The sequence below is a fragment of the Aspergillus tubingensis genome (genome assembly GCF_013340325.1).
Source record: "Aspergillus tubingensis WU-2223L DNA, scaffold_2, whole genome shotgun sequence".
NCBI lineage: Eukaryota > Fungi > Ascomycota > Eurotiomycetes > Eurotiales > Aspergillaceae > Aspergillus > Aspergillus tubingensis.
Window position 1 is genome coordinate 1 of NW_023336276.1, and position 942,552 is coordinate 942,552.

Sequence of the window (942,552 nt, forward strand, 5' to 3'; positions counted from 1 at the left end):
TTTTATATACAATATCTAACCAGAGATTAATAAAAAATCAAATAATATAATTTAATATTATTAATAAATTATCTCCAGATATACTTTTTATATTTACAAATATAATTAAAAATATAATATTTATACTATAAATAATATAATATATATAACTCTTATTAATACTAATCTTATAAAAATATATATATAATATACAGGCCGCGTACTTACAGCAATATTAATATATATATTTATAAACTTAATATTTAAAATATTATAAAATATACTAATCTTAGTTATAGATTATAATATTATAATTATTAATTTATTATAGTTAGCCGGTCCACTTCTCTGCCTGAATAGCTTGATATCTTTAAAATAAAGCCTTTAATTTGATATAAATATTTATAAAATATTATATAATTAAAGACTAGGTGGTTTTAAACACTGTATATATTAATAATTAATAATAAAATAATTATTATAGTATAAAAATATACACAAAAGAATCTCTGTAAATAAAAATTAACATTTAATCTTATAACTTTATTATTTTATATTTTTTATTCTTGCTGGATTGCATCTTGAGTCTTTTTAATAATAATATTTTTATATAAATTATTTTCTTGATTACTGTCTCTTTTATAACTGCTTTATATAATTAGTATATAAATTTTCTTTTAAAATAATATAATTAAGTTTATTATTATTAAGTTATACCCTTTGAGGAGTTAACATAATATAAAATAAATAAATAAAATTAGATTTACTTACTATTCTTAAAATAACTGTTTTATTATATTCTAATATTTAAAAAAATTTATATTAAATAATATTTAAAGTACTAAGCCACTTGACTGACTATCTAAAATAAATAATATTTTAAAATAAATATTAGACTAGAAAAATACTTGCTCAGAATCTAAAAAAAATAAGATTAATTATTTTGAATCTATTAATAATATTTAACTTTATTAGAGATTATTAATATATTCTAAAAAAAAAGGTTAAGTTTATTAATATAATTACAGCTATATTACATTTTTATTAAACTTTTATATATGTATTTAAGCATTCTAAAGTAACTAAAATAACTAAAATAAATAAAATAAATAAAATAAAAAAATAAATAAAATAAATAAAATAAATAAAATAAATAAAATAAATAAATAAATAAAATAAATAAAATAAATAAAATAAATAAAATAAATAAAATAAATAAAATAAAAAAAAAATAAAATAAATAAAATAAATAAAAAAATAAAATAAATAAAATAAATAAAATAAATAAAAAAATAAAATAAATAAAATAAATAAAATAAATAAAATAAATAAAATAAATAAAATAAATAAAATAAATAAAAAAAATAAAATAAATAAAATAAATAAAATAAATAGAATAAATAAAATAAATGAAATAAATAATATAAATATATAAATAGAATTAATATTGTTTTTAATAAAGATTTATTCAAATTTGAAAATTAAAAAACTGCCATGGCTGTTAAGTATTAGAAAATTATATCTATTTGTTAATTTATCTCTAATCCACGGTATAAAGTATACTTAAAATTATTAAAAATTAATTATATTAATAATCTAATTATTATTAATTTAATTTTTTCAGATAGAAAGAACAAATCAATCTTTATATTAGATTTTAAAATATATTTTATTTTTAAAGATTAGGGTTAAAGATAGAACTATTTTATTAAATTAAATATATCTAATTAAAGTAATCTATTTCTAGTTTTTTAATTAAATTAAAAATAGCTAGTTAATTCTCTAAGAACTAGTTATTATTTTAATTATAATAATAATTTCTATAATAAATTCTGTTTTAATTGAAAATATATATATTATTTAATAAAATTTTATATTTTTATATAATCTCCTGTAACTTATTAATCTAGTCTTTTATTATTCTAGAATTCTTTATTTTATTTCTTTTAAAATTATGTCATCTGATGTAACAGATATAAAAAATCTTATAATATTTAATAAAATTATAAATCCAGTCAATATCTATTTTCTTAAAAGTTATATAATCTTATTAAGTAAAATTATATTAATTATATTTTTAATATTAAGCAGCTGGGGACTTGCATCATACTTATTTAAACATAATATTCATTTAATAAATAAATTCTTCCTATTTCTTAATAATATTTAATATTTATAAGTTATATCTTAAGTGAAGTCATATCTAGATAGTTAAATATAAAAAATAATTTAAGAAATAATATAAATATATATTATTATATAAATACTAGTAATTTAGTTTTTCTAAATAATTTTAATAATAAAAAAGATTTTATCTTCCTGTTCCACCTGCACTTTTAATAAGATAAATATTTTAGTAGTATCTATAGTAATTAAATAGCTTCAAGTAGAAATTCAAGATAGTGTTTTTAATGAAATAGACTATTTAATTATACTAGACTGTCTAACTATGGATTACATTAATATTAAAAAATTATTATTAAATAAGATTTCTATACAGATAGCCTAACTAGTAGTATAATTATTAAATTTTATTATTGATATAAAAACATAGTTTTTCTAGATAATTCTTTTCTAGAGTCTTATTTAACTTATTTATATAATATTTATTAATATGTTAATCTAATAATAAATATTAATAATAAATAATTACTTAGCTAGCTTATATTAATATTTTAAAAAAAATTTCTTTCTAATTATATTAATATCTATATTAATAAAAATATAATTTATTTATAATACTTAAATATCATATTTAAATTTGAAATTTTAATTTAGAAAATATATATATATATAAGATATCCTATATTCTTTATATTATATACAATAAGAAGTATATTCTTACTTAAAAAATTTATAAAATTATAATCTTTATATTAAGGTAACTAAATTATTATATTAAAAATTAATTATATCTAAAATTCTAGATTCTCTGTCAGGGATTCTAGCTTAACTAAAATTATTATTATTATTTTTATTATATATTTTATTAAGCCAGTTAGATATGTATAACCTGAAAATTAATATAAATTCTTATTTGGTTAATTTTAAATATAAATATAATATTAAAGCAGGTGCAGAGCCTCTGTTTTCTAATATTATTAATTTTAATTTAATTAATTTATTATGAGTATATAATATTTTCAATCTCTATAAGATTCTTTATAATTATATTTAAAAAGAGAACTCCTGTTATTCTTTTATAAGTATAATTATAATATCCTATATTAGATTATATTAGAATAATAATATTAGTTTTCAATATATAATTTATTATTATAATTTTTTATTTATATTTAAAATATTTTGTTCAGATCTATATAATAATATAAAGATAAACTGAAAAATGGATTAATCAATTAATTTATATAATATTAATTATTTTATTTAGCTTTGATATTTATACATGGTTAGATAATAGTTAGATATATTTCAATATCTTTATTATTATTCTTTTATAAATAATTAATTATTAAATTATAGTTACTTATGTACAAATATATATAATATTCTTTATAAAATATAATTATCAATAAGAAAGTATGTAGTAAAAGATTATTTATACTATCTTTACCAGTAATTAAATATTATTTTGTATATTAATCAAAGTAGCTAGTTATAGTAGATCTATATATTTTTAATATTTATGAAAAACTTTTAAATATTCTTTTAGAGATGTAATTTTATCATTTCATTATATTAAAAGTTCTTTTTAAAACCTTATATATAAAAATCTTTTTCACTAGTTATTTCTAATATTTATTAATTGATATTAGAAATAATCAATAAAATTTATTTATATAAAAATTATAGAACTCTAAAAGCCACATAAAAAACTCAAATATAGATTTTTATATTTCAATAATAATTATAACGTATATAACTATAATTCTTAGATATTAATTATTTAAGAAATTAAATTTATTAGTATTATAGCTTTGTATTTAAATAAATAATTATAATATTATTAACTTATATTATGATCTCCTATTCTATTTAAAGAATCTTATTTTATATTTATAATCATATCATTTTATTATTATTTCTTTTGTTTTGTCTAATAGAAGTTTAAAATTTTTTTTTAATTTTAATACAAATATTTATTTATTTCTTTATAGTAGATACTTTATTAGAAAAAACTCTAAATTTACATTAATTTATGATTAATATATAAAGTCTACAAGTATTCTATAAATTATAATATTATAAATTATTTATATTATCAGAAACCATCACACCCAATTATTTAAAAAATATTTAAGTAAATTTATAAAAATTCAATTTTAATACTCTATCTGTCTATCTATCTAGAAATAATATATTATTAATATTTTTTTTATAAATATGTATAATAATACAGAATTATCTAATATTTATCTATAAGGATAATTGTTTATTAATTACTAATTTCTTTATATTTCTGAGAATAAATATAATATATTTATATATTGATTTTATAAGTTATAGAGCTATAATATCTTCTATTATAATAAATAAAATATAAATTTAATATACAAATTTATTATTATTAAAACTATATTATAGGTTTTTTCTTATTATTTATCCCGGAATAAATCTATAATAAAATTTATAAAAATCATTTCATTAAATTTATTAAACTATAATAGCAGCTCTAGCTTATTGTAAAATATATAATAATAAATTGTAATTCTTTTAATAAAGATTATATATTTTTATATTTTTATTTATCTGTGATAGGATCTACTTGTCAGGGTAGAAAACCTGTCGACTAGGTAAGGAATCAGTCACGGAACACCATATATTCGTCTGATGGTGACAAAGTAGCCTATATCCACAAGATAGACTGATCCTTGGGAGATCAGTAACTCATTACAAAGGAATTGACACCTTATAGATATCAGGGAGGTGTAGAACCTCCATCAATGATCTTACGACTCTCATGACCACTTTAGTACGTCATCCTGATGACTTTTACCCCAATAGCTCGATTATTCTATCACATTATCTCAGTATATATATTATATTATTAATATTTATATTAAATATTTTTTAACATATACTGTCCTTAGTAATATTTATTTTTTAAATATATAATAATTTATTTATAAGATTCTATATTTTATTATTAAGCTAGCTGGGATTACTATATACTTATCTTTTAAAATAAATTTATTTTATTTATTTTCTAGGTCAGATTACTCAGCTTTTTATTTATAAAATTTAATTTTTTATCTTTATTTTTATAGACTTTGGTTCTGTATTTTAGAAAGTAGATTTATTATAAAATCTTTTGGATTAAAATATACTGTCTCAGATCTAATTTAGCTATATATATATAAGTTTATAATATTAGAAGATCTAGAATTCCTATATTATTACTAATATTCTCTATATCTATAAATGTATTTTAATACCTGGAGGTATTCCTTTTAATTAATATATATTGTAGTAATTATTTAAATTTCTATACAGTTATTTAAGCTATTTTTTATTAATACTTTTCTAGAAAATCTATTAATTTTTCTAGACTTATTAAATTTTTTCATAATTATATTTATAATATAGATATTTTATTTATACTGTTTTAACATTTAATCCTTAATAATTTATAAATAAGTCATGAAAATATTTTTTATACATTTAATTGTCTGAAATATTTTAAAATCCTTCTATAAAACTTTTCTATTACTTACATATATAAATAAAAAATAATATTTCTTATTTTTAAACTATTTTAAATGTAAAGTAATATATATTTTCTTATAAAATAATTCTTTATATAAATTACATAAATACAGTATTTAATTATTTTTTATTATTTTATATTTTTATTATTTTATCTAGATTTATAAAGTATTTTTATAATTCTATAATTATAATTTTTTAACTTAATTTTTTATATAATTATTATTTTAATATAATAATACCGTTATCCCTAGAGAATCTGTTTTAATTCAAAATTTTTATTAATTTTAATACTAGTTAAATATTCATTACTTTTAATCTTGATTATTAGAAGAAATTATATAATAAAAGTATTAAAAAATTCTTGCAAGCCTTTTTCTAGTATAATATTTTAAATATTATCCAGTTTAATCTATCAAAAGAGTAATTAAAACTGTTAAAATCAATATAAAAGATATAATAAATTTATTTATATATGAAAATATTAATTATTATTTTATTTAAAACTGATTACTAGTCTTTTATGATATTAGAAAGATTAGTAAGATATAATATCAAAATAAATTATATAATTTTATTTAGTTTATGTATTCTATGATCCTGTATTACTTGCATGACCTGCTGGATTATAGTAAGCCAGCTGACCTGCTTTAAAAGATAGTCAGAAATAACGTTTCAGGATTATTTAATTTAATTAGTTTATTAAATAAACTTAATATTATTTTATAGTTAAGCAGTATTCCTAGTACTATTCTTGATAAAATAATCAGTACATTTATTACTAGGAATTCTTTTATAACTAGAAAATTACTATAGAGACATTAACTAGCTGAACTATTAAGATTAATAAAATCTTATTATAATATTCTATAAGATATATTAATTTAATCAATATTAATTACAGAGATTAGTACAGGCCTGGATTATAATATAATTTCTAATAGAAATAATTATATTATATCTTTATAAATACAGAGCTCAGTAAATAAAAGAATTAAAACTAGAACGAACAATATTTTATAATATGATATATAATTATTTACCAAAACCCAGGACTATATTAATTCTAATAAGTTTTTTAATATATATTATATAATATATTCTAAAATTCATAGGATAGATAATATTATAAAATTCTATAACTATTGTCATATTAATATTGCTTATATAGATACTGCTATTAATATAAATATAGAATAAATTAATAATATTAAATTATTAGTATTATTGTAATTCTTTTTAAAAATTTATAATTTCTATATTCAGCAGGCTTAATTAGAAAGGAGACTTATTCAAATAATAATTTAAAAATTAATACATTTATTAAATCTTTATTTAAAGACTAGATAAGACTTATTCCAAATTTTCATAAGAAAATAAGTCTTACCCAGTATTTATTTTTATAATTAATCATGATATATATATATATATATATAAATACACAATAAGATAATAATACCAGGGTCAACAGATAATTATCATCAGTAATTAATATAGAAATAGGATAAAGAAATATACTATAAGAATTAGAATAGTAAAGTTGTTTTTATAATTTCAATGTTAATATTTGATAACTAGAATAGTTAATCAAGCTCTGTAATATATGTTATTTATTTATTTAGTTATTTTATTTCTTATTCTGTTTCAGCGCCTTGTAGGCCATGCTGGAGGTTCTAGCTAAATTATATAATTTTATCTAATTTCTCTAATTATAGTAGTAGCTATCCTGATCTCTTTTTTTAGATAAACTATATAAATAGTAATAGTATATAACTGCCTTAGTATCTCTGATATATTTGGTATATATATTTGTAAAGGTTTCAGATATTTATCTAATCTTATTATTCTTGTTATATATTTTTTATAATCATTTATTTAATATTCTATCTAGAATTATCTTATTAATTTAGTATTTTGTTACTGATTAATCAATACTAATTATTATTTTATATTAATTCCGTGTGATCTTATGTTTAAACTTTATATTAAATTTTTTTATTAAGTTTCTTTATTAAGTTTCTTCTTTATTTATTTATTTACTAGTTTTTACTGTCTGCCATGCTGTTCCTGTAATATTTATTATAATTAATATTTAAATATATATATATATATATTTAAATATTCTTTTAAATAATTTTTTGCTGCCTCGCCTGCTGTTTTATTTATTATTTTACTCTATTTTGTAGTTATTATATCTATTATTATCTATATAGCTTAATCATTTTTATATCTGATTCTCTAAAAACTTTTATAAGAGTAGTAGGAGCCTTTACTGCGTAAATATAAAAAACAAACTTTAAAAAATAAGTTTTAATGCTTTGATTAAATACTTAAATTTACATAAATAAACATAAAATAAAGATATCTATATTTAGTAGAATTATTGAGAATTAAATGTTATTAGAAGCCTGACCCAGAAGTAGTTATTTTATTTATAAATTTTAATTTAAAAGTAAATATCTTTATAAAGAAGAAAATTAATAAAATATTTACTATCTCTAATAGTCTTTTTCAAAATAATTTCTGGAGATATCTATAAATTTATAAAGATTTTAATAAGTTAGACAGTATAGTGAGTAGTTTAAGTAATAATAATATATTAAAATTAAATACTTATTTTATAGACTACTTTCCTGATTTAAAAAAGACTTGATTTATAATAAACTAGAATATAAATAATATAATTTCGGAGACTATATTAAATGAAAATCTAAAAATTTTATAATATAATATTTAATCTTTATTTAATGAAGTCACGAACCTACTGCTATAAGATAAATATACATAAAAATATATAATAATTATAATCTAAGAATTTCAGTTTGATACTTATAATAAAAATTTAAAAAAATATATTATCTAATAAAAATTAAAGATTATTTTATATAAATATAATTTAATGAAAAGATATTTTATATTTATATATATTATTATTATTAGAATTCGAATGGCTTCGGGAAAAATCTCCAAGTAAATATTATAATTACTGATTTATATATATAATATATATAATTTCCTGTAAATTGAGGTAAATAAAAAAGTCTGTATTTTACTTAAAATCTTAATATATATAACCAGTACTAATAAATTACTAATAAGCTTATTAAATATATTATAATTAAGAATTTTAATATATATAATTTCTTTTAAACAGGACTAAAATATCTCTTTATAATTAAGAATATTATTTAATATATTTAAAAACTAAAATAACTTATAAAATACTATTTACTTATCTATATAATCTCTATCAATATAATTATATCATTAATTCTTATTATAAATTCTAATAATCAGAATAATTCGGAAAGCAGTATAAAAAATAATGTAAAATTACCAGAAACTCAACTTAGCTTTATTATCAATTTGTATATAATATTATAGAATTTAATTAAATTTAATATATATATATAATAAATATATACAGGAATTTAGATTATTTATTGATAAAAATTAAATCCATACTCTTTTTTCTATTTTACCACAGAATCTTACTATAATTAAAAAATTCTAGATTTTACTATATTAAATAAAATATTTCATAAATATTCATTAATCTATTATAGCAGCTAGTTCTAATATTAATTTAAATACTAGAAATATTATACAGCTTTCATAATATATTATAAATATTACAAAAGTCATTATCCTGACTATTACTTAAATAATTTCTTAGATTTACTTAAGCTAATAGATAAAATCTAGTTTTAATAAGATATATCAGGAACAGTTTACTACAGCTAAGTATTTTAAATAAAATATATTATTATATATATTTTAGCCGTGAAGCCTTGAAGTAAAATTATATATTTTAAAATATTCCGGGCAAATAAAGCTGTATATAAAAATTATAAGATAATTCATTAATAATAAATCATAGATATTAATAATATAGTTTTTATATAAAAAGCTGTAAAGGAAATCAAGACATAAGAAATTTATTAAATATATATATTTTTGTTAAAGATATGAAACAGTGTATATTATCTCTTAAAAAATATAAGTTTTGATATTTATTTTCTTTTTATTTTTTCTATTAATTAAATTTAATAATATCATGACTTCTATTATTTTAAATTACTTAAAAAAATTTATTTAATCAATATAAGATCAGCTAAATTATTAAGATACCTATATTAAATAAATATTCTAATTAAATATTACAAGCTGCCTCAGAGATTCTAAGTTTTATATCAATTAATTTTTTTCATTCTTCTATTAAGATGATTACTACTTTACCCACTTTTATAAAATTAAAATAATAATCTTTTATAGATGCAGTAAATCTGATTACTTTGTACTAAAAGTCTGTAAATTAATTATATTTTTATTTACTTCTAGTAAGATTATAGAGGCCTTACTAGTAAACTAACTAAATATTTAACTGAAATCTATAAACTATTTTTATTTAACTTTTTTAGAAGTTATAAGTGCCAAGACATGGAGATCATTTTTTATGTTATATTAAATATTATGTATATCAAATAAAAAATAGAAAATATAATCTTTATTCTATTTCTAGATATCTCTGAAATCTTTATTAATATATTTTATAAAAATTATTATTATTTCTAATTTTATAAATTTTTTATAGTATAGATATTATAATACAAGGAAACTCTTTAAATAATATAAATAATATCAGATACATTAATAATATAAATATTATTATAAGAAGCTCTACAATAAAGTAAAATTTCAAGATTTTCATATAAAGATTTAATAATAATATAATATAGTAAATATATATATCAGTATTTAAATTATTAAAATTTAAATTAATTTATTTTTGTTCTCTGTGGAATAAGCAGACAGAAAAACTTATTATTTAAGAAGAAAATGATAAAAAAATGATAAATATTTAATTCTGATAGATCAGGTGGTCTCTATATAAAAAGGCGATCGTTACACCAGCCAGGCTTTCTCTATACTGGCCTTCGCTCATGCTATATACTCTCTACCTACCTTGAGAGAAAAGGTCTCTTCTATTTAAAATATAGTCTTTTTTATATTTTTTACCATCTTTCTAATCAAGTTATCTATTTAAGGTACTGAAATCATGTCTCAGGAATAAACTTTCTAAAGAAGTAGACAGTATGTTTCTGCCTGTAATAGAAATCAAGTCTTATCTTTAATAGATAGAATCTTATTTTAAATAGAATAGACCTTTTCTTTTTAAATAGGTAGAGAGTGCGGCATGAGCAGACTAGTATAAAGAAAGCCTGGCTGGTGTAATAGTAGTGGCTCTCTATAGAAGTTATTTAAATCATTTAAAATTTATTCAAATTAGTACCTGATTTTTATAGATATTGTATTAATATCAATATAGCTACTATAAAATATCTATAAATTATTATTATATTTAAAGAATCTAAATATAGTCTCTGTTTGTAAGACTTATAATATATATATATATATTTATATTATCTTAAGTATACAGTATACAGTTTCCATTTAATATATATCTTTATTTTAAGATTTTAAATAAGATTTATAATAAATAGATATAGATTTTAATTATTATATGAAAATATATAAGTAAATTAATATCTAGAAACTTTTATATAGTTAATAGGAATAGATATCATAATTTTATTAACTATAAATTTAGAAAATTTATATATTTGGTTGAATTATAAATAGAACTGTGTATACAGGTATTTTTAATTATTCTTATTTTTATTTTGATCTTCTATTTTACAGTTTATTTAAGCTGGTAGAAAAAATTTTTCTTTTTATAAATATTAATATTCAAGATTTTAAAATATATATCCTATAGCCAGTTTCTTTATAATAATAATTATTATAGATTTTTATCACTGGAAAGAAAAATAAATTAATTTGTTTTTATGTGATATAGACGCTGATTACCTCAGGGATTATTTAAATCTATATAAATAATTCTAGTATTAATAGCTGTGTAAGTATAGCTATAATATATCTAGATTTTATATAAAATTTAATAAGTCTATTTTAATATATAAAGAAAGTAAAATATATTAAACTTAAAGATAACTAACTTACTACTAGCTCTCTGCTTAATTAATTAAGATTTTGCTTTTTAAAAGAAATTCTGGTATATTCCTCTGCTCACTAGTTCTGGAATAGGATTTATTCTAATTAATAAAAAATATTAAAAATATTTTAAAAATCTGTTCAACAATCCAGTTAATATGTACTATAAAAAATACTTAAACTACAATAAATTAATATAAATCTTTAATATCTATTATCTTTGAATTACTACTTATCTGGAGATCATAGAAAATAAACCTATTAATATCAAGATTAAAGAGATTATTAACTAGCAAGAGACTAGACTAAAAACGATTTTAATTGATTTTCTAATAAATTTCTCAGCATATCTCCTGGCTGATTTTATTTATTTAAGAAAGTTTTTTATTTTTATTTATTTACTACTGGATACATAGATCAACAAAATTCTAAAAATAGATTTAAAAAAATAAAAATATCCTTATATAAATAATATCTATAAAAATTACTGCTAAAATATATCTTTCATAATATAATTTTATATAATAACTTTTTAATTAAATAAAAAATCATTACACAACTCCACATAGAAAATATTAGATTTAATATATATTTATATAATATTAAAAAAATTTCATTATATATTTATATAAAAAAGTTGTAGAAATAGTGCACAGTGCCCTATATACTAATTATCAATAAAAATCATAACTTGTTTTAAAAAGAAGATTTAAAAATATAATATAAATATTAAAATTATTATATGAGATCTAGCTACACCTCTTAGTCATATAGATATTTTATTATCAGGATATATATAATAAATAACCTACTTTGTACTCTGTATAAAGAAATTAATAGACCATACTTATTATATTTAAAATAATTCTCTAGTAAAATAGTAATACCGGGTAGTAAAAGTATAGATAAAAAAATTAAGTTCTGAAGAATAATCTAGAATAAGAAATATTTAAAGATTTTGATAACAGAAAATATATAAGCCAGCTAGATAAGAAGATTATTAGATTACTAAATATAGTACTGAATAAGATAACAGATAAGATCTAGATACTATATTAAAAACCTTACAATATCCTAGAAGAAGTACTGATTAATATATTGATTAAAATATCAAAAGTATTAGCAAAGCTTAACAGCATATGTAAGAAAATATTAGATTAAATAATTTTATACTAAAAGATAAAATATAACATTAGATCTATAAGCTCTTAAAGATATATTTTAATATTTAATTTCACTGATTTTATTGATATTCTTAGTTTTATTAATTTAGTTATCTCTGTCTCTGCTTCTATTAGCTTAAATACTTTTATAGAAAATAATACTTGCAGCTTTATCTTTACAGTAGCTTTAGTTACTAGTAAGATACGGTTTTTTTTATTATATACTTAAATAGAGACCTTACAGCAGCAGCTGCTATTTTTATTCAAGAAATCCAGTAAATCTTTAGAATCATTTTCGAGATATAAATAGATATAAATAAAGTAGAATTAACATGCTTGGAATAATAGTAATAGCTATAATAAAATTTCATAATATAAGTTATATAATTTCATTCTTAAAGGCTCTTTAAAGATATTTAATTTTTTAGAATGTTATTCATGTCCTGAAAATCCTGGTAGATAATAATTAAAAAACAAACTTATATTAAAATAATCTTGAGCTTCCGCAAGCCTATTTTACTTAAAATCTAGTCTTTAATAATTAAATTATTTTATAATAAATTCGTCTTGATCTATGCCACTGTCTTAAAAAATAAAAATAAGATATAAATATTATAAACTAAAATTATATACTAATAATTAATAATATAAGCAAGCTTATTAAGAGATAAAAAAGAAAGTTAAATTATATTATTATATATGAATCTTTCCTGTTCCGCGGCTGTGCTAACAAAAAGATTAGTATTTTTATTTCAAAGTATTTTAATAGTAATAATCTTCGCTAAGATAACTTCTAGAAAATATTAATTAAAAAGATTTTATATTTCTTAATTATAAAATCAGCAATAGTTTTATAAAAAGATTTTAGTATATATTATGGAATATATTTAATTTTTATCTTAGATAAATAATATAGATAGAGAGGATACAGGAATTAAAATAAAGATTTATATATAAAAATTAAAAAGTAGATAAATAAAATAATATTATTAATTATTGTTTATATTTATTAAAAGACCAGGCAGGTCTTTGGAGTTATGAAAAATAAGATTTCTAAGATATTTTCCACGTATAGTAAATATTCTATTATAAAGTAGTCTATAAACAGGATTATTAGTTATAAAATATATTTAGTAAATAACTTAATCTAGAAGATCTTTAGCTTAAATATTAAATTGATTTTTATATATTATATAACCTGGTTATAATAGATTATATATTCATAAACTTAAATAATAATAAAGTTGAAATCATTAATCTCTAGAACAAGCTATTATATTATTAAAGTAATAATATCTAATAATTATAATAATATATAAAAATAAATATAAAATATATGTCAAAGGATATGTGCTTATCTAAAAAAATATATAAAATATCTAATTTAGCATACAACAGTAGATTTGAAAATAAATCTTTCATTAAGTATTTTTTTTAAAAAAAATCATTTTTGATAAATTACTTTATAGTGGTATTAGCAATACTAGTAATGTTAAAAATTATAGTATTATTAATATAAGCAAGTTGTGTATATATATAGAAGAAATTATAAAATAATTCTATTTTATTTAACTTTTTAAGATTAAACAGAATCTTTATTTAAAGTTTTATAATTATTTATATATATTGGAATAGTCACCTAGCAGAGATGTTTTCTAGTATAAATATTATTTATTAAATTTTTTTGTTATCTTATTACTGCCTTTGCAGGCATTCTTTATATTAATTATATTATTTATTATCAAATTAATCTTCTGATTTAATATATTTTTTTGAGTGAAGATAGAAAGTATTTAAAAATATTTAAAATAAAGATTTAGAAAGAAGCAGATATAAAAATAAGAAGTATTTAAAAAAATATCTGAAATAAAGATTCAAAAAGAAGTGAATATAAAGATAAGAATTATTCAAAAGATACTTAAAAATAAAGATTCAGGAAGGAGCGGATGCCCTCCATAATATAGGAATTATAAATAATAAATATAAAGATATATTTCTTAATTAAACAGACGCAAATATACTTAATAAATAAAAATTTAATTATATATATATTGATTTTTATTATCTAGTATATTTATACATACATCAGAACTGAAAATAATTATCTCAAATAATAAACTTCTAGATAAAGATATAAATATTATGTATATATTTGGTTAAAAGAAACATCCACTGTTATCATTACTAAGTAGATTTGTATTATAAAATAAATAAAATATGAAAAAAAGTATAAAATCCAGCAGAATTCTGGTTTTATTCTAAGAATACTTCATAAGAGTAATTTTTAATATAATATAATTCTATATTAATTATTTAAAACCTTTGAATCTAATTAATAGGTACTAAGGATACCTGCTGTTTTTGAAAATTATATAATAAATATAAATATCATAAATCATAAAATTATGAAATATTTATTTTACCAGGCAGTAAAAGTTTGCTTAAAAAGAAATATATAATATATATTTATAAAAACATTTCTACTGTTCTTTTATATCTTTTTATAATAAGAACTATAATCTTTAATTGAATAATTAAAATTCATAATAACAATAAATTTAATAGCCCTACTATCTATACTTAATAATATTATGGAATAATAATCCTTCAAATTCATATAATTATTTTTGTCTGCCTTATATAATATAATTATAATAAATATATAAAAATTAAGAAAATGATATCTATAATCCAAATAAATGTTAAATATTTCTGATAGTATCTGCTTATTTTAGAATTATAATTACTATAACATAATACTTAAATCATTATCCAGAGTAGGCATTGTATAAAATATAATATAATATATAACTTATCAGAGTTTTTATAAAATAATCTATATTTTTTCTTAAATTATTTGTAAAAGTACTGTTTATATTACTGGAGTCATATAAAATAAATTTAGAGCTAATTTTAAGATTCTTCTCAGCTTATATTTATTAAATTTATAATCAAAATCCTGTACAGACTTGTCTCTCTTTTCAATTTATCTATAATATATAGCTTTTGATATTCTTATAATTATTTTATTTATAATTAATTACGCAGAATCTATTCTTATTTCAAAAATATATATATCTATATCATCTCTGTACCTGCTTCATTTTTCTATCAATATACTCTGAATTGAATTATTATATAATTTATTTAAAGTTGATTTTCTGCCTATATCTTATAAATACTAATATAACATAAAATATAATAATGTTAATTAATTTAATAATATAAGATCCATACCCAGGCAGGACATGTATATAATTAAATTTCTTTATAATAGTTTTTAATTAATAATTCTTTAATTTTATTATTTTAATGTAAACATTTTAATAGACTAAAGTTAAACTAGATTGATAATAATTTATAATTAATATTTTTTATTAATTCTTACAGAGCTAGTAGCTGATTAATTTAATTATATAATAGTTAATATAATATTTAAAGAACAGCAGCTCTTAAATAATTATTATTAATCAATAATTAAATTAATTAAGATCTCTGTCTTACAATTCTAACCATTATATTTAAATATAATTAAAATTATAAAAAAAATAAATATTAATTATTCAACAATTTATATTATAATTTTATAAATTAATCAATATGAAGATACCTTTGCGCAGCTCAAAATTATATATATTATGGACATAAATAGTTCTATTTTAAATAAAGCATCAAAGGATCAGGTTACTAAAATATCAATTAAAATTAGATAAATTAGATTTTAATATTTCTGAATATATGCTTTTATGAATAAAAATATAAATCCAGAACAAGTTCCTAAATATATTTCTCCAAATAAATTATATAGCCATGTAAAAGCAGCCCTATAAACTCAATATATATAATTATACATAACATATAATAATTTGAATATAACTCTAAAACAGCTATTATACTAAGATCCTATTTTCTTATTAAAAAAGTATATTATAACTAGGAGGACTCTCTATAAGGGTGAATATAATAAGATAGTGTGAAGAGTATATCTTATTCGCGAATATAAAATGTAGGGTAGATCTTCTTACACTATTGTTGCTAACTATCCTATCTCTATCCGTGAATAGTGAGATATTTGCGGGTAGCCTGTGGGTTATGTGACAAGCACTAACCAAGTATAAGGATTTGAGTCCTTACACTCTCCCAGTAATCAACTTATAATATATTAATTATAATACATTTATTTATAAATATTATTATTAGAATCTATATATCTATTTCTCTAGTAATATTTTATTTAATTAGTTTTATTAATCTAGACAACCAGGGACCCTGTATTATAAAACTTTCTATTTTTTCTACTTATTGTCAAAATATTATTAATTTTATTACAAAAAACAGATATCTTTTGTAAGATTACATGTAGAAATATATTAATATCCTAGAATTAATCTTATTTAATATTACTTGATGTAATATAAAATTACCTTTAAAAGATTTTATAGTTCTTAAATATCATAATTCTTATTCTAAATCATTGTGATCTTTTATAAAGCAGGTATAATTTTATTCAATATAATATATTAAATTCTTAATTATATAATATGAAAATAATATTTTACATATTAATCATAACAGGGTCAGAGATCTTACTAGAAAAAACTTTTTATATATAATATCGAATTAGAGAATTAATAAAAAGTCTAGGAATATAATTTAATTTTTTTAATCAATGATTTTTCAATTTATCTTTTTATATTTACAAATATAGTTAAAGACATAATATTCCTTATCATAAATCTTAAAATAATACAACTTTTATCAGTATTATTTTTACTAAAAAATAAGTATTTATATAATTTTTTCTATAGCATATACAGACTTAGTACTTATAATAAAATTTTAATATATATATATATTTAAATTTAATATTCATAATACTAAAAGATGGACTGATCCTGGTTCTAAATTATAATATTAAAATTATTATTATTAAATAAGATTTCTGTATAGTTAGCCTTGCTAGTAGTATAATTATTATTAAGCTTTATTATTTTTAGGTAAATAATAATATCAAGACAGATATAGATATAAATAAAAATATTATTAATGTACTTTCTAGTACTGTAATAAATATGATCAGATTAATTTCAATAAATTTATCATAAATATATAATCTTCTTAACCTCTGTAAGATTCTTAAAAGATACCTATTATTTTCTTAGTATATATAATTAAATTATTTAAAAAATTTAAAGAAATATTTATTAGTAATTTATATTTATCATTATTCTTCTAGAAGTATTAAGAGTTATTGATATTTTTAATAGAATATTTACTTCTATATATGAATTCTTGCATATAATCAGTTTAGTAAGCTTTTATGATATTATAGTTATATAATATTTAAATTCTAAAAAAGTAGTAAACATAGTATTAAAGATTATTTAAATAACTTTTTAAGTAATTTTAGTCTCTAAAAAAGCCTTAGTAGATATACTTTTATAAGATATATAAAAAATTGCTCTTAATTCGTCCTAATATATATTAATATCTTGACTACAGAATCTTTCTGTAATTATAAAAATATATATATTAAAACAACTACAAGCACCTAATCTATATATATTATATAGAAGATTATGAAAGTACTAATTATTTTTATAAGAATAGTATTAATAAGAATTATATATATTATATTTTTATAATAAAAAGTATTATATCTTTGACTGTACCTGTGAATATAAAAATATATTTAAAAATAATTTATTAAAAATATTAAATTATATTATTAGATTTTCTATTAATCTTCTGATCAGATATTATGTATAAAAATTTTCTAATAAATTATTTAATATTATTATTTCATAAGACTGAGAACTCAGCTATTATATTATATTAAATAAAATTATATTTATTTACAAATTAAGAAAAAGATTATAGTAGCTTAAAATAAAAATTATTGTAATATAAATTATAAAAGCTCCCAGATTTAGCTAGCTGAATTTTAAAATACTAAACAAAATTAATATTAAAATATTAAAAAAATTTATAAATATTTCTATAAAAAGATACCTGTCTCTATTATTAAAATTAATAATAATATAATAATAAATATAAATAATAATAAGTTCTTTTCTATACAAGATCCCTGGCTGTTTAGATTAATAAAATTAAATTAATAAATTATGATTAAAGTAGTAAGTATATAAATTTTAATAATAATAAAAATAAGAATTCTCTAAATCTTAAATTTAATAATAATAATATTAATAACAATAATAATTATAAATAATTATATTATAATTTAATATATTATAAATTAATTACTAGAAAATCTTCCAGTTATAATATATTTTTTTAATAAAAAATAAGATCTCAGTATAATAATTATTTAAAAATTATATTTTAATTACTATATATTATAGTAATTATATATACAGATCTTATAAAACTGTTTTTATATAATTATATAATTTATTTAAAAAATATATTTAAAAAAAAATTATCTTAGGTATATTCTTTATTAATAAAAAATAAATTTAAATATATAATTTATTTAATATTACTTTTAATATTTTAATATTCTGATTTTTCGGGGCCTTGTCAAGAATAAAATTATTTATATATATAATATTTATAATTCTAAGCTATAAAAGATATTTTAATATCAAAAATACTTTATAAGATTATAAATATCTATAATAAATATCTAATTATTAACAATTTTAATCTATATTATTTAATATAAATTATATTGAAATATAATTATTAGGCTCTAATTAAATTAATTTTTAATTAAAATACTAATTTAAAATTATTGCTTCCTGAAGAGATAATTATAAATAGCAAAATAATTATAGAATTATTATTAATCTTACCTGGATTATTTTATAATTTATAAACTAGCTAATCAATTACTAGTTCTATAAAAATTAATAATAAAATATTAATTATAAATTTATATTAAATTAATTTAATTTTTAATTCACCAAGGCGCCTGTGCTGGAATAGTGGAATTAAATAATTATTAATTAAATATTATCTTAAAAAATTTTAACCGTGTACATGCCCCATTTAAAAATAAATATTATATTATTCCATAATATTAATATTATTATATTTTATTTTATATTAATACTCACAGAGACAGCCAGTAAGATAATTTTTCAAAAATAAATTATATAATAATTCTATTCAGAATATATTAATAAAATTATATAAACAAAAGAGAAGATGAAGCAGATAGAAAAATAATATAAATATATATATTTAAAAAATAAGAAACGATTTTATTTAATAACTATTTAATAAATAAAATAAATACTAAAAAGTATTAAGATTTATATATTATAAATAAATTCAGAAAGAAAGTAAATCTGGATAAACATTTTGATAATTAATAAAATAAACTGATATTAGAAAATCTTTAAAGTTTATATTTATATCTGCTTTATGAAATTCCAGTAATATATTAAATAATACTTTAATTAATAATTTAGAAGAGAAAGTCAGGCTGTTTTAAATTTTTCTTTTTTGAAAATAAATATTACTAATCCGAGTAATATTCTAAAGTATTATTATTTATTATTATTTTATATACCATGGATTACTTGATAAAGATTTATAAAATTATATATTACATTATATCTTACAAAATACTTAGTCTAGATAATATTTTAAATATTATTCTATAATAAGTACTATTTTAAATTAAATAAAGATTATTAAAAATATTTAATATACATCTAGATTATAGATATTATCTTATATATTTTTAAATTTTAATTATATTTATTTTTTGAAAGTTAGGTAACAATAATTATATAAATTTAAAAGATTATTATTCTATAATCTTATGAAATATAATTAATAAGATTCTTGAATTTATTATTACTATATATTTTAGTTATTTAATTAAATATTATAAGTTTCTTTCATAAAGATATATAAGAAAAAAGTAAGAATATTTCTTTAAATATATATAATATTTTTTTAAAAACTCTTTACTGCTTGGCAGGGCAGGTATTTTATTATAATTATTTTAATTTTTAATATATTTAAAATTTATAATTAATATCCTGCAGGGTTTATTATTATTCTTCATATTTTATTCATTATATAATATTAACCTACTTAATAGTAATAACAAAAATCTTTTTATAATTAAATATATAAATAATATTTATATTTTTATTTAGAATTTTAATATCTAAGATAATTATTCTTAATTTTAACATGTATATAAATATGCTGAGTAGTAAAAATTAATATATATATTTAAATTTTTATTAATCAAATGTAGCCTGATTTATCTGGTTAAATAGTATATTTTTATATTATTTTTTTATAATTTCTGTATTATAGAACTTAATTAATTATTTTATTTCTAAAATAATAAATCAAGTTTATAAAGAAATTTTATTATTTTAATATTTATTTTAATTCAGATCTCCCAGGGAGGACTTATTTATAATAATTATAAATTAAAATAATTCGATTTTTATTTTATTTTCAATTACCAGCTTGATATAGGGAGTGTTTATTTTAAATTTTATATATATATATATATATATTATAATATTAATTTCTTAATTTCCATAACTATTCTACATAATTTATATAAAATATAAAGAATTATTAAAAACAGTATTTGAAATTATTAAAATTATAAAAATATCCAGTACTATATTTACTACTGGATTATTAGATTTTTTATATCATATTTTATACAGTTTTCAAGATTTATCTTTATATTATACTTTTTATTTCATTTTTAAATAAGTTATTGAAAATAATTAATCATAAATTTTAGTATTATTATTTTACCAGGTATTCTATAATATATATAATTAATAGTTAATCATAAGAAAAAATTTTCCATAAGATTTAATACTTTTTTGATAAAGATTCAAAATAAATTTTATTTAGTTTTTAAACAGGAATCTAGTAAATCTATTTAATTTTAGAATTATTAACTTTATAACAATTCCTTTTAATAGACTTTATTATAAAGAAAAATTATAAATTTAAAAAAAATACTCAAGCAGTACTAGCAGTTTAATATAAATAATTTATTTTATATTCATATTAATTACAATAGTTATAAAAACAGTATTATGGGAATAATAATTCTAGAATTTTATATTATTCACTACTTTGTAGACTTTGATATAATATATGTAATATATATTAAAAAATTTTATTAATATTAATATAGTCCTAGTTTTTATCAAATAATTATATATTATAAATTATATTATTAATACTTATAATATTTTAATCTTACTGATTCTAGTATTTTGTTAGGCGCGATGTAGGAGATGTGATAAGTTTGATTATATGCACGAATACTAGCTACTATTCTGCTTAGAACTGATTGCTGGCCTCCTGCAGTTATGAAAAGGACTGATAAAATATAATATAAAAGTAAATTATATAATTTTATCTAATCTATATAATTTATAACTGTGTATTATTTAGATAATCTACTAGATTATAATAAACTATTAAATCTATTTTAATATTATTCTTTTAAAAGCTGTGTCCCTGCAGTTATAAAAAAATTTATATAAATTTATATATTTCTCAATTAAAAAATCAGAAATTTGTAGAAGTCCGACTAATCAGAATATTTTAATTATATTCTTTTATTATTAATATATGATACACTTCTTTACTCTGGGATTTTATATATAGAAGTAATATTATATACACATCTGTAGTAGGCTGGTATAAAATAGTAAATATAATCTTATAATTCTATACTCTAATAAATAAAAACTTATTTATAAATAATTTTATTATTTATTATATCTAATTTATAATAAAAAAATATATAAAGTCAGGAATTTCTTTTTATTTTTTAAAATCTCCTCTCTTTCTTTTCTGTAGTATATTGCTATACTGGTTTACTTATTTAATAATAATAATTTTTAAAATTTTTCTATATTACTTATATTTTCTTATATAAAGATAATTTATTTACATTTTTCTTATTATTTTATAAAAGTAGTTATTTAATATGTTTTTCTTACTATTCTGCGTGGGTAGAAATTTATATGATAATTTATATAATAAAAGTATATATATAATAAATTATATAACAATTTATATACAGCTGAGTTTTATATTATATATATCTTTATATTAGACTGCTAATTTTTCTCTTTTTTAAAAATATATAACTAGAAGTGTGACTGTTTACTAAGAAATTAATTAAAACATAAAGAAAAATAAACTTATTTTTTTATATTTTATATACTGTTTATATCTGTATTATTATTTATATTATTATATTTATTTTATCTACTACACCTGCTTCTACTATTTTTATTACTATAATTATTATTATTTTTTTTCTGCGCGCTGTGGCCGTTCTATATACTTTTAATATTATTAATATTTTATTTTTATAAAATCCTATTTTAACAATAATCTTTATTATATGAATTCTACTAGTTATATTAGATATAATTAATATGCAGCTAGCTATTCCTTCTGTATATTAATAAGTAATTTCTTTATAACAAATATATTAGATATAAATTCTAGTTAACTTATATAATAAGTCCCCGGTAAATATTATTATTTTTAAAGATCTATTACTACTACTAGATATAATATAATAATATCTTATATTAAATTATATTCAAGACAGTAGTATCAATTTTTCAGTATATAATTTACTAATTCTAGGAATCTAGCTATGAAAATAATAAGAATATATAGTTTATTATTATTGTTTTTTTATTTATATTTAGAATACTTCATTCAGGTATATATAATAATATAAAAATAATATAAAAATATAGATTAGCTAATCCGTATAATATTTATTATTTTATTTAATTTAATATATATATATATAATTAGATAAATAATTAATTATATTTTAATAATTTTTTTATTTTTTATAATTAATTGATAATTTAATAATAATTTAACTGTATATATAATATAATATATTCTCTGTAATATGTGATTACTAGTAGAAAATATATAATAAAAGATTATTTATATTATTTCTATCAGTAATTAGATACTGCTTTCTATATTAATTAAGATAATTAATTTTAATAGACTTATATATCTTTAATATTTATAAGAAATTTCTAAGTATTATTCTCAGAGCTATAATTTTATTATTTAATTAAAATCTTTTCTAAGCTCTCTTAGCTCTGTATATAATAATTTTTATTTACTAGTTATTTCTAGTATTTATTAATTAATATTAAAGATAGATAATAAAATTTATTTAAAAATAATAGTATTCTAGAAATAATATATAAAAGACTAGATATAAATCTTTTAATTTTTAGTAAAAACTATGATTTATATAATTATAATTTTCAGATATTAACTATTAAAAAAGATTTAATTTACTAATAATCAAGTTTTGTATTTAAACAAATAATTAAAATATTTTTAATTTATATTACAAGCTTCTGTTCTATTTAAAAAGTCTTTTTTTATATTCATAATTATATTATATTATTTTTACTTATTTCATTTTATTTAGTAAGATTTTAAATATCTTTCTAATTTTAATAAAAGTATCTATTTATTTCTTTACTACAGGTATTTTATTAAAAGAGGATTTTTAATTTATATTAATTTCTAATTAAAGTATAAAGTCTAATAATCTTTTATAAAATATAATTTTTATAGTACTGTGGATCATATCATTATAACTTATTTGAATTATTAAAAATTATTAAATTCAGTTATTTTAGAAAATATTTAAATAGATTTATGAATAACATCTAAAGATCTAATTTTAGTACTCTGTTTATTTATTTAAAAATAATATATCATTATTAATTTTCTATAAGTATTTATATAATAATATAAAACTATTTAATATTTATTTGTAAAAATAATTCTTTTATTAGTTATTAGCTTTTTTATATTTCTATAAATTATAAAGGTATAATATTTTTTCAGTATTATAAATAGAATATAAATTTAATATATATATTTATTAGTACTAGAATTATATTATAAATTTTTTCTTATTATTTATTTAAGCATAAATTTATAATAAAAATAATAATTAATTTTTTTAAATTTATTGTCACGGCAGCAGCTCCAATTTATTATATAATATATAATAATAAACTTAGACTTTTAATAAAAACTATGTATTTTTATATATCTCCTTATTTTAGTATATATATTATGTTACTGATATTCATACTAAATATTTTTTAAAATATATTATTCTCAGTAATAATTATCTTCTGGTATATTATAGTTTATTTATAATATTTCTTATCTTATTATTCTAGCCGGGACTACTATATATTTATAGATTCTTTTCTTATATTTTATAAGATAAATTTATTACAAAATCTTCTAGATTGAATATACTGTCTCAGATCTAATTATTATACATATAGAAATCTATAATACCGGGAAATCTAGAATTTCTATATTATTATTAATATTTTCTTATTTATGAATATATTTTAATACCTGCAGGTATCTTTTTCTATAAATATATATTTTAATATTTATTTAATTCTCTGTACAGTTACTCAAGCTATTTTATATTAATATCTTTTTAGAAAATTTATTTATTTTTCTAGATTTATCAAGTTCTATAATAATTTTATTAATAATAAAGACTTTTTAATTTATTTTTTATAAAAGGGCAAGATCTGGATATTAATTAAATATATTTATAAAATTTTTCTTTCTGGACTGGTACTTGATTATAAAATTAAATATTATAAATAATTTTTTTTCAATTTATTTAAAGCTTAGCTTTTTTAATATAAGATTTAAAAAGATTCTAAGATTAATATAGCTAGATTTTATTATAATCAGAAATTTGCTCTGTTTTAAATAATAATATTATTATTTAAATTTATAATAATAAGTAATTTTTATTAGTTTATAAAATATTTATATTTCATAGCTGTTATCTTTCTTAAGAAAAATATAATAAAATATCAGATTTCTTTCATTTATAAGTATAATATAATTATATTAATTATAAAATTTAATAAATTTATTTTAAGCTTGATTCACAGTTCTGAATTAAAATATTATAGAAATAATATATTCTAAAAGATTTTCTTAATTTTTAAATACTTTCTTTATATTAACTAGTAAATTTAAGAGTTAGTCCAGAAATATATATTACTAATAGTTTAATTCTATTATTATAAAAAGTCTTAATTTTTTTTTCTTTGGCACGTGAGTTCTGTGAAAAAAAGAATAATATAAAAATAATTTTCAATAAATTATTTATAAAAATTTATAAATTCTATATAAACCAGGGTTTTATATATAGTTTTAGATTCTAGCTATAATCAATTTATATTAATTTATTTTTTATTAAAATTTTTAAATTTAATTTAAAATTCTAAGTAGCATACTTATTATATATATAAAATTTATATTTTGAATCTTTATTAGTAGCTAGTATTTTCTTATGTAATTTAACACTATTTATCTATATTTAATATATTCTTTATAATTTTATAAATATATAAAAATATTATTAAGATATATAATACAGCAGATATTAAATAAATTATTAAATATATAATTTATATAACTTTGGAATATAGCAGGTATGTTAATTAGATTAAATAATATAATACTATATTTATAATAATTATTATAAATATAAAAGATATATTTTTATTACTTTTTTGCATTTAAAATATAATAGTCGATATTATATAAATTAAATTCTATAAAAATCTTTACTCTGCTGAGATAATTTACTATTTTATTTATTAATAATGAAAACTAATAATTTTTGATAATACTTTTATTTAGTCCCTGATAATCTATACAGAGATATAATATATTATTTTTTTAAGATAAATAGAATAAATATACCTGCTGAATCTCAGAAGAAATATATTTATTTTTATTATAATATTATTATAATATATTTATATAAAATTTAGAGTTCAGTCTTTCATAAATTATAAATTAATTATTATAAGAATTACTTTCCTACTTTTAATTTAATTATATAATTATGGCTAGAATATCATCCTAGGATATTTATTTATTTTTTAGAAGATTTATTTATAAAGTTATTTATATTTATTTAGAAGCTCTGATATAGCATTTTTTATAAAATTTATTTTATTATTATATTTTATTATATTTATAGAAATAATACCTGAATCTATATAGATTTATATTATATAAATATAACTTTTTTTCTTGATAGCAGTACTGATATTTTACTATTAATTATTTTAAAATATATTTGCTTTATATAATAGTATTAGTTTTTTTTAAATTAATATTAAAATTTTAGTTTTAGAGCGAGGGCATGCCTAGTATTATATTAAAGTCTCATATATTTATAATGTTAAATTATTATTAAGTAGTTTTTTTTACTCTTACAGGCTGCAGTATTAATTATTATTTATATATTAATAACGTTAAATCTTTTTTCTTATTAAAGTTCCAATATTATTATTAATAAAATTAAAATGTTTAATTTTTTCTTTATATTATATTCTCTAGACAGTAAGCTGTTATATATTCTAGTCTTTAATATTAATTTCCTTAATATTATTAATACTTGATTTTAAATATAGAATAAATTATTTAACGCTTTTTTTTTTAAAATTTATTTTTGATTTTTATTTATATTTTCAAGATTTTATATTATCTAGATTATTATAACTCTGTCGAGATAATATCTTGATATTCTTTTATTTAGCTATAAATATTTTATTTAATCTAATATATAATTTTTTAATAATTTATAAATATACTATAAAGAGGTTATATATATCTGGTTTTTTAAAATATTTTAAAATTTTTTTTATAAATTTTCTCTAATACTCAGGTATATAGATAATCTTTTTATTAATTTTTTATATATAATTTTAAAAACTAGATATACTATTAATAAATATATAATATATATTTATATTTAAATTAATAAATTTTTTTATTTTATATTTTAATAATATTAGTTCATGTCTTTTTACAGATTTATAAAATTATTAAACAAAATTTTATAATGTTTAAATTAGATTAGAACAGATTAACTACTAGTAAATATTTTATTATTATATTATTTTTATTGAAAAAATAACAGGGAGTAAAAATAAAAAATAATATTTATTATTTTTAAATTATCTTAGATAAAGTTTAATATATATTTTATATAAAATAATTCTTTATATAAAATATATAAATACAGTATTTAATTTTTTTAAATAGTTTTTATTTATTACAGGCCTGGCTGGCATGGCAGTCTTATTATATTCTTTCAAGATTTTATCTACTGTAAGAGACTTGTAGAAGAGTCTTATAGGTTAAAATATTATTATTTCATATTTTTATTATCTTATCTAGATCTACAAGTTATTTTTCTAAATATAATTTTCTGATTGGATTTCTTTTCTTATATAATTGTTATATTAATATAATAATATTCTTATTTTTTAAAGAATTTATATAACCCAGAGATCTTACTAATTGTAGTATTAATTAAATATTTATTACTCATAATTTTAGTTATTGGAAGAGAATTTATAATAAGATTATTATAAAATTCCTGCAAGTCTTTTCCTAGTGTGGTGCTTTAAATATGAAATACTATTTTTTTATTAAATCTTTTATGATGAAAGAGTAATCAGAACTGTTAAAAGTAATATGAAAAATATAATAAATTTAATTATATATATAAATATTAATTATTATTTTATTTAAAACTGATTACTAGCCTTCCGCAGTATTAAAGAAGCTAGTAAAATATAATATAAAAATAAATTACATAATCTCATATAATCTATGTAATCTGTAATTATAATTACTTATATAACCTGCCGGGTCACAGCAAGCCGGCGGACCTGCTCTAACATATTTTTAAAAATATATAAATTAATTATTTTTATTAATAACCAGGCTGTTATCCAGGCCTGTACTAATCTTTTTAATTATTTTCATCAAATTAACATATTCTATAAAATATTATTATATATATTAATTAATTTTGTTATTTTAGATAATTTTTTTACAATAATTTTCTAGCTACAAGAAAGTTCCTGGTAATAAATATATTACTTATTTTATTAAAATTAATATTCAAAATACTATTTGGGAAAGAATTATGAATATTAAATATATTAATAAATTAATTTTATTTTTAGCATGCTATATATATTTCAAGATCTTAATTAATAAGATATAAAAAGTCTAATAAATAATTAATATATATAATATATATATATAATATATTTTTCCAGAGTTTATTTTCAAAATATTTATTTTATATATACGTTTATACCTGGCATGGAGCTCTGTTTTAATATAGAAATAAAACAAAAAATTACTTTTATGAATTATTTTAATAATTAAAATTATAAAATTAACGAAATATTCATACAGAATAAAAGAATAGTCACTATATTATATCTTATTTTTATACATAGAATATCTAGATATATATATATATATATTTTTCAAAAATATTCTATAGGTGATTACAGGCAAGTATTAAAAATTAAGTTTATTAATTTAATCTATAAAACAGTGCAGTTTATCATTATAATATAAATTTTAAATTAATTCAAAATTCTATTAAACAAGATACTGGAGGGTAAAGATATTTTTTTATATAAAAGATTATTATTTTATAAAATAGTAATAATCTTAGTTTTTTATAGATTTATTTTAATAATAATATCTCTTCTGCTAGTTATGCGGAGGAGAATACTATAATAAAAATATTTATTAGAAATAATTAATATAACTGAATAGGTCTTATATCTTTCTAGTAATAAATATATTTAATAAATAAAATCTCAGATAGAAGTAAGACTTTTATATAGATTAAAAAGGGCTATGATTTATGTAGATAAATATAAAAAGATTCAGAGAATTATAAGTATTTAATATATATATAAATAATATATAGTTCTAGGCATGAATAATTCTTCCAGCTATTCTAGTAGCTATCTGACTGCTAGGTTAATACTATCTGCCACTCAGCTGTAGGGCTGACATAAGCATATTTAAATAAATAAATAAATAAATAAATCAATATAAAGAATATAAAATATTATATATATATATATATATAATTAATCCTCTAGATTAGACTTTGATTCGAGATATAAATATAATAATAAAGTATTAAGAATATATGATATTTTTCATCAATATAAATATTAACATAATTAGAAAATATAATTACCTAAGATATTGTTATAAACTAATTAAATATCTATTTATTGATTTTTTTTAGTATCTACTACCAGATTATTATACTGATAAATATTATATCTTTAAATGAAATAAGATTCTAAAAAAGAATTATTCAAAAGAATTATTTCTTTATATAAATAGAATTTAATAATAATTATATTATTAAATAGATTATCTGTACAGGGATCCTATTCGGTATTTAAAATTTTATGATATTATAATCTATAACTAGAATTAATATATTCTATAATATTATAAATATTAGGATTATAAGTATATAAATTAATACTAATGTAGATATCTAGTCTGTATATATTATATAAAAATAAAAAATAAAAAATAATAAACATTATATACTATATTCTTTGTGACAAATAATATTATATTATTAATTATATTTATATATATTAGAAGACTTACTTGGAAATAATTTATTTAAAATATAAATTTTATATTATCAAATCTTCTATTAATTTTCTAGTTAAAATATTAAATATAGAAAAATGTCTTTCAATATGTAATCTAGTATTGTTATAATTAATATATAGAATATTAAATTATAAATAATCTTACCAGCAGATATTAAATCTGCTTATAATAATAATAATAATAATAATAATAATAATAATAATAATAATAATAATAATAATAATAATAATCAGTTAGCCCAGCTAGCAGAAATATTCTTTAAATGAAATATATGAATAATATTTATATTCCTATCTCGAGTTGTATTATTTAAAATAATAATTCCTTAATCTAGTATAATATATATATATATATATATATTTTCAAATAATTAAAAGAAATTCCATATATTCTAATATTTAGTTAATAGAATATTTATTAAAATATTAAGAATTATGTATTATAGACAGATTAAAAAAACAAGTTTATGTAAGATTTCTAGCAGCTAATATAATAAATATAAATTATAATTATTCTTAAATCTAATTGCTATATTCATTTTACATGACCCTAGTAATGCAAATCACATTTAAATAAATAATTTTAAAAATACTAGATTATTTTGTAAGATATTATTTTTAAAATTAATACTACTGACCTGAGTAATATTACAGAATATGTTTATTTATTATTATTATATATATTATGAATTATTTTGTAAGAAATCTATAGAATTATAAATTATATTATATTTTATATAATACCTGGTCTACACAATATCTTAAACATTTTTAAATATATATAATATATAATTAGATTGTAGATATTATTTTATCAAAACCAGATAAGAATATATTAATCTATAAAATTATCATTTTATAACCTCATTAATTATAATTGGCAAGATAAATAAATTTATTATTATTATATATTTTAATTATCTAATTAAATGTTATAAACTCTTATTATAGAGATATATAGAAAAATAATAAGAATATATATATGTATTATATTCTTTTAAAAAAGATTTATACTATTTAATAAAGTGAATATTTTATTATATTTTTTAAATTGTTAATATATCCAAAGTTCATAATAATTTTTTATATATATTTATTATACAACTTTTAGAAGTAGCAGGTACCTCTGGTACTTATTAACTAAATTTAATTTTTTTTAAAAAATTGATATATAACTATTACTATACTAAAATATTTCTAAGAACTATAGGTTGTAATTAATATTTTACAAAACTTTTTATTATTTTTTATATTTTATTGATTCTACAATACTATTCTACTTAGTAATAATAAAAATAATAAAGATTGGCTTAGCCTGGGTAGTAAAACTATTTTTAAAATATAATATATAAATAATATTTATATTTTTATGTAAAGTCTTACTGTCCAGAATAATTACTTTTAATTTAATATATATATAAGTCTACTGAGCAGTAAAAGCAGATATACAGTTGAACTTTATAATTCAACTTATTTGGTTAGATAAAATATTAAAATTAAACTTATAAAGAAAAGCTATTATTTTAATACTTATCCTAATTTTAATATCTTAGAAAAAAGCCTATTTAAAATAATTATAGATTAAAGAAATTAGTCAAATGTTCATTCTATTTTTAATTACTGGTTTAATATAAAAGATACTTATCATAAATATTTAATATATAAATATATATATATATATTAGAAAGAAAAATAAAATCTTGTATTTTATTATTTCCAGAATAAGTACTATTCGTAAAATAATAATGATATTAATTTTATTAATTATAATAATTACTAGGAATTAGAGATTCTAGTAAGATTAATTTAATAATAATAATTAATAAGATTAATAAATCAATAGGAATCAACAGAGAAATTAAAAAATATATAAAATTAATAAAATAATACATTATCTTAAGATTGTAATAATTATAATTATTAAAATTATAATATTTTAGATTATTTTTATCTTCAAGGGAACAACCGCGGTAATGATAATTATAATTATTTTTATAATTAATGATATTGAAGGATTTCTTATAATACTGATACAGATAGCTATAAGAAATATAGTTATAATAAAATTGAAAAAATGAATATAAAATAATAATATTATAAGAATAATAGCTGCTAGCTAGATAAATATAATAATAATTAATAAAATAATAATAAACTAATATAAAAATCTAAATTAATTCATAATAAAGATAATTAATATAATATTTGTAAAACTATTATTTAAAAAGTGTCCTAGTATATAATACTATATATATTTATTTAAAAATATTCAAAAAATATAAATATATTATACTAATTTTTATATATATATTTTCAAATGTAATATTAATTATCTATGAAATCTTACTTACCAGCAGCTGCTTTTTTCAAGATTAATATTATATTTTTATAAGAATATTTTTATTCCTATATCAAATAATATTTAATTATTACTTAGATACTGGTTTGTACAATAAATATTTTAAATTATTAATTTATAAAAAATAAGTTCTAAATCTAAATATTCTTAAACATATATGTTAATACTAATTTAAAATATTATAAATAGCTTTATAAATATTAAATATATTTTATTTTTATTTAATAATAAAGATACTCCAAGACTTGGTAGTCTGTAAGAATATTAAATTTTTTAATTATTATTATTATTATTATTTTTTTAATCTTATACACTACTTTATTAAAGCTTATATAATTACTAATATTTTTTATGATAAATATTATAATTATCTTAAATAAAAATATAATTTTAAAGTAATAAACTACGGGGTGTTAGGTTTTATTAGTTTATTAAAAAGAATTTTTTATTATTATTTTATTAATTTTTATATATCTTTTATTGAAAACTAAACTTAAAATTCTATAAGAATATATCAAGAAGAACCTGAAATTAGGCTGCATCTGATTTTTGAGTAAGAGACTTAATAAGATTTCTCTAAAGAATTACTATTCTTTATTTTTTACTTTAGAACTTTTTAATTAGATTTCAGATAGTAAATATTTTTTTTAAAATTCAATATTGATAAATATAGTATCAGATTTATATCATTAAAAATAATAAGTAGAGGATAATCATTTATATTTAATATAAATATTTTATATATATAATCAATTAATTTTAATTAATAAATACTCTAGTTATAAATTTAATCTTCTATAATTTTTTAATCTTCTATAATATTATTATTAAATATAGTATAAAAATTTAATTTAATAAATAAATTTTCCAGGATACCTGCCAGACTTTAAATAACATTTATTTTTTAAAAAATATCAATCCTGATTTAAAAGTATTTTATAAATATATTATTTTTAATGCTAAAAAATTCAATTAAAAGGAAAATCTAGTTTAGTTAAATTATAGTATTTAATATCTTTCTATAACTCAAGAGAATTATAATTTGGATGAGATATTATTAGAGAATTAGTAAGATATTATTTTATCTTTTTTAAAATATACAGGATGACTCTGGATTTAATATTTACATTATATAAAATTTAAAAGATTCTAATAATTAAACTAGTATAAAATCAGCTAACTAAACTATTTAAAAAATTTATTTTATAATTTATAGTGTTACAGATACATACTATATAATTTTATATTTAAATATATATAATTCTGAATTTTAAAAGATAATCTTATATTTATAAAATAAAGATTTCAAGATATAATAATAAAAATTACTAATTTAATAAATATAATTAAACCAGAAGTACTATATTATTAAAATTATTAATTATATTTATTTTGAAAATTAATATTATATTATATTTTCTAAAATATTATATTAAATATTTATTACATCATATTATAATGTAGTTAAATATATTTAAATTTATTTATTATATTAGAAAACTACTACTCTGAAATATTAATTATATAATAATTCTAAATTATTATTTATTTTTATTTTTATTAAATCAATAATCTGCAGACTTTATTACAGGATTATCTTTTATTATTTAATATAATAAAATTATTAATACTATTCTAATTATTATTAATTAATTCTAAAATCTTATTTTTTTAATTATGTTATAAATAAATTGATTTAAATTTTAAATCTTGAAATAAAATTATATCTAATTAAGAATTAATTTTATAAGTAGATTTTTTTTAAATTGATAAATAAACACAATAAATAAATTAAATTCTTAAATATTATCTCTGATATTATTCTAGTTAATTTAATATTAACTAGCTATCAATACTATTAATTTTATAATAATATAAATAATATAATTATAGATTTATTATCTTATAATATTTTATATAATTACTTACTAGACTTTTATATTAGAATTAAGAATAATTCTTAACAGTAAGAAATTCTAATTATATAAAATAGGATTAAGAGATTTATTAAAATAAAGAACAGTTATAAAAATATAATAAAGAATTATAGAAAAATTAAGAAAAATATTATAATAAGTACAGAAAACTATTATATTAAAAAAAATTCAGTTAAACTATTAATGCAGAACTTATAAGTTAAAGAATTAAAAAAATTGATTCTAAAATTTATAAAAAACTTTTAAATTTTTATATATATCAGATCCCAGGTGTATTATTTATATTTACTTAGAAAACATAAATAATCTATAATATATATTAATAAAAATCATAAAGGACCACTCCTAATGCTAAAAGTAAATAATTAAAATAAATAAAAAATTAAGAAAACTAAGAATTATCAATATTATAATAACTAAGACTATTATCTAATTAAATGAAAAGAATAACTGAGTAAATATGATCAATAAATCTTTATTTAAAACATAATAAATATTTAATAAATTATAAAAAAATTACTGGAAGAAATAGAAGAAATATATCATATAAATTTATAAATTATTATTATTATTATTTAATTAAATATATTAAAAAATATAATATTATTTTACTATACCACAGTATGCAGTATATAAACATATCTAATTATTTTTATTTTTAATTTATTAATCTATTAATCAAATAATACTAAAATCTAAGATTCTTTTATAGGATGGGAATAAAAACAGAAAATATATTAATAACTTTAGTAATTTTGAAAATTATAATATATTTTTTCAAATAAGTATTATACTTAATATAATTTTATTTATAATATCTGTAAGGATCTAAATTCTTATAACCCTTGCAATAATAAGTATTGCAAGGAATATCCATACTGATAATAGTCCTGTTATAAGACTTGGTTAGTACTTGTTATATGATTTACAGATTATTTATAAATATTTTACTATTCGCGGGTAGAGAGAAAATAATTAATAATAATATTTTATAAAAATTAATCTTATATTTTATATTCACGAATAAAATATATTTTTATATTATTTTATTATACTTATTCTTAAAACCGTGTTATTTAAATCCTATAAGATAATTTATTTAATTATATTTATATAAAATATTAGAAATTATGTTTATAGAAAATCTTTTAAATTCTTCAATTTCTTAATCTGTGAGATTACTATAAAAATAATTATAAAAAATTTTTAAAAAAAATATAGATTTTTTTAAATAAGCTCTGCAAATAATTTAATTTATTTAAATAAATTATAAATCTAGAATTAAGACTGGGGATAACCATAAAACTAGTAAGAATTTATTAAAATTTAAATAATTTTAATAACTCTATTATAAATCATAAATATTTAAAAATTTATATTCAATTTCTGCAGGACAGCAAACACTATAATACTTATAATTATATTATTTATTAATTATTTATTATTCAATAGAAACCAACCGTGGAGGTAAATAATTAAAATAAAAGATAAAAATATATATTATAATAATTTATCTAGATTATATTTTTAATAATTTTTAGAAAGAGGAAACTGTGACTACTTATTATAATTATATATAAAAAATATCTGTAAATTTCTAGAAATCTAATTAAAAATTTAAATAATAAAAAATAAAAGATTTAATTATAAATTCTTAAAATTATTTTTTATAAATGAAAAGAGAACTTTATATATTTTTAATAATAAAAATATAAAAATAGAACTCAGCCGTGAAATCTAGAAATTAAATATAATATAATTATATTTATTTTTCGATTTTTTATAATAATTAAATATAAGATAAGATCTATAAGTAACCAGAATTTTCTAAAAATAAATAAGATTTAATAATATCTTCTATAAATATACAGCTAAATTTATTCTAGTAGAATAAAAGATTTAATCATTTATAAAAATATATTATTAATTTAAAAATTATTATAGACTTACTAGCTGATATTTATAAAATTATAAAATATTATAGAAAGCAGGGCTACTTTACAGACTATTATATTAAAAAAAACTAATTATAAAAAATAATTAATTACTTATATAAAACAGAAAATATTAGAAAAGATATTATTTATAATATATTCTAGTTTATAGATATACAAAAATTATTTAAAAAATAGCTCTGATATATTTTATAAAATAAAAATACTAATAAATATAGAAATAGAAGTAAATTTAAGTTTTATAATATTTACAAGAATAACAGGATAGGAACCAGTTTTTATAAAAATATTTATAAAAATTTTAAATAAAAACAATATTTATTTAGAAAAGACAGTCACCTTTATAATAAATTTTTAAAAACATAAAAAATAATTAAAAGAATTATTAAAATATTATAATTATAATACTAGATATAGAGAAGATTATATTAAAAATATTTTAAATTTATATTATAAGATTTATTATAAAGTTTAATTATTATTATCTAAAATTATGTGAAATCTAAATAGTTTAAATATATTATATATATATAGAAAAATTTCTTGTGGAAAAAAATATAAAATAAATATATATTATAATAATTTAGAAAGTTGATAAAGACTAAAAAACTATCTAATTAATTATAAAAATTTAGTAAAATATTTATAAAAAAGAAGTTATATTATATTTATTTTTATAATCAGAAATTAATCTGGAGATCAAACTTATACGAAAATATAAATCCAAAATATTTTTAATTTCTAAAATATTCCCCATGGAGTAAAAGACTTTGTGAAAATATTTATAAAATTATTTTATAGAAAATTAAATTAGAAACTTAAGATTTTTATAGATATCTAGTCTACTTAACCTTACTAAGAAATCCTATAAAAAAACTAGATTCAGATTTTTAATATTAAAAATTTATAAAAGCTTTTATAAATTAAAAATATATTTATAAATAATATTATATCATAATTTATTTTTAAGAAAAAAAGTAAATATATAATAAAATTAATATATTAATATTTATAATTAATAAAATATTATTTTAAAAAAATAAGAACAGCCAGTAGATAAAAAATAATTATAATAAAATAGAATTACAAAATTCTAGACTAGAAATTACTTATAATAATCAAGTTCTTTAAAAAAATAATACTGGTTAGAAGAAATAAATTTAATAAAAAGAATTATAATAAATTATAACGTCTTGAAATACTTCATAATAAATATAAAACTATTATAAAAATAAATATAATAAATATAATATTTTATAATATTCAGATTTTATATCACGCACTGTCTAGAAATCTAAAATCTTATAAACATTTCATTATAATATTTAAATTATAAAAGAAAAATATTCACGGAAGATTACAAGAAATTAAAAAAATAATATCATAATACTTTTTTGACTTAATAATAAAATATTACAGAAGAAAACTTATAATAATTAAATAAATCTTAATAAGCCAAGGACAGCTCGCGGAGAAAAAAATAATAAAAAAATTATTTTTATAAAAATATTATATTATAAAAGCCCATCTGTAGAATTACTTAAAAAGATATTATATATATTAATCTAAAATAAATAAGTTTAAAAAATTTATAAACAATTAAAAAATCCCGCGAGTTTGAAACTCAGGAGAAATAAAAGAATAAATAAATTTATTAAATAAAAAATCATGATAGCCTTCTCTAGAGATCTAAAATAATATATATTTTTAATAAATAAAAATAAAAATTTTAAATATTTATAGAATAATATAATAATTCTATTATAAAATATTTTATAAATAAAAAATAATAATTTTAGTTTTATAAAGATTCTGGTACATAAAAATTAAAATTTTATAGAAAAATATTATAAAATCTACAGAGTCTGCCAGAAAAAGAATAATTTATTAAAAATAATAAAATTAATTAAAATTATTTCTAGTACCTGCAAAGCCATGGAAAAGAACTATAATAAAATTTATTATTTTTTATCTAGGAATATTAATATTATAAAGAACTTATAAAATTTTTTAATAATATTATAATAATAATAAATAAATATAATAAAATAACCCACTTTATTCTCTCACAAAAAATCTTATAGAAAAAAATCTTGTAAAAATCTTTATAAAAATTATTATAAATTAAAATAGTATATTTATAAAGAAGTTCTAATTAAATTTTATATATATTTTTATAATATGATAAAAATTAAATACAACTTATTACCTGCAAATAAAGAATTAAATAAAATATTTAAATAATATTTCTAAACAGTACTTATAAACTTATATAAATTTTAAATAAAATAAATAAATAAATCTCTTATTACTTCCAGAATTTATATATAATAATCCTTTATAAATCTTAATTAAAAAATATTTTTATATCATATCCGCGGAATACCTGCGAATGATTAAATTAGATTTTTATAAAAAGATTTTAAAAAATTAAATATTATTATAAAAATAAAAAAATCTAAGATATTTATAAAAAGTTAAGAAGAACCTGTTAATTACTTATAAAAAAATAAAATTTTCTTATAATTATATAAAATATTTTAAAAGCTTTACAGTGAGCTAAATAATTTAATTATTTATAGAATATTTTATATAAAAATAAATTAACAAAAAATTGAATCTGTAGAACAAAGAACTATATTATATATTAGAAAAATAAATATATAAATTTATAAATTAAAATTATTTATAAATATTTAAATTCATAATATATTTTATATTTTTTTACTCCGCGAATATCATGAAATAGATAAAATAAATTTATAGAAATATCTTTATTTATAAAAAAATGCTGTAAGATTTATTTAAAGATATTATTTATAATTATATAAGAACTTTATAGCCGGGGGCAGTTTTTATTATTAAAAAGAAAAAAATTTAAAAATTATATTGTAAAAACTAGAAAACTATTTAATTTTTTATAAATTTAATATTATATATAAATAAAATATTAGCCGTGAGACTAGAAACAGGCTATATTAATTTTATAAAATATATATTCTAACTGGTAGAACTAATATTTTTATAATTAATATAAAAATAGTTATTATACTTCTAGTTATAATTATTATTAATATATACTATAAAAATCAGAATATTATATTCTTAATTAAATAAAGATTATATTTTAATTTTAATTATAAATATAGCTTTATAAAATTAAGTATACTTTTCCAGCTATTCTTATAAAATATATTTAATAAAGAATATAAAATAAAAAATAGATATTATTATTTAATAATATTTATAATTAAAAAAAGATTCTTATTCTCTCTAGAAGAAGAGACTAGATAAAATAATTAAATATATTATAAATATTCTAGTAAACCAGGATACTGTAGATAATTTTATAAATTAATATAAAAATTAATCTGTAAGTCTTATCTTCTGTAAGATTAATTAATTTTAAATTAATTTAAAAATATTTACTGGAGACAGGAGTAATCTATAAATATAAAGATTTCTTATAATTAAGACTACTAATATATTAATTAAAATAACCAGCTTATTATAAATTTTTTTTAATAATAATTACTGGTAATAAATACTACAGGAGACTAAGTAGTATTAAATATATTTATAAAAAATATAAATTATTATAAATTAATATTTATATATGCACGTGGATACTTATGAGAATAAAATAATTTATTATAATAAAAAATACAGAAACTATAGATAGAGCTATAAAAAATACAGAAACTACAGATAGAGCTATAAAAAATATAAAAAAAATTATATTAATAATAATATCAGCAGTAAATAATTATTATAATTAATTATAAATTTAATTATATTCATATAAAGGCTAACTTACTGCAGAAGAAAAATTAGAGAAAAAGACTGTAAATAATAAAAATAAATTAATAAAAAAAAAGTAATAGTAATAATTATAAAATAAATTTATTTAATAATAAAAATAATAATATGCTGGTATATAATGGCAGAAAAATATATTTTAAATAAAAAATATTATATTATATAAAATATAATAATTATTTATAGAAGAATTACTTACTAGTTTTTCACGGGAGAAAAAAAATAGAAAATAATTATATATAATAATAGCAGCAGGTACTTTTATTTTGATTATATAGAAAATTATATTAGAGTAATATTATGAGAATAAAAAAATATATTATAGAAAATAAGTAATTACTCAATTATTATAAATATAAAAAAAGTAGATTATATATAAACATTTCTTACGGGGGAGGAAGAGAGCCAGAAAAAAAATTATAAAAAAAAATTTATATAGAAATTTACTAGAAATCCTGAGCTCTGAATCCTAATTGATATCTTAAAATAATTTTATTATTAATAAAATATATTATTTAATTTTAAAATAAACCCTACAAGAATTCTAAGATTCTGTAGTAAATTCTAGGATTTTATATATAATGAAATAATATTTTATATATTTTATAAAAAATTTTATAAATAAAAATTTATAAAAGAATACTCGTGAAGAAACAGCTTATAAAAATTATAAAAATAAATAATATATATAAAATATAATAATATATTATAAAAATTAATTCAAAAGGCCTTATAAAAGTTTTATAAAAAATATCTTTCTTTTATATAATTTCTTCTATAAAGATTTATATACAGGAGTTTTAATAGTATTGAATTTATTATAAATAATATTAGATATTATTAGCTACCGTGAAACAAGTTTATATTAGAATAATTATTATAATTATTATTAATACTTGCAGCCTTGGGGATTAGGACCTTATGAAAAATAATTATAAAAATCTAAATTCTTATAATCATTATAATACTTATTATTATAAGAAATATCTATATTAATAGTAATTCTATTATAAAACTTAATTAATACTTGTTATATAATCCACAGGCTATTTATAAATACCTCACTATTTGCGGGCAGAGAGAGGATAGTTAATAATAATATCTTAAGAAAATTTATCTTATATTTTATACTCATGAATAAGATATACTCTTCACACTATCTTATTATATTCATCCTTATAATATCAGAATATTAGATACAAATTATATTAATAATAATATTTAAATAAATTTCAAGATTATAATCTAGATTATATAGCTTTTATTTTTAAATAATGAATATAATAATAATATACAGTTATATGTATAATACCGCTTGGAGGTAATACTAATAAAAGAATCAATAAATCAATAAATCAATAAATTAATAATAAATAATAAGAAATAAATTATATAATACTATATTTTTTATTGAAATACTATTTAATAATTATTTATTTTAATAATTTATAAAATATTTATTTTTAAATATCCTTACAAGTCTTCTTTAATTAAATTTATAAATATAGATGATTTTAATATGATTAAATATTTTTATTTTTATTTTAAAACTTATAATAGCTATTTACCACTTAAGAATTTCAGTAAGATTATAGATATTATTAAATATATTTATAAAAGTCTAATTAATTTTAATATCATATCCAGTATAATAAAAGAAACTAAGTAATATATATTATAAAATATATTTTTTCATTATTAGAATAGAGATAATATAGTACAGAAATATAAATATTTACATAATAATTAATATTATAAAAATTTTTTTCTAAAATATTAAATTTACTGTTTATAGTATATATACAATGTATATAAAAAATAATATTTTTTAGTAAATTATTCTTATAATATATAAATCTTCTTTTTTAAAAGATATATTAAGCGATCTAATATAAAGTATATAATATTATAATAAATAAAATATAAAAAATATTTAAGAATATTTAATTACTAAATAATTAATATATAATAAAGGAAATGAAGAAAACCATATAAAATTATTAAAAAATAAAATAATTATAAAAAAAATAATAACCATGGAGTAAAAGAAGAAAAAAATAATATAAAAATTTTCTATTTATGTTTTCTTATAGTAGATCTATCTATGTAAATATAATTGATTATAAATGAAATTATATATTATTTTTATATAGTTTTATTAATATTATACATCTTATAAATTTTTATTTTTTATTATCAGATCTTCATTACTTTAAATATAAAAATATATGAGATTATTTTTAATATTTAAGCTAGGTGGCTTGTCCTAGTAAAAAAAGAGTATTTATAATGAAATGATTTAATTATTAGAGATAAGACTATTAAGATAATATATTATAATAATTTTAAGAATTATAAGATTATTAATAATGGTTCTATAACTTTCTGATCTTTATAAAATATTAATCTTTTTATAAAAAATTATTAATCTCTCAAGAATCATTTTATCTTATAAATATAGATTATTTTTATCATTACCAGATGGATTTATAGTATTTAATAGCTAATTTCTTATCTAGTTAGCAGGCTTTCTATCCTGACAAGTAGATCCTATCACAATAGAGTATATTACTAATCTTAATAATAAATAATAAATATATACTAAAGAGCCTGCTGATAATATCTTATCTTTTAATAATATAATTATTTATATTCAATATTATTTATAATAAATTATATTATATTATATAGATACCACTACTGGAGCAGAAATAATAATTAATAATAATATTATTATTATTAATCTAGAACTACTTACTACTACTGATAATATTACTATTATTAATCTATAACTATTTAATAATAAATAATTCTTTGAAAATATGAATAATACAGTCATCCAACTTCTAAATTTAATTAAGATTATAAATATATGCTTTACTGTATTTAATAAGTAATTAAATTATATTAAATAATATAATTAACTATTATAAGACATCCTGCTCTATAATAAATAGCTTTTTATTTAAAAACTATTTCAATTATAATAATAAATCTTTGTTTCTTCGTCTTTATCTGTTAAGAAGAAAGTTATTAATACTAGTACTAATATAACTATTTAAATAAATCTTGATTAGTTAGCAGCCGCTTACAGTAAAATAACTGACTAAGGAAAGCTAATCTCTTAGCCGTCCTAGATAGTTTCAGTAACCAAGAATATTAAGAAATTATTAAGATTTGTTTATCATTCCACACTGGTAGCACCAGCCTTATTGGATCAATTTCTTAAATATATTAGGTAAGAAAATTTTAATTTGAATTAAGATTTATCATATCCGAATTATTACTATCCCAGTAGATTATACATGGAAATATCTGATAAAAATGAACATCTATTATTTGATAAAGAGAGTAGGCCCCTATAGCTTTCTAAATAAAGTATAAAGCGGTACCAGTAGGCATAATAGGATGTGGAATCTGACCATAGGGTTAGAGTGACAACAGTGTTGGTGCCGGCACCAACAAGCTATCTGCTGGTGCTTGCTGAATGTTCCACTTATAACATCACTCCTTAAGGCGCACTAAGAATTAATTCGGACATTAGTCTTAGGTTCGCACAGGCCGGGGTCTCAACACTAGGTGTTTCCGGGGATAAGCAATCAGTCTAGGGTAACTAGATATTAGTTGCTACTATGATGTAAGCCCAACATTAACACATCTCCAACAACGCTCCCTAACAGCCTTGCTCCTGTTTCCTATCATAAGGATCAAAACTAGAATTTAAAGAACATATATGACAAGGAGATAAAAACTATTTTCAATAAACTAAATTACATAAGTCTGCTCAAGGCAAGGGATATAGTCCAATCCTAGCCATGACACCCCTCAGCTAGTCAATCGACCCAAAAGAATAAAACTTGAATTAAAATCCATATCTCTATATTAGCAAGTGTAAGTCATAAAATGATGTATCACGTCGTCGATAACCATGGTCAAGTCCCGCCGAATGGCCGTGTCGCCAGAGCGCCCATATGGCCCCGAGACATGGCCCATACAGGTCACCTTTAAATCAGGCATTGCAAAGACTGGAATATCACTGAGCCTTCTTGGTATCCTTCACAGACTTGTTTTCCCTTCTCCTCTTGATAGCCTCCGGGGAGTATTCGGTGTCCAGAAGATAATCCCACCACCTGAAGCTGCTGGAATAATTTCCTACAAACTTCTCGTGATGGAGATCATGGTGGTCTGCGCCAGCCCAGAAAGGGAGGAAGTGATGAAGACTCCATGGAAACTCATAGCCACTGTGCGCATCAATGGCCTGGAAAAGCCGCAAGACGATCCAGATGTACATCGTAAAAATATGCAGATCGCCGGTTACTGCACACCATAGAATTGGGCAACCAACAGTACCAAATCCAAGAATCATGACTTCAATTGGAGAAGCATATTCAGCTGCCATACCGAAAGGTGCGGAATATTGATGATGAATCTTGTGGATGGCTTTATACAGTGGACCCCAATGGAGAGCACGGTGGGAAAAGTAATGCCACGTGTCTTCCAGAACAAAGAATATCGCTATTTGATAAGCCATGGTCCACAAAGAGGGAAAAGGTACAGAGGTGGACAGGCCAAAAAACTGGGCCATCGGGTGGAAAAGCCTAGAGCTGTTAGTAACGCCATCACAAATGGCCCATAGAAAGATCAAGTATTTCTCACCATATTTGTGGCAGCTCTACGGTAAAATGGCTGAGTAGCACAAATCTAGCACAATCCCATTGCTCTCGTAAGGATGGTATCTTGCTCTGTAACCCAGTTAGAACAATGGCAAGTAAGCTTCGGTGATCCTGAGACTCACGCTTTGAATCTTGTAGTTCTTGAACAAACCGAGAGTGTCTATAAAGATCCAAGGGAGGGAACGCCCGAAATATACAATTTCGTGCATTACAAAAGACATGATTCCAGTTGCAAGAACGTCATTTTGCATCCAGGCATACCATGCTGTCCATAGTCTTTCGACCACGTTCAGATGAGTATTGTATTTGGAGATTTCTTCAAACTGGCCCCAGTATGATTCTGGCGTAGACAGCAAGGTGGAATTCCTATGTCCTGTAAGAACTCATATATAAATCGGGTAGTACATCAAAAGCTGCTCACATTGTACAGGGACGCAGGCCGGCTTTTGCCCTTGGCACTTTTCTTCTCAACTCTCCTTCAATAAACCCTCGCTATCAGAGCGAGAATACGTAGACGACAGAGGTATATGAGGTTTAGAGAGTCGTGTTTATGCGATTGGCATATGGCCAATTTTATAAACGAGGATAAAAGTGTTGCAGCGACAAATAAGTAGTTGTTAATGAATTGTTGCCTGTGAGAGGTTGGCTGGTATTTCAGGAACACTTGTGGAAGAAGCGCGCGACCAGGACAGCCGCTCCCGAGGTGGCGAGACCTTTTCCCCCTGGCCTTGGACCTATCTGGCACCACTGGCTAGCCGACTGGGACCGATATTAGTTAGCTCCACTTGCTTGGAAACTAGTCTGTATTCCTTGGTAGATACGTTAGTATGTTCACTACTTATTATTATCTAATTAAATTATTATTCCTACCCCTAGCAGCTAATCAAAGCGACCTCCTCACTGCACTGTATAGAGCATTTGCTTTGTAGATATTGGTGGACTGGATTAGATCTAGGCAGCACCCGGGTAGGTTAATGAGACATACTCTCCGTGCACTATATTAACATGTACATACACCTGCCCTTCTGAATGGAGGCAACATGGTTCGGGAGATTTCAGACAGGGGGCCAGGGGCCAGATTACTAAGCCATAACCAGTGGCCCGAGGACTACAAAGCGAAGGGCGTGCTGAGCACAACTTTCATATCACACAAATATTACTTGTATTATAGTCACTGCCGTGTCCGGTGTTCATTGTACTTTTGTATAGATTTCCCAATATATTCAGCCCTCCGCAGACGGATGTTTTTTTTCTTGATTGGCCTTATTTATCTCCTACCTCAAGCTTGACTCGCTGTGAGTTCAATCGCCTTACGATAGATGTAGTAGCAATTCAGGTAATGCTCAGAACACCGTGTTACCCTGCCATAATCCACCAACTGATACATTTGATTATATCATCTGGTCTGAAGAGAGAAGAGAGTACATGATGCAAAGGGTGAAAGTGGGCTTGGTGTTTGCATGATTTGCTTGGTGCGCATGACGCCATTATTCTTAAACCCGAACTTCTTGAGTAGTATTCCTTCTGGTTATTCCACTTATTTTTCATTGTTCGCCCTACCCTGCCGTTTGCTTCACCATTCGCAATGTATGCGATAAATAAGTAAGTTACTCAGTCGTATTGTCAGCATGAGGGGAGTATTGACACTGTCACCGTAGGGCATACGGTCTGGATGCACATTTTGATAAACTGTGGCGGCAAATAAGCGATAATGCCTATCCGAAATCGCTAGACGTCTACAAACACGCAAGCCAAGCAAAATACCCCATTGAGAATGTCGCGAAACTGGAGAAGCTCATGGACTCACTTTCCGTGACATCCAAGTCTCAACCGTTACTGCAGACGGAAAGGCTTTTGAAAATAATTGCTGAATACCCCGATGATGTGCTCAATGCTGATCCCACGCTGCCAGACGTGAATGTTTTCATGGCACACGTCGTAGACACTTCTTGGCTCGTAGCTGCTAAGGCTGCAGTCCAGACTCTCGGAGTTATACTGAATACGCTATCAGATGATGTACTCTCCCTCAATGACGAGATGCTCTATTGGGATAGTGTTTTGGAGTCCCCCTGGTCACTTGGGCTCTATATGCTCCAAACCTCGCCAGTGGTGCTTTGGAACAGATCCCGAAAAGTCTGGCACCATGCTAACTCCATGAACAATTCCCGGACGTCCGGTCAACCCAGCTGGATGCAGTTTTACGAATCTGTTCGTCAGTGTGTCCTTCCCCAAAGTTTGCATCTTTGGCGGGGAAGGATGTTATCACCACTCTCAACAGCGAAGTCAGATGTACGGCAGAAGCGGAAGATATTGAGTTCATTGAAAGATATGAATGCTTGTAGCATAGGGATCCTCATAAGAAACAGTTTCTCATGCGCAGTTGGCGACAATTTTACAGGCGACAATTCTACAGGTGACAATAGCCATGGTATGTTCACTGAGAGCTTGCAGATCAACGTCCTTGAGAGTGTGGCCTTGATGAAATTGCTTCTCGAAGATGCTGAAAAGGGAAGTGTCCCGTGGAATCATGAAGAGCACATAAACATGGCGATCAATCAAGAAGTCACGTCGATGCGCATGCATTACTGCAGTGATCTATCATCTGAGGGTCCGAGATTTGTCATGAACCAATTGGGCTATATACTTGAACAGCTTCTACCGGCCTATGCCAAAGCTTCAGCGACAACAATCAACAACTCTGGACGCCCCCATTACCTAGTACGTTTTTGGTTACCTTTGACCCTTGCACTATTATCAACAAGTACATCACTGGAGCTGTTACGGAATAGGCGCCATGAGCTCTTGGAATGGATTGCCAATTTCGGTTCAACCACTATCGAGTTTTGGAACAACTGGGTTGTAGACCCACTTCGCAGGCTTGTCGGCACTATAAGACATGATGAAAAAAGTGAAATTGCATTGATGAGTAGAAACAGCTTGGAAGCCGATCGAGCGAGTTTGGAAAGAATGGTTGTGGACTTCGTTCTTGATCGTTGTGAACCGAACAAGAATGACTATGATGCTTTTGATACCCATGTCATTGCTGCTAAAGTCCGGGAAGGTGACTTGACACCAGTGCTGAAAGCATATGAAAATGACCTACGTAGTCCTTTTGTCGGGACCATCAAGGGTGATTTGGTGCGAGCACTTCTGATACAGATACAGAAAACAAAAGTAGATGTTGAAATCGCGATAGGGGGAATTGACGCTCTGTTGAAAAGCCAAGAGCTGGTTTTTGGGTACGACTCCCGGCCAAGAATACCAGAGTAGCCGTTGACTTTCTATAGGTTTATTGGACTAACCCCAGGCTTAATGGTGTCATTTGCGACTCTTCGTTGGCTTTACGGCTTGCTGGGCAGTCGAAGGGGCTTCCGAATGGGTAAGCAGCAGGACGAACTGAGGCATGCTTTGCGGTAAGTACTAGCCTAGTCCCAAAGAACAATTTGATTCAGGCCTAATATATCGCTGTAGGATTGTACATCGGACTTTAACATCGTCTGCCTCCACTCCTGGCAATGCGCTGGCATTTAGAGACTATGGTCTCCTCATATGCAACGCCGAAGTCCTACTTTCAAAGGCGCGGATCATACTGAAAGGCGCAGATCTCCGTTCATTCCAGGAAGACATCAATGAATTAGTCGAGCAAGATACGATTGACCGGCAACTCAAGGTTGTTGAACGAATGGGCTGGGTCTACTCAAAATGGATTTGATGCAGTCCGTTATGCTCACTCTTTTGGTGGAAAATATGATTCATGCCTTTTGACTTTGGCGGCTGACAATATTCTCGACAAGTATTACTGTATTATCTCTTACGTTCTGTCGTAGACGTATTGTCGAATAATGATAGAATATTGTGGTGGTCCAATCTACACCAAGCTTATGTACAAGGGAGCTCATTTCTACACCTTGGTATATCTCGGACAATCCTAGTGTAAACCGGGTGAAATGACGTGTTCGATGTTAGTGACCATTTCAATACCCAAGGATATGATCAAGGCTACCGGGTATTGATGCTATATCATCAAGTAATACTCTTGATTTTATTATTGTTTTTGTCTATCGTGTTTGGAACATCTGACTGGAGCCACAAATGAACAGTAGCTGTCTTAAAGTGGTTATAAAAGCTGATAGTTAAATACTCTCATCTGTGGGGTGCGCTTGGGTAGACCGGACGATACTAGGCGATTACACAAGTGCCCGGGATACTACTCCGAACATGTACTCACTGTACGTGCATATACTGCTGCCAGCTTCCTAATAAACCTTGGAAGGAAATCAGTTCCCAAAGATAAGTCGTGCTACTGTTGTCTATCGAATGAAATTATTTACCCGGCAACTTTCCGAAATTCAACGTGTCCAACGTCGCCGATTCTTACTTCAACAAAAGGTCTCCGATACAACACCTGTCTTGTCCCGTCCCGTCCCCTGACCCCATTCTCCGGACCGGCTCCTGGTTCCGTGGAAGATCCTGAATCCAGCACCTGCCACTATTCGAAGACTTGAGTCCTCTTACAGTCGGTATTATTGACGGAGACAAGCAGACAAATTAAGTGAAGTGAAATCTTGATTCCAGCCAAACACAAACTTGTCGAGAAACCATAAGCGGAATCGGAAGGGATAGGAGAAAAGAGAGGGGGCACGCAAGACCAACAGAGGAGAGGGGAGAATAACGTCAAACCCAACTAAGACGAATATCGAGTAGGGATTAGCACAACGCAGAACATAAACTCACTATCACGGCTTTTATCCCTCGCTCTCTGTATACCTCGAGTCTGCAACAACAAGATGGCTGGTACAAGGAACTACGACTTCCTGGTGAGTATTGATTAATGCCCCAAGAAATCAATAAGCTAAATATCGGTCTCTGTAGATCAAGTTACTGCTGATTGGTGACTCTGGGGTCGGAAAGTCATGCTGTCTATTGCGATTCAGTGAAGACTCGTTCACTCCGTCGTTCATTACTACGATCGGAATCGACTTCAAGATACGTACCATCGAGTTGGACGGTAAACGCGTAAAGCTCCAGATATGGGACACAGCTGGGCAAGAGCGATTTAGAACTATCACTACCGCATACTACAGAGGAGCTATGGGCATACTTCTTGTATACGATGTTACCGACGAAAGATCATTTCAAAGTGAGAAACGCTTTCCTTAAACCCGAGGTGGATCATGAGATAATTTGATGCTAATGCCCAATCGCCTTACTTAGACATTCGCACTTGGTTCTCAAATGTTGAGCAACATGCGAGCGAAGGCGTTCACAAGATCCTTATTGGCAACAAATGTGATTGGGAAGAGAAGAGAGCTGTGTCAACTGAGCAAGGGCAGCAATTGGCCAATGAGCTGGGAATACCATTCCTTGAAGTATCAGCTAAGAACAACATCAACATCGAGAAAGCGTTTTATGATCTCGCATCCGATATCAAGAAAGGAATGGATACGTCGAAGTCCGAACAGGTCGGCTCCCAGGGCGTGAGCATAGACCAGCAAGGTTCTGGGTTGAACGGCAACGCGGGTGGGAAATGCTGTTGATTTGTTAGTACACTCTCGTTTGGTCTTCGGGTTATCTTTTTCCATTATGACTCTATGTCTTTGCGTGTTACAGGTTTGTGTGCCATGGCTTCAATACATCATTATGTTCACGGTTCGAATAGATGCTGGGAAGCTAATTGGCTGATTCTGCTCCTAACCCATGTATGTTGATAATGAAGGCAGGGGCTTATGGTTTTCGTGAATGCCTTCATTCTTCTCTCTGGTCTGTCTTGGGTCGTCATCCATTTACTGCGATCGAATTTTCCCAGGTGGCGTTTCTCTGTTGTATTCATTACTGTGCAAGTGAAATTAGGTATAGCATAAACAGTCTTTTGCAAGTGCGGTATACATCACCCGCCAGCATCTCCTAATATACATGAGGAAACTTGGGGCATGTCCGTATCTGAATGGTCTTGGCAAAAGTTGACTGCAGCCGGAGACAATCATGATGGTGGTCGTACTATAAATTGAAGATCGTCGATTAGGGATAGCACCGAGGTATTGAGCATCACCACACTAGGAGCGTTGATAAGAAACGCGGGCCAGAAAAAAGATGTTCCTGGAGGATCATGGTCTAATCTAACCGAAGATGATGATGTATAAGCTACTTGGATAGGTAGAAGGAAGAATGCATGAAGTTCGTTGGTAATGTGCACTTCTGTGAGAGTTAGTCTTCTCTGTACGGTTTGAACACTTCTCATTCAGTAACTTAATATAGCACTGACACTAGCACTGGCATTGCCATTCTCTCATTGTGCCGGAAAGAAGTTACTATCGAGTACTCAGAAACATTTGCGGCCGGTATAGTAGACCATGATGTTAATATTGTATCTTCTGCTCCTCTCAAAGTGGGGCTGTGTGGATATCCATTTGAGATGGCCCATTATTTGTGAACGAACACTTTACGGAGTACAGATTTTGTTCGGAACCCTGTTTTCTCCGTCCTTTGTCTTTCTACATCGTATGAATCGGTCAAGGATAGCAGCAATAGAAAAGAGGGAAATTTTCTGAAAGAGCCTTCCAAATCCTTGTGTTGGTTTTCCCTTTATCGGACTTTTAATCCTTCTTTTCGATCCCGCTTTTCTCAATTCAGTATACGCGCTCAGCAGCCAGTTTACTTACGCCTTTCTCGGATCACCTATCTGTAAGTCAAGGCAGTCACAATGTTCCAACAAGTCAAATTTATCGTTTCCGATGTTTAAGATTTGCTTACAAAAAAAAAACATTATGCAGGTCATGATACTGTAGAGAGCAGGTGTACTCAGCTGCAGTAGTGGGAACGCGGGACACTAGTCGTTACTTTGGAGGGGCCTTCAGCTACCGCTAAAAAAATGTCCGAGACTCGAGCCTTCACAGTTCGACCGCTGTCAAAACAAACAAGAACTGATCATAGAGATGCCTTTCGCGTTTATCTCTCCTCGTCGTCCCTGGCTTTTCTGAAGCTCAGAGCTGGAGATGTGTGCAACATTAGTCTCGCCGACGGTCCATCGAGAACGGCAATAGCTTGGAACGCGACCGAGAACATTCAGAATACGGTTGTACAGACCTCAAGAACTCTTCAGGAATGTTATGGATTCAAAATTGGGGAGAAGATTACAATATGCAAGGTCGATGGCCCCTTGAATAAGATCGACAAAGTCTCCATTATAGAGTGTTCAGATAGTGATAGGATTGCAAGATACGGCACGATTCCACCCTCTGACATAATCCACTGGTCATGGTCCCTGGAGTTTCCTCTTCTGAAATGCGATGGCATTACTGTTGGCCTAGTATTTGAGGTAGAGCTTAGGGGCCAACGCCGGAGCTTCAGAGTGGCAGATATCTCAGGTGAAGATGGAAGTACTACCTGTACTCTCTTCAGGTTCGCCGAAACCAGCGAGATCATAATGGGCGAAGATCTTAAGAAACCTCTAGAGCGCGGAACTTCTACTATCCAAGTGCGGCCGACTGGGCTGGGAGGAATGGACCGGCAAATCGAGAGTATCAATGAAAGTCTTGCTGACTTTAACCCTGGTCTAGTCAATCTAGTAATGCCTTCATTCTATGAACACAGTCGAGGCATTCTTCTTTATGGTCCGAAGGGAACAGGTAAGACGGCGCTTCTGGAACAGATTAAAGCAGCAGGGTGGAGGCAAACATTCCATATTGGGTCCTCAGCCTTTGGCCGCAATATCGGGGATGCCGAATCCAAGATGCGCAATATATTCCAAGAAGCAATGCGTTCTCAACCCAGTGCAATCCTGATTGACCAGGTGGAGTTCATTGCGCCTAGACGGACATCGCTCGATAGCCAGTCGTTGGCATCGGTTCTATGCGAATGCATTGACGCTACAAAGAATGCATTCGTTTTGATTGTGGCTGCAACCCGTCATCCAAATGATGTCGATGATGCCCTGAGGACACCGCATCGACTAGCAACTGAGATTGAACTGCATATTCCGACAGCACAGGATCGAGCCAAAATATTGCGTGCTATATGTGGATCCCCATCCCCGGCATTGAGCGACACCCTCATAGACTTGATAGCGGAGAAAACCCATGGTTACGTGGGTGCCGATCTCTTCGCTTTGCTTCAGTTGATTAGTCGCAAGGCACGGCAAAGACAGATGTTGGAACCTGAGTTTAGTTTTGGTGACAAACGCATACCTGCCGATAATGCTGTTGAAGGTCCAACCACTCCTGAACCAGGAACAGCTATACATATAAAGGACGTTGATGTCCTATCAGCCCTGCAGGAAACTCGACCTACTGCTATGCGGGAAGTGTTCTTGGAGACGCCCAAGGTCAGGTGGTCGGACATTGGTGGGCAGCACGAAATTAAGAGACGTTTGCAGAAAGCAGTGGAGCGTCCATTGAAGGTAAGCGCGCACCTTTAGATTGTGTTGTTGCAGTTCTGACAAGGCCAAGCATCCCGAGCGAATGAGGAGGCTTAATTTGACCAGCAAGAAAGGTGTACTTCTTTACGGGCCACCTGGATGCTCTAAGACGTTGACGGTGAAAGCATTGGCCACGGAAGCAGGGCTGAACTTCCTGGCAGTCAAGGGAGCCGAGATCCTAAGCATGTACGTCGGAGAATCTGAACGAGCATTAAGAGAAATTTTTCGAAAAGCTCGTTCTGCAAGGCCCAGCATCATATTCTTTGATGAGATAGACGCTATCGCCTCGAAACGTGGCACTTCATCACAAGGCGGGGTTAATGTTCTTACAACTCTTCTCAATGAAATGGATGGCATCGAGGAGCTTAAAAGTGTCCTAGTCATCGCCGCCACAAACAAACCTGAAGTGATAGACCCGGCGTTGATGCGCCCCGGTCGATTGGACAATATACTTTACATAGGACCTCCCGACTACGAGGCGCGGAAGGAGATTTTGGACATATGGTTCCGCAAATCCGTCATTAACCCGGAAGTTGAGGTGGATGTGTTGGCCATGAAAACTGACGGGTATTCAGGGGCTGAGATCGTGAGCATATGTGAGACAGCCGGTGATGCTGCGTTGGATGCAGAAGAGGAGACCGGCGAAGCGCAAGATATCCGATGGGAGCATTTCGAGTATGCGCTTAAGCAGGTGAAGAGACAAATAACGGCTGATGTTGTTGAAGCGTACGAACAGTGGGGTGACTCTGTTGACATATGAGCACAATTGTCTCTATATAGAAACTATATAACGATGCGATCATTCCGACTTGGAAGTAATAAACCAATCTTCAAGCATGGAGCTGCTGTTAATTGACTGGGTACCTTGTTCAACATGTGGGTTCTCTTTTTTATTCTTAGACGAAGAGGAAAGAAACCAAGACCGAGAAAGTAGAAGAAAGAGAAAGAGAAAGAGAAAGAGAAAGAGAAGAAGGAAAACAGGAAAGAAAGAAAATGAATGATATTTTAGCATTGGTTCTTGATGTGCAGGGGATTAGGATAACAAACATGGGACCCGCCTATCGTGCGGATAGCAAACCTACCTGGCTCTGACCTTCATACATGACACAACAAGGTGCCAATTACTCTGCAACTTTTGATCCGTCTTGGGTAACCCCACTCCATACCAACCAGACCTTCGATGCGTCTCGCTCCCTTGATATCTCGCTTACCCAGACTTATTTCTTGCTACAATCTGTTCAGCTTGCCCTTGGTGGTTTCCTAGAAAGCTCCCTCCACCAAGTGGATCCTGTAGGATGCCAGAAGAATACACTCGGGGCCGCTCTCGTGGCCGTTTGCCATCCTCGGAATTTGATCGGGCCCCATCCTTGCAGCGTTCTTTGTCCCCTCGCTCAGAATCGAGATTCAACACCACACCCCGGAGGCGTTCTGTGGAGCGTGGTGCTGTTCGCCGCAATGGTCACCGTTCCAGAAGCTGGTCGCGGTCACCGTCGCACAACAGAGCGCTATCCCGTAGTCGAAGCCGAAGCCGAAGCTCAGCGCCCAGACGTTACAGAAAGAAAGACTTCAGCCGGACCCCGAGTCCCTCTGCCGATGCTTCAAGAAGCTCAAAGGTCGGTTGCGCTTGCATCATCCCAGTCTGTAGGTTTTATGCTGGAACTAACGGAAATCAAAGATAGTTATTGAAAAGTTGACCAAAAATGTTACCGAATCACATCTTCGGGAGATATTTGGTGGTTTTGGTGACATACAAAGTCTTGATCTTCCCATGAATAAAGCTTGTAAGTCCTATAGACTCATGCTTTCCTACATGCCCAGGCTGACGCTCTACTAGTCATGACAAACAGGGGCACTGCATACATACTCTACCACGATCCTGCGGATGCAGAGGCAGCCATCGCGCATATGCATGAAGCTCAGCTAGATGGTGCCACGTTGAATGTGTCGATTGTCCTTCCTAGGAGAGCTTTTTCTCGCTCACCACCACCAGTTCAACATAGCAGAGCAAGCTTTGGCCGCCCAGGACATGGCCGCGGACCCCCGTCGGATAGTCGCGCTCCAAGGTCACCGCCACCGGCTAGGAAATATCGCCGTTCTCGGCATATGGAAAGACATGACATCTATAGGCCTCGCTCTCTGTCGCGCTCCAGGTCGCCACGCCGCTCTCGATCCCTTTCTTCAAAATCCCGTTCAACTTCACCACCGCCAAGGCGGACACACTCGCGTATGGACAGCTCCCAACGTCGCCGTCGCCGTAGCCCGAGCTACAGCAGCTATGGCTATAGCAGTCGCAGCGATAGGGAACGGAGCGCGAGCCTAAGAAGAGACCATCATTAACCCAGGATTGTTTTACGATATGGTCTTGGTGTCATTTGATAGTCTTTATAGGATGTCACAATGAAGCTACCGTTCTTGGCGTCGTTCAACTACATGGGACTGGCAGAGTGATGATGGGGTGCAGGCCGGTGGACTTCTACACTCGAATCAATTTGAAGCCTTGTCCTATAATTAATAATGTAAAGTTATCTTGTGCACGGGAGAAATTTAGGAAACCCAAGTCATCCGCAATCTAGCTCCAGCAATCACAAATCACCCAGGACCAGGGCCAGTGTCGAGAAGCACCTCTAGAAAAAGGCGCACCAGCCAATATACATAGCAGCTAGATTCTTTACATCCGTTGCTTGTACAATTAGTTCGTCTACGTGACCGTCTACCGAAAGGGGGACTGATTCCCCAGGTAGAAGGCCACGAAGTTTGTTGCGAACATTCTCTAGAACACCGGCAGGTGTCTCTGGGGCATTGGCATGTGTACGACGCTTCTGTTTATCAGCAACGTGAGCGTGTACATCTTGGGTGGTGCTTACCTTCTTCCCGATGAAGTCCGTGGTAGGGTCATGCAAGAACGTCTCCAGAACGGTCATGAGTGCGTCTTCGTTGTGGCGAAGTAGACCAAGACTAATTTCACATGTCTTGCGGAACGGACCTATCAATGATATTAGTACATGGACGTTTCAGAGGTCGATTAGAACGAACCATTGTATCCATAGGCACCGAACGCATCAACCATGTTTTGGGTCAAACGAAACGGAACCAATTCAGGTATATCGAATGTCAATCCCTATCCATGTCAGCCAAAAAGATGCAAGGCAGGTTTGTCTTGGGTCTCGGGCGCCTAACCTTGTCGAAAAGGCAATTGAAGTCGACATGTAAAACACCTCCCGTGCCTTCCTCGAACAGTATATTTTCACCATGTCGATCACCTAACCTGCAGAGAAATAAGCTGAAAAGGACATATATCAGCAGACTGTGGATTGACGAACCCTAGGACATGCCCAACCATGGACATAACAGCACAGGAACGAGTATAGCGAATTCTGGCAGCAAACCATGATCCTGCTTCGGGAAACATTTCAATGAACCATTCATACAGAACTGGAGGAAACCTGCATCGAGATTAGTCTTGGAACGGAGCGAATCAAGAGGAAGTGCAATCGGAAAACTTACTTTGACAAAACTTTTGTTGTGAAAAGATGGAGTTTTGAGTTGTCGGAGCATGCTTCGTTCAGGTCGTGTCTGATCTCATTATACTATAGTAGAACCACTTCAATAGCTGTATGGCTATCATCATGAAGCTGAAAAACTTACGTTTGGCGCGATGCCTCTCTCTCTCAAGAGCTTGATAACAATGTCCCTCAAAGTACGAAGGTTATCGACCCATTCGATTAGCCCGCATTCTTCGTTCAGCGGTGTCACAGCGTACGTTTTGATATCTGCCACAGCGATTACTCGGTCAGAGGATAATGGAACACAGAGGATATGACAGACGTTTGAGTACTTACACATCCGTCGTTTACTCGATTCCACATCCTTTTTGAAGAGCCGATTGATCATGTTGTTGAATTCCATGAGCCGTTGATCTTTGCGCAGGTCATCCTTGGGTTTGCACAGAATGTTGTATACTTTTCCGTCTGAGCCCCGGATCCCTATCCTTCGTGGTTTCTGGAGAGAATTCAAGACCTGCACATCGTCCAGTATGGCTATCAACAGTCAGTGAGGTTTTTGCAGAAGTCAAATTAAGAAGCGTTACCTTCAATAGTCGTAGGATCCCTAGGGAAGGCCCTGAAACCTTTCAGGTATTCAGGTTTATGGCTGGCTGGTAGCGTCGGCGTTAACATTGCTTGGAACGGCACCACAAGCCTACAAGGCGCCACCTTATGACTGAACTTCAGATCACGCAGACTGACTCTCAGGACTTTGTCTTCGATGCGAGCTATACACAACCTTAGCATTTCCTCTGAGAACTTCTGTCCTTGATTTATCATGCCACGCATATCTGACGATGGCTGATTTTTCAGTTTCTTGTTGACTTCCTGCTTAAGATTAGCTCGAACTGATTTGATGCAGACTTCTCTTTCTTGACCTACCGTAATCTTCTGCAGGCAGTTTATTCCTCTGGATGCCCGGTCCTTGGAAGAGGACTTAACCACTGCGAGGACAGTCCATAGCCCTTGTTGGGGAAATGAGTTAACTGCCCTGGCTACGATCTTGGTCAATAAGTCGTATACCGTCGTATTTGGGTGACATATCCTAGCAACAACTTGAGGGAGAATGGTGAAGAGCTGTTTCTAGTTAGCAATCTTTCATATGGTACTCGACTTTGTTACCAACCAGCGCAGCCGGGATCCTGTTCACATATTTCTTGAGTTGTGTATGCATATCATCGAGGCTCTTTTTTCGCTGACTCAGAGTGTGCTTTTGGAAATCTCTTTAAGTCGTCCCGATTATTCCAGTCAGCATGCGAATCGAGGTGAAGGTAACGGGTGTTGAAATGTTTAGATCCCGAAGAAAATATTCACTACTTACTCGTTGTCGCCTCTCTTTGGATCAAACGGCTGGTCGACGGTAGAAGCGTGTTCTAGCCAGAGTGTCAAGATTTTGGGCAAGGACTGGAATACGTATTTGTTGCCATGGGCCAATGACCGGAGGTAATTGTCAACAACTAGTTTTGAGGCCTCGCCACTCAAGCTGGGAAAAAAAATGAGCTATTGATCATTTTGCAGGTCAGGGATAGGAATGCTGACTAGATCTGTGCTTCCTTTCCCAGAGGTTTTGCTTTTTCCAAATCCAGGATTTTGTTGTAGTGCTTGCCTAGGTAGTAATGAGCCTTCTCCCACCTAAGAACCAGTTAGCTTCCACTTCAAAACACCTGCCGTACCTTTCTGGGACATAGAGTTTACCTAGGGTGAAGCTTTATAGCTTCCCTGTATCTCTGGACGATAGCATCTGATTGTGTTTGCCCTGCCCTGTCTGTCCACTTGGCCAGGAGCAGATGTGCCTATATAATTGTTACAGTCAGATCGTGTCGGTAGCCTGTGGACGGTGACATACTCGAGCCAAGAGCATATTTTGATGTTCACCATTATTTGCAATTAGCGATGAGGTACGCTCTTGAGATGTGGCTGTTTCTGACGAGAACTCATTAGCAGTAATTGCGCCTTCCAGTGTTTGTATTGCTTTTCGATGATGACCGTCTTTCCAGAGGAGCCGTGCGTGCTCAATAGTGGCAGATCGATCGTTAAGACGAGCCGCATGTAGCATCGACTGGTAGGCTTGATTGGTGAAGTTGCCTTTGCGCGACAGACGTGCACTAGTTAGCCAAGCAGCGGCTATGTCGGAATCGGTAAATTCGTTCCTTAAGGCTCTATCAGCATTCGACTAGAGAAGTTCATAAAGAGGGCAAAAGCGACATACGTTAGCTCCATCGTAGCCCTTCTGAGGCCTAAGAGATATTGCTTATCAGAGATGTAGCCCCCAAGGATATCCAAACGTCGATCCAGTATATCAGGTAGCTTTGTGCGCGAGTCATTGCTCTCACTATCCTCAAATTTAGCGCGAGCTATAGACTCTACCTCGTGTAGAGTATGTAGCTTGAGAATGCTATCATGGCATGACTGCAACGAAACCACGGAGTTGGCTGTTAGGGACTTGGCCACACTGAGTCGTAAGGCCTCTATGTGTTCCCAAAATTCCGTATACTTGCCTTGCCGGAAAGCATTGAGGGCCAATCCAATCTCAATATTGAATTCCCCCCTACCCAACCGCGAGAGCTGCTGAAGATACTCATTTAGCTTTCCCCAATTACTTGTGATCCAGGTCGCTTCTACTGCAAAAGGTAGAAACTTTCTAGATGAATTATTTGCTTTCAAGATCTCGAACCGCGTGAGAATGGCATCTAAGAATGTGTCAGTAGACCGGCTGGACGGGGATTGATTAGGGGAATACCTTGTTGTCCAGATTCCTTGAGACATGCGAGTAGACCCCACTGTGCTTCGCTATTATTTGGTTCTTTCTCAAGTTGCAATTCATACCAGCTTTGTGCGGTAGCCCACCTTCCTGCCTTTCGATGCTCAAGTACCTGCTGATCGATGTTTAACACGTGCAGATGGCTTGAAACTCCTTCGATACCGTCTGGTTCGTCGATCCGGCTATAGATATCTTGTAATCGCTGGTAGAGAGGTTCGACGGCGGCGCCTCCTTGCTTAGAATGCTGGTTTTTCCACTGTCGGATGTATTGCTCCCAATGGAACAGAGCCCGTGAGAATGATTTGCACTCAACAGCCCTCTTGGAGATGACCTCTGGAGGTATCGAACTCAGAAGTATCTCTACAGCTTTGGCTTGCGAATGGTAGGTGTCTAACAAAGCATCGCGAGATGTTCCCTTGTGGTTACGATTTGAAGGATGGCTGGGGTTCCTGAGACTATTTATCTGTTTCTTTTTGCCCTGTAGCCACCTTGAAAGGTAGTCGAGGACCTCGAAAATGCTCTGTTTCGAATAGTGTGAGACAGCAATCAAATAAATCTGTACAAATAAATGGAAATACGCTACTCACCTGACTGCACAATATGATGTTCTCATACACATAGTCGTGTGTGTCTGGTAATGGGTGTGACAGGACATTCACTAGCTCACAGCGTAGATCTTCTTTCTCTTGTGGGCTCCCAGAAACCGTACGGTTAAGGACCGCGAATGGCAGCAAAAAAGATGCTATTGAGATGTCTTGGCCTTTCACAATGCGGCTGCAAACACTGAATACTAATTTCGCATTGTCACCGTTCCCGGCTTGCAATAGATCTTGCACAAAGGTCCGTAGCCAGTTGCCATGTGTCAATCCAGCTGTGAACAAGGGATAGCTGCAGTTAGTGTTTAGGGTCCCAATGGTAACTGTATACTTTGAGGTAAGGAAAGGAGCTAGAATGTTGCGAACAGTTTCAGGTAGCTCTAGCCAGCGTTGATATTTCTCATCGGCTCGGAAGTCACGCGATCGATTGGCCACGGCTGAATCAAGACCGCAGAACCTGAGTAGGTTCTGCATCGCATATGCAAGAAACCCTTGAGCTCTAGTATTTGAAGCTGATAGGAACGTCTCGACTAACACGTTCTGGAGGAAGAAAAGTATGAAGTCAAAGGTCTCTTCCATGCTGTCGAAGTTAGACAAAACCAGAATCCCTTTCTTTTCTTTCACCGTGTCCACTCGGTTAGGGTCAAGACAGCCGATCAAGCCTAGACATTCAGCCGATAACTTGGTTATAACATCCGAGCTAGTGTTAAATTTCACACAACAATCGAGCAATGACCGTGTTAGCTGTGCAACAACTGGATCTGGAATCTCACTGAGAACAGATCTATGAATGAACTCTTCATTCTGGGAGAGATAAGGAACTAGCTCATGCAAGGATTGCTCAACAACCGTTGCAGTATCACTTTGACAACGACGAATGAATGCAAGGAAATGGCTTCGTACATCCATCTTCTCTTTCATGCTATTAAGCGTGGCTTCATGCTTGTCGAGTATTGGAATTGAAGCTAGCGAGGGCATGGTATTGAAGATATCGCGTACCAACTCATGGTGAGACTGCATGATGTATTCAACGAGTTCGTACGCTTGCTTCCTTGTATCCTCAGTGAACATGTCCCAGTATCTGATCACAATTGATAGTGTCTGATCGATAAGGGGCTCAACTTCCTCTTCTTGCAGGGAAATGATCAGGACTCTCCAGACGATGAATGCATTATTACACAGCTCTTGAATTTCAAGAGCAGCTCGTAAACATGCGCATATCTATGTCACTTTAGCTTACTACTGAAATCACATGATATGAGCTGATTTTTGTACGAACCTGAGGTAAGGCGCTACTGATATGGCCACGAGCAACCTTTATCATCTCTCCAATCGCTGCAATGTTCCTTTTTTTCTCAATCAGAGGTTGTCTGATTTGGAAGTCATTTACAGCATGAGCGAACTGTGTAATGATTCCAAGGACATGCTCCTCAATGAAATATCCTATAAGGTTCGCTCGTCTTGGTGTGTGACCTGACTTTCGTGGAACAAGGACGGCTAAAAGATGAAGTGCGCGGAGAAACTACAATTCCTTCATGTCAACGTCTATCGCGCTGTGGAATCGGCAATGACTTACCCTCTTGCCTTTGTCCTCCCCCAAGTCGCCAAGGCCTTTGAGTAGGTCACAGGCAATCAGTATCGGCTCAATCCTCAAAAGCTCAGCCAGAGTACGGCCCCTAAAGGCAGCATCAACTTCCGACAAAGCGGACATGACGGATTCCTCTGGATTCGGCGATGGTTGGCTCAGCAAAAAAGCGAGTATCGATGCAAGATTGTTCTTCTCTGAGCAAATATCGAATGGTGTCTTCGCGTCCTTGTACGTTGCCCCAACTCTGATGATCACATCGCGCTTCCGGGTAAGTACCAGATATGGAAGGACATAGGTCTCTGTCAATCTGAGGAAGTCATCCACTTTCATACCCAGGAGGTCGCAGAGCTGTTCTGCCATGTAGGGGCGAGACTGAAAATTTCTCACAACGGTCACTGACAAGGTCCTCCAAAAAGGCCTGAACAAGGCGGCCGGAGTGACAGAAAGATGTTGTGCGAGCCCTGAGAGCTAAGTTCTATTAGATGTTGGCCTAATGTAGTCACATGGGGAAGGCAGTATATGATCACAATATCAGGGTCCATACGTACTTCGGTATAAGCCACCGCCCCTATAAACGGGTTCGGATGTCCAAGGTACTCTACCAGACGAAGAAGTATGATATTCATCTCTTCGTCGTTAGAAAACCTGTAGATATACGATATGTTAGCGAATGCTCACAACCACTTGGCAGGATCAAACTCACTGCGCCAGATGACATAGAGTAAGAATACATGTCTCATGTAATGGCATCTCCTGTTTCTCAGAGAGGCTCTGCAACCAGTCCAGAATGACAATGAAATTACCTCGTCGGGTTTCGTGGTCGAGATCTCTACGAACGAACGAGGTTATCGAATGTCTGAAGAGTGGTCAGCACTTCCCAGTTTTCGCAAGATCTTTCAATAGAAGATACCCTGTAGTAAGACGTAGCTCTCTGACAGAGCTCCTGAGAGAATTGAGGCAAAATTCGCCGAAAGCAGAAGATGCAAGCTGCATATGAGCTGGGTCGGAAGTATGCATCAACGTCCTTCTTAACGCAACTGTCGCAGCTATTCTCAGGTTTGCAGTCCGTGAAAGGTTCGAAATGATGTGATTCAAGATCTGACATAGTTCATCGCTCTTGAGAATGCTGGAATTGCTTTCTGGTTCGATATCACGACATTTGGAGTCACAGATTCTACAGTTGAAACTGTCCTTTGAATCGACATTCAACATATCTACCAGGTTTCCAGACAATGCACAGGGGATATTGCACAGAACACATAAGAATCTTAGTTTGTCCGGCTCCGATAGTCCAATGTATGATGTACTTTCCGTTGTCAGTCAACAATTGTATTCATGGGGACAATACATGTCGACTTACAGAACCGCACAGCTCAGATCCCCCAGGGTGCCACTCCGATCACAGCCGAGTAGTTCAATTGACTTGGCTATAAGCCTCTGTGCCCCATTTTGGCCTTCTCTGTAGGCATCCAATCGCGGGAGACAGCGACGTTTGGCCATCCGGACAGCCCCAACACCACTAATGGAAGAGTGGTCAGAACCCGGGAATTCGTGAATAGCTACCAATTCCGTTGAATGCCCCCCGCAGAAAGCTGCCTCTGCACCTTTCGCGTTGGAATTGTAAGTCATAGGACAATGTAAGAGGGAGCATTCGATCGCAGCCTAGCTTTGAGTTAACCAGCCGGTAGCTATGGTGAGGGCCATATGGGATGATATACCTGAAGACAAGTATCGAATGAACTGAACAATGCGAGGTTACTCTTAATAGGTAGCACAGTAGCCCCCATTGATTGCATTATATTTTTTTCGGATGTGAAAGCCTTAGTGAAGCTGTCAATGGCATGGCTTAGGCTTAATTGGAGAACAGAAGCCTGATTTAGCATTTCTAGAGCAAAGGTTTCTGCGAATGTCTGGAGGAAAATGTATGCTAGCCTCTGTTTCGCTGATGTATGTGGAACATGGTCACAAAATCTTTTTATGAACCTCAGGAACTGTGAAAAGGTCGGCACTTGGTTTGTGACGTCCTCAGTATCTGATTTGGAGTGCCAAAGCACAGCGAGCTTCCACAAGCGCCGATAACTATTAGAGAGCCATGCCAAATCCTGTCGTTTAGAGGGGATATTATAAGAAACGTGAGCATTGATTGTAGATGTGAGCATATCAAGGCATAGACGGACTGTTTGAGCGCAGCTCTCAAGTCTGATCAATTTCTTCAGAGATCCACAGCGCAGGCCAAGTCTGTCAAGATCCAAAGTACAGGGCTGCTTCGGGTATACTACAGGGGAGCCGGCCACATGGGTAAGCCGAGCTCGAGACTGATAGGCGTCAAGAGCATCAAGGAGTTCTGGAGGGATCAGTATAGGACTCTCTGATCTACCCGAGGAATCTCACAAACCAGTAGTGCAGGCCCGAACAAAGGCAGTAATACCAACAAACGTAGACCATAGCTTCGTATGATTGTGTGAAGCGTTGAACATACTTGCGAGGATGCCACCGATTCTATCTTCGACAGGCTCACTGTCCCAGGTAGAGAATAGATGGACTAGCCAGACGACTAGACACGAGTACAAGGGACTTGCTGCATCCTTTCCCAGAACTTCTGGCTCTGGCATCTCCAAAAGCGCTAATGGGGCTTTGTCAACAGCATTTTGGACGATGTCCAAGCAGTCCAGGAGTTGACCTTGCAATTCCGACCTATCATCTCTGATACAGGGCTCTAGACCTGCTTTCAGCACGATGCAAATCAGTTTCTTAACATCAGTGATACTATCATTAAGCTGAAGATGACTATATTTCCCCTCAAGCAACTCATGCCGGAGCTGCGAAAATGCCTCTTTAGTTAGACCAAGCGTCCCATCACCCTGTGATGAAAGGTGTGGTGCAAGGTTGGCTGCGAGCGTAGAGGAAACTGGCTCTGCAGGATTCCAATCTGCAACCCCAGGAATAGGTAAACGAGACTCCTTGCGCTTATTAGTTGCCATTGGCGATGCCTTTATACATGGTCCTGATTTCTCCCAGGCCTCGTTGAGCGCGAAGAGTGGTAATCAGACCGGCTTAAGATCTACGGATAGTAATACTCATGTATGTTTCAGTGACGCGGTAGTACGGTGTAAGTAACATGTATGGTTTCCCCACAGTCCATCCATCCAGTGAGGTGTTGAGATTCTTTAATGCACGAGTTAATGTGGGTATAAAGCATGAAACCCGCTTATCAATTGCTATCAAAGTGAATACCATCAAATATCGACTTGTTATGTGCACGGTTGCAGAATAGTAATCGTATGCGGAGTACTTGGAAGCGGTGGTATCATTACTACTACTATAAGCGGACTTCCGGGCGGTGGGTAATCAAATGGGTTTTCAAGGCAAAATCCTGGTATCTACGGGCTCACAGAGCTCTACAAGGAAAGTTTCTCTTCCGCTTCCTGTGTAGAAACAGGTGGGGTACAAAAGGAAAGATAAGGTCTAGAAACTTAGTAAAACTTGTGCTCAAATTCAGTGACTTTGTACATGCAGAGTGACCCCCTCGGGTGGCTCTTATACTTGTTATCCAGCCTATTCCTGGTGTCATCAGTGCCGACTACTACCACTCAGCTAACCCACCTCCCAGCAACAATTTCACAAAGCCCTCCTCAGTCTAGCGGATGAAATATGGAGATGTCTGGTGACATGCCGCCTGAGTTGCTGGAGAACAACGCCGAACATGCTTATTTCATGAAGCAGGCGTTAATGATGGTAATTGTATCTTGCCCTAGTGACACTGGAGATTGGTATTCTTATACTCGTTCTAGGGAGAAAAAGCACTTGCAACCGGTGAAACCCCGGTTGGCTGTGTTCTGGTGTATGACAACAAGATTGTTGGTTCTGGAATGAATGATACAAACAAATCTATGAATGTAGGTGAGCCAGCTGCCTGAACCATCAATCCCAATGGAGAACTCGGAAGTTTCAATGAATCTTCCAATTTCCCTTGTCCCTTGGGAGAGTCCCCCTCAAAGCAAAATTAGAAAGCGTTTGTGAAATCTAAAACCATAGCCGGTCTTATCAGGGTACAAGACATGCCGAGTTCATTGCCATTGGAGAAATGCTCCAAACTTATCCTAGGTCAGCACTGCGTTCAACAGACCTCTATGTAACTGTTGAACCGTGTGTCATGTGTGCATCTGCTTTGAGACAATATCAGATACGAAAAGTATACTTCGGCTGTGGAAATGACAGGTTCGGGGGAACCGGTAGCATTCTATCACTACATGCCGAGTCCGTTCTTGCCTTCCCGCGGACCTACACACCTAGAACCTAGAACTAATTCATGCTAGTCGCTCGATAGATCCACCATACCCGGTGCAAGGCGGGTTGTTCCATAAGGAAGCTATCATGCTGCTTCGGCGCTTCTACATACAAGAAAATGAGAAGGGTAGGTGGCTAGCTTCTGACAAACTGTGACAAGGAAGCCTTCTAACAGACTCTTTCGAGCAGCGCCCAAGCCCCGCCCTAAAAAGCACCGTGAATTGAAAACGGATTTTGACCAGGAAGTCCTCATCGCCTCCCCTACACCCTGAGCGGGAACGGGTTGTACTTAGTCGAACGGCCGCACAATGAAGGAAGCTGAGGGCTAAGCATCTTCGATGTCGTGTAGAAGCGATCAAGGTGAAGTGAGGAAAAGGTTCCATTTAGGTTTTGCGTTGTTTCAGGAACTAAATATACAATATCGCGCAAGAGCCAATGAAACGTTAACGAGCCGATCCTTATACCGTCTTTCATGTCACAAGTTTAGGAGCTAGCTTGCTTCAACCGCTCGGCTTCCAGCTCCCGCTCGGCCTGCTGATAGTACTTGGCCGTGTCGACGCCATGCTTGTATTGCAGTTAGTAACATGATATATACCCGACGCTGATGGTTGTGTATGAAAGGTGATGGCTCTTCCATTGTACTTACCTGGTCATGGTTGACAAGGTTGAACCATGGAAGAACATGGATGAATAGCTCAGAGTATCTAGAGTTTCGAGCAGCAACGCCTTGCAGGTATGAAGAGACTTTAGATGTGCCATATAGGGATTCCCCTTTCTTGACTTTGTCCACCATCTCCTTCATATCCATATCAGCTTCCCTCGAATTCTCCGTGAAGCCATAGAAGCGGTCTGCACAAGAACGTTAGTACTACAAGGGCGTAGATCAAAACAACTGCTCCATGGTTGCACTGACTGCAGGATCTCTGATAGACCACGTGGAGACCTCCAATAAGGCCAATGGCTGTTGCTAGGCGCATCACAGGAGCGAACCCTCCCCTGCCGACGTGAGAAGGGCTCACTCTTTCCATAACCCAGAACGCAAGAGGAGACGCAGCGGCCATTCCGCCGCCCACTGCGTAGTCAGAGGGTCTTGCATATCCGAAAACTCGTCTCAAGTGCCTGGTTTAAAAAGTGAGTCAATTGCAATATGGCAACGTCAAGCTGGTCCATACGGGTCGGAGTCAATTAGCTACAAAAGCCAAAGTTAGCCGCAAGATCCGTAACTCCATTTCAGATAGAGAATAATCAACCCTACCGGGTAGTCTGTATTGGCCCGCTTTGGGGGAACAAGAATTGATTTGTGATCAGTCGCCATTGTGACCGGGCTGGGACAGTGGAGGATGAATTATAATGGACGTTTCTGGATTGGCTTCCGCTTCAATGGAGATGGAAGTCGGACGTGAGTTATGCCAAGCCCAAAGCCATACCGATTGAAGACTAGCAGCTATTCATAATTACAAAGCCTAAGTAATGCATAGTTGCAGTTATGCTGAAAAGGTTTTGTAACCCGTTGTCACGCTAACCCGACCGCCTACCCTACTTTGGTGATATGATACTAGTAGTACTGATCTTACCTTTCCTGGCAAATTGGCTGAGAACCTGGCACGCGTCTTGAGCGACGCGTAACGCTATCCGTTTACAGCTGTTCGAGATGGTCATTTGCGGACTTTCATCGAAGTATGCGTACTACTTGTTCAGTCAACAATAACCAGATTTTATGAGAAAATTGTCACTTTCACTATTTTACAAGTCATCAGGAGGTTCGTTGGATGATGGAGAAAGATGTGGGCTACTCAAACCCATCAATGGGCCATGATGATGCATTGTTCGATTATGATGCCGGCTTAGAGAGCACATTGCAAGATATAGCTGTGGATTCAAACAGAGGTGGACCCATTGCTGCACCTGTATTAGGCTTGGATGAAAAGGTCACAATCACTAAGCAGCGACGATCTACTGTCAAGCTGGATGAGGGCCGGTGAGACTGACAACAGGGGGAGCGCTCTGAATACAATGCTTATTGCTCATTAGATTACTGTCACAAGCCGGCATACCAAAACTGCGTTCTACGGCGAAGTCTAAACTGAAATTCAAAGGGAAAGGGCATGAGGTCTGCTGAAACCGATTCGTACTGTCGCTGAGGGACGACTGCGTAGCTAACTGTCTCTCAAAGTTTTCGGACGCCGCTCGACTATTAAATTTCTACCAACTATGGCTCGATGATTTGTTCCCTCGCGCGAAGTTCGCCGATGGATTGGCTATTATAGAAAAACTGGGTCATTCGAAACGATTACAGACGATGCGACGAGAATGGATAGACGAGGAAAAGCCGAGACTCCCCGCAACCGACTCTGAAGATGCGCAACAAACGGGGTCCCCGGGTCCATATGTCCATGACAATAGTATGTCTATCGGGCATCTAAATGAAGCCGACGCGATTGTGGGCCAAGGAGATAGCGTGGCACAGGGGCTTCCAGCACATGGCATTGGAGAGCCATCCTCACTTACGCTGGGAGACGTTCCTCAGCAGGGAGATTTGTTTGTGTCGGATGATGAGAGCGTCCCAAGGGAGATCATAGAAGGTACTCATGATAACGATGATGATGATGATGATGATGAGCTGGAAGCACTTCTACGAGAGCACGAGGATGGTATTATTGATAATAATAATCTGGCAGGACCAGATGCATGGGCTTGAGGCAATAAGCCTATGGGTAACCTGGGTTCCATAGACAACATTGATGTTTCGAGCAATACTACCACTTAGGGCACCAAGACATGTTTCGTACAGTGAACTAATTAATTCTATTTCAACATGGCGCAGACACGGTCTAGCCGGCCCCTTTTTTTCCTTTTTCGAAAAAAAAAACCCTTGCTCTTTCCCTCTACCTTGAGAGTCACCGTAAAATATAAGGTATAAACATTATCGAAAGTGCTGTGCTTCAGCAGATACCACCATAATGTGCTTTCTTCTGATTCTCTTCTCCTTTCCTTCCCCTTTCGTGTCTGCAATGGTTTATCAACTGGTCTAAGCATAATCTACAAGATTGGTAAGGCTCATGAAACATGCCATTGCGCGGGACTCATTGATGAAGTGCCAGTGTATCTCCAATTTTTCCCTGGCACTAGCTTTTCGTTCATGCTAATGCTGCCGGCTCAGTGAACACGGAGAATTGTCCACCACCGCCGGCCCAGTTTAACTTTTTCCCACGAACGGCAGTATTCTCGATGACAGTCGCTATTTCAATGTCATCCGGTGTACCCTGACCTGTTTGATAGGTGGCAGAGAATCCCCACGACCAAGGACGACCATCAACATCAATGACGAGTGAATGGTCTGAACCGGCTGCAACAGTATTTGCCTTGACTCCAGGAACAGCTTTAGGCTCTATCAAGATACGAGGCCGTCCCCGCTCGTCCTTAATGACCGCATCCTCAGGTAGACTGTCGATTTTCAGACCTGTTTGGTAGCCATCCAATCGTCCCCATACAAGGCATTCTCCATTATCAGCGATGGCAAGCGAGTGATGGGCGCCGCCGCAGATCTGTGTAACTGCTTTCCCAGATAGCGACTCTACTGCGGTGGGATGCACAATTGCAGCTTCATCGTCACCGGCACCAGCCCTGATACCCGTTTCGCCGAAACTGTTCAAACCCCATGCGTAGACCTCTCCGGACTGATGAACAGCGAAGGAGTGAAAAGCCCCACAGCCGATATGCACAATATTCTTCGGCAGGCCAAACTCGCGCGGCTGCAGGCCGTTCAATCTGTTTCGCTCAATGATACGACGGCCTAGTTGGTTTTGCTGGCCCGAACCCCATGAAAATACAGCACCTTTTTCGTTCAGTGCCAGGACATGATTATCGCCACAAGCCAGGTGTTTGATTTTCTTTAAAGACGGTATCAGACTAGGCGTAAGCTGGACTTTATTGGTGGCATCAAAACCTAAGATACCATCATTGCTCTAATTCGCCTCTTAGCCTAAGCAGTTCTTTATACGAGGGTATGCAAAGCTTGACTTACTCTGAATGTTCCCCAACCATAGACTTGACCATCATCCGTAAGGGCAAAACTTGAGCTGTCGCCAGCAGCAACTTCAACGAAGACGGTGTCTTTTGGGAAAACCTCTGACGGAATAGCAGTGGGAGTTGATTCGTGGGGATTTAAAGCAATGTCATCATCGGAGTCCGAGTCTGACTCATTGTCGGCTTTGTCGATATCTTTGTACCCACCGTCCCAAGTAGTATCTCTGCCAAGTGCTCCTTGGTCGTTGACGCCCCATGTAAGGATCTTGTTGTCATACGTAAGTGCAACGCAATGCATCCCACCAACAGCGACCTGCACGACACCGACACGGTCCGCTGGCAAGTTGGCATTCAACCGAGGCCGCTTCACGTCAACTGCATTCTTAGCAGATCCCAGGCCCAACTCGCCAGAGCTGCCTTCGCCGCACACATAGACATTTAGTCGAGTGGTTGGCGCATGGTTGATGATCACCTTCGGCTTCGGTTTAGTAACCCGGGGTTTAGCAACGCGGGCCTTTTTCACATCGCGAGCTGGAGCTTCATCGACAACTTCCGCCTTCCGCTTCGCACGTTTCGCAGGCTCAACTTCACGCTTCTTGCTTGCAAGGTTGTCATCCGTTCCACCACCCTTCTTGGGAGCCGTGGCAGATTTCGCGGTTTGTCTTTTGGTGGTCTTCTTGGGCTTCGCAGGGGCCTCTCGCTTGTCAGTTGGAGCTTTGCGAGCAGTACTGGTCGTGGCGGCTGTCTTCTTCGCTTTCGTCGTTGTTTTGGTGGATGCCTTCGTAGCTGCCTTCGTCGTAGTAGTTGTGGTTGCTGTGGTCTGTTTAACCTTTGCCGCCGCAGCTGATGCCGCAGCCGGCTTGGGTGCGCTTTTCTTGGGCGGCATAGTCGCTGTCAGATTAACAACTATGTCTTGGCTGATTGGCCGTTGCAGTGATACACCGGAAGCGTATCAGGGGCTTAGGGAGTTGGAAAAAGTAAAAGGCTCACCAGTGACCCAGGTAATGAGCTGTTGAAAACGAAAGAAGATGGAGGGAGGTGGGGAAGAGAAAAGCCACCGAAGAGGCGCTGGACGATTTGAAAAGAAAAAGGTACAAGAAAGGGTGGGGAATGCGCCCACGCGATAAGAGCTCTGGTGTTATTGTTGTTATTGTTGTTGTGTTTTAGCGATCTGATTTCAGAGCAACACTAAAGAACAATGGCACCCGACAAACAAAGAACACCGTTCTTTGAACACACACTCAGAAAAAAGATGCCTAGCAGTATTTATATATTTGGCTAGAAGAGTTTTCTTGGTCATTCACATCCCAGGGACGGTTCTTTGTTTTTCTTTCTTTGTTCTCCCCCCTTCTCCCCTAACCTTTATTGAATATACTAGCTTATCAAAATAAGCTATAGTACCGGCCTGGAAACTATGCCTGCATGAAGTTGGTTAATTCCGAGGACTCAACTTCCTCCATTGCTCAGGCATTCTTGACTACTAGTAGTAGGGACTGCTATCTCTTGCCAAGCTGCCATATGTAGCAGTAGACGGTCCTCCCAACTGTTCCTGTAAAACATCCATCGTGACTTCGCTGACAGCCACCTTTGGTTTTGGGGGATACATTTTTTGTTCTCAGCAACAATGGTGTGTTTTACGACTCGGCATTTGTAGTAGTAGTAGGGGACTCAGTAGGGGGCGCAACCCGAATTCTTCCACACATAATAACATTCTGACCCAAGGGCATCCATTTCACGTCCCTAGGATTCAGAGCAGCGTTTGGCTTGCCTTCTTGATCCCGCTTGGAATCTGGGCTCACACTTACTCCACCGGAGCCAAGATAGGTTGGAGCGACAGTAACAATGATAGTATCAATAAATTCGGTGTATTCGGGGTTCAAAAGCTCACTCAAAACGGTCCCGCCGCCTTCGATCATGACGCTTTTGATCCCCTCAGATGCCAACGCACGTAGTATGGCTTCCCAGCGCAGCCGCCAGTTCTGATTGTACTCCATGATACGGAGATAATCGCCCCCGTAGCCCTTCAGCATCATCAACTTTTGTGGGTCAATCCTGGCTCCTGGGGATACCACTACCCACGGCGCCTTGCCTTTCCCTTCTACTGCAGTCCTCAGCATTCGGCAGTCTGGATGTACAGGCCATCGTCCGGTGGGATCGACTATCACTGGCCGCGGTTGCCACATCCTTCCAAGGCCACCGAACCCACCTGCGCCTTCCAGCCTACAGTTGAGCCCGGGGTTGTCTGCAAGCACTGTTCCAACTCCGATGAGGATTGCGTCATGACGTGACCTGAGATAGTGGGTCATCAACTTAGCCTCTGGCCCGGACAGCACAGTTTGCATGCCTGGCAGGAGTGATATCTTAGAGTCCATCGACGATGCATAGGACAGGGTGACATGAGGGAACTGGCGGCGATCATTGTGCTTTGGGAGATAAGGCTCAAGAAAATCTAGAGGGAACCGAGGGAAGGAGAGCGTATCCGGGGGCAAAGATGCGTGTATGGCTGTATTCGAGAGTAACTTGTCGCCCGGAGTATTGCTGATACCATCAGCCGCTCGCATCCTTACAATGCCGTGACCCTTATGATATTCATAGCCTTCATGCGCCACAAGTTTAACGTCGGGGTTCTGTATCCTCCACTTCGCCGAGACATTGCGCACGTCCGTCACTGTACAGAATTTGCCCCCAGCTTCAACAAGCTTTTCAGGTTCTTCTTGGAACTTCGTGAAAATTGAGGAAGGTAGATACCCCTTGATTGCTTCCCTCCGCGCAAATTCCATTAATCCAGAATTTCGCTTCACTCGGTCAATATAATCAAGGTCATGTGAATGTACCCGACTGCTCCCTGGAGTTCTCGCTATTGTCACCGTCGAATATGCTCCTTCGAACTTGACAACTTTGATCTGGAAGTTGCAGATACCACCCTCCCGCACTCTCTTCTTACGGGGGCGTTTGCCCTCAGGAAGAGGACGAGTTTCTGACGTACGATGAGTGGGGCGTCGCAAACGACACATATAATAGTCCGTGGTGCAATGCCCTTCTTTGCTGGAATTAGATCTCTGTTTGACCCATACATTGTCGATAAACGGCCAATAAGTCTCAAATTCCTCCAAGCTAATCTCTATGGGATCCTTGCACTCGAACATCACTTGGCGTATCCTTGCAAGATTGGGGGGATTATTGATGAGATTGTGGTTTGTGGCCGAGCTTGAGTCCCTTGACCGGGACTCACAGCTGGGATCGTCGACATCTGCTTCTCTAGGGATATCGTCGCTCGCGGAGTTGTGGTCGCTTCCTATCTGCACGGGTCCTTGTATATCCAATCCCTCTGGTCTTGCAGACTCCGTCGCATTCCCAGAGATGTGGTCGGTTTCGAGAACCGCATCGTGGGGTATGAGGTCGGCGGGCGTTGTATTATTATCGTGGTTGCGGTTGTTCTCATTCTCGTAGAAAGCCACCATGCGTCCGTTCAATGGAGCTTCTTCCAGTCCATATTTTGCACGGTTCGGAGCATCATCGCACGATGAGCCCGACCCAGAGTCGGGCGATAATGATTTTGCACTCGTATCAGACGCGTCTGAGCGGTCATGTTCCATGTCGAACATCGGAGTTTTCTGGGGCTAGACCAAGGGCAGCTTGAGAGACACGTACGGTGTGGTCCAATATCGGGTCGAAAAGGCCCCGCAGCTAGCCTGCTCATATCATGGCTCAGAAACGATGCACTTGTCGGGCTGCTATGTGGAAATACGTGACGTCTGTTGTCTATTAGTGCGAGCCACTCACTTCTAGGCGCTCTTCCTTGACTAAAAGTGTTCAGGGTCAGATTAGGCCTTGTGCTGTCAATTCCCTCCGTCATCCAGCCGACGTTCTTGGCACCCTCTCTTGCGGAAAGCGCCCGCGTTTGCCGGAAACCAAGCGCCATTTATATAGTTATTCATTGGTACGCGTCGTAAATGTGCAGCTCTACAAACTATAGTTTAGGTATCGAATGAATGCTACAGAGTAACGATTACTTTGTGTTGTTATAGCATCTACCTCAGTCGCCGACAAATAATTGCATGTGGAATCTAACTCGAGTACAAGCCAATACTGAAGTCAAGAACGCGCTAAAGCCCAATGCAACCTCCTATTGGGCTGGCTTCTCAATAAGCGCCGATCTCTGCTCCAGCTCGCGCCAGCGTCTCATATACTTTCGGCGGCAGCTTGTATTTGACCATCCCCGAGAAAATCATTAAATCCTTGGCCATGACGAGCAACTCATCCGCCAGTCCCTGCCTAATCTCGTTCTCATATGTACCAGAGTTCAGCCGTTCCCTTTCGTGACCAATACATGTGATACACCACATGATCACATGGCCGACATTATGGGAAATTATTGGGGGGAAGGACGAGAAGGCTTGGGCAGCGCTCCTAATGTAGGGAACGGAGCCTCGGGCCCGCAATGGAAGAATGCTCAGATCATTAATAGCCTAGACGGAAACCGTTAGTTTGGTCGCTGCCTGTCAACCCGAGTAGAAAGATCAACTTACATCCAAAGCCGGCGTCCATTTTGCTGCCTCAACCTCCACCTTAGCTTCCATCATCCTAAGCAACAATCCACATGCATCGCGATTGACTTGCCGGATTCGTTGGTAATACATCGCATTTGCGTTATACAACCCAATCATATTCCTTGCCAGAATAACCGGATTATCCACGGTTGTTAAGCTGAGACTGCCGCCGGCCTCCAGTTCATGTTCATCGGTCCGAGGCCTCAAAGGCTGCAATTTCAGGGCGGGGCCACCCAATTCTACAGCAACGGCGTCAGATAGCGCTCGATTGATGATATCAATGACGCGGTCGTAGTCCTCGGCAAGATGATACAACAGGACCGCGTCCGTTATAAGGCCCTTGTCATCGGCGATAGCTGCTGCTTGCAGAGTGATCGTCTTGAGGAACTCATCTTGATCGACCAGTTTGATCAAGCTAATACGTTGTTCAATCAGTCCCTTGATTCTGCTTCCATCTGACCTGATGTCGCCCAGCAATTTAGCAAAGTCCCTGGTCTCGAGGATAAATTCCCGTAATGCTTCGTGGCATACAGAAGCTTGGGATTTACCCAGAGCTCCGGGCAGGTCGGCGTTAAGGCATAACAGCGTAAAGTAATCAATGGCCGCTTCCACATATCCGGTCCGGAATTCTCTCGTGTATTGCGTGATTAGGTAGCCGAAGTTAATCTGTGGGTATTGCTTCACAGTAAAGGACACTGTGGCTGTTAGTCTTGCCTATAGCATTCATCACGGCATATCGGGTTTCCACTCACATATCTCTTCACCTGACGTGTAAAAGTCTGAGACGCGCAACACACCATAATATGCCAAGGCAATGGCAAAGTGCACAGCTGTGATTGGAGCATAAGAACCAAGGTATGAAACAGCTTGCTCAAACATTCCTCCCAAGATTTGCAGGAAGAAAAAGGTTCCATAGCCTCCGGGCCCCTCTTGGCCTTTTCCAAATACTCGCTGACCAATCTCCGTGATATCAGTTTGAATGTCTTCGAGTCCAAAGACGTCGCCGGCAATCTCCTCCGCTCTATCATCTTCCCTAGCCATACTGAACTGTAACCACATCCAGTCTTCAACACTTTGATTTATACCGTCTAAGCGCCTGCGGCCAAGTTCACAGCGTCCGATGATTTTGTAGCAAGCCATACGGTAAGGATCAACTGTGTTATCAGGCGCATTGCGAGATCGTTGTTGATATTCGCCGTTGATCTTTTGTTGCAGATCTCTAGGCAGCCGTCGATTCTGCGCATATGTAGTCATATATGTCACAAATTTGTGATCTAGAGACCTAAAACCGGGATCCTGGCTCACGTATTCTGCAGCTTCGGTAACGAAACCACAGCGAAGGAGGTAGAAAATGAGAATCCAGCAATAATCCTGGCCAACCATCTGCAACTCCGTACCATCAGGAGCAAGGTCTTTCCGTGCCGCTCTGAGCCGAATATAGGCACGAATCTTATTGGTCACAGTTGGTATGCCACCGAGTTGGGCCTCCCGAGGGTTTTTGGTAATCACACTTTCAACCTCGTCGTAAAAGAGCTTTTCCAGGAAAGACCTAGAGCCCTCAACAATCCGTTTTCTCAGACTTACTGCTCTGCGCGAATTTGGGCTCTCATCCAAGTAATCTTGGGCAAACTGACGTTCCACGAGAGCCGAGGGATCATTCATGGTGGTAGCATCTGGAGACTCCCCAACAATGCTTATCAAAGCTCTATAAGCATCGTACAATTGTCGAGGTACCTGGTAGAGTCAGTCAACCGCGTACGGGGCTTTGTTTGAGAAACTTACATCGCCGCCAGCATGCCCTTCAACATCGGAGAACTCATGAAGGATCGGAAATGCTCTAGTATGTAGCCTAGCAGAATTAAGTTGCCGAACCTTGTCTGCATAGTAGCCCATTTTCTCTCGTAAGAAGCGAAGATCAGAGTGACCCCCCGCACCCTCATTGCGCTCCGTAGAATCTTCGAAGAGTCGGAGGCTTGCCGTCCCTGTTCCTGGGGTCCCGATGACGGACTTTTCTAAAGCGGAGCGTCCGAATACACTTCGCCGACCTGAAGGCGTAGGGCCGTTTGTGGATGCAGGGCCGAACTGTTTAGGTCGCCGCATCGTGCGTCCAAAGCTACCTCTTATATCGCCAGCGCCATCGTCTTTTTGCGCTAGCCCGAAGTGCTGGAATATCTTCCGGCGCTGTTCCTCCCAGTCCATGTCAACCTTCTCTTCCAAGAATGAGTCAAAATCTTTCTGGGTCCGAGCAAGACTCTCATTGATCATCACTTGACGACCACGCTGTTGTATGTTTTTTAAGAATTTTTGGTTGTCTGGGTCAAAAGTGTCTTGTTCTCTCAGTGGTGTCGACACCGATGCCTGAGGGTCCAAAGCCTTCAGGTCCCGCAAGGCGTGGCCAGGAGATACACCTGAAGCCGCGAGCAGATAATGGCTGGTTTAATAGAATATCAGGCGACAAGATCTGAAGCAGAAGGAGGTTAACTTACGCTTTGCTGTGTGGTACTTGAGGTTGAAATTCCTTTGAGCCAACAGCACCAAGTTCCCGAGCTTTTCTGCGAATGTCGTCAAGACCCAATTGAAGACTTGGCAGCTCCTCGAAATTGCCGTTTTGAGCAATTGCAGAGATTGGTCTCTTTTTTCCGCGTTCTAGTAAACTGTTGAAAAAAGCCGGCTGGGTCGTCTGGCTGGACGATGGCGCTGCATTGGCTCGTGCCTGATCTTGTGCAAAGACCGAGCTCGAAGTAGGCTGCTGTTGCACTTGCGACGGCTTTGCGAAACTTGTTCCACCTGTAAGGCCCGGCGTTCCAGATTGATTCCCAAAGAGACTCGATGATTGCGTAGCAGCTCCTAGGCCACCCCCTCCAAAGAGGGAGCCGGTGTTCGTCGAGGCCATTAGAGGATATGGGGGCTAATGCTGTCTGTGTTTATCCAGCAGTCACGGAACGTCCACTGTAATTGCTATCCAAATAGACATTGTAAGCATGATTTTGTTTAAAGCAAGTTTGGGAAATTGCAGCTCACTGTCAATAAAGTAAGAAGAGATGAATATGACAGCTTTTTTGAGATCGACCCTGATACTGTCTTCGCTCGGTTTGCGATTCGACAAGTCGGTTGATAAACTGTTTTGGCGTGCAGTCCCAGATTCCGTAGGTATGTCGGACTTACTTTTTTGCCGAGCTTTGTCGGGCTTACCGGAGATCAGTGATTGACCGCTTTCCCTCACTTCAATTCGCTATTCACTTTCCAACTCTGGGTAGTCGCTATCAAGTATTGGCGCGTGTTTGGCCCAGCACATTAATTAGCATAACCAATTCCATCCCAGGGGAAGGCTTGACGTGCCGCTACACAATGCCGGTATTTCAGGCCAAGACGTTTCGACGCGCAACAACAGCATCGTCTACTCTCGGAGAACGAATCGGCGCGGCCTACCGGGCTCATCTAACTAAACGCCCATTCCTACTCTTCGGCCTTCCTTTCATTATGATAATAGTTTCCGGGTCTTTTGCTTTAACACCCGCTGCCGCTCTGAGGTACGAGCGGTACGATCGCAAAGTTAAACAATTGAGTCAAGAGGAAGCGATCAATCTAGGCCTCAAAGGGCCTGATGGCGATGAGGGCATCAAGCGAAATCCACGGCGACGAGTTATTGGTGACGAAAGAGAGGAATACTATGTCAGTATACCCGCCTATCGGTCAAGCAAGATCTGCGTAATCTAGTTGGGATGTGGGATAGCAGCTAACCTGGTACCATTGCTACAGCGGCTTATGGCCAAAGATCTTGATGATTGGGAGCAAAAAAGAGTACAACGCTTCAAAGGCGAGCCTGATGGAAAACTCTGAGATGCGCCACGTTTGCTTCCAAATTGACCTTGAGCCGATGTGAATCACTCTTTGGCGATAGCCACATAAATGCGACCTCCTTTTCCCTTTAAACCCCCTTAAAAAGCCCGATGTAGCTCAGTCTTACCTATGGTCGCACATTGGTATGTAATGATTATGATTGGCGCGCGTTTGCAATGTGAAGTTGTTGAACGTCACTGATATTGAACCCTTTTTATAGAGTCGACAAGTACCTTCCAAGGGCCAGACTATGGAGGTTCTATATCATGCTGCCTTCTTGGTGCTATCTGCAGTTTCGCCTCGTCGCAGCAGACGCTGATACGACTTCATGTATGTTAGTAAGTATGTTAGTCTTAGTGGTACACCACAAGCACCTACTTGTTTTCTACTAATGCCTCACTTGTCCCGTACCAAACGAAGCATGTCCAGCCAGCAACTATTCATAATTGACAAGAAGCGATTCCTTAAATTCCATACCTCCCAGGATGTATGTGCGAGAAAGACCCGAGCTGAACCGCTGGCTTATCCTCCTAAATGTTGGGTCAAAATCGTGCACAGCACCAAGGTCACCATAGTCGCGCATGAACTACACCCTACTCTTTCTAATGATACGCAAGCCCACCTACAAAGTCATGCGTCTCCCAGCTTAGGCAGCCTTAGGCAGCTAGTAGTAACCTTGGGTACATGGCCCCAGCTATGTACTATGTATTTCGTCCATTCTGCGACGGAGAGTAGCAGCTAGAGCCAAGTCAGCTGGCTGCTTTATCAAGGCTTTGTTGCCACCTGTTAGTGTGTAGTCGCGCTATGCCTACGAATTTGACACGACTTATGTCGTGGGCGTTTACGCGGATTTGGGGGAGGAAACTAGATCCCTTCCATCATCAAAGAAATGTGTAGAGTAAGGGGGGGGGGGAGATTGAATTAAACAAGAAGGGAGGCACTTTAGCAGATTAAAGCATCTGTTTGTCACCAATATGGGTGCTCTTCCACATCTCTACACATTTATTCTTGTGTGCTTCATTTCTGAATTAAATCGTTGTAGTAGTACTACTCATGATGAAGTCTCGCCTTCCTGTTGCGCCCTTCGGATGGCTTTAGGGAGGGGGAATGAGTGCTGGGGTTATGATGGACTCGCCACACCCTTCCCGGTTCCTGGTGGCTCTGAGCGATCCAGACCGGCCGCTGCTGCGTGGGTAACGAGTGGCTCTGCACACTTTGCCGCTTCCCGAGCCTCTGCCACCAACCCATAACGTCATATCCAGAGAACGACTTCGTTCCCTCCGGTTTTCTCACCAGCCCATTCGCTCTTCCACGCAGCCTTCTCGGTTGTTGGCCCCCGACTCCCCTACGTGCTTGAAATGATGGCTGTGGATCAGTGATATCAGTCATATCCCTGTGTCCCCCACTTTCCTCCCCTCAAGTCCTCCATTGGTTTAGAATTCTGCTCTGCTGGAAGTACGAGTTTTGGGCCCCTTCAGTGAGACGTGGGATCCTGCAACTGCGGCTTTGGTCAGGAGAGCACGACCTCCTCATGCCTTTCATCGGTCACTTAGGTTTCTCATCACTGAGTGCTTTTACCCGCGAATCCATTACATTCCTTCAGTAGGACACCACTATATTCCATCTGAACCTTCTGAGATTTTGCATTTCACCAGGCCGATTACGCAGTGTGGCCACCATCGCCTCCAGCTATCTGTGTATTTGCCCCTCCGCATTTACCCGTTCAGTCCCTCTTCTCAGCCCGACCCCTCGAAGACAGGTTGAAGACGGGTTCATTCAGAAGCCTACGTTCTCATTCAGGCTTAGTATCTACGCCTTCGATGAGTAGCCACTGGATTTCTGTTGACATACTGAGACAGACCAGTGTGTATACTTTATGGAAAAGCAGTGTTTTCTCCCCGCCAGTTGTCGGAGAAATTAAACTCGCTCACGGTTTCTGAGATTGTTCTTCACATTCGGAGATTATATCCATCGCGCTATGGCAATGACTGTTTGAATGTTGACGTGTCATTTAACAAGCCGGCAAGCAGAAGGAAGGCACTGATATTTCCTTGAGAGTTTGAAAGTCATGTCGGCCATGACAGGTACAAGATCACCTACGTCCCCTTGGCCCCCGGAGTGTCAAAACCTGCAGCTCGAGGGTTCCTCTACTCCATCGGCCCTTTTTACATTGCGTGAATCTCAAATGTCCCCGCTAGGACATGGTATCAACCCTCACAACTCGGTATCAGAACGCTCGGGTCCCAATTACTTCTCTATTAGCGTGGAAAGCCCTGGTAATCCAAGGAGAAGCCGGGATGCGATATCATACACTCAGCCCCCGGTTTCTAGTCCCAAAGCACAGCTCTTATCCAAAAACAAAGCTTTTGAGGATTATGTGGGCCTGCCGAAGACCGGGGTAGTGGCCGATGACGAACACAGAGAATCACCGGTATTTCGGCTTTCCTGGAATCCTAGCCTACAGAGACGGAGTCCGATACCTTCCCGACAGGATGCATCTCCTTTGAGGCAGACGTCTACTCACGGGCATGGCGTTTCGGTTGAGCGCTGCGCAGAGCTTCTCGGGTCCTCTCATAGGGACATCATGCTGCTGGATGTAAGGCCTTACGCGCATTTCGCGAAGGGGTCTATTAGAGGATCATTGAACCTTTGCATTCCGACAACCCTTCTCAAGCGACCATCCTTCGACACGCAAAAATTAACAAATACGTTCACGAATGAAGCTGACAAAGAGAGCTTTGCTGGGTGGAGGAGATGTCGTTACATAATAGTCTATGATGCTGCCACATCTGACATGAAAGACGCCAGTTCGCTGATGAATGTTCTTAAAAAGTTTACTGCAGAAGGGTGGAGCGGTGAGGGATTAATACTTCTTGGGGGCTTCAAAGCTTTTTCATCTCGCTTTCCCAGTCTCATTCAAGGACAGCAAGTTCCAGTATCCGACTCACCCGCGGGAAGACCATCTCGAATGCATATTGATCTTCCAAGTGTCGCCCCTGTTGCAGGCGGCTGTGCTCTCCCCGAGTCCTCCCATGCCGCGATCCCTTTCTTCGGGAACATACGACAACACATGGATCTCATCGGCGGTGTCGGTCAGATCCCACTTCAAGTACCTCACAGTTTTTCAGAGTCCAAGAAACGCTTACTCCCTCCTTGGCTGCGCGAAGTGTCAGAGTCCTCAGATAAAGGCCGCAAAGTTTCAGAAAAATTTCTGGGTCTGGAGAAAAAGGAGCTGGAACGTATGAAGAAGGCATTGTCTTACGAGAAGTCTACCGATGCCGCTACAATGAATGACTCTTCGGAAAACTTTCGCGTGGCGGGAATTGAAAAAGGCACAAAGAATAGATACAACGACATTTACCCATTCGATCATTCCAGGGTGAGGTTGCAAAATGTGTCACCCGGAGGCTGCGACTATGTGAACGCAAATCACATGAAGGCAGCTTATAGTGGTAAACATTACATAGCTACCCAAGCACCCGTACCTGATACGTTCAATGTAAGTATATGCCTTTCGTGGAATAACGCACATATTTACGTGTCGAATGCTCATTCGTCTCACAGGACTTTTGGCGCGTTGTTTGGGAACAGGATGTCCGCCTGGTGGTTTCTTTGACTGCCGAAGTTGAACGGGGACATGTCAAATGCCACCCTTACTGGGAATCTGGCAATTATGGGCCTTGTCAGGTTAACAACTTTTCTCAGAAATTCATCTATTTGGATGCGCAAGATCCGCAGCCAACTGATATGGAGCTTGACAAGCCGGAAGATTCTGGCAGTCCCTATATCATTGTCAGGCATTTCGGCTTGTCGCACTCATCATTTCCATTCCAACCCTTGCGCGAAGTAACGCAGCTACAATATCCCCATTGGCCTGATTTTGGGACCACATCTCAACCAGCACACCTTCTTAAACTTATCGAGCAGTGTGATAAAGTAACAGCAGCAACAACTGGATCACATCCTGGTTCTTGCGATGGACGCGCAAACTCAAGGCCGGTATTGGTGCATTGCAGCGCAGGATGTGGCCGTACTGGGACATTCTGCACAGTGGATAGCGTGCTGGACATGTTGAAGCGACAACGCAGTGCAGCGCATGCCTCGGGTGGAAATATGAACCAATGGTCCCATACCGACAATGTGGATCTCATCGAAAGAACGGTAGACGACTTTCGAACGCAGAGGCCAAGCATGGTGCAAAATTTGAGCCAGTTTGTTCTGTGTTATGAGAGCGTCTTGGAATGGACACTTGCGCAGATGGGGAAAGAGCAAGATATAGGAGGTTGCTGAGGGGTCTTTCATTACGGTTAGACGTTTAGACACTGGGGATGGTCGTGATAGTAGACGGCTTGGATATATTTCTCGTTATGTCATATGCGTACAGGGTTTAGCAATGAAGTTTTGGCCCTCTGTACATCCCTCATTTCCCCGTCTTCTTCGAATGATCAGGCACATATCAGCATAGCGAAGACACTGAATATTTCCTATCACCGGTTACAATCTTCCAACTTTCCTGCTTTTAAATAAGCCCTGTAGATCACTTTGCCCGAGAGACTGTGTATAATATATCGGTCGGTCAAAGCGGGTGGATCCGGACAACATAGCGGGTGTGCTCTTCACTAGTACATTAAGTGTCTAGAATACTTCCTTACATTTAGCAAATACTATCCTGCCATTTCAGAGCCGCATCATATTCAAGGTCTCTAGTTAAACCGCAGCAAGGTAATTGATTGTAGAAGCCAGAAGGTTGAATGCAAAGTTATGAGAGTCTCGACAGGCAGGCAACAACAGGTAACGACGGCAGCGGCGGCGGCTGCCTGAGATTCTGCTCATATAAGGAAAGCGAGCAACCCCCAAAGCAAATACTAAGCAAAGCTCGTCCCTGACTATCCACAATACTTTCCGGTTCTATTTTGGAGCTAGAACGTAAGACATTACTACGCACCAGGTTGTACAATCTCATTTCAACCCTCTTGAGTGAAGTACTTGGGCGACCTTTCCGAATCCTCATTTGACATTCAGCCTCAAAGAATTAGTCTGAATCTAGTGTCATGATCCTAAACCTCCCACCTGAAATTATTCAACTGGTTCTTCAGAACTGCAACACACCTGCTTTCTTAGAGGCAGCTTTCTCCTGTCGCATTATTCATGAGATCGCTTCCACTTGCCGAGAGGTTCTTCTGCATCACCTACGGCGAACACCGGGCATTGTCAATCGAGACCTACGCTCCCTCAGCTCAAAACAACTCTTTCGCTTGTTGACAAAGAATGCCTTCCAGCAATTATATGGTGCGCAATATCATGCAGATCGTGTAATTTATGACTTTGGGAACGATGTTCTCGATGTCAAAGCATCCACCTTTTCAAGTTTCGATCACCAAACCCTTGCTCTTGTCGCGCGCGGCCGGGAGAAGGTCTATCTTTCTCGCATTGAACATGGCCAGCTCCGACCCCTCAGAGAGATCAATCTCCCTTGTGACCGCCCTGGGATATGCGAAGTCCTCCAGACGGCGTTTGATGGAGATGGCGGGCTCTACGTCCTTCAGCGGTTCGTGCCTGCCATGGACGTGACTGATACAAACGCAAATCACCCATTTATCAAGCAAGCAATGCAGTCTAACATTAACGGAATGAACTACCTCTCATGTCACTCCCTTGACTCGCCTGGCGAGCCCGTTCGAGTGTGTGCTTTCCCAGATCATGCAAATTACAAGCCTCTGGCACTTGCAGCTATGCCAGGCGGCAGCTTTGCTATTTCGTGGCAGCACAATTACGATTGTAGCGAGAATGAAGTCGTGTTATACACGGCTTCAACTAATCCGCATAGCAGTGCAAAGTCGGGTGTCATCGGTTCGTTTTTCTCTTTCTCAATTAACATGAAACTTTCGCCAGACCTGCCTGATTATGCTGACGCAACCTCAGATATTAGTTACGATTCTTGCGTCCTTCTGGAAAGGACGAGAGAGCAGAATGAAGGAGATAGGTTCGCCCAATCTAGAAACACTCGGAACTGTCTTGTCGGAAAAGGGCCCGTGGTGGGACTTGCGTTCAATGACAGATCTAGTCAATTGCTATATCGGTACCGTGCACAAGCCTTGTACGGTTCATTCCAGAAGATCGATCTCTTGCCTTTTCCAACTCAGTCTGTACTGTATGAAAACTCATGCCCCGTGCAATTTTCAGATTATTTGACGCTGTTGTTCGGCATTGGAATACCATTTTTTGGTACACATGAAACCCGGGTGCAGAATGGTCTCTCAAGATGCCACTGGAAATACCTTTCTTTTGGAATAGCCACACATCGTGAAGAGGACTGGACTGTCGCGTGCCTCCTGACCTCTGAGGCTGTTTGTCGAGCCAGTAACTGCGAGCATGAATTACATCTTGAGCGCGGACGGCGGTTACCGGACTGGACGATCGTGGCTCGTCTTCGTGGCTTTGAGAACTCGAATACCTCACTTGGTTGCATAGTTGCAGCTTCCAGGTTGGGAACTCGCATAGCTGTTGCGAACTGGAAAACAATTTATATCTGGGCGCTGGAGCCAGGCGCGTTGATTGAACATAATGCAACCGGATTTTACCCGGTCTCATCTTGGCCACCAGGCTCTGAGGCGATTGATTTGCAGCCTATAGCCCTCTCACTTGATGCTGTATGCTTTCAGCTACGCTTTGGTTTAGGTGAAAATGACCTGGTAGCCATTACAGACAGAGGTCTGGTATACTGTGATCTCGACCCGTCCGGGGGTAGTCACAGAACAATCTATCAATTGGGCATGGAAAGTGCACCGGGTTCTTAAGAGCTTCTGGGCAAAGTTTATATTCAAGTGATCAGAAGTTGCAGAATTTTTTTTGCTAACACTCCTTCTAAATCATCGGTCACTGATTGCATATTTGATCGTGACAATTAGAGATTGGGATTAACAGTAAGCAGTACATCAACTGCGAAGTACAAAGATGGGACGATAATTTGAGTAAACATGTTCCATCCCCTAGTCTGAACTAATTAATTATAACACGGATCCATTGCACTTTATCATAATATAGACATGAAGCTCCGATTCCGGTGAGAGTGGGCGCATGCTACAAGTTACCATGTCAAGACATCATCTGGCCTACCTCTTCTGATCCTCCATTCTGGGAGGCGAATAATACCAGTGCTAATTCCCGTTTTCAAAGGGAGATGTATGGTAACACCACATCATCTATTTGCGCATAGCTGATGCCGGACACGCTCGCACGTTTCAGCATGGTTATTTTTTCCCTTTCATGCCAGAGCCCACCGAGCATCTGGCGAAACTGGAATATGAATGTGGCATATGAGCTGAACTGAAGACGTTCTAGAGGGGACGCATAACCGGCTGGGACGACCACATTGATTTTGCTCATAATTAAAATAAGTCTTGGGGGGTTTTGCACCCAGCAACAAACCTAGCCAAGTAACACTAGTATACCATGTCTAAGGGAGAACAGTTGATCTACGAAATGATTATGTCAAGAATCTACTGGCTTTCCCCACCGCCAGACATAGCCAAGAAGGTGACAATGAGGAAAACCCACCAGTATCTAGATACATGTTAGACCATTCAGCCTGGACGACTCAAGAGGTGGTGGGGGCGGAAAGCGATAGTCAGTGGGATGACCTACTTTTGGAAGATGGTTTTCTCGACGACTTCCTCCGCATTCTTGCCATCCGGACCAAGCACAATAGGCTGATTGAGATGTGGGCGTGGACCCGCTTGACTAGACAACAGCTCCAGCTTTGGGCTTACTGGCGTAGAAGGAGAAGAAGTTGATGAGGTGGACGGCAGCAAGTCAACGTAGTAGATATTGTTGGATGGGCCGACGTGAAGCCGAATTGTTGGCCTGTCGTTCTCACTCCCTATAAGGGAGGACCGTGAGGCGAGGGTCCCTACCCATTGTTTGGTGTTGGTAGACGTAGAGGTGTACAAGCCCAGGCGGATCATGTCATTGGATACATCCTGCGGTTCGTTGTCACCGCACGCTGCGGCGATATTCGTTGATGAAAAGGTGAACTCCGGTTGCAAGGTGGTCGAATCGTAGGAGACGTGAGCCAGGACGGACGGTTCGGGAGAAGCTACAGGCCAGCATAGGATCTCGGCTGACTGTGGTTGAGAGGATGAGGAGATGGCCGCGGAGAGGGAAAATAGGGAGAGCGCAGGCAGGAAATTGAAGTAGGATGACCGCATAGTGTCTGAGCTGCAGATAAACAGTTGCTTGATTGAGGCGAGGCTTTAAGTTTGGAGGGGAGGACGTTGTATGAGACAAGAAGAAGAAAACCGAAAGTCGAATGGCGGGAAGGTTTGGAACCAGCTTAGCTTTACTGCATCTAGATTATCCAAGCTCCGGAGGGCAGCGAGCGGTGGAATGTTTGACTAGCGCGGAGAGTTACCCGCTAAATTACTACTACGTACTGATTTGATTTGAGTTCCCCGCATACTCTCCATCATAAACAAAATAATATTTATATATAAGTACAAATCGAGCGTCCTATTGTTTAATATTTCTTTTCACTTTGAATACTGTAGGTATATCCACTGGCAGCTATTCACAAATGGTTTTTTTACCTCCCATCCCCGCAGGAAAATAGTAAACTGGAAGAGGAGGAAAGTGGGTCGGTCATAAGTACATAGTTCAATCATACTCCTCAGGTACTTTTATGAAGGTGGGGGGAGCTCCCAGAATAATCTCTACCGGATGATAAGTAAATTCATGGAGTTCGAACCAGTGCACCCAATCGACTATTCTTTCCTCTTCTGATTGCTGCTTGTCCCCTTCTGTTCTCATAATCTTCCAATTAACCCATTTCCTTCATCCCGAAGGTGCCTAACAAAGTCAATCAGGTGTAAGTGTCTAAGTCTGTGTCACCCCAAGCAATCAATTGGCTGCAGTATTTACCCATCAATCGCACAGAATCCTCCCCCCCTCACCCCCTCCCTTCCAGTTATTTTCTATTGCCTGTCTCTCCACAGCTGCCGTGCTCATTTTCATGCTCCATTATCGTTCAGATATAGACCTTTCCCGCTCGATCTCAGTGTCTCTCGCCGTTTCCATCCCAGCTCCATGGCCTCTATACCCCAAATGCCTTATCGACGACCCTCTCGGCAGGGTTCTAGGCAGGCGTCGATAGATACGCGGGATGAGATACAGGTCCGCGTAGACCACTATATTGGAATTGATGTCGGGACTGGCAGTGCCCGCGCTTGTATAATCGATAGCAAAGGCGATATTGTCGGCCTAGCCTCCGAGAACATCGGTCTTTGGCAACCTCAACAAGGATATTATGTACGTATTGGTGCCCAAACTTTCTCTTGCCTGGTCACTATCGTAAGGGTATGTGTGGCCTCCGATTGACCCTCCTGTCATCCAGGAACAATCTACGAACGATATCTGGCGATGCATCTGTGTAGCTGTTCAGCGCGCAATCAGCCAGCACAACATTGACCCAGAGACCGTGAGGGGCATTGGGTTCGATGCGACATGCTCGTTGTCGGTTTTTTCTAATGTGACGAACGAACCGATATCCGTGACGGGTCCCAACTTCAACTCGGACCGCAATGTGATCCTCTGGCTCGACCATCGCCCAGTGGAGGAAACCGAAAGAATCAATGCCACGAACCACAATCTGCTCCGCTATGTGGGCGGAAAGATGTCCATCGAGATGGAGATCCCCAAAGTTCTGTGGCTGAAAAACCATATGCCAAAAGAGCTCTTTGACCAGTGCAAATTCTTTGACCTGGCTGATGCCCTGACTTACATTGCCACCGGCGCCGAGCAGAGAAGCTTCTGTAGTGTAGTCTGCAAGCAGGGATATGTTCCCGTCGGGGTGGACGGGAGCGTAAAAGGTTGGCAGGAAGACTTTTTGGAGGAGATTGGTCTGAAGGACCTGTCAGAGGACGACTTTAAGCGAATGGGCGGTGTCGACGGGGTGGTGAGCCTTTTTCTTTGATGATCCTATCAACCACACGTCTTACCCTTCATCCACATCCTACCTGCCAATGAGTTTGACGGCTAACTGATGCTTCAGAATGGCAACTATCTTAGCGCTGGTGAATTGGTTGGCACATTGTGTGACAGAGCTGCCTCAGAGCTGGGTCTGCCCCCGGGGATTGCAATCGGCAGCGGCGTCATCGATGCCTATGCAGGTTGGATTGGCACCGTCGGCGCTAAGGTTGATCTCGAGTCGGAACAGCTGAGCTCTGACGTCGCCAAGAACGATAAAGCGCAGGCATTCTCTCGATTGGCCGCCGTCGCTGGAACATCGACCTGCCATCTTGCGATGTCCCCTGATCCAGTCTTTGTTCCTGGTGTCTGGGGGCCTTACCGCGATACTATTCAACCTGGATATTGGATGGCTGAGGGTGGCCAGTCCGCAACCGGGGAGCTGCTCAAGCATGTTATCGAGACCCACCCCGCGTTCAATCAGGCACTCTCGATCGCCGAGTCGTACAACGCCAATATCTATGAGTATCTGAACGAGCATCTTAGAGAAATGGTTCATGACCAGAAGGCTCCTAGTATCTCTTATCTAGGCCGACACGTTTTCTTCTATGGCGATCTTTGGGGCAACCGTTCCCCCATTGCAGACTCTGCAATGACAGGTTCTCTGATTGGGATGACGAGTGACAAGTCTGTGGATGGCCTCGCCATTCATTACTATGCCACGCTCGAATTTATCGCGCTACAAACCAGGCAAATTGTGGAGACAATGAACAAAGCAGGTCATAGCCTCGCCTCCATTTTCATGTCGGGCTCTCAGTGCCAAAATGACATCTTGGTAAAACTGATAGCATCTGCCTGTGACATGCCTGTGCTTATACCTCGCTATATTCATGCTGCTGTTTGCCATGGTGCAGCCATGCTGGGTGCCAAAGCCGCTAGTGCTGACGCAGAAGGCAAGACAGAAGATCTGTGGTCTATCATGGACCGCATGAGCAAACCGGGAAAGAAAGTCGTCCCAACTACGGATAAGACGGAGAAGGCCTTGCTTGACGCCAAATACAAGGTCTTCCTGGAGCAATGTTACAAGCAGCAGGAGTACCGAGCTCTCGTAGACCAAGCCGTCGCCTCCTGGAAGTCCTAACCTACTTTATCCACTCACCATTTTTCTTTCGCGTTGCGGAAAATTACAGTCCCTCTTCTTTTACTGAAGGATGCAGAGAGATCATGACAAAACTTGCGGGCAATGTTATTAGCTAGCGTGCAAAGATAGCCGTACTTGTTACACGCATCTACCATAGAATATTACGCAAGACATGCAAGCAGACCATGAGTAACCGATTATGAAAGTCTAATTATACAACTTCAATAATGTGGCAGATATACATGTTCGAAAAGCCCCAACCAACACGCAAATGTTAAACAATTTCGGGCAATCTTGTCAGACTCTAAAACACGGGAGGCAATGCACGCATAATCTGCAGCGAAAGTGTCTGCCTCAACCCTCGGGCGGACGGGCTTCCAGCCCTCACCAAGGATTTGACAGGCAGACACACAAATTAATCTACACTCAAAAAGCCCTTCCACTCCTGGACCTACCGATCGTGTAATACTTCTCGACTGGACTCGAACCAAGGGCCAGCGTATCGAAACGATCGACACCCATGGTCTCCAAGTTGCTGTAGCCAGAGAGATAGAATCCAATCACAACCACGAGGTACGTAAGAACGAGGATAGAGCCCTTAAAATAGTTGCTCTTTCCTTCGCCGTGCACGTAGGAGAGCAAAAAGACACAAAGGATTACGGACACCATGTCCCACTGCGGGAAGATAAGGCTGTAAAGGAAAGGTTGTTAGCAAGGTTTCTTGCTTCACACATTGCCTCTAAGGGACAAAAAGTACGGCAAGATCAAACATACTTGAAGGTGTGGCTTAGTAGCTCAGAAGGATCGATGACGCGGGCGTAGAGAGCACTGAACAGAACTAAAGCAGGAATCTGCAGAAGGCAGACCTGGAGAGCGTAGGCTGAACCAATCTCCATGGACAGCGCGATATTGCCGTTCATAGCAAACGAAATAGCGTTCTGTAGGCCAGATGAATAAGTCAACCTGATCTTGCTGGCGGCGGTTATTGAGGATTACATACCAGAAACTCTGTTGTGTTGGGGACCAAGGCAAAGAGCGTGATTCCAAGGAACTTTTCATCGATGTCGACACTTTCCAAGACCACGTCCACCGTGTTCACGAGGATTTCTGCGATGACAGCATAAAGAATAGTAGCACCCAGAAGTATTATAGAACTTCTCGTTTTACTCCAGTTGGGTGCATCATGACCGCCGCTAGTATGGCCAGGCTCCAACCCGATATCCTCGCTTTCCTCAAGCAAGGTCTTCACTTGATCAGCGGGACTTTTAGCCGCTTGACGCGTGCTTGCTTGCTGGGCCAGGGGCTTCCTTGTTCGGGCTGCATCGCGAGCGGCAACAGCAGCAGCCGTTGCGGCAACCTCTGTCACCTGGCGCACAAGATCCTCATTGTCTTCATTGGACAGACCAGTGAAATTTCTCAGCCTGGGGTTGCTATCGTCGCCCTCCGTCCGAGGGGGCACAAGGTATGGTGTTGTGCTCTTTCCTTGCAAAGAGGAGGTAGAGTCGGATTGGGCGTTATGATCATTGGGGTTTTCAGATAGTCCGACCTGCTTTAAAGACTGCCCCAGTATGCGCTTGTACAGTTGAGAATCCCGAACCGAGCCCTTGGTGATGGAACCACCAGTGCTCCCAGCCTGAATGTGAGGGAAATCGCCGTGTCTAGCTTCGTAGGCGGCTTGTTCGTTTGCGAGAGCTACAGCCTTCTTCTCCTCTACTTCTGTCGCCCAGATGAGAGCAGCATGGGTCCTCAGCGTGAACCATAACCCGATGACATAGGATAGGAACAAGAATATAGCAGCAAACCACGAATATGGCTGGACGGCCTTCCGGAAAAAGCTGTCATTCACGGCCGGCGTCTGCGAAAAGTAACAGCGACGACAATCGCTGTCCTCTGTTCCTACAGTGGTAACGCATAAGCGGCAGTTGAGCTCATGCTAAAAACAGGTTGTCAGCGAAATTGCTAGATGGACAATCACACAGCAGGCAGTGACACTTACGCTGCCATATATCTGGTAAAAGAGCGTGGGTCCGAATGCAGCAATAACCGCAAACATCAGCATTGTCGACGTGACGCCCGCAGACTTCACATTGAACCGCTGGGTCTTGCGCTTGATAGCGCCAAAGCACATGGAAAGTCCTGGAAGAAATAGGATACCTGCAAAGATGCTACCGATAATGCTGCCCTCAACAAGTTGCCCTTTGCCTTCGGTTAAAGCAACACAGTAAAGATAGACTTCAACTACGGTCGAGAAGAAGGCATTCACAGCTGCACCCATGCCCATGGAGGATTGAGCGGAAATCGATGCAACGGCCTGTCCAATAAAATAGGCCAAGGGAATGATGGAGACAAGCGCAAGGGTGAATATAAGACCTGGGTGCGTGATGGCAGATTGGAGGCCCAGTGTCTCGCTGAGAAGAAAGTAGTCAAAAATGACAAATAATACGACACCAAGAAGGTTGATCAGAAAAATGTTGGTCCCGCCGACAGTATACTTCCAATATCTCAATCCTGCTGCACGATAGGTGCATAACAGGACGGATGAGGAGGACCCGGGACTGAGTCTGGTGTAGGTGGTGTCGGAATGGTACGACAGAGCCAAGGGGTGACGACGAAGGTGATCAAAAAGGATAATGGTCACACGTCCCATGGGAATCCAGAAGACCAATAACCAGCATAGTAGCGAGACTAGAAGCATTAGAGGCCCTACGAGGAAGTAGAAAAAGACGAAGAATACGACGCGGCCAAGCGTCCACTCGCCACGACCGAATAGGCGCCGCTTAGGATGGCTAAGGGGACTCTCTCGAGGGCTGCCCCTTTGCGTTCGCCCTAGAAGACTATCTTGTTCGCTGGCCGAGTCGACACTGTTTCTTCTTCTCCCGACCAGTGACCGATCGCGTCGAGGTCCGAAGAACAGCCGGCCATGCTCTAAGTCGCCATTCTGCCATTGTTCGTACTCACTAATGCTGCGGCCTTCACCCTCGTCTTCTTCTGCGTAATTTTCGTCCGTGTCCAGACGGACGAAGGAGCCAAATGGATATATCAAGTACCACGAAAGTCCCGAGAAGACCCTCCCATATTCTAGTGCGCTGGGTGAATATGCGAAGACGAAACAAGCGACAGCACCTGTAAGCGCAGCCAGGGCTAACCACCAACCAAAAAATACTGTCCACAGAAGGTTAGTCAAGAACAACAAGTTGCCCACGCGACCGCCAGGCGACGAATGGATATCGCCTTCGGCGGTCTTTTCTACCGAACGGCTCTTTTTGTACAAGGCAGGTTTCCAGAGCCTTATCCCAAAAGGGTGAGTCTCGTTGATGGCCTGCTGGCGATCCTTCAGCGTGAAGCTTTCGGCATCACTAGTCTCTGCTTCATCTTCATCATTGTTATCGTTACTATCAGGGCTCCCACTCTCCGACTGTTCAGCCGAAGGCTCTAATTCCGTACCCGGATCGGGCAGGCCAATCACTTCTTCGCTCTCGTTTTCGGTTTCCGGTTGAATCAATGGGCTGTTCATGCGGGCATTGAGTCGTCGTCGCAGAGTCGAGCTCTGTTTTCTCAAGGGACGTATCCTAGGCGATGACTGGGGATTGGACGCGTGTTGCAGAGCTATATCCTCCTCTACTTCTTGTACATCATCCTCCGTAGAAAATTCCTGCCCCTTGTGAGGTACCTGTCGCTTAGAAGACATACGGCGGGTTACAGATGGTTTTCTCGGTCTGTCGGGCTGCAGCGGTGGGGTGGAAGTCGACTGAGAGGTAGGCATGCGACTCGAGCTTTCTGGCTGGTTCTCTTCCAGACGGGGATCAAGGTCCATCCTTGCGGGGGAATCCAAGGTCCCTACAGGAGAAATTAGTCTTTTGGATCAAAACGGGGCAAAGAAGCGAGAGAGCGCACCATAATTCCGCCTGGAAGGTGTCGCATTCCTCTGCTGACGGTAAGCTCCAGATGACATATCCTCGTTATCGACGTTTGACGATGAGTCGGCGGGATCGATGGGATGAGAAGGACCCTGACCCTCCCTTTCGTCGTTGTTTGACATGGTTGGTCAGTTTGTTTCGAGACTCGATTTTCTTAGCAACTTTTTTTTTTTTTTTACCAGCCCCCTTTGACCGTCTTTGTGATGATCTTGGAAAAACAGGGAGGCTGGGGGATGCCAGGAAAAGGATAGTTCGAGAAACACTAGTAAAAGAGAGTGGCCTGCACTTGAAACAGAAACGGAGATATCTTTCTTTTAACATGAACCAAAAAGCAACTAAGTTACATGTTGGAGTAAGCCCAAGGAAAAAAAAACAATCCGGGACGGACAGAAAGCGAGAGGGTAGAGAAGCAGGCGCGAAATGAGAAAAGCAGCTAGCTAGTTAGTGAGATCATGAGATAAGGTCTCACTCGCATCCCCGCAGTCAGCTGAGACCGTAGATATGCAGGTCACAGACGCGACCAAGAAGGATTGCACAATTTCAAAGACGAGTCCAGCAATAGTATTCGAGTTGGATGCCGAGAGATTGACCTGGGTAGGCTGTGGGTTGAAGCTGATCAACATTTGACTGGAGAACATGTGGATGTGTATCTACTGCGTACCACAGCGCTGACCAGCTACGTAATGCGTGTACCCCCCTCGTTACGTACAGTACATACATTCACCATACGAAACATGGGATCCCATCATATCTGCCTGAAAGACCCCATTCTATTGCTTTGCTTTCACGCTGTTGTGCCGCTATTCTTGACTGTATGATGGGCCTAACTCCAGCGTGACTGTTGTTAACATGTGTGTTTGGAATGGTGTCATATTATTCTAACAGTCCTGGTTGGGTGGCTTACCCACTCTTAGTACTAAGTAGGTAACCATAGAGTATTACATCACATGACCTGTTGCACTAGCCTCAGCCCTTGTGGCTGGTGTCTGTCCGAAGCGCTCTGCTGATATCAGCTAGTAGCCTACTTCGGGTTACCTCACCTAAACTAACAGCTAACTGCGGTACCTATCCCGCAAGAGCTCTCTCGACCCAGCTACCATAACCACGCCTTTCATCACCTTCACTGTGTCTCACAGTTCGACTGTTTTCTTCCGATTTCTCTGATCCGATTCAAAAAGGACTCTTTTGGTTCCTAAGATTGCCCCCAAGTCAAATAGATCGCCGACGTCCAGTTCTTTGTGATTCACGCCTCGCTGTGGCCGTATCTAGGAGCGTCATACCTGGCTGTCCATCATGGCGCTCGACAACTATTATCGCAACAAGATTGAGAGCATGAAGCTCGAAATCATTCAGGGTCAGGCTGTCTTACGGAGACTGGAAGCACAGCGCAATGACTATAATTCGAGGGTGCGGTTACTTCGGGAAGAGCTCGGCCTGCTTCAACAGCCTGGATCCTATGTCGGGGAGGTAGTCAAAGTGATGAGCACCAAGAAAGTCCTCGTCAAAGTGCATCCCGAGGGCAAATATGGTAAACACCCTCTGCAAACTTGCTCAGCTCGAGTCTTTGCTCGCTCAACTCCGTGCGTCTCTTACTAACCTCTCTTGGCGACGCTATAGTGGTGGACATTGCGGATGGCGTTGATATCAGCAAGCTCACTGTAGGAAAGAGGGTCGCTTTACTCTCGGATTCCTACAAGTTGGAGAAGATGCTACCCTCGTCGGTTGACCCGCTGGTGTCGCTAATGATGGTCGAGAAGGTGCCTGACAGCACGTATGACATGATTGGTGGACTCGACCAGCAGATCAAGGAAATCAAGGAAGTCATCGAGCTTGGCTTAAAACATCCGGAGTTGTTCGAGTCGCTTGGTATCGCACAGCCAAAGGGAGTACTTCTCTACGGACCTCCAGGAACCGGCAAAACCCTGCTTGCCCGAGCGGTAGCCCATCACACCGATTGTCGGTTTATCAGAGTGAGCGGATCGGAATTGGTGCAAAAATACATCGGTGAAGGTAGCCGCATGGTTCGCGAGCTATTCGTAATGGCTCGAGAGCATGCTCCCAGTATCATATTCATGGATGAGATCGACAGCATTGGATCCAGCCGCATAGACTCGGCGGGTTCGGGTGATTCAGAGGTACAGCGGACGATGCTTGAGCTTCTCAATCAATTGGACGGATTTGAGCCTACCAAGAACATCAAGATCATCATGGCCACCAACCGGCTTGACATCCTGGACCCGGCCTTGTTACGTCCTGGCCGGATTGACCGGAAGATTGAGTTCCCCCCGCCGTCGTGAGTATTCCTTGTGACTTGGCTCTTGTCAGGTGAAGATTATGTTACGTTTTGCTAATCGATTTCCGTCTTACAGGGTGGAAGCACGTGCCGATATTTTGCGAATCCACTCGCGGTCGATGAACTTGACGCGAGGCATCAACCTAACGAAGATTGCGGAGAAGATGAACGGATGTTCTGGAGCTGAACTGAAGGGTGTGTGCACGGAAGCAGGCATGTACGCTCTGCGAGAGCGGCGAGTACATGTTACTCAGGAGGATTTCGACCTAGCCACCGCCAAGATCCTCAACAAGCACGACGACAAAGAAGTCGCAGTCTCCAAGCTTTTCAAGTAAAGAAGGGTTGGCGTGTGAATAGTACCAGATTACTACAGCAAGAACTATTGGCATTTATTTTCGATGTTCTCTGATGGCCGCCTCGGCAACATCGCCACATATGTATTCCAATCATAACACCCACACATAATTCTTCCCACTGTCCCTGTTGAAGAACGGGTATGTTTGTGTGTGACGTTGAGGTCTAAGATGGGCCTCCCTGTGCGCATACAGTATCGTAGTCGGGGGTTTGTTAGCGGTCGGGTGCACGCGAAGAATAAGTCTCGGATCTGGCTGTACTGCTAGGCATAAGTACACCCTTGTGACTGAATAATTGGTTGACATACGGCCCATCATTAAGAGTCCGGAAGGGTAAGGCGTAGCAAATCAATGAAGTGCGTCTTTCATTGGTCGCTCAGCAGATGATCATCTCGTCATCTACTTCAAATAGTCAGGCATGGCCTACTTTGCAGTAAGTCTTGGGCAATACTTACTGCGTGATTACCATATCTGTTTGGTCTTAAGTCTGGCATTGTCTACTGGCGGATGAAGGGATGAACTACATGATGCTTCGATGATCGTGTCATAAATCTTATTCATGCCCAATATCTTGCCTAACCCGGGGAGATGTGCCACAATCGCCTCCCCTTCCCCCGGATGCTTGTATGACGTATGCTGTATGGAAAGGAAGCTTTTATTGGGGAGACTGCAGCGCCATGTTTCTTCAAGACCGATCTGGGGAGGGTGAGGTCTTAGTGAAATGTTATCAAGGTCAAGGCACATGCACGGTGGCTGCTTACCTGCCTCTTTACGTGATTGCAAGAGTTTCTTTTTGGGCTTATAAGGGAAGTACAGATCAGCTAGTGAGTGAGTACTAGTACTGTGTGCTGCAGTGATCGACAAGATGGTAGCAAGTGAGCTCAACTGACCGCCAAGAGTCCACTACTGACTGTATAGTACAATTATGTACTAGATTGATATGTACTATGCCGAAGTCTACCTACTCTCTGTCTGTCCATCGCCAGGAATCTTGTGCAACACCAGGCTTGGCAGAGGGATGGGCAACATGGATTCGGCGAGAGCCAAGCCGCCAAGATGGACCTGGAATAAGTAGGGTTTGCAGGGGAGGAAGTTTGACTGCGAGGTGATAGGCAGATATAGTAAAATTCTTGTGAGACACGTATATCTGAATTAGCCTGTACAATGGAATAGGCCCCCATAAACATACTTCGGCATGTACGGTGTGCAGCTGCAAGGCTAGGAAGGTTTCGCCAATTTTACCACATCTTACTTTCAAGCTCCGCGTGATCAATTAGTATGAAAGTATGAAAGGTAAAAATCTTAAGGTGACTCTGGGGGTTTATAGGATGACGTCTGGGGTAGCTTGGGTCAGGCCATAGTACTGCAAAGGAGGGGATGGCATGACATGTATTTTGTTGCTTGTGTTGGCAGTGGATCGCCAGCATCTATGCGGAGAAAGCATGAGCAGGTCACCGCCTACTATACATCTAGATAATACTTACTACTGGTTACTTGAAAAGATACTTTCAAGGAACTTCGCCATCCATCTATTGTGAAGTTGGGACTGTGGATAATGTAAATAGATATGTTCCATGTAACGGACTGCTGTAGAGACTCGCTCGGCGTTAAAGCAGGGCCCATAACGCCTAAATGTATTCTCATCCCTAGCATCGTCTGGATGTCCGGAGCACAAAGTCCGAAACTCAGGTACGGAGTAATGATAGGCTTCATAGCGGCTTTCCAGAATCCCGACTGGCCGGTTGATCTCCGGTTGACGCGTCGAGAGGAAGAACTTTGACGTGCGCGTGACCAGCGGGTCCTTGTCTTAATAATCAACTTTTGTGCTGCAGTCTCTTGGGATGGGGATGAAGTATTACTACTCCATACAGTAAAATAACTACGGTCAGTAAGTACTCCGCGGATTACTGAGTACTAGTATTGTTTTGTTGAATGGATAATGCTCAGGGTCTCGGCTCAAGTGGGGCAGTCCAGATCTGATGACCTTCCCAGAAGGTGGATCACTTTTCCTTTTACCCTCCCCCCTTTCTTTCTGAATGGTTATGGACTAACAGTTAGGTCTCCATTTTTCCACTCCATAATAGACAGTCTCGTACGAGAAACCGGGAGATGCAATGGGGTGGAATTAATGGAACTACTGGGGGAAGCGGGGAGGATTTCTACTATTGGATGATTAGGAAGGCACAGGTCGCTGTACTTTCCCAAATTTATCTACACAGTACTACTTTATCTTTGGTATTTTCATTATACTCTTTCTTCCTCCAATTTTCTTTCCACTATAGTAGTGCTTCTACCTAGTAGTAGAGTACTAGTCATTCCATGGTATTCTAGATAAGATGAAGACTCTAGGAGAAATTATTTCCATCTGCCCTAAATTTCTCCCTCGTCTCCCCACGGAATTCAACCCAACTGGGACAAGGCAGCTCAAATAGGTAATCTGCCAGGACGCCGGCCTCGGCAGCCCATGCATTGGTCACCGTCCATCCTTTTTATTCTTTGCCAGATCATCATCATCCAGCCTAAACTTTAGAGCCCTGTCTTAGCTACTCTATTTCTGATTCAATATTATTATTCACTATCTTACTTAATTTCTCTGTTATCTCTTCCAATAAGAGAGAGTTGTCCGTTTTTATGTCATTACCTTGTTATCCGACTTATGTTGGGGTATGCTTATCGGCTTTCATTTTCCGTCACCATTTCTGGTTTACTATGTAGTCTATCTAGTACTACCTTATCCGACTTGAACTTTCTCACCCCCTGTCCTCTTTTTTCCTTTTTTACTTAACTGATAATCGGAGGAAAAGAGGGCTTGGCTGGACAGGAGGCAAGATGCATTCTCCATCCGGATAAGATGGTCCGTCCTTTAAAACCCCCAATCACACCGATGCTACCGCCCCCCTTCTTAGATAGCAGATAGTAGTAGGTAGTACTAGTAGTTCTACAGCGTGGTACAGTAGTAAGTTGATGACTGGCTAATGGCTAATGCATAATCTACTAAGTACGTAGTATGTAGTTAGCTGTTCTCATTCTTTCCCAATTACCCAACTCTTAGTACCCCCTTCCCCCCGGGGGGAAGAAAAAAGGTGTGGGCCTATCCTTTCGGTCCGTCTGGAGTCATGCATGGTCTGGCTAGTTAGGTGATCTCTGACTGCTTCTTCTGCTCTTTCTTCCTCTTCTTTGCCTTTGCCTTCCTTCCCCCCTCTCACCCCAACCTGCGACCCACCCTGGCGGATTGGATGAATGCTTGGCCCGTCTGATGATCTGTCCGGAGTACCGAGTACAACCTGCAGCTCCCATCTATCTATTCATTCTCTCAGGCCCATCCGAAGTAGATCACTGGCTCGGCTCGCATGGTAAACCTCCCCCCATGTAGGTCGCTGCTGAGGTGAGGATCTTGCCATCCTCTCGCCTTCTTGCCCGTTGTCCGTTTCAAGTGGTTGCATGAATTTAGTCTGGTCTATCCTCTTAGGTTCCCACACCGGCTTCCTTCTTTTGGCTCTCTCTTCATTGCCGTCTGTGTTGTTCCTTTAATTTTCTTTTACCTTTTCTTTTCTTTTCTTTTTCTTTTTTTTTTTTTTTTTTCTTTTTTCACTATATAAGACTAAGTATTTAACTGCCTCCTCCCCGGCTACTGTTGTCAACGAGGTTTCCTTTTATTCCCAAACCTTCTTGCCTACAGGCTCGTATGCACCCATATCTACGGCTCTTTATCTTCCCTCCCTTCCCCGTATTTGAAAATAAGCTCTAGAGGCACCCACCCTCCAATTCCACCGGCATTCTAGAAGCCATCTTTTCTCCCCTTGAAGCCTTCCTCCTGCCTACTGGTCCTTTCACCCGATAGGGTCCCACGGACACGCTTGTTCAGTCACTTCCATTGTCTACTGGGTAGGTAACATTTCGTTGTTCGTGCTTGTTTCAATATCCGCGAACTAGTAACAGAGAACACTCATACTTCATCCTATCGTGATGCAGCATACAAATTGACTGTCCTGCGCAAATCGGCCCGACCAGCCCGTCAGAGGAGAAAGAAGTACTATATACATCCAAGCATTATATAGCATTTCTAGATCCTATTATTAGCCACCCTGCCCAACTACCCAACCAGCTGGCCTGAGTGGTGCAGATTGCGCACGAACAACTCCCTGATCGTCGTCCACTAGTCCGGTGATCTCATTCTTGTCGCATTGCCACTCTTCCTTCGCTGCCCCCCGTGACACTTCTTCTTTTGGCGCCCAGAGCCTCTGTATAACTCCCTAGTATGTCCAGCGGTGAGCTATGGTCCACTTTAGTCACCGCAATCGATCCCGGTAGTACCAAAGCCATGCCCATCATCCTTCAATCGACCATCGATCTTCTGGAGACAGAACTAGCCAAGGCTAGAGCGGCGCTCCATGAGATCCAACCTACGGCATCCTCTTTATTTACGAAGCGAGATGAGCTCGCTTTGGGTGCCGTGGCAGCATATCGTCAAAATCTCATCGACCGTGCGCCGGACTTTTTCTACGGCGCGAGTCGGTTGACCCCCAAGGAGCTGGGACTTGTCCCGGCTGTCCGCGAAGTACAGGCGGACGATGATGAAGATGATCATGTAAAGACCGCGTCCAAGCAACACCTTCGGCCTGTCCAGCCGATTGCACCCAAGCGCGCTTCTTTGGCCGATGTCTTATCCAACAGTCTAATCCTCGATCATATGGCCCCATATCTGTCAACCTCCTCATTGTTGGCTCTAGCATCTACTTCCCGCCAGGTTCGGTCATCGATAGTGGACACTCCCTACATTTTCCGCCACCTTGATCTGACCCAATGCCGTGGTGCGAAACCAGCCAGCACATCTACGACAGACTCGGCGGAGCAAGTATGGAGTGGTGAGCAAGGGGAAGACTCCGCAGTCGAGGACGAATTTTATTCTGCGCCTCTGAGGGGCATCTTTGCTAGTCTCCAAAGGCAGTCGATCCTGCAGGACGTGCGCACATTGGTTCTGGATGGACTGTCCGTTCCAGCGGATTTGCTTGCGGAAATTATCCTCACAGATCGCTTCAACGTCAACATTCTATCTATAAGGGAGTGCCGCCATCTCAATGAGCGGAAACTGATGCAGGTGCTGACCCATGCGGTACGGCCTTCCCGCCCTAAGGGCACACCCCGCGTTAAAGGAATCTATCACTTTACTCCCCTCCAACAGTCTCGTGCGGTGATTCGCAGCAGATACCGCGACTGGTGGAGCTCGAGATGTGGCAACCAATCGTCCATTACCCCGAGTCCGGAAAACGGGTCTGCAACTGGTGAAGTTGCTGAAAGTGCCACACAGCAACAGGATGCATGGTATCGCTCGTCCGGGCAGCTCTTCAAGCGGAGCATTGAGGATGGCTGGGCAGAGACAATCAAGCAGTGCGAAGGTATCATTGCATTTGACGCTGTTTTGTGCCGTGGTCCTCGTCACGACGTGGATCTTTCCACTCCCATGCCGGAAGGCCAGAGTGCATCTCAGCCAGAGGGCCGGCCGCCGCTTGCGCCAAAACTGGCAACTGTTGCACTAGGGCCCCGAGGATGCGATGGCTGCCACACCTCACCCGAAGGCCCGACCTTCTGGGGTCAGTCCCCGGATGAAGACCTTCCCCTGCTGACGCCGCCACCGCTCCACTCTTCCTCTGTAGTCAAGGCAAAAAGGCCGGTGTTGATTCCGGACGAGCAGCCAAGTCTAATCGCTCGCTGCACAGATTGCTTGACAGATCGGTGGTGCCATCGTTGCAATAAATGGTTCTGTGAGGATTGCCTGCCTCATCCAGAGCGTGTACGGAACAATCTTTCGCCGCACCAGACAGCGTTCAGAAACCCGCAGAGCAATCTGGGTAGTACTGAACAGTCCGAAGATCATAGTGTTCGTATCTGAAAGGCGCCGTATGATGTAGAAAAATTGGCTGACTAAATTGAACAGCACTTCAGCCGCGGTGTAAGCAAAGATTGCTGGGAATGCGGTCCAACGGTAAGTCAATGAGACTACGGTTATGTTTGCCGCTGTTCTAACAGCTTGTGCAGTGTGTCCAGTGCAAGACGGAATGCCAGCGAACTTGCCAAAGCTGCCGTGGTGAATATTGTGTTGAGCACAATGAGGGATGTTCGTCGACGATGGTATGCTCCTTAAGTCACCCAAACCCCTTTTGCGACTCACATTGACCTTGTTGGCATTCTCACAGTGCGATTGGTGCAATGCCAGTACCCGGCATCGGGTGAGAGAACTGTACTGACATCCTGTGCGAGTCGAGGCTCCCATGAGCTAGTTTGGTGCAGACACGCAATTCTAAGATCCTTCAAACATTTAAGTATTCTCAACCTCTCTCAGCCTGATCTCATCTTGCTATATTGAGGCTTTTTTTTTCGTTAGGATTCACGATCTCGTCTCTTTCATTTTTTCTTCATATATATTTTTTTCTTTTGGTAGTACTATATTAGCCGGCGTGCTTTTCTCGCCACTCAGAATACCACTGCAGCGCGTATGATTTAGCCATAATTTGAGTGTATCTAGCTTGAAAGGGTTGTAGGCCCTAGGAAGCAAGAGGAGGTTAAACAATGATCGTTAGTTGTCAAAAAGTAGTAGTAAGATGGAGTAGTAGTAGGGAAAGTGGACAGTAAACAGACTGAAGTTAGATGACAAATCGGCGCTTGGAGTTCCAGAAGGCACGCGGTGTTTCGCAACCTGAGATGAGCCGCAATGGCTGATGTATGCATGCATTCTTTTCATCATTCATCGCCTCCCCCCGGCCCACCATCATTCTTAATCTCTGATTCTTGACCCATGATGATCTCCGCTACTGCCCTCGTCTCCACTCTCCCCTCCACACTCTCCTTCCCTTTGCTTCCTCACATACCTCTTTACCTCCCGCTTCGGATATCATGACGGGGAACCAAGGTTCCTTGCGCTGGTCGTCGCAATTGACCGTTGCTCCAGCCCAGCAAATTCCCAAGCTTTCCGGCGATAAGATCATACTGCCGCCATCCGCGCTCGAGCAGCTTCTCGCGGCTGCCCCGCTTCAAGAGGTAACTTCGTCAGGTCCAGCACGCCCATACCACAGCACTTTCGATCCTTTTAATCCGCACACCTTCGCCGCCGAGTCCCAGGCACGCGAACGGGCGGTGGATCGCCAGCAGCAATTGCCCCATCCGCTTACGTTCCGCATCGTGAACCCTCAGAACGAGCGGGTGGTATATGCTGGCGTTCGTGAGTTCTCTGCGCCAGAGAACGAGATTGGTCTCAGTACCTTTTTGCGCGGGGCACTTGGCATTGATGCCACTGGACGACCGTCACCACACGATGATGATGGTACTGATGGTGAAGTGACAGACGATGCGCCAGCCGCCCCGACCACGGTCACGGTCCATGCGCAGCAGTTACCAAAAGGTACTTATGTCCGTCTGCGCCCTCTAGAAGCTGGATACGACCCGGGGAATTGGAAGGCTTTGCTTGAACAACAGCTGCGGGACAATTACACCACATTAACCTCTGGAGAGGTCCTTACTGTTGCAGGGGGGCGCGATCAGTCATTCCAGTTTTTGGTTGACAAAGTTGAGCCTCATGGCAATGGCATCTGCGTTGTGGATACGGACTTGGAAGTGGATATTGTCGCCTTGACGGAGGATCAAGCCAGAGAAACGTTGGAGAAACGATTGGAGAAATCTGCTCGTGTCTCTGGGAATAGGGCAGGCACATCTGTTGGGGGCGAGTTGCGACTTGGTCAAGTAGTAACTGGCCAAGTTGCGCTTGGGGACTATGTCGACTACGAGGTCCACAAATGGGATCCTACGAATGCACTGGAAGTATCTGTCGAGGGTGCCGATGAGGCAGATCTCTGCCTCTTTGCCAGTCCCCTTTCTGCTCACCAGAGGAACCGACCGCGGGAAGATGAGCATGTTTTCAGTGACCTATCTAATCGGCCGACTAAACGGATTAGGATCCAACCTACGAATGTGGATATGGAAGGCGCTGAGATGCTGTACATATCGGTACATGCACCCACTTCCACCGCCAGTTCAGAAACTGGAGTTTCGGCGCTGCCGTACAGCCTACAGGTTCATGTGGGCTCGTCACCCGCACAAGCTGAGAATGCTGCAGGCATCGAGCCAAAAAGCCATGAACCGGGTGATGTCCAGTGTAAGAACTGTCGTCAATGGGTACCTGAACGGACATTGATGCTACATGAGAACTTTTGCCTTCGAAACAACATCCTCTGCCCCCAGTGCCAGAACGTGTTCCAGAAGCGGTCTTCGGAATGGCAAAACCATTGGCATTGTCCTCATGACTCGGCTTATGGCACCGGCGACGCAGAAAAGAATCGACACAATCTCTTTTTTCACAGCAAGCGCTCCTGTAGTAGCTGTGGATTTGAGGCGGAGGACCTCCCACGTCTCGCTCAACACCGCACAACTGTCTGTCCGGCCAAGCCCATTTTGTGCCAATTTTGTCATCTTGTGGTCCCTCAAAAGAGTGAATCAGACCCTGAGATGGATGATCCGGACGTTTTAGTCTCCGGTCTCACACCACATGAATTGGTGGACGGTGGCCGGACAACCGAATGCCACCTTTGTGACAAAATCATCCGTCTTCGCGACATGAAGATGCACCTTCGCCATCATGATCTAGAACGCCTGTCTCGACCCACTCCTCGCATATGCTTAAATAAAAATTGCGGACGGACGCTTGACGGACGCGGTACGCAGACTGCAGTCAAGCTCGGTCTATGCAGCATCTGCTTTGGACCACTGTACGTAGACACCTACGATCCCGAAGGCAAAGCGCTCCGGCGGCGCATCGAGCGCCGCTACCTCTCTCAGATGATGAGCGGCTGCGGCAAATCATGGTGTCAAAACGAATACTGCAAGACGGGCAAGCAAGCTAGACCGTCTTCCACATCTGGTGTGTCTGCTCCGATGGGCGCGGCTGCTATTCTAGCCGCAGTGCGGCCTTTGCTTGACGCCGTCAATCTTCAAGGAGATGCGCCGAACACCGCTCCTTTCTACTTTTGCACGGATCAGGCAGGCCAGCAACGTCGCATTGCTGCAGAAATGCTCTCAGCTGAGGGCGCAGTAGCTGACGGCAAGACCTATGCATTGCCGTGGTGCGTTTCCGCCGTTGAAACCACGGCGGGGAATCTAGATAAGGCGCGAGAGTGGTTAGAAAATTGGGCGCCTGCGCAGGGGGAAGGCACGTATTCGCTTCAACGGTAAATAGAAATTTGTTAATATTGTCAAATACCATGCAGAATATTATCAGCCACTTAAGCAACGATACTATTCAAGCATTGTGTATTCTCTCACGTGTTGAATGCGGATCACTATCAATGTTAGAATACTATATCTAATGAGGCCTGCTACGCACTTGTGGCTGGAAGATATCCCTCAGACTTGATATTATATTTGAACTCTTTTCGTGGACATCTAAATTCGGCATTTATAAATCTACGCAGTTCAAGGAACAATCCATGTCTCCTTAAATAGTATGTATAGAAGAAAGGGAGAGCTTAATGATTCGTTGTCATGATTTCAATCAGATATCGTCTGTGCATGCTTGCATGTATAATGTGTATCACGCCGCGCCCGTCTTAGCAGCCAGAGTCCCACTTCCCCGAGACGAAAAGATACCCATGATCCCAAAGACCACATAAAACAATGCCAGTGGGTACGCGACTAGGCCCCTCATTCCACGCATGCGCGCCACAGCACAGAACATTCCCGAGGAGCTGTACGTGCACCACCCCACGGCGGCGGTAGTCAACAAGTATCCGAACAGAGTGTCCATAGGGATCAGGATCCCCACTAAGCTGGTCAGCACTAGCGGGAGGAAACAGTATCCCAGCACGCTAGCGGATCGAGGGAAGGTCAAAGTAGCGGAGAAGTGGCCGGCAGCGGAGGAGTCCGACATCGTGGGTTTGTGATGGGGAGAGTAATTGGCGGGATCTGCGGCGTTGGGGACGGGGGCCGTATCCAGGGCGGGAGACATCAGACTGAGAATGAGATGTAAAGCTACGGTCCCGAAGACTGCGACGCCGTAAATGTAGCCGTAGAAGACCTTGCCGGAGAGGAGCAGGAATGTTCCATATAGAACGATGTAGAGAAGGGCTCCGTAGAGGTCGCTGTCATCCATGAGGTGTTGGTCGATACGCGCAAAAGGGTTGAGCACAGTTAGGGTCTATAAGGTAGGAGCAATGGTAAGCTTGGGTTTCACTAGAGCTCCTGCTGTATATAGCTGGTTGATCAGACCGGGGGGGTGGGGGGCTTGCAATATGTACACACCTTCGTGCGGATATGCTCGAAATTGACTCCCAACTCTTCTAGAAGTGGCGGCTCCCCATCGTAGCCCTCCGTGCCAAATGCAGCGAGCCATCCGGTCCTCAGTCCTCCTTGCTCACCCATCCTTCCACTGACTCCTGCAGAAGGGGACCCGAAGCCGCCATATCCGCCACCAACCCCTCCGACGGGGTATGCCTGAGATGCTGGGTTAGGCGCACCACCGAAACCGCCGTAGGATGCCTGTGACGGGGTCGTATGGCCCGAGACGGAGGTATAGGATGAAGGGTAGAATTGGAGGTTTTGCGCCGATGATTGTACGCCGTAAGGCTGCTGCTGGGGGTAATACTGGGCCATTGCGGCCAGGCTTTGGGGTCGATGTCGGATTGAAGAGATGAGTAGAAACTGTAGGACCTAGTGTACGTGTCGGAATGTCGCGCTATCGATTAGAAGAGTAAGCAGAGGGGGAGACTGATTTGGGAAGTTGAGGATGGAGATGGAGACGAGGAGTTGCAAGTAGAGAGAGAACAGCTGGCGGGCGGTGAGATGAGTTGCCTGAGTCCTCAAGGCCACCAGCCACATCGCTTCCTCCATATCGCTACAGATATAGTTATTAGTTGTATACTTAACGAGCTAATAATCGTGGAACATCAACGCTTAATTGATTCATGCTTCTAACAGGAACGGGAACTCCCTTACTAAAGAAATAAAAATATGAGCAACTCTCCCCAGTCTCCCTTCCCCCTCCTCTATCTAGTTTGTTACAGTGTCAAATATTTTCTACAGGAAATTAATGCCGATTCCAAACTGCAGCCCCTTCCGGCCTTCCTCACCCTTGCGAAGTACCAGGGGTAGGGAGAAATTGAGCTCAAACCTGGCCACTGGATGGGCGTAGACAAGTCCGACACCCGCCGCAATGCTAGGCAGACCATTGGTCAGCTCGGAAACCGTGGAAGCCATGGCATTTTGGACCTCCGCTCCCGAAGTAGGTGCGTTCTTGTCAGCCGTGCGGAGGGACAACAACCGTCCGCCGTTGACAAAAGCTTGCAGGCGGAGAGGCTTCTCCGCGCCTACCCTGGGGAGCGGGAACAGAAGATTGGCGCTTCCTGCAGCATAGACATCACCACCGACAGCATCTGCTCCATCATGGGGACCAAGACCGCAGAGACGGAATCCACGGACATCCGTAGGGCCTCCAAGTAGGAACCGGTCGTTCGTGCGAGAGAGCTGGGGTTTGGAGTCACTGTCGAGGCCAAGAGGGTAAAGAAGGCCGGCGCGGAAGCCAGTAGTCAAGCTGATACCGCTGTCCCCTTTGATGCCAGGAATCGGAATGGGAATTGCAGCTTGCGTTTCAATCTCTGACTTCCAAAAGGAGACATCGCCCTTAAGGGGGCCCCAGCCAGCCACTTCGTTGAACAACTTCGCGTAGTAACCACGAGAGGGAAGAAGCGGGCTATCTCTTCGGTCCTTGGTCCAGCTGTGGAACACGCTGCTCTTGACACTGTCGCCTGCATCAGCTCGAACAGTAGGGGATGCGTTCTCGGCAAGTCCAGTCATCTGTCTCCAGAAACCGTTGTAGCCGAATTCATGTTGTTGACCGGAAGGACTTGCCCAGCGGAATTTGGACCATCCTCCTCGAAGCACCTCCTCGTGGCTCGCCCAGGACTTCTGCGTGGCACTGGCAATACCACCAAGCTCCAGACGGAGATCCGGGTTACTCAGGACTGGAGTGTCAAAAGTGGCTTGATAGGCAGACCTTGTTCGGGTGCCCAGAGACGCATTTAGGTTCAGGTTCTCTGCACCTCCGAACACATTACGCCACAGGAGGTTGCCATAAGCCGAACCTTCGGCATTTCCAAGATCAGTACCTGTCTTCAACAGCACCCGGGACCTTTCTTTGCCGGAGAGATGAACTTTAATGCTCGGGATACCCGACCCGTCTACTTCGGACTGGTCCAAGTATACCGAAACGGGCTGTTGGAAGATGTCTAAACATGAAATTAGAGTCGAGCCTTAAGCTAGCTATCTTCAGGAAAGGGACGAACCGAATCTGTTGAGCTTGTCCGCACGTGCCGAAACTTCCCGCAAGGCCTCGGAGAGCGTATAGGGTCTGTCTTGATTACTGCTTAGAAGGGGATCGAAGATCCGCTCCAGGAAGCCTCGGCGGGTGTTGCGAGCTCCGTGAACCTCTACCGAAGAAATAGTGCATGGCAACGTGGAATTTTGGTCGAGCTGATGTTATACAAGCTCATAGGTCAGCTATCATGACGCACGATGTATAGTAGTAGTAATGATCATATCCATGGCCCACAGCCAACCATGAGGGAACAGTAGCTTACCAATTCACCAAGGCGAGTCTGCGCCTTTTGATAAATGGCACGAACGCGCTCATCAACTGCCTGCTGCTGCTCGTTCAGCACTTTCGGATCGGCACGCTGTTGCAGGCGCGCGAAGATCTAGAAGAGAGAGAACGCCGTTTGTGGTCAGTGCATAGTGCCCGGGGGAATTCCTCAGGGTGAAGCTAATGGGGACTCATCACGAACATCTTCGTCATCAGCAGAAAGTGGAGAGGACATTGCTGCGGCGGCAATGGCCAGATGAGACCTGCTTTTCCTTTCCTGCTTTCCCTTCCGAAGCGGCGAAGATGAAGCCATCCGCCCTCGCACGTGACCGTTCCCCGAGGTGCCTCCGGGGGGTTCCTTACAAGCCAGGCCGCAACGCAACTAAAACCAACTATAGACCCAGATCTTCCCTCTCTCCCCTCTCTCCCCCATTCCGCCATCGCCTTGGTGTCAGATAGCGTTTGCCTTGCGATCTGCTCCTGTCCGCCCCTTTTGACTTTGGGCCAGTTCCCAACAGCTCAGTCTCTGTTATTAATTCTACCCTTGTCGCCCCTGACCTTCGCTACTTTCGTTCTTTTGTCCTCCCGCACTTCGCCCCCGTCTCCGATCTTATTGCAAACAGACCCAGAACGAACTATAAAAAGGATGGCGACAAAAGCGGCTTTCAAGCGCGTACGTTGCGCCCTATCAAAAAGGAACCATTCCATTGCATTGTATAACTAACAGATGAACAGCTTACTCGCGAATACCAGAACATTCAAAAGAATCCCCCGCCTTACATTGTGGCACATCCGTCAGAGTCCAATATACTTGAGTACGTCATTTGTAGCAGACTATCACTACCTGCGTCGCCTGTTTGCGACTAAAGTTGACCTTTCATCTAGATGGCACTACATTCTCACGGGACCCCCGGGCACACCGTATGAAAATGGCCAGTATTGGGGTACCCTAATGTTCCCTCCCGAGTACCCATTCGCTCCTCCGGCTATTCGTATGCACACTCCTAGCGGTCGCTTTCAACCATCAACTCGGCTATGCCTCAGCATCAGTGACTTTCATCCAAAGTCATTTAATCCCGCTTGGGAGGTTTCAACCATTCTCATTGGCTTGCTCTCCTTTATGACGAGCGAAGAGATGACCACCGGAAGCGTGAGCGCATCGGAGGCAGAGCGACGAGTGCTGGCGGCGCGTTCTAGGTGGTGGAATTCTACTGGTGGCGGTTCCCATGTCAGCGCGACCCCGGGCGTGACCCCTACTGCCAAGGGTATCAACAATGTGAAAGCTGGAGACGGCGGTCTAAAGTTTCGCTCGGAGTGGCCAGAGCTTGACCAAGAAAATTGGAGGTGGATGAAGGATAGTCGCATCGACACCAACACTGGCCAGCTCATGCCTGATCCTAGTGCGACTAGATGCTCTCCAGAGACAAGTGCGCTTCGCCGACGACCGAATGGTAGCGCTCCGGGACTCGGTGCGGTGATGGAAGGTGGCCATGTCGCCCGAGAAGCAGGCCAAAGCTGGGTCCGCCGCAACAAGATCTGGCTTGGGTTTGCAATTCTATTCGGATATGCACTTCTGACCAGGCTGGTGAAGGATGTCCAAGGCTAATGGCCGACAATGTCGAGCTGGCTCGGCTTTCCGCTCCCTTTGTATATTTCAGATTGCCCAATTAAGCGTTTGATCAGACATGCAGACACCCCCGAACGATTTCCCTTTCTTATTCTGTCTTTTTTTTTTCTTTTTTTTTGTCTTTCCCAGCCAGTGCTGTTTCTGATCGACTTATTTTTTTCAAGGACCCCGCTTTCAGTTCTCTTGTTTCAGTACAGTGGTCCGGGAGAGTTTGTGCAGATATTTATGGGCTTATCTGATTTCTCAGTTACTGGAGGGCGCCGGGGGATTTCATTTGGCGTTCCAGACATTCATCAGATTATTTATCACTTCTCCTCAACCATTTGTCGTTGGGTCTGCTCTATCCCAGCCCTTTTGCGTCTTGGAACATGCGATTGTTGTTATCTAAGAGGTCGCCCAACCAGGATGGTAAGGATGGTTTGGATCCGGATGGAGCGAATACTTGTACATAAGTAAGTCTGCTTAATATTAGAAAGAACCACTCTTGCAGGCGTGGTGGCCTCCACAGTATCAAGTACTTGTTTCTGCTCTGACCGCAGCAGTGCCTCAGGCCTGCAGAGGGATGTCAATCAGCTCACGCCTGATTGGCTGCGGACAATGGCGGAGATAACCGGAATCACGTGGGCGGCGGGCGGGAATTTTCCGGCTTGCAAATAAAATCATTTCGTATCGCCGAAATTACTGTCGATACCGTCGCTATACATCATCGCTTTTGTCCTCGCCCTTTGCTGGAGATATCTTCTGACGGCCCCCCACTCCCTCCCTAGCATATTGCGTCCGGCAGTCTGTCGTCAACTTCCTCGTCCTCTCGTCTAAACTTTTTTTGTGTTCCATCGCGCATCAATAATGGGTTGGTTCTGGGCAGACTCTCAAACAAAGCCCGCGCCCGCGGCTCCGCACCCTGTGCCATCTTCAGATGCCTCTCCTCCCGTACGTAAAAACGCTACTTATGCGCAGATGCGAGAAATCTGACGGATTCTTATAGCCAGGATGTCCTATGCACGCATCTAACACCACACCGGCAATGCCAGCCCCGTCACCCGCCTCCGAACCTCCCAGTGCCTGTCCAGTCCGGTCTACAGATTCCCCTTTCTATGTGCCTCCGAAGTCCAAGTCCCCGGAGTCGCAGCCTCCCTCGAACCCAGCTCCCAGCTCTGACTCGCGATCTACGCTCTCAAAGCTGAACCCTCTCAACTACATGTTCGCCTCGATCTCCCAGGAAAGGGCGCCCAACCAGACTGTAGATCTCCCGGTGGAGCGAGAAGTTTCGTCCATCCCCAGATCCGATATGAACGAGAACTGGGAATATCCTTCCCCCCAGCAGATGTACAACGCCATGCTGCGCAAAGGTTACACCGATACCCCGCAGGATGCCGTGGAGGCCATGGTTGCTGTTCACAACTTCTTGAATGAGGGCGCTTGGGATGAGATTGTTCGGTGGGAGCGTATATTCTCCAAGGGTTTGGCAGATGGCTGGGAGAAATGCCGTCGCGGAGAGGAGAACATCGTGATGGACGAGCTTAAGGAGCAGATGTCTAGGGCTCCCAAGCAGGATGTTCCTCCGCCGCGACTCATCCGATTCCAGGGTCGTCCGCAAGACCTAACGCCCAAGGCACGGATCCTTCAGGCTTTGGGCTGGGTGTATCCTGCCAAATTCGAGTCAGTACTCCCATTAGCGCCTGTTTCTTCTATTCCGTTTGAGGATTCTCAACTAACATTTGCCTGTTACTGTAGGTCAAACCCACCTTTCGATCGCCACGATTGGTTTGTAATGCGGCAGACGCCATCCGGTCCTAAGGAAGTCCGTTATGTTATTGACTACTACTCCGGTCCTCCCGAACCCACCGGAGAGCCTGTTTTCTACTTGGATATCCGACCGGCCCTGGACACCCCAACTGCCGCTGTTGAGCGACTAATGAGATGGGGAGGAGATGTCTGGTGGCGTGCCAGTGGCGCCTCCGTTCGGGAAAATTAAACCGACTGGTTGGTCGATTCATCAATCGGTTGATCATCGTTAGCATCGCATGGCCGCAACTTTCGTCGACACCGTTCAGCAGGATACTCTTTAAACACTCTGGGAAGGCGCAGGCGTCTGGTCTCGGTTCTTCGTTCATTCTGTGGAACTGCCCTGCTATAGTATTCATGTTCTTGTTCGATCGGATCACTTGGTTTGCGTGCCCCTCTATTTATTTCGGCTATGTCTTTATTATAACGTCATGTGGATGCTGGAGTATCAGGAAAGTTCGTCGTCAAATCGGACGACCGGGGTTATTTCTCTCTATTGGTTGCATGCTTTTTCTGGGCTTTTAGTGCCACCCTCTCAGCTCCACTCTCTTCCCTTCATGTGGAATTTGTCTTGATATTAATTATCTTGATTTGTAATATATATGAATTCATGCTGCCATCAAATCGTGGGCGGTGATATGAAAGGTACAATTCGTGTTTGTAATCTATCGTAATGCTGTGCATAAGTGACTGGCTACTATATATTAATATACTGTACAGGATGGCTTTGCCTCGGCAGTCATTTCAGCTCAATCCGTCATTTGCTTGACGTATCCCGGCAATACATCACTTGAAGCACGACTGACAAGATCGGTGCTGACTGTGCCAACTGTGGAGAGTAGTGGAGAGTAGTGGAAAGCTCGACCACAGGCGCTATTAAGGGTATCTGTCACTCAGTGCCTGTGACGGCGAGATGGGTATCAAGGCGGACCTCTGTGCGTATAGAACCAAGAGTATACATCGCGCCTCGATTTCCTGTTACGTCTCTCAACCATCATTGGCTGAATATGTGTGTTTTGTCCCTGGACCGCTTGGAGAAGTAAGCGGATGCTGGCTGTGTTGTTCGATCCTTGCCCTTGCATCTGCAATCATATGTTAGGCGATAAGAGATCGTATTTGACACACTGCTCGACGGTTTCGAAACTGCTTTGGAGCAATCCGCGTGCCTCCAGCCCTACCCATACGCGAAGCATGGACATGTCGCCGGACCGGACGGATTTGAAAGCGGTAGTGTTAGATCCCAATTTCCGTAGAATGGGAAGGGAGCTAAATAACAAAACGAGTCAGTCAATGGGCCATTCGAGGTAACAAAGCCAGAATGTCTACCTACCTCTTGAAAAGGTCAAGGTTGGGATCCAAATTACGTCCAATGCCCTCAAGGAGAAGACATGAGATAACGACATTAACAAAATCCCCCTCGAGTCGAACGTGATGTTTACGGACCATGGATAGGACATCACTCAGTACATCTCCAATCTTGACGCTACCGAGGGCAAACGTGCGTGACTTGATGTTTAGCACCAGGTGTTCCATGCCCAAAGCGAAGTAATATGGGTCAATCACTGCATCCGGTTGACGACATCGTTCGACCATGAGTTCACCTGCTCGATACCCATCGAACTCGGCAATGGCGCGAAACAGGTCAATGAAATTGCGCCGGTTAAGTTCATTAAGTTGAGTCACCAGTCCAGTGTCGATGAATATGAGCTGGGGTCGATAGCCTTCAATATTTAGATCATCAAGCGCTTTCACCCAGTCGCGCCGATTATTGATATGTGGGCGCAACCGTGCGAGCACAGATTCTGTAACATCAACCTCTTCCGCAGATGGTGCCTCCGATGCGCGAGACTTATTTCCCAGTGACAGGTCCAATTCACTCGGCCGGTAGAATCGAACCATGATGTTCCCGGGGTGTAGATCCGCATGGACGAAGTTGTCGATCAACAGCATATGGAGGAAGGCATCTAAGCCTTCGTTCGCGATCTCTTCTTGATAGACGCCTCCACCTACCTCGAGGAAGGTCGATAAGGGAATACCTTGTGCAAACTCCTCCACGAGCACCTCGCGGGTAGAATAGTCCAGATACGGGTATGGGAACCAGGCTGTGGTGCGTGACCTGAACTTCTCACGGAACATGACAAGGTTTGTGGCTTCAATCCGTAGGTCCAACTGTAATTTCATCATTTCACCAAACTGATGAACTTCATCCGGTAAAGACAGCCAATTCATGGTAGGTATGGCGTTGACTAAGGATGCGAAGAACGACATGATTTTCAGATCTCTGTGAATCACGCGTTCTACCCTCGGATGAAGCACCTTGACGGCTACATAGGACGATGGTACCCTTTGAGGAGAGCTCTTGACTAACGCCCCAACGTTCTTTCGTACCTTGTCTCGTAGACCATGTGGATGAAGGTCGATGTCGTCATCGGTCCCAGCAAGATTGGGCTTGAGCTTCGCCTTGTATACCTGCGCGATAGCGCCCACGCCCAATGGTTCTTCTTGGAATTCCTCGAATATGTCTTCGAATGGCAGCCAATTGAACGCCTTCCTTATTGTTCGCTTCGTTTGATGCAATGAGTGTGCAGGTGCATTGGAATGCAGTGATGACATGATGTCGCAGAGTTCCGGTGGGAAGATATCGGTACGTGAGGCCGCCCATTGTCCAAGCTAGATGAAGACCGCGAATGAGTAAAGCACGGAGTGAAAGAGCTCGACGACTAATTAATTACCTTGATGAACGCTGGGCCTGCGCGTTCCATAGATCGGACCAGAAACCTATACCACCAGAGAGTCCCTGTGCGTATGCCCTCGCGATCCTTCAACTGCTTTCCAAAGCATATCGTCGGAGCCGTAAGGATGACAGGTAGGAAGATTATGACGAGATGGACAAACCGGAAGCCCGTCGCAATCGGATCATATATGTAACAGTATGTAAAGACGTAGAGTGTTTGCCAGATTCGCTTCAAGCCTCGCGCATTGTCGTCGACGGTCTTTCGTACCTCCTGGCGCGAGACTTCCAGCATCTGCATCTCGCCGGTCTTCCCGTTGTCGTCATCTCCATCCTCGGCCAGTTGTAGGAATGCTCCTGGCGTCATAGCAGCAATGAGAACAGTTCTGATCGAGGGACCTCCCCTCGGGGGTCTTCGCAAAGGCTGCTGCGTCCATAATGGCCTGCGCGCGAAACGCAATCGAGGCTGCGGAAGAAGGCGGGACAGTAGCAGTGGATTTCTACCACGGCTTAAACAGAAACGGCTCGCGAGGACGGCCGTCCTCATGTTCTCGTAAAGACACCGGCTCGAGAGCAGGTGAATCAGTCATCGAAAGCACAATAGCTGGCCTGGGCGGTCATAATAAAGGCGAGGGAGAGAGCGAAGAGGAGATGCGCTTGCTTTGCTTTGCTTCTGGTTGTTTGTTGGAGTTTCGGGATGGACAGGAAGCCCAGCCGGCGGGCCAAGCACGTGGGGCGACGTCATCGAGTAGTACTTGTTCTCTCCTACTTACTGCTACTACGTAGTTGTGGTTTAGTAGTTTATACGATTCCTACGCATTCTACGCATTCATGCAGGCGCCCGCTTCACGATCATCTTTCATTCTATGGAGTCTTCTAATTACCCGGTTTTATCCATTTGACTAGGAAAGCTCATCCAGAGCTTACAAAATCTTTGCAGCCAATACCGGCCGGCAAGCCACTGTCTAAAAATAATTTGTATCAGACCAGAGGTGACATAAGAAGGTATAAGATGCTTGTGAGGATGGATAGGCATGATGCTCTCTTAGCCATTTACTGTTGGCTTGGAGTCTTGAAGATGCCTGGACACATGGCTGTGCATTAACTGCTGCATGGTAGATTTATCGGTTTCGGCAAGCGTGTCGGGCTGGTAAGGGGGCGTCAATACCAATCATGGCTAAAATCTTGGTTCTGAGAATAGACTTACATCGCTCTTCAGCAACTCCTGCACCAGGACAGAAATGTTGTCACGATCTTTCTTCGTCTGCAATTGTTCGGTCTCCTCCGCGCTTTCAGAGGCTTCTGCACTCAACGTCTTCTCAAGCAGTGGAAGAATTTCCATCCTTTGTAGGGAGCTTGAAACTGCCATGGCGCCCCCTTTATTGGACGCCATAAGGGCCATTGCGAACCAGCCTTCACTCCGGACGACAGGCCACTGTGATTGGGCGATCATAGCACCAACCGGCAGCGCGATATCCTCATGTAAGTCGAAGAACCTGTCCAGCAGGGCAACGGCAGTAGGATCCCCTTCCCGAGACTTTGGCACCAAAGTACGGCATATGGAGGCTACAGTGCGTCCAATCTCTGTTTTGATGGGAGTAGAGTCTGTCTTCTGGAAGAGAGCAAGTAGCAAAGACAAATACGTCCGTTCGTCGTTAGAATCAGTGCCGTCCCTGGGGAGTCCCTCTAGGAGACGAGAAATATTATCAACCGCTGCCACTATCACCTGCCGTGCGATGCTTGTGGCGGCAAATTGAACCTGGGGGACGGACTCGTATTGCCATAGACGTGAAACCGCTGGGAGTATGCCAGCCTCTCCAAGTACCAGCCTGTTATTACCAGCGATCGCAAGGTTCTTCAAGAATCCAAGCGCAGAGTGTAAGACCGCGCCTCTAACATCACTCTTAAGGATAGTTATTAGTTCTTCATGTATGTTCAGATCTTGAACCATCCTTTCGCAGGTCGCGTCTGAGCGAGCCAAGTTGCCCAGGATAACACAGGAGCATATCTGCAGCTGATCATCTGTCGACTTTAGCCACGTCTTGAGAGACTGGGCCAGAGGGGAATCCAGCGGATAGTACTGCGCGAATGAGGTGGATCCAGAGATCTCCGCGAGGATTTGGTTGATCTTCAACCGTGACTGTGCTAGTGCCTGGGTATCCTCAGCAGATGACTCAGTCTTAAAGGTCAGTGACCGGCTGAGCACCCCCAGAATGTCAGGCACTATGTAACTGGATATGCAGATTTCTTGAAAGCGCGTATTGTTTAGATATGTCGCCAGGCCACTGACAAGACCGGAGAAACGGGCTGGGGTGGAAGCGACATCTTCGTCAAGAGCAAGTTCTACAAGAAGTGAGATAGTCCCATCGGGAGACGAGGCGATTCCTTGCTCTGAACATTCCCACAGTTAGAATAGAAATGCAAAAGGGGGGGAGCGAAGTCATGCCTTGTTCTCCAACCAATTCGATAAGCTCAAAGACGTAGTCAAGCAGGGCATCCTTGTCCTTGAAGGCGCCATCTTTCACTAGTTTCAAGAGGATATAGACTATCTTATCGGCAGCTAACTGTGTCTGAGCAGGCCCTATGAACCGTCAGCATCGTAACTAGCTTTGAAATCCGAGCAGGGGTTCCAATTACCGAAGTCGATGCAAATGTTATAAAGGACAGGGATGACCACTTGAATCAATTCTGGATTGCTTGAGTGCTGTACAATAGCAGCCGTGTAATTGTGCTCCACTACAGTCTCTCTATTCTCATCTGGGAACAATCAGAATTGAGCTTTCTTCAAGTTTCCCTTGGGGCCAGGGAACTCACTAGTGTCAGCACAGGAATTGCCGACGAGCCGTAACGCATGGAGGATGACTCTGTTATCAATGGTCTCCTTCGACGCTATAAGCTGAAGGAAGAAGTCGAAAACCCCAGTCTTGCCATAGGATATCCGCCATAAGGCTATCAAACATATTAGCTAGGTGACAAGACAAAAAGTGCTTGGTTGATGGTGATGATGATACCACCGAAGTGGTTGATGACTTACGGGCTCTGCTGCCATTCGCCATAGCCTCTGCAGCTGGTACTAGGTAAGGTGATCTGCACTTCCACAGCTTCTGAAGGATATCTGGAGTCTCTTTCAGAGCGTCCGAAATGTCTGCATTCTCTGCAGCTTTGAGGCATTTTTGCAGGGACTCGAACAATTTCTTCTGTTCTTCAGATGGCAACGGCTCAGTTGCCGCAAGTGTGGAGGCCGGTGGCAGTGAAGCCAATTCGGAGAGAACTTGACTGAGAGGGGGACATTGTACTCTATGAGCACTCCCAACTGTCCCTGGGTTCAAATCAGATCGATGGTCGTTGCTCTGCATGCTCCCTGGGACGTCAGTCCTGCCACTAGGGGGTTCCATTTCTTGAAGCCCGCTTTTTGGTCGGTATGGCAAGCCCAAGCTAGGTGGTTATTGTAAGACAATAAAAAGGCGCTGTCCTCTAAAATTTGATGCTATGTCAGAGTTATGAACTGCTCGATCATGAGGTTGTAAATGATTGCTAGGATGAATTCTATAGAGTATTGAGCGACAATGGTGTTCTTCACCTGATCGGAGTTAGCGCGAGAAACTATTGCACCCGAGGAATCCAAGGTGCAGGTAGAGCAAATAAAATGCAGGTGGTGTATTCTCAAAAGTAGTAAGTAGGTACTAGTACTGACTCTCTGCTACCCCCGAGGCTCTACTTGCGAGGAGAGATGAAATGACCAGATTAAGCAATTTCTGGATCCTTTAAGTTGTTTCTTTATTCAACATGCCAAATCTAACATTGCAGAAATAATCCATACTTTTACATTCTATACCTCACAGCACACAGCACTCACAACATACCAACTAACCACGGGACAGACGCAGGTCTCTAGTTTCCAGAGACTTGACCCCCAACGTCATGAGAGGGGGAAGTAAATCTACCCCTCCTTGACCCTTACTTACCTTGTCAGGTACCCTGCAGTCTAGTTAGTTAATAATAATTGATTAATCAATTTTGTGTCCATAACTAAGGAGTAACAAACTAAACCCGGATTGGGATGGCGTACGGCGACCCAACTAGTCCCGAGCCGCAAGTCCAGACCCGCCCCGATATGGCAACTTGGCCAGGCGCTCCGTACAGACAGACAGACAGACAGACAGACACCAGCTTAACTCTCCCGCAGTCTCTCATTCTAAACCCGGGCAACATTGTAACATCACTTCTACCCTCTTTTACTTCAGTTCATCTTAACCAAGCCTTTTCCTCTCGACTTTACACAACCATCACCATGACGCGTGCTCAGCAGACTCTCTCCGTTCTCCTACTTGTCTCCTCGGTATGCTACTAGCTCCGTCTAACAAACACGCTGTACAATTGTCGCAAACCACGTCACTAACCAGCATAATTTCCACCATGTCCAGCTCTACCTAGTCCTCTACCTTGGCCTTGTTCCTCTCAACGAGACCGTCCAGACTGAAGTCATCCCTGTTGTACGTTTCCCCATCGCCCACCTCTGCGACCAACAACCCATACCACCCCCTCCTTCATCTACAATATCTCCGATCCGCAATTCCACACTCCCAACTTGCTAACCATCACACTTTATCTTCTACAGCTCCCATTCTACGCCTTAATATGTTTTGGCTGTTATCTTCTCGGCCGACTGGGTCTGGCCATCCTCACATTCAATGACGTGCCCGAGGCGCATGAAGAGCTACAAAAGGAGATCGAACAGGCCAAGGCCGAATTGCGCAGAGCGAATGTCGATGTCGATTAAAAACAGCGAATCCCTCACTTCCCCAATACCATATCAGTTTCTTTTCCTGTTGATTCGGCTGGTTTGTGCAATATGGTGGTCTGGTTTACTTGGATGGGGGCGGTTTATTACTACTAGCTTCTTTCAATGTTAGGTTTTCCTGGGGCAAAAGGGGCCCTTGGAGCATTGTTCCCTTGATGTCCTGTATGTGGAGGTGTGTTTCATGCCATTACACTGAAGTAACCTCTTCTTAGTCTGAGTAATTGGGTTTCAGCGGTCCAATTCGATTTTGTGTGTTTCTATGTCTATGCATGGCATGTTTACTACTATGGGACCACTTTTGTTTTGTGGTGTCACCTCCCTATTCGGGGATTCTTGTATGATGACACATTGCCATCTACATTCCTTATTGAACGCCATGGAGAAAACGAATAGTTTCGCATTCTGCGTGAGCGAACCTGAATCGCAACTGTTGTTAAGAGGTAATACCAGTCTATGTGATGTGAAAGATATGCAGTCGCTACTCAAGAGCAAAATATAAGCTAAGATCTTCATCATTCATGGTACCAAAATTGCTTTTGTTCTATCAAATAAACCCATCAAAACACCTTTCCGTAGCAAACCTGAAACATGCAAAACTCTTCTTCCAATATCTAACGAGAAACGCAGCATATATGCAACCAACAAGAGCCGGTATCTATGCGTGGATGGCTTAACCAGGGTTTCTAGGCATGGAAAGACGAGGTAAAAAGAGTGGCTAAGCGAGAGCAATATCGCGCTGACTAGAAGAAGCTCAGACGAGAGGGTTCTCCTGAGCAAGTCTGTCGTGCTCGTCGATGTCCCTGTAAAATGTATATGTTAGTTTATATATTCATAGTCCGGCGCTTTGTCCAATGACGTACTTAGCTTCCCAAGGATAGCAGATCCAAACATCAGCGGTGGTGACGGATGCGTGGTAACGGCCAGAAGTCATCATATCCTCGGGCAAGACACCCTTCTTCGGCTTGTCCTTGTTCTGAAGAGATTGTTAGTCGTATGAAGGATATAAATTCGGCGAAAGTAACGAAATCGTGATGATGAACGTACGTGAACAACGTAGACGAAAAAGTTGGTCTTCTCGCCTTCACGGCCGAGCTGCTTCTGCGCAATCTCAACGTCCTTCTGGAGCTCGCTGACGGCATATTCGAGGGTGGTACGGGTATCGTCAACTTCGTCAACAATGAGGATGTTCTTGCCAATGAGGTTGGCCATTTCCAAGGAGCTCAGGTCCAGCCATTGTGTACGGGTGACCTTGGTTCCGGGAACTTCCTCGGCGTCACCACGACCCAGGTCCTCGTAGAGCGACAGACCGATGGCCTGGATGGGAATATTAGGTTCGCCAGTGCGCTTCAAGAAAGAACTGTGTGAAATATAAGTGTCAGAATAGGGTTGCTAAATAGGGTCGTGTTTTATTCCGACGAACCGGAGAATGCGGGCAGGGATGTAGCCACCACCGCCGATAGCAATCATAAGATTGGGCTGGAAGGTGTCCAGGATCTTGTCAGCGGAGGCCTGGCATAGTTTGTGAACCTGCCAAGGACATTCGGATGTTAGCGGATTGTTGCAAACTGAACGGACAAATGTGTGACGGCCAAGCTAGGCTGCGACGTAGGCATGTGGCCAAATGACCGAGAAGTATGAGCATGCAAGACCGGCAATGGCAGATACGCCTCACACAAGCCCGAAAACCAAGACCATCTACATGTGGCTGAAGGGCTCGGAAATTGTAGAGATTTCGAAAGCAACCTGCATACCTGGTTGTACGTGACATAAACCTTCTGAGGCATTTTGACGGCGGGTGCGAGGGGTTCGCAGGAATTGACCGATTGAGGAGATATGATAAGTAGAGTTGGAGATGATCAAACGGCTTGACCGGAGGTCAGGAGCGTGTACAAGTGAGATGGATAGGTGAGGATACTAATGAGTACGGAGATGGCAAGATCACATATGAGGGGTAAATTGGAACCCAGAAATTTTTTTTTTCCTTTTCGTTTTTTTACCCCTCGTTTTTTTTACTCAAATTTTTAAATTAGGATTAAAGGAACACCTGCGTCACAAGCTGGATAACTGGATAAGGTTCTCTGCCGAGTACTTTTGCCCGCCGGCGCTGCCACACGACAGAGACAGATCAAATCATGGGCCCATGGGGGACTTTACCATATTCGGGATGCGGGGACTGTATTGTGGCCTATCAGGGTGTATCTTTATGCGCTAGTATGGTTTCTGAATCCCGTTTGGGTATGGTCTGTTCCTGCCATCAGTAATGGAAATCAGTTGGAGAGGCGGAGGACGGAGGTCTCCGTCGCTAGGCGGTTTCCAAAACAGGATGTTCCTGATATGCGTACTCTTGCGTTCTTCTGTACAAAGCTTCTTTACTAGTTACGTAGATCCTATGCTTATTACAGGAAACTCATACTGCAATTTCAAAATATACACCTAACTTAGGTTAGTTCATAACCTTAGGAGTAGTGTAATTCCCTATCTAGTTCTGTGGCGGGGTATTCGGACCCCTCCACTAAGTAGGAGTCTCCCCCCTCACTTACTACACATGGTAATTTTTTGCACCAAGAGAACTTTTATCGTCATTCGGTACCCGATTATATGCATCTTATGGGTATATATGCTGCGCTAAAATGACCCAAGCAAGAAAACCTTCGAAGATTTCATCCCATCTCAATAACAACTTCTATTTGCCTGCAAGAGCGAGACGTTGGCACCCCTCTACACAGGTGTATTCTCACCTGGCGACTCAGGCTTTATTCGGTTGACCTCAAAGCCTCCTTCATCTTTATCTTCTCCTTTCTGCGGCCAAAGTATCTGGTGATGCACGATGGCACGCACCATCATATAACAGACGAAGATATACATCAAGATTAGCGGAAACACCATAGCGCAGCCGATGATAGATATTGCCTTGCAAGAAAAGGCCTTTCCAATTGCAAAGGTTGCCGTTATCAGTGCCGTGTTCGGGAATACGAATGAGAACCATGCCATCGAAAAGACCATCCGGCCCGGTCCAATGGCAGACCAATGTGCGAAGCTGGCAATGAAGAAGAAGAATATTGCTAACCTGAATCGCGTATCAGTACAAGTTTCTTACAATCATCAATGTAAATGGGGCCAGTCATTCTTACCCCCATAGCCATAAACAGGAAAAGTTGGCAACAACTTTCACAATGTCTGCAGCTAATGCACCATTGCCCATGAAATCCTCCGGGAAGCTTCTTTTGGCATGGGCTGCCATATTGACAATCCCAGACACAGTAAACGCACTAGGACCAACCGACACGAACATACCTGGTCGGACATTTTCTCGGGGGAGCTTTTGCGACATCAGCCGGTAGATAAAAGCCGAGTATACCATCAGGGATACTAAGAAGCCAACGCCCTGGATAGTGGTACCACCAATTATGATTCGCAAGGAGCGAGCAGGCTCAAGTTTGGAGCTCAGGATCCCAGCATGAGGGCCTATTATAAGCATTGGGTACGCAGGGAAGATCCAAATAGGTGTCATTTGTGCAATTGTAAATGTCTGGGTCGACCACCTACAGCTCATTAGTTGTCCTGCTTGGTTTCTAGGCTCACAAATTTGATGTTAGGGCTCTTTGTACTCACAGAATAAGGTAAATAGCGGCAGAAGAGATGACTGCCAGGGCTGCATCAATCCAGAACAAAATTCCGACCGCATATGTGAGCCAGGGCCCTGTGTGATCGGGTCCATATTGTGATATATTGATCAAAATCGTCCCGAAAGAGACCAGCGAAGCTGGAACGAACAATGATTCTGTCGGATGCAGAAAGGATGCTTTAAAAGTGTAAGGGTATAGATAGAAACGTGTTATCAAAAGACACCAAATTAAGATGTAGAGGAACAAGTTGGCTAGGAAGAAGATGATTCCAATGGTTTCCAAGCCGCGAAATCTATAGGGTACTATTTCATACTGGCGATCAGTACAATTACCCCATACCTACCTAAGACAAGGACACACTCACCAAAGTACAGAACATTTGCGATTCCCCCAGTCGCCATAGTTAGGGTGAAAAATGCCCAAGTAATGTGACGAATACGCTTCTTCCATCCAAGACCAGTTGGTCTGGTTTCAGCTTCACTCTGGGGGTAAGCCATTCCATCCACACCCTCGTCTCCATCTCCTTCAGACTTGCGATATGAAGAGCTGTGAATGGCGTCTAATGCCGAGGTGTGGGCCTGGCTTATTATAGATCCTCTGGGGTGAAAGTAAGAATCGCCGCCAGTATTTCCTGCAAGGTCATTTTGGGTATCTTCAATGGTTGGGGTTCGGTAGCCATCATCCCCTGGGCTTCTCAGGTGTCTGGGAAACAAGCGATCCGGAGTCATTGCGGTTTCTCTGTGGGTAACGACGCAGTCATGCTTGTAATTTCTTGGACAAAGTCTCAGATCAGATCCCCTGCTGATCTCTTCTGGAACAGGTTCCTCGAAATGCAACTTCCCTTGCTGGGCAAGGTTTTCTCAAGTCGGGAATATCGGTCTCCAACTATATACCTCACAGCTTGGTCTGAAACACATACACAAGGAGTCAGCCTGCTAGGGGGGGAAGGGTGATGACGACCACACAGATTTGCTTTTCGTCTTAAAGAGAAGTAAATCGCTTGAAATCAGGGATACAAAGCTGAAAGGGAAAGGAGATACAAAATGACGTAGAGGAAAGATCGGCCCCAGATCGACAAAGCCAGGAAAACCCACGCGTAAGACTGGTTTCACACACAGTTGGAACTGAAACGCATAGGGCTGGAGGACGTATATAGTAAGTAGTATTAAGTACAGCAAGGGAAACTAGCCACCACAGTGAGAGTTAATAAAGCGAAGAAAATAAAAATAAAAATAAAAGTCAAAAACAAGCGACTCCAGTGCGGCAGCGATCAAGATTCGACGGGGCAACTAGTTAGTAGTTATAGCTCCTCGCATGTCATCATCGCGGCACTGCTTTTCTTCTGCTAACTTGCTAACAGGAGGCCGCCGTCCACTTCGCCGGGTGTTGGCACCAATCACACAAATGGGATCTTCCCGGTGGACTTTGTATGAGGAGGGTGGTTCGGGGCCAAGCGGGTGAGCGAAAAGGGCCGTCAATAGTCAAGACGCTTCGACACAGCTGATTCTGGGCAGATGCGTGCAGATAATTGTCTAGAGCAGCCTTCTGGTTCTTGGTCTTCAAACTGTGGAGGACAGCATCACTGCCGTAAGTCCGAGGACGACACATTGGGCAGGCAATAATGAATCAATCTGTTGCCTCTCGGATATCGGCACGCCTCCATTTTCGTAGCGGGGAAGCGGGAAGCGGGAAGCATACGTCGCCTATCTATATACTGTTAGTAGCCCGAAAGCTTGGTACCAACTATGTACCACTAGATCAGAACATCTAGTCTTTGTCACCCAATTATTGCCTGCATGGTACTGACAAATACTTACTAGTACTCTCGTATTCTTCAATCCTGCGGCAATAAAAAAGTATTGTGATTCGTTGCGTTGCGTTGCAAGAGTACTACAGACTCCTCAAGACCTCTCCAATGAAGTCTATGATCCATTTAGTGACTGCGCAGTAGCTAGCTCACAATTTTCTCAATCGATTATTATTGCCATCATACTATTGAGTTATTTCCCCGTTAGCCAACCCTGAACAAATTGGCGAAAGCACAGCTAGATAATTCTTACCCTTTCCGTCGATACTGCCCAAGGGATGCACATCCTACCTTATGATCAGCATAATAGCTAAGCTGAGAGCATTCGAGACACATGAAGTAAAGACGACCGACCCATTTATGACCCATCTTTAGATGGATGTCAGAGGGCTAGCTATCTGTATCCCTAGCATGGGATAGGATGGATAGTTATTATAAACTCAAGCCTGCAGGTACACCTCATCTTGCATATGCCACTTACTACGTGGTTATCCCTGCGCGAGGCTGGCTTTCAGATCCAGATCTAGTCTTGTCGTATTATTCTAGGATATCATAAATCCTCTTCTAAGTATAGTGCCCAGTACATCTTCGCGAGTACATTATTTCCCTACTCAGAAGCCTGCCGGAACATTTTATTTCCGGATCAACATCTACAACAGCAACGCTTCTGGGATACAATCATTATAGAATACACATGACCATAATGATACCCCTGTGCTGTTAAGAATTCCATAAGAGTTATGAGAAACTCTGACTATCTAGGTAGTATACAGTAAGTGTCGTGTCAAGTTCGGGTAATCAGTTTGAAATCTACGTTCATGCATAAACGGAAAGCTGCAGCATCTTCTCTGTAGGTTTTCAATAATAAAGTGACGGCTAAATATACAGGATGCTAATCAGAATAAAATGCCGCCGGGAGGTTGAGCAGCTGGCAGCATGTGTCGGGAGTAAGGTATATATTCCTTTTTACATGTGGTAATCTTACCGAGGTTCTGCATCTGAACTAGTGTGATCGGCAGGGTAGGTACATAGATAGCAGGAAGCCTCGGAGAAGGACTTTCCAACTTTAGCCTGAATTTTGTGACAGATCATTAAGATACATCAGATCCCGCACCTTCGACAGTCATTCTCCATCGGCCCCGCTTTAAAGCACAATGAGAGGAACCGAAGACGGACGGAAGTCTGTGCTGATTACAGGGTAGGTGTTGCACATGATCGTCATTCCGTTGACATGTTACTTATGCCGCCTAATCACGTAGATGCTCTCCTGGCGGTATTGGGAACTCTATGGCCCGTGAGTTTCATCGGAATGGTCTGCGTGTGTTCGCTACTGCCCGTGATGCAAAGACAATCGAAGATCTATCGTCTATTGGGGTCGAGACCTTGAGTCTTACCGTGGACGATGAGGAAAGCGTCCGACGATGCTTTGAAGAAGTGAAAGAAAAGCTTGGGGAGAAAGGACTGGATTATCTTGTCAATAACGCGTAAGTTGTCACCTTTCATCCGGTGACACTTGATGAGCTGATATAGTCGCCAGTGGCCGGAGTACGTCTGATTATTCTTATGGCTTCATGGAAACCCTTTCTTATGCATGATAGATTATACTGTGCCAGCTATGGAGGCAGAGCTCTCCGAAATCCGTGACACGTTCGAAACGAACTTTGTCGCGGTTGTACACATTTGCCAGACCTTCCTACCGCTACTTATGAAGGCTAAGGGAACTATTGTACAGATTGGTTCTGTTGCTGGGGTGGGTGTGCTCGGAGATAAGCTTTGGGAAGCTACTTGTGCTGATACTGGTCCAGGTTGTTCCCTACGTTTTCGGGTCCGTATACAACGCCTCAAAGGCTGCCGTGCACTCGTTTAGCGATGCCTTGCGCGTGGAACTAGCTCCGTTCGGGTATGTTACTTCAATACCCCCCTCCGTCCTGCAACACATTTATTGATACGGAAATATCAAGTGTGCACGTCACCACCGTCGTTACCGGGGGTGTGCAATCTCGCATCGCCCGTGTCAAGCGTACTCTGGTTCCCGGTTCAATCTATGCACCAATCGAGGACGAATATAACCGACGGGTGGTACATAGCCAGGCTGGGGCCATGCCAAACGAAGCATACGCTCGCAGCGTGGTCACACAGGTCCTGTATGGGTCTGCACCGTGGCGCTGGATTTGGCCCTGGGCGCAAGGTCGGAAGAACTGGATCTGGGAAGGTAACAAAAGCTGGTTGATCTGGCTGCTTATGGGAGGATGGGCCTGGAACGGCCTGTCTGGGAAGATTGTGACGAAGATGTTCAAACTCAACAGACTTAGAAGAGCTGCTGGGAAATGAAGGAAGAGGGGACGGTGTAAGGACGGATGTATCTGTTCTGCTGGATGGGGTTCTCGTCGATCCTTCGGGTCATTCGGTCCAAGTGTAGTATTAGCATTTCAAAACACGGCGTTTTCTGGTTGGGATGTCATCTTCTCTGCTTGAACCGTTTGCTTGACATCAGTAAGACTGGTCTTTCGACATTGCAGGGAAATAGAAGGTGCATGCCGACGCCGTAAGACCGTTTAAACCATTTGCCGTATGCCCCCGGGCTAGGAGGACAAGCCGGCGGATTCAGGGTTCGGGTTCGGGGCGAGGTGCCAGTAGAAGAACTAAGCTGCCCGGGAGGCATAGTAACTTCACAAACGAAGCCGAGATATCATGCTTTCCTCTGCACAAGACATTTCTCACTGATGTTGCCTAACGGGTTCGGATCCATGCTGACCGTCCCAAACAGGCCATCGACGAGCTTCAGATTCGATAGAGACCAGGCGAGAGGATGGCTCCGTTCCGTGATATTCGCGTCGGAAACTGTGCTGCTTAATCATCCCGAGGCGCACGCTGGTTGGCCCGTCAGGTGACTGCCGATGGCTACTCCCAAGGCAATTATCATCCCGAGAAGCGCAGCCGCGAAAAAGAAAGCTGTTCTCCCATCAACACCCCAAATACTTCCCCCATCTTCTCCCGCATAACCTCACGTCGGAGGATACTCTTGTTCTTGTCACCCTTCTCTCCCCGACAAGACTTTTTTGATCCCTCTCCTCTCCTTTCTTCTAAATACCTCAGTCACCATGTTCAAGCTTGCCCGCAGCAAACCGGTTACGACAGCTTTGAGGGCTGCGACGGTAAGCATCCCTGGGCCCTTTTGCCCTTACCTTCTACCAAATCTTCTAAAGGCAGATCGGCGTGCTAACATCTCCGTTGTTGGCAGGAATCTTCCGTCCAGTCCCGTGTTGCTCAGCAAAAGAGAAACCTGTCGATCCACGAATACCTGTCTGCGAACCTGCTCAAGTCGGTGCGTCGGGCACCCAAAATTCTGCTGTAAAATTTCGCCTTGCAATTATCACTAATACGATACTACAGTATGGCGTCGGCATGCCCAAGGGTGAAGTCGCCCGCTCCGCGGAGGAGGCTGAGGCCGTTGCCAAGTCCCTCGGTACGTTTTTGTGATCCGCCATGCTCCAACCCAACAGTCGCGACGGCTACTAAGACGGGGACGTTATAGGTAATGACGACATGGTCATCAAGGCCCAGGTCCTTGCTGGTGGTCGTGGTAAGGGTACTTTCGACAATGGCCTTAAGGGTGGTGTGCGCGTGATCTACTCGTGAGTGTGACCCGCGTTATTCCGAGTCTTCCCTTGCGCTGATATTCATAAAATTTTAGGCCTACCGAGGCCAAGATGTTCGCTAGCCAGATGATCGGACAGAAGCTCATCACGAAGCAGACTGGCGCTGCTGGTCGTCTTTGCAACTCTGTCTACATCTGTGAGCGCAAGTTCGCTCGCCGCGAGTTCTACCTTGCTGTCCTCATGGACCGCGCCTCTCAGAGCCCCGTCATTGTCGCCTCGTCGCAGGGTGGTATGGACATTGAGGCCGTCGCCAAGGAGAACCCCGAGGCCATCATCACCACTCCTATTGACATCAAGGTCGGTGTGACCGATGCCATTGCTCACAAGATCGCCACCGAGCTCGGCTTCTCCGAGCAGTGCGTCGAGGAGGCCAAGGACACCATCCAGAAGCTCTACAAGGTCTTCATCGAGAAGGATGCTACCCAGATCGAGATCAACCCTCTGTCTGAGACCTCCGACCACAAGGTCATGGCCATGGATGCCAAGCTTGGCTTCGATGAAAACGCCGAATTCCGCCAGAAGGAGGTCTTCTCCTGGAGAGACACCACCCAGGAAGACGCCGATGAGGTCAAGGCTGCCGAGTAAGATCTTCCTGGCTCTTACGATCACAACGTTCGAAAGCATTCTAATCTACGGCATAGGCACGGTCTGAACTTCATCAAGCTTGACGGTGACATTGGATGCCTGGGTATGGGTCCCTCAAAATCGACTGATAAGAATTATGCTAATGGTCCGCCATAGTTAACGGTGCTGGTCTTGCCATGGCCACCATGGATATCATCAAGCTCAACGGCGGTGCCCCCGCCAACTTCCTCGATGTCGGTGGTGGTGCCACTCCCGCCGCCATCAAGTCCGCTTTCGAGCTCATCACCAGCGACCCCAAGGTGACTGCCATCTTCGTCAACATCTTCGGTGGTATCGTCCGCTGCGACGCTATTGCCCAGGGTTTGATCAACGTCGTGCAGGAGATGGGTCTGCGCACCCCCATCGTTGCCCGTCTTCAGGGTACCAACATGGAGCAGGCTCACAAGCTGGTATGTTCTTACCATCAATCGGGGGATCAGCGTAACGAAAACACAAGCTAACTGACGTGATTTGCAGATCAACGAGTCTGGTCTCAAGATCTTCTCCATTGAGGATCTCCAGAGCGCTGCTGAGAAGTCTGTCCAGTTCTCCAAGGTCGTCAAGATGGCCCGCGAGATCGACGTTGGCGTTGAGTTCACCCTTGGTATCTAATCTCCGAGTCGGGTTTGGATTTATAGATGTGTCACCTTGTCTACTGCTCCACTGTCTCTTGTACTCTTTTTATTTTTCCTTTTATTTTCCTTACTTCCCTCTTGGTTTCCCCCACTCCGATGGCCGGGGATTCAGAAGGTTCATGCGTGTTCGATGGTGCAGCGAGATGCGGAGCAATAGGCCGACGGTTGGTGACCATGGGCTTCGTCGACGATGCTAACGCACTCCTGCTGCCTAGAATAAGATCGGTCATAGGGGTTGTCACAAACGAGTTGCTATAATGGTGAAATGAGACGGATTCAGGCAGAGAGAGAGCACGAGGGGTATCTTTATAGAGAGCATTTGATGGTCCTGTATATCGTCCATTTCTAGGTTCATTTCTTATGTCAAATGTATTTTCCCTTTTTCTGTGCCCCCTTTGGTGTCGTTGGGTGATGATACCCCTCACGCTGCTAGAAGCGCCAGATCGGTAGACTCTGGAGGATGTACGTCCTTGAACCGCCACACTTTCACATCAATCTCGTGGAGCAGGAGAATGAATTCCCTATCGCCGCGGAGAGTGAAGAGGTTCGAGTAAATGCCGTCCGAGGCTTCTCGGGGCAGCCCGAGACTCATAGATTTGGCCGGGCGATGAGGGATTCGGGACGCTGGGTTGAAGATCCAGATAGCCGGTTTCCCCCTATCGCTCTTCACATAGTAGAGAAGATCGCCGTCCAGCACGGTCATGCAAAAGGGGAAGTAAGGTGTGCATTCTTCCTGGAGCAATGTGTGCATGTGGATTTTGTCCCGCTGCGGGTCGTATGAAACTACGAGGACATGGTGCAGGTTGGACGCTGTCGTTGTCGACGACGGCGTACTGAGTTGAGACGGCGGTTTGCAGATAAAGACAGCTAAGTTGCTAGCAGAACTGTTTGATACATCGGCAATGCTCCAGTCAGGTTGAATAGGGGACGGTAAGTGTAGTGTATAGGGGGGAAGTGGACTGGTGATGCGTCCGTGGTCATCAAAGGTGTGTTTTACGACACGTAGTCTGTCCCAAGGCGAATGGCGAGCGTTCATGGGATCATCTCCTTTTTCGAGGACGAGAGTAGTCACGCTGTTGGTGCTGGGCTGCAGGCCTATCAATGCCAGGTGGGAAGTTACATCGATGGTACGAGCGGCTCGCGAGCCCATGTCCCAGTAATAGATCTTGCTCTCCTCGTCACCAGCTGGAGAACAATAATTGATACTCAGAGCAACCTTGAGACCACTAACAATGAAGATCCGAAAGCTGAAAGCGGGGATGCGGAACGAGGCGTGTTCTTCCGTCTCGAGGTTCCAGGCGTGGCAGTATCTAGACTCGGGATGAGCTGGGTGTCTAAAGTGTTCCTTTCTCGGCGAAACCACCACAAGATATGGTGTATCTTATGTGTACTTACGCACGCGCGCTGACTGCGACCACCATGGAATCGGAGAGACGCAAATCCCAGAAAGAATCTCGATTCTCCGTGCAGAAACGCTGGGTGGAGCGCTTGCAGAGACCGTGCACGACGACATGGGTGCCGTTGTCTAGCCAAGCACACCTTCCATTGGCGTAATCCAGGCATTCAAGCTTTGAGCCATCTGTCGGAAAGAGGTTGGAGGCCTGAAGATTGCAGATGGGTAGACCACGCTCCAGCCGGATTCTATACTTGGCATATTGGGTGAAGTGGTCAGCTGGGACATGTTCTGCTGCGAGCACATGCCCTGTGTATTGCTGGTATACAGCACCCTGGATCAATTCTGACGAGAGTAGCTGGTGCCACTTTCTAGAGACCTGGTGGAATGTGGCTTGAACTCAGTCTCGGGGGTCATAGGGGTGGCTGGTCACCTTTCCAAGGCCACGGGGGGGATGGCAACATACTCTATGAAGGATATGGAGGTCAGAAAGGTCGAGATACTGAGCGATTTGAACTGCGATTTCTGGGGGGGAATCCGCTAGAAGATCCATTTGAAAGGAGCGCTGATTGGTACGCTTTTGTACATCGCGCCATTCATGGGGGTTCAATAGGTCTAGAATGCGATGATACCTGTCGGGAAGGGCTGCATGAGCTTAAGCTAAGATGGAGGTTTTTGAAGGGGGAAAGAGGGGAAAGGAAGATCATCGATGACGGATGGATGGACAGTCATACGCATCCTGTCGAGCTGAGCTCGTATTCAGATGAGTGAAGAGGGTGATGATTTGCTGTATAGAAGCGGCATCGGCGGCCATGGCTGACGGCCAGTCGACGCTATTCTAAGACGAGGTCTCAGAGTCTCAACTACGGAGAGGTTGATAGATGGTTGATAGATGGATAGTAGTTTGGATGGTTTAGACAGTCTGGGTCTGGTGGGTGGATGGTACTAGTAGAGGAAAGGGAAGTCCGATAGTTAACTAGTTAGTAGGGAGTAGAGTAAGTAGTTAAGGCGAGCCGTCCTGCAGGGTCTAGAGCTGCTCAGACAAGGCAGGCACGCAGGCAGGCACTCTTCTCATCTTTTATCACTACTACTTTTTATTTTTTTACTACAGTACACATTGTGAAGAAGGAAGAGTTTCTGTTTGGTCATTTTTTGGATCTCTTCGGTTTCTCGCATTATTTATTATTTCGAGAATTTGGCCAAGTGCCTATCTAGGAGCACCGACAACTTTTTTACTGAGTACTAAAGTACTCCGTAGCACTGACTTGCATTCTTGATCCATCCACCAATAAATACTATGCAAAGCACGACCTTATTTTTTTTAGTTTCGTTCCCTCTCCCTCTTCTTCCCCTCCTCCTTCTTTCTACTTCCTCTCCCAGACTTTGGGAAGGGCTTACGTCGATCGGAAAGTGACGAGGGGAAAAACAGGAAACGCTGGGTCATCGATCTACGGCGCAGCCCCAGCAGGCGATCGGAAGGCGAAAAAGCCAAAAGCAACAGGAAGGATGGAAGGAAGGGAACAAGTTAGTTTTTTGGGAATGGATGGACCAATGAAGAGCACGGCGATGCTTCGGGAAGCGGAGACACTTTTTTTTTGACTGGCGATGATCCTCAACTTCCAGTCTGGCCCAGACTCTTCTTGGTTCATCATCTGTACTAGAACAACCATTCCATCTCCATCCTGCAATTTTACTACTACCACTACCACTACCAGTACTAAGTACTAAGTACTAAGTTGACTGAACTAGAACTGGACCCAAACTGTTCATTTAATTCTTCATTCTTTTCTTCTTGTTTTCCTTCCAAGCTTCTCTCCACCAATTCTTCTTCATCTTCTTCTCCCAATCCATTCCCCATTCTTATCTTCCAACCCATCCACAACTTAAGTACTACCAAGTACTCCTAAACCTACTACTGACTACTTACTCTTTGGGGATTGCTGCTGGTTACTCTTCTTGCGGGAAAGAGAAAAGAACCTGGCAGGCTTTCCCCCCCCCAAATCAATCAATCTATCTATCTATCTATTCTTATACCTATTATCATTCAATCGATTTTCTTCCCCTCTACTTCCTATTATTCAACAAATTTCCCCATCTTTAATATAATTATTTTCTTCGATTGTTATTTTTAGTTGATTGCATTATTCCCCTTCATTAATTTACTTAATTCCTGAAGAAACTCTGTCTTGGCCTACTTCTTTTCTAAGGCTCAAAAAAGTAAAGGGCAGAAAAGGAATTAAGTACTTTTTCACTTTACGCGAATCCCGTCGTCTACTCTCTTCTCTCTGCCTCGCTCTCTTTTCTCTCTCTTCTCTCTTTCTCTCCGTCTGCTGCGGCTCCCTCCTCGGCCGCCCCGTTCTCATTCCTTTTCTTTTCCCTCCTCTTCTCTTCCTCTCTTTCCCCCCCCTCCCTCCCTCCCTCCTCTTCCTGCTTCTCCTCCTCCCTCCCCCCTCCCCCCTGTTCCGCCGCGCGAGATGAGCGGTCTCGCCGATCCCCCGTCCAGAAGTCCGCTTATCCTCACTGCTATCGATGCGCCCGGCAAAACCCGCAAGATTCCTGTCCTTGCCTCCTCCGTTCCTCCCTCCAGCCAGTCCACCGGTGACCCCATGGAGGTTACTCCTCCTGCCTCGGGCGCTGCGCCCCCCATCCATAGCAGTCCCGATAGCGACCGGGCGGGCGCAAGCAACACCACCGCCACCAATGGTTCTACTGAACCTTCCAATGTGAACCACCATGCCGCTCCCACTCAAGCCATCGGTGCGGCTGCTGCTGCTCAGCAGCCAAAGGTCGTTCAGACGGCCTTTATTCACAAGCTCTACAAGTACGTCGGAGGCCATTTTTGTCGTTCATTCTTCCGTTTTGTTGCTTCCTTTCGAATACCTCCCCCGTTCCCCTTACCCTTCACGGTTACGGGCTCGAGCTAACAACACTGTATAGTATGCTAGAGGATCCCAGTATTCAGCACCTCATCTCGTGGTCGAGTACGAATGACAGCTTCGTCATGTCCCCGACTTCCGAATTCTCCAAAGTCCTGGCGTTAGTCTTCCCCTATCGTAGCCTATCGCGCTCTGTGGGAACTAGCTGCTAACGAACAGCTCAGACAATACTTCAAGCACACCAACATTTCGTCCTTCGTCAGGCAGCTGAATATGTACGGATTTCATAAAGGTATGCGGGCTGAGACAGCAAATAGCATTGCCCCGACCGTTATTGATACACATGGATCCCAGTGAGCGATGTATTCCACACCGGTTCGCCAGACTCCGCTCTGTGGGAGTTTAAACATGGGAATGGCAACTTTAAGCGCGGAGATCTTGTGGGTTTGCGAGAGATCAAGCGGCGCGCATCCCGTCATGCATTGATCCATCGCGACTCATTTCCTGGTCACAAGGCCGCCGCCTCCCAGCCCGGCACCCCCGCTGAGCCAGTTCCCGATGTCACCGAGTCCCGTTTGATGAACCTGGAACACTCCATGTATGACTTGCATGCTCGTCTAAGGAACGCCGAAGAAGGAAATGCGACCCTTAATGCAAGATGTCAATCCATGGCCGAGAGCTTAACTAGGTGTTATCACGTAAGTTGACGGGCCTCCAAAGCGATCGCAACATCTAGTGGTTCTGGTTTGCTGATTCTTCTCGTCGTCCAGTGGACTCACTCAATTTCACGTTTCCTCCAAGGCATGATCCCCGATCGCGAGAGCCTTCTGTATCGAGACGGTAGGCCCATCCACCATTGATAGCCCCAACTGCAGGATTGACTAACGAGTCTGGTGTAGTGGCCTCCATGCAGGCGGAATTGGAGAAGCACCTTGAGGCTGTGCGGGCCCTGGAGCATCCTCCGGACCCATATTTGGCTGTCCGACAACCCTACGTCACCGGCATTTCTGGCGATGCAGGTCCGCCGCTGTCGCCGCGCCAAATGCCCCCGGAAGAGAGTCGCCGCCCATCGATGCTGGACCCCTCGAGGGCCGGTATGATTCGGCCCCCAGTCCCCCCTCATCTGGCCGTCTCTCCGCGGCGGTACGGGTCAATTGGCGCTGGAAATTCTTCCCCCAGCTACAACCGTCCGCAAGTGCCAGCGGTCGTCACTCCGCAGCAACCCATGCCTCATCCTCTTTCGTCCGTATCCTCTCCGCCTGGGCCTAATCTTGCGCGCCGACACACTTCGGCGGACATCAGACAGCATGGTTGGCCGCCACCGGGAGTGTCTCCATTCCCTTCCGCACACCCCCCGCAGCCAACGAACCCCTGGTCTCCCTCTCGACACCGGACTCCGACGTCAAGTGAGCAATCGGTCCGAGATGTGTTAGCCCAGTATGAAATGGGTGCACCGCGGCGTCTGCAGGAACATCGACACCCAACTCCCCCTTTGCACCCCGATCAGAATCCCCCAACCGATAACGGCTGGTCTTTAGGACCTAGATTCCCTCGACACGAATCGTCCTTGCCAGCAACTCGACGTTCCAGCATGGCCAGCAATGTTCATTCGCTTCTGAACCCGGCTGATACCGCTGAACGGCCGGACGAAGACCAGCATGCTATGGCCGACGATCGGAAACGGAAGCGATTGGAATAAACTCAACTTCATCATTATTACTTGCTTCATTCATATCCTTGATCCGGGGATTCTCGCAGGAGCATTGCTTGGCGCTGATATTCGGGACCCTACCGGAATCGGAGCTATAGACTTCTTGTTCTTCGGGGCGCACGTTTTTTTATATTTGGAAAGGGGTAAAGGAAAAGCATATCACCAGGAGAAACTCACTCTCAGCCTTCATTTCTGGACTGGTACTGCATCTTGTGGAGTATTGCCCATCTGTACTTTCTGTGTTTATCTTCTTTCTGGGTGGGAACATCTACTGTACAATTGACACAACATACATGGATTCCAGCATGTGGAACCCGTGCTTACCGGGCATGGTTTGGACGGCACTAATCTGTTTTCTTCTTTTATATTTCTTGGACAGCATTGCTTTCTGATGGTGGAAAGCCCTTGCACAGAGAACCGTTCTCGGGCTGCTCCGCCTTCCTGTTGTTATATTATATACCCTGGGTTTGGGGTGGTGGTGCACGATATTGTGTGGGTATAGTAATCTAGATTTGCAGAGGACATAGTGATATCCGGCTGCAGGCGCACAATCAATGAGTCTTTTTTTTTTGGATCTGATGAACAATTCTTGACGTATTCACAAATAACTGTACACAGTGAACTAAATGGGTATATTCATTTCCTTGAGGTTATACATCTGATTATATCGTAGACTGGGCTCCGTTAAGGTGAGGTGAGAGGGTGTCACAAATATCCTTGTTTACCTCTTCTTTCTCTTCTTCGACCGCTCAGCCAAGATCTCATCCAAGAAGCTCGTTCCCTTCTTTCTCCCCCTAGCGGGCCGTGATGAAGCTCCCGGTTGCTTGTCCAACTGATCGGCTTTGCCTTCAGTGCCATCACCGACATCACTCGTCTGCTTTAATTCTCCAGATTCACCTCCAACCGTCTCGGATTCCGTCTGAGCTTGTGGTTCAGACGCCTTGCGCTTTTTCGCTGACATAGCTTTCTTCTTCCCTATCGCCGCCGTCCGTCCCTCTTCCTCGTCATCATCATCCTCTTCTTCCGTTTTCGCCACCCCATTCTTAGTGGGATTTGTTGACGCAGCAGCAGCATCGTTACTGCCTCCCTTCGCAGTCGAAGCCTTCTTCGCAGCCATAACCTTCTGGTAATTCCTTCCTAAGAGCTGTTTCCGTAATTTGTCATTCGAATCCAATTCGGTCCGATTCCAACTTCCATCCACGGCTTTAGTAGGGAGTGGTGCACCGACTCCTAATCTATACATTGGGTCCATTGTTAGTTATGATATTTCTATTAATTGTTGCAATTTCTCTTCGAAACCCTCCTCTACCCCCGGAAGATACTCCAGAGAAAATGAAGAAAGCATAGATAGATAGAAAGAAAACGAAAGAGTAACATACGTCTCCGGAACCGCCGTGAAAATCTCATCCTCTTCTCGCTGTAATTCCTCTTCGGTTTTCTTGCTGTTCGCTTGATCGTCTGTCGTCGGTGCAGGTAGCCATGAGGCAACGAGACGCTGGCTTCGAGCTAGCGCTACGTTGGCCTTATTGAGTATTATGTCTGTTTCTGATTTTGATGTCGACATTGTGTCTGCTTTTGTATATTTTTGTTATTGGGGTTTTCGGTGGTTTGATTGCTCGATATGGATGGAACTTTTTGCGATAGCAGGGCGGGATTTGGTGGCAGAATTTCTGGGCGGTGGAGTGCGGGATTGCTTTTTTGGGAGGGGATAGGTATTAGAGGTAGTATATGGGTTGTGATCTTGGTCATATCGAGAGAATAATTCTATCTGGTAGGTAAGTAGTATATGATGGTTAGATTTCGTCAATTGGACGACTACAGTTCCATGTGAATGTCTACTCGCTTTAGGATCATTATGCTTCCTTGTCACCTGCATATATAATCTAAGCACCACCATGGCGGAGCAATATATACATTCTCTACATCTAAACAGCAGGAGTATAGTCTATGTACAAATCTAGTCCAAACACCAAGCTAATCCACATCAATCGTCACACAAGGGTATTCGTAGTAGAGAAGAGAAAAATGCCACTAAGCAGAAAGAAATGGACCGGGCATCATTTCACGCCGATTCCTGCTGATGCCGTTGCTTCAGTTTCTTCTCCGTCTTCATGAACTCTCGAATCCCCACAGGGATACTCGCGAACAAGTCATCGTCCGAAGTAGGCGCCGACCAATTGGTCTCACTGCCACCACCATCGTCATCCATGCTCATGCTAGCTGAGCGGACTTCCGCTCGTGGGGTATGCCGCATATCCGAGGCATCACTTTTGGTCGCACCCTTCGCCTTGGCTTGTTCAAGCCTGAAGGCCCAGTCCTCCAGCTCGTCTCGGAAATCGTCCCATACGCAGTGGACACAGCCACTCATGCAGCAATTGTCGGGCTCCTCCGGTCGAGGAGGGATGGCCACCCCGTTTATGGTTTTCCAGGTCTTGTCCGGTGCGGAGCCCGGATCGTAGCGTGAGGACCGGCCGGGACCAGCTAACCGAGTGCCGAAGACAATGGCCATCTTTTCCTGTGGTGTTTGCGCCTCTGGCTTGGGCTCTTCAGTCTTGGTATCGGTTGTCGCGTGCTGTCGGTAGGGTGAGCGAGTGGACAAAATATCGTAGTAATAGCCCGATAGCGGATGCGCTTGACGGGATTTGGAGTCATTCAAACTGCCCGCCTGTGTGTCTTGGACGGTGGCATATCTGCGGGTGCTGGAGCGCCGAATGAATGGGGTGACGGCACGTGGTCGGGTCAAGCGAGATGCATCGGGTATGCGCGAACCGGAAAGATAGACATGACAACGTCTGAGGAGGGGCGAACGAAACGCCAGACAAGGAGCGTCCATGGTGAAGTTGGAGTTGCGACAAGAAGAAGAGGAAGATCGGAAAGAGATGGCAGAAGATGAGAAAGCGGCGGTTATGTCATAATCCCGAGGCTGCAAACAGTGCAAACCGGCAAAGCAGTGATGTTGTTGATGTTTGGAGATAGCGCTTCCCACAGACGCTGCTCTATCCCCTCTGCGGAGGTTGTCTTTTATTGAATTCGCATGGACGGCTGATTAGGTGTTTTGTCTTCATCTCTTCACGAGCCGCTACACAAGCGACCCCGACCGCGTTCCCCGTCAGCGCGTCGCAAATGAACGACCCCGCGCCTTCTTAGGATGACCCCCAGCAGCGCACCAGTCAACGAATGTCCTACCAAGCTCCCACTAGAGCGAGCTTAGCCAGATCGCATCCCACCCTTCTCGAGACTGAGAATAATAAGTCCCCGGCGAAAACCATGCAGAAACCGAATCAAGCCCGAACGAGAGCGCTCGGTCTACGAGACCGCAAGGCCCTGAGACCGTCCTTGACCTCGACTGCCAGCCCTCTGGGCTCCCTCAAGGGTAGCAAACAGTCGCCTGCGTCATCCCTTTCTGGCCGTCGCTCTAGCGGTCTGGCTGCCTTTGCGGCGCCTCCAAGGCGAGTCTCAACAAGAATTACTGCCTCCGATCTCGTGTTCCGGTCTCCATCTGCATCCCAACAGAGTACAGAAAAATTACCACCACCTACCGATACCCCGGAAAACCAATTGGCGTCGGAACTGGACAGCGCGACCGGTGATATAGATGCGAATGAGGCCTTACCACAACCGTCATTCCAGGACATCCTAGACGAGCCAGACCTGCCACCGACGCCGACCCAGTTGGGCCTGGAACGGCCTCCAGGGCGGCCAAAAGGACTTCTAAGCAGTAGCCCGAGCTCGCAACAGGGAAAGTGGGGAAAAAGAAGGAATACAGATGGTCGAGAACAAAGCCCGTCAAAGCTGAGGAAAGTCGACTATGGCGAGGCAGGAGAATCCGCGGATTCAGGCCTCTTGTTGGATCGGACTTATCTACCGGAGGAGATTTTGACGAAGCGCAAATTGAAGAACAAACTCGCTTCTGAACTACAGCAATTGAGGAACGAAATCTCGGAATTGGAGACGTGGTCGAAAGACCTGGCGCAAGATGAAGCCGGTGATGAGCGAGATTTGACCGGGTTAATGTAAGTTGCACACGCTTGTCGCGCCGTCAATGACTTGCCACTGACTGGCCAACAGTACTTTGTTAGCAGCAACGAATCCTCCTCAATCGACCCCAACGGCCTCAGGCGAATCCTCCATATCGTCTCTCATATCTTCGTTGCTCCCTTTTGCCACCAAGGGACCCCCGAAACCCCCACCCGAGGCCCCTCCAGTGAACCCATTTGCGCTTGGAGAGCAGGCGCAAACAAAAGCATATCTAACAGCCCTTGCGCCGTTACAGCTTACGGCCTACTCTGAAACCATACCTAATTCCACCCCTGATCTTGTCTTAGAGAGACATACTCTCCAGTTTTCCGCCCCGCCTCCCTTCCCTTCCAACCGTTACAAAGTATCTGTAACCTGCGACGTCAACCCAGAAACACAAAGCTTGGTCTCCATATCATTTGCTTCACAGGCGAATGGAGAAGATACAAGGACCCCAGAGGATCTACGGCGTTGGATCGACACCAGGCTTGCCAATCCCTTGCTTAAACTAGATGTTACAGGTCTGTGCTGGGGCATTAACCGATACTGGGAGGCCATGGTATCGCGTGCTGAGTTATGGTTACACATGGAGGAGCAACATGCAGAATTAATCAGTGGACATGCGAAACGGGACCATGTGACTAAATCGAAGAGCGCAAGCTCGCAACCCCTTGGCATGTCAGAACTGCGTCAAATTCTCCCGCACCTCGAGCGCACGTCTATGCTCTTCGAATCCAAGAGCGGCTCACTGAAAGTTCTTGTGTCATGCCAATTAACACTGGACGAGTGGACAAGTGAGCCACAACTAGCACCGGGACTTAGCGTTTCTCTATTATCCGAGTCCGACAGCGGCTCCAGGCGCAAGGTGGATCAGGAATCCAAACGCCTGTTCCAATCCATCTTGAATCCGAACGAGAACAACCAAGCTGGAAGCAGCGGCAGCGGAGTCTCTGCTAGCACAATTCTAAGAGCTACAGACTGCGTCTTGCGCGCTTTGCTCAGTACTAACTCTAAGAAATGAATACCCGGATCATTTATGATATAATCAAGTGCTAGATTAATTGGAATAGACGGATGTCAACGGCGTTTTCCTCATTTTGGATGGGATGGGAAGCGATAGGGGGTTGTCGACGTCGGCGTCGGCGGCGAATTTGCTCGGCGGTCTTTGTCAATTTATCGAATCCTTCGGGTTTACCTTCTTTTCATGTAATTTATACGCTCCTGACCTGGCATCTCATGCCCGGTGAATTCATTGGATATGGATCTTGTATTGGATGGCACTAATTTTGTATCTACCTGGGTGGCTTGCAGAGGAAGTGTGTGAGATCTAGGTTGTGGCAGCTGGCTGATAGTATAAAACACGATAGTAAGTCCATTAAAAATGTATGACCATAAGATTATATGCAAGGATCTTATCAGACAAGCTAGGCTGCATGACAGTTATCCACATACAGTTAAAATTCATGCCGAAACTACGAACTAACATCTACTAGATACCGAGGTGGTCACATAGAATATACTCCGTATATCATCGCATTTGTACACTAGCTTGCTCCGTGCCTCAGCGTGCTTCAAGTCTACCGTTTCCAAGTGGGTATTTTTGAGGTGAACCCGAAGCCTGAGGCTCGGTTCCCGCGTCCTTCGGTAGATAGATCGAATGGGCAAAATCGTCCGGAAGGAACATAAAGATAAAGACGACAAATAGAAAGGAGGTTGGGGTCTTCACTTCATTCGCGTTAGGGTGGGAGCTAGTAGCTTTTCTGGGAGACATGAAAATTTGGGACATTTGCATTTCGAGGGGGTTTCGGAGCTTTTTATGTTAAGGACAAAGGTGAAAACGGAAAATAGAGGAGCGACGCCATGCCACACAAGGTACTAATCCCCGACTTGAAAATTGACCCGATCATCATTAGCTGTGATTCAAGATATCTATTTCTTGGCGGCAGACTCCTCATCAGCCTTGGCCTTAGCACGCTTCTCCCGGATACCCTTGTAGCGAGCCTCGCTGCGGGCCTCACGCAGCCGGCGGTAAGCAGCCTCCTCACCCTTGGGGAGGTCGTCACGCTTGACCTCGGTGACGGCCTCAGCGAGAGTGGCGTTCTTGATGGGGAGGGCACCACCGACACGGGTGGCGAAGCCCTCGGTCTTGCCCTCGGCGAAAGCAGCCTTGGCAGCGTTGACCTCCTCAGCGGAAGAGTCAAGCTTCTTGAACTGACCGCTCTTGCGGGGGAAGAGGATCAGGCGAGCCTTGTAGTCCTGGAGGCGAGCAACATTGGCGACGAGCGACTCCTTGGAGTAGTTGACACGGCGGTGGTCAACGGCGATACCGACGGTGCGAGCGAGCTTCTTGGGGATACCAGCTTCCTATAGTGCGAGAAAAAATAATCGTGTAAGCCTCCGTCCAAATATTCGTCCTGCCCAGTCGCCAGGGCTGATTTCCAAGCGCCATCACCAGAATCTTCTTTCTGATGACATTGTCTTGCACACAAGGGACGAATTTACCTTCAGCTCAGCGAGGGTGAAACCACGGCCAGCACGGACACGGCGGTTGTACTTGACGGTAGGGCAGCGCACAACGGGGCGCAGCTGGTCAACCGGACGAGGAGCAACAGCGGCGGCCTTAGCGAGACGGGCCTCACGACGGCGGTGCTTGCGGCCAGGCTATTGAAGCAAAAAATACATGTCAGTCCACCACGCATATAGGAAAAAATTTTCCCATCCCGTATTCTTTTCCAAATAGGCGAGTCGCTCGTTGTAGATAGGAATCGGTTGGGTAAAAGGATTTTATTTTCGAGAGCGTACCTGGTCGAAGTGCACGCGGACACGACGCTGCCAGTCCTTGTGGAAGTCTGAAATCGAAACCCATCAGTCCATATTATTCCAGCCGGCCAGTTGAAACCCGATATATTGAACAATATCCACCATCGTATCCTTCCTCGAGCAGGTTCACTCACGCTGGTTGAGAATCTGGTTGTTGTGCTTGATCGCCTATATCCACCAAGAGGTCCCAGGTCAGCACATGAAGTCCTTTGCGAAAAAATAGCGTCCGATCATCAATTTGACAATCTAGCGACGCTATTTGAGCAATATTGGATAGAATAACGCACCATTGTGACGGATGGGGATCAAGGCCGGGAGATTGTCGTCGTCGTCGTGGGTGGTTGCTGGTCGTATCTCAAAACTCCTCGTCTCACTATTAGGTGGAACTTTTTTTGGTGTGGCCAACCGCGCAGAGCCGCATCGCCTCGCTTAGCGAGCCCTACCCTGCTTACCCGTTTCGGAAGGTCACCCCCAGACTTTCTCCGTGGCAGAACGGTTCTTGGGATCTGGGACTGCCATCCAGACTCGACTAGAATGATTGGAGTCTTATGTTACATGTGTATCTACGTCAACTTTTATTCTCATTGCCTGGTGGTAGGCTCACTGGCTGCTGGAGTGTTGCGACTCAGGCTGTGCTTCTACTCTTTGCGACCGACCGCCCGTACTGTATTGTTCTTCCCTGGTACTAGTTACTTCCAGGTAAGTTCGTTGCCGTACACGCTTGTTACATCGTTACACGCTGAGTAAGACCCATGTGACTTGGCGGTTCGACGAACTTGGAAGTTAACGGGAGGTCCCTCTGCGAGCCATCTACCAAAGCAGTATATGGAATTATTCGCTCGACCGATTGCAGATAATACATCAGTTAACAATATCTTATTCATGATGACATTATGTCCAAATCTGCCCAACTATTCGTATTGAAGCCATCAACATACTGAGAAACCATAGAGATACTCCTGTGTGATAAATCCCAGAACCAGTTGCCAATAAGTCGTAGTACCCTTAGAAAAAAACACCCGGTGCCCCATCGGATTTTACAGTTCATCATTCGTCACAGACCCCCAGGAAGGGAAGAAAAGTACATAAGAAACAAAGTCAAGATCCAAGCAGCACCCGCTTTGAATAGCAAGCATATCCAGCCATAACCAGCTTTGACCCGCAAAAGTGATATGCGACTAGAAGTCGTGGCGGTGAGGAAGTAGATAGTAGATAGACAGCTAGAAGCCCGGTATACGTGATACACACGCTCCATGGTTGTGCACGGGTCATGCTTATTTATTCCAGGTGTCAATGCCGAGACCCACCCTCTCCTCCGCTTTCATTTTCTTCGAAGACGCACCATCAAAACTCGCCTTGCGTTTAAAACCAGTCGATGGACGCTCAACACCTGATTTCCTCACTTGGCCAAACAATTTGGTCTGCAACAGTGTGCTGGACTTGGGTGCATTCGCGATGCCTCGGCTCTCACGACGGTTGCTGAAAGCGTGGGGACGAAGCATGCTGCTAGCAAGAGCTCCAGCCTCTGATGCTGGAACGTCTTCCTCCGTTTCAGCCTCCTCGATGTCGGACGCCGATATAGTGCTGTCTCGATCACGGTGGCTATCATGAGACTCCCTGCCCGGTGTGTTATATTGGTTCCCTCCAGAGGCCATCCGAGCACGAGACGGTGTTACGGGAACGGAGGCGAGTGTGTGGTTTCCACGCATCTGGCCATCATTATGCTGCTTATAAGTACGGTTCCGGTGTGGTGTGGATGTGACACTCGGTGATCCTCGATTGAGGACACGGTCGGCAGCAAGGAGTTGCGCAAACGGGTCATGGCTATCGCTACCGTTCATCTGATGGCCATCGTGCTCCACATAGTGAGGTACAGGCCTCCTCTGAGAAGCTTGCATTTCTCTCTGGGGGCTGGGTGACATTGGACCATGTTCAATCATCTGAGAGAAATGCTTCCGGTTGTCTCTGATACGCTCTTTCAGCAACTTGTTTTCTTCCTCAAGAAGGTCTGACCTCTCCTTCTCTTGCTCAATTAGCTTCTTAGCCCGACGCAACCGCCGATCAAGTGTGGCATTTACTCTTCCAAGCTCTTGATTGCGCTTAAGTGCAAGCTCTAGCTCCACATTAGAAATCTGCTGCACTGCTTTGATTTCAGGTTGGCAATGACGGCTGCGATACTCAGAGCTCTGAATGATCTCGACCTCTCTTCTAGCGAGCTGATGCTCTACCTCGGCACGCTTGATAGCTTCGTTACTAGTAAACGATAGCAGACTATTTTGTAGCTTGAAGTGCAGAGCTGACATGCGAGCCTCTTGGGCAACACTCAACAGGTCTTTAGCCATTGCTCGGAGCTTCGATTCATCAGCGGTATCGAGATCATCGGCAGTGGGAAGGTTTTCTGAGGCGCCATAGGCAACACAGAGGGTCTTTTGCATATCGGGAGGAGAAGCTAGCAAGGAGCTCGAAGTAGATCTTGACCGTTGGCGCGGGGCTCCGGGAATTTGCGATGATGGTGGCGGCGTCATATCAGATGAAGGTAACGAGGGTGATAAAGATTTACTCTGGTCGGAATGTGATACTGGCAGTCCAGCGCCTACACTCAGGTCTGGGGATGCAGACAGACTTGCACGTTGCATGGGCGTTGCGGGGCCGGTGATCTCTGCAGGAGGGGCAAGGGAGCCTTGCGAGAGCTGAGAATCAGGATCTTGCGACATGACAGATATCAATATGTAGAAACAGGTAAGTGATACCCGTCGACAGGAATGTTTGACTATAAGTAGGTCAGCATTGGCTGCATCAATGCGTTGTATTGAACAGTTGTCGTGGGGCGGTCAGACGCATACCAGATCCGAAACACGATCGATCAAAACTACGGCTAGTTTGATGAGCTCGCTAGGTAAAAGTTGATTGTTTAAGCTCGGTTGCTGTGTAGAGCCCCTAAGGGCAGGAGCGGAAAGAAGAAGAGAGATATCCTAGAAGGAGCAAGACCACGATGCAATTGAGGATTGACTGCCACAAATCGAATGTCCTCGAGTCGCTCTATGATGGATAGCTGGGTCGGTGCGCTTATCACTGATAGGGCCGTTGAAGCACGTTGGTTGGACCGAAGCAAGGCACTTAATAGGCGATAAGGAGGCGGTAGCAGAGAGTCCCGAGCGGAAGACCTAAGATAGGGGAGTGATAGAAGACGGATGGAAGACGTTTCCAGAGAGCAAGGGGAATCGGAGAGGGGTATTGCAGATGATAGAGATAGGTGAACAAGATGAAGGAAGTAAGGAGCGCGCCGGCGGAGGGACGGTTTGATGCCTTAAGGATGTTTGTTGCGGGCGATGCGCATTTCGGGGAGGCTGGGAAGTCGCTTGCGATGCTCAGCCTCGACCAACCACGACCAACCACCCGCTCCCACGTGAGCCCAACCGCGCGCTAATCCTTCACTTTGCCTGATCCAGCTAGCGTCCAGATCCGCGACGCTCAGAAAAAGGTAAACACAAGCCGAACCCCATGGGCCACAGCTATCGTCACTCGGGCAACCGATGGCACTGGATTCATATTGATCCTGATTCAGTATTTAGATCTTCTTTGATAGGTTCAATGGCTTAGGTTCTATTAAACACGGCCCAACATGCTTAGTTTGCCAAGTGATTAGCAACATTCCTCTCATCTCAAATCTACTGTATGACTACTCAGTAGAGAACATTATGGGGCTGTGGAATGTACGCTACGTATTCATTTTTCCGATTTCCTAGCTCTTCTCCTTTGATGGGAGATATGTATGATTTCAAAAATGGTGATCTTATATACTACAGTAGACGATCTCGACATAGAGGAATTACTCAACGCCCGGGGATTTGCATGGGAATGGTTGGGAGAAGATAGGGTCATCTGTTATGTGAATGCCTAACAGATCGGGAGTCGACGCCAGAATATGTGGATTTCAGGCTTAGTAAATCAGGCCTGGGAATTGGTTCATCCCATAAAACTAATGCGAAGCTATTGGGACAGTAGGGTCTAGACTTGCAGACACCAGGCATTCCACGTGAGTTACTTTGATGAAGTATGCTTCTGAAAAGTGCGAGTTTGGGCTTAAATGCCAACGCTATCACAAGGAAACTTATTATGTTATGTAAATATCACTAGTTACATGATTTTAGCACTTGTAGATCCAGACTTTGGTAGTAGATAAGGCCTAAGCAAAGGTTTATTCGTAACCATGGCATATGGGACGCGGAGCCACTAGTAGTTCCGTGTACTAGATAGAGTAAGGCTCCATATTTGACCATGACATACAGCTGGCTTCTTGCTAGTGACAGGTTCGTTTAGCGACAGGCTGAAGAAGCAGTGTCCACTATCTATTTATGGAGACTGGTCCTCATGGATGATAATGTCAGCGACTTGTCATATCTGTAACCATCTTGCCTGCCTGTAGCCCACACCAGTTGCAGTATAGAGCTGCTATTGCTAGATATTATATATGCACGCTTTTCTTCAAGCTGAAGGAGCAAAGCACATTCCAAACCCGTCCTGGGTCTCCTCCAGTTCCATCGGGACGATCACGCCGATGTGGGGAGCGGATCAGGGATCTTGCAGCCTCAGGCAGCAGCACATGCGGCGATTCCCCCTCGTGGGAAGTTGTAAACAATAATCTATTCCGGCCTCAAGTCCCTGAGGACAGCACTCCAGCAAGAATCATTGCTATTGCGCTCGCGTAGCGCACCATCCCGGTCCTGTTACTCAAGCGTCCCACTGCCATATTAAATCGTCATGTCTCTCTACCTGTGAGCGAATTACACTAACTATAACTCTCACAATCCGCATCACCATACCTGGCACTTTCGTCCACAAGTGCTTAATCTCCATTCACAACCCACGGAAAGATGGATAACCCACAGAAGACCCCCAGCCGACCGAGTGGCATACCTCGCTTGGCCTCCAGATTACCTCTACCGACGTCTGCCGCCAATAAATCCCTGCGTCCCTCCCCCTCACGCGAGAAGCTACAAACCGACCCAGGTCTCCATGCCAGTCGTTTGAGCAGACCTTCTCAGGAGCCCGTCTTCAAAAAGCCCCTACCGAAATATACGGTGCCAAAGAAGCCCTTAGGTACTCAGCGACAAGAAAGAGATATCTCTCAGACAAGGACAAGCGATGCGGGGGGAACAGAACCCGAAGGGGCACCAAACAACAAATCCCTTTATCTGGAGGCCGACTATGCACCGGCTCATGATGCAGAGCCTCGGGGTCGCACACGACCATCACTGTCCGAACGAACAATCGAGACTCTTTCCCAAATCCCTCCTTCGCCTAGACCGCAGAGCAGACAATCCAGTAGTTTCTTCGGCGCAACTAGTCCCATGCGCTCGCCGTCTCGTCCGCCGTCTGCAATGACAAGCTATTCAAGGTCGCCGTCAAGGTCATCTTCTCGCCAACCAAGTGGAAGCGACTACCTTTCCCGTCCATCCTCGTCCATGCGTCTTCCGTCGAGGAGTGGTCCATCGTTTTCTGCGAACAGTGCAGCATCCGATCAAAGCTCCATTCCAAACACAGATAGTCCATCGAAACTGAAACCGCCTTCTACTAGGATAACACCCTACGGCCGGAAAAGTGACGTGACATCCGCTTCCAACCCTCGTCAAGCACCTACCCGGGTGTCTACGAGGCCCGCCGAACCTACTGTAGATGCTCCGCAGGAACGCCTCGAAGTGAAGAAAACCCGGAAGGTCCAGCAGAGTCTCTCGGCCCAGAGGCCATCCTTGATGGGTACACGGTCGCCATCGGCAAAATCCACTTCATCAGATCTTACTCCGGAACAGCAGACTGAGATGGAAACAAGAAAGGTCTCGAAATCATCTAGCGCTCTGAGGGAAAGTATCGCAAAGGCGAAAGCCGCGCGCAAGGCCGAGGCTCAGAAAGCCACGAAGCCGACAACTGCAGCCGATGGGTTCAATTTTGATACGGAAGATCCGTTCAACCAAGGTCCTAAGGATCCAAACCATGGACTTCTGCGAAAGCGCATTGATGCAGGTCGAACTTCCGGTCACTTGAATATCGCGGCTATGTCTCTTAAAGAATTGCCAAAAGAAGTCATGACAATGTACGACTTCGATACCAATTCCACCTCCGATTGGTATGAAAGTGTGGACCTTGTTAAGTTTATCGCTGCGGATAACGAATTCACGGAGCTCCCCGATGATGCATTTCCCGATATCGATGCACACGAGCTAGACCCAGAAGTTGACGAAAAGGGAAATCAATTTGGCGGGTTGGAACTTTTAGACCTTCATGGCAATATTCTGCAATCGCTACCAATAGGCCTCAGAAGGCTGGAGCGGCTGCACACCCTGAACCTATCAAACAACAATCTCAGTATGGACGACATAAAGGTTGTTATGGACCTATCAACTCTCAGGGATCTGAGACTTGCCAGGAACAAGCTTCAAGGAGGTCTCACTCCGGATATCGGACGCCTTTGCAACCTGGAAGTACTGGAATTGCACGAGAACTCATTAACAGAGCTTCCTGGAGAGCTAGCAAAACTGGCTTCCCTCCGAGTCTTAAACGTGGGAAATAACCAGTTAAGCACTCTACCATTCGAAGAATTGCACATGCTCCCGCTCAAGGAGCTCCACGCCCCGAAAAACAAATTGAAGGGGACTCTCTTGCCAGCTTCTGTGCCAAAATTCGAGACACTACAAATCTTGGACGTAGCCAGCAACGCATTGGTGAGCCTCTCGGAGAACAATGGCCTCGAACTTCCCAATTTGCAGACTCTAGCAATCAACACGAACCGCATTCAATCTCTACCCGATGTTTCATCGTGGCAAGCTCTCCTGACCTTGTTAGCGGAAGATAACAGTTTATCAGAACTTCCTCACGGGTTCACTGACCTGAAAAATATCAGGAATGTGGACTTCACTGGTAACGATATTTCAAGACTGGACGAGAAGATCGGCTTGATGGAGAGTCTCGTCACCTTCCGCATAGCCAATAATCCCCTGCGGGAGCGCAAGTTTCTGAGCATGAACACGGAGGATCTGAAGCGCGATTTGCGTAACCGATGCGAACCGGAACCGCAAGATACAGACGACGAAGGTTCTGTTGCGACTCAGTTTACGTTGGCGCCAGAAACACCGGTCCAGACGGCCTCCTGGCAAATCAAGTCTGGTGGTGTCGTCGACAGGTCCTACACCGATCTGCGGGATGTAGAAGTACAGGAGTTGGAACGCATCGATTTCCCCGAAGTCCGATGCCTCCAATTACAACACAACGAGTTACAGTGCTTCCCTGTTCCAGCGCTTAGCATGCTCGCATCTAACCTAGCCGACCTGGATCTTTCGAATAACCCGCTCAATACTGCATCTCTCTTCTCAGGGCCCCTTTCCCTTCCCTCTCTTCAGAATCTCACCATAACCGCCGCCGGCTTGACTACACTTGAGCCGCTACTAAATAGCCTTACTGCTCCAGGTCTCACCTACCTAGATGTCTCATCCAACCGCCTCTCCGGACCGCTTCCTGCCATGCGCCGGAGCTACCCGAACCTGACAACATTACTGGCTTCTGATAACCGAATCAGCAGTCTCGACTTTGAAGCTGTGCAGGGTCTGCAGGTTCTAGACGTAGGAAACAACGATATTGGCGTCCTGCCGCCGAAGCTCGGCCTGTTGAGGGCCGAAGGGTCTAGCAAGAACTGGGGCAACGGCTCGCCCTTGCGACGCTTCGAAGTGGCAGGAAACAGTTTTCGGGTTCCGCGTTGGCAGGTGGTAGCCAAGGGGACCGATGCGGTTCTCGAATGGCTCAAAGATCGTATCTCTGAAGATGAACTACGCGAGTGGGAATCGGGCGATGAATCGAACGAAGAGTAAATCTGCAGCATAATGTGTGAATAGGTACAACTAAGATCGAGGAGATCTGCTTGGGAGGACACTTGATTTCGGCTTCTTGACTCATGTATATTATACCATCTAAAGCGCACATACATACAAAGCATTGGTATCTAATATCTCGCAACCTGATCGTGACTATGTACTCTCCCGGAAGACCTCACTGCTGCTACATGAACATATAACTCAAGAACCTATACTGGGGTTCAATTATGAAAGATGTTGCGCATGCCTATTCACTGCGTCGCATCGATAACAGACTTGCTAACTTGGTCCATGACCTTCAGCCAAGTCCTGGCCCAAGTGGTGAACTTGTCCTCTTTCTCTTGCGGCGCATCGGCAGAATCAGTCACATCCAAGGGAAGACTAGCTAGGTTGACAGCCTTGACGGCGCAATCCTTTGTCTTGCGCATGTATTCGAGAGATTTCTCTATGTTCGCCTCGTACAACGCGCCGGCTACCTCGTCAATATGGCCAGGAATCTGCTGCAGATACTTCATCAGGTTTTCCAACTGGCCGACGAGTGATGGCGAATCGGAAGTTTTCTTTAGTCGATTGGCCGTGATGGTGGGGTATATCTGGGAGACCGGTTTCAGGATCCGGAGAGCCGACTTCTTCTGCTCGTGAAGAGCTGCCGTATCCTCATCATCATCGTCATCATCCTCCTCATCGTCATCCTCATCGGCCTTGCCCTTCCCGTCATCGCTCAAAAGGTCATCGAAGAAATCATCGCCCTCCTCATCGGGATCCCACTCCTCAATCTCCTGGACCGCATCCCGTACAAGATCTCTCCATTCCTCCACACGTCGAACCACAAACCCGACCACACCCTTCGCTGCGATATCGATCAGGACATCGCAGGAGTCCCACAAGCGCCCGGCCGCCACCGTGACCGCATCCTTCTCTGACTGCGACAAGCCAGCTTCCTTCTTCTGGGCATCATCCGCCTTGTTCGCAACCGTCTGTACCTCCTGAAGTAGTACTGTCGTTTCTTTCAGTGCCGTTTGGGTCAAAGCATGCACTTCGGATTGGAACGCCTTGGTGTGATGGGCCGGGGTGACGAGGAGTGCTGCGGCGACCAGGGAGGGCAGCACAGACTCATTCAAGGCATTGATAACACTCGTAACAGCGGAAGGGGTAAAGGGAGAAGTAATCGTGAGGAGCGAGAGCTTGGTGGCTTGCGATTTCAGGGTTGCCGACGCGGCGGAGAGGAGGGGTAAGGCATCTTTTGCGGAGAGGTCGGTGGAAGAGGAAATATCGCTGGAAGGGGAGGCAAGGGCACCCTGGAATTGTTCCAGGAGCGTCAAGCTCGTCGTCAAGGTGGATTGGAGTTTCTGCGACATTTTCATGCGGTTGCGCTGTTCGGATCGAGCCGGTTTGTTGACTGGCTTATTGGAAGGAAAGCGATGCGGACGGACTGGACGGGCGGAGAAATTTGTTGTTGCTGCGGGGCGCCTTCAACTTTCCTTCTGATTAGGGTTCTGCGGGGTCACCTGCGACTGGTTGGCTTGTCCGCGGATGTACCTGATACTATATAGATTGATGTTGATGTCGGAAATGCTTTTCGTTGATTTGAGATATGATTTTAGATATGCTTGCTTGCAGGTTACTTTTGAATTCTACATTGATTATACTACTACTAGTCATAGTAAAATTAGTGTGGGCGACTTTTTACTTCATTCAACTGTAGCGCATAACCCGCTGAAATATATAGCTAGTATAAAACCTGCAATTTCTACCAACTGATGTTTTGAAATGTACTACTACACTACTAACTGACCAACCAGTGATACAAAGTCGAATAAGTTCATACAGAGGGGCTACAATCTTTGCTCATTTCATTATTCTCTTGCCCCTAGCCTTTATTGACTGAAGGCGTGTCCGTACTAACCATGGAGGAATATCCAACTCACACCAACCACGACGATGATGAAAGCAACACGTTTGTCAGACATGGCAGGCACAATAGTAGACCTCACCAATGCAATACCAAGGCATTCCATGTGAACGTAGATATAAATATTGTACTCCATGAGCGACCAAAATCCATGCCCTAAGCCTGTGCCCTCATTTACCGATTTGGGAGCTCGACAGCTTGGCATCTCCGATCGCCGACCGAAAGCTCCGTCGCGGCCATCTTGGTTTTAGTCTTGTCTGCACTTCTCCATCTCCAGCCAACCCCTTCACCAGTAATTTCCCGCGCATTTCACCTCTCTAAATAAAAACGCCCATGCCCTCTGCATCAACTCTAATGACCTAAACCCCTTTGCCAAAAATGGGCACCACCAAACCTCGCCCTTCCGGCCGGGCTTCCGTCGCCAAGGTCCAGTCTCTCCCCGACAAGACATTCGTCATCGATAATGGCGCATACACCCTGAAAGCCGGCTATGCGCCGGACTCTGCACCTCCAGAGGACCAATCGAAAGCGCTTGCAGCTTGCACCGAAATTCCAAATGCGATCGTCAAGACCCGTGGCAACAAGATCTACGTCGGCTCTCAGCTGAACACACATGTGACGGACTGGAACGAGTTGATGTTTCGTCGTCCCGTTGAGAAGGGCTACATTGTGAACTGGGAGGCTCAGAAGGAGATTTGGGAGCACTCGTTTTTCGATGAGAAGACCGTGCGCAGTAAGGATTTGCGGATTACGGATCCCGAGGACACGACGTTGTTGTTGACGGAGGCGCCGAATGCATTGCCGGCGCTGCAGAAGAATGCAGATGAGATTGTTATGGAGGAGTGGGGGTTTGGAGGGTACCTCAGATGCGTTGGTAAGGATGCTAGGTGGTCGTACGTTGATTGCTTGGAGAAGGTGATTGCTAACAGAGACGCGTATTGCATTTAGGACCATCGATGAACGCTTGGAATGATGTCCAGTCGCTGTTCGGGGATCCTATTGTGCAGGAGGCAAACACAACGGTGTCTCCAAAGGAATGCTTATTGGTGGTCGATTCGGGTTACTCTCACACCACCGTGACACCGATTTACAAAGGACAGCCGCTTCAACGTGCCATTCGCAGACTCGACCTTGGTGGCAAGCATCTTACGAACTACCTGAAGGAAATGGTTTCAGTACGGCAGTACAACATGGTGGACGAGACTTATATCATGAATGAGGTCAAGGAAGCTGTCTGCTTCGTTAGCAACAACTTCGTCGGCGACATGGAACAGACGTGGAAAGGCAACCGGAAACGCGGCCTGCCAGACCCCAGCGAGGGGGTGATGGTGGACTATGTCCTTCCTGATCCCAATGCAGGCAAGAAGGGCTTCATGCGACCGCATGATGCTCTCTTGAACGCCAAGAAAAGGAAAGGAGGTTTGTCGGGGGCCAGCGCGGAAGCACTATCGGAAGACGCTCTGGTCTTGGGCAACGAGCGCTTCGCTGTTCCGGAGATCTTGTTCACTCCCAGCGACATTGGCATGAAGCAGGCTGGCATTCCGGATATTATCATGCAAAGTCTTTCTGTCTTGCCTACCGGACTGCATCCCGCGTTTCTGGCCAACGTTTTGGTCGTCGGTGGCAATGCGCTACTCCCAGGATTTGTGGACAGACTGTAAGTGTGGCCTTCATATGTTTGGCGGACTGGTATCTTGTTGCTAACTGGGTGGCAGGGAGTCGGAATTGCGCCAACTGGCTTCCGCGGAATGCGCTGTCCGGGTGAAATGCCCGCAAGAGTAAGAGCTGCTGCCCTACTTCCTGACTACTGTCTCTTTGAACTACGAGCTGATGATCGTAATCTTTCTATTCACAGCCCGATTCGCTCCGCCTGGTTGGGGGCGTCCCGATTTGCTACTAATAAAGACGAACTCCGGAAAGTCGCCATCACCCGGCAAGAGTACCAAGAGCACGGTTCTTCTTGGGCAAGTCGAAAGTTTACTGGTGCTATATAAAGTTCAGCGGGCAATGGCTGTCTTGGTGGAGTTCAGGATTTTGCATTGATTGGAGTGTTACGGGGTTTGATGAGGGATGCTTGCTTTCCCTGCTTGCTTGCCTGGGTGCTGTTCGGTGTTTGTCTTCATACTTTTTAGCGATTCTCTGTGATACCCTCGAAGATGTTGGCCCATCCCAAGCCAGTGGAATTCATAGAACAATGTCATTATGTCATTTCCCATCGGGATGGGCGATGATGGTTTATCATTGCTCAGGGAAGTGGTGAGAGGTAGAGGCAGCGCTAGTAGGTCTTCATGCACTGCTCGACCACGCCAGAGACCAATACGTGAACCGACGACCAGTCTTCGGACTGCTGTTGGGCAGTGGCTAGTTTAGTTTGGTGACGATCGGAAGGAAGGAAGGTGAGCGAGCGAGCGAGTGATTGTGAGTCATGGAGGGGATTGGGGGAAAGAGTAGTAGTTTGTTGCGGTGAGGCTGGGATGGGCTTTGCTTCCATTGCTACCTGATCTTCTTTTCCTGCTCGCCCCGCAGTCGAACACGTCGACACCCTCAACCGACGGTCAACCGCATGGTCGCGCTCCATGCGCCAGCTTACTTTCTTTTCTTCGTCTATCCCGAATTCCGGTCACCAATAGTCCTCATCTATCTCTTCCGTATTCTCGCGGTTGGTCGAGGAGACTAGCATGGACCAGGTGGTGCCCCGCCGCTCAAGGTCACCCTACAGCTGCACACGGACGAATGATGTCAAACTCTCTAGCGGGAAGCGTTGTCTGAGAGGTATCTCTAGCAAATAATGGGCGGTGGACATGTGGCATTCGACTGCCTTACCCATGGCATGGGTCGCTTAGTTGTCGCGCGATATACCCACCCTCCTCTAGTCTGGCTCTCTGGTCATCCCGGATGATATGCCGAGCAGTCCAACAAACAACCCGAATGATGTCTATAAAGACCCTGGCAGCTCTCGCGCCGGCTGCCGGCGATTTTATGCTAGTTATTATCTCCTACCAAACTCAATTTACACCATACATACATAACTTTCAGAACTACAACTCCATTCCAAGACCCTTGCCATCGATCTAAGTATTATGTTACTACTGTCCATTGCTCGTTGCTCGTGCCCTACTCTCTAAAGTCGAAACCAGCGATTATGGATTCCAGCGTCCCGGAATTGCACCCAGCAATCATTCAGTCCGATCTGCTCCTCCCCATCACCGACCCCGTCCCCAAGTGTACGACCCTCAATCGCTCTATTTCGTAGGTCAGCCAGAAGGAATTACAGCCACTGAAAGAGAATCCTTGCCGGAAGTCAAGATGACTGCGTTTAACGTCAAAGACCTGGCTGCGCGTGCTGCCCAGCGCCTCGCGGAACACCGCCAAAAGAGCGAGGCCCGTGGCAGCACTTTCAGAACGGAGCCACTGCCAATGGACCGTGTCTCGAGTCTGGACACCAATTCAATGAGAACCATGTCACATAGCGAAGACGAACACCGCCACAAGTCGAAGATGAGTCGGCTTGTGCAGAAGGTTCGAGGGCGGTTCTCGAAGCGTCTTGCGAAGAGGGAGGTAATCGACGAGTAAGTATCCCATCGAGATATTCCATCCAAGCCTTTGCTTTTGATGATAGCGCTAACTTACTCTATAGACCCTGCGCATGCTGTTTGGATATTATGCCCGCGGAATGCCTGATCAGCATGCCGTGTCAGCACAAGTACTGCAGCAGATGCTTGAAGAAGTTGGTGTTCACAGTTATGCCGGAGGAAGGACTGTTCCCACCCAGATGCTGCAAGCAGAAGATCCCAACGGAGGTCATCCTCCCCGTGCTGACACCGAAGGAGAGGACGGTCTATTTCGCCAAGGTGCAGGAGTATGCGACCCCAGCCAGAGAACGCTGGTACTGTCCTGCGCCGACGTGCGGCCGGTTCATCCCACCGAAGCATCTGAACAGCAAGCTCTCGTCCCAAAGCTGCCCATACTGCAGCACGACGTTCTGCTCTGGCTGCAGATGCCCGGAGTACAATAATAGTACTTCGACTGGGAAGAAAGATCCGGGCTTTATGGCCGTCTTCGAAGATCCGCGACTCGGCAAAGCGCAGAGGGGTCTCAAATGTGGCTCTTTGGTGGACCTCTTGTTCAATTGTGATCACGTTACGTGTCGGTGCAAGGCACAAGTTTGGTAAGTTCCCCCTTCACCCTGCCCAGCACAAGCTGCATCTAGATATCCTAACCGAGACACAGTAACCTCTGTCGCAATCCATGGCTATCGTGCACTTGCGCCAAACCAGGTCAACGGCCCATCGACTTCCTCACCTTTATCATCGGCCACAGCGGCGTGAACAAAGACCAGGAGGCCGAACTCGCCGCAGTGGTGGCTGCCATCCTATGCAACGAAAGGTTGCGGGATGAAGAATTGGCAAAGACCCAAAGCGGCATGAAGGAAAAGGCGGGAAGCGCTAACAGAAGTCGGGCAAGTCTGCTGATACCGCAGCAGGCGACTCGGGCTAGGAGGGTTTCCTAGGCTCTGAGTATTGGGTGGATAGGAACCAGATTGATTATTTTATCTCCAACTTGAAGGGAGGCATTCTGTTTTTCGAAAATGTATCCTGGCGGCACACTCCTTAACTTTTCCTTTGTCTAGTCGTGTTCAATTAGCGTGTTATGATTATGAGAATGAATTATTGACTCTATATGATGTTGTTGTCCGATTTGTAAGCGTATGAGGGATAGTTAGTACTATATGGGTCGTGACTTGTACCTGGTACAAGTGTTGCTGAGACACCTTAGTGGTAATGTATGTCTGGGTGTACAACGTTAATGCTGTGTGCTGTCTTTGCTGCATGCAGTGTGACTACTTCTCGGTCACCAGTATTTAGATGTACATGCAATTCCGAATCAGTCATTAGCAAGACACCCCAAACCGGGGTACATAGTATTCTAAGACATCACAGCATATAAGGGAGGGATATCGCAACGTTCGCTTGGATAGATACAGAGTTGATTGGATCAATCAATCAATTAATAGTCGTAGAAGCCCTTTCCAGTCTTCTTGCCCAGCCACCCAGCATCAACCATACGCTTCAACAGCCCGGATGGCCGGTACTTACTATCACCAGTCTCCTGATGCAAGACATTCATGATAGCGAGACAAGTATCCAGACCGATGAAGTCCGCCAACACCAACGGACCCATAGGCACATTTGTGCCCGTCTTCATGATGTTATCAATATCCTCACGACCACCGACGCCGGTCTCTAAACAGATGATCGCCTCATTGATATACGGCATGAGGATCCGGTTCGCCAGGAAACCAGGCGAGTCCGCAGAAACAGAAGCGACCTTGCCCATACGCTGGACAAAAGCGATAGCGGTATCCTTTGTTTCCTGGGAGGTTTGCAAGCCAGCAATAATTTCTACGCCCTTTTGCACGGGCACGGGGTTCATGAAGTGCGTGGAGATGACGCGCGAGGGGGCCTGCAGGTCCCTGGGGTCTGTAGTGGTGGCGGCTGCGATCTTGGTGATGGAGATAGAGGAGGTGTTGGTAGCGAGAATGGCATGCTTAGGGGCGATTTGGGCGAGTTTTGAGAAGATAGAAGTCTTAAGGTCAGGGATCTCGGGGACGGCTTCGATGACGAAGTCGACGGTGGAGAGGTCGTCCATTTTGAGGCTCGTGGTGATGCGCGCCCGGGCAGCGTCGGCGGCGTCCCGGGTGAGACGTTCTTTGGATACATCTTTGTCGAGGAGTTTGTCTGGAGGAGTGAAGTGGTTTAGTTTGATGGTGCTGGGATGGTGGTGAGGGGTGCTATGTACCGGCAAACTTGAGTCCCTTGTCAATGGAAGCTTGGGAGTTGTCGATAAGGGTCACTGGGACTTGGGCTTTCTGGGCAGCTACTAGAGCAATTCCTAATCCCTATAGGATATTAGTTGCGTTAGGCTTTCATATACTCGAGCCAACACCGTATTGTCAGGGTCACTAACCATCTGCCCAGCTCCTATCACACCCAGCGACTTAACCTCGGCAGCATGGACGGCGGACGAGGTGCTGAAGGCCCGCGAGGCCATTGAGGGGCCCCGGTGGCAGAGAGAGCGCAATGATGAAGACAGCATATTGTCAACTTGGGTACGAAGACTCTTGATACAGGATACGGAGCAGATCTAGCAAAGAGGGGAAGTAGTAACCCGATAGTAAATAGAGGGCCGCACGGAGATGCATCGGGCCTCGGCCAATCTCATGTGATCCGACGTCATCGGCTACCCGCGGCTTTCTCGGCTGATTCGTTTATCCGGGATTTCCAAAGGCGGTGACACGTCGACGCGTGAGATACGCGCCATTATTGGTTGATGGCCAATTTAGGGGTGCGCGCGCAGGATCACCAAGCAGAGCATGATAGAGAGAAGGAGGAATGATACAAGGTGTGCAAGCCCAGCATGGAGAACGAAGAACCAGTGCTGTCTGCACCGGACGTGCAGGTAGTGGACCCCGATGTCCGCGCCCATGTCTATAGTCTCGTCACTGCCGTGAGTAAACCCCCTTCAAGGACTGAACAATAGGATAGGAACACAGCTGATTGTTCGCTCATAGTTGGGTGGTTTCAATGGCGAAGATGCAGACAAGTATGTGCTGGGAGATGACGCTCTGGCTTGTCTCCGGGATATTAAACGCTGGCTGAAGCTATACGATGAGAAACACAACCGGATGGATGTGGCACGGTGCTTGGGAGAAGCCAATCTTGTCAACGGAGATTTGCTACCCATCCTGGCAGTCTGGGCGAGCAGCAAGAAACAAACCAAATACATGTCTAGGATCGCATTGGCATGCTGTAAGTGATGCTATGTGCTACAGTTCTTTGCGACGATATCTAACAGACAGCAGTAGAGCTGCTGGTCCCTTTGACATGGCCGGTAGAACTACACGGGGAATTGACAATCAACCATCATCGGCATATACCATACATACAACATGTCCACGTTTCATATAAGCGAGGCCTATTAAGTCATGCTAGCACCAGCTACCTTCGGACTATTATCCGCGTCGGCATTCCGAGCATGGCCATCCCACGATCCGAGCGAACGACCCGCGACGAAGGTATCCTCAAATTACTACTCTATCTCCTCCGGAACATCGCTTTGATAACCCCAAATACTCGTCTCGCGGCGGAAGGCGACGAAGAGGAAACCTCGAGATCTGCAACAATCAACGCCTTCCAAGATCAGGATGTCTTCGCTCTGCTTCTGACTATGTGCTCCAACGTTGGCGACGACTTCACTATGCAGGATGTTGCTCTTCTGGAGATATTATTTCATCTGATAAGGGGTATAAATGTGGAGAAGCTATTCATGGATGATGAGCAACGAACAGCGAAACGGACGGACGAGCTAGACGACTTATTGCGCCAGGAGTCGTCTTTGCGGAGAGAATACGCGAAGAACGCACCAACTCGACATGGACGCTTTGGGACCATGATCTGGGTCAAGCGTGATGACGCCAAGTATTCGACCGTCTCAGGGCAGAACGTGCTCAAAGACAGCCAGGCGACCCTTCAAAAGATGGACGAGACCAAGAAGTGGAACAAGCCACTGATTCGGCGAAAGCCACAAGATTTGACTGTGCACAATGACTTCAGCACTCCGGTCCACCTAAACTCGACTGCCTCCAACAATCTGCGGATGTTCGTGGAAGAGTTTCTGGACTCGGGCTTCAACCCCCTTCTCACTCATGTACGAAAGGCAATCGAACGTGAAGCAGACCGTGTCATGGACATCAACACGCGCCAGTTTCTCTACACTACTGCCTGGTTTCTCGAAGCGGAGCGCGCACGTCGGGCACGCCAACGCAAGAAGCATGCAGAGAGCGACAAGCCGGCTAAGGAGCTGGAACCCGATAGCTTTGGTCTAGTTGCGGGCGTCCTGAATCAAGAAACGTTCGTCTTCTTGAATCGCGCTATGCAGTATGCGCTGGATAATAAAGACTGGGAAGATCTCAACGCTGGAATGCGCTGCTTCACCCAGATCTTGTTGACCGTGCAGGACATGGCCCAGTCTCCGCTCGAAGAAGACCAAGAGATCGCTGAAAACATCCAAAATCGTATCTTTTACGAAGAGACAACCCATGACCGCGTCCTCGCTGTTATTCGTGGGTACAAGGATCAACCGTTTGGGTATCTGGATGCCTGCACTGAACTCACTCACGTCTTCTTGCGAATGTTGGAGCGTTATTCGAAGGAGAACCTCAATATGCAAGTACGATCTCGGCGACGTGCCAGACGCAAAGCCAAGGATGTAGAAGGTGCTGGTAATGACGAGAATGATGAAGAGAATGGCTCCGAAGATGAAGATCGCATGGAAGCAGAACGAGTGTCCAAGGAGCGCAAGTTCGATTTCAGACGGTTTGCCGCCAAGTTCTGCAATCAGAAATGCGTTGACACCTTTGTTGCTTTCACCAAGCACTACAAGGAGTTGAACACTGAGCAGCTAAAACGTGCCCACCGTTATTTTTACAGGATTGCTTTCAAGCAAGAACTCAGTGTTCTGCTATTCCGACTCGATATCATCAACCTCTTCTACCGGATGATTAAAGGCCCAGGCGCCTTGGATTCGAGTAAACCGATATTCAAAGAATGGGAAGAATTCGTGCGCCAGATTATCCGGCGATTGACAAAGAGGCTCGATCAACGGCCTGCTCTGTTCGTGGAGCTGCTGTTCAGTAAGATCAACGCGACTACATTCTACCTCGAATATGGTCACGAGCGGCAGACAGTCACCCGTGCCAGGAAGGCTCCAGCAGAACTAGAGATCGACCCTCGACAGGCTCATACAATTGAAGAGAAAATCAGCATCATGGTGCCTGCATTGGTCTTGGATGGGGAGGAAGGTCTGGTCAGTTGGGTCAGCGATGTGTTGGGGTCGGCAGTGGAAGAGAGAGAGGCTTGGGAAGCCCAGGAGAAGGCCCTGCGCGAGGCGGGTGCGGAGAGTTCCAGAATGCCCAATCCTATGATTTGTATGTTTTTATTTGCTCATATATGAACTGGAAACTAACATTTCTGCAGCTGTGAAAGCGCGCGACGATGCATGCCAGCAGGCCATGTTTTCCAACGCGAAGCTCCGTCTTTTAATGACGTTGGTCAAGTTTGAACGACTTGGTGCAGAGGACGTGCCTGGAGCAGCCTGGGTCATTCCTTCTGCTCCAAAGGCCCAGGATCTCAGAGAGATGAAGTCATTCATCGACAAATACTTCGAGAAAGCTAAGCGAGGGACACTTGGACGAGACCCCCGTGAGCTGATCCGACGGAAATACGGTGGTGGAAAGAAGTCATCAGACAACCAATACAACCCCGATATTCAATTTGGGGACGATTCCGAGGGCGAGGACGAGGTACCAGACGGGCCCTTGTTCCCGCCGAACCCTCGGGCAGCGCCAAACCCAGCCAAGAAACCAACGAAGAAGAAAAAGCGCAAAGAACGTGACCCGGATGATGAGGATGAGGACGACTCCGTGGATGAGGAGACATTGGAGGAGCGTCGCCGGGCGCGCTTGGAAAATAGTCGAGCTCGTCTTGCCAAGATCAAGAGTGATCTGTATGTGCACGCGAGTGACGAAGACACCGACGAAGAAGGAGACAAGGAGTTCTTCCTCCTGGAGGAGCAGAGACGTAAAGAACAAGCCCAGCGTATCAAGCATGCACTACTTACCGGCATGACCGAGGACGGAGACGGTTCAACCAATAAGAAAGGTCAACGCAAGCGCCAAACCAATCGCACCCGGACAGGTGAAGCCAAGAGCAAGCGGCAACGACGCGGGAAGCAGACTGACGAAGTGGACGAAGATGATGATGTCGTGATGGGGAACATGGATGCCCCATCGCCTATGTCGGAAAAAGAGGGCACGCCATCTGAGGAGGCGGACGATGGCTTCAATTTCGATGACGATTTGGTATTCAGTCGGGATCGAGAGAAGCTGTTGGGTTCTGCTGGGAACGCAGACCAGGACTCGAACAAGCCTGATGAAGCAATGGCGCAGGATGAAGACGACGATGACGCACCGGTTGTAGCAGCAAATCGCAGACGCATGCGCGCGGGCTTCGTGGTGGATAGTGACTCGGAGTAGAACAGGTGTCTGCTCTATTTACTTTCATGGCATGATGACTTGATGCGGTGTTTGGTGTCGAGCATGAATATAGGCATTGTTTGAATTGGCATCTGTATGTATATGGATTAGCATGCATGGATAGACAATGCATACCCTTGGTTTACTGGGCAATAATGGAAAGTTCCTGTCCTCTGGTTTCGGAGATGGTGAAGCTGAGGGTCCTTCCAGTCCCCGGCTTTATCCATTCTCCTGAACTGTTCAAAAAGCATTATCGATGTGAAATTTATAGTGAGAAAAAAGGCTGCAGCGAAGTTGCATGAATGCATGTCCTCAACGCTATTGCGCCCTAACTGTTCCATACATTTAGGAGTCAAGCTGTATTTGCTTACCAGTGAGCTAAGCATCACACCTAAATGCGTCTTGGATGCTGATGAGGATATTGCCTCCGTGATCACGGGATCGATACGTGAATTCGAAGACAATATATCCCGTGTCTAAGTGAATACAGTGGCGACGCGCGTTCCTATTTCTACTTCACGCTACTTGTTATAGTTCGCTTGAAACTCATAACACAGTAAGCCATTTTCTATGCTTTGCAGTGCAGATGATGCTGGTCTCCAGCACTCTTGAATCACACTTCTCACCTTCCCAAGATCCAGTGCCGTACTAAATCCATGATGCCTGATCGGGTAACTCGCAGATCCCTTCTTGCCAGTTCTCTTCAAGTTCTCAAATGTGCATTCAAAAGTCGACGTAGCCGCTCAGGCAACACGAACACTGAAGCCAGCCACAGCAACCGCACCCAGGACACAATCAACGATTTGACCTGTCCTCCTCCAAATACCCCCCAATCACCGATGTCTGCCACAGGAACCAGCTCATCAGCATCTACACCAACCAAGAAGCTCCGTTCCGTACGTGGAGAACGAATCAGGCGAGCAGTGATGCTATCTTCAGACACAACAGACGCTGGAAAGCCTTCCACTCAAGCCGAGGAGGAAGTACAAGGACATTTTGGAGACTGCAATGAAGAATTGATCTCCGTATCCCAGAAGGAGGAGGAGAGGCAACCTCTGATCCTGCATGAGACCTCGTTCCCTGTCTCTCATCAGGCTACGGGTGAAAAGGCTCGCTATGCCAATTATTCAAGACTTCCCACTCCTGTCAAGCCACCAACGTCGAATCTGTATTCGCATGAGATGTACCAGCATGAAGGAAGACGGAGTGTGCTTTCCTCTTTGGGGGCACCTCATACTGCTGGAAAGCGGTATGGAGGGGGCAATCTGAAGTCTGGTTCATCAGTGGATAGTCCTGGAGTATGCAGCCGAAGCAACGGCATGCATGATGGCAGTACCGGAGCATCGGAGCAGAAACCATCAGGCTTACCACTCCCACAGCGAGGCCACAGCAGTGAGCGAGTTCAGCTGAGAAGAACAAACGTGCTTCCGGCTTCAACGCGCGACCATGGCAGCAGCAAGCCAGACAATGCCCGCAAGTCGCTTCCAGTGATGGTTACCGGTCGACCGTCAAAGCGGGTATTGAGCCGGAAGGAGTTGTTTCATAGTCGAGCCGAGATGGAGGCAGATCCAAACTCAAGCTCAAGCTCAGATCCTATGAGAACCCATGCAGCAGATGCGCCCCGGTCATGCTCAGGAGAGCACCACACAGACAGCCAGCAGTTCTTGCGATTGATACCGATTGAGGACAATGTCGGTCCTGGCTTGCAACTTCAGGCACGCGATCATCATTCAGATGTAACGTCCACATCTGAAGCAGAGTTGACGGGATCGAGTCTGAGGGCACTGCCGAGGCGGGTTCGGTTAACGAATAAATTCGAGAACCTGCGGGCACAGAATGAAAAAAAGGAGAAGAAGGAGGAGAAGCATTCTGGAGCAGCAGCAGCGCAGTCTTTCCTGAAATTGAATTGACCGAGCAACTCCATCGACTGGCCCGCTTCTCTCTCTTTGTGAGGTGCTGTAAGGTCTGTCCGGCTTGCACAATGAAGCCTCCAAGCATGCATTAAGCGGAGGTGCAAATGAGATAAGTTTAAAATTAATGGATTACAATGTAAACCGAATATTCAGCTTTCCCTACCATTCAATACAGACTAGATAATTCCATTCATGGGGACGAAGTAGGGATTGCAATAGATGGCCTGCCTTAGGCATGAATCGAGTGAATCCGGGAAGATTGCCGAGTGGATCTCTTCCAAGTACGCAGTGGAGTCCATCCACTCCATCAATCTATCTAGTGAGCAGCTAGGGTTCCAGACATGGAGCTATTATTCAGGGTTTCACCTCAATAGAGCATCAGGTTTCTCGTGTTTGATTTCTCTACTCATCTTCTACTTTCTCCTACAACAGTCGCAGGGAGTCTCTGAAATTCGTGAATCTTGTCCCAATGTCGTCCGAACATGAGGCGGCATCGAGGATCCTGAGCTTCCCAGTCGAAGTGTTACATTTGGTCTTCGAGCTACTTTCGCTGACTGAACTGCGTGCGCTTAGCCTTGTCAATAAAGAGCTGCGCACCCAAGTCGAGCCATTCCTCTACGCCAACATCCAATGGCTTTGGCAGGAAGCTCCTTCGCCTCCCCCGATCACACAACTCTTACGCACAATTTCATGCAGGCCACATTTGGCTGCATACATCACAAATGTTTACTTAGACGGCATGCGTATCAGAGGTCGGAATATTGCAGGCTCTCTTTACACTATTCCCATTTCCAACTCCGAGTTGACCGAATACACTGCATTCGTCCAGGGAACTGGAGTACCCTACAGCGACCGCTGGATACGCGAATTACATCAGGGCACTATTGATGCTCTTCTTGCCCTTCTGGTAGCACAACTTTCGAATCTCAGGAGCTTGTATCTTGGTCCGATTTTCACTAGAGAAAGTCGCTTTGTCGGGATGGTTCTCAACTCAGCCCTATGCAGACCTAAGATGTACAGGCTACCTACCTTTCAACATCTCCGGGATGTGTCTTTCCACCGCGTCGTGGGAGACGACGGCACAAAGCCCAATTTGACCCCCCGAGATAGAAGCAAGAACACCGCCAATGTCTTACCATTGTTTTATCTTCCGAACGTCCAAAGCATGTCCGTCACTGTCGAAAACCCGGATGAATTCACCTGGCCTGCAGCGCACTTACCTGACCCTTCCAAACTTACCTCTCTTGATTTGACCGCTGTACGGGAAGCCTATCTCGGTAACTTGCTGTTAGTCACGCCAAATCTCAAAACCCTTCGCTGGGCCTGGTATTACGACTATGGCGTCGAGGATGACTTTGTTTCGCCTATCGTTGATCTTGATGGGGTCGCGGCCGCGTTATCTCATGTTCGAAGTACTCTAACGGATTTGACAATCACAGCTGATGCCCCGATTGGAGGCAATGAGCAGTTTTATCCCGCTGTCAAGATGGAGGGCTCACTGCATGCGCTAGTGGATTTCGACGAGCTCAAGAGACTTCAGATTCCCCTGGCATTCCTCGTGGGGTTTGTCGAAGACACAACAAAGAGATTGCAGGATGTGGTCCCAAGGAATATTGAATTCCTAACCATTACGGACGAGTTGGGGCTACAGAATGACGGTGGAGAATATAATACTGAATGGCCGATCTATGAATGGACGGATTCTGCCGTTCTGACCTTGCTTCGGACATGGCTGAGGGATTGGAGATCCTGTACGCCTCATCTTCGTGGAATATCTATCTTGTTTGACTATATAGAGACAAACAGTGGGGAATGGCCCCCAGAATTGAGGCACCAAGTCATGGAGCTTGGTGCTCAAGCTGGAGTCTCCCTCGACTTAGTCGAATGGAAACGCGAGTGGTAAACTTTATCATACATCCAGAGCCACTAGGTCATATGGCTCAAAGCCACCCAAAATTATGACCATTAATCCTTATTTCTTGCTGTTGCTGCTCGTATCAGGAGAGTAGCATAACTGGATCTGGCTCCTCTTCTCTATGCCACCCGCAATCTCACTCAGACTGAACTCTTTAAACTCTTTGTTGGCATCTACGACTTCAATGCCGTACTCCTGAACAAATGTGCTGCATCCGAATTTCTCCTATGAACAGATCGATTAGCACCCAGCCAACAGAATCCTAGGAAGGAGTCGAAGGGTAATAATGCATCCACTCACTCCTTTATTATCCGTACAAGGATCAGTCCTTTTACCTCCCACAATAGTAGCAACCCTTGGCTTTTGGGAACTTAAAGACTTGCCCGGATGCACCAAGTAGTACAAATGAGCCGCCATTTCCTCACCACACTTGCCCTCATTTTTATGGATTGACTCTTTCCCAAAATCCCTCCGCCGAGTAACCTGACACCGCTCCAGAGCCTTAGCAACAGGAGTATCCGTATAATAATACGAGAACGACTCGCCTTTCTGCGACGACGCGAGTATGAGTTCGTGATCGAATGCAAGGACCGTCATAGCTTTGCTTCTCTGCCTCTTAGGAATCCCGTAGGCTTCCTGATTTGCTTGCATCTCATTGTATCCCGTGAGTGCAATTTGCCAAAGCTGCTCATCCTCAATACCGTTCGTTTCATCGTTGACCAGTCCCTTGAACTTGAGATGGCTGCTGAAGACCCAGTTTCGGATGACCGTTGAGTCCTTTGGATCCACGTTTGGCCAGGTCCTTGCGAAGTTGAGGTCAAGCTTGATGCCTAGGGCCGTGTCACCTTCTTTTGCGTAGTCTTTTTCGCCGTCGTTGATGTCGTAGGCTGTGTTAACTAGGGAATTGAATGCGAAGAGGAAGAGTAGGAGGAAATGGGAGAGGCGGGGGATTGATATCCCTCTTTTAATTTCCTGTTTGGAGGCATCTTGGTCAACGAGGAAATCTGATCGTGAGAGAGGTGTTTTCCTACTTGAAATTTCATAATGATCGGATTTTGAATCAGAACCTTTGAATCTACAAATGCATTTAATCATGGAATTCTAGCAATCCGTGTAGTTTTAAACCACCTACAGTGTTTTCGCTACACCTGCCTGTTCTCATGGTAGAAGACTCATCTCTACGTTACAAAAGGCTAACTTCTACTGCAGTAGTATAGGCCCCATAGCCATCAAATCTTGCAGAAATTTCTTCACACTAGCAATGTACGATAGCTTGCTTGCTGGGGCTATACAGGGCGGAGTTACTCGGAAGCGTTGTACTTTGGCGCATATCGTAGTAATTGATCATTTCCCGTTGAAACTAGCGCAGGGTCGACCCAGACAGTGGAATATCTAGGGATGAGCCTCAAATGAGGAAGGTTAGGGCTTACTGAATAAGCCATATAATGTAACCAACTAACCACGCAGAGTAGAAGCACTCGAGGCATACGGTAGTAGCTTTTGTCCCAAAGCTTCAGCATCTGAGGCTCAATTGGCATCGGAAACCCTGAAGAGTTACCTAATTTGAGTCACTACTTTGATCTCCAATCTCAAGGGTCCCAATCATCTTGAGATAATTGACTGTGCTAACCCAGTAATGGTTAATGGACACCTCCAGACACGGCCTCTGAGAGGACAAACGGAGAGACAAATTACTATATCGCAGGGATATTCGATCCACTTTCAAGATTCCCCTACGCTACTAAGTATTTTCTGTAGACGGTGGATCATCAAGAACTGTCTGATAGGGGTTACTTGAACACTATGCGCTAAGGCAGTTCGCGATAGTAGTGCTGGAATTACAGTCCTTGGCATCCGATGAGATTAGCTGGATGGATATGGAGTTTAGGGCAGCGCTAGTTCAGGAACTGGACTGTCAATAAGAACTAGATTAAACTATCGATTCTATGTTTTACCTTGTCCGTGGACCCTGAATTGCTATCAAGTGGGACTGCACGAGCTTCGGCCCTGTCAGAGTCGCGGAAATTTTCACCACATGTGGGTTCTAATCTCGGGTCCTTTTCGGGAATACCTCTCCCATGATTTAACCAGTCTAATGTCTACATTGTGCAGAATCGTGCCCTGGACCCTCCGGAAGAAGTTTCCCATTATCTAATCTACCTACAGATTGCTTCAGCGGGTCTCGGGGGGTCTTTTGATATCTAGTGGGCCCATGGCATAGCAGACGATTTTTTTTTGGCATTCTGTCACTAAATTCGTTGACCTATCTACAGCGTCTATACATTAGACAATCGTTGATGCTTTCTCCCATGGCCATTAGATGATGCTATATAGAACCTGGTAAGAAAGAGGAAGGACATGTCTGACAAGATTGGCAAGTTGGAAATCTCCGAAAGTCTGTGGACAGAACTAATGAACTTTACAAGCACCGCAAGAGTACCTGATACTATGTCTTTCCATTGGTAATCTCATATATAGCTGTGTCTCAGTTGAGCAGCTAGCACCAACCCAGCTTGATAGCTTCGAGATCAGTGAACTGAAACAATGACAATGTCTATTGTCCACCAAGCACCCCATTGAACTATTACACTACTCTATACGGCCGGTGGACCTTTGGCTCCTCAGTATATCTCACTAGATCTTCTAAGATGTGAGGACAGCACTGTAGAAGAGTGGTCTTCCTCTCGTAGTAGAAGATGGGATATAAAAGTTCACCAGCGTACTATACAACTTGACTAGGTCATGGCCAATATATTGAGTTATTAGAAGTTCCTTTATGCTATTTGTAAGATTTAAATAGTGTGAATATTTGTGAAGTCTCTCTTTTTCTTCTTTTCTTTTTTTTTTTTTTTTCACCCCCTACCCTGCCTAGCTTTTTTATCTGTAATGTACACGCAACCATGGCATGGCCTAGCGGCCATTGCTACTATCGGCAGTTGCGTTATTGCAAGTCCTCTTGTACCCTGGGAACTGCGTGGAAATGCAAGCATGTAATCTGTATACTTGATGGGCATAAGAGATACAGATGAATTTAATCCGGCTGAACTTTTTTACATAATAAAGCTGGCTGCTATCGGCGACTCTTATTCGGCCGGAATAGGTGCTGGAAGTCGACTTGAAAATATTGGCGAAGTACTTAACTCGAAGAGTAGTAAGTTAGTTTCTCGATTTCAAAGCTGTTTTTGAACCGTGAACTGATGGGTCTGTCAAAAATACACAGATTAGGCTTGCAGTCGCTATGATCAGGCGTATTCTGTTCTTATTAATAATGATGAATGTCTGGGAGATCCGACAACAAGAACCTTCCAATTGGAATCTTGCTTTGGTGCAGTTATCTCTGATGTCATTAATGATCAGATCCCTAATCTCAATGGGGACCAGTAAGTTATCTTGCTATCAGCTGGTATAGCCAGATATTGTCTATCTATCTCTCTTTTCTTTCTGCATATCTAACTAACATCTATATTACCCTAGGCGGTAATGATGCTGAACTTTCTAATATCCTGAATCAGTGTATTTATCAATGGGCCGTATTGAATCCTATCCAGGTCTTAGTAGCCAAGGCCGCTGCTCTTGCCAACTTGGAATATGGTTAGATGGCGGATATCGATTGGGATACATTGGCCCGTGGCTGCGATGGGCAGTTGGAACATACAAATCATCTTATTAATGGAGATGCGTTCAGCAAGAGCTTGGACAACGTCATTGCTGCGGCAAAGAAAAAGCTAGGATCAAAGTGAGTACCAGCAATACCCTAATTCAGAAGCTTGATTCTAACTGTAAAGCAGTGGTATGATCTACTACACGGGGTAAGATGCCATGTTGTTTCATCGTCCCCAGCAGTCGCTAAGAAGCGTGATGCAGTTATGCCAAATTCTGGGCCGAATATCTATCACCTGCGTGCGATAAGGTTAGCTGGTCAACCTGGATTCATGTGAGTGAAACCCAATATCTTCTCCAGTAATAGCCAGAGAGATTCTGATTGCCCATGACAGAATCTGTACAACCTATTTCAGGATACAGAGACACTGACAAGTGCTCATCGCAAAACAATGAATGACCTTGTGGACTCCGTCAATGAGAAGATTGTTTGTTCTTCCACCCACCCCTTGTCGGGTAAAGCTGATGCTAACTTTCTATTTCTACAGTCGTCTGCAGTAGAAAGAGCTGGCGCGCAGGTCAAATTTGTCGATTATGACTCTTATGTTGGCTATTTCAATGGCCGATTTTGTGAAGCTGGTGTCGATGAATCGACGTCAGATAGCAACACAAGGTGGGTGCTCAAACTCCACCATGAATGGAAAATAACCTAGCCATCGGGTAGACTGACATGACATACAGAGAGGGTCTAATGTTCTACGAGCTAAACACGTGGGATCCCCTCGGCTCTAATCCTCACAAACGAAGCCAAGACCGTCCCCTAGAGGGAACGTTTGAGGGGTCTGTGAATGAATATGCGGAGATTACCAAACTCCTCGATCCGGACGCTCAGTTTTCCAAACAGACCTCGGTGTCCGACGATACTACTGATATGACTCTTGTGGAGTCGAAACTATCTCTCAGTACTGTGTCCGAATCTTCTGATATCGAAGTTCCGAATGTGCTGCCAGACGGGTAAGAAGCTCTTCGCCTTGTTCGTGGAACGTGTTGTTGATGGAATACTGACAACCGAATCAACTTCTCATTCAGATATGGACGTGTTTTCCACCCCCAAATTCAGCTTCATGAGCTTATTGCCAATTTAGTCATCTATGAGATGACCAACAAGAATGAGTTGGACAATGGGTATCCAGAAATTCCAGAGAAATTCACTTTCGACTCATGCCCTTGGACACCTGCAGACGTCGACGATGACGAATCGATGGATGCAGGAGGCCAACAGATTGCTTTGGCATCGTACATCAATCCATTATCTGATCCCACTGCATGGACTCGGATGATCGACTACCCATCCGGCATGGTGACCGTTCTGGTTGCAAACGTCCTCAACGGACCGGATACGACTGTGGATGAGGATTGGGAGAAGGTCATCTCCCGGGCCAATACAGCGGGTAAACGAGTTCTCGGCTATGTGCGCACAGGATATCTTGGCCTGAGCCAAGATCAATTCCAGACTCGACTGGGTTCGAGCGGTCTGGCCGACTGGGTCTCACAGATCCAGACCGATGTCGACCTGTGGTACACGTTATACCCTGGCATGATTGGCGGTATATTCTTTGACGAAGGGTGGAACCAATGCGGCGACGACAATGTATATTCAGATCTGTATCGCTTTATTACTGACTATACGAAGCGCATGCACCCGGGCGCCTTTACCGTCCTCAATCCCGGGGCTACAATGCCACAGTGCTTCGAGCATAGGTATGTAGTATATACCCTTGCTGGAGATTTAGGGTGTTTTCGCTAACACTGGTCAACAGTGCCGACACACTCATGACTTTCGAGAACAGCTACGATACATACATGAACAACTACTCACCTAACCCTGACTGGACACCTAGCGATCCGCGGAAGCTCTGGCATATTATCTACAATGCCCCCTCAGACAGTGTGGGCAAGGTTGCTGAGCTGGCCCTGGAGCGCGGAGCTGGCCTGATCCATATCACCAACGACAACCTCCCCAATCCGTACGATACCCTCCCTGATGATGACTACATGCAGGTCATCATGAGCGCCCTTGAAGGTGGCAAACCGGCCAATTCCAGTCCCACCGCATATGAAAAGAACGGCCAGTCTGCATCTGCTCCCGGTTCATTAGCAGTGACCGCCTCAGATTACTCCTCCGTGAGTCTGAGCTGGGGAGCTAGCTCCCCTGCTCCCTATGCATACTCAATCTATCAGAATGGGAAAGAAGTGGCCCGTCTACCAGGCAGCATAACCAAGGTTACCATCGGCAACATCGATCACGGTACCTCCATTACCTTCACCGTGAAGGCTATCGGGTCTGGGGGGAGCGCGTCGGGTAATTCAAACTCGGTCGAGGCAACGACGCTTGAGTTGCCGGACAACCAGCCCGTCACCAACGTGAAGAGCAGCTCGACCGCCACAAAAAAAACGGTCCAGGCCGATATCCTAATCCCCTTTGCTTTCCAACGCGTCTTCTTGACCGACCCGGACACGGCCTGCGAGATGCCGGCGTGGCCCATCAACTACAATCTCGGCAATTACATTTGCACACACTACATGGTTGAGAGCGGAACTCTGTTCAAATACAGTGGTGCCGAATTGCCGGCCGGACAGACCAATTATCCCTGGGCGTGGACCTCGATGGGCACTGTCCCCGTCTCTCGGAGTGGCTACACCTGGACGTGGGAGCTTCCCATCGGCTCTGATACTGTCAACACGAACTACTTTGTCGTTGAGGCACAGGGATATGGGCCCCTGACCAATGTCTTCCATCCATGCCCCAGTACCTGGGACGATGCTACCCTCAGCAGCGGAGCCTACTGCACGGGCAACTCACCGTACGATTGTAAAGGCGCGACGCTATGCAGTACTTTGAATGTCAAGTGGTGCGACAAGGCTGTCAACCAGATGAATCGTGGCTCGACACTCTATACTGCCAATGCAGAGGCTCTCGCGCTGTCTGGTAATTGCTGGGCCAATTGGGAGCAATTTGGCTGCTCGGTGAAGATCCGCGGTAAGGACGAGAACGGCAAGGACTGCACAATTACTGGTGATGAGATGTGGGAGGCCTATCAAGATATCCGCAAAATTGGCGGATGCAAAAAATGTGGCAGCAAACACTTTGGGAATGGCTGTCTGGTCAGCGTAGATTACTACTACGGATGTGATAATCGGGATTCTGGAGTGAACGCGATTGACGTCTGAAAAGCCGGAGTTAGTATAATAAGATTTGCTTGAATATACTACAGTATGCAGCATATAGAATCTAGATGCAATTGACTTCTAAGGTTCTACCTTGTACTGTGGATATATGAGAGTTGAATACCGTGAAGCAGTACCATACCAGGTAGGCATGTATCCATTGCGGCAACAGCCAACTTGGGTGAATAACTGTTTTCTAATACTTAGGAAAGTGTCTAACCAATGACCCGCATTCAGGTCATAAGAGTGGAAGTATCACCTGGAGTTTTGCTAGATTTAATCACCTCTATTCAAACTCCTATTGTCGATTGTCCTTGAAATAGTGATTGACAATGAACACAAGTACTTGAGACAATCGGAATAGACAAACAGTTTGCTCCAATCTCACCCATTTGATCCTACTTACATTTATTTGTGCCATGCTCCTGTGATATACCCACACTACCTACTCGCTTCATTTTTGAGCTCTCATACTACTCTTTGATATCCAGAAGTTCCGAACAGACAAACCTCGAAACTATTAATTCTTTCCATAACCAGCAAGACCACCAACAATGTGATAGAGAAACAAACAAACGAGCAAACATGATCTCTGCGCCGACACTGAATCGGCAGGTGAGAGTGACTGTAATCCTTCTTCACTTCGGGTGATAAATGTTTACTGATCGATCCGTGGTTCGTTCACAGGGCGAGATAGCCCAGACACAACACGTTCCTTGACCAGGGTGTACGGCATCAAATAACAATTCATCAACCAGAAAAATGAACCTTCCTCAATCAACAGTATCAATATGACCCAGATAATCACAAGAGCCATCAAAAACCACATCCAATTAAGCTATTCCTATCTCCATACCTCCAAAAGCTATACCACCGCCGCAAACCGAACATACACAACTATAAGTTCTATACTATCGAACATGCAACCTCGAGCCGAAAGCGAAGACCAACACGAAAGAGAAAGAGAAAGAGAAGCCCCAAGCACAAGCACAGGCACAAGCACCACCCCCCGACCTCAAGCTCATCCCAACCCAGACACCACTCCCACCTCCACTACCAGGCGCCGTCCGACGCCGTTTCCTTCACACCTCCCAAGACCTGTCGTCCCTCATCCAGCGTCCAGCAGAGGAAGCAGAAGAAGAACCCTACCACCACCACGGCCCGAACAACTGGCACGACCACTCCCACGTCACCGTCTCGACTCCCCCATCCCATCACGACTTCCCCAGAGAACCTCAACATCCACCACCATAGAACAGCCCACACCGCCACGTACACGCCTCGAACCAATATACGGAGCCCAATCATACGCATACTGGCTCGGACGACTCGTGACTGTTCTCAACGCCATACTTTACGCAGACTTATTCAATGCACCGGATCCCGTGACGGGAATTCGCCCACCAAGTGTGTTCTCGCTGGCCGTGTCAAGGCATGGGTATTCTCAGCGGGCAGCGGCTCTTGCTGGGTTGGATAGGGGTGTTACAGGGAGATTTAGGAGGGCGTTCATGATGCTGGAGGATGCGTGTCGTTCGGAAGACGCGACGCGGAGTTATAGGGCGTTTGGGTTGGCGTTTGAAAAGGCTCATGGACCTTGTGGTCAGCGTTTTAGGGACTAATGACCTAGTTGTAGTTGGGTTGTTTAGTCCATTGTTGGTGGAGAGGCCGTGAGGTTGAGAGTTGTGTATTAGTATATATGATGCGAGGTGGACTTGCTGCATTTGTGCTAGGGACGGACAGATAGTTACCATCATATCACTATTAATGATCCTTGTCTATTTCATTTAAAAATCACAATTCCTTTTCTTCTATTTTGATTTTCCCAGCTATTATACAGTTTGTAAGACCCCACCTCACAATCGTATTTCTCCGAATTGGGTGGGTTATATATCATCAGTTTCATAAAAATGTCCCGAGAAGCCAGAACGCCGAGCTGCCGTACCTCTATGCAACGCAAGAAGCCATAAGTTTGCTATAATAATATATTCCTTTTTCAGCCCCATGAAACCATTTCAGCCAACACTTTTTTGGTGGGGGGAGTTGATGAACCCTCTTCTTTATTTGCGGCTCCTTAGGAACGCAGCCACTTGTTCATGCCTCGTCACAAAAAACATGCGCTTGCGATCCGACTTCCATGCCAGAACACCAATTTCCTCTGCATACCGGCATGGGGCCTCGTATTCTGCCAGACTGACAAAGTCCTTGAACAGGAATCCGGACGTAGCCTTGACACGGTCCCGCTCCAGCTGCCAGAGACGAATCTGGTCCACTACGGTGGGCGGGAGGACTGACGGGGGTATCCCGGCTTGATTCGACGTCGAGCGAGAGACATTGTGCTTGCGCATTTGCGGGTGGGCGTGAGTAGAGAGATAGGAGATGATTTGGTCAGCGGTGATGCCCATCTCGACGGCCCGGCGGACGGACTGGCGGGTGATTTTGCCGGTGATGAGGTTGGGGAAGCGGTATTTCAGGGTAGTGAACAGAGCAATGAGGGAGATCTGTAGGGGGGATGAGGTGTATGCGTATACACGGTAGTTGGTTTCGATGATAATGAAGCCCGTGCCCGCTTTGCTGGAGGCTTCGCCGGCAGGACCGGAGAGGGAGCCCAAGAGCGGGTTGCTCAGGGCGCTGGAGTCGGATGTGAGCGTCGTTGCAAGACGGGTGGGGTAGAAACGCGGTGCATCGGGTGATTCTTGATAGACGATACCGAAGTCGGCAAGGTCGGTGAGCATGCGCAGTTGTTTCGAACTGAGGTGGTTCTTTTCGTATGATTTTCCGAGTTCGAGACTGCTGAGGAGGAACACAAATGAGAGGACCTCGACACTGTCCATCTTGATGGCGCTGGCGCTCTCGACGTAGAGAATCAATATGTGCCACACCTGCGTGCTGACATCCTGTAGGACAAAGGCGAACCCATCCTGGGTGATTTCGACACGACGATCTCGGATCTCAACCAGATGACCCGCCTGCAGGAGCTCCTTCACGCCTTTGCTGAGGGTCACTTGGGGAGCTCCCATGCCTCCGGTACCGACCATGTATCCCAGCACTCCTTCCCACTGTCGTCGCGCATATTCATCGAGATCGGATATTGAGACTTCTGAGCCCGCAGGCACGTGTGAAAGGACGCCAAAGGATTGTGTCTGGTCGGCGCCGGTGAGGGCATGTCGCAATGAGGTGGCGAACGGGTCGGTGACTTTGTAGGCGCGGACGTTATCCGCTGTGACAGTGTTGGATAGGATATGCAGTCTCCCTAGGATGGAGAGCGCATTGTCGCGTTCTCTGTGTGAGGCTCGTGTTAATCACAATCACCGCGGAGACCATCCAGGGTGCCTGCCCAGCACTTACTTCAAGCTTTCTGATTTAACCCAAGCCTCCAGATCCGCCGCGGGGAGCGGATCCTTCAGGTAGAGAAGTGCCATGACAAAGCATTTTGCTAGTCATGCAGTCAGTTGATGAAGCACTGGGATGGTGAATGCACATGCGACACATACCTAGATCAGGCAGCATGCGCCTGAAAATGGCGAGAGCCGTCGATGGCTGCTGGTAAAGTTTGTAAAAGACGGTGCCAGCAAGGCTTTCGAGGTATTCAAAGGGACGAGAAGATGGTGCGGCAGCCATCTTGTCTGCAGGAGTCACCGCTGCAGCATGATGCGGCGGGAAAGAAATGGGGCGTTGGAGCTTGAAGCCAAAGAAAGAAGAAACCAACCAACGCCTGGGATTTGAAAGTTGGAGACGATCGGCCCCAAAGCGGAGCTGCTCCGGCGCGCCAAACAGGCCCCAAGCGCAATGAAGCGGCCGCGGCCGATGATCTCACTTTAAACAATCATCTATCTATCTATCTACTTCGTAAGAAGCTTCACTCTCACCTCTACCCCAATTCCGTTTCAGCGAAAAATGACTGCCTTGCGTTTTGTCCGCTCTGTGAGTTACTTACCTACCTGCTAGTGTTGCACTACACTGAGAAATGATGCCTGTACTAACAATATATATTTGCAGGTTTGGGAGTCCTTTCGGGCTAATTCGGGGCTAGAGCCTCGGTAAGTCATAGAGGCAGACTGCTTTATTCATGCCTGTTTCGGGTTCAGCTTACTGACTGGACCTCAATGGAATTGGTGATCTAGTCTGCTAGACAATGTAAGTTTTTTATGCCGGGATGGCACAACCAGCGTCATCCAGAATTATCCTCAATGGATTCACGTTCAGCTGAGGCTTCACTCCAAATCGGTCCCGGGGACACCCGTTGATACCGGCTAAATGCTTCGGAACTCTATACTAACAATGATTCCTATCGCGCCCAGCTTCGTGTGACTGCTGCCAAACCTGGGTTGGTCAACTTTGAGCTCGATATTAAGAAGGAGCACACGGTAAGCCAGAATCCTGACACTGTTTGCTTGGTGACTGACAATAACCAGAACCGCCTGAACATCCTCCATGGCGGCACCATTGCGAGCATGGGTAGGCCACATGCAAACACCGTCTCTCACTGAAAACGCCTCTGCTAACACCCAATGACACAAAGTGGACCTTGGCGGCTCCCTAGCTGTCGCTTCCCGTGGTCTGTTCGCGACCGGTGTCTCGACCGACCTGAATGGTGAGCAGACAGCAACTTCTACTTTACCCGAAGACCTCTAACAAATTATACAGTGACGTACCTCAGCTCTGGTGGCAAAGTAGGAGACAAGATCCTAGCGGTATGTTTATATGCCCTCTCTATTAGTAGTCAGGACAAAAGGGGGAAAAGGCATGTCCAGGCTAACCCACTGCATGTGTAACAGGAGGTCAGCTGTGACAAATGTAAGTTCCCTGAACCCACTTGAAAGGCTGCATATACTTACAGTCATCCGCAGTTGGCAAGACCCTTGCATACACATCGATTAAGTTCGCCAACACTAAGGGTGAAGTTTTCGCCAGAGGAAGCCACACCAAGTCAGTATTCGCATACAAACATATGTCTTTTCACTCACAGAAGGCATCGATGTACTAATATCCTATCAGGTTTGTCGCTCTTGCATGGAAAGACCCCCAAAATATTGTTGAGGAGATCAAGAGGCTTGAGTCCGAGTCCTCATCATCTTAGGTAGTTATTACACATGTCTGGTGCGTTTGCTTAGGCGAGCTTATTGTTTGCTACTATAGTAACCACTGGCCTCTTCTTCGGCCGGGCACGATAGAGCACATGGATTAGAATGGGGTATAGAGATATTTTATGTATATAAAGCGGAACTACATAGCCAATTCTACAGGCTCTTCTTCTATAGTAATACTAATCCTGCTACCAGGCAAATATACCGACGCACACGAAGTAGCAGAGAAATAGAAAGAAGCCTCATCACAACCATTCAGTCATTCAAATAAAAGCCCAGCCATCCAAGTCCATTCATGTATGGCTTTTCCTCAAGAATAGATCAAAATCGGGGTTCTCAGTAGTTAAAAAGAAGAGCATGTAGCATGCATACACACGTACAAAATGACCGGGCCAGGAAAGAAACAACAAGAACAAGAAGAAACAGATCATGCTTCAGTGAAAGTATGTTCGTGCAAAGGATCATCATCGCCTTCCTCCCCAGCCCCTAGCATGACTTCATCCTCATCCATCACGACCTCCTCGTCGCCTCCCACGTCCATCTCATTGTTAACAGCGGTTTCTCCACCCATGGCCTTGAGCTTTGCCTGGGTCATTTCGAAAACATACTGGCCGAGATGTTCGACGCTTTCCATCGGAGTGCCTTGGACTTCGTCGTCCAGGGAGCGCGCAGACGGGAACATCTCGCCAGGGGCAAGCATGAGCTTGTCTGGGCGCTGGAAGAGTAAGTCGAATGCGGGCTTGAGCTCGTAGCATGACTCGAAGACCTCGCGACGACCGAGGATGTACAGACCAAGACGTGCACGGGAGAGTGCAACGGTCAGACGACGGACGTCACGGAGGTAGCCGACGGTGCGGGTTCGGGTGAGGGAAAGAATAACGTCTGGGTTGAGGTACAAATCAGTACAAAGTCCTCTTCTACGGAGCGGGGTGTCTCTCTGGAAAAACTTACAGTCGTTTTGTTCACCTTGATACTTGTCCACCGTCGTGACGATCTTGGGCATGCCAAATAGTCCGTTCTTGGCACAGCGGTGATTCAAGACATCCTTGATCAATGCCGTTTGGCCTGCATACGTGGCAAGGATGGATATCTTGGAGGCTGGGTATCCAAGGAGGCGCATGTATTGGTAGATGGCAACGGCATACTCGGCCTCTCCCAGATTCTGGATGAAGTGGGGAGTGGGTTCACGTTCACCGGTGCCCTGGTAGTCAGGCACGTTGATAAACTGATATTCGTACTGGAAACCGGAGTTGGCTTGCTTGAACGCTGGCGCCGTCTCAACGGCAGGCAGGTTTCCAAGTTGCTGATAACGCCACCGGAAGAGTTCCGCAATGCTGGGTCTCGCGCGGCCCTGCTGGTCCAGTGTGATAACAGGAACGCCCAGCCTCACCAACCGGAGGAACAGACTTTGCTCAAAATGGGCGTATTGCCGGAAAGCCATGTTCTGAATGATGGGAGAATTCTGGAGGTGGTCACCGCAAAGGACTACTCGCTTCAGAGGAAGTTCGCCATTCTTCATGTTTTGCAGAGCAGCGGGGATGAAGCTCTCGATCTCCGTGATCTGAGCCGCCTCTTCCATGATCACATTGTCATAGTGGAAGCCGAGATCGGCGATTTCCTGGCGACGCATGGCAGCATGCGTTGATGTCATCGCGATAATTCTTGCCTCCTTCACAAGTAGATAGTTGGCCTTATCCTTGGGCTGACGCAGGATTTCGAATGGACGGATGTCTTCCAGCTCGGAGAAGATTTTGTCAATGTGCCGCTGGCATCCCTCAGCCACGTCAAGGAGTGTCTCCTTTGTCGCTGTCGCATCAAAGACAGGTTGAGGCGCATTGGCAAAGTATGTATGGAACGGGAAGGCCGAGATGATCTCTTCGGTCGAAGCGCTTTCACTGCGAGCCTGATCCCAGAACTTGGCCCACGCAGGTTGGATGTAGACTGTGTTGAAATAACCGGCAGTTTCGCACGAATTGCCATGGGCACCTTGTGCTCCAATGGATGCTGCTAGCCGAATGACCTCGCCGAGGAAGTGATTGCGATTCTCAAGGAAAGATTCCACGCGTCCGTACTTGCTGTAGCTGGTTTCGGTCTCCAGCTCCTCTTCACCATGACCGAGACGGAGAAGATGACGTTCGTCAATGTCCAACGCGACAATCTTCTGGAAAAGCTGGTTCAGTGCTTGATTGCTGTGCGCGATAAGTAGCGTGCGTTCATTGGGGAAATCATGATAGATGTTATTGATGATCTGCGTCGCAACATCCGTTTTCCCTGTTCCAGGAGGCCCGACGATAACGGTCAGCCCTGGTTGAGTGCCAGAAGCAATGGCCTCCACCTGCGCTGGAGTGAATCGAACGGTATTAAGTTTGGGCGCGTCAATTGGATACGGGCCTGGGTTCGGTGGCTTGTATGTCGAGACGCGAAGAGATTTGGGTCCTGCTTCTCTCTCGGCCTGTTCCCTCCGTCGCTTCTTCGACGTTTCCGCCGAAGGTGTCTTAGAAGGTTCTTCAACGTACTCAACTACGTACGGGGGACCAAAACTTGATGCTTCCTCCTTGGATGGTTCTATGGTTGAACCGGGCAAGCTCTCAACGAGATGCTGCCAATCCAAGAATGTGTCCCGGAAATCAACTGACCTCAATCGGTTGGGCAGTTGTGTGTATTGAGCACCAGCCGGATCTCCGTAACCCAAGAAGATATCCTGAATCCAGGAGGGAAGGGTGATGTCCGAGACAATGAGTTTCTGCATCGTCTCAAGTATGGACTTGAAGTTATTCTCTCGCCCCTTCCGTCTGGCTACCACGTTGATCAACGGGTATACATCCGGCTTTCCTCGCGTAAGGCCGTCTTTGTCTGCTTTGAAGGCAGCAGAGTCCAGGTTGACCAGTAACTTCCGCACACGCGGCCTATATCTGTGCCCGTTCGCTTGGCCTGACACAGGCTCGCGCAATGGGCGACCGTTCTCATCAAGTACTTGCACAACCTCTGCTGTTCTAAGATACTTCAGGCCGGGGGTCTCAGGCTCTCGGAAGCCGGGCTTTCCTGCATCATCTGACTGCACAGCCAATAAGAAGACCACGTCATCTGGGCGAAGTGATTCCCACTCCATTCGGATGTGGTCGGCCAGTCTACCCACTTCGATAGCTATTTCGGCCCTGACGAACGCAGGTTTTGCCGAACCGACCTTGGGAGGTGCCACTTCGATGATGGCAGGCTTTGTAATGGGGATGGCCATCCTTGAAAAACCGTCGAAGTTCAATGTCTTGCCGTCCCGGCTTGCACGAGGTTGCATGCGTTTGACGATCGACTCCATATCCTTGCGGATTTGGAAGAATGCCTCTGACCGATAGAGCAAGAAGGAACGCCACAAAAAGTCACCGGTGCTAAGATACTGAAGGTTTAGCTTGGGAATCGCAAGTGGCCTGGATCCATCGTATGTCTCGTTGCGGAGCAAAGTAGGGTCGTAGAGATTTTCCTCGGTAGGAACAATGCTGAGCTGGGAGGCAGCTTCCTGGAATGTCGTCTTCTTTTCATAAAAAGACAAGAGAACCTCCATGTACAGATGACGATCCGGCGTTATTTGAGACTGTTTCGGATAGTCTGTACGGAAACCAAGATGCGAGCACAAATTTCGAAGCTCAGATTCCTCCAAGGTAGCTAGTTGACCTTCTAGTTCAGAGCGTTGTTCAATCGATCCGTAATTGGAAAGAGCCAAAATCATTAACTTGTCCTTGAAATACTTCATAGAGGTTCTTTGCAGACGTGCTAACTCTTGGCAGTGGGCATCGTAGATAGCCTGGGGTGACAGAGCCTCCCCGGTGAAGTCATCAATTGCAAATGCGCTGAAATGTTCCAGAAGACCACATAGATCACGGAACAGCGCGCTGTCTGCAGAGCGGTATAGTTGCGACAGACGGATGACGGACAGGAAGTTGAGGTCTTTCAAGAGCGTGTTCACATAGCGCCTGGTAGGAGGCTGGCTTTCTAGATCCACAAGGAATTCAAGTAGTCGTTCGCAGTACCGCAGATTATCCGCCTGCTCTCTTTCGGGTCCATTCAATCTCCGGAAAAAATCCAAAAGCATGGTGTATAGCCACGATCGCTCAAAGCGCATCTTGGCCTTGCCTGCGTCATCTCCTGCATCGTACCGTTTCCCTGCGGCTCTCCATGCTTTCTTTAGTCCTGAACTCCTCGCCAATAGGCGATCTCTTGCCTCCTCGCTCGATAGGTTGTGCCAGATGGATATCGAGACCAGTGGTGCACATTCTTTGCGTATCAACGGATTCTCGACGGACTGGAAGGCGCTAATAATGAAAGAAACTATCGACAATCGGGAAGAAGTTCCGAGTGATGGATCGACGCTCATTGAAAGGATACGGTGGAAAAGGTTGGAGAAATCCGCCGGTCGGTCGGAGAAGATATCTGATCCTTCATCAGCAATTCAAATCGCCCCTGCAGTGCAAACCATTCACATACCCCATATCGGTAAATGTTCCCGCTGCTTGACGCTCACAATCAAGGCAAGCAGGAGCACATGGTAGTTCGAGGCATCTTCCGTGTAGGTCGGCCAAAGAAATCTATTCGCGAGTTAGGCATTGTCGAAGAGGGGAAGTCCGAAGAAGCATTGCGGGAGATGCGCACTTTTCCAGGATATTGAGATTCTCTAGCGTCAGAAGCGACCGGAAGCTGAAATTCTCAGCCTCGAGGGGATCCCAGAGATCCTTTTTAAGAACATCCTGCTTGACTTTGCGGGCCTTGGAACCGTCCAGCCAGTGGGATTTGGCTAACCGCACCCATGCGCTGTCTTCGCGGAAGTCCTCCACAGTCGGTCTGGAGTCAAGGCCCTGCGCCATTGCCTGACGAGTTTGTAGGCCCATTCCGAGACGTTGGGGAGGATTGCTTGAAGGGACTCCGGGGGCGCGGATCCGATTTATCTGCGCAAGTGGTCCGTGGCGGGCGGCGGGATTGGGAAAGCTTCTGGCGCGCGCGTGTCTGTCGATACTGTTAGTCGTTTCCTTAGTTAAACCTCCGGCGGCTAGAACCCGCAGAGCCGCAGCTGCTTGCCTGCTTGCTTGCTTTCTTCCCTTTCCCTCTTTAACACTCGATCCTCCTTTTACCTCTCTACGCTCGCAACGACTTATCATCCAGTCCTCTAGCTTTCAGCATGGCGGACGTTGATGTCGGCGCGATCCACGCCTACAGGAGGCTGATTGACGATCTCCTAAATCGCGCAGAACGTGCCAAACCGGACAATCACATCGAACCCCCTCTGACGGAATCGCAGCTGGGCGATTCAATCTGGCTCATCCATGGAGACGACGAACAGTTGGCAGAAGGTCTCAGCCAGCAGACTCAGTTTGCTGCTGTAGAAATCGCATTCCGGGAGAAGTTCTACAGTCTTCTTGTATGATATCCCCTCCCAACACTCAAACCCCGGTTCCTACAATAACGTCGCGGAAGCAAGAGCATGGCTAATCAGGAATTGACCCGCAGGCTTCTACCTCGATCGAAGACCCTTCGTTTATCCGCATATGGAACCTACTCGATATAATATCAATATTCTCGGATAATGGTTAGTTCCTGGTGGAATTGTGGTTAGAATGTTGCCCTGACATCTTCGCAGAGCAGTGTGAGCCTGGCCTCATCTTCTGGCTGATCGAGGAGTTACTTGACAGCCAAACCATTGACGGCTGTCGGAAGGTGTTTGATTATCTAGAATCACGAAGAGAGCGGAATACTAAGGTAGGTTCGCTGGGTGAGCCATTGTCTTTTGCGTCGCATCTGTTAACATCGCCGCAGAAACACTTTAAGCAAAAGAGTTTAATCATCCTACGCTCCTGCAACGAGCTACTACGCAGGCTTTCACGGGCTGAAGATACAGTCTTCTGCGGGCGCGTCTTCATCTTCCTCTTCCAAAGCTTCCCCCTCGGTGATAAGAGTGCTGTCAACCTTCGGGGTGAATACCATACGGATAATGTTACTACTTATGATGAACTTACCAAGGCCACCGCAAAGGATGTCGCCGATCCGGATGTGGAGATGACAGATGAACCAGAGGCGCCAACAACGACCGAAGGCCTGAAGGAGGACAGTGAGGCTCAAACAACATCTGCGAGCGAATCCCATACACCCGCGCAAGAACCTCCTAAAACCCCACGGGTGGTCGTTTCTAGCAGTAAAGATGAATCTCAGGATAAAGGCGTGGATCTCGATGATCTGTATCCCATTTTCTGGGGCTTGCAGGCCTACTTCTCTGCCCCGACCAAGACGTTTGATCCTCAACATTTTGCAAAATTCAAGACCGGGCTGGAAGCGACCCTCTCTGCTTTTAGGAATGTGGACACAGACCTCGAGAACTCGAGCAACAGCAAGATGTCGGAGGAGATTCGAAAGTCCACCAAGCGAAAGCGGACTACCGATGGACAGGAAATTGCGAGCAGCTTCAATCCTAAGTACCTGACAAGCAGAGACTTGTTCGACCTCGAGGTACGCGATGTTAGTTCAAGTCTTTCGAACCGTCCACTAATACATTATCGCAGGTCAATGACACGGCATTCAGGAGACATGTTCTTGTCCAGGCTCTCATCCTTCTTGATTTCATGCTTTCTCTTACGCCAAAGGCAAAAGCCAAGCTAGCTGATTTGACTAACAAGTCTGTCCTTTACGGCTTTGTGTTGAATGACGATGATGTGAGGCTCTGTTGTGTGATGTTCCGTTGTTTAGGATGCTTGCTAACGATATCAGGCCAAATGGGCTGTCAAGATGAGGAAGGCGATCGAGGAATATCTTCAGGAAGGTATCGGCGGTAAATTCTACTATCGTATGGTGGATACCGTTCTTTCAAGGGACAAGAACTGGGTGCGCTGGAAAGCAGAAGGTTGTCCGTTGATCGAGAGGCCGCCCGTTTCTGTAACAGAATACCTAGGCGCTCGTGAGCATGCCACAAAGGTCTATACAAACAAGCGCCTCCGTACCTCTCCTATGGGGTCACTTGATCTGAAGTTTCTCTCCGAGGGTGAATCGCTGGCAGGGCTGGAAAGACTCAAGGATCCGGAAAGGTAGGTGTCCCCGAACCGTAGAATTATCCGCTAGCTATGGGCTGACGCAGCGTAAGATTCTCCGTTCCTGCTGCTGATTCCTTGATGATGGGAATCATGGACGACGAGTTAGATATCGACACCGCACAGACGAAGGAGGATAGAGAATATGCCATGCGGTCAAAATCGAGCAAAACCTGGCGCATACTACGGCTGTCCGCGAAAAGCAAACTTGCTGAGTTTGAGAAAATTGAGGACGGCAAAAACCTGAAGATTCTGTTCGAAACGCCCCAGCAGTCAGACGGTACACCGCAGGCTCTAGAAGGTACACCTCAAGCCTCAGAGAAGCCACCAGCGGGAAGCGAGTCCACTGGGCATGGGCAAGAGCCTGGAGCTTCCAGCACCGAAAACGAAAACTCCGCTATTGCCACCGAACAGACTCCAGCTAATTCGGTGGAAGCAGCTGCCCCAGAACAACCAAACGATGTGAACAACGCCACTTAGCGCTCTATGAATGGAGGTGACCGGGGCAATGAACATAATTATGATTGGCTTTGAGCTGACGCTTTCTGACGATCGGTCACACACGGTCCTGCGTTGGATCCAATGCAGTTAGTGATCCATGGTAGTCCTGGGTATATGCAACCGAATCACAAAACTAAAGAGATGCCTTGCAGGCACCTTGGCTGCCTGAGCCACTGCAGGTTTAGCCAGTGCGTTTGCATTGCTTTGGCCTAGTGCCAGTCTGAGAGAAGTATGAGGCCATGAACGGCGCGATCAGGTGGATGGAAGGAAGGCGGTGGTAGTCACGAGGGAGTTAACTGGGAGATTACGGCGGGGATGATGGTCGGATTGATTGGCCTCCTGCGGCGCCTGGTCCTGAGGCTGGCATGCAACCGTCTTGACTTCGTCATTCTACTAGGGGACACCAAGGGCCTACTTGGTCGCGACCATCAGCAGCCACTCATAGGCAGCGGTCCCAACTCTCACCCTATCCTTTTTCGAGATATTCCTCCTAGTCTGTGGCGACAACGAGGATAGCATCCGTCTATGGTTGGCCTTCGCGCATACTTTTCCTTTCTTGTCTCTGCTGTCTTTTCCTGCCCCTCCTTTCTGTGTCTGCATGCGGGGCCACAGCATAGCCCCCTTCACCCCCCTCTTTGCTGTTTGCATTCTTCCAGAGTTCAGGGGTGTTCTAGATACGTTGATGGGTGGAAGTGTTGCACAGAACCGACCAGGATATTAAGGGGAGGGGGTAAAGAAGAGGTGGGAAGCTGTGGACTGCATGATAGCGTCGTCCACCGGAAATTGAAGGTCACCGGGCATCCACCGCAGGCGCGACTGGGGGATCCCTCTGACGTTCTGGAGTAAGAGCGTGTGCAAAATTGTGTGCACGACTGCAAGTGGCCACATCGGGTGGTCTTCGGGTGATCAGGATAGTCAGCGTACTGAATAATGAAAGAACCCCTTTAGTCGATTGTGACCCAAAGCTTTAAGCTATGAGGGGACAAAACCCTCCTTGATCAGCAACTTTAATTGCACTGGGGAGTTCCTGCATAATCTCATCAAGCTCGGTCCTGTTGTTCGAGACAGGAGGAGGGCACTCGCACGACGGCTTGACAGCGCTGTGGGTTCGCGGATTGAGTTGGGCTTTTCCCCGAGAAAAACCTGTCATGCGAGATTGCAGTGCCATGGCTGGGGCCAGTGCGCGCATATTGAATATTGCCTTAAGTTTCAAAGAGCAATAATGCAATCAAGTGTCAAGGCGACCTATCCATTTGGCTCCAGTTAGTTAAATTAGAGGAGGCCCAGTCGGGGGGAAAGGGCCAAATGTATGACTTGTCGTCAGGGTCCTTCTGGACGGATCGCGAGGCCGATCATTTTTTCAGTCAGACCCCCGGGGACATCCACAGGCCAGGCGAAGTATGTTTATTGCCTAGTGTAGTATAGACTAGTAGAGAAGTGGTCGTGATCGATGTGCAACTACTGGGTAAATAGCGTACTGGTGGCCGGTGCAATACCGTAGTAAACCAGCAGCTCCGACACAGTAGATAGTTACCGAGTAGTGACTAGTAGATGACCCCGACTGATGATGATCGGATAAAGCAAAATAACCGCTGCTTGGCTTGCCGGGATCAAGGATCTGGTTCTACCGAGTGAGAGCTGCCAGATCGATGATGGCTAAAGCATAGACGTCAATTGACGATACTGACCGGATCACGGCCCTGAGAGTCATGATTTCATATTCATGACATCGTTACCGATCGTACGTAGTGTTCATTCAGTGTCTTTCGGTTTCACTGCCATTTTCCTATGCTTCCCCTTTTCAGCCCCCTTTTCTGACCTTGTGTGGATGAAGTCTTCATTAATATGAGGACCATCTATCTCCGTACTAGATTGCAAGTCCAATACGTGAATGGCTCAGGGGTGGAAGGGAGCTTGAGAGGAATTGGGCACATGGAATCATCGAAGACAGTGAGATGTCCAAGGAAGGCACTTGAACGGACCCATGGAATCCCGTTGTAAACGATGTTTCATGTTAAAGCCGATGATGACCCGCACGGACCAGACGCGCTGGAGCCATGGAAAAAGTATGGATGGCTTCCGGAACCTGGCTCGATTAGACTAGGATATGGATCCCGGTAGCGACCCGAGTCATGCAATTGTCCTTGAGAATTGTTTGTTTATTATTGTAATTGTTAGTTGTGTCTCCTGCTCGCTCTTGAACTGCTGCTATCATAATCATTGTGGTTTAGTGAATGCCATTGTTTGCACTTTGGGACCTCAGAAAATGACTGACTACCATGAGAAGATTGAGCATGGTGAACCAGCCAACCCAGCCAGCCGTTCCTATCCACACCAGCCGATACAATGTCTTAAGTTAATTTAATTTGTGCGTGGTATTCGAAACTTGTTGACGGCCGCCCCCGCGGAGCTTGCGTAATGGAAGGCATTGGCGCTTATCCACCGCCGTTCCTAGAAAGGTCATTAGCCCCAAGCCAGAAGAGGAGACTAGTCTAGTTATCTGCATTCTGCTCATCCTCTCCTTCCGTTCCATCTGGCGCCCATCCTTAACGATCGATGGCAATAATAATATGATCGTTTATTAAACTCCCGTGATTTCGGGAAAAGCCTTGTCGGTGCTCCAGGTAAAATTGAAGGGGCCCGCGATGGCGTTTCTTATGACTTGAAAAGCCTTAAGAGAGAAATTAAAGTTGGTCCTCCCCAATCTCTTCGCATCCACTCGGGTTCGCTCGATCGGCCGCGATTTGCTTTGGGATCTTCTTTCCCCGCACCGTTGCCAACTTGCTACACGTCGAAAAAAGGGCGAAAAGGCTCATGGCTCAGAGACGGGCTCAGCTGGATCCTCTTCTGGAGCTTCGATCCACTGCCCACGATGGCCCTCTTCTTCCCTCCTCCAGTCTCAACCTTTCGCTACCGCAGTGGGTGGCGGCTCCCGTGCTGAGCTGAAGGATCATGCCATGGATTATCCACACCAGGTCTTTCCCGAGATGCTCGTTCGAATGTCTACTGTGAATAATAGGACCCCGAGATCGCAGACGCGCGAGGGATCCACTATCCAGCCAGCAGGAGCTGAGGGTCCAGCAGATCGGTCCTTTGCAGTTAAGCCAGTAAGAAAAAAAGGGCCACGGTTGACTGAGAATTTAGAGATGAAAAGCGAATTTTCGGAGAGAGAGCAATGCATGATGCAGACCCAGCCGACCGAATCATCGTCATGAACAAGCCAGATTTGATGATGCTTTGGCTTGCGGCCGAACTCTCAAGCGAGCTCCGAGAGAAAGAAGAAATTACACTCTGGATCCCTAAACCTCGGTCTTTCCTATCTAAGGTTGGGGTTGAAACACGACGACGCACTCTTTCCACACAGCCTGCTTTTTAGTCGATGCCTACGAAAGCAGGAGTAAACGCTGCCTTCCAGGCGTAAAAACTTATCCATCGGGCAATCGTCGCACGGGATCTTATTCATTTGTCTGGGTCTTTCAGTTTCACTTGCGTCAGTTCATAGTCCGTCGTTCTGTATTCCCAGAGTCAGGGGAGGAGGCATCGCATTATGCCGTGTTCCCCGTTTGAACCGAAGCAGGACCTGATACACTTGCTGCCAGATGTCTACGTAGTACTGCGTAGTGCGTAGGTAGTATGTACTTACTCATGACAGGCACACTAATATTTTGGTTTTCTGGTTTCAATACAGCCCTATTATTGTTCCCTAGCTCGCTTCTGCTCATTTCCCTTTCGCCCCCGCTTCGTTGGGTCCCAAAAGATTGGATTTCTTGGACATTGATTAATGTTAAGAAGAATAGCTCTTTCGAATTTGTTTTTTTCAACATCCCAAGCATCTAATTGGCTACCACACCAAATGTTATCCTCTCAGCTTTGACCTATCATTGCGACCAGGTCAGCACTGGTTCTGATTCATGAATGCATCATGCACGCCTTGCAGATGTCGATGTATCAAATACTCCGGCGTACTCCGTACTCCCAGATAGGAACCTGTCTGCTCAGGACTGTAGATAAAATCCCCTCCACCGAGTCAACACATATAAAATGTGCGTCATTGATCGGCATAAACCAGGATAACCTAACAATTATGTCGCACTGAAGTCTGCCGAGACAACGAATACTCCTACTACTCTGCCGCGTGGTAGTAAATTCTAGATCACTGGAAATTTTGATGCTCATTCGGCAGCTAGCCATTCAATCCACTGAAGTTGGTATATTCAAGAGCGCACTTTGAAGTGTAGCACTACGAAATGTTCGCCAAGCTGTGCTTGTCCTGATAGTAGTAGTACTCAGTATCTGGTGAACACTTATCTACTAGAGGCAGGTGGCACTGCAGGGCTCCGATAGTAGGGCGCTTGCAGAAGGGAAATGGAAATGAAATGACATGAAGCAAGTCAGTACAACTCCAGTTGGAATTCCACCAGTCACCCTTCATCTGGATAATAACGATCCATTGTTGATTGTCTGATTATCGGTGAAATTACCTTGGGCCAATGAAGGCGGCAGACAGCCTGCTGAATGTCTCCATCCTGACTCTTTAGTAAGTACTTTGTAGGAAGTGGTTTAGTTAGTTAAGGCTAGTAAGACGGACTTGGTTGCGCACCCCGTCGACCCACCCCAGTGGGGATTTCCACCTGTCGGAATCGTTCAATGGCCGTCTTGTCCCTGTCCCTGCGGTTGTGCCTTTTTGTCTTTTCTTTCCTTCTTTCTTTTTTCCCCTCATTCGCTTTCGTCAAATCTTTTGATCCCCTTCCGATCGGGCGTCCTATTGGCTAGATGGATTGTATTTGTTTTTCTTTTTGGGTAATTCCTTGTAGTTGATCGGAAGAGAGTATCCTCCGTACCTGCGGCAGACATCATCATGATAAGGATCACTGCTGAAATTTTACCGGAATTGATCAGGATATTACTACGTAGTTAGTATCCAGTGCAATATGTTCCCGTCTTCCTGTCGTCCTCCATCTAATTAACTATCCCGATTAATTTGTTGTCTTTTGCAATTTCTTCAAATTTCCCCTTTCCCCACAGAATCAAACAGAAACATAGTCATAGCTCTCTAACCCATTTTAGGCAAAAATTACGAATACTTGAATCCCCTATTATCCTTCCATACAAGGTTCACTATGCTGCGTAGGTGGCAGATCGTAGGTTCCTTGGGAACGAGGCCAATTTAGTAAGTAAGTACGTAGTAGCAGTAGTAAATGGTATGGTACCTTGTGGTACTGAACACCTATCAGTAACCCTAGTGTTTTCTGGTAGTAAATAGTACTGGGAGAGCAGGTACCTCCAGTACAGCCAGTACTAAGTATCTATACCAATCTACTTTCAGTTAGAACAAAGGTACCCGGGTCACATTATTCTGCCGTCTCATTCGCTCGTGACCCCACCCATCGCTCCTTCTCCTTCCACTTCCCTGCAGCCCAGCCAGCCTGTGAAAGTTCACCACTTGCTTTTTCCACCCAAAAAACTGACCTGACTTCCTCTTCCTCCTTCTCCTCCCATCTACCTTTGGTCTTCCATCGCCCACCCCCCGCTCGGATCATCTGTATAGATGCTACTCTGTGCCCCCCCCGCGTCACTCACTACGTTCTGTTCCTAAAAGTAAGTCACAGTTGGGTAAGTACCTTCTATACGTTCCTCTCTCCAACTTTTCTCTTTATTTTCCTTGCCGAATATCACCCGAGTTGTTTCATACAAGCGTCTGAAGTGGAGCAGGAGGGCTTTCCACTTCCAATCCGTCCGTTTCTTTCCCATAATTTCCACCCCTCTTTTCTTCTGTCCGGTGGAGAGGGCACATGAAATCCGCCACGGTCGACAACCGTTGACTGCAAGGCTTTTAGCGTCACGCTCGGTTCAAAGTCCGTTCAGCTCGCCTGGTGCAAGGTCCGCCTGGTGGCCCTGACTGGCGTTCCGGTGCATTCCAGCCTCGTTCCTCAGGATCCTAACAGACACGCTAGTCTCTAGCCAGTCCACTGGCGCTAACCACCACGGCGCGACTGCAATTCGCCGTACCGCTTCTGCTTCGGCCGCGAGAGGTTCGAATTCTCGGAGACAACATTCATCGGTTTCTCCGCAAACCCTGCCTATCCTTTTCACCCATCCATTCCACCCACCCAACAACATCTCTCTCCCCTACCCCCCCTCCCCCCTCTCTTCCCTGTCTAAGCTTCCTTGGGTTCAAAAGGTTGTCGAACCAGGTCAGCCCCATTTGCCAGTCCTTGGACTGCCAACCCAAGATAGTCATTCTTTCGACAACTCCACGTACCATATACACGATCTTTGTACTTCGTTGGTACTCCGTCCTGCCCGTCCGTTTGGCGCAGTGGGACCGACGGAAATGCACTTCCTGACCTCAGTAGCAACTCCTCCGTACAGGCATGCCACTATTACTACTACTATAACCATCATCCGTCCGATCCATGTCGGCACCTAAGATGGGTGACAGCTACGCTATCCAGGATGGTGCAAATCGGTCCCAAGAAGTGAGCTGCTATCATTCCATGGCTGCCGGCCTCCACCATAGCCACTTCGCGCCAGTCCTACGTCCTTTGCCCCTGTTGAAGGGGGGTCGTTCCTGGACTTTATTACCTTTAATTGTGTTGTTCAAATCCATCACCCCTTTCAATTTAAATCCCTGACCCCTGTTTATCTTTCTTGGCTCCTCAAAGGCTCATCCGTCAGCTCGGACTCCCATGCATCTCCAACAAATCACCTGAACGTCTTCCCTGGCTGGTGGCGGATAGTTCGCTAAGTGGCTCCGAACCTAATCCGTCTGCCTCGATCCATGACCGGTGTCCGGCGGATTATGGAGCCAACGCCCGACTAGTGCTGTCGGTAGACTAAGTCTCCCACATGGTGTGCCTACTGCCGCCGCTTCTGTAGCAGGGACGGTTGTCTCGGATGACTCAGGACAGGCTCCAGGCCGGCGACCAGGGTCTAGTATTCTGTAATATGCAGTATTGCCCCTTGAGAGGCCGCGGTTGGCTGACAAGCACACGCTGGTTTGCGGGTTTCGAGCTAGGGAAATCTCAGCGTCCCAGACTTCCACTGACCCGCACGGTGGGATGCAATGGACCGCGGACGGGGTTGCCGGTTCCACGTCGGAAAATTTACGAGCAATAGAGTATGCCGGATGGAGATTACTGGAAACGGTCGATGGTTGTTTCGTCCACTCCATGCATGAGAGATTTACCCGTTACCTGGACTGAAGAAGCACCTCGCTCATGAACGATCACGAGCTGGCGGCCCTCTTGTCTAGTCACTGAATTACCGGGTACAGGGCTGTTATTCAGGTTTGCCCGAGTCGGTTTGGCTTCTTGTGGATTATCAGTTCGCCACTTTTACTTTAATGATGTACCGTGATGTTGCTGTCTTTCCATCCATGATACCCACTGCACATGCCATCCTCGATCTCTTCCCGTCTTCCACCTTAATTTTATTTATTTTATTTTGTTTTGGATTTTGAATTTTATTTTTTAATTCTCCCATTTTGTCTCATTTTTTCTTCCTTCTCTTCCCGTCTGTCCCCCATATCAGATCGAACGCGGCTGCGCAACCGTGGTTCAAACCCCTATCGAATAGTAAGGCACAACTCATAGTCTTCTCACCCCCTCTGTGACGTTCAAGCTGCGGACTACCTGCTGCTCTCAAAAAAGCGTGGTGATCATAAGCACCTTCGTTGGCCAGTACGTCCGATGACAACATCCGGGCCTACTACTGCTGGTTCTGCTGTCTAGCCCAGAGGGGTACACTACTAGTCGTCCTGCGATCTACTAGGGCATTGAACTGGGAGCTGGTCCAACCTGGAAACATCTCCGATCCCCGTTCCCTTCTTTTCCATCATTCCCATCGCTTCTCTTTCTCTCTCACTCTCACTCTCTCTTTTGGCTCTGAGCCTGATGTACACCTACCTACCTCTGGGGAATTAAGTTGGGTTGACACTTGTAGTATGGTGCCAGATCTTCGTGTACCGAACATCTAAGCTGTGGCCCGTTCAATCCAATTTCCTGTTTTCTGACGCTCGTTCCTTTATCTTATTTCTCTCCATTCGTTTTGTTTTATTTTTTATTTTATTTTTCATTTCCCCAATTTTCCCACACACTCTTTTTTTTGAGTTTGGTCCTCCGCGTTAGCATCAAGCATCTGCCTATCGTTGGCCAATACTCCCTGTATCCAGGACTGAAGGCCATTCGTTCCTTCAGAGGTCCGACACTCGTCCACCGACGAACCCTTCCGTCGTGTGCCCTTGGTGTTGCATCTTTAGCCCGAAGACGACGACGACGGTGGTTGTGGTGCTGTTTACTTTTGGTGGCCAACTTGAAAGTGGATCTCTGGTTGGCCGTGACCAAGGCCTTTCGTTTGTCTAACGCCCTGCGTTATTTCCACTACCGTGATCGTGCTTTTGTTTCCGGCTTGGGCTAAGCACGGGTTAATCTGCTCTATAACCTTCTACCCACCGTCCGGTAGTGTTTCCCACCCCCCGCCCCGGCCGTATCCTAGGACCCAGCAAAGGGATCGACCTTCATTTCTTGCCGTTCGCCGTTGGTCCCAGCGGTGGCCGAGATTCTCCTTTATCGTTTCGGGGGCAAGTCAAGGGGAACAGTCTAAAGTAGGAGAGCAGCGTGGTTCATCTGTTGCGGCTTGTCCACAAATCTCACTACTATCAGCACAGCCAACCCTGCCTTGTGTCCATCTGTTCACTGTCTCCTTACTCCGTACTCCCTAAGTTTCTGCAGAGGACCGGCCAACAGGTTCTTATTCTCTGCCTCCCTCCGTCTTTCATCTCGCGGTCCACGGCTCGGAGATCCTGCGCTTCTTCAGCAAGCGCCCCGACTGCTCGTGCAGACCCACCCTACTCTCCCTTGGCTGCGATCCTGGTCGCAGCTTCCATCCATAGTCAGATTTATACAGCAGTGCACCGGATCTTTCTGTCCTTTTGGACCTACCTGCACTAAATTTGCCCCGTTGTGACACTCTTGGGGACAGCAAACTCTACTTCTATCATGTCAATCAGCGGACCGTGTGTCTGGTTGTCCTCGTTGTCGCCACCTTCGACTTCCCATTTGCCCGCCATAACGAATCATTGGTCGACAGCTTCCTGGAACAGTGAGCAGGCATCGTCAAGACCGAGGGCCCTGCCGTCCAGGCTGCCCGGGTCGTGGGAAAAGGAGGGCGAGCCAACAAAGCCGTCTACCACCGGTATGCAACCACTTGTGCTCAAGGCTGAGAATGCCTTCACAGCTGCGGCTCCGTCGAATGTATCGAGCCCGGTACAGCAGCGTTCTACAGGGCCCGCTTCCGTCGACAATCGTGAGAATCGGCACACAGAGACAGAGGGCGATGCTTCACGTGTGAAGGTGGAGAAGCACGGTCACGACGAACTTCAGCTCCCAAGGCCCCAAAAGACAGCCAGTCCTCAGGTTACAACCCAGACGACGCCGGAGCAGAAGGACAGGGAAGCTGCAGCACAGCATGAAAAGGAGAAGGATGATGGTGACGCCGACATGCTCTCCTCCGATGATGGGGCAGGATCGTCAGTAGGCGGTGACAAGAAACAGTCATCAGATTCGAAAAGTGAAAAGAAAAAGATGAAGCGCTTTCGGTAAGCAAATGGTTGATCTCATCAGAGGCTATGTACTGAACTGACAATTCTTTGTAGACTCACTCACAACCAAACTCGATTTCTGATGAGTGAATTCACACGTCAGGCTCATCCCGATGCCGCCCATCGAGAGCGACTGTCGAAAGAGATCCCTGGTTTGACTCCACGGCAAGTCCAGGTTTGGTTCCAGAATAGGTATTACCCACAAATCATAGTTACAGAAGCCACTCGTACATGGTCACTAACGCATATGTGGCAGACGAGCCAAACTCAAGCGGCTTACAAGCAACGACCGAGAGCGTATCCTGAAATCTCGAGCGTTGCCCGACGATTTCGATACCACTCAAGTGCTACGCACTCCGTTCGATCATAAAACACCAGCAGAGGCACCAGTTGCGTCTCCCCGAACCCTTCTGGCACGTAATCCTGCTTCTAACTCCTTCAAGATGTTACTCACAGATGGCCTGCCCCGACTAAATGATGATGACTATGTTATATCCCCTCTGAGCTCGGCTTCAACAACAAATGGTTTCTCGGCGGCTGCAGACAGGCATTTCGAAAGTTATGCTCAACCTGGAGTCATGCCCGGGAGAGGAGGCCCTGCACTGTCAGACCTCCACAGACATAATCGCAGTGCTTTTCCATTTCCCAGATCGAGCAGTTTTTCTGAGTCCTCCTTCAATAGCGGGCTCAATTTCCCTGGGCGCTTTTCGAGGCCTGGAGTGGAGCCATTGAGCCATCCCAGCATGGCTTATGGTCGCCGTCCGGTAGACTACGCATTGGGCCGGCCAGCTAACGGCATGGTCGTTGGATACGATCACCAGCGGGCGTTAGAGGGCTCCGTATCACCCACGGGTCCACCCGATCAGTCAATCCACTACAATGTGGACAGTCACAGTATGTTTTTCCCTCTAGAGCCATGATGAGCAGTGAACTGACATATCCCGGCATTAGACCAGCAAATACCTAACTATCATTCTTCATTGGCCATGCCAGCTCCCAAGGGGTATGGTGGCATGGAAATAAACTCTCATTTACAGCAACATGGACGGCAGATGCCTGCCCTACAATCCGTGCCAGTCTCAGACGCGCCTGACTACCGGTCCTATTCATACGACCACCATCCATACGGCATCAGCCACGCGATGCCATACTCGCAAGCCAATGCTTTCAGCATGAGTCTTCCCGCCTCATTTCCTTCCGATACCGCTCAGGGGGCCGTTACGACCTCCGCCGAAGACCGAATGAACCATCCTCCACAGCTAATCGACCCAGCCAGGGCCAAGTTTGGCGGCCAAACCTTCGAATACGCAAACTACCTATAATGCAGGGGTTCTGTGGAAATGGAAGCCCCATATTATTCTTCAAGAACCGCAGTGCATCCCATAATTCTTACGGAACTCTAACCTCATTTAATCGGCTGCGGTTACATACATTCCTTTTGGCTCCTGGCTTTGCACCCATTACAGGAGCCTGACTATCATCTCCTAATCTCTTTTCTCCTTCCTATTCTTCCGACTTTTCTTTCTCGGCCGCTTCCTCTGCACTTGCATTCCATATTATCTCGAAGGCGGAAAAATGCATGTATCTTTCAAAATCAGCTAGCTTTTCTTGGGCGGGTCATTAGTGGCGTCTGATTTCAGCCTGTTTTCTCTCCAATCTTCTCTTGTTTCTGAATTCTTCTAGGCGGGCTGCGTGCATTCCTTTGCTGGTTCTGTTTCTCTGGTCTTGCTGCCCACCTAGCTTGTGTTTATTTTTTTGGGGGGGCCAAGGAGGCTGCCGTCGGTTTACACCTGTACATGGACATTATATTCTAGTTGATAATTATTAAAGGTTATACAAGCTACTGGCAACGACCGGCAAATGGTGCAATCTCCAAGACTGTCTTCCCTGCTAATGCTTTTCGACCTTTTCCTACATTGAGGTCTTAGTAAGCGCCGCATAGAGTCTACGGCATTTTGATTGCTCGGGAGATATACTGTAGCTCCCGCGCCGATCCAACAGTCGGTGCTTGTTCCCGGATCGACCCTCGAAGGGAGTTTGGAACATCCACCGGCTAGGTGATTTATTGCCTACTAGGGCGGAGGGTACCTGAACAAATGATTCAGAACAAAGTGAGTATCCTGTGCCAATGGGGTGATATCATTCTGTACCATACTAAAGTACTAATACTAAAGTAGTTGTGCGGCGACCAATGGCAACGCTCAAGATTGAAGAAGGACCGGACAGTAAGCAAACATGCCACCACCAGTCCACGCTCGTGGATTACAAACGCAAGCGATCTGTCTTGCCTGAGCATTGATCCATGTGGGAGGCATTGTCGAATCAGAAGAGGGCGAAAGGCAATGTCTGATGCTTTGAGATGGTCAGCAGTCCGCGATCGCCCCCGTCCGGGCCAATGAGAGCGCGGACATTGCTAATCGCGCCCGATCCGCCGCTCAGCAGAACTCGAATGCGGCAAGTATAAATCCCTGTTACAACCCCATCGTCTTTGCTTCTTCAGAATACATCATTCGAATATCTTTCTCTGCCTTGGAAATCTACTTTGAATCGCTTCTTTATATTACACACTCTTCGTTCTCTTTGATCACAAAACGTTCTTGGTGAATTCTTAGAAAGATCGATACTTTGAAGACTACTACTCAACTAGTCTCCGCTCCGTCCTTGATTACGTCATACATAGTCCTTGCTCCCTCGGTCTACCGATCAAGAACTACTATATTACAACAAGCGGTCTTCCGTCTCTTTACTTTTCTCCAGTCAAATCACTATCCAGTCAAAATGGTCCACCCTTCCTCCACCTGCTGCAAGACCTCTGGTGATGGCAGCTGTGTTTGCGCTGCCCAGGCCAAGTGCTCCTGCGGCAAGCAGAACGCCCTCCACTGCACCTGCAACAAGGCTTCCACCGAGAACACCGTGAGCGGCGCCCGATGCTCCTGCAGTAAGTCATTTCCTCCCTGTCTACCCAGACTTGAGACACATGCTTCTGCGAACCAATCGCTAACATCATCTCCAGGAGCTCGTCCTGCCGGAGAATGTACCTGTGAACGTTCGGCAACTGAGAACCACCCGGTGACGGGAGCCGCCTGCCCATGCGGCAAGAGGTCTTCCAGTAAGTTTTGAAGTGTCTGGCTTCGAGAGGATTCCGAGCTAACAAAAACCTTAGCTTCTTGCACCTGTGAGAAGGCCAGCGCCATTGACGCTGCTGTTGGTCTCGAGACTGACTTCACCACTCGGGCTTAAAGTCCACTCCTACACCTTTGTGTGGAAGTTCATGATCAAACTCATCTTGAGTGTTACTAAATTGCATGTTCTTTGGGGTAAACGGTGTTCATTACGGAGTTTTCGGGTGGTTGAGATTGACCGAATTCATGGTTGCGTGGGTGTTTGACTCTGGGTTATTTTGCATTGCCATAGGCTATTCTCATGGGGAAGCGGGAGGTTACGCAGGATCAGTGACGAAGAGTCCAATTATGTCTTAGAATTATACCTAATGCGATGACTGTCTGAAAACCTGAATTTAGTGGGGAGATGAGTGTAGGACTTGTTTCTCGAAGATATCCTGGTTTCTTCGTCACCAGTAGCAGGGCGATTACTCTCACCGACATGCAAAAGGACATTTCAATCTGAGCCAAGAACGGAAATGAAAAGTACTAGCAGGGGAGATTCATCAATCTGCGGAGTGATGTCTCTGCTGCAGTATCCCCACCCGATTGCAGTGCCCTGAAATCCGATAAGGTTCCTATAGATGTAGAACCATTCCTCTGAGCACAAATACAACTTGTGGATGGTAGGTGTTGGAAGTTTAATGCCATATATAATTGATAAAGCTTAGCAAGCGATAATCCAACATAGAAACCCCAAATAAACAATTAATTGTCTTCACTTTTCCTACAGGATGATAAACTGCAGCTCCGATTCCTTAAATGGGGTTGACAGGCGCACCGCCACAGCGCAACAACATTTATCCCGATCTCCGCCGGATCGCCCGCGGAAGTGGCTGAGGCAGCTTCCCTCCTGGGCCAAAAGGGTCTCGTTCTCCCTCCTTTCCGCTGCCGGACTGCCTGCACGTCTATCTGCTCGTCCCTGTCCCAGAGAGCTCGAACTTCTGATCGGAGCCATCTACCGGGCTTTTCACCATCTTTTTGCTCTTTCAACTCTCTGGACAGTCCCCCCTACCCCTCGATTTGCGATTCGACTGTCCGTCCCACCCTCCCCCCTGTCGCGCCTTCTCCGAAAGGCCACCCCCCCCCCTCCTCCAGATCTCGGCTCCTCCACTTGGCTCACCATTGCCCTTGCGCCATGCTCCATGCACCATAGCCACTAAAGCGGAATTGACAACGAACAACCCCGAAAGGAGGGACTGGACATGATTGTATGACATACACTCATTTGGAGGAATCTCACTAGCGTGGTGTTTGCGCTTACATGACTCCGTGAAGTTCAGGAACGACGAATCCGACAGCTCTCGATTTGATTTTCCGCTCTAATAATTGATCCCAAATTGTTCTCACGTCATATGCTATATTGTTCAACATGTCGTCTATGCGAGGTTTGGTTCAGTTCATCGCCGACTTGCGAAATGCAAGAGCGCGCGAACTCGAAGAGAAGCGGGTGAATAAGGAATTGGCCAACATTCGGCAGAAGTTCAAGGGTGGCAGTTTAAATGGTTATCAGAAGAAGAAATACGTTTGCAAGTTGCTCTACGTCTATATCCAAGGATACGATGTCGACTTCGGTCACCTCGAGGCCGTGAACCTGATCTCCTCCAACAAATACTCCGAGAAGCAGATCGGTTACCTGGCGGTCACTCTCTTTTTACACGAGCAGCATGAACTGCTCCACCTGGTTGTCAACAGTATACGGAAGGATCTATTAGATCACAATGAGTTGAATAACTGTCTAGCCTTGCACGCGGTTGCGAACGTCGGCGGAAGAGAAATGGGCGAGGCGCTTTCGACAGATGTCCATCGGCTCCTGATTAGCCCGTGAGTGCCTCTACGGTCCTTCTGTCGTCGGCCTTTTGCATGTCTGACTGACTGGGATCTAGTACCTCCAAGGCCTTTGTCAAGAAGAAGGCTGCGCTGACCCTCCTTCGACTGTATCGCAAGTTCCCCGACATTGTACAGAACGCTTGGGCGGAACGGATAATCTCCTTGATGGATGACCCCGATATGGGTGTCACGCTTTCGGTCACCTCGCTTGTAATGGCATTGGCCCAGGATAAACCCGATGAGTACAAAGGTTGCTACGTCAAGGCCGCACATCGCCTGAAAAGGATAGTGGTGGATAACGACATTGCCTCCGACTACCTTTACTACCGCGTGCCATGTCCTTGGATTCAGGTCAAGCTGTTGCGGTTGCTGCAGTACTATCCTCCAGCAGGTATGTCTTTCATGTATCATTATCGGCTGTATGTGCACCACTAAACAACTGAACAGAGGATAGCCATGTTCGCGAGATTATCCGTGAGTCTCTACAGCAAATAATGAACTTGGCCATGGATGCACCGAAGAATGTCCAGCAGAACAATGCCCAGAATGCCGTTCTTTTCGAGGCGATCAATCTCCTCATCCATCTCGATACCGAGCACAGCCTTATGATGCAAATATCTACACGTCTTGGAAAGTACATCCAGTCGCGAGAAACAAATGTTCGGTACTTGGGGTTGGAAGCCATGACGCATTTTGCGGCTCGGGCCGAGACTCTAGATCCTATCAAGAAGCACCAGAATATCATTCTCGGATCGCTCCGGGACCGCGATATCAGTGTTCGGCGCAAAGGTCTGGATTTGGTTTACAGTATGTGCGACACCACAAACGCCGGTCCGATTGTGAACGAGCTACTGCGTTACCTTCAGACGGCCGACTACGCCATCCGCGAGGAGATGGTGCTGAAGGTTGCTATTCTCACCGAGAAATATGCCACCGACGCGCAGTGGTACATTGACATGACCCTTAAGCTCTTGTCGCTGGCTGGAGATCACGTCAACGAGGAAGTGTGGCAACGAGTAATCCAGATCGTGACCAACAACGAAGAGCTGCAGGCTTATGCAGCGCACAACTTGCTTGGATACCTGAAGACCGATTGTCACGAGAGCTTGGTGAAGATTGGATGCTATGTTCTGGGTGAATTTGGCCATCTGATCGCTGACAACCAAGGCTCAAGTCCTATTGAGCAGTTCTTGGCACTGCAAGCAAAGATGATCACCAGCACCGACACGACACGAGCGATGATTCTGTCCTCCTTTGTCAAATTCGTCAACCTCTTCCCCGAGATCAAACCACAACTTCTGCACATATTCCGTTTGTATAGCCACTCCCCCGATTCTGAATTGCAGCAGCGTGCTTTTGAATATTTGTCGCTGGCGACGCTTCCCACCGATGACCTTCTGCGGACGGTGTGCGACGAGATGCCACCCTTCTCAGAGCGCGCCTCGATTCTGCTCTCTCGGCTGCACCAGAAGACAGCCGGCACGACAGAGAAGAAGACGTGGGTGGTGGGCGGCAAGGATGCCAACGCCGACAAACAAGAGGTGCTCATGGCGCAGAACACGGGACTGAAGCGCAGCTTCACCACAATCGTCAATGGCCACAAGACCGGGGCCAATGGCACGACAGCCACGTCGGGGGCATCGGGCGACCTAGCAGGACTGGATCTCAGCGCCCCATCAGGCCCGCCGCCGAACATGGCCAGTGCGGCTCATCTCACGCCGGACTGGGATATCGGGTACAACCGACTCTACTTTGGCGATGAAGGTGTGCTGTTCGAGGATGCGCAAATTCAAGTTGGCCTGCGTTCCGAGTACCGGGGCCATATGGGTGTGGTGAAGATCTACATCTCTAATAAATCGTCCTACTCTATCGGGTCCCTCACGACGACGGTGGATAACCCGGCCGCACCAAACCTAAAGATTGACACGAAGAGTCTTCCCGATCCATCGGTGCCTGCCGTGGGTCAGACGCAGCAGACGTTCTTGGTCGAGGGGCGCGGGCCGTTCACGGAAGCGCCGACAATCCGCATTTCATATCTTGCGGGAGCGCTCCAGGCATACACGTTACAGCTGCCCATTCTCATGCACCGATACATGGAGCCATCGGCGTTGTCGGCAGAAGATTTCTTCAAGCGCTGGCGGCAGATTGGTGGGGGCCCGCTGGAGGCACAGAAAACATTTGGCGTTACGGCGCGACACAAAGAAATTGGCGAGTCGTTCACACGACGGGTGGTGGAAGGCTTTGGGTGGAAGATCCTGGACAACGTGGATCCGAATCCGAAGAACATCGTGGGCTGCGCAGTGTATCAGTTCGCTGAGGGCAAGACGGGCTGTCTCCTGCGACTGGAGCCCAACTATGAGAGATCGGTAAGTTTGCTCCCTTCACTATGTTAACCCCGTAGAGGACTGCAACGAGTGAGCTGACTATATGACTTAGATGTACCGAATCACTATCCGCGCGACACAGGAATCGGTGCCGCAGGCATTGGCCAAGCAGATGGAGCAGAAGCTGTCACAGGGAGAGCGAGGAGACAGTGGGCGATGATGCTTGGGGTGTGTCATGCTGCATGTTTGATTCTTCGTACTCCGCCAGGTGGCAGATGGCGGGGGGTGTATTTATTATTGATATCGCACATATATACCTGGGACATGCGGGACGCTTGTTCTTTTCTTTCATCTTAATGTACAGGCAGCAGTCGAAGTTACTGTCTTGGTTTCCCTTCCTCTCCCATCTCTTTTCATCCCTTAAGAATGCATGATGCTTATAGAACACGTCGTGAATCGTAACACCTTTTAATGGACTCAAACCACCCTGGCCTGATCCTTGGGCGGCCTGTCCCCAAAGATAGTCGTCCCAACGCGAACCTCATCACTACCCAGAGCAATAGCGCCCTCGAAATCCTCACTCATACCCATACTCAACTCCAACTTGGCCTCCTCCCCCAGCAAGCCCAACTCCTTGACCACACGATCCCTGGTCTCCCTCAAACACACAAAATCCTCATTCTCATTCTCCGGCGTGGTGGCCTTGGACCTAGCGATAGCCCCAATGGTCATAACCCCCTGCAACCGCAACCGGGGACACTTATCCCTAATAAAGCGACACAATTCCAGCGCGCCATCGCCCGGCTCAACCCCACTCTTATTCTCCTCCCCGGAGGTATTCACCTGCACAAACACCCTCAACTTCTCCTCATGATTCGTCGCCTTCACCTCAGCACTCCTCTCTCCCCATCCTTTATCCAACAACGACGCCTTCTTGGTACTATCTACGCTCTCGACGGCCCAGAGCGCGGGGGTATCCCGCGCCAGAGTCACGCATTTATTGCTCTGCAAGCCGCCGATGAAGTGCCATTTTATGGTGGTGGGGAGGAGACGGGCTTTCTCTTGGAGTTCTTGGAGGTAGTTTTCGCCAAAGTGGGTTTGATGTGTGGGTGGGTTGGTGGTGGTGTGGAGGGTGAGGATGTCACTGGCGGGTTTGAGTTTGGAGACGGCGACCAGACGGGGTGGGGTGGTTTTTGGAGATGAGGTGGTTGCGGTGTTGATGCGGGCTGTTACAGTTGCGAGGTTGGTGAGGAGGGTGGTGGTGCGGGTGGGGGTGGAGGGGCGGATTGAGGTGGTCATTTTTGTAGTAGTTATTTTTTTCCTCCCCCGTTGGGTTGTGTTATATGGGAACTCTGGTTCGTGAGGTTGGATGAGGAGATAGTAGAACAGTAGTCCCAAGTTACAGAGTAACAAGTGATGATAAGATTGACTGCTCGGGCCGATGCAGAGCTACAACGCTAGGCTGGTTTGGGTGTTAGTGTTACACGTGATGGAGTGAGGTTCAACTCGGATTCGGCTTTATTGTTCCGAAGAGCACGTGGCTGACTAAGAGGGGGGACAGTTCGTGCTAACTAAGCTTAGCTAGTTGGTTGGTTCTAGATTAACTAATCAGGAATCAGTAATCAATCAGTCGTGTCGTCATTCTGCAGATTCGAAGAAGTCGACAGTCCATGGGTTTGGGGTTAGAGTTCGAGGTTACGTGTGTGTGTGGTGTTGTTCTAGATGATCTACTATTATGCCACTCTTTGATGTCATTATTCCCTCTCTCTTTCCCCTCCAGATCCCAGCATGCAACGACAAAGCCACACGTTGCTCCTTACCCCCTCCATCCCCTTTCACCCCTCTCTCTCTTTCTATTTTTCCACTTTCTGCCGGTAGATCACACTAGGAGCCCGTTTTGGTTTCCCAAAACCGCCGCCCGGAGAAGGGGGGCTGTCAAGTCAGACCTTCGTCTTACTCCCGAACCCACTGCCAATTTCCATCGACTCCATCCGGCTCCATTTCGTCAAGGGACTATTTGTCTTCCGAGACCATTAGTGTTGACTATCTCGGCTGAAGGAGGAGCTCGTGGGTAACAAACAATAGTCGCAGTCCCTCTCTTTCTCTTCGGAGCGGTCTAGCAACCAACTTAACCAACACGGGGCTTTTATGTCCGACATTATCTCCTTAAACATAGTAAGTACTAAAGAAATACAGATGCCTAGACCTCGACTCGCCGGATGTTCGACTGCTATTCCTATCCGGTCCGTTTTATTCCTTTCATAATGGTGTTCCTTTTCCTTTATTTTATTTTTTTTACCCCCTGATGCACGCACACACAAACACATAACTATACTCCCCCTGATTTATTATTATTAATACAATTTTTTTTTCCCCTTCCTTCTCTTTTCTTTCCATGGTTGAAGCAGATTCTGCTTCGCTTTTGTGCCTTAATTTTTTTTGTTTGATGTTTCCTTTTATAAATTGACGTACCACTGACCACAACTCTGAAGTGACATTCAAAACCCGGATGGACCGGGGAACCATCACGGAACTGAACCAAACAATTTCGAGAAAAATAACAAAAAAAGCGACTTATAAGAAGAAAATCCAAATGAAAAGGGTAACACTAAGTAAGAAAAGGACTCAGGAGCCAACCGAATTAGGCAATGCAGTTAGTAGACTAGGTCCCAGTTGGCTTGGGCTTCGATCGATACGACAGTCCGATCATCCCTCATTCTCCGTGGTAGCCGGGCCAGTGAGCATTTGTAAAAGTAGTCGTCGATTCCTCTTCGTCATGATGAACCAGGGTTGCTGCATCTCTCACCGTTTCCCTTCCCTCCCTTCCTGCATGAAGCCATCATTCCATCCTTCCATTTGGTACACTCTTTAACGCCCTACTCCACCACAGCGCTTGCAGCTGACGTCAAACACTCGCTCTGCACCAACTGTCTGGACGGCTCTTTGCTGCTGCATTGTCATTCATTGCCCTTTCTCTCATGCTGGCTCTTTTTAAAGAAACACTCTGCCGTCATTTGCCTTCATTGATCATCCCAGTCGGCTTGAATGGAGTGGTGGTAGAATTCCGCTGACTGACCGACTGACTGATTGACTGACTGGCTCTCTTGCCCTCATTCATTAACGCTCTGCTCCCCTTCGCCTTTTCTCTTCCTCCCCACCACCTCCTCTTCCTCACAACTCTTCCCCTCTTCTTGCTCAACACGCATTGATGAACCTGGAAATTTACCTCCCATACTCGATTTTGATACAACAGTCCCGGAGACTGTCATCCCTCCAGCCTGGTTGTGCTGGAAGTGCGTCATATCAGCTCTTCCAACAAACCGCTTGACCCTTAAACCGAACCGCCCAGTCCAGACCCGCGGAACGCCGAGTGATCTCCATCCCTCCATCGTCATCTAGTGTATATCATAACTATAAACCGCCCTCTCGTCCACCAGCTTCTACGCAGAATAGATTTTCAACTTACGAGACACGGCCAGCAAGAATCCACCTGCTTTGAAAGCAGTGTTACTACCCGCATTTTCACCACAAAAAAGGAGTACGACCGAGTACATTCTTGCACCTCTCTATTCCACCCCCTCTCCGGAAGACCGCGGAGTCAGAAGAATCCCGCACCCAAATCCACACCGACTCAAACCCTCTTCAGCGCGGCCGGTCTTTGGGCACGAATTGCTTCTTGGTGGATCTAGATTCGACCGTTTAAACTTCCGGCACATTTGATCTCTCGCTTTCTTTTCTTATTTTGTGAAATTTACTTTTTCTGCACTGCCTCCCATCACCAACTCATCAATCACACTACCCGCTTCTCTGCCCTCTGCCCCCCCTCATTTCCAAGATGTGCCGCCAGTACTTTATGGTCTATGAATGGTGCCGGTGTGAAGAAGATGCCGGCCAACAGCTCTGTTCCTCGCGCAACAATGAGAACAATTACTGTCCCGAAACGTCCATCCAGTTGGTCCACATGCACTGTTTCTGCTACGGACATGCAACCCACGGCTTTAAGTCGGAGCGCAAGTTGCGCAAGCAGGAGCGCAAACAGGATCGCAAACGCTTCTCAATGCTGAGCTTTACAGACAAGAGTGACAGGAGCGACAGGAGCGAGCCCAGCGCCTCCAGCGAGACCAGCGAGCAAAGCTTGCCGACTCCACGGAAGAAGCGATGGTCCTTGTTCGCTAGCTTACGGTCGCGGACCTTTTAAGCTGCCTTGGATGTGGCCGAGTGTGTTTTTGCAATCGTTTTATTTTCCTTTGTGAATTGGGGTATTCTGTGAATCATCAGCACCGGTGTTTGGATGCATGGATCATCTTTCTCCTTTGGGTGGGTTCGGTTCGGGCGTTTCTCGGGGTTTATTGTGTTTTTGCTTTTCACAGGGTCGGGCGGGACTTTGCACAATCCCGATGAGAAAAAAGAGACTTCTTCATACCCTCTCTTTGGTGTTTTTTATTTTAGGAGGGTTTTATACATTGGGGTGACAATGTATGTTATCTGGATGGATATAGATAGATTGACTGCTCCGATCGGATCGGGAACGATCTGATTGTGATGCGCGAACCCCGGATGATGCATGGATTATTTGGGGGCAGCAATAAGACGATCGATTATTGTCTGACCAGTGATTATTGGAAACCACATTAGCCCCGGTCAGGGATGATGGGTCACATTCTCGACAAGTTCCTGCAAGACACCCTTGGAAGGAATACTTTAGATGCAGCAGTAGTGAGTTGAGTAGTATCTAGTAAGTATCTCCAGTACGTAGAAGTAGAGATTAAGTAGAGAGGCCAAGTGGAGCGCAATCCCGGATGGATCGCCGGCCCCTGAACCTGGAAAGTTGGAAGCTTGATTGTTGAAGCTTGAAGAATGAGGGGAAACCCTGCATTGCATTGATTGATTTGATGGAATGCAAATTGATTGATTGACTTATGGATGGAGGGAACCGGGTTTGAGTTCCCGTGCTTGTTGTTATCTTGTCTGCCTCCCTTTCCTCCTCTCTGTTTCTCTGTCTCTCTTCCTCTCCTCTCTCCCTCCTTCCCCCCTCCTCCTCCCTATCTATCCCTGAGTATTCTACTCCCTCCCCATCTACCAACTCTTGTCGCATTATATTTCTCTTTTATTTCTATCTAGATTCTATAATTCTATAATTCTACCACTCCAGTTTACCTCTCTACTCCACCTACAGAACCTCCACTGAACAACCCCCCGATGGGCCCAATATGGACCCCTCCAAGCGCCATGAGCCCACATTCACTGCGGCTTCATCCCCCCCAGCAACCGAGTCCCCGCTGTCTACAGATGATGCGGCTGCCTCGACTCAGAGATTAAGCTATCCCTCTCTACACGCGATGTCCCTGCCTCCCTCATCTCCTGGACTCTCATCAGCCGCCCTGTTATCGCCCTCCGATCCCCCCGCGCGTGCTGTCGCGACCCAGGCGCATCCCACCCCACGTCGCATTCCCAGCTCCAGCTCCCTGGCTGATGAGCGTCGCAAGTCCTCGCCCAGCCTGAAGAAACGTTCATCCACCGCGTCGCTACGTTCTAACCGTGGAGCGTCCACTTCACCCCGACCCAGCTTATCGCGACACTCCTCATCCTCGTTCGGCACCTCCCCGACGAGCGCGTCCGCCACCCACCCAAACATGGCCAAGAAGGGTCATCGGACAGCGTCGGCGGAGCATTCTGTCGCTGCAGCTGCAGCGGCATCTATCGCAGCAGAGTCCTTTCGCAAAGAAGTGGCGTGGCATCAGTCCACAAAGCCACAGTCGCAGACACTCGTGCTCGTCCATGATGCGTGTTATGGCCATCGCTTCTCGCGCCCGCGAACCTCCCGCGCGGCGCTTAACTCTATCGTCGAGCGTCCCGAGCGTATCCAGGCCAGCGTGCTGGGCATTTCGGCCGCATATGTTCGACTAGCCCGGCGGCATACAGGAGGCACGTTCGCTCCTCATCCCGATCTCAATCCGCAGCAGCTGCCGGTCCCGCCATTCCATATTCGCAAGACGGCACGGAAACTGTCGCTCAGCTCGCCTGCTGTCACGCACGTGCATGGGTCCAAGTGGATGGAGGACCTAAAGACCATGTGCGATGCAGCCGAATCCCGGCTTGCGTTGAACGGCAAGGAGTTGGTCCGCCCTCGCAGCGCCGGCAAGGACAGCGCCGCCACGAATGCCCCTGCTTTTCACGAAGGAGACCTCTATTTGTGCTCGGAATCCTTGAGCGCGTTCGAAGGCGCCCTGGGAGGTGTCAGTGACGGCGTGGACGCGGTCATGGGTCCGGGCCCAACCAAGCGAGCGTTTGTCTGCATCCGCCCGCCCGGTCATCATTGTTCTGCGGGTCATCCGTCAGGGTTCTGTTGGATTAACAACGTCCATGTGGGCATTTCGTATGCGGCCATGACCCATGGCTTGACCCATGCCGCCATCCTCGACTTTGATCTGCATCATGGAGACGGATCACAAGATATCGCCTGGCAGCAGAATCACAAAGCGGTAACCGCGCCACGGAATGCGGCCGCCCATCGAAAGACCATGGTGGGATATTTTAGTCTGCATGACATCAATTCCTATCCGTGTGAAATGGGGGAGCCGGAAAAGGTGCGCAACGCGAGCGTGTGTATTGATAAGGCCCATGGCCAGTCCATCTGGAACGTGCATCTGGAGCCGTGGAAGTCGGACAAAGAATTCTGGGACCTGTATGCTGCCAAGTACACTGTGCTGATCGACAAGGCGCGGGCGTTCCTGCGCATGCATACCGAGCGGCTGGCCAACACGCCCAATGGACCTCCGCCGAAGGCAGCCATCTTTATTTCAGCCGGGTTTGACGCGAGCGAGTGGGAGGGCGCCGGCATGCAGCGCCACCAGGTAAACGTGCCCACCGAGTTTTATGCCAGGTTCACGGCCGACGTGGTGCGGATGGCGAACGAGGAGGGCCTGGGGACGGATGGACGAATCATCAGTGTCCTCGAGGGCGGATACAGCAATCGCGCATTGACCAGCGGTGTGCTCAGTCATTTGTCTGCGCTGGGAGATGCAAAGGGCAGCACCCATGTTGTGGATGACCGGCAGATTGATAGTCTCGCGTCAGAAATGACAGATCGTCTGGGCCTGTCTGATTCGGCAGAGGGGCGGTCGGTCACTGAACCGATGTACAACAGTGAGTGGTGGTCACCAGGCGTGCTGGAGGAACTGGAGGCGCTGGTTTATTCGCCAGCTGCACCTGTCAAGCCCCGGGAGAAGGCTGTACCGACCTATTTAACCACAACGCAGTCATTTTCTGCCAAAGTGGTCAATCCCCCGCGAGACCGCAGGTCGACCGGTTCGCACTCGAGCCCAGAGCCGGAAGCACCGTCTCCACCCCCGCCAGTCGGCTGGGCGACTGCCACGCATGAGCTATGCAAGGTCCTGGTGCCGACCGGTCGGCAGACGACAAGCTGTCGGCCAGAAGAACTCAATGCCGAGGCATCGCGCCTGCGACGGGAGCGTCAGACAGCCGCAGATGCAGCCTCCACAAGCGCGACCACGGCGGCGGTGGCAGCTGCAGCTGCAGCTGCGGCTACAGCTACAACTACAGCATCGACCGCAGAAGACAGCCGGATGAAGCTCCGCGTGCGAAAGCCCAAGCCCTCGCTGCCTGCCTCGCCTCCGGCCGAGACAGTCAAGCGCCCTGCAGCTCGTGGCAGTCGGAGAACCACCATCGACACAGCGCCAGACACAGCTTCTGCAGTACAGACACCCGGTCGCGTGACCCGCAGGAAGAGTGCAGGAGCTGGGTCAGCAGTATCGACGCCAGAGCCGACCGGGCCCAGACCCGCGTCGAGTGCCGCGGTGCGCAAGACCAGTACTTCACTATCCAGCACACCTCGACAAACCTCGAGTCCGAATACGCCTCCTGTGCCGCGAGTGCCGCCGGCTTTTCTTTCTGCAGAAAGCGAAGGGTCACCGAATCCTGATGGGCCCCAGGATGATCTGGACAGTCTGACAGCCGGGGTACGCAAGCTGCATATTAAGTTGAAGGTCCCATCGCCAGAAGAGAATGCAGCCAGGGAGAGAGAAAGAGAGAGACGAGCAGCGGAAGAGCGGAAGCACGCGGCCTCCAAGGCCAGTTCAAAGACGCAGACGCAGACGCAGACCCCCAAGTCGCCTCGCAAGCCCGCTGGTCGGGCACTGAGCTCGGCTTCAAAGGTGGCTCGGTCTGCGGCGAAGCCCGCACCGGTGGCAGTTCAACCAGAGACAGAAGTCAAGGACGAACTATCGATCGTCACGCCTGTGACCTCGTCACCGCCGTCCGTGAGCAAAGTTGAAAGCAGTACCACCAATGGCTGGGACAGAAGTGAACCCGAGGCTGCAGCTAGCATGGTCATGTCGCCGCCATTGACACCAGGACGTCCGCCATCGGCATTATATTCTCCTCCCGGAATGACACTGGCGCGGGATGGATTGCCGGTGATGATGTCGAGCGGGGTGATACCATTTGCTGAGGCCGTACGGAGGGATGAGCAGGGGGAGGAGAGGAAGGGAGGTAATACTTAATTATCATTGTGATTCACTCATTGATTTTCCTTGTGTTGGACTTGATACTTTTGATACTTGTTTGATATACCCCTCGTGTTGGAGTTTTCCATGTCATTCCTTCTTTACTCTATGTCAGAAAGAATTAAAATTAGCAGAATAATTAATCGATTGAATGTAGCACACATATCTCCGAGCAATCTCCGATCCGATCAGATAAAATTGTGCACCGCCACGCTGAGTCATTTGCCTCTCTCTGTCTCTCCGCATGACTCCCGCCGCCAGGCGCTTCCAGCATCTGCCAGAAAGAACATTATTAAACATTTACTTAGTCTATTCAATCTACGGAGTATTCTTCCTCCTCCACATATCTTTATCCTCACTTTTCCCCTCCCTACCTCCCACTCTCAAACAACCGATACTCAGTAAACCCACCAAAAATGTCCCCAATACCCACAACAGCAACAGCAACAGCAACAGCAACAGCAACAGCAACAGACGCCGACCTCGACGCCATCGGCTCCCACTGCTCCCTCCCAACCTGCAACCAACTCGACTTCCTCCCATTCCGCTGTCCCTCCTGCAAGGGAACATATTGTCTGGAACACAGGACCGAAACAGCGCATAAATGCCCGAATGCCCGAATTTCACCCTCACCGTCCACAACAACCTCCACATCCACATCCACAACTCAGCAACAACAACAAAAACCCAATATATACACCGCAGATCAATGCGCGCATATCTCGTGCAAAACACTCATTAATACTCTCACTGACCCTGGTGTGCGGTGCGATCAGTGTCGGAAGGAGTATTGTCTTAGACATCGGTTGAGGGAGGGGCATGATTGTCGGCCTGTGGGGAATAACAATGGTAGGAATGGTGCTAAAGGAGGGAATGCGGGGGGAGTAGGGGGCACGGATACGTTGAAGTCGATGTTTGGGAAGTTGCGCGCTTGGGGGAATAAACCCTCTTCTTCCTCCTCTTCTACCAGTGGTAGTGGTGGTAGTGGTAGTGGGAGGAAACCACCCAGCCGGGCAGTGCAACTAAATACCATGAAACGCACCGCCAAGGGGGAGAACAACATCCCCAGCGACAAACGGATCTATTTACATGTTGTGGGGACGAGTGAGACGACGAATAAGCCGGCGACGGATCCGCCCAGGGGAGACTTTTTCTTCGATGAGAGGTGGAAGGTGGGGAGGGTGTTGGATGATGCGGCGAGACGGTTGCAGGTGGAGAATGTGAATAATCGCGGGGGAGGGGAGGAGGAGAAGTTGAGGGTGTTTCATGTTGAGGGGGGAGTGTTTTTGGAGTTTGGGGAGAGTGTGGGTGCCAAGGTGAAGTCGGGGGATACGGTTGTGTTGTTGAGGGGGGCGGGGGTTATTCTATAGGAATTTTCCCGGAGGGAGGTGGTGGTGTAGAGGGGGGATGTAGAGTATATACCCTTGCTTACTTGTTTGCTGCTATCTAATCATATTCATCTATCACTGTCTTAACTCTATATACGCTGTAGTATAGTACCAGCTAAACGCTCATCTTCATCTTAATCGCCTTATGCGGCTTATACCCAACGACCTCAAACTCCTCCTCCTTCCACCCATCCACAACCCCACTACCCCTATCGTCCCTCTTAATCCTCACCTCCGGAAACGCCACCGGCTCACGTTCAATCTGCTCCTTCAACGCATCCACATGATCCAAATAAACATGAGCATCACCCAACGTATGCACCAAGGTGCCAGGAACCATATCAACCGCATGGGCCAACAAATGCGTCAACAACGCATAAGAAGCAATATTAAACGGCACACCCAGCCCCATATCCGCACTTCTCTGATACAACAAACAATCCAAATGGCCCTTCCCCCACTCCCCATCCCTCACCACCCCGGTTTCATCCCTCTTCGCATCCGGAAACCTAACATAAAACTGCGCAAACATATGACAAGGCGGCAGAGCCATAATCCTCATATCCTTCGGATTCCACGCCGACATAATAATCCTCCGATCGAACGGATTCTCCTTCAACTTCTTGACCACCTCCGCTAACTGATCCACACCTTGCCCGGTGTAATCTGTCTTAGCGTCGACGTATTCCGCCCCGAAATGTCTCCATTGGAAGCCGTACACGGGGCCCAGGTCGCCGACTTCCCGGTGCGAGAGACCGACTTTGTCGAGGTATTCGCGCGAGCCGTTGCCGTCCCAGATTTTGATCCCCGCTTCGCTGAGGGGTACAGAGGAGGTCGTGCCGGAGATGAACCAGAGGAGTTCGGCGAGGACGGCGCGCAGGAAGACCCGTTTGGTGGTTAGGAGGGGGAGGATCGGGGTGTATGGTTCTTCGGAGGTGGTGGAGGGTTTGGAGAGAGAGAAGCGCATTTGCGGAGGGGCGAAGATTGAGCGTGTGCCTGTGCCGGTGCGGTCCGGGCGGTGCTCGCCTTCTGCGAGGATGCGGCGGATTAGGTTCAGGTATTGGTGTTCTTCGTGGGTTGGGTCGTGGGGAATGGGCTGGGGAGTGGTGGTGGTGGTGGGTTGGGGAGTTGACTCCTGGGTGGGGAGGGTTTCGGCTGAGGGGGCCATTTTGTATAGTTCTCTATGATGACTTCTTCTTGATGTTTTGTGTTTTGTGTGTTGTGGTATTTTGATATGGGGTATAAGTGATGTGTAGAATGTGTCTGGGGTGAAGTGGGATGGAGGAGTAAATGCTGGGATTGACGCGCCCGCGACGCGCCACGTAGTCATGTGACCGTGTCGTCGGATGTAATATCCGATCTCGGAGGTACGATGTATAGATCTCATAGATGGAACAGTAGCATACGACTCTATTCAACTGGTATCTGGTATCTTACTCCATCAAATCTACTCCCACTCCCCGCAGTGCAGTCACTACCCACTCCGGGTAATTCGTCTTCTCTCCATACAACTTCCCAAAGAAGTCGCGCAAAAACGCCGGGAACCGGTCCTCTATGATGGCCTGTCGCGCCGATCCCATCAACGACAGCAGATAGTGCACGTTGTGCATCGTAAGCCTATTCATTAGTACACATCATACCATACACACTCTGGACTGGCACTTACAGATGCGCTCCCACGGTTTCCTTTGCCGCCAAATGGTGCAGGTATGCCCGCGTAATGCCCAGTCCACCCTTCTCCTTCGGGAGACAGATGCTGCAGGTGCAGCCCTCCTGCACCGGCCGGAAGTCTTCTGCAAAAGACCGGTGTCGCAGGTTCAATGTCCCTGTCGGGACCACGGCGTTGCCGAAGCGCTAAAGAAATCAGTCAAGGTACATCAGCCAAGAAAATAAAACGTACAGCCGTCCGTGTCGGCCAGACACAATCAAACATGTCTGCGCCGAGCGCAACTCCCATGATCAGATCCTCCGGATAGCCCTAACCAGGTCAGCCTGCACATACACCCTCTGAAATGAACAACCTACCACTCCCATCACATATCGCGGCTTCTTCTCCGGGAGCAGTCCCGTACAAGTATTCACCCTAACCTATTAGCCCAAACCCACATAGACGAAAAAGTGTACAACATACACCCTGCAAAAGTCCTCCTTCGCCTCACCACCAGAAAGACCACCAATGGCAATTCCCGGTGTATCTCGCGCCACCATCTCCTCGCAGCATTGTTTCCGCATCTCCAAATCCAGTCCACCCTGGATAATGCAAAACAGATTCTGCCTCTCCGGGTACTTGTGTGCATCAATACAACGATCCAACCAGCGAACAGACCGCTCCATGGCTTCGTAGATTCTCGCCTGGTCCGGCGAAGTGGTTGCGATCACGTCGTCCAATTGCATAATAATATCGGATCCGATCGAATTCTGTAACGAGATGGAATGTTCGGGGGTGAGCAGCCTTCAACAAGAAAAACTACCATTAGCTTTTCGCCAACCACAAACACAGCCTACCCCGAGAGGAAAGGGGATAACGAACATCGGTGTGCCATCATGAGGACTCAAAAACCGTACACCCTCCTCCGTAACAGTCGCAAGTTTAAGCAGGGACACCATTTGGAATCTGCGCTCCGTCAGTCAATTACAACCCCACGAAGGTATAGTTTCCACAGAGTGAAATCAAGCGCACCCTCCACTATCCGTAAGAATATTCCGATCCCATCCCTGCAACTTATGCGCCCCGCCTACGGCATCCAGCACCGCCTGTCCGGGTTTCAAACCAAGGTGGTAGGTATTATTCAGACAGAGCTGACAGCCCGTCTGGCGGAGCTGGTCGTACGTCAAGCCCTTCAGGGAGGCTTGGGTCGCGACGGGCATAAAGATAGGGAGGGGGACATCGCCATGGGGGAGGCGGAGGGTACTGGCGCGTGCTTTGGTTGTCTAGGTATAGATAGTAGTCAGCATACGATGATTTTTTCAACAGTGTTGAAGTAGCGAGCATACTGAACACTTGGCATGTAAGTCAAAGGTCAATGCCGAGGGCATGGGTTTGCGCGTGGGCGTGGTGGTCGTGGCAGTCGACATGGTTGCGATAGTAGGAGCCCCGCTCGGAGCTGGAGCTGGAGCTGGAGCTGAAGAGGGGATGATGCGGGCAAGGGTTGATGTTGTTGCCGATTTATATAAGGTTGTAGGGGTGGTGGATAGTATGGTGCCTGAGCGGCAGCTTCTTATCCAATTCTGTGCGGTGACTCGGGCATACATTCATGAACTACCCAGAAGCATGGGCATTGTCTGTCTGTCAGCGACTCTTTTTGTCTTTCTTGTCTTGGATCAATATCAGTGGTGTTTGTCTTGTTTGTATGTTTTGCATCAATTTGTATTATACCAGGAATGCTGTCACGGCCATACAGAATTACAATACGGGCATCTTCCCCGCATTTACTCCGTCTCCCCCATTTCATAGTATTGCCGGTCCCTGCGGAGGTCCTTCGATGTGGAGGATGCCCTGGAGAAGACTATCTATCCTCATCATTTTGAATTTCCTCCTCACATCTGTCTACTACGAGCGCATTCTCACCTGCTCAAGAGAATGAAAGATTACAAGCCCAATTCTTTCCTTCCAATCAATCAATGGCAAACAAACCTTGCATACCCAACTGACGCGCCCGCAGCAAAAGGAACTTCCGCTCAACTGAGCCAATTTTGCCGATCAGCCACTAGCAAGCAGCCATGCAGCTTAAGTAGCCTTTGGGGATGGCGGTCTGCCTCCGGTTCGGGGCTAGCTAAGCTGGACTGAGTTGGAGTCAGCCGGTCTGTCGGTCTTCTCGCGTGGAGTTTTCTGCACTCTCTTTTCCTGTCTGTCTCCCTCTGACGCACGGTCGAGTCACGGAGATTTACGTGGTGATCTATTGCGACAAGGGGTGCTGCTACTGATTCACCATTATTGAGCTTCACGACAGACCTGTCTCGCTCAAGACATCACAATGAGTGGGGAAAAGAATTTGGACCACGCTGAGAGCGTGCAGGATGTTGAAGTTGCTCCGCAGGTGCGCTTTCTAGCTCTCCTCCTACTCACATCACAGTCTTCTAATGGCAATTCAGGTAACGCAAGAGAGCTATACTGGAATAGATCTCAGCACTCGCGAGAAAGCCCTGGTCTGGAAGCAAGACCTGCGAATTGTGCCACTCTGCGCGGGCATCTATCTTCTCTGCTATCTGGATCGTTCCAACATAGGTAATTGACATCCTAGGGCATGCAGTATAGTATACTGACAGACTAGGAAATGCCAAAATCCTCAACCAAGACACCGGCAACGACCTCCTCTCGGAGACGCACATGACTTCATACCAGTACACGTAGGTACCTCTGCTGTCAAGTTGACTGTGCAACTGCTAATCATACAGTGTCGCACTCATGGTGTTCTTAATCGCGTATGCGCTGTTCGAAGTGCCCTCCAATTATCTGCTCAAGAAGTTGAAGCCCAGCGTAAGTCATCCCCAGCCCAGTCAGAGCAAGGCTAACGAGAACAGAGATGGATCGGATTCCTCATGCTGTCCTGGGGAGCTACCACAATGGGCTTGGGCGGCTCGCACAACTTCGCCCAAGTGACTGGTATCCGGTTCCTGCTTGGAGGTAATAGATTTAACATCGACTTCTGCGGAATCTGCTGACCCTGACATGACAGCCACGGAGGCCGGCCTTTTCCCCGGACTCGTCTACTACCTGACATTCTGGTATCGCAATTCAGAGCGGTCCATGCGCGTCGCTCTCATCCTAGCATCTGCCACCCTCGCGGGTGCATTCGGCGGTGCCATTGCCTATGGCGTAGGACATATGAACGAGGTTCGCGGGTTGTCAGCATGGCGATGGCTGTTCATCATCGAAGGCGCTCCGTCGTGCGCCTCGGCATTCCTCGTTTGGTTCTTCCTCCCTGACTATCCCGAGTCGGCGTCGTGGCTCAGCCCGGAAGAGAAGGAACTTGCTATCCACCGATTGAAAGAGGAAGGCTCTCATGGAACAGCGAAAGCTATGAGCTGGGAAGAGGCAAAGGAGATCCTGACGGAATGGAGGCTATACGCGCACTATATAGTTAGTCCCCCCAGTGCATATCAGCGACAGACCCTAACAATGATGGTATAGGTATATTTCGGCATCTCGACCCCCTTCTCCAGTCTTTCCCTCTTCACCCCTGCCATTGTCAGTGGCCTTGGATATGCGGATTTGCGGGCCCAGCTCATGACAGTACCGCCATGGGCTGCTGCCTATGTGGTGACTACTGTCGTTGCATGGTCCGCCGACCACTTCAACAGGTATGTAGTCACTGCTTCAAACCAGAGCAATACTGATAAATGAACCGAAACACAGCCGTGGTCTGCATTCCGCCCTCTTTGCCTTTATCGGAGCCATGGGTTTCCTCGCATCTGCCGTTCTTCCCGCAGACGCATACTTGGTACGCGCAAGCATTTAACCCAATCCAGCCATTATCCAGACCATCCACTAATTCGTGTCACAGCACCGATACGGATGTCTCGTAGTCGCAGCCAGTGGCTCATTCGCCTGCATCCCGCCCTTACTCGGCTGGCTATCTGCCAATATCCGCTCGACAGCAGGGACCGGCCTAGCTATTGCATTGAACGTGTCATTCGGGGCGCCGGGACAAATCGTAGGGGTGTGGATATACAAGTCCGACGAGGAGAAGAAGGGTTATCCCACGGGACATTGGACGAATGCGGCGCTGCTGCTGATGGTCACGGCGGGGTGTATTCTGCTGCGACTCTATTATGGATGGAGGAACAGGGGCACCAAGGGTGGTGAAAGGTTCGCTTATTGATTGATTGACTGCATGCTAGTTATCAGGTTAGTATATCATGAATAGTATACAATTGAAGTTAGGGGGGTTCTGTCAGACTGGCGAGTCTTCCTGTATTGGAGACACATACTCACCAGCAACAATTCTTCATATCCACCATATTATTTCCCAGGTTCTTCTCAGATGGATTCAGCACCACTCGGCCGCCAATTGTGCAATTAGAGTAATTCGTGCCCAAGTCTCGAGAGGTAGGACGGTGAACGAGTCATGCTAGTGCGAAAAGGAAAAAAGCAAAATGGACTAGAAAGAAAAAGGCAGTTAGTTCTCGCCAACTCAAAACAAGGAATCCGGTGGATGCCAATTGGAGCAACTGTGCCCCATATTGCAGAGAAGACTGTTTCCAAAAGTAAATAGCAGACGCCATGGCATACCTAATTGCCATCTACCGTTTGGTGTGAAGGGTGCGCGGGTCCCACGGAGAATAATAAATGAATGATTGGCATGCGAACCATGGAACCGGAGAGACTGGCGGGCGGGCGGGCACAACACGTGAAGGAAATAAGGTTAAGCTCAGGGCCATGACGGGTTGCTAAACCAGAGGTCTGGTTTGCCAATATTCAGTAGGTAAGAATAAATAAAGTAAGGTTTCCCTTCTCCTGGAGGGTTATACGGGTCAGCAACCACTATTGAACACCACCCGCTAAGCACTATCCAGACCTGGCATCCCAGGGGTTTGGGTGCTGTGGATATTTCCGCGTCTGACAAAACTCCCGAACTGGCGGTGGGACCTGAGGGTCTTCCACTTTTCTTTTCTTCACTTAGCGCTGACGGACTGATTGACTGGGCTGGTCTTGAGGAACTGCTCGGTTCCCAAATAGAAAGATAACCAAAAAAAATATTTAAATTGAAGCATGACTTCATTCAAAAATAGATGGGATAAATATGAAAAAATAAAAAGTAAAAAAATTTGAACCCCGGCAGACATTAGTCTCTACACCAATCCATGGAGGGGCTATTCCCAACCAGGCACTGTCGCCAAAAATAAGAAAGACACAACGGTCTGGAATAGATGAAAAGAAAACAATTCCCGAGATGTTCCCTCAACTCCGCCCATAAACGCTGTGAGAACTGATTTGGAAAAGAAGAGAAAGATTTTTTTTTTCCTTTTCTTTTTTGTTGACTTGTCAAATTCCCTCCCTCACCTGCCAGCATTCAGTTGGCGCACAGCAAGTCGCTTCTGCTCCGCACTGACGATCGCTTGTCCAGTATGCATGGGCGATGGGCGCCTCTCTGCTTCATGGCCAAGCGGGCATAGGAGGGAAAGTAAACAATAAGAAAAAAAAGACCGGCAGTATGAATCGCTACCATGATGAAGGAGGAAAGAGAATAAAGGCCTCAAAACTAACTTGGTCAAACTGTCAAAAAGCTCGCACATCGCACGAATCTGTTCTGTCGTCCTAAAGCATTCGTTCGGGGCCCGACTGTCGGTTTTTAGAGAACTGGCGCAGATGACAACAGGACTGTCAAATGCGCTCGCCGCCTGCGGATTGAATCAAACCAATATGACCGGACCATCCGAGCCGACTCCGGCAAGGGCACACTGCAGAACAGACAGGGGCCAAGGTTCATCCGCTCAACGGTAACCTTCTTCCCGCAGGAAGTGAGCCTCAGCCATGTCCACAATCCACCCCATACCGTTGTCGTGCCATTCTGCGTTGGGGAATAATCAAGGGAATCGAGCGGGGAAAGAGCAAACAAGTCTCGAGAACGAAGAGGGAAAGGTCAATTGTCGACATCCGAAGTGTTGTACATGTCTGCGAGACCCGAGGAGTAGGCATCAATCCGGATGGCGTCGTACATAACAAGCAAACTGAGCGTAATAAATAAAAAAATCATAGAAGAACCGGAATAGACGAGGGCGAGGGAGAGGAGAGAGACATGAGTCATTCTCCCAGTGAACATCCAGACAAGATCTAGAAATACAGCCTCTCGACGAACATCAAGGGGTGTTGGTCAACTTCCTCCAAGCGACCTCAGCAGCATCTTCTCGGGCATTGTTATCACCGTCGAAGAAGTATCGTCCCGGAATTATCCACGGGACTCCCGGGACACGGTGCTGAACGGTGACCTTGGAGGTCCAAGCTGTGCGACCTCCTGAACAGCGACACACCCGTCAGTATAACCAGACCTTTTGCTTGAAATGAGGAGGCTCAAAAGTCGGTGAAGCAGAGCTTAGCTTCGCTATCACAAGCACACTGTGGGCAACAGCAAGCAGTGAGGGGCAATGAAAGGACAAGGAACTCCCAACAACGAGGGGTAATCAGGAGAGTGGACGGCTGGGGGGGGGGGGGGGATAGGAAGAAAAAGCTTCTCACCTCGACGATCAGATTCAAAATTGTAAATCGGCTCCTCCAATTTGTTCTCTAGGCAGTATACTTTGTGAGGGAATCAGGGTTAGTTGACTTGGACGAAGAAGGGGGCCGCCGTAACGGCTAAGTCGAAAGTGCAGAGAGGAAGATTATTGCAGCGGAGTGGGGCATACTTCTAAGTCTGTCCTGCCATATCCTGCTTTCCTTTGCGGCCTGCGAAGTCTTGGTGGCCATGATGAAGGATGTGTGTGTGTATTTTTCGTAGCAGAGAAAAACAATTGGTAAGAATGACTGGCTTTGGGTTTTCACCAAAGAGAAATCAAAGCGCAGATCTGAATTGGGTTCGATATCCCACAACGGTTGGAGAACAAAACTCTCTCACACGGCAGACAATACTTTACACCCTGAGTAATTGAAAATAATGGGAAGGGGGGTTTTCGACCACACAACACCAATGGATGGTCAGATCGGTCAAAGTAGAAAATGAATAGGACTAATGAGGGTTCAAGATGAAAAGATAGAAAATTTTTGCCCGGCTATGTTGCTTCGTCTTGACTTTGCTTGGGGAAGTTTGCGAACTGGTCTGCCCTTTCAATCGAACAGCGTCGATAGACCTGGGAAGCGGGGAGTCATATAAACTGTGGGCCATCCCTCCCAAACCCCAAAATGTCACTGTGCAAGCAGGACCAGTTTGGCGTGACAAACACGGAACCTAATCATCAAACCTAACGGACGGGCTTATGCATGCCGATGTGGACATGGCACAGTGTCAGCAATTTCTCCCCCTCCTTATCCTCCTCCACTCAGGGAACGCCAGTTGCATGGAGTACATGCGGATCATTTTGAGGCTGCAAGCTGGAACGGGCCGGCGCACGCCGATTGAATGTGTGCCCTTGAAGAAACGCCAGGAGACAGGGAATAGGACCGCTAGTCTCCACCTAGGCCAGATCTACTGACAGACAGGGGGTTGTGATGGGGGGATAATCCAAGACAAAGAAATGAAGCTGTGATACAGGGGGTAAAACCGAAAATCTGCCAGTTCGCAGCCAGTGTTGTTTGACAACTCAGAAAGGACGCCTGGACTCCCGGTCATCGTGGCTCGAGTTCTGTATCTCCTGTGCCGCAAACGATGTATACATCGGGTAGGAACAAGCCACTCGCCTCATAGACGCTCTTCAGGAAGGAGGACCGTCTCTTTCTGGAAGGCATGGGACGGTTGACGGGGAACCTGAGAAGGCCTAGTAGTTGCCCAAAAGCGGAGGAAGGGGACCCATAGACCGAATAGTGACGAATCGAAGCCAGAGTATAATTTTATGTTGACCAGTTGGGCCACTCAGAATATTGGAAGCGGGCCCAAAGACCAGCGTGCCAGCTCATCAAAAAGACTCGAATCAGAAAAATTCGAGCCATTGTCAATTTTTAGACCCATCAAATGGTTACCCTCAGCCCTAGAACGAAACGGTCATTGACCGGGCCGCTCTGCATGGGTACTTGTTATCGGGAAGGGGGCTGCAGATTCCAGGGTGGCCAGAGCTTGCTTGATGGCATCACTATAACCCGGAAGGGGGAAAAAGCGAAACCTTCAGCAGGGGTCTGGAAACAGAAAATAATGTTGGAAGGCCAGCTTGTGCATCAGAATCACTCTGAGGGAGACACAAATTGCCAGCGAAGAGCGAGCTGGGTATGCTTGACCCAGACCATTTCCGGCAGCTGAGATGCCATGATTCGTTGCTTTCTTCTGGCATTGTGTTGGGCATTCATACGTGCATCATTTCAGTTCAATCTCTCTTCGCTTGCAATATGCGACTACTTGCGAACCACCTTAATGGGGAAAGGGAAGGGGGAGGGGGGGGAGAAGAGAGACCGGGGGGGGTGTTGTGTTAATTATTTTTTTTCTCTGTTAGTTTATTGGAAGCAGCAAGGAAATCGTGGAAAGTGATGAAGAACCTGCATAAGCAAGCAAGATTGATAACCAGCGCGCCAAACAACGGGGAAGGCTGGAACGTTTCCACGAACCGCTTTTCGAGGCGGCGACCAGCCCGTTGATTCGACGCGCCGTTGCGTTTCTTTTTTGGCGACGAGCCTCGATCTGCCCCGCATCATCGTAGTTTGGGGCGGAGTTTCATCTGGAGATGGAGTTGAGTAGAGTATTAGAACGATTGCTGGGCAGTGGTAGAGGAGATGGTATCGAAGGATAGAAGAAGTTATCCAGTTTCCAGTACTCATGTCACTGTCCCGTAACATATTGGAATAGTAGTAGTAGTAAGTAGTACCTCTACCCGGGGGGGAATGTGTACCTGGCTGCCACTCAACTCCGTCACTTCCCTTTCTGGTGTACATTCATCAGCACAGCAGCACTATCTTCTTGGATAATTTTTTAAATTGTTTTCCCCTTTCAAGCCTAGCCAGATCATGCATGTTGTCCTCTTCGCTTGCCATCTGATCTGGTCCAGACCAGGGGTTGAACAAGTCAGGCAGACAAGGAACGAACTATAATCGCGGGTCCTGTTCCCCGGCCGGGACAGCAAGAGTCGACAGCTAGCTAGCTGGCGGGAATAATTAAAATAAAAAGTCCAAGGTGGCTGGCTGGCTAGGCATTAAGTTCATGAGATATGCAGCATTATAAATTGACATGCGTAAGCGTCATCCCCAAGATCAATGCTGATCATAATTCAAAATAGTACCAGGAAGATGCCAGCAGAGGGAAAAGGTGAGGCTGAAACAGGCAGCCAACTCAGGTTCACACCACCACCACCACCCACTTGCCTAGTACTACTAGTAGTAAGTACTGCTAGGTAGTAAGTAACTACTAAACTACATCCAGCAAGCACCACTGCCACCACCACTACTACCATCACCAACACCACCGTCAACCACACACCCCCCCCTCATCCGAACCTGCACGACCCTCCGGTTCCTGTAACACATCATCGCCAATCATGCCGGTCTGTCCTTCCGGCAACCGCCCAAATGTACCACCCCCTCTTCCCCTCAGCTGCGCAAATACCAAGAAGTAAACAAGAAAAATTTAGAGCACATGAGCCAACCAAAATTCAATGCGAACCACCCCCCTGCCAATTCCCAATGAGAAAAAGAAAAAAAAAAAAAAAGAAAAAGGAAAAAGGAAATCCCATCATCATTTGCGGTCGTTATCGTCGTTAGAGCCAAGTGGTCGGCTAGGGACCCCTGTCAATGAAAAACTGCGCCGGTTGCAAACCGGTCTTTCCCCTCACAACACGATGGCATGACGTGTTGCCGCCGTGTCGCCCTTGACCATCCGTTTTTCCTCCATCGATAGCCTATCATTCTTTATGCGGACCCTCGTCGGTGGAACACCTCATCGAGAAATCGCCGGGGACCCATGAGCTCAATACTCTTCGAAAGGGTTGATCGCATCGGCTGGATGAATTGGGACGGTCTCTTCGTGTGCCATCGGCGGCGAATGCAATCGTCAACAAAAGATATTAGGCCTGTGGCAACAAACACACTGTACACTAGTCAGCCCCAAACTCTAAAAAGGAAGACCTTCGACCCGACACTAAGTAGAGGGAAATTGAATTACTTACTCGGCGACGTCGGGCATCTTCTCATACACTGACGGGTCACTGATCCACATGGATGATGGTGGAACCCATCCTCCCTTTTTCTCCTCCTCAGCTGCCTCCATCGGGGTCAGGATCTCTGGGACGATATGAGCGACGGTCTTGGACGTGCGCGTGTTAACCAGGTGATAGGAGACTTCGCGCAAGTCTCCATCTTTCCGACACTCGCGTCTCCATTGGTACCGGGTCGACCAGTACTCAAATTCATATCGCTTGGAGAGACCTGCACCTCGGCGCCTCAGCTCTACGTGAGCATAATTTGAAAATTCGAGTAACGTGCTATCGGTTAGCACAAAATGGCGATCCCCGCCACCTCGGTGTTCTGAATGCTTGTCCTCGAAATATTCTTCATCATCTTCCGCCGACCTATAGCCCGAGTCCTGGCGCTTATGCTCGTGGCTAGGCAGTGATCCGTGGCCACTTGAACCCGGCCGCAAGCTAGCCAGCACACTACCCCACGACCGTCGAAACACCGGATGCCTGTCCGAACTCGATGCGACAGGCCGTCGTTCTGAGTGGCACACTTCCCGCCCAGAGTCTCGACAGTAGCGTCGGAAGGAGCACTTTCGCGTAAACAGGTCATACATGCGAAGATGGAACAAAGTTACATCTTGCTGATATCCACCTCTTTGCGGCACCATCGTGTCGACGCGGAGGTTCATGTTTCCATCGAGTGTCGCATCGTCGTGTCGAATCAGGAGTCGTCGAGAGGAAGGGAATAGCTGCCCAAAAGTCGACGGGTCGGAAGGGACAACATCTGTTGAGAACACGTCCAGCTGACGGTCGATTACTTCGTAGCGCGGGGTCTCTGGAGGATCATCTTCCGACGGGATCGTAGAGGCGTAGGTCGACACCGAGGCTTTAGGATCTTCTTCTTCATCGTAAATGTCCATGTCTATACCTCCTCTGTGAAGGGGAGTGGGTCGATCGCTGTAGATCGTAGGGGCCGTGCTTTTCGAGCGTTCCGAGACATCACTGTTAGTGGAACTGGAACTGCCACCGGTCCTCGAACCATTCCGGTAAGACGATGCACCATGGGATCCCATGACGGCGCTAATGTGATAGGGAGCCGTCGGATAGGTTGTGAAGCGATAATAACCAAGCAGGCGTGCAAGGATGGTGGCGTATAGTTTGGGTATCCTTCTGGCCGGTCGTAGAGTGACAAGAGACTGTTTCGATACCCGAGCCGATCCGACAGTAACACTTTAATCCTAATCCAGGCAAGCTTAAGGGATAAGTTGCATATAGGGGGTGGGAAAGGAGAATATCAAAGAGTGTGGTAGCGAGTTAAGCACACAGGATGAGGTAGGGATAAATATGTTGTATTTCAATCATAGCCTGATCTCGTGGTCCAAGCAATGTTTTCCCGTACAAGAAGCAGTCCCAGCCGTCTCAGACACCGTACGTGAGGAGATTTTCGGGAAAAGCAGTGCACAATGAGGCAAAATTCATCCAAAAGCAGGATAATTTTGAGTCAGATGAAGAGGAGGGGGATGTTTCGGCGGCAGGGACAGGCGAGATTGAACGGATAGATAGAGGGTGAGAGAGGGATTGGAGGGGAGGGAATTGGCGTAAGAATAAACACGGGTGTAGAATAATAATAGGAACAGTAATCGTGAATCGGGACAAAGAGCGGGCAGGAATCCGAGGTCAAGATCAGGCTGTGAACTGAACTGAACTCAGCCCTGGAACAATCCGAGAGGGGTGAGAAAGCGAATGAATGGAGGGAATGTGGAAGGGGGCCGTGGATCATAGCAGATGACGCCAGGCTTTGCAGCACAAGGGAGGGTTTCAGGGTATGAAGCGACCGAGATGACACACGGCATCCTCACCACCTACATACAAGTGAGTGGGAGGGAAAGGGAAATGCGCGTGGCGCAGAAAGTCCGTCGCAACGGAAGAGAGAAGAGAGCCAAAGGGCAAAAAGCACGGAATGGAGGATGGGAAATGAACGCCTGGCGAGGGCAGCCACGTCGGCCAGCGGAGAACCAACCAGCCAACTGATGGATTGACTGACTTGGCCATCTCTCACTGCTCTCTCTCCCTCTCACATTCCTGTTGGTTGACCCAGTTGCTTCCTTTTTTTAAACCTTTTTTGGTCATCGGAATTTGTTCCTTTTAGCAGAAAAGGAAAGAAATAGAGAGAAAAAAAAAATAAAAGAAAAAGGACGAAGCATTAAACTTTATCTACAGCACAAAGTTTCAGATTGTGCTTTACTCTTCCTTACCCACACTAATAGTGCGGGTGATGCTGTACTGGTGATGCTGGCAATATTCTCGTTGTTCTCGGAATCAGCAGATCCAGCCGGTACACAATTCTTCTAAAGGCAAGACTGACTGACTGACTGACTGACTGATCAGCAAGGATTCTGCCTACAGCCTTGACTCAACTGCCCTTGAGACCTTGGCTGACGGTAGTAGCTACTACTACTACTACCAAGTGACCTCAACTGCAAAGACAGTCCATGCGCATCTACAGAGCCCCAAGCATCATTGTTATGTCTCAGACTATGGCTGCTACATCATCAGCCTAATTGGGATGACTCGTGCCTTATTCCGACCGCTACGACCACGAGGTTCTAGAATCGCCCAGACAAGGTTTATACTGCTTATCTTGAGTTACCTTTCCCTTGCAAAGGCATTTCTCGGCAGGTCTTTTCCTTTTTCTCCTGTGCGTCCAGGATATTCTCCGAGACTCCCAAATGCGGACATTTCCTGACTGGTGCCGTAGCCCAAGACAGTCAAAGCCTGTTTATATGGGAATTCTACCGTATAGCTAAGGTCGCAGCAAGAAGGTCGACGGAAGACACGATCCGGCGCAGACTGGGCGTTGTCCCTGCAGGGAATCGGCGACTTACTTGGTGCTTCGCCCGCGGTGTCGAGTGGGAAATGTTCATTGCTGACCGAACGCTGGATGGGAGAATTGCCGACAACCTATCAACAAACAATTCGTCTGCTTAGCTTTTCTTTTTCTTGCAGTGTGAAAATAGTACTTTGTCACCGGAGACAAGGAGGTAAAAAAATAAACGCAAAACCAGGGAAATACCAATGGTGGTCAAGTCAAGTCCACAACATCTATCAGATCGATGCCTGACTATACAGTACTTAGTGACCCAACGGTGGGAAACGGTACCATGGAACCGACTGGGGTCGCCTCTTCGGATCGGACCGAATGAATAATCGCCCATGCTCACTCTCTGTCTTCCCCTTCAGGCATTTCGATCAATCTCGCCACATAACCAGCGAAGTTGAGGGTAAAGGTGGTGCGACACCTCAGATATACAGATCACCGGGGAATTACATGTGAGAAGAGGCGACTTTTGGAGGCGAAGACGTGGGGAGATGGATTCCGGGCTTGGGGGGCTTCTGTGTTGTCTTTTTCCCACCCAAAAACTCAAACACGAACCCTATTCCGGTTTCTCTCCTTGACGACCCCCACAACGATGGGGCTTCCCAAGTGGGGCGCGGTCAGTGCCCTTGCCTCGCTTGTCTATGGATGCCTCTATTTCCTCTCTTCTCGCTCTCCCTTCTCCATAGGAAAAATCGGAGATGGTTTGACATTCCACAGTCGCTTAAATGGACACCTGAAATTATGATCATCTTTCTCCCGTTTCTCGCCAATCAATTCACTGTGCGCACGGGAGATAGCGACACCAAGGCATCAGTGCAGTCAGTCAGTCTACTACTAAATTAAGCATCCATCGGATACTTCCTAATCAGGTAAGTGAACAGCAATTCACATTACTACTACTCCGTAGTACTAGATAGCAGATAGATGATACCCAGTCCCTTGCACCATACATGCACCCGAGGTCTGAAGTGATCTGCTGTTGCAGAACCAACACAAGAAGTACTAGTAGAATACTGTGTTTGCATAATACGTCACCCTGATTGTTGTGTTCAATCACTCCCGTATCCTCTCTCCCTACGCAATATCCACGCTGTCAACAGCAACCATGCCATACCCTTCTTCTCTTAGTGACAGCCCGCTGCATAGCAGCATCATTTAGACCATCTAGAACCGGAACTATCGGACCGACCTAAAACCGGTATCGTAGATCAACATGTAAGCTGACGGCTGACGGTGGTACAAGATTCCAACAATGCCACTGGCACTGACACTGACAATTGCAATTCGCTTTCTGCCTTGGCCAATCCATCAATCCATGAATCAGCGCTGGTATGTCAAAGGCGGGAAAGATGGAGAAGGAGGAGGGGCTATCTACTAAGTATTGACTTGGCTGGTACATACCAATACGTCACAGTCACACCCGGAGACATCATCAACATAACATGTCTGCCTGATGAGAATCTACCGAATGCATTTTATTCCAGCAATTGTACTAACGATTGACATCATATCAATAGCATTGAAATTCCATTTCTTCCATGCCCTTTTTGAATAAATCAACCTGCATCATGAAACAGATAAGATTTGTAAACACGTATACTATCAAATTTCAGAAAGTTTAGTATCTATATATCACTATGCACTATGCATACCACATAATAGGAGCTTGAAAAGGGGGATTAAAGACTCCATCAATGCCCTAGGCTACTAACTAGTGTCTTCATAAATCCCATCGAAGCTGGAATTGAGTCTTCTCAGCCTACTACCACATATCGACATACAATTAGTAAATATACTCCCAGAATCCAGTCTCGGTAGGATATATACGTCCGTTCAATTGACAGTACGCTTGTATTCTCCTTGGCAGCTAGCGACTAGTCGTAGTAGTTCTAGTAAGTATATATATATATATATCAATTGCTCACTGCCCTCTTCATAAAACTGAAACATACCAAATTGCCATACGTAGTACTGATATCGTACGGCCAGTGAGTTGAAAGTTGAAACAAGAAACAAAATGGAACTCTTTACTTCACCTTTGCAACTTCGGTTTCTTCGTACTTCGCTCTTTCAAGATCACAGAGGGTTCATCATCCAGCTCGATGATACGTAGTATAAGTGAACTATGCATCAAACATGTTCTGGTAGGTGGGAATCTCACCCTTCTATATCTAATAATTTTGGGAATTTTTGATATAGAGATCCAGCTGCTTTATGGTTTACAAATGTAGACAGCATTGGAGAATTTGGGTTGGGGGGAGGGGCTATGATTCTGTAGCTGGGTGCGGGCATAGGAGAGATTGATTATAGATAAGAGATCTACAGTGGATAGAATAATGTGTGAAGATGATCGCGTCATGAAGATACTTACTCTACAAATCCATGCGGGTCGCCACCTTCCCTATGTGCCCAAATCAATTGTAGGTCTTGGTCTATCCTACCTTATATACAGGATCTATATCCCCGCAGGCAGTAAGTAGACATCCCACCGACGCCAATATTACAAGAGATAAATATTCAAATCAGTCCCGAAACATACACCGTGAATCAAACGCATCGAAGCTCTGTAGAACTGCAAAGTTGTGAAAGTTGACCTGCATTTGTCAGAAGTTCGAGGTCATTTCGACCAACGACTCACACCTGCAACCACAGCGGTTGAGGCAGTTCGTCTCCGGGCTGAATCATCGCTTCCTGACGGCAAGCCTTTGACCCAGCCGGTGAGGATACGGGTCCTGCTCGACTGCCTGGGGCTGGCGGGTAGAAGCCAACGTAAGCCTCGCGGCGGGCAGGTTCCCCGACGGTGACAGACCAAGTGTGCAAGCCGTAATATGACGCGATGGAATGGACGAGCCAGCGACTGAAGGTGAGAACATACGGTAAGTATGGATCGACGCTCTGGATAGATGATTCTACACTTACCCGAATCCAGCTGCCCGGTCGTCGACCAGGCTCTCAAACACCATCTTCTGTCCATCATGCTCATGATGAGCACTCATTGCCTCACGCATCTTTTGCAGTCGTGCTCTTCTCTGAGGCGAGTCATGCATCAGGCCGTTTCGACCCACAAACACGATCTCGTCTTCGGATTCACTGTCGGATGACTGTGGGGCATCTGCCAGACCCTCCTGCTTCAGTAAACCTTGCTTCTCGTTCCATCGTTGGATGAATTGTCTGATGTCTTCTTCAATATCCTGAAGTATACCACGTGCCGCACGTGCATGCTTTAGTCTCTGTCGCAACTCCTTAGGAACACGATGCTTCTCGGTCCGGGCCTCCATCTGCTGGGATGACCTATGGTCCAAACGCGCATAGTGGTTGTCCCAGAGAGGTGCAAGGTAGTAAGGCATAGGGTCGTGACGAGTGTGGGTGGCTTGGATATCCCAATCCTTGGAAGAAGGTGGCTCAGCCCACGGATTGTTCAGAAGACGATCTTTGCAAGAAGCACATCCTGTCAGCATCTATCGAGTGCAAAGACCAAGGCATGCCCGGCCTAGGAGAAGCGCGGAAGCCCAGCCAGTGGCGTGATTCCGATATGTCAAGACATACCATTCTCCCAACGCTGTCTGCGACGACTACCATCCTTTCCCTTCAACAAGGCTTCGCGCCTCTTGAGGCTATCACGGCGAAGCGGCTCGCGGCGCCGGAAGTTCACCGACGCCACCTGGGTCTCCTTGGTTGACTGGCCTAGGACCTTGACCTTAGGCGCGGAAGGGCTTCCCACTGTCGGTACTGGGTCGTCTAAGGGGATTGATAACGAGACTGTGGTGCCGCGCACGCCTGCGCGCGTAGGAGTGGACTGGGAAAAGACCACATTCGAATCGGCGATCGGTACTGACTCCGAGAGAGTCAGACTCTCCAAGGATGCAGCTGCCTGTTCAGTCCAAGCGGAGATGGCGCGAGCCTGCTGCGGCGAGAGAGATCCTCTCGGATTCGTTTCAGATGGGAAATTCGGATGAATGGCCATGGTGAGAGCGCAACGCGGTTCGGACGGGTGTCGATAACGGATAGGCCTATGGGACAGGAGAACCGGGATGACGGGGGCGGTTAAGCACAGAAAGGGTGTCGCAGCCTGAGGCGATGGTATCAAGTAGTACTCCAGGGAGGGACCACTAAGGCAGTGACTGACTTCTGGAGAAGAGCGACAAGAATCGGGGGAGGAGGGGGGTTGGACGAAGGGAAGCCCTGCTCTCAGATAAGAGGAGATAACCGCCGCCTGCAGTCCGGTCGCGTTCGGCGGTCGAGCCCAGTCGGTACAATACGGTAAGCGCTGAGAATTCCGGCCTCGGATCCACCAGTTGACTCCCACTGGGGCACGAGAATCTCGAATGGCTGGTCATTGGATGCCCTTGACGCTTACCCTAGCCCTACCTGCCTGAATGGGATCTGAGACAGGAACCTTCTGTGAGTCATCGTGACTGCTAGTGGCGCCCTGATTCGCGAGCCGTGTGCTTCACGCGACAGGCGACTATCCGCATCACCCGTGGCGGTGATGTAACAACCCTTGAACCTTGGAAATGGGACCCTCGGATTGTCATCCTTATCATTCACATACTATCCCTCACCCAGGCCTGTGTATGTGCTTTATGACAAGGCGATGTGGAACACCTCAGTAAATCGCTCTCCAAAGCAGCAACGTGCGAAAGACCCTAATAATACACCCGTATAATGGCTCTCGGACACACGCCCCTCATTAGACTCAAAGCCCTTTCGGTGAACGATATGTCTGCTCGTTTGGCGACCTTGTTTACTTTCGATCAGATCGAATATTGAGCAGGAACTACTAGTAGCCTCAGATAACTGGGAACCTACCAACGGTAGTTGTAAATTCCTAAGACATTAAAGTCACCAGTGGTGGTTATCAATGCTTGTAAGATAGAGAGCCTCTCATCAGAAGGAGCTTGGTGCCTCAGGTATCAACCCCACGATTCGCGGCAGCCAGCAATGATCCGGGCTCAGGCACACAGACTCGTGACGGTCGCACAACGGGACCCTACATTAGCATGGCATGCTACAAGGGTCGGCTTATGGGACAAAAGCAGTGTCTGCCTTGATATTGTCTCAGTGGACATGCTAAGCCCCTTTTCACCATATTGTGTATAAGTTAGTGCAATAGAGTATAGTACAGGTGCTTCCAGGTTGGATGGTAAACGGACCCGCTGCCAGGGGCGGCTAGTTTGCCTTGATATTGGTCCAGGAACCATTTAAGAGTCAACGGCTACAAGTCAAGTCAGACCATCTATCAATAGTGCGGGATAGCAGAGAGTCGGATCGGAGTCTCACAGGCATCCTTGGCGGTCGAGGAGTGATGAGTTGTGCGACCAGCGCGTGTTCCTTATTTAAGCCGCGCGCGCACCTCTGACGCAACGGTCTCAAAGGGGGGTTCTCAGCTCTTAGGTTGCATGTTCGGCTGCATCCAATTCGACCTCTCCGTGTCTGTCTAGCATCATCCCGAATCTTATCGGAGCAGTCCTCCGGTTAAGTTAATATTGCAAAGCAGTCCTCCTCTTCTGCCCAGCTCAGTCCTCGGCCTTCTGTGACCCTTGGAGCCTTATCAATTGCCGACAGGTATTCGGGCGGGTCAGCCTTGGACAACTCATTAACTTGACAGTGCAGAGGTTCATCAGCAGCAACTGTACTATTTGATTTCCTATCATCATTATTGATCATCATCTTATATCCTTATCTTCTCTCTCCATCAATCTATTGAGCTGGTAGCTTATCGTAGACAACATGAAGCTCTCAATAGCTCTCGCACTCGGTGCAACGGCTTCGACGGGGTTGGCTGCCGTGGTACCGCAGCAAGAACCGCTGATAACCCCTCAAGATCCCCCAACCCATCACCATCAGGAGAAGTTCTTGATCGAGCTGGCTCCCTATCAGACGAGATGGGTGACTGAGGAAGAGAAGTGGGACCTGAAACTGGTATAGCAACATTTCTCGTTTCGTTATTGTCACGATAGCACATCTTACTAATATCTCGTTGGATGCTCCATAGGATGGCGTGAACTTCATCGATATTACTGAAGAGCGAAACACCGGGTTCTACCCGACATTGCATGCCGGTAGCTATGTTCACTATCCGTCCACGATGAAGCATGCAGAGAAGGTGGTCCCCCTTCTGCGGGGTCTCTCGAAGGATAACATGGAGCAAAATCTCAACAAGTTCACCTCCTTTCACACTCGCTACTATAGGTCGTCCACTGGTATTGAGTCTGCAAAGTGGCTATATAGTAGAGTTTCCGATGTCATTGAGCAGTCAGGTGCAGCAAAGTACGGCGCGACTGTGGAGCAGTTTGCTCACTCATGGGGCCAATTCAGTATCATTGCTCGCATCCCAGGCCAGACCAACAAAACTGTCGTCCTGGGTGCCCATCAGGACAGCATCAATCTGTTCCTTCCCTCTATCCTAGCGGCACCTGGTGCTGATGATGACGGAAGTGGAACCGTGACTATTCTCGAAGCTTTGCGTGGTCTGCTGCAGTCAGACGCCATTGTTCGGGGCAACGCTTCCAACACAATCGAATTCCACTGGTACTCGGCAGAGGAAGGTGGGATGCTTGGTTCGCAGGCCATCTTCTCTCAATACAAGAGGGATAAGCGAGACATCAAGGCGATGCTTCAACAGGATATGACTGGCTATACTCAGGGAGCTCTGGACGCCGGTCGTCAAGAAGCCATCGGGATTATGGTCGACTACGTTGATGAGGGACTGACACAATTCCTCAAAGATGTCACAACTGAGGTAAGTTCTCTCCCGCTTCTCTTCTGTTGAAACATGTGACTAACGATTTCTGTCAAAGTATTGTGGTATCGGCTACATCGAAACTAGATGTGGCTACGCCTGCTCGGACCACACATCCGCAAGCAAATATGGCTATCCCGCAGCTATGGCGACGGAGTCCGAGATGGAGAACAGTAACAAGAGGATCCACACGACTGATGACAGCATCCGGTATCTAAGCTTCGATCATATGCTGGAGCATGCGAGGTTGACCCTTGGCTTCGCTTACGAGCTGGCTTTTGCTCCATTCTAATGTCCTTCATGAGTTTACATTGTTACTGGACCGAGCAGATAATTCTGGCTAAGCAGTGAGACTTATCCATGTCCAGGTTTCTTATGTCGGATCTGATTATGGCATTGAATGAGGTTACAGAGCAAACCAATACTCCATCTTGTACTGGAATAGATGCATGAGGCCAAGTGTCTGCAAGGAACGTTGCCTATATATTACAGATTAATAAGATTGGTTTTGATGCTCCAAACATGGGCCTACGACTGGACTTTCTATCATTAAAACCCTACTTTGTACCGGCAAGAAACTCATACATTAGCTCCGAACAAACAAAATACCGGTGACTCTTATGGGTGGCGTGATGATAGTCTGCAGAATGGCCCGATAAGATAAACGAAGGAGATCCGACTATACTCGATTAAGTCACACTAGCCTGAAACAGAAAGACGGTCACTCCGCCGGGGCGATCACTTCCACTGGCTTCATGTTCGAGTCATTCCTGCTTTTGTTTCCTCCTTGTTACCACTACTTTTGCCCCTTCAGAACAGATCCTGACACGAGAAATTTCGCTCTTTAGACTATCTAATTTTTACATATCTTTGCTTTGACTGAATTGGCAAAACTTCACCGGTCGCTCCTATCTATCGCCTACGTCACCAGCGGTGCCCCTCCAAGGAAGACCCCACCATCAGACCTTGGATCCGATATTAGTCGGTGTGTGATCTCGGAAGACGTTGCAACATCTTCTCCGAATCCCCAAGTATCGTTGATTTTGAGACGACTGAAAGAACGCTTAATTGAGGCGAACTGCATCCCAGAGATCTCAGCGTAAAGGATCCTGGCTAGATACCCATCTGAAAACTCAAATTCTTATCGAGTGGTACGGTACATACGGCTACCATGGGATCCACCAACCCCTACGCAAAGGAACTTCAGATCGCCTGTCTCACAGTCCAGAGAGCCACGCTCCTGACGAAAAAGCTATTGGAAGCTGTGGACAAGGGGTCTTTCGACAAGAATGACGCCACCCCAGTGACAATTGCTGATTTTGCTGCACAGGCATTGATCATCGCTGCCATTCACCGTGCGTTCCCCGATGATGAGTTTGTCGGCGAAGAGAGCTCAGATGCGCTTCGATCCGATCCTGCTCTCCTTGACAGGACTTGGGAGCTGGTCTCCTCTACCCGCCTGTCGGACGAGGAAAGCGATGCGCTGCTCTACGCCCCGAGCAGCAAGGAGGAAATGCTTGATTTGATTGACCTTGGTGCTCAAGGCAACTGTAGCAAGCAGAGCCGTGCCTGGGTTCTGGATCCCGTCGACGGCACAGCAACCTTTATTCAGGGTCAGCAGTACGCTGTTTGTCTGTCACTGGTGGAAAACGGCTACCAGAAGGTTGGCGTTTTGGGCTGTCCGAATATGAACCTAGAGACGGGTCGCCTACATGAAAACATCGTTGACCGAGATGGCTACGGGCATCAGGTATTCGCTGTCGCCGGACAAGGCGCATTTATTCGGCAAATGGGAACGGGCTCTCTCCTCCCCTCACGCAAGATCGAGCCAAAGACGCAGATAACGGATCCTAAAGATCTCGATTTTGTGGATTGCGTGTCAGCAACATCATCCGACAGGAACATGCATGCCCGCCTTGCATCACATTTGGGTGCACCTTGGCCGGCCTCGACAGATCTCTGGGCCGCGCAGCTGCGATACATCGCCATCGCAGTTGGGGGCTGTAATGTTATGATAAAAATTCCGCGTAACCCTTCTTATCGGTCGAAGATTTGGGATCATTCAGGCGGCATGTTGATTGCCGAAGAACTCGGTTGTACAGTTAGCGATCTGGCGGGTAATCCAGTCGACTGCAGCTTGGGCAGAACCCTGTCTGGTTGTTACGGGATGATCGTTGCACCTTCGTCCATCCACAGCCGGCTCGTGGAGGCAGTGAAACAGATCATGTAAGACAAACGGTTAATCCGGGGTCTGGGTTGGCGGACGAGCTGTCTCAACAGTCCTCGCTTACGGTTTTTGCTTTTCCTTCGGAGCCACTAGTTTATTGCATCACCTAGTGTTTGATGAAAGAGAAAGGCTACAGACTAGTATGCCCTCGCTCTGCAGCTCCCAAGTGTATTGACAGGACGGTTCGTGCATGAGGGCCAGGATTACTGGTTATGCTGCCACAAGACAATCTACACACCCAGCCGTATTTGCGCGGACATGCATTTGAAAAGGGTACTCTTGCTGCACTTTGTCTGATCACTGGCGGAAGAGACCCTCGGCTGCAGGCGCCAACAGGACCGTGCACTGATCGACAACGTGGGGACGGCGATCAATGACATGAGAGGACCATTAATGACGAGATGGCGATGACGGAAGGAGGGCAGGAGCATGCAGTGTCTCTATAATGCGTTTTGTTTGCATGTGTACCACTGTTAGCGTTTTATCACGTCTTTGGATGTTGGATAGAGATCGATACCTTCTAGGATGATGTCATAGATACTAGTCGTCACCTCATTGTGCTGAACCAGGGAAGAGGCCCCCACATACCGTAGTTAGACCAGCTTCAAGCAATGAGCTAAGCAAAGAAGAACATCTGAGAGACGAGTAATACTACCCAACACGACATCCGGAAGCACGGCAGTCCCGTGATGGCTGGGAGACTGGCCAGTGAGAGACGCGAAAGGCTGTCAGGAGATCAGGCAATGCGGGGGAGCTGCCGTCTTCCTTCCAATGACATGCTCCAGTCTCCTTCAACTAAAGTACTTCTCCTACTTCTGCTTCGTCGCTGCAAGTCCTTCACCTTTGCTGCGCTACGCAATATAACCGGATGTCCATCCCCTCTCCCCCGGTCGGGATCAGAGTTCGCTCTTCTTGATTCTAGGTCTCCTTCGCCCATTACCCTAACCATCTCTACCTCTTAATCCATAGCAGTCGCTATGTCAACCTGTGAGTTCCTCCCCCTTGATTCATAAGACACTCTCGCCTGCAATACACCGTTGTGACTGACCGTGAACTGTTCTAGATAATCCATTCGCTAGGCGAGAGTCTCACGACCGGTTCTCACTTGGAACCTATCGCGTCCTCGTTCCCTTGTCGTGGCTGCTCGTCGTGGTCGTCGGCATCTACTACTCCTCCCATGCCCCCGATGTCAAGCACGGCCATACCATCTGGAAGCAAGCCAACAAGCACATTACTCCGTTTAGCTTGAGCACGGTTATTTCTGGTGTTTACTGGTAACTATATCCGTCATTTTTCATACGGCTGCTTCAATAATAGAGCTACCTACAATGCTCTATGTTTACCAACCTATTCTTACGACCTGCTATTTAGGATCATAACGCTCCTGTCTCAAATCGGCTTTGTCTACCATCTTTTCTCCAATGACGCGGTGACGGCCACCGCCGCCGCCAATGTAGGGTCACACTTCATCCTGAACAATCTGTTCATCTTTGCCTGGATTCTTCTGTGGACTCGCAGCCATTTCTGGGGATCAGAGATTATCCTGATCGCGCACTTCCTGAACCAAAAGACGACCTACTGGCGGCATCGTACACTGCCACCTCTTGCGCATTTTGCCGCCGTCGCAGCGCCTTATGCCTGGACTCTGATCACGCTCTTCTGGAACGGAGCCGTTGCCGTGAACAGCAACAGCCTGCCAGCGAGGATCGTTGCTAATGTGTTCATCTGGGTGCTATTCGCATTGGGTTCCACACACATCCTGTCTACCCAGGATGACATTCTGGGTTACAGTCTGAGTCTCTTGACGCTGGGTATGTATCAGCACAAGGTTTTCTGAGAGAAGTGCCGTCGCAGCGCTAACACAACTCTGCAGCATTGGCCGTCAAGCAGTTCGGCGTCAAGATCATCTCCCTGCAGTGGATCTTTGCCATTGTTATCTTTGCCGTCTTCTTCGCCGAGTCTCTCTATATCTCCTTGACGAAGTACTCTGGGCGCAACATCTTCTTCCGTAGGGCTGGACAGCCGGCGCCGGTGACCGATCGCGAGAGGGAGCCGTTGCTCAACGATTCGACCCAGCCAGCACAAACTGCCTAAGTGTGAAGTGATCAAACGCCATCTTACGCGCTTGTCAGAAAGTAGGTGACTTTGAGAACACAAGATTTCACTGAATAGTGAGTCAGTTGATCTGTATTCAAAGTCTCTTTTCGGGTCTTAGTGGGGGGTTGTCCATCAATAATTTGTTGTGCTCGGATAGTGCTGCAACTAATTTACTGCTGTAAGACTGGAGGATTTATGTTTGTTTTATTTAATTACAGAAAGTGGACGATGGACTATAAAATTGTGATGTATTATGGCGACGATGATCTTGTGAATTCGATGGACACATTATTAGTGTGGTTGGGAAAATGATTTGTCTCTACTCTGATCATCAGCATTCTATATTTATCATCATGATCAAGCTACAAGTGAGCCACAGCTAATGATAAATACATCATATCCGGGTACGCGAAAGTTGGGATGGGCTGGACTGTTGTTTACAACAGGGTTCTCCACAGCAGATGGGGTTATATATCGCTGCTAATTGTAAATCTGCACTAAACATGGACTGTGATCAAAGAATTATATTGCGTCCCAAGACCGTGCAGCGCTCCTTGAACCCGCACGGACCGCAAATCAAAGCCAAGCTCCACGGTTCGATAGTAGAAAATGCAGTTGGCGAGGGGGTGATGGTGGTGGTGCCTGAGGAAGCGGGCGGGATCTCAGCCGTGGAAACCACACGAGGAAATGGCCAGAAAGTGGAAGTAAGGACCAGAACTGAATATCCGGAACATCGCCAGGAACCAGACACCCACCATGACAAACAGAGCCAATGATCATTCAGAATGGGAGTCCTCATCTCTCCTAGCACGATCACTCGATCCATGCGATGTCTCTCAGCTGCAAGGATGGTCGCCCCGCTCGCTCCTCCAAGCTTCCGTTGCCCTGGTGATATCCACGCTCTCCAGGCGCTGCTGTTCGTCAGCGCAGTCTGATTACGACGGCAGTTTAGGCGCCCGTATCCAAGGTGATTTTCTTAAGAAGTGCCTGGGGCGGAACTGATCGGATCTGTTTGACTCTATCAACCTGCCATCCTTCAGTATTTGACGCTCTGTGTGTGCGTTTGTGGTGTGGATTGGATCACAACCTTTGTTTATAAGGAAGCTCGACTTTCGCATCCGAGGTTCTACTCGACTTCTTCAAACCATTATCCAATCGCTTGGTTGCCCCGATACATTCCTCTAGATCTCTGACATACTTTGGTTTGTTTACTGGTACTACCAGACAACCAACTGCCCCCTGTGGATAGTAAGTGGCATTCCCCATCACCCCGGATCTGGAATTGTCTGGGCAATGCAGATGTGCTAACCGTGGAACCCATTACCTTTAGGAATCCATAGACCACTACTATCTACGTCCCTTGAGTTGAGGTCATCGTAACCGCTGGGGCCGTAACCACACAGATACCTGAGAAATCGTTTTGTGCCACCACTACGTTTGATCATCGGATACTATGCGCGATTGAGTTAAGAGCAGATAAACATGAACAACTCATCACGGATGTATGTGCCGGCCCATAACCAGGAAGAGGAGCCGCCGGCATATGATACGTACGGAGACCCATACTACACCGAACATGATTCTCCTCCGGCAGCATCCCGTGCGCATGGAGCTACTATGCGATTGCTGCCCACCAGCACAATTGTAGAAAGTGATTTGAGTGCCGACACGGGAGTTAGCTCAGAGTACCACTATGGGGATCCTTTTGTCGATGACGGAGAGTAAGTAGTAGCCTTTCTTTTTTCCATTCCCCTAAATCACACTAAGCTATGGCTTCTGGCATTCCGATGACCTTGTTTGGTATCTGCCCTCCGGCGTGGAGCTCCATACCATCTCTCCCCTTGTTGACATGGTCAATGCTGTTAAAACCGCTGTCTGGGGAAAGCTCAAGTCTGGTGACTGAGAAATACTCAGTCAGTTTGCATGCCGTGATTTTCCTGGCCAACACTGTCTCCGCTTTTTTGCGTATATCTGGGATGTCTATGGACATCCGGCACAACTACTTTCAATATGATATACGAAATGATGGTTATGAAGCGGTCTGCTAACTCGCGTGCTCAAAACAACCGCAGAAGTGAACGCCAGCGATACTATCCCTATGAGCCAACCGAGTCTCCTTCCCGGCCTGTATCGAGTCTGGGAAATGTACCAACCATCCCCCCGCCAGCAGCATCAACGGTAGATGTCCCACACTATACCTCTCGTCCGGGCTCTCCCACACGGCCTTGGTCGCCTAACCGTGTCGGGAACTGGGCTAGACCTCCAGCTCCCCCCTCGGTCGCAAGCTCGCAATATGAACGTGCAGATCTCAATGGTAGTCCACGACCAGGCACCCCCAGTTCAAGATATGGGGGAAGCCCTCGCCGTCCGTTGCCTCCAGCACCACTTTTCTCCGCCCCTGGTGGACACGATGCGAACATCCCGATCAATGACGCGGGCGACGATGATGTGTTCGGTGGTGGTGGGCGGACGATTGACCCTAGAGCCGACAACAGAGCCAGCATGCAATCTTTTATGAGCGAGTCTACGATTATTACAGATGAGAAGGATGCCATGTCGAAAGTTGACTTGGACGAAGAAATGGAAGAAACAGATGAGATGGTTGACCCGAACATACATTATGGTCCGGCCCCCGAAAAGCAGAGCCGCCGAGGTGTTCGCGAGGCCCAGATGTCCACGAAGGAAGTCCAATTGATCAACGGTGAACTGATCTTGGAGTGCAAGATCCCAACTATCTTGCACTCTTTCTTGCCTCGTCGGGATGACCGAGAATTCACCCATATGCGGTACACTGCGGTTACCTGTGACCCCGATGACTTCACGCAGCGAGGCTACAAGTTGCGACAACAGATTGGCAGCACTATGCGTGAAACTGAGTTGTTGATTTGTATCACGATGTATAACGAGGATGAGATTGGCTTCACTCGGACTATGCATGGTGTGATGCAGAATATTACCCATCTCTGCTCGCGATCCAAGTCCCGTACTTGGGGTAAGGATGGTTGGAAGAAGATTGTGGTTTGCATCATTGCCGACGGTCGTAAGAAGGTGCATCCACGGACCCTCAATGCTTTGGCGGCTTTGGGTGTCTACCAGGAAGGTATCGCCAAGAACGTCGTCAACCAGAAGCAGGTCAACGCACACGTCTACGAATACACGACGCAAGTGTCGCTCGATCCCGATTTGAAGTTTAAGGGTGCTGAGAAGGGCATTATGCCGTGCCAGGTGCTCTTCTGTTTGAAGGAGCACAACAAGAAGAAGTTGAACTCACACCGTTGGTTCTTCAATGCTTTTGGCCGAGCACTACAGCCGAACATTTGCATCCTGCTGGATGTGGGTACCAAGCCTGCGCCTACCGCACTCTACCACCTCTGGAAAGCGTTCGACCAGAACTCAAACGTCGCTGGAGCGGCTGGTGAAATTAAGGCTGGTAAAGGCAAGGGTATGCTGGGTCTTCTGAACCCACTGGTTGCCAGTCAGAACTTCGAATATAAGATGTCCAACATTTTGGACAAGCCGCTGGAATCTGTCTTCGGATACATTACTGTGCTTCCCGGAGCGCTCAGTGCGTATCGGTTCTTCGCACTGCAAAACGACGCGGAGGGTAACGGCCCTCTGAACCAGTACTTTAAGGGAGAAACACTACACGGACAAGATGCAGATGTGTTCACTGCCAACATGTACCTGGCAGAAGATCGTATTCTCTGCTGGGAGTTGGTAGCCAAGAGGGAAGAGCGCTGGGTCTTGAAGTTCGTGAAGAGTGCTGTTGGTGAAACCGACGTGCCAGGTAAGACTTGAAGACGAGCGATCGATGTAATCCCGCTAACAACCTTGCTAGACTCTATTCCCGAGTTCATCTCACAGAGAAGACGTTGGCTGAACGGTGCATTCTTCGCGGCCGTGTACTCTATCGTCAATGGCAAGCAACTTTGGAAAACGGACCACTCGCTACCTCGGAAGATTCTCCTCCAGATCGAGGGTGCCTATCAATTCATGCAGTTGATCTTCACGTACTTTGGCTTGGTATGTCTTATGATACCCAGCTATCCGAGAAAACCTCGCTAACATTCAACCCACCTCTAGGCAAACTTCTACCTGGTATTCTACTTCATCGCTGGCTCACTTACCGACGACAAAATCGATCCGTTTGGTCACCATATCGGCAAATACATATTCGTGATTTTGAGATACGCCTGTATTCTGGTCATGTGTCTGCAGTTCATCATTTCTATGGGTAATCGACCGCAAGGGTGAGTAATCCATACCAGGACAGTTCATGAATAGCTAGCTAACCTCAACCCTTGCAGTGCCAAAAAGCTATACTTGTCCGGCATCATCGTCTACTCAATCATCATGTTCTACACGATCTTCTGCACCATGTACCTAGTGGTGATCGAAATTCTAGCACGAACGGGCGTTGATACCGATCTCGAAGTGAGCGATGGCCTCTTTGTCAACATCGTCATGTCCCTCTTGTCAACAGTGGGCTTATACTTCTACGCCTCCTTTCTCTACCTCGACCCCTGGCACATGTTCACCTCCTCAGCAGCCTACTTCATCATGTTACCCAGCTACATCTGCACCCTCCAAGTCTACGCCTTCTGCAACACGCACGATGTCTCCTGGGGAACAAAAGGTGACAACGTCCTGAACATGGATCTGGGAGCGGCGCGCGTCATCAACGGTACCACAGTCCAAATCGAAATGCCCTCCGAACAACTCGACATTGACAGCGGCTACGACGCCGCGCTCCGCAACCTCCGCGACCGCGTCGAAGTCCCCGAGACCCCCGTCACCGAGAGCCAAATGCAAGAAGACTACTACCGCGCCGTCCGCACATACATGGTCTCCATCTGGATGGTAGCCAACGTCGTCCTGGCCATGGCCATCTCCGAAGTCTACGGTCCCGACGCAGGCGGTACGAACGTCTACCTCGCCATCATCCTGTGGTCCGTGGTAGTGTTGGCCCTTATTCGTGTCATTGGATCTACTACGTATGCGATCTTGCTTGTCGTGCAGAAGATAGTAGAAGGGAAGACCAAGTTCGATGCGGGTAATCTGGCGAATATGAGCCATGTTTCGGGCTCGAGCGGTGGGAGGAGTAGTACTGCGCTGAAGTATGGTGGCGGAGTCAGTTTCAAGGACAAATTCGCTGAGGCAAAGTGGTCTGCGAAGAGAGTGGCGGGTAAGGCTATGTTTTGGAGGAAGTGATGATCTATTTTATCTCTCGGTATACCCCTCTATATTCTATCTCATGGATTCCAGCTCTGGCTTCCTTGCTGGTGGTGAGATAGAATTGTTTGGTTTTCTTTCTTTCTTTTTTTTTTTTTTTTTCTCATTTCCTTACGACCTTATTGATGATGGATGATTGGGATTTTCATGTATGTATTTATGTTTCGTTATGATTGATGGATATAATGGATTGTAAATGATCGGTCAATTTATGAATGATATCAGATTTCACTTCAACTTATATGTATGTGTCTCTCACTCAGCGTAGCTTAACTCAGAGCATTGATCTAGTAGTAGTACTCTGCTCTGCTCCTCCTTTCAAGATCCCATCGACCAACGCACCAGCAGCCAGAGTCTCCTCATCCTTGAAATGCTTTCCAACCAACTGCAACGCAATAGGCGCACCTTCGTACCGTTCCGGACCGGTATACTTACTCCATTCGCGCTGATCAACCTCATCTCGGGGTTTATATGTCTTGTGCTCGGCGGTCAATTGATCCAGCTGCGCGTCCACGCTCAACCCAGATGGGAATACCACGGCCGGCTGGTCGAGAATGTTCCACACCGCGGTGTAGTTCCAGTAGTGGGATTCACCGAGAACAGAAGCGACGCCCGCGTATACGGGACAGAGGATGAAGTCCACGCCTCGGGATTTCATCAGCGCGTGGTATTCGTCTCTGTATACGTCGCGCTGGACATTGAGGGTCCAGGATTCGGCCATAGTTAGGGGGGTGGGACTGCTGTAGTCGAAGGCCCAGGCTGTTAAGGGGAGGATTGGTTCGCCTGTTTGGGCGATGAGTTTGCGCTGGCTGAGGGCGCCGTCGGGGAAGTACATTGCCGACTGGGGGTGGGGGGTTGTGGTTAGTTTGGAGGAGGTATGTTAGATGGGGTTGGGGTGTGACGTACGATGATGTCCCAGCCGTGCTTGTGCTTGTATGGTTCCCAGTCGATGACTTTGATGCCGGCGGCTTGGAGCTTGGATTTGGCGTGCTTGAGGGCCCGGGTTATTGGGGGGTGAGGGCGGACGACGCTGGTGTTTGTTAGGGTACTGTATGCGTTGGTGTGGCTGTTGGCTGGCTTACCCATCGTCCCACATGATGGCTACGGTCATTGTTTTGGTGGGTTTGGCTCTTTTCCATGGGACGGGGACTAAGGACGTCTCGATATCCCATGGCTCTTGGTCGAGGATGGCCTGCTGGAAGATGTCCATGTCTTCCACGCTCTGGCTGGCGAGAGGTCCGATTACGCCGCGGATGGATTCGTGGCCTTCCTTGGGTGCCTTTGCACCTGATAATGGGTTGCGAAGGGCTGTTGGACGGAATCCATAGGAGCCACAGAATGCAGCGGGGCATCGGATTGAGCCTCCAATGTCTGTGCCGATACCTAGGGGAGCGCATTTGAAGCCGGTCGAAGCGCCTTCACCACCTGAGGAACCACCGGCACTGAGCGTGCGGTTGTAAGGGTTTAGCGTCGTTCCGGTGAGGTTATTGCTGCAGCAGAGGTGCTTTATGTGTTGATTAGCTAGGCAAAGTCCTTGTCTGCAAGGTAGGAATGTAGCTGTACCATGAGAGATTGTGGCTGGTTGGTTCGTACGTGGAAGACGGCGCCTGCCTTTTCGAGACATTGTAGTATGAGGGCGTCTTCTGTTGCAATGTCGTCCACCCTAGTGATATTAGTTTCTGGGCTTGATAGTGTATCTGAAGAAGAGAAAAGTCATACCAGGCTACATAGCCGGCATTACACGTACGGCCCTTGACTCCAACATGCTCTTTGACGCTTATCGGGACACCGTGCTGCGAGTTATCAGTTTCTGGATTGTACGGTACCGCTGATAAGGATGTCCCACCAAAGGCCCAACTAGCTTTCCGGTTCGCCTGTAATACTCATCTAGTTCCTTGGCTCGCCCTATTGCTCGGTCGGTTAGGAACTCTGTAGCAAAGTTGAGCTGACAAGAAGTATTAGTTACACAGAAACCTGGACAAGATATAGTTAAGCATTACCAGCTGATGGCCCAATACGGCTCGCTTGAGGAAAGCCACGACCACCTCCTCTGCCGTGAGCTTTCCTGCCCCCATGTTCTGCACGAGGGTAGCGGCAGACATGTCGGTTATACCAAGCTCTCTCGCCGAGAGAAGGCCGCTTTTGCGGGGAAAGTCCTCCACATTTTTCAGGTCGGCCGAGGGTAGCTTATGTGCGGGGATGAGCCATTGTTTGGGGATTGACTGTTGGAGAATGTCCTTGGCCTTTTGTGCCTGGAGCTCCCATGAGAGTGACATAGTGTAAGATGCTTGCGGGCACTAGGTTCAGAATTGGGTGACAGAGGAGATGTGACCAGCATGGGAAAGGTGGGGAGTGTGCACAGTTTAATACCGGCAGACAAAAGCACTAATGGTTTCCATGACAAGGCAAATGAGGAGTTGGAACAGGTCTACATCTCGGAATCGGAATGCAGTCCAATCACGATCAATAGGCTGTATGCACCCAGCTGCGCTGCAGCTCCTAGCTCCAGGGAGGAGATATGCCTCGGGTGGAGATCCTCTTATCTATCTGGTCGCGAGCACTTGCCTATCAAGGGCCATGGCGTCTATCGGCAATTAGCAAATGAACGCTGAATGGAGTTCTTGTGCCGACCTTGCCTATCTGGAGTTATTACACTATTAATCATTGGTAGTCAGTACCGGGGAAGATCTGCTAGGATCACAGGTGGGCACAGAGAAGCACAGCCGAAGGTTTAAACGACCAGGCGGAATATGTTCCGCATACTAGTTGGGGGCGAGAGATGGACTTCACATCTCATCAATGGGGCTCGGATCAACCACGAAGAATATCAACAATCATTCGAGGGGATATGGTTGAAGCGGAGAAAGGAAGAGAAGCATTCAGCGATGGGATATTAACAAATTAACTAGTAACAGCCAGGTCAGATGACCCGGCCTCCCCGTGACATTCGCCATCTTCATCTTTATTTTCATCTTTCCCTTCTCCTCTGCTCGATTATACCTGTACTTTCTTATCATCCCTTTATCCAAATTCCATATGTCTTCTACCCACAGCACGTCAATTCTTCACATAATGTTCCACATATCACCTGACACTTCTCCGACATTTCAATCTGTGAAACCCGTTCTGTTTCCACTGTCGGCTGTCCTACTGCGATCGTCTCCGGATGGGCCATCTCTGGCTGAATCGTGGTAGAATGGATCCCGTATGCGTGGAAACATTCGTTGATGGTCTTACTCAATTTTAGGAAACTCGGCACTGAGCAATCGGATACCATCACATGAACCGATGCGAGCGCCTTGTGCTGGTTTAGGCGCCAGATGTGTAGCTCGTGGACCGATAGGACACCAGGAATCTGCCAAACCCCCAACTGTGAGAATTTACTCGATGAGTGTAGCCTCGTTGTGGCCTACCTTCTCTATATCATGCTTCACATCCTCAAGGTCGACTCCATTAGGTGCACTTTCTAGCAGAATGATTCCACATCGCCGCACTGTTATTGGGTTCAGCATCCATGGATCAAACAATATGAAAGGACATACCTAGTGGAATTGAAGACAGCATGATCATTATGGCTATTCCCATACTTGTGCCCGGATCCGCATAGAATCGCCCTCCATAGTGAGTGAACCATATGACCAAGGCCGCTGCCATCACCCCAAGGTTGTTGGCCGCATCGCCTATAACATGGGTCAAGACCCCCAGCATTCCTAGGTCATGTCCGTGAGAGGCTGTCCGAGGCCCATGCGAAAGATGTTTATGGTTATCGTGCTACAGAGTAGAAGTCAACCAGCTGAATGCTCTTATTCCTGCTCAAGTACTAACGTTCGGACTTCCTGGTCGTTCCAGTTCTGTAATGTCATCTGTTGTCGACACCGGAAGCTCTTCCAAAGCCACTGAACTAGGTTCATGTCCATGATCATGATGGTGATGCTCTGTAAAACAGTTACCGAGGCCGCCTCATTAGCTGTTGAAGCCGGAATTACCATGGAGAAACGTGGCGCTGATAAGATTCAGGGTCAGTCCGATGGCTCCCATGATGAACATGAGCTTAGGATTCTCAACACCTGTTGCACATTAACCGGATGAATTTGATAGGAGGACGGAGCACCAACGCTGGAGCGTGATGAATCGCTCAATGGACTGTAGGAAAATGCTAATCCCAAGCGCGAAGAGTAGGACGCCATTGAAGAAGGCGCCCAGCAACTGGGCTCGTTGCCAGCCAAAAGATAGGGCTTTCGGCGATTCATCTGCTTCTGATACCTGGAGTGAACTCAGTACCTGCTGCACCTTTCTTGACCGTGCCGTGGACTACCTTGAGAGCAACGAGCGCGACAACAAACCCGACCAGGTCGTTCAACTAGATTCATAAGTGACCGCTTTGCAACAATGAGCCACACATACATAATGAAAAGCATCGGCCACCAAAGCAAGGGAATGTGTGTAAAAACCAACTACCGTACGGTCGCATCAGCCAGGCTTGCAATGGAGCAATCTGCAGTGGGATAGAGGGGAGCCAACCTGAGATCTCAGCCACAAAGAATGCCGAGGAGATGACAACTACCACCGTCAATCGCGTGGCGCGTGATATTTTGAGCACCATGATACCGAAATCCCCTAGATGAGAATGAGACAAAGCTCAGACGACCTTTTGCTGTAGAAGTACTCACGGCCAGGTGTGAGGCTACCGGCTTATTACCCCTTACATTATAATCGGGCCGGGCTGGAATGCGATGAACTTTACAAATCAGGCTGGCCGAACATGTTGTGAGGGACCCTTTCTAGGGTGTCTATACCTAGGCAAACATGTTACTCTCAAGTCTCTATGCTGAGGGTGAAGGTCTAGACTGTTGTGCCATCCAGCTCCGACATGCTCACACCATTACCCATGTCACACATCATATGCAGCTGACGTAGCAATCTCGGCATTTTATTCCAATTGTAACTGCTGCTAGAGTTGATTCTCTCAGCTTCTCACTTACTGAGAGTTTACTACAAACCATGTTGTGACAAACATCAGGGACCGCTATTCATTATCTCATAAATACTTGTTGACCGACATTCTACTATGCAGCGATCTCATCCACCAAGCCATCTAACTCTCTCTGCCAGTTCCTGTGCCTCGAGATTTGCCAGATAAACTGGTCGATGAATCCCTTGCTCTCGCTACCAATATTGGACGATACTTGCAATAGCTGTGCAGGTGCGCCATGGGCAGTCACCACTCCATAGCTCTCCTTAACCTGACCATCTGAGGCATATTTGACCGCATCTAGGTTGATTTGCTTCCGGATGAAGTCCACCGCTTCGTTAATGCCAGCAATAGGCTTCAAGTGTGCAAAAGACTCAGCAATCCAGTGCTTAGCGATGCCGTTCTTCGCCAGCACATCAACGTGCTTTCCACCAGGTACGAAAGTCGCGTCAAAGAGTGTGGAACGCATTCCTGGGAAGTGGTGGTCGGGAATCACCTTCTCCCCTGATTCGGAGGTGACACCCTGGCGCTGGGATCCAATGGTGAATACAAATGCATTTTGCTTCTGCAAAGCGCTCTTCATGTCCCCATATGAGTTGAGGTCGAAGCCATCTGCGATCAGGATGGCAACTCGGCGAGTAGCAATATGTGCGCTGTCAGGAAGGTAGTCGAATTGGCTCAAGCCCTTTGATGTTTTTCCATCGTTCTCCTTTGGTGCCTTGGTCGGCGTGTTGCCTCCGACATTCTTCGCAACAGTCTTAGCCAGCTGGAGGTCAACGACAGCCAGTCGTTCTGAAAGACGCTTATACACGATCTCCTCGTCACAATGGTCTAACTCGAAGGAGAATGCTTTGGAGACATGAAGCTTTTCTATGGGGCTGAGGGAGTTGTAGAACAGTTGGGCCTGGTTGAAATGCTCGCTGAATTTTTCTGACAGTGCACGTGCTTTCACGCCACGCTGCTTCTCAGGGTAGGTCGCAAATCCCCCATGAGCTGGAGAGGATGGGGGATTCGCATCGAACCTGTTAGGCCAATAGTTCACCTTGCCCTTTGTGATGCGGTGTCTCATCTGACCATCCCGGTTGACCAGGCTCATGTACGGACATACGGGACGATTAATTGGCAATTCTTGCCAGTTAGGTCCCAGACGAGAGATCTGCGTATCGAAGTAGGAGAAGTTGCGGCCCACAAGAAGGGGATCGTCCGAGAAGTCAATACCGGGTACAATGTGACTTGTGCAGAAAGCCACTTGCTCGGTTTGGGGGAAATACTCGTCAACATTGCGATTCAGTTCCAGTTGTCCAATGTAATGAATTGGTACAAGTTCCTCCGGCCAGATCTTGGTTGCATCCTGGATATCGAACTCAAAGTCATCCTTCTTCTCTTCTGGAATCACCTGGATGCCGAACTTCCACCTGGGGTACTGGCCTGCCTCAATGGCGTCCATCAGATCCTTCCGATGGAAGTCCGGATCCTGACCTGCAATTTTCAGCGCTTCGTCCCAGACGAGAGAATGAACACCGAGCTCCGGGGTGAAATGGAACTTGACAAAGTGCCTCTGCCCCTTGTCATTAACCAGACAGTAGGTATTGACACCGAAGCCTTGCATCATACGGTAAGAACGAGGGATAGCACGATCCGACATGACCTAGCAAACCAATCAGCCAGCTGTCCATTCAACAAACAAACCAGAAAAGACTCACCCACTGCTGCATATGCGTCGTCTCTGAATGCATATACTGAAAATCCCAAAAGTTGTTATGAGCACTCTGTCCCTGAGGAATCTCATTATGCGGCTCCGGCTTAACCGAATGAATAACATCAGGAAACTTGATAGCATCCTGAATAAAAAAGACCGGGATATTATTCCCCACAATATCCCAATTCCCTTCAGCAGTATACATCTTCACGGCGAAGCCCCGAACATCCCGAACAGTATCCGCACTCCCCCGACTGCCCTGGACGGTGGAAAACCGCACAAAGACGGGCGTTTCGCGCTCCGTGTCATTCAAGACCCCGGCTGAGGAGAGATCAGGAATGGCTTTATGGAGCTTGAAGGTTCCGAAGGCTCCAGCACCGCGGGCATGCACGACTCGTTCGGGGATCCGTTCGTGGTCGAAGCGCATGATCTGCACTGGTCAGTCGATACTCTAGCAGAGGACTGTCACTATTTAATAAGGCACTATACCTTCTCCCTCGCAATCGGATCCTCCAATAACGAAGGACCATTATGCTGCGCATCAACGACGCGAAGCCAATGATCAGGATCCGAGATCTTGATCCCGTAATCGGTGGTCATGGGCTGAACTCCGGATAGTTGGATTGTGTCCCGAGCGAGGTCATCCTGTTTGGTGGTCATGTTGAAGCGTTCGCTGGCCATGGTCAAGTATTGTCGCTCACACTGGTAGTAAGTATACAGTGATGAGAAATCTATTTCTCAGAAGATAGTAGCCTGGGATACTATATACCTATATACCCATCCGCCCCAACCCGACCAATCTATTTCTAAGCACTTGTAATCAATACCCCCAGTCGATCAGGGACTGCGTAGTCTGGACCGGAACCATGATGCAACGCTGTCTGTCAATGGTCCACAGTTATGGTTGTGAAGAGAGAAGAACTCATGATGTCAGTGATGAGCACTAGAGTCCACTCAGTCACTCCCTGCATTGACAGTCTCCATCGAAGAGGAGCCATCGCCTATGCTCTTGGCCAATGGCAATGAATTCAATTATAATATGACAAGAGCACTCAGCTGAGAGTGGAGAAAACTTAGATTGTCCCTGATAGATAGACAGACTTGTTTGTTTGAAGTTCCTGGTTGATCGTTGGGTGGGTTAATGACGTCATGTTCTACCTAGCTTTATCAGAGTATGTAAAGTCAACAACATTATTCAATCTGTGTTAATGAATATTGAATGCAAAAATCGTAGTTCCATCACCATAATATTCAACTAAGCTCTCTATGATCTGTAAATGCAACTGTAAATGTATACACGTATGTATAGAAGTATATAGTATATGCAACGAAGAAACCAGCAACCATCTAATCTAGATAGTAGAAACAACAACATCTCCCCCCTCTAAAATTCAGGTAAAAGATGAGTAAGAAAAGGATGATGGTGGTGGGAAAATCACATATTATCCTCCGACCAGCGACTCCTCGCCTTCAAATACGCATCATGTTCACTCTTCCCATGATCCGCATCCATTCCCACTCCCAACCCGCGCTCCACCCACATCTTACTTCCCATTTCGGACAGACGGGACAGTGCTCTCGCGAACGCGAACCGTTCCTCATCACCGCTGAAGATCGAGGTCGTTTTGAGCGCTTGCATCGACAAGCCTAGATCGTCCATCATCATGCGCATCGCGTCGGAGAGGTCCGCGCCGTCGTCATTGCTGCCGTCCGTGAGGGTGGATTTGACGTCGTCGGCTGAGAGGAAGAGGTTGGTGAGGGGGACTTCGGTGGTGAGGACTAATTTTGCCTGTTTATTCATTTCGTTAGTTTTACTGGTATTGGGCGGTTGTTTAGGGGGAAGGAAAGGTTTGGGGGCTAACGCACCCTACTCTCATAGACGGCATCGATGAAAGTAATGAACCGTCTAGCCAGATCTCTCTGGGTGAGGTTCATGCCCGGCACATCAGTGATGATGAAGGCTTCGTAGTTCCGGACGAGTTCTAGGTAATCTGCTGCGCCGGTAGCGCTGCCGATGAGCTGCTGGAAACTGAATTTGGCGGCTTTGCCGCTGGCCAGGGGTACATGGATCTTGCGACCCCAGACTTCTTGGGTGGCGGGGTGTGGGGGGTCGTTGATGGGGTCGCCGAGGAAATCGAACCATTTCTGGGCGTGGTGGTCGGCGTCTGGGCCGAGCGGGTGGTGGTAGACGGCTGCTGGGGGACGGGGGATCTTGCGATAGTCGGTGGGGGAGTTGAGGTTGATGACGTCGAGGGCGGTCTTGAGGAGGTTGATGCAGGGGATGAAGGATTCGCGTTGGATGCCGTTCTTGTAGAGGTCGTCGGGGTGACGGTTGGAGGTGGTGACGAGGAGAACGCCGTGGGACATGAGGGATTCGAGGAGTCTGTGGGTTTTGTCTGTGAGTAATGGTTGTGGTTTGGGTGAGGCTAGTCGGTGTACTACCTTCGGAGAATCATCGCATCTGCGACATCTGTGCACTGGAACTCGTCGAAACACAGCACGCTCGAGCCCTCTGCGATGGAAGCTGCCACGAGAGGCAGCGCATCAAAGTCGTTGCCGTACTTCATCTTGACGACGTGCATGCGCTTGTGCACATCCTGCATGAAGTTGTGGAAGTGGATGCGGGTCTTGGTCTTGATGTTGGGTGGGAGGGTCTCGTAGAACAGGTCCATGAGCATGGTCTTGCCGCATCCTACGTCGCCGTACATGTACAGTCCCTTGGGGAGGGATTCGGGGATTGTAAGTTCCTGCTTTGCGTTGCGATTGAACAGCGAGCCGAAGAACGACTTGGGCTTGGGGTCGAGGGATTCGATGCTTGGCTGGACGACCGGCGGGGGGTTGTAGGATCGCAGTCGTTCATACAGGTCCTGCAGTTGCTCGATGATCTCTGTTCATTGTAATTCAAGCATGTTAGCGTGTGTAATCAAGATAAGGCCATTAATTCAGACTCTCCCCCCTACGGGAGTGACCTCCGACAACCAATTCACATGGGAATCCAACATACGTCTTTGATACGGATCATCTCGCAAGCGACCCTGCTGTACACGAGCATCATACTCCACCAGCGGACCACCCTGCATCCCAGCTGCAGCGTCGCCCTCCACAGCCTTCCCCTCGGCGGCTGTCGCAAAGCGGCGCGCATACTGGCCCTGCGACAACCTCACATCGACCGTATCACGGACCGGTACTCGGTGAGCCGTCACCGAGGGACGATAGCGAGAGTTGTTCGCGCCATGAGCACCCCGTCTATACTCCCTGGCGCCAGGCCGGCGAGTGCCCCGAGGAACGGCACGCAAAAGAGGGCCCCGAGCCCTCAGTGCGCCGGGCAGGTAGTCCGCGCACAGTTTCGCCGAGGATCCGCTCATGGACGTTGCGTATAACGAAAACTGTATGGGAAAATGGGGTGTGTCTGATCAAATGTGCGTTGCGACAAAGTCGTGGAGACTTAAACCCGAGGTTGTTCGGTCGGCAATTACTCGGCGAATGAGACGGTCAAGTGCGGCGCCCACGCGGCGAAGAAGCGGGGACAGACAAGTGGACACTGAAGAGGGCAACAGGAATGCACGCGCTGACAAGTATGTACAGGTCGACTCGCCTCAACGGGTCGAATGCAAGTATGCAAGTGAGAAAGAAAGTCCTCTGAAGAGCCCCGATATTGACCGGAAGAGCAGAACTCCGCGGCGAAAAGGAACCGAAGCAACAAGAAAAGGCATTCCGATGGTCTGTCATGTGACTCGGAGAGCGGCAACTGATCGGCCCCCAGATTTAGAGCCGACAAAGCCTTATTTGGCCGAGTGGATCATTCGTTTATTGTGAACGCCGGAACGGTAATTGGTTCCCTACCATGTGTTCTACTTGGCACAAAAAGCAGATGGTAAACAGTAGGTGTCGTAGCCTACGGCTAGAATATATATGCAAGAGAAGACTTATGTACAAAAGACAATAGCACATCACAGTAACAGGGTATGGAGGGTAAACAATCAGCCATGGCCCACACAACAGAAAAGTGCAGCTTCAAAAAAACAAACAAAGAGTACATGATGGCGTAAACGTTTCAGACATGTCATTCTTGTCAAAGCATCAACCTCGTGATTCAATAACAACCGCTCAGAGGCTGATGACCAGAGACAACAGGAAAAATAACCATAACACCGGGACACCCGATGCACCGCCACAAACGGGTGCAATATTCGGACAACAAAAGAAACTGATAAAAATGACAGACAGATCTATCGGGATATAGACGGAGGGTGATAAAATAACGCTTCTATGCAAGTCCAACATATAGTGTGAGCTTGGAGTTCCGCTGGATCGCTGTGTCCAGGTCACTGTCCGTGGCCAAGTCGACGTACGTCCCGGACGGTTCGTCCTTGTACTGGACCATAATTTCATCTTGGATCTTTAGACGATCAGTGAGCTTCTCCTTGAGCTGCTGAAGGCTGATGTCGTTCGGGACCCGGATCGCAATGAGGTCGTCCTGGAAGAAAACCTTGACTTTCATCGCACCGCCGCTCGACGTCGACACCTGCGTTAACGAGCTAGGTTGGCGGTTCATCGGGGGTGGCGCGCCATTTGAAAGTGAGAGGGAGGGTTGACCGCGCTGGTGCGAGTTGCGCTCGGTGTGAACGGCAATCGGTGCCTGCGACGACTGGCGCGACACGCTCCGGGACGGCTCATTCGCCGAGGAATGATGCGAGCCACCGGAGAACCGGGTCTCTTCGCCAAATGCGTTGGGATCGATTTCAAAGTCGCCGGGGCGGGGAGCGAAGAGCTGACGGACCAATTGGCAGCGAGAGATATGGGGCGGCATAGCCAAGAGCTTCTTGATATATTCATCCAAATTCTGTCGGCGGCCGTTGGAGATGGCGTCCGTGACATGGGTGACTGGTCCGGGCATATACGGCAGCGTGCGCGGCTTGCCACGGTTACCGGCTTCCTCCTCAAATTGAGTCAACAGTGCGATCTGGAAATCGTAAAAGTCGTGGTAGTAGCGGGCCAACTCCCAGCAGCGACCGTCCTCCATTTTGGCCTCGATGATGTACCAGTATTTGTCGTTGTCAAAGCAGTACCGGGGAATAGATGCCGCGATTGGCGCCATCAATGACTGGTGATAACTCTGCTGCGACTGGTGCGAAACTTGTTGCACAAGCGACCCTTTACTGGCATTGCGAGTGTGGTAGCCCTATCGCACGAAAGGTTAGGGCGACAGTCCTCACGAGTCGCGGATGCGACAAAAGGAGGAAACATTGGAGACTTACCTGGGACTGGCCATTTTGACTCATTTGACTCTGACGTCCGATGGACATCTTGTCCATGCTCGACGTGACAGACTGCATCGACGAGCCACCAGCGGAGTCGATCTTGCCCAGCGTGATGCTGCTGTTCTTGTATTCGGCCGTCATCTTCTTCCATTCCTCCACCTTCGGCACGCCGGCACGCCTCACAGCTTCAAGCGGATCGGTGACCGCTTGACCTGTCTGCATATCGCGAAGTTCGAGGAAGGAAACGGGGATGAGACCCGGGCCACCCAGGCGACCGATAGGTTTGGCGACAAACCATTCCTGGTTCGACTGGGCGATAACAATAATGGCCTCGCCAGCTTTGGCGTCTAGTTCGTCCGGTCGCTCGGCCTGGAAGTCGTACTGAACGATGCCATAGACCATGGCACTCGAGCCCTTCCCCAACTGCGACATCCTGGGTTGAAAGCTATTGCGGGAGGAATTGCTGATGAAGTCTGTACCTGGGAAGGCAGCTCGATCGGAGAAGCCTGAGTCGTGCGGCTCTTTCTTCTTATGATGGTCCACCGATCCGGCGCTGTGTCTCTCGTTTTTGCCAATCACTTCAAAGAAGGACACGGGAACCAACCCCCTCGCACTAGGGATGAGCGGATTGCACGCTTCGTACCAGTCCAAGTCGTCCTCCCTGCTGATAACGTGAAAGAAGTCTCCCTTGCTGAAGGCGAGTTCCTGCGAGTTCCCGGGTTCCGGTTGGTAATCGTAGAGCGCTTTGATAACCTACGCGCAGCACAGGGATGTGGTCAACAACGGGTCGCCAAGGATAGGCTGCTCGACTAATGTCGGCGAACGAAAGCGAATAACATGCAGAGAAATCAATTACAATCGACAAACAACCCCAAAATGAATTTTTGAAGGATGCGACTATAGAAGAAAAGGAGGGGTAAAGGCAGGGGGGGGAAGGAGGGGAGGGTGGGATCAACCAGGGATCCGAAAGGCAAAGAAATGGAAAGAGTGGAAATAGAAATTGAGAATCGGAGAGGGATGGAAAAAATAAAAATGGAAAGAAAATTAAATAAGGCGAAAAAGTGAAGGGGAAAATTAAAGAAAGGAAAGGGTGTAACACACCTTCTTTGGCGGAAGGATGGCGATGGCGGACTTTGGAGTAATAGAAAGGTGGTGGTGACTATGGTGACTGAGATGGTGGTGGTGGTGGGGTTTGGGATCTTTCTCCCCTTTGAGAGAGCGTCGAATGGCCTAATTAATTGGCGGTGTTGGAGATTAGTCCAGAGCCGATAGATTGCGCGCGGCAATAATGATCGTTCCCAGTCAGAAAGAAGAAAGGGAAGGGCCACAGTCATCAAATCAAGGTGCTAATTTTTCGGGGAGGAGGGCGCTCGGAACAAGCGACAATCGAGATAAACGAGGGGCGGGAAAACGAGGGGTTTGCTTGCAGGCGGGTTTGCCAGCTTGGAACAGATAGATGTACGTACCTTCATTATTTAGTTTGCTAAATTCTCCTTCCGGGCGAAACTAAATAAATGAACGTCGGAATGAATCAATGAATAATACTCCCTAGGCAGGTCAACCTAGCCAGGCCGTGCCCACAGGTGGTCGGGAACGCCAGATCAGCCGCCGAGGCAAGGCAAGACGTAAGTACGGGGACGAGTAGGGTTTGGTAGTTTGAGCGAGGCCTGCAGCAGACAAGATCTGATCATCCACTTTATGCCCGTTGTCAGCCACCCCGGTCCAGGCGTATCACTGTAAACTCGAAGGTCTTGTCGGCGATGGGATGTGTTGGAATACAAAGAAACCAAAAGAACAAGAGAATGGGCGGCAATCCCGGGTAGCAGCTGAGAGAGACGAATGAGGCAAAAGAGACAGGGTAGATGAGTAAAAGAAAAGGAAAAAAATATAGTAAGACGAAAACTTTAAATCTGAACAATGAAGGAGCGTTTTAAAGTGATACAGTAAAAAAGATAGTAACAGACAAAATAGCCTGGGGTTTGATAGGGAAATAGAGAGAGAGACAGAGAGAGGGACAAGAGGGAGTGTCAATGGATGAAATAGAGCGGACGGTTGTCAGCGGCGATATGTTGTTATAGTAAGAAAAATTAGAGTAACTCCCTAGACGCTGGTCTGCAAGTAACCCAGACAAGTGTGACAGTGCAGTGGCCTCCTAATTTCTGCTGGTCTTTCTTTGCCTATTTTTCGCCCTCAAACGAGCAGGACTACCACGGACGAGCCGGTATGGGGAGTTCTGGATTGCGACGACTGGGACAGAAAAAAAGCGGCCCGCTTTCCTTTGGTGTTCCCCCCGCCCCTGAGGATGGATGGATGGATGGATGGGTGGATGGGAATAGAATGGGTGCGCTGGAGTGGTTCAGTGGGTGGACAATGACGAGGATCCACGCGTGACAGCTCGGCGGAAGGTTCCCAGGGTTGCAGTGTTCTGGAAAGGTCCTCCCCCCAGCAGAATGGTTTAATATTTTTTCCCTTTTCTTTGAGTTACCAGATAGTTCGCCTGCTCCTTGCGACACAACCGGTTATGGAAGTCGGAAGATAATAAAGTTGGCGGCGATGATGACGATGATGATGGTGGGTGGGAGAGGCAAGAAGTAAGTAGTAGTAAGCGGTCGAGTCAAAGGCACGGCGATAGGAGAATAATGGGCCGTCCTGACTCCTACCACCACTTTGCGGGAGCACTTGGTGGCTGTGACCCAGACGAAGGAGAGGCAAATAAGTGGATTGAGTGGATTAGTGGCCGGATGGCATGGACCGTCGTGGGGTGTGAAGGATGGAAGCCGTCGAGAAATCGAACTGCTGGTTCAACTGTGGCGGGTACTCCAGCACCCTCGTCCCGGTTGGTTGGTTCCCCGACCTGCGAATTGGAGATGAGGGAGGTTAGTATGGCGTTGGTTTTGTCCTCGTGGCAGTAAACCGAACTCGAGGAAGGATCCAAAGAAGGGTTACAAGCGGGTATAAAACCAGATGAACTGGGATTAAAGGAGGTGGTGGTGAAAAAGTGAAAAAGGCAGAGCGCGATACTTCATCCGCCGGTTGAAGGCACATACACTTACCAACAAAGGAAGGCAATGTCCGGTTTGTAGCAGATCGTGATAGACGTTGGACTGGCTGGCTGGACTAGTTTTCTGCTCGGATCGCCTGGTCCTTGAAGCTAGTGCGTCTATTTCTTCACTTTCTTTTTTTAAACCTAGACTAACAGAGGAAATGACGACAAACTCAAACTGCTTGGTGAAAAGTGATTGTGATTGTGATTGTGATGGGGGCAAATCATCCATGAGGAAAATCCATAAGATTGCGAGACAAGACAAGACAAAAGAGCGGTTCAGAAGGAGACAATATAATGATATTATAACCTACCCAACGCTGCCTGCCTCAATACATACCATACATCAATCAAATCCCAACAATCAAGACCCAAAATCTACAAAGCACACCATACAGATTCAGTCAGTCACTCACTCACTCACCTACAAAATCCAATAAATTCTCTCACCCACCAATGTCAATTCCTTCAGCTTCGACGCCAAAGCAGATGGTTGTGTGCCTAAAAATCCTTTATTTAGTCGATTCACCAGTCAACCAGCAGACCGGGAGCTGCTCCCCGGCCGTCTGCATGGATGCACCGCGTAAGGTATGACGGCCGATGTCCACCCTGGTTGGTCGCTAAGGGACTAGGAAGTAAATACTTAGTTAGCTGAGACTCCTTAGTTTGTTTCTGCTTCCAGCCCTGTTGGTAGTGTCATCCCTGACTCTATTACCTCTTTCTTGTTAGTGATTTTATTCCTTGATTATGATTTTCCCCTTTCCCTTTAGTCAGTTAGTTCAAGGTGGGTTCATTATTCACTTCCCTTATTTTACTTTTCATATCTCCTCCCCCTGGGCGCAGTTGGGCAGCAGTGAACCACCGCCCCTCCCAAATTCCCTTTTCCCCCCGTCGCATTAAACCGGGAGTGGTATAGAAGGCCGGCACCGTCCAGCTGGAAACCCGCCCGATCGATAGGCGATAAGAATCAGCCGAACAGACTAGAAATAAAATCAACCATGGCTCGCAGCCCCTGTGTGTGGTCACTGTGGTGTGTGTGTGTCCCAGATTCTGCAGGAGACAAACCAAAAGCCCAGCGCGTACGTACTGTGTATGGGCCACAAGTGGCCCCGGTCCAGCGTACCTGAGTTGCGCCGGGCAGGGCAGGAATGGTCATTGGGCTGCTCGGGTGGGCAAGGAAGAAGGTGTGTGTGGGTTCAACACACACACACACCGAGTTTGCCCATCCACACCACACACCACACACATTCCTGTGGTCTGTGTGCCCTTCCTTTTTAATTAACGGAGGGCTGCCAACTGCCGGCTGATTCAGGTGTCAACTAGTTAGTAACCAGTTCTACAGAGTATCTAGACTTGTTCGATTAATTGTAGCTGAGTTTAATTACCCCCGACGACTTCATAATCTTATTTTTTTTAATAAGCGGAGAAGACAAAATGGGAAAGGGACGAACTGCTCCCAATTTTCTATCTTTTTTTAATTTACCCATCTCCTGGACTATCATTTCCCCTGTACCGCTGTACCTCCGAGCCTGAAACTCTGCAAAAGGAGCTCGGACGGGGAAAAAGGTACTTAGGCTGGAAACGCATCCATGGTTTGTATGCCTGGATTTTACCCAATCCAGTCAACCCAACCCAGCTTTACATTTCCTACACTAATTCCAATCAGTTTGGATCGGCACAGGGTCTCTTCTCCATCTAGTATAGATGGAGGATGATCAGGTCTGAAGGAAATCCCCCGGAGTTCCGTCTCAAGATGGATTAGTTTGGATCCCAACAATGCTGTAACCCAAATGCTAGTTGGCAAGGCAAAGAGAGAAAGAGAGGTATATCCGCACTTTTTCCAATATGACCGAGGCTGTAAGGGACGACTGAGCTCTTTCGAGCAAGATTTTAAAAGGTCTAGTACTTTGCATCCAGCCTCAAAAATTCACTTCCGTATCTACAAAAGTAGACATATTATGCACGCGATCTCCGTCTCCTCCAGTACCTACAGTAGTAGCATATCCCAGCTGCAGATTATGACATGGATTCTCCAAGCAAGATATCACTCTACTACACAAATCATCTAGATCCATTCCATTCCCCCCAAGCCAGTTCTCAAAAACCTTGTACACCCTGCACCTCATCCACATTCACAGACACACCACCCTTGCAGGTAGTAGACAGCCCAGTCACTGCACCCAGTCAAATCCCTAACCGGGCTTATTCCAGACGCCGTCCGCATAAGGTTATTGCTCGTATATGCGAGTATAAGAAATAAGAAAAAAACAAGATGATACGCGGAACAAGCGAAAGCTGAAGTCAACGCCACACCACAAAATAGAATTTCAGTCTATCCATCTGCCGTTAGTAGCCGATAGAAGATAAAGGTAGCTAACTAACTAGATACAGTAGTCGAGGCACACTGCAGCAGCTTAGCTACCTACAAAAGTATCTAGTAGGTACTTAGATAGCTGGACCGAATAAGCGCACAGCTGATCAGATCATACTTAGTATTATTCGCCACTCTGGATGTATGTGGGTAAAATCGATCCATCCATCCATCGAGCCCACCAGCCAGCTGAGTTAAGTACTTTGTAGCTGAGCTAAAAAGCACACAGCCGATTGTAGTACTTTGTGCCAGTACCACAGGATATTGCGTAATTTCAGCCCATTAATGTGAAGCACGATCCATAGATCAAGTCCTGCTGTTACTTTGTGTTCGTAGCGAATCATGTCTTTAACCATTCATTACTACTATACTATGGTAAACCCCGCACTACCACCACGTGAAAAGCACCAACTACCATATTGTTTCAGCCCTCAATACTATAGCCATGAAACAAGCACTGAAACAACCCACATCTGACGAATCCAAACAGCATCTATACCATATACCATCTTCAGCCTCGTGCAGATGCTCCCCATATCATATCATCCTGCAAATCTGATATATCATTCTCCAGATGTCATATGCACTCTTCCATCCCCTCTCCTTCCTTTCCCCTCCGATTGTAGTAAGATAACTAATGTATGGAGTACATAGTAACTTATCCCCAGGAGTTATCTACCTCGCGATGATCGAAATCGATCTACAGCTGATCATCGGGTTTGATTTCCGTCTCGTCTCGTCTTTTCAGGTTTTTGCCACCATCGGATACTAACGGTTTTATCTACTTACCTACTTGATTCGGAAAGTATATGCATGGTCACTCACTCATTCACTTACCACAGTAAGTACTGAGTACTTTATGAAACGGCCCAAAAGTACGGGTCTAGACCGGTGGGGGGAGGGAGGACTATCTACTACCAATCTACTTAGGAGTGGGAGAGATCGACTCGTCAGATTTAGTGGATTAACTACTAACTAGCTGGGTATAGTATAGTGTCATGTATCATGTACGAGGATAGATAGATACATACATACATAGATCATTGTTGACTTATCACTGTAGATCTTCCTCTAACGGTCGACTTACTTCCTCCTTCATGTAACTTTGATCTCATCTCGCTTGCGTTGATGAGGTGCGGGGTATCTATGTAACTGCTTATTGACTGTTTTTGACGTACCCCTCATTTGTGGGTCGATTGTGGTGGTGAGTACTTTGTATGTCCTGTTGGATACATAATGTTGGGGTGAATGGATGTGTCTGATGTTTAAGGGGGGGGGGAATTTTGTTGGTTTGAGGGTGGGTGGTAAGGTTCAAGAGGGGGTTGAAATTGGCGCAGTGGGCAGGATGATGATGACCGTTTTAATATACTACAAAGTAGGCAGATTGTATCAGTTGACGCCGTGGTGGGTACAATGGGGCTGCTGCCCATACTTTTCGTGTTTTAGAATTGACAATGATCATTGTATTGACAGCTGCGCTACCGAAATGTTATCAAACAAACGTCAGACGCCTTCCCTTATACCCACTTCTGCCTTCCATCCATCGACTTTTTTTTCTCTGTGCACTACCAATCCTCCTCAAGTCAAAATGGGTATATGTACTCAGATCGTAAGCGGTTAATGCAGGACGCCTCTAATGCCGGAAGCAAGGAAATAAAACGAACAGAACTCCAAGCGCCCTGAAGAAACGAACAGAATAGGGGAAAGCTGGGGTGTGCTAGAAGTATCCAGAATGGTGAAAGGGGTGTCGGAAGGTGAAAGTGAAACCGCAGGTTGCAAGGAGGAAAAGAAAAAATAAGTAAAATCGAGAGATACGGAACTTAGATCTGTCCCTTGATATCGACAATTCGGTGGGCCTCGGCCTTGGCTCCTTCGAACAGTTGGCCGGCCCTGCCACCCGTAAGCAGTCTCACCACGCCATCTTTCTCTTGGAGGAGGTCCTCCGAAGTATGGTCCAAAATGAAGCGGGCGCTCTGCTCGTCGGACTCGAAACCAAGTTCTTCAGTAATGAAACGGATGTTTACATCAGGTTTGTACCTGTATTATCAAGGTCAGTGGCCGTCACACGTAGAATCAGAACAGAAACTTACGCTTTACAAATTGCTGCAAGTGCAGAAAGTCGCTCACGATCCACGAACATATCCATTAGATAAGCCCCCATATTCGGGGTGTCGAGATAAAGCTGGAAGAAACGGTGATAGTTCCCAAGAGCAAGAGCGGAACGGACATCCAACGCATGTTTCACAGCAAGATCCCGTTTGTCTGCTGCAGTTAGATCGGCCAAGGCATCGTTCATGGCCGTCCAGTTGCGGGTATGGATGAAATAGAGGATACGATAGGCCTTGAACTCCGTAGGATGACCGCCAAGTTGCTGTGCATACAACGCTCGTAGTTGAGTCTGGCACTGATTATACTCACCAAGGTCACCTTTCTCTAGGGCAATTCGGGCATGGATTTCATAGACGCTGACAGTGAATTCGTTCCTGATATGCTGTACAGTCAAATCTTGACGGAGGGATTTGAACTGATCACAGATATAGCCATAGTTGTTGTCCTTTTTCCATTTCTTCTTCAGTAGGTCTAATGTTTTCATCAAGACCGGCAAGGGACGAACGGTATCCGGATTCGGTGCAGAAGTCAGGCGGAAGTAATTCTTCTCGAGCTCCTGGCACCTTCCGACAACAGGGCCTTGGTTTGCATTGGGGGTGGGTGATGCACCGCGGGAAGAGGGTGAAGATCCATGTCGTCCTTGTGCGTCCTCGAAACGTTTCCTCCGCATCTCCAGATTAGCTTTTGACTTACTTGGGTTCTTACTGTCCATCTTCTGCCGCTTGTCTGTGGAAGGATAAGTGACTCGGTCTTCAAAGGCATTCTGGTTGTTAGTTTGTCTCCATGGTGGACAGCTGCTCGCGTCTCCGTGGTACTCCACCGATTTCCTCTTCTTCGATAGGTCAACCAATGGAGTGCTGGACTTCTTCGGCGAATGTGTCCCAAATGTGGCCCAAGTCGAGACACCTGGGCTGGCGAGCACCATGTTGCGGTCGTTTTGAACCATGACCTGCGGCAGAGGCAGGGTTTCCCAGTCGATCTTATCGAGCATATTACCCTCTGCTGCCTCCGTGATGACCGACTTGAGTTTCGCCTCCATCTCACTCCGGTCGACCGTGGGAAGGCGGTTTTCGGGCGCAAAGCTGCGTTGCACATATTTGCGGACGGCTTCTGGAAATTCTACTTTTTTGCGGGTGGCGGCATCGGCAGACGTCGTCGGGGGTGTAGAAGAAGGAACAGGGTTGGTGGCTTTTGTGGGCGCGATACTACGGCGTGCTTGCACTGGGATATAAGCTGGGGCCACTGCTGCCACGTTAGTCAAGTCTGAACAAATATCACGGGCGGGAAGAGAAGCATACCATGACCAGAGTGAATTGAGGTGGTAGCGGTGGCTGAAGCCGCAACACGCCATGGTGGGATGCCGGAGCTCATGATGAATGAAGAAAAGAGGATCTATTTTAGGGGCCAGTGCAAAAAGGGACAATAAAGAAATGCGAAGAGTGATGATAATCAGAAAAGAGAGGTATTAACTACGGATGATTTGATTCGAGCCAGTCAGAACATATTCCTACACCAACAGAGCCGAGTAGGTATCACTGAATGTAAGAGAAGATAAAGGTCGGCCGGTCTGTTTCTAACGAGACAAGGGGCAAGATGATATGTAAGTTATCCACAGGGGTATGTTCTCCAGGCTTCGGGGTGAGTGAATAAGGATGATGAGCGGAGAGAGAGAGGGAGACTCGCTTAGTGACGCTGGATCCCACTTGACTTGTCTCGGTGGCGGAGATTTCGTCTTGGCACGGAGACAAGATACCGCCTACCCAATATAGACAAATTACATCAGCACGCCGATCTGACTGATAACGAGCAATACAACCAGCGCCAAGGCATCTCGCTTTCGTATACTCTGCCCCTCTTCACCCTTTCAATCGTGAAGAGATGCTGCTTGATCTTACTAGATGTTCTTCAAGCCTTTGGATCTGACAACTGCGCTTCGCCCCTCGCTGTTGCCCGACGAGACCTTACTCTTTGTCCAGGATGCGGTGGGGTTGTACGAAGGGTGAGTAGCCGGTTGTTACTTCACCTGCTGCATCGGCGGTCTCCATGCTTGGGTCTATTTCACTTCTTCTGGAACCGAGCCTTAGTGACACAGTATATATCTTCTCAATTGCTGACTGTTAATGTCTCTTCCATGATCAGAAAATATAAAATCCCCAATTATCAGAATGGCCATGCCTATTTGACCTCGCATCGTGTCTGTTATGTAGCAGTTGATGAGCCGCGGAAATACTCAGTTGGCATTGACCTCAAGGATATTGATAGAACAGAGTACCAAGTACGTGCTGGTTCAATCATGCAAACTGGCCTGAAATCTAATGTATCATAGGCAAGCTTCTGGAAGTCCTCTCCAAAGATTACGCTATACCCTAAACCGCTGAAGAACATTGACCGGTCGAAAAGCGCTGGCGCAAGTCCCTCTCGATCGCAGTCGCCCCTGACCCCAAAGTCCGTGTCTCATCCTAGTGCGGGGCTTCCTCCACCCGTGAATGCGACATGGGTATGCCCTATATGCACCTTTTCCAATCCCGTGCCCTCCAATTTCGACCCGTCCACCGCTACCGCGTCCACGCCGATACCTCCTTGCCTGGCATGTGGTATCAAACCCCCTTTTGCGACTATCCTTAAGGCTGCAATCACTGCTGCAACAAGTCGCGAGAGTACTGTTGCGACGCCACCCATCTCTCAACCTGGGCAAGAGTCCTCACTTGGGAATAATGGCCCCAAGAACCTAACGATTCCACAAAATGGTGCCCAAGTGTCATGTCCTCGCTGCACATTCGTCAACCATCCGTCTCTCATTGAATGTGAAATGTGTGGAGCTTCCTTGGTCTCTGCAAATATCCTCAAGGTCACCAATGGCGATCACTACCGTGCGGAATCCCCGGCCCCTGTTTTTGATCAGGGCAGTATAAAGAGCAAGCAAATCAAAGATTGCATGAAATTATCATTCCGTGGAGGTGGCGAAAAGATATTTCTTGAAAGGTTGAAGGGCGCCTTGATCCAGCGGAAATGGCTTCTTTACAATGCTCCGCCTGTGCCACAACAACCATCGCAGTCAAGCCTCGAAGCTCAAGGTTTAGCCGTGCCTGCATTAGCGAACGGCCCTGGAGCATCACAGCCTCGCTCACCGGGAGTTGGCATTGCGGGGCTTGAGCGACGAGGGCTTGAGGCTCGTAAGAACAATGAGCTCGTCATTGGCAATGCTTTCGAGGATCTCGAAGCGCTTATGGCATCGGCGAAACATATTGTTGCGCTTGCTGAGACGCTAGCCCGCGAGTCTGGGATGGCTAGTGACGAGAGCTCTGCTGAAACTAGCGCCGTCCTTTCGGAATCAGCGGCGGCGTTGGGTATGGTGACAACGAAAGATATGCTCGGGTCCGGGGCAGAGAGCCTATATCTGTCGGAACTGTCACGAAATCTAGCAGAGTATCTAACCGACGATCGTAAGGGCATCTTACAGAAAGAAGGCGGGATTATCAGTCTTATCGACTTGTGGGCAATCTTCAACCGGTCCCGAAACGGGGTCGAGCTCGTCAGTCCTTCGGACTTTCAGAAGGCTGCGGAGCTATGGGAGAAACTGAAGTTGCCAGTCCGTCTGCGTCGATTCAGGAGTGGACTGCTTGTTGTGCAACGATACGACTGGACTGATGAGAAGACCCTTCGGCAGCTGCTAGACTGGATGGCAGAGCTCCGTCAAGTGCCACCCACGGAGCCGGTAGCCTGGGACTGGCGTCTGTTTGGACGTGCCGTGACCGCACAGGAGGCGGCACAGCGATTCAAATGGAGTGTGGGCGTTGCAGCGGAGGAGTTGGAAATGGCAGAGGACAAGGGAGTCCTTTGCAGAGAACAGGGAATTGAGGGGCTCCGGTTCTGGTTCAATTATATTGCGTCTGACCCAGACCTGCAGGAATTGGATGATCTAGGACTTGCAAAAGTTAGCATAGACAACCATGACATATAGAGATGACGGGAATTTTGATTAAGAATCCCACATATGATGATTCTGAGCGAGCAACTTCTACTTTGAGTTTCTGCCTGAGGCATAGTTCTAGACCGACAACCCCGCGTTTGCCCCGTGATTGGCTTATCGGAGCTCTCTCCGCCTTATCAGCTGCCAACTCTCTCCCTCCCTTGCACTTCCAAGTCACTCTCATCCTTCGTTCATCAGTATTCTAGCTCTCTTTCCAATAAACTGATTAGCTATCTCTCAGATAAAAGTTTCTACTTTGTGGTTACTGTCCTTGTAGCGGCCCTCCTGACCCCTAATCGTCCCCTGTGATGTAACCGAAGACAGCTCAGTGGCCGTCCGAATCCGGTCTGACGTCGTGGTCGAAGAGCTTCATCACTCCTTGCTTAGCGTCCTTCTATTCTAGCTTATATACTTCAAACACAGAGTCCTTGCGAGCCTCAACTATGATATATACAACCGCAGTTGCAAATATCAGGGCCGTCAGACGTTCCACGGCCCTGGCCAGAGCTTATCCCCAAGCCATACTCTTCGCGCCATCTCAACATCTGAAGTCCTCCTGCCAGCGCCGTCACATATGGCGCGGTCCGGGCGAGAGGATAAACTACGAGTATTTGGAGAAGCAGATAGATAAGCACAGACGATACTGTCTTTCGAAGCTTCGTGAGAAGCCCGCACGTCCGCGGAAAGCGAACGTGTACGAAAGTCAGAATCCATGGGGGTTCCGAGGTTACGGACCGGGCTATGATCGAGAAAAGTCTTTTCAATTTTACAAGCGAAATGGTATCAAGGGTGACTTTTGGGAGGCCGAAAGGTCCCGCATCAAGGAGAGAATGAACCAGATCAAGAGGGAGATTGATAAGGATCCCTACGCAGCATTATTTGGAAGAAGGTTGCAGCCATTTAGCTCCTTCGAGAAGCTTGATAATGCCTTTACCTCCATTTGTCGTTCTTTCCTAGGTCTTGACAAGTCGGAAAGCACCATGGATACAACAGCACGCCCAAAGGCCACTACTGCAGTCTCGAAGGACTCTTCGGAATCGCCCAAGAAGCCACAATCAGACGTGAGTGGTAGGGTCCCATCTTCAGACGAGACTGTATCAGAGACGGGTCGACCAGACTATGAATTCGACCCTGTTAGTGGCCGCATGATACCCAAGGATACTGAGCAGCCGGTGGCCACAGCAAAGAATTCTCGCGGGAACGACATTGATACATCGGCCGGGGCCCAGAAGCCTCATTCTGGGCCTACCGGCTATCTATCCCCATTTGAACGAACAATTTCAGAGCCTAGGCCGGCAACAGAATCAGGAAACGATAGGGCAGAAGGAACATCGCAACAACGTGTTGAGGTGGCGCCAGTCGCGGATGAGCCCTTCCAACCTCCTGAGGTGCAGAAACCGGAGTTACCAACAGAAGCTCGCTACAAAGCTTTGGAGCCATCAAATGATACTATGAAAGACCAGAGAGATGTGTCTGAGAAACTTAGCAGTCTCTCAGAAGCGATCATGGCCGATCAACCTAAGCTTCAGGATCTCACAATGAGCGGTGGACGCGTCACCTATGATCACCTAGAAGCGCCAGTCAACAGTCGTTCGTTTGGAGATCAACCAAGCAATGAGGCTTCGATGAGACCTCTAGAGGCGCCTGAAAGTCCTCTAAGTACAGCACACGAACAAGACAGGGTGCAAGCAGAGAGGGAGGAGGATTTAGACATCCTGAATGCCAGTGATATTCGTTCACAATACTTGGCTAAGCCTAGTATTGACCCTGAGATTGAGAAGCAGATCCGTCAATCTCTCGACGATAGGTTCGATTCATTTGTCGATCCCGCTGGTGACATTGACGCCCAGAGCGTTCGAAGCAAGTTTCAAAAGCATGAGACTTTCGGCGCATCTGACGAGGCCATCATGCCAGAGAAATCAGACGTTGGTGTACAGCCCAATCAACGAACTGCAGAAAGTCGGGAAGCTTCACAGGTACTCCAGTCTGGAAAGCAGGAAGCTACCAAGGACTTCGATCGAACTACTACCATTGAGCAGCCGCTCGCTGGCAGCCCGTCAAGTGAAACCTATAGAGTCCTTGCATATGATCCCTCGACCCTTCAAGTAAACGAGGCGGAGACGAGCTCGTCTTTCCAGGCTTCAGACGAGACAACCCACCCGGCAGAAATTCTAGGTCGCCTGAATGCCCCTGCCAAGTTCCTACCCCATTTTGCAAGAATGCGTACCGATGGTTACGAAATTGTTTCCGGTGGTGGGGATATCCTTGTTTTCAAAAAGTCCAGCAGTTCCGTGCACGACAGTGCCGCTCTCCATTCCAAAGCAGCCGGCAAAATTGAAGCTAGGTCCGACGGTCAAAACGACGAACCTTTGAAACAATCTACATCACCTACTCAGCTACCGCAGGAGCATTTCTCCAGCCAAGCTCCTGATCATCAGACCAAATTTCCAGACGAGACTTCACAGGCTAAAGGCTCTTCTTCGAAACGACAGTCAAGAGCTGGCCAGGCTCTACGCAGGATGCTGTTCAGTGGCGTAGCTACCGCAGGAACATGCTACGCCATAGGTGTTGTTGTCGAATACTTCCGCACGGGAGGACAGGATGGACGGGGTATTGATGCTTTCACGGCTTTTGAGTCTGAGCGGCGTCATGGAGACTAAATTTGGATGTCTTCGCACAATTCTGTATAACTATTCGAGCTGATTTTTGCCATGACCATAACGAGTATGTAATATGTAGTGCGTCTCCTCTCTGTAACTAGAGTCACATTTTCCATTGATAATTAGGCTACGCTATCTGCTCCATTAACGCCATCTTCCCGCTATGCTATGAGTACATCAATTTGGTATGAGCAAAAGACGAGAAAGCAAAACGAAGACAAAGAGCTAGCAAAGACAAAGTGAAAACAAAGCAAAGGCTAGGCAACGTGCGAGCAAAGGCTAAGCAAATGCAAAGGTGAATGCAAAGCAAGGTGCAAGCAAGGGCAAAGCAAAGTCAAATCTAAGCAAAGCCAAGGTGCAAGCCAAGTGCAAGCAAAGGCCCAACGAAGAGCAAAGCAAAAGCCAAGCAAAGTGCAAGCCATGAAGAAAGAGAGTACCGAAAAGAAAAGTTAAGACGAGAGATTGAACACGTCCCGTCCCCAACGCCTATCGCACTGGCAGCGCAAAACCACCACCACCACCCATCAGCCCTCACCCCCTCAGCGCCTAGCCGCAGATGACGACTCCGCAGGCTGCGACTCCTCCTCCAGCGGAAACTTCTCAAACATATTCTGCATGACACCACACTTAGCGCGGCCGCCCATCAAATAACGATTGAGGCCAGCCAACAACTTCAACGCAGCATGCCAGTCACTCTTTTTCCAGAGGTCATATTCCTTGCTAGCGAGCACGCGGAACACGGGGGCGTCATCTTCGTCCGGAGCTTCATTTCTCTCCTCTTTGAGAGTGTGTAGCCAATCGAGTTGATCGATATCGTGCTCGAGATCTTGCTCGGTGTAGCGACGAGTGGCGTCTCCGGCGCTGAAAGTGTGCAGTTCGGTGTTGGAAGTATCGACGGGCTTGTACTTTTTGCAGTAGATGCGTGAGATCTTGGAACTGGGGAAGATGGCGCGTTGAACGTGGAGTCTGCTGCCGTGGAGGTTGATTAGGAAGACTTCTTGGTCGGGGAGGTGGTGGCGATGGATGTGCATGTGGTGCAGGTTGGTGAGGAGTTGGCCGAGGTGGAGTTGGAAGTTTTGGGAGAGGGTTTTGTGGAGTGGTTGGTTGTCGGTGAGGGTCTGTGGTAGGGGTGTTAGTGGGTTGGATTTGTCTTTTGGGGAGGTGGCGTAGGAGGGTTAAGGGAGAGACCATACAGTTGTCATTGGCAGGACAGTGCGTGCGTACATAGCATCGGGGTAATAATCAACGACGACGCGGCCGGAGGTACAGGGTCCGTCTTGACGTTTCTCTTTGTAGCCGGTCCAATATTCGAGATATTCTCCCATGACTTTGGGGCTGGTTGGATGGGAGATGATGAGGTTAGTGTATTGTTGCTGTGCAGGGTCTGTTAGGGCTGATGTTGTTACGTACTAAAGGTGGAACCAGAGCATGGCCTTTGAAGTCGGGTGCATGACATCCACGTTAAAGAACAACTCGGATATGAGAGCATGAAGTACGTTGTCTTGGTTGTAACGTGCTTGTCTGAAGTCAAGGTTGGTTGGACAGGTAGCGGCACTGCCTGCCTCGTCCTCGAAGAGACCTTTATCCCACTGAGGAGAATTCTTGAGGTTACGGAAGACGTCGAAGAAAATGGTCTCGAGGGTAGGCCATTTATTCTGATTGACTCGACGTCCATTTCTGGCGTTGCGGAAGATCCAGACAGCGCGGTGGACGATCTCTAGTATTGAGTTAGCTTTGCTCCTTCTGAGTTCGTTTACCTATGTGCCATGATATGGATAGTGTTATATGCGCTTGGATGGGTATATAGACTCACTATCTTTGTCTGCTCTCTTGAGGTATCGCAGAGGCACGATATCTTCGTCAGGACGGCTTAGATAAACCCTGGCTTTCATGCCGTGGACTTGGATATCAACGGACTTTGTCTCAGAGATCTCGGGGATCGTTTCCATAACTCTGAAGGCTGGCCATCTGATGTATTCAGTATTGTCAAGTTCCGCGGCAGCTCTTTCTTCTGCAGCTGCTTCTGCTCGTTCCTCTTCAATCATCTTTTTCGCAGCTTTCAGCTTCGCGAGGTCCCTCCTGGCTTTGGAGAGCCTGAGACGCGCCGTTGCTTCGGCCACCTTCTTCCGCATCCCCCGGGGATCCATGATTGCGGTGGTTCACGAATGCATAGAAGGAAAATGAGGATGGGAAGAAGGATAGGGACGTGTCTGCATCCTGTAGCACAGAGTGCATTCAAAAGATGAGTTGTGGACGTGTTCAGTCGTCGTGGCAAAGGCCATCTTGTGTTGGGAGAGTGAATCTGCGTGCACTGCGTGCACCGTTTGTGATATCTGCTAATGCGGAGACATCTGGCGGAGACTGATCCGTTTAAGATGTTTGAAGATGAGGAAGTTCGTGGTTGCGTTGCCTGAAAGCTGTGAATGTGATGTTGAAATGCAGCTGGAGGAGATGGTGTGAGTGTCATTGTGTTAGATTTACAGAAGTGAAATATATTGGTGAGGTTCTGTCGAGCTAAATGGTTCTTGTGTGATGTGCTTTGGAGCACAAAATATAGGGTTGTGGTGTTGTTCCCAGAGAGCAACATTGGCGGTCGTGAGGAACATATATAGTTGTGCCACGGTTATCAGTTGGTCTAACCAGTTGGTACTAGCTGCCAGATCCACCAACAACTCTAAAGTGACTTAATACGTATCAATGTTGTAGTATCACAAACTTGAAGAGTCTACACCTAAACCTTCTGCAGTTGTTCTAGGGTATCACCTCTGTGGTGTGCATGATCTCCTCATTATCGCCAGCATTCTTAGTCACATCTCGGTGGGTCACAACTCATGATAAGCGCGACTCCTCCAACTTCCCCGCTTATCATCAACCTTCGCCCTTCCCCAGGTATATATTCCGAAGCGCTACTGCCTTTCGAGGAAACAATATAGGTTATATCAACTGCAACAAAGAGGAAACTATAGCATCTAAAATATTCACGATGTCCAAAGCAACCAGAATCCCCATCCGCACCCAAAAGGCCCCTCTCCCACCGCCATTCCTCTCCCAGGGCATCGTCGTTGGCGACATGGTCTACTGCTCTGGGCAGGTGGGCGTGAACCCTGCTACAGGCAAGATGGTTGAGGGATCAATCCAAGAAAGAACGGTACATTATTCATTCCTACATAACCCAAATAAATATCCCTGACCAAGGGTGGGCCTAAAGCTACTCAGCTAACGAGGTCCAGAAACAAATCCTCAACAACCTGAGTGCCGTCCTTGAAGCAGGCGGCTCTAGTCTCCAGGATGCCGTGAAAGTCAACATATTCCTGGCTGATATGAATGACTTTGCCGCTGTCAATGAAGTCTATAGTTCCTTTTTCGCGGATCCGAAGCCGGTGCGTTCCGCCTGATTGCCCCTAGGCAGAGTCACATACTTACTGACGAACCTAGGCTCGTACATGCGTTGCGGTCAAGACATTGCCAATGGGGACTGATGTGGAGATTGAGTGTGCTGGGGTGGTGAGCAGTGTGCCAAGTCGAGGGTCTCGTCTGTGAGCAGCAAGCAATGATGCAGATTTCTGGATATGAATGTGATGCTATGCGAGTACATAACTGGACAAATGCAGACAAACATTGCTTATGTGCATATACTCTGCATCTTGGCTGAAGACAACGGATAGACCGGCGAGCCTGGTATGAATAGCCTATGCGTCGACAAGCCCGATTTCTAATGTTAGGAATCGGAATGCCAACGGTAACTTTATGCATGGATTCGAGCGGCAGCTGGACTTAGTTGTGTCTAATGCGACACCGGCTGTCGGATGCAGCTCAGATGGCTGATGCGAGAAGATCATTCGTGCTATTTACTCCGTCCTCCGTGCTCTATGCTGGATCCTCTATCGTAGCTAAGCGAACCATTGTGTCTCAGATCGGCTGGGTCGGTAAAAGCACAGATTCAGCTCCAACGGGTCACGGGTCAAATAAGAAGAACTGATCCGCTATTATTAGCATAGTTCTCCATCTCAGAGTGGCCTTTCGTATAAGCTGGTAGGAAGCTGAATTATCAGGATTTGCAGTTGGAACAGTTCAGGGATAGTCCACTGCAACTACTGAACTGATCGACCTTTTTTCAGGCTCTGATCCGAACATCGTGACTGTCTCCAGAATTGGATCTGCTGGAGATGGAGGGAATCGCTGGCCTCAAAATGGGCGAGGCTAGTCCGCATGGGGGCAATGCACGCGCCAAGAACCGACCACCAACCAATGGAACCAAGGGCCACGGTGGGGCAGCAGTCAGGAACAGGCTTAGTGCCTGTTTGAAGTAATTTCCCAGTCCTTGGATCGTTGGCAACTTTTGTCCATGGTTCATTAGATTCAGGGTCTTATCCCCCGTCCCAGGAACTGGTCGCATTTAGCATATGATATAATGGTATCAGGATAGAGATATGTGTGATGGGCCTTGCGGTAAAGGTCCTCAAGATACAATGGCCTAGTGAAAATGGTCAGTGTGTGGTCTTACGTCCGTCCAAGGCTTAGACTCGAAGACGCTCTTTGAATGGACTCAGCCTACAAGATTAAAATAGCAACGCGAACAATGGTGCCACTGCTGGACGGAGTTCCGTGGGTGCTACGACTCATCTAGCTTTCTTAGTAGTATCACCAAATGTCCACTGTCTCTACTCAACTCAGGCGAACGACGATCCAACTCCTAAGTATTACAGAGGAACCCATCTGGATTTGGGTCTTATCGAAGCTTTGACTTTCCCGATCTGCATATGCTGCTGAAGCAGTTCTGACCGTCAACCTTCTAGATTCGCACATCACCCTAGGCCATGCTCTTCGTGAGATCCAACACTCGAAGAAGCAATGACCATGGGGCGCTCCTGCAAATCCTTTCTGACTGTGCTGGCCTTGGGTACCAAGAGTCTCAGCCAATACGCGATCTGTGGAATTTTGTACGACTCTGTTCGTGGCAATTCTGAGACCGAAGGGATGGAAAGAGCCATTGTTTCAGCCCTGACGGCGGCCCCCCAGCAGGGGCTGTGAGCGACTCTCCTGCATTTCTGACATTCCAATCATGTCAGGGAGAAAAAGATCGATGATTGCCGCGCTGTCAAAAAGCACCAGCACCGACTGGCGGGTTAGAAGAAGAAGATAGTACGTACAACTCTTATTTTCCCTGCTTGTGACGGTTGGCGCCGCTGGGCATGCACGTGGTGTAAGACATGAACATGCCTTCCATCGTCTTCCTCGCCCAGCGTTAACCGGGGCTGGGTCTTGCTGGAGTCTGAGTGTCGAGCAGGCCCCCCTCCCATCCTTCGTGAGTAGGCTAAGAAATTAGCCCAGGACTAACGGAATGGAGCACGTTCTCGAAAGGACCTGAGGTCAATAGTGTCCGCCACTAGCTTCTGAATGGAAGAGAATTGTCTTGAAGGCAGCAACTAGATAGAATTTTGGAAGATGCAGTGCTACCAGCATATTAGCACACCACATACCCATGTCATGGAGCTTGACAGGTATCTCATCTTGAATAGTAAGGCCTGTTGCATACCGGTAGAATGGATGGGACGGGTGCGCATACGTAGTGGCTCCGTACGAGGCACGGATGGTATTGGATGCTTTGGGGTTAAGAAGGGATGGTGAGACAGCCGGGGGTGGATGGCCATCATTGTGACTGACTCAACCCGGCGGGCGGGAGGGGAAGGGGCATCAATAATCTAACTTTTTTATTTTATTTTCTTGGATTTTATTTTCTTTGCTGGTGGTTGTAATGTTAGGCAGAGAGGAAAGAAACACGGCTTTCCTTCTCAAGGAGGAGGAGGAAATGCACCCGACCGCATTATCTTGGCTGGCAGGTGCATAACCCCATGCTTATCACATTCCTCCGATCCAAGTTACGAAAAAAAAAATCCCTTTTGCTCGCCTTTTCGAACCGAACCAAGCCATGCGATTTTCTCTCTCTTTCTCTATTGATGATCCTTGCCTGGAGTTGTTTTTGCTCAGTTGCCAGCCTGTCGAGCAGGCTGCAGCACATGTGTTGCTCGTATCACCACGCACCGGGGCTATCCCCACATCCATCCAGGAACCACCCACACTAAAACGACGCCGTCAGTCTAGGCCTTGTGGTGGTCCGAACCTTGACGGAATTATGCCCTTTGCAGAAGAGGCTGGCGTGCGAGGCGGGAATTACGATGCGCGCCGTACCACTGCTGATCGGCAATTGTCCCTGGCCACTCTCACCGGCCACTTTACGCTGTGTTACCTGTCCAGTGTGTGAGTAAAGTAAAGTAAAGTATGTATCCGTGAATCCTCCGTGACATGCCTGAATTTTGAGGATCCCACTTCAAGTTTAAGCATCAATCTTCCCCATTCCTTAGACCGCGATCATTATCTCCCCATACGAGCCGACTTTGATGGGTTAATTTCCTTACCATTCCCCTGCGACATCCCGGAATGATTGGACACTTTGTCAACATCGCCACCAATCGTTCTCTGGCTCCGTGAGGTAGTGCAACTGCCGGGCTGTGTCGTCTTTTTGATTCTATGCACCGTCTGCATGCTGCGGCATCCACCCAGCCTCGAGCAAACTGCCAGGGCATATGACAGCCCGCAGCCTACAGTATACCCTGCCATGTTCTGCTTTACACTGCACACAAAGTGCGCGGAGGAGTTCCCGATCTGTGAAGAGGAGATACCTGATTGACACCTTGTGCTCCATATCTGTTCGGTTGACGAGACCCTAGTATGTCGATCGAAATACACCATGCTACCCCTCTTTCAACGTCTAGACTCCCCAAAGAAGAGTTCTGTCCACTGCATATCATGCGATCTATGGCCTGAACCACTCGGGGTGAGGGTGTTCTCAATAGTTCCAGCGGTAGCGAGCTCGGAGTTGGTCTTGATGTGCGCCGTTGTAGATAGATACTGCACTATAGACGGAGCGCGGCCATGGTCAGTACCCAAATAAGCTCTCTTCTCCGTATACTATTGATCGTTTGGCATCTAGTGTACCTTTTGATGGGGGGTTCGACCAGGACGGCATGCGTACATGCCTTCTCCATTGGGACGTTCCTCCGGCTAGACACGCACATACTGTCCGTTCACACTATCCATTCATTCATTCGGCCATTAGTAAATACACTCATACATATTAGCCGGGATGTAATGACTTGTAGTGCATGAGGTGTAGGCAGAGAGTCCAGAACCGGTGACACGCAACGACAGCAACGAAAGCAACTCCAGTATCAAATAGCAAAGACCTAGAACATGCTCAACCCCAGGTTGTTGCGGGCATTTGTCGTCAGTGAGTGAGCAAATGTGCAATTGGGCTAATGAGGATGCGAGGTGAAGATACGGCAACCAAGGTACAATACCGTACGGCAAGAGGTGGGACAAAGTGGAAGGGGGCCCACCTCTACCCGGTGCGTGTAGTTTATGGCCTTGTCATGGGGTGGTTGGCATTGTAGCCACGGCCTTTTCCTTTGCTTTTCCCGCGTGCTTCCTGCCTTTTCCCCCCTCTGCTTTGGTGTGCCTCGTTTTTCCCCTGCCGTGCCTTTTTCCCTTCCTTCCCTCCTCCCCCCCCTTTTTTCCAGTGGTACCAAACCACAACTCCCACAGCCCAACCCGGAAATCCAAGTGGTGGTGGTAAGAGCTAAGTAAAGTAAAGTAAAGTCAAAAAGTAAAAGCCGGGCCCCAAAATAATCAAATCTACCAAAAAAAGGCGATGACACGGACCGGCAAACCAACTAAGCCAAACTAATCCAAACCGCCAGCCAGAAGTAATCTCCCCTTCCCTCTCACTCTCCTTTCATTCATTTTAGTGCTGTTGTTATTATTACTGTTCCTAATTACTACCACCATTTTTTTGATTTTGATTTTTCCCGTCCTTCCTTTGGTATTATTATTATTATTCTTCTGCTTCTTCACTTTGCATCGCCTATCTTTCTTTTCATTCTTTACTATCATCCTTTCCCTCTTCCTCCTCTCTCTTCCTCTCTCTTTCCCCCCCTCTTCGCCCCGTTTTTGCTTCGCCAGCGCCGGTGCTTCGTTGACGTAGCCCACCTGCGAACACCTTTTCTACGTCAACGAGCCGTTGGGACTTGCCAATTCATCCTCAGCCTTTCTCTCCTTGCATCCCATCCCCCTCCCACGGTCGCGCGCCCTCTTCAGGTACTACCACCACCTCCAACCGCCGTTCACCATAACAACCCACCCCCCTCCTCCACTACCATTACCACCTCCACCTCCTCCCTCCCTCTCCACGGCCGTTTTTCTCACTTAACATCCCTTTCTTAGATCTTGTCGCTCGCTCCTTACCGCCTCTACATTCGTTATTGTTTTGTTTGCTGGTAGTTTTTCGTGAGGGGTTACTGTTGGTTTCTCGTCGACCACACCCCCTGCCGCTCTTTGAACCCGCTTTGTTTATACCGAACTCCCGCCGTTGGTGCGCGCACATCCATCCGTCAGCTGTCAGTGCACTATTAGAGCTTGTCGCTTTCGATACTTTTGATTCGGAGATTTTTTTGGTGATATAGTTTTGTGATATCTGCAAACTTTCTGGTTGTTTGTTCGACTCAATATACCAGGAAGCTTACCGACCGTTGTCATCGCATCCCCAGCCGTCGACCGATTCGGGATATCGCCATCGCTCGCGCCATCCTTCGATTGAGATAGGTTCGCTTCAAGTGGTTCAAATCGTGGAGAGGTGGATATACGAAAACGCCGGGAATAGGACATCTATATAGCCCGGGGGTTAGACTATTCGAATTTCCAACCACCGACCCCATGCATCAGCAATCTTAACGACTGGCTTTGATCCTTGACGTTTGAATACTCCGTGCCTAGGGATATTTGGTTTTGGAGGTTCCCATCTGAGCCTTCGCTCTGTCCATTCATTTCAGCATTGTTACGGTCTTTTCGACCACCTGACCACTCTTTATCGCCTGCTATTGTTACCCAACCATTCGAATCAATATGATCGCGCCCACGACTTCATTGTTGGCCGCGTTCCTGTCCTTGGGCGGCCTCGAGCTCGTCGCTGCCCGGGAGGCAGGACAGATCCGGGACTTGGGAGCGCGTGAGGTTAGCTCCGCCGTTCCTGGTTCCTCCCAGCCCGTTACGCCTGTCGAGTTGACAACCAGGTCCGAAACGAGTACGCATGATTCAGCGCCGACTTCGGACAATGAACAAACAAGCCCGATCGTTGACCCTTCACCTGCTGTTATCGTTGTTCCTGTAACCATTTCCGTGGACGCCAATGGTGTTACGCATACCATTGTGGGCACGGCACCCAACGTTCCCGGTGCTTCAACGACAACTAGCTCCACCCTTGAGCGTGCAGAGAGTACCCCGGCGGCAGCTGCTGCTACTTCGACGGCGAGCGCGACTACATCGGACAAGGATTCAACTACCAGTGACTCGGAAAAGCAGAAATCTACATCCGAATCCGAGAAACACACTTCCGCGTCTGAATCGTCAGCGAAACCAGAGGCAGCTTCTTCGTCAGCAGCAGCAACGACGGCAGAGACAGCTTCTTCGTCGGCCGCAGCGGCAGCAGCAGCAGCTACTACATCTAGCCAGAGTTCGTTGGCTGACTCCTGGGAGAGCTTCATTTCAAGTATCTTGGGGTCCTCTACCAGCACCAGCGCAACCTCCACGGCCAGCCCTACCGCATCGCCAGCCGAGTCCAGCTCTGCAACCCCCGCTCCCGCTTCAAGCTCTGCTGGCGTCATTGTAGATGTCACCTCGAGCAAGAGTTCTACAAGCGATAGCTCGACGACTTCGGAGAGCTCTACGGCTAAGGATTCCACCACTCAGAGCTCTTCCAGCCCAGCATCCTCGACCCCTGCTTCCACTACGGAGTCTTCGGCCGAGGCTTCGCAATCGGAATCTGCCACTTCTAGCTCGAAGGCAGAGACTTCGAGTCAACTTATCACTAGCCAGAGCGCATCTGCCCAGAGTTCTTCCGCTCAGGTCCCTCTGGCTGAGTCTACTTCGAAGTCCGAGTCTTCAACCCAGAGCTCCTCGAGTCAGGTTACATCTGTTCAGGCCACCTCATCAGGCGCAGCCTCTCAGACTACTGGGTCAGCATCCTCGAGCCTCATCCCGTCTGCATCTGAAGATGTGACCTCTTCTTCTTCCACCCCCTCATCATCAGGAGGTGTCCTCGGCTTCCTCTCGGACCTCTTCCCTACTACCACCACTTCCAGCGGATCTGCCTCTGCTACTAGCAAGAGTGCAAGCGAGTCTGCCGACTCCAGTGCTTTCCCTCTGAGCCTCCCTACCATCTCCGTTAGTGTTCCTGTGGTTACGCCTGCCTCATCTTCTGGATCGGTCAATATTGTTTCTGCCCTACTTGGCACATCCTCAGGCGCTTCCTTGGAACCTTCGGCCATTAGTCTGGGTATCTCGGCCACTTCCACGGCTCTTATCCCCGGAGCTTCCAGCGGAACCCAGAGCTCCTCAGCGGGAGCCTCGACTCCGATCATCAGCGGTGGCATTGTCATCATGCCCACTTCGACTGAATCTGCTTCTGCTTCCGTCTCAGGATCTGCCTCGACGGGTCTTTTTGGAACCACTTCAGAATCAGCATCTTCATTGGCTTCGGGATCCGCCTCTGGATCTGCGGGCGTTATTCCTACATCGGTGTCTGGGTCTGTATCTGGATCTGCAGGACTGTTCCCTACGTCGGCGTCTGGATCCGTTTCGGGATCTGCAGGTGTTATTCCTACATCGGCTCCTGGCTCTGCATCTGGATCTGTGTCGGGATCTGCTTCTGGATCCGTTTCAGGCTCTGCCATTGGCACCAGCTCTGCATCCAAGTTTACCTCCATTTCTGGCCCTGCCTCTTCGATTCCTTTGATCACTTCCACCAAGGAGTCCTCGGGTCTGGTATCTGCGACGCCTTCCTATGCCCCGTCCACTACCAGCAAGGAAACGCCCACGCCTATCGCACAACCCACCACGACGACCACCTCGGCCGCTGAGACGACTGTCGCCCCCAAACCGACCACGACCACCTCCGATTCTGACAACTACCTGCCGTCAAGCATTCTCGTGGTTGAGCCCACAACTACTACGTCACTGAGCACGGGCACAGCTACCCATTCGAGTACCAGCACTGCTGCTGCTCAGCTTCCTGGATCGATCTCTCCTTCTGGTGGTCTTCCCGAGCAGCCGGCCAACGATACCTTGGTCCAAATCGGATTCAATGGCAAACTGCGCTGGAGCTTTGTGGCCACAACGCCCTTGTCTTCCTCCCAGATCTTCATGTATGTTCCCGAGGGTATGGGCTACGCGTTGCAGCTCAATGACTCTGACGTGGTCATGTACGACCTCCAACCCTACGACAACTCGGCAAGCACTGGCTACATTGCTACTGTTGCGCTGATGTACATCCCTTCGGATGACGTTGACACCCTGAGAAAGATGCTCCACAACCCTATTTCGAGGCTCTACGAGCAGCCCAACGAGACGGTCAAGACATTGATGGCCATGATCGACCCTTCCATCCCTCTTCTGGTGGGCGACTCGGGTTCTTCCAGTGGCAGCTCGTCCAACAGCGGTGGATCGGGTAGCAGCAGCAGCAACGGCGATGGCAGTGACGGTGGCTACGACCAAAGCGATGCTGGTACCAGCTCATCTGGAACCACCAAGGCTAGTGCCGTTGGTATAGGATGTGGTGCTGTGGCCGGTGCTGCAGCATATGGTGCTGGTATGTTCTGGGTTGCGCGTCGGTACCGGAAGAAGCGCCAGTTGCACCAGCGCTCCCCCTCGAGCGTCGACCAGATGAGCGAAGGCCGCGGCGCTGGGTCCGTCTTCGGCGCAGGTGGCCGTCTCTCCCGCAACAGCCAGAACAGCCGGGGCACTGGCCGCACCCAGATGATCAGCGCGCCGGTGATGGCCGAGAACTCGCTCGGCTGGAACTAAGCCCATCAGTATTTCTCCTATAAACCATGGATCGTGTACTTTGTTCAATACTAGACAGGGCCAAAATATAAGCCGAAGCCATGACGCAACGCTCTAGAGAGGTTGTTGGGGGCGTTGGGCCCCTAATCTGTGTGGAATACATACCAAGCGTTGTTGATGTTGCCATTTGTTCCCAACTGTATTCACATTTTATCTTGATATGCCATCGCGTCCTCATTTCCCTGGCATTTGTTTGATTATATCCTTTTTCTTTTTCTTTTCTACTCTTCTTATTCCCCACACGTTTTGTGCCATTTTCCACTACCTTTTCATCCATTCCATTCTTACTCTCCTTATGGTGACACAGAAAAAGACCTGCCACCGCAATCACTTTTTTACTCTTCTTCTATCCCATTTTCTATATCTTCTTTCCATCCTCTCCATATGACCTATCCCATCTTCCCTCAGCCATGGATCTACCTATCCCTCCTGACTGAACTCACCCCATCCCCTACGCTTTCTTAATGATTGGGTGGTAGGTATCTGCTGTGACGAGTGAACGCCGTGCTATACTCTCCTACCCCGCGTTTTGTTTTCTACCTCTTTGTCCGTCCTTTTTTATCTCGCTATGTGTACAGATGTATATTTCTCTTTTCTTATTTTTCAAGTAGATCGAAATGCAAGCATGCAAAGCTAGCTATTTAGCTTAGCCCAGCTAGTTGGATTAAATCTGACTCGGTTGGGTTGGGCTGAATGAAAATGTTCAAATGTGGTTGATTCTTTTGTAGAGATGTAGGAGTAGTTCTCTGATTGTTTTGATGTGTGAAGGTATTTTTGAACCGGGACCTAGGTAGGGATTGTTTCTGTTGATAGGCAAATGCGGAGGACCGATGAGTAGCAGGTAATGTGTTTGATCTGGTCCTTGAATGATGTGGTTCGTGGTAATGATGATGACTGATGATGTTTGGCTGAAAGGAGAGCAGAAAAACGCTAAGAGACAATTATTATGTACAGTACAAGAATGCAGCGGAGAGAGAGGCGAATGATAAGAAAGTCAGAAGAACCATTTCGTCCTTCCATCCGTCCATCCCTCCATCGCCAATGACATAAGAAAACCCCGGGCAAGAGAAAAAGAAGAGTTAAAATGAAGAGATACTGGAACGAAAGTGTAGGAAGGGATCAATCAATCACTCAATCACTCATTCTTCTCTTTCGAATTCGACCCGAAACCCAACAACGCCAACGGACCCCTCTCGCCGCGCTGCTCACGCTCCTGCATGCGCTGCTCCTTCGCTCGACGACGTTCCTCCTTATACTTCTCCCAGGAGACGTTCGCATCGTAGCCCATGACCTCGCCATTATTCTTCTCAGCCTGGAATTTAAGGAAGTGGCTTAGAGAGGTCTCCTCGTCATGAGGCGTCCTCACGGCCTGAGGTAACGGACGGACGGCATCTTCACCGGCATACGCACGGAGTCCGGTATGGAAGGCCCATTCGACGGCCTCTTCGACGGGCTTGTCGAATAGGTAGGGGAGGAAAGGCACGACGGAGAGACCGAGCTAGCAAGTAGTAATTTGCATGTGTTAGCGGAATAATTCTATACCGCAAGCGGAGAAACAGAACTCACCCCGATAGGCGCCCAAGTACGGAAAAAGACACTCCGGGAATTCTTCAACATGCGCCCAGAGTACTTGACCACCGAGTGGATGGTAAAGGCCGGAAGACCCATACTGGCGATACCCTGGAACACGGCGCGCTGGGCCATGACGGTGCGGTAGTCTTCAGCTAGGGGGACGTGAGTCGTGGGCCATGGCATCAGCGTATCGCTGCTGCTACTGCCTGTTAACGAGCCGGCGATGTTGCCGGTTACCATGCCCTTGGCGACTTGCTCGTGGGTAAGGTCGCTGGCATCTTTGTAGGCCTCGCAGGGAGGCGCTAGGACGCGGCGATTGCGGAGGTAGGCTTTGTAGCCTTCGTGGGCGACATCGCCGATTAGATAGGTCCAGGAAATGCCGTAGGCGGATCGCACTAGCCAGGGGTGGGCGACGGGGCGAAAGGATTCGCCTATGTCGGAGGTGTAGGCGACGTAGCGGTGGGCGGAGAGTAAGACGGTGCGGAGTCGGTTGGCGTATCCGGCGTAGCGGTAGGGGGTTTCGGTGGAGTCTACGGAGCTGTAGTAGAGGTTTCTTGGTTAATGATGATTAAGTTGTGGATGGTTGGTGTGGGTGTGAGAAAGTTGCTTTTTTGGTGGTTTTCTTGCGGGGATCGGAAAATGCGGGGAGACACAACGCGGAGATGGAAAGAGTGCCTTTCTTTCCTCCCGACACATCGCCACTAAAGTTGGGAAAGGGATGGTGTCACACTTACTATGAGGAATAAATGTCATCATAAAAACTGTCGTCGTTGTCGGCTAGTCTTTGCAAATGTGAAGGGAGCTTTTTGCGAGGAATGGGCGGTTGTTGGGCCGCTTCGGGCGTGTCGTCGTGATGCTTTCCCCAGAACATGATGAGGATGATGGGATAAAATGCGATGGGTTGGATTAATGAGCAACGCTTGGATGAGAGGTGAGAAAAAAAAGAAGAGGGGGAGGAATGAATTTCTAGGAGACTGGAAAAAATGTGGAAGGGAGTTTGAAGCGAGGAATGGAGATTAGTAGTAAGTAGTAGATCAAGGGGGAAGAAGAAGAAGAAGCAAGAGATGGTGACTTCAAATCCAGACAGCTAGAAAGTCAACAGGAGCTCCAGCAAATCCAGGGCCGAAAGAAACCATGGACTGGCAGCATCTTATAGCATCGGCGATTCGCTGCAAGAATAACCGCCAGCAGTAACCGACCAGCAGGAGCTCTCAGCTCATAGCCGGGGGATTTCTCCACGTCTCGTCCAGGGATGATTTCACTTCCCCCGAGGTTCGGATGGGGGGAGCTTTGCTATAACTAAGTTTGGTGGAGAGAGCTGTGTGATGACACCGCCACATACTATGATGATTTGCTAGATTGGTGGGTAAATTAGCCTCTACGGTGTACAGAGTACTCGGTGGTCAGACGTTGGCTGTAGCTTTTGTATTTTGCATCTGCAGGTGTTGTGATACCGCAACTCTTCGTTTCTTTTCAGGGCATCTCTAATCATGCCATCATATCCCGTGATGTCTTCCCGGGACCCTCACGTGTCGGGCACTTCCGGGACATCACGTGAGATGAAAGCTAGCTCGCGTGACACATCACTAGGCTGACTCATTACTGACTCAGCAAGTCACTTTGAATGTGCCTGACTCATCTCTGACTCAGCATCTACGCCAGTCCCAAACAGGCAAGGACCATAGCCGCAACTTCCATCGCTGCCGTCCAACGACTGATTCCCGCTGGACCTCGCATTGCACCGCTACATCCGCCGCTCTGACCTGACCGTTCTCCATTGAACTCTCTCCTCCAATCCGTCATCATGGTCGTCTACTACCAGATCGCCGGCAAGCAGGTCGGCTCCCACGTTGTACGTCTCCGTTGCCGCCCCGTTGCAACCCTCCCCTGTCCCGGGACCAATCTCTGCCGAGGTCATAACATCGGCCGATGGCACACCCTGCCAGCTGCCTGGGAACTTGTACACTGACTAGTTAACTCTGTATAGCTCGCCATGAGCGTTCTCGGTGCTCTCTTCGGCGGTGTTGGTCTCGCTACCCGTGGTGGTGGCCAGCCCAAGCCTGCCACCCCTCCCATCCAGGCTTCCTCCAAGGATGAGGAGACCTTCATCCAGTACGTTTCGCCTCTGTGACAGATGGACATATCTGCAATCAAGACTAAATGATCTGGTCGGGGTGCTGGAACACAAGCTAATAAATTTCACAGGGACTTTTTGAAACAAGTGAACGGAGACGAGAAGAAGAAAGACCATTAGAATACCGCGTTAATTCGGGAATCGGTCGAGGACAACGCCTAATTGAAGATGCTCGATGCATGATATCCATGACCGAATGGGTCGTTGGTCAGGGTGGTCTGGATTCTACCCTGCCGGGCTCGGGCAGTGTGTGTCCTTGAAGTCTTGCCTGCTGGGACGGTTTGGCGGTTCCACGGGAGGTGTGAATCTGTACATATAGAGTATACACCGTGAACGTTTGTTCTCCAACTTTGCCGTGTCTGGAACTGGTAAAATCTTTACAACGAGGTGCATATCGGTGTAGAAGTAAGCAGCATGCGTGTAACAGCCAGCAGATCACAACAACCAAGAGTATCCAGTACTTGCTGGGAATAAACACGACTGGCCACTACAATGACTACCTGGTTTATAGATTCTTACAATATGTGCCTGTAGAACCACACCCACCAATCACTCAATACCTACCAGTCACACAGCCAAACAGTCACCTGACCATATCCAACCTTTCACAATAACATCCCAACAACCAACCAACCCACAACTTGACCACTCCCACCAACCTACCCAGCGAACACAACCACCATGAAACCAATCCCCTTCCCCTTCGCCCTAAATATCGGCACCGACATCGTCCATCTCCCGCGAATAACCCGCCTCCTCGCCCGCCCCAACTACCTCACCCGCTTCACGCACCGCATTCTCCACGCCCGCGAACAACAAGACTTTCGCACCCGCTTCTCCCTCCCTCCAATACCCTCCCAATTGCCAACTACCCCTAGCATAAGTATATCCCCCGACATGACGCGGTGGCTCGCCGGCCGGTTCGCGGCCAAAGAGGCCGCGCGGAAAGCGGCGCCCCGTGGCGCGGCGCATATTAGCTGGAAGGATGTGGTGGTTACGGTGGGGGAGGAGGGAGGGAGGCCGGAGGTGGTGTATTTAGATGGGGATGGGGATGAGGCTGGGAGGGTAGGGAAGTTGTCCATTTCGCATGATGGGGAGTATGTCGTTGCTATGGTGGTGGCGGCGGGGTGAGATTTATCCTTCTAGGAGTATATGGGTTTTCATCAGGGTTTACATGCGGAGGATATAGGGAAGATACTAGACGGGGACTGGATTCGGACAGTTCACTGTGATGCTGAGACGGTTGAATCGTGGCTATAGCTGTGATGGGGTAATAGTTGGATGGAAGTGTGAAAATTGGCCTGCTTGGTAGGAGGGGGCATGTGGTAGAGCTAGCTGGCTAGCTTTGTATACATACTGGGGTGTACCAATAGATGTATACTAGAGAACAAATAGTAATGGATACATAATAAATGGCATAAATATTGCAATATAGTCTGTAGACAGCGTGATCGTCATCTCGTATCTGGAGTCGGAGATGCTGGCGGAGCTGCCGGTCGAGCAGAACATCCGTCCAGATTGACTCGCCGCAACAACTCCTGCTTCTTCACACGGTCCTCTTCACCACCTCCTAGTCCAGGATCACGTTTTAGTGAGATTATCAGTGGCTGACCAGTTATAATCAGCCTGGCCTTCACGAGCTCCGGCTTGCTTCCCCTTATATACCAGCAACAACAACAGCAACCCCTCCATCGCGGGGTAACCGGCCGCGGTAAGTGATACTCATCGCATCATATCACGACTTCAATCAAAACATCTACACTCTAAGTCTACTTCACCTGCTAATACATCTCTCCAGATGCCCTTCACTCATCATAGCCACTCCGGGCAATTCTGCCCTGGTCACGCCAAAGACAACCTGGAAGCAATCATCCAGCTGGCCATCTCCAAGAAATTCCACACCTTCTGCCTGACTGAACACATGCCCCGCCATGAAGAAGATTTCTACCCAGAAGAGGTACTCTCTATCCCAGAAACACCGGCTTATCGTACCCTATAGCCATTTAATTAACTAACCAACCCAGATCGAAGCCGGCGACACCGAATCCAGCCACGTAGCCAACGAAGCAGCCTACTTCGCCGAAGCCACGCGCCTCCGATCCAAATACGCCGATCAAATCAACATCCTCATCGGGTTCGAGATCGACTGGATCCGGCCGGGCTCGCGACAGCTAATCGAGGAGTCTCTATCGCGGCACCCCTTCGAGTTCTTCATGGGTTCCGTGCACCATACGCTGACCGTGCCTATTGACTATGACCGACCACTGTACGAGAAAGCGCGTACGCTAGCCGGCGGGACAGACGAGTTACTCTTCGAGGCATACTTTGACGAGCAGTTGGATATGCTGAAGCAAGTGAAGCCGGTAGTAGTGGGGCATTTCGATCTGATCCGGTTGAAGAGCGATGATCCCGATCGGAGCTTTCAGCAGTATCCTCGGGTCTGGGAGAAGATTCTACGGAATTTGGACTACGTGGCGGGATACGGGGGATTGTTGGAGGTGAATTCGGCAGCGTTGAGGAAGGGCATGAAGGAGCCGTATCCGAATGGGGAGATTTGTCAGGAATTTCTGGCTCGCGGGGGCAGGTTTTGTCTGTCGGATGATAGTCATGGATTGGAGCAGGTTGGGCTGAATTTCCATCGCGTGGTGCCGTTCTTGGAGCAGGTGGGTGTGTCAAAGCTGCATTATCTGGGATTGGGGGAGGGTGGTGGTGATGATGCGCCCGTTGATGCACGGTTTCCGAGGACGCAGATCAAGGAGGTGTCGTTGGAGGAGGTGAAGAAGATGTCGTTTTGGGGGTAAGGATGGAGCAGAGCCACGAAGTCAGGAATGATTTGAGGGGAGGGGAGTTGACAGGATGCATCACATGCATGGGGATTGGGGTTGCATGCATTGACAGTTGGTGAGATTTAGTTTTTTGCTTTTCCCCATCTGAGTTATCACACGGGAAGAAATAAACGTGGAATGATTGATGATGATGTTGTGGATTATTTACTGTTAAGAGGGTGGTCGATGAGCGGCCAGCCAGCCAGCAGCTAAGTACAGTACTGAAGTAGACCATAGTAGATAAAATAATAAATAATACAGGCGGCACAGGCGGCAGCCAGTACTATCTAAGTAGCACTTCCATTTGGGACAGCACTTTTTAGCTGCAGACCTGCAGACGGGCAGGGCAATGAGGCCACAGCGAGAAGGCAATTAATAAGTAGTGAAGTAGTAACGTAACTTAACTGGACTTTTCCGCGCCAAGCGAACCCACACAGGCGGCGCGAATCTTCCATCATCATCAGTCAATCATCATCGCATGCCCTTTCGTTTCCCCCAATATATCAAACCTTATCCTTTTTGCCCCCCTCCTCCCCTCTTCTTGTAAAGTAGTAATAATAATATGAGCAGTAGCAGTAAATGATACACCGCCAACCCAAAGTAATCAATTTAGTTAGCAAATTGGTCTCGCCCTGAAATAATTAAATCCAAAGTATAAATCAACCAACTGACCCCCCGCCCCCACTTGGCCCGATTCTTCTTCGTTTTCCATCATTTCTGCTTCACCTTTTCTTCTTCTCTATTTTCCCCTCTTCTCTCCATCAAATTTCATATTCTGAAAATACACAATTATCACAATGGGTGTCACCAAGACTATCATCTCCCCTGGCAACGGCCAGCAGTTCCCCAAGCCCGGTGATCAGATCTCCATGCACTACACTGGTTGCCTGTATGATGAGTCCAAGCCTAACAACATGGGCAAGCAGTATGTTCGCCCCTTCCTGCCTTCTTTCTCCCTCTTTCTCTCTCTCTCCATAGCCTTTAAAGTAGATGTCCATGACAGTGGCTGTACTGCGCTATATGGATATTCTAAATGGACGAAGAAATGAAAGAGAATCTGACATCATCATACTAATTTAATGAATCAACAGGTTCGACAGCTCCCGTGGTCGCGGTGCTTTCAAGACTGCCATCGGTGTTGGTGGTCTCATTAAGGGTACGTATATTCCCTATATTTATATATTACTTATATATATTGATTTGAATGAAATGGACCGATTTACTAATTAATTAATATCCAGGCTGGGATGAGGCCGTCCCCCAGATGAGCGTTGGCGAGAAGGCCATCCTGACTATTTCTCCGTGAGTTATCTCCCTCCCTCTCATTCACCCATTAAAAAAAAGAATGCTATAGTTGGTATGAAATTCGTATTCTAATATACTCTGTACAGTGACTACGGCTACGGCCCCCGTGGTTTCCCTGGCTTGATCCCCCCTAACTCGACTCTCGTTTTGTAAGTTACCTTTTACCCTGTCAATGAAGAAGGGAATACTGATGATTATTAGCGAGGTTGAGCTGCTCGGCATCAACTAAACCAACCAGCTATACTCATTTATATAGTATAGCAGGGTTGCAATCAATCAAATAAATGGTTAAAAACGGCGGCTTTTTGTCGATTTTACATTACTACTTGACTTACTTACTAGATCAATATAATCGATCAGTCGAGGAATGGATTCTTTATCAATGTAGTTCTAATCCCTGATATAGTAGTATCTACCCTATATACATACTGATAATACTCTGCTCACCGAACAATCGTATTAATATAATCAATCCCCTCCGTCCGGAACGTATCCTTCTCCACGTAACTCTCATTCCTTGGTACCCGGAACACAAAGTCCTGAGGATCAGAGAGGTTGTATTTCGGCCAGGTGGGGATACCGGATACTGTCACCACTATCAGTATCAACTCTACTACCCTAAAGGGCGTATATGAAGGAGAGGGAAGCATACCACCATGTCCATTCGGATCCAAATCCGACACAAAAGCCGTCCACATCCTCGCAGCCAAATTACCCAATTCTAGTCTCGCTGGATCACTTCCCAACGGAGTGATGTTCTGTACGGGGTTGGCGAAAACGAAGGGGATCTATACACACACATATATCATCAGTCACCAAATCGCATAAAAGTCAAGGAAAGAAAGGAATAGAATGGATTACCTCCGCAAAATGCGCCACCCCAATCGTACTCGAATCATTCAACGCGGCCACATCCCACCGATACGCAAACACCTGTTCCTCATACTCCTTCATCTTCTGGGAAAGCAATCTCCTCGGAGCAACCATGCATAGATCGCCCGCCATCGACTCGTAACGCTTATACTCATATCCCAGTTTCGGCCACGTCGTGTTGCCCCATCCGTAGGGACAGCCGAGGGCGGAGATGTTGGGGTAGTGGGAGAGGAGGGTTGTGGCTTGGGTTTCGTTTAGGACCCAGCGTTTGGATGCTTTCCCATCATTCTACATTAGTATAATACTACTAGGTATATCTTGGGGATTTGGGGGGTGGGGGGGGGGGCAACTCACCTGTCAACTGCTGAATAGCTTCAGCATCAGTGTTCACGCCTGATGTACCGAAACTCACGCCCTCATCGGTGTTTGTCCCATGGAGGATGGGAACCTTGGCGAAGCGGCCCTCTGTGTAGCTGATTTGAGGGTATTCTTTGATAAAGGTGCCGTCGATGGTGGCGAACCATTCCAGGCCGAGGTTGGCGGCCGTGTAGATGGTGGAGAAGGGGACTTCGCGGAGGCATTGGAGGGTGTCGGATGAGGTGGTGCAGCTGGATTTAGTTAGTATATATAGTACTTATAGTGGGTGTTTGGGTGTTGTCTCAGGGGATGGGGGCATACTTGGTCGCGTTCACGATCTGGTCGTACATCGGCTGGTACCAGTCTGTACCGTTGTACGGGGGTCCCACGGCGTTGCCGGATTCCATGATAGCTAGTAGCATGCTGATGGTTATTTTGTGGACTGGATTGGAGGATGGGTGAGGTGCATACCGGCTCGGAATAGACCCTCGTTGTCACCGTCGTTGGTGACGAGGTGGGCTCCGACGCTGTAGGCGCCACTATTTATGGATGTCAGATGCGCTGTCTATATGGAACATGAGTATACTCACGCTGATTCTCCCCAGATGGTAATCTTGTCCGGGTCACCACCGAACGCCTTGATATTCTGCTTAACCCAATGCATGGCGATGCGCTGGTCACGCAGTCCTAGGTTCGTGTTGCCGGATTCCTGTAGATGTCGTGTCAGCTGGACTCATATACTTGAGGGTTATGGTAGTAGCGCACCATGACCTCAACAGAGTCAAGGAATCCGAACGCAGCCACACGATAGTTGATCGAGACACCCAAGACGGGCTTATCGTTCAATGCGCCCTGGCGGACGATGTAACTCATATTGTATCTTGCACATTATCAGCATCAACCAGCTCAACACAGTACAGAAGCATAGATCATACCTCGGATCAGCAGTCGCACCCTGCACCCAACCACCACCAAAAATCCAAATCATAACCGGCAACAACTCATCCTCATTGTCCCTCTTGGGCCGAATGACATTCAGATTCATACAGTTCTCATCGAACCGCGCATATCCCTCCTCCGCCAGCTCTGTCTCGTCGGATCCATACCCGGGACAATCATATCCATACTCGGTGGCGTTGTACAGCACAGTCCCTGAGGAAGTCTGCAGCCCTGATGCTGAGGAGGCATGGTATACCCCGTTGTCGCTGTCGTTGGCGCGATAGGCCGTTTTCAACGTCGAGGGGGTGAATCGCACGGGCTCGTCTGCGAACTTGATACCTAGGAACAACTCCTGCTCGAACTCGGGCAGGGAACGGCCGACGAAGACGGTGTTGTTGAGGGTGGCGGTTGGGATTGAGGAGGTGTTGTTGCTGCCTGTGTCTGCTCTCTTGATGGTAGGGGTATTACTGGTATCTAGAGCGGAAGATAGGGCGCTGCTCCCTAGCAGGGAGAGCCAGAGGAGTGTGCTCGCCATGGCTGCTACTTTGCTGTCCTGTCAATTGACTCAGTCACTGGAGGAGGAAGCCAGCTAGCTAGCTACGAGACGAGTAATGCTGACCTTTATTAGAGACCTAGGGGTGGCAATGAGCAGCTGAATTAATTCTCCGAGAGATGAAAGATAATAATACATGACTAAGGCAGTGAAACTCGCAATCATAATTGATTAACGCCGAGCAAAGCTAGTCTGTTTCTTACATGGACGTGGGGCGTCCCATTGTATAGAGCAGGATGGGATAGACTATCAGTGGGATTGATGTCATCTGGGACGATAATCTGACTGCTCATGGCTAGTATCTCCGAAGGAGTAACAGACAATCAAGCTTGATTGACTCAGGGATGGATGTATCTTGCGGGGTTAATGTTGGGGTGCATGCAGCTGCCAGCAGCAGTCGTGGCTTTGCAGCATGTCGATGCAGATTATAGGTGGAAAGTTGGCGATGAGGAGCCAAGACGCGATGGGATGACCTAGTGAGGAGCTAAGTGCTAGTTTCTCCGGCGGGAAAAAGACCCTGGTTTGTACCCTGCCTGTGGGGATTTTGTGGACGATTATGGACTCGGGCTGAAATTGAGATGGGTGTAGTTTGTCTCGAATAAAGATCAAAAGTGGAGGATTGAGTGGGGATGATCATAATGACGCTGATCGGCTGACTTTGCAGTGCACAAGGAGGATAGACTATACACAGAATATTATTCTCGCTATCACCACATCTCACCCGTCAGCACCATCAGGGTATAAGGGATGGCCGATGAGGATGCGAATGGAGACACGCATTGCTCTAGTTATATCAATCACAATGCCACCGGCACTCTCTTCTAAATACAGAAAACCAAGACTAGCACAAGATCCCTAACACCAAACAGTCAGTCGGCCACATCAATTATAGTCATAAGACGACGCATCCCCGTCGCGCCGTGCTATGCTTCAAGTGCACGTGTAGTTGGTATCGCCCAAGTTAAATACCTGCCCGACATGCAGCCACCACTGCACTCGGGCGAAAGAGCAAAAATAAGTATTATGAAACAACAAATCAAGGAGCAAGCTTCCGAGCCACGGAGATGGCGCGCTCGGAGCGTATTTGCCCATCAATCATCTTTCGCCCTGTCCCCTCCAGAACGAGTCCGGCTCGTCCCAGGTGAAGGGCTGAGGAAACGTCCCCGCAACGCTGTTCCTTCGTGAAGGCTTGATCCCGACCGTAGCAAATCGGGTCTCCACCGAGGCTCGGAGATCGCATTCGACGAGCTGCGAGACTCCATCCCGTCGTTCAACTCGATGAGATCGCCGTTGCCGCGTCGTCCAACGGCCTGTGCGGGGTCATGGGTTACCGGGCCAGGCGTCTGCTGCAGTTCATTCAAGCTGGCCTTGGCTCGAGTCGTCATTTTCCTGACCCACGACTCGACTGCTCCGCCAAGGTTGTCCAGGCTGGTTGGTGTGTTCGCGGCCGCCGTCGACACACTTTCCGACGAGCTTTCGAAATTCGGTGGGCGAGCCACGGGCGCAAGATTCGGCATATGCTGTGCAAAGAATTTGCTAAGTCCGTCCATGGCGGGGCCCGGTGCATTCGAATCATGGTCGAGAGTGCCGACGCCAGGTCCCGACAATTGGATGTTGCTGCGCTGGCGTTGATGGCGAATGCCGGGCTTGCCTTTGGAAGAGGTACGTGACGCAGACGAATCGGCGTGCGGGCGACTCCATTTGGGAATGACTGGCTGAGCAAATCCCGATTCGATTGGCGAAGGCGATGAGGGAGCGGTTGTGCCTCGTCCAGATAATGGAGACGACACCGAGTCCGAATACGAAACCGATTTCCGCCGCGTTCGTGGGAAGAACCCCAATGCTCTGCGGGGGACGCGGCCAATTTCAACCGGCGCAGGAAAGCCCTCGATATGTACCCACGACTCGTGCCTCCATATTCGGTCACCTTCAATCTCTGCCGCAGGAGACGCAGATGTTCCCCCCTCGGCAGACGTAGACGATGGAGTTGGTGCTATTGAGCTGCCGTTCATATCCTCCAAAGATTCGCCTTCCTGGCGACCATCTCCTAGAAGGTCCTCTCCCATTCTAGGCCGGATGGGCCGTCCTTTGACCGAGCACGAATCAACCGGCAGAAGGACCGTTTTTCGGCCTTGAATGCTATCGCTAGGCCAGAAGCCGTTGGCCTTTCGGAATACCGCGGGCTGGCATCCATATCGTATCGTAACACCGGTAATGGTATCTGTGGACTGTACATGATGTATATAAGCTAAGGCATCCTCATCGAGGTCAGGATCAATATTCGAATGACCCGTCCGATCGCTGGAATCCCGCCGTTTGTGTCGCGGGGTCGTACTCCAAGCCGGGCCCGTGTCTGCTAATAATAGGGCTTCCCTTTTCTTTGCCTGCACTAGTGCCTGTCTCTCTTCCTGGGTTCCGCTTCCAATTTCCGGCGTAGACGGGGCAGAGGGACCCCAGGTTGCTGGTGTCGACGTCCGTGCAGGGGGCCTCATATAAGGATCTGGACGGGAGGGTTTCCTCACATGCGTCCTAGTACTTCCGTTGGTGGTGGCCGGTCGTGCAATATCGCTCCCTAGTACCGACGAGGCTAAACTTTGAAGCGATGTCCATGATGCATCAAAGAAGTCTACAGCGGCTCGCGACGACTCAGCAAACATCATTCCACTTTCCTCCTCACGGCAGAACCCACCTAAGGAGCTATTTCCCTTGCTACGATTGGCAGCTTCGGTTGCTCGAGAGGGATGTCTCATGGGTATGGGGGACACTCCGCGGGACGGGTTAGGCGATGGTGTAGCACCGCGGGAGCGAACAGCGGAGTTATCGGGGGATAGCATCGACGACAACCCGGAGGACTGCATTTGTTTGCCATTCTCGTCGACATCATCCTCTGTGAACGAGATCAGACGGCGGTTGCGCGATCGAATGGTCGAGGTGGATCTTCGGCCGGTATTTGTCGTGCTCGCGGTCCCAAGGCTGAAGAGGTCGGCAAAGCCGCCGTTGGAACTCATCCCTGGCGACTAGGGGGGGCGATAAGATAGATTTAAGGAGGGGCGGGAGTCGTCAGGTCACCGGCAGAAGCTCAGTGTTGTGTGTGAGATCGCCCAGGCACAATTTGCCATCGGAGGTCTCTACGACAGACCATTCGTCATCCGGGCGCTGTAGTTATCGCATCCGTGTCCTGAAGCTCGGAGCTAGCACGGGGATCTAGGGAGCGGCGAGATCACCAGTGTTTCGAGTAGATGAACCGGGGAAGTATTCCAGCCGCAGGATTGCCCAACTCTGAACCCAGGGGATGGATGACCACGAACTGAGGCGGGTTTGAGGGGGGGAGGTTGGGGTGGGTGAGGAGGATGTGTGGGAGGAAGCGCGGGATAAGGAAGAGGAAGAAGTATGGAGTTTAGCCTCCTGTGATGACGACTCAAGTCGGCAGATCAGACGTCGGCAGGGCGGGGTGGCTGTCTCATGCTCTGGTCGGAACAAGATGAAAGAAAGCAACCGGGGATTTTTCGGTGCTTGCGGATAATTCAGCGGGCAACTGCAGCGATTGAAAAGAAGAAGAAGAAATTGGTGGGCAATGGATTTTGATCGGCAAGATGCCTTCCAGCTGAAGCGGTGCCCTGAAGTCCATCGCTGAGGGCCGTAATTTGTTTCTCTTGACGTCGGCCGGTGGCGTCCCGATACGCCCAGAGTACACAGTATGTACAGTACCGTATGGCATTACCACCTCCACGGATCGGCAGCGTTGCCTTGAAACTTGGCTTATTTAACTGGCCACGTAGACCCGGTTCATGATCTTGCTGATTGGTGATAATATTGGAATCTATCTACTTTATACAGTACAGGCTGGATGGTGAAATTCATATTCCTGATCTCGTCAGCGGGTATATCGACTCTCTACACCCCCAATGGAGGACGTAAGCCACATACAAACCACAGCCATTAAATCCCGATAGTATATCCACAATGAAAAAGAAAGCAAACAAGAATCCCAACGCCTTGCCCTTTACGCAGTACTGAGTCAAAAGGGACGCGTGATAATCTGCAAAGTCATACAATACTTATTCAAGAAAGAAAGCTGATAGCAACTACTCGGGAGGTTCCGCCATCTCCGCGGGTGTTCGTGCTTCAGCTTCGGACGCTGCCTCCGACTCAGTACTCCACTCCTTCTCCGAGTTGGCTTTGTTCGCCAGCTGGGCAGCTGGGGGAATGACCCGGACACCTCCGGCGCGCGAGAAGAAGTCTTCTGTACGCAGACCCCGGACCTCTTTAGGATCAACGGCCGTCATTTGTTGTCCAGCCGCCTTTTTCTGGCGGATGAGTTCGCGCACTGGCACCATGGCTGCATCCCGGCAAGCCTCCTTGATATCACTACCTGACATACCCGCCATGCCCTTGACCAGATAATCGAGGTCAAAGTTATCACGATCAACCTTGGTATCTTTCAGAACCAGGCTGAGGATTCGAAGCCGCTGTGCTGCAGGGGGTAGAGCGACAGGAAACTTCTTAGGCATCCGCCGAAGGATGGCCTCGTCAATATCGCCTATGCGATTAGTGGCACCGAGGACAACCACTCGCTGCGGCTCGCCCATCGAGTTCGCCGAAGTAAGACCGTCCCAGTGAGTCATGAACTCGGCCTTGACCATACCGCTGGCCTCGTGCTCCCCGCTCCGTCGAGTGCCCAGCACGGCATCAATCTCATCAATGAAAACGATCGAGGGCTGCAACTTCCTGGCAAGCGAGAACACGGCGTTGACCAGCTTATTGGAATCGCCGTACCACTTCTCAGTCAGAGTAGAGATGTGTAGGTTAATGAAACATGCCCCACTCTCATGAGCGAGCGCCTTTGCAAGCATGGTCTTTCCGCATCCAGGCGGCCCATAGAGAAGGACACCAGACGGGGCAGTAAGAAGCGATGACGTCGAAGCGTAGAGATGGGGCATTGTGAGAGGATAAATGACGGACTCCTTCAGCTCCTCGATGATATCGTCCAAACCTCCTATGTCTTCGAATGATACAGGGATGTCATCTGGAGCGACTACGTCCATAGCAATAGCCTGTTCATATTGGTTGAGAACAAGATCCCCTCTCTTTGGCCGGCGTCCGCCTTTTCCTCCGCGACGCGGTGAGTCCTCATCTGACTCGTCTCCTCCATCAAGCTTCCGTAGGATGGCGGCCGACTTGCGTTTTTGTTCTTCTTTCTTCTGAGACTCCGGGTCGAAGTCAAGGCGGGATAGGAGATATCGGATGAGGAAGTATGCAGATGCCGACTGATAGCGATGACGAGTTAGTCGTAAAACGAATCTGCCAGAGCATTTGGACTCACGGTGCCCGCAACCATCACCAATTCCTGCAAGAACTGCTGCCATCGGGGACCGCGCGCTGAAGCCATGACGACAGGATAGCGGAGCAAATGTCCGATCACTAAGATGCTCCAAGATCTAATATATAAATCCGCAACGCTATCGTCTGTTAGTGAATGCCCCGAGTCCAGCAGCGGCAGAATATCGATTAAAGCTGTAACGATGCATGCGATGGGGGTCGGACGGCCGTCGGCGACAGCGAGCGCAGGTGTGGCGCCGAGCGGTCGGAGACGTGGCTTTGCCGACGGCGTCACATGCTTCACTGCCACAGTGTTGTTGTTTGCGGTCGGGCGGCGGAGGAGCTCGCGCGCACGCGGAGCTCAGTGTGACCCTCGTCGCGTCCATTCACCCCACAATTCACGATACGCCGTCTTTATATATTCAATTTATCTTGTCACTTAATATAGCCCATATATACTGTTCTCACAATGCCCAAAAGAAAGGCCGCTGCTGCGCTATCCAGTTCAGCCGGCGATGAGGATCCCATCCAAGCTAATGACTCCGGAAGGGAACGCCCTACTAAGAAGCAGAGAGGAAGACCTCGATCGAAATCTGCAGAGATGAAGCCCCTTACGCAAGCCGGGCGCGATTCTAGTACGGCACCTCCGCAAGCCTCAGAGGCACCTACGAGAAAGAGCGGCCGCAGGGGCAGACCCAAGGGCAGCAGAAACTCGGTGCAAGCAACGCAAGACATATCGGAAGAGCAGGCGGAGGTCAGAGAGTCAGAACACGAAGCAGGCGATCAGGAGGCGGAAGGCACTGCTGCCTCGAATGATGAAGCAGACGATGCACAGGAAGTTGCAAAGCCAGCAAGGACCACCAAGTCTACGAGGGCTGCCCCGCGTAGCCGGAAAAATGCCGCCACAAGAAACTCAGTTCAGACAGATGGTGGATTTGAATACACTCCATCAACTGACCGACAACGCAAATCGCTGGACAAACCTGAAGACAGACCAGAACCACCGAAGAGACAAAAACGGAAACCCGAAGTGGAGGAGAACAACGACGCACAAGACAATGAAAGCACTGCTCCGGATGTCGTGGACGAGACTCTGCTTCAAGATGCGCCGATAGAAGCCCGATCCGTGTCACGTTCTCCCACAAAACGACAATCCCAGAGAGGCATATACAGCTCTCCTTCAAAGTCAAGGCTAGGAGGAACGGCAGAGGCCAATGTGGAGCCCGAGTTGCGTCGTCGAATTGGTGAATTGACGAAGAAATGCGATACTCTTGAGAATCGCTATCGGAATCTTAAAGAGATTGGCATTGTTGAAGCGAACTCGAACATGGAAAAACTACGAAAACAGTGCGAGTCGATGACCAACGGTGAGTGTTACGAACATTCCTTCGTGGCATCGTATATGCTGATAGCTGCTAGCTTCGAACAACCTGATCGCATCATTGAAGGCAGAATTAGAGGCCCAGAAGGCACTTGGTCAGCAAAGTCGGTCGCTCCAACGACAGCTGAAGGAACGGGATGCTGAAGTAGCTCGGCTGAAGTCGCAAGCTGAGGATGCGACGAGTCAGCTCTCCTCTGCACAGACTGAGGTTAAGGCTTTGCAAACGAAGCTTGCCGCGGCTCGTAACACGGCTGCGAGCCTTGAGAATGCGGCCATCAAGATGCCTGGGAGTGCAATCAAGAGCGGTGCCAATCGTGCGAATGCTGCTGCGGTCACTGCGGAAGCCGCGCAGGCAGCTCAATTTGCGCAGCTCAAGGAAGATTTGTACACTGATCTCACAGGCCTAATAATCCGTGATGTTAAGAAGCGACCGTCTGACAATTTGTATGATTGTATTCAGACTGGTAGCAATGGAAGTAAGTTGACCATGCCCCGTGATGGCCTGATACAGGTGTCTAACAGAGTACAGCCCTTCATTTCAAGCTGGTTGTGCCCCACGTATCGTCGGCCAACTTTGAATCTGCTGAGTTTCAATATATCCCACTGTTGGATGAGAACAGAGACCGTGAACTGGTTGATGTTCTTCCCGAGTACTTGACTGTCGACATTACCTTTGTTCGCCAACAAGCATCGAAGTTCTATACCAGAGTGATCGATGCGCTGACCAAGCGGCGGAGTACTGCTGCCATCTGATCGCTTGGCGGGTCATTTGTGTGCAAACCCATTGATTTATATATACTGTCATTGTGATTGGGCTTTCTTTGTTGAGAATTTTGATTACCTGGGTTGAGTCTTTTGGAGATATCCCTTATCGCATAGCAGACGCCGGGACACTGCGTTAGGGCGCTTCTGGAGCGATTCCATGCTTTTTCTTATGTTATACTTTTTTCAATTATATCCGACTTGGCGGGAATATGATGGTATCTGTCCGGCTATAAGATCAGAAGATGATGGTTCTCAGTGGCAGAAGACATTGAGTCAACTCGCGCACAATAACTACATAAGTAAATCCATCTCCTTATGATCTTGTATACCACCAAATAAAGTAAGGGACTGCACCCGAGGACCCTGTGGCCCGCCGTAAAGCTGTCCGTGTCCAATTGGAGGACCCCGATTGGTTGCGGGTCCCTTCCCCAAGTTCCCCAATTCAGGCACGCGGAAAAGTGCTGAGCTGCCATCATCCCATTTGTTCTTTTGCACTTTATTTGCTCGTTCTCTTTTGAGCTCGATGCGAGGAAGCAATTGCATCGGCCTCATTCGCCGTTCTTAAATTCCTTTTGCTTCATTCTTCTTCTTTGTATCTATTCCTCTTTCTAATGGTTTGCATTCGTTTTGCGGTCTCCATTTCCCTCCCTTAATTTGTCTTGTCCCTGCCCGGGTCTCCTATATCGGAAATCATGGCGCGACTTGGCCGCGTAGGGTTCCTCACCCTCGCGGTGGTATTCCACTTAATTTACGCCTATTCCATCTTCGACATCTATTTCGTCAGTCCGATCGTTAGTGGCATGAGCTCGTTCCGCGTGGAACGAGAGCCCGATGCTGCTGCCCCCGCAAAACGTCTCGTTCTATTTGTCGCCGATGGCCTGCGCGCTGATAAGGCCTTCCAAGCATTGCCCGATCCCGATGATACCACCGGAGAAGATGCGGATCCTGTTTACTTGGCCCCCTTTATTCGGTCGCGTGTGCTTTCCCATGGCACTTTCGGAATCTCCCATACTCGAGTTCCTACGGAGTCGCGACCCGGCCACGTTGCGCTTATCGCGGGGTTATATGAGGATGTGTCGGCGGTTACCACGGGATGGAAGCTGAACCCGGTGAACTTCGACAGTGTCTTCAATCGCAGTCGGCATACATGGAGCTGGGGTAGTCCGGATATTCTTCTGATGTTCCAGGAAGGCGCGGTTCCCGGAAGGGTTGATGCGGATACATACGGCGAAGAGGAGGAGGACTTCTCGTCTGACGCTACACGGCTTGACACCTGGGTGTTTGAGAAAGTGAAAGATCTGTTCGCTTCCGCCAAAACTGATCCTGAGCTGGATGCGAAACTGCGCGAGGACAAGGTGGTCTTCTTTCTCCATCTTCTTGGGCTTGATACTACCGGTCATTTCAGTCGCCCATACTCGAAGGAATATCTTCGTAATATCAAGTTGGTGGACAGAGGTGTGCAGGAAATAACCAAATTGGTGGAGGAATTCTACGGGGATGATGAAACCGCCTTCGTTTTCACAGCTGACCATGGAATGAGCGACTGGGGCAGTCATGGAGACGGTCATCCGGACAATACTAGGACGCCACTTGTTGTATGGGGTTCTGGTGTAGCCGGACCTCGATACACTCAGGAAGGGACACTTACTGGGCACGAGGATGGCGTGTCGTCCGATTGGGGCTTTGACGGCATTCAGCGAAACGATGTCGCACAGGCTGATGTGGCGGCCCTTATGGCTTACCTGACTGGGCTCGACTTTCCTACTAATTCTGTTGGTCAGCTACCGCTGCAATATCTGGACGCTAGTCCGAAGGACAAGGCACTGGCCGCGTTGGCCAACACTCAGGAGGTCTTGGAGATGTACCGTGTGAAGGAGGAACAGAAAAAGGCAGCCCTGCTTCGGTACAGGCCCTTTGAGCCACTAGCTGACCACGGCCGAACCTCTGTCGATGAACACCTCGAGGAAATAAAGTCCAAGATAACAAGCGGCTCCTATGACGAGTCCATTGCAATGTCGTCCGCTTTACTGGCAAATGCCTTGGAGGGATTGCGCTACTTACAGACATACGACTGGCTATTCCTCAGAACCATCGTCACGCTGGGATACCTGGGCTGGATAGCCTATGCTCTGACTACGGTTATCGACTTGCATGTCCTTCATGGGACCTCAGACTCTGACCGAACGGCGTTCAGCACTTCGTTCTTCTCGTCAATTCTTGTTGCGCTCTTCTCTGTCTTTTTTGTTCAGCACTCTTCTTGGAGGTATTATCTCTACGGTTTCTTCCCGGTGTTCTTCTGGGAAGAGGTATTCGCCCGACGAAAGGCTCTCCTTGCTGGCCGCGACATCCTTATGGGTCATATTCACTCCGCAAGTGGCTATGTCGCGTTTGTATTCCAGTTGTTGGCTTTCGTGGGTGTATTGGAGGCTTTGGTAAGTCGCCTTACCCATGGAGCTTGGAGTGTCAGCTAATAGGTGTCTACAGGTGCAATCCTACTTCCACCGCGAAATCTTTACTGTGTGCTTTGTCCTGGGCGCTTTTTGGCCCCTTTGCTACGGAGCAGGATTCGTGAAGAAGCATGCACTGCTGTCCTTTTCATGGTTTGTGGGTTGTCTTCTAATGAGCACTTTCACTTTGCTACCGGCAAACAAGGTCGAAGAGATAGGCACTATGTATGTATATCCTGACCGTTTTGCCAACTTGTTGACCTTGGCTGATTACATTTGCAGAACCTGGGGTGGCCTGTTGATGTTCTTCACTGGCCTGTTATACCTACTTTTTGAGAACCGCATCTTGGGGAAAAAAGGACACCCAACGCAGTCATCCATTACTCTTCCCAGCTGTGGTTCGCGCACAATCATGGGCATGCAGGTGTGCACAGCTCCCTTTGCTACTCCACGGTTACTGTTGGCTAATTTTGAATAGCTGGGCATGGTCATGCTTGCATTGATAGTTACTAGATCAAGTGCAATGTCTCTTCAAGCTAAAGAAGGTCTTCCATTTGGCAATCAAGTCGTCGGTTGGTTCGTTCTGGGTGAGTTGTGGATATCAAGGGAGACGGCATAGCAGCACGGCTACTTCCTAGTCTCCAGTTCGTTTCGCAGGCTAACATGCTGAATTAGTTACCTCACTTCTACTTCCATTCCTCTACCGCCTGTATCCCAATAGGCACTACCTGCACCGCTTGATGGTCCTTTTCCTCACCTTCTCTCCGTCGTTCATCATCCTTACCATTTCGTACGAGGGGCTCTTTTACTTCGTCTTTTGCCTGACTCTGGCAACCTGGGTACGGTTGGAACACGCTATTCATGTCTATACTGCGAAGACAAGGAACGGCGCTGCAGATGCAAAGAAGCCAGGCACCGACGCAACGGCAGTTGTTGAAGGCCATACGTACCGCTACAGAACCCTCAGCGTCTCAGATGCACGGGTAGCGCTCTTTTTCTTCTTCTTGCTTCAATCAGCCTTCTTCAGCACGGGCAATATCGCCTCAATCTCCTCATTCTCCTTGGAGAGCGTTGTCCGGCTCATTCCGGTCTTTAGCCCCTTCAGTCAGGGGGCCCTGCTGATTCTGAAGATTCTCATCCCCTTCGCCATCATCAGTGCCAACCTGGGCATTCTGAACCGCCGGCTGGAGGTTGCACCCAGCGCCCTGTTCATGGTGGTGATGTCGATCTCGGATATCATGACGCTGAACTTCTTCTACATGGTGCGCGACGAGGGTTCCTGGTTGGACATTGGCACGACCATCAGCCACTTCTGCATTGCCAGCTTTCTGTGCACGTTTGTAGCCGTGCTGGAGTTTCTCAGCGAGGTGATGATCAGTGGAGTGGACATTGGTCCCCGAAACACCGCCATTGACGCAGTCAACGGATCCACGGAGACGAATGGCACTGCGATAGCCGACAAGAAAAAGCATCGCAAGACCCAATAGAAGTGAGGACGCAGCGCAAAGCTCCACCTCGGAGTTGTAATGATTTTGTACATGTGTGATAGTATAGTCAGATACGTGCATTTGGATTTAATATACACACTACAGCCGATGAGGCGAACGCGCCCGATAGCGCGAACCTTATCATAATCGTTGGATACCAGCTTCGTGCGACGTTCCTGCAACGTCCTCCAAATAAAATCCGCTCCGGCCGAAATATCCCTCTCCGCATTAATGTCTAGCTGAATAATTGCTTCTTCCTGCGCTAACTATAAGCGTATTCCCCATTGCGGCGAATACGCGCCGGGGATATCCCGATTCGGACATAAACAGATCGATCGATAGATGGATAGATAGGATAAGGCATCAGCCGAGGTTTCACAAGCTAGACTAACTACCACTAAGTCACTAACAGATGACGCCACTAAGCTTTTTCTCTCCGTCTCTCTCCCCGAGTCGCCCAGGCTTACTGTCCAGATCCGCTCTGGGGAGGGGGCCAAAGCTAAGATCGCTCCGTGGACATCCACACACACACACCGCCGAGTTATCCATTCGCCCCCCCTGCATGCTGATGGCTGGGTTGCGGGGAAAGCCCGCGCCATTCCCGCAAGGCAGACGAGGAAGAAAAAGATGAGAAGTCAGGCACACGCAGGATCGGGTGTAAGTAGTACTACTAGGTACTAGTGTAGTAGCCTCCGGTGACGTCGGGATATGCGAGCGGGGAGGTTAACTAAACTTACCTTTTGACACATATTGATTAGACCCCGAGATTTCTTTTCTTGTTGTTACTTTGTGCCCAAAAGGGTATAGATTGCGAAGGATGGGGTGTTGGGGTTCCCATTGGTTTGATCTGGGGTTTTGCTCCTGCATTAAGCTGAAGATATACACGCAATCTACTGACTTGTTCCTGTGCTGTGTGTGTTTCTTGAAGCCAAGGAATTGGATCTGTTGGGTTAGTGGTGAGGGTGGTTCCGATGGAATTGATTAATCCCTCATTGTGATTGTTAGAGCTCGTCGCTTAGCGAGCAAGGCTCGTTTCGTTTGGGATTTGACAGGGTTGTTGTTGGTGGTGGTGTGTGAATCTGGTGATAAGTAGTACTAGTAATTGTCTAATCATCGTGGATGGGGGGATCGGTCGCCATATTTAGCACGACGGGGATTAAACCAAGATTTGCGGCCAGATTGAGAGTCGGACCCAAAAACTGGTAGGTAAATGATTTCAGGGGAAGAAGATACTAGTCATTGATGTACAGGTGGGCTAGAATCATCAGACATATTGGTTCTTTTTACATCTTTTGCTAGTTACTCGATGGCTGTTTCTGGCACTCGACTAATGATTCTATTCATGAATTTATTATGACTGTTCTTGTTGCTCTTTGTTTTCCGGACCTGCTGCATAAGCGGGCATAAGCGACATTGTACTGAAGAAGCAGAAAGAAAACGGCCCAGACTCCACTCCACATAAGTGGAGTTGGAAAAAGAAACGTAAGAAAAGAAGCTTAAAATCCACGGGCAAATGCAGGAGTGGGAAGTTGTGCCGACATATCCATCCCATTCCTTCCCAACTTGTGTGTTGTTGTTGTTCTACTTTACAGTGGTCTCGTGCGAAGTTAACTAACTTAAGAAATCAATGGGGAAATATATGTATCAATATGCATGTGCTGCAGAAGGGGGTCTGTCATAGCTCGCAGCTACTACTAGTAGCTCATCGCAGAGCCTGATATTTTCCATCTCGAAGAGCCTACTAGTAATTTGAGTTTTGCGTACTTAGTAGTACTAGTAGTAGTATCATGATGCACTGGGGGATCCCCATCCAGTCGTAAGTACTTAGCCCTTCCGGGTTTAAATCGCCAGATCATGGTGGCAGGATTTCCCCTGTAAAAGTATCGAGTAGTAGTATCATCTGTCATGGTCTCATGATAGTGTCGGAGTTAAGCTACTACCTAGATTTCGTTCAACTTCATATATCCACACCTCATTCTAGCGAGTTACCATCTATCTACCCATCAGGGGGGGAACATATGTCCCCTCCCCAAGGTAGATACTTGGGGTTGTACCTGAACCGGGTCTAACAAGACTGAAAATAGCAGCTAGACTGACTAAAAATCGACTGACCATCCGGATGGACCCTGGCTGGATTCCCCCCTAAGAGCCTTAGCCCGACCGTAATTTCTGGTCCGGCGACAGGGAACGAAGCAATACTAAGCAGCTTTCTCCACAGTCCGACTAACTCGTTCATTATTCACTATTCTTTTCCCCCCTCCTCCTCCCCTTTACTTAGTTAGGTCGGTCGAGGTACGTCCCAAACAACTGAACTCTTGACCAACACCGTGACTGGTTGTGCGTGGGCCCCAGCAAAACCATACTTTCAGGTCTAAGACTTTCTGACGCCACCCTGCAGGGCCAGTAGGAAAAGACGCTTGAACCGTTGCTTGCTGCTTGCTGCTTGCTGCTACTGCTTGCTACTGCTGCTACTTGCTTTCTGGGGAGGTGGGATACTCCCGCCCGTTGCCATTGAGTTAGTTTCAGTTCGTTTACTAGTCTACTAGTGACTACTACTACTTTTTTTGTCGCAACACAACTTAGTGATTTAGTATCTCTCTCCATCAGGCACTGTTTCCTGGAGTCATCCATCACCTTCTCTTTTGAGCCCAGTATTTCCCGGGAATTTTTCTCCCCTCTGCCCCTCCACATTGCCTCTCTCTCTCTCTGTCACTGTCTTTCTCCCCTGTGACCTCAGCCTTTCCACTAGGCTCCATCGATCGCATCCATCGGTCGGGTGGCGCCAAATCCTCCCTCCCCTCCTCCTGCTCCCCGTCTTTCTAAGCTTGGTGCTTTACCTGTTCCGTTCCGTTCCTTCAAGTTCATTTGCCTGGCCAGTAAGCGGTTCATCAGAGAATCCCCAAACACCCAGCAAAAAAGCAAAATATCGGTCACCTCACGGCCTACTTCTCCATATTATCCATACTTGAACCTTGGTCCTCCTTCGATTCTCTTTTCCCCTTTCTCGTTTTTCCCTTTCTTTTCCTTTTGACGTATTGTTCCCTTTTTTTCTTCATTCTTTCACTTTGCTCTTTTTCGAGTCTCGACCACAAAAACTTAATTCCCAAAACCTCGAGTCGTTCCCCCCTTTGACCCTCGTCGCTCCAGACCATTTCTTTGTCGCATAGCCTCTGGATGGATACCTGGTGGCCATGAGCACGACCGAAAACCACACAGATCCATCAGCTTCCAAAACCAGCCCAGCCCCAAGTACAGCGGGCTCAACGGGCACTTCAGGTATTACTGTGCGCACGGGAGCAAACGGACATATGAGTTTCAGAAGGTGAGTGTTGACCGTTGTGGTGATTGCTTTTTTGCCCGTTTGCGCTCGCGGGGCTGTGAGTGATGAAGCCAGACTGCCTGGCGCAGAACTCCCAGAACCCGAGCGGGGGGACTACAGGACGTGAAATATAGATTCAAATTTGGTCGAGATCTTATAGAAGCTAATCTCTTTTATCTAATCGCTTTTCTCCCAATAGACAACGTGCGTCGCGTGCTTGTGAGGTACGTCTTGCTTCCTGCGAGGTCGCGTTTGTGCTGTTGAGCCTCGGCACCTCGGCTCAAATCCCAGCTTGCTTTTGCTCCTTACTCGCCGGTCGCAGATAATGCGCCGCGCGCAAGGACAAAGACAATGCAACCACATCTCGATCTATAGGACTTTTGTTTGGCTAACATGTTTTTCTCTTGCGCTTATGAAGACATGCCATGCTCGAAAAGTGAGTCTATACCCCTTTTCCTCCGTGTAACCACCTGTCCCCACTCGGATGGATGGCCCCAGTCCTGCCCGTGCCTGGCCTGCGCCTTGTGATCGTGGACGGCTGAACAAGCTCGCTAATCACGCCACTCCATGGGTAGGTTCGCTGCGATGCTGCCAGTCTAGGGGTGCCATGCACCAACTGCGTGGCCTTTTCGATCGAGTGCAAGATCCCTACACCGAAACGCAAGAAGAACCAAACCAAGTCAAAGGAAACAAGCGGGTATGTCTCGGTCTTCCGTTCCATCGTCGGTGTCGAACTATATTGACCATGATGCTTCGTTTCTTGTTTACTAGAGGTGAGGAAGCCGAACCGAAATCGCCGCCGAGCAAACCCGAGCCACTACCAGTCGAAAGCGGGAAGGATGCCTTTGGCTATCAGAGGAATCGGATGGCTGTCGACGGTATGCCGGTCACTAGCCTCACCGAATCGCAGGCCGCTCAACAGGCTTCCCACAATTCGATGTATGCTCAATTTATGAAGCCTAAGTTTGCGCGCGCCCCGATAAAGGAAGCGGGGAGGGTGGCATATCTTGGAGAGTCGTCGAACCTGTCGCTCCTCGTCCAGGACCGCCATGGGACCACCGATGTCGTACACTACCCTCTACCCCCGAACATGGGCGGCACGCCTGCTCGGTTGACAGATCTGGATAGCTTGGAATTGGATATACTGCACCAACGTGGCGCCTTCTTGCTGCCTCCAAAGCCACTGTGTGATGAGCTGGTTGAGGCCTACTTTAAATGGGTGGCCCCCGTTGTGCCCATCGTCAACCGCAGCCGCTTCATGCGACAGTATCGTGATCCAAAGAACCCACCGTCTTTACTTCTTCTCCAAGCCATACTCCTGGCAGGTTCAAGGGTCTGCACCAATCCGCAATTGATGGACGCCAACGGCTCTACTACGCCAGCTGCCATGACATTCTATAAGAGGGCAAAGGCACTATACGATGCTAATTACGAGGACGACCGAGTCACTATTGTCCAAGCCCTGGTTCTTCTAGGCTGGTACTGGGAGGGACCTGAAGGTATGGATAGTGGCTTATGCTAATCGTATCTTTGAACTCCATGTGTATATGTGCTAACCCGCTCTAGATGTTACGAAGAATGTCTTCTACTGGACCAGGGTGGCCATGGTCGTGGCTCAGGGTTCGGGTATGCATCGAAGGTATGCACAAGGCTGACTTGTCCTTTAATGCACATTCATTAATGGTACAACAGTGTGGAATCGTCTCAACTTACCAAGCCGGATAAGAGGCTGTGGAAACGGATCTGGTGGACCCTGTTCACAAGGGACCGATCAGTGGCTGTCGCGCTCGGCCGGCCTATCGGTATCAATACTGACGATTCGGATGTCGGGATGTTGACGGAAGACGACTTCATTGAAGATGAGATCGACATCGCGGCGGAGTATCCGCCAGACCCGGTACACGTACAATTCTTCCTTCAATATGTTAAGCTCTGCGAAATCATGGGGTTGGTCCTCTCCCAGCAGTATTCCGTGGCCTCGAAATCAAGACGGATGAACGCTATGGATCTCACCCACTCCGACATGGCATTGGCAGATTGGCTCCAAAACTGCCCGAAGGAGGTGTGCTGGCAACGTCAACGGCATCACTTCTGGGCTGCTCTTCTCCATGCCAACTACTAGTGAGTCATGCAATAAGGGAATTTGTTCGGTCTCGAAACTAACCATGTTAAGCACAACACTTTGTCTCCTGCATCGAGCCCATATGCCGCCTGCATCTTCCGTCTCAAGCAATTACCGCGTAGAAGAGATGGCCTACCCTTCGCGAACCATTGCGTTCCAGGCTGCTGGAATGATCACTTCAATTGTTGAGAACCTCCAGAATCACAGCGAGATCCGATATGCGCCTGCCTTTATGTAAGTTCTTGCACCTACCATATGGTGACGTCTACTAACTCCTGCAAAGTGTCTACAGCTTGTTCTCGGCCTTGATTATGCATGTTTATCAAATGCGATCTTCCGTTCCCTCAATTGTGGCCACCTGCCAGGAACGGATTAACATCTGCATGCAAGCCCTCAAGGATGTGTCGAAGGTCTGGCTCGTAGCCAAGATGGTGCACACGCTATTTGAATCCATTCTCGGAAATAAGGTCCTAGAAGAACGCCTCCAGAAAGCCGCAGGCAAGAGACATCAGCGGGTACGGCCTGAGGCAGCCCAGCAGCCGCCTGCGAAGAAACCCGAACCCCCCAAGCGCAAGTTCGACGAGATGGAATTTGGTCTACCGAATGGGGGAGGCCCCACGCCACCGGTATCTTACGAGCGATCTCGTCCCCAAACGCCTGCAGTCACGCCCTCGAGAGAGATGCAGCCTCCGGGTCTGAACCTGCCACAAGGCTCCCCTCCAGCTCCCGGGCAGCCGGGTACCTCGCGCGGCAATACGCGCCCGACGACTCCTTTCAATCAATACTCCTTGCCTGCCACGCCTCCGGATCTATTCCTTGTTACGCGTACATCACCCAACCTTTCCCCATCACTGTGGGAGAACTTTCAACCGGATCAGTTGTTCCCTGACGGCACGACGTTCTTCCCAGAGTTGACGTCGCCCCAACCGAACACAGTCGACCCGCAACTGCAGATGCAGTCTCAGCTACAAGCTCAAAGCATGGACCAACGGACGATGATGCCGCAGCAAATACCAGGACGTGGTAGTATATCCGCCGCTCAGGGTAGTCCGGAAGTCATGTCGACTCTAAACCCTGGAATGGGCCTGCCAGGCCAGCATTCACAGCAGGTGTTTGGGATAGAAAGCCAGCAGGCTTGGCCAATGCAGAATATGGACGCGACGCTGGGCGGAGCGCCTATGGACGCCGCGAGTCAGGATGACAATTGGAGCAGTAGCTCAAGGAGCGGCCCGACAGCTCCCACCACACTCAATGTGGAGGACTGGTAAGTTGGTCATGGCGGCTCAGAGCAGGGCCTCAACAAAGATGTGACTGTGCTAGTATACTGACTCGTGGTTCTCGCAGGTTCCAATTCTTCGGCATTAACGGTAGTTTCGGCGATCTGGCGACCTAAGCGGCGTTGTGTCTATAGCGCTTTCTATATTTGATATGGCATGGGTGGTTGTTTGATGGATATATACGGTCATAGTGGTCTAATCGTCAATATGCTGTCCAGCTAATCCTTCGGAATTCCGAAGGGTATATTTTGTTTTGTATTTCAGTACAGCGAGCCTTATGTCCAGATCTCCCCGGTTGTTGGAGATGTGGATGAGTGTCATTCTTGACGGTGGGCGGTGGGATCAGGCGCAACTGGAGGATGTGCCTTACATTCATGTGTATAATGACTTTTAGTGGTAGAGCCGAAATGATGCAATGAAAATTGCAAGTAAACTTTTCATGGAATAATTCAGTTGGAATGTAAAACTACTCTATACGTAACTAACAGGTGAGTACCAGTGTTGGCTCGATGTCTGCCTCAGGCTGTATATGAGTCAGCAATGAGACTGTTCCCACTTGGGCCTAGCGGATGACGACATCGCAGGGCGGGCGGTTCAGCCAATGACAAGACGCGGGATCTGGGGCCAGCTTTACCGACTCGGGCAACCGTCGATGCTGACTACTCCTGGGGGATGACTCTTCTGGGGAAGATAATAATTTCGCCTTTTCCATACCAGAATCTCCTGTTATCCCATCAATCTTTGGCAATTTCATTCTGCTTTTTGCCATTGTCATCTCTCTTTTGTCCAATCCCACCTGTTGTCATATCCGGTGGTGACTCTCCCTTCTTTCCGACCCCTTTCTCACACCCTTGACCATCTCCCCGCTGTTCCGTCCCCGCAGCGATGTCGGCCGCAGGATCAAGTAGTGATGCCGCGGTGAAGAAGGCTTTCCCTCGGGTTGACCTCGAGGGTCACGACCTTCCTCCCTCCCCCGCCCCTTCGAGCCCCCATGGTGGCCGTCGCTATAACATTGCTACGGAGCTGGTATATACGGAGGGAAATGACCAGTACAATGCTAGCAGCGTTCCCATCTACCAGGTACCGATTAATTCCCCGTGATGTCTCATCGGCCGGATGTCAACCATGCAAAGACATGACTTGAACGGGAAGACAGGGCTAATTGATGCTTTTGTAGAGCGCTACATTCAAACAGACCTCCGGTGGTGGAGGCGGCGAATATGATTACACTCGCTCCGGAAACCCGACCCGGACACATTTGGAGCGTCACCTCGCCAAGATCATGTCCGCCCAGCGGGCTCTCGTCGTGTCCTCTGGTATGGCTGCATTGGATGTGATTACCCGTCTGCTTCGTCCTGGCGACGAAGTTGTGACCGGTGATGACCTCTACGGTGGCACCAACCGTCTTCTGAAGTACCTGTCCACGAACGGTGGCATCATCGTCCACCATGTTGATACTACAGTGCCGGAGAAAGTGCGCGAGGTTCTGACTTCGAAGACGGCGATGGTTCTGCTGGAGACGCCGACCAACCCGCTCATCAAGATCGTGGATATTCCTCAGATTGCTGCCGCCGCCCACGAAGCGAACCCTAACTGCGTCGTTTCGGTCGACAACACCATGATGTCGCCTCTCCTGCTGAACCCTCTCGAACTCGGTGCCGATATCGTGTATGAGAGTGGTACCAAGTATCTTTCCGGTCACCACGACCTTATGGCGGGTGTGCTCGCCGTCAACGACCTGTCTCTCGGCGAACGCCTTTACTTCACAATCAACGCGTCCGGCTGCGGTCTGTCGCCTTTCGACTCGTGGCTGCTGCTGCGTGGAGTGAAGACACTCAAGGTTCGGATGGATCAGCAGCAGAGCAACGCCCAGCGCATTGCCGATTTCCTGGAAACCCATGGCTTCAAGGTGCGGTACCCTGGTCTGCGGTCGCACCCGCAGTATGAGCTGCACCACTCGATGGCTCGGGGATCGGGAGCCGTGCTCTCGTTCGAGACCGGTGACGTGGGTGTCAGTGAGCGTATTGTCGAGAGTGCCAAGCTGTGGGCCATCAGTGTCAGCTTTGGCTGTGTCAACAGTTTGATCAGTATGCCATGCCGCATGAGCCACGCCAGTATCGATGAGAAGACGAGACGGGAGCGCGCCATGCCCGAGGATCTGATCCGGCTGTGCGTGGGTATTGAAGATGCGGATGATCTTATTGATGACTTGCGACGGGCGGTAAGTTTGCCATTTTCTCTCAAATGGGGTGATTGATCACTTTGAGCTAATATTGGATGCAGCTGGTGCAAGCTGGTGCTGTCAATGTCACGCTGGACGACTTCCAGGCGAACTCGTCCAACTAAGCTACGTATGCATAACACGCGCGCGACTGATGGATTGTGCAAGTTCTTCCTGTAATTGAGGCATTGATTGAGTGCTACGGTCACGATTTTAAGAGACGATCATTTGGGCGTTCAGGAGCATTAAATAATGAGTGTAGTAAAAACTTTTTGGAATGAAACAACTATATTATCTGCAACATCTACATTGTAATATTGTCATGTCGGTGGATCGTTTATCCCGGGAATGGCAGGGAACCGTTTATCCGGGAATGGCGATGGCCTCAAAAACCAGGGATCCGTCGGCAATTTGGCGGAAAGATCGGCCGGCATCGGAGGCAATCCCGAGGGCGTTGCAAAAGCTGGACCAATCATTGGCCGGACACTTCTCGTCCGCCTGCAATCCGATTAAATAATGAGTCGCTGTCGCGATGGATCTGATCTCTCGCTCACTCGCTCTTACTTATGTATGTCGGGCGCGAGACTAACAAACTCCGAGCTCTTTTTTTCTTTTGCAATGGACCTGTAATCCCGTCGGGCTCCCGTGCCTTAATCCCTCGTTTTGGACTGCGAAACTGTTCGCCATCCCCAAACCCCCGACAATCTCACCCATCCGCCCTCCCCGGCAATTGTCTTCTCCTGCGCTGGTCTGGATGACGTTAATCGAGCTGTCGTTGTAACCTCCTTCTCTTCACCCCGGGCGATCCTTATCTCGGCCCTAGACTTGCTCGTTCTTTCTGTCTTTTCATCCTTTTGCTTGTCTCTTTCACTTCTCCTCTGATCGCATCCCCGACCGGTGAAACATACCATGCCTCGGAACGCGCTCTCCTCCGAAGCGCCTCTCCCCATGTCCGCCATCACGGAGCAGTCCATCTCGTCGGATTGGAATACCAACCGTTTAGGTGCGCGACTGGGAGTCGATGTCGCCAGTGCGGCGACTGCAGGTGCCTTGACATGTCCTGTCATCACCGTCATTGATCGGTATGCTAGCTACAAACTACCCTTGATGCATCCTCATGCCTCGAAAAGAGAGACCGAGATAAGGAAAGAAAAGCTAACGGGATCAATTCTTTGAACCAGCGCGATCATCGAAAAAGCAGCCAAGGGCGTCCCCATCCGCCAGACCATCACATCCTGCTTCCGATCCATGTTCACACAACCGGGGAGCTTCTTCCTCAGCACCCCATTCCTCCTTATCTACACCCTCTACACATCCACCTACCTCACCGCGAACACCATTGACACCTTCACCTCCACCGTGCGCGATAAGCCCTTCTCGACCGTCTTCCCCGGCACCGCCAAATTCCTCACCACCACCGCCGTGAACATGGGGATTTGCGTATACAAGGACGCCAGGTTCGCGCGCATCTTCGGTGCAAAACCCTCTCCTCCTGCAGCGACATCTGGAGCGCCACAACCCGCTTCCAGATCTACATCCACGTCTACCCCAGCCTCCTGCCACCCCTCCGGCGCCGCCAAAGTCCCCAATATCTCCTACGGTCTTTTCTGTCTCCGCGACAGCATCACCATCTTCGCCTCCTTCAACATCCCCGCCCTCGTCGCTCCCTCCATCCCAGACTCCATCGCCTCCACACCCGGAATGAAATCCGCTCTCGCGCAATTCTCCTGTCCGGCTCTGATGCAGTTCGCGAGCACGCCTATGCACCTGCTCGGATTGGATCTATATAACCGGCAACCGCCGGGCGGGTTGGGATGGCGTGAGCGCGCCTCGCGCATCAGACGCGACTATATCCCCAGTTGCTTTGCGCGCATGGGCAAGATCGTTCCGGCGTATGGTGTGGGTGGTGTGGTAAACGTGCGGATGAGAGCTTCATTGATGGAGTATTTGGAGGGCAAGAATTAAACCGCTTACTTTTTCTTATTTGTTTGCGACGACGTTGATGATGATATCCCCTCCCTTTACAAGATCCAGTTTATGATCCTTGGATTCTTTCATGAGGGGAGTGGGCTACTTACAGTGCATATATGCAACACGTGACATATACTTATAGACTGAAGCAGAGAGGCATATGCTCTGCTCTGCTCTGCTCTGCTCTGTTCTGTTTTGTTCTGCTTGACTGTTATATCTGTCTGCTTTCCTAAACTACACTACACTCTACTCTCCACTCATAGAGTCAGTCACGGGTCCGGCGCCTATTCGTTGATACCTATGTTTTTCTTTACTTTCGAATCATCGGTGTTCCATGTGTGTGTTTGTGTGTGTGTTCTGTTCGGGTTATAGATTTAGAGAATCTGACTTACTAGCTAATGTCTGGTTTTGGATGATTGATTATGAGATGAGATGAGATGTACTTGAATTTGTCTGTGTTATATGATTGATAGCCTGGCTATCTAGATCTTCTATCACTTGGTATTATATCGATCGATCAGGTCGGAATATGGGCAATATGGAACTTAGTGGTTTAGATAGATGGATCGAATTGGATTGGATTGAAGCCCAGAACAAATGAGATATGTACTAGTATATAATTCATCTGATTCGAATAGTGATCATCATTTTAGTACGACTAGGTAAATACGTACTAGGGTATGTACGGTGCTTTATGATAGAGATATTATTAGGTACTAGTAGGTAGTATCCCTTCTGCTATTAATATATCAGTTTGGAGCCAAGTCTGGAGTGGAAGTTGTAAGCGTAAGTAAAGTAAGTGGTGAGAGGTTCCATATGGGATAAGTACTATCTTTTTAGTGAGTAATTGAGGGTATTAAGGTACAATATGTAAGTATATGCTCGAATAACTAACAAAAAAGAAAGGGGGAATTAATGAACTGCACAAAGAATGTTATCCGGATTTAGTGAGTGCTTTTGTTGCACATGTCCTCAAAAAAGCCAAAGAAGGAGGGGGAAGAGAGTATCACACATGAAGCAAAAGATGGTAAGTCAGTGATGGAAAGATCAAACCTAGGTACAAGCAAAAATATAAGGAAACTATCAAAGTATTCGAGGTCGAAGTTGTATGTAAGCGAAATACTTATTTTACCAGCTAATGAATATTTGCGTTAGTTTAGATCTTCAATCGCTGCAGCAGAGTGAAGGACTCACGAGAATGATTCCGTATGCAGATAGACTTCCTCCACGGTGCTACCCTTCTTCAGAACTTGACCTTGCGCTTCTGCAGCTGCGTTTCTCACGTCGCGGATCATGGACCCCGGGCCACAGGTAAAGATGGCGATGCGTCTCGACGTGTTGGATGTAGTGCGGGCTGCGATAATCCCTGGTATGTCTGGTCGGTTCCCCATTTGGACAACCGTATCTGCAATGTCCACCTGCGATGAGACTGAGTCGACGGAATCCCCAGGTCGTCTCTTTTCCACTGAGTCTGGGATCAGGGGCGATCCCGAAGCTGGGGTGGACAAGAGTGTGTCCTTCGTGGTGACGTGAATGGAGAGGGAGATCTTGTCGCTTGAGACGTTGTAGGCTGCAAGCTTCGCTTTGATTTGCTCCCGGTACCAGTCTGCGAGAGCCGCGGTGCGGGTTGCAAAATGTACTTGGATTGTTGCGGTGGGCTGTTGCTGCTGATGAGTCCGCAGTGCTTCCTCGAGAATGGCCAGGGAGAAGCCACCGCCAGTTCCTCCAGTAATTAGGACATAAGTGTCAAACCGGGCGAAATCGACGGATTCGGAAATCCCGCCATATGGGCCTTCGAGGAGCACTGTCTCAGATGAGTTCGGCTTTTCGAGAGCCGTGTTGCCCAGACTGGCCGTTAGTCCGCGGCGCGGCTTGACGTAGAAGATGATTTCAGGGGCTTTGCCGGTTGTCTCGAAGTCCTGGTAGAGGGAGCAGATGGTGAAGGGGTGGGCGCTGAGACAGTGGATGCCTTGCTGGAGGCTGAGGAATCGGACGAAAACGTGTTGGCCTGGGCGCCAGGCCATGATTGTCGGAATGCGGATCCGGACGAGGCCGCAGGGGAGGTGTTCGATTGTGGCTGTGTGGCGGCCATGCATGAAGTAGGTACGAATGTTGGATATCCATAAGCTGAGGATGTAAATAGCTCCTGCAGAGATGAAGTAGTCCCTGATATGGTGAGCGGGATCCATGGTGTGGTAGTCTAGGGGAGCCTACCATGAAGACAAGCGGAAGTCACAGTGCAAGAAGAAAAATACGATGAATACCAGAGCGGCAAGAAAATGAGTGGCTTTGAAGAACTCGTAGAATCGGTTCCTGTAAGGGTCAGTTTGAGTTGATAGTTTAGTATTAAGGAGGCTGACCTGATGGCTGGCAATGACATGAAAGTTAGATATGCCTGCGGGATTATAGCAGCAACCCCAGTCCAGTATGTAACCTCCGTCTTCCACTGGTCGACCATATCGCCTTGATCAATGTGGTAAATAATGAAAGGAAAGGTGTGGACGAGCGCCAGGACAAACATAGCATAACTCGTCCAGTGATGAAACACCTGGGCATGGTTAGCGTTTACCTTGCCACATTAATGATACACATACTTGAAGCTTTTCGTGGGGCACGCCGGTCAAGGTTGAGATAAAGTTAGCTTTTGCGCTCAATGCTCTGCTTGGGTCAGTCATCAGTCATGTTGTTGTCGATTGGAGTGGCCTACAAGACAAATGGTAGCAGAGCCAGGGCCATCCATCCACTTCTCGTCGCAATTGGTGGGCTACCTCCATAGGAGACCGTTTCTGTATTGGGCCAGTAGTAAGGCTGCGGTCCCAGTGTCATGGCTTGATATAGTCAGTCAAGGGCTCTAATGCTCGAGAATCGAAAAACCAACCCAAGAAGAATACTACTCCAGTCGACACCAGGAGGATGACCCCTAGCGACGAGGTGCTGGAGCGCAACACGGGTAGTTGGAAGCATCGGTAGGCAAGATATCTTCCCACTGTTGTTGATCGTCGCCATATTGTAGTCCTCTTGAAGGACTGCGGACCATACTTGGAAATCAGATGCAGGATGGAGAAAACACCAACAGTCGCACATAGAAAGTATATAGTATTCAAAGCATAGACGTGGTCGGATTGATACCTGTTAATGAAGACACGATTAACATAGAGTCAATTATATGGGAGCATTGAGGCGTACCAGTATCTCCAATGTGCGTCACGATAGGCACACTGCTCTGGGGTCAAGGTGCAGTGATCAGCCCGGGAAGAATGTAGCATAACCGGCTGGTCCAGCCATGGCAGCCCCATGTTGAGGGAAGGTTAGTGAGCAGAGACACCAGTCTGCAGAACTGGATATGATGACGCTTTCTGTATGCACTTCGTACATCCACAACGTGGTTCAGGAACAAGGTCAACAGAATGATCCATGTAAGGGCCATGTGTCTCAAGTGTTGAGTTTTGTAGGATCGAGCAGGGGGCCCTAGATACAGGGCGATGCAACAGCATGATTCAGCTGCTTCGCGTGCCTTGACAACCATCATCCACGGTACGGAACACCAGACCCTTTCCCCAGTGTCGTAGCAGCAGCTTCACCTGGCAACATGATGCTGCCCTGTAACAGCGGGTTGCTCATTGGCTGAGGATTGCTCACAATTGAGCACATTTCTCCGGTTAGCGTGGAATGCATACGCATGCGGGCCGTGTTTGGGGTCAATCTGCTCGGTGTGCTTAGCATGCATGACCTTTCAATCTGACTAACGGAATGAATGGGAAATTACGATGTACTTTCTTGCTGACTCCATCATCTCATAGCTCATCTATGTATAGGCTGGCTGGTGAGCAAGTTTGCGCAGGATATGGAGCAGTCTGCAAGTAAATGGATACTTGACGCATCTAGATAGTTTCTAACCCTATGCGGAAGGGAGAGGGCATAACGGTGGAGAAGCAGAATTAGTAATAATGAACTAACTTTGGAATAACCATAGATTGAGGAGCTGAGATATCATCATCGAGTAGGTACATTAAGAAGAAGAGAATAAATCGATTGAAACGATGAGATGCAACCTTATCGTTTGCATCCTCATTCGGTCTAGCGTGGGTCCGTGACCACCACTGCGGTTTCTACTGCAGCAACAACTGCGTCTTCTGCTGCTGCATCCACGGCCTCTACTGTTGCGGTGGCTGCTTTGCCCATCTTGTTCGACTCCACCCCATTGCTGCTTCCCCACAGCAAATGATCTTTCAGCGCTTGATATCCTCCGCGGAGACTGTCCGCTGCTATCCCCTTGGCCCGCAATACACTACTGGCTACCCGCGCGGTATCCCCATGGTAGCAGAGCATTAGCACCTGTTGGCCACTCAACTTGCCAAGCACATCTGCATTGCTGAATAACGCTTCCAACTCCAGCCACTGTGCCTCCAGTACGTCTGCGTCGCTGAATGGCTTGGCTGTATGAGAGTCGAGACTGTGCAGGGGAATGTTTACCGATCCCGGGAGATGCCAAGTGCCAAAGTCTCCCGCGGTCCTCAAATCCAACACACAGCGCAGAGGCCGGAGCACCATGGCGCTCAAGGGGTGGGTTGAGAAGCATTGGGGTATTTCGTAATAGTCGGTGAACAGAACCACAGGACTTCTTTCCCAGCTCTCATCATACCGGTAGAGATCGACGCCAACGAGGTTCTACAAGAACAACAGTCAGCATACCCGAGCTCCTCAATTCAATATATGTAGCTCGCCGACCCACCTGGTTACGAATTGGAGGAAACCTCTCGGGCCCTAGCTTGTCAAAATAGTCGCCAACGTATTGATATGGCAGATCAAAGCATAAGAAGACACAATGGATCGAACCATCTGGTCCCGCTAGTTGTCGCAAGGTTCCAGCCCTCTTGCGTTTCTCCAGCATCTGATAAAGTCCCTTCAAACTCAAACCGGATGACGGCCCACAGACGACCCCTTCGCGACACAAGTCCAAGGATAATGAGAACGCGTCATATGAACTGACTTCTTCGTGCACGTCCAGCGCTTCCCTCCAGGGAAATTCCTGTACCTGCATCAGGGCAAATGTCCGTGGTCCTGGGACCCGGTCCCCGGGTGCAGTGCACACTCCAAGCCGTAGCACAGATGGCTTGACTTCTTTGAAGTAGGTCCCTAGTCCTGTCATCGTCCCCGAGGTCCCCATCCCGGCACAGAGCACGTTGATCTCTGGTAATTGCTTGAATATCTGGGGGCCGGTCCAGCGGATGTGCGCATGCCAGTTATCGTCATTGTCATACTGGTTGGGGTTAATAATCTCCTCAGACCCCATGGCCATCGCCCGAGCAGTCTGGATGCCCCCGCGTTCATCTAACGGGTCAGGTTGAGATGGGCCACCGAACAGGGTGACATCCAGCCCGAAGAACTGCATCATCCGTAACTTGGTCTCGGTGGATTTGTTGCTCAGGAAAGCCCTGGTGTCGCTAATACCATGCATCAATCGAGCGAGCATAGACATCGAGATGACTGTGGAACCTGAGCTGAATTCCACGATTGTCTTGGTCTTGCCAGGCACCACGGTTTTCTCGAGCAGGTTCATCGCTTGTTCCGTCAGTGCCAGGGCCAGGCACAAGGGAACTCTTGAGGGCCAACATACCTGGTATGGCTTTCACGTTGTTTGCCGGGTGCATTGTCATCATTTTGGCATAGATTCGTACCCCATCTTGGTGGAACGGGTTCAATCGATCGGGCAGCTCCACCAGAGGTAACGGAGGCTGGCAATCCGGATCAAAGTACTTCTTGAGCGCATCCGGTCCAAAGTACACATTGTGCTCGTTAATGTTGGCCATTATGTCAGATTATCAGTATTGACGGGAGTATTGACCGCAATATTGAGCCAACAATCACCCAGGGACGGGAGCATCAAATTATACGGCCCTGCTACAGAAACATGCAGCCACCCTCCCACGCGCGAGATGCGCTCTTTCCGGCGTGATCTTCGCATTCGGCGCATCGCTAGCGTCCCACTGAGCTTGGTTTGATGCACATCTCAGGGCCGCTTCAGGAAGGTCCGTGTCTCACGTTGAGCACTTGGTCAAGGGAGTGGATTGGATTGGACTCCTATTCGTCGGAGACTGGCGCAAATGTGCTCAGATTGACGTTCTACGTATGCCTCTTGTTCAAGTAATCGAAGTTACTCTGAAAACAGCTCCGGACTCAAGGTCGTTGGACTCAACTTCGCTATACTGGGTTCTTACGCTCCGCGGCCTATCCTCTGATGACGGAACCCAACATTCCAAGGTTGTCATATGTAATAGCACCATGTCTAGGAAGAGGGGTACCTCAAAAGATCCACAAGTCACAACGGCATAGTAGCTGCAACCTTATACGAAAGCACGAGGGCATTTGTGTTGATTTAGACGATCCTTTCCCTTTTAGCCCTAACCGGCGAGGAGGTGGCCCTGACACGCAAGGAGCCATCCACTGCATGTACCTCTTTGCACCGTAATATTGTCGCTGCCGAGTTAGCCCTCCTCCTTGAGTCAATTTTACTTCACCTTCTTAGTTATTTTATTACAAATCCTCGCTTGGAAGCCTATAGCGCCTTACAGCGATAACTAGGCTCAGTCTTGTCAACTGGCCCTTTCGTTACTCCTGGATAGGCTCGCGCCCTCGTCTCAGGACATTGACCTCACCGAGAGATAAAATGCCTGCGACTTCAATTGAGGATGAAGTCAAGCATGATAATCCATCGGCTGTCTCTCGAGATGTTGCCACCGAGTCTAGCGGAGACGAGAGCAGACCAGCGGCATCACCGCCCTTCTTTAACGAGCAGACGAACTATGTGCCATTGAGCACTATCATCACGGTATCTTCCATCACATGGACGCGCGACTATCAACGATCTATCTAACTTGCCGCAGATATTCCTAGCATGCTCGACAGTTGACCTAGTAGCGGTCATGGACCAGACCACTCTAGCCGGGAGTTTATCCATAATCGGCGACACATTGGACGCCAGCAATAAAACCTCGTGGATATCAGGAGGATATTTCCTGTACGTCCAGCCCAGACGCCAGACATGACTCTAGTTCACTAACTCAATGAAGAACATCAACCTGCTTCCAACTTCTATACGGGCGACTCTCTGACATCTGGTCCCGAAAATACGTCCTATACGTAGGCCTCGCCATCATGTTCTTCGGTTCTCTAGCATCATCTTTGGCACAGACCGCCACACAACTTATCATCTTCCGCGCCTTCACCGGCATGGGCGGCGGCGGAATCACGTCCATCGCACAGATGATAGTCAGTGATGTGGTACCACTCCGCGAGCGAGGTAAATATCAAGGCATCCTCGGCGCCGTAATAGCCATCGCCAACGGCATCGGCCCTGTGATTGGGGGTGCTCTATCCCCGATCTCCCACAACTCGTGGAGATGGATCTTCCGGCTTATGCTGCCGCTCACGGCTATTTCAATCCTGGCAGTGATGTTCTTCATGCCTTTGCGGAAAGTCACCGGTGACTGGAAAGCGAAGCTCAAAGCCGTCGATTTCTTCGGCGTGTTTCTAGCACTCGGAGGCACCGCGGTACTTATGCTCGGATTGACCTGGGGCGGTGGCGAGTATGTCTGGAAATCGGCACACGTTCTAGCGACACTCATCGTGGGGTTTGCTGTCTGTGTGGCGTTTGTCCTATGGGAATGGAAGGGGCATCCGTATCCGCTGATACCCATGCATATATTCAAATCGCGCATCGTGAATGGAGCATGTCTGACTATGTTCATCAACGGGTGGAACATCATAGTCATGCTGTACTACATCCCGACATTCTATCAGCTAGTGTTCAATTACTCGACTACCAAGGCTGGTGCAATGGTTTTGCCCATCACATTATTGCAAAGTACGTTGTTCCGCCCTACCATCATTATCCTGTTACTCTATCCCATGCTTAGTATGACCACGTTAGCCCTAAGCAGCACCCTCTCCGGCCTAGTCGTCCACTGGGTGGGCCGATATCGCGAATCCATCCTCATCGGCTGGATGATCTGGGCCATCGGACTAGGCCTGATGTCGACGCTAAACGAGACATCCAATCTAGGGAAACAGATAGGCTACGGCCTATTGACAGGTATAGGTTCAGGAAATACATTACAGCCGTGAGCCCCTCCACCCATCATACATACCCCAGAACAACTCACGATACCAACCTGACCCACTGCAGTGCCCTAATCGCCGTCCAAGCCGGCGTCGCCAGACGAGACATGGCCATCGTCACCTCATTCCGAAAGTAACATCCATCTAAACCCCCTCTATAACCCCACCACTAACACCTCCACCTCCCAAAAACAGCTTCATCCGCAACCTAGGCGGCACCCTCGGCCTCGCTGTATCCGGCACAATCATGTACGTATATACCCCCCTACCCACCAATCCACCTACCTACCTACCTCCTATTTGATCAAACTAACCGAAAGAAACGTTAGAAACAACCTCCTCTCCACCACCATCAACACCCTCCACCTAACCACATCCCAGAAACAATCCTTCCTCGCTAGCCCATCCAACTACCTGTCGAAACTCCCTGAAGACGAAGCAGCAACAGTTCGTGCACTGCTTATCCCCGCGTACAAACGGGGCTTCAGGATCGTGTTCACGATGAATGCGGCGCTCGCGGCATTGGCGTTTCTCTTGGCGGTTGGGTTGATGCCGCAGGTGGGGTTGGAGAGGGCGGATGATGAGAGGTTGAAGGAGGAGGGGAGGGGGAGGAGAGGTGAGCAGAGAGATGGGGAGGATTAGTAGTATTCTTACGCTGGGTAAGATGGAGGGTATAAATGTAATTGGTGACGGGGGTGCGTGGTACTGACTTTATTTCTCATGCTGGTGGGTTTAGTAGAGAAGTACCAAATCAAATAGACAAAAATGAAGTGAAAAGTCATTCTTGAGAAGCCATTCATTTAGAAAAGTAGTACTAGTGTAACACCCGGAAAAGTTGAAAGCAGGTCGTTGATCATGTCATCATCATCAAGCCAGTCCAATCCAATCAATCTAGCAAGCTATGCTGCAGCAACATCAATTTAACCAATCAATCAATCGTTCAATCGTTCAATCTGCTGTATGATTCTTTTAGACCAGCTGAATCAACAATGCCCGAAACACCCGGAGACGCCTAACACAGGAAGAAAAAAAAAAAGGGAAGAGGGGATTAAAATTCATCAATCACTAGGACTCGTTCCACAACCCAGTCTACCAACGTCTGTCCCTCTATTCGCCATCGTCCATCCCGCCAGACTTCATCCAGCCAGTAACTCATGCCCTTGCCGTGATGATGAAGGATCAACCCACTATTGCCGCGACGTTTACCCTCCGCTTTTGAGAAATCGTTGTTCACGCGGAGAGTCCCGATGCCCACACCGGTCGTGCCTTGACGAGCGTGCCATTCGCGTTCGGCTTTCTCGCCGGCACGACGCGCTACGGCTTCTTCGTCTTCGTCTTGGTAGAGCTCGCATTTGTTGCATTCTGTGCAGCGTGAGCCGGGATCAATGCGGAAGTGCTCGCAGAAGTGCTTGTAGCCTTCCATTTCTTCGAATTCGTCGTCGTTGCCGGCTTCTTGTTCGTCGTTGATGGCGTCTAGTCCGGCTGCAGGATCGACATTCTCAACGAGGTTGGCACGACGGCGTGGTCGAAGTCGTCCTAGTCGGTTTGCGGACTTGATCGGAGAACCAAGAGCCTTGCGGCAGAGGTAGCACATGGAATAGCCGCAGACGCAGGTCAGTTTGTTGCAGCCGGAGGACTTGACGAATGAGAGGCCGCAGCGCGGACAGGTGCGCTTGACAGCTGCAGTGCGAGCGGCCTCGACGGTGGCCCGGAGGTCGAGGAGAAGTGGTTCATGGCACACGTGAGGGTCACGCCATGGCTTCTGGCAGGTGATGCAGCTGACGCGTCTGCATGCGGGGTGCGCGCAGGTGAATTTCTTGGGTCTGGTTTTGAGACAGAGGTTGAGAAGAGCGTTCTGGAAGATGATGAATACAGCAGAAGAGTTGACAAAATAAAGAATCGCTAGAGGAATGATAAGTAAGGGTATCAAGTCGAGTAAGAAGATGGTAATCAGAAGCGTAGAGAGGAACCCGTCGCGACGAAAGCGCCAAACAAGGCCTTGAGCAGACGGGTGGTAAACCGGATCAACTTCAGCGTACGAGCAAAACGGACACCGAATGAGCTTCAGCTGGGACTTGAGCAGAACCTCGGAGGACAGGCGCGTCTCGAATTTCGTAAACGTCTCAGGTCCGGCCTTGTCAAGCAGGATAGCCTGTTTGACGATCGCTGGGTCCAAGGTCCCGGGACAGCTGTCGTGATCGAACGGCGCCAAACATTTCAACGTTGACTTTTCCACATCGACCGATTTACCCCAGCCTTGACCGAACAGAGCCTCATGGATGGTTCGCCGGATGCAGCCATAGCAAATAATGTGCGTGTTGTCCGAGCATGTTGAGATTTGCTCAAAGGTCACATCGTCCAAACAGCACTCGCACTCAAAAACAGCATCAGCCTCCTTGGCTTCTGTCTCGTTCAGCTCCTCCGCCAACTTCTGGTCTCTATCTAGTCTCTCCTCCCGTCTGGTTCGAAGCAGGGGTGCCAGCAAGGCCCGATACAGCTCCCGGTCCAACTCCGGACACTCCGTCTTTTTCAGCCGCGGGATCATGTCACCATCCGGCTGACGCTGCCACACGATGAGTGGATGCTCGTTCTTATCTTTACCGCGCTTGAATGAAGGAAGGATGCTGTTGAAGGTCGCACGCCAGGTTCTCCGGGAAAGATCTTGCAGAGTCGGACGGGCTCGCAGATAAGAGAAATTCACTTCTGCCAGCACTGCCTCCACCGTACTCTTGCTCAGACCATTAAACTCCTTCGTGAGAGCGGCCTTCACGGCAGCTTTATATTCGTTTGTCCGGAATAGCTCATCAGGCGGGACTGCATGCTCATGTCCGGTATGTTGATGTTGTTGTAGATCATCTTTGCCATCTTCTTCCGTTCCCCCAGTCCCAGCTGGCACGTTCCATCGCCCGGCTACCCACGCCTCTTTGTGACGTAGCAACTGCTCGACGCAGACATGGAGACGGCTCTGCCCATCGAACCGGACCAGGAGCTCTCGGAAGACTTCGATACGAATATCGGGAAAGATTCGAGCTAGGGTCTGCAGAGCCTGGTTTAGCTCCTCTTGTTCTCGTTTCTGTTCCTCGGAGGGGGTATTCGAGGCGGCGAGGGAGCGAGATCGGGAGGTGATGCCGAAAGGATTATTGCGGAGAGCCTCGCTGATGGTTGTAGAGTTGCTGCTGTCGCTGACACGAAGCGCGGAGGAGGTGGTGGATCTAGAAAAGCTAGGGACAGATAGGGAGAGCACCATCGTTGCACTGACGGAGGGACGCAAGACCGAGCTTGCTACATGATCGTCGGAGGGTAGACGGGAAGGCGTCTGGCCAGAAGGAAGGGTATCTGGCGGGCGAAGTTAATTCCAGCTTAGTGTCGGGAAGCCAGAGAGATGGAAGAAGACGGCGTGGGATGGGGCGTGGGGGGAAGGGAAAGATGATGGGGTGATCTGATGGATGGGAAATGGGAAGATGATGGGAAGCGGAATGATGGAATGAATCAATCGGGAGGAGTTGACTTCCGTGACTTTACTCCAAATGATCCAATCACGGGACTGGTTCAATGCTCCACCCAACACTTCTCCGAATATACTTCAACTAATAATGTACAACTATGTATTGATAGCACAATGATGAGGCTATGCTGCATCCTAATTACCCGCTCCTGATCTGACAGCTTGAGGCTGATTTCTGTTTGGTAAGATAATTGTTGGCCCAATAAATGCATACTATCAGTCTCTACAAGATACTTTAATGGCGTGTAATATTTGGATGGCATATTCCTCGAATAACTCATGTTCGAAAGGGAATGAAATCACCCTTATCATTCGAAATATGCACACATTTCCTTTATCCAAATTTATCGTTCTTTCAAATGGATGCCTGGCATAAGCACCTACTGGTGCCTGATCCAGCCTACCATCCCGTAGTCCATAGAATCAGTAATACAACCCACCACAACAGCTTCCAACCACCCCATCATTCACAATGGAGAGCGTGCGACTTACACCATCAATGATCCCCGACCTTCCCAACTATGATGTTAAGGAATCATCTTTCTTTACTAAATGGGAACAATTACCTTCCCCGAAAGAAGTGCAGGTACAAGCCAAAGCCCAGCATCTGGCTGGAATAAATCCAGATCGAAGGAGAGACTATTCCACCGACACATTTCATACTAGACCACCGCCCGTCCTATTTGAAGAAATGAATATGTTCATTAAGTGGGGAACGTCTCTCAAAATATCCGAAGCTTAGTACTGTCTATATGCTATCCGCCGACTTCTCAAGGACGATGGCCCCGTCCCCGAGGTATATGGATGGCGCACTGAAGGGGAGGTGATATACATCTACATGGAGTATATAAAGGGAAAGACTTAAGAGCAAGCATGGGATGTCATGGCAGAGGAAGATAAAACAAGCATCTGTCATGAGCTGAGAATAATCTGCGATCGATTTCGTCAGCTCGAACAGGACCCGGAGGATACATCAGTCGGTACATATATTCCTTATATCCTGCGAAATAAATCACTGTCATCTGATCAGTACCCGCATAGGCAACATCGCGCAAAAGCCTATCTACGATAGAACCTTCAGCATCAACCACCTGCACGAAGCAGGCCCCATTCCCTACCGTCCGCCAATTCCACGACTGGTTCACATTTTTTCCCCGACGACGGATGTCGGATCCATACTCTGTGCCCATAGAACCATATCGCTATGGTCTTCCAGACCACTGTGCCATCAAATTCACCCATGGCGATCTCCATCGCAGTAATATCATCGTCACATCCTCTCCTCCGTACCGTGTAATGGCAATCATCGACTGGGAGCAATCCGGCTGGCTGCCTGCATACTGGGAAGTGCGCAAAGCGCAGATGTCAGCTTTGAGTGGTGAGGAATGGGCATCTGTCTATCTTCCCATGGTTCTGGATGGATTTGAGAATACTGTGGATTCATGGTGGTGGTATGTAGCCGCTTTGGGACCTTGACTATTTTATTTCACTTGTTGCATATATATCAGTAACCCTAGCTGAGTTAATAGCAATGAATGGACAGATTACTTATTTGTATCTATCACCAACAAGCTAAGTACTGACTAGATTAAGATGCCCTTACCCCGAGGCTGCCTGAGGCTCATTTAGGGTTACTGGGGCTATAGAACATGTGGAAAGACATATCAAGGACTTGGATTCGATGATGCTTACAACTGGGCAATGGGATGAGACTCTTAACTTAGGTGAGGATATGTTTACATGGCGTGTTCTTGACATCCATCTACTACGCTGTCTACATGTACCATACGGGCTACTCAATGTATAATAGATGGTTTCAAACAGAAAATGAATTCATGACATTATGTACATACAATCTGATAAATAACACCACTCCCCTGTTTTACAACTTGGCCTTGGCACCCTCCAACAGCTCGGCTCCAGCCCCCGTGATGGCAGGCTTGCCGGTGTCTACCACCGTGGTCTGGAAGATGACCACATTGCCCTCCTTCCACATCTCCGTGCGGAGGGTCTGACCGGGCAGCACCACACCAGAGAAGCGGACCTTAAGGTTCTTGAAGGCACCGTATGTGCTGAACACATGCTTGCCAGAGACACCCAGCGAGCAGAGACCGTGCAGGATAGGGGTCTTGAAGCCACCGACCTTGCTGAACTCGGGGTCGATGTGCAGAGGGTTGCGGTCACCGTTGAGGCGGTAGAGAGCGGCCTGGTCTTCCGAGGTCTTCTCCTCGACAACCGCATCGGGCTTGCGCTGAGGAGCCTTGTAGGACGCCACGGCGGCCTTGGGGCGGGGGGCAGTGGGCTTGGGCGATCCGCCGAAGCCGCCACTGCCACGGATGAAGACGGTCGACTCGTTGTAGAAGAGATCCTCGCCGGTCTTCGCGTCCTTGGTGGTGTAACCGGAGACGACGAGGGCGGCGTTGCCCTTGTCCACGACATCGATGAGCTTGGGGTAGGTCAAGGTCTTGGCGGCGGTGGGAATGGGGAACTTGCGGACCTCCATGTACTGCTCGCCATGCAGCAACATCATGGGGGAGAAGTTGGCGACAATATCATCCATGTTCCAGGGGTTGGCGGTGTTGAACCAAGGGATCACACCGTATGTGGGCAGAGCCTGGAAGTGCTCGTTGTTCTCGTACACCAGGGGAAGATCGGTGCGCTTAGCGCCGACACTGAGGTTGTAGAGGATGACATCCCGGTCCTCGTAGTCGAAGGAGGTTCCGTCAGTGGTGGCCTGCTTGGCCTTCTCGATGGCCTGGAGGATGTTGTTGCCACCCTCCGAGTCGCCGCCGCTGCGGTTGCTCATGTTGGCCATGATCTTCTCCGAACCGGCCTGGCCATCCTCAGGGTGGTCCGCACGGCCATCGTCGAAGTTGGTGATCTTCTGCCAGTGCTTGAGCACTTCCTCAGGGGTAAGCTTAACGTCGACGGGGAATCCGTGACCGCCGGTACGCTGCCAGCGAGTGCGGCCGAACCAGCCGCTGCCACACTCGTACAGACCCTTGGTGCTGGGCTCAGGCACAATGTCCGAGCACAGAAGAGCCACCAGGGGAGCAACGTAGTCAGGCTTGAACGCCTGAACCATCTCCTCGGGCATGATGGTACGGGTCATGTTGGTACCAGCATTGGGGGCAATGGTGTTGACCTTGATGTTGTATTTAGCACCCTCAAGAGCAAGAGTGCGGGAGAAACCAAGGATTCCGAGTTTCTAAAGACAATTAGTGAAAGGCGTTAAGAAAATCAGCATTGGCAGTAACATACCGCGGCGGCATAGTTGGCCTGTCCAAAGTTTCCGTAGATACCGCTGGTGCTGGCCGTGTTGACAATGCGACCATACTTCTGCTTGAGCATGTAGGGCCAGGCAGCCTTGGTCACCTTGTAGGTGCCGCGCAGGTGGACATTGAGGACAGGGTTCCACAGGTCGTCGTTCATGTTGGTGAAAGCCTTGTCACGCAAGATACCAGCGTTGTTGATCAGGATATCAATACGACCAAAGGTATCGATGGCGGTCTTCACGACATTCTCGCCATCCTCGCAAGATGCCTTGTTTCCAACAGCCTGGCCGCCCATCTTCTTGATCTCCTGGACAACGGGCTCGGGGTCGACGAGATCGTTCACAACGACGGCAGCGCCATATTTGGCAAAGAGCAGACAGTAGGCACGGCCAAGACTATGAGCACGTTAGAACCGATAGATAGCTATCATTTATCTGCGGTATTACATACCCGTTGCCACCACCAGTGACCAGAGCAACCTTGCCCTTGAAGTTGGGCTCCTCACCCGCTTGGGCGCTGGGCAACTTCAAGCCATCCTCCAAGAGACCCATGAAGTCAGCAGGTCCGGTGGGGTAGTCCGGCTTGGAGAAGTCGTTGACATCGTTCCACTTCCGAGCAATAGCACCGGGCGTCAAAGAAGCATCGGTCTTCAGAAGAGCACCCTTAGCACGCTCCCAGCGCAGCTTGGCGACGTGTCCACCACCGACTTCGTAGATTCCACCAGTCTCAGTAGTGTTGGATGAGTGGACCAAAGCAGCCACCAACGGCACAACCCAGTCGGGCTTGAGGTTCTCCAGGACCTCGGGGGGCATGACGGTGGCCGTCATACGGCTAGCAGCTGTTTTAGATTAGCCACTGCATTCCCAGAGAAGCCGGATCAACGTACCAATTGGCGCGATGACGTTCGCAATGATGTTGTACTTGGCACCTTCCTTCGCCAGCGTCTCGGTGAAGCCGACCTGTCCGAGTTTGGCAGCTTATATAGTCAGCTAAACAGCTTCTAACCTCCGAACATACCCAAGCTTACCAGAGTAGTTTGCCTGGCCGAAGCTACCGAACAGACCAGCTGAAGAAGCAGTGTTGATGATGCGGCCATACTTTTGTTTCCGGAAGTGAGGCCATGCGGCTCTTGCGCACTGTAGACAAAGCCTCGCGTCAGCAACCACTTGAAGGCAGAGGCGAACGCATCCTGCCTACCTTGTATGCGCCATATGTGTGCACTCTGTAGATAAGATCCCAGTCCTGGTCTTTCATGTTCTTGAAACTGATATCCCGGAGGATACCGGCGTTGTTGAGGAGGACATCGATGCGGCCAAAGTTCTTGATGGCGGTTTCAATGATGGCTTCGCCGTTCTCGACACTGTCGTAGTTTGCTACTGCCTTGCCGCCAGCAGCTCTGATTTCATCGACAACCACATCGGCAGCCTAGGAGAGACACACGAAGTCAGCGGGATTCAACCAAGGGCGTTGGGGACGAGTCTGTGTAACCAAAGACACAACCTACCTTGGCCGACTTGCCCTCACCAGAATGAGAGCCACCCAGGTCGTTGACAACGACGTTTGCACCTCTTGAAGCAAAGAAGAGGGCATATGCCTTACCCAGGCCACCACCAGCACCGGTGACAACCACGGTTTGGTTGTCGAAGCGCAGCTCAGACATGTTGAATAATCAATGTGAGGAGGAGAGGAGGGGAGGTGGAGAGATGGGGAGATTAAAGGGAAAGGACAGAAATGCGAAATGAGGAGAAGAGACGGGGTATTATATGAAAGTTAGTTGAAGAGAGAGGAGAAGCTTAAGGGGACTTGGTCTGGGGGAGGGAAGAGATGAAGAATCCGGGGGAAGAGGACGGTCGCAATGCTCGGCAAGCTGGACCAAGGAACCTCGGCATCTTTTGCAGGTGAAGCTCGGAGGTTTGATCGTTTGGCGCTAAACCGATCGGGGGGTGGCAGATGATGCTGCCTTCACATGCCGATGTCCACTTCCACGATAATCATTCTACAGCATGATTAGTATACACACTAACTACGAATAATTGAAGCAAGGTATTTCTCCCATGGTTATTCATTCTACAAAATTGGTGTCTTCTTCCTCTCAATTCTCCTCAACTTCCACCCGGTTGCCAAGATACTCCGAAACTATTATCCCGGTTATGTGACCGACACCTACCTTTCTTTGTCTACCCATATGTGACTATCCTACAGACTATCACCATGATGTTCTTCATACAATCCAACCAGACTCGCTCAGTCTAAAAAGGAACTAATTATAAAAGAATGACCAAGATCGACAGCTCTGATCATGTCTGCCACCATCAACATCATCAACTTCCTGCTGACTCAGACATGTGATTCTCAGCCAACGTCATGCCACGTGCTGCTACTCCCTTTATCCTTTTCACATTAATCTCAAAGTTCAATAACATTCATACCTGCCCGATACTATTCATGAAATATACAGCAACTTCCTATGGACCCCAAGTGGTGCAGTATGCCCACAGAGATGATGCCGGCCAATCCTTCAGGCAATACATTTGTCCTCCGCAGAATCACCCGCTCGGATCACCTCCGAAGCTTAGTCTACCTTAGCAGTATATATCACTGTAGCCACCAGAGTATACTACCTACACATAAAACAAATCTATTACTACTATCTCATTCTCCCATAAAAGCACCAAATAAGATACTACAATCCCCCACAATGCCCGAAATAATCGACGACAAATCCCAACACTGCATCCCCTTCCTTCTGGAACGACTCCAGGCCCACCAAGCCCGCCATCCCACCAACACCCCGCCTTTCTTCCTCGGTCTAAATGGCGTGCAAGGGGCCGGTAAAACAGTCTTGGTATGACCCTTTCCTCCCGATGACAATTACGCTCAATTACCCTTCAAGGGAGTAAGGAAAACAAATCAGTTCACTAACAATCAAATCAAATGGGGGCAAAAAGGTCTCAACCCTCCAATCCACCCTCCGCTCCCCGCCCTACTCCCTCAACGTGGTAACCCTCTCCCTCGACGACCTATACCTCACACACTCGCAACAAGAACACCTCGCCGCCTCGCACCCCTCGAATCCGCTCCTCCAGCATCGCGGACAACCTGGCACGCATGACCTGACGCTAGCGAAGGAAGTGTTCTCGGCGTTACGGGCGGGCCAGCGCACCGCGGTCCCGGCGTACGATAAGTCGGCATTTTCGGGACAGGGCGATCGCGTGCCTCCGTCGCAGTGGGAGGTGGTGAATAAAGACGGTGAGGAGAAGGTGAAGGTGGTGATTTTTGAGGGGTGGTGTGTTGGGTTTCGCGCGTGGGATGAGGAGGTGCTGAAGAGGAAGTGGGAGGATGCGGTTAGGTTGAAGGAAGCTGCTGCGGCTGGTCAGGGTGAGTATAAGGGGAGATTGGGGCATGTGGAGTTTGAGGATGTCAAGACGGTTAATGAGGCGTTGAGGGGGTATGATGTGATTACTGAGTAAGTTTTGTCTGTCTCTGTTGGGAGGGATGGCGGCTAATGATGGTGGTGATTGCAGTCAGTTGGATGCGCTGATTCATATGTGAGTGATCATATCAGCTTCATACTATCTTATTTCAGAAGGCTAATTGATTATGCAGCGATGCACAAGACCTTCACTTCGTCTATGACTGGCGACAGGAGCAAGAGAGAACCCTTCGCGCTGCTAAGGGGACTGGTATGACGGAGGAACAGGTTACTAAGTTTGTTGATGGCTGTGAGTACTACTTATGAGCTAAACGCTATTGTCCAGATGGAGAATCTCTGACTGAAGGTACAGACTATCCCTCCTATGAACTCTTCACTGAAACTCTCCGGGCGGGTACATTCAAGCCTGTCCCTCATGCTACTACGGCATCTGCTCCACCAACGGGCTGGGAGGGGAGACAGCTTCGATTGGTTGTGGATAAGAATAGAAGAGTGCAGGAGGTTATCAACATCTAATTGCTGGATGTTTATTTCTGCGTTCTTGAAGTCCGAATGGCAGAGGTTTAGATGTATATATATTGACACAGATAAATCATCTACTACTATCCATACTACTGAGCGTTACCTCTTCACCAAATTAGAAAAAGACTTGAACCAAGCCAATACTTACATAGTGTGTAAGAAAAGAAAGGATACTATGCTAATTGTATACATTATACTAGAACGCCATGTTACTGTTCTCCGTAGTACGAGTACCATCAATGGAAGCAATATATACCACCACAATGCTCCCTCATACTATAGATCCACAACTCAAACCCACCTCCAACTACCAAAAAAACCACGAGAGACGACATGAACCCAAGATAACAAGTAATCCAATCGAATATCCAACTCCAACCCGACAACATCCTACAATATTATCCCTCACTGACTGGCAACCATTTTCTGCCACCCTACTCAAAGGCGGTAAAGATTTATACAGAATCCCGGCTCACTTTTTCGGGGCTGTACAAAGGATATTTCCGCTGATAGCCGCCTATATCCGCATTTTTGCCTGCGAGGTCGAAAGGATTCTGCCGATTTTGGCGGTCAATGAGGCGGTCGGGGGTGGCAGGTGTTTGCTTTCCAGCTCCCACAAAGGCAGCAGTGGTTGCTTATGTGCTGTGTACAACGTCTTCCAAGTCTTTTACAGTGAACTACATCTCAATTACAAAGAAATCAAGTCAGGTTGTACGAAGCTTTTGAATTTTTATAACCCAGATTTTAGACCAGTACCCGCTAACTAGGAAATTTCGGAGCTCATAACAACCCGGTACGGACAAGCCCATCACCGATGATGATGAATCTAGTTCATCTGGCGGATGAGGCCGTTGATGTTCTCCTCACGGTTACCGTAGTCACCACCCTCGATGAAGTGCTTGAACTTGCGGGTGTGGAAACCACCAGTGGGGTTGGAGAGCTTGAAGGGCCACAGGAAGTTGTTGGCCTGCTTGAAGTTGGGGCCAACGGTGTAGATCTCGTGGATCAGATCCTCCATGCAGACAATGCCGTACTTGCCGAGGTTCTCCTCAATGATCTGGTTGTCAGTGAGGGGAACACGCTGCTTGTCGACCTTTCCGTAACCGCGCTTGTAGACGAGCTCACGGACGGACTTGAGGTTGGGGTAACCGTAGGCAATGTAGGGGTTGATGATGGTCAACATCTCCTGGGTAGCCTTGGTAAGACGGACGAAGGTACCGTTGTTGATCTGGAGCAGACGGAGCAGCTGGAGGATCTTGCGGGGCTGGGGAGGGATCTTGTTGATACTATAGAGCTATTAATATCATATACTATTGACATAGCATGTTGGAATTGCCTTACCCCTTGATACGGATAACGAAGACAAGCTTGGGCTCGTCAGCAACGTAGAAGTTACCCTCCTTGCGAGCAACGCGGGCAAGGCGGATCTTCTCGCGCTCAGCATCGCGGTACTCCTTGACGTAGGACTCGGCACGCTTGAAGATGACGGCGCGCTTCTCCTTGTTGGCCTGGATTCATCTGTTAGCAGATGGTCTTGACAAATGACTTGTGGATTAAGAATCATTTGAAGCTTCTTTTTTCAGCCCCGAAAGATGGTTAACGAAGCGACAGCATCGACCGTAGTCTAGTCGCGTAGTGGTTGTTGTCATCACTATAGAAGAGGGAAAGGGAATAGAGAAAAAATGGTATAAACTTACGGCCTTCTTCTTCTCGGCCTCCTCACGGGCGACAGCGCGAGCCTGCTCCTGGCTCTTGCGCTTCTTCAGGAGGGTCTCGGGGACGAGAACCTGCTCCTTGGTGGGGACAGTGCTGTTAAGGTCAGTACAGTCTGTCCGCAGTGATTACACAGACTTTCGCCGAGTGTAAGAATTGCAGCTATAGTGCCACATTCTCATACTGAAGGCATAGGATAAAAAAAGCACTCGACGACATCCATTTGATCGGTGAGGTAGGAAAAATATTTTTCCTTCACTTGTCGAGCCCGCGCGGTCCAGCTCACTACTAGTCACGCATTTTCAGCAGCAACTTTCGCAAGCCGGCGGCGACTTCAACCAAGTATGATAATCCTCATCCGACAAAACCCCAAGCATAACGCTCGGGAAGTGGTGTTGACGCTTTTCGCCCATACCATGCCCTATCACGGCGCAATGGTACAAGACGATAGCTCACAACAATTGTTTTCAAGGAGAAGGTTCACAGTGCCTTCAACCTCAATACCCCAGACCGTGCCGACACCCAATCCTCATATTCCTAACGAAGTCTTAGGCGATTCAGGGGCGAGGCTCGGTCGCGGGAAAAATCGAGCTGGTGCTCAGCAACCGTTTTCAGGTCGCAGCATCTCCAGCGAGAAAGGACGACTATATCTGTAACCCTCACAAGCACCTCGAGCGATCAGCCGCAGGGGAATCTCAAAGGGAGTCTCACGTAGCAGTGGAGGCCATTGTGACGGTCCGTAGAGTTCGCGAGTTGGGCGATTGGCGAAGGCTGTCGTACTGGAAGAAGATCAAAAGGAAGAAAAAAGCCGCTGCGAATCGAGAAAAATGGGTTGTGTGGGTGGATACCCCGCTAAGCCGCATACGGCTAGCCACCCTGGCCCGCCCATTTGTTCCTTTTGGGATTCTTCAAGCCCTTATCGATATCAGGGTATCCGCTGGTCAGGTGACAATTACTGATAAGAGCCAGTGGCAGTATGACCGCATCTATCTAGCGCTCTCGTGGTTACCCCACGCGCTCCGATAATTGAACCCTCCTCAAGAGCGGACACCTGATCGCTATGGCTACTCGTCGAGGAGTTGGACTCGGCGCCTTCGCCAATCGCACTCAAGCCAGCCAGTCATTTGCGAATCATGGCGCCAATCTACGCTCCTCGCATCTCTCCTCTTTACAGACGCAACTGTCTGTATTCCAATCATTACTCCACACCTTCGCGCTGGAACACAGCTCCACGATCAAATCAAACCCGACGTTTCGAGCGGAGTTTGCCCGCATGTGCAATGCTATAGGAGTCGATCCCCTCGCAGCCAGCAATGTCAAAGGAAAGAATGCGCGCAAAGGGCTAGGGGAGATTGGCAGCTTCTGGACGCAGATCATGGGTGGGGACATGAACGACTTCTACTTTGAGGTCGCTGTCAGAGTGGTGGAACTTTGCCGCGCTACGCGAAGCGAGAACGGCGGGTTAATCGGTGTTGAGGAGTGTCGGAAACGAGTAGGCAAGGGGAAAGCTATTGGTAGTGGACTGGAGGTTACAGAGTACGTACTCACTCACCCTTTGCTCTACCCACAACGAGTGACGCAGTAACTGACATGCGACATGCAGTGACGATGTTCTCCGAGCTGTCAAGAGTCTGGAGCCCCTAGGCTCTGGATTCTCGATTGTACATGTCGGCAGCAAGCAATATATTCGATCGATTCCCAAGGAGCTAAACACTGATCAGGCTACAGTCCTCGAGGCTATTCAGGTTCTTGGCTACGTGAGCATCTCTATGCTCCAGGCGAATCTGAATTGGGAGAAGGCTCGGGCACAGACCGTCATTGATGATCTACTGGCGGATGGCCTTGTCTGGCTGGATGCTCAAGCGGAGGAAAATGAGTATTGGTCACCTCAAAACCTGCTAGATGACAGTGGGTGAGCATGCTTTGCCGAAGGCTACTGCTGTTTGTTATCATGATATATTCAGGGTCAATCTTGGGCGTTGGGGCTGGCGCAAGTGTCCAGCGGGTACTGGATGCAAGGAGATATATACTAATCGTTGCTCTTGTCTGGGGACATCCTAAGAATGGAAGGGGCATGCAGAGTTCCAAGATGAAGTGGCTTTATTCCGAGACTGCTATGGATTCCTCCCCGTCATGTCAAATATATCATACCCAAGTCTGTTGAGGATCCTGACTGGTGGACTATTGATAGGGTGCTAAAGCGACCACCCTAGCTTATCTTTGATCTACCGAGGAATGCTTGATTTCAGAGCATCTACGACCTGTACATGTGATTAAAGCGTTAGCGTGCATTGATTTTCAACCTTTGATACACAATCTAGACTTTTCAGGCTCTGTATGTCCATCGTTCATTCCAAACGTGATATTCATCTGCGGAGAGTAAAAATACGGTATGCATGACAGTAGGAGAACTCTAAGTGAAAAAAGGGCTAGAGTGGCCCAACGGGGAAAAAAGTTGAAGAAAAAAAGGAACCATGATGGGTAAGAGCACACATGGAATCATACGCAGTTTAAATTCCAAGAAAAAGGAGCATTAGAACCATGAAAAAAGAAATCAATGCCATTAGAAATCATTTTTATGCCTTGATCGCTCCGCCCAATGCACCACCGCCAAACTGCTGTCCTCCGGGCCGACGACCTTGTTGGCCACCAGGGAATCTGGGACCACCACGGGCTTGGCCACCACCTCGAGGACCACGGCCACCACGGGCGCCGGCGCCCTGATCGCGCTGGAAGGCGTTGGCCATACCTTGCGTACGCTGCTCGAGAGTCTTCTCGTTGGACTCCAGAAGGTTCATCGACTTGTCGGCGAGGGTAACGATCTGGGACTGGAGACGGGACAGCTCAACACCCTTGCGGAAGACAATGGCGTCGTTGACCTGGTCGAGAGCAGCGGCCAGTTCCTCGTGAGAGATCATACGGCTGATGATAGCGGCGATCTTCTTCTCGGGGAGCTCGAACATGGTAGACAGGGTGGAGATGGAGAGGCTGTCGTAGAAGGGGGCGTAGGTAAAGAGGTAGGTGCGGAGACCCTCCTCCTGGATCTGCTGGGACAGCATCTCCTTGACCTTGTCGGGCTGGGGCATCAGATCCCAGATCTTGATCGAGTTGAGCATCTCAGCGGCCTTCTTCCAGTCACCGGCGGCGAGGAACTTGGCACTCATGATGACACCGTCACGGGTGTTCTCAGCGGGACCAGTGAAGACCTGGCGCTCGTTGTAGTCCAGCATACGACGGAAGGTCTTGGAGATGACACGACGCTTCATCTCGGGGGAGGAAGAAGTCTGAGCCATCAGAGGAACCTCCAGGAACATGCTCGACGTGAGGTAGATGCACTCGAGGAGCTCCAGGTTGATGTGCATATGGAAGGGCAGCTGACGCTGACGCTCCAGACGCTCCTGTTCAGGCGAGACGGTGGAGTAGCGCTGGAGGATGATACCCTGAGCCAACAGCTCTTTCTGACGTCCACTGCCGCAGACCTCGGAGAGGGTGTTCTGGGCCTCGTAGATCAGGCCAGCACGGAAGGCACACAGACCGATCTGAACAAGGGTGCGGTTGAAGAGGATTTGGGTGGAAACGTCGAAGTTGGCAATGTTCTCGGTAAGGTGGGACATGAGCATCAGGTCACGAGAGCGGTAGTACTGGTCGTGCAGAGCAAGGAAGTAGATCTGGCACAGCATGGCACGAGCACGGATGATACCGTCGCTGTGCTTGAACAGGTAGCTGCAAAGGGTCTGCACAAGGTTGGTCACATCGCCGGTGTTGCCACGAGGAGTGATGTTGGTGTCCAGCTCGGAGGGAAGGACCTTCCAGGTACCCTCCTCCAGGATCGTGACGACCTGGGAAGGCTTGAAGTAGATGTGCTCCAATCTCCTCATGACCACGCGGTTGAGGCTGTCCTGGCGGGGGTCGCTCTTCTCGGACTGAGTAAGACCCTCGACGTAGGCCTGGGTGCGGACGAGGTTGGCGTACAGCTGCTTCTCGTCACCCAGACGGTCGATGTACTCGGCAGTGTGGGGGTCGATGTGCTGCAGGGAACGGGTGAGCTCATCATCCAGTCTCTCGACATACGAGACGATGCTGCCGGGGATGTGAAGGACCTCGCCGGGGGCGGGGGTGGGCTGCTTCTCATCATCCTCCCACTCCTCAGCACCCTCGGTCACGACATAGGTGCGGTTGTTCTCGAGAACGGACAGAAGGGTAGCGAACTCCTGCTCGGCGAACTTCCACTGATCGACGGCCATGTAGTTGCTGGTGGAGGAAGAGGTGAGATCGAAGCGGGTGGAGATCATGGTCAAGTAGATGCGGATACGCTGGTAAGGGGTCTGGGCAACCTCCAACAGCTTCTCCATCGTGCGGATCTGCTCCAGACGGTCGGTGTTCTTCTTTCCGCGGGATTCGACGATAACACGGAGGTGCTTCAGGATGCTCTCGGGGGTGTACTGGAGGGTCTTGCCGCCACGGCCGACGGTTGCGAAACCATCGTCATCACCGGCGGTGGAAAGAACAGGGGCTTCGATACGCTCGATCTTGGTCAGGCGAGGGGCGGCGGCGACGGGGCGGGCCACTTCCTCCTTGGCTTCCATGAAGCCATCCTTGTTCTGCCTGTATTTGTCGATCTGAACGGCGTAGTCCTTGTTGTTCTTCTTGATACGCTGCTTAACGGCGTTGAATCCCTTGGCGTTGCTGGCATTCATCTTCTTGTTGCTCGACTTCTGCTTCGAGATGGTCTCGTTGACGAAATCCTCCAGGTCCGCAACAGTCTTGACGTAGATCTTGGGGGTGGGGCCAGACTGGGCAATCTTGACGATTTGACGGTTCAGCTTGTCGAACTCTAGAAAACGGATGTTAGTATCAAAAACCCATCCTTCCCTCCGCTGCCGATCCCGTAATTCCATCCTCTGATATCAGGGCCAAACGCACCTGTCGAGATGACCGCCCAATCGCTGATCTTCTCGGCATTTTCGATCAACTTGACGGTGTTTTCGAGTTCCTCCAACCGCTTGTCCTTGGCACTCTTGACGATAGTTACTCGTTCCTCATCTTCGCTCTCTTCGCTTTCGGAGACATTCTTCATGAAACGGTTCGCACCGGTCTTGCCGGCATCCTCGTCATCGGACGAGGACTCCTCCTCCTCAGACTCTTCCTCGCTGGACTCCTCCTCGGACTGCTCCTCCTCCTCGCGATCACTGTAGAGCTCCTCCTCGTCAGAGGAGCTGGACTCGCTGTCGCTACCGCCACCGTAGAAGAAACGCGACATGTTTGCGGATATTATTCAAACGCTGGAGATCGGGAAAGTCGCGGAAATCGAGGAACGGCGGTCTCAGTCGTCGCCGGGGGGATAACACGCAGGTTGGTAAGGCGGATCGGGCTGGTTCTTTTGCCTGGCAGGAAAATCCGTTGTGAGGGTTCCGAGCCGCAGAGGTTGGGCGGCGCGAGTCACACACGAAATTTAAGCGAGGCGGCGCCTAACCACAACAGGCAGGCGGCCAGTCTCCGGGACGCGGATGCCTTTGTTCTTTTTCCCCTCTCAACTCCAGATCTCAATGGATTTAGTTTTATTTACTTTCACTAATGGGACCCTGTCAGATCAAGATCCACGGCCTACATACATTGCGGAGATTCGGGCGCAGAGACCAGACGAAACTATAGCGTTCTCCCGGCTTATTGGAGTTCCACCACGCTTCCCGTGTTCGATTTGTCGCATTCAATCTACTACTACCACACCACACCCACAGCCCCCCCCGTGGGGAAGAGAAAAAGAGCAAGCAGCCTAGCTTTTCCAGCCCATCTAAACTCGGGCCTCATATCTCATATTTTACTATCCAAGTTACAGTCATGTTGCTCTTTGAATCGTGCAAAAGGGACGGAACTAACAAAAAGGACATGTCTTGCATAGCACATAACAGGTGGGATCTCCGTGCGAATATTTGGGTAGAAGAGAATGGAAATTCAAGAATCAACATAAATCACCTCTTTCCGAGTACTCCTGGCTATGCCGAAAACAGCCACATACAGGAACCTAGGAGAATTGACAGGGGAAAAGGAATAAATGAGGATGAGCATCGGGAAGCACTGCAGCGCTCAACTATAGGGAAAGGAGCACCTGTCCACCGTAGCGTGCTGCTGTAGCTTGACGAGCAGGCCATCCGTATTCGCCGCCACGGCGGAGGTCTGAAGTTAAAAATATCCCTTGGGAACTTATGCTGCCTGCCACGTAGGGGACTTTTATCTGTCCCATGCCTAACAACAAGGCAAACCGGCTGTCACAGGACTTTCATGGAGACAGAACTCACACGTACCAAGGACCTATTCAGGTCTCGAGGAAAGCTGATGGTAATGAGCTTAAAACCAAGCAGGCTCTCAAATACCAGGAAGGAGGCCATTTGAATGTAGCCCTGCGTCTAGCTTCTGGCGATGGACGCTTAAAGGAGCACACACTTGCCTATACAGAAGAGAAAATGGCTTGTCCGTCAGGCCGATGAACATCCATGTGCCATCGGCCTGTTCCTGGGTATGCATGGTCTCAATGCCACTGGTTTTGGCCCATGAAGCCTTCACCTCCCAACACCCCATCCTCAAGGGTTCGAATGAAGTCGCGGTTTCTTGTACCGCCTGTACGGCTTCCTCGTCGCCTCTGACCAGCGGAATTGGGATCGACATACCCATCTGGAGGCGGTGGGTAATATGCTGGACTTGGCTGTAACCGAATAGGTGCATTGGGGTCGAGGTGGCTGGCCACGCGCTGGATTGTTGGCGGGATGCCTCCTCCCTGAGGATCCATGGTAGATGCCCGTTGCCGCCCAGCCCTTGTCGTTGCTTGCGCGTAGAGGCTCTGGGATGGCGCGTACTGTGCTTGGGGCACTTGGCCGGGTATGAGATTCATCTGATGACCGTAGGCCGGGGGCTGAGTAGGGTACGGCGGAGGGGCACCTTGCTGATGACCAGTGAACATTCCATTGTACATTGGCGGCGGCTGGGCATGCGTGGGTGTGTGGAACTGATTCAACTGCATAGCGTAGGCATTCTGTGCGGCTGACTGGGCATGGGCTGCTTGTGCGGCCCTCTGCTTGCTGGCAGCTTCTGCCTGCTGCTGCTGTTGAATTCCGGGAGCAACAGTCTTGTTCAGCGATGAGTACTTCAGGTTCATCGGGGGCATGAAAGGCCCTGTGAACTTCTGTTGCGTGATGAAAGGATGCAGTTTGGCCTGTTGGGGCGACCAACGTTCAAGGGGATTGATGGCCAATAAGCCACGAACGAAGTCAATGAAAGCTACCCGGTTGTTCAATTCTAACGATAATAGTTAGCAGATATCTGTATGGGGGATCGAATATAATCTACCTCGTTCAATCTCTGCTTGTTTCATATTCTTTCTCGGCATCGGGTAGCTGCGGATGATTTCTTCCAGGGTGGACGCTTGGAAGTACTTCTTGCTCGGCTGCTCTTTCGTGTTATGCTCTCGAGAATATTGCTCTAGGCTCTTAAGGCGATATGTCTTGCGACCGAACTCGTCCTGAGTCTTCTCGAAGAATTCCCCTGACTGCTTGCCCATCTCCAGCATCCATGTTGGCGGCAGGCCGAGCATTTCCACAATGCGGCAGACTTGGTTGTATTCCGAAGAACCAGGGAAGAGCGGCAACCCTAGGAATAACTCGACGACGATGCAACCGAGAGACCACATGTCTATCGCGGATGAGTAGCTAAAGATGTGTTAGTTTCATAGAGGAAGCAATGACATGTCGAGGCCGGGCCTCAGGGATGCGCGTACGGTAAGCCAAGAAGGACCTCTGGTGAGCGGTAAAACCTAGACTGGATATAGGTATAGACTGTCTGTCGCTCGTCACAAGCTGAACCAAAGTCGATGACTTTGATGATGGGGCTCTCGAGACTGCAATGGAGCAAAGTTAGCATAGCAAACTCGAAGGTGTTTGGAGGGGTTGCTGACTTCTTCAGTAGAATATTTTCCGGCTTCAGATCGCAGTGAATTAAGTGTGCCTTATTCAGAAGACTCAATGCATTCAAAAGTTGCTGAGCAAATACGCGTACTAACGTCGTGCTTAAGCCCCGGAACTGGTTCTGCTTGATCAGTTCGTAAAGATTGACGCTCAACAGTTCGAACACCAAGCACAGGTGCTGTCGGTGGATGAAAGTATCCTTCAAGCGGAGCAAGTGGTGGTCGTCATTTTTGTCGTATCTGCTGTTAAGCTGCGACAGTTGTGAGAAAAGGTGCGATAAATTCGAGCCGCGGAGGTAGGGACGCTTACCAAGTCCAAGACCGACACCTCCATCATACTTTGGTTGAAATACGCAGTCTTGTTCTTGATGACCTTGACAGCTACAACCTCCCCGGTTTTTAGATTTTGGCACTTGACGACTTGACCGAAGGTTCCTTGGCCCAGCACATCAAGGATAAGGTAACGGTTCCTAAACGCGATTAGCTTAAATCCCAGAGGAACTTCGTGGAGCACGCTTTAGGGCTAGACGTACTTGTGGCCGGCTTCCTCACTGCCCAATATGTCGTTAACATAGAGAATATAGTCACTATCCTCATTATCGTAACCATCGTTTTTCACGCCTTTACTGGGCTTGGTAAGGACACGCCTCGGGTTCCGGGACGATTCATAGTTGAAGCCCGGGTTGCATATTCGATAAGTGGCGGGGAGATGTGTTGTTAACGCTTGCAGAGGCTGTACACATGTTAGCAGATGCCTATCCCACAGCCTTTAATGTCCGTGTGCTTACGCTGATGAAACCACCATCAGGATTGGCGCGTCTGTAAGGTGGCTGCGCATTCGTGCGTGGTTGAAGTTCCTGGATTGACTTGATCTTCTGGAACTTCGGAACAGGGCCTCGGCCTGGCTGCTGGCTTCCACCGGATATAGACGCAGAGCGCGGCGACCTTCCATCTTGTGCAAATGCGGCGTTGAGCTGCGAGCCTGCCGAGGGCGGATAGTACTGATCAGGGCTCATGTCCGTAGGCTGAAGCGGGGGGAGTCTAGGGGGACGTGACGCAGCTGTTGGGAGAGGTGTTAGCGGCTATACTTTCAAAATCTGAATACCTCGCAAGCGTTGATACTCACAGGGTGGTGATTGGAACGCCTGAGGTGGTGAGGCGTAGGTTGAACCTCTTGTCGGCGACCGCCGTGGTTGATTCGGCCCGGGCGGGAAAGCATACGAGTTATGCGATTTCCCAGGACTCGCATTGAACGACATGGAAGGAGACAAGACATTCATAGGAGAGTACCTGCGAGCAGCTGATGACTCTTCGCTTGGGAAATATTGTGATGACGGTCGGCTATGATGGGTCGGTCTTGTCGAGTACTTGGCCCGGTTGTACGGATCCGCATCCTCCATCGTGGTGTCCGCATCGGTGACATAATCCCGACTACGTGGCGTCGCAGCGGGAGACGAAGCCATCGAGACAGTTCTGGAATTCGCACCGATCGAAGATGGTTTGGCGGTGGTGCCAGGAGACTGGAAGGGTTCGTAGGTGTAGCCCACCGGCGGCTGCGAGTGCTGTGGCTGGGCGCCGTATTTTGAGGCTAGCTGTTGTGGATTAGACGTCAACCCGTTGTTGAACTGCGCGGGATGCCCCATTAAGGGATCCTGGTATGCCTGCCACTGGGAATCCATGGCTTCCTCCTCCCGTATAGCGGGCGTCTCGTGAAGGTCAAGTGGGAGATCAGATCAGATCGGACATATGATGATCATTTATCAGTGTCGACAGCGCACATGCACCACGATCGGGGGTTAGATAGTAGCAGCGGGGACGGCAGACGCACGTAGCGCAATCAGGCGGAGACGACGCGGGACACCGGGCAGTGGTGGTGCAAATCGAAAATTGAAGGGGAGACGACACGGAGGAATTGAAGCTAGATTCGAATTGCGTCGAACCTCATTATTCGAACAGCAGGCTGTTCTGATGATGAGGGCTCAGAAGGGGCGAGAGGGGAGGCGGCCAGTAGACGGACGGAGTGGGCGGTCGCAATCCACAATGACGGGTGCGACGCAGCAGCCAATATCGATGCGGCAGCTGACACGCGAAGGGGGTTTGGTCGGTTAGGTTTGGGGGGAAGGGAAGGACGGCGACTGAACCAACTAACTGTTGGAACCCCCAAGAGAAGGATGGGAATCCAGACAGCAAGTTATACAGCCGAGGTGTAGATATGGGTAAAGGGGGGTAATCTGGAAGCAAGTCCAGACGATGGGCACTGAGTGAAACTAGTGCGGAGGGGGAAGGGAAAGAAGAGAGGGAAGAGAGGGTAAGTTGATTTCAGTTCGTGGAGGTGGAGATACCCTCTGACTCTGACTGACTGTGAGTGAGCACTGAGCAACAGCGAGATCCGACGGCGGGCCTCAGGCTGCCGTTGGGTTGGGGGCGTTTGTTTTGCAAATGGAATGGTGCCGGGAAAGAGCCACCCACGGACCAACCCTGATACTACTCTCTTTTTTCTCTTCGCTAGATACTGACTGTTGTTCTAATGGCTGATCTCACGACTTTGGGGGAGGACCCCTCTTTCATCTCCACAACTCCCCTCTCTGCAAGACAAGTGTGAGTGTGGGTGAGAGAGAGAGTGTGTGTGTGTGAGTGAGGGTGTGAGTGTACGTGCGTGCAGGCAGATTGGTAGGGATCTTGTCGATAGATGATGAATCGACTGCCAGCAAATCGAGGCCACCCCGGTTTCCAAAAGGCAAATGAAAGGGAGGAACACAGACAAGACACACAACAAGCCAGAGAATGGAAAGACCAATGCAGTTAAATACTAGCTAGCATTCCCATCTAGCCACCGTCCAGGGTTAAAACCAACATTAATTTTGGCCTACATCAAGGTGTAACTAGGCAATTAAATAATCATGGCGACTAGACTATTTGATGTCTGTCTGAGTCTTTTTGCCTGCCTCGCGACCAACCTCTTGGACGACGATCTGCCTTCATTCGGAAGCATCCGCTGCCCCCTTGGGCATTCAAGTCCAACGGCACTGTTTTGGTATAGCTCGCTATACGAGCAGACCTAATACAACAATGCCTTTTCCTGCTGTTGATTTGGGGGAAAGGATGACCTGGACCAGAGACGGTTGCTAATGCCATCCATGACTGGTGATTGTAATTGTCTCGAGTTCTGTACTACGGTTCCCTCTGCGTCATGGCCGTTTGCAGAAAGCGGTTGCCAACCCTCATAACATTTGATTTGCACTTGTTCCAGGCCCAACCACATACGGAACCAAGACCAGGCGGTAAATTCCACTCCTCCTCATAATGAAAGATTGGCACCGGAGGGCATACCCGAAGCTCAAGGGATTTCAGTAGGGTGATGACACTATCTATCATCTGAGTGAGGTGTGTGAGGTGGACTGAGGCAACACACGGGCCCTAACCAGTCCCGGTGACGTGGGAGGCTACGTGGTGGATGACTAACCGCCCATGGGCTAGGCACCAGGGCGGTGAGTCCCAGGCTGCCGTCGGTGAAATCTTTCTGCCGGCTCTATGGTTATCGTCGCGGTTCTTGTAGACATGGTCCGGCGCGGACCATCGCCAGTCCCATCCAGCCTTCGGAGATTCAATCTCTTTACTCTTACTTTCTCGCAGTCGGGCTGGCACCTCCAGAGCCTGTGCGTATTAAATAGCTTTTTGCGCTATAGACTGACTCTCAAGAATTGGTATTGGTTAAATCAAAACCTGCCAGGCTTACTTCTAGCTACACATCGGTGACGCCACTTGCTGCAATGACCCTGGTATCATCTTTTTCATGACCACTAAATATCACACATAACTCTTACTTCTCCTTTAAGAACGACTATAAACTACGGCCACACAATAAATTAGTGGAAAATAAAGAGACAATCGTGAAATTTATCAGACTTGATAATCGCGCTGTTCATCTAGAAATATCCACAGGATCATGGATGACGCAAATGTGAACGATGTGGATGTCGCTGCGTCCAAAAATGGCTCGGATGAAGAAATTAAAAAGGAAGAACAGCCGGAACAACAAGCAACATCAGCATCGGATCCACCTGAATCTGAAGCAGCTTTAAACCAAGGGCATTCGGCAATCGCCGATGAAGCAAGTCGATTACGTGAATTGCAGGCCGATGTTCGTGATCAGGATGATCTCGAAAGGGACATTTCTCGTCAGGTACATTTTACTGGTCAATTCTCAAATGAGCTGAGAATGCTGACGACTATGTTAGGCCGACAAATTGCTCATGGAGCAGGCTGATGAACGGGATAGCAAGAGATTAGAGAAAACCACACTAGAAAAACAGTATGGTTATGATAATGCTGAGATGTATGCGTGAAGCTTACACTATATGATTCCAGGAAGCTCGAGAGCCAAATCTTGAAATTGCATCAACGTTTGTCGCAGCCAGTTGGCACATCTGCGAGAGTCCGTATCAGAAATGAGATTGAGAAGCTGGAAAGCCGCAATGCGGCACTGGCAACTGACCTTACCGAAATCCAGCAAAGAATGGACGAAAGGCATCAAGGACAAGAAGCTGGTTCTCAGACCGCCGGGACTGGCCGCATGCCTAATGAGTCGCGCCGGGACTATCTCATTCGAACGGGAAAGATTACGCCATTTTCCAACATGAGCTCGGGGCCAAATCATGGTCCTCTTGCCAGTCTTCAGGATGCCTTGATTGATGCAGAGGACGAACGCGATGAACGGGAAGCATTGGAGCAGGTGAAAAACCGGTCAGCTGTTTCACATCGTAATCTCGTACGACCTGGGTTCGGGTTCGACGAGACTCCCGAATCCAGCATAGCGGATGAAGCGCCTACCTCTCGAGCAAGTAAGCGCCGAAAGATAGACCGCGAGTCTCATGATGACGAACAAGAAGCTATTGAACAAGACACCAAGGTATCCTTCGAAGATAATTTTGAGGATCAGGATGAATCTGCTAGCTATGTTGAATCTGAAAGGCAGTCGTCTGTATCGGAAGATGAAGAAGAATTCCTACCTGAAGAGAGGCCAAAACGTACGGCAAAGCCGGTAAAGGCTCCAAAGACTTCAGGTGATGTTGAAGATTTCAGCGGGATGGATGATGGAAATGAACAGCTCTATCAAGCTAGGCTTCAATATTGGGTCAGTCGAAGAGCTGCTGCTAGGAAAAGAGCGCTTGAAGCTCGTGCTGCAAGCCATAGACCCGAAGAAGTTGCTGCTGGAGACACTGTGGATTTGGTGGATCAAGATGAACAGGAAGAATGGTTCATGCCTCATCCCACAGTTGCCGATATGCCTTATGACAACGGGTATCGAATACCCGGTGATATACATCCCCTTTTGTTTGATTATCAGAAGACCGGAGTACAGTGGTTATGGGAGTTACAACAACAGCAAGTAGGTGGCATCATCGGCGATGAGATGGGTCTTGGCAAGACTATCCAAGTCATATCTTTCCTTGCTGGTCTCCATTACAGCAAAAAGTTGACGAAGCCGGTCATTGTCGTATGTCCCGCCACGGTCATGAAGCAGTGGGTGAATGAGTTCCACCGTTGGTGGCCTCCTTTTCGTGTATCCATCCTGCACACGTCCGGTAGTGGAATGGTCAACATCCGGAATGAGAGCAGTAGAGAAGATGCTCTTCTGTCTCAGTCGTGGAACGCTTCGAGTTCCCGTGGCATGCCCAGTGGCTCGAAGGCAGCGAGGAAGGTCGTCAAGCGTGTAGTGGAAGAAGGGCATGTACTGGTCACTACTTACTCGGGCCTACAGACCTATGCGTCTCTCGTGATCCCGATTGAATGGGGCTGCGCTGTTCTGGATGAAGGGCACAAGATTCGGAATCCGAACACTTCCATTACTATTCACTGCAAGGAACTTCGAACACCCCATCGCATTATCCTATCAGGTACCCCGATGCAGAACAATCTCACAGAGCTCTGGTCTTTGTTCGATTTTGTCTTTCCAATGCGTCTGGGGACTCTGGTGAACTTCCGGAATCAATTCGAGTTCCCCATCCGTCAGGGTGGGTACGCGAATGCCTCCAATCTGCAAGTCCAGACGGCTGCCAAATGTGCCGAGACCCTCAAGGATGCCATTAGTCCATACCTTTTGCAGCGGTTCAAGATTGATGTTGCGGCGGATCTGCCCAAGAAGAGTGAGCAAGTGCTGTTCTGCAAGTTGACAAAGCCTCAGCGACAAGCATATGAGGCGTTCCTGGGTTCCGAGGAGATGAAATCCATCCTCAACGGGCGTCGGCAAGTTTTATTCGGTGTCGATATATTACGAAAGATCTGCAACCATCCCGATCTACAAAACCACAAGCTGATGTCTTCAACGGCAGGCTATGGTGGTGGATCAAAGTCCGGCAAAATGCAGGTCGTCAAGTCGCTGCTGGAGCTATGGAAGGATACTGGGCATAAGACTTTGCTGTTCACACAGCATCGAATCATGCTCGATATCTTGGAGAAGTTTGTGAACTCACTGTCCGGATTTAACTACCGTCGAATGGATGGCACTACACCCATCCAGCACCGGCAAGCTATGGTGGACGAGTTCAACAATGACCCAAGCCTACATGTTTTTCTACTTACCACTAAGGTTGGTGGGCTGGGTGTGAATTTAACGGGTGCTGATCGGGTTATTATATACGACCCCGATTGGAACCCCTCGACCGATGTGCAGGCGCGGGAGCGGGCCTGGAGACTAGGACAAAAGCGCGACGTCACCGTCTACCGACTTATGACAGCGGGCACTATAGAAGAGAAGATCTATCATCGCCAGATTTTCAAGCAATTTCTTACGAATAAAATTCTCCGAGATCCCAAGCAACGCCAGACCTTCCAGCTGAGCGATCTCCATGATCTCTTCTCCCTGGGAGAAGAAGGGCAAGGTCCCACCGAAACCAGTAAGATCTTCAAAGATGCGGACGTCACATATGAAGACAGTGATGGCGCCTCGCGCAGGTCCAACGCAGCAACCAAATCATCTACTGCCTCACATAGCGCGCAGGAAGAAAAGAAAGACATCAGCAAAGTTGTTGGCGTAGCTGCAGTCGAACAATTCCAGGGAGAACCAGAGCAACAGAGCGAGCAGGAGAAGGGCGCACCCGGGGCCAACTCCGAGTCCCGCATCATGGAGGGCATCTTTGCCCGATCCGGGGTCCATTCAGCGCTGGAGCACGACCAAATCGTGAACGGCAAGCGCGTGGTACGAGCCGACCCCAAGATAATCGAGGCCGAAGCGAAGCGCGTGGCAGCAGAAGCAGCAGAGGAGCTGCGGCGAGCGGGCGAGGCAGCGCGGTCTGTCCCCATTGGCACTCCAACCTGGACGGGCCAATTCGGCCTGGCTGGCAAACCCGAAGAACAGCTCCCCAGCCGGCCTGCATTTGGAGGAAGCAGTAGCGCCGCCAGACGCGCAGTAGCCGGACCATCCTCAGCCAGCATCCTGGCAAATCTCTCTGCGCGCACACCGTCCCCGCGCAGCAGCAGCAACAGTCCCGCGCCATCACGCACCCCCAGCGGGGTCGATTTCATTACGATGATTCGAGACTTCATCACAGCCCAGGGCGGGTCGGTATATACCCAAATGTTGATCGATCATTTCAACCGCTACTGCACCACGCCGCAGCGGTCGGCCGAGTTCAAGGAGATGCTGAAGACAATAGCGGTGCTGGACAAGGGGGGACGAAACGGACGCGGGAAATGGGCCCTGAAACCGGAATATGCCAAGCGACGATAATTGCCACATAATAGCATATTGTATACTAGATATGAGATCATATTAGGCGTTGGGCAACCATGGATGGATAGATTAAATGCGTTTTGGAAGGGTCGATACCTATATACTATGCTACTATACAATTATGTATCAGGGATTACCCATGTAGTATGTCCCGAAGGGCTGAAAGTTGAAACACTGTAACTCGGGATGTGGGATGATGATGTCGATCCAATGCCCCTTGGTGTAATTCTACTATCTATAGTAATTATCATTGTTGTACAGCAAAATGCACTGATCATCACAAAACCCCCAAGCAGACGACGTAACCATAATCTCTATGACGTACAACCATTGTAGACAGACTGATTATTGAGTTCTTTTTCAGCTACAGTAAGTAGTAGTCTAAACGACGTTTCCTACACGACCAAAGAAGGAACTTATGCGGATACTATTACCCCGCGGGAAGAGAACGTGATAAACGAACTGGTTCCATGGATAGGGATCGTTCTTTTCTTTCAAGCCCCAGTGTTTAAGTTGCTTGTGGGTTGGGTGTGGGTGTGGGTTTTGTGTCATGAAAGACAATAGTGTGAACCAGAGAAGGGGAGGGAATGGAACGGGGGAGAAATCATGATGTCAGTGTAGTTGCAGAGTCGGCGGGAAATGTATGTGATGGATATGACTTGTCTGGATATGAGGATAGCATAGCCACGGTGTAGTACGGAGTAGGGTTGGTAAGGGTGCAGGAACGAAAGTCAAGACAGTTACTAGTTACTTCTTACTAGGACGCTGTAAGTAAGAATGTCTGAGTTGTTTCAAGACCAATCGGAGTGGTGGTGTGATCGGGAAGTCAAAGTCCACTTTTTTCTGCAGGTTAAAATTTATTCAAGTGAAGTTACGTGATGGTCGTGATCGACTTCAGGGGAAGTGATTCATTCCCTAATTGATACTTCATATACGATGTACTACTGGACATGATTCTTATTGTATGATGTCAACAATTTCATTGTCTACTTATTGTGGAAAGAAAAGACGATCCAATCCGCGAGGCATATGACGACAGAATAGATGGATGAATGGATAACGGTAGAAATCCGAGCCGAGGGAGGAGAAAATCTGAGACAAAAAGTCAATCATCTGACTGGGCAGGGATCGGTCGGGCATCGGGCATGGAGGAGAAAGGTCAGTGAAAATCCGATCAGCCGATAGATTAAGATCGACTGCTTACAAGTTTTGAGTAGGATTGGATTAGTAGTTAGTCTTGTTGGTGGGTAAAATAAAAATAGAAAGATAATTAGTTAGTTGGTCTGTCTCATGTCAGATCAGCACTGTTGGGATTTTTGCTGTTAACTTGACTTGGTATGGGGGTAAAGGGAATAATAGTACTACTCCCATCTATCCCTACTGTAGGTTATTGAACATACTGACTGTATGAAGTGTATGTATGCGGGGATAACTCCAGTCTCCTCCCGCCATCCTCGTTCATTCCATGCCTGTCCAATCAAGCCGTTCTGTAGAATTCGCCGCCCAGCTGTGATTGGCCCGGCTCAAGACCCTCCACCAGCACAGCCAAGAACGGGATCAGCCAATCGGACTGTGACGACCAAGGCGGCCAGTCCGAAAGTGCAGTGGAGCAGAGGATTTGCCTCCAGTTGTTCCTGCCTCTTTGCCTGCCTCTCATTCTGCCAACTCAAAAGTATTCCTCAGCTTGAGGGAAAATCAAGCTCCAACCACCAACCACCAACCGCCCCCTCCACCTGTCGGCATTCGCCCAAGTTTCTATTCTCAGATTCGCGCAAACTTTTCCCTAGTCTAGTTGGTAGTCTGTCCTGCCCCTGCACTATCCTTGGATCCTCATCCACTCGTTCCAACTTTCCCGTAAACTGTAGGCATTTCGGCGCCGGTGCACCCGTGTTCCCCCCCAACTGCGGCTGTGGGGAAGAATCGTGGTGGCTGTCCGATATAAAGACGCTGGCCATCCCCCTCCATTTCAGCCTTCATCTATCACGCACCATCCTCCTCCCTTTCTCCCACATCCACTGTTCTATTTCAGGATCTATCCACGAGCCATATTCTTTCTATTTTAATTTACCAACTTCCTCATCCACCTCTCTCCCACACCATCCACAATGAAGTTCCTTGCCTCTCTTGCCCTGTTGGCGTCTACTGTGGCTGCTGGCCCGGTGCTGTACCCCCGCCAGTCCAGCAACTCCACCCAATCCTTCTACCTCAAGACCTCGGGCGCTACCAATGACGACCACAACAACCTCTATGTCTATGCCTACCACACCGGTGCGGGATTTAACGATGCCGTGCTCACTTCGGACGTCGGAACGGCTAGCCCGGCCTTCCTGAACGGCACCCACACCCAGTTCGACCTGGGCACTTCTTTCCCCTGGGGATTCAAGATGGGCGTCCAGAACAACTATGCAGGTTAGACTTCCTGTTCCTTCCCCTGATCCATATTTGTTTTCTCTTGCCACATGGACGTTTTGGAAAATTAACTTTTTTTTGCAGCATGGGAGTCCGTTCAGATCAATGTTGGATACGGCGATGATGACTTCTCCATTGGTTCTACCGGTCTGGAGTGGTCGGCACAGGATGGCTTTGGAGGCTGGCTAGGTGAGTGACTTTGAACTTATAACCATACAACCGTCAGGACGTGCCACTAACTAGACTATGCAGTGTGCGACTGGTACCACAACGCACCCCAGCTCTTCTACATCTACCGCTATGAGGAGCCCACTATTCCGTCCTCCTGCAGCACTGTCGACCTGACGCCCGAATACACTTCCTAAAGACACGATGTCTAGACCTCGCCACAGCGCCTTAACAGGGGCTCTATGACGAGTGTGGCGTGACTGATGAATCATGAGACCGAAGGATCTGGGAGGATATGCGCCTCTCCCAGCCTGAAAGAGAATGCACACTGTAACAATACGTCTGTTAAACGATCGACCCTTACTAATGTTAATATACTTAATGATGAGTGGGAATGAGTTTTGATGATTGGGGAGGAAGGTGATCTATCTATACGCGAAGCGTGGCATGTTGCATAGTCAGGATTATCTGGTTTAGATATAATCTCACGTAAATATATGCATTTATACTATCTGTTATCTCTAATCTCCATGATTGACAGGAGTGATAGCTGCAAACCCACAGTTAAAAGTAAACTAGATTGATGTGCTTCTCATCCGCTCTTCGCTTATCGTAGTGGCCAATAATTGGCAATAGTGGCTGCCGGGATCCGGTTAGTGTCGCAGCTTTGCGGGGACACCAAAGACTGATTTCTACAACAAACCATGATTATGACTGACTGTATGGGGAACGAACTTGCACCTAGAAAATGAGGCGAGATGGATAGCCGATATAGTCATTGAAGGGCAGACACGGGATGATTCTTTCGCCAGAACTTTATACCTGCGACGAGGGAGGCAAAGGGAACATTCTAGGTGAAACAAAGTTGCTGGTCAGGGCATAAATCATGATCCCCGACCGGGTCAGATGCAGTGGATGCCTCAGGCGGGCCGCCAAAAATAGCCGGGTGTCTCACTCCCTGGCCCAATCGGGCAAGGCGCGTCTTCAATGGCTGCTCGTCTGGTCTTTTAGTCTCTCGCCCTCGTCTTTCTTTCTTCCCCCCTCGGGTCGGACAATGCTTCGCTCGTCTGTCGTTTGTCTCTTCTGACCTTCGCTATCGCTTGATCGGTCGTATCTTTCTATCTATCTGCCACCCCAGGTTCGCTGGAATCAGATCGGTCTCTGTCGCTCGCTTTGTTTACATCTCTCTTCCCCCCCCGACCCTCGTTGGACCCTGCCGAGAATCTATCGGACGATCTGCATGTTTCAGTCCCGCTGGCCTGAAAAAACACCTCTTCTGCAGCCCGTATCGCTTCATCTCTGGATTTGATCATCGCTTATCGTGCTCGACGGTTCATCTTCGCCATCCCGGTATAGCTTCGTCTGTTGCTCGTCAGTTCATCGCAGTTACAAATACCCCTGTCGCTTCTGCCGCCGTATACGGGAAAGGGTCCACGTCGATCGGACCCTGAATTTTGCCAAGGGAGTCAACGGACCCCTCTGCCTTTCAGTCAACACAACTGCACAACACTACAATCGGACTTTTCAAGATGCGTTCCATGTCTCGTCTGTTTGTTCTGTGCCTCCTCTTGGTGCTGGGGACGGTAACTTCCGCCTGGCCATGGCCGCCGCATGGCGAATTGTTGCGACGAGCTGGTTAGTTCCATCGTTGACATTCACATTCTTCTGCCTTTATCCTATTGTTATCGTGGTTCGTGTATGGTGTGATGCTGACCCGCGAAGATACTACCGCAGCTGAGAGCGCAACCACTGGAGCCGCCGCTACCACCGAGAGTGCATCGAAGACCGAAGCAGCGACCAAAACCGCCGCCGCAACAGGAAGCGACACCACGGCCACGGCCACCGGCACCAATACCAAGTCAGCTACCGGAACAGGCACTGCCAGCGGCAAGTCCTCTGGCTCTTCTTCAAACAGCACAACGAGTGTTTCTATCAACCCCGCTGCCGGTGCCGGTGGTATCTCCATGCTTATTCCCACCCTGGGTGCCACAACCTACTATAAGATCGGCGATTATGTGACATTGAAATGGAACTACACCTCTTTGACCATCAGCCCAACAGCTGTCAATGTTGTCGCTTCGTGCAGTTTGAACAGCGCCACCTACACCATCTCGTCCAACATGACCATGTCGCCCACCGGAGAGGTGGTCTGGGACACCAAGAAGTACCAGGCCAACGCGACTGTCCCGCTGTTGACGGCGTCGTACACGTTGATTGTGTGGGATGCCAGCAAGGCCATCACTGAGACGGCCAGTGCCGGCTATCTCAGCGCTGCTAGCAGCTACATCTTCGGAATGTACAGCTCCCAGCCGTACACTCCGCTCAATGGTATGTTATCCCCTTCATATATTGTAATCAGTCTGCTAACTTCAACAGGATTTGTCTGCGCTACCTGCAGCGGCGCTTTCTCCGAACTCGAACGCTTAGGGATGAAATTCACCTTTGGCATGTTCGCCATCACCGTTCTGTCCTTCACCTGGTTCGCCGGTGGCTTCGGTCTCTTCTCCACGTGAGTGTAATCTCCGGATGACGACGACAAAAAGAAACATTTTTATGCATTAGAATGTTGCATTGAGCCAAGCGAATTTCGTTTCAAGTTATGATGATAGCAATCTATCAGCTGGGTTGGATTGGCGTTTGCGAGTTTCCATTTCTGATTTGACTAATGGCTGGGAAGTTCCTCTATATTATTGACCTTTGTTCACTCCTTTGAAGCGCAGCAATAGCGGGATATCAGTGTAATAGTGTGTGCATGCGGTGATTATGACATGTTGATTGTATCTCCACTTGGCTTGTCTATATTTAATGTTCTCTGCAATTATGGCATGGATGTATGTATACATACTTATCTGGACTGTATCGGATAGTTCCTCAGATTAATATATACCTACTACAGCATTAGAACAGAACTAGCATATCCATACTGCAACCCTACCGAAAGATAATTTGGTACTAAACTTTCTCTATGCACTTCCCATCATGGCACCGAGTATCCATACTATTATTGAAATAGTGGAACAATCCACACTCACCATAACCAACATGACACCCAACTTTGATGCCTCAGCACGAAGAAGAGAATAACCCGAAAAGGATACTTACTACAACAAATAGTACTAAAAAAGGAATACCCCGTAACCATTCCCACATAACCGGAGTATCTCATCAATACCCCTAATGAAGATAATATATATCCGTCCTCTGTACTACACAACGAAGTACTAATTCCCCTAGAACAGTAAGGATGATATTTGAACATCATTTCTTTAGATTCCAACAAATGACTAGTAGGGCAGTTAATGATGTCGAATAGGAGGACTCTGTGAGGTATATATATATATATATATATAGTAGATGGAATATCCCGATATCCGAGACTAATTCTATCATGTACATTATATACTACTACTTAGTGATATCCTATATACGCATGTATCCTCTGGTACTAGTAACTGCGTACAGTTCTGTACGTAATGCCCCAAGTGAAAGATTCGAAAGATTGATTGATCGAGTCAATGGGTAGTGAGATAAGATATGAGACGGATCTCCCCGTTTGTTCATCGTCATCTGCTAATTAGGTGCGTCAGCGACGGTAACACCAACAGTAACTAGTATGTACTACCCTACTACTATTCTTGATTTTGGTACACAGTTACACCCATCAATTGAACTCAGTTGATGTCTCACAAACAAGGTTTCACAAGGTACAGGGATACGAGATGCATGCAGGGACAATTATTAAGGAATATAGGAGATAGCCTCATTAATACATGAATAAAATTCAAGCACTCAGATGGATCTGCATGGACTGCTGAGCATAAATAGGATCTGCTTTTCTCGTTTTTGATGTCAATTTTCGCGTCATTGATAAGTACGTCTGATTCTCTATTCTGAGTCTCAAGTTGTTGTGATCCTTAACTTGACTCAATCCTCTCTCTTGCTAGTCACTCAAGTGACACCGATTCCTCATCGACTATTTCAGAGGACCAAGACCAGATCAGTCATAAAGCAAACAAAATGTCAAGTTTCTGGAACCCCAAATACAACGCTACCAGCAGTCACAGGAAGAGAAGGCCGAGAAACAAAGGCAAACAGCGAGAGGAGAACACAGCAATACCATTCTTTGGCTCCTCGACATCAGCATCACGACGGCAGCGACCGTCATCATCGTCATCATCGTCATCCTCTAGGTATGAGGAAGAAGACCTAGTCCTGGTCAGACGCAAGGATAGTCCACCGTGGTGGTGGCTGTTGTTAGTGGAAGGGACCTCGGGGGTTACGGTCATGAAAGCTGCCAAGGACGAGCACGGCTCTCGTCGTCGTCCCGGCCACAGGGTTCTCGAGCCACTTGTTGAGGGGAAAGTGGCCAGTTTTTTCCCGGCACGGTTGGATGTGGAGGAGTAGATGTGATGCCAATGCACCTTTGTTTTTCTGTCTTGAATGTTCCGAAGAACATGCACTGGTGACACCCGCGATATGCCACCGATGCGGGTGACGAGTCTCGGATCGACTGATATATATTTGAGATGCTGAGGCGTTTTGCAATTGTCGGAATGGAACATTCCATCGATAATTATATTTCCTGTGATGTTTCCTTTGTTACCCTTTCACTCGGCACATCCTTGATGATAGGCTTCCCAGTTTTGATTTCCCTGTTCTTGGGGAGTAGAAGATGGCTTCCGAATGGTGGGAAGGGTTGCAGTGCTGTCGGTCATCTTGGCGCATTTTGCGCAGGGTGTCTGTTTGATAGTCGAGTAGGACGATATCATGTCCTAACATGAAAAGTCAGTTTTTTGTCCACATAAACCATATCGAGTAACGTAGAAAGTAGAGCCAGTCTTACAAGCAAATAAAGCAAATCCCACTGTCGCGGCCTCGCATTCAAGCACTGCGCCACAGCGGTCTCGACCTTCGAAGGCGTCTGACCCCCCGGCGTCCTAGTAAAGACCCGCCAATCAGGAACCCCATTCCCATCCTGACCAGCAATAGCCTCGACCCTGAACACTATCCCAGCCTTGACAAGCACAACAGTAACAGCCGCTTCACTCTGACTAGCCAAGACCCGCACACCAGGCACATTCTTCTGAGCAAAGCCGTCAACAATCGCTCTCCACCCACCCTCAGTAGCCTGGATCTTGGATCGCTCCATCTCCTCATTAGCTTTCTGCTGCTGCTCATTCTGCGTCTGCTCCTCCTCACGGAGATCCGCGAGAATGGTATCGTAATCTCGTTCCCACTTCCCCGTGGGCTGCAGCATCACGCCGTCGTTTTCTTTGATTTGCGCGTCGACGCGATCCCAGACTGCTTTCATCTCGGGACTTCTCCACATCGACTGAAACTCCTGCAGCTCGGAGACACCCGCGCGCGCAGCTTGAGCGAGCTGCTCGTACAGCATCTGCGGGGACTTGGGAACGGATCTTCCCGCAGCGGCCTTGGGGTTGACAATGGGTGCCAGGGGCTCCAGAAGGCGCTCGGGAAGTAGAGTCCGTAGTTGATGGATCTGTCAGAAATGTTAATTGCTGTCGAGCTTGACTGGAAGGAGTAATACTCACCATTGCTTCCATCTTCTGAAGCTTCGCGAGCGAGGAAACGAGTTGCGTTTCAGAGTCCCAGGCATCAGGACTGGGGTCAGTGTTACTAGCCGCCCCTGTAGAGGCTTCAGCGCCATTCGAGGGAGGGACCATTGCAGGCACGACCACTGGCATTCTAGGGAGTGTTTGACCGGGGTTGGGAGCAGCCGCCATTGTCACTGTCAGTGAGGATAGGATGGCTATAGTAAATTATAGTAAAGCCAGATGCGAAAATCCAGCGCAATTTATGAAGTGAAGGGAAGTTCCAGCAATCGTCAGCTGATAGGCGAGCACGTGTATTCAGTCCAGGTTAGGTAATTGACAAGCTGAAATATGAATGCACGTATGAGGTACGCCTCTTTATGAGTCGTGTATTTGGTCAAATTCTAGGGATCTCAAAATTCAAGACTCCACTTGTCGCTGTAGGTATGGACCTGGAGACAACGTCAACAATGGCGATAGGTTGAATCTCGGTGGAGGGAATCGCGCCGCCGAAATTGGCTGACTCAGCACGCATACGGATCCAGCCACATACTGCATAGCCACAGAAACCTGTGGCTGGAATTAACATGCGTGTACGCCGTTAGGAAAAAGCAAGAATATTATGCATAACTACAACTCAGCTTTCACCGAACTAGCCCGGCTAGCTCAATCGGTAGAGCGTGAGACTCTTAATCTCAAGGCTGCGGGTTCGAGCCCCGCGTTGGGCTTTCATTTTTGCTTTTTTTTTTACATTGTTAGTTGTGGTGGTGAAATGGTAAGATAGATGGGTGGATCTGTGGGGGAGGATTCTATTCGGTAGTCACGGTTTCAAATCCCGCTACCATCACAATCTTATCCATTACAAGAAGTCGTCGTTCCTTTCTGACTACTGTGTAGTACTGCTTTCCAATGTGAATACTAGCCATTGGATTGACTCTTGAGTTGTCGCCATGCATTTCAATTTATAAGAACAAGATTACTACGAGTTGATCACTGGTCTATGATCAAAGCATATGAATATAACTGCTATATTCTGACGAGCTAGGACCCCGAAATATATGAAAAATATATTTCTTGTGTATCGACGTTGCTTTCTTGTCTCCGGCACAGTATTACCGAGCTACTAGGAATAGCACTTGAGGATGTCATCAAGAGTCAAAGTACGTAATGTAAAATCTCATCATATTAAAATTCCAGGCTAGTATAAGTAGTCATTTCTGGGATTGTCCCCGGGGCATGAAAAGTGTAGCTCGTCAAAATGCAAAGAAGTCGTAGCCATCCGGCGGCTTGAACAATTGATGATGTGGCTAAAATCCCAGCAGTGCTGGCAAATCACGAAGAAAACAACCGAATATGGACACCACGGTCATGCGACAGCGTGAGACTGGAATTGATGATCGGCTCCACCATATCAGGATCGGCATTCTCAATTCTGTTGTACCGCTGTAGTAGTTTGACCATGGTGTAGCTGGCTTCAGTGAGTGCGTATTGCTCTGGAAGAGACTGTTAGTAATGTGACTGTGGCATATATGTAGGGCAACTTACGTCCAAGACAAATCCGGGGCCCGCCGTTGAATGGAAGGTATTCCCAACCCCGCTTGCTGTTCTCTTCCCATCGCTCGGGTCGGAATGCATGGGCATCCGGGCCGTATAAGTCGGTGCGACGGTGCATTGCATATACGCTGTACGACACAAGCTCTCCCTTGCGCACGTAGACGGGGGACTTCCCGTCGGGCCCACCACCCAATGGCAAGGAAGTATCTTTGGCGGCGACACGGAAGTTTAGAGGCACAGGGGGGAGGAGACGGAGGACTGGTCTTGTTAGGAGATATTATAGGGTGCGGCGGGGGAGGAGGGTATTGCTCACCTTCGTTCAAGAAATAGCGCAGGTATGGAGTATCCTTCAGTCTAGCATGCGTGATCTTTCCGTTGGGGTGTTTAGCGTCTCCAAACTCGTCGACGATGGTCTGGCGAAGTCTGGTCCAGACATTAGGATGACGTGCTAGGTAGAAGAAAGCCGAGCTCAGCAGACTGGCAGTGGTGTCGCGGCCAGCCAGGAGGATGTTGAGCATGTTGTCACGGATCACTCTCGGGTCATCGGTATCCTCCGCTAAGGCTTCTGCGAAGATGTACCTGCCCGACTCTTTCTTTTCGGGGTGACGCTTTGCCTCGAGAGCCAGGCGTACGTAGTGGTCAACCACCTCGTGCACAAGCTGGTTCGCTTCACGGAACTCCTTGGGGTTAACGAGCCAATAGAATGCCATAGCTCTGGATCTCGATACCAGGTATTCTTGGGCCCGGTTGAATGCCTCAGCGAACCCTTGGGCGTTTCCAACAGTGGACTTCTCTAGCAGACTCGACTCAGTGGATGTGCGCATTGATCCGACGGATTCGCCAAACAAGAAATGTGTAGCCGAGTCCATGGTCAAGAGGAAGAAGAGGCGCTGGATGTCGAAAGTCGACCCATCCTTGGGAATCAAGTCCATCATCTTGGTGATGTGGCCATCCATAAGGTCGAGATCAGCAACCTAGTCGCCCTCATCCGTCAGTAGGTTCTCATTGATGGTATTATTAGGATATTCAGACCTGATCGCGAGTGAACTGCGGCCTCAGCATGCCACGCGCATGAGACCAGCCCGGCCCATCCAAGGTGAAGATACCATTTCCAAGCAACGGGTAGAACTCGCGATGGCGGGTCCCGAGGCCGAAATCTTGAAACTGGGTAGCCAACAGTGCCTTGATGTTCTCTGGCTCAACGGTGTTGGTGACCATGAGTCCTCCCAAGGCCTGCTGACGGAAGGTCGGTCCACTCGTCTGGTAGTGATCGGCAATGAATTCAACCCATCGTTTCTCCCTGGCCGCCTTTGCAATGCGATAGAAGCCAGTGATACCGAGAATACCGGTATCGACGGATTTAGGGGGCTGGCAGCCGAGAGCTTTGGACTTCTTGCGATGGTGGTAAGCCTGGTGGAGGGAGCCCAGGATGCGAAAGGTTAAGTAGATGGCACCCAGAAAGACAACCGCAGGAGCCAACATGACGCAACTGCGGGTAGTCTAGTAATGCGGGGAGGAAACCTAGATAGTAGATGGAGAAGTGGAAAGGAGAGATTTGAGGAATGTGAGATGAGAGATAAATAACTTAAGAGTGAATGTTATGTACAAAGAGGTATGATAATCGACAGGGGCAGTCTGGTTCCGACCACAGACCTTATATACTTTGCCCTAGTTCACCCCGCAAGGAGAGATCCAGACTTGGATTCACTTGGCCAAGAAGGGTTGGTTCCAAACTCCTCGGTCGTGAGGCCCCATGTGAAATGAAGGAATGGGGAACCCCCGCCTCCATAGCCACACAGTCAGTAAGTAAACGAAGACAGGGAGACGGGAAGGGATGGATGGTTCCAGCGATGCAACAAACTCAGAAGCGGCAATGGGCTGGAGATGATTGGAAAAGCCAACCTTGCGAGGGGGTCATTTCCCGATTCCAGATGCTTTCGGCACTCGGAAACATCGCAAGCATCTCCCAAAAGGGAAAAGCGGCTGTTGCGTCGCAGGATTTTGGACATGACGCTAAATCCAACCGCTGATCTAAAACCTCCGAGGCTTCTCTTGCATCTACTTACGTTGCCCGCGTGTACTTCTCTAAAGTACTATGTAGCATCTCAAGATCCACTCCACTGTCAACCCTCGTCATCTTTTCTTTATCCAGGCTTCAGGCTCCAGGCGCCAGCAAAACCCAAACACCTTCCCCCCCTAGCCACCAATCACCTGGTTTGACTGGAATTCTGTCCAAAACAATCGAGCCATTGCAACAAGGCGGACGTGAAGATGCCGCGTGACAATTTACCCACGGTCGGCGTGGCCTGAAAGTCAAAGCAATGTTCCGAGTCCTTCATGACGTATCCAAACACCGTGTCTTCGTCTGTCTGCACCCCGCATGCTGGGATCGCGCTCGTAAACTCCACCCCCTGCGGTGCGATATCGTCCGTAGACAGAATAGACAGTGACCGCCACGGATCGAATTCTCCTCCGCTGAAGTAAACATTGGACGGGCGGATCGTCCATCCTCCGAACTCTTGGTTGACCTCATCCGCCCGCGGCGATGGAGGCAACAGTCCTTTCTCCACCGCATCGGGGAACTGTCGGTTACATACTTCTTGCTGGTATTCCACCGACTGATATCGCGAGGCTAACGAGTGTGGCCCTTCGTTGTTCGCTTGGAAGAACCCCCATTCGCTGCAGTATTGCCAAGTCCAGGTGATGGTCGCGGGATCGCCGTATGGCTTGGAGAAATCACAGTCAATTGGCTGAGAAGCGTTCTGAGGTCCGCAGTTGGTCCCCATATTCAGATTGACCAGCTCGAGGAAGGTGGGCCATGCTGCCCATCGTTCAGCGACATACTGGCCGCCATACGTAGGGGCAAGACCATCCGGCCCGGTAGTCCCGTTCGTCTTGGGGTCAACTTCAAGATACTCGCAGAATGCGCCTAGACCTCCAATCCCTCCTGCCATACCATAGCTTTGGAAGTAGCTGTAGATGGCGGTTAGCGCTCCAGTGAAATCACCGTTGGAGTTGGCTTCGGCGCCAGGTCCGAAGAAGAGTTGTTTGATTGAGGTAGCTGTATCGTCGTCCGATAGTTGATCGTCGATATATTCCAGAGCAGCGTGAATATCTGCCGAGCAGTTGGTCCATCCATCGGCCACCATGCCGCGGTAGACCTGGTCGTAATACACGCTCATATTGACCCGTGCTTCCACCGGAGCCGACGAGGAATAGGCTGCGAAGATGGTCTCTGGGTACTCGTTGCGAGTTAATGCAGCACGGACCCCAGCGTACGAGCCGCCCACCATGATCCACGGTGTGCCCTGCGGCGTCAGGTCCACGTCCGGATACTTCTCGCGGGTGAAGTTTCTAGCAAAGTACGGGAGATCCGCGAGCGCCTGCTTGGTGGTGAGGTATTGATAGGTCTCTGGTGGAGCCTCATAGGATATGGGAGCCGGAGTCGAGTTTCCATAGTATCTGTGCTCCCAAGCGATTCCCATGGCGTTGAACTCGATTAGAAATTCTCTGAAGAAGGAAAGTGTGGAAGTGAGGTAGGCCGAGGCTATCGATGCGCCATCCGCCTCCCCTGTATCATATACAAATATCGGACTGCCTGGCTCATAGAATTCATCGCTAACCCAGAATCGATTTTGATAAGTGCCAGCCGATGCATTGTCATGGTCAAGAGGAATCTGAGTATCGTGATCAGTGATAGGAACAAAGAACCAGGCTGGTGTTTTTCATACGGTGACATATTCAGTCTCCAACGCAATGGCCATCGCAGAATGTGAAACGAGAGTATTGAGGTTCTGCTCATTGTGCCTCCCCAGGTCTGGGTCAATACCAAAGTGAGCAAGCGACTGAGTACCCCATCCAAAGGGGGTCTTTTTCTGCCCCGAGCCCATAACGGGCTGCGAGAGCAGGAAAGCCCCGATGGCTGCTATTGTGGTGGCGTATGAAGGCATAGCGGCCTTTAAGGGACAGTGTATACAAGGGGAGAAGTTTTAGAGCAAAGGAAGAGGGCAGTAACACACAAATTCCTAAATTCCCTTCTTGCCATGATAGAAGGCATTCCTTTTGTGTCTTATGTATAAAACATAACTACAATGGTAGACAGTGAATGAGACGGTTTCGGTCACGAATGTCTGTCATACAGTAAATTCACTTCTAATAGACGTCTGCCTACGGAAACCGATTTCAACACATGTCAACATGCCCAGCCGAGATATGGTGGGCTGCTGGGCATCGTGTGCGGCCAGAAATCCCTGTTTTGTTGGACAAGACCATAACAATCAACAGACGCATCAGGGTTGATGCCTCCGTCGGCCTGTGGCTTCGGGGCGCACGGGCAGCAAAAGCCACATGTCTGTGTCTTAATTAGTGGGTTCCTGAGCAATGGCAATACGTAGCTTTTGCGGGGTTCCTTCCGCTTGCCGAAGATGCCCTGTCGATCATTTGTGTAGCGCAGGATGGTTGGGAATGCGTCTGCAGGGTCCGGACCCAGCCTCCACTCGGAATTGATGCGTGCACCATGTTTATCGCCACCTTTCACCTTTGTCTCCGCGGTCCTAGGCTGTGCTTCGTTTTATTAAAGGAAGTTGATTGACTCTGCAGTAGTTCAATATGTAGGGTTACTGCTCCCAGTTTTTGTCTCGCCGTCGCCACGAGGATTGGGCTGCATACTGAAGCAAGGGGCTGTGAAACCAAGAGGAGTTGCCGAAATGAAGCGTAATAGTTGACTGAGACAAATACAGGGGCATGAGTCTGCAATTGAACGTAACTGAATCAATCTGTGTGCAAGGCATTCTCAGTCTCGTCAGTTTCGCTATTCCGGGCAGCATTCGAGTAGCGTCGAAGGGAATAATAGAAGAATATTTAAGATTTAGTCAGGGCCCAGAAACTGGTGGGCTATGAGCAGAAGATTTAGCCGTAAAGATATTCCTGGACACTGCAACTGAAAGTTTAGCTTGTATGAGCCACCAGCATGCCTACACCCTCGAACTCGTAGCTATAATCTGTCTTGCAAGGACTCTCATCATGAGTATAGACACAACCGAATGCGATCAATCGTGCTGCAGCTTTGCATCAGCAACTGGGGGTCAGAAATATACACCTATGCAGCAGTTCTGCCGAGATCTAGGGGAAATGTGAAGAAGAATGCCGAGAGTGGACGGAATGATGGACTAGTTTCGGGCGGCGAGTCTGGCTCGGTTCGGTGTTTGTTTTGCAATCCCTTGCATTCCTCCTTTCTTGCGTTCGGAAATCCTCATGCCGTCGGCATTTCCCGACCCATGTTCTTGTATCTATATTGACAGGTGGGCCGATCGTCTCTAACGAGGAGGATCTCTGAGGATCTACTGAAAACTGCAGCTTCAGAAACCATAGAGTCTCTTGTAAGACCTTTGCTACGATGAGGCTGTGACTAAATGTCATTCAATCCTATCACAGTATCTTCATAGACTGACTAATTGGGTTCCTAGGTCCTCACAGCATTAGCAAAAGCATCATAAGCCCTTGCGTCAGTTCCATCCTTGCAGCTATAAGCCGGTGCAGCCTAAGTTAAGGTTATATTATCAAGGTGTTATGCATCTCACCAGAGTTGTTCAAACGCAGACTGTATTTCATCGTTGGCAAGTCTATGTGACGATGCTCTGGTCTACAACAGCTCGAGAAATTTAGCTATAGCATCGTCTTAGAATAACTTCTGTTCTATCAGAAAGGACCGAGCTACTTGCCAGCTTTTTTGAACACCATGGCTTGACATCTATAAATATTCGAAAAAGACACAACCCACGACCGGATGGAATTCTACACAAAACAGTCGTTGTTGGATAAGGATGTTGAGAACACGATAGCATAAACACTACTAGACATCCTGCAAATGTCGCTTAAAAAGATCGGCGTTGCTCGAGACGAGGTACGGTCCACCGGTGCTGTCTCGGACATCATATGGTGCGTTTCAGCATCAGCTTGAGCTCTTGGCATTTAGCGGAGCGAGTACACATCCAAAGGGCATAAAGACCTTTTCCACGTGCGGATGTTTTCCATTTTGCCGTCGTCTTAGATTTGGCGAGGAATAGATTAAATTGAGGAGAGAGCTCATAGTACGCGAGACCTAACATGAAAAACGGCACTTCTGACTCGTGGATTGGCGCTTATGCTAAATAGTCACACCAGGTGATATCGCGCGGAGCTCCCTCCGTCCGCCAGCCAAGAAACGAGTCCGTCCACCACTGAAGAGTCTGGCCAAGACATAGATGGGGTCCGACGCCGTCCAAAGTGATTAATTGGGTAAATGATCGACAACATCATGAGCACTCAGTGTGCCTTCAAAGTCAATTGGAGTCTTGACATGAAGCTTCTCTCTTTGCGTAGTATGCCGAAAAATGCTAAGATCATAAGGAAGGATGATATATTGGTCACCCGGAATATGCATGGCATTCAAATTCGAAATTTTATCATAAAATTCTGATATGTTGTCAGCTGCAGAAAGAGCCAAGTCAGCCATTGGTGGAAGCTATTCGTTGTCCAAGACTTTAGACCAGGGGTTGTGCATGAGGAGTCGCTAGCTTGACGGCTCTGGCTCCATCGGTACTCAGGGCTCGGCAGTGCTCCTGCTGGAATCATTTATTTAAGGTGTCAGCTCGCAAATAACAAGAAATGTACCTTGGTCTGACACTGTCAAACGCCAAGATGTTGTCCAGAACGTCGTTGCTGTCGCTTCTCTCGCTTGCAGTTGGAGTCGTCAATGCAGACTTTGGCATAACGACGAACGATGATTCCTATGTCATAAACGCCAATTCCCCCAACTCGCTGGTGTTTACTGTGGACCGCGGAAGTTGCGATATTACTTCCATCGTGCATTATGGCACAGAGCTGCAGTACTCCGGCAAGGGTAGCCATATCGGCTCCGGTCTCGGAACTGCGACTGTTTCTGCTACCAAGAGTGGTAAGTTGGATCTATCTTGGACAGCAAGAACGACAAGCTGATTCCGGCAGGCGACTACATCAAGGTGACCTGTGAAACGGACACACTGACCCAATTTATGGTTGTCCATGATGGTGATCCTATTATTCATATGGCCACCTACATTACGGAGGGTGAGTTTGTCGTCAAATAATCGAAATAATTTCTAACAACCACCAGAGCCATCTATCGGCGAATTGCGATTCATTGCTCGACTCAACCCGGACGAACTCCCCAATGAGGAGCCGTTCGGCGATGTGTCCAACACTGCCGGTGGGGAGGCCATTGAAGGATCTGACGTGGTATGTCTATTGAATAGTTTCGTAGACGTTGCTAATTTCACGGCAGTTCCTCGTCGATGGGGAAACTCGTAGCAAGTTCTATTCCAGCCAGCGCTTCATTGACGATCAAAGACACTGTAAGAGATGTTGAACTATCTACACGGTCCCTGCTGACTGAGTCAAGGCATTGCGGGTGATGAGCACCGCGTCTGTATGATCCTCAACCAATACGAAACCTCTTCCGGTGGCCCATTCCACAGGTAGGTACAAAGCATTTATCGCAAGAACAATACTCACAGCTTCAGGGACATCAACTCCAACAACGGCGGCGACTACAACTCCCTCTACTGGTACATGGTACGTATCCTATTCTAAACCCACATCCATGGCTACTGACAAAACAGAACTCGGGCCACGTCCAAACCGAGTCCTACCGCATGGGTCTCCACGGACCGTACTCGATGTACTTCAGCCGCAGCGGCACCCCCAGCACCGACATCGACACGTCCTTCTTCGCAGACCTCGACATCGAAGGCTACGTCGCCGAAGCAGACAGAGGAACCGTAACGGGAACCGCGTCAGGTGCTGACTCCAGCTTCGACTGGGTCGTTCACTGGTACGCCCCCTCACCCAACCTATCAACCCACCCCAGCTAACCGGTCAGGTACAACGACGACGCCCAATACTGGACATACACATCCTCCTCCGGCAGCTTCACTTCCCCAGCCATGAAACCAGGAACATACACCATGGTCTACTACCAAGGCGAGTACGTCGTCGCCACCAGCGAAGTGACGGTCAGCGCCGGCTCGAGCACAACCAAGAACATTTCCGGCTCCGTCAAAACAGGAACGACTATCTTCAAGATTGGCGACTGGGACGGACAGTAAGTCACCTGCATCTACCACATACATCACATACACATCTGATATACTAATTAATGAAACAGACCAACCGGCTTCCGCAACGCAGAAAACCAACTCCGCATGCACCCCTCAGACTCCAGAATGTCCGACTGGGGTCCCCTAACCTACACCGTCGGCAGCTCCTCGCTAACTGACTTCCCCATGGCCGTCTTCAAGGCCGTCAACAACCCAGTAACTATCAAATTCACCGCGGCATCCGACCAAACCGGTGCAGCGACGCTGCGTATCGGAACTACGTTGTCGTTCGCGGGTGGACGTCCTCAAGCGACGGTAATTATCTACCTACCTCATTCCCCCTTTCTCCGCACCCAGTATGACTAACTAAATCAAATAGATAAACGACTACGAAGGCTCCGCGCCATCCGCACCTACGAACCTGAACTCCCGTGGCGTGACTCGTGGCGCGTATAGAGGCTACGGCGAGGTGTATGATGTTTCGGTTCCGGAGGGGACGATTGTTGAAGGGGAGAATACGGTATGCTTGCTACCTTACCTTACCTTACCATACTACTTAGATATATGTTGTGAGTGAAGTTGTGGGAGTGATGTGTGCTGATGAGTGTAGATCACGATTAGTGTTATCTCGGGTAGTTCGGGGGATGAGTTTTTGAGCCCGAATTTTGTAAGTTTTTCCCTTTGATGTAAGATGAGATGAGATGGTGAGTTTGGCTGATGAGTGTTTTACTAGATCTTTGATTGTGTGGAGCTGTTTCAGTGAGGATGGTATTTACTACTAGTAGAAGAGGATATGGGTCCTGGTATAGGTTGATGCATGTTGATAGTAGTCCTATATCGGGGTATCATTATAACCTCTAGTCTAGTAACCGACAAATGATACACCCACTCTTTCATCTATAATATAGTCATCTATAGACGCCAATCCAAAATCCATTACACCGATCATCTACCACCCCCCAACCTCCTAACAACCGCCCACCCAACAACACCAACACCAACCGCTCCTATCACCCACCTCATCCATCCCCCACCCTCCCTTCTATCCTCTCCCTCCTCCCAAACCCGATGCACCAGTTTCCCTCCAACCCACACCATCCTCACATTCCGACTATCCCCATTCCATACCCACTTATGCACCTTCTCCTTCCACTCCTGGCCCTCATCAAACACATCGACCGCAGTCTCCACCCCACCTGTCTTCCCCCACCTCCCCGCAGGATTAAACTTCCCCAGCTTCACCAGCTGCGCATCCCACACCATCCCCTGATCAAACCCTCCGATTTGCTCCGCCATGTCGACTACCGCTGCTCCGCCGCGTGTGGCGAGGTAGAGTGCTTCTTCAATGGAGAGGACCTCTCTCGGTACTCCGTCATTGTCCTTATTTTGTCCTTCAGAAGTCCCCGACATATGAGGAAGTAACCTTGATACTAGGCACGCCTGGCGAACCGTTTCTAGTATGCTGGGACTGTATCCACCGCTTACGTCGGTTCCCAGTCCCACCGTAATGCCGGAGTCGATGGCCTTCCGGACTTCGCAGATCCCGGAGCCGAGGGCCGAGTTGGACGCGGGGCAGTGGGAGAGCTTCGCCTCATTATCGGCGATCATGGCACGCTCGTCGTCAGAGAGATGCACGCAGTGCGCGAGGATGGTCCGCGGGGTGAGCAATTTGAAGTAGTTATACACGGAGGTGTAATCCCTTGCTTCTGGATAGAGGTCCTGCACGAGTTTCAGCTCATCCAGGTTCTCAGCCAGATGCGTCTGGATATGTAGTGGGGGCGAGTAGCTCGCCGCGAGCTTGGATAACTTCCCCAGCGAGCGCGGGGTACATGATGGAGCGAACCGCGGGGTCACGATGGGTTTGATGAGGGCGCCCTCAGGGTCGATGGTGTGGATGTGGTCGATACTGGCTTGGGTCTTGTCGATGGCGATGTCGGGGGACTCGTCGCGAAGGTACTCGGGGCATTGCTCGGGACGGTCCATGCAGACACGGCCGATGAGGGCGCGTTGGCCGCGGGCGAGGCAGAGGGAAGCGAGGAGGTTGGTGGCGGGGACGTGGATGGTAGCGAAGTAGGAGGCGCAGGTGGTGCCGTTTGCGAGGGTGCGGGCGATGACTTGGTTGTAGACGCGGTAGGCGTTGGGGGGAGGGATGGAGGGGAATTTGGTGCTGCCAAAGGAGGATTCGATGGGGAAGGTGTAGTTTAGGAGCCAGTGGAGAAGGCCGGCGTCGCCGAAGAGGCCGGCGTTGGGGTATTGGGGGGCGTGGATGTGTGTGTCTATTCAACGTTCCTCTGTATTAGTGGTGTATGCTGATGAGTTGGGATGTGTAGGGTAGGGGGACTTGCCGATGAACCCAGGGAAGAAGAACTCATTCTCCTCCTCGCGCGCAACGACTAATGTCACTTTCACTCCGTGCTTGCCCTTATGGCTACTCTTGTCATCCACGACAGTCCACCCCTTGTGACGGAGGAATCTCTTCAAGTCCCTGTCATTGGCAATGGACCAGTCGAATCCCTCGATTGTGCCGTCAGCAGTGGACACCCAGAGCGCGCCGCGGGTGATGGCGAGCTTGTGGCCCTCGTCAGACTTGAAGCGGGGCAGCTGGATGAAGGTTCCCACGAAAAGGGTGTATTTGGGGGACATGTTGCTGTGCGAATGCAGTGGATGCAGGAAAGAGTGTTGTATATAGGTAGGTTCGTTGCTGACAGCTGCTAGCTAGGAGCTCGTGTGGGGAATGTGCCAATCTGCGTCGCGGGTAGTGGAAAGCTGACGCGGGGCGATGCAGGTGCTGCACGCACTTCGGCTCAATTAAGAGTGCTGGATTGAGATCAATCCGCTATGCGACGGTGATTTAGAACTGCAGCCGTCCAAAACTCCGGAAGAGAAAATCGACAAAGTGCAATAGCCCAGCAGATGGCTGTCTTATAGTGAGGCCCGTCGCGTCCGGTTCCGGGGCTGCTCGGCCGGCTCCGATCCTGAAAGCGGCTAGTGTGACGATAAGATACGGATTGCCTATCTGGGGTGGATGTCGAGTGTTTGGCTTGTTTGCAACTGGAATAAATGAATGATTAATTGATGGAACATTCATAATTTTATTACTATTTCTAAAAACGCCATCCTTGTCTATCATGACAATGTTGAATCGCTGGTCATGCAAGTCGTATCAATATGCAATGCCCAATCCAGAATGTTGAAAATATGGTATCAAACGCAATCGTACACATGGGTATCATAGACTATCTACTCGCTATCCTCCACCGGTCCGCAGGTACAGAAGAGGTTCTGGTCACCGTATGCTGCAAATTATTAGCACAAGTCTTCATGAAAACAGTGGGATAGGGACTTACCATCATCTACACGCGTCACCGAAGGCCAGAACTTCTTCTCCACCAGGTACGGCAACGGGTACGCCGCCGTCTCGCGGGTGTATGGCCGGTTCCACTCGCTGGACAACAGGTCACGCTGGGTGTGGGGTGCCATCTTCAGCACATTGCCCTCCTGGGGCTGGGCGCCGCTCTCGACGGCGGCGATCTCCTCTCGGATGGAGATAAGGGCATCGCAGAACCGGTCAAGCTCCGCCTTGTTCTCCGACTCGGTGGGCTCGATCATCAGCGTGTTGGCCACGGGCCACGACATGGTCGGGGCGTGGAAGCCGTAGTCCTGCAGACGCTTGGCGATATCGATAGCCTCGACACCACAGGTGTCCTTGAACTTGCGCACATCGAGGATGAACTCGTGGGCACAGCGGCCGTTCTCGTTGGTGTATAGGATAGGGTAGTGGTCCTTGAGACGGGCCAGGATGTAGTTGGCGTTCAGTAGCGTGATCTTTGTTGCGTGTGTAAGACCCTTGGATCCCATCATGTTGATGTAGTTGAAGGTGATGGGCAGGATGCTAGCGCTACCCCAGGGAGCAGCGCTGATCGGGGGCGAGGACGACTCGGACCGCTTGGACTGAAGGTATTCGCTGCCCGGGTGAGAGGGGAGGTAGGGCCGCAGGTGCTCGGCGACACCAATGGGACCGACACCAGGACCACCACCACCGTGGGGGATACAGAAGGTCTTGTGCAGGTTCAAGTGGCACACATCGGCACCAATCTCGCCAGGAGAGCACAGACCGATCTGGGCGTTCATGTTGGCACCGTCCATGTAGACCTGGCCGCCATACTGGTGGACAATCTCACAGGCCTGCTTGATGCCGGGCTCATACACACCAAAGGTGCTGGGGTAGGTGATCATCACGGCCGCCAGCTCATCCTTGTGCTTCTCACACTTGGCCTTCAAGTCTTCCAGGTCCAGGTTGCCGGTCTTGGTGTCGCACTTGATAGTCACCACGCGCATACCAGCCATGGCAGCACTGGCAGGGTTGGTACCGTGAGCCGAGACGGGGATCAGGCAGATGTTGCGCTTGTCGCCTTCGTGGGCCTCCTGGTACTTCTTGATAACACGCAGACCAGCGAATTCACCCTGCGCACCAGAGTTGGGCTGCACGGTGACTTCGGCCATGCCAGTGATGTCAGCGAGCTGCTGCTCGAGGTCATCGATCATCTGGGTGTATCCCTTGGCTACATCAGCCGGCAGGAACGGGTGCATCTGAGAGAACTCAGGCCACGAGACCGGAATCATCTCCGTGGTTGCGTTGAGCTTCATGGTACAGGATCCAAGAGGGATCATGGAGTGGGCCAGGGACAGATCCTTGGACTCGAGGTGACGGATATAACGCAGCATTTCCGTTTCGGAGTGGTGGGTGTTGAACACGGGGTGGGTCAGGTACGCAGAGGTACGCTCCAGGCTGGCGGGAACAGGAGCAACAGCCAGATCCTCTTCCAAGCCAACCTCGGCCTTAGAGGCGTGGGCGGCAAACACCTTGAGGATAGACTTCACCTCCTCGCGGCCGACAGTCTCGTCCAGAGAGATTCCGACCTTGGTGTCGCTCAGCCGGCGGAGGAACATGGACTGCTCCCGAGCAGCCGCAATGATGGTATCGGTTTCTTGGGCACCGGACAGCTCGACAACAACCGTGTCGAAGAGAGCGCCACCATCAGCGCTGTTCGACTTGATCGGGACGTTGTAACCCAAGCCGGCGAGCTTCGCCTGCAGAGTAGTGGTCATCGACATGATGCGCTGGGCGATAGCCTTCAAGCCAGCAGGTCCGTGGTAGACAGCATACATGGCGGTCATGTTGGCAAGGAGGGCTTGAGCTGTGCAAATGTTGCTAGTGGCCTTCTCACGGCGGATGTGCTGTTCACGGGTCTGCAGGGCCAATCTCAGGGCACGGTTGCCCAGACGGTCCTTAGAGACACCCACCACACGACCGGGGACCTTACGCTTGTACTTGTCCGCGCAGGCAAAGAAGGCGGCGTGGGGACCACCGTATCCCATGGGGACACCGAGTCTCTGGGCGCTTCCAAACGCAATGTCGGCACCGAACTCGCCAGGTGCCTTGAGCAGAGTCAAAGCCAGAAGGTCGGTAGCAACACTGAAGGTACCACCGTTGCCGTGGATCGTGTCACTCAGAGACTGGAAGTCGTAAATACCACCCTCGGTGTCGGGGTACTGAGCCAAAACACCAATCAGCTTGTCACCCTGCTCCTTGACCAGCTTAAAGTCATCCGCCAGAATATCGCCAACCACCAGATTGATGCCGAAGCCCTCTGCCCGGGAGCGCATCACCGCAATGGTCTGAGGGTGGCAGAGGTGAGACACCACGTAAGCCTTGCCGGCCTTCTTCTGCTTTGACATGGGCAGGGTGGCCAAGGACATGGTCATGGCCTCAGCGGCCGCAGTACCTTCATCCAAAACCGAGGCATTGGCGAAGGGCAGACCAGTGAGATCGGCAGTCAGCGTCTGGAAGTTCAGAAGGGACTCGAGACGACCCTGACTGATCTCCGGCTGGTAGGGAGTGTAGCTGGTGTACCATGCCGGATTCTCCAGGACGTTACGGAGGACGACCGGGGGCACAATGGTCGGGTAGTAGCCCGTTCCGAGGTATGTCTTGCCCGAAACATCGATTTGCTTGCGGTAGGTATCCAAGAGCTTCAGCATATCCGTCTCTCCCAGACCACCGTGCACGCTGCTGTGGGGAAGATTGGCGGTGGAGTGCGGAGCAGACACCTTTAGGTCCTTCTTGGACAGGATGTCCGCCGGCAGCACTTGCTTGACGAACTCATCCAGCGACGCCACCGGAGGATCCAGGGTGGCAAGCATCTCCTTGGCGGCATCGGGATTGGGGCCAATATGACGTCTGGGGAAAGTATCGAGGGGTTGGAAAAGATCCGGGGGATGAGGCACGCCATGATCCGCGACGGAGCTGGTGTAGACGGGCCGTCGTGCAGAGGGCGACTGCTGTGTGGTGGTGTGAAGGGAACGAATCAAGGGAGAAGCTCTCCGCACCGCAATTGGTGAGGGAGCAGCGCGCAAACGAGAGCGCAGCGCCAGCTGGCGAGTGCCGCGCAGAGCGCACAAAGATGCAGCCATACCTACAATTGAGCTGGTCCAACGATTTCAGGAATGGCGGACGGTAGGTAGGTGAGTGGGGAGGAGGGGAGTCTAGGGAAGGGGAGGTATAGACCCGGTTGCGCGAGACTTCAGCACATGAGATTGCGCAACACAGTTGAGTAGAAGGAGGTAAGGGAGATGAGGAGGAGAGAGGAGAGAGGAGAGAAGATGAATTAATTGCGACGATGAGTGATAAAAAGAAAAGAATAGACTGGAGGGGAGCAGATAGCAAGAATAATTAATCCTCCTCGACCGCGGGCGCCACGGATACTCGTGTCGGGAAACTGTCTGTCCGGCCGATAACGCTGGTCCCGGGCCAATCACAAGACGAAATACAGCTCCGGTCCCTCGCGATGGAGCCCCGCCATTTGCGATAAGCCCGCGATAAGATTCACTTTCCCGCGGGAAATGCTTGCCTGCATTTATCTGTTTGATCAGTTCTTGCACAGTTTCTTTCGTTATACCCAGTTCTTAAAGATAATCTATGGCGGACTAAATATATCTCACTGAGCAGATGCCCCACTGCTAATTTTCTCACCAATTGACCTATACAAAATGTTGAATGGAGGAAAAGAACAGCCTCCCTCCGCAATGGAAGCTCCTCCGATAGCGTTCCCCGGTGATGCAATCATGACTTTCCCCGTGGAGCTGGGCCCGTCGGTAAGAGTCCCCCTTGCGAGCTGTGCGCTGCTGCAACTTGAACTTTTTATCTCTCAGACTTTGACTTACATTGCTGTGTGCCACTAGCCTCAGCACTTTACTGGTACTCTGCAGTCTTACTCATCTGATAATAATGGGCATTACACATCCTTGCTTACACAATGCAGTAGTTATGCAAGAATATAGATCGTAGCGGGCACCTCCCGATCTAGAACACGAACACCCCGGCTGCTTTCCCGACGGGCAATTCCATTACGCTCCACATCATTGGCTATCTCCAGCATTTGACGGCACAAACATTAACGGAATACTAGGTAGTAATTTCATATCCCATCCGACAGAGATACCAGCCCAAATCCACACAATACAAAATCAAATATAAAAACCCTACTTTCCCGTCCTAGATAGTATACCGGAAATCGGCGGACCCCTCGATAACACGCTCTCCCCGATCGGCTTGCTTATTCGCATATCGGAACCACACACTCAGAGCAGCCACTGTGATCATCGTAACAAGGTTGCACCTGTATCACACTTAGCTTAGTGCAACCAACACACAGTAAAAATCAAGAATACTCACGCAATAGTTGTCCATATCCCCGGTCTATATTCGGGCGCATCTTTCGACTGAAACACCAGACTACTGAGGATGCCACCAATGGCTCCAACACCAATCAGCGTCGCGCTGCAGAACGCGCGCGTCCACTGGCCCCGGATATTGTTGGCTTGATAGGCCATGACAGCGGGAATATTGGAATTTGCCCCCGCGACTACCAGGAACACTCCCACGTATCGCGCTGCATTGCCTTTGGCAAATCCCATCAACGGAAGGCCGATGATGCCGACTACGGCGTTAAACGCCACAATTGGTCCCCGTATACGATACCGATCGCTTGCCCAGGCTGTTGTATACATCACGATGCCCGCGAAGCCGTAGGGAGGTGCAACTAGACACTGTGCGGCGCCGGTGCTGAAGCCCATTCCGTCTTGGAGGATGATGGGGAGAAAGTACGCGATGGCGTATGCCCCCGTTGTGCTGCATCTGCTTGTTGTCAGATCTTAATATGAATAATGGCGTGAAGAGAACTGACAGGCAAATCAATGCGAAACCCCATATCTTCAGGTCAAGCGCAGGGCTGAAGAATCGCTTGAACGTAAAAGGCTCTCCATTTCCATCGGCACGGTCTCGGTTGATGCGTCGGACGATGAATGCACTCTCCCTCTCATTCAGGAATTTCCAGGACTTGTGTGCCTTTTCGGGAAAGTCAACCATGAAGACAAAGGTCAACAGTCCGATAACGCCCGTAATCTAGGAAAATTAACACAATGTCTCCTCATTAGGATCAAAAACATACCACGCCCTCCATTATAAATATCCATCTCCACCCTGAGATGCCCTGAATGCCTCCCATCTGCATCAGGCCAAAGGCAAGTACACCGGCTAGTGCTGATGCCACACAACCGATAAGGTAAAAGACCGAGTATCGCTTTTGGATGTCATCTGTGTTGTCAGCCAAATTACATGAATGTTGGTCTGCGTAACTTACATCGGACGTACCAACTTGAAAGAAGGTACACACAGCCCGGGAAGTAACCTGCAAGAAGATATTTGAGCCAATTATACAAGGCAAAGAATTGTAACACCAAGTCACACTCACCTGCTTCCAACGCACCAAGGAGCACACGGATTGCGACCATTTGCTTCCAATTCTTCACGAATCCCATCCCCTAGAGCAGCAACTGTCAGGCTTCTAGTTTCGCAAGGGTTTAGAGAACAGAGTCAACGTACAACAAGTATTGCTCCCCACGATATGACCAGCGTTCCCAGAAACAAAGTCGGGCCTACTTTCCGGATGATGACCGTCATCGGAGGTTGAAAGACCACATAGGGTATGAAGAAAACGAGAATCACGACAGACTAGACCTCATCAGAATATGCATCCTCAAATGACAGAGTAGAACTCACATAGCGAGTCCCAACTCCAAGCTGCAAGTCCTTCGTCATACTGGCCTCGTGTCAACGACCGATCCAACACAACATAATCTACTCATCAACCAAATTCAAGAAACTTACCCAGCAACCGCCGCCATACTAAGATTCGTCCTATCCATAAGCGAAATGCAATACGCCAACCCAGCCATAGTCACCAGCCGACGATCAACCCGATGAATGATCTTGCGCTGCTCTGCAGGCGTAAATTCCTCATCGTAGTCCACATCATCAACCCCAGACTTATCGATATCCTCGATCCGCTCGACACTGGGAGGTTTCTCAATATCAGTAGATGGCATGATGGCTCACAATAGCTATAGTAAATCGATTCCGAGATAAATCAGATAGATTGAACCAAAAGAAAACCAAAGCAGGCTGCAACCATATATCAATGAAAACCCTCCTAACAACGCAACACAAAGCGCCGCGCTTGCCCCCGCGATGCGTGGCAAGCCACATTTCTCACACACCAGCTCAGCTGATAGCATGCGGCATTTGCTCAGTTGTTACCGGAAATCAGGAATACGAGTCCAGATTGGACCAACGTCGACGCAATGATGTATAGCACCGCGCGTTCTCCACATTTTCCCCAGGTTTACGGATTGTAAGGCCGATGCGGGGAGGAGCTATGATCGAATGCGGGGGAGTTAATTATCAGCCACTAGTTAAGGCTGCGAGTCAATTGGAGGGACCGTCGCTAGGTATATTTCTGGTGGACCTATCGAGAAGGTCGATCGGGTTGTTGTTCTGGTCGGGCCGATATAGGGCCGCTTGTAGCTTTTAGGGGTTACCATCTGGAATCGCTAATGTCTACATAAGGAGGAGGCAAGCCTTCAAAGGATTTATCGAAAAGAATGGATGGGCGATTGAGTCATCTACCGGTATACAGAGAGCATATTGTGTGCTAGTTCCAATCTCGCTTATCTTCTCAATTTGAAACAGAAATAGTACGACCCTCGCGACAAATTGTCTGCCCCGGTTGGCTAAAATATATCGTATGCGCAAGATCCGAGATAGAGTTCGAGAAAAGCCATCTAACAACGATACGAGCTAGGCGCCCTTTCTTTTCCATTTTAAACGACCAGCCCTACAGTCTATTCCCTCCATTCCTGGCATATGTCTCAGGCCTGCTCGGGACGTCTCCAGATGCATAAGCGCAAACCTAAATATCCCCGCCACCAGGCTGAGTTTCTTTGTTCTCTGTTTCCTAGCACTTCCGAACTTTGCCATATTTGCGTACGGGCTTCCACCTCGCGATGCCATTCGATGATATGCTCGGCCCGGTTGTTGCGTAACCGGGCCGAGCTTAAGTTTGACCTAGTACCTGATTCCCAGCGGCCCGAATATAGAAATGCTAGTACTCCGTGTACTTCTGGCATCTACATCCTACTCGATTTGACCGGCGCATACTGCGGAAAACAGTTGGATACAACTCGGCGCAGAATGACGTGCAGCCATCTAAAGACCGGAGCGTGATTGGCTGGTAAATATACGGCTTCTCGGACTATGCGTCTAATGCAGCTAGTCACATAGCTTTCAGTTACCAGTCAAAAATAAATCGTGCATATGCATGATGTATATTCGCCACATTACCGATTCAGCAGCAAACGCCGGGATAAAAACCATCTGATTGAAGCAGATCGATCACCTAGATTGTTGGGCCTTGTGGTTGACCTTCCTATACTACTAGTGCTATTGTAGGATTGACTTTGGTGGAGCAGCAGCATCGTCAGAGGAGTAGATGGCAACTAATACAGTATTTATCATTAGCACATGCCACTCCAGCATAACACTTCTAGGCTTCAAGTTGGATTCTATATAGGTATTCATATCGCTCGTGCTTGTCCTTTTGTCGACCACATGGATGGAAGACTCGTGGACTTAACCCGAATGAATACTAGGGCACCGTTTGTGCTAGAAGGATCATTTGGAGTTGGAGAACGATGTCTATATTACCTGTTTAAGAGATAGTACTAACACAAATGCAACCCTAAGTGGGGAGAACTGGGGTGTCTGTTCCGCCAGATTTATGGACGTATGAAGTACCGATATTTCTAGGAAAGAGGAAGCGGGAGTGCTCCAGCCATGCGAAACTGCTATGTAATAACTATGTGTCTGAATTCATCGGCTGGTTTCTAGAGGAGAGGACGATTTCTTCGTGGAACAAGATCTTGCTATATTTTCCATCCCTTGTCCCTAAAGATAGCATGTAGCTCCGAAACTCAATTAAGTAATGTTGACAGTAGTACAATGGCATCATCACGATGCGACATCAGTCCCGTTCAAGCCCCTTTCCAGTTCGAGCAAGCCATGTGTGCAGTTCATTCAACCCCAAGATTAGCCATGCTATTAAAGCCGCCAAAAGCTGCGAGGCATGTCGCACCACGGAGAGTGCCACAATGGATGCATGTTTATGGATCGTAGTGGCCTTGATGGTCTGTTTGGTAGAATTGACGATTAATAGATCATCAGCCTCACAGTCGGCAGGTCTTATTCCTGCCTGGTCATCAGGCTGGCTCATCGTCTCATATCCGACAAGAGTAGTTTTACTAGAGCTGTTTACGGACTTTGTGGATGCGGACGAGCTTCTCCTTCGTAACGCCGATATGCCTGATGGTTTATTTCCACACAGTCTTTGCGCGACTCCAAGCAAGGGTCCACTTGGACCATCATTGATGCTATAGTTCTCGTCAGGATGATTGATTTCTGAGTCATCAGACGTGGCAGCAGGCTTCGGGTCTGATACTTCTGTAGTTATCTTAGTGAATGATTTCAGTGAGTTGCCGGTCTCTAGAGGGACTTACCTGCCACTGGATGTAGATTCTTTCTCACCATCGCTTGGTCTATATTCCTAACTAACCTGGCAAATTTTGGATCGTCTGTTTTGGAGCCGACGGGCTCAATCGTAGTTCGGAAAGGCGCATTTCTGCCCCGCGGCGGACAAACAAGGTGTTGTAAGGCTCGGTGATGCCGTCGCTGCATCTTGACCTCGATCTGCAGGACGATATAGAATGGAAAGGTATCGTGGTGAAAGGCAAGCGCGGTGTGCACGATTGAGTGGTGGACAGCCTGACGGTCCAAATCGTTCTCTTCCAGGTGCCAGATGAGCTGTCGATATCGACTACTTGCAACATATGAGTCGTCTAAAGAGTTATCGGTAAATCGCGACCCTGTGAATTTCCACCGTGATGCGTAAGTGACCTGGGACTTTCGTGAGACACCAATGCCTTCAACATTTACATTGGCGGCCCCCACTCTGGGGATGGCTTCGAGGGTCTCAGACACTTGGCGCTCTCGTTTCTCTCCAGTGAGGATTTGTGGCCCAAAGAATTCAGTGATTTCGAGATCTGATTTGGGATTCCTACCGGAAAAGTACTCTACCTCATGGAAGTTGATGGTAATGGTGGCTTGTGAGAGCTTACAATCGGCGGGTTGATGGAATGTGAGATTCAAATATATCAGCCCTGTATCCTGCCCACGGAGCTTACCCCACTGTGTCTTGGATTTCAGCCAGCAACAATCAACACGAAGTTTGCCAAATTTGAGGCTCCCAAGGCTTGCACTTGACTGTTTTCGACACACATCGACATGTCTGAATGGCTCGGGTTGAGTGGTGGATCGCCTGGCATGCATTGCATCTGATGGTTCATCCCAATGTTGAGTCGAAGGCGATGTGGACACTACTTGGCGGGAAGGACGGAGCGCCCGACCTGGGTTTAAATCTCTGTTCCCTTATTCCTGTTCTCCGTTATTTCTTTTTCTTTGACTGTGGCTGTGATGTAGGGCTCGAACTGAGCTCTCACATTTGTGATATATCTCAATTCAGTGGTCTTGGCAAAGCCGCCCCATAAGAACTTCAGCTGAAGCAGAGATGAATCACACACTCTATGCTCCCACATAATCAGAAATCATAACCCCCGATACTGCCATGGGATCAAGACCTTATGCTTCAGGCCAAGAAGAATTGCCCGAGGAATTAGCTGGCGTACAAGACTTGCCGTCGCCTGATCCCAGCAACCATGAATATCCGGACGCGTATGAATATTCGCCGAAACTTGCACGGTCTAGTGGTGTGTCTAACTCTCCCAACGAGGAGGACTGGCTGAATTGGCCCGACAATAATGCCACAGACATTACCGCACACCTAGATCTGGACATTGCTTTAGATCTAGAGCATGAGCTCGGAATCCTAGCGCGACTAAATCGATTGGGGCATTTTACGAAAGGTATCCGTCTCTTCGAAGAACGCCTAGCCCCCCATGTTGATTTCTTCCCCGTGGCGGCCGAATACGCGGACCTTCTGTTGGAGCAAGGGAGCTTCGGTCAGCTGCGTCAATTTATCGCAAGTCGCCTGACAGACACTCTTGCTAAATACACAGAAGAGGAAGTTATCCTGTTGAAGGCTATCAGAGCTCTTGCAGAAATGCATACTAGAGGAGCATTAATACCGGCGTTGAACATGGCAAGAGCAGCGCTGGGCTATTACTTGATTGAGGATCGTGATTTAACAGACACTAGGCCTTCTATAGGGATCGGGATCAAGGTAGGTTTCCTTGTCCCTCCCACTCCTTTCTTTTCCAGAGACTTGTTGTTGGGGTTTGCTGACTGTTCCCCGTTATGTAGATTCAAATGATAGAGATCTGCTTGCGCATCATTGCATACGTAGCTGCACATTCGAACTTTCTTGAAACAAGAGCCTTCCAGGACCTCTTGAACTGGTCTATTACGGATAATGGAACAATACTGATGAGATATGGGGACGATGGACTTGGGACTTATATTCTACAGGCCTGCCACAAAGCAATTGCCCCTACGTGGGTGCCTGGTATCGCCTTTTGCTCCAAAAAGGCTTCTTCTGGGATGCACATCGTATCTTACGATCTATATTGCCCATGCTTGGCGACCAGGGAGGGCATTACGTCTTCAACGGATATTTTGAAGAATTTGCCCAACTGGAAGACATCTCTCAAGCTGGCGACTCCTTCTTTCAGCTGGACGAAGATCAACTGGATGATGAGCAGTTTCTGTTGACGGAATTTGCGAATGCATACATGCTTGCCAACTTTTTCAACACGGAATGCTCTGTTGAGGCTGTCCAGATAGCCTACAAACAATTCTCGAGGAGATCTAGTTTTCTCGCATCGACAATATCCTCAGAATATCCGCACTTGATTAAGACTCGGCCATATCTGAATTGGATGCTTCTAGAGAGCGTTCAGGTTTTACCAGCATCCTGTCAACTCCAAATGCCGGTTCAAGAGCCAAGGGATGTGCCCGAGATGCGGACCTGGAATAACATCGACAGGTTACAGTTCCTTCAGCAGAGTAAACCGTTTATCACAAGAAGGATGGAGATGTCAAGGCATATTCGCAACCCTTCTTTGCTTGATGATCTTGGTATACTTTTTGAAAGCATCAAAGGTCTAGAAGATTATCAATTGGAGAGGTCCGTACTCGAGCAAATTTTCCGACATTCGCTGGATTGGGACAAGTGCCTTCAAACCGTACGAAGACTATCCAGTCTGAATTCCGAAACGATGAACGACGCTTGCGGGTATCTCCAGTGCCTGTTAGACGAGTTTTTCTTCCTGGAAAATAATAATGCTCCTGACTGTGAGCACCTGCGCAAAGACCTTCATAGTCGCTTGACTGAATTCGGCAGCTCGTTTCCCTTTCTATTTGATCATGATTCAGCCGTACGCCGGAAATCGGATATTGTCTTCTTCGACAACCCCCTATTGAAATATATGGAAAGAACAGCACTGTGCCTTCTTTCAATCGGCATAGGACGAGGTATTGAGGCTCAATTGCTGAATATACAAATGTCGCACATAGACCACCATCTACCAAGTCATGTTCAGTCCACCCTGAGCCCTGTCGGCCTAGGTGCCCGTCGTGCAGATGATCAAGATGAAATGCGAAAGCATGCCTCAAGAGACGCGGAGTATCCAGATATTAGTCCGCCTCCGATACCAATAAGCCGCCCAGCCCTTGATCTGGCTCCAAGAATGTCGGATGTGAGACGAAATCGCCCCAGTCTGATACGCCGAGAAACCTCACAATACACCTATAGTAGCGAGGCTGACATTCATGATATTATATTGTCAATTGAAAGGTCGCTTCAAGAACTTCGGTTTAGGGGGTGAACCCAGAAAAGCTGGAGAATACATACATAGAGAGAAGAGCAAGAACGACTGAGATCAAAGGGAAAGATAGCTAGATCCCGGGAAGACCTCGGAAACATAGGAAGTAATATATTGTATGGAACGAAATAGAAAATGCTAGCAATTCTCAAGGATCTAGTGGGCAGACATTTCTTGTTGCCAAATCAGTGTCGTCATTTAGCGGTGACTTGGTCAACTATACAGAAAGGATCCTGACTGACGTTTTGCACACAGGCCATGAAGAGGTACATGCGGCAACTGTTCTGGACTGATGCTATTCTCGCACCTCAAATTGCCCAGGGGAACTTTACGTTCACCAGCCTCGACGGCAATTAAATTACCTGCGACCGCTGGGATCGGAAGTCCAACCTGGTGGAATGATCATAATCTATATCATGTCTTACTTTGAGCAAACTTAATACTCGAAACGCCTGACATCAAGGGCAAAACTTGACTAGCCATTGGGGGATGAACTGCCAACTGCCTATGTGGAGGCGATTGGCGTCGTAAATCTTGAAGACAAAGATGGTCAGGGTCCTAGAATCGAAGATGTATCAGATGGCTAGAGTTGAAGGATTCTAGGTGGAAGGTAACTGAGTATTATTCCGTGCTATCTAGGGGCTAGTCTGTAGTGGCAGTAGTATTTTAAGCACAAAGAACCTAGCGAATTTTGCATTATTTGGCGTGGATCTAGGGGCATGATTGTCATGATTATGCTACAGCCTATTACAGCGATGGGTATACTGATCGGATTAATACTACTAGTGATGGTATTCAATGACAAGAATACTGAATGTTACATGATACATAAGAAATAGCACGAGCAGAGTAATAAATTAGTGCATATGTCCGCAAGATAGGATGTCTATCTTCCTTCTCACTATATAATTAGGCGTGGAGCGTTCACTGGGACAACTTTAACTATTTTGGGGTCCCTTATTTTCAGTACATAGAGTTTCACCAATGGTATTCTAATCAGATGATCCAATATTGTTCGCATACCAGCCGTGAAGATTGTTTCTGGAGTTGTTAGTGAAGGACGACTTTGATGCATCTCGCCTGGATAATGCCTTTCCGTGTGGGTCAACATCCTGAAATCATGCTTTACATGAAATATACAGTTTTACAAGAGTAGGTGTACAGGAAAGACAAGGACACTATACAATCCCCAAAACATCAGAACCGTTCAAATGACTCTTTGATTTATTAAATTTCATTAAGTGCTCCAGTCTTGCACTATCATGGATTAGGGAAACCTCTTCTTTTATCTTGATAGTTTTTTTATTGATAGTGTAAAAGTAGACTGGATTACTGGTAATTTGTGTGTATCAAATTTACAGCTAAACATCCCCATTCAAAGTTACAGTCCCGATACAAAGTCCTTCCCCCACATGCATCCAGCACCCATCACTATATAGGGCTTCAGCTCTTCAATTAATATTTCAAAACTCAAAACTACTTCTCCCACACACTTCTTGTCCTCGATAAACAACAATATAATTGAAGCATCACCATAATGCCCGCCAACGCAATCACCATCATCTTCTCACCCTACCACGTCGGCATCCGCGACCATCGAGTCGGCAACGGACCCCACCGCATCCGCCAACACGGCATCATCCAAGCCCTCGAAGGCCTAGGTGTTGAAGTCAATTTGATCGAACTCGATCCAGTCGACAAATTCGAAGGCGAAATCGGCCGTAGCTTCGAGCTCCTCCGACGCACGTCTACGGCCGTCACTCATGCCGTTGAAAACAACACCTTCCCCATTATCCTATCAGGCAACTGCATGGCAAGCGCAGCGGTAGCCTGCGGATTGAACACCAACAATCTAAAATTCATCTACTTCGATGCTCACGACGATCTCGATTCACCTGATGTCAACGAGAACGGCTATCTCGACGCGATGGGGCTTTCCATGCTCCGTGGCGAGAGCTGGAAGGCTCTTATGAGGACGGTTCCTGGATTTAAACCTTTCACGTATGATGGCAACTTCCTGTACTGTGGGCTACGGGATCAGAGTGATGTTCAACGCCAGCGGGTGATTGATGCAGGGATGAGTGCTTTATGGGGCGATAGCGAGCGTAAGGTCGACTTTGTGGGTGAGTTGCGCAGGGAGTTGGAGTTCAAGTCGTATGATCCGGCTTTGGTGCATTTAGATTTGGATGTGTTGGATGAGACTTATGGGCAGGTTAATGATTACCCTTCCCCGGGGGGGTTGTTTGAGTGGGACTTGTTGGGTTGTATGGATTTGGTGCCTACGAGGAGCACACCTAGGTCTCTTACTGTCTGTTCTTTTGATCCTGACGTGGGAGATGGCGATAGAATTGCAAAGATTGCTGTTCGCGCGGTGACTGCGTTCGTTCGGTCTTTGTTGGATACAGGGGTGATAGTGAGACAGGATTTATAAGGGTATGGGTAGAGTTATGATTTGGAGGGAAGGAAGATTATAACAAATAGGGATTACTTTAATTAGGGTGGAGCTGCGAGACCGATGAAGGGATTCCAGGAAGAAATTGAAATATAAAGGCAATCAAGATTATTTTGAAGCTTCCGCTGGGGTGGCAAACCTGAACCAATCAAAGTCTGCCTCCTTTCATCCAGTTATGAGCACAGAAATACGGTTTGCGCAGACGGCATTATATATCAGAAAGACAATCACATGTACAATACACGCAGCAAGAATACTGTGGATAAAGTAATGTTATCTTCAAAGCAACACATCATTTTCAAACAAGTTTCGAGACGCATGCCACCCAATGCTCTCTTCTCTTGATTCATAGTTTCCAAAAATAAACCCTAGAGACCTCCTTGCAATGTCATAGATCGAATTCATGCTCCCAGTTGGTATCGGGAAAAGGACCCGACAAGAATGCATCATCACCTGCGGATAGAAGATCGTGGGTATTGAACAACTCCTGATCCAGCTGCAAGCTCCCCCCAAGTAAAGAGCTATTGTCTTCTGCAGCCTGAAATGTTAAGGGTAAGTCTAGTGGGTCCTGCAGCCATGCATCAAAGCCACCTGCAATCTCCGAATCATGATTTTGGCGTTCGTCTTGATACACAAGAGAGGATTCAACAGGCGACTGGTCCCTGTTCTTCAGAATATCATGGACCCTCCATCTCCGTGAAACCAGGCCAAGTGCCCGTACTGAACGCTTTGCCCATCCCCAGGCGATGCTCATTTGCTCCAAGTAATGAAGCGTCTCCAGGAAAAGCTGTCTAGATTTATCCCTAATTTGACGGTCTTTGGAGGTCATGTTGAAAAGATGGATGAATGCAGCGGTACGGGCAGGATCAACTACGGATATCGATACTTTTCTCTTTTAGGTTAGTCAAGAGAATTAGTACAAGATACGGTAAGTGAGTATAAGCGATGAGTGGTGTGGTCTTCACCAAGGTAAAGAACTTAGCGTAAGCCCTAAACAGAACTGTTACTTTTTCTGCGGCTTTTATGCATGTTTCCAAGCTTGTAGAGACGGATTCATTAATGGAGCGAAGGGAAGGGCCGTTATCGCTGGGTATAACGATGAATGGTCGATGGAGAAGAATAACCAATGTGTAAAAGTGCATGCTGAAAGAGAGTCAACAGGTTTTGACAGATTCTAGCATAGGTCATGGCACGTACTGGAAACAATACATATGCGGCGGCAAGGGTCTTGAAGAAGTTGGTGGCAGGCGAAGAACACTTGGCAAGTTGTTATAGAAAGCAGTTAATGCTATATCAGTCTTCGTCATTATGCTTTTCTTTTCGGTCAAGGAAACGAAATATTCAGGGGTATATCTATAGGCGAACATAAGCAGCTTGAAAGAAATAACCAAAAGATGGCCATAACTTACATGTCATCTAGTGGACGAGCTGCTAATCGCAAAAGTTGACATGTATTGATGAAAGTAGTGATAGAGTACGATAGATATGGATGGCTAACTGAGGGTGTCGAGTGTCCATTCCATTGGCCATATTCAACAACAGCCAAATTGGATGGAAAATCGACCTGTATATCGCGCTCAATAATGATACTTGGTCGACCAATGCCGACAGTAAACAATCTTGTCGGTTAGTATGTAGCGAAAAGGTTTTTAATTACATATAAGTGAACTGCACGCTTACTTTTCAATCATGTAACAACCCCACCATGCGATTGACCGCAGCTCAACTTCGTCAGGAGTCATGGATCCCGACAAAACCCACAAATGTGGGTTGATATGTAGCCCTAGGTTATATGCCATTCGAATGGCAATCCCTGTGCGGGTAGTGAGCTATCACCTGAAGGGGCTATCAAGGTTTTATTGGAAAGGTACACATACCGAGGTAAATCCAACCAGATGGTTCATTGTCCTTGGCCATTTCAAACAGAGATAGATGTGCGGCGGCCACTACTGTTGAAACTCGTGGGGCCTTAATTTCTTCGAACAGGAGAGCCTGGGCCTTTTTGGAGAAATCGTCACCTGCAGTACTCGAATCATTAGGGACAGTGCGGACTTTAGGATTATCAGAGTATCTCGCTGCCAAGGCCAGCATGGAGTAAAGAAGCAACGGGGTACAGTATCCATCATCCAATCGAGCTTCCAGACTCCTGAGAAACACTTTTTGATAAACCAGATACTGCCAAGGATTCTGCCAATTCCAGTAAATATCAAGGAGTTCTTCTCGGATTTCGGGATCTACATCAATTGGCTGTAATGGCTGGTTTGGGTTTTCGCGAAAGGTAAAGGGCTTTGCTCCCTGTCGTTCCATAAAGCTGAGATTGCTGCGCGAGCCAAAGTACCGCAGCTGGTCGCCTTCTCCGATGCTTAGCCCCCCAAGGACATCGGTGATATCATCAATAGGGTCTAGGGATTGAGACTGAGCCCCAGAAATATCTTTATTTCCCCCTTTGCCATCCTGACTCTGCAACTGGTGAGTTGTTTTGCTAATTATATCTCTTTCTTGGGGCTGATATTTTGCTAATTGCGACTCCAAAAATTCTATACGAGCATTCAGAGCTTGTATGTGCTGCTTGGTTGGTGGCCTTGTTCTTGTCAACGACCGACTAACAAGCAATGTGACCGATACGCTTACTTGCGTTTCTCCTTATCATATTTATACTCGCAGTTTTCCGCGTAGCTCAAGCATCCAGCACAAGATGGTTTGGCACCATCACACTATCTCGATATCGGAACGTTAAAGCTCATAAATTTGGTACCATTCGACGGTAATGAATTGCCAACGAGTCCGCTTACCTTGATTCGTTTCCTTCGGCAAACTTCACAAGCGACAGAAACCCTTCTACGGTATGTTTGTGGTTGGGGCATGATGATGATCTTCTAAAAGATGTATGTAACGAAAGGTGATGGTTAGTAATGTGCTAGCCAGTATCGGTAGCAAGCGGGCGCGACGGAATCTCTTTTTTCCTGACCAACGCGGTGCTCATCTTTATCTGGCTGTGGGATACCCGCTTTCCATCAGCAACCGTGGGTTTTCCTATTACCATGCAGAGTATGATATCCTACATAAAACTGAATATCTTTATAGTTTGCAAACTGAGCATAGAGCATTGAACAAGATACCGCAATATTTTCTCCGTCAGCCCACAATAACTAAATCGGGGTTAGTAGTATCATGTCAGATTGATTGTAGTGGTCAGAGCGTTGAAATAAGATATTCATTTTCAATGAGTAGACACACACTATCTCCAATTCCTACCCAATTTGAGCCCCCAACTTATTGATTTCTTTTACCATGATCGGCTGCATTAGAAAATCATCATACGCAAGCTCTTCTGCTGTCGGACGTTCTTCCGGAAGCCATCGAAATATCCTGCGCAAGAAGTTTAGAAAAAGAACCTTGTCCTCCCCAGAAAAATGCAGCTCTCTGAGCCCAAAAGTCTGCTCTGGTATACATATAGAGCCTTTCCAATTACCTAAGTCTACTGTTAGCAAGCACATCGATAGTAGTTAATCAATGCTAAGCGGCATACCTTCCGCATCCCAGAATCTTTCGCATCGCTTACTCCTCATTAAGAATTCTGGGGGTGGAGGGCCCATTAGAGATACCATCTCAGCCAGATGCTGCTCATCGCTGAGAGTCCCGTTTTCTTTGGCAAAGAAAAGATGATGGTCCTCTGCAAGATCCCAAACCTTTCCTATACATTAGCTAGGGCTGCTTACTCCGATTGTCTTAAAGTCATATATAGCACATACCATGTTGCCAATTGACCAAATATCAACCTTGTAATCCCATTCCATACCTAGAATGACTTCTGGTGCGCGATAAATTCCCGGCATGATGTCACCATAGTACTTTTCTTTTCCAAATCTAGCTTCACCTAGATCGGAGACCACAGGAAGACCTGAACATAAAGGCATGGGGCGGGAGTAGTAAATACTCCGGTCGCTCAGAATCTTCCTAGCAATTGGGCGTTTGATTTCATCTTCCTCAATCTTGGATAATATAGAGCTATCTTTCACTCCTTGAAGTATATTGTTCGGCGAGATATCTGCATTCATCAGCCCACGTTATCTACAGTTATCTTCCTGCCGCTTGTTGTTGTATCCTTACCGGTATGGACAACACCGCTTTCATGCATAGAAGATAATGCTATTAGTATAAGCTGGGTACTTCTTTGGATGAGGTCCTTCGAGAACCTTTGATCGGGAAGCAATTCTTGAAACTCAGTGAAACTCATTCCAAGAGGCTGGTATACCAGGCAGACAAATGATCTCCCTTCTGGTCCAACAACATCAAAGGAGTCAAGGACCATGCGGAGCATCCTTTTCCTACCTTCAATAACGGATTGCTTCAAATGTTTCGAGATAGCGATTTCTCGATCAGAGCTTTCACCCTTTGCACACATTTTGAGGGTATAGTGATTCCCCTCCCTATGACCAATTAAAAACATGATTATGCACTCATTTCAGGAATACGTTACCGAAGATCCCGGCAAAGCCAAACAGTAGAGGAAGTGCCATATCCTAGCTTTGAAACCACTTGGTATCTGGAACCGAAAACTTCGCCAATGAAAACGGGATAGTAATTCTCCGGTTTATATAATGGTAAGGCCTCTTCCTCAATCTTATCTAGGGGATCTAAGGCTACATAGCCCGAAGTAGGGAACTGTCTTGGAGGAAGCCCTTGTGAAGTCACTGTTCTCATGAGAGAAAAAGGGAAACGAGACATACAAGCTTGTGACGCATAACTCAAGCATGGCAATGAATTCCTGAGATTACAACGCAATTTCAACCTAATTGAGGAGTTGAGGTTCATGATTGCAGAAAGAGATGGGTTGTCTCTCTCTTGACTTCGAAGACAGGGGGCGGCGACTGCTGCAACATTCCGTCTTTGTTTGCCCCCGACCCAGCATCAGCTGCAGCAGGGCGGTAAGCATGTTTACTTATGCAAGGCATCCGGACAAGCTACTATCGATAGTCATTCTGTTTCTATAGTGATTGCTGCTCTCGGGGCATCCTTAATCTTCCCAAGTCTCTATAAGCTTAGATTTCCCTTAGTATCTGAAGTGCAACACGAATAATGAAGATTTCTTGTACACATTATGATACGATGGTTGATGTTCTGTATGCCAAATCAATCTCAGCACAAGTAGTCAGCCTAGGCACGAAGCATATTTATGTTTCAGCCCCCTTGAGTTATAGCTTTGATGAACTGTTAAACTTCAACTTTCTTTCTACTAGCATTGGACAGCCCCGCAATGTTGACCTCTTTCGATATGTTACCACTAACACAACTAGAGTGAGCCAATCCAGGAGATTCGTGACCACATTCAGCACCAAAGCCGAGGCATCCTTTCCGAGGCTCCTCGACAGGTGGGTTCAGAATCGTCTTCATGAATATCATGCGCATAATCATATGTTGGGACACATGTCTCTCCGTGGCGTGGCTGACTAGACGCGATATACCGTTCGATCTAGGGGTAAGCGCTTCGTCACGTTACTAGGTGGTTTTGTTGCAGTCAATATACACAGGAAAATATTTTTATCTATAGTCGACTCCAATAGCACAGACCACAACCATCAGACTACTCAGATGGCGAGGCATTTATCCTTCTCTATGTTCTTCACCTATGGGAAGGAAACCAAGATTTTCAGAATGTAATAACTGGATGCACCAGCTACGGAGACTCTCCGGATGATGCAAAGTGGCCATAATCAAGACTCTCTACGTTTGTTTGATGACTACTACGACGAAAATGGCCAATAAAGCAATCTAAGTAGCCTTCAACATTGTAAATCAGGTATTCAGTTCTGCTACTTGATCATGACGATGCAGCAAAATTAGACAGAAAAGAGCAGAACATATGTGAATTAATTAAGCCCTTATCTACATAGCCGGACGAGTCCTGTTCGCCAAACGCGGGAAGAGTTTCCAGGCATTCTTGAAATTGATCATGTCCCGCAACTCCTGATCCATCTCATAGTTTTCCAGCTCCCCCAAAAACGCTGGGTATGCCGTGATTGGCGCATAAGGGAAATCGCTTCCATACAAGATGTGGTCATGTGGAACCATCCTCAACAGCATATCCAGAACCTGCGGCGACGAACTCAACGCCAGATCAAAGTAGAAGCTGCGGAATGCTTCCATCGCCTTGTCGTGGGTTGTTCCTATGCGGTATGAGACTGCAACGTCTGGTGCCCTCTTCATGGGTGTCGTGACCCGGGAGATGAGATACGGCAAGGCCCCGCCTGCGTGGGACAGGATGACTTTACAGTTCGGATACTTCTGTCTGGTTCCGCTGGTGATCATGTCCATTGCTGTGCGAGTCGTCTCGTGAGGATAGTCGATAGCCGGCTGGGGTAGCTTCGGGTTGACGGGGTGAATATCGACAGGGTGGGTGGGATGGACGAAGACGACACAGCCTCGTCTGTTGAGTTCCGCCCAGATGGGTTCAACGTCCTTGTGGCCGAGATAGGTGTTGGAATGACCATAGCGTGTGAACAGAGTGACACCGTCAGCATGCAGGGTGTCTAGTCCATAAGCAATTTCTGCGAGCGCGTCCTCGGTATCAAGTATATCGGGCAGAGATACGAAAAAAGCGAAGTGGTCGGGGTCTTTATCCCGCAGGTCTGCCGCATATTCATTCATTCTTCGGGCCAGTTGAGCGCGTGATTGACGCACTGGGGCAATGCATGCACCTGGAGCTGTCACCGAAAGCACCGCAGTCTTCACACCAATTCGCTTCATCAGCAGTTTAGATGCTATAGCGTTCCAGCTGGGAGTAGGCCAGCCACTGGGGTCGCCCCCTTGTTCTTCCACGGCTGTGGTCGGGTTAGCCGAGAGGGCTTATGGAATCCAAACGACGGAACATTACCCTGTGCATAGAAAGGTGGAACGAAATGATGGTGAGTATCAATCTTGTTCACTGGCGGCGTATGGCTCCATCCAACGGCTTTTTCCCGGAGCCAATCGAGAACGTGCTCACCCATGATGCCACAAAGGCTAGGCTGGAACAAAAATATGGTCAGAGTGAGTATGACAAGAGTCAAAGTAGAAGACATCGGGGGTAATCGTTCCACGAAACAGTTTATGCTCCCGCTACTTTAATAAAGGACCCATGTGGGAACCGGGACGGACCCGGAGGCGCGTCGCCACATCGGGTTCTTTCCGAATTGCAACATCACAGTGCCGGATCTTCGTAGTAGAAGCCGGATTGTCGACAGGATAAAGATGGACGGAGCAGCAAACTTGGTGCATGAAATTTGGAGTAGATGAGTCTTTCATAAATCCAGGAATCTGATATCCCTACGCTCGGTTGACCCACCTACGCACGGCACCATGAGCAATTCAATCCATGCCCAGATCTCCGGGCTTGCCAAAGAAAATCCACTCTCGGCAACTCTCGTGACTATAGCAGCTTTTCTAGCAACAATATTCCTCGTCATTCGAGAGATTTTTACTCCGGTTGGGAAACGCAGACCTCCCCATGGAAAGAGATGGAAGCTCCCTCCTGGCCCTAAAGGAATACCGATATTCGGAAGCCTGTTAGACGTTCGCAAGATTCGTGATGACCAAGATCACATAATAGTGTGTGGGATTCCCGATGATTATTATTTATGGAGAACTGATTGAACATAGAACAATGAACTTGCGAAATATGGCGAGATGACTACTCTGCACCTCGGATCAAAAACGTGGATTTTGCTCAATAGCAAGCGCGTGGTCTTGGAAATCATCGCAAAACGCGGTACGCTCACAAACGGCCGAAGCCCTATGCCCGTCGCCAGTGGTATTGTTAGCCGCAACGGGCGCTCTCTTCTGCTTCCTCCCTCAGGATGGACCGAGAAGCGACGAGTAATGCACTCGCTGCTCAGTGGCACCGCGTTAAAGCAGTATGCATCATGGCAGGAACTGGAAAGTACCCAACTGCTTGCTGAATATCTGTTCCAACCGGAGAGATGGTACCGTCATCACTATCGGTATGCAAACTCTGTGGTCCACCGCATTGCGCTCGGGGAGCGGCTGGTAAAATCAGGTAAAGAGCTTGAGGACCTGCAAAACGTTGTTACCTATTTCGTGGGCAGCATCGGATCCAGCCTGATTGACTGGTTTCCCGAACTTGATCGTCTCCCTCGCGTTTTGCAGCCATGGAGGAAGCACTGGGAGAAGCTCGGTGATTGGAACGAGGAGGTCTACAAATCATGGTGGATTCCAGTTAGAGAGCAGGTAGAGCAAGGGACAGCGCCCCCATCATGGGTTCGCGACGTTCTTTTGCACCCGGACACCAAGTTTACTGGGGACGACCAGGAGGCCATGTATGTTGCTCTGCAGCTTCTGGAGGCTGGATCCGACACGACCCGAGAAGTATTGAACATTTTCGCTATGGCAGCTCTTTGCTATCCGAAGACTTTCCAAAAGGCCAGGGAAGAGGTCGACCGATTGTGTTGCACTGATGGGAGTCTCCGTCTGCCAGGGATCGACGACCTTGAGCAAATGCCCTACATCTGCGCTATGATCAAGGAACTCCTGCGGTGGAGACCCATTTTCATTCTGACACCTGATCACGTGCTTACCTCTGACATGGAGTTTGAGGGCTATCACTTTCCGGCAGGCGTTGGCTTCGTTATCAACGAGGTTCCAGTATGCAACGAATGCGAGGATCCAGAGGAGTTCAAGCCTGAGCGGTGGCTCGATGGACATGAAACTGACGCTGCACACGGCCTGTGGCAGTTTGGCGGAGGCCGCCGGATCTGCGTTGGTTACAGGCTTGCTTTCAGAGGACTGTTCATCAATGTGGCACGCCTAGTATTCTGTTACGATTATGCAGCAGTAAGTTATCTACAAGGTCTTGACGAGGAAGCAATAATAATTCTGACATTTGGCAGGCGGGACCATATAACCCAAAACGACTTAATCACCACAAAACCGATGAACCGTTTCCGGTAAAGGTAACCCCAAGAAGCGAGGACCATGTTAATTTGATCTTGCGCGAAGGAGAATCACTGCAGGTTTTGGAGGACGCCAAACGACGAGTGTAGATACCCGTAGCTAGCAAAAAGAAATGGAAATACATGACATACATGATATCTTGATTTAGTCCTTTAAACAAGCTATAACAAAGTCTCTGATAGCCTTTGTAGTTGCACTGGGCGGCCTTCTAGCCGCAAAGTCCATAAACGGTCCGTCGTGGGTTTCATTACTCATGTGCAAGGACACGTTCCCCTTGCAATTTGTTTTGAAGACCTTGCCCAACAGTTGAATATGATCACTGAAAACCTCCTCGTAGCCGCCGGTCACGAGAATATGATCTACAGCCGTGAAACTGTCCCACCAGCTATCTGGAACATCTAGGGCCATTCCCCAGCCATATCCAGCAGATATCTCTTCGTGCCATGGAGAATCATCGACAAGATAACGTCCCCACTCGTCTACATTTTTGCGAGTAAGAACATCGGCACTGAACCACCTTTGGTAGGACGGTGTACTGAACTCGAACGATGCTAGTGGTGACACGAGGAAACATCCTTTCACAGGGCTCTGTAGGTGAACGACATTCTTTGCTTCCTCATCGGCTTGATAGTGATAGTGGAGATGCGACATGAGGGAAAGCGACAGGTGGCCTCCAGCAGAGTCTCCTCCGAAGACGATCTAAGCGAACTCAGATTAGCTCTTTGGTCCAAGAAGACCGACCTGCAAGCCAACCTACATCAGAAGGTCTATACCCGGAAATCAGTAGACGCTGTAATGCAGAAATTGCCTGTTTCATCTGTCTGGGATATTTGCTGGTTGGTATCAGGTCTAGATTGTCAGCACGTCCGTAACATCATTTTTGTTATTCAAGACAAACCATATTCCAGAATACACACACTCATATCTACACCAGCGTTGACTGCTTCGGTTCGTAGATATGACATCCAGTCCAAGTGCGCTTCAGAAAGTGGCATCACATATCCGCCACCTAGTCAACACTCAGTAATCCTGTGTAGAGAGGGCGGCGTTGGGGATAGAATAGCATACCGTGGAAGAAAAGAAGTACCTTCTTTGATACACTTGGCCCTATCCAAAGCAGACGAGTGCCATTGTCCGCTGCTAAGACATCCACCGCACGGCTAACCCCATGAGACAGCACCCATGCTTCATATGTCTCTAGTGTAGATGGTAGAACTGCCTGCAACTGATCTGGGGGTGTGTTGGTCATGAGGGCGCCAGCAAACCCGTTCCATATGGACGATCCTAATGGCAATCTTTTCAAGCACGCACGAATAACAGCCGCCGGAATTTTTATAGCGGCCCGTGGCAGGACACAGAGCACGAAGGTAAAAAAGAAGCGTACTTTTGCGAGATTGCGTTTCATTTTTACTTAGATTTTTTGTCTACCACTGTAAATTTTTGAGTTCGAACATGTGCAAGAGTAGAAGAGAAGAGGCATTTTTTACGCTTTCGGGGGTTTCATTTAACCCCATCATAGCCCACCCAACTCTGCTAGAACACACGAGTCTCAGAAGCCTATCCATTTTAGGAAGCGCATGTCTGGAACGGACCCGAAAAACCCGCGGAATGCTGCCGTGCCTAGGAAGTGACGATCTTAGCTACTGTATTTGCTATTGGCCTCTGAAAAGCCCCCACCCATAAATGGTACCGGAACACTCCCGGCTGGATGAACAAGTCACTACTCTTCACATCCCCAAGTTGGAATTTGCAACTCAGTGATTGTGGTCTTCCTAAGGACCTGGACCGCCGGATTGTGATTTTGTTGATAAGGCCTTCCCAGGACCTGCTCCACAGCAAACCGGGTGTCCCCCGTCTTCACAAAATGCCCCCGAAAGCATCGGGTGACCCAAAGCGACGGAGTGGTGCACGCCGCAAGGTTGCCCTGGCCTGCGACTCGTGTAGAGAAAAGAAGGTACGCTGCGACGGGAACAAGCCCATCTGTGGGCCATGCAAGAGGCGATGTTATCGGATAGACCAGTGTCTCTACAACCCGGATAATGCCCGGACGGCCAGCCGAGACGAGTAAGTTTGATGAGGAGTTCATCCAACAGCCGGGAACATGAGCATAGTGCATGAAGGGACTAATGCAACGCAGATACTTCCAGACCCTTCATCTCCGAATTAGAGAACTCGAAAATGCCTGTTTGACGGCCGGGGTATCCATCGACAGTTCACTGGGCCTTCGGGCCCAGCAGGAACCTCATAGCGAGCTCAACAGAGGTGACGAAATACCAGTGGAGACGAGCAGCATTCCCATAGCTGTCCCCACCTCATTTGGGGAACCCGATGAGCGGGTCCCTACCTCTACAGGTTTCGGGGTTGGCATACCTCCGGAGCAACCGGTGCTAGCTGCACGCAGTGAAAGCGAAAACAGCCGGTCCAGACTGGTAGTAGAACAGACTATAGAGTGCTCACCAAATATAGGATCCTATGAGTCGCCATTGTTCGACGACGGGGAAGCCCACGTCACGGGCATGGGGCAGATCACAGCCCCGGATGCTGAAAGCAGGAGGCAGTCCTCCCGATTCCAATTTTATGGTAGTTCATCCACTGCTTCCCTCATGAGGTTTGCCTGGCAGTCAATGCCTTCGCGGCCAGCGAATGCTTCTAGTGCCGAACTTGCATCTAGCACATTGCAGGATACTTTCACCGAGTATCGGTTCGACGATTTTGCCCTCCCACCGCGCACGCTGGCAGACCACCTCGTCCGATGCTTTTTCGATCATGTATATACCCTATATCCGTTCTTTCACCGCCCCGCGTTTGAAGCAGCCTATCGAAATCTCTGGCGTGCTGAAGATGAGGCTAAGGTACCTCTCACAGACTTGAGAATTGGACTGGGTTCCGGCGCGGAGTCCGGCCCTAGATCAATAGTCTTTCATGCTGCCTTGAATTCTATTTTTGCTCTAGGCTGTCAATTTGCAGACATTGAAGATGTCGAGTCCGTTGCGAATTGCTTTTTTCTCAGGTCCAAACGTTTCATTGGACTTGACTTTCTTGATATTAATACCCTTGGGGTAGTTCAGACTCTATTGATAACAGCGTTATTTTTGCAGAGCTCTCCTTATCCCAGCCGATGTTGGCATTCCGTTGGTGTTGCTTGCAGGGTTGCTCTTGGTTTGGGACTCCACGAGTCGGATATTCTCGCTAGCCTGTCACCCTTAGAATCCGATATTCGACGCAGAACATGGCACGGCTGTGTGATGATGGATGTGTAAGTCCGGCCACTATGAGAGGTTATATACTATATCGTGCTCATCCATGCTACAGCACTCTTAGCATGACGCATGGCCGACCTACCATGACCACCCATCTTACTCCTCTCCCCCTACCAGAAGATTCGGAGATGTCTCGACAAGATCCGCCGGGAGAGCCGTCACTGCTGTCATATTATATTGAGGCTATCAAGCTCTACAACATCCTAGACAGAATCCTATCCGATGTATATTACGCTTGGTGCGGTCAGACACGCCAGGATAGATCACAGGCGTCGACGAAGAGCCTGGGGGGCTTGGACACAATCCTTGAAATCGAGAAAGAATTGACTTTGTTCGAGGCTAATTTACCTTCCTGCCTTAAGTGGGACCCGGACACGCCGGAGTTCAATTCAGATGGAAGACTGAATCAGCCAATTTCCCACCAAAAAAACGTTCTCCATGCGAGGTGCGCTTCTCGTAAGTCCTATCACTATATATGTAGCTATTACTCACCTACATGTATAGATACTTGCATCTTCACCTGCTCCTCCACCGCCCGATGTTTACTCAGCTCTACTCGGAAAGAGTACGCAAGCGCGATTCTGTAGGTGGAAATGGCGTTAGAGAAGAATGGACAGCCCACAGTTCCACAACCCGGAGCGCTCTGTACTTGTATACTGCTAATAAATCCGCCACTGCTTGCGTAATGGCAGCCATTGACCTGACGCACCTAGTTCATGAGACATACCACACAAACGCTACCGATGCATGGTGGTACAACGGGTTCTGTATGCCGCCCTCTCTTTCCAATTACCATCTACGTTCTCATCTGTACTGACATCCCGAGTTTAGATGTGTCAACAGCCGCCATAGTTCTCCTCATGTCCTTCTCCTCCCCGTCAATGCTAGACCTGTCTACTATGGATAAAGCCAGGGCTGCATGGAGAGAAGCTACGGGTGTTCTGGAGTCGATGGCCACAGTTAAACGTTCAGCGAACAACACGCTTCAGTTCCTCAAAGCTTTGTATCGGCAAGCGGTACCCGCAGATGTGCAACAAACAGGCAGTCTGACTGCTGGTACTGCTTTGCTACATTCAGATGACATGGCTCAACCCCACACCCCGTTTGATCACCCAGATCACGACTTGACGCAAGCTCCATTCTTCAATTGGGAAGAATATGCCGGAAGTATGGGGCAAAGCCTGGAGGATTTGGGGTTCTTGACGAGGCTTGACTTTCCCGATACTTTACCTTGACACTTAAAGGACTTGTATTAGTTTCTGTTAAGTGATTATGTAGACATTTGAATCGATTTATCCCTGGATATGGCTGGAAAAATGTATTCCGCAGAAGGCAAGGTGCGCTTGCGGGTCATTTGCCTTTGGGTACTTTGAATTCTGTTGTGCCGGGGTGGACTTCCTGAATAGTATGGAGCAGAACATCAGTAGTCCTCGAGTAATGAATCCTTAAGATGAGTAGTTGCCGGACCCATCTGTTGCAGCACCATGACTCTTCAATCAACACAAGCGGAGCATCTCCGGAATGCACTTACATCACTGGCTACTACTGGAAATGATCATCTACCCCAAACCCCCATGATCCGGGTCTGACCCGAACCATGAATAGACTGGTGGAGGCCTCTGACACACGACTAATTGGATTACTAGCAAATCCCACACGCCGCACTCCTCAATTCTTTCCCATTTCCAAGGATGTCTCCGCATTCTATATTGCACATGTCATATTCTACCTCGGATCATTCTATACCTGCGGGCCAGTTCCGGGTAAAACTGGACCCCATCTAGCGCGCTTGTTCTCAAAGGATTCATACTTAAATCTACGCATTATTAAGACGAGAACAACCGAGAAATACATGCATAGACTAAACCATACACCTTTCTCAACATGACAGCGAAGACCCCCGATATTCCGTCCTATAGCCAGATAGCCTGTGTTGGTGCCGGCCTGTCGGCTGTGGCTCTGGGAGCAACGCTGAAGCGATGGTACAACCTTGAAGACATCCATTTCTTCGAACGACATCCTACGAGCGGTGGAACGTGGTACATCAACACATATCCAGGTTCTTTCACCCATTATTGCCGTTTTTTTTTCATTATTTTAACTGCCCGAATGCAGGATGCAGCTGCGATGTCCCTAGCGCATTGTACAGCTTTTCCTTTGCTCTGAACCCAAACTGGACTAGGCTTATGCCTTCGAACACGGAGATCAAAGAGTATGTTGACAACGTGGTTGACACATACAATCTTCGTCGAGCGATGACCTTTGGCACGGAAGTAGTCCGTAGTGTGTGGCGGGAAGACGTGAATCGCTGGACTCTATACCTACGTGAACTGGAAACGGGACTCGAATATACGCACGAGTGCCAGATCCTCTTTGCAGCAACTGGACAGCTTGTCGAGCCGCGACCATGTGATATCCCCGGTGCTGCAGACTTCGGCGGGAGTATATTCCATTCGGCGCGATGGGATCATAGCGTGGATCTCGAAGGGAAGAATGTCGTTGTTATTGGCAATGGCTGTATGCAATTTCTGTTCATTTCTCATCGCCACCGAAGAGGCAGACTGATCGTCCTTTAGGCACTGCTGCCCAGATTGTCCCAGCTTTGGTCAACGAGGGAAAGATCAAATCCCTCACACAGATCGTTCGAACGAAGCACTGGATCTTTCCGGCTCCAAACTTCTCCTATCCTCGGATTCTGCAATGGATCTTCCGCTACGTTCCTTTGGCCATGAAGCTGCACCGATTTCACATCTTCTTGCTCGCTGAAAATGACTTTCGCTTGTTTCCGATGACGAACGGAGCAGCCAGACTTCGAGAGAAACGGCGAATCAAAGTAGAGAAATACATGCGAGAGGCAGGTCCAAAGAAATACCACGATCTCCTGATTCCGGACTTTGATGTAGGATGCAAAGTACAGCCTCCCTTGTTTGATATTCCTTCTATACTTGGGTTCCCGAAGCATCGAAAAATTATGCTAACTTCATGAACTGGAAAGAGACGAATCTTCGACCCTGGCTACCTCGAAAGCCTACATAGTGACAAAGTCCTACTAACCGACGCGAAGATTGATAGAATCACCGCAGAAGGCCTCGAGACTGACAAAGGCTTCATTCAGGCGAACGTGATTGTTCTCGCGACAGGCTTCAGGACTAACAAATTCATTCCATACATGGATGTGGTCGGGCGAAACGGCGAGAGTGTGTCACAGCACTGGACGAAGTACGACGGCCCAGCTGCCTACAACTGCTCGGTTCTTAGTGGCTTTCCCAACTTTTTCATGCTCCTCGGACCTAATGCTGCAACCGGACACACATCAGCTATGATGGCCGCTGAGAAGTAGGTTCAACATCTCAACCCCCACCTCTTCCTGTCCCCTTTGCTTCGCATCTAATCATAAATACTAGCTCGATTAACTACGCTCTTCGCGTTCTAAAGCCCGTTCTGGACGGTGATGCCTCATCAGTAGAGCTAAAGCCCAAGGCCGAGCACGACTACGTCTACTGGGTGCAAGACGCATTGAATAAACGCGTTTGGAACGCGGGTTGCGTATCAGTAAGTGGGATATGCATTGCAGTTAACCTCATAACCATCTAATTGAATTTGCAGTGGTACCTCAATGACAAGAGATGGAACTCCATGTCTTATCCGTGGACCCAAGGTCACTACTGGTGGAGGAGTCTGTTTCCCACATGGTCCGATTGGCATATTAAGGTAGGTTGGGTCGTTGTTTTCTTTCATTCCACTCTTATTCGATTTAATCGGATTAAACAAACACATGTCATATCATTAACTGTCAGCAGAAGACTATAAAGCCATCGGGACGTAAATTCTACAAGGCTTTATTCCTTGCTCTTTGTATTGGGTTCTTAGGGGTCGCTCAGCTTGGTTACATTGGAAACCTGTCTCCCGAATTTGTCAAAACCTACTTGGCCAGTGCACAATCCAGTATATTGGCCAAGTAACCTCACAGGAATAATTTGAGAAGAATGGGGCAGTGATTGGTTTAACATATTTGTTGATGCAGTTTGCCTGGTTTTGGTGTCCACTGAGCTGTTCATTGTATTGTGTCTGTCCACGGCAACAATTTTTGTTTCCCGAATATATCAGCGTAATATCAAAGAATGTTTTTTATGAGTTCATCAACTTGATAGATCATCTATACTTTGTTGTTATAGTCTTTGGCGCCTCGAAGTTTCTACAGAGTGGGAATTCAGTACCCAGAAGACTGCCAGCGTTCTACCACAAAGAGGAAAATTAGACGAGGTACCGTATGGAAGGTCCTCCTTGCTCTCATCGACACTGATAATGTGGAATTCTAACAGAGGGTTCCGCGTCAACCGTGAGGATTTCCCTGATTCACTTGTTTGTGACTAGGAGAGTTTTCGGAAAACCTGCGCAGCATCCTCGTACCGTGAGAGCGCATATTATGAAGTTTATACATTTTACATATGCAGTTTACCATCGGCTGAGGAAATGTAATAACCGTTCCGTCTCATTGAGCAGATGGGGAGGCGGCTATGATATATACTGTCGAGATGCCCCAGGCTTCGTAGAGATAGATCTCCGGCACCGTTCCGAAGCTTCATATGACATAGGGTCGCAACGATGACATATGTCTGTACGCGTCCGCATCACACCTATCGCTCTGTCTCTTAGTTTAATCATTTCATTCGGAAGGCCTCGGTTCATTGTGGGGTACGGGCAATCGCCAGGAAGATGGATCCCATTCGGGTCCATCCCGGAACAGTCATGAACCTGGAGGCTTCCCGGACACGCGGGGTAAGATAGACAGTCTACCTAATTAGTATTTCCGCAACCCCATGCCTAATAAGACTGTATAGGTCTACATGTGAATTATAAGATTGAGCCGTTAGTGTTACTTCTGTTTCTCTTTCAACCTCGAAGAAGCGTATGACAATGGCTAAAACCGGCTTCCTTCCCCGCGAAGGTCTCTACATCGATCCGATAATAGTAGGGTTACGGATAACGATCTTTCATCCATTTACCACATTGCTGTTGCAATTCCTGGCGCCAAAACTCGCTTTCCTTGTCCCATACCAGCAACTGATCCATATTACCGCAACCACCAGTGTCCTCATGTGGTTCAACGATTGGTTAACTTCCAAGAGCTTGAACAATTGGGTTACGGATCATACTTGGGACTGGAACAAGGAGCTGGTTGTGGTTACGGGGGGAAGCGGTGGTATTGGAGCGGGGGTCGCTCAGCGTCTGGCTGCATTGGGCGCACGCGTTGTTGTGTTGGACATCATCCCATTGACCTACAATCCTGGTTTGTACTCTGAATAACATTTCGTTTTCAGCCCTTATTCGCACAAGCACTCTTTCTAATAAAGTCCCAACGCAGAGAACAAACAAATTCTGTATCAGAAATGCGACCTGAGTGATGAGAAAGAGATCGCAAGTGTTTGCGAAAAGATCAGAACGGAAATTGGTGATCCATCTGTGCTAGGTAAGTCAAGTTAAGCAGCGACCCCCTTCAGCAATTGTCTACTTGACTGATAAGTAAATATGGTAACAGTGAACAATGCTGGTCTATCACGCGGGCGTACAGTAGTCGAGGGTACCTACAGCGACAACAGCATAACCCTAAAAACAAATTTACTGGCACCATTTTTCCTGACGAAGGAGTTCCTACCGGCTATGATCCGACGAAACCATGGACATATTTTCAATGTGGCCTCGATGAGCGCTTATATCCCGCCTCCGGGGCTAGCTGATTACGCAGCATCGAAAGCTGGGTTGATTGCATTTCATGAGGTAGATATATTAGGCCACTGTTCTCTGCTTGTTTCTTGGGTCTACAACATGCTTATTTGAGTTAGTGTCTTGCCCAAGAGCTTCGAGTCCAGAATGCACCGAAGGTCCGCACCTCGGTTGCCGTGCTGAGCTTCACAAAAACACCGCTTTTTAAAGGCGAGACGAACCAGTCCAAATTTCTGATGCCGCTTCTTCATGTCGACACGGTTGTGGATGCCATTGTGGATATACTCGACAGTGGATTGAGCCAGACAGTCTACCTCCCAGGAATCTTTCGTTATTTTGCTGGCTTGGTGAGTTAAATCGACATCTGTCACTTACTATGGGATAATGACTGAAGTTATGTAGCGAGGAGCTCCGGATTGGGTTCAGCAGCTGGTTCGAAGCGGTACCAAGTCCTTGAGAGTGGACTTCAAAGGGCGACAGGAGATTGATCCGCGGACTGGAAGGCTTGTGCAGTGATCCAATCCCCAACTGATTATTTCTCCCTTCAGTCAGTAGGAGTCCTGCGATAATAGAATTTTAGTTAGAGGTCGACTACTAAACGCCGCAATAGGGGCGCCTCAAATGGCGATCCCATGTTTGTGTGAATGCCAACAACGGAAGTCGATATATAATCAACTTATGTCTCCCACGTTCAATGTTAGCTCCAAGGGCCACTGGCACACCACCTTCAGACTCAGGGTTTGTGCTTAACAACAACAGGACTAGAAAAGTAGTGTAAAAAATACAACAGAAGGTGTATGTCAGTGGTCACTAAACGTCCTAAATTAATTACCATTATTTTTTTTAGTCTAACCAGTCATTTTCTAAATAAATTAATAATGCTGTCAGCGTCTTAAGTAGATCTCTTTGAAATATATAATATTACTAGAATATACTAACCAGAGTAGCCAGTCTGATTATATATAAAAATTATTCTCATTTTTTAGCTGTCGGAATCTATATTATATATCTATTCTATGTGGCTTGAATATGGCTGAGCAGACAGAACGCCCTATTTTCCATACTATGTTGTGGTCATACGTATCAGTTAGGATTTAGAACCGGGACATCTACGATGAAGGGTGGGTCCTTCTAGGTTTCAGGGCTTTTAGATAGGTAGCTCTCGGCAATGCTACTATGGAAGAAGCAGGGACCGTGATCGGCGGGCTGTGTCCAACTATCAACGGGTAACGCAGACCCTTAATGTTTGACGGGCGGGTCGAACCGATGTGTTCCCGGCCACAGGGTAGGTCTTCCGCGATGCTTGTCTAATGAACACTTCAGCCTAATCGTGACCAGGTTGAAACATTCCCAATGCGCATCTCACTGGCCTTCCGCTCTGATCAGGGTCAGCCTCTCCAAGCTCTTAAGTTCCGCGTGTCCGACGGTCGCCTTTTGACATCTCCAGGACCTCAGCTCATCACATTATTTTCTCTGTTAGCCTGGACCCCACTACTATGCGATCTATGCTTGTGGTCCTAGTTCCATGTTTCATCATTTCAGTTCTTTACTTGGCCGGCACGCGCCTCCGGCCCAACGTGAAGTAAGCGAGATGCGTCGTGCGCCGGCAACAGCACCAGCGCCATCATTCGACATGCCGAGTAACTGGATTGATTGTGTACACACTGAGCCGGAGCCGCGCTTCTGGGCTGAATATGGATCGGGTCCAGGGGTTGCAGTTTACGGTTTCCCCTCAAAGGGGGGCTTCTATGTTCTTCGCGAGTGCGTTGGGGTAGAACTGGATTTCCTCGGGATCGACCGATTCGGGAACACCGAACGACCATCCAAGTCAGACCCTGATTGGCAGGCCAAAGAGGAGGCACATTGTGATCGTAGTTCGTTTCCCCTTCAACGTATTAGTCGAGGTGTCACGCTTACACATTTCATTTTTCCCTAGTGCGTCGCTTAGGCGCGAGATGGTTCGAGACGAATCGGGATGAGTTGAAATTCATGTTCTTTCGCACACGCGAGGATACGGATCCGTATGTTTCCTTCGGCTGGCCAGACGGTGGTGGTGTTTGTGTATTGAATACCACATACGGCCGCGCTAGTGAACTGGGCACAGCTATAATCTTTAATGCGAAGGACATGGAGGAACGCTGTGAATTGATCAAGAGATTAGGCGGCATCTTCTACGCGGATCCGAGCGACTGCCCATATCTTAATCTTGATTAAACACGATGCCAGAAGATATAAGAATTAAATAGCAAAATCAATTGGGGCATCATAGCAATTCCGAGTGTTCATGACTACTGATGGTCTAATTCAGGACGTCGACTAAGAAATTTGATGTTATTTTACACATACAAAACAGATGGCGACCATAATATCTTCTCCAAAAGAGGCAAGGGCCTAGTGCTAAATTCTTTGAACTAAATGTACCTAACCATGACCCGGAACTCCTAGGGGGGGGGGGGGGATAACTGCAATTGAAAAAGGGTATCTTTGCATGTCTGTAGGAGACATCAATATATCTAGATTTATTATGATGTGTGCATACCCGGGGAATTTGAGCTATGGGTAGTTAGAAGGGGGAGATGATGATGGGAAATAAGAATTTGTTTGGACTGTTCTGTCTTTAATTCCAGAGTCTAGATCCTGTTTTGGGTGAAAATGGTGGTATTTATAGATACAGGGATAGTGATGCTATGCTATTTGAGACTATATAGCTAGTGTAATGGGATATACTATTTTGAAGATAAGAATAATATACCCGTCTCTGGCAAATCATCTATCCATGGTAAAGGTAAGGTAAAGCTATTAAGGTCCAGAGAGTTCGCTAACTCTATCAATTGATCTGGGCTCAGCTAGATAGGCTCCAGCCGCAGCAGTTGGGACAGAGTCTACTGACTTGGTACTATCAGGTTCTGCTTCAGGTGCAGGGAGAATTCCTGTGGGCACTGCTATTTGTATATTATTTTTTACTAAGAGTTGGGAAAGCTCGTCATCTAACTGACTCAATCCCTGCTGAATTAGCTTGGCAGAATGGCTTCCACGGGAGGATATGTTGTCTAGAATTGTATAGGTATGCTGTGACCAGGGTGAATGATTGATGAGTAGAGTGATCAGGCCCGCCTCTGACGAAGCCATAATGCTCCTCTCCACTGATTCCAGTCCATGCCGCTAGGCCAAACATGTTAAATGCATGTATGCTCGCAATATAAATCATGCGCGGGAAATTTGTTTTACCAGGGCCCTGCGTCGTCCTGATCAGAAATAGAGTAGACACGAAGCTTGCGGACGAATTTCGATAATCTTTCCGTACTCCGAGAGTTCTGGACACTCCACAAAGCTTGGGCTAGAACATTGGCACCTGCCCAGAGAAGGACCCAAAAACAGCCATCAGCCGGAGTCTCGTCGGCTTCCTGAATGAGGAGACGAGCTCCCTCACTTAATGTCCTCGTATGCCAGCCATCCCGTATGATGCAATTCCGGAGCAAACCACCTCGCGGAGATAAGAGGGGGATGGAAACTGCCGGGAGAGAGGTACATACACATTGAGATTGTCCCATACGGCGTCGTAAGCATCGATGATTCGATATATTATTTCCTTGTGAATAGAATTTCGTTGCCAAGTCGAAGTTGTCGAGACGAGGGCACGAATAGATAGTTCGTTGGCGTATAGTAGGAACCGGGTCAATGCCTGTGCGTCATCCGGCTCATTGCATATATCCGTGAGGACTGCGATCCGAGGCTTAGATTCAAATGCTGGGAGATGAAGATGTGCCTCAGTATCCAATTTCAGGTGGAATTGGCTCGACGAGATCACAAGTACGAAGCAAATCAACAGATATGCGTTCTCCTGCGATAATCAGTGTATACGCCGGTATCTTGTATTTTCTACAAGATGACCTCAATCATTCCATAGTGGTACATGTGCCTAAACAAGAATAATCATCCGGCGAGATCCATATCTGGCAGTTCTAACCGCTGGTAGTGCCATGTTGGAACAGCCGGACCTCCGAACCACCGGAAAACTGTTGGCTTCTACGGTCGGCTACCGAGCCGTCTAGGCATACGGCGATATCGCCATGATATCATGACACCTGCCGCCTTGGCCTTTTAATCAGAGCACGCCCCATCCATTTGTAGTGGGCGTGATGATACCTAATCCATCCTTCAGCCAAAGTTTGAAGAAGAGGCAATATGATGCTCACAGAGATTGAAGAACTCGAGATCCATGTCATCGTCAACGATGAACTTGATCCAATCTCTCCAAGCCCCAATCCTGCCGTAAAGGCAGCGAGTCGGTTTATGGGAATTCCACTGACGCCGTTGAAGTCGGGCACCCAACGAGGTGGAGCGACTATGGAAATGCGCATGGATAACATTTGTTGCGCGGCTCACGGTATCTCGTTACTTCTCGTAGGTTTACACCGCTTTAATAAGGGTTAATAGCTCATACTTCACAGGTTGCCACGAAAGGCTCCCAGAAGCACTACCTTCTTTTCGACGCTGGACCCGAAGGTGAGGTGTGGGAAAGAAATTCTCGCCGACTTAGGACCGAAGTTGGCAAGATCGAGCACATTACTCTCTCTCACTATCACCGAGACCACTCCGGTATGGAAGCAGGGATAGGCTTGAAACTTTACATGAAAGTGGAGCTGAACCAATACGATAGGTGGCCTGACTACGGCAATCGAGCTGATAAAGCTCAACGACCCTGGCTCAAAACGTGTAGTGGTGGACGTGCACCCAGATCGGCCTGCATTCCGAGGGGTACAGGCAGACCAACCGATCTCTCTCGAAGCTGATCCTTCTTTCGAAGAGCTAGAGACAGCCGGAGCTACTTTACTGAAGAGTGACAAACCCCACACTGTGCTGGATGACTTTTTCCTTGTCTCGGGTGAGATACCTCGCAAAACTAGTTACGAGGATGGCATCCACGGAGGATTGCGCTTCAATGACTCAACTGCCCAATGGGAAGAAGACACCTTGATTATGGAAGAACGATATGTGATGTGTAATCTCAAAGGTATGATCCCACATTCCGAGCAACTTGGTGTTCGCAAGGCCAGGTCTAACGTTTATCTTGTCGCATTTCAGATAAAGGTCTTGTTGTTTTCACCGGTTGCGGTCACGCAGGCATCGTGAACACCTGTCGCGACGCAGCCAGGCTGGGAAACGGCAGCCCCCTCTACTGCGTCGTGGGTGGGTATCATCTAGCGGACGCGGACGATGCTAAACTCGACGCGACGATGGATGATTTAAAGAAATTGGACCCCAAGGTGCTCCTAGCCGGACATTGTACGGGCTGGAGATTCAAGTGTCACATTGCCAAAGACATGCCCAACTGCCTCGTGCCATGTTTCTCGGGTAGCAGGTACACTCTCTGAATTAGTTTGTTGAAAGTGAATTTGAATGCAAGGATGCCTGATATCTGCTTACATTACTACAACGCTTCGGTGCCTTCGGTAGTGTGTACGGCTCAATTGCAAGCACCTGAGTCCCTCTTGGGGTGGTTTATCCTCCGAAACAAGGGTACCCACATCAACCGATATTTTGGAGGGTGTAGAAGTACTAGCTCCATTACGCTATCCTGAAATACTCGGATTTCCGAAGGATCGGACAGTGGAGTAATTCCCCGGTGAGCCCACAATAGGAACACGGGATCCAAGCTAGTGAAACCTTATAATTTCAGAGTTCCGGAAGCATTCGAACATGCTGAGAACGATCCAGTTATTATTACAACGAAGCACGAGTCCCAACTTTTTTATGGTTACGTTCACGCCCGCTTTCCTTTTGCTTCGTTTCCTACTTCATGATGGTCAAGATTCAATCGCGTCGCATTGTGCTCGTTGGGGCGACAGGCGCTTTAGGATCCCACATACTTAATGCTCTTCTTGATACTGGGGTCCACCATATCTCCGTCATAACCAGACCGGAGAATGGCAAGATCTTCGACAACAGAGTCTCCGTGAATAGGGTCGATCTGGATGATGAGGCATCGCTTGTTCGCTGTCTTATCGGTCAGGATGCTCTCATCATAGCTCTGAGCCCAGAGAGCTACGCAAAGCAGATCTCACTGATCCGGGCGGCGGCGGGTGCCCGAGTGCCGTACATCGTTCCAACTGAGTTTGGGTCGGATCCGACACACGAGAGATTAAACCGGGAGATAGGTTTGGCAGAGATGCAGAAGCCTTTCCGTGCTTTGATTGAGGAGCTCGGAGTTAGTTCATGGATTGGCGTTGTGAATGGGATCTTCTTCGATTTCAATGTGCGCAACGGTTTCTGGGGTCTTGACATCCGGAACCGCAAAGTTACATTCTACGATGATGGCCAGGTCAAGATCAATACATCAACTCTTTCCTGGATAGCCATCAGCCTTGCACGCTTCTTCAGTATGCCGGACGAGTTCATCCAACAACATCGGAATACCTGGATCTATTTCAGTTCCTTCTTAGTCAGCCAGCGCGACGTTTTTGAGAGTGCTATACGGATGACAAGGACAGTACAAGCAGATTGGGAAGTAGTGAGGGTGAATTCCAAGGTGGCAGCTCAGGAGGCTAAGAAGGGCATGGAAGATGGTGATCATATGGCCGTGTTCAGCCTTCTCTTCGCGTTAACTTTCCAAGAAGGGTTTGGATCGAACTTTTCTGACCGGTTGATAAACTACTCGGCGATGGGACTGAGTCCGCCAACTTTGGATAGCGTTGTTGAGGGGCTAGTGGAGGACTGTACCTAGAATACGATACCAAGAGTTTATGTGCAATTGGCACACGGGTGATGTTCAGATCGCATCAAGACTTTCCTCGAATTTCGTGCTGAGTACTACCATGGACGTAATTCGGCAACGAGCAAAAGGACGTAGCTGGCCTTCGTTTCTCTCCGATAAAGCGTGGGATGCCGGATATAACTCCCCCACATCGACAATGAAGGCCTAGCCGCCAGAACAAGAAGAGGGGGAGCGGAGTTCCCACCAGAGGCGGGAAAAGACGGGTCATCAGCTCTTATTATAGATGTACTTAAGGGCCACAGAGGACCGTTATTTTTAAGACACATTGTGTATCCTTTGTGGACGAGTCGTTATTCTTTCTCATTATACGAACCAAGCATGACCCAAATGGGCACTGATCTTCTCACCTCATCCGGTGACCGCACCCTGGACACCGAGTCGGCATGTTTCCTTCTTCCGCCCCTTACTCGCAGGGGCATTGGCCCCGGCATGGTCATTGTACTTCCTGATGACCATTCAATCCAACCAACTCAAGGCAAAGATGTCCCTGCACCCGCGTTCAGGTGGGCTGAGGAGGGCTACACCGTTATTGAAATACTGGAGTCTGGACTTAAGCGGGAAAACGTGCTGCGTCTAGCCATTAAGGCTTTGGCCCGTCATGATAAATGCGCTCCGAATGACATGATCAGCATTGTAGGTGAAGGTCCAGCCTTCCTCCATTTAGGATAGCGGCTGATGCAGATCGCAGCATATGGCTCCGAACTATGGGAAAAGCTATACCGTCTTCCTGGCTAGCTTGTTTAGCGAGGAGAAATAACGTTTCCCATACAGATCCGTTTTGCCCATATATTTTCGCGTGCAATCATGATAATACTCCTTCAGTGGCCTACTGTGTAGTACAGGGTCAGCAAACTGTTCCCCTACTCTTGAGGTATTGCCAGTTTCAGTGGATTGGAGGCTGTGAATACAACTACAGAGGCCGAACCGCTTGGACGGGGGATAATAATCCTTACTATCATTGAACAAGGACCCTTGGCTGCCTGTGTCGGAACAACACTTCACAGCAATTGGATTACATGCACTACTTCAAGACATATTGCACGCCCGAGGCCAAAAGGGCCTTGGCATACTGCTCATGCATCCACACCAGCGGCTTGGGCATGGGAAATTTTCTCGTGGCCCCGGAACCTTGGAAGAAAAGTGACTTGAACCCAAATTCTGCCACATTTCTTTCTTGATCTATGCAAGCTGTGAGCTCGATGAGGCCGTCTAGAGAACGTAAGCCTCGAGAGGACGTTTTGTCTCCGCCACGGATGAGAATAGATCCGTCTGACCTGTCGAGCACTTCAAAGTTGCCAGCGATATCAGTGCCTACCCTGTAATCGGACTGTAGGAGCTCAGCAGAGAACCAGATCTGGTCCTCACTCGCGCTAGTCCGATCAAACAACGTGTGGAGGGTCCTCTGGAGGGCAAAACCTGACATGGTGAGTATTAGGTGTAAGTTTACATGGGCGATATAATAACGGGCAGCGGCCTCTTACCATTTCCCGCCCATACTCCGCCACAGAACCTTTCAAGAAGCTTTTGGCGATCGTCGAGAAGTTCGGGGTTTATTTGATCCAGCGGAACTCTTTTGACGTGCCAGTCATGGATTGCGGGGTTGCCATTGGGGTTGAATTCTGCGTAGTATTTGGAATGGAATATTCGGTCTGCAGGGGCTAACGGGACGAGTTGAATGTCACGCGTCATGTAAAGGAACGAAATTCCAGCCCCGACTCCACAGGCCGCAACCGTGTTCTGCAGGGTTTTCCATCGGATAGGCATTTTCGCATTCCCCGCGCAGAGTTATCGGTAAAAGGGGCAGCGTGTCTTTAAACATATGGTCTGGTTAGACGCAAGACAGGAATCTCCGGACAGCTGGACAAAAAACATGCGTAGATGCTGTCAAGGCCTTTGCCGAAGGTTAGTGACCGATGGGTGGGGCTGGTCTCCGTTCATCGAACTGTCGGAACCAAGTCTTCTCTGTTCGGAAAGCCGAAAGAAAGCAGAAGCCCAGGATCGTCACAGGCCCCACATGCACAGATCCACCCACCACGAAGCTCGATCCTACCGGGTATGTCATGGAGTATGTTTCACCATACGAATTGCTAACAGTGTAGGTTCGGTTTGTGTTCTAGAAATGAGTGGTTTTTCTCCCTGTGCATGGCCTGATGGTCTAATCAAACTTTAGAAACGCCGGATACAAACCAACCGTCACAACAGAGTAATGCAAAGAATAAACACTTCAAGCAAAGTAATAATATGACTAACCGTATACCGTGAAATTGTAATTAGACGGCGCATATCAGCCATCAAGTCTTCTTAAACGGGTTTGCAAGTCTAAATAAGGACCTGGACTTCCGATTCAACGCAGATCTAAACTCCCTGTGCCATTCTATAAGCAATTCAGCCTGCTTGCAATCACTAAGATAACGATGCCATCGGTAACCAAATATCAGTCAAAACACAAATAGATGTTTCTCTCAAATCCTTTCTCCGGACATAAAGAACACAAGTGGAAGTGGAAGCATGGCGATGGCTATAAAGGCTAAGACCGAGTTACCCCATCCTAAGCCAAGGGCGCTGTACATGGAGGGCCCAGCGAGGGGTAGCACCGCTCCCAGCAGTTGTCGAAGGACCGTCGAAGCAGCCGCTGCGGATGCTGCATGTGTGGTAAAAGCGTCCACCAGATGGCTCTGAATAGCAACCTATTCCGTTGACCCTCGTTAGCCCATCCAGACAGTAGTGTTTATGAAGCAAATCTTACAAACGAAGCCACGACCCCAAACTCAATCCATCCATTTCCAATAATAGGCAAAATCTAATGTGCCTTCTTTTCTGCTGTCCAGCCATACCACAACAACCCGATAGGCAGAGCAAGACTGAGAGGAATCATTAGAGCCAGTCGAAATTCTGGCTTCCAAGGACCTTTCGTTCCACCAGCCAAGTGCTTGGATACGACGTCTGAGAAGCGACCCATTGCAAGAAGACCAATGGTGGAGCCAGCACCTAATTTAATGTAAGTGAGCCTAACAACATGGGCAGTAAAGTTGTACTGATTCCCGTACACTTGCGAGATTGTCGTGAACAGTAGAAAGAGGAAGCCATAAACCACAGCGACATACAAGGACAACGCTGATATTATGGGAGAAAATACCAGCATTTTAAGAGGGCGGGTGATAGATATTGTAAAGGGAGTAAAAGGGGTTAAGTCACTATGAAGGGCTGGACGTTTGTTGGAGTGTCAAGTCTCACGAATCAGGCGCTTTGTCTTGCGCGATAAGAGGATCGGGGCGTAGGTTTCACGGAGGAATAGAACTGAGAATCCGGTGCAGATACCGCTCTGGAATGTAGTCTGTTAAGCCGTTTCCATTTCATCGGGATAGGATGGATGGTACCAGAATCGCAATCACCCAAAACACCCACCGCTATGACGCATTTTCTGTCAGGAACCCGCCACAAACACTGGTACATAATGAACATGTCAGCTACCGCGTCCCAACATACGGAGACTGGCGCAGGATATAAGGCTGGTGCAACGTACGGGCCAACCACGGGGCCAACAACGGGACCGGTAGCCCACACAGATATCGCCAGTCCACGACGCTGGGGTTCCATGACATCTGCTATAGTTCCAGCTCCGAGTGCTAAGGGCGCACTACCAGCTGACCCAGCCAAAAATGGGAAACTTATCAAAGATGACATGCTGGGAGCAAGAGCGTAAGCTATGTTAGATAAGGTGAAAAGTATATTGCATCCATGGTAGAGCGGCAGTCGACCATAGAGCTCAGAAAGAGGCGCCACGATCAGGGGTCCGAAAGCAAACCCTAGAAGATACACAGAAACCACGAAGGATGAGAGAGGTTTGCTCGTCGAATGGAACTGCTCCATCACTTGTGTGACGCCAGGCGCAAACATGGCCGAGCCCAATGGACTAAAGCCTCCTGTCAGTTTTGTATACCAGACGACCATCAATTGATTGTTCCAAGATGTGCGTCAGAAAGTTGAAAATCGACACGAATGCAACGTTCAGAACATTTTTTGGCGAACCCCAGTATAACGGATTTGCATCGTCCTCAGGGCCATCCCAGTCCACAACGTCGTACGGCTCAGACAAACCGCTCATCATGAGACGCTCGTCGGAGTTCGTGCGCAGAAGCCATGATGGGAGAGGCGAATGGGCCCTGGTTTGCCTGAGCTAACGTCAAGGGCGGAGTTTTGACTGCGATTGTGATAGATATAAGTCCCTTGGTCACTTTGTAGGAAGGGAAACTGAAATTATATGAATCTTTAGGAATTGCCTATGGCAGCGGAAAACATGGACATGCAGCCGGCGCAGCTGAACGTTTAAAATTATACGCAGAGCATCTGTTCCCTGGTATTTCCCTGCCCCTGCCCCTTGCGCCGGCCGCGGGCGGTCTTCCAGAGCGGCCGTGCCTCAAACAAGCATCATTGCTTCATCATCTCAAAGAGATGTGGGGAGTGGAGAAACAGACCGGATCATTTCCGGCCGGATGTATACCTAATGCGGTCCATCGGGCCTGCTAAAATCCCTGAGCATTTCGAAGGTTAAGCAATGTCCGATACTCTCGGCTTTCCGAAGCATTCGATCCAGCTTCGGACGCCCAAGAATTCCCTCAATCCCTCTATTTTCACCGGCGATTGGCTAGCGTAATCTACTTTGATTTCAAACCTAATGATTTATCTGTAAAACTTTGTGCTGCTTGGGTTTGAATTACCCTGGGAACCAAGATGGCCTCGAACGGGCGTTGCCTGAGTCTCTTTTCATAAATGTTGTCTCGTTCCCAAGCTTACCCGGCCGGAACCCTCACACAGAGATTTCATATTGTATAAACCCGCAGTCCACAACACCAACCATGAGGGAGCTGCTTAGAGACACGGCGTTTGGGAAGATCGTTCGACTCTTGAGTGGTCGCCGGCTACTGCTCTACACTGAGGAACGGGATCGATCTTTCATCCAGGAGATGGTTGCTACCGCCGCAGAAGTAGGGGTGGCACTTCCTGAACTGATTCCCAATGAAAGCATCGTTGAGCCAAATGGATTAGAGACTATCATGTCTCAAGCGTCCTACCGGTCACGCCAAGAGTCCTGGCCCATTCCTGCCCCTCGGGACGAGAAGGCTATTATTGTAGGCTGGAGATCAGGTGATAGTGAGGTATGTAACTTGCAGCGGATTGTATACTCTTTGCAGACAAGCTGACCACTGATAGAATCCACAGAACTGGAGCTTCGCCAAAAAGCTTCTCGTTAGTTCCCTGGTATGGGTATTGACCTTTGCAATCTACATTGGCTCAGCCATCTACTCCCCAGGTATTCCGGGGGCAGCGAAGCAATTTGGAGTAAGCAATGTTGCTGCAACTTTGGGTCTCACATTGTTCGTCCTAGGTTATGGAGTCGGTTAGTTTGGCTATTCCGCTTACTGGTTGCACCATAACTGATATTTGGCGAACTGTCAGGTCCAATGATTTGGTCCCCTCTTTCTGAACTTCCCATGGTCGGAAGGAGTCCAATTTATGTGCTTACGCTCTTTGTTTTCGTGGGCTTGAATTTCGCTGTCGTATACTCGAAAAGCTTTGCGATGTTCCTAACCTTTCGATTTCTAACTGGGTTCATCGGCTCGCCAGCCCTCGCGACGGGGGGTGCATCAATGGCTGACATCTGGAGCCCCAGGGCACGCGATTATATGATTGTCATATGGGGAACATTCGCTATCGCTGCACCTGTTCTTGGGCCGATGGTGGGTGGGTTTGCATCATCCGCGCAAGACTGGACGTGGACTATCTGGCAGCTTATCTGGGTGTCTGGCTTCGCTGCTGTCTTGTTATTCTTTCTGCTGCCGGAGACATATGGTCCAAACATTCTCTACCGACGAGCACGACGGATACGCCACATGATTGGAAACTCGAACTTTTGCTCTGAGGCGGAGCTCGAGCTACGCCAAATTCCACCCACGGTATGCCATTGCGCGCGACTCCCTTTCCTTGATCAGACCTCACAAATTCTCAGGATATTCTGTTTGAAGCACTGGTTCGTCCTCTCCAACTGTGTTTCCTGGAGCCGATCGTCCTCGTCATGAATGTATATATTTCGCTCGTCTATGGCATACTCTACATATGGTTCGAGGCCTTCCCAATTGTCTTTGAAGAGATACATGGGTTCAACCCAGGACAAAGCGGGATGTCATTTTTAGGAATCATCACCGGTACAATCCTTTTTGCCATTCCAGGATACTTCACATGGAAGTATTACTGTCAGTCGAAAAGGATCGGGGACGATGGGTCCATCGCGCCAGAATACGAGCTCCCTCCAGCATGCGTGGGGAGTATTTGCTTGCCAATCTCCCTCTTTTGGTTCGGGTGGACTGGGAACTTTGGGTCAGTTCACTGGATAGCCCCAATTGCTGCGGCGGGCCTGTTCTCGGTCGGTGGATGTCTAATCTTCAATCCGATATTCTGCTACCTGGCGCATGCATATCCAAGGTATGCCGCGTCGGTGCTCGCCGGGAATGATTTCATGCGTTCATCATTCGGGGCCGGATTTCCATTATTCGCGGCTGCGATGTTCCACAACTTGGGCGTAGGTTGGGCCTGTACATTGCTAGGTTGTTTGACCTGCCTTTTTGTACCTTTTCCTTTTGTCCTATATTGGCGCGGAAGACAGCTTCGGTTTAGTAGCAAGTTTGCGCGGCACGACATTTAAACAATTCTCTTGTTTACAGATCCGTGCAACTACCGATCGCTTGGCTTGCGTGTATATAGGAAATCCACCTACCGGTTATGAGACGCGGTAGGGCAAACAGAATAGATAATCACGTTCCACAGACATCATAAGTCCTCATATGCTTTAAAGATATTAGAAGGATGTTGATATCTGTCTGCCCACCAGGCACACATATGTATTTCTTGAATCAAAGATAGCGCCCAATTTTCGGTCCCCCCTCCTGTGACTCCAAAATACCACTAAATGATCCTCTTATTAGAAGGTAACGTCTCCAAGACGTATACAGCTAGCGTGGTTGAGGAAAGGAGTATGTTCTTCTTTCATATCTATTAGTTCTAGATAAGCAGCTCAGTTCTGCCACATCTTGAATCGGTTTACACATGCAACGCTTCCTCCCTGTCATGCTTTGATTGCTCCTTTAAGCCTGTTGTGTAGGTCATAGCGCCTCTTTAAAATCGGATGGCAATGTCAATTGGGGTGTTTCTCATCATAGCAATTCCAAGTGTACATGACTACTGGTGGTCTATTTCAGGACGTCAACTAAGGAAATTGATGTTATTTTACACATACAAAACAGAAGGAGACCGTATTATCTTCCCCAAAAGAGGCAAGGGCCTAGTGTAGCCCTATGCGCAGTGGGTTGTAAAGGACGCGACGGACAGGTGGCCGCAACCTTTGGGTTTAGCTAAGGGATACTTGAGTTTCTACATGACGGTATGATGCTATCGAGCCCCGGCGTAAACATAAATAGCCGAATTCTCCTAAGCACGCTCATCTTGGCGTCGCAGCAAACTGTTCCGGGAACAGGTTTGGCCATACTTACCGCCCCGGATGCTTTAGTAAGGTCTTTTACGACTCTGTTTTTGCGAAAGCAGGAGGAAGCCAAGTACTGGCGTTCGGCTTTCTGGCAAGCCGTCAATGCGAGCCATTTTTTTCATTATTGCAAGGTGTTCTCTGGGCGGTAGATCTCTAGCCAAATGACCCCCACCCCCAGCCTTGCTGAAAAAGTGTAGAAGGCTCAAGCCCAGCAAACTGCTCAAGTCCGGCCTCCGCGAAAGACAAGCTATACCAGTCATAGTCGCGTGATAGACTGACCTGATCGATGGGTGAGCCACTTCGTCCTAATACATCTGGCGCCCCTAACCCATTCCCGTTCAAGGGAGCTGTAGACGAGCAGAGTTGGGCTTCAAGTTCTCCTGTACGTATCTCGGCTTCAGAGGGTTGCAGCTGCTTGCTTGAGATATCCTCGCTTTGATTATATCCGCTAGGCATTTCGAGACGTTCACAGTCACTGGATGATGCCACACGACGATCTAGATTCGTATTAGTCTAGCCGAATGAAACGTTCTGGATTGCACGAGCATTCTCATCAACATACCACCTCGTACAATCATTGGTGTGGCGTGTCTTTTATACTTGAAAGAGTCTGTCGACAATGCGGAATTCAAGGTTTCCCACTGGTTATCGTTTAAGTCAAAGTACGACATCAAATGTGGCAATCAGAACGAGGTACAACTTACCGGACGTTCCAACGCTCTCCAATAGACTCGCAGATGATCTAATAAATGCACAATCGCTCTCACTGCGGGTATTCTGGGACCGTTTCGACATTCTTTTGTGAATGATCCATTCACTCCACAGTCCTGGCGGGAAATTTCGGTTGCCAGAAGCACAATACCTGCGACAAAAGCACCAAAGCCAACAAGGGGAGGCAGACGTGAAATATCACTTCGACCATAGAGATAAGGCGCCAGTAGCCGTTCAAGCAGCTCTGCATGTTTTAGAACAGTATCTGCACTTTCTCTTTGCTTATCAGATCTAATTGTTGGGTCAGTAGGGATACCCGAAAGAAGGGGGACAATCATCCAATGGGCGGCGATTTGACATTGGTGGTAGAGCGCATCGTGGACGAGTAATAGGCTCTCGCCTTCGGTTTTTGGATCATTCTGATGACCGGAATTTCTCAGGGTGGTTGACTCATCAAATAGCGATGTTGCCAAGTGAGATAATTTTTCGAGTTGGCCAAAATTTTGAGCATTTGGAGCAGAGGTGTGCTCTTTGCACAATTGTTGAATTTTCGCCCTAAAAAGAACATCATTTCAGTTAAACCTATACAAGGCTAGAAGATTTGCAGGTCAACATGTGTACTGACCACACACCAACCATTTTCATTAAGATGGCTGCACTCCCAGGGTAGCTGTCACTGCTTATCCGACGATCCAAGGATCTAGAAATCCAATTCTCATCCATTGTCTGATTTAGAGTTATCGTATAGCCGGACGACGTATTGGAGATCAGTCCCGGAAGCGGCACCAAGCCCACTTCCTGCCAGGCCAATTTGATATATGGTTCTGGTTCCATAACGATGCATGTAGATGTCCAGCAAGCCCAGAAGCATCGACGGGAAAGTTCAGATTCGAGCGACTCGTCATAATAGTCGTTGTTGTCCGTAGACTTCCTGCTATATCCAAGCAGATGACATGAACGATAGGCGAGGGCTGTGAACTTGTCAACACAAGTTCCTCAGGCATCCATAGGCATGCTTTTGACCAATGGTAGACACAAGAGCTTACCAAGACATAAACTGCCAGAATGAAAGTCACCAATGCCAAACCAATACAGCTGCAGACACTCCAACGCTTGGACAATCATCAGAGATGGACACTCTAAGGCTGAGATCAGAAGTTCTCTTAAAGCAGCTTTCGCCCATGGGCGACCGCAAGAATGATATGAGCTCAAAATTTTTAATTCTTCTGCTTGCCCTTCTATTGCAGGTAAAATGTCATTTGAATGATTCCTCGGCTGAAGAAATCTTGGGCATCGTTTTAGCTGAGTTGAACGTGGAGAAGCATTGGAGTCTTAAAGTGACATACAGAGTTGCTAGCGCGAGTAAAGCTTTAAGAAGAGAGCAATGGAGTCTCCGTTCCAGATAATTCTGAAAAAGAGTGGGTTTATGAAATAAAAGAGGTGCGTTATATACGCGCGTAAAGTATACCTCCAGCAGAGAAAGACACAGGGCGGGTGGTGGTAATTGTGTCTGTTCTGAGGAACGTCCTGGCTCAAATGCGACAGGCGTCATCGTACGTAGCTGACTTGGGTATGTCTACGGACCAATTAGCTATTGGATAGCAGCCCTGGTGCAGCTATGATCAGCACGTACATTAGACGGAGTACGTGTTCCTATACCTAGAGCCGCCGATGTGTCATCCAATCCAGCGGAACTAGGAAGAAGTGGATCGTCTTCACGACGAGCATTAGGACCAACGGAATTCGAAGCATCATATCCAGGGATCGGACTGCTTTTCTGGGTCTCAGCGGCAGAAGTTTGTTGCGAAACTGCTTCGTTGCGCCGGCGTTGAGTCCCTAGGCGCCGGCCCCGTGGACCCCGGCGATTTGGAGGCCGCGGATAGTTACATCTTGCACTGAGTCGCTCGCATCGAGTGCACGTGGGACGTTCGCGACCACACTTTAGCTGGGAGTCATTCAACGTTAAGCGAAGTGGTTCTGGCATCGGAGGGACATGTAGTCACCTTCTGTTCCCGGCACCGCAAACATGCAGTGATAGACGAGTGCGACAAGATTCTGGTATTTTCATTATTTTCATCTCCCCTCCCTAGAACTTGGGTACTGTCCATGGTCTCCAAGCTTCGCAAAAGAATGTAGGTTGCATATATGTACGTACGTTCCCACGGGTTATGTCTCATTTGCTCGGCGGAAATTCCCAGGTTCCTCTCACCGCCTGCTGTTTTCTCTGCACCTACCTTGTGCTTCAACATCACGTTGTTTTTCGCGGTGCGATCGAAACAACAACTTACAGAATTGAATCGCGCGGATCTTGCATGCCGTTGTATCTCTCGCTATGAATTGAGTCTCTGGGAATGTCTTCATTGCTACCTCTAGAGGGCGGGGTAGTCAATTTGAGCGCCATCTGGTGTGTCTCATGGCGAATTGGCCAAATTCAATTCGGGCCGAATCCCATGTACAGTGGGTATTTGGAGCACCTTCGGAGGGGAGCGTCCGCACTTTGAACCGTCCACCTTATTTAGTATAATGCCTTTATATGCGCTAAAGATGTAGGGACTTTGGAATAGCAGTGCGGTGCTGAGAGTTCGCTGAGCCTACTTGCCTATGACCGTTACCAAATAGCTGATGTGCCAATATATGAAGCGGTAGAGGGCAAAGCCGAGATTCGGGGTTAGTTTCGCTTTTTGCGGGTGATGCACCTGAGGAAGTTCCATGCTGTGCCAGCGAGGCGATGAGGTTATAGCTCAGTATGGGAGTCATTCTCCATTTTTCTTCAAATCATCGAAGAAAGGAAGGAGTACCTAAGAAGGGTATAAGATCCAAAGTTGGTCCGAATCGGTCCGAATAGGTATCTGTCAGCAAAAGTTAATTCAATAGTTCACGTACTCCGGCAGGGCGAAGAACTAGAACCAGCCCGCGGATGGCGTGACAGCAAGGAATGTCCTCGGTCTGCAATCACGTGGTAGCGACCGACAATAATATTAAAGGCCTTTCCTGTATATCCTGGCTGGGGATTACTCCTTCCACACTTCTATCCCTGGAAGGCTCCAAACATGCCACCTATGCTTATCAATCATTTCTTCAAGTCCAACGAGTCCTTCAGCTATGAAGCGCTTCGAGCTGCCGGCTATAGCAACTATGGTGGGGCAGACCTCGGCGAAGTGATAGCTCTCTGTTCCAAAATCAGGCCCGGGAACGAAGATGACTGGCTTCGCGAATGGCAAGGCGCTGCAGAACGGGCAGTGTCTAATGCAGAGTTCTCGAAGTCCGTGCAGAACAAAGAGAGTGCCTACCATGGATACCTCCGTGCATCGAATTATTTCCGCACCGCCGAGTTCTTCCGTCGAGAAAATGTGGACGAAGACAAAATCTCCCAGTCATTGTACGAAAGATCAGAGACTGCTTTCGTCGAGGCGATGGGGCTGTCTACGTTTTCCTACGAGTCGATCAGCATCCCCTACGAAGGCACATCATTACCAGGGTATTTTGTTAGTCCTGACAGCTCCAAGAAACCACGACGGACAATCATCTTCAACGGCGGTTTTGACTCGACCATGAGTGAAGGGTGGTTTGCGATTGGAGCGGCGGCTATAGCAAGAGGCTATAACTTCCTTGCCTTCGACGGGCCTGGGCAGGGTGCAGCTATCCGGCGACAGCACCTACATTTTCGGCCCGACTGGGAGAACGTACTGACCCCTGTTGTCGACTATGCTGTGAGTCGCATGGACATTGATGCAGATGCAATAGTCATCTTTGGCTGGAGCATGGGTGGGTTCCTAGTGGCGCGAGGAGCTACGCAGGAGCATCGGGCCCGAGCCATCATCCTGGATGATGGCGTGTACGATTTTGGTTCTGCATTTCGGGCCCAACAGCCGTCCGTTATTCAAAAGCTTGTTGAACTCAGATACGATTCGATTGTCAACCCAATATTCCACTGTGTTCAGTCCCTCTCGACAGGGATCCGGTGGGCTCTGCGCAACGGGAAGTGGACTTTTGGCGTGGCATCCCCGGCAGAGCTGAGTCGTGCAGTCAACAAATACACTCTGGAGGGGATCAGTCAACTTATTGCCACACCGTGTCTGATACTCGACGCAGAAAATGATCATTTCCTGAGAGGCCAGCCAGAGGAGCTTCGGAGAAATCTGAACTGTGAGCACAAATTTGTCAGTCTACGAACAGACGAAGGGGGAGACGCACACTGTCACCAAGGATCCTTCTTTCGATTGCATCAAGTTGTTTTCGATTTCCTAGAATCGCAGCTTAGTTCAGCTAAAGGGCTGTGATTGTTTGTGAAGATATGGTGTTTTAGTTTCGCTACTTTTCTATATTATACTCAAATGTACCTTACTCTTGACCTGCCCTTATCAATCGCTCTAGCAAGACCTTATGCGTCTGTAATCACGGAACCCAATGATTGAATTAGCGAACGGTCACGGCCTATTGGCTTCTAACACCCTTTCCGCATTGGTGGAATTAACTGGAGTTTGTTCTTCTGACGTTGAATTAATTATTTCCTAGTCAGCAGGAGGCATTCGGACCATTCGGGCCATTCGGTGTTGGTTGAACCCCAGCATAGGCCGGTTAGCCGAGGTTGCACCTATCTCCAACCACAGCTAATAGATGGTTCAATTATTTATCCATTGTTCCAAATACCCCTTCGATTCATAACCTGAATACTAATGTGGGCTTTTTCTAATAAAGACAAGAATTATATATTGTTGAAGACACGTCTTTCATTCAAGCCATCCACATCTATTCCTGGGAAACAGACGAAGCAACTCAAGATGCCCAACCAATACCGCAACATCTACGGCAGTTTGCACTTCCGTGTAAGCGCGTTTTGCGTGAACTAAGGGTATATCAGCAGAGGATGTTATTAATAATAGGGCTATTAAATGTTGTTCACATCTGTTTTTACTTTAAGCGGTAGTCCTCTGGTCGTCTTTCGTTCCTAGCAAGATATGAGACTAGTAACCTGATAGCAGACAGTCTTCTTAGCAGGGAGTCTCTTGCTCCGTGTTATAATGTAGTTTTCAGCAAAAAGTCTCAAAATTTGAGGCGGTGGATCTGGCTCTTCTTTAAAAGATTTCTTAACGGTTCGTCACGGGTGAGCCTCCAACTATTGGTCGATAAGGTTAGAAGCAGTTCACTGTATAAAAGGTAAATTGAGGTTTGACTTACACTTTCCATTCTTTAGTTGCCTGATTATGTTTGTTGTATATCACAGAAACTAATTCCTTAGAATATATAGTATTCTCTTAACACTCCTGCTCCTTCTGATAATTCATAGTAAATCCACAGGAGGTAGCGAGGCGACGCTGTTCCTCTGTCAGTTCCTAGAGATCTTGGTTAATCATGATTATGTGATGTCACATGTTCTGGATACGAAATAGATCCTGATCCTCAAAGTCTTGCAAAAGAAAAGGATATAGTAAAATCGGCCTGGAGCTCTGATTCTACTTATTATCACTCCAAATTATTTTGCTTCGCCTGCCTGGTCAACCTTAAGCACCGCTAGTGTGATATAGTACTTGAAAAGGGAAGGCTATCACACCAGTGATGTTAATATCGCACCCCTGGTGTGAGCAGGTATAAATATCATATCTTTATTACCTGTATCTAGTGTATGTCTTGGTTTCAGAGAAAGATTAGAGCCTAGGGCTTTTAAGAATTGACCGTGCGGTTCCAATGTGGCTAAAGTACGGCTGAGCGGACGGGAAGCCCTGTTTTCCACACCCTGTGGTCGTATGTACTAGTTTTATCATAGATTTAAGTAATATGCTAAATACTAGCTACTAAAATGGAAGAGAACGTACAAGAACTAACAGGCAGATGATGGTTACTTCTTCCCCACAATAACAGTGCACCAAGTAATTTCCCCAGCATTCTTACTTTACTGAAATTTTCTATTATCATATACTATTAATACTTAGCTTTCAGAGGGCTCTACTCAAGGCGCTGATAACGCTTCCGAATCTAACTGAAGATGACTACATGAAGCAGCGACTGGCCATCTGCGGCGTTCGTGGCGAATGACATACATTTGCCCTTGCAGTGGGTGAAGTGGATCGGTACACTTTGTTGTCACCCATGTTTACACTCTGCTCTAGCTTTCCAGCAAGTACATTGGGAATGGAATGAAGGAATCAATAATAGAATTCCAAAAGATTGAGCAATTATAAAGAAGTAAGAACCGTTTTCTATCTTTTTTTCTGAGATCTACTAGACAAGGTCAGTTCTGTTCCTTGAGATTCTGTTGTAAGGGCTGCTAGGCGGGTAGTAGAGTTCATCGCGGAGTATAGATGCAGGATTTTATTGCCTTAGTTTCTTGCTGCTAACTTTTTTTGATCTAATCCCTTCTAAGTAGGTACAGCCGATAGTAGCCTGCGGGCTATGACATTCTCTCTGACAAGTACTGCGGAAAGTCGGATTTCCCGAGGAAGTCTAGTTTTCGGGGCTCACTAGGCATTTTACGTAGATACACAGTCCAAGTCTGTTGGCGTAGGTCTTTAGAGCGTCATTGTGGAGGCGTGCTACTATCTAAAATGCTACCAGAAACACGAAGAAGAATGATGTGGATAGCACTGCAACCAGGCGATGCGGAGGGGAAGAAGGGCAATCGGCGCAAACATCCACTCGGGAAGCAATCCGAGCCGCATTCTCGGCCCGAGAAATGCGGGAATTGCATGGAACGATATGACCACTCATTCCATAGATAAACATGGCGCTAAGGATAGGATTATTTTGTTAGGGCATTTGGTATTATAAATCACAGGATAACTTTAACTCCCTTTCTCGGATTCTTGTCCGACTGGTGTGACAAACGTTGCCCTAGGCCCATGATGTAGAGATTCTAGTTGACAGTACCCGCTGTGTGTGATGAATACAATTGTAAATATGACCCGAGTGGTGTGATTGGTGACTCGCGTGTCCAAGAAAAAGCCTATGCCCTAGTAGCTTCATTTCTACACTCTACTCACGCTCCAAACAAAAATGAAGACGTATGCCGAGCAAGATTATAAATCAAAGAGAGTAATATCAATCCATAACCATGAGTCCTTCGGCAGGGCACTTTGAAATTCAGTATGCCCGGGCCGGCTTTTGGCTGGTATGTCCGGCACATCCACCAATGATCAGCATCGTCGGCTGTGGCAGGCCGTCTCGCATTGTTGTACAGAAGGGTCTTGCATGGCCAAGATCTATAGCACTGAATTGCGTGATAGGTGTTATTTATCATGAATAACATGGCTCGAGTAGCTTATAATCTGGCACCTCCAGCACCGTGAACCGGAAAATCATCTTAGCAACCCCAAAGGAAATATACTCACATATTCCTCACCATGTCTACTCCTACTTTCAAGCAATTTTATCTTCCCGAGAAGAAAGGTTTCGACAGCTTGGTGCTCCGTGAAGTCTCAAAGCCGTCTCCGAAGCAAGGCCAAATCCTCGTGCGCATCAAAGCCGTGTCACTGAACTGGAGAGATGGCATCATTGCCCTTGGAACCTATCCGTTTCCTGGTCCAGATGCTCTTGTACCTGGAAGTGATGGAGCAGGTATACTATGTTTCTCCTCTTTCATTACAGTATGCTTAGGGTATGCAAATAGGCATTGTTGAAGAAGTCGGGGAAGGTGTGACCGAATGGAAAGTTGGCGATAGAGTGCTTGCCAACTTCACGCAAGATCACATTGCAGGAAAGCTGAACAAGCAAACTCTCCTCTCACAACTGGGTGGCGAGATTCAGGGCCTTCTAGGTGAATACTTCATCTTCCCTAAGCTAGGAGTGGTCAAGATTCCCGATTACTTGAATTTCGAGGAGGCATCTTGCCTTCCCTGCGCTGCCCTCACGGCGTGGAACGCACTCTATGGATTAGTTCCCATTCGCCCTGGACAGACTGTCCTGTTGCAGGGAACTGGAGGCGTGTCCACGTTCGGACTACAGATTGCCCATGCCGCAGGCGCAACCACAATCGTGACCTCGTCCTCAGATGAAAAGTTAGCCAAGGCCAAGGAGCTCGGTGCCACCCACCTTATTAATTATCGGAAGAATCCAGACTGGGCAGGGGAGGCCAAGCGGCTCACCATGGGTAACGGCGTTGACCACATCATCGAGGTTGGTGGTACTCTAACCTTGCAGCAATCCTTTGACTCGATCGCATTGCATGGCCTTATCCACTGCATTGGCCACATCACGAACCCTGATCCACTTGGTGCGGGCAAGGAGCTACGCGGTCCTGATGCTGCTTTCCTAGCGTTGGATCGAGTCTGTATCGTCCGGGGAGTGGTGGTAGGTTCGCGCGAGCAGTTACAGGATATGCTGGAGTGCTTCGAGGCGCACTCTATCCGGCCAGTGATTGATCGGGTATTCGACTTCGGTGAGACCAGGCAGGCGTATGACTACCTCTGGAGTTCTAGTCACACCGGGAAGGTGGTTATTCGGGTCTCGTGATTATTACTTTAACCCTACTGCACCTGCTGTACTGTGATTGTCCATGCGATACAGGGATGTTTTCAGTGTGTTCCGTCAGCTCCATATAGTTTGCCTGACACAGAATGCGCATTGATCAAATTAACCCTTTTCTCTATTTTCGGTTTCGCTTCATGTTCCTCGTCGTCCTCTGTTCCAGTATTAATAAGAATGCGAATTCTCTATCCCTTTCCATCACGGCCCATACATACTGACATAGAAAAGTCCGCAATGAAATCCCTCCGAATAAATGAATTCACGCACCAGTGCCACGCAAGGGCGTCAAGTAGGTTAGCTAGTATTCGTAAGATAAGCATTCTATAATGGCAGTTGTATATAATCTCAAGAATAACTTGAACCCAGCGTTTTCATCGTCATATCCTGTTCTTATATCCAATCTCATGGTTCTAGGTTCACAAGGGGTTGAGATACAATCTCAAGCCAATCCAGTTGTCCGCTCCTCTCTGCATACTTTGCAGCTTCCGCCATGGTCTGATTTAGGAGCACTGACCTTAGTGAAATATCACCAATAGGTGGCACCGTCCCCTTATTGCTACCTGGCAAGAATGGTAATAGATCATCCTTCCTTGAGTCACTTTGAATTGTACAGTCACTTTGACCGCATCTCGTACCGGCCTCGGTATATGCGTGGGCCATCACGTCCGCCAACCATTCAGGCACACAATGGCATTGACAAAGGATTCTGGCTTGAAGTGCTGGAAACAGTCGAAGGCCAAAGGTGTCTATAAGATGGATAAAATGTGGCCTACAATCTTTGGGCAACGTTACGGCCAAGCGTGCCGCTCCAACAGATATCATGAAGAGCTGAGACCGAGAATTTTCGAAGTCACATTTGGAACAAATGCGATGATGACATGCCCAATTCTTGTCACCGAGATCTCCGATATCATCCACTATCATCATGCCGCATATACCAAGCAACTTTGTGACAATGGTGCTCACGTTGTCCCCAGACACTATGGGCGAGTAAACTGGTGCGATTTGCTGGAATAGACGCCGGTGTGATGATGATAGGCTAGTACTGGTCTCGAGCAGATTGTCTACTCGCCGCTCGAAGCCGTGATGTCTCAGACCAAAGTAGAAATATGATTGCAGAGGCCATGCCAAGCGGAGAATGTGTTTCTTTCTTATAGCCTTGGCATTGGCAGGAGAGAAGCATTCGCGTGCTGTGGCCATTGCACAGGATCTGCATAGCCAGTTCATAGCATTATGCTCTCCAATCGATGCTTCCACATCATGATCAACGCTCCAGCCCCGCCACATTGCACCGATGTACGCACAAACAACTTCGGCATAGTCCTCCAAAGCCAGGTCAAGGGGCGCAGGCCACATGCCGTAGGACCCGTATGAAATAGATGCCACCATTAATTTGCGGACCCAAACATGGCTCGTACAGAGTATGCCGGTATGTGTCAGATATGCATTGCTGGCATCCTTTGTGGTGTGGTCGAGCTTCGCCAGCCAACGCGTAAGTTCCGTCCCTATCTTATTCCGCGCTCGCCAAGGACAGTTATAGATCGGATGCTTTGCAAAAACAGTCTCGAAGCTTCTGTTAAGTGTAATTACAGAACTCAAAAGTGCAGGTGCATCCCCGTCTTCGCGATTCGCTGTCGCCCAGTCCTCGAACCAACAGAAATTGTCTCTGTAAGACGTGAATGCCAGCTTTGGCTTCATATCTGCGTGGGTGCACGTCGGAAAGTTGAGGGTCATTATTTGATGATTACCAAGAATGGGTCCACTAGCTGATAGAGCAACATCGTTCTTGACATCATCCTTCCCGTAGCGTGCAGCACACGGTGCAAGGTGATATTCCTCAGCAACAAGCCTACTTTGACTTTCCATTGCGTACACTTCGGACAACGCATGACAAGCCATGAGGCAGCGGTGGATGAGTAGATCATCATTTTCAGCACCAAAGGCGGAGGCTGACATCAGCTTGCTGACAATCAGTGTTGCATAATCAGCAAATAAACCCAACCGCAGCAAATACTCTGTCGATACATGAATTATTGATGTCAAATCAGATAACACGGACTGACTTTGGATCTGGAAACCTGATCCAGTACAGCGGAGGCAAGGCCTATAGGCTCTAGTGTCATGGAAAGCCCCAGTCGCTTGATCCGTTATCAGATCATCAATCGAGTCACAAATCAGCACAACAACTCGCAGTGCCACTGTCAGTGCCTGGTGAACACCACTGATCGTTGCTGGAAATGCTGCAACATGGTGGTCGTTTAGCACAGCACGAATTGATGCAATGTCCGCTGAAGATTCTAACTGTTCTATCCAAACGGGGTTGTAACTGTCTCTGGGATCAAGCAAGGAGGTTGCTGTCACTCCTTCTTTGCCGCCGATTGCCATAGTCGACTGAATTTGCGGGTATGAGAAACGTGTTTCTGATTGCGACAGGTGTTAGCATGTGGATTGCTTTTTGGGCATTTGTCTTGGTCTTGCACAAGGATTTGAAAAGCCACCACCGATCATAACTCGTAGCTGAAAAGGTTGGAAACAGATGAATGATCACGCATGTGGGATTGTACAGCATTTAAGTCCTAGTCAGATCTCCCATGTGACTGTGACTCTCCACTTGTGACAGAAGTAAGGTAAGGATGAAGTCATAGACAGGCAAATTGTTCCTCCTCGAACGAGAAAGATCCCCAGATGTGATAGGCCAAGCTAGCTAAGACAACAAACACTGATACTTTTCTATTATCTATTGCCTCTTGGAACTCTGAGACATACTCCGACGTGTTGCCAATTTAGTTGAGGAACACAGTTTTAGGGGGGGTTCAAGTAACGAAAGGGATGCCAAATGTGCTGTTTACCAAGTATAACGTTAATAAAAAGCAGTGTGATGTAATTTGAGTGTTTCCGTGTGTGAAGCCTCAAACTTCATAACAAGGAACGCTCGCAGCTTTGGATGTAGTACCATCACTGATCATTGGCTGGGCTTATGGGTCACTCCTGTTTCCAGTATATAAACCGATCATCTACATTATTGCCACATGCCATAGGGCTTTCATGCAACAATTTAGTCACGTACAGGGAAGCCAGTAAGGAGAAACTGATTAACATCCAATGCGACTTGTATCACGGCAGGGAGTTTAGCCCACTCATGAAACCTATCCTTTACATCTCTGTCCTGTCTGGTCTATAGGTTAGTGTAGAGGAATGCAGTTGTTGGCTATATTTCTGGATCATTTTGAAATCGTTCATGCCTCATCTACTTAGGAAGATACTGGACGAAATCGCCAGTGTGGGGTGTCATGTCAACGACTGCATGATTGTACGTCATTGGACAGTTCTTTGCCCGACCTATTTTTGAAACTAGTTGTGGTACCATATCTAAAAGAAAACCACGAAGATAAGTCGAGATATCAGGCAGCGGCGATAGGTGTTGCAAGTATTCTCATAGTAAGGACAAGCGATGATGGTACTAGTTGTGTAACCAGTAGCAATTCTAATCCTACGCGAGAGCAATAGGTGGGTGGGGCTATCTGGTCAGATGGATATCATTATCTCATAGGCGAGCAATCCTGGCCGCTGTTCTGTAATCTCGCTGAATCGATTGTCATCGCACGAAAGTTAAATTTAACCCAACCTAGCCTCTATCATGATTAATTTACATTCATACTAATGACTTCACATCACTTTAATGTTGGATCCAATATCCTATGATTGGACGTGTGTGGATGGATGCAAGCTCTACTATTCAACTTGATTGCGTGGCTCTCTGATCTGATATCATATACCTTCCAGTTCTGCGCTTTCAGGACTCTTCTATACTCTCCCTAATTTCGAGATTGATTTGCGCCCGTCTTCTCTTGCGTACTGCCTTGATAGCGTCCCCTTCCGACGTGGCCCGTGTCAACTGGTTTTCCTTCGCGCGTGTCTGCACTACACACTACTGCTATCATTCTGCACATCAGTGTTGATAAGCTTACTTTGCAGTGTAGGGCAAGTATTACATGTACCTACCCATAGTAATTCCGTAGAGCAAAAAGGGCCATAAGTTCCCCAGCCGTTCACATAATGATAGAATGCTAAATATGCTGTGGATCCTGTTCGATAGGAAGCTCTATTGGCAAAATGTGGAATACCGTCCCCCATCAATTCAAGGATGTAGGCAGCACGTATCTTTTGGACCCACCGAATCGGCCAGTATTCCAGATACACTGTGCATGCTGGTTCGCTAGTTCATACTGTTAGGCATAGATCGTGATAAACTAGATCCGGTGCTGAGTAGCCTGGTCAGGTTCTGCTCGGAGCTGGGAGACATAGAACATGAGATCAGTCACTAGAGACACAAGGGTATTGGTGGCTATGACGCCGTCTCTCGAAACTCTAAACTCATTGCCCTGACTAGGAGGTCTAAGTAGTCTGATGGGGCGAGGGTAGCAACAATAGATTATAAATTGAAGAACGGAATAGATGTGTTCAAGTTCGAGAAATCAAAGCCATATGATAGATTTTGGGCCCTATGTGGCCTTCCTTTTATCTAAGAACTTGTTGGAAGCGTAACATGCATTCTGGTATACCGAGTTCGTCCGTTTATAGTTGTGCTTCATCGACCTTTGTGAATCCTGTACTTCGCGCGCATCCCTTTACTAGTCAGCTTGGAGAGGGCGATGGTGTGTGTGGGCTTCATGTTGTACCTACCTCCTTGCTTCGTTTATCCTTTCCCACGCCCTTCGCCTATCCGCCATTGCTTACTATGGAGGGTCCACTCCCATAAGTTGAAGAGAGTATCCCTGCCCTTTGTGTCATCCACACCGCTTCTGGGGGTACTAATCCAGCATTCAGCGACACGCTTCCCACACTTCATGTGATGCACAAAGGGTGGCAACTCATCGGAAGTGCTGTGGCCTCGAAAGATACACAGCAAAGCAAGTTCATGACTGTGCAACTAACGAAACTTGTTTTCTTTTCTCAAGAATTCTCTTCCTTGCCAGTATATTCTCGAGCCAAAAGCTCTCGTTGATATAATCTCGTCTTACCCTTTGACTATCACTCTTAGAACCCTTTATGTTCCTGTCTTGAAAGGTTTATTCATACACATTAGCCCATAGACGTCAGCCGCCTTTGGCCGCCTGGCCCCAGCAGGCTTCAATTATCGGCAACCAACCTACACCATTTGGATGTTAGTTGACCATGCGAAAGAATCCACGCATAGCTTCAGCGATATGACCCTCTATTTGGGTGTCAATTAAGTCGTTATAAACCAACCATTGATCATTACAGTAGTCTTACCAGTTGGATTTGTTTAGACTCTTGAGTCTGCTCACAAGGTGCTCAAGATTTCTTTATGAAATCTTGTTATTAAGCTAGAGACATTGGGTGGGACTATTATACAAAGGATGAACTAGAATCTGATTACACTTCATATGAGATGACTAGATCATCTCCCCTTGCCTTTCCTTTTCCCCTCGGCAGTGCAAGTGTTCTCAATATGAGAAAGAACCCGTTAACTAGCCAGCTTCCTTGCACGTTTTTTGTATCGATTGCAGGAAAGTTCAACTTTCAGATCCGTATGTGGAACGTTCCTCAGCCGCTACCAACAACAGCCTTCTCTCCGCCTCCTCACCTTCACTTCTCCCCTCGGCTGCTATCGCCTTCCGTAGACCCAAGCACCCCAACAAACCCTGTCCGACCGCAAAAATGGCCTCATCGACGGTCATATACCCCATGAATATCCACCATTGAAAGCAGACCAACAGCCAGGGCGGGGGCGGAAGAGGATCATCGGTCGGCGGTGGCGGTTCGTACGCTCGCTCCTGCTTCCCTGGAGGCAAGCGGAAAATCCAGAGGATGGCCGAGAGCGCGAAGATAGCAGCCTGAAAAAGGCGGGAGCGGGCAAGTAGGCGGTTAAGATCTGTGGGGGTGGTCGGTGATGGGGGATGAGACGGAGGTATCATTATGGCCTGTTCGCGGGGCTCCTGATGATGCTGCCTCCTTGATTGTTCTTGATGTCGCTGTCGCCTCTGGCGCTGTGCTTGCTTATAGAAACCCAGAACAGGGAGAATCAGCGTCGTGATGGGCAAGAGAAAGTAGCAGTGGATGCCGCGAAGGAAAGGGACCACGTCCCGCTCAGGCAGCGGGCAATCGTGCGGATTGTTCGGCCGGCAGAAGACGTCGGTGGTGAGGTCTAATATGAGCGGGACCAGAGTGAAAAGTAGGAAGAAGGAATAGAGAGCGAGAGTAAGGAGGATTCGCAGAAGATGACGATGGGGTCCGGTCGGAGGGGAGTAGAAGAGACACAGCAAGAAGCTGGGGTTGTTGCATTTATAGATAGACAGTTAGCCGGGTGATAGGCATCCCAGCGAGATGTGGTGGTGGCGCTGGTGGTTTGGACTTACAAGACGTTGGACAATACCCACACCCCTAATACTTGAGCGAGATTGACCCAGTCCAAAGGGGAGACAGAGACCGGCGCTGAGGGCAATTTGGAGATATCCCAAAGATAGGCGGTGTCAAGGGATTGAAAAAAGACATATTCTGTGATGCAGAGGACGTTAAAAAGCAGGTAGGCAGTGGAGATCCCCCGGCTGTGTTTCGTCTTCCACACATGCTTGATCTGGGGGATGAAGGAGGCCCAGGTTAGGGCAAGGATGATCCTGATGTCATGCTCTGTCAGCACCAGAATACATACCACAACAACGGAAAGGCATTTTGGCTAAGAATAGTCATACAAACTGAAAGGGAAAGCGAGAGTCAGCCCCATTGGATTGAAATATTTGGGGAGTGGGATCCTCAAAACGTATGGAATGCTGTGGGATGTTGTGGGCTGCAGGAGATGAGAGAAAAGGTTAGAAAGACGGACTCCCCATCCCATAGTTATATAAACAGCGCAAGACACATGCCACTATTTTAGCGGCCCCTTAGCGTCTTGGAATCGAAAATGAGGAGAGAAAAATGTCTTAGGGGTAGGGCACCTGCATGTTACAAACAAGTTACAAAGACACAGAGCACGTGATTATCACAGAGTAACCGGTTGATAAGAAATGAGCTTCAACCCCTGGAAGAAATAAAGTTTTATTTTTCTAGCTACCGTAAGAGCTATTATTGGGCTCTTTTTACCATCTCGAACACCCATCTTTAAAACAAAGTCAATCATGGTAAATGGCCATGATGCTTACCGCCTGGGCATGGAATGTAATGTATTGTATATTACAGTATCACACGGCACAAAACAATGCCAGTCTATATCCACAATATAATACATAGGGTTCGGTCATGGCTGCATGCCAGATGAATCCAGCCCTCAATCTTCTTGTGTCAAGTGCAAAATGGCATCGCGATACGGCGCCACACCCGCGCTTCGGGGATGGAATGTCTTGATTCATCGGGTCGGCTTCAATCATCCAATATCCTGAGCCGTGTAATTCCCTGCAGGCTGCTGATGTAGTCGCTTTCGTCGTCCGAGGAGGCCTGCTTGATGGCGACTTCTGTGTAATTGGATGCATTGCTTAAAATTCAGATGACCCACAAGTTGCCTGAGACATATCGCAAGTAGCGTGTTTAGAATCCGTCTCCTCCCATCGGCTCGTTCTATATAATTTCCAAATCCACTGGTGCCGCCGCAGGAATAAGAACGTCAGGCTGTTCGCCCGGCTCCCGTACCTTCCAGCTTCCCGTGGCTAGAATTGTGACTGTCGTCTCCAAATGGTCTTCCCTACTTCTCCAAACCCACCACTCGAGCCGGAGGCCCTTAAAGAGACACCGGATCCCCTCCCCAACCCGGGCTTCCCCGCCATCATTGCTCTCCATGTCCGTGAGCAAGTGAAGCCGCAAGACCTCGGACCACGTTCCGCAAACTGGCAAAGCCATTATCACGGCCTGGCGAGACTTGCATATCTGGGTCATCGACAAATGCCCATCCTCCGCCGCAGACGAACCCTTCCAGGTTGACCCACCGATCCCGCCAAACCCAGAGCTCGACGGTCAATCCTGCCGTGTTGAAAGTAAACGGCCTACCACCGCTACCACTTGTTGGCACGTATGTCACATGAAGGGTCGCAAGCACGAGGTCATCCTGTAAAGCCACCTGGCCTTGAGGGCAACATTCGACTTTTGCAATCAGAGTAGGACAGCATTCTTTCGCTCTAAACATATGGGTGCATAGGGAGCTTAGCATGTGTTCTGGGGTAGTACAAGCAGAAGAGAAGAAAGGAAGGTTCCCACCCGCAGATCAACGTCGGCATAATCGGCATGGTCTCATTGTCCTCGACTATGAAGGATAAAAAGGGCCCGCCTGGCAAGACGAGTTTAGAATTTTCTGCTTTATCGGTCCAATTCCATGAGTCATATTGTTGACCTGGGCAGAGGAGTACATATCGCTCGCCTGTCTGTAGGTATGGGATAAGACGGTCGGGGATAGCATCGTAAAATTGCTTGACATTACCGGGCTTATGAATATTGTAAGGGGAGAAGTGCCCATGTTCTAGTTGAGGGAGTATAGTATACTCGGGGAGATTGACTTGGTGCAGCCCGCCCTGTGCGGTACGTTGAAGGAGAATAAACCCGTCTGAGGTAGCAAAGCCATGGGTCTGCGGGTACCATGCAAAGACACAGTAATCGCTAACTTCATCCACCCGCTGTAGGGTCACATGAAACAGGTATGGGGATGTGCGTGACAGTCTTTCTGGACCGTGAAGAGCGAGCGAAAAAGCAGGCGCGTCAGACCTATTGCAAGTGACCACTAGGTTCAGTTGCTTGATCAGAACTTCGTTAAGTAGCGGGACCAGCTCACCGACGGTCCTTTTCTGTATATTGTAGAAAGGGAGTCAGCAGTTCCTCCATTTTAGGAGGGAGGAGGTGATGGGCATTCTGCTGTCGATTTGTTGAAGTCGAAATGAGGAGCTGAAGTGGGTTCAGATACCGTCAGCCTAGAAAGATTTTGACAAAAAGCCACATCATTCGTGTGCAGAGGCGGGAATGGAAAGCAGCATTTATATCAATATCTGTATTGAAGAAAGAGTGGGGGTGAGGCTAATCTCACTTGGGGCCAGTTCCGGTGTCCTGAAGCGGGAAGTTCCGCTCTCGCATTGCTCCTTATGATGTGGCTAATCTACTCGAACCTGGAGCCTGTGCATCGAATATCACCGCCCGGATAAAGCACTACTCAGTATACCTCCGCTGTACATGTATTGATGTGAATGGTATGATACAGTATAGCCGATACCATGCAATTTAGAACTTTACAGCTAATGAAGTATTTGTGGCAACCTAATAAAACATACCGAGGTTCTTATATGACCTGATTTGACGTGATAGATGATAATTACCCGGAATGGATAATGAGTATATCTTCTGACAGATGATCCTTCCATATAGAATTTATGTAACTGCTCATGATTTTGATCGTCGGGTTTATTGTCCACTGGAAGTCCAAAAGTTGGTGACATCTGATGATTCAATCTCCTTGGCCTGAATGCTTGCCTGCTTCAAGAAACAGCCGATACATGGTGTACCATCATACGCATCCTAAAATATATACCATCCAATATCGAGTATATTTTCACTCTCGAAGCTCCAGCAACTCATCACTTTTGAACAAGTATTGCTTCACCTGCACCCACTAGGACCTTGCCATCAGTCACTGTATCATATGTCTTTGGTCCAACAATCCGGGCATTCTCATCAACATATTGGCCAGCAAATGTAATATTATCAGCGATATCCACACCAGGACTTGTCAGCCTAGAAACCTTTGCATCTTCCCACTCATCTGTAAGGGCTAGCTCTGTGTAAGGCCTAGCGACAGGATCAGATGTTGAGTTCCAGATGTTGAGATTGACCGCCACAATAGCATCAAGACTTCCCGCTTTGTAGACCGCATATGCACCGAAGTTCGTTTCGTTGACAAGAACTTCCGTCTGCTTGTTCCCGCCTGCAAACACAGCAGCGTTGAAAAGATTCCCATAGTACATTGGGTTGACGTGAGGAGCACTGTCGTTGTAGAGGATAGGCTGCCAGGGTGAGTAGCGATAGCGTGTTCCCATGTGAAAATGAACACGGGATACCTTGAGTGAAGAAAGATACATGACATAGTCGATGGCCCAAACAGCAGATGCCATAACATCTGAGATATTGAACGCGCCCTGGCAAGAAATAGAGTTGGTCTCACCGATAACATATTTGATACCTGAACTCGCTGTCGCATTGCCCAGATAGTCATGGTACCAAACACGAGAGAGCATGTTGGTGCGATCGAAAAGGGTGTCTTCGATTGTTGGCCCAGCACCCGTATAGTGGCAGTTAGCACCCATATACTGAGGATACCCCGTTAGCAGATAGTCCACAGATGCATTTACTGATTTGATGCTCATTCACCTCGTGGTCAGAAACCGTCTTTGTCTTGTCTGGGCCCATACCATCTAGCTCCGCATTTTCAACATTCCAGTCCGTCCTTTCGTCGAGATGGCGAGGTGCCTCAAATGCACATCCTTGGAACAATCTCGTTGCGTCCTTACCAGTCAAGTTCCGACTGATAGCCGACGCAAATTCGTTCCATTGGTTCACGTAGCGTTGGACCGTCCAATTCCCGTCTCTATGCTTACCATTTCCCCAGCCTGGTTTATACTGTTAAACGCAGGGTAGACAATCACAATTTGATATCGAGCCAACTTACTATCTACCTCATTTCCAATCTCGAACGCATATAATGAGTTGCCCATGGTCTCGTAGGCAGCGTTTGCCTCGAGTACACATTGATCAAGGCCATTCCCAATATTGTAATATGTCTCGTTTACCGTATTGAAGAAATTGAGGCCTTGCACAAAATTGTTAGCATTTTGTTCTCTATGGTGTCGTGAAAACTATACCATATATGTATTGGGTGCCACTGGGAAATTGTCTGAAAGATTGAAACCAAGAAGGGCCAACGAGCGTATGCGATGGCTGGTCAGAAGCGACAGAGCTAAATGGGTCGATTATAGCTTCGGTTTGATTCGGATAATATATGGCAGAGCTTTGGGTGCTGCCGCCCACACGGAAGATCGGATATGCGCCCGATATGTCGTACAAGTTTTGAATCACTTGCCTTGAAAAAAGGTTTGGGTGTCTTGAAAAAGTTAAAGTACGTCACCAATGGTATCTAGGGTTGACCATACGTATCATTTCCGGCATAATCTGCCATGAACGAAAACTCGATGGAAAATGATTGATATGCTGCATCCACAATCTGCTTCCCAGGCCTAGGGCTAGCCGGCGGAGAAAGCTTTATTTCGCGGGTAACATTAAGCTTAACGGATAGATCAGATACTGCAAATGGAATAAAAATTACAAAAGTGATGATGCTTGCAAGAGAAGGCATTATGGACACTTTGCTTGGGGCCACCTTTGCAGTGAACAAGTCCGTTCAAAGCGTTCTTCGTTATGCTCTTATAGTAAAGAAACAGGCAAAACTCCCAGAAAGCCAATTTAGCCGACCAAATATGTAGTCTGAAACGGCTGATGCTCTTTGTTCTTATTTGAGGAGAAATTCTTCCTTGTCCTTGATCTACAGCTTTCAACCAACGACCCCGCAGCTATCAGACGTTTTGCCGCGGAAAACAGTACGGGCTGATTGAGAGCTTTGGCTGTCTTACATATATGCCTCTCCTTGTTATTTTTCCCTTCTTGAGACAGAGAAACTCATTTGTGGGGTGATATTTACACTTGGGAGAGAGCGATATTTCTATACAATGCCTACATCTTGCCCCTACACCAGGACTAACAGATTAACTACTCAAGCATCATAAATATTATTAGTAGGCTAGTGACCTACGTGTAATTATATATATAGTAGACCTTATACACCTGCAGCATGTGTTTCATTGCAATATTGTAGGCGTACATGAACCGGGCACCTTTAACCCGAGATTATATTAATTGATGCGTAAATCCCTGCAGATGAATGTCACCGTCCTCGCCAAGTCGGCAGCAAATTTTTCGCGACCAGCGAAAACCTGTTCAGAAAGTCATCCAACCTGTTTGGCAGCAACTCTAGAGGTAATGAAAAAGATGAAAGGTTTATGGTTTGAGGTAAAAAATGTTTCCTTGTACTTTCAATACACACTCTGACTTGCGTTATTGTGATTCCCTAGAGGCACATACCCCAGCCATGGCAATGGGCAGGAAAGTAGGATGATAACGTAAACCACCTGCAGGTTATCCAATAGATTCCGATCCAGTGTGAAGAGCAAATAAATTCCCACGTATTATAATTCATATCTTTCTCTTGTTAATCACTGACGGAAAATTCTATTCATCACGAATGACATTCTCAATCATCTGTCGGCAGCACCCAAGATACTGACATGGATCACAAAGGGACCTTAGCCTCTCCACTCCGACTTCAGCTACCAGACTGTTATCCTGTTGAAGAACATCGATTAAGGGGAGATTTCCCTCAATTGCCTTTGTACAGGCCTCATAAACCACATCATGTGCCCTCTGGCGACCAAGTTTCGGCGCAGTTCCCATCATCACTGCCTCCGCAACAATCAGGCCCTTGGTCATGTTGAGATTGTCTGACATGGCTTCAGTGTTGACGAGAAGACCCTTCATAATGAAGTTCGCTTGGTGTAGCGCGCCACAGCATAGGACAAATGAATCTGGAACGCAGCTCCACTCCAGGTGCCAGGGGCCAGAGGCTCGTTCGAAATCGGACACCATAGCATCCAGAGCTAATGATGCGTTCGACCGAAGCAACTTCGAAGAGGCAAGTATAGCTTCGCTTGATATAGGGTTTCGCTTCTGAGGCATAGTTGATGACGCTCCCCGAAACGGTACGAAGGGCTCAGCCACCTCGGCAACCTCGTTAGACGACATGATGATGATATCTAGAGCGATTTTCCCTAGAGATCCCCCGATGAGTGCTAGAAAGTTGATGATTTCTGCAATGTGATCCCGTGCCACATGCCATGTAATTGATGGATCATGTAACCCGAGCTCCGTGGCAAGTTGTTTTCGCACCTTTAGACCGGTATCATCCGAGCCGAGTGATGCCAATGTTCCTGCTGCGCCGCCGAACTGGACCAGCAAACATCGACGTTCTATTTCTGTCAATCGTTGGATATGCCGTTGGATACCAGAGAGATATACGGCGCATTTATAGCCAAATGTGATTGGAAGAGCATGTTGGAGATGGGTCCTGCCTGCCATGGGTCTTGGAAGTGTCAGCACCTCTTTAACAGTGTTGCATTTGTAAGACGTACGTGTCGGCATATTTCTCCGAAAGAGACTTTAGAGTTGCGTCCAACTCATGAAGGTTCCGACGGACGATAGCAAGTCCTCTACGCATTTGCACCATGGAAGCGCAGTCCATGATATCTTGTGTTGTGGCACCCCAATGGATGTACTTGGCATGTTCCTCGGGCACCATCTCGGCCAATTGCCACACCAGCGGCAAGACAGGATACCCAACATTTTCGGTGTCTGCGGCCATGCGGTCGAGGCTATTTTCATAGATGTTATTAGTCCATAATTGTAGGGTTCGGAAAGGGGGATACATACTCTAGGTTTTCGTACTTGGCGTTCTCTGCAATAACATTGGCCGATTCGTGTGGGATAACATTCACCTTTGCTTCAGCCCGCGCAAGAGCAATTTCAACTTCAACCAAGCACTTGATGTAAGCTTCATCTGCGAATATGTCGCGGATTTCTTCCGTTCCAAAAAGATTGCGGAAAATGCGGGAATCGACCGCACTGTTCAACATTGTTTGGGATTTGTATAGGTGATGCTGCTATGAAAAGAATTGAAGGTATGCGCAGTCGATGATTGTGGCTGGTGAATTTCCCTTTAAATGAGAGCGATCGGAACAGTCACTGGTATTCCGAAGACTACGCTGGTATAATGCCGGAGCTTGGTACTATTCCGACGGGATAGGCCTTATCCCGAAATTAGTCTCCCGAGCCAGCCCTATTCCATCCCCGCAATTTCGGGCTAACCACGCGTCACTCTTCTTGGCTAACATGGGGTACCTACATACCCCCAGGCTCTTCTACACAATCATCCGGGGAAGAGTGTCTGGTTGTGGGGTAGCCTGTCAACTATAAATGCATTCAAATGGACTGCATATTATTTTTGACAAGGATCCTGTGAACAACAGTGGTCATCAAGCATGGCACTCCATGGTCACGCACTGTCGCTTGCCCAGTTGATTCTGGTAGTATGCCCTGCCTTTTTCCTCTTTGGCTACAATCAAGCCGGCGTCGGCGGTCTCGTATCTGTGGAAGACTGGACCACAACCTTCCCCGAAATCGATACTATCCACACATCAGGCGCATTGAAAAGCCACAATTTAACAGTCCAAGGTGTTGTTATCTCGACATTTACCCTTGGTGCATTGGTTGGGTCTCTTTCATGCTCATTGATCGGTGACATCTTGGGAAGAAGAAAGGTCATATTTGCAGGCTCACTTGCAACGTTGATTGGGGAAGCCCTGTGTTGTTCCTCTTTTGGGCTCGCTCAGTTGATTCTGGGAAGGCTTATAATTGGAATCGGCATTGGAATGCTTAGTGGAACAGTACCTGTCTGGCAGTCCGAATGTTCATCGGCACATAATAGGGGCAAACACGTTGTTCTGGATGGTCTTTTCATCAGCGCTGGGTACGCAATCACGTCGTGGGTTAATCTGGGACTCTATCAGGTCAAAACCGGCTCGGTTGCCTGGAGAGTGCCATTGGCAATTCCGGGACTGGTTTCGCTTATCCCCATGTTTTCAATTTTCTTTCTCCCAGAATCTCCTCGATGGCTTGTTCAAAAGGGCCGCCTTGAGCAGGCTCGTGCAACACTAGTCAGTCTGAACAATACATCAGCCCAGTCGGAAGACGTGAACGGCGATATTGCGGCAATCCAGTCAACACTAGAGAATCACTCTCGTGGTGTCTCAATAATGGATATTTGGCGCCCAAACGATGAAAGGTTATTCTACCGCTTCGCTCTGTGCATCATGCTCCAATTCTACCAGCAAATGTCGGGAGGTAAGTGCCCATAGAGGACATGCCCTACATGTATGCATACCATAGCTGACGCAACTACTTTTAGGAAACCTTATCTCAGTCTACGCTCCGGTTATCTTCGAAGATAACCTCCAAATGACCAGCATGATGTCTCGAATACTAGCTGCCGCGACGCTTTCGTGGAAGTTCCTCTCGTGTTTCGTGGCTTTTTACTGCATTGATCGGTTCGGTCGCCGCGTGGTGTTTATTGTGAGCGGGTCGGGAATGTCGCTTTGTATGCTGGCCTTAGCAATCACCACGAGCTTTCCACATACAAACAAGCCCGCTTCCATTATTTCGGCGCTTTTTATTTTCTTGTTTAACTTTTTCATCCCCATCGGATTTCTGGGTGCAAACTTTCTATACTGTACCGAGGTGGCGCCGCTCCGTCTGAGAGTTGCCATGGCTTCGATCTCAACCGCAAATCATTGGCTTTGGTAAGCTTCCATTCTTGCTGCAGACATTTTCTTGGAAAGTGCCAGTGCTGATTTGTTAGGAATTTTGTTGTCACGATGATAACTCCTGTCGCAATCAACAATATTGGCTATCAGTATTATATAGTATATGCCGTGATTGGTGCATGTATCCCTATCTCGGTGTACTTCCTATATCCGGAAACTATGGGGTGGAAGCTGGAAGACTTGGATATACTGTTCAAACAAGGGCTGAGCATTCGAGGGATTGTTAGGTCGTCTTATCTGCCTCCAAACTGTGATGCAGAAGGCCGGGTTTCATTTGAAAAAAGTGAGGTTGAAGAAGTTGAGCATAGGGACCTTTAGGTATGTGTCATCGGATACAAGTAGGATTCGGAGTCAATTTAGTATAGCAATACGCTGTTCCAGAACGTACATGCCTCACAATACTCAGTAAGCACGAGCATTGTATTTCAGCTTGTAAAAGAATAGACAAAAGTAGTATCATGTCTACTAATGTCAGTGTCAGATGCCGATGCCTTAGGTGTGAAACACCATAGAGCTGTCCAAGTTTTAATATATATTTTGCACTGCTGTCAGTATACTACTAAGTCGGGATAGTAGCTGAAAGTTGACTGGCCTGTTGGTAAAGTTGGACATTTGTAGCCTTAATCCCAGCTCCGTTTCTGGTTGTTCTACAATATTGGAGCATCGTTCTGCGAATTGTTGTGGCTGAATCACACAGTCGATCTATTCTATTGTGGCAGGTGGAGCGAGGACAGTTCCGACTGCCATTCTGTCTCGGTTCCAGCCGGGATCACGTGACTAGGTGCTTGCTATGGCTCAGGTGACCCACTTGGGACTTTCCCCGCGCCTCTACATTCCTGGGCTTCAATCTTATTGGGATAGCCCTGTACTTCTGGGATACCAGGTATAATGGAAGCCATTGGACAAGGGGGTGCTATACCCAGGCTGCAACTCTCGTCTCAAGTGTGGTGTGTTTCCGTCTCCCGAATTTTACTGGATATGTTATTGACAAACAAATTTTCAGCGATCGTTGCCGCATGTATGTAGATTCTCTGAAACTTACGGATCGTTGGTCGGAAAGAAGCTGATTCGGTATCTTCAGAAAGAAGATCCGTTGTGACGGATTACTCCCATCGGTATTGCTCCCCCAACCACTCTATAGATGAATGGATTGGACTGATACGGTGGGACCCGTATAGTGTAGCAACTGTAGAACCGCTGGAGCTTCCTGTGTCACATCTAAGCAACTCAAAAGACGAACGCGGCCCAGAAGGTTAGTGCTGTATCTCGTCACATTATTTAGTTTTCCAGGGATGATGTTAATGAATTTGTTAGGCACCTTGAGCAACAAGAAAGGTTGCTCGATGAGCTCAGGATCCAAAATCAGAATCTGCAGCGCGAAATTCGGCAACTACGTGCTAGCCATTCCACAACTGTTGACAAATCAGTATGGAACGACACTGCACCTGGATTCCAAGCCCACGGTTATACAGAACTGCAAGTTGCAGGTTCGTCTGATGCGGCAACTACTCCAAATCAACAAAGTCATCCTATCATAAAGCATCTAGGACGCTTAGTGCCCTTAACACCGAGTGTCAATCGATTCGCAGGATCAACAACAGGAATTTATTTCATACGCTGTGCCGAATCAGTATATAAATCTCTTTTCGACCAAGAAGAAGGTTTTCCAGATGTCGTTAATCGGCTCCATTTACTCGGGGCTTGCCCAGAATATTCCCAACATCTGCATTTTTTAAACTCAATGGATCTTTCTCGACCACCACATTTCATGCTCGATAAGCCACGAGCATTCTACCTGGGTGCTATAACAGAGTTTTTCCAATCTTGGTCGTCTATCTGGCCAGTACTCATGAAGAAGCAGTTTCTTTCCGCCTTCCACCGGATCTTCGATCGTGTTGAGGCCCACGACCCTAATCTCTCACCGTCTGACTATATTATTCTGAGGCAAATATTTCTTGTCCTCTCAATTACCGCATGGAAAAGTCGATCGCCCACAGAGTGCAACACTTACTACCTTAATACCCTGGAATGTGCTCGGTTAACGACTGCACCTGAAAACGAGGACCTTCCAGGGCTGCAGTCCCATCTTTTAACTTGTCTATATCTTCAACTTACCCGGAAGCACGATGAGTGGACACAAACATGCGGACAGGTTGTTCGACTTGCGCAATCTCTAGGACTCCATCGACATTCCCGACGCTTCCAATTTTGTTCTGGGGAGATGGAGTTAAGAAAACGCATATGGTGGTGCGTTTACGCTGTAGACGTGTAAGGCTCCCAACAACAAAGACTGCCTGTAAGTCACTAATCTTCATAAACAGTGCCTGCAGCATAGTACACGGTCTGCCGAAAATGATCCAAGACGATGATGTGGATACCGACCTACCTGTTGACACGGATCTGGACGATGTGGCTGCGACTGACATACCGCTCCCCCTTCCGGGAGAGACAACAAGCATGGCTACATTCATCCTCTACGTGAAATTGCTCAGAATATTCTCCAGCTGCCTCAAGTCGCTATATACTACTACCAAACGACGAAACGGTGTCGCCAAAATCACAGCACTGGATCACGAGCTATCAGTGTGGCGCCACAGCGTAGTCCAGTTCCAAGGCAATGAGATGAAAGACCATGACGATGGTCTACCGGACACTCTTCATATGAACTCAGCAGATCAGTCGTTCGAGACACTGTTTCTACACTTCTTAGGAAACGTGGCTGTTGTCTTGATTCACCAGCCAGCATTGACATTCGACCCGAAGCACCCTCAATTCACGAAGAGCCTGTCGAGGTGCGTTCGTGCAGCACTCAATATACTCAGTATGTTGGGAAGCAGTCATGATAACCAAAGACTTCACTGTCTGTTCCCGAACAAGTCATCCATAGTCTTCCAGTCGGCGCTGCTGTGCTTCTATCATCAATGGATGTGCATGGCGTCTTCATTAACGCCAAGCCACAATCTTGATCCCTTGATGGGCAAAATAGTAGATACTGCCCTCAAGCTTCTCGATATGCACAAGACGGAACTAGTTACTCCGAATACCGGTTCAAACACGACTATTGACGTTCAGACGGTCTCAGCTGCTCAAGACCTTGTTCGGTTGTTTTCGAGTCGCATAGAGCATGCAGGAGATGCGCCCGTGTCGGCTGTACCGGCTTCTTCGATGGCTCAAACCTCTCCCTCATCATTCATCTTCACACCTCCAGCTGGCCTGGGTAGTCATGAACCACTGAACTTTGAACGAGAGTCACAAATGGCAACAATTCCTCTTGACTTTGGAATACTGGAAGACGGCATTCTCGACAACGAATGGCTTTAAGTGATAAGGATACTCTAGTGGATGCAAACAAAGTAATGTAATCAATTCAGATATATAGATAAAGAAAATGTCCCCTGTTTTTCTAATGCTTCGAATACTAATCCCGCGACTACAAATTATGAGCATGAGGATACCATAGATAAACTCAGTACTAACAATCGCTGTGACCATTCATGTATCCAGGCTGATTTGAATGGCATGATCTAACAAGCTTAGGCTTCATGGAAACATCTTTGGAAATAAATTGGAACAGATTAGGAACATCTGGGTCTCTAGTTGGCAGGGCTATGAGAAACCAGACAGCTCAATGAGATTAGCAGTGCTCGTAGCTATCTATATCCACCAGAGGGCACCACAGACATTTCCGGTTTTCTGTGGGGTTGTGTGAGAATGCGAAATCATTTCTATCTGTACTAGCGATGGTTTATATTGGAAGATAGGCCCTCACACAACGATAATCGGGTCATGACGCACTCAGTCGCCATAGCCCTTTGTCACTCGCGTCCTTCCCCCACCACTTGTAGGCGCTCTTTCTGTCCCTATATTGCACTCAATTGCACTTATAAAACGAAGCGGAACATGGGATGCTCATCACCCTTCTCCGCAATATCAGGAGGGGTGTAATTAGGGTCACAAGAACCGTGCTGGCGGTCCCGGCGGGTGTTCTCGCGAGAAAGCAGCAGGCGCAGGATGAGAGCGAGTGTACAGGCGCCGAAGAGCACGCCGGCGCAGATCCACATGCCTTTGGAGAACATAGGCGAGTCCTGCGAGGGAAATAGACGAGCGCCCAGCAGGGGACCGCACTGGCCGATCATGCCAAAGATGGCCAGGCCGACGCCGCGCTTGGAGGAAGAGCCCTGGTTGTCGGTTACCCAAGTGAAGGTGAGCGAGACGGCGGGAAAGACGCCCGCGCAGATCAGGAAGGTGGCAAAGAAGCGCACCGCGTTTGTCGCGACCAGTGCCAGTATGATGTAGCCGGCACCGCCTAGGGCAGCGAAAAAGGAGATAAAGATGGCGCGTTGGCGGACATGGTCGGAGAGAAAACTGGCGCCGATGCAGCAGACTAGGGATGCGAAGTAAGGGATGGCGGAGAATCCCTCGGCTTGCGTCTTGGTGTATCCCATGTGGGATAGAATTGTGGGGAGGTAGGCTGGGAGAGAGCCAAATGCGGTGTTGAGGCAGAAGATAATCCCCGCCTGGAAGTAGTTCTTGTAGTCCTTGAAAGCCGCGAAGGCTTGCTTGAAGTTGACTTTCTTCTCTTGGTCTCGACCCCGGCCGAGGATTGCCCGCTGGCCAATAATTAGGTTTTGTTGCTCGGTGAGGAACGGACTCTCGAAAGGTCCGTTTGGAAGGTAGAAGTAGGCGACAACGGCAAGGATCAAGGTAGGTATTCCCTCTGCGAAAGGTAATTGTCAGAACCTTTACTGTCACGGGAAATGAAGAAAGAGAGAGATAGAAAGCCAACTTACCGATGATGAAAAGCAACTGCCAGTGTTCTATATCTTCGTGGCTGGTAACCACCCCGTAAGCGATGGCCGACGCTAGGGCATTGGCCAGAGGCGAGCAAGCCATGAACAAACCGTATCGCAACCCCATCTCGTGCCGATGGTAAAAAAAGCTCATATATAGAGCGATAGCGGGAACAAACCCGGCCTCGAAAATACCCACCAGAATGCGGCACACGAGCAGGCCGGCATAGCTAGTGGTGGCAGCTTGAATCATGTCCAGAGTACCCCAGCCAAACGCCATGCAAGCTGCCCATAACTGTGCTTGGAGTTAGCGGTATTGTTCGTGTCTGTTCTAAGGATTGATTGAATTCAAGGAAGGCATACCGGCAGTGGAACTACCTTCCAGGCCAGAATTAGCTGTTATAGGATACCATGATATTAGCCAATATCTCGGTTTTTTCCACACCACCGCTCCTGGAAAGGAAGGATTGCCCTACCCAATGAAAGCAAATATAAGCGATATAGTAAACAGTTACCACCATCGAGTACTGAGAGGAGGTGATCCCCCAGGCTTTACCCATACCAGCTGTGTACGCATTGCCAATATTGCCTCTGTCCATATAGGAGCAGAGATATAAGGATCCAAGTCTGTTTTAGTCAGTAAATGCTTCTTCATGTCATTGAATCATTGATCATGAAAGAAGGATATGGACTAACAGAGGAATGAGCACCCAGTCCAGTTTCCTTAGGGCTTGCCGCTCTTCTTCCTTGGTCCAAGCCTGCTCTGGAAGCAGATTTGGGTCACCAGTTTTGTCGACGTCGACGTTCTCCACGCAGTCCACCAGCCCATCTTGCTGAATGTTCTTGTCCATAACGAGAAACGGTGAATTACTGATGAATTTGAACATATACGGTTGTAAGAACCTTTTTGAGAAGATCTGTGGGAGGTTTTTGATGGCATTTGGAATCTAGGGATGTAGGGACTGCCTTGTGGTCTGATCGGTCTGATCGGTGTCGGCATCTTACCGAGCAAGGGCAAGCTGGCCGCCATCTTTCCCCGCGAATGATTTCCCTTTCCTCCGCATTCCCTCGGCTTGTGTGGGGAAGGTCCACCCACAGTATACGAAGAGTGCCGGTCAATTGACCGTTTTCCCGTACCGTTTAGGAGTCGAACCACATTTCCATCGGTGGATAGAGTCTTCGAAATGTAAGTAACCTATTTGCATGAGACTTGGTTCTACGGTGCGTAGTTCTTTACATCTTTGTCACACTATACTGAATCTCTACAGGCATAGAGAAGCAACAGCAGAAACGATGAAACTTCTGGGGGAACAAAAATTACTAGATAACTTCGCTGATACGTTGCCTACTGTTCGTGTGGGCTGAATATTGAATGTTCATATATTCCTATACGCTCCTAGAGCGTCATGAGAATGGCTGGCTGAATGGGGTATCATACGCCAGTTCAGGCACAAACCCACCACCAGCATCATCCATTTGCCAATCAACCCACAAAGATTCCAGGTCCAAATCAGGATCGAGAATGGGCCCCTGCTGCTGCTGTACATAGGAGATGTTGAGAGAGGATAATGACTCGGGTACCATTCTGTCGGCAGCTGAGCCATGCAGGCTGGTCCCCGACGAAACAAACGACGACCCGGGGGAAAATGCGTGATCATGAGTAGATTTATCGAACTGGGACTTCGAAAAAGGCTGGCCTCTCCCTCCGCCTTCTCCTCCCTCCCCTACTCCTACGGGTCCTCCCTTCTCCAGCAAACCGATGGGTAGCTGCTCCTGTCCGTTGGTGGAGGGAGAGGCCTGAGGCTGCTGCATTTGTCCCTTCAACGACCAGCGCTGCCCAATATGCGAATGAATAATCTCGATGCTGCGCCGCATGCCCGGTGTTTGCTTGACTTCCGTCTCCAACATGTGCAATGTAACCGCCAGGCGATCTATCGCCATGTTTGCCAGACCTTTGTTGTTGTGTTGCGCTAGTCGCACATCGATTGTAGCCGCCGTGTACACGCAATAGGAAATTAAATAGCTTTGGAATTCGAAGTTGAATAGTCGGCCATACGCGCGGAAGAGCTCGTTTACGCACATGGCTTGCTCGGTGCACACCACTTGCGCTCGTAGTGCCAGGGAATTGTTCTGCAAATTCGGGTGCCACAACCAGACGAAAAACGGTCGGTAAAGCAAGATTAGTACGGTGTGGCATAATATACTAGCAAGCAATCAGCACATTCAATATTAACGGGTAGTGCAGAGGGGATATCAGAGGCTGTACGTACTTGAGACAGAGAATGTGAGGAGGAACGCAGGACTGTAAGCTTGCCGGGTCTTCAATCTGAAGGGCAGCTGGGAGTTCCTGCCTAAATGCCATCAATTTGTTTTCCAAATCCGATATGACGTTCATTTCGACGTTCCCAACCGGCCCGTTGTAGATAACATTGTAGGTCTCATTGATGATCTGGGAAACAAAAGGTGAGGCGATGATATGTCAATAGGGCTGCGCACGAGAAAAGGAGAGGATATCCCGTGTAATGTCTCTAACCTTAGCTAGTTTGCAGAAATTTATAAAGGTCAATGTACTATGACATTTCGTTGCAGGGTAGATTTTACCAGTCCCCAATAGGTGCGGAGGCTGCCAAAGGTCATCATCGTCGGACAAGTCAACTGGAATATGAGATTGTTGTTAACATGTGAACTGCTGTCCTGGGATCATAACACCTACAAAGCGTGGAAGGGGAAAAGAGCATGTCAGGCAAAGACGGTGATCGTCCTAGGCAAAGACTGATTGATCTGCTGCCGGTCAACAAGCGTCCGCAGTCTTTTTCTTTACTCTTCATCTTTAGCGAGGAATTTCACTCACTTGTCCCACGCATAACAAGATAAAAACAATCGCTTCCGTACTTCCAAATCATCTGGCTCCATTATTTTCGTGAGTTCCGCATCGCTACGCTTTATGTGTAGGCCGAGGTCTGTGAGCATTCGTATTGCCTGGAGACCACGAGTCAACAAAGACTCGAGACAAAAACGGCTGCGGGTTGACATAGGTCCTTACCATGCCCGTATATAGCCATCCTTCGCTACTATTCCCAACTGCGCACTGCCGGCCACCTAAGATCAAGAGTCCTTGAATGGTTGGAATCCGAGGTTTGCTCTGTCTCATCTCTCGAACCAAGAGGTGCAGCGCCTCCCGTAGAAAGAGCTCTCCTCGCTCAAAGGACGCAAACCGTAGATCATCCTCCGGCAGGTGTCGACAGGCATGCGCGAGGATTACATTCAAGAGAAAGGTGGAAAAGTATGGCCCCCCAAGAGCCATGTCGCGGAAGAAACCTTGCAAGAGAGAGGCACGGAACATGTCAGAAGTTTCGTCAGACCAAGCAGAGAGAGGCAGTTGAGTTTGTTCTTCGGAGACCTACAGCGTCGATAGACACAGTTATGCAAAGGAGCTTGCCATGCCCAATACACTTCCAGGAGATTAATACAGATGGTGGGATCCACGTCTGTATAGCGAGGGATATTCTCGTACGCTGTACGCTCCCAAGAGGGCTGAAATCGGGCATTGGAAGACAGCCATCTCTGGTGGTACAGCTCTGTCGCTCGAACCTCCGTCTCCTTTTTCTCCGTCTGTCCATCGAGCACCTCCTTATGCTCCGAGAGACCACGAAACCGCGAGGTGGCGCCAAAATATTGCTGCTCGCATAACCACTTAGCACAAACATGGTCTCTTCGGGAGCAGTGGTGATGGAAATATCTGGAGCTTACTTTTCCATCTGTATTAGTGATGATAACATTATCACCCTCGTAGCGCTCCTGATCCGCCGGTTCAGTATGCGCCTCTGGAGGAACTGGCATCGACAATGCCGACAATGCTACCGGGCCCGTCGTTGTTGCCTGTGTTGGGGTGTTGAGTGATGGCATGTCCGGTTGCGGCTGCGGCTGTGAGGATGAACTGGCAGGGCGACTATCGTGGGCGCCGGTCTCCATGGCAGTGAGCTCCCGGACTCGATCTTCTAGCTCGCGTATTCGGGCCTCTTTGGTGTGCAGCTCCCCGGCCATGTGTAAGGCGGCTGTCGAGTCATTCTTGTAATAACAGCTCGAGTTCGACCGCGCACAGTTTTTGCAGGTTGGCTTGCGGCCATCACATTTCACTTTACGCTGGCGGCAGGCAAGACATGCAAAATTATACTTTCTTCCGGACAGACGGCCACGTGAGTCCATTGTCAAAAAGGGCGTTAGCAGGAAACCATTTGTGACAGACGATACTATGTTTGATGGACAGAATTTGCGGGGAATTTTATGGTATTCTGATTGACTACGAAGTGGTGAGTCCGAATGACTCGGATGACTAATCTCTATGTGGGTAGTTCAATTTTCTCACCCAAGCACATCGATTGTCTTTAACAAGTTCTTTTTCCCTCTCTTTTCTTTTCTGTTTTTATGGTCAGAACTTACTTCTCATGACTAGCTGTTTGAATGCGAGTCTCTCCATGTCAAAGGATTTTCCTATATCCTCCCAGCGATCACAATAAGAGCTACAACTGCAATTGTACCATGTCAAAGGTTCCAGTAATTACCTCCCTTTCCCAGATACAGAGTCTTGTATTGTGGCTTGTGGCATGGGGATAACATCCTCCACAATAACCGGTTGGTAGATACTATGTGTGGGGAAGGGTTAGTCTGGGGCAGACTTGGATCAGGGATTTGGGGTTAGCGCACGGAATCATGCCGAAGGTCTCCATTTATCTAGTAGCCGGAGGAAATGGGGAGTCTCGTAAGCCATCGTGAAGACAAACTTTAACATTAGAAGTACCGTAGTATACGTTCGGCTTCTGAGCAAATGTTCTATTATCGCAGTAACATTCCTCTTGTTCTTTTATCAAATTCAAGAGGTGAAGAGGGAAAGAAAAATGCTCAGAAGATTGCACAGGCATTGGGGGGACTAGCCACTCCGCCAGGCAGATTCAGAGGTTGACTAGTCAGAAGAAAAGTCCAGCGACCCAGCTCCCTGCATGTTTGGCTCAACTCTTCGAGATCCCAACATTCCCCAATTGGCATTCCCCACCCGCTTAGGAAGACCTAAAGTACAGAGAGAGAGAAGTATAAGTCATCGAAATAGTCCAGTCGCTGGTGTCAGAACTTGCTATTGATCAAGCCTTACCTCATGCATACACACGCCCCATGGTTTTGGTGAGGGCCAGGCTTCATAGGCAACAGTGTCACTGGCAACGGCGGCGAATCCATTGTCCCAATGCCATCGGATGGCGGCCTCCGTTGCTTCAACACCACACGAGGCGCGATCATCTCGGCCTCCCAAGTGCCTCTTCTCCACGTCAGTCAGCTTAGAGTACGCATCAGTCCAACCAGTGCGGATCATGAGGACGTCCCCTGGTCTGAAAATGACCTGCTGCTCACGGGCAATGTCCAACAGCTCGTTTAGGCGAATGGGCTGGTTGGTGAAGGGTCGGAGCTCAAACCCCTTTTTAAGCGCATATTCATACCAGTCGAGAAGAACGCCACGGGTGACAATCGGTTTCTGAGCCATATCTAGAAAGCCGATGTTCATTAGATCCGTGTCTCAGCCGCGACGCCTTGGTATATTTCTAATAATTGACTTACTTTGTATACCAAGTTTCTTTGTTGTGGCTATCTCACCCTGAAGCACCCCATTGTAGAATTGCTTCGTCTCAGTGTAGGGATAGTGGCGCAGTCCATCCCAGTGGCTGGAACTTTGAGTGTTGAAATCTAACTGCCCTTCTTGTCAGTAATCCTGCGAATTTCTCATGTTTATAGCCATAGGTAGGGGCAGAAGGAGAGAAGAAAAGCTCACTCACTTCATCGTCGTTTGCGAGGCCTTTAGCGATCAAATTATGCGCACACGGCTTTCGGCGAGGGTTCATTGGCTTGAGGGGTACGTTTAAAGGAAGACTGCACAAAAATGCGTTAACGTTCCACTACACACAAACACGCGAAGTCGCTATACTTGAGATTGACGACGCGGCCTAGCTTGGCTTCGAGCAAAGCTAACTGGGTGACCTCGTTCGTAATCAGATTCAGCGTTCCCAGCTCATCGTCCGGTCCCCAAAGCCCCCAAGCGGATCCTTTGGGGTCTCCCAAGCGCAGGGGCAGCTCGTCAAAGCCTGGAAGACGCATCTCAGAAGCCAGGCCGCGCGTCATGATAGGTAGCTCTTTGGGAGAAATCAGTACCAAGCAGGATTGATGTGGGATGCTCCGAGGCGGAAGAAGAGATACTTTGATAAAAATCCAAAATCCAATGACGAGAGGGTGCATAAATGTTGAAGCCAAGTCAACTACTTGGGAGTAATTGATTGTCTCCGATTTGCCAGCGGCACTTGTGCTCGGTAGGGTTCGGCATGTTGCCATCTGAGCACTGCGGAGTCTCGGTAAGATGCCGAAGCTGCACTCGTCCCAATACATAATAAAGGCACGGGCCCAGAAGATTTTCGATTATGGCAAGGACAGAATAGACCCCGGGACTCCGACATCATGGCAGAGTTCAGTATTCTGACTCCTAATGCCATGCTTGGCTATGGCTACAAACTCGAGCATTTCTGGTTTGGCGTTGAGCAATACTCCCCAAAAGCCATTATCGTCGACAGTGGCTCTACCGATGGCGGCCCCTACAAATTGGGCTTGAATAAGATGACCTGCGGTCGCGACTCATATGTCCGCGATCTAACTCCTATTCTGCAAGCCTGTTTTCACAAGAAAATTCAAGTTCTCATTGGATCTGTGGGCGGAGATGGTAGTGATAAGCACGTCCAAGAAATGTTCGAGATTGTTCGGGAAATCGCCGCCCACGAGGGATTATCTTTCAAAGTGGCGACCATCAATGCAGGCTTCCGACGGGATCTACTTACACATCGCATCGTCAACAACAAGGTGTCGCCCTGCGGTCCCGTGGAAGAATTGACGGTTGAAAGTGTTGATCGTGCCATTGACCTCGTCGCCCAGATGGGTTCAGAACCGTACGTCCATCCCTTTCCTCATGTATCCCCTGCTCACCAGGTACCTCGTTTCACAGCTTCACGGAGGCCCTGAAGAGCAACCCCGATATCATTCTGGGCGGTCGTTGCTACGATCCGGCTCCCTTTGCCGCCTTTGCCATGCATCATGGAGTGCAGCCAGGCGTTGCATGGCATATGGGGAAGATCATGGAGTGTGGAGGCATCTGTGCCATACCAAAGGGACGGTCAATGATTGCAACTATGCGCCCCGACTCTTTCGATCTCACGCCTTTGGCACCTCGCGAACGTTGCACTCCTCTGTCAGTCGCTGCTCATACCCTATACGAGAAAACGTGTCCCGACCGTCTGCCGGGACCCGGAGGTGTCCTTTGTCTGGACCATGCATCTTACGAGCAGCTGACCGAGAAGACAGTCCGAGTTCGTGGCGCTGAATTTTTCCCGACTCCGGTTTATCAGGTCAAGCTGGAAGGCGTCGAAAAACTCGGATACCGGACAATCTTCATTGGAGGGATTCGAGACCCGATTTTGATCGATCAAATCGATTCTTTTCTGGCCGACGTGCGCGCGTATACTCGGAACCTGTTCCCCCAGCTCGATCAGTCGCCGCAGTGCCAGCTGATCTTTCACTTCTATGGCCGCGATGGCGTGATGGGACCGATCGAGCCCGCGGCGGTGGCGGGCCATGAACTGGGTATCTTGGGCGAAGTGGTGGCCCCGTCCCAGGAGCTTTCCTACACCATCGCCAACAATGCCCGAGCCTCTATCCTTCACATGCCCTACAAGAACCAGGTCGCGACCACAGGAAACTTTGCTTCCCCTCTCTCGCCACATGAAACCAATGCTGGCCCCGTGTTTCGCTTCAATGTCTATCACTTGGTCGACTTGAAGCCGGGCGAAGAGACGAACCTGTTCCCCGTGGAGCTGAGGACTATTGACAGTGTCCCGACTGCCCCAAATCGCGTGTGCCCCGGTCTGACCGACGGTGACCGGGAACGGCTTGCAGCCGAGCCCCTAGAGCCCTTATCCTCCAAATCAATCCCCAACCGTACCTGCCAGATGCTGGACATCGCCAAAATTATCCGTTCCAAGAACTCTGGTCCGTTCGAGTTGACATTCGACATTATGTTTGACACCAAAGAGGCGTATGAGCGGGTCAAGAACGCATATGTCTTGACGAACAGCCGAATCATGAGATTGTACCGCCTCCAAGAAGAAGACATCATTACCAACATGTTCTTCGAGCCTGCTCTCGCCTGGAAATGTACTATTCGCCGCCCCTGGGAGCAGGGAACCGTAGGGGAGAGAGACACCCTGGGAACGCAGCAACATGGGCCCTTGCTGACCATCACCGTTCCTGGGGACGACGAGACGCCCTTTGCAGACCGCTCTCACTTTTCGGCCAAGGATAGTGTCAACTACCTATGGAACACTCTCGGCCTCCCAGCGGGTGTCCCAAACGACCGGCTTCAGCTGCCCGGACAAGGTCTAGGCCTTCCCTCATCCTTCAAAGTTGCCCACCTCGCTCAGGCTTCGATTGGGCTCTCCGCCCTACTTGCCGCCCAGATATACGCCCTTCGCAGCGGCTCCGCCGTCCCCGCCGTCTCAGTTCCCCTGCAACATGCGGCCATCGAGTTCAAATCTGAGCGCCTGTACACCCTAGACGGCAAGCCGGCACCGTCGCCCTGGGGCCCCATCGGAGGACTCCACAAAACAGCTGATGGCTACGTTCGCGTGCACGACTCGTTCCCCAACCACCGGGACGGCGCAAAAGCCCTGGTTGGATGCCCCCCAGATGCCGACCGGGCGCAACTCGCATCGCGGCTTGTAAGCTGGCGTTCGGTGGATGTGGAGGCGGCCGCCTTCGATGCGAAGTTGGTTATCTCCGCTCTGCGCAGCTACTCGCAATGGGACGTGCTCCCGCAAGCCCGTGCCGTCAGCGACTTTCCAATTACCCTACGGAAGCTGTGCGATGGACCAGTCGGGCTGCCCGCGACCATGACCTCTACGAGGCCGGACAAGTGTCTAAGGGGCCTCCGCGTACTGGAGCTCTCGCGTGTCATCGCTGCCCCGCTATCTGGCAAGACGTTGGCGGCGCACGGTGCCGACGTTCTCTGGGTCACCAGCCCCAACCTCCCCGATCTCCCGACAATGGACCGGGACTTTGGCCGTGGGAAGCGCACCATCCAGCTAGATCTGACCACTGAGGCGGATCAGGCGGAGCTCGACCGACTGCTGGTCGACGCCCATGTGTTCACTCAAGGCTTTCGGCCCGGCGGCCTCGCGCAGCGAGGCTACTCCCCCGCGGCCCTTGCCCAACGCTTCCAAAACCGCAATATCATCTGCGCCAATATGTCCGCCTACGGACCTGAGGGCCCTTGGGCCAACAGGCGTGGCTTTGATTCCCTCGTCCAGACCTGTTCCGGCATGAACGTCTCCGAAGCGGAGCACTTCGGCGCCGGCGAGGCCGCCCGACCCACCCCCTGTCAGGCTCTTGATCACGCTGGCGGCTACTTCCTCGCCGCCGGTATCCAGGCGGCCTTGTACAAACAAGCTACCGTGGGCGGCTCTTGGCAAGTCGATGTCTCCCTGGCCGGAGTCATGAAGTACCTGCGCTCGCTCGGCCAGTTCGATGGCCGCTCTGGCTTTGAGACCGCAGACTACCAATGCACCAACGATGTTCCCCCACAGTTTCTCGAGACACGCGATACCGCATTCGGGCCCATGGTGGCTGTGCGCCATTCCGCGGCTATTGATGGTGTCGCCGTAGGCTGGGACTTTATGCCGAAGCCGTTGGGCTCGGATGAGAAAATGTGGATCTGACGTGGGTATATGCTAAAGTTTGGGACTGGTTTCGAGGGAGGCATCTGAACAGCCACATTCTCTGTTTATTTGTGCTCAGTCAGTACTTTGGCCTGCTAATCTCTTCTCGTCCTTTTGGCAATATACGCTCTGCGTGTGGCGGTTCGGCAACTGTCTCGACCATTTTACTAGTACTATATGTATGACCTCTCAAGGTGTGAGGATAGGACTTTGTCTTAGACAATTATTGTATCTTGAAGACTGTTATAATTCGATCCTATCTCCATCTCACCAATCCAGTTCTTAGATATCCACCATTATAAGCAGATTTCGTTTCCCCAGCTTTCCCCCCCATTCCGTCTTTATAGTGAATGGTCTAAATAGTCGATGAAACTTGTACAATCGAAATGCCTCTTTGAACGACTCACAATATCAAAAGACCCTGAAAATCACCCAGGCCCATTAGCCCCTTGGTATCCTACCTTCGTTTGCAACCCTATCACAGGTCTTCTCATACTCCCCAAATCACCTCATCCATACGCAGACAGTAACACGCTCCACCCCCCCTCACTACCATCAGCAGCTTTAAAGCAGATCCCTGTATGACGTATACCGACGGCATTCATCAACCCTTCTTCACACCCTTCCTGTTCACAATATCATCTAAGTCATATACCACCAACCAATCACCATCCGGCTCATACTCCGGCAATTTGATATCCGGATTATGTCGATTAATGCCCCTAGCGAACAGCAGCCGAGCATATACAGGACCAAACACGAAGGTTGTTTCCCCGGTCACACTGTTCTTGATTTCGGCCGTGGCCTCAATCTCGTCAATAGCAATGTACTCGTCTGGTTGCGGCACGGAGGCCTTCTCAAGTTGTAGTTTAATATGCTGCGCCGTCTCAGGGTCGAACCGGGTGTCGATGAAGTATAGAGTGTTACGACCGGCTGCAGCCACGTAGGGAGTATCTGGCGCCACAATTCGACGGCCCAGAGAGGTTTCAATCACTTCTGGGACGTAGCTACTACTCCGGTATTCCTCTTGGAAGGTCGGAGAGCCTTCACATGGTCGAAATGGGTTCAGAAGCATGGTGATCAGTAGCAGTGGGAAGAGCATTGTTGGGATTTGGGGATGGAAAAATGGAATTGAAAAGGGGGAGCGTATTTACTTTAAATGCTATATACCTGTGCCCTACGAATTTAATGTCAGTTCTAGGATTCTCTCGGTGGCTTGAAAGTTCAGGTTCATGGCATTGGGGGAGTATGAGACCCTGCATGATCACGCGCTAAATACTTGGTGTTAGGTCCGATTGTCAAAGCCACATCAGGAAGGTTTGGCCACTTCAATGGTACGATGATGCTAGCATTACAGACCCGGGGATGCCGGAATGAGGTGTTGTTTGGTAAATGTTGCTGCCTACGTTGGGTTGCGCTTGTCGTGGTGATTACTGACAGGGACTGGAGAGTTTGATGTACCCTATAGGCCGAAGATATAAAAAATAACAAGGGTTCATTCTAATACGCAAGCCGGGTGGGGTATAAACTGGGATTCTATTGGACATTTCTGTACAAATCAAAAGTCATGGAACAATATTGGATCAGGCGCAGGAATTCATGATTAAAAAGAATTTTCGATAAAGATGCTTCCCGATAAATATTTACCCTTTTTCAATACATGGAGCTGAAAGATACTTCCGAGGAGCTAAACTGTGAGATTAGCCTTTTAAGACAAATCCTAGTGGGATAGTGTGTGATAAACAAGTGCTGGTTTGGTGATTGTATTAGTCCCTAAGGTTATATTATCTCATATTCCCGCCGGGGCTCCGAAGGACTGACAAGCATGGTTATCTGTTGTCTCACTCCTGTTCCCTGTACTACAGGCCTTTAAGACTGTCTGGGCCTGTTTCACTAAGCTAAGCTTTGATAATCAATATCTGGTATTTACCTTGTAGACCCTGAACCCCTTCCCCTCCCCGGGCCTTGAGATCCCTATCCGTAAATCCCGCACCTATTGCCCCCAACAATTTCACGGCCCTGGACCGCCACAAGTAAGGGTATGAATACTATTCGCGCAGGGATATTGCCTGCGTGTGGAAGAGAGCATGTGCGTGAATGCAGGGGAGGGTCTGTGTGTCATTTGTCTTGTTGATCTCGCGCTCTGACTCGCTTGAGAAATTTTTTTGGGTTCAGGGCTGTGGAATAAGGCGGGTTCCGCCGCACCTGGGAACCTGATTAGGTGGAGGTAGGTTTGTTTTTTTTTTTTTTTTTTTTTTTTTTTTTGGCGAGGATTTCGAGGGTATGCGAAGAGATCCTGATCTTTGAAAACGATTTCTAGGTAGCATTCTCGAGATCTCAGGTAAGGATCGAAATTGGACTACTGGAATTTCTGTCCATATTAGCAAATGGACATAGGTAAACAGCTACTGTTCTGGCAATTGATTGAGTATAGGATACAGAGCCAAATTGGTATTCCGACAAATGTGCTTATCGTCTAACCTGCAACTCCATCATTAAGCCTTCCTTGATCTCAACGACTATGAACTGACGCTGTTGGATACGGTCCCTAGTAGTATGTAAATGCTTCTGGGCAGGGCAAGCACTTCTTAGTAGACCTTGGTAGGTCAGGGCCGTCAAGTTGGAGGAACACCAATAGTGCAATATAAAGACCAAAAGTTTCTTCGACGCTACTGCAGCCATAGTCACACCCAGTAGACCAACCAGGGAGAGGAAACAGGGCGGGCATCATTATCCATCCATTTTGTTGGCTAAGCTTCGTAGAGACCTTTACGCAGTGTGCGCTGGCGAGGCTGACATACAGCCCAATGCCTTGGCGCTGGCAGGATTGAGCAAGGGAGTACAACCTGGGACATTACAGATAGTCAATATATACCATGCTGCGGCTTCATGTTATTGATTATACACCGGAGTATTATTAGTGGGTGTCTTTCGTAGTTCAACTACATATATACTCAGTGGGTTTACTTAGCTATGTTGTGATAGTGCAACTGTTCTTGTCAACTTAGCGCCTTCTAAGCACTTAGTGCGGCTTCGAAAGCTATCAATGTATTGCAATGACCCGGTGGAGCCTAAAGATAGTGGTGGCAATAATGCATAGCCTTTTCTACGAAAGCTCGTATAACTTGGGCTGCGAGGTCTGGGATCTAGATCTCCAGTATGAAGTTTCTTAAGCTCGTAAACATATTCTTTGACAGAATTCAATCCACACTAAGCTTTTACGAGAGAATACCAAGTTTATTTAGTTAGATCATCATTCGATCTGACTAGTCCAATATCTAAGCTAGAGCATAGGATGCCTCCCAGATCCGGGTGGTAATCGGGTGATCCTTGGGGAAACTAAGCAAATATAGGAAGTCTTATCCGCAAGGTTTATTTTGACTCTATCTTGGTAAAGTATTAGAGTCAGTAATCATATATTACTGTTTGACCATTCTGAAATCTTACATAGATCATGTCAACCTTCGTCGTGTCAGAACAAACAAAAAATGGTATCGATGATAAAATAGATCCAGAAGAGGTTCATAACATAGAGTTTGTTGTTTATATATTTCCTTCCACTTCCAACGAGTTATATTTGGTATTTTGGGTCGTCAAGCGCTTGGTACTCCATATTCAAGCAGCCTCAACCAAATAACAAGATGCCAGTCCTGATCGTTAGCCATAGGATCAGCTACATTAGCTGACTCGCCGTTAACTGCCGAAGGATAGACAAATGCGCACGTTGCCGATCCTCCCGGAAAAAAATTGACCATATTAGATCGGAGGATCTGTAGAGCAATATCATCTGTTTGCTTGGTTCTCAGCTCCCCAGGAAGGCGGATAAGTGCTTGGCTAGTCAACGCACTCCAGTAATGAGGAAATACGTCGCCCCACTGACGACGGAGGCCAAACCAATAATCATCCCAGTGGCGGTTAGCGATTTGGTAGAGCCGAGCATGTGGCTGGGGCCCGGAGAAGGCCATGAGCCAGTTAAGACGCTCCTGCGTCTCGCCCAGCAGCGTGGCGTTTCTAGTCAAATTATATGTGTCTGCGACCATCTCGACCAGAGGTTCCACGATAGACTGCTCATAGCTTACTTCGGATGCCGGGAGATCGCGTCCATCGTTCACGAAGCTCATAGTTGTATCGACAAGTTTTCTTTTGTACGTGATACTTTCGTTGTACCGTCCGAGTTTGTCAAGGCTGTCGCAGAGTTCTAGGATGGCTTGGGAAAAGAAGATGATTGGTGCTTCCTGCACCTGTCCGACTTCGAATGCTCTATTGAGTAGCGTCACTGCGGTGTCGATGTTTGTGCTATTGCCGAGCCATTTGTACCGGTCGTTGAAAAACATTACAAGCCATATGGCGTCGTACGGCCGCTGAGTTTGGGTGCATCCAGTGCAACGGCGAGTATTCCCTTCAGCGTCGAATAGAGAGGTGCTGGCAAACTCGACCCAGTTTCTCAAGGGAATATCCACTGTTTCAGATGAAATATATCCGTGCATCGCTGCTAATTGGAGAAGTGTAGGCATGGCAATTCGCTCCGATCCATCCCCCCAGTCGTCCCACGTGCTTGACACAATCGTAGTGAGGTTCTCAGTGTCAATGGCAACAAAAGCAGCATTGAGGGGGGCCGGACGCTGCACCGGCCGCTGGTGTTCTAGGATGTAGTGGGCCCTCTCTCGCACAACAGTTTCGAGCGGCAGGTGAAATGAAATCTCCGTCCGGGAATCGCCAATATCGACGTTGTAGGTGCCTGGTGAACTTGCACTGAGTGTGTAGCTACTTCCTCGTCGCCTAACATTCAGACTCGAAGATGACGAAGTCGGTTTGATCTCTGAATCAACGGTGATTTCTTGGTCTAAAGGGGCTGAGTATGCTGAGAAGGTTGCTGGAGGTTTCGTAGCTTCAATGAAGTCGCTGGCATTGTCGTAGAAACCAATTTCCCACTCCAGAACGTATGAATCTCCGGGGTCGATCTGGACCACTGGTTGACCACCAAAACCATTGGGGTCCCTCTTGGCGTCCGTGACTTGAAGAACTATGTGTCCTCGGACGTCAGAGCTGGTAGATGACTCAATAGAATAGCTCCATAAATGGCCCTTTCGAACAATAAGGCCTAGTGATCGGCCCTCGCCCGACATAGGTTCAGCTAACGCCCACGCCCACGCACCACCGGTAAAAACATGGGCATTCACGGCAGATGTCAGAGACCAGAGGGCTGTGTCATAAAGGTCGTTAAAGGGGGTCTGTATGTGTAAACCTGTTACGGTGATCCTCTCAGGCGAGGTATTCTCGAATATGTACGTTTCCGTGAGGACCCGCCCAGGGGACCGTGTGATTCTCAGTCGTAGGCCATCATCAAGGGGGATGTTGTAAGGTCCAGTGAAGTTGTTGTACGGAATATGATCCAGATTCCAGGACCCGTCTCCAGAATCAGTGGAAATAGTACCTGCTCCCCATGCATGACTGCGCGTGTGGAATGTTGCTGTCGTTTCATTTAGAAGAAATTCTCGTTGAGGGCTTGCTCCATCAACAAATTGGACGATGGCGCTGGAATTCGAATACAAGAGAGTATGCCCGGACGAAAATATATAAGAATGATTGGACGCTTCAGCAATTACACCGATAGGTATCACGACAAGGAAATATAGTAATAACCACATTTTGTACCCCTGCAAAATCCAATAGAACAAAGTATGGGGAGCTCCGAGATACCTTGTAATACTGGGTTTTCCTTTCTTATGAGAATCTCTTCACCCAACAGAGCTCGGACTCAATTAACCCGACGGCGTTCTATCTTTCAGAAGAGGGGGTTGTCAGGGTTCGATAACCTCGGCCGGGAATGTAATAGAGAGGATCAACACTCCCCGGCCAATGAGATATTTTGCCACCTCAGACTAAATAGTATTCTTCGGTTTGCCAATGGAATCAATGTAAATAGCGCAATAGGCTTAGTTTCCGCTTGCAATGCTCAGAATCCGGGCTGCCGTGCCTGTCATTACCCGATTTAGCAATAGTGTAGTATGTTCTGACATCCTAAGATGCCACCAGTCAGATAGATGCATCCTAGGAACAAGATATTGAAGGATTCGCTTGTGATTAGTACTATAGGCTACTATACAAAGACTAACAGACATTCGGAAGCGCAGCTGAACTCGACTCGGGTGAATCTTGTTCCAAGCGAGGATCGTAGGTGCATGCCGTCGCATAACATCTTCAAGGGAGTAGACCACCTAAGCCCTAGCGACACAAGTGCTGAGTCTTGACAACTTGATAGATTCTTCACGAACTTTAGGCAGCTTAGGAAGTGTCTAGTTAGCATGGGGAGGCGACTGGTTGTCGTCATGAACCTTGGACTTTTAGGATCATCAGAGCTATGCACATCAGCCAGTCGCCGAAGTTCAATAGAAAGAACTACGGATTTGCTGAGATAACACCATCTTCTCGAAGAGGATATTAGAGCCACGAAGTATGATTGGCTGAAGCTACTGTATTGAAACCGTTTCCGCGAATTCATGGTTCCATGTCTGGTCTCTACAGCATTAAACTTGAGACTCCAGATTCAAAAGCTTCATATGACATTGAGTGCGGGGTTCTCATTCCGCATAAGTACAAGGAAAGTCTATTTACAGGATTTGATAGTTTAAAGTGTCTAATACGAGATATCCCCAGAATAAGATTTGGCTTGGTTGGCTCGGGAGCTTAATCGGTCCCGGTCTTTTGAGTGACCCCGCGATCTGCCCGCAGACGCACCTTTGCATCTAGTGATAGGCTAGATCATCAGGCTGAACGAATAAGTTGCGAGAATATCAATCATGTTCTATCATTTGGTCATGGTGAAAATGTAATTACCCAGGTGGCTTCTGACACCTCCACAGCTCTGTGCCTCGCTGCAATCAAAAGATCATGATGACACTGGAATACGAAGAGGGCGTTGTTGGGTATAAAGTATCGCGATGCCTTCAAGTCTTGGCCTCGTACTGGTACTGCATGCGGCTTGAAAATGTAATCGAAGGCGTGAGGCGACTTGTAAATTAGCTCAACCTACATGATACTATCGGGATTTTCGTGTTCGGGGTTACTTTTCGGGCTACTGTCAGCTGTGCTTGGCTGTTGAGTTTCTCTATGACCTTAACTTCCCTAAGTATTAAGGTTGGTATTCCGTCTATAGCCTGCAGAGATATACATATTACTGTTGAACGACTGGTAGCTTACAGTTCTTCAAAGTTTAGAGCACCGGGGGTATGTGATGATGGCCAAGAGTTCTAAGCTAGTCTAGACTATGCCGCCTTCATTTGAGCAGCAGGATCACGAAGCATTCCATCGTCCCTCTAAAGATAGTAGGTAGGAACTCAAGTATAAATTCATCCTAAAACCCCCACGATATACGCCCACTTAAATTAAGTACATTGATTTCTATTCAACCTGGATCCCACAGGAATATTTTGGTGCGGAACTTCAACAACTCCTCGATCGACCAACATGCCTGACATTCGCGGCACCACCCTCACTCCCTCAACTTCCAAAATCGACTACCTCGAAGCCTTACGGGAGGCTGTTGGCTCAAGAGGCCTGAAGACTCTCGCCCCTGACAGTGTCGACAGTCCCGAGCTCCAGAACTTGCGGCAGTCCCTCGCCAATTCCACTGCGACCGCACCCGGACGGTATACCTGTTCGTCCGAGAAGCCTATTCCCGTTACCATCAGAGGCATCAACAATCGCGCAACTCTCCAAGGTGGATTCAAAGGTGTGATTCCGCGCTGGAAACCCGACAATCCACCACAGCCCATTAATTTTGCTGCGTTTGCAAACGGTTACCCACGCCCCGGTCTCGCTCTACTCGCTGCGAATGCGCTCAGGGATGCCGCAAATGACTGGAACAAACTTGACCTAGGGGTGAAGTTCGAGTGGGTGGAGGATATCAATAAAGCGTCATTTGTCCTCTCCTATGCGGGAAACCAGGGGGGTGTGCTCGCGCAGGCATTCTTCCCGAACGAGGACGATCTCAGTTATCTGAATGTGTACTCGGCTGCATTCCAGCCGGGTACAATCCAGTACTTGAAAAATATCTTCTTGCATGAGCTCGGGCATGTGTTGGGTCTTAGACACGAGTTTGCACCGGAACTTGAGGATACTAAGGATGATTATAGCGTTCAATTCGGTCCTCGGAATCCTTTGTCGGTGATGGGCTATGAATTTCCACCGCAGCTGCAGACTACTGATAGGGATAGTGCTCAGGCCTTTTATAGATTTCCGGGAAGTGGGCTTGGTTGGAAGGAAGCACATGTTCCGCCGTCGAAGAGAAAATTGTTGCCAATCAAGGATTGTACAGCCAGATGAGTAGGTCTGTGAAGGGGCGAAAAGTTGTTTGTTTTGTATCTAATTTCGGTATTCATGGATAGTTTGAAATACAAGATCTAATGTTGCACTTAATCGGTACACTCCTTGGTTCCACTTCGTTAAATTTCTGTGTATGAAGTCCCGTAGATGTTGAGAGTTGAAGACTCTGTGTCTGAGCTAATGAAGCCATGACTTCGTGCAAGTACCTTTCCATGGTACCTATGTGAGATCAGAATATTATCATTGCAATAATTTCCGCCTGCTCATCTGTATAGAATAGATAATTTATCGGGCCTGTCATCAATGGGAGTGAGGTTATTTACCAGTAACTTGCCAGTTAACGCACGTAGAATCACCTTTCATGTGACAACGAGACACAGAGAGGCCTGAACTTCCTTCAACTAGTCCATTTCGCTATCTCCATCCCATTCTGTATATTTGCATTGACGTGGCCTGTCGCAATAAGACTCCGGAGGACGTGAATGCATCTACCCTTGATTATTGGTCATTCTTAGTTAGTAGACTACAACAATATATGGACAGCATTCTATGAATGTTTGGCCCCGTGGGTTCGTCGATGGAACCTGTTTGTGGGAAATAACATGTAACCCATACAGGGTTGCTAATGTTCTTGCTGGCGTAGAGAACATATCTCTCTGGCGATCGATAAGGGGCACGATCACGCGAGCAATATATCTAAAAGTCTGGTTACACTGTTATAGGTCGGTTTATAAGCGTTCGTCAAGCCACTATGTCGCCATTCCGCGAGTCTAAATTGAGATAAGCCAATGAGTAGGATGACAGGCTAGGGCCATTGCCTTTAGCTCTTGAATGATTGGTTTGAAGTTTAGGTTGACAGTTGACTAGGTGCTCTGCTAAGTGCAGATGGAATATCCCTAGCTTCCGACCGATGCAGATGTAGGGTTGAGATCCTTCTCATGACTCAGCGATATTATGAATCAGCTATTGAAAAGGCAGCATTGTGTTTCACAAAGACATCTGGAGATCCTGGTGCACGGAATCTTGCAGAGTTGTGCAAAAGTGGAGTAAGATAAGCTGGTGGAGAAGGCGGCCGACCAGCACGGTCAAGGCAGGTGTCACCCCCAGTCCTTCCCATCCATCAACATCCCATTGAGTTTACTGTCAGGCATCTCTTTCACCGCATGAAAGCAGACGATAAGGAAGAAGACCCACTATTCTGCATTCTCGTGCCCAAAACCCGGTTTTTGCTATCCCCGCATGGGTAAGGGATGTGGCGAAGGGGGTTGCAACATCCAGAAGTTTCGACTGGCGCCCGGGCTACCACTTACTTAACCTCATCCACAACCACCCACGGAATCTTCCTCCCGTGTTTGCCGCGACAACACTGAATCACAGACGTTATCAATGTCTTTGGTGCAGCACGTTTCTGTCATCGAAGGTGTAGATCGGGAGCCTGAACATCAGGATGATAGCACCATTGCGACCGCGGTGACTGGTGAGCCTTTCGCTCCGATCCATCGCAAGATCAGCTACGACGTCCTCCAGCCTCCACCTGCCCCGGTCGAAATAGTTGGGACTCCTGCCTACAAGGTTTCGACCGCAAAGCGACTGGGTAAGTCAATTGAGATAATGTAATTAAACAGTAGCTTTCTGACCCGTTCTAGCCCAGGTTATCGTTACTATACTTGCCTGTTGGTTCGCGGCAGGCGTGGTCTTCGGATTTGCTGCCTTGAAGCCGGTTCTGGTCGCAGAGGGTGTTTATCGAGATTTGTGTACAGAAGACGAATTACGCGACGGAGTGGAAGTCTGCTCCGAACAGGATCTAAGGTGAGTCCTCAAGTCTGACCTAGCTGAGCTAGTATTGACTTTTGCAGGTTGAACTTATTTTTTACCATCGGCTCCATCACAGCCAATGTGTCTGCCCTTCCGGTCGGCACTATCCTCGATCGCTATGGATCACGTATCTGTGGCTTTGCCGGCTGCCTGCTACTTGCGCTTGGTAGCTCGCTGATGGCATACTCCTTCTCCCAGCCACAGTTCGATGGCTACATGGCGGGGAATTTCTTCCTCGCACTGGGAGGTACATTCATCTTTGTGCCTTCTTTTCAGATCGCAAACGCCTTTCCCAAGTATGCAGGTACGATCGTCGCTCTTGTTACTGGCGCCTTCGATGCGTCTGCAGCGGTGTACCTTTTCTATCGTCTGGTCTACGAGATGACCAATGGATCCTTTGATCCTGGGAAGTTCTTCCTAAGCTATACCGTAGTGCCTGGTTTTATTCTTGTTGCGTTGATTACGCTCATGCCGTCACAAGACTACCAGGGTACGCATCAACTCGAAGTAAAAATCGAAAAAGCAGAAGACGCTACGCGCGATATACATGACTCGGACGACGATATCGAGAGCGACACGGAGCTACGACGTGTCCGGAGTGAGCGCGCTGAGCGACGCCGAAATAAGATGCGCAAGATTGCCAAAGTGCTGGGAGACAAGGGGGAGCGGAAAGAACGGGAGCAACGAGAAGAGGATCGCCATATTGCAAGCGCCGTCTGGGGGGCGCTCCACGGCCAGCCTGCCCATAAGCAGATGGCCACACCGTGGTTCATCCTGATTACCTTGATGACGGTCTTGCAGATGCTGCGAATGAACTACTTTATTGCCACCATCCGCGCTCAGTACGCGTATATGCTCGACTCGGATGAACTCGCTGTTCAGATCAACAGCTTCTTCGATGTTGCCTTGCCGGTTGGCGGGATCATTTCCACGCCCTTCGTGGGGCTCCTCCTTGACCACATCAGTGTACCTGCTGTACTGGCTATCATTGTGGTTCTGACGACGGTGATCGGTATCCTGAACTCCGTACCTGTTCTGTGGACAGGATACGTGACCGTTACATTGTTTGTTTTGCTGCGACCACTCTACTATTCGGCCATGTCGTAAGTATACCCATCCACTATTCTCTATGGAGCTACTGCTTATTGTTCCAAATAGTGACTACGCGACAAAGGTGTTCGGATTTGCCACCTTTGGCAGAGTCTATGGGACCATCATCTGCGTGTCGGGAATGGTCAACTTTGCCCAATATGGACTCGATGCGTTGACTCATGGTCCCTTTGATGGGAATCCCATTCCAATCAATATCTTCTTTGCCATCGCTGGCTTTGTGGTAGGAACCGCGCTGGTATCGTTTGTGTACGTGGCCGGGCGGCGACTACGGGCACGGGAGCAGGAACTGGAGGAGGATGAGGAACGACAGCGGTTGATTCGGGAGGAGAGCGACGAAGAGGATTACGAGGATTGATTGGGGGTTGTCAATATGTTTATTTCGTATATGTTACGAGATGGATACAGTGGGAGTATGGTGCATGGTGTACATGGCGCATGCTTGTCCTTTGATGAAGCTTACCGTGGCTTTACAGGGTAATTGTGTTCATAACGGGTACGATATTAATAGTCTATTGTAATGAGAAGCACAAAGTACGGCTCCACAGACATATTAGAGGATCATACGATGAGGGAGCATGGTTCGATTAAGGTTTGAATCCGTCCGTATACTTCTTGATGGCATGTAGGATGACATCTATGCTTCATAGGGAAAAGAGTAACTATAGCATCGAAGTATCTTGCAGTACTACCTTTCCTCTTCCTGGTTACTTTCCTCTTACTTCATTTCTGTCTGCTTATCTTCCGAAACCAAATATACGCAGTCCTCCTCGCAAATATCTACACCATCTCTCCACTCTTGGCAAGCGGCAGAGACATCCGCCTGACCAGACGAATCCACGTCAGATGTCCCCATCATCCTATTGATCAGATGGGATACAAAGTAACAATGTAGTCACAATACCAATAATAACCCAATCCTAATCATCAGAATAGTATACACAAGTATAATCATCAGTAACTGTCAAAATACCTGCTCCGTTCCTGCCCTGCCGGCGTCGTCATCATGACGTAGCCATCCGGCGGCCCGCGCTCCACACCAACAACCATACCATACATTCTACTTACTACTTACTTACACTTGCGCTTGCTTCATCCTCATTCTTTCTTTCTATGTGTACATTCTTAATCCTTAATATATACATACATAGTAGTTGCTGAAGCAGCAGAGTCTTCTATTATGGCCTCCATATCCATCAACGCCCCCGGCGCAACCGGCTTCATCTACAACAACGCCAACCTCGGCACCGCCCGCGTCTGCGTCTCCGCCGAAACTCCCGACTTTGACACCGAGACGCTGCGCGCCTGGGCCGACGAGGGGTTTGATGTTGTCTATGCGCCGTATAATAATGGGGGGAAGGAGTATGAGGCGCGGTTGAAGTCAGTTAAGGATGGGTTGGGCGTGGGGGATAATTATGCTGTTATTGGTGAGGACCCTACTCTATACTACTCTCCTATATGTCATTTAAGTGAGATAGGAGTAGAGTTAACTGTTGGGGTTTGTGGTGTATAGCATTCGGCGACGCCGCATCCTACTGTCTCGACTACTACCTCAAATCGACAAACTGCAGCCGTCTCGCCGCCCTCATTGCATACTATCCCACTACGATCCCTGATACGCGTTCGCGGTTCCCGTTCTCGGTGCGCGTATTGACGCATCTTGCTGGGAATACGGTGGACGTGGTGACTATCCCGACGGTTATTGGGCTGCAGGGGAAGAGACATCGCTCGACGAAACAGATCAACCCTGGTATTGGGACGGGGGAGAGGTTGCAGATCGGCTGGCCGGCGTTCACGTATGAGTCGGCGCAGCCGGGGTTCGCGGAGCATGATCTGGAGGAGTTTGATCGGTTGGCGTCGGATTTGGCGTTTAGTCGGACATTGCAGGTGCTGAGGAAGGCGTTTGGGAAGGATTTGGATTTGGAGAATAGGTGGGAGGAGCAGCTTGAGGGTGAGTTCATACCTTTATACTTGGTAGGTAGCTATTGGGACTTAAGGGCTAATTAGTACAGCGCGCTTCTTCTCCATGAACCTTACTGGAACTATGGAGCCGTACGTCGGTCATCTCAACCCGACGCTTACATGCACACCAACCATGAGCGGTGGTATCGGGACACATGCGCTGCGTCGCTTCTATGAACAGCACTTTCTGCGCAAGTTGCCTCCGTCGATGCGTCTGCGGTTGATTTCTCGCACTGTGGGGGCGGATCGTATTGTTGATGAGCTGTATGCCTCGTTTGAACATACTCAGGAAATACCCTGGATGCTGCCGGGTGTTCCGCCGACGAATCGCCGGGTCGAGATTGTGCTAGTTAGCATCGTCAGTCTGCGCGCGGGTAGACTGTACTCGGAACACATGTACTGGGACCAAGCCAGCGTGTTGGTGCAGGTCGGACTCCTGGATCCGAAGTTCATACCGGACGGGACACCACAGGGCGTGGACAGATTACCAGTTGTTGGACGCGAGGCTGCCAGACGCATCGTGGAGGAAGATCCCGAGGCCGAAGGCCGGGATTACCATAACCGGTTGATCCGCCGGGCGAAGGCTAAGCGCGGGAAGGACAAGCCGGTCGAGGAGTCAGGGACGGAGATGGCGAAGAGTGATACAGAGAAGGTAAAGAGTAAGCCGGCTGGAGAGAGTAAGGGGAAGACGGTGCAGAGGGAGCAGAATGGTAATGGAGAGGATGCCTTGGAGAATCATGGAGCGGAGGCGGATGAGAAGGAGAAAGACGCAGAGAAGAATGGCGAGGAAGAGAAGCCGGTTAATCCGGCTGCTGCTACAGTGGAGGACACGAAAAGCGATGAATGAGCGTGTATACCCTGCATAGTATGTTTGAGTGTTTTGTGTGTTTAGCTTGCATTTGGATTTCACCTCTTTGCCAATTTCAATCAATCTCATATCACATCTATAATACCACCTCACTGCTAGTATATAATGAGGGTATACTACCACCCCTTCCAAGGAACCCACGTCTCCCTAACCACATCCTCCTCATCAACAACATAATACACGAAATGCTGCGCGGCCGTAATACACGCATGCTGACAATGCAACATGACCTTCTGTCCGACGTGAAACACATCCTCCACTTTCTTCCCTTCCCCATCCCCCGCTCCTCCAGACAATAACCCCAAAATACCATGCTCCTGCGACATCCTCACCACCCCCCACTCAGGCCTCTCAACTAGCCTCCCAAACCCCGGCACCGCGCTCGTCTCCTTCGACAGCGCCACCGTCCCGGCATTGATCAGCGCCTCGTTGCGACGCGGATACACGCTGCATACTTCGGCCAGCACGCGGACAGCCAGATCTGCGGGGGTGATTAGATCGGTGCTGAGTTGTTGGAGGTCATTTGTTGGGTAGTTTCCTATACCGGTATTATTAGCTTCGCATTGTAATAGAGGATAGAATAACATACCAGCATGAACCTCCACATCGACATCCACATCACCATTCACATTCCCCTCTTCGGCTAACAAATGCTTAACCTGCCGAACAACATGCGCTGTAGGCGTTGATCCAATCGAAACGACCACCTTCCTCTTCTTCCCACCACGGTTCTTAATCAGCTTAACACCCCGCAACACACCCGAAACTTCACTCCCCAACGCCCTCCCCGCCTCTTCCTCCCCCTTGGCAGAATACGAATGTCCCGCGTGGCAGTAGAACCCATACAATTCCACCGCGCTACTTTCCTCCACAGCGCGCACTAACTCCTCCAATTCGGGCCCAGAGTCAGGGGAGTACACGTCTACGCCTGCGCGGCGCGATCCGACATCTAGCTTGATGAAGACCGGCCAGGGAGAAATACCATCTGAGATGGAGTTGTTGAATGATTCGATGATGGGGATGTGTTGAGGTGAGTCGATCAGTAGGAGGATGTTGAGATTCGGGTGGGATTTGCGCATGGAGTGGAGATGGGGTAGGGCGGAGGGGTAGATTGGGAGGCCGTAGAGGGCCTTTGTTTTATTTTGGTTGTTGGGTTAGATTGTGGGTTGGAGATGGGGATTGGGGACGGGGTAGGGTATACCTCGTCGAGGATTCCCTCCTCTGCTAAGGGGAGCACGCCGCGGAGTTCGCTGAGGGTGGAGACGATGAGGCCGCGGTGGAGGCCGTTGGAGAGCATGAGGCGGGTTATTTCGAGGGTCTGTTTGGGTCATATGAGTTTGTGATGCTTAGGTATAAGAGGGAATGGTGGGACACCTTTAATGTCTTTACATGGGGACGGAATGATAATCCCAGCTCTTGTACATCTTGTTGTAGTCGGTTAATGTTTCTCTCCAGCACGGGTTTGCTGAGGACTAGAGATGGGGTTGGGAGGTCGCGGACTGGACGACCAATGAAGGATGTGTGGGATTGGAGGGAGAAGTCCATTTCGACAGTACACTCTGTGGTGGTATATTCGGGAATTGGGCGCAATTGAGGGTTCAAGTAGCTAGATGTGGGCTGTCCCTGAATCTTATATAGTTTTGGCTGGAGATGTGGAGGGATGTGGGGCCATCTTATCAACTGCCGATAGAATCGCATTGACTATTAGCTCCGCTTACTAAGGACTACTCTGCTGGCAAAACAAATCAACAGGTAAATAATGGAATTGATCTATACAAAGGTATCTATACAGTCTCGATATAACGCTTAAACTCCCTATAATCAGTCAGCATATTAGTCAATGAAAGTAAGAAGCGAAGGACCTACCAATCCGTAACCGCCTCTCTCCACACCCTCAACTCATGCTCTCTTGTCGCCGTGAAAAAGTCCACAAACTCCGGGTCGAGAATCTCCCTCGCAACACTCTCCTTGTCATTGAATCTCCTCAGCGCCTCCTCCAACGTATTCGGCAGCAACTCCGCCTTGATCTTCTCCGCTTTCTGCACATTGACCGGCGGCACCTTAATATCCAACTTCTTCTCCACGCCCCTCCATCCCGCCGCCAGAATCACACTCAGCGCATAATGCGGGTGAAGGTCCGCGCCAGGGATCCGCACCTCGAACCGCGTCGCTCCCGGCTTACACACGGGCGGCGTGATAATTCTTACCGACGCCATGCGGTCCTCCAATCCCCAGCTGATATTCACCGGCGCCCAGAAGTTCTCCACCAGCCGCTTGTACGAGTTAATAGTAGGTGCGAATAGCGGCATGATGTCCGGAAGCGCTTCCAGCACGCCTGCGAGGAATTGTCGGCCCAGGTCGGACAGTCCGGCTGCGTCGGCCCAGGGGGCATTGGGGTCGGGAGTGTCGCGCGCGAAGAGGTTCTTGCCCTCGAGATCCGTGAGGGAGACGTGGATGTGGCCCGAGCTGCCGGGTTGGCCTTGCATGGGCTTGGCCATGAAGCAGGGCGTGATTCCATGTTCGACACCAATCGATTTGGCGAGGAGTCTGTTCGTTAGCTTGAAATCCAACGCATTTACATCTGTTGTGGGCTTACTTGAATAGAGACACCTTGTCGGCCATGTCGCTAACATCGCATACTTTCAAAGCCTGATTGGGTTAGCTCAGCGCGGTCCGCGCAACTCAATTGAAGCCAACTCACCGCTTCATACACGCCCGGTCCACCCTCAGTGTGCCATCCCTCAATGCCGCAGTTGAACCGCGCGCTGGTATCAAAAATATCATAGAAGTATTTCTTGTATGCCACTGGTCGCGTCGCGCTGTAGGAGAAGCTGCCTGCAGTCAAGGGGCGCAGCGCACCGGGGGCATTCTTATCGAGAAAGGCGGCGATGTCGCGGGTTTGGGAGCCACTGGCGCCGTATCCGTCTTCCGAGGGGGTCTGGAAGTTCATGAACTCCAATTCGACTGCATACGTCAGCTACAATTTCAGCGTCATTTCTTCGTTGAGAATTGACTAACCTCCCGCCATTCCCTTGCAATTATTCGCCGCCAACTTATCGCAAATCGACCGCAACATGCTCCTCCCATCCGCCGAAACCGGCTTATCGTTCTGCACGAACCTCACCAGGAAGAAAGGAATATCATCCTCCCAAGGTATCCGACGGAAGGAGTTCAAATCCGGCACGGCCAGAAAATCCACGTATCCCGAGTCAGCCGGCGCAATGTTCGCCTCGGTGGTGTAGAGCACGTCCTGCATGTCCCACCCGAAGACGGCGGAGCTGAAGCCGAATCCCTTCTGCGCAATGCCTAGGAACTTCTCCTTGGACATGACCTTGCCGCGGAGAATGCCGTCGCAGTCGACGCCGGCGACTTTGACTTTGATGTCATTGGCGAGGAGGTTGGGGAGGTCCTCTGCTGTGATTGTCGTAGCCATTGTGTATATCGTCAAAAATCTAGAATTAAGGGAATGATTGTAATGGAGCGTAGAATGGGGGCATTTCTTGGAATGGTTGCTACTTAAAGGTGCGCTCGGAGGCTGGGTTGGGGGAACTAGTCTAGTGAGTGTCTACGTAGGAGCTGGCTGATCGCCTTGATTGCGACGGCATAGCGGCGCCGTCGGGTCCGGTGGTCGGAAACGTATTTCTATAGTGTAATGTGAAGCTCATGGAATCAATTGGTCTCGAATTCGGGGAATTGACTTGGTATAGACGGCCTGTGTTTGGTTGGGATGACGCGGTTCCGATCGGAGCGCGCTGCGGGGATTGCTGGGACCGCGCTTATCTTATCGCGAGGGTGAGGGGTCACAAGTGAGGTGCGGAATACTTGCCTCGGATGTAACCCGTGCATACAGACTACTTTCTTTGCTTTGGAGAATGAGTTTAGAATAGAGTTTCCATTGGGTTCTGCGGTCAGTAGCTGCAATTAGTAGCCAGGTATACAGGTACCGCGGGCAATTGCATTCATTGCAATTGAACGCGGTTATGCCAGGCGGAACATATAGTAGTAGCAGAAGGCCATAGTATTCCCAACAGTAGCTCTTACATCAACATCTCCAGCATCACTAATTCACTGCATACAACATGTCGCAATCCCTTCGTATAGCCATTCTCGAGTGCGATACCCCCATCGACCCCATCAAAACCAAATATGGTCCCTACGGCGACATCTTCGAATCCCACCTCAAGGAAGGTCTCAGGCGCATCAACGCAAATGTCTCTCTCCAATTGACCAAGATCAATGTCGTCCAACCATTTGTGGATTATCCCAAGCCAGAGGACTTTGATGCCGTTCTCCTAACTGGCAGCAGTATGTGCTTTTAACCACTTCCCAAAAATCGCATAAGACATGCCGCTAAATAGTGTCTTGCAGAACACGACTCCTACAAAGATGAACCCTGGATCCTCACCCTCACTCGATTCGTGCAAGACTGCTACCTCATCCACCATAAACCCGTGATTGGGATCTGCTTCGGCCACCAGATTATTGCGCGTGCGCTGGGAGCCCGCGTCGGTCCGAATGTATCGGGGTGGGAGGTTGCTGTTGAGTCGGTGGATTTGACGAGTGCTGGGAAGCGGCTTTTGGGGAAAGATTCTTTGGTATGTTTTTCCTTCCGGTTATTCACTTGGTAATTATGGCTAGTATGTATGCTAATGATTACATTCATTGTTGCAGGCGATACATATGATGCACCGCGATATCGTATATGAGGTGCCGCCTGGATGTGTCAATCTGGGAGCTACATTGATCTGTGGTATTCAGGGGTTATATGTTCCCAAGCGCATTCTTTGTGTTCAGGGGCATCCGGAGTATAATGAGTTTATGGTGTCGGAGTTGTTGAAGCTGAGGCGGGGAATGCTGGGAGAGGCGTTGTATGAGAATGCGATGGCGAGGGTGGGGAGAGAGCATGATGGGTTGGTATTTGCGGAGACGATGTGTCGGTTTGCTTTGGGAATATTAGAATAACAGAATAACTTGAGAAGAAACATTATTATGTTCAGTGATTGTTGGTGCTGCGAATTGGAGAGAGGCCCACCGCGGGACCGCGGTCCACTAGACCGCGCCACTTGGTCGCCGAGATACGCACAGCTCTCTCTCTTTCTCTTATCGTCCATTATAAGAAGTACCCCTCACTAACTATCTACAATCCTCATTCCTACCCCATACACACCACCTCCATCACTTTTCTCTGCATTATGTCAAACGCAATTCGCACTCTCTCCCCCTCCACCAACAAGGTCATCTTCGAGCACCCTGGTCTCTCGCTCGACGAGGCCCGCCAGGTCGCTCAAGCCTCGCAAGATGCCTTCCGCACATACAAGCAGACCACGCTGGCTCAGCGCAGGGAAATTGTCCTCAAAGCTTTGGACCTGATCGCTGCCAACAAAGATACCCTCGCAGAAGAGTTGACCACCCAGATGGGCCGTCCCATCGCCTTTAGCGCCAAAGAAATCGAGACATTCCGCAAGCGCGGAGACCACATCCTCAGCATCGCAGACGAAAGCCTCAAGTCTCTCCCTGGCACGCCGGAGAACGGCTTCAGGCGATTCCTGAAGAAGGAGCCGGTCGGACCGACTCTGATCATCACCGCATGGAATGTAAGAAGCTACTCAGCACTCTTTTGAGGTCTGAACCACCACTAACGACTCAGTTCCCCTACCTCGTCACCATCAACGCCCTCGTCCCCGCCCTCCTCGCCGGAAACACTGTCCTCCTCCGCCCATCCCCTCAGACCCCCATCTTCGGCGAACGCCTCCTCACTTACTTCACCGAAGCCGGTCTTCCTCCCAACGTTCTCCAACTTGTCCACGTCGGCTCTCCCGACGTGCTCGACCAGATTGTCCAACTCCCCCAGATCCAGCTCATCTCCTTCACTGGCTCCACATCTGGCGGTTTCCGCATCCGCGAAGCAGTCGCTCGCAGAATCGTCCCCGTAAACCTCGAACTCGGCGGAAATGACCCCGCTTATGTCCGCCCCGATGCGGACATCCCGTACGTGGCTGCTCAGCTTGTGGACGGCGCCGTCTTCAACTCGGGTCAGAGCTGCTGTGCTGTGGAGCGGGTGTACGTGCATGCAGACGTGCATGATAAGTTTGTGGAGGAGGTACAAAAGGAGTTGGCTACGTGAGTACCTCACATATCTCAAAAAGATAATCTGGTCTAACGCGACGAATGAAGATACAAGCTCGGTTCTCCCCACGACAAGTCCACCACCACCGGTCCGGTGGTCTCCAAGGCAGCACTCAAGAACATTCAATCGCACATCGACGATGCCCTGTCCAAGGGTGCCGTCAACGCCACGCCCCAGAACCCCACGTTCGAGAACCCCCCTGCGGAGGGTAACTACCAGGTTCCTACTGTTCTGACTAACGTTACTCACGATATGGTTGTCATGAGGGAGGAGACGTTCGGTCCTGTCATGCCGATCATGAAGGTGTCTTCAGATGATGAGGCGGTCGCTTTGATGAATGACAGTGACTTTGGTCTTACGGCTAGTGTCTGGACCAAGGATATCGCCGAGGGAGAGGAGTTGATTGAGCGGTTGGATGCGGGAACGGTGTATATCAACCGTTGCGATTACCCGAGTCCGGTATGTCCCCCCTACCCATTGAAGTCGTAATTTTGAAGGGGCACTAATGTTTCTAGGACCTCGCATGGATCGGATGGAAGAACTCAGGTCTGGGATGTACATTGGGACCTGAGGGATTCAATGCGTTCTACAAGTTGAAGAGTTTCCACATCAAGGAGCAGCAGGCATAGAAGATATTTTCAATAGTTGTATAGCTTAATTGATGTTGCATGATGATCATGATTCTTTCAAAGAGTATAGCACACCAGCTGTAGAATAATAGACCTCAATCATTCTTAACACATCACAGAATACCAACAAAAAAGTACTTGAATAAATTGATCACCTATAATAACTCCAAAACCAAGAAAGAAAACACCTTATCTTCATTCCCAACAGACTCTTCCCTCAATCTCATAAATCACATGGTTTCTTCCATAACAATGATACATTGTATCCAATATGCAAATTATGCCAAAAGCGCAACTACACTCCCACCTGACCCAAACAATAATGCCTTTGGAATCCGTTCGCTAATCTGTGAAGGAACTAAGGGGAGAGCTGGGAGAGCTGAGCTACCGCGGTCCCGGACCGCGGGGTACTTAGCGCCCCGCCCCACCCCACCATCCCACCATTCCATCCCATCCCACCGCTTATCTTCCAGCCAGCTAGCTAGCTGCTTATCGGGCGCGCTCGCGCTTCCGACGCCGGCGGATAGATACAGCGCCAGACAGTGGAGCGGACCCAGCTATTATCTGCAGTCTGCACAGTACTGTGAGGAACGGCGGTGAGACGCTGAATTGCCGAGGATGGAGGGGTAGCTATTTAGCTTATTTATTATGTAACTGGTTATCGAGCAAGGGGTACTGTGGTCGTACTTATAACCGTGGCCGGTTCGCTTTCACCATTCCCTGACTTGATCTGACTTTGATTCTACTTCTCACTTTATTGCAAGAACATATATACATACATACACAGACAATTATCTTATTATCTAGCACAATGGTTGGACGACTTGCTGGAAAGAATGCGCTCGTTACTGGTGCTGCGGGGTATTTCTCTCCCTCTCTCTCTTTCCCCTGGGAAGCAATGAGCTAATAATACTTTTTCACGCAGTGGCATCGGTCTCGAAACCACCATCCTCATGCTCCGCGAGGGCGCCTCCGTGCTGATGACTGATATCAGCGGCCCCGGGCTCGAAAAGGCCCTGAACAAAGTGAACGAGGTTGTGCCCGAGCGTTCCGGCAAGGTGGAGACTCGCGTTGTCGATGTCTCCAAGGAGGCTGATGTGGAAGCTGCTGTGGGACATTTGGATGCCTGGGGTGGATTGGACGTTATTTTCAACAACGCGGGTATTATGCATGCTAAGGATGGTGACTCGGAGGAGACTCCTGAGGCCATTTGGGACCTGACCATGAACATTAACGTCAAGGGTGTGTGGTATGGATGCAAGCATGCTGTCAAGAGTCTGAGGAAGCATGGCAAGAAGAAGGGAAGTATTATCAACACGGCCAGTATGGTTGCTTTGGTTGGTGCTGCGACGCCTCAGCTGGCGTATACGGCTAGTAAGGGGGCCGTGTTGGCTATGACTCGCGAGTTGGCCATTGTGCATGCTAGGGAGGGTGAGTTGCTGCTCCGCTGCTACTGCTGCTGCTGTGTGTGTGGGATGGTGCTGATGATGGTGATGCAGGTTTCCGGTTCAACTCGTTGTGTCCCGCTCCGCTTAAGTGAGTAGATTCTCTCCGTGCATGCTGGGATGAAGCTAATGAATGCAGCACCCCCCTTCTGCAGGACTGGCTCGGTGACGACAAGGAGAAGCGCTTCCGTCGCGAGGTCCACTTCCCCACTGGTCGTTTCGGAGAAGCCATTGAACAGGCCCACGCCGTCATCTTCCTGGCTAGCGATGAGAGCAGCTTCGTCAACGCGGCTGACTTTGTCGTCGATGGTGGTCTGACCAAGGCGTATGTGACCCCTGAGGGTCCTGCCACTGAGGCCCCCAAGAACCTGGGTCAATAAGCAGCGACCTGTCTGGTCGGGATGCTATGAGTGATGATTGTATGATAGACTGGTTGATTAGGCAAACGATATCCATATTTGATTCCGTTGCATGGCGCGGCAGATGTTCCATGGACCGGTTTCGTCCAGCGGCATCTGCCACATGTGTTCCAGTATGAGTAGAGTCCTCTGCATGTTGCCAAGCCCAAACGTGTTTACCATGACGGTGAGCCGGCGGCGTAGACTATCCTGATGTTCAGCATTTGTTAAGCACGACCCCACCACGGCAATCGGCCAGCAGAGACCGGAGTTGATCCGCGCGGTCCCAGACAGCTGCCCTAGATAAGTCATCGCCTCTGTAATCGCGGTCTCGATCAATCCCTGATACATGCCGTTCTCCGCCCGGGAGAACCCGCCTAGCGCGGTGTACAGGTAAAGGAGCATCGCCTGCTGGAAGATCCGCCCTGCTAAGAATACCTCCGGGCTGACCGAGGCATATGGTGTCCAACGCATGATCTGTACTTGCAGCGAGCTGAACATGGCAATATCATCCGCAGTGGGCATGGCTGGTCGGCCATCGTGCATCATCCACTGCCGACCCAGGTCGAAAATGCACGGTATCAGTAGTAACAACTCCAGCCAGCAACCACATAAATTCCCCACATATTCTGATTGCAGCAGCTGACGCGCCCTCTGTTCGAGATCGAAGTTCAAGAACAGTTGGGTACTGACGCGAGCATCAACCGAGATCATGCTCACAGCAGCAGTGTAGGTGTAGTATTCGATAACAAAGTCTTTTAGGTCTTTCGGTACCGCTGTATCGCTTTGTGAGAGCAGTCGAATCAGAAGAGAATTAGCAGCAGTCAGATGGTCGAATATCGTGCCGTTCATATCGCCTTTGGCCGTCTGCAGCAGTTAGCCTCGTTCAGTTATCTTGTAATGTAGACATACCTCTGTAAAGCACATCACCAACGCCCCTACCGTCAGCATGAGCGGATTTGACTCTTTCCCGTCAATAAAATCGGTAACGCCTTTTCGGAATAGCTGAAGCGCTGAGGTGTAGTGTTTCTGCGCCACCTCGTCAGACTCCTTGTGGCAGCGAAACGCCCGATGGGCGGCACTCTGCGTCAGAACCAGCTGGAGCAGAAGATCGCTGCTGAAAGCGAGTGGCACGATCTGGACCAAAAATGGATTGATCGGGGTAGACCCGTTGGCCATGCAGTCGGCAGTTGTCGCCAAATAGTGGCTCAACAGCTGATAAGAATCAGGTCCATGGCCAGGAAACATGGACAGGCTCCGGGGGAGTAGATTGCTAACGGAGGCAGACGTTCCCAGGGCTTGGCTGCTGCTGATGGCAGGAGTCGGAGCAAGGTCCATTGAAATCAAGGGACCTGATGCAGGAGACTCGCGAGACGTGTCTTCCGGGGAGTTGGACTCCCGTAGTATCTCCTCCGGGGAAGATGGGGAGGTAGAACGGGACTCGATCGAGCTGGACGTTTCCCGGTTCACGCTCGTGTGTCGAGGGGGTCCATCTTCATTTGACTGTCGATCGTGATGGCCATCCTCTTCAGGCATGAAGGAGATATTGTTGGCTTTGGGTTGGCCAGGAATGATGGTCGGCCACTGGCAGGTGAGCTTATTCCGCACGCATCCCCCACAGATGGGTTTGGCTTCGTCACATTTCTTCTTGCGGCGTCTGCAGGCCCAGCAACCGGTGCGGACGCGGACGATGGGGTCGGTACGCGGCCGTCTACTAGGCGGCATTGGTGTGAAATAAGGGGCTTAGCGCTAGAGGAGTGGGAGATTGGAGGGAATCAGTGCTAAGTTCAGAGGCATGGAGAGCGGATGGGAGAACAAGCGGAGACGGCGCGGAAAGCCGAAGATAATCCGGTGATTGGTTGGCGGGGCCGAAGTGGAGATTCCATTGATTCGGCTTCAAGTTGAACAGCCAGCATTGTGAGGGCGACCATTGTTGGTGTGCTGGAGAGGGATATGCAGTGGGAAGAAAGACTGGTGTTCTCATGAGGGAGAATTACCCTCATTCCAAAATGGCCCGGAGACCTGGCCATGTCAGATGCCAACTGGTCAATGGCACCACCGATAAGGGAAACATATTATCCACTACAGACAGTAAACAAGAACCTGAATCTTTTCTATCTAACATTTTAATGAATGTACCAATATTATGGATCACCATCCCGTCGGTCTCGGCCAAACATCTACAATCGTCGATCCATCCCCATCCCGACTCGAATCCACCACCAGATACCACCCATACATAGCCCCCGTCACGCACGCATGATTCGGATATATCCTGACAGTCTGTCCGACCTTGAGCGGAATTGTAGACCCATCTCCTCCTTCCCAGGCAACAATCGCATGTTCCTGGCTGATCCGATCCACAATCAACCGCGATGACCCCTTCTCTCGTCTCCAATCCCCAACCACTCCCCATCCCGGATACGACTTGCACGGCTCTCTCCCCAAAGCCAGCGACCCAGCAGCCACCAAAGCCTCAGGTTTCGACCGCTCAGCATCGTTATACACACTGCAGACCTCTGCCACCACCGAGATGCCGACCTCTTTGTCCGCATCCGCAGTGGGATGAATATTGGTGCCCAATTGCTGCATATCCAGAACCGGGTAGACGCCCGCATGGAGCTCAACTTTGACTGACAACTCACCATCCACATCCTTTTCATGCAACAAGCTCTTCAACCGCTTCGCCTCCTCATTCAGTTGCCCCTCCTCTTCAAGTAGCTTCTTCACCACAACCACCTGCGGCGTAGCCCCAACACTGACCACCAATTCCCTCCCCTTACCACCAGGCAATGTGAACAGATCCTTATTCTTCCTCAATGCCTCCCGACACCCGGTGATCTCTTGCACCAAGAACCCCATTACCTCCTCTGGTGTATCACCCCCATAACTCAAACTGTTATGCGAGTAAACGCCAAGCAGAATCAACTCCCCCTTCCTCTCCCTCTCAGTCACCTTCTCGATCAAACCCCCCTTATTCAGCATGGAAGGCGGGAGTCCTGCCCGATGATACCCTGAATCCACCTTGAGAAACACCGACACCGCATGGCCCGCCAGTTCTCGAAACTCGGTCAGATACTGTACCTGATCGGGATGATCAATCATAACAGAAATACTCCCCTCGCCTAGTTCGCGCGCTAGTGCAGCCAACCTAGGAACCTGAGAGGGTACAAGAGGTATGCCGTAAAGTACATTGACTTTTCGTCCGGTGGCTCGGAGTTCCTTGAAAAATGGGAGTAGAGTCTCCCCTTCCAGAAGGGTGGAGATGACAAAGTTTGCGGGTATGGATTTGTCCTCCCCAACTTGGAGACGGGCGATTTGAGGAGTCTGTCATTATATCAGCCAGCGCGTCCATCGCAATTGATATGGGTTCCCACGTACTTTGTGAGTCTTGACATGCGCACGAAATCCCACATCCAAAGACTTTACTGCATCCAGCATGGAGGCGCAATGGCGCTTGATGATAGCTACATCTAGGACAACGGCGGGTTTGGGGACCGAGCCAATGTCTTTGCCAATGTAGTAGCGCTGAAGGGATTCCTGGGAGGATGGTGGTCTGGTTGGGAAGTCCATAGTTACACCCTTGCTCCCTTCTTTGTATGCGCTGTAGTAAGTAGAGATAAGTTGTAGATGTTGATGACTGGGTAATATTGAATTGGTTAATGTTCAGTTGAAGTTGTCGATGGCCATTGAATCATAATGTGGGGCAGTTTCGGTGAGGTGCGGGGGGAAGGTTTAGCCTGAAGTTTAGCCGGGGGTGGGTCGAATTGATAACTTTCTCCAAAGACATAACCATTGGTAGAGCAAACACCTGTTGATAGCTTCTAGAAGAATTCAAATGAACGTACTATGAGCTCTATTCTGTATTAGTAATATCATCGAAATGGTACACTGTTGAATTCCAACACCTCCCTTCTCCCTAATCGCGTTACGAAGCACCCTTATCCTGTCCAACCTTCCACATCTCAAGCGGAATTGACTCACTCTTCGGATTCCGTCTATACTTAAACTCCTCCATCAAAGACCTTGGCCCCTCTTGATTGATAGACCAATGCCACGGACGAAGTTGACTCGGAATCTCCACATTCTCGAGATCAACAGCCATCACCTTACTATACCCATGTTCCCGATCACCACATAGTATGAAGTTATCCAGTTTCTGATCTAGATAAAAAGCTTGATACTTCGAAAGCTTATCAAAGACATCTTCCAGATAAGACTTTATCAGGTTCTCAGGGACTTCTTCGTTGCTGCGAGTCAGATCCTCCAAAGTAATCCCCGGGATATCTGATAATACAAGTGCAGGTAGCCCGTCGTAGTACCCCTGGCCGTAGAATTCTGGGATAACTCCCCCCTGGAGGTCTTTTAGTTTGGTGTAGGCTGTTTGTTCATCTTCGAATTTTTCTTCCCGGTCGTCTTTTAGTTGCTTGATGATGACAGATGTGGCTGATTCTGGGATTATATGTCGATACGAGTTTGGTTCGAGGCGAAAGCGGTACACTGTTCGACGTGGATCTAGGTGCTCGACCTTTGTTGCTTTGATTTCATGGCCGTCTAGCTGGACGATCTATGGGGGTTAGTAGAATCCAATTCTCTGGTAATATGTAGAAAGATAATATCTTACTTTGGGTGGTCCCATCGCCGTGGAGGAATAAGTCATGACTGCCCAAACTTTCTGCAAAAATCAAGAGTGCGCAGGAGGCTAGAGAAAAAGAATGAATTTTAATAAAAGCGACAAGAAGATAACCTACATCATGTGGTCTATCACTGCAAAGGGGAAAGCTATATAGTCTAGGTTGCAATTGTCAGCCTAATTTAGGCTGCATATGAAGTGCTAGGGACCCGGAAAACTTTCGGTTTTAGCTTCCAGATCAGACTGGGTATGCTGAATATGCAGGTAAACACTCTTCATCCTCCAGTTCTACCAGGTTTTGAGGCACGTCCTCCGGTCTCACAGTCAGATCTGTGGGTATATGCTGAAGCAACTTGAGTCCCTTAATATCACGCCGACCAATAACTACGCCGTACGTGTCCATGTCCAGGACTAAGAAATTAGTGGTATAAATCGTGTTAAGTCCATGAACACACCAGTTCACCTCAGTTTGAAATTCTGCGGTAAGGCTCGTTTGATTCGCTGCATCATCGAGGATGGGGCGCAAGACCTTCGGCGTAATGGGTTGCAATGGAACCTCTAATTCCTGCGCGATTCTGAGAGACAGATAACTGGTTTTAACCCGTAGGTCCAAGTACACACGCACGGCTTTTTTCGAATTCGAGGAGTGGCCCCAAACATAGGCGGGTATTGAGAAATCGTCTTCCGGGTCCTCCACGATGTCGCTCAAAGCAATTGAAGGTGTTTGCTGAAGGTCATGATGCTCTTCACCAAGCTTGGTCTCGCGAGGTTCCATGGGGATCTCAAGCTCCTCAGCTTGCTCTACATCATCTCCCTGTGTATCAAACGTCGAGGAGTGAAGTTCTGAATTTGCATTTGCTTCACTGTTCTGTCCTTGAGACTCGATCTCATTCACCCCTTTAAGTTCATCCAGTTCGTTTTGCCTCGATTCGTCAGAATCAAGCTCATTTGAAGACGACGCTTCTGAGCTGCAAGCAAAATAAGCATTTCCCTGAAAATAGACATCATACCATAACCTCTCCTCGCGGGGAGGTCGTTCTATACTAGGATATGTCTGGATGTTATTCTTGATCAGCCAGTCGTAGACCTTTTCAGAGCTGTTGTGAATATTTTCAACACTCTCTTGTCCGTTATCATCCGCCCATGGTAATGCCCGGAGCGAGAAAGAGTGGACCTCCTTAGCGATATGATTGAACAGTGCTTCTTTTTCCACTTCTACTTCATCGTCTTCTGGCCAATTGCACAGTGGACAGTGTCGGATTTCTGATGGTATTGTCTTTTTTGACAACTCCACCAGGACTGGTATATGGGCTAGTGGAACGGTCGTAGCATGAAAGGTCTCCGTATGCTGTACAAAGGCTTCCCTGTTGGGAAATTGAGACCCATCACCACATGCAAAACAGGTCCAATATGTCATGCTGCTGTGATCCTTCAACATGTGCTGTCGCCAACTATCCTTTGTATTGAAGAGGACATAAGGCTGATTACAACTAGCCAAAACACAGGTGTAGGGGCTCAAATCATCTTCAATATGCTTCCTACTCTTGTTGTTAGCTTGGCCGTGATTGGATCTGCGTCAAGAACATCACCTCCATCTGATTTCATCTGCCATGTTTGCAGGAAGTGCTTCACAGCAACAGGGACACCGAAAGAGCCGCGCATCATCTTTGAGCTGAGGCGGGCGCGGGTAATCTACTTCGAGTGCAGTGATTGATACTGCGGAAAGCGTGACGGACTTAGCGTGGTCTATTTGGTGTAGTGTGTGGCCTGGTTGTGGTAACTGAAAGCCATCGGACAATCTGGAGGCACTGGTTCCAGTGATTACGGTGTTGTTGGCGTGCATTGGGCTATTATCTGAGGATTCCCAACACTGGTTTTCTTGGGGTGCCTCCTTCTGTGCTGATCCAGTTGACTTCTGCACAGGTGTGCGTAGTACGTAGCCAGCATTCAGACCTATGGCGTGTCTTTGAGAATACAAAAAGCGATTTCGACGCTTTAGGTTGCAGTGTACCAACCGCAACTGTACTTCATCCAACTGCGATGGGTCTCTTTCTTGGATACGACCATTTAATTGAGAGAGTAACATTCCGACAAGGTGGCCTTCCAGCTCCTGATGCTCTGATGCGTTAAACAGTTGGTCCGCCTTTTGCAACCGTGAGCGCCGTCCAGAGCGACGAATGGCAACTGCGACCCGGGACAGTTGATCCATCATCGACTCAATGTCATACATTGACTCATACAACAGGTTCCCGGACGGATTCCGTAATTCATGACGGTCTGTCGACTGTCCATCAGAGCTGGAATCATCGGACCATGGGGAAAATGCTCGCCCTTGTCCTTCGTTCTCAGAAGAGACAGGGTCTTCCTCATTGTGATAAGCACGCGAAAAGACTTGTTTTTGGCTTCTTTTTAGGCATTCGTCAATCATCGTACTTAGCAGGCGCAATAGATTGACAATCACATCATGAGCTTCGGGCCTCGAGGCTAGTCTGGAGTCCAAAGAAGCTCGTCCTCTGGCGCAGGCTCCGGTGCCTGATATCCATAAATTCATATCAGCAAGGCGATTCTCAGCCCATTCGTTTTCCATGAGTGGTGGATTTTGCAAGCACCGTGTGAAAAGGTCAACGCACTGCTGTGCAGCCTCTTTTATGCCCTGCTCCATGGCTGTCAGGTAGCTCGTTGCGTACGTAGTCGCTAAATGCGACGATATGTGCTCAAGTAGATAGGATCAGCTGAGGGGTTGCAGCCTCACTAGTCTCGCTAGTCTAATATTGATCCGACCCCGCTCCTGCTGCACGGCGCTTACTTCAGTACGATGAGGACGAACCTGTTACTTCCCTTTCCCCTGTCTTCTATCGAGGTTTTTTGGCTTTTTCCTATAGCTGATTCTTAGAAATGGCACAGCAACCCACGTATATCCTCTCACCCAACTTCCATTTCAAGCCAGGAACGGGCCCTATCGGATTAGGGAACATAATATCACACCCCCTACGACCACACCGAGCCCTGACAACTGTCGATGCGACGACACTGGAGAAAGTGTACCCGCGGATAGAAAGATTTACGGATCACGAGCGAAGTATTGAACGAGGCGATAGCCGCGATGTCTCGATGAGCTTATGGGCAGAGTTCCTGCAGACGGTATCCGGAAAGTTGTCGGGCGGACGGGGTAGCGATGTGCGATCAAACTATAGGATGGACCAACTGGAGACAGAATACTTTGTCACTGACCCTCCGCTTGAAGAGATCCAAGCACGTCTAAAGTCCCCTCGGGTTCAGGCTGTGACCAAGGCAGGCAGAATCCCTGGGCTCAGGAACCCTGTTTACATGGTTACGGGTCTCATGATAGCGAAAGGATTTACCGCCATTATGGAGAACAATAAGCGCCACAACGGGGAGATTGAGGTTGGCGGAAATATTCCATCGCCGGGATTTCAGGTTGGCGCTGGAGCGAATCTCGCCAAATCGACCAGCACAGAAGAATCAGATACTTGGCGGGCGGGCGAGGATATATTGTTTGCATATCAGCTTCTCAAGATAGAAGTCAAGGGTTGGAAAGGCAATAGAGTTAAATACGATGAGCTGAGGCACAAGGCCGCCTACTTGAGCAAAGATGATGAAGATGAGACAGATGAGGACGACGATGCCGTGGAAGAGATCATCATAGGTTCAGCTGATCCGGGCACTTTATCCAGTGATCATGACCAAGGGAGTATGACTGTGACAGAAATTGGAGAGGGGGATAGTCGAGTCAACTGTATTTCTTCGATAGTCGGGAGTGACCCCTGACTCAGAGTAATCAGTTCTCATATTCAAAGCCCAGATAACTTGCCGCCAATTTTCGCCCACCGGGCATCCTCCGGAATACCTATCAAGCCCCGTACCGTCAGGTACAAATAGCCTGACTGGAGCGTGTTAGAGGATATGGCCCTGAATATTGCATTCATTCCCCGACGTGTCCAGGCTCGGTTTTTGGCATTGTAGAATGGCTTCTCGGGAGGGCGAGAACTGATATATCCCAGAAGAGACCCTGCTATTCCAGCCGCTATGGCCGTAGCAACTGATGTTCCAGACCTATACTCGTCGCCATCAGAGTTGGGCCACGCAGAAGGAACGTCTATGCCAAGAGTCCCGAAAACCACCGGTTCATCTTCATGCTTAGGGGGATTAAAGTCTGCAAATAGGCCGTTTGAATTTGTCCCCCGAATGGAGATGACGGATTCGTGTCTGGCAGGAAACATCTCTCGATCATTGGCTCCGTAATTTGAAGCTGCTGCAAAGAAAAGAATAGAATCTTTTCGTTTGTACAGGGCTTCGCGTATCGCGTCACTGATACACGGCTGTTCGTCTGCAAAGCCGAACGACATGGAGATGATGTCGGCTTTCCATGCTCCACTTGCCCAAGAAATCGCCTAAGCAAGTCAGCGGAATGACATTCAAACAATTTCCTCGGATCACTAACTTCTGCAACTTTCTCGCTGGAATTTAAGAGTTGATGGGGGCTTTTGGCAATGCGTGCTACATAAATATCAGCATCGGGAGCACACTTCAGAACGAGAGACACCAAATGAGTGCCATGTCCATGACAATCTTCGGGCTGGCTCGAACCATCAATCCAGTCTTTCCAGCCTTTAAGACGTTCCATGACATCAGGTGAAAAGAAAAACGGGGCATTATCGTCGTATCCAGTGTCCAAAATCGCTATCCGTACGCGCCGGGTTACCCCGGGTGATCCCGCTGCTGGTGCAACTTGAGCTAGCTCCCTATTAAACTCCTTCAAGTCTAATAGCCAGTTGCTAGCGCTTTTCTCACTTTCGGTGCGCTTCCTCCTGCGCTCCGGCGCTTTGCCCTTGTCAGGATTTCCCGGTACAATGGCTTCTTTCGTTTTCGTATCCTGGGAAAGTACATTAAGCGGGGCTATCTTTTCATAATTGTCGATCCATTTCGTGCCCTGTAGGAGGTTTTCGAGCGGGAACACAACTTTCTCGTATAATATGTTTCTTCGTTGCTTGAGGTTTTGTCTCTGTTCAGAGGCAGATAAACATTCAACACAAGCTGCCTTTTCGAATGCACCGGGCTCCAAATAGTGGCATATTGAACTCATATAGTCGGGGTAGTCGAAATTCTTCCAGCGCTCTTCATCCCTTGTGTAGTTGATGGCCGTGAGCAGTTCAGCATTCACTTCGGCGGCCAAGGACTGCCCCTTGTTCTCACTCTTGGGAAGCGGAAACCCAAGACCTATCTCAACCAGCATGATACCAAGCGCTCTGATCCTTGGGTAGACATGCACCATCCCAGGAATCTTATATTGTTCGTAGCACAACGGACCTTCATCTCTGAAATCCACGGATACATACGGTTTCCAGGTAAAAAGCTTACCCTGGCCCCTACCCCCAGAGGTATCACTTTCCCTCATAAATTGAATATTCTCGCTTGTCCATTTTGTTCGCATCCAGTCTGTGCCGTAGTACTGCCAGACAGAATAGGCTATTATGTAAGCTAGTACAAGCTTCATTCGTGCCGTTAGATGGTAGGTGCTGAGGATTTTGGCCAAAGATATTCCCGGAATATGGTCGACTTTCTGCTTATGGGGCTCAAAGAAATGATAAAGCTCCTGGTCTTCAATAGAGAGGCAAAGGCGCCAGCCTTTCGCTAGATCGAGTAAACGGCAGAATTGGCCTTTGTCTGTTCGTTGCCCTGTTTTTGCAGAAAGATTGTTGGCCTTCTCATCTCCATATCCATCATCTCCACCAAAAAATCGGACGCACTTTTTGCCGTGTGTCTGGTCATTTGGCACAAGCAGCTCAATATCTTGCCAGTGAGTGAGCTGTGACTGGTTCCAGAAGGGCTTTGATGAGAACAGCATATCAAATTGCACCAGATTATTACTGGCCACTGATTGGGAAGGTGGCTCTAGCAGGAGACACACTAGGTGTCCTCTCTCCATTTGCCTACGCACTCCATTGGTCTGACAAGTACAGCACATTTGCTCTCGTAGGACTCGATGAGCGATCGCGTTAGCAAGATCTGAGCGCTCTGGGCGAGCAGCTCTTCTTCTAGAGCCGATATCTCCACTCTCGTCGCGCCTAGATGACTTGCGATTGCGCTCAATGAATTTTTGGATATGAGAAATGGCCACCTCGGCATCGCGAGGACACGCGGTAAGCTGATCAAGTCCCCGTCGAATCTTTTTCTGAGCCTTCTCATAAGATGTCACGTCAGGGAATGGCTTTGCTATCGCTTCAAGAAGAGGATAGTCATTTCTTGGTATATTCTTCGGCCACTATTCCAAGCTCATCAGGCTTCATCCACATACATAGAGATTTCTGCCACACTTACATTGCACATAGTTTCCACATCTCGCAATAGCTTGGATATTCGCAGCCGCAGTCGCCTCTCCTGATCTAAGCCAGCCGTGTCGATGTAGTTGGCGACGAGGAAGAGCTCAGCCCCGAGACGCCCACATAAAGGTCGCTTGGACTCAACGCCCAGTAAAGACGCGATGTTAGCGACCTGGGCTATGGCAGTATGTGCAAAGTCTATTGGATCCTCACTCTCCATTCCGTTGATGTCACGGTTCATCATAGGTAACCATGGAAATGTGTGTGCCAAAGTGAGGGCGGCTGAGCGATGCGGGGCAGACTCAGCTGATGATAGCGCGCGCCTATTCACCGCGTGTTCAACCCAGCCCTTGACAGCCTTTAAGTTCTTCGCTTCCTCGGTCGGGCAGTCCTTCTCTTATGTTTCTTCATACAGGAGTAAGCAGCTACCAAATCAAAAGGCGGTGTCATTCAATGTTTTCGGTTATTACTCGAAATATGAGCCTGTGAGGTTTGGTAGTACTTCATTACTAGTATATATTCTCAAACTTATACAACCGCGTGATATCTGTAAAGTAGTAATGTAATTAGTACTCCCTGTCTGGTACTAAGGCTTCACTCAACTCTACTACAAATCTTAAATACTAATGTTGGAACACTTACCAAGTAGACCAAAAGAGAGATCCCTCTTCTGGTTACTGGTACTGCTCAGGTTTTCTGTGTTTTGACGAATAATCGAACAAAGTCTCATACGAATTTCAGAGGTATCAATTGTGAGGCAGGTTTGTGCAGCCTGATTTATACATCCATCTTAACCTGGACACTTGTAAAATGCAAACTTTTGTTATGTATCTCATTACCGGGCTGTTACTCTCTATAGGTATGATAAGAGAGAAACTGAGCCCATAGCTGCTCCATACCTAAGAAAAAGAAAATGATACTTCTATAACCAACCACTACAACAACATCAAGTACCCATCATCACCATCAACATCACCTACACTCTCCCTCTCAAAAACAACTTCTCCGGCCTCATCCACCTCAAAAACCCCTGCACCCCAACCATCCCACTCCCATTCCTCGCCTCCCCATCCTCACTCACCCCCTTCACCTCCAACTCATAAAGCTTCCACGACCTCAGAATCCACAAACACACCGCCCCCAACACAAACATACAAGCAACATACACCTGCGCACTCAAATACCCAGCCCCGCTGCCCGCCATACTCAACGCAATGGCCTCAGCGACCAGATTTGGCGCCACCAGCATCAAGCACACCATCCCAAACGTCGACGGGAGACGATTCAACCCGACCACATCAGTAAGCACAGGGGCAATAGTACCCCAGAAGGTCCCGCAGACCATACCGCACAGCACCGCGAAGAGAAGCAGAAGTGCATATGAATGAGCAGGGATCCAGATAGCGAGACACAGAATCGCACACGACGCCGTCATAGCCATGGAGATGGTGATGCGGCCGTAGGCATCACTGATGTAGCCGACGACTGGACGACCAAGGACAAGGCCGAGGTTGAGGATAGCGCCGGCGACAGACCCCTGCTGTGGGGAGAGGCCGATGGAGGAGGCGTAGTTGGGGAGGGAGTAGAGGAGGGTGATGTATCCGAGGTCAGTGGAGATGCCCCAAACGATGATGAGGAGGACTTCGAGGTGGCCGAGGTCGCGGTGGTTGAAGGTTCGTTGACGGGGTTGGGCGCGTGAGCGAGGCCGGTCTTTGAGGAGGAGGGAAGAGACGAGGTGAGAGCCTAGGGCGCAGAAGGCGAGGATGCGGTAGGTGGATTGCACGCCCACGGATTGGATGGCGCGGCCGGCGGCGAGGTTGTATGCGAGGCCGCCGAGGCCGGCGCCGGAGGCGGCAATGCCGCTGGAGAAGCTGCGTTTGGTGGAGAACCATTTGGGGAGGATGGAGGTGGCGGTTAGATAGAGGAAGCCCATGCCGAAGCCGAAGGCGATGCCTTGGGTGAGGACGAGGTGCCAGACTTGGGTGGAGTAGGAGGCGGCGAAGAGACCGACGAAGATGAGGGCTGTGCCGGTGAGGAGGGTGATGGCTGTACCTAGTATTTCGTTGGATTTGGTGACGATGGGTCCGATTAAAAGGGATAGGGAGACCTGGAGCCCGCCGATGATCGCATAGTCGAGGTGGCTGGCGCCGGGGAAGGTCGAGTTCGAGAGGTAGTAGTCTAGAATTACACCCCAGGCGCTGTTGATGCCCCAGGTGTGTACGTTGATCATGAATACGCAGAATGTGCACACCCAGCCGTATCCGCCGTTGGGTGGGATGTCTTCCAATGTACTGATGTTGGTGGCATTCTCGGGGCTTTGGTTGATATCAATTTGGTCGGGCGGCTGTAGTTCGAAATTGTCTCTTACGTTGAGATGCTCCGTGCTAGGGTACATTTTGAACTTCTCTCTGATGAGTTGAAGAGTGCTTTTCTCTTGTTTTTCGGTCGGTTTGATTTTGGCAGCCATGGTGATGGTAGTCAGGGTTTATATGCATGAGTCACGCTCACCCCGCCGTGACACGTCCACCTGCAGACAAAGGCAGAAACTTGAATGTGTAGAGACCCGATCCAGGGCTATTTGAGCTTTGTGTTGGACTTCAGAGCATGATGGAGGAGGGTAGTAGATCAATTGATATATTGCATTAGTATATTACAGATCAGATTCATGGGTCCACATTCCATTTAATATCCTCCCGGCCAAATATGTCGACGCGTCAGCTTACTCGGAAGTACCGGACTCGACCTTGCCATTCTTCTACCACAGGGTTAGAGTTTTCGATAGATAAGAGGCAAGGGGAGTGGAGTGTCTTACCAGGGTACGGTTGTACTTCACACCGACATTGTTTCCGCTGCGAGAGTCGTAGGGAAAGGGGGTGGTGTAGTTGAAGGTAGCAGTCAAGCCCTCGTAGGTCTTCTTGACTGTAGAAAGAATTCCGTTGCCAGCAGAGCAGCTGGCATCAGTTGTGGGAACAGGCCAGCCAGCGTAGTACTCGCTGTAGTCATCATCGGACAGAGGACCCCAGTGAGTCTCGTTCATATAAAGGTTGCTCGTATCAACCTCGTAGTTAACGTAGCCGGTCTTCTTGGCCAGCCAGCTGAACAGGTTCGCACCGCAGTCCCAGCGGCCCAGGGAGGGGAGGCCCCAGTTAGCAGACAGGGAAGCGATGACGGAATAGTGAGTGTAGAAGGTGTCATCCTTAGTACCCAGAAGATCATCCGGGACGGCACCGCCGAGAAGGAAGGTGTAGATGTTGTTCCCGATTTCATAGGTGCCGGTCTCATCAAAGGTGAGCATAATAAGGGTGTCCTTGGTGAAGTAATCGTTCTCCAGAAGCTCAGATAGGAAGCCCCAAGTCCAGTCACCGGAAAAGGTGATGTTGGTGTCGTGGCCATCGTTGGTCATGTTGGGAGTGATGAACATGTACTGCGGAAGACGGTGATTCTCCAGATCATCGTAGAAGCTACTGAAGTTCTTGATTTGGCGCAGACGGAGAGCATCTTCGGTGACCGAGTCAAACAGAATCAGAGGATTGTGCTTGCGAACATAGTCGTTGGCACCGCTCTCGGGGTAGCGGTAACCCTGGTACCCAGGGTAGGGGAGGCCTTCCTGGTATTCACCCCAGGCGATGTTCTTGGTATCAAACAAATCGGCAATGGTAGAAACGTTGGAAGGAATCTGATGGAAGTCATCATTGTCCATGCCGAAAGTGTCACCAGCGGCAGATGCGCAGTAGTTCGGCTCCGAGGGGTGAGTGACAGCCCAGAAGTTGTTCAAAAGGAGACCCTTCTTGGCCAGCACTGGCAAATGCTCGGTGGCAGCAGCAGCATCAAAATCCTATCAGAAATGACATGTCAGCTGTGGCTCAATCACTGCATATACCAAATGTAACAGCTGAGGACATACGGTGTTCTCCAACCAGATGTTCACAAAGCGGTTGAACGCCAGTCCCTTGACATTCGAAACGGGAGAGTAAGGCTGCACAGTAGCTTGTGCGGCACGAATCTCAGCCAAGGAGGGGTATTCCTCCGTGGTGGTCTGGGCCACAGCCAGAGAAAGACCTCCGAGGAGGGTCACGAGGGACTGCTTGGTGAACATGATGCCCCAGATATCAGCAGACGAAAGCTGAAAGTATAATAAGAGAGGGATCCGGCGTAATATCCACAGAGAAGCACACCAGACAAAAAGAAAATCAGAATAATATTGGGCTACTGAGGACATCTTTATATCTTTCTTCACGGCTGCTGTGAACTTCATACCGGTCCATCGCGCACATGGTTATTCGTGCCGCAACTATTCTAGCCCGGAGCAATTTAATCAATGAACTGCAATTGGACAAGCCTGTCTAACCGACGAAGCCAGTTTGCCAGATCCCCACAGCATCTGCGTCGGCATTGTGGAACGTTGTCGGCTGCTGTTGTGCATGGCAGGATTGCAGCTGATGCCATCTGGTGAGATGTTCTGCACGTTGCAAGTCAAGTGTCGCTGACTGGCCGACAGGGAAATGCCCGCTAATGCCCAGTTTGGAAAGGCGGATAACTTAGATAGCGGAGTGTGACATTCTATTGGACAATTGCTCGACCACTCAGCCAGTGGGGAGCACGGGGCTCTCCGTCCCTGGCACGTGCCCGCAATGCCTTCTGCCAGCGGATGATTTGGCATATACTAGTCTTTCAGACTGAAAGCTCGCTTCCGATGGGACTGCAGTAGTCCATCTCCTGTGGAGACTCGGGTCACAAAGAGTTCGCAGTGCGTGGCTATATTGCGCGAGTGACGGGTACGCTAGGAACATCCCGGACTACTGTACACTACGGAAAGTAGAATAGGGTCTTGGAATAACTGGTTGAACTCCATAAGGTCGTTGCTCTCATTATTTTGTAGTCAACTCTATCGATCTATATACCTTGTTGACCAGTCCGGTCACACCTGCGTAGCATGTAAATCCATCGACACCATACATCCTATACTCCAGTTCGCTTAAGCAAAGAACTTGGCCTCGCCCTCCTTCAGCTTGCCAGCACCAACCAGGCGCTTGACCTCCTCGGCGTACACGTTCTTGACGGCAGCAGCATCCTTGCCAGCAGCGGAAAGGCGTCCAGCCAGGCCAGCAAGCTCCTCAGCGTCGATCTTGCTGATGACGAGGTCAACGTCACCGAGAACGGAGTCAACCTGAGCAGCGGACGGCTCACCACCCTCGCCAAAGTAGTTGACATCCTTGATGGAGCCCTTGAGAACACGCTTGTTCTTCTTGGCGGCGTTCTTAGCGGCTTCCTTGGCCTTCTTGTTCTGCTCACGCTCGGCCTTAGCAGCCTCCTCGGCGTCCTTCTTGCGCTGCTCCTCCTCCAGGCGAGCCTTCTCCTTCTCCTCGGCCAGACGCTTGATCTCAGCCTCCTTCTCGAGACGCTTGCGGTCCTTGTCGGCACGAGCAGCCTTACGGAACTTCTTGATACGCTCGTCACCAGCGGCGCATTCGTCCACAAGGTGGCGGAGACGGGTAGTGTCCTCGGTCTTGCGCTTGCGGCGGGCGTTGGCGTTCTTCTTCTCCATGTGACGCTTCTGGTCACGGTTCTCGTTGTCATCCGGCACATCCTCGTCCAGGTACTCGAAGGTACGCCAGCTGTCGAAGTCGTACCAGAAGTTGTAGAAGGTCTCGACCTCCTCCTGGGTGCTGTTCTCGTCCCCGAGCTGGGGCACGGGCTGCTTCTTGGAGAAACGGCCCTCGGACTCGAAGACAGGGCGCCAGAGCTTGAAGAAGTTGCCCTTGGCAGCCTCCTTCTTGGTGGGGGGCTCGACATCAGCGGCCTCGTCTACGGAGTCGAACTGACGACGCTTAGTGGGGTCCAGGAGAACCTCAGTAGCCTTCTGGATGCACTTGAAGAAGCTGTCGTTCTCGTCGCGGTCACCCATGGCGGCCTTCTTGTCGGGGTGGTGGCGGAGGACCTTCTTGCGGTGGGCGCGCTTGATCTGCTCGGGGGTGGCACGCCAGCGGTACTTGGACAGGCCGAGAACCTGGTAGTGATCTTGGCTCTGTAGTGTGTAAGAATCATACTTATATCGACGATTTCGGTAATGCATACCTTCCAGTCCTTGGCATCTCTGGAGAGCATCATAGGGTCCTCATCCTCGGAGATGTCATCATCCTCCTCGTCCTCGGTGCTCTTCACGTTCTGCTGGGCCTGGATACGCTCATCCTCGGAGAAGGTGCGGTGGTGACGCTTCTGGGGGGGTGTTAGCAGAGGCCATTATCGCACTGGATCGGTCGCTAGATACGTACTCTGCGGGCGTGGGCCAGGAAGTGAGGGCCAACGGGCTCGAGGTTCCTCTGGGTGGCAGCGGAGACGGTGCCAACAGCCTTGAAGTCCTTATCGGCACTCCAGCCAGAAGGCAGGGAGGGGAGAGTAACGTTGATGGTCTGAACGGTAGCCATGGTCAAGAACAGAGCCACGCGGGGTGATTTGAGGGGAGAATGGGAAAGAGTGAGAAGCGCCCAACGGACTGTTTGAGCAAAAAGACAAAGTGCTTTTCCAATTTTTTCTGCCCCGACTTGCCGCCACCCAGTGGGCCAATCAAACCTTGGCTGTTTCGGAGGTCATCGAAAGTCATGCTGCCGCAGGGAACGACGGTTAGAATTCAACCTTTTCGCATGTTGATTAGATCTTCTTCTTATATGTTTTGTTGTTTTTGACTGTAGTTTCTATATCAAGGATTCTTTATTTACAGAGCGACGAGCTGCATTCGCCTGACGACAGTTTTTCTTTATCATCAAATCACCCGCTACTATCGCAGTACGCCACCCCAAAAGACTCAATTCACAAGGAGACAACTTCTAAAAAAGATAACAGATTCAATTCTTTGATAAATCTTACTATTCAACCTCATAATGTCCTCCCAAACCGCCTTGTCCGCACGCAGTGCTTACCGCCAACTCCTCCGCGCTACCCGCATTGCCTTCCGGGGTCAGTCGCCGCCTCAACAGCCATAAGTCTATTCAACGCTAACCATATTCAACTTGCAGATGATGTCCGTGTTATGATTGCTGCCCGTCAAGAGGCTCGCCGGAATTTCGACAGCCACCGCCGCGAAGGCATTGATACTCCGATGCAGATCAACCATGCGCTCGAAGTGGCCAACATTCTCAGACACAACATTGTCCAGGGTGTACGGGAACAGAATGATGAAAATGCCAAGTGGGGTGAGTAGCTAGCAGAGCAATTATGCTACGGCTGAGTATATGTCGCTGACCCGAGATCCTATCAGAACTCCGCATTCATGACGACATCGAGCGCGGCGATAACGACACCATCAGAGTTAAGGGAAAGACTGTCAAGGTGGATAAGGCATGCTCGTCATAGAGGGAGGGTTTCCCGTGTGGAATCTGACTGTCTGGAAGCCTATGCGTGGGTGAAAGGATGACTGCAGACTATGGCATTTGCAGACTGTATTATAGTATACCCAAACTTTTCTCTCTCCTTCCGGCGTCTTTGGGGGTATTTTATGGTTTAATCAGAATGTAGAAAATATACACAACGCCCGCTCGCGAACATACATAAGACCTCCTTGTTCCCGGACCCTGTAGAAAACAAGCCAAAATGCGAGTAGAAATGCAGATCAGTCACCAGACAGACTGGAGTACTGGACCTCCCCAGCACCCGGGGGTGGGGCGACAGCATAACTCCGTTGTTTTTGCTCTTTGCCAATCTCCTCTCCGGCAGCTGTGATGGCTCTCTTTCCAGAATCGGCTGCCCGCGGGCCTGCCGCCTGCCGACCTTCCCGGGCATGCTTCAGGCGCTCCTCCCTATCCATGTTATCCAACGGCTTGGGCTTGCCCCATCGAACACGCAGAGGGCAGCCTTGGATGACAGCCCGACCCTGGCACTGCTTGGCAGCTGCCTCAGCACCCTCCCGAGTTGCGAAGTTGACGAACGCAGAGTGAGCACGGTGGGAGCAAATGAGCGACCGCAGCTGTCCAAACTGCGTGAAGAAAGTCCGCAGCGTATGTTCCGGGAGGTCATCCTCCACGCCAGTAACAAAGAGCGAAGTGATGTTCGGATCCGCGGGCGGTAGGATATCTTCAGCCGATGGGGGCACCTGGGCGGCGCTGGGAAATGGGCGGCCACCACGACCACCACGCATACCTCCTCGTCCCCTACCCGGAAGTGGCGTTCCCCTCCTGCTTTCGCTTGTGCGAATGGGTCCCGGGCCATTTCCGTAGCGGCTGTGTACGACCGGTGCGTCGCTGGGTCCTGCACTCGCGCCCTCCTCGTCTTGGGGTGCGGCCTCTATCTGGCGAGGCTTCCTGTAGTAGGGTTCACTGTTGGCGAGCCTCCGAAGCAACTCCCGAGCTTTCTCGTCCGTCTTCTCGTATTCCTCCACCGCGCCACGCCCCTCTTCGATCTCCTTCTCGTGACCTTGTGCGTAGTATTCGCGGTTGATGGTGCTTTCGGGGCCTGGGGCGACCATCTTCAAAGCAGCATCACGAACGACGATCGGCAGCCCGAAGGACAGATCCAGCATACAGCATTGGCAGCAGTTCTTCAAACGCGCGCAGGTCAAGCAGATGGCAGTACGCTTCTGGCGCGCGGTGCGGTCAGCTTTCCAGCGAAAGATGGTGAAAGGACGCGTGCACTGGGAATATGTTAGTATGGTCTGGTTGTCCGAAAGTGGAAAGGTCAGCCTACAATCTTGCATTCTGCGCCATGGTCTTCCTTGAGCATCTGAACGTAAGGATTGTCGGGCAGGCAGTTCTCGCACACGGAGGGGAAGTCGGTGGTCTCCCATCCGGACCGGTTCAGGTCCTGCTTAATCTGTGGAGGGGGCATGTTGTCGTTGTGGTAATCAGCTGCGCTTCCACACAGAAACGCGAAGCCCTGCGGAGATGATGCGGCGAAGTTGAGCGTTGTCGGTAGCAAGAACTTGGATTATCGATAGTCGTAGTGGCGCATCCTGTGGCTAAGTGTGGCTGTTGTGACATAAGCAAGATGTGAGTCACGTGATTTGACTGCAAGTTCCTGCATCACATGCATGGAAAGGATGAGCCCGAGTGGTTGTTTAGGCATCTGCGTAAGGAGTATAGTAATTCCATTAGAAAGTGCATGACGCTCAATCATACAGAGTCTGAAACGAAACCTTGCAGTCCAGGCCTTGATCCTGCGGCATTCAACATAATAGCATAGCCTCTTCTGTGCGGCCAGCGGATCCAGTGATGCCTGGCGGAATACGCACCGGATACGCGATACGCGATACGCAGCTCCTCGATATGACCAGGAACGCCCTGGTCAACTGCCTAGTACGGCTTAGCGCTGTTCCACCGTCTCTTTCGGATACAACTTTTTCCTGGCCAGAACCCCAGGATGCCTGTTTGGGCCTAGCCCCCCGCCATCTGGTTGGCTGGCCAGCGGCACAGCGGTGATTGGCTGGGGAAATGTCAAAGTCAGTCGTAATTCCGCCTCCCCTTTCTTTCGGGCGATCGCATTAACTGCTGCGTTGGCCTCGCTTGCTTCTTCGTATCCTTTCGTTTTCCTCTTCCTTCACTTCTGTCTGCCTGTTTGGCCTTTCTTCTTTTCTCAGGATCGTGTTTGTGGTTATAAAACTGCCTCAATTGCCTCCTCAAGTCCCTGTATCCGAACCACTTACTCCGGACACCTGTGCTTCTTGACCGATCCACCCCTTTTTATCCCACTTTAATTTCCAATTGCTGTCAACAATGGCTCCCGCAGCTCTCGAACAGGAGAACCATGCGCGTGACGCGGAGTTCAACCGCGTTCTCCATGGAAAGTCCGCTGAAGCTCAGGGTGGTTTCGCTGCCATGCGCAACAAGGACGCCGCCGCTCAGAAGGCTGCTGTCGACGAGTACTTTAAGCACTGGGACAACAAGAGCGCTGAGGAAGAGACTGAAGAGATCCGTGCGGTATGTTTGCGACTTACTCCTTTCCGATATTAATGCTAAGCCTTGTACTAATATTTTGATGTTCTAGGCCCGTCGTGCCGAGTATGCGACCTTGACCAGACAGTATGTAGCGCCATTAAGACCCAGAAACATGACTTCGATTCTCAGTACTGACTCGAATTCGCTATAGCTACTACAACCTTGCGACGGACTTCTACGAGTACGGATGGGGTACCTCCTTCCACTTCTGCCGTTTCTCCCCTGGCGAGGGCTTCCACCAGGCCATCGCTCGCCACGAACACTACCTCGCCCATCAGATCGGCATCAAATCTGGAATGAAGGTTCTCGATGTTGGCTGCGGTGTCGGAGGCCCTGCCCGTGAGATCGTCAAGTTCACTGACGCCAACGTGGTCGGCCTGAACAACAACGACTACCAGATCCAGCGTGCTACGCGCTACGCTGAGCGTGAGGGTTTGGCCCACAAGCTGACCTTCGAGAAGGGTGACTTCATGCAGATGAAGTTCGAGGACAACACCTTCGACGCTGTCTACGCCATTGAGGCTACCTGCCACGCTCCCGAACTCGAGGGTGTCTACAAGGAAATCTTCCGTGTCCTGAAGCCCGGTGGTGTCTTCGGTGTCTACGAGTGGTTGATGACCGAGGAGTACGACAACAGCAACGCCGAGCACCGCAAGATCCGTCTCGGTATCGAGCAGGGTGACGGTATCTCCAACATGGTCAAGGTCTCCGAGGGTCTTGACGCCATGAAGGGAGCCGGTTTCGAGCTCCTCCACAACGAGGATTTGGCCGACCGCCCCGACACCATCCCCTGGTACTACCCCTTGGCCGGTTCCTTCAAGCACTTGACCTCTCCCTGGGACTTCTTCACGATCGCTCGTATGACCTGGTGGGGCCGTGGCATTGCCCACCGTTTCGTCGGTGCCATGGAGAAGGTCGGTCTCTTCCCCAAGGGCTCTCAGAAGACTGCCGACAGTCTGGCCTTGGCCGGTGACTGCCTTGTTGCCGGTGGTGAGAAGAAGCTGTTCACTCCCATGTACCTCATGGTTGGCCGCAAGCCCGAGTAAACGGTTTCAGCAAAAAACTTGCATTATGCGATAACGCCTGTACAAATTTTTCTGGGACAGCATCCTATTGCATAGACAGCACGGCGGTCTATGTTCTTTAATATCCGGGTTTCTTCTATTTTCCTTTATATTTTCCTATGTTTCATTCCCTTTCTTGTGTGTCATTATATTGCATACCGCCGCGGGATGCTTTGTTTTCGTTAGTGCATTTGTTTTTCCCATCTCATGTCCTGCCCATACGGGAATGGGCAGGCGTACGAAATCACTGCTGAGTATTATGTGCCGATGGTGATGATTCCTTTCTGCTGCTTGTCATTTGTTGTTCAGAATAGATTTAATAGCGAGTACCAGGAATAACGAGTCTCAAAATTACCTATTTCACTTTACTTCCATACCAACAACGTAAATCATAACTAGTCCGTCTCATACCTTCTCAAGCACCTCATCCATTAAATCACTCCATATCCTACCGAGCCACTTCAATCTCCTTCGCCTCGGCCTTCTCCTTTTCATCCAAAAACTCCTCCGCCACCGGATTAGCATGACTAACCACCGCATCCTTCCCATCAAACAGCAGCGCGATCTGTTCCAGACTCGGTCCTTTGGTCTGTAAATATACCAGTATTAGCCGCTCCACGATGTCGAACAAGAGCATGTGCATATATATATATATAAAGGGAGGGACGTGAAAGGAACAAAATGAACACCAACCTCAATAAAGAAGAAATACACCACCACAAACTCAACGATAATCCACCCCACATAGAAGAAATAATACTTCCATGCGAAGGCATCGATCCCCAGTGGATTCACATACGTGTTGAAGGCCCCTGTGGCGCCGGTGACGAGCCAGAAAAGAGCGATGCCTTTGGCGCGGATGGAGTAGGGGAGGATTTCGACGACTGCATTTGTTAGTTCATTATTGCATTAACCATTAATGTTTGTCTAAGTGAGATACTGTGGCTTGGGATAGGTACTAACCGTAGAGCATCATCGCGCCTGTCCAACCTAGATTATGCACTCCGTTGTATATATAGATGAAAGCGACAGTGGCGTACGATGCAGACTGACTACCTGTTTCGACGAACACGCCCGTGCAAATCGTGATGAGTGCAAAGACGAGCCAGATGAGTCCCATGGACCAGAGCAGGAGAGGTCTTCGTCCAACTCGGCCGGGAAGGAAGGCAAAGGCTAGTGCACAGGCGAAACTGAACATTTGGCTTGTTGCGGTGATCAGGGTCGTGTCGACTTCGGCAGTTATTCCGGCGGATTTGAGCATGCTGCTGAGGTAGTAGCTTATCAGGCCGTTACCGGACCATTGTTTGCAGATTCCTGGTGGTTTCTCGCATTAGGTGGTGGTGGTGGTGGGATTGGGGTAGAGGGACTCACCACACCATATGAGGATGAATGAGCGCCATCTGTTTCCACGGGTGTTGATGAGCTCTTTCCAGGATGTCTTCTTGGCGGCGATCTCGAGTTCGATGGTCTCTTTCATTTCTTGGTATTCCTGTTGCACTACGATGTCCTGGGCGTCGCCGTTGCCGTGGTATTTGGCTAGGATGGCAAGGGCGGCTTGTTCGCGGCCGCGGCTGATGAGCCAGCGGGGGGATCTATCGTTGTTAGCCATGAGTGGGATGAGGACTTGTTATGGCTTACTCTGGGAGAATGAATGCTCCAATTAGTTGGATTATTGATGGAAGCGCTTGAAAGACGGTGGGAATGCGCCATGCCCTATCTTTGATGAGGATGAGGAAGTATGGTCTCGGACAGTTGGGCATACCATGCACTTGCAAGTCGGAATGATCCAAATGTAATCCACGCCGCGATGATAGATCCAGCACTGTACGTAGTGTTCGACATGGAAGTTGCTGTCGCTCGATGATCTGGGTAGGCTAGTTCACCCATCCATACTGGCCCGATCGCAGCAACTACCACACCCCCCATGCCTAGAAGCAAGCGAGCTGCGATGAAGAGACCTGCACTGGATGCACCAGTAGCCATTCCTGTCCCAGCAAGGCATAGGATGGCACCAAAAAACAGGCAGTATCTGCGGCCGAGCCTGTCGGATATGAAGGAGATGAAGACAACGCCGACGATATTCCCTGTACTTGTAGTTAGACCAAGAACGAGATGGTCAAGATCAGTGTAGTGTATCACCTATCCAGTACATAGCGCTCATAGCTCCCAGAAGGCTACCATGAGGGTGATTGAAATCTGTACCACATGGTCAATCAACGGACTAATGCAGATACAATACTTGGCATACCCTCCTGCCAAACACTCAGCTCTTGCACATTATTGATCAAGGAAGCATCGTAGCCTTGAGTAAACTCGCTAAACATGAGAAAGAACAGCATTAAGTTCAGCTTTCTTAGGCCGGTGTCCTTCCACCATGGCCCTTGCTTGTTGCTCACCACCGTCGTGTCCTCCAGCGCTCTGCGGTCGATGGGCTTCCGCGCACTTACTGCCATGATGAAGTCGGGTTGGTCAATGATGGTCCCTAATACTGCCACCAACTCCCATCAAGAAGATATATACGAAGTTTGTAGCAGACCCTATGGGATGCGATGTCTAATCAAGACAAGCTTGCCCAGGCTATTATCTGGGGCCAAAACCTGGGGGAACTGCGGGGCTGATCGTGCAGATCTCTCCCCCAGGTTGCATGAGAGGTTCGGCCTAAAGCAATCCGAGGCGGCTGGAAAACACCATGCGAGCAGCTCAGACAGCTGGTGGCGATCTCCTGATTCTCCTGTTGGTGGAAAATGTATTCCTAGTGCGAGTGACTGCGTCGCCACGAGCAAGGGCTGACATGAAATTGACTTTCGGGTTAAGGCTTCCACTAGGATTGCTGCTACTAATTATTACTGCTTCTCTTGCTTTTCGAGACTTATCACATGCTCTTCATTGTGCCAAGTAATTGACGTCGAATTGTAGCACGGCCACCTTCCTTTTACCTTCCTCATTGTCTCTCAATATGAGAATGGACAGAAGCCCAAATTTAGTAAAGGCTTCTTCGTCGATCAGCGGCTCTCCACTGTATCCATGTTCTCTCCATACTATACTTATTTCACCATGTATACCAGTCATACTCCTCCGCGCAATCAACAGTTCACTCTCCGTATTCGACGGAAGTATGAAGAAGACAGCATTGAGCTTCTCGCTATGGACAAGTTTGCCCCGAGGTCCGGTAGGCGTAGGGTATATGTCAGGTAATGCGAAGAAATTCCACTGATTGTCCGATGGGGAGCGGTAGTAGTGCATCCATGTTTCCTTTCCGGTGGTGTTCTCTCGGTTCAATACATGAACCCCTCCCTCGGAGTCAACGTACTGTGCCTCCTGATTCATGATACCGTTGTTTCTAGGGATATCCCTGACGAGTAGCCGGCTATCTTGGGACTCGAGTCCGGTCCCTAGACGTGCTGACAAGATAGCCACTGACTTTTGGTTTGACCCGCTCCATGTAGTGCCATTATCCCGACTATATGCATAATATAGCCCTTCGTTATTCTCGGGGCCATTAGGCCCAGCTTGCGCTTTGTGGGCTGTGGAAGCACGGTCGTCCGCTCCTTCATACTCGATAAAGTGTCGGTTAGTCCAAGTAACGTGAAGACTATCCGTTGATAGATGATAAGATATCCCATTTGGATACGGGTTACACTGTCTTCCAATTAGATAGGTTCCCAGTTGGACGAATTGCGCAGTGTCGGGACTGTAGCGATATAGGACATCGGAGCCGGCACCTGCTCTACGGGCTGATCGTCAGATTCTGCTTCTCCTAGGTTTTGCGCATTACATACTTTCCAATGCGACACTCGAAGTACAGGTCTCTTCTAGCAGGTATAAATCGTGGATATGTAACGTCCAACAGACCGTCGCAGCCGGGTAGATGATCTAGAATCGGGCTGAAGTTGCTTGCCGTCCAACTCGACTCGCTTGGGTCGGCTGCCAGACCTGGTCGCGAGATGCGATATTTCAGTGCATCGCAGTGGTGATCAAACGACACATGAATCGTTCCATCACCAGCACAGATCCCGATGGATATGGTATTATGTCCGTCATCGGTCGTCTGGTTGTAATCTTCGAAAGTCAAGTATTGCCAGTCGGATGAAGGGTCCCGAACATCATGGCGTGCAATCGTAACCCTTCTAGAGTCCGATCCTTCCCACGAGGTATAAAAGGCCACATACTGGATGCTGTCCGAAGTTGTGATTGCTGACTGCTGATAGGCACAGGCGTTTAGGCGGTGCGTGGTATTGGGGTCGACCCCAAGAGTAGTAATTGACGGAATAGTCATGATCTATTCAGTAGTAGCAAACACCTCTCGAGAATTCTGGCTCGGGTGATATGCGGACTCTTCGATGGGGTAGACTCTCAGCTAGAGAACTAGGCGATTTCTCGAGGCACGTGGACTAGCCTGATCGGGATCGAGAAAAGACTGCGGCAGAGCATTTTCCCTCCCAGCATATCTTCCCCTTCTCATATCGCTCTTGCACAACACAATTAAGAACATGTCCTTTAGCTGGTCGCCAGTCCAGCTGATGTTTGGTGGAAGAACTCCTGATCCATTCGTCACTGCCCCGCCCCCGCAATGACAGCGATCTCCGCCGGTGTCCATCGATGGCCGGCCATTCACCGGTCGTCTTGAATAAACTCTGACGATGTTTGATCGCCCCCTCACCTTAATTTATCCGAGCTGACTCCATAATAACCGATGGCACCTCCGGCGGATGTATGGGTTCGAGGAATCGATTCGGTTGACTGCGGAAATTGAAATACGGAGTTTCTGGAGACCGTTGAGCAAGTACTCCCTTGCTAAGAGCATAGATAAGATCGCGTTATGTACAGTTCAATTGGGATCTCAGTCATTTCTGGCATCAGAATGAATGCTCTCATTGCTCCAGCTCTTCTGCTGGTTGCTGGGAGCGGAGTCAATGGCCTCGGTTTTGAAATCCCATCGTCAGCTCCAGCGAACTCCAGTGGTCAGCTAGACGCTGCTCCTGTGGGCGTTTCGTACGTCAACATGATTTACTGCAAGATATCTAATTCCTGACTATAATAAGGTTCGAGTTTTTTGCCTTCCCAGAATACTTCCAGCAACTATCCTTGACAAATTCTTGTTTGGGGCAACTGCACGATGCAGCGGGATCTTACTCGCCCATTCGAATCGGAGGCACAACGCAGTGAGATAACCGCGGCGTCTTCGTACTGCAAGCTATCTTACTAAGTCTTCTACAAGGGATCGCGCGACCTACAATGCCTCTTTATCGTCAGCAGTCTCATACAGCGTTGATTCGCCGGATGATGCACCAGAGTCACTCACATTCGGTGACTCATTCATGGAAATAGCTGGTTCTTATGAAGGATCAGTGACCATTGGTATGCCATCGATAGAAAACATCATTTATTCGCGAGTTCCCTTACCAGGCTCATAGCAAGAATGCTAAGACACGCTCAGGGCTCAATAGACGGCTGGACAATATCGACAATACAATCGCCGCAGCAAAGATTGCCAAATCAAATATTGCTACTCTTTATGCTATTGAGCTTGGAAACGAACCAAACTGTACGTTCACAGTATGTGCTTACTTTCGGAACAGGCGCGCTAATTCTTGCCAGTCTTCACTTCAAGTGATCCAATCGCGGATGGCCAGTCATGGACGGCTGCAGCTGATGCAGCTTCGCAGGTCTCGTGGCAAGCATCTGTAGGCAGTGCTTTGGACGAAACGTCATTCGCCCAAGCTGGTGTCTTCTTCGGAGTGGGGACATTCAATGTGAGCAATTTAGCCCAGAAAGAGGAAGAAGCCGATACCACCCAATACGTGCGCTCTTTCTGCCACCATTACTATCCGCAATCAGCGTCTACCGCGGACCTAGATGAATTGATGAGCCATACCGAGATAGTGGAGGGAGTGTCAGAGTTTCAGAGCCAAATAGTGGCTGCACAGGAGCTCGACAAAGACTTTGTCATGGGAGAAACAAACTCGGGTATGTTTCGCCCAGCACGTGCCTAACCAGATGCTAAATAACGCCAGCGACCGGTGGAGGTGGTGGTATTAGCCCTACCTTCGGTGCCGGGCTTTGGATCCTGGACTATGTCATGCAAGCCACCATTCTAGGTGTTAAAGTAGGCCTACCCGCCATCAGCTCCAGATCTAGAACGAATCTTTTTGATCTGACTTTGACAGCAATTATTCTTCCACCAAGGAACAATTGGTAACTGTACGTATCTCATGTTTTTGCTTATGTCTGGTTAAGTTAATCCATGGTACAAGGCCCGTATTGTTGGTGGGACGAATCGGTGAATGCGCCATTCTACGGCGCCTATACGGCCGCCCTTGCCCTCTCTGGTGCCTCCAAAGTCGCCCAGCTAGACACCGGGAACAGCCGGTTCGCAGCATACGCCTTCTACGATAGCAGTAACCAGCCCATCCGTGTATTGCTGTACAACTCGGAGTATTACACCTCAGGGACACGGAGCAGCGTGAGCGTGACACTGAGTGGCATTCCTTCGACATCCACTTCCGTATCCGCGTTGCGATTAACTGGAGATGCCGCAACAACGACCGTCGGGGAGGGGGCGATCACCGTCGGAGGACAGACTTTTGCGAACGCGACATGCGAGTTACAAGGCACAAAGGATATGGAGACGACACAAGCAACAGCAGGACGGGTGACATTCACTGTCCAGGCATCCGAGGCGTTGCTTATATATGTGTAATCTGAAAGAAGCACAAGCAGCGTTAGGCCCGGTCGTATCAGATAAGATTGGAATGCACGGGACAAACCAAGCTGGGCCTGCTAGGGGTAATCCCGGGTCTAGCCAGTTCCCTTAAAAATATAGCCGGAATTCCGCTTGGCTCGGCTCAGCCGAGATATGATCGGGTCTACCGTTCTGCCAGTCACCTCACCGCCCACTTCAGACCACGCCGAGTCTCATAATGATCAAGCGTCTTGATTTATGAAAGTCCATGTTTTAAGCATGAGAATATGCACTTTTTATAAGGTAGAAGACCGTGGTCAAATTAGAAAAGGGTTGTTCCCATTGTTCGCGTTAGACCATGCATGCCGAGCTGTAAGCCCGAGAACGAACTTTTTACACTTTCGCGCTCCGAAAAGGCGAACTCTGGTCTCGGAGTTCGATCATTACCCTATTTGGATAATTTCCCGGGTTCGCCGTTGCCGACTTTTGATAGCGATCAGTGAGCCACCGGTGGAAAATGGTTGCGATGGGTACCAGGCTGATCATGGACTCTTTTAAATCTGCCCATCGCGCCTCTAGGCCTCCTTGGCGTCGGATGGCATCATATTCTTATCTGTTGTGGTTTTCCCTCTTTCCTTCGCTACCCTTACCATTCCTCCTCACACGTCGGCCTTACGTCCTTGTACTCGGGCCACAGTATGAGCTCAGACAAAGTCCAGATGGCCGAGGCTGGCGACAAGGCTGAGGCCCCTCCTGCGGCCGTCTCTTTCTTTGATCCTGCACTTAAAGCTGCTCGTCGCAGCGTGTTCTTCCAGTGGGGCCGGACAGGTTGGTGCTAAACCCTTAAATTATGAGTATCCCTCCTCTAATTGTTAATCTACAGTTTTACTACTCTGTGTCTTCATCCTTTGCATTTTATCCCTGTTCTGGGCCGTACAATTTCAGGCGGAGTCCCGGTTTCCTGCTCTAACTGTTTGGGTTGTCGACTTTGATGGCCAGCTGGAGCCCTACCGAAATGAGACTCCAATCGTGGGCCCTGCCGTGACTGATGTCGTGAGCCAAATACTTGACTCGAGCAGCGAGCATCTGGGTTACACGATTAAGTCTCCTGCAGAGTTCAACAATGACCCCTGGGCTGTGCGCCAGTCGGTGTACGACGAGCACGCTTATGCGGCTGTTATTGTCAACTCTAATGCCACTGCTCTTCTTCGCAACGCTGTCACTAATGGGAACTCGTCTTATGACCCCTACGGTGCGGCGGAATTCATCACGATCAGTGCACGCGATCCGACCACATATTACAACTACATCATCCCCTTTTTATCCGATCTAGACTTGGCCGTCCGGTCGTACTTCGGACCGCGCTGGATACAGACCGTCGCGCAGGAAGGGTACAATATCAGCAAAGTGCCACAGGCCATCAACCCGGCAATTGGATTCACCTCCATTGACCTTCGACCCTTCGCGCCCGCCGTCATCACTCCGGCCGTGAGCATCGGTCTCATCTATCTGATCATTCTTGCCTTCTTCAACACCCCGTTCATGATGCCCATACACATTCAGTTCATCAAAGGCAACCATCCTCCGCTGAAAATCCCACAGTGGCTCCTATGGCGCATTCTGTCCAACATCGGCACATACTTCTTCCTATCGCTCTTCTACTCTTTCGTGTCACTGGCCTTCCAGATCCCGTTTAACAACCCCTCCGCACCTGACACTCAGTCCGCCAACAATCCCAATGCCTATGGCCATGGGTCTTTCGTTGTCTACTGGATGTTGAATTGGGTTGGAATGTGTGCCCTCGGTTTCCCATGTGAGAACATGGCGATGATTATCGGTCTCCCTTGGAGTGCGCTCTTCCTCATCTTCTGGGTCATCACCAATGTGGCCACTGGCTTCTATGCTTTGGATTTGGCTCCAGGTTTCTTCAGATGGGGTTACGCCTGGCCTCTTCACAGAAGTAAGTTGATCCCTCATCTATCCCAGTTAACCAAGCTAATATATGGTAGTCGTCGAGGCACTCCGCACTATTCTCTTCGATACCCATTCTCGCATCGGGCTTGACTTCGGTGTCCTTTTCGCCTGGATCGCATTCTCGATCTGTTTGTTCCCATTCGCTGCAGCGTTTATGAACTGGAAGGTCAAGCGGGGTTGGGCGTGAAAGGCTCATACGCTGGCCCCCGCCATCAAAAGCAATAGACTCTTTCGGTGTTGTTTGGCGAGCATACATAGTGGTTCTAGATTTCGGCATGGTATCTAGCTTCTAATACGGTCCGCGGGAATAATGTGGGTGAGGGTCATTATTGGGGGCATTTCGCTTCTTGGATATACTTTTTACTATGCATTATAGACACTTATAGATCCATCATAGATATATCTTTCAGTTCAATGCATGTCATAATAATAAGTTGCTATGCTTGGCTGGATTATCTGTTGCTACACACCTACACATCAAGGGGTTGGGTTGCATTGACGAAACGATACTCCGCTCCGCAAATATTCAATTGTTCTTTCATCCTCTGCCACGACCCCCCAGTGACAATGAAGAAAAGGAAAACGTAATTGAAGGGGGGGAAAAATTACTTATTAGCTGTAGTACCTCAATAGGAATAATCGTTGAAGTCACGTGTTTTAAGTGTACGGAAATCCAAAAAGAAATGTCCCGAGGGAGGTTCGAACTCCCGGCCTTGGGATCGCATGGAAGTTATGCTTCCACGTCATACTGTAGTATGAGACCCACGTGATAACCAACTACACCATCGAGACAAGTTGTTGAAAGCTGCACCAACTATTTGGTTTATATCCCGCGCATGCTGGCCCAGAAGAGAGATTTTGTATGACTGGCTTGGGGTGTGGGTTTTTGTTGTTTTTGGTGGTTTGTGTTTAGTAAATGGCTTCAGTATGTTCAATTGCTTATGTATATGTGGGAATATGTTGTATTTTGGTATTTCGTATGAATTCTGGTTGGTCGTGGAAATCATGCCTCGTATCGGTTACTACTATATATATAGTTGTGCTACCACCGTACTATGATACTTCCATATCACAAAATTAATGGCAAGAATGTGAGGAACTTGAAACTTCAATCGACTACTACCCCGAGACATGATTAGTCCAAATGGTCAGGGTAATGAATTTCATGCTATTACCAATACTCTGCCACAATGCCCATATGATCCGGGCTCGTTCTCTCCCGGGTGCATATTGTCCTTTTTTCTGAGAAGGTCGTGAAGGAGCCTTTATCCCTTTATTGTGCACCATTAACCCTGCATATGGAAGAAAACACCCTGGCAGAAATTCGTTTCAGACGTCAAGGGAGCCATATCGCCCAGTGCGGGGTTAAAGGATGACACCAACTTTCTTCGATAGAGACAACAAATATGTGATAACGATCTTTCCCGTGCGCCACTGTTTCGCTAGTGCTTATCATTGTCGGGCGACCAACAGTTACACCATCAAGGCTACCATATTATCGAATCCTGCGGCTTACCCCCATTATCCTGTCCTCACGTGGCTTCTCTAAAGGGGTCGTCGTATTCGACTGTACGACAATAAGCATTGTTTCCGGAGCTACCAACTAGGGCCAAGCTATCAGCAGCCCCCCAACCTCGATAAAGCACCATAACAGCCAAGCGAGGGGGGCTGGTCAATTGATTACCACCGGAAATTTCTCACTATTTTCCACATCCCTAGGATTGAGTGGCGGAAGCCGAGGACGGCCGTCATAATGTGAACGGACTAGTAAGCATGGTTTCTCAGGCGTCCAATGTGAGCGTGTACCTAAACCCGCACAGCGGCATGACGTCTCCGCGCTAGCAAACAACAACTTCTCCAACGGCCCATATCCAGAGACTGGTGGACATGTCACAGAAGTATCTCGGTTATCGCACCATAGACCCTCGGCGATGGCGGTGCGATCGCACTACTACATATACTGACTGTTGCCCTCTCATTGACATCCCAAAGACTCTCCCAGCTATCTCATCCTAGCCTTTTACTGCCTACCACACATATTTCTCCCTAGAATTAACATAGAAATGGCGCACAGTGCGAATTCCCCAGACACCCGCCCTGCTAGATATGACATCCTCATAATAGGAGCTGGGTTTTCTGGAATATTCATGTTATATCACCTTCGCAAGCTAGGCTATTCATGCCGGATTTACGAAACAGGGACAGAGTTAGGAGGGACGTGGGCAAATCATATCTATCCAGGTGTGAGGGTCGACTCGGAAAGCTGGATTTATCAGCTGTCTATGCCGGAGGTCTGGGAGGATTGGTCTTGGAGCGAAGTTTACCCCTCCGGCCAGGAGCTGCGTCGGTATTTTGTCCATGTCGATAAGAAGCTTCATATTAAAAAAGATGTGGACTTCCAGACCAAGGTTGTGAAGGCACAGTTCGTCCGAGGTAAAAGCTGTTGGCGCACTGAAACGGAGGATGGTCGAGTCACTGAATCTCAATTCCTCCTACCATGTACAGGACTTGCATCGAAGAGCTACACGCCTGATTTTCCTGGGATAGAGAGTTTCAAGGGCGAGATCTATCACTCCGAATACTGGCCAGAGGAGAGCATCAATATTCAAGGGAAGAAAGTGGCAGTGATAGGAACAGGCTCAGCAGGAATTCAGATCATCCAAGAGTGGGCAAAAGAAGCAGGCACTTTGACGGTTTTTCAGAGAACACCCAACCTGGCTTTGCCCATGCGACAGCTTCAACTTCCCCAGGAGCAGGAGGTTATCAGGTCCATGTATCCGCACGTCTTTCGGGACCGTGGTCAAACCTTTGCGGGCTACGTAGCAACGCAAGTACCCAAACGGACATTTGACGTTTCACCCGAGGAGCGTGAAGCGTCTTATGAATATGCATGGAAAAAGGGCGGGTTTAATTACATTCTTGGAACATATATTGATAACTTGACCGATCTACAAGCAAACCGTGCCTTGTACGACTTCTGGGCTCAAAAGACGCGTTCGAGAATCCACGACCCCAGAAAGCGGGACCTCCTGGCACCGTTGGATCCACCACATCCCATTGGAGCGAAACGAACGGCACTGGAATTGAATTACTACGAAGTATTCAACCAGCCGAACGTCCACCTAGTCAATGTGCGCGAGGAGAAAATTGTTGAATTCCGGCCCCACGGTATTGTCACAAGCAGTGGAGCCTACCATGAGCTTAACGCGGTCGCATTGGCAACTGGGTTTGATGGTTTGACAGGAAGCTTGACCAACTTAGGTCTTCGAAACACGGAGGGCATATCTCTGAAGGAAGAATGGAAGGATGGAGCAAAAACATACTTGGGTTTGACGCTTAGCGGATACCCCAATCTGTTCTACATGTGCGGAGTGCATGGACCGAGCGCACTTAGCAATGTACCCTCGACTATTGAAGTACAGGGCCAGATTATCATCGATACAATCCAGAGAATGCGGGCCAATCGACTGGCATCTATCGAGGCTACACCGGAGGCAGCAGACTCATGGACGAAATGGGCGGATGAAATCGCTAACGCGACACTGTTTACTCGGGCGGACTCTTGGTATATGGGCGCCAATATACCGGGGAAGAAGCGGCAGATGCTTAATTTTTGTGGTGGGATACCGGCATACAAACAGGCTTGTACAGAGGCTCTGGAGAATTGGAAGGGGTTCAAGACTGTACAGATGGCGAATCTCTGAAATTTGGGACGACTCCATGCGGAAATCATGACGAGTGAAAGAGAGATCGACTGTCTTCCGCGAGTCAGCGCAGGCTGTCAACCTTTTCCCAAACGCTTTGAAAATACGAGTGGCAGAACTTGGTCTCCCCAGAAAATACAGAAAATCTTGCCTTGCCCTAGTTGGGAGATGGGGAACTCTCCCGAGAAACTTTCTATTGGGAGATTGGCAATAAGATAGTACCAACCAAAGACATATTCGAAGGACCAAGAATTTGGCACTGTTAATCATCGATTGAATGGTTCCGCAGGAAAAACATGGGTCCCTCAAGTGTATCTTGCGGGCTGATCATCCGAGACATCGTGTGATGTTTCTAGGACCTACCGTGCAAGGAGTCTATAGTGGTGAGAAAAAGAGATTACAGGCCACGAAGCTATTTCCTCGGAGGAAGGACTGTTGAGGCATTTCCCGAATCAAAAGGGCTAGGAACATTAGAACATATCGTGCGGCTGACTCGCTCCATTGACCCATTTGTGTGATAGACTGCTAGTCAATTAATCAGCTAATTAGGTAGCTAGTTACCTAGTTAAAAGTTCCACTAGACCGAGAGCTGGATTTGTTTGCTTTTTCTATTTTTATTTTCTTTTTTTTTTTCTTCTTCCCCCATCCCAGCCCATTTCTCCAATTGAAACAATGGCCTTGTCGGGGCGTGGCCTGAGGTTTCTGCAGGCCTCCCATGTCCGACCACGTGTACTTCCAGAAGCATCTCCTCTTTCCTTCCTCTTCCTCTGTACCTCAATAGGTTAACAATCAGAAACCTCTCTCCACACCGAACACACATATTGTATTCTAGTTCGCGACCTGCACTGTACAACAAACAGAATTTTCGGTGTGCAGCCTCGAATTAAAGCAATAACTGGCCCACTGGTTTGGAATGACCTGCAACTACTTGTACGCTATGTCCATATCGCGATCAAGCATCTTCGAAAGAGCTTATTAAGTTAACTGGGGCCGCTGTCACTGAAATTTTGCCTTGATTGGTAGCTTTCAGGTAAATCGGTGGATCGTGTCGTTCAGCCTTATGAAGCGATATTAATCTATTAGAAATAACCCTCATAACAGCAACCTTCGGATTTACATGCCCGAAATCCAAATTGGGGATATAGGTGGAAATAGACATGGTCTTTTTGACCCCGGTCGATGTGGCTGACTGACGATAAGCTGCAAAAGAAATATGGAACTAGCAGGGGTTTAAATCAACTCATACCGACATTAGAAATCATCAGAACCCAGCGGAAGCCAAAGATATCCAGCCAAATGCGACGATCTCTTTCCCAGATGCACGAGGTCCACCTGAGCTACTACACCCCTTTTTGGCAGTATCTCCGAAATTCTCCAGCACGCTCTCACAAGTATCCCCCGGAATACGCCAGTCTTTCTAGCCTGCACGTTTAAAAGCTAACCGCTGCACGCAGGATGGAGTGTGCAGCTCCAGCAATGCAGAATACGAATTGTCCGGTTTGCCAGAAGAACAGGCTAATTCTAAATCCAAGCCAAGATGAGGAAATAAACGTATACCGAATAAAAAGATATCTATTACACCATAGGCAAGATATATCCAATAGGCATCCATTTTATAAGCGCCATCCCTTCAGATACTACGTCACATTATTCCATTTAATACGGAAACCATTTTGTTCGTCCTTCGACAAATACGACATGCACCCTGAGATGTATTAGCCCAAGGCTGCTAGCGCCTTTCATCAACAAAAAGTAAGATGGGAATCGTCCCGTCATTTAGGATTGTGGGAATAACTATTGACACACTTATGCAGCCACCCTGGGTCTCAGTTGCGGTGTGCAATGACATTGCAGTACCATGACAAGCCTCCTACACCCGTCACCCCAGCTGAAACGGAAGCCGAGTCAAGTGTTCAGGCCGCGTTCTCCGAAACTCATCACGCAGTAGCCGCTGCATTACCGATCCTGTGAATTTTTACCATGACCATAGAAAAGCTTAGTCTAATTGACTGAAGATACCAGCATAAGAGATCATTGGATAGATGTAGCCTGCCCAATAATTGATTTGCGGCAGGTATATTGCCTGCGAGTGGTATTCTTTCAAAAAGAACCCTCACCGGTGCATAATTCACCTTCAGACCTTCATACAATCTATTCCAAATCATCATGATCGAACTTTCGTGACGAGGTCATTAGGATTCTGGCATGCAGACGAGCCCAGGAGCGCTGATCTCTATGGATCTGACTTCCGTGACACTGTGCTTGTGCTGGCCTCGCTCGGGTTTCCGCAACAGGCAAAGCCTGTCAAGGATTATCCTTCCATGCTCATCTGCAAGATGCATATGGCGCTAATGATGTATTGGAAGCACACTTACCTGAACACCAACTCAACTACTGGCCCCTCTGCCCCCGCCCCCGCCTCTTTCAATTTGCAGGATACCCTATGGCTCGGAACATAGAGCGCACTAACCAGCTCGGCATGGCTTGCCGTCTTTCAGTGGGAGCCAAGATCTACTTAGGGTTCCTGTGTCGCAGTAGCTAGACATATATCCGTCCATTACCACCTCATGCAAACGGCACACGTGCATTCCCCTATTTGATCACAATCCGCCTGCGCACCAGATATGTCCAGCCCTTCGCCTTCCAGTGATCAACCTCAATCTCGCAATCGCCCTGGTTCTGCATGCGCAGAATGCCGTCGCCGAAAGATGCGCTGTGATGGGAAGCATCCCCAATGCATTAATTGTTCTAACGCGGGCATAACATGTGTCTTTAACCCGCAGCCTTCCCGCCGGGGTCCCAAGAAAGGCCATTTGAAAACCTTGCAGGTGCGTATCGGTGAGTAGTATGCTCTACTATAGAAAACACCAACAAGGACTTACGTGAATAGCGAATCTCGAGAATGTACTGTTTGGACGGACACAAGATCCCGTGTCCGCAGAGACATCCACAAACGGTGATGTTGCTGCGCAACCCACAGTGCATAGCTGGAATGAGGAGCCCCAGTTAAATGTACTTCTCAACGAGTTCAACGCCCCAGCGGGAGCACCAAGCGTAGGGGCAGTGCCGGTTTCGGACTTATTGCATGCCGAACTGTAGGTATCATGATTCCTTTTTCCGCGCTGTTATGCTGAGCAAGCAAGTGACCAGTTGTACTTTGATCGTGCGCACGTTTTCGTTCCCATTCTCAACGCACGGCGCTACCTTTCCTGGACCAGGGATTCCAACAAGTCTGTATCGAGAAGATGCTTGCAGTACGCCATGTGGACGATAACTACATCCATGTCCGCCCAGCTGGAGCATCTATGCGAGCCCCTATACCAGTCTGTTCGGCAGCTCCTAGGCTATCTACAACTAGTAGATAGAGATTCCGAGGTTGACCAGATAGAGCATGTTCAGGCTTTACTGATACTTGCTGTTTACGAGTTCACTCACCATAACTTCCGTCGCGGGTGGGTGAGCGCCGGTCAGGGCATCCGACTTGTGCAGCTGATGGACCTGCACAAGCTTGATCTTGGCCAGGCGGAGAATACAGGATCTCACCAAGCGAGTACATTGGAGGATCTCGTCTGTGCGGAGGAGAAGCGTCGCGTCTTCTGGGTAGCGTACATTCTGGACCGACTTATCTCCTTGAGACACGAGAGCCCGTTAACCTTTGACGAGCGAATTGTATGTCATGTCGATGCTTTGATCGCCGGCGTACCTAGCTGATGGTTGACAGATTGCGACACGATTGCCCGCCAGAGAGGAGATGTTCCAGACAGGTCAACTAAGCCAGATGACCGGTTTCCTCTCGAAAACCATTATTGAAGATAGACCGCTACTCAAAGCAGAGCTTTCGGAAATGGTCATCCTAGCATCACTTTGTGGGAAAACGGTATTGCACCGACAGCAGGCAGTCGCGGAGCAAGCCGACTGCGGCATATCCAACAGCTTCTGGGAGCGACATCGTTGGTTAGATGCTGTACTAATCAAGAAGGGTCGGACCATCTCGGCAGTCCAGCCAGTAACGCCCACTCTGCCAGCCGAACCGGTGTCTCTCACCCCCAATCTTATGATACAATCGGCTATTCTATACCACTGTATGACGCTGGAGCTACTGGCTCGCGCGACTGAGAATAGTGAGACGCTGCGGCAATGCCGACAGCGAGCACTCCTGACTGTCCAGGAGATTATTCGCCTGACAGAGGCGGTGTTGCAGCTGAGTTACTTTGAGGTGACTTGCAACCTTCCCTTTCTTTAGCTAGCTGTACTGATGTCCGATAGATCTCCCCGTTCACACCGCTTCCCATACTTCTCTGCGCCCAAGTGCTCATGATGTATCAAGAAACAGATGCCTCGTGCGTGCTGCAACTGCAGGAAGTTTTAGGTATGGTGCAAAATTTGGCGAATACTAATTATCTTTGCCGGGAATGGGTTAATCAACACTCTGATCTGTTTGATCTCGAACCCGACTTTGTCCTTGCTGAGGAGGAGAGCCATGGTTAGGTTCGTCGATATTGTACATACATCTTCTATGGAAAGCTGCTCAGCCTTATACGCTACGAGATCCGGAAGCTCGCTTGGGTTGGCCTTGTGACGTGCACTACCATGACGAAAATGGCTCACGGTGAATGAGCAGCCAATGAAGGTAGTTGAGGCGTGGGACTGCCGGATCGCGAAAGAGATCGGCTCAAAAATTGGCTTCGATGGGGGTGGTCAGGCGGCTTCATCCGCCTATAATATACCTGGTATACCCCGGATCCGCAGCGCCGGTAGATGAAGCTGTGAGATTGCCGTGTGCGGCGGGCTGATGCTTTAGCCGCGGAAACGAGACTCGGCAAGCAACCGTCTTATCAGATCAACTTTAATAAGGCTTGGTTGGATCGATCGATCCACCTTGTGCTTCTCATGGGTAGTCATGGCGAGCCAGAAGATAGAAGTAGAATTGTCTGATCGCTCCCGGTCGGCGGCTGAGCAGAGGGAGTCATCCCTGCCGCAAAATGCGGACCGGGCTTTGAATAGCAGGAGTGAGCCTGTTCCTGAACCGGTCTATCCCCAATGGTAAGCTCACCAACCTACAAGAGGGTCAACTTTTCTGACAACCAAGGCACTATGTCGCCGTCGTGGCAGCCGGGTTCATCGTGATGCTCACAACCTGCGCTTTCGTGTTCTCCTTTGGAGTCTACCAATCCCTCTATGAAGAGATGGCCCGCGAACCAGACACTCCTTTTACCGGAAGCACGACTGCGCTCATCGACCTGATCGGCACACTGGCCATTGCGCTCATGTCGATGGCTGGCCCTTTCGCCATGTCCTGGGCGAAGCTCTTCTCCCCACAAGCCGTGATCATCGCCGGCGGCTGGGTATTCGGCATCGCCTACATCCTCGCCAGTTTCAGCAAGGCTCTATGGCATTTTGCCCTAACACAGGGCTTACTCCTGGGAATTGGCACCTGCATGGCCTACGTTCCCACCATGGCAGTTGCCCCAACCTGGTTCAGCAAACGTCGCGGCCTCGCCATGGGAATCATCATCTCGGGGACCGGAGTGGGGGGCATGATCTGGCCGCCTGCACTGCGGGCCATGATCTCCCATGTGGGCTTCCGCAACGCCCTGCGCATCTCAGGCTGCATCTCACTGACGACCGTCACCGCCGCGGGCAGCATCCTGCGCTGGGAGCCCAAATTCCACGAACAAGTCAAACTGCAAGCAGCCGGATCCTCCAGCAGCAGATCCCACCCTCGTCCCAAATGGATCCGACTCTTCTCCGTCCCGCTCGTCAACTGGCGTGTAGCCCGCTCCAAACGCTTCACGGCCCAAGCCCTCGGCTGCTTCCTCCAATCCGCCGGCTACTCCACGCCGCTCTTCTTCTACGCCGCATACGCCCAAGCCCTGGGCTACAGCGCCACAACAGCAGCCAACTTCATCACGCTAAGCAACGCATCGAACTTTGTCTCCCGCATCATCATCGGCTACGCAGCCGACAAGCTCGGCAGGATCAATGCCCTCGCGGCCACGACGCTGCTCAGCGCCGTGGCCGTCTTCGCCTTCTGGCTGCCCTCGTCGCTGGTCTCGAGTGCTGCCGCACACGGACTCTTCATCGTCTTCACGATCCTATACGGCGCCTTTGCTAGCGCGTATATCTCCCTCTTCCCCGCATCCCTAGTGGAGCTCTTCGGCGTGCAGCATTTCACTAGCGTCAATGGGGCGCTGTATCTGGTGCGGGGGGTCGGGGCGTTGCTTGGCACGCCGCTGACGGGGCTGTTGATTCCACGAGGCTCCGCCCTGACGGAGTCGGGGACATACGAACGGGCTGCTATTACAGTGGGAGTGTTGTTGTTCGCTGCGACGGTGGCATGTTTCTGGGTGCGAGCTGAAGTACATGGGAAGTGGCGGGTGTAGCTACCTCAACTCACTGCAGATTCATAGTAATTAAATCAATGATAAATATGTAACATTACAATCATAGAATCGAACCGAATCGCATCGAAAATAGAATACATTCAACCCGAAACCATCCCCCAACTACCATCATATCCATACCCATTAACCCATCAATAAATCACTCAATGATCTAGAAACCCCCCAAAACAGCCCCACACAGCACCATCCCCAACATGCCCAACCCAACCTTACTAACCCCAACCTGCTTCATCGGCACAGCCGCCGACGACCCCGTCTCACTCGCCGCACTGCCCGTACTCGTCCCCGTCTTCGTAGAAGATCCCGTAGCCTTGGTGCCCGTCACGCTCGCCGTCGCCGTCGCAGTCAAGTTACCGGAGCAGAAGGGGTCCTCGACCGCCCCGTTGGACTGAATGCAGGAGAGAAGCTCCTTGACGTCTTGTCCTTGGGCCAGACAGTAGATTCCGCAGTCGTTGTCGTATTTGGTTGGGCTGGCGGGCGAACAGCATTTGTCCATGATGGCGCTCGCGTTGTTGGTGTTGGGGAGCGCGCATGCTGCATCTTGCACGGGGAGGACGTAGAGGTTGCCTGTGGAGGTGCATGTGCTGGCGGTGGTGGTGGCTGTGGCGGTTGTGGTGGACATTTTGTTTTTTTGGCTCCTCGGAGAGGGTGTGCTTTGGTAGTAGAGAGAGAGAGTGTGTGTGTTTGTGGAACGAGTGTTCTTTGTAGATGTGGATGTGGATAACAACGAAACGAGTGTTGTTTGCGTAGGTAGGTGAGGAAGAGGAAGAAAAGGTGAAAGAAAAAGCGAGAACAAAGGTACTAATAAATAAGTAAATAAATATCTCACCTCCGGATTTTCCCAACAGCTACAATCCCAAACAGGAGACCCCAAGCAGCCCAAGGCAGCCGATCCACCAAGACCCTTGGCAGACCCACCAGACCCTATATTTATCAGCGGCAATACACGGCAATACCAGCCGTAGGCCCCCGTAACTGACTAGAATACGGGGCCATCAGGCAATGCAGGTTTCAGGTGTAGCCAATCAGAATAGACGAAACCCGGGATCGCACCCCGGGATTACCAGATCGGGGGGAAAGTTCAATCCTGACCCGACGTAGTCTAGGGGATCCGAGCTGGCCATGGATCGATGGGTGACGTGGTTCAGGTTTGGTTTTTTTTTTGTGGGATGGGGTTATTGGATGCTTGCATTAATTGATATGAATATTATTGCATTGATTTGTTGTTTTTTTGGGGGGTTGTGCTTTGTTTTGATTGGGGATGTTTCAGTTGTTACTTACTGTAATGTACTTTTCTTCAGTGAGGGTATTGCAGTGGCATGAATGTACTTTTTAGTGTAGCTGATGATGGATTAATTTTAGTACTATGCTATCGATGGAGCTAATCATCATCCATTCTATTCCATTCCATTCATTCATTCATTCCTTCCATCTATCCATCTCTCTGACATTCACGTCATATTCATGGTCAAATGCAAAGTACCCCGTACTGTATAATGCATCTGCACTGCACTGCACTATACACCTCACATCCCCCATCGCGTACCTGCACCTCCCCATCACCCCTTAAACACTACACCACACTACACTGCACCATCAACCTCCCTCTTCACCCTCTCCAACACCTCCCTCGCCCACCTCTCCCTCCTCACCAACTCCCCATTACACACAACCGGCAACCCGAGCACCTCATTCGCATGACAATCCGAAAACACAGGCCCTTTCACCCCCCGTTCCCGACAAATCCGAACCGCATTCTGCAATAAATTCCTCCCCACCCCGATCCCCCGAAGATGTTGCTGCACAGTCCATGCTCGAATGACGCCGACGACTGGCTGACAGGACCCTGTTCCTGAAGTTGAAGGAGCACATTGCTGCCGGTTCTGGTAGAGCTGTTCCCGTACCACCGCATCCCGCACATGGCCCCAGAGTTCTTCCTCAGTGTGTATGATCCGCAGGACGAGCGTGCCGATCACCCGGTCTTGGTATTTCATTACGAGCATAATATCTCCTTCTTCCTTCTCGTCTTCGTGTTTTTCTGCGTTGTGGTGATCTTTCTGCACGCGGGCATCATCTCCCACTTTAGATCTAGAAGGCGATGATCGAGATGGTGAAGGTGATTGCTCTCTCCGCCGATGCTTATACCTCGTCCCTCCCCTCCATAACCACACCCAGGTCCCCGTACGGCCTGCTTTCTCTAGGTATGGGTGTGTCGTGTGCGCCGCGGCGAGGAGATACACCATGATGCAGGCGGGCCAGGTGATTAGTAGCAGGAAGGGCCAGGTATTGTCTCCTCCGGTGGTGGTGGTGCTGAGTGCGCGAGTGAAGAAGTAGGTTATGATGAGGGAGAAGGTCAGGCATGTGAGCATGGCTGGGTGGGTGAGCATGGAGCGGGCGGCGAGTTGGCGTTGTTGGGCGATGCTGTCTGCTATGAGGTGCAGGGAGGCGATTTGTTCGGCTTCGGTGGTGGTGATGGAGGTTGTTAGGGGTTTTTTTGTGGAGGACATTTTGGGATTGGGTTTGGTGGTGTGGGTGTTGGTATGAGGGAGGTTGTTTTGGGAGATGGTTGGTGAGGTAAGAGAAGTATACAAGTGGGATGTGGTGAGTGAAAACATACTGACGCAGGTTCCAAAATGCTATCTGTGCTGTTTTTACTGTGTTACTGATTTAGTGTATATTGCAAACGTTGATCGCATTTGATTTTAAAAGAACTAAGTTAATGCTTCGCAGGTTACTTTTGCGGAAAGATTCATATTGCACACTTTTTATCGCATACTCTTGTCCAAATGCTACCGTGCTGGGCATTTCCTGTGGGACCTCTTGTTCCCCATCCAGCTAGCTATTACTCCCCGTAACTACCTGCACGAATCCCAATCACCGTTCCTCTACGTTCTATCCCGCTTCGGCCCCTGCTCCTGTCCTGAGGCTGTGACCATGGGTGTGGGTGTAGGTTCCTCGCCGGACAGATACTCCAGAGTCAGACGCTTCGTCTCTGGAATAAGCAATGAGGTCAAGCACCCGCACAGCATGAACAGAGCAAATATCTGCATTACGTGATTGAGCCACGGCGTATCAGATGAGTTAACGCCCCCCTTCGCTCCCCGATGCGCCAGCGGCCCGAATACACACTGCGCAATGATGGCACCGATCTTTCCAGAAGCAGCACTGATCCCATGCGAGGTTGACCGATACCGCGTAGGGAAGCACTCCCCTGGCACAATGAACGTGGTGGCATTTGGCCCGAAGTTAAAGAAGAACTGTGCCACCACGTACAATGCCAATAATCCGTTGTCGGACCTCTTCAGCGGCTCATACGCGAACCCGATGATGATAAATATGATAGTTAATATCACAAATCCGGTAATCTGGATTGGTTTGCGGCCTAGCCGGTCGACTGTTGCAACCGTCACCCAGTATCCTGGAATGGCTCCAGCACAGATCAAGATCAGGTTCCCCACAGCGTTGCGGTAGAAGTACTCATATACAGTACTTTCACCGTTCCAGCCGATGGCCGTCAGGATGATGGAATTATTGAGCCCAAGCCCGTAGAAAGCTATAAAGTCAGCTCGTTACAGTCAAAGTGGAGTATACTTACCAACGTCAAGGAAGAACCACGAGCCTGCAGTGCCAAGCAATACCTTGCCATGCTTCCAAGTGGTGAAATGCGAACGAAAGTCCGACCAACTTGCTTTTGGAGTCACTAGTCTGATATCGGCACTTTGAAGCACAGCTACCCGTTTGACCTCGTCAGGATGGCCTTCGTGTTTCCCCAGAATGTAAGCTTCAACATCTTCATCCGCTTTGAGTAAATCTCTGGCGACATCAAAGGTGTAGCGCGGGGTTTCAGGGATGGTTAAACGATAATAAAGCGCAAGACAAGCCGGAACCGCTCCGAAGCCAATGAAGACCCGCCACATTTTATCCACGGCCAGCTGACAGACTCCACTGCATTTACTCACGGAGGCTGCAGACTCCAGGGAGCCTTTAAGCCCTACCGTCACGATTAGCGCGACAATTGCAGCAGCAAACTGTCCGAAGCCTTGCATGGCAAAGACAGCTCCCATCATGGCTCCTCGATGCTTTGTATTCGCGAACCTACTCGATTAGCTGGGTTCTAATATAAGGGGTAAGCACATACTCTGAAGTTATGATTGAAGATAATGGATAGTCACCACCAATGCCGATACCCATGACTGTACGCCAGAATACCAAAAGGCCCGTGATGGACACTGCAGGAGAATTCGAGGACAAGCACTGTGCCAATGTAGCCAATATGATGATGATGATGATGAGCTCAATCCCGTACATGCGCTTGCGACCGACGATATCTGCCAACCATCCAAAGAACAACTGGCCGATGACGGTACCAGCTGATGTGGAGACCTTGATGGCAGTGTCCGAGCTGTATGGGATCTTGCCAGGGCGGTTGGTCGCGTGTTCCCAAAAGGCAACACCCAGCATGCTTGAGCAGAGGTTTATGGCGAAAATATCGTAGGAATCGGTGAAGAAACCCACCCCAGCTACGACGACCGCGCGAGCGTGACGCCATCCGAACGGAGCGTCGTCGATGCGTGCAAGGGCTAAACGACGACGCTCGTTGGGGTCCTCCACATGAGAAAGGTCAACATTGTAGTTTGGGAACGCGGCCGTATCAGAGGCAGCCATATCATCCCGACAAGGTGTCACAAGGGGTAGGTCATGCAAGAATATATGAGCGTGTTAGCGGACTGCATAGATCAAGAAGATGGGAAGGTGGTTGGAGAGTGAAAATCGTGCTTATAATGCTTACATATATCTTTCCTTGAGTTCCAGACACTCCCTCAATCTTCCATCCTCGTTCACCCGTCTGGATATGGCATCTCTAGGAATGAAGTCAATGGTGTCTGAAGTGACAGCAACACTCGGGCAGACCGATATGGGAGGAGATGGATACCAGTCAGCCGGGCACGTGGGGTTTATCAACCTGCCTGGGCTGGAAGCATCCATGGATTAATTCTATCGGAGGGTCTGGAGTTTCTGTAGCTCACCTGAGGTTAACTTTAATTCAGCCCGAAGTCATCTGGAAGTCTCCAAGCCTCTGTGGACTGACATCATAAGACATCATCTTACAGTGTTTCTCATTTTGTCTAAGATTGAAGGCATGTGAAGATGGCTTCCGCTTCTGACAGCACCTGAAATTGGAGAATGTGATGCGGACTTTCCATGTAGATGGTAGAAGCTCAGGTTGAAATGCAACTCTACTATCCGGACATGCGTGTCTGGTTTAGCTTTAGTCATGATATGGACCGGCAGTAGTAGGATAGTTAAGTGGGTTTGTTGAGAAGTATAGATGGCGAAGAAATATGGATTGACACGTGACAAACGCAAAGAAACCTCCTAATCAAACACACTACGCCGCATAGACTACACTAGTTCAATCACATCACTTCAAGCTCTTTTGCATTTTGACTTTTTTTCTCTAGCGTTAGATGCCCCAAACCCCCAAAGGATCCGCGCCTAAAGATCCCCGAGCCTGTTGCAGCTTCTTCACTCGTTTAACTATGGTCCCCACAGCAATAGGTCCCACCAGTGTGCAGATCGAAATTGCCCAGATAACTACCAGATAGATGTCCGAGATTTCGCCATTAGACCCACTGGCAAACATTCCCTGGCTCTCCGCGAGAGAAGCAATAAGATACCCAACTTCACCTCTGGCAACCATTGCCAGTCCGAGGATAAACGGTGGATAGAGCGATTTCGGCTTGGGAGGGAGGGACATGGTACTGCTGGGATTGGATGAGGTGGTTTGAGGTTCTGCTGCAGATACAGGCTCATCATTGCGGTTGGGATTTTGGGGATTTCTCCTGTGTTCGGCCGAGTTTCTAGAATCTGCATTTTGATCAGACTGTTCTGTACGAACTGCAGATTGGCGTCTAGGGCGAGTATCCTTCTCCTTTGACTTCTTCTTTTTCTTGTTCTCGCTTTTACGAGAAGTACAGGAGATGAGAGCCCAAGAGAACGGTTTCCTAAAAGTGAACAGCAGAGTTTTTGTCGAAGGTAGCGAGAAACGAACGAGCCATAGACCGGTGACCATCTTTCCAAACATCATGAGAATGGAGTAGATGATGCCGCGCCATACAATGTCTCCGCGGAACATCTTGGTGATAGGTATAGCAAATCCGATGGAGGCCTGTACATGTTAGAGGTAGATAATAGCCACCAAGGATAAGACTTACGAAGAACAATGGAATCAAAATCCGATTCACAGGCTCTTTATAGTACTTCTCATACACTTCTATACCGGTCGGAACTTTTTCATGTGGATTGAAAGAAGGTTCCAGCGGCATGCTTGGAGCAGCGTTGTCTGAACGATGAGGCGTCGACTGCTCAGAGGTAGCCTGCCCACCTAGCACGCCAGGCTCGGACTGTGAAATGTCGCGATCCGTGTTAGTATTCGGGATATAACTATCAGCAGCCAATCCATCAAACCAAGAAATAATCACGCCCGCAAGATACGCAGCAAATAGGCTGGATGTCCCTGCATAGGTAGCGCCCGCAACAAGCCCAACCAGCATAGATGTCTGCGCAAGGAAAGCAAATTGCATAGATCCCATAAATTGCGGCAGATTACCTCTCATAGTGAGAACCTTTTGCAGGATCGGCTTCAGGCAGAATACGCACAGGATGAAAACACCCAATGCAAAGCCAAGGGATACAAACAAAGGTCGAACCACAGTAACAGCATTAAACGACGAACCACTACCACCAAGATTTGAGATGATTTGAACCATGACAAGACCAACAACATCGTCTAGCATAGCAGCACTTGTAGTGACAGTACCAAGACGTGTATGGATCAGATTAGTGGTTGACAATATGGTGAAAGTGGTGCCAAGACTGGTTGCGCTGAGAGATGCGCCTGCAGCGAAGGCCTGAAGGGGGCTGGCGGAAACCAGCTTCACCAAGATGAACGATAAGCCCATGGGAACCCCGATCCCAGTGAGGGCAACACATAGCGAAATAAAAAGGTTGGCTCTCATCGATTTGATTGAGGTTGATAGACCACCTACTTAAGTGAGTCATGGATCTTTCCCCTGGACCAATAAGACTCACCTTCATATACCAGCATGATAAGCCCAATATAGCCCAGTTGTTGGATTACTCTTTCAGTCTCCGTATCCAGCCATTTTGCCCCCGGGGTCCCCCAGAGGATACCGACGAACAGTTGACCGATCAGTCCACAGTACAGTAGCTTATCGAGACAGACATTGATGAGGTTCAAGACCACCAAGAGTCCAGCCTGATTGAGAAGAGTCGAGATACTTGGCTCATGGTACGCAAAAGCTGCGTCCGACCCACTGCTAGCCATACTGACCCCACGGAATGCAAGAAGTTCATGGATGTTGTTTCATTTTCGGATGCCGCTGATTGCAGATCGTGCTGGCCTGTGATTACTAATCTACTATTCCCGATTGATTTTCTCGCAGTCAAACAAATGTTCTACACTGTACTCCGTAGTTGGATATAGCCATATCTTATGCAGAGAGAGCAGTCGGAGATAGTTACCAAATTCTGGTTTACTCATAGCCCGCGCTGTGAGTATTACGACCCAATTATAATGCACTCACTCACCCACCCGTCAGAGGCTGGAGGTCTCAGCTCCTGTATTGACCCACCGATCCATAGCGTGGGAAATATTCAGTTTCTCCCTACCGGCTAAATGGATATAGGTAGTACTGGATGCTCTCATGTGTTTGTATCTGAAACCTTTGAACACGGCTCGATAGGCAGTTTGCCCGAAGTGCATATTGTTAGCACATGCAAAACAACCCCGAAGCCGTTTATAGCAGTATGCAAAGAAAGCATCAAAAATAAGCAATTCTATGCATTAGCCAAACCTTCTGTAATTAAGTGACAGCAGCAATTGTCGATCACTCTCATCAGCCAGGAAAGCTACAATTCCAGCCAGCGATGGACCAAGCACCTGTCTGGAAACAACCTCGGCACACGACGATGTGCATAACGTTAATGCATAAACCCAATTCAACCTAACCGTTCAAGAATTAGTCAAATAGAGCAATGCTAATGAAGAAGGCAAGTAAAAATAGAATTGCGGAAGCGTTTCATCCCAGCCGCAAGATCGACACCGGCGTCGCATCCAAGTCTGGCTGGAACCCTCGGAAGAGAACCGACCATTCCATCATGCTCCAACGGAGGTTACAGATAGAAAGGGAGATAAGAACACCCGTTCATGAGTTTTGCTTCATCTTTTTCAGTCTATCTCGCAAGTATTACTCTAGATGCCTAGTCAGTCAGTTTAGATATGGATGAATCTCCGAAGTGCAAAGACAAATCAAGCCAAGCCCGGTTTAATTATGATTTAGGGTACGGTACCTCGGAACCTCAAACTTGAGTCGAACGGTTCGACTCAAGCAGATCACCCGACCACCCACACCCCTTCTGTCTACCACAGTATAGACTAGGACTGTCCTCCGATCACGTTTCCCGACATTTAGATCGAGGGATAAGTCGATCCTTTCCGGATGTTGAACCATAAGCTCCAGTCCGCGGTATCAGATCTCAGACGCATGCACACCCCTGACCCCTACCTACTGTTCTACGTACTAACTTTATACTGTGAATTGAATCCTCACGCCTTCAAGCGAGGACGGAGAAAAAGGTATAAAATTGTCTTCAATTCCTGCTCGGATCTTCTGTTTTTTTCATCCAGCATTCTCAAGCAAGCAATCCTTCCTTCATCCATCCATCCATCTTTCGCTCGTTCTATTCACATTCCCTCGTTAGGGTACGTACTACTTCTATTTTACTTCCTCAATCTTTGTTGAAGAAATTGCACAGACATCTAACATTAAGCTCACAGAATCTTAATCTACTCAGTCAAAATGCAGTTCACTCTCATCACCGCTTTCGCCACTGCCTTCCTGGCCTCCTTCGTTGCCGCCAACCCTGCTCCTGCCCCGGCTCCCTTCGAGATCGGTATCGGTGCCAACGCTGCCGCTAACGCCGCTGCTGAGGTCGCTGCCAATGCTGGTCTCGGTGCTGGTGCTGGTATCCACTTCAAGGCTTAAGTGGGTTCATTAGGGTGAGTGACTTTTACATACTTGGGGTTCTTGTATTAAGCTAATTTTTGGTGTTGTATATGAACAGGGTTCTCTGTTGACCACGATATTATTATCCAAGTACCTGCTGTGCTGGTATATCTGGATGGATGGGATAAGGTTGGATTTATTGGTATTTTTGTATTTAGTCGGTGTCGGGATAATATGATAATGTTTTGTTGATTTTCTTCTGTATCTGCTGTAGTCTAACTAAGAAACATTCTTCATCTTAACGATACTTCTGGCAGGTCGCACCAAAGGCATTATAAATGAACGGTAAATTACAGAGATCCAACAACAGTCTAACCCAACCCTTCCTGGTATGCCCCGAAACTACCCGCTCTTTATGCCCACATGGCCTTGAACTTCTCATTGAACTCAGCTTGAAGCATTCTGAACGCCCTCAAGACTTGCAAAAATCCCTTCTCGGTATCACTCGGTAAAGCGGAGGAAGTGGGATTGTCAGTCGCCTTTGCCTTTTCTTTTCTCTCGGGTACCTTATTCTCACTTTCTTCATCGGCACTCAACTCATCTTCCCAGCTGTCCGCTACCTTCGCTTTCTTTGAATTGGCGGATGCCGAAGTGAGCGGGGGCTTGGTTGTGGCTTGCATTCGGACTCGGGGTAAATTGGCTGATTTCGTGGCTGTCCCTGGCAGGGGATCGCTTGCATCATAAGCATTATCATCCAAGTCGATCTCGTGCACATCACCACTACCAGCCACATCCAACAAGTCCAGGTCAATGTTCGGGGACAGCTTGAGATAGTTCTCGAAATCAGTGACAATGGTGGCAAGGACCAAGGAAAAGTCGTTCAGGAGAAACCAGATATCACCCCTGCGGATCATATTTCCCTTCTCCAATGCCTTCACATTTCCGTGCTTGAAGAAATCATATAGATACGCATTGAGTGGAAGTTTGCCCTCTTCCGGGTAAACTCCCACATACGGCACCACTGCTTGTTCTAGCCAGACACCGCTGCGGACCTTTTTACAGAGGTCAGATATGCTCCGCCATTTATCGCCATGACCTGACAGTGCGGCAAACGACGACGTGACTCGGGTCGAAGGAGTAACGGCCAGTGCGTGGCTGATTCTCTCCGGAGATTTGTCGCCACCGCACTTCATTCCTGTCAGCGGGAGGAAACAGCCTGGATCTATGATGTGCTGCTCAACAAAGGTGGTCACATAAGATGTGTAAATATCTTGAGTCTTCTCGTTATGACTGCGCAAGATACTAGCCGCTTTCTTCGGAAGACTTGGAAGAATCACAACAGATGGGGATTTCTTCTCAGAGGTTCGGAGGTTCTCAAGGGCAACTAGAGGTAGATACTTGCGACCGAATAAGTGCGACATAACAAGCATCAATGTGAGAACAGTTTCTTTGGGTCTCTTGCCGATATTCTTGCACAGTCGATGAAAATATCCACCGTTGAGGAGCGCATGGAATGCAAAGCTCGAATTCTCGGTGTAGTACAGATGCGATATGGTACCCGAAAAATTGAGGGGAAGACCGCTAGCGTCGAGGAGCTGATTGCGACGGAGGTATTCAATCGAGAACCGCAGGTGATGGAGAACAGTATGTTTGGCCTCCGGGCCCCCAAGGTAAATCCGTGGGCATGAAAGGATCGAGTTGATGGCTTTGACGGCAAACTGAGACCGATTGGACTTCTGGAGCAGAATGAAAAGTCGTAGTACTAGAGTGGTAGACAAAGGAAAATGGCCATTCAAGCTTGGAAGCTTCGAGCTGAGTAGACGGTGAATCTTGGAATCCGGAATACACTGAAAGACCACGTTGCCTAGGAAGTCGAAGCCTCGGCGTCCAGCTCGACCAGCTGCTTGCCGAAATCCAAGCCCCGTTAAATAGATAGAATCACCGGCGAAGACGACGGTTTTGCATGGCATATTGATACCAAGAGCCAATGTACCTGTGGCGATGACAACCCGGAGGTAGCCCCTGCGGAAGAGCATCTCACAAACCTGTCGGTACTTGCGATTCATACCAGCGTGATGGACACCGATCCCACGCTTCATAGCATCAATCAACCGAGGAGAGACCTGCCGTTTCCGCAGTTCTTGAGCATGTTCCTCAAACTCAGAACCCGCCAGCTTCTTTTCATCAGCTAGGGAAAACCTCGATATTGGCTCTTCTGGGTCAAACAATGCGTGCCAACTCGACTCTGCAGACGCAGTCTCACGCATCTGTTCTGCTCTGGACATTTTTTCATCTCTGTCTCCAGATCGAATTTTCCCTTTGAGAGGTTGTTTGTGTTTGGAGCGCTTTTCTTCTGACTTCTTCCACCTTTCCCACTCACTAATCTTGTTCGCCCAGCTTGTACTTGAAGACTTCCACCGGGCCTCGGATTGTTCCAGTTCATCAAGAATATGCTGACACATCCTCTCACACTCACTTCGATCATAGTTAAAGAAAATAGCTGGTAGGGCGTCTTGGTTATGGAGAGAACAGATCAGGGGCAGTGTTGTACTGAGAAGTCTGTTATCCACTGCGCGGGGCTCATCTGACTGGCCGAGTTCGCCAGACGATACCTGCATGTTATCGTTCGTGTTTACATAGCTTCCTCGTGAGAGTTCCTTCACGACATCATCGAATGGAGAGCCTGAGATGTTCATCCAATGTTTCAGTACCAGCTTCAGCTTGGCCTCCCACTCCAATATGTTGGCTTTGGATATGACACCTGGCAGTGCGTTTGACGGATCCAACGCTTTCTCAAGGGGATAATCTGCTGTTTTGTACTTGTCCATGGCCTTCCAAAGTGTCCAACAATCACGCGGCTCCAGAGTGAGATCGTCCGGGAATCCACGAGATCGGTTGGTCAGGCTTGTCACAGGATGTATAAAGGACATGTTTGGACAAGCATCGAGGCCGAGTGCAGCTATATGAGTGACATTTGATAGCCCGTTAAAGACGAAAGTGGATGGAGGTCTGTATTCAAACTTTCTTAGGTCCGACCATCTCGTTTTGTGCTCAATCATTTTCAGTTCATGGCCATTTGCATTCTGAGTCAACCTTAGCCAGTTGCTGAATTCTTCGGGATTACCGACCGTCGCGGAAAGTGCAATGATAGGGCAAGGTGCAAGAAGAAGCAATTGCTCCCATACCACTCCATCATCTGATTGACCAATGCAGTGGATTTCATCGAAAATGATACGCTGAATGCGAGACGCCCACGATCTCGCGTTTGACGGAGCAAGAAGCATAATCTGAAGGATGTGTGGTACTGTGATTAAGATCTGACAGCTGGTTGGGTTGTTGATGCGGTAATCACGTGTATGAATAGCCCAGACAGACTTTCCAGCGTATTTGTAGCTCTTACTGAATTTTGCTTGGACCTCGGCGGCGATCTGATTGACAAGTGCTTTAGTCGGGGCAACGTACACCAAGACCCCATCGTCACTGCTCTCGAGGACCTGTTTCATAGCATAGAATCTATTCTACAGTCAGGAATTTGAAGCACACTTTGTTATAGGCTGCCATATGACACTTACGATATGAAAGTCTTCCCTGCACTTGTTGGAGCGACAACAAAAAGACTCGCTTTAGCGTCGATTTGGTCCAAGATCTCTCTCTGCCACCGATCAGGCTCAAAATCATGAACACGGGGGTCTGGTGCCGATTCCATATTTCGATCGAAGTATGGACCCGCATGAACAAGCTGAAACTCAACTGGTGTCAAGCCCGTTTGGAAGTTGGCGTGCTGTGAAAATGTTGGTGTGAATGAGGATGTAGCTTTCCCTGAAGTTTGACAGGAGATGTCAATACGTGGAAGATTGAGCGCTTTGATGGTTTCTTCAACAAAACATCGAATGCCAACCGTAACGCCTTGCTTCGCCTTTGAGATCTTAAGAATGAGGAACCATATGAGTGCCACTATCCCCATAGGCTTGTTCTTCTCTGTTTCGCACTTGGTTTTCCACAGCTGCACTAGGGTCATTATGAGATAAGCGAGTATTTCTAGCTCTATCAGACAGTCTCCCTTTTTCTTTAAGCTGTGGAGATACTCGGAAGCATCTTGATATCTCTGGACCAGATTGTCGGCATGCTCGATACCATGGCGTTTATGTTTCCATGCTTCTAATTGTCTTTCAAGGTTTTTGTCCCGTTGTTCCTGGAAATGAAGTTCTGCCTCTGCTTTAACCGACGCAGACGCGCTGGTCTTTGGTTGTCTAGTCTGTTTTGGGCCATTCTTCGTGGATCGAGATGTCCTGTCTCTCTCCATAGCTTCAGAAGCCGGATTTTTTCTTGGCAAGACCTTGAGGTCTGCCTTAGCCTTTACAAAAATGGACTCTGGTTCCGCATCTGTGAGACTGGCAGCATATTTCTCAGTTTCAGCCATGAACTTCTGATTACGGCGAAGAAGCCACTTCGTAAGAGGAATTGCATTCCGCTGATCTAGCGGTCTGCGATGATTATGCCAGTGGCTGATTTCCTCAAAGATTCGCGACACTGCAAGCTCCTTCCCAGCAGCAGATTTGTCAATAGCAAGTGATATTGGCTTGAGATGGCGGTCAAAGTCGGGGTTGTTGAAGGGGAGCACGGCAGTTGCCTTTGTCCGGCTATTAACTTGGCCACTGCCCGAATTCCTAGTTTTCTTCTTGCTGCTTGCTTTCCTACTGCTAGTCTTGTCGCTCACTTGGAAGCTAGCAATTTCGACACCACATAGGCCTTTCACTAGTGAAGCAAGCACCGAAAACCTATCCACGATTGATTGGCTGAAGGAGCATTCAAGATCAGACGGACAGATTATTTGCAATTGCATCAGCTCAAGGAACAACCGCCCATCAATCAGGTCCGCCACATCACAGCTTATAGGTCTAAGCCTCATAGCATCATGCCACAACTGTGATGTGATGACACTCCGAGATACTTCAACATATCTTACCAGCAACAACTCACCAGGGAGACAGTACTTGGGACCATACACGCGGTTTTCAAGTTTGCACTCACTCAGAATGATTGTGTGTAGTAACAGAGCACGTAGCCCCAACATCTCATTCTCTTGGCGGCAGTCAGAAGTTAGCAGGACACTTGCTGTTAGAACTGTGGCCCACTCTCGCTGAGTGAGAGTGTGATCAGTGGCGCCCAAGATACGCGGGAAATTGCGTAGAGTAGGCTCGACTGAGGAAGGGCTAGTGGGAGAAGGTCTTTCAGTACTGGGGCTAGCTTCGATGTGACAATGCGCCAGATTGATTTCAGATTCCACCTCTTCTGTATCAGAACCAGATGATTCCGTATCCTCCGCAATGTCCAGGCTGACAGAATCCACGCAGAAAAGATTCCGTGCCCGTTCTGCGGAGCCCTCTAGAACCATAGTAAACACCTATTCAAGGTTAGGTTTAGTCCAATACAGATGAAGACGCTGAGCTCACCTTGGTATCACGACACTCCAAGCTGTTCAACAATGAGATATTAAAGCCATGTGCGACAAACCAATGTATCATCGACCTGAGCGTAATTCTATTCGTCCAAAACGAGGGAAGAGTGTTATCGGACATTTCATCACAACCACTGTCTGAGCTATCGTCTGACAGCACTTTCTCGGGGTCTTCTAGAGCTCTACCAAATGCTCTGTCATGCCCGCTAGAACTTGAAAAGGCCCCATCATGACACATGATAAAATAGACCCCCTCCGAAGTAAGATACTCCTCAAAATCAGAGCAGTTGTATGTATCAAAGCATCTCACTTGCATGGATGGAAAAGCCTTAGGAGCATTCTGTTGAAGATGCTGTAAAATGGCTTCACGAGCTAGACGGTACTTCGGCAACGACGACTCATCGGCATGTGGTGGAATAGATGCCATCGAGTTTTCCGCGAAGAAGACGATGTGAAAATTGCAGTTTCGTTGTCGAAGCTGTGCTAGCAACCTCTCCACGATGTAAGTGGCATGAAGCAGCTGAAAGCCGTTGGAAAAATCAAGCTGATCGTCGGCGAAGCAGTGCAAGAGAAGTGAGTCTCCATCGATGATGAAGAGCTCACTGCCTGCATAGTCGCCAACGAGGTCGACGGTACGGGAGTACAGGCTAGTGTACCTGAGGAGATAACGTTATCAGACGTGTCCTTGACAGCGTGCAACTAAACCTGGTCAGGAATGTCTGGATTGGTCACTTACCAAGACAGGAGCTTCTGTGGATCTGCCATCGCGATGGTGTAACCAGGACTTGTGTGGGGGAGTAGAACAGAAGAGCTGTGAGGACGAGGAAAAAAGAAGTCGAAAGGGCAGATACTTAGGCGCGTATCAGTGATGGCGGGGTACAGGATGGCAACCAATATATAGTATTCACTGCCAGGCCATTCACTGCAAGGACATGCAAGGCTGTAGGCACCTGCCGAGCGAGCCTCGCAGTGGGCTATCTCTGATCCCTGCTAGTTGTTGTTGGGTCTAGCACTGCCCTGCGGGGTGTGGTATCCATGCGCGAACATTGGTCTCAGCAGCGCGCCAAACTGATACGATGGAAGAATGATGCGTAGCAACTCGCTGGCTATTAGACCAGATGTGGTCTCGTTCGGGTGGGCCATAGACCCGCAAGTCGAGCAAGAGGAGAACACAGACCGAATAACGTAGAGCATTTCCAACCGGATTATCCCGTAACTGGAGTTGATGTAGACAGAACAAGCATCGTAGGACAGAGTCCGGCGCCAACTGGTCACATGTTAAGCAGTTGCTGGACAGTTTGAGATGAGATTACCCGATACATAGCACTCGGATGGATTAGGATACTATTTCAATGAGCTGATGGGATACCGTTGGATGAGATAGTCAGTACTACATAAAAAATATTCCAGTCGGAGGTCGATCTTGAAGGCGTCAAACAACAGCAGGAACGAGCGGGACTAGAACTCCGACTACTTGAAAGAAAGGGATAATATACCTGACCATGATAATTGCAAGATGAATCAGATTCCCCGTTGTTTACAGGAAATATAGCAAAGAGCTGACTACTAATTCTAAATGCAATAGAACAAGCTGAAATTACTTGTGCTCAATATAAAATAAGATAATATCCAAACCTTCAACAACAAGCGTTAATGGTGTAGCGGTAACATTCAACCCTTCCACTCCTCTTGTGAGGTTGAGCTCTGGGTTCGACTCCCAGTTAACGCACAAACATGATTTCTTTTTTTACTGCTCCACATACGTATCTGATCCTAACCAATCGATTATACATAGGTTACATCTCGATAGTCGCCATTGTTGAAAGGATCAAATTCGCAACCTTCATACTCAACTCAATTCCGGCCCTCTGAATCATGTAAAGCGCCCTGTTATTCATTCAGGCACATGTCCGTCCGACCGACCGCCTCCCACATTACGGATAGTGCCCCACCCTTATCCAGAACCCACACGTGACCTCAGAAAAGGCCGCCCCTCCAATTCCAAGAATATATTATTGCATCCTACGAACGCCCCCCCACGATAACCAATTTCTTTCATTGCCTGTACAGATCAATATCTCCCATAATGGCGCGCGTCCGCCTCGCCCCGCTCTCCTCCCTCACTCAAACCCGCTATGTCCTACACCTCTCCGACGGCAAACGCCTCGTCCTCTTCCGCCTCCCCACGATCGAGACCCCGAAAACCAAAGACAAACCTCGAGCGCGCAATGACGCCAACGGCTGGTCCTACTACGCCATGGAAGCGGAGTGTCCGCATGCCGGCGGCCCGATGAAAGATTCCTCCATCGACATTGAAGATTCGGCGTATATCGTGTCTTGTCCGTGGCATGCATATGATTTCAATGTTGAGACGGGAGAGTCGAGTGTGGGGATTAAGGCGTGCACGTTCCCTGTTGATGTGAGCGCTGAGGATATGGTGGTTGTTGAATATACCTCTGAGAAACTAGGGGAGGGAGTGGAGTTGGCGAAGTTGGAGGCTGTGAGTGAGCAGATGAAGTTGAAGAAGAGTGTCAAGGGTGTGAATGGTGCGACGGCGACGAATGGAGTAGGTGGTGAGGATGAGACTGAAGCTGCGCCTATCCGGTATCTGGATGATAATGCGACGGTGTGTGAATGGTGTGCGCATATTCTGAACACGTCGAACCCGGAACATAAGATCGAGTTGACGGCGCATTTATTCAAGTTGTTTACGGAACGAGAGGGAACGAATAAGCCTATGGTTATCGGGACTAGAGACGGTGTTGACCTCCCTGATTTACCGCCTAGGGATGGCGTCAAGGATGTGAACAGACAGGCAGTTCCGAAGCCGGGTAGAGGTGGTACGCAGAAGAGCAGAATCAACATGCTGCATGCGCTGGCGAACATTGAACAATGGGCAATCGATCTGGCGGTTGATATCTGTGTGCGGTTCGCGAAGTTCCAGACGGAGTCTCCAGATGCGCTGGGTCTTCCTCGGGCGTTTTTCCACGACTGGTTAAAGGTCGCCAATGACGAGGCGAAGCATTTCTCTCTCCTCCGGACAAGACTCGAGGAACTTGGCTCGTACTTCGGTGCCCTTCCTGTTCACCATGGACTATGGGACTCTGCGACCGTGACTGCCCATGATTTGCGCGCCCGTATCAGCATCATTGCGTTGGTGCACGAGGCGCGCGGATTGGATGTGAATCCGGTGACGATTGACAAGTTCCGCAAGGCCGGAGATGGAGACAGCGTTGACACGTTGGAGATTATCCACAATGATGAGATCACCCATGTTACGACGGGCCATCGCTGGTTGACCTGGATCTGTGCCCAGGAGGAGACGGATCCCGTCAAGGTATTCCGGGGAAATGTACAAAAGTACTTCCGCGGGCCGTTGAGAGAACCGTTCAATACAGAGGCCAGGTTGCAAGCTGGTCTGGATAAGAGGTACTATGAGAATCTCTCGGGGTACGAGGGAGTTCAGCCTGCTTGATCGCTCGTTGAGTGGTAGCTCCATATTGAAGAGCGTTTCGAGTTGCTTGCTGCTCTGGCGGCTGAGCACCATCCCAGATAACATGGCGGGTGGTGCAAAGGCTTTAGCAACTCACACCCTTGCCAAAGAACTTTGATTACCAGCAGCATCAGGATCGGGTCTATCCCTACTCTGCCGCAGGATCCGATGTTGCAGTCATTGTCATCGATGATAGGCATACTCAGTTCACCCTCTGAACACTTCGTCACTCTCTGATCAGTCATGCCAAGAAGTGCCCTACGTGAGGGGCAAAGCACCGTGAACTGCTTAGTGATGCGACACTGAGGGAGTTGTGCCACCCCATTCTTAATGAAGGTGCATGACCCCAGGTACGTACTTGTGGGACTCGTGTGGTCAGGAGTATCATAAGTGCCCGCATATTTTATGTCTCGAGATGACGACCTCTCCAAAAGCATGTCCATACAACTAGAATCATTACGAAAGATACCCCATATAGATTAGACCAATAGTTTAACAAATCATTCAAAGTGAATTTCTATACATCTAATCGTAACAGTCAAAGCTCGTAAGCTCATTAGATCGTCAACGTCCCCGTCAACTGGGTATCAAGCACACTCTTTCCCACATAAACCGAATAATCACCCTTCTGCAAAACCCAAGCTTGGTTCACTACATCCCATGAACTGAGATCGCGCCTCGTCAGATCAAATTGGACCTTCGTGTGATGGCCCGGCTGGATAAGTTTCTTCTCGAAACCACGGAGGACCTTTGCTGGGCCACCGGGGATACCCAGATAGAGCTGAGCGACTTCAGCCGCAGCGACAGATCCAGTGTTGGCGACCGAGCAGGTAACCGTAGCCACCACATCCCAGAGGGCGGGAATACCGCCTTCCTCGATGGTAGAGTTGGGAGGTAGGTAGTCAGTGTTCACACCGGTGTGAATGGAGATCTTGAGACCCGAGTAATCGAAGGTGGAGTAGGTGAGACCGTAGCCGAACTCATAGCGAGGGGTGATGTTCTTCTGCTCGAAGGCCTTGTAGTCGATATAGACACCTTCGGTGAAGTTGTCCTGCGGGTAGTACAAGTCCTTAGTTCCTTCCGGAACTACAGGGCTCAGGAGAGCACCGTAGTCAGAGGCGTTCTTGGCGACGGTGTAGGGAAGACGGCCAGAGGGGGATTGTTTGCCGTACATGATCTCGACAAGGGCGCGACCGCTGTCTTGACCGGGGAGATGGCCGTAGATGACGGCAGTGACGTTGGGGTTGTCGACCCAGCGGTCGACGAGACGGATGCCGGCGTTGTGGATGATCACCATCGTGTTGTTGCATTGGGAGGCGACGTTCTCGACCAGAGTGTCGGAGTAGGGGTCGGCCACGTACGGACGGTCCCAACCTTCAGCTGCGGCTTCGTTAATGAAGACAAGGCACGCTTCACTAGCCGGGTTTACAACTGGAGACTGGGAGGCAAAGTCCCAGGCGAGGAAAGTGTTGTCTTCATAAGCTTGACGTTGGAAGGCATCGAAGGGAGCGTCGATGTAGGATGGAGTGCTGGCGCCGGAGCCGCCGCCGGAGATCATGGTACCATTCAAGGAAACACCAGGGCCATTTTCAGAGGGGTTGGTGCTGGAGAGGAACATGTATTTGAGATGAGAGGGGTCCACGGCGGTGCCGTTGGGATAACTTAGAGTGTTGTCGAGGCCCATGGTCCAGAGACTCCAGGAAAGGTCGTCCATGGTATTGCGTTGCGCGGCGATGGCATCATATCCGAAAAGTGAGAGGAACTTCGGTTCCTTCAGAGGCAAGGCGTTGTCAGTATTTTTGACAAGGACGTGGCCTTCGATAGCCTCCTGGAGAATGGTGGCCTTGGAGGCAGGATCGCGAGCATCAACTGGATCATGGGGCTCTAGGAGGCTGATGGGCATGCCAAAGCCGGGGTCTTCCAGCTCTGCATACTTGTACCATGCAGCGACGATGCGAGTTGCCATGTCATCGAGACGCGTAGACGAGAGCGATCCATTACGGACAGCCAACGATAGATTACCATTTTCCCAATAGACGGAGTCAGGCATGACCATATCGAGACCTGCCGCTGCACTGGCAATACCCGACTGCTGGGCATTCCAGTCAGAGACGACAAATCCTTGGAATCCCAATTCACCCTTCAGCAGACCATTCAAGTTCTTGCTGTTTTGACATCCATAGCTGTTGTTGATGCGATTGTAGCTGCACATGACGGCACCTGCACCAGCTTTGACTGCATCCTGGAAGGGCCACAAGTAAAGCTCGTGGATAGTTTTGTCATCGATATTGGAGGAGACCGACTGGTTATAGCTGTCTTCCAGTAGTTGGGGCGTGTTGCGGTTCGTCTCCTGCTCATTTCCGATGAAATGCTTGACGCAGGCAATGACGGATTCCTGAAGACCACGGATGGTGTTCTGAACGAGGGAGCCAGAGAGGTAGGGGTCATTACTGTATCCTTCCCAATTGCGACCACCTCGCGCCATGCGGCCCAACGGGCCTACAACGGGTCCAAGAGCAACATTCGCTCCCTTGCGCTTGAACTCTGCACCCATATAATGTGCGTGCTCATAGGCGAGGTCACGGTTCCACGAAGCCCCGATATGGAGACCCGAGGCGTAAGCGTTGACCATGTCAGTTCCCCGCACACCGCTCGCTGCATCTTGAAGACACATCCCTGGGTACCCCAGTCGGGGGACACCACCAGACATTCCAGAGCAACCGTTTGTCGTAGACGTATAACCATAGGTGATGTTATTCTTCTCATCGTTGGTCATCTGTGCCACGAGAGACTTGGCTTTAGTGAACGCCTCTTCCCAATCACCCGATCCACTGGTTTCGGCTAATGGCTGGATTAGATTTGATCATGACTAGCAGGTCAGGATGACTTACGGGTGGGATAGACAGGTTCTGAGCGTCCATAGGACCAGTAGTGCTCTAGCTCAGCAACGTCGACTGTTCGCTTCTGGACTACAGCGGCATCTGCCAGCTGCAGCGCAGCCGCATAGAGGGTGAGTGACACCTTCATCTTCTCAAAGTTGCTGCGGAGGATTTCCTTGATGGTGAGTTAAGAGACATCCTAGGCGAATATCTGGGTCCTTATATACCCACGGCGCAGGATCCAAACATTTGATTGTCCGCTCCAAAGTCAACTATGAGCCAACCCCATTCCGACCCCCTTCCAACCCCATTCCATCCACAAATCCGGCCAAGGCTTTGTCAATTCTCGGCAATGACAGAGGCAGAATGACTGCGGTATGGCCCGCACAAGAACCCGGAAGAATAAATGGCATAGGGTTCCGGGTCAATCTCGGAATAATAGCCAATTAGACGCTTCACAGAGAGCGACATCCGTGGGGATAGCTCGTATGGTGAGCAAGTCGCGTGGCCGACTTCGGTCCCTGCTCGGCTCCACGAAGTCGGTGCCATGAGTATGAAGCGTTGAATTGCGGGGACTCCACACTCGGAATAAGCGAGACCTCCGCGTTCTGCACCCCAGAACGGGAAAACGTGACGACGATGCCGGCAGAATTTCGGCAGATACTACCATCATGTTGCGCTCGCAAGGACGCCAAGTGAAGCTAGCGGTGGTTAGGCCGTTTGTGCCATGGTCTTCTTAATAACTGCGGAACCTTATTCGCTTCTTCACACTTCCCCAGAACGATGTCATTCTCCCCGGGCACGAGAAGTAGGGTGGGGACTGGGGAGACAAACATGCCACATGACATGACAAATGAATGACTAACTGAATTAGAGGTAGTTGAATACTATTCGGAGTATGTATCTTCCCTCGTGGGGGCCGACAATTGGATTCAGCTCCGACTGGAAATTCCCCGGGGAGAAGCTTAGTGGTAGATAGATGGAAGAGAGAGAGAGGAAAAAGGATGGGAAGAAAAGCTGGTTGTGTCCCGCTCTTCCCCGAACTCGCGCATCCCGTGCCCACGATCAGGTGATTAATGAAATGGCACGACAGCCAAAAGCTTCTTCTTCTTTCCTTTTCATCTGCAAGGGCCTGTGATGGATGAAGGATGCTCTACGGTTCCTACTGTACCCCCCATCCCTTCTAATCCAACACTCGGATTCCCACAAAATCGGCCCCGTAAGATTGAAATCCTTCGTCACCCCCCACATTCCCAACTATCACCTCGTTTAACCCTTCCTTCCAGCCACTAGTCAGTAGTCCTAAAGTTGCAGTATCCCACCATCCCAACCCCGGACCGAACAGCTCGCTATGTCTTCCGCTCAGCGGCACTTCGATCCGCACCGGTTCCTCGCTATTTACCGTCACGGTCAAGTTCCGAGAGTTGGATCCCCAGCCCCAGGACGAGTCGAAGGCAATCTCGTTGTTAATCCAGTCAATTTCCAGATACTTGCTCCCACTCGTAGTCGCGGAAATCGTTGCTTTGGCTGTGCCACTGGGACTGATGTAGCCGATTTTTGAGCCAACCGGCTGACAATAACCGCTCCCACAGGTAGTCAGTGTAGTAGACCCGGCGAGGGTGAAGTTCGTGCAAGGGTAGTACGTTCCATTCGGAGCAGTGATGTGAATGGCGTCAATGGGTATGGAGGTGTTGATGGTGACTGTGTTGGAGGAGCCGGCAGTAAGTGGGATGTTTGCGGAGACTAGCGTCGATGATGCGGGGACCTGTACGGATATTATACTCTGGTTGGCATTTGATCCGATGCTGATGGTTTCTGCTGAAGAAGCTGGCTGCGAGAAGTAGACGCTAACTGTGTACTTGGCACTGGTTGTCACGGCATAAATGTTTTCGAATGTTGTCGTTTGCCTAACAAGTCAGAAACATACATGTTGAGACGAGGATGGACATACCCAGAAGACTCCCCGAAAACATCCCTCGGATATACCCCGACCGCAGTCGTATTCTGAAGTTCGAGCAGCATCGTGCCATGGCCGGCGACTGTCGCCGTGTAGGAAGTGACCACATTCTGCGCAGTAGTGCCGTCCCATATGTTCTTCACCGTCCCTGCATGTTGGAGTCCAATATCCGGCAAATCTAAAGTCAGGTCCCTGCTTTCATTGCGCCAATTGATGACTGCAGCGACTGTCCGTCCATTCGATAGCGGCCCACTCCATACCTCATAACCCTCTTCGGTCCAGCGCCGGCGTAGACTGGCACTCTTCCCTAGTGCATCCTGATTGAATGCGACCACGTCCTTCTGTTTGAGGACTGCTAGTGACGCGTCATTGATGGCAGTGAGCTCGTCCTTCAGTGCAGCGCCAATAATCAGCGGGCTCTTGAGAATGGCCCAGAGAGAGAAATGGGTCTGTTCCTCCGGGAGAGAAAATATATTATTCCCCACTTCGAGCATGTCAAGGTCGGGCCATTGGCCTGGGCCAGCAAAATCCGTTTGTGGAGCTGCCTGGTTGATAATGCGGAAAATTGTTCGCCAGGCAGGGATGATGTCGTTGCCAATCCGCCAAGAATGGCCGAGAGCAGGGGCCCAACCTGCGGGGAAGCTAATCCCCCATTCGCAGATCTGGAATAGAATGGTTCGATTTTGCTGCAATAATGCATGAGACATGTTGGCAAATCTGGGTTCCGGAGAGGTGCTGGGGGCGTAATTAACGTTGGGGTAGTTAGTTGCGGCGTCAGAGTAGCAGTTGTCGTCTAGATAGCCCCATTAGAAATGTGGACTCAAGCAGAATACTATGGACATACATTTGAGAGAGTCAACATTCCATGAGGCAAATGTCCTGGCATCTTGTGCTTCGTGATCTACGGTGCTCGATTAGCAATTCGCTCTCGCATTTGGCCATGACCGTTGGCATACACAGGCTTCCTGTCTCATTCGGCGGACTTCCACATAACAGAATTCCAGAATCTTGGTACACGCCGAATAAGAGGCCCAAGTCATGGAGGAAGTCACCCATAGCAGGGAATCCTTGAGGAAATAGGGTTTCATTCCAGGTCAAGGATCCGTCAGGCAGTCGGTCTGCGACCGTCCAACCGCAGTCTGTCGTGACATACCGATATCCAAGTGATGATAAGCCTAGGTCAACCAATGCTTGTGCATTGGACCGAACGATGGTCTCGTTTGGGGAGCACGAGTAGTGATTGTATGTGTTCCATCTGGCCAATGGTATTAGTCCTGTATATGGTCAAGGCGTGCTCAGCCTACCCCATTTGTGGTGTCAATGCTAAGCCATCTTGCAGCCGTGGCTGTAGGGATGCAGCGGTTACTACACTGCTCAGTGCAGCATATGCCAAGAGGTGAAGCAACATCACGATTTTCAACTCCGGCTATTAGTACTGAAGGCGCTGGACCATGAGTTGCGTCAAGTGCGGGGTGCGTCTGCAGACTATTTGTATTCATGCATTTAACCGATGCTCTCGGCCTGAAGACTCGGACATAATGCATCACCACTTAATTAGCCGGGAACACAAGTTTGCAACATCAGCTCACAGCTTCGAACAGCCATGCGCAATTCTGACTATTGCCAAACCTTCATCTGCTTGGAGACTCACGTATTGGACGACGAATATGTTTTCAGCCACAGCGTGGCGAGAATAAGGTTATATGAGCGAAGCTATACTCCCGCCACCATTCGAATTGTCTTGGACTGTTTTATCCGGATAACCTTCGCTGCTGCGGCTTGTGCTTTCATCATCGGTGGTCGGCCATGAGGGCCGTTTGGATGGCTTCAGCTGTTAGGGTGGGGACAAATTGGGTGGCAGTAGACGAAACCTTTTATATAACCGAGAGCGCTGTGGGATGTGTCATCGTTGAATTGATCTCGAAACAGAAGCCAATTACCGTCAAATCCAGCTGTATCGAGTCGGTGACTGCTCTTTAAGCATTGTGATCGTCAATCGGAAGATCATTGAGCACTCCAAATGCTCCACCTCATTGTCTAATTCCATTAAACTTGCCTTGATATTGTGCATAATTCCTTTAGATTCGTCAGTTGTTCATTGCCAAGTACCCAGCCGAGAGCATCTGACCTGATCACCTCCCTCATTTCGTACAATTCCTGCATTTTATCTTGCACCGAATCATGAGCTTCTCTGATGTTGCGCGTTTGAATATGACCTGAAGCATGCTATTGAACCCCCTTCGGTGATTTTGAAGATTGAATGAAGTTCACAAGATTGCAGATGACATTCGAAAGTGCATCAGTATGACATGGTAGCGAGACGAAATTCTGCATTGTGTCGAAGCGACAATAATGCAAAATCGCTGGTCAAGAATTAATGTCATCTAGCTCAATCTATTATCTTGCATTTATCACATTGTCACTTTTTGTCAAGAGATAAAATCAGCAAACACCTACAAGGACCGACCTCTAGTGTAGTCGGACAAGGTGCAACAGTTCCATGAATTGATACAGATGATAGTATAGTGTATTTCAATATTAATTCACCATGTATATGGCTAATATACTCGGAGTCAAACTTCCAAGGACTAAGAAAAGGAGGTTTCGCCACTCCTAACGCCATTCGTCCGGGGTTTGGCTATCTCACTAGCGGCATAACAATGCGCATCCGTCGAACTAAAACAATCCCCGTAAGACAAGCCATAATTCTTCAGACCCCGAGGCTATTTGCATATGAGGGAAAAACTGCATCAGCTTCGTGATTGGATAGCCCCACGCATGAATGCAGACGCACGATAGAATCAGAAGTCACACCGCAATTTCACCGATGAGAATTGTATGCCAAATTACACGGTTTATGTGTATGCAGTACGGCTAAGGTTTCGGACGTGACTTGTCGGAATTGCTCAAGTAGGATATAAAACGCCGACGGATTCTCACACTACTGTCAATCCAAATACGCGCCGTTATGACTCACGGATCCCTCAAGATCGCTCTCATTTATGAGTTTCGCGAGGCCTACAAAGCCCTCGGTTATTCAGATGTGGACTGCAACAGGTTTGAGGTCGGAGAAGCTGCCGATCACATAGCTGCAGTTCTCAAAAAGTTGGGACATGTGGTTGTCCTTATCCCAGATATCCATTCTCTGGTTGAAAGGCTCGCAAATGGCGAGTGTAGTAAGTGGGACTTGGCATTCAATACCACCGAGGGCCTGCATGGATTAGCCCGAGAAGGTCAAGTTCCTGCATTGTTGGAGGCATACCAGATTCCGTTCACATTTTCGGATGCGGCCACGATGGCATTGTGTTTGGACAAGGGCAGAACAAAGGTGGGTGGGCATGGGGACTATTTCAGACCATTGCAGCTAACGGACGCTTGATAGATGGTTCTTGAGCATTTCGATGTCCCAACTGCGCCCTTCGCAGTGATACACTTTAATCATACCCATGGAAAGGCGCAAACTTCATTAGATGAAATCCTCTCGATGATTCGCATGTCTCGACATTCCGAAGCGCTGCTGAGTCAATATCCATTGTTTGCAAAGCCTCTTGCCGAAGGCTCATCCAAAGGCATTGGAGTCAGCAACAAGATAAAGAGCATCGAATCGATATGTGAGGTGGTCCATTCTCTTCGAGATTCTAGCCCTTCATCCCTTGGGGTTCTCATCGAGAAGTATCTTCCCGGCCGAGAGTTCACTGTAGGCATCCTAGGAACGGGCGATGATGCATGGGTGGTCGGTGTCGACGAGATAGTATGGTGTAGCAAAGAGTCAACAAAGTCTAATCCTGAGACAGTAGAGTACACCACTGAAAAGTCCAAGTCAGCCGATGATTGGGCAGGAGAGGCCGACGAGATCAAGGTCGATCGGGATGACCAAGAGGCTGACCTTGCTTGTCAGACAGCTCTTCGAGCATGGACTGTTCTGCGCTGTCGCGATGGAGGAAGAGTTGATATACGAATGGACAACTCAACTGGGCGGCCAATTGCTCATGTCATGGAGGTAGGTAGATCAACTGACAAACATACTTGTCCTTGGCTCACAATGGTTCAGATCAATCCTCTGGCCGGTCTTCTCCCACATTGGTCACAATTGCCCATGATCGCCGAACACAATAATGTCTCTTATGATGAGCTTATTGAACACATACTGAAGAGTGCTATGAAGAGGCGGAGGGCTCAAGTTCCGAACTGAGGGTATTTGCTGTTACAGAATAAGCTGAGTTGACGATTACGTAGACATAACCAGCAACAAACCACTATGGGAAGGGAAGTACTTTCTTCAGAACGTAATGAATCATGTAAGACGTTACTATGCCGTGGCAGAACCAAACGTTAGATTACCGTACAGAAGGGAGGCTCTCGTTGCGTGATCTGCCCATATCTTTCCTTCAACTTCAAGAATTCAAGAAGTCTAGAACTATCTGTGTCTCAGTCGATTATTAGCCTAGGCTTCTAAACTAGATGCCTTCTAACTGTGAACACAAGTCTGTTCCATACATTCCCTGCCTATTGACACTAGAGAAATAGTAGGAATTACTCCAATGTCTCAGGTAGATTTTACTGACTGAGAGAATGCCACTTAGAGCAACATTCGGCTACTGCACCATCCTAAACAGCCTTCGCCATGCCAAGAGACTTCTTCGGACTATTAGCTTCTATTGAAGTCACGGTGCATGCTACACCTGCACGCTTGAACCGGTAGTGACTATGATGTAAACTGCGTGATCCACCAGCTGACCACCGACAATCAACCAGAATGCAGAGACTCTTCACACTGTGAGAGACAGTCCACCCACGATGTGCGACTCCAAAACTTTCTCGGATAGCTGAGGGCACAGAAACCAGGATGGAGTGGGTGATTCCAACCACAGTCAGTGTCATCTGTGGCCTCGATATCCCGAAGGTCCGAATGGTAGTATCAACAAGGTACTTCCAATTGCTAGTAGATCTTATTCGCCCAAAACAAGGAACAAGTCTATCGAACTATACCTTTGTCGATCCCATCTCATCAGTGGGGAATTGTCCCACAATTTCTTCAACGGGTCGGAAGGCCATCGGAAAGGGGGAGAGCCACTCATCACAACCTCAATCACAGCCTCGCCGGTTGAATTAACGGGTAAATAGTGAACTAAGACAACGGTTTCGCTTGTCATTGTTCCCGAGGTTTGCCAGTCCCCAAAATGAGGCTTTGTGGAAATCGAACCGCACCAATCCGCAAGGGTCTATCCTATCGACCCCCTCGTCCCCTCTTACCAGTCCCATAATCTCCCACGCAATGGACTATCTATATCGCCCATCACGGCTGCAACATATATGTATGTCTCACTATCAACCCCTCATACAGTCATCCCACATCCCCGTAAGACACTTCTCTCAATCAATGACAAACTCATGGTGTCACTTCGGCCCGTCCGCCTCCCCCAGAATGAGACATGTCTGTACTAATGTGGGTCTCATATGCGCCGATCGATTTCCCTCACCCATAAGAAGCGAATCCACTTACTGGAATTCATGCAATCACCGTTGCCATTTCTCCGATGTCTCGCCAGGGGCACCCACATGGCCTCCAGCCACAGCCAATAAACAGGCCTTTCAAACCCCGCCGTGTTAAATTTAGGTCACTTTATTGCCATCGAGGGGGGACCCTGAATTTTAGACTAAGGCAATCATATTCCAGTAGTAGCTTCCATCGGACCAATCGCCCTTTCTGGGGGCGATGACAGCATACCTGCTGTGCTGGGTAAGTAGGGACTGCCTGTGGGTTGAGACATTGTATATTGGCAGCTGTAAAGCGGCCGTTACTAATTATGGTGCTGGCCGAGCGAGATGAAAGGTATAAAAGGTAGCTTGATGTCCTCGATAATCATGCCTTCATCATCACAAGTCTCTCATATCCTTCACACCCACCCAATCAACAAACCAACTCTTCCCAAATCTATACCAAACCATCCTTCAAGATGCAGCTCAAGAACCTGATCTTCGCCGCCGCTACTGCCGCCGCTCTTCCGGCCACCGACGCTGCCACCAACCAGCCCTTCGGCGTCATCTCCATCCACTCCGGCAGCAGTGTTCAGTATGCTCCCTTCAACGCCGCCCTTGGCAGCATCTTCGCCGGCCTGAAGAGTCAGAACGCCAGCTGCTCCAACCCCCAGGACCAGACCGCCACCTTCGTCCTCAACGACGGTGCTCTCTACCTGTATGACCAGTCTGCCACTCCCCAGGAGCTCTACGTTGATCGCTCCGGCATGGGTATGTTTATCTCTTTCCTATCGTGTAATCAAAAGTACTTTTTGCTAATATGGATTGATTTGCTACAGGCCAAGGCAAGATCGGATACACCACCGGCGCTCAGCCCGCCCCCAAGAACGGTGAACGCCAGGGCTGGTCCATCGACCAGAACAACCACCTGCAGTTCGGTGGAAAGGACCTGATTGCCTGCCCCAACAGCATCCAGGGTGCCTGGAGCATCTGGGCCGATGCTGGTGTCGAGAAGCCCGGCTGGAACGAGGGCTGTGAGGGTATTGCTGCCCGCGTTGAGTACAGCAAGAACCCCAACGTTTGCTCTTACACTTCCAACTAAGGCAGTACGGATGATTCCGCTGGATGCTGCTTGACAAGATGCTTAGTTGGGTTTTTGAGTTCTGCTGTCGAATTTGAGTTGTTATTCATTTAATATAGTGCTATATAGCGAATCCATTTATTTCGTCGCTGAAAGCTGTGGTCAAGTAATTTCTGATGATATTAAATACTCTGTGATGAGCATATCTCGGCAGTGCCTGGCAAATCTTAAGGCACCTTTTACGCCGATGGTACCTACTTCCGAACAGGAAAATTAGCCTTCATACTTCCTCCTCCCTCATATATCGCGATGACGCTAAGATAACGTTGGCATAACCTGCGACGGTGGAAGAGGAATTCGATAGCTTATCCGTCCTGTGGCGATCTTATCTTAGCGCCGAGCTTGTCAACATCTGGTCGAGAAGAATGGCTACGTAACCCAGTAATGACCGATGTAATGATCCAACACCCATATGGAACTGGCGCTCGTGGCGGTTATTCGTCGCCAAATAATTAGTAGCTAAAGAAACTCACGATGCATCTTTCGAGGCCATAAATCAAGTGAAAGGCAGGAACTATCCTCCAATGATACGTGTCTCCATACTAATGTTCAACTGTGGTTGCGCTAGCAGTAAATATATATATATATATTGATGACCAGATCTGAGTAATCCTAGTGCATACTGCGGTAAAGCGGAGGCACACTTGGTAGGTTAAGAAGGGCCCGAACAATGTGCGTATGCTTTCGAAAAAAATAAGTATATTTAACATCGGTTGATCGATCAAGAACAATTTTCCGCATTGTATCTCAATCTCGACTGCAAGCTTGTTAACGGTCTGAATGGGTATGGCTACATGCTAAGTAGCGGTCTAAACAGGCTGCAATCAAAAACTACAAACTTTTCGAAAGTACTAATTCGCATCATTCGAGATAGTGACCTTCGCCATAAATAGTCATCTTAAGAAATATCAACATCGTGCGATCAACATTAAAGTTGTGCTGAACTTCGATAAGATTACAGGGTCAGGGGCCACGGGACCGCCAGCCACCCGAGGCACCAACATTCCCTGACTGAGGCATTAAGGGTCTCACCCATCAGATGACAGAACTGAATCTAGATCACCAGCGGGACCCCAAGTGGCTTCAAGGCAACGTATTCTCTGCAAGCTGAAACCTCAACAGCCAGCAAGCAAACAAACAGTCAGTCACACTACGGGTGTCTTTTCAATCCAACTATACAATTTAGGATGCTAGGTAACTTGCATAGCACAATTGCTCCATAAGCGAACAATCCCACCACATCCCCGGATCCCCCGGAATCCATACAGCTCACCTTTTCCCTCTATAGTCTAGTCCATCGCCCTGCGCTTTCTCGAAGGGTCGATGACCGAATCCGCGTTCACAAAACCCCTAATACCAAGAGACAATTACGCACATGAAACGCTCTTCGTCAGAACTACCGAAGCCAAGGCACAACTCCGACGATCCTTCTCCCGTCCAATCCGGGCCGATATATCCGACCAGTGTAGTACAACATTTCGAGACAGTCACAAGCACGAGCTCAAGACATTTGGATTAGAATTCAATGGTATAGTGCTGCCTGTGAGCCAAACCAAAAGAATAACCCAGTGAGATACACTCCATCGTGAGCAGAGCAGAGCAGAGCAGGCAGAACCCAAATTCCAGTCAAGTCATGTGGTGGCAAGCCGGTCAAAGCCACAACCCGCAAAAAAGAGAGCGAATCGGGATGAGAGCCAGTTTCCCAACCCAACGGACGAACCAGGATGTTTCCAAGATTCGGAGTTCACGGATAAGTTCTATTTCGGTGGTGGCAGTACCATTCCCTACCACTCCTACTACAGTGTACTTATTGCAGTACACTGTTGAGTGTGGTGAACAGTCGCAGTGAAAACAGCCAAGCCGCGCGCCACGCCACAGCCACAAGTTTACTAACAAGAATAAGAACAAGATACATGCAAGAAAAAACCTCAACCACATCATAAGCAAATAAGCCAAGCCCACGAATAATATGCAGAAGCAAACAAAAAACAAGCGAAAAGCAAACGTCATCACAGGCAACACCATTCCCACTGCCCCATTCTGGCCTGGTCTCATTAATGGAGTATAGTGTTCTAGTCTAACTCTCCAGGTTCAAACCTGACCAAGGCCCTGATGGAATCGCATTGCGTGGACCCATCCCCCCAAGAAATATGTCCTCATAGTGGAGCCACGATGCCGTGTTCCGTCGAATTACCGATGATGGATGGCTCGACACTATCCACTTTTGCAATCTGCGATGAGATTTTATTCGTCGGTGCCTTGGTGGATTTTCATTGCCACGGTGGCTAGGCTAGGCACTGTCCCATACGGAGTACTGGTAGGGTGCTATTCTTATCCGTTGAGAACAGTGGAATCGTGTGTATTACTCTATTGCCCTGGTGATCCTTATTTGAGCCTCTGGGAGGGTAGGGTAGGGGGGGTATAAATACTTTGCTTTTCCTGCTCTATCTTCCTTACATATTTCTCTACTTATCAATCATATCTACTACTTTCTCCATACATCGGGGTTTTATCTATCTATCTATCTACCACTACTACCAAACCTAATCTACTACACCACAACCAAATCAAACCAAACCAAACCAAACCAAACCATCACAATTAAAAAAACAACCACCAAAATGAAATACGCCCTCACCTCCCTCCTCCTCACCACCGCCCTCCTTTCAACCCCCACCCTCTCTACCCCCGCACCCGACGTGGTCAGCGACGCCATCGGAATCGCCCAAACCGCCGTATCCGGAGGCGAATCCCTAGCAACCAACATCGCCAACGACGCGACCTCCATTGCCTCTGACGTCGCGACCGGCGGCGCAGCGGCATACTCCTCCCTGACGTCCGCGGGCGGAGAAGTAGCCTCTAACGCCGAATCCTGGGGCACGTCGGTGGCGTCGGATGCGCGGTCCGATGCGTCGGCGGCGGCATCGGATATCAGATCTAAGGCGTCGGATGTAGCGTCGGAGATTACTTCTCGGTGGGAGAGCGCGACGACGTTGACGGGGTCGAATGGGCAGCCGACGAGTACGGAGACGATGAGTGGGAAGACGACGTTGACTGCTAGTACGGCGAGTGCGACGGGGAGTGCGGCTAGTACTACTAGTACTGCTAGTGGATCGAGTGCTAGTGCGACGAGTTCGACGAGTGAGGGGGCGGGTGTGGCTATGGCGACGCCGGGAGTTGGGTTGGGGATGGGGGTTGTGGGAGTTGCGGGTGTTTTGGGGGTTATGGCTGCTTTGTAAGGGTGGAGTTGAGATGAAGGGGATTTGATGATGGATGGTTGATGATTGATACCAATGTATATGATGTTTTGATTTGAATTATAACATATCAAGTTGTTTCATTCTTGTCTATTAGTATTGGTATATATATGTAAACTGTATAATTAGTAGGAAGCACTAGTTTGCGCCTCATCTCTCTTCTCTGCTGTCTCTGACTCCGGTTTCTCCTCTTCTACCCCGTCCACTGTCATCTTCGGCCCCGTGTACCACTTGCGCGCGAACAGGAAGTAGTACGCCATGCAAGCGACCCACACGAACCCGTTAATGACGATAGTGTAGTTCATATCGGATGCTATAACACATTAAGTTAGCACAGTTCCCCACAAAATGACCATATTCTTATGAATCTGGAAAAAAGGGATTAACATACGACTCGGATTCGGCCCCGTCGTCGGAAACATCGACAACATCAACCCAAAAGCCAACCACAGCACCGCAATAATCGCAATCGGACGGCTCATAAATCCCGTATAGAACTCCCCCGGCGTGAAGCGCTCGTTGCCCCAGATTAAGCGGCAGAGGATAGGCGTCGCCCACGCAACGTAGTTACTGGCCACGAAGAGCGAGAAGAGTGCGTTCGCTGCGACGGAGTTGATGAGACAGAGCAGGCCGAAAACGATGCTGACGGCAACGAGGCCGCAGATTGCGCGCACGGGCTGGTAGCGGATGCGACGACTGACGTGGCGGAAGTAGTTCGAAAAGGGGAGAGCGCCATCGCGGGAGAAGGCCCAGGCTTGGCGAGAGGCAGCGGTGATCTGTTATTTGTTGGGTTAGTATTGTAAGTTGGTTTAGATTGTAGATGTGAATGTGGAAAAAGGGATGGGCGGGCATACCAGGCTCAGGCCGATTAGGAACTGGATTACGATTAGCACGGCCATGAATCCGAGCGCTCCCTTTTTGCCGAGTGCATCATAGTAGATTTGGGCCATGGGCTGGCCGAAGACGGAGTTGATTGTTGCGTTGACGTCCGGGTTCATTACCGAGGCTATAATGCTGATGACTAGGAAACCAAATACGCATGCGCATCCGGAGGACCAGATGATTCCGAGGGGAACTGCTTTGGCGGCGTGGAGGGCTTCCTCGCTCATGTGCACGCAAGAGTCGAAGAATCCGATCGACCAGATTGGCGCGAGGAAGGCGAGAATGAAGTTCCACCCTGTTGGCCATGTACTCTCGTTGTCCACGTGCCCAAAGACCCAAGTGCCTGCGTTGAGAGACTCCCCGCGAGTCACTTTGCCGACGGGCAGAGCGATGACTGTAGCGATGATGATGGCAATGTTGATGAAGATGCAGAATGTCTGGATGCGCGGCATGATCGGCCCGGAGTAGACGCTGACGACGGCGTGGACTAGGATGAGACCGACATAGACGCCGTAGATAGTGCCATTGGAGGCGGAATAACTGCCATCGCGGGTGATGGAGACGCAGGCGAGGATCATGAGCGCGAGAGTGTCTGGCAATTAGCAGCTATTCCATCTTAGGGGTCAGTGAGAGCTTACAATCCACAGAGCAGATTCCGCCGATCAGGCCCAGTGTGTTGCTGTAGCCAACCAGAAAGCTCAACACATTTTTATATTTCTTTCCAGCAAAGTAGTGCGTCCACCAGTATAGACCACCAGCTGTGGGCATACCCGATGCCATATCGGCCTATATCGTTATCTTAGCATGGCTTGGCATGGACTAGGGGCGAAGAACCACATACCAGAGCCAATCCAACGAAGAAGATCAAGATACTTGCGGTAAACCAGCCCTGCATGATATTAGCTCGTGTCACGCGAGCTGTAACCCCAAATGCAGATACCCACCCAGATCATCCCTGCAGGCCCGGCGGGTAAGGAAAACGAAAGTGTAGATGCGATGGATGGTACTAGTCCCATAATACTGAACGCGACGGCGAATATTTGCACGGTGGAATACTGGCGACGAAGTTCCTGTTTATAGCCCATTTTGGCTGGTATCAGTTAGCATGGGCGTCCCTTACCCTCGTCCATGAGCAACCGGTCGCAAACTCACCTAGTAGTTGCGAATCTCCGGGATCCGACAGTCCAACTTCCTCCACGCCAGAGTTGGCCGACACGGCCGTAGGAGATGCCTTTGCGGCCATTATCTCGGAGATAGGGGCGCGCAGACGAGGAAAAGTGAGGTCAAGCTGGATACGAGACGCAACGAGGTTGTCAAAGGAGGCCAAAGGATCAAAAGAGACTGAAGTCGAGGCCAGTCACGGGGGAAGAAAGCAGCAGTTATAGGGATCGGATTGAGTTTGCCAAGCAACGGAGCAAACCTTCTCGATCCTCGACTTCTTCAGTTCGGATCAGTTTGGCTGTCAAGGTCCGTGACACCGACAATCCTGTTGCAAGGAGTGTCAGAAAGAAGAGAGGGAGACGTCCTCCGGGTTGCCGTCAGGACATCCCTGGAACTGCTGGCCATTTTCCTGTGTTCGAGTGCTGGGGTTGCAGGGTGGTCTTCCACGGACCTCTTGTTGCATCTCCTCACTCCAGCTACACCCCCCCACATGGGGGGAGGTCGTGGGTCGCCGATCATCGGGATGGCAAGATTGGATTGTGTGCCACTGGGCCTCTGCAAGGCATGGAAATGAGAATGGGCAACGCAAAGGAGTAAGATCGGCTAGCGGGAACCTGATTGACAGTCTGGTAAGCTTGCTGTCATCCCAAAATATTCTCAGATTATCCTTTTCCATCCATCATTCAAAAAGTATGAGTTTAACCTTCTTCTTTGTCTCTGCTTACCTGCAGGAAATAATGATGATCGATGAGCTGAGCAGTGCTATAGACTGCGCTGGAGTCCGCGCAAAGGAAATCCCGCAGAAGGAAAGGAAAGGGGATCCACCGCCCGGCCAGGAGGTGAGACCAATGGCCATCCCGTATTCCCTGTTCCCTGGAAATGGCTGCTGCACTAAACAGCCACGGCCACTCTAGAACTTCGCTTGTCACTGGCTCGATCGCAGTGCCCGCAGATTGAGTGTCTGCAACTTGCGTCGGATGTATTCTCCTCCATGTGCTAGTCTGATGCTAGTGAAGCGTGCTAACGGCAGAACACGGAAGCCTTAATCTGCCACGCACGATATCGGCTCTAGTTTAGTATAGTGTAAGGATAGTGTAGGATTAGTTGTGACCTGCACGTAATAATATCTATTGTTAGCGAAGGCAAAAGCCGGTCGGAGATGACCCGCGCCCACTTGCTTGGGTCAAAGACTCAATCTTCAGTCATCAGTGCGCGCTTCTACATCTCCACTCGGAGGACGCCGCTGAACCATAAACTAAAACTTAGTTCGTCTGTCTACCAAACTAACTGTTGCGGAACTCTCTCTCCAACTCCTGATAAGTCCACCGAATTTCTGCCTGGTTGTTTGACTTGTTTCAAGCACCATCCATGACGTTCCGTCCAGTGCCGATCGAAGGCTACTAACTATACATATGTACAAAACACTTTATGATGACTAGGCATAGAAATAACTTCCAACATAAGACAAAGTAAGAATGAATATCATAATATTGGGATAGATCAACTGCTGCGCTAAGATAAAGTCACCGGAAAAGCAAGTTCCAGATGATGCAAAGCTCCCTGATCGAGATGCAAACTCCATGTCGCCAAACGAGACCCTATTGCAGTCGCTGCTGTTCACATCATTATTACAGGGTATCTATGTGCCACTTTTATCGTACAGTCTATAATACATGAGAAGGGAAGTCGCGGGGTCTTGCCGCCGCCCGTCACATCCTTTTAACGTCCCTCAAGGACCTTGAGAACCAGCTCGTAGGTCCCGATGGTGATCGCGGCCGACGGCACCGTGCGGAGAAGGTGTGCCGTCAATCCTCCATACAGCGCGATCACTCCCTCTTCCTTCAAGATCAACCGCGCGCACTGGAGGATGCTCGTATATTTCTGGCGACCGTCCGCCATCGGAGCCTGTCGAAGTCGAGTACGAATAACCTGCAAATGTCAGAATATGCTATTCTCGGAAGACTTTCGACGCGTCAACTCACCTCATGAGGATACGCGATCAAACAAGCAAACAGCTTCGACAATCCCGACGCTCCACTCAGAGCAAGGCCCTGCACAAACTTGTTCGAATCCGAGTTCTTATCCAGATTGACCTCCTTAGAGATGAGTCCCTTAATCCGCTCGTACATGGCCAGATGCAGTGTGGTTTCGATTGTGCCCAGGTAGCTGGCCGTCAGACCTCGGTAGAGACCCTTAGGTCCTTCTTGTTGCAGAATCTGCTTGGTGCAATCCAGACTGTTCTTGTACCGGCGAGCACCGGCCTTATCCAACTGAAGACGAGTTTTTACCACCCAGATGGGGTTGGTGGCTGAGCCAGTGGCGATACCAGCGCATGCTGCGGACATGGCATGTACCAAAGTTGTATCCTTGTCGCAGCCCAAGATCTCCGGCAGCAGGCGTTTGCAGTTGCCATATGTGTAGAACTTCACCGCACTGGCCGGAACAACACCCGTCAAGCTGGGTCCGAGACCCTTGAACATACCCCGCCAGCCTTCAACACGATGGATTGAAAAAAGAATGCCGAATGTCTCCCGGAAATGGCGGATAGAAGTCTTAACGAACGACTGACGAACGTGCGCGTGTGTGGGAATCGAGCGGTTCGCGCCTGACGTCTGGTAATAGTCGGTTTGTAAACTAAAGGCACAAGATATGTTAGTATGCAAAGCTCCGTTGTTTCTTGCGTTGGGGATGAAGGCTTATCCTACCGCGTGCGGAGAACGTCAAGAGGACTCGTAACAATAGCGGTGACCATTCCACCGGTACTATTTCGAATCATCAGTATTGAGCTTCTCAACCATAGCATCGAATCAACTCACGCGCCAGCAATCAAATGGTTCCATGATCCCAAGCTAGACACGCTGGCCTTCTCTTCGATTGCCTCCGTCGGCAGTGACGGCGGGAGCGGATCTCCAGACGCGCCTCCCGACTGGTGAGCAACAGGCTGCATCTTGCCGGAGGTTAATGAAACAAGATGATAATTTTCCAATCTGCTCAGCGGCACTTGAGTAACAGAAAACTCCAGGGGCCAGAGGAGAGATCGGAGAGTGCAGGAGAGATTAGCCTGGCCTGGGCAAAATCAGGAAAGTTTTTTTTGCAGGAATAAAATACCGAGCGGCGAATCCCAGGCGGTCTGGCCTTCCCCGTCCAATCATGTGACCTGCCATCGAGGTCCATGGATATCCACTCTGTGACCCATTTGTGACATAGGTGGTTACCTTCGTAGGTGGAAAGCTTTCCAATATGGTTGTATTCATAGTAGAACCTCTGATATACTGTCCATATTCGGGGTTTACGAGAGTAACCCCCAAATCGATGGATTGGCAACTCGCGCGTCAGGAAATGCTGCTTACTCCGGAGCTGTCGGGGGAGGATCTGTCCCCGAATGCCTTAGTCAGGCGGCCCCACCCCGCGACGGCCCCACTGGCTTCCCCATTCAGGTCAGCTTCCAGGGCCTCAGGAACCAAGGGGAGAATGTAACGCTGTACGGCTTACAGAGCTGCGGATTTCTGACATTCACGAACTCATGGAGAGTATTTTTTTAAGTAGTTGGGACACATGAGGTATTCCTACTCTGAATAACCTACTTTGTTGGTGACTATTAACTTATACTAAAATGAAGTAGGCATGAAACATAGTTTGGTAGTAGCAGTATAGTAAGACGTCAATAGACGGTATTATTACTGTTCCAATGTCTAGAAGAGGAAGTAACTCTTTGTTATTGGAGGTAGTACTTAGCCACTTATATATAGATACATATAGTAGTAGAAGGTGTGTACGAGAAGAAAGAGGCAACCGGCACACACTTAACTTGAATGGTTTCAATGCCATTGATAATGAGTGGAAATAATAGTAGTAAGACATGATGCAATTGTGAGCATTCCCCAAATAGCATATCCCTTGAGCTTCCTACTAACATGCATATTGAGCGAAAACAAAGAAGGAGGTCAAGCAGGAACTGATAGAGAGCTTCTCATGATTCAATAATCCCCCCACTCACGGGTCGGGTACATAAGCTGCAGGGCAGTTAGGACATGTTTATAGCTCAGCTTAGTATCCCGATAGCGGGCGAGAACTCTGGCAGAGTTTAGAACGTTCCTGATTTCTCTTCCATTTAGATCGCAGTCCTCCAGGTTGAAAATCTCACTCTCGGAGAATGCTTTTCTATCCGACTTTCCGAGTAAACGGGTCCAGATATGGCTGCGGGACTTCGCGTCAAGTTCGGGATAGTGGATGGCAACATCGATACGGGATTCCAAGGTAGGGTACATGGTCTTGACGCGATTACTAGCCAGGATTAAAATTCCCTGGTAGACGTTGTGTTAGGACTATTTTTAGAGACTGTCTTAGGCACTTACCTCAAAGTATTCCAGTAGTGGTAGGAATGCATGGTAGAGCGCCATTTCCTGGGGATCGCTGGGGTTGTGTTCCTGTGTGAAAATATCGGCCTCCTCCAGAAGAAGTACAGCGCCCCATTTCGTAACTATACGAAGGACATCGCTCAGGCTCTTCTCTATTCTCGCGGCAGTCGTTCCTAGCGCTCCCGCTTTCTGGACGTAAAGCGGCACTTGCATGACTTCGGCAACACATTCGGCCGTCAGAGTCTTGCCAACTCCAGAGGGACCATGGAGGAGTAGAAAGATATTGCGACCTCTGCCTTTGAGCAGATCATCAGAAATATCGGATTTCTCTGACTGGGAGCTCGCGAATGCAAGAACTAGGTCTCTGAGATCTTTCGCCTCGCCGTCAGGCAGTATCAGAGATTTAAACGGTCGCAGTTTCCAGACAATGTCTGATACACCATCTATGGAAAATTCGAGCCATTTTCTGTCTTTGAGAGAGTATCCACGTAAAATTGGAGTTGCGATCAGAAAGTCTTCATCGGCTGGTGGGTCGGATATGTATTGCAAGCTTATTTGAGGTCCATTGGAGTGGAACTCGAGATATGCCTCCGTGTCGATGATGACTCGGCTGTTTATTTTGTACCTGATTTCTTGACCACCATACGATGTCAAGGCCAAGCCCTCGTATTGCTTGTGGTGATGGCCTTTGTGCTGATACCACAGTTTTCCACGAAGGGTCAGGCTTTTGCGCAGCGTGTCCTTGTCATTATGAAACACAAAAGGAATCACTGGCAAGGACATGATAGGCTTGGTGCCTTCAAAGGTTGGAATGGAGAGGCTGTAGTTCCTGTACCCAAATCCATGGCCATTATAGTCAATGTAAACAGTATCAATCTCAAAGCCCGAACCGGGCCAACTCTTCTCGAGCCGAAAGGCACGATTGCAATCGTCCATGGTACTGAGAGTTATCTGACCTGGCTCGAAGATCGTCCAGAGCATATCAAAAGTGATCACACCATCGAGGACAAGGTTTTGCTTGTTCGTGATGACATCGTTGAGCTCGGCTGCCAGGATCCCATAAAGTAGATCCACATGGGCCTTAGCTTGTGCATTGGACTCGTTGTCTTTAGCTTCGGAAAGCATTTCCCAGCGATGGACAAACGGTTCGAAGGGCTTGCTGAACTGTACACGCTTGCGTGACATAGTAATGCCAGGGTAGCCATCCATGACCCTGGCCAAAAATCGTTTGATGTGATCACTCTGCACAACTATCGAGTCGAGTTCGTACTCTCTTTGTCCCTTAGAGCCTTTGATATTCCGAGCAAGAAGCGCGTACTGGCCGGAGTCAGGTGCCTTATCTTGTCTCCACATACCGGCAGCAGGATCTCTAGACCATGAAATAATGCCGTTATGATTAGAACTCGTCTGATAAAGATTAAGAGTCTCGCAGATAGTGCCGGCTGGAGCATACTGCACGTCGTTCGCTAGTACGGTTATTAGCTCAAGCCTAGCTCTTCCTACCTAGATAAAGACTCCTCATTTATAATTGAGGAGACTTGGTCTGCGAAGTATATGAAATTGCGTGTTGCACTTACAGAGGGAGTCCTCACTTATATCTAGCATGGTGTGATCTGGGTCGAAGATAGATGAGGAGCGGGGAGGGAGATGCTGAGACAGCGACTCTCTGCCTTTGTTGATTATATCCATTCTTCTCTTAGACATTTTTTCTTATGATAGAGGTGATGGAAGTTCGTTGACTGGCCTGCAAGAGAGAGTATTGAGCTAGATAGATGATAGACGGAGGTAGTAGCAGAATCCGTAGCCACTTAAACACGGAAGAGGATTTGCAATAGCCGGTCTGATCTCTAACTCTATAGCTTGAAACTAGAGCTAGCGCCTTCTCATCTCAAGTGAGAGGATCAAGAAGTCATTATATTCCTTCAAGAAAATAACTCTGAGCCCCAAGTCAAACACTGGCATGCCGTCATTCACTACCCTGCCTTGCTGTGTTTCCAAAGTGTGCGAGAAGTGAATGAAAGAGACTGGAGCCCCTCAGGTAAGAAGGACTGGCTAGAGTGATAAGGATGAGACTGCCTTGACATTGCTTTCTACTAGACAGTTGCCTGAGTATGGCTCTTTCAGAAAGCTAGATAGTGATCCCCCTGCAAACTTGGTCGCTTTCGTGACGTGAAATGTTCTCCTTGTCCACCTTCGTCTGACAGCATGGAGCAAGATCTTATATCATATTAAAATTTAGTAGTCGGATCTTTCAACGAGTAGCTGCGGCATATATGGTGCGCTTCCTGACCATTGGATGGTTCCAGATAAATTAAAAGGCTAACTGGTTTAGTTAAAGGAGATGCCAATAGCATTATACAATCTTTACCTGAGGGAATCTGAGGCATGTATCGTCTATGACACACCGAACATTTACATGTCACACAGCTAGTTTCTATCCTAGCCACATGTTCTCCTGCTCACTTTCGTCTCCCCTGATACTGCGCCACCATTCACTTTGTCGTACGAGCTCACCATCTTCACCACCCAAAAGTGCCCAATACTTCTTCAAAAACCACAACTTTCCCTCCCAACTACGGACATCCCACGGCGTACCTGTCGATGCATACCCAGTGGAGACTTGCCGATCCCTCTTCCCCATGCCAGCACCTCCCCAGCATACCAAGCCAGAAAGCATATCTTCGAAGAACTCATCCTCATCTATATCGTGCTGGCGAGTGATGAGGTTTCTCCGTAGCGTTCGGAAAGGTAGAATGTCTATGATCGGATGGTGCTCGATAGTGATTTGTTCTTGAGATGGCCTCAGATCTGGCTTTAGAGTCTTGAATGTTTCTTGTACAGTGCGAATCAAATTGCTCCTGGCTGTATCGTCTGCCATCACTGCGCTGGGCCGAAAGAATGGTGAGGGAGATTGGTCAGCACATAACCCTTCCTCCGTAATGCCTAAATGCCTAACAAGATCAAGAATTGCGGCGATGGTGCAAACTCTATCGATTCGAAGACTATTGGTATATGGATCGGCTGTAGTTGTATTGGCGCCGAACCTGAATACCCTGACTTCATTACGGCCGAGAAGGTCTGGGCCGTCTGTCTGTATTCGGAAATGCGGACTGGTACAGCCGCAGTCAATGGTGGTTGTCCAGTACAGCTCCAGGCTATCACTGGGCTTCTCGCGAACGAGAAGAGACGGATCCACACATGATGGAGGATCCCATACACTTAGTGTTGAGGGAGATTCATCAGAATACAGATAGGGTGTTGTAGTGGAGTCTGATGTGTATAATGTCGGCGGACTCCCATCTGAGATTGGGATAAGTTGCTGGCAATTACTAAGGGTCGCCACAGATGTACACGGAACGGATACATCCGAAGCATCATAGAATGGAAGGGTCTTTGGAACGATAGTACTTGAAGCGATGGGTAGGCCAGGCGCTGTGATCGCCCCACTTGGTTGTATGCCCGAAGCCGGGGTGCTTTCAATGGCTGAGGTCTGTCCCGCAGACTCTGCCAGCGCTTCGAGACGACCTAAGCGCTCACGGAGCTTTTCTCCTAAACGGGGACGTAATTAGTAATTTTGCGAGCTAATCTCCGATGTGGTGACTCCTGATGAGACCCGCACTTACGGTATCTGCGTTGGGCTTGAATGTTCTGTAGCCGCCTCTTCTCCGGGTCACGGCGCACAGGTTTTCGCTTTTTCTCCCCCACACTTTCGCTATGTTGGATTGCTCGGGTTTGAGGTGGCATTATTAACAGCCCCCACAGTGAGATTAACTATCGAGGGAAACACTAGGATTGAGAAAGTAAGCCAAGCAGAGCGTTAGGAACTTCCCAGATGGAGGCAAGAGATGTACGAGTGCATGGCTGATGTCAGCCACTGGCAACTGTGCGCTAGGCTATTTCGGGATTGGTCCGTCGGCCAAGCCTATATTGACACCTCAGGCCTCTAAGCGGTTTCATCGCATGCCATTTCTTACATTCATTCTGATGACTTTTACTGTTCCACAACGTACCACAAAAGCACCATAGAAGATGAGATGTCATGATCCAGCAATTGGAATTCTTGACAGCTAGAACGTACTACATTCGAGGATTCAAGTTTTGATTGCAAACAAATTACAAATCATTGCAAATTGCCTCTTGCCTTCAGTGATCGCTATTAACCGATTTTCCTCAACTCTGCGAGACGATGAAGAATTTCCCACCATCGTGCCGACTTGCCGCAATAAGTTAGGTCTTGGACTTTGACTTGGCCTTAGCGAGCATCTCTCCATAGTTATGATGCTCGTACAAGGGCTCTTCGCTTTTGCGTGACAATGGCTGTGGGAGAGTATGAGGATTTATCTTTCCGCCCTGAAACATCACAACAATATCCGAGCCACCAAACTCAAAATGTGAGATTTCATCACCTTTGTTGATGGTGGCACCTGGCTTGAGGTCGTCCCGGACTACCACAGACGAGACTTGTGCCATACCGATCGGTAAAACAGCAACCGTGCCTATCTGGTCGTTCTCTATGATGATGATCCCTCGTGCTTGCAGGAACTGGTATCCTTCTTTATCCGTCGCCTCCGCTCCCCGATAAACAGGCCCTGAGGAGTATATAGGGCGCATAGGGCGTTTTGGCATCAAAGACCGACTATCAGGCTGATATTCAACATCTAGGTAGGCCGCGCCATCAATGGTGTCGATGACTTTGATAGTACCTCCCACCGGCGCGTGCTGGCGATGATAGTCAAATGAATTCAGAAAAGAATGCAACCAGATCCCACCCTTGAAAGACTCGCCGTAGTCGGACTTGTATGGCCCTAGGAGATCGCCTATATGCCATGGCAGACCTTTCAGCTCCACCATGGAGTCGTCAGTGATGTCCCAATAACCGGAGAAGGTTGAATCTGCAGGGAAGATGACAATATTGTCGTCACCCTCGCCATCAATGGGCCGTGCGCCGTCCTTGAGATGACGACAGAAGAATTGATTGAAATTAGTCCATTTACCCCCTTCGGTTTTGGATTCATCCGCCTCGAATACATGGAAGCTTGGAGCATTCCAAAATGAAGTGAGTGATGCTTCGTTCAGCGACTCTGGTCGGTCCATGTGGCTTCCAACTTCCTTGGCAAACTTCACCATCCATTGGGAGAGCTTGGACAGATCCTGCCCCACAGATTCGGGCCTAATCGCAGTTGGACAATCCTTGAGTGGGACTTGGTCAAATACGAAATAGAAGATGCACAAGATATAGTAGATGTCTCTACCCTTTGCTGACTCGGTGGGTATCCAACCATCAACCATCCAGGTTGCAAAGTTTAGAAAACCTTTGGCAGAGGTGAGTCCGTAGCTTTCCATCTCAACGATCCTGTACTGAAGCGCAGACTGGATAGCTTGCTCAAGGGCCTCCATTCCAGAAGCATAAGGAAACGATTTGTCGAGTAATTGGAGAAGCTCGTTAACGATGGGCGCGTAACGCTTCTTGGAACTCGAAGCACTGGATACAGTGCCGGTTGATCGACTAGGCAAGTTGATGATTCCGAACATGATGACTGAAACGTTGATAATGAATGATACGAGGGAGCGAGACGAGAATATCTGTGTTGTCAGGTCGCACTTGTGCTAAAATATAAACCTATCCCTTATGGATTAGATAAAGGAAAGGACAAGCCACAGTGACGTGACGGTGAGATGTGCATAGTCATTATTGAAACTGGCACGACCTCTGATTATCATTCAGTGGCTTGTGATGCAGCATATTGATGTGTGCACAAGGCCTGGACCTTTGTGTGGTATTCTTAGAGAGTCCAGCCTCTCGCATACTTGATGTCGGACATTTGATCCGGTCAAAGTATAGCGCAGTCAAGATGAAACCCTGAGTGTTAAAAGGGCTGTGACTGCAGTCGGGGAGCCTGTATGTAAACCCGAACTGACATCAACTTTGCAATGTGGCGTTCCCCTGTGCTGCTTTGATATAGTCTGTGATACCAAAGGGCCTGCTCTCTGGTCATCTGTAACACTCTGTTTACATGATGCCGAAGAACAAAGGTCTTCTAGAAGATAGAGGGATCACATCGTATAGTACAGGACGTGGTCATATAGCCATTCATGTTACCTAACTCCCCTCGCCATCCGTGAAGGTGTCCAATTGCCTTTCAATCTTGCTCTAGGAGACTCAACATAGTATATGCTCAAGCCCTGGAGCTTTAGCACACCATTGATATAGTAGTGATACTACTCGGTCAATGTGGACAATAACTTTATATTCATTAGCAAGGCTGGTAAGTATTTATGAGACCACGTGACGTGAAAGGGAGCACGGCCGGTCACCTGATTTAAAGGCAGCTTCATGTGAACAACTCAATCCCTCCTGTAACCCACCACTTTATGATATCATTGGACCTAATATTTTTCGTCATTCGATCATCAGCTTACGGCAAAGTTCCGATTGTCTCGGTAAAGACTCATCGGATGCACAGGTCCCGGATCAGTCCAGGCTATCTCAAGCAGCCGATCCTAAACGGACTAGATGTGTGCCTGGCCATTAGTTGAACCATCAATTGTTCCTGACATGCACGGTCTGTGGGGACTGTCCGTGATTGCTTGTTAACCGCTGACCGTGGATCATAGACATGAAGAGGAACATTGTGAAGAGACGCTGGCTGCAAAAGCCTAGACCGAACCGTTGGAACCAGATGCGTCATCGACTCTGTTCTCGGCCAGATAAGGTTACATATGCCTCGCCGGCCACGCCAACAGGCCTACTCACAATCTAGCCCTCCATGACGTCTGGCCGATGGAGAGAAGAGATCTTTGCCCCCGTGGCGGGCTTATTCACTCGTTGGATCTTGCTACTATTGTTAGCAGATCACACTGAACAATACTGTTGTTAACCGGTCTCTTCCTTCTGCACAGGAAATCTCGCCAAGCGGGGCTGGTGTATTCAATGGGGGTGTCCTGAGCGACCTTTCCCACTCGGCTTGAAGGGAAATTCGCCTTTCTCGCTGGATGGTGAATCGCACACAGTGGTAGGAGACGTTCCGTACATACTGTTACACTGTGGTGTTAGATGCCTGTGATAGGCCAACAGGACACCACTATCCGATTTTCATCACTCATACTTCGACAAATCGCCCTCTGAACCTGCATCACACCAGGCAGCGGGAATAATGTCCGAAGGAAGGCGCAGCAACGAATCAAGCTCCAGCTCCTTGATCAGTTATCACAGCGTCGAGAGACCGAATGCAGACTTCGACGTTGAGAAAAGACATGATCTCACCCCCGAAAGTGATTCCTCACCCAGTGGTCACCGTACTCATCGCGTTCACTTCGGGGCGGATCGCAGGTTCGAATATGGGATCTGGGATGCAGACGAACGCGTTCTCTCACCTGGTACATCTCACCTTCGACGCCGTTCATCTACTCAAGCATCAGTCGACATAACCGATGTATCCCACAGAGGCCCACAGTTTACCAGTACAAATGGCCGGGAGGAAGAGAATGAGAAGAAGCAGCAACAGACCACGACGAGTGAAAAAAGACCCAGACGCGAACGTCTGAAAGCGTTCAGAGACTCGATCAAGGAAAAAGCAGCGAGCCTTGCTGCTCGTCTCGGTCGTCCAGACGATATTAACGAAGATGACCTACAGCCCATCGACCAGCGACGTCGCGACGCCGAAACTGACCTGCATCTCAGAGAAGAAGATCAAAACCAAACCTGTAGCACCGAGGCGCATCGAATAGTCCGCGACCTGGCACATGAAGCTTCCGGCCGTCGTCCGAGTGCTCGTAGGGACTCGGCTTTGCATCGTGCTGCTGGAGTTTCTGCCCAGGATGAGGACTCTGGAAATGAAGCTATACCTCGCCGCAGTTCGGGATCGGGAGGCGTTCTATCTCAGCTACTCAGACTTAGCGGTGGTTGGGACCAATTTCACAAAGGAGCGCGCGGGCTCCACCTCGCCAGTGACACGTTCTACCCCTTCGGTGGAAGCACTCCGGGCACTACGACTCCACGAAAGGAAAAAGTCCGATGGTACAAGAAGCCTGGCAACGTATCAACATCAACCTTAGTTGGAGGCGGCAGTGCTAGCGGTGCAAGTACACCTGTTACCGGCGAGCTTCTAAGCGCTGCATCTAGACGACGAGACAAGAGTCGAAGGCACAGCATGAGACTAGAAGAGGAGATCCAAGTAACCCTTCAGATTGCCGAGATCATTGCCCGACAAAGATACATCATGCAACTGTGCAAGGCTTTAATGAGATTCGGAGCTCCAACCCATCGCCTCGAGGAATACATGCGCATGACGGCCAAAGTACTAGACGTTGACAGCCAGTTCCTCTATGTCCCAGGATGCATGATCATGTCATTCGATGACTCCAGCACTCGAACCACAGAAGTCAAACTGGTCCGAGTCGTGCAAGGCGTTGACCTAGGAAGACTAGCAGATACCCACAACGTATACAAGAACGTCATCCACGACATGATAGGGATCGAAGAAGCGGGAAATGAACTAGAAGAACTAATGGCAAAGAAGCCCCGATTCAACCGATACTTCATCGTCCTAATCTACGGTCTAGCCACTGCCATGGTAGGCCCATTCGCATTCGACGCACGACCGATCGACATGCCAATAATCTTCTTCAACGGCTGTCTCCTAGGCTGCATGCAGCACATCCTCGCCCCACGCTCAGTCCTATACTCCAACGTCTTCGAAGTGACCGCCGCCGTCCTCACCTCCTTCCTCGCCCGGGCCTTCGGCAGTATCAAATCATCCTCCTTCACCAACGGATCCAACGACTACATATTCTGCTTTTCCGCAATCGCCCAATCCTCCATCGCACTCATCCTCCCCGGCTACACCGTCCTCTGCAGCAGCCTAGAGCTCCAATCCCAACAAATCGTCGCCGGCTCCATCCGCATGGTCTACGCCATCATCTACTCCCTCTTCCTCGGCTACGGCGTCACCGTCGGCACGACCATCTACGGCCTAATCGACAAGAACGCAACTTCAAATCTAACATGCCCGACAACCGGAGGCTTCGGCAACCCCTACGCACAACGATTCCCCTTCGTCGCCGCCTTCTCCCTCTGCCTCCTAATCGTCAATCAAGGCAAATGGAAACAATCCCCCATCATGATCGCCATCTCCGTAGCCGGCTACGTAACCAACTACTTCGTCAGCTCGCGTCTAGGAAACAACTCCCAAGTAGCCAACACCGTCGGCGCCTTCACCGTGGGAGTGATGGGTAACCTATACAGTCGACTCTGGCACGGACACGCCGCTGCAGCTATTCTACCGGCGATCTTCGTCCTCGTGCCCTCCGGTCTAGCGGCGACAGGGAACCTGATTGCAGGCGTCGACACGGCGGATGAGATCCGGTCGAATGTTACGAAGAACGCAACGGGGAGTTCGACTACATCTAGCTCATCGTCTAGCGATATGTCAACGAATATTCTGGGATTTGGTATGATTCAAGTCGCCATTGGCATTACGGTTGGGTTATTTGTCGCTGCGTTGGTGGTTTATCCGTTTGGAAAGCGGAGAAGTGGGCTTTTTAGCTTCTAGGAGTGGGACTGAGAGGAGGTTGGGGGTGGATTTACGATCGCATTTTGTGTTTTGCAGCGCACAACCTTGCTTGCAGTTGGAGGGGAACCGGTAATTTGCATTTAGCGGGCGAGATTTTATCCGATGAAAAGCAGCGAGCGTTCAGAATGGTTACAGCATCGCATGTTAGCCAAGTATTGTTATATATCATTATTCGTAGTAGATTAGTAACTAAACTAGAAAACCGATTGACATAATGACAATAAATAGAATCATATGAACATATTTAAACCATTACTCCGTCTATCTACAATACGATACAAATGCAAGATAATTATGGAAGAAAACATTAGTACTGTCATTTATATCTAACCGTCATCATGAATCGTGTTCCGGCACGATCATCTTCTCAACTCAACTCTGGTCTTCTCTTCTTGCTGTATGCCAAAGCAAAAATGACGCTGTCTCATGCATATATACAACAAAACACGCACTCGTCACGGCATCACAATATAAAATCAACGCAAATGCAAAATGCATGCAATGCAATGTAAAACATGTCGATAATCTAACCATCTTTCCAAGCGGTATACCCGACCATCTCTAATAAATACCGTTCCCGACCAATCATCACCTGCCGGCCCTCAGTATACAAGAAATCGCGACAAAGGTCCAAGAGTCGGGGATGTTCGACCTCAGGCAGACTGCGCAGGTCTGCCAGCGTCAGAGTGATCTCCGTATAGTCCGCGCAGAGGCGGAATAAATTATGATGGAAATCCTTGGGCACAGAGGAATGGGTCGCGAGCCAGCCGCAGAGGGAATCGAAGAGATGGTTGTGAACGATGAACATTAGCAGGGAGTCAAGAGAGGACCAGTCGACGTCGATCATGGCGGTCGGATGTGGCGTGAGGGCGTTTTGCATAGCAATGACGGACGCCAGCGTGTCAAGGAGGACGCTGTCCTTCTCTTCGTCGTCTTCTTTGCTTGCTTTGAAATCGGGGATCAAGCCCCAGTGGGGCTGCTCAGTCACAATAGGACGGTCGTAGCCCAGCTGGACTCGCCAGAACTGGTTGCAGCCTACTTCGAAGATCATGCAGGGGATGAGCATTACGTATCCCCACCATCGTTTGCAGGTGAGCATGGAAGCAGCTCCTGCGACGAGGCCTGTGATTCCGCTAACGAGCGAATGTAATTGGAAGTATTGGAAGCGACGGTGGAGGCGATCGCGAAAGGGTGTGATGGCGGAGGAACGCGTGCATGCACGGTCGTGTCCGTAGAATCGCCAGATAAGGTAGAGGGACCAGACGGCGTTGAGGACGCCGTATGCTGCAGCAAAGGAGTTGCCCACAAAGCCGGACAGAAGATTACTGATATAATAGATATGGCGATGAGCCCCCCAGATAGCCATTATTGTACCGGTGCCGACAAGAAGGGCACCGATGCCCAGGAAAACATCCATAACGACGCGATCGATGAGTTCGGAGCCCAATTCGCGAAAACTGACGCCAAGGCGGCGGTCAATGAGCCGGACAGAGGCCTGATCGACGGGGACGGAAGGGGGCAGGTTGAGGTACTGCAGTCGCAGAGCGTGGAGGTATTGTCGTTCTTGCTGCAGAATGCGGACATTTCGCCAACTGAGGATGCCATCCCAAAGGGCAGCGACACTGATGAGCAAGGCTAATGGGCCCCCGATGGCCATGAAGATAACCGCATAGAGCGGGACCGGCACATCGTTCCACACATTAGCGGCGAAATCACCCGCGTTGGCGAACTCTAGAAAGCCCACGCTGGCCAGTAAACTGTTCCGGTACCACGCCGGGCTGATGAGACGGATTTTCCGTCGCTGGCGGACTAAAGTAACCCGTGAGGGAGGTAAGTCACTCGTTTCATGCTCCTCATGATGGAAGGCCTTGTCCGAGACCAGAGGAGATAAGGTGTCCTGCGAGGGGGGCATTGGGTGGTTGGGTCAGGAGACCAGAGGAGACAAGCTCCTCTCGCGGGTGTGGGACCGGCAGGATGGAAGGTTTGGACACCAAACGCGACCGAAGGAAGAGAGGGAAGGGGAAGGGGAAGAAGAGGAAAAGAAGGGAGGAGAAGAGAAGAGAGGGAGAAGAGGAAAGGAGGAGAGGAGAGGGGAGAAATCCGGATGGGGAGAAGAGGGGAGGGAGAGGAATGGAATGGTGGTGGAACGAGTCAATCCGGTCGGTCGGCGAGCGAGTCAAGCAAAGCAAAGCAAAGTCCAAGCACAAGCCAAAAAGGCACCAGAAAAGCAAACGCAAAGCAAGAAAAAAAGCAGCTCCACGGAAGGCGCGGGATATCCCGGCCCTGATTGGCTCATGGCCCGAAGGAGTTCCGCACTTGGCGTGCCTTATAGGGCTGAGCCAAGTCGCGTTTCCTCCCCGGTATCTTACACTGTTTATGTTATTCTCTTTTTGTGTTTTGTTGTATTTCGGGACTGGGTCAGATCGTGATTGTTGTAGGATACATAGGAAGGAAACAGGTGTGTTGAGCCCTCTTCGAAGAGAGGATTGGAATGGCAGGGTGAAGTGGAAGGAGTCAAGGGAGAAGCGAGGAGACGGGCAGCCAGGCATCCGTCCTTTCCGTTTCTGTTTGATGACGACAGTGAAAATTCTTCCATCATATCCTTATCTCTCTTTCTCCACCTCTAAGATATGCACACAATAAAAGATCATGCAAACTGAATAGCTACTGCTGAGATACAACCCCGGAAAATTTTCGTCTGTCCTAATGTCATCATAGCCAAGTAGTCTGCCATAGAGAATTACGTTCCAACATTTGGTAAATATATCCACTAGCATATTTACCCCGAGTATAGACGCCTAGACAAAAACCCCTTTCCCCTCGATCAAACGGGCCATATCAGCGAGTCTCTTGGTAGCCACCAGCTCGGTTACTGGTAGTGCGACCTTATACTGCTCCTTGATTGCGCGCTGCAAAATCATAATCAGCAGCGATGTACCCCCAGCCTGAAAGAAGTCAGAGCTGGGAGTAAGGGTCGGAGAGGCAGAGGCAGAAAGGACACCTTTCCAGACTTTGGCAAGACTGGCCTCCATCGATGTCATTTCTCGGCTAGTCGGGGTCACCACGTTAGATTCATCAATAGGCAGCTGGCAGATGGCAGTTCGGTCCACTTTGGAGTGAGAATCCAATGGTAGTTCCTCCAAGACTACAATAGCCGAAGGGACCATATAGTCTGGTACAGTCAGACGCATCAAGAGGTTGTCCAACAGCATTTCCTGGGAGTTCTTCTGAGACTTCTGATTGGAAAAGACAACATGAGCAGCTAAGAATTGATCCTCACCATGTTCTCTCAGGGTGACCGCAGCATTGGTTAAGAATCCCCCAGAAGCCTCGATCAAGGCGTTTTCGACCTCTTCTAAATCAACCTGGAAGCCGCGAACATTGACCTGAGTGGCACCATCTGAACGGCCAACCAGGATAAGGGCACCGTCCTTCTGTAGGTAACCACGGTCTCCAGTGCGATAGACGGTTTCCCACTTGTTGGTAGTGAAGTTACTGTCCAATTGAGAAAATGGAGACTCAATAAACCTCTCCTTCATTGTACTATCCATATTGCCATAGCAATCAGCAATACCAGCGCCCCCGATGAGCACCTCGCCCGGGACACCAACTGGAAGAGGCCGCAGCTCGACATCCACGATGTAGATTGCCTGGTTGGGTGAAGCATACCCAGAGGCGACGGGTGACTTCGCGTCAGACTTGCGATACTCAACTAGACCCTGCCAAGTGGAACCGAAACATGTTCCAACCGGACTGTAGAGGTTGAGAAGCTGGAGAGACGGGCTGTCAAGAGTACGGAAGCTTTGTAAGAGTTTCTGAGGGACTCCTTCACCTGTCGTAATGGCGAGGGTCCAGCGAGGACAGTTTCGAAGTTGTTCCGCTGCACAGCTGAGCCAATTCTGGTATTCGGATGGAGCCGCCAACGTGTAACTGATTTTTTCTTCTTGCATTGTTTTGGCAATCTCAACGGGGTCTCCCTGTCTGTTGGCGGGCAGGATAATTAAGCTTCCTCCGTTGCACAATACATCGAGGGTTTGCGTGAGCGACAGATCAGTGGAATTGGCTGAGTGCTGAAGCGCGACTAGTGGTCTTTCGTTCGAGAAGTTGTACTGCATTGAAGAGGCCTCAAGCTGGGGGATGATGCTTGCATGCTTGACTAGGCTAGGCTCAAAGGTAGAGCCACCGGTTGACAGGATAATAGCAGGCGAGCTACCATCTGCCAAGTTTGGTGTGCGCGGAATGTGCTGGCGTGTAGCCACTGAGGAGATATCCAATACCCTTGGCATGGGACCCTGAAGGGATTTGGCCTTATCGACCGTAGATTGATCAACAAGTAGCAATAACGGTTTAGCCTTATGGATTGCACCCTGTGCCCGATCGATGGAGATTCGATGATCAAACGGCATATAGACTGCACCAGCACGGAAGACAGCCAACATTGAGCAAATCGAATCAACACTAGGCTCCTGCATCATACCAATAACAGAGCCCTTCGGGGTCCCTGCCTGGCGCAAAGCCGCGATAATCGAGTCAATGCGGCGGCTCATATCGTTGTAGGTCAAGCTCTTGCCACTGCCATCCTTGAGGGCAAGGTTGCTTCCATTTTGCTGGATCATCTGGTCAATCCTATGAACAACAGTCCGTGGCCATTGCATAGGCGCTACAGGACCTATGGAGAGATGTTAGTTAGTATTCAGAAGGCTCGAGGAAAGGAAGGATGACATACCTGTACCAAGTTCCAGCGCCCGCGAAATATCTTCGGGTGGCCACAACTCAGAAGTTGCTAGAGGTACATCGAGGTTCGTAGTGAGCTGCTCTAGAAGATAGACAAAGGATTTGACAAGAAGATCTGCGTGCTCCTGGCTGTATAGTCCTTGCTGCACCTCCAAGCCGACGGCAGTCTCGCCCGTACAGTTTTCGGTAATGTCCAAGTAGAGGTCAAGTCCGGTACAAGAGTTAAGGGACTTATCTGGATTACAGGTAGCATTGCACCATGTAACCTGATCTTGCCTTTCAACGCGATGCTGTATCATTGCCTGGAACACCGGGGGAACATTTGCTGAGCGGTCCAACTTGAGTTCATTGACGAGGACATCAAAAGGCACCGCCGAATGCTCTAGAACGCCCTCAATTGAATTTCGTACCGTATCAAGATAAGGCCCAAGCTTTGTGTTGATGCCTGGCCTCTCCAGCCGGACTGGCAACGCGTTATGCGCGCACCCCATGGATCTTCCCAGAGCCAGATCGTTACGGTCGGCATCGATGCCAAGCAATACCTGGTTGGTGTTGGGCAACAGACGGAACAGAAGCGCACCCAAAACGGCAGTATAGAGGTCGGAGGTGGCCGAATGCCTATCCTGTGAGATTTGCTTGAGCAGAGAAGCCTGCTTCGACGAGAGACGCATATCCGATCGATGGGTGCTAGATGCTACGGTCAATGACTACTCCCTTGTCGCACAGACGATACTTACCGGTATTGAGTTTGAACTGGTCTGACTGGGGCCTTGGAAAAGGCAAATAGTTCCAGTGGGTGGTTCTCTTCTTTGATCAAGGCTTTGAAATAGTCAATATGTTTCTGGAAACGCCCTTCTTTGTAGTCCCGGAATTGCGCTTCCGCAAAGAAAGAGTACTGGGCCTCTTGGGGAAGGCTAGGTAGACTTTGTCCCAGATAGGCTTGATTCATCTCGTTGAGCAAAAGCGAGGCACTGCTATCATCAAAGGTGATCGGATGGTTGCCAATAATCATATAGTGTTCTCTGTTAGACAATGTAAGAAGACGGGTTCTCACAAGCTGCCAATCACCGAGGTCATAGGCATGGTATCGCATAGCATCCAACTCCCGGTTTACCTCCTCCTTGTTGGTGATTCGCTTAGTCTCAAGCTGAACAATGGACCGCGATAGGATTCCCTGCATAGGAACGTCATGGTCCTGTCCTCCCCAGAAGAATCGGGTGCGCATTGCTTCATGTCGGTCCGCAACCGTGATGACCGCCTTTCTCAGTCTTGGCAGATCCAAGGCACCTTCAATGTGCCAGCAACGGCCCATGTTAAGGGCTGAAGGATCTTGTAAGGCATGCTGCATGAACCAGAAACGGGCTTGGCTGAAGGACATAGGAACAACTTTCTCGGTGGCCGACTGGATGATGGACTGGCGCAGATCCAAGTCAATCGAAGGTTCGCAGGTGTTCTCCTCTTCGGGCTCAGTGTCACTGGTTCCATAGTGGGATGATGTGTCCACGCTTTCACTGTCTGAGCTGGACGAGATTGAGTCCTTGCTGTCTGACAGAGGGATGGCTGACTCGACCCCAGACGTTGCAGCCGCTGGTGCTGCTGGCTTTCCGCCTACTGACTGATCTTCGTTGGAAAGGTTTCTGATGTCGACTACAGTCTCTGGGATATCTTGGAGACAACCCTTCACCAAAGCGACAATGGAAGAGCCACCCAATATCTTGATAACCGGCATATCAATCTCCAATTCGCGGTCAAACCATTCGCGGATGTCAATGGCAACTAAAGAATCGATGCCTTGTCCAACCAGACTGCTGTTGGCATCGAGGGGCTGCTCTGTAGACATTCGAAGAAGGGTTTTAAGTCTTGCAGTAAAGGCATCTAGATAAACATAATGTTAGTTGGGTCTTCATTATCCAGTAAAAGAAACTAGCAGTAATCTTACCGAGCACGACCCCTTCGACCTCCTCCATAGAACCGGCCTGCTTCAACAGGCCTCTGATGGAGGAATCCCCTGCGCCAGCACCCGCTTGGCCGTTGATTCGCTCGAGGTTAATGTGGCTAAAACGAATATCACTCCTGTAACGGTTACGAGTAATATCACTCAGAACCTTTGGCGCGCAACCAGTAATCAATTCCGCACGATCATGACAACTCGCTTGACCCTCCTTGATGGCCTCAGCGAAGGCATAGCGGAAATCCGTCTCAGACATGAGGGAGACACCCATGGAAAGGAACTTATCACCCATGGTTTCGTCGGTGCGATCAATGTAACCCAAGCCCATGAGGGGACTGTAGGCAATAACCGAGCCAACAACTCCACGTTTACGCCTATTAAGCGCTAGACCAGCCATGTACATGTTGGCTGCCGCATAGGTGCTTTGCCCTGTGTTACCGACGACGCCCGCAATGGAGGAAAACATGATGAAGAAGTCCAGAGCAGTATCATAGAAAGCTTCATCCAGTAATTTGCTCCCGAGGACTTTTGGTTTCATCGACCGTTCCATGCTCTCAAATTCCACGTGGTCGAACTGCACGTCCTCCATGATCATGGCACCATTAGCCACACCGGCGATTGGGGGCATGCTGCGCCTGATCTCTCGGAGACAGCGTTGAAGAGAGTCGCGACAGGTGATGTCACTAACGTAAAATCTGGATCAGTATAATTCATAGTCAGAGAAGATAGGGAATGTTACAGTGAGAGCGGCCGAACAGTTGCGCCTAGATCTTCAGCTTTGCGAAGGAACGCAGGAGCAATTTTGGGGTTACGGCTCGCCAGAACAATACAACCAGCCCCTTTACGAGCCATCCAGTGGCAAAGGGACTGACCAACTTCTCCAGTGAGACCAATCATGAGATAGGTTCGATCGCGGCGGAAAATTGGGTCAGCGTCAATTTTTCTTAGATGAACAGGCACCGCGGGAACGTTCCAGTCAACCAGCTGGATGGCTTCTCTCACCGGATTGTGGAACGAGACCTCACCCAGCGGAATAGGATCGATCAACTCCAAGGCCAAGCTAGACGTGGAGGCTGACTGCCACGCATTTTGGAGAAGTTCACTGACGACAGCCGGCTCAACCCCCGAGCGGGTGTATAGCTGGTTAGCGAAAAACGTAGTCGCCGAGGCATGCACGCCATGCGGGGGGACACAACCTGCAATGGCATCTGCCACGCGGGCACCCAAACCATTAGGGGCCTCGAGGTTGACAAAAGCAGAGACCTCGCTAGGCATCTTTTCTTTCACTAGGCGAGCGGGAAGGGCAGGGTGCAAGTACGTCCAGTTGGAGTTACGGCCAGGCTGGCAAGTGGTGAACCACACATCAAGCCGGACTTTCTCCGCGGCATCCAAAAGAGCGGCATGGAGCAAATTGTCTGGTTCGTGAACCACTAGGGTACCATTCTTGGGTACAATAGCCAGCATCTGCTGGGTGACAATGTGGGTGGCCAAGGTCATCAGAGCCAAGCGTCCAACCTCAGGGGAAAATGGCAACTCGATCTCCCAACCAGGCTCTACGGGTGCTGGAGACTCAGAACACTGAGTCAAAGCCAAAACCATAGCTTGGGAATCATCCTGTCTTGTGCCAATGCAGAGCATGAAAGAGCCATTTGATCCAAGCTTGAGGAACTGCAGTATAGATTGGCACACACGGATTGTTGGCAGTGTCGCGGCAACCCGCAAGGACGAAACCTCCTCCAACTGGTAAGATTCACCTGTGCTGGCCAATCGTAGAGTCGACACGAATGGGTTGACCTCGTGCATAATGGGCCGACGGACAGAGTTGAACCGCATATTCTCCACCTCATTTGAATACAGGCGCGGGATAAGAGTCTGCTGGCCTTCTACTGCCACTTCGTTCTCATAACTCCATAGCAGCTTCTCAGTGGAGTTGTCCGGCGACCAAGTAAGAAGTAGTTGGTGTTTCAACAACGTCTCACACACCAGACATGCAGTGCCCGGATTGATAGAATCCACATCCAGCAACTGCACGTTTAGGTCTATCTTTTCCATTCGGACCACTCGCACGATGCCAGAAATCATAGTAGAATATGGGTCGCTAAAGCGAGCACCCTTGGTAACCCATAATACCCTTGCTGCCTGGTTCCAAAGTAACTTCAAAGCCTCCAACTTGTTGGCAGTCCACAACTTCATTACTGGGCCATCTAGGTCGGCGAGACTAAGCACGGTAGCTTTGGATGGAATGGGCGTAGTAATCAGGGCCTCGAGGGAATGAAGACGAGTCGCGACTGGAAATTTGGTCGATAGCAGAGCAGCAATCTGCTCTACTAGCTGCACGGTGGCCAAAGACCTCCCACCAATAATAACTAAGGGTGGCATCTCTTCTGGGAGCTCTACTGATGCACCCAACGGATTCCGCAATAGCCGCACACGTTCATCCTCCGCTTGCGCAGCCCACACCGGGATATCATGGAGAACATCTTCCACGGGGGTGTAGGTGTCAATGCCAGAAAATTGGCATTGGCCCAGGAGGTTGTTCCAACTGTCTAATGTTAGCCGCCCCGAATCAGCGCCGCTCCACCATTCCGGGCAATCGCTCATGATAAGACCGAGGCGCAATGAATCATCCGCAAGAGGACTGGCGCTTATTAGATATCCACCAGGCTTCAACAGTTGACGGATATTGGATAAAACCTGCTCCTGGTTCCTGGCCGTCTGGAGACCATTACCTACCAGAACGAGGTCATATTTTCCGGCGGTAAAGCCTTGAGCGGTTGGATCCTGGTACATGTCGAATGTCTTGAAGATCATGCGATCTGCGTACTGATAGAAGCGAAACTCGGCCTCACCGAAGAGGTTATCGGACACATCGGTAAAGGTGTACGAGGAGAAGGAGGTCCCCAGCGAGGAAACGATCATTTCAGTCATGGCCCCGTTTCCGGATCCTGTATAATATTAGCGTCGTCTTCCAAGCCGAAGAGTAGATATACCAATTTCGAGAATATGCATGTGCGCGTAACGGTGGTTGATCTGCTTGACCAAATCGGCCAGACGCTCATGGATCCGCTTTATTGTGGGGGCCTCCTCATTCATGGAGATATAGTGCGCCAGAATGCCCTGTTCATGAACGAGGTCGGGAAGACTCGGGCCAATCTCCGCCACCAATTTTGCTTCTACCGAGTCCGGATGACTGTTATCAGAATTAGTGTCCAAACGGTCCCTAGGGATTGCGTCGCCGAGGTGTACTTACCGGCAGCTCAATTGCTCGATGAGCTGCTCTGAGTCGGAGATCCATTCTTTAGCGATGAAGGGGTGCTTGCCTACCGAGACCCGATCGATAACAGATGCTGCCCACTTGAGAAGCTGCTGATGGTGTGGCAGCGCCTTGCTTCGGTGCTTCGGAGTACTCATCTCGCACAATCTGCGCAGGTAATACAGGGAGATTCGCTCCACATCTCCTGTCACTGCTGGATTCAGAGATACGGAGGCCTTGCCATCCCCCGTATTCGCACCATTGGGGAGTGCCGGTAGCCACTTTATGTGGCCCAGCAGCTGATTATCGTCCTGAGCTTGGGCAGGACTGAATGGTGCTAGCACGATGCCTTCTGCCTGGAGAAAGCTATGCTTACGGTCTTGGGTAAGAAGATGGAAAGACCCCTCAATTATGTTAGATACCTGATCCGCAACGTGACTTTCCCACGGAATTATCTTTTGCTTCGAAGCTCGCTTGAAGATGAAATGGGGGTTGAATTCCATCGACGCGATCCGAGTCGGCACATGGAGGGACCAGAGACGCCCATCCTGGGGAGCCGAGTACGCCACTATGATTGTCTGTATGGCTGTGTCTAGCATCCCCGGATGCAAGATGAGCTGGTCATCCCAAGCGTCGTCCGACTGGTCGATCAGTGTACCGCGAGCAAAGTCTAGGCGTCGTTGGATGCTGGTAATTCCTTGGAAGGGCGGAGAGTACTGATAGCCGACGTTTCTCATTTCCGAATAGAACCTTCCGGGGTTTTGCTCATTTATATTGTAGTAGTCATCATGCTCGAGTAGCGGCAGTTTCTCGGGATTAGATCTGCCCAATTCGACTTCTATGGAGCCTTCAACATTAACCCGCAACGACAATTCTCCTTGGGGTGCTGACTCAACCGTAAATTGGGCTTTGATATGCGAGTCATTGAAGGACAAGATTTGCAAACTGGAGATACATTCAATGCTGGAACTGTCATCGTCGAATACAATTGGGCGTTTTAGCACTAAATCAGTCAACCGGAATAGTGCTATGGCAGCATCCCCAGCCACCGCTTTAATTGCTTCCAGCGCCATGACAATGTATGCAGTAGCAGGTAGAATCAGCTGGTTTTGCAGTCGATGCCCCTGTAGCCATGGTATCTCTGTTGGCTTCAAGATGTTCTTCCATTGTGCATTACCGGGGCTTCTCGTGGTAGTCAGACACGAACCTAACAATGTATTTGGATATGCGTCTGACAATCTGTTAGCCTTCCATGTGCGACATTCCACCCAGTAACGATTTTGGTGGTCAAATGGGTAGCTTGGGAGATCGACAAGGAGAGTCTTAGGTTCCTTGTCACCGGCCAGAGCGCTCTCCAACCCATGGAAGTCAACCACACCCGATCCAAGCTGGGTCCAAAGATATCCCACAGCGGCAGATAGCTCATCTACGTCATTCTTTCCACGGCCAAGAAGTCCAGTATACGGAATCTGCGTTTGCACCTCCCCTAGCGAATCCAACGCAGGACCCTTGAGTGCCGGGTGAGGGCCCACTTCAATTGCGATGTCGAGTGTCTGGATCTCCTTGGCAGCCCTGGTGATGGCCGGTAAGAAAAGCACAGTCTGTACCATATTGTGAACCCAGTACTCGGGGTTCAGATTGTTGGCATCCATAATAGTATCACGGTAAACACTGGAGAACCACGTTGGTCGGTCGTCCGAAGGTTGTTGGACCGAAATACCACAGCGCTCCATAGCCTCGAGATATGGATTGGCGCAAGGCAGCATGTGGTCTGAATGATAAGCCGTATCTACCCGTAGACGACGAGCGAATTTCCCTTGGGTAGTGCAGACGTCTACCACTGTCTGAACAACATCCTCATCCCCGGACAGGGTAATGCTAGATCCCGAGTTTAGCGCCGCAATGGATATTTTACCCTTGATTTCCTCCCGAATTTCCTCTTGATCAAAGACCTCTTGCACATCTTCCGCTGACACACCGATAGCGGCCATGCCACCCTTTGCACCACTTGGAGAAGCTGCGAGCTTAGCATAAACACCACGGAGATATGCCACTCGGATAGCATCACAGGTTGACAGGAGACCAGCGGCATATGCCGCACCGATTTCACCTGAATCCAATTAGCATACATCGTACTATACATGGTGAAGACTTCAAACATACCAGAAGAATGCCCGACAACTGCGTCAAGTTTGATCCCTGCTGCTTGAAGGAGATCAACCAGAACGATTTGGACAGCGGTGCACAGAGGCTGAGATATCGCCGCTTCCAAGACTCTTGAGGACTCCCCTGTGGCCAGAATCTGATCACTAAGTGTCCAATCCGGGCGGTCATCTTCAGGGAGAGTAGCGAGGCATTCATCTAAGAAAGCAATCTTGTTGCGGACAAAGCTCGACGACTCCAGCAAGCGGGCACCCATCCGGGGCCACTGGGCACCTTGACCAGTGAATACTGCCAGAACGCGAGGCTCAGAGGATTGGATGGACCGAATATTCAGGTCCGCGGGCTCGGCATTCAAGACAAGATCCATTTGGGCGATAATGCTCTCATAATCCCGCCCAGTGATGGCCTTCCTGTAAGGCAAAGTTGAGCGGTGATGTTGCAGCGTCCATGCAAGATCACGAAGGCTGGTTTCGGGCCTATCTACCAGATAGTCGCGATGCTTGGAAATCATTTCCCGCAGTGAGGTGACTGAGTTGGCAGAAAAGAGCAAGGGCGTGTATAATGTGGTTGATTGAGACGGTGCGGACATCATCGTCCTAGGAGGCATGTAAGATTCCATTATTGCATGGGCATTGGTGCCACCAAATCCTGTTTGTGCGCTTTAGCCTTCTTGCATCATCATGTAGTGGTCTTTGGTAAGTGAACGGCGATTGCTTACCGAAACTGTTAACACTCGCTCTCCGCACCTGGGCAGGCTTCAGCGCCGGCCACTCCTTGACGGAGGTTGGGACTTCGAAGGCGCCGTAGAATGGAAGGATATCAGGATTGAGCTCATTAAAGTGCATATTTGGAGGTACTTGTCCATGCTGCAGGGCCAGCGAAGTGCTGATGACACTGGCAAGTCCCGCCGCGCCCTCCGTATGACCGATATGTGTCTTGATTGAGCCTACTAACAGCTTCTGCTCTGGCTCCGTCTCCTTCGTGAAGAAGGCATGGTAGATAGCGGTCGCCTCTTGCGGATCTCCCGCCTTGGTTCCCGTGCCATGGGCGTGGAAAAACTGCGGCTGGTCTAGCGGGTTGTGTACATCGAGCCCGGCTCGGCGGTAGGTATCGCGAATCAGCTGCGCCTGGGCAATGTTGCTGGGCATAGTGATTCCAGAGGTCCGGCCATCCTGATTAACACCAGTCTCCCGGATTATGCATTCAATATGGTCATTGTCTCGCTGGGCTTGACTCAGGGTCTTGAGCACCACACATGCAATACCCTCCCCACGACCATATCCATCCCCAGCAGCATCCCACATCCGGCACCGTCCTTCTGAGGATAGCATGCGGAGGTTACTCTCAGATATATAATACACTAGAAATGATGTTAGGCAATTGTCTGGACCGGACAAGGGATGGGTGCAGTATTGGTGGCCCACATACTTGGAGAGATCAGAATGTTAACCCCGGCTGCCACGGCTATTCCAGATTGGCCACTCCGCAAGGTCTGAACCGCCTCGTGAATAGCCACCAAACTCGATGAGCATGCCGTGTCAATGTTCATACATGGGCCGTGCCAGTCGAAGAAGTATGAGACTCGGTTTGCTACGATACTTCGCGACGAACCCGTGGCCATGTAGGGCGGTGACTCGTCGAGTTGGGTCTGGAGCATGCCAGGCCAGTCATCGCACATCTGGCCCACGTATACGGCTGTGTTCGACCCGCGCAACTTCTCCATAGGTAGACCAGCAGCGGTTATGCCATCGTAGACGGTCTCCATGAGAAGTCTCTGTTGCGGATCGATACATTCGGCTTCTTTTGGGAGAATATTGAAAAATTTTGCATCGAACTCGCCTATGTCTTGTTCTAGTAGATATGAAAACTGGGCATTGCTAGTGCCATGGTGCGTTGGCTCAGGATGGTAAAACGGGTCTGTGTTAAAGCGGTCTTTGGGGATCTTCTGCAAGACATCACGCTGTTGCTTCAACATCTCCCAAAGCTTGGAGGGAGTATCACAGCCTCCAGGAAACCGGCAGGCGCTACCAACAATGGCAATAGGCTCTTTGGAGGTATCCATGGTGACTCGCAAAATCTGCTCTGGCTCAATGGGCTGATGGCTGCCCGGGGGTCAAGTGGAAGATAGGATGGAAATTGTACGGACAATTTCGAGGAGACCGGAAGCTCTACTCGTGGTTATAAATTCGGACTCTTAACTACCGTGCATCTTGGGAGAGCCCAGACATGTTCGATTTCTGGGCGATGCACAGATCTCCGGGCAGCGTAACTATTCTGGGCTAGTGATGCCCGTAGCTGGTCAACGTGACGTCTCTCACCCTGCAGCGACTTTTTGTAAGCCATTCAATCTTTGTTTTACCCTTCTTAGACCTCATGCACGCGTACGTACTACTTTTTTTTTTTTTTTTTTTTTTTTGGACTACTCCTCCTTCTCGAATGGGGGATCTTCAGTGAAGCCCGACGCAAGTTTTTACATGATATCTCGACTGCCGACCACTCTATCAGGTCAATGCCACACCCACCGTATCTTGGGAGCGGTGTCCCAGCAATGACATGGCTGATGTGTGATATTATACGAAGATCAACAGTACCTCCGCTAAAGCTCGGGGAACAGCTCTGGTCGGGAAGAAATACTGGGGGAAATGTCTGAAAGTTACGTCGAGCGGAAGAGTGGATATCTACCGAGTCTGCAAGGTATCGCGCTAGCACCCGACAGTTATGGACCTATCAGGACAGTGGATCTTGTTTACAAACCTTTCAGAATGTGCGCAAAAGAATATCTATTCCGGTCCCGGCCACGCCTTGGGTGTTTGCGGTCTGCAATGTCATAAGCATCCTACTTGGGGATCTAGTCAAGAGGTATTCTTGTCCCGGCCTGGAAGCCGTGCCTGTACTGAGTCCGATAGAGTTGTGGATCTAGGTATGGTCATTTGGACAATCATTCACTACCAACTAAAAAGCAATGAATGTAACAGACACTAAGTAGAGAGGCTTCTAGCCATATACTAAGGTTAGTTTAGGAAAGTTGGACATTGCATTGTGGGTACTTACTACTTCCTTATAGTCCATGCAGGCGGATGGGCTGAACCAGTCAGACCCCATCGACGGGGTTTAGGGGGCCAGGCCTCGAGAAGGGCACCCCATGATTATCTCAATGCTATTGACACTAGGAGCTCAGAGACTGCACATTGCTTGTTCGTGCTCGATCCCCCGCAGACCTTCCGGGGTGTCGGCTCACATCGCCATGCAGCATGCAGGCGACAAGACTTTACTCTAAATACCGCTTCGGACCGGCGCAGCTCATTTAGAGTAGAAATAAACTGAGGAAAGGTGGATTTCCAAGCTACCGGAGTAAATCATACATAACTGATCAAGAAGCAGGAAGCAGGAAATGCGCGAATACAATTTCATCAGATGGTCGGAATTGGAATGAGAGAGAAACAAAGACGGAGAGAGAAGAATAAGTAGCAGTGGCATGTTTACCGCCCAGTCACATGCTTCACCATGGGCGGGTGGATCCTTCATCAATTCTGGGTTAGACTGACCTTCCAGATTGGGGCAAGCTATCCGAACTCAGTTACTCGGGCTCTGTGACAGGTTCGATGGATATCTGTCATATCATTCTCTGATAAAACCAACATTCAATAGCTGTTAGGTGGAAGGCTCTGCATTACAGGGGCACCATTACTACTCAAGCTTTCAGGTATGACATGGGTTGTCACTCCTCTTGTGAGAAGAGAAATCCACACCTACTACTGTCGTTACTGCTACATTGACTAGGCAAATCAAACCCACTACAATCGACCTTCACTTTCTTTTCTCTTTAATGTTCTTTCAAGTATGCTTACTTATGGGAATTGACGAAAGTGAGTGTTAGCACTAGGCTGCGGGATGCTTAGACAAGTCCCAGAACAGCAATCCTCAGTTACCTGTCATGTGTGCCAGCATTGTTTCTGCAATAAGAATACTTTATTGCATCCGATGTTGCTAACTGCATATGAATGGCGAACACCTTCTGGGTCGCAACTTACTGGATAGACAGATGTCAACTCGTCCGCTTGGTGTATCACTTGTGAGTAGTGATGAGTATTCCAATAGTGGCAACTCCAAGTGTACAAGACAGTGATGGCGGGAAATCTTCTGCAACCACACCAACATTTACCCTGCAGTAGATAGTCTAGCTGTTCAAGAAATCTCACCGCAATATTCGACAACAGCTGCTACCGCAGCTTCGGCAGCTAACACCATCCCCTCTGGGGTAACTATTGGAATCTGTCATATGGGCTGAATCCGGCCTTTGACGTTGCTTATCTATATCGCCGGCATTATTTCACTCTTTTCTCGTTACTCCGAAGTTATAGTTGTTGGAAAAGTTCATTCTACCTAAAGCTTGGAACGATTCTATCCTCGAAGACCAAAATCTCTTAGTCCACAAATTTAGCGCAAAACGTCGTTATCATCCACATATATCATGGTTGCAAAGTTGAACACACACCTAGCAGTGGTAACGCAAGGCCCGAAACAGGCCAGATTGGTGACCGATCGACCGATTCCCAGCCTGCGCGATGATTACATGCTTGTCAGAACCGTAACAGGTAAATACATCATCCACTTATTCTTCCCATTGCTTCAGTGACCCTCATTGTCGGCTTCTTCTTCTCACACCATGATGCAGTGGCTCTCAACCCGACAGACTGGAAACATATCGACTTAGTGCCTAGTGATGGATGTACCGTGGGCTGTGACTTTGCCGGCATCGTCGAGGAGGTCGGTCCCAAAGTGCCCGAGAGATTCCAGAAGGGAGATCGGGTACTGGGCCTTACACACGGATGCAACGCCGTCGAGCCTGAAGATGGCGCGTTTGGTCAATATGTCATGGCCAAGGGAAATGGGCAGCTCAAGATTCCGGGATGGATGAGCTGGGAGGACGCTTGTACGGTTGGGGTCGGATACACGACCGTTGGCCAAAGTCTATATCAGAATCTTGGAATTCCAATGCCTGGAAAGCCGCGGAGCGCTACTACACCGAAGATTGTCTTGATTTATGGAGGATCGACCGCGACAGGTACCTTGGCTATTCAGTGTGCTAAGCTATCCGGAATGGAAGTGATCACGACGTGCTCGGTCAGCAATTTTGACATGGTCAAGGAACTCGGGGCGGATGCGGTATTTGACTATAGCAAGCCTAATGCGGCGGCCGAGATCCGGAGGTATACCAGGGATAACTTGAAGCTGTGCTTTGACACCGTCGCAATGGCTACCTCGGCTCAGTTTTGTGCAGAAGCTCTGACCAGTAAAGCTGGAGGCCGGTATCACACACTGCAGGAACTACGATGCCCTCGACGAGATGTCCGGTCGACGGTCTCAATGGCGTATACCGTCGTGGGAGAGCCATACACGATGGGACCCCAGAAGGTGCCCGCCAAACCAATTGATATGAAGCATCACCTGATATGGCAGTCAGTGTTTCAGGACTTGTTAGACCAGGGTAAAATAAAGACCCATCCGGTGTCTAAGCAGCCATATGGGCTCAAGGGAGTGTTGTCTGGACTAGATATGTTGCGCGAGAACAAAGTACGAGGACAGAAGTTGGTTTACCGGGTGGATGAAACACCACATCAATTTTAGTTTCTATTTCTGGTTGCATAGCTGTATGGTGAAGCTTTGATGTGGAAAATGTAATAATCAAGTACTTACACTCATAACTGCATGATCACCCGGTTGAATGCAATACCTAAAGCAATGATTTACACGATAAACTTTAAAAGGCGCCTACTGTAAGCTGTCACAATCCATAGCATCCGCTGTCACCATGTCCCGTATCAATCCTGGAGATATATCAGACATATACAATGGTCGGACCCACATCATATTAATCGTGGAAGTGCTTTTTACCTGGTTTTCGGGTGTTTTCCGTCCACCACAACTACGACTATAGAAGCTTAACATGTTGGTAGATCTCTCAACATAATTCAACCTCTCGACTATAGCACGGTTGTGATACTTCATGCTGTTCTAGCAGGAATAATCAGATATCCAAAAGTCTGAAGTCATTGGCAACCCTTGTCCTAAGCGAACCAGCAGCCTTCATTTGGACTGGGCAATTTTGCGTCCGGGGCATGACGAAAAGAGTACTCTGCAGCAGACTTGAAGTAAGCCGTTGCCTGAGTACAGTCTCTGTTTATTCTTGATTTCCTTTTCAATTGTTCTTTTCCTACAAGGTATCTTGAACGGTTCCTCTTGTCTGGGTGATTTACGACCGCAACCGAGGTAATCTGATACAGCAAATTGTCAATGAACAATAACAAGGAGTGGCAATTTAGTGAACCTGTGAAGATATTTTCCAATAAAAAGAAGGCTTTTTATTTGCTTTAACCTGGTGCTAGAGCTATATATATTATTTATTGAAGAAGAAAACAAAGGAGAAAAATCATGTTCCTCCTATTCTCATCTCGCTTAAGGTGTCATTGTACATCATCCTTAGAACTTTTCAATGATGGACAACCACGAGAGACTACGACGAGCCGGTCAGTAAAACGCAATGCAAAACACCAAAACGGGCATCATCTAACGAAGAGCCAACAGGGCCCCTAGAGGAATTCTTCCTCGCGCGTGCTCTGACCAAGAACACCAACGTGGCGATATCGGCAACCTATATTCTCCCAAATACTTTCACCCTGGCCATCCAAGAATATGTATATAAAGCACTTGAAACATTGATCAGCCAAAATGCTGCCCTATCAGCAATCCCGGTCAGAGAAGACAACGATACCTGGTTTTTCCGGCTCCCAGAAATCGACCTCAGCCAGACTGTATCCTTCCAAAAGCGTACCCGCGACTATCCTGTTGAAGAGAAGCCAGACACCGAACTGTGCGAACTACTGCAGGTCCATCAGAAAGCCGAATTCGTAGCGCCCCTGCCATTTTGGAGAATGATCATCTTAACAGAGCCGAATGACCAGCGCTTCACAGCGATATATATATTCCACCATGCAATTGCAGATGGCATATCAGGAAAGGCCTTCCATGAGACATTTCTCATAGCATTACATGATGCTGCTACTTCTTTGACCTCGGGAGAGGCTACAAGACAGGTGATCCCATCACCTAAGCTCCCTCTGCTCCCAAACCTGGAAGCGGTCCACCCGTGCTCTATAAGCTATACTTTCCTCCTTAAGCAATTTTTCCGGAACAAAATATGTCCCTATCGTGATCCGGGTCTTTGGACAGGTCCAAAGTCATTTACACCGTTCGACACTGAAATCCGCCAGATTGTTGTCCCCGAACCAGTATCTACAGCACTAAGACAGCGATGTCGTCAGAACCAGGCTACTATAACCTCGGTCATACATACAGCCGCTGCGCGCAGTCTCCTTGCGCATTTGCCAGAGGAGTACACCAAACTAGAAGCAATCAGCGCCATGTCGTCTCGTCGCTGGCTGAAGGAAGAAGAAGGGATCACAGATCAATCCATGGGTGTCTGAATCATGGATTTCAGGGATAATTTCTTCCGGGAGCAGATGGATCAGTATCCTTCTGACAGCTTTCCATGGGAAGTCGCGAGGGCTTCCTGCGCAACAATAAAACAAGTGCTCAGTCGCGAAGGCAAAGATACCAGTGTGGGCCTGCTCAAATATGTGGATATCTGGAGCTTTTTACAGAGTAAGATAGGCAAGGACCGAGATGGAAGCTTTAAGACATCGAATCTGGGGGTTGCGAAATCAGTCCATGAAGGAAGTTCGTGGCCGCAGATCAGACGGATGATGTTTACCTCGCCCTTCGATGGGCTGGGTGCACCTTGGGTCGTGTCTTCTATCACTGGGGGAGATGGCTGTTTGGTTCTAGGGATTATATGGCAGAAAGGCCTTGCAGAGTCAGAGATGTTTGAGGGTGTTGTTGATGGGATTGCCAGGGAGTTGCATAATGCTGCGAAGTGATTTATTAAGTATGCGTTCATAGAGAATAATCTGTGGGAGATATCTTAAATGGAGAGCAGAATTTATTGAGCTCTGAAGCTGAGAGTATATTTACTTAACCTGATTCAGCCGCGTAAATGCGTGATTCTCAGCTAGTAGTAGGACAAATTCAGGATGTGGTCTTTGAAAATATATATAAACAAGTTTCCCTTTTTTGACGGCCATAAATAGACCTTACCTTGACATTAGTAAGACTCTCAAGAGATTACCATTTCCTACTCCGTAGACCTCGTTGCTTCATTGCGTGCCTACAGGCAGAATAAGATACCTCCAATAGGATCTTTGAACGACTCGAAAGCCAAACCCCCAAACCCCCACCCACCGTTCCTCGGACAAATAAGGCTTTCCTGATGGCTTTCTGCCATCATGCCATTACGATCTACGGATTACTGTCTGACGTGAACCAGAATGGCCACGTAGGTAGAAACCTATATGCGCATGCTTCAATATACATCTAGATTTTTTTCGAATGATCATCAATTAATACTAGTCTAATGTATACATACAGAATCAAAGTGAAGAAACAAGGAAACAAACACATAAAGATAACAAAAAAGGAAACAATGTTCTAGGACAGCTAGTGATCCATCACGTACAGACCACATTCTTCCGTCCCGCAGGCTCATTCTAACCGTCTACCTGCGACGGTTACTGAATCAGAAAGCATCAAATTAATGAGTGACAAATCTATAATAATGAATGACTGGTGTATTGAGTATATCAGGCGCCCTTGGCGCCCTTAACAGGCCCGGTCTTCGAACCGTCCATGTTAGTGTTCAGGGCCTTGATCAGCCGAACGCCTGCGTCCGCTGTCTCATTGGGAGCCCACGACCAGAAGCGTCCACCGCGGCCCATTTCATGGTGATGTCCGGGGTGCAGGAAGTCTTCCTTAGTACCAGGGACATCAGTGGACGAGGAGAAAACGCTAACCCGGTCCTGGAATCGGACTCGCGGTTTAGCCCGAGGGGATACCCGGCCCGACGTGGCTTCCAAGAAGCGTTTGCGCATAGCGTAGCGCTTCGACTCCTCGCGACGGAGAGAGATGAAGCTAATTCGTTCGAGTCCGCTTCGTACGATGAAGCGAACACCAACGTAGGCCCATTCGGCAAGGAGGAGAGTGAGAAGGAGGGACGACATGTTAACCTCCTGGAGTCCAGCGCGGTAAAGGTACACGATGGCGGCGGTGGACAGGGTACCGAGCCAGCTGAGCACTTCCAGACCCATGAGAGATGGTCCGATCGAGTCAGCTCGGATGGGGGGAGGCCGTTGACACTCCAAGCTCAATTTGAAGAAATCGCCTCGCAGTTCCAGCCAGTTGTTAGCGAGGAAACCCAGGGAGACCAAGGGCCATGCAACTCCAAAGAGAGCGAGAGAGCCAAACTGTACGCACATCTCCAGAATATCTTCATGAACATCGTACTCATCCGCGTCGATTTCGTCACGGACACGCGAGAGGAAACCAGCTTCTTCCGGAGCATCGACTAGGAGTTGATCGGTCCTCTGAGAGTAGCCACGAGGACGCGAAGAGTCCCGACCTTCGCGCCAGTCACGCCACTTGTGCATCAGGGTTTGCTTGACATAGGGAAGCACAATTTCCTCGCCGAAGTTGAGGATCTGAGCGGTCGCAGAGAGATAGATCACTTCCTGTTGCAGTCGGGAGGTGTCGATGTGGATTTCACGGGCAAGGTTGGCGGAAAGGAGACCGTAGGAGCGAAGAGTGTCAAGATAGGGCACTATCTTGCTTCCAAACGGGACGTATACAAATGCGGTCAGTAGCGTGGGCAAAAAGGCCGTAATAAAGTGCATCACGAATGTCTTCGCTGTCTGTGCTAGGTCGTATTGATCCTGCGTGCGGTAGTTCTCGTAGTCGGTCAAACGCTTCGCAAAATCCGTCAAAATATTGGTTATGGAGGGCAAGGAGAGCGAAAACAGAACGGTCGGCAGAAACTCCAAGTATGCCTTCATTGGGCCATTGTACACTTCTGACACCAAGATTTCCAGAGCAAATGATAGGATGATCAAGCTACCCAATGCCAAGCTTGCAACGGTCGCAAAGGGAATCATCAGGAGCTGTCGAGCGAATTGCCTATGAGCCGAAAACACGCGAATGGTCTCGCCGGTGTGCGGATTTTGAAATTCTTTGTCCCAAACCCATTCTGGTCGGTTCACTTTGAGGAATCCTACGTCCTTGACGTTCCAGCGCAAGCTCAGGTCGAGCTCGCGGGTTTTCCAGTACTCGACGAACACGATGCCCCAGATGCAAGTCACTATCGCACATGTAATCGAATAGGGGCCCAGGTAGAACCAAGAGAAGACGCCCCAGACAGCCGGGAAAATCAGGAAACAGGAATAGCAGTGTATAAAGGCAAAGTAGAAAGCAACCTGAGATGTTAGTATATTTACAGAGCCAAGGAGACCCAACTAAGTTTCTAATGGTGCTCACCTTCTCGCCAAACAACGCGCGAATAGCGTCAAGATCCTCAGCCGTCAAGAAAATAGTCCGGCTCCATTTCCGGAGCAGCTCCGCGTTGGCGGAGCGGTCATGCAGAGGGATAGCCGCCGTGATATTCTTCCATTGGCCCACCTTGGGGGTAATTCCAGCGCCTCCAAGATGCTTTTGCCATGTCACCGCATGGTAAACAGATCTGAGGGCCTCCGCAGGAGTGTCGGCGTCAGTCTCGCCCTCGTCTCCGCCCTCAGGAAATTCGTGGATGATTCCATGAAGCCAGTCCTTGACACTATACGTCGTTAGCTTTCCCGACCATGCACCATTTGTTGTTACCGATCATCCGTACCGAGATTTGTGTACCAGGTTGCCCAACAGATCGGGCGGAACCCGAATGCAGACGAGTAGGGAGGCGCCGTAGCCATGACGGACTTGTACCTGGAGATGCGCTTCTTGAAGGTCGTGGATTAAAGTTCGAAACTCTTGGATCGCCTGGGAGAGCTCTGGACGGGAAGAAGACGGTGTGAGATCGGGCGTCAGCCGGATGGAATTGGGAGGAATGATTGCTTACCGACATCCTCGAACGAATAGTGGATGACCCAATCGACGCCGAAATTATCCAGTTCGGCCTGGTCGAGGGCTCCGTGTCCAGCAAAGAGACCCATCCTGGATCGACTGACGAAAGGAAGGACAGGAAGATTCACAGAAGGGGGTGAAAGGGGGAAAGAAAAAGCAAAGAATACCAGATCAGATTTGAGCGATTGATAACGAACGAGATAGCCTCATCTCCGCGGGGACTCACGGATGCATCCGAGCTCGGTGGGATGGGGAAGGGAGGGGGAAAGCCGATGGGGAACTGAAGAGAAGGGGAGAGAAAAGGGAAGGAAAAGAGAAGGATTGCAAGGGATAGAACGGATGACGCTCGCCTGATTGATTGCGATGGGGAGAACTATTTTCTTTTACGGCGTAGCGTGAGATTTTCCACAGCGGCATTCTGATTATTAATGGATATTAATTAGTTATGTGTCCATCCAGGCGGGATGATATCAGTTGTTCAGTGTACTCATGATACAACGAAATTCACGATGCTCCATCCCTTCGACTGGCCAGCTTGCCTTTGATTTACCCGAGGGCCGTGCCAAGTCCGCCTCAGCCCTACAGGGCGACACGACCATTGGTTCGCTGCGGTGGCTCTAGCCGTATTAGCAATCCAGCTGATACACCGTCTGTTCCCTTTGAAATCTTCAACTGTTAATACCAGTATTACCGAAGTTATATCCGTGGTTCGGTGCTGGAATTCTGACGCACTCCCCCGCGTCCAAGACAGGGGAAGAACGAGGGGCTTTGATTAAACTGCGATGCTTATTGAAATACTTAAAATCAGTCATGGGCGCGATCATTCCTCGCATATTACTTACTTGATTTAATCTAGTTTCCTCTAGAGATTATAAGCATGCTATTGTAAGCATCTCAAGCAACCTGCGCACCGTACATGAAATACTGCTGCCTGACCCAGACAATCCTTGCTTCTTGCGTCACCCGGTAATGATTGGTCTTCGAATGCCCGTTCAATTTTAGCAGCGACTCGGCTGAAAGCGGAATGGTTGATGTGGGCCCTCAGCGGGGCGCTAAGACATCAACCAATGATGGTTCTCCACTGCGCCCAATAATGAAGCAAATCCCTGCAGGCATCCATTTTTGGCTGGTATTGAACGGGTTACCAACCAACTGCTTACCATGTAACTTACCGTGCTGGTACCTCAAATTTGCCTTTTCCAGACGCCAAAAGCAACCTCATGGACCAGGCACCGAGCTATTGGCAGAACTTCAAATGGCTCGAATCTCCCCCGTCAACCTCCCAGGCCCCAGCCTCTGTCTGGCAGTAACGAGTCAACCCATCTAGACTACAGCCGCAAAACCGACTCGCGTGATCTAGCTAGGTCCCCGCAACAATAAAGTCAGAGATAACGGCCTGCCCACTGCGCAGCGCGCTCCACTTCAGCCAGCTTCACTGCAGCATCACTCATCATTCCGTGAGCTCCGGCCAAGGATCCAGCCTCTATCTGCCACTTCATTAAACCTACGATATAAATATCACATCAAAAGACCCTGATCGTCCTGTTTCTTTGTCCACTAGTCCTTACTAGACGGATCTTCGACCACTAGCGTGGAACATCACCCTTTTCTATCCCATGGAATCGATGCTTGCTTCGACTGTTGATCTCATGGCTCGTCGTTTCTTCCCAGGACATAGCGCCGCTTTAGGCCTGAGTCTGTTCCTCTTTCTGTTTATGTTCCTGCCGACGCTCGTGGTCTTGCTAGCTGTCGTGGTATTCTTCCTGTTCTACTATCCTCGTCTTCAGAAGCCGTCGTCGCATGATCGTTAGTATCTGTTTTGGAAACAGACGCTTGGTATGTATACTACAATAGTCATGAGATTACTGATGCTGATTATGTTCTAGTACAATATAATATATGGAATACGGAGTTACGACATGATACCACCGGGTTTGACAACGCTGTTTATATATCATGTATTATTATGTGGCATGATATACACCACGAGAGATTCTACCCTCTTATGTTAATCCTATTTTTCTTAACTACAGAAAGCGTTTTCTTAATAGCTGGTCATAGTATATAAATACTACTAGTGAAACCCATGTACACTTTACGCTGCGATGCCTTCATTGCTTCGGAACTGACAGTCGGGGGCAGTATAAGACTATGTAAAACAGATATATTAAGCAAATGTCAGCCCCTGACAACTGCCTAATCTAACGAAGCCAGTGGCAAGATTACTGTAATATAGTAACATCTGTAAGGCTTTCTCACAAGTAGTATTAGTCTTCATCCCGACAGGGGTGCAATCCAGTAGTAACAATCAGCCTATCGAATAATCTGTACACGCACTAGTGTCAACCTTATCACAGTTAGCATAGTCTAACTCTCATGGTCTGGACTTGCCTGCCTAGCTCACCCTCTATCCAGCTCCCTTGCCCCTATAGTACTTGACTCTTTTCTTCTCTTCCTACCCAATAATAAGTGAGTATGTGCACAATACTGTAAAACGAAGTAAACTGTCATCATCGAGATCTTTCTCCTTACTATATATACACATAATAGTTTGAGTGAGTCAAACTATATACCAACAGTCCGGTTAACACCTCACTTAGAGTAGACCACACCGATTGTTCCTAAAATGAGCAGCATATCAAGTGCAGCAGATCTTAAAAGTAGAATAAGTACATCAGCCCACAATCCCCATGCTCACCCTCAAATCAAAGCATGACGTGTGAAGGCGGTGTACCTCAGTTTACACCTCGGATCTCAAGTTCACCCCACCATTCGGAATTCCGTCGCTCCCTCACTCAAACACCCAACTCCCCACCAACTATACAAACCTCGCAACCCAAAACAGGCGGAACAGCTTCCTCCAAACAAGAAGAACTACCAAGATTGCATCAACTCAAAACCCCACCGTGACTTCAACAAACCAACTCACCCACCGACAATGTGCCTATACACCACCGCGGAGTTCAACTTCGGAACTCCGACCACGGGAGCGGGGATGACAGCATAGGTGGGGACTCATCCATATAAATATCCCCATGGGCACCAGCAATTGCCATTCAACATTACCTCACAAATAACACAAAGAAACAACTTCACCTTCATTAACCCTCAAACCAATACCATATACATCCATACACCCAACCAACAATGACAACCTACACAACCGACCACGCCCCTGCGGTCCTCCAAACCCACGGCTGGCGGACCCTCAGCAACTCCGTCCCCTACATCCTCCCCTACCTCAAACCCAACATGACCATCCTCGACATCGGCTGCGGCCCAGGGAGCATCACGATCGATTTCGCGCGACACGTACCCTCAGGCCACGTAACCGGCGTCGAATACGTCCCCGACCCACTGGAGCAAGCACGCACGCTCGCCTCCTCGCAAGGCATCACAAACATCACCTTCCAAGTAGCAGACATCCACGCCCTCCCGTTCCCCGACGACACTTTCGACCTGGTGCACGTGCACCAAGTGCTCCAACACATCGCGGACCCCGTGCTCGCGCTGCGCGAAATGCGCCGCGTGGCTAAACCCAACGGGGGGATTATCGCGGCCCGCGAATCCAGCGCCATGACGTGGTATCCTGAGAATAAGGCGATTGAGCTGTGGTTAGATATTACGACGAAGATGGCGAGGGAGAAGGGTGGGAATCCGCACCCTGGGTCGAGGATTCATGTGTGGGCGGAAGAGGCCGGGTTTGTGCAGGAGAGGATTAAGAAGACGGCGGGGTCGTGGTGCTTTAGTAGTCCGGAGGAACGGAGGTATTGGGGGGGTTCGATGGCCGGGAGGGCGGCGAATTCGGGGTTTGCGACGCAGGCGCTTGAGGGGGGATATGCGAGTAAAGAGCAGTTGGAGGCGGTTGTGAGGGGGTGGGAGGAGTTTGTGGAGTGTGAGAGGGCTTGGTTTGGGTTGTTGCATGGGGAGATTGTTGCTTGGAAGTAGGGGTACATTCAATTGTAGTTTTTGTTGTATTGCTGTTTGTGGGGGACTTTGGTACAGTGTATATAGTATGTGATGAGGAGTTGGAGGGTCAATATATGTCGAACAATAACAACATTATTTATAGTAGCTACTATAATACTATCCGAGTATTCCCTTAAAACAGTTCGTTGTTCGTTGTGTGGAGCGTACTTTTATCATTAATGCGTTTTGATTAGTACCAGACATACTATGATGATATTATATCGGCAGAAACTATAGTGAATTATCAGTAGAGCGAGTGCCTCAACGCCAAGGCGACAAAGACCTTCAACTACAAGTTGATTAAGTGTCATGTCAAGACACACAACTACGCGCCAGAAATAATTTTGTGTCAAATCTATTCCTTGAACAAGGTATGAGTTAAATGCATAATAGATACAGCTAAACAATCCCGAAAGCTATACGAATAGAAGTTGTTTATCAACAAACGGAAACAGGTATGCCGCATCTACCATCCATCCTCCTCGTAATCATATGCAGGCTCCTCTCCACGCTCAATGATAGTAGTCTCGCGCTCGTAGACGACAGGCGGCCGGTCATAGTCATACGACTGTTCTTCACGCTCCTCTTCTTCCTTTTCTTCCTCGTGCTCGTCTGTTGTTCTCGTTAGTATGCAGTTAAACCTTGACCATGGATGTGGTCAAGGTTGAGGGAAAAGGGGACGTACGAATCTCGTGGGAAATGAATGCAGCGCCGAGAGCACCAACAGCCAGACCAGCTGCGCCACCCATAAGCATGTTCTTACGGTCCTTCTTCTTCTGCTCCTCCTCAGAGATCTGCTGGGCCTGGGGGTCGGGGTAGTACCCGCCCTCCTGCGGCGGAGGGGGGCTTGCGTAGTAGCCCGGACCACCGGCCGGGGGAGGACCAGGGGGAGGCATGTCGCGGGACATGTCAGCGGGGAGCTCCCATTCTGTGCGGCCGGAAGGCATGTGGACGTAGTAGGCGCGGCGGAGGCTGGGCTCCCACTCCTGGGCCCATTCCATGGGAAGAGGAGGGGGAGGGACGGGAGGAGGACGAGCGGAAGGAGGAGGGCTGGCGTAGGGAGGACGGGGAGCGGGAGAGTCGAAGCCGCGCTCGCCACCTTCGTAGGGAGGACGAGGAGCAGGGGAGTCGTATCCGCGCTCGCCGCCTTCGTAGGGAGGCCGGTCACCGTATGGGGGACGGTCGTAGGGAGGGCGCTCCGGCGGGGGAGGACCGGAGTTGTATCTCTCTGGAGGGGGGCGCTCATAGGAAGGGCGGTCGTAAGGAGAACCCTCGTAACGAGGACGGTCATAAGGGGGCCGCTCCGGGGGAGGACCACCCTCGTAGGGAGGACGGTCGTATGGCGGACGCTCGTATGGAGGGCGTCCGCCGTAGTAGGGTTCTTGTGGTGGGGGGTAGTAAGACATGGTGGTTGTGGAAGGATTAGGAAGTTAGGAGAGGGAAGTAAGAAAGATGAGAGGGAAGAAGAGAATAAGGGAAGGATGAAAGACCCTTAAATATTCAAAGCGGCTCTGGAGACCCTGTCAGGTGGAGGGGGGAAGTTTGGACTTTGGACACGGATGCATCATTGGGAGGGGCCCCTCTTCGACTTCACCCTGCCACTGGCGCGTAAGTAACAGTTAGGCCGGGATTAACGGCTCCCAGGGATTGGAACTCAGCCCAGCGGGACCCAGACAGGCGCTAAGAGTAAGGAGAAGGGCTCCCCACTGGGTTATTAGCTGGGATGGAGAAGCGTCAATAGTCGGGTGGATGAGTGGTGACTGGGAGGCTGTAGATCTGGCAGTCTGGAGATGCAGAACGGAATTAGGCAGAGACGTAAACAATGGACGGTATCATGGCCCCTGAAGGGTGTGGTGGATCCCGGGATCAACCGGGAGTCTAGATTGAAACGCATTTTCTATTCACAAATACCAAAAGATGGACTGGACACAGTGGCTGGACGGGTTGTACCCTGGTGAAGGCATGATGATGGATGATTGTACAATGGCAGTAAACCAGCTGCAGAGAGGCAGCAAGAAGATGCGTCAGATGGAGGGGCGTTGATGCCTAGCAGACTTAGCTAATAGTTCGCTCTTAGCCATGCAATGCAGTCAGTCACTCATGAAATGAAACCAACCAAATCGAATCAATGCTAAGAATAATTCTCCGTCTGACTTGTTCCTCCGACCCTCCCCTTTTCGGTTTCTTGGCGCCACACAGGGCTGGTGATGTGGAACTGGTCTTCCCAGCCAATCGGAATACATACTGACCCTTCAGCCACAGCTTCAGCCCCACTGCGTATCATTCCCGTATCATCGATCATCATCCGGCGGGTTATGTCTTCCCCGTTGGGTAGGGTTCCAGAAGGCGGGCTGTTCAACCGGGTGAGCATAGCCACCTTAAAAGTGAGATTTTTAATTGGATAACTGCATCATGCGAAAGAAGAGAATATTGCCTCCAAGCGAACCTCCCTAAGCGAAATGCAGCAACGGCGCAAAAGCAAATTAGTACTGTAGTAGCCGCTGTATCTGGAACGTCCATTGATTACGCCAAGACTAGCCCCTCCGATAGCCCCTGACCGAAGCAGCCACGTGTGTCTTACCGAGTGGCTGTACATCCACTGTTAGACTTAGTGGTACACCGTAATAATGACAGGCTCAGCCACATCTATCGCTGTGCATTCCAGATGCAGTCATCGTTGTCGGACCTGTCTTGACAACACTGTGCCAAGAGCGTACTTACCGACGGATTACATGAGAAGAAAAAATCAGTGCCTCGTTGCCTACAGTTAAATCCTGCGCCATGTCGAGAGGATGCGCGGAGAAAGTACTACTCCTGCGCCAGGAAATCGACTCGGCTTGGCAGGCGATGTATTAGATATTGTTGCATCGGAGCGGGATTTAAGGGTATCAAATGGTCGTACTATTGCCGCAGAAAATCCCGCAATCCCTGAGAAAGATCATCTCCGAGAAGTGGTACTTTGCATTCTGAATTGTCTAGACTAAACCAGGCAGCATTATTGGCAATCTCGTTTAATGTAACCATCCTCCTCGCCCACCATCTAACATAAACCCGCCGTCTTCTTCCCATGTCTCCGAACCCACCCCCCGTAGTTCACTAACCCCCTCTACTCCACCACCACTGTGCAGTCGGGTGTTAAAACACCCGGTGCTATGACATAGGTCTTGATGAACCCCTGGCAGCCGCTTATCCTCCAGCAGTGCCAAGATCGCTGGACTGTCCACTGCCAGGATAATAAAACGCAGCAACACTAGAAGCCGCCTGTTAGCCACCGAATAAACGTGACCCTGGAAAGAGTTGAACTTACCCTATGATCACATAGGCTGCAATGAGCAAAGACCCTTCCAAATAGTTGCTTCGGCCATCCAAGACCAGGAAGTTGACAACGAAGGCCGTGACAAACAGACAGATGGTCTCGAATAGCGTGAAGTACAAGGACATGTCCTTGTCCATACACCAACCCAGGATGACCACCAGTGGCGTAACAAAGATAGCTGTGACGAATGAGCCCCTACTCCCAGAGGAAAAAAACAATAAGAACATACCAATTTGGATACTACTTCCTACCGATACACCGATTGCCAGGTCCATCTTGTTCTTGGTGGCCACACTGACAGCGGTCACGTGCTCGGCGGCGTTGCCAACAATAGGAAGGATGATCAGACCGATGAAGGCTTCACTGACAGACGAGCTCTCGATCATGGTGGGGATAGCGTCGACGAGGAACTCCGCACACACTGCGACAAGACCGGTCGACACCAGAAGCATCACCACCGCTGCGGTGCGAGACATTTCGGGTTCGGGCTGCTCGGGAACCGCTTCAGTTGGGTTGTTGGCCACGGCCGTAGGCATGCGAGAAGCACCCCGGGCAAACTGAACGGCATTGCCTGGAGGTGGTGGGCGATTGGTGAAAGAGGGTAGAGAATGCGTGCGTCGGAGGCCATAGGGATTCGAGGGACTGGAGGGAACTGCTGAGTTGGGGGCGGCCAAGTTACTCGAGAAAACCGTGTTGCTCAACAGAGATGGAATGGTTGGACGGAAGGGCGATCGCCTTTTGGCGGGTTCAGTTGCTTCTCCAACCTCCGCCGTAGGCTGAGGGTGATCAAAGGCGGGTTCTGTCTGGGATGTTTTCATGGATGGGCGGCCGGTCACAGTTGTGCCCTTCACAGAAGCGGCGGTATTATCCTTTTCGGCACGACGCTGCTTCCGGCGTTCACGCCTTTTCGCCTTTCGATCCTCCTTGGAGGCTTTGTCCTGTGGTTGTCCAAAGTCCCGGGTCTGAGGTTCATGATCGGCATCGTATCGGCTGTCATCTCCAAAATCGATGACAAACGAGCCAGACCCGTCGGCTTGAGTAACACTCAGGTCACCCGCAGAACCAGCATGCTCATCTATAACGGCTGCAGGAGGAATATCGGCCGAGGACTTCTTACGGAATGACTGGGGAGAAACCGTGCCATGCGAGCTGGTGCTCGACTTGCGATGACGCCTATGTTTCATGGCTCTCTTTATACGCTTGGCGGTGGACCAGGAGGTTGTCGTATCCACAGACTCATCCGATGAACTGCTCGAGTCTGACGAACTGTTCATGAATTCAGCCAGAACACCGGGGTGAGATTCCTCATCAATAATCTGTTGTGGGATACTGGCGTATAGGTAGGCGTGGGATTTGAGCTGGAATATGATGTACAAAACGTACACCAGGAGCAAGACCTGATCGGAGAATTAAACAAGGTATGATATGATTCGCAGTTGATACTACTTACAACACTTGTTCCACGGCTGACTTTGAGCGTGTATTTATCTGCATCTCCAGCGTCCGACCAAGAAGCGTGGAACGCCGTCTGGATACGTTAGTAAGTATAGGGTAAACCGAAAGGATGCGCAGACATACTGGCAAGAGCAAACTCATGACACTCAAACTGAGAAGACATGCACTCATCTGCGTGACAGTGCTATTATAGATCTGGCAGATGTTAGTTTGACGAATGCGTACAGCTTATGTTGCTGGCAGATTTACCTGTTCCTGGAAGCGCAAGCCTCCCAAGAGGAAGGCCATACCCAAGATCAGCAGTAGGTTTGCTAAGATGGATCCCAGCAGGGATGCTTGGACGATCCGAATCTCATTCTGGACAGAATTAGAGCGATCCTCAAGTCTGTTGCAGAACCAGTTGACTCACCTTGACTAGGGCAATACTGAACGAATCCGCTGTGATTAGTATTTGTGTGTGCACATGCTCTTATAAGCAACAACTTACATGCTACCGAAACGTTAGCAACAGTCAGGGGTGAATGGGTGGGATTGGGTACATACAAAATGATCAACTCTACTGCATTTCCAAAGGTGACGTTGATGAGTGCACCCACAGTGTCACCCAATCGACTAGCGACACACTCGGTGGCATGGCTGAGCAGACCGGCCAAGGGGATGATAGCTATCGCATTCATGGCAAAGACCAGGCCTGGATTGAGTCCAGCGGCCTGGACCGCAATGCCGACAGGGACGAAGACGAGCAGCACATTGACCCAGCTGTGGCACAGGGCGCGTTTGGTGTGTCCGGTGAAGCGAACAATTCCATCCTTCATCCGGACGAACAGTGGGCGCTCAGTGGTTTGATTGGCATCTTTTTCCGACTCCGGGCTGGCCGGGTCACGTATACCTTCTTTCACTTGAGCATCTTGAGCCGAAGCGTCCTCAGAGGACTGGGTGTTGGACTGGTTTTGACCCTGGGAATTATTCGGGGTAGACGCGTGAGCTTTCGCCCACGAGTGAATCCGGTCTGCATAGCAAAGAGATAGAATGTTAGTCAGGGGGGTCAAGATAGATACAATCATCGATGAGATGTCAAATGAAATCGTCGAGGAGGGCCTCTAGTGGGCCAGGGAAGGGATGGCGATAGGAGGCAGATAGGGAGAGGCACTCACGCATGTATTTCAGAGCCAGGAACGGAAAGGATCAGATAGAGAAGGCAAGAGGGGCCCTCGATAAGACGTGTGTGATAAACTGGTGAAGAGGAAGCTGTGTCAAACACAGGAACTGAAGAAGCAAGCCAAGCTTCAGGAAGGAGAATATAGATAGGAAAAGAGGGTCCCTGGAAGTAACCTGCGCGACCGGACTATTATAAGGGAATGGAGAAGTCAACCTTTCTGGGACGGGGGGGAGCCCTGTGGCATGGAAGCAGGACCAATGATGCTTGCCAAGACAGCAGGATGATCATCCTGATCCTGACCTTATTCCGAACTGGAGCCATGGTCCGCCCCGTTTCGCAGCAATCGAGTCGCAGTGAATTGCCGTCGCCTCGACACGCAGCTTGTCTCCACCTTACACCTTATCAATCATGGCCAACAGTTGCTCTAACATCCTATCACATCATTTCTAGATACCTACTCGTACTAGTACTCCAAGTACCGCTGAGGTCATCTCCTCCTGTAGTATTTCCGACCAGAGCTCGGAGAACTGAATTCCAATGGTGTCATCGGCTATTTTTCAATTTCGGACTCGGAGATGTCAGCGATCACGGGCGGGACTTCTCCGTTTGTCAGTCGACAGAAGAAGCAGAAAAGTTGAATACTAATGATGAATCAGATAGCTACTATTATTCTTGGGCCGCCCGATGGGATGGAGGTCTCCACCCCTGGGCCGCGGATCCATAGGGGCAAATCTCAATTTATCTCACCCTTTCCAGAATCCGTCCATGAGATGCACACCTACGACATCAACAGTGGGGCCAGCGAAACTAGGGTTGAAAGGAGTCAACAGTAGTTGATTATGAGACTACTACGTATCTAGATTATTCGATTTGGTAGCTCTATTTCAGGCTGCCGTGGCTTGCAGAGGTAAGGGGGTAAGATGCCCCGTTACGCAACGGATAGAACAGAACACAGACACACAGAACAATGACTGAAAGTTGTGAATTCCATAACCCCGACCGAGAATTGAGGCCAGAACGGGCTGGCTTGGAAGTGATTTGCCAAGTCCACCTGTCTTTCTCAACAAATAAAACTCTTCCCCCAAATCTTCTCCCCGAGAGACCCTCCAATCAGACCTGCTGGTTTCCTGCGCCTGCCCCGAAGCCCACTAGTGGATCGTTCTTGATTGGTCGACACTACGTCAGGAGTCAGCCTCGTTTCGGTAGCATTTCTCCGGATTCCGGTATCCCATACCCGTACTTTACAGGAGAGCCAACAGCTTTGGGTAACGCGTCACATGAGCTTGTCCCTGCAAAGGCTCAATGAGCTTTCGTCAGCGTCAGAATCTCTCCGGAATGTTGACATGTCTTCTCGTCGCTCAACACGTATTCATGGTACACAGTACTTTCAGTATCTCTCTCAAACGTCCACCTTGGCCATTCAGCGCGGTTCCTTAAAATCCGCTGACTCACGATCTAGACCATGGACTCGTCATCCCCAACCGTCTCCGCAGCAGTGTGGCTGAGCGAGAAGTTATGGCTGTGCCGTGGACCGTTGTGATGGAACTGCCATCGACGCATTGAGTTCATATTGACGGTGCCATCGGACAGATTCCATCCTATCATTATAGTTTCAGATCACTGTCGCTTATTGCGTTTCCGGCTTGGCATCTGTAAATGGAATGAGAACCAGACAACTCTGGCCTTCTTCATTGTTTCTCAACAAAGTATATCTGGATTTTCTGGATGCAATGAGATCATGACGGCCCAGCGCGCCTCGTAACCCCGCAACAGCGTCCGATTTGGAATATGCATGTCCGGATGCCAGTGCATCTGACCGTCTTGGCCAGTGGGTAGAAGCACAAAGAATAGTAACCACGACTAGAGTACATATGCGGGGTGATGTCCTAGCGTACGCTGGTACCTTTACAGGCATGATGTGTCCGTCCGCTCGTCATCATGTCGCGCTGGATAAACTTCAGCCAATCACTCGAGCACCTATTCCATTCATTGCGAATTGACTCAAAGCGTAGAACACGAGTCATCCTATGGCAAAAGCATCATTAATTCTCCCCGAAAGCATGCAGCGACAGCCAGTGTATAGGTCACGTGATTGAATGTGGAGGGGATGACCCGGCAAAGGTTTCATCCGCTCGCATTATCGTCCGCTTCCTATTCTCTCCTCTACTTCATACTGGCTCGTCGGGGAGTTACGATTCAGACCAATAATTAAGTTAGAGACCTTATCTTACTGCTCGGACTCGGATCCCGATAAGATGGGAAATGATAATCTTCATCCGCAAGGTTGCTACTCGTCCAAAAGACTAGATCCTCAACATTCAACTACTACGTACTTTGGCATCACCAGATACTGCCAATCAGCCAATCAGACCAGCTACGGAACACCACAAAGAAGTCGCGCCTACGATTCCTCTAGCCATGTCAGCCCTACACCTCAATCAAGAGCTATCTGATGGCCGAAATCCCCAGCCGATAATGCTGCAGACGCCCCGTGCAGAAGAAACCTTCTTCTATCGGCATTTGGCTCGGCACGCGTCACGAGATCCAGGCACGGCAACCCGACCCGGATGCAACCGTCCCTCAGCCCGGCTCGATCGATGATCTTTCGGCGAGCTAAGAAGATCAGAAGAGAGAAATTTTTTCATCTAAATTTACAGTCTTTGTTTAATCAGCCCATATGCGAGCATACGCAGTATCCTGCTTCCCGTGACCTAAGCTATACGGTCACAGCAGTCATTGCACAATGGCTCCATCAAGGAGCGCCGGCGGGGGTAGGATGGCTAGGTTGCTGAGGTAGGCAACTGTCGCGGTATTTCTGTAGTTGGGATGAACTAAAGTTTTTCAACAGTATTTTGAATCCCTTGACATGGAGACAGCGGCTCGACTTGGACACTCGGTCTTTCCTTATCATGCTGAAGGGCGCTTTGCCACCGACAATTGTGATAGCGATGTAGGTCATATTGCGTATCAATCTCTGGAATCAGTGTAGCTGATACCAAGCAGTTACCAGAGTAGTGCTATATCCGACATCACCCTCACAATCGGATATCTATCAGCTCTTATTTCGGTCCTGTCTCAAGCACTGACACCGCGGGCCAAGTTCATGCGTATCATGTTTTATGATCTCTTGTCAACATGTGTATCAGCTTCTCTTTGTTGCTTAGCTATATTCTGCGCCGTACGAGCGAGACAACATAACACCCCTCCAGATGCTAGCGAGGCCGCCCGGAATGGCTTCAGTAGCGATGCCTGTGCCGTGTCCGCTATATGGCTGATATTCATGATTTGGTATGTCCGGTTTCTACTTCAATAGCATTTTCAGATTCACTGAACCTATGCAGGGCCGCAAATACCATCCGTGCTTGGCGCCCGCAGGAGCTGCAGGATCCTATGGTAGCTTTCTCGATCTTTTCTTCTGTTACTATCACTCGCGGTGGCATGTTCACCACACTATCCGAGGGTCTTTCATTCGTTTCTAGACTGTTGAAGGGGTTTATGCTGGGGTTTGCCATTGCTACCGGGGTCTCTCTTCTTATACTACCAATTACTAGCCGCGGACATGTCTTCGACGACATCAGGGGTTACGTCGCGAAGATCGATAACGTACTCCAGTCGCAGATTGACTTTGTCAAGGGGACATCAGAGGTATGGACCGGAGGTCAAGGGCTTCTAAAGAGGACGCGCACGGCACGAAGTATGCGGGACATGCAGAACAGTCCCAGTTCGGATCTGGAAGCGAAGCAGAAGCGCTTGACAGCATCAATCACCAAATTGAACGGATTGCACGGGAAGCTACAGTCAGACCTGCTCTACTCGAAAGACGAAATTGCATGGGGTAAACTATCAGCAGGCGATCTGAGTAGGATTGGAGGGCTGCTGCGAAGTGTTTTGCTGCCCCTTTCGGGAATGGCTATGCTGCCTGAGGTGTTGGACATGATTGTCAGGAACGAAGGAACGCGCAACAACAGTGTGAGATCACTCGACGCCGAGGAGGATTCTGTGAAACAATCCGAGATGCAGAAGGTAGCCCAAACGCTTCAAGACCGCCTTGTGGACTCTTCCAGGTTGGCGACAGTTGGATTACAATATGTCTTACTGGCTCTTGGGCTATCTAAGCGCAAGAAAATCGAGAAACAATACTCAGGAAAAGCAGATGAGGAAGGGACCGGAGAACTACTCACACCACTAGAGCCACAATTCGCACAGCGTTTTGAACAAGAAATGCGAAACTACTTCTCACGCCGCAAGGACCTCACAAGAAACCTTGCCTCCCTTCAGGCGTTTACGGTCTTAGAGAAGCCGGATGATGCCACCTCCCAGGAAGACATGGCGGCCATTGCGACAGACCCTGACGTCAAGCAGGAGTTCTTTCTCATCCTGTTCATGGGACATCTGCAGGACAACCTACTGACCGCGACTCTCGACTTGATCCGTTTCGCTGATGACCGAATCCAGGATGGCACTATGAAGCGCAGCAGACTGATTCTCCCCAGACTCAACACCATCCGTAAATGGCTCTCCCTTAATACCGACCACGACACCAAGTCTGCTCCGGATAGGAGACATTCATCTCATGTCGATCCAGCTTCTGCCCTTGGCCAGACCGAAGCGAACAATTTCCCGGATCCCGAGCACCTGCCCCCGGCCAATTGGTTTGAGAAAGGCAGCCTGGCGCTCCGCTACTTATCGCACATTATCAGTTCCGAGCAAAGCATTTTCGGCTTCCGCGTTGCAGCAGCTGCATTTTCCGTTGGTATTCTGGCATACCTGCGTAAGACACAGGACTTTTTCATCCACCAAAGATGCATCTGGGCCATGATTGTCATTGTGATCGGAATGAACCCGACCAGCGGACAGACAATGTTCGGCTTCGTTGCGCGCATCGTCGCAACAGCCGTTTCATTAGTCCTGAGTTTGATCGTCTGGTATATTGTGGATGAGAAGACCCCAGGTGTCATAGTATTCCTCTACCTCGCCAACGTCTTCGAGGTAAGCCCGCATCCTCTACATACCAGCCACCCACTAACCATCCAACAGTACTACTTCTACGTGAAAGTCCCACAATACTTCGGAGCCTCCGTGATCGCCATTGTGACCCTAAACGTCATCGTAGGCTACGAACTACAAGTAACCCCTCCCAACCCCCCTTCAAAACAACCCACTCTAACCCAATCAGGTCCGCAAACTTGGCATCGAAGTCGCCACCTCCAACGGCCAACCCTACTACCCCATTTACCTCTTCGGCCCATACAAACTCGCCGCCGTCGCCGCCGGCTGCGCCATCTCCTTCTTCTGGGTCATCTTCCCCTACCCCATAACCGCCAAAACCACCCTCCGTAAGACCCTCGGACGCGGGCTCTTCGTCCTCGCCAAGTTCTACAGCTGCATGCACACGACCATCGAGCTCTGGCTCACCGGTGAACTCGGTACCACCGAAGACGACGACGACATCCGCTCCGCAACCTCCACTCTTCAACGTACCCGCCACAAAGTCTTCAAAGAAGAAATGCTCCTCCTAAACAGCCTCCGCATGCACAGCCACTTCAGTTCCTTCGAGCCGCCCATCGGTGGGAAATTCCCCCGTGCAACTTACGATGAAATCATCTCGCAGATCCAGCGCATGCTCACTAGCATGGCGTTAATGGCGCATACCACTCAGAACATGGATGCTTTGTCCACTACCACCACCACCAACTCCACTGACAATAGTGACAATAACAATAATAATAAATGGATCTCCCGCCTCGCCTCAATAGCCCTCCAATCCAGCGGCTTCAAATCCCACAAAATCACCTCCCTGCTCTGCCACTTGTCCGCTTCGGTGCAGAATTCTCAGCCTTTACCGCCGTATCTCGAGACGGGGGATACATTCCCGCTTGCGAGGGAGCTGCAGCGCATTGATGAGGAGTTGTTGAGTATTCGACATGTAGAGGATCCGGCTTTCTCGGCGTTTGTTTGTCTGGAGGTTTTGAGGTCCGTGGTTAGTTGCTCGTTGGATGATTTGCTGAGGTATGTGGTTCAATCCCCTTCCTGTCTTGCTGTGGGTATAGTTGCTAATGGTTATTTTTTTTTGCTTGTTATAGGAATGTGAAAAGCTTGGTTGGGGAGTTGAGCTTTGATTTGCATGTTCGGGATGGGGATGAGGCGCAGCGGTTGATGCAGGAGGAGTAGGTGGTTGGTTTGGGGTGTGTAGATGTTTTTTCAATATGAAAATAGGATGTATATATTGCTGTTTATTATATTTACATTTATGATGCGTAGTACTCTTGTTTACCTAAGTTATGTGCTTAGTCAAGTAGACAGTGGCAGACAAAGCTCAAATATCTACATCATAGCATACTGCTAAATGAACTATATACACACACATACTACTAACACAAAGAAGAGAAAATAACTACCCATCACAACCTAGACAAATGTTTCCCCATCTACACCCTACAAAGCAACCCACTCCTCAAATCAAACTCCCACTCATCACTCCCCACCCCAGAATACACCCAAAGACTTCCCCTCGGATCATACCTCCTCTTAACCTCCACCAACCTCTCATACCCATCTCCATAGAAATCCCTCTTCCAGGTACTGCTAAACGGATTGCCCTCATTCATATACGCCCCCATATTCGGCGCCCAATTCCTCCACACCGGCTCCAGCACACTCTCATACCACTCCGCCGCCTCAGCCAACGACGCCGCAGGGTCACCTGTTGCGTTCACGGAGCCGCCATATGCCATGACGTGCGCGTATGCGCTGCGCCATGACGGAAGGACGCTCCCGCGGCGCTGTTCGGGCACGTTAGCAGTGCCGCGGCCGCCCTGGAGGCCGAAGATGAGGAGGGAGCCGGAGCCGGATTGCGAGGCGAAGATTTGCTGTAGGTAGTAGATGAGATCCGCTTGTGGGAGGGATGAGAGCTCGGATTTGCCCAGGAGGCGGCTTGTGAAGAGGCTGGATGCGCCGGCGGACTGGCTGGCGAGGAAGTTCGGTTTAATGTAGGACCAGTACGACTGGGTGGTTGGGGGTGTGAGTTTGGTGGTTATTTGGGCTGTGTTGTTGGCGAGTTGGGTGGAGAGGCTGTGGAGAGTGGTGTTCATGGCTTGGGCGGTTGAGTTGTAGGCGATTAGGTTGATGATGACTGCTGGACCGGCGAGGACTTCGTCGACGCCAGCGTAGGTGCTTGCTGATTTGCCGGTCGCGGCCATGATGGTGCCTGTGATGCCGGAGTCCATGAGGTGAGGGATCTCGGATGCTGTTTCGGCGAAGGCGGTCCATGAGGCTAGCTCTGAGGTGTTGGAGTTGTTGGATGCGTAGAAGGTCAAGCCCCCGGTTACGACGTTCTCTGGAATTGGATGCGTTTGGAGGATGAATTCGGTCACTACGCCGAATTGGCCACCACCGGCGCCACGAACGGCCCAGAAGATGTCTTGGTTTTGGGCGTCGTTTGCGGTGAGGATATGGCCCTCCGGGGTGATGACTGTGACTTGGTAGACGTTGTCGGAGGCGAGGCCGTAGTGGCTGGATAGGAGCCCGTGGCCTCCGTTCTGGATCAGGCCGCCTAGGCCTACTGTGGCGTCTTCGCCGCCTACGACTGTTCGGTTGTGTTGGGTTACGGCTGTGGTATAGACTGTGCCCCAGTTGTTGCCGCCGCCGCAGATTAGCACGTCTGCGGTTTTGTTGGTGCCAGGCACATGCCAGGTTGGGTTGTGGTGGATGTGGTTGAAGTTGTGGGTCCAGATTGAGAGGGAGTAGGCACCGGTTGATCTTGAGGAGGGTAGGTTAGCTGGGTTGATATCATTGAGGGAATGGAGTGATGAGGATATACGTACCGACCGTTAAGATCATGGCCTGTTGATTTCACGACGATGCGAATGTCCCTCTGCGATGCCCATGACATGGCCGTTGCGACCTGCTCTTCGGTAGTGGCATTGACGATGTATTGGGGCATGCCGCCGATACTGCATCCCTTGTCTTTGGTGTATCCAGAAACACCTGGGGGTACGCAGGAGTTGTTGTTGTAGATGGAGTAGTCATTGCTTTCAGGCCATATGGCATGGTAGGCTGCGTAGGACCAGTGGTCTTTCACTGAGGAGCAGTTGTACGACGAGCCCAGTGGGTTTCCTGCATAGCAGGAAGAGGCAGCAGGGGCAGTTCTAATAAGAGACCCGCCAATAGATTGGTTCAGGGCAGACCACTCCTCAGTTGACGGCCAAGCTGCATCACCGGGGGCGGTTTTGCAATTGGCCGCAGCCAATGCTGGAAGGGCGATGAGTGCCAGGAGCTTTGGAAGCATCGTTGTCACAATAATTGTATTGTTGTAGATTCATTCTGGAATACATGAAATGTAAGGTCTTATATATTCTGTGATAGAACGCGAATACGACTGAATTTCCATGCTGTTGTGATATCCTGTATAGGAAATTTAAACACGAATACGCCGCGATCTGCTGTTGGTGGAGACAATTCCTGCGATATCCAGGGACACTCCATCAAACCCCACAAATATTCTATTTTAAACGGTTCCTAACCCACTACTGTACCAGGCTGATGTAAATCTGGGAGGCAATGTCCTCATGGTCTGCTCTTTGCCCGGGTCTCCCTTTCCGCATCCACGGCCTCCTTTAGCCGGTTGGGTGACGATGTGAAAACTCTGATAACTGGAGAAATCATAACGGGCGCACATCAACTCTTAAAATGAGTGGAGATTCTCTCCAATAAGAATTCTAGATGAGTCGACGCAGTATACTTCAGGATACGGATACGTTCCGTTGACTGCCGGTTGTGAGGAATAGCAATCACTCGCAAGTGCCTCGCGGTTTCACGCGTGCCGACCGCCGATCCCCAGGCAACATCCCTGAACACCAACAGGCATCAACCATGTCCATGTTCTGCATGAGTCGGACATTCCTCCGGCATTCCCGGGTACAGAGATTAGGCTTCCTACCACGGATACCTATACTCAAGAAACCGCAATGTCACAGATTCACCCAAACACCACGACCGTGCGACTCCACCCCAATCTACCATCCGCGTCCCATCTCTTACGCATTTGATCCAGCCACTCCAGCAAACCAGTCTAGTCCAACATCCCCAGGATTCTCATTTCTACACCCATCAAACCTCGCCCAAGATGCAGAATACCAACATGCCATCCCCCTCAACCCACAAAATCTAAAAGTCCCCTGGCCAACCTCACTCCCCTGCGCTCTGCAATCCAAATACTGGCGCGAAGCAGAAGCCGCAACAAACGACTTATTACAGACCCTCTTCCAATCCAACAACAACCCCAAGGGAGAGAAATACCTCACTGCAGTGACAGAAGCAGTGGTATCCTACGCAATCAACCTCCTTCCACTATGCGATCTCGAGAGGATCAAGCTCCTCTCCAGGACATTTGTCCTAGCCTTTCTGCACGACGATGCAGTCGATGCAGGGAATATTAGCGATGATGTTGTCTTGATCCCTACAGAAAAGAACAGCAAACCATCCCATAAGGCCTTCAACATCATCTCGGAGGAGATCCTCGCTGCAGATCCCGTCAATGGGGCTATTCTCATCGACGATATCCTATCATGGGGCTCTACGTCTCGAAACCACCAGCAAGGTCCAACGTGTTTCAGTTCTCTGGATGAGTATATCACCCATGGGTTAGAGGATTTCGGAGCCACGCTTATTCTCCGCTGCGTGGAGTTTTCTATCGCTGATTCTCGTTCTTCTTCGCCGATGGATCTTCAGAGTATCAGCTATCTCAAGTCCCTCTGTGCGAAACATCTGCTCCTTACGAACGACTTGTACTCGTATGCCAAGGAAGTAGCTAGCGGAGATACAGGTCTCAATGCAGTTCGAGTCGTGCAGGATCTCATGGGGTGTTCTGACTCTTCTGCCAAGATGATGGTTCGACTTATGCTACGTGATGTGGAGAGACAGATGGACGAAGAGTATACTCGACTCGACACAACCAGCAGTACGAATAGTGTGAACGACGCGCAATTGAAACACGCGCGAGCGATGATTATCGCTGTAGCAGGGAATATGTACTTCTCAGCGACATGCGATCGGTATGCCAGGGCTGTGGAGGGGTCGAGATTGGTATAACTTAGTTTGTATATCTACAATTCTCATGGACTGTATATAGACACTATACATACACTGTGAATAAACCCACGATTATAACCTACTTACTACTTACTACCTCCTCCTCCGTACTCCTACTACCCTACGTTGCATCTCTCCATCAACAACCCCAACCACCCCCTCCCGCCAAGCCCATTCCTCGGTTACAACCGACACCAACCAAAAGCAGTTTAGCGCGTCCACAACCGGTTAGATATAAATCCTCCCGCCGTCTCCCCCCCTCCCATCATCCTCCTCCCTTCCCTTATACCTCACCATCGTCGCTTCGCTACGTCTTGCGTCTGCTATAATGTTACGCGGACGTCAACCTCGACAATCTCAATATCGACGACAACTAATAAAAACTATATAGCTATCTGGGTCATATCATCTTCCTGCCTAATGTGTCGCACGAAGCGTGTTATCAACCATGAAAGCAAACCAAAAAGAAAAGTGGTATTAAACCCCAGCCACGACAAGTCTCCTCTGAGGCCCTAATCATCCTTGAGCGAGTGTCGTCTGCTGTATGCCTCTTAATACCGATAAAAAGTGGATGTGCGGTTCATACTTCATGTTGTTGCAAACCTAGAGCGAGGGGTTCTCTCCCTTTGCTGTGTCTCAGCATGTAGTCGCTGTCCTACATTTCTTGTAAAATCTCTCTATTTATCTATCTATCTGTGTATTATTAGGTATATGATGGATGGATGATGTAGATCAGTAACTGCCATCGAACGATCGCCGATAACTATCCTCATTGTTCCAGTACAGCGTGTCGTGCTGGACTTCCGGACCTGTGGCTCCGAACTCCCACCCCAATTTGAGCTTCGTCCATTGCATCAGGTGGCTGGCTACTTTGATGTGGCCGACGTCGGTCGGGTGCTCTTGCGGGTCGATGTCGTTGTGTTGTAGCACGCCCTTGGTGTCGAAGTAATAGACGAATCCGTCGTCTTGGAAATGCTCGGCCACGCGCTGGATCTCGGAGACGTAGAAGGGCGATTGTACGTAGGTGTCCCCTGAGCGGGTGAAGTTGCCCCAGAGGGACTGGAGAGGTTGTCAGCGGTTGGTTTCTCGGCTTGGGGTAGAGGAAGAGGTTGTGCATACCATGATAACGATCTGTGCGTTCGGCCATGTTTCGTGCACGCGGGTCACGAGCTCGACGTAGCTGTCGTAGAAGGTCGAACCGGGGATGTCATTAACGGCTCGGTGGTCGTTTGTACCCAGGTCGATGATGACTAGATCGGCCGCGCGATGGGCACTGAAATCCCACTTCTCGGGCTGGTTTCCGTAGGTGGCGTTCGCACGCACACCTGCATCGGAGGCGTAGAACCATTGGTGTGTCTGAACAAGTTAGAGGCTTGTCTCTGTGTGATATGGGGGGAACTAACCATGCCGCGCGCCTTGTCCGCGTAGCATTGTTCATCCGTTAAGCAGATACCGGGATACGCCTGTTATGGTTAGATGGCGAATGCAACGTGCAACGGGAACATACGGTGATTGAGTATTCGACGTCGCCTAGCCCAGCGGCGTAGTTGTACGCCCACGAGGAAAGTCCTTCGTAGGTGCCATATTGTCCCGATGCGAAGCTAAAGCTGTTAGCTGTGGCGTGATGATGAGAGAAAGGAACGTACGAATCACCGATGATCTCCACGGTCTTGCTGTATTGAGGAACTGTAACAAGCCGTGAATCCGAAGCGACCGAGACACCAGCCAATTGGACTGTGCGAAAGGTCAGTAAGGCGTTTCCATGGTGGATCGATACACTTATCCATAGCCCCAGTTCGTAACTAGACAACCGTCAGCATGAGTTTCTATTGATGAAGAATTGCACTTACCTCTCATCTCAAATGTGTTGTTCTTGGCCAAATCCAACCCAGGGGTCCACGACCCGGCAAATTGATATGTTGAGTTCGCAGTCACATTGGAGAATTGCCAGTCCAAACCGTCAATCCTATATAGTCAGCAGGAGAAGCCAATTTCCTTGCTTTGATCCCTACCGATAGGCCAAAAGGACGCCTTCACTCGTCTGCGGACCGAAGCTTACGGCAAGCTATGCCATGTCAGTTGACAGCGTCCCAGTATTTCATGTCTAACGCTATCATACCTGCTCGCCCGTAAACCCAAGCTTGATACCCGGGAGTCTGTACCTGTTAGTCCGACGTCATCACCCAGGGAAACCGATTGAGACATACGACCACCCTGAAGAACCAGTCAGTTAGCAAGATACACGACCCGAATGATGTAATCAGAAAGTGAGGCTCACAAGAAACATATTTACTATCCCACCTCCCCTTATATGCGATCTCCGACGCGTCCGGTTGATAAGTCCGCCAAGAGCCATCATCCAACGAGATGGCCTTAGCCTGGCCAGGGTAGGGATCTTCTCGAACCTGGCCATTCTGCAGAATGGTAGCCGAGGCCTGAAGAGCCCATGATAGCACGTAGATTGGAGAGAACCGCATCTTTCGATTGGACCGTTCAGGTTGTGTGACACGCGAGTGTGCCGGGGAGAGGGGCTGCTCCGTTCTTAAGTGCGCGGTGGGAAATAACAATTTCCCTGCGTGGGTTTTGCTTTTGCTATTTAACATAGTGTGCTCCTACAGGACAATAAAACTTACGAGGAGAGCAATGATCGGCTTCGGATCCACCGTTCCTCGTCGATCAGGAGAGTGAGATCGATCGATCCGTTCGTGGCGCCAAAAGCTTGCCAGGGATTTGTTTCTGCAAGTTCACTCAGATTGGATGGCTCTGTGAGTTAAATTATAAGGTTTTATGCAGGTTGACCTGGTGGTTGGAAGCTGCAAAATCTTTCGAGACTTCATGATCGCATTCCCATCCGCGAGGTCCGCTTTATGGCTGAGACGAATAAAGTTGGGGGCCGGGGGCGGAAGGCAGGCTGAGAGACACTGCCCCAAAACAATGGAACGGCGGGAATCATTTCCTGGGGCCAAATAAACACCGATGATTTTCCATTTTCCTCGTCGCGTCAGACGCGACGGGCTTGTGCTTAATGTCGCTGAAACTGCACCTCAATCGCATACTTAGCGACGACAACCCCCTAAGCCTTAGGACAAGATTGCCAGGGGGCAAGAGAAAGATTGTGCTCGAGGAAATGCTCAGTCTTAGTCCCAAATTGCCATCCAATTGATTTAGTGATGTCTTCAGCTTCTCTGGAAGACATCTTACTGTCACAGTTCGACCCATCAACAATGCTCGAGAGCATCTATGTGATTCATATCCACAATTGAGGTTGGGAATCCCTATCGTACACATACCCGCATCAGAGGCGACACCGATTCTATCAGTAAAGTGGTCAGTGTTTGTTATAGTAATTCAGTATGCTGGCTTACGTGCCGTGATCTATGCCCCTTTATCGTGCGCAGACTGCGATGGCGTGGAATGCCTAGATGGTCGACGTGTGTCAGTACTTTAAGCTCTGACAGACAGGATACTATCCAAGCAGGGCCGCATGCTATGAACGAAAATAGCAACCATGAACGTGGCAGAAAAGCCTCGCAGTTGATAATCGAACGCCTGTACCTGCGGCTGTTTCCACATCACTATAAGCCTCATCAGCTGATTCATGCTATCGCCAAGCAGGGAGCATCATGAGTAAGCTACTCAGTGCCGTAAGCCCATGATGGCAAATCGGCGCTAAATATACTCGGTCCTGCATAAGAGAGAGAAATTGGAGCCAGAGCTTCGTTGTCTCAGGCGGGATAGGGTGGCTTAAGCCTTGACACCCGAGATGGTCTAGCTTATCGGCTAAAATCTCACATACTATCGACAGATAACGATAGCGGAGGAGGGATTGGGATAGCCCCGACGGACTCCGATACGAGACAAGCAATTGCTGACAGATCATTTTCCCCGACACGTCTGGGGTTATTATTTGGCAGTTTCCCCAGTTTCCCTGTGCTTGTTTGCAGACATCGAAGTCGCATTCAACATCACCATGGTTCGCCGAATTGCTTCAGCTACTTCTATGGCGCAATCGCCCATGTCGCCACTTGGCGCAGCATATTGTGTCCGTCCCAATTCTGTCTCGATGAATATCCATCGAAGACCACTCGTTGTTGCATCAACCGATGAAGCCAAGGTCACTATAATATATGCCGGTCTGTTGATTCCTGGCGACGGAGAGCCTCTGCGCAATGCTGCCCTAGTCATCAGCGGTAAGATCATCGCGTTCGTGGGGCCCGAAGCCGACATTCCTAAGAAATACCTCCGGTCCACGCAGTCCACTCATCGTGTCCCCGTGCTCATGCCCGGATTGTGGGATTGCCACATGCATTTTGGCGGTGATGACGACTATTACAACGATTATACCTCTGGTCTGGCCACTCATCCAGCATCGTCAGGAGCTCGGCTAGCCCGTGGTTGCTGGGAAGGATTGCAGAATGGGTATACGTCCTACCGCGACCTGGCCGGATACGGGTGCGAGGTCGCGAAGGCGATCGATGACGGCACGATCGTTGGACCAAATGTGTACTCATCCGGCGCTGCTCTTAGTCAAACAGCTGGACACGGCGATATTTTCGCTCTTCCCGCAGGTGAGGTTCTGGGGAATTATGGAGTCACGAACCCTCGGCCTGGATACTGGGCAGCAGGACAGCTATGTATCGCTGATGGCGTGGAGGAAGTCCGACGAGCAGTGCGGTTGCAACTCCGTCGCGGTGCAAAGGTTATCAAAGTGATGGCTTCAGGGGGTGTCATGTCGCGAGACGATAACCCAAACTTTGCACAATTCTCTCCAGAGGAACTGAGGGTGGTAGTGGAAGAGGCTGCTCGACAAAACCGAATCGTTTCTGCACACGTACACGGCAAGGCTGGAATCATGGCTGCTATAAAAGCAGGTTGCAAAAGTCTGGAGCATGTGTCTTATGCTGACGAGGAAGTGTGGGAGCTTATGAAAGAAAAGGGCATTCTTTATGTGGCCACGCGCTCGGTTATTGAAATATTTCTCGCTAGCAACGGAGAGGGGCTAGTGAAGGAGTCGTGGGCCAAATTGCAGGCACTTGCTGATTCGCATTTGAAGGCTTATCAGGGCGCCATCAAGGCGGGTGTTACCATTGCGTTGGGAACTGATACCGCTCCTGGTGGGCCTACCGCGCTGGAATTGCAGTTCGCTGTCGAGAGAGGAGGTATGACGCCGTTGGAGGCCATCAAAGCTGCAACTGCGAACGCTCCCTTGTCGGTTGGACCACAGGCACCGTTGACGGGTCAGCTTCGTGAAGGGTACGAGGCAGATGTAATTGCGTTGGAGGAGAATCCATTGGAGAACATAAAGATATTTCAAGAGCCGAAGGCGGTTACCCACGTCTGGAAGGGAGGAAAACTGTTCAAAGGCCCGGGTATTGGTCCGTGGGGGGAAGATGCACGTAATCCTTTTCTGTAGTTCATTATACGATTCAATGGGCATTCCACATTATCTCACTTTGAAGCACAGACTTACCAGCCAGTGAGTCGCTGTAGCAACCTACCTCAAATTTGATAGCTCGTCGTCCAGGTTATCAGCAATTTTACTCTTTCACTGTCAGAGTGACTGAATGCCTATACTAGATGCTGGTGGTTGAATGTGTGAGAGACACTGATGCTAAACATCGCTCTTCGAAAAGCTACTGCGCGCCACAGCATATTCAATCAACTATAACCCCCCTTGAGTGCCTCAACATACTTCAAGCGGTCTCCATAAACATTATAAAAGAAAACTGGAAGGCATGTACTCTACATTGAAAACAAATACAGGCCCACGCTTATACTCAAAAGCCCTACAGGACCTGCGAGTGATATATGACCCGGCTCTTCGATATCCTGTCTCTGGTAGTGATAATTGAGCCAGGCGAAACCAAACAACAGCCACGACGCAGGCGACTTTGCCACGCGGATACGTTCTACGAGCAGAGACGACCGTTAGCGATGTAGACCGTATAAGTATTTGGATCGGAATCGGAAAGAAAACATACCACAAGGTTGCATGAGTCCCAATTCGGGTAGGATGAACAACCCGACAACCACAAGATGGATCATCGTCGCGGTAGACACAGTCCCTGAGCGAAACATTGTTAATTTCCATGACTACTGTAATGGAATAAGCGAGGGGCAACGAACAAATGGTTACTGCTGCTGCAGTCGTTTCCTGCCAGTCTTCGAGCATATCCTCTCGGATGGAGCGATAAATACACAAGCCAACGTCATTTCCAAAGTCGTCTTGCAGATGCTTCAGCGTTGCGGAGCGGAGCTCCCGGACCCGGCCTAATTGCCAGGAGGTAGCCAGTTTCTCTGCGTATTCTGGCGTCGCTTCATGCTTTCTGATTAGGGTGGTAATGATGTAGTCGCGGACAATATCCGGGCCAGCAGAGTCGACGGGGAATTTTCGAGCCATGATGTTCGATCAAGGAGAAGGCGGAAGGAGAGGAGGAGAACTCGTGGTGTGATGTTGCTGCCTGAAATCGAGGTTGTTCTCAGGTTATATAACCACCGCTAGCCTTATCACGGGGCCGTGTGGTTAAGGATAAGCGCCTTCCTTCTCTTGAGTGATGGTCACGCTCTGCTAAGCGCCGTCCTTTTGGTTAGCCAGTCGGTGGGTCGGAATATGTTTAGTGTGGATAAATCCTGGCGCATTTTGCTTCTGCCGGAATGTGTCTGGATATCGAATGGACGGAAGTGGGGAAAAGGAGAGCGCTTCCATTAGACTGATTAGTGGCCAACCACACTCTTGGTGTGCCTCACTCCGTGCGGACTCCGACATCAAAAGGACAATGTGAGTGGGTGGTATTGGGGCATCCAAGCGGACTTGCTAACCGAAAGAAGTCTGGTGGGAGACAGACGGATATTGCGGAACGTCTAAGCTGAATGCGGTATGATGGGCTATGGCGTGCCGAGATTAGAGCCATCATAGCTATACCTCTCTGCAATGCCTTACCGAAGCTTCAGCGTAGTATTTGACTATCCTGGGGTTGTTTTTGAGCTTCGTGACGATCTTAGACGACACATAATACCCTGCGAAACCGAAGCGTCAATCTTCAAGGAAATGGATACTAAGTTACCAGTACTGCTGAGGTCGGAGCTCAATGTAGGTGAAGATATATATTTGCACAGACCTAAATTGAACACAGGGTGATATCTGGCACATCAAAGATCACCAATTTAACTACTACTTATGACCAGGGACCCTCGTTCTACGGCATATTGCTATAATCAGGCCAGAAAAAGCGCCTAACTCATCACGAAATCAGGTGTCATTATACGTCAAGGTGGTTTCCCCTCTCAGACCTATCATAGTTGCCATGCGTCTACACGCGAATTACAAATCGGCCCTTGATGCACGGATTGGAAGTTGACATAACGTAACAGAATGTGTGCGTGCATGATGTCTTCAGCTAGTTGACCCTACCAAAGGTTAGCTACTACCCCCGGAAACTAAGTTTTCAAGCACTGTTACAATGCAGTAGAATTGCCCATAACGGGAATGTGTTGCGAATAGGTAGCCTGCATTGCGGGACTTTTCTGGTCTCCTGCATTAGATCGCGGTTAGGGAGTAGCTACGGCTGACCAGTAGTGTTACATGTGATCCTGCAAGGGCAATGCGTTGACCGGCTTTCTGATTCGGATGCCTTGAAGGGCTCGCACACCTATGTACCGGGCTTTGACAGTCTAGTGAGTGAGGGAGATCTTGGATATCTTCAGATTTACAAGGGCAGTAGAGGAGAGACCAAATTGAACATGTTATGCTACTCTGTAATTATATTACTGCTTTTAGACACAAGCATCGCCAGAATACACTGTATTATAGCTATAACAACAGATGACAAGAAACAAATTAACGAAAATATCCAAGCCTCGAAATTGGTACAGGTTCTAAGCCTCATGAGGCAGTAGTAAGATATACATTCGGCAAGTCCATTGCCTTTATTGAAGCAGTAAAGGGAGTGTTGTGGACCTTGACCATTTCACCTCGTTATTCGTCGCATGGCTCACGCTGTCCATCGTTACGTCCCACTTAGACAGCGATGGCAATGGCAGCAGCAACAGCAGCACCACCGAGAGTGTAGCTGAAGCGCTCCACGCTGGCAGCACCGGTGTAGAGGGAAGGAGAAGCAGAGGCGGAGGCAGAGGCAGAGCCGCTGGGAGTGGAGGAGGCAGAAGCAGAGGAGGGAGAGCTAGGGATGACGGGGCTGGAGCTGGTGGAAGCAGCAGCGCTCTCAGTGGTGGAGGCAGCAGTGGTGGCAGCAGTAGTGGCATCGGTAGCAGAGGCAGCGGAGGTAGCACTGGAGGCCTCGGAGGTGGAGCTAGCGGCCGAGGCGGACGAGGTGGCCACGTCCTTGTAGGCATCGACACCCTTCTGAATGGCGTCGGTGATACCGGAAGACAAGGAGCTAGCGATGCTAGACAGAGAGGACGGGACCTTGGAGGTGATGGCATCGGCCAGGTTCTTGGAAGCAGTGTACTGCTTCTGCAGCTGAGCGTAGACAGTGGCACCAGCCCCAGCGGACACGAAGTCGGATTTCTTCGAAATCAGATCATCAATGGTGGTCTGCACCTCCTTGGTGAGATCCTGAACCGGGCCAGTGATGGTGAGAGCATCAGTGGCGCTGAGCTCAGATCCTCCGTTGACAGTGGAGACACCAGAGTTAATCTCTGAGACCAAGGAGGAAGAGGCGGACTCGACCTTGGAGGGGTCGCCTCCAGAGTAAGAGTTGATGGCCGAGTCAAGAGACTGAACTTGGGTGTTAATGTCGGCAAGGACGCTCGTGATGGAAGCAGCGTCACGCTCGACGAGGGTAGGCTCGCGAGCAACCTTGGTGGGGTTGGCCATGACACTGGTGGCCAACAGAGTGAACAAGGCAGCGGAGAACTTCATCTTGACGGTGATAACGACGGTAGTTGAATAGATATTAAGAGTAGTAGATATGTTATTATAAACAAAGCTGGAGAACTGAACGAGTGCTTGAGGCTGAGATTGGCTCTGCTGTACATCTACTCAGTGGCCGTGGGTGAGCGTCTTTATATACACCATGGGCAGGTTAAAGCTCACATGGGAGGGAACTGCGGCCGAGGCGAGAATGTGGGCCAGGGGAAGATTTCCCTGCAACTTCTGGGGTTGGCCTAATTAGCGTGCTCGAACCGAGACGTCGAGCCTGGTCCATGATACCAGAATTGACTCGTTCCTGAAAAGTGCACTGGTGATCGTCACCGTAATGATTGTTCTGGGCCAATGCGTTTGATTGCAGGGCCGACGCTCATTTTCCCCTTTGAGTGTGGCCGGAACCTTGAGGGTTCCCAGTCCCTGGTTTCCTGACACATCTTGACCCTATTATTGTCATTGCTGGCACGTTCGGTTGCAATACAGCAATAGTAGTAGATAGAATCGGAGAGAAAATAGTACCTAGCACCTGACCAGCGCAACAAAGTAATCATCGCGAGAAGCAATTAATTTGACTTCGCTGGTAGGAGAACCAGAGCGTGGTGGCGCCACGATGGGCTCTACACCCGGCCCGCCCCCGGATTCTCATTTGTTCGTGAGTGGATGTTAGCTAATGCAGGTCGCCAAGTGTACAGGGAGAAGAGCAGGATAGCGCATCGGAAGTTCAGGGTCCGCGGGGGAGGAAGTGAGACAATGATGGCCTAGTGGAAGTTAGCGAAGAGGAACTGTTGGAGAGGCCACTAAACGGTCAACCGAGTGCTACCCTCCGGACGCTAAGCGGAGGCCCACCCTCCCCTACCCCGCACCACCTAGTCTCAATTTCGAGTCCTCTCGTTGGGCGATCCTCTTCACCTCAACACATTGCGGCAGTACGTCCGCAATCACCAACCCTCGTTCTATCGGCCATGGGTCATCTAGACCAAATGATGTGACGCCTTGGTATTACTTTTCTCTTCAACTCAGGAACTGCTTCTAATCATACACAGCAAAATTGCACAGCAGTACCAAATTTCAGGTAAGAGCTGAGACGTTTGTTGGTATCCCTTTTCTCCCTACTGGCAGTCGGGAATAACTCCGTGGCAATTCAAGTAGCAAATTGTGACTCGCCCATAACTGGACTTTGCCTAATATAGACACATTGTCGGTTACACACCAGAGACGCCTCGAGACTAGTGGCGCATTCTCTAATGAGCTGAGCTAGCTAGTCGGCCCCAATGCCTGGCATATGCTGAGCTCCCCGGTTAGTGCTGGTAGATTGGTCAATTCCCAGACAGTGTCCTACTCCGTTGCTTAGATTGCGCCTCTCAATGGCTGTCATAACTATAACGGGGTCTGTGCTAGACATTATGCCCGCACAATGGAAACTCATTCGTCCTGTACTTTCGCCCAACCTGGCTCAAAATGCAACCTGAACTTCTGGCCTCGGAATCACAATGTGAACAAGAAGAGCTTGGGCACACATTAATCCCTGTGCGGCACATCTGTCCAATAGAACGACATCGCATCTGCCCGTCCCCCTTCCGGGAACAGAGTGGCAAAATACTTGGCTTAGCTACTGCTACCTCAAATCTCGCTCATCACCCTAGCATTGGCCTATGACAAACGTCGTTGACAAACACTTCTATTCCGCGCCAGCTGAAGAGGCTTGGGCCCGAGGCTCCGCTCACTGGCATGTAGCACGAGATCTGAGACGCCAGTAGATATGCTTGGTAGTTTGGGTGCAATTCCATCTCTCAAGAGCGCCATTAAAGATCTGGGACAGTCCGGTGTAAGGAAGTTGTCTTATGATGATGGCAATGTCTCACCCTGGACAACTTGAATGGCTGACATCAGGTACGATCGGCGCTCTTATCGTTGATGGTTGCACAAAGTAGCATTCCAAGTCCAGGTTACGGTCTGTTTGATTCAATGTGTCTCAACCCGTATATTAACAATATTGCGATCTTTTGGAACAAACTAATTACTGAACACATTGGTTTCTGGTGGACAAGCATCAGGAAAAAGGGAGTCTGCATCCCTGCAAAGTGGCTCGCAGACGGCCCGATCGCAGGATACAGCAGCATTCATTCTCCCGCAAGGGAGCGATTCATCAGACGTGTTGGCTGTCACGCAATGCTAGCCAATGCTACATGATTCGCATAACCACGCTGCATTAAACATAATAGTAGTAGTATAAGGCAAGAGACAAGCACGGTACATCTGCTCTCAAAAGCCCTCAACGCCCAGCAATTTTGCTAAGTCTTTTACCCAGAAGACTCTTTCATTCATAGTAGTTGTGGCATCCAGCGTCTCATAAGAGATGATCATGCCCGCAAAGGGGTGATTTCCACTTGTTGGCAGATTGTTCTCAAAAAGTGGGCTCCCGCACCATAAGTCGGATTGAGTTAACGTTTGACTTTAGTTGGATAAAAAACTTTAAATCGATCGCTCAGTTCGGAAACTTGGAAGCGAATAGGCTACATTCATCCAAGTATCTGGATGCTTTCTATTTCTGGTGACAGAGCCTCTTGTGGTTTGACTTTCCCGTGGTGATCCTACCTGCTTATATTGGTTGGCGCAGGATGTGGTTGAGAGATTTCTGGTCCTGAACCTGACGATCGTCATCTTGAAACCAGTAGTAGATTGCCCGAAAACTACAGACTCACTCGACGGGTTTATCTGCATGCTAGGCCCTTTAATCCTACTCTAAAGTTGTTCATCCTAATTCCTTGATCTCAAACATGCAAATTGACTTTTTTCGCGATGTTTCTTCTTCAGTTTCGTATTAGCATTTTCCGATTCCCTCTATTGAGACGGCCCATTAGACACATTGGGGTCTATTCATCCCAGGTGGCTGTTAGAAGGCTATATACTATCCAGATTCCTCCCCACCGCTGTGCACGTTTGGGGAGATTGAACCCTCCAGAAAGATGCATAGGAAAGAGGCTTGGTCTTCTCTATAAACATTCTTTGCGTCTCTTTGTTGCGTTATTATCGACACGTTGATAGCCTGGTTTTCCTCCCTTCTCTCTCCTCCCAATACTAATATGTTTCTGACACAGCAATAACTTGAGTTCGCTCTGCATATCTCGTCGGCTTTGAAACAGTGCACCTCCGAGTGAACGTTCGACCCTTTACTGTTGCCCATGGGTGATCAGAGAGAGAGGAAGAAACTCATCGGCGACTTGTTGTTGCCTGCCCACACATGGAAAGGAGATCACCGCAGATGCTACATCTCTGCAGGTGTCAATGTCGGCATTACTATCTACACCGGATTGCCATTCCGACCCTTTCTGTCGGGCATGGTTATACAATCACTGGGCGGAGAGGTGGGAGACACATACACCACCTGCTGAAACGCCCCGACAGAGTTTCCCAACGGCGGTGCACTCTATGAAGTTCACGCGATGAAAGCTACAACAGGGCGTTGGCATGCGGTATAGTTTGTATATGACCAAAGGGTGCTAGTAACTCACCAAGTAAGCGGGCTAGAGTAAGTTGTAAGTCGCCGGGTTTAGTAGATTATGCCATATAACTGTTATGGTGATTTATCAGCTGCAAACGTATTAAGAACAATACAACCACCAACTTCTGTGGGTACTACAAAATTACCACTACTAAGCTTGAGGGTCGCAGATCGAATTGTGTGAGATAAAAATTGCGATACCGGGTAGTAAAATTTACGCATACATCATTACAGCTTCTTTGCCTGCGCATCGCGTTGCTTTGTGTATCAGTAAGACACCACAAAGGTCTGATTGTGCTTTATTCTGGGCCATTGTTGTTTTTGTCCTGTGGGAGTTGATATACAAGCCATGCAATGGTACTGTGTTATGGTAATCGTAAGGATGAAAGGGTCATCAATGTGTACTTGACTTCTGACTCCCAGGTGAGTGACAGTTGAAAGATAGCCTCGTCTGTAGTAACACCCGAATGACTCGATTTACAATGACTTTACTACAAGTACCACAGGTTGTAGACAGACATTGTCCTCAGACCCAACATTAACGACAAATAACGCACCAAACCATAGTACATTTGAAAGTAAAGTGCCGGGAAACCTCTTACAACCCACCCGACACTTTCTTCACTCTATAATAAGCGGGCACTTCCCTTTCGAAACAACTTACCAAATAGGCTTAGCGCCGCATGTGCTGTTTATCGACCCCACTACATACTTCTGCTCCCTTATATCGCTCACACACATCTCGCCATATCATCGTCGCCTACCTCCTAACTGAAATCTTCTCCTTAATCTAAAACTTTCACTCAAACGGCTACACAATGGCGGGTGCTAAGGAAACATCTACTACACCCCAGCAAAGAAAACGAGCTCCCAAAGGACGTCGTACTACTGGCCCTGTTGCCGTCGGCGGCAATAACAGTGTTGCGGGACAGGAGAATACCTCACCGCAGAATAAGACCGGTAAAAAATCCAAGAAAAGCAAGGGTAAGAGACGGGGACGGGGACATGACAAGATGGTGCCCTCCGAGCCTGCAGAAAGTGTTGACCCTGTCAAAAAGACATCGCGGAGTGAGAAGAGGTAAGTATCCGTTCTATAGGAAGCCAGGAGCATAGCACTGATGCTTTCGATATAGGCCCTTATCTACTACTTCAAGGGTGGGATCATCGCTAGCTGGCTCTCATAATGAGCTGTCAGCCACCCAAATGCAAAGTTTCCTTGAAGCTGGCCTAGCTATGATCGACGAGTCACCGGACACACGCAGGACATTTGTTGAAAGTCTGGCCACCGAGTCTGGTCTTCGGAAAGTTCGACAGATAGTTGAGACTCCATTCGCAATGACTTACAGCGTTCTGAAGCCTATGTTTGATCCACATTGTATACTGTTCCTTCGACTGGTCTCTCACAATGAGCTACTATCTTCACTTATACTTGAGAAGGCTGTGGGGACAATCTACAACGTCATATACGGTCCCGGTGGTCGAAGGGCAGTTGGGTTCTTCACAAGAATGACAGACTTTCTCGCCCAGATCAAAACCGATGGCAGAGATCAAATTTCTGTCCAATTTGGTGCTGCGCGAAGCGAAGTGTTGTCTCTAGTTTCGAGGGTACTTCTCAGTACTCTGACCTTGAATCAAGAAGCTGCAATACAGGTAGATTTCAGCAGCATTGCTGGCAGGATTTATGACTGCTGTCATGCCGATAACGCCGACGCCGGGGCCGGCGATGACAGCTTGCAGCGGGCATACGAGGACGTAGTCAAGATTCGGGACATCCTTTCTATGGGGGACTCAATTCCTATATCACAAAAGCCCGATAAACTTCAAACCATCAGAACCAATCAGAAAGGCAGCACGAGGCATATTGTTGACCTCCCCGGCGAATTGTCTGAGCTTGGCCCTCGCCACGACAATGACAAATCGGCAATCTCGGATATTCAGATCCTGCCTACAAAATCAGAGATACTGAATGCTGACCGACCTGAGTTCCTCCCCGCACGATGCGCTACCGATTCCTCCATTATGCATCACGAGCGGGGCATCCGTCGACTTCTCGATAGTCAATTCCGCCTTCTACGGGAAGACACATCTGGTGTACTTCGCGAAGGTATAAGATTAATAATACACACATGGGAACAGATTGTCCACGGAACAGACTGGCGCCTGAAGCGCAAGTTTCTTCGTGACAATATGCCAACTCCGGTTCGGGTCTATTCAGGAGTCGAAATTCGACAAATAAAGTCAGAGCATTTCAGAGGCATCGAAGTGGACTTGGAATTTGATCAGCTTCCTAGACTGAAAAAAGTAAGCCCAGCAAAACGAAAACAGTGGTGGGTTGATTCAAAGGCGTTAAGAAAAGGATCAAACCTGCTGGCCTTGTTAGACGCAGAGGATGTGGATGACACATCCGCGATCTACTTCCTTGTTTCGAAGAGAGAGACCAGCTATATCGAAAAAGTCAAGCAGGGCTCTGCCCCAGCCGACCGTGTCAACGATGTAGTTAGCGATGGCAACAGAGCCATGGTTACACTGGGGCTAGTAGGACCACCCAATTCGCAAGACTTGGAGAGGCTTGTTTTGTTCTCGAGGAGCAATCCCTTTCCCCGACCACTCATACTCGTGGAATTTCCAGCCATTCCGTACAATTCTTTCGAGGGTATTCTGAGATGTCTTCAGGTGCTACATCAGAACCCAGCACGCATGCCATTTACTGCATGGCTAGCCCCGAGTACCGATAACCATGAAATGTGTGAATCTCTGACGGAAGGTAGCACCGACGCTGGCAATATCAGTATACAACCCCCTGCATACTTCCGAAACAACCTATTGCTCGACCTTTCTTGCCTCCGAGACCAAGGCGATGCTGAGGACGCAAGTCAGATACTGTCTATGTCTCTTTCCCACGATCCGAAAATACTTTCCGCAGACCTCTCCAGGGTAACTGCTTTGGACGAAGGCCAGGCAAATGCGCTCATCTGGGCATTGCGGCGGAAGATAGCTTTGATTCAAGGGCCCCCAGGAACTGGAAAATCATACGTGGGGCTACAGCTAGCTCGATGTCTGCTGTACAACAAGGATATGTTGAACCTGGGCCCGATACTATGCGTGTACGTGAAAACACCCACCTTATAGTTCATGCAGTCCTAGATACTAACTTGTATGTCGCAGATGCTACACCGCTCACGCACTTGATCAATTTCTCGATGGTCTCCTTAAATCGGGTGTTACCAATATCATCAGGATTGGCCCTCGCAGTGCCTCTCCACATATCGAGAGTCTGTCACTGGAAACTAGAAAGCAAGAGCCAGGACCCCGAATTAAAGGCCTTCCTAGGATAAAGAATGAATCGCGAGTGAAGTTACTCAGCATAAGCTCAAGAATTGACGAACTCCTGAAGCAAGCCCAGAGCAGCGGTCACAGCCTCGTTCTTGGGGTTCTGAAGAAAAGATTCCCCTCCCACTCCAACCGCATAATTTCGGGGTATCCTGGCCAAACGGACACAAATGCATTACAAGCGTGGGTTTCTGGCGATGCTCCCGGAGACTGGAGTGATGCTAATATTGTGCGCTCCATTGACCGACTCCTGCAGGAGGACGTCTGGACGCTCAAGGCTTCTGAGCGAGCTCGTCTCCTTAGTTACTGGCAGGAGGCGGCTCTCACAGAGATCAATCAACAAGTATTGACACTTCTAGAAGCTCATTCGGCAGAAAAGGAGCGATATACCTCAGCGTTCAACATGTCGGATGTGCAACGCCTGAACGACTGTCAGGTGGTAGGCGTAACTACTACCCAACTAGCAAATAATGCTGATTTGCTTCGAAACCTCAATGCAAAAGTGCTCATCTGTGAAGAGGCAGCAGAGGTTCTTGAGTCGCATGTTCTCACTGCGCTAATACCTTCGATCCAGCACGCTATTTTGATAGGAGATCACTTGCAGCTACGTCCACGCATCTCCAACCTTAGGTTATCAATGGACTATGAACGGGAGAGCCCAAAGTACAACCTCGATGAGTCATTGTTTGAGCGACTAGCAAACTTCCGGTTCGGAGAATCAACATCTATTGAAGGTGGACAGAACGAGCAGGAATATAGCTTCCCCGTGATGCAGTTGAGCCATCAACGGCGGATGCATCCATCCATTTCCGAACTCGTCCGCGAGACTTTATATCCAAAGCTCCAAGATCATCCCACGATGGCCTCATATCCCCTTGTACCTGGCATTGCTCATAGATTGTATTGGCTCGATCACCCTCACTTGGAAGATCCGACTGATCCTACAGAGCCAATGCAAAGCAAGACGAATACATGGGAGATTGGGATGGTAACCGCATTGGTGCGACATCTCTGTCAACAAGGCAAGTATGGGCCCGGCGAGATTGCCGTATTGACGCCATATGTTGGACAGTTGAGAATGCTCAGAAATGTCCTGGAAAAGGAAATGACCCTAATAATCAGTGAGACGGACTCGGATGTACTCGATGAAACTGAGGGGTTAGAAGTGAGTGGAACCTCTACTGCGCATGCGAAATGGTGCGGAAAGCAGGGGGCCCCTCTGAAGGGAAGCCTCCTAGATGTCGTTCGATTGGCTACAGTCGACAATTTCCAGGTAGGAGATAACCAAAATCTGCAAATAATAGGTCTAACACTATTTCTACCAGGGCGAAGAAGCAAGTGTCGTTATTGTCTCCCTTGTTCGCAGCAACAGATCCCGAAATTGTGGGTTTCTGAAGATGCCAAACAGGATCAACGTACTGCTCAGGCAAGTATTATACAGGGATGGTACTCATTGTATGAATGCTGACTTGGTCTCCAGCCGTGCAAAACATGGCATGTATATTATTGGCAATGCAAGTACGGCATCAACCGCGCCCATGTGGTCATCCGTTATTCAGCTGCTGGAAAAAGGCGCTAATATTGGCCGGAGACTTGAGTTGCGTTGCGATCGTCACCCGTCCCAGGGGTTCTACGTTTCTTGCCCGAATGACTTCACCATACATTCCCCTGAGGGTGGATGTGCGGAAAAATGCAGACTAAGGCTAGACTGCGGGCATACCTGTGCTGTGAAGTGTCACTCAGAAAGACAACACAAAGCAGTGAAATGTATGGAGCTGTGCACTCGGATGAAAGACTGCGGCCATGCATGTCCGAAGAAATGTCATGAGCAATGTGGGGAATGTTTGCAGGTAGTCCATAATGTCCTCCTCCCCTGTGGGCATTTAGGGGAGGCTGTGGAGTGCAGACAAATGGGTAATCTCGCAAAGGTGCGGTGCACTGAACGCGTTTCTCGCACTATGGATCGCTGCGGCCACAGTGTCGAGATACGCTGCTTTGAGAATGATGGTGCAGTGAATTGCTTTCATCTGTGTGACAGCCCCCTGTCTTGCGGACATACCTGTCGGCGTCTATGCTGGCAGTGTAGATACACAGAGGGTGACTCCTACCACATCGATCATGGCCCATGCCGAAACCCTTGCGGCCGGGGATTCTCGGCTTGCTCGCACAGCTGTGGCCAACCATGCCATCAGGGTGAACCCTGCCCGCCCTGTAATTTGACATGCGAAGTGCGCTGTCGGCACAGCCGTTGTGCAAAGACATGCAGCGAGCCATGTTCCCCATGCGCAGAGACATGTGGGTGGGGCTGTGAGCATCGCGAACAGTGCAGCATGCCATGCGCTGTCCCATGTAACAACATTCCTTGTGATTTGCGATGCAAAAAGATAATCACAGGTTGTGGACATCAATGCCCTGGTATCTGTGGGGAACGTTGTCCAGATCCTCGGTTCTGCCGGCTATGCTGTGGACCAGAAATTCTGGAGCAGAATGTTGATCTCATCGAGCTCAAGGCGTACAAAGACGTGGATATCGACCAAGATCCATTGGTATTCCTCTCCTGTGGTCACTTCTACACAGCGTCCTCACTGGACGGCATAATGGGGATGTCTGAACATTATCAAGTGGAATCATCTACAGGCAGGATACTTGGTCCGAAACTTACACACCGATTATTGGAGTCTGGGCGTCCAAAAGGGTGTCCTCAATGCCGTGCACCACTTCGTGATATCGATCGCTATAACAGAATCATCAAACAAGCATTCCTCGATGAAGCAACGAAAAAGTTCGCCACTCATGCAAGCTTGAACTTTAGTCACTTGCTGGAAGAGGTTGAGGTCTGTGAGAAAGATATCGAGCGCGAAAAATCGGGTTTTGTATCTGAATGGTTGCAGGAGTCAGTCGGGACAAGAAGTGCTGACGAGGTCAAGCGCTCGGTTGAAGCTTATCGTGGAAGGGGAAACAGACTGTTGGGCAAAATCAAGGAGTTTACCAAATCTGTGGCAAAATCTGAGCAGCCGTTTGGGAGGGTCAGTGAGATACTCGCGTCAGCAACAGCGAGGAAGGCTAGCATGCCTGCAACACCATTCCAATACAGTGAATCGTATATCCAAACCGGGTTTCAATCACGCGGCCATGTTCTCGCACTTCGACTCACCTGGGTCCTTTTCTGGAACTTTGACACCATCTACAGCAACAAGCGAATTGACCCACGCATAAAGATGATTCTGGCCCAAGTGGTAAAGAATCAGATTAGTGGTCTACTGAGTCGATGTGAAGCTCTGGCGAGGGATTGCCAGAAGGCTAAGTTTCTGCAGCAGGAGGTAGAGTCCCGAACGTATTATGCTCTGTTCTCAGTGCTGTTCCTTAGCAATCACGAAGCACGTGGTAGCCCTGTCGAAGGATCCACTGAAAAACAGATACGGGAAAAGGCACTGAAAGAGCTGAAAGACTGCGATGTAATTTGTTTGCGCCACTCTAACATCCTATGGTCTCTCCGTGAGGATATCGAAAAAGCAAGAAGACTGGTCAAGGGCGGAACATTCTACAGTTGTGTTACCAGCGAAGAAAGACGGCAGGTGTATCAGGCCATGGCGGCACAATTCAACGGTACAGGCCACTGGTACTATTGTGAAAACGGGCATCCGGTATGTGATCTCACCATAAATTCTCGTCGAGTACTAACTTGGATTGCCAGTTTGCGGTGGGAGAATGTGGGATGCCGATGGAAGAAAGTCGCTGTCCGCAGTGTGAGGCGCCAGTGGGCGGGCTCAATCATGAGTTTGCTCAAGGGATCCGCAGAGCAGATGACATGGATGTGGAGTTTGGCGGTTCCCTTTCTGTCGAGGCGGACGCAGACTGGTAAGCTGCCAATCATATGATCTTGATATTGAGGTCGTTCAAATGTATGCACATGCGAGAGATGTTTCTGTAGTATATTGCGCCAGAAGCTAGCTAGCAGAATGATCATCGGCTTCGCGATAGCAAGGAGGTAAAGTAAGACATGAACCCAACCGCTATGGTAGCAATAACTGTTACATAGCACTCGACAGCTCTGAGTACCTCTGGATGTAATTACTATAGTTGATAGAGTCTTGATTTTCAAGAAGCATGCAGTACAAACTCTTCCAGCTATCTTCCAAGTCCGAGTGCAACCCGATGCGATGCGGGATTTTTGACAGTGCATCCACGTCATGCACTGCCACCCCAGCGAGTATCATATACCCATGTCGAAGTGGTTGCGATGGCTACAGTGTATCTAGACTCTCAAAAACCGGGATTATACCAAGGAGTGGCCGCAATGTGCTGGCCAGCCTTATCGGGCGGGCATCCATTGTGAGTGGGATGGCGTGCAACGTGTCTCGCCTCGCGTCGGCGGCATCTTCTTCCACTTCCCCTCCCCACTGCCCCTCCATCCTCAACCCCTCGATCGGCATCCACGTCGACTGGCAGGAGCAAGCTGCAAGCTTTCGGAACCCAGGTATGAACCTGATACGCTAGATTCGTTGCACTGAAGTCTAATGCGACGCTGCAGCTTCCTCTCATGCTCCCAGCTTCCATCAAGGTGCTGCCTGCTTGCTTTATTCTATCGACAGGGATAGCAATGCCGTTCACGGTGCAGGGACTGATGTGACCGACATAGCTGGGTGTAGTATGCAGCAGGAAATAGTCGTACCTCCGGAACAGAGGGCTTTTACTACGGTTTCACGAAACTTGAGCTTGGCAGTGTCTGGTGGCCAGTACCACCCGTTGATCGCTGTCTTCCCTTGAATAATCGAATTCTCCTTCTGCAATACACCACACTGGCGGGTTATCGACTGGCAGATGGGGGTGTCAACAGCTGCAGGTCGATAGGTTCAGGCATTGCTACATGCAGCTACCTTGGAGTACCCCGCAGTCACCATCTACCAATCTCCTAGGCCATACATCGTGTCAATCAAGAGAAACGTGCATTATCCAGCTTTGGTCGAATAGTGATGGATGGCGTCGGATGCATGCTGTACGTTGCAATGCCCAAACTGAGGTCACCCAACAGATGCGTCTGTGATAGCCAGGCTATGGCTATCGCGCATATCGTGTAAAGTCAGACTGGAAGGACGATATGGAATGGGCAGGTCGAAGAACATAAAAGGCGTCAAGAGCCAGCTGCTCATCAGCATCTACAACTCCATCCCTCATCCTAATCTACAAGCCACAAGCCTCCAATTCACCGTCACCATGCCTCAGGACCTCAAGGTACGAAAACACACATTAACCTTGCTTCAGGTACTGATTCTCATAGAACGCCCACTACTCCTATGACTACCTCCATGGGTTGAGGGAGAAGTACGAGAAGTCGGTAAGTGTTCCTCGACACCCAGGTCTGCTCGTTTCTAACTGTCCCCTAGGCTCAGGACTTCTGCCGTGAGTATTTACAGAGATATGAGTTGATTGGATATTAACAGCAGCAGGCGGTATGACCTTTGAGGACGCCCTTGCCCATGTCAACTCGACCGGCCGCACAGACTTCACCCGGGAACAGTTGGAGGCCTTTGACACCAACCATGACGGCAGCATCAACTTTGCTGGTGAGTGTCCTAGGCATTTCTGGGGATGTGATGCTAACTGAATAGAATACATGGAATTGATGCTCAACAACGACAAGGAGCTCGCGTTCCGTAATGCCAAGTTTATCGCTTAGATTGGGAGGATTGGCCGGCTCTGTATATAGGCCGCGATATAGCATGAATAAATGATATGACAACTATGATTATGTCTTCATCGTTTGAGTCCGCTACAGACTCTGTACTGTGTTATCGCAATTCCCTCGTCGTTCTCACATCGAATATTAGTAATAATTCTTCCTGATGTCAACATTCAAAGCCCAGCATTCCACAATATTCATATGATGTCATGTCTCAATCCCTAACATCTTGCTGAAACAGGTACCGCTCTGTTATTTCATCGAGCAAACAATATAGTAGGAAGGTCACCCTTGCATTTGGTATGATACTATTGGCGGCATCCAGTGTTGATCGTATTCAACATGACCAGTAGTCTCCACTTCAGCAGTGGGTTTGTGGTGGCCAAGGTATCGGCAGTAGTCCTGCAGAACATCTACACCTCTTCATCTCACTTCACTTGTCCCTCTCTCACTACATCTTCAATTTCACAAAGTTGCAGACATCATGTGGCTCTCTCTTGTGTGCAGTATTCTGCTGCCACTTGGGGTAGTCAACGCACAGTCTCAGTACCTCAATGACAAAACCAAAGGTATGCCTCATCGCGTCAGTTCGAATTCCACTAACAGCACTAGAATTCGTCGTCAATGGGTCTGCCCTTCCTTTTGTCGACTTCGACATTGGCGAGTCCTACGCGGGCTACCTCCCCAACACGCCATCTGGCATCTCGAGCCTATACTTCTGGTTCTTTCCTTCTTCCGATCCTAATGCGTCCGATGAGGTATGTTGACCTCGTCTCATCTTCTTCTAAGGCTAATAAACAGATCACCGTCTGGCTGAATGGCGGCCCAGGATGCAGCTCTCTGGCAGGCATCGTGCTCGAAAATGGTCCCTTCCTCTGGCAACCTGGCACCTACCGACCCGTGCGCAACCCTTATTCCTGGAACAACCTCACCAACATGGTGTACATTGATCAGCCTGCTGGAACGGGATTCTCGCTTGGTCCGTCTACGGTAGTCTCGGAATTCGATGTAGCGAGACAGTTTATGGACTTCTGGAGGCGATTCATGAAAACTTTTGATCTGCAGAATCGGAAGATCTATCTCACCGGCGAGAGTTATGCGGGGCAGTATATTCCATATATTGCCTCGCAGATGCTGGACCAGGATGATGATAAGTATTTCCGGGTTGCCGGCATCCAGATCAATGATCCCTACATCAATGAGGTGCCAGTTTTGCAGGATGGTATGGTGCCCCTGCCACAGGCTATTATTTACTCGACTAACTTTGAATGCAGTGCCTGCCGTTGCGACCGTCAATCAGCACCGCTCTCTTTTCCCCTTCAATGACACCTTCATGAGCCAAATCACCCAGCTTTGCGACGACTGTGGCTACACTTCGTTCCTAGAAGATGCCCTTACCTTTCCACCCCTTTCCAAATTCCCATCAGTGCCCTACAATGCTAGCTGCAACACCTGGGAAACCATAATCAACGCCTCGCTAGCTCTCAACCCATGCTTCAACCGCTACCACATCCCCGACTCCTGTCCCACACCGTGGAACCCAGTCGGGGGTCCGGTCGTCGGCCAGGGTCCAACCAACTACTTCAACCGCAGCGACGTTCAGAAAGCAATCAACGCTTACCCAACAGACTATTTCGTCTGCAAGGATGGAATCTTCCCGACGGCCGACGGACTGGACACATCTCCCCCAAGCTCCCTGGGACCGCTGCCGCGCGTCATTGAACAAACCAACAACACCATCATCGCGCACGGCCTGATGGATTTTGAGCTCCTGGCACAGGGAACCCTGATCAGTATCCAGAATATGACCTGGAACGGGAAGCAGGGGTTCGAGCGGGAGCCAGTGGAGCCATTGTTCGTGCCGTATGGTGGACCATCGGGAGGAGGTATATTGGGAAGAGCACATACAGAGCGTGGATTGACATTCTCGACAGTGTTCAGTTCAGGACATGGTAGGCCCCCTGTCCCAGTATGCGATGAAGCGGGATACTAACTGGAATAGAAATCCCAGAATATGCACCGGGAGCAGCATATCGCCAGCTAGAGTTTCTGCTAGGGAGGGTCGCGAATCTGTCAATGAGCTGATCGGGAGACAAACAACAATAAAAGCAAAATGCATGATTGCAGGCAATAATTGAGCAGGTGCAGATGACGGAGCAGAATGGTCGAGCTGTCAGATCGGATGATTGTTCGGCAATGAGATTAGTGAAGCTAAGCCAGCTCTGCTGAACTTGCTTCTCCACCTCAGCTATCGCCATCATAATCCAATCATCACTGCAATTCTACCTTGGTCCCCTCATCGTAGACCCGTAAATCCGACAAACAATATACTAGACGTGAACATCTTATATCAAAGCCAATTAAACCCCCCAATTCGATATGGCATCTTAATGATCGACATCATCAATCCGACCTCGGATCGGAAATTCCCCCAAACTCTGAAGCCGCGCTCGCTGGGTCCACCCCGCATCTTCAGTCAAAAATTAAAGATTTCCCCTCAACTAATTAATCCCTTCTCCATCTTCCACATTCTTTACTCCTACCCATCCCATTTTTACTTTTTGTATACTATCTACTTACATCCACAATGTCACCAACATCCATACCAACCCACCAAACCGCCGCCTGCGTCGACAATCCCAGCCCGGGCGCGACCCTCACTATCCGCCATGATATTCCCGTTCCGGTGCCGGGAGCGGGGGAGGTTTTGGTCAAGTTGGAGTATACGGGATTTTGGTAGGGAGCCACAAAATATGCTTCAATTTAGAACTGCGCTGATGGAGTCTGTTGAATTGGATAGTCATTCCGATCTGCACAATATTAATGGGGACTTGGTCATGACGACGAATGTTCCGGGACATGAGGGGGTGGGGAGGGTTGTGAGAGGTAAGAATGCTGAACGGGATTATGATGTGAATTGCGACTGATATGGTGTAGTTGGACCTGATACTCCGGCTGAGATGGTGGGGAGGAGAGTTGGTGTTAAGTATGTTTTTATCCCGGTTTATAAGTCGGTGCTTTGGTGGGATGAACTAACGAGGTGTCTATCTAGATGGCTGTATAAGACTTGCATGAAGTGTCCGACTTGCAAGGTGCAGTATACGAATTGTCGGAATCAGGATAATTCGGGGAGGGTGAGTTTCCCTATACTGATATTTATTCATGGATGAAGCTAACGGCAGTGATGGTAGAACGTTCCTGGGACATTTCAACGTGAGATATCTGTTATATCATACTACAGAGGATGCAGTCGGCTAACAATGGTATAGAATATGTCGTCTCTCCTGCAAATTTCGTCTCTCTGATTCCAGAGGATCTGAATCCCGAAGCTGTCGCGCCATTGCTATGTGGTACGTTTCATCCTTCTTTATCAAGAATACCACTAATTGGTTAGCCGGCCTCACCATGTACGGCGCTCTCAGCAAGGTAGAGAAGTTGTATGAAAAAGGAGATTGGGTGGTTATAATGGGCGCAGGTGGTGGACTGGGCCATTTGTATGCCTTCTACCCGATAACACGGACTATAGCTAATGGGTGTATAGGGGCCTTCAAATCGGCAAAGAAATGGGATACAGGATGATTGCAGTAGACAGGTAACTTCCTCTCCATTCTTTCCAGACACCGCTAACATCTCCCAGTCCATCCAAGAAAGACCTCTGTCTCGCATCCGGTGCATCCGCCTTTTTCGATTTCAAAGATGACAACGTACACCCCCTCCCTTTTCCATCTAGTTTACATACATACTGATGCCTAACCAGCTAATCCACAACATCCAATCACTAACCGACGGCGTCGGCGCCCACGCCGCCCTCATCGTCGTCGGATCCGAAAAAGCCTACGAGCAAGGCGTTGCTCTTCTCCGTCCGCTGGGCACGCTCGTATGCGTGGGCTTTCCCCGTCCGGACTTTCATGTGCCTGTGGCACCGCATTACTGCGTGGACTATGGACTGCAGATACTCGGTAGCGCGGTGGGTACGGAGACGGAAATGCAGGCATTGTTGGAGATGGCGAGGGCAGGGAAGGTGTCGACGCATTACGAGGTGTTTGATCTCGAGCAAATTAATGATGTTGTGGCGAAGATGAGACGGTATGCGGTTAGTGGGAGGGCAGTGTTGCGGATTCCGGAGGCAGCAGCTGCGAGAATATAACTGTATAGAAGTTTAAGTGTACTGAATAGCATCATAACACATATAGTATATACCAATTCTTATTCTAGCTAAGTACAACATAATCAATAGTATCAACTAACCAAACAACAACTGACTCAGGATACCCCCAACCCACTCATCTCCCCCTAAATCAAATCCCTCACTTAAAGCCCTCCAAAAAACGACGCCAATCCCCCCGCCGCCGACGAACTACTCGCCGCATCCGAGCTCGAGCTAGAACTAGTAGTAGTACTAGTACTCGTCGACGACTGAACCTTCTCAGCCAAAAAGCTCGCCGCGTCACCGGCATCCAACCCATACGTCAAATGCATAGCGGTAACAATCAACGTATCATCACAGACCAAATCACCCACAGCACAATAAACCTTGACATCATCCTTGGGATAGTTGGGGATCTGTCCATGGTCTTGCACGTTTCTCGTGAACCCGAAGAGTACCACTCCCTTCACTTGGTCTCTCACTGTCGTGCTGAGTTCTTGGACTGCGTTGTCGATTACGGCGCTTCCTTGACTACACATCCCATCCCCGAAGGGGATTATATTAGCTATGTTTCTTATTTTGCCGCTGGCAGGCAGCAATCATATTGGTATATTGGGGAAGGGAGTACCTATAACCACCCGCCACAATCTTCGTATTGGGACACTTCGAATTCGCCTCCTCGAACATCTGCTTCGCGGCAGAGATACTCCCCGGATCAGTGTTCTGGGGTAGAGCATTCTGCACCAGTCCGGCGCTGTATTGGCCGCCGACACCCTGGCAGGCGACTTTGTCGGATCCGAGTTTGGATTTTAGGCTGTCGCAGAGGGGAGGGCCGATTACGGTGCCCTATACCATTATCATTATTTATATTAGCCTTCTTCCTTTCTTTGTTTATCATCGGAGGTAGTATTTCCTCCGGAATTGGGATATGGGTAGAAGAAGAAGGTAGGGACATACCATATTCCCCAACTCAGTCGACCCTCTCGCAAAAATCAACGTCACATCCTTGCAGCTTCCCTGCTCGAGTTCGTTGGCTGTAGAGCCCGTGCCGAATTGGCGTGCGTAGAGGGATCCAGGGTCGGATGCTAGTGGGGTGGAGATGGCCAGGCTGGCTAGGGAGGCGGTTAGGAGGAGGGATTTGAGGGGGGCCATTGTATTTTATTTATTCCTTTATGGGTCTTGGGGAAAAGAAGAAGAATTAATGTGTGCTGCGCTGCAGGCTTTGGAAAGAAGAATAGAATTAGGGTAGTATGTGGTAAAGAAGGCGTGAGAATGAAAGAGGGAGTGAGTGAGTGGACTGGCTGCTCGAGTCTGAGTCTGTCTGGGTGTGTCTGGGGGATCTACTACACTTATATACATCTATCCATAGAATGGATCAACTACTACACTTACTACTAGTAAGTTCTACTAAGTGAAAATAAGAAGATTCGGAGGTTAGACTACTCCGTATACCTCGTGTGTACTGGACAGGGCAAGACAGGGCAAACAGGGTCCGACGCAAAAATGAGTCGAGATGAAACAGAACTAGTACTTAGTAGTGGTAGACCCTTATACACAGTCCACTATCTAACGAACTAGCAAGTATACCCCGGGCTCAACAGTGGGAAAACTGTTTCAGGGGATCGGCCGCTTTTCTACGCTAGGTATAGTCCCCCGGAAAACCAGGGTTCACAGGCATCTGTCTCAGTTAGGGTTCCTCCGGAGTTCATCCGACGTGTGTCCGTTCATCCACTAGATATCCAATCCAATCCAGGGACCAGGGACCCTGTTACAGGTAGTGCCTTGGGCAGTAGACATGTGGGTGATTAATTAACCTGTAGCGGGTGGCTTTTCCACTGTAAACTCAATTCCTATCTTAACCCTCGTATTCTTGTTGATGGTATAGGCAACCACGTTCACGATCAACACAACCGTTGTTTCGTTTTAGTTGGGTGGAAAAGCTTGTCGGTTTGATCTGGTTTTTGGGTCGAGTGTTTTTGCCGAGGTTGGATGGATGGTGGATGGTGGATGGGGGGATCGCCAGGGACGGAATTGACTGATTGAATTGATTACTGTTGTCATCTAGGGATAAGTTCTTCTGGAATGCCGTCTTTTTCTTCCGAAAGGATCAATATTTGGTTCGGGGTGGAGAGGACTTCACTAGGATTAACGGTCCATCAATCAATTGGAATCATGCTCATGATCACGTCGAATGTCTACGGCTATGTAAGATCGGAAGCTACGAGGTTTGGAATATGCCGTGTCTATCGTCTTCTCAATTTTGATCTTGTGCTATCCACTACACATTAATTATCTTCTAGTCCTGCCATTATCCGGATAACCCGGAAGGTCCTCAACGTGCCGTGTGCGTTTTCAACGGCCTGTCTCTGACACCATCCGTGTCAGGGCTTAATTCTCGCCGTCCACATGCTTGGTCAATGTCTCGATGAAAGACTCGCCCCATTTCGCACTAGTGTTCGTCTCGATGAAGTGTCGCAACGTTTCATATCGACTCTTGCGATCCTCGTCACTCATCGTGACCGCTTGATGAATCGCATCAACCATCTCTGACATATTCGCCGGATGGAAAGTAATACATCCCTCCTTCATGAAAGATGCCGCGCCGGCAAACTCGGATAGCAGGAGCACTCCATGCCGCTGCGCCTGGCACGCAACGTACTCGAACGAAACAAGGTTCATCCCATCACGCGTCGACGTCAGTAAGCAGGCGTCGGCAACCGAGTACAACGCCGTCAGTTCGCTGAAGTTAACGGACCGGTGCATGTAGATCAGTGGACAGCCATCGGCGGTAGCTACATCGTCAGCACCAATAGATAACATCGAAGCATAGGGTACTTACAATGCTTGCCGTTAATCCTCCCAGCCATCGTACTCAACTCCGTCTCTAGATCCTGATACTCCTTCACATCCTCCCGACTAGGCACCGCCACCTGGATAAGCACCACCTTATTGCTCAGCTCCGGATACTGATCCAGGAAAGCATCATAGCCCTTCAACTTCTGGTCGAGCCCCTTGATATAATCCAGCCGATCCACCCCAACAATAACCTTCATCCCCGAATACCTGCGCTGCAACTCCCTTATGCGATTTTGCACTTCCTCATTCTGCAGCGCATCCGTAAACTTCTGCGGGTCGATGCCGACAATGAACTTCTCCGCGACCACCTCATGACCCTCATACTCCAACGTCCCTGACTCTTTCACCTTCGCATCAGCCCTAATACACTGTCAGCACATCCCCACACCCATAAGAAGAACACAACCTACAGAGTCTCCGCACAAAGCACAAAATTCCTCTTATACTCATCCGTATGAAATCCAATCACATCACTCGCCAGCAACCCCCTCAACAACTCCTTCTGCACCGGCAGACCGCGCCAAAAGTCCCCCGCCGGGAACGGCGTATGCAGCGAGAACCCAATCGCGCAATTCTTCCCCGCCAGACGATCCCTCAACAGCCGCGGCAGCAGCATAAGATGGTAATCATGCACCCAAATCAACGACCCCGGCTTGGCCGCCTCGGCGATCGTATCAGCAAAGATCTCATTCACTCGTTGGTATGCTTCCCAGGGACCGTCTTCAAAATTAATGCCGGATTGGTAATGCAGGATAGGCCAGAGGATAGCATCTAAACCAGAGAAAGAAATATTAGCATACCCTTACTCACTAATCTTAGGTGAGATGTAAGCAACTGGGTGGTACGCACTAGAAAAGTTATTATAGTGATTATTCGCCAACTCATTATCCAAGAAAATCGGCACAGCGTTATGCTCATCCAAGCTCTGGCGGATTTGTCCCTGTTCCTTTTCATCGGTCACGTCGATACCTGGCCATCCGAACCAGCTGAAGGTCGTGGTTTTAGTCAATCCTGATAGGGATGTGACTAGACCTCCACTGGAAAGGGAGGATTCGTAGCCCCCGTCGACCTTTTTCAGTGACAGAGGGAGACGGTTCGAAACAACGATGAGGTTGCGCTTCGTCATACTGGGCTGATTGTAGTGAATCAACGCGATCAACGGGGAAAATCAATTGCTATGTTTCGAGCTGCATGTTGCGCTGAGCGAGGCGCGATGGGTTTGTATAGTATCCCGACGGAATAGCAATACGTCAGCATGAGGGCACGACTCAGGCCCGCACGGGTGGCAGAGGGGCACCCAAAGAGTCAAATAAACGCCTCATTTCACCCCCTGGAGGGGCACCCTGTATTTCATGTCTGGACCGTGCACTGATCTCCGCTGCTAATGCAACAATGTTGCGATCTTGCCTGGTTATGTTGGATGTGTCAAGCTGGGCCGACGCGGTGGCTGGTGATCATCCAGCCGTGGCCGACGTCATTGTTGGTCATCTGACCCTATAGAACATAGTATAATAAAATGGGGATTACAGCCAGTAAGTGACAGCATGGTCAATGTTATTACGTATATACACGAACAGTAAAATCCAATCAACTCCAGTCCAGTCTTTTTCGTCCGCCCAATGCAGTGCCTGTGCAACTCCGTCTCCCGCTGATGCCACAAAGTGTAGAATATGCCTACCTCATCCGCTTGGATGGACTCGGCGTACGCATACGAGATTCCCGATCGCGGGTCCGCTCAGACACAAAGTCTTTGGTTGTGGCCTGCTCCAGCATGAGCGGCGCGTCCGGCTTCTCGAACCCTGTAGCCCCCTGATTCGGCGCTCCCATGTATCCAATTGAGTTATGTTGATAGGGGTATTGAGGCGGCGCAAGCGACGGATGATGCTGTGCGGACGATTGTCGAGAATAGCTAGGGGGTGCAGAATAATCGTGTTGGTTGAGACGGTTTCTAAAGGAACGGAAGGACCAGTTGCTGACAACGGTGACGGTCGATATCGTAGCAAGGAAAAACATCTAAAATATTAGCCGATAACTTGCTTTGGGGAGGGTAACCTACAATCGCTTTCCAGCTGATAGGGTCGATAAAGCTGTTGATGATTACAGCCATCGTATGCGCCGACACCTTAGCCCGCCCGACCTTGGCCGGATCCCGGTTCATGCATCGCTCCCAGTTTTCACACACGCTTTCCAAGGCCGGCAGTCTATCCCCTCCCGCGCATCGATTGTCGACGTAACTCTTCGCGCATGCCGCCATTTCAGCCAGGATCGTATCCGACACCTCCTCAGCCGCCTGCTCGAATTCTGCCCGGATCGCTGACACGAAACCAAAGACCACATATACCGCAAGCGAGAACAACGACAGGTTCACCACCAACTGCGCCCACCAAGAAAGAATGCTAGGGACATTCGGATGTGCTTCCAGGAGAGCAAAGAAATCTGAGAATGAAGTCAGACGTGATCCCGTTTGAGTCGTCTCCGGCTGGCCTGGTCCCGGCTTCTGTCTTTGCTTGGTTGGCTTGAGCTCACTGCTGCTTGGTCGGTCACTCTCATCGTCACTGTCCCTCCGTAGTTGTAGATCCAGCGCCTTGTCCCTCCGCCGTCTCTTCTGCACCCGTCGTGCCAACGCGTTGGAGTAGTGGCTCACGCGGGGTATCTCGCCGCGACCAGGGCTCGGCGCAAACCGTCCGTACATGCTGAACAGCGAGTTCCGATGGGCTTTCGGTTGCTCGGGGGTATCTTCGTTGTCTGCGTGTTCGGGGGAAGACATGTTCTCAGCGCCGGACGAGAAGTCGACATCGAATTTGCGAGGCGTCATGAATGCTGACTGGTTAAAGAACGGCTTCGGAGTCGCGGGGGGTTGCTGCGTCTTGGTCTGGGAGAAGAGGAAGGGCTGGGAGTTGGGCTCTCGCAGAGCGGGCATCGTTTTCTTCTCTGGAGAATCGAAAATACTATGGGGGCCTGTGGAGGAGCTGGTTAGGCGCCAAAAAACAAATGTTTGTCTCCAAGAGAGCTGCATCCAAGACCCACGTTTCTTCTGATTGTCATGCTGCATGCTGAGCTGGTAAAAGGGCGAGGTCACATCTCCTGGAGCCCTTGTCTGCCATTCAAAGTCCATCGGACTCTCCGCCGTTCGTTTATCCATCTTGGGGATGAGGACGACGAAGTGAATGAAGAATGAAGATGGTTGGTGGATATGAAGTGGTTGTGACGACAATGAAGGGTGATGAGAAGGAAGATCGGAGATGCGGACTTTTCCGATTCCTGTCTTTTTTGTTTTGGTAAACAATCCAGACTCGCCGCCGAGCAACGACTGGAGTCACAAATGCCACCCGTGGCAGTCGCAGTGATATACACGATCTCCCTTTGTTTTATAGTAGTTTATTTAAAGTGGGCTTAATGTAATGAAGTTGATATCCAAGTGTTATTAAATTGCATGCGGCTGCAGACAGTGCTGGACTGTGACGTGCAGCAATCGCCCAGATGCACCTCACGGTCGCAGTTGTCCTATTAATAGCCTGACAGTCAGTAATTATGATCGCCAATTGAATGAATGGCTGGCTACTTCCATTCGAACAGCACAATCAAGGGACTAATCCAATTAGCACAATGGCATGGCATTTGCGGGGGGCCATCACCCCGGACTCCCGTTGCGACTTGTCGGTCGCGCCCGCTTAACCTTTTATTCCCCACCAGACTACCCTCTTCCTTTGAAAAGTGTTCATGAGATGTTGTTTCTGTCATGATAAACATGATTCCATTGCTGGGATAGTATATTCGGTCTAAGCAATACTACAGTGGGGATCATTAATGAACGCTGAGAAACAGAAGAGGACAAGCAACCCCGGACTTCCTCCGCGTGTCGATCACGAACGAGTGATTGGAAGCAGGCGCGAAGTGATGTACAACATGCAGAAATGTCAAAACGAATCAGTGATCAGTCTGTGTCCAACGCCAGAATCAAGGACTGTGGATAGGGATATCGACGCCAAAAACACAAATAAGAAGAGGAAGCAACAGACATGTCATAGCTTGATCCGATCGACCAGCTCAAAGTCATCGTCGTCAGCCATGTAGCCCAGGGCTGTCTCACCCTCATAAGAGATCATCTCGTACTCCTTGACAATCCGCTCTGTCTCCTTCGTCTCGAACTTCTCGACAGCCTTGCTCACAGCATCAGAGAGTATAGTTTGGCCCGCCACATCATAGTCACGCAGCGTATCCTTCCCCTCAGCATCATCGAGTATCTTCTCCGCCGCGGCAGGGTCATCGATATCATCGCTGGAAGAATCCGACGTTCCACTGTCGAGAGCCTCCCTAACATCAGCACGCAGGGCGATCTTGGCGTCGCTGAGATGATGGTTGGTTTCAGCCTTTCGCTGGAACCGCATCTGGCGGGTCAAGCTAGCGGCTGTCAGCGACATTTCGAGTTGTCAGGCACGGAAACATACGTTGTGTAATGAGTAGCTGGCAACCTCGGCCTAGCTTTGTGCAAGACATGAGAGTGGACAGCTTGGCTATAACGAGGCAGGGTAGAACGGCTGCCGTACGCCCACTTGGCCTTGTGGTCGTGAGCCCTTTTGGCCTCAACGCCAGCACGACGGATATCAAGCAAGGTGTCAGACATGACTGGAGAGGACAGTTTGGTGTCGACGGATGCGGGAGAAGATAGTCTCAAATATATACAGAAGATAGGTAAACCACACTCGGGTAATGGGTGGCGCTTGCCTCTGTTATTGAGGGATGCCTGGAACAGGGGAATATAAAGCCAGGAAATTGAGGCGAGAGCGGTGGACAAAAGACTGAATACTAAGGCAGACCCGCGAACCAAAAATCTCCGATAAACAATAAACAAGAGAGGTTACAGGGCGTCTTTGGTCTGAGTCATAAAGAGGCCCCGGCTGGGCTTCCAGTCATCGACGACCCGAGGATGTCGAGCGGCAAATGCACACAGTAGACTCTCACAATGATGGGGAAATGAGTAATAAAGAGATCCGACAAGGAGACCCTTCTCTGAGCAAGTCGAGAAGAGGACAGAAAAGAGGCAACAAAGCGACACCTTGGGGGTGAGCTCGTCATCCAGGGGAGATATAACTACTATCTCCAACCGCACGCGCTCCGAGGGGGGAAGACTAAATAGGCAGCACGGGGTCCGCGCGAGGCGATGCTGATTATGGCAGGTCATCTGTTGGGAATCATCTATCGTCATCGTAGCCTGTAACCTGTAGCCTACTAGCTATTAACTAATCCAAGGAAGAAAGACTATCTCTACTATCGGAGGGGGTGGGAAATCAGCTATCAATCCGGCGCGGCAGTTACTAGACTATTCCCCCCTGGATTGTTATCGTTGCTGCTGCTGCTGCTGCTGCTGCCGATCCCCCGAGCGCCACTTCTCGACCCACGGTTTAGCGCCCCCTCACTCTGCTTCTCACTAAGTAGTTCAGTCGATTCCCGAGGTTAAACGCGCAAGATACCAGAATTCCAGCCTCTGGGAAAGTTGGAACTTGCCGGGTGATTCATTTTCCAAGGCTGAATGGGAAAGGAAGATCCCTCTAACAATAGGGCCAACTGCATGAGATGTGATCCACTGCCCCAGGCACGTTGTGGTCGATCTGGAACGTCACTTGTCAAGGATGGCACGGTAATTGATTGCATGCTGAATGGATCGGTTCCTCTGGATCGGAGTCTCTGTCTGGGACAAGGAAAATGCCGCCGTAAATCAAACCCTGCATCTGCCAATCGCCTCTGCTCGTGGTTACCCGTGACATTTCCTGTTATCGGGGGGGCTTGTCCTGCTGAGCGGGTGATCCCATGCTCCGAAGCCATCTGCGATCTGACCGTAGTTAGGGCGGGCAGCTGACTTGATGGCTGCGCCAGTCACTTGCGATGGAGGTAATGTGATGTATGCAGCTTAGTTAATAAGATTGTGACATCAGCTGGAATGTTATTTGCTGCTGATGGACTGATTAGACGGATGTACAAAAGGAATACTAGTAGTTGGCTTGGCTCGTATTGTTGAGCGTGATGATTATTGTGCATTGTGTTAGGTAATAATCTCTTTGTGCCAGTATTCAACTTCTGTCTATGCTATGCATAATACTGGCAACTGTCTACAGGTAATAATGCACATACGAGACCATACCCTCTACAGAGTACGTTGTAGATGTCGTAATACCATCCTGCTAAGGCATACTCAATATGAGACACAGCCTCGAGATCTAGACTGCCACTACCCCACTCTCAGCCTGGCAGTAACAGATTGAGTCATACCATGGCGTCTAGAGCAGATCCCAGAATGGTCCCCGACTTCTATGACACTTACCTACCGCAGACAGACACATCAAGATAATCTACCAAGAGGTACTACATCTACCCAAGTAGTCCACAGCCTTGTGAATTGATTGTCTTATACAAGTCACTTGGCATGTGTCATAATTCAGAGTTATGTTGGACAAACTGCAAGTTGAGGCAATATCATTATGATTCATACTCTCGCAGTTATTGGCTGGGCTATCTTCCTGATAATCTCAACATGCATTAGGGGCGGCTAGGTTTACAGTATAGAGCACCAATATAGCCGAGGTATATCGTCAGATCACGTCTTTTCAACTTTCCTCTTTCGTGTGGTGTCAAAGATAGTACACCCCAGACGCATTTACTTCAGGGATAACCTCGAAATCGAGCCTCCACACCAGAAACTGTAGATATCAATCATAGTAAACGAAGAATGTAATTTTCCGGCAGAACACCACTATGCATGCAATCCATATTACTACCCATCCAGCGTCCAGCACCAGATGCCAATCCCAAAGCACAAAGCAGCACCATACCATAATACAATACACTACTCATCCATCTGCCACTGATAATCCAGCGCCTCCAACCTCCCCTTCCTATTCCTAGCCAAAAACCACTCCTTCTCGAACCCATTCCCCCGATCCACCCCATCCCACCGATGTCCAGGACGAATACCATACCGATTCGGCGCAAACCCTCCCTTATACAACGGCTTGCCCGTCCGACTCGTCCCTCCCTCCTTAACACTAGTCAAGAACTGCGCAGCCGGATCATTCCACCTCAACTTCCCCTTCAATTCATCATTCAGCTCCTCATCCTCCGCCGTCCTCGCCAACGGCATAGCCCTCACATCCCTCAACTGCTGCTTCCTCTCCTCCCTCTCCCTCCTCTGCACATCACCCATCAGCGCCTCCTTCGCTTCTTCCTCCTTCGCCTTCTTCTCCTCCTCCGCCCGTCTCGCCTCCGCCCTCTTCAACGCCACATTAATAATCCGTCCACTCGCATCACGATAAATCGTCTCCTGCGCTTTCTCCCCCAACGCTGACTCCTTATACTTCGCCGCATCGGCCTTCTTCTTCCTCTCCTGCGCAGCGACCATCGCCGCCGTCTGCGCCGCAGTCTGTAATCCCGCCCGCGCCCCGGACTCCATCTTCACCCCTCCATCTTCCTCATCATCTTCCTCCATCCCCTCCACAACCGGCGCATCATCATCTCCCTCATCATCACCACCCCCTTGTTCACGCCGCCGTTCCTCCCTCTCCGCTATCGCATCCGCTAATATCTTATCCGCCGCGTCTTGCTCAGTACCACCCGGTGTAAGAGTCTTCCACCCGGAGGTCTTCTTCCGTCGGAACTCGCCCGTCCGAGCACCACTGACTATTGACGGCGCGTCCTCGTCATCATTGAGGAGATTGTTGCCCGCGGAGCGGAGATCAGGCGGGTCGTCGTCGGCGATGATGAGTCCGGTGGGTGTGGAGTCGGTGGTTTTGGAGCTGTTCTTCTTGCGTTTCTTTTTGGGACGGTCGGGCGCGGGGTCCGCGTTTAGGTAGTTTTTCGCGAGGTAGTCTGCTAGGGAGGACATTTTGTAGTGTGTGTATATTTGGGTGGGTGGTAGGTAGGTATGTGAGGAAGTAGTGTAGTAAGTAGTATGTAAGTGAAGAGTCGGCTGGAGAGCATATCTGTATCTGATAATCGGACGAGGGATTTTCCGGGTAAGCTAACTGCTACTACCCCAGTGATGTAGTTTATGCCTTAGGCAGTAACATATACCGTCTACATCCCCTCTCACTTCATACCTATATACATACACACCCACATTCATATATAATATAAATAAAATAAAACAAATGAAATAGCAAAATGCCCCGCACCGACGAAGCCGACCACTTCATCAACGCCGTCTACTCCGCCGTGCAAGAGATCCCTCGCGGAAGAGTAACAACCTACGGCCATATCGCGACGTTATTAGGATATCGTATGTATGCCCATACCTACCTTTCAATCCCCCATCCCACCATTCAGTAACTCCACATATTTATGATACGATAATGACAATGGGATTAGCAAAACGCCCCCGCCAAGTAGGAATCAGCCTGAAACATCTCCCCGGCGCAGAAACAGACAACTATTTCCATTCGGGGAATGTGCCCTGGCAGAGGGTTATTAATGCAAGGGGGATGATTTCGCATCGGTTTGTCGTACCCTTATAATTATTTTGGGAAGGGGGGGGGTGGTGTATTGGCGATGCTGATATGTGTATTGTACTGCAGGGAACCAGGGAGTGCGGAGAGACAGGCGGAAGCGTTACGGGGGGAAGGGGTGGAAGTGGAGGAGGATAGTATGGGGGAGTGGTATGTGGATTTTGGACGGTATGGGTGGTTTCCGGATGTTTTGCCTAGTGAGGATAGTGATGATGGTGATCATCATGATGATGGGGAGGAGGGTATAGATCGATGATAGAAGTTAGTGTGGCTACGAAGTTGACTTGACTATTCCGATGGTATAATATCAGTAGAACAATGAATCCCATTCATGCACACAGTATCTACAGTTCCCCTCGGATAGATCCCATTTTCGGCCCATGCTTCCCCCCATCAGATCAGCAGTGGGAGCATGTATCAAACATGGCACCAGACACGGACAAGGAAATAAGTAGGATAGGATGGTAAGCTCGCGACTCTATAAGTGGAAAGTTGAGAGAGAAATCGGACAGAAGGAAAAGAAAGGGGTCGGGGAGGGCAGTGCGCATGCAAGCATCATGTTCAAGGCAATCATAAACATCCAGTGAACGGGCCAACGCAGCCAAAAAGAAATGGTAGTAGAGTATAAAGAGGTCCGCCGCACGGTAACAGAAACAAGGAAACTCGTCACCCGACTCGGCTGACGCTTGTGGTCAGGAGTCCTCATGCCTAAATGTACTTTTGTTTATCTCCGTTTCACTTCCATCGCCCATCCGTCAATGCCCTCGCCGCGGCTGCCGGGCGTTATGCCCAGATCAATCCCGTCCATACCGGGTGTATCCCGCATCCATTCGTGGGATGCCATGCCGCCGGCATTAGCGCGCCGCTCCGGGGACACTTCGAGCATTGGCAGCAGGAACTCGCTGATGCGCATGCTTTCCTCGACCGAGAAATGATACTTCTCCCGCAGCACATCCGGCAGGGCCCAGTGGCGTAACCGGTGGATGTTGCGCAGTTCGCCTTTGCGGTTGAAAATCTCCTGCGACCACTTGCCCGAGAGACAGAGAGACTTCGGGAACGGTCCCAGAAGCTCAATGATCTGCGCGATGTGATCGTCGTCTTTACCATACTTGGTACCTGATTGCGGATCGAAAAGATAGTCGCCAGTGATGAGTTCGAATACCTGCAGCAATTGGTTAGATTTTAGTCGACTGACGGGTCTATCGGACATACCATGCAAGCCATACTCCATATATCTGTGCTCGCGCCCCATTTCGAACCCAGGATAACTTCGGGCGAACGGTACTGTCGCGTTTGGATGTCGTTGGTGAAATGATGGCCGACCCAGCAGGCATTGCCCAAATCGGCAATTTTCACGGAGATTATATCACATTCCGGCTCTTGCTCCTCGCTCGACTGAGACTTGTCGAGCGAAATGCCCGATACCTCCCGTTCCAGCAAATCACTGTAATCATTAGCCGTATCCCTCAGGAAACAAGAAGATAACATACGCAGTCTTTTCCCGTTGCTTCTGTTTCTCATCATCGTCCTTGATTCCGAGCATCTCCTTCATCGATGTACTTTCTGCATTGGGAGTCACTAGACCAGTCAGCAATTTCGTAGCAATGATGAGGCGACGGTACATACCAGACGACTCGCTGACCATCTGACTAAGACTGCTGTGGGAGTTTTGCGAACTGTGCTTAAAGTCGAAGCTGGTATTGAGCGGACTCGGCAGCGGTTGACTCCCAGTGATCAGGGTCCGGCGCCGTCGCCGACCATTGCGATTGTCTTCCTTCTGCTCCTTCTTCGCCTCTTCTTTGACGTATGTCTTCACGATCTGCTCCACGTCCCCGATCTCGATCAGCACGTTCTCCGGCTTCAGATCCGTGTGGATGATGCCACATTCCCGATGAAGGTAGTCCAATCCAAGCAGCACTTGTTTTGTGATCTGTTTCACCAAGGCCATGGGGATACCGCGGTGGTTCCATCGCTTGATCAACCCGAGCAAATTTTCTCCCAGCACTTCAAACACCATACACACATGGACTCCGTTGGGGCCCTTGTGCTCAAACGAGTCCAGCAGACTGACGACATGTTTGCGACCGGGGTGAGAGGGTTTAGCTTGGACGATGCGGTTCAACAGCTTGATTTCATCGATGGCGGTTTCGGTGTAGTGGGCAGCGGAACGGACGACCTTGAGGGCGACATGCTTCCCAGTTGTGGTATCGCGGGACAACCAGACAGTCGAAAAGTGACCCCACCCTAGCTTGCGCACGACCACATATCGACCATTGTTGTAGGTTTCACCGACGGAGACCGGGTGGTAACCACCCTTGCAGTAGTCTTCCGAGTCCTCTTCCTCTGCAGTGGTCTCGAGTTCTTCGCCAGAGGATGAAGAGGACGAGCGCGATGGTGGGACGCCGTATGCGGGAACCCTGCCACTCATGGCGGTTAGAAAGAATCAGGATGTGGCGGGGAAAACCAAAAGAAAGAGAAAGGCGGGAGGAAGGGAGCAAAGAAAACACGGGCAAGCAGGGAAAAGGAATCTAGAAAAAGAAAGAAAGGGTAAAAGCCATACCCCTCAGTGGTAGTGGAAGTGGTGGTGGTAGTGGTGGTCGCTGGGTCGACTCCAAGCGTGGCGGCTTCGTTGGTGACGATCGGCTTTAAGTCGGTCCCTTTTCTTCTCTTCTTACCGCCATTGCCATTGGTAGCGGAGGCAGCGACACTACTCGCCATTTGCTTCCCTTTATTGAGAACGGCCTTGGTGATATCAACCCCATCCATGATGCCAAAGAATTGCGACCGATCGGATCGGAAAATAACTTGGGGGGTCAAAGAAGGGAGATGCAGAGCAGAAGGAGTGGATGACGGGCGTCTCGTAGCGACAGGATTCAGCTGGAGTAAGTAAATGCAGTTGGTGGTGGTGGCCGGCGGCGGCGACAGCGGAGGAGAAGGCGGGTTGGCGCTGGACTTGGTTTGGTTTGGCCGGCTTTTGGTTGTGCGAATCTGAGGGGTTGGTTTGGGTTCAGCAGCGCCCACAAAAACGCCAATGCCAGAAGCAGCAGACACTTACTCACCTGAGGAGGGGAATCGGGGATAAGAGTATAGGAGATTGTGCACCGGGAGGATGGTGGTGGTGTTCACAATCGAGTAATTTCAAAGAATGGCCAACATGGACTCCAGAACATGGAAATGAAAGCCTAATACTACTATGAAACCAGTGCAGATGACTGGGGCTGGGCGGATGACGCAAACGATATAGACGGGGCGATTGAACACGATGGATGGAGCAGGAAGAGCAATGCAACGAGGGGCTGATCACTACTCGTAGATCCGGTAAATCTCACAACCCTTGAATTTCACCCAGTTGAAAGTCCAAAGGGGGGAAAGAGGAAAGGACCACAGGAATGGATAGAAGGGACGTGAAAGATCAATGATGGAGATCGACAAGGAATGTCCGCAAGCGTAGATGAAGAGAAGAAGAAGACGAAGAAGAGTTAGTTGTTGACCACCCACGCATGTGGCAAATCATGAATGGGCTATGGATCGATTCACCCGGTTGGGCCTGAGTAAAGTCTTCAGGCTCGAGTTTATACATCGGTCAACGTTGGGGGACCTCATGCTTTTGGAAGAGATGCTCTTTGGGCTGGACAATGGACTTGAACCGTTGAAAGGGACAAAACAGTGTCATCCGAGGGATAGATGGATGGAGGGCAAGGAGGAGAGGTTTCATTGTCTGTCTACATCCCCAGCCAGGGCTACGGTGTAATAAACGGGTACGGAAACAGAGACAAGACACTACTACTACTACTACTACTACTACTACTACTACTACAACCCGCACTTCGTCCTACATGGATTCAGGCACCTTATGACACTGTCAAATATGAAGTAGTATGCGCGTGGCATGGATGCGATCGAAGGAAAAACGTGGAGCAGCAGTCTGGGGGAATTTACCGATGCTGGGAAGGGATAGCGACCGGCATGAGACACGAGCGAGAGGCAAAGTACGATCAATCAATCAATCAATCCTCTCTGACTGACTGGAGTGGGACACAGGATCTAGACTTGATGTCACTTTCACGGCCCAGTGGATAAGCGTCCGATCGCCTTGCTCCAGCCGAGTCCCGGAGGAGGAAAGACAGGAAGATGCGAGACTACTTGCTTAGTGTCCGTCTTGTCCAGCTTTCTATTGCGGAGTCGATGATTCATTTTGCTGGCTCTGTCTTTTTCTGTTTCCCCTCCGTCGTGCACGTGATGTCTGTCCCCCTTGCGCCTGACTTCAAACCATCCGACTCGATGGACTGAAACTGATTCAGGAAACATCCATGATAAATCCTCCCCTTGGTACTACAAAGGAGACTAACACTTGTATACCACCGTCTGAGACACTGATAACGCGTCACCGTTGGAACCATATCTTACTCCATATCTCTTGTAGGGAATTCGATAAGACAAGGTATTATTATGAAAAGATACTATTGCAGGAACCTTCCCATTACTTCGTAAACTGTACCTGGGAGAAACCCACCACCACCCAATCGATCCCACGCAAATTGGCTGTACCAGTGCAAATGCTTCTGATTGGTGCCGGCAACTCCCCACCTCCGCCCAGCAGCGCATGAATCCACGTTAAGCTGCTTCAATCACCTGAACCTATGCCAACAACCACCACCACCACTACTACTATGGAATAACCACATACTATTCTTCTCTCCTCTCCTCCTTCACCTATACTTCCTCCCTCCTCCCTCCTAATACCAAAACACCTCCACCATGTCCACCCCCTTCCATCGCCGTCCTTTCCCCGACTACTTCCTCTCATCACCACTAGCAACTCTCATCTATCCTCTCCATCAACTCCTCAACCACCTCCGCGGTCCTCCTCACCTCCCACCCCCAAACGCCCGTCCCATCCGCGTCGTCTGCATCTCCGACACCCACACCCTCGAATACCCCGACATCCCCGACGGCGATCTCCTCATCCACGCCGGCGACCTCTGCAACGATGGCAGCGCCCGCGAAATCCAAGCCGCCGTGAACTGGCTGCGCAGTCTCCCTCACCCGCATAAAGTCGTCATCTGCGGCAACCACGACAGCTACTTCGACCCGCGATCGCGTCTCCCCGAAGACCGCAACGATGCCTCACCTCAAAACACCTCATCCTCCACATACGCCACCATCTCCTCCTCAACCGCCTCCCTCCGCTCCCTAGACGACTACCTAGCCGACGACCCTCATCCCCGCATCGACTGGGGCGACAACGACGACATCCACTACCTCCAACACTCCTCCATCACCCTCACCTTCCCACCTACCACCTCCACCTCAAGCATAACAAGCACCACCCCCCTCCGCCCCCGCACCCTAACCATCTACGGCGCGCCCCAAATCCCCGCCATCGTGCCCTTCGGCCCCGAACACGCCTTCACCTACCCCCCACACCACGACGCCTGGTCCAACACCATCCCCCTCTCCACCGACATCCTCGTCACCCATACACCCCCACAATCACGCCTCGACCTCTCCCCCGTCTACTCCGCCGGCTGTCCGTTCCTCCTCTCCGAGCTCTGGCGCGTACGCCCCGCCCTGCACGTCTTCGGCCACGTGCACGCCGCGTACGGCATCGAGCGCGTCTTCTACGATGAGGCCCAGCGCGCGTGGGAGCGACTCTGCGCGTCGAGGAAATCCCGCGCCCGTCTGTCGAGGTTCAGCTCCCTGTTCGGGTTCCTCCGGGATCTGTTCGATCTCTCGGGCTTGGTGGATTCGGCGAGAGTGGTGATGTATGGTGTTTTGGGGGTCGTTTGGGCGAGGGTCTGGGGTGGGGAGAATAGGGATGCGGGGTGGGTGGTTAACGCTGCTTGCATGTATAGGGATTCTGGGGTGTTGAGGAATAAGCCGCAGGTTGTGGTTTTGTAGGTTGGTCCATCACTCGTTTGAGTGGTTTGGTGATGTGGAGTGGTAATGGGATATATTATTATTTTCCATGTCGATTTCCTTGTATATAGGGGTGAGTCTAGAGGGGATGGTAACCGATGAGAACGTTGTATGGGGTGGTATTGTAAATAATTGCCGGGATCAGACTCGGCCAACTTAAGAAAGAGAATCATTCCAAGATGCTGGTTTCATGAATACGAATGTTATCCTACTACATAAATACCATGCGTAGTATGTAAACAAACCCAAAAATGTACAGTCTTGTTTATAGGCTAAAACGGGGGGTATATAGTATATACACAAAATGCAGTGATGTATATGTATCAAATCTGCAATGAAAAAAAAAAAAACAAGAAACTCGAAAACACAAAACAGCATCTATCCCTCTATGCAAACAATCACAGCTTCGCCTTCTCGCTGAACCGAGGCGCCTGGAGAGGATCATAAGCACCCGAGGTGAGAGTATCCGACGGCACAGTGGCATGATGACCGCCCACCAGGCCCCGCACGTCAATCAGACTCGGGTTCAACTCGTCGATCTTGGTGGCGCCGATCAGACGCATGTTCATCTCCATCTCGTCCTTGAGGAGCTGCATGGCGCGTTCCACGCCGGGCTGGCCGTACGCCGACATGGCGTACAGGAAGGGGCGGCCAATGCCCACGCCCTTGGCGCCGAGGCAGAGGGCCTTCAGCATGTCGGTGGCACGACGGATCCCGCCGTCGATGTAGATCTCGATCTTGTTCTCCCAGCCGCGCTCGCGGAGGATGGGCATGACCTCGGCGAGGACTTCGATGGCGGAGCGGGCAAACTCGAGCTGACGACCGCCGTGGTTGGAGAGGACGACACCCTGCACGCCCATTTCGACGGCACGGAGGACGTCCTCGACGCACTGGACACCCTTGAGGAGGATGGGCATCTTGGTGATGGATTGGAACCAGGGGATGTCCTTCCAGGACAGAGCGGGGTCGATGAAGGAGGAGATGGCGCGGGCGGCGCCCTGGGAGCGGTCGACGGAGCTACCGCCGCTGGCCTGTACGTTGGAGCCGACGTCGGAGAACTTGGAGCGCATGTCTTTCTCACGACGGCCGAGTTGGGGAGCATCGACGGTGATGAAGAGACCCTTGCACCCGCGGGCTTCGGCGTGCTGGACAATGCGCTTAGTGATATTGCGGTCCTTGTTCACGTATAGCTGGAGCCATTGGACCTGGTCGCCTTGACGGGCATCGACGATCTCGTCGAAGGAGCAGGAGGCCAATGTGGGAATCATCTGGATGACATCGTGGGAGTGTGCGGCACGGGTGAGGACAACTTCACCCTCCGGGTTGCCCAGCTTTCCGAGGGCGGTTGCGGTCACGTAGAAAGGCACCGATACCTTGGTACCGAGCATGGTTGTGGAGAAATCGACATGCTCGACGTCAACGAGAACTCGGGGGCGGAACCAAATCTTGTGGAAGGCAGAGTGGTTTTCCCGCATAGTCTAGATAGGCTTGTGGTTAGTATATGCTGGTGGAAGACGAATGAGACATGACCTACAATTTCGTCGTCTGCACCGCTAGAGTAGTAGGCCCATGCGGTCTTCTTCATCACGCTGCGGGCAACAGTCTCAAAGTCCATCAGGTTGTAGCAAGCCGCCAAGGAAGGCATGCACTTGATGCGCTCCTGGCGCGCCTCCTCCTCGGGATCGGCAGTCTTCTCCTCTTGTTCAACGGTGGTCATGTCAACTTCACCGAGATGCTTGGAAGAATCGAGGTACTTGTCGAGGGTGTCGGGCGGGTGGATGGGGTCGAACTCCTCGGTCGCATCCTTGCCGGCATACTTGAGGATAATCTTTTGGCCACCCGGGTGCTCTGGATAATGTCAGTAACAGAAATATATAGTAGTAGTGAGGACTATATACATACCTGGCAGAAATTCGGTCACATCGTAGGCCTTTCCATGGACAATGACCCAGCACGAGTCCTTGGAGTTGTGTTCGGCGACAGCAGCGCCTGTGAGCTTGCCTTTACTCATAGTGGCGTGGTAGGGTGGGATGGAGGTGATTGGAGAGGCAGAAGATTGAGGAGAGAAGAGGAGAAAGGGTGGAACAAGAACTGCAGGGAAGAAGGAGAGGAGAACGGAGATGTATATGAAGGAAAAGACGTATCGCCCGAGAGAGGAAGAAAGAGAGAGAGTAGGAGGAAAGATGAATTAATTGTTGGAAATGCAACCAAACCAGACCTCGGGTTAATGGGGAGCGAAAGCCTATGGAGCGGCGGGCACAGAAAATCGGCAGGCGGTCGTTGGTCGATCGCGTTAAGCTCAAGAAGGCGGGGGGAACCAGAACCGTTCAATCCCTTTGCTTCGGGTGACTGCGCGCTTTTTCTCGGCCGACTGCTTTCGGTCAGGGACCACCTCGGCTGTTTGGCAACCTTTATCTACGCTGGTCATCGTGTCGGCAGTTCGGAAGTTTTGACGAACCGTATGAATCAATGAATTCTTGGTTTGCCTGTGAGCGATTTGTTCGATCAGGGTGATATGTTGGTCAGACATGACGCTCGAGTGCAAGATATGCACAACCTAGGGAATCGAGCCTAGCGCAGTTTAGAGGCAACGGCGGCTTCTACGAGTACTAGTAGTACTTACAGCATTAATAATACGATGATCTTGATGACATTCAGGTATCAGTCTAAATCGCGCTTATCTGAACCTTAATATATTAATATTCAAAGAGGACCTTCAGGCAGGACAAGATTGTACAACGTCGAGCATATAACATTATGATTAGATAGTAAGGCAACCTGAACCATTAGTTGAGAATTGCTGAGGACAATTGGGTACTATGCTGGCTGCATGCATACAGCATCATGTTCACCTTATTGGGACTTATTTCTTGTTAGGAGCCCTTCATTGTACATCAGTCACCAAAGTGTAGATAAATCACATAATTGCATAAATTCATCCATGTTAAGTATCAACCATCATGCCATCTACTATATCTCGCCGGCCAAATTTCAAATACAAACGGAGGGTGCCTGCACCTTTTATCATCAAGAATCAACCAAAGAACAACCAAGCGATGCTCAACACGCTGCAATCATCCAAATCACATGCACACAACCCATGCAAATGCCCAGCATATATGCCAAGCATGAAAGAAATAGCGGCAAAATATCGCACAATGCAAGCAAACAACGCCGCCAAGCTTCATAATGCAGTCAGTCAGTCATCATCGTGGAAGTCAAATGCAGAACAAATAAGAGACCGAAACATTCATCGTCATCAGATCATCAGAACCAGCAGGAGATAGTAGCTCAGCAACACTGTCCTCCTTTGCGCTTAGGACCTTCCACAATATCTTCCAATTCATCCCCAACACTACTAGGCGGAAATCCCAACCAACTGCGGCGTTTGTCCCCGTACCCCAGGCGGAAGCTCCCATTCCCATCGATATTTCCAGGGGTCAGAGATGACGTCGTTCCATCAAACACTGTCGACGATCGCTGCGATGAACTTGTTCCCGCTTCTCGCTTATTACGCTGCTCGACCAGCTTTCGCGTTATGACACGAAATACCTCCTCGATACCCTCACCATCCTTGGCGCTAATCTCATGGCAGCAATCCCACCCGATATCCTGGCCCCAGAACGCACTACTGCGCTTGCTATCAACGCCTGCAAGTGTGCTGGATGAGTGCCCGCCCAAGCCGGCCGTCGCGGGTGGTGTGGATGCTTGTGTTGGGTAGAGCTGCTCGGCAACATAGGCGATTGTGCGTTCGAAGGGGACTTTTCGCCGAGAGGGATCAAGGGTAACAATATCGGTCTTTGTTCCGACAACGTGAATCACAATGGGGTCGTCTTCGACAAGGTTCTTCTTCAATTCCGCGAGCCAGCCGGTCATTTCTTGGAAGCTTTGCTCGTCGGTGATGTCGTAACAGAGAAGGCAGGCATTGGCGCCGCGGTAGTAGAGACGAGAGATGCTGCGGAAACGTTCCTGGCCGGCTGTGTCCCAGATCTGAAGTCGAACGATGGTATCGGAGGCGCTGTCGAGGACGCGTTTGGTCACAAAGGAGGCGCCCACAGTCGAGGCTGTAGCGGAGGGGTTGAAGTCGTTCTTGACATAGCGATCGACAAGCGAGGTTTTGCCGACGCCTGGACGGAGTTAGTCGGGTGGAGTCTGAGAGGAGAGAGGAGGGAGAAACTGACCTTGGGCGCCGAGGACAACAATTTTAGCCTCGAGAGAAGAGCTCATGGCGGGGTAGAGGCTAAGGTGGGGTACCCGGAGAGCTGGATTTGCATGTTCCAGCGGATAAATTATCGCTCGGACGGATGAGGGATTCAGGAGGCGTTGAGGACGGGACTTGGTGAACAAAAGAAGAAGAAAGGTTTGGAACAAAGGCGAGGAGAGGGTTGGGGACGTGGGGAGAAAGACAAGAGGGAAGGAAGGGAAAAAAGGGAGAGAGAGAAGGGCAGCGTTGAAAGAGCGAAAACAAGAAAAGGGAGGGCGCGGGAACGAGGCTCAAGGAAGAAACAAGTTAACCACAGCCATCCAGCCAAAGCGATGGATTCAAGCCGGCATGACAGGGCAGTGCGCGGATCAGCCGATCACTTACGAACCTCCACCCGATCAGGTGTTCGTCTTATTTGTTTGTCGAGTGAATGTCTCTGAGGGTTAGTGAGGAGAACGAGGACAGGTAGAGGGGATGGAAGAGGATGAAGGAGGAATCAAATCAGTCACCGATGAAGAATGATTCAGCCCCAGCTGAATCATTCAGCATGATCCTTCTTGGCCCCTTACGTGCTTCCTGGCCTAGCCCCATTGTTTCAGCCACAGACTCTATCAACAGGCTGAAAATCTTATAGCACTTAGCAGTACTTTGTACCTCGTGTTCGTGCTCTCTCACGGCAACCCCGGCTGTCAAGGTGTCAGCCATGCATTGCCTGGGTTATGACAGGTTGGGTTGAAGCAGGTCTTCTGTCCACCGACGCAATATATTTCCTTTCAGCCGCAAGTCCCAAGAGTCTGGGTCTGTTCAGGGCACAGGCCACTGGATGGTACCACCGTCCCTAAAGCATTGATAGTGCACAATGGTGGCTTCAGTATCTCTTTAGTTCGTCCTGCCTAAGTAATCAGCGACCGTGCACTTGGTCCTCCGCTGACGGGCGGCACCTTGCAACTCGCAATATCCAGATGGGACTCCATGCGATGATTTCGCTTTCTATGTATTGCAGTTGATTGAATATTTGGATACCAGCAGGTATATTTGCTCGATTTGCTTGTCACATACTGGATGTCTCTTACTGGCGCTGCTAATATCAGGCTGGATGGGAACATCGAGCGTGGCAATTGGATTAGCGATCATATCATAACCATATGACGTTCTATGCCATGAAATTATTCCACTTGCTGGGTAAAATGAAAAGCAACATAAGGACATAGTACAGAAACCTCAGGCTTGTGAGTCCTGGTCGCCAGCACTCGGAGTAATTACATGAGATGGCGTTAACTAGTATCTGATTACCTGACAAAGTATTTACAAAACAACAATAAAAATTATTGTTATAAAATAAATGAGCTATATGTCCTCAGCTAGTATTCAGCTCCGTATATTGTTGTGTTGTGACGAAACAAGAGTGGTGCCATAAGGTGTGCTTTGATACTAATATTGCCTGATCGGGAAACCTCATATAATCAACAGCACTACCCTATGGAGCACTTACTGTATCTATGTAATGTAAAACAATTCCATCCTTAACTCCGAGCATAGATAGTACTATTCAAGTATGTATGTTCCGAATCGCTTTTGGCTCGTTAAATCCCTACTATGTTAGGCAACCTCAATACCTCGCTGACCTATGACCCACCTCTCGCAAAACAAAGCCAAATGGCAGTTAAGCTCAATTGACCCGACTGATGCATACGATCGCACATCCATTTCCTGAATATATATCAACTGAGTGGATTATCAATTGGCTAGTATCGGTTTTTCGTAGTTCCATTTGAGACCATCGACAATGGAAACGACCGAGGCTAATATGGGATTGATCCCCGCACGCATTGTTAACAACCCAGGAATACTAGCACCAAGACAATTTCTCCAGAGGAATAATCCGATTGCTTTTCTTGATTGATTCAAGTTGGATTGGAAGCGTAGTGAGTATTCAGTATTCGTAAAAGACCGATAGTTAAAATAATCCAGTTGCTCCATGTTGACACAGAGCCAATGATGCCGCTCCAATGCGGAAAATATATCCCTCACAACCTAAGTTGTCATGTTGCCCAGCCAGAACCACAATGTGCTCTTGTTGAATTCCATACAACTAAAACATCATGTTCAGTTCACGCTACTACTCTCAACTACTTATTAATCTCTTCTGTTCGATATATAAATACAATAAATTAACTGAATGAGCTCGAAAGCTAAATACTCATAGATCAAAAAGCATGGACGCTGTCATACTGCTTAACATCACATGCTCATAGCCGGGGTAGATCGTCGCACGATAAGCAGTGTCACCACGCGATAATAGTATGTACCGCAGACCATAAGTACCACCGCAGTACCCAGCCTGATTGAACATAGCCCCAAGGGATGATTGTCAATAATGCGAATTGATGCCATTGGATTTCGGAATTGGCTACTGCGCTCATTCTACACAAACCTGAGAGTGGTGTCTTATCCTGCTAATGTGTAGATAGGCGCTCGTATAGACGCTCGTATACTAGCACAGTTTAATATTATTCCATGTTATAGGCCACGGTAGACATAATGGACAATTCTGCAGACATAATTCCGTCCACTGATGCATGGACGAATAGACGGATTGGCAGGGATCATGTGGGGGTGAAATTGAATCTGATTGATTGATTGATACGCTTATGTGCTGAGACAGCTACTGAGTTACGTACCTCAGTAAGCTTCTAGGTTAAGCTCTTCGCTACTACGCCGTAAGTGATAGATCATTTGCATGCAATCCTTCGAGCGGAAAGGGTGATTCTCGAATCTGGGGTTGTCCTCTGGGTTGGAAATGCCTGAGGCGCAATCAGAACAGCCCAGTGCAATATTCATCATCCCTCAAGTATGAGCAATTGCATATGGTAAAAGAAAAGAAAACCAAAGACAGTGGGGTAATTGATTGCTCGTCAATGAATTGACCCTGCAGCTGGTCGATGCTTGGTTGCTTGGCATACTCAGATCCTTGCCCTCTATGGCAATATTGTCGGCAACGACAAAGACAACAAAACCCACTCATTGTTTTGTTATGAGTTCAGACATTGATCTTTGATTCAGATTTCTTTGGTTGTAGGGTAATATAGACATCTACCATGATGTCAGTCATACTCTTACTTTGTTTAGTGAGATGATCAGTTTCAACACTGCTTTGCACCGCTCTCACTGGTAATCATAGTGTAAATTACAAGGTAAAAACAGCGAAAAACGGCAGCAACACAGCCCTGCTGACGGGTGGATATTCAGGGTTCAGCCGGGAGAAGCCAGCTGGCCAGTAGGACTGGCCCGAGTGGTGGGACGTTTGAGATAGACTCGGTGGCTGTGGATCGTAACCCGATTAGAGACGGGATGGGATCGGACTTGCCTGCCACTGTCACTGTCACAATGTTTTCTGACAGCGCAAGTTGCCGGACCAGGATGAATTTCACTGGCTGCGACAGAGATGATCCTCATTGGAGGCGGGGGTTATGGTAGTATTCTTCACGGAGAAACTTTGCTGCTTTTGCGACCGGTCTAATGCATGGAGAGTCGGTTAGTATCCTTTGGACCCTGGCGATAATGTGATTGTCGCACGGAGCCCGACGGATTATTTTTCTGCTGGGGGGGGGGATCGGCAGTGGATGGGGAGAGGAGAGAAAAGGAAAGGAAAAAATTCAAGCGAAACCTTTAGCGAAGATAATGGAAAATCCATGCGAGGGATCCATCTGAATCAGGGATTGTATTGTACTTCTACTTTAAGTAAACATCTGAAACTAGCAAGAGGCTGATGCTTTTATCTGCTTCCTTCATACTATGGTTTAAAATAGGACGAGGGCGAGAACAATTACTATTTAGACACTACTCCATCCTCGACAAAGCTTGATCCTTCGCGCCCGAGTCTAGAATGATGACCGAGACTATTTATACCGACAGGTCTGAAACACTTTTGGGATTATTGTTTTACCCGACTCCATAGTAATCTCGCAGTTCATATCCCCGAGTAGGAAGAAGTACTAGTCTAACTGCCTGCCTGCTATTTAGGCTACCATGTAAGTAACAAGCCTTGTTCACATACCGTATGTAAGTAATATATCACCGGTAATTCAAGTAAATGGTAAGAATCCCTGATGATCCCGCCCGGAAACCCACCAATCGGCGCCAAGCGCCCCCCCAGGGAGATAAGCCTCCAGCGGGCGGGCGTCCGTCAGAGTCAGCAAAGTCGCTGCCCGTTAATTCAGAGTTTATGAAATTATTTGCATTTCAATTTTCCATCGTTCGGCTGTTCTTTCCTGTACTTCCCATAACCCCGTACCTGGTAACAATCCCGTCGTCGTCTTGTTAATTTCACCAAACCAACCTAAACACTAAACCCCTTCGTCGGATCTTTCTTCCCACGTTGCCTGTTTCTCCTTCTCTCGCTCTCTCTCGCTTTCGCTTTTCTCCTCCTTCTCCCTCTCTCTCCCCCTTCCTTTCCTCCCTTCCAATCCCATTCGATAGTCTCAGCCTGGGCTTTTCGCAGGCGCGTTATGAAATGAGACTATCCTACCGGATTGGTGCGGCTGCACTTATCATCCTCGCCATCATCCTTATTAAACGCCACCTCGATCTCGTTCAGGATGATGCGCGCGTTCAGTCCGGCTGGAGTTTCAGCTCCTTCTCCGCCGAATCTGCAGCGGATGGCAGCAGCAGCAGCAGCAGCAGCAACAATGTGAACAGTGGCAACGACGGGGCGTCGACTCCGAAGAACTCGAAACCAATTCTTACCGGCAACGACAAGAGCAACAGCAATGGCAAAACCAAAGGGTCCTCCGACGATTCGGCCGTCTCTCGGCCGCTCTACGAAACCACTCCCATTATCGTCCCGAATGATCGCGTTATCGTCATGGCAAAATTATCCACCGAGGACACCAGCTGGGTTAGCAATGATCTGGCCGAGTACGTATTCTCCTGAACCTCACAATCAAACCAAATCTCTAACCATTACGAATCACCAGATGGCGCAACGTCATTTATACCGTCGACGACGTAACCGCATCCCGACACACCCCCAAGAACAAAGGTCGCGAATCCCTCGCCTACCTGCAATACATCGTGGACCACTACGACGACCTCCCCAGCACGATCGTCTTCATCCACAGCCACAAAGACGGCTGGCCCGGAGCCTGGCACACCGACACCATGGCCTACAGCAACGTGGATTCCATCCGAGCCTTACAAACCGACTTCGTGCAACGAAACGGCTACGTCAACCTCCGGTGCCAGCAGACGCCCGGCTGTCCCGATGAGATTCGTCCCTTCCGAGACCCCCCGCAATTCGGAAAGACGGCGGAGCGTGTGTACGCGCAGGCGTGGGCGGAACTTTTCAACAACACCGACGTACCGGAAGTGGTTGGAGTAGCGTGCTGCTCGCAATTCGCTGTGTCGAGGGAACAGGTCCTCAAGCGGCCATTGGAGCAATACACATGGTTCTACGACTGGGTGTTGAATACGGGCTTGTCGGATGATCTGAGTGCCCATGTGATGGAGTATACATGGCATATTATTTTTGGGAAGGATCCGGTCTAGTAAGTCCCCTCCCCCCAACCCCTTTACTCTAAGATTATTGGAAAAAGCATAAAACTAACAAGAAATATAGCTGCCCCGACGCCTATCAATGCTACCAAGACGTCTACGGCAATCCTTATTTCTGGTGATTTCCGTCTGAACTGTAAAGAATACCCCCTCTTGTTTCTCATGGCTTTGCGGGCTGCTTCATTATTTTCCTTTCTACATTGTAATCTTTTTTTCTTCATTCCGATTTTGATTTCCATTTTTTGGCTCCGGATCTGACGACTCACGTGCGTAACTTTGGTTGTTATGCTTTGCTTAACTTGCTTTTTTCTTGGTCTCGAGGTGTTAGCTTGTACATGATTGGGAATTTCTTGGTTGAAAAAGTCGTCTCGTTGAGCAATATACATTATGTGGAATTATTATCATCTTTTTTATTGAGTTATTGTGTTTGGATCGTAGGGTATATTACTATGCAGTACTCTTAGAACCATGAAAAAAGAAGAAAAGAGGTATCAGATTACTACTTCCTACTTAAACTAACATCTACCCAACTCACCAGCTAACAAACCCCACAAAGCAAATAAAATCTACCCCAGTCTATCTTAAGATATATCTACCAAGCCAACCGATCCAACACCCCACCAGGCCACCTCCTCACCCCAGCCTTCCGCAACTCATCCAGGATAAGAATTCCGAGGCCAAAAGCAGCAGGCAGGAAATAATGTTCCACGGGAACACTACTCGTATCCAACACCCTCTGCAACGGCGGGATATACAACCAGAAGACGGCCATGGCCAAAGCGAATAATATTGCTGGGAAGAGAAGCAGATTCTGGGTCTGTTTGTTGAAGGCTGGTGGGTGGGAGAAGATGGAGAGACGTCTGGTTCGGACGGCCATGAGGTTGAACCATTGCCTGTTTAAATTTGATTATTGTTAGTGTGGGGGTGGGTAGAGGGTGGGGATAATTGGGGATGCGTACATGACTACAAGGTTGATGAAGTAAACGGAGCTTGCTTCGTTGAGTCGAGCATTGAGCCAGTCGGAGTCGATGTTGTTTGGGGTAGCGCCGAATTTGAACCAGAGGGCTGAGAAGGGGATCCCGTTGCGTTCGAGGTACCAGAAGGCCATGGCGAAGGAGGCGATGGTTTCGATCATGCCGAGGATGCCGTAGGCGTGGAAGATTAGTTTCCAGTTCACGAGGCGGTTTTGTTTCGGTTTGCGGGGTGGGCGGAGGAGGACGTCGGCTTCGGGGGCTTCGTAGGCCAGGACGGTTGCTGCGGCGCAGTCGGTGAAGCAACTGCGTAGGAGTGTATGTGAGTAGGGGGGATGGGGGTGTGTGTGGAGGTGGTATGTGTGGGTGTAGTGCTTACCAGATGATTATCATCAGGAAGGAAGAGAGGACTTGAGGAAGACCGAACACCACGCTGGTGAACACGGGCCAGAACTCGGAGAAGGAACCGGCTGGGAGTAGATAGACGATGGTTTTCTTTAGGTTGTCGAATACTACGCGGCCGTATTGCACTGCTTCGACGATGGCTGAGAAGGATTCCATCAATACCATGTCTGATGCTTCGATGGCTATGTCGGAGCCGCTTCCCAGAGCTATTCCGATGTCTGCTGCTTTGAGGGATGGTGCATCGTTGACTCCATCGCCGGTCATGCCGACAATTTCATCGCGAGCGCGGAATTCACGGACGATACGCAGTTTCTGCTCTGGAGTGGTGCGCCAGAAGACGATCTCTTGGTACTGACATAGCTGTTCCCACTGGTGGTCATTCAAGCTCATGAGTTCAGCCCCGCTAAGTGTGATTGCGGTAGTAGATGGTGTACTAGGTGGCTTTTCATCGTAGTCAGGGAGCCGTTTCAAGGACGAGGCAGTGTCGACTGGACCGTGAGTGGTGACGATACCGCATTGTCGGGCGATGGCGAGAGCAGTGAGCCCATAATCACCAGTCACCTATGTGCGTGGTTAGTAGAGAATTAAGCTTCCATATGGAATATCTTACCATGAAGATGCGAACTCCCGCGCGCCTCAATGTTCTGACCACGTCTGGAATCTCCTCTCTCGGGGGATCAACGATGCCTACCAGGCCGACGAGAACCAAGCCCGTTTTTGCATGATTCATGACCTCGGATTCGAATTCTCTGGACGAAGGAAGAGGCATGATATCTGAAGCTGGGAGGACTTTACGTGCAAGCAGGATCACGCGTTTGCCTTCGCTAGACCACTGATCCTTGACATATTTGATGTGAGCCAGTATTCTTCCGTCCAGAGGCAGCACACTTCCATCTGTGTCTACGATCTGTGTGCATCGCTCAATCAAAATGTCGGGTGCGCCCTTTATAGTAAGGAGACTGAGATGATTAGCACCAGCAGTGACTGGGGAAAGGGTGGACTAACGTATCGTTCCGCTTGAACTGAGCTGATTCAGCTGCGGACATTCCAAGACTCAATCCTGCGGACTCGACGAGACTGAAAGTCCTGATCATAAACTTATTCTTGCTGTTGAATGCCAGTTCGTATGTCTTCCGCCAAGTGCGCCGCAGCTCTGCAACAGAACCAAGGCCTTCAGAGAACCTCAAGACGGCCTGGTCAGTTGCATCACCGTGGATTTCCCTCTCGTGGAGGGGCTGGTTCATAGACGAGGCATCGAACTCTGCTGCATTGCAGAGGCCAGCAATACCACGAAGCTGATGTATTCCAGTTTTCCTTCCCTTGATCACCATTTCGTCTCTCGCTAGCTCTGTGCTGAAACGAGACATTGAGAGAGCGCAGTCGGTAACAAACATTTTGTTCTGTAGCCAGACAATGTGTTAGGAAGGGCTAGTGACTGATCATACAGAACTTACCTTTGTTAGGGTTCCAGTCTTGTCGGAACAGATCACAGAAACCGCACCCAATGTCTCGACCGTCTTCAAAGACTTGCACAGGATTTTGTTCTTGCTCATGAGATTGGCGGTAATGGTCAAGTTCGCAGTCAAGGCGATTGGCAAGCCTTCTGGAATAAAAGCAATCGCAACACTGACACAGTCGACGATCAGGGTTGGCACGTTAATCCAGCCGGGATGGTCGACTCGGAGCCATGTAGCCCTGTAGAGGTCAGCAGGTATGAATAGAACTATCAGAAACCGCCTACCAAACAATGATAACGATGATAATCATCGTGAGCATAATGAGAACGATCAGCAATACAAAGCGCAAGACTTCCTTCTCGAGGGTAGTCAGTCCTTTCTTGGGCTCGCTTGTCAATTTAGCAATCCGGCCAAAGACAGTCGAGTCTCCAGTAGAGACAACGACACCGACTGCACTCCCAGTGACGCAATGCGTTCCCTGAAGTCCAATGCAGTGGGTTTCAAGGTAGTTGTCATCCGTGGAATCGACAGTCCCGTTGACTGGCAGCGACTCGCCTAAACAATCCATTAGCTCATGCTTCCAGCTCCTCAGACAGTATCTTACCAGTCAAGATAGACCGGTCAAAGCACACATCATTGGAGACCTCAACCAAGCGCACGTCTGCAGGTAGCTTGTTTCCCGCTTTAAGATGCACCACGTCTCCAGGGACAATATCCGGGGCAGAGACTACGACCAGAGAGCTGTCACGGAGGACTAGACAGCTCTCGGGTAACATTGCGGTGATTGAAGCCATGACCCTTGAGGACGACCAGTCCTGCCACGCATTGAAGCCTGCCTGAATGAAGAACACAGCCAGCAGGACAATGGCCAAGGCAAGGTTTGCCGGAGCGGGAGGCTGTCCCAAGGGCTTCCAAGAAATGAATACAAGTATACAGCCGATCAGTAGAATGCCCCCGAAGCCCTTGAAGAAATAGCCAAAGATCTGCCAGAACCATTGATGTGGTAACGGAGACAGAGCATTCTTCCCAAACTCACGGACCCGCTGCTGGACCTGATCATGCGATAAGCCTTGAGAGATATCGACGCGCCATCGCTTCTGTATTTCCTCGGGCGAAACCATGTGCCAGTCGAGATTGGACAGATCTAGGAAGCTATCGTTAGCAAGGAAGGCCCTGAAGGGATCAACAGCTGAGTGGTCTAGTACCGGTCGCGACATTGCTTTTAGTCTTTGCAGCCTCCGCTCGTTCACGGTCTCTCGCCTCATCGATATCAAATGAACTACCCAAATGATGTCAGAGCTCAACGAACGTTTATCAACACCGAGTGCAGCACTGACACTGTACGATAATGAATTGGCAATGAAAGGGAGGGATCAACGGTCGCTCTTCGTGCGCGACTGCGAGCAGAGCTGTTGGATGCCACTGATGTCGTTCGCGAAAGCTGCAGAGGGTCTCTTCTGGCTGCTACGCCTTTCTCTTCGTCACCTTCTTGCCAGCGGAGACGAGTCGCTTCGGCATTGAGTGACACGCCTGACTTCGCATCCATCTTAATGAACTAGAGGAGCTCAGTTCAGCCGGTTGAGGGGAAGACAACACCACGCGACAAAGATCAGAACAGAGCAGAATAGAACGCAAGAATATTTGGTGTGCGGCAATTTAAACTCCCACTGTGCCCGCCAGCTTTTATAGTTAGAAGTGGAGGCTCGGACTGTCAACCACGCGCAAGGTCTGTGCGGATGCCATGCGAGCTTTGCCTCATGACAGATTGATAGAAACCCCAGGGCCGATGACACCTGCGGGTTTTACCAGAACCAGTGGTTGAGGAAGTTTGGACCGGAGGATGGAGCGTGGTTGAGATCAGTGGCTTGGGTAAATCCCTCAAGCGTGTCAAAGACGGCGGACTACTGTTTAGCACTAACCCTCACCCCTCAACCAGCCATTAAGTCCCTCACTCTGATCACTTCTGGTAACTCTAGCCTACACAATGTAGCTGCCTGTTAGATCATTTAATTTGTTTCTGAGGGAAAAACTGTGCAGTGAATAATAAAATCCTGTCATTCTTAGACACCGACCACCCTTGGCCGAGAAAGCTGAATCATTGTCTACAACACCAGGGCATGCAAAACATGAAACATCAAGCTGGTTGCTGCTGCTAGGGGTAGTATTATTACTTGCCAGTTCCACACACTTTCGCGTTCTTTCTTCTCTAGAACTTGCTGCGTACTACTCTGTTGCAGCAGTGGTAAAGGAAGATAATCCACTCGTGCCGTACGCGAGGTGATCGAAGTGAGCAAGCCAATTCCCGTTCCATGGAAGCGTGAAAGAAACACTTGATTTAGCCTGAGCATCCAGCTCGTTGCCGCTTCTATGCGGACCGCACACTGTGAGATGAGGAAAAGACCCCTGGTTCTGCGCTTACGTGAATCTTCCCAAGCCTTCAACATTGGAGTGAGTCGATCTTCCGTATACAAAGGAGTGGACCCGCGGGCGAAGAAGACTAGATGGTTCGCAAGCGATGCGGCGGATTCAATGGCGCAATTGGCACCTTCTGCTATATTCGGTGCCATCTATACATCATTGTCAACTACCCTAACAAGACGCATTCAAGGCGTGCGGGTTACCTTGTGTACCGCATCCCCTATTCCTACAAACCGGCCCCAGGACCATCTATTTTGGAATCCCTCTTCCAGTGACGCCACAACGCATGTCTCAGAGCAGTTGAAGACTTCGCCAAACGTGACATCTCTGGTGACATGCTTCTTCAGAAACGGTTCGACGATCCTGGATACATAAGCGCGGTCGGAAGTATGGCGCGGGATCAATACTGGCATCATTGTGCGCGCAATCGACATAAACCAGCAGACTCTGGCATCTGCTCCCACCATAATAACCGTTAACCAGCCATGTCCATAAGTCCGATGGACGTCTCCTCTATTCAGCTTGGGAATTGACTGAGCGATACCGAAAACACCAGCGAAGGAATCGGTCAAGGGAACCTCGGAAAACCAGCGAGAGCTGGCAACAGCCCCATTGGTTGCACGGATATGATGCCACATCTGCTCACGCACAATGCTATGAACACCGTCCGCGCCAACCACCAGATCCCCTAAAACACTCATTCCATCTGCGCTGTGCACCGTAACATTATCCGGAGATGACACTATGCGGACGACCCGCCGATTAAAGAACAGCCGACTGCTCCGAAGGCGAGTATATAAAATGCCTAGGAGTGCCCGTCGGGCGATAACGAGGACAGGATAATCAAATCTACCCGAAGTCAGTCCACAATCTCTTTCAAAATCATAATCGCCGCATACCGTCCGAAAGATCGAATTCGTCCCGCATCAACTCGTCGCAAGAGGTGTCCGGTTTCAAGCCAAGTGCTGTGCGATACCATGCATTGACCTTGGTCCAGCACGTCTTGATACAGTCCCAACTGATCAAGAATCCGGGCGCCATTCGGAAGGATGGCAAGCCCAGCACCATCCGGGTATGTATCGGATCTCGCTTCGAGAATGGTGAACTCGATTTCGGTGTTGGACAAACAGTGGGCGAGAGTCAGGCCGGCGATTGAGGCACCCACAATGATAACGTGGAACGGCCGTTGACTGTTGGGTTTGGACATTGCCGCAATTCTGAGGCGGGCATGGTCTAGGAATTTTGCCAAATAGCTAGAGGGTCATGACGAAGAAAGAATGGTTATAATAATAGTTGAGCATGTTAGTGATAAGCGTAATCAGGTGGACATAGTAATATCCTTGGACTTGGGATCAGGAACCCCAATGTTCCATATAAGGAGCTCTGCTGGAACATTATCGACTGGGACATTCTGTCTGGTCACAGGCCACGGAATGGCAGGTACGACCGGTAAACGGTCAGGTCGTGGCTACATCTGACCGCTTGTGCTACTCGGGTAGAAGCAGAGATGAAGGACGTAAGCTCAGACATCTGCACATGCTACGGTCAGTATGGCTCCCCACAGGCCTGATTAGATATCATTCTAATAAAGTAGTGTTGTGTATGAACCTCTGTCCCTGGTCGCATTCCTCGCAAAAGATCGAGATACCCTAATCTCTTCAGGACGATACTTATGGATTATAATAATCCTGCCATAAGTCTCGAGACAACTTCAAATGGTTATCTATTAATCGCTAATCCTCATTTCTGGGATCAATGCTTTGATGTGAACACCAACACGGTAGACAACTCCCGCAAGTAGCCTCAACCTTACACCCAAGTCCAAACCCCAGGGCATAGTTCGCATAACACTCAGCTAACACATCGCGCCTAGCCAGCCATTAAGACAGCACCAACGAGTAATATAATTCTGACTCAGTTAAAGTTAGCTCACTAAATAAGTTAGTGGTCATACGGGCTAAATTAACGTTAAACATCCATGTCAAACGAGTCCACAACACCCCTGTAGATAATAGTGTGGTGGTGGTGGCTCGGGTAAGTGAGTTTAGTTAGTTAGCTGGTGGGTGGGGGTGTAAGCCTAATAATGCTTTAAATCTGTGTGTGTGAGTGTTTGAGTGACCGGGCTTACGGGAATTGCCAGCCCGCTGGAAAGACAATAGACAATATCTATTTAGTAAATACAGATACGGATAGTAGTGGTGGTACTCCGTAATGGACTCGTCTAATAGTACTATATCGAGGGCAAGTTGAAGCCGAGAGAGAGAGAGACCGGTGCCTCGGCTATGCCGTGGATGCATTTCGGTGTAGATAAAATCACTCACTTGGCAGTGTAGTAGTTTTGCTGATTTGCATGCATGTATACTGTATACAGTTGTGCTTATCATAAATCAATAAATAAGTAAACATAATGCATTTAGGAAATGTTTTCGTTCACAACTATTTAGGGTAGATTAAGCAGTCTTCAGCGAAAATTACCCCATGAAAAATCACTGCAGAAAAAGTAGATTAAGGAGGGGAGGGGATGTAGAGTTAGTTGTCTGGGACGGACGGGACGGGGATCCATACTTACCATACCCACACTTTAATCAACTTTTACAACCCCGCGAACAAAAATCCTTCAACAAGGCAGCAAGACGAGGGACCGACCCATTGGACTTAGGTCTCTTGGTGGTTGGAAAAGAGAAGAAGTGTTAACTAAATTGCTCCGACCCGGTCGCGGCTGTCAATCCCTCCCGGATTCGCACTGGAATCTGGTCCATCGCGGCGGGGCCGGGACTGGATCAGCTCCAGGTTCAAATGGCTGGACGGGGTTCAACAACATCGCTAAAGGGAGCGATGGGCCAATCACGGGCAGCAGCGAAGGGGAACCTTAGGAATGTCAGATATCCGCCTTCTCCGTCTGTATGAGAGTGGAGCCCGAGGGATGGAGCCCGGTATGGTACTGTCACTCCCGTGACGATTCCCACTAACTAGGTGGACTAGACTGGGCAACCACTAATTGGATCTAAACTAGAGAGGGACAAGGCAACCCGGTTACACAGGCTGGATGCCATTGGCATCACATAATATAATGAGTCCATATAGTGTGGATGGTTTGTGGTCGAATAACTTATGTACCCATTGACAACTATGCAAACAAAAAGATGTGTGTTTTGAACAGCAAAGCAAAGAAGGGATGAAAGAAATCAAAGTCCAGACAAAACAAATGCCCCAACCAACTCCACGCGCTTTAATGACAGTCACGCTTGTAGATGAGATATGACCAATGATAAATGGCTAGAAAAAAATGCAACTTCAGGAAGAGACAGGGATGGAAACAAAACAAAGGAGTATCCCGGTGGTATCGTCGCTTATGTAGAATGAAAATTCAAGGGAATACAATCCAGTCACGCTAAAGGAGTGCGCCCGCTATGCTGTATGTCAGTCGCCACAGCTCATCTCCGGCGAAGACGATTGGCGCGGAAAGCAGTCAAGTCAATTGATTCCGCCGACTGCGCATCATCATCCACCTCAATGGTATCCATCTTCGTCAGAGATTGCCTGTCAACCTCAATGGTCGTGGCTGCGGGTGCCTCCTCGTCCTCGGCTGTTGGTTCCTCGGGCTGTTCTGCCTTCAGACGGCGGACTTCATCGGTAGCCAGGTCTAAGAGGCTTTTAAATTTGCCTTCCACACTGGTCAATTCCGTCGAGCAGTCTCCAGATCGGAGAAACTGGTATGCAGCCGTCTCACACACTCCGTGTACCAGTTCCAGCTGCTTCTCCGCCATATCAAATGCAGACTCTTTGGGCATGTCCTGGGCGCGAGGCACTGGAGGACCCCGGTTGCGGGCTTTGCGGATGCTAGATAGTACATCGTCTTCGCCGGACTCGGAGGGTGAAAGTGAAGGAGCCAGGCTATTCATCCTTGTGCTTCTGTCCAGCATCTTGCTGCGGTACCCTGGCAATGGCAGTTGCGACATTCTGCCTTTCCGAATGTTGTTGCGAGCTGTCCCAATGTGGCGCACCATTTCTTCCAAAACGTGTTGTGTGTGGCCGTCATAGTGGATAATGAGGTTGTTGCGTGTAATAACAAGCGGGTTCCTGTCCCTGGCGTCCATGGAGGGCGCATCTTCAGCACCACGTTTACGAGGGTTCACATTCGCTTGGTGTTGGGAGGTATTAGGCGTCGTGACGGTGGTATGTGTTTCCGCAGCAGAAGATTGAGGGCGGGTCTCCGTTTCGGGCGCCGACGAGCGCAGGTCCTCAGTTCGAATGGAGCAGACCGAGCTGTTCTTGCGACGGCGCGGTCTCACCGTAACATGTCTTCTGTAGGCCTCGGCGTATTCTGCGTGTTTCGCGGCGGTGTGGGCAGACAACTCTGCGAGTCGATCGATCCAGGAGGGAATGTTTTCCGTAAGGTGGGTGAAGGCCCCCAGGGCGTCCATTTGAGCGGGCATAATGTGATTCAATAGAAAAGCAACATGTGCTTTGTAGGCCGGATTTGTACTTCCGGACAGAAATTCAAGTGTGTGGGTTAGTGGTCCACTAAGCCCACTTTAGAAGTTCAGCCGTCTCGGTCGCGAGCAAGGGAAATGTGATAAAAATTGATTTGGCGGCGGATTGGGTTATTGACAAGTAGCGAAATCGTTTCGTCGTGGAGTCGTGAACAGCCGATGGGCGGTGGTGGTGATGACAAAGGTGCAGGGATTCAGGAACCTACAACTGTTCCATGGATCGGGGGGACTGCGCACGAGAGCGGTGTCGAACTAGTGGGCGGGAGGAGGAAAATAAGATACCGGGGTAGAAGAAGGTAGAATGAACGATGGAAAGGCAGAGGTGACTGGCACTACGGGATTGAACCACGATCAGGAGGTGAAAAGAAGGGGGGGGTGGAAGAAAGGAGGGCAGAAGAGAGAAGCAATGGAAGGAGAAGTGAGTTGGATGTGAAGGAGCTGACAGGACCGAAGAAGAAGAAGAGGAAGAATACTATTACTATTACTATTACTGCGAGGGAGAAGTGACGTCCCCGAAAGTGAAGCCCGAAGCGTGGGTCTGAGCCATGCAGCAGGATGCATTACGGTAATATTTCAGCCCGCCCTTTCACATGACGATGACCAGGGGATACCAGATTTACCAGTATGCATACCAGTATGTTGTATGGACTAGAGCCAAAGTAGTAAGCAATGTTCGGTATTATGATTAAGATTCCTCGATATGCTTCCATTGACAGGGGTCCCCCTGCCAGTGCCGGCCACTCGGGCAATCCCATGGCCGGTTCCACTCCCTTTTCCCTCTCCTTTGTCATGGTTCGGGGGCCCCGGATTGGTTCCAGGCTGGTTGTCTTACGAGACACCCAAGAGTTTTGTGCGACTACACTAAAAGTACATAAGTATTCGTTGCAAACCCCCCAACTGGTTTACTAAGTCCTTGCTAAGAGACCACCAGACCAGCGGTGAGTGTTTTCATCCTCTGTATCTTTACCATCGTGAGGGGAAACCCAGATCATAATAAGCATCATAAGGTGATTGTCAGTGAGGAGTAGGAAGAACGAGCAGCACTGCAGTAGTGTCAGGCTGAGTTCGGAGGAAACTAGTACTGTCTCTAGACGAGCTCCCGTCACAGATGAAACCCGACCGACACCAGCAAGGCCTTCCAGAAATGAGGTCCCCGTGTATGGCATTCTGGAAGCTTTTCTCCCCATATATTTCAAACACGTCCAGTGCCAGTTTCATCCACAATAACTGTAAGTAATGTAGTCAACATTTCGGGCAGAACACGTGCCGACACAACACCACCCGTCACAAAGAACCTCCCCTTCCACTTCCACCCCCGGACAGCCATCATCATCAGTCCATCAATCACTACAACTCAACCCTTCCATCGACATGGGTCTGCATCAAGCCATTGTCCAATGTCGCAGCCTGCAAGAAATGAACGTGAAATCTCCGGTCAAAGCCGAAGGCCATCCAAGACTCGCTAACGGCGACTTTACCCAAGAAAGTCATGACACGTAACGGCCTGTGCCCACGGCCAGACAGGGATCTCAAGACGAGTCAGAGCTCTCGGAAATGACCAGGATATTCTGCCCTTGACTGACAGCTGCCTCGACCACTGCAAGGCCGCGACCCGCCCAGGATTTCTCCCATCATGTCTTGCTCACCTTGTAGGATTGGGCTGCGGGACCGCCGATCGTCCGCACGGAGCCGTGGGATGACAGAAGCCATCAAACATGGTTGGCTTTGTTCGGACATGTTATGCTGTGATCCAGATAATCCTGGAGAACGGTCCTGGGCATGATGACTTGTTCGTCTATGATTCCTGGGTTTCGGTGTACAGGATACTCGGCTACCATGTCATTCCGGTCTGCTGATTGCATTGCGAGGTTTCCCCCGCCCTACGTACTTTGGAGCAGTGCAGCGAGTTTGTCCCGCTGCACACCACTCGGCCGCCGCCAGTGGCAAGTCAGGCAATAGGTTGATGCATTTCATTATTATTCCACTAACATACCCCGTACTTAGACCATGAGGTGTTGTTACCCATCTCTAGCTTGTTTTATCCGAATAAACCCTCGGGCTAGGCTCTGGCATCCAAACCAATCCATGACGCCGGACACTAGCTGCCTCCCTAACGCCAAAATCAAATAAGGCCAGCAATAAACAAGAAGCCCCCTGTCAACTCCATAAAGAACAGATAACACATGACGGGTCCGGTTGAAACGGATGCAGAAAGAAATGCTCCTTATCGACCATCATGCATTTCCTTGTTCCCAAAGCGCTATCCATTTATTCAATATATACCGGATTTCATCGACGGTATCCTTGGCCACCTTCCACTTGTCCTCGCAGTCTGCTATCTTGTCTTGTAGCTGCTGGTCCAAGTGTTTGAAAGCCGTCACTCTTGACGCCGCAACGAGGCTATCCTTTGGAAAGCCATAATTCTTATCCTTCGCTCGCTTCTGTGGGACCTCTTCTTCCTCGTCTTCCTCCTCTATACTAGGTAGAGCCTCAACTTCAGCATTGCCCGGCAATGTCTTGGATGGCCTGCCTCGTTTCTTTGGTGTCGATTCACCTGTTTCGGTGTTAAACTTGACGTTCTTAAACTTGAGCTTGATGCGCTGACCCTCTTCAGATCCAGTTTCGTTGCCGCTGACATCGCCATCATTCTTCTTGGCCCTCTTAGGGTTGGCCCCTGCCTCAGCAGTCTGCTTGCGCTTCTTGGAGGGCTGGGAAGCTCCTTGTCCTTCCGCATCTATGCAAGTTTAGCAACGTTAGGTCATACGGAATATTGATAGTACCCACCTGGAATAACGCTGCGATGCACGCACCGTCTCTTTGCTTTCTTGCACGGAGCACATGCCGGCGTCAACTTCTCCTTCGGGCTGTTATTGGAATCACTGGAAGATTCCATCTTCTTGGACTTCTTGGTGGCCTTTGAAGCTTTCTTTGGAGGGGTAGTAGAGGCAGGCTGCGCGGGTTGTGCTTGGGGAGCAGAAGGGGACGGAGGAGCTGAAGGAGCCTTGGCTGTGGCAGATGAAGCTTCGGAATTAGCCTAACAAACGATCGTTAGCGCTGCTCCACAAAATCTAACAACGGGGTAACCCACCTGCTGGGGGGAATGTTCAGCAGACGGAGCCATCTTCAAAGCAGTGTCGTCCTGCGAGTCGGATATTTCCTCTTTGAGTATGACTGATTCAGCGGCAGTACACGTAGGACAGTTGTCTGAGACGTCGCAGTAGCCTCGACACTCGGGGCAAATGAGTCTTCCACCTTCAGTGGACGAAGACATTCTGTTGGGGTTTGAGGGTTGTTTGTCTTTGGGTTACACCACGGAGGATGTTGATACAGGGAGGGAGTCGATTTAGCTATGATTTATAACGGTAGGACAGAGTGGATAATTATGTCTGATGGCTATAGCCGATTTATAGATTGATCCCGGCATGAAACACAACGAGGTTGTCTTGGTGCCGGTGCTTCTTTGTGCTAATTGTGTGTTTCAGGATACAACGCTTCGGAAATGTCCACAAAACGCGCCGCTTTATTCGGACAAGCAACAAGCAACAAAGAAGACAAACAGTATAATGCCTCGGTTTATCTCACCGCTACATTCAAAGACGACAGGCTTTATCACATTCCAATCTACTCATTGTTCAATACAACTGTACAAAGATACCTTCAATTTGTTCTACAATGAACCTCATCCATCACTTTTATCATCCCAACAAAAATAGCACCCAAATCCAACAACAAGGAATAACACTACGTATCAAAATCAAGGCCACAAATCCACCTCCTCCCACTCCTCCCCATCCCTCACAGCCGTCCACCTCGTCCTAATCGGATTCGAAGGATCATTAACATCCAACCTCTCGACCTCCTCCGGCCGAATCACCACGACCCTGAAATTCTCCCTCGCAACCTTATCCTTAAGATCCTCCACCTTCTGCCCTAGCTTTAACTCCGGATGTCCGGGATCCTGACTCCTCGGTGTACCAGGAGGTGGATTCTTGAAAGTCCCTACAGTCACCACCCATCAGCACCCATCCATGCCATACCTCCCCCTTCCCCAAAACACATAAATAATGAAATATGAAATAGAACGTACCTCTCATCCCCGGCGAATGATTCGCAAAATACATATCAACCTGCCTCTCCCAACTCCACCCTTCCCCCTCCCTATCCTCCCTAACCTTCCTCAACCCCTTCTCAACGAACCCCCTCCCCACCCTCTCCTTCTCATCCCCATCCCCCCGGGGATCCCCAATAATACATGCCCTCCCCCTAACCCTCCACATATTCCCCACCTCCCTCAACCAAAACACCGCTTCAACCACACCCCCGGAGCTCTCCAATTCCTTGACCTTCTCCATCCGCTTATCCGTCGTGAGGGCGAGCATCTCCGACTCGTAGATATCGGGGTTCAGACCTATGTGTTGGTCTTTGAGGGATTGGATGGCCGTGGGGTGCAGGTTTAGGGTTGGGAAGAAGCCCCGGAATTCGACGGTGCGGGAGCGGGGGAGGGGTGTTGGGGAGAGAGGGGGGAGGGAGAGCGTGGTGAGGGTTATGGAGGTGGAGGTGGGGGAGGAGGTTAGGTGGGTTGTGAAGAGGGGGAGGTAGGGGGCTGGTTTGGGCATTTTCAACTTGGGGTTTTGGGGTGGTGTTGGTGGGATTGGATTGGATTGATGGTGGTGTTGAGAGTGAGTGAGTGAGTGAGTGAGTCAATGGGATGGGAGGGGAGCTAGATGATGGAGGAGGAGCTATTGCATGACGTTAGATTGTGTGGTGAGTGGTGTGTTGATAGCGGCACGCACGTGCTGTTATCTTATCTGATCTGTTGGTTGGTTGGTTGGGTTGGGAATTAGTAGTGGTGGGTGTAGAGATAGGTGTGAGATGAAATAATTATTCGGTGATTTGGTCTAGTAGTGATAATTATTCTTCTGATATTTTATTGGGAAATGCTGCTCATTTGCTGTGTATGGAATGTGAGAAGTATCATATCCATGGAATCGAACTTGGCGGTAGCTGGTAGTATACATATATATATATATGAAGTACTACAGTAGTATTTACTCATGTATACGCATAGTAGTGGCATGAGGCAATAATTTAATGCTGGTACTTTATAAAGTAATACTGGCAATGTAGTGCTTTGAAAGAAGATGATGGACTGGTGTAGTTAGTACTTACTAGTAGAAGTGGGAAGGAAGAAGATATAACTTGATTGAGTACTCAGTAGTGATGAACTAAGTACTATTCCGATGAATATGAGAAGAGCACTTCCTACAACTCAAACAGATTCCCCAACCACTCTATCACTGCCGGAACTAGAAAGAACTTGAATTGTAGTATGACGTTTTGCCTGTTCTTAGTTACGGATGGAAATAAATAGTGTCACTGTTTATCGCTATACTAACCTTTGCAATCGGAACACGTACGTCTTAAGAAATGTCGGGAAAAGGTATAATTTTATTGACCAAACACCGTGCCTCCATTCAGCACTAAAACCAGATAAATATACCACAATAATACAAACAATCCCAGCAGAAACCAAGTACCCATGCTCAGCATCATCTATGTCTGCATCTCCTCATCACTATCAGCATAATCCAACGCACCCCCAGGTATCCTCCCCTCATTCAACTCCTTCTCCAACCGCGAAATCTCCTGCAAACTCTTCGCCTCGCGAATCATCTTCTCCACCCTCTTCCTCTCCTTCTCCGTCAACTTAACCCGCACCGCCTTATCCGCGGGCGCTCCACGATCCGCGCCCCCAGCGCCCGAAGGCACATCGAACGTGCGAGACTTGATTCCCATGATCTTAGACGCCAGCGCGGACGGCTCCTCAGCTGTGCCGAACAATTCGGTGGCTTTTTCGCGCTCTGCGTCTTTCACTTTCTGGTAGTCGAGGAAGCGGACGCTGGGGATGCGCCAGATGACGTAGTAGCGGTAGTGCTATACCGATACCAATAACATTAGACTTGCTTTGCTTGGATCTCACCAGAAAAGGAAGAGGCAATAAAAGAAGGGCATGCTTACCTCCTTCCTAGTAACAGGATTCTCCAACAACACCAAATGCGTCAACTGAGCCAAATTCCTAAGCGGATCCAAATCCGCCAACTCGTTCATGTTATTCGCCGTCAATACCAGCGCGCTCAGATTCGGCACCGAGGATGATATCGTCGGCTGGATCTGCTTGACTCGGTTACGCGCGAGGAGGAGGGTGCGGAGACGAGGGAAGAAGGGGAAGTTTCCGAGCGAGGTGATATCGTTGTCTGTTAGGTCGATCGCATCTTGGTCCTACACACTTCGTTAACTTCCATACCACACATACAATGCCGCGAATGATTCCAGGAGAGAGATGAGGTGGAGTTACCTTGGCAATACCCAAGTTCTCAATAGCGGGTATCTTGTGCCCTATACGACTCAAACACAAAACCGATATCAATCAAGCTCATCTCAAAAGTGTAGTATCTGTTCTTTTCAGGACTGGTGGCTGGAACGCACCTCGAAGATCTAGCTCGCGGTCTTTGAGCGGGTTGATGTACGACAGGGAATTTTGGATCAGTTCGACGGTCAATCGCATGGTGGCGGGTGGTATTCGAGAACGGGTTCTATTGGGGTATCATGCACACAAAAGAAGAAAGGTGCGCGGAAGCGACTGGTTTAGAGGAAATAGTAGATTGAGGAAAGGTCAATTGAAGTAGCGGGGATGATGAGATTGAGACGGAGCTCTGTCGCGCATCTTGACTATCTTCCCTGCTGCTGCTGATTTTGCCCCGGCGGTGAGCCGCTGTTCAGCTACACAGAGCGGCTCACGTGAGCAGTTCCACTATAACAGATTTACGCTTTCACTAAGATGAGCACTTTAGATTATTTCTTTAGTTTGTATTTGATTATGACTCTCATCAATAGTCTAGTATAATAAAAGGTAAAGAGTAGCTATGTACTCCGGAGCACGCCCCTGATAATATGGCACCAAGAAGCAAAGGACTATTATGCGGTCATACGCCGGCTTCAAGCAGCGACCTGGACTTGCAGATCCCTCCTGCAAGTCATGAATAAAACAGAACCAAACGCCAGAGTGATGCAACATTGGCAACATAAACATAATCATACAGCAGCATTAGTCGTCTGCTAGAGGGGTCATAAGTGGTGACTTGGGATGGGATCTCGACGGACTGCCTGCTCGAGAGCGGCGTCCATTGGTTGTCGGTCCCAATGCCAGAGGTGCCAGATGATCCCTGCTCTCGGTCCTCACGACCAGCCCATGTCGATCCATCGCGTTGGCTCCTGACCCAGCCGAGATTCCGAGGCCAATAGTCCCGGATGAGGAATTGTCTAATGCATATTTGAAGGTGGGCGTAGTGTTACCACTGCCCCAGCTGGAGGCCCGCTTAGGGGCCGTAAACCTGGCGGCATCGGCTTCAGACGGACGTCCCCCGTCAAACGAGCTGCGGCTGGATCCGCTCGCACCGAGATCGAATTCCTGAGCGCCTTCCTCAAGAACGCGCTCATAAGTAGGGCTTCTAGGACCAAAGAACGGGAGCTTGCCACCAAACATCCTCCTCCGCTTCGGGTAGTTCGGATGAGACGGACCACCCCAACCAAAGACGTTCTTGATCTTGTGGTAGACTTTCAGACGACGGCCTCGTCCACAAAGGAAGAAGGCCACCAATATCACGATGAGAAGAAACAAGACAAAGCCCGGGGCTCTGCGGGACGAGCTCCCTTCGAGGAGCGCATCATGCCACGTTGTGCCATGGATGCCTTCGGAACTGGGCAGCAGCTCCACGCTGGGGTACTGGAAATCGCTCGGAACGCCGGCAACATTGCTGCCAAAGCCGACAGGAAGTGCTTCTTCTGTTTCCAAGGGAACCTGAGACGAGGCATAGAGGACCATCTTGCCCAGGGTCCAACTGACTTCGGTAGAGTCGATCTTGTTCACGGCCTGGAAGGAGTCCAAATAGCCTTTGCTTTGGCCGTGGGACAGCACCTCCTTGGTTCCGTTATGACCCGAGCCCGCAATGTCCTCTAGTCCTACGCGCGGAATCCCAATACCATCATGCAACACGTTCATGATCCAGGAGGCCTTGAAGCAAATCTCCGAGGCCGATTCCCGATCGAACTTCTTTCCCCACTGGTGGGCTTCGAGACCGTTTTCTACGGTCGCCCAGTCTTGCGAACAGAACGATCGCACACGCTCCTGGTAGGTGGCAAAGTCGTAGGCCTTGTCCTTGTGACCCATTTCGAACGCCTCGTGAGTCGTATGCCAGTACTCGCTGATGCCGACAAAATGGTTGACGTCAAAGTCGATAGCCGGAACATGCATTCCGTGCAGGAGACAGGGTTGGTCGGGGCAAGGCGCGTCTTTGTCTAGTAACGGGTATGTTTGTCGCAGACACTCATCGAACTTGCCAGTTCCTAGCAGATGCATTCCATCAATGTCATCCGCCGCGAGAAGCTTGCCATCGATCGTGGTGCGTAATCCAGACGGCAGACACGGGTCAGGAAGCTCCTTGACGTCTCCAATAGCGCTGGCCGCTTGCAATGATTCCAGATAGCGCCTTCGCGCCTCGTGGACGCCGAATTCGAGCCATGAGGTGACAAAGACCCTGTGTTCCTGGGTCGACCCATCAACATTGCGCAGCCGTAGGAGAGTCAAATCGTTCGCATGCTTCTCGCTCTCAGTCGCATTTGGGGCAAACGCGATCTGAGCAGAAGCACCACCCATGTCCAGAAAGCCGTACGTATGGTGTCCCTTGCCGTGATCGTGCGTGCCCGGGGAATCGAAACTTCCCAGCAGGTAGTTTGTGGCGACCCATCCGTACAAGCCCTCGGTGACACCCGGAATGACTTGAATATGGACTCCGCAGTCGGGAAGCAGGAAATCCGAGTTCGAACCAACATATGAGCAGATCTGTTCAAGGAGGAGGTTGCGCTGTACGTCAGGGAGGAGTCGCATGCCCGCAGTCGCGAGCAGGAAGATGGGAGTATCCTTCACGGCATCATCGGGAACGATCTGTTTCGCATGTTCGAGGAGTTCTGCCAGATGTTCAGGACCGACTTCTTCCGGTTTATCGGCAAACGACGACACTCCTATAAACCAAGGGATTAGTATTGACCATGAGACGTAGCGCAGCTATTCACCAGACGTACCGGGATGTATCTTCTTTGTCCAGTCGCTTTTCGTTTTCACTTCGGGCAATGTCTGCAAATGCTTTCCCTTTTCCCGCGCGACAGCATTGTCCAACCAGCGATAGACGTGGACTCGAGTTCCCTATCTCTGGGATTAGAGTTGGCGCAGAGGTATATATGGCGCAGTATTACTTACGGACGAACCCGCGTCCAGAACGACTCCATATCGGTCTATCAACCAGATATCTGTCAGTCTCCATATAGGCGAGAATCAAGAACTATGCGACGGGTGCTTACGTTTGCCCATGAGGATGATGAGAGAATGATGCACGTTGATTAATTGCAGTCAAGACCGCCAACCATGACAACTTGAGTGGAACCGCGAAAGGGTGTAAGGCTTATTATGGGTGTGTGAGTGGGACGGGGGCGAAGTCGTGGGCTGAAAGTGTAGTATGGGAGGTGGGACGACGATGCGGACAATTGATTACAAGGTCTAGTGTGAGGGTGAAGAGCGATGTCGGGAGACGACGGAGAAGAAGTCAAACGAATGGCCTTGCTGAGAAGCAGCAAGATAACGACAACAAAGTCAGAATGAAGCCAAAGCCAAACTGCAGGCCTGGGGAAGGAGAAGGAGGAGAGGAAAGGGTGGGGATAGTAGCAAGCAGGAGAAGGGGAGGGAAAAAGAAAAGATAAGGCCTCGTCTTGCCTCTCGCCGGGAACGGCTGGCTGACGCGACCAACTGCTGGCCTAAGGCTTGCCGTTAGTCCCGATCGGGCAAGGTCGGGAAGATGCGATCCCGTCTGGGAATGGGTCCAGCTGGAATTAATTTAAAGATGAAATGAGCTGCCGGTCCACCTAGCTTTGCGGAAATATTTGGAACTCGTTGATCATTCAAATATAAAGAGTAATTATTGCATACTGATTCAATAGATCAGTCAATACATTTCCATCATTATAAACTGAAGCAGAACAAGTGAGTGCAATCTATCGTGAATAAATAAAAAGAAGTTGAAAGAAAAGAAGAAAAAAAGGGTCTGGGCCAGCCAAGAATGCAACCCCGGCCCGCTTGACGTAAGCTCGCCAGCCTTGTTGCGCCATCCCTCTGCAATGATTGGCTGAGATGCTCGGTCGGCGATTCCCTCCCCCGCCATCCATCCTCTCATTCTCTCTCTCCTCCCTCCTTCTTGATTCAAAGTTGTTGTGTCTGTTCTGGGGTGACGACAGATGTGCCAGCCCAGCGGGTAGGACTGGAGTCCTTGGACCCCGAGATCGACACCAACCAACGGCATTTATGAATGACCTGCCATTCGCGTGAAAGTTTACTCCGCAGGGAAGACATACGCAATCGAGGGGATCATCCGTCGGATTGCGAATACATGCACCCTCAAAACATCGTATTTATGCAGGGTAGCTTAGAGAGTAAGTAGGTATCTGTGCTCTTCGCAGGGCCAATGACGGAGTACTACCAGTTTAGAGCATGGTTGTACAACAGCTGGGCTTATAACTATCACATGTTATTCAGTCACGTTGCGTTGCCATAGCATCTGATGAAGTTCTGCTTTTTGGTACTCTGTATCCATCTGCATGTCGGCATGGATGATGTGACAGGGAATCAAATCAATCTGAAATCCGCCTCCACTTGATCGACCCCACTTTATGAAGGAAGCCAAGACTTCTTGGAAGTATATCGGCCATGTTATTGTCCTCTTTCCCTCGTGCGGAGAGTATCATCGAGGAGATCACTGGAAGGATAGGAAACATTTTGTACTACTGGAGAGATCCCTTTCCCAAGGGACGTAGGAAAGTGAAAGGTTTATTTATCATCGGATATTTTTAGATCATTTGGTGTTCACCCTCGTATAGCATGACGCGGCCATGGGTGTGCTGCATCATCATCTGGTGCCGTCCCCGATGCCTGACCTTTTGTCTCCAGCAGGTAAAAGCGTAACCCAACGCTGAACCCCTCCTCTTGGCTGTGCATTGCACCTGCAGGCACTATTATAAGCATTGCGTCGGTGGATTAGAACAAAATCAAACTACCTGACTGGCTACTCCGTCCGCAGACCGAATTGGGTTAACGGACCGTCCTATAGTTGCATTTCCCTGCATACAGACCGAACTCTATCATTTATCTATCCTAAAAGCAACATAGATGGCTTCTACATATTCTATAGATCGCTCCCCTTTCTTTCCTGGCACTCCGTCACGCTTGTTGAGGATACTTTGGGTACCCCGACCAGCGTGGGACTTACCGAGCCATGCACTGTCATCGACCAGTCTCCGATCTGTTCATCGAAGAACTGAGTCCGATCCAGCCCCAGCATTTCATCCTCGTCACTCACTCGCAACTGCATTCCAGGAATATACTTTAGGATGAGAAGCATAAGGTAGGACACCACGAAGGAATACGATGAGATGGCGCAGATCTCCGCCAACTGCTTCCCAACCTGGACTCCATTGCCATCAATCGCTCCTGGGGATAGCGTGCTGCCATCCAAAGCCGAGATCTTTTCGCTTGCAAACAGGCCCGTCAGGAAAGCTCCCACCATGCCACCCAGCCCGTGCAGCTTAAACACATCCATGCCCTCGTCGACATTAATCCACTCGTTCACATTTTTGAGGGAGGAGCATACGATGGCCGTAATGAAACCGATGCATGCTGCGAGCCATAGCGAGACACAACCAGCCGCTGGGGTGATCCCGACCAAACCTGCAATTGCGCCTTCGCAAGCACCAACGACTGTGAACTTTCCTTTGTACCGGATCATGTCGACCAGAACCCACCCGAGGATGCCTGTGCAACCGGCGGTGTTGGTGTTGAAAACAGCAACCATGGCACGCATGCTGGCGTTAAGACTCGAGCCTCCCTATCGCCATATTGCTGTTAGACTCGAATACTAATGAAAAGTGGACCTCACGTACATTGAATCCCAACCATCCAGTCCAGATCATCACGGTCCCGAGGAAGACCAGGGTTGTATTGTGCGGTTTGCGGATTGAAGGGTCCCCGTGATCCCTACGCTTGCCGAGAACCAACGCATAGGCCAGAGCTGTACACCCAGAAGCAATGTGTACGGGACCGCCTCCCGCAAAATCAATGGCCGGCAGATTGTAGAGCCATCCGTTACTGCTCCATGTCCAGCGGGCTAGCGGGCAGTAGACTATGGTTGCCCAGAAGAAGCTGAAGATCAATGAAGGTACAATGCCACCTCGTTCAAAGGCACCTCCAACGACAATCATCACCTGCTGGCCTTAGTACATCGCTTTTGTATTACTTGACCAAACTCACTGTGCATGCGCAAAAGAGGAGCTGAAACAGACAGAAGACGACCTCCGGTAAGACCGCGGAGCCAGGTGAGGGTGCCACCAAGACATCCATCAGGCCAAAGTTCTTCAGTGTACCGATAAAGGGCCCGCCGTCTCTTGAATAAGCAAGGGAATACCCCCAAAACAACCATTGAAATGTAGATCTAAATAATGATTAGCGTTGCGCCGAATAACAAACAGGTCGCGACTGGCAAACTGACACTGCAAGAACCATGAAGGCCTGGAAGAGAAGAGCCAGCGCGGATTTCCTCCGTGACAAGCCGCTGTAAAGCATCCCAATCCCCGGTAAAATAAGGAAGACAATAAATGTGCAGGTAGTAATATAGACATAGTTGTACTCGGATCCGGTGTATTGCGCGTTCACGTCGACTTGGGTAGGATCACCACCCTCCGGCGTTGAGGAATTGTAGACTGGCTGTTCCATTGCATGCACATTAGCAAACCAAGTCTGAGAATGTCACTGGCTGTCGCAAGGCAACACTCACTTCAGCCATGATGAGCGAAGAAACAAAGCGGTGGCAATTTCTTTATGATGAGCCGACTTCCAACATTTATCCTCAAGACTGTTTCGGGTCTGCTGTGCTTGAGGGGCCATTCACTTAAATAGTAATATAGATCACTGGCAGTGAGCTGCATTTGAATTCCCACTTTGCACATTGACTGCATAGTTTCTTGGCTGGACCCATTCTGAGATGGGGCATATGCGATATCTTACTCCGTAGATAACTTCAGCTGCAAGTGGTTGGTTATTCCGAAGTGTAAAGGAGATCGTTATCTAAGCCAAGAACCCACACGAATACAAATAGTCGGTCTCGTCGCACAGAAACCTTCGTTTTGGATGACTTGCGGTCGCCTTCTGCTGCTATCGAGAAGTCTGATCCCAGATGCCAAGGTGGACGATCACAAAAGCAGGGGAACCCATATTGATAAGGGAAGAGGAAGGCAATCACAACCATGACTGATTGGCTCCGTTGCAAACCCCGGATCGTACATCCCTCTGGGGTTTAGGGTATCTCAGGAAGGCTGAGCTGGTAAGAGCGATGTGATGTAGCCCATGCATGCGAAAGCCGTCCTGTGATTGGCGAGAGATAACAGCCCGGCATATCGATGCTTCTCGCTTCCTCCAAGGCTAGCACGATGAGTAGGACTTTTCAGCTCCAATGGTTAGCACCTGTGCCCTGCATCCCAGCCAGGAGCTGAAGCGCTATGATATACGATCTCGTGGCTGAAGATCAGGTGATGGATGAGGATGTCCAGGATTCTGAGTGGTGCTGCATACAGTTGGAACTCTGCACAAAACGTGCTAGCCACGCCATCCAAAGGTGGGCCCAAGTTAGAGACAGTAGTCCGGCATGAGGAATCGGGGCTGGATATGAGACAATCTCGTGATCCTCAGTCAGTTGGCAGCGCTGGCGATCTACAACCATTTTCTGTTTCAGCCTTGTTGGCGTTGTCCACGCAGCCACATGCCCCAGCTTTTAGCTTTCAGACAAGCCGGTACGAATATGCTTATATCGTTCATGCACCTATTGTATCTCTCATCTTCACATATGTTGGAGGGAGGAATTTAGGTTGACATCCAAGTGGTGGTTGCTCACGAGCCAAGACTGACGATCACGGCGGTTGATTATCCGGGAGTATTGCGGGGGCGAAAATCATGGCACAATATAGATCTGCAACACCTGATTCATGTTAATTTGATGGCCACTCAATGGCCTTTGTGCCTGGACGCAGAAACCCACCGGCGCAGTAAGGGGGAGGATCTGAAGGATCCCAAAACACGAGGGAAAGGATCCGGTAACCTGACCAGTCGTATCCGTCAGCAGCAAGTAATCCGCAATGCTTGGTATTGTTGTCTCTAGGGAGAGTATGCTCTTCGTAGCTTGTTGGATTGGTATTCCTCGTAGATTGCCTTCCTAATCGATCGTGAGTACAGGCCGATTGAGTGTGCGGGGACCTGAACCTATTTTGTAGAAGTTGTACTGGTTCCATCGACCTAGTACCAAGGCACACCAAGGTCAGGTACCAGATCCATATTTTTTGAGGCACATTGTCCACAAGGTAAAGGGCGTCAACATATCCCCTTTACGCTGCCTTTGATCTGAGAGCATGTCCGCCCGGCATCTTCGGAAGCACGCCCCTCCTGGCGAAACTCAAGTCTTGCAAGGTCCCAGACGATGGAAGAAACCTCATCTTCTTTGTCCAAGGGATCCAATCAGGTCGAATCGCCCCCAACGGGTGTGGCTGACTAACGCGAGCAGGAAGCATTAGTGTCATCCTCTCATTGCCTCATCCTGGTTCCTCCCCATTTTTTAACCATCGCCCTGGCCATGTCTCTCTTGATTCTCGCTGGCTGGATAGCCGGTTCGCATATATAGGCTGCGGAATCTTGGCCGGGATCCAACATGTCATCTTCAACCATGGGCGTCCAGGAACCAGCGCCGAAGAAAAGGACCCGGGTCAGTCATACCAAAGTGCGTACGGGTTGTCGGACCTGTAGGTACGGAGTCACCGTGCACCTTGATCGTTTGCTTGTGCATGGGGACCACCGTTAATGTGGATCATGTAGGATTCGCCATAAGAAATGTGACGAAACCCGGCCCATCTGTCGCATGTGCAGCAGCACTGGTCGGATATGCGATGGATACCAGCAAACCATCGATAGAAGAACGCGCGCTTCCAAACTACGGCTCGCTTCAACATCGCCATCATCGACTAGCAGCTCATCTTCAACGGTGAGCGTGCCGTCCCTAGTGTCGGATCTGATCTTACACACCAATGAAATCGACCTCACCCGGCAGGAGCGTTGGTATCTCGATTTCTTCCGCAGGAATACCGCTTTTCAATGTTCCGGTTACTTTGATGATGACTTCTGGCTGCGTCTAGTCCACCAAGTCACCGAAGCCGAGCCAGCGGTCCGCCACGCTGCCATCGCATTAAGTGCCCTCCACTGTAACTTTGAGCGCACCACTACCGGCCAGGGGACCATAGACAGCCGCCTACCTCTCCAACAATGTGTCAAAGCAATATCTTCACTGCGACATCAGCTAGCGGGTGGAGGAGTTCCATCCAGCGCCAACATGGAAATAACACTCGTGACCTGCGTACTGTTCGTCTCGTTCATGTTTCTGCAGGGTGATACGCAATCTGCCTGTTGTCACTTGCGTGGTGGTCTCAAACTTCTTAAGGAATGGAGAAGCACCGGCAAGCCGGGATATTCTACCACAGGTGCAGTACTGATGAAAGTATTCGCCCGTCTACAACTACAATGGTCAACTTTTGCCGACGAAGTCTTCATTGAGGAGGTGGATAGCAACCGCTGCGACGCCCCCTACATGGAGATCAACGATCTCAGTCTTGAAGAACCGACCGACAGCTTAGAAAAGGCTGGCAGCCTGCTTGTCAGACTAGGCCGACTCGTCCTGACTCCTAATTCCCCCGACACCTTCTCACCAGGCTACTGCACCGTTTTGGACAGCAGACGCATGGCCATCCTCAACAAACTCCAATGCTGGACCACCGAGCTCGACAATTCAATGACATGCACCGGCAACACCCTACTCCTCCGCGACAGCACCATCCTCACCGTCCTCAAACTCTGGAGCGAAATCATCTACATCATGGCCGCGACAGAAACGCGCCTCGGTGGCAGCGAAACTCGCTTTGATGCCTTTCACCTCAACTTCGGCCGAGCTGTGGCGCTCGCCAAAATCCTCCTTCTCTCCACACCCACCCAATCAACTATACCCAACTTCTCCATTGGAATGGGTATCATTCCTCCTCTTTTCTTCTGTGCATTCAAATGTCGCGACTGGTACATCCGGCGAGAAGCAGTACAATTACTCCGCAGCTGTCAGAGACAGGAAGGTCTCTGGACAACGCCGGGGGCCGTCATCGTCCTGGAACGATTGATCGATATCGAATCTAAAGGCCTCATGCCAGGAGATCTGGTTCCAGAGTCACGCCGCATTGACTCGATACATGTGAGCATTCTTCCGGATGATCATAAGATTGGGTTATGGTATCGTCGATCGAGCCGGCAGATGGGACTGGACGGCTATGTGGATATCGTCTCGGGGATGTGGGAGAAGGTACTACTGGATTATCATGTGGGGTGATGCTTGAGGTATAACAAGTATTTAATGGGACTTTGGTTGGCGATTTATCATGTATTAGATACCAATTTGCTCGGCGTTAATTTAAATATCACTGATGAACTCTTATCAAAAATATATTTCGAGTTGTAGTAAGCATTTATTGACTAATAATCAGCAGGTATCACCACCAATTCCCACATCAACCTCATCACTGCCATCTTACTACCTTTATCTGCATGCATACCAACCAGAGCCGCAACCGATGAAAGCACACCCTACTCAACATAATCCTTCCCAACAAATACAAAACCAGAATAATAGCAGACTTGAAAAATTACAATTTCCTAAAAAAAATATATATATAAACAAAGTCCCCCCTCTTCCCTTCTCTTCCCCAACCCCAAATTCCTTTCCTTTTAGATCAAAGTACCACTAAACCTAATACCACTGACACCTCACCACCGGATTAAACATACTCACACTCAACGCCCCATAACAATCATGCACCTTACTGTCCCCATAACTCTCACAATCGACCGTCTTCCCCAACTGCGGACAAGTAAACGTGCCCGGCTCATCACTCGTCCCCTTATAAACACAATCCTCCATATCATGAATCTTAAAATCCAATTTCTTCGTCCCATCCGGATACGGCGGATCCACCACCTTAATATTCCCGCTCGCCTCTAGCTCGCCCGCCTCCGCATCCTTACAGAAATTAATCGAGGAGCCCATGTCCGGCGTGAAAAATGACCAGTAGCTGTACACGTCGGAGAGGTAGGCGATGACCATTTGGGCGGTGGGTGTGGGCGTCGGCGCCGTGTAGATCGTGCTGCTGGTGCCGGCGCATTTGGTGTACGTGAAGGTCGAGAAGTAGCTTAGGGTGGAGGTCGCGCAGACGAGGACGTTGCTGTTGAGTTCGGTGGTGGTGAAGGGGGGGTCTGATGTGGTTTTTGTGGATGTGGTTTTTGTGCTGCTGGTGCTGGTGGGGGTCGGGATGGAGGTGTAGGAGCAGCCGCTGCCCGAGGGGAGTTCGGAGAGGGTCGTGTAGTCGCCGTTCGGTTGGTTACAGACGCAGACGTTGCCGGCGCCATTGTCGGGGTCCGCGCTGGGTGGTTGGGTTAGTAAGTTTGTGGTTGGTGAGGGTGAGTATGGGGGAGGGCTTACTGGTTGGTGCAGAGGGGCGGGGTGTAGGAGGAGGTTGTGGTGACTAGGGTTGTGGCTGTCTGGTTGCGTGAGGGAGAGGGCGTCACGCTGGAGGTGTGGTGCGTGGTGCTGGTGTCGCTGGCTGTTCCGCTGTGCGTGTGGATGATGATGGTGGTTGTGGTGTCGGTTGACGTGCTGGATTTATTGTCGGTGCTGGTGGATGTTGAGTTGGTCGTAGCAATGCTGGACGTGTGGGCTGACGAGGATGCAGACAGCGGTGCCGAAGAAGAGGATTCGGTAGACTTGGTGGATGTGGCCTTCTTTGTGGTGGTGGTATCTGTGGATGTAGTCTTGCTTGCTGCAGCAGATGACGATGCTACCTGCGAAGATTCCGTCTTGGATTTGGTCTTAGTCTTCGTGGAGGTAGAAGAATCCTTGGTGCTTGTCGAAGACTTGGTCGAAGTGGGTGAAGCAGACGCGCTCGCCGAGTGGCCGCCTGAACCGGCAGACGAGCTAGAGTCGGAAGTTGTGGTGGACCTTGTCGACGTCTTGGTCTTTGTAGACTTGGTAGACGTATCGGTATCCGTATTGGTAGACGTGGCAGTTTTTGAGGACTTCGAAGACGTATCGCCAGAGGTCGTTGTTGTTGTCGTACCGGTGCTCGTCGCGGTAGAGCCAGTGGCAGTCACTCCCACTGCGCTGAGGGAACTTCCCTCGGTCTCAAAGGCGTCAAAGTAGGACGAAAGCTTGGACTCATCCGAAGAATCATTGTCTGAGGAACTACCCAAGATCGACACTGCCTCATCCGCAGTACTGGAGATGCAGCTCGCAATACCGATGATATCTCCCAGCAGGCCTCCACCGCTGCTACAACTATCGAGCGCCGATTCGCTATCACCAGAGCTTGAACTTAAAGAACTCGGTGCCCCAAGTACGTCGAGAACGTCATCCGCTACGGGGATGACGCGCTTCAAGGGCTTGATGAGATCGGATGCCTTGACGGACTTGGGGTCCTTCTTCCATTTCTTGATCACTGGGTATGTGTCCTTGACGAGCTTGTAGAGGTGCTTGATAATGGCGTAGACATCAACAGAAGAAGTTGTAGTGCTGCTGGTGGTTGAAATTGTTGAGTTTGGTGTCGTGGAGGGCCCGGTCGTGATGCTAGCACTTTGGCTGGTATCAGTGTTCGTAGTAGTGATGGAAGTGATGGAGTGAGTGCTCGATGTAGGAGAATGAGATGCAGGGCTCGATGAAGCATTCTCTGAGGAGCTGGAGCTTGACTTTGACGTAGGAGTGTGAGAAGCAGAGCTGGACGTGGTGTCCTCAGTACGACTGTGTGTTGTGTGAGTCTTAGTCGAAGAGCTAGTGTTCGGTTTGGATGAAGCTGGTGTCGACGTGGTAGGGGTATGAGAACGAACAGGCGTTGATGAGCTCGTGGAAGTGTCGTGCTGAGCTGAAGCCGACGAACTTGTCGAGATGTCCGATGAGGACGTGGAAGACGTAGGCGTATGAGTGTGGGTATCCTTCGATATACTGACTGTATGGGATGATGTAGCAGACTCAGATGAAGCATGCTCGGAGGAGCTCGAAGAATGAGTGGAAAGAGTGTGGGTTGAAGGAGTGTGAGATGGACTGGTGGGAGTCTCAACGGAAGCAGGGGTGAACAAGCTGCTAGGGGAGCGAGTGGAGGTCTCCTTGGAGACGACAGAATGAGAATGACTTGACGCAGTAGTATGATCTTGAGCAGGGACCCCTGCAGAAGAACTTGACAATGTCGTCGCATGAGAGTGGGAACTCGAAGGAGTGTATTGGCTGACAGATGTGTCATGCACACTACTACCATTAGAACCTATCTCTTTGATTATCAAGGGAAGACTGACCTTTGGGGCGTGCTTACAGGCGCGCTAGAGTACGAGAGTGTCGTGGCCCCACGAAAGCGTGTAGTAGACTTCGATGCTCCATCGTGATCATCGGTCGAGGCCCCCTGAGCAGCACCAAGGGAGGCCGTAGCCATTGAAGAAGGAGAGTACAATGGAGTATTCGAGGCTGAGATCGTGGTAGCTGTTGCACCCGACTCCGAAGTCCATGAAGTAGGACTCTCGTAAGAGGTTCTACCCTGGGTGTTTGCAACAGCCGACGAGGCCGGGTGCGAGGACTGAGGAAGCCCTAACGCTGGTGAGACGATGCTGGCAGCGCAGAGTCCTGCCAGCAGGGCTTTTGCATTAAAGAGTGGCATTGTCCAAAGGACGATAAAGAATGACTGTAACAAGCAAAAACAAAAAGTGAGTGACAGTTGGCTTACGCTTGGCATAAGAAAATCTCCTGAAGGGAGACTGTTTCTTTAGTATTCCCAACTCTTACTCCTTGGTGGCTGAGCTTCGGTAACAGCGTAGAGGATCGGGCTGGCCGCGGCGGTGGCTTTTGGCCCCCAGAGGGCCAAAACCAAGCAATACCACCATCCCCATTCCATTAATGCTTCGAGTCATTTCTAATCGTGGAATTGTTTGTCTACTGCAGTTACAGCTCGATCGGTCGCATGCGCGAGTCAAGCTATTCTGCTTATTATTGGATGGAAAAGTGTAAAGCCCATCAGCGTGCGCGTTTGAACTTGGCTTAATCAAACCCGATCCTCTGGCCCCCAAGACAGCCTGAATGGGGCGATAAATTCGACAGAACAAGCGATAATATAGGCGATCTTTGCACTGCCTGGTGGTCAACGCGGATAGTTGCCCGATCGCTGCTTGGAAGACAGTCTCCTAGATCGGCTAAGTGCTTAGCTTTCAGTCTAGGCGACCAAGGAGCGTGGAGATGGCACCAACACATGTCTTAGGCAATGTAGCGAAGGAAATATTTGGAGTGGCTTATTGAGATGGCCGGGGCTGCCATCGTATGTGTGCTGAAGTAAGTTTCAAAGAGAGGGTCCATTAAATATCAGGCAGCTTTGACAACTGAATAGAAAGGATGCAGATCGACAAGTCGTAGAGGCCAGAATGGACACTTAGTAAATAGCTAAACTCCGGATAGGTGGACACAACAGGACATCTATTGGCGTACTCATTGGATTGTCAATTGATCCGACTGTATGATTGTCATTGATTGGCTGGGTGGTAAATAAGCTCAAAATTTACTCCAGATACCAGGAGAAGGAATCATCACTTGAAAATATCTCAAGACAAAGGGCAGAGACTGGCTAATTGTACGTATAGTACTACCACCACTACTATTGCCAGTTGTCAAGTTCAACCATTGGTCCAGGGGATTAGACGTCCAGTAAAGAATAATATAAAACCGAGGAGTAGTTTGTCCAGAACATTATTTACACGTGATTATATCAGAACTACCACACACTGTGATGAATTGACTATAAGAAAGACACTTACCTAAGTCATATAATCAGGTTCGGTGGCGTTTTTTGATTCCAACCAAGATTGCTCGAGTGAAAGGTAATGACAAGAAATGAAGAAAATCACACAATCACTATGTCAAATGGTCAAGCATCAGCAGACTTAGTAAACTCGCCGTAATCAGTTTCAAACTTGAAGTATTGATCGTCATATTTTTCTCCGTCAGCATGGTAATTCCACGGTTTTCCAGTAAGAACCAGATTGTACGCTGGAGTAACAAGACGGTACCACCCCGCCCTATTTGAGCTACCCTCTTCGAATGTGAAGCGGAGACTCTCATTGCCTGAGTATTCATATTTCATCCCGACATTGTCCATGATGGAAAATATGCGGCCGTAGACACCGTTCATGTTAATATGGAAAGCCTGGATATAGAAGGTACCATCCGAGCGTGAGACAAGCTCGAAGATCTGGTCTTGATAGACTGTATTCCTGTTGTAGGCGGTGAGTGCACCCTCATTGCCAGTACCTTTATTGGCAACAAGTACGTTATTGGTTGCGTAATTGAGGAGGCGAAAAGTTTCTCCTTCTTTGGGAATCGGCATAGTGTTCGTGACTTGGATAGATGGATGGATAGTAGAAGAAGACTTAAGGGTAGATAAGTAGTGTTGATTGACTGTGGATCAGTAGAATTCTACCAGGCATTTACGTGATATTTATATCTGGCTGCTTCTGTGATGAAGGGTATTCCAAGAACTATTTGCGTCTTGGGTCATACCTAACTTCGATATTAGTACGCTATGGTCAGCTCGTCATTGACTGCAATATACATTGCTGAGAACGGATTCGTAACAATGTCTAAGGTATCGATGCGTACAATGGGATTGTTTGTGGGTACTGGATCGGTTATATAAGTCATTGAATCCGTGGTAGTTTGACTTTATTACATAATATCTTGATGCATTCGTACAGTCCCGTCATCGACTGTACTATTTAGCTAGTGTCAAGCACGTCATTAACTCATCCATACAGTGGACGCCTTGTATATTTTCCTAATGTCAGTGCATAGCAAATAGCTGAAACCCAAACAAGAGCAATGTTCTTCTGTGATCGGGCCCGCAATCCCACAAACCTTACCGACCAAGAGGCTCAAAAAATCCTCAGCGGGTGAACCTCCAAGCAAGCCTAACAAACCACATAGATCGTCTTTGCAGAAGTTATTTCCTATAGGAATAATGGACTATTTGCACTGTCTTAGGGGTAGTATTGTGACTTACCGCTGGTGCCAGACTGAGCAGGTTAAGGCCACTGTTAAAGCAGGACTGCTGTCAAGAGGGGATTGCTCTGAGAATAGGACTGCTATATGGCAAGGTAATAACTTTGAACTATAATAACTTTCAGTTTAAAAGATAAAGCACCGCCTAAATATAAATAGTCAAGTATTACTATTTATACTGTTTCTTATACGTAAGTACCGAACTTCAACGAGAGCCTACATAGGGCAATCTCATATGACAAGTTTCATAGACCTATTGTATAGTAAGGACACTTGGTGATTTTGAACTACAAAAAGAGTAGAAAGAGACTATCTTCATCATATTGATAAGGTCTTTACGATCCAGTAAAAGATAGCAAGTGAAACCCTAGCCATGTCTTTGGAATTAGAGCTCATGAGGGATGCGCGTTCAAAACCGGTCAGCCTGAAATTCCAGATGGCCAAGTATAATATATTGAGGTTCCATTACCTAAAGCACACTAGGTCGGACTGCGGCTCATGATAGTGTGTAGTAGTGTTGGACAAAACTACCTCAATATTACCTCACTTTAGACATCATCTCTCCTCAAAGTCTCCTTCTGCTATCCATCTCATCTCATACTCTCTTTCCCATCTTCCATTTCTCATTCTTCCTTCTCTCTGTCACCGATACCGTCCATGATGCCTAATGATTATATTACCCGTACTGTCCACTCGCTGAGCCACGCCGAAACGTTCAGTGAAGCTCTCAAGGCCATCAACGAAGGTGTGACCAGAGCCTTACCCTCCAAGCGCCAATACAAACAAGGAATTGTACTAAGCCTTCGATGGGAGAACGACAACTTAGACCGGAAGGATATTGACGAGCTTCTACGACTTTTCAACACGAAATACGGCATCAAAACAGATTCCTTCTTGCTCCCATCTGCGCCCATAGCGGAGGTAGCTTTGGCTATTCAGGCGAAAATTCGAACGATGCTCTCTATCTATGACTCCCCGGACACACTCTTCGTCTTTGTATATGAAGGCCATTCGAATGCGTACTACGACATACCAAATGCCTGTGTCAGTATCATGTAAGTAGGTTGATAAATAAATTCCCCAGAGATTACTATCAATAATCTAAGTAACACTATAGGGGCTCGATGAGGGAGCCTACGGTTTCTCTACCTTGGGGTTTCGTGGAGACCGCGCTGGCCTTTACTGATGGAGATGTCGTCTTCATACTGGACTCGCCGTTTCCATCTAGGGCGGCGATGATTTGTGAAGATATTGAATACCTCGCGGTCTCGGCATTCGGGTCACCAGCAGCCAGAAGCATCAATGTATCCCTGAAAAGGCGACTCATTGATCTACTGGGTCAAGTAGACGCCGAAATCACTATATCACAAATACACGCCAAGCTTGCCGCGCATGCAAACAGTCCAGGCAGCCAACTGGGACTTATACCAGTACATTTCCCGGCCAAGAACAAGCCATCCATCACCCTTCGCCCTATAGGAGCGTGCCCAAGGCAGCGTAGAGGTCCCCGGAAAGCAGGTGACTTGTCAGATGGCAAGGTTTTCGTTACTGTTCGGATAGTCTCAGACACGACCAGTGTGCCGGATATCGTTGAGCAATGCATCCAGTGCCTGTCAAAATCGATTGCGGGGGATGTGGCAGATATCAAGATTGAGGGTATCTTCAAGTTCAGTCCGGACTCATCCTTGTTGCTGTTTACAATGCCAACTGCGGTTTGGAACATGCTTCGTCATGATCACTCCTTTGACTTCGTCAGTGTTGTCCAGTCATATAATCTACTATGTCATCGGTCGACTGCTACTACTACTCACCCCCTGGCTCTTGCCAGTGGGAATGCTGATTTACCCTATGGGGGCAAAGGCTGATCTTATACTGCGTTCAAACTAGAGTTATTCCGCGATGTACTTTCGTCTCCTTTCAATCTACGCGGTTTGGGGAAAAGGCCTTCGTCTGCTCCTCACACCGGTCAAGATAAACGTTTCGATCCTATTTAGTCTTTATATTCAGTAAAAGTACTGTTACCCTGCTGAAGATACATTATGTCTATAGTTTCGAACGATTTAGAAAACACACCCTCAATGACTAAAAATGGAGAGATTAAGCATTTATATATTTGTCCGTCAGCAGAGTTTTAATTCATCCGGTTTTGACACTTTCATTGTGTGATTTACTTCCCCCGAAATTCTAATCAAGAAGATCTCCTTCTACCTCTTTTATACCTTCCTACAAGATTCCCACTCAGCTTCCGTATTGATTTACCACGTGTGCCGTTTTCGGAGGTGGTCTCGGCGATAGAAAAGATGAACGGGGTTCCAAGATCATTACTTAGTATATTCCACTGGCTGTATTACTGATGCAGAAATCATGGATGCGGTATTGATTACAGAGTAACGCTACGTACTGCTACTAGAGCATGCATCATGGCTTCGAAGAAAGCGATTAAGTCACCGCAAGCCGGGATGTGACACTGCACGGAGAATGATTCATTCCGCTTTAAAAATGAACGAAGCCAAGACTTGTTCCTGTCTCGTGGAAGTCGCGGAAGTCGGAAGTTGATTTGGACTACAGAGCCGCGGAGATAGGAGCTCCCCGCGGAGATGGTCAAATTGCGTCAAACGGTACTCCGTACACGAACCACCACGCCACTAACGCCAACCCTTGAGTATTCGTGCAAATTCTCATCGAACCTGGCCAGAACATCAAACGAAAGTAATAAAAAAAGTACACCGAGAAAGTAATTACGTAATTAACCGGTTGTTGTCAACCTTACACCCCCTAGCACCTCGTCAATCTTCATTCCACCATCCATCACACCCGGTTGTCTACACCTGCTCCGCTCCGTGAGGGATATTAGGGATATCAGGGTTATTCTGCAGTTGTGAGTTGGTCGGGGTGTGGTTCCTCCGGCCGGCTGTTGGGGATTGCGGCTGCTCTACCGTAGTAGCTTCGGAGTTATATGAGGGACGGTGCATCGACATATCCCACGATCCGGGTCCACCCGAGCCCATCTTGGCTTCCCATTCATTGTAGTCTTGGCCCGGGTTGACGGTGGTGTACTGGAACATCTTGAGGAAGGTGAAGAAGCCGCATGCGAGGAGACTTCCCAGCAGCGGACCGACCCAGTAGATCCAATGGTACCCGGGGAAACTGCGGTTGATGACGTCAGGACCGAGCGATCGCGCTGGGTTGAGTGAGCCGCCAGTATAATAGTCCCCTACAGGAGAAGAGGTTAGTCGCATATGATCTAGCAGCAATTGGACCGGAAGTCATTTACTTACCAACCATCTCAGTCACGAAGAACACCAGGCCGATGCCCACAGGAGCCAGGAAGGTGGATTTATGTTTCACAACAGCCAGCATGATAATAATGAGCACCAGCTGAGCCGTCAAAAACATTTCGATGAACAGTCCTTGTGAGATTGAAGCACCACCGCCCAGACGAGTGCCGACGTTCAAGTCGCCTGGGAACAAAGCACTCACGACACCGGCAGCCGCAATGCCTGCAATGAGCTGAACCCCGAAAATAATAACCCCACGGATGGGAGACAATCCACCAACCAGACACAAGGCCAAAGTGACCTAGAATAATGATCAATCACATATCTCGGAACTGGCATGGTACAACATACTGCGGGGTTAAATAGACCTCCAGTCACTCGATAGAACGCCCACACATTGACCATCAACGAGAATCCAAAGCAGAGCGAGGAGTATAGCAGGTTTGAAGTGTTTGGAGGAGACCCAGCCGCTGGTTTGGGGGTATTAGACACCTGCGTCCCAGCGAAGGAGAAGAAGAGGAAGAGAAAGGTTCCCACGAATTCCCCGACGGCGGCGATGAAATTGTTCCGCGTCGTGTCGGCGAGGTGCAGCATAGGAAGCTGATTATTCGAGGATCTATAGACGGGAGCCGTCTGGTCGTCGGTGTTGCGCTTGCGAAACCATTGTGGGGGCCCCATGATGATATTCTTTACAAATTGTTCGAAAAACAAGGCCGATTGTGAGCGGAATCTATTTGCGACCAAAAAAAGTGGGCTGCTAGAGCAACAGAGCGGCTTTTATGCATCAGGGTAGGGCGAGCTGTCAGCTCCGCAGTTCCAGCTGGAGCAAACGTCATGACGTTCTCTTCCGGCAGGAGGCTTGAAAGAGGATTATCTCGGTTCGCAGGTGGTGAGCCATCTATCGGAGAAGATTTGGCTCGAGCTCGGGAAGAGCAGCCATAAATAATGAGCTAGACGACTTGGATGCGACCATGGTTGAGCCGAAGATTGAGGAGCATTGAGTGTTCTGGACCTTGCTTTGTGGCGTTGAGCAACCAGACAATAGCGGCTACGTTGAGAGGAGGAGTACAGTCCGACATGCCTCATTTGTGGGAAATTCCATCTGACGACGAGCTAGTTAGCATGTAGTCTCTTCTCTGGAGTCACAAATTTATGAAGCCGAATTGAGGTTGCAATACTTTTTGATTTCTCTTTGGGGTCCAACTCGGGAAGAGCCCCACGCAGAATTAATTGACCGCGGAAAGCGGATGGACAATATCGTTGACGTTACATGTTAACAATGAGAATGAGCAGATGCTTTGCATCGAGCCAGATGTGGGGTGTTCCCACCCTGTAGCCAAGACAAGAGCTTAGCAGGAGACTATTGTGGTAGTCTTACTTGTCTTTGAGAGTAGTGAGATCAACCATCCCAGATAGGACTAGCGGGTATTTGTCCCGGAGATACCTTAATCCGAGAGAAAGAAGAAGCGCCACTTCCTTCCTCTGCATCATTCGCATCTTCCTCGGTGTCTCGTCGGTCCCTGCATTGCCGCAGTATCGTACAATAGTACTGTCTCAAAAGGCATCATGCATCACACATGACTAACAGCATCTTTGTGACTGGATGAGCTCGAACAGCGGCCTCCCCGAGGAGTTCGTGAGCGTCGAATGGATCACCCCACGGCCGAGACTCGGTTGCTCTCGGGCTCCCCCTAAAACTTCCGGTCGGGCGTCGGGATTTGGTGGGCTGATCAAAGGCCTCAAATTAATAATTTGCTGCGAGTCATTTTGACTTTAGCTCGCTCGCTATTCTGTCTCTTGGGTGACTAACGGTTCTCGGCGTGCCATGACAGCAGAGAAGCTGCAGACGCAGATGTCTGCCTTCTTATCAGATGCCTCAATAGTGATGGATGTGACGGATATGCAGCTCCCACTGGGGGATCTGCTCTATCTGACAGGAGTGACAGCCCCTTGAACCAATTGAGAATGACTCGATTATCTTTTCACACTCAAAATTTTCCCAGCCCAATCACGGATCGACAGCCTTAGCATCATCTGGAACCTGATTTGACGCGTTAGTCTGGCACCTTCTGTACTTCCCCAGTTTCTCCGCGGAGATGCTCAAAAGGCCGCGCCGTTCAACTAGTATACACAAAAAAAAAAGTGGAAGCAAGAAAAAACTTCTCCCGCCACGGCATGCCGTCCACCCGAACTAACAAAAGCCCTCAAGGACCACCTCCTAATTGCTCACCGGATTATAAATACCAGGATAGACCATCACCATCAGAGTGCTCTTCCCCTTTCATTTTCCAAGATCCTTCTTAGACTCGTTCTCCTTTGGTACTCTTTGCATCATTTGTTCTGTCAGATCTACCCGTTCGCGGCAGATACATCCACACTAAACAATGGGTCTCACCCAGGAACAGACTGACATCATCAAGGCCACCGTGCCTGTGATCAAGGAGCATGGCAATGCTGTTACCAGCGTCTTCTACAAGAACATGCTCGCCGCGCACCCTGAGCTGAATGCCATCTTCAACTCATCCAACCAAGTGAACGGCCACCAACCCCGCGCCCTCGCCGGCGCTGTCTTCGCCTACGCCGCCAACATCGACAACCTTGGTGCTCTCGGCCCCGCAGTCGAGCTCATCTGCAACAAGCATGCCTCCCTCTACATCCAGCCCGAGCACTACAACATCGTCGGCAAGTTCTTGCTCGAGGCCATGGGCGAAGTCCTTGGTGACGCCTTCACCCCCGCCATCAAGGACGCGTGGGCCGCCGCTTACTTCCAACTCGCTGATATCATGATCAACCGCGAATCTGCCCTCTACAAGGAGGCCGACGGATGGACCGAGTTCCGCGATTTCCGCATTGCCAAGAAGGTGCCTGAATCTTCCGAGATCACCTCCTTCTACCTCGAGCCTGTTGATGGCAAGCCCCTTCCCTCTTTCCGTCCCGGACAGTACATTTCCATCCAGCTCTTCGTCCCCCAACTCAACCACCCTCAAGCCAGACAATACTCTCTCAGTGACAAGCCCCGCTCCGACTACTACCGGATCTCTGTGAAGAAGGAGGCTGGCCTTAATGCCACCGAACCGGGTGCTGAAGCCCACCCTGGCCTCGTGTCTAACATCCTGCACGATCTCAAGAAGGAAGGCGACATCATCAAGGTGTCGCACCCCCAGGGTGACTTCTTCCTGTCCGATGCGGAGAAGCAGAGCTCCAGCCCCATCGTTCTCTTGGCAGCCGGTGTGGGTCTGACCCCGCTCACCTCGATCCTGAACACCCTCCTCGAGACCGAGTCTGAGACACAGCGCAAAATCTCCTTCATTCACGGCGCTCGCACCTCCGCCGCCCGTGCCTTCAAGCCCCAGATCCGCGAGCTGGCCACCAAGGTGCCTAACTTGCAGGCCTTCTTCTTCACCAGCCACCCGGCTGCCGAGGACAAACAGGGTGAAGACTACGACTTTGCCGGTCGCCTGGACCTGAGCAAGCTGGATTTTAAGAAGGACCTGTTCCTGGACGATGCCACAACGCAGTACTACGTGTGTGGTCCCGAGTCGTTCATGCTGGATGTGAAGGGCAAGCTGGCTGCCGAGGGAGTGAGCGCGGATCGCATCAAGATGGAGCTGTTTGGCACTGGTGGTGTGCCCGCTTGATTGCGTCATTGACAGATACACACTGCATACACTTTTATCTGCTACCGATACAGATAGAGTAGAGCTTTGCATTATGGGTTACGACTGCATGGGTTAACCTTTGTACATAATTTTAGTTTTTTAATACCCTCCACTCAATTAATATTCGTTACACACTACAACCAGCTCACATAAGCAAATCACACTCATCAAACATTTCTTCCAGATTATCACAGTTTGAAGAATTATGTATGAAAGTTATCCACACAATTGACCTAATATTCACAACGAAAAGAAAATCCCTTACCCCCATCCCACTCTTAATTACCATACGCCTTAGCTTCACCCAACGCGACTCCCTTCAACTTCGCAAAATCCGGCGTTCCCAGCCCAGAAACTGGATCCCACCCAGTGGTCGCATTCCAACTAGCGAACGGCACAACGGGACTTCCATTGGGCGTGCCTCCAAACCGATTCCTACCATCACAACCCACACTTCCGCCCTTCACGATATCATTCAACGCGCCGCTCTCACTACCCACACCGTAAAGGAACGGGTTCAGGAATCCCATAACGGGCAAACCCGCTCTTAGTCTGGCGTCATTCAACAAGGCAATAACACCACTGAACGTCGGCGCGGAGCAACTTGTCCCGTCGAACTGGCCAAGCATGCCCTTGTCGTAGACTGCGTAGTTCTCGCCCTGCGCGGCGACGTCGGGGAAGGCGCGGCCGGAGGCGTTGAAGAGGCCTGAGAACTTGTTGCCCAGGTGTTGGGTGAGGTAGGTTTGGACGGCAGCCTGTTGGTAGGAGGGGCGGGGCCAGAGGTCGGAGAAGCCGCCTGAGGAGAAGGAGACGGCTTGTTCAGGGGAGGTTTTGGAGGTGGCACCGACGGAGGTTACCCAGGGGCAGGAGGCCGGGAATTGAGGAGGGAAGTGGGTGCGGTTGGTGCCGTCGTTGGTGAGACAGGCGGCGCCGACGCCGGAGTCACCGCTCGAGAAGATTACGGAGACGCCGCGGCTGCCGAGTTGGGCGTAGAGGTTGCAGACGGTGCGGGCGTAGGGGACGGGAATGGTCTGTTGTGGGAGGGGTGGTTAGTTGGGGTAGTTTTGGGGGATGAAAGGGGACCTACCTGTTCGTCTTCGCCGTAGGAGGTAGAGATGACTTGGGGGAGGTCGGAGTTGTTGAGCTTGAGGATACCCTGGAGGAAGTCGAGGTAGGGCTCGTTGCTGTTGTCGTTGGGATCCGGGGAGCTCAGGTCGGGGACTAGTTCGCCGCGTCCGCCAGTGCTGTATTCGGTGATCGGGACGGGAGAGCTGACACCCAGGATGTACTGCAGGTCGAGGTTGGCTTCGCCGCTGTCGCTCAATGAAAGCTGGTCGTTGAGGCCGCCGTTGAACTGGACGACGCTGAAGTTCTGGCCGATGGCGTTGGGAGCCAGGTGCTGCTCGAACCTTTCGAGATCGGCATACCGGGCGTATTCTTCGAGGTAACTGGCGAAGCCGACCTTGCTACCGGACTTGGGATCGGCCTGGTAATCACCGATATTGTAGAGCTGCTTCAGACAGTGCGGCGTGATGATGGAGTCGCAGTGGGACGTGTTCTGGGCCAGGGTGGCTGCGGTCAGGAATGTCTCGTCGGCGTGCTTAGGCTTGCTGCGCATGGTGGCACGGTTCGGCTGGATCTGGCCAAAGCGAGTGGTGGGCTGGATCATGTTGATGTGCGAGACCAAGGCGTCGGGGATGGAGTATTGCAGGGTACGTAGACGACGAATGTGCTTGGCGTCGCTGACATACCACTTGAAGTCGGCATCCAACAGGGCATTGGCCTTGTCGACAGTGGTATGGAACTTGACCCAGTCGGCGTCGACCTGGATATTGTGGACTCCGGCGGATTCCAGCCAGTCGCGGACTGAGTCGACGGCAGTGTCGCTGGGGAGGAGCATGCGCTTCATCTCATCATGTGTGCGGAAATGCTTTCCATAGTCGGCGTGACCGGGGGTGGACATGTCCATCACGGCTTGTTCGAAACCGGCAACATCGTGCTGCTGAAGGGCGATTTGAAGACGAATGATCTCGTTGCCGTGAGGATTGTTGGCGTATCTCCAGCCTGGTAGTAATTGAAGAACTCACGTTAGTATTTGGCCCGGGTCGAGGAATTGATGTTTGTAACTCACCATTGGGGACGCCGGACAGCTTCTCGAAGATCTCCGCGGCTACAGGCGAAGGGAGCAGCGACAATACCGCGAGGGATACGGCTGCTCCCTGGCTAAGGAGGGAGGATAACATGGTGAAAGGGTGTTGGAGAGACGAAGATGAGGGGAAGAAGACGGCAAAGGGGAGGTGAAAGGGACGAGAGATAAGTAGTAATCTTTATTTATTTGTTATGGGGGGATCATTCAGCAGCAGGACTATCTTTACTGCCACTGCAGGCGATTAAGACTGCGATGTGCATACCCTTACTGTATCGGGGGCTGGGAGGGGCGCTGATTGGGTCCGCTGCGAGTGTAGCCGAAGCTGGAGGTGACACTAGCGCCACACTGTCCGGCTGATCGACAGGGATGTCCCATCATTCCGCTGAGTTTCTGTGCTGCTTGCTTTGTTTTTGCCAGACTGCCCAAGATTTCAGTGTCTCGCAGGGCGTCCAACAAACCAGTTGTTTGGCTGGCTGGTTTGCACCATTCCCGCCAAGATCGTGCCAGGACCGGGCTTCTTATGATTGGCTAGGCGGGAGGCGGGAGAACAAGTTGGTGCCACTCGAGTGCAACCTCAGGAACCGCCCAGCCTGACCGGCTCCACCCGCCTTCCTGCTTCCCCTTTCCTGGCTCTTGGCACGGCTAGCAGAAGTGATAGTTCTGCTCCTATTTCGTCATTTTGGTAGCTTCTCCCCCCGCTTTCTAGATAAGCCACTAGCTAATCGGGCCAATCCCTTGGTTTCTGCAGCTTTGGGCTATCCTGAAGAGGCAGGTCACTGCTCGTTCATCAATGTTATCTTCTACAATGTAGTATTCTGCTGTCATGGTGTCAGTGAAGGATCAACTCCTCCGATGCTTTCGCCGGCTCTCCGCCGGGTGTAGCATCCTCTTCTCCTTGGCGTGGGGAAACGAGTTAGGACAGGACGGATAGACGGGTATTGACGCTGTGAAGCCAAATATTCTATCATCAGAGCAGCATTGGAAAGCCAGCACCTATTGCATATTGGTCACCGTCCAAGTCTCCTCCCATGAGTCCCATATGTTATTATTTTCTCCGAAATCCACATATCTGCCTCTAGTCAACTATAAATAGTCTGATCGGCAGTGAACTTCAGCTCGCGGCAGCCCACTTTCCCCTTATCTCGTTCGCGAATGCGAGCAATCGATGATCATACATTATAGATAGATCAAATGTATGGGCATATTGAGAGTAAGGGCTTGTGCACCCTTTCTAGGGTCTGAATCTTTCTCCGACATGCTCCCCGAGACATCAACAAACCTTGTGTTGACAGGGATATAGTACTCCGCGGCGCTTATCTCCATCTAGAAACGATCGGCCAGAGCCATTGTCCAATGACCATAGCTTTCGCCCAGGCCTGCTGCAGGGTCACTCGGAATAAATTTGCTTCTGATGATGCTGGATATTGTCGCGAAATGACTTACTTTTTGCTAAAAAGTAATTTACCATTTTTACTTCTATTTCTCGGAGATATTCCGCTTCTGAAGCTGTCACAAGGCGAGTAACAGTTTTAATCGGCATTGTGATAATACCCCAATAGGTACCCAGTAATAGCAAAAGAGTTGCGTCTACTTCGACCAAAAGATTTGCAACGGCGTGAAGGTAGTACTGTGGTTTTGTAGTGAGCAAAAGTAGCAAGGAATTGATAATGAAAAGGGTCATTCCACACATAACCCAACTCTCGATATCTCTCCGGTATGTTTACTTTTTCAGGCAGCCCTTCCATCCCTTCTCCTCTGCGAACTGCCATGCAGGGTCACGTGTCTGTATCACCTTCACGATATCCTCCCGCCAGCCAAATTGGAGGGGATCTCCATCCATAATCCATTCCACTTGATGCTCTCCCAATGTAGCACCAATATATTGGGATTCTTTCATGATGCTACGCAAGCCTGTTCCGCTGTTACGCGGTCAAAGGCGAACGTTCCACCGTCCAACCTTTCCATCCCGGACAAACCTCAGCCAGTCATGCCCCTTTAGTTGGAATGCGATCCTGACTCGTATGACTACACAAGAGGTCGCTTCTTGGTAAACGAAGATCACGAAATGGCCACACGCCGGGTAAGATTCAATATAAGTGAGCTAGCAAAGCGTGCGGCTGAATCAGTCGGCTTTTCACACGATCAATGTGTTGATGTTGAGAGACTTCTGCACGGAATGTTCAATAAAGCTTTCCTCTTCACCATGCAGGACGGTACACAAATTGTAGGCAAGGTGCCAAATCCGAATGCCGGGCGGCCACACTATACCACAGCCAGTGAAGTGGCAACGATGGATTTTGTAAGTAAGCAAGCTTCATACCTTTCTACACTCTTCACCTGCGTGTCTAATTCCCAATGGTAGGTAATAAATAAGCTGAGCACTCCAGTGCCGAAAGTTTTGGCTTGGAGCTCAAACGCAAGTGAGAACCCAATTGGTGCAGAATACATCATCATGGAGAAGGTTCGAGGTGTTCAGCTTGATAATGTTTGGCCACGGATGGATATCAAGCAGAGATTTGAGCTTGTCAAGACAATAGCCAGATATCAAAAAGCCTGGATGTCGAAGTCGTTCACCAAATATGGGAGTCTATATTATTCCAAAGACTTGCAAAGTAGTGGCTGCATCCTCGTGAATGAAGACGGGTCTCAGTAAAAAGACGACCGATTTGCTATCGGTCCATCAACAGGAAGAGGGTTCCTTGACGACGGTAGGATCGACGTGGACTTCGATCGGGGCCCCTGTAAGATTTCCTTACCAGCCTGTCAATATCTCCTGCTGATACGGCTCCAGGGAATAAGCTGTACGGATACAAATTAGCAATTGGGTTCCGAGAACTTGCCTGTGTACAGGAAATGCCCCAATTACCCCGGTCACTCCTGGGCTTATACGGTCCCGGCACATACCGTCGCTCACCATCGAAGAAAATAGCTGCTATTCGGGACTATCTCCGCATGGTGCATTTCTTCCTCCCAACGGATGACTCAATATCATCCGCATTCTTATGGAACCCTGATCTCCACGTTGCGAATATTTTTGTTAATCCCGAAAATCTATCTGAGGTTGTAGGCATCATTGACTGGCAGTCCAGTGAGGTTTTACCTCTTTTTGACCATGCACGTCAACCATATTTTCTTGACTATGATGGCCCTCCAGCAACTGGTCTTAGTCCACCGGACTTCCCACACGACTTTGATCAACTCAATGCTGATGAAAAGATAAAGGCCGAAAGGCTTTATTTGAACATGTCTCTCGCAACTCTGTATAGAAAGCTCACTTACGGCAAGAATAAGAGGCTGTTCAAAGCTATGGAGTTTCAGCAGACATCGAGCTTTGACATGATGCTATTCGCTCAGAATCTGCTAATCGATGGGGAAGCTCTATACCGGGCAAGGCTCCTTGAGCTTGAAGAAGAGTGGCCATGTCTCCCAGGCGTACAGGTTTCCGGAAATCCACCATTTCCTTTGCAATATACTACCGGCGAGGTCAGCTCTATTCACGAAGATGCAGATAAGGCATCCCGAAGCATGGGACTGATGCGGGGCGTGAAAGAGTCTCTGGGTGAACTGTGGCCAGAGAAAGGAATCGTGCCGCCTGAGCGGTATGATGAAGTTAGGGAGCTTCTCAGGCATGTTAAAACAGAGTTAATTCAACAGCTCGCAAATTCCGAAGAAGAGAAAATTGGCTGGGAAAAGGCATGGCCATTCGATGACTGATTTGAGGTTCGCTTCTGAAAGACCAGTAATAAAGACATGACTGAATTTGCAGAATTCTCCATCTCAATCACTGAGAGCAGCCTCCAGTCGTTTGGTTTCTTCGTTTTTACTTCGCGTTACATCCCCTCCTCCATTATCCCACCTCGGTGCTAGTAATTTAATCACTTAACTCTCTCCGAGTTTATACTGACTTTCGTTCCGCTGGGCGATACCGTTGAATTTCAGTGCCTTGGATACGTGCTTAAGCACTAATTTGACCATACTTATGGCAGCACCAAGATTTGTCTGCGCCAACTTCGAGTCCGACACGTCCGTTGCAAAAAAGAGGGAGATTCACGTGCAAGGGCTGCCGTCTCGTAAATGTGCGTTCAGCCTGGAGTATGAGAAACATTTGCACTGTAACTCACTAATCACTATGTCTTTGCAGTACTGCGGTCCAGAATGCCAAAGGTCCCATTGGCCTCAACATAAGTCAGCCTGCAAGTCACCACTGAGGCAGGGAACGTGGCAGCCAGTTTGGGCTCTAGAAAATCGACTGTCTTCATTTGTTCAAGGGCCCCTTAACCAATTTATTGGACAGAATAACACCTGTGGGGCAATACCCCTGCGATTGACGTCCTTCAGCTTGATTCAAATGAAGGACGTGACTATGATTATGATCTCCGTCTCTTGTTTGCCGGTATGTGTTTGGAGCTTTTGTTCAGTCTATATCATGGCCATAGCTGAACAGACATAATGTTGCCGCAGCTCGGGAGACCTCCAGAATTTCATTCAAACAATGGCTCGGCTCCCGAGGAGCTATGTTCGCTCACGATACCTCAAATGGCGTTAATTGGTAGCGGGGGCTGCATCCAACACTTTGAACATTAACTGACATCCCAATCCGTTGGCGCCACCGATATCCGTATGTCACAAAGTGCTGGGGCACTTCCGTCAACAGCTATCCTGGAGGAAGAGGCTGGGAGCATAAGATTATGAAGACCTTCTAGTTATCTTTCTATGACTTTCCACTAATTTTCTGTCTTTGAGGGCACTGGCTTATAAGCCGATAGTACGTAATAGCTAATACCATTGACATTCTGCATTCCCTTTCAATTTTTCTTGAGCATGGAATACTTGCTATGAAAAGATCCATCTATCTTGCATATATCTTACCTGATAGCTCAGCATTACTTCACGGACGTGGTCTTTATTCACAACTCTACATTCTATATACGGGAAGTGAAGCCACCACCAACCAATGCATATCCCAGCCGTTGCTCTATTCCCTGCATAGAGAGTGAAAATGATGCAGGCCATATAAATATCGAGATAGTTTCTCCAATTCCTCCTTTCTCCTCTTCAACCACCTTCATCTTCTTTACTCCATATCAACTAGCCTACTAATCTCCAACATCTGAACTTATGGTACCTAATAGTAGTTAAACCCGGATAACTATTCAATAGTCTATATCCCCATTATATATACCACATCTCAGATCTCTAAGAACGCCTGGGCAGAGAGATATGAAGAACCATCGAACAATCATCTCGAACCCGAGTCATTGAAGCGGGTCGATGACACCCAGTATAGCGACCTATACCAGCATAAACAAGCTGCACTTCAGGAGAACATATGTAGTTACAGAAAACGCAGCCCATTCTAACCGGCTGGGCGGTAAACTGTGAGGCGATATGCCCCCTCGGCCCTAAGCACCTCCCAAAGCTCATACTGTTCCGTCACAGAATTTTCCCACCTGCATTATACAAATAAAACGTGTGTTTCAACATGATGCTACACAAAGCTGCCCATAAATTTATCAACTTCAAAAAGTCTACATTGAAAGAACCTACAGAAGGTGCAGATATCTCCTATAGGAGCTATCGGGCAGCACCAGAATATTGCCCGGTGGCCTTTACGTATACATTGCTCTGGTTGCAGTTGTTGATTAGGTAAAGCGCGCTGCAGGAATCTTTTCCGCGGATCAATTTCTGCAGATTCGTCTATATCTGAGAATCCAAGATATATACCGGACAAACAGTTCATATCAAGTAAAAACATACTGGGCATTCAATGCCGGGATTGCCATAATAACTTGAATATGGTGGTTGGCCTTATACAACGCCATTGTACTGGAGCAAGGAGCAAATATGGGTTCCGACATTAGCGCCCTACATTCATCTGTCAAACGCTTGGGTCTATTGCATTCTACATACATCTTTCGCAGCCAGTATTAGTTACTGGTTAAACCAGAGAAAAGGAGTGGGTGAACTACACGCAAGTTCCCTTCCAAACAAACCGACTGTCTGAGCATGACAGCACTTAGCAACTGGTCCATCTTGGACAATTGAAGATAGATCTAGTCACACGTACTCCATTTCTGCTTCAGCTCTTATCCCTCCAATGCGCTTCCGTCAACTTATTGGTCTGGGAAAATACATATTCCATCCACGCAACCCAATCTGTGAGTGGGTGTTCATTGGTGTCACTCTTGCGAATCGGTGTGTTGTTCTAGTCTATTCTCTGATTACCTATCGCATAATTGCTGATCTTGTAGCAGGTACCCGGCGAGCACTTGCCTAAAGATCGGTTTCTCGTCGAAGCAGAGGTCTGCTGGCTTTGAGCAATATGCTTACATTTCCGTGGCAATCAGTGGTTTCAGGATGTGGTGTGCCAGACCCCGGGTATCAGCTGAGAAGAAAGATAATGTAGGCCCAGAGCGTCCTCTAAACGCCTAGAAATTTCCGAGAAAGAGACATGAACCACTCTTCTTGGAACGACCGACCACAAGTACCAACGTTCAATGAAATCAACCAGAAACTAACATCGCTGCCGGAACAAAGGTTCTAAAAGATCCAACAGCGATAAGACAAATACTACAATAGGCCATTCAGCCAGTGCTACCTAAGCCCGAGCTTGGTAAAGCAAGTAAACAAATATCCCACCATCGATGGCCAGATGATCATTGAAATTGAGCACTTTGTTTGCTCCTATTCTCTTTTGGTGAAGCTCTAGTACAGTGACGCCTCAACGCGAGCCATCAAAGGCTGGTCCAGAATATGGCAGAAAGACGAAAACGTTGCTCAGATCACCAGTATCCAGGAACTCGCAAGAGACACTCAATGGTGTGACAACCCCTCTTATATTCACCTTGTGTGAAGCGTGACCAGACATTTTTAGGATATCAGGGTATAGAGCCCACAATCTTCCATATAATTCTTCCTTATCTTATTCTTCTCTTTTCTTCTCTTCTTCTCTTTATTATCTACAACCTGCCTTCCCCCCCCCCCCAAATATCAAGATACATAGTAAGATATTTTATAATAAACTCTGGTGATGAGCAAGAAAAGTATTGATTTTTTGTTCTTCTCTCAAGATAATTACATATATCACTAATTATTTGCCAAAGATATTCCTGAGCTATTGCTGCTGCTTCTACTCCTCGCGGACTTACTTAGATACAGCTCGAGCGGTCTAAAGTAAGTTCTCTATATTGGAAGATTATGTCTGATTATAATCAATCTGATAACATACTGTTATATCATTAATAGATATTGATACTAACTAAATGTATAGATAAATGATACACTAGAAGACGCTGGAGTCGTAGTCCCGGAAGGGGTTTTATCCTCTATAAAGGATTTTACCGACGATCAAAAATTGCGTAAGAAAGAACTACGAGAAGAAATTACATAACTATAAGAACTAGAACGTGAACATAACGAAGCCCTTCGCATCAAAATTGAACGATGGGATGCCGCCCCCAAAGCTCTGGTGGACGCTCCCTCCGATGCTCCAAATATCTAGCGGAGTCAGGGAGCGAAATCGGGTCCAAGGAGCAAAATAGATACCTTATCATTCCCGGATCGACGTTTTAGAGCCGATTCCACAATATAAGTTGAAAGAAAGTACAGACTTAACCACATCTACTGCATCATCCTTGTTGTACCCTATAAATACTCCATATCAGGCTGCCGCCGCGCCTGATGCCGCACGTTGTTGATTCAAGGATCGATGTATGCGGACTTACATGATCATCTTGTTTTTCTGTGGCTTCCAAGACCATTTCTGCCTCCATCTCATCCCCAACCAAAGGTGCGTCGTTCCCGAAAAAGTTCGACGAAAAACACCCATCTTCCAGTATAGATCTGCAATGCTAATCTTGCTTATACATTTTGCCCGAGGTCTCTCATTCTGAGGCAAATCTCCCACTCGTATTATATCTATTTCTCTTTTTTGTTCTCTTTTCTTCTCATTCATATACCTCTCTAAAAATCTCTTTTCTCTCAATCAGATATGTGACCAGTACGGGATAGCTCCAGCTATCCAAACAAAGTTTCATATAGGACATCTTTATCTGACTCCGCAGACACTCTCCTCATCATCATAATATTATCAGATACCGACTCCAGTCACTCTATTACTTCTCACAATATCTCTTTTAGATCTACAACATCTTATCCGACGAAGAGTTACAGCAAACCAACGAATTAAAGAGACTAGGTGAACACAACTCCATTTTCGCCTTCTAAGAGACTTGCGGGGGCTGAAATATCCTCAGGTATCCTAGATTCATGCTTCTCATCGGGAGAATATCCACAAGGGACAGGAAAATCTACCCATTCTTGTGGTCGTATTTGCGAATCGAGACTAGTTTCCAGATTTATCCAGAATAGCGGCTGCTGGAATCGGTATAGCTTTCGTAGAGTCGTGGAAGCCGAGTTCATGACTGACATACATACTCTGGGAGAAATTGTACATAACTACCATTCGGGGTAGTAAGATCCATCGAGTATGAAGGAGGGAGTATTCAAGCTGGGGAATTACCCAAATAGCATGTTCCACAGTCTTATGAAAGAATGTCCTTAATTACTACTGTTCATCCATATACGTATTCAATCAATTAGAATTCCACTTACATGCCGGGTATATTCTATCAACATCCAAAATAGTAATCTGTCTATCCATCAACTCCAAACCCAAGCACCTCATCCACCTTCCGAATCTTCTCTTCCATCCGAGTAACCCTCCCCTGCCCTCTCCCCTCTATCCCCACAAGACAATATGGATCATCCCATTTCGGCCCGTCCCGATACCGAAGAATATTCTCCATTTTTCTGTGCTTCCTTTTCTGCGTAGGTTTCTGACATGTGTCCGCTGACGTCGTTCCGCTTTGTGTTCCCGTCTCTGCGCTTGTATTGGTATGCGTGGACTGAGATGTGATAGATCGCGTGGTACTTTTGCCTCGAGGATATATTTGATTCAAGGATTAGCTTTTAGCTTTTCTCTGGGTACTACTATACCATGAAGAGATGGTTGTAACAACGATGGTAAAAGTAAGTACCTTGTACTGGATGTGGTGTTGGGCATTGTGATTGGGTGTGTTTTGGATTTGTGGGCGAAGGATGTAAGGAGTTGTGGTGTAACTTAATCGATGTATGCAGCAGTATGGATTAAGCAGAGTAGATGATAACAGCAAGAGATTGGATGTATCGTAGTAGTCTTTTTCCTTTAAGAAACAACACATTTGAGTAGTGGTAGCATAGTATACACCAATTTATACCTACACCCACACACACAGACCGACAATAGTGTACTAGAGAGAGATATCTACAGCCTCATCGACTTCCTCTTTCTCAGCTACTAATCACTACACTCTTCACAGCCCACCATCGCCCATCTAGAAAGTGGTCTAGAATAAAGTCTCGACAGAAGAAAAGAAATGAAGCGAGTAGGCAACGACCGAGCACTACCCTACCTCCATCTATCACAATGCATAAATCTCATCTCATCTCATTTCCGCTCGGTGCAGTGCAGTGCAGACAGTCCAGTCCAGACCACACATAAATCCCCCCTACTAGTTTACTTGCATAGAATTGTATCCAATCTGCCCGTAAGCGACAATAGCTACTATCTAGTGTAGGTGTGTGTGTGTGTGTGTGTGTGTGTGTGTATCAATGCACACCTGGTCCAGACTTCCATCAGGTACATCCTTAATGTATCTTCAGATAAACCAACAAGTAAACCTAAGGTATGATTCGATGACGACATCCCCTCCAACCGTGGCCAGAAGCTATCTACATTACATGGAGAAAAGCAAAATGGTGGATTGTCGGCTGGGCGGGAATTATCGGCCGGTCTGGATCGGTCGGGCCAGCCAGGACGTTCTAGAATCGAAACATTTCTTTTTGGTTTTGTTTTGTTTTGTTTTGGGAGGGTGTGTCGAGCTCGGGGAGGAGGGCGGGCTGGTTTGTATTTCAATGAAATGCATTTAATGAACTGATTAATTAGGAAATAGGGCGGAGTTGTCACTATTTCAAACATGAATGATTTTGTGTTCATTGGGTATCTATGATGATTTTGGTTGTTAGGAGAAATCTCGCAAGGCTGGATCAATTGGGTTGATGGGGAGGGGGGACGGGCGGGGTTCAGGCCTTGTCGGTGTAACGGATGGAGTTGATGGGTTAACTTTTAGTTGGGATGGGATGGGATGGGTCCAGGGACGGGTAACTCGGTCTAGGTCTTTCTGTTGTTTTTATTACTGTTTTGTGCATCGACTTTGGAGTATTACATATTACTTTTGAAGGATAAGAAAATAATGTAAAGTAGTGAGTGGATTAGGTCGAACTTTTATCTCCGGGTATATATCAACACAACACCAATTCATCCCATAATTCGCCGCCCACGACAGGAGAGGGCCATGAAACAAACTCCCAGATCTTGTTGTAAGATGTAAGGAACAAAAGAAAAGAAAATCATAATTATTATACAATATACGTGACGGTCATTACAAGGGGATATTTGGGCAGAGACAAAACAACGCATCGCCGCTGGGCTTATGCGTGAAACGCCTCACTCCCCTTGCTATGTCGCCACATCCCGTTCGGAACCATGCTTTGTTTGAGCATGGCAAGCTCCTTCTGGAGCGCCTTGTTCTCCTCCTGCAATTCTTGCATAAAGGTGATGGCATTGGTCAGGATCTCCGACTTCTTCAGCGACGCCGAGCCGCCCTTGGTGGGCTTCTGGACTCCGCCGCACATCGCCTTCTCCAGGGCGACGAACTTGGCGTTCATGTTCGTGCGGTACCGCTTCTCGATGATGTTGTGCGCCGCCCGCTTCGCCGCATTGCGGCCGGTGGTGGTCTGGGCCTGACCCGTGCTGGCGTTGGAGTCGCTGGACAGACTGCGGGTGGTCTTGCGGGCGGTGTTGTTGGCGGCAGGGGAGGAGGGGGCGGGCGGGGGTGAGACACTGGTGGCGGGGTAGTCCTGCGGTGTAATTTCCGGACTGGACGACCACCTTGTCGCGGTAACCTCGCGAGCCTTCGGTTGAGACGTCGTCTTGCGACGAGTAGATGTCTTGGAAGTACGAGCAGCCGGCTTAGGCAGCTCCATGTGGATAGGCTCAATGGGAGAGACACGGCAGGTAGGAGACCATGATTGGTCATCACTGTCAAGGTCCTATTGAGTATATGTTAGTTATGGTTCATCATTCAATGCTGATGGAGAAAGACATACCGATGAGAGAGACCCGCAGGAGGCAGCATCTTCACCCGAGTGGTTGGAGATGGTGAACGCACTGATATCTGGGGGTGGGGCGAAGAAGTCGGCGGGAAAATCCTTGGGGTCCAAGTTCATCATCTCGTTGGACATCTCCAAGGGGAAAGTCTCCGGCATCATGGTGTTGAGGGAGAACAGATCGATGGCATTGTCGTAGCTCCAGTTAGCCGACAGAGGATCGGGTCCCTTGGCGAAGGTATCATTGGGACGAGTGAGTGGGCTCGGATGGCTCATGCTGTACATCCGCTCGTCGTCTAACGAGAAGGAATCGGGCCTAGGGTATGCCATACTAGTGGACTTGGATGGGGTTGAATTGAATGGATGACGATGTGGATTGTCTGATAGTACTTGGTGTGGGAGGCAAACTTGATAGTCGAGTTGACAGTCAAGGTCGAGTGGCAAGTAGAAGAGTGTTGAGGAGGCAAGAGAAGGGTAAATATAAAGAAGCTGTTTGATATTGAACCGTGGATCGGAAGGATGCTAGGCAGTAGAAGACATCGGGGGATGGACTATATAAAGGTGGAAGGTTTCAGGAGAAGCCGGTGTCAGAAACCGATCGCCAGGCCAGCCGAGACGCAATGATGTAATGGCTTGCAACGGTCGAAAAATCCACGGCCAGCGAGAATAATGAGGGCCAGCATAATTGGACTGGAGACGCGCAAGAAAAGCCATGACCATTGTCGAAACGATAATTGCACAGGGCCGGTGAAGGGGCACCGAGAGATCACCCCAGCCGGATGCAGGGCATCCAGCCTCGGTCGGCTCCGATGTCTGCCGTCGGAAGGCCCATTTGGGGGGAGTGAGTGAATGGGAAGCAGGGGAAAGCTCAGCAGGAGGGAGCTGAGGCAAACTACAGCTCAGTAGAGTACGTACTAGACTCTCGCCAGAAAATAGAAAATCAAAATAAAATAAAAAAGGAAAAAATCAAGAGAAAAGGACGGATTGGAGAGCCGTGGAGGGCGGGATCGGTGGATCGATCGATGCACAACCGTTGGACTGGCTTCCCTTTCGTTTGCTGGCTATACCTCTTCTGGTTTAGTTCCCCGCCAAGTACCGCCGCGGCCGAGTCTCGGCTCCGACATCTTCGGCCGGACGAGGAGGAAACTCGACAGAAGTAAGAACAGCTGGACAAATGATTTTTCTGTTTTTTTCCCTTTCCTACTTACTCTCCTTTGTCCAACATGACTTCTCCATCTCCTACTCCATACACTCAACTCACTGACCAAAATGGCAACAGTCAAATGCGGAATTAATCTTATCCCTGCCTGCCTAGATTTTCTTCACGAGGGCGACCATAATGTCGCTCGCTTGCCTGTTGCAGTTATTTCATCCGTTCGGCACATGTTGATTTCTTCGTTTCATAGACATGACCGATGCATGTGGTAAACCTCAAGATGAAGGCCACCTACGTAGACTGAAACTAGACGAGGGGCAATACTCCAGTCTCCATCTACTAGTATCTTTGTAGTGTCTGGATATTGTCTACGTAGTGTTTGCCAATCCCAGCTGCCTTAGGCCGCCATAGTTCAGGTACCCTCAATTGCGGCCGCAAGTGGGTCTGTTCTGGCCTTCATGGCTGCTCCTGTATGTCCCTTGTGTTCCCTGGCAAATTCCTGTGCTCACAGTTGATTCGCTTCCGGCAGTCATACACAAGTACTAAGTGGTAGTAATCTGTCGGAGGCAATGACGGGGTTACAGATGACAAGCCAGACCACCTGCACAGCTCCCTTTCCGTCCCGAGTCCCTCCTGAATAAACCGAACTGTACGACACTGGGTGTAACAAACAAAATCATCTTCCAGAGCCAAAGTACTATACTACTTGCCACATACGATGATGTATGTGTATGTTTTCATTCCCCCAGGATGATCGCATCCACCAATCACGAAACGGTCATTGGCAATGAAGTGCCCCTTACTGTCCATCTCGACCAGTCAGGTGGCCAACAATCGGCATTTCACATCCTCAATTTTTCGACCGTCTCGCTTACTACTCAGCTAACTCCTGCTCTGACCACGATGCAGTACATGATTAGCCATACTATGGATGTACTATCCCGGTCTATCCCAATCCACTACAGTATCTACTTTACTCTGTTCAGCTCTCCCTCCGTCCCTTTATTTTTTTTTTCATCTCCCGCGGGTACTCCGAAGGAACACAGACCAGGTCAGTGGGCCACAGCAACCCCATTCAGGTGGAGAGACAGAGTGCATCGCCTCCCATTTTATTCTCTCACACACACAATCTCGCAGCCGACCGAGGGGTCTAGGTCTAGCCTGTCTCCTGGAATATTGGGAGTGCTCGCAACCTCCTTTTCCTCCAATTCCCTTGACCTAATGATAATCGCAACGATGATGAATCCGCCCAAGGTTCCTAGCTGTGGTTACGCGCCATGACGTCTCGGGAGGTCCCCATCGCCCCTCTTCCCGCTACCACAAAAGCTGGCAAAAATAAGGGCTGGCTGGCGCGCTATCGACGGAATCTATCCACGGTAAATCGCCCTCGGAACCACCAACCCGGTTGGCGCTATAGTCAGCGTCCTAAGAATAAAAATTCTCCTACGAAAAGTGACATACATAAAATCTCCGACCACACTACCCACTGGTCCAGCGCGGACGCTAGTAAATTTCTCGGCTTCAGACGTGGAGAAAATAACCTCATTGAGTAAGGTTCTTTGCTCTCTCCCCCCCAAAAGTATTTCCTCCCCCAAATAGTCTTACCAGGCGGACCGGATACCGGGTGCCCAGGGTCTGCTGCAATGCCACCAGTGGTGTGATCCGGCATCTTCAGAACCCCTTCCTTAGTGCGACGATGCTCTGCGATACACTCGCTGTGGCTTGAGATCGCCAAGGATTGCAGAAGAATTCTCGTCGTCGGTCGTATGCCTGCTAACCCCCCTCGGGTGATTTTGATGACCAGCTCTGCCCGATCATCTCGCCCGAGACACTGGGATTGCTCTTGTTCTCATGACTCAATTCTGGTTTATCTGGCAGCTGACCTTGTAGCATGTCTCCGGTTAGGTCTTTCCCGACGCACGAGACGCCTGGTGTGCCTTGGGCCACCAGATTCTGTATACGTCAAACTCGGCGAGGGTGGACGGCATCTGACTGATGGTTTCGGATAAGGCACCGGCCAGTGCTGGTCAGCCCTACCGATTTGGGTGATGACTGATCAGAATTGATCCAGGATTATGCTCGACATTATTAATGTTCGCTTTAAGGTGCCCCCCTGGCTGTGAGAACAAGGTTAGGCTTTAGCTTCATCGCACCAGCCCAGAATAGTAACCCCGCAACACGATGACTCTCAATCGACTTACAGCTGATTATGTTGTTAGCTGAACTAAGACCGATAAGATGTGAACAGACGAATGGGTGTGCCAGAACGTCAAAGGTGGCCTGGGATTGGCGCGATGATGATGTTGAGCAGCTGCAGAGGTTCAGACGTGGTGCTGAACAATTGCGTCAGACGTGTCTACATGGAATGTGGATAGAGCACCACCAGAGTGCTGAACTGATTAGATCTAGTCGAGCCTCATCTTGTTCTGCAACGGCGTCACCGAGATCCACAAGCTCTGACCACCACAAGTTTGGGTTGCCGCGGGGCCCGGGCTTGCCAATTTCCCAGAAACCAGCTCGAGGTCAGCACACCCCGGCTGCTATCCGCCCGACGGGTGCACTACTGTACGATGCCGTGGGGGAACCGGTCCAAGACCTCACTCTGAGGGCGGATGAGAATTATCCCGGATGACGGCAGGGTGTGTCGGTTGTTCCTCCTGCGTCTTATGTCACAGCGGCAGGAAACCTACTCCCGGTCATCAACGTGCTGCTAAAAAGTGTATCGGACTTTATCCTGTCGTCGGGGGTGCAAAGCCGACCTCATCGACTTCGGCAGATAGGATGCCGGTAAAGAGGGGCATCCCCCGCACGAGACTTCAGATCTACGACACAGGCGGCAGTTACCTCACAGGCTTCCCGGTGGCCATGCAAAGACAGGATGGGATCAAAGGAATTGTGGTAAGCTATCTACTTGCTCCTAGCCAACGCTTGTACTGTCGTCTCAAAACTCTCAGGTTCTCGTCCCAAGAGCTCCCTCAGGAGCGGCGACACCACAGCCGTCTCTCCACGACGGATCGCATCCCACGCGGTTGCCCATTCCCTTGTCAAATCGATACCGTGATAGGTGTGTTTTGATCCGTGCTGCGGCAAAGCCACATACTCGTCAACAGAGATCTCCCGCAAGCGGAGGGGCTTGCCAACGGCCTGGCCGAGAATTTCAACAGTCTCCTTCAGCGAGATCTCCCTGGGGCCGGAGAGCAAGAGCACGCGGTTCAGGTAGGGGAACCCCGCCGGATTCTTGGCATAGTCTGCAATCAGCTTCGCCGTGGCCTCGCCCAGCTCGTCACGTTTCACCCACGCAACGCCCGGTCCGTCGCCGGAGTGAGGGATCGCGATCTCGTCTGCGGGGTGGTGGATATCGAACCAGCTGGTGTAGATCGGATAGGACTCCGAGTACAGACCCTCCCGGATAGCGGTGTAGGTGATGTGCCCGGAAAGTTCGGCCAAATACTTTTCGGTCCGCAGATGGGCGCCCATCACGTGCGCAACGCTAGTCTCCTCTAGATCGCCTGCAAAGGCGAGAGACGAATAGAAGATGTGCTTGACGCCGCTGCGGCGGGCAGCATCAATGGCGTTCTTATGCGCCTGTCTCGGAATCAGCATCATGTCGGCGCGAGATCATAAACGGCAACCTACCTCGAAGCGGAACTGGATCTCGAACGAGGCATACGAGATCAACATCAGGGCGTCGATGCCATCGAAGGCGCGCTCTAGCGTGGCGGGGTCTTCATAGTCGGCCCGTCGGACGGTAGCTCCGGCCCGCGTGAGTTCTGCGAGATTATCTGGCTTGCGGGCGATCAGGATCAGTTCCGATGCAGGCACCAGCTGGACGAGGTGATTGATGATGCTGGTTCCCAGTCCTCCTGCTGCAGGAAAGACACCGATTTTGGCCATGGTGTGCGCGTGGTATATGACGTAAGGGTGGTTACACTGGTGCTCCTCCTTCAAGGCCTCGTAATATGTAGTAATGTAGTGATGGGCTGTGTGTAGAATTATCCGATAGATGCTGTGTAGAGGGAAAATGTGCCAGTCAGGGGTTATTGACCTGGTGGTGTGAAGCTCAAAGTGTGTCCTGGAGCCCCGCTGTTGGTGGCTTACAAATCGGTCTGACGTTGAGGGCAGTCATCGTGGTGCCGATCGACCTTCAGGGGTTCAACCAACTTGCCTTGGGGGTTCAACTTGATCCTGAAGAGTATTTACCATTTATTGGCACTTTACTAGAGTAACTATACTGCCCTGGTCGGTTTACAGGATGCTACATAGGTCTGTCGCATCATTGTTGGGTCTTTTTGGTCCGGATACAAGGCGTTTGCCGGTACATCCGTGAATAGACATTAATGCCGCTGTGCTGAACATCTTCAAAAAGAGAATATCTTAGACTCATGATTCAATGGTAATAAATAATTATTTCTCCAATTAGCTGCCGCTGTCTAGAGACAATAAAATGTGTCCAACAATTCCCATCCTATTCTACTCAGTAGCCACGTGACCGCGTCGTATCTGTCCTGCCATTTCTTTTAGTAGCTTCAGCGTTTATTTAAATAAGTGAAAGTACTAGTATATAGTAACAGACCAAGTAGTTTGATAATTCTGACCACGACTATCATGATGTAAACTATCAATAATAGTAGTGAAGAATAGTACCACTACAATATATATTTCTCCCGAGAACAATTTAACACACCCCATCAATCGCTCATGACTCAATCCATGACCAACCGACCCAACCAATTCAATAACATAATAATGGAACGTCATGAGACTTTATAATTGTCTCATTTACCAATAAAATATTACTAGCCATGCTCTGCTACAAAAATATCTTCAATGAAGCACTTCCGAGAGGGGAAACGAGGGAGGGAGACTAGTGTGAGTATAGCACTAATCCAAACACGGCTAGTTGGAATCAAAAGCAGTTGAACCCATTGCATCTTACCTTAACCTATGAGGGATGCAATAATATTCTAAGTAGTATCAGTACTGCAATTGCCAGCATAATTTTAGTAAAGTAGATATTTTGAAAAAAAAAAAAAAAAGAGTGGATGAAAGCTTTCTGTTATAGAAGGGGAAATTGGTGATTCCTGATTATCTTGTGGAGTAGTATGTTATGAGATAAAAGCATTATTTGCAATAACTATATAGCTGGAGTAGGATAGGAGCCTGGGTTTGTGATGAGGTTAGATCCAATATGGGGAAGGGTTGGGTTTTATTCCTGGGTCTTTGTTCATTAGGAGGTTGGGTTGTATTTTGTGCCTTTTTGCATTGTTCCCTATTCTTTTTTTTTGTTCTATGGTTTTTGGTCGAGGAGGATCACAACCACCATGATGCTGACTGGGCATTCTTGAATGATAATGAGCCTTCCTATTGAGACTGAGATGGAATTGATGTTTGAGGATATGCTAATCAGATACATATCCTGAAATTGCCATGTTAGTACAAGCCAGGGAAAAATGAATCAAGACGGCTGTAGTGGTCTGTCTATTGTAAACTATGTTATCTCTCGGAGAAGTAGAAGTGAAATCTAGCATTGCTCTGAACAAGTCACTCGTAGTGAAAAGACTACCCCAAAGGAATTTGACGCAGATGTGTATATCAAATTGAAGTTTGGCTCGAGAAGATCGGAGCTTGAGACGACATTCTTGAGGTTTCTCCAGAATAAGAAAAGGCCCCCGGTTCGTACAACAATTTGTAAACCGAGCGAAGGCATACCCTGAATACCCCAATACAGATGAAAACAAGAACTATCCGCGCAGAGCAAGGTCCCTAAGAAATTCTTCTTTTGACATTGGCATCGGCATCGGCATCAAGCATCTCCCCCCAGTCCTCCATGAACCGCAGAATCCATTTCCACAGTTTTGGAGAAGCAACGAACATATCTTGCCGGATCCTCCGCGGACTGTCAGGCGTATACTTTGCTTTCCACTCCGACATGAGTGTCAATTTCTTAGCTATGGTGTGCTTGAACACCTTATTTCTGAAATAGTCCTTCTCATCCCTTTCGACTTTCCAAAGTGGGCGATCCTCCTCACGAACCTCGTCATACAGCCGGAGGTAGTGAGGTGAGCGACGTTGTTGCGAGAAGTGCTCCCCTATATCCTTTTCGGGACCATAGGTAGATTGCCAAACTGCAGCAAAAAGATTGTAATCACCGATAGAGTCCAGACCGAGGAGTCGACTTAAGTTCCAGTGGAATTTGCCTTGTTCGAGGGATTCGCGGTACCTGCGCACTGTACTCTCTTCAGTCGATTCGGGCATAGCTGCCTGGAAGCCATCGATGAAGGCTGTGTGTAATACTGGGCTTATCTTGTCGCCGTATTGTGGCAGGCCGGGAGGGGATAACAGCATAGAATGAGAAACAGATGATGTGAACGCCCAGTCGATGATACAAGTAATATTGTAGTCGTCATCGACATAGATATTATTGACACTAAGATCAGCGTGACATAGCGGGAATGTCCCCGGGTTTGAACTTTGGAGTTCAAATTTGCGTACAATGTCGCGGAGAGCATCACCTGCAACGATGTAATCCAGCCTGTTATCCGCAGAATCGATTTTGTTGCCGACAGTGACGAAGTCATTCCACAGATCCACAGCCTGTCTATACTGCTTGTCGGATTGATAGTCTTCCCTCGAGGGAACCGGCGCCACGAAACAATGATGTGATAGCCGCAGGCACTCTGCTTGAACTGAAAATAGAGAAACGAGGCTGTCGTAGAACTCTGCGTTGGTAGCAAAAGGGCCACGCTGACCCTCTAACAGAAACCGTTCATGTAACATATAACAGCGCCAGAGGCATTCCTCGATCTTGAAAGCTCCATCGTCTTCATAGAGTGAGCCAATTCTATCAAGTCGTAGTTGCGAGAGTTTCCAGGTGATACCGCCTAGCTGGGTCACGACCTTGGCCTTTTTGGAAGGATCTAGGTCAGGTAGGGGAGAGCCGGCTGACACCCAGACTTTCGATAATGGCCAGCCAGGAGCTTGGCTCATAAGAATGAATGGAACTTTGATGTCATTGTCGGACGATGCGCTACGACAGGTTAAGATCGAGACATATGGGTTGAAGGAGCGCCTTACCAGTAGTCATATACTTCTGGGACGGGTATATCGCTGTGGGTTTTGAGGTATCGAAGTGTAGCAGCTTCGCTTGCTAGTAACTTCACTCCGATATCAAGAGGCATGAATGTCCTTGGGTGTGGTGATCTAAAAACCCATTGTATGCCATCTCCGAAAAGGATAAATATAGCCCAGTTGAAGCTTCCTGAGGCAGGGTGTTGACTGGGATCACAAGTACAGGAGATACCCTGCCGTAGCGTGCTCGCCCGACGACATACTGCTTCAAGGTCGAAGTCGGCGTAGATGAAGATGTTTAACTTCGAACTCGGAGACATTCCGGCCGTAAGATGTCCGAAAATGGAATGAAAGTAAACGAGGGGCCTGGAGAGTCAGCCCCATCAGGGATGGCCAGGGATGTGTCTCGATTTGTCTTGGCTCATGCATAAAAGCGGTGACGGTCATCTTCTTACAGACCAGACCAACCATTGCGTGTACTGAAACCGTAACGTCGAAATACGCTGCGAGTTGCGTACAATGACAATAAATTAGTCTCCAAGAAGCCACAGCATCTGTACATGTGTGGCTTTTTGTTTCGTTTTCGCTCATGGATTTGAACGATAGGTACCATAATAACCTGGGCACCTATCAAGTTTCAAGACGAAACAGATGGTGTGTTCGAGTAATGTTATCAGCTAAGCTGACTAGCGTAGCCATAGGTAGACCTAAAGACAGGGGTTACCGCAGGGACAATCTTTCAGGATGCGAGGGTAAGTCTGTAACTGGTCCCTGGCACTCGCTTCCCCGTTTACACAGTGATTTCCATCATATATCATGACATTATTGGTCAAGGCATCATTTCGGAGCTATTATGCGATGCTGAAAATATCGCAGCCTATATATCGCCAGTGCTGTGCCTCGTATGTCGTGTATATGCACCCATTGGGGTAAACTACGTGCCGCCATAACACACTCCGTCGCTGATAGGCTGTCAGAGCCGACCCCGCGAATGGTGTCGCATATCCTTCGCTGACGAGGGATTAATTTTGTCCAGACTCTTTTGGGCTTGCAAAACAGCTATGCATGATAGACCTGTGCTGATGAATTCAGTCACCGTGTGGAATAGCAGTTGCCTTGGACCCCCTGGTCCGGCCAGCATTTGTTAGCTAACCGAGAGCACGAATAACAGTAGATCCAGAGACCAGATCTTATTCTGTCTGTAGGATGTCACAATGTGCCTGGAAGTTGATGAAACATCGTAGCCCCTGTGATATTAGCCGGGCACCTAGAAAGCTTCGAATATTCGAATCAAAATCCTCAGACACTAGACTTAAGAACCCTGCAGCAGGTAGGAATTGGCTTGTAGCCGTAAGCTTCCGCTATTGCATACGAGGATGCAGACTTCGTATATGTAGCACGAGGTAAAGTCGATGGGCGAATCGCGATCAACAATCTTGGCCGCATGGGGCATTTAGATTATTAAAAGCCACACACAACGGCCTTATCAGCAGCTATCGTGCATGTCCTCGGTGTTCTTAGCCTATCAGACAGAACAGCCAGCGAGTGTACTCGGCGGATGCCACCATCGAAAACCGATTTCCGTTGTCGGACAGGTCGCCACAGTTAGCGGGTTCTCTTCCAATGTATGACACCTCGATCGACAGCCCAGGCCGCCAACAGGCAGCCGCAGCCATAGCACCCCGCATTATCCCCCCTTCTCTTGGATCGGAAGTCGGCTGTAACAAAGTTCGGGCTAGTGGTACCACAACGCCAGCTGGGGTGAACACTGTACACACCTCTGTAACAACTGCGTCTCTGAATGTGGGTTGTTGAGTCTCAAGGGAGCGACTTGTTTGAGGACAACTCATCAATGAATTCTGATACTGGCCTTAATATCAAGGATTCGCCACATATCGCATCTTAATTAACCAGGGGGGAGATAATGGTTCGGATGGATCGACAATCAGTGCCCCGGACGCGGTTATCGCCTCCGCATAGACCTGCCCGATTGGGACAGGTGACGGAGAGACTGACGATGATGATCTGGGATCGAATTCCAGGAATGCAGGGACGACCTGAAACTTCGATGCGACCTGCGAGTTGATAGACGTAGCTGCCTTTTCAAGAGAGCGACTATAGCAGACTGGGAAGATGGTAATTCCCTAAATTCGAGAATGCTTTGAGCACAGCGACCGAAAGGCGGATAGGACCGATGGCCGTAAGAAGGCGGTGGTCGCCTGAGAGTAAACCGCTGCTATACAATGAATATACGAGGCAAATATCACGACCGTAGCCTGTCTGAGCGCTGCTCAGAGTCAAGCTCCTCGGTCACTGCAACAGGCCTTTGGATGCCCGAAGCTGCCATCCCCACTTGGGAAGTCCTGCCGAGCCTAAAAAAACCAGCCCCCGCAAAAGTCAAAAGTCAAAGACGGAAAAAAATTTCACTTATCGACAACTTATCTATCTTGTCCACTCACGAGGATCTCTTCCATGACCAATTGATCATTAACTTGGTCATTATCAGCCTGATAACCATCTTACCTTTCCGAACTAAGCATGCTGGCCTTGTGAGGGGAAGCCCGAGAATCCCCATGCCCTTGCATCCTTAGACTTGTTCATATATGAACCGTCCCCTCAGCACCTAAAACCAGTTATATGAATTTGCAGAAAATGGACAATTGGGTGCACAACTTGTCCATCGATCTCGTTGCTCTCCCGCTTGGCTGAATTGATTATTTGTGATTGTGCAATTTCTTCCATTTTAATTCCGGATGCCGATGGACTTGGAAAACAACGGACCGATCAAACCGATCCAGTCGGTCGACCAGAGCGTTCAAGATGCTCACGATCTTGCGGCCATGGGCCATGACCAGGCCATGACTCGAAAATTTGACATTTGGAGCATGTTGTCCCTCGCGTTTTGTGTCTTAGGTTAGTCCTGCCCGATCGTCGGAATTTTTCGTGTGCTCTGTGCGCGCTGCATCCACCGGGGCGCCAAGAAACGGCAGCTAACCGTTGTTCCCAGGCACCTACTCTACTTTCGCGCAGGATTTGGATAGCGGACTCACCAATGGCGGCTCCATAACCATTCTCTGGGGTCTCGTGCTGGTCACGGCCTGCAACCTGTGTGTCGCAGTTTCGCTTGGAGAGCTCACCAGTAGTATGCCGACCGCTCTGGGCCAGGCGTATTGGGTGTTTCGACTTTGGGACACCCCGTTGGGCCGATTCACCTCGTACATGTGCGCATGGATCAACATGTTCGGCTGGTGGACCTTGACAGCGTCACAGGTTGCTTTCATGGCCGAGTTCCTTCTGGGCATGAAAGTCATGTTCGATAACTCCTGGGGCGGGGCCAGCACTGGATGGCTAAATCTCGTCGTCTACATCTGCACAGTTCTGGTGTTGACTGTCATCAACTTAGTCGGCTGTAGGAAGGAAAAGGTCCTCCCATGGCTCAATAACTTTGTCGGAATATGGTTTACCGGCTTATTCGTCGTCTTGTCACTTGCGCTGCTTATCTCCGTCGGCGTGAAGAAAGATCTCTCCTTCCAGCCAGCGTCTTTCGTCTTTGGAGCTTGGATGAACGAGACCGGTTGGGGAAACGGAGTCGTTTGGTTCACGGGCCTAGTGCAGGCCGCTTATGGTCTCACGGCTTTTGATGCCGTTATTCATATGGTCGAGGAGATCCCCGCCCCGCGTCGCAACGCCCCGAAAGTCATGTGGCTTTCTGTACTCATGGGGGCCATCACTGGTTTTATCTTCATGATGGTCTGCTTGTTTTGCATACAGGATATCAATGAGGTCATTAACTCTCCAACCGGCCTGCCATTCATGGAGTTGATGGTGGAGACAGTAGGCCTGGAAGGTGGGGCCACGCTCATCGCTTTATTCATCTTTAATGGCCTGGGCCAGGGAATTAGTATCCTAACGACCGCCTCTCGACTAACTTGGGGATTTGCACGAGATGGTGGCTTACCTTGGAGCGGATACTTCATGCTGGTCGATCCGGTATGGAAGGTTCCAGCACGAGCACTCTGGTTCCAGGGCTTTTGGATTGCATTGGTCGGAATTCTTTACCTTTTCGCCAACACAGTGCTCGATGCGATCCTGAGTGTTAGTACGATCGCTTTGACCATCTCATATGGTCTTCCCATTGCTGCCCTTCTGGTAGTTGGGCGTGATAAGCTTCCACCGGGCCAGTTCCATCTGGGACGGTGGGGGACGCTGATCAACTGGGTCAGCATTATCTACTGCATTATCACGACAGTATTCTTCCTATTCCCCGGGTCCCCGAACCCCTCACCAAGCGATATGAATTATGCGATCGCCGTGTTTGGAGTGATGCTGGTGGTCGCCGTTGGATTCTGGTTCGTTCAAGGAAGCCGCACGTATTTGAAGACGGAGGATGCCATCGACCAGATGATTCAGGCACAGAGGCTTGAAGTCAACACGGCGACACAGGCGCAAGATAAGAAGAAATAGATCTTTGTATATAGTTTTCTTCGAGAGTTTAATGACTACAATGACCTTCACTATTCTGTTAGCCAAGATTGTATGCATAGGAAGCAAGCCAACTGAAACCCACCGGTGAATTGAAAAGCTCCAAAGATCGCCTCCCTGTAGCTTCTAAGGTCGAGATAAAATACTGCCACTCGAGGATTAATAGTGAGTGATATGGTAAGATGGTCAATTGCACGTCCTGCGGAGAGAGGAAAGAGTGTAGGTTGATGAGAAAGGTCCGTGACCCAAGTGGACGCGCCCCCCACGTGTTTTGTGCCATCACCCCATGTATGGCACCACTCCTCTCTTGCCTATCTCCCTGAACTTAAAGAATACCTTATTTCCAAGTGCCTCTTCAACAACTCTTACTCCTCTATCTGACTATAGTCTGCTAAAATTTTACTTGCTATCCCTCTAGGTGACCCAGAGCATTCTAACTGAAGAAAATACCTAGTGGTTAAAACATAACGATGCTTTTACCCTTTCACAATCTATTCTTCCGAGGAGGAATTTACAATGTCTTCAGTATCCGAGATCAAGATCAATCCAATCGGCAAGAAAAAAGATCGCCCGACAACTATGACGTGGCTGATGCCTCTGCGGACCTAAAATGGGAAATACTCTCCCTACTGCCGTCGGATTTATCACATTCTGCCGGCTGTCTAAGCGTGGGAAACGGTGAGACATACTGGTTACCCATCTATTGGTAACAGGCGGAAAGACTCGGATCAAATACCCAGATGTTATAGGTCGAATGATGGTTCAGTTGACGATGTTGGGATGTCAACCTCACATAGTTGTAATGGTACCCTTAAGAACAAAGAAGCAACTTCTTGCACCCTGATTACTGATTCAGCTCTGAAACAGGAACAGGAACCGGATGGCTTAAGGGGCCCAGACCAGGTTTGATTAATAGGAACGGGGTTCGATGAGTTCCACAGCCTAAACAGTTCCGAAAGTACCCACCTGCTAGCTGGCTATATCCGAGCCTTACTAGGTTGTTCCTGGCCCTGAGGGTCTGTCCAGATAGCTTATCTGCCAAGAGACAGTGACGCAAACTATCTATGCATTACTGCAGCTGGGTTTCGGACACTTTGCGAGAAATCGTTTAGAGGTCCAACGAGGCAAAAGTGTGGTTGCTGTGCTGTGCACCCTGGGATGGGGAATAGACCTAACCATACTTAAATGACTCGGTGGGTTGGTCCACCAAAAGCTCAGAAAGAGCACTGAAGGTCAATTGCCAGCTGGCTCTTGATTGTCGTAGGTAATCGCGGACAATATTTCCAGACACGACGAATTTTGCAGCCCGCTATTGACGTGATGCTGCACGTCTTGCTGCATCTCTATATCCGGCCCCGTCGATGCCATACCGAAAATATTCTGTTGTGGGTCTTATCTTAGTTCCCAGCGAATGAGATCTGTGGAAAGAGCTCATGGTGGATATCGGTTTTACGGCCTCAAGATGATGCGGGTATACGGATTTACGGAGGGCGCTTTTTCAACAAACTGTCTCCATATTTGTTCCCTGAGGGAGAAAATATTGGAATATAACAGATTGAACGCCCATGGCTCTGGAAGACTTACAGTTGAGTACCTGAGCCAAAGTTTATCGCAGTGCCCTGGTTTGTGGACTGTGGTTCATAGGTATGCTTATCAACGGCCTGCTGGTCTATAACGGATATACTGACTGATCGGCCCCGTCTAGTTGTAACAAGTGGACTCATTGCTCAGGATGGACACTTCATCATCCTCAGGGACCGTGGACATCGAGCCCGGTAATTCTTATATTTCCAAGCAGCTGACGCTCACGTGGCGCAATGTTAGCGTAAATGTCACAGCCCCCGATGCCGCCCTGGGCGATACACTGCTGTCAGTGGCCGATCCGCGGCAGATTTCGGGGTGGTTTAGCAGAAGCCAAAGACCAAAGAGGGTAGGGTTGATAAAGTAGCAATTTCGGACCAATGCTAACAACTTTGACAAGACCATCCTCAAGGACATCTCTGGCCAACTCCGGCCAGGAGAGATGGTAGGAGAAGCCACATGAGCATCGAGGTTGACAGCTTACTGACAGTGCCTAGTTGCTTGTTCTTGGACGCCCGGGATCGGGGTGTACGTCGTTCCTCCGCGTAATCTCCAACGATCGCGAAGCTTTCGATGAGGTTGTCGGCGAAACTCGATATGGAAGCATGGACCACAAACAGGCGAAGAAGTACCGGCAGCAGATCATGTTTAACAATGAAGACGATGTGCATTTCCCCACATTGACCGTTAATCGGACGATGAAATTCGCTCTTCGAAACAAGGTTCCTAGGGAACGACCCGAGCATCTGCACAACCGGAAGGACTACGTTCAAGAGAAAAGAGATGGCATTCTCGAATCTCTGGGCATTCCGCACACAAAGAAGACATTGGTTGGAAACGAGTTTATCCGTGGTGTATCTGGTGGTGAGCGAAAGCGTGTTTCCTTGGCAGAAGTGATGGCTGGCCAGGTATTGATCTTTTCTCCATACAGCATGGACAGAATACTTACGATCTATATTAGAGTCCTGTTCAATTCTGGGATAACCCAACTCGCGGTCTGGATTCCAAAACAGCGGTTGAGTTCGCTCGCATGCTACGACGCGAGGCCAACGAGAATCAAAAGACGATCATGGCTACCATGTACCAAGCTGGAAATGGTATTTACGACGAATTCGACAAAATCCTTGTCTTGGCGGAAGGCCTTGTCACTTATTACGGTCCGCGCGCATTGGCTCGGGGTTACTTTGAAGATATGGGATTCGTCTGTCCCAAGGGAGCCAACATTGCCGACTTTTTGACATCGGTTACTGTGGTCACTGAACGGACTGTCGCCCCCGGCATGGAAGAGAAAGTTCCCAACTCGCCCGCTGAGTTCGAGGCTCGTTACCGCCAGAGTGCAATCTACTCCCAGATGATGGATGATATCCAGCCGCCAGAGAAGTTGGTAAACGAGGATGAGAATTTGGCTCTTGCAGTGGCAATGGAAAAGAGGAAGCAGCATGTTCCTCGACCTCAGAGTGTCTATACGACTGGTCTGTGGGACCAGATCCTCAGCTGCACCCTTCGGTAAGATACTTGGGATTAGAAGCGTGGTGGCGAAACTGACATTATCCTAGTCAATTCCAGATTCTAGCCGGTGACAAGCTCTCTATCGCCATTAAGGTGGTCTCCGCCATCTTGCAGGCTCTTGTCTGCGGCAGTTTGTTCTACAACCTTAAGCTCGACAGCAGTTCGATTTTTCTGCGTCCTGGTGCTCTCTTCTTCCCCGTTCTCTACTTCCTCCTCGAGACAATGTCTGAAACAACCGGATCGTTCATGGGTCGACCTATCCTTTCCCGGCAGAAAAGGTTTGGCTTCTACCGACCGACAGCTTTCGCTATCGCCAATGCGATCACCGATATCCCTATCGTCTTGGTTCAGGTGTCTTGTTTCTCCTTGATTTTGTACTTCATGAGTGCGATGCAGATGGACGCGGGCCGCTTCTTCACGTACTGGATCATCATTATCGTACAAACGCTGTGCTTCATGCAAATGTTCCGTGCGATTGGTGCCCTGTGCAAACAGTTTGGTAATGCGTCCAAGATGACCGGATTTCTGTCAACTGTCTTTTTCGTCTACGGAGGTTCGTTGTGTCAAGGTCAACTATCTTGGATTTATACTAATCCAAACAGGATATCTTATTCCTTTTGAGAAGATGCATGTCTGGTTCCGTTGGATATTCTATCTGAACCCGGGTGCATATGCCTTTGAGGCGCTAATGGCCAACGAGTTTACCGGCCTCGAACTTGACTGTGTCGAGCCTGACTATATCCCATATGGGTCGGGCTACCCCAGCGGCTCTTCCCCTTATCGTGGCTGCACTGTCAAGGGCAGCAATTCGGAAGGTGTCATTGACGGTGCCACTTACATCAAAGAGCAGTACAATTACACCTATCACCATGTCTGGCGAAGCTTCGGTATAATCATTGGCTTTTGGGCATTCTTTATCTTCCTGACCGCGGTTGGATTTGAATTGCGCAATAGCAGCGCCGGGTCTTCTGTCCTTCTCTACAAGCGAGGCGCCAAGAGCAAGAAGCCAGACGAGGAGAGCAACGTCTCGGCCAAGTCTGAAGGGGCCGTCCTTGCGCAGTCTGGAAAGCAGTCCACGTTTACATGGAACAACCTTGACTATCACGTTCCTTTCCATGGCCAGAAGAAACAGTTGCTGGACCAGGTGTTTGGATATGTCAAGCCGGGTAACTTGGTGGCATTGATGGGATGCTCTGGTGCGGGAAAGACTACGTAAGTGCTATCAAACGGTGACACAATGATGCAAAGCTGATTGATAAAGATTGCTCGATGTATTGGCTCAGCGCAAGGATAGTGGTGAGATCTACGGATCCATCCTGATCGATGGTCGGCCACAAGGTATCAGTTTCCAGCGCACCACCGGCTACTGCGAACAGATGGATGTTCATGAAGGTACCGCGACCGTGAGGGAAGCCCTGGTCTTCTCCGCTCTTCTCCGCCAACCTGATAGCGTACCACGCGAAGAGAAGATTGCCTACGTTAATCATATCATTGATCTCTTGGAGCTCGGCGACATCCGGGATGCTTTGATTGGAGGTATGTGACGGATCCCAACAAAGACTTATTCGGATGCTGACAATATAGTTCCCGGGGCTGGTTTGAGCATCGAACAGCGGAAGAGAGTGACATTGGGTGTTGAACTAGTCGCCAAGCCAACGCTTCTTTTCTTGGATGAACCGACCTCCGGTCTTGATGGACAGTCCGCTTACAACATTATCCGGTTCCTGAGAAAGCTCGTCGACAGTGGTCAGGCTGTGCTGGTAAGTCTGTCCATCTTTGCATGTTGGCAGCATCTCACATCTTTCAGTGCACCATTCATCAGCCTTCAGCGGTCTTGTTCGATGCTTTCGACTCGCTAGTGCTTCTTGCCAAGGGCGGAAAGATGACCTACTTCGGAGAGAGTAAGTTTGTCGCCTGCCTGCCCAGACTCAATCTAACATTCTTTAGCTGGCGAGGAGTCTCACAAAGTGTTGGAATACTTTGCAAAGAACGGAGCACCCTGTCCTCCTGACATGAACCCCGCGGAACACATTGTGGAGGTTATCCAAGGTAATACTGAGAAGCCTATTGATTGGGTTGATGTGTGGAGCCGGTCTGAGGAGCGCGAGCGCGCTCTTGCAGAACTTGAAGCCTTGAACAAGGAGGGCCAATCACATGCCGATTATGTGGAAGACCAAAGCAACTTTGCAACCCCGGTTTGGTTCCAGTTCAAGATGGTGCTGCATCGCCTCATGGTTCAGCTATGGCGGTCACCGGTAAGTTTATATGATTATATAACTGGGACCATCAACTAACAGGAACAGGACTACATGTGGAACAAAATCATCCTGCACGTCTTCGCCGCGTTGTTCAGTGGATTCACCTTCTGGAAGATGGGAGATGGAACATTTGCGCTACAACTTCGACTGTTTGCTATCTTCAATTTTATCTTCGTTGCCCCAGGATGTATCAACCAGATGCAGCCGTTCTTCCTCCACAATCGCGATATCTTCGAGACTCGAGAGAAGAAGGCAAGTTCTTTGAGCAGTACCATCAGAACGCTGGCTAACCGAAGCAGTCTAAAACCTACCACTGGATCGCATTCATCGGCGCCCAAGCCGTTTCGGAAATCCCCTACCTCATTATCTGCGCCACGCTCTACTTCGCATGCTGGTACTTTGTTGCCGGACTGCCCGTTGATGCGTACATCTCCGGCCACATGTACTTGCAGATGATCTGTACGTATACTTCCCTTGCAGAAACGAGCAGAACTAACCAATATAGTCTACGAATTCCTATACACATCGATCGGACAGGCCATCGCGGCCTACGCTCCCAACGAGTACTTCGCCGCCATCATGAACCCCATCCTCATCGGCGCGGGTATGATCGCTTTCTGTGGTGTCGTTGTGCCCTACGATAGTATCACCCCCTTCTGGCGGTATTGGATGTACTACCTGGACCCCTTCACCTACCTGGTGGGTGGTCTGCTGGGTGAAGTGCTCTGGGATGTCAAGGTGCAATGTGAGCCTTCGGAGTTTATTCAGTTCAACGCCCCGTCCGGACAAACGTGTGGTCAGTACATGGCCGAGTTTATCTCCGAGCAGACGGGCTACCTCCTGGACGCGAATGCCACCGAAACTTGCTCGTTCTGCCAGTACTCGATGGGCTCGGACTATGCGAAGACCTTTAACTTGAAGGAGAAGTACTACTCGTGGAGAGATGTAAGTGTATCCCTGGTGAGAGATGAGACTAAATGCTAATCGATACATTGCAGACTGGTATTACAGCGCTGTTCTGTATCACATCGTACGGATTGGTGTTTCTGATGATGAAGCTGCGGAGCAAGAAGACGAAGAGTGCACGGTCGGAGTAGACCACAAGATAGGAGGTGTTGATGTACATAGGGGGTTGGGGGCATTGAAGGGAAGAGCTACAAAGGCATTATTTGGGTACATAGATATTGGATGATACACCGACTGGATGCAGTCATATAGATACTATTTGTTATACTAGAATTTAATACAGCATTGCATGGTTTATTTTTATCACATCTTTTCCTTTCGACCTGAATTTGGTGGCTGGCACAAGTAGTATGACTTTTTGAAGTAGGAAAGGCATTGTGAGCGTGAAAAACATATGTATTGAAATGAGCAGATTAAAAGCCGGAGCGAACAGGAGTCTTGTCCGCCATGCTAGATTTTTATCGGAATTGTCGGAAGAACTAACACCAATCTGAAGATCATGTATCTCTTCCTCTAAAATATCATAGTATACATAGTATATGAGTACAACAAGATATATAACCAACCACCAAGAAAAAAGCCAGCCCAAAACAAAACCCAGGGTATATATATAACCAAACCAAACTCCCAAATCATTAAAAAACATCCATCAAAACCTAAACCTCGGCGTATCGGTCTGCGACCTCACATACGCGACATCCACCAACCTGCCCAAAATCACATACTCCAACTTCAACTTTATACTATAAACCAAAGCCTTAAACGTCACCTGGAACGTAAAAAACCCGGCATACTGAATCCCCACGACCGACAAATCCAAGACAATAATTACCACATTCACCAGCAACAACTGCACCAACACACTCCTCGACAACTCCCCACTATCCATGCGCAACATCCTCGCCGTCTCCCGTATATACAGCCCCGAGAGCAACAACTCCTGCGCACAGAACCATACCAACTGTATGCGCTCCATGATCCCAAATGCCACATTCACAGGCTCGGAATCCGGCATCGCATTAACCGCCAGTTCCAGCCCCTCGCTCGAGCAATGTAGTAGCACTCCGTCGAAGATAATCAGGTAGAGGAGGCCGCGCAGGAGTTTCTTCTGATGTAGCACGAGGTGTAGCCGGGACCAGAGAACGAGCGATTGTCCGGTGACCATGCCGGCCCAGCCGACGCCGACTATGGAGATCTCGAGGAAGTAGTTGGTGAAAGTCAGACCGAACATTTTGAGCAGGTAGCCGAGGCTGAAGGGGATGATGGAGAGGGAGGCGATCAGGAGGGACCAGAAGTAGGTGCCGGTGTAGCGTTTGAAGGTGTTGAGACAGAGGATGACCAGCTCGATGGCATTGCACCATGAGAGGGCGATGAGGATAGGGAAGACATATTCTTCGACGGTGGTGTTGAGATGTCGGGTTAGGCCGGAGGGAGATTGGGTTGCCGCGTCGTCAAGGGTGAAATGGGGCATTAATGGGAGGCATTGATTGGGGAGAAAGGCAGCAGAGGTTATTTATTGATGGATGGAAGGGAGGCGATGAGGTAGGTGGTGGTGGTGGAGATAGGGAGGGTTACACAGCACAGCATAGCAAGTTACTAACTTTTGCAATGGTAATCAGCAGTGAGGCGAAGTTGGTAATCATAGAGTTCGTCGCAAAGTTGTGGCACCCGATCTGGCAGGCAGAAGGAACGGCTGTGATTTGATCGAGAACGGCCAATTGCGTCATGGATGTCGGCAGTTATGGCGGTTTTCATGCGCTTATTGGTTGGAGATACAGGGATTGCGGATAAGACAGCCAATAGAAATGAACGTAAACTGCTAATCTCTCCTTATTTTGACTAGCTGCGTCGGTTAAATGGAAGGTGGTCATTGGTGGAGTCATCTAGTCGGAACGGTTCTGCCCGATAAGGCAATTCCTGATATTCGGCCCATTATTCCTGACGGCCCGGTGATTTTGGGGATGTGTTTGTCTTGTTTGTCTTGTTTGCTCAGGGACACGTCGCGTGCTCACTTGGGATAGCTCTTTCCTTACTGCCTGCAGACGCGATAGCCATGGCCATGCTGCGGCAAGTATAAGGCTGAAATTGCCGACAGCTGCATCGGCGGCTACTGCCTCTCACAGCAACAGCAGCTAATCACGTACGGAGCTCTTCCCCGCCATTACCTCAATGGAGCCGGGGACAAACAATCATTCTTCATCACCGGTTCTGCTGCCTCTCAAACTTCCGCCCCCGACGTGTCCGCAGGCGTGACAGTCATGCTTCCCACCAAGAGCTTGGATTTGACCGGGCGGAAGCCTCTGTATCGCCTCTCTGCAACTCCGGCGCCTCCTACCACTCCACATGCTCCGAATACAAAGCCCGCGGCCCAAACACCGACACACCCTCCGGCACCACAGTACCAGCCCTGGCAGCAAACGCCTCCCCACCCATATCCGGCCCCGTCCCCTCATGGACAGCCTCCGCAGGTTCTCTCCCCGTATAGCGAAGGCACTCATGGCGCCGACATGCAGGCTGCGCGACGGCGCGGACGGATGCTATTCGAAAACGAGCTCATCATCCTCTTCAAAGGCTGTATTGAGCGAAAGGACATGTACCTGACCAACCCGAACCGAAGCGTATTCTGGGACAACGTGGCGGGGTACATGAACAGCTTCACGGGTCGCAATTTCTCGCCTCCATCCTACCAGCAGATCGTGACGGACCGAAGCATTGAGCGTCGGACGCATCGACGCGACATTGCGACTGGAAAGGTTCACTCGGAGCCACCCAACGCCCTCACGACTGTGATCGACCAGTGGATTGCGATGGAGGATGAGCTTTTGAAGCAAACGAGCGAGATCGAGGCTTCCTCCCATAAACGGCACGCACCGGACAATTCTAGTACGCAGGATGCCAACCAAGCTAAGCGTTTGCGACCGGAGACGGCCGATACTTCCCAGGTCGCCCCTTCGAGTCCTTCGCAGGCACGTCGTGAAGTGGACGGGAACAGTCTTGCCCGGGCTTTGGTGCAAGAAGTACGAGATCTACGACGAGAGATGGGAGAAGTACATCGGAAACTGGACTTGGTCTTGGAGGCGCTCAAGGGGGTGAAGGAGAAACCGGATAACGTGGAATCAGATAAAAGATAATCCTGTGTGGGGTTATTGTTGTTGATCTCGGACAAAACTGCCATTTGAGGGAGTGAGAGGCATTGAAAGTGGCTGCTCGGTCGGTCGTTGCGAACAGCCGAGACCGGTCAGCCCCTCCTTCCCCGCATTCAATAAGAAGATGAGGCTACTTAAGTGAGCTTGACAGAAAGGATCTGTATGGGAATGATTGACGCAATTTTTCTCGGCAACGCAATCAGCTATCATGGCTCCTACATTCCGTGCAGAACAAATCGGGTCGTTGATGCGGCCCGAGGAGCTGTTGGCTGCCCGTAACGCTGCTGGACTGGGGCGCATCTACACCCGAACGAACGTGCCGGAGGATGTGCAGCAGATGACAAAACAGGCGATCGCCAAGGTGGTGGAGCAGCAGCAGGTGCACAAGGTGCGCCCTATCATGACCGGAGAGTTCGAGCGGCCCATCTTCTATGCTGGATTCTTTGAGAACCTGGAGGGTTTCGAGTTGACCAAGGTCCCCATCCCGGAAGGCTACCGCACGGGGCTTCCGACCGTGCAGACGCTCGAGAAGCTGGGCATCAAGGAACGGGATGCCTGCGTGGCTGTGGGCAAGATCCAGCACGTGCGCAGCCCGTACCTGGCCGACTGGGAGCACCTGCGGAGTCTGGTGCCACAGGAGCAGTGGAAGGAATGCAAGATGAGCATGCCGTCTATCACTTGGCAGCACCAACATTTGCGTGCGGGGGCCGCCTTCGCGGCCTCTAGTCCGTACACGACCGACAAAGAGTACTTTGCAGACCTTGCAAGGGCCTTTGCACGGGAGTACCAGGTCCTTTACGACGCGGGACTGCGCTCCATTCAGGTTGATGATCCGGCCATGACATTCTTTGTCACGGACGAGATGCGATCGGGGTGTCTGGCGGATGGGATTGACCCGGATGAACTGCTGGACCTGTATATTTGGGCGCACAACGAAAGTCTCCGGGACCGACCCGCAGATCTCCATGTCGGAGTGCACCTCTGTCGGGGCAATATGCCCGGGTCAACGCACGTACTCAGCGGGTCGTATGAGCGGATCGCGCGACGCATGTTCACTGAGCTCGACTACGACACGTTCTACCTGGAGTATGACACGGAGCGCGCGGGAGACTTCCAGCCCCTGCGGCATTTGCCGGTGGGCAAGAACGTGGTGCTGGGAGTGGTGTCGACGAAGGCACCAGAATTGGAGACGGTAGAGGAGCTGCAGGCGCGGGTGTATGAAGCGGCGGATGTGATTGCACAGGGGCAAGGCCGGAGTCGGCAAGAGGTGCTTGATAGCTCGCTTGGAGTGAGTCCGCAGTGTGGCTTCTCGAGTGTGAGCTATGGTCGGGGAATTGGAATGACGGAGGAGCGCATGTGGGAGAAGCTGCAGTTGGTGCAGAAAGTAGCCGAGCGGGTGTGGCAGTAATCTGGCATAGTGTGTATGCACTTCACTATATTCAAATGTACCGGATACTATTTAGTGTTGAAGAATGCGCGGCCGTCAGGCACAGCAGATTACATGACCCACAATTCCTGTCAAGTACCATGGCATGCTGACCTGCACGTGGTCAATTTGTTGGGTTCCGGATATCCGTGATGATCCTTAACCAATTTATCCCTTTGCATAAATGCGGGATTTTGGGTGGATGAACTCCCGCACGGCAATCCGTTCCAGCCGAGCTTGAACTGAATCTGACCAGTCTGCCGTCTGACAATTTAACTGGAGTCTATATAGCTGGGGCCCGGCACGGGCTCCTTATCCATCTACTACTAGTAGTACTACTCCCTCACTTTACCCGCCAATCAAGCCTTCCCTTCCCACCATGCACTTCCCCCTGGCAGCCCTGACTCTGTTTCCCCTCGCCACCCACGCCATTAACATTCTCTCCTCTAACGACGATGGCTGGGCCGAGCTCAACATCCGCACTTTGTATGATGCGCTCACTGCCGCCGACCACTCGGTGGTGATATCTGCTCCTGCAGAGAACCAAAGCGGATCTGGTACTTTCTATACCTAATACCTTGCCTTACCATCACTTCAGCGAATTAGAAGAACTGATTCATACAGGCTCCAACGACGCAACACCCACTGTCCTCACCTCCCCCTGCGAATTTGACTCCTGTCCCAGCGGCAGTCCCGCCGTCGGCCACAATGCCACCCAACCACGCTTCAACTACGTCAACAGCTACCCAGCGACCTCCATGAAATACGGGCTCAACAACCTCTCCTCCACCTACTTCTCCGGCTCTCCCGACCTCGCCGTCGCCGGTCCCAACGTAGGCGCCAACATCGGTCTAGCTGTCTTCTTCTCCGGCACCGCCGGCGCAACTACCTACGCCGCCAATCAAGGCATTCCCGCTATTGCTTTCTCCGGCTACACCGGCTCCCAGATCGCCTGGAATGTGAGCAGCGTTCCCACGTACAGCACCGTATATGCGCAGCTGGCGACAAAGTTGGTAGATGAGTTGGTGGAGTCCGGAACGCCGTATTTGCCTACAGGCGTGTGGTTGAATGTGAACTTTGGGGCTGTGAGCGATGATAGTTGTACGAGCGCGGATGATTTCAGCTTTGTGCTGTCGAGAATCTTTACGGCGATTCCATTGATCACGGCGGATGATGTGGAAACCTGTAATAGTACGAGGTTGCCCACCGAGTTGGACGTTATGCTGCATAGTGGATGCTGGGCGAGCGTGTCGGTGGGTATGGCGGGAGATAAGCTGGATGCGAACGCGACAGTGCAAGGAGTGGTATTGGACAAGCTGGGGGGACTGTTGACCTGTTTGGATTGATTCCACTATTCCGGAGGTGGATTGTAAATAGTACCAGTACATAGTATATAGTCAGTATAGTATAACAGGCGGAGTAGCATGTGCAGCCCTATATCCGCATATACGCCTGCAGGATGCGTGGTCCGAACACATGCCATTATTGGTTGAAAATACGCCCTCCGACATTCCGTGTCTATATGTTAATATGCGCTACTATTAATCTATTCTACTTGGTATTCCCCTCACTGCCCTGAAACCACACGTTCCTGCCGAACATTCTCCGTTCCAACATCCTCCGTGCCTGTCAGCATTATCACCCGGATACGCGCATCCAGCTGATCCTGCACAGGAATAGGCATAACCCCCGAGCAGCTACCACATGCTCTATTCTCCCGACTATTGCCCTATTGGCCCACCGCATCCGTTCCTCTGCAGATCTGAAGATACTTGCCTATAGTAGAGATGGACATAAAAGGAGCTCCCCTTCCCCCTCATCCTCATTCCATATTCTACAAACCAAACATCCAAGACAAAAATAAATTAATAAATAAAAAAAAAAGAAAGACACCAACAAAATGTCCCTCCGCACCCTCCTCCTCGCTGCATCCACCCTCTCCGCCACAACATCAGCCGCAGCAGTAACAGCAAGCAAGCACCGTCTTCATGCGCGCGACTGGATCGCCAGCGATGAAATCGTCGGCTTCAACCAGACCGTTCCGGACAATTCCACCGGCGACCTCTACCTCGCCTACCAGCCCTACCTGAAGGTCGTGAACGGATGCGTCCCGTTCCCCGGCGTTGACGCCGAAGGCGATACCGAGTATGTCCACCCTCCCAGCTACCTACCACCAGATATCCCAACCAAATCATCCTAATGTCTGAAAAACAATGATAGTGCCGGCCTAGCCCCCACCGGCTCCAGCGACGGCGACTGCAGCTCCAACACAGGCCAAATCTACGTGCGCAGTAACATCTCCTCCTCCAGCACGACCAGTGAATACCCAACAGCATTGCTATACAGCTGGTACATGCCCAAAGATGAGCCCAGCGACGGCCTGGGCCACCGCCACGACTGGGAGGGTGTAATCATCTACCTCTCTGATTCTACTACCGTCTCCGCGGATAATATCCTGGCTGTGTGTCCGTCTGCGCATGGCGGGTGGGATTGCTCCACGGATGGGTATACGCTTGATGGTACGAAGGCGCTGATTAAGTATGAGAGTATCTGGCCGTTGGATCATAGTTGTGGGTTGACGGATGTGGTGGGTGGGACGCAGCCGCTTGTTGCCTGGGAGAGCTTGACTACGGCGGCGAGGGATGCCTTGCAAACGGCGGATTTCGATAAGGCCATTGTGCCGTTTAAGGATAGTACTTTTGATGAGAATTTGGCGAAGGCTACTTATTGATTTAATAGTAGTATGGATATGATGAGACGGGGAGGGGATGGATGTATATAGTTGTGTGGGTAGGGTTGTGGGTAGTATATATTGAAGATTGATATGTCAGATGATAGTCAGTCATTGTGATGAGTAGTTATTGAGTTCAGTGAGGATTGATGTAAAGAGAGGATCTACTTACGTAAAGGGTTCCGATTGAGGTAGAAAATAAGCCAGTGCATCTATATCTTTCTACTAGGTTACCGTTTATGTTTATTCTAAGAGAATATGAGGCAAGTCAATTTATTTAATACACTAAGCAGCATAGACTAGCTATGACTGACAAGAGTAGAACTAATAAGAGTAGCTAAGTAATAGCTACTTAAGCACTAGCAATGCACTGGTAGTAGTAAGGGTTGTAAGAGTGGCAGCTAGATCCGCTAGCACACTGAGTGGCACCAGTCCAGTTGATACCACCGCACTGGCCGTACATAGACTGGCTACCGGAGCTACCGGAAGCAGCAGAGCTGACAGCAGGAGCAGGGGTGATGGTCGACTGAGCAGGCTCGGGCTGGACCGAGGTGGTGGGCTGCACAGCCTGGGGGGTGTTGGTGAAGGTCAACAGGGTAGTCCAGGAAGAGGGGACCTGCACGGGGATCTGAGTGTAGGCGGAGGAGCTGGAGCTGGGGGCAGCAGCGGCAGGGGCACTGCTGGACTGAGCGACCTGGGTGTTGGTGTCAACGCTGGTCACGGCGGCAGCGCTGGTAGCGGCGGCAGCGGTGGAAGAAGCAGAGGCGACGGCGCTGGCGCTGCCAACGACGGCAGTGCCGGTGGAGGTGATAGCGGAGGTAGTCTGGGTGATGGAGACGGCGCCGCTGTAGGCAGTAGGGCCGGGCACGGTGTAAGTGGTCAGGGTGGAGTAGATGTTGACGAGGATGCCATTCTCAGTGGCAGTGTAGAGCTCGGTACCCTTGACACCGGAGGGAGTGGCAGTACCGGTACCGGTGACTTGGAGGTTGAAGCACTGGGGGTAGTTCTGGGCGCCATCCTCCTCCTCAGCGCCGTGGAGAGCGATGAGCTCGTGACGGAGGACGTAGTTACCGGCGGCGATGGAGGGAGGGATCTCGACCATCCAGCTGTTGTTGTTGTTGATCAGCTGGTCAGTACCCCAGGTGCCGGGGACTTCAGTGTCGCTGATGAGACCGACACCGTCGATCTTGAAGAACTCCAGGTCGGTCTTGTCGACGGTCTCGCAGCTGCCGTCGCAGCGAGCCAGGTAGTCCAGGACGGGACCGTGGTGAGAGTCGGGCCAGGCAGTCCACTGGATGTTGATCTTCTCACCGGCACCGACGACAACGTGGGCCTGGGCGTTGGTGGCGTTCTCGTGGCAGATGATGTTAGGGTCGCGGTAGGCATCGGGCGAGATGAAGCCGTTGCCCGTGTTGGGGGTCGTCCAGGCGGCGACCTTCGGGGGGTCGGACTCGTAGGGGAAGACGCTGATGTCGAAACCCTCGTAGTAGACACCGTCGACGACGAGGTTGGTGACGTGACCGTGGGCAGCGACCTGGGTGGCCGACAGGAGGGCCGCGAGGAGAGAGGCAGACTGAGCTTGACGCATGATTGCTAGAGTGGGTTTGGAGAAGAAGGAAAGGTTTTTAGAGAAAGTAATGTAATGGAATGTATCTAAAGTGTTGTAAAGAGCGAGCGCGCAGCGCAAAGAGTGTGAAAGCCTCAATCAATGAAGCGGAAAGCAACGAAGGGAATGATGGAAGAGAAGACTTGCTTGAGGAAGGGAAAAAACAACAGCATGGTCGAGGAGCAGCATGGCTTTTAAGTCTTCGGGTCGCCCTGTCAATATTTGGCGATGCTTTACCTGTGTCATATCTCAAACCACCGCTGGAGCCGTGACACCCACCCAGGAGTCTGGTCTGACCACCGCCCTAGATAGCGGGTCCGAACTGGGCCCTTGAGAAGCGCCGTAGCAATTAAGGTGAGGGCAAACGGCGGTAGGGCAGGGGCAAGTGTTCCAGATCCGTCTGATATTAATGCTATTACCCGACTAGGGTCTTGGCTGTCGGAGAGCTTCCACTTTTGCCTCACAACAACCTTCTGTCACCATCTGTCGAGCATGTTCTTGTCGGTTTCACTCAGAATTCGCTTATCATGAAGAAGCTTCTCTCAATTAACAGTTCAAGAACAGTTGTTCAACAGGTAAAGAACGCTGCCAGTGTGGTTAAAAATAGTAGTAGATGCCCGCCACCCACTGCGGATCCGGCACTAGCCACCGAAGAACTAGTGTATCCCTAACTAGATGATAGCTCATCGGATTAATGCTGGTCCAGACTCATATAAATTAAACTCTTCCCTGACTGGTCGTTCCCACCAATTACGCCCCTTGTTGATGCTGAATAGCCGCCGTTCCTGCAGCACTCAGTCCCTGCCAATTTTCCACAGACGCCCGCCACCACAATCGGGAGCGAAATCTCTGGGTTCTCCAATGACAACCAGTAGTGGACCATCGTCTTGCTTAGATGCTAGTATAGATGGAGCGTATTCGTCAGCAAAAGCCTGTTGCCTCGCCGAGTTTGGTAGCGCTTTGACCGGCCAGGGTCCACGTCGGAGTCTGCTCCGTGGAGGCACAGCTGTGTACGGAGTACCCTGCACTAATCAGTCCCTAATCGCAGAGGTGTATAACGATTGTGCCATCACCATAGCATACCAACACAACCTCAAGTGCAGCAAATACGACGCTGTAAAAGCAAGGCCGTGCGACTACCAAGCAACTTTAAGATCATTAAACAATTAACCTTAAGTGAGACACAACGGTAACGTTGAATGACTCGCCATGGTAGTGAGCCCTTGGCAAACCGGATCGAGTGTGGGCCCTGAAACATACCTGTTTATTAAAGGCGGCCGCAGCGTCAACATACATCCTCTGCACAGCCTGCTTTCCTAATGTAGCCCTGGTCGGCAGGGCAGTTCCGGCCCTGAGTCAGCGGGACTGCGCGGAATTAAACTAATATGAGCTGCTTGTAAGGCTGTATTTAGCCAGATTTGGTGGCATCGGATGTTCGGATCGGATACAAGGTCATATTGCAGGGGCTCTGGCAAGTCTCGGAGCGGGGATCTGACCTCGCTCGAAGGCAGTCATTGGCGGTCGCATGCATCATCAGTATTCCCAGGAGCATTTAAGCGCCGTGTTTATGACTGATCATGTTACTGCAACGATTTCTGTACCACGCGGTACCTGGAGAATACTGCCCACGGTTTCGGTAGTATCAAGGAAAAATAAAAGAGTACCAACGCAGTCTGAAGAGAGAAAAGATTTGCCGAAAAAAACAAACCAATAAAAAAGCAAATTAATACACGGGAAAAAAGGAAAATCAAAGAACAAGCTACCACTTCCAATCACTCGTTGACCCATCCCAGTCCGGCCCTGGGGGACGGGGGCACTTAGCCAGACCCCAAGCGAACCACACCGCAGGAGACCACTTTTTCTTCTTCATATTAGTCGTCGCCATATAGAAGCCAACGAAAAATCTTCGTACATACATAGGCGTATTAGCAACAACCTTTTCTTTAGTTTGCATTTTAAGGACAAGGACTTACAGAGTAGATGATCCCTCATCCCAGACGAGGTTGGACAACCTGCCACCAAGAGGCATATAGCCCCATTTAGAAAGCTGTCTGTAGCTTATGTCAGTCCAAGCCAACCGCACATGATGGACGTAAGAGAAGGAAGGAAGAAAGACGGACAGAAAGTTGTTTTTGAAGTGCTCTCGGATAATGTCCCTTTTATCTTCTTCCATCGTCCAGAAACCACAGTCTTCGTCCCCACCCTCTGTACCCAGTTGTTCGCCAGCAACCACCTCCCAAGCTACATAGACTAGGAAGCCACCAGGGACAAAGCCTGAGTCATCCTGGGTGGTGTTTTTGGAGTCCAGTAGGCGCGGCGTGAATCTGGAGCGCTTTTTGGTAAGGGCACGGAGAGCTATCAATTCATCCGGCTCACAGGGTTTGGCTTGCTTGGCGCGAACAGCTGCTGGCTCGGCCTCGGTACCAGCGGCTGGGATCTGTTTATAGATCCTTACATGTGATCTGGTATTTCCATCTGTCTGCTCACAAATGAGTCGAATTGTGACGTCGGAGGCGGGAGGGTGGCCTGGGCTGCCTTGGTCCTTAGAATATTGCGAGATGTGCTCCTCACACGCCTGAACGACGGTCCACGACTTCTGCATCTCAATAACTGCACCAGGACTTATTTCAGACTCCGAAAACCAGTGAGAAAGCATGATTGATATGACTTTGATATCTAGGGACTTTTGAGATGATTTAGCGAAATCGGGAGAGTGTATTGGAGATAGGGGATGCCTCTGTGTTTATAGTATAGAAGGCCAACACATATGAAAGGCGAAAGGCTAGATGGAGTCAAATAGACTAACACTCTGCTTCCAGGAGACCCACTCAAGATATTGTGAATGGTAGACAACCCCTCTTGATGTGTTAATGAGGTTAGAGGGGCGTCTGCGGCCTTGAAAACTTTAAAAGGAACCACATCCATTCATTAGTAATAGCAAAGCATTCCAACCAATGTCGTCTTCAGCAATAGATATAGATAAAACCCCTTTCTGGCTCCAAAAATCGTCATTAAAACTTTTTGTCTAGTTGAATTTGGGTAAGAATGACAAGTAAATCTGAATGTTAGAATTATATATGACACACGTAGATGAATCTTTTTGTATGTTTATTTACAATAAATTAGCAACATAGTGTATGATTCTCAAAGAACTGCATCAATCATTTTGATGTCTAATAAGAAAAATATATTTGATATTATACTAAAATAATTCTGAAAATATATTTTTTCAAGCTGATACGTGGTCTTAAAAGTATAATATGATAACCAGTAGATGGGAACTTGAAGACAGGATAGCAGAAGATTTTGAGAATCACTGATAGCTTTATGTACAATTAAAGCTTACAATCTATCTCCACGCTTGTTTACAACCCAACCCTTCCTCCTGGATGTTCTCGTCACATGGATACGCCCTTGCTGGGCCTCAAGACCCAAGTGAAAAAAACATTGCCTGAGACTCGGCTGTCCATTATTATACATGGTATCGTGACAAACTATGGGTGAATAAAGTAAAATTGTCTGTCCCGGGATATCTTCCTGTTTCAGAAAGATCGTTTGCGTATATGTACTTAGGTACCCATGTCGCAGTTTGCAGTCCCTCATATAGAGCGCCGCTTGCCCTGTAATCTCAGTTAATTCTACCATTTTATCATACAATGTTTGACCTCATGCTAACCAAGTATTCGGCGAAATTCTCTCTCGTCAAGGTAAGCCTGCTTGATATCATGGCGGGGGATCCAGGGAGTCTTTATCTCCCCTACTGCGTAGGGAGCTCCGGCGCCATTGCGCAGCATGCTATCCGGCACCTTTTTGTAGTTGGTTGGGGTGTCGGTGCAGGACTTGTAATCTCCAAGACTGATGTCCATATTCTGGGACCTGAATATCCCCCCCATAGCCTGTCCGACTGATTGATTAACGCGACCCTGGGTCCCGTGCTCATCGCCAATGCGAACATGCTCGTGGGACAGACTATGGGGGGAAGGTCCGTTCTCCACTGCACAGATTGCCCCTCCAACCCAATTGTGGTTGATGAAGGTGGCCTCGACATCCTGATAAAAGTTAGGCCATGGTCTGAGAGTTCCTGAAAAGACAACGTCGTGTAATGCGTGATTAGTAGTCTTTTCGGGGCCTATATTCAGGCCAGGGAGGGGTTCTTGAACGAGTTCCCTTGCAGTCTTTGTAGTGCAAGCCATTGTATTGAAGATGATTTAGATCTATCGAATTCAAAGACAACCAGAAACAGGTATTAGAGGAAGATGCTTGGATATGACACCATTTAGAACGGCCCAGATCAACAGAATGTCATTGAGCCTACTAAAAATATAATATACATTCTGACCCACACATCTGGTTTTGAAGTGTTAAAGGCTCCATATGACAGCAAAGTAGACAAACCCCCCCACCCGAGAGAGATATTTCCATCATTTAGCTGTCTTAAGGTATGGAAAGAAGTGTGAAATTTCTTGAATGTGTAGTAATAATTTACATATGGATGATATGACAGGATGGCTAGTCTTGGTATATACACATGCCTTAGGAAAAGTCGGATGTTTCTTGTTTTCCGTATATCCACGCTTCATCTTACAGTTCTTCAGATAGACTGCTATGCGGCTTCATAGGATCTTAAAATATTGTTAAAAGTACTGTATATATAATTTCTAATGTCCTATTGCCGGGTAATACAGAGAAATGTAGGACATAGGACATCTTACGAGCAATCAGCCCTCAGAAAGCAAAAATGACTTAAGGTACGTATATGAACTTTTATGGAGATCAGCATGAAAAGGCTTGGGGCTGAACGAGTAGACTACCGCAATCAAAGCTTTGACTTGAAACCATGGTCCGATCTGTACAAGAAGCTATCACGAATCATCTCCAACTCTCTCCACAGATCTGGATGCAGAGACCCGGTCAAACAAAAACCCGTGCCTTTGCGATCTACATTAACACTGATAGCACCATGCAGGTAGATCCCGACATATTGTGCCAGATCCATGGTTTCAATGCGAACGTCGAAAAGGAGCGGCCGCACACCGGAATTAGTCTCCAGATCGTAGGGGTTTAACTGGGCCATGGAGGAGACTATAGTCCTGGGATGGGACGGACTGACTGCTCGCGGATGCCAGAGGTGCCAGGGCCCCATTTTCTGATATTGGACATTGAAAGCCTGGAGGCATTCTGCTGATTGAGCGACCCGCGTCACGCGGCGAATGTGGGCTGCTAGGTTAATCGTCGACTCGTGGCTGACTTGACTGGGGTCGAGGTCTGGCGGCCGTGGAATTGGCACAGGCCAGAAGCTGTTGTGGAATTTGGCAGGATTGACCAGTAGGTGGTTGAAGTTGAGCATGAAACCCAGCGGGTAGGAAGTGGTTCTTGGGTCATTGGGGAATGCCCGTACATTTGCCTAGACGGAGCCCCGTTAGCTTGACTCATAGCAATGTCCGTCACATGAAAAGATGGAATTGACAACCTGAAGAATCAAAGCCATGAGGATGTCCACACGACTTATGCGAATATCTTGTTTTGTAGCATGATAGGCAATCTGATCAATCACTAGGGCTGGGATGTGCATCATGCGGGAAGACCCCGTATTGCCACACGACGCAGGTGCCAGTCGGTGCCACAGTACACCCAGGGTGAAATGGGACGGTCTCCCGGAGAACAGGCGGTTACTGCCAGTGCTTAGTGTGCTAGGGGAGGGGTCATGGCAACGATGAGGATCGGATGGACTGTTGGGGGCGGCGTCGAACCGGAGAGTGACTGGCCGATGGAAATCAGGAATATCAATAGGGTTTCCGGAGAGGAGAGCTGCATAGGCCCACCCAATCATAGCCATGCCTTGGGAGATACCCAATTAGCAAGCAAGTGATAGCAGTCATGGATTGTCGCGACAGAGGGGTTTACCTAATCCGTCGCAAAACGCATGTTGGAATGTGAACTTCAACACGCAGGCATCTTCAAGACAAGCTGCAGTCAGGGTACAGACTGGAGGAAACAAAGTTGTATAGATGGAGCGAGGCACTGATGTGAGATCCCTCAATCGCTTGTAATCATCCTCCTGCATGCTATGTGGATAATCGGATACACGGGGACAGTTTCGGCAAGTGTAGCGTCGATAACACGGTGTTGGAAGAATGAGTGGGTTTGCGATGTGTGAAACGTCCCTGTACGCTAGAGCGCCCCGACTAGCAATTTTTTTCTCTACATTCAGAAAAAAGTACTAACCAAAAGGTTCAGTCTAGCCTGAAGTATGGGCCATTTCTGCACGAGTTGCTGAAAGCAATTCTCCAGCTCCAATGGTTCAAATGCTTCCTCAACCACTATCACACTATGCCCTTGGAGAAACCGCGATAGGCCTCTATCGACATAATGGAAGCTCATCTTGCACAATTTCGGGTGAAGCACTTGACAGAAACTCTGTTTGGCCAGGACCTTGGCTTGGGAGGATAGACATAGGGGCATAAACCTCACCAAGCGCCCCAAAGAAGATTTGACAAAAACAAATGAGATGATTGAACCCCTTGCATGACGATACATCAGAAAAGTATTATACCATATGCTTATAAATATAATGTCGACACATATATATCTGTCCACTGATCAGATCGACACCAGTCTATTTTTTTCTGGTCTGCAGGCGAGCGCATTGAAACGAAGTAACATGTGGCGTAGCATATTACAACACGGCTCTGTGCAGTGCTTTGCTCAAGTATTTCTGTAACTTCCCCGCGGTCTAGACCTTGGCCTTTACCAGTGAGTGAGCAATTTTTTTTACATTAGCTCGAGGTTGTTATGGGATATATCGATATCGAGAATCTTATCCAGAGTATCTGGTATGCAGATTCTCTATCTTCGCATGGCTGCTGAGACACTATCTCGGATCAATATAATTATCTGTCTGAACCATGGGTAGCTGTAATGTAAGTGTATATACTGAATAACTACTCAGATTGCCCGTTCCTACAGTCAAGAAGGTAACTTGATAACAAAATTAGGTAATGCTCATTGTTTGTAGCGAATAACAAATTATTAATGCAGCAGTCAAATTCGACGCTAGTCCGTTTCCGCGAAGAACACAAATCATGGAGGTTTTGCGTTCTGCTATTCTTACTCAATATCCTTCCAAACAAAGTAGCACCGCAGAGCTCAAATCCTTGGGCACAATGGTCGTGCTACTACATAGGAGGTCAATCCCGAGTGACACTCCCTGAATATCCTGGAACCGGACCGATGCCCGTTTCTCTGTGTACTACAATCTACAAGACGATAACAACAGACGGTTCACCGAGACAAAGGCGGATGATGGACTCAAGGGGTTACTATCTCAGACTGACAATAATCCTGTAGTTTGCGAGACAAGAATGTGGGCTCGACGGTTATGAGAGTATTAAATATGGTCGTTGTGCATAACCTTGGGGATGGTGAGCTCTCCGATGACCAAATCGCAAGTAATGCCATTGATCTGCTCGTCGCTATCGAGCCACGAACTTGGCTGCGCAAGGACATGCTGCTGGAGATCCCAAAGAACCGCACTCTCTAAGGTCAAACTGTGGGTGGGCTCAGTGATTATGTGGTTGAGAAATCAAAGGCAAAATATGCCCAGGGAAGGAGAGAAGACCATAGCCATGATTATTCCCAGTCTTCAGTTAAAGACATTCGAAACATGGTGCTCAGTAGTTTAAACTACCCATCTCAGAACTCGAAACAAATTATGGGGCGTTAGAGATATCATTCGTATCGATGATATACTATATTCGAATTAGAATATCTCGAATTAGGCTGCTTGCACGTCCTGAACTCCGTGACATGCAGTAGAGGTAGCAGATAATCTAACACATCGCGCCCAACTGTTAAGAGAACGAGCACTTCGATGAACCGCCATGAGAAATCATGGCGACGAAGGATGATCAGCTAATGATTCCTCGTGTCCCCAAATTGAAACTGTATCGCTAGGCTACCGTTTTCTTTCCTGCATTGAATGAATCAGTCTACAGCCCCAAGACTGTATATCGAATACGGACCCATCTGACAACATAGAGACTCTGTGCGCTTCTCAGATGACCCAAGTCAACACCTCATCGGCCTGGAAATAGGCTCTTTCCATCGTTTGCAGCGAATCCTGACTCAACCGACCATCGGTTCGTTCTTGGCCGAGGTGCTCAGATGGTTTTCTCTGGGCGCCAAGCTGCCGAGAGTCATTCAAGCCAGTGGAGGTTGCCAATTTCTCCGCCGTACAGCGGGTGAGATCTGGGTAGGCGGTTTTGTTTGAAAGTTGCCACGCAGATATCCCCGGATACACGAGGTTGTCGGCCAAGACTGAGCGGGGGGGTTACACTCTGCTACACGTACCCTCCACCAAAGTCATGCCTATATGATTTCCTCCTGCAACAGAGTAATTGCAGGCCATACCTTCCCCAGCCTTAGGAACCGCTTTCAGTGCCCCTCATTCTTGGCATGAGTTTCTAGTGAACTCAAATCGGATTCGGTACGGATGGAGTGACCACCTCGGAGGTTGTCTGTATGGATGTGCCACGCATCCAAGATCTCGGCATATGTAGTCCAAGACAATTGCAGTTGCGTTCATTGAAGTCCAAGGTTCTTGGGTCGGATCTGTGAGACCGAGTACTTAGACCTAATCATCAGAGTGGCTGTAACATTATCGAGCCTGAAGTTATGCTTTGACGCAAATAGAACGAGTCATTTCGGCTGGATTGAGCCCAATAGACCTAAACATCCAGGTCTTCAGTGACACCGGGGTACAAATAGGCCATCCTGACCTGGGGAAATTTCGTTAGGGCACGGTGCGCTCAGCTCTACTTCGAATATACACAAAAGACCTATCAAGTGGTCCCTGGGGCTGCATCACCTATTACCATTATGGATGACAAAAAAGGCGACCCAGAGAATCCTACCTCGACAGTTCATCACCTTGAATCACCTACGTCTAATGAAAAGCAAGATCCAGAGGTTGCTCGAGACTGGACACGCGATTTGACTGAGAGCAAGAATGTCACAACATCCACAAGGTTGAAAAATCCACTCGCTGGCCTAACGCGTGATGAGCTATTTCGAGATGTCGAGTCATTTGCAAGGGACAAGGGTTTGGAGCATATCATGGATGAGCTGAAAAGAGGCTCCCTCGTAGCACAAGATCCTAAGGGCTTCGAGTCCCTTGATGAATTATCCGAAGGCGATAAAGAACTGCTTCGACGTGAGAAGACACATCGATGGAGCCAGCCATTCATGATGTACTTCATGACCAGTATGTCTTTTCTAAGGCCGACACATTAGAGAATGCTAACGAGGTTTAGTTCTCTGTGCTGGATCAGCGGTTGTCCAGGGCATGGACCAGACGGCAGTTAATGGAGCACAAGAGTAAGTGATACACTGCGAGATGCCCTTTCTATATACTGAGTACGGTCAGGTTCTACTTCGCCGAATTCAACCTCACCAATAGATGGCAGCAAGGTCTTCTAAATGGAGCCCCATACTTATGTTCCGCACTTATAGGATGCTGGACAACCGCTCCTCTAAACCGTTGATTTGGTCGTCGTGGATGCATATTCATCTCATGCTTCATATCCTTCGCCTCATCCTTTTGGATGGCTGCGGCACACACTTGGTGGAACCTGCTACTGGCCCGATTTCTCCTCGGTTTTGCAGTAGGCGCCAAGTCAACAACAACCCCGGTGGATGGCGCGGAATGCTCTCCTGCCATCATTCGTGGTGCGTTGGTTATGATGTGGCAAATGTGGACCGCGTTTGGGATTATGCTGGGGTACATTGCTTCAGTTGCCTTCATGGATGTGACACACCCCACAATTCCCGGTTTCAACTGGAGATTGATGCTGGGTTCAACTGCCATCCCGTAAGCTTAGTCAGCTCCACCTAAGTCACAGGCCCTAGTTGTGCTAACCCCGTCCAGGCCCTTCTTCGTGTGCATGCAGGTGTACTTCTGCCCCGAGTCACCCAGATGGTATATGATGAAGAATCGCTATCAGGACGCTTACAAAGCACTTTGTAAGCTCCGCCCTTCCACGTTTCAGGCGGCCCGCGACCTCTACTATATCCACACGGCACTACAGGTGGAGGAAAAACTCCGGGAAGGCAAACACCTCTGGCGTGAGATGTTTACCATCCCACGCAATCGACGAGCAGCACAATCCTCGTTTTTTGTCATGTTTATGCAGCAATTCTGTGGGGTGAACGCGCTAATGTACTACAGCTCGAGCATCTTTGCAAATGCGGGGTTTGATAGGCGTATGGCGTTGGTGACGTCGTTGGGATGTGGTATAACGAACTGGATATTCGCTCTGCCGGCAGTATATACGATTGACACGTTTGGAAGGCGGAATCTGCTCCTCACCACATTCCCATTGATGAGCCTGTTTCTGCTCTTCACTGGGTTTTCATTCTATATCCCGGATCAGACTTCGCGGACAGCTTGCGTGGCGACAGGCATCTATCTTTTCATGATCGTGTACTCCCCAGGCGAGGGACCAGTGCCTTTCACATACTCTGCTGAGGCATTTGTAAGTCAATTTGTATCAAAGTTTGAGAAAGGTTCTTGCTAAACAAGACACAGCCACTTTATATCCGTGATGTAGGCATGTCCTTTGCGACGGCAACGACCTGGGGTTTCAACTTCATTGTCTCATTGACGTGGCTTCCATTGCGGGACGCCTTCAGTCCACAAGGGGCATTTGGCTGGTACGCAGCATGGAACGTCTTCGGATGGATCTTCTGCTACTTCTGTCTGCCTGAGACCAAAGCATTGTCGCTCGAGGAACTGGATCAGGTCTTCTCCATTCCCACGAGAAAGCACGTCAATCACTATGCAGGGATGCTGCCGTGGTATGTAAGGAAATATATCTTGCGAGGAGATGTGCCGCCTCAAATGCAGTTGTATGATTATGAGTAGATGGGAAAGCAGTGATGGCCCGAACGGCAGAACCAATACATCTCGTGGGCATTTGTGCCAAGGTCGGCTCACAGTGAACGAAGGGCATGCACCACATAGATTATAACTTTTCGTATCATCCACACGTCACTCGGCTTTGATTTCCATGCTCGATATTTCATCACAATCCCTATCCAGGCAAAATCTTACATTAGTACTTAGTTCTTCAATTATCACCCTAGAAGATTAATGCAGCTTTCTTTCATGAAAGCACACTTCAAATTTTACACTTGCTGATTAGCTGCCCCCCCCTTCAAAGATGTCTCAACCGTCGGTAGAAGACAGGCCAAGCCATGACACGATCTCAATCATTTATCCGTCCGACTTCAAGATTATTGTCACACGGAGTTACTCATACACAAAGTATAGGACGTACAAGCAGGCAACGTCCAACGTTGACCATGCAACACTTCTCAACTCGACTCAATTTTTTCGAGGCTGGTTGGATAGGAACAGGTTCTCTATGAAGCCTAAAAACGTTCTTGAACTCGATGTTTCCAACATTGTCACTTTTGAGATCATACTGCGCAAGCTTCATAAGACTCTAGATCAGATGAGTGTAGGCACTGTCTCTTTAGCGGACATCTGGGACCTGCCGTATTTATGCCAAACCTGTCATGTCGATTGCGAGGAATTTACACAATGGTTCAGGACGTGGTGCGCTCACCATAAGGGCAAAATTGAGCCAGGCAGAGAGCTGAGCTACTATCATGAGATATTAATTCCGAGTTGTGTTTATAACGATGCCGAGATCTTTGCCCAATCAACGAGGACTGTAGTATACCAGAACACTGGGCATATTACAGCGTGCATCCCTAATGAGTATAGGAAGCCGCTTGCAGCGCCTCTTATGCGTAAGTCCCGAATCCATTTTGCCCTTCTTATTCTACATACCTCCAAAATCGAAGTCCTGAAATACCGTCGTTGTTAACACATGAGATGTACGGATTTAACAGGCGAATTGAACGCCGCCCGTGATCGCCTTTGCGAGATTGTCCACCAAGAGCTCTCTGGCCGCATTACGCATATCCTCCAAAGACCATTGTCACCCTGCTGTGAGCGTACCGTTTTCGAATTCCTTCGGGAGCTTCAAAGAATACAAGCCTGGCCTTTTGATAACTGCTTCACGAACCTTGGGATTGACGAGCTGCTGAATCGCCTGGCCTATTTCGACGCAAATAGAATGCACAAGTACATTGATCCCGCCACGAACAGTCCGATTAACTGCGTTATGTGCAGTATGGACTGGAACACTATCGTTGACTCAACAGCGACTCGCGTAGCTGGTTATTTTGATGGACTGTGTCTTGACTGCGCGTTGAGGACGGACGAGAACCCTCTCCCTGGTGGGCAATACGACAAAAAGACTACTGGGACTGCTTAGAAAGCCAAGATCGGTACGATCGGAAATGTCGGATCAAACACGGAGAGCCCTCGTGGTACTTTAGCTTCATGGGACAGCAGCGAGAACTACAAGCAACCCCAGCTCATGGTGTTGCTCTCCCTTATCGTCTATCGAGCCAATGTTGAGTCTTTTCCGCTTAGACAAATGCTTTGCGCTTCTGATGGTGCTCCACTCATGCCCACTCATAAAACTCTAACAGGTAGGTATGCTTGTACCTAATTCAGGTGGTGGAAAACTCTGGTATAAATGATATTTTTTTTTTCCAATAGCTGGTAATACAAGTTCGATTTCCTTAGTATGAGAATCTTGAAGTAAGACCTAAATATTTCAAATTCATGCCTCTATATTCTCTCAATAGCAGGATTGCTACTTGACCTATCTCTAAAGATGAAACCCTATAGCCTATTTTATAGGACCTTACTATCCCTAACCATAGACCTTACATTCATCCATTCTGTAGTTATGCCAAATTCTCCCTGTCACATGGACCTGCAGCAGCCGTTTTATTTCAAGCCACTCGCGTAGCATCAATCCATTTTCAGGAAGCTGACAGGTCGGCCATGCTATCTCCTCAAATATCAGCCTTCAGGTTAAGATGTGTAACTGCATAACTAGGATTAAAAACAAAACGATATAAATTGCTTCGCTATATGCGAATCCCAAACTTCGCGATGACAACGCCTAGCACTTGACTCTGAAAGACAGTGCAGCCAGTTGCATACTTCTTCCCACATAAACTTAGATACCACCCAACCACATGCATCCGAAGAGAATCGATACCTTTGGCTATCTAGCCATTTAATGTGCTCCTCCAGACGCTGCTTCGGCTACCCCTGTCTGCGCTCTTATTTCAAATCCACTCAGCGGGGGTTCACAAAAAGTCAAGTTCCTTCCCATGCAGAGGTGGACCGGAGGTGACGTTTCCTTCGAGGAAAATTCGCCAGATGAGGCTAGCCGACACATTCATGTAATCTCAGCACCAGTGATTACAGCCGCATGCATCAGGGTGCTGAGGGCGGTTGTGGGGGTCGCCCAAAGGCTTCTCTGTTTCGTTGGTTCCATTGTTGTAGACTGCGTAGATCGAGGAAGGGCTCGAGGATATGAAGCAGTTCTCGGAAGGTAAGAACAAAGATATAGCAGGCTATCGCTTTTATAAATAGTGCAATGGCTTGCTCGAGCTCATTCGGCATTCTTTTGTGTTATGAGTTGGGGGTATAGACTAGATGTAACAGTCAAGTCAGGGTTGTATGGAAGAGTGGTTTGGAGTGAACATGCAACAGAGGGGTAATCGGATGAATGGATGAATGTGCTTCCAGAACTTGGTATTACGAATATTTCTAAAATAAAGCTCTAAAGGATCGCGCGGATACGCGATTCGTCGCTTCGTTAGCAGGGTTACTCTGGGCCTCTTCGATCAGAAGTCCCCGTATCTGCTCTGGACAGTATCGTCCTTATTTATTCCCTGGACCTATCGGAGGGCTGTGGCATTGTTTGAATATCTGGAGCAGGAACAATTATTCCGATCAGACTTACTGGGACCTGATAGCGTACTCGTATAGGGAAACATTTCAATTCGCCGAGTAAAGGGAACATCAGTATCCGCGACCTTAAATGTGGGCCAAGTGAATAGCTCCGATTGGGCTCTCTTTGGGGACTGACAGGGAAGTAGATCACATCACGCAGGGACTCATCCTACTAATATAAGCACATTAGCCTCATTAGGACAGTGCATATGATTGGGGGCCCAAGATGATCACATGGAACTGGTTAATGGTCCACTTATTCATCTATGGTTTGTGGGGAAGCAGCTGGCGACCTACTAGAGTGACAGGGAAGGCATTCCAAGCGGAACCACCCGACGACGTAGACTTGCTCTATTGCATGGGTTTCACCGTCTCCCAACTCAACCCTACATACCGCAGCAGTCCACATAGTAGACCACCCCGGATGTTACATTGGGGTAATCTGGGGTGATAATTTAACTTCGCCTGTAATTAATTCACACTAGATGGAGTTCAACTATAATGTTAGTGGTTTTACTGCTTTTCGAAAGAACAAATCTCTATAACCACGTCAACATTCTTAGTAGCAGTTGTGGTCAATGAAATTAGACCTTTGCAAATTATATGCACCGACTCAAGCTGACATACACCCAAAGAATGCAGAAAGTAAGGCCAAGCAGGGGGAGACCCCACGCCGACGTTATCCGAATTGGGGCTTTCTAAGATAGACCACTGAACTGGGCCTTGCCTATCTCCCACCCAGTCTTCGAATTGATCAAAGGCACTTAGATTAGGACAGAAGATAATGCCAACAGGTCTACATGAGAAGGTTGGATACATTCAATATCAATATCACCGGTAAAAGAAGGCTTTGGCAACATTTTCATTCTACGGCGTGCCAAATATATTAAGCCAGACGACAAATTTTGGGTAGAAGCTATGAATAAATCGTAGTAACGGGGAGTATAGCCAGTGTCGTTGCTCTAAACGTCGATGACAATCTTTTGATATGCTGTACGTAACCTTCAGTGCTTTATGTCAGCGGTGGTATGAGCGTTCACTTACCTTCAAAAGCTAAAGGTGGTGTGCTGTAGGTCAAAGGCGATTTCATGCTCAAGTATTACTAGTGCTGTTATACATAAGAGGATGCTGATGTGAGATTTTATTAGTTACTAGTAGTAGTAAGTAGGAGGCAAGTTGTCAGAATCACGAAGGCCGAGGTAGAAATATATATTATCTGATCAAGTACTGTGAGTCGATTGCAGTCATTCCCACAGATGGTGAAACAATCCTGCGCAGTGATATCCAAGTGGGAATCCATGACTTCACCACACGAGCCTGCTACTGTCCGTTAACAGATGACTCCAATGTAGTGGCGAATGTATAACTACTCAATATCTCATGATTCCAGGCTCAACTTCTAGAAGATTTCTGGTTTCAGAATCTTTCTGCATCCCCGATCACATGATGGTGCCCCCACACCATCCCGGCAGGTCCTTCTCAATCCAGCCTAGTGTCAGGCCCTTCCGCAGGCACCGCCGGCTTGGCATAGAAGGCCATTGGTCGGGGACGGGCAGATGAAGCGGAGAGCCCCACTGGAAAGCCTCGCGAATTAGGTAATGAGATGTTCAACAGGTGTAACGTTGAACACACAAATTTGTTGTGATGCAAAGACTTTCATTCGGCCCGGCGGGTGACTCAGAAGACGGTCTTCTCGCCGGACTCGTTCATTTGTCACCGCAGTTCCTCTTGACATCTTCAGCCTGTCATTGTTGTTCAGTTTCTGCGCTAGGTTGATTGTTTGCCTGTTTGTGTCAATGTAGGAGCGGTAGGGCCGTTGACGTTGTACATCCCCAAGAAACTCTCTTCGTCGCCAGTTCTTTTTACCGTCTCCACTCCTCGTCCATTTCATTTCCCGCGGAGAGGAGAAGCAAGCTGGGATTTTCACCTTCCCGTCACCGCAGAGTCATGGCCCATCCAACTGGCGACAAGGTTGACTCCCATCTGAATGTTCAGACGGGCCAACTCTTTCAAGAGGGCCGAGAGGAACCCTATCTGCATGATGCAGAGGAGAAGCAGGACGACAAGAAGGACAGTCCCGTCTATAATGACACCTTTGGCGATGAAGAGTATGCCGAGGTTAAATATAAGGTCTTGAGCTGGTGGTATGTCTATTCAAACGTCCTATATCTGCTACCGAATAACTGACTTGAATGTGCCAGGCAATGTGGTTTCCGTAAGTGATTCTGATGCTAGCATCAGTCGACAGCTTGTCTTACTAACTTTGCCAGTCATGGTTGCGGAAACCGTGTCCCTTGGTATCCTGTCGCTGCCTGCTGTTGTCGCCACTCTGGGTCTTGCTCCGTATGTACTGAACCAGCAGCTGCTCGAAGTGATATCTTCCTCTAACTAGGTGTAGTGCTATTGTCCTCATTGTTGGCCTCGGGCTTCTGGCTACCTACACCGGTTACGTCATCGGTCAGTTCAGATGGCGCTATCCCCATGTCCAGAATCTGGCCGATGCCGGTGAGATCCTATTTGGGTCTATCGGTCGAGAGATCTTCGGTATCGGACAGCTGCTGCTCGTCATATTCATCATGGCGAGTCATCTGTTGACCTTCTCGGTCGCCATGAACACCATCACGGAACATGGAACTTGCTCCATCGTTTTTGGTGTTGTCGGTCTCGTGATCTGCTACCTCCTGGGTCTACCTAGGACGTCTGCGAATGTGTCCTATCTCTCTGTTGCTTGTAAGTTGCGAACAATGTCAGGTAGTCTCACGATACTAACTTGCACAGCTTTCATCAGTGTGTTCTCCGCCGTGATGATCGTTATGATTGCCGTCGGTGTGGAACGTCCTTACAAGGGAACCCTTGAAGCAACGGTGGATACCAGCTTGTATGAAGCATTCCTTGCTGTCTGCAACATTGTCTTCTCCTTCTGTGGGTCACTTTCTCTCCTGCATTAGCTACCCCTACTAACGTGCAATAGCGGGTCATGTCGCATTCTTCGGCTTCATGTCCGAATTGAAGGACCACCGGGAGTACCCCAAGGCCCTGTGTCTTCTCCAGGGTCTCGACACCATTCTCTACCTGGTCACTTCCGTGGTGATCTACATTTATGCGGGGCCTAATGTCACGTCCCCTGCACTAGGCTCCGCTAGTGAACTCGTGGGCAAGATTGCCTACGGAATCGCCCTCCCTACTGTACGTGCGGTGCTCATATTACCTGTGCTCTACTGACATGTGATTAGATCATCATCGGTGGCGTTGTGAATGGCCATGTCGCCTGTAAATATGTCTATGTCCGTATCTTCCGTCACGGAGACCGGATGCACAGCCGCGACCTCGTGGCAACTGGATCCTGGGTGGGCATCGCTTTGGGATTGTGGATCATTGCCTGGATTATTGCAGAGGCCATTCCTGTGTTCAATGATTTGCTGAGTTTGATTGTATGCTGCCAGCCTCTTCTACTAAAGTATCTTACTAACTGCGTTCCAGGCGTCCCTTTTCGCTAGTTGGTCTACATGTGAGCGCATTATTCCCTTTCATTCGTCGTCTTCACACTAACAGCAAATAGTCGGCTTCAGCGGCATGTTCTGGCTCTACCTCAACAAGGACCGACTGTTCTCTTCGCCTAAGAAGATTGCACTGACTATCTTGAACGTTATTATAATCGGCATTGCAGCTTGCATTGTGAGTATTCTTCCTGCTATTGTCATTTCACCTCTAATCACAGCACCAGTGCGGCCTTGGACTCTACGTCTCCGGTCGGTCCCTTCACGACGACGCCAACAGCAGCAGTTTCTCGTGTGCCAGTAATGCTTAGGGAGGAGGTATAGACCAGGTATATATTGCATATAGCGCCATATGTGTCATAATAGACTAGATGCATTCTGTACAGAGAAGCCTATGGAAAGAAATGTATAATATAACTGTATACTACATACCATTAATTTAGACCCTATCATGCCATCGTCTCCCTCACCACCTAGTAAGGAAATAAATCCCCGCAAAAACCCGATCCCCAGCTTGCCGCCCATCTCACCCGAAAATTTCCCTAAGCGTCAGTGCCAAGGCCCCGCCAAGGGCCCGCCAAGATCACCGCGGCGGCGCCATCTTGGCGGTCAGACATTTTGTGGACGCTCAGTCACTGGATCGCTTGTGACGGTCGGCTGAAAATTTCAGCAGCTGAAGTCAATGCGCAGTAAAAGGAAGAGAGCAAAAAGAGAGTAGCTGTAAGAAAGACAACTTGGTCGTGATATATCTGTTTACGGAGACAAAACTACCCGTAAGAGAAGATGCCATGTTATATCTCTTCGCTCTACCCGTCGAGGCTGTCACTTGTTTGAGAATATGCGGAGTCCCCGCATTCAAAGCAAGTGATCGTGGCACGTGCCCTGGACTGTTTATTGCCGCTCACTCACCTCACCCCACTCTCTCTTCCACAAAGCCACGATGATGATGATGGTGTTGGCTTGGTCAGGCCCCTGCTCAAAGACGCCACCGTCTACTGCTTGTCTATCTATCCACCAGAAGACTACAAAGAAGCTACCTAGGACACCACCACCAACAGAACTGCCAAAGCGCAGAACACTACTCGACGCGACAACGTCATCGGCGCCACGAGTGTCAATCCCCAAGAGTTCAACTGAATGAACGAATGAGTCATGGCGCTCTCCCGCCTAACTAAAGTAAGACACAACAGCACACCCAGTCGGCTAAGTTTCAAGCTGTCAGCCATGCACGAGCTAGATAAATTCTACCTGCACAGCATCCTAGTCTGTGCGAGCATGAGCATGAGCATTGGCGTTGGCAACAGCTGAGCTGCGATAAGCTAGAGCAAGTCGCGTATCAGAGTCCACAATGGCATGTTCCTGATACTCTTGTCATCGCATGGCACACGTGGAAAGGAAGATTACTATCGCTCTAGTAGCATGCAGGTTGGCTTCGGCTATGTTGACATTTCACGCGCACATACACACACGGTTGCGGCAACGGCGTCGCTGGGCGTAAAAGTAAGGAATAGGCAAGATCGACAAGGCTTCTTGGCTTGCGCGGTGCAACTTAACTTGGCCCCCCGACGGTGGTGGTAAAAAGTTACTAGAGTAGGTAGGTAGGGTTGCTTCATTTCGATGGTCAAAGTTTGGAATGGAAATCCGGCCAATTTCCAGCGAGTTGCGGGATTTGTTCTGACTGGTGGTGGTGCTGGTGGGCTTGGCAAGTGGCGTGAGGATTGGGGGTGGTGCTGACTGAATGACCAATTTTTTGAAAGTATGAGGGTAGAGAGTAATTGGTTTAATTAGTCTCGCTACGATGTGAGCGTCCTAAGTGTTTTTCCATGGTTGGTGTAGAGGTGCTGTTGGCGGAGGAGAGGCAGAGAGAGAGAGCGAGGAAGCAAGTGGGTGAGGGTTTCCGAGAGCACAAGTGTGGGTGGTGGGTGCCCTCCACCCAACTCGGTCTGTCTTGGTATCATTTCTTGTCGCAGCCTCATCAACCCGCGAGAATTCGGAATACCAGCCTGATTCAGAAATGAAAAGTTTCACAGTTTCACAGTCTGACAGACTTCTCGTCATGTCTTCGGCTGTCCTTCCTCTTCTTCCCCCAAACCTCCCATCCTGGCTGGAACCAAGATCTCGGCATTCATCTGCCCAGCCCTTGGCCGGGAGCCAAGGAGGGAACGCGGCCCTGAACCTTCCTCGATGCCTTCATTTCTCCCCGTTCATTCGTCTCCCCTGCCCTTGCCGAGATGAGCTGATTGGTGTGACCGAAAAGCTCTTCTTCCGATTATCCTGGTCGTTGAAGCAAGCAATGCAGCCCGACCTCCACCCCGCAGAGCTCACGGTTTTTCCGGGGTGCAGCCCTTAGCTATAAAGAGGTCGCGTCGCTTCCCGTTCAATCCCACCGTTGCTTGCGACCTGCATCAGTCCTGATCCAGCCAAAATAAGACATCTCACCATGTCTTCGGTGCCCACTTTCGCCGGCTTGTCCGGTCGGAAGCTGATCTGGTCTGTGACTTCCTGTGCGACCTTGGGTTTCTTGCTCTTTGGTTACGATCGTAAGGCTTTCCCTTTGCCTGGCGCTTTTAGCCTCGAGCTAACCTCGATTTAGAGGGTGTGATGAGCAGTATTATTGACGCCGATCCGTTCAACGACATTTTCACGGCTACGAGAGACAACTCCACCATTCAGGGTGTGGTCACTGCTATCTATGAATTGGGTAGGTACATCCCTTGTCTTTGGCTCACAACCAGACTCTAACCCTTCTAGGATGTCTTGCCGGTGCTGTCTTTATCCTCGCCTGCGGTGACTGGCTCGGCCGCAGATACTCCATCATGCTCGGTGCCACCATCATGATCATCGGTGTTATCATCCAGGTTACGTCTGTCAAGGGACACGTCCCTCTAGCTCAATTCTGTGTCGGACGTGTTATTACTGGTGTCGGAAACGGCATGAACACATCCACCATCCCTACATACCAGGCTGAATGTTCGAGAACCTCCAATCGTGGTCTGCTCATCTGTATCGAGGGTAGTACCATTGCTATTGGAACCCTGATCTCCTACTGGGTGGACTTCGGTGCCTCCTATGGTCCCGATGACCTCACCTGGCGTTTCCCCATCGCTTTCCAGATCTTCTTCGGTCTTCTCATCATCCTCGGACTCATGGTCCTGCCCGAGTCTCCCAGATGGCTGTTCACCCAGGAGCGCTACGAGGAAGGTGAGCGGGTCATTGCTGCCTTGCAGGGCAAGGAAATCAGCCACCACGAGGTCCAGCTGCAGAAGACCATCATTCTGGACTCTCTCAGAGCGTATGTTCCCTACCCTCAAATCATCCTCAGTCTAAGCTAACCTCACCAGTTCCGGCATGGCCACCAAGTCCACTCCTCTCTCCGCCGTCTTCACCGGCGGCAAGACCCAGCACTGCCGTCGCATGCTTCTGGGTTGCTCATCTCAATTCTTCCAGCAAATCGGTGGTTGCAATGCTGTCATCTACTACCTGCCCGTCCTGATGCAGCAATCCCTCCACCAGACCGAATTCATGGCCATGATTCTTGGTGGTGTCAACATGATTGTCTACTCGATCTTCGCCTGTTCATCCTGGTTCCTGATCCAAAAGGTCGGCCGTCGCAACCTCTTCCTGGTCGGCTCTTTCGGCCAAAGTGCCTCCATGGTGATCACCTTCGCCTGTTTGATCCCCGGCGGCCCCGAAGCCGCCAAGGGTGCTGCCGTCGGCTTGTTCACCTTCATCGCCACCTTCGGCGCTACTTGGCTCCCGCTTCCCTGGCTCTACCCGGCTGAGATCTCCCCGATCAAGACCCGTACCAAAGCCAACGCCATCTCCACCTGCACTAACTGGCTCTTTAACTTCCTCATTGTCATGGTCACCCCCATTATGATTCGCAACATCGGATGGGGCACGTACCTCTTCTTCGCGGTTATCAACGCCCTCTTCATCCCAGTCATCTACATCTTCTACCCCGAGACAAAGGGTAGATCCCTCGAAGAAATTGATTTGATTTTCGCCAAGGGATACCTTGAGAAGATGACCTATGTGCGTGCGGCCAAGGAGCTGCCATTCTTGACGGATGAGGAGGTCGAGCAGGTTGCTATTCAGTACGGATTCGGTCCAGCTGATCAGCCCGCTAGCGGCGATAGTGAGAGCACTGAGACTGGTGCTGGTAGGACGGAGGTTGAAGTGGAGAAGCGCAGCGAGTAAGAGGGGTTCAGTTGGATTAGATTAGAGTGTTTGCTCGATAGAGAGCTTGTTGTTTGAGGCGGTGATATCCAGATTGACATTGTATTACTCATTGGACAAGATACCATATACCAGATGGAGTTTGGCTCTGTCGATATTTATGGGACATTAATATAGGACTGCAATATACCTACACGATCTTTGACTATGCTACCGAATACCTATAGTACATACTCTGAACCGACCATCTCCAGAACCATCTACCCCAAGGCCCAAAATACCCTCATCATAGACTTGACATCCCTCCCCAGCACCTCAAGCCGCCTCTTCCTCTCCACCCACCTAGACATCTCATCGAACATCTCAACCCTAGTATCCCCATCCTCACCCCAAACCAACACCTCCTTATCACTAACCTTCTGTACCGCCCTGCCGACAATAAACCCAATCCAATGATCCTGAACCCTCCTCACCAACTCCATATGCTTCACCACGCCCTGCCCAGTAGACAAATCATCCAGCCCAACAAGCTGCTCATGGAATGCATCAAAGAGATAAATCAACTCCACCCCATGATGCGCACATCCCATCGTCGGTCCAGGAAATGGGTTCCCGAACTCAATATGGAAGTGTTGGATACTGTCTGCATCGCCAGATACATTGTGGCGCTGGGTCCTCAACGCATCTATCGTACGGTGGATGGATAAGTGAAAGACAGCGTCTGAGCGAAATCGTTCGAGGCCAGAGAGTAAGCTTCTCTGTGATGCGCCTTCGACTAGACCGTAGACTTGGAGAATTCTTGTGGCTGCTTCAGGAGTGGGATAGCTTTTCGTGAATGTTTCTTTGAGGGATGAGAAGGTGATGTTGCTTTCTTGGAAGTGACCAGCTGACTATACACCGTTAGCAAGGAACCGCACCCCATGGCTGAAGAAATAAAGGAAGATGAATAGTAGGGTCTAACGCACTAACCTCAGCCTCACACTCCCCAATCATAACCTCAACAGGATAACGCCGCCCACATCCACCATCCCTAAACTTAGCACCACCCTCAACCCCAGGTAACCTAACCACCTCCCACCCCATCCCCACCCCATCAACAACCGGCGGCATCACACAAACCCCATTCACCAGCGCACCCTCCAACAACTCCCTCGCCGGAATGCTCCTCATCCTTTCCACCCTCTCCAAACCCCCCATACCCTCATTAACCTCCCAATACTCACACAACTTCCTCCACCCCACCTCCGCATCTGCCAAACTACCCGGCGACACCGTCCCCCTGGCACCAGAGTGCATAATGACTCTCCGGAACAGCGGGGTTTTATGCGTATCTGCATCCAGTAGATGTGCATGCACATCATGAGAGCCGGATGAGTTCCCACCGAGAGTAATTTGATCAGCATCACCACCAAAATATTCTATGTTGGTAGAAATCCACGTCAACGCGATCTTCTGATCATAAGTAGCGAAGTTGAGGCCTTTGATATCAGTAGTAGGTGCTTGGGTATCCAGTATATCAGCTGATCCAAGTAATCCGAACACGCCAAGGCGGTAGGATATGGTTATTGCTATCATGGGCCGGCGAGATTCCACTGAGCGGAGGACGAGGCGGGTGGGGTCTTGATGTTATTATATTAGTAATTGTTATCTATCCATCCTGGGAGAAATGAATTCTAGTAGTTATTACGTACCTATTATAGGATCACTCCCCGCGCCAAATGCGCCCGCACCGCCATGTATCCAGACGAGAACCGGCAGTTTGATGGAGGGATCTATCCCGGCGCGTGATAGACCTGTTGCGCTAGGTCGGATGATGTTGAGGTTCAGACAGTCGAATTCTGATTCCGGTATGGGTTTGGGGAAGGGGATGTCTGCTTGGAAGTAGGCGCTGTTGTCGCCGCCGGGTGGTTGGGGGCATTTGGGTCTAATATTAGCGGATTAGTTTGTCAATGTGTTGAGAATGTTAGGTTGGATGTATTGGGGTATTGTCAAGTACCCGTTTGTTGTTGCATAGAACACATCGGATGGGAGGTGGGTGCGGAGTTTGGCGTGCTTCCATCGATGGGTTATTTCTCCGTACGGGATGCCGAGGAAGTTGTCTATGTTTGGGAAGAGAGGAGATGGTTTGCCGATGATAGTTTGGAAGTAGGTTGGGTTGGTTGTGGTTGGTATGTTTATGATGGGGGCTTGGTTGGGGGGTGGTGGTTTGTTCATGGTGGTGTCGTGGTTACTTGGAGGTCGCAGGGGAAAAGCTAGTAGCCCCTTATATGAGACTTTTAAGGAGAGGCAACTCTTCAATGAGGCTTGTTTTCTGATGGTGGATGGGCATGATATGATATGTGATAGGTAATGACAGCGACATTTATCCCTTTAGGTATGTATCCACAAAAAGACGGATACTCTCATGAACTCCCACAGCCCTATCTTGGATGCTATTTCAGTTTAATTATCACCTAATCATCAACTGAATGTGGGGAACGGCGAAAGTTAATCTTTCCTGGGCTACGGTAAGCTCCCCGCTTGTCTTGGACTCAATCTCCGCTTATTGGAGTCATGATCCAGGACACCTTCATTGGCGCTATGCTAGGAGTAACCGATGAGTCAAATATGTATGACTTCTTTTGATACTTCCTGCCAATCTAAAACTGTGATTGGTTGCTGATCAGTCACAGAAACGCCAATTAGCAAGATAGTGGATACAGTCGATGGCGTCCCGAGTGGCCCAGTTTGACTAACTTTCCCTTTTGGGACCCCGACATGGACCCAGCCCTCGCCGTCTCGAAAACACGGGTGCCTTCACCATAGTGAAGAAAACATAGCAGCATGATACCTTGCAGGACCCCGAAAAGAAAATTTCAACCATTAATTTAGCTCGTATCTGCGCGCTAGCCTACTAGCCGTCCCTCTCATTCAGATCAGCACATAGCTTTACCCTTTCGGGACCCCGACCTGAAAGGATCATTTATGCTTGGTATCTAACCGCACCATAAGGACGATCTATTTTTTAATCATGCTATCTGAATCTTCGAAGCTACCCAGACGGCAAATTAGCTTATTCAACTATCATCATTATCTATCAAGTCACTCAGTCTGCTGCAGAAAGGTTCGCTGGCACTACACGCTTAAGTCACAGCCCACATGCATTGCTAACCTATAGCGCAGTCTGACACCCGGCACAATGGAATCAGCTGCAACAATTCAATGTACCTCCCAGCAAACTCGATTCCATATCGAATCTCCTAACTATCGCGAGGTAAGAGCACTCGGCTGCAGCAATGAGCTACTCAATAGGCCTCATATGCTGACTATGTCCATGTCTCCAGCTCGACATAAAAGGACTACAAATTCTCGTTACATCTGGGGAGAAGAAGTCGGCCACGAAGGGGAAGTCAAAAGTGAGATCTAAAGACGGCCTCGAGATTTTATCCAACGCGGAATTATTATTAAAGGAAGGTCGGCGATATGCTCTCGTCGGTCGGAATGGGACCGGAAAGTCAAGTGAGACAGACCTGCCAGACAAGCCAATTCTAGTTGATGGCTGACCAATCTACGCGATGTGAAAACAGCCCTGCTGAGAAGTATAGCAGAGAAGCTCATTCCTGGAATACCAGAGAACACGAAAATTGCTATACTTCAGCAAACCAGACTGACGGATGGGGCCAAGGATCCCAAGCAAGAGGGTAGGGATAATACAGGTCTTAATGTCCTACAGACTGTGATAGAGAGGGCCACGTCTAGAACTACCATTGAACAAGAGATATCGAGTATGTTTATGCCTCAAGAGACTGTGTGCTAGCTAACGAATTAGCCCTGTCTCAGGGAATTGATACCTCAGATCCTTATGCTCCAGTTAGAGCCCTTCGGTCTCTGAAACACGAGCGCCTCCAAAAGCGCCTATTTATATTGGATAAAGATGCTCGACTACGCAGTGGTATGCGAGGCATGCAAGCCAGGAAAGCGCTTGTGGCCTTTGAGAAAGTTGTTGCTGAATCGAAGAGAATGTGCGTGGACAATTCTTTAGACATCGACCTTGATCAGCACTAGCCCTTCCGAACTGACAATTTACGCAGGGTAGAACAACCCAGCGAAGACATCTCAACCGACATACTCCAGCAAGAGACTCAAGATGCAGTAGATATGCTCGCACAGCTTCAGTCACAAATCGAACCCGCTCTCGTTGCAGAAACAGAGACTAGGGCGCGAAGTATCCTGACCGGATTAGGTTTCTCATCGGCAATGATGGCAAAGCCTATCTCCGACTTGTCGGGCGGCTGGCACATGCGAGCAGCTCTTGCAGCTACCCTTTTACAGGACGCCGATATACTGATCCTTGACGAACCTACAAACTTCCTCGACATGCTAGGCATTATCTGGCTGCAACGATACCTCATCTCAATTGGGGATAACCGCAAGCCACCTACCATGATTATCGTCTCCCACGATCGAGACTTCATCAGCCTCTGCACGGATCTGATCATTCTCAAAGACAAGCAGCTCACGTACTTCCACGGGGACCTTCCCACATACGAGATATCGCAATCCGAACGACGAAAATATCTCACGACGATGAAGGAAGCACAGGAAAAGCAAAAAGCCCACATCGAGAAGACGATCGCAGCCAATCTCAAAGCGGGCAAGGCAAATGACGATCAGAACAAGATCCGACAAGCAAAGTCACGTCAGAAGAAACTAGATAACCGGTGGGGCATGGAAGTCAGTGCTAGGGGCGGTAGGTTTAAGTTGAATCGCGACCTAGTTGGCTATCACTTTACAGCTCGAGAGGAGATCGACATACCCCCGGAAGAACGACCGGTTATTATAAATTTACCGGAGCCGCCTGATCTACGATTCCCAGGATCGCTCATAACCCTTGAAAAAGTCAGCTTTCGTTACGCGGCTACGTCTCCGATCGTCATCCGGGATGTCGACCTCTCGGTCGGTATGGGCGACCAAATTGGAATACTGGGGTTGAACGGGGCGGGCAAGTCAACACTTATTCAAACGTTAGTGGGAGAAACAAACCCGACACAAGGAACAAGGAATACACACCCTCGCCTACGCCTGGGATATTACTCCCAGCATGGAGTGGAGGCCCTGCAAGCCCTTGGTGCACAGGATGAAACACTCACATCGCTAGCACTATTGACCCAGGATGTTAATGGGGAATTGACAGAGGGTGAGATCCGCGGCCTCTTAAGTCAGCTGGGACTGCCTGGACGTCTAGCCTCAGATGTACCTATTCGCAAGCTGTCGGGCGGACAGCTGGTTCGCTGTGCACTGGCACGGTTGTTCTGGCGTCGTCCTCATTGCCTTGTTCTGGATGAGGTCACCACCCATTTGGACTATGAGACTGTTACGGCTTTGAGACGGGCGCTTAATGAGTGGGATGGGGCGGTTGTTGCTGTTAGTCATGATAGATGGTTTATGAGGGGGGCTGTGGAGGGGGGTATAGATGAAGGGCAGTCGGAGGATGAGGAGGATGATACTGTGGATGGGTTAGAGAATAGGAGGAGAGTCATGTACATGGTACGTGGTGGGGAGTTGAGTGTCCTGGGACGAGGTGTTGATGAGTTTGAGGAGTTGATAGAAAGGCGAGTGAGGAAGTTGATACACTAGCACCAAATTAGGATGTGCGGTGAAGGGGCTTTCGGGGTAGAAGAATTTAGCCTGATATTATTCGGCAGTATCTGGACAGATGAAACTCATGGTAATTTCAGAAGCTTTAGTCATTGTCCAATATACCATGTTGTTTGGGGGCTGCCTACCGCCGACCTTTCGTGACAGCTGGTACAGAAGCAACTAGTGACTATAGAAGCAATTCTTCCACTTCACAGCCAATGCCATCTTTCTGAATTCCGCCGCGGATAGAGCACGGTCAAAATACCTTGACATATAGGGCAAACAGTTGCCGTTACCGAGAATAGACAAAATGTAGCCTACAACTAAGAATCGGATGTCTTAGATATCCCTGTCTAGTGACGTCCATCTAATTTATGCCCCGGCCATCTCGGCTCTCATATACTGGCCTATATGCCGATGATTCTAGCATGGTCTGATCCGTACCCATTACGAAGTGCAGAAGTTCAGACCACAAGCCGTGGAGAGCCATAAGCCGCGGAAAATGGTCACCCGTGGGAAGCCACAAACCGTGGAATTAGTCAATTCAGTGTTGCAAGCCCTGTCCAGTGCAGAAAATCGACTTCCCAAACCGGACGTTATGGTCCCCAAACCAGACATCGGCAAGCGATGCTACCTCTTCAGAGAGTTCGCCGCCTGGGACTGCGAAGAGCAATCTTAGCTTAGGGCGCCTGAATGGTCCGGGGCAGGTTTCGGCTTATACTATTTAGACAGGGGTCTGTTCCTCCTACGCGGTTCAGGAATTGCCTGGCCCACTGTCAAGATTGAATCTGCCGGATGCGCTAGCTAATTGAGCGGGATCGGTTAGCAATTTAACCTAGCACGCCTCGGATCTGTTAATGATCATCGCCCTACGGATTGATTGCCTTTCAAGGAAAGGACTGGCTCAGGAATTAAGCAACACCAAATAGGTTTGATTGGATTAGATATACACTAGCTGTGCCTTTCCCGGCTGAAAAGGAGTCCCGATCTTGAATGGGTTTTCCAATAAGACTGGGTGGATTGTCTAGCTCTTACACGACCGACGTTCTAGAACGAAGAACCAAGCTATTATTTCCCGGGATGGGGTCTATTTACCCAGGCTGCGCCTAAAGCCTTCTCATAGAGGCTTAGTTGACACTAGCGGTCCAGTTGTCAACCGTGAAGGTTGCCGGGCCACCGGTGAACGGCTCAGTTCCAAATTGCAGGGCTAGTGATCATTTCTGTTAGTGACCGTTTCAATGCGGCGCTCGGTAGTAGAATTAGGGAAACTCACTGATCAAATGCTGAGAGCTAGCCGGGAAGCCTTGGTTCTGGGTGAGATAGTTGAAGAAGTCCTTGATGTCCCCACTGTACGAGTTGATAGGAGATCCTGCCACGAAGCTATATGTCTTCTGCTCCGCACCGGCCTGGACGCTGGTACCATACCACACCTCCCAGGACTTGCCTCCCACAGTGGCAGTGGCAATCTGCTTGCCAATAGGCTGGACTGTGCCGTAGCGGGCAAGCCTGGTGACGTTAGCCTCCTCCATCTATCTTGTTCGCGACGTCACATACCAAATCATAAGCTCATAGTCACCGCTGGAAGTGGCATGATCCGCATTTGCCGCGGTGAACAGATCATATGAGACATCGGCTTGGACATTGGTGTCGTCCTGGCTCCATTTCACCGAGGTGGGAATGCTTGACACATCGCTGACTAGCTTCTTGTCAAACGTAAGACCGGAGTTAGAGTAACTTTTCACTGTTCCCTCGCCACCACTCCAGGTCCACTTGGTATGCCATGAGGCACCACTGCTGCTGAGCTTGTCGACGTAGACACACTGGCTGCCAGTGCCCTGGTATTCGCCCCAGAGGTTCTGGTTCACCGAGTATGGGGGGCTCGAGGCACTGTCATACTGAGAGCACATCGTCTGGCCCATGGCGGTGGCCGCAAGCATAGAAAGTGTCACAGCGAGCTTCATGTTGGGCAATAGAGCAGAGAAACGGTAAGCGAGAAGTTCTCAAAAAGGAAAAGAGGGTGGTTGTTTGGAATAAGACACGAATACGGACGGGGCGGCAGACGACGCAGTTTAAATAGATCAAATCTGGTCAATGATGCTTACTATTGACACTGATCTTGTCCGACTTTCCGTGTCCAATGCGGCATTTCACCAAGAAGTAAGCCAGTTAGCTATAGCGGGTGCGCCGTCATTAACGCCAACCTGCAACATTGACATGTACATCCTCCGTTTCAAAATGAGACCCTGCTTCGGAGCACTTTCCGCTTCAAGTTAGCGGTGGTCTGTAGCAGTCAGCAACCAAGCATTGTGGAGAACGGGATCTCCAGGAATAAATTAAAGGGTCCTGCCTGTGCTGACGATATCCATTACGAACATAGCCCAATTGGATCTAGACAAGAGAAGGTTGGTTGGCGATCGGTCAATTATCGGAGAATATCAACAGAGCTGAGGGGTCATGTTGAATTCATTGAGTATATAACTCATCTGTTTATCATACTACTTGGTTTAAGTCTCCAGGGGCCATGGAACCATATCAATTGGGGATCATGGTATTTTCTTCCATGTAGTACCTGCATGTTGCCGTTTAGAATCATTTCTCTGATGGCCCCATTCTTTCATATTCAGTGTCTTGTCTTGTTTGCGATACTTCCTTCCTCCCGGTCCTTTCTCGCCCACAGATCTATATTCAAACATTAATCTCTTATCCAGATTTTCTCCTGCCTCCAGGGTCTTCTGCCCGGAGATTTCGGTTGCCTGTAGTTATCCATTATCCACAGTCTACGACTTTGAGCGAGTAATTTGCTTAGAATTAATCTCAGTGAAACGGAACAGCTAGCCAAAAGAAAGCAATTGTCTAGACCCTTCCCGTCTCGACCTCCACTGCATACCTACCAAACCCCCGATATCCTGGTTAGGTTGAAACCTAGCGAAATGCCTCAATTTAGGCACCTGCAACCGAAAGGCTGCATTGAATTTGAATACCGACTAGTAGACAATATGAGATTGAGGGAACTTGGGAGGGGGTCGAACGAATGATATTTTCATGATGCTGCCAGCCCTCAATGGAACGAACATGGAGGAGAAGGAGGTAATGTTGTCTTGGGCTTAGTAGTAGGTCTATAAATAGGTATGATGACATGGGCCTGTTGGGGCTATGATGGGGGCCGATGGGGCCGAGGTCTGTTGGTCTATCCCTTTTTCCTAGCATACTGTTGTTTCTGGGATGGACAGGCGATCTGCTGGGAAGGTAGGAGGGTCTGTCATGGATCATATGGCGTTCGTAGCAAAGGTCCGGGATTATTGGATTGGATTTTTGGGGGTACTTGTGCTCAAGATTCGTGATAAGGTGGTTTGAGGTGAGGATAGGGCTACTAGGGCTACCACATTGGCCAAGACACGCACTGGGTGGAGAGGAGGAGCAGCTTCGGGTGCTTGGAAAGAACATCAGATCCATAGCTTGTTCGGGACTTTTGGCTAAATGGTATGGCGACAATGGATTCGCCGGCTTGGCCAGTCTAAGCAGCCTACTTTAGCTCATATTCATGCTGTGACATTTATCCGTTCCTAGTAGTCCCAAGCTTCCAAATAACGTCCACATGCCCTCCTTCAAGCAAACGGCCCGTGAAACTCCAACAAGACTGCCGGGAACCGACGGTCCACACTGGCCCAAGCCTCCTCAACCAAAAGCCCTTCCGAAATTTTGACTATACCAGTGACAGCGACACACAGCCTAAGTGCGCTAATTCGCACCACTCCTATCCAGTCGTGCATCTCTTTGCAGTATTGTATTTTACAAAGCGGGATTTTCTACCAGTTGTCATGATTTAGTCTATCATCAACTTGCATGCATTCATCCGAGGTTCACTCACCTTATTTTTGATAATCGTCAATAAGTGACCGAAAATCGGCTTTAATGCGGCGGTGCTGAGAGTCACCCTTGTGCTGTCAAGGGTGTCCAGGTAATCCAAGGCGAGCGCTTGGGCTGTTGAGGCGTCGCCTGTGGCGGTAATGGCTCGGGTCTGGGCGCGGATCGAAGGGATGCTATTCTTGTCTAATTCGACTGTAGAGAGTGTCTTTTGAAGAACAATAGCTTGCTCGCTGAGACGCTGGAGGAGTGAGATGAGGTTACTAACTCCACTCTCTGGATTGGGAATGCCGGGCGGTGGTGCAGAGGGTTGTGCAGGTACGGTAGCAGCAATGCTTGGGGATGAAGTGATGCTGGTAGTCACACAGTCTACATTGACATCAGAAGTGGGCTGACCGAAGAAAGGTGAGACAAGGCTAAGAAACGCTGAGATTGTGAGTATCAGTTTCATTTTGATATATGAGTAGCAAGTGGGCCCAGGTTGGGTGGCATAAGACAAGACTGAGAATATGGTGGCTCCGCCTTGACTATTATATATGACTAGATTATAAACAGGGTCGCATGTAGCTTGTGCATGAAATACACTGCATTTGTGCTACTATGATATATCTACGGCAATAACTGGACGGACTGGAAAGCTGTCATCGTCCATAATCGAAATTGCCTCGGCTTCCCGAATATCGAGTCGTATGCATCATGCATAACACCTCGTATATCGATAGAATCTGGGATCTAATCTTGTGTTTTGCAGACATATAATGTTATGGAAAGACCTGATTATTCGACTAAGAATAATAGAGGTGCATATGTGAGCCTGGTCATATACTAAATCACTGTTAGGGTTATAGCGCGGTCATGTGTAACCGGGAGAGAATAACGCCGCAGAATAGTACCATGTGGCTAGTACAGTCGACAGAAAGGATGCCCACCCATACCCACGCCCTTCCTGATTGAAGTAGCTCACATGAAGTGGGCTCTCTTCAATGACTGTATTAAGCAAGCGTAAAAGTAACATATGCATCAAGGATAGTAGTGATCTTTATTTGCTACAGACCTTTATAAGTGTATGATTATTGGCTCATGGATATTTTGCAAACTGGCATTTTGTTATACTCGGTTTCTGGGACCATCCCAGAGATTGACACCCAAACCATTCATTCATCAGTCTCGGCAGGTAAGTATCAGGTACTGCGTATGCTCCCAGGCCATTGGCAAGTGCAAAGATCCCCAAACTCATACCGTAATTGGACAATCCTAGCGTTGCGCACTAGTAGCGTCTTATCAAAGCACACGGCACTACTGCACCTCGACGCCAATCATGCATCGTCAACCCCATATCGCGGCCGCTGCTTGATAAGAAATGCGGAGAAGTCCAGATAAGAGGGTGAAGGCATCTGCCTCCCCTCTTTTCCCTCCCCATCCATCCGAAAATGCCTTCATCCTCGAGTACAGCCCGTGCAAGCACTTCCTGCCGTCGCTGCCACCGACGGAAGAAGCGCTGCGACCGTACACTTCCACAATGTGAGACCTGTATCCATGCTCAGGTAGAATGCAGTTTTCTCGATGATGATCGACAAGTCGGCACGTATCCAATTGCGTAAGTCTGCCAGCATTAATCCGAGTTCACCCGCTAATAGTAGGGGTCGAAGATACGTACAGGGACTAGAGACTCGCGTTAAGGAGCTTGAGAAGCAGCTTTCCGTGGCCTTAGTATCGTCGCCATACCCTAACCTCCAACCCGACCATGACTTCGACCAGCCAATAATCAACTTCGCGACACCTCCGGATACAGACATGAGCGACACCTTCCCCTTTGCGACTCCCCCATCTCACAGCCGATCGGACTTTCTGGTCGATGAGCTCAAACGACTATCCCTAGAAGCTGCAGCAGAACGACATCTTGGTTCCTCATCAGGACTATCTTTCGCCAAGCTAACTCAGGCAGTCTTACGACGGCTATCCCCCGACAAAGCCGAGTTTGTATTCGACGACACTCCTGATGAGTCTACAGAGCAATACGATGGACCTCTCTCAGAATCTCTACTCGACGCGTCAACTTCGCTCTGGGAATTGAACAACTCCTTCTCATCGCCATGTCTATTCAACCAACTCCCTCTGTCACACGTCATGGAAGACGAGACAACGCTAGCTGATCTGCAGTTCCCAGACAGGGCACATATCGAATACCTAATGGAGTTTTACTTTGCACATTCCCACACTCTGTACCCTATCATCCGTCAAACCGAGTTCGCATCCGTCATATGGCGAGTATACAACAACCCGCAGGACCATCTAGCAGGGTCCGCGCTGTGGATGTTCCGCATCTGGATGGTTCTAGCCATCGGATCGACGACGCACTGTTCTGTGACGTTAGGGGACGAGTCAGAGTCTGTACTGTACTACAACAAGGCGATGGTATACTTCGAGGACGCGCTTGGCTTGGGCGATATGGTATGTCATGTTCCTCCTCCAGTGACAAAGTCCATTGATTGACCAGTCAGGCTGCGCTAGAAGTTATGATGCTGCAAGTCTCATACTCCTTCTTCAACCAAGTCGGTCCAAGTACGTTCACCCTCAACCTGATCTATATTCCACTAACAAAATTCAAGATACATTCTTCCTTGTCGGGGTCGCCGCCCGCATGGCCATCGGTATAGGCCTACACAGCTCCTCAAGCTACGCCAATCTCCCATCTGATGTGATCGAATATCGCAAGCGGATATTCTTCTCTCTATACATGATGGATAGGTATCCCTCCCCTATCCCCACACCTTGTCCCATATCCACTAACGAAGAATAACAGAGTAGTATCCATAGCCTTAGGCCGCCCCTTCGCCATCCACGACAACGACATTGACATCGAAGTAACTCCCACTTCTCCACCGCACCCCAAACACATAGTCTCCATCTTTAACTAACCAACAATCTACAGCCCTTCGCCGACACCACCACAACAGACGACCCAACCCACACAACCGACCTCTCCATACCCCTCCACATCCTCTCCCTCCGCCGCATCGCCAGCGAGATCACTACCGCCCTGCACTCCCCAACCAACACACCCAATCAAGACCGGAATAAAACCCTCCAAGCCCTACACAAGAAACTCCTCCACTGGCGCCGAACCATGCCCTTTCCACTCCCACCCACGCCATCCCCTATCCCACACCTCACCAGCGCGTGGTTCGATCTGAACTACTACACGCACATGACGATGCTATACCGACCCTCTCCTCTATTCCCCTCTCTGGACGAACAGAAAGTGAAAGTGTTAGCGACAGCCGCTGCCATGGCGATCCGGCAGGCGATGAATTTGCATCGGCAGGGCCGGTTCGCGTATAACTGGTTAAATCTGCTAGGGGTATTCCAGAGCGCCGTGGCGCTGATGTATGCTACGCTAGCGAGGCCGGATGAGTTGGGGGTTGTGGTTAGGGAGAGTAAAGTGGTGGAGGATTTGGGGCTGGTCGCAGAGCTGTTGAGGGTTTTTGGGAGGAAGTTTGGGGTTGCGCGGAGGTTGGAGAGGATTGTAGGGGTTGTGGTGGGGAGATTAGAGGGGTATTGTTCTGGTGGATAGCAGTTACTGGTACTAAAGGAATGCTTTTATGACAAGGTAGTGAGGAGGATAATTAGTTCTTGATTTAGTACTATGTATCAAATTCAAACATTGCCAATTTAGTAGTCAGGTAGCTGGACAGTCGATATGAGAAACAATGATGACGTCGAACATGGATAAGTGTCACGATAAAATCTCCCAGAAAAGCCAGGCATGCCTCAGGAAATGCGACCAGTCTCATAAACATAGCTTTCGGTAGTCATTTCTCTGCCTTTGACTAGACTTAGAGCAACCACCGTGATGGGACCTCCTCGAATGAGAGAATGCAGCGGTCCACCCGGTGCAACCAGCTCAGCTTGAAGGATTCCGGCCATAACGACAATAGGAAGGCATGGTTTCACTCTGTGGATGTGGTTGACATAACGCGTGATAACTTCAGCACTATCCGCGACAGCTTCCACAAGCACAACAGTGTGTATTTCCCGTAGATGGTCATCATCGATGTATTCTGGGTAAACTGTCCGCAGGGTGCAAGCTTTCTGAAAGACATCCCGAATTCCAGCGGCCATCTGGTGACTACCTCCCTCTAGGGGAATAGTGAGCATGCCGCTTTCACGGACAAGTTGATAGCCAGTGGCTTTGGGCTCCTCGGAGACATCAATAGCAGCCTCCTCAACGCCTCCTAGCTCGCTTATGTATTCACTGGCAAGATACCATCCAACTTCATGATAGACCTTTTCCTCCAAACGCTGATCGGGGAAGTATATCGTTCTCAGCATCTTGGTATGCAGCAACTTTGCTACACCTTTGTGGGTCGCGTGGGCAAGGGTAAATTGATGTTGAATGATTTGATCCAAAAAGGCTGGCTCCTCGAGATCCTTCAGATGAAGGGTGGTTGAGTCTATGCAATCCTTAGAACCCTTCAATTTCGAAGCCACATCGGATAACCATACTTCATTATAGAAGCGATTATCTGGGCGGCGAAGGATGATCGAATAATGTGCTCGATGAAGCATGTGCTCAGGCGAACCGTGTCCTCCAAAGGCCCATACCTGCAAGTTATGGACTGTCCTGAGACGTTCGATCAATCTCTCTTTAGCCGTAGGGGTGACGATATAACCGTTGGAGAGTGGGCCCGAGCCAATGACCTTGACAGATTGCGAGAGACCCTCTTGCGCCAGAACCCTTTCCCACAGCAAGCGTAGTCTGGAAGTCACCAGGATGATGCGAAGGCGCGGACACTTCGAGACACGATGCAGAAAGCTTCTGATTTCGGGATAGAGAGCAACTACAGACGCAGCCTTTCCGCAGGCCTCGTCAAATCGGCCGTCGGCCACAGCTTGCTCGTACGCTAAGCTTGATTGACGGCATTCCGAGTAATCTTCATTAAAGCCACACCACGGGTGTCTCATCGGCAAGGCACGGGGTCTCTTGTCATTACTCTCGCCAAAATAGAACATTTCCCAGAAGGCCTGCTCTTCATATTTGGGTGCGAAGACTCCATCGCAGTCCATGACTAGGACCCTCTCCACCTGCCCTTGCCAAGGAGCTACAACTTCGTCAATACACTGATCCACAATGTCTTGATTGTGTTCTTCATTTCGATCAAGCTGAAAGGTGTGAATGAGGGTGATAATCTTCTGAAGGTCATGCGGATCCACCATGGTGAACATGATCTTCTGGTCGAAACACGTGTCTTTCAGCCCAATGATTTCTTCATCGGCCCATTTACGAAAGTAATCAAGAGAACACCAGGTAAGATGATTCTTTTCAGCGTCCTCCATACAACGCTGATGGGCTACCTCGACAGGGGTGTTCACATACATGATATGCGTAAATGGCCTATTGAGGGTACCATCATCCAGAAGTGTCGTGTATGGATGGTCGCCGAAGTCGTCCGGTTGCATGTAATTAGCTGTGGCGATCCCTGTGACCCCAGCGTCATCACATTCATGTCTGATGGATTCAAAGGCGCTATCATAGGCAAACCAGTTAACAGGGCAGGCTTTTTTGACCTCTTCGTACTCATAGAACGAAAAAGGGGCCCCCTTAAGTTCCCTTCGGAGCTGATTCAGAAGATGGGTCTTTCCAGATCCGGGAAGGCCAAAGATGCCTATCATATTTTGTCTGGGTGGACCGGATGGATTCAAGTTGTTGCTTATGAATCTTCCCGACATGATGTAGTGATATTGCAGTAATCGGAAGAGTATGGGTTATAAGAAGTCTGGTTATGCAGAAAAAACAGGGGCTTGTCAAAGCAGTATGTATCGATGGTCTGGGAAGAAAAAAAGAGTATGAAAAATGCTCCACGGGTCAGCGATGAGTCTATAGAGGAAGTGACATCCAAGGTACAAGGACTACATACTTATATCAAGACAAGAGCAACCATGGGGATCACAAAAGCATGTAAATAAAGCATGAAGTCCGTTGCTAGAGCTTGAATCGAGGAAGCCCCAACTGTGTTACATGCTTGCTATTCTGCCATATCGGTGAGCACCGTACGATCTTTTGACTGTTATGCCATGGTTTGTATATCTGAAGTTCTCCATGTCAAAGACTGTTTCATATAGGTGTAAGTTAGCGGTGCCAATCATTCTTGATCACTGATAGGTCCCTTCAATTACAATTGAAATAAGCACGGCCCCATCGGAAACTCCCGTATATGACATTAATAAAAGGGCTCTGCCCATATCTGCTACAATAGCTGCGCGGGTAATCCCACACATTTGAAAGCAACTCTTTATTCTTGGCAATTCGACAAACATCGGAACGAACAAACAACAAAGCAGCCTGAAATCGGGGGCAACCGAATAATTTATATCATTATCACCAAAAATATACACCCAAAGTGAGGCAAATCAAAATAATTGGTCCACAATCAGCACCATGAGTTGTCCTCAGTGCTTAGTGATAAAGGGCCGTTTCAATTCGTTCTAACCACCCCACTTGAATGCGTCAACGTGGACAGCTCCACAAAATCACTTATCATGATCGTAAATACACCCAAACCCCAATTCAAGTCAATACTAAACCACGGAAACACCCATCACTACTACCACTGATCCCGTCTACAACCGAGAAAGAAAAGACCAAAAATGGTCTTCAAATCCCTCCCCAACCTCCTCACAACCCTAACAACCATCTCCAAAACCACCCACGACCTGCTCTCCACCATACTGATCGCCCAAGACTCCCACGGCGACAACCCCCTCTACGCCAGCACGGCCCTCACCCTGGCCAGCAGCTTCGCACCGCCCGCCCTCGCCGCAATCACCATCCACCAAGCCCTTGAAACCAACACCCAACTGCGCCAAATCTCCTCCCACCTGGGCACCATCTCCGACACTCTCGCCCGCGACAATGCACTGCGCGTCGCATCCGAATTCCCCACCCTCGTGTACAACATGCTCCAACACAAAATCAAATCCGAGCCGTCCTCAATATGGTACCTCGTTTACCACCCGGACACGATCTGGCGACATCATTTCGAGGATTTGGTTCTGAATCGCGGCGTGCTGGGAGAGAGATTCATTGGGATATTTGGGAGTTTGGATGCGGTGGTTATTTATATGCAGGCTATGAGGAGGGCAGGTGTGGGGAGAGGAGACGGGGAAGGGGAGGTGCATTTCAGGTTACTTGTTCCGGCGTACTATCCCATTACGGTGGAGACGCCGATCAAGTTTCCGGTGGAGAGCATTGAGCCGTTCGATGTTTATTGTGATGTGCATAATGGGGTGCCGTTGGTAAGAATGTTTCTTCCGGGGGTGAGGGAGGGCGAGTTGGGGAATGTGGGGTTGTGGAAGCCGCAGAGGGGGTTTTGGGAACAATGTAAGTTGTCCTATTCCGGAGCCGTTGATTTGAGGTGCTGATGGGGGTAATAGTGTTTGGAATAGGGACTGGACAGGATGAGAATCCCAGGTTGTTGGGGATGCAGGTATTGCATGATGGGGAGATTGGGAAGACGGACGGATTGGTGATTCATGATCAGTCCGTCGATGAGCCAATACGACAACCTGGCGAGCAGGTACAAGTGCAAGAGAAGATGCGTGATGTGCTGGCAGAAGATCCAGTGAGTGGTGACGAGTACATATATGAGGAAGCCGTTGGTCGAGAAACAGATGATGAGTTGGAGCGCGCCTCGACAGTCGCATCAGCTGGAGAGACTGAACAGCATACTATCCGACATCATTCGCGTCGACATAAGAGTCGGCACAGCACTGCATCCCAGGCTGGATCCGTGGCTGGCAGTGACTTCTACTCGGTTTATTCGTGGACCTCTGGTCAGAGCTCCCGTAGCTCAGGGAGGAGACACAAGCGTCGACATGACAGTCGGAATGGGAGTGATCGAAGTAGTCGCCGATGAGTTGCAGCCTGCGAAGAGATGAAGTGTCAAGAGCACGTCTAAAAGATACATACTTGCAGACATACTACCAGCTACAGATCTGGCAACGATCGTACTATGGGGTTGCACACTCTCATTACTCGAACCGTCCTGAGAATAACATGTCATTTCCATCAATCAGGCTAATCTCATATTACATGCAATGTCGCCGTTAATTAGGTATATAGCCACTACCACTCCAACGCAATCGTCTTCGCCTTAGGTCCACCACACTCATACAGCGCCAACAACCGTCTGTCATCGAGAGTGAAGATACCCGGCCAGTGACTCGAATCCCGACACACTGTCGTGGGCCTCGTCCACATAATCCTCCCTTCATGGGGCATGGACCCAAAGACGACCTTGACACAAGCATTCTTGGTCCAGTTCACCTCATCGAAATCCTCATCGCACATGAAGATAACTGCCAACGACCCATCACCCAGACTAGCAATCTGCGGGGCTCCAGCATTGTGTCCCTGCGGGGGCACATACACTTGCTGCCTGCCACCCCACGTCTCGCCATCATCATAACTAACCAGCGCCTCAACATCAAATGTGCCATATGTGGTCGTTTCAAAGACCATAACCAACGCCTCGCAATTCCTCGCCTGATCCCACGTCCTCGCAATACCATTCATACCATCTCTGCGCTGATCCTCCGCCCCGTGCAGACACTGCGGTGCCGACCACGAGGAACCCCCATCATACGACCTCACCAGCATGGTGCACTGGTTGTTATGCGCAAACTCCTGCGAATACGTAAGCTGGATCTCTCCCGGCCGACGACCCAGTCTCATAAACGGTTCCCAGATACCCAAGGGGGCGGGCTTCTCTGCGGCCTGGGAGGCGAAGGACCAGCTGCGCCCGGCGTCTGTGGAACGGCAAACAGTGATGCGGAAGTGTGTAGGGCCACCAGGGCCAATATCGTGATTACGGAAGGCCGCGAGGACAGTTCCAGGTCCGATCTCGAGAAGGTACACGTTGTCAACGTCGCCCTTGCCGCGGGTGATCTCGCCGTGGTCGGTGAAAGTTTGGCCGTTGTCCTCGCTGATGGAGACCATTAGGACACGCTCACCGCCGCCGACGAATCGTGTGAATGAGGCAAGAATGCGACCGTCGTGAAGGCGTGCGAGGCGTGGGTAGGTGCCTGCGGGGTGGGGCGAGAGGAGGCGCTCGTCATTGTGGATGACGCGGTTGCCGGCGAGACGGTTGTCGCCCGGTGGGGGCGGTTGTTGGTAGGGTTGGCCTTGGCCATGGCCGTGGTGACCGTGATGGTCGATGCCGAGGGTGTTGAGGATTTTCTGGCCGAAGTGTCCAGGCATGATGAGAGTAGTAGGGAGAATGAAAGACGGATAAAGTTAGAGTGGGAGGTGTTTAGACCCTGGGACCCTGAGAAGCTGACAGGCGGGGTATTTATTTGGAAATGGAGTCAAAGTGGGGAGTGGCTGAGGCCCGAGATGACGTCATCAGGGGGATCAGCGGTGAAACACGGTTGCCTGACCTGATGCTATAATTATGATGATGTTCACTCAGCTGGTTAGCCATGTTGGTGAATGTTGGAGTGATGGGCGGTTGAATGGTGGTCGGTGATGTGATACGGTGGGGTGAATTGCGAACAAGGCATATGGAGGCGGCATGTAGGGCTGATCCGCACCTGTCATGGCCCTGTTTCGCGGGGAAGAATTAAGTGTCGGTACCTTGATTGGGTGAGAAGCTTTGTTTTGATAGTAGTTTCTGGCTATGGAGTACGTAATTCCCGTTCGATTAGTGTAACTACTACCCCTTGATTATGGGCTGTGAAAGCCAATAATGCTTCTTGATCCCTCGGTATCTAGCCAGAACGAATAACACCCCCTGTGAAGGCAATGTTTATCAAACAGCCTCAGCGCTACCACGTCTTGGCTAACCATCAGTATCTTGGTACCAGCATCTCCACACTACCCCTACTGAAATGTTCAATGCCCAGAGCGTATGCATTTCCAGACGGCGAGCACTTTCATCCACTATATTTACACCATGGTGCACAAGGAAACTTGTCATATCGTTGCCGTCACGCCTTCATCTGTCTAGCAGATCATCTACATACGATAACTTCTTCAGAAACACGTCCCGAAGATGGATGTAAGCCTAACCTACCTCTATTGCCCATAAGCTACTAAAATATATAAGAATGAACGAGGACGAGCGGCTGAAAGAGAGGTATGTGAAATTTAACCCGATCGAGCTTCAGCGCGTTGCTGGGAAAGCAATGGGAGAAAACCATTGTTCCCATATTTTCAAACTCGCAGAAGGTGGCTTCAACAAAGTCTTCCTATTAAGAACAAATTCCGGTAAAGAAGTCATAGCACGCATTCCCACTCCCATTGCCGGCCCACCCCACTACACCACCGCCAGCGAGGTTGCTACGATGGCATTCTTGCGAGATATTCTAGGAGTTCCGGTCCCAAGAGTACTGGCGTATTCGGCAGATTCGGCCAATCCAGTTGGATCAGAATATATAATAATGGAGCGGGTAGAAGGCGTGAGCGTTGCATCAAGATGGTTATCTCTCACTACAGCGGATGTGGCTAGTTTGATGAAACAAATAGCGGAAATTGAAGCGAAGATTTTCGCATATCAATTCCCAGGGTACGGAAGTCTATATCGCAAAAGAGATCTGGAACGGGGACCAAAGATACCACTTTCGATAGAGGACTTCTGCATTGGTCCTATTGCTGCGCGGCAGTTCTGGCATGGTGATCGAAGTAATACCAAGATTGATCGCGGTCCTTGTTAGTGTTTCCCTGAAGTTATTGTTATGAAGCTAACCTTTGCAAAGGGCTCTCGCCCGAAGACTGCTTTACATCTGCTGCTCGGCGAGAGACTACTTGCATACTGCAGTATGCGAAGCCTCAACCTCGAAGAACCTTTCTCCTTCCTACCAGTTTCGATATCGACCCTTCGGAGCATACCTCGCTTCTTTCAAGATTCCTGCAACTTGCCACTCTTTTGATACCAAAAGACACAGTTCATAATGCTCCCATTCTACGACATCCTGACTTGACTCTGAATAATATTTTACTGGAGCCTGGCTCCGCAAAGATTGCAAGCATTATAGACTGGCAAGATAGCATCACCTTCCCACTGTTCATGCAAGCAGGCTACCCAGCCTTTTGTGAGCATGATTCGTCGAAGGCTCAAACCTTACAGGCTCCATCTCTCCCAGATAACTTTTACGATATGAGCAACGAGGAACAGATGGAAGCAAAAGCTGAATTTCGCTCGGAGGAAGCAAACCTCTACTACACATCAGCTACTGGGTTGTATAATGGTAACCACTGGAGCGCTTTGAAGATCCCGCACCTTGGCATGCGACAATATCTACATCAACAAACAGGATATCCCTGGGATGGAGATGTCATCAATCTTCGTGCTGCTCTTGTTGGTATCACAACTCCGCAGGTTTGGAACGCGATTACGTCAGAACGCTGTCCGGTGGGATTTTCTGATCAAGAACAACACACAGCAATGGAGGAATCAAAAGAGTGGAATGAGTCCGAAGAACTCCTGTATATTATCAGGAACGACATAGGTATTGACCCCGAAGGTGGTACAGAACCCGCAAACTTTGAGCAGGCGTCTCGGAGAAATCTGGAATATCGATTGGAAATGGTACGGCAGGCCGAGGAGGATGAGCGTGATATTTGCTGGCGGAATTGGCCTTTCAAAGATGATACAGATTTCCCCTCTTCGTCTTAAGTGTGAACTATATTTCAGTACGAAGGTAAAGTCGCCTCTTGGCTACCATCTGTGTTTCATTACGCATTGCTTCATTACGAATGCTCCTGTCTAGTAAGGCAACGAGAGTGCACCCATCGGGGTTGGTCAAATTGGTCGACGTGTCTGTGAATCTATGAGCACATGTCACAATCATGGGCCTGAATTCTCTCGGCAGACTGCTGGAATCCTCGTTATTTGGTTCTGATCCTTGTCACAATTGACAAAGCAGACTCTATATTCAACGCCCCAGAATTAACTAATCTATAGGCTCCGAGGCTCAAAGCCACCAACTAGTTCATATAAATACTACCATTGTGAGTTCTCCGTGGATTCCTATACATGTCTACTAGGTTCTTTCTACACAGAATTTCCCATCAGAACCTCCACGTATGTATTTTTTCCTGGCAGGAGAAGGTCCATTCGGTATAGTTACTGACACCACAACACAGACTACGCATTATATATCAGACAACAATGTGCCAAAAAGAGCTTCCCAACGTGTATACTGGGAGCTGCGGGCACAGGATGCCCGAAGGCGAGGAAAAAATCCACTGGTGCAAGCCCGCGATTGAAAGAGGCTCGTCCTGCAAGCACCCAATTACAATCTCCATGGGTTCCACTCGTGGTCATGGCAAAAGCCATCTCTGTCCCAGATACCGTCAGGAAAGGGATCCCAAGAGACGCAAGGATGATGATGCCACTGGGGCTTGGGGTTCGGGCTCCACACTTGCTTCTCAGCCCCATGATATCAAGGTCAGTGCATAGTTCATGAGGATATTACGAGAAGGTTACCTTGGGCTATAATCTGAAGGCCTAATGTGCGCAAAATTTAGTAATTATTTCATTTAAATCTCCTGGTCAATCCATTTCAGACTCTTCTTCACGAGATTTATTCCTTTTGTCCGAGAAGCAACAGTATTATATGGTTCAAATTTCAAAGATCATTTGACTTATATGGCCGCGCCTGACGCGCTCTGGATTTGCCTAGCTTAGTAAGTCGTCGTGAAACTGTGAATATCTCCATGTCGGCCTTAGCTACGTTGTGTTCACTACATTGACATACTAGATGGCTAATTGTGCTAGTTCTCACCGCCTCACTGGAGCTATATCAGTGAGCGTTTACTTCATGACATCCGTAGCGTGGACCTGTCTCCAAGTGTTGGTCGCAGAATTCCACAGTGTGATTCCATCATGCTTCATTTCACAAATCCGTTTCGCTGGCGTATATGAACGTCACTTTGGGTCTTAGTCTCCCATTTTCCCATTGGAATCAATCTCATCCAATCCCAGCCCAAAGAGACTGCCAGACCAGATTTTGGCGATGATGGTGGGTCTGACAATGTAAAGACACATTTCCCGCGTTTCCGTATCCCAACAATGGGCTGTAATTACCATTTACTAATCCGACAAGCTAGATTGCTGAATCCTCCAAAGAAACACCCAACGTTATCGTCGACCACCTGCATACCGATCAACAAGCTAAATGCAACAAAAAAATTGTGCACCTGAAGAAGCCACCAGACTTCATCGCCATGGGCTACTCCGGATATATCTGCAAAGCCGATGAAGATACCATCATCAAACATCCAAGGTACCTTCCCGATAATGAGCCTTATAATGAGATGTACCGCGATATGATCAGCACCGAGAAACAGATCTATGAGCGCCTGGGAAACCATAAAGGGATTATTCCGTTCCTGGGCGTGCATGATCAGTCAACAGGCGCAATTAAGCTCGCATACGCACCTCAGGGAGACCTTGAAAGCTACATTCAGAACCATGATAAGCCATCTGAAGCAATCCGCGCCTCATGGATTCAATCAATAGTCGAGACATTCTGGCATATCTATTCTTGCAAGATTCTCCATCAGGATGTCAAGCCCAACAATATACTTGTTCATAATGATAGCCCGAAGGTGGCTGACTTTGGCAATGCCGAGATATACGCGTTGGATGCTAATATGGAAGCTATCTACATGGAAGAGCCTTTTCCGCGAGTCGACATACTCGGCATTGGATGCATTATTTATTCTATCGCAGCATGGCGTGCCTTCCGGTACGACTACTGTGAACAGGATCGCTGGCCGGAATCTGAGGATCTCCCTGTAACAACTGGTTTGCTTTGTGAAGATACCATCAGGAAATGCTGGAGTAATAGCTATGAGAACATGCAGTCGCTGTATGAGGACTTCAATGCTTCCACTAGCACGAACGTGTCGTCTGCGAAGGAAGTGTGATTCGTGCTTATTTACCACCTCAGTACGTTGGAATATGGCACACTTTACTGGATCTTAAAGTTCTGTCAGACTCCATCGAATCTTGATGGGAAAAATACTGAATTTACAATCATTTTCTACCTAAGGACCCCAACACGCTGGTCACTGAACATAGTAAATAAGACACAGTTTGTATCTATAATGGAATTTTTTTCTCGCCAGCATTAACAGCGCACCTTATAAATTCCCATCGTGTCCAAGACTGGAACAATTCATAGCACCGCCGTAATATGTCATCCCGTGTTATAGCACTATTCAATCAATATCCATCATGTCACTATCCTCCGGCTCAGGCAATGGTGCGAACGATATAACCCGCGCTTTCGGTCTCCAAAATCGTCTCTCCTTAGCCCTCAAAGGCCGGGGTCTGTCAGGTTGTTGGTTGCGATCATAATTCCAGGTGCGAAGCACCCAGCGCAAAAGCATTATTCCATGAAGAAGGTCATAGGCATCCAACTTGAACGGATTCCTCTCTCCAGGGACGTATTGATAAGTGTGACGAAACATACCCGGTTTGATCCTAGCCATTTCATGTAAAGTCCAGATCGCAGTAATTCCTACAATATTGTTCATCGTGACCTTGTCCCAGTCCAATAGGGGAGGTTCTGTATCATCGAAGATGGATATAAAAGCCAGGTCTTGGGACCAATAGAATAGCTGCATGTCAATAGTCAGGATACCCCCTACGTCGTCGTAGGCCCTCTTTGAAGGCTTCATGCTACTGACAAAATCCTCGAGGATTTTCGCCATCCTTGGGCCGCTCCGGTAGCATAGATCCCATATCTCTGTGGTGGCATTCATGCCCCAGGCTCCGGCGAGGAGTTCATCGTCCGAGCTGAGCTGCTTTACATACCCGGCGGTGTAGTCGATTCCTTCGATCTCGTTGTATTTTTCATCTTCTGACGGGCGGGGATGGGGGTTGTGAATGCTGCTCTCTAGGTCTTAGATAGATAATATTAGTACATTATAATGTGGGCTGAAAACGAGGTGCCCCAAGCGGATATGCAGGGATTGTTTAATCATCAGGTACTTACTGGCCATGATTCTAACCCTTGGTATGGACTTGCCCACAGATAAACTGACTTGACGTTTCTAGTCGAGGGGTTCTATTTCCGACCTGTATTAGACAATGGGCGCTCTCTCTTATAGAAGTCCGGGACTAGAGGGAAACCAAAATACTATTAGACTATATCGGGTAATCCCTTCACTTCGATGTAGCAGGGGTGAATGAGGCAATACGCTTAAACAGCCTGACATCCCATCATTTATCGTATAACCCAGCCCCATTCCCTAGGTGGGGCAAGTTAATTTGTAATGCTGGAGTTTCCAGCTATCTAATAAGACCTTGCCTGTCTTATACACAGAACAGCAGGGTAGCTTGTCTCTTTGTCTTGCCATTTTCCAGGCTAATTCCGATGCTTGAAGGGATTTTCACACAGAATTGGCCTTCGAGACGAAACCCTCTGTGTGGGCATCAGCAAGTATCGGTAGCTCTAAATGCCCCCAGGTCAAATAATTCTGGAGAATGCGATTTACCAAGAAACTAAGTGCTAAGTCCGTAATGTAATATTGTTTCTAGCGAGTGCATACATCTATTAATCCGCAATTCTGTCATTTGAGCTTCTTTGTTATCCTCCCGCTACTACATTTAATATCATTTCAGCATACAGTGCATATGATATAGATGCAGGCAGACGATATAAAGAAATACAGTCCAATTTGTCTAGGCTTAGCGAGCTTTCTATTTCCGAGGATACAAAATACTACTTATCTGCTCGACTTGGATGTCGTAAGGGAATAAAGTATATCTGCAATTTATATTGGAATATATTGGACTAAACTACCTCGAACGAAGCATATCTCCAAGATAACTCACCTCCTCCTGAGATTTATTCTGGTATATAAGGCGTCTTCTTATTGAAGATGGCCTTGCTTTGCAATCTACTTCTTTTGTCGATCGTGAAACGGAAAATTCGATTTTATAATTAAACTCATATTAAACCCTCCACAGATTGTCCTTTCCAGATCCACCGACTCATTGAACTCAATGAATAGTATGACAAATTCTAATAATCCACTCAGACCAAAGGGACATATTCCCCAGAGTTTTACCGATTTGAATCCATAAATATCTGCGTAATCGTGGAGAGAAAATTATCCACATGCTCCTTGACCCAGCTGCCAGTCTCAGATAGAATATCCCATAACCAAGAACACGCGGATTTTATTGAATCAAAGACCTTTTGAAATCCGGTCTTGATACCATCCCAGACCATAGAACAGATATCGCAGATATATTGCCAGAACCCGGGATTTTGGAACGAACTATCATTGGACGACTCATCGTTAAAGGATTCATTATCGAGCAATCCATCATCAGACCGTTCATCATCAGAGCATTCTACATCGTATGAGCTCTCCTCGGACAGTCGAGGATCAGACGACGACTCAGCTGAAGGCATATTGTTAGATAGATTATCAGGAGATGCCTCATCGTCAGCTTTATCTTCCTCTTTGGGGTCATCGGAGAGCTCGGCCGTGCCTTCAGAGGAACCAAACAACTTCTCTTTTAATAAGATCCATTCGTCATCCAGTTGCCTTCTCACATCAGGGGTGATGCGCAAGCGCATATAAGGGGGAACATATCCACTGCGCCTTTTTGCCTCAGATCCTCCATGTTGTGAGGATCCGGATGCCCACCTGCAATTGAAAGGTCCTCTAGTGTGGCATATGAGTATAGTATATTTGACAGCATTGATCATTTAGTCAGATTCGAAGGGGACTAACTCATTCGCATGCATCTTTTGTGGTGTAGACTTGGCCCGGTGTCTCAGTGATATTCGTTCCAGCTTGCAGGATGGTGATGGGAATGGAAATGCCCCTTAGATATATTACAAGAGTCTCCGAGCGGAAGAAAATTCCGGAGAACGAATAATTGATTCGCAACTATGACAGTCTTTGCCTGACATGACTAATTTTATGTTATTTCAGGTAGTCAACAACAAAGCAATAGGAAGAGAAGAGAGAATATATTTCTTTTCCGACCAGTTTCAATCTCGCTGCTGAGTGACCTTGGCTGTCTACAACTCCGACGCTCACTAAGAGGTAAGGCGGTACGTCATGCATGCAAGCCGAGAGCTATTTGCATTGTTCTTTTGTGTTTGATCGAATTTTAAGGACCCAGAAAATCACTGTCCAATTGGTTGTTGCGTCCGATGAATTGCCTTACTTATGATCAGGACTTGCCAAGTGCCCCATCCAAACTCAAGACTGGATCTGACCCGCATTCAGGGTGTAAGCTGCCCGCATCTTCCGGGGTTTGAGCTTATCTCCGTCATGTCCCATCAGGTAGCATTATAAACAACCCGTATATAACAACCACATGGAATGCAGTTTCTAACACCTCAGGCTAACCACTCCCTTCCCAAGCGGTGATTTATTTCGCCTTCATAAATAGAATCACGCGCCTCCCGACTCCTGCTGGCATGCTCCCCTCGCCGCAACCGGGTCTCCCCTCGTCTGAACGCCATGACCTTGTACACCACACAGCGAGCACGACGTAAACTGCACGATGAACAATGCACTTGGCATTCTGGGTACCATCCACAGCACGACTTCGACTGGGTTGAGAAGCCACGCAATATTCGGCCGATCTAGAGTCCTACGGAGTGGGTGAATTAACCCCAAGAAATTTGTCTTATTCTTCGACATCGCCGAGTAGTATGCAGGTACCAGACTGTGATGGATAAAACTGTGTCTCGGTCAGGAAACATGTAGGTCTATTTAGGCGACATGGTATTGAGTTGGTCGTGTTGTTATGACCCTACCGTTAGATGTCCTCAGATAGAATGTACGGATATCCTAGTTTTTGGAAAGAGGGTTGGCATAGAACTCCATATAGCTCGCGATAATATGTTTCTGGAAGTGATGCCGCCAGAGGGGAGTAAAATTAAGATTCAATCCGTGTGAGGAAGTAAAGCAAGAGATATTGAAGTATTGGCATATATCAATTGCAGCCGGATATGACCTGCAAAAGCCAAGGTGTTAGTTCTTATCCATGGAAAAGTTCACACCATAATAACCAGCGCAAAGACCAAAGGGATATGATGACTCAATTTCTATATGATGTCGAGAAGTGTCAACCGATTCCAGATTCAATTACAATCCATATGCCTACAACAACCCATGCAGTGGATACCGGAGTTAAGAGACCCTCGACCCACTCCTTCTCCATCAGCCCCACCAGCGGATTGACTGATAACGGGCCAATGATAACCGAAGTGTAAGCATCTTGCACATCTATTTAAGAGCCACTTGTTAGCCTCGCCCCGTGTAGGTAGTGGTAAAAACAGACCAACCCTCCTTTGTGTCAGAGAACCTTCCAAATGCAGCTGGAACGGTTATCACATCCCGCACTGGCCGCAGCCCCCGAGGATGACTGGAGCGGAGTGAGCAGTCGAGTTATACGGCGCCGAGTGCAGAATCGCCTCAATCAGAGGGCCTATCGTGAGGACTAGAACTCGTCTTTCCTCATTATTGATAGAGATGGCATATTTCTCTGACAAATTCATTTTTCTCGTCACAGGAGCACGTCAACGGAAAGCTGGCGTTCTATCGGGTGCCGCAAACAGTATCCACAACCCATCATCCCCGAGCTCTCCACATCCTCAAAGCCCACTTCCCCCTTCGGGTACAATTACATGTAGACTATCCAAGGCCGAGCATGTCCGATGCACATTTGCCCCTCCAGATGTTCACGAGCTGATGGCCGACTTTGAAACCGGGGCTTTGCATCGCTACCTGGGCGGATCCCCACAGACCGACATGCTTCTGAATCTAAGCAGAATGAACGTGCTCCGGGCAGCCTACCAGAATGCCCTTGCTTTAGGCATGACTGCTGAGTGGCTGTGTCTCGATGATACTATTTCCATTTTCTCGCTCGATGGCCCCCATGTCGTCCCGAAGGATCATGTCGGCATTCCCTACAGCCTGCGCCCAACAGCCCTACAGCGTGCGACTCCACATCATCCATGGCTTGATGTCTTCCCGTTCCCTAGCATGAGAGATAATCTCATCCGAGCAGGCGATGATCTTGATGACGATGAGCTCTGCCACGATTTAACGGCTTTCTGGGATACGCGTAGCAGTAATGCTACGCTCCTCGTGTGGGGAACACCCTGGGATCCGGGGAACTGGGAGGTTACAGAAGATTTTGCTAAGAAGTGGGAGGTATTTCTTCGAGGGTGTCCGGAAATTCTGCGTTCAACGAACAGTTGGAGGGCTAGGAGAGGAGAGAAGCCTTTGATATGGGAACGCATCTTTACTTTCGTCGATACATGAGACTTGTACCTATGTTTATCAATCATTCATGAACTCCAGATAATGTGTTATGAGCCACAGAACGTAGTTTGTACCCTTTTGAAGCATTTATAGGCCAATAATATTCCGTATTTTTAGTCCTTGAGTCCAGCCGCTATCTCACAGTATCTGGTATCTAGGATCTAATGGTTCTTGAAATCCGACTATGTGCAGAAAAACCTCAGCCATGGAGTTGCAGTAACGGGTTAGTATCTGAAGAGGTGTTGAAAGCAACTTGGTCAGGGACCAAGTTTGTACCTCAAAGTGGAGAATGCTATCTGCTTACAATTTCAGTGCAATTGGTGGATGCTTGCTGTGGAGACTACTAATCTGCAGTGGCTGCACTTTGCTTACAATCCTGCTCTGATTGGCTGGCTAGCAGCAGTGGATCTTAGAATCAGAGTATCAAGTGCAACATCCATCATGTATGTAGCCATCATGGTGCGTTGAGGGTTTATCGGACGTTTCCCTACGCAGTGATCAGCCGTGGTCATAAGGAGATACTATACTTGCGCTCTATTTTGGATGGTCGGCAGTCTTGCGTAGAACGTGAAATGAAATACTCAGAAGTGTATTTTTCCTACAAAGACTGCAGCTGCACTAAGAGATCGATACTGAATTACATCCCAGCAGCCTTGATAATACTATCACCAAAAAGCTGCAGCGCTTGGCGGGTTGTGACCCGTAAGCAATCCGCCGTTTTCCCCACTGATGAGAGCCTTGACGCCAAAAGGGCCAGCTGCCTTCTCATATTCCTCCATTCTTGTGTAGTTTCGTCTCCGGCAAGAAGGACCTATCTTGGCTAAGTTCTAAAATTCATTCCTCCACGTCAGAGATACCAGTAATGTTATGTCCTGAAACCAATCATGTTAGATTCTATGACTTTACATTGACCAGAGCGTCAAGGCCATGGCACACAGCAGACACGACTTTGCCTGCCCCTTATATGATGACGCCTCGGTCCTACTTCGGTATGCTTCCGGACAAGGATCCAGGGTAGGCCCGTCTACTCAATATGTCCTGCATATCTAGTGAGATATGAATAATTGACTAGAGATCACCGGAGTTCTGCCGAAATGTTGTAATCCCACGGACTTAGCGGACGTAATTCACATCGATATCCAGAATGAATCCTACATAAGGCCGACCCTGCCCCTCAATCAGAAGTATTAAAACGCCCAACCTCCTTGCCAACCTTCACTTCTCCTAAACATCATCACTTTCAAGAGAACATCTTAATCAGAGGAACATCGGTCGACATGACTTACACAATCACCGTCGTCTTCCCCAACGAGCCCGATGCCAAATACGATATTGAATACTACACCAACGTTCACATGAGGCTAATTGAGAAGCATTGGACCAAGTACGGCCTCAAAAGCTGGTCCGTCACCAAGTTCGGTCCGGCCTTGGACGGTACACCCCCTCCGTATGCTGTTGGTAGCCGAGTACACTGGGAAAGTGAGGAGGGGATGAAGAAAGCATTTGAGAGTCCCGAGGTGCCGGAGGTTATGGGGGATGTTGTTAATTTCAGCAACAGGCCAGCTATTTTCTTGTTTGGGGAGACTGTACAGCCTTCTCCTAAGCCTTGAGGGTTAGTGTAGGTATTTACGCGATAAGGGTATCTAGTCTGTTGTGACTAATTCGATTACAGAGTTCTTCTTGGCCTCTTCAGCATGTTATCCCTCATAATATGGCACGTTGAGATCAATCTTTGCGATTTTTGTTTCGCTGGCGATCGCCGAGGTCAGAGCGTCAATCGTCCTTAATGATGCTAGTTCTAGTGAGGGAAATTGAGATGCGGTGTTATTTTGCATAAATGAAAGGAGTGAAAACTATGGTGATGTTTAACCCTTGAGGCTAGAACCTAAACCTATCACTAGAACTAGCTGCGAAATATATCATCATGCTACCACATACTCAAATTTAACATTTGATATAATAACAATATGTAGTGTACACACAAATCAACCACACTACAATCTTATCTTATCTCTATCCCCAACTCCCCGGGCGTCCCCCTTCATCCCCGCACGCATCGGCGACCTCCGCCACAACCCCATCTATATAACAAAACCCCCCTACACAAAACCCCCACCAAAGTAAACACTACTAATCACTTTCACTCCTACCTCCACCTCCAGTTATATCTCATTCCCCCTCAATTGAACCAAAATGCTCCTAACCAACACCACAATCCTAACCCTCTCCCCAACCCGCACAATCCTCACCAACGGCGCCCTCCGCACCGAGTCCAGTTACATAACCGACATCGACAAAACCCCCGTCCTACTAGCCAAATACCCCGATGACGAAGTCATCGATCTAACCGGGCACATCCTCATCCCGGGACTGATCTCCACGCATATGCACACCGCCCAGACGCTCCTCCGCGGCTGCGCAGACGACCTCGAGCTGGTATCCTGGCTGTGCGAGCGCATCTGGGTCCTGCAGGGGAATTTCACCCCCCAGGATGGGTATGCGGCGGCGAGGTTGAGCATTGCGGAGATGTTGAAGAGTGGGACGACGTGCTTTTTGGAGAGCATGGTATTTCTCTCTCTCCCATTCTTTTCCGTATTCATTTATTTATGTAGGTGGATGATACTGATGTGATACTGTGTATGTGTAGTTCGCAGACCGGTATGGCTTTGACGGACTATGTCGCGCCGTCGAGGAGAGCGGGATCCGCGGGTGCTTGGGCAAAATCGTCATGGATACGGGACGGTACGCGAAGGATGATGCGTGGGCAATGCACCCCGGGTTAATTGAAGACCGGGAGACGTCGTTGCTGGGCACGATGAAAATGTGGGAGAAGTGGAATGGGAAGGCAGGGGATCGGATTAGGGTTTGGTTTGGTGCGAGGACGCCGGGGGGGTAAACACCCTTTTCTTTCCTATCTATGCACTGCCCTCTTATTATGGTAGTAACTGACAAATCTCTCAGAGTGTCTCCTGCCCTCTACAAAGAAATGACCGCCCTCTCAGCGCAACACAACATCCCCATAACCATGCACTGTGCCGAAGTCTCCGCAGACCGGGACTTCTTCGCGTCCGTCGACCATACCCCCATGACCTACTGCGATAGCGTCGGGCTCCTTTCTCCCTCCACGGTACTAGTACACATGGTGCACCTCGACGACGGGGATATCTCCCTCCTCGCCAAGTCCGGAACGCACGTCGCACACTGCCCCACTTCCAATGCAAAGCTCGCGTCGGGCACATGTCGAGTCCCGGATCTGCAGCGCGCGGGGGTGAATATTGGGTTGGGGACGGATGGTGCGCCGTGCAATAATACCTGCGACATGTTGCAGGAGATGAAGCTAGCGGGGATTATACATAAGGGGACGAGTGGGGATCCGACGGTGGTGAGCGCGGAGGAAGTGCTGGAGATGGCGACGATTAATGGGGCTAGGGCGTTGGGGTTGCAGGATAGTATTGGGAGTTTGGAGGTGGGGAAGAAGGCGGATATTGTGGCGATTGATGCTAGGGGCGTGGAGATGCAGCCGTGGTTTAATCCGGTTAGTGCGGTGGTGTATACGGCTACGGGGAGGGATGTGCGGTTTGTGATGGTGGATGGCAAGGTGGTTGTTAAGGAGGGAGAGTTGGTGACGATGGATGAGGGGGAGGTGGTGAGGGAGGCAGAGAGGAGGAGTAGGGAGGTTGTGGAGAGGGCTGGGTTGGGGGGGAAGGTGGGTGCTAGGTGGCCGGTTTTGTGAAATTTTATTGTATTGTATTTTATTGTGAGGTATAACGCATTGATTAAAGCTTTGGCAACCACAGAGTCTGCGAATTGCACCATCCTGTCAGTCCGTTCAATCCCCACTCGACTCCAAGCCCGCTCTTCTTGTGTCCGCCGAATGGTGCGAATGGCGCACATTCGAAATGTGAGTTCACCCAGACTGAGCCCGCCTCGAGCTGATCTGCCATACGTCGTGCGCGCTGCAGATCGCGACTCCAGACGGATGCTCCTAGACCGTAGTCGGTGTTGTTAGCGCGTGCCAGTACGTCCGTCTCGTCGGACCATTTTAGGAGAGGCAGGATAGGGGCGAACGGTTCCTCTTGGACCACTCGGGATGTCTCGGGCGGGTTGTCGACGATTGTTGGGGTGATGAAGTAGCCTGTCCGGCCTGGGACATGATTACTCGAGAAAGTGCTCAGACCGCTGGAATTGATGTTGTTAAGAAGGTCAGTGGCCTTGTCGTACTGCATCTTGTTTTGCAGAGGCCCAATGAATACGTCCGGCTCGGTTCCCTCGCCCATCTTCAAGCTTTGAACATGCTGGACGAGTTTATCGCGGAACTCATCGTAAATCTTTTCGTGTACATAGAGGCGCTTGATCATCATGCAGATCTGACTAGAACACAAAAAGGAGAGGAAAGCAATCTACATTGTTAGCAGAGGTATTAGACTCAGAAGATGCGACACACCTGAGGAATTATAGCATCAATGTCTACATCCTCGCAGACAATGCAGGGGTCATTCCCGCCCAGTTCCAATGTCACCTTCTTCAACGTCTTAGCACAACTAGCCATGACTCGCTGGCCCGTAGCTATCGAGCCCGTGAAACTGATCTTCTGAATACCCGGATGCTCCGTAATCATCGGTCCCAGATCGTCGCCCCCACTGAGAGCCTGCACCACGCCAGGTGGAAAGCATTGCGTTGCCAATTCCGCCAGCTTCAAACCACAGTATGGCGTGTATGGGGAGGGCTTTACGATGATAGTGTTACCCGTGTACACAGCCGGGACAATCTTGCCGATAGCCAGCAGCACGGGAAAGTTCCAGGGCACAATAGCAGCGGCTACACCGATGGGAATATAGCGCTGAATTACCTCCCGGTCGTCTGTGTCATTGACGACCGTCTTGGGAATAATGATGGAGCTGAGCGAACGGGTCCACTGAATGGCCATGTCTAGCTCGGTCGATGCCTGGCTCAGTGATTTGCCCTGCTCGCGGGACAAAAGTCCCACCAGATCTTCCTTATTGGCCGCGATGCGATCAGCAAAGGAATGGATGGCAGTGCGGCGCTCATCATACGAGGTCCGTGACCATTGACGAAACGCTCGGCTGGCAGCGTCCACTGCGCGATCGAGATCTTCTGCCGTTGAGACGGGCACTTCAGGGTTAGGCTGGCAATTGGCTGGGTTAATGCCATGACGGGTTTGCGTTGTGGGAGTCAATTCGTTGTCGATGACATTGTAAAAGGTCTGGGCTGTTAGATCGCATGCAGATCGGGGTATTGATGATTGATCACTTACAGTGTAATCCAAAGCCATGATGTCCAAAGTTGTGATTATTTACGATGATGAGGATGAACGAAAGCAAGCAAATGGAGCAGGGCACAGCCGGACTATAAGAGCAGCATCGCAATGGGCCTAGAAGGACCTCAAACACATGAAAGCGGCCAAATCCGCTAAATTGAACTCTATACCGGCCGCATTTGGCGAGATTGCTGACATTCCCCGCACCTTGAATCTAGTTTAGTCACTACGGTGCGCATGGGGACAGTCTAGCTCCGACAGCGAGTGGATGTCAGATTGATCGTCGGACGCCTGAATTGCCGTCTTTGTCTCACCTTCCAATCACGTTCTCCTGCAGCATGCGGCACTGACAAGCGTCACACAGCTGGAACGTGGAAGAGCAGTGCGATGTGATATTATCTACACGAGTGACACGAGGCACGGACGGCGTCTTTTCCCTCCAGTCGGAGATTTTCCGCCTTCCATTTCAGCTTGCCAGCCGGTGTCTCCGGTCTGTTGCCTGAGGCGGCGTTCTCCGGACGCCTGGTAGCCTTAATTGCAAATAGACACATGATGATAGATGCGAACACTGATTGATTGACTGGAAGCTTTGCGTGTGGCGAGATAGTCCGCAGGTATCCGGAGTATCTCTCGGCGGGTGTTTCGCGACGTGAATTCCAGCTGACTCGAGCGAAAAGGGCAGACTCCGCGCCAACCGAGTGGTGATGGAACTATCTGATAATTATCAAACACACTACGTCACAGTAGCATTGCTTATTCTTTGTTTCTCTTTACCTGGTGAAACTGTCTTCAAGGGCACTTCCATGTGCTGACTAATGACACGGAGCAACGGAGAAACACACCAGCCGATGGCATCCCGGCGTCGGTGCCTTCAACAAGATGGTCAGTGCGACACGATACACCGGTGATCTACTTATGATCAGGTTGGAAGCGGTTATTGAAACCTTAGCTTGACTGATAGCTCGCAGCTAGGCTTGGTCATGGGACTTTGCTCGGATACTGTGCAGGTTGGCGTGTTCCACAGTGGTCAATTGGTTCGAACACCAACTTGAATCATCTCGATATGAGGACCAATCTACTAGTGATTAGGAAAGATCTCTCTCGGTATCATATTAATGCTCTTGAAGTACACCTAAAGAATACGATGTAAACCCTATCAAGAGAAACTCAGATTACGTCTCTTCCAGTAGTTACCATGTCTCGAAAACCTTAATACTGACACTATATATATTTGACGGCAGGGATGATATTATAAATCCAAGTGTCCGATATCATTTTAACAAATTAGTAGAGTTGGAATGTATGATTTCCAGAGGAACCGGGAAAATATGAGGTTTAGTGTAGCAAATATCCAAAATAAAAGATTTAGAAGAATCTCTATCATAAAGTCCAGCAGACCTAGAGGATATATGTCATTATCATTTCGCTTGTATATACCTGACTAAGTATATCTGATAGCATATGTAAGAACTTGCTCAATTGCCCAGCATCCAACTACCACTAAATGTCTCGGCAGAAACCCCAAGGTCCTCGAACGACAGCACAGGAGGGTTTCCCTTCCCTCCTACCAATCAAGTACAGTGCATCTAGCACGGCATTTGAGATGTGGATACAGATTGAGCAAATCATAGATAGATGAGATATAGATATGCTTAGCTGCACATGGCATCGACGAGCCATACAAGAAAATAAATGGTACCGACAAGATGCTGTCCGAAGCGATTGGCGCAATCACCCGAGCCAAGAAGGCCAAGACAGCAGGCGCGTCACACATAAAAAGCAGATGAACATCCAGTGTGTGAGAAGAATTGAACCAGTCACCCCGCCATGGGTAATATTCAGGATGAAAAGCGACAGACAGTCGTTCAGGTTCTTCCGGATGGTGTGAGCGATGAAGCCGAGTTTGCGCAGGAGTTTACTCGAAAGGAACATGCGCTGGGGTTCTGGGAAGCCATGCGACGGCACTGGCCGGCTGTGGCTTGGGCGTCGTTCATGAACCTGGTAGGAAATTACTATATTTGTTCGGTTGAAGAGCAGCTGCTAACTTGCCATAGGCGACCATTTTGAAAGGCATTGTAGGTTATCCTCCATGTGAGGTGAGATGTAGCCCTAACTGGTATAGGATGGCGGTATTGTCAAAGGCCTAGTCGGTCTCGATGTCTTCAAAAAGACATACGGCTACAACTACCATGGGGAATACGTCTTAGCTGCTCAGTGGATCTCCGCCTTCCAATACGCCAATTTACTAGGAGCCATCGTGGGCGCCCTCTGCTCGGGCTTTGCCTACGATCGCTTCGGTCCACGAGTGATGATAGCTGTGTGCTCGTGTCTGTCCATCGCCTTCATCTTCGTGCAGTTTTTCAGTCATACGCCAGCCCAGTTGTTTGCGGGCGAGCTCATAAATGGGTGCATCATTGCATTTTACCCCATTTGTGCCTCCGCGTACGTGGGAGAGGTTACCCCGCTGGCACTCCGCGGGTTCGCGGCTACAATGACCAACCTTGCCTTTTCGATCGGGTCGCTCATCGCATCGGGCATCCTAAAAGGCACTGAATCGCTGAACACCACCATGTCGTACAAAATCCCCATCGCGACGCAGTGGGCGCTACCATGCATCATGCTGGCGCTGATTTTCTTCTGCCCTGATCCACCATACTGGTTGTGTCGGCATGGGCGCAACGAAGCGGCACTAGTATCACTGCGGCGTCTAGCAACTCCAGGTGTAGATGTGTCGCGGCAACTATCCCATATCGAAGAGACACTGCGTCTAGAAGCCAGTTTCCAGGCCGACCGACCGACATACCGGGAATGTCTGCGTGGGCCAAACCTCCGCCGCCTGCTGATCTGCGTGATGGCTTACAACATGCAAGCCTTCACGGGAAATGTCTTCTTCATCAACTACGCCGTGCATTTTATGGAGCTGGCGGGCTTGGACTCGTCAAATGCATTTTCGATGAACATCGGACTGACGGCGCTGGGACTTGTCGGAACATGTCTATCGTGGCTATTACTGCCCTATGTAGGCCGCCGAACGATGTATATCTTCGGATGCTCCGCTTTGGCGGTGGTACAGTGCCTGATCGGTGTGCTCGACGTCGTCCCACGAGACAATGCCACGGTATGGGGACAATGTGGGCTCATGCTGGCCTGCACGTTCGTGTATGATCTCAGTCTCGGCCCGTTCTGCTATGTGCTATTGGCGGAAGTATCATCAGCGCGACTGCGGGGATTGACCATCGCGCTGGCCACAGTCAGCTGCTTCGTGTGGTCGGTAGTGTTCGCAGTAGTGATACCGTATGCGATGAACGAAGACGAGGGGAACTGGCGGGGCAAAATGGGATTTTTATTTGCGGGGTTAGGCGCGCTGTGTGCAGGTTATTGCTTCTGGTGGATGCCGGAGACGCAAGGCAAGACGTTTGAGGAGTTGGATGTGCTGTTTGAAAAGGGTGTCCCCAGTCGAAAGTTCAAGAATTGTGTGGTTGAGATGCAGTAAATAGATGTTAATTCTGTCGATGCCTCTAATCCGACAAAAAATTGACAGCTTAAGCTGACTAATGCCGGGGATAATGGAGATAACATCAAATCAACCTCAACATCCTCCACTACCGAGGTATCTTGATGATTTTCTTCCGTCTCAACATCTTCTATTTCTGCTTGATAAGCATCGGTCGCCAAATACTAATCAGTTTCACCGTCCGCATTGAATCCCCCACTTGTCCCCTTATCCCGAGGCCCGTAGCATAACTCGACACCGTAAACCCCGCCGAGTGGAAACTTTCCGGCTTCCATTCCTGATTCTAAGTTCGCTCCGCCAGTATGACATAACTAACCCTTCACGGAGATGCGTTTCCGTCGAGTGTAGCCTATCGGAGGGGTGCCTTTACACAGTAAGAACTGTATTTCTATAGTGTTTGTGTGAAACAATCTCTCCCTCACTCTTAGAGAGGAAAAAAAAAAAAAAAAACCTAACTTGCCGAGCAGTATTCGTCGTTCACATCCTGCCCGGTTGATGCCCCGAACAAGCATATCCCCCGATTGCCTCATCACCGGCACGGTCCACCAGAGCCGTGGTTCAACGGAGCTTCTGCACCAATCTGCCCGTTGTCCCGGTCGAAAACCCACCCACACCAGCCTGTTTCTGGCAAGAGCCTAGGTAACTCAAAAAAACATTCCTCGTCTCGAGAAGCTTCTTCTTGCTTAGGGGGCAATACAGTAGAATCATTATGGTGCTTTGTAATCGACATTCCACCCGCCATGATCCGCAGGAAATATAAACCCTACGTCAGACCCTTATTCCATTCATAGCATATCTCTCATCAAACACTCCCAAGTGAAATCTACACACCATAATCACCATGTCCAACCAAACCCTCGTCTTCAAGCAAATCCCCACCGGCTACTTCGTCCCCGGCCAGGACGTCGTCCTCGAGCAGGCCTCGTACGACGCTTCCGCCCCGGCCCCGGAGGGCGGCATCTTCGTGCAATCCCTCTATGCCAGCTTCGATCCCTACATGCGCGGCCGCATGCGCCCCGCCCACATCAAGTCCTACTCCCCCGCCTTCACCCTCAACGCTCCCATCGACAGCAGCATCATCGGCAAGGTCCTCCGCTCCAACACCCCCGCCTACAAGGAGGGCGACCTGATCATCGGCTTCCTCCCTATCCAGCAGTACATCTCCGTCGCCGCTGACCAGCTCGTCCGCGTCCGCGCCCTCGAGAACCCCCTCGGCATCGAGGACCTCCGCGTCTTCATCGGCGCCCTCGGCATGCCCGGTCTGACTGCCTACTCCTCCCTCTACGAGATCGGCAAGCCCAAGAAGGGCGAGACCATCTTCGTCTCCGCTGCCAGTGGTGCTGTCGGCCAGCTGGTCGGCCAGCTCGCTAAGCACGAGGGTCTGAAGGTCATTGGATCCGTCGGATCGGACGAGAAGCTCGACTTCATCATCAAGGAGCTTGGCTTCGACGGTGGTTTCAACTACAAGACTGAGAAGCCGGCTGATGCGCTGGCCCGTCTGGCCCCTGAGGGTCTGGATATCTACTACGAGAATGTTGGTGGTGAGCACCTTGAGGCTGCGCTGAATGCGATGAACGATTTCGGCCGTATCGTCGTGTGCGGTATGATCTCGCAGTACAATGGCGGTGGTTACCCGATTAAGAACATCACCAATGTGTTGACCAAGCGTCTGGATATGCGTGGTTTCATTGTCGGTGATAAGGGTATGGGTGACAAGTACACTAAGGAGCACCAGGAGAAGGTGCAGAAGTGGATCAAGGAGGGCACTTTCAAGAGTTTGATTCACGAGACTCAGGGTATTGAGAATGCGCCCGAGGGTTTGTTGGGTATTTTCCACGGAAAGAACCTGGGTAAGGCTGTTCTTAAGTTCTAGATGCAGCTTGCAGCTATGCAGCTATGATATAGATATGGTATAGATTTAATGATTACTGATTTTAAACAAATATGAGAACTATATGTAGTAAATGTAATTATCATTGATTTAGCGAACTGTGACAACTATTTGTAGTAAAATGTAATCTGGTATAAATAAAGTGCTGACACCACGTGGGATCCACTAGTCACTCACTACTCCAACCCTTGATCCTTGCCAGACTATTCTCATCTTAGTCTATACTAACACACACATGATCATCATCATTTTTTCACCCTACATCAATCATCCTACCCAACTCTCTCCTCCACACTTCCCCCCTTCTCTCCATCAGCATCACCATCCCCACCTTCCCTCCCCTCCACATTTTCCACCCTCCCGCCATCCCTCTCCCCCTCCACCCCCCTCCTCTTCCTCTCGACCATCCACGCCACCAACAACCCCCCCAAATAAATCCCCCCAACCACCCCGGCAACAACCGCATACCCAACCACAGCCCCCACCGGCGCCATCCCCATACCCCTAGCAACATGAATCCCAATACCCCCATTAACCACACCCACCACAATAACCCCCCTCCCAAGCCACCTATGACAAACCCCCCACACCGTCCTGCCCCCCGTCCTCACATACCCAAAATGCTGCAACCAGCCCATAGCCGGCTGAAACAGCACCAGCACGCCTACCACAATAATCCCGAGGATCGGGTGCGCCGTGCGCAACTGCCCCGTCTCATAGGCAAGGTAGATGCCGCACCCGAAGCCCGCGAGAGTCATGAGCATAGTGAAGATCTGGAGGGGCATATGCAGTCTGAATTTTGAGATGGGGAGGGAGATGGGCAGGGGCATGAGCAGGGCGGAGAGCGGGTAGAAGAGCACGAAGGAGAGAGCCATGAGGGTTGCGTGGGAGATGAGGATATGGGTCATTTTGGTGAGGTTTGGGAGCGGGGAGGAGGTTGTGGATGGGTTGGTGGGGGATTGGGCGGGGATGGAGTCCGTGAGGGGGTTGTAGTTGGCGAAGGGGTTTGTGGTGTTGCTGCTGCTACTACTACTATCCGGGGATGTTGTGTCGTTGGGTTGAGGGGGCATACCGGCCCGAGTGAGATCGACTTGGATACCACCCATGTCGTCATGGATGGAAATGTCGGCGTCCATGGAGGCGGAGTTGATGGGTACTCCGGCGCGATAGGCCCAGATGAAGGGGAAGTTGGAGTCCTTGGGGTTCATGGTGCCGGTGCCGTCTTGCCAGGTGAGACAGTTGTCGCAGCGGAAGTTGGCTGTCATGGTTGTTCTGGTGTTATCGGAGGAGGGGGAGCTGCTGTTGGTGAGGGCGGCGGTGGTGGAGTTGATGGTGGAGATGCCGGTGCCTGGGAGCATGGTGATTTGGGTGTTGCTTGTGTATTGGGGTTCGAAGTGGCCGAGGCCGGAGCGCGGGGAGAGTGTGATTTTGGTGGACGAGGAGGTGTATAGGAGGAACATGTTCGCGCCGGTCATTTGGGCGCCTTGGCCTAGGCCGACCCATTGGATGGAGGTTGGGGCCGTGATTTGGATGTAGATTGGGCCCGGGGTTGAGAGGGTCGTGGTGTTCGGGATGGTGAGGCTGTAGATGATGTCTGGGTTGGTTGGGGGGGAGAAGGAGATGATGCTTGCGTGGGCTGGTATTCGGCTTGGTTAGTATGGGTAGAGGTGGTAGGTGGTAAATGGGAGGGAGGGGAGGTAGTACCTAGCCCTAAGGCTATGGGGAGGAGGTTGAGCCACTTCATGGTGATGATACTTGGGATAGTGGTGGGAAAAAAGTATCAGGCCTACTATTCGGACTAGAGTCTGGTGAAGAGGATATATACTCTCCAAGCGGTCAGCTATGTCTCGATGTGAAGCTACCTGCTAGGGTCATGCATGTTGAGACAGACATGTTCCATTGCAACGACGTTGGAACGTTGATAGATACTTGGTTCTGCATCTCCCCCTTGCATCGCCCTTGCAGGGCTTGATTCTCCGCCAAGCTGACGGCTCGAAAATGGTAGCTGTCATGGCGGAAAACAAGGTTCAATAGACGTGGATCAGCCGATGGCATTGGGCTGGAATAGTGCTGTTGGAGCAGTCGGGACTCGGGAGATTCTAAGCCACTATGTGACATGGAGCTGGAGAGAGCCAAAGAGGGACGTGAGGGATCAGCGAGGGGGTCCCTTGCAGGTATGGTATGTGAGAAACTTCGGTGATATATCCATGACAGAGTGAGATGGTGTGGTGAGTCTATCTCAACAATATATAAATAGGATATTAGCTAGCAAATACTAATTGTCAATCTGTCAACTTAATAGTAAAGACACTAAACACCCGATAGCACTGTATTAGCCCTCCTCCCCCGATCTCAGCATCTCAGCTACTATTCTCCGAATCCAGTATGATTGCTCTATACCCCTGCAGACCCAAGAATGCGCCGACGCACGATCCCCGCACCCCAGACTCCCCCTGCACCAGTGAGCAGTAAGTAGTTGGCAATTAGCTGACAATTACCTACCTAGGAGTAGTTAGTGCTCCTCCCACCCCAGAACTCACCCCATGCCCACCAACACCAAAAATACTTAGTACTATCGGCATCTACACAGCCGACCACCCGCACCCGCACCCACTCGGCAACCAATCTCGGGTCGGGCGGATAAACGGTCCATCCCAAACTCACTCCAACATAACAATAATACTAAAGTGCTTTCATCCCCACCCCACCACCCCTCCTTCCATCCACATTAATGTTTATCTTCCCCAAACCCCGACCCAAACCCTCCATCTTCAAACTGTAAGCCAATTTCTGTCCTGCCCCTACAACAAATCTAACAACATCACACCAGTAAATCAATACAATCACGAAAAATGCGCCTCCCCTACGCCCCCTCCACCCCCCCGGACCCCACCGACCTCCCCACCACCGAAATCTACTCCCGCATCGCCGCCCGCCGGCATCCCCGCCCCCTCATCCCCCTCGACCTCTCCCTGCTCCATTCCCCTCCCGTCGCCGACGGCTGGAACAGCTTCCTGGGCGCGATCCGCACCCAGACCATCATCGACGGCGGATTACTCGAGCTGGCGGTGTGTCGCGTCGCGGTGCTGACCAATGCCATCTACGAGTGGAATGCGCATGCGCCGTTGGCGCTGAAGGGGGGCATTAAGGGGGTGGAGTTGGGTGCGGTGCGGACACTTCCCTCTCTGGCCGAGGGAGATGCGAAGGCGGAGGAGGAGTTGAAGGGAAGTCAATTGACGGATCTGCAGAAGGCGGTGGTGCGGTATGTGGATGAGATGACGCGGACGGTGAAAGTGCAGGATAGTACGTTTGAGAAGTTGAAGGAGGTGGGGTTGTCGGATCGGGAGATTGTTGAGTTGACGACGGGCGTGGCGGGGTATAATTGTGTTAGTAGGGTGTTGGTGGCACTGGATGTGGGGGAGAATAATGCGAAGGAGATGAGGAGTGTGGATGATTTGGTGGCGGATCTTGAGAAGAAGTGATTTATCGTCTACTTATCTAGTATGATATGATGGGTGTATATAGTGGGTTTGTGGGGTGACAAGGGTATCAGATGTTTGAATTGTATGGGAAGTGGAGGCTAGCTAGGCCTAGTATATATATCTGAAGTGGATATTCTCGCGGTCTGTCCTGTCCTCGAACGCCCTCGCTAGATGGTCCTCGCCCTCTAGGGATATGCCCATCTCGGCCATTGCCTTGTCCTTCTTCTTGTTCTCCCGGATTAGGTAGAAGCGCAGGAAGATCACCGCCAGTGTCATGGCGGAGTAGCAGCCGAGGTGCACGCCGAAGGCAGTGAAGTACCGCGGGGCGTCGCGGTCGAGGAATACTTGGGGGCCTACTTCATTAGTATATCTCTGGATCTATAGGGAAATGAAGGGTCATACCGATGGCGTTCCCGACAGCCCAAGACACAAACGTCGCGGCCACAACAGTTGACTTCTTAGTAGCGCCGGCAATGTTTCTCGTCACCATGGACAGGCCCAAGTTCTGCGCAGACCAGAACGAGAGTGTGATGTAATAGCTGATGAGCAGGCCAACTTTGGTGCTAAGGGAGTGATTCTGCACCGTCATGAGGACGATGGTTCCGACGAAAGATCTATCCCCTGTTAGTATCACGAACATGAGAATAGTGTATGAGAGAGGGACTCACGGAATAATAAATCCCAACATCACCAGCAAGTTCTGCTGATATTTCTTGACCAACCAGGCACTCGTCAACAAGACAATAATAATGTAGAAGCCCAGCACCATCGCCAACAACTGCGTCTGCAACTCTGTAAAGTTGAACCCACTAATGATGATGTTCGCAAACGCTCCAAGTCCACTCGTGGGCAGCGTGGTAAAGACCTGAATGGCGCAGTAGCAGTACATCTGCGGATCCCGGAACGCTTCCCACATCTGGTACGCGCGGAACTTCTTATTCTGCAGTCCGGTCTGGTTGGCGCGGACACGCTCAACCATCTTGTGCTTGTCCTCTTCGCTGAAGCACTTGGCGCGCATTGGGGAGTCAGGCATCCACCAGACCACAAAGAGGCCCCAGAGCACGGAAATGCAGCCGTAGGTGAGGAAGAGCGCTTGCCAGGATTTGAGCGCACGGCCGGAGCCGATTAGACTGAAGCAGTAGGCTAGGAGACCACCAACAATTTGTTGGCCGCCGTTCATCATGTACCTGTTGCTATGTTAGTGTGTGTAGATGAAAGGTGTAGGGCTAGGATTACCAAAAGGTGACGGTAGAGGCTTGTTCTTCACGCTTATACCACATTCCGGAAAGAACAACAAAGGAAGGCTGGCAGGCAGCTTCGAAGATACCAAGCAGAGTACGCACAGTCACTAGACCGGCAAAGTTGTGGCATGCCGAGTGCAGGGCTAGAATCGTGCCCCAGCAGACGATATTGAAGCCGAGGTATTTGGCGATGCGGACGCGTTGGATGATCCAGTTGGTAGGGTATTCGACGATCAGGACAGCGATGTAAATGCAGGTTGTGAGCCAGGAGTACTAATTTGTTAGTATTTGAACGTAGCGAGATATAGGCTTACTCACCTCCTGTCCCACAAGATGAGCATCGTCGCGAATGCCCATAATGGAAGCAAACGACATGGTACCCTTATCCAGCGCCTGCAGAAAATATGTCACGATCATGATGACCAACACACGGCGATCAATCATGCGGCGAAGACGCCGACTCTCGGCTTCGTCGACCTCGATCTGGCCGCGGGTGGCATACTCCAGCACCTCATTATCGACGCGAGCAGCATCGATCGGGTCCTTGAGTTTGTCGGTGGGCGAGAGCACCCGCTCGACATGGGAGACATCTTGAGTCGGCTTGTGATCCTCCACAGCTGTGGAAGCTCCTTTGAAGTCAGGCCCGCCCGCGGGCATCGAGCTAATATTCTCCATAGACATATTGCTGCCAGACCTCTAGGGTTGGAGAGGATCAACTGGGTCGACCCAGCTGGGGGACCGGACACCCTTATATCGGTCATGCGGAAGATAGAGTCTGACTAGGGCACGAGTGGCTGCTCCGTGGCTGCATTTTCACTCCAATGAGAGGCATGATGGGCAGGTCTGATAGTCTGATAGTCTGATGCCAGGGATGCCTGCGGGCTGGGATTCTCCACGCGTACAATCCGGGGGCGGCAGGGTCCGCCCCCGCGCGGGGACAATTGGCCCGAACCCTTCGCTTAGAAGCAATTCAGAGCCTATCCTTAGTTTAGCATCTTAAACGACCAATCCCTCTATTTGCCGAGCGAGCTTGGCAGGATTAAGACGTGGCTGCTCGGCAGAATTTAGCCCGAGGGCATTCCCCGCATTGCTGCTGGAGCTCGACACGAGGGGTGCTTCATCCCACTTATAGACACCGGTGTCACCATACTGCAGCACAATCAACCGCCACCTCAGCAAATCTCCTCGATTCCTCATCTCTCACCATGGCTTCTACATCTCCTCCCGCTGTCAGGTCCAAAATTGACCTCCTCATCACCAACCTCGTCAACATCCAAGACAAAACCGGTCAATTCCTCCTCCCCCTCGCCGATGGCCGCATCATCGATACCAAGTCCTGGCATGGTTGGGAGTGGACACATGGTATCGGCCTCTATGGTATTTGGAAATACTACGAGATGACCGGCTCCCCACACCTCCTCCAGATTATCGAGGATTGGTTCGCCGCCCGTTTCGCAGAAGGCGGCACCACCAAGAACATCAACACAATGGCCGTCTTCCTCACTCTGGCATACGTATACGAGAAGACGCAAAATCCTGTCTATCTGCCCTGGCTGGATTCATGGGCCGAGTGGGCCATGCATGAGCTCCCACGCACCAAGCAGGGCGGAATGCAGCACGCCACATACCTTACGGAAAATTACCAGCAGTTGTGGGATGATACATTGATGATGACCGTGATGCCGTTAGCGAAAATTGGAAAGTTGCTGAATCGACCAGAGTATGTTGAGGAGGCCAAGCGTCAGACGTTGGTGCACGTAAAATACTTGGTGGATACGAGCACCGGGCTGTGGTTTCATGGCTGGACGTTCGAGGAGGGAGGACATAACTTTGCCAGGGCGAGATGGGCGCGCGGTAATAGTTGGGTGACAATGGTTATCCCAGAATTTGTTGAGTTGTTGGAACTGAAGGAGACAGATCCCATTCGCCTGTTCTTGTTGGATACTTTAGAGGCCCAATGCGAGGCATTAATGGGCCTGCAGGAGGAATCGGGCTTTTGGCACACTCTGCTTGACCATCCCGATTCGTATGTCGAGGCCTCCGCCACCGCAGGCTTTGCATATGGTATCCTCAAGGCTGTCAGGAAGAGGTATCTGCCAAAGAAGTATCGTGTAGTTGCAGAGAAGGCCGTTCAGGCAGTGTTGGGCGCCGTTGATGAGACTGGAGAACTGCAGCAGACGAGCTTTGGCACCGGCATGGGAGATTCTTTGGAATTCTATAAGAAGATTCCCTTGACAGCCATGCCATATGGACAGGCCATGGCCATCATGGCGCTGGGCGAATATCTCCGGGGATTCCTATAGAATTTTATTTCTTCCTTTTTCGAATAGCATATAGAGCAACAGGACCACCTTTCTGAGTAAGCCGTGAAAGAAGTAATATTGTACCGATTCAACGCTCTGAGACGGGTTTGTATCCGTGAGTCCGATCCCACTCAAATTTGAACAGCATGATCCACTTCCACAGCTTGGAGTCAGTGACCAAAAGCTCCCCCGCTTTCCGGAGACGCTGCTGGTGGGGTGGCGTGTGCTGGCAACCCCACTGCGAAACTGGTGTTGGCTTCCTTGCAATGGCCTCCTGGGATGTGTTACCCCGAAAATACTCCCGCTCAGCCTTTTGGATCTTCTGAATTGGCTGGTCTCCCAGTCGGATGTCATTGTACAGCTCGATCAAGCTTGGGGGCGATCGCTTCTCGGTATAATAAGACCTAGCGTCCTTTTCTTGGCCATATATATGTCACCAGATGGCAGCAAAGAGATGGTAGTCATCAATAGAGTCAAAGAGCAGTTTCGAAATAACCTCCTTGACATCTCAGTGCCCTTTGTATGCAGCGATCGCAGTACCCACTGAAATCCATCCTCGAAAGTAATGAAAACAGCCAAATTGAAGCTGCCGCTCGCGGGATGTTGGACGGGGTTGCAAATGCATGGAATATTCTGTCGAAGATTGCTTGCAGTTTCACAAAGTGCCTGAAATATTGAATCTGGCCTACAGAAATATTGCGGGCCTCTTATCAGATAGCATGAAGCGTCTAAGACATTGCACAGTTCATGCTGAATGTGTACTTGGTAGTCGTAAGGCACTGGCATGCCCAACGGCAGAATTCAAAAGGCGGTCAAAAAACATACAGAATCCACGGTGACCATCTGGAATCTGGAAAGCCTTAAATCCGCTTAAATCCGATGTTTTTTGATCGAGGTTCACTAGGTTCTGCCGCCTTTAGCGGTCAAGCGGACGGTCACGGTGGACAGTATTGACAGGCTGTGCCTGCATAGTGTGCTTATAGTTGGTGAGCATCTCGTCTCTTATGTACATACCTAGCTTCCTGTTCATTAGGTACTACACTCGAATGTTCCTGCTCATCTCGAGACTTGACACACCTTCTAGCACTGTGTAACGCTTTGATCTCATGTTATTGAATGCAATCGGTAGATACTACGATGTGAGTATGTTTAACATTGCACAGTAGGAGAGCGCATATATGAACAAACTTCAATTGTCATTCGACAAGAGAAATCCTAACTACTATCCCAGTTATCCCTCGACATAGATCTACACTCTTCATCAGAGTACCCATACCCTCGATCACCAACAGATGTCAATATACGCACACTTTTCATAGTATAGCGCAGAAGCAAGTGTCTGCATGTCACCACTACTCTCCCACCTGATACCCCATACCGTCCGACCTCACAAGAAACGTAAGTCCATAAAATGAAGAGCATACTCCAAGCTCCGAATCTCCCGCATACACCCCCATCCCGACTCCTTAAGCCACTTCATAACCCCAATCAACCATGGGAGACCTGCAGTTCTGCCACCTTGCATGGAGGCATCTCCCCCCGCCGCAGACAATCGCGTCGGCCTAAAGGATCTAGGCATGATATAAGTGTGACGATTTTCCAAAGATCTTCGTAGACCTGAGACCGGCGCGCGGTACAAAGGACGACTTTGCATAGGATAGAAGATGAGAATGTTCCCCACAGGGAGCAAAAAACACACCTGAACAAGCGTCTCTAGATGCTTTAATCTGAGGACGGACTTTCTCTCGTCGCAGAGTACCCCAAATGTCCTCAGGGGCATGAGGTCATCCCTGACCGCTATGCTCGGGGTTGGTGGTTGGTCGAGGAGCATTTCCCGCCAGCTGGCTTCGGGGCGGGAGTAGGGGTGCTGCTTCCGTCCTAGCCTTTGATGATTCGTTGTTTGTTGGGGCATGAATAGACAAAGCCAGTTGCTGCTATCTTGTGTGCCGTTGACTGATGTAGGGTTGCTGACGAAGTGCTTCAGGAGCTTGTCCAAGAAGGGGTTTGTGGTGCGCTTGGGGTTTTGGTCTTCGGTTGGTGGCTGCTTTTCAGGGCGGAAGAATAGGGCTCTTTGGAGGGTCGGGGATGTCTTGATCAGTGAGTTCCAGAGGTGGCAGACGCGTTGGGAGAGGAGGAGGGTGGTTGCGTCGAGCTCCACGAGGACTTGTTCCAGTACCTCAGGTATGAGGAATATCTTGTGTGGTGATTCCATTATTTTGGTTTTGGTGGAGTGGCTTTTCGAGTGGAGTTTGTCTATATAGCAAGTAAAGAAATGTTTACCTGGGAGTAGATATTGCGTAAATGAGAAACTAGTTGTAGAGACTTTCTTATTTGTCGTCCTAGTTGTTGCGTTGGAGTGTGGTGTGATGGACAGGTAAAGACCGAGATATCTGGACTTCCAAAGGAAGGGTACGTTCCTGGTTACGTAGGGTATTATCATTTATTCGTGTTGATGAGGTACACGACTGGCCATTTGAAGACGGGAGGATGATGAAATGATGAGAATCGTATAGGAATTTCACCTGTCCCACCTTCAGAACATCATCATTCGTATATGCCGAGTCCCGGCTCCAGATATAGATTGACATAGGCCCTTATAAGGTATCGATGTAGAGAGCCAGTGATTGACCATAGTCACATTCCAGACAAGTTCTTGTTCATGCCTTGTAAACCACCTACAATCGAGCCTCCGAAATATCAAGTCCATATTCCTCTGCCAGCGCATCGCCGCATGTCAAACCAGTCACATACGCGGTCGCCTGCGTGTGGTTGTTGGTCAAAACAGGCACCACACCCATGTCAGCGATCCGCAGATTCTCGACACCATATACCCGGAACCGGCTGTCCACGACTGCATCGACATCCCCGGTTTTACCCATCTTGGTCGTCCCAGTCATGTGCCAACTGGACCCGAGGGTGTTCTTCCAGAACTCTAGGATATCCTCATCCGACTCGGATGGAGGAGCAATCAAGGCGGACACTGTGTCCTTCTGGAAAGATTCATGCTTCGTTACCTCTAGCGCATGGCGGTAGATCTCAATACATGCGCGCCTGTCAAACGGGTGTGACAGGAACTTCGGGTCAAACAACAGAGGGTCTTCAGGGTTGGCTGACTGCAGGCGTACTTCGCCACTGGATTGCTCGTTCATCAAAAACACCAGCATACAGACGTAGCTGTAATCCTTAAAGGGCTCGGGAGCGATAAGATGCATTGGGAAGTGTGTCATGAACTCATAATGTGGCACCGTGTCGCGTTGTAGGAAATCCTGCACAGTCGGAGGCAGTGCTTTGAACTCCTCAGATGCGACCAAACGATCCGATTTGAGCCAGCCGGCGCCAATCTGACACGAGTGACGTGCCCATGGTCCAGTGCCATCTTTGCTCCATTGTTCTAGAGCAGACTCCATGGCGGCCGAGTTGCCGAAGAAGGCGTCGCGATCGTTTGTTGTCGGGTTCCTTTGGAAGCACAACGGTGCAAAGAAGTGGTCACGAAGACCCTGACCTACCGCAGGTATGTCCTTGACGACGGGGATCCCAAATTGTTTTAGTTGGTCCGCTGGCCCAAGTCCCGAATGCATCAAGATCTTGGGCGTGTCCAGTGATCCGGTTGTTAGAATCACTTCCTTAGATGCGAAGTCTGCAGCGACGAGCCTGATTAGTTGGATCATTCAATGAGGGATAGTTCTAACGCATACATTTTGCCCCCTTGGTTTCCACGCCAACAACCTTGGTGCCTTGGAGTATGAGCTTGAGCGCTGGCGTCTCCGTTAAGATAGTCAGATTGGACGGTGCCCCATCCAAAAGATCAGTTGCCGTCACTCTTCGGCCCTGGTGGGATGAATTAATGACCAAAGCCATGCCAATCGGGTCGCCCGAGTTGTGGTCAGGATTGCGAGTCAGGCCAGCCTGTTCGAACACATCCATCATGAGAGGAAGATCCTGCTCCCATTCAGCCGCATAGCCAACCTTCAGACCCCCCTGAGAGCCGTGGTCGGAGGTCTTTGGGGTCGCATATTTGCTGTTCTTTGGGTCCACAATGGCACCGTTGAATGTCTCCAACTGCCTGAATCGAGCTTGCATGCGCTCCCAGCGAAACAAGTCATCACCAACAAGCCCAGCCCATTGGTTATAGTCATCTCGCGCACCCACGGTGTAGACACCGAAGTTGATGGCGCTGCTGCCCCCCAGCACCTTGCCCCGAGAATAGTCGATCTGTCGACCGTTACAATGCTCTTGCGGGGTGGTCTTGTAGCCCCAGTTCAGGTCCCCATTCATAAAGGTTTGCCATCGCTGGCCGTCCACACGCAGGGATGGATCATCCTTACGAGGGCCGGCTTCGAGCAGGAGGACCTGGGGGCGTCGCGCTGACCGAGCGAGTCTTGAGGCAAGGGCACAACCCGCCGGGCCACCTATAACATTGTTAGGTGCTAAGGTCCTGATCAACGAAGAGACTTTCATACTGACCACCCACAACGATGAACTCCCACGTCTGATCAGTCGAGGCCATTGTAAAGTCAAGAGTACTACCCTGTCGACAGCTGTAACACAGCGAGAAGAACAGTGTCTCACAAGACAAAAGGATCACAAGTCAGAAGAGCAGAAGCCCCAATTAAAGGCAACTGACAGAAGCTTGGCGGGTGGGACTCCCATTGTGTCTAATTCTGGGATCGACAGTGAGATACGAATGACAACCCCGCAACGTTCGCGCCATATCCATTCCCGGCCAGCCTAAAAGACGGAACCAGAGACGGCTTACACCGTTGTGTTGTGAGCTGCCGTGTCTTGGGTCAGGTCAGCCGTGCGGACACATCATGGGCTATTCCAGGCCCACAAAGTCAAGACTAAGTGAGTTGGACGTCTCTAGGCAAACTGTTGAGGTCCACTCAAAGCCGTTCAGAGTGATGATCTTTGAGTTCCGCGGCGCAAGACCGACTGCTCTATTTCCCCGAGACCTTCCCTCCTCGGGGGCATTTCCGCAGCGGAATTGACACATTGTCTCAAGGAGCTAACAGCATGCATAAGCTTGACAGGGATCATCTTCCTAACCGCCCTGCTGAATGCTCCTTCGCCCACCACTAGTCGTCCAGCTGTTTGCCATTGGTGGAAGTGAACACGAGCGAAGAGGGGAGAAGACATAGCATTCCAGTGCAGACCTCTGTAAGCCGGCTAGACCAGAATTGTCGGGTATGCGACCGGGGGGTACGAGATCAGATACTGCTCGGCGGAGTTCATGAAGAGCTGCAGAAACGCGAGGTCGAGAAAACTTGCATAATGCAATGCAGTTTGCTGCAGAAGCTTATCACCTCCCGCCTCGTTCTTCTTCTCAATTTTCTTCTTTGTTCCTCCTTCACTACTGAACGGACAAATGGACGCCCGCATTATTTCCTCCCCAGGCCTCATCCGTCTGGTATTCCAGGTCCGAACTTAGCGCCCGAGCAGCAGAGTCGATCGGCACGGCGATGAGGACAACATATGGGGGCCTCTTAGACTCTGGATCGATGTGAAAGTTCCGTTCGGGGATGGAACTTCCGAAATTCTTGTGGAGAAGAGGGGGTCAGCGAAGAGCTCGTCCAGCGCGACTAGCGCGGCCACTTCACCAGTCTCTGTAGTCTGTACTCTGTAGGTTGCGCGACAGCGCCGATCGGGACGCAACCCAAGTGGGGAGCGTTTGTCGGTGATCAAGAAAGGCGTACAGTAGCTCGGATACAGTGGCACTAACGGTAGTACTTCGGAGTCCGGAGAAAGTCAGTGATGGCGGATGGTTGCAAAGTTGGGCTGTGAACGAGAGTGGAGTTGTGAACATGGGAGTTGGAGAGCTGAGAAAAGAGCCCTCCAACTACCGTGCCTGAGGCCCCACACAACATTAGATATGAAGTATCCTGCTACGCTTTTTCACTACACGTTCACCAATGACAAATTGTCAATGGGATTGAAAAGGTCAAAGCAGGCATGAAATGGATTTATAGCTTCGTTATGCACTTGTATATCCGTTTACCCTTTAATCTATATATAGACCAGCAATTGCAGGCAAGCATCATAAGGGGCACCTACCAGCAGGCACCAAATATGGAACCTCTTCCATTGTACTGCCGCTTACCTGCATGATAAATTTGTACTACTTCCTCTTCCTAAAGCTAGTGATCGACTGTTCTTACTAAGAGAAAGTTCTAATAAGGGTACTTTGAGGCCCGCCCTGGGTGCATCCGGTTCCCCAGTCGTAAACCTTAGAAGCCCATAGTACACCGCGCGTAGCTTGGTGTCACAGCCTAAGATAAGGTCCGCAAATAAGTGGCTGGGATATTCATATAGTCGTCAGAATGGTTGTCGAGCAAAAATGACGAGAGGCTGCCATGGAGATCTAAAGTTAGTAGTAGCAACACAGGAAGGACCTTCCGACCCAGAAGATTCGTTCACCGATACTATGCTCGATGCTTCGGATGTAGCTTCCTATACTTGCCACTGTCAGCGAGTTAGGTGCATCAACCACAACGATCAACAATGTTGACAACTCTAGCATTGCTGATGCTCCAGGTGTCGTCTCTCGTGAGAGCCAGTTTTGCATGTCGATGTCAACCTAGTGACGCATGCTGGCCTTCCCGGGATGATTGGAAACACTTGAATGAATCCATCAGTGGCCATTTGGTTCGCGTCTACCCCATTGGTCACGTATGCCATGTGCCCTTCTTCAACCAAGCCTCCTGCAATCAGCTTGTTCACTTGCAGTACGATTCTAACTGGCGCGCAGAGCAACCAGGTAGGCTCCCAGTCATGAGAAATGCCTCGGTCTGTTGTCGCTAACATGAATGCAAACACTAAAGGAGCTTTGCAAAGCTTCAACTGGGAGAATTGGCCAGGGAAAAACGAGAGTTGTACCATTGAGGCAAACTCGAGCTCCGTGTGCGGGCAAGGGCGCATACCGTTATACTCTGCAGTAGTCCACTCGGTCTCCGAGATCCGCACGGTGGTCAGGTTTGCCAAGCAAAGAAATATTCGGTTGGTTATTAAGAACACAGGTCATGACTCAACTGGTCGATCAGGTGCTCCCAATTCTCTTCAGATCCTCACGAATCGCTTGAAAGACATAACCTTCCACTACGACTTCGTCCCTTCCCAAGGGGGTTTGGGAATAGATGATGTCAACGCCATTGGAGTGCCTGCCGTCACTATCGGGGCAGGAGTTATGGTAGGTGAGCTTTATGCCGCCGCTGCTGCTCGAGGGCTTATCGTAGTAGCAGGAGAATGCTCCACGGTCGGCGTCGCTGGAGGGTATCTCCAGGGAGGTGGAGTGTCAACAGTCCTTAGTCCATTGTACGGACTGGCGGTAGACCATGTTCTGGAACTGGAGGTTGTGACGGCACAGGTACGTGCAACTTTCCATCGACTCTCACGGCGCTAATCGAATCAGGGCGACATAGTCACTGCAGACGAGAACCAACACGAGGATCTGTTTTGGGCCCTCCGGGGAGGCGGAGGAGGCACTTATGGCATTGTCACCAAAGTCACGATGCGAACATTTCGAGATATCCCATCAGTTATCCCGACCATCCATTTCACCTATCCACAAGCAAATGATATCTTCTGGCAAACAATAACGCAGATTGTGCGACTAACGCAATCCATGTCGGTCAATGGAAATTCGGGACAGTACATAGTAGGTCGTCTGCCGAGTTACCATTGGTACGTGAACTGGACAATGTTCGTCTGGGACGACAACGATTCAGAGTTGCTTGAAGAACAGGTTCTGCCTTTTCTGAGGTTTCTTGACTGGCTTGGTATCGAACATCAATATGAGTTGGCTGAATACTCCAGAATAAGCGCCTTTCTCACTATTCCCAAGCAGGCAGACATTGGCGGGATCGGATACCTGCAAAGCAGTGTAGTGATATCCGAGTCATTAATGAATAGCATCGCCGGCGCTTCAAGACTGACAGCGTCCTTTTCGAAGCTGGTGTTGGATCCTGGGGCACTAATTACGGTCAATGTGCTGGGAGGGCAGATTAACCTCAACGCCAAGGACGGGGACACATCTCTCAATCCGATGTGGCGGTCATCTTCCCTCCTTGTAGTTTTGATGCAATCATTCCCGCCCACGCCCGAAGCACAATCAGCCGCACATCAAACGCTGTCTCAGATCAATACACCTATCCTTGCCTCCATCGATCCTGAGGGAGGTGGTGTCTACTTCAACGAGGCAGATCCCGATCAGAGTGACTTTCAGAATGCTTTCTGGGGTCGCCATTATGGCCGTTTGCGTCAAATCAAGAGCCAGTGGGATCCGGACGACCTGTTCATGGTGCGGAACGGGGTTGGCAGCGAGTATTGGGATTCTGAGAGTATGTGCAGGAATTAGACTATGGCACTGGTCTAGGCCATTAAAGTATGCGGGAGGTTTTCATGCCATCGTAGGCTGGCGCTCTCATCCGAAGCCAAGTATATAATTAGGAGAACCAGTGGCTTCGGTTCCACAACAATGTGATCGATGGAATGCGGAACTTTAGCACATGGCATGAATAGTTTGTTATGGCACTGACCAGCTTTCGTTCCCGGCTGAGGAACGAATTATGCAGATCCTTGCTTATTCCGTGTAGATGGAGGGAGGTGTATACGAGAAGATGCTAGGACCATCAAAGTATTAAAGTTTCAAGGGGGGAAGGGGAGCGGTTGCTATTTGGTTCGTGTTGCTGAACAGGAATCTGGGGTAAAGCACTAGAGCCACGAAAGGTTGTGCCTCGGAGACTCCATGTCTGTTTAGGGTATCTTTCGGACGAGATGGCGAAGCACAAATATAGAAAGTGTAGGAGATGAGGGAAGGAGACTGGGGAAGGGAGTTGGAACTGACAATTCCAGGGAAGTTAGACGAGGGAGAGCAGACGAACCATGTGACTCCTCTCCCCCCCAAATACCGTACCACCAGCCACAGTCTTGGCTGGGCTCGGCTATTGGGAGACCCGACGAACCAGCCGGGGAACCAGAGCAGCGGGTATTTGGTACGCTGAAGTATGCGCCCAGGCCTACTATTAGTTAGTACTTACGGAGTACTTAGGTCTGGTACCTGCTGGGACTGGGAGACCCTTAACACCGCCTGGCCCCCGCGGAATTAGGGTCAGCCGGACAAGAGGCCCAAGCCTGCAGAGTTGCCAGAGGCGCCGGCGCTGTAATGCCAGGTTCCCCGAAATTCAGGCAGGCGGGTTCAACCCCAGACTCTTCCTAAGTCCCGTCCCAGAACTCTGTCTCTTCCAACCCCCCTCCCCAACTCCTCCCCATGATCCAATAATCTAGTCCCTTCTCTTCCTTCGCTTCTCTCCTCTTCTCTCCGCTCGCTCTGTCGCTCTTTCTTTCGCCTCCCCGCTCCTTTCCATCTTCTACCCTCTTCTTTCTCAATCTCTCAATCTTTTGAAATCAACAACCACCCCTCACCTCCGGGTGTTAACGGCTTTCTTTCTTTCTTTCCATGTTTCCTTCACTGTTCGTTCTGGCTTTCCTTCAGCGATACAATTAAAATAGACCTCCAGTGGCGCCGCTCCAAAACCTTCCGACTTTTCCCCTGTCGCCCTTGAAGACCTCCTTCCCCCTTCATCTTGCGACGAACGGTACGAACAACCACCTTAAATCGCCACCAGAGTCTTTTCCTCCCACTAGCGTCCTACCTTCAACTCAGTATTGAAACTGGGCGCTTGCGTGCGTTTCATGGCTATCCGGTAAACCGGACGCTGCGCCTCACTTGACGAAGGCTAATCTGGACCTAGGAGGCTCCAGAGACCCCTTGCGATCGGCTGGGCAGTTGTTCGACTGGGAAGATAAGGATGCAAAGAAAGAAGTCGTTAGGTTTTACAAGTGCTTCTGGTCCGTCGCAATTCTTGCTCGTCGGGAGGCATAGACCGATTTGCCGGACTTTGACATCGGTTTGACATGGCGCTACCTTCTAAACTCGTCGCAATCGGAATCTATAACCGGCCTACTGCCTTCGTCCTCTGACCTCCATTCCTGGGAGGGTGGTGGACATCTACAATATCAGCCTAACCCTGTGGTCGAGGTCACCGATCCCCAAACATGTGGGATTCTCTCTCCAAACCGCCCGAGGGCCTCGTTGGAGGTTACCAGGGTGGTAGCATGGCCATCAAGATTTTGATGGCAGTCTTCTGTGCAATTGCTCTGTATAATGCTGTCGAACTCGTTATTCTCATCTTCCTCACCTTCACTCGCTACAGCGGTCTCTATTTCTGGGCCATGTTGCTCTCCGCCGTGCTTGGCGTCATCCCCCAAGCAATCGGCTTTCTGCTGGAGTTCTTCGCCATCGGGCCTCTCTGGTTTGCAGTCACCTTCTCTACATTAGGTTTTTATTTTATGGTCCCAGGCCAATCCATTGTACTCTACTCTCGACTCCATTTGGTCGTACAGAGCCAAACGCTGCTGCGGCGGGTGCTGTACCTTATCATCTTCGATACGATCGTCCTATTGATTCCTACGACTGTGCTCACCTATTGTACGATTTATGTCGGCACCACGCCCGTTATTCGAGGTTTCAATGTGATGGAGCGCTTGCAGCTTGCTTGGTTTTGTGCACAGGAGATTCTCATCTCAATCATCTACATCGCCGAGACTCTGAAGCTGCTACGTTTGCGGCCCGAAAAGGACGCTGAACGGCATAAGACCATGTATGAGCTGATAGCCATCAACCTGGTGATCATTCTCTTGGATGTCGCGCTCCTGGTTCTAGAGTATGTAGGACTATACACACTCCAGACCACCTTGAAGGCTGCAGTCTACAGTGTGAAACTGAAGCTGGAATTTGGCGTCCTGAGGAAACTGGTTTCGCTGGTCAATACCCGCCCGGCGGAGTCGAGCTCCTCGGATCAGGAGACCTACCCAACATTTGTTGATCCCAACCAGATCACGGGAGATGTGACACGTGCTGCCCCCGCCTACAGTCGACGGCAGTCGCAGTATCCGTGGACAGCCATCTCCATGGACAGTCTTGCCCTATCCGATCGCCGAAGTCAGCATGTCACCTCGTCGGAAATAGAGCGACCTTCCTGACATTCGAAACCTCTCTGTGCTGCAAGACCTTGCCGCATGTATATACAATCTCAAACTGTGATATATCTCACACCAGGGCTACACCGATACTGATATCGGGTTCTAGTCTTCCGAGAAAGACTTCTGCCCTGGTAAAGAGCTCACCCCCAAGCAGGTTTCCGGCGCATTGTACAGCAAAATGCCCGGAATCTGGGAAAGTGGCTGCAGTGATGGCTGAGTTTGCCCACACGGCTGCCCGGACCGGAGTCTTGTCACTCTGAGCCATGTATACGTCATGACCAAAATTTTCTGTATATACTATTATCTGTATATAATCTGTACCATGCTACGATAGATGATCACTCTTCTGTACGTATACCTTATTCGGACGTAGGGGGGTGACTGGGCGGGTCGAAATTTTCCAAAGATAGTAAGTAGTAGATCGTTGCATGTCGCCATCGAGCCCGTCCACAGGGCCCTGAACAAGATCGGCCGAGACAGAAATCGGATGGTGGGTCGGAACTAGTCCGACGTCCCGGAAATCCGGAACTATCATCACCCGCAGCACTGGCCAGCAACCGGGCGATTCGAATTAGATAGCTCGGACCCGTGCATGAGATAGGTGCGGTACATCGGCAAGCTAGTGACTTATGGGCGATTGGGCGTGGACCAGTCCGGGCCAGATGGAGTCCAGAGAGGAGCCCTTAATGAGGTATCATATAGTCTAGTCCCGGTAGCCGTCATGAGAAGCGGAGTCCCGTGGCTGGCCAGGGTCGTCTCCTGCGTAATAGATGACTCTTAATGTTCACTAGACAGCAGGCCGTATCCTGCTTCTTGTGAGTTTCTTATGCGGCCTGACGGTCAATCTGCGAGTCATGGAAGGCTCACACACCGAAGGATCGATAGATAGCCCAAGCCGACAGGGCCGATCATTGAATCGGTCTGATAATTAGGCAGTCTCCACTTGGCAGCTGCGACGGGGTTAACCTTACATGCAGCCAGATATTGTCTAAGAAAGAAAGAAAGACTTTCGAAGGAAGAATCGTACCTGATTCCTGGGAGACGGACGCGATGGTACGTGGCGCTGCCACTGCCAGTGCCACTAAAGTTTCCGATCAGGATCAATTCATTGTTGTTGAAAGGTTGCTTAAAGCTACCCAATTATTAGGAAGAGTGAGGCAGGGATGCACCAATATGACTAACTACCCTGTAACCCCCGGAAGGATAGCGATGATGTCATCACTTGGTCAATGTCAGTCTCTGGAACGAGAGAGTTCGCGGGTGGTTGTCTCAACGTTCATGTCACTCTAAGTTATTATCCGGGTCGATAAGTTTGGGAGGTGTGGTGGATGAACCCTGGCCACATTACTGTCTGCCTAACAGCTGCCACACTTTCATACTTTCATCACTACTTACGTACCAGGCAGATGGTTACTGTGAACATGAACGTGACTGACTAACCATCCAGGTACTGTACTAACTCGATGAGGAAATGAAGAGATAAATTCGCCAAAAATGCCAGGATAACCCTCATCGTACGTACTATGTGTGGAGTGGACATGTGGGCTAGCCTGGAAACGGCACTCGTCTCAGGATGCGCAGGGCTGTGATTGGCAGGAACACTACCCGATCGTGGTGTATCGCGGGCTGGAATTCATCTTTTTTCCCAGTCGGGCGGGAGGCCCTGTGGAGGGGTCAACCGTGTTGCTGATTGGTCTCTGCCAACTTCTGGCCACCAACGGCTGGCCGCTAACCCCAAAGAAGGCATCCGGGCCATCTGGGGAACGAAAGAGAGTCCGTCCTCATGAAACTGATTCTTTTTCCTCCTCCTCTGACTTGCTCCGTCTTGCTTGTTTCCTCGCTGGAACCCTCGCTAAGGGGCGTTTGGATTCCCGAAATACCTTACCCTCTCGGTCGGTAACCGGTCTCCATTTGAATTGTTCGGGCAGTGCGACGAACTATATCACTTTCGCCTCTGTGACCATTCTATATAGTGGTAATATATTGCTCCTCACTATCAGCCCGCCTGCCACCACAACCCCTCCCCCCGGTCTCGACCTCCCCTCTTCACCTATTGTTAGTATGTGTTTGGTTCTTACCCTCCCCATTTGGATGAGTGGTGGTTACTATTAGCTACATTGTTTCAGCTTGCCAAGTCACCGCTAACCCTTCATCAGTATACTCCAGACTTCTCCCCCATATCCTCCGATTTGTCCTACCCCGCGTCACCTTGTGCGTCGAGTATCCTATTGCGGCCCCGTTCCCCCATATCGAGCAGTTTCACCCCGCTGGCTGCCTTGGGCAACCGACCGTGATTATTCCCCGCGGTCGATTGGGAGGACAACATTTTACTCCGGTTGAACCACTTGCTTCGCATCGCCCAGGCCACCCCATAATCACAACTTGCCAATGTCACGTTGAGCATACGTGGAGAGCACACAATTTCCTACCGGGCCACTGCTCTTCCCCCCTAGTCCGAAAATGGATTCGAACGATCCCCCCACCTCGACAGGCCGGGGCACGGATCTCGACCCTCATGCCCCCGAAGTACCGCCGACATCCAAAAAAGAAACGACTGTTCCGGATCAAGGCCATAATACCTCCATGGACAGTACGACTGTAGGCGGCACGGATCGAGTATATCCTATTCGGTCAATCATCTCCTTTAATCCCGTTTCCACAGACATTACCCAGCAAAGCATACCAAATGAAATGCGTTCTCCGCGAAGTGGTGCTCGTTCATATTCAATTATCGACGCCGATACTTGGGACCAATTGAGTTCACAATCTGCTAGTTCGCCACATACCAATCCTTCTCCCAACGCGCCTGTCCATAGTCCTGAGTCGACCGGTCGGCTCTCGCAGCAGTCTTCTGATGTCTTCTCGCCGGCCTCGAGCGCTGCCGAGCGAGACGCTCCGCCGGATGAGAGCTCCACGTACAGGAAAGTCGCGCCGGAAGAGGGCCATGCGAGCCTTGTTACTTCGCGGTTCCAGCACGTGGTCACGGCGGCGGGTCATGCTGTTATAACAGGCAATACACCTGATTCTTTTCGGGCCTGTGAAGACGAACCGATCCACATTCCGGGCGCCGTGCAAACCTTTGGCGTCATGCTTGTTTTGCGCGAGACACCTGAGGGTTCACTAGCAGTCCATGTAGCTAGTGAAAATTCTGAGGCTATTTTGGGTCATTCGCCAAGTAACCTTTTTGCGCTGGAGAGTTTCTCTGACCTCCTGCAAGACGACCAGACCGACATCCTCCTCGATCATATTGACTTCATCAGAGACGATGGATATGACCCCGTTAGCGATGGCCCAGAGGTATTTATCCTTGCTGTTAAGGATCGACTTAGCCGTCCTCGACGCTTTTGGTGTGCCATCCATGTAAACCCCGCTCACCGGGATGTGCTCATCTGTGAGTTCGAATTGGAGGACGACCGCATTAACCCTCTCAACGTTGCTGGGCGCACAACACCTACATCCCCGACGGATACCTTGGGCTTTGAACCAACACCTGATCAATTAGCAAGCAGCACTGTGAACATCAGCCAGCCGCTACGAGTGCTTCGGAATGCACGCAGAAGGAGGGGCGAAGCAGCTGCCATGGAGGTATTCAGTATTGTTAGCCAGATTCAGGATCAGCTTGGTGATGCCCAAAACATGGACGCTTTGCTAAACATTACGATTGGCATAGTTAAGGAGTTAACGGGATTTCACCGCGTGATGATATATCAGTTTGATAGCGAGGCCAATGGAGATGTGGTGGCAGAATTAGTCGACACGAGAATGACCAAGGACTTGTATAAGGGATTACATTTCCCATCGTCGGATATTCCAAAGCAAGCCCGCGACCTGTATCGTCTCAACAAAGTACGCATACTCTACGACCGTGAGCAGATGAGCTCACGGTTGGTGTGTCGAGGCATCGAGGATCTCAAGACTCCTCTAGACATGACACATGCCTACTTGCGTGCAATGTCGCCTATCCACATCAAGTACCTAGCGAACATGGGGGTCCGTGCGTCCATGTCGATCAGTATCAACAACACGCATGATCTTTGGGGTCTGATCTCCTGCCACTCATATGGAGACGCCGGCATGCGAGTACCTTTCCCGATTCGGAAAATGTGTCGGTTGATCGGTGATACACTTTCTCGGAACATCGAGCGTCTTTCTTACGCATCACGTCTCCAGGCACGCAAGCTCCTCAACACCATCCCTACGGATGCAAACCCCTCGGGTTACATAATTGCCTCATCGGATGACTTACTGAAGCTTTTTGATGCGGACTACGGCGCATTGTCTATCAGAGGGGAGACCAAGATCCTCGGAAAGTCAACCGAGTCACAGGAGATGCTGGCTCTGCTAGAGTTTCTCAAGATCCGCCAGCTCAATTCCGTCGTTGCATCGCATCATGTGAAGAAGGACTTTCCAGACTTGCGTTACCCGCCGGGCTTCAAGGAGATCTCGGGCATGTTGTACGTGCCTTTGTCGGCCGATGGCAAGGACTTTATCGTCTTCTTCCGCAAGGGCGAGCTGACGCAGATCAAATGGGGTGGTAATCCTTATACTAAACTCCTGCAAAATGGTCACCTCGAACCTCGCGCGAGTTTCCAGGTCTGGACTGAGACTGTCATGGACCGGGCTCGTGAATGGAGCGAATCGGAAGTAGAGACTGCAGCCGTTTTATGCCTGGTCTATGGCAAATTTATCAAAGTATGGAGACAACAGGAGGCTGCGTTGGAAGGTTCGCAGTTGACGAAGCTGCTTCTGGCTAATTCAGCCCACGAAGTCCGAACCCCGCTGAATGCCATTGTCAATTATCTAGAAATTGCTCTCGAAGGTGCCTTGGACACGGAGACTCGCGACAACCTTACCAAATCATACTCCGCCTCGAAATCATTGATCTACGTCATCAACGACCTATTGGACCTGACCAACACCGAAAAGGGACACAATTTGATCAAAGATGAACCCTTCGATCTTCCGTTATGTTTCAAGGAAGCGACCGGCATGTTTTCCGGCGAGGCGCACCGGAAAGGAATAGAGTATACGGTTCACGCCCACCCCGGGCTCCCGAAGACCGTTATGGGTGATGAACGGCGTGTTCGGCAGGCAATCTCAAATCTGATCTCAAATGCCATCCAGCATACATCTACGGGTGGCGTCACTGTCGAAATGTGGCGAGCCCCTGGCAATCCAGAGCCTGGGTTTGCAACCATACACATGACGGTGCTTGATACGGGGACCGGAATGTCGTCCGCTATACTGGAGACGATGTTCCAGGAATTGGAGCAGGTCTCCTCGGAGGACGACAGCTACTTTTTCGACCGAGATCCTAACAATAATTCGCAGCATACTGAGAGTGAACGCCAGAAAGGTGTCCTCGGGTTGGGGCTCGCTTTGGTGTCTCGCATTGTACGGAATACCCACGGTCAGCTCACCGTGCGATCGGAGGAGGGCAAGGGTAGCCGCTTCCAGATTTCGCTACAATTTGCTACACCAGAGGATACGGATTTTGACCAACCCGAAACCCCACAAACGTCGACGCAGGACGATGGCGCCATCCCTTTTGAGGCCAAGGAAGAGTTTATCTTGGTCGACAGCAGCTCGTCTGCACCAAGTGATGGATGGCGACGCAGTGGTAGCTATCGTGGCGCGAATAGCCCGTCTGCAGACGAGCTGGACGACAAACTGGTAGTTGAGGAATCTATTGATCGTACAAAAGACGAAGCTGCTGGTCTGCTTCCCTCTTCAGATCGCCGGAAACTCGTTACGCTGCCTTCCACCCCTGAAAGATTGGATGACGTCACACGTGCTTTGCAGCAGAACGTGCAGAATCTGTCCATATCCGACAAACCGGCAAGCACTATTGCAGGCCCTGCAGGACCCGCTCCAACGAGTGCTCCTGCAGGCTCGGACACTAAAGCCCCGTCTGGCAAGTACCGCGTTCTGGTGGCCGAAGACGACCCTATCAATGGCAAGATTGTACAGAAGAGGCTCGGGAAGCTAGGCCACACCGTCCAACTGACAGTAAACGGTGAAGAATGCGCAGCTGCATACCGAGCCGATTCTGCGCAATATGATGTCGTCTTGATGGATATCCAGGTAGGCCTTCCTTATGTATTTGTTAGTATAGACATGCTAATGCAAGATAGATGCCGATTGTGGATGGTATCAAATCGACGGAAATGATCCGCGAGTTCGAAACGTCGTCCGATTCGATAGAGCTCTCGTCGGTCGCAAAGCTGAACAATCGAATCCCCATATTTGCAGTTTCAGCCTCTCTTCTAGAGAAGGACATGTCCCTATATGTTGATGCAGGCTTCGATGGCTGGGTCATGAAACCCATCAACTTCAACCGACTCAACGTGCTTTTTGAAGGCCTTCAAACGGGAGATACAAGAAACGCTGCTACGTATCATCCGGGCTGCGACTGGGAACAAGGCGGCTGGTTCACGCCTATTCCCGAGAAGCAGTAGCACCACCAATTTGCCTCATCATCACCATCTCTCTATTCTCAAAATAGCGCATGTCCACACGGAATACGTTATACATTTCTCGTCATGCATTTGAGCGCATGATTATTCACATCTACTTTACAACAGCACACAAAAGTGACGACCGCGACATGACGAAAAAATATGAATGATCGGCATTCTACGTGTGTTCGACCTGATTGGAGCCTCGTCTTGTGAAAATTCTACATTTTTTTGTCCATGTATACCCCATTAGTTGATTTGTCTAGGCTCATATCTTTGTGTTTTGAACTCATGGGATCTGAGTCCTTCATCTATCATGGCTTGGTTGGTTGGTCGGTTTATGCATTATGTTATGTCTAATGGTCTATGAGCACACGTACAGCCATATAGCAGTTTGGATTATTTATTCCTTTTCTACCATGATTTTCAGTCTTCGTTCTACTCTTGAAAGCTTTAGCGAGAATTTGCTGGTGTCTATCCCTTTTGTATACTATATATCACCTGTGATATTATGATGAATGGTCAACACAGCCATGCGTGGTATAACTCTCACCTCAGTGGAAAGTATTAGTATGTAGAATGTAGATTGTAGAATGTATGCGAGTACATGAGGGAAGCACTTCAACGTTTCATCCAATTCACTTGATAAATCATGATATATCTAGTCACAGCCCACGATATAATACAATCACGATACAACATCCTTAAAGATAATCATACCCACCAACAATCCCACCATTTATACAACCGACGTCCGCCGACTAACACCAACACCAGCACCACCCTCTAAATCCACCACCTCCTGCACCAAATGCTCCGCCGAATGAGCCACCGGCGGCTCCGCCACAGACACCACCGTATCAACAGATCCCATCCTGCTCCTATACCACCACTCCTTTTCCCTCACCCAAGTACCCCCGGGACTTCCTTCCCCCTCACTACCACCACCACCATCCTTACCCTCACCAACCCCAACGCTACTCCCCACCCCCCCAGACATCATCGCAGCAGACCCTCTCTGCATAATAAGCGGCTGCATACTCCCCCTCCTCGACTGACTCCCACTTCCACACCCAGTAACCGAATACATACTATTCTGCTGATGATAGCAGTACTGAAGAGAAGAACTCTTCCCACCAACAAACCCCACAAGCCTCCCCACCGCCACACCCTCAACCAGGACCTTCGTACTAACCACAAAGGGGAAGAAAGCCATCGCCGCGGCGGTATGAACCACATACACGGCCACGATGTTGGCTATGTTGAGGATGAGCGAGACGCAGCCGGCCATTAGGAGGGTATACAGTAACTGTCTCCCGTTTCCATGTCCATATCCTGTATGGGATTGGTAGTACTTGTAGTGGTAGTGTACAACCGGCCGAAGAAACCTCACCACACCCCAAGCATAACACCCCAGGAGAAGTATCTCCCTCCCGCAGTACGCCGTCACTGAGATGCGCTCGAGGATGGTAACTGCGTGTGACCAGTGACCATCCTTGTAGAGTGTGGCTGCAGCGGGGGCGACGATGACGTGGGGGAGTTGGAAGAGGAGGATGGAGGCGATTATGCCGTAGAGGAGGAAACGTTGGATTTTCAGGTGGAAGTAGGCGGAGGGTTTCTGGTGGATTGTTATTAGGGGCAGGGAGAAGTAGAGCAGGAGGGTGTTGGATATGCTGGAGGTGGTGGTGGTTAGGACGAGGAGGATGGCGGAGGTTATTCGGACGGCGGGGTTGTTGGGGGGGAGGTTGAAGAGGAGGAGGGTGGTGAAGGTGATGGAGAGGAGGGTTGTTGTTGTTGTTATTGTTGTTAGGATGGTTGTGGTTGATGCTTTTAGAGGGTTTGGGGGGAAGAAGGAGAGGTCGAAGATGAGGTAGTATAGGAGGAGACAGGTGAAGGTGGAGATGGAGAGGAGGGATATTGCTGTGTAGATGTCGGGTTGGGGGAGGGTGGAGGTGGAGGGTTCTGTTGTGGTGGTGGTGATGTTCATGGTGATGGTAATTGGGTCATTGTTTGGTTTGGGGATGGAGGGTTGGGTGCCATGTAGACCTTGATATATAAAGTATAGGGTTGATGTGAGGGCTATGCTATGGGGGTGAGTATAACAAAGACTCGACTTGAATGTGTGTAGCTCAACTGCTGGAGTTGAAGTCCTATATCCGAACCAGATGTGGATGCAGGAGAAAACATCTCCGGGGCTGTATAGACCTAACCCTCAATCAACCGCAGATAAGGTTCTGATATGTTCATCGTTGGATCCGTGGTTGAGAGCGGCACCTGCAAGGGTCTGGAGCCGTCCGTTGCGGAGCTGCAGAGCTACGAACAAAGCAAGGATTCTCAAGGCCCACGGGAGATCGTCGTGTTGGTTTGTAGTGACGAATTGGAAGATGCCTTTGGCAGCAGTTCATCCACTTGATGAGCCGTTGGTCGCGTGTGAGATATTCTGGTCTGGAAATGTAAGCCGATGGAGTAGTCATCTATGTATTTATGGGGTGAGTCAGATTGTTTGTTTGATGCTGACTGTTTATCGACTAGTAACTTGATACTATTCTCTCCGGGAGTCATTACAATCTATAGAGCTATTTGATGCATTATGGTTGACCTTCTGCGACGGAGTCTGGGATACGCACAGACACTTGTGAAGACAGGTTCACCCTCGGTTGAGCAACGAGGAGATGTCCGGGGATTCGGATCCGGAGCCAGACAGGCAAGCTATGGCCCTCGGATGGGTTTGGCCGCTAGATAAGGTTTTATTGTGGGCCGGCTGTCATTTGTCAAGAACAACTCTAATATATTCTGCTATTGACTGGTGCTTGGCAAACAGATGCGTGGCATCTACTGCATTGTGATGATCTCTACGGGAACAGGTATGAGCCCTACATGTCATGCTATGGGAGAAGATTCTCTTTATTGTATGTGTATCGACATGAGTAACCCGAAATCCTTCATTATCACCCCCCTATACGCAACCTCATTGACACCCTCTGATCAATATGACCGAAAGTCTAGCCCTCTCACCATATATCCTAAGCGGCATGCCACTGTAACGATAGCGTCTAGACAGTGCACTTGACAGTGGCAGCACTCAGGTCCACTGGCTGCGCCGCACTCGGGTTTCCATCCAGGTCCACATAGGTGTTCCGGGAGTTCAGGGTAGCCAGAACCGATCCGTAGTTCGTGATCACGCAGTTGGTGTTCGCCTGGAAGTTGGTCAATTGCGCCGACGAGGCCTTGACCACACCACCAGAGCCGACTCCGGTGTTTCCGTACAGAGCCGAGATGCTCTGCACACTGCCGTCGGCGGGGACGGCGGCGCTGCCCTGTGCACCAGTCTGGTCGTTGGCCAGGGCGATGGTCACAGCGGGGATGATAGGGCCCGCAGAGACGGAGGTAGCCAGGAGGGCAATGAGGACGGCACTGATCGACTTCATATTGAGGTGAGGAGGAGGTGGTTGATTGAAGGGGAAAATTAGATAGTTAATTGATGATGATGGTCAGGAGACAAGTTGGGATGGAATGCTGTTGTGTTGCTGGAATAGTCCTTGAATGTCGAGGGAGAAGGCCTGCTTTATACCTTTTCCTTTCGCTCCTTGTACTGAAGGCCATATATACTATATTTTGTCGAGGTTATCATGCGGTCTTCGGCTCTTCGTATCTGTCTCACTTCCTGCCGGGTCGTAGACACCCTGCCACAGCTTTAGGCGTTCCATGACTTTACTTAACGTCGATTGGATTCACGATCTCCCGCCTACAGCCGAGTGTAGACTATCTTGAACCGACGTCATGAGACAGGGATCTTTAAATGTACTTTCCGGTGCCGCCGAGAGTCGAATAGAAGGCATCTCAATGGTTGTTTGCTATTTCGGGACCAATATTTATGACATCTCACTGGGCACGTGAGGGTGAGATGCAGGTCTCAAACCTTCAGCATCGAGTCGATGCGACGGCGAGCCGGAGATTCTTGACTCTCCAATCGTAGAAATGGTGCGGTGGAGAGCTCGTGTTGTTGCGTGAATACGAGAAGTCCATGTCGACGGGCATTGCAGGCCGCACTCGATACCGGTGATGCTCCCTACATAGTGGGATGTTTTCTTGCGACTAAATATCGTGCTCATAATGCACGGTGCTCATAATGTTCATTAGGAATAGCAGATCGAATGATTTGCCAGACCAGGGAAGTGGAATAATTAGGGAAGGCGGAGTTCAGGAATACGAGCTGGTGCCGTAAGGCAATGCCAAATAAAGACGACGGGAAGGACGATATACTTTCCCCAATGTAACATCCCTGCGACATCGCTCACTTCCCCGGATATCCCAGCACTTCATGCGATGAGGATCGACGCCGATCCTAAACATGCGTCATCTTGGATCTTCAGTTCGGATGATTCGGAGGCGTCGGTGCTACCCGGGCGTAGAACTGGGTTGTAACGATGAACGAACGCCAGGATGTAGATGACCCTTGCAAGATATGACATTGTCTACCAATCCACTGCGACAACTCTGGACGACTACATCCGCCATCTGAAACGATGACCGACTTCAGTTTTGTGGAGAGAACTTGCAGTCAGAATTTTAGGCTGCTTTGTCGGACGATTTGGGCGTGCTTACGGGCATTGGAGGCTTGGCAGGTCGACATATAGCTAAGAATAAGGCCCAGAAGATGAAGGCTGTGAAGATGCAGTGGCAACAGCCCTGTGGCCGCGTGCGAGCCACCTGGGGCTGTGTCATATGCGAGCCCTTGATCTAGACGATGTGTCTATGCAGAAAGCCGTATCCGACATAGCCTTCCTTGCGTGAATAGATGACTGCGGCTTCGCCAGTGAGATGATGATGACTGGTCTTTACCAGTGAGATGATGATGACTGGTCTTTACCAGAGTTGCTAGGAGCTACAAGGGCTACCATAGGGCTGCATTGGGGCCGGGCTTATGATACCGACGAGAAGTGAAGGAGTTCGGGGTTACGCGAGGCCTGGTAGATACCTACCAGCATGTCGGCAATGCACTAGAAGGTATCTAGAGCTCTTCCGACCAGAGAGTGGCGAGCGACGGAATGTTGGCAGACAGGGAGACCTCCGAAGACCCTTGCTTGGATGCATCGCAGGTGTAAACCACACGCTATGGTGCGGAACAGGAACGGGGACAGTCCCGTCACACAGTGACTAGGTCCATGGTCGTTTTGCAGGCAAAATATAAGGCTTGCAGAAAGGGTTGCGGAAATGCTAGGCCGTGTTCCGTCACGAGACCGAGACCTTTATAAATAGCTGGCTCCAGTCTGGCTTCGAAGGGATTCATTACAGTGTCCGTAAGAAGTTGGGAATTCTTTACCCAAGTGTAATGTGGAGCAGAGACCAGCTGAGTTCTGAAACAAGCAATGAGACCTGCGAGTCACGCGGGCAGCGTGACTGGATGACCAAGTGGAAGCTGTTGATGTCCCTGGGCAGGTATGAAAGCTGTTGCGCTCACACTAAGAGTCCCAGAGTATATATTATTCACCCAGGTTGGCCTGGATTTCTATTGAAACGAGATGTTGTCCAGCTGGATGCGGAGTTTATCATAACGGTGAGGTAGAGATCAGTGTGTCAGAGCCCGATTTGGCAATCTAACGGGACCATCATTAGAATTGTGTGGTTTAAAACATGTCCTTAAGAGAAAGGAACACAGTAGTAAAGGTTGAACCAGCGGGGTATGGTAATAGCGGTGAGTAGAAGAGACGAAAAGTGGAAGAGGGAGGATGGAAAAGAGAGAGGAAATGGAGAATGTATGAAAGAAGTTGGTCTGTGCGCGGGAGCTGCTGACGTTGACGTCGATGGAGCGAGTCTCACTTTCTGCCTGCATCCACTCGCTCTTCCTCTTCACGCCTTCCTCTCCGCCTCTCTTTTCCTTCCCTTCCCTCTCTTTCTCTTCTCTCCATTCCACCCTGGTCTTTCTTTCAAGCTTCCTATTGTTCAGTTACCATGTCCTTCTCCTAGTGCGACCTGTATTATTCGATTAGATTACTCCCCGACACACTCCCTAGACAGATAGCCCGTCATGGTGTCCCTGTGGCCCTTCAGGGTAAGTTCAAGTCCACATCCACCGCCAGTCTCCAGTCCACCAACTCACCATTCCCCCATGCCAGGCCGAGGACAACTCTCCAGCATCTTTCGAAAAAGCCCTCGTCGCACTCTCCACCAAGATCACTCGAGCCACCACTCGTCTCGACCTCCACCGCCAACATGCCCGCCGCTTCAAAGCCCTCTGGACTCTCTACACCACCTTCGCCTACCTCCTCTATTCGATTATCATTGCTCTAGTCCTCGGGTGGCAGAATTGGGGAATCGCAGAATACGGCGCGATCATCGGTGGCCCAATCCTGTACGTTCACAATTTCCCCTGATCTACTCCCTCACTGCGACCTGCAACCCCCCACCCCACCCCTATTGCGGAGCGTCACACCTGCATCACAGCTCCTAACCACCATTCTCAAACAGGATCTACCTCATCCGTACCATCTCCACCCGCTACTATGACTACCGCATCTCCAAAACCCAGGCCTACCTCGACGATCTCAACAAACAGCGCGAGAAAACCATCGAGGACCTGAAGACCGCCACGCGCTGGAACTCCACCCAACAGCTCCTCGAGAAATACGGCGGGGAATCGCCCAAACCCGCGCGCTCAAACTCGGTCAAGTCTGGCGACGCCAAGCGCAACAAGTCCGAGGGAGCGAAGCGCAGGCAACCATCTCAGCAGCAGCAGCAAGTCCAGCGCACGGGTATTCCCCCGCCTCCGACAGCGAATATCCGACGACCAGCACCGCAGCAATTCCCTCCTTCTCCTCAACCGCCTGCCACCCCGCCAGTCGCATTCCAGCACCACCAGCAGTCTCCGCAAAATTTCCCAGGCCAACAACCACCACAGCAGCAGAGGTCGCCAAGCATGAATGTAGGCCTCGAAGAGCCCGGATTCGCTCCGAATGCATTCTCCAGTACGCCCCCACAATATGTGGAACAGTCCCACTGGTACGACCGCCTGCTGGACGTATTGTTGGGTGAAGATGAAACCCAGCCCAAGAACCGGCTCGCGTTGATCTGCTCCACCTGTCGAATTGTCAACGGTCAGGCGCCCCCGGGTATTAAGACACTCGAAGAACTAGGCCGCTGGAGATGCGGAAACTGTGGCGCATGGAACGGTGAGGAAAGCGAGGCGAAGAAGGTCCTGGCGGGCATCCGCAAGGAACAGCAGCAGTCGTCCAATATCTCAAGTGGCAGTGTTGATGGCGCAGAGACCCGCTCGTCCGTGGGAGGAGATGTAACGGATGACGGCGTCATGGTGGCTGCTACTGGTAGCGAGGATGATCAGCTCGAGTCGCACAGCGAGGGAGCTGAGACGTCGGAGGAACAGGCAGAGCAGTCGGCGGAGAGTGAGGATGAGGTAGGGGAAGAGCCTGAACCACAACCCAGTAAGAGGGTTACCCGATCTCGGGCTAAGGGTGGAAGAAGGAAGGGTTGATGATATGCCACTAAGGCTGTTCTGTAATGTAGTTAGTTTATTCATGTGGCATTATTATCAATACCAGGTCATATCATCCAGACTATATTCAAAGTAGAGTCAACCAGTAGTGTATGTCATTCTCATATCCAAGATGTAGATCGCTCAAACTACAAACATAACCCCTAAACCTAACTCCAAATAACCCAATACTAATCACAAACTACACCCCCTCCCCACAAGAATCTCCACTGCCCTCTCCGCCGCCGTAATCTCCGCCTCCTCACTAGTCAAACACCTCTCCACAAGAACAGCCACGCCCTCCACGCCCGCCATCGTCACCGCACACCGATACGTCGCCCCATCATCCTCCCCACCAGCAGTACCAGCAGTACCATCCCCATTCACCACCCTCACCACCTCGAACCTAATCTCCCCCTTCGCCATCTGCTGCGCAATATTCCTCGGATGCATGACATCCACCCCATCCTTCAGAATCCGCCTCAAATACCACAACAGCCCCAACCGTTCCAGGAACTTCTCACACTCGGCCAGATTCCCATGTGAATCGATGAATATAGCGCCCAGGATACTCTCAATGATATCGGAGAAGAATTTATCCGCGTTGAGCTGGGAGAGGTATTTCCAGGGGTAGGACGGGGAGTGTTGCAGGCCGTGGATGATATTCTTGCGGAGCGAGGCGTGGCGGGCTAGGGCTGCGTCTCGGGCTGTTTGGAGATGGGCACCTTGATAGCGCATGAAGCGCCAGAGTTCGAGTTTGTGGTCGATGGATGAGGGGTTGAGGGAGGCGGTTCCTGATGGGTTGATTTGTACGGTGGAGCGTTTCTCGACGAGGGCGAATTCCATGCAGAAGAAGGCGAGGAGGTTGGCGTTCACGACGGCGTGCTTTATCTTGGTCATTTGGCCTTGGGGGATTTCGTGCGGGTGGGAGAGGAGGGTCGACATGATGGCCATGTCGAGGACGGCGTCGCCGAGGAATTCGAGTCGTTGGTAGGATTGGGTGGTGGTGTCGAATTGGCAGGATGGGTGGGTGAGGGATTCGACGAGGAGGGATTTGTGGGTGAAGGTGTAGCCGATGTGCGTCATTAGGTGGTCGTCGTTTAGGGTGTGGTTGGTGGTGCCTTCTGGAGTTGAGGGGGCTGTGGTGGTGGTGCGGTCGATGTGCTCGAGGTTCACTTCGGGGAGGAAGCGGTGGATGCAGGCGTGGGCGGCGGCGAAGCCGCCGTCGATGTAGGAGGCTCCGATTAGGGCTTCGACTACGTCGGCGAGGACTTTGGTGGATATTGTTCGTTGTTTTGGGGTGAGGCTGATCTTTTCGGAGATGAGGGGGGCGGTCCATTTGCGGGGAGTGAACGTCTTGTTCATGATGAAGGCGTCGAGGCCGGCGTCGAGGGCCGCTCGGGCGAGACGGGAGTTTTGGACGATCTCGTCTCGTCCTTCGGAGAGGTAGCCTTCGTGCCAGTTGGGGTGCTGGAAGAAGAGTTGGCATGAGACGGTGAATTTGAGGACTGAGTCGCCGAGGAACTCATATCGCTGGTAGTTGGTGAGTGATTGCGCGCTGGGCGCGGTGATGGCCGTGATAACATGACGAATGCTAGAGAATTCAAGATCGCGGAGAATGGTCTCGCATAGTCTAGTCGCAACCAATGTGGCTTCTAGTCTATCCAGTATAACTGATATGAAGCGGCCGAAGATGGTTTCGGCATAGGGAAGTTTGTCTATGGTGCAGTTTTCCGCAAGAATAAGACGGATCTTTGAGGAGATATCAGGGATTTCAGTATCAAGTTGCTTAGCAGCTAATGTTTGCCGGTGCAAAAGATTTCGTCGCTTTGGGAAGGCGTCGCATTCGAGCTCGACTATGGGTGTGTCATCTTGTCCGGACACAACCCACCGTTTGAACACCATAGGCTCATTGTAGCGTAAGCGGTCCCGCACAATTCCCATTATCGTAGGAAAGTCCTTGCGAGAGTAGACCTCTAGAGCAGGCTCGTCTCCAGCGTGCTTCTTAAGCCATTCTGCCAACTCAAGGTCGGAAAGGTCGGGCCCAAACAGAGTAACAAAGTCTTGTTCGGGTCTCAGTTGTCTAGAGCTTGCAGCCTGGAGGTATAGCGCGGTTGCTAGTCTCATATTTTCAATGCTGTCAGCGGCGATCCCTTTCATTCGCTTCGGTTTGTCGAACGCCAACGTATAGGTTGTCTCGCTGTCCCAGAATAAGGTCATCGGTTCAATCGGTGGTAGACTCGTTGGGCTGGTCAACCTGATACACATGTGAGAGTCCCCATTGTGCTTTATAGCAATTTGCGTTTGATGGACATCAGGGGATGACCAGGAACAAGCCCAATCGACCCATGGATCGTACTGTTCCGATACTTCCACAAGGGCCGGCAGGTTAACATGATCGGTCTCTTTTAGCTCTAAATTCCTTTTGAACGGAAGTAGATGATCGCTCAGAAGACCAAACTCGTAGAGCCGTTTGTAGGCTTGAAAGGCTGCTTCTTTCCGAGCTGCTCGCTCGGTCTGCCACCATCGCTGGCCCTGAATACGGCGGACTTCGGGATGGACGCAGGACGGCAATGTGACAGTACCTCTCAATAGATCTGCATCATCCTTCTCATATGAAAATTCAGGCTCGTTGCTCGCATACGGTTGGCGTGGCAGGACTGCGCAGAAATGGTTGAGGTGTGCAACGGCGGTGTCTGCCGTCAAGACAGCACTGGAAAAAATCAGCATCAGAACACAATTTGAGAGTGCTGTGCGGAGCCATACCCAGTAGATGGCACCTCAAGCCTTTCCACCACTTCTTCGTTTATAGCCTCCAGGGCCCAAGCCTCGCGCAGTCGCCTTTCGTCATCCTCATACGCTTTGATCATGGCCTGTTCCAGGTCCTCCCACTTGCTCAGTGCAGAAGATTCATCATCTGTAGAGAACATGATGGCATAGGTGGATTGCCTATGCCGCGCACGACCTCGTCTCTGGACGAACGATTTCAGGTTCGGTGGCTTATCATAGCAGACTACCACGCTGCAGGCGCTAATGTCAATGCCCTCCTCCAGCACATCCGTCGCAATAATCAAGTTCTTCTGGCCGGTCCGGAACTCGCTCAGTGTATCGCGCTGCATACGGGCGTCAAGGAGCTCACCCAGAACGTCTTTGCTACCTCCGCCTGACCAGCCGACGAAGGAAGCGCATCGAAAGCGATGCTTGGTCACAGGATGAATAGACAGTAGCTTTTCCATTACACTCACTGTAGCCCTCTGTTTAGCAAATACTAGACCGGAGAAGTTGGGCTCTCCCTTTGTATCCAAGAATTCCAGCAGGGATCGGAATTTCGGTGAAATAGGTATTCTATCCGGGTCGGAAGGAGTGAGATCGAGATTTGGGGTCGGTAGCTTGGAGACGATATCTAATAGATATGCCTTCTCCTCGTCGGTCCAGCCCATGCTATCCACTGAATTATCGGCTCTCGTTTTGAGCTGCTCGACAGAAGCGTATATGAAGTAGTCGGCAGCCCACTCCCCAAGCTCTTCAAATATGTGCAAACTTCTTGTTGCAAATCTTTTCAGCTGATCGTTGCAGTAAGTCTTCCCGGACTCGAGGACCTTTTGCAACGCCCTTCCGTCAAGAGGGCTCTTTCTCAGTTTCTTAATGTACGGATCATCCTCGAGCCTCATAGATGTCCATGCGTTCACAAGAGCTTTCAAAGTCCTGCTTCCAGCCTGCAGATCGTCGAGCAGTACCGGGGTAAACAATATCTGCTGCAAATATGGCCGATGGGTATGCGTCATAAGCTCTGACCGATGAGTCCGTGGTGTCTTGCACACGGCATCAAGATTTGACTCAATCTTCCTGATCTTGTCAGCCCTACCCTGCCCTGCCCTGCCCTGCACGCCAACACTACACTCACAGTAGCTCCTGTTTATTTGACCTCACCACGGGACTAGCCGTGAGGCCGAGAATCTTGGGCACAGCTTCCGCGCCATGCCTTTCCAGCGTAGGGTGATAAAAGTCCTCCATGATCTTATTTGCAGGGTGGCGTCGCATGCAATGATGGGCTGCCAATAAAAACACACGGCATAAGCAATTCTCATCTCACAAACACATGTATACCCACACACACAGCCCCCTACATCATATAACCTCCGGATTTAAAGCATAGCGTTACTATACCTTCATCGAAAATCAACAGACCCAGCTGGGTGATCTTGACGAACCCATGGCTCATCGCACTGGCAAGAACCGCATGCGTGGACACCACCACCTGCATCTCCTTCAGGATCGCATCCCAGATAGGCTGCTCAGTCCAAAGCTCGACCTTGTCTAGACTGGTGAGGGTCCGGGCCCTGACGGCAGGGATGTTGTCGGAGATGAATTTGAATTGTTGCAGACATAGGGCGACAGTGGGTGTTAAGAACCAGATTAACTGGAGTGATGCATGATAAGTCAATGACTTATGAGCCAAGAATAACTTCACGTCCTTCTTTTTTTATGACTATTATTATAATTATTATTTTCTCACCTTGTGCGGATTACTCTCCAGCTCCTTCATGATTCGCAGTAGAGCGCTGCAGTGAAACCGTCAACTTCAAATAAAGTTCCACTGTGGAGAAACAAACATACATGTGAGTTTTCCCACTGCCAGTTCCCATCTGCAATATATTATTAGCCTGAACCTTTCAAAGATAGTAAACCTTGCATACCGTGACAATGATATTCTCCTTCAAGCTCGCCTCAAACATCTCCACCTGGTAGCTGCGCGGGCGGTATGCGGGCGCATCTTCGCCGGCGGGAAGTACAGTCGCAGCAGCTGTCATCTTGCAGTCATCGGGGTATCACTGGGGAAAAAAACAGATCTGGGCAGAAACAACGATAGTAACAGATGCTGATGAAGAGAGCCCCAGCAGAAGGGTAAAAAGAGAAAGAGAGAAAAGAGAAAGAGACGCTGAGAATATCAAAACAACTAACTCATCTCAATGAACTAACCATTTGGTTCGAGGAGGCGCCAGAGTGGAGGGGAGAGAGACTAGAGAGACAGTCGACCAAAAGGAGGAGTGGGGTAAACAAACTGGACAAACTTGGTTGGTTTGGCTGGCCTGGCGGGGTTGGCCTTATGCAGCTACTAGCACTTATTAATAGATTCATTCGCTAATCACAGTGGTATTTATTTTGGGGTTGGGTTTGGAGATAACGCTCCCACTGTGGATTGGTTCGTGGTTTGATTTGGGAAGCCGAAGCTTGGTTGGATACTGGTTGGATTGTTGTTGGATCGGGCTGCTAGAATTGAAAGTCGAATCGTGAATGGACAGTCTACAGAACTATAAAAGTAGTACTTATTGCATCCCCCAATTTCGGAATAGATTGGTATTCGGTTCTGTCTTGAACTGTCACATAACGAGGATAAGGAGGGCAGCATCTTCAGAGCAGACACAGATGGATTACTATGAGCAAGTCGAGCAGTCTGTTTTCCTGAACCCTCTGGTAGGAAGGGGCCCTCTCTAACAAACATCGTATGCAAGTGTTGAAACGGGGAATTACCGGAAGCCTCCTGTGCCCACTGCCAATGCATCGGGCAATCGGCAAACGGGATGGAAGCACCCAACTGCATTAACAACGATGGGTGCACTTCTTCTGTCCCAGGAGACTCCTGTGGCTGACGCTGTGGATGAACATCAAATATGAAAAGCACAAAACACCGCTCCTTCCGAGGCCAGAATGGATACCTAGTTACATCACGCCATACACCAGAAGATACGACAACGGTAGGAATATCGAAACAGAAAAGAAATGAGCTGATGATATATCTCGGGAGTTCGCAGTCAACAGAATACAGGAAAGGCGACAACAATCAAGGGTAATATCGAGTTCGAACATATCCGGATCACTCATGATACAACGGGCAACCCGTGACCAGGCTCCGTTTTCGTGGCGTCAGACCCATCGGGCTGTCCGTCGTCATTGCGCGGGCGACGAGCCTGGAAATTGTTCCCCAGGAAGTTCGCCTCCTCATTGGGGTGCTTGCGCATTCCCAGGCCAGCAACCGCGATGCGATTCAGCGAGTTCATGTCTTCGTTCGAGGCAGCACCGGGGTTGGGGACCTGCATTTGCTGCGGTGCACCGCCAGGACCGGGCGCGGGACCGGTGGCCGCCGGAGCCCCCGGCGGAGGAACGGAGATATCATTGCGTGGCTGGTTCAGATCAATGTTGCCAGGCAGCTCGGGAACCTCACCCTGAGAGTCCAACAAGCGCGATTGCAGGTTGATGATATATTCACGGAGCTGGTAGTTCTCGGCTTGCAGCTGCTTCATAGTCTCGTTTGTGTTATCAAACTCCTTCACTTGCTCCTCCAGCTTGCGAATATAGCTCTCCTTGCGCTGACGGAAAGCTCTCTGCTTTTGGTCAGTCCAACCCTTAATCCCAGGCATTGGGGTGCACTATACCTGTGCGGCCCGGTTCTGGGCAGCGCGCTTGGAAGTCGACAGCGGTCGCTTGCCATATGTCTTGGGGGATTCCTGGCCCGTAGGCTCTGGCTGGGGAGGAGTCTGAGGAGGACCACTGAGCATGGCAGCGCCGGAGATGGCAGGGTCGATGTTGTTCTGGTCTCGAGGGCTGGTGGTGTTGGGTTGCATATGCGGAGGCTGCGCGGTCGGACCTTGCGGACGTGCCTGCTGTGGGTGCGACAGATGTTGGTGAGCAGCCAGGAGCTGATCATGCAGCACTGGAGATCAGACACGCGAGTCAGCATTTAATATAAACACATACGAGGCCAGGGAAGTGGAGTGAGGCAGTAAGCAGCCCGCAAACGCGATGACGCGATGACTGCTGGGGCGATTTTCCTCCTGCTTGTCTCTTTTTTTTCTCTCCCCTATTCCTTCGCGATGCAAAGCTGGTTTCACTTACCCTGATCCGCATGGTCCTATCAAGAAACCCTACAGTTAGCATCTATATACTCCATGATTCATGTATATCCGGTTGACGCGACCGGTGAGCATTTCAAGGCCCCCGTGTCGCGAAAACATGGGCGTGATCCGGCATCGCTCGTCCGACAGACAGGGCGACGGCAGTCGCGAACACGACCAGAAAGCTCAAGCTCCCGGCTCGGAACATGAGCTGCGCGAATCTGGGGAAACGGGGGAAAGACCAAGATGGGACAGACGCGATCTGATGACAAACCGCGACAAGCATAGGCTGCTTACCTGAGCAGACGTTTGCATACTTGGATGCGGCGCTGGGGCTAGTGTGGGCTGCATCGAGGCAATAGATCAAAAGACAACGGAGACGCGCCGGAAAAAAGACACGACAGGATCAATTCACGAAGAGGAGAAGGGCGGACGACGAGCTCGGCCAGTATATTCACACGTTTTCTTTGGAGGTTTCGAGGGGGGAGGCGAGGATGTAGAGGAACGATGTAGGATAAACGGGGAAGGACGATGAGGTAAGCAGAGAACGAAAGAGAGTGAGCCAGTTCGGAAATAGCTCGTTTTCGCTAGGCAGGGGAAGTTGTTTAGGTAAAGGCTGCTCACGCGGGAGGTGCCTTAACTGACTAACTAAGCTGGATTGCAGTTTGACTGCTGACTATTATTGGTGATAACCGGGGGGGGGTGGGAAAGTGGATGTGGGCAGATTAGTAGTAATTATGAGAGGCAGTGATCTCGTAAGCAGCGAGTTGTGACGGGAAGTGCTGGGAAGAGCTGACCACGAGAGGGGGGAGAGGGGGCCGAGAGAGGGAAAGGGAAGATTAGTTAAAGGATCAGTCAGAAAATAAGTGACGTGTGGGAAAAATGGAGGAGGGCAAGTGGCTGGCGCCGAGGGAAAAGGGCCCTTCCCCCGGTGAACTTCACTGGTACTACCACCGTAGTAGTAAGTTACCTGCCTTGCTTCCTCAGGTGTCCAACCCTGCATTTCAAGGAGACTCACGTCTTTGTTTACTGGCTTCTCTCAACATCTTAACATCACTTCATTCGCTCATTACTTCCTCCTAACTTAACTCTGAACATTACACAAATATCCCCTCCTTTCCCCTCAACAATCCGAACTTCTTTGTTTCTGCGTTTCTACTGTGTTCTACCTGACCCACGGTTGATGACTGATCCCGCATGTGCTGACTCATCGCTTTCCACAACAACACTAACTTAGTCACCCAAATAGTAGTTTGCCGGCATTTCACGGAATCTCCCACTGCACAGTAGTAAACACACTCTCCGACGAGACCTAGATAGATACATTCTGAGAAATAACAACTCCCCTACAAATCAAGCAAAACCCCTCAACAAATCCCCCCCCAACCGGATCTACACACACGTACAACACCCGGGACGTAAAATGATCTTCAACCACTTACTACATCCCTCCGCCGGCATCCGGGCGGTGTCACTAGGAATGTCGGATTCATCGGGGTAAGAATGCCGATGGATGCCTGAACTGCAGTGGCCAGTGGGGAAAGAAAGGTCTTCTGACTCAGCCGAGAATTGGCTGGACCGTAGGACGTAATGTCATTGGGTGAGCCATGGCCAAGTCCAGGCTCGAGTCCCAGCGACCATTTTCTGCCCATACTACCAAAAGGCGGTCAAATTTTGTACAGATTTCAGATGAGTGTTTGGGGATCTGTATACTCTAAAATCCGACAAAATCCGAGGTTTTATCATTGAGGTCGACTAGCTTCTGCCGCTTTGGGCGGTGGGAGGGGCGGTCGGGGTTGGGTTTTGCCATTGATTTATCTACTTACTTACTCCGTATTGCCTAGTTGCCTTGGTTGGATAGGATGGCAGTTTCTTCGGTGTTCAATTAATTGGATACAGTGTAGTTATTTATGTATGTATGCATGTATGTATGCATGTATGTACTTGGAACTGACATTTAGACAGTCTGTTACTAGTAAGTACACCTCGAACTACGTGCAACATACCAGCAACTAGAATAATGATTAAGTACATCGATCAACCTTCATGACACATATAGACAATAGAGAAGTTCCAGCTCCCACTCATAACCCATGTATATACTACGTTCATGACCCCAGTCCATTATGACATAATCTCCTCTCCTCTCTCGTCATTCCATCTCCCTTCATTGCTCCTTCTTCACCGTGGGCTCAGTCGCCAACGTCTTGATAATAGTGGCCCCAACATGCGCCGACTCCTTCCAACCCTTCTGTCGCATCCAGAACCGTTCCGCCGGGTCAATGTCGTGAGTTGACCACTCACGAGCATCCTCTTCCAATGACTTCCGCGTAATATCAGGCACTTCCATGGATTGATCCGGCCCATGCTCATCCCCTTCGTCATCACTGCTGCGCGCCGCGATCGTCGACTCCAAGTACCGCTTGCGCATAAGGTACCGCTCCGTCCGCTCCTTCTTGGCATTCGGGGGCTCCAACTTGGCCATGGCTGCGCGGATGGCATACCGCACCATGAGGTAGATGTGCTCGGAGAAGAAGATCGTCAGCAGCAGTGCCCATCCGCGGATACCGGTCGGCTCGCCGTTCGGGCCTTCATGGCCGTTGCTGAACATGTAAAGAAGTGCGGAGCTGGTGATGCTGCCGACCCATGACAGGAAGCCGAGGCTTTCCAGCCAGGGCCCAATGGTATCGGCGCGCTGCGGCCAGGGTCTCTTGCACTCCATGCAGATCTTAAAGAAATCGGACCGAAGTTCCACCCAGTTGTTGACCAGGAAGGAGACGGGGACGAGGGGCCAGACAGGAGAGAACAAGGCCAGATATCCGAACTGGATGCACATCTCTCGCAGGTCTTCAGTCACGTCGTAGTCCTCCAAGTCGGCTTCGTTGCGTACCCGGGTCAGGAACTTGGTCTCATCGGGGTGGTCGTCGAACAATGCCTCTTTCTTGGCCTCGGTACCATCCTCGGTCTCGATCTTTCCTTGCTTTCTGCGGTTGTATTGCTTGTATTCGCGGGAAAGGCGCTGCTTCAGCATAGGCACAATGGTCTCCATGGCAAAGTTGACAGCTTGGGCTGTGACGGTGAAGTAGATCACCTGCTTGCGCAGACGGTCCGGGTCAATGCTAAATTCTGTCCTCCGTGAGCTTGCGTCTTCCTTCGACACGAAGGGCCGAACAGTCAGATGGAAGACATCAAGGTACGGCACGATCCGGCTCGCGAAAGGTACATAGACAAAGGCTGTGAGAATGATTGGCAGATACGAGGTGATAAAGTTGATAATGAACACCTTCTGCGTCAGAGCCACATCGTATGCAGGCTGCGTCTCGTAGTTCTCGTAGTCATTGAGCTTCGTCGCGATAGACACCAGGACCGAGCTCATCGTTGGGATGAGAGCCGAGAGCAGAATGGTGGGGATGAAGACCTGATCTGTTAGCGGACCTTCTGAGATCCCGGCGATTCAGACTCACCAAGTAGGTCTTCAGTGGACCATTGTATACCTCTGAGATGAAGATCTCAATAGCAAAGCACGTGGCGATAATGACACCCAATGCAACGGCGGAAAGCAAGGCGAACGGGACAATCAGCAGTTGTCTATACATCCGCCTGGTCGCGGGGAAAACCCCCCTGACCTCACCAGTGCTTTCATCCTGAACTTCCCTCTCGGGCTTGAACTCGCGTCTCTTGGGTCGCACAACCGAGACCCCCTTTGTTTGCCAACGACAGCTCAGATCCTCCTCCTGGCGCTTCCAGTACTCGATGAAAATGATACACCACAAGCTATTCACGACCGCATATATGATGGAGAAGGATCCGAGGAGCAGCCAGCAAGAGAAACCGAATACGGCAGGGAACATAAGGAACCTAAAGTATGACTGTAGGAATGCGAAGTAAAACCCGACCTGTACGTAGAAACACCCATTAGCTGCAGATCAAGTACGCATGCAAGGCCGGTCTTGTCCTTACATTCTCTCCGAACGTATTGCGTATCTGATCCAAATCATCAGCTGACAAAAACGTCTTCTGGCTCCAGTCCTTCATGCACTGTTTGTTCATGGCCTCATCATGCAGCGGGAAGATCGCATCGACACATTTCCATTCGCCATGTTTCGGAGTAATACCAGCGCCACCTGCTTCTTTAGGGACAGTGATCATATGGTAGATAACGCGCAAACGCTCCGATTCCGACTGGGCCTCCGCCGAGGATTCCGATTCGGGTTCGGTGTTGCGGACGCCATAGAGCCAATCGCGGATGCTAGTGAAATGAAATAGACGGATCAGTAAGAGACGACCAAACCCGACCGTGCAAAGAGCAAGCGCTCACCGTGATTGATAGATGGCACGCTTCAGGCTCTTCTTCCGTGACGCTCGGACGAATATCAACAGCGACGATTCGTCCCCTTGCCTCACTTCGGTCTGCAGTCCAACCTCGAAGAGTTTCCGCAGCAGTCGATCGAGTTGCTCGGTCGCATGGGCGGTGTCTAAGTATAGATAGTGGTGGTTAGGTCGGAGCGACACCGGAATTGCTGGGCCTGGGGTACACCGCCATCTTACCAGTCTCACCACCAAAGTTGTAGCGAATCACGTAGTCCACATAGTGATTGCTATGCACAGGGTCCCGAGGGAGAGTGGAAGCCATTGAAGAGGAAAGAAAGAGGGATGTCGAGTGCAATCAGGGAATCATGAGTACGAATAGGGAGCACTGTCGACAAAGCATCGAGAGTATCCCAGGGGAGCGGGATCTACTCGCAGTAATTAATAGTAATCTAGTGATTAGGGAGGAGCTACCGTTTTTTCCCAGGGGATCTACGCCGCGATGACGACGTCACCACCGATCCGATCTGGCGCTTAGGGTTAGCCCTCATCGTGGCTGGTGCCGATCGTCGCCCCCATCGTCACTATGCTTTCATCAATCAGCAATTCTCTCTGCTCCAGTGTGCCTTGATCGTTCATCAAGTTCCTTTGAGGGGTGATGATGCTAGCTTATGCACCGGAGAGTCCTCATCCAGACTGGATATGTTGTTTTTCCTTCACCGCCTTCTGCTGCTGAGTATTTCCGGGCGGTGAGACTCATCCCTGTTGCTGATCTGCCAGTGGCTCCATATAAAGTAGTCCAAGAGGTCAATCATTTCATGTGATGCTTGAAAGCCACAGCCACAACATTATTCTAGAATCGTAATCTGTACAGTTTATTGCGATCGGGATGGGACATGCTTAAATAATCCCTCCACATCCTCCCGCATCTTTTGATCGGGCTCTTAAATCGTTCACAATCCCTCCGCCAACTTGTTCAACGCCGGTCCCTCCATCATCATCTTGGTCCACTCATCCATGGCTTTAGCCCCAACCTGCTCGTAGAACTTGATGCTGGGCTCATTCCACTTCAAAACACTCCACTCAAGACGTCTGCCCTTGATCTCCAGGACCTTGGCGGCAAGGTACTTGAGCAACTTGAAGCCGTAACCATTACCCCGAGCACTAGGCTGAACATAAAGATCCTCAAGGTAAATACCCGGAGCTGCGCGCCACGTAGAGTAGTTGTAGAAGAAGAGTGCCATGCCGACAGGCTTGGGTGTGGGGTTCTCCGCCGTCGCAGGAGGGGTAATAAGCGCGGTGTACACGGAGCCACGCTTGGGCGGGCTGTCGGGGAAGGACAAGGTTTCAAGGAGGGACTCGTGAGTGGCCTCTACTTCGTGCAGGGCTTTTTCATAATCTGCCAGCTCGCAGATGAACTGGTGGATGATCGGGACATCTGCAATGGGAGCCAAGACATGGTTAGTCAAGATCGGAGGCACTGCCAATGGGCCAACGCAGGTTATGCTTTGACGACATCAGAAGGAAGTACTTGCCCTCAGGAGTCGCAAGGCGAATATTAGGCTGGTCAGACATTGTGCCGGTATGTGCAATAGCTACAGAAAGAAGCAAAATGTTGAAAAAAGACGAAAGCAAGAAGCCGGGGATGAATATATATGAAGACGTCGGAGGACCCGCCTGTCGTTCCCCACCGTGCGGTCGGGACCCGCAAATGTCTCCTACTCTCGAAAGGGGCTTTGACTGCCCTGCGCCCTTCGGTTGACATCGAGTCCTCTGGAAGGTCGCAGAACCACAAGAATAATAATGTCAACTAGGACTATTTTGGAGAGACAGGATGAGTATCGACAAGGTATAATAAGATGTGAATCAAGAATGCTATGTACCAGGTATAATTACAACTATGTCCTTGCCTCCAAGAACCATGGTTTCCGGCAAAGGCTTGGAAGTCTAGCGTGAGGTGATGGCCGCCATCCACTTTTGCTCATCGGTCCTGTTCAAGTCAGCATATACAAGTCTCCAGAAGGGAAGGAAAGAATGAACACTTGGATACTCACCGGTCGAAATGTAGCAGCATCCCCAGGACAGGCACCAGCTGCTTCTGGTAGTTCTTGTCCTTCTGCTCCAGAAACTGGAGTAGAACATTCTTCAGGTAGATGTAATCGATGGATGATGTATTAGGCCCGGTTGGCGTCTCGCTTCTCCGGGTTGACGGACTGCGGTCTTTGGAGACTGGAGAGGCCAGCGCTTTGCGTGATCCGGAATCGATGGATGATCTGGATGACTGCGGATTGGGACCGAAACGACTCTCATCCGGTAGCATCTTGTTGGACTTGCGGACCTTTTCTAGGCGCGCGTTGGTCTCCTCCACGGACCGGCGTAACTCGGCCTTCTCCTTCTCCAGATCACGGACTTGTTTTTCACTTTCGTCCAATGCATCCCGCAACCGTGCCATAGCCTGTCGTAGATCACTGAGTTCTTGGGTGGTCTTCTCCGACTCGGCCTCGAGTTGATCCCGTCTGCGTTTCCAGTCCTTCTGAGTATGCTCCAGCTCTTCCTTATCCTCCTCCACAGTACGCAAGGCTCGCTCCGCTTCGCGCAGCTTGCCCTTCAAGTCTTCCAACTCACGCGCCCGGCGGCGACTCTGAGCACTTGCTTCATCCTCAGCCCTGTCGCGTTCTTCGATGGCAGCCTCCATGCGCTCTTTGAAATCCCGTACTTTAGCCTCTGCGCGGCCGTCAATATCATTGAGAAGACGTCGCATGGTCTCGCCCTCCCGAGTCCGTTCGCTCAGCAGGCGATGAGCATCCGCTAATTCTTCTTCCAAGCTTTCACAACGCTCCCGGGCTTCCTTCATCTGCATGCCCAACTCCCCAGCCTGGTCGCGCATGCTATTCATCAAGCTTTGTGCGCTGGCATGCTGTGCAGTCTTCAGCTGGATCTCCTCTCGCAGGCCGCCAAGATCCTTGTTCAACTGAGCAGCTTGGCTCTCAGCTTCGCGGAGCCGGGCCCGAGCTGCCTTGAGCTCATCTTGAGCCTTGGACAGGTCCGATGCCAGCTTCTCCTTTGCCTCCACAGCTTCCTGCTTTTTGCTCTCTGAGTATCGCAAATCAGATTGGGCGACCGTCAATTTCTCCTCGCTCTTCAGACGGCTGTCCGTCTCTTGTCTGATCTTCTGATTGAGAGACTTGACTTCTGCGTCCCTTTCTGATATGGTAGACTTCAGCGACTTCAGCTCTGCGCGCAATTCGTCATGCTGCCCCTCCAGGTTTCGCAAGTCGGCTGTCTTGCTGTTCAAGGATTCCTTTGTCGACTTCAGCTCCGCGGACTCGGCCCGTAGCTTCTTCACTTCCGGTTGCAGTTTCTGCAGAGTCTCCCGCAGTTCTGTCATATCCTTGAACCGCGTGGCAGCCAGCTGCTGGGCAGCTGAAAGCTCAGTCTCCAGTGTAGTAGACTTGATCTTGAGGCTCTCATATTCGTCCTTCAGGTCATTGTGTGCCTTCTCGGTATCAACCTTGCTAGACTCATTACTCGTCCGCAAATCTGTCAGTTCCTTCTCCAGCTTGGATATCGTCTCCTCCAGCGCGTTCTTCCCGGCGGTTAGCTCCTTCACCTTATCCTTGGCTTCAACATGGTCTTGGCCGATATTGAGTAAGTCATCGCGTAGGGTTTCGATTTCCTCTTTCAAATCCTCCTCTCCCTTGATCCTGGAGCAGAGACGGTCAATGGTAGCGTCCTTCTCAGCCAGCTGCGTTTTGAGCGATTCGATGTTCTGCTCCAGCTCGGTGAGCTTCAAGGCTGCTTGATCATCTTGCTCTGCCGATTCTTGCTTCTCCTCAGCAGGAGCAGCTTCAACTACTTTGTTGGCCTCCTCGTTCGCCTTGCCTCCCTTCTTCTTCTTTTTGTTCTTCTTCTTGCCTCCCCCAGCACCGCTTGCGGGGTTCGCTGCTGGTGCTGTAGGTCCGGCGGAGTCCTCTTTCACTGCTGCAGTTTGTGGTGAAGGAGCCAGACTCTCGCGAAGTTCATCAAATGCTGCTTCCTTTCCATTCGCAATTTGGTCTTTGGTCTGTTTCCATTTCTCGTTATCTTTGAGATTAGCATCCAGGAAATTGACAACATTCTGTAGTTTGCCCATATCTTCTGTCTTCTGTCCCATTTCAGTCTTGAGACAGGTAAATGTTTCTTCCGTCTCCTTGAGCTGGGACCGCAGACTGTCAACCAGACCTTGTAGGACCCCAAGACGCCGGTCATTGGCCTCCTTTTCGCGATTCAAGTGTTCCAATTTTGATTCAATCTCTGCTTGCTGATCAGCGCTCTTGGCTTGAGCAGTCTGAGCCTGGAGTTGCTCGATCTCATCGGCCTTTTGCTTGAGCTCGGATTTCAAGTTTTCGATTTCGGAGCTTGTCTTCGCCACAGCCTCTTCTGATTTTTCGAGCTTGGCTTTAAGCTCCTCAACTTCCTCTTGATTAGAGGTTTTGAGTTTCTCCAACTCCGCATCCTGTTTGTCCTTAGTGTCGCGCAACTCAACAAGCTCCCGGGTAGCGGACTCCAGGTTATGGACCATGCCTTCCGTTGACTCGCGGGCTACTGACAAATCGCGCTTGAGCGACTCTGTCTGGGACTTCAGAGTCTCAATTTCCTCCTGTTTCTCCTTCAGTTCTGACTCCAGTCGCGGGATTTCGCTGTCATATGAGAAGAACTCCTCACTATCACCCTGTGCCCCAGACTCCTTCGGAGACGTCTCCGCAGTATCCTTGGCGCCAGAAGTGGTCGACTTCCCGGACTTCGTAGCGCTATCGGGTGTAGATTCGTCGGTAGCGGAGCTCTCGGCAGCTGGCCCTTCGTCTTTCTTGGCTTGGGATTTGCTATCCTCCTTGAGTTTTGTAACTTCATCCCAAGCGGCTTTGGTGGATTTCTGAGACTCTTCCAATTTCTTCTTGTAGTCGTCCCGCTCTGCTGTTACACGTTTCAATTCCTCGGTCACCAGGTCACCTTTCAACGAGATCTGATTCAAGTACTCTGTCAAGGCTTTCGGTTCGCTGATCGACGTCAGGGGGGTGTTCTCTCGCAGGGCAGCTTCGAATGGTTCGATCGACAGGACACGCAAATGGGCCATGCGGTACGCTTTAAGGAGATCTGAAGTAGAGCAACAAGTTAACAACATGGCCGGACGATCGTTGCAGAGCGCTCATTACCTTGATAACGGGATTCAAGTTTGCCCAACCTTCGCAGTTTTACCCGAATCTCTGGCGGGAGCTCAGACGGTGACTGGTTCGTCTCAGTTACAGGCTGAGCCTCGGGCTTCTTGGTTGCGGACTCCTCAGAAGACGTCTTCCCCTCCCCGGCGTTCTCCTCCGGGGCAGCTTCGGAGCCACCTGCCGACTCCAGACGCGGAGTGGCAGATCTGCTGGAACCTTCATCATCTCCGATGGCGAACTCCGGTTCGAACTCGTTGGGATCAGGGCCACGGACAGGGGTACCAGTGTTTCGCCGAGGACGAGAGGCTCGCCTTGTCGGAGATAAGTTGCGACCCGTGGGATGACGAGCGGAGTTGGAGCGCGAAAGTGAAGTTTGAGCAGACCGTTGACGAGCTTGTTCTTCTGCAATCCGCGAATCGATTGCGTCGCGCAAGCGCTAAATTGGGAACAAGGCGGGATCAGCCACAGCACTGGCACGAGCACAAGATGGCACGGGGAATGCGAAACGGGTAAATAGTAATGGACAGGTTGAGAGGGAGATTTGAGAACAACTAGCGGGCGGCGACTTACCTGAAACATGACCGTGGCGGGCCTGTGAGCCAAGGCCACAGCAAAACTGATGAACGAAAGACAGAAAAAGAGAAGTCGGCAAAGGGTGAGAACAAGGAGAAGCAAGCGATAGGCAGGAAAGAAGGGGAGCATGAAATCCGGCGGCGGCGGCGACTACAACAACTCATCCACACGGGGGCTTCTTCGGTTGGCAGTTTGGGCGGCCAGCACGGGGCAGAAAGCGGGTGGCCCGCCCAATAACTTACAGTAAGTGGACTCGTTCCTGGGGGCGGTGAGCAGCCGTTCATCAATCTACACTAATTTCATGTTGAATTGTTTCTGTTCATTTCATTAATCCGTTCCCCAAGAAGAAAATTTGTTGATTCAACCTTCACTCAATTGGCGATTTTGTAATTGTATGTATCCAACATAAAGACCACACCGCATATCATAAGAGTTCTGATAACTGTACCCCGTCATGGTGAAGAAGCTACTATATATAGATAAACAAGCGGGTCTCTGGGACGATAGCAATGACTCTAGCGCAAAGACATCCTCGGTGACAGCATTTATATCGTGATAAAGGGATGGAAAGGAGAACTACTTAAATAGATAATCAAATAAGGGGATTTTTCATGATGGTCAATATGACGATGGCGATAGCACAATTACTTTTCCTTTGTAACTACTAGATGTAAACAATACTATTCGGTTAGTGCTATGCTCTAGCTTCAGATATATATTTCTCGCAGTAGTACTAGCCAGCACCGTGCTACCAGGGAATTCATATAGTATTTCTTCAGACGAAGCTCTACCATAATAGCGATATTCAAGACCTAAGGCCATAAAGAATCAAGCACTCATACTTCAGTTTTTCTTTCGATCTTACTGGGGATTGAGTCTGCAGAAGACTGCATTTGACATCTGTAGGAACGTTCAATACTTAATTCCCCGTTGAACAATGATAGAAGTTGGAACATTGCCACTATGTATAAGCTTGCCGATCATTGTGAATGAGATTTTGCTTAATGGCATGCACCTCAAGGAAAAATAAAATAAAATGATAATAATTTTATCTATATCTAAACTTTCCAAACCCTGCAGGAAGAGCGGGCCCAAAAGCAAGTACGTCACTCTAGTATCCAGTTAAGTAGTTACCGCCCGGGTTGTTTTCTGCCCGGGTCTCCGCACCCAAAGAAGCCCGCCTTTTGGAGCTGCTGCGTCTCGACAACCAGCCACAAGCATCCCTGGGTGCACGTTCTCCCCTGCGTGGATGATGCTGGCTACGAGCCTGCCTACTGTTTGCCCACCATCCCGTTGCATCCAGCCGTGACGCCTGAGTGTGGGCGTGGATGTGACTGAAACGAGTGCAAAAAGAGAGAGAAGAAGAAGAAGAAGAAGGACGAGAGTTGTTCCAAGTTGGGGTGCGGTGCTGCCTTGATTTCTTGGAATCCAACTAGTAGGCGTGTCTTAGCGTCTGGTCTCCATCGAGCTCTCATGGAAGCCCAGGGAATCATGGCCACCGGTGACGGAATTATCGCTGCACTACCCTCGCTTGAATCTTCAAGCCTGGACCCTCTCCATGTGTTGCCTGCATCCTCGTCGACCGCCGCACGATCCCTCGCAACCTCAATCCCCGCCTTAACCGCCAGCTTCTCCGTCGTGTCCGGCTTCTCTTCGCATCTCCCTCCCCCGCCAATAACCCCTCCAGCACCTTCAACCATGGTGGGGTGGATCGGCTGGATCTTTTCCTTCGTTTTCCAGGTCATTCCAAGTGTCTTATACTGGATTGTTACCTTTACGACCATCACGTTGCCCACATGGCTGTTTACGCTCTTTTCTATGAGCCTGACCTTCACCATGAACTTTACGACCTTGTGAGTGACGCACTCTCAATCCCCTGCTGTATTATATTGCCATTGGCAATCGCAGTTGAATTCTCTAGTGTCAATATATGCTGACAATGACGGTTTCTATCGATAGACTCTTGATCGCGCTGGCCGTGGTCTCGACCATCAGTTGGTTTATCCGCTATCGTTTCCTGAACATGTACAGTCGTCTGCCTCCAGAACCCCAACGCAAGGAACCCCAGCTCGATCTCTTCCCCGACGTACCGGACAGCGACACGAAACCGGGCTTGGCAAACTATCTGGATGAGTTTTTGAGCGCCATTAAAGTCTTCGGCTACCTCGAGCGGCCTGTATTCCACGAATTGACCCGCACCATGCAGACAAGGAAGCTGATTGCCGGCGAAACGCTCCTGCTGGAGGAAGAAAAAGGGTTCTGTTTGGTTGTTGACGGCTTGGTCCAAATCTTCGTCAAGTCCATGCGGGACAGGAAGTCGTGTACAGACGAAGAGCTGAACCGCATGGCAGGTGAATCTTCCGACGAAGACGATCATCGACCGGATGGAAGGCAGGGATATCAGCTGCTTACCGAAGTGAAGAATGGAGCTTCGATGTCCTCGCTGTTTTCCATCTTGTCGCTGTTTACCGAGGATGTCCAATTACGATATGCGGATAGCTCAGCTTCCAGCGCTTCTAGTATAGGTCCTGGTCTTGCCATTGGTCCCGACTCATTTCCGGCGAGCCCTCGGGAAATGGACGACTCTCCCCATGTTTATCAAGGGGATCGTCTCGACCCGGCCTCTCACAGGAACAGCACGGCCGAAGACCTACCGGCTGTGCCACCGTTAAATTTGGGCGAAAGCCAAGTTCCACCTGCCCAATCTGCTCGCTCTGGAAGCAGAAAGTACTCGGGCAAAACGCGTAGGAAGTCAGTGCATCCAGATATTGTTGCACGAGCGATGGTAGATACAACAATCGCGATCATCCCCGCAAGCGCATTCCGACGCTTGACCCGAGTATACCCGAAAGCGACTGCCCATATCGTCCAGGTTATCCTTACGCGCCTACAGAGAGTCACCTTTGCTACAGCGCACTCCTACCTGGGTCTAAATAATGAGGTTCTGGGAATAGAGAAGCAGATGACAAAATTCACAACCTACGATTTGCCAAATGAGCTGCGTGGGTCAGCTCTGGACCGTCTCAAGGACAAATTCATCAAAGAGCGTGATCGCCTAGGGCAGGAGGAAGTTACCAAAGGGATCGCGTTGCATAACCCGTATGGAGGTCGAAGACCCCGGTCGAGTAGCTTCCGAAGGAAGGAAGCCGCTCTTCAGGCAAAGATGGCCGCCTCTAAACGGCCAGTCTCCATGGTTGCTCAGGATAGTGCACTGAGTGATCGCGAAAACTCTGGTGTGAGTCCTGGAGATCTTCTATCTACCATTCAGCTTTCGCGCTTTGGTCCAAGATACGAGCATCTTGCCCCCCGGTTACTGAGTCCTCTTACGGAGAAAGAACACTCTCCCTTACGGTCCCCGTCTCCAATGATTCCAGGACGCGCATCTCCTTTTCACCGGAAAGAGTCTTTGGACGAAGATGCGCTCTTCCGTGAATCGATTCTGGAGTGCATTATGAAAGGTATCGGCTTGACCGGAAGCACCAATGACTTCTTGCGTAAGAGTAGTCACCCGTCAGGCGACGTTTCTCCGAAGCTCCTCTCGTATGATTCTCGCCGCCAGAAAGCCGTCTTTAGCAACAACGCGTTTGGGTTTATTGATCCCTACGAAGGTTCAGCGGATGGTGAGAGTGAATCCATGATGTCCATGTCGGTTACCAGTGCCGGTGGCACCTCGCCTATTGTCAACTTGAGGGAAGAGCTCCGAAACGACATTGAAATTGTCTACTTCCCTCAGGGTTCGGTTCTTGTTGAGCAAGGCGAGCGCCATCCGGGCTTGTACTACGTTGTTGATGGTTTCTTGGATGTTGGTATTCCCGTGGACGACAAGGAAGAAGACCTTGTGGGATCCTCTAGACCGGCACATGAGGAACTGTTCCCTACGCTCAGACGCACCAACACGAGTTCCTCTCGTGTGTCGGGATCGGCAGCCGCAGCAAACGATCCCAGGCGGAAGAAGCAGTCGCGGAAGTCACTCTACCTTATTAAGCCCGGTGGGATCCAAGGCTATGTGGGCGCTGTCGCATCTTACCGCTCGTATACCGATGTCGTTGCGAAGACAGACGTGTACGTAGGATTCCTTCCAAGGGCATCTTTGGAAAGGATAGCGGAGCGGTACCCTTTGGCCCTGTTGACTTTGGCAAAGCGGCTGACCAGTCTGCTCCCACGGTTACTTCTCCATATCGACTTCGCCCTGGAATGGGTGCAAGTAAGTGCTGGCCAGGTGATCTATCACCAGGGCGACGAGAGCGATGCAATCTATCTTGCTTTGAATGGGCGTTTGCGGTCTGTACATGAAGGCCCCAATGGCAAGCTGACCGTTGTCGGTGAGTATGGTCAGGGAGAAAGCGTGGGTGAACTGGAAGTGATGACCGAATCGACCCGTCCGGCGACTCTCCATGCCATCCGCGATACTGAACTCGCCAAATTTCCCCGGACTCTCTTCAACAGTCTCGCCCAGGAACATCCGGGAATCACCATTCAGGTCTCCAAACTCATTGCACAACGGATGCGGGATCTTGTTGAGACTCCGGTAGCCGAGAAAGGAAGTGAACCTGGTGCTTCTGGCACAGTGAAGACAGCCAAGTCGACTCTCAATCTTCGTACTGTTGGCATCCTTCCTGTAACAGCAGGAGTTCCCGTCGTTGAGTTTGGCAACAGGCTGCTACAGGCACTTCACCAGATTGGGGTGACCAACGGTGCCACGTCTCTCAATCAAGCGGCTATTCTGAACCATTTAGGCAGACATGCCTTCAGTAAAATGGGTAAACTGAAGTTATCACAGTACCTGGCGGATCTGGAGGAGAAGTACGGTATGGTCCTCTACATCGCGGATACGACTGTGAACTCTCCGTGGACGCAAACGTGTATTACACAGGCCGACTGCATCTTGCTGGTTGGCCTTGCGGAGTCGACGCCTAGTATCGGTGAATACGAGAGGTTTCTGCTTGGGATGAAGACGACCGCTCGGAAAGAATTAGTTCTTCTGCACGGGGAACGCTACTGCCCCCCGGGACTGACCCGCCAGTGGCTGAAGAATCGTGTTTGGATCAATGGAGGCCATCATCATGTGCAGATGGCCTTCCGACTGACGGCAGAGCCATCTCATCCCCAGACCAAACGCTTCGGGACAGTCTTAAAGCAGAGAGTTCAGGTCATTCAGGCTGAAATCCAGAAGTACACCTCACGCCGTATCCGCCAGTCGCCCCTATACTCCGCACAGACACCATTCAAGGGTGACTTCCATCGCTTGGCGCGTCGGCTCTGTGGCCGGTCTGTGGGGCTTGTGCTTGGTGGTGGAGGTGCCAGAGGTATTGCCCAAGTTGGTGTAATCAAGGCTCTAGAAGAAGCAGGCATTCCCATCGATATCATTGGCGGCACTTCAATTGGTTCTTTCATCGGAGCCCTGTATGCACGGGATGCTGACGTTGTGCCCATGTATGGCCGCGCAAAGAAGTTTGCTGGCCGCATGGGAAGCATTTGGCGCTTCGCTCTGGACCTGACATACCCTACCGTCTCCTATACCACCGGGCACGAGTTTAACCGTGGCATCTTCAAGACCTTTGGAGATAGTCAGATCGAAGATTTCTGGCTTGAGTTTTACTGCAACACCACGAATATTAGCCGGTCGCGTGCCGAATATCACTCTTCTGGCTACACGTGGCGCTACGTACGTGCGTCCATGTCACTAGCCGGCTTGATCCCGCCCATCTGCGACGAAGGTAGCATGCTCCTTGATGGCGGCTACATTGACAATCTTACGGTCGACCATATGAAAGGGCTGGGTGCGGATGTGATCTTTGCGGTGGACGTGGGCTCGATTGACGACAACACCCCGCAAGGGTATGGCGACTCCCTGTCTGGGTTTTGGGCCGTGGTGAACCGCTGGAATCCGTTCAGCTCGTGTCCTAACCCGCCTACGTTGTCTGAAATCCAGGCGCGTCTGGCGTATGTGTCCTCGATTGAGAACCTCGAACGTGCCAAAAACACTCCTGGGTGTCTGTACATGCGGCCGCCCATTGATCCATACGGGACCCTGGACTTTGCGAAGTTTGACGAGATCTACCAGCTGGGATATGCGTATGGCAAGAATTACTTGGAGAAGCTGAAGCGAGAGGGGTCACTTCCGATTCCCGAAGAGACCGAGGAGAAGAAGAAGCTTCAGCGGACTCTGGCGCCCCGTCGCGCCAGTATCTAGTGTTCCTGTCCCTCATTGGATGCTATATTTGACTGCGACCGAGCCAGCCGGGTGGAATAGTTCTGTTTTTCCATGTATCACTCTTTTTCTCCCGGATTTTCAGCGGTGATCTTCTGCTTTATACCCGAGACCATCCCCCTCTTTGCTGTGCATTGTCGCTAGTCCAATCTCGAAAGACCCGACTGTTGTAGATAGATACATATAGACAGACGTGTAACCGAGAGAATTCATTTATTTCCCGCGCTCGTCCCCATCGACCATGTAAATAGTTGGCCCCAGCACTGGGGAGTGGTTCCCGTCCCCAGTTTTCTGGTCGGAATGATTCGCGGCCCCCAGGGGGTCTAGACCCTCGCCATACGCAAGGCTGGATCCCGGGACCCAGCGGAAAGAAACCCTTTTATTGCTTAGTCGACTTGTAGATTCTTTCTATCTTCTCGTCGGTCAACATTCTATTTCGCTGTCTTTCCAGTCGTGGAGCGGAGAAGAAAAGAAAGAAAAAGAGTTGTTAGGCGATCGCTCCACTTGATCTGCTGCTGAAGCTATCGGCTGAACTGCGGGTGAGTAGTAATTAATTAATTCTGTTTGTTTGTTTGTTGGCGAGTGGCTGTCAGTCAGCTTCCCATAATCCAATCCTTCCCCTCCTCCCTCGGCTGTTGTGACACGCGGCTTGGGTTCTCCTCCGAATCGGACCTCGCCAGCTTTCCTCCGACGATCATCAACATCAGCGTCAACATCATCATCATCGATCGTCATTATTCTTCCAACCTTTCATCCCAATTAATTCACCCGCTATCTGTCGGAGACTTATCTTGACAGAGCCGGGTGTTCTCTGCAATGCGCGTGCGGCCTCGCTGACCAGCAAAGCCACCATTCTCAAACCCCGATGCTGCAGGGTCTCCAAACTTTAATGCGAGAACCATCATGCAAGGCTGAGCCTATTCATCATCCCTCCCATTTACTCCCTCCCCAACGGCCTCGGGTGAGATCACTTCAAAGACACCAGCGTCTTCGAAGCCCGATTTATTCCCCCGTGAGTGGGATCTACACAGAATGGTCCAATCGCTGGGTCTGTCCATATGCTCCAGGCGCCTGTATACATGGTGCTTCACCGTGTTTTGCTTGGGGCTCCTGGCTCTACTGTACATCCGACTGCTGAAGGATGATCTCACCTTAGTTCTGAGTGCGTTTCCACCTCCCCAAGCTCGGAATTGAAATCAACAGGGTAGCTAACGCTATGCAGGTCGAGTCGAGAAACATCCGGCCAGGCGCAAACCGAACGCATTGGTTCTGGCCAAAACTAGCTCTGAGGATGTCGCCTGGGCCTACGCTCTCAAGCCCCAGTAAGTGTACTAGACTCAATTCCTCCCGGTCGGATTATCGTCACGGTATGCTCACTAGTTGGAAAGTTGGAAACCTTACATCTACACCTCCGACAAAGAGCCTGGATACCGTCCTATCCCGGCAAACAAGGCCCGCGAGGGCATGGCATACCTGACGCACATTATTGAACACTACGACTACCTTGCGGATGTTACGGCTTTCATGCATGCCTCCGCCACTCAGTGGCACAACGATGTTGGCGACATGGCTTCATCTTCCCTACTGCAAAAACTCAGCCTGGACGCCGTGAACAAGGCTGGGTATGCGAATCTCCGCTGTGAGCACCGCCCAGGATGTCCCGTGGCCGTGCGTCCCTTTGATCCAGCCATGGAGTCGAATCATAACGTGGTGTATCGCAACTTCACCTCTATCTACATGGACATGTTCTCCGTGCCGCGGGACCAGGTCCCTACCGAGATCGGTGGGGTCTGTTGTGGTCAATTTGTACTGACAAGGGACCGGATCCGGGAACGGCCACGAGATGACTATGTGCGAATACGCGACTGGGCTTTGGCGACCGATATGGATAACTTTGCGGCGGGGTCGGTCTTTGAGATGCTCTGGCATATCATCTTCCTTGAGCAGCCTGTTTCGTATGTGCCGCGAAATCTATCTGGTGCAAAATGGAAAAGAAGATGCTGACTCGATATATCAGATGCCCCGATGTCCAACAGTGTTATTGTGAGCTTTACGCGATGTGCCCAGAAATCGATGCTGGCTCTTGAGTCACGACATCTTTGGCACTTTGTTGGGCCAAATTCCTGCATAAGCTGAATCAGGTCTTATGGCTCCTTCTGGTGCGACCGTAAATACTAGGCTGACAGCGTAAGTATGCGTGTGAGCCTGTTGCGGCTGATTCATCACTGGCCAGTGTGGTATCACTACACAGCCGCGCAGGATTCAGATGTCGGGCCTAACTGGTGTCCTGACCGCTCCATACAGCCTCCCGCCCCTGCAATATGTCAGCGTGCCTGCCTCGTCTTGCAAGTCTTCTTATTTGCAACGTATTGGCAAACTGATAGATAGACGGTGGACAGAGGCATTGTCCTCTCACGTAGTTTCTCCGTGTTTCGTGTGCGAGCCGAGACTGCCGGCTGCTCATTATCGGTCACCCTTCTGCCCGACTTCCGGCCTCGTATCAATAAAACCTTGTGCTTATGTGGTGACTAAGGGCTAGCAAAGGAACATTGGCTGATTTTGGAACGGTGATCATTGCAGTCAACAAAGCACCCTTAACGAAGGCGATGCAGGATAGACAGGGATGCGGTTATGTCTCAGATGAAGCCTGACGGGCGATATTCTTATCCGTCGATTAAATGAGATTTTGGAGAGTAGAGGGGGAGATGTGACTCTGGTTGGTGATAAGGAGATGCATGCGGAGGAAGGAATGTATGTGGAGTTACAGCCGCGGAAGGCGTATTGGGGAGAGATCTGAGAATGACTTCTATATCTGTCGGCGCCTCTGAGACCCATCAGATCCCCCGGAATGAGCGTACCCCTTGATAAAATGGCATCTTTCCCATTTCTTTTCCCGCCGATCCGAACCGCGAATTGACTTAGTGCACACCGCTACCCCTTACATTTCCTCGATTTTTCCCCAAGAAAACCGGCCAAGGACATTGCACCAGTCCTTGGTATGCCCCTTGGTCCTGTTTACCACGGTATCACCCACCTTTACGATTCACGTCATGGCTCCTCCAGTCATATTCACGGCAGCAGTCTTGTTGACGCTGCCCAACCAACTCGCAGCCCTACACCAGAACCCTGGGAACATCTCCACCCCCGCAGCGGCCAGCAATGGCGCGCTGCCGAGAACCCTTGAATCCTGTCTAGGAGCCACTGGCGCCTCCGTTGTGTACGCCACGGATGCTGGGTACTCGAATCTCACGGTGGCAGACAACAGCAACTATCACCCTCATCCTCAAGCTGTTGTCATTCCAAATTCAACGGAACAAGTTGCTGCTACTGTTCGCTGCGTGGCAGCCGAGCAGGGTCGGGTCACTCTCACGACCCGTGGTGGTGGCCATGGCTATGCTGCGTACAGTCTTTCAGGACAAGTCGTCATTGACTCCAGCCAGATGACCGACATTGCCCTGGACGAGAGCACGCAGGAGGTAACCGTGCAAATGGGTCAGAAGCTTGGCCCGCTGGCCCTGGCCATGGGTCGCGCGGGATATGCCTTGCCTCATGGCACCTGTCCGGGGGTGGGAGTAGCTGGACACAGTTTGGGGGGTGGCTGGGGGTTTACCTCTCGCGAGTGGGGATGGCTAGTAGACCGAGGTAAGTTGAATGATTTGTTCGAGTCCTTTCACCAAGGTCCCAGCTAATTTCATGGCAAGTGGTCTCACTGGAGCTTGTGGACGTGACCGGCCGCATCCGAACGATCAGCCCTAGGGCAGCAAAGTCCAATACCACATCTACGGACGACGAGGATGATGACCTCTGGTGGGCGCTTCGCGGTGCTGGCTCCAACAATTTTGGAATTGTGACGTCGTTCACCTACCGCATGGAGCCCGCTCCAACGGCCATCGTCAACTACAACATTGGCTTCGCGACTCAGTCAGACTGCGTACAGGTCCTTCTAACCCTACAAGAGATCGGATCCCTACCGGCGACCTCCCCCGCCGGCTTTCCAACCTCCCTGGGTGGAGAACTCATCATAGATGGTGGCTACCAGGCCCCTAAGGCCTATTGCACCTTCACTGGCCAATACCTCGGCGATTCCGCCGCCTACAACAAAACTATCGACCGCCTCCTTTCCCCACTCGCACGTCAGTCCATTCAGCCCCTCACAACCACCAGCTCCTTTTACACAAACTGGGTCTCCGCTCTCACCAATCTCATGGGTGACCTCGACTCCCCGTCTGTTCCACAACCCTATTACGCCAAATCCCTCTTTGACGACGGTCACCCTAACTACATTAGCACCTCCATCGCGAATATATTTTCCGCCATTCAGCCTGCCGGGCCTGATGCCTTTATCTCCTTCGACCTGAACGGTCCAGGTGCCGTCACCACCCTTCCCCCGGATGACAATGTCGGGCCCATGGCCTTCAATCATCGAAACAATCTCTTCATGTCGCAAATCTATGCTTGGGATTTCCCGGGGTTCACAAATGCATCAGCACGGGAGACTGCAGTTGACAGGCTTTCCGACGTCGCGGATGCGGTGCGCCAGGCCGATCCTGAGGGTGGTTGGCAAGCATATCAGAATTATATCGATCCGTATTTGCAGGATTGGGCAGAGATGTATTATGGAGATGCCTTGGACCGGTTGAAGGAGATCAAGAAGAAGTGGGACCCTTTGGGTATTTTGGATTTTCCACAGGGATTGGGACGTGCATGATGGGTGTATGCATATGTACGATCAGCTGAATATGCAGGTGTATGCGGTATTGTACGCGTAGATGGAACCCCTTGTTTGAAACGAGAGAAGAAAGATGACGACTTGGATAGACTTTTGAAGCAATGAATAGATAGACTATGAATAGACATGACGGACTCTTTTTGCAATATTGCGTGTTTTGATGAGGCGCTGGTACACCCTACTACTCTGATATAAGCACAGCTGCAGATAGACAGAACAATAAATCCAGAGTCATGTATAGTAAGTTACTATTATACTACTCCGTACTTTTTCAACATCACTTCTTAAGGACCCTCGAGAAGTTAGTATTTTATTGCTCTCAGTTCAGCCATATACTTATGTATGTATTGTTTGGTTACTGGTAGCTGAGGCAAGGTGCTGCTTCATGATATATATATATATATATATATATATATATATATGTGTGTGTGTGTGTGTGTGTGTGTGTGTGTGTGTGTGTGTGTGTTTCTATTGGTTCTATTTACTATGCAGTCGAAAACGAAGTGATGATTCAGGGTGAACTTCATATACTACTACTTACTGTGTTGGAAGTACCAGGTTGGAGTTAGTAGTAGTGTGTGTCCGTCATGAATAAATAATATACTCCCTACTAACGCTGTACGTACGAGTTGCTGGTTGTAGTCTCAATGATCTTATGACATTGTTTTAAGGTAAGACCACATTGTTTGATATCTCTTCATTTTAGAAACAGACTGTATGTTATTATCGTACTATTATTATACATTGGATGGATGGCTTTGACGCAGCATAGCGCGAGGTAAATACAGTAGAAAAGAGTGAAAGCAGGTGTGAAAGAATGACAAGACAAGATTATGGTGGTAATTAGTAAAGATAGTATTAGTAACAGTAACGATCCTAGTCACAACCCCGGTCCATCTATGCACACCCACATCCACATCCACACCCACCACCTACTCCGTGTTCTTCAGGTCGTTTCAAGCATGTTCAAGTCGTACGGACATTAACGAAGGGACATTAGTATGCAGGGATATCAAAAGTATAAACATCATCAGTATTAATGGTAGATGTTCAATCAAAGCCAAAGTCAACTGTGGTATCATGGTCGTATAAAAGAGAGACAAGAAAGGGGTATCGAATCCTCATCTCGCAGGAGACGGACGACTTCTCTTTCCTGTGCAGGACGTAGATGCAGACTCATGGATGCTGCGCAAGAGAGGACGTTGGCATGTGTAGTCGCCGTCACACGACGAGATGGCATTATCAGGTAGAGTCTGAAGTCTAGGCTGTGGCCAGAGGCGCGTCAGCAGGACCGCCGTGGGCGCCACCAGTGTTCTTCTCCCGGACTGGGGTGCTCTCGCGCCGGTAGGCCCAGAGCGCACCGACTTCGAGGAACATGGCGAAGAAGGTGAAGATGAAGGTCAGGAAGATGAAGGCTTCGTTGGCCTTCTTCTTAGAGCAGGACAGGCCGGGGGGAGAGTTGAAGGCGCAGTTGTGCCAGTTGTAGTCTTGTGCGGCAAAGATGAAGGCTGTGAGCCAGCTGTGGTTATGGTCAGTAACAGCACATAGCATGCATGGTTGGATGGCACATACAGGTACGAGAAGATGACATCGATAATCAGAACAAACTTGCTTAGGGCATTGGGCATGAACGGCGAGATGAAGGCGGGCAGGAAGAAGACAACAGACATGGTCGACTAATCCATGGTTAGTATGATAAGGTTCGACTTGTTTACATCAAGGGTAGGAGCATGCTTACAATGACTTCCCAGTAGATAGTGTGCTGGCCGCGAGGTCCCTTGTGGATGAAGTATGAAGTGATACCCATCACGATGACTGCACTGGCCCACTGCATGAACCGGGTGGCCAGCTGTAGTGGACGGGCCACGGTACTGGAGAACATGGCTGCGGTTGACTGGACTGAAAGTGTATAGAGATGGTAATAAAGTGAATTAGGAGGGCAACTGGTAGTTTATTGGGCGAGGCGCAAAGAGAAGCTCAGTTCCACTGACAGACTGGTTGGTCCGGCTCTGATGAATGGATGATGAAGAGGGGAAGAGAATGCCCAGGAGTGGGAGACCAGGACAAGGTTCTTTATATGTCGCCTGGCCGGCTTGAATGGATAGAGCGGAAGGGTGCATGGTGGACCGAATCAACGGGGCGTATCTTTTACGTCAGAGGATGTTGTATTATTTTTTTTTTCTGGAGCTTGAGCCGAAAGTTTTTCTGGCCCTGTGCAGTGGCCTGTTCAGGGAAGCTGAACGACGCCAACGGAAGGAGAGCCAGCTTTGGCGGGTTCTTTTGCGCTTTCCCCCAGATGCGTCATAATTTCCTCTGCATGAAGTAAGTCAGTTCCGAGGCGGACCAGTCGTTGCGCCGGGAAGGTAGTAGGGGTTGTGTGATTGCACTGACCAGATTGCCGTAGTTGTGCAGGAAGACCACATCAACAGAGGTATACTACTAAGGTAGGGGCCAGCATCATACTGTTCCTAGGACAAGAGGGGTGCCCGACCGAGTTGGAACGCGATGGCCATCACAGCAGCAGCAACAACAAGCGCAACAACGCAGCTGGGTCTGCATCACAGCCGGGGTGGGGATCAGGTCCGGCATGGCTAGTGTGAGGATCTGCGTGGACCATGGACTGATGGATGGAGCCAGATGGACAGAGCCGGAACGGACCAGGCAAGGGAGACGAGATGTTGTTGGTCAACTCATGATAATTTTTTTTCTAGGTTGCGTGACTGAAAGGTGATTGATTGATTGAAGAAATGAGGGCGTGAAGCCACTCAAGTTCCATCGTCATGGCTTGGCGTCACGGGGGATCGCCCGGTCTGGATCTTGGCCGGATTTCCTTCGGTCTTTTTTTTCTTTCCTCTCTAATCTCTATACTCAATACTCCCTTGTGGCTTCATTTCTACCGTTTTCCATCATTCTTCCTATATTATTCATTCCATTCTATCAATCATTCCATCAACAGAATCATCTAGTTTTCTTCTTACTGAATAACCCAATACAAGAATGTATGATTTCACCGTGACTCAGCCCTTTACTCAGCGAACGGTCATCAAGCAGCTTCCACCAGTTTCGGCACAGACCAATGGCGACCACGCCACCTCCCATCGTGCAACCCGCCGGGTTCCAGCGGGATCAATAATCAGTCAATGCACACCCACACCTTCCCTCTTTCTCTCCTCCTCTTCTCGAGAAGCTTCGAGCTACAGCAAGACTAAATCTTCCGCCGTGCTTTGTACTTCTGCAGATCCTCGCATCCCGGAACGGTCGGCAGAATGAGATCATCCCTCCTCCTCGGTTTCCAGCAGTCACCTGCTCCTCCCTTTCCGTGGTTATCCATCCCTCCCTCTCTTCCATTCCTTTCGACGACATGGCTTGTACAGAGTAGGCTTCGTGACTCAACAATGGACCTGTGATGCCGGACCCACAAGGCTGAATGAGAGCAGGAATTGGATGGCCATGAATATTGGGTCGACACCTTCCCGTCTCTTCCGGCTAATCCACACTTTGGTATCCCGCTTTACACTCTCAACCACCACCACCACAGCTGTTGTTACCTGCAGGTTTGTCTCTTGCAGCAGGGATGCCCGTCTGGTTGTTTGTATGACATTCCGTCTGTAATGCAGGTAGGCATGTACACCGCATCCAAATTATGCATGTGTGTTCCCCTCTTTCCCCTCTCTCATTCTCTCCCTCTAAACTATACCTTACAGAGTAGCTATCGTAGCTATCTCTCACCTCCCTGCAGACAAGAGCTACCTAACCCTCCCAAAGTCTCGTACCTCTCAACCCGAACTCAATAACCGAAACCTACTTTCCTTCCCCCTCCCCTCCCCTCCCCCCCAAAAAAAACCAAAGAAACACATGACACCTACTTGCCAACCTAAACTCAACCTATAATCTACCACTGCCAACAATCACTTACAAGTGGCTGGCCAGGTTTCCCTTGCATTTTACTCCATCGTGATCAATCTCGCAGATCCGGGGATCCCAACCCTCCCATCCCCAATAATCATGCTCGGACTATTTCCAGCCACGGGGACAGCTATTGAACCTTTATCTGTTTAGACTTCATCCCCGCCATGGTTTTTGACTCATATTCTCGTTCTTGTTACTCGAGCCTGTTCAAGTTCTTACCCAAAGCTAAAAAGTATACTTGTGTATATGCATAGATCCGGTACGCGTTGATTTCGCGTGTTTTGAATCTGCCTATCTAGGCAAGGGGGGTCTGCTTCTCATTTTTGAGACCGCACTACCAGTCAGTTGGGCATGAAATTAGTAAAGAATATTTACTTTGTAAAGTGTGTCGAAAGTACGGTCTCTACGGAACAGGCAGGATACTGATTAACTTCTGACAAAACTGACAAGGGTGCAGAGCTGATCATGATGATCCCTAACATGATTGGTGTTTGGATGTCTTGTCCCGCTAAGTACTACTGTGTAGAGCGCTCGATACGGGGCGCTGCCGCTACTCATTGGTGGTCATGGGTACAAGCGAGAACTAGCACTCCTCCCATTCCACCGTATACTTAATGTCAAAAATGAGTACGAGAGTACTTTGGAATAACTTCTTCGACTTCATAAAAACCATAAGCAGTGTAGTTGAATACATCAGTTATATAAAGGACAAGTTGAACAACTCACTGGCACCGAGACTTACATAACCCGTTGCTTACAGAGGATTGAAGCATATTCAAGCTACTGTATCATCGAGTCTCTACTGAATGCTGTTTGTTTACATACCAGGCTTAGTTAATCAGGGAGTGTGCATGTGAGTAAGATCTTAGAAGGTTCCTTTATTCAATCTATACAAAGAGTTCACCTGGCCGACAAAGGAAAAAGGACCTTAATTAATGTCGGATAGTGCTAGAAAATGGGACAGAGTGGAGTATCATGAACAGCCTGAGTGCATTAAGAACTGATGAGAGTTTCATCGGCCTGTTTAACGCTGGATTATATAGTAACATTGAAGGTTGAATCATAAAATGTCAAGATGTATATGTGAGTTGTTGCAAGGAAACCAGATCAAACTCAGGACTGATAATGACTAGGACTATAGAACCCGACAGTTAGCATAAGAAGTCAAAGGCCGACCAGATTGTTCCAACTTTTGGATGATGAATCTGTTCCCCGCCTTTGTGATATTAACCTCGATATAGGGTGTGGGTCCGGAAATGGTAGTATCCCACGGTCCATATTATTTGATGCATAGTTAAAGATTGACGGGAGTTCGGTGTATGTGGGCCTCTGGCAATTGATGTTACTATACTCTACAAAGGTTATGAATATTTTGTGCTGATCTTGAGATATATCAGAGTATCTTTATGCCGTTAATGTGAGGTTGAAGAACTTCCTTTCTAATCCAACCCGACATCTGAGCTCCCAATTGATCTGCGTCCTGTTTCGCCCAAGTGACCGATTTTACCTCGATGAGAGATTAAGAAGGACGCTCATTGCCGTCGACGAGATATCCGTCCGTTCGAGCCTCATTCTTCGCAGCTAGCTTCATAGTTGGCTAAGAAATGATACCCTGTGCAGCATCCAGCCACAACATTTATATAGCCAAAGCCGGTTGCAAGGGCGTTCAGAAATGCCATGAGGGCAGGTATTCACTATTTGCCCGTCTTTGGCATGTGGGAATATGAGTCGCCGAAGTTTCTTAGGAACTGGGCGACGGGTACCGTTGGCTCTTCTGTCTGTTCTAAAGCGTCCGGTTTATATAGGATAACAGACTTGCCATCGTCCGAATCATCGGGAGTTGTTGTTGTTGAAGACACCGGAGTGAAATTTGAAAATGTTATTATTGAAGTAGGAGTCGGTGATATTCGCTGTTGTGCATATAATAACGTGCTTCCCGACTGTCTTCTGCCAAATAATGGGCTCAGTAGACAAAGGGAAAGAAATATACTATATATGAACATTGGATATCCTGGGAAGACAACATGTTACCTTGATTTCGAAGTCATCGCGTACAATAGGCACCCTTATATATCAGGGGCGTCAGTGTTGGACGTAGAATAAGGGAATAGCTGCAGCCTCCGTGAAAGTAAATTCTGCGTCACTGGCGCATGATTAACTGACTATATTCCCTTATGATTGGTAATTTGATAATACGATCTTGCAATGGGGCAACCGCACATGGATGGCTGTAACGATTATTGGATTGAGCCTAGCGGTGAATATTTTCCCATATGGCCACATACATGGAGTATACACCTCCCACGAACCCTCCGAGTTGGAAAAGCAAAAAAATACCCTACCACCCAATATATATACTTGGTAATAAATGAACGGGTGTCGCCAAGAAAAAGCACTTCTTGTTCTATTGTCGGTATATGACAGCATAAACTCTAAAGTAGTTGGAATTAAGAGCTATAAAATTAACTACTAGCCAGCAATGTCTGTTCATAGATGATGGGAACGAAAAGCCACTATTTATCTGCTATTGAAACAACGGCCACAATATTTATAGTCGAAGAAATTGATGTAGGAAGGAGTGTGACTGTGACTTGTAGACAGAACAGATGTTGTCAAGCTACCTTTGAGTGCAATCATCAGCAGGCACTTAGCTTAAAATAGCAGACTACATATCGATGGAAAGACAACGAAAAGCTATCTTTAGATATATCTTATCAAATCCTAGGTTCTTGGCCTCGAACTAACTTACAGCGCTATTTGTTATTGATGGTGATGATCTACCTATATTTTTTGATGGAGACACATGGTAAATAGTGCTAATCTCTCTTCCATTTTATATATTACAACGTCGAACCTGTGGCGTACCATGTTTATTCATGGCCTACCCACTTATGTGATGTCAAATAATTACTAAGATCTGCATGTAATCACTTCAAGAGAGTCAGTTATTTTATATAATGTTGTCTTGCTATATACTCTTTGCTTACTGGGTTTTATTATAACTCTAACACCAAATTGTAGGTTAAGAGCACCCGAGGATCTATCTTGAAAGTCGGGTCATCCTACATGGAAAGAACACAGGTGAGGGGCTTGTTCGTTCGTAGACTCATTTTCAGAAGTAGTTATTTATTGCTTTGGGAGTGCTTTCGAAAGAAGTGTTGTAAATTTTTGCTCAGGAGAAAATGGAATATTAGACTTGAATGGTGGAATGGATTATACTGGACAACTGATCAAAATCATCATTGTCAACCACTCATGGCCTGAGCAGTCACGTGAATATGGGCTTGGTGATTTGGCCTCTAAGAAACGACAACCGTTTCTGGAGAGAGCACATTTCTTACGTGAGGCTGTGTGAACTTGGCCAGCGAAACTAAGTACCATCCCCGCAACTTTGTATGGTAGCGAGACACATTAGTGTGGTATAGTGTAGGCCGAGCCACGAAAATTAGTTCACTTTCCCTATTTTACTAGACAAGTTGTAATCTCTTTCCCTCGGCCATGCCGTGCATGACTTGGTATAACTTATCACTAATGGTTAGTTGCTGATAATGGTCACGACCATCGTGGGGTATGATTGTGAAAGCACACGATTGGGATATGGAACAAGGCTGTGCCAGAAGAGAACCAATATCTGTCGAGACTAATCCGTACTGAGTAGGACGGCAGCTGACTCGTAGTATTTCCGGACTGAGTAAAGTGCTTGAACGGTTAGTGGCTCTTAAGGTTGCACCGGGCCGTCGCGGCTTTGCCCTATTGTCTAAGCGTCCAACCCCGACTGGCTAAATCGACAGTCCTGGTTATTATCTCATATTCAGACTCGCCAACAGTAAGTACAAAGGGAGAGTGTGTCCTGAAGGATTGACGGGTTACCAGCGCACATCTGGGAGATCGAGGGGCGACATCCTATAGTCCAGTGTTTCTATACCGGCATTGACAGCAGCGTGTTTAACGGCGGGTTGGAACGGAAGTGACAATGGACAGCGAACTAACACCAGCTTTAAGAAGCCATCCAGGAAAGCGGCGACATTTTAAGAAGAAGCCCCTAATGGGCAGCCCTGGCTCCCGCAACTAAAACATGCAACAAACTGAGCCTCCGGTGGTCTACAATGTAACAATCATGTTGAGGTCAGCAACGGTAATTTGGCTACAACTGAATGCATGAGGATCCTACATACCCAGGTATCCGAGTTATCCGTTGGCAGCAATGGGATCAAGTTGGAGGACTATTCTTATCCCAAATGCACTTCCAGTTCATCCCGAGGTGGGCAATTAAAGCGACCGAACCCCTGCAACTCTCGTGGTGACTAGTGTTGCGTGCTTGTGGCTAGGAATGTTTGGCGCCGAGGCTAGCAGAGACGGCTCTTTCCCACGCAGTGTTTCTCCACCACATGAAACGCTCATAGGCGCTGTACAAAGCCCCGCATGCTCAGCCTCCTTTTCTTATAATGATCACGAGTCCCCAGACACACTGATATTCTCGACAACTACTTTCCGCAGAGTGGACATCAGGTGTGCAACAACAGCGTCATGGCTGATACCACGGATCAACACGGTACTACTCCCACCAGGAGCGCGGAAGCGACCCCATCTTCTATAAACAGAGATCAGCCTCTTCCTTCGGTCGAGTTTACCTTCTCCTGCAGCCCATCGTCCCCCGAATGCCTGACCCCGAATTCGTCCGTCGACGGCTTCAACTCAGCTATCCTAGAAGGTCGCCGATCCTCTATGACGCCAACCACGCGGCTGCTCTTTGAAGACCTCCATCTGAGCGATAGCATCTCTCCTGCAGCCCAACAGTCACCAATCAATCAATCAAGCATAGTTCATAACGATTCTGGCTTAACACCTACGCGCAGCGCCCATCGTACAACCTACCGGGATCTGCACAATTCTACCCCTAGCCCTATAGGTCCCTCTTATATACGACCAAGCCAACAACGGTCACCTACACCAACCTCGCCCTCGGGAGATGTCAGCTCTCATTTCCGGAATCTAAATCTGGGAGACGCAGATAGTTATGTTTCTGATTCCGACAGGAGCTCTACACTCGACAGTGAGGGGGATGCAGCGGAAGAAGATGATGAGGATGCCTACAACATTCGTCATGAGTCTCTTCCTCAGGAGCCTATCTATGATATTCGACTTCAGAATGCGCTGCGAGATGTCAGGGGTGAACTAATGAGTCTTACACAAATAATGAGCGGTAACGCCCTCGCCCACGATAATACTAGTGACTTGTCCAAGCTTTATGAGAAGACACGTGAAGCAAGTCGATTCGCTTACCCAGCGACACGCACGGTAGGCTTCATCGGCGACTCGGGTGTTGGTAAATATCGAAAAGATAGCTGATACACGTACGTTGAGAGGCTAATTCGTACGAACAGGGAAGAGCAGTTTGATTAATTCACTTCTAGATCAAGAGGGCTTGGCTCGGTCGGTGAGTTTGAAACAGATCATTATAATATACCTATGAGAAACTAACACCCGATGTTCTACCCTTCTCATAGAGCGGAGACGGTGCTGCCTGCACCACTGTCGTTACCGAATTCCGGAGTGTAAATGATACCTATCCAGAAAACTATACCGTTGTTGCAGATTTCATGGACAATGACGAGATCCGTGAGCTCCTCGAGGAGCTTTTATCGAGCATTCGGAAATACTACACCGAAGCCTTTCGTGAAGTGAGAACGTCGGAAGAGCAGGAGAATATCAAAGTTGCGGCCAAAAGAGCCTGGGACACCTTGAAATCCCTCTTTCCTCATGAGCGGGACCTGGACATTGACTTCCTTGCCCAGGAAGGAGATGAGGCCGTCGCTACAATTATGAGCACCTTGCTGGAGTGGGCCATGGCGGGCTTAGATACCCGACCAGGAGGGCGTGATAACCTACAGTATACGGTTGTGTCTCACCATGCGGATCAATGCATGAAGCATCTTGATAGACTGATGGCCAACGATGATGACGGTGATGATCCTGCTCTGTGGCCGTTTGTGAAGTTGGTCAGGTATATATCAGAAGTGATGATAAGCAAATGCTGCGTTATGTGGCTAATCTATATATAGGGTCTATTTGCGCTCGCCCGTTCTACGCACGGGTTTAGTTTTGGCCGACCTCCCAGGTATCTTACCGAGGTATTATAATGGTGTCATGCAGAATTAAGCTAAGAGCTCAATGTTCAGGATTTCGCGACTTAAACTACGCTCGGGTGCGAGCGACGGAAAGGTACCTACGCCACAGCTGCGACGAGGTGTTTATTGTGAGTAATATTATGCGATGTACAACCGATCAGTCAATAAGGGACATCATCCGTCGATGTGCGCGGGATCAACCTATCCGCATTGTGTGTACTCGCTCCGAGGTAAGTGCTTTTCGGATTCATTATCTAGGTGACATGAAAGTGACGACTGAAATCCAGGACGTCAATTCCGAAGAGACGGCACGTACCGCTCCTGCAGCAGATGCTGTACGTATCCGGAATATGAACAACCAAATCCGGCAGCTCGATCGCAGGATCGTGCAGACAGGTACTCGCAGACGAAAAGCGCACGGAAGTAAGATGCAGAGTCTCGCTGCAGAGGAAAGTAACCTCAGGTAAGTGGCACCGATGCACGATACTCCAAATTTTCGTATATCTCATTCATTACAGGGATCAGAAAGAAACTCTTGAGCTTCAGTAAGAAACCCTTCCGTTGGCTATTTTAAGTTGAGATACTAGTCTAATCTGAAACTTGCCAGGTTGATGAACTTCCTCGTCATTCGAAGAAATACATCTGTGACCAACTCTTTGTTGCATGCCTTGGGGGGAATGGCTCGCATATTCTGCGTGAGCAATAAGCTCTACTCTGACCATCGAGAGGACGATCCACGACAGGCCAATGGGTATTTGGCACTCAGTGGTATCCAAGAACTTCGACGGTACTGCCAATCAGTGCCGGCAGATGCGCAGTTCCGAGCCACGGTGTCTTATCTCCAACATGAAGTACCGGCGCTGCTGGGTTCTATCACGCAATGGGCCTTAGCAGGGACTAGCACCATGACTATGGCCCGGGCAGAAGTCTTGCGACGGGTCTTGACTGAAGCCGAAAGCAGTCTGAAAGGGGTACGGTAATTGTCCTAATATCCAAATGCACTTTGCCCTGTCTAGGTGCAGGCTCCCAAACTGCATCTACTATCTGCTGTTTAGTTATAAATGCCATGACTGCTAATTCGCGTAGAGCACAACTCGTGATGGCTCGCAGGTACACTCATTACAGAGTAGCCTCAGGAGGAAATTTTCCGATGCCATTACACAACAAATTCGTAGGCACCGACCTACAACCCAGTCATGAAGACCTAAGTAAATAACGCTTCATACAGGCCGAAGTCGACGTGATTGGAGGGACGATGCAGTCGAGGCGAGCTTGGAATGGGCAAATGTAAGTGGGACCCACGGTATCCCAAGAACATTCGTACCTAACTTTGGCTACCTGCAAGTGGCACCACATGACATATGCAGCGTTCTGTCGCAACTACGGAACGTATGAAACGGCAAAACAACCGCGTCGATGCTGGAACGAAGAGATTCTCGGTTCGGGAATTGACCAGCTATCTCTGGCGTGGGATTCCGTGCTCAACTGGCTTGAAGAAGAGGGTAAGAAGCTCGAAGACGAAATCTCCAGGATTTTTCAAGGGGTACATGATTCTATAGACGGTACGCCATTCCCCAAGCGTCCTCAAGGGTTAAAGGACTGGTGTCATTGACTATTGACTTGTCAGAGCAACGGGAGCTGGCCCCGGAAACTCTAGGAAACTTGCTTCTGAACCTCCGAATGAGACGGACGTGTATACTGGACGCTCTTCAATGCTCCATAGAACGTCTAATTGATGACACTGAGTATTGTGCACGAAATCGTATGCTACTATGAGAGGTGAACTAATTTGATTTGCAGAAATATCATGGATGACACAGTGGGTGGACACGCGAGCTCATATATTGCGGGTGTTATGCGTCCAGTCTATAACCTTTGCATGGAACAACGTGGTATGCTATCTCTCTCATCTTCCAGTCAAACACATTTTCTTTTGGCGCTAATGCAAAATGGCTCGCATAGGAACGGGAAGTGATTCGCGTCGGAAGCAAACCATGAATCGTCATCTCAGCTCACGTAGTCTGTTCCAAGACTTCGCCGACAATATTACTCTTGACTATGAAGAAATGATCGACGAAGCATTTGAACAGTTAAATCAGAGGCTCAGCGAGGAGGTTGCTCATATTACCCGAGATTTACATGCTACGGTCACTGTGGAGGGAGAAATCTCTGAAGCCGGAGAGAATCCCGAATGTACAGAAGGAGTTAAGCGAAGGGTGGAAACATGCCAAAGGGCCTTGGCAAATGCTCAGGCGACCGTGCAAGGGCTGAGCTGAGAGAGTGACACGAAGGGGTTCATACGCATCCCATCGGCTAGTAGTGACAGGAGGAATAAATTGTTGTTATATACTACGCTTATATAGAACACATATATATATGATTTGAAAATAGTTAGGTTTGGTCTTTTATTCTGAACTGGAATTTTTATATAACTATTTATATTGGAATTGCGGCTGAGTTGAATATACTTATGAACTTGAAGAGTTTATTGTTTAGTAGTCCTGCACAGGCGCAGTACAATATCTTGTAACAAAGTGTATAAGGTTCTAAGACAGATATGTCCGCACGTAACTGTATAAAATATAATAGTAAATATACCTCTTCGTTCTACAGGTCTACCTTCATTTTTCATTTTAGCCACGAAGTTATACCACCGCCTCAAGCAGCATAAGCATGATGCTTCCTCCGAGGGAGCAGCACCCATATAGCGATTAATGCAATCAATAATGCGAGGACGAATGGCTGCAGGCTTTGGACACCGCGGGCCCCGGATATGGCACCTGCGACAAAGGGCAGTCTATTGCCGGAGCGGAAGATTAGCAAGGGAGGTCAAGCAGCAATAGGTCGTGGACCATTGTAAAGTAAGGGAGGTAGACGTACATTGCTCCGCCCCCGCCAGCCAACGCCGACGCAAGTCCGATTCCAGGGGTATGTAGGTGCTTAGGGAGCAGCTTAGCCGCCACAACAATGGCTGCGGGAAAGAGAGGGCCAGTGAAGAAGCCGAGCAGTGAGACAGCCACTGCGGACACGATGAACTGGGGTACTAGCCAGAAGATAAGCTCTAGGGCGATTGAAATGGCTAGATAAATGCTGATAGCAATTCGCTCTCCTTGATTGCAGTCAGTATTTATGTAGTAAGGCCTTGATAGGGGAAGGGGAAACATGCCTAGCCAGTCGTTGACAAAACCGAGAACAAGACGGCCCACGGTGACACCAGCCCAAAAGCCGGTTGGAATCAGACCCGATTCGTAGGGCTCGCCATGACGGACTTGGACCATGAAGTCCACGACCCAGCCACCCACCGACACTTATCAGATTCATTCATCAGTTTGGTCATTCGATTTAACGATCTGGTAGATTGGCGCACCTTCAACTCCCATGTACACAAATAGCCAGACGGCTATCAGCCAGGTAATAGGACTCTTCATAGCCTCTGTAGTTCTGCTTCCACCGCCACTATCCGAGCCTCTGTGATTCTTGGCTCTGTAGCTTGCCGCATTTTCTCCCCAGAATAGAGTAGAGCTCACCATTAGGTCTAGAATGGATGCGCCAAGTAGTGTGTAGTAGAAGTAGTTCCAGCGAAGACCCGACTTGATCATCTGAGTCCCAACCAGTGGACTTATGGTTGCCCTGCAGTGGTCCTTAGTATTGCTAATTGATGGTCAGAGGTCTTGTCTATAGCCACATACCCAAGACCATAAAATGCTTGTAGGACCCCCATCATAGCATTCGCGTTGGCCATATCAGCGATCCAGGAATTCCATGCCGCGTCGATGAGACCATTGCCCAAGCCAACAATTACGTAGACAGCTAGCATTGCTGGCCAGGGTGGATGAATGGCCATAATCGCATATGGACTGATATGGCATAGGGGACCGATAATTGCTATACCCCGCTGTCCAAGCGTCATGTGAATCTTGTTGACGATGAGCGTGGCTATCGTATATCCGGCAAATGGGGTCACGAAAATAAGAGAGACCACGGTGGTAGACAGGTTGTAGTCTTCGCGAAGCTACTTGACTTTCAGCTACTTTCTGATCAAGGAATTAAACCTAGCCGATCAAACTCATACATATGGCACGAGTGCCTAACATGAGTGATTAGTTTGTCATTTCTTGCTGATGCGGGGGTTCACTGTAGGAGAGCTCACTCCGTAAACACCATCATTTGCTCCCACAACCGTGAAACTGATGAATGTAGCCAAAAGGCGCCATCTATTGATGGGAGGATCATTCCACTTTTGCTTCTGTTGTACGATTGCATCTTCGGTGCTCGGCCCGAATGGTTGGACTGGGTTCTGTGACTCCTGTTGTCCCTGCGAAACTAGCTCAATTGTGGTTGTTGACATGTTGTACTTTTAGAGAGGAGAAAGAATAATGCAGTGAAGGAAAATGAAATGAAGATTAGTAACGTTGCTTTGTGGTTGATAAGTACCTGCCACATGTGATCACGGACGCTTCCCCCGCCTTATGAGCTAAAAACTGCCTTTGACTGGCGGTTGTTATGGGGCAGACCCACCAGGGAAAAAGCATTGGAGAGTCGCAGAGGCCAGCCAAGTGTCTGTGCTGCATCTCGCCCTTGGTTGGACATTTGACATGTTGATTTCCTGCCTATCGTAACGATGATCCTATCCAAATGGAGCAACTCGGAATATACTCCATCAGACAGGCGGTCTGGGGACACTTTGCATGGCCCTTCCTGAATAGGATTAAATCATCACAGGCAGTTATGATGCTTAATGGAAGATGGGAAATCAAACTAGGTTTATGAGATTGGAATATTATATTCCGATAGTCGGTAGTCAATAGTCGGGCTATATTGGTCAGATTCAAGCTTCCTGTGTCCCCACTGCACGGATGGCATTTGTTTCACAACCACATGCTCGAACTTATCTGACTTCATGAGAACGGTTGCACAAAGTTGGAAACTGTGATGGACTTATGTCGGTATACTGTTGAATATTGATATTCCATCGTCAGTAGATCTAAGTAGTTGTACTGCGATGGAAACTTTGTTGGACTTTGGCATGGTACGAAATCATCCCGAGCGCTGGTAGTTTCAACTCTTCTCATGTCCAATATGAATCAATATATATTTCACAGATATTCATGACATTATAATGGTTATCCAGATAATATGGTCTATATGTTCAACAGCCTCTTCACTTCGTCATCTTCCAAAAGTGCAGCATGGTCCCTTCTCAATCTGGCCGGATCATTGGTCTCAAACCAAAATGCCCACGTACTCTGCGTATTGATGTCAAGATTGTTCCGGCTGGACTTCAATCCCACATGCTGCAGCTGAGGCGGTGCCAGAGCATATCGAATCAACTGGCTCTGATCAGCGTATTCCTCTATCATGGAATCCGTCTGACCATGTACTCTGGCAGCCAGAAATTCGATAAGACCATCCACACTCTCCCTCGGAAACACCAAGCCCTGAGTGCAACATCCAAACTCGTTCATCTCAACAACCCCTTGAAGCGGCATTAAATTGTATTTCCCGGCCATGTATACGAGCGCGGTGAAGGCTGGAACGCACACCATAGAGATAACCACGATGCTCAGGGTGTCAAGGTGAAGTCGCTCAAAGCGAGTGCGCCGAAGCATAATTAAGGATGAGAATGTAGATAGCATGAGAAGGCCGAATATCAGGGGCATGTTGCTGTACGCCATGTCGGAGTCGCTCCACCCCAACGAGGTTTCTGTGTAGAAAAGGCGGAGGTATAACCATGGATTTTCTGGTTGTTGGTTCCGTTGGGGAATGTCGGATAGTGCCTTCAAAGTTTTCGTAAACCACCCTGTGGCAAGGATGATGTCGTCTTCGAAAATAATCGTGTAGGGAGCATTTGCTTCTTGGCAGGTTCGGAGGGCGTAAATATAGTCGCTGCACATTGTTAGCTGGCTTGGTCCTGGAAGCAGATGGATTTTAACCAAGGTTTAGAAGCATATTCATAAACTCACAAGACCCCCTTCTCATAAAAGTTCTTATCCCTCTCCAGATCCTGCAAGTGCTGCAATTGCTCTTCCGACACATTATAAGTATCCGCTGAATCCACGAGCCTGCCCACCCATTTCTGATCCCAACTAGGATGCACTCTCGGGTCTGTATCGGCAAACAGGATACTGAGGTACAATGCTTGCCGCTCTCTTTCATCCAATCCCTCCAACATCGAGCCAACAGATGCTTCGAAATAATGGTCCGAGTCTCGTCGAACGGTGACCATGGCAATACAAGCAGTAGGTGTGCCTCCACTCTTCACGTAGTCTGGTGGATCGATGGCCGAGTTGTGCTGCGAGATAAAATGCCAGGCTTCACGCTCACGATGGAGGCTGTAATCCAGTTCGTAGACATGGCGATCTTGGAAGAAGGCAGAGTGTGGATCACGCCAGAGGCTGATTCGGCAATAGTAGAATATTAGGAGCCAGACGAACAGGCTAAGGATGAAGATTTTCGATGCGCGCAGCTGGAGATAATAGGGGGGATGTGTGAGAATTTGCTGGGCGGCTTTCTTCAGAGAGCTTGGAAGCATTGTCTCGTGGTGATTGTAGGAGGAGGGGAGACGGGGAGCGAAGCTCGGAACAAGGCTATAACATTAGAACGGTGGCAGCTGCATTTGCTAGGATTAAATGGATTTCTAAGTTCAAAGTAGGCAGACAGCGCAGGTAGCAGCATTTAGTAGCAAACAATCTCCTCTTGGCAATTAGCGTAGTCATGTATGAATGATGCGCCCTAAGGCACTGTTACGGCCAAAAGGCTGAGAAGGCTATCGGTACCCACACCACTATAGTTCACCTACGGACTCAGGTATACAGGGGCAGGAAGGGTCTACATCCCTGCAACTAGTAACTAATCACAGAGTCTTATCAACTCAGCACATAAGCGCCTAGCACGCAGCTCCACCGTCTGTTCGTCGATTTGATTGACCCACCACCCACGGAAAGTCCGCGTCTCGAGGACAAAGTGAGACATACAGAGCTAGTTGTGCATTAGTGTGTCAAGTCATTGACCGAACCATAGTTGGTAGAGGCCGGCGCATGTACCGCGCGACTTGGCATTAGTAAAACCGATGATTTGAATGACGCATCGTTCGAGAGCTAGGCGTTGGTGGTTATAAGCAATTTGATAGCAATGAACTGGCGGCACGAACCGAAATTGAGCCGACCCAAATAGTGTAGGATCGAATGATCCTCTATAGATCCGTGGTTTCTGACCAGTCCCCCCAACAGTATTTAGCTCATCTAAACTCCAAAATCTTCCGGTAGCTGTCGAATGTAATCAATGAACCAACTTCGCCATCACCCTCACCCCTTTAGACCCCATCTTCGGCATGGCGACTTGATAATCATACAGAAACGCCACATCATCGGCATCGGTTTCGAACAGTGTCATGTCAAATTCACGAACCAGGGCTGCGACCACAAGATATAGCTCCGCACGCGCGAGTTCCATCCCAAGGCACTTTCGCCCTCCCTTATTGAACGCCATCTGAAACCTTCGTCGCTCCTTCCCAGCATCACCGAGCCAACGTTCCGGGTCAAAGACAAAAGGATCCGGAAAGACGGCGTCCGCGGTGTGTGCACTCAGAGTCGTGGTGCATATTGGAGTGCCTGGCGGTATTGTGTACGACTTGCTTTTGGTGCTGGGTGGACAGGTCGAGGAGACGTACGAGGAAGGCGTATAGGTCAGCGGCTCGAAAGCGATACGTGCGGACCGAGCCGTGACGCCAAAAGAAAGCCGATTGCCTTCCTCGATTACTGCAGATAAATACGGAAGTTGCTCGAGCTGGGTCCATGAGGAGGGTATAGGGACGGCACGGAGCTCCCTGCGAAGCTTCTCGAGAAGTGTGGGGTTGGCAAGGAGATGATAGAAGATGATATTAAGTGTCTGAGCTGGCGATTCAGTTCCCGCTAGAACTAGCAGGGCTCCTTCTTGCTGCAACCGGAGGGGCATTTTCTCTGAGGCTGGCAGGTTTGGGTTGTCCAGTAATGAATCAAACACTGACTCTTTGCCGGTTGGTCCAATTTTGTTCTTGACAGCTACCCCTGATTCTTTACCCTTTGTGATCATGAAAATCTCCTCACGAACGCGCTGCATTGAAATGTTAGAGTTGGTATATATTCTCGGTGCGGAGTCTCACGTCAAATAGGGCAAGCAGATCAACAAGGCCTGGAGGCATCATTGGGCGGCTTATAGACATAGGGAGCGACTCCAGGAAATCGGGGATTTGCGGAAAGTGCTTGTTGATATTGATCCCCATCAAGAGCTCTTTGCTGTTTTGGCGGAGGATGGCGGCTTTCGGTTTGCTTGCAAGTACATCTGTCCGGTGTGCGAAGAGGAAGTTGTTGACAACACTGGGCAATTAGCCTCGATACCGAGTGAATGACGGGTCAACCTACTCATTGGAGAATGCGAAGAACGCGTCTGACAAGTTGACTGGGGTGCCTTCGGCAACATGGGTGGATATCAATTGCTTTAGCTGGTCTACTTTGTCTGAGATCAACCCCTCCATGTGCAAAATGTTCTTTTTACTGAAGAAGGGCGCAAGAGATTCTCGACGGACTTTATGCAGGTCATGGTCGGTGGTTGTGCCCAGTCCTCCTGGGACGCGAAGGCTCCTCAGCTGATAGCCATACTTGTCCCTTCTGGTCATTGAAGGGGCGTAGATAGTGTCCAAAAAGCCGACGTCATTAATGTGAACCTCATCTGGGGTAATACGGATGATTGGGCCTACAATCGTCAGTGGGGCTCACACATGAAGCAGAGCTTAACATACCATATCTTGTGTGAAGCTCCTGTATCTTGAACACATATTGACCAGGCTGAATAACGTCAAAATAGAACTCATACCACCATGTCAGGGCTGCAAGGCGGGGGCCGGGAATATGGGCTAAGGGGTGGAAGTAAAGGCGACGGATAGCTTCACTTGCCGTCCAAAGTACGGACAGCAAGACAGCGACCCCAAAATTCCAGAGCAAGGACATGATAAACGTTCAGAATCAGAGTACAAAGTAGAGATGGGGATTTGGAATGGTGACAGTATGTCAAACAAGAGATAAGAGTGGGACAAACAGAAGCCGGCTTAGGGGTGGCTTTTGAACATAGCCTCTCTTTGTGGGAGAGAGTGACCAGGATCATCCCGGCGTGTAACTTAAATCCAGTCAGCATGCTTATCACCGCCTTCAGCTGCAGTGCTACAAGGTATACACACACATCAGGCAGAGAGTCAAGGGAGCACTGAATCCATGGCTTTTATTGTTGTCTTGCTCCAGCCTTTACCTCAACACGATTCCTCTTCCGTTGTCGATGGAATCCCAAGAGCACCCTTATCATCATGTCACGAACATACGCAACTCCCGCTGCACTCATTACAATCTCTATCCTCTTCCCTGTCTTGGGGACCTTGACGGTGATCCTTCGCTTTTATACCAGAAGAAAGACAAAATCTGTGTTGTGGATTGACGACTGGTTGACTCTGCCTGCACTGGTAAGTGACATGCACCCTGAGGCCTTGAAGTTCAATCATATTAACTCGTTTAGGGGCTGGAATATGTACTCGCAGCACTCCTGCTTTGGGGAGTAACAGCAGGATCCTTAGGGGATCTTCTTTCCCAGTCTAATGATGACTCAAGTCCAGATGCCTCCATCTTCTCAACCTCAGATAAACAAACTAAACTTCTACAGGTTCCACTCACATCGGTTAATACAACTTCAAGTACTAATGCATTCCAGATCCAGTATTTCGCTGACATAGTGACTGTCCTCGCATTCGGTTTCACGAAGCTGAGCATTCTCTACTTCTACCGCAGCATTTTCTGCAGCAGACGGACTATCCGGACTGCCTTTCACTCTGTGACCATGTGCATGATAGTGCTAGTGTTAGCTTGGACTATAGTATTTGGTTTTGGCATGATCTTTATCTGCGGTGTACATCCCGATTACGCCTGGGGTACTATTGCAGTCGTTACAACCGAATGCAGTTTACAGGTCCCGCTCCTCGAAGGATATGCAATTTCTGATTTTATACTGGACGTGATCATCTGGCTGCTACCATTGCCACGGGTAAATATCATATAATCTAACGTCCACAAATCCTCCAACTGACCCCGCCATAGATATGGTTATTGAACATCTCAGTCCGCCAAAGAGTGGGACTTGGACTGGTATTCCTCGTTGGCCTCTTGTAAGAACACGGCACAACCCCTACAGATGTGTGATATGTGCCTAACACTATTATAGGGCAATCGCAGCATCTGCTACAAGAATGGCTATCTACATAGCTCATCTTGCTAATCCATTTGCCGAAACAGACGGGGAAAGTACGAAACCACACATACACACACCTCCACGGCTGAAGCTAACGATACAGCACTCGTCACATACCTCCTGTTCTGGACGATGGCCGAATGCGGTCTCGGTGTCATTGTTATCTGTCTCCCTCCCCTACGCCCAATGTATAGCAAGATCGGGTTAGGCTCGTATATCAGCAGTCTCAAAAGGTATCTGTACAGAAGAACCAAGTCGACAACCTCGAGCACGGTTCGACTTAACAACCTCAATAGCTCGGTAGTACCAAGCTCCCCTAGTCTGAACCCTATTCAAGCATGAATCAGTCAATCAGCCCGCATGCTGGTCGACAGCCCACTGCGCCTTACCAGCTGCAGCCTAGGCGGTGGATGCAGGAATACATATTTACATGGCACCTACTAGTCTGACACGTAGCTATGACCGTTGAGGGTGGCGTTGCAACATGCATGTAATATAGGCAGTGTAACAGAAGCGTCGGACTGATGGTCAGATGTGCGGACGCGAGGATCCTGTTTCATACGAGCTCACTTACTATACAACCTTTGAGAAAAGCACATGACAGTAAAAGGACTATAGCATACAAAATAAGAATAATAAGGAAGTAAAACTAGCCATGCCTTCTGAATCTATCAAACCATCCCTCGTCGAAATTGAATGTTTCATCCGAGTTAGTACGCCCGACTCCCTGTTCCTTCGCGCCCTGGATACGCACCACTCCCAGCATGTATGCCTTCGGTAGTTCGATGGTGCAGCTTGGGTTTGTCGCATCGCTGATCCACAGTCCGCCAAAGGAGTTCCCTGTCCCGACCTCGTGTACCCCAACCGCATTATGCTCAGATCCTACTATTGGTATAGGTATTAGACAGGCAGAGCGTATTGCCGGCCCTGACATCTACCATGTAGTGGCATTGCCCATATCATGCTCCTGTTGGAAGATTATTAGCCGATCTCGCTTGCGTCACAGCGAGGAATTTTCCGGTGCTTACCTTGAGATATTCGCTGCCCTTCTCCAAGTATTCCTGCCGAGTGATCGAGGATTTGGCCAACTCTGACCCTGACGCCCACTGCGCAGCACCCTTCCATGCGTCCAAAACCGGGTCATTTGCACGCCGGACGTTGAGTTGGGCGTCCACGGGGAGGTACGCGCGGAAGTCGTTGCGGAGACGTTCGTCGAAGTTCTTGAACATGGTGTTGCCACCCGTAAGGAAAACGTCGCGCAGCAGTTTCGATTGCTCCTCAGGGTTCGGGAATCGCTGGTTCACAATATCGGCAGCGATCTCCAACAGGCCGGCTTGGTCAACGCCCGCAATTGACGGCTTGAACACCACCTCGGGAACGCGGATTCGCTCCACGTTCAGGTGCAACTGATGAGCCTCACGTTGGCTCTCGGGATCAAAGGGCCAGGGGCCCCGCAGGAAGACGTGCACTAGGCTCTTCGTCCAGTCGGATTGCGCGGCGAGCGTGTGGTTCTCTGTGAATTCGGGGTCGTACTCGAGTAACTCCTTCTCAACTGTATCAAGCATGCCTCCAAGATCCTCCTCTTCCTCCTCATCACTCTGTTCACCCGTAGCCACCGTTCGATAGACACCCCAGTCTTCGTCGTTGGCACCGAAGGTGTCATCATCCCCGCCACGCCTCCGCTTCTTGGGACCATCCGCAGCGAGGTTGGCGAGGGTCTTCATGCGCATCTGACTGGCTAATGACTTGCGGTTGCCAAGATCCGCCTTCATCCTGTCACGTTCCTTGATCTTCTGCATGATGTTCTGTTGTGTGGAAGGGTTAGATATGCCATTATCAGTGCGGGGAACAATCATACCTGACGGTTTGCTCTGCGTTCAGCGAGCCAATTTTCGAAATCGTTCTCGCGCTTCTCACGGTCGAGGCGTTCCTCCTCTTCCCGACGAGCCTTTTCGCGCTCTTTCTCTGCCTTCGCGCGTTGTCGAGCTTCAACGTTGGACTTCATTAGTCGCTGATGGCGCTTTTCCTTCAGACCAGCTTCATCCAGTTCTTCATCCGGGACGTCCAATAACGGGAACGACATCTCCTCTTGGGGCTCTTCGGTTTCTTCGATCCCTAGGTCCCGGTTCCGGGATCGTTTGATGGACCGCTCAAGATCCCGAATCAATCGATCTAGATGGGCTTCATCCTTCAGGTCCTCCGCTTCGAGAATGCGCCTGGCTTCCTTCTTCGTCTCCGAAGCCAGTCCGTTCTGAAGGTCCTTGTAGTACTCCAATTCCTGCTCCTTCTTCATCAATTTCTCTAGTCGCATCTTAGCCGCCTGCTCCTGCAACCGACGCCCACTCTCCTTCTTCCTCTCGGCAATCCGGGCGAGTTCTTCCTCGGTCTTTTCGGGAACAACATGTTCCGTATAAGGGTACTGAACGATGCAGTCTCGCTCCTCCAGCCCCGTCCAGTCCAGATAGTGGCTCAGCTCTTGGTCGTAGTCCTTGGAAACGTAGCAATGCTTGTGCACAATGTCTTCCATCTGGCTCTCTGTCATCCGCGCAGGGAAAGTCGGGTACTTCAGGCGCATGAGTTTTAGCAAGTATTCCGATGCGTGCAGTCCACCCCAATTCAGTCGCGAGCAGTTGGATAGCAAGGCCTTGTTATTCAGCACGGGAATTACATGCGTTGATGTGTGCGAAGACGAGATGATGAGTCCGTCCTTTCCGCGGTTGTACCGATAGGAGAACAGGGAGTCGATTCCGTAGGCGACCGATGGCGCGGAATAGCACTCGAACAGAATTTCGTTCATCACTAGCAAATCGTCAGCAATGCCACCATTGTACCCCCAAGCGATACAACTTACTCCTTCTGGGATAGGCGAGGTTCGCGATCGGCTCAGTCATGACAATCGGCCTATCAACACCTCCATTGGCACCATCAACTCCCAGCTTGATGAACAGATAGTCCAACACCCCCTCCATAACATCCCAGTTACCCACCACACTCGTGCCAGGGTCGAAGGCATAGCGCAGCTGACCGCGCGTAGTCGCATCTACATAGGAGTCGTATCCGATGAATTGGCAGGCTTTGTTGAGCTTCCGGTCGCGATACCGGCTCATCACAGGAGGAAGCACGAATCGAGGGGATTTGTCGAACGACCAACCGGCTTTTACCAAATTCGAGCCTTCAAGTCAATCGCAAAAGTCAGTAGACTGTACACACTGCAGTCTCAAGCCAGGTCCTTCACTCACCATTATCAATAACTATGGCGCTAGTACTCTTGCTCTTTTCGTATCCTTCCGGTTGAGGGGGGTGGTAGCCTTTAAATGGATGGTCTTTCACGTGGTAAGGTTCCGGGGGAGGCTTTTTGGCACCTTTCTCGGTCGAATTGATCGTGAACCGGGTCGGTAGAACCGGCTGGATCGAGGTGATAGCCATGGTGGTTGGACGCAGGCGCTCTTAGCAGCAACTTGGAAGCTTCCAGGTAAAGACCGCTCACTGCATTGCAGTGAGTGTCGCAAGGGTTAGTGCACCAGTTACCCACTAGCTGATGATAGATGCGCGCTGATAAGGCTGTCAGAGATAGGATGACGCAGGTTGCGGTGGTGTTGGTGATGAGGGAGGAAAGGAAATGGGAGCTTGAAAGTTCCCCAGCTTTGGTCGGGGCCGTGGAGGCCTCTCCGGCCACCGCCAGCGGCGCTCGTATGCCGCCAAGCCGCTCACTCCATGCGAGTAACTATGCCTCTTTACGGAACCTAGCAGTCACACTTGGCTGTCTCTACTTGGTCTACTATGCATTCGAAAATAAGGAATAAGTGAGATTCAGTTTTATTTCAAATGGAAATCATGTCTTCATTATCAAATAACTAGGAAACACTGGTGGGTATCAAGAACTGGACGACGAGGATGACGGGTCTTTCAGATTCTCCGTCGCTAATACTGGTCAGCCAAACTCAACTAAGAAATCAATGGAAAACTACCTTCTAAATGGAATAGAACGTTAGACTGGTAGTTCTTGAACATCTGTGCGACAAGCTCGACGTTCATGTTCTGGATATTGACCTCCTAATATAGCCCATCAGTACTCTATCATCATAGCGGAAAGCGAGCAAATGCGCTTACCTGGAGGCTTCTGTTCATCACCATGATTGACTCATTTAGTTTTTCCTGGAGCCGATCAGCTATGGCAACTCAGAATGCCTTCCGGTTCACATACAATGTTGCCGATAATGCGAGAGAGCAGTAGGGCCTGCTGGTGCTCATGTGGACTTTCCTAGATATGATATTAGGATCACCTTACTATTGCTAGATCTTCCAGTGCACTGTATTGCTCACCATCTTTGCTGTCTAGTGTATTTCGTGGATGAATTGTTGACGTTGTGTTTGTTTGTTGCTTCTTTGGATTCACGGCAACCCAAGATACGCTGCCACGTGACTGATACCGAGCTGGGAACTGGTTGGAGGGTTCACTATCCAAACATCAGGTCTCCAAACTTGGCTCATTCTCTATCTTCACTGTTTCTTTCACTCTATTTCTGGGCGAACAGTAACTATAACTGCGCCATCTGACCATCAGCATCGTCGACATCGGCGCGCATCGTGCATTCTAGTTTCACAACTCGGAGCAAGGCTCGGACGTGGGAGAGCACCACCATACGCCCAGTCCGGCATTATCAACCAAACCTCCACCACTGGACCAAGACACCAGCTTCATCCTTTCAAACTAGAACCTCATCCGCACCTCAACGCTCCATCATCACCATGGCTCCTCTTACCCCCGCCGAACAGGAGAATCACCAAGCGCTTCTCGATCGTCTCGACATCGCGGCAGTCTCCCGTCCGTTCCGCAATCCGAATTGGAAGCCATCGCAGCGTCGCAACAAGAACGTCAAGCAGCTTATTTCTGAGAGCTCGAGGAAGGAGGCTTCTGTCATGGCAACACAGTCTAATTCTGGCGCAACCACCCCACTCCCAGCTACGTCCGCCAGCACCGACGGCAGCCAAACCCCTGCCGATGGCACACCTCGAACGAACATCGCGCAGGCCGCGCAGAACCTCTCGACACTGGTGCTGGAAAAGAACGCACGAGCTGCGTTTACATCTGGACCTGCCGTAACCTACACGAACATCGAATCCGCACCCTCATTGCACCCGTCGCAGCAAACCCGCTACTGCGATATAACAGGCCTGCCTGCTCCATACACAGATCCTAAGACGAGACTGAGGTATCACGACAAGGAGGTCTTCAGTGTGATTAGGACACTTGGTCAGGGAGTGCCGGAGAGCTACTTGGAGCTCAGGGCTGCCCATGTGGTTCTTAAATAAACGATGCTATGATTTTGCTAAGGAAATGTTTGTTCTACACTGTAAGATATCAGGGTAAGTTGCCTTATCATTGCGACGATTATGCGTCGGACTTCTAACTAAGGTCAGGCTAGATAGCAGCCTAATCTAATACGCGATTTATGTACGGCCAACACAGTCAAGCCCTTTCCACCCACCATGCCCCTCTCGAGACAGGTTCAAAGAAAACGCTCCGGCTTATTCGTGACCTTATTATGAAAGTTTATCTTCGCCTTGTGCAAGATGCACTCGACTAGTACCGAAGCTCCAGGAACCGGAACATCAGTTACAGCATCCGAAGATGCTGTCGCCGCGGCGTGAAATGAGTTGAGCCCAAAGGCTCGCCAGGTATATACGGGCAGAATAGTTGCAGTAATAGAGTCGCCGATTGAAGTCATCTTGATACCTCAAATCACCGTAGGCACCCCTTTCGTAGAAGCATTGCGTGTCTCCTGCATCGCCGCATCAATAATATCGTAGAAAGGTTGCACATTAGAAGCTGACAAGGGGTCCCATCATCAGAGACACTAGTCAATAGCATGCAATCCGAGTGATATTGTCGACACGCATGGTCCTCCCACGATGGTAAACATCAGAAGGTAGAATCGGTTGAGAAGTTGAGTTGAGAGAGCCGAAAATAGCGGGCTGTGCGAATGTTGTTGATCGCCTGACCGCCATCCGAACGCGGAATAGCACAAACCTAGCCAAGAAAGGGACGTGGCAGAATTGGGAATTTTGCGCAGCAGCCGCAGTTGGTTCCGTGTTTACTCGCATTGCTGGCGCCTGTACTTCAAGAGTTTCGTGAATCTTCCCGGACGAGTGCCTATATATTGGCGTGCGATATCTTCATCCTTTTCAATCTCTAGTCATTTGTGGGTTTACCGCCTCCTCGTCCATTCCACGATATATAGTGCCCCGTGCACGCGATCTCCGCAAGCCCCCGAATCCCCGAGCGACGAACGCATCGCATCGTTAGGAGCTATAATCCACCTCGAACATTTCTAGTTTCAGTCCTCGACGTATTATTTCCAACTTTTATATCAGTGCGCGCGCTTTTCCATAGAATCCGAAATCAGCCAATATGCCTACAATGTGGCTATCCGATAACCAGAGTAAGCAACGCCTATTTTGCACGCTTCGCACGAGATCATATCCGGATCATTGGCTAACGCACGTCCTTTCTACAATAGAGATCGGAGTTATCTTCTGCTCAGCTGGTATGTCTACATAACATGCTTGCAGCGAGAGCACAATGCCTACATCACCGACCGATCGATACACATACTAACGATGTCCCCCAAACAGGAGGCTTGTTCCTCTTCGGCGGAGTCCTAATGTTCTTCGATCGATCACTGTATGTCCATATCCACCTACCCATACATATCCAAAACACACAATATAACTAACACAACCAACACCATAGACTGGCAATGGGAAACGTACGCTACCCCTAATGATCCCACCTTACTCTCCTCTCCCGACTTGATGACCAAACCCAACTAACCCAACCCAAACCATACACAGATCCTCTTCCTCATCGGCCTAACCCTAATAATCGGCCTCGAAAAGACCTTCGCCTTCTTCTCGCGCCGGCAAAAACTCAAAGGCACCGCCGCCTTCGCCGCCGGAATCCTCCTCATCCTCCTCCGCTGGCCGCTCACCGGGTTCATAATCGAATTGTACGGTCTCTTCATCCTCTTCGGCGACTTCCTGATCACCATTGGCCAGTTCGCAGGGAATATCCCCGTCGTGGGACCGTTTATTCAAAAGGTTCTGGAGACGTTGGCGGGTGGAAGGAGGAATGCGGAGTTGCCTGTATAGAGGGGACGTGCCCTCGTTTCCTTCTTTGAGGGTGTTGGGGCATGGGTGTGAGTGAGGGAGGGAATGATTTTTTTTTTTTTTGATAACGATGACGATGATGATGGAGGGATCTTGACATGTTCATGTGTATGAATAGTTATGTGGCATTAGGGTTTACTTTCTTTGTTTTTTCTTGTTACGAATATTTGCATGATGGAATGGGATGGGTATGGTGTGGTGTGCTGTGGTATGGTATGGACTAATACCTATCGTTAGTTGGTCTGGATGCCATGTCTACCTACTGCTACTTACTACTTCTGGATGAGCGGGGTGGTGGTGATGGTGGTGGTGAGGTTCGCTTTTATAATAGGGCTATTATTATGCATTAGAGACCTTTTAATTGTTAATATATCTTTTCCGATGAGGGGAGTTACCATGATCTTTGGGGGACAGTCTTTCTTGCGAAGTTCGGTCGTGTGGGTTGTGATATGATAATTAAAAGCTAATTTGAGATTACCTTATTGTGCATGCTGCATAGATCGGAGCTGTCATAATAACAGAGTGGCCGGTGATATCATTCGGAATGCGGGACAGATGTAAACGCTAGATAGCTTTGGGCTGTTAACTTTCTTTCCTGAGCATGTGAAATGGCCGGTCTGGACTTCCATATCAATAAAGGCTCGCTCGAATGGCTTTACTTATAGCACATAATGTACAGCTATGAATCTACGAGTAGTAATAAATGCCAATTGATGCGAAGAATACCGGAGAGAGAAAAGACAATCGAGAAAAGGAGACCACCATGATGATTTACATTTAAATAACCAGTATTACCGACTGTCCCTTGCTCAAGGCGAGACAAAACACAATTTCATTCTGCTTTTAAACCCATTCACCGGGGGTTGTTGATGTAGTCAACGAGGTTCTCGACCACGGTAGCGGCATTCGTGGTCTGGGCGTTCTCAGCGTGGTGGGCGACCATGACGCAGGAGACGGCCTTGACGACGACGATACCCTCCTTGCCCTATTTGTTTCCACAAGTTAGTGAAATGTGAATATTTCAAGGGATAATAACTGCGGAGGCAAAGTGTGCGTGACAGTACCTTCTTGCCGTACAGACTGCGGTCGTCAGCCTTGATGGTGACGAACTTCTCTCCGCCAACGGTGATACCGGTACCAAAGGCAGAGTTGGGGTCCTTAAAGGCAGCGACAAGGCCCTGGAGTTCTTGAGGGGAGATCTGTGATTGTCGTTAATGCTGGGTTCGTGCTGGTGAGGCGCTGATTTGGCCGTGGGGTCACGCCGATCAAATCAGCGGCTGTTGGAGAGCGTGTCATACCGTGAAGCCGGGAGAGCCAGCCTCAAGGCCGGAGAGGTCGTGGCTCAGAATACCGGCCTTGTCAAATTGACCAGATCCCATCAAGCTGAACGGCCTCGCGTCAGAATTCCGATACCAACTTGGAGGGGCGGCAGTGGCCGAAGCGGGGTAAACATGGTTAGGCTATACGGTACCTGGAATCGACATATCCTGAGATAGAAAAAGAGAGAAAGTCAGCCTAGAACTCCCAAGAATAAAGTGCTATACAGAAAGAATGGAATGTCGCAGGAGCATGTTTTATCGTCATACCTTGCCAGATAGCGGAGTGCTGACCCATGGTGACGGTCGGATAAACAAATGACGGGACGGTCGGGAAAGGGGAATAAGTAGAGACGGATAAGCAGAGCAATCCGTAAGAAGAGTGGAACGTGGGGGTGGTAAAAGACTCCGGGCGAAGACTAGAAATCGACCAGGAGAAAGAGAAATAATGCGCTGGGGAGGGGAAGGTGGTAGTAGATAGTAGAGATGAGTCTCGAAGAAAGTTGGTGGGAAAGGAGGGGGAGAAGGAGACCGACGATGAGGTGAGTTTACTAAGAGCGGGCTTGGGTGGTTTGCTGCTGCTTTAGTTGGTTTAGTTTGCTTTTGGTGGGGGGAGGCATTGGTTTCCATTTGCTTTTTCCCAGCTGAGCATCTCCTGCTAGTAATTCCTGCCCCGCCAATTCCCGACTTTTCCTCATTTTCTCTACTTGTCGGTCACCGTAAGATGGATGGATATCTAACGTCTATTTATCATATGCTGCTACCTTATAGCTCTTCTTTGAACTTTATCCTCAGTACCAAGTGGTACATACCGAGATCAAACATCATATCGCCTCTTCTTTCCCTTCCGCTCACTACTACTAATGACCAGCTGTCATCTAATCTTTTTGGGGATCACTTTTATGGTACGTCTTCCTACGTCATCCCCCTAGCAACACAGAGCTGGACTGAATAGCCTCATTCTATCACTGTCTAGCTTAACCTTGGGATCACCCACCAAAGCTACGGTATGCGTAGAGAGTATCCAGGCGGTGGAGGGCTCAACGGCAGGCCGACTCCGTAGTTCACCCGCTTCAGTATAGGATAATTAGGATTAGTCCCCTACCGGTGCAAAACTAGACCCTGTTAGACACCCCAAGCATGTCCACTTTGCGGGCCTCTTTTCACCGGTTTCTCCTTACCGCCTCTTCCCTGTCTATTCATCCCTTATGCCTCTGCCATGCGAACAAAATTCATCGGGAGTGACTGTCACCTGCGAGCTGAGATGATATGTGGTGGGTTGACTGGGCACGTGCCTGTCATCGAGTCAGGTGCCGGGGATCATCTGCAGCCATCCGTCAGTCGCTTCTTTCCTATCTCCTCCTCACTCCTCGACAATTCCCTTGTCGATGACGGTGGATAGCGGAAACTCCCGTCCATCATAAATCTTTTCTAATGATGATTGATTTCAAATACTACACCATTCTCAGGCCATCAAGCCTTGCCGAAATAATAAAGAATCTAGAAACGCCATTCAGGAGATGGCTGGTCCGTGACTTACCTTAAGGTGAGGGCCGCGGGCCAGTTCCTTGGGCGGCCTCTTACTTTAATTTCCCCAGTGGACTCCTCTGTCTTATCTAGCGGGCCTCGTGCCTCAACGGGCTATCGCAATCTACTACCAAAGAGACTCGGAAAATTGCAACGTTCGGCTGCCGATAGAATACAGTCACGGTCGCACGAGCATCTCACGAAAAGGGTTTTCTCATCTGAGGCATCGGTTAGAGGATCCGTAACACCAAGGCCCTGAGAATGAGTCTCAGGCCTTGTGTGATCGCCAGGCGATTGAGATATTCACAATCTCATTGGTCGAGCGCACAGGGGTTTCAGAACAGCTGGAACCAATGATTCCAGCTGCGCCAACGCTCATACTTCCCAACTCGAGGTGAATCCGTCGGCCGGAGCCTCTCTCTTTGGCCCCTCGCCCGCGCTCGTAATTAAATGCGCCCGCAACATCCAACGCTGATTTGCAGCTACTAGAATAAGCGCCTCATGTGGTTCTCGATGGCCTTTACCTATTCCTAATCACAGAGCTGTCAAATTCTTGTGACTGGACGAATGTCCGTGTCCAGTGTTAGCCATGCGGGGATGCCGTGTGGTCTCTCCTGAGCAATTTCTCTGGAAATTTCTGTTGGCTGTTCTGCCGTCGCGCTTCGTCAGATCTTGCACAATGTTTTAATCTAAGCCCTCGCACTAGTTCGCCCCTGCCACACGTCTCACTTAGATGTAGCGCTCTGCCTAGTGCTCCACAATAACTGCCGCAACGTCTTAACTATGCTGCGCTGACCCTCTATCGCCCATTCTCCTTTTCTCCCCATCATGAACTGACTCTTTCCTTGTCTGAACTGCTTGCATTTCAATTTTGGGTCTTCTGGAAGGCCGTCCATTCCTTTGTCTTGAGATTTTGATAGAAACAGGGCTTGGCTCCCTCTAACGTTCTTTACTTTTTTATTTCACCCATCATCTTTTTCTTAGCAATACTCTGGAACTTCACCCTTCACTTTCACTTCCGTATTTGATATACAGGCAGTCGTGCACAATGGCTAGAGGGACGTTTCTAGGAAGGTCACGTACAATTAGGCAGGCGGAGGCTGGCTCTTCCCCAACATCAAAACACCCTGACGTGCTGCCACGGAAGGGCCAAAAGTGTATCGAGGATGGCGCAAATAACAGCCGCCCAGCGCCTCATCCAAATCGGAGCTTTCATCGCCCAGTGGTATCTGAAGGGCACCCGCAGAAGAGGTTGCAAGCCATGAGCCCTATCAACACCGAGGCTCCTCCGCTTCCCTCTTCCCCCATATCGTCACCCGTCAGCACCAATAATGACATGAATGGAAGTCTTATCGGCGTCGCGTTGGGAAGTCCTCGGATGATCGACCCGCAAGTTCCCACATCACAGATACAGGAGACGATTCCTGTCAAATCGGCAGAACCCCAAGCGCGACCATCGTTACAGCGCAAGCCAAGCAAATGGAAGAAGATTGGCGGCCTTTTCAAGGCCAAGGCTGCCATGACAGCCCCTCCAAATCAACCCTTCTATCAGGTCCGGCTCGAAAATGAATGGCCAATGCAAGGCTCGACCTATTCATTCGAGCAGCAGCCAAAGATCCAGACTTCAGGCCTCGAGAATCCTGCCAGTCCCACCACAGGCACGGACGCATGGCCCTCTATAGTACCGGAAGTCCAGAGTTCTGCGCAGGAACCGAAACAGACTCACGCAGATGCGACCAGTGGTTCGCCCCAGGAGAAGGAACAGTCTCTTGGATCCGGTCCCCTACTCCAGGTTGACATTCCTGACATTCAGCTGGAGCGATACAGCGTCATGTTTGGAGGAGTCCTCAAGAAGAACAGGCCATCTTCCATGAGTAGGCGCAGCAAGAATTTGGAAGATACGAAGCCTCCAGCAGAAGAGGTATAGTGTCTAAAAGTACATCTGGCTTGAAGATATCACTCATACTGACATAATATCTAGGACATTCCTCACTCGCCGGTTCCGACACGGTCGAAGTCCCCCAGTCCCAGTTTCAGCCTGTTCCCTTCGACCAAAACGAGCAAGGCCTCGAAGGTCCTGGGGAGTCAGAATATTCCTCGCGGTCCCAGCCCAATCCACAAGAGTCAAACATCCCTAGGGGAATCAAATCAAGAGAATCTGTCGGAAAAGAGTAGTGTGGTCCTGATGGTCCATAGCTCGCAGCCGTCGCATAAGCAACAGAACTCGGTGTCTTCATTCCTTTCTTCCACGACCATTGGTTCCGAGGATGAACGGCTCCTCTTGCAGAAACTAGGTCCTGTCCGTTCATACTTTGACGCAAGGGAACCAGAATGGGAGATCATCAACAAGAAGCCTACAGCAAAGGAACCCGTACGCGAGTCACCTCCATCATTAAGGATCGATACGCAGGTAGATTCGCCCAGAACGGCCAGCTATGCGTCCTCAACTTTGTCGGCATCATCAGACACGCCTGTCAATGCGCCCCGGCAGAGAAACGAGGTACCATCCCCTGCAAGCAGGCGAACCTCCCCCACCTCACCAAGACGCGAGCCCTCCGGGGACGCCAAAAAAGACAGCAACCCATCTGATCCAGAAAACCCCGTCCCCACCGTCGAAATCTCAATCGCACGATCCGTCTCCGTCTCGAAAGGTAAAAGGCAGGTCCTTGTACCTATCAGGCCACGGCCGGACCGTTTGGATCCCAATGAGCGCGTGGGCGATAAGAAGGGAAAAGCGCCCCAGGTTATGGCAGCTGATCGCAACCATCTCCCTGGACGATCACAGGAAGTACTGGTCGACACCATCTAAGCGATTAGTCTTGGGAAGTCGGTATGCTCATGATCACGTGCTTATTTTATGCTTCTTATATCAACATTTCAGTCTTTGTCATTTATTTCAACAGCGCAGGTAGCGTTCACCATTTTCATGTTCTTATCCAGCTAGGTGCACCAGAGTTGGTGGTATTTGGTTTTTGGATTCTTTTTCAGGTTGCATTTTCTTTTTCTCTTTGTGGCGGCTTACCCTGGTTCTCATGTTTGGTTTGTCTGCTTGGCGATGTATGTCAGGACATGAAACACTCTCCTGGAAATTTTTTACATATTCTGGACACTACCAACTACGTCAGAAATTAGGTTTACCTATATATATCTCGTCTGTTATCTTACTTGAACTCGAATATATCCATGCATCTATTCAGCTCTATGTACTAACATCTATCTATTTATCTCGTATTTTTGATCCCAACTGAACCCGACTCAACTCTTCTCAGGAAAAGCCGAAGACCCAGGCAAATTCTGAGTCCCAGATACCCCCGCATTCACCTCCACATCAGACAGCGTCCACTCCATACCCGGATACGAATCACTAACGACCTTGACCGTAACCCGCATGCTCTGACCCCTTACGTTCTCGGGGAACTTAACAGACGAGCGAACGACAAGCGGTCCGTTCCTGTTATCGTTAGGCTTTCTACTCGGCCCAGATCCGGAACCACCTCCGTTACGCTGATTCGATGACGATGGCCAAGAAACACGTTTTAGAGCCAGGAGCTCCCCATTTTTGCCATCGGAGGATGCGCCGCCACTGTAAACGAGCATGAAGTATCCTTCTGTTTGGGGTTTGGGGAACCGAGGAGCGTAGATCCTGTAGTCCCTGTCTCTTGGGGCGTTCTTGCGTGTCAAGGTCACGGTGAGACCGTTTGGAGTGATGGTTGGAATAGACAAGGAGAGATTGGGTAGATTGAATGCAGCTTTTGTGAACTGCGCGGGGAGGTTGAGCTTCTTGGTGAGAGATTCGGTGGCCTTGTAGGGGAGGGATACGAGTGCGGTGAGTGAGGTGGGTAGCGCAGATTGCTTCTCTGCTGGGTCGACGCCGGGGAGGATAGAGAGCGGCACGTCTTCGGGCCATCTTGCTGATTTGATGCATTGCAGGAGCGACATGAACATGTGGCAGGCGTGCAGGTAGCCCAGTTCAGCCATGACGTCGATCGAAGCTTGAATGATACGGATACCTTGGTCGAGGACGGAGGTTTGATCACCGACGTAATCGGAGATGGGGAGATCAATGCGGGACATGTATGCCTGGAGCAAGAGGAAGGCTTTGACGTGTGGATCCCAGAGGGGAAGGTCACCCATGGATTCGACTGAGAGGGGGAGGTTGCGTGCCAGTTCGGCGTTGATCAGGTCTTCATTGTGACGCACGGGCAGCTCGTCGAATTCGGTTGCTGAACACATCCAGCTCAGGACATCGTGGAAGGTTGGGTTGGGTTTGCCGTGCGCCATGAGGTAGCGGATCGTTTTGTGAGACAGGTAGTAGTAACTCATGATCTTGCCGAATGGGGTTGGATCAACCTCTCCGGTTGCTGAATCGAGTACGACACAGGAAGACTCGGCCAGCTCTCCGAGCGACTTGTCAACTAGCTCGATCATGAAGTCCTGCGCTATCGCCTGTGCTGCCATGGTGTTGTGCTCCTCGGCTGAGATTTCCAGGCCATAGTAGGATGGATTCTTGTGCAGTCGGCGGAAGAAGAAAGTCCAGGTCAAGTAGTCAAGGGCGTCCTGCTGTGTCGTGATTGTTCCTGCAGAAACTTCGGCACCCAAGTGGTTATCGAGCACTTTGTGCAGTGTTGACTCAACGGGGAATCCGGTATGCAAGAAATGCTTGTAGAACGCCTTCTTTGCATCTTGTGTGAAAATGCGCGCGATACCTGACGTGTCAAATTGAGGACGTCCTGCTCGACCAAGCATCTGCAAAACATCAGTGAGATCCATGTCTCTGTATCCTTCGATCTTAGCGTCAAAGAATTGTGTTCCCTTCACCACGACCAGATGTGCTGGAAGGTTAACACCCCAGGCGAGGGTACTGGTGGCCACGAGGATCTGGATCTTGTTATTGCCGAAGAGCTCCTCAGCTAGCTGGCGGTCTGATTCGACAAGACCAGCGTGGTGCAGACCAATACCGAAGCTGAGTGCCTCGCGCAATGCGTCATCTTTGACTCTTGCAAGGTTCAGCTGCAGATCTTCCTCGGACATGCGGACGAATCGACGAGGATTATCCTCCATACCACAATAGTTGATCAAATCCTTGGCAGTCAATCGAGTCTGTCGACGGGAAGCGACAAACACAATCACCGGCTTTTCGGGGGAGTGGTTCTTGATTGCCAAGAAAGTTGGTCGATTCATGGACTGCATCAGCGGGCAGAACCCACGCTGCTCCGGGAATCCGTCAATGTAGATTTCAAGCGGTACAGGGCGCACGGAGTGTCTGAAGTTATACAGTCCTTCTTTCACGCCGAGCCAGTTCGCCAAGTCGGTGGCGTTCGCGCAGGCAGTGGACATACCCATCAGCCGAACAGAACCCTTGGATTGCGAGGCAATGTAGTTCATTCGAGACACAATGATTTCAAGAATCGGTCCTCGATCACCACCCAGTAGGTGAATCTCGTCGATAATCACCAAGCTCACCTTTCGCACGTAGTCTCTAGTCTGCCAACTACGGGAGATACCGTCCCACTTTTCGGGGGTGGTGATGATGATATCAGCGTCCCGGATAGTCCGTGTATCAGGAGTGTTATCACCGGTCAATTCCACCAATTTCAGGCCCATGGGTGCTGTAAGACGCTTCTTCCAGTCCTGAACACGCTCGCGAACGAGCGCCTTCATCGGTGCAATGTAAACAACCTTCGAGCCCGGCTTTTCTCTGAAAGCCCACCACATAGCCAGCTCTGCGGCTACAGTCTTTCCACTACCGGTCGGGGAGCCCAGCAGAACATTAGCCGGGGTGTGGTACAGCATGTGGAAGATCTGTGTCTGCATTGGGTTGAAGAATTGGAAACGCTGCCCATAGAGCTCCTCTAATATCGGATTCTTCAGCGCAGATATGGGAAGGGGTTGGAGATTGAGTAGATCAGTGTAGACACTTTCCGTATCTGGACGAATCAAGTGCTGGAAAGACACAGGATGCACCGTTTCTGCGCCCAGCCAGCGGTCAGAGATCGCACGAACGTAGATTTGACTGGGAAGAGGATCGGAAAGCGGAATAGTGAAATTCAACTCGTGTTCATCGTTTAGCTTTTTCCTGCTGAGGATGAAGTACTCGTGGTGATAAATCTCAGATGTTTCCGAGTTTTCTACCCAGATCCAGTACGATTCGGAGGCGCCGTGATGTCTATCATTCCAGACAAATTCTGGGTAGAGACTCAGTCGAATTCGGAGAACATCACGGTTCAACGGTGCAATTTCAGCCTCCACTCCCAGTGTAGGGAAATTGTCAAGCAGCTTTGCCAACGTCTTCCCCATTTTTTGGTTGTGAACCAGCTGGCCAATTTCGGCTGTCTCCATGTCTCTCATAGATTCGATGGAGGATGTCGGAAGCTTGTCATCCAAGTTTCTGAGGATCGGCTGGGGAAGATCAAATTGATGAAATGGGTGATCGAAAGGCCACATCTGCTTCTCAATAGCCTTGCAGAGTGACAGCAAAACTTGACACTGGTAACCCCAACGGCGGTTCAAGGCGATCATGAACAAGGAACGACAGATTCTGGCTGCATTCTGTGCCACATACCCTGTATCAGACACCAGAGCAAAGTCTTCAATCCTAGCGCGAGAGATATATGACTGCAACAGAATGTTGGTTTTGGCATGTGGCGAGTCATTGCCTCCCTCAACCTCGGTCTGGATGGCCTCGTCACGGAGTCTGTTCAACTCTTTGGACTCGGTTTCCCGGGCTTGGATGTTATCGAATTCACCACTCATACTGATCATTCTGAGCACATCTGCCTCGCTGGCTCGAGGACGCATCAGATTGTTGAAAATTTCAACACTGGTCTGCAAAACATAGTACTGGCTTGCAATGCGGCCAACATCTTTCGCGCGCAACTCTTCTGTCTTTTCGTTGTATATGATCATTTGACTCTTTTGCAGCACGATGGCAGCTTGGATGACTAGCTGACGACGTCTTTGCACCAGCATTGGATCGTCACGAATTTCTGCCCAGTCAATTCCGTAATTGCGTGGCTCTCGTTTCATGCGAACAAATAGATAAGAATATCCCAGCCATTGCACGGCTTCTGGGACGGAGGTGACCGTTCCTAGAGAAATCTCGGCATTCAGGTTATCCACCAACCGGCTGGAGAATCGAGATTCAATCGGTTGCTGTGATGTTACAGCAGATATATAGTGGTGGAGCTTATCGTGGGTCGTACAGATGAAACCAATACCTGTATCTTGGAATTGGGGTCGACCAGCACGACCGAAGATCTGTAGCACATCCAATATACCTAGATCGACGAATTTACCTTCTTGCGGATTATACAACTGAGTACCTTTGATGACTACCGCGGCAGCAGGAAGGTTGACACCCCACGCAAGTGTGGCAGTACAGCAGAGTACTTTGATCAGTCCTTCGGAAAACAGACGCTCCATGAGGTTGCGGTCACTCCGGCTCATACCAGCATGGTGTGTCCCGAGCCCACTGGCGAAAAGCTCACGCAGTTCGCGAGCACGGCTGCGTTTAACATCACCAAGACCATTCGAATAGCCTTCGTGCTCCTGACAGCTGAACAGGTTGTCACACCCATCCTCAGTGGCCATCTGCTTCAGCATTCGGGCAGTCATGACAGTGTCCTTACGCGAGTGGACAAAAACCATGACTTGATGCCCTCGTTCGAGCATATCACGGACCTTCTCAAAAGCTACAGTATCAAGGTTCTCGCGAGACTGCTTAGTGCCAGGTTTGCCTTTCACGCCAATGAAATGTTGTTCCAGAGGAACAGGGCGGAAGGACTGGTCGAAGAAAAACAGACCGGCCATCTTGTTGACCTTGAGGAAATCGGCGACGTCGACATAATTCGGGAGAGTTGCGGAGAGACCGACAATGCGGATAAGTGATTGCGTACTTTCGACTTGACGCTGGGTGCGAGCCACCAAGGATTCAATAACAGCACCACGCTCATCATGAAGCATATGGACCTCATCGATGATCAACAGGCGCACCTTCTGCACGAGCTCTGTATCTCCCGTGCTCTTCCGGGTCACCACATCCCATTTTTCAGGGGTAGTGACGATGATCTGTGTTTCCACAATTTCTCGCTTCGTCAGTTGCATGTCACCTGTAAGCTCTCGAACCTTGATCCCCAACCAAGCGAGACGTTTCCCGAGCTTCTCGGTAACTTCAGCGGCCAGGGCCTTCATCGGAGCAACGTAAATGATCTTGAAATCCTCCACCTGAACCGCGAATTCAGTGGCTTGTGGTTCCTCGATAGGATTTGGAATGGTGTTCTTCCCAATGGCGTTTAAAATTGTGAGCATAGCAGCATCTGTTTTACCAGCACCAGTCGGGGCACAGATAAGCATGTTCTCATTCGTCTTGTAGGCTACTTCATATAGTAGACTTTGCATCCGATTGAGGGTCTTGTACCCCTTGAAGGTGCCTTGACACAATCCATCCAATGAGGCAATCTCCACGAGTTTATGCCCGGGTCTTAAGGTACCGACCTTGGACGCGGGAACCTCAACCTCGGTATACTTCTTCTCATCGATTTGCTTACTGCCCATTGGCAATCCATATCTCTTTCCTCCAAGCGCAAGGACATTTCTGGACTCGTGCAGTTTGAAGACATGAGGGTAATGCGGTTCTGATCTGGTCTGTGCCGGCATCAATGACGCATTCTTGTGTTCGTAGTCCGCCTGTCGCAAAGCTTGCTCTCTTTCCGCTCTCGTCATAAGTTTCCCGGCCATCAATCCATCCGTCTGGGCCTCTGGTCCGGTATGCGAGCTCGCAACAATATCCGCCCTGTGAGCAATGAGGTCAATCACGAAGTCGAGGTCATCGAATCCCACGATTTCGGCCAGTGACATTTGCAGCTCGTCGTCTCCGCTGTCCGTCGCTAGGGCGGCGGTAATTTGCTGCGCTAGTTCTCCGGCATCCATACCCGACTTGTTAGCAGCAAGGCTCACGCACTTCTGCTCAAGCCAGAGCTGGTCGTAGCCGGATGATGTCGGAGGAGAGGGGAGCTCGTCATAGTCGTCGAAGTCGTCGCTGGCCTCTTCGTCAGAGCTGATAATGTCCCAGATATCATCATCGGCAGTTCCGGGCGATGAATAGTCCTCGTCGAAATCTAAGTCCAGGTCGCTTCCGTAGCTTGTATCTTTGGCGGGGTCTTGGGGAAGCTTCAAGTCCGCAATGGCCTGGCGCATGGCTGCCAGCTGGGCAAGCCACTGGGACTCGACAGATCCGTTGACAGCCATTATGAGTTTATGTTATCACAGTTTGGTCCCCAAATGAAATGAGCCGAAAATCTGTGAGAATCAACGGACCAGCCAGACTTGGAGATGACTAGCAAGCGGAGTGTGGGTGATCAGATTGATAATGAGGCACGATGATCATCCGGCAGAACGGTGACCGCCCGCCGCCTATCAGCCTAACCGGGTGTGGTCTAGCCCGGCCGGTAGGGAAGTATGCGGAGAAGAGCTGGGGCAAGCAAGTACATGGCCTAGCGACATTTGTATAGGATAGTTAGTTTGCGTTTAAATCTAAGTCACTGTGTATAAAAGTCCATTATGAGCGAACTAATGAGAAGTCCCTGTTGATAGCTGGTGCCACATAGTATACAAGTTGGATCATAGATGAAAAACAGTATCACGCTGGTTATATAAACTGGTCACTACCACTTGTACTCCCTTGGCGAGTGGTCTCAATCTCTACTACAACTACTACTTATACTTACTACTAGTAGTGACTATTCATAACTTACTCAACGGATACCAATAGCCAAGATCATGCCTAGTAGTATGACCACTTATAACTAAAACTAGCCAGTAAATCCTAGTAAGGGCGGAATATCCTTGCTTGTCATGAGGCATTTGCAAATTCTCCTAATATTCTCTCTGTTTGACTTCGCTGTCTATATCTCCCTGACTCCTGAGCATGTCCTTTCCCCAAGGTTATTCGATGGTATCCCAATAAATATACCACAGGAAAGTCCCAGACTGAAAGGCATCGTTCCACAAGCATTGATTTGGGCCTATGGCAATGCGAGCATTTGACGAACAAGCGCGCCGGGGGTATACTTGACGTTTCCGTAGCAGCTGGCTTGCTCCCCATTTAACAGCCGTTGCGTCATCGTTCAGCTGGACATAAGAAGGGCTCCAAGTTGGTGGATGGAGCGAATGCATTGGATGATGAGGACACCTCAAGCGACTCCATAGGAACCAATCAATTAGATGAGAAAGCCTGCTTTCACGAACAGCTTAGAACTTCGTCATATAATTCAGAAAGACTGGAATTGGGTGGCACGAACTGCCAGGGGCTTTAACAAGCACGCCAAACGAAGTGACCGAACGGGATGTATGCCCACGAGTTATGGTTCCGGACACGGGTCTCGAAGCCGATGTTGATGATTTGATGATTCTCCAAGGTACCCATTGCATTAAGAGACCAATACGGAATAATGTCTATCGAGTATCATGCCTATTCAGGCGGAGGTAGCATGAGGACGTATTCCCGGGTACTAAGGCCAAACTTGACAACATCCTTGTCCCGCAGTTCCACGTACCGGCCAGCGGGAATGGCGTCTCCGTTCACTGTAGTGCCATTGGCGCTTTCAAGGTCAATCAGATAAGGCTTGACACGTCCGATCCGATCTCCGAATTCATTCCGCTTCTCGACAAAGCGAAACTGCAGCGCAGCATGCTGTTTAGAGCAACTCGGATGCTCTAGAGGAAAATCCACTACCAATTGTTCTTTCCCAATCAACCAACAACTGCGTATGCCCAATTCCACCATTTCAAGGAGGTCTTGCCCTTTGAACACGTAAAGTCGCCACGGTTCCTTTGCTGGGGGTTTGCGCGCTTCCGGGGGCTCGTGATACTTGAGAACGACAGAGTTACCATTGACATTCACAGTCTTGCTCTCTGCAGCCAATCGCCCAGTTTGACCGAAATTAGGCTTTTCCTTCTCGGGAGGAGGGCCTTCCGACTCTCCAGTCCGAACTACTTCAGACGAGGTATATGCATCCTGCTGCGGAGGTAGGGGCGCTTTTGATCGTACTGGGGCGCGCGAGTCCGGGTCCGGCGAGCGTCTTGTGGGCGAGCGGGATCGCGAGTAATCACGTCGTCTGCGAGAAGACTTCTCCTTTCTGTCGTAAGAATCGCGGTCACGGTGACGACGGTATGAAGACTCTCGGTCGGAAGTATGTCGGCGTCTTCTCCGGTCATCGTCTGAGACATCCTCCTTATCCCTGTGCTCACCGCGCCGACGGTCATAATCTCTTCTGTGGCTTCGTCGGTCGGCGGGGCTGCGGGATGACCTCCGTCGCGAGCTGTCTCTTCGGGAGCTTCGATGAGATTCGCGATGTCCCGAATCGCTGCCACGGTCGTCGTCACGGCGTCGCTGTCGTCGATCGCGGTCAGGAGCTGGTGAGCCGGAGGGGGATCGGTGCCGTCTCCGGCCGTGATCGTCGCGTGAATCAGGCATTTTCTATACAGCGGATTTCTATACAGCGTCGACGGGGATGGAGGTAGTTTTCATGCGGGAAGCTTTGGAGCTTCGGAGACCCGCACGTGATGACCTCATGTAGAGATCCGAACTTCGGAATTAGCGGGATTATTTGTATCGACAACCAGACAATCCCGTCCAAACCCCGGTGCTTTCTACTTTGCCATCGGTCTAAAACATTCCGGAGAGGTCTTACATATCTCTCCATGTGAAACCATGCGGCCATGCTCAAGAAACCCAACATCCTTTGCTGTGGTGGTGGACTGCAGTTACTGAACCACCCATGCCTGTCCTCGCCACCTCGGTCTCGCGCTTTCCCCTCACAGTCTCGCTATTCCGCCAGGCGCTATGCCACCGCTTCTCACAACCCAGAGACGGATCTCTCATGGCCGTCTTCTCCCACTTTCACTCCGTATGAGCTATTCAAACAAGATCGGACCGCACCCTATTCCAAGACCCGCTATTATGAAATGGTCAAAATCTACCATCCGGATCGCCCATGTAGCGGACATCCACTATGCAGAGACCTCACACCCGAAGTGAGACTTCAGCGATACCACATCCTAGTGGCTGCGCATGAAATTCTATCTGACCCTAGTAGACGGGCAGCCTACGATTTCAGTGGCGCGGGGTGGAACCTCCATCCGTATGAGACGCCGATCCCATCCTGGGCTAGAACGGGCTCCAGTAACTACGGTCCAATATACGCGAACGCGACCTGGGAAGACTGGGAAAGGTGGAATAATCGTCACCAGGGAAAACAGCAGACTCTGGTGGACCATCGGACCTTTGCAACATTCGTGATACTTCTGACATTAATGGGCGGAGCGCTCCAGGCATCTTGGATTAGCAAGCTCAGCAGCGGTTACGAAGACCGGCTGTGGGAGCTGAACCAAGAGTCATCCCGCCTTTTGAAAGGGCGTAGGGAGAACACTCAGCATCAAATGCAGTCGGTAGATGCAAGGGTCCAACACTTCCTTATCCGAAGAGACCCGTCCGGGTGTGGTTTGAAGGAGGAAGAACAGCCGGTCTATAAGCAAGTGTTACATTCTCAAAAATGCTCCGACGACTCACCTGCGGAGGTTGTTGGGTCGGAGAGACAGGACGGTAGAGTCTTACAAGATTTAGTCCAGGCGGAAACTAGCAGTTGACATAGATTGCATGCGTAGCTAGTTCGCGGGCGTTGTAAATATGCTAATTACTTCAGTTCAATGGAGGCCTGGAGTTTCCACTTCTGAATCTATGCCCTGGAACATGCATGTATGGCAGTATCTTACCCAGTGAGAAATTATATGTTAGCCGACTGTAGATTCTACAATGCAAACAACAAACTTCCATATTCCTGATCCGACATGCGTGCTGCAGCTGTGCCATGCTTACGAATAGTCCAGAAACAATAGCTAGCAACCTCGAAGCCGTCGAAATCACAACCATGGCATAGCCAAAGGCGTATACACAATAATTCCTCCGAGGTACATATGATTTGAAGTTTCGCATACGTAATTCTTAATCTATAACCCCGATACATACGATAATTTTTTACTCGGGTGTATAATCCTTAGCTAGTAGCAATCATTGCTGCCCCGTATTCTGTGCTACCATGATACAACTCTGACCCCCGTACATAACTAGCTTACGGACAATTATAACATTGTACCATGACGAGCTCTATCATGAATCTCTAAGCCCCTTGCTCTCGAAAATTACCACACTGATTTCTTTGGCTAGGTATCAATGGTATGAGCCTGGTAGTTGGGAATTTGCCTGCGTCTTGAACCTCGAGATTCCGCTGTAGCTGCAAGAATTAGTGTAGTAGCTAGAAGTAAGAGACTCTGATCACGATTGGCTGAGATTGATGGATTTCTCGTTTGTGCTGCCCAAGTGGTGGAGCGCGGTGTGGAAGGAATACAAGGAGAGCCCTTCAGCTGCAGGCATGTCCTGGTAATCGGTATGATTCGATTACATGCACATTCATAGGGTATTAGTAGCGGAGGCAATACAAAGATTTCTACTACTACTGAATAACAAACCTCATCTCACTGAAGAAGAAGCAATTGCCCACTTATACCTCTGAACATACACGTTTACCTATATCCGAGCACAATGAAGCCGCCAGCACCAGCACGCCTTCAACAAGTCCATATTCCCCTCGGTGGAGGAGGATACGAGCCTATTAATTCCACCAACTCTCGAAATGCGGCATACAATTTAGGCCATGAAAGGATCCAGGAGAGCCTGTTGCGATTCTGCTCTGATAAATCATGGAATAATAACTCAAGATCAGTCTTTATGTCTCGGTCTATTCTTATCTCCTCAGAGTACTAGCGCCAATGGAAAGAGCTTAACAATGCTTTAGTCTCTGCTATAACCGATATTATTGAGAGGTGGTGGACGGATTCGGTGTCTAGATTTCCTGAACGTATACCGCTGGAACCTGCAGAGGAGGGCCTTCTTCATGTATATTATTTTCCCTATATAATACTTTGAAAGTAATAAGATTACTAAGTAATACATATCCTAGTGGATTGATAGTCAAGTTCCTGACAAGATTTCTTCATACCGAAAGTGCCGCGGCTCGTGGAGACCGGATTTTCTAATTAAAGAAGACAATGAAGGAACACCTGGTTCTATAGAGAACTTTCGAATCAGTGAAATAAATACTCGTTTTTGCTTCAATGGATTGATGTATACAGCGTCCGGATAACAGGCATTAGAGAAGCAGGAGATTACTGATGGAAGTAATGGCTTGGTCGGTGCAACAAAGCCTGTAAAAGTAGATTATATTAATCATGATCCTGACCATTGAGCGGTATTCTACAGTAGCTAATAATACAACTCGGATAGATGATAGGCAGTATTCTGAGTTTGTTTAATCTTAACTTGCCATTACATCTCCTTAAAGGTGATAAACCTGGTATTGATATCCATATAATTATAGAATTGCTCAGAATATATTTTAGAATCAGCCCTTGCTTCGTGCTGCCAACTAATCTCAGGCTTGTGTCAGATTCTGAAGACAAGAATAGTTATAGACTCTGCTGCGTGGTTAGGGAATCTGAATCTCAAGAAACTAAGCGTTTTTTGTCACTGATCTATCACAACGGAGAGATCCTGGAAGAGATCCATCAAGTCAGTCTTAAGCTGTACCAGTGAGAACTGCGTGCTCTGAGTCCAGAAATGCTCTGTCAAATCAGCCTCAGATGTTTTAATAACATGCGAATGATTCTGCTGGTGCATGACAAGCGGATACTAGGAATTGTTAGACAGAAATTTAACTCACTGGTAGAAAGAAACACCATTACACTCGTACAGGCCAAGACTCTTAACAAAGACATTGCTGATACGCTACTTCCTGGCTCATTAGAGCTTAAATACTTCATTAAGTACTGCAAGAAGACTCCGGGACTGAAAAATGGGTATATCCTGAAACCAGTTCAAAGTGGAAAGGGAGAAGGGATTGTATTTGGCGAAGACCTTGACACTGCGGAATGGGTGTCAAGATTAGAGGACTTGCGCTCCTCTATACTGGGACCTGGAATGTGCATTGTCCAGCGCAGAGTAAATCAAGTTCAGTATAATGTGGTTTTAGAAGTAACGGGCGAAGTGGCTCGATATCTCCTTGTTGGGACATATCATTCAATCCAGGGTGAGTTTCTTAATATTGGAGTGTGGAGGTGTAGTCCGCAGAGAATCTGTGCTATAAGCTATGGAGGAGCGTGGACGTGCTCGGTCATTCACACTAACTGATCTCTTTGTTAATGGAACTGTTTGTTGCCTGTCCAAAGTTAGAAGTCTTATATGTGGTATATGTTTCTGCATGGTTTGTACATTCAATTGGTGATAAATAGGATCAGTGATCCAGACATGGTAGGTATGAAGTCAAATGTCCTATTTAGGCATAGGCAAGAAGCTTTAGGTCTAGGATGTTGAAAATCTGGACATCAGCTTTCAACAACTGAAAGGTTGAGGATTTGCTGAATTACATTAATGACATAATCCACATTGTCTTGGTCTCAAGAAGAATCCCACTGGATGTAAGTTTCCAACCGCAGATGCAGCAGAGCAAGTACAACATACGAGTGTCCGGAGGCTTGCACCGAGGGTAGGACAAAACATGGGGACATACGAACTGGTGCTTAGTTTCAGCTGAGCCTTGTTTCGCCTTAATTTGCATTGTCTGTTATTGGGGCTTCTATATGTAGCCCATGTAGTTCCTGTCTCTCGCCTTAAATGATCAGATAGCTTAGATTAGCAAGCCGCGTGTCTTGTCAATGCTACAACATACAGAGACATTTTGCAAATTAGAACAGTCCAAAGCCTTCTCTTGCTTGTATTTGCTCTTCATTGTCTGTTTTCGCCTTTAGGTGTATGTTGAGTCCGAAGCTGAGCCCAGTCTCATTGAACATGCAGCAAGCAATAAGGAGCATCAAGCCCACTAAACCATTGGGCTGTACAGCTAGTAAGTTGACCTTCAAGCGACGATAGGGGGAGGGCCTTCTGACACACCCGATAAAAACCAGAGATATCACGCGCTGTGCCACATCTGGTAGCTAATGATCTCCGTCATGCAAGCCATCCCAGCCACATCACAGATGTATTGAACACCCTCCGGCACACTGGCATCCTCAAGGTTAGCCTGAAATTTGAGGATGATTCCAGCCACTACCTTTAACAGCTCATGATCGGTCTTCACAAGCACTATGGCCACGGACTGCCCATCACTCACAGTGCATCCCGCGGCTGGTTCTGGGACGTTTGACCCAACAGCACGACGTTCCAAATCCCATTGCATCAGGCCCGATCCGAGACAATGGAGGAGTTCCCTTGGTACACTGACTGTAGCTATGAAGAAGCCCCACCCCGGTACTTTGCTTTGCAGGTCCTTACGGGAAGACTGATGTGGAGGTGGTACTCTCTCCGTAATGAATGTCGGCAGACTGAGTTCCCTGCTATCGACGTCAACTTGCACTGCCCTGCTCCGGCCTGAGTATCGTATTACTGTCCCACCCGAGTTTGTGAAATGTGATACGAAACGCCATGTTGTGGGCGGCTTGACGGCTATGGATGCTGAGGGGTTGTCTAGTATGGTTTGTTTTCGCGAAGATATTGTCACCCTGTTGACTGCGGAGGCGGTGCTGGCGTGGCAGGAGTTGAAGAATTGCTTGCTGGGACAGAAGGTGCAGGCAGAGATGCTGCAGCTTACGTCGGATTGTTTGCCCAGGGGTTCTGTAATTTTGATGGATAATTATAGGTGGCTTCATGCTCGGAGTCATGTCAGGGATCCGGAGCGTCATTTGCGGAGGGTTCGTTGGGATGCGAGACCTTTTCCTACCTCATTAAATGATAGCAGCATAGTTCAGTAGCATATTCCTGTAGCAGTCGAGCAGTTTTCAATTATGGACAAGGCTTGGTGACGAAGATGTAGATCGTATATTCTGCTTGGCTTACGTCGGTAGGCCCTTGAAAGGAAATTAGGTTTTCCTGAGTGGGAAAGAGGTCCAAACGGATCTTGGAAGGCTGCGGGACGGATCTGAACTTCCATATTCTCTTCCTCTTTTACGATCCATTTTCTTATTGACGCACGGGCCATAATCGTCACAATGAGCGCTGAAGAGTTTCTGGCCAATGTTGACGGGGGGATCGTGCCAGTGACCTGTCATGAAGATGTCTTGCGGATCGCATTCATCTATCTGCACGAGGGACTGTGGACCGGGAATGGGGTGTTCGATGTTGTGGAGAAGCTACACTCGCATGGCTTGTCCTTTGGTGAGGGTGATTTACGCTACAATCGGTAAGTAATCTATTTCATACTATGACAATTTCCTCCAGAGCACTGGATCCATGATAACTTGTATATAATAGTTCCCTGGATATATTCTACCTCGCACAGCTAGCAGCAGCAATCTACCGCTATTCCTCCCAACTGGAAGAAGACTTCCCCTCCTTCTCTAATTTCTCTGCTTTCTACACAGCCCACCATGCCCTCCTGCACTCCTCTGCATGGCGCTCCTACTACTCTACCCCATTCATCACCCAGCGCACCACAGCGCGCTTCTACCGCCTGCCCGACCTCCAGGACCTTCCCGACTCCTCCTCCCCACTATGTCAGCCGCGTCAAAGTCCGGCATCATCTATACACATTTTGCAACTCCCTCGCTGGGCCTACACTGTCGCGTGTACACACCGTAGGCAGCCCTTTCTACCATTTGCCACTCTTACTTCATTGGCCCTCAGCACGCTCGAGACAACTATGAGACGCCGGCACACGGCCAATCCCAGCGCACCATCCTATTCGGAATCACATGCGCGCTTCTGGCTTGACTATTTTACTCCTGATACTTCACCACCATCTCGCGTGGCTGGGGTAACCCCCCGGCAAACAGAGGGACCCGACAGGTTTGGGATATTGGTCGCGCAGGGAATGTATGATATACATGGGCTGGAGACAGAGTATCTTGTACAAATATCGGGGGGAGAGGGTCCCGATGGAGATAGCCAGTCGGAGCAGGTGATATGGTGTGGGTGGCCGGATGGAGGAATTGGAGTGCAGGCGTGGTGGAGGGGGTGGGAGGGAGAGGTTGGGAGTGAGGAGGAGGTAGAGTTTCTAGCCGCTGTTGCAGTGGAGGAAACACTTGGATTAGGGCTCCAAGGAATTGATATGAATGAGTTGGACTTGTCAATCCGGTCGCATATCCTACTGGCGGTCATGCATGCTACGGTGAAAGATAGGCAGGAGAGGGAGCGGTTCTTGGGCGAGCTGGAAAGGCGGATGGTGCAGGAGGAATTAATTGACAGGGAGAGGGCAGGGGCGTGGGTCAGAGAAGCCTTGGAGATCATGGAACCGTATGTACGCGAATGGCAGGGCGTGTGGCCTGGGGTAGAGGAGAGAAGAAAGATGCTGCGGCGCATTCTGGTGGAGAATGGGCAGCTGTTTGCACGCTGGAGGGTGTCACCTGCTTCGAAGGAGTTTACTTTTGAAATGGGTTCGAGGGGGTAATGGATTCGGACTGATTGCTTGTTGAGGACTTGAAGAGATTCGGGGTACCTATAGTAAGCAGTTCAGTTCATAATGTTTTAGTAGTAACCAATTCGATTGCAGAGGATACGAATCCCCACGTCGCAGCGTGACACAGCCCCGTACCTGGTTCCCGTATGTCCAATCGCGCGTACTACTTACCTACAGCATATGCAGCCAGCCTTGGGAAGTGAATCTCTATCCCGTCTTCGTCGGTCTTCGGAGGAAAACAGACAGGATTACGCCAATCACTCGATATGAAATGCCACGGTTGGGCGTATACTCCACATTGAAGTTTTTGAGTACTCGTTTGATTCCCAGCTGACTTGTTGTAACCACGTAGTAAGTATCATTTAGTTCTGAACGGCGTTTGTCTATACCCATGGGTGGCTGCAACGTGAGGGTATAACAAACCACCACCTTTCCTTCATTCGTTAGCATTACGAACTTCCTTTGTGAATATTTCATTTCCTCCTCATGAGTACCAAACCATTTTCTCTGGATGAAGTTCTCGCAGTTGCGAAAATCCATCCGCTCTACAACCCTAATATATTATACCCACCCGGGCCTGAGGAAATCCAGGCTATTGTGCAGGCACATTTCACTACTAGTAGCACCCTTAAATCATGGCCCCTGACTACCAAGAAAGACCTGTAAGTCTTACCATCTGTTAAAACCTCTCCTCCGATTGAGTAATATACTCATGACCTTCCTACCAGTTACCGAGTGATCGAGCGATTAACCAAGGACACGAACCCCGAAAATGAATACCGGTGTAGCTCCTACGTCAGTGTCACCGGCGGAGGTTCCGGAGACATGCTCTTGATGTTCTTCACAGATGTGAAAGAAAACCGTCAGCATCGCGCAGCGTTTGGCGAGTTTCTGCGCACCTGGGCAGATTATTGTAAGGACGCTTGATTCTTCGCCACAGACAACAATGGAGATTAGGGTGCTTCGTGCCGCGGTGAGTAAAGATATGATATCTCTTGAGCAATTTGTCTATGAAGTGGAGACATTCTTCTTTGTTTTACCGGATAATCGGCATTTGTTTAAATTGACCTTTGTTGAAGATATAGGTGGGTTTGAGAAGAGCGGTACAGGGAATAAAGTTATGAAGTTTGTGGATAGAAGACACTAGTAGTATATTGAAGACATATTTCCATGATATCCGAGAACCGCCCTAATAACTCCTCGGCAAATGCAACACCTTCTCACTCACATAATTCAAAATCATCTCCCTGCTCACCGGCGCAATCCTAGGCACCAAACACTCCCTCAAATACCTCTCCACATCATACTCCATCGCATACCCCATACCCCCATGGCTCAGCACCGCCCTCTCACACGCCGTGAACGCCGCCTCAGCAGCCAAATACTTCGCACTATTACACGCCACTCCCACCGAATGCAACGGAATCGTCTCATCCTTCTTCGACGCATCATACAGCCTCGCAGCATGATAAGTCGCCAACTTGGCCGCCTCCAACCTCATATACGCATCCGCCAACGGATGCGCAATGCCCTGATTCTGCCCAATTGGCCGTCCAAACACCACCCTCTCCTTCGCATAATCCGCTGCTCGCTCCAGCGCCGCATACCCCAACCCCAATGCCTCACCGGCAAGCAAACACCGCTCCGCGTTCATACCATGCAGAATAATCCGGAATCCATCGTTTTCCTGCCCGATGAGGGTATCCGCAGGTACTTCGTATCCATCAAAGAACACCTCGTTAGCGTCGACAGCCCGTCCGCCCATCTTCTTGATCTTGCGCATGTCCAGACCGGGCTTGGTGCGGTCGATGTCGATGCAGAACATCGATAGACCCTGCGTAGACTTGGTTACTTCTTCCAACGGGGTCGTGCGCGCTAATAGGATCATTTTGCTGGCCACTTGCGCGCAGGTAATCCAGATCTTTTGCCCTGAGACGGAGTAGATGCTACTACCATCTTCGGAGGACTTTTTGGTGGCTAGAGTCTTTAGCTTCAGCGTTTCGAGACCCGTGTTGGGCTCCGTGACGCCGAAGCAGGTACGCCATGTACCGTCGATGATCTTGGGGATGGTTTCTTCTAGTTGCTCGCGCGTGCCGAACCGCGCGAGTGGTTGTGTTGCGTACACGTTGGCGTGGATGGCTTGTGCGCCGGCCATGCCGGCGCCGGATTGCGTGATGGTTTGCATCATCATCGTTGCTTCGGAGATTCCTGGTTGTGATGTTAGTCGTGAAGAGTGGCAAGGGTTGGTGGAATTGGCCTACCTAGACCTGCGCCTCCTAGTTCCTCAGGCAGCGCGATCCCTAACCACCCGTCTCGGGCTAGGGCGGCGTGGAACTCTTTCGGGTCGCGCTCGTTCTGGTCGCATTCTTGCCAGTATGTGTTGGGGAATTTTGCGCAGATGGCGGATACCGCGTCGCGCACTGTTAGTTGCTCTTCGGTGAAGCCTGTTAGTTCCATTAATGGGCGTGCGGCGCTGGTGCTGAAGCCGGAGCGGCGGGAGGGCCGGGCGGGTAGTAGGGAGGAGCCCGGCCGGAGAGCGCCAATCCGGCTGTGTTGAAGGGCGCGACTTAGTTGGTATATACGGGACATGGTGAATTGTGTGTATGGATAGATTCTCGCATTGAAAATGAGTTGGTTTGGGGAAGTGGAAAGTAGATATATATAAGGAAAGCCGAAAAGGCATGCGATCATAGAATGCGGCAAATACCCGAGGGCCATATAGCCTTCTTGGTTCCTCCCAATAGCCGAGCCCGCATGCTGGATGTATCAACCTTAACCTAAGTACTACCGAAATACATCAAGGCGTCTTCAAAATTAACCACAGAAATTATGTCACCGGCCAAAATGGAGAAAAATGATCGAAGAATGAGAAAATGTAATCATATACCGTCACATCAGCTCGTATATGACACGGTGAAGGCCGAGTCACTTTGCACTTCCACGTCCGTCAACACCTGGTCGCCCTGCTTCAGCTCGACAATAGTCGCATCATCTACACCCCATGTAGACCCTCCCCCTTGTGCTTGCACGCCCCAGAAGCTGATTTCACCGAAACCGGCCAGGTCGACCATTGAGTCGCCAGACTGGAAATCCTCCACGATCCAGTCGGCATTCTGGCCGGCAAGTGTGGCTGTCGCAGCTGGGGCTTTGATCGTCTGCGTAGCCTTCTTCCCTGTTGATATGTTCTCAATTGTGGCTACGCCTTGACTTGGCGAGATGGCCTCCACTTTGGCGACAATTGTGTCACCTGTGCTCACATCCAGATCGAAGTCGTATGCATAGTCTGGATACCACTCATACCAGGCATCGTTGTACGTCTGCCCGTTTTCCACGTAGAAGTCGACTCCTGTTTGGAGGATGGCGTTGCTGTATGTGTCGCCATCTATCCCGACCCAGGCCGATCCAGCCTGCGTTCCACTGCCCCCTTGCGCCGTGGGTTCTGGTACGCGAAATGTTGCCGACACGGCAGAATACGTGCCTTGCGGAGGTGGTTTCTCGCGCACTGCGCCCGCCCAATTACTGCTGTATGTAACATGGGTGGTATTTTCATCGGATACGAGGAGTCTGGACTCCTCTTTGGTGGATGTGTCCAGTGGAAGTGGTGCAAGAGGATGCGACTGGCGCTGCAATGACCGCGTACGGAGTCTGCCCTCCAAGCCGGTGCGGGGAGCTGGAACAGCTAGGACACTGCTTGCGAGTGATGCAGTTGTCAAAAGATAGTTTGTGAGCTTCATGATGAATGAGAGCAGAATGAATTGTGAAGAGTGATGTACGGCGCTAGTGGCAGAGGGTATCGATAATATAGAAGGCAGGAGGGGGCGGGTCGTGTCCTGCAAGGTCATAGATGCACGACTTTATTATATCCCTCTGGAAGATCTGCAAGTCGCATGCGGATAGCTCTTACTTTCCTGCTTGTCACTAGATTAGGCAAGTTTCTCGACTAACGCCCCCGATCTCCGCGTGCCCACGGGGACACATAATCCACCGATGGAGTGTGGAGGTGCACGTACGTCACGGACCGAATCATCAAGAGTCTTCAGTGCGTATACAATTGGCCGTCGAACGCAAGATCGAACAAGTTATTTTTATCAAGGTTTTGCCCTGGCACCGATCTGCCTGGGACCGTCCAGATTTCCCAGACTCCAGCCGGAAAGAGTGGGTGCAGTGCGCACGGTTTCCCTGATAGGCGCAAGACACCGAACAGGGCTTTCAGATGCAATAGGTAAGGCAGATGAACGACGGAATAGGACAGGATCGACGACTGCTGAAGCTGCGGTTATGGTGGTTGGATGCGCTGAGGTCTTCAGCAGACCGTATCACCTGCCATAGGGGCGTTGTTGAAGGATATAACATGACCGAATGCCTGATCTCATTGTCAGACATAAACAAACAGATAACTTGTCAGCCATGAAGGCAAGTTAAGACTGAGCTGATCCGAAACATGGGTCGGCAGTAGCTGTCTATGTGGCTTTGTTGCAGATGGGAGGGTGACGAGTGCAGGAATGAGGAATCTCACATACCAATCGACACAAGACCCCTTCCGCTTCTGTGGCATGTCCGCGTGGCCGCTGAAAACATCCGCTCGGGGTTTGTTTGATCCCTTGGTGTTCTGAGTCTCTGAGTATGGCCAGATCTCCCTTGTTTCACTTCAAGGAGCTTTCGACTTGCGGTTCCTGCTCATACCGGACTATGCATGGGTCTCGTTGGGTCAGACATCGCCTTATGGAGTTTTTCTCAGAGATTACAATAAGATACCACACTGAGTCTGTTTCTTAAGACTATGAGGGGGCAAGCATAATGCTCACCTACGTACCATGAGCTGTCGGGAATGTCGATAGGGTCATTCTACTTGAGCTTGTGATACTTAGGGTAGAACAAGGCTCCCGACATCCGCCCAATGAATGAGACGGGAAATTAATGCGATCAATTGATCCATGTGAAAGTCGCCCCAAGAATGTAACCAAATGAGTTCTAGTCTAGTCTATCTATCGTCATGGGTATCATCAGATCCTCCATCGAGGATCAGAAACTCATTTTTGCGTTCATTGAGAAAGTGAGCACTGGCGCCGAATGACAGTCATATCTTTCACGAAAAGTCGATTAGAATATCAACTAGATGCCGCAACGAACTGGTTGTGCGCGTGACCAACTGCCCTAAGCCTCCGTTCCATGTGATTTTCGAGAGTTCGTTCGAGCGTCGAATGGGTTTGAAGCATCTTCCAAACGAAAGGAAGTCTCCGAATCCTCATGTAATAGATGTGTGACATGGAAAGAAGCTGGCTGTTTGCATGTGGTCTAGACAACAGTAGCTTGTTCATGCCGACGCCACTATGAGTGATCATCCTTCAATTTCCACCACGCCCCAGAGCCATGGCCAAGCTTTTGGGGAAGAATCAAAGGAAATCACGATTCGTTATTCGAAGCATCGACGGCGGGAGTGGTATCGCGCTTGAGGAAGTGGCCCTGAATCCAGCAGCGGTACATCTTCAGCTTGCGCTGACGGTTAACGATCAACCGGTAATCGACACCTAGCTTCTCGATGTCAAAGACACCCTTGATGCCAGTAAGGCTCTGTTCATCCTTGGCCTCGGTTTCCTCTCCTGTCGCAAGTGCCGTGTGCAAGCCCTTCTCCGGAGTCCATTGGCCCCACATCTTCTCAAGCTCGTCGCGATCAAAGAAGTACACCCGCGTTCCATCACCACGAACGTAGAAGTTCTCGCCCATGTATCGGTTCTTCTTGAAGCGAACCTGTGCCAAGTCGCCCCGTCCGTAATCGCGGAACAGAACATGTCCGCCGGGTTTCAAGACGCGGTACACATTACGAATAGCCTGGTTCCACTGCTCTGGGGCCAAGGCAGAAAAGATAAAGATGAGAACGACGACATCGACCGACTCCTCAGTAAGGCCAGGAGGAAGTCCATTGCTGTTCTCATCCGGCTCCGCCGTGACATCCCACACATCAGCTGTCATATGCTTAGTGTTGTAGTGTGGGCTCTCGCGCATGACCTTGACAGCGGTCTTGGAGAAATCACAAGCATGGACCATGAGCTCCTCGTTCTCGTTGTTTTCCAACAATGGGAAGGCAGTATTTCCGGCACCTGCACCGACCTCCAGCACCACCTTCTTTCCCGCTGTAGACTGAGTCACATCCGCAAGGACAGGGAACTCCTGGCGGAGCCATTTTCGGTTCTTGAAGAAGTTGGCTGTATTGTTCTTGTAGAAAAGGTTCCACCACTTGGCAGGGTCGGCATTGAAACGGTTTCTGTCGAAATCCGAAACCGGGGTTTCGCGCTGCTTCGAATATTGGACTTCTGCGAACGCTTTGAACTCGTCGTCGGGCTCGACATGGTCCCAGGCGTTGAACTCGAAGACATCGTCTCCTTCTTCGAGGTACCGGGAGCCGAACTGGAAGGGATCACTCCGCTTTTGATTGTTGGAGGGGTCGTGGGAGCGGTGCGGGGCAATCTGAGGCGGCGTAACTAGTTGGAGAACAGTCGCGATATCATCGCTCGAAGATGCGATCGGAGCAGGAGCCATTATTAAGATATACTCCAGCAGGGGCCTGGAAAGATGTGAGTCCGACGAAGTAAGGTTTGAGCCAAGTAGGAACGAGACGCCCCTCGATAGATGGTAGAAGCCGATAAGAAAAATTTACAAACTTTGCAAACACTAAGCGACAGTCATGTGACGTATGGCCCACGTGCATCCAGATGCGAGCCGTGGAACGGATATGGGGTGCGGAGTAAACAACCTCGCTTCCAGGTAGAATAAATGAATTCTTAACAATATTATTTGCTGTATTTGATCTTCTGTAAATACACGAGACCATATAGTGAGGTCATAACAAGCAGCACTTTTGGTTCGTTTCAATTCGCCTATACAAAACAGTAGCCACGTGCGGTCCCAGACTCAAAACGACCCAAAATCATCCCAGATAGAGTAGCTGAAAAAGGAAAAAGAGATTGATATAAGACACAAGTTACTTTCGAAGAAATATATGGACGCAAAGAAGGACATATAATCATATATGCCATCCCGATTACTCGAGAGAGTCGGTGATACAGCCGTGGCTGGCATCCTTGACGGTTCTATTGGGTAACGTTAGCAGCGCGTCCAGACATGAGCCATAGATATGCATCGTATAGATATATGTGATGCCAGTTAAAAGCGTGTGATACGTACCTAGCGTACTTGCCGAGAGTACCTCTGAGGGTCAGGCCGGTGGGAGGGAGCTTGCCAGCAGCCTTGTCGGCTTCCCACTCCTTTCTTCTTTGCGCGAGGACGGTCTCCTCAACATCAAGATCCAGAACACGCTTCACGGCATCAATAGTGATAACATCACCATCCTTGACCAGACCAATGGGGCCACCGACGGCGGCTTCAGGAACAATGTGTCCGATCAAGAAACCGTGAGAACCACCGGAGAAACGGCCATCGGTGATCAGGGCGCAGGACTGTCCGAGGCCGGCACCCATCAGGGCGGAAGAGGGCTTCAGCATTTCTACTCGTCGCAATTCGTTAGCTTTACTGGTACACGTGCGCAGTGGAAAGGAGAGCATTTGCTGTAGCAACTTACCGGGCATGCCAGGTCCTCCCTTAGGACCAGTGTAGCGGATGACAACGACGGTCTTCTCCTCCTTCTTGATCTCGTTGCGCTCGAGAGCAGCAATGAAATCATCCTCATCATCAAAGACGCGAGCCTTTCCAGTGAAGACGGTTCCTTCCTTACCAGTGATCTTGCCGACACTGCCACCAGGGGCCAAAGAACCCCTCAAGATCTGGATGTGGCCAGTTTCCTTGATGGGGTTGGACAGGGGGCGGATGATCTTCTGATCCTCAGGGAAGTCCGGCACATTCTCCAAGTTCTTAGCCAGGGTCTGACCGGTGACAGTCATGCCAGAGCCATCGATGAGACCTTCCTTCAACAAGAACTTGAGCAGAGAGGGAGTACCACCGATCTTGTGCAGGTCAGCCATGACGTACTTGCCGGAAGGCTTGAGGTCCGCCAAGAAAGGAATGCGATCCGAAACGGACTGGAAGTCCTCAATATCCAGCTTGATACCAACAGAGTCCGCAATGGCAATCAAGTGAAGAACGGCGTTGGTGGAGCCACCGGTGATGTTGACCAAAACCATGGCGTTCTCGAAAGCCTGGCGAGTCAGAATATCCGAAGGACGAATGTCCTCCTTGAGCAGAGTCTTGATGGCCTCACCAGCCGCAAGACATTCAAGGTACTTAGCGTCAGACTCGGCAGGGTTGGAAGAGGATCCAGGAAGGGTCATGCCCATGACTTCGATAGCAGTGGCCATGGTGTTGGCAGTGTACATACCACCGCAGGCACCACCTCCAGGGCAGGCGTTGCGGATAATGTCAAATCTCTGGGGCTCGGTGATTTCCTTGCTGATGAACTGACCATAGGCCTGGAAGGCGGACACGATATCAATGTCGGCGTTACCCTGCATGGAGGCGCAACCAGGCTTGATGGTACCACCGTAGACCATCAAACTGGGGCGGTTCACACGTCCCATCGCCATCAACACACCAGGCATGTTCTTGTCACAGCCGGGAATGCTGATGTTAGCGTCATACCATTGACCACCCATAACGGTCTCGATAGAATCGGCGATCAGATCACGACTCTGGAGAGAGAAGCGCATTCCCTTGGTACCCATACTGATAGCATCACTGACACCGACAGTGTTGAACTGGAATCCGACCAAACCAGCCTTCTGGACACCCTCGCGGACACGGTTGTTGAGATCGAGCAGATGCATGTTGCAGGGGTTTCCATTGTACCAGACAGACGAGATACCGACTTGAGCCTTGTTCATGTCCGCCTCAGTGAGGCCAGCGGCATACAGCATGGCCTGGGAAGCACCCTGGGAGATGGGCTGGGTAATGTGGCGGGAGACCTTGTTGAGGCCAGTAAACTCGTCATCGTTACCGTTCTGTTGCTTCGGCAGAGTGGTGGACAGAGGGCGACTGAGTGAATGAAAATGATATCAGCCCGTATTTTGAAGCAATTGGAGGACACAAGTCATGTTCTAGGCCGTTATCCATACCTGTTCAGCAAAGAGCGCTTGGCGATGCTCCGGAGAGCGGAGGGCATACGCCCCCGGGTTTGGGAAAGAAGCATTGCCGTCCTGGTGCGCGTGGATCGCGGGACAGTGTGACAGAGAAGGGTGCAGCAGCGGGGTGAATGCGTTCAAACAGACACAGAGACCTTCAAAACCCTTGACCACAACAAGGGGAAGAGATTAAGTAGAGCCGACCGAGGAAAGTGACTCCAAGTAGCAAAAATGGGCCGGGGTCCTCCGCAGCGAAGTCGGGGCCGGAGTTGGACAGCGACTCCGCGCCGCCCAATGTACGGCCATGGATTGTCAGCAAATCAGCATCTCGGCCCCGCTGAATAATAGCGGGTTCTCCCCGTGACTTGCTGACCTCCAAAGAGCTACCCTAAGCTAGACTAGCGCGGTCGCTTTCTGGTTTTGCCGATCCCGAAGCTGCACTACTGTTTGCCCCGGGTGCCATAGTTTACTGCTCATCATTACCGCTTATCTCACCGCTATAAGCGGCAGAACCTCGTCGACCTCGATGAGAAAATTGCGGGGAATAGACGGACATAGGCGGATATAATTTTCAACAACCCCCGGAACAATGAGTCTGAATCTGTGTAAATATTTACCGCCCTATTGACCGCCCGTAATGGCGGCAGAATCTCATGCCATCTTGTAAGCCAATGCGGCCACTCCGCCAAGTACCTCGTGCACCTTACCGAATTGGGCGGTTCATCTATACAGAGCTGATTGTTTGTGCTTAACCTTCAACACAGCGGCCTTTATCGAGGTATTCCCGTCCTTACGTTTACGTTTCTTGTCTATGCAAAGGTCACACCAAAGCTTTTCGCAATCATGCGATATCGGTCAGAGAATGACGGACCAATCCTCACTGTGGTCAGATGGATGGGTGGACTGTTACACTGTACACCGGGATACTACTGACTACTGCAATTAAATCCGTATCGTTGCCGCAATAATGCCACACCAGCCTGTGGAGAACACAGTCATTAGGCTTACTATAAGTAGGGGCTGCCTTTCTGTGTCTTTATTCACCCGTGGTGTTGGTACGCGATCGTGGCCGCTCCCCCTTGATGCAAGGCACGCAATAAGAATGCAGGTGGAATGCAAGCTCTACAGCTACGCGTGGGAGCAAAACACCTCTCAAAATCACCGTTCAATTAGATCTCTAACATTTTCAACTAATCTCGACACTATCAACCCCCCAGCCTACAGCAACGAATGTGGTTCTGCCTCCATGTAGGATGGCATCAAACCAGGGCATGGCGTCTATTGCTATAGGCGCTCTAGGCATTCTACTCATTTCAAGCTGTACTGTTCCTGCACTACTCTGCATAATCCGGCGATTCTTGCATGTCAAAGAAAGACCCCCGATTCAACTGCCCGGAGCACATGTTTTCGACAGACCTGGCTATGAGGATAAGGACGGGGAGGCCAGTGATGAGGCGTTGAAGGGTTTTTCAGATCTTTGGCAGAGACTAGGAATAGCCATTCTATCATTCACTGGGCTTGGGATATCGCTGGCACAAGCCATCCTGTCCATAACAAAGGGCCAACATGTCTTGGTTGTTCCCTTTTGCCTGCAGATGGGGAGCTGGGTGAGTCCGACAGCTTAATGTTTGTTATGACTCGAACTAACTCTAACGGAAAACCCGAATATAGGGAGTTCTATCCGTACAAACGATTGGCTTCTTCATTGAGCCGGCACCTACCAAGCGGTACGTGCTAGGAGTATATGGATTCGGGGCTAGCTTACTCGCCGCCATAACCCCCTGCTTAGAGATTGGCTTGGTCTGGAATACTGGGTATCGCCTAGATGCCGTGTCGGTGGGATTAGTGATAAGTCAATTTGGAATATCCTTGTTTCGGGCTACACTCTGTCTTCTACTTCCCCGCCGCCCGAACGTGTACCATGATGGCCAGATTGTCGACCGAGAGCGTACTGTGAGTGCTATGGAACGGTTCACATTCAGCTGGGTCAACGATCTCTTGGACCATGCGGTCGCCAATGAAGGCCTCGAGATCGATGATCTCCCCAAGATGCCGTTTGATACACGCTCGGAGACTCTTCATGCACATCTTGATCGTACGCGTGGTTCGCGGGCACTCTGGCGGTCCCTCGTGGTGGCGCACCAAAAGTCACTCATCCTTCAGTCATCACTTAGCATGATTATCTGTGTGTTAAGTTTCGGCCCACAAGCAGCGATGTACGGAATATTGAAATCGCTCGAGAACCGCTATTCCAACCCTGACGAGAGCCCAAAGGACGTTAATGAGGCATGGGCCTGGGTGTTTGGGCTGGGAACCGTACTCATCATCTCGTCCAGCATCGAATCGTGGCTTTGGTGGATCATATATGCAAAGCTTTGGATCCCGATTTACGAAGGACTTTCAGCACTCGTGTTCGCCAAGTCAATGAGGTGTAAGGATGTCAAGCAGCTTGTATCGTTAGAGGAAAAGGAAGGGGATGACCACGATGCAGACGAACCGCAACAGGATGTCGTCAGCCAAAGCCCTATCAATCTTGCCTCGGTGGACTCCAAACGGATTGCAGATTTCGTCATGTTCAACTACTTGATTCCCTCATCTGTCATCCGACTGCTCATAGGAGGTGTCTTCTTAGTCAATCTCATAGGATGGCCGAGTTTGTTGGCCGGTGTCGCAACTGCTCTTCTTGTGGCCCCTATGAACGCCTATTTGACGAAGAACTACTCCACGGCACAAGAAGAATACATGAAGGCAAGCGATAAACGAATGGGAGCTGTAGGAGAGGTTCTTCATGGGGTCCGCCAAATCAAATTTGCAGCATTGGAGCAGCAATGGCAGGATCGCATTAGCGAGAAGCGCCGCGTTGAATTAGGGCTCCTCTGGCAAACCTCACTGTATACTATTGGCATGGTGTCGGTGTGGATTATGGGACCTCTAATGCTGTCTGCCGTCTCATTGACAGTATATACTCTAACTCGTGGCGAGCTTTCTGCTTCCGTTGCGTTTACGACTCTTTCCATATTCGGCTCCTTAGAATCAGCCATGGCAAGCTTGCCTGATTTACTTTCGAAGGGAATGGAGGCCAAGATTAGCGCGGATCGCATCGAACAATATCTGGACTCGTCCGAAAAGTCCCCCCATACCTCTGCTGTCGACAAGATTTCCTTCCACAATGCGACCATCGCCTGGCCTGGCGAAGAAGGGGCAGAGTTCGACCAGCGCTTTCTGCTCCGAGACCTCACCTTGCAATTCCCTCCCAAGGGTCTCAGTGTAATATCCGGAAAGACTGGCTCTGGGAAAAGCCTACTTCTAGCCTCAATCTTAGGGGAGTGTGATGTCTTATCTGGGACCGTGGCAGTACCCCATGCTCCCTCCATAAGCAGGAGATATGATCAGCGAGCCACTCGCCACAACTGGATTATTGACTCGGCCATCGCATATGTTGCTCAGAACCCGTGGTTGGAGAACGCCACCATAAAGGACAATATCCTTTTTGGTCTTCCGTACGATCGCTATCGTTACCGCAAAGTCATTCACGCCGCAGGGTTGAAAAAAGACATCGCAATGTTTCCAGATGCCGATCGGACGGATATTGGTGCAAACGGAATCAATTTGAGTGGTGGTCAGCGCTGGCGCATTTCATTTGCGCGTGCTCTGTATTCCCGTGCCGGAATTCTAGTTATGGATGATATATTTAGTGCGCTTGACGCTGAGACTGGGCGCCACGTGTATGAGCATGCCCTTATCGGCAAGCTAGGCCATGGCAGGACCAGGATCCTGGTCACGCATCATCTTGGCTTGTGTCTGTCTCGGACTGACTACTGTGTTATCCTATCGGACGGTCTTACGATTCATGCTGGGACAGTAGATGAATTGGCAGCCACTCAGAATTTGATAGACTTGTTGGGCGAATCTGCCAAGTCATCAAATGGTCGCAATGCTGATGTGGTAGACGACGAACCTGTGACACCGATAACACCGATGAAGCGCGTATCTACCGAGTCAGGCTTCTCAGTAGCAACAAGTGTCGCCGAGCCTCCAAGGAAGTTCACGGAAGACGAGAGGCGCGAGAAAGGAGCCGTGTCCCTGCAAGTGTACACAACATACATGACCAAGGGGAAATGCCTACGCTGGTGGATGATAACGTTTTTGGCTTATGTCGCATTTATGGCGCTTTTAGTCGGAAGAGTAAGTGTCCATATCCTTCCAGTTACGGACCACAATTGACCATTTATTAGTCTTGGTGGATAAGTGTTTGGACAGACTCGTCCACATCCTCATCCCAACCGACCCATCCGAACGGTGCCATCCAATCTCAAACAATGGATGTCAACAGACGTTTTGTCGACAAGGACTCCATGTTCTATCTCAGCATATATGTATGCTTTTCCGTAGCCGCATGTATCATTGGAACTCTGAGGACTTTGGCCCTTGCCCTTGCGTCTCTGGAGTCTTCCCAGCGACTCTTTGATGACCTATTGGCAGCTGTATTGCGCTCACCGCTGCGGTGGCTAGATACGGTGCCCCTCGGCCGGATCCTCAATCGATTCACATCTGACATGTACATTCTTGACTGGAGGCTCGGTTATGACATTGGACACTTCGTGTTCAAAGCTCTGGAGCTAACTAGTATACTAGCAGCAGGAGTGTTGGTATCCCCGATACTGCTGGTGCTCGCCTGTATCCTCCTGGTCCTGTGCTTTAGACTCTCCAAGATTTACCTCACAGGAATGCGTCAGATTAAACGACTCGAAAGTACCGCTAAAAGTCCTGTCCTGGAACGATTTGGGTCCAGTCTCTCCGGTCTGACCACGATTCGAGCTTTCAACAAAGCAGAGATCTACATGAAAGATATGTACGATCGCATCGATCGTCACGCTCAGGCAGCGTGGTACCTCTGGCTTTTAGACCGATGGCTATCATTTCGGATGAGTATTGCGGGAGCCGTGCTGGCCGGGATGACAGCAGCTCTGGTAGTGTACGTTCCCAGCATCTCTCCGGCACTGGCAGGTTTCGCCATGACATTTGCGCTACAATACAATTATGCCGTGTCGATGGGCCTGCGCTTCTATGCAAATGTGGAAACAGACATGAACGCTACTGAGCGGGTGTTGGAGTACTGCAACATTGAGCTCGAGGAGCAAGGGGGGCATAACCCGCCAGCGGCATGGCCCACGCGTGGAAAGGTGGAAGTTGAGGATCTGGTTGTGGGCTACGCCCCAGACCTGCCTCCTGTGATTGACGGACTAAGCTTCACTATGGAGAATAACCAGCGAGTGGGCGTTGTTGGACGTACCGGGGCCGGAAAATCATCGCTAACTCTGGCATTGTTCCGCTTCCTCGAGGCCCGACAAGGGCGCATACTCGTTGATGGGCTGGATATCTCGCAAATCAAGCTCGAAGCTTTACGCAGTCGTCTTGCCATCATTCCACAAGACCCAGTGCTCTTTTCGGGAACGCTGCGGTCCAATCTGGATCCATTCAACGAGTATAGTGATGTGGAACTCTACAACGCTCTAGAACGCGTACATCTGGTCTCGTTCGAGGATACACTGACCCTGGCGTCGCATTCGAGTAGCGAGCCACTGAGCGACAGCGGTACATTGCCGTCATCCGCGAACTCGAGTACGGAGCCGGTGAAAACAAGCAACTTTTTCGCGTCGCTGTCATCAGTCATCTCTCAGGGAGGACTCAATCTCTCCCAAGGCCAACGGCAACTACTTTGCCTAGCGCGGGCCATAGTCTCCCAACCGAAGATCATGATCCTGGATGAAGCCACCTCCGCAGTGGATATGGAGACGGAAACTTTGATTCAGCGTTCCATTCGGGAAGAGTTTGGACGCAACGCTACCTCGCTCCTTGTCATTGCGCACCGCCTCAGCACGGTTGCGGATTTTGATCGAATCCTCGTGATGGATGCCGGAAAGGCCGTGGAGTTTGGCACACCGCAGGAGTTGCTCGACATTGAGGGAGGTGTGTTTCGAAATCTGGTAGAGAACAGTGGAGAGCGAGCACATCTGGAGCGAGTCATCAAGGGAGAAGAGACAGGGTCTCGAAGCCCTTAGCTTTGTTTTGTTCAGTATAATTAGCGTTTGGGTGGCTTGTTTGTATTCTAATCGATATGTACAGTATGGGTATCTTCTATTGCCTGCTGGAGATACCTCCTCCACAACCACTTTCTAATTGGGTCATTAGCGACACAGAATGAATGTACTACTTACCAACTTATACAAGATGTTCTCCTAACGCGTAACGTATCATTGGTATTTACAGAACCATACCAGATGTAAGATGAGCAACCACTACTACCCTTCGGGTTAGTCTCCTCGAAACCCATTCGAAACAGTCGCAGCGCTGGACTTTAAAAGCACCGGCGGACCTGCTCTTTTCATGGAATCTCGACTTGCCTTTCCTACTCCGTTATAGCGGCTTTCCCTCTCCGATCATCTCCCCCCATCGTCACTATCATCATCTCTCGCCTCTCAGTACAGGGATCCATTCAATTCATACACACTCACATGGGATCGGACTTGCTACGGTCGCCGACTAGTCAAGACATCAGCACGGAGAAAGCCACGCGGTCTTCCTCATCACCGCCACTCCCCGTGGTGACCCCCGCTGCTGCTGCTGCTGCTGCTGCTTCTACCGCCGCCGCTCAAGTGGACCCTGAAGATGACTGGGCTGGTCTCTGCGACCGCCAGGAACGTCGACGACGACAGAACCGGCTGAACCAGCGAGCATACCGTGAGATACATCCACTACACACCCATCCACGATCAATCCCGACTAATCCCGATAACCGCAGGGAAACGAAAACAAGCCGAACGCAACAGCAACAACAATGCCCTGGTCACACGGTCATCCTCCTCACAACCACACCCACCATCAGCATTAGACCCCAACACCAAGCATGAGCAAACCAGCCCCCCATCATCATCATCATCCTCCTCCACTCCATCCTCCTCCCACACCCTCATCACCCGCCGCACCCTGACCAGGGAAGCCTCCAGACCGGAAAACATCCGGCGAATATTCGAGCACTTCGCACGGGTCGCCTACGAGAGCTACTTCCGGGGCTCCCCGTCCGCGGACCACCTCCTCACGCTCAGCAAACTAAACGTCTTCCGCGCCTTCATGACCAACATGACGATCCTCGGGTTGGGCAATTGCACCACCTGGTGTGACGACGACGATGCCCTCTCCCTCTTCAACACCCTCCCGCCAGAGGCAATCCAGGAAAAGCGACTACCTGTGAGTCTCCGTCCGACGAAGATCCAAATGCAGGTGCCGCATCACCCGTGGTTGGATTTCTTCCCGTTACCGCGCCTCCGGGATAATCTGTGTCTCATGATTGATCGGTTCGATGATGATGAGCTTTGTCATGATGTTATGGGGTTCTGGGATAATGCGTCCGATACGTGTAGTTTGTTGGTGTGGGGGGAGCCGTCGGATCCGGCGAATTGGGAGGTCACGGAGCAGTTTTTGAGAAAGTGGCCGTGGGTGTTGAGGGGGTGTCCTGAGTTGTTGAAGAGTACGAATCGCTGGAGGCAGAAGAGGGGTGAGAAGATGATTATTAGGTATTTGTAGGGTGCAGCCATGGCTATGTGTGTAAAGTGTTGATAGTGATGATGTGATGAGTGTAAGTAGATTGAATATAATGGGTTATGATCTTCCCTTCCCTTTCAATACTGTCCAACTGTGAGTCAGTACATACGCATCAGTGTAGTGATGATCTTAAACTAGTCTAGTATTCCCCTAAAGCAATTAGTGTAGCACAACATATAGTATATAGATACATACGTAGTATGCACACACATACATATAATAAGCATAGGCATAAGCATAAATATAAAAATAAGCACTCAATCTAGCAACAACAACAACAACAACGCATACTTACATCATCACTAGCACCCTGAAACACTCACTCTACACCACCAAGTCCTATACGAGCTCCCCCCTCCGGAGAACCAAGGCGCAAGACAGACGCTAATGCACCCTGCTGACACGCTTAATTACTGATTCCCTGGATCGTGGAGAATCATTGTCCAATCAGAAGATGCAGATTGACTGATCTGCTTGGCAAGGCGGTACATTTGTCAGCGTTGAAGGAGGGGTGTTTTGTCAGAATCTGTTATTTCGATACGGATACGAGGTGTATGTGTGTATTGTTGCCTGAGGCGGAAATGGGGTTTGTTGATACTATGGATGGCTGATTACTGGTGCGGCTAACATTTTGTTTGTATCGACAATCCTTCACTTTAAGTTGTGAGTACTCTAATGTATTGTATTAATAATAGTGTTGAGGGTGCTGCGACGATACTGCTCAATGCCAATTAATGAATCTACTAAACGTCAACGTCAACGTCAACGTCAACGTCAACTTCCCATCCACAGGGCCGAATGGCCAGCATTCTTCCCATGAATATATCAGCACCCTCGATCACAAAGATCAGATCAGATCACATTCTCTCGCTCCACCTTTTCCACCATCTTGCACAAGGCATCGGCGACTCCGTACGAGAAGGCATAGCCGCCTCCGCCGAATCCATAGGCTGAGAGGATGTACCGGTTTTCGTGCTGCTCTGAGTCTAAGCGGAAGCCACCTTTCCTCGAGGGCCGGATGCCGACGATGTAGCTGAGGGTGTCTTCGGGTGGGTTCTCGGGAACAATTTCGGGCGCAAGACGATGTGCGCGTGCGATCTCATCTCGGGCGATTTCCATGTCTGGCTCGGAGGATCTGTTATAGAATTAGTATTCGGTGTCCCCAAAGGTGTAGCTGCTTAGGTATTCGTGATCAGGCCTTACAGGTTGTCAGCTTGTTTGACGCCTCCCAAGATGACACCATGTGACATGGGTCGAGGGATCACGTAGGTGTATTCTTGGCCGTTCCGGAAGTACATTGTGCGACAGTTTTCCGTCTTGTAGAACACGTTCTGCCCCCGTTCCGGGAAGCACTGGTCATCTTGGACATCCTTGAGGGTCTGACTTCCGATTCCGCTAGCGTTGATGAATATACTTGACTCGGGGAACATGTGATAGAGGTCTTCAAGAGACTCTACCCGCTTGCGAATGAACTGGCCGCCCAGAGCAGTGATCTTCTTGCCCAGATACGGCATGTGGATGGTGGGATCGGTGACGAGAGTCTCGTACGACCATCCACAGCTGAATTCTGATGGATATTCACCCGGTTGTAAGTCACGCCACTAGGTCTTGTGTCAACCCCCGAACTGTGTCTATTACTGCTTATGCGAGCTGTCTTACCTTGGCAGCCAGAGTCCTTCCCCATGCCGACGAATTTTCAGCGGGGGGTCGTTCGACATACTCCAGGGCATCAACAATGCTGACTCCAGATTCGGGTTCTTCTTGTGCCATTTTCAGCAGGTGGCGATGACTGATGGCTTGAAGATATCGCCATTCCGAACAAATTCCGCCCGCTGGATGCCATGCCGCCCCAGCCCATGCGGAAGCATAGCGGAAATCTTGATCACCAGGTAGATACTCCGCGACCAATATGACTGGAAAGCCGTCCTGTAGAAGCTGTCGCGCTGCAGCACAGCCAATAATGCCCGCACCCAGAATGATGATCGGGCGTTGTGCGAAGGGCACGTTGGGTGTATCGGCCGGATAGTGCTGGAGTTCGCCCATCTTTTCTAGAAAGATTCTGTATCCCGCTACCCATTAAAGTGGGGTTAGCAGGGGATTTAAGGGATGTTTAGGGGGAAAGGAAGAACGGTTCAGGAAGGAAGGAGGAACGGTTCAAGAAGGAAAGAAGAATGGAACCGTAGTATGGGAGGCAAATAATGCAAGAGCCCATAGAAAGGGATGCCGAGTTTATACCACGGCGGCGACATCGGAGGCCTTCAAATTATATTCTTGCTAGCCTCCCAACACGATACGATTTCATGACCCTCAAGGGATATAGTTCGGACCGCTTCTGAGGCCATGAGAGCGATCATGAGCCAGTAGCGAGGAAAAGGTGTAGTGGGATGGGGGGCTTTTCGGATCGAAGCGCCCAGAAGCCAGATCCGCCAGGCGGTTGGAGCCGACTAGCGGGTCGAGCCGCTGCTGGTGAGAATTCGATCTCTCCCTCTTATTTGGCGCTGCCTTACTGATGCTCCTCCTCCCCGGTTATCTTTACTTTCTCCAGTGCGGTCAATCCGTAGAGGACTCGTCAGCTCCAAGCCTCATCTGCAGCCCTCATAGGTCCTGGGTGGATAGCGCCATGCCCGACACGGCTTGATGGGGCGGCCCTTTCCGACACGCAAATACTATATTCGCAAACTGATCCGCGGAAGACCATTTGGGGATAGATGTCGACGTGTCATGTCATCGAATCGGTATTCAAATCCGGCCGACGGGTAAACAATCCGGTCCACGAGGTTGACAGGATGATACTATGCGAAAGCCTTCATTTATCGCCATAGAAGTTGGCAAGGAACAAGCCGCGCCCGATCATTGTGCAGCTTAATCACTTCGAAATGAATACTGCGCACGAAGAATGACAATCACTGCCGAAGACATGGCCTGATGCATAAGTTTCAATGGTGTGTGTTCATCCCGATGGGGAGTGGGACTTCAGCTGGGCATAGCAATCCTGTTTGTAGCTCGATTGCCTTGTCTCGCCCACTCGCAAGCTGCGGGGCTTGAATTCTCACAGGAACAATGAAAGCTCCCTCGTATACGTATAAACGAAGTGGATCGGTCAGACAGTGCAGGATACACGCGTCCGCTCAACACTCAGCCACCTCATCCCTGTCGTAGTCCAGCTGATGATTGGGAAGTCTTTGAGGTCATCGGCGTCGCCGAGTGTGCCACCGCCGATTGAGTTTGGGTATCCCGAACGGCAGCGACATCATGATGGTCCCAACCTATGTCGAGATACTTGCGTACAGGGTACATCGAGCTGTGGATGCTGGGGTGAAGCTAGTTGTTTATGTGTACCGCTTTTGGGAGGCCAAAACTGAGAGGGGTAGTCAGTGGAGCACTCTTCCAGGAAAACAAATCGGTTTCTGAAGTCTAAGTAGAATTGCCCGACTGGTGCAGGATTGGCGAGGCAGCCAGACATGGAAACGAGTGACAGGCCACTGAAGCAGCAGGATCAGTAGGGTGGATGGCCCAATTCGGAGCCGAGAGAGCCTTGCCTGCCTGTCTGCCTGCTTGCTTGCTCGCTTGTCTGCATTGCGCTGGGAGGGTCCAGTTTGAGAAGGATTTACGGTTTAGCGGGCATGATAAAGCAAGATGTCGCTTTCGGGAGTTGTTGTTGGTCACGTTACTGGACATCCTTGCAACTTGTGCATTATAATGCAGGGTATTATTGGTTATATCCTTAGATCCGGGAGATGTCATCTCCGGGACAAAAGTCTGGTGGAATCGGATGTAATCAAGCAAGCTGAACTCGGTATATGATCAGTACGGCACCTGAGACAAGAAGAATATACTCTGCAGTAGAGTCGCAATAGACTGGGGCTATGCCTAGCAAGAGACACCAAATAGCTCGAAAACCACCACGTAACCTCCTCAGCAACTGGATTAATCTACTACCAAAAACAACAAATATGCCCGCTCATATAGTGGTGCCCATACTATGACAAGTTCGTTATACTAGCCCTGAACTGGCATGAAATTGAGATGGAAGTGAAATGTCATAATCCATACTATCGGATTTGCCAAGGACCCACAAGACAAAATATAGCCACCACGCTAATAATAGTTGATACTATACACATCCCCATTATACATAGTCAACTACTTACTGACTAGCACAGTCTTCTCCGAATCCACGAAGGTTACTCACTCAACGATTCGAATAGATTCACAGAAAGTTCATGGCGACATATCTGTAGGACTTCTCTGCATGATCGCAATCCGTGTATGGACAACAGCAGATATCCTAGATAGAGGCCATTACCTCATGCCCTGTCTTATAAGAAGTAAAGAGCTACGAAACAAATAGGGCGAATGAGGACCGTGCGGGATAAGTCTGTCCCTATAAGAAGAAAGACTATTTCCTGACCCATCTTCCCTCCTCCGTTGATCCGGTCCCTTTCTGAGCCCCTACATCGGCTATTGTACTCTTGATAACTATGCCGATGAATGGATCCATTAATCCATTGGTCCGAGTTTACTTCATCGGAGAAGCTTTATGCCTAAGGGACAATATCTAGATTTCACAGATCGAAAAGTGGTTTGTCAGGATGGTGACAGCCTCATAGCCATCCTGGAGGATATCATGGATTCCATATGTATGTACGCTATATAACACTCTATTCACATAACATCATCATATATTGACACGTGTCCGGCAATCACAGAGCGGACTTCTCCCACACGATCTCCTTCCCATTAAGTCCCTCCACAGCGGGGATCTGAGCCCGCAAAGCCTGGCCGTAATCTCCGGCATTCGGCGTACGCAACAAGGTGTGAATGTGGAACTTCTTGGGCTCCTCGTTGTTGAGGAAGACACCGGAGTGGTGGTCGAACTCGACCAGAACCACGGGGCTCTGCAGACGGTAATAGAAGGGGTCGCTATCGCCGTATCCACCGATCCAGCAGAAGTACGTCTCCGATTCATATTGGCGGATCTGGTCCAGCTTCATCTGACGGGCCCGGGCGGGGAGGTACAGCAGGTATTGTTCGAAAATACCGTACATGAATTTCTTCTGCTCCTCGGTGAATCCCTCGACGGTGATACCCTCGTTAGGGACGACGCGGTTGTCCCGGTAGGCTCCGCACAGGTGGCGCTGGTCATCGCGGTTCCAGCGGCCTGGGGGCATGGCGGGGTCGTGCATCTGTTCGAATACGCGGGCCTTCTGCTGAAGGTCAGGGGTGAGGGATTGCATCAGTCGGAGGCCGAGCTCTTCTTCGATCTGCATGATGCGAGTACCCGAGTACGGGCCATCGTCAATCTCGTTGGGCTCGGCGCCAGTGAACCACGGGGAGGCGACGATCTGGTTCTTGTACAGGAAGATGTTGAGGCAAAGGTGGTGGCCATAGAAGGACCAGCCCCATGGCCGAGTGGTCGAGGGACGACCGAAAAGGACGAAGTTGTAGGAGAACTCGTTCATCACCTTGGGAGATTCCACCAGCTCGCCGAGGAAGTGGTTGATGCGCATGGCCTTGACGGCCTTATCGTAGCCCTCGGGCGACAGGGTGGTCTTCAGGACGTTCATGATGGCATCGCGCAGCTTGTTGTCAATCTCATCGAGACGCAGACCCTTGTGGGCAAGAAGGAATTCGGGGTTTGACCAGGTCCGCCATTCGGGGGAGTCGATGTGGTAGGACAGCGCCTGGCGCTGCTTGTCGTCGGCAAGGGACAGGACGTTCTGGACGGATTCAACAATGTCGCCAACGGGCACATCTTCATCCTGGAGCGTGAACAAGCCGGGGCGAACATTTCCTTTGGCAATTGATTAGCATTGGCCCTTCAAACCGGCGGTGCGGGGTGAATGTATCGGAGAAAAAGAACCTACCATCGGTGGTTACACCCTTGAAGGGTTCCTGCAGCAGATCAACCCAGTGCATATACAGCGCATGCAGCCACGGAGGGTTCTTCAGCGTCTTGAAATCATGAGCGTATTCGTGAGCATCCTGATTGCGCATCACCTGGAAGCGCTTCAGACTCAGGTCGGGCAAGTATTGACGGTACTCGCCCGTAGGCTTTTGCAATTCAGCGGCGGAGTGGGACATGATGGGCGGATTGCAACAAGGCAGAAGGAAGATGAGCCAGTGTTGCAGGGAGAGGAGAGAACGGGGAGATTGAGAAAAAAGAGAGACAATGAGGGGGAGGGGTAATCGGAAGCAGGCAGCGACGCGTAGTTATTATAGCTGAACGTGTAGTGAGACTGCGATCGGCATATGCTTTCCGTACTTCTTGGGATTCTTTTCCCCGTGGCGTCACTCCCCACGCTCTCTCCACACGAATCCCCACCGTGGGTGGTGGAGAGCGGCTGTTTTCTTATCCGACACTGCTTTCCTCCACACTTTGCCTCGCCATTGCCGGTCTTCTTCTTCACTCACATCTACTATATGGGCGATCAATGCGAACGGTTATCGATTTTATACCCGTCGGATATACTAGACGTCTCTGCAGAGTGATACTATTCTATCTACTATCTAAAACCACATTGTCCCTCACACTCGGACGTACATCAGCCCACCCTCCCGGATATCCCGACGGGACTGCATAACTCCGTCTGTCCGTTGGTCCATCTAGCCCGAACCACCTATACCCTCATCCCACGCCAGATGCGCCCTCAATTCCCCCAATACCCCACTAGATTCCCCCGGATATTCAAAGCGCGCTAAGACGTGCTGGTCGGGGCGGACTAGAATTGCCTGGCCCTCCGCTAATCTCGTCAGCGCCATCCACTTTTCGCCACCCCCGGGCTGAAGGTCAAAGTTCGCCCCCCTAGTCATCATCTGAAGTTTTAGCCCACTACACTTGCCGGGGAGTTGCCGTTTCACTTCGTCGAGGATCTTTCCCCAATGATCGGCTGATCTTATGTCCACAATGAGTGTGAAGGCGTCAAATGCACACAAATCTAGCGTGGAGAACTGTTTCAGTTTTAGCTCCTCGGAAAGAAACTTAGATACATAGGAACAATCAATGGGGGGGAGCCGTATCTGGTCTGGGGTCAATAACTCGATCCACGCGTGCGGTAAGCGGGCTCCAGGAATGCAAACGGGTTCATATGTTGAGGCACAGTCTGGGCGCTTGTGGTTACCGTAGACATAGCCCACATGAAGACCAAGGTTGTCAAAGTGCTCCCGCTGGCCTTCAATGCCTTTGTTGATCTCCTTCATAATTTGTGCGTCTTCAATGTTGCGATATAGGTTCTGTCTTGCAACTTGAACATCAGGATCGGTAGTGCCGAGCGCTTTCAAGAGACCAAATATCTGCTTGCCGTTCTTGACGCTCTGCTCAGCGTTATCACAGGCAACTGGCCGCCGATCAGCTTCATAGCTGTCCAGAAGCTTGTCGCCACCCCATCCATGATGCACTGCTGCAAGCTTGTATGCGAGGTTATGGACATCCCCTAGACCGCTGTTCAGTCCCAATCCCCCAGTAGGTGGGAAAGAATGAGCAGCATCTCCGGCTCTGTGCGACTGTGTTAGCACGTACTAGTGGAGACAGAGATGCGATACTACTGACAGCAATACACGGTTTGCTCGGTAGGCAAGTGCGACTTTCCTACTCAATATCCATGGTCGGTAACTCAATACGTCGTATGGGATCTTTGCACCAATAGCTGCGTCAACAACTTTGCGACAAAGCGCTTCGTCCCATGAGTTGACTGGGTGCTTTTCAGCCTACACGGAGTTAGTTTGTGGCTGTTTCTTGAATTGAACAAGCAATCAAGGAGACTTACATCGAAATTACAGATCAAGACTTGGTTCCCTCCCAGGTCGTACCCAATAATGAAACCGGATACTTCTGGGTCCATCACCCAGTGTAACATGCCGACTCGCTCTTTGACCACAGGGTGCAGGTCAGCATTGATGTGGATAGTCATCATGGTCTCATCTAAGTAGTGGTCAGCCTCAAAGTATTAATTGGGTCAGCTGTACCACATACAAGAGTCCTCGCCCTCGCTCTCTATTCCCAGACATCTCCGGACCGCACTCTTTGCCCCATCGCAAGCCACAAGATGGCAGCATTTCACAGTATACTCTTGTTGTGTTGCACGATCTTCGATGGTGGCTAAGACATAATCGCCGCGCTTTATTAAGTTATCAGTAACAGCTCTGAATTGTTATCGCGACCCACCGTGAAACTTACATCAGTCAGTCTAACGAAGGAATGATTCTTGCGTATCTCCACCAGATTGTTCTTGGATAACCGCTTAGCCACCAGCTCCTCAAATTCTGGTTGTGGGATGTTATGAATCATCTATCTCTAACATGAGCATGTATCGGTTTTGAGGTCTTCATATAGTTGTCATACCGTGGGTGTGCTTTCCAAAACTTCCGGATCCATGCGCTCATAGGGAAGCCTTCCGACTTGCCGGCCACTCAAACTAGTAATGAAATTGACCCAGAACGCCTCTCCGCGTTTGGTACCAATGCTGCGAATCTCGTTCACATCCAGGCCGTATTGCCGACATAGTTCAAGTGTCCTGGGCGATAGTGCATGTGCTTTTGGCGCCTGCAATCTGGTGGGGTAACGTTCACATAGCAGAGATCGGACTAAAAGACAAGTAGAAGACATTCAGCGAATCTATCCAGAACGTGACTCTCTTCTCTCATGACCAGTTTCCTATATCGTGGAGGGGCGGTCCCATACCTCCAAGTTGGGCAAGCAAATACGCAAGGAGTAAGCCACATGGGCCGGCCCCAACGATCAAAATAGGCACATCGTCGTCGAAGTGGATGTCCTCCTTGGTGGGCGACATGCTGTCGGTCTGTCTATGGTCCTAACGATGGATGTCTGTCTAACCTAATCCACTGTGTCTTTTTATACTGGCTCATCTTGAAATTGAGCAAGTGGGAAAGGCTATCATATCACTACGTGAGATCGACCTGTTTGTTGTCCTTCGCGGCTGACTCGCACGCCTTGCATCCCCCACTCCAATCAGAGTGGGAAAATTGCGGAGAATCCGGCCCTCTATGCGGGGATGCGTCTCTTACTCTTTCATCTCTCATGCTTCCATCCTTCTCATTTTGATATGCTTTGGACTTCTACTTCGCCTTGTTGACAACATTATCGTCTGCCTTTCATTTCAAGTCCGCCAAGTAACACCCCATTCTTCCCCACTTGAGAGTCCCCACCACCCGCTTCTCTACCACTTGATGGAAGATTCAGTCCGACTCCTGACAAATGGAGTCCCTGTGTTTGGTCATGGCGACCGATGTCCAGCCATTCCCCAGGTTCCGATCGGATCTGGAGCTGTTTGCCGTGGGCAATCCACTAGCCATGCGACGAGACTGAAGCTGTTCATGGCATCCAGTATAGTCAGTGTGAGATCAGTACCTTCCCCCGTCCCTCTACAAGCAATTCTTGTGTCACCATGAAGCAGTGACGGGTGAGAATCGAAATCTATCCCATACTGAAGGCCTTATCGGTGAAATGATGAGCTCCCAACTCAACTCCAACTGATACCATCCAGACCACCAACTCTGCGGGGTAACTTACCGCAACAGAGTACCATACCGTAACCACATGGGCCAACGACACGCTAGTCCAAGTCCGGTTACCCGCAACGGCGAAGTAGCACGTGACCACCACGCGCCCATCCGAGAACCCCGCGCGCATCCCATGATTCATCGACCAGCAAGCCCGATGCTATGATTGGCACTTTCTCTTGCCAAAGCTCTAGAACTCTCGCACATCATCCTGGTCTACTTGTCAGTTACCTATCAAACCAGCTGCACCCTATCAATTGATTCCCAACTGTTCTGTTGAGATCCCAACAATTGGCAATTCACCTCTCCTACCCCGGCGATACTGCACCGGAGTAACTCTCCCAAATAGATTAGCTCAGACCCGTTTTGGTT

At 48.5% G+C, this 942,552-nt stretch overlaps 326 protein-coding genes and 3 non-coding genes across 329 annotated transcripts; 157 read left to right on the forward strand and 172 right to left on the reverse strand.

The window, feature by feature from the left end:
• Positions 1-44,491: 44,491 nt before the first annotated feature.
• On the reverse strand, positions 44,492-46,173 carry AtWU_00565 (sterol desaturase family protein; the record flags this gene model as incomplete). The annotated part of the gene is made up of 5 exons (XM_035495680.1): positions 44,492-45,056; positions 45,115-45,200; positions 45,254-45,497; positions 45,553-45,623; positions 46,147-46,173. 5 exons carry the CDS (start codon positions 46,171-46,173, stop codon positions 44,492-44,494), a joined length of 993 nt encoding a protein of 330 aa, XP_035351573.1.
• A 543-nt stretch (positions 46,174-46,716) lies between these two features.
• AtWU_00566 (NCA2 family protein) lies at positions 46,717-48,843 on the forward strand (the record flags this gene model as incomplete). The annotated part of the gene is made up of 4 exons (XM_035495681.1): positions 46,717-46,733; positions 46,790-48,370; positions 48,419-48,544; positions 48,603-48,843. 4 exons carry the CDS (start codon positions 46,717-46,719, stop codon positions 48,841-48,843), a joined length of 1,965 nt encoding a protein of 654 aa, XP_035351574.1.
• Positions 48,844-49,918: 1,075 nt separating this feature from the next.
• On the forward strand, positions 49,919-50,668 carry srgA (Rab family GTPase srgA; the record flags this gene model as incomplete). Its single annotated transcript, XM_035495682.1, has 3 exons — positions 49,919-49,948; positions 50,004-50,271; positions 50,346-50,668. The coding sequence occupies 3 exons, from the start codon at positions 49,919-49,921 to the stop codon at positions 50,666-50,668; spliced, it is 621 nt and encodes a 206-aa protein (XP_035351575.1).
• Positions 50,669-51,999: 1,331 nt separating this feature from the next.
• AtWU_00568 (putative AAA family ATPase) lies at positions 52,000-54,304 on the forward strand (the record flags this gene model as incomplete). Its single annotated transcript, XM_035495683.1, has 2 exons — positions 52,000-53,526; positions 53,576-54,304. 2 exons carry the CDS (start codon positions 52,000-52,002, stop codon positions 54,302-54,304), a joined length of 2,256 nt encoding a protein of 751 aa, XP_035351576.1.
• Positions 54,305-54,645: 341 nt separating this feature from the next.
• AtWU_00569 (RNA-binding protein with serine-rich domain 1) lies at positions 54,646-55,864 on the forward strand (the record flags this gene model as incomplete). Its single annotated transcript, XM_035495684.1, has 4 exons — positions 54,646-55,161; positions 55,220-55,325; positions 55,379-55,485; positions 55,535-55,864. 4 exons carry the CDS (start codon positions 54,646-54,648, stop codon positions 55,862-55,864), a joined length of 1,059 nt encoding a protein of 352 aa, XP_035351577.1.
• A 304-nt stretch (positions 55,865-56,168) lies between these two features.
• Positions 56,169-65,012, reverse strand: atrA (protein kinase MEC1; the record flags this gene model as incomplete). Its single annotated transcript, XM_035495685.1, has 26 exons — positions 56,169-56,360; positions 56,409-56,527; positions 56,578-56,662; positions 56,722-56,809; positions 56,865-56,987; positions 57,049-57,131; positions 57,190-57,314; positions 57,384-57,581; positions 57,632-57,914; positions 57,969-58,163; positions 58,213-58,309; positions 58,408-58,569; positions 58,626-58,718; positions 58,782-58,879; positions 58,933-59,236; positions 59,296-59,776; positions 59,827-60,367; positions 60,435-61,664; positions 61,723-61,965; positions 62,020-62,499; positions 62,580-62,676; positions 62,735-62,887; positions 62,942-63,337; positions 63,392-63,693; positions 63,750-64,375; positions 64,427-65,012. 26 exons carry the CDS (start codon positions 65,010-65,012, stop codon positions 56,169-56,171), a joined length of 7,380 nt encoding a protein of 2,459 aa, XP_035351578.1.
• A 670-nt stretch (positions 65,013-65,682) lies between these two features.
• Positions 65,683-66,590, forward strand: AtWU_00571 (nucleoside deaminase; the record flags this gene model as incomplete). The annotated part of the gene is made up of 5 exons (XM_035495686.1): positions 65,683-65,766; positions 65,823-65,927; positions 66,080-66,288; positions 66,348-66,445; positions 66,508-66,590. The coding sequence occupies 5 exons, from the start codon at positions 65,683-65,685 to the stop codon at positions 66,588-66,590; spliced, it is 579 nt and encodes a 192-aa protein (XP_035351579.1).
• A 211-nt stretch (positions 66,591-66,801) lies between these two features.
• On the reverse strand, positions 66,802-67,633 carry AtWU_00572 (putative NADH-ubiquinone oxidoreductase 21 kDa subunit; the record flags this gene model as incomplete). The annotated part of the gene is made up of 5 exons (XM_035495687.1): positions 66,802-66,882; positions 66,965-67,167; positions 67,232-67,437; positions 67,491-67,507; positions 67,574-67,633. The coding sequence occupies 5 exons, from the start codon at positions 67,631-67,633 to the stop codon at positions 66,802-66,804; spliced, it is 567 nt and encodes a 188-aa protein (XP_035351580.1).
• A 454-nt stretch (positions 67,634-68,087) lies between these two features.
• AtWU_00573 (Chromosome segregation in meiosis protein 3) lies at positions 68,088-69,016 on the forward strand (the record flags this gene model as incomplete). The annotated part of the gene is made up of 3 exons (XM_035495688.1): positions 68,088-68,296; positions 68,350-68,428; positions 68,492-69,016. 3 exons carry the CDS (start codon positions 68,088-68,090, stop codon positions 69,014-69,016), a joined length of 813 nt encoding a protein of 270 aa, XP_035351581.1.
• Positions 69,017-69,455: 439 nt separating this feature from the next.
• AtWU_00574 (Ran exchange factor Prp20/Pim1) lies at positions 69,456-71,230 on the reverse strand (the record flags this gene model as incomplete). The annotated part of the gene is made up of 2 exons (XM_035495689.1): positions 69,456-70,283; positions 70,343-71,230. 2 exons carry the CDS (start codon positions 71,228-71,230, stop codon positions 69,456-69,458), a joined length of 1,716 nt encoding a protein of 571 aa, XP_035351582.1.
• A 748-nt stretch (positions 71,231-71,978) lies between these two features.
• AtWU_00575 (RibD family protein) lies at positions 71,979-73,949 on the reverse strand (the record flags this gene model as incomplete). The annotated part of the gene is made up of 1 exon (XM_035495690.1): positions 71,979-73,949. The coding sequence occupies one exon, from the start codon at positions 73,947-73,949 to the stop codon at positions 71,979-71,981; it is 1,971 nt and encodes a 656-aa protein (XP_035351583.1).
• A 537-nt stretch (positions 73,950-74,486) lies between these two features.
• nic96 (linker nucleoporin NIC96) lies at positions 74,487-77,787 on the reverse strand (the record flags this gene model as incomplete). Its single annotated transcript, XM_035495691.1, has 5 exons — positions 74,487-74,813; positions 74,874-75,589; positions 75,647-76,628; positions 76,677-77,325; positions 77,381-77,787. 5 exons carry the CDS (start codon positions 77,785-77,787, stop codon positions 74,487-74,489), a joined length of 3,081 nt encoding a protein of 1,026 aa, XP_035351584.1.
• Positions 77,788-78,242: 455 nt separating this feature from the next.
• On the forward strand, positions 78,243-78,734 carry AtWU_00577 (cytochrome c oxidase assembly protein COX16; the record flags this gene model as incomplete). The annotated part of the gene is made up of 2 exons (XM_035495692.1): positions 78,243-78,602; positions 78,654-78,734. 2 exons carry the CDS (start codon positions 78,243-78,245, stop codon positions 78,732-78,734), a joined length of 441 nt encoding a protein of 146 aa, XP_035351585.1.
• A 2,185-nt stretch (positions 78,735-80,919) lies between these two features.
• ptpA (putative protein tyrosine phosphatase (Pyp1)) lies at positions 80,920-83,024 on the forward strand (the record flags this gene model as incomplete). Its single annotated transcript, XM_035495693.1, has 2 exons — positions 80,920-82,233; positions 82,299-83,024. The coding sequence occupies 2 exons, from the start codon at positions 80,920-80,922 to the stop codon at positions 83,022-83,024; spliced, it is 2,040 nt and encodes a 679-aa protein (XP_035351586.1).
• Positions 83,025-83,785: 761 nt separating this feature from the next.
• On the forward strand, positions 83,786-85,531 carry AtWU_00579 (F-box domain protein; the record flags this gene model as incomplete). Its single annotated transcript, XM_035495694.1, has 2 exons — positions 83,786-84,584; positions 84,657-85,531. 2 exons carry the CDS (start codon positions 83,786-83,788, stop codon positions 85,529-85,531), a joined length of 1,674 nt encoding a protein of 557 aa, XP_035351587.1.
• Positions 85,532-86,233: 702 nt separating this feature from the next.
• On the reverse strand, positions 86,234-86,941 carry AtWU_00580 (uncharacterized protein; the record flags this gene model as incomplete). The annotated part of the gene is made up of 2 exons (XM_035495695.1): positions 86,234-86,297; positions 86,379-86,941. The coding sequence occupies 2 exons, from the start codon at positions 86,939-86,941 to the stop codon at positions 86,234-86,236; spliced, it is 627 nt and encodes a 208-aa protein (XP_035351588.1).
• An 874-nt stretch (positions 86,942-87,815) lies between these two features.
• Positions 87,816-89,835, forward strand: AtWU_00581 (FGGY-family carbohydrate kinase; the record flags this gene model as incomplete). Its single annotated transcript, XM_035495696.1, has 3 exons — positions 87,816-88,037; positions 88,123-88,683; positions 88,780-89,835. 3 exons carry the CDS (start codon positions 87,816-87,818, stop codon positions 89,833-89,835), a joined length of 1,839 nt encoding a protein of 612 aa, XP_035351589.1.
• Positions 89,836-90,261: 426 nt separating this feature from the next.
• On the reverse strand, positions 90,262-93,874 carry AtWU_00582 (calcium/hydrogen antiporter; the record flags this gene model as incomplete). The annotated part of the gene is made up of 5 exons (XM_035495697.1): positions 90,262-90,526; positions 90,610-90,773; positions 90,836-91,768; positions 91,832-93,672; positions 93,730-93,874. The coding sequence occupies 5 exons, from the start codon at positions 93,872-93,874 to the stop codon at positions 90,262-90,264; spliced, it is 3,348 nt and encodes a 1,115-aa protein (XP_035351590.1).
• Positions 93,875-95,045: 1,171 nt separating this feature from the next.
• AtWU_00583 (proteasome regulatory particle base subunit RPT6) lies at positions 95,046-96,380 on the forward strand (the record flags this gene model as incomplete). Its single annotated transcript, XM_035495698.1, has 3 exons — positions 95,046-95,280; positions 95,370-96,045; positions 96,122-96,380. The coding sequence occupies 3 exons, from the start codon at positions 95,046-95,048 to the stop codon at positions 96,378-96,380; spliced, it is 1,170 nt and encodes a 389-aa protein (XP_035351591.1).
• Positions 96,381-97,083: 703 nt separating this feature from the next.
• Positions 97,084-97,595, reverse strand: AtWU_00584 (uncharacterized protein; the record flags this gene model as incomplete). The annotated part of the gene is made up of 5 exons (XM_035495699.1): positions 97,084-97,094; positions 97,160-97,196; positions 97,289-97,308; positions 97,364-97,527; positions 97,588-97,595. 5 exons carry the CDS (start codon positions 97,593-97,595, stop codon positions 97,084-97,086), a joined length of 240 nt encoding a protein of 79 aa, XP_035351592.1.
• A 3,124-nt stretch (positions 97,596-100,719) lies between these two features.
• Positions 100,720-102,643, forward strand: AtWU_00585 (uncharacterized protein; the record flags this gene model as incomplete). Its single annotated transcript, XM_035495700.1, has 4 exons — positions 100,720-102,276; positions 102,334-102,381; positions 102,435-102,527; positions 102,593-102,643. The coding sequence occupies 4 exons, from the start codon at positions 100,720-100,722 to the stop codon at positions 102,641-102,643; spliced, it is 1,749 nt and encodes a 582-aa protein (XP_035351593.1).
• A 646-nt stretch (positions 102,644-103,289) lies between these two features.
• Positions 103,290-105,617, forward strand: AtWU_00586 (putative ubiquitin fusion degradation protein (Ufd1); the record flags this gene model as incomplete). Its single annotated transcript, XM_035495701.1, has 1 exon — positions 103,290-105,617. One exon carries the CDS (start codon positions 103,290-103,292, stop codon positions 105,615-105,617), a length of 2,328 nt encoding a protein of 775 aa, XP_035351594.1.
• A 358-nt stretch (positions 105,618-105,975) lies between these two features.
• Positions 105,976-107,033, reverse strand: AtWU_00587 (transporter YIP1; the record flags this gene model as incomplete). The annotated part of the gene is made up of 2 exons (XM_035495702.1): positions 105,976-106,578; positions 106,683-107,033. The coding sequence occupies 2 exons, from the start codon at positions 107,031-107,033 to the stop codon at positions 105,976-105,978; spliced, it is 954 nt and encodes a 317-aa protein (XP_035351595.1).
• Positions 107,034-107,456: 423 nt separating this feature from the next.
• On the reverse strand, positions 107,457-109,252 carry sam50 (SAM complex subunit SAM50; the record flags this gene model as incomplete). Its single annotated transcript, XM_035495703.1, has 4 exons — positions 107,457-108,664; positions 108,722-108,908; positions 109,016-109,132; positions 109,220-109,252. 4 exons carry the CDS (start codon positions 109,250-109,252, stop codon positions 107,457-107,459), a joined length of 1,545 nt encoding a protein of 514 aa, XP_035351596.1.
• A 411-nt stretch (positions 109,253-109,663) lies between these two features.
• On the forward strand, positions 109,664-110,623 carry AtWU_00589 (ubiquitin-conjugating enzyme E2; the record flags this gene model as incomplete). The annotated part of the gene is made up of 3 exons (XM_035495704.1): positions 109,664-109,690; positions 109,753-109,832; positions 109,903-110,623. The coding sequence occupies 3 exons, from the start codon at positions 109,664-109,666 to the stop codon at positions 110,621-110,623; spliced, it is 828 nt and encodes a 275-aa protein (XP_035351597.1).
• An 867-nt stretch (positions 110,624-111,490) lies between these two features.
• On the forward strand, positions 111,491-112,619 carry AtWU_00590 (holocytochrome c synthase CYC3; the record flags this gene model as incomplete). The annotated part of the gene is made up of 3 exons (XM_035495705.1): positions 111,491-111,574; positions 111,630-112,303; positions 112,379-112,619. 3 exons carry the CDS (start codon positions 111,491-111,493, stop codon positions 112,617-112,619), a joined length of 999 nt encoding a protein of 332 aa, XP_035351598.1.
• Positions 112,620-113,517: 898 nt separating this feature from the next.
• On the reverse strand, positions 113,518-115,707 carry AtWU_00591 (ABC1 kinase family protein; the record flags this gene model as incomplete). Its single annotated transcript, XM_035495706.1, has 3 exons — positions 113,518-113,695; positions 113,760-115,099; positions 115,162-115,707. 3 exons carry the CDS (start codon positions 115,705-115,707, stop codon positions 113,518-113,520), a joined length of 2,064 nt encoding a protein of 687 aa, XP_035351599.1.
• A 498-nt stretch (positions 115,708-116,205) lies between these two features.
• Positions 116,206-118,555, reverse strand: AtWU_00592 (putative GTP binding protein; the record flags this gene model as incomplete). Its single annotated transcript, XM_035495707.1, has 6 exons — positions 116,206-116,307; positions 116,368-117,549; positions 117,620-117,741; positions 117,798-117,917; positions 117,975-118,109; positions 118,195-118,555. The coding sequence occupies 6 exons, from the start codon at positions 118,553-118,555 to the stop codon at positions 116,206-116,208; spliced, it is 2,022 nt and encodes a 673-aa protein (XP_035351600.1).
• An 896-nt stretch (positions 118,556-119,451) lies between these two features.
• Positions 119,452-119,940, forward strand: AtWU_00593 (dolichol-phosphate mannosyltransferase subunit 3; the record flags this gene model as incomplete). The annotated part of the gene is made up of 3 exons (XM_035495708.1): positions 119,452-119,499; positions 119,585-119,653; positions 119,779-119,940. The coding sequence occupies 3 exons, from the start codon at positions 119,452-119,454 to the stop codon at positions 119,938-119,940; spliced, it is 279 nt and encodes a 92-aa protein (XP_035351601.1).
• A 772-nt stretch (positions 119,941-120,712) lies between these two features.
• AtWU_00594 (xanthine phosphoribosyltransferase) lies at positions 120,713-121,745 on the reverse strand (the record flags this gene model as incomplete). Its single annotated transcript, XM_035495709.1, has 5 exons — positions 120,713-120,761; positions 120,822-120,934; positions 121,006-121,318; positions 121,382-121,488; positions 121,713-121,745. The coding sequence occupies 5 exons, from the start codon at positions 121,743-121,745 to the stop codon at positions 120,713-120,715; spliced, it is 615 nt and encodes a 204-aa protein (XP_035351602.1).
• Positions 121,746-122,679: 934 nt separating this feature from the next.
• On the reverse strand, positions 122,680-124,315 carry AtWU_00595 (putative C4-dicarboxylate transporter/malic acid transport protein; the record flags this gene model as incomplete). The annotated part of the gene is made up of 4 exons (XM_035495710.1): positions 122,680-123,028; positions 123,093-123,503; positions 123,574-123,879; positions 123,927-124,315. The coding sequence occupies 4 exons, from the start codon at positions 124,313-124,315 to the stop codon at positions 122,680-122,682; spliced, it is 1,455 nt and encodes a 484-aa protein (XP_035351603.1).
• Positions 124,316-126,548: 2,233 nt separating this feature from the next.
• On the forward strand, positions 126,549-127,725 carry AtWU_00596 (SDR family oxidoreductase; the record flags this gene model as incomplete). The annotated part of the gene is made up of 6 exons (XM_035495711.1): positions 126,549-126,592; positions 126,654-126,878; positions 126,932-126,939; positions 126,993-127,144; positions 127,200-127,294; positions 127,356-127,725. 6 exons carry the CDS (start codon positions 126,549-126,551, stop codon positions 127,723-127,725), a joined length of 894 nt encoding a protein of 297 aa, XP_035351604.1.
• A 770-nt stretch (positions 127,726-128,495) lies between these two features.
• AtWU_00597 (succinate--CoA ligase (GDP-forming) subunit beta) lies at positions 128,496-130,289 on the forward strand (the record flags this gene model as incomplete). Its single annotated transcript, XM_035495712.1, has 8 exons — positions 128,496-128,549; positions 128,636-128,719; positions 128,788-128,860; positions 128,930-129,029; positions 129,089-129,634; positions 129,695-129,741; positions 129,795-130,087; positions 130,155-130,289. 8 exons carry the CDS (start codon positions 128,496-128,498, stop codon positions 130,287-130,289), a joined length of 1,332 nt encoding a protein of 443 aa, XP_035351605.1.
• Positions 130,290-130,733: 444 nt separating this feature from the next.
• On the reverse strand, positions 130,734-132,258 carry AtWU_00598 (F-box domain protein; the record flags this gene model as incomplete). Its single annotated transcript, XM_035495713.1, has 3 exons — positions 130,734-131,622; positions 131,708-132,084; positions 132,172-132,258. 3 exons carry the CDS (start codon positions 132,256-132,258, stop codon positions 130,734-130,736), a joined length of 1,353 nt encoding a protein of 450 aa, XP_035351606.1.
• Positions 132,259-134,179: 1,921 nt separating this feature from the next.
• AtWU_00599 (HSF-type DNA-binding domain protein) lies at positions 134,180-136,280 on the forward strand (the record flags this gene model as incomplete). The annotated part of the gene is made up of 6 exons (XM_035495714.1): positions 134,180-134,526; positions 134,643-134,741; positions 134,806-134,873; positions 134,936-135,279; positions 135,352-135,421; positions 135,481-136,280. 6 exons carry the CDS (start codon positions 134,180-134,182, stop codon positions 136,278-136,280), a joined length of 1,728 nt encoding a protein of 575 aa, XP_035351607.1.
• A 733-nt stretch (positions 136,281-137,013) lies between these two features.
• AtWU_00600 (DUF3245 domain-containing protein) lies at positions 137,014-137,856 on the reverse strand (the record flags this gene model as incomplete). Its single annotated transcript, XM_035495715.1, has 2 exons — positions 137,014-137,527; positions 137,672-137,856. 2 exons carry the CDS (start codon positions 137,854-137,856, stop codon positions 137,014-137,016), a joined length of 699 nt encoding a protein of 232 aa, XP_035351608.1.
• A 498-nt stretch (positions 137,857-138,354) lies between these two features.
• AtWU_00601 (oxidoreductase-like domain-containing protein) lies at positions 138,355-139,125 on the reverse strand (the record flags this gene model as incomplete). Its single annotated transcript, XM_035495716.1, has 1 exon — positions 138,355-139,125. One exon carries the CDS (start codon positions 139,123-139,125, stop codon positions 138,355-138,357), a length of 771 nt encoding a protein of 256 aa, XP_035351609.1.
• A 434-nt stretch (positions 139,126-139,559) lies between these two features.
• Positions 139,560-141,330, forward strand: AtWU_00602 (uncharacterized protein; the record flags this gene model as incomplete). Its single annotated transcript, XM_035495717.1, has 2 exons — positions 139,560-140,305; positions 140,361-141,330. 2 exons carry the CDS (start codon positions 139,560-139,562, stop codon positions 141,328-141,330), a joined length of 1,716 nt encoding a protein of 571 aa, XP_035351610.1.
• Positions 141,331-142,238: 908 nt separating this feature from the next.
• On the reverse strand, positions 142,239-143,419 carry AtWU_00603 (60S ribosomal protein eL13; the record flags this gene model as incomplete). The annotated part of the gene is made up of 5 exons (XM_035495718.1): positions 142,239-142,673; positions 142,812-142,970; positions 143,112-143,158; positions 143,264-143,297; positions 143,417-143,419. The coding sequence occupies 5 exons, from the start codon at positions 143,417-143,419 to the stop codon at positions 142,239-142,241; spliced, it is 678 nt and encodes a 225-aa protein (XP_035351611.1).
• A 984-nt stretch (positions 143,420-144,403) lies between these two features.
• On the reverse strand, positions 144,404-145,843 carry AtWU_00604 (uncharacterized protein; the record flags this gene model as incomplete). Its single annotated transcript, XM_035495719.1, has 1 exon — positions 144,404-145,843. One exon carries the CDS (start codon positions 145,841-145,843, stop codon positions 144,404-144,406), a length of 1,440 nt encoding a protein of 479 aa, XP_035351612.1.
• Positions 145,844-148,003: 2,160 nt separating this feature from the next.
• On the forward strand, positions 148,004-150,988 carry AtWU_00605 (uncharacterized protein; the record flags this gene model as incomplete). Its single annotated transcript, XM_035495720.1, has 1 exon — positions 148,004-150,988. The coding sequence occupies one exon, from the start codon at positions 148,004-148,006 to the stop codon at positions 150,986-150,988; it is 2,985 nt and encodes a 994-aa protein (XP_035351613.1).
• A 254-nt stretch (positions 150,989-151,242) lies between these two features.
• Positions 151,243-152,349, reverse strand: AtWU_00606 (uncharacterized protein; the record flags this gene model as incomplete). The annotated part of the gene is made up of 1 exon (XM_035495721.1): positions 151,243-152,349. One exon carries the CDS (start codon positions 152,347-152,349, stop codon positions 151,243-151,245), a length of 1,107 nt encoding a protein of 368 aa, XP_035351614.1.
• A 932-nt stretch (positions 152,350-153,281) lies between these two features.
• Positions 153,282-154,897, forward strand: arp6 (actin family protein; the record flags this gene model as incomplete). Its single annotated transcript, XM_035495722.1, has 4 exons — positions 153,282-153,777; positions 153,852-154,560; positions 154,619-154,681; positions 154,759-154,897. 4 exons carry the CDS (start codon positions 153,282-153,284, stop codon positions 154,895-154,897), a joined length of 1,407 nt encoding a protein of 468 aa, XP_035351615.1.
• A 1,312-nt stretch (positions 154,898-156,209) lies between these two features.
• On the forward strand, positions 156,210-157,413 carry AtWU_00608 (BRcat and Rcat domain-containing protein; the record flags this gene model as incomplete). The annotated part of the gene is made up of 3 exons (XM_035495723.1): positions 156,210-156,472; positions 156,541-157,071; positions 157,134-157,413. 3 exons carry the CDS (start codon positions 156,210-156,212, stop codon positions 157,411-157,413), a joined length of 1,074 nt encoding a protein of 357 aa, XP_035351616.1.
• A 497-nt stretch (positions 157,414-157,910) lies between these two features.
• AtWU_00609 (3-hydroxyacyl-CoA dehydrogenase family protein) lies at positions 157,911-158,999 on the reverse strand (the record flags this gene model as incomplete). The annotated part of the gene is made up of 3 exons (XM_035495724.1): positions 157,911-158,641; positions 158,703-158,802; positions 158,871-158,999. 3 exons carry the CDS (start codon positions 158,997-158,999, stop codon positions 157,911-157,913), a joined length of 960 nt encoding a protein of 319 aa, XP_035351617.1.
• Positions 159,000-159,320: 321 nt separating this feature from the next.
• tof1 (putative DNA repair protein (Tof1)) lies at positions 159,321-162,996 on the forward strand (the record flags this gene model as incomplete). Its single annotated transcript, XM_035495725.1, has 4 exons — positions 159,321-159,410; positions 159,475-159,712; positions 159,766-161,889; positions 161,939-162,996. The coding sequence occupies 4 exons, from the start codon at positions 159,321-159,323 to the stop codon at positions 162,994-162,996; spliced, it is 3,510 nt and encodes a 1,169-aa protein (XP_035351618.1).
• Positions 162,997-163,835: 839 nt separating this feature from the next.
• On the forward strand, positions 163,836-164,906 carry AtWU_00611 (uncharacterized protein; the record flags this gene model as incomplete). The annotated part of the gene is made up of 1 exon (XM_035495726.1): positions 163,836-164,906. One exon carries the CDS (start codon positions 163,836-163,838, stop codon positions 164,904-164,906), a length of 1,071 nt encoding a protein of 356 aa, XP_035351619.1.
• Positions 164,907-165,378: 472 nt separating this feature from the next.
• Positions 165,379-166,812, forward strand: AtWU_00612 (histidinol phosphate phosphatase, HisJ family protein; the record flags this gene model as incomplete). Its single annotated transcript, XM_035495727.1, has 1 exon — positions 165,379-166,812. The coding sequence occupies one exon, from the start codon at positions 165,379-165,381 to the stop codon at positions 166,810-166,812; it is 1,434 nt and encodes a 477-aa protein (XP_035351620.1).
• Positions 166,813-166,881: 69 nt separating this feature from the next.
• AtWU_00613 (uncharacterized protein) lies at positions 166,882-167,867 on the reverse strand (the record flags this gene model as incomplete). Its single annotated transcript, XM_035495728.1, has 3 exons — positions 166,882-167,049; positions 167,125-167,796; positions 167,856-167,867. The coding sequence occupies 3 exons, from the start codon at positions 167,865-167,867 to the stop codon at positions 166,882-166,884; spliced, it is 852 nt and encodes a 283-aa protein (XP_035351621.1).
• Positions 167,868-170,876: 3,009 nt separating this feature from the next.
• AtWU_00614 (fibronectin type III domain protein) lies at positions 170,877-173,655 on the forward strand (the record flags this gene model as incomplete). The annotated part of the gene is made up of 5 exons (XM_035495729.1): positions 170,877-170,912; positions 170,973-171,097; positions 171,166-171,438; positions 171,514-172,185; positions 172,245-173,655. 5 exons carry the CDS (start codon positions 170,877-170,879, stop codon positions 173,653-173,655), a joined length of 2,517 nt encoding a protein of 838 aa, XP_035351622.1.
• Positions 173,656-175,709: 2,054 nt separating this feature from the next.
• Positions 175,710-177,270, reverse strand: AtWU_00615 (TFIIH/NER complex subunit TFB2; the record flags this gene model as incomplete). The annotated part of the gene is made up of 3 exons (XM_035495730.1): positions 175,710-176,931; positions 176,998-177,085; positions 177,144-177,270. The coding sequence occupies 3 exons, from the start codon at positions 177,268-177,270 to the stop codon at positions 175,710-175,712; spliced, it is 1,437 nt and encodes a 478-aa protein (XP_035351623.1).
• Positions 177,271-177,546: 276 nt separating this feature from the next.
• Positions 177,547-178,729, forward strand: AtWU_00616 (PaaI family thioesterase; the record flags this gene model as incomplete). Its single annotated transcript, XM_035495731.1, has 10 exons — positions 177,547-177,573; positions 177,649-177,689; positions 177,774-177,786; positions 177,951-178,016; positions 178,065-178,107; positions 178,172-178,243; positions 178,297-178,343; positions 178,428-178,446; positions 178,500-178,578; positions 178,648-178,729. 10 exons carry the CDS (start codon positions 177,547-177,549, stop codon positions 178,727-178,729), a joined length of 489 nt encoding a protein of 162 aa, XP_035351624.1.
• Positions 178,730-179,163: 434 nt separating this feature from the next.
• AtWU_00617 (RNA helicase aquarius) lies at positions 179,164-183,613 on the reverse strand (the record flags this gene model as incomplete). The annotated part of the gene is made up of 4 exons (XM_035495732.1): positions 179,164-179,618; positions 179,688-183,158; positions 183,213-183,313; positions 183,378-183,613. The coding sequence occupies 4 exons, from the start codon at positions 183,611-183,613 to the stop codon at positions 179,164-179,166; spliced, it is 4,263 nt and encodes a 1,420-aa protein (XP_035351625.1).
• A 287-nt stretch (positions 183,614-183,900) lies between these two features.
• Positions 183,901-186,277, forward strand: AtWU_00618 (THO complex subunit THO1/HPR1; the record flags this gene model as incomplete). The annotated part of the gene is made up of 7 exons (XM_035495733.1): positions 183,901-184,140; positions 184,230-184,308; positions 184,360-184,478; positions 184,536-185,222; positions 185,276-185,425; positions 185,481-185,794; positions 185,851-186,277. 7 exons carry the CDS (start codon positions 183,901-183,903, stop codon positions 186,275-186,277), a joined length of 2,016 nt encoding a protein of 671 aa, XP_035351626.1.
• Positions 186,278-195,297: 9,020 nt separating this feature from the next.
• AtWU_00619 (homeobox domain-containing protein) lies at positions 195,298-197,221 on the forward strand (the record flags this gene model as incomplete). The annotated part of the gene is made up of 5 exons (XM_035495734.1): positions 195,298-195,896; positions 195,954-196,091; positions 196,156-196,288; positions 196,343-196,793; positions 196,851-197,221. The coding sequence occupies 5 exons, from the start codon at positions 195,298-195,300 to the stop codon at positions 197,219-197,221; spliced, it is 1,692 nt and encodes a 563-aa protein (XP_035351627.1).
• A 1,456-nt stretch (positions 197,222-198,677) lies between these two features.
• On the forward strand, positions 198,678-199,139 carry AtWU_00620 (putative copper resistance protein Crd2; the record flags this gene model as incomplete). The annotated part of the gene is made up of 3 exons (XM_035495735.1): positions 198,678-198,837; positions 198,913-199,008; positions 199,063-199,139. The coding sequence occupies 3 exons, from the start codon at positions 198,678-198,680 to the stop codon at positions 199,137-199,139; spliced, it is 333 nt and encodes a 110-aa protein (XP_035351628.1).
• Positions 199,140-200,432: 1,293 nt separating this feature from the next.
• On the forward strand, positions 200,433-203,434 carry AtWU_00621 (AP-2 complex subunit alpha; the record flags this gene model as incomplete). Its single annotated transcript, XM_035495736.1, has 4 exons — positions 200,433-200,884; positions 200,947-201,281; positions 201,338-203,256; positions 203,327-203,434. The coding sequence occupies 4 exons, from the start codon at positions 200,433-200,435 to the stop codon at positions 203,432-203,434; spliced, it is 2,814 nt and encodes a 937-aa protein (XP_035351629.1).
• Positions 203,435-203,691: 257 nt separating this feature from the next.
• Positions 203,692-204,513, reverse strand: AtWU_00622 (YggS family pyridoxal phosphate enzyme; the record flags this gene model as incomplete). The annotated part of the gene is made up of 1 exon (XM_035495737.1): positions 203,692-204,513. The coding sequence occupies one exon, from the start codon at positions 204,511-204,513 to the stop codon at positions 203,692-203,694; it is 822 nt and encodes a 273-aa protein (XP_035351630.1).
• Positions 204,514-207,049: 2,536 nt separating this feature from the next.
• AtWU_00623 (uncharacterized protein) lies at positions 207,050-207,412 on the forward strand (the record flags this gene model as incomplete). Its single annotated transcript, XM_035495738.1, has 1 exon — positions 207,050-207,412. One exon carries the CDS (start codon positions 207,050-207,052, stop codon positions 207,410-207,412), a length of 363 nt encoding a protein of 120 aa, XP_035351631.1.
• A 1,012-nt stretch (positions 207,413-208,424) lies between these two features.
• On the forward strand, positions 208,425-211,736 carry AtWU_00624 (histone deacetylase hosB; the record flags this gene model as incomplete). The annotated part of the gene is made up of 1 exon (XM_035495739.1): positions 208,425-211,736. One exon carries the CDS (start codon positions 208,425-208,427, stop codon positions 211,734-211,736), a length of 3,312 nt encoding a protein of 1,103 aa, XP_035351632.1.
• A 419-nt stretch (positions 211,737-212,155) lies between these two features.
• On the forward strand, positions 212,156-213,109 carry AtWU_00625 (AN1-type zinc finger protein; the record flags this gene model as incomplete). The annotated part of the gene is made up of 1 exon (XM_035495740.1): positions 212,156-213,109. The coding sequence occupies one exon, from the start codon at positions 212,156-212,158 to the stop codon at positions 213,107-213,109; it is 954 nt and encodes a 317-aa protein (XP_035351633.1).
• Positions 213,110-213,242: 133 nt separating this feature from the next.
• Positions 213,243-214,295, reverse strand: AtWU_00626 (thymidylate synthase; the record flags this gene model as incomplete). Its single annotated transcript, XM_035495741.1, has 1 exon — positions 213,243-214,295. The coding sequence occupies one exon, from the start codon at positions 214,293-214,295 to the stop codon at positions 213,243-213,245; it is 1,053 nt and encodes a 350-aa protein (XP_035351634.1).
• Positions 214,296-214,560: 265 nt separating this feature from the next.
• Positions 214,561-216,202, reverse strand: AtWU_00627 (tRNA-ribosyltransferase family protein; the record flags this gene model as incomplete). The annotated part of the gene is made up of 8 exons (XM_035495742.1): positions 214,561-214,744; positions 214,794-214,981; positions 215,028-215,105; positions 215,153-215,210; positions 215,259-215,579; positions 215,658-215,741; positions 215,808-216,058; positions 216,122-216,202. 8 exons carry the CDS (start codon positions 216,200-216,202, stop codon positions 214,561-214,563), a joined length of 1,245 nt encoding a protein of 414 aa, XP_035351635.1.
• An 899-nt stretch (positions 216,203-217,101) lies between these two features.
• AtWU_00628 (putative MFS transporter) lies at positions 217,102-218,949 on the forward strand (the record flags this gene model as incomplete). Its single annotated transcript, XM_035495743.1, has 9 exons — positions 217,102-217,164; positions 217,220-217,352; positions 217,399-217,474; positions 217,523-217,604; positions 217,649-217,751; positions 217,804-218,207; positions 218,259-218,428; positions 218,484-218,568; positions 218,632-218,949. The coding sequence occupies 9 exons, from the start codon at positions 217,102-217,104 to the stop codon at positions 218,947-218,949; spliced, it is 1,434 nt and encodes a 477-aa protein (XP_035351636.1).
• Positions 218,950-220,927: 1,978 nt separating this feature from the next.
• Positions 220,928-221,531, reverse strand: AtWU_00629 (double-stranded RNA binding motif domain-containing protein; the record flags this gene model as incomplete). The annotated part of the gene is made up of 3 exons (XM_035495744.1): positions 220,928-221,082; positions 221,304-221,351; positions 221,471-221,531. 3 exons carry the CDS (start codon positions 221,529-221,531, stop codon positions 220,928-220,930), a joined length of 264 nt encoding a protein of 87 aa, XP_035351637.1.
• Positions 221,532-224,606: 3,075 nt separating this feature from the next.
• On the reverse strand, positions 224,607-225,945 carry AtWU_00630 (uncharacterized protein; the record flags this gene model as incomplete). Its single annotated transcript, XM_035495745.1, has 2 exons — positions 224,607-224,784; positions 224,864-225,945. The coding sequence occupies 2 exons, from the start codon at positions 225,943-225,945 to the stop codon at positions 224,607-224,609; spliced, it is 1,260 nt and encodes a 419-aa protein (XP_035351638.1).
• Positions 225,946-230,384: 4,439 nt separating this feature from the next.
• On the reverse strand, positions 230,385-231,714 carry AtWU_00631 (uncharacterized protein; the record flags this gene model as incomplete). Its single annotated transcript, XM_035495746.1, has 3 exons — positions 230,385-230,607; positions 230,670-231,180; positions 231,297-231,714. 3 exons carry the CDS (start codon positions 231,712-231,714, stop codon positions 230,385-230,387), a joined length of 1,152 nt encoding a protein of 383 aa, XP_035351639.1.
• Positions 231,715-233,480: 1,766 nt separating this feature from the next.
• lap1 (putative aminopeptidase) lies at positions 233,481-234,784 on the forward strand (the record flags this gene model as incomplete). The annotated part of the gene is made up of 3 exons (XM_035495747.1): positions 233,481-233,672; positions 233,746-234,492; positions 234,551-234,784. The coding sequence occupies 3 exons, from the start codon at positions 233,481-233,483 to the stop codon at positions 234,782-234,784; spliced, it is 1,173 nt and encodes a 390-aa protein (XP_035351640.1).
• An 879-nt stretch (positions 234,785-235,663) lies between these two features.
• On the forward strand, positions 235,664-236,722 carry AtWU_00633 (inositol monophosphatase family protein; the record flags this gene model as incomplete). The annotated part of the gene is made up of 1 exon (XM_035495748.1): positions 235,664-236,722. The coding sequence occupies one exon, from the start codon at positions 235,664-235,666 to the stop codon at positions 236,720-236,722; it is 1,059 nt and encodes a 352-aa protein (XP_035351641.1).
• A 974-nt stretch (positions 236,723-237,696) lies between these two features.
• On the forward strand, positions 237,697-238,813 carry AtWU_00634 (DUF1774 domain-containing protein; the record flags this gene model as incomplete). Its single annotated transcript, XM_035495749.1, has 4 exons — positions 237,697-237,706; positions 237,783-237,993; positions 238,091-238,530; positions 238,593-238,813. The coding sequence occupies 4 exons, from the start codon at positions 237,697-237,699 to the stop codon at positions 238,811-238,813; spliced, it is 882 nt and encodes a 293-aa protein (XP_035351642.1).
• Positions 238,814-240,298: 1,485 nt separating this feature from the next.
• Positions 240,299-244,027, forward strand: chsB (chitin synthase class II; the record flags this gene model as incomplete). Its single annotated transcript, XM_035495750.1, has 5 exons — positions 240,299-240,537; positions 240,889-242,603; positions 242,655-242,839; positions 242,900-243,066; positions 243,124-244,027. The coding sequence occupies 5 exons, from the start codon at positions 240,299-240,301 to the stop codon at positions 244,025-244,027; spliced, it is 3,210 nt and encodes a 1,069-aa protein (XP_035351643.1).
• Positions 244,028-244,322: 295 nt separating this feature from the next.
• AtWU_00636 (fatty-acid amide hydrolase) lies at positions 244,323-246,324 on the reverse strand (the record flags this gene model as incomplete). Its single annotated transcript, XM_035495751.1, has 7 exons — positions 244,323-244,889; positions 244,955-245,078; positions 245,131-245,552; positions 245,612-245,711; positions 245,768-245,841; positions 245,895-245,993; positions 246,049-246,324. The coding sequence occupies 7 exons, from the start codon at positions 246,322-246,324 to the stop codon at positions 244,323-244,325; spliced, it is 1,662 nt and encodes a 553-aa protein (XP_035351644.1).
• Positions 246,325-246,616: 292 nt separating this feature from the next.
• On the reverse strand, positions 246,617-248,651 carry AtWU_00637 (putative di-, tri-valent inorganic cation transporter; the record flags this gene model as incomplete). Its single annotated transcript, XM_035495752.1, has 11 exons — positions 246,617-246,632; positions 246,680-246,684; positions 247,137-247,403; positions 247,462-247,541; positions 247,591-247,819; positions 247,874-247,983; positions 248,035-248,115; positions 248,164-248,311; positions 248,364-248,408; positions 248,453-248,502; positions 248,570-248,651. 11 exons carry the CDS (start codon positions 248,649-248,651, stop codon positions 246,617-246,619), a joined length of 1,113 nt encoding a protein of 370 aa, XP_035351645.1.
• Positions 248,652-249,114: 463 nt separating this feature from the next.
• Positions 249,115-251,400, reverse strand: AtWU_00638 (catalase-domain-containing protein; the record flags this gene model as incomplete). The annotated part of the gene is made up of 3 exons (XM_035495753.1): positions 249,115-250,668; positions 250,724-251,149; positions 251,209-251,400. The coding sequence occupies 3 exons, from the start codon at positions 251,398-251,400 to the stop codon at positions 249,115-249,117; spliced, it is 2,172 nt and encodes a 723-aa protein (XP_035351646.1).
• Positions 251,401-252,154: 754 nt separating this feature from the next.
• AtWU_00639 (AFG1 family ATPase) lies at positions 252,155-254,084 on the reverse strand (the record flags this gene model as incomplete). Its single annotated transcript, XM_035495754.1, has 4 exons — positions 252,155-252,508; positions 252,586-253,102; positions 253,162-253,606; positions 253,724-254,084. 4 exons carry the CDS (start codon positions 254,082-254,084, stop codon positions 252,155-252,157), a joined length of 1,677 nt encoding a protein of 558 aa, XP_035351647.1.
• Positions 254,085-254,986: 902 nt separating this feature from the next.
• Positions 254,987-257,452, reverse strand: AtWU_00640 (phosphatidylinositol-3-phosphate-binding protein BEM1; the record flags this gene model as incomplete). The annotated part of the gene is made up of 4 exons (XM_035495755.1): positions 254,987-255,901; positions 255,978-256,733; positions 257,082-257,210; positions 257,447-257,452. 4 exons carry the CDS (start codon positions 257,450-257,452, stop codon positions 254,987-254,989), a joined length of 1,806 nt encoding a protein of 601 aa, XP_035351648.1.
• A 5,762-nt stretch (positions 257,453-263,214) lies between these two features.
• AtWU_00641 (SAC3/GANP domain protein) lies at positions 263,215-264,874 on the reverse strand (the record flags this gene model as incomplete). Its single annotated transcript, XM_035495756.1, has 3 exons — positions 263,215-263,431; positions 263,485-264,745; positions 264,802-264,874. The coding sequence occupies 3 exons, from the start codon at positions 264,872-264,874 to the stop codon at positions 263,215-263,217; spliced, it is 1,551 nt and encodes a 516-aa protein (XP_035351649.1).
• Positions 264,875-265,401: 527 nt separating this feature from the next.
• AtWU_00642 (ESCRT-II subunit protein VPS36) lies at positions 265,402-267,464 on the forward strand (the record flags this gene model as incomplete). The annotated part of the gene is made up of 3 exons (XM_035495757.1): positions 265,402-265,502; positions 265,643-265,778; positions 265,830-267,464. The coding sequence occupies 3 exons, from the start codon at positions 265,402-265,404 to the stop codon at positions 267,462-267,464; spliced, it is 1,872 nt and encodes a 623-aa protein (XP_035351650.1).
• Positions 267,465-267,916: 452 nt separating this feature from the next.
• On the forward strand, positions 267,917-270,133 carry AtWU_00643 (uncharacterized protein; the record flags this gene model as incomplete). Its single annotated transcript, XM_035495758.1, has 1 exon — positions 267,917-270,133. One exon carries the CDS (start codon positions 267,917-267,919, stop codon positions 270,131-270,133), a length of 2,217 nt encoding a protein of 738 aa, XP_035351651.1.
• A 539-nt stretch (positions 270,134-270,672) lies between these two features.
• AtWU_00644 (uncharacterized protein) lies at positions 270,673-272,280 on the reverse strand (the record flags this gene model as incomplete). The annotated part of the gene is made up of 4 exons (XM_035495759.1): positions 270,673-271,251; positions 271,327-271,468; positions 271,544-271,850; positions 271,947-272,280. 4 exons carry the CDS (start codon positions 272,278-272,280, stop codon positions 270,673-270,675), a joined length of 1,362 nt encoding a protein of 453 aa, XP_035351652.1.
• Positions 272,281-273,116: 836 nt separating this feature from the next.
• AtWU_00645 (YjgF-like protein) lies at positions 273,117-273,673 on the forward strand (the record flags this gene model as incomplete). The annotated part of the gene is made up of 3 exons (XM_035495760.1): positions 273,117-273,281; positions 273,364-273,513; positions 273,569-273,673. 3 exons carry the CDS (start codon positions 273,117-273,119, stop codon positions 273,671-273,673), a joined length of 420 nt encoding a protein of 139 aa, XP_035351653.1.
• Positions 273,674-279,091: 5,418 nt separating this feature from the next.
• On the forward strand, positions 279,092-282,046 carry AtWU_00646 (putative mucin family signaling protein Msb2; the record flags this gene model as incomplete). Its single annotated transcript, XM_035495761.1, has 1 exon — positions 279,092-282,046. The coding sequence occupies one exon, from the start codon at positions 279,092-279,094 to the stop codon at positions 282,044-282,046; it is 2,955 nt and encodes a 984-aa protein (XP_035351654.1).
• A 1,174-nt stretch (positions 282,047-283,220) lies between these two features.
• On the reverse strand, positions 283,221-284,528 carry AtWU_00647 (mitochondrial fission process 1 family protein; the record flags this gene model as incomplete). Its single annotated transcript, XM_035495762.1, has 3 exons — positions 283,221-283,583; positions 283,652-284,195; positions 284,392-284,528. 3 exons carry the CDS (start codon positions 284,526-284,528, stop codon positions 283,221-283,223), a joined length of 1,044 nt encoding a protein of 347 aa, XP_035351655.1.
• A 933-nt stretch (positions 284,529-285,461) lies between these two features.
• On the forward strand, positions 285,462-285,911 carry AtWU_00648 (ATP19 family protein; the record flags this gene model as incomplete). Its single annotated transcript, XM_035495763.1, has 3 exons — positions 285,462-285,509; positions 285,645-285,769; positions 285,863-285,911. 3 exons carry the CDS (start codon positions 285,462-285,464, stop codon positions 285,909-285,911), a joined length of 222 nt encoding a protein of 73 aa, XP_035351656.1.
• Positions 285,912-286,472: 561 nt separating this feature from the next.
• On the forward strand, positions 286,473-286,922 carry AtWU_00649 (holo-ACP synthase; the record flags this gene model as incomplete). The annotated part of the gene is made up of 1 exon (XM_035495764.1): positions 286,473-286,922. One exon carries the CDS (start codon positions 286,473-286,475, stop codon positions 286,920-286,922), a length of 450 nt encoding a protein of 149 aa, XP_035351657.1.
• Positions 286,923-287,589: 667 nt separating this feature from the next.
• On the forward strand, positions 287,590-288,592 carry AtWU_00650 (histidinol-phosphatase; the record flags this gene model as incomplete). Its single annotated transcript, XM_035495765.1, has 2 exons — positions 287,590-287,748; positions 287,816-288,592. The coding sequence occupies 2 exons, from the start codon at positions 287,590-287,592 to the stop codon at positions 288,590-288,592; spliced, it is 936 nt and encodes a 311-aa protein (XP_035351658.1).
• An 821-nt stretch (positions 288,593-289,413) lies between these two features.
• Positions 289,414-290,150, forward strand: AtWU_00651 (FKBP-type peptidyl-prolyl cis-trans isomerase; the record flags this gene model as incomplete). Its single annotated transcript, XM_035495766.1, has 5 exons — positions 289,414-289,541; positions 289,708-289,772; positions 289,858-289,918; positions 290,008-290,070; positions 290,123-290,150. The coding sequence occupies 5 exons, from the start codon at positions 289,414-289,416 to the stop codon at positions 290,148-290,150; spliced, it is 345 nt and encodes a 114-aa protein (XP_035351659.1).
• A 214-nt stretch (positions 290,151-290,364) lies between these two features.
• On the reverse strand, positions 290,365-292,625 carry AtWU_00652 (putative triacylglycerol lipase (LipA); the record flags this gene model as incomplete). The annotated part of the gene is made up of 9 exons (XM_035495767.1): positions 290,365-290,507; positions 290,574-290,709; positions 290,783-291,069; positions 291,149-291,402; positions 291,473-291,563; positions 291,623-291,690; positions 291,742-291,860; positions 291,917-292,031; positions 292,087-292,625. The coding sequence occupies 9 exons, from the start codon at positions 292,623-292,625 to the stop codon at positions 290,365-290,367; spliced, it is 1,752 nt and encodes a 583-aa protein (XP_035351660.1).
• A 1,109-nt stretch (positions 292,626-293,734) lies between these two features.
• On the reverse strand, positions 293,735-295,651 carry AtWU_00653 (putative LysM domain protein; the record flags this gene model as incomplete). Its single annotated transcript, XM_035495768.1, has 1 exon — positions 293,735-295,651. One exon carries the CDS (start codon positions 295,649-295,651, stop codon positions 293,735-293,737), a length of 1,917 nt encoding a protein of 638 aa, XP_035351661.1.
• A 1,077-nt stretch (positions 295,652-296,728) lies between these two features.
• AtWU_00654 (protein-degrading AAA family ATPase MSP1) lies at positions 296,729-298,032 on the reverse strand (the record flags this gene model as incomplete). The annotated part of the gene is made up of 2 exons (XM_035495769.1): positions 296,729-297,910; positions 297,967-298,032. 2 exons carry the CDS (start codon positions 298,030-298,032, stop codon positions 296,729-296,731), a joined length of 1,248 nt encoding a protein of 415 aa, XP_035351662.1.
• A 399-nt stretch (positions 298,033-298,431) lies between these two features.
• AtWU_00655 (putative chromosome segregation protein (Pcs1)) lies at positions 298,432-300,096 on the forward strand (the record flags this gene model as incomplete). The annotated part of the gene is made up of 3 exons (XM_035495770.1): positions 298,432-299,329; positions 299,382-299,819; positions 299,873-300,096. 3 exons carry the CDS (start codon positions 298,432-298,434, stop codon positions 300,094-300,096), a joined length of 1,560 nt encoding a protein of 519 aa, XP_035351663.1.
• A 704-nt stretch (positions 300,097-300,800) lies between these two features.
• AtWU_00656 (mannose-ethanolamine phosphotransferase MCD4) lies at positions 300,801-304,042 on the forward strand (the record flags this gene model as incomplete). The annotated part of the gene is made up of 5 exons (XM_035495771.1): positions 300,801-302,540; positions 302,593-302,780; positions 302,838-302,979; positions 303,034-303,142; positions 303,231-304,042. The coding sequence occupies 5 exons, from the start codon at positions 300,801-300,803 to the stop codon at positions 304,040-304,042; spliced, it is 2,991 nt and encodes a 996-aa protein (XP_035351664.1).
• A 3,191-nt stretch (positions 304,043-307,233) lies between these two features.
• farA (CeGAL family transcription factor) lies at positions 307,234-310,876 on the forward strand (the record flags this gene model as incomplete). Its single annotated transcript, XM_035495772.1, has 10 exons — positions 307,234-307,364; positions 307,561-307,585; positions 307,780-307,797; positions 307,937-308,058; positions 308,133-308,860; positions 308,928-309,000; positions 309,054-309,482; positions 309,535-309,717; positions 309,767-310,747; positions 310,828-310,876. 10 exons carry the CDS (start codon positions 307,234-307,236, stop codon positions 310,874-310,876), a joined length of 2,739 nt encoding a protein of 912 aa, XP_035351665.1.
• A 769-nt stretch (positions 310,877-311,645) lies between these two features.
• AtWU_00658 (cystathionine beta-lyase STR3) lies at positions 311,646-313,106 on the forward strand (the record flags this gene model as incomplete). The annotated part of the gene is made up of 3 exons (XM_035495773.1): positions 311,646-311,840; positions 311,938-312,981; positions 313,044-313,106. 3 exons carry the CDS (start codon positions 311,646-311,648, stop codon positions 313,104-313,106), a joined length of 1,302 nt encoding a protein of 433 aa, XP_035351666.1.
• A 784-nt stretch (positions 313,107-313,890) lies between these two features.
• Positions 313,891-314,946, forward strand: AtWU_00659 (uncharacterized protein; the record flags this gene model as incomplete). Its single annotated transcript, XM_035495774.1, has 2 exons — positions 313,891-314,063; positions 314,163-314,946. The coding sequence occupies 2 exons, from the start codon at positions 313,891-313,893 to the stop codon at positions 314,944-314,946; spliced, it is 957 nt and encodes a 318-aa protein (XP_035351667.1).
• A 1,196-nt stretch (positions 314,947-316,142) lies between these two features.
• On the reverse strand, positions 316,143-318,248 carry AtWU_00660 (ferric reductase family protein; the record flags this gene model as incomplete). Its single annotated transcript, XM_035495775.1, has 7 exons — positions 316,143-317,118; positions 317,167-317,265; positions 317,313-317,500; positions 317,547-317,610; positions 317,660-317,780; positions 317,831-318,081; positions 318,139-318,248. 7 exons carry the CDS (start codon positions 318,246-318,248, stop codon positions 316,143-316,145), a joined length of 1,809 nt encoding a protein of 602 aa, XP_035351668.1.
• A 781-nt stretch (positions 318,249-319,029) lies between these two features.
• Positions 319,030-320,762, reverse strand: AtWU_00661 (putative cysteine synthase B; the record flags this gene model as incomplete). The annotated part of the gene is made up of 3 exons (XM_035495776.1): positions 319,030-319,620; positions 319,685-320,514; positions 320,570-320,762. The coding sequence occupies 3 exons, from the start codon at positions 320,760-320,762 to the stop codon at positions 319,030-319,032; spliced, it is 1,614 nt and encodes a 537-aa protein (XP_035351669.1).
• Positions 320,763-321,619: 857 nt separating this feature from the next.
• AtWU_00662 (putative MFS drug transporter) lies at positions 321,620-323,712 on the forward strand (the record flags this gene model as incomplete). Its single annotated transcript, XM_035495777.1, has 7 exons — positions 321,620-321,781; positions 321,837-321,970; positions 322,023-322,816; positions 322,883-323,072; positions 323,138-323,203; positions 323,266-323,319; positions 323,400-323,712. 7 exons carry the CDS (start codon positions 321,620-321,622, stop codon positions 323,710-323,712), a joined length of 1,713 nt encoding a protein of 570 aa, XP_035351670.1.
• A 406-nt stretch (positions 323,713-324,118) lies between these two features.
• On the reverse strand, positions 324,119-326,317 carry AtWU_00663 (E3 ubiquitin-protein ligase; the record flags this gene model as incomplete). The annotated part of the gene is made up of 1 exon (XM_035495778.1): positions 324,119-326,317. One exon carries the CDS (start codon positions 326,315-326,317, stop codon positions 324,119-324,121), a length of 2,199 nt encoding a protein of 732 aa, XP_035351671.1.
• A 730-nt stretch (positions 326,318-327,047) lies between these two features.
• Positions 327,048-328,051, forward strand: AtWU_00664 (phosphotransferase enzyme family protein; the record flags this gene model as incomplete). Its single annotated transcript, XM_035495779.1, has 2 exons — positions 327,048-327,161; positions 327,617-328,051. The coding sequence occupies 2 exons, from the start codon at positions 327,048-327,050 to the stop codon at positions 328,049-328,051; spliced, it is 549 nt and encodes a 182-aa protein (XP_035351672.1).
• Positions 328,052-328,457: 406 nt separating this feature from the next.
• mfp (putative peroxisomal multifunctional beta-oxidation protein (MFP)) lies at positions 328,458-331,510 on the reverse strand (the record flags this gene model as incomplete). Its single annotated transcript, XM_035495780.1, has 7 exons — positions 328,458-329,783; positions 329,837-330,245; positions 330,301-330,688; positions 330,737-330,826; positions 330,878-330,986; positions 331,048-331,275; positions 331,355-331,510. 7 exons carry the CDS (start codon positions 331,508-331,510, stop codon positions 328,458-328,460), a joined length of 2,706 nt encoding a protein of 901 aa, XP_035351673.1.
• Positions 331,511-332,548: 1,038 nt separating this feature from the next.
• On the forward strand, positions 332,549-333,799 carry AtWU_00666 (TDA10 family protein; the record flags this gene model as incomplete). Its single annotated transcript, XM_035495781.1, has 5 exons — positions 332,549-332,695; positions 332,799-333,316; positions 333,375-333,398; positions 333,457-333,572; positions 333,636-333,799. The coding sequence occupies 5 exons, from the start codon at positions 332,549-332,551 to the stop codon at positions 333,797-333,799; spliced, it is 969 nt and encodes a 322-aa protein (XP_035351674.1).
• An 832-nt stretch (positions 333,800-334,631) lies between these two features.
• AtWU_00667 (60S ribosomal protein uL30) lies at positions 334,632-336,246 on the reverse strand (the record flags this gene model as incomplete). Its single annotated transcript, XM_035495782.1, has 4 exons — positions 334,632-335,091; positions 335,147-335,313; positions 335,503-335,614; positions 336,230-336,246. The coding sequence occupies 4 exons, from the start codon at positions 336,244-336,246 to the stop codon at positions 334,632-334,634; spliced, it is 756 nt and encodes a 251-aa protein (XP_035351675.1).
• A 332-nt stretch (positions 336,247-336,578) lies between these two features.
• AtWU_00668 (ESCRT-II subunit protein SNF8) lies at positions 336,579-337,434 on the forward strand (the record flags this gene model as incomplete). Its single annotated transcript, XM_035495783.1, has 2 exons — positions 336,579-337,054; positions 337,122-337,434. 2 exons carry the CDS (start codon positions 336,579-336,581, stop codon positions 337,432-337,434), a joined length of 789 nt encoding a protein of 262 aa, XP_035351676.1.
• A 660-nt stretch (positions 337,435-338,094) lies between these two features.
• On the reverse strand, positions 338,095-340,778 carry nip1 (translation initiation factor eIF3 core subunit c; the record flags this gene model as incomplete). Its single annotated transcript, XM_035495784.1, has 2 exons — positions 338,095-340,352; positions 340,442-340,778. 2 exons carry the CDS (start codon positions 340,776-340,778, stop codon positions 338,095-338,097), a joined length of 2,595 nt encoding a protein of 864 aa, XP_035351677.1.
• Positions 340,779-342,044: 1,266 nt separating this feature from the next.
• Positions 342,045-345,151, reverse strand: AtWU_00670 (putative protein kinase Yak1; the record flags this gene model as incomplete). The annotated part of the gene is made up of 8 exons (XM_035495785.1): positions 342,045-342,808; positions 342,860-343,218; positions 343,287-343,406; positions 343,464-343,723; positions 343,783-343,942; positions 344,006-344,205; positions 344,261-344,532; positions 344,599-345,151. 8 exons carry the CDS (start codon positions 345,149-345,151, stop codon positions 342,045-342,047), a joined length of 2,688 nt encoding a protein of 895 aa, XP_035351678.1.
• Positions 345,152-347,418: 2,267 nt separating this feature from the next.
• Positions 347,419-351,201, forward strand: AtWU_00671 (DNA-dependent ATPase RAD26; the record flags this gene model as incomplete). The annotated part of the gene is made up of 3 exons (XM_035495786.1): positions 347,419-347,655; positions 347,711-347,784; positions 347,841-351,201. The coding sequence occupies 3 exons, from the start codon at positions 347,419-347,421 to the stop codon at positions 351,199-351,201; spliced, it is 3,672 nt and encodes a 1,223-aa protein (XP_035351679.1).
• A 2,108-nt stretch (positions 351,202-353,309) lies between these two features.
• AtWU_00672 (uncharacterized protein) lies at positions 353,310-353,978 on the forward strand (the record flags this gene model as incomplete). Its single annotated transcript, XM_035495787.1, has 3 exons — positions 353,310-353,613; positions 353,698-353,802; positions 353,866-353,978. 3 exons carry the CDS (start codon positions 353,310-353,312, stop codon positions 353,976-353,978), a joined length of 522 nt encoding a protein of 173 aa, XP_035351680.1.
• Positions 353,979-355,310: 1,332 nt separating this feature from the next.
• AtWU_00673 (uncharacterized protein) lies at positions 355,311-356,294 on the forward strand (the record flags this gene model as incomplete). The annotated part of the gene is made up of 3 exons (XM_035495788.1): positions 355,311-355,416; positions 355,504-356,109; positions 356,158-356,294. 3 exons carry the CDS (start codon positions 355,311-355,313, stop codon positions 356,292-356,294), a joined length of 849 nt encoding a protein of 282 aa, XP_035351681.1.
• Positions 356,295-357,798: 1,504 nt separating this feature from the next.
• AtWU_00674 (uncharacterized protein) lies at positions 357,799-358,185 on the forward strand (the record flags this gene model as incomplete). Its single annotated transcript, XM_035495789.1, has 1 exon — positions 357,799-358,185. The coding sequence occupies one exon, from the start codon at positions 357,799-357,801 to the stop codon at positions 358,183-358,185; it is 387 nt and encodes a 128-aa protein (XP_035351682.1).
• Positions 358,186-358,388: 203 nt separating this feature from the next.
• Positions 358,389-359,525, reverse strand: AtWU_00675 (RNA polymerase II mediator complex subunit MED27 domain-containing protein; the record flags this gene model as incomplete). The annotated part of the gene is made up of 3 exons (XM_035495790.1): positions 358,389-358,553; positions 358,625-359,281; positions 359,334-359,525. The coding sequence occupies 3 exons, from the start codon at positions 359,523-359,525 to the stop codon at positions 358,389-358,391; spliced, it is 1,014 nt and encodes a 337-aa protein (XP_035351683.1).
• Positions 359,526-359,988: 463 nt separating this feature from the next.
• On the forward strand, positions 359,989-360,061 carry AtWU_t22. The gene has a single exon. It is a non-coding gene; the product is annotated as a tRNA-Lys (tRNA).
• Positions 360,062-360,665: 604 nt separating this feature from the next.
• Positions 360,666-362,369, reverse strand: AtWU_00676 (cytochrome P450; the record flags this gene model as incomplete). The annotated part of the gene is made up of 4 exons (XM_035495791.1): positions 360,666-360,826; positions 360,879-361,145; positions 361,201-361,861; positions 361,920-362,369. The coding sequence occupies 4 exons, from the start codon at positions 362,367-362,369 to the stop codon at positions 360,666-360,668; spliced, it is 1,539 nt and encodes a 512-aa protein (XP_035351684.1).
• A 725-nt stretch (positions 362,370-363,094) lies between these two features.
• On the reverse strand, positions 363,095-364,837 carry AtWU_00677 (putative serine peptidase, family S28; the record flags this gene model as incomplete). Its single annotated transcript, XM_035495792.1, has 2 exons — positions 363,095-364,564; positions 364,619-364,837. 2 exons carry the CDS (start codon positions 364,835-364,837, stop codon positions 363,095-363,097), a joined length of 1,689 nt encoding a protein of 562 aa, XP_035351685.1.
• Positions 364,838-367,565: 2,728 nt separating this feature from the next.
• On the forward strand, positions 367,566-369,764 carry rglA (putative rhamnogalacturonase B; the record flags this gene model as incomplete). Its single annotated transcript, XM_035495793.1, has 12 exons — positions 367,566-367,821; positions 367,872-367,973; positions 368,020-368,141; positions 368,188-368,257; positions 368,305-368,380; positions 368,426-368,477; positions 368,525-368,736; positions 368,785-369,006; positions 369,070-369,316; positions 369,381-369,521; positions 369,612-369,668; positions 369,735-369,764. The coding sequence occupies 12 exons, from the start codon at positions 367,566-367,568 to the stop codon at positions 369,762-369,764; spliced, it is 1,587 nt and encodes a 528-aa protein (XP_035351686.1).
• A 182-nt stretch (positions 369,765-369,946) lies between these two features.
• Positions 369,947-371,644, reverse strand: AtWU_00679 (chlorohydrolase family protein; the record flags this gene model as incomplete). Its single annotated transcript, XM_035495794.1, has 2 exons — positions 369,947-371,277; positions 371,347-371,644. The coding sequence occupies 2 exons, from the start codon at positions 371,642-371,644 to the stop codon at positions 369,947-369,949; spliced, it is 1,629 nt and encodes a 542-aa protein (XP_035351687.1).
• A 597-nt stretch (positions 371,645-372,241) lies between these two features.
• Positions 372,242-375,475, reverse strand: AtWU_00680 (glycine decarboxylase subunit P; the record flags this gene model as incomplete). Its single annotated transcript, XM_035495795.1, has 2 exons — positions 372,242-372,297; positions 372,349-375,475. 2 exons carry the CDS (start codon positions 375,473-375,475, stop codon positions 372,242-372,244), a joined length of 3,183 nt encoding a protein of 1,060 aa, XP_035351688.1.
• A 1,081-nt stretch (positions 375,476-376,556) lies between these two features.
• Positions 376,557-378,448, reverse strand: AtWU_00681 (putative phthalate transporter; the record flags this gene model as incomplete). Its single annotated transcript, XM_035495796.1, has 9 exons — positions 376,557-376,680; positions 376,737-377,198; positions 377,248-377,465; positions 377,512-377,657; positions 377,704-377,751; positions 377,815-377,884; positions 377,946-378,074; positions 378,123-378,162; positions 378,231-378,448. The coding sequence occupies 9 exons, from the start codon at positions 378,446-378,448 to the stop codon at positions 376,557-376,559; spliced, it is 1,455 nt and encodes a 484-aa protein (XP_035351689.1).
• A 1,973-nt stretch (positions 378,449-380,421) lies between these two features.
• AtWU_00682 (sugar (and other) transporter family protein) lies at positions 380,422-381,782 on the reverse strand (the record flags this gene model as incomplete). The annotated part of the gene is made up of 2 exons (XM_035495797.1): positions 380,422-380,897; positions 380,954-381,782. 2 exons carry the CDS (start codon positions 381,780-381,782, stop codon positions 380,422-380,424), a joined length of 1,305 nt encoding a protein of 434 aa, XP_035351690.1.
• Positions 381,783-382,077: 295 nt separating this feature from the next.
• Positions 382,078-384,649, forward strand: AtWU_00683 (uncharacterized protein; the record flags this gene model as incomplete). Its single annotated transcript, XM_035495798.1, has 4 exons — positions 382,078-382,692; positions 382,773-383,018; positions 383,057-384,166; positions 384,548-384,649. The coding sequence occupies 4 exons, from the start codon at positions 382,078-382,080 to the stop codon at positions 384,647-384,649; spliced, it is 2,073 nt and encodes a 690-aa protein (XP_035351691.1).
• Positions 384,650-385,829: 1,180 nt separating this feature from the next.
• On the forward strand, positions 385,830-386,723 carry AtWU_00684 (arginase family protein; the record flags this gene model as incomplete). Its single annotated transcript, XM_035495799.1, has 1 exon — positions 385,830-386,723. One exon carries the CDS (start codon positions 385,830-385,832, stop codon positions 386,721-386,723), a length of 894 nt encoding a protein of 297 aa, XP_035351692.1.
• A 409-nt stretch (positions 386,724-387,132) lies between these two features.
• Positions 387,133-389,608, reverse strand: AtWU_00685 (transcription factor domain-containing protein; the record flags this gene model as incomplete). The annotated part of the gene is made up of 8 exons (XM_035495800.1): positions 387,133-387,636; positions 387,710-387,887; positions 387,942-388,097; positions 388,154-388,363; positions 388,425-388,557; positions 388,622-389,325; positions 389,376-389,458; positions 389,537-389,608. The coding sequence occupies 8 exons, from the start codon at positions 389,606-389,608 to the stop codon at positions 387,133-387,135; spliced, it is 2,040 nt and encodes a 679-aa protein (XP_035351693.1).
• A 387-nt stretch (positions 389,609-389,995) lies between these two features.
• On the reverse strand, positions 389,996-391,149 carry AtWU_00686 (kinase-like protein; the record flags this gene model as incomplete). The annotated part of the gene is made up of 4 exons (XM_035495801.1): positions 389,996-390,216; positions 390,274-390,433; positions 390,497-390,792; positions 390,855-391,149. The coding sequence occupies 4 exons, from the start codon at positions 391,147-391,149 to the stop codon at positions 389,996-389,998; spliced, it is 972 nt and encodes a 323-aa protein (XP_035351694.1).
• Positions 391,150-392,630: 1,481 nt separating this feature from the next.
• AtWU_00687 (amidohydrolase family protein) lies at positions 392,631-393,733 on the reverse strand (the record flags this gene model as incomplete). Its single annotated transcript, XM_035495802.1, has 2 exons — positions 392,631-393,565; positions 393,619-393,733. 2 exons carry the CDS (start codon positions 393,731-393,733, stop codon positions 392,631-392,633), a joined length of 1,050 nt encoding a protein of 349 aa, XP_035351695.1.
• A 349-nt stretch (positions 393,734-394,082) lies between these two features.
• AtWU_00688 (cytochrome P450) lies at positions 394,083-395,782 on the forward strand (the record flags this gene model as incomplete). Its single annotated transcript, XM_035495803.1, has 3 exons — positions 394,083-394,331; positions 394,383-395,573; positions 395,630-395,782. The coding sequence occupies 3 exons, from the start codon at positions 394,083-394,085 to the stop codon at positions 395,780-395,782; spliced, it is 1,593 nt and encodes a 530-aa protein (XP_035351696.1).
• Positions 395,783-395,837: 55 nt separating this feature from the next.
• AtWU_00689 (alpha/beta hydrolase) lies at positions 395,838-396,942 on the reverse strand (the record flags this gene model as incomplete). Its single annotated transcript, XM_035495804.1, has 4 exons — positions 395,838-396,392; positions 396,451-396,542; positions 396,592-396,702; positions 396,762-396,942. 4 exons carry the CDS (start codon positions 396,940-396,942, stop codon positions 395,838-395,840), a joined length of 939 nt encoding a protein of 312 aa, XP_035351697.1.
• Positions 396,943-397,557: 615 nt separating this feature from the next.
• On the forward strand, positions 397,558-400,188 carry AtWU_00690 (transcription factor domain-containing protein; the record flags this gene model as incomplete). The annotated part of the gene is made up of 5 exons (XM_035495805.1): positions 397,558-397,757; positions 397,831-398,949; positions 399,006-399,398; positions 399,458-399,720; positions 399,785-400,188. The coding sequence occupies 5 exons, from the start codon at positions 397,558-397,560 to the stop codon at positions 400,186-400,188; spliced, it is 2,379 nt and encodes a 792-aa protein (XP_035351698.1).
• A 649-nt stretch (positions 400,189-400,837) lies between these two features.
• Positions 400,838-402,915, forward strand: AtWU_00691 (flavin-containing monooxygenase; the record flags this gene model as incomplete). The annotated part of the gene is made up of 7 exons (XM_035495806.1): positions 400,838-401,012; positions 401,069-401,470; positions 401,530-401,852; positions 401,949-402,289; positions 402,358-402,505; positions 402,560-402,664; positions 402,754-402,915. 7 exons carry the CDS (start codon positions 400,838-400,840, stop codon positions 402,913-402,915), a joined length of 1,656 nt encoding a protein of 551 aa, XP_035351699.1.
• Positions 402,916-403,870: 955 nt separating this feature from the next.
• AtWU_00692 (NAD(P)-binding protein) lies at positions 403,871-405,193 on the forward strand (the record flags this gene model as incomplete). Its single annotated transcript, XM_035495807.1, has 5 exons — positions 403,871-404,243; positions 404,319-404,423; positions 404,493-404,731; positions 404,797-405,024; positions 405,080-405,193. 5 exons carry the CDS (start codon positions 403,871-403,873, stop codon positions 405,191-405,193), a joined length of 1,059 nt encoding a protein of 352 aa, XP_035351700.1.
• Positions 405,194-406,268: 1,075 nt separating this feature from the next.
• AtWU_00693 (uncharacterized protein) lies at positions 406,269-406,891 on the forward strand (the record flags this gene model as incomplete). Its single annotated transcript, XM_035495808.1, has 2 exons — positions 406,269-406,551; positions 406,614-406,891. 2 exons carry the CDS (start codon positions 406,269-406,271, stop codon positions 406,889-406,891), a joined length of 561 nt encoding a protein of 186 aa, XP_035351701.1.
• Positions 406,892-408,862: 1,971 nt separating this feature from the next.
• AtWU_00694 (MBL fold metallo-hydrolase) lies at positions 408,863-410,052 on the forward strand (the record flags this gene model as incomplete). The annotated part of the gene is made up of 4 exons (XM_035495809.1): positions 408,863-409,081; positions 409,129-409,276; positions 409,338-409,691; positions 409,763-410,052. The coding sequence occupies 4 exons, from the start codon at positions 408,863-408,865 to the stop codon at positions 410,050-410,052; spliced, it is 1,011 nt and encodes a 336-aa protein (XP_035351702.1).
• A 428-nt stretch (positions 410,053-410,480) lies between these two features.
• Positions 410,481-411,401, forward strand: AtWU_00695 (putative isoflavone reductase family protein; the record flags this gene model as incomplete). Its single annotated transcript, XM_035495810.1, has 1 exon — positions 410,481-411,401. One exon carries the CDS (start codon positions 410,481-410,483, stop codon positions 411,399-411,401), a length of 921 nt encoding a protein of 306 aa, XP_035351703.1.
• Positions 411,402-411,770: 369 nt separating this feature from the next.
• AtWU_00696 (LEA domain protein) lies at positions 411,771-412,209 on the forward strand (the record flags this gene model as incomplete). Its single annotated transcript, XM_035495811.1, has 2 exons — positions 411,771-412,085; positions 412,141-412,209. The coding sequence occupies 2 exons, from the start codon at positions 411,771-411,773 to the stop codon at positions 412,207-412,209; spliced, it is 384 nt and encodes a 127-aa protein (XP_035351704.1).
• Positions 412,210-412,473: 264 nt separating this feature from the next.
• AtWU_00697 (uncharacterized protein) lies at positions 412,474-413,216 on the reverse strand (the record flags this gene model as incomplete). The annotated part of the gene is made up of 2 exons (XM_035495812.1): positions 412,474-412,868; positions 412,934-413,216. The coding sequence occupies 2 exons, from the start codon at positions 413,214-413,216 to the stop codon at positions 412,474-412,476; spliced, it is 678 nt and encodes a 225-aa protein (XP_035351705.1).
• A 1,036-nt stretch (positions 413,217-414,252) lies between these two features.
• Positions 414,253-415,594, reverse strand: AtWU_00698 (MFS general substrate transporter; the record flags this gene model as incomplete). The annotated part of the gene is made up of 4 exons (XM_035495813.1): positions 414,253-414,440; positions 414,687-414,774; positions 414,939-415,365; positions 415,551-415,594. 4 exons carry the CDS (start codon positions 415,592-415,594, stop codon positions 414,253-414,255), a joined length of 747 nt encoding a protein of 248 aa, XP_035351706.1.
• Positions 415,595-416,308: 714 nt separating this feature from the next.
• AtWU_00699 (MFS transporter) lies at positions 416,309-418,243 on the forward strand (the record flags this gene model as incomplete). The annotated part of the gene is made up of 5 exons (XM_035495814.1): positions 416,309-416,608; positions 416,673-416,850; positions 416,910-417,406; positions 417,460-418,033; positions 418,212-418,243. 5 exons carry the CDS (start codon positions 416,309-416,311, stop codon positions 418,241-418,243), a joined length of 1,581 nt encoding a protein of 526 aa, XP_035351707.1.
• Positions 418,244-419,142: 899 nt separating this feature from the next.
• Positions 419,143-422,061, reverse strand: AtWU_00700 (putative transcriptional regulatory protein; the record flags this gene model as incomplete). Its single annotated transcript, XM_035495815.1, has 9 exons — positions 419,143-419,486; positions 419,552-419,630; positions 419,694-420,255; positions 420,326-420,671; positions 420,747-420,985; positions 421,047-421,276; positions 421,334-421,645; positions 421,704-421,930; positions 421,989-422,061. 9 exons carry the CDS (start codon positions 422,059-422,061, stop codon positions 419,143-419,145), a joined length of 2,412 nt encoding a protein of 803 aa, XP_035351708.1.
• Positions 422,062-422,750: 689 nt separating this feature from the next.
• Positions 422,751-423,980, forward strand: AtWU_00701 (alpha/beta hydrolase family protein; the record flags this gene model as incomplete). Its single annotated transcript, XM_035495816.1, has 1 exon — positions 422,751-423,980. The coding sequence occupies one exon, from the start codon at positions 422,751-422,753 to the stop codon at positions 423,978-423,980; it is 1,230 nt and encodes a 409-aa protein (XP_035351709.1).
• A 3,057-nt stretch (positions 423,981-427,037) lies between these two features.
• Positions 427,038-428,145, forward strand: AtWU_00702 (zinc-dependent alcohol dehydrogenase family protein; the record flags this gene model as incomplete). The annotated part of the gene is made up of 2 exons (XM_035495817.1): positions 427,038-427,251; positions 427,304-428,145. 2 exons carry the CDS (start codon positions 427,038-427,040, stop codon positions 428,143-428,145), a joined length of 1,056 nt encoding a protein of 351 aa, XP_035351710.1.
• A 417-nt stretch (positions 428,146-428,562) lies between these two features.
• On the reverse strand, positions 428,563-430,545 carry AtWU_00703 (uncharacterized protein; the record flags this gene model as incomplete). Its single annotated transcript, XM_035495818.1, has 1 exon — positions 428,563-430,545. One exon carries the CDS (start codon positions 430,543-430,545, stop codon positions 428,563-428,565), a length of 1,983 nt encoding a protein of 660 aa, XP_035351711.1.
• Positions 430,546-433,697: 3,152 nt separating this feature from the next.
• On the reverse strand, positions 433,698-434,905 carry AtWU_00704 (PQ-loop repeat-containing protein; the record flags this gene model as incomplete). The annotated part of the gene is made up of 3 exons (XM_035495819.1): positions 433,698-434,451; positions 434,541-434,798; positions 434,874-434,905. The coding sequence occupies 3 exons, from the start codon at positions 434,903-434,905 to the stop codon at positions 433,698-433,700; spliced, it is 1,044 nt and encodes a 347-aa protein (XP_035351712.1).
• A 1,032-nt stretch (positions 434,906-435,937) lies between these two features.
• AtWU_00705 (glycosyl hydrolase family 79 C-terminal domain-containing protein) lies at positions 435,938-439,498 on the reverse strand (the record flags this gene model as incomplete). Its single annotated transcript, XM_035495820.1, has 8 exons — positions 435,938-436,286; positions 436,366-436,866; positions 436,934-437,043; positions 437,763-438,455; positions 438,517-438,755; positions 438,815-438,955; positions 439,008-439,225; positions 439,296-439,498. The coding sequence occupies 8 exons, from the start codon at positions 439,496-439,498 to the stop codon at positions 435,938-435,940; spliced, it is 2,454 nt and encodes an 817-aa protein (XP_035351713.1).
• A 929-nt stretch (positions 439,499-440,427) lies between these two features.
• AtWU_00706 (class-II fumarase/aspartase family protein) lies at positions 440,428-441,884 on the reverse strand (the record flags this gene model as incomplete). The annotated part of the gene is made up of 3 exons (XM_035495821.1): positions 440,428-441,334; positions 441,384-441,623; positions 441,682-441,884. The coding sequence occupies 3 exons, from the start codon at positions 441,882-441,884 to the stop codon at positions 440,428-440,430; spliced, it is 1,350 nt and encodes a 449-aa protein (XP_035351714.1).
• A 405-nt stretch (positions 441,885-442,289) lies between these two features.
• AtWU_00707 (general substrate transporter) lies at positions 442,290-443,948 on the forward strand (the record flags this gene model as incomplete). The annotated part of the gene is made up of 3 exons (XM_035495822.1): positions 442,290-443,151; positions 443,216-443,606; positions 443,666-443,948. The coding sequence occupies 3 exons, from the start codon at positions 442,290-442,292 to the stop codon at positions 443,946-443,948; spliced, it is 1,536 nt and encodes a 511-aa protein (XP_035351715.1).
• Positions 443,949-444,518: 570 nt separating this feature from the next.
• On the forward strand, positions 444,519-446,951 carry AtWU_00708 (transcription factor domain-containing protein; the record flags this gene model as incomplete). Its single annotated transcript, XM_035495823.1, has 7 exons — positions 444,519-444,577; positions 444,634-444,648; positions 444,712-444,745; positions 444,809-444,882; positions 444,945-445,117; positions 445,475-445,898; positions 445,952-446,951. 7 exons carry the CDS (start codon positions 444,519-444,521, stop codon positions 446,949-446,951), a joined length of 1,779 nt encoding a protein of 592 aa, XP_035351716.1.
• A 560-nt stretch (positions 446,952-447,511) lies between these two features.
• Positions 447,512-449,271, reverse strand: AtWU_00709 (putative permease of the major facilitator superfamily; the record flags this gene model as incomplete). Its single annotated transcript, XM_035495824.1, has 5 exons — positions 447,512-448,347; positions 448,421-448,715; positions 448,784-448,816; positions 448,897-449,047; positions 449,117-449,271. The coding sequence occupies 5 exons, from the start codon at positions 449,269-449,271 to the stop codon at positions 447,512-447,514; spliced, it is 1,470 nt and encodes a 489-aa protein (XP_035351717.1).
• Positions 449,272-449,824: 553 nt separating this feature from the next.
• AtWU_00710 (nitrogen assimilation transcription factor nirA) lies at positions 449,825-452,626 on the reverse strand (the record flags this gene model as incomplete). Its single annotated transcript, XM_035495825.1, has 8 exons — positions 449,825-450,623; positions 450,691-450,869; positions 450,954-451,075; positions 451,134-451,201; positions 451,272-451,399; positions 451,464-451,738; positions 451,825-452,098; positions 452,171-452,626. 8 exons carry the CDS (start codon positions 452,624-452,626, stop codon positions 449,825-449,827), a joined length of 2,301 nt encoding a protein of 766 aa, XP_035351718.1.
• Positions 452,627-453,319: 693 nt separating this feature from the next.
• On the reverse strand, positions 453,320-454,582 carry AtWU_00711 (putative cyclase; the record flags this gene model as incomplete). The annotated part of the gene is made up of 5 exons (XM_035495826.1): positions 453,320-453,484; positions 453,567-453,952; positions 454,025-454,154; positions 454,240-454,333; positions 454,389-454,582. The coding sequence occupies 5 exons, from the start codon at positions 454,580-454,582 to the stop codon at positions 453,320-453,322; spliced, it is 969 nt and encodes a 322-aa protein (XP_035351719.1).
• A 330-nt stretch (positions 454,583-454,912) lies between these two features.
• Positions 454,913-458,214, forward strand: AtWU_00712 (CAIB/BAIF family enzyme; the record flags this gene model as incomplete). Its single annotated transcript, XM_035495827.1, has 2 exons — positions 454,913-455,394; positions 455,451-458,214. The coding sequence occupies 2 exons, from the start codon at positions 454,913-454,915 to the stop codon at positions 458,212-458,214; spliced, it is 3,246 nt and encodes a 1,081-aa protein (XP_035351720.1).
• Positions 458,215-458,818: 604 nt separating this feature from the next.
• Positions 458,819-459,289, reverse strand: AtWU_00713 (ankyrin repeat-containing protein; the record flags this gene model as incomplete). The annotated part of the gene is made up of 1 exon (XM_035495828.1): positions 458,819-459,289. One exon carries the CDS (start codon positions 459,287-459,289, stop codon positions 458,819-458,821), a length of 471 nt encoding a protein of 156 aa, XP_035351721.1.
• Positions 459,290-461,807: 2,518 nt separating this feature from the next.
• On the reverse strand, positions 461,808-463,862 carry AtWU_00714 (amino acid permease family protein; the record flags this gene model as incomplete). Its single annotated transcript, XM_035495829.1, has 1 exon — positions 461,808-463,862. One exon carries the CDS (start codon positions 463,860-463,862, stop codon positions 461,808-461,810), a length of 2,055 nt encoding a protein of 684 aa, XP_035351722.1.
• Positions 463,863-465,681: 1,819 nt separating this feature from the next.
• AtWU_00715 (zincin) lies at positions 465,682-466,539 on the forward strand (the record flags this gene model as incomplete). Its single annotated transcript, XM_035495830.1, has 1 exon — positions 465,682-466,539. One exon carries the CDS (start codon positions 465,682-465,684, stop codon positions 466,537-466,539), a length of 858 nt encoding a protein of 285 aa, XP_035351723.1.
• Positions 466,540-467,925: 1,386 nt separating this feature from the next.
• AtWU_00716 (putative MFS transporter) lies at positions 467,926-469,822 on the forward strand (the record flags this gene model as incomplete). Its single annotated transcript, XM_035495831.1, has 4 exons — positions 467,926-468,133; positions 468,186-468,348; positions 468,396-469,457; positions 469,513-469,822. The coding sequence occupies 4 exons, from the start codon at positions 467,926-467,928 to the stop codon at positions 469,820-469,822; spliced, it is 1,743 nt and encodes a 580-aa protein (XP_035351724.1).
• An 822-nt stretch (positions 469,823-470,644) lies between these two features.
• Positions 470,645-472,273, forward strand: AtWU_00717 (dienelactone hydrolase; the record flags this gene model as incomplete). The annotated part of the gene is made up of 3 exons (XM_035495832.1): positions 470,645-470,891; positions 470,978-471,415; positions 471,477-472,273. 3 exons carry the CDS (start codon positions 470,645-470,647, stop codon positions 472,271-472,273), a joined length of 1,482 nt encoding a protein of 493 aa, XP_035351725.1.
• A 137-nt stretch (positions 472,274-472,410) lies between these two features.
• On the reverse strand, positions 472,411-473,839 carry AtWU_00718 (alanine racemase domain-containing protein; the record flags this gene model as incomplete). The annotated part of the gene is made up of 4 exons (XM_035495833.1): positions 472,411-472,832; positions 472,884-473,424; positions 473,496-473,612; positions 473,669-473,839. The coding sequence occupies 4 exons, from the start codon at positions 473,837-473,839 to the stop codon at positions 472,411-472,413; spliced, it is 1,251 nt and encodes a 416-aa protein (XP_035351726.1).
• Positions 473,840-474,078: 239 nt separating this feature from the next.
• Positions 474,079-475,727, reverse strand: AtWU_00719 (glutamine synthetase family protein; the record flags this gene model as incomplete). The annotated part of the gene is made up of 5 exons (XM_035495834.1): positions 474,079-474,109; positions 474,161-474,841; positions 474,891-474,943; positions 474,996-475,258; positions 475,313-475,727. 5 exons carry the CDS (start codon positions 475,725-475,727, stop codon positions 474,079-474,081), a joined length of 1,443 nt encoding a protein of 480 aa, XP_035351727.1.
• Positions 475,728-476,373: 646 nt separating this feature from the next.
• Positions 476,374-477,256, forward strand: AtWU_00720 (type 1 glutamine amidotransferase; the record flags this gene model as incomplete). Its single annotated transcript, XM_035495835.1, has 3 exons — positions 476,374-476,599; positions 476,663-476,889; positions 476,966-477,256. 3 exons carry the CDS (start codon positions 476,374-476,376, stop codon positions 477,254-477,256), a joined length of 744 nt encoding a protein of 247 aa, XP_035351728.1.
• Positions 477,257-477,486: 230 nt separating this feature from the next.
• On the forward strand, positions 477,487-479,050 carry AtWU_00721 (aldehyde dehydrogenase family protein; the record flags this gene model as incomplete). Its single annotated transcript, XM_035495836.1, has 4 exons — positions 477,487-477,888; positions 477,942-478,414; positions 478,469-478,880; positions 478,937-479,050. 4 exons carry the CDS (start codon positions 477,487-477,489, stop codon positions 479,048-479,050), a joined length of 1,401 nt encoding a protein of 466 aa, XP_035351729.1.
• An 811-nt stretch (positions 479,051-479,861) lies between these two features.
• AtWU_00722 (oxidoreductase, short-chain dehydrogenase/reductase family) lies at positions 479,862-480,875 on the forward strand (the record flags this gene model as incomplete). Its single annotated transcript, XM_035495837.1, has 4 exons — positions 479,862-479,911; positions 479,976-480,481; positions 480,550-480,586; positions 480,635-480,875. The coding sequence occupies 4 exons, from the start codon at positions 479,862-479,864 to the stop codon at positions 480,873-480,875; spliced, it is 834 nt and encodes a 277-aa protein (XP_035351730.1).
• A 57-nt stretch (positions 480,876-480,932) lies between these two features.
• Positions 480,933-482,618, reverse strand: AtWU_00723 (Zn(II)2Cys6 transcription factor; the record flags this gene model as incomplete). The annotated part of the gene is made up of 2 exons (XM_035495838.1): positions 480,933-481,760; positions 481,806-482,618. 2 exons carry the CDS (start codon positions 482,616-482,618, stop codon positions 480,933-480,935), a joined length of 1,641 nt encoding a protein of 546 aa, XP_035351731.1.
• Positions 482,619-483,044: 426 nt separating this feature from the next.
• Positions 483,045-484,466, reverse strand: AtWU_00724 (alanine racemase domain protein; the record flags this gene model as incomplete). The annotated part of the gene is made up of 2 exons (XM_035495839.1): positions 483,045-484,220; positions 484,275-484,466. The coding sequence occupies 2 exons, from the start codon at positions 484,464-484,466 to the stop codon at positions 483,045-483,047; spliced, it is 1,368 nt and encodes a 455-aa protein (XP_035351732.1).
• A 355-nt stretch (positions 484,467-484,821) lies between these two features.
• On the reverse strand, positions 484,822-485,532 carry AtWU_00725 (C6 transcription factor; the record flags this gene model as incomplete). The annotated part of the gene is made up of 2 exons (XM_035495840.1): positions 484,822-485,460; positions 485,518-485,532. The coding sequence occupies 2 exons, from the start codon at positions 485,530-485,532 to the stop codon at positions 484,822-484,824; spliced, it is 654 nt and encodes a 217-aa protein (XP_035351733.1).
• Positions 485,533-485,764: 232 nt separating this feature from the next.
• AtWU_00726 (D-serine dehydratase) lies at positions 485,765-488,188 on the reverse strand (the record flags this gene model as incomplete). The annotated part of the gene is made up of 2 exons (XM_035495841.1): positions 485,765-487,064; positions 487,116-488,188. 2 exons carry the CDS (start codon positions 488,186-488,188, stop codon positions 485,765-485,767), a joined length of 2,373 nt encoding a protein of 790 aa, XP_035351734.1.
• Positions 488,189-488,421: 233 nt separating this feature from the next.
• AtWU_00727 (aldehyde dehydrogenase, conserved site) lies at positions 488,422-489,315 on the forward strand (the record flags this gene model as incomplete). Its single annotated transcript, XM_035495842.1, has 1 exon — positions 488,422-489,315. One exon carries the CDS (start codon positions 488,422-488,424, stop codon positions 489,313-489,315), a length of 894 nt encoding a protein of 297 aa, XP_035351735.1.
• Positions 489,316-489,338: 23 nt separating this feature from the next.
• On the reverse strand, positions 489,339-492,108 carry AtWU_00728 (S8/S53 family peptidase; the record flags this gene model as incomplete). The annotated part of the gene is made up of 4 exons (XM_035495843.1): positions 489,339-489,938; positions 489,989-490,044; positions 490,135-491,809; positions 491,866-492,108. The coding sequence occupies 4 exons, from the start codon at positions 492,106-492,108 to the stop codon at positions 489,339-489,341; spliced, it is 2,574 nt and encodes an 857-aa protein (XP_035351736.1).
• Positions 492,109-492,843: 735 nt separating this feature from the next.
• On the reverse strand, positions 492,844-494,334 carry AtWU_00729 (MCT family MFS transporter; the record flags this gene model as incomplete). The annotated part of the gene is made up of 1 exon (XM_035495844.1): positions 492,844-494,334. The coding sequence occupies one exon, from the start codon at positions 494,332-494,334 to the stop codon at positions 492,844-492,846; it is 1,491 nt and encodes a 496-aa protein (XP_035351737.1).
• A 252-nt stretch (positions 494,335-494,586) lies between these two features.
• On the reverse strand, positions 494,587-495,963 carry AtWU_00730 (putative acid phosphatase; the record flags this gene model as incomplete). Its single annotated transcript, XM_035495845.1, has 3 exons — positions 494,587-494,622; positions 494,680-495,702; positions 495,772-495,963. 3 exons carry the CDS (start codon positions 495,961-495,963, stop codon positions 494,587-494,589), a joined length of 1,251 nt encoding a protein of 416 aa, XP_035351738.1.
• Positions 495,964-496,842: 879 nt separating this feature from the next.
• Positions 496,843-498,292, reverse strand: AtWU_00731 (putative ribosome associated DnaJ chaperone Zuotin; the record flags this gene model as incomplete). Its single annotated transcript, XM_035495846.1, has 3 exons — positions 496,843-497,892; positions 497,943-498,083; positions 498,140-498,292. The coding sequence occupies 3 exons, from the start codon at positions 498,290-498,292 to the stop codon at positions 496,843-496,845; spliced, it is 1,344 nt and encodes a 447-aa protein (XP_035351739.1).
• A 453-nt stretch (positions 498,293-498,745) lies between these two features.
• On the forward strand, positions 498,746-499,217 carry AtWU_00732 (LYR motif-containing protein; the record flags this gene model as incomplete). Its single annotated transcript, XM_035495847.1, has 3 exons — positions 498,746-498,821; positions 498,881-499,057; positions 499,123-499,217. 3 exons carry the CDS (start codon positions 498,746-498,748, stop codon positions 499,215-499,217), a joined length of 348 nt encoding a protein of 115 aa, XP_035351740.1.
• Positions 499,218-499,473: 256 nt separating this feature from the next.
• On the reverse strand, positions 499,474-500,684 carry slt11 (Pre-mRNA-splicing factor ECM2; the record flags this gene model as incomplete). Its single annotated transcript, XM_035495848.1, has 2 exons — positions 499,474-500,490; positions 500,544-500,684. The coding sequence occupies 2 exons, from the start codon at positions 500,682-500,684 to the stop codon at positions 499,474-499,476; spliced, it is 1,158 nt and encodes a 385-aa protein (XP_035351741.1).
• An 884-nt stretch (positions 500,685-501,568) lies between these two features.
• erg6 (sterol 24-C-methyltransferase) lies at positions 501,569-502,836 on the forward strand (the record flags this gene model as incomplete). Its single annotated transcript, XM_035495849.1, has 3 exons — positions 501,569-501,772; positions 501,840-501,874; positions 501,942-502,836. 3 exons carry the CDS (start codon positions 501,569-501,571, stop codon positions 502,834-502,836), a joined length of 1,134 nt encoding a protein of 377 aa, XP_035351742.1.
• A 466-nt stretch (positions 502,837-503,302) lies between these two features.
• Positions 503,303-505,307, reverse strand: AtWU_00735 (sugar transporter; the record flags this gene model as incomplete). The annotated part of the gene is made up of 8 exons (XM_035495850.1): positions 503,303-503,443; positions 503,548-503,738; positions 503,818-504,168; positions 504,226-504,446; positions 504,493-504,567; positions 504,617-504,938; positions 504,994-505,050; positions 505,103-505,307. 8 exons carry the CDS (start codon positions 505,305-505,307, stop codon positions 503,303-503,305), a joined length of 1,563 nt encoding a protein of 520 aa, XP_035351743.1.
• A 430-nt stretch (positions 505,308-505,737) lies between these two features.
• AtWU_00736 (BNR repeat-containing protein) lies at positions 505,738-507,130 on the reverse strand (the record flags this gene model as incomplete). The annotated part of the gene is made up of 2 exons (XM_035495851.1): positions 505,738-506,581; positions 506,634-507,130. 2 exons carry the CDS (start codon positions 507,128-507,130, stop codon positions 505,738-505,740), a joined length of 1,341 nt encoding a protein of 446 aa, XP_035351744.1.
• A 585-nt stretch (positions 507,131-507,715) lies between these two features.
• AtWU_00737 (glycosyl hydrolase family 79 C-terminal domain-containing protein) lies at positions 507,716-509,554 on the forward strand (the record flags this gene model as incomplete). The annotated part of the gene is made up of 8 exons (XM_035495852.1): positions 507,716-507,846; positions 507,897-508,016; positions 508,073-508,212; positions 508,292-508,399; positions 508,453-508,821; positions 508,869-508,960; positions 509,022-509,055; positions 509,109-509,554. The coding sequence occupies 8 exons, from the start codon at positions 507,716-507,718 to the stop codon at positions 509,552-509,554; spliced, it is 1,440 nt and encodes a 479-aa protein (XP_035351745.1).
• A 680-nt stretch (positions 509,555-510,234) lies between these two features.
• Positions 510,235-511,697, forward strand: AtWU_00738 (SNG1 family protein; the record flags this gene model as incomplete). The annotated part of the gene is made up of 3 exons (XM_035495853.1): positions 510,235-510,364; positions 510,420-511,496; positions 511,546-511,697. The coding sequence occupies 3 exons, from the start codon at positions 510,235-510,237 to the stop codon at positions 511,695-511,697; spliced, it is 1,359 nt and encodes a 452-aa protein (XP_035351746.1).
• Positions 511,698-512,194: 497 nt separating this feature from the next.
• Positions 512,195-512,302, reverse strand: AtWU_t23. The gene is made up of 2 exons: positions 512,265-512,302; positions 512,195-512,230 (listed from the first exon to the last, which is right to left on the reverse strand). It is a non-coding gene; the product is annotated as a tRNA-Met (tRNA).
• Positions 512,303-513,573: 1,271 nt separating this feature from the next.
• On the forward strand, positions 513,574-515,214 carry AtWU_00739 (flavin-containing monooxygenase; the record flags this gene model as incomplete). The annotated part of the gene is made up of 1 exon (XM_035495854.1): positions 513,574-515,214. One exon carries the CDS (start codon positions 513,574-513,576, stop codon positions 515,212-515,214), a length of 1,641 nt encoding a protein of 546 aa, XP_035351747.1.
• A 2,624-nt stretch (positions 515,215-517,838) lies between these two features.
• On the forward strand, positions 517,839-519,702 carry AtWU_00740 (citrinin biosynthesis transcriptional activator CtnR; the record flags this gene model as incomplete). Its single annotated transcript, XM_035495855.1, has 5 exons — positions 517,839-518,052; positions 518,105-518,309; positions 518,358-518,883; positions 518,936-519,430; positions 519,481-519,702. The coding sequence occupies 5 exons, from the start codon at positions 517,839-517,841 to the stop codon at positions 519,700-519,702; spliced, it is 1,662 nt and encodes a 553-aa protein (XP_035351748.1).
• A 412-nt stretch (positions 519,703-520,114) lies between these two features.
• AtWU_00741 (MFS general substrate transporter) lies at positions 520,115-521,597 on the forward strand (the record flags this gene model as incomplete). Its single annotated transcript, XM_035495856.1, has 2 exons — positions 520,115-520,257; positions 520,304-521,597. 2 exons carry the CDS (start codon positions 520,115-520,117, stop codon positions 521,595-521,597), a joined length of 1,437 nt encoding a protein of 478 aa, XP_035351749.1.
• Positions 521,598-521,769: 172 nt separating this feature from the next.
• On the reverse strand, positions 521,770-522,240 carry AtWU_00742 (uncharacterized protein; the record flags this gene model as incomplete). The annotated part of the gene is made up of 1 exon (XM_035495857.1): positions 521,770-522,240. The coding sequence occupies one exon, from the start codon at positions 522,238-522,240 to the stop codon at positions 521,770-521,772; it is 471 nt and encodes a 156-aa protein (XP_035351750.1).
• Positions 522,241-523,201: 961 nt separating this feature from the next.
• On the reverse strand, positions 523,202-524,125 carry AtWU_00743 (uncharacterized protein; the record flags this gene model as incomplete). The annotated part of the gene is made up of 1 exon (XM_035495858.1): positions 523,202-524,125. One exon carries the CDS (start codon positions 524,123-524,125, stop codon positions 523,202-523,204), a length of 924 nt encoding a protein of 307 aa, XP_035351751.1.
• A 378-nt stretch (positions 524,126-524,503) lies between these two features.
• Positions 524,504-526,283, reverse strand: AtWU_00744 (phosphate:H+ symporter; the record flags this gene model as incomplete). The annotated part of the gene is made up of 3 exons (XM_035495859.1): positions 524,504-525,171; positions 525,214-525,713; positions 525,757-526,283. 3 exons carry the CDS (start codon positions 526,281-526,283, stop codon positions 524,504-524,506), a joined length of 1,695 nt encoding a protein of 564 aa, XP_035351752.1.
• Positions 526,284-527,082: 799 nt separating this feature from the next.
• Positions 527,083-528,966, reverse strand: AtWU_00745 (cation:proton antiporter; the record flags this gene model as incomplete). Its single annotated transcript, XM_035495860.1, has 3 exons — positions 527,083-527,787; positions 527,834-528,663; positions 528,711-528,966. The coding sequence occupies 3 exons, from the start codon at positions 528,964-528,966 to the stop codon at positions 527,083-527,085; spliced, it is 1,791 nt and encodes a 596-aa protein (XP_035351753.1).
• Positions 528,967-530,140: 1,174 nt separating this feature from the next.
• On the forward strand, positions 530,141-530,686 carry AtWU_00746 (similar to An14g01720; the record flags this gene model as incomplete). The annotated part of the gene is made up of 2 exons (XM_035495861.1): positions 530,141-530,403; positions 530,479-530,686. The coding sequence occupies 2 exons, from the start codon at positions 530,141-530,143 to the stop codon at positions 530,684-530,686; spliced, it is 471 nt and encodes a 156-aa protein (XP_035351754.1).
• Positions 530,687-531,060: 374 nt separating this feature from the next.
• AtWU_00747 (putative DEAD/DEAH box helicase) lies at positions 531,061-536,870 on the reverse strand (the record flags this gene model as incomplete). The annotated part of the gene is made up of 4 exons (XM_035495862.1): positions 531,061-534,160; positions 534,220-536,051; positions 536,101-536,761; positions 536,842-536,870. 4 exons carry the CDS (start codon positions 536,868-536,870, stop codon positions 531,061-531,063), a joined length of 5,622 nt encoding a protein of 1,873 aa, XP_035351755.1.
• Positions 536,871-537,752: 882 nt separating this feature from the next.
• On the forward strand, positions 537,753-537,834 carry AtWU_t24. Its single transcript is given in 2 exon segments — positions 537,753-537,788; positions 537,800-537,834. It is a non-coding gene; the product is annotated as a tRNA-Gly (tRNA).
• A 357-nt stretch (positions 537,835-538,191) lies between these two features.
• Positions 538,192-539,580, forward strand: AtWU_00748 (Rieske [2Fe-2S] domain protein; the record flags this gene model as incomplete). Its single annotated transcript, XM_035495863.1, has 1 exon — positions 538,192-539,580. One exon carries the CDS (start codon positions 538,192-538,194, stop codon positions 539,578-539,580), a length of 1,389 nt encoding a protein of 462 aa, XP_035351756.1.
• A 574-nt stretch (positions 539,581-540,154) lies between these two features.
• On the reverse strand, positions 540,155-542,625 carry AtWU_00749 (beta-glucosidase; the record flags this gene model as incomplete). Its single annotated transcript, XM_035495864.1, has 2 exons — positions 540,155-542,439; positions 542,490-542,625. 2 exons carry the CDS (start codon positions 542,623-542,625, stop codon positions 540,155-540,157), a joined length of 2,421 nt encoding a protein of 806 aa, XP_035351757.1.
• A 1,035-nt stretch (positions 542,626-543,660) lies between these two features.
• On the reverse strand, positions 543,661-545,842 carry AtWU_00750 (alpha-galactosidase D; the record flags this gene model as incomplete). Its single annotated transcript, XM_035495865.1, has 5 exons — positions 543,661-544,384; positions 544,429-545,227; positions 545,279-545,335; positions 545,391-545,689; positions 545,739-545,842. 5 exons carry the CDS (start codon positions 545,840-545,842, stop codon positions 543,661-543,663), a joined length of 1,983 nt encoding a protein of 660 aa, XP_035351758.1.
• Positions 545,843-547,402: 1,560 nt separating this feature from the next.
• On the forward strand, positions 547,403-548,626 carry AtWU_00751 (D-alanine--D-alanine ligase family protein; the record flags this gene model as incomplete). Its single annotated transcript, XM_035495866.1, has 3 exons — positions 547,403-547,762; positions 547,817-548,434; positions 548,486-548,626. The coding sequence occupies 3 exons, from the start codon at positions 547,403-547,405 to the stop codon at positions 548,624-548,626; spliced, it is 1,119 nt and encodes a 372-aa protein (XP_035351759.1).
• A 1,765-nt stretch (positions 548,627-550,391) lies between these two features.
• On the forward strand, positions 550,392-551,014 carry aspf34 (cell wall protein PhiA; the record flags this gene model as incomplete). The annotated part of the gene is made up of 2 exons (XM_035495867.1): positions 550,392-550,683; positions 550,752-551,014. 2 exons carry the CDS (start codon positions 550,392-550,394, stop codon positions 551,012-551,014), a joined length of 555 nt encoding a protein of 184 aa, XP_035351760.1.
• A 2,660-nt stretch (positions 551,015-553,674) lies between these two features.
• On the forward strand, positions 553,675-554,292 carry AtWU_00753 (putative GPI anchored protein; the record flags this gene model as incomplete). The annotated part of the gene is made up of 1 exon (XM_035495868.1): positions 553,675-554,292. The coding sequence occupies one exon, from the start codon at positions 553,675-553,677 to the stop codon at positions 554,290-554,292; it is 618 nt and encodes a 205-aa protein (XP_035351761.1).
• A 143-nt stretch (positions 554,293-554,435) lies between these two features.
• Positions 554,436-556,435, reverse strand: AtWU_00754 (putative GABA permease (Uga4); the record flags this gene model as incomplete). Its single annotated transcript, XM_035495869.1, has 7 exons — positions 554,436-554,623; positions 554,702-555,086; positions 555,165-555,784; positions 555,831-555,978; positions 556,034-556,081; positions 556,137-556,282; positions 556,345-556,435. 7 exons carry the CDS (start codon positions 556,433-556,435, stop codon positions 554,436-554,438), a joined length of 1,626 nt encoding a protein of 541 aa, XP_035351762.1.
• A 1,637-nt stretch (positions 556,436-558,072) lies between these two features.
• On the reverse strand, positions 558,073-559,300 carry AtWU_00755 (putative mitochondrial carrier protein (Rim2); the record flags this gene model as incomplete). Its single annotated transcript, XM_035495870.1, has 4 exons — positions 558,073-558,282; positions 558,336-558,987; positions 559,059-559,115; positions 559,170-559,300. The coding sequence occupies 4 exons, from the start codon at positions 559,298-559,300 to the stop codon at positions 558,073-558,075; spliced, it is 1,050 nt and encodes a 349-aa protein (XP_035351763.1).
• Positions 559,301-560,330: 1,030 nt separating this feature from the next.
• On the reverse strand, positions 560,331-562,316 carry AtWU_00756 (P-loop containing nucleoside triphosphate hydrolase protein; the record flags this gene model as incomplete). Its single annotated transcript, XM_035495871.1, has 3 exons — positions 560,331-560,657; positions 560,709-562,177; positions 562,289-562,316. The coding sequence occupies 3 exons, from the start codon at positions 562,314-562,316 to the stop codon at positions 560,331-560,333; spliced, it is 1,824 nt and encodes a 607-aa protein (XP_035351764.1).
• An 829-nt stretch (positions 562,317-563,145) lies between these two features.
• Positions 563,146-564,455, reverse strand: AtWU_00757 (bZIP transcription factor; the record flags this gene model as incomplete). Its single annotated transcript, XM_035495872.1, has 2 exons — positions 563,146-564,260; positions 564,335-564,455. 2 exons carry the CDS (start codon positions 564,453-564,455, stop codon positions 563,146-563,148), a joined length of 1,236 nt encoding a protein of 411 aa, XP_035351765.1.
• Positions 564,456-564,938: 483 nt separating this feature from the next.
• AtWU_00758 (phosphatidylserine decarboxylase) lies at positions 564,939-566,243 on the reverse strand (the record flags this gene model as incomplete). Its single annotated transcript, XM_035495873.1, has 1 exon — positions 564,939-566,243. One exon carries the CDS (start codon positions 566,241-566,243, stop codon positions 564,939-564,941), a length of 1,305 nt encoding a protein of 434 aa, XP_035351766.1.
• A 1,622-nt stretch (positions 566,244-567,865) lies between these two features.
• On the forward strand, positions 567,866-570,262 carry AtWU_00759 (DUF1212 domain membrane protein; the record flags this gene model as incomplete). The annotated part of the gene is made up of 1 exon (XM_035495874.1): positions 567,866-570,262. One exon carries the CDS (start codon positions 567,866-567,868, stop codon positions 570,260-570,262), a length of 2,397 nt encoding a protein of 798 aa, XP_035351767.1.
• A 547-nt stretch (positions 570,263-570,809) lies between these two features.
• On the reverse strand, positions 570,810-572,195 carry AtWU_00760 (uncharacterized protein; the record flags this gene model as incomplete). Its single annotated transcript, XM_035495875.1, has 1 exon — positions 570,810-572,195. The coding sequence occupies one exon, from the start codon at positions 572,193-572,195 to the stop codon at positions 570,810-570,812; it is 1,386 nt and encodes a 461-aa protein (XP_035351768.1).
• An 886-nt stretch (positions 572,196-573,081) lies between these two features.
• Positions 573,082-584,446, reverse strand: AtWU_00761 (nonribosomal peptide synthetase 14; the record flags this gene model as incomplete). The annotated part of the gene is made up of 10 exons (XM_035495876.1): positions 573,082-574,952; positions 575,010-575,704; positions 575,755-576,892; positions 576,957-577,651; positions 577,708-579,913; positions 579,959-580,158; positions 580,219-582,331; positions 582,385-583,032; positions 583,103-583,744; positions 583,813-584,446. The coding sequence occupies 10 exons, from the start codon at positions 584,444-584,446 to the stop codon at positions 573,082-573,084; spliced, it is 10,842 nt and encodes a 3,613-aa protein (XP_035351769.1).
• A 2,409-nt stretch (positions 584,447-586,855) lies between these two features.
• On the forward strand, positions 586,856-588,012 carry AtWU_00762 (zinc-binding alcohol dehydrogenase family protein; the record flags this gene model as incomplete). Its single annotated transcript, XM_035495877.1, has 2 exons — positions 586,856-586,979; positions 587,060-588,012. 2 exons carry the CDS (start codon positions 586,856-586,858, stop codon positions 588,010-588,012), a joined length of 1,077 nt encoding a protein of 358 aa, XP_035351770.1.
• Positions 588,013-588,880: 868 nt separating this feature from the next.
• AtWU_00763 (alcohol acetyltransferase) lies at positions 588,881-589,868 on the forward strand (the record flags this gene model as incomplete). The annotated part of the gene is made up of 2 exons (XM_035495878.1): positions 588,881-588,911; positions 588,970-589,868. The coding sequence occupies 2 exons, from the start codon at positions 588,881-588,883 to the stop codon at positions 589,866-589,868; spliced, it is 930 nt and encodes a 309-aa protein (XP_035351771.1).
• Positions 589,869-591,080: 1,212 nt separating this feature from the next.
• On the reverse strand, positions 591,081-593,471 carry AtWU_00764 (anoctamin family protein; the record flags this gene model as incomplete). The annotated part of the gene is made up of 4 exons (XM_035495879.1): positions 591,081-592,742; positions 592,804-593,098; positions 593,156-593,309; positions 593,378-593,471. The coding sequence occupies 4 exons, from the start codon at positions 593,469-593,471 to the stop codon at positions 591,081-591,083; spliced, it is 2,205 nt and encodes a 734-aa protein (XP_035351772.1).
• A 3,058-nt stretch (positions 593,472-596,529) lies between these two features.
• Positions 596,530-597,330, forward strand: AtWU_00765 (class I SAM-dependent methyltransferase; the record flags this gene model as incomplete). The annotated part of the gene is made up of 1 exon (XM_035495880.1): positions 596,530-597,330. One exon carries the CDS (start codon positions 596,530-596,532, stop codon positions 597,328-597,330), a length of 801 nt encoding a protein of 266 aa, XP_035351773.1.
• A 487-nt stretch (positions 597,331-597,817) lies between these two features.
• AtWU_00766 (WW domain protein) lies at positions 597,818-598,757 on the reverse strand (the record flags this gene model as incomplete). The annotated part of the gene is made up of 2 exons (XM_035495881.1): positions 597,818-597,963; positions 598,037-598,757. The coding sequence occupies 2 exons, from the start codon at positions 598,755-598,757 to the stop codon at positions 597,818-597,820; spliced, it is 867 nt and encodes a 288-aa protein (XP_035351774.1).
• Positions 598,758-600,537: 1,780 nt separating this feature from the next.
• AtWU_00767 (putative membrane bound cation transporter) lies at positions 600,538-603,186 on the reverse strand (the record flags this gene model as incomplete). Its single annotated transcript, XM_035495882.1, has 8 exons — positions 600,538-600,601; positions 600,659-600,845; positions 600,897-602,064; positions 602,118-602,195; positions 602,246-602,317; positions 602,372-602,479; positions 602,532-602,560; positions 602,610-603,186. The coding sequence occupies 8 exons, from the start codon at positions 603,184-603,186 to the stop codon at positions 600,538-600,540; spliced, it is 2,283 nt and encodes a 760-aa protein (XP_035351775.1).
• A 2,838-nt stretch (positions 603,187-606,024) lies between these two features.
• Positions 606,025-609,452, forward strand: AtWU_00768 (MFS transporter; the record flags this gene model as incomplete). The annotated part of the gene is made up of 7 exons (XM_035495883.1): positions 606,025-606,074; positions 606,130-606,231; positions 606,285-606,569; positions 606,623-608,270; positions 608,319-608,408; positions 608,458-609,290; positions 609,365-609,452. The coding sequence occupies 7 exons, from the start codon at positions 606,025-606,027 to the stop codon at positions 609,450-609,452; spliced, it is 3,096 nt and encodes a 1,031-aa protein (XP_035351776.1).
• A 257-nt stretch (positions 609,453-609,709) lies between these two features.
• Positions 609,710-611,568, reverse strand: AtWU_00769 (putative isoamyl alcohol oxidase; the record flags this gene model as incomplete). Its single annotated transcript, XM_035495884.1, has 2 exons — positions 609,710-611,039; positions 611,105-611,568. 2 exons carry the CDS (start codon positions 611,566-611,568, stop codon positions 609,710-609,712), a joined length of 1,794 nt encoding a protein of 597 aa, XP_035351777.1.
• A 584-nt stretch (positions 611,569-612,152) lies between these two features.
• AtWU_00770 (uncharacterized protein) lies at positions 612,153-613,370 on the forward strand (the record flags this gene model as incomplete). Its single annotated transcript, XM_035495885.1, has 1 exon — positions 612,153-613,370. One exon carries the CDS (start codon positions 612,153-612,155, stop codon positions 613,368-613,370), a length of 1,218 nt encoding a protein of 405 aa, XP_035351778.1.
• A 732-nt stretch (positions 613,371-614,102) lies between these two features.
• On the reverse strand, positions 614,103-615,847 carry AtWU_00771 (SGNH/GDSL hydrolase family protein; the record flags this gene model as incomplete). The annotated part of the gene is made up of 10 exons (XM_035495886.1): positions 614,103-614,429; positions 614,490-614,726; positions 614,774-614,833; positions 614,878-614,971; positions 615,017-615,104; positions 615,221-615,336; positions 615,383-615,435; positions 615,490-615,526; positions 615,578-615,584; positions 615,649-615,847. The coding sequence occupies 10 exons, from the start codon at positions 615,845-615,847 to the stop codon at positions 614,103-614,105; spliced, it is 1,218 nt and encodes a 405-aa protein (XP_035351779.1).
• A 1,493-nt stretch (positions 615,848-617,340) lies between these two features.
• On the forward strand, positions 617,341-618,783 carry AtWU_00772 (amidohydrolase family protein; the record flags this gene model as incomplete). The annotated part of the gene is made up of 1 exon (XM_035495887.1): positions 617,341-618,783. The coding sequence occupies one exon, from the start codon at positions 617,341-617,343 to the stop codon at positions 618,781-618,783; it is 1,443 nt and encodes a 480-aa protein (XP_035351780.1).
• Positions 618,784-619,112: 329 nt separating this feature from the next.
• AtWU_00773 (phosphotransferase enzyme family protein) lies at positions 619,113-619,770 on the reverse strand (the record flags this gene model as incomplete). Its single annotated transcript, XM_035495888.1, has 3 exons — positions 619,113-619,279; positions 619,352-619,435; positions 619,497-619,770. 3 exons carry the CDS (start codon positions 619,768-619,770, stop codon positions 619,113-619,115), a joined length of 525 nt encoding a protein of 174 aa, XP_035351781.1.
• A 1,617-nt stretch (positions 619,771-621,387) lies between these two features.
• Positions 621,388-622,534, reverse strand: AtWU_00774 (cell wall mannoprotein 1 family protein; the record flags this gene model as incomplete). The annotated part of the gene is made up of 2 exons (XM_035495889.1): positions 621,388-622,364; positions 622,423-622,534. The coding sequence occupies 2 exons, from the start codon at positions 622,532-622,534 to the stop codon at positions 621,388-621,390; spliced, it is 1,089 nt and encodes a 362-aa protein (XP_035351782.1).
• Positions 622,535-626,574: 4,040 nt separating this feature from the next.
• AtWU_00775 (P-loop containing nucleoside triphosphate hydrolase protein) lies at positions 626,575-633,346 on the forward strand (the record flags this gene model as incomplete). The annotated part of the gene is made up of 7 exons (XM_035495890.1): positions 626,575-626,834; positions 626,890-628,860; positions 628,922-630,359; positions 630,412-630,444; positions 631,573-632,730; positions 632,781-632,944; position 633,346. Coding segments are annotated over 7 exons (5,025 nt in total).
• Positions 633,347-634,300: 954 nt separating this feature from the next.
• On the forward strand, positions 634,301-634,763 carry AtWU_00776 (phosphotransferase enzyme family protein; the record flags this gene model as incomplete). Its single annotated transcript, XM_035495891.1, has 5 exons — positions 634,301-634,318; positions 634,365-634,421; positions 634,471-634,486; positions 634,534-634,650; positions 634,696-634,763. The coding sequence occupies 5 exons, from the start codon at positions 634,301-634,303 to the stop codon at positions 634,761-634,763; spliced, it is 276 nt and encodes a 91-aa protein (XP_035351784.1).
• A 487-nt stretch (positions 634,764-635,250) lies between these two features.
• Positions 635,251-636,851, forward strand: AtWU_00777 (serine-type carboxypeptidase F; the record flags this gene model as incomplete). The annotated part of the gene is made up of 5 exons (XM_035495892.1): positions 635,251-635,335; positions 635,379-635,524; positions 635,568-635,988; positions 636,041-636,718; positions 636,769-636,851. The coding sequence occupies 5 exons, from the start codon at positions 635,251-635,253 to the stop codon at positions 636,849-636,851; spliced, it is 1,413 nt and encodes a 470-aa protein (XP_035351785.1).
• A 502-nt stretch (positions 636,852-637,353) lies between these two features.
• Positions 637,354-638,913, forward strand: AtWU_00778 (zinc-dependent alcohol dehydrogenase; the record flags this gene model as incomplete). Its single annotated transcript, XM_035495893.1, has 10 exons — positions 637,354-637,502; positions 637,567-637,652; positions 637,704-637,752; positions 637,819-637,900; positions 637,958-637,979; positions 638,036-638,116; positions 638,161-638,260; positions 638,308-638,358; positions 638,404-638,470; positions 638,524-638,913. 10 exons carry the CDS (start codon positions 637,354-637,356, stop codon positions 638,911-638,913), a joined length of 1,077 nt encoding a protein of 358 aa, XP_035351786.1.
• A 164-nt stretch (positions 638,914-639,077) lies between these two features.
• Positions 639,078-640,065, reverse strand: AtWU_00779 (cutinase family protein; the record flags this gene model as incomplete). Its single annotated transcript, XM_035495894.1, has 3 exons — positions 639,078-639,444; positions 639,542-639,759; positions 639,871-640,065. 3 exons carry the CDS (start codon positions 640,063-640,065, stop codon positions 639,078-639,080), a joined length of 780 nt encoding a protein of 259 aa, XP_035351787.1.
• Positions 640,066-641,301: 1,236 nt separating this feature from the next.
• On the reverse strand, positions 641,302-642,895 carry AtWU_00780 (trehalose-6-phosphate synthase; the record flags this gene model as incomplete). The annotated part of the gene is made up of 4 exons (XM_035495895.1): positions 641,302-641,705; positions 641,753-642,129; positions 642,180-642,540; positions 642,619-642,895. 4 exons carry the CDS (start codon positions 642,893-642,895, stop codon positions 641,302-641,304), a joined length of 1,419 nt encoding a protein of 472 aa, XP_035351788.1.
• Positions 642,896-643,443: 548 nt separating this feature from the next.
• On the reverse strand, positions 643,444-644,911 carry AtWU_00781 (putative nuclear envelope protein Brr6; the record flags this gene model as incomplete). Its single annotated transcript, XM_035495896.1, has 3 exons — positions 643,444-643,782; positions 643,826-644,727; positions 644,797-644,911. 3 exons carry the CDS (start codon positions 644,909-644,911, stop codon positions 643,444-643,446), a joined length of 1,356 nt encoding a protein of 451 aa, XP_035351789.1.
• An 880-nt stretch (positions 644,912-645,791) lies between these two features.
• AtWU_00782 (uncharacterized protein) lies at positions 645,792-646,393 on the reverse strand (the record flags this gene model as incomplete). Its single annotated transcript, XM_035495897.1, has 2 exons — positions 645,792-646,170; positions 646,218-646,393. 2 exons carry the CDS (start codon positions 646,391-646,393, stop codon positions 645,792-645,794), a joined length of 555 nt encoding a protein of 184 aa, XP_035351790.1.
• A 2,217-nt stretch (positions 646,394-648,610) lies between these two features.
• On the reverse strand, positions 648,611-649,645 carry cwc26 (putative cell cycle control protein (Cwf26); the record flags this gene model as incomplete). Its single annotated transcript, XM_035495898.1, has 1 exon — positions 648,611-649,645. One exon carries the CDS (start codon positions 649,643-649,645, stop codon positions 648,611-648,613), a length of 1,035 nt encoding a protein of 344 aa, XP_035351791.1.
• Positions 649,646-649,923: 278 nt separating this feature from the next.
• On the forward strand, positions 649,924-650,520 carry AtWU_00784 (MGMT family protein; the record flags this gene model as incomplete). The annotated part of the gene is made up of 3 exons (XM_035495899.1): positions 649,924-650,038; positions 650,128-650,254; positions 650,334-650,520. 3 exons carry the CDS (start codon positions 649,924-649,926, stop codon positions 650,518-650,520), a joined length of 429 nt encoding a protein of 142 aa, XP_035351792.1.
• A 468-nt stretch (positions 650,521-650,988) lies between these two features.
• Positions 650,989-653,030, reverse strand: AtWU_00785 (serine/threonine-protein kinase; the record flags this gene model as incomplete). The annotated part of the gene is made up of 5 exons (XM_035495900.1): positions 650,989-651,426; positions 651,477-651,708; positions 651,755-651,842; positions 651,891-652,681; positions 652,825-653,030. 5 exons carry the CDS (start codon positions 653,028-653,030, stop codon positions 650,989-650,991), a joined length of 1,755 nt encoding a protein of 584 aa, XP_035351793.1.
• A 1,992-nt stretch (positions 653,031-655,022) lies between these two features.
• On the forward strand, positions 655,023-656,165 carry AtWU_00786 (metallophosphatase domain-containing protein; the record flags this gene model as incomplete). Its single annotated transcript, XM_035495901.1, has 1 exon — positions 655,023-656,165. The coding sequence occupies one exon, from the start codon at positions 655,023-655,025 to the stop codon at positions 656,163-656,165; it is 1,143 nt and encodes a 380-aa protein (XP_035351794.1).
• A 416-nt stretch (positions 656,166-656,581) lies between these two features.
• On the reverse strand, positions 656,582-658,194 carry AtWU_00787 (L-lactate dehydrogenase (cytochrome); the record flags this gene model as incomplete). The annotated part of the gene is made up of 3 exons (XM_035495902.1): positions 656,582-657,661; positions 657,718-658,031; positions 658,086-658,194. The coding sequence occupies 3 exons, from the start codon at positions 658,192-658,194 to the stop codon at positions 656,582-656,584; spliced, it is 1,503 nt and encodes a 500-aa protein (XP_035351795.1).
• A 1,280-nt stretch (positions 658,195-659,474) lies between these two features.
• AtWU_00788 (Rab family GTPase) lies at positions 659,475-660,410 on the reverse strand (the record flags this gene model as incomplete). The annotated part of the gene is made up of 2 exons (XM_035495903.1): positions 659,475-660,310; positions 660,365-660,410. The coding sequence occupies 2 exons, from the start codon at positions 660,408-660,410 to the stop codon at positions 659,475-659,477; spliced, it is 882 nt and encodes a 293-aa protein (XP_035351796.1).
• A 4,490-nt stretch (positions 660,411-664,900) lies between these two features.
• AtWU_00789 (DUF3431 domain-containing protein) lies at positions 664,901-666,062 on the forward strand (the record flags this gene model as incomplete). Its single annotated transcript, XM_035495904.1, has 3 exons — positions 664,901-665,304; positions 665,364-665,933; positions 666,005-666,062. 3 exons carry the CDS (start codon positions 664,901-664,903, stop codon positions 666,060-666,062), a joined length of 1,032 nt encoding a protein of 343 aa, XP_035351797.1.
• A 470-nt stretch (positions 666,063-666,532) lies between these two features.
• Positions 666,533-670,319, reverse strand: AtWU_00790 (cation-translocating P-type ATPase; the record flags this gene model as incomplete). The annotated part of the gene is made up of 10 exons (XM_035495905.1): positions 666,533-666,833; positions 666,900-667,217; positions 667,291-667,877; positions 667,927-668,275; positions 668,322-668,716; positions 668,771-669,011; positions 669,058-669,328; positions 669,378-669,917; positions 669,979-670,052; positions 670,111-670,319. The coding sequence occupies 10 exons, from the start codon at positions 670,317-670,319 to the stop codon at positions 666,533-666,535; spliced, it is 3,285 nt and encodes a 1,094-aa protein (XP_035351798.1).
• Positions 670,320-670,875: 556 nt separating this feature from the next.
• AtWU_00791 (FAD-dependent oxidoreductase) lies at positions 670,876-672,398 on the reverse strand (the record flags this gene model as incomplete). Its single annotated transcript, XM_035495906.1, has 3 exons — positions 670,876-671,340; positions 671,395-672,040; positions 672,091-672,398. 3 exons carry the CDS (start codon positions 672,396-672,398, stop codon positions 670,876-670,878), a joined length of 1,419 nt encoding a protein of 472 aa, XP_035351799.1.
• A 2,227-nt stretch (positions 672,399-674,625) lies between these two features.
• AtWU_00792 (uncharacterized protein) lies at positions 674,626-675,627 on the reverse strand (the record flags this gene model as incomplete). Its single annotated transcript, XM_035495907.1, has 1 exon — positions 674,626-675,627. The coding sequence occupies one exon, from the start codon at positions 675,625-675,627 to the stop codon at positions 674,626-674,628; it is 1,002 nt and encodes a 333-aa protein (XP_035351800.1).
• Positions 675,628-677,918: 2,291 nt separating this feature from the next.
• On the reverse strand, positions 677,919-678,955 carry AtWU_00793 (uncharacterized protein; the record flags this gene model as incomplete). Its single annotated transcript, XM_035495908.1, has 3 exons — positions 677,919-678,418; positions 678,469-678,718; positions 678,773-678,955. 3 exons carry the CDS (start codon positions 678,953-678,955, stop codon positions 677,919-677,921), a joined length of 933 nt encoding a protein of 310 aa, XP_035351801.1.
• Positions 678,956-679,438: 483 nt separating this feature from the next.
• AtWU_00794 (uncharacterized protein) lies at positions 679,439-680,300 on the reverse strand (the record flags this gene model as incomplete). Its single annotated transcript, XM_035495909.1, has 2 exons — positions 679,439-679,683; positions 679,772-680,300. The coding sequence occupies 2 exons, from the start codon at positions 680,298-680,300 to the stop codon at positions 679,439-679,441; spliced, it is 774 nt and encodes a 257-aa protein (XP_035351802.1).
• Positions 680,301-681,237: 937 nt separating this feature from the next.
• Positions 681,238-682,249, reverse strand: lea1 (U2 snRNP complex subunit LEA1; the record flags this gene model as incomplete). Its single annotated transcript, XM_035495910.1, has 4 exons — positions 681,238-681,618; positions 681,703-681,963; positions 682,040-682,080; positions 682,171-682,249. The coding sequence occupies 4 exons, from the start codon at positions 682,247-682,249 to the stop codon at positions 681,238-681,240; spliced, it is 762 nt and encodes a 253-aa protein (XP_035351803.1).
• Positions 682,250-682,789: 540 nt separating this feature from the next.
• On the reverse strand, positions 682,790-685,108 carry AtWU_00796 (putative nucleoside diphosphatase (Ynd1); the record flags this gene model as incomplete). The annotated part of the gene is made up of 4 exons (XM_035495911.1): positions 682,790-684,762; positions 684,823-684,943; positions 684,998-685,032; positions 685,099-685,108. 4 exons carry the CDS (start codon positions 685,106-685,108, stop codon positions 682,790-682,792), a joined length of 2,139 nt encoding a protein of 712 aa, XP_035351804.1.
• Positions 685,109-686,969: 1,861 nt separating this feature from the next.
• On the reverse strand, positions 686,970-688,622 carry AtWU_00797 (ammonium transporter; the record flags this gene model as incomplete). Its single annotated transcript, XM_035495912.1, has 5 exons — positions 686,970-687,668; positions 687,724-688,044; positions 688,091-688,271; positions 688,329-688,543; positions 688,614-688,622. The coding sequence occupies 5 exons, from the start codon at positions 688,620-688,622 to the stop codon at positions 686,970-686,972; spliced, it is 1,425 nt and encodes a 474-aa protein (XP_035351805.1).
• Positions 688,623-690,533: 1,911 nt separating this feature from the next.
• Positions 690,534-692,246, forward strand: AtWU_00798 (Zn(II)2Cys6 transcription factor; the record flags this gene model as incomplete). The annotated part of the gene is made up of 2 exons (XM_035495913.1): positions 690,534-690,628; positions 690,698-692,246. The coding sequence occupies 2 exons, from the start codon at positions 690,534-690,536 to the stop codon at positions 692,244-692,246; spliced, it is 1,644 nt and encodes a 547-aa protein (XP_035351806.1).
• Positions 692,247-692,663: 417 nt separating this feature from the next.
• AtWU_00799 (uncharacterized protein) lies at positions 692,664-695,385 on the reverse strand (the record flags this gene model as incomplete). The annotated part of the gene is made up of 3 exons (XM_035495914.1): positions 692,664-693,333; positions 693,393-695,204; positions 695,252-695,385. The coding sequence occupies 3 exons, from the start codon at positions 695,383-695,385 to the stop codon at positions 692,664-692,666; spliced, it is 2,616 nt and encodes an 871-aa protein (XP_035351807.1).
• Positions 695,386-696,861: 1,476 nt separating this feature from the next.
• On the reverse strand, positions 696,862-697,320 carry AtWU_00800 (natterin-like protein; the record flags this gene model as incomplete). Its single annotated transcript, XM_035495915.1, has 1 exon — positions 696,862-697,320. One exon carries the CDS (start codon positions 697,318-697,320, stop codon positions 696,862-696,864), a length of 459 nt encoding a protein of 152 aa, XP_035351808.1.
• A 1,331-nt stretch (positions 697,321-698,651) lies between these two features.
• AtWU_00801 (uncharacterized protein) lies at positions 698,652-699,856 on the forward strand (the record flags this gene model as incomplete). The annotated part of the gene is made up of 2 exons (XM_035495916.1): positions 698,652-699,046; positions 699,109-699,856. 2 exons carry the CDS (start codon positions 698,652-698,654, stop codon positions 699,854-699,856), a joined length of 1,143 nt encoding a protein of 380 aa, XP_035351809.1.
• Positions 699,857-700,813: 957 nt separating this feature from the next.
• Positions 700,814-701,947, reverse strand: AtWU_00802 (aquaporin; the record flags this gene model as incomplete). Its single annotated transcript, XM_035495917.1, has 3 exons — positions 700,814-701,205; positions 701,270-701,570; positions 701,621-701,947. 3 exons carry the CDS (start codon positions 701,945-701,947, stop codon positions 700,814-700,816), a joined length of 1,020 nt encoding a protein of 339 aa, XP_035351810.1.
• Positions 701,948-703,653: 1,706 nt separating this feature from the next.
• Positions 703,654-704,907, forward strand: fhpA (flavohemoprotein; the record flags this gene model as incomplete). Its single annotated transcript, XM_035495918.1, has 1 exon — positions 703,654-704,907. One exon carries the CDS (start codon positions 703,654-703,656, stop codon positions 704,905-704,907), a length of 1,254 nt encoding a protein of 417 aa, XP_035351811.1.
• Positions 704,908-705,206: 299 nt separating this feature from the next.
• Positions 705,207-707,171, reverse strand: AtWU_00804 (S53 family peptidase; the record flags this gene model as incomplete). The annotated part of the gene is made up of 3 exons (XM_035495919.1): positions 705,207-705,959; positions 706,016-706,992; positions 707,060-707,171. The coding sequence occupies 3 exons, from the start codon at positions 707,169-707,171 to the stop codon at positions 705,207-705,209; spliced, it is 1,842 nt and encodes a 613-aa protein (XP_035351812.1).
• A 1,971-nt stretch (positions 707,172-709,142) lies between these two features.
• Positions 709,143-710,791, forward strand: AtWU_00805 (phosphotransferase enzyme family protein; the record flags this gene model as incomplete). Its single annotated transcript, XM_035495920.1, has 4 exons — positions 709,143-709,376; positions 709,440-709,726; positions 709,790-709,818; positions 709,869-710,791. The coding sequence occupies 4 exons, from the start codon at positions 709,143-709,145 to the stop codon at positions 710,789-710,791; spliced, it is 1,473 nt and encodes a 490-aa protein (XP_035351813.1).
• A 2,383-nt stretch (positions 710,792-713,174) lies between these two features.
• On the forward strand, positions 713,175-714,578 carry AtWU_00806 (uncharacterized protein; the record flags this gene model as incomplete). The annotated part of the gene is made up of 4 exons (XM_035495921.1): positions 713,175-713,272; positions 713,332-713,479; positions 714,348-714,435; positions 714,481-714,578. The coding sequence occupies 4 exons, from the start codon at positions 713,175-713,177 to the stop codon at positions 714,576-714,578; spliced, it is 432 nt and encodes a 143-aa protein (XP_035351814.1).
• Positions 714,579-717,607: 3,029 nt separating this feature from the next.
• Positions 717,608-718,615, reverse strand: AtWU_00807 (HLH DNA binding domain protein; the record flags this gene model as incomplete). Its single annotated transcript, XM_035495922.1, has 2 exons — positions 717,608-718,228; positions 718,286-718,615. The coding sequence occupies 2 exons, from the start codon at positions 718,613-718,615 to the stop codon at positions 717,608-717,610; spliced, it is 951 nt and encodes a 316-aa protein (XP_035351815.1).
• A 3,733-nt stretch (positions 718,616-722,348) lies between these two features.
• On the reverse strand, positions 722,349-723,335 carry AtWU_00808 (SDR family oxidoreductase; the record flags this gene model as incomplete). Its single annotated transcript, XM_035495923.1, has 2 exons — positions 722,349-723,026; positions 723,078-723,335. The coding sequence occupies 2 exons, from the start codon at positions 723,333-723,335 to the stop codon at positions 722,349-722,351; spliced, it is 936 nt and encodes a 311-aa protein (XP_035351816.1).
• Positions 723,336-725,204: 1,869 nt separating this feature from the next.
• AtWU_00809 (RNase H domain-containing protein) lies at positions 725,205-726,829 on the reverse strand (the record flags this gene model as incomplete). The annotated part of the gene is made up of 2 exons (XM_035495924.1): positions 725,205-726,468; positions 726,516-726,829. 2 exons carry the CDS (start codon positions 726,827-726,829, stop codon positions 725,205-725,207), a joined length of 1,578 nt encoding a protein of 525 aa, XP_035351817.1.
• Positions 726,830-729,262: 2,433 nt separating this feature from the next.
• AtWU_00810 (putative amino acid permease family protein) lies at positions 729,263-730,973 on the forward strand (the record flags this gene model as incomplete). The annotated part of the gene is made up of 2 exons (XM_035495925.1): positions 729,263-729,422; positions 729,517-730,973. 2 exons carry the CDS (start codon positions 729,263-729,265, stop codon positions 730,971-730,973), a joined length of 1,617 nt encoding a protein of 538 aa, XP_035351818.1.
• A 1,750-nt stretch (positions 730,974-732,723) lies between these two features.
• AtWU_00811 (putative ABC multidrug transporter) lies at positions 732,724-737,436 on the forward strand (the record flags this gene model as incomplete). The annotated part of the gene is made up of 14 exons (XM_035495926.1): positions 732,724-732,921; positions 732,973-733,017; positions 733,070-733,480; positions 733,534-734,078; positions 734,129-734,634; positions 734,684-735,293; positions 735,343-735,617; positions 735,666-735,841; positions 735,889-735,982; positions 736,029-736,336; positions 736,385-736,591; positions 736,639-736,798; positions 736,845-737,284; positions 737,338-737,436. 14 exons carry the CDS (start codon positions 732,724-732,726, stop codon positions 737,434-737,436), a joined length of 4,074 nt encoding a protein of 1,357 aa, XP_035351819.1.
• A 518-nt stretch (positions 737,437-737,954) lies between these two features.
• Positions 737,955-738,776, reverse strand: AtWU_00812 (uncharacterized protein; the record flags this gene model as incomplete). The annotated part of the gene is made up of 1 exon (XM_035495927.1): positions 737,955-738,776. One exon carries the CDS (start codon positions 738,774-738,776, stop codon positions 737,955-737,957), a length of 822 nt encoding a protein of 273 aa, XP_035351820.1.
• Positions 738,777-739,358: 582 nt separating this feature from the next.
• AtWU_00813 (putative integral membrane protein) lies at positions 739,359-740,436 on the forward strand (the record flags this gene model as incomplete). The annotated part of the gene is made up of 2 exons (XM_035495928.1): positions 739,359-739,376; positions 739,438-740,436. The coding sequence occupies 2 exons, from the start codon at positions 739,359-739,361 to the stop codon at positions 740,434-740,436; spliced, it is 1,017 nt and encodes a 338-aa protein (XP_035351821.1).
• A 223-nt stretch (positions 740,437-740,659) lies between these two features.
• Positions 740,660-741,859, forward strand: AtWU_00814 (cobalamin-independent methionine synthase II family protein; the record flags this gene model as incomplete). The annotated part of the gene is made up of 1 exon (XM_035495929.1): positions 740,660-741,859. The coding sequence occupies one exon, from the start codon at positions 740,660-740,662 to the stop codon at positions 741,857-741,859; it is 1,200 nt and encodes a 399-aa protein (XP_035351822.1).
• Positions 741,860-742,256: 397 nt separating this feature from the next.
• On the forward strand, positions 742,257-743,223 carry AtWU_00815 (5'/3'-nucleotidase SurE; the record flags this gene model as incomplete). The annotated part of the gene is made up of 2 exons (XM_035495930.1): positions 742,257-742,434; positions 742,502-743,223. 2 exons carry the CDS (start codon positions 742,257-742,259, stop codon positions 743,221-743,223), a joined length of 900 nt encoding a protein of 299 aa, XP_035351823.1.
• A 554-nt stretch (positions 743,224-743,777) lies between these two features.
• Positions 743,778-744,608, forward strand: AtWU_00816 (NPP1 family protein; the record flags this gene model as incomplete). The annotated part of the gene is made up of 2 exons (XM_035495931.1): positions 743,778-744,022; positions 744,098-744,608. The coding sequence occupies 2 exons, from the start codon at positions 743,778-743,780 to the stop codon at positions 744,606-744,608; spliced, it is 756 nt and encodes a 251-aa protein (XP_035351824.1).
• A 352-nt stretch (positions 744,609-744,960) lies between these two features.
• AtWU_00817 (family 61 glycosyl hydrolase) lies at positions 744,961-746,196 on the reverse strand (the record flags this gene model as incomplete). The annotated part of the gene is made up of 1 exon (XM_035495932.1): positions 744,961-746,196. The coding sequence occupies one exon, from the start codon at positions 746,194-746,196 to the stop codon at positions 744,961-744,963; it is 1,236 nt and encodes a 411-aa protein (XP_035351825.1).
• Positions 746,197-748,183: 1,987 nt separating this feature from the next.
• Positions 748,184-748,870, reverse strand: AtWU_00818 (uncharacterized protein; the record flags this gene model as incomplete). Its single annotated transcript, XM_035495933.1, has 1 exon — positions 748,184-748,870. One exon carries the CDS (start codon positions 748,868-748,870, stop codon positions 748,184-748,186), a length of 687 nt encoding a protein of 228 aa, XP_035351826.1.
• Positions 748,871-749,885: 1,015 nt separating this feature from the next.
• On the reverse strand, positions 749,886-750,407 carry AtWU_00819 (uncharacterized protein; the record flags this gene model as incomplete). Its single annotated transcript, XM_035495934.1, has 1 exon — positions 749,886-750,407. One exon carries the CDS (start codon positions 750,405-750,407, stop codon positions 749,886-749,888), a length of 522 nt encoding a protein of 173 aa, XP_035351827.1.
• Positions 750,408-751,030: 623 nt separating this feature from the next.
• AtWU_00820 (uncharacterized protein) lies at positions 751,031-752,278 on the reverse strand (the record flags this gene model as incomplete). The annotated part of the gene is made up of 3 exons (XM_035495935.1): positions 751,031-751,618; positions 751,685-752,052; positions 752,119-752,278. 3 exons carry the CDS (start codon positions 752,276-752,278, stop codon positions 751,031-751,033), a joined length of 1,116 nt encoding a protein of 371 aa, XP_035351828.1.
• Positions 752,279-755,091: 2,813 nt separating this feature from the next.
• Positions 755,092-755,593, forward strand: AtWU_00821 (MFS transporter; the record flags this gene model as incomplete). Its single annotated transcript, XM_035495936.1, has 2 exons — positions 755,092-755,476; positions 755,526-755,593. The coding sequence occupies 2 exons, from the start codon at positions 755,092-755,094 to the stop codon at positions 755,591-755,593; spliced, it is 453 nt and encodes a 150-aa protein (XP_035351829.1).
• Positions 755,594-755,816: 223 nt separating this feature from the next.
• Positions 755,817-758,558, forward strand: AtWU_00822 (sugar porter family MFS transporter; the record flags this gene model as incomplete). Its single annotated transcript, XM_035495937.1, has 5 exons — positions 755,817-756,082; positions 756,140-756,746; positions 756,800-757,068; positions 757,544-758,028; positions 758,131-758,558. 5 exons carry the CDS (start codon positions 755,817-755,819, stop codon positions 758,556-758,558), a joined length of 2,055 nt encoding a protein of 684 aa, XP_035351830.1.
• Positions 758,559-762,049: 3,491 nt separating this feature from the next.
• AtWU_00823 (amino acid transporter) lies at positions 762,050-763,910 on the forward strand (the record flags this gene model as incomplete). The annotated part of the gene is made up of 10 exons (XM_035495938.1): positions 762,050-762,246; positions 762,304-762,317; positions 762,373-762,445; positions 762,501-762,832; positions 762,881-763,024; positions 763,074-763,288; positions 763,336-763,533; positions 763,583-763,610; positions 763,662-763,777; positions 763,827-763,910. 10 exons carry the CDS (start codon positions 762,050-762,052, stop codon positions 763,908-763,910), a joined length of 1,401 nt encoding a protein of 466 aa, XP_035351831.1.
• A 2,129-nt stretch (positions 763,911-766,039) lies between these two features.
• Positions 766,040-767,799, forward strand: AtWU_00824 (sugar porter family MFS transporter; the record flags this gene model as incomplete). The annotated part of the gene is made up of 4 exons (XM_035495939.1): positions 766,040-766,139; positions 766,193-766,300; positions 766,351-766,891; positions 766,941-767,799. 4 exons carry the CDS (start codon positions 766,040-766,042, stop codon positions 767,797-767,799), a joined length of 1,608 nt encoding a protein of 535 aa, XP_035351832.1.
• Positions 767,800-768,038: 239 nt separating this feature from the next.
• Positions 768,039-769,992, reverse strand: AtWU_00825 (alpha/beta-hydrolase; the record flags this gene model as incomplete). Its single annotated transcript, XM_035495940.1, has 4 exons — positions 768,039-768,668; positions 768,748-769,397; positions 769,470-769,702; positions 769,775-769,992. 4 exons carry the CDS (start codon positions 769,990-769,992, stop codon positions 768,039-768,041), a joined length of 1,731 nt encoding a protein of 576 aa, XP_035351833.1.
• A 339-nt stretch (positions 769,993-770,331) lies between these two features.
• Positions 770,332-774,076, forward strand: AtWU_00826 (P-loop containing nucleoside triphosphate hydrolase protein; the record flags this gene model as incomplete). The annotated part of the gene is made up of 9 exons (XM_035495941.1): positions 770,332-770,387; positions 770,810-770,881; positions 770,941-771,031; positions 771,102-771,173; positions 771,228-771,276; positions 771,345-771,542; positions 771,587-771,779; positions 771,849-773,304; positions 773,825-774,076. The coding sequence occupies 9 exons, from the start codon at positions 770,332-770,334 to the stop codon at positions 774,074-774,076; spliced, it is 2,439 nt and encodes an 812-aa protein (XP_035351834.1).
• A 448-nt stretch (positions 774,077-774,524) lies between these two features.
• AtWU_00827 (glycoside hydrolase family 12 protein) lies at positions 774,525-775,358 on the reverse strand (the record flags this gene model as incomplete). The annotated part of the gene is made up of 3 exons (XM_035495942.1): positions 774,525-774,604; positions 774,671-774,903; positions 774,952-775,358. The coding sequence occupies 3 exons, from the start codon at positions 775,356-775,358 to the stop codon at positions 774,525-774,527; spliced, it is 720 nt and encodes a 239-aa protein (XP_035351835.1).
• Positions 775,359-777,002: 1,644 nt separating this feature from the next.
• AtWU_00828 (peptidase) lies at positions 777,003-777,712 on the reverse strand (the record flags this gene model as incomplete). The annotated part of the gene is made up of 2 exons (XM_035495943.1): positions 777,003-777,203; positions 777,266-777,712. 2 exons carry the CDS (start codon positions 777,710-777,712, stop codon positions 777,003-777,005), a joined length of 648 nt encoding a protein of 215 aa, XP_035351836.1.
• A 979-nt stretch (positions 777,713-778,691) lies between these two features.
• On the forward strand, positions 778,692-780,835 carry AtWU_00829 (fungal specific transcription factor domain-containing protein; the record flags this gene model as incomplete). The annotated part of the gene is made up of 6 exons (XM_035495944.1): positions 778,692-778,858; positions 778,911-779,712; positions 779,763-779,823; positions 779,871-780,009; positions 780,065-780,125; positions 780,194-780,835. 6 exons carry the CDS (start codon positions 778,692-778,694, stop codon positions 780,833-780,835), a joined length of 1,872 nt encoding a protein of 623 aa, XP_035351837.1.
• A 197-nt stretch (positions 780,836-781,032) lies between these two features.
• On the reverse strand, positions 781,033-782,991 carry AtWU_00830 (uncharacterized protein; the record flags this gene model as incomplete). The annotated part of the gene is made up of 1 exon (XM_035495945.1): positions 781,033-782,991. The coding sequence occupies one exon, from the start codon at positions 782,989-782,991 to the stop codon at positions 781,033-781,035; it is 1,959 nt and encodes a 652-aa protein (XP_035351838.1).
• Positions 782,992-783,909: 918 nt separating this feature from the next.
• AtWU_00831 (FAD binding domain family protein) lies at positions 783,910-785,177 on the forward strand (the record flags this gene model as incomplete). The annotated part of the gene is made up of 2 exons (XM_035495946.1): positions 783,910-784,642; positions 784,696-785,177. 2 exons carry the CDS (start codon positions 783,910-783,912, stop codon positions 785,175-785,177), a joined length of 1,215 nt encoding a protein of 404 aa, XP_035351839.1.
• Positions 785,178-785,386: 209 nt separating this feature from the next.
• AtWU_00832 (sialidase family protein) lies at positions 785,387-786,520 on the reverse strand (the record flags this gene model as incomplete). Its single annotated transcript, XM_035495947.1, has 1 exon — positions 785,387-786,520. The coding sequence occupies one exon, from the start codon at positions 786,518-786,520 to the stop codon at positions 785,387-785,389; it is 1,134 nt and encodes a 377-aa protein (XP_035351840.1).
• Positions 786,521-787,368: 848 nt separating this feature from the next.
• Positions 787,369-788,936, forward strand: AtWU_00833 (aminoglycoside phosphotransferase family protein; the record flags this gene model as incomplete). Its single annotated transcript, XM_035495948.1, has 2 exons — positions 787,369-787,969; positions 788,017-788,936. The coding sequence occupies 2 exons, from the start codon at positions 787,369-787,371 to the stop codon at positions 788,934-788,936; spliced, it is 1,521 nt and encodes a 506-aa protein (XP_035351841.1).
• A 630-nt stretch (positions 788,937-789,566) lies between these two features.
• Positions 789,567-791,194, forward strand: AtWU_00834 (protein kinase family protein; the record flags this gene model as incomplete). The annotated part of the gene is made up of 2 exons (XM_035495949.1): positions 789,567-789,710; positions 790,373-791,194. 2 exons carry the CDS (start codon positions 789,567-789,569, stop codon positions 791,192-791,194), a joined length of 966 nt encoding a protein of 321 aa, XP_035351842.1.
• A 294-nt stretch (positions 791,195-791,488) lies between these two features.
• AtWU_00835 (cytochrome P450 family protein) lies at positions 791,489-792,274 on the reverse strand (the record flags this gene model as incomplete). Its single annotated transcript, XM_035495950.1, has 2 exons — positions 791,489-792,174; positions 792,268-792,274. 2 exons carry the CDS (start codon positions 792,272-792,274, stop codon positions 791,489-791,491), a joined length of 693 nt encoding a protein of 230 aa, XP_035351843.1.
• Positions 792,275-793,341: 1,067 nt separating this feature from the next.
• AtWU_00836 (cytochrome P450 family protein) lies at positions 793,342-793,863 on the reverse strand (the record flags this gene model as incomplete). Its single annotated transcript, XM_035495951.1, has 1 exon — positions 793,342-793,863. One exon carries the CDS (start codon positions 793,861-793,863, stop codon positions 793,342-793,344), a length of 522 nt encoding a protein of 173 aa, XP_035351844.1.
• Positions 793,864-795,618: 1,755 nt separating this feature from the next.
• Positions 795,619-796,573, forward strand: AtWU_00837 (bZIP transcription factor; the record flags this gene model as incomplete). Its single annotated transcript, XM_035495952.1, has 2 exons — positions 795,619-795,739; positions 795,819-796,573. The coding sequence occupies 2 exons, from the start codon at positions 795,619-795,621 to the stop codon at positions 796,571-796,573; spliced, it is 876 nt and encodes a 291-aa protein (XP_035351845.1).
• Positions 796,574-797,850: 1,277 nt separating this feature from the next.
• On the forward strand, positions 797,851-798,183 carry AtWU_00838 (actin family protein; the record flags this gene model as incomplete). The annotated part of the gene is made up of 1 exon (XM_035495953.1): positions 797,851-798,183. The coding sequence occupies one exon, from the start codon at positions 797,851-797,853 to the stop codon at positions 798,181-798,183; it is 333 nt and encodes a 110-aa protein (XP_035351846.1).
• Positions 798,184-798,766: 583 nt separating this feature from the next.
• On the forward strand, positions 798,767-800,306 carry AtWU_00839 (amidohydrolase; the record flags this gene model as incomplete). Its single annotated transcript, XM_035495954.1, has 3 exons — positions 798,767-799,138; positions 799,221-799,465; positions 799,535-800,306. The coding sequence occupies 3 exons, from the start codon at positions 798,767-798,769 to the stop codon at positions 800,304-800,306; spliced, it is 1,389 nt and encodes a 462-aa protein (XP_035351847.1).
• A 43-nt stretch (positions 800,307-800,349) lies between these two features.
• AtWU_00840 (aldehyde dehydrogenase family protein) lies at positions 800,350-801,866 on the reverse strand (the record flags this gene model as incomplete). The annotated part of the gene is made up of 3 exons (XM_035495955.1): positions 800,350-800,973; positions 801,018-801,797; positions 801,849-801,866. The coding sequence occupies 3 exons, from the start codon at positions 801,864-801,866 to the stop codon at positions 800,350-800,352; spliced, it is 1,422 nt and encodes a 473-aa protein (XP_035351848.1).
• Positions 801,867-803,678: 1,812 nt separating this feature from the next.
• AtWU_00841 (putative MFS alpha-glucoside transporter) lies at positions 803,679-805,344 on the forward strand (the record flags this gene model as incomplete). Its single annotated transcript, XM_035495956.1, has 3 exons — positions 803,679-803,852; positions 803,906-803,926; positions 803,974-805,344. The coding sequence occupies 3 exons, from the start codon at positions 803,679-803,681 to the stop codon at positions 805,342-805,344; spliced, it is 1,566 nt and encodes a 521-aa protein (XP_035351849.1).
• Positions 805,345-806,206: 862 nt separating this feature from the next.
• AtWU_00842 (MDR family NADP-dependent oxidoreductase) lies at positions 806,207-807,238 on the forward strand (the record flags this gene model as incomplete). Its single annotated transcript, XM_035495957.1, has 1 exon — positions 806,207-807,238. One exon carries the CDS (start codon positions 806,207-806,209, stop codon positions 807,236-807,238), a length of 1,032 nt encoding a protein of 343 aa, XP_035351850.1.
• Positions 807,239-807,528: 290 nt separating this feature from the next.
• AtWU_00843 (cytochrome and DOMON domain-containing protein) lies at positions 807,529-809,000 on the reverse strand (the record flags this gene model as incomplete). The annotated part of the gene is made up of 3 exons (XM_035495958.1): positions 807,529-807,826; positions 807,872-808,892; positions 808,961-809,000. The coding sequence occupies 3 exons, from the start codon at positions 808,998-809,000 to the stop codon at positions 807,529-807,531; spliced, it is 1,359 nt and encodes a 452-aa protein (XP_035351851.1).
• A 1,108-nt stretch (positions 809,001-810,108) lies between these two features.
• On the forward strand, positions 810,109-810,738 carry AtWU_00844 (carboxymuconolactone decarboxylase family protein; the record flags this gene model as incomplete). Its single annotated transcript, XM_035495959.1, has 1 exon — positions 810,109-810,738. The coding sequence occupies one exon, from the start codon at positions 810,109-810,111 to the stop codon at positions 810,736-810,738; it is 630 nt and encodes a 209-aa protein (XP_035351852.1).
• A 108-nt stretch (positions 810,739-810,846) lies between these two features.
• Positions 810,847-812,660, reverse strand: AtWU_00845 (putative 2-ketogluconate transporter; the record flags this gene model as incomplete). Its single annotated transcript, XM_035495960.1, has 5 exons — positions 810,847-811,091; positions 811,141-811,352; positions 811,407-811,925; positions 811,975-812,252; positions 812,298-812,660. The coding sequence occupies 5 exons, from the start codon at positions 812,658-812,660 to the stop codon at positions 810,847-810,849; spliced, it is 1,617 nt and encodes a 538-aa protein (XP_035351853.1).
• Positions 812,661-813,184: 524 nt separating this feature from the next.
• On the forward strand, positions 813,185-814,282 carry AtWU_00846 (glycoside hydrolase family 88/105 protein; the record flags this gene model as incomplete). Its single annotated transcript, XM_035495961.1, has 1 exon — positions 813,185-814,282. The coding sequence occupies one exon, from the start codon at positions 813,185-813,187 to the stop codon at positions 814,280-814,282; it is 1,098 nt and encodes a 365-aa protein (XP_035351854.1).
• An 88-nt stretch (positions 814,283-814,370) lies between these two features.
• On the reverse strand, positions 814,371-816,494 carry AtWU_00847 (acyl-CoA dehydrogenase, C-terminal domain family protein; the record flags this gene model as incomplete). Its single annotated transcript, XM_035495962.1, has 2 exons — positions 814,371-814,694; positions 815,982-816,494. The coding sequence occupies 2 exons, from the start codon at positions 816,492-816,494 to the stop codon at positions 814,371-814,373; spliced, it is 837 nt and encodes a 278-aa protein (XP_035351855.1).
• Positions 816,495-816,957: 463 nt separating this feature from the next.
• AtWU_00848 (GMC family oxidoreductase) lies at positions 816,958-818,789 on the reverse strand (the record flags this gene model as incomplete). The annotated part of the gene is made up of 3 exons (XM_035495963.1): positions 816,958-817,919; positions 817,978-818,691; positions 818,747-818,789. 3 exons carry the CDS (start codon positions 818,787-818,789, stop codon positions 816,958-816,960), a joined length of 1,719 nt encoding a protein of 572 aa, XP_035351856.1.
• Positions 818,790-821,081: 2,292 nt separating this feature from the next.
• On the forward strand, positions 821,082-822,632 carry AtWU_00849 (FAD-binding oxidoreductase; the record flags this gene model as incomplete). The annotated part of the gene is made up of 2 exons (XM_035495964.1): positions 821,082-821,642; positions 821,688-822,632. 2 exons carry the CDS (start codon positions 821,082-821,084, stop codon positions 822,630-822,632), a joined length of 1,506 nt encoding a protein of 501 aa, XP_035351857.1.
• Positions 822,633-824,332: 1,700 nt separating this feature from the next.
• AtWU_00850 (uncharacterized protein) lies at positions 824,333-825,319 on the forward strand (the record flags this gene model as incomplete). The annotated part of the gene is made up of 1 exon (XM_035495965.1): positions 824,333-825,319. One exon carries the CDS (start codon positions 824,333-824,335, stop codon positions 825,317-825,319), a length of 987 nt encoding a protein of 328 aa, XP_035351858.1.
• Positions 825,320-827,779: 2,460 nt separating this feature from the next.
• On the forward strand, positions 827,780-831,777 carry fphA (putative sensor histidine kinase/response regulator; the record flags this gene model as incomplete). The annotated part of the gene is made up of 2 exons (XM_035495966.1): positions 827,780-831,403; positions 831,454-831,777. 2 exons carry the CDS (start codon positions 827,780-827,782, stop codon positions 831,775-831,777), a joined length of 3,948 nt encoding a protein of 1,315 aa, XP_035351859.1.
• A 739-nt stretch (positions 831,778-832,516) lies between these two features.
• On the reverse strand, positions 832,517-833,764 carry AtWU_00852 (FAD dependent oxidoreductase family protein; the record flags this gene model as incomplete). Its single annotated transcript, XM_035495967.1, has 1 exon — positions 832,517-833,764. The coding sequence occupies one exon, from the start codon at positions 833,762-833,764 to the stop codon at positions 832,517-832,519; it is 1,248 nt and encodes a 415-aa protein (XP_035351860.1).
• Positions 833,765-834,830: 1,066 nt separating this feature from the next.
• Positions 834,831-835,205, reverse strand: AtWU_00853 (uncharacterized protein; the record flags this gene model as incomplete). Its single annotated transcript, XM_035495968.1, has 1 exon — positions 834,831-835,205. The coding sequence occupies one exon, from the start codon at positions 835,203-835,205 to the stop codon at positions 834,831-834,833; it is 375 nt and encodes a 124-aa protein (XP_035351861.1).
• A 2,600-nt stretch (positions 835,206-837,805) lies between these two features.
• Positions 837,806-839,266, forward strand: AtWU_00854 (uncharacterized protein; the record flags this gene model as incomplete). The annotated part of the gene is made up of 3 exons (XM_035495969.1): positions 837,806-837,829; positions 837,894-838,129; positions 838,246-839,266. 3 exons carry the CDS (start codon positions 837,806-837,808, stop codon positions 839,264-839,266), a joined length of 1,281 nt encoding a protein of 426 aa, XP_035351862.1.
• Positions 839,267-839,461: 195 nt separating this feature from the next.
• On the reverse strand, positions 839,462-844,077 carry AtWU_00855 (putative RNA helicase/RNAse III; the record flags this gene model as incomplete). Its single annotated transcript, XM_035495970.1, has 7 exons — positions 839,462-841,979; positions 842,033-843,112; positions 843,171-843,318; positions 843,434-843,686; positions 843,783-843,828; positions 843,884-843,912; positions 843,964-844,077. 7 exons carry the CDS (start codon positions 844,075-844,077, stop codon positions 839,462-839,464), a joined length of 4,188 nt encoding a protein of 1,395 aa, XP_035351863.1.
• A 1,068-nt stretch (positions 844,078-845,145) lies between these two features.
• On the reverse strand, positions 845,146-846,474 carry AtWU_00856 (transcription factor kapC; the record flags this gene model as incomplete). Its single annotated transcript, XM_035495971.1, has 4 exons — positions 845,146-845,649; positions 845,701-845,978; positions 846,161-846,176; positions 846,457-846,474. The coding sequence occupies 4 exons, from the start codon at positions 846,472-846,474 to the stop codon at positions 845,146-845,148; spliced, it is 816 nt and encodes a 271-aa protein (XP_035351864.1).
• A 1,852-nt stretch (positions 846,475-848,326) lies between these two features.
• Positions 848,327-850,792, reverse strand: AtWU_00857 (anoctamin family protein; the record flags this gene model as incomplete). The annotated part of the gene is made up of 5 exons (XM_035495972.1): positions 848,327-849,577; positions 849,624-850,055; positions 850,120-850,408; positions 850,478-850,634; positions 850,708-850,792. 5 exons carry the CDS (start codon positions 850,790-850,792, stop codon positions 848,327-848,329), a joined length of 2,214 nt encoding a protein of 737 aa, XP_035351865.1.
• A 628-nt stretch (positions 850,793-851,420) lies between these two features.
• On the reverse strand, positions 851,421-852,042 carry AtWU_00858 (GNAT family N-acetyltransferase; the record flags this gene model as incomplete). The annotated part of the gene is made up of 2 exons (XM_035495973.1): positions 851,421-851,905; positions 851,964-852,042. The coding sequence occupies 2 exons, from the start codon at positions 852,040-852,042 to the stop codon at positions 851,421-851,423; spliced, it is 564 nt and encodes a 187-aa protein (XP_035351866.1).
• Positions 852,043-852,414: 372 nt separating this feature from the next.
• Positions 852,415-856,241, reverse strand: AtWU_00859 (putative vesicle-mediated transport protein (Imh1); the record flags this gene model as incomplete). Its single annotated transcript, XM_035495974.1, has 4 exons — positions 852,415-852,457; positions 852,522-855,600; positions 855,660-856,098; positions 856,233-856,241. The coding sequence occupies 4 exons, from the start codon at positions 856,239-856,241 to the stop codon at positions 852,415-852,417; spliced, it is 3,570 nt and encodes a 1,189-aa protein (XP_035351867.1).
• A 1,467-nt stretch (positions 856,242-857,708) lies between these two features.
• Positions 857,709-862,428, forward strand: nte1 (lysophospholipase; the record flags this gene model as incomplete). Its single annotated transcript, XM_035495975.1, has 2 exons — positions 857,709-858,088; positions 858,195-862,428. The coding sequence occupies 2 exons, from the start codon at positions 857,709-857,711 to the stop codon at positions 862,426-862,428; spliced, it is 4,614 nt and encodes a 1,537-aa protein (XP_035351868.1).
• A 1,050-nt stretch (positions 862,429-863,478) lies between these two features.
• On the forward strand, positions 863,479-864,533 carry AtWU_00861 (DUF3431 domain-containing protein; the record flags this gene model as incomplete). Its single annotated transcript, XM_035495976.1, has 4 exons — positions 863,479-863,608; positions 863,669-863,768; positions 863,835-864,401; positions 864,464-864,533. The coding sequence occupies 4 exons, from the start codon at positions 863,479-863,481 to the stop codon at positions 864,531-864,533; spliced, it is 867 nt and encodes a 288-aa protein (XP_035351869.1).
• Positions 864,534-865,496: 963 nt separating this feature from the next.
• Positions 865,497-867,154, forward strand: AtWU_00862 (FAD-binding oxidoreductase; the record flags this gene model as incomplete). The annotated part of the gene is made up of 2 exons (XM_035495977.1): positions 865,497-866,088; positions 866,148-867,154. 2 exons carry the CDS (start codon positions 865,497-865,499, stop codon positions 867,152-867,154), a joined length of 1,599 nt encoding a protein of 532 aa, XP_035351870.1.
• A 1,281-nt stretch (positions 867,155-868,435) lies between these two features.
• On the reverse strand, positions 868,436-869,057 carry AtWU_00863 (uncharacterized protein; the record flags this gene model as incomplete). Its single annotated transcript, XM_035495978.1, has 3 exons — positions 868,436-868,694; positions 868,748-868,851; positions 868,914-869,057. The coding sequence occupies 3 exons, from the start codon at positions 869,055-869,057 to the stop codon at positions 868,436-868,438; spliced, it is 507 nt and encodes a 168-aa protein (XP_035351871.1).
• Positions 869,058-875,611: 6,554 nt separating this feature from the next.
• AtWU_00864 (uncharacterized protein) lies at positions 875,612-879,488 on the forward strand (the record flags this gene model as incomplete). The annotated part of the gene is made up of 14 exons (XM_035495979.1): positions 875,612-876,410; positions 876,469-876,521; positions 876,592-877,088; positions 877,147-877,202; positions 877,264-877,442; positions 877,500-877,675; positions 877,731-877,757; positions 877,820-878,183; positions 878,299-878,383; positions 878,441-878,499; positions 878,558-878,774; positions 878,840-878,957; positions 879,013-879,104; positions 879,175-879,488. 14 exons carry the CDS (start codon positions 875,612-875,614, stop codon positions 879,486-879,488), a joined length of 3,036 nt encoding a protein of 1,011 aa, XP_035351872.1.
• Positions 879,489-879,870: 382 nt separating this feature from the next.
• On the reverse strand, positions 879,871-881,560 carry AtWU_00865 (MFS transporter; the record flags this gene model as incomplete). The annotated part of the gene is made up of 7 exons (XM_035495980.1): positions 879,871-880,009; positions 880,093-880,321; positions 880,379-880,519; positions 880,580-880,842; positions 880,902-881,224; positions 881,285-881,299; positions 881,363-881,560. 7 exons carry the CDS (start codon positions 881,558-881,560, stop codon positions 879,871-879,873), a joined length of 1,308 nt encoding a protein of 435 aa, XP_035351873.1.
• A 793-nt stretch (positions 881,561-882,353) lies between these two features.
• AtWU_00866 (uncharacterized protein) lies at positions 882,354-882,872 on the reverse strand (the record flags this gene model as incomplete). The annotated part of the gene is made up of 1 exon (XM_035495981.1): positions 882,354-882,872. One exon carries the CDS (start codon positions 882,870-882,872, stop codon positions 882,354-882,356), a length of 519 nt encoding a protein of 172 aa, XP_035351874.1.
• Positions 882,873-883,171: 299 nt separating this feature from the next.
• On the reverse strand, positions 883,172-883,744 carry AtWU_00867 (uncharacterized protein; the record flags this gene model as incomplete). Its single annotated transcript, XM_035495982.1, has 1 exon — positions 883,172-883,744. One exon carries the CDS (start codon positions 883,742-883,744, stop codon positions 883,172-883,174), a length of 573 nt encoding a protein of 190 aa, XP_035351875.1.
• A 709-nt stretch (positions 883,745-884,453) lies between these two features.
• Positions 884,454-886,196, reverse strand: AtWU_00868 (cytochrome P450; the record flags this gene model as incomplete). The annotated part of the gene is made up of 5 exons (XM_035495983.1): positions 884,454-884,477; positions 884,521-885,303; positions 885,353-885,566; positions 885,612-885,942; positions 885,989-886,196. 5 exons carry the CDS (start codon positions 886,194-886,196, stop codon positions 884,454-884,456), a joined length of 1,560 nt encoding a protein of 519 aa, XP_035351876.1.
• Positions 886,197-886,546: 350 nt separating this feature from the next.
• AtWU_00869 (uncharacterized protein) lies at positions 886,547-887,820 on the forward strand (the record flags this gene model as incomplete). The annotated part of the gene is made up of 5 exons (XM_035495984.1): positions 886,547-886,699; positions 886,945-887,274; positions 887,328-887,395; positions 887,452-887,531; positions 887,582-887,820. The coding sequence occupies 5 exons, from the start codon at positions 886,547-886,549 to the stop codon at positions 887,818-887,820; spliced, it is 870 nt and encodes a 289-aa protein (XP_035351877.1).
• Positions 887,821-888,412: 592 nt separating this feature from the next.
• AtWU_00870 (actin-related protein ARP5) lies at positions 888,413-890,904 on the reverse strand (the record flags this gene model as incomplete). Its single annotated transcript, XM_035495985.1, has 5 exons — positions 888,413-888,445; positions 888,507-889,283; positions 889,337-890,277; positions 890,330-890,650; positions 890,718-890,904. 5 exons carry the CDS (start codon positions 890,902-890,904, stop codon positions 888,413-888,415), a joined length of 2,259 nt encoding a protein of 752 aa, XP_035351878.1.
• A 448-nt stretch (positions 890,905-891,352) lies between these two features.
• AtWU_00871 (DASH complex subunit DAD4) lies at positions 891,353-891,804 on the reverse strand (the record flags this gene model as incomplete). The annotated part of the gene is made up of 5 exons (XM_035495986.1): positions 891,353-891,399; positions 891,447-891,531; positions 891,589-891,633; positions 891,683-891,739; positions 891,802-891,804. 5 exons carry the CDS (start codon positions 891,802-891,804, stop codon positions 891,353-891,355), a joined length of 237 nt encoding a protein of 78 aa, XP_035351879.1.
• A 423-nt stretch (positions 891,805-892,227) lies between these two features.
• On the forward strand, positions 892,228-892,791 carry AtWU_00872 (uncharacterized protein; the record flags this gene model as incomplete). Its single annotated transcript, XM_035495987.1, has 1 exon — positions 892,228-892,791. One exon carries the CDS (start codon positions 892,228-892,230, stop codon positions 892,789-892,791), a length of 564 nt encoding a protein of 187 aa, XP_035351880.1.
• A 1,099-nt stretch (positions 892,792-893,890) lies between these two features.
• AtWU_00873 (Got1 family protein) lies at positions 893,891-894,630 on the forward strand (the record flags this gene model as incomplete). Its single annotated transcript, XM_035495988.1, has 5 exons — positions 893,891-893,921; positions 894,000-894,026; positions 894,115-894,163; positions 894,233-894,248; positions 894,334-894,630. 5 exons carry the CDS (start codon positions 893,891-893,893, stop codon positions 894,628-894,630), a joined length of 420 nt encoding a protein of 139 aa, XP_035351881.1.
• Positions 894,631-895,501: 871 nt separating this feature from the next.
• On the reverse strand, positions 895,502-896,262 carry pfy1 (profilin; the record flags this gene model as incomplete). Its single annotated transcript, XM_035495989.1, has 5 exons — positions 895,502-895,633; positions 895,713-895,847; positions 895,947-896,031; positions 896,120-896,135; positions 896,235-896,262. The coding sequence occupies 5 exons, from the start codon at positions 896,260-896,262 to the stop codon at positions 895,502-895,504; spliced, it is 396 nt and encodes a 131-aa protein (XP_035351882.1).
• A 2,277-nt stretch (positions 896,263-898,539) lies between these two features.
• Positions 898,540-900,300, forward strand: AtWU_00875 (uncharacterized protein; the record flags this gene model as incomplete). The annotated part of the gene is made up of 2 exons (XM_035495990.1): positions 898,540-899,412; positions 899,473-900,300. The coding sequence occupies 2 exons, from the start codon at positions 898,540-898,542 to the stop codon at positions 900,298-900,300; spliced, it is 1,701 nt and encodes a 566-aa protein (XP_035351883.1).
• A 446-nt stretch (positions 900,301-900,746) lies between these two features.
• AtWU_00876 (RNA helicase SLH1) lies at positions 900,747-906,737 on the reverse strand (the record flags this gene model as incomplete). The annotated part of the gene is made up of 1 exon (XM_035495991.1): positions 900,747-906,737. The coding sequence occupies one exon, from the start codon at positions 906,735-906,737 to the stop codon at positions 900,747-900,749; it is 5,991 nt and encodes a 1,996-aa protein (XP_035351884.1).
• Positions 906,738-907,959: 1,222 nt separating this feature from the next.
• AtWU_00877 (putative FHA domain protein SNIP1) lies at positions 907,960-908,964 on the reverse strand (the record flags this gene model as incomplete). The annotated part of the gene is made up of 1 exon (XM_035495992.1): positions 907,960-908,964. The coding sequence occupies one exon, from the start codon at positions 908,962-908,964 to the stop codon at positions 907,960-907,962; it is 1,005 nt and encodes a 334-aa protein (XP_035351885.1).
• Positions 908,965-909,209: 245 nt separating this feature from the next.
• Positions 909,210-910,136, forward strand: AtWU_00878 (Hsp40 co-chaperone Jid1; the record flags this gene model as incomplete). The annotated part of the gene is made up of 1 exon (XM_035495993.1): positions 909,210-910,136. One exon carries the CDS (start codon positions 909,210-909,212, stop codon positions 910,134-910,136), a length of 927 nt encoding a protein of 308 aa, XP_035351886.1.
• A 3,374-nt stretch (positions 910,137-913,510) lies between these two features.
• Positions 913,511-914,024, reverse strand: AtWU_00879 (uncharacterized protein; the record flags this gene model as incomplete). The annotated part of the gene is made up of 2 exons (XM_035495994.1): positions 913,511-913,931; positions 913,993-914,024. 2 exons carry the CDS (start codon positions 914,022-914,024, stop codon positions 913,511-913,513), a joined length of 453 nt encoding a protein of 150 aa, XP_035351887.1.
• A 561-nt stretch (positions 914,025-914,585) lies between these two features.
• Positions 914,586-915,982, forward strand: AtWU_00880 (J domain-containing protein 1; the record flags this gene model as incomplete). Its single annotated transcript, XM_035495995.1, has 2 exons — positions 914,586-914,776; positions 914,848-915,982. The coding sequence occupies 2 exons, from the start codon at positions 914,586-914,588 to the stop codon at positions 915,980-915,982; spliced, it is 1,326 nt and encodes a 441-aa protein (XP_035351888.1).
• Positions 915,983-916,477: 495 nt separating this feature from the next.
• Positions 916,478-916,918, forward strand: AtWU_00881 (AMP-binding enzyme; the record flags this gene model as incomplete). The annotated part of the gene is made up of 2 exons (XM_035495996.1): positions 916,478-916,653; positions 916,720-916,918. The coding sequence occupies 2 exons, from the start codon at positions 916,478-916,480 to the stop codon at positions 916,916-916,918; spliced, it is 375 nt and encodes a 124-aa protein (XP_035351889.1).
• A 262-nt stretch (positions 916,919-917,180) lies between these two features.
• On the reverse strand, positions 917,181-918,580 carry AtWU_00882 (acyl-CoA dehydrogenase family protein; the record flags this gene model as incomplete). Its single annotated transcript, XM_035495997.1, has 2 exons — positions 917,181-918,199; positions 918,253-918,580. The coding sequence occupies 2 exons, from the start codon at positions 918,578-918,580 to the stop codon at positions 917,181-917,183; spliced, it is 1,347 nt and encodes a 448-aa protein (XP_035351890.1).
• Positions 918,581-918,885: 305 nt separating this feature from the next.
• Positions 918,886-919,725, reverse strand: AtWU_00883 (A4/G1 family peptidase; the record flags this gene model as incomplete). Its single annotated transcript, XM_035495998.1, has 1 exon — positions 918,886-919,725. The coding sequence occupies one exon, from the start codon at positions 919,723-919,725 to the stop codon at positions 918,886-918,888; it is 840 nt and encodes a 279-aa protein (XP_035351891.1).
• Positions 919,726-921,394: 1,669 nt separating this feature from the next.
• AtWU_00884 (tRNA(Thr) (cytosine(32)-N(3))-methyltransferase) lies at positions 921,395-922,528 on the reverse strand (the record flags this gene model as incomplete). Its single annotated transcript, XM_035495999.1, has 1 exon — positions 921,395-922,528. The coding sequence occupies one exon, from the start codon at positions 922,526-922,528 to the stop codon at positions 921,395-921,397; it is 1,134 nt and encodes a 377-aa protein (XP_035351892.1).
• Positions 922,529-923,030: 502 nt separating this feature from the next.
• On the reverse strand, positions 923,031-925,127 carry ilv3 (dihydroxy-acid dehydratase ILV3; the record flags this gene model as incomplete). Its single annotated transcript, XM_035496000.1, has 4 exons — positions 923,031-923,079; positions 923,174-923,492; positions 923,568-924,973; positions 925,054-925,127. The coding sequence occupies 4 exons, from the start codon at positions 925,125-925,127 to the stop codon at positions 923,031-923,033; spliced, it is 1,848 nt and encodes a 615-aa protein (XP_035351893.1).
• Positions 925,128-926,312: 1,185 nt separating this feature from the next.
• Positions 926,313-931,121, forward strand: AtWU_00886 (putative ABC bile acid transporter; the record flags this gene model as incomplete). Its single annotated transcript, XM_035496001.1, has 3 exons — positions 926,313-926,666; positions 926,731-929,244; positions 929,295-931,121. The coding sequence occupies 3 exons, from the start codon at positions 926,313-926,315 to the stop codon at positions 931,119-931,121; spliced, it is 4,695 nt and encodes a 1,564-aa protein (XP_035351894.1).
• Positions 931,122-931,574: 453 nt separating this feature from the next.
• Positions 931,575-932,643, forward strand: AtWU_00887 (DUF3425 domain-containing protein; the record flags this gene model as incomplete). The annotated part of the gene is made up of 2 exons (XM_035496002.1): positions 931,575-931,800; positions 931,862-932,643. 2 exons carry the CDS (start codon positions 931,575-931,577, stop codon positions 932,641-932,643), a joined length of 1,008 nt encoding a protein of 335 aa, XP_035351895.1.
• Positions 932,644-933,513: 870 nt separating this feature from the next.
• AtWU_00888 (FAD-dependent oxidoreductase) lies at positions 933,514-934,704 on the reverse strand (the record flags this gene model as incomplete). Its single annotated transcript, XM_035496003.1, has 3 exons — positions 933,514-933,796; positions 933,865-934,262; positions 934,321-934,704. 3 exons carry the CDS (start codon positions 934,702-934,704, stop codon positions 933,514-933,516), a joined length of 1,065 nt encoding a protein of 354 aa, XP_035351896.1.
• A 2,660-nt stretch (positions 934,705-937,364) lies between these two features.
• On the reverse strand, positions 937,365-938,745 carry AtWU_00889 (DUF3500 domain-containing protein; the record flags this gene model as incomplete). Its single annotated transcript, XM_035496004.1, has 2 exons — positions 937,365-938,455; positions 938,529-938,745. 2 exons carry the CDS (start codon positions 938,743-938,745, stop codon positions 937,365-937,367), a joined length of 1,308 nt encoding a protein of 435 aa, XP_035351897.1.
• Positions 938,746-939,267: 522 nt separating this feature from the next.
• On the reverse strand, positions 939,268-941,450 carry AtWU_00890 (3-propionate hydroxylase; the record flags this gene model as incomplete). The annotated part of the gene is made up of 7 exons (XM_035496005.1): positions 939,268-940,156; positions 940,211-940,368; positions 940,428-940,582; positions 940,634-940,778; positions 940,838-940,948; positions 941,003-941,244; positions 941,342-941,450. The coding sequence occupies 7 exons, from the start codon at positions 941,448-941,450 to the stop codon at positions 939,268-939,270; spliced, it is 1,809 nt and encodes a 602-aa protein (XP_035351898.1).
• Positions 941,451-942,552: the final 1,102 nt, after the last annotated feature.